Source organism: Halichoerus grypus, chromosome 12, assembly GCF_964656455.1.
Source record: "Halichoerus grypus chromosome 12, mHalGry1.hap1.1, whole genome shotgun sequence".
NCBI classification, from domain to species: domain Eukaryota; kingdom Metazoa; phylum Chordata; class Mammalia; order Carnivora; family Phocidae; genus Halichoerus; species Halichoerus grypus.
In genome coordinates, this window is record NC_135723.1 from 47,273,288 (window position 1) to 48,426,720 (window position 1,153,433).

Sequence of the window (1,153,433 nt, forward strand, 5' to 3'; positions counted from 1 at the left end):
TTTTTGCCACTAGCCAAGTTTGATCACTGATGATCCAAATCTCTTCCATTTTTCTTTTGTTAGTAGCAATGCTAAATGCTGTTTTCAAGTCAGGATAACAATGAAACTAGACCTTTCTTGGCCACTTAGAGCTAAAAACTCTGTTTTAGCCAGAGACCAAATAACAGGGCCCAAAAGGAGAGTTTTCTTCCTTTATTCCTGCCTAAAAGGTTATGTCATTAGCAAGCAGTCAAACATAAGGATTATAAAGTATAATCATTTCAAGGGCCTTGAAATGTTATGCTTTGTGTAGTTCTATGCAGAGTGCTGGCATTTCATTCCCTTCTACTAATTCTGTACTGCAGGGGGAGTCCAAAATCTCTTCTGCTGTCTTAGGTATTATATCAGTAAAATAAAAATCAAATACTAATGATCTTATATTGGTTTGTAATAAAAATCTACATGTTAACATGTTAATCTTAATATTAAATATCAAGTGTCTTACTATTTTACTAGGATCTTACTAATTTTCCAACATCAAACATACATACATATATGTATGTGTGTGTGTGTGTGTGTGTGTGTATATACACACACATATATATTTATTTATTTATTTATTTATTTTATTTATTTTTTTTTAAAGATTTTATTTATTTATTTGACAGAGAGAGAGACAGCGAGAGAGGGAACACAAGCAGGGGGAGTGGGAGAGGGAGAAGCAGGCTTCCTGCCGAGCAGGGAGCCCGATGCGGGGCTCGATCCCAGGACCCTGGGATCATGACCTGAGCCGAAGGCAGACGCTTAACGACTGAGCCACCCAGGCGCCCCTTATTTATTTATTTTTAAAGATTTTATTTATTTATTTGACAGAGAGAGACACAGTAATAGAGGGAACACAAGCAGGGGGAGTAGGAGAGGGAGAAGCAGGCTTCCCGAGGAGCAGGGAGCCCGATGCGGGGCTCGATCCCAGGACCCTGGGATCACGACCGGAGCCGAAGGCAGACGCTTAACGACTGAGCCACCCAGGTGCCCCACACATATATTTATATCTATCTATCTTTTTATCCATCTCCTATAGTGTCATCCTGTCTGGCACCACTTTTGGCTTAATCAGAATCTTAGAGATGTTAGAATGTTAAGAATGGTCAGACATTGTATGGAACCACCAAAGATCTCGAATGTCCAGGCAATATTGAGAAGAACAAAGTTAGAGGCATCACATTTCCTGATTTCAAAGTACATTAAAAGATACAGTGATTAAAATAGCATGGCCTCTTTATAAAAACAGACACACAGATCAATGGAACAAAAGAGAGAGTCCAGAAATAAATCCATGCCTATATGGTTAATCAGTTTTCAACAAATAAGCCAAGCCTATACAATAGGGAAAGGATCAACTCTTCAATAAATGGTGTTGGGAAAAACCGGACCACAACATGCAAAAGAGTAAAACTGAAGCTCCAACTTACACTATACACAAAAAGCAATTCAGTGTTTGATTAAAGAGTAGAACATAAAACTTAAAACTATGAAATTCCTAGAAGCAAACTGGGTTAGCTCCTTGACACTGGTCTTGACAATGATTTTTTGGGTTTGGCACCAAAAGCAAAGGTAACAGAAAACAAAACTAAACCAGTGGGACTACATCAAATTGAAAAGTTTCTGCACAGCAAAGGAAACCATCAACAAAATGGAAAGGAAACCTACAGAATGGAAGGAAATATTTGCAAGCCACATATCCGATAAGGAGTTAATAACTACAATATGAAATGAACTCATACAAGTCAATAGCAAAAAAAACAAAAAACAAAACAATAATCCAATTAAAAATGGACAAAGGATCTGAACAGATATTTTTCCAAAGAAGACATCCAAATAGCCAATATGTACATGAAAATGTGCTCAACCTCATTAATCATCAGGCAAATGTAGATCAAAACCACAATGAGATATTACCTCACACCTGTTGGGATGTTATTAAAAAACATCAAGAAATAACAAATGCTAAATGAGGATGTGGAGAAAAGGGAACATTGGCAGACTATCGGTGGGAATGTAGACTGCTACAGCCGTTATGAAAAACATTATGGAGGTTCCTTGAGAATTAAAAATAGAGCTACTATATAATCCAGGAATTCCCCTTCTGGCTATATATCCAAAAGAAATGAAATCACTATCTTGAAGAATATCCCCCCTACACACACACAATGGAATATTATTAAGCCTTAAAAAAGAAAGAAATCCCGCCACTGTGGATAACATGGATGCAATCGGAGGGCATTATGCTAAGTGAAATAAGCCAGAGAAAGACAAATACTGCATGGTATCCCTTCTTTGTGAGATCTAAAAAAAAAAAAAAGAAGAAGAAGAAGTCAAACTCATAGAAACAGAGTAGAATGGTGGTTGCCAAGGGTTAGGGGCTAGGGGTTGGGGGTAATAGAGAGAGGTTGGGAGATAAATTTTCCAGTATAAGATGAATAAGATCTCAGTATCTAACGTATAACATGGGGACTACAGTTACTAACACTGTCCTGTATAATTTTCCTCAGTAAGTAAAGCTTGCTTGATACTATTAAAGGATGCTCCTCAATTAAATGACAAACTCGGCGAAGTTAGTTTGTTTTTGTTTTATTTTTTTCCGGCGAAGTTAGTTTAACAAACTGAATTCAAAAGAACATTTCCCTTGCTCAAAACAATGCAGCACCATCAATTTTTAGAGAACAGGTTCCAAGCGCTAATAGTTCGGCCTACACAACATTTAGAAGCTTTAAGTACTTTGAAATGATGTGAAAGCATGTGTGGAGATGGAGTTTGGACTGAAACTTTAACTACTGTATAGATTTGTCTGCTGCTTCGTGATTGTAGTTTTTCCATGTATTTTTGCAGTACTATGAAGGTGAAGATTACTAGGCTCCCTTTTTTTTTTTTTTTTTTTAATATTGATGGAGCCACTGAAAGCCCCAAACTACCACAAAGTCAGGAAATGCAAAGTGTGGTCACTTTCCACAACCTATTATGAAATAAAATTGCTTTTGTATTCTTGCGTTATGTGAGGTTTCAGTTATTGATCTGGAGCATACATCATCAACAAGCAAATAAGTGAATGTGGCCCTCTTTCTCCCCTCTATTCTCCATAAAGAATCAGCTTGGTGTAATAGCCAGCCACAAACTTCTCTCTGCCCCCTGAAAGATGAGTGTAGGTGCACTCCAAAAAAGCAATCATTTATGTGTTTATTATGGTATATTATTAATGTGTCATTTACTTTTGTGATGGGTTTCTAAAATTACATTTTCAAAAAGGTTTCCTATAGTTCTGCTTGGGAAATCTAAGTATCAACAATAAGAAATGCTTCCACTGTAATACAACATACTGAATTTTGGCCTCGGAAGTATAAGGCCACTTTACTGATGCCACTGAACTAAAATGATCTCTAGCTATTCACTGGTCAAAAGATCAGGCTTACGTTTTGCCACTTTTGCAGCTTTCCAAGTAACACGGTATAGACAAAGAGAAGCTAACATTTAAAATAAGTTTTCTCCACAGCATCAGTTGAACATGTTCTTCAAACTCTTGATGTTTTCTTAAGAAATAATTTGATCAATTTTCCCCTAAACTAATCTGTCTTGTTGGCAGCTATGAACCAATATTGTTAAGAGACAACGTGAAGATTTTTAAGGCCCCCAAAAGTCCGTAAGGCAAAATACTCTAGGATTTAAATTTGTCCTTTTAGAAATGTGTTCTTTTAAAAAATTTGTTCTGTTTTCAGCATCACTGCCCATTTTTTACAAGAAATAAAACAAATACAAAACCCCAAAGTGAAAAAACTCAAAACAAATTCTGTAATTATAATGTAGTTTTTGAGTAGGTAGAATTTGGAACGGGCAAACTTGGATTTGAATATCAGCTTTCTTTTACTACTTCAGTCAAAATATCAGCTTTCCTAAGCTTTAATTTCACTTGGACAATTTCAGACAATGACCGTGTCAACTTTTAGGATTCTTGGGAAGATTCTATGACATAGCTTGCAGAGCTCCTGCCACCCAGGAGACGGTAGTTATCAGGTAAATGTTTGTTGGCTCTTATCAGACTTTATCTACTGTTAAGTGCTCTTATCAGACTTTATCTACTGTTAAGTGCTGAATTAAGTATTTCCTCACAAGTCTTCAGTTAAAACTCTAACCCTCAGTACCTCAGAACATAAATGTATTTGGAGAGAGAGCCTTTAAAGAGGTGACTAAAGTAAAATGAGGTCATATGGGTGGCTGCTAATCTAGTCTAACTGATGTCCTCACAAGAAGAGGAGATTTGGACTGACAGGTGAGGGAATAGAGAAAAGACTAAGCCAAGCAGGGAGACCTCAGAAGAAACCAACCCTGATGGCACCTTGATCTTGGACTTTTAGCTTGTAGGTCCAGGAGAAAATAAATTTCTGTTGTTTAAGCCCATGGTATTTTGTTAGGGCAGTCCTGGAAAACTAATGATATGTCTCCCCAGGAAAAAAAGTCTCTTGTTTTAGAAACAGATCTTACCTCATTGGACAAAAGGGCTGGGCTCATGACCAGGCTCAGCCATGCTCACAGCATCTTAAAACAGCCACAGTCATTTGTCCAGGCCCCAAAGAGGGTCACTCAGAGCCCTTCTGTAGCCTTTTTTCTTTTGCCAAAGGAGGTGGGATGGTTCTCTAATTCTTCACTTAAAATGATGATTCTAGAGCTTCAGGTAACCATAACTGGTGAGGCAAGGATTGCCTGAGGGGACATAACGGGTACCCAGAGAGAAGCAAAGGTGAGGGGCAGAGAGGGAGAGTCTCAGAGCTGCCCTTTGATTCAGTAACTCTTTTTAATTTTGTGAGCTTCCCTGCAAAAATTTTTCTTTTTAAGTTGGGTTACAGTTACTTTTAGCTAAAAAAATCCTGACCATTCTTTTGATTTTTGTTAGAAAATTGAACCTATGGTTCCATGAGGAAAAAATAATCCTTAGATCAACAGAGTTGATATGTTATGAGCTAAATTGTGTGTCCCCCACAACTTAAAAAAATAAAAAAAGGTATCTTGAAATCCTAATCCCCAGTACCTCAGAAGGTGACCTTATTGCAAATAGGGATTTTGCAATTATAATTAGTTAAGATGAGGTCGTACTGTAGTAGGATAGGTCCCTAATCCTGTATGACTGGTGGTCTGATAAGAAGAGAGCCACAGGAAGACAAAGAGACAGAGACACACAGGGAGAAGGCCCCGTGAAGATGGAAGCTCAGATTGGGGTGATGTGTCAACAAGTGAAGGGATGCCAAGGGCTGCCGGTAAACTGTCAGAAGCTCGGAAGAGGCAAGGAAGGATTCCGCTTTGTGTTTTAGAGGAAACATGGCTGTGCTTCTCCTATCTGTGTGCCCACACCCTTGACTTTATAGACTTCTAGCATCCAAAACTGTGAGACAATAAATTTCTGTTGTTTTAAGCCATACACCATCTGTGATAATTTGTTATGGAAACCCTAGGAAGCAGTCTTTGAGAAAGAGGTTAAGAGCTATGACACTCTGAATCTTTCCTTGAGTTCCCATGTTTTGTTTTTTTTTTTAATTTTTTTATTATTATGTTAATCCCCATACATTACATCATTAGTTTTAGATATAGTGTTCCATGATTCATTGTTTGTGCATAACACCCAGTGCTCCATGCAGAACGTGCCCTCCTCAATACCCATCACCAGGCTAACCCATCCTCCCAACCCCCTCCCCTCTAGAACCCTCAGTTTGTTTTTCAGAGTCCATTGTCTCTCATGGTTCTTCTCCCCCTCCGATTTCCCCCCCTTCATTCTTCCCCTGCTGCTACATTCTTCTTCTTCTTTTTTTCTTTCTTAACATACTTTCTGGAAGGTAGGACGTGCGGAGAAGTGAATCCGAGGCGATATTCGGGAGGATAGACGGCGGAGTTCCCATGTTTTGAGCAATAAGGCACTCCATTCGTCTTCCCGGGTCCTTATTTGCAGTCCTCTTTAAAGAAAAAAAAAAGGAAAAAAAAAGCATAATGCAATTCGTATTGCTATTTTAACACATATCCTGTATTATGTAGTTGATAAACCTTTTGAGGTCAGGACATATGTCTTTTAGTTCCCCATAACCTAGCACAGTGAACAAATATCCACATTCTGCGCTGTTTTTGTCTTCCTCCTCATCATCACCTTCAATCACCAGTGTTAATACTGCTACCATATACTGATCACCTACTGCGCCGCCAGGAGCTGAGCAAGGCACATTCCATACAGTACCCCATTTAATTTTCACAAGACCGGTGCAAATAGATATTAACCTATTTAAAAGAGATGAAACTGCTATTGAAAGAGATGGGCAGCGTTCTCATGGGCAGTGGGGGAGGGGAATTAAGCACATTTCTATGTGTCTCCAAAGTTAAAGTAGCCTTGATGGTAACGTGATTGTTCTTTTGTGAAGCTTTTCTAATTTTGCTGCTGTTATACATTCTAGGATTTCATCTATGCTCTGAGTCACCCAAATGCCCTTATACTTCTTTGTGGGGGCTGTGTTATTCTATAATATTATTTTAGCAATTAGATTACTAATATTGATCTATCTCAATTTACTTAATCTCTTGCTTCTCATTGTGATTTAAGGTTACGTGAAATGAAATTACTTTTCAATACTATATAGATTTAAAATACCAAAAAACAAATTTTCATGAATTGAATGATACATACATTAACTATTCTTTTTTTTTTTTTTTCATCAAGCGCAGTGGCGAGAAGGGGGAAAGAGTAGAACAAGGAGTTTGATCTGTGACTGACTGTGAATAATCAATTGAGATAACTCACTACCTTCAAACCAGCCAATATTAGCTATTCTTATCATTTCCAGGACAAAATAAGGGCTCCCTTAAAAACCACTGGAGCAACCTTGACTTTCCTTCAGTCTTAACTATGAACTATGTGAACCAAAACCAAATCACTGTTTTCTCAGAAAATGCTTCTTTGACTTCCCACATTAGATCAATGTCCACATTATGTCATAGTACCATGCCCTATTCTTCTATAGAAATTATTTTTTTAAAAACATGTGTCATTTTTTTTTTTTTTTGGTCTTTATTAGCATTGGTGTTCTTCACAATTCCATAAATGCCATGAGGGCACTCTAACTTCAAATTTTTAGAGACTTGGTTCAGTGCCTGGTATGTAAGCAATACGTAAAAAATTGAAAGAATGAATAAATGACCCTAAGTGCAATGTCCCTCTCATTTCTTTCCACCTTCATTCTATTTGGGCTCTGTATGCTTCAAGCACTTGAATGATTCTTCCTAAAAGTATCTTTCCCATGACATGGTGCTCTGGCCTCTTCTTTCTCTGTGCCCACACTCTTGATCCCTCTTCCGGATTTTGTCTTTTTCCCCACTGATTAATTAGTGTGGGCATTTTCTTTCTTTCTTTTTTTTTTAAATGTTTTATTTATTTATTCATGAGAGTCAGAGAGAGAGAGAGAGAGAGGCAGAGGCAGAGGGAGAAGCAGGCTCCCTGCCTAGCAGGGAGCCTGATGCGGGACTTGATCCCAGGACCCCAGGATCATGACCTGAGCCGAAGGCAGACGCTTAACCATCTGAGCCACCCAGGCGCCCCTAGTGTGGGCATTTTCACAGCCTATTTTCTCCTTCCAGCATTTCCTATTGGACAATCACACTCAGTTGTCATCCTGACCTTCCCCCTTACTCAATTTTTTCTCTAGTGCCTGGTTTGCAGCCTTTAGCTGGTGCATATTTCCATTATGGCACTGGAATATTCCATAGCATTTACTTGTTCAATGTGTCTGTCTACCTTCTCATGCTCCCTTAATTGATGGGAAGGATTTATGTCTTATTTGTTTTACCAAGTATGGTGCCTCACACATACATTTATGAAAGAATGACCAAAATGACTCCCGGCTCAGAAGCCTCCAATTGTGTCTGCTGCCCTTAGAATAAAACCCAACGCCCTCAGGATACTCATCAAGTCCTTACCCCATTTCCCATATTTCTGCTCTCTCACTCGGCTCAAGCCAAAATGGCCTTCTGGCTAATCCTTGGCACACTAAACATATTGATATTTCAGGGCTCTTGATCTGCTGCTCCTTCAGCCTTGAATCTATGGATAGATTTTTTAAGGCATCCGTGAACTTGTTTCTCCCAGATATTCCCATGGCTTTTCTCATTCAAATCTCCACTCAAGAGCCATTCTCCCAGAGACTGGCAATATTATTTAAAACAGCATGGCACTTTACTTTCTATTCCATATCCTGCTTAACTTATTTTACTCTTCATAGTTCTTACCAATAGCTAATATTATGTTTATTGCCTGTTTATTGTTTTTATGTGTTACTAGAATGTTGGCTCTGAGAGAGAAGTAATGTTATCTATTTTACCCATTGCTCTGTATTCTCAGCACTAAGAAGAGTCACATAGTAGGTCTGCCACAATTATTGCTGAGTAAATGAGTCAATAAATATTCTCAAGCTTTTCAAAGGCAACATCATTTCAAATTCCTTTTTCAAATCACCAATCAGCTGATACTCTGTCTTCTTCAGTCTAGGTTTCCAAAAAGTAATTGTTGAAACTATTTTCATGTGAAGGTCTCAATTACATGAACAAGCAGTACGTCCTATTTCAAACCTTGGGATCACTACTCTATCAGATATTAGGAGAGTCTATATCTTGAACTGTTGATTCTACTATCACAGTATTTTATTTCACTTTCCTATCTTATTTTTCATATTATGTTTTCAGTTCCAACATGTAATATTAATTGTATGAAACATTCAAGTGAATGAGTACATTAAAAATGTGCACTGTAGAAAAACAGGTTCTTTTATCTGGGACTTCCCTAGTATGGACAAAAATTACAAACATTTCCATGATTCCCTTAGAAACAGCCAGAGTACATAAGTTATATGTAATTAAGGAATAGAATGGAGTTTCTTATGGAATCATTTTGGCTAATCATTATAATTCTGTTCTTCATAAAGACAAATGGAAATCATGATATCATGATATATGAGGCTTTTGATACCATATAGATAACAAGTAGTGATCATTCGTTGGAGAAGGAAGAAAATACACAATTTCACTAAAATGTTTATAATTTGAGGAAATATTTTAGAAAATCTTTTACATAATATGAGCATGAGTCCCTAGATTGAATTTCAGAAAATCAGATTGAGTTTTAACTGCATAATAATTGTGGTTTAGAACCAAATGATTTAAATTCTTAGCATCTTAGCTTTTTTCTGATATACTGTCTTCAAAATATCTCATCAAACTAAATGAAGTGGGGAGCCTTATTTTTCTCTTCTTTTAACAAGGTGTTTATTCATACTTGCGTGTAAGGATTCAGCCTTTTAAAAGCAAATTTTCATGGCACAGCTAGTCTGGGGAAATTGTAGAACTTTGTAAAATGAAAAGCTAAGCAGACATATAACTGGTACGCAGTAGGGAATCCAAGCGATAGTCTCTTCCCCTATTATGTGCTGTTCAGGCTATGTAAAGTGAAGAAAATGAGAACATTTTTGCTCCCTTTCCAACTGGCCACTCAACTAGCATTCAGAGTTTTCCAGTTGAGTCAAACATTTTACTAGCTAAAGGAATGGGAAGGGGGAAAAAAAAAAGGAAGGAATTAAAGCTGCATCTGCTATAAAAGGAAACTAAAAGACTAAATAATTTAGTGTAAGATACTCTAAATTGCAGCTATTACATGAAAAGGCACTTTTTAATAAAATTCTACATCAGTGGTTCATAAGCTCACATCCACCAATCCCAGCATACATAAATAGATTTCAAGGGTGTGTAAACTTGTCTGGGGAAAATTACATCTTCATTTCCATTAGCCTCCCCCTGAAATTTAGCATTTCCTCCAATTATGAAAGTAGGCAACAGTAGTAGTAGCAGCACTACCTATAATTTAATCATTAATAGAAATCAGAGATTTCTTTTTAACTTTAAAAAAAAATTATTTATTTATTTTTGAGAGAGAGCACGTGGACACACGAGCAGGAGGAGGGGCAGAAGAAGAAGCAGACTCCCGGCTGAGCAGGGAGCCAGATGGGGGACTGCATCCCAGGACCCTGGGGTTCCGACCTAAGCCAAAGGTAGACGCTTAACCAACTGAGCCACCCAGGCATCCAAAATCAGGGATATTTTAAAACCACATTACAGTTGGTGATATCACAAATTACTGTGTCTGCTCATCACTGCTCTGTTAGTTTACATATTGCTAGGTCTTCTTATTTAATGTGTTGTTAAAGTCATGTAACTTTCAGAAAATATTTAAGTAATATTTCAATATAATTGGTTCTGTTTATAATCCTAAATCTTTTGTTTCATGAATTTCAAAACATCATTCTGAGAACTTAGTCTATGGCACAAAAAGAAAAGCTAAAAATCTCTGATAGGTTATTATTTTGTTTAAATTAGTATAACCTGCTAAGATTTGCCTTTTAAACCAATTTAAGTGGTAAAATAAAAATAAAATTGAGAGGAAAATTCTCACCCCAAATCATAGAAATGGTGCAGTGAGGTCAATACAAAAAAGCATTATTGAAAAGAAAATAAACTAAACTTTAAAAATTTGTATATTATAAAATGGTGGAAAGGTTAACTATCCTCCAATAAGGTATACCAATATAATCCTGAACACTGACCCTGTTATGCCCTCTGACAACAGAATTTCTCCTGTATGGAGATGTGCCTGTCAGAAAACAGGTAGCAAGACTTTTCGTTAACCCTGCCTTTGAGTTCCATGTGTGAAAATTCTCTCATGGATGATTGAATTTTTGATATGATTAACATCAATTCCTTGCACATTTTGCTAAGAAATTTGAGACAGCATTTTCCTTATGCTGGAAACATAACACAAAATAGGTTTTCTTTTAGAACTAAAAGAAGTTTTAAATGTAACATTGGATTTGGAGCACCGCAAATATGATTGCTATCAAAACTCTACTTTTAAGGGCACCTTGACTTTTGAAAGAGGTGAAAATTTTTCATTTTCTTTTTTTAATTTCTGAGAAATTACTGAGTTATTGCTTCTTTCCTTTTTTTTTTTTTTTTAAGTGGGTAGAGGTACAATGCATTTTATGTTACCATTGCATTTAAAAAACTCTATAGGCAGTGAGAAATCACCAGACTGATTCTGAATGTGACAGGGAAGCACACTGACAGAGAAAAATAAACCCCAACATCAATAACAAAAGTGATTGATAGGTCAAGGAATTACTAACTTAATTTAAAAAAAAAAACTGGGCTTAAAAATAGGGTAAAAATATAATTTGTTTTAGAAAAACCATATTCTGTTACTTAATCATTTGCATATTAGTAATGATTTGTACATGAATGTGACCCTGAGTTCCTCTAAATTTCTTTTTCTCTACACTTATCTCTCTCGAACTTGTGGGGTGGGGTAAAAAAATGAAGAGGGAAAATAATGAGATTTTTTAAGGTTCTCTTTAGTCCTGCTTGAAAAGTTTATGGCACAGTGGACACCATGTCTTCCAGCTACAATCTATATCAAAACCAGGTACTCTAAGAACCTTCAATCTCTTCACAGGAATTTTTTAAGGGTGCATTTTATGAGAGGTTACACTCCCAATAAATATTCCCTCTAAAAATAGTGTAAACACATTTAAAAATTCTGAAACTAAAGCCACATGTATAAGTAACCAACATATGAACCACAAACTGACAGTAACATACAGGGTATGCACTAAAATGGGTTACTATCTCAGGCACACTGAAAAAATGTCACTTTGAAGTTTTACTAATTCATTATTTTCCACCGTATTACTTCTTACCAAATTAAAAAGAGTCTTAATATTGAATGTACTCAATATTCTAAAAATAACAGACTCATGGGATACCTGGCTGACTTAGTGGGTAGAGCACGCAACTCTTGATGTCGGGGTGGTGGGTTCAAGCCCCATGTTGGGTGCGGAGCCTCCTTAATAAAAACAAAATTAAATAAATAAACAAATAAGTAAAACTGACTCATAACTTAAAACAATCTTTTAGAAGTATTGTAGCTCGTCCTTCTATCCACCAAGAAAGGCATTATTTAAGCAGCCAAGTTACAAGACAGAGATTAAATTGATCAACCTTTTAGACCTTGAGTGAAAAAAATGTTAAAATGTTCATTTTCATGGTCAGTCTTTTCTCTGTCTCACCTATGTGGAAATTTAACTTGTTAATTAACTTCTTAATCACTCTCTGAGAACACATGGTAAATTCTAACACAAATGAAGCAGGAACTGTATCTTTGGCTTTTCTTTCTCTGAACATCTCAAAATAATAATGCTTGACATTTATATCGCTGTTGAACAAATTTAAACTCTCGCTCATACATTATTTTATTTAATGCTTACTAAAACTTAGGAGTAGACACAGTGATGCCTGGAGCCACCTGTTTCAGCTCTGGAGAGCTATTACGTTTTCAGGGATAAGTTTACTAAAATGAAATATTAAATTATGTAAACTTAAAATTACATAAATTATATTTGGAACAAAGGCACTAAATTTTCAAGACTCATTTCCTAATTTCTTTACACAAATTCTATCAATAAGAGCTTGTTTCCTTCTGCTAAGTAACTATTACTAGCTTAACTTTACTAAGGAGAAAAACTCCAGAGTGGTGGGAGTGACTCACTTAACACAGTAGGGACTAGAGTAGGGTCTCCAATCCTTATCTACTCTCTCTTTTTTTGTCAGTTACAAAGGGAACAAATATTGAGTACCGGCTAAGTGAAAGGCATTATGATCGGAAATTTACAGTGAAAGCCTAAAACTTTCTCTCTCCTCACTCAGCTGATGACTTTGCTTTCTATTCCAAAATCAAATAGAAACTCTCAGGGGAGAACTTGAAGTTCCCTCAACCATGTTTGACCTACCTGCTTGTATTTGCCCCCGATCTTAGGTGATTTACTAGCATTATTTGATAGTGAGGATTATTTTTCTTGGAAGTACTTTCTTCTCTGGAATTCCACAATATCACTGTGGACTAGTTTTTCTTTTTTGCCTTTCTTACTGCAGTGTCTCATTTGCTTTCCTTCTCATCTCACTGACCTCCAAATGTTCGACTATGAATAGGGCATCTAATTATATTTAATAGTATTATAATCTGTCCATCTGACTATTTATCTGCTTTTCTGACTGCCTATGTATCTGATTTATGTATCTCCATTCCAGAAAGCTCCCAAGAACTTCAGATCTCTGTCACTGGCCTATTTCATATTTCCACTTATTAGTCCCAATAAGCATCTCAAACTTAACATGTCTTAAGCTTAACACTGAGCTCCTGATACACCTGCCCTCTACCTAATCCTGCATCATCTTCTCCATATAGTCTTCCCATTCGGGCCCCAAATCCTGATTACTTTCCTTCATTCACACCCCAAATCCATCTAAAAGCAAATTCTTTCAGTGCTGTTTTCAAAACATATGCATAATTTGATTGCTTGTCAACACCCCCATTTCTACCACCTTGGTCTAAAGTGACCATTCAGCTCCTACCTTGATTATACCACTTTTTTTTAAAGGTTATTTATTTATTTATTTGAGAGAGAGAGAGAGAGAGAGAGAGACCAAACATGAGTGTTGGGGGAGGGGCAGATGGAGAGGGAGAAGCAGGGAACCCGACATAGGGCTCCATCCTAGAACCCTGAGATCATGACCTGAGCCACCTAGGCACCCCTATACCAGTCACATTTTTTAAAAACTTTAGTTAAAGTATCAAAACCACAACTGGCAGATCTCTGACTCAACTGTTAGTGAAGTTTTAAGATTTATACCTTCTTTTAGTTTTGTCATTAAAGTGTCCTTTATTAGAAGATGTGGTATATATATACAATGGAATATTATGCAGCCATTAAAGGAATTAGATCTTGCCATTTGCAACGATGTGGATGGAACTGGAGGGTATTATGCTGAGCGAAATAAGTCAAACAGAGAAAGGCATGTATCATATGACCTCACTGATACGAGGAATTCTTAATCTCAGGAAACAAACTGAGGGTTGCTGGAGTGGGGGGTGGGATGGGAGGGATGGGGTGGCTGGGTGATGGACACTGGGGAGGGTATGTGCTATGGTAAGCACTGTGAATTGTGCAAGACTGTTGAATCTCAGATCTGTACCTCTGAAACAAATAATGCAATATATGTTAAGAAAAAAAAGAAAAGAAGAAGATAGCAGGAGGGGAAGAATGAAGGGGGGGAAATCAGAGGGGGAGATGAACCATGAGAGACGATGAACTCTGAAAAACAAACTGAGGGTTCTAGAGGGGAGGGGGATGGGAGGATGGGTTAGCCTGGTGATGGGTATTAAAGAGGGCATGTTCTGCATGGAGCACTGGATGTTGTGCACAAACAATGAATCATGGAACACTACATCTGAAACTAATGATGTAATGTATGGTGATTAACATAACAATAAAAGAATTTAAAAAAATAAAGTGTCCTTTATTTTTAAAGTGTCCGAATTTTTTTTTTTAAGATTCATTTATTTATTTGAGAAATATATATATAGAGAGAGTGAGCGGTGCAGAGGGACAGAGGGAAAGGGAGAGAGAATCCCAACAGACTCTGCACTGAGCATGTAGCCAGACTTAGGGACTTGATCTCACAACCCTGAGTTCTAAACCTGAGCAGAAACCAAGAGTCAGACCCTTAACTGACTGCACTACTCAGGCGCCTCTAATATGGGGAAAATTTTAATGGAATACGAAATAATATTCCATTGACTTTCTCAGCAAAATCAATATTTCAGGATTAATGAGCATTAGTAGCAATTTTGATTTAACATTTTCCCCACAATATTTTACTTTTATAAAATAATGATAGAAATACAATTATGTCATCATATATACTCCATATAATAGTATTTGGTTAATTCATTTAGTTGAAAATATTTACCAGTATTTATGTAAAGAAATGAGATATGCTGAGGAACGAGACAATAGCCTAGGGACTCCTTAGCAGAGGCATTCAACAAGGCATGGTTACTTAGAAAGAGTCACTGGTCAAATACGGCATTAAAACTATTGTATTCAGTAAAATGTAATGACGTAAGAAACATCACAATTACCTTAAAAAATATAATTATCACATTGTATGCTTGAGTGGCCAGTCATTTAACACATTTTTATTGAGCAATTATTTCCAGTTTTATTGACAAATGATTGACATATATCACTGTATAAGGTTAAGTGTACAGTATGGTTTGATTTGCATATATTGTGAAATGATCACTGCAACAGGTTCAGGTAACGTCCACCTTCTCGTATAAATAGAATGAAAAGAAAAGAAAGAAGAAAAGAAGAAAAATTTTTCCTCCTTGTGATAAGAACTCTTAGGGTTTAACAACTTCCCTTTATATCACACAGCAGTGTCAGCTGTAGTCATCATGTCATACATTACACCCCTAGTACTCATTTTTCTTATAAGTGGAAGTTTATACCTTTTCACCACTTTCCTTCATTTCCCTCTCGCCACCCTCCATCTCTGGTAACCACAAGTCTTATCTCTTCTCCTGGGTTTCTTTCTTTTTTTTTCTTTTTTTAAAGATTCTGCATGTGAGATTATACAGTATTTGACTTTCTCTGTCTGACTTATTTTAGTTAGCATAATCCCTTCAAGGTCCATCCATGTTGTTGCAAATGGTAGGAGTTCTTCATTTTTTATGGCCGAATAAAATTCTAGTGTGTGTGTGCCTGCTGTAAGTAATGCTGCTCTGCACACGGGGCTGCAAATGTCTCTTTCACATAGTATTTCATATCCTTTGGATATATTCTCAGAAGTGGAATTGCTAGATCACGTGGTATTTCTATTTTTTGTTTTTTGATTATCCTCCGTATTGTTTTCCATAGTTGTTGTACCAATTTACAATTCCACCAACTTTGCACAGGGTTCCCTTTTCTCCATATCCATACCAGCATTTGTTATCATGAACGAAGGTTGAATTTAGTCAAATGCTTTCTCTTCATCTACTGAGGTGATAGGATTCTTTTCTTTCATTCTGTAAAGTTTATGTATCACATTGATTGATTTGCCTATGTTAAATCCTCCTTGTATCCCAGGGATAAATCCCACTTAATCATGGTGAATGATCTTTTCAGTGTGCTGAATTTGGTTTGCTAGTATTTTATTGATAATTTTTGCATTTATATTCATCAGGATATTGGCCTATAGTTTTCTTTTCTAATACTTATTTTCTGGCTTTGATATCAGCATAATGCTTATCTTTTAAATGAGTTTGGGAGTGTTCTCCTTTTTAATGTTTTGGAAGAGTGTGAGAAGGATTGGTGTTAATTCTTCTTTAAATGTTTGTTAAAGGGCGCCTGGGTGGTTCAGTTGGTTAAGTGACTGCCTTCGGCTCAGGTCATGATCCTGGAGTCCCAGGATGGAGTCCCGCATCGGGCTCCCTGCTCAGCAGGGAGTCTGCTTCTCTCTCTGATCGTCCCCCTTCTTGTGCTCTCTCTCTCTCATTTTCTCTCTCTCAAATGAATAAATAAAAATCTTAAAAAAAAAATATACCAGTGAAGCCATCTGATGCTGGGCTTTCCTTCCTTGGGAGATTTTTATTAGTTATTCAATTTCATTTCCAGTAACTGGTCTATTCAAATTTTCTATTTCTTCCTGATTCAGTTTTGGTAAGTTGTATATTTCTAAGAATTTTTCCATTTTTCCTAAGTTGTCCACCTTTTTGGTGTATAGCTGTTCATAGTATCAAGTAATTTTTATTTTCACATATTGTTCTAGGCACTATGCCATGGTAGTGAACAAAATAGGTAAGATCCTTGCTTTTATGATACTTAGTGCTGGAGGATGAGATGAACAACATACAATTAAAAGAAGACAAGTTTTAATTACAGCAAATGCTATGTAGAGAATCAAAATAAGGTTCCAATTGCTATTGTAGATTGAGAAATAAATTCCCTCTCAGATGAGTATTAAGCTGAGATATGAATGACAAAATGATATGCCACATGAATATCGGGGGATAACATTGCATGTCAGTGTAATAAACTCAGTAAATTTGAGGAAAATTAATGATAGTGTGACTGGACCATCATGATTGAGGTAAGCATAATAACTGGAGTATAAATGTTCCAGAGAGGAAGTTTCAGTCTAGGTGGGACAGGAAACCATGGAAAAAGTTCTTAAGGGCAATAGCATGATCTCATTCACATTCTTAAAAGTCACTTTGGTTACATGTGTTGTAGGTAGACAAGAGTGGAAGATGGGCTACAAATAAGTAGACTACTGCAATCAGCAATTAGCCAGGTGAGAGATGATGGAGGCCTAGCCAAGGAAGATGTCAGTGGAGATGGCAAAAAGGGAAGACACAGTATAGTTTTAAAGACTGATTCATAGGACTTGCTTATGGATTGGGTGAGGGTTATATAGCAAAGAAAGAAAATCAATGATAAACCCTAGAATTTGGCTTGAATAACTGAAAGCATTATACTATTATTCACCAAATCAGCAAGACTGGTAGGCAAGAAGTTTGGTTGCATCTTAATATTGTTTATTTTCTCAAAACCATCTCCACTCTTTTAAATTGTCCTGTGTACCGCAGTGACTGAAAACATGGAATCTACGTTTTTCCAAATCATTTGTCAACAGTTACTGGTTTTGGTTTTGCCAGTGAGACACTCTTATGGGAGATTTGGAAGATGAATAAGAAGGAGAGGGCATTTTCTTCTGTGGGGGCTGCAGGTAGCTGCATGGGCATTGGAGATGACAGATAAAGGATTTTCCCCTGTGGCTTCCAGATGTCCTCCTGACGGTCATCCATTTCAGTGCTGCAGGTAACTGAGACTATTTACAGTAGTTTCTGAGTTTCCTGCCTATCCTGATTAGTCCCTAGTTGCGGCTTCCCCAGACTTGCTAATAGTTGTACAATTCTCTAGTTCCTCAAATTAAGTCATTTCCTGTATGAAATGCTTAAAGTAGTTAATATTTTTTTTGAACAAACTCTGAATAATATAGGGAGAATAATTAATAGTTCTGCTTTCAGGCTTCAACAGAGAGAGGTCAGAGCTGGAGATATAGATTTTGGAATCATTGGTGTTTAGATAATAAACATGGGACAGGATGAAGTTTCTTTGCAGATAAAATAAATGGGGCAGGAGAGAATCCTGTGGGTTCAAACCATTTGAAGTCAAATAAAAAAGAAGTCAGAACAAAAGAATGAAACTGGACCACTTCCTTATACCATACACAAAAATAAACTCAAAATGGATTAAGGACCTAAATGTGAGACCTGAAACCATAAAAATCCTAGAAGAGAGCACAGGCAATAATTTCTCTGACATTGGTCGTAGCATTCTCTGACATTGATCGTATCCTTCTAGATATGTCTCCTGAGGCAAGAGAAATAAAAGCAAAATAAACTATTGGGATGACATAAAAAAAAAAAAAAAACTTAAGCAAAGCAAAGGAAATAACCATTAAAACTAAAAGACAACCTACTGAATGGGAGAAGATATTAGCAAATGATATATACAGTAAAGGGTTAGTATCCCAAATATATAAAGAACTTATACAACTCAACACCGAAAAAACAAATAATCCAATTAAAAATGGGGTAAAGATATGAACAGACATTTCTCCAAAGAGGACATCCAAATGGCCAACAGATACGAGAAGATGCTCATTATCATTCATCATCAGGGAAATGCAAATCAAATCCACAATGATATTATCACCTCACACCTGTGAGAATGCCTAAAATCAAAAACACAAGAAAGCATTGGTGAGGATTCAGAGAAAAAGGAACTCTTGTGCACTGTTGGTGGAAATGCAAACTGGTACAGCCACTGTGGAAGACAGTATCTAGGTACCCTCCAAAATTAAAAATAGAACTACCCTTCAATCCAGTAATTGCACTACTGGGTATTTACCCAAAGAAGTGATATATGCACCCCTATGTTTATTGTAGCATTAATTATAATAGCCAAACTATGGAAGCAGTCCAAGTGTCCGTCAATAGATGAACGGATAAAGAAGATGTGGTACACACACATACACACACACACACACACACACACTGGAATATTATTCAGCCATAATATGGAATGAAATCTTGCCATTTACAACATGGATGGATCTACAGAGTAAGCAAAATAAGCCAGTCAGAGAAAGACAAATACCATATGATTTCACTCATATGTGGAATTTAAGAAACAAAACAAGTGAAAAAAGGAAAAAAAAAGAGAGAGAGAGACATACCAAAAAACAGACTTAACTATAGAGAACAGATAGTTAACAAAGGGGAGGTTAGTGGGGGAATGGGTGAAATAGGTGAAGGGGATTCAGAGCACGCTTATCTTAATGAGCACTGAGTAATGTATAGATGTGTTGAATCACAATATTTTACACCTGAATCTAATATAACACTGTATGTTATCTACACTGGAATTAAAAAAAAAAAAAAAAAGATAATCTGGAAAAAAAAAGTCAGAAAAGAATACCAAGCACAAGAGACCAATGAATTAGAAGTAAATTTATGTAGGTATGGCATTATCAATGACAAGGGAAGAAAGTGTTTCAACAAAGAACATGGTCATTATAGTCTAGAATGGACTGGGTAAGTTTAATTGTTGATGAGGGGCCCTGAAAGGTGAATTTATTTCAGATTAAGAAAGAATGATTTTTCGCTAGTTAATGAAGACAGCAAGAAGAGTTTGAGCACGGCAACAGAAGTGCTAATGTATGGTGGTCTTTGTAGAGGGAGTGTAGGGGAGGGTGGTAAAAGAGGGTATAAAAAAATGAGAGCCATTAGAAATTTCAGAGTTTGTGAAAATTATAAAAAAATCATGCCATTGAAAAAAATTAGGTGAGATAACCAAAATGATTTCTTTTAAATAATCTCTACCCCCTAGCAAAAAGACTTTTCAATGGAAGACATTTAGTAGACTATGATGACATTAAATATTGACATAAACTAGGACATTTTGGGCAGTTTTATGTTGAACTGATTGCATTAACAAAAAGGGGGGTTAGGAAAGGAAACCAATTCTGTCTTTTCTGTAAAGGTAGTATTTTCTCTAAAAGATTTTATTTATTTATTTATTTATTTATTTATTTATTTATTTAATTTGAGAGAGCAAGCATGAGTGAGAGAGAGCAAGCATGAGCGAGTGAGCGCAAACCAGGGAGAGGAGCAGAGGGAGAGGGACTAGCAGACTCCACCCTGAGTGGGGGCTCAATCCCATGACCCTGAGATCACGACCGAGTGGAAACCAAGAGTCAGATGCTCAACAGACTGAGCCACTCAGGCACCCCAAGGTAGAATTTTTTTTTTTTTTCAACACAGAATAATGGTCACTTGAAGGAATCAAAGAGTTAAGAGTCATTTAATAAAAGAATTATTTGGAAAGATGTTCCTTTTCTTTCTTCCTATTTTTCTATTATGAAAATTCCCAACATACTCCAAATTAGAATAATATCATAAATCTTTGTGTTTCTAATACCCACTTCAACAATGATTGAACGTGTCTTGCTTCACCATAGTACCATCTAGATTAAGTTAGTGCAAATCCCAGCCCTTATATCATTTAATCATTTATATCATTTAATATGTAAATATTTTAGTATATATCTCTAGAAGAGAACTCTAAAAAAATAACCATAATACACACCTAAAAAATTAACAACAAGCCCACTCATTGTTTAGTCAGAGTTCAAATTTCCCTGATGTTCTCGTAACATTTTGTTGATGGTTATTTGAATTAATATCCATATTATGTGGGCAACTGTCTTTTGAGAGACATCATGTAATATTAATACTCACCAAAGAGTATACATATGACATATATGTAAAATATAAGGCAAATAATAAAACAAGCACTATGAATCCCAAATCCCAGCTCTAGAACTAAAATTTATCAATACAGATGAATCTACCTATTTCCTTTCCACTATTCAAACCCTGTGTCATTACATCAAACGTTAGGGCTATTCTGGGTTTTCTATTTATTATTACCTTGCTTTCTTTCTTTTCTATTATTACCTTGCTTTCTTTCCTTTTACCACATATGTGTGCATGTGTTCATGATATGTTCAGTTGTACTTGTTTTTAGTCTTTAGAAAAATATATACTGTACTTGGATTTTTTTTCTCCCACTGAACAAATTTCTAAAGTTGGTTCATGTTGTTTTGAGCAGCTGAAGTTGATTCTTTTTCTCTGCCATATAACCTTTCATAGAATGACTACCATGGTTTATTTCCTCTTTTCCTGTTCATAGACATTTTTGTCTGTGCCTAGTTTTCTAGTATGAACAATTTCTATGAACAATATAGCTCCTATTACACAAGTACAAAAGATCTGCAATGTGAAGCAATGGAATTACTAGATATTTGCAAAATAATGCCAAATTGTTTTCCAAAGTAATCATACTATGACAAACATTCCCACTAGCTGTTTATTAGAATTCTCATTGTCACACATCTTTACCAAATTAATAATTTTCAGACTTCTTAAATTTTACCAAATAGCTGGGAAAGGCAGTATCAAGTCTTGGTTTTAATCTGTGTTTCCCTGACGACTAGAGAGGTTGAACCCTTTTTTTATATGATAATTTACCATTAAACTCGAAGAAGAGGCTGATGTTCTATTTTTTACTTCCTTATGTGTCGTTTGACTTTTTAAAAATATTAATGTAAAGGTGTTCGTATTGTGGGTAGTAATCCTTTACTATTAAAAGGATTTGAAATACTTCCAAGTCGTGGCTTCTATTTTCACTTTCTTTATAGTATCTCTAGATGAACAGACAATTCTTACTTTAATGTAATCAGAAAATCAATTATTTTAGTGTTAGTGATTTTGGAGTCTTGTTAAGAAATCCTTTGTACCTCAAGTTTATAATAATTATCTTATATTTCCTTATAAAAATTGTACAAGTTACCTTTCACATTTACATTTTTATTTCATCCAAACTTCTCTGGATAATTCCAGAATAAGTCAAATTTTTAAAATTTAAAGTTTTTTTTTTTTTTTTAAAGATTTTATTTATTTATTTTGACAGAGAGAGAGATAGCGAGAGCAGGAACACAAGCAGGGGGAGTGGGAGAGGGAGAAGCAGGCTTCCTGCCGAGCAGGGAGCCCGATGTGGGACTCGATCCCAGGACCCTGGGATCATGACCTGAGCCGAAGGCAGACGCTTAACGACTGAGCCACCCAGGTGCCCAAAATTTAAAGTATTTTATATAAAATAAAACATCTAATAATTATATTGAGTGATTACTGTGGGACAGACCCCCTGGGAAGCACTCTTGAGATTCTGAGATTTTTGACAAGAGGTTTATTTTGGGAACAACCCCTTTGAGGGGTGAGACTAGCTAGACTGGGCCAAGAGTGAGGTCAAGCTGTGACGAGATTACAACAGAGGACTCAGCTACTCCAAGAAGGAACTCGGGAAGCCAGGAGTCCATTCAGAATAGTCCTGGTTGAGGCGATGCCAAGCCCTTTGTCCTGCCCCAACAACCAGTCAATAGCACAGCTGCTAGAGGGGCTCTAACCTTAAAAAAGGCAGCCTCTTTAAACCCCAGGCAGGTTTTAGAGAGGGACTGAAGTCTGGGCCTTTAGGAACTAAAATTCCTGGAAATTGAGGGTGGAATGATCACCCTGAGGGGTATCTGCGGCAGCATGCAAGACTACAAAAATTATTTAACGACTATAATAGTTCACCAAGTAAGGTGAGAAAATGATGTCCAGTGCTGTATCTCCAGGACCAACACTGGAATGTTAGAGACATTGTAGGCAACCAATAAGTATTTGCTGAGAGAATAAACGGAACATGAAGTAGACACAATGGGAAAAGGTTGTTATTCTCCGGAAGTTGCTTTTAGCCACGTATTAAGTAACTGAATACGTCACATTGAATAGACTTTTGTCGAAGTCTAAGTTTTGATCATCTTAAATGGTCATTGTTGTCTTCAGTAGGATTTATGCACGATGGAAGTTCAACTGGAAGTAGCTTAAGTAACAGAAGGGAATTTAATTCCATTTATAATAAAATAAAAGGTCAGCAGACATTTCAGGTATGGTTAGTTCTAGTGGCTCAGATGAGGTCAGAGTGACTCTCTTCCTTCATCTTTTGGTTCCTCTTTCCTTTGTATTGGCTTCTTTCTTACTTGGCCTCTCTCCATACAGAAAAAACCATGGTCAACAGCAGCTTACACTCAGATGCTATTATGACAACTGCATAAAAACTGAACTCTCTCCCTCATAACATTAAAGAGGTCTAAGGAAGACTTGAAGTGATATCGCTTGAGTCACATACCCAGCTATTAATCATTCACTGTGAATGGCTGAACAGAATGCTCTGAATGACTTGGCCTAATTCATGTATCTCTCCAGGGAGCCTAGAGAGCAGATATCCAACTCATTGCAATTACACAGACAGAACAGCACTGTTTCACCTCGCAGTAACCATATAGACTAGACAGCATGGTGTCCATCTGCCCCCAGCCACATGGACTGAACACCACTCTGTCCACCTCACTCCACCCATATGGACTGAACAGGATTCTTGTATCATGAGAGAGGGATGGTTGGTTCCTTATACTGATACTAGGAAGATATATATAAATATTTATGTACCTACATTAACTCAGTTGTAAAACATTATTTTGTATAATAAAGGAAACAAATCTGTCTTACAAAAATAAATGAAATGCTATTAGTCCTTTGAGAGGTTATGCATGTTCAAAATAATATATTAATTGTTATACCTTTTCTAAATTGGGCACTTATTTTATATACCTGCTCCAAAATAGTATATTAATTAGTGTATTTTCTTGTGATAGTTTATCATTTATTTCTTATCTTAAACTATAACTCAGTAGCTATTTATTTGAACATACTCTAAAGCAAGTATAATAAACATGGCTTCAAATATAAATAAGGCCCTGTCTGGCAGCATTATCATACCCAGAAATCTGGTTGGGGAAAGCTTTATCATTGTGGAAGGATTGGAGCCTCTAGACTAGTCTAGAAATAAGGATGCCTTATTTAATAAATGTCTCATTTCTAGTTTCTAAGTCAATTTTTGACAAATTGCCCAGAGCCTACATGGATTTTTCCCCCCCTTCCCCAGCCCCAACCTACTCACTCACTCAAGTCTATCCCTTACTAAGTGTCCTCCCCTGAACTGACTTGTTGCTTTATCACTATATTAAACAATCATAAGATCTAGATTGGAGGCTTTTTTTCCTTTCTAATAAAATTATATGATAATGATTACCATTAAGATAATTATCATCAAGATGATTGAAATATTTTGCCTTCCGTAGTTCCATCAGGCTGAGTAGATGCCTCTGTCAATTAATGTATATAGCACACAATACTTGTCTGAGATGTTTCTTCTTTATATGTGAAATTGATATAGCAAGGGGAATTTTTGCCATATCATTTTTCATTTTTTTGTATATCGGCCAAGCTTATATCAACTTATAAAATTCTATATTGGGAAGAAAGTTCTTCCATAGTTGCTAATGAAGTTCTGTTTCAGGATTTGTGATAAGTTGGACAAATATAGCTAGATCAAACTTTATTTTTGTTCTCCAAAGGAAAAAAAGGGGACTTGTTAAACAAGAGACCATTATGCATTATGTTACAGAGGAAAATACTTCAGAGAATTAGCTGCTGTAAATTCCTGATAAATTTTCCAGTAATCTGCATTATACCTTTATTATAAACTATATAATTTTAGTCTTAGATGAGTACTATTCAGTTTAGGTTGGTATTTTTGCCATACACACTTCAAATTATTTTCTACCCACTAGAGCAAAATATTGAAGTTACTTGGTTAAGATTGTGTTGTGCTAAAAAATTATTAAATAGATCTTTTAAAAACAGTCAAGTATCCAGGTTTCATAGTAGTTCAAATAGGTCTTCTCCAATTAATTTGAATTCACAGAATATTGTGGGGCAAAATTACCTTTGGTTGAAAACCACTGGTGCAAGATATTTGCAATAGATGACAAAGTGGCAGTGAGTAAACCAGACAGTTTCCAACCCGATTTAGATCGTATAAAGTGTGCATCCGATTTATTGAAAGGTTATATATAATGAGTATTTATTTATTTGTAAATTAACTTCCCTTTCAGTTAAAAAGATGGTCACATATTCATATACAAACCAAAGAAATCCACGGAAAACCAAGTGAGCAAAAAATATTTTATCCTTCTGCTTTTATATGGGCAACTTGACATTTGTCCTCCTAGGCTTCTACTGCTGACCACTATTCCTATGGGCAGTGACCATGGCCTGCAATTGCTCTGACACATGTGAAAAATGACCTAAGTTCACATAGAAAGAAACTACAGAGAACGAAGCCATCGCAGAGGAAGGAGGAGTTGAGAAAGATGGGTACCACTATCTGAGTGTGGGAATCCAGCATTAGTTTCCAGATACATGAGATAATGAATTTCCTTTTTTTATTTAAACTGATTTGAGTTGGGCTTTCTTCTGTAGCAAACTATAACGATCTTGAGCAATGCAGAAGTCTCTAACAAAAAGAATCAGAATTCTTCCATTATAAATTATGTTTTTAAGACCCATTTTGATTTCCATTTGTTTCTAAGTTCAAAAAAAAGGAATTTATGAAAAAATTGAAGGTGATCCAGTGAAAAGAGATACTGTTTTCTGTTTAGACAAATGGAGCTTATAAATAAGTGTGTAAAATATATAAAAGGCATAAAATATAAAACTGCTTAGATATAATTGACTGCTTCCTATGAAAAATTTTGTCAAAAATATATATATATGTGAGTCTATCACCCAAATCTAATACAGACATCATCAGTCATTGTGTATCAGAGTCCATGGTCCCACCACTTGCAGGGGGAACTGTCTGTCTATGGCTCCTGTTGAAGAGTCTTCCCTGGGAGCCATGTTTTATACCATATAACCCTACCCCCAGATACAAAACCAATTAGGCTAGGAGTGGTCTCAAGGACAGTTAATCTACACATTTAATGAGGTCTGTGCACAATAATGAACTTTGCTAAATAGATTCCCTCTTTCAAGGACTTGGCACATTAAGTCCTGAAAGAATGCATCTGTTAGAAGTGGAAGTTGAAGCTGAAATGTCTTACACAGAGCGCAGTTACAGAGACTGGGATGGCCATATACAAGTTAAAATGGTAAAGAAGGACTCCAAGAAGAGGAGAGAAGTGCAGATTTACTGAGAGATAACTTGAAAGAAGACACAGTCAGGAGGAAGAGAGAAAGAAGAAGGAGGTCTGGTCCCTAAATGCAGATTCAATTCCTTATGATTACCTAGCATCAGTTACAAGTTCATCCCATTCTCATTTGTGCCAACTGTCACTTTCCTGCCACTCAGCTCCAAATTCACCCTTCAGTACCTGCCCTGCAATAATGGAATGGACTTCAGACATTTTTCTACAACGAACACGTTAAGTTGTGTCAGTAGAGGGTCACAGGAGAGACACTGAGGGAGGAAGAAGACTCATGATTCTGGGGTGCTGCATTTTATTTTGTATTTTCTTTTTTTGCTTTTGCTGCACATTCTGTCAATAGTGGGTGTATAGGGACATCCGCTGGCACTTTGTTCCAGTTGTGCCCCAGAACACATAGTCCTTAAACCACCTTGAAGCTATGGCCCACTGGCGACCACTTTGCATGGACCTTCCTCCTGGAACATCATGCCCCAGGCTCTGTGCACCTGCCCTAGGCTCAGCTCATCTGTGCACATGAAAGGGCAGTATCCCAGCTCCGTCTCTTAGTGCATACCAGAGGTTCTGTTTCTGGAGAGAAAGCCCCCCCGCACTTCCTCTGTACACACCTACTTACTAACTTTGGCCAGTTATGGCATTAGATCCTGCTTGCCCAGACACATAAACTAGCAAATTTTTCAGGGTTTTGCAACCACACCATCTCCAACAAAATCTAGGGCTCACCTTAGAATCCTCTCTTCCAACCCTGTCCTACAGTGCATACTTTCCCTCAGCCCTAGGGTCACCTGCAGAGTTCTCTTTCCATCCTTACAATTACTCCCCACTCATAACTTCATAATTCTTTATTCTAAAATTTTCCTGTTCAAGATGCTGTGATTTCTTTCTCCTTATTGTACTCAGACGGATATACCCCTTTATAATAAGTTCCATTTTTCTTGGCCTAACCTGAATGAATTTCTGTTTTATGGGATCACAAGAGCTGGATTCAAATAGTCAGGACACACCAACTGATTTTTGTCTTTTTTTTTTTTTTTTAAGATTTTATTTATTTCAGAGAGAGAATGAGATAGAGAGAGAGCATGAGAGGGGGGAGGGTCAGAGGGAGAAGCAGACTCCCTGCTGGGCAGGGAGCCCGACGCGGGACTCGATCCCGGGACTCCAGGATCATGACCTGAGCCGAAGGCAGTCGCCTAACCAACTGAGCCACCCAGGCGCCCCTGATTTTTGTCTTTGAGATTCAGATGCTTTTGCCCTTGTCCTTTGACTCCCACGAAGGACTGCCCTTGTCCTTTGACTCCTACAGAATTTCATGAAACTGACCTCAAGGCTTAGATCTGACTGTACATACCAAGGTGCAGAACACTGAGATCAGTTTTGATGAATACAAGGTTTGACATATTTGTCAATAGTACCAGGAATAGTTTTGCATACTGTAGTATTTAACAACGGCTGGAGAAGGGCAAACCAATATAATTAAAGTTAAGGGTATATGGAATAACTGACTCAGAGAAGCTTAATGTGTCCCTATTTCTATTTTAACTCTGCTCAGGCTTATGAATCAATGAGCTAGAGCAAAGATATGTAAAAAGAATAAATATCTAAACAGGATTTGCTTTAGTTTCCCCAAATGGATTGTTAGTCATGCAGGTTAATTTATCCTTTGAGAAAGCATGTCATTTTTCTGATATACCCATATGCTCTGGGGTGGCAAGTCAATTCTTTCATCGAAGAAAAAAAGTCACAAAATATCTTCAGTGGTTATTTAATGATTGATTTCATTAAGATGTATGCCTAATAAATTTTTGCAAAATTATTTTCATAGCTGTTGATCCACTTTGGCACAAAAAAATTTTTTTTTAAATGGAGAGTAGGAATGAGGCTCCTCAAATATCTCAACCCACTCTACATTTAAATGTGCTTAGTCATTAGTTACATCATTAACAGGCTACAAATTTGCTATATAATTTGTTTTTTGATAAGCAGTGATATAAAAATATCAAATGGAATTAAGAAAAAAGACTTAATGGATATAATGCAACCTTTTTTGGGATTTTTTAATATAATAAGTATTTTTAAATGATGTAGTCTATACTAATAAGAGAGAATTAAAAGCAGTCCGGCAATCAATAATTATGCAATAATACTGGAAAGAGCAAAGTACAATGATTTTCAGTATAGCTGACTCTTTAATTACAGATAAAACATCTTACAGAATATGAAAAGATAAAGAGCACTTGTGCTTAGAAAAGCTGATTAAACATTCTAGTGTGCAATCAATATGGTATTTGCAGAACATCAAAAATTAGTACCTAAATATTAACCTCCTTAAAAAAAATTATGGCTAGGTCATACCACATTAGAGAACGACATTGAAAGGAGACACTAAAAAATGTCTTTCTGAATAATTTACTTTTTTATAGTTGAAAATGATACTAGATATAAGTAAAAATATAAAATGTAAAAAAAAAAGCTTTTAAAATGTTTTAAGATATATTCTTGAAATACATTCAACGGAGATCAACACTTCTATTATTTCGAGGTGAAAAGAATAAAGGTGTGAGTGTTTTTGGTGAGGAGAAGTGGAGAGCCAATTTGGACTACCACAGAAATGAGTTCTCCTGAATTAAGTACATAAATATTATTTGACTATGTACTTTTTGAATATATGAAGTAATGAATTACTAGAGTATTCTTACTCTAAAGAATGTTTTAAAACAATTTTTGTGGGTTTTCCCAGCCTAAACATATTATTTATAAGCAGAATTATGTATTTATAGTATAAATCAAATACATTCAGAAATTTTAAGAGTTCAACAAAATTGAAATAAACAGAAAATATTGTAAGAAAATTCCCCAAAGAGTAGGCATTACAGATTGTTAGTGAAAAATACCTAAAAGCAAAAAGGAAAAAAAATGGGGAAAATATTAAATATCTAACTCAGGCTCTAGATAAAAAAGAATTTGTGGAAAGAACACAATGAAAATATATACAGAAAAGTGAAGTTCTTATGCCTTGTTTTTTATAATTGAATTCCTGGAGAATATAGTTCAAGAGCTAATAGATGACATTTGGGGAAAAGAGCTCAATTATTCCCTAAAGATACTGAATCAGAATTTGAAGTATTCTGTATATGAGTCCAAATGTTGTCCATTCCTGCTCTTTTGAAAACTCTAAAACGCTTTTATTTCCACAGTACCATGGAAGGGTAGCAGAGTATTGGCTAATAATAAAGTTCTACTCAGCATCACATCCTATTACCTAAATGAATGTGGATATTTTCTTAGCTCTCTGTACCTCAGTTACTGCCTATAAAATGGGACAATACTCATCTCAAAAGGTTATGCAAGCATTACATAAGTACATATAAAGTACATAGGATAGTGTTAACTCCTAATAACCATTCAAATATTATTATTAGATTACATTTTGGTTTATTTGGTATCCTTTCAACACCATTAGTTTTTATGCACACACAACACAGAGATGATTAAAGATGGCAATTATCAATTTAATCAGTCTACTCACTCCTTCCAGAATAATCTTATTTAAATTTTTTTTCAATATTTTACATCATTGTTCAAAAACTAATCATGCTTCCCTATTGCCTAGGCCATCTGAGGTTAAATTCTACCTGCACTCTAAAACTCTCTGTGAACTCCCTTCCTTTTACCCCACATTATTCCCATCTGTCTCACGTGAGATTTCTCAGACTGTCCTGTATGTGCCATGCCTTTGTTCATCTGTCCTGGTGGCCTAAACAGCTTTTCTCTTTTCCATTCCTTCAAGGCAGTTCCAAAGCATTTCAGAGAGGAGGCTTTGTGCCTGGGATTGCCTTCCCCTTCATTCCTCAACAGGAAATGTATTTGAGGATCGAATCTCTCCCAGGCTCTGCCAGGTTTACAGCAGGGCGTTAGCCAGCAGGTTGCTGACCTTGTCGACTTCACAGATCTGTACAGGAGATGGAGAATGAAATAAGCAAGCGGACCGAGTGACTGGTCCGCCTACATTGGTCCTTCCCAGGCTCTTCACAAGACCCATTTCTTCTCATTACGCAGGCAGGCCTCAGTTCCCATATTACCTTCACTTTTTTTTTTTTTTTTTTTTTTAATCGAAAACAGCACCTGTTCTACCCACAGTCAGTGTCACATTACCTTTGAATATTTTTTATAGCATTTACCATTACCTGAAAGTACCTTTTTCACAGGTGGATTTACTTCTGAATAGGAGTGTCGCATAGCCCCCTCTTTTCCCCCAATTATCCATCCACATTAGCACTGTAGTTGTTTGGTGCTGGTAAGTCCTTAGCTCCAGTGTGGGTCCTGACTGGCACAAATATATCCGAATCATTTCCCCATCCTTGCCAAAGTAAACTGTCCAGGAAAGGACAGGAACCTAGGCCTGAGCCATCAGTGCAAGACATCCTCCTGACCACAACGGTACAACTCAGAGTCAAATATTTGAAAGGTCAAGAAAGACCCCTTCTGCTCTGGACAGCGTGGTGTACACATAGGAGGTCTGGAGTTGCTGCAGCCATTTGGCAGCAAATAGGGCAGTTTTATTTATTTATTTTTTTCCAAACTGTATGCCTTCCATTTCCTTTTTAGTCCTATTGTTAGTAACTAAAATTCCAGGAATGTTGAATCTGAGTGTTGAGAGGAGATATTCTTGTATTCTTCCTGATTTTAGGAGAAAAGGACTCAGTCTTTCACCATTAAGTGTGATGTTGACTGTAGACTATTTTAAGGATGCTCTTTATTAAACTGAGGTGATTATCCTCTATTCCTAATTTGCTGAATATTTTTATCCTGAAATGTTGTTGGATTTTGTAAATTCTTCTTCTGGGCCAATTGATATGATCACATGATTTCTTTTTTAACCTACGGATATGATGGATTACATTGATATATTAAATATTTAACCAGTCTTGCATACCTGGAATAAATACCACTTGGTCATGGTAGATAGTTCTTTTAATACATCGCTGGATTGGGCTCACTGATACTTTTGTTCAGAATTTTTATGTGTAAATTCTTGAGAAATATTGGTCTGTAATTTTTTTGTGCTGTCTGACTTTAGTACCAGAGTAATTCTGGCATGATAAAAAGAGCTGGGAAGTGTCCTTTCCTCTTCTATTTCTGAAATAGATAGTGTAAAATTTGTAAAAATTGGTGTTAATTTTTCTTTAAATGTTTGGTACAATCCTCCAGTGAAACCAGCTGGAGCTGGAGATTTCCATTTGGGGAGCTTAAAAAATATGGATTCGATTTATTGAAGAATTATAGGACTTACTCAGGAGATCTATTTACCTTGGTTCGGTTTAGGTGTAAGTTTTTAGTTTTGGAGGAATTGGTGTATTTTTTCTAGGTTGTCAAATTTAGGACACCGTAAAATTTTTTGTCATATTCCCTTATTATTTTTTTAGTGACTGCCGGAAATGTGGTGATTTACCTTATTTCATTCCTGATATTGGTGATTTGTGTCTTTTTGTTTTTATTGTTGTCAATCTTGCTAGAGAGGTTTATCGATTTTATTGATTTCTTTTGAAGAACCAACTTTTATTTCATAGATTTTCCCTATTGTATTATTTTTTATTTCACTGATCTCTGTGCTTTATTTTTTTTCTTCATTATACTCTCTTTGGGGTTATTTTGTTCTTTCCCCCCGCCCCCAGGTTCTTCATGTGGGAACCTAAACTGATTTGAGACCTTTCCTCATTCCTAATGTAGGATTCTATCCATAGAAATATTTCTCACACAGTTGTAGCTGCATCTCACATATTTTCCTATTTATATTTTCATTCAATTATATGTTTTGTTTAAATTCCTCTTTCATTCATGTTTTTTTAACAGGAATTTGTTGTTTAATTTCCACATGTTTACAAACTTCTCCTGTTATATTTCTGGTATTGCTTTCTAGCTAAATATCATTTTAGTCAGAGAACAGACTGTATGATTTCAATTCTTTTAAATTTCTTAAGGTTTGTTTTATGGTCGAGGATATGGCCTATTTTGATGAATTTGTCACTGGTGCTTGAAAAAAGTCTATCAGGCTGTTGTTGGGTGGGGTGTTAAACTATATATATATATATATATATATAAACTTCTTGATTGATTGTGTTATTCCATTCTTCTCTACCCTTGCTGATTTTCTATCTAGTAGCTCTATTAGTTGCTGAGAGGAGATGTTGAAGTCCTCAACTATGATCGTGGATTTAGTTACTTCTTTCAGCTTTATTAGTTTTTGCTTCATGTATTTGGAGACATGGTTGTTTGGTGCCTATACAGTTAGGATCATTGGTCTTCCTATGATTTAAATTGATTTTTAAATTAATATATCTTGTCCCTATTTGTCTTCAGTAATTTTCTTTGTTCTGACCTCTGTGTCACTGGCTACTTGTATATTCATTCTTCATTGTTTTGGATAAATGTTTGCACAATATGTTTTCTTCCATGCTTTTACTTTTAACCTACCTGTGCCTTTGAATTTGAAATCGGTTTCTTGTAAACAACATATATTCAGGCCTTTTTAAAAATAATTCCCATCAAACTTTGTCTTCTGGTTGACATTTCAGGTAATTATTCACATTTAAGGCAATTATTCATATGTTAGGGCTTAAGTCTACCATTTTATTATTCGTTTTCTGGTTCTCATTCCTCTGTTTCTCTTTTCCTTACTTCCCACAGGAAGTAAGGAAATGTTACTTGAACATTTTTTAGTATTTCGTCTTGATTTATTTGTAGTTACTTGTTTTTTAGTGTTTTCTTTGTATAGCTTTCATGGTTATTCCAGGTATTACAATATACAAATGTTACTTAACATGTCTACTAGGATAAATGTTTACCAATTAGAGTGAAGTGTGGAATCTTCACTTTCTTTTAGGTTCCTTTACTTTCTGTACTTCAAATATCACTATCTAGCCTATCAGATGGTTTTACAATTCTTGTTTTAATAATCCAATTTATAGGATTTATAAGAAAAGGATAGTCTATTATATGCATTCATATTTTTGCTCTATTATGTTTTCTTCAGTCCCAATTCTTCAAGATTTTCTCTTTTATCATTTCATTTGTTTGAAGGACTTTCTTTAGGCAATCTTCAAGGATAGGTTTGCTAATGAAACATTTCTTTAGTTCTCTTTCATCTGAGAATGTTTTTATTTACTTATAATTCCTGAAGGATCATTTTGCTGGATAGAGAACTCACCGCTGACAGTTCTTTCCTCTTAGCACTTAAAAAAATTTGTGCCACTTACTTCTGGCCTTTGTGATTACAGATGAGAAATCATTTGAATTGATGTTTCCATGTAGGTAATGTGTTGCTCCTCTCTGGTTGTTTTCAAAAATAAATTATGATGTGCCTTGGTGTAGATTTGTTTTTTGGTTTTTTTTCCTGTTTGAGATTCACTTGACTTCTTAGATCTGTAGGTTTCGTGTCTTTTGCCAAGTTTGGAAAATTTTTAGCCCTTATTTCTTTGAATACTCTTTCAGTTTCACTGTCTCCTCTCCTTCTAGGACTCCAGTGATATTAATGTTGAATATTTGTTATTGTTGCACAGGTTGCTGGGGCTCTATTACATATGTATACATGTGTACATATATATGTATATGTATATTTATATCTAATATATATGTATATCTTTAAATTTTGTATAATATTATTATATATATTATATATATTTCTTTCCCTATCTTTCTGCCTATTATTCAGATTAGGTGTATTCTATCCTTAAGTTCATTGATTTTATTTTCTATCATCTCCAAACTAGTATTAAACAAATCCAGCAGGTATTTCTTATTTCTGTTATTAAATTTCTCCATTCTATAGTTTACATTTGCTTCCACTGGGTATTTTTTATACCTTCTATTTCCTGAATTTTCTATTTTTATTTAAGAGAATTTGTAATTGATGTTGAAATTTTTTTTTTAAGATTTTATTCATTTATTTGACAGAGAGAGAGAGAGAGACAGTGAGAGAGGGAACACAAGCAGGAGGAATGGGAGAGGGAGAAGCAGGCTTCCCGCCAAGCAGGGAGCCCGATGCGGGGCTCGATCCCAGGACCCTGGGATCATGACCTGAGCCGAAGGCAGACGCTTAACCATCTGAGCCACCCAGGCGCCCCTGATGTTGAAATGTTTCTATGACAACTGCTTTAAAATAGGATCTTAATAATTCTAACATCTGACTTATCTCGATGTTACTAGCAGTTGATTATTATTTTTTCATTCAAGTTTTGATTTTCCTAGTTTTTAGTATGATGGGAGATTTTTTATGTATCTTGGAAGTTTAATATATTATGTTAAGAAATTCTGGTTCCAGTTTAAATCTTTTATTAGTCAGCGACTCTGTTTAGCTTTAGCACATAGGTCCTAGCCTCATTTTGGCCTAGCCTATTCTTCCAATGATAGCTTCATTTTGTGGTTTTTTGAGCCTTTGTGGTTTTATCTTGGTCGGTTTGGTTTGTCACATGCTACTGGGGCTCTCACTGCTCCTTGCTGGTACTGCCTGAGGGAATGGAAGGAGTTGGGATTTAAGTAAGCCAGGCTGCCTGGTGTCACTCACTGGGGCAGGAAAGCCTCAGGCCCAAAGACCCCTGTTAATGACTCTCCACTCCTATAGAAACAAACTCCCTAAGGGGATGCCTGTCCTTCATCCAGCTTATGATGTTACTGTAATAAAAAGAGTCCCACTAGTAAAGCACTGCAAATGACTTTGCTGTTGGGATCAAGGGGGATAAGAAGCCATCACAGATCTCTTATCCCAGCTTTCTCATGTGGGACCTCAAGATAATAAAAGAGGGCAACTATTCAGAATCTAATCACATGGAAGTCTTAAGATGGTTAATTATAAATGTATGCAAAAGGAGAAAATTGACAGTATGCTTATCAAAAGCCTGGTGGAACTTTACAGGAAATTCAGAAACTTACGACTATCTCTCCTCAAACTTTATAGGATATCAAAAAACCTCAAGGCAGGTACGCTCAGTTTGTCTGAGCTTAGAGAAGTTACAAAGAAAAGTTCTGATGAGTCTCTAATGGCCAAACACTGTCTTTTAACATTACGTTTGTCATAGAATAAAACTGACATGAAATTCAGGGTCTCTTCTCTCAGTCTCCAGTAAGGTGCCCCAATATTGGATGAAATGGCTTGGGAGTTGAAAAGAAACTCTTTTAGATCTATTGGATAAAGGAGCACAGTACTGTCTAGACCTGCTAGTAAGCCTCTTGGGGGTGATAGGATTAACTGACGGGATATGGAGATACTACCGCAGGATAAAACTTAATGTCTAGTTAAATTTTGGAATGTGTGAAAAAAAAGTATGTCCTGGTGGCAACTACCATTACTTCAACACATAATTAGTATGAATGTAATACTTGAATGGAAATTCTTCTTCTCAACCAGGTAGAAATTTGTCAAATGCTAATTAGACAAGCAAAATGGAAGCCTTTAGCTTTACCTGAGACATCTCAAATGGTAAATCTGAAACAATATCAGATACCTGGAAAACAACAACAAATTATGCCTTTATTAAGGAAATGTTAGACTCAAATATATTAGTGATCACAAACTCATTGTTCAATAGCCCAATGTGGACAATGAAGAAGGCTGATGAAATTTAGAGGCAGATAGAAAATTATAAGACTCAATACAACAGTATTCCCAATAGCCTCAGTTTGTGATATAATGTATTATTCAACTGATACAAAAAAAATATAATGGTGACTGGTATTCTGTGATTGATCTGGTTAATGTGTTTTTCTCAATATTATTGCTATGAAGAATTAACAGTGATTTAAACTTATGTGAAACTGTCTGTAGTATATATTTACTGTATTATTATAAGGATATTTGAACCCTCCCTTATATTATCACAATCTAGTAAGGTGGGACTTAGATCTAATACAAGTGGCAGTATTATAATACACTATACTGATCACACAATTATTTCTGAAACTGAGGATTAAGCTTAAAGCAAATTTATGATGGTAACCAACCCTATAAAAATGCAGAACCCCACCTCTACTGTTAAGGTTTTGAGAATTACAAGGACTGAAGCAACCTGTGTCTTATCATAGACCACTAAAAGTAAATTATTTTCACTGTCTGTCTCTCGGTGTGAACAATACCTACTGAAATTTCTTGACTTTGGGAGAAATCCTGTCCCTTACTTTGTGATACTGTTGAGTAGAATCCTTAAAATAATTGAAAAAAGGCCATATTTAATCAGGGGCCTGAACAAAAATAAGTCATCCTAGAACTACAGAAGGCTGTAAACTCAAGCTATTCTCAAACCACGTAGTCCTAGTGTTCAAATGATATTAGAAATGTTGGCCACCTACACTCATGGCAAGTAGAGTCTCTTACAAAATCTCAAGCCTACTACTATTTAATGGTGACTTCTAGTCTTTTGATTTAGAAAATTATCAGATGTGGCTCTCTGGTACACTGCTTTTGAAAGACAGTTACTGGCTTTTTATTGGATACCTGTGCAGGCAGCCAAAGGAAGTAAAGGCTTAAGACTACATTAAGACTTGAAATACCTATCACCATTAGTGGTTCCAGAAGAGCATTCCGAAAACGAGGGTGATAGCCAAGAGTTCCCTCATGAGATTAAACAGAAATGATATATTCAAGAACATCCTACCAGGGATTTACAAGAAAGAGTCATTCCTAAGCAAATTGTATTCCTAAGCAAAAAGTCTCTTTCATCCTGTGATCTACTGTAGAGCTGCCCAAGGACTTGCCTGCTATTATTGCTGAATGGGCATGCTTTGGAGCAAGTGCCTGAAGGGGTCAGGCATTTGGTCTGCTTTACAGAGGGCAATTCCAGAAGCAAGGTCCAAGACTCAGTGTAAGAAACAGCTACTCTGAATCTAACAAGCAGTAAAAACCCTCATGGAATAGCTAAATTACAGGCTGTTTTCTGCAATAATAGAAGAATGAAAAACAAAAGCCCTACTATTTGGGTATAGTGACTCTTGGGTTTACAGTCTGTTCTGCAAAATGGACCAAATGGATCATGAAAAGATCCTTATATAAGATACTGCTCTTAAAAAAATCTCTGGAAGCTCTGAGATAAAATCAAAGTAAGGCATCCCAAATGCTTATCAAAACAACCCTATTCCACGAGCTGAAGGTGATTGGAATGAAGAAGCTAATGCTCTAGTTTGATCTCTTGAAGTGGCAACTTAGGTCCATGACATGAATGGACATAGGGGAATTGCAGCCATTCAGTGACAAATGGTGACAATATACTCATGGCCCCTACCAAACTTAAACTTCTAACAAAACAGAAAAAGCAAAGTGTGCAGTTTACCCTTGCCAGCAAGTAGTTGGCAAGTATATTACTTTGGCTCTTTACCTATTGCTGGCAAGAGCGGGAGGTACTTAAATGGACACTGACAGGGCTTGATCCACAGTCTGGGTTTGGATTGCCATACCCAGTAAATGAAACTGGTACTGCTAACACTACCAAAACACTGAGATAACAAGAACCAGGACAAACAAAAACTACTGTACCAGTTTGGTCCTCCTAGTTACAAATCATCAGATCAAAGCCTTTACTTCTCCACTCCCCTAGTGCAACAGTGGGTGCAGAAACAAGTAACAGCACTCACAACAGACTTTTCATATTCCTTATCACCCTTAAGGTGGTGGGTTAATAACTGGCATGATTAAAACACCTGTTTAAAATAATGGAGGGTGACAAAGCATTAAAGGGTGAGTCTACAAACTTCCAGCCTTTTATTTTGCAATTGAATATCAAGAGAACTAATGATGTGTCTCTATTAGATGAAATGTTACATTTTTGTGTTAAAATTAGGAAATAGAGTATGAGGGATGATACAGAAGCTTACATACAAGTCTTCTCATGCATGTAACCACATTTTTTTCTTTTAATACCAGACCCAGTAGTCCCTAGATTACAGCCACTGTCCCAGACCCTGGTAATATTCAAAAATAAGAAAGTATATCAATTTTTTTTAATTTTTAAAAAGATTTTATTTACTTATTTGAGAGAGAGAGCATGCACGCACAAGCACGAGCAGGGTGAGGGGCAAAGGGAGAAGCTCTGGAGATATGTTATACAACGACTGCATATAGTTAACATTACTGAACTGTATACTTAAAAATGGTTAGAAGGGGGCGCCTGGGTGGCTCAGTTGGTTAAGCAACTGCCTTCGGCTCAGGTCATGATCCTGGAGTCCCTGGATCGAGTCCCGCATCGGGCTCCCTGCTCGGCAGGGAGTCTGCTTCTCCCTCTGACCCTCCCCCCTCTCATGTGCTCGCTCTCTCTCAAATAAATAAAAATCTTTAAAAAAAAAAAAAAAATGGTTAGAAGGGTGAATTTTATATTATGTGTTTTTTAACCTCAATTGAACAAAATTTAAAATCTTGATATTGAGGTCAGATGTATTGGTAAATTAAAATGTCCTTAGGTCATTTCACATACAAAAGAGAATTGGCCTGAGGAAGATTTAGACTTTGATTATTGATATATTTGTTAGACTTATTGTAGTTCTTAATCACTCAGTCTATGTATACCTTAAAGTACAGATAGCCGAAGATCAGAGATGCGAAAGAATTGTGAAGTTAGTACAAGAATACATGAAAATTTGTGCAGATGTTATTGGATAATCTAGCGGTCTCTTTAAATCCATACCAACCTCAAGGGGCTATTACAAAAGTACAAAATGTAATCCATAGGGCATCTTGTCTATTTGATTATGCAATGTTGTAAGACAGATGAATGGTTAATGACTAATGGAATCACTATCACTTCTAGATTATTTCACTATAATAAATGCACATTTGAACCCAAATTGCATACTTTGTTTCCTAATACTAGTAAGTTTTGTGAAATGAAATATACACAGGAATAACTGTCATTTGTGGCTCATTTTACTATACCAAATAAATTTCTAATTTGTAGTTTTATACTTCCTTTTAATGACAGTGGATACCAATTGATTGGCTAAAAATTTGTCAGGTTTTAAGGAATATGGGGGAAAGGTCCATTGCTTTATTCATACTCAATGATTAAAACTGGCATGATAGTGATTTAAAATATCTGTTTTTTTTATTATGTTAATCACCATACATTACATCATTAGTTTTTTTTTTTTTAAGATTTCATTTATTTATTTGAGAGAGAGAATGAGAGAGAGAGAGAGAGAGCACATGAGAGGAGGGAGGGTCAGAGGGAGAAGCAGACTCCCCGCTGAGCAGGGAGCCCGATGCGGGACTTGATCCCAGGACTCCAGGATCACGACCTGAGCCGAAGGCAGTCGCTTAACCAGCTGAGCCACCCAGGCGCCCCTACATCATTAGTTTTTGATGTAGTGTTCTATGATTCATTGCATATAACACCCAGTGCTCCATTCAGTACGTGCCCTCTTTAATACCCATCACCAGGCTAACCCATCCTCCCAACCTCCTCCCCTCTAGAACCCTTAGTTTGTTTCTCAGAGTCCATAGTCTCTCATGGTTCATCTCCTCCTCCGATCTCCCCCCCTTCATTTTTCCCTTCCTGTTAATTCTTTCCATCTGTTACATAATTTTTACAACATCAAAGGTGGAATTCCAGTAATCAATTATTATTGCCTTTTCTATAGTTCCACTGATCAGTTGCCTTTATGGTTTTGAGATCTTTATTCCAAATTAGAATAACTAGGACCATACTGGATCACTGATATTGACTATAACATTTTTTTTTAAATTGGCAAAATGCTTACTGAACACATTAGGGATTCTCAGAATGATTCTGAGAAAAAAAAAGAAGTGCTGTATGTATTTTACCAGCTATCCTACTTATCCCACTACGTATAATTATCTAGCCAGTTCTAAGGAAAACACACACACACACACACACACACACACACACTTCTAAAACTGAAGCTATAGTTGTCTATAGTCATCAACCAATCTTTTCTTCAAAAATGGCATATTTATGTCTCTGATAATTCTTTATTAATTCAAATATAGTGCTTTCCTGTATTTCTTTAGATATTTGTATGCTTTCTTCAGTTCTCTAGTTGATCCATTTGAAGGACAGTAAAATTTAAAGTTAGGAGAAACTCTCCTGATTCTCTCATGGATTAGATGTGATTTAGCTTCTGAAAAACACCCATCATCTCTAGGTCTCTTTTCTTTAATCTCTAGAGTGAGTCACTGATAATGTCAACTACTTTAATTTTTTTTTTAAGGTCACGGGAAAGTTTATTCAAATCAAATTTTACAAAGAAGCTTAACATGTAAAACAGATGAAAATCAAGCTTCTCTGATCATGATGGTAAGGCCAACAGGAGTCCTACTTACTTACATTTTCCACATTCCCACACCCGTGTTTCCATCCAAAACCCACCCAAAGGGACTCTGAAATTACCAGGAATCCACTTAGCTCAGTTTAAAAATGTATGGATTTAATTACAATCCAATTTCAATTATTGACCTAAAACTCCAAGTACAAAACACAGTTTACATTTAAATGATTCACCTAAAAATCAGCCTAAAATGAGCAAATTTCTAATCATTTAAAGCAGTTAAATGTCATTTATATTTTGTCCCTGCAGGGTTTCAAAGCAAAGTAACATAAAAATAAAGAAATACGTTTTATACTTCTCTACTAAGAGAGTCAGAATTCGAGATAGAGCTTAAAGCCTCATAAATTAAAGTACAACCTTTTTTTGTATGACAGCCAAGAGAAAGTATGAGATTCCTAAATCACTGTATTTAACTCAAGTCAAAACAAGACTAGATACAAAAAAGAAATGTGTTGTTTTATTAAAATTCAGACTCATGTAAAGAACCCTAGCCCCATCAAAGCATTTAAATTTTAAAATATTTTTGAAAGGACATTGGTTCTCGTTTTGTGTCAATGGCAATTCAGCAATATGGAGTAAAAATGCACTCAGCCCAAGAAAGGTAAAACAAACACATAGGTGAAGTAAGGTGCAGGGATGTTTGGGGTGACCATGCCATGAGTATTTGATGCTCAGTTTTCATTTCTGTTTCATTAGACCCAGATGGTGCAGTTTCTCAACATACCCAGTAGAAAGGCAAGAAGATGTTCACAAACAGACTTCCAGTGATGAAAATGTGACTGTTAATTGCAAAGTTTTATTTCCAGATGTTCAGATAGCTGAGTGCTTTTCAGACAGCACAAAAAGCTTGACAGAATAGCTCCAAGAAAGTAAAATAAGACAAGAGATCAAAAAACTACTGAAGTTTGAGAAATATGCCACCAGAAAGGAGTGAATATTCAAAAAAATCTTGGTAATGGGAACATCTGGCAGATATGTAGAGGATGCACTGGAAAATACAACAACCAGTTTAGGCATTCATGGATGATAGGGTCCATGATAATTTGACTTGAATAGTAAAATACATCCTTCCTTTACTAGGCCATTAGTCATGAACTTCAAGAATTCAACAAGAAGAGAATTTAATATGTTGGTACTTCTTTAAATAAGTAAAATGATTCTCAGCAAAAGGAAGATGATCTTATCTTTTGTTTAAGTGCTCCTATAGTTCATCATTTTTTACAAAAATAACTCCAATGCAGATTATTGCTATTCCTTTATTTAAGGGCATTTGCAAATTTATGTGGATATAGAGATCCTATAAAAATTGGATTTTACATATGTATAAATATTTCTCAGCAAGGACCAGTGAAAAGCTTGATTTTTACCTGCAGCAGGTTTGTGAACTTGCTAAGAAATCAAACATGGGTGGCTTTTGGAGCAGTCTAAGATAATTTTCATAAACTGTGATCTTCAAACACTGATGATCATATACCAATATCTGTGAAACATTTTCAGGTATGTACACTCAGTATATATGTATTAACTGTGGTAACAAAGAAGAAATTTGTACTGCTATTCTAGCATTTAAACTACATTGTAAAATATATTTTAAAAATATTTTAAAAGGAGGCTTTCCGTGTTGGATGTGAAACATTGTGGTAGGCCAGCATTCCTGCCATAATAAACTAAAACCAAGAAAAGATAGTATGAATAAAATTGTCATTTTCAGAACACCAGAGTACTCTGGATTAATGAAAAGGAGGTGAAACAAAATTTCGGAAATGAAAGGGCCCTTCTGGAGAGCTCCAGACCTCTAGCTGTTTTCTCCCTGGGAGCATTTGCCAAATATGGATATGAGCTTAGTTTAGATAGAGGTTCAATGCTAGGGGAAAGGGAAACCAGCAGAGCTTTTAACAATTGTGCAGTCTTAAATTATGAATTGATACTTGAGGAATCCCAAATGCATGGCCAACTTTCATTCTAGGATATTTGCTGATGTCTGGGGTGATACGGGAAGCTGGAGACTGGGATGGAAACATTTTAAAAGTAGAACAAAATATTAGTTTTGTGGTGCTTAAGAAACAAAGTTCTGCTAGAGGGATTGCTTTAAACTCACAACAATATCTCTGTCTCAGGATTTATGCCATATTTTGAACCTCCAAGGAGTGGAAGATTAAATAACTAAGCTTAAAACCTAAAAATGGGAGAAATTAATCCTCCAGTGTTTTAGGGCCAAGGAAGCAGGGATTTGCCAGGTTCTCAATCAAAATCCAGATGAAGGTCTGACTACAACTCAAACTCAACCAGACCTTTTTTTTTTTTTTTCTTTCAACACTTTTAAGAATTCACTCCACTCTATTCTGTTTGCATTGTTTCTGAGGAGTTTGATGTAATTCTTATCCTTTATCTGTGTAGGGAAAGCAGTATTTTTCCCCTCTGGGTTCTATCAAGGTTTCTGGTTGTCTTTGATTTCTTTAGTTTAAATATGATATGCCTAGGTGTAAATCTTTTGGTTTTTATCTTGCTTGATATTTTTCAAGCTTCCTGGATATGTGGTTTGTTGTCTGTGATTTAGTTTGGAAAACATTCAGCCACTACTGCTTCAGATATTTTTTTCTGCTTTTTTCTCCTTCTGGTATTTCCATTATGTCTACATTACACCTTTTGTAATTGTCCCACAGTTTTTGCATCTTCTGTTCTATTACTTTGTTCTTTTTGTCCCTTGATTTTTCAGTTTGAAAACTTTCTATTGACATATCTTCAAGTTCACTGATTCATTCCTCTGCTGTGTTCATTCTACTAATCAGGCCATCAAACACATTCTCATTTCTCTTATAGAAATTTTGATTTCTATCTTTCCACTTTGATTCTTTGCTAGTGTTTCTATCTCTCTGCTTACATCACCCATCTGTTCTTGTGTACTGCCCATTTTTTCTCCACTAGAGCCTTTAGCATATGAATCATAACTGTTTTAAATTCCTTGTTTGGTAATTCCAAAACCTCCGCCATATCTGCATCTGGTTCTAATGCGTATTCTGTCTCTCCAGACTGTTTTCTCCAGATTATTAGCATGCCTTGTAACTTTTTGTTTAAAGCCAGTCAAGATGTATCAGGTAATAGAAACTGAGATACATAGGCCTTTACTGTGAGGTTTTGTATTTACTGGGCTAGGAGTTGGGCTGTGTTTAATATTTGCTGTAGGGGTAAAAAGCTTCTTCTTGTGTTTTTGTTTTTATCTTTGGGTTTCCATAGAAACTCCTTTTTAAATGCAGTCTGTCTTTTACCTCTCAGTTATTATATTGGGTTCTGTTGATGGTGCAATAGGCATTGGGAGGCAAAGCATTCTTATGATAGTTTCTATAAATCTCCATGTTTTTATGGGGCCTAATTCCTGGGATATGGCTTTCAGAAGAGATTTTTAGCCTTTTGTTTTGCTTTTCTCCCCTTAAGTGAGACAGGAAGTCTACTGTGGCGAGAGCTGTGGCCAGAGCTGTTCCCCCAGGTTAGAACAGGTTCTGAGAAAGTAGTTTACTTTGAAGGTGGGCCATTGATATGGAGACCTGAAAGCTCTGGGCATATTTTGAAAAGGTTACCTTTACCTTGGTTGTATTTTAAAATGGTTATGTTCCTCCCTCCCTCTTTAATGGAACACAAGGGGACTTTTCTCCTGGTGGGGCTCTTAGAGGTACAATTCAGGAAAATGTGGCCAATGCCCCTAAGACTGTGCCCTTTTAAAAAGATGTAATTTTTTTTCATAATCACTGATGATTATATAGTGAAATCATTCCTTGTAGAAAAAAACCCCACATATTTTGAATAAGATATAAAAATCCTCTTTTGGTCCCCACCAATTGCCATCTTCTTCTTAGAGTTAACTACGTATCAGAGTCTGATGTGCTTTAGATTTCTAAGTAGGCAATCATACATTCTGCAAACAATGTTAATTTTATCTCTTCCTAATATTTATACCACTTGCATTAGGCATACTGATATGGTACTTTAGATCCAATTTTGCTCACCCATCTCCAGTTTTGTTTAAAGCACCCACCACTAACCCCCCCCCCCCCCAATATTTTAGGCTCCAGTGTTTCCTTCTTAATATTATGAAACACTGCCAATTCCCAGGAATGTGAAAACAGAAAGGTTGGGTGTGTTAACTCCCTACGGGAGACCAGTGGAACATAGGGATCATTGGTTAAATCCTTACTCCATTTCCCTTCCAGACCAGACTTGTTGAAGGTAACTCTATGAGACTATGCAACCAGTTATGCTTGGCACCAAGTGGTGGCCATTTCAGTAATGCAACCTTGTATTGCTTATTTTTCTTCCCTGCCTTACTCCTGTCTTTCTGAGATTGTACTCATAAATAGCACAAGAACTTAGTAGTGCAAGAACTTTTGCCTCAAGGCAACTTTTGCCTAGGTTCTTGGGGAACACAGGCTAAGACACCACATTTTTCCTTTTCTTACTTCTTATTGACTAGGGTCTCCACAAATAAATTAAAAAAGATGGTGATGATATAGATTTCATGTATGTCTGAAAAACCTTTATTTTGCCTATGCAACCCACTTAATAATAATTTTCATGTATAGACTTACAAATTGACTTATATAGACTTAAAAATTTCTACTACAAAATGTTAAGACTTTTTTATTCAACTTCCATCTGACTTCCTGGTTGTGACAAAAAGTCAACCAATTTTGCTTATTTTTTGAAGGGATCATATGTTATTTGTTTTTAAGAAGATTTTAGAACTCCCTTCTTATCTTTATGTTTTTTATCCTGTACCTCAATAGTAAGGTATCTATATACATGTTTTTCCTCTATTCCAATTTTTCCTTTGGTATTTTCTTTCCATTTTAAGACTCAAGTCTTTCTTCGATTTGGGGAAATGATCTTCAGGCTTTCTCTTTCCCTCTCTGTTTTTCTCCCTTAGAATTTCTCTCTTTTCATTTTTTTTTTTCCTTCTCGTTCTCTGGGGATGAGATGTTTGAGTTTCTGAAAACATTCTTTATGTCTTTTGACACCTATAATTTTTTTTCTGCTCTATATTCTAGAAATTTGATTAACCTTACATAGTGTGATTTATTTTTTGTCTATTTACTTTATAATTTCATTCTAGTAAATTTTTACCTTGGCAATGTTATTTTAACTGTTTCTTATTTGTACATTGATTCTTTCCTATAATCCAATTTTCTCTTTTTTATTCTTATAGTTGCAATAACTTCTTAAACCATTTTGAAAACACTATAATTCTTAAATTCTCTTTTATTTCTTGTGTGATATCCCTTTCTATGGGATTAATTGTTGTATTTGTTTTTGCCCTCCTTCCTGCTGTTGATTTCCCATGACAAATAAATCTTAATCTGTTTATTTTTGCTTAAGCAATAAATGGAATATGTTGACTTTCATAAAGGAAATTTCTAGGAGTGATCGGGCATGTTGCATGAAACAAGATCTCTTTCTTCCATTTCTAATCTGCATTTTCTTATAGGTTCTTCTGATTTACAGGCAATGATTTTCTAGTAGAGAGAGCCACAACAATTCTAGGGTAACATAATACCATCTGCAACCTCAAAACACCAGCTCTGCTTTTGAAAACTTCAGCAAATGCCCCAGAAAATAAACTCTTTAGCTTTATTTAGATCACATGCCATAAGTCCATTTTTGAAGAATTACCAAGGAAGTATATGTTAATTATAACACATTTCAATCTTAAATAAAAAATAATATTCTTTTTATAATAGACTTTACACTCTTATTTCAAACTATAAGATAGATTTTTTTTTCAAACTTTTGGGTTATATGAAGTCAGTCTTTTTTTTCCAATGAGATTTGAAAAGCAAATTCTTTTTTTTTTCAAGCTGTCACTCTTTTGCATGTAACTAAAGGCTTAAAAATTCTGCCTTTTGATAGATTATTAAATCATAGGAGCTTTGAATTCTTTCAGAAGAAATATCAAGACATTAGACTGCTGTCTTAGCGGAACACAAATGAGAGGGTGAGATCCCATGAAAATGCAAAATGCTAATGTTTATTTATATCTTTTAAATTTGGGAGTTCATTTCCAAACATATATGAAATATTAGAGCCAATATAAAATGTAAACTGTAAGAAGCATTTATTTTTTACTACAATTGTTTCATAAGTTCATTTTTATTATGGGGTTTAGTTTGAGTCCTGTAAATTTAAAAAGATTTAATGTAACTTATGAACTCGAAGAAAGGCTATCTATACAATGTACTCCATGTACTACCAAATCTATAAATGCTCCAAAGTTCAAAAGACCAATATAATCATAGATTAAATTGTATTGATATAGGATAGGAGGACCGGCCTATTGGAAAGAGGAATATTTTCAGTACAAAGAGATCACTACCAACCAGTGAGAAGTAGAAGAAAGAACCGTGAAGATCAGCATGAACCTGAGACAATTGCATTGAAGACTGGTAACCTAGAGATAAAAAAGCCTATTTCAGAAAAGGATCAAAGCCCCAACAACAGAGAGAATAACTGTAAAAGGAAAATTTTTGGAGGTGATCACAGAAATAAGCTCTCTCCTCTTGGAATGAACTTGCTGAAATTTTGTTGCATCATTCAAAAAATACTTTGAATACATCATTAAAGGGTTTCTTCAGAGACTTAATCTAACAACTAAAAGTTCTTTAGTTGAAAAAGGGAGAAGAAAGAGTTTTGTTATGTAATGTGCTATGCTTGATTTGGAAACTTTTGCAGGTCCTAAAATGTCTATTGTGTGTATATACAGATTAAGAAAGGTATAGAGGGACATGCTATGCCATCAGACTTAATGCTAACTTCGTTTTTACCTGTGAAATGCAGAAGACTGCACTTTCTGAGGTGCAGGCTACAGGATGAATATGATAAAGATATAGAATATTCTCAACATGAGAAATTTAACAGACGGATTTAGATTATTTTTGAGAGACATTGTATGTCTTATTATATAGCAATATATAGTTTTGCTAATTGTGAACATGCCTGATGTATGGTACAAAGGTAGTGGGTAGGAATGAGCTTTTGCTATCGAGTTAGATGACTTCCACACACTCAAATTTCACTGTGGCTTTGTATTCTCATTTCACATTTATAGCATATAACGTTCTACTTTAGTGTGACAAAACTATGTTTCATTTTGAAAAAAAAAATGACTTTGGAAAGAATTCCAGTTGCTACTGGTCTCAATTCATTAAAAGTATTAATGTTTTTACCCAGAAATTAACATTTTAGTTAAATTATGGATTGTCAAATTATACAGCAGTTTGGAAATTTGAAATTGTCAAGCCCACCATAAGTTCTATGTGAAGACAAGAAAAAGTGATTTGTGAATCTGATTCAGCAATGTTCTAAATAGTCCAAAATTTGTTCTTACTCGAAAGAAAAAAACTTTAGTAAAATCTGAAAAAGCAATTAACTCATAGTATGAAACGTGTGATGTTGGAAGGAAATATGCTTTGGAGACGTTTATTTTCATAGCTGTATAAACAAACTATATTCCCGTGTTATAGATGCTTAGTAACCTGAAGATATCATTAGTATTTCCCAGTTATACTCGATTGTATTTAAAAGAACAAAGTATATGTTTAGAGACATATTCTTGAATTTTAGATGGTCCTAGAAAGTACTTTACCAGAATTTGAAGGCTCTACTACATTTCACTTATAATTACCAGGAAGAATTCATGATGTAATGAAAATAAAACTTGATTGAAACCCAAAAAATCTGGCTTTTAGCCTTGATTTTCATACCAGATAGATGTATGATTTTGTTCAGGCATTTGAGCTTTCCAGGGTTTGGATGCTTTCTGGTTGAGGAGTAGAGTAGTAAATGCAGGTGAGTCACTACTAACTCTGAGGTGCCATGCTTCCTCTGATGTTCTTTGTCCACAAAACAGAAACAAAACATTGTCCGCAAGTGTCTGCAGATGACTATAAGTCACTTCAGCTGCTTCTCACTTTACATGTTGGCAGCACTACAAGTAAAACACAGCATTTCTGCCATGAGATGAGTAGGAGATTGGGATCCATCTACCCTATAAGCAGACTGGTTTCTCTCCTCTCTTCCACATGCTCTCAGAATGAGTGGAATGTGACTGCCAAGCCAAACATGACATAACTATAGATTTGAACATTAGCCTAAACTATAGAAGAAGTTGTATGTGATTACAACTGTTGACGGCTGCACCTATCCTGAAGTATTTTTTGATGGGATTCTATCATTTAAATACATTTTGGTATTCAAGTATTCCTGTAGCTTCCCCCACTCATCTTCTTATCCTTGGGAATAGGGTATGTGGCGTTTCATCTGTGAATAAAGGTAAGAAGGGGGAGATAATGGGTTTCACGATACAAATCACTTAAGTTCTATATTTCTCTGTGATTTTTTTAAAGAGAATTAAAGAGGAGATAGGCATCTAGAGCTGGTGTGAATGTCATGCCTCCACCTAAAATTGCAAGAGAGATATCTAGATCAAGATCCATTATAAATTTAATTTTAAAAGGCAGATATTTATAATGCTCCTTGATAGCTAAGATGTTTAATCACTGAAATAGGGTGGGGTTTTTGGTCATGCTTCAGGGTCTATTCATATCTGACCCTCTCTGTGAACCTGACTTGCCTTCACAGAGGAGATTCAATGGCTCTACTCTCTGCTCAGTAGCCCATGTAGCATATAGGCATCTTAGCACCAATTCCTTTCTAAAGCTTCCTATCTGTCTCTGTCTGTCTGTCTGTCATCTGTTTGCAAATATGATAGAGCAATACATTGAGAACAGACTTTCTCATTTTTTCTACCTTAGAAACTAGTAGCCACCGGGCATATAGTAGGCTCCTAATAAATGCTTGTTGAATAGACCTATTAGTCATGTTCCCCAGACTCTAGTTATATACTCTGAAATTCATTTTCCAGAAGTTCTGCAACAGGTGATGGTACAAATTTGCCTAATAAATTGTTCAAATTCAAGAGGAAGTGAGATTGTCTTTCCAAAAATGAGAGAAAAATTTTATTTTAGCTAAAAATTAGTGTAGTTAATATTCAGATAGAGTTGAATTCATGCCAGGCTCCATCCTAAATTCTTTTAAGTTTTTATTTAAATTCCAGTTAGTTAACATACAGAGTAATAATAGTTTCAGGTGTACAATATAGTGACTCAACACTTCCATACAATACCTGGTGCTCATCATAGCAAGTGCACTCCTTAATCTCCATCACCTCTTTAACTCATCTCCCAACCCACCTCCCGTCTGGTAACCATCAGTTTGTTCTCTATTGTTAAGAGTCTGTTTCTTGGTTTGCCTCTCCCATTTCTTGTTTGTTTTGTTTCTTAGATTCCACATATGAGTGAAATCATATGGTATTTGTCTTTCTCTGACTGATTGATTTCACTTAGCATAATACTATCTACCTCCACCCACGTCATTGCAAATAGCAAGATTTCTTTATTTTTTATGGATGAGTAATATTCCATTGTGTGTGTGTATACCACATCTTTTTATATGTTCCACTGTGTGTGTATATTTATATGTATATAAATGATATATATAAAAATTATATATACATCTTGTTTATCCATTCATATATTTATGAATATATGAATATATATCCATTCATATATATAAATTATGTATACATCTTCTTTATCCATTCATATATATATATATATATATATATATTTATATATATATAATTCCACATCTTCTTTATCCATTATTAGTCGATGGAAACTTGGGTTGTTTCCATAATTTGGCAATTGATAATTTGGATTTGGAGGGAGGAGAGAAAGATGTTGGCAGAGTATGAAGACCCTAAGCTTATCTTGTCCCAGGAACACAACTAAATAACTATCAAATCATCCAAAATACCCCAGAAATCAAGCTGAAGACTGAGAGAACAAACTCCACAACTAAAGAGAGAGAAGAGCTCACACTGAAGAAGGTAGTAAGTGTGGAAGCATGGTTTAGGGGAGAAACAGATCATGGGTTCTGCAGAAGGGAGGGAGCCGTGAAAATGGAGAAAGGCGAGAGATAGAGGAACACACAGGGAAATGCACAAGGAGATTGTCCTAAATTCTTTACATATTTTAACTAATCTTACTCAACTGTATGTGACAGATGTCATTATTATTTCTATTTTACAGATGAGGCACAGACAGGCTAAGTAATTTCATCTAAGTCACAAAGACATTGGCAGAGCTAGGATTCAAAGTCCTTCAATCCTGTCTCAGTGTTCAAGTTCTTGACCATCACGCTATGATTGCCTGGAACTATATTCCATTTTCAGTCATATAAAAATGTATTTTTCACTCATATGTGGAATATAAGGAATAGCATAGAGGACCAGAAGGGGAGGGAGGGAAAACTGAATGGGAAGAAATCAGAGATGGAGACAAACCATGAGAGACAAACCACTCTTCACTTTGGGAAACAAACTCAGGGTTGAAGAAGGGAGGGAGGTGGAGGGATGGGGTAACTGGGTGATGGGCATTAAGGAGGGCACGTGATATGATGAGCACTGGGTGTTATGTAAGTAATCAATCATTGACACTACATCAAAAACTAATGATGTACTATATGTTGGCTGATTCAAATTAAAAAAACTATATTTTTCAAATTAATAAAGCTGATTTGGTTAATTAGGGTTGGAATATAGCAGTCAAGGGAATCCTTAATCAACTATACTAGTTAAAAATATTCCCTTTGGTATTGTTTTTATTATTTACAAAGAAATAATTAGCTTTATAGGATAAATGTAAAGGATTGCCCAATTAGAAAGAGATTAATTTTGCAAAAAATCTCTGGCCATTGACTTGGGTTTGTAAATCAGAGAGTGTACTACTTGGCTCTCTCACATAGTTCTGTTGTAGCTAAGTGTATTGAACCAATGAGCAAACTTGAGGAAGCTTTACAAATTTTTATATGGTTAACCGCTTGTGATTTTTTATCTTTCACATTGCCTCATTGACCTTCCAATTCTTTATTGACTGCCTAATGATCCTTGCCAAAGTAAGAACAGTAAAAGTATGTTAATGTAGATTTCTCCAGGTGAAAAATTAAAACTGATCTGGAAAAAATAGTCTTAAAAAGCTAGTATATGGAACTCCCTGCAATCCACACAATCAGATTGCTCTATCACATTTCAACAAGATAAATATATTATAGATCTAAAACTGATTTAAGAAATGAAAAAAAAAAAAAAAGGTGGGAAGAAAAGGCTAAAAGTAGACACATACCTGGCATTGAGAGCCCTTTATTGTAAAACAAATTTTGAATTTCCTGAGTCCAGACATCATTACAGTATGGGCAAATAATGAATATGCATTTGTGCTGTAATTTTTGTTGGAACACAAAAGTCGTGTTAATAAAGCTGTCAGACTTGAGAGAGGCATTTCCTAAATTGTCAAAGGATTTCCTGTTGTTTTAACTTCAGTTTCTCTTTGGTAAACTCTGATTATTGTAAACTATTTGAGGACATAACAGGATCAATGGTAGTTTTATTAAATCTTTTTTAGTGAATGAGTTACATTTTCATTACTTTGGCACTTTTTTTAGCTTTTGAAATAATACACTTAAGTTACATTTATTATTTTTGTAATTATTTTCTATTAGTAAATGGAAATTTGTATTACTAACCCAAAAAGTTATGTACTAAATTCCCATAGATACTGTATTTCATACAGGAACTGTGCTACACAATGATAATCTGTGATGGATATTTCACTTTACAAATTATTTTTCCACAATTGGTGAGTATTTAGAGTATACTCTAAAAAATTGAACTAGTATCTATTCTGAAAATGGCATTTTTCAGAGGCTGATATATTAGTTCTTAAGTTACTATATTTTTAAAAATATCTGATAATAGTACTTAAATTGCTATATCGGACACATACAATATTTTTTAAATAGATTATGCACACAGTAGTGGAATCAGTATATATTTGAGTATAATAGAATGATTTTCAGAAAATCTGAAAATGTAGTAGGGTCTCATTCCAGAAAATTCTGGGCATCTACAGAAGTACGAAATACGTATGCTTCATATTATAGGAATCAATTGACTTTGACTAGAATTGACTAGAATCAACGTTTTAATCTTCTGCTTATTTACTTGTTGGCATTTTTCTCACCCTACTGATTTATCTGTACCTCTTGTTGTATGGCTCTTATAATAAAGTCCCTGGTCATTTTACTTTTAGGTCTCTGGATGCTGCTTCTAAGTCTTTTTTGCCTCCCCTTTCTACACAACTCTTCAATATTGATATTCTTCTGTGTCTATAGCCCAGACATCTATCCTTCTTTGCAGTTATTTAACACAACATCTCCATCTTCATTTGAATAACTGATTTATCCTTTTCCTCTTTCAAAAATCAAAAAGAGACTATGATGTCTATGTTCCTCGGGCAACGTTCCTTATATTGGATGATTACCAATAGCCATTTTTGTTGCTTAAACCAGCAATGAGGAAATCATCCTTTTTTATTTCTTTTCTCTTATCCCTTCTAATCAACCACCAAAAACTCTTATTCTTTCCTTCAAATATTCTCACATCTGTCCCATTTCTTTTATTTCCTGTGTTCTCCCTCCCTTTTAGGGGTGGGTTCCTTAGAGAAGAATTCAGAGTAATACTAAGAGTACTGCTTTGCTGCAAGCCTACAAGTGCATCATACTTTCTATTTCTGCTCACCCGAGTCACCACCACATAAGCGCTCCAGGTTGTCCTTCTAGTGTCATCTCCACACTACCCTTGACAGCCACTCATCTGACCTTAGCACCCCCACGCCCTTTCTCACAAACTCACAACTACTACATCACCCACTCAGATCAGAAGGCACCTCAGTATCTTTAACCTCCTCTTGGAATATTCTCTTCTCCTGGCCTTAGGTGAACCCCAGATATCTAACAGGGCAATTTTGTCCTTTTCCTAACTTGAAGTTGTTTCCTTTTTCACTTACCACAGGGTCTACATGGGCTACTTAGAATTCCTTACTTTCCATTATTACTTACAACCCGTTACTTCAACCTCATTTTTTGAGACTCATCCCTGTGGGTAAAATACCTTTTCCACCATTCATGCTGTCATCTTTTTTTTCTTACCCAGCTTATTCATCGAAGGCTAGAACTTACAGCTAATCATTTTCCTCCTTCGTCACTTTTCTTTATAACTTTAATATGTACAAATCCTATCTCCTGGCCTTTCATTTTTCTGCTGCTCTCTTTTCCAATGACCTTTTTTCCATTCTATTGCTGCCATTCCTTTTTATGAAAATGTGCATAAACCCTGTTATTACGAGACACTTTTAAAATAGATATTTAAAGCAATCTACTCTGAGATAAGTGACTTTATTTTTATAGCATTTCTATCAAATAATGTGTATGGCTACAAATCTTTGACTTCTTTGATATCCCCAGTGTTTAACTCCATTACTTTTTCAATATCCACCTGCTTCCGAGTTTAGCCTCGTTTCTATGGTCCATAGATAACATTTCTCTTTTGTAAATATTCTCAATTGGTTATTTGACTCTCCCCCTAATTTACTCATTTGAGAAAATAGGTCTGGATGAGACATACCATCCCTTTTCTGTATCTAAAATGAACTGATTAATAACCATATAGGAAGTCACCCAACTGAGGCCAGGACTTTTTGGTGTTTTTTAATTAAAATTTCAACATTAAGATTTTTTATGGCACTCAGTATGGCCCAACAATCATATTACATCTCAAATAGGCTGACTGCCCCACATACCTGAAATTACTTCATACCACTGCTGAGGCAGAAATTGGTTAGCTTCCCTCCAAATCATTTTCTCTTTCTCCTAGACTCATAAGCTGACTATATTCTCCAGCAACCTTTTAGTTAGAGGTAATCATGTTCCCGAATACTGGCCAGTGGAACACAGGCAGAAGGTATATCCATCACTTTCCAACCCGGCCATAGAAAAAAATCTCTACACACAGTGCTTCTCTTACCTGATCTTCTGGCTGAATGGAAAAGCACTATGAGGATCCAGCAGATACTGAGGTCACAAGCTGGAAAGAAAATGGGTCATGAGTGACTATGAAGAAGAGAGCTTGCCTATCAGGAATACTCACATTGGTTTTGTATGCATCATAAAAATACATTTATCACTTTCAGCTGCTGAGAACTTGGGGTTTGTTTTGTTACACTAACTCATATATATTACCAATGCAAGAGTCTTTCTATTTTATGCTCAGGTAATGACCTTGTGACATAATTTGTTAAGAAAATTTAAACCACTACAATCAAATTCCCTCCATTTTCTGACCCTAAACATACAACCTGCTTACATTTGTACCCAGATTTTTCCTTCTTCTCTTTTGTCACAATGGAATGACTAGCCCTCTTTTATGTCCAAGGACAATCACTCAGCTAGTGCTCTGGGTTCCACCCTTTATAACCTCTTCAAAGAACTATGGTCCTTCACTTAGTTATCTCCGCTATCACCTGCAGTATCAATTTCCTGGCTACATAGGATTTTCCTATCAGCATAGAAAGATGTTCCAGTTTGCTCTATTTTAATGAAAACCCCATTGTTAATCCACATTTCCTTCCAATTATAGCCTTTTCTAGGTCCCATTGGACCAAACATTTTCAAATAGTTTTCTATATTTACTCTCCCTCTTACAACTTTACTTCTATGTACATTTTATAATGTTTTGATAGTAGAGTGGGGGGGAATCAGAACACATTTGAAAAAAACACAAAGAAGAATAATCATTCACATATCTACCATCCTTAATGCTAGTTAACATTACAAAATTATTGCTTTTGGGTTTTATTATGTTTTTTAAAATCACTTTGTTTCTGCAAAGTAATAAATATGAATTATACCTATTTTCAAATTTTGTAGAGATATTATAAAGACAAAAGTTTTAAAAAATCTCCAAATACCACTCCCTTGGAATTGTCTTAACACAAAGCAAATGCATATACCCTATGCATGTAAATAAATGCACAATTGATAGAAATATTTTTATAAAAATAGAATACTGTATATTGTATTTTAAATAAAATGAAATGTTTTATTTGCATTTGACTATAAATTTACAGTATAAACTTATGCAAACTTATGATTTACTTCTATAAAAGGAATAATTCCCACTGTTGTTTCCAACTGGTTTTGTTCCACTTGTTTAATGTTTACCACTGATCATTCTGGGCTCCTTTTGTGTTCCTCAGTTTTATCTTCCTCTTACTTTGCTGAATTTCTTTGTCAAACATTCTTCCTTCCAAGGACGATGTGTAGATTGTCTTACTCCTGAAACTTTTCACATTTGAGGATATATCCCTATTGCCTTTATACTTGACTGATTTGGCGGGCCATAATATTACTGGGTCATACATTCCTAAGAACATTGTGGAAACAATGTATTCTGGCTTTGAAAGTTGCTGAGGAGAACTTTGATGTGAGCCTGATATTTCCCTGTTGTAGATGATTTGAATTCTAGACACCCCAAAAAAGACTTCTTTAAAACAACACTTAACTGACTCAGCATATAGGTTGTTCCTGAGGCTTCTATATCAAAGTACCTTGGAATATAGGGTTTTCTTTCAATTTGCAGATTTAACTATTTATTCGGGGAAGTTCTCATATTAAATTTAAAAACACTGTTGAATCACAGACCTGTACCTCTGAAACAAGAAATACATTATATGTTAAAAAAAAAGAAGATAGTAGGAAGGGAAAAATGAAGGGGGGCGGAAATTGGAGGGGGAGATGAACCGTGAGAGACTATGGACTCTGAGAAACAAACTGAGGGTTCTAGAGGGGAGGGGGGTGGGGGGATGGGTTAGCCCGGTGATGGGTATTAAAGAGGGCACGTACTGAATGCAGCACTGGGTGTTATACGCAAACAATGAATCATGGAACACTACATCAAAAACTACTGATGTAATGCATGGTGATTAACATAACATAATAAAAAAAAGAAATAGAGCTACTGAATAAAATTGTTCTCTTAAAAAAATAAAAATAATCTTCTGTTCTATTGTTAGGTTTTTCTACTTCAAGAACAAAAATTATATTTATGTTAACTTGTCTTGCTCTATCATCCAATTGTTTCATTCTGTTTCTTTAAGCTCTTTTATAACTACTGTGATTATTTCAAACACTTCCTCTATGTCAGCAATTTTATTTTTAGTTATGTCATTTTTGTTCTTTGCTTCTAATTAATATATTAATTCTATTATGATGATTTAATCCTCACTTCCCCTTACAGTTGCAATTATTTTCAAACTACTTTTTGTCTTACATTTGAATTTGGAGCTCTTAGAGAAATAACATTTCTTAATTTGTTCTACAATGTGAAGCAATTGTGAATAATTGCCTTTTGCTCAAGTTATAATTTCCTATTGGATGAGCTCTTTTTCTTTCTTTTTCATGCTTTAATATCTTAAGTTGTTTTGCCATATTATGTTTGTTTAATTGCTGTATTTTTTTTTTTCTTTCCCATTTCTGGTTGTCCCTGTCTAGACACTCCATTTGCTTAGGTAATTGAGAGAGTAACGAAGCTATCTTTCTACAGTATCAAAGCCAGCTTTGCTTTATTTTCTCCCACAATATGGTGTGAAGCTGGATAAATGGTCTGTATGCATTTTTTGTGGGATAGGAAGCAGCATCTTTGTGGAGGTGGTGGTTCCTTTGTAGCAGAGTCTCTGTTTTATCCTTTATGAATTTTTTTTTTTTAAAGATTTTATTTATTTGACAGAGAGAGGCACAGCGAGAGAGGGAACACAAGCAGGGGGAGTGGGAGAGGGAGAAGCAGGCTTCCCATGGAGCAGGGAGCCCGATGCAGGGCTCGATCCCAGGACCCTGGGATCATGACCTGAGCCGAAGGCAGACGCTTAACGACTGAGCCACCCAGGCGCCCCTCCTTTATGAATTTTTTTATGTACACTACCAAGGTTTACTCTTCCTAGTTTTAGGCAAAGGTAAATTGAGGTTTAGTGAATTTATACAAACTGTAGGGCCTTTGTTAAAGAATAAAAAATTATGAATATGACATTAGGTGTAGTGACTTAAAAGAGATGGATGTAGGAGTACCTGGGTGGCTCAGTCAGTTAAGCATCTGCCTTTGGCTCAGGTCATGATGCCAGGGTCCTGGGATCAAGCCCCACATCAGGCTTCTTGCTCAGCGGGGAACCTGCTTCTCCCTCTCCCTTGCCCTCTGCTTGCTGCTCCACCTGCTTGTGCTCTGTCAAATAAATAAAATCTTAAAAAAAAAGAGGGGGGGAACTAAGTAGGGGAGGAAAACCTGAGGCTTAAGCTTTATTAGCCTCCATTAAATCTGCCTTAATGAAGTGCATTTTGCAGCCATGGACTCAAGATTATTTTTCTTATGCAATGTATAGTCCTGATGTCTTCCTTTCTATCAGAGTTATCTTCTTTGTTTCTTCCCCACTTTATAGCATTCTTTCTAGATGTCATTTCCTTCGCTTCATTGTCATAAGAAGAAAAAGAGAATGTGCCAACTTGGGTTGTTTAATCCCTGTTTTGTGATATTGCTCAAGACTGTTTGTGCAAATATCACTATGTATTGATCAGGGTTCTCCAGAGAAACAGACCCAGTAAGATTATATTTATGCGTGTGTGTGTGTGTGTGTGCGCATATATATATGAGAGTGTAGGAATTGGGTCATGTTATTATGGAGGATGAAAAGTCCTAAGATCTCCCATCTGTAATCTGGAGAATGAGGAAAGACAGTGCTATAATTTAGTCTGAGTACAAAGGCCTAAGAACTGGGGAGGCCGCTGGTTTAAGTTCTACAGTGTGAAGGCCTAAGGACCATGAGCCCCAATGTCTGAAGACAGAAAATGGATGTCCCAACTCAAGAAGAGACAGACAAATTAATCCACCTTTTTATTCTATTCCAGCTCTTAGATTGGTTGATTCCTGTCTACACTGGTGAGGGTGGATCTTTATTCTGTCTACTGATTGAAATGCTAATCTCTTCCAGAAACACCATCACAGACCCTGAAATAATGTTTTACCAGGTACCTGGGCATTCTTTGGCCCAGCCAAACTGACAGGGAAGGATAATATCCATGCCATGCTCACTTTTTACTCTGGTATAATGTCCTATACGTTTTCCTTTTCCCAGTTTGCTGATTAATAGTTTGGCTACTATTTATAAATTTTGATGTGGGTTTTACTTTGAGGAGACAAGAGATAAGTTTTGTGAGGAATTTCTTAGGGTAGAATTTTCCATTTACTCCTCAATTCTTCCAGCTGCTCCCATCACTTCTCTGCTCCTGTCAAGGCTATAGTGACCTCTGTGTGGAAAAACAAACAAACACCGCTTTAAACATATCTTTCTTGGTCTCGCAACATAATTTACTAAGATTTTGGCTTCTTCTTGAAAGATTATCCCCTTGTTGTTTCCTTGAAACAACCTTTCCCTAATTCATTGGAAGCCATTTTGCTATCTCTTGGTTAGATCCTTCTATATTTTTGAAGGAAAGTTCTCTTTAGAGTGCAGTCTGGAGCCATCTTCTTTTTCTCCACACTCTTTCATTCCCTGACTTAAGTATGATTTACATGCTGAAGATATTCAGTATTCTACCTACAGGATGAACTTCTACCTCGAGTTCCAGAAGTGAATGTGGATCTGCACTTGGATACTTTAGAGCTATCTGCAACTTAAAAGTGAACAAAACAGAATTTTACTTTCCCCTTGTCAAATCTCTACCTTTCATTCTGTATGAATTTTGCATATCAGTAAATTTAAATAAATATTTGTGCTCATCTATTTACAGTTGAAAAATAGTGTGTATTAAAAGACAAAATATGTATAATTTAACAGTTACTAATAAACATATATGTACATGCTACTGAGCCTAAGAAATATTAGTAGTTTTGAAATCCTTTGTGTGCCCGTCTCAGCCGCATTTCCTTCCTCCCTCTTGTATGTATAATCACAGTCTGGACTTCTCCTAATTTTCCTTATGGTTATTGCAAATATGTAGGTATTGGAAAATAACCATATAACACATACTTATATATAAATAATATATAATTACATAAATATGTATGATTTATATAATTATATATTTTAGAAAAATTGATCAATAAAAATACAATAGTGAGATCTGAAGTTGACTGATGTATGTGCAGAAATGCGATACATAACAGAGGTAGTATCAGAAATCATGGGACAAGACTATTGAATAAATGTCACTGGGACAATTAATTATGCAGACTTAAAATTTAGACCTCTATATCACTCCACTAATACTAGTTGCTTAAAAGAATAAATACAACTAGGCATGGGAAATATAGGTGGCATACATCAGAATAGGAAGATCAAAGAAAGAGGTCATCCTCTTACACGTGGTGGCCATTCTCTTCATTGTTCAGCTATCATCAAGATAAATCATAAAAATAAATAAAGATATAATAACTTTAAAAAGAGGAATATGGGTATAAGAAAAGGGAAACCTTAAATCAAAACTGAAGAAAAAAATTTATACCAAATAAAATTGATTTAAATGAGAAAGACATGGCCAAAAATTAAAACCAGAGACTAAAATTTGGAAAATTATAAGACTAAGCATTTAATAAGTTAGAATAAAACATTATTTAAAAGACAAATAGTAAAAGATTTAAAAAAATGAGGAAAGATTGAGATAAACCTGCTAACTGAAAAATAAAGTTTAACCTTTTAAAAAAATGGAGTTAAGAGCTAACAGAAGAGAATAAAAATGGTAAAACCATTAGATGGAGACAGGAACGTGTATCATGGAAATATTTTTGAGGGTTATCCATCTTCCTGGGGTGTAATATGATCTGCTGTGTATTTCACCATCACCATGTTCTCTTTGACGATCTGAGGTACGGAGAATGATTGATTGGTCTTTATTTCTTATTCTAGTGTAGATCACAGAAATCTGTTTTATTACTGGTATACTTCCACTCTTATATTGTTATTTTACACTTCTTTCCCCCTTAGAAGAGAAGCTTCAGTAAATTTGTTAGATTTCAAATCTCCAAAGTGTTAAGATTGTTTTCATCTACAAATGAAACCCATGCCATACTCAGGAAACTCTTAACAGCACATGAAACATAATTTGGGCTAAGTATTTTCTCCTCAACGCTCAAGAACAAGAAGTATCACATCATCATTATTATTTAAAAGCAAATTAAAGTTGACTCAGATTCCCAATTATAAGAGGTTTGGATCTTTCTGTCACTGTACAGAAGAATGCTTGAGGTTTATGAAGTGCTTACAACACCTTCTTATGCCACAGGAAATCCCATCATTGCTGTTTCTCCTTCCAGTGCACAACCAATGGCTGCCTTCCCTTCCCATTTCTGTCAAGTGATGATGATGCTTCTGAGAGGCTCAGATAGGAGTCTCACTCACAGCACACTTAGCCTCAAAGAAATTTGCTTCTGCTATCAAGGGCTCATGTTTAGGAACCAGGCTTTACAAGCCTCCACCTCCCTTCTGGCCCTTTGAGAATGACCAGGGGCTGAAGAAATGGTGCTAATCCTGCAAAACCTCTTTCCTTCCTAGTCTCAGCGAAGATTTAAAGTGCTGCCTTTCAGGTCTACCACCCATGCTCAACAGCCTCTGCACAATATAATCCTCTCCCTCTCCCCACACTCCCACCCACCTCCCCCAAGTGAAATCCAGATGATGGAGAGTTGCCATTTCATAGGTAAAAGATCTTCTGTCTGGATTCCCGAAACACAAAATATTAACCCCTAAGATAAAACAAAAACAAAAACAAAAACACCATACCCTTCCTTCTTTTGTCTCTTACTGCAGTAAAATCAACATCCTAAGGAAGAATTTCTATACAAACATGATTGATTGTCTATCTGCATCTTTCTTTTATTTTGTCCCCTAGTATTATACTTGGTCAATCCAAGTGTGTGGCTCTCGGTGCCAGTGTTCCAGGACATTTTATTTCTGCAATTGCTCAGACATTGTCACCTGTATTTCTATGGTTCTAGCTGCTCTGGACACTATTGGAATTAGTGACCCCATCTGCCCCTTCATTGTGCACTCTGTTTGAAGTTCTCCTGTCTTTTGCCCTTGGCAAGTGTAAGATTCTTTCTCTTTGCCTGCTTATGTCTTCACTTGGAATGTTTTCTTTGCTCTCTTCTATATTTTCTCCTTCTCAGAAAAAAAAAAAAAAATGGGAGGAATAGCATGATTTGACCTGTCTTTTAGATGAAATAAAGAAGCTTTCAGGTTGACTTTGACCCCAAGCCTTCTTTGATACTTCTTGAATTGCAGTATCAAACAGCATCTCCATTCTCCACTCCATCTGAAATGGCACAAAACTCGACAGCCTGTTTCCTGCTCACTTTCCTGTGGGCTACATCGATAGATTCTAGTGTGCTTCCATATACAGCCAAATCATAAAAAGATTTTAATTAGAAACCTAGATTCATCAAGGAAAGCTTGATTTCATTAGCTGATTCTGTTCTCTTTATATGTATATAAAAAACTGATGGCAATGTTTCCTGTTAGCAATAGGACGGAGATCTTACTGAATCTGACAAAACTCAGTTGGGCTTCTATTGTCTGTCTTATGTCACCTATTCTTAGGTTTTCATTCTTCCATGTTAGAAAAAAAATAGAGGAGAAAAAAGCAGCAATGGAATTTATCTCCTGGGGTTTTAGGAATATCTTAAACTTTGAAATTTTTGTTTTTGTACACTAGTTGTCTGGGTTAGTAAATTATCATTTAGTTCAGATAATATTTTCTTTCATAGAATTTTGCACTAAAATCTGTCTTCTGGCAAATGTTTAAATTTAAACTCAATGACACACTCCTATCAATAGTCTGCTCTAGCCCTCTACTCAAAGAGGCTACTATTCTTTTATTCTTCAGAAACACTTAAATGAAACTTTTCAATTTCTCTATAATTCTTTAAAATCTAGAGTCCTATAAGGGAGGATAAGTCTGAAAATCAATTATCAGTTGGTAATTTCTTTTCTCTAAGTCATAAAACTGTTACCTGAAACTATCTTATCTTAGAATGCACTACCCCATCACACAAGTTAGCCCTGCATTCATGCTCACAGGCCATTCCTATTTTTGTAATTGCATAGAACAAATGGTGACCATCATGTTGCTTTCTGGCAGTTGAGATGGAAGTTACCTTTTCATAAGAAACCACTAAAAATTCTTCCGATGCAAGCTGAGACTGTCCAGTGTATAACTAAACTTTGAGAAAATTATTTAGCTGTCTGGATATACAGTAAACACAGAATTCTTGGATAGCACCTTTGCGCTCTTATTCTATTAGCACTATTTTTGAAGTTTCTGACCTTCAATGTCAGAGACCGTTCTCTTGATGTCAGTGTTTGATCCATGGGCACTGAAATTCAGATGGAGAGTATAGCGTACCTCTAGCTTGAGAGTAGCAAAGATATTTATAATTTTGAAAAGTTTTGCTAATCTTGGCTAAACATTTTAGCTTTCAAAATGTAATTCACTGGAAATTAAATATGAAATATGTTAGTAGTATATACTATTGAAGGAGGACTATATTTTATACTTCTTTAGTATAGCTCAGCTATGATACTCTATGAAACTCTGAAGTGAAATTATCCTTGCGCTGTTTCATTATATACAGAGAATGACTTTCTTAACCCATGTCTCTGCCCACTATATAACTTTACCCCTTAACTCAAACAAGACATGACATGACTTCATCTCTTTGCCTAAGACAACACTGCATCCTTTTGTTGTAGAGGGGTTCAAAAAGTTAGCCACACTAAATATGATTTTGGTTGTTATTATATAACAAATGCCACAACCTATATTGACAGCAGAGTCACATCTCTGTTCTGCAGATAGAAAATGAGAGAATTGGAACTTGCTGTGCTAAACTGCTGAGATCATCATCATGCATTATTAATTAAAATAAATAAGAAATAAAAGAAAAAAAATGACTTTTGCTCCTGCTACTTGAAAGGTCTGTAGTACATTATCTAGTCATCAATTCCTTTTACCACATCATGCACCCAGACTTATACTATGTGGGTGAAAAAATTCTGTCTATGACCTTGTCACTTCAAGTTTTCATAAACTCCCACCACACAGTTATCTGTCTCAGATTCACCAGAAACGCACTTCTCTGAATCTTAGATTCACAATGGCAAAGCCATGGAATAAAAGTAAAGCTCCTGTCATTAACGGGTTATTTCAAAATAACTAAAAATAGTATGAGTGAATCTGTCACTTGGAAAACTTAGACTGAGTTCCACATTTTGTTGGGTGACCTTGGAACAAACACTTAGGTTATGTCTACTAGATTCCAAAGTAGAAAACTGAGGTGATCAATTGAGCAAAATAGCAAATTTTAAAAGAAGAATAAAGAAAAAGAGAAAGAAAGAGAGAGAGAGAGAAAGAAAGAAAAGAAAGAGGAAAGGGAGGGCAGGTGGGGAAAAAATCAGGTTACTAAAAAAGTCAATTATGTTTAGTGAATTTACTAGGTATTAGACTGAAATAATGAGTCTAAATTAAGAAACGGGCAAATCTTAATTTTCCATTTGGTCTTTGGTGATTTTTCTGAAAATTCACTGACATTTCTTTCTTTAAAAGGAGAAGCCTAATTTCCCTTCCCTTGAATGTAGGCTGGATTGTGACCCATTTTTAATGAATAGAATGTGATAAAAATCAAAGTTTGGTTCTAAAAAGGTAATTTTTATCTGCCCCTAGCTCTTCTGTCACTCATAGGTAAGCTCTTTTGTCACTCAGAGGTAAACCAATGGCCATATTGTGAGGACACTCAAGCAGCCCTGAGAAAGGGTTATGTGCAGATATGAGCTCTCAACAAGAGCCAGCATCAACTTTCCCATCACTTAAGTGAGCCACCATGGAATTGGGTACATCTGCTTCAGTTAAGAATTCAGATGATTTCAAGCTTCAACATCACCTCACAACATCACAAGAAACCTCAAGCAAGAACTGCCTACCCAAGTTGTTCTTGAGTTCATGATTCATATAAACTATGAGAGATAAACAATGTTCATTGCTCTTTAAAGTCATTAAAATTTGGGGGAACCAGCCAAGGACATTACAAGAAAAGAAAACTAAGCACCAATATCCCTGACAAACATAGCTGCAAAATCTTCAATAAAATATTAGCAAACTGAATTCAATAGTACATCAAAAGGAGCACACACTATGATCAAGTGGGATTTCAGGGATGCAAAGAATGCTCAACATCTGAAAAATCAATGTGATACACCATATTAACAAAATGAAGGAAAGAATGCACATGATCTCAAGAGATGGAAAAAAAACACTTAATAAAATTTAACACCCTTTTATGATAAAGACTCTCAGCAAACTTGTTATAGAGGAAATATAAGTCAAAATAATAAAGACTATGATGACAAGCTTACAGCTAACCTCGACCTTAATGGTGAAAAGCTAAAAGCTTTTCCCCTAACATCAGGAACAAGACAAGGATGTCCATCCACTCACAGCACATTTATTCAACATAGTATTGGAAGTCATAGTAACAGCAATGGATAATATTGGTCATGATATTAATATTTTCATTCTTCAGCATCTGCTCTTTGAGTTAAAGATGGACATAAATGTCATTTATTTTTTATATATTCTACTACAAATTTGGGTCTTGTATTTCTCCACTTACATTGAAAAAATGTAATGGAAAAAATAGGAGTTAATATGATAGAAGGCTTTTGAAATATGATGGGAATAAGAAATCTCAAGTAGAGTGCTTGTTTATTTCATACCTGCTACATGTGGTGGATGAAAAATAAAATCCTATAATCACATTTTTTCCAGAAACAGTTTTTGGGCTTTGTTATTCATTTTATTTAACATTATACCATTTTTCTTTCATTTATATCATCCACTATTTCTTCTATCATTCTTTCCTAGGATTTATATTGGTTAAATATTAGGAAAACTGTTATAATGCTGATTATTAAATATCTTGAAAATGGTTGGGAAAGAGAAATATCTAGAAGAAAACCATTCTTTGCCGGGGTTGGTGAAAGATAATAAATTTTATCATTTGTTTGTTTGTTTGGTACAGGCTTTCATTTGTTTCATTTGCTTTGTAAAGCCAAAGCAGTGTTTATTTACTATTACTTACTGGATTTTCCAATTTTCAACTACACAAACATAATTCTCAAATACCTTAATGCAAAGTGGAAAGGAAAATTATACAAAAATTTTTATTATTTGCCTTGTCTGTCAGTAGATTAACATATTAGAATTTTAGATTCAGGACCTTAAGATTTCTCTGGTCCTGACACTCTCAGTTTATATATAGGAAAAATCGAAGCCCAATGGGTTTGAGTAAATAGTGGGGGAGTAACACTATAACTCAAGTCTAGTGTTCTTTCTACTTTATCTTCTCACTGCTTGCTTTGGATATATTTTTAACAACTTGCCAAATATACATTTGATTCCAGAGCTACAGTGTTGTTCTCAAAATCTCATAACATTGTTTTACTTCCCATCAACCTAGGCCAACGGAACACAAGCTTTACTCTATCGTAAAGACATCATGGAGCTACAAAACTACAAGTGGTTCATAAAGCCCAGAGGCTGTTCTAAACCTGTGCCCTTGAATCCATCACCTGCATCACTAGGGCATAGTTCCAGGGGAATTATTATTACAATTGAACTGTGATCTGGTTCCATAATACCTGCAAGCGTACAGGTTTTTTCTCCTCCACATCAAGTTTCTTGGATATGTAATGCAATTACTAAAGCATGGAATATGAATGCATTTGATTGTTCCATTCACAGTCGGTCATCAGCAAAAATCATGTTCTTTATGTCCTTGTTCTATGTTGAAATCTGCCTCTTCCCTAAAGACACAGCTTCTGCTGTCACCTCACATGGCACAGGTCTGCTCCTTAACACATTGCATGTTCCTCTCCAGAAGTACAGTAGGCCTTCTTGCTCCTCATTAGGGTTTGTAGACCATTCCTGTTCTCTACTCTTTAAAAAGTATTCAGTGTTTACTCTTCAGATTCCATGTCATGAGACTATCCTCACCAGTATCCATGCTTCCTGCAGTTGGTGGCTGGCTCTTCTGTTTCTTTCTTGCCTTGAGAAGTTTGCCTCCTGGTTCATGGTCACTTTCCATCACTACTCCTGCCAGAATTCTAAAGGATTTTGATATTTACCTAGATGATTCTTGCAATATTTTTGCCTATATTTTTTAAGATTTTATTTATTTGACAGAGAGAGAGACAGCAAGAGAGGGAACACAAGCAGGGGGAGAGGGAGCGAGAGAAGCAGGCTTCCCACTGAGCAGGGAGCCCGATACAGGGCTCAATCCCAGGACCCTGAGATCATGACCTGAGCTGAAGGCAGACACTTAATAACTGAGCCACCCAGGCACCCCTTTGCCTATAGTTCTTTGATCGTCTTCCCTCTAATGCCTGTGTCCCCACCTATTCACTCTCAAGGTCACACCCTACAATTTATCATTATCCATAACTGTAGTCCCACCAAATTTCATTTAAAAGCATCCTTACCCCCAACAACTACATCCCAGCTTTCCAGTTCACTTGATCTAAAATCCCAACTCCAATAATCTCTTTAATTCATGGGTTCTACAATCCATTGACTGTACCAGCTCATATTACCCCTCACCCATCCTCATATTTCTATTTCCTTCCTTATTCTCCTTGAATTCCATGTTCAGTCATTTTAACCACTCCCTGATCCCTACCCTTACCATCCCTGCCTTTCACTCATTTTGCTCTATTCTGTTGGCAATGCCTATGTGCATCCTATTTATACCCAACTTGTCTCCCTTTCCACTCCTGCCCGGACAGTGCAGCTAAACGTGCTGGAGAAAAACCCACATCACTTTAAATATGACCACAAAGATCAAGTGAGCTTTTAACAACGTCTGGAATTCACACTGTGTTTGCCCAGTGAAGTTTCTCTCCCCTTTTCCTTGGTGACTATTTCAAATCATCTTTTCCCTCCTCAAATCTTCAACACCTAGACTTTCATGCTAATTCTCAGTCCATGACCTAACACACTACTTTTGTGCTAATGCTGAAGCAATAAGAAGAGGATTTCAGAAAGTTCCAACAAATACATCCACCCACCTCTCTGCACCTATGCCCGTGCAGTGACCAACTCTTCCGCTTGTGGCCAGTTTCTAAACCACTCAAGCCACTGCTTCTGCAAATCTCCCTCTGCTCCATCATTGTTGTTGTTGTTGTTTCCTTTTCTACTGAGACCTTCTCAGAAACATAAATTCTCAAGTAGGGGCGCCTGGGTGGCTCATGCAGTTGAGCATCTGGTTCCTGGTTTTGGCTCAGGTTATGATCTCAGGCTTGCAGGATTGAGGCCCACATCGGGCTCCACACTCAGCAGGGAATCTGCTTGAGATTCTCTGTCCCTCCCCCTTCTCGCTGTCTTTCTAAAATAAATAAAATAAATCTTTAAAAGAAATTCTCAAGTATCTCCCACCCTACAGCAATTCTCCTTGGATCTCTCTCCTCTCCCCAGTTACTACATCAGATTTTTGTCTTTAAAGAAAAACTTCCCAAAACAGTTGTCCTCACTAACACTCTCCCAATTATTTTCCTTTATTCTACCTTGAACATGCTACATTGAGGTTTCCGTGCTTTCAACTTCACTGAAATTATTCTTTTCGATGTCACCAATGACCTCAGCCTTGCTTTTCTTAGTCCTCCTCTACTGACCCATCAAAAGCATTTGACAACTAATGGGTCTCTCATCCTTAGAGCACTGTCTTCACTTGGCATCCAGGATGCTTCTGTGGCATGCTTTTTCTCCCGAATAACAAGTTGCTCATTGTCAAACTTTTTTGCTGCTATCTCTCTACCTGCCTATTTCTAAAATTGGAGTGTTTAGGGCTCAATTTTGGATCTTTTACCTTTTATTCCACATTTATTAAAAATAAAACCTCAACTTTAAAGATCATTTAAATCTTGACAAATTATAAATGAACATCTTCAGCCCAGACCTTATTCCTGAACTCCCACCTTGAACAACTGTCCATTTGAAATTTTGACTTGGTTATCTAATAGTCTAATGGTCACCTTAAAGTTAACATATTACAAAATGAACTCTTTATTTTGAACCTTCCCAAAGCAGATTTTCTGGCCATCTTTCTTATCACTTAAAGGCAATCCCATTCTTTCAGTTGCTCATGCCAAAGTCTTTCTCTTTTACCCTAATTCAATCAATCAGTAAGCCCTTTCAGCTCTACCTTCAAAATGTATTTGGAATCTGACCATTTTTTACCACCCCTTTTAATTTTTTTTTTTTTTTTTTTTTACCACTCTAGTCCCAGACCCCTTCATTACTTACCCGAATTAATGCTCAAGTGTCCCTCACCAATCACCCAGCATCTGTCATGGCCCCTCCACTCTATTTTTATCAAAACTGTTAGAGTGCGTCTCGTAAAACATAAATCAAATTAGATCAACTCGCAGCTCATGATCCCTCAATGACTTCCCACATCGTTCCATGCACAAGCCAAGTTACTGGAAGAGATCTGGACTCCTGTTAAAAACCCTGGCCTCACCTGTTATAATCCCCTTTTCTTCACTTTATTTCAGTCACACTGACCTCCTTTCTCTTTCCAAACAAACCACACGTGTTCCTTCAAGATGGCCAATATGCTATTTCCTCTGATGACAATGCTCCTCCTTTGAGAATCACAGCTTTTGGCAACTCTTTTTAAAACTGCACCCTCTATGTAGCCCTTGTTATCCTTCCCTTTTTCTATTTTTCAATAGGATCATCTATTATACTATGTAATTATACAGTTCATTTATGATCTGTATTCAGTCACTCTAAACTAAAAGCCCTATAAAGGTGGGGAATTTGCTTTACTCACAGCTAGATTTCCAGCACCTGGAAGCTGATGCAAAGTATAAATATTAGTGGTATTTATTATTAATTATATCACACAAAGTAATAAAGTAGTTGAATTAGTGTTGCAAAGAGTTATATTTCTTTTATATTCATGATAATATGAGCAATATATACTAAAAAATAGTGTTCCTTTTATCCTTTAGGGGTGTTTAACGTGGGTGGTTCCTAGCACAGAGCACAGATGAATAAGAACAGGAAGTACAGGATCTTCTCCGACTGGATAAATATGGTAGGCCCGCATCAAAGTGGTTGGGGGGGGGGACATGAGGACAATTGTAGAGGAAAGGAAAGCATCCTTTCTGTGCCTTCAGAGTTAAAGCTGAGATTGAATAAATTCGGGTACTCACATAGTGGGAAGCATCAAGGAATGGAAGATTATTTTCTGAGCTACACATATGTCCAGTAATTCAGACCAATAGAAGAGGACAGTTATATGGAGGTTTATAAATAAACAAGCAGGAGCTGTTACCTTTTACATGAAGTGTCAAGAATTAGCAATTACTGATGGGGCTATTTTCACTGTTTTCAAACATATCATTACACATGTTCCCTTATTTGACCCTCATAATACTTGCTTGGAAAAAGGCAAAAACTCATTTCAATTTTAGAGAAATGATGTTTAGAGGTTATGTGTCATGCCCAATGTCACATGGCTTCAAATGAGTAGAGCTAGTCATCTTTGCCAGTCTCCTACTTCAAAACATCTCTCTTTGCATCATTCCGGGCATTTAGCCAGGCGCTTTGGTTGGGCTGAATCTACGCTGAAGAGGGTCTCGATCTATGTGGCATGACATTACTGTAAAGCCTTTGATTTGGGACTTTCTATTCCAAGGGGCCGAAGGCTGATAAATGTGGACAGATTCTCTCAGTGAGGCAGGGCTCCACAACTGTTCAAGATGGGGTATGGCTGCTGTATTAATCATCTACTGTGTATAACAAGGTCTCCCCAAACATAGTGGCTTAAAATGATAATATCATCAATATTATCAGTATCCTCTTCTTTCTTTCATGAGGTTCTAGTGAAAATATCTGGAATTATCTGAAAACCTGATTGGAGCTGACAGATCTCCTTCTAAGGCTATTCTTCCAACTTGCCTTATTTTTTGCTGGCACTTGCCAAGAGGCCTCATTTCCTTGCCACACTACTTTTCTTTCTTTTTTTTTTTTTTAAAGATTTTATTTATTTATTTGACAGAGAGATAGACAGAAGAGCACAGGCAGAGGGAGTGGCAGAGGGAGAGGGAGAAGCAGGCTCTGCACTGAGCAGGGAACCCGATGCGGGACTTGATCCCAGGACCCTGAGATCATGACCTGAGCCGAAGGCAGACGCTTAACCATCTGAGCCACCCAGGCGCCCCACACTACTTTTCCATAGGGCTGCTTGGGTATCTTTCTATAATTACAACTGCCTTCCCCTCAAGAGTGAGTAGTCCCAGAGAGCAAGATGGAAGTCTCAATGTCTTTTATTACTAGCCTTAGATACATTCCATTCTATCATTTCTGCAGTATTCTGTTGATTACACAAGTCAGCCCTACTCAATGAGGAGGGCACAACACAAGGATGTGAACACAAGGATGTGAACACAAGGATGTGAACACAAGGATGAGGATGATCAGGGGCCACTGGGGAGGCTGCTGCAACTGCCCACGAGACATCCCAATCTTGCATTTCTAGCAAAAGCATCCTATGTTTGAGAGGATTCCTGTGACTGCTGAGTCCTAGATAAATGGACTTTCCTAATATTATTAAAATAGTCATTTTAACTTAGCTATTTATGCTAAAAAGAGTTTCCAATTCAGACTTTCTTCTCTGCATTCAAAATACACCTCAGCATTTAATTCTTCAGGAAGCTTGGCCAGATGAGTCAGTCTAAGAGCAAAATAGAAGATAGAATCTCTTTACTCACATGATAATAAAACATCTATTACTGGCACTCCAAGAGTAGCAATGGTTGCATAATTCTCATTAATGTAACATTAAATATCTAGCAAACATTACCTCATCATATAGGTCCTGTTGCTATAGCAATGTCACTTCTACTGTTTTCTAATCCATTTAAATGTATTTTTGAGTGGAAATAGTGGCAAAAGCCAAGTACAGATTTATAATTTTCTTAGGTTGGAAGAAAAAGCATACACGATCCAATTGAATTGGATCAATTACACTGAAAATTTTATCACTCTCAGAGTTATTTGTTAACAGATAAGAATATAATTATCTACATTACTAAAACAATTTGCTCAAAATGAAATAAAAACACACAATAATTTAAAAGTACCATATAAAGAAAATAACCTAGTCCAACATTTGACCCAGTAATCCCCCTTCCCCATGAGCAACAGGTGGTCATCTAGACGTATCATTCAGCAAACTTTTTCTGTAAAGAGCACAACAGTAAGTATTTTAGATCTGTGGGCCAGTCTTCCATAACTCTTCAAATTTGCTCGCTCTCGTAGTAGGAAAACAGCCATATATAATATGTAAATTACTGAGCATGTTTGTGTTCAATACGACTTTATTTACCAAAAAAACAAACAAAAAACCCAAACCACCAAAAACAAAAACAAAAACAGGCAGCTAGCTGGATTTGGCCAATGGGCCATAGTTTTCCAACCCCTGATTTAGACTATGAATCATATACTGACAATCCGGTCCTAAATGTGAAGACAGTAGTTTTCTTTCATTGCTGTTGAGTTCATGTTTTTTGTTTTTGTTTTTTGTTTTTTTGGGGAGGTTTTAAGAATGAAATGCATTAAGCAAACATGTTGTTAGAAATCCAATCATCTTAGACTCTGCTGTTTCAAACTCACTCAGCTTTTTAACAATTATGTTTAAGGTACATGTCCAAATGCATTTGAGTCCAACTCCTATTTGGCTTGAATGCCTTCTCTACCTGGGATCTCAGTACTTCTCAAGGTAACTCATTAACTAATTGAACATATTTAAATGAATTAGTCACCACATTTTCTGTGCTTCCTTAGTATACCCTATTACTTTACCACCTGTTATTAATTTTTAACTTTGTAAATATTAGTTTCTTCTACCTGATTGAAAACCCTTTGAGAATTGCTATTGTCTTTCATGAGCTTTTGTATCCTAGTATCTAGCACATTGTGCAGCATCTAATAAATGCTTCAGGTATTTTTGCTGTTGTTGAATTAAGTCTCAAATTTCCTTATCGTCTCCCTTTTTAATTTCCTTGTATGGGCCTCTCCTGCTGTTGGATGACTGCTTCTAATTTCACTTCTATATAAATATCATGCAGTCATGTCATGTGTGACTATGTCACTATCTTCTTATTTTCTCAGAAGCTTTTCAGTGATTCTCACATGGCATGGTCTTTGGACTCTTCATTACTTTCTTTGTCCATCAGTACATGTGTTCCATTTGTTGGCATTCCTCTTAAGATGTCATGCCCATGGTAGCACTATACTGTTCAGTAAATCTTTATCTAGCACTTACTGCATGCTACTGCACTGGCCAAGGAACTAGTAAGCCCTATGCCTAACTGGGGACAAGTACAGGTGGTGTTTTTTAGTACTCTTTTCCCCTTTCCCTTATGCATGTTCACAGATTAAGTATTCTGAAATGTAGGTAGGGATGGATGTTAAATCCCTTTATCTACCAACACTTTCTATGCAATCCTCATTTTATGGGCTCTCCACTGATCTTCATAGTGCCAATACAATGATAGGGGCTCTAGAAAATTTATTTAGAACCCTTGGATATAATGTTTCTGGACCAGAGATGCAATTTTTTTTTTTTTTTTTTTAGCTTCTGACATATATAACATTATGTAAACTTCAGGTGTACAATGTGTTGATTTGATACACTTACATATTACAAAACAGTTCTACATCATGGTGTTAGCTGACAACTTCATTACATCACATAATTACTATTTCTTTTTTGTGGTGAGAACGATTAAGATTTAGTCTCTTAGCAACTTTGAAATATATAATAGAGTACTGCTATTATAATCACCATTCTGTACATTAGATCCCCAGAATTTATTCATCTTATAACCAAAAGTTTGCACTCTTTGACCAACAAGAGCTAAAACTTCTTAAAATAGTGCCCCCTTTAAGGGTCCTTATCTATTTTTGACAAATTCAGCCTGGCAAATGAAGAGTTTGTCAGATGCTACTGGAACTCTTTTGGAATACTAATGAAGTAAGACTCCTTCATCTGTAACGCACATAACTGACAGATTACTCTTCAGAATATGTTAAAATAATTTCTGCAGGTCCACAGAAAAGAACTAAGCATCAGATTGAGTATATGGCAATAAGGATAAGACTACAATTACCAGACATGGAAATCTGCATGACCAGCATAGCTTCTTAGTGACCAGGGAAGCCCTGTAACAACTATGTGGATATGCATAGTTACTTATGATAACATCTCATGTTTAGCTTGTTTCTCACTCCCTGGGTATTTGTGTATAAGAATCTGATGCTAAAATTTGTGTTACTGACGCTCTTCTCAGCTGTTTCTGCACTGGTTAGTCTGTTTTTTGTTTTTCTCTTTTTTTCTGTGTATTTTTTTGATGAATTTTTATTCCAGCCACCGAATTTTATTTAAGTCTCTTCTCTAATCCCAATCATGCATTTCTAATTTCACTATTTCCCTTCTAAATGCCTAATTCCCCCTAACAAAGTTTGAAAGCATCAGCTATGCCCACATGACTGTAATTTCTTAACACTTAAAGGTGTTAGATGTGTTTTGACTCTCTTCTACAAACATTCCAGCATTTATCATTGTAGAAACTCAACAAATATTTGATGAATTCAATTTAAATGTATGATATACATCCTATATTCCCATGAGATCACAAAAGGAGGCATCAGAGAGAGGGGTTGAGATACACCACAGAGATAGACAATACTTTCCTATTAAACATGTTACACTTGAACTCTTGAGTAGCATTCATCATTGATCATTGGGTATATCACAAGGTTCATCTAATTGATATGAGAATTCTTTACCTCTACCATCACCGAGGAGTCATTCTTTTCACTTGGGTTCTTCTGTTTCCCAAGACCTAGATCACTGTTTTTCAAATTAATATTACTGGGTCATGAAACCAATTCATGACCAGCAGTGTTTTAATGAAGTGATATGATGTTAGCAGGTCCCGTCCCTTTCCCCTCCCCAACAACAGCAACAACAAAAGTTTAAGTTCAGGCTAGAGTATATGTGCAAGTGGTTTATTTGTAATTTGATCCCAAGAAACAGTAGTCAGGGACTGAGAGTAGTAATGAAGACGAAGAACAAACCACAGGAGTGTTATCCTGATCATCACCATGGCATTCAAGGCTAGATCTCTCTAATGTAGTTCTAGAACGTTAGGAGTCATGTGCCTCAAAAGAAGAATAAAAGAGAGAAGTATTTTTCCAATGGTTCCTGTCCCCCTAATCATCAAGGATTACTCCAAAAATGTGTTACCTTTTAAGTTATTTTTTTGTTTTTTTTTGTTTGTTTGTTTTTCTCTATGCTTCTCAGAATGGTTGATGGCATTTCCATCTAGTCCCAAGCAGAGGTGGTTGAGAAGCCCCAGGGCAGAAACCAAGAAATACCTGATGCAGCTGAGGCACATACTATCCTCTGGATAGACAGCAAAGATTATAGTTAATATATGGAGCATAACAGTTGCACCAACACAAGTGATGCAGAAAAGAATAGTATGAGAAGAGAGGACATAAGTTAAGGTGGGTTAGAAAATACCAGAATATATTTCATTTACTACTGATGTTGTTTCATGAAAATTCTATTTCAGTTCTTGCTCTTCACATGCACAGGTGTATGTGTGCGCCCACTTGTGTTACTAGATGATGAAGTAAAATTTATTTCTTGGCTCTGCTCTGTGGTCAAAAGCTTGAAAGCCACTTGGGACATGTCCTCCTCTTGCACATACTGCTCTATTCTGACCTCCTGTCTAGGACCCATCTTGTTTTTCTCCCCACTTCCTCTTATCATTTTGTATTGAACCATAATGGTCTCCAATAAACAAAATCATAAGGAACATTTCCTCAGCATTGTTCAGCTTTCTTCTATTATTTATAACAGAGTATTTGTAGGTTGAGTATCTTGAATCAGGTACAAATATTTGGACTAGAGTGTGGTTTACCTGGGAAGTTAGGCAGAAGCTATATATTGTACTTTGTTTATAGCTGAGGAACAATGGCTGCACTTTGAAACATGCTTAGGAAAAAAAAATCTAATGGTGTGGCAATGAATTAAATTGTTAAAAAATTAAACATCTGGAGTTTGAAATCTGTTTCTGTGAAATGAATCCCATTTTATGTACTTATTTGATGCCCAAGGAGAAAACACAAGCAAAATAATGTTTAGAGGCCTACATCTGAGGCACAGTCTTTAAAAAAAATATGCGAGTTTTGATTATTACATGATCATCTTTGATATTCTCCTTCAGGAAATGGTTTTTGGCTACTGCTGGGATCTTTTCCAGAGGTAAATGTTTGCGCCTAAAGGAAAACCAACAAGGAGGATCTTTTAACTATTATGGCATCCATGTTGAAAGAGTGCATTAGGGTATATGAATTGACAGCTTTGCATTAATTATTTAGAAACCCTGCTATTTTTTTGGTTGATGAAGAATAAAGCAAGCCTTTTTCAGCAAGGTGTTCTTTATGGTCTTCTTCAGGGAAATGCCATAGATGTTAGGGAAGTGTGCAGCACAGGATGGAAGTTTGTATTTCATGCTTACCATTTGATATTATTGGTAAATGCAATCGCTGTCAAGCAGGCTAAGAAGGTCATTTGTGAATTTTAAATTTTCAGTCTTACAAAATAAAGATCAATGTACATATATTTTAAGTATCACCTCATCTTTGTTTGGTTTAGAGCATTTGATTTGGTTTGAAAAAAAATTTTAAGATTTTACTTATTTGTGAGAGAGGGAGAGAGAGAGAGCATGAGCAGGGGGAGGAGGCAGAAGGAGAGGGAGAAGCAGACTCCCCACTGAGCAGGGAGCCCAACATGGGATTCTGGGACTCCATCCCAGGGTCCCAGAATCATGACCTGAGCCAAAGACAGATGCTTAACTGACTGAGCCACCCAGGTGCCCCAGATTTGCTTTGAAAATCTTTAACTAGTTATGTCTAGGTATATAAACATTAAAAACATAATCTCAAGCACTCTGAGTCAAACGTTAAATTGACAGAATTTTCTACTTTGGATTTCAACACTCATGTGTCATCAGTGGACATTTTCTTAATACTTGAGCATCACTAGCTTTTGAATGAAGTGATATTTTCTTGCTTTTCATTTTCTATTAGTTTTAACAGTTTGAATGTCATTGAAGAGTAGCAGCCATTTCTTTGGAAGATGCGTTTCCGTTCTCAAATAACCAGAAGCATTACTCAGACACAGCAAACCACTAATATTCTCACTTTGGGTATATGGCTTCTTTGGCCTATTATTAAGTTAACTCACCAGGAAAAAAGGGCAAGAAGTTGTTTTGATAATGATAAAATTCCCTCTGCTGGGAAAGAAATAATCATTTGAATATAGATATATACACAGAGAGATGATAGAAGAGGAGGCGAGAGAGGAGGTGGGAGGAGGGAAAGGGAGGAGGAGGGAGACATTAGGAAGACGAGAGGGAGGGAGTAGGGAGGAGGGAAAGAAAAATAATGGGAATTGGGTGCTGTGTGTTACTCAATAACAAGAGACCCCAACCCCCCATTTTCAGTGGCTTCCTGTTATGGCAGGCTTATAGAAGTGTAAAATAAAAAAATGGTATGAATAGCCCCAAATTGCTATTTGTTCTTCCATTTTAGTGAAATAGGTTGGAACGTGTGTGAATCAGGAAAATCCCTTTTGCTTCTTTAGTTAAATTTCAGACAAAGTCAAGCCAAACAATCTACCTTATCCATTTTCCTGATCTTAGATTAGGTGATTTACCATCTCAGTATGTTGAGAAAGCATAGAATATTTAACTCATAGAAAAAGAATATGTATCCCCTTCAAAAACTTATGTGCACAGCCTGCCACCTCACCCATTTTGTGGCTCCAAACCCCTCCTGCTCCTGCTTAGTCTTTTCAAAGACAGAGAAGCACATTTATGTGTCTCTTACGATGCTCTCCATTTGAGAGGGAACCTAGAGAAGACAGGAAATGCTGTCCAAATTCATACAAATAATAGCCAACATATTCTATATCTGATTATGCACCAGGTACTGTCCTAAGCTACTTACATTTGATATTTTATTCCTTATAATGTAGTAATATTACAATCCTCATTTATAGATAAAAAACTGAGGGTATTACGAGTTGAGTAGAATTGCAATGTCAAACAGCTAACAAGTGGAGAAGCTGGAGTTCAAAAGAGAAGTGTGAAGAGGTAACCAAAGGATGAAATGCTTTATTCATCTCTCTCTTCCCACCTAATGCTTTGCCCTCCAGCCACGTGTCCCATCACACAGACTTCTTAGAAAGCCCCCCTCATCGGGGCATGGTAGGGACAGTCCAAGAATTTGACCCACAGAAAGCAAGTCTTTAAATATTTAGATTTATTTTAAACCTTCGGCCTCTGTAATTATAGTCCTTCTAATTACAGAGTCTCTAAGAATTCCAAGGAGGAAATCTCAGGTTTCTTGAGAATGAAATCTGTCGCATTCTGTATACTTAACTGAGGTGGTTTTACAAACATTTGACTTCTGTTTGATAGTGTCAAAACATCCATGTATGCTCCCAGAATCATGTACAGCTAATCGTCCGAAATATCTATTCAGAGCCTATGCCATTGAGAGTTAGTGTCCTATGGGATTGCCTTACTTGGGATGCAATTTTGAAGGGGAGAGATATTTTTACGGACTTTGTTTTTACATTTATTTCACTCTCCTGATGAACTTGCTTTTCCCAATATTCTCTAAGGACAGCAGAAATTAATAGTAATGAGCTCATTTGGAAAGAAATGGGCTCGTGATCATTTTGGCTTTGTTCACTGTGCAGTAATGGCTCCTGCTCATTTTATTTTAAGGAATTTTGCTTAGGCAAGATGCTTAGTGCAGCAAGGTGGTTTTCACTAAAATAAACTTACTGAATTTTGGTGAGCCTCTGGGACAAAAAAGGAAAGACAATTGCCTATAAAATGTGGAATTGTTATCTTTTGGCAAAGAAGAACAGTAGGTGTGCGCAGCTTCTAAGTGATAAACTTGTACGTTTCTAACTTCATTTGTACCCCTGCCAAATCTCCCCAGCAGCTGTCTTCATTACAACCATCTGAGCACTAATAGAACAAGCCCAAAATTTCCCAAACAACATGAATCATAACTAAACTTTAAAAAGGCTTTTAGATCATCAGTTGGAAAGTTTCTGACAGTAGGTATAGTAAATTTTAAGGTGTAAAGTTTGTAGAGATTTTTATTCCTTTTGTTTTACATAAACAACGTGGTTTCAAAAGATAGCACATTTAATAAATGGGAATGAAAATGCCAGTTTCTTTCATGAAATGAAGTATCTGTTATGGCATACAGAGACGTTGACTACTAAGACTGTCTTGACCTAATAGTTGTAAAGAAGTAATTAAGTCCTATCACAGATTCCTATTTTCAACGTACCTGATTCCCTGTTTCCTTGTTGGAAAAGTTTGGAGAACACGGGAGGGAGAAAATACTCTCTGTGCTTCTTGTGGAGATTCATCAGGGTGATGATGTTAGGCTCATATCTGCCCAATGCGAGCTTTGTAAGGTAGAATGTGGAAGCATCCCTACTAGTTTAGTTGTAATCCTGGACCTTCTACTAACTCTCTTGCATTACCTTTGAGTCTACTCATTTCAAAGTAGGGAAAAGGAACAGCATCTGTTGCATCCAGTCATTTTAACTGTTAGATCATATAATGTGTGCAAAGTGCTTAGCATATTACCTGGCACGGACTGCTAAAGGAAGGCGATTCATCATCTCACTCATGTGAGAGCTGAAGAAATTTCTTTATGAGATTATTTCAACATTTGCCTGTTGGGACTTATCTGAGCAGGACTTAGGAAAAGTCTGAGAAAGTCTCCTGAAGGCTGCCATGCATTCTGCAGTCATCCTTAAAAGGGGCTTGGTGAGACGTGAGGCAATGTTGCAGAACTAGGCACAATTCTCATCATGAAAAGAAAGTTCTAGTCTCTCAAAAAGAGAATAAGGCAGGTGGTTGTGTGTGTGTGTGTGTGTGTGTGTGTGTGTGCGCACATGCGGGTGTGCACTATTTGCATTGGTCTCCTGATTAGGGGAAAGGGAGTAGTGGACAGAACTCCTCAGTCCCACCTCTTATTTTGTAATCCAGCAGATTCGGGAATCACCATTTCGAAATTGATTCTCAGTCTGCTGTTGACTGATGTTGGTTAACACATAGGAATGGAATAGTATGTAATTTACACAAAATTTGTTTTTCTACCGGAAGTAAAATAGTTTTTTGTTTTGTTTTTTTAATTTAACGTTGCGTGGTCTTGGATTTTGAGGTTGCCCGATAGACTAGAAAACTGATGGACTTTAACAGCAGGTACAGCCAAGTTTGAATTCAGCTTTTCTCATATTGCTATGGAGTTTTAGTCAAGTCAGTCTCTCTGAACTGAGTGTCCAGGCTTAGACAATTGGGGGGTGGGTAGTTAATAACCTTACAGGGTTCCCGAGAGTATTACAGTGAATAATACGTGGAACACCTACAATAGTGCTTGGCTTAGCACAGAAGTGGTCGAGAATTATTATAGTAGGCTCTTTCCCTTTAGTAATGACATTATCCTTGTTAAACTAGGGAGATACGGTAGCTAAAAAGTATATGGATATGAACAAGAAAAGATGTTCCATGTAAAAGAATAAGTTAATCAGGTAGTATTAGAACATGACGATTCAGTAAATCCAATCACTTAATACTAACTAAAAACCAGTTTATTGAACTCTTATCATGTGCCAGGTATTATATTACTTACTTACATGCATCATCACAGCCCTATAACCTTAGTAATTCCCTCACAGTAGCCCTACCATGGTAGTAATTACCTACATTTAATAAAGGAGCAAGCAAGCAGATTTTGCAATGCTGTTAATTATTTCTCTTGTTACATATAAAGAGGAAAAACAAAAAACAAATACAAGCCCATGTATATAAATGAGTAAACAAGTCCTAGCTCATTTTTTTTAACCCCTTGATTAATTTCTAATCTGAACAAAGATAAATTTAAGAATTTCTCATTTTCGTTTCCAGTGTATAAGATTTAAATGACTGATAGGTTACTCTTTTTAAGTACTGTGCATTTTTCATTTACTAACATCTTCAACTTGTCTGTAGTGTATTTTTTCAAAGTGTTTTAGAATTTCACACACCCTAAGAGGCAGCAAAGTAGAAAGACCAGAACACACTACCTGAACCCTGAGGTTTTCATTCCTGACTTGCTGAAATCTACTTTGTAACTTTGGGAAAGTGAAAACTTTCTGAATTTCAATTTTCTCAATCATTAAAATGAGGGTATTGCCTAGATTTTCTGTTAAATCTTTATATCACTCTCTGAAAATTATTTTAAGGTCATGTAAGTAAAACAATACCATTTGAAATGTCTTAAGATTTTTTTATTATTACTATTTTAGGAGAGAGAGTGTGTGTGCTAGAGCACAAGTGGAGGGGAGGGGCAGAGGGACAGGGAAAGAATCCTCAGACTCTCCAGTGAACATAGAGCCCACGGACTCTATCCCAGGACCCTGAGATACTGACCTGAGCCTAAACCAGGAGTCAGACGTTTGACTGAGCCACCCAGGTGCCCCCAAATGCCTGCTTTTTGGCATAAAGAAATCACTACAACAAAATAGCAAAATCTTTCGCATTAAAGAATCCGCTGTGTCATTTTCACCATGTGGAGGGAACATTTAAAATTATTCCCCAGACACTGTTATAAGAAATATCCAATTAAAATTGTAGTTTTACTCTCTCAAGGGTTGTAGCTTGGTTACGTATATGTTGACTCAAAATGCATATAAATTTTAAAAAATACATATAAAATTTACTTCTTTTACATTTTAGATGCTATTGTTGATTAACCTATCAATAAAACCCTTTCCAAATCAATCCACATTCAGTTTTCATATTGTGATTTGTTTTGGTCATAGTAAATTAGATTTTCCTATATGAATTGCCTCCAGCAATAATATTGTATTGTCACTGGTAATATTATATATAAAAAGTGTTCTATAATCAATCATACTGGATATTTAATTTATCCCTCTACCCCTGGCTGGAAGAAAGCTTACAAGAGCATTTTAGGAAGACTTTTCGTTTATTAGAGGGCAAGTGGAATGGTTTTAGATTTTGATTATATGAGAGAAACATTAACAAAATAAACGTGATTTGCAGCTTTCTAGCACTTAATGGCATAGTTCACTCTGAACTCTAAATTATTTATGGCATAGAAGGAGACACTTGGTAAATAACAGGAAAAGCATAGAAATCAAATACAGATTGTGGTATTTGTTAACTTTAACACTTAGGTGACCAAAACCCAAGTCTGGTGATTTATTTACTCTGAATTACTTCCTAAAGAATAGTTACATTTCTGAAAGAAAAAAATAAATTAGACCACTAGCAAATGACTTAAAAAACTTCACAAGTAATCCTTCTGATTGGATGTGAAAGCAAATTGTATACAACTGTCAGGAATCTGGAAATATTTTTTTTTTTTTTGTAGACCTGCTCAACACTTAATAGCCAATCTTATTTCAGTATAAATTAATGATGACGTGTTTATGATATGCGATATATCATCACCAAGGCAGTAAATAATCACAGCCAAGTTGGAAATCTAGAAGTGTGTTTGTGTATACGTGTGCACAAATGTGTGTATAGGTATGTGCATTCACATGGATGCATGTATATTTATGTCAAAAATGTGAAAGCTACTCTTTACAAAAAAGACAATGAAAACAAAACACTTTTTATAAACTATGATGAATCAGAACCTACTCCAAACCAAGTTAGAATTATAGAACAATTGAACTGAAATATTTTTCATTTAATGCATTACAATCTTTTCTCTGATATGCAAATAATTATTCTCACTTCTTAAGCATTTTATTTTAGTACTTCGAGAGTTTCCCTTCTCTTTAAATTCCTTCTACTTGTGGATTTCACTTCAGACTCCAATGGCTTGTATCCCAAGTATTTGGTTGGCTTCTTTTCTACAGAGGGAAATGATCATAGAGCATGCTTCCTTCTACTGAATTCAGTAGTAAAATCTTTCACTGGCATCTGCTTTGGATGACCTCTGGTTTATTTGTTATATAACAGATTTACTTCTTTTTAAGAAGGTTGAAGTTGCAATACGTTTTTCCTGGAATTTCCCCTCAAGTTTCAGCCTGCATATCTTTTTAAAAACCTCAGTATTTATACTGGTCAAGTTCATGGCATATTCCCATTAAATATAAATACATCATTCATTTCAGTTTCTAATCAGTAGAGTCCAAATAACCTTAAGCCCTAGTCCAGCTTTTCTTTCCTCATTCATCAATGCACACTTATTCTGTTCCTTCTCTTCTCTCATAATTTTATTTTTCTCAGGATTCTGGAATTGAGTCAGGTTAACCATAAACCCCGTGAGCTTTCTGCTACCCAAGTCTGTTACCCAAAGGAAGCACTTTGTCAAAACTAAACCCCTAAATGTGAAAGATCTGGTTAGGTCTTCCTGACAAGAATGGATTACATTATCAATTTCTTGATCTGAGACAGTAAGATCTGTTTCAGGGGGACATATTAAGGATTTTTGGAAGAAGGTAACCATTGATAATAATCAAGGGGACCCTGAGAAAAGATGAAAAACATTGAAGGAAGGTCATCTTATTGAATTTGCAATTTTGACCAAGGCCAGCCCAGTATACACATACTGGCATAAAAAGGTGCTTGATCAGGCAGGATGTTATATATCATCATGTATGTATGTATGTATGTGTGTATTCTCCAGGAGAAGCACAGGTAAGTAGACACAAATTATGGGAAAAGCAGAGGAGGGCAGAAAACCTGCAAAAGTGTTGATAGAACCTCAGGTGACTTCACTGTGATTGATTTCTTGAGGTTCTTGTTCTTACTCACTCGTCACAGGAAATAAGAAGCAATGGATATAATTGGAGAGGAGACAGAAATCTCAACCTGTTGAGATTTAAAGGTAAAGAGACCAGAGTAGAACAGAAGGGTTTCACAAAAATCAACTAGCAGGGAAAAAAAACCGGACACCTAAAATCAAGTATCTGTGAGGAAAGGTAAATCTAAACTGGGGTTTAGGCTTAAGACAAAGGTGTAAACAGTAATGAAGGGAAATTGGTATGAGCACAACTTCAACCTGAACGAAGCAGCCCATCCCAAGAGAGCAAGTACAGGACAGTGTTGTGTTTTGAGGAGAAGAGCCCAAACATCTTGGGGAAAGGAAGAGAAACCTAACTCTAGAAACTATGCTTGGGGTGGAGTCACTCCACCAACGATCTCAAGAATTGTCAACAGCACAGGCATCACTACTTTATTGACACCTTTCAATGGTGTCACCTAGTGCCTGCAACAAATAACAGCATGATTTTATGTGTTGAGATTCGTCTTGGCCTCTCTCTGCATCATCCTGTAACCTCCTCCAACTTATACTACAGGATCCTGGTGATTCTTTTCCCAGAAGGAGATATGAACTGGTTTCTGTGCTAACTGAAAAGATGAAAGCATGAGCCATCAATTGTAAAAATAGTATGTAACTATATTTGGATTCTGAGTTGAGGAGAAGGCCAAAGATTAGACACATGCACACTGCTTTCTCTGCCAGAATAGGACTCCTAATCCACTGCAAGCACAATAGCAAGTGGTCCAGACACATCAGCAGAAGGGAAGTAGAGTAGGCAGTGACCATGCGAGCACAAGCAATGGTGTCACAGAAGAACACACTTCCTGTCATTTCCATTAAAACCAAAGGTGGAAGACAAGCCTTGTGGATAAATTTTGACATCAATTTCAAATCTATATACATTGGTAGAGGAGAGTTAAAAGTGAGTGACTCTATTACAAAATACATCTGAGGAATTAATCTTAAGTGTTGAACTAAATAACTATTTTATTGCTTTTAAAAAAAGGCTTCAAATCAGTCTTAAAATTATTTTTTGATTAAAATAAAGGAAGCACAGTATATTCTCCACCTAAAAATCAAATGGCGTTACTACAGTCTTTTTTCCAGACTTTGTGGCTAGATAGCATTACATCTTGCTGTAACATTTCTAAAACAAGGTTTTCAAACCAAAAAATTTTGAGGTAATCTGGGAGCCTAAACTTTTAAAATAACAGTATCCCAGTCAATGTACGTATATGCTTGATTAGATTGTTATTTTTAGTTATTCAATTATAATTTTCAATCACTGATGTGACTTGGGGTTTTGCATTTCAACCAAGACATATATTAAAATTCTGAAAAAAAATTTGCCAACTTCAGTCAACCCCACTCCTCAATTATCCTTATTATCATCAGACATTGTTTATTCAGGAGAAGCAAGATGACTCTAATATTTGCCTAATAAAATGTAATTATGCAAAATGCCTCTAAAATTAAAGCATTTTCTAATAACAAATACTTTGTAAGTAACTATTCTATCATACACAAACTTTTATTTTGCTGGATAATTAGATTTGACTATAGCTATTTTATTTTAAAAGTATTACAGAATTTTTTTTTTGGCCAATTTGAACTATTTACAGAGATCAGAGTAGTTCTGAAATATGTGGGTGTTCCATTCTTAGTTAACTGTGAGAATGTGGCTGAAGAACTTAAGTCTTGCAGGCATAATGAAAAAAAAAAAAAAGAGAGGTTCTAGGGGAGGAGCAAGATGGTGGAGGAGTAGGAGAGCTAAATTTCGTCTGGTCCCAGGAATTCAGCTGGTTAGGGATCAAACCATTCTGAACACCTACGAACTCAACAGGAGATAGAAGAAAAGAATGGCAGCAACTCTGAACAGAAAAGCAACCACTTTCTGGAAGGTAGGATGTGCAGAGAAGTGAATCCGAGGCAATATTCAGGAAGACAGACGGTGGGGGAAGGGGCCTCCATCGGCCGCTTCTGGCAAGTGATAGAGCCACAGAGCACAAAATCGGAACTTTTAGAAGTCGGCTCCGCTGAGGGACATTGCTCCGATGGCTAAACGGGGGGTGGAACCCTTGCTGGGACAGTGTGGTCTCAGGACCCTCGGGGTCACAGGAAGACTGGGGGTGCCTGAGTGTGGCAGAGCTCCCAGGTATCAGAGCAGGGAAGCCGGATGTCCCTCTTCCAGCAGGGACCCAACAAGCGGCGGATCTTGGGAGATTCCCCTTTCTCCCCCCGGGAGGAGCCATGCAGGAGCACACCGCAGGGATCTGCTGGGTTTGGAGACTCCACACGGGGTTTGGTGCCAGAGATAGAAACACTCGGTCACTGGCCGGCTGAGCACGGATTGCGGCCAGAGACCGGGGAGATGGGAGTGATTGACTGCTTTTCTCTGGGGGCTCACTGAGGAGTGGGGCCCCAAGTTCTCGGCTCCTCAGGGACCAGAGATTGGGAGGCTGCCATTTTCACTCTCGTCCTCCAAAGCTGTACGGAAAGCTTGCAGGGAACAAAAGCTCCCAGAGAGTAAACCCGAGCAGATTACTTAGCCCGGCCAGGGCAAGGGCGGGGCAATTACGGCTCCTGCGGAGACATTTGGGAACCACGGCAACAGGCCCCTCCCCCAGAAGATCAGCAAAAACAGCCAGCCAGGGGGCGCCTGGGTGGCTCAGTCATTAAGCGTCTGCCTTCGGCTCAGGTCATGATCCCAGGGTCCGGGGATCGAGCCCTGCGTCGGGCTCCCTGCTCGGCGGGAAGCCTGCTTCTCCCTCTCCCACTCCCCCTGCTTGTGTTCCCTCTCTCACTGTGTCTCTCTCTGTCAAATAAATAAATAAAATATTTAAAAAAAAAAAAAAAAGAACAGCCAGCCAAGACCAAGTTTACCGATCAATGAGAACGGCAGAACTCCAGCGCTAGGGCAGTACTGCACATAGAATCCATGGCTTTTTTACCATGATTCTTCAGTCTTTCAAATTAATTTTTTTTGAACTTTTTTAATTTTTCTTTTTCCCTTTTTCAACCAACATCTCATCAATCCCTTTTTTAAAAAAAATTTTATTTTTCATCTTTAGAGTCATATTCTATCCTCTCAGAGTAGTTAACTTTATTTTTGGTATATATATTTAAGTTGGTCTCTCTTTAAAATTTTGGGATACACTTTCTTCAAACAGACCAAAATATACCCTAAATCTCTAGTGTATGCCTTTGTTCTACTCTCCTGCCCGATCACATTCTCTCCTTTTTTAAAAAAATTTCTCTTCTTTTTTTCAACCAACTTATCAATTCCTTTTATAAAAGATTTTATAATTTTCATCTTTACAGTCATATTCCATCCCTTCATCATATTTACCTTATTTTTGTACATATATAAGTTTTTCTTTCTTTAAAATTTTGGGAGGCACTTTCTTCTAACAGACCAAAATATGCCCAAAATCTAGTGTGTGGCACTGATCTATGCACCAGCCTGATCATATTTGATCAATTTCTGGGTTTTTTTGTTTGTTTTTATCTCTTTTTTTTTTTCTTTTTTCTTTCTTTCCTTTTCTTTTCCCCTGGTTTCAGGTCTCTTCTCATTTGTTTAGTGTATATTTTCCTGGGGTCATTGTTACCCTGTTAGCATTTTGTTCTCTCATTCATCTATTCTCTCTGGACAAAATGACAAGACAGAAAAAAAATCACCTCAAAAAAAAAAAAACAAAACAAGAGGCAGTACCAACTGCCAGGGACCTAATCAATATGGACATTAGTAAGATGTCGGAACTAGAGTTCAGAATGACGATTTTAAAGATACTAGCTGGGCTTGAAAAAGCATTGAAGGTATTAGAGAAACCCTTTCTGGAGAAATAAAAAAACTAAAATCTAACCAAGTCAAAATCAAAAAGGCTATTAATGAGGTGCAATAAAAAATGGAGGCTCTAACTGCTTGGATAAATGAGGCAGAAGAAAGAATCAGTGAGATAGAAGACCAAATGATGGAAAATAAAGAAGCTGAGAGAGAGAGATAAACAACTACTAGATCACGAGGGCAGAATTCGAGAGATAAGCGATACCATAAGATGAAACAACATTAGAATAATTGGGATCCCAGAAGAAGAAGAAAGAGAGAGAGGGACAGAAGGTCTATTGGAGCAAATTATAGCAGAGAACTTCCCTAATTTGGGGAAGGAAACAGGTATCAAAATCCAGGAGGCACAGAAAACCCCCCTCAAAAATCAATAAAAATAAGTCAACACCCCGACATCTAATATTAAAACTTACAAATCTCAGAGACAAAGAGAAAATCCTAAAAGCAGCTCGGGACAAGAGATCTGTCACCTATAATGGTAGAAACATTAGATTTTCAACAGACCTATCCACAGAGACCTGGCAGGCCAGAAAGGACTGGCATGATATATTCAGAGCCTAAATGAGAAAGATACGCAGCCAAGAATATTATATCCAGCTAGGCTGTCATTGAAAATAGAAGGAGAGATAAAAAGCTTCAAGGACAAACAAAAACTAAAGGAATATGCAAACACGAAACCAGCCCTACAAGAAATATTGAAAGGGGTCCTCTAAGCAAAGAGAGAGCCTAAAAGTAACATAGACCAGAAAGGAACACAAACAATATACAGTAACAGTCACCTTACAGGCAATACAATAGCACTAAATTAATATCTTTCAATAGTTACCCTGAATGTAAATGGGCTAAATGCCCCAATCAAAAGACACAAGCTATCAGATTGGATAAAAAAAACAGGACCCATTGATATGCTGTCTGCAAGAGATTCATTTTAGACCCAAAGACACCTCCAGATTGAAAGTGAGGGGCTGGAAAACCATTTACCATGCTAATGGACACCAAAAGAAAGCTGGGGTGGCAATCCTTCTATCAGACAAATTAGATTTTAAACCAAAGACTCTAATAAGAGATGAGGAAGGACACTCTTATCATACTTAGATCTTCTTGTTGGATAGACCCTTTAACAATTGTAAATATCTATGTCCCTAACATGGGAGCAGCCAATTATATAAGCCAATTAATAACAAAAGCAAAGAAACACAGAGACAACAATAATAGTGGGGGACTTTAACACCCCCCTCACTGAAATGGACAGATCATCTAAGCAAAAGATCAGCAAGGAAATAAAGACTTTAAATGACACACTGGACCAAACGGACTTCACAGATATATTCAGAACATTCCATCCCAAAGCAATGGAATACACATTCTTCTCTAGTGCCCATGGAACATTCTCCAGAATAGATCACATCTTAGGTCACAAATCAGGTCTCAACTGGTACCAAAAGACTGGGATCCTTCCCTGTATATTTTCAGGCCACAATGCTTTGAAACTGGAACTCAATCACAAGAGGAAAGTTGGAAAGAACTCAAATACATGGAGGCTAAAGAGCATCCTACTAAAGAATGAATGGGTCAACCAGGAAATTAAAGAAGAATTAAAAAAAAATTCATGGAAACCAATGAAAATGAAAACACAACTGTTCAAAATCTTTGGGATGCAGCAAAGGCAGTCCTAAGAGGAAAGTCTATAGCAGTACAAGCCTTTCTAAAGAAACAAGAAAGCTCTCAAATACACAACCTAACCCTACACCTAAAGGAGGTGGAGAAAGAACAGCAAATAAAGCCTAAACCCAGCAGGAGAAGAGAAATAATAAAGATCAGAGCAGAAATCAGTGAAATAGAAACCAAAAGAACAGTAGAACAGATCAACGAAACTAGGAGCTGGTTCTTTGAAAGAATGAACACCATTGATGAACCCCTGGCCAGACTTATCAAAAAGAAAAGAGAAATGACCCAAATCAACAAAATCATGAATGAAAGAGGAGAGATCACAACCAACACCAAAGAAATACAAACAATTATAAGAACATAGTATGAGCAACTCTATGCCAGCAAATTAGATAATCTGGAAGAAATGGATGCATTCCTAGAGATGTATCAACTACCAAAACTGAACCAGGAAGAAATAGAAAACCTGAACAGACGTATAACCACTAAGGAAATTGAAGCAGTCATCAAAAATCTCCCAACAAACAAAAGCCCAGGGCCAGATGGCTTCCCAGGGGAATTCTACCAAACATTTAAAGAAGAATACCTATTCTTCTGAAACTGTTCCAAAAAAACAGAAATGGAAGGAAAACTTCCAAACTCGTTTTATGAGGCCACCATTACCTTGATCCCCAAACCAGACAAAGACTCCATCAAAAAGGAGAATTACAGACCAATATCTTTGATGAACATGGATGCAAAAATTCTCACCAAAATACTAGCCAATAGGATCCAACAGTACATTAAAAGAATTATTCACCATGACCAAATGTGATTTCTCCCTGGGCTACAAGGTTGGTTTAACATCCGCAAATCAATCAACGTGATACAATACATTAATAAAAGAAAGAACAAGAACCATATGATCTTCTCAAAAGATGCAGAAAAAGCATTTGACAAAGTACAGCACCCTTTCTTGATCAAAACTGTGAAGAGTATAGGGATAGAGGGTACATACCTCAATATCACAAAAGCCATCTATGAAAAACCCACAGCGAATATCATTCTCAATGGGGAAAAACTGAGAGCTTTCCCCCTAAGGTAGGAACACGGCCGGGATGTCCACTATCACCACTGCTATTCAACATAGTATTAGAAGTCCTAGCCACAGTGATCAGACAACAAAAAGAAATAAAAGGCATCCGAATTGGCAAAGAAGAAGTCAAACTCTCACTCTGCAGATGATATGATACTTTACGTGGAAAACCCAAAGGACTCCATCCCAAAACTGCTAGAACTCATACAGGAATTCAGTAAAGTGGCAGGATATAAAATCAATGCACAGAAATCAGTGGCATTCCTATACACCAACAACAAGACAGAAGAAGGAGAAATTAAGGGGTCGATCCCATTTACAATTGCACCCAAAACCATAAGATACCTAGGATAAATCTAACCAAAGAGGCAAAGAATCTGTACTCATGAAAGAAATTGAGGAAGACACAAAGAAATGGAAAAATGTTCCATGCTCATGGACTGGAAGAACAAATATTGTGAAGATGTCAATGCTACCTAGAGCAAGCTATACATTCAATGCAATCCTATCAAAAAACCATCCACTCTTTTCAAAGAAATGGAACAAATAATCCTAAAATTTTTATGGAACCAGAAAAGACCCCGCATAGCCAGAGGAATGTTGAAAAAGCAAAGCAAAGCTGGTGGCATCACAATTCCGGACTTCCAGCTCTATTACAAAGCTGTCATCATCAAGACAGTATGGTACTGGCACAAAAACAGACACATAGATCAATGGAACAGAATAGAGAGCCCAGAAATGGACTCTCAACTCTATGGTCAACTAATCTTTGACAAAGCAAGAAAGAATGTCCAATGGAAAAAAAAGACAGTCTCTTCAACAAATGGTGTTGGGAAAATTGGACAGCCACATGCAGAAGAATGAAACTGGACCATTTCCTTACACCACACAAAAAAAGACTCAAAATGGGTGAAAGACCTTAATGGGAGACAGGAGTCCATCAAAATCCTAAAGGAGAACACAGGCAGCAACCTCTTCGACCTCAGCCACAGCAACTTCTTCCTAGAAACATCGCCAAAGGCAAGGGAAGCAAGGGCAAAAATGAACTATTGGGACTTCATCAAGATAAAAAGCTTTTGCACAGCAAAGGAAACAGTCAACAAAACCAAAAGACAACCGACAGAATGGGAGAAGATATTTGCAAATGACATATCAGATAAAGGACTAGTATCCAAAATCTATAAAGAACTTCTTAAACTCAAGCCCCAAGGAACAAATGATCCAATCAAGAAATGGGCAGAAGACATGAACAGACATTTTTCTAAGGAAGACCTCCAAACGACCAACAGACACATGAAAAGGTGCTCAACATCACTCGGCATCAGGGAAATCCAAATCAAAACCTCAGTGAGATACCACCTCACACCAGTCAGAATGGTTAAAATTAACAAGTCAGGAAACGACAGATGTTGGCGGGGATGCGGAGAAAGGGGAACCCTCCTCCACTGTTGGTGGGAATGCAAGCTGGTGTAGCCAATCTGGAAAACAGTATGGAGGTTCCTCAAAAAGTTGAAAATAGAGTTACCATATGACCCAGCAATTGCACTACTGGGTATTTACCCCAAAGATACAAATGTAGCGATCTGAAGGGGTACGTGCACCCTGATGTTTATAGCAGCAATGTCCACAATAGCCAAACTATGGAAAGGGCCAAGATGTCCATCGACAGATGAATGGATAATGAAGATGTGGTGTATATATACAATGGAATATTATGCAGCCATCAAAAAGAATGAAAGCTTGCCATTTGCAACGTCGTGGCTGAAACTAGAGGGTATTATGCGGAGCGAAATAAGTCAGTCAGAGAAAGACATGTATGTCTTCTAATATCCTTGCCATCTTGGAAAAATACATCGGCTAGAATATCTCATTGTTTAGTAGAGAACTTGATGCATTCAAAGCTTGTTTCACTGCATCCAGTCATTAAACAAATGGTTACTTATAATGGAGTTGGTGTAAGAAATAATGGATATGATCTCACTGATATGAGGAATTCTTAATCTCAGGAAAAAACTGAGGGTTGCTGGAGTGGTGGGGGTGGGAGGGATGGGGTGGCTGGGTGATAGACATTGGGGAGGGTATGTGCACCGGTGAGTGCTGTGAATTGTGTAAGACTGTTGAATCACAGACCTGTACCTCTGAAACAAATAATACATTATATGTTAAAAGAAAAAAAAAAGGGTGCCTGGGTGGCTCAGTCGTTAAGTGTCTGCCTTCGGCTCAGGTCATGATCCCAGGGTCCTGGGATTGAGCCCCGCATCAGGCTCCCTGCTCTGTGTGAAGCCTGCTTCTCCCTCTCCCACTCCCCCTGCTTGTGTTCCCTCTCTCACTGTATCTCTCACTGTCAAATAAATAAAATCTTTAAAAATAAATAAATAAAAGAAAAAAAAAGATAGCAGGAAGGGAAAAATGGGGGGCGGAATCGGAGGGGGAGACAAACCATGAGAGACTATGGACTCTGAGAAACAAAGTGAGGGTTCTAGAGGGGAGGGGGGTGGGCGGATGGGTTAGCCTGGTGATGGGTATTAAAGAGGGCACGTACTGAATGGAGCCCTGGGTGCAAACAATAAATCATGGAACACTAAAAAAAAAAAAAAAAAAAAAAAATGAGAGCTTCTTACAGCTCTAAATATTTTTTTGATTCTGAAATATACAAAGTGTAACTAGAACTAATTTAGAGAAATTAAACATATAGAAAATACTTCTGTGCAGATAAAGATAACAGAGAATGAAGACCATATTTAGATATATGAAATATCCATTACCAAGACACAAAAAGGACTAACTTAAAAATTAAAATGAGAAAGTATATTTAATTTTTTTCAAATTTGAAAAAGTTGAATTCTAAAATAACTCTAAAATTAAATGGAAATTCTAGTAATTTATAAATCGTTAAAAAAATCAGAGGCTATTATGCTTTTCAAAAAATACAGCGATTAGAAACCAGTGGAAGGGGGCCACTGGGTGCCTCAGTGGGTTAATCCTTCGGCTCATGTCATGATCCTAGGGTCCTGGGATAAGCCTTGTGGCAGGCTCCCCGCTCAGCGGGGGGGAGGGGGGGCTGCTTCACCCTCTGCTCTCTCCCACTCATGTTCTCTCTCTCTCTCTCTCCCCCCCCTCACTAATACATAAAATCAGAAGGAGAGGGGAGAAGGAGAGGGGAGAAGGAGAGGGGAGAAGGAGAGGGGAGAAAAGAAACCAGTGGAAGATGGAATTCTAGGAAGGAGAACTAGGAAGGCATTTTCCCGTGCCTACTCTTCCTTCTCTAAGCTTGACAGGGGTTTTCAGTTTAGGAGCACTTATCAACTAGGAGAAAAACTAAAAATTAATGTAAGAACAAAGACCTCAGTTTATTCTTGAATTTACAAGTTTCCATGTTCTCAAAATTTAATATTAAGTGATTGTTTTCAAATAACTTTTATGTTTGCTGCCAAAGGATTATTTAGAAACCTAATTTATGCATTTATTAAGTAATAAAACATTGTTTACTTTAGAGTCACCACTGATCTTTCATCTACGTGATCAAAAGGAACCTCTATTTTGCCTATGTGTTTTCTTAAAAGAAAGCTAGGGTAACAATCGAATGAGCATTGTCCAATATTTTAATTATAAATGTTAATGTCTTGAAATTAATATAGGTTGTACAGGACTCTCCCATTCTTCAATTAAATTTTCTTTGCCAAATTATGTGTGAGGCAGCATGTACATATGTGTGAGTAAATGTGAGAGAGAACGTCTCTTTTTTCCAGAAAGGTGTCTAAAAAGTAGAATATACATACTGATAAGAAAAAAAAAAATCTATGATAGAACAACTTTAAAAGAAATGCCAGATATTTAGAAGTGCATACGTTAAGGTAATCTAAAACATGATAAGCCAAAACCCAACTAATTCTTCACGGATGTGAAAATAGAGCTCACAGCATGTAGTTACTAGAGAGCATAGAAAAGTTACAAGCATGTATAAATATTTTGAAAATATTATTTAGCCCATCTGCAGATCTTTATAGATGCTAAGTGCTTCAAACTACAATTTTATCCATTATTTCTTATACCAACTCCATTATAAGTGACCATTTGTTTAATGACTGGATGCAGTGAAACAGGCTTTGAATGCATCAGGTTCTCTACTAAACAATGAGATATTCTAACCCATGTATTTTTCTAAGCTGGCAAGGATATTAGAGGATAAAGGAAATCTGAGGGCAGAGGCCTTGGAAATCCTTGGAGAGCTCCAAGTTGGGCTGAAAGTCTTCTAGATCAGCTATCATTCAACACCTTTCTCTATCAATCTGTGGTGAGGGTCCATGCAGCACTACCACATGCTTAAATCCATTCTGGACCGTAGGGTTTTGTTTGTTTTCAAGTAGGCTCCAGGGCCAGCGTGGAACCCAACATGGGGCTTGAACTCATGACCCTGAGATCAAGAGTCAGGCGCTTAACTAACTGACCCACCCAGGCACTCCTCAACTGGGGTTTTTGCTAAGATATTGTTAAATGGACTTCTATTATTCTTGTCCTTTCTTTCCTCACTCAAAATAGCTTATTTTAATACAAGAGAGCAAAGACACATTCTCATGGAAGAATTTTGAAGCTATTCCTACCCATAGGAAAAATAATTCACTTTATTGAGCATACATTGTAATTTCTCTGTATTAGTAGTATATTAATAGTATCTGTTGTAGAAAAAATGTTTACATCATGTGGTAGGATCAAGCAAAAGTAAACCAAACTAAAAGCAGATAGGTCTGAAAAAGTTCTAATGAGAGATAAAGGTCAAAAATTGTACAATACACTGGGGGTAGAAATAGAAGGTGAGTGAAAATTAAAGAAATAAATTGAATAGAAAAGATATGGTGACTGATTAGCTAAGAAAGAGTGGGTCATGCTTCCATGAAGTGAAAAGCAAGTAACATACAGGGAGGCAGGTGGTCATATGAGAATGTGGATGGGTCAAGAGTCAGGAACATTGCCTATGTGATGCCCATGGAATATCCAGAGAGAGGTGACAGTGTGTCCTTAGATACAGGTCTGCAGCTTGTAAGTGAGGTCCAGGATGTGGTCAAGATCTGACTATGAGGCACTGTTTTCCCCCAAAGCATCTTCCAGAGTTCTGATTGCATAAGCCAGGAAGCTTGAGGGACTATTTTAAGTGACCCATTGCAAACCTGTGGTTTTACTTTAATATTTGTTCCATTTTAAAATGTATATGGATCTGTGTTGGTTTTTGCATTAAGTTTATTTTTTCCCCACAATCCTTAGTTAAATGTCAGGGGTCCCCGAAAATACTCACTGGCAGATTGTTATCTACCCTCCGTTAAGAAGCACGTAGGCAGTGAATGGTGAGAAGTACTTTGTGGAGAGTCAAGCCTGGATTCAATTCCTTGTTTTTAGCTGTCTATGCAGAGATTATCCTCAGCTCAATAAAAAACAGCAATATCATAATATATAAATAAATCACATACCACATTGGACTTGTTGTCCTTTTCCTTTCAGTGTGAAGTGGTAAAAGTCCTAAGTCAGAGTTGATTAGGGAAACTGAGTAGAGTAAGTAGAGAGCAAAGAGAAAAACAAAAAACAAAAAACAATTTCAAACCTAATACTAACATGAAAGTTACTCCTGCTATAAAAATACTTGCTTGCAAGCATCCCACGTATAATATAACCTCATGAAAATTTTTAATTAAAACAGATATTGCCACTTTAAATGGCTTACAGAAATGGTTTAATGGTTATTAGAATCTAGTATACAATCCACATGAAGACAATGGACTTTGTTTTATTCACAGTTGTTTCCTGAGCTCATAGGCATTTAATAAACATAGTAAATTTGTTAAAGGAATCACTGAGAGATACCCAGTATTTCTGTCTCTGTGTTTTGGCACACTTAATCTCAATTGAAATAATTCACATCAACGAGTTATCTAGTCCAGAATGGAGTCACTTATGCTAAGCCCCACATCACCAAAATGAGACTTATAGTTTCAGCCTTCCCAGAAATGGAATCTTAAATCAATCAGCAATCGCCTGATCAGCACTAGTTACATAATCTGCCTGATAGACCCCTGCCATTCTCCTCCAAAGTGAAGTAACCGTACAATAACCAATCTGATTTTATGCCTCATATAATTTCCTTCTTGTTCCTGCTCTCTTCTGCCTATAAAAGTCTCTCATTTTATACAGCTCCCAAGCTGGATTGGATGTGGCCCAATTCTAATCAATTTTTGTTCAAATAAACTCCTACAATTTTTAATGAGTCTCAGTCTGTCTTTAATACCCTCTTAACCTCTTTAGCCATTTGATTTGCAACCTTTTTTTTGACACAGGTCTCTTTGAAAGAGTAACAGGCTTAGGTGGGACCTTAATACTGTCTTTGGGTTCAAACAAGGCTTCCTCAAAAGCAGCGCCTGAGACAAGGATTTGGCTGTTGGTAGTTTATTTGGAAGACAACGCCAGGAGACACAAGGGAGACAGAGACACAAGACAAGTCAAAAAAGGCCACATTAATGAGTGCACTACTAGGGCACGGTCCCACTAGGAAGCCTCTAAAACATTCAGGGGACCATACCTCTGAATTGTCAAACCTGTAAGAACAGGGAGACTGGGACATTTATCAGTGGGCTCTCATCCCCAGTTGGCTGAGGATTGAGCTGGGGGTATTATTCTGCCACATTTCAGGGTTCAACCTAGGCATACCCCAGCATGTTTGCTTCCTTGCAAGAGTTTTTTCAGAAGAGTGCTCTGTGTGCAGGAAACTTTCCATGGCTGCAGGTAAACTCAAGGTAGGATCGTGGGCAATATGGTTCTCTTACAACCAACTATGTTATGGAATTGCAAATCATCAATTGTTTTAAAGCTTCACATGGGCAATAGTAACTACTCCTACATTCTGTTTTTTAAAAAAAAATTTGTTTTTTTATTTTATCAATTGTAATATAAGGTAAATTCCCTTGAGAATATTTTTATATAACTGAATTTTGCAAGTCTTTAACTTCTGATAATATGCTACCATTATACTGATTTTCCATTATACCCAAAACTAATGTTAAAGAAAAATTCTTGAATGACACTTGTTAAAGTAGGGCGAGAAAGGCTTTATTCAAGTGGGGGAGGGGCGGCTATCAGAACAGGTGTAGGGACCACTGAAATGGAATTTGACAGGAGAGAGAGAGTGGTTTCAACTCCAAACACAGCATGGTCAAGTGGGCATTAATAGCTAAGGTACAGTGTAGGGGGTCAGTGGATGGCAAATTATTAAAAGAAACAAGAGGGGCAAGGGTAACAGTTATCACCTGGGGATGGTGGAGGCTGAGAAGCCTGGTTAGATAGATACTGAAGGTGATCAGATACGGAGGATGGGGAACTCCAGCTAAACTGACTTAGGATTCCTGCTCAAATTGGACAATGCAGAGACCAAGAAGTCCAGAAGCTAAAGCCTAGATGAAACAGAGTTCAAGGGAGCCTGGTAGAGTGAAGTCAAGGACAGAATCTTTGTGACTCAACTGTACAGAAAATAGCGCTGAATTAATTTCTCCCAGGTGTGTGGATGGCAATAGAGTCTCTAATAGATACCTTAAACTCACAATAGAAGGCTCTGGATAGGAAAAGGACTTGAGTTAAAGGTCTCAAGTTAAAGACATGCTAAGTTTTCATGTAGCCGGCAACCTTTCTATATGATTCAGGGAAGTCTCATCTATGAACAAGATAAGAGGCCCAGAAAACCGTTTGCACTGCAAAATATTTGCAAAGTACTTTAATTTTCCCCTCCAAACGCCTAGTAATTTACACATAAGCCAGTTTAAACTCATTAGCATTTGCCAAGCACACACCTCTTCGAAAGCTTCAAACGGGGATAGCAATCCAAATGGCAAAGTCGGGCTCTGACCCAGCATGTAGGGGCGGCTTCATTAGCGGACTCTGTTCAGCTGTTGCCCCAGCTGAAGCTCAACTTGTGAAATGAATGCGCAGGAAAATGTGGGGCAGACATACATAAATAATTTAACTTGAGAAGATTACTCTAAACCTCTCATTTACAGTCACCTTTTATTATTTTCTTATTCCTACAGACTCAAGTAGAAAGTGTCCTAAGTGCCCCAGGAAGGGTAAAAAGCATTAATACAAGCAAACATCCAAAAAACTAAAACCAGGATTACATACATAATCTGAAAAAAATAAATTTTTGAGATTGTTGTCTTCAGCAGAATAAATGTCATCACAACAGAAGCTTTTATTTTTTTTTCTCTTTTCCCCTATTAGAGCGCTATCAATCAAAAATGAATGAACTGGAAATAAAATCTCTCTCCCTTTCTCCACCCCTCATCAGTTTATCTACATGGGTCAAAGGTGAGGCCATGTGTACTGGATGTTCGAAATTCAAATGCATTTAAGGGAGGATTAAGCAATTCAAATGCATTAAAGATTAAGCAACAGCACTTTTATTCTATTTTAAAAGGCATCAATGTTTCAGCAACAGCCCTGCACATGGTGTTCTACCTTCCTACTTCCCTGTATTGGTTTCCGACTGCTGCGGTAACAAATTACCACTAATTTAGTGGCTTAAAAAACACAAATTTATTATCTTAGTACCGCAGCTCAGAAGTTCAAAATGGGTCTCACTAGGTTAAAATTAAAGCTTTTTGTTCCTTCTGGAGGTTCAGGAGGAAAATCCTTTTCCTTACCTTCTGCAGAGATCCCTGCTTTCTGTGGCTTGTGGTCTCCATTCCGCCATCTTCAAACGAAGCAATATAGTATCTTCAAACCTCGCTCGGACTCTGACCTGTTCCACCTCTCTCGTCCACTTGAAAGGACCCTTGAGATTACATTGAGCACACCTGGATAATCCGGGCTGCTCTTCCGCTTGAACTCAGCTGATGAGCATCCTTAATTCTACCTGTAACCTTAATTCCCTGTGGCTATGTAACATAACATATTCAAACACTCCAAATATCAGCATGTGAACATGTTTTGGGGGCCATTATCCTACACAGTATCTCCCCAGCATTCCTTGGGAGAATAGAAGACAGCTAGCCATGACTTCCAGCCCCACCAGGCACGCGGACCCTGCGCTGGCCCAGTGATAACCACTTGTGAGTTAAAGTGCATGCCATTTTGGCTACCGAATTAACCGAAAAGTTGGAAATGTTGTGCTACTGCATGTGGGAAAATGACAAGAGGTGAGAAAGACATAAGAATGAACTGTAAGTTTATTCATCCAAAGTGTATAAGGGATAATAAAATAAAATTGTAAAAAAAAGTCATACTTTTATGATTTATTGAATAGACTATTTTTATATCATTTCTTCTGAAAGGAGTAATATACGTTTTATGGGAACTTGGGAATTTTGGTAGCTTGTATTTATTCAAAGATTATTGGATATCTTATAGGGATGGCCCCGGGGGAACAGCAGGGACTAGAACCCAGGGCTGGCTTTCACCTGACTCACCAGTTTAATGAGACAATCAGACAAGTAACCATTTAAAATACGGAGTGAAAACCTTTAGCATAGGAATCAGAGTATTAAAGGGGCACAACAGAGACTCACCAGAACTACTCTCATGCATTCTGGACAAAGGTGGGTCCAGAAATCCTCCCAAACAGAAGGGAACCAACCCTTGAGAAAGGGAATGTGCCAGTGAGTATAAAATTTGCTGAAGTGCATAGCCATGAAAAAAACATGGCATATCTGGTGAAATGCAAGTAGAACAGTGTGGCTAGAACCAAGTTTGCACATGGGGTTAGGAGGAAAGTGGACAGAGGAAAGGTTAAGAAGATCCAGCTCATGAAAACCCTTTGCCTGAGGATTTTGGACTTCTATCATGTAAAACAGGGTGATGTGATGAGGAATATCATCTATTTCTAGAAAACTATCGTTGGTATTGTAGAGGAGGGACTGAAGTGGGGACGAAGAGGAGTCTCCTGCCGCTGCTGATAGAAAATGAGTTAGAGGGGCACCTGGGTGCCTCAGCCGTTGGGCGTCTGCCTTTGGCTTGGGTCGTTATCTCAGGGTCCTGGGATCTCAAGCCCCACATCGGGCTCCCTGATCACTGGGAAGCCTGCTTCTCCCTCTCCCTCTGCTGCTCCCCCTGCTTGTGCTTTCTCTCTCTCTCTGTCTTAAAAAAAAAAAAAAAAGAGTTAGAAAGTTATCTCTACTTAAATCCTCACAACAACCTGATACAGGGCCTGTATTTCTGTCTATTGTACGGATGAGAAGACTGAGGCTTGGAGAGATTACGTAACTCTCCTCTGCACTACATTCTGTCAAATGTGCAGCTAGGATTAAAGTTGACGCCTCCATCCTCAGAACCTTCTCGCAGCTCCCAGAGGCAGATGCACCTTAAAGTTGTCAAGCTGAATCTTCTAGTTTCTGACTGGCATGGGCCCATTCCAAAACTTGATGAAGAGAAGGAGGAAGCAGCATTCTGGTCAGTGACACGGCAGTGTCGCAGAGTGCTGTCCCGGCTCCGGGGGCCACCACATCCACGGGGACGCCACCCAACACCTGGGGTAGCCAATCTTGACCTCCAGTAGAAAACACCCAAAGAATTACTGCCCTTGACCTGCTGTAACCCCTTTGTAAAATATTGGATCCCCAGTCAATGCCCAGGAGGGATTTGCTCAAGTCTGCTACACAAAATGGAATTCAAAATGGGTTTCATCCAGAAAATTCAGTTTAAGTCCTCCCAGAACCCCTGACCCCATCTTTCAGTCTCCGAAATTCTATCAGCCAGTGTGTTGGTGTTCCTGGGATCTCTGAAATTGCTGGAATAACGTTCACAGCAGCAACCCGGGGCCAAAGCAGCACAAAATAGAATGGTTCCACTCTTAATGACAGAATTCAGTCCCCAAATGCCCAGACTCCTTCCTCCCTGACAAAAGACGGAGATCCAGGGGGGTAGACTGATGGCAACTGCTTGAAAAGTTCATGTACAGACCAAATCTGGCCAAAATGGCAGGAAGGAATGACACTTAATTGAGTGGTTAACACTTTTATTTCAAAAAGCACGATATTGTATATAACACTTCCTGAAAAATAATTAATAAGATACTGTAATTAAATGAATTCTCTGTTTTTAAACACAATAAGGATGTATAGAATCCCTCAGTGTGAGTTTATTCAAATTTTATTTAAATAGAATGCAACTTAGTCGGGAGACTAAAGGGGCGATTTCTGCCTGTCACAAAATAAAAGCTCTTTTGCGGGTTTTGTTTGTTTATTTATTTATTTAAATTTTACATCCTTAACATATATTACAAGGGCTTCATTGTTTGGTTTAGGATATACATATTGTATTTGAATAATTGTTGGGGAGTTCTATGTGCCATGAAAGGTACATTTTCCTCTTTATAATCAATAAACAATAAACTGACACAAAAAGGAATGGAACCATTTAAAAGTTTTGTCTCATTCATGTAGAATACAGTCTGAAATTCAAAACAGATTCTCCCTTGAAAACTGCAATTATTTCCCATCCCCCTAAAAAAGAACAAAATGCAGAAACATATACACAATTCATCAGATTTAAATTTCTACCTGCAGTAGACTACACTAAACAGCTGAGCCTTCTGCTTTGTTATGGCTATAGTCACAGAGATAGTTTAAACATGAAAACTGTTTTAAAAGTTTGTTTTCTTCACCTTCTACAGGATACCTTCTTTCTCCACAAATACATTGACTAGCACTTTTTGCATTGAATACACATGGTATACGCATGTATGTGGAAAAATACACTTACGTCCTTTAAAATTTCTGGATCCACATAGACATCTCCATTCCTACTGGAAGCTTGGATAGCCAGGATTCTCCTGGAATGTCTGTTTATCAACTCGGTGTACTGCACTGTTGAGCAAAATGCATATCTCTTTTCCCCTGTTCCTCTGACCCCTGCAAGTCCAGGGTTAATTTTTTACTTTAGGGTTTCATCTACTTAAAACTTTGTACTATGATGTCTACTATATTTAAAGAGGTTGACCCGACAACTCCAACACCCACACATAGAGAAGAAAAAATTCCATCTTGAAAAGCTAACATTTGTTATTCAATATTTTAATATACCATATAACTTTCCGTTTAGAATTTTCCTTAAAATATATATGCTTCACTTGAGGCTGCCATAAAAATGGAAAGAATATCTTCTCTGATTTTAAAACCATCAAAGTCTGTTTTTTTTTTTTTTTTAAACTACTTTCCAAACCCCAGGAGTAGTGTACTTGAAGGGCAAGCATGTCAGTAGCTTTAGAAAATGAGTTGAAGACAGTCACATTTGATCCCTATTTGAACATTTATTATTTGTACCAATGAATTCTGACTGAAAATGTAACTACTATTATCACTAATTATAATTCTGTAGCTGCACCGATGTAAAGCTGCATCCCTTGATCTCAACTGTGGAAGTCTGATAGGCAGGTTGTTTGATTCGTCCTATCCCACTGTCTCCTCAGTAGCTTTCCACTGCACAGATTGTTAAGAATGATTCACAAACTGTTGCTGCCTTCACACAACATACTATAAAAGGTAGCCAAGACATAATTGTATGTGTACTGCACATAAAATAATTGGTGGCTTCAGAATATGTTTTGATACAAAGCCTGCCTGCCCATTGTAGAAAATTGTGTCAATTTATGTAAAAATATTTATTACCTGTAACCATAGATACACGAAATCAATGTGTGTGTTATGTAACATTATGTCAGTAATGCATTTGTTACTGTTTAGAGATTTCTTTTGCTCCAGATTACTGCTCTGCCAAATAACTTTTTTTTTTTTATTATACTAGGGCAAGTGATTACTGTGCCACATTTGCAATTGTAATGATAATTTTCCTGGGAATGCTAAATTATGTCTTAATTTTATTCAAAAGCTTTTATTTTCAGAGCAATTAAACTTATTGTTGATTGATATTTACCATCTAATGTTCCTGGAACACTAAAATAATACACTTTATACATAATCTTCCATTATAGTACATTGCTTGAGAGTAGCTATTTGATATAACAGCATTCAGTTGAGTTTTCAAACCAAAGAACAAAAATTATAGCAATTTCACTTGAAATCCATAAATCCATGCACAGGAGTGTGTTCAACAGACTCACTAAATGCTATTTGTTATTCAAAGATGAATGAATCAATAGAAAAACAGAACTGATAAATCATTAGTACTTTAATGCAGAGTGGAGAGAAAAACTAATAAATCATGCATTTCAAGCACTTGTTTTCCTTATGGCATGTTTAAAAACATAAAACATGCAATGATGAGATGCAGGTCAATATGAATGAACAATACCCAAACTAGTCAGAATAGCATTTCATTTTATAATCATAGATTTAATGAAACACTAAGAAAAGTACATATTCCATGATTTCTTTAAACAGAGACTCCAACCATACCATGAATACCGTAAACGACAATTTGGGCCATCATTTCCAAATAAACATTTGAAATGCCATAGAGATGGGAGCGGCCTAGGCTGATGGGAGAGGATTAATTGCATGCATGATTTGCTTCGGTGAGCTTGATATTTCTTACAGGTATCAATTTATACTAGAACAAAACTGATACAATCATTTACTTTCTCAAACTGATCCATTAAAAATTACAGATACCTATATTTATAAATGACCAAAAAAAGCTAGAAATCAGCGAATTGAGCTTTGACTGTGTTGTATGGCCTATTGTCTGCATAAGGTGAGAACTTTAATTATAATTAATGGGTAATTCACTCTCTTTCCAGAGTTTAAGTTATCAAAAAATTAATCATAAGAACCATAAATTTTCTCCACAATGCTAATTAATTATACATGAACCCACTTCTCTCAAGCATCTTTTTCTGAATCTTTGGTGGGAGATAGTATATTAGGCACATAGTTTAAAACAGCTATTTGGTTAACTGGTGTGGTTATGAATTTTCTTCTAAATCCACATGCAGAAAGGAATAAGGCTTGTCATATTACCACAACTTAACTGCCAAGTAACTTATTTCTGTTTTCACTTATTTCTGGAATTAAAAACAAAATGAAACAAAATAAAAATCACTTTTCTATTTTTTTTTTAGCACAAGAAAACTTTATACCTGAAATTTTAAAATCCACTCAGAAGCATCAAGATGTTGAAGAAAAACTATTTAGATACAGCGAGGTATCATAGACAACTATTTAATAAAATCTTCCAATTAAAAGTTTCTTCTCAAGTAATAGTTCAAAGGTCACTGAGACACTGATTCTAAAAGGGAAAAGTATCGCAATCTGTGGTTATGATCATCGTAGCATTACTGATTAGTGCTTATCAATAATTGGAATCACACGGAGAATCACGTTTCCCATGGTATTTCCTTTTATGGCTCACAGATTTCTCTCACAGGTTAGTAAATGGAAACTGGGAGAGGAATGGATGGGGGACATAAAAATCTATGGGAATGCATGCAACAAAAATATGCAGTACCACTTCATGTAAATTTCTGCCTTCTTCATGCAAAGATGCCTATAAAAACTGAGACAAATTTTCTAATAGCTGAATTTTACATTAGCTCAGTAACAAAAACTGTTAAACCAATTCCATGATTTTGCATGAGCAAGAAAATTGAAATGGTTCAAAGATTTCCAGCATAAGTTTCCATGGCCCAATTATGCTAATTAGATCTCGAAGAATAAAATGAGACAGGTTTATTCCTTGCTTCGGTTTCTTGTTCTTTTGACGAGGGAGCAGAACAACCCGGTTTTTGGAGGAGGACCCATCAGCATTGGGGCTTGGTTCTTGTGTGTAATTTTTATCTAGGGAAAGAAAGAGAAAGAGAGTAATCTCCAGGTATAATACCGACTTCACAGAATCTCTGTTAAGGTTAATATTCTATGAGCTACTGGAACACCACGAGGGTAAAATGCAGCTTCAGAGTTTTCATTACTTCAAAAATATTTTTAAGGAAGACAAGAATTTGCATTTAAGCCATATTCTAATGCTCAATGTATTAACAAAAAATAAAAATTGACTGAAATCACATTTTAAATATCATGTTACCTCTAACCTCACTTGTGGTAACAGCCCAAAACTCTTTGTTTCAGCCACATGATTATCTAGTATAATTCACTGACCATTTAAAGCAGGAAAGGATGCACCATTCCAGTATTCAGAATCCTAGTTACAGTCCAACATCAAGATGTACCGGGGATCAAGGCAAGCCTTATTTATCTTGTTAATCAGATTGTTTCTCTCTTTCCACATGAACTGCAAGGTTTAATTTCAAAACAATCATTAGGAATGAAAGTCAAAAGTTAACGTGCAAAAAAGGTCAGAAATGATGAACTAGCTTTCTAATTTGTTAATTAATTGGTAATAGAATAGAATCAAATATTGAAAAGCCTGCTTAAAACACTTTGAGAGACTGTTCTAAAGCTACTCGTTTTGATTTCTTTGATATAAAACTACGAGTCACCCTAAATGAGACAGCCTTAAAGTAGATTATGTCTGCAATTTTCTCTAATTCAAGTCTAAATTAGAGAAGACATTTTATGAATATATGCTATGCTCAAAGCTAATTGAAAGCAATTATCAAAGTGGCATTTTGTCTGTGACTTTAAGATACATTGTAAGATAATAAATGATTCTCATTATGTAATAAAAAGGTCACATCTTGCCTTTGGGCTAGTGACGCTGGGAGTTTTTCAAAAGCAATCGGAGACATTTTCTTTAGAGAACTGCGACTAATACAAGAACCATCGCTTATTAAATATCAGTTGTCACCTGCACAGCCACCCGCATCAGAGATGAGTATTTCTTTCAAAAAGAAACACCACCTCATTAAAAGCTGCAAAAATATATCTCTTAAAGTGCATCCCTGACATTTTCAAGTTAAAATGAATATCCTTCACTTGTCATTCACTAATAGCAATAAAACAACAACAAAAAAAATCCACGTGGACAGGATCATTAAAATCAGCACTGGGGCTTTTGGGAAATGGAGATTCACTTCACAGTCTAGAAAGACAGAAGTATGTCAAAAACCTGGAAAAATGAACAACTTTATTTAAGTCTGTTGGAATCAGGTTATTCTGGGAAGATTCAGTGTTCTCTTTACTGTAAAAATAAATTGCACCTGTAAAAGGCCAGTAGGCTAAGCCAGCCCCAAACTCTCTGAATGTATGATTTTATTTTATTTTTGTTATCTTATGAACTGTGGAATTGATAGCTGGATAGTTAAGATCCCAGAATGTGCACATCTTTATAGATTGAAAAAGATCTCTACCAGATTTTCTCTCTTAATAAATTCAGTTTTAGATTATGCCATGAATTTTTAAATCCCCCTGAACCCTAGGTTTGTATAATATCTAATACAGCATCATTCATTCATTTATTCATTTCATAAAATTTATTGCACCCCTACTATGCTTCAGACACCCTACCAGGAACTTTTAATGAATAATGCACAATCTATGCTCCCAAGAAGTTCTAGTCAAGTAGGAAAAAGAAATTTAACAGGCATGTTCAACCTATCATAGGAACTGAAATAGGAGGTTAAGCAGAAAGGCACTATTTTTTAATGATGAAAATAAAAGTGATTTTTTTTACACAAAAACACAATGTTTAAATGAATGCTTGGGGAAGAAGTTATCACATATTACTTATACGATAACCTTAGATTCAAATAGAACATTAGCAGCTAAAGTAAGAAGATACATATTTCTGACTCACAGTTGCTGGACTAAATTCTTTGGAGGGTATGAATAGTATTAGGACATTTTGGAAAATAAGTTCATTATTAGCAAATTATTGTTAAGACTTTGGAAGAAATACATCATTCTACTTATATAAGCTTAGTAATAATTTATGACTAAGTGTAACCATAGTACCACAAATTATTGGCTATGAGATTTTGTTCACTCTGTTATTTCTGCATTTGAATTTTTTTTTGATCATGGCTATCTTTATACTGGCAATTCTTTTTTGAAAAAAATAACATGTTGCTATTCCTTCATTCAGTGCTCTTAATACAACGAGATCCTTAATCCATGTTACTATTGTGGAGTGCTAGTTTTCAGTTTCTAAGCAAGATGACGGCCACTCCTGTTCTTAAAATTATCTAAAACCTGTCCTTTTGGTTGTTTGATCATGCCTATGGTCTAAGTATACAACTCTTTCTTTAATCTAACATTATTTCCATAAAAGATTAAATCTTTATCTTTATTGTCTATGGTTTATGAAAATGAAAAACAACTGGCTGTGTTTTCCTTTTAGCGGAGATAACATGAAGGAAACTAGCATTCAGGAAATGCCTATTACGTATCTGGGCTCTTTGCATAGGTAATCTCACTGGATAATTAAATGTCCTTGTATATTTGAGCATAAGCAAAAAGGACTCCATTAAGGATGAGAATAATTCCAGTTCAAGTGAGTTAATGGTGTGGTCACAGAAAGTCCAATGTAGGCTCCAGAAAGCTGTAGAGACTTAATTAAGAGTAAGTTTAGGTTCAGACTGCCCATGTGAGGGAACCTGGTTAAGAGGGCATCTCCAGGAATGGAATAATGATTCAGATGCCTATTTTGTATACATTCTACACTTTTTGTCTTAAAGATTTTATTTATTTATTTATTTGAGAGAGAGAGAGAGAGTGTGTGTGTGTGTGCACACAGGCACGAGTGAGGGGCCGGGCAGAGGGAGAGGGAGAATCTCTCTCTCTCTTTTTTTTTTTTTTGAGAGGGAGAATCACAAGCAGACTCCGTGCGATGTACAGAGCCCAACCTGGGCCTTGATCCCATGATCCTGAGATCATGACCTGAGCCAAAATCAATAGTCAGATGCTCAAGTGACTGAGCCACCCAGGCACCCCTACATTCCATACTCTTGTATTATTTTATTTATTTATTTATTTATTTATTTATTTATTTATTTAGAGACCGTGATATCTACCAGAAAAACAACGAGTAAGGAGCAGATTTTATCCCTAAAGACTTTAGAATATACTAAGTTTCAGCAATCTGAAGACATGAGCCAAATTTTCAGCAATCTTCGACTGCTTCCATCTTTCAACAATCAGGCAGTTGCTTCTTAGCTGTTTTTCAGTACATCAAATATTTACCGAGAACCAGCTATCAGCAATTTGCAACTTGATTTTGATTAGTTTAGAAGAGAATCTGAAATTTATAACTGAGAGAGAATCGTGGGCACTCATAAGAGAGAACTGTGGGTGATGGGGCTTCCAGAAGCTGGGATGGCTGCATGAAGGTAGAAGAACTTTGCTTTAAAAATGAAAGATAAATACTGTCAGTAATACAATAGTGTCCTCCTATAAAAACTCTTCATTTCTGCGTATTACTTATTCCTTTGCAAAGCAATGGTGGCACAAGGGAGGTGCTTCTACAGTTGCATGACTCTTCCTACTTCTATCTTCCCATTACATATTAAGATTAGACACATCTAAAAATCTAAACATGGAAAAAATTTAATTGGAGTTTTCAGTTTCATAAGTTTTCAGTACAAAATAAAAATGCACACATGGAAACCAAATCAAGGATTACAAGACACAGTTTTCTTGTTTCTACTGTATTATCAGTGTTACATAGTGTAACGTCATAATTATAATATTGAGAGTAATAACAAAATCAAAAAATAATAAGATTTGACTCTTGCTGTGTGCTGAGCATTATGCTAAGTATTTTACACAAGTAATTCAGATGCTACCTGTTTCATCTCTTTGAGTTGCCCTCAACAAAAGCCTATTCTCATAAAAGTATTATTGTTGAAGACTGTAGGACTGAAGTATAATTTCATAAACATGACAGAATAGGGGTTTATATCTCATAGCAGTAAACAGTGTTTATTCCCATTAGACATTTGTGTTCTCTATAAAGAACTTTCATTATATGTCTGTTTTTGTGCCAGTACAATGCTGTCTTGTGATCACTGCTTTGTAATATAGCTTGAAATCAGTCAACATGATGCCCCCAGCTTTGTTTTTCTTTTCCAACATTTCCTTGGCGATTCAGGGTCTTTTCTGATTCCAAACAAATTTTAGGATTGTTTGTTTCAGCACTTTGAAAAATGTCACTGGAATTTCGATCAGGATGGCATTGAAGATATGGATTGCTCTGGGTAGCAGAGACATTTTAACAATGTTTATTTTTCCGATCCATGAGCATGGAATGTTTTTCCATCTTTTTGTGTCTTCTTCAATTTCTTTCATGAGTGTTCTGTAGTTCCTAGAGTATAGATCCTTTACCTCTTTGGTTAGGTTTATTCCGAGGTATCTTACGGTTTTTGGTGCTATTGTAAATGGAATCGTTTCTCTAATTTCTCTCTCTTTGTTGCATTGTTAGTGTATAACAGAGCAACTGATTTCTGTGCATTGATTTTGTATCCTGCCACATTACTGAATTGATGTATGAGTTCTAGTAATTTGGGGGTGGAGTCTTTTGGGTTTTCCACATAAAGTATCATGTCATCTGCGAAGAGAGAGAGTTTGACTTCTTTTTTGCCAATTTGAATACCTTTTATTTCTTTTTGTTGTCTGATTGTTATTGCTAGGACTTCTAGTACTATGTTGAACAATAGGGCGAGAGTGGGCATCCTTGTTGTGTTCCTGATCTTAAGGGAAAGGCTCTCAGCTTTTCGCCATTGAGGATGATATTCACTGTGGGTTTTTCACTGATGGATTTTATGAACTTGAGGAATGTTCCCTCTACCCCTATACTCTGAAGAGTTTTAATCAGGAAAGGATGCTGTATTTCATCAAATGGCTTTTTCTGATCAATTGAGAGGACATATGGTTCTTCTCTCTCCTCTTATTAATGTGTTCTATCACATTGATTGATTTTTGAATGTTGAACCACCCTTGCATCCTGGGGATAAATCCCACTTGGTCGTGGTGGAACAGAATAGAGAGCCCAGATATGGACCCTCAACTTTATGGTCAAATAATCTTTGACAAAGTAGGAGAAAATGTGCAATGGAAAAAAGAGAGTCTCTTCAATAAATGGTGCTGGGAAAACTGGACAGCTATATACAGGAGAATGAAACTTGACCATTCTCTAACACCATACACAAAGATAAACTCAAAATGGATGAAAAACCTCAATGTGAGACAGGAATCCATCAAAATCCTAGAGGAGAACATAGGCAGTCACCTCTTTTACATTGGCCACAGCAACTTCTTTCAAGATACATCTCCAAAGGCTAGTGAAACAAAAGCAAAAATGAACTTGTGGGACTTCATCAAGATAAAAAGCTTCTGCACAGCAAAGGAAACAGTCAACAAAACAAAGCGGCAACCCACAGAATGGGAGAAGATATTTGCAAATGACACTACAGTTAAAGGGTTGGTATCTAAGATCTATAAAGAACTTCTCAAACTCAACACCCAAAAAACAAATAATCAAGTTAAAAAATGGGCAGAAGACATGAACAGACACTTCTCCAAAGAAGACAAACAACTGGCTAACAGACACATGAAAAAATGTTCATCATTAGCCATTAGGGAAATTCAAATCAAAACCACATTGAGATACCACCTTACACCTGTTAGAATGGCAAAAATTGACAAGGCAAGAAACAACAAATGTTGGAGAGGTTCTGGAGAAAGGGCAACCCTCTTACACTGTTGGTGGGAATGCAAGTTGGTACAGCCACTTTGGAAAACAGTGTGGAGGTGCCTCAAAAAATTAAAAATCGAGCTACCCTATGACCCAGCAATTGCACTCCTGGGTATTTACCCCAAAGACACAGATGTAGTGAAAAGAAGGGCCATATGCACCCCAATGTTCATAGCAGCAATGTCCGCAATAGCCAAACTGTGGAAAGAGCCGAGATGACCTTCAACAGATGAATGGATAAAGAAGATGTGGTCCATATATGCAATAGAATATTACTCAGCCATCAGAAAGGATGAATACCCAACTTTTACATCAACATGGATGGGACTGGAGGAGATAATGCTAAGTGAAATAAGTCAAGCTGAGAAAGTCAATTATCATATGGTTTTACTTATTTGTGGAACATAAGGAATAGCATGGAGGACATCAGGAGAAGGAAGGGAAAAATGAAGGGGGGGGGGAATCGGAGGGAGAGACAAACCATGAGAGACTATGGACCGTGAGAAACAAACTGAGGGTTTTGGAGGGGAGGGGGTGGGGAGATGGGTTAGCCTGGTGATGGGTATTAAGGAGGGCCCGTACTGCATGGAGCACTGGGTGTTATATGAAAACAATGAATCATGGATCATTACATCAAAAACTAATGATGTATTGTATGGTGACTAACATAACATAAACAACAACAACAACAACAACAACAAAACAACTTTCGTTAGTCTAACTAAAATTGAGATAAGAGAGGAAAGTCTTTTCTGACTCATTCTCCAGGCAAGTTCCACAGATTCATTGGATTTTTCTTTCCTAGCTCCCTATTCCCTAACACCAAATATTCTCACTACCCTTTATTACAAGGCATAGTGTTTCTTTTCCTCAGGTCATCTGAACACCTTGTCCAATATCCAGTCCCTGGAGGCCCTGGCTACTCACCAAAGGGCCTACTAAGTTTTCTGATAAGAGGGGCATCCAGGATGGCAGTGTAGGAAGATTTTGAACTCACCTTCTCCCATGGACATACCAGATTTGCTACTACATATGGATCATTTCCCTCTGAAAAATATCTGAAAACTAGATGAACTGCTCTCCACAACAAAGGATAAAAGAACCACACTGAGATGGGTAGGAAAAGCCCCACCCTGGCACAGCAACACACAGTAGGGAGGGATATCATCAGACAAGCACTTCTCCTGGAGAAGTAGGAGGCAGCGACTGGTTCCCCACATTGGATACCCCAGCTCCTGTGTGCACTGGAGAGATGATCCCGAGAAAGTCTGGATTAGAAAACCAATGGGGCTGACATCTGAGGTTCCCAAAGTGTTACAGGAAAGATTCCCCTCTTGGAGGGCTTACATGCTGTCTTGCTTGCCCTGAGACCCAGCAAATTGAAAAGCACCTAGACTATACATGAGGAAGATTCCCATTTGCTGATCTGGTGGCATCAGCTGGAGGGGCAAGGGAGAGTTGAGATTCTTTCTGGAGACAGTTCTCTCTCCACACAGCCTACTAGCACAGGTGGATGAGCTTGGATGTGGCACCCTCCTGTTGCCTTGCTGGGATGGACAGGGACAAGTCATTGTGGTACTTGCTGAGGCAGGAGGGCATGGGTTGTTGCAATGCTCCCCCTCTACCTGACTGGGGCAGGAAAACATGAATGGTCATAGAGTCCTCCCACTTGCCAGCTAAAGTCTGCGAGTAGGGTGGATTTTAACATTGCCCTGGCCTCTGGCTGGGGCTGATAAGTATGAATGATCCCAGCATTCTCCCTTTCCCAGCCTAAAGCTGGTATGCATGCACAGACCAAACATTCTCCATCTGCCTTACTGAAAAAGTGGGCACATGCAATCCATTGGGAGCACCCCTTGATTGCCTGGCCCTGGTGGCCAAGAGACCTGGTATTCCAGAGCTCCACAGGACTGTAACAATTGGAAAAACAGTTCTTGGCAGTCCACGACCCTCAGCGCACTGCACAGACAGCAGCCTGAAACACAACCCCAGTCTTCCTGTGAAAAAGGCCTATTTACTTAGCCTAGAGCTTCAGCTTGAGGGACAGGCTTTGGGTTTCTATACATCTAGAGGCTAAGAAGCACTCCTAGGGAATGTAAGTGGAGAACACTATCCTTGAACACCCCCTTGGCCTTTCTACAGCTCCACAAAACTTTCCAGAAAGAAGCTTATAGTCTCATCTGAATCCCTAGTTTTTGCAACTGTTGCCCAGGGGACACCTCCAGATCTCCTGGTCTACAGACTAGCAATGATTACACATGTGGCCCATAGACTGTAAACATTTCCATCCTTTAAAAGCTGTTACCTGAAAATAGATTCTAAATGAGATTCCTCCTTTTGGATTACTGACAGGTCTTGGCACACACTTACAAATAGAGACATATCAAGAACAAATTATGTGGTTTAGAAAATCAAAAAGCTTCAAGAGACAACCAAAAGCTAGGGCAAGGTTAAATGAGAAGGATCATCACCTATACAAAGCCATTCCCTCAAGACTGAGAAAGGTAGCGGTTTCACCTAAAACATAGAAACAGAGAGTCGAACAAAATGAGAAAACAGAGAAATATGTTTCAAATGAAAGAACAAGACAAATCCTCAGGATAAACATCTTAATGATACAAATATAAGTAATTTACTTGATAAAGAATTCAAAGGAATGATCACAAAGATGCTGACGGAACTTGAGAGAAGAAAGGATGAACATACAACACCTTTAACAATGAGATAACATATAGGGAAAAAAAGTAACAAACATAAGTCACAGAACTGAAGAATACAATAATTGAGCTGAAAAACAAATCTGAGGTGTTCATCAGCAACTGACTCAAGTGGAAGAATAGATCAGCAAGCTGGAAGATAAAGAAACGAAACTCACTCAGAGCAACAAAAAGAAAAAAGAATTAAAAAAAATGAAGACAGCTTAAGGCACCTACAGGACCACATCAAATGGGATGACATTTGCATTATAGGGGTCCTAGGAGAAAGGGGCAGAAAACTTATTTGAAGAAAAAATGGCTGTAAACTCCCCTAACCTAAAGAAAGAAACAGATATCAGGTCCCGGGAGAACAGAAAGTTCCACATAAGATGAGCCCCAAAAGAGCCAAGCTAAGTCACATTATAATTAAAATGTCAAAAGTTAAAGAGATAATCTTAAGACCAGAGAGACAGAGAGAGAGAAAACCAACTTGTTATATACAAGGGAAATCCTATAAGAGTATCAGCAGATTTATCAGCAGAAACTTTGCAAGTCAGAAGAAGTTGGCATGACATATTCAAAGTGATAAAAGGAAAAACCTTCCAACCAAGAATACTCAGTAAGGTTATCATTCAGATTTGCAGGAGAGATAAAGAGTTTTCCAGAAAGCAAAAGCTAAAGGAGTTTATCACTATTAAACTGGCCTTAGAAGAAATGTTAAAGGAATTTCTTTAAGCTGAAAGGAAATGGTACTGGTTAATAACAGGAAAACATGCAAAAGTAAAGTTCTCACTGGAAAAAGTAAATACATAGTAAAGATAGTGGATTAATTAGTTATAAAGCTACTAAGAAGGCTAAAATACATAAGTATTAAAATTAACTAAAACTACACTAATTAGTTATATAAAATAAAAAGACGTAAAAAGTGACATAAAAAACAAAATGTGGGTGGGATAAAAATGCAGTTTTCAAATGTGTTCAAATTTAAGTTGCTATCAACTTAAAAATAAACTGTCATATACATAGGATGATATATATGTGAATCTCATGATAACCACAAAGCAAAGACTTATAGTAAATACACGAAAGTAAATGAGAAAGGAATCTAAACACAACACTAAAGTCACCAAACCACAAGGAAAGAGAGAAAAGAAGAAAAACAGACAGGACCTATAAAAACACCAGAAAATAATGAACAAAATGGCAGTAAGTACACACCCATCAATAATTACTTTAATGTAAGTTGACTAAATTCTCCAATAAAAAGATACAGAGTGGCTGAATGGATTAAAAAACAAACAAACAAAAACAAGATACACTTATATATTGCCTACAAGAGACTCACTTCAGAAGTAAAGACACACACATGGAAAGTGAAGGAATGGAAAAATATCTCCCATACAAATGGAAAAGAATGTTGGTATAGCTATACTCATATCAGACAAAACAGACTTTAAAATAAAGACTGTAGCAAACTGCATGATGATATAGGGATCAATCCAGCAAGAAGATATAATGTTTATAAATGTATATGCATACAATATAGAAACACCGAAATATATAAAGCAAATATTAACAGACCTAAAGGGAGAAATCAATAGCAATACAATAATTGTGGGCGATTTTAATACCCTACTTAATCAATGGATAAATCATCCAGACAGAAAATCAGTAAGAGACTTTGGTCTTAAATGTCACAATAGACCAGATAGACTTAATAAATATATATAGAACAGTCCATCCAAAAGCAGCAGAATACACAATCTTCTTAAGTTCACACAGAACATCCTCCAGAATAGATCACATGTTAGGCTACAAAACAAGTCTCAATAAATTCAGAAAGTGTGAAATCATATCAAACCTCTTTTCAGATCACAATTGTATAAAACTAGATATCAATTACAAAAAGAAAACTGGAAAAAAATCCTACTTCTACATGGAGATTAAACATGTTACTGAGCAATTATTGGGTCATAGAAGAAATCAAAGGAGAATGTTCATAACAATGCAGGTAGGCCTACCTCAAAACACAAGAAAAATCTCAAATAAACAATTTACCTTTATGCCTAAAGGAATTAGAAAAAGAAGTAAAATGAAGCCTAAAGTTAGGAGAAGGAAGGAAATAATAAAGATCAGACTGGAAATAAATAAAACAGAGACTAAAAAGGCAATAGAAAAAAATCAATGAAATCAAGAGCTGCTTCTTTGACAAGATAAACAAAATTCACAAAACTTTAGCTAGACTCTCCAAGCAAAAAAGAGAGAGCTCAAATTAAAAAAAATCAGAAATAAAGGAGAAGTTACAACTATTACCACAGAAATACAAAAGATCATGAGAAACTACTTTGGATAATTATACACCAACAAACTGGACAGCCTAGAAGAAATAGATAAATTTCTAGAAATTTACAATCTTCCAAAATGATTCATGAAGAAATAGAAAATCTTGAATAGACTGATTACTAGTAAGGAGACTGAATCAGTAATTAAGAACTTCAAAAGCAACAACAGTCCAGGACCAAGCAACTTCACTGGTGAATTCTACCAAATATTAAAAGACTTAATACCTATGTTTCTTAAACTCTTCCAAAAACTCAATAGAAGGGTATGCTTCCAATTTCATATTATGAGGCTACCATTACCATGATACCAAAACCAGACAAAGACACCAAACACACACAAATTACAGGCAGATATCCCTGAAGAACACAGAGGTAAAAGATCCTTAACGAAATATTAGCAAACTAAATTCAATACTACATTGAGAAGATTATACACCAAGATCAAGTGGCATCCAGAGATGTAAGAATGGTTCAACATCTGCAAATGAATTGACAAAATTCAAGATCCATTTAAAGTAAAAGCTCTTAACTGAGTATAGATGGAACATATCTCAACATAATAGAGGACACATATGACAAGCCCACAGCTAACATCATACTCAGTGGTAAGAAGCTGAAATATTTCCTCTAAGATCAAGAACAAGACAAGGATGCCTACTACTCCCACTTTTATTCAACAAAGTATTAGAAGTCCTAGACAGAGTAATTAGGCAAGAAAGAGAAATAAAAGGCATCCAAATTGTTAAGAAAGAAGTAAAACTGTCACTATTTGCAGATAACTTGATACATAGAAACATAGAAACCCCTAAAGATTCCAACAACAACAAAAAACTGTTAGTACTAAATAATGAATTCAGTAAAGTTGAAGGATACAAAATTAATGATCAAAATTTTGCAGATTCTACACTATTAATGAACTATCAAAAAAAAGAAATCATGAAAATAATCCCATTTATAATTGGACCAAAAAGCATAAAACATGTAGGAATAAATTTAATCAATTGGGTAAAAGACCTGAACACTAAAAACTGTAAGACACTAAGGAAAGAAATTAAAGAAAACACAATAAATGAAGAGATACTGCATGCTTATGGATTGGAAGAATTAATATTGTTAAAATGTCCATATTACCTAAAGCAATCTACAGATTCAATGCAATCCCTATCGATATTCCCTGGCATTTCTCACAGAACTAGAACAAATCTAAAATGTGTATGGAACCACAGAAGACCACAAATAGTCAAAAAAAAAAAAAAAAAAAAATCCTGAGAAATAAGAACAAAGCCAGAGAAACTATGCTCCTTGATTTCAAAGTAAATTACAAGGCTAAAGTATTTCAAACATTGCAGTATTGGTAGAAAAACTGACACAAAGAGTCAATGGAATAGAGAGCTGAGAAATAAACTCACACATTTTTGGTCAACAAATTTACAACAAAGGAGGCAAGAATACACAATGGGGAAAGGATAGTCTGTTCAATACATGCTGTTGGGAAAACTGGACAGCCACATGCAAAAGAATAAAACTGGGCCACTATCTTACACCACATACAAAAATAAACTCAAAATCGATTAAAGACTTGAACGTAAAATCTGAAACCATAAAATGCCTAGAAAAAAACTTAAGTAGTAAGCTCCTTAACATTCGTTTTAGCAATAATTTTTGGATCTGACTCCAAAGGCAAGGGAAACAAAAGCACAACGAAACAAACAAAAACAAATGGATGACATCAAACTAAAAAGCTTCTGCCCAGCAAAGGAAACTATCAACAAAACAAAAAGGCAACCTACTGAATGGGAGAAGATATTTGCAAGTCATACATCTGATAAGGGGCTAATATCAAAAATACACAAAGAACTTATGAAACTCAGTAACAAAAAACAACCTGATTAAAAAATGAGCAGAGGATCTGAATAGGCATTTTTCCAAAGAAGACATACAGATAGTCAAAAGGCTGATGAAACGATGCTCAATATCACTAATTATCAGGGAAATGGAAATCAAAACCACAAGGAGTTATCACCTTACACCTGTCAGAATGGCTATCATCAAAGGACAAAAAATAACAAAGGCTGGTGAGGATGTGGAGAAAGGGAACCCTCATGCACTGTTGGTGGGATTATAAATTGGGGCAGCCACTCTGAAAAACAGGATGGAAGTTTCTCAAAAAATTAAAAATAGAACTGCCCTATGATCCAGCAATTCCATTACTGGGTATCTATCTGAAGAAAATGAAAACACTAATTGAAAAGATATAAGCAGCCCCATGTTCACTGCAGTATCATTTACAATAGGTAAGATATGGGAACAACCTAAGTGTCCAAAGATGAATAGATGGACAAAGAATATGTGCTATATATATACAATGGGAGACTACTGAGCATAAAAAGAATGAAATCTTGCATTTATGACAACACGGGTGTACCTTGAGAGTATTATACTAAGTGAAATAAGTTAGAGAAGGACAAATACCATATGATTTCACCTATATGTGTAATATAAAAAAACCAAAATGTACAAAACAAAACAACCCAGGACTCGTATATACAGAGAATAAATTTTTGGTTGCCAGACTGGAGAGGGCTTGAGTGGGTAACAAAATGTGTGAAGGGGATTAAGAAGTACAAGACCTCCGGTTATAAAATAAATAACTCATAGGGATGTAATGTGCAGCACTGGGAATATAGTCCATAATACTGTATCAACTTTGTAAGGAGACAGATTGCTAACTAGATACCATGGTGACCATTTTGCAGTATATACAAATGTCCAATCATTATGTTGTACACCTGAAACTAATATAATGTTGTATGTCAATTATACCTCAGTAAATAAAAAACGAAGAGCAGAAAGGCATTCTAATATGATTAAAACAGAGGTGGATCTGTTCTCTTTTCAAGGAGTTCTCAGACCTGCTAGTAAAAGCATAATTTTTTTTATAATTCTTACATTATTTAATTTTATCTTCCTGCAACCCTTGGAGGTCTGCGTCAACATCCTTAGTTTTCAATATATGACAAAAGTGTGGGTTCTGTAACTTGTGTTACACAGCTCATGTTGGTGAGTGCAAGAACTGGGTTTGAGAACTGACTCTCCAACCTCCCCAGCACTCCTCCTGAACTCCCACCTCTGTGCCTTGTGCTACTGTCCTGGAGAGCCTTCCCTTTTTTTCTGCTAATGAAACTTTGATTCCTGTCCTGTCCAGTTCAAATCATATATTATTGTGAAATTTCAAAGCATAGGGATAAAAAAGAAGATTCTAAATGCCCTCTGAGAGGAAAAACTGGTGACTTACCAAAAAATAAAAGTCACATGGCATCAGGTTTCTCAAAAACATTAGTGCTAGAAGAAAATGGAGATACACCTCCAAACCCCAGAGGAAAAGTTAATTTTATCACAGAATTCTATACTTAGTTAATGTATTGATTAAAGGCAAGGGTACAATGAAGACGTTTTCAGTCACAAAACGATTGAGAGCATTTACCTTCTATATGCCCTTTAAAACATATTTGAGGGTGTTCTCCAGCAAAACAAATGGCTGAGCTACGAAAGAGATTCAAAAAACAGAGGATCACACTGCCAACACTAAATGCTGGAAGGATGTGGAACAACAGGAACTCTCATATATTACTGGTGGGAAGACAAAATGGTATAGCCACTTTGGAAGACAGTTTGGTAGTTTCTTATAAAACTAAACATACTCTTATCATTGGATCCAGAGATCACACTCCTTGATATTAATCAAATGATTTGAAAACATGTTTGTACAGAAACCTGCACATGGATGTTTATGGTAGCTTTTTTCATAATTGCCAAAACGTGGAAGCAATCAACATGTCCTTCAGTAGGTGCATAGATACATCAACTATGGTAGTTCCAGACAATGGAATATTATTCAATGCTAAAAAAGAAATGAGCTATCAAGCCATGAAAAGACATGGAGGAACCTTAATTACATACTATAAGGTGAAAGAAGCCAATCTGGAAATGCTACGTACAGAATGATTCCAACTTACTGCATTCTAGAAAAGGCAAAACTATGGAGAAGTAAAAATTTATGGTTGCCAAGGGTTATAGCTGAAGAGGGATGAAAAGATGGACCACAAAGAATTTTTAGGGCAGTGAAAATGTTCTCTATGATATTATATTGATAGACACATGTTATTATACATGTGTCCAAACCCACAAACTGTACAACACTAAGAGGAAACCCTAATGTAAACTATGGACTTTGGGCAACTATGTGTTAGTGTAGGTTCAGTGATTATAACAAATGTACTACTTTGGTGAAGGAGGTTACGCACATGTGTAGGCAGGGGGTATATGGGAAATCTGTGTAACTTCTTAATTTTACTGTGAATTTAAAAGTGTTCTAAAAAATCAAGTCTATTAAAAAACAACAATAACAACAACAACAAACAGGGAGTCCAACTGAGAACCAGGATGACAGATTTGCAAGAAACCTAGAAAGACATCTCCAGAGAAGGACTTTTCTATACAAAGAACAAGAGTTGGGGGTTGCCTGGGTGGCTCAGTCGGTTAAGAGTCCCGACTCCTGATTTCAGTTCAGGTCATGATCTCAGGGTTGTGAGATCAAGCCCTATGTTGGGCTCCGTGCTGGGCGTGGAGCCTGCTTAAGATTCTTTTTCTCCCTCTCTGCCTCTACATCCCTCCTCCATTCTCTAAAAATAAACAAATAAATAAAAAATAAAGAACAAGAGTGGGGACAATAGGTAAATTGGTATCTAATTTTAACAAACTATAGAAATGATCCCTGAAAGTATAGTCTTGGTATCTAATTTTAAAAATGAGAATTACTACAATGATGACTTTGAAAAAAGAGATTCCAAAATCCTTATAGAAAAGAAAATGTAATTGTGTGTCAGCATTTGGTTCTGTAGTTGACAACATTTTCATAATCTCAATGATTATATATTTTGTTTTGATTTAAATAAAATCATTACTTTTTTTCAGAAGCAGAAGAGCATAATGGTTGAAAATCACACTGCCTGGGTCCACCACTTCCTATCTGGAGACTTTAGCCAAGTGACTATGACTCATTTCCCTCATTAATAATATAGAGACTTTAAAATAGTGTCTGTTTCATTGGTTTCTTGTTAGGACTAAAATGAATCAAGGCACACAAAATGCTTGGAATGTTACCTGGCACATAAAAATCACTCAGTACATATTCACTATTAGTAAGGGAGCTAAATGGAGTAATATAAGTGTTAAAAACCACTTTTCTATGCATGAAGTAAATAGAATACACCTAAAAGTAACAGGTGAAAAAAAAAAAAAAAAGAAAGCATATTTCTTATAGAGGTAGAGTAAATGACAAGAAAAAGCCAAATAATTCAAAGAACAGACCTAGTGACAAAGAAATGAATGATGGGACAGAAGCTTGCTATTTTTCTTGCAATTCTATACATTCTGCTTTTTTTCAGTGTGCATATATTATTTTGGCATAAACATTTAAAAAATTAACAACAACAACAACAACAACAACAACAGAAATCCCTCTGCGGATGATTCCCTTGCACTCTAGTGCTACGGTTCTCCAAATGTGGTCTACAAACCAGGAGACGTGACCTCACTGTTAGAAATGCAGACTCCCCAATCCCAACCCAGACTTTCTGAATCAGTTTCTACTTTGGAGCAAGATCCCCCAGGTGATTGTTATGCACCTTTAAATTTGAAAAGCCATATCTATTTACACTTGTCATTTTACTTCTCTTCCTAAGGCTTAAGGTCAATGAGTCTGTTGACCTACTGACGGACTGGCCAGCACCTTCTTATACTCACTCCCAAAACCTAGGGCTAAGAAATAACCTAATTTATACAACTTAAATTAACTCTGTTGTTAATCTACTAGATACCAGCTTACTTCAGTTTAGTGCTTGGGCTTCCAAGTTGAATAGACATTTTTTAAACATAATTAAGGTGCTTGTATTCTAATGATGATAGCATATGCAGTGGTAGAATGTGATACGCACTGTGTTACAGAAATATTCTCAGGGTGCAGAGGGAGCACAAAACAATACCATTGAGATCATGGTGGAAAGACAGGATATAATTAAACCTGAGTCTTAGCAATATCACTCTGGAAGCATAGGTTAGGGGCTGGGTGCCATATAAGAGTCAGGGAGATTAGATGGGGGGTTAATATAATAATCTAGGGAAAAATTAAAATGGATTTTAATTGTGGCAGTGGTAATGCGAATGGAGTAGGGGGTAGATTTGAGAGATATCAAGGAGGCACATATAGGACATGATTGAATGTGTGGAGTACTGGAAAACAGAAAGATTCTAGTATGACTCCTGTGCTATTAGCTTTGTTTGCTATGTGTCTGGTGATGCTTTTTAATAGAAGGAGATACATTTTTGGCAGGGGTGGAAACCGAGAAGTTTGTGAACTCTGTGTTGCGTGTTGCATTCTGAAAGTGGTGTTCAGTATCTTTAGATATGTAGGTCTGGAGTTCAGAAGGGTGAACAGGTCTTGACTCAGATTTCGGCGGGATGAACCTATAATAATGTCATCCATTGAGAATAGATTACTGAAGGACAGTTTGGCAAATACAAATATCAGATATTAGACTGCGTACCTGAGGAAAGCTGACATTTAAGGGTGAAGCAGGAGAATGATATTCTATGAAAGAATATGAGTACAAGTAGCCAGAGAGGTAGGAGAAAAACTAGAAAGAAGCACCATGATACAAACATTCCCAGTCAATCTGTTGTGTGGACTATTCCTCTTCCATGAAGGAGGGCGAGACTTCAAATTGCATGTTCTTTGGCTAGTCATGGCTCAGATTCTCACAGGGGTTTGCATATAAGTGATATAAGCTACTGAAATTTTATACTAATTCTAAATCTAGAAGTAATTATATTTGAGAGTTATATACTGTAGGATGTTTGAGTGGTGCTCATGTAATTTAGGGATTGACAAGCATTTCCTGTAAAGCATCTTCTGCTAGATGGTAAATATTTTAGGTTTTGTGGGCCACGGGGTCTCTGTAACTACTCATCTCTGCTATTGTAGCACAGGAGTGTCCATCAGCTACATGTAAATAAACAGGTGTGACTGTGTTCCAGTAAAACTTTATGTTTGAAAGCTAAAATATGAATTTTATATAATTTTAACATTATGAAATATTATCCTTCTTTTGCTTTTTCAACCATTTAAAATGTAAAAAAAAAATCTTAACTCTTTTGCTATATAAAAACAGGCAGCTGTCCAGATTTTGCCCAAAGGCCATAACTTGCTAACCCCTGATGTAATTACAGTCAAATATAATTACATCTAGAATTATGAGGCATAAAGTAGAAGAAAGAAATTTTAATTTAAAGTTATGATTTAATGGGTCCATAGCTGGAAGATGGATAAAAGTGGAAATAATTTCATATGGCCTATCTTTGATATGCTGAGTGTCACCATTCAGAAATCCTTCTGCAAAGTTCTGGATTAGAATATATGTGACCTTTCCCAATTTTGATTATGTATCAACTGATCATGTTTGGCTTGGCTCAAATGTACAATCTCTTTTTTTTTTTTAAAGATTTTATTTATTTATTTGACAGACAGAGAGAGCGAGAGCAGGAACACAAGCAGGGGGAGGGGGAGAGGGAGAAGCAGGCTTCCTGCCGAGAAGGGAGCCCGATGTGGGACTCGATCCCAGGACCCTGGGATCATGACCTGAGCCGAAGGCAGACGCTTAACGACTGAGACACCCAGGCGCCCTCAAATGTACAATCTCTTTATTGCTTTGTACCAGGGTGGGCTTAATAATATTGTGATTCTTAGAAAGTACCTCAGCAGGTAGTATTTTCCTTTCAAAATTTTCTTCCTGTATCTAGCCAACAAAATGTCCTTTTCTTGCTTCTTTTCTTTAAAAGTTTATTATCGCTGGATTTATTCAGCTACCTTAGAAATGAATGGAGTTTTCAGAGCAAAATAAATGCCATAAAATATCTGTGGGGAGAGCTTAATTTTGGAATTATCTGGAACATTCAAAGTTACCTAGCTTGGTTCTGGAATAAGATGGTCTCCTTCCAATAATGGAAACCATTTTGAATTCATGCACGTAGCTGAGCCATATGACAGCAGGAATAAAGAGCATGCTAAATTTTTCAGGTCCATAACTGCCAAAAAGCAAAGCAATGGAAACATAAAAATTTTCTAAAATCCCTGTGCCAGCTTCTTTATGATTCCAGTCATTATTTTCTGGAATGAGAGTAATATCCAAGTTTAATGTTAAAGTCTTTGATCTAACAACAAATTCAGATAAATTATTGTGAAGATTTACAATAAAATCTTTAAAAAATGGGTTTAAGAGGTTGACTCACTGATGAAATTCACAGCAATTTTAAATATGTATGGTAATGAGAAAAGAGAAACTTTTTCTTGCAAGTGACAGGTTCTTTGGCTACATTAGGAAAGAAATACTTACACCTGGATTTGAGATCTCTTTTAAGATATAAATTTGGCTCTCCTTCCCAAAATATTTTATGGTTATAAGTTGGTTGCCAGGGAAGGTCAACAACATTTATAAAAGCTTTTTATAATGTCCATGTCTCTATAGAGAAATTATACCCACAATCTTAACCTAGTAACTGTTTTTCTTTTCCCAGGGCCTCTCCAAATCTTTGGTCATATGGAAAAAATAAAACAACAAACAACAAATAAACAAAAATTAAAACAGAACAAAACAACACATAAAAATTCCCCTCCTCAACTACAGCCAGAGAATATTCATAATATTCACAACTTATGACTATACTTTTCCTAATGAATAGTATTTTGTAGGCCCTTTCCTATGTGGTCTTTTCACACAGCTTAGGGGTTAAAATCATGGACTTGGAACAGGAGGCAAGAGTTTGAGTGCCAGCTTAGCCACTGGCAAAAGGATCTCACTTTTTTTTTTTAAAGAGGAAGAAAGAGAGAGAGAGAGGAAAGAGAGGAGGGGCAGAGGCAGAGGGAGAGAGAATCTTAAGCAGGACCCATGCCCAGCGCAGAGCCTGATGCGGGGCTCAATCTCACAACCCTGATATCATGACCTGAGCCGAAATCAAGAGTGGAATGCTTAGCCATCTGAGTCACCCAGGTGCCCTAGGATCTCACATTTTTGAGCCTCAGTATCTATTTATTAAAGGAAGCTAACAGTACACCTACTTTATAGGACCACTGCAAGTACAAATGAGGTTCTGCATTTCATATATGTGCTTAATAAATATTACCTGTTATTTTTAGTGTAATTATGCATAGTCCAGTGGAAAAAAAACATTTTCTTCACCCCTCTTCTATCTGAAACAACAATGCATTTGTGATTCCTTGGGTGACATTATGAAATGGCATATATGGCCATCTGCCTTCTCTCTGAGGCAGCCAGAAGCACCTGGTAGGATTCCAGTGACATTCCAGGCTCTACTTCCACCCAAAGAAAATACCAGAAAAAAAATCCATGTGTGACATTTACTAACCCACAGAATGTATTTTTTTTTTTTTTAAACCAAGGGAGACTAATATGTGAGAACATATCTCTTTAATGACCCAATTCCTAGACTCAGCTATACGCTTGGCTATTTAGAGCATCATGGCATTGATGTTAAAGAGTTTCTCACCAATGTTAAACTATTTCATGGTAATCCAACAAACATTTCAACATCCATAAAAAACTGCCATCCCATGGTGTAACAATAACTGACATTCCTAACAATGTGCCTAGGACATTGATTAGGGAGCATAATCTAGTTGAGTTAAATTGGAGTAGAGAGGAAATAACCTGATTATTTTCCAGATTCTCCTATTTTAATGAATTGTCCCATCATTTATTCAGTTGTTCAAGCCAGAAATCCGGATCATCTGTGGTATCTTCTCCTTAACATCCATAAATAACCAGTCTATTACTAATTCTGATCAATTTTATCCCTCAAATATTTTCTGTATCTCCTAACTTTTGTCTTTCTACTTCCACCACTCTAAGGCCTGAACAATTGCAGAAGTCTCCTCACTGGTTATTGCCTTCCCTTCCAATCCATTTCCCACCCAGAATGATCTTATCACCATGCATATCTGATCACATCACTCTCCTGCTTAAACTCTATTTATAGTTCCACTTGACTCTTAAGCTGAAGCTAACCATCCTTCCTGTGGGCGTCAAGGTCCTGCAGCTCTGACTCCCACTGAATCTCCTGCCTTGCCTCACACCTCCTTTCCTTCTGTTCCACACTCATCATGTCATCTTTCAGATCCTTGTACACATGCTCCCTCCTACCTCCTACAGCTCCCTCTGCATACGACACTCTTCCCTCTTTTTATCCTTAGTTCTATGCTCCCCATCCTACGCTTAGTTCTATGCTCCCCTCAGGCCTATTTTGAGTTTCTTTGAAAGTCTTCTTACACCTACTTTGATGAGGTCAAATCCCTCTTTTATACCCTCTCATAATATCATAGTATCACAGCTCATAGTACCAAAAACATTTCACTCACAGACCTTGCATCGTTACGGAAATTTTGTGTGATTCTCTGAGTAATGTGTATCTACACTGAGCTCAGAAACCATACTCTTGTTTGTTTTATTTTGTTTTCTCTCCATTGTAATACTAGGACAAAGTATCTGTACCTTCTTAGAGAAGGAACTCAATAAACATTTGTTGAATGAAAAAATGAGTTGCTGATATTCTTGATTTGGCTGAGATGAAATAATTGCATTCCATTCTTAGTTTTATTTACTGATTTGAAAATCATCTTTAATAATATCTATTTAATTCACCCCATGGAATTGTCATGTGTATAAGACAATGTAATATGTTAAAAATTTTAAAATTTTCTCAGTCTTCTCAAATAAAACATGTGCAGTTATGTTCTGAATATTCAAGAAAACAAAAACAAATGTTATTATATTCTACTCAGTGTATTTTTATTATGAATTTTTTAAATTCAAATTTCTGTTTGAAATTGTTAAGCCATCCAGGGAATATCTCTATGAAACACTGGACCCTGTTCTCTGTTAGTGGATAAGAAGTCTTACTCTTAAAACTTTCAACACTACACTATGTTACCTTTTGAGGAAAAACTTAGGCTATGTTAGCCATATTTTCTAATTTTAATATATAAAGTCAAAGGAAATGAACAGCCAGATAAGATACGATCCCAAGGCAAAGTTGGAGAAAAGTTAGGCCTTGTGATTCTATAGTTTGTATCGACCAGAAGGGAGATGCCTAAGTGATCTGGAAGGAAAGAAATCAAATCTATGTATTAGTTTCATGATGCCCATCAACTAGGAGACACTAGTAACTACCCATTCTAAAGGAGTATTTTCAATTTTGAACTAGATGTAGATATAAATAAAATAACTATTGGTTCTCTTAAAAATCTAATGACAAAAGTCTAAGTACATACAATTTGATCATTTTTAGCATGTTTAACAATCCTGGATCACATCAATAGAAATGCATAAGGGATTACATACTTAGTATATTTTTCATTCCAATTTTTGATCTTTTATGTTTTTGGACATTGTGTTCAATTTGGGTTAGAAGTTATCATCAAAGCATATGAATATGAGAGACACTATCAACTGAAATGAAATAAACTTTTCTAAATTTAAATTAATAACTAGATTAATTCAGATTTCAACATGAAAAATGAAAGAACAATTTAGGTTTATTTCATAGTATTTAGGTAGAATATATTCAAGAAAAGAAGTACAAAAAAGGTAAGTCCAATTGTAAACATAATGTTTGGGATAACTTAAAATATAATATGGTAAGAAAAAATTCTTTAAAATATTTTAGTGCAAAATGCAATCAAATCTAATCAGTTTGGCATTAATTAAGCTCTAATAATGTACTTCAGTATCTCTCCTAAGTAGTGTGATCCATTTCCCCTTCATCCAAGTCGATTTGTGCACATTATGGTGTCATCATAATTTTAAAACATACTGAGAAAATGACAGAGCTGCAAAATTAAAATAAATGATTAATGGTATTTTTTTCATGTTTTGTACTAATAGGTATTACTGAGCCTTTAAATTAATAGAGCTGTCAAGCTCATGGGTGTTACAGATCCAGCAATGAACCAAAATGGAAATTATATATTCCACAGACACCTAAAGATGACACTTTGGAATATTTTAAAATTTAATTAGTAGGTGCAATTGTTTTGTTCCCCATAACCACTGCAAATTAATTGGAAATTAGTCACAACCAATCCTTTTTTTTTTAACAATCTGAAATGAAGAGATTGGTGCTTTACAGCTTAACATTCTTGTTTGGGGGCCAGAATGCACACATGCAGTAAATTGCATTGTCAATTACAAAAACAACAACTGTTGTGAAATTAGGAAAAATTATGCACAGGTAAACAAAACTAATTAATGCGTAAGTAACAGGGGAACACACAAAATAATGCCCAACTAAACATTAACATGCCAGTCTTTGAAAAAAAAATAAAGGCTTGGAAATGCAAATTTATGCAAAAGAATTTACCAGTGAAGTCTTAAGTAAAAGAAGCGTTTAGTTTATGCTTTATTTAACTGCATTTGGAGTCTCACTATCACTCACACCTTAAAAAATATACCTACTAAAACAGCAGTCTGCTTACTCAAATATATTTTAAGATGTCTGAATACTGTTAGTTAATTTTCTATTCTTCAGGATATCCACATTTCGACTCATTAAATAACAAATGGTGGTATTTCCTTCCTTAACATTTATCCCTATTCTGTATTTAAATATTAGGCAAAATGCAATTTCCAGGCACATCAAGAAAATATTCATTATCTACATATACCTGTTGAGCATTTTCCTACTGATAATTTACGGGTTACTCTTTCTTCCATCACTAAAACTATACATGTTCCCTTGTCTGCTTTGCCCATCCCTTTCTAAAGTAAGCCATTAGAGCAGCTTAAGATTCCTTAAAAATAGTGTGTTTACAAAGTCAACATGCAAGTGCCAAGTTACAATAGCTGCATAACTTCAAATGAGAAAACAATACTTTATTAAATTTTCAAAACAAGAATAATTTCTAAAAAATCAAACTGGTGCATTAAATATTATTTAGTACTATTTAAAGTAATCAATTTAATGCAAGAGTCTTGGGAGATTCAAGAGTTAGGTAAACTTGCAGATAACTTTCACAGCGCTATTCTATTTAGATGAGTTTTAATATAATTTTCCTTTTAGATAATAATTAAAGATGTTAAATGTTATGGTGAAATGATATCCTGTTCCAATATGAGTTATCTGTAAATGATTATGGGAGACGAACCATGAGAGACTATGGACTCTGAGAAACAAACTGAGGGTTCTAGAGGGGAGGGAGGTGGGGGGATAGGTTAGCCTGGTGATGGGTATTAAAGAGGGCATATACTGAATGGAGCACTGGGTGTTATACGCAAACAATGAATCATGGAACACTACATCAAAAACTAATGATGTACTGGATGGTGACTAACATAACATAATAAAATTAAATTAAATTTAAAAAACTGATTATGGGAAAACAAAAAGTCACGGCTACATTTTCTATAACACTATGGCCAAATCTCAAAAAGATTTCAAATTTTGTCCCACCATAAAATTACATTGGTTTAACTTTTTTTCCTATATGACTCAAGATCACAGGGAAGCTAGTTTGAACAATAAAAAAGAAGAAAATTCAAGTGCATTATTAAATATAACAATACTTAACATACACCAACAAACAATTAATACTTTCTTAGTGTTGGAAAATGTGATGTATAGTAATTTTCAACAACCCTTCAATACTACCTTCCGATTTCTAGGTAGCTAGTTTTAGGAATAAGGAAATAGTTTCAAGAAGATTAAGTAATTCTCTGAAGTCCAGAGGTCACTGATATAACAAATATGAAACCCTGGTCTCTGGCCTTTATTCTTGTTTTCCATCCATTGGGATATACTTATTTCTCATGGTAATCTTCCTAAGCAATTTTTTTTCCTTCCCTCCTTATGGAAATCCCATAAAACATTGCTTTTAAGAAGTGAAAAATATTCTTAACCCTAGACTACATTAAATTTCTGCTAAAGTGCTAGAAAAGTTTACTATTTCAGTTGTAGATGTTAGCTTGTTCAAAATAACTTTTAAAATACTAAACTTTAAATGGGTTTCAGATATAAAGCTAATATATAGAAGTTTTAATAAAATGGTTGCGAGTCTCTAATAAAAGAATGGTAAGGCTATTTAACTTCTAATCTGTTTTTAGTTCCCAAGTGTGTGATCAGTTAAGTTAGGTAGTAGGTATATGGGGATCCACCTATCATAGAGATAAGCAAATTTTAGCTATTTTCCTACTTCCTAAATTTGCACCACTCTCTTCATAGATATTCTCGTGTACTGTTTATTGTTAGGCTTTAGTAGCTTCTTGCTACTAAACACTCCATGCACAATTTGCCTACACCCATATTTGTTGTATCTCTAGCAATCAAGAGAGGTCTAAGTACATAAACTATGGAGAAAAGCATTATATTCAGTGCCATTATTTCTTCTAATATAATATTATATGAAATGCTCATTTAAATGGTATTCCCAAGTAGAAAATATGGTCATGGTATTCAACTTTACGAGTGGGTTGAGAGGGCCATTAAAATAATCTTTTCTTAAAAAGGTTTATTTTGCTTCTCAACACAAGGGTCCTACACTGTTTGCTGTGGTTACAGCTGCTAGAGAAAGTCAAAGTGCCAAGGAGTCTCATTGGCTGGCTGCCTTTACACTTAGGCTCCTTTACTCAACACCATCCATTGCAGAAAGCTTCAGAGACATTGTATTTCCTCCTCTCTGAACTTTTTAACCTTAGGCAAACAAGCTTAATCAACTGATGACCAGTTTGGGAGTAGAAAAACAAGTTAGGAACAGACCCAGTCTTGTAACTCTGCTTGGTGACCTTAGTTAGACATTTAACTAACCACCCTCCATAGTCTCTAAGTCTCCCATACAGCCACATGGCTTATTTGCAACAGTCTTAATATATGTTCTCCTACAAAGTAATCTAAAAAACATATCTCATGTAGTCATGCACCTCATTACTAGCCTAGAGAAACACCTAAAACTTTATCCTTACAGGTGAGTAGAAAAACTATGCCTTTTTGATCCATTATTTTCTATCAAACAAGTTACATGCTGTCTTAGCTACTTAAATGCACAAGAATGGAAAAGTAATTTATGACATGTTCTCAATGAATAAGATTTAAGATTCAAGGTTTAGTGCATTTCTTAGACTTACTTAGTTCTTCTTCTTCTTCTTCTTCTTTTTTTTTGGAAGAAATTGGGATTTTGCGGTGAAGTCTCCAAGTTGGCAGATAAGCACTTCTGACTAATAATATGCCAATCTGATGGGGACAATTCAGACAGATCTTAAAATAGCCATACACAATAACATCTAAGAAGAGTGGTGACAGTTTCAGTTCTAGTCAAGGAGCAAACAAACTCCACCCTGTCTCTCTCACTAATGGCAACTACAAATCCTACATAGAAGAGAGCAGCTATCTGAGGATGCTGAAAGCAAAAGATAGCAGGTAGAATGGAGAAGGAAATCAGAGCATAAAGTGCCACTGAACCAATGATGAGTTTTCTTTTTTTTTCTTCCCTCTCACATTTCCTAGCCAGAGATCTTGGAGGAGAGGGCAAGCACAAAAAAAAAGCTATTCCTTAAAGTTGCATACAATCTCCTGAGTTTACCCCTGAGCTGTGTATGAATAGATTTGTCCTTAAGAAGCATACTGACAACTTAAAGAACCAAAATAGGGGATAGATCACCATCGAGGTTCCACACCAGCTTATGGATCTTGTACATGTAAAATGAATCTGAATAACACTGCAAAGACTTTTAAAGTTGAACTGACATTAGAAACACAACTCACAGGAAGCAGCTCAGGATTTGTGACCTGAACCTAACTGGATTCATGACCTGCTAAAATAGCAACAACAATGACAAATCAACATTCCCCATAAGAATTAAATAAAACCCGGAGTTCAGCATACACCTCAAAATTTCTCAACATATGATGATCCAGGAAAATCTCAAAAACTCACATGGGGAAAGACAGCCAATGATGCAAAGCCTGAGATGATCCAAGTGTTAGAGTTACCACCCAGGACCTTAGAGCAGCTACTAAACCGTGCTCCACGAAGTAATGATAGATACTCCTGAACTGAAGGGAAAGATAGAAACTATCGGCTGAGAAATAGATGATATTAAAAAAAGGAACCAGTTAGAAATTTTACAACTGAAAAATACAATGGTTGAAGTAAAACAAAACTTACTTGGATGGGCTCAAGAACAGAATGGAGATAAAAGAGGAAAAAGTCAGGGAACTTGAATATAGATGAATAAACTTTATCTGGTATGAACAACAGAAAAAGGTAACAAAAACGAAAGAGGAAAGAAACAGGAGGAAAGAAAAAAAAAATCAGACTCAGAGATTTAGAAGATAATACATAAAGTATCTAAAACAGGTCATCAGAATTTCAGAAGGAAAGGAGAAAGTGTGGGGCTTAAATTAATATCTGAAGAAATAATGGCTGAAAACTTTCTAACTTGGCAAAGTCATAAACCTAAAGATTTGTGAAGCTCAGAGAAACTAAAACAGAATGAGCCCAAAGAAATCCATGCCCAGGCTCATCAAAATCAAACTACTGAAAACTAAAGACAAAGAAAAAATCTTGAAAGCAGCCTGAGAAAATGATGCATTACATATTGTGAAGCAATGATTCAAATGACTGTGGATATCTCATCAGAAACCACATTATGTAAAAGATACTATGCGAGATATGAAGGGGAGTTAAGGATGAATCTTAAAATGCTTACAATTGAGTCAGAAGAGCTGGATATGTACATGCATAGCTGAAATACAAGACTGCATTGCGGTGGCATTAAGAAGATATCAACAGAGAGCCACAGAAGTACAAAGGATAAGGCAAATATTTCAGACAGATGGGGAGTTAAAAAGGCTTCATGAGGAAATTGCTGCTAAGCTTGGCTTTGAAAGAAGGAATTTTATTTTATTTTTAGTTTATATGTATTTATATCTCATTGCCTTTCAGAAAGATTTTGTAGTAAATTATAAAAATACATATATCCCAACAGGATAGGATAATTAATTCAGGCAATCTGAATAAAAGGGAAAAATAAATATATCGGAATTAAAAAACCATAGGTTCAATGAAAGAAATGCCAACCATGGGTCCTACAGAATTGCTGGAAGAAACCACAGATTTGTTGGTAGGCTGCTTGGAGGCCAGAAGAATGAATTTATTACTAAAACACAAAATAGGAAATGGAGATTTTAGGCATAAAATTAATAGGTATGAGTAGAAAGCTCCTGGAAAGTGGTTCCTATGAAGCATGGCAGCCTCGGGAGAATTATTTAATGCCATTGCAAGGATTCTAAACTTTATTCTGTGTGAAAAAGGAGGCATTGAACTTGGACATCCAGGAGTAAAATGATCATTGTCGTTCAGTCCTAATTCTGCAGCAATGTGATGGATGGCCTTGGCTATACTGGGAAGCAAAAAATAATATATTAAAGAGAAAAATGTAAATAAGCTGAAAACAATTTGAATTCTGTTACAAATGACAGAGTTGTAACTGATTACTAATATTAGAGCTACATTAAGGGCCGAAAGAGGGACTGAGTGAGGCAGCAAAGCATCATAATTAAGAAAAAAGGCATTAGAACCCAGTGGTCTACCCTCCCTCTTACTGTGCGGCCTTGGAAAACTTGCTTGATTTATCTGGATTGTCTGTGTTTGTTTTTAACGTATAATATGGGAGTTGTAATAACCTTACTGACTTCTTAGGGTTCTTGTGAGGATTAAATAAATAATAAATACAGGGGCGCCTGGGTGGCTCAGTCGTTAAGCGTCTGTGTTCCGCTCAGGTCATGATCCCAGGTCCTGGGATCGAGCCCCGCATCAGGCTCCCTGCTCCATGGGGAGCCTGCTTCTCCCTCTCCCACTCCCCCTGCTTGTGCTCTCTCTCTCACTGTTTCTCTCTCTCTGTCAAAATAAATAAATAAAATCTTTAAAAAAAATAATAAATACAAACATACAGAACAGAACCTGTTTTGTGGTAAGCACTCAATAAATGTTAGGCATTGTTACCATGGTTTCCTCCAAACCTATCTGGGACATCCAAATGTCTTGAAAATTCTATCAGCCTTCATCTAGTGGAAAAATTTTATAAACTAAAACTTTGGTCTGAGATTAATTTGTATTTAGCTAATAATTTCAGATTAAATAATACTTTTAAATTATGATTTTTAATAATTACAACTACACATAAATAAAAATTTAATGGACAACAAAACACTGTTCCTCTTTCTAAAGACTTTGTGTTTTAAAGTTGTGCCGGATTGGGGCACCTGGGTGGCTCAGTTGGTTAAGCGACTGCCTTCGGCTCAGGTCATGATCCTGGAGTCCCTGGATCGAGTCCCACATCGGGCTCCCTGCTCGGCAGGGAGCCTGCTTCTCCCTCTGACCCTTCCCCCTCTCATGTGCTCGCTCTCTCTCATTCTCTCTCTCTCAAATAAATAAAAATCTTTAAAAAAAATAAAAAATAAAAAAAATAAAGTTGTGCCGGATATATTCTCTTTGCAAAAACAAGTCAAAATTCAGATAAACTCCAGATAACTGCAGCATCTAGAGCAATAGGAAAATGATCCAGTCTTCTTAAGTGAGGGTGAAAGCAAAGGCTAGGCAAGTAGCCAGCGTCTGACTCAAGTGGATGCTAGTGCCAGGTGAACAACTGGCACTCAAGTCAGAAAACAACATCTCATAGAATGGCCTACACAGTAGAAATGGGACGGGAGGAGACAATTGCTCTTAGGGTACTAGATGACAAAGTGTCTGCCCCAGAAAAAGCAGGCATCAAGTCGAGGGCAGCAAGACAACCCGACTTGGCAGGAATTGGCTGAGTATCAGGTCAGGGCTGAGTTGTGTGTTGAAGGTATTCAACTTTGGAAGCTGAGATTGGGCAAGTGGGTTATGGGTGCTGAGAGGTAAATAAAAAAAGCAAAGAGAGACCGAAACACATGTAAATGCTTTCCGGAAGTTGCCTTGACTTCAGCTACTCTTTTGAGGAGTCTTTATATATTATCTATGGTCATTTCACCATTTAGCTTATGGTCTGTTCATGACTTCCTTCTCATTTTCTACCACACAGAAGAAAGTTTTCAAGAATTTCCTTCATCTTAATCATAGGTGAAGCACCCAGAGTAATACTGCATTACAACCTCTTTGGCATTATTTTCATAAAAGTACCACAATTAATAACTAATATATGATTATTAATATTTCAAAGTATTAACAGAATGCAGTCTATATAATGTGTAAAATAAATACATAATTGATAACACAGAAAGAAATTTAACTGTACCATACCAAGAAACAGAAAGATTAAAGTTTTGAAGGTTAAGGATGTATTTCTTCTTTGATACATTAAAATTCTTTGCTTTGAGAATGAAATGAATAAAGATAACTCAAAATAACTTTTACTTGTACTTATATATGGAAAATATGTGAATGAATTGCTAGCCAGCCTACATTATGTTCAGTGAAAGAAGGTTTAGTAGAAAGCATTTTTTAAAATTGCTATACTACCTCAAGAAGTATTTAAGAAATTCACAAACTCAAAATGCACTTGGCATTGGCCATGTAATTATGTGTAAGGCACTGTGCTATGCTCCAGGGATATAAAGATGATCAAAATTATGGTGCATGACCCCAGTAAGCTTATATCCAACAAGGAGCTGGCCGATAAGCTGATAATTTCAATGTAATATCATTAGTGCTTTCATAAAGCTATGATGCACTGAGGCTGGGCTTTCAGACTAGCTGGGGTCAGGGATGGGATAGAGGAAGTGGCGATGTTCTGGAAGGGCTTTATAGAGGAAGGGCAATATGAAATGAGTCTCAAGCTAAGTTGTGCAACTCAACCAAAGAAGAAAAGCTTATTTGGACACAAGGGAAGTAAATGAAGAGATTAAAAAGAAGTAAGGGATGATATTGGTGAAAGAGGAAGCCTGATTCAAATTATATTTTATCAGAAAGAAATTAAGTGATTTTAAGTAGAAGAGTATCATGGTGAGCTTAGTATTTTATCATGATCATTCTGGTAGAAAGGTATAGAAAGGATTTAAATGGGAAAAAACAGAGATGGGGAAAGATTAATGTGGTTATTGCCAGGAGTGTGAAAGAAATGAAACAGGCCAAATCTAGGACAGTGGTCATGGGGTGGAAGAAAGGAGAAGATTCCAAAAATATGTCGTATTGCTAGGTGGACATGGTATTTGAATTTGAGGGTATGCAGAGAAGTTTAGAATGGCTCTCAGATTCCTAGCTTAGGAAACATTGGGAACATAATGGTTTCATTAACTCGTATGGTAAAGGGAGGAACAAGCATTTTGGATTGTAAGAAGTCAGTATTTGTTTGGGAGGAGGAAAGAGGGAGGCAGGTGATGAGTCCATTTTAGATATATTGAATTTGAGGCTTAGTAAGGTCACTCCTAACTTCACAGAACTTTACTGGGCAGCCATCACTTGTAATGAATGGATACAAAATGAAATCTGACCTAGTTTATAACCTCCCATATCTTACTGTTCTCTTCTCTTCCCTCCTCCCAAGCTGCTCCTTTTTTTTTTTCTTCCTTATGAGAGAAATATGTTGATACCAGAATCAGTATGTTTGACATGCTCAGGAAGAAGGATTGTGGAGGAAGAAGACAAAAAGGGGAAAATAATTAGGCTCTGGAGTCCAGCCTAAAGAAAGGCTCTTCTTGAACTATTTCAATATAAAGTTTTCTGGAATTGATTGTCTCTTTAGACTGATATGCTTGTTAAAATGGCCAATAGTTATATGGAAATCCATTCTCTATTAACTCAATGACTATTATGAAACTGTGAGCACAGGAGTACTTGACACATTTCTGTTGATTACTTTATAGTGAGACAATTTAAAAGGTCATAAATATAATTATTAAGTATATATTGGAAGTTTTAAGCTCTTTGGTTTTGCTTTTCCTGATATTTTAACTCTGGATTGGTGAAATTTCTAAGTAAATATTACCTTATGTTATTTTTTTAAATTTCTTTTTATTGTGGTAAAATATATGTAACAGAAAATTGAACATTTTCACCATTCTTAAAGTACACAGCTTAATGACATTAAGTACATTTACTTTGCTGTGCATCCATCAACACTACTGATCTCCAGAACTTATATTACTTTGATTATTTAAAAAAAATATCATTTGATGTAAGAATCAAGACCCATTTATCACCTGCCTTTCCATTTTATATACTCTACTTAAAGAAAAAAAGAACTTCTGCTGTGCTCTAACATTATATCTAAAGCAGTTCCTTCAAAAATTAGATATCAGCTAATGGATATTTAAATTCAGCAAAGAATTTTAACATTCTATCAATTTTGATATTCTGTATGAAAAAACATTTTGTTATTCAATTGAAACAAACAACACTCTTTGGCTAAACCATACCAACGTTACGAAGACTAAATGCTCTCTTCGTTTAAAGTGAAATTTAAAGTTCAGAACTCCATGTGGTTCTAAGAAAAGCAGAGTATGCCAGAATGTGAAATGACAATAATGAGCCATAGTCTAGTACAGCTCTTGGCCCACTATAGACTGGAATAAATGTTTTAAAAGAATAAGAGAGTTTAAGGAGAGAAAATTAAATATAAGTTATATAAAATTATTATTAATTTAACAATTGTGTAGATCATGATAATTAATAGGCAAAATAAATATCCTGTTACTAATTGAAAGGTAAGTTAACAAAAGTATCTTTAGAAGTGCTTGTGTAAAATAAGCTAAAAATTATTCTAAAACACTAGATTTTCATAGACATAGATTTTTTTAAAGCTGGAGAAAGGCAGTAAGTGATTTACCAGAAGTCACACTCCCGCAGGGGTGTCACAAGGATGGCCCAGGGCCTCCACAGGTTGAGATCCATGGTGGGAGTAAGACTGTGGGGCCAGACTATTTGCGTTTTAATTTCTACCCTGCCACTTTTCGTCTGTGTAGAATCAGGCGAATTATTTGACCTTTTCCTGCTTTAGTTGCGTTATCCGTAAAGTGAAACTAATCATAGGGTTTTTGTGAAAATTAAATGTGTCAATACAGGACAAGTGTACATGTTAGAAATTATTATTACCATGAATCCTTCTGGATTTAAAACATGGAGTAAGGACGAAACTTCCTTTCCCCCTGAGAAGGATCCAAAAAATACTGAGTCCTTGTGGAAGGTGTTTGGTGTTTCACTGTTTTTCATTTATGATCTTGTGAACCAAGCTGATGAAAACTGACCTTTCATTAAAGACAATACTGCTACTACCCCCCCCAACCACCATCCTGCGTCACCGTCACCACCACCACCACCACCACCACCACCACCATTGCTACCACCACTTGTAGCAACAGTAACAACACCTTCAACATTGGTGTGAGTATAAACATGAACTTAGAAGTGTCATTGGGAGCGTGAAGAATAACAGACAAGATGCAAGTGCCTACATGCTGGTAAAGGGAGAACAGGAATTCTTTTAAGGGTATTTGGAACCAAGTACAAAGACAGCAGAAGGGGCACCTGGGTGGCTCAGTTGGTTAAGAGGCTGCCTTCGGCTCAGGTCAGGATCCCAGGGTCCTGGGATCGAGCCCCGTGTCGGCTCCCTGCTCAGTGGAGGGTCTGCTTCTCCCTCTCCCTCTGCCTGCCTCTCTGCCTACTTGTGCTCTCTCTCTATCTCTCTGTCAAATAAATAAATAAAATCTTAAAAAAAAAAAAAAGCAGAAAGCAGGAAGTAGTCAATCAACAGAGATTTTTTTAAACAAGTCTGTTTTACGTTATTATCAGAGAATTAACAGATTCACAAACTTGGGGTTCAAAATGGCTAAAAAGAATATACCAGGAATAAACAAAAGGTGATATTTATCTGCTGTACACAAAGAGGAAGCCAATAACTTTAGAGTAAAACCACTGGAAAGGTAAAATTAAAAGTTTCCTCTTACATGCTAAACTGCACTGTTTGGAATCTGTAGCTAAATATGTTTAAACTAGTGGTCAAGAGAAGGGGCCTTAATCAAAGAGTCCTGGGTTTGAGTTCCATTTCTGCTACATATCTGACCTTGAGAAAGTTATGGAACCTTCCAAAGGCTCTGTTTTATCCATCTGAAAAATGATGAGATCCCTTATTTAATGTTTATGTGACTATTTAATAAATACTAATACAATCTTGTATGTCAACTATATCTCAACTTAAAAAACAAAAAAACAAACAAACAAAAAACCTTACATGTAACACCAGCACTTAGCACAATGCTTATACCAGTCTAAGAGTTAGACCTCCCCTGTCACTCCCTGACTGGCTGCCCTCCCTATCTTAACTATGCAGTAAACGCATCATCATTCACATGTAAGAGCTAACCTGGATTCATCTCTTTCTCTCAGCCCCAAGGGAACTCAATAGCAAATTCTTCTTGTTCCATTCCAGAATGTAGCTCAAATCTATCCACTTCCCTGTCATTATCCATGCCCAAGCCCAGACTACTCTGATAGACTCTCTTCCAGCGGCTACTCAGTATAATCCATTCTCCACAAAGCAGCCAAGGTGAACTTTTAACATGTAAATGAGATGATGCTTAGAGGCTTCGAAAGCTTCCCATTGCACATAGAATCAAATGCTAACCCTTTGCTATCATTTTTTTCTACATGATCATCCCTGTCCGTCCTTTACTGTTCTCCCCCTACCTCTAGAAACTTTGGTCACACCACCCTCCTTACGGTTTCTTTAACATACTGAGCTTTTAACTCTTCTTTCATAGAGGTCTCCTAGACCCACTTATCTAAAATAGTGTCCCCCGTATTGCACCCAGATCCTCACCATTTCACCTTATTTTTTTTCATAACTCTCATAGTCTGAAGTTATATTTATGATGCATCTGTTTGTTTATATTTATCTATGTAATCTCTTATCCGAAAAGAAGTTCCTTGAAAACAATTACATTATTGATCATGTTCTATTATCTGTTCTATTATGATTATTGATTATGATGTATATTACTGATCTTGTTTCTATTGTTGGTGCCAAGAGCAACGCCTAGCATATTTTTGAAATATAATAAAATATTCACTATACAAATGGAAATTGGAATTTTGAGGGATCTAAATATCTGACTTAAATAATATTTCATCCTGGAGAAAACAATGATAGGGGGAGTTTTCTACAGAGAAGGATGCCCTCAACTCCCCAAATGGAGGTAAAAGAACAGATGGGTAATAATTCAGGGAGACTTATGTCTGAAAGCCCCATAAATAATTTTCTCATAAGGTGTTCTGAAACAAGTACAAGAAAGATTTTTAAAGTTTCATTAATTTTGTTTAGTTCCAGAGTTTATAACTGATCTATGGTATCTAAAAGCTGTACTTAGACTAACACAAACATTCAAAAGTTAAATCATTGCCAAGGGCATATAATGCCCCAAACCTGAATGCAATAGCTCTGTCACATCAATAATAAAAAGAAAAAGGTACTTGGTGATAGATCAAAAGCTTAGATACTGTGGTTATTTATTTAGGGTATGTGATTAGTTATACCAGTACATGATATCTGGAAAGGAAAAATGAAATGACATAGCCTTTCAACTACTCTGTACTCACTGTGCATGGGGTCTGCATCCAGGGTTCCCCGTCGATCTGCATTGGCAGAGACTTGCTAGTCCTAGGGGAAAATATTTCATTTTAAGTATAACGCTGAAATATTTTACACAACAGACTATATGTAAGATGTAAGATGATGAGACCAGGGAATGCAAATATGGTAAGAGCTGGCCTTAAATTGATCTCTTCTGAAAGGGACTTCAATTCTTGACTATTAATAAGTACCTGAAAGGTACCTTGGTCACAGGAATATTAAGAGCTTCCTGGTAAATGTGATGATATGAAAAAATTATAGATGCCAAAAGAAAAATGTAGGGCTTATGGTGTTTTTAAATTTTTTATTATTTTTATTTTTATTTATTTTTGGGGGGGGTTATGTTTAATGATATAATCAGAATTCCTATAGCCAAAAAAGCCTCCTTGTTTTCATCAAAACCTACACAGCAAACCTGAAGGAAAGGTGTTTGATGTCTCAGATTTTCCAGTATCAACATTTTCACACAAATAACACGAACTATAACTGTGCTATAACCCACGGTTTCACTGTAGGGTCAAAGTAGACTCTTTTTCCCTAAAGGTAAAATTCTGGAAAAATGTTTCTTAAAAAGGTTTAAATTTAATACACATAAAAAAATCTTACTTTACAATAAAGTGATTATTTAATTTTATAGAAACAACGGTGTACTTTAGTCCATGAAAGAATTTAAGTTAATGATGCCTCAACAGTGTTTTCATTGGGCAATATACCCAGTAGATCCTTTCATGTTTCGGGAAACTAAACTGTGTGGGAACCATTTGAGAGGGGATGAAGTTTGTATGTTAGAATTGTATCAATGGTCTGAACAAGAGAACATCAAATTTCAATCAACCTGATAAGTAATAGCTAACCAAAACTTTGTAAAATCTGCCAATTTCCATTATGTGGAAATATATCAGTATTAGTTACTGATACTTTGAGGCACAGATAAGACCAATGTGGTTATCAGAGTCCTGCATACTTTTAATTAGGTTGTGCTTATACCAGGTCAACCCCTTTTCTCAATTATAGAGAAACAACTACCTGATGACCACAGAGGAACACTGCGCCAGCCGCCGCCCAGCACTTTTCAGTCCTGTGTAGATTTGTCCCATCTCCATGGCTCCTTCCAAACCAACCACCTCCAGCAGCTGATCACTTAGATCTGAAAGAAAACAGAAGCCTTGTCAGTTACAGCGGAGATCCATATGTGCACAATTTAATGCCATTAGATATTAAGAAGATGAAAAATGAAAGCTACTTGACAAAGAAAGCTTGTCTTGGATTCTGAAAGTAATGAAAAAATGGCCTACGTCTAAAGCTCTCAGTTTAACTAAACCTCCCGGTGCTGTGGGAAAAGATCTGCTGTCAACTTGATCTAAAACAAAATGGGAAGAATGAATTCGGAGCCAAATAATGCCAAAAAATATACCAGTAGTTTTTAACATCAACAAACTTAATGTTATTCCACATGTATATATGGAACGTTTATACATTTGGCAGCAAATACACACTTCAACACTATAAATAAAGTATGAGGATATGCTGTCAAACATGATTTTGTTAAATTACTTGAACAAAAGACCCTAGAGCTCGTGGAATTAAAGTTTCTCATTTTAGAGATAAGAAGATTGAGTCTCTAAATCATCAGGTGACTTGTCCATAGTCATAGGTAACTTTGTACAGAAGTTCAAGAAACAGTATTAGTTTCTTGAGATGTTTTTCTGTTGATAAGAAATATGTTACTAAAATACTATTTGGGGGGAAAGATGGTGGAGGAGTAGCGGACCCTATTTCAACTGGTCCCCGGAATCGAGCTGGATATCTACCAGAACACTCTGAGCACCCATGAAACCAGCCTGAGATGTAAGAAGATCTGGATCTCTACAAACAGAATATTGCAGGCATTTGGTTTTGAGGTACGAAGCGGAGAGCCGTGATTCTGCAGGCAGATATCGGAGGATAAACGGCAGCGGGAGGGTGCCTGGACGTGGGGATCCTACACCGCCGGTGAGTGACAGCCTCGCGCGCTGCGGACGGGGCACAGACTCGCAGACCGGTAGCATCGGGAAAGGACTTTAGGGCAGCCCCCGGGGTGGAAAACCAGACCGGCGGGGTCGCGTGCACGTGAACCGCAGGCCCCCTGGACAGAAACCGGAGTGACGGTCACGCGCACGCAAACTGCAGCCTCCGAGACGGAAACCCGGTGCGCCGTGTCCCGCCGGTGAACTGCAACCCCCGGGGTGGAAACCACAAGCGGCGGAGTCGCGCACACGTGAACTGCAGTCCCCGGGACAGGACCCCAAGCGGTGGAGTCGCGCGCACGCGAACTGGGAGCGGCTGGCGGTTTTAGAAGCACAAAGGGCAGAGACGGCCGGACCTGGAGGCAGGACTGGGAGCGCTGCAGAGGGGCACACAACCCAGGCCGCTGCAGCTTATAGCAGCACAGACAGAAACGGAGACAGTGTGGCCTGGAGGGCTCACTGAAGAACAGACTGAGGTCTTTCTGCTCTGATGCAGAGGGTTGGAAACAGTCTCTTCTGCTCTGACTCGCGGAAGAGACGCGGAAAGCCGCCAGGGAAAGGCGCCAGAGAACAAAAGCCCCAAAGACTGATTCCCGCTGAGCCCATCCCCCGCCACAGGGGCGCAGGGCAACTCCGCCCAAACAGGGTTGCCTGAGTAACAGCGCGGCAGGCCCCTCCTGCAGAAGACAGGCTGGGAAAACAAGAGGCCAGCAACCCAAAGGTCCCAAGAAAACAGGTGCATCTTGCTTGGGTTCTGGTCAATAATTTCGACTCTATACATTCCCTCAAACACCCATCAACAGAATGACTAGGAGGAGGAGCCCCCAAAACAGAAAAGACTCAGAGATTATGACTTATGCTGCAGATTTACAAATGGATGCAGATATAACCAAGATGTCAGAGATGGAATTCAGGCTAGCAATTGTGAAGACAATGGCTAGAATGGAGAAATCAATTAATGGCAACATAGAGTCTCTAAGGGCAGAAATAAAAGGTGAATTGGCAGAACTTAAAAATGCTATCAATGAGATCCAATCCAATCTAGATAATCTAACAGCTAGGGTAACTGAGACAGAAGAGAGAATAAGCGATCTGGAAGACAGTATAATAGATAAAAAGGGAAAAGAGGAGGCCAGGGAAAAACAACTCAGAATCCATGAAAATAGAATCAGAGAAGTAAGTGACACCATGAGGCGTTCCAATGTCAGAATAATTGGAATCCCAGAGGGAGTGGAGAGAGAGAGTGGGCTAGAAGATGTATTTGAGCAAATCGTAGCTGAGAACTTCCCTAATCTGGGGAAAGAAACAAACATTCGAGTCCTAGAGGCAGAGAGGACCCCTCCTAAGATCAAGGAAAACAGGCCAACACCCCGGCATGTAATAGTAAAACTTGCAAATCTTAGAACCAAGGAAACCATCTTAAGGGCAGTCAGGGGGAAGAGATTCCTTACGTACAGAGGGAGGAACATCAGAATAACGTCAGACCTATCCACAGAGACCTGGCAAGCCAGAAAGGCCTGGCAAGACATATTCAGGGTACTAAATGGGAAGAATATGCAGCCAAGAATACTTTATCCAGTAAGGCTTTCATTTAGAATGGATGGAGAGATGCAGAGCTTCCACGACTGGCAGAAGTTGAAAGAATATGTGACCACTAAGCCGGCCCTGCAAGAAATATTAAGGGGGGTTCTATAAAAGGAGAAAGACCCCAAGAGTGATCTACAACAGAAATTTACAGGGACAATCTATAAAAACAACGTCTTCACAGGCAACATGATGACAATTAATTCATATCTTTCAATAATCACTCTCAACGTGAATGGCCTAAATGCTCCCATAAAACAGCACAGGGTTGCAGATTGGATAAAAAGACAGGACCCATCCATATACTGTCTACAAGAGACTCATTTTGAACCTAAAGATACATCCAGACTGAAAGTGAAGGGATGGAGATCCATCTTCCATGCCAGTGGACCTCAAAAGAAAGCTGGGGTAGCAATTCTTATATCAGACAAATTAGATTTTAAACTAAAGTCAGTAATAAGAGACACAGAAGGACACTATATCATTCTTAAAGGGTCTATCAAACAAGAAGATCTAACAATTGTAAATATCTATGCCCCCAACATGGGAGCAGCCATCTACATAAGCCAACTGTTAACCAAAATAAAGAGTCATATTGATAACAATACGTTAATTGTAGGAGACCTCAATACTCCACTCTCAGCAATGGACAGATCATCTAAGCAGAAAATCAATAAGGAAACAAGAGCTTTGAATGATACATTGGACCAGATGGACCTCATAGATATTTACAGAACATTCCACCCTAAAACAACAGAATACTCATTCTTCTCGAGCGCACATGGAACTTTCTCCAGAATAGACCATATACTGGGTCACAAATCAGGTCTCAACCGATACCAAAAGATTGAGATTATTCCCTGCATATTCTCAGACCACAATGCTCTAAAACTGGAACTCAATCACAAAAAAAATTTGGCAGAAATTCAAACACTTGGAAGCTAAAGACCACTCTGCTCAAGAATGTTTGGGTCAACCAAGAAATCAAAGAAGAACTTAAACAATTCATGGAAACCAAAGAGAATGAAAACACATCGGTCCAAAACCTATGGGATACTGCAAAGGCAGTCCTAAGGGGGAAACACATAGCCATCCAAGCCTCACTCAAAAAAATAGAAAAATCCCGAATTCACCAACTAACTCTACACCTTAAAGAACTAGAGAAAAAGCAACAAACGACGCCTAAGCCACGCATTAGAAGAGAAATAATTAAAATTAGAGCAGAAATCAATGAATTAGAAACCAGAAACACAGTAGATCAGATCAACGAAACTAGAAGTTGGTTCTTGAAAGAATTAATAAGATTGATAAACCACTGGCCAGACTAATCCAAAAGAAGACAGAAAGGACTCAAATTAATAAAATTATGAATGAAAGGGGAGAGATCACGACTAACACCAAGGAAATAGAAACAATTATTAGAAATTATTATCAACAACTATATGCCAATAAACTGAGCAATCTGGATGAAATGGAGGCCTTCCTGGAAACCTATAAGCTGCCAAGACTGAAACAGGAAGAAATTGACAACCTGAATAGGCCAATAACCAGTAACGAGATTGAAGCAGTGATCAAAAACCTCCCAAAAAACAAGAGTCCAGGGCCTGATGGATTCCCTGGGGAATTCTACCAAACATTCAAAGAAGAAATAATACCTATTCTACTGAAGCTGTTTCAAAAAATAGAAACAGAAGGAAAACTTCCAAACTCATTCTATGAGGCCAGCATTACCTTAATCCCCAAACCAGGCAAAGACCCCATCAAAAAGGAGAAATTCAGACCAATATCCCTGATGAATATGGATTCCAAAATCCTCAACAAAATCCTAGCTAATAGGATCCAACAATACATTAAAAGGATCATCCACCACGACCAAGTGGGATTTATCCCTGGGATGCAAGGGTGGTTCAACATTGGCAAATCAATCAATGTGATAGAACACATTAATAAGAGGAGGGAGAAGAACCATATGGTCCTCTCAATTGATGCAGAAAAAGCATTTGACAAAATACAACATCCTTTCCTGATTAAAACTCTCCAGAGTATAGGGATAGAGGGAACATTCCTCAAGCTCATAAAATCCATGTATGAAAAACCCACAGTGAATATCATCCTCAATGGGGAAAAGCTGAGAGCCTTTCCCTTAAGATCAGGAACACGTCAAGGGTGCCCACTCTTACCACTGTTGTTCAACATAGTACTAGAAGTCCTAGCAACAGCAATCAGACAACAAAAAGAAATAAAAGGTATTCAAATTGGCAAAGAAGAAGTCAAACTCTCTCTTTTCGCAGACGACATGATTCTTTATGTGGAAAACCCAAAAGACTCCACCCCCAAATTACTAGAACTCATCCAGCAATTCAGTAATGTGGCAGGATACAAAATCAATGCACAGAAATCAGTTGCTTTCTTATACACTAACAACGCAACTGTAGAAAGAGAAATTAAAGAAACGATTCCATTTACAATAGCACCAAAGACCATAAGATACCTCGGAATAAACCTAACCAAAGAGGTAAAGGATCTATACTCTAGGAACTACAAAACACTCATGAAAGAAATTGAAGAAGACACAAAAAGATGGAAAAATATTCCATGCTCATGGATCAGAAGAATAAACATTGTTAAAATGTCTATGCTACCCAGAGCAATCTATACCTTCAATGCCATCCCGATCAAAATTCCAATGACATTTTTCAAAGTGCTGGAACAAACAATCCTAAAATTTGTATGGAATCAGAAAAGACCCCGAATTGCCAAGGAGATGTTGAAAAAGAAAAACAAAGCTGGGGGCATCACGTTACCCGATTTCAAGCTATATTACAAATCAGTGATCACCAAGACAGCATGGTACTGGCACAAAAACAGACATATGGAACCGAATAGAGAACCCAGATATGGACCCTCAACTCTATGGTCAAATAATCTTTGACAAAGCAGGAAAAAACATGCAATGGAAAAAAGACAGTCTCTTCAATAAATGGTACTGGGAAAATTGGACAGCCACATGCAGAAGAATGAAACTTGACCATTCTCTAACACCACTCACAAAGATAAACTTAGAGTGGATGAAAGACCTCAATGTGAGACAGGAATCCATCAAAATCCTAGAGGAGAACATAGGCAGGAACCTCTTTTACATTGGCCACAGCAACTTCTTTCAAGATACATCTCCAAAAGCTAGTGAAACAAAAGCAAAAATGAACTTGTGGGACTTCATCAAGATAAAAAGCTTCTGCACAGCAAAGGAAACAGTCAACAAAACAAAGAGGCAACCCACAGAATGGGAGAAGATATTTGCAAATGACACTACAGATAAAGGGCTGGTATCCAAAATCTATGAAGAACTTCTCAAACTCAACACCCAAAAAACAAATAATCAAGTCAAAAAGTGGGCAGAAGAGATGAACAGACACTTCTCTGAAGAAGACATACAAATGGCTAACAGACACATGAAAAAATGTTCATCATCATTAGCCATCAGGGAAATCCAAATCAAAACCACACTGAGATACCACCTTACACCAATTAGAATGGCCAAAATGGACAGGGAAAGAAACAACAAATGTTGGAGAGGTTGTGGAGAAAGGGGAACCCTCTTACACTGTTGGTGGGAATGCAAGTTGGTACAGCCACTTTGGAAAACGGTGTGGAGGTTCCTCAAAAATTTAAAAATAGAGCTACCCTATGACCCAGCAATTGCACTCCTGGGTATTTACCCCAAAGACACAGATGTAGTGAAAAGAAGGGCCATATGCACCCCAATGTTCATAGCAGCAATGTCCGCAATAGCCAAACTGTGGAAAGAGCCGAGATGCCCTTCAACAGATGAATGGATAAAGAAGATGTGGCCCATATATACAATGGAATATTACTCAGCCATCAGAAAAGATGAATACCCAACTTTTACATCAACATGGATGGGACTGGAGAAGATTATGCTAAGTGAAATAAGTCAAGCAGAGAAAGTCAATTATCATATGGTTTCACTTATTTGTGGAACATAAGGAATAACATGGAGGACATTAGGAGAAGGAAGGGAAAAATGGGCGGGGGGAATTGGAGGGAGAGATGAACCATGAGAGACTATGGACCTGAGAAACAAACAGGGTTTTAGAGGGGAGGGGGGAGGGGGGATTGGTTAGCCCAGTGATGGGTATTAAGGAGGGCACGTACTGTATGGAGCACTGGGTGTTATACGAAAACAATGGATCATGGATCACTACATCAAAAACTAATGATGTATTGTATGGTGACTAACATAACATAATAAAATTAAAAACTACAAAAAAAATACTATTTGGGAGCCACCTAGAAAATTAGCACAGTGCAATTATTTTTTCTGACAGAGGGCAGTAGAAAGAGGCTAATAATAATAGCTTTTGCTTGATGAATGTTTACTAAGTAGTGCCTGTCACTGGACTAATCACTTTATTATCTCATTTGCTTCCCTTTAAAACCAATTGAAGGTAAAATGATCATTCCCTTTTACAGACAGAGAAACTGAACACTAGAGAAGTTAACTAATTTATTCATATTAACATACCTAGGAAGTCACAGAGCCAAAATTTGAGCCCAGTGACTTAGACGCATAACCGCTATGTTATATTTGATAAATCAACCATAGAAGAAAAAGAGACATAATTATATAGAGAAAAAGCCTCGATTGTGTGAGCTTCAAGGACCCTTCCCAACCTGAAGACTTCTGCTCAGCCAGAGGTAGAGGTTGCCCTCACATCAGAGGAATTCCACAGAGCCCAGCCCTAACCCACAGCCCCTGTACAGTTTACCTATTTAGCTCAGAGTACCTGGACCCTTGAGAGAGAGGCAAAATTCTAGGTTCATATATATATGGCCCTTTTATGTTTTAGTATTCTCATGTATTTCCATGTATTTTCAAATGCAAATAAACAGTTTAATATTATTTTAGTAGCAGAAAAAGCTGGAGATTTTAGCACAGAGTGGGAGGGCATGATGATTTTACAAGATAATAACATAATAGCTGGTCATAGCTGAGGCTGGACTTGCAGAAAAACAAGTGTGTTTTATATGGGCTCCCTTTTTTATGGAAAACCCTCATTCCCCACTAATGAATCCATTTTAGCATGGAGCTCACAAATGTAGAAGATGCATTTTTAGTGTAGTTCAAGTATATGGCAAATAAGCACTCCGAAATCTCAAAGTTTGTTAGGCTCATGCTCACTGGCGAATACAAGCCCTTAAAGGTGAAGTGTGACCAAGCCATTGTATTTTTTTAAATGAACTGATAAAAACAACAACAACAACACACAACTATTATTTTTTTAAAACTTGAAGCATGAGATTTCTCAACACAACATTCTAGCTACAAAATCAAATGTTAACAAGTCATAATAACTTAGAGCATTCACCTTGCTGTTCTAAACCCTATTTAGACTTATTTCTCATGAAACTTATTCTGTGTTTCTAGTTTAAATTTATGTTGCCAAGAACAGATGGACAAGGAATGGAAACATATTCTTTCAGCTGTAGCCCGCACGAAAATGTACTTGGCTCTATAGCCTGGGTGTTAATATACGCATTTCTTAGATATATGTCAACCAGAAAACTACACTGTGGCAAGCACTAAAACCCCAGATGTGTGTCTGGTGATATTTATAAAACAACAACAACAACAACATTGAAGTTCACATGAAGTATTACATATTTTGCAACTCCCTGATTCCTAAATAGGAATTTTGTGCTAATCTTGTAATGATCTGGTTGATGGGAACTATTCTACAAGAAATAAAACACTTTCTCACGACAGTTAATCTGTGAGCCCTAACTTTTCCATGAATCACAGGGATTGTCTATACCCACACCATATTGCTGCTGTCTACCACCCTCCTTCTGATTTTTTTCTTTCTTTTAATTTGTCTTTGTTTTTCTCCCTGCAAAAAATGCCCTGAAAATCAATCTCTACCATTAATAATCAGTAATGAAGATATTTCTTACAGATTTAGAAGACAGGCTTTCAAATCTTCATGTTCTTGATAACACAAAGAACTGCATAGAAATAGTGGAATATTTACTAACTCCAGTAGAGGTAAATTAATACCATATGCTTTTAATTAGGTGTTCAAAAAAAAAAATTAAAAAGAAACCCTAAATTTGTGCTGCACAAATTTGCTTCCATAACATTTCAACATTTTTTAATAGTCTGCACTGTCTGTGTAAAACTGAAGCTTCTTACATATTGCCTCTGAGAGCTGGATCTTGATTGATTTCAGACAAAGATAGTTTCCATCTATATAATTTCGAATTTTGTTTCTATATGTAGTATCATCTAAAAACATCAAAGACTTCCTCACTTCATATTCTAGCTAAAATTATTTTACATGCAGGTCCCACTGGGATGTCAAAACCAATCCGAAGAACCTGCTTAATTGGTTTGCTACCTGGCTACAGATTTCATATGTAAGAATCGAAGTAGCAAACTACAGCCCACGGACCACGTCTGGCTGGCTGCTTGTTTTTGTACAGGTTGCTAGTTAAGAATGGTTTTTACACATTTACAAAGTGGAAAGAATTTAAAAAGAATAATAGACTGTAACATCTGAAGATTCTCTGAAATTAAAATTTTAGTGTTCATAGTTTAGTTTTGATGGGAGCACAGCCACACTCTTTCATTTAGGTTTTGTCTATGTCTGCTTTCATACTACAATGGTGGAGTGGTTGCAACAAAGACCTTATAGCCCACAGAGCCTAAGATATACACTATGTGGACCTTTAGAGAAAAGTGCCAACCTCTGCTTAAAAGAAACAATTAATTAGGCCATTGGAATTTTCACTTTAGTACTGTCACTATAAATGCAAATGGCGTCACAGTGACCTGAAAGGCATAACATCCTTCCTTCATCAGTGGATATATCCTTGAGTAAAACAGTTGTTCTCAACCATAGAATCTCACCACCTTTGTATACTGTGAGGTTCCTCATCAGAAAATTTGTTGTTAATCATGAAGTACTGAAGTTTCCAAATAACTTTATTATAAAATAAATGAGCAGCTTAATGTTCAACATTATGTGCAGTCATTGCATCCAGATTGGACTTTTTGAATGTGAAGGAAAAAAATAATAGTAATACACAGGAATGCACAAATTGTGACCAGACGGGTAGATTCAGGTCAGTATTAGCTCCACCTGTGAGAGTACTGAGTATTGAGACCTCCTGACATCCTGGTAATCGGAAGGGTGCATCTATCCTGAGGAAGAGATTGCTTTTGTTCAGGGGAAAAACAGTACATTTTTGAAAGAGTTAACATATCTTTCCAAATGGTTCTATAGAGGTAATAGAGGCGAGAGAATCTGCCAAATTTGATATTTTCATATTTAAAATAGAAAGTCCAGAATAGGTACTTCAGAGGGAAGAAACTTAATGAAATAACCTAAATTGAGTCATATTAGGGCAACATTCTTAACACAGGGTCAGTGACTCTTCAACAGTATTTCAATATAATTGGTGTCCTTCGTTACCCTATATATTTTATTTTTATGAATTTTAAAACATGCTGGGCGCCTGGGTGGCTCAGTCGTTAAGCATCTGCCTTCGGCTCAGGTCATGATCCCAGGGTCCTGGGATCAAGCCCCACATCGGGGTCCCTGCTCCGCGGGAAGCCTGCTTCTCCCTCCCACTCCCCCTGCTTGTGTTCCCTCTCGCGCTGTGTCTCTCTCTGTCAAATAAATAAAATCTTAAAAAAAAAAAAAAAAAAAAAAAACATGCTCTGAAGAGTCAGTAGATTTCACCAGACTACAGCACAAATATGATAAGAAACACTACTTTAAAATTTAATTTGCCTTTGTTTTTATAAATCATTTTCTAAATATTGTTAGTACTGTATCATTTTGTTACACAGGCAATCAGAGGGTATGAATGTAAAATCTGAAAGTAAGGGGTAAGGTATAGATTCGAGGACACAGGAGCAGCACAGCTAATAAGTGGGTAATATTTATTCACAGCTCAGTCTCTTCATTTTTGACAGTTATGCCCTGATAATATGTCTCATTATGTAATTGTTTCAGACTGCCATATGTGAGGGAACAGAAGAGGATGCATTACAAACACAGACTGAATGTGGGTTGTAGCATTTTAGCATTTCGTAGAATATAATGTGTACTGAAGTGAGGGGAAGGAGGGGCAGGGAAGGGCATACTCCTTTGTGCATGGTGTCCAGCCACATGCTGTAACGTGGTGGGAGGCCATGTCCTGGGGTACACTCAGTGACTCAGCAGGGACATTTTGTAATCACCATAAACTGCTAATTATATCAACATCTATTAAGTTCTTATTTGGCCAGGGCGAGTCCAGGATATCTATGGAGTTGTACCTCCTGAGTGTGGGTAGATTGTATGTTTTCTAGTGATGCTTCATTTATCTAGCATCTATATGAGACATGCCTGAAGATTCCAGAATAAACTTTTTAAAAGCCAATGTATATATGAAATTCATCCACCTAAGTGAATGCTTTGCGGATTTTTCCTTAATATGTCCATCTATTGTCCCGATTATTTAGATGGCTCCTCACAAGCATACATGGCTGTTTTCCCTGACCTCCATAAATTAGAAAATGTGAAGAAGAAAAGGGGGTGATTAGAGAGAACTAAAGCAACAGTTTATTAATATGGACTTCATTTCACATCACAGTATGTAAGCATTAAAGAAGACTTTCAGCACCTAAGGTGATACCCCATGCAATTTTAGGTCTATCAAGGAAATGGGGAGAGTTAATATATATACTCTATGCCCACTATGGGCAGGCTCTCCTTAGGAATTTACAGGCATTTTTTTCATTTAAGACTCCCAACAATCCTTAGAAGCTGATATTATTCTCTTCATTTTATTGATGAGAAATCTATGTTACTTGTCCAAGTCTTCACAAATCTGGTTTTTGAACTAGGTATACTTAACTCCAAATTCCATGTTACTGTACATGCTGAGAGTAGTAAGAACTAACCATTAAATGTTATCAGTGATGGAAGAGAGAGGAAAAAAAAAACATGAATAGTACCATCAATAATCCTACCAGTAAATCATTTCAGATGTTGTCACTAAATTAAATACAGTACAAAACTCTCATTCACAATGACTGTTCCAGGTCATGTGTGAATTATACTCTGAAGAATCTTATAAGAAGGCTATGAAATACAAAATGCTTTTTGGAATAATTTCCATCCAAAATGGTTAAAATGAAAAAAAAAACTTAGAAAATTACAGTCTGGTACATAAATGGATTAACTAGAGTTTTTGGAAAATCTAGCTGTATGAAATACCCCATTCCCTTTAAAAACTCTGAAAATAAGGGGTTAAGGTACACATACAGAAATTATATATATATAGTAGAATCACATGCCTGCTTTTAAAAATGACTTTTAAAGAATGGATTTGATCATCTCTTTTAAAGCCATCTGGTTTTTGAAAACAACCAGCCAGAGCTGACTATAACTTTATGTATTTTCATTCTAAAATTCTGAACTTTCCTAAATGGATCCAAAAAAAGTAAAGACCAGAAATCACAGTGTGGCATACTGTCAACAATTTTCCCTTATTGGGACCAAAGTGATTCAGGGCCTGCAAATCATTTTGTTACATGGCATACTTGAAAAGTGATCTTCACCCCAGGGCACACAACCCAAGAAATCGTAAGCATTTCATTCACAAGGCCCATAGAGAATCAGCTTAAAGACTTCCCATAGCAATCTATTGCTGCACCTGACAATGTGTATCATGAGTAAATGTAAGCAGAGAGTTTGCGAGCACAAGCTAGCAGTGATTCTGAACACTGCTGCTTCTGGGTTCTTGAGTCAGTTTGTTCTCGTTAAGCTTTGTGGAGGGACTGAAGGCTGCTGCTTGTTTTCTGTGTGAATGAGCCATTAGTGTGTGTGGGGATGTTTTCACAGCACCATGCCTCTGCTGCCCTCTTCCATAAACCAAGCTACTTCACGTGTCTCCTCATATTAGCACCATCACTAAACAAAGCAAGCGCTCATGAATGATGGCTGATGTCAGCAAATTCTGAATAGCTTCTGGAGGGGCATCCTGCACCCCAACACTGATGCCTGCTAAGAGGATGAATTCACCAGGGAGATGACCAACTGCCATTCTTCTAAGAATTAAACAGCTCCAACAATTAAAAAAGAAACCACCCCAGTTCATACTCAATTTATTTAGAAGGCGGTGCCAATATGATTTTACATATGACTATGTAGTCTTTACATTCAATTTCCAGAAGCACTATGAAAATGTTATTTTCCTGACATATATTATAAAATATAATGGCATGTTTCACTGTCCTTTATTTTAGTTTCAATGAGGTATGAAAAACACTTGTGAAAAACAAAATTTTAAGAACGTGGTAATGCATTTGACCTCACTTATAAACCTAATGCTGAAAATTAAAATAAGCACAAAATATAGTAATGAAGCATAGTTATTTACTGTATAACAGAGCGGAGTTTTATGTCTAGTGTATCCTGGTTACATATAAATATTGTATTCTGAACAAGAGATTGAAAGATTCCATTATATTGGGGTTACTGTGCTTTTTCCCACCATTTGCATAAAACCCGGCGGCTCAGAAGGACATCTTAGTCTCCTGGCAGTACGTCTTCGGAAAAGAGGTTACACATGACTAAATAAAATTAAATCCCAGTAACCTTCATTTGGAACTTTTTGGTATTGGTAAAATATAGGATTATCTCCTGAAATCTGGTGTGCTGCCAGAGAATCCTTGAAAACCTGCTGGCTTCAGGGCTCTGCACAACAGGAATGCCACAGTCGCTGGTTAAAACAGTGTGTGTTTAAGGAGTTTTGCTGTTATGCAGGACTGAGGACCCCCTCTCAACTGAGAACAGGACATGAATGCAGAACTGAGACAGGAACTCTCATGGTCTCAAGTTCTAACAACACACTTAATATGATCATTGCCTCACCATTTAAAGACGAGCCATTCTTGACTCACTCATCAGTGCCTCTAATAAAGAATGATTTGAGTCAGAGAAGATTCTGCTTAATTTGTTTTTTTTATTTTTTTACGCTTAAAATAGACTGTAGACAGATGGAACATCATACCTAAGAGGCTACCTGTTGACAAGTTAGTACAGCTTAGTGTATACCTAGATTCTTCTGTTTTTATTTTCTTCTGCCTTATAAGATAACCTTTTTTCTTTCTTCTGCCTTATAAGATAATCTTATTTTATAACTTTATGGCTACAGAAAAAGAATGATATTATGTCTTGGATTACTAAATTGAATTAATGTTGACCTAAGTAGTTTCATTTGGATGGGATTTTAAAATTAATCTCATTTGTAAATACTTGTAAGAAATACAATATCCTTTGTCATGTCAATTACAAAGTTAGCAAAGAAATCCTTTCAACACATGAAATCACTTAGAAGAGAGAATTTGCAATTAACTACTGTCTAGGAGAGTTTCAGTATCTATTCACCTCATGATGCTTATTAATCATGTACTGACAAGTTTCCAAAGAGCTTGAATTTTAAAAAAATAAAGAATAAGCCCTTGTATATGGACACGTTGAGGGATTCCGATAAGTACAAAAGGTCTCTGTGAGAAAGTTTTCCTTTACATTTTAAGAAGCATGTCTTTTATCTTTGTAAAAGAACTGCACTGATATTAATCCAAATTTTAGAAAATACAGCAACATTCATGACTAATAGTTATGTGAAAAGTAGAAATGGAACATTCAGAGTACCTTTGCCCCTAACAACACTTGAATACATAGGAGAAGTTCAAATGCAAACTTTCAGATTTTCAACACTGAAAAACTAAGGACTTTATCTCCCTTTTCAAGGAGTTGCTTTGTGGGTAGGGAAAGCCAAAACCTCTTTTATGGTCCAAACTTTGTTAATATAATTCATTCTTTTCCTACCTCTTCTTATAAGAGATATATTCTTTTTAAAATAGTTTAAAACACTTTTGCATTGATACTCTTGGTACAAAGAAAAATTATTCCATTTAGTTGTATTCTTTTAAAAGTTATTTGTTTAAAAAGGGCTTCACTGTATTGGTCTTGTAGCCCTTCATACAACAGAACAAAAGCAGTTCTATGAAAGAAGTCTAAACTTGGACAAACCGTAAAAAAAAAAAAAAAAGCAAAGTTCCTCTCTGTTTTTATCAAATTTGATTGCTGCAGCTGTTCCCAGTTTCTGTATTTTAAAAATAGCCTTATTCAGTGCCTTGTTGGCTAAAGGCCAGAGTGCCATTAGAACATGCTGTACGGAAAACCTCTATTCAGTTACAGATACAGAAATATATTTAAGATCAGTGGGGGTCATCTGCAGCAAACACTTGTAAAAGAAAATAGAATTTTAATGTGTTTAGACTGATCGCCACTTTTGCCACATAGTTTAAAGCTCTTGTGCAGAATCTTCCTATTAACTTTTTTTTTTTTTAATTTCAGTCAGGTAAAAATGCAGAATGAGTATCAAGTTCATTGGAAAAATATTATTAGAAAGGTCTTGTTCCTCAAATAGCAGTTGGAGAGCTGAGATACACATTTCAAAGAATGTTACCAGTGGTTTCTGTTCAACAAGTTCACAGGTATGCATTGATCCAGTGGAAAGGTATGTATTACTAAGCAAATGCTACGAATGGAAACACAACTTGTCTCTGACGTAGGCCACCTAATCAAGGTCCCCAGGTGTGAACAAACCAACGTGTCCAAGGAGAAGGAGACTAGGAACTTATTTCGTACTGATAAATTTATATCTTTGGGCTCCAAGTGTATGGGGATAGGGTCAAAGAACTGAATTATTAGTAGAGTTTCACAGTCCAACTCTGCATCTATTCAGTTCTTTCCTTTTCCCTCAAGAAATAATTGAAACTAGCATTTGGGACTAAACAGATTCATAAAGAATGCTAATTTGAGTTATAAGTAAAAAGAATCTGTTCTGCATGGATTATCAATAAAAAAGAAGAGATTTTTGAAGCCAGGAAATGAGAACAGTAAGAAAGAATTAGAAAGCAGGGGTCTAGGGAGAACATGAATGAGAAGAGAAGATTTCATTAGGGAAATGTACATCATTGTCAAGAGGTGAAACACCTGAGATTTTACCTTTCTTGAAAGCTAATATGTTAGCCTTCCACAGTTTGGGGCGGGCTGGCACAAGACAGAAATCTCTGGAGTGACAGACCCAAGACTTCATTACCTACAACAAACATTTATGTCAGTCTTCTGAACCCCAATTTCCACAGGGTGAAGCAATGAGCATTTACATCATAGACTCGAAGGGGCATAGAAAAACTAGGTCAGCATTCTGTAGGCTTCTTGGGACAAGATTAGGTTCACCATGAACCTATGGATAGAAATAAGGCACAGACTGCTCTTATTTCCACGAGGAACGGGGATGAAGAGAAGCTGCTCAGGCGTTCAAGGTGCAAGACATAGTAGAACCAAAATTCAGTGAGATTGAATTGGTAAGAAGAACAAAGCTGTACTATAACTGGACCAAGTGGCAACCCACAGTAATAAAGTTCTTTATTAGGCTATTAATATAATTATTTTACTCTGCCATTGCTTTATGATTTCCAAAATAAAAGTAGTAGTGATGACAAAGTATACAGTATCTTAGAACTCTGGATAGCAATATTACCAAAAAAGACATTTGCTGTTTACCACATCCTTATTATAATCTCAAAAATAGCACCAATAAAAATGTCAAAACAAAAAATAAAAATATTAAAATCATATATAGCAATTGCTAGACTTGGTGTTGAATATATATATATTCATATATATAGTGATAAGCAAGACTCAACAGAGACTCTTAACATCAGAAAGGAGAGGTTCTCATTTACTGTACATTCAGAACTGGGCATAAGTCCGGAGCTTCTGGAGGGCAACTTGCTACCACATGGGAGGAGTCATTCTGGTTTGTAAATTGTTTGAGCACTTGGATTCAGCCATTTCCAAACATAGTCATGGATTTTTCCATTACATGAGCAAATATATACACTTTGTCTCTTTTAAAATCACTTTAAATTTATACATATAAAATAAAGACAGACTAGTTTTGTTTAGCCAGTTGAATTGGTTTTCTCTCCCCTGCAGCTACATGACACCTGAGTGACATGACTTCCAGTTCTAACTACTGCCAGATTCATTGTCCTCAATATACTTTGGTAGTGTCATTCTCCTTCACAGTCACCTTTAATTGATTTATATTCCTTAAAGAGGAAGAGCAAGAACCTTGGCATTCAGCCACCCATAATCTTAACTTTATTTCCAGGATTCTTTCATGCAAATTCTCAGACCTTGTCCAAACTACTATTTTCTGTTCCCTTAAGTAGGCTTGATTTCCCCTACTCTGCTGCCCTCAAGTATGGAAACTTTTTCGTCCTCTCCTATTTAAAGTCTGTCAGTCCTTTAAGGCTCAGTTAATAACATCTCTTCTGTACTGTTTTCTCTTAGGTCATCAACCCACTGCTAAATATTACAAAAACACAGTATCATTATGGCCCTTTCGGCACTCAACTTAACACAGGGAGGCAACAATCACAGAATCAAAGATTCACAAAGTGTGGCTCCCAGAGTGTAAGACCTAGCAGATAAAAAATGACACAAATCACTTTGCACTTCGGTCATCTCATTGTCTAATGGTCTACATGAGACTCCTTACTGTTGAGCTTGATCATTATCAGTATTTTAGTCCAAGTCTGGTTTTTCCTCCACACCACTCACAAAAGTAATCTCCATTTTGAAATAACTATTACAGATTTCCAATTCTCTCATTTTGTTTCATCATGATTAGGGATTTTGGCAAGAATTTTTATTTTCCTGGCTTAAATTTGATCTCCATATTTATTTTGTTATATCATACATATTGTTTCATAATATTACCTAACTTCCATTTGTTCATTTATTCATTTACTTCATACAACACAGTTACATGGAGTACAAAATAGATGCTCAGTAGATCAATATATGCCAGGTAGTGTGGAAGATAAGTGAGATGGGTGTGAATGAACTTACAGTTCCTATTCTCAAAGAGCATATTATCCTTAAGAGAACTGACCTGCAAAAAAATGTACTGTAGTATAATTCATGCTACAATAGACATATTCAAAATATAAACTGTGAAAAATGGAGTGTGTAGCTCTATGGATGTTGATTGGGAGTAGGGAAAGTTGGGGTAGTAAGAGTTTAGGGAAAGTCTTTCTGGTATTGATGATACTGAAAGTCAATTTTAGTTATCTGATGTTGGGGTGAGTGAAGCTCTCCCAAAATGAGAAACATGTATGAAAATAAAACAATGTTTAAATCACATGATATGTCCAGTGAATTATAAAAATCTCAATTTTTCTGGCTTATAAATAGTAAGGGGAAGGGTTGTGAGAAATGAGATAATGAGGACTCAGTCATGAAGGGCCTTATAAACCTTGCTAGGTTGCTTGAATTCTCCTTGTAGTTGACTGGGGGCCAGTTAAGATTTCTAAGTGAAGTAGACAAGTGATTAGATTGCATTTTAAAAAGAACACCTAAGGAGTCATGTGGAATCTGGATTGTAAGGAAATGAAGTTAAGAAGCAAGGTGATCACTTTGAGAGAAGCAATGAAATAATCTGGGTGAGAGATGACAAGGAGTTAGGTAAGGCTGAGGCCATGTGTAGAAGAGGGAAAGTTGTTTATGAGGCAGAATTGGCAGTAACCAGGACCTGGGAGGTGGGGAGTGTTAGAAGGTATGATGATGTCTAGATTCAGGCTCATGAGACAAGCCGATGACAATGCCACCAATCAATATGGGGAAAATGGGGGTATTGAGCTGGGGGAGGACAAGTGAGGAAGTAGGAAACATGATGAGTCTGATTTAGGATGTGCTGATATCATGAGCTCTGTGGGACATTCACACAGAACTCTCTGAAACTCTACAGAGAGGACTGCTTGGAGAAAACATGTCTGTATGTATGAATGCTATTTTCAAATTCATTTAAAATCTTTAAGGGTAAGAATCATATACTGTGTCACTTTATACTTTGTTGTTGGTTTGTTTTTTAGATCCCCAAATGCACATCCTGGCATAGAACAGACAATCAATAAGCAAATGTTGAATTAGTAATAATGTACTGTATTAAGTACACTTGAAGCTTTACTGAGAGTCTTCTTTAAGTGTTGCCAAAGGATAGACTCACCTTTGAATTTCTTTTACAACGAGTACTAGCTGGGGGGAAAAATGGTCCATGACTTCAGAGACAATTTCTTGAAGTGACAAATGTATTCCTTTTGATTAAAGGTAAACATGGAGGGATTATCTTTTATATGGAATGATTTCTTATACTAATCTGGCTCTATTTAGTTTCCCTGTTTTTTTTTTTTTTTTCATTACTTACTATACTCAGAGTACTTAAGAACTGTGCTTAAGCCATTGTTAGATGTTTTATTTTTTTAAACTTGCAACCAAAAAGCATTTCTTATTGATATAATTTTACAGATGGGGAAAAGAAGTCAGAGAAGATAAATTATTTGTCCAGAGTTATTCAGTAAGTGTCTACAGTTCTGCTCATGATATCACAATCCCTCCCTGCCTCTCAAGGATACTAATGGAAGATTCTTTGGACAACTGCCATTAATTAATAATATCTCATCACGGCAAATTTTAAAGGCAAAACTGTTTTTACCTAGCCATTCCCTTTGTTGGAAACTCCTTTGTCATTATTAATTATTCTCTATTCTCACCCTGATTTAAGAATGTTGATAATTTCATTTTTACTGGTTGCTGTAAAAATTGACATCAATTTGCCTCATTCTTTGTTATCTGCACAATAGGGTAAAGAAGTTAGGATTACATCTGTAACAAAAAGTATTATGTAACTACTAAATGTTTTATTTTCAAATATTTCCAAAAATAATTACAATTTGAAGCATTTTAATATTTAAAAATTCTTTAAATCAGATATTTCTGATTATTTAACCTGTATTGCAGGTTACCTATTGTCATAAGATGCTAATCAGATCATCACATTGTAGTTGTTAGAAGTATTTTGTGGATTTGGAATTCTATTAAATTGATGATTTATTTTTTCCAGATAAGTCACCATGCAAGAGTCACTTACTTATTACACGTTTTTCAGCATATGTTGCAAGTTTATTTTAATGCTGAAGAGGCACATTATGATCAAAGCAGAATTCTGCCCAATTTAAACTGTTCCAAGCTATTTTCATACATTCACTCATGTAATACTGTAAAATTTACATTAAAATGAACGCTCCTCTACAATTAAGTGATTCAGTCAACATTAAAAAAAAAAGGTGCAAATGTGTGCAACGTGAAAAAAAAATCAACAGATGTGCGAATAATCTCTGCATGGGGATTAGTATCAAAAAGAACAGTAGCTCCCCCCCACAAAATTCCAACATTTATTCTTTTTATACTCTGAAGTTTTTCTGCACCCATGTTAAAGGACATACACAAAAACAATCATACGATCTTCCCCTATGGTGATAACTGGATTAGTCAATAACAAATTGAAGCGAAGAGCATATAATAGCATACAAAATCAACAAAAGCTCTTAGGGATGGACATATATTTTTTGATTTTGCCTCATTCTTATACTCCTCTCTCCTGATAATGTATACATTTCAAAAGTAGCAATGATTCACCACATTCAGAGAAAATTCATATGTATATGCCAGAGTATTTAGTATTAAAGCATTTAAATAGGAATTAGCCAGCTAGGATACAGTAACAAAAAGAAAACCTTGTCATCCTAGAGGATCTGGTCAATGCATGCAGTTGTCCAGATTGTATACCACATAATTTTAGGTTGACAATTCACATTCTAGTGAAATGAATGGCATCTCCCTAAATTTTACAGAGCATGTCCTTTGCATTCACTTACACTGAGGCCCTGGCAAATATCATGAGGCTATAGGAAATGTGAAGAGATTTCTTTCCATGGGATAAATGAAATCAATGTGCTTCATAAGGCTTCCTTTATGGTCCCAGGAGGTATATTTTAGTGACCACTGGAAGAATGTTCAGTCTTCACCTACTTCAATAGGTGTGAGACAAAGAATAACTTGAAGTGTCAATTGTCAATCTGAATTGTTTAGACAATTTGAAGCTTCTTGTCAAATAACACTGATAAAAGTTACTTAAGTGTCATCCTTATTCTCTCCTCCCCCTGGATATTTATCCCTCCATCATTTTAATTGAGCTCCCTAGTGCCATCTCTGAGAAAATACAAAACTGGAAATCGCACTAACTGACAAGGCTATTCCTAAGTAGGGGGAAAATGAGTTGATGGAATTGTACTTAAAAATATTATCCATTAATGTTTTTTCAACTAATTCACATTTATAGAAATCATTGATATATATCATATTAAATCACATACTTTAAAACAAGGACAGTGACCTTGTTCACAAATTTCAACATGTTTTATTAGAGTAGGAGAAATTGTAACACATGGAAACGTGTATACTGAGGCTTAACATACCCGTCCATGTTCAACTCTGACATGACCCAAAGTTTCAACTATTCTGACTTACTGCAGCTCTTCTACACAGTTCTACAAGTAACATTGGTGACCTGAACCTTCCAAGTGTGTCTGTATGTGTGTCTATCTAGATAAATATGAACAAGGAAAATGATTAGCCGGAGGTCTTTGGTTAAGTCACTGACCATACTTCAATCCATTACATAAGACCGACTTTCCACAGAGATTTTAAATTGGGAAATATAAACCTGCTGAGAAAATACAAGGTTTATGATTTGGTGAGGAGTTAACATGACTTAAATTGTTTCATAAAAATCTTCATTGGCTCTTTGCCCATGAGAACTAAAAGGTTCAAGTTCTCAGTCAACTGGCTAAAAGGAAGTTTAGAGTGTTTCTGGAACATTATGAAATAGCCAAGACCGATGTTATACCATTAGGACAGCAATTATTTTCTGTACAAAAAAAGGATGTTAATAGTAGGGTCATGGGTATGGGAGGGGAACATATGCTCAGGTGGATTAAATCAAGGAGAAAAAGAAATGTATTACTATGAATTGTTTCCGTTTTTTATCTCTGGTAGTTATGTGCATGTAATTCTTTGAAATTGGGAAATTTTTATTTGGAAAAACTTTAAGCACTTGAATAAGCTTTTATCATATGTGTATATGTGTGTGCGTATTCACAACATCAGATGTTCAACAAAAATATCATAATTTTAATTTCCTGCTAATCAACTTAATTCTGCCTCCACGTTCCCATTACTCTATTTTACCAGTAAATTCTATCTCAGATATTTTAAAGGCCAATTTCCTCTCTGAAGTTTGTAAAATAGCCAGGAAAATTTGAAAACAGCCTCTCATTCTTAAGTGTGTTATATTGCCACTATTATTCGTATTATATAAGCTGGCCTTCTGATGCACCTGTGGGACTGAGGGAAACTTGCCGAAACTTGTCTTAGGGCTGCCTCCCAGCTCTTTCACTGGAGATGGAAGATACCTTCACAGCTCTTCCATTTGAGGATGTCATACCCTCTCCTTGGGACTATTCCAGGGAGCCACTTGTGGTTCTACACTGTTCTTGGGACCCATCACTGTAACCCTTTCCCTCTGCCTGGCCCAGCAGAACCTCTCTTCTCTCTTTCTTGACCCCTAAATTCCTTCTCTTTCTTTGGAATCTCATATCATCTTTTCAGGGAGCAAAAGTTATCAGTTGTTGGCCAGATGGCTGAATCTGGTCCACAGAACTGTTTGACTTACACCATACCGTGTCACAAAATTTTAAGTTGTTGCTGACTTTTTTTTAATCTGTCAATTTTTTTTTAAACACCTTTATCGAGGTATGATTGCCATACAAAAAGCTGCATATATTTAATATGTATAATTTGATGAGTTCGGAGATTAGTATATACCCATGGAACCATCACCACAATCTATGCCATAAACATATCTATCACCTCCAAAAGCTTCCTCCTTTTTTTGCTGATAACAACAGCAACATGTCAGCAACAACCTAAAGAATGAGTCTCAGCCAGGTGAACAGGTAGGTGACGGTGGTTTCAGGTAGGAGAATAGTATGTGCAAAGGAACCATGAAAGGTGAGATAAATCCTGATGCTTAAAATGACCTAGAAATTGCTTAACTTGGCTGCAGCACAGGATTTCATGGGGTATGAAGGAAAGGGCAGGCAGGGTCAAAGGGTAAGCAGGTGCATGAATACATAATTTTAGAAACCATGTTAAAGAGTTTGGACTTAGGTGAAGGGCTGTTGGCCTCCCACTGAAATATTGCATGCAGTGGAGAACATAATCAGATTTTTGGTGTTGAGAAATCTTATGATCTCTCCAAAATCGAGTTTCTTCATCTGTAAAAGTGAAAAGAATGTCATATATTGTTTGCCTCATTGGATTATCGCAAAGATCAAATAATATGATATATGCTAAAGCTTGGCAAACTCTAAGATATAAGTAAACCTTATATCGAATAAAATTTAGTTAATGTTTCAACTGTATTTGTAGGAGGGGAGTGAAGAGGATCTCTGATAAATTTTATTATGTAGAACAATAGTAATAAAGTACAATGTATGTAAGTTACTAGCAAATAGTAATAAAAGTACAATGTATATAAGTTACTAGCAAATATTAATTAAGAGAAAGATACGATACAGATAACATGAATATTGGGGTTAAAATTGAGATGAAGGGTATAGATGTTGCAAATAAATTTTTAAAAAATTTTTTTTTAAATTTTTAATTAACATATAATGTATTATTTGTTTCAGGGGTACAGGTCTGTGATTCATCAGTCTTATAAAATTCACAGCGCTCACCATAGTACATACCCTCCCCAATGTCCATCACCCAACCACCTCATCCCTCCCACCCCCCTCCACTCCAGCAAGCCTCAGTTTGTTTCCTGAGATTAGGAGTCTCTTATGGTTTGTCTCCCTCTCTGGTTTTGTCTTGTTTCATTTTTCCCTCTCTTCCCCTATGATCTTCTGTCTTGTTTCTCAAATTCTTCATATCAGTGAGATCATATGATACTTGTCTTTCTCTGATTGACTTATTTCGCTTAGCATAATACCATCTAGTTCCATCCACGTCATTGTAAATGGTAGGATTTCATTTTTTTTGGTGGCTGCATAATATTCCATTGTGCATATGTATAGACCACGTCATGTGTATATATATATATATACACATATATATATATATATATATATACATATATATATATATATATATATAAATACACACACACCACATCTTCTTTATCCATTCATCTGTTGATGGACATCTAGGCTCTTTCCATAGTTTGGCTATTGTGGACATAGCTGCTATAAACATTGGGGTGCACATGCCCCTTTGGATCACTACATTTGTATCTTTGGGGTAAATATCCAAGAGTGCAATTGTTGGGTCATAGGGTAGCTCTATTTTCAACTTTTTGAGGAACCTCCAGAGTGGCTGCACCAGCTTGCATTCCTACTAACAGTGTAGGAGGGTTCTCCTTTCTCCACATCCTCGCCAACATCTGTTGTTTCCTGACTTGTTAATTTTAGCCATTCTGACTGGTGTGAGGTGGTATCTCATTGAGGTTTTGATTTGGATTTCCCTGATGCCAACTGATGTTGAGCACTTTTTCATGTGTCTGTTGGCCATTTGGATGTCTTCTTTGCAGAAATGTCTGTTCATGTCTTCTGCCCATTTCTTGATTGGATTATTTGTTCTCTGGGTGTTGAGTTTGATAAGTTCTTTATAGATTTTGGATACAAGCCCTTTATCTGATATGTCATTTGCAAATATCTTCTCCCATTCTGTCGGTTGTCTTTTGGTTTTGCTCACTGTTTCCTTTGCTGTGCAAAAGCTTTTTATCTTGATGAAGTCCCAATAGTTCATTTTTGCCCTTGCTTCCCTTGTCCTTTGGAGATGTTTCTAGGAAGAAGAAGATGCGGCTGAGGTCAAAGAGGTTGCTGCCTGTGTTCTTCTCAAGGATTTTGATGGATTCCTGCCTCATATTTAGGTCTTTCATCCATTTTGAGTCTATTTTTGTGTGTGATGTAAGGAAATGATCCAGTTTCATTCCTCTGCATGTGGTTGTCCAATTTTCCCAACACCCTTTGTTGAAGAGACTGTCTTTTTTCCATGGGACATTCTTTCCTGCTTTGTCGAAGATTAGTTGACCATAGAGTTGAGGGTCCATTTCTGGGCTCTCTATTCTGTTCCATTGATCTATGTGTCTGTTTTTGTGCCAGTACCATACTGTCTTGATGATGACAGCTTTGTAATAGAGCTTAAAGTCCGGAATTATGATGCCACCAGCTTTGCTTTTCTTTTTCAACATTCCTCTGACTATTCGGGGTCTTTTCTAGTTCCATACAAATTTTAGGATTATTTGTTCCATTTCTTTTTTTTTTTTTTTTTAAGATTTTATTTATTTATTTGACAGAGAGAGACACAGCGAGAGAGGGAACACAAGTAGGGGGAGTGGGAGAGGGAGAAGCAGGCTTCCCGCTGAGCAGGGAGCCCGATGTGGGGCTCAATCCCAGGACTCTGGGATCATGACCTGAGCCGAAGGCAGACGCTTAATGACTGAGCCACCCAGGCAGCCCTATTTGTTCCATTTTTTGAAAAAAGTTGATAGGGATTGCATTAAATGTGTAGATTGCTCTAGGTAGCATTGACATCTTCACAATATTTGTTCTTCCAATCCATAGCATGGAACGTTTTCCATTTCTTTGCGTCTTCCTCAATTTCTTTCATGAGCATTCTATAGTTCTCTGCATACAGATTCTTTGCCTCTTTGGTTAGATTTATTCCTAGGTAGCTTATGGTTTTGGGTGCAATTGTAAATGGGATTGACTCCTTAATTTCTCTTTCTTTTGTCTTGTTGTTAGTGTATAGAAATGCAATGGATTTCTGTGCATTGATTTTAGATGTTGCAAATAACTTTTAATTAACCTTTTCTCTTTTTATATTGTTTCTCTTATTAGGTGTTGAAGACATTTGTCTTTTGCTTTGTTTTATTAGGAGTGGGTTTTTTTTTTTAATTCCAGTTAACATAAGGTGTAATATTAGTTTCAGGTGTACAATATAGTGATTCAACACTTCTGTACATCACCTGGCTCATCAAAACAAGTGCACTCCTTAATCCCCATCACCTGTTTCCCCCATACCCTCCCTCCCCACCTCCCCCTTGGTAACCAGTTTGTTCTCTATACTTGAGTCTGTTTCTTGGTTTGCCTCTCTCTTTTTTTCCCCCTTTGCTCATTTGTTTTGTTTCTTAAGTTCCACATATGAATGAAATCATATGGTATTTGTCTTTCTCTGATGGACTTATTTTGCTTAGCATAATACTCTCCAGCTCTATCTATGTCCTTGCAAATTCTGCCCAATACTTTTTAAGCAACCTCCCTATGTTTCAAGAATATAAATTCTGCTTCAGTAGAAGGCAGAAGCTCACTCCCTCTGCCTCCTTTGGGGTCAGCATGTGATCCATCAGTGTCTGATACATCAGTATGTGACCCATCACAGTGTGACACATCAGAATGTGACCCATTAGATTGTGATCCACCGGCATGTGACTATGCTTTACCAATCAGGTGCATCAATGTGAGACTTTAGTTTGGCAATCAGTGGCTTGAAGGAGGAGGTGTCAGGAAGAAATGATTCTGGCTAGGATGGCACAGTGATATTCTGTTCTCTGAAGGAACAGTGTCAGAAGTCCCAGGGGTAGTATCCTGTCTCTAATATCTCTATGTTAAAGTGTTATACTCCTGCACAGAAGCAGTGACAGTAAAGTTCCCTATGGGTAAGTCAGGTGATTACTTTGTGTGTGGTTTCGGGCTGAGTGGCTTTTAAGCCTGATCATCTGTCCCCTGAAGAGACCATGGGGCTACTAATATTATATACACTTCTTTATTTCTTACACAAGCAAGGCATGATTCTGTTGTTTGCAACTAGAAACTCTGCCTGATATCTGTGTCAAAGTAAAACTATGATATTTATCCTGAAATGGCAAACTTTTTAGTTCCACTCCATTATTGTACTTGGGAACTAGGACATGAACACAGTGAGGGTGAGGGCATAAATGTGGAACAAAAGAAAGAAATGGATTCCAATGTTATGTCCTCAAAGTAAAATAGATTTTTTTTAAATTAACAACCTCAAAACTTAATATGGCTTATCAATACAATTTCTCATGTGACCCTTGAATACTTCTACAATAGTTTGTGAAGTTCTACTCTATATTCTTCTCTGTAAAGTGTTGTAGTGATTAAATATGCCAGCTTTATAATAGAAGTCTGGGTCCAGATTGTTGCTCCTTAAGTTGTTAATTGTGTGATCTTGAAAAAATATTTAATCTTTGCAAGCACCTGTCCCTTTGCCTATAAAATGAAATAAAAATACCTAGTGAGAATATTTTCAACATTCTTAGCACTGTGCTTGGTACAGGACAGGCACTCAATAGTTTCTTGCTAATGTCATAAATAATAATGACATTATGTTGAACTAGAAAAGTATTCCAAGGATGAAACAGGAATAGTGAGTACTGGTGTTCTGGATTCTTGAACTGTGATGGGAGTTCAGTATTAGAAATCCTTAAAAACTTGAAGAAAACATAGACTAAGATGAAGTATATTCGATCTAACCCTCACATTTTAAGTAGGAGGCAGGAATAATTAACGGGAGTTCAAGTTCTATTTCAAATAGCTCTCACCTATTTTTTTGGATGCCAGGGATTGCTGACAGCCCCAATTTCTCCCTCTTTATAAATTTTCTCCTTTCCTCTTCCTCCTAAGTTATGGATTAATATTTCTTTGTGCCTGTGTGTACACAAATGCTAGTATTTCTGTACTGAACACAAGAGTTCAAAATGAAGGGACTCCTGGGTGGCTCTGACAGTTAAGCATCTGCCTCTGGTTCAGGTCATGATCTCAGGGTCCTGGGATTGAGACCCGCAACAGGCTCCCTGCTCAGCGGAGAGCCTGCTTCTCCCCTCCCTCTACTGTTCCCTCTACTTGTGCTCATTTGTTCTCTCTGTCAAATAAATAAATAAAATCTAAAAAAAAAATAAGAATTCTCAAAATGAAGAGTTCAAATAGTTATTTTTAATTTTAGAATATCTTAAGTGTTAATTTTAGAATATCTTAAGAGACTGGCTTCTATTTGTTTCTTTCTTCATTTTTCTGCATTCTATCCTTATGCATTTAATTTTGGAATACAGGGGTAGTAGGTAGTCTCAGCAGCTAACTACATTCTCTATGAACTCACTGAATTCACTGCTAATGTTTGCTCAGTCCTATCCTAGTGCTCCAAGAATTGTCAGAAATAAACCAAAGGACATTCACAGCCATCTGGGTTTGGCTAGTTTTTATTTTTTTTTCCATTTACCTCTTTGCTTCTTCATTCTTTCTTTTGTATTCTCTTCTCTTTCTGCTCCATCCCTTGATTAGCTGGCTTCTTAGTATCCTATATATTTTATACAACAGATTACTAAATTACCAGAGTAATACTGATATAACAGCATGTTCTCTTTTCCCTGTGGGGCACATGTGTAACTCTCCAACAGAATACAACTGTGGCTATATGCAGAGTGGAAAACAAGCAGGACATGAGTATAAACCTGGGAAACTATTACTACTGATAAAAAAAAAAACTTTAAAAACCATCACCACTCATCAATTTTTAAAATGTAGCTCATGTTTAAACATTTATTTGTTTCAAATGAATAATGAAAGGCAGTTCTCTTTCCCCCTAAACCAAAATTAAGTAGCACTGAAATTCCTTTTCATAAAGTGATATATTTCAAAATTAGGTATTTGGAAAGATACAGACACTGCTTGCAACTATAAAAACAAGATCAAAACATTCTGATGCCCTTTCCCCACTTCAGTAGGACAGCAACTATACAAGGCTATTCTCTAGAGTAATGATCTTCTCTCCCTCCAAAGGTTTTTTTTTATCCCATATTCAGGAGGTCATATCCAGTCTTCAGCTGCACAAAGCTCCACTCCTATTAATTTAAAATGGGGGTTTCAGAGGTTCACACACAGGAAAACCTGCTTCTTAAGAGGCAAGCTCTATCAAAATCCCATCTGAAGAAAAAAATGAGGCTACAGCTTTGAGAAAAATAATCTATTTATATAATCTATCTTCTTCGCTAATAAAGAAAAGCTTAAAACAGAAATTAATAATGTATAATTTGCTTAAACAAAGCTCAGTTTATCTCCATGTTTTAGTAACATTGTTTTGTTTTGCTTTGTGTTTCTTTTTGGATCTGGTATTATTTTTGTCATTATCATCATCATCATCATCATCATTCTGTTAAGCTATCTGACAGATACAAAAGGTTATTCACCCTATGACTGTCTCATTTAAAAAAATGTTGCACATTCATCGAAAAGAATGAAAGAAATCTGGTTGAAGATGCAGGTGCACTAATAAATGGGTGGTCTTTGGATTACAGTATTTAAGTGTACTATGGCAAAGCTGAACAGAAACCTAAATGTTATACATACAAAGTGGTACAACAAGAACATCTGTGTTGGGGGGATTGAACTGGCATGGCTAACACCTCCAGTGCCAGGTGCAAAGGAAATTTCAATACAGCTTGAGTAATCTTGACTGCTAGCATCTGCCCGCATCAGATTATCTCCTATGTTCCTAGTCTACCACTATCCATTAGAGTATTTATATGATACATCTGGTGGTGCAATGGCCAAGCAAGAAGTAGCGATGCCTCCATTACTGGGGGCAAATGCCCGACTCTTTAACTCAACATAAAGGCAAACAGGAATTCTTTTCAGGTCCAAGGGCAGCCAGCCAATTCTACAAGACTGATTAGCAGACAGCACTCCAAAAAGATGGCTGCTCTGTCTTTTCAGTATTAGTTAGACACATATTCATGTGCATAATGTGGAGAAGGATAATTCTTCAGTTTAAAATTATGTCTTTAAATATTGTTGCCAGGAAAATAACTGAGTTTTAATGTGTTGCAAGAATCATTACAGAGTTTTACTGTGACTTGGCTCAATCCAAAGTCCCAACATAAATGTGATTTTCAGAATCAATCCGTGCGGTAGGGTGAGGATGATGGAGATCCTCCATCCAGCAGTCTCCACAACATGAAGCTTCACATAACCAACAAACCATTCTACACAAGTATTATGCCTCTTTCTTCAAATCTGCAAATCACCCTCACCTCACCTTCAATATATGCCCATGCCACTTACTGCAGAGAAAATAGAAGTCAGCAGATGGGCCTGACTTCAACATTCTACCATCTTAGAGCCTACACAAATCAACACCTACCCTTCCCCCTTTGCTTCTGCTTCCTGCTGGAACAGATTTATGGGTCTTTATCTTTATAAAGCAAGCCCATCTCCTCCTGATTTATATCCTCACCTTTTTCTGATTTTTTTTTTATGCACTCTCCCTCTCTACTGGATCCTTCCCATCTGAATTTTAAGCCACTCAGGATTCTCTCCTTAGAAGAAAACCTCTGAATGGCCTATTCTCCTACAATGGTCACCTTCACGATTGTTCTTCTCTTTCTCAACCGAACATCTCAAGTTTCTTTTTTTTTTTTTTAAAGTTTTTCTTTTAAGATTTTATTTATTTTTTGACAGAGAGATAGAGAGCACAAGTAGGCAGAGAGGCAGGCAGAAGGAGAGGGAGAAGTAGGCTCCCCGCTGAGCAGGGAGCCCGACATGGGGCTCGATCCCAGGACCCTGGGATAATGACCTGAGCCGAAGGCAGCCACTAAATCGACTGAGCCACCCAGGTGCTCCTCTTTTCAAGTTTCTTACCTTGTTCCCGTCCTACTCACCACCCAAACCATTAAATTCTGGCTACTTTCCTCAACATTTCATTAAAATTCACCATTTATTTCATAAGTCATGTCCCTTCATGTTGCTAAAATCAGAGGACTTTATTATTCTAGATATTTCAGCAGCATTTGGCCTATGTGACCACTGTCTTCATGTAGTCTCTTTTCTTAGCCTCTGCTTTTGTAACACTCATTCCCATGTTTTGTTTGGTTTCACTTATTCCTATATCCTTACACACTTATTCTTGGTCTTCTTTTATCTCCCCCTTTTCTCTATTTAACAGTGAAAGGATGGAATGCCACAGGGCTCTGTCTTGGGTCCTCTTTCCACTATACTCTAGCTTTAGAAATTTTCATTCACCTACATGGCTTCAGTTACCACCATTTTGCAGCTGACCTACACATTTTAATCTCTGGTCTTCTAAAATTCAGGCCCTAACAACAAACTGTTCATCCAGCATCTGAATTTGGATGACTCAGAAGTACTTCAAATCCAACACTTCTGCAGTTCATTCCTCATTTCCACTCTCCCCAAAATACCTATTCATTTTCTAAAGTTCTCAATCCTTCCAAATTTCAATACCATCTACCCAATTGATTAAGCCAGATAACTTAAGTCACCTTTGACATTTTTCTTTCTCCTTTCCCAAATCTATCAATAGCCAAGAATTTCCAATTAACTTTTAAAATTAAACAAGTTATAAATGAATATGTACTTTATACAAAAATGGCAACTTTCACCATAGCTCCTAATCCTTGTCCGTCTTCTTTCTCTATCCAGAAGGAAAATTAATTATGGATTTGGTGTATATTTGCCCAAATATCTTGACTATTCTTATATGTACTCACATATATACAAGTTCAATTTCAAATATATAGATTGGTTTGTATGTCAGTTTTTAACAAACAAAACAAAAAAGGTAACATACTCTGCAATCTGGTTTATTCAGACAAAAACATATCCTGGGGAGCTATTTTTGTATATATAGATGTGTTTCATTTTAATTAATGTGCAAAATACCACAGTATGAACATTCTACTATTAGACTTTCTTCTATTTAAAGTCAGGCTTTCTCTTTTTTTCTATTACAATGGTGCAATGAAAATTTTTATACAGAGCTTCTTCTATGACTGTTTCTCAAAGTTGAAGAATACAGTTTTAAAAGACACTGCCAGATTATACTCCCAAGTTGTACTGGAAGGCTATTCTTCATGGATTTGTCACATTTTTGTACGTCTGGCAAGTAAGGCTTTGTCCTTTTTCTGCATGATCTTTTCAAAGATGAATAGTGAAGAGTCTTGAAAAATAACATGTCTCCTGGAGCAAAAGGGAGACATGCTTACTCTACAGTATGATAATGTTTCCTCCAAGCTCAGTAAAGTTCTCTTGCAATACCATCCATTGTACAGGCAGATGTTCTCTGGCCCTCTTTGTGTTGTCCTGTGGGAACTGGAGTTTGGGGAACCAGTACAAAAAGGCTGATATTCCAGTTACTGCTATTATTATGAGTAAAAACTATACTTCATCTCTAACTCAGGATTCGTGCATCTTCTGCCAGCATTCATGAAACTGTGGTCGTGGCCATACAGTTTATATCTTCATCATAAGGTTATGGCAAACATAATATTCCTCATATTATAGCTAATAATTGATAGGAATAAACTTTTCTTTTTTATGTCCAGTACAATAGAAGAAAAAAATGATATCTCATTGTTTAATTTGCATTTCCCTGGTTATTAGTATGATGACATTACATGTGTTTCTCTCCTCCTTCCCTTCTTTGCCCTTCCCTTGCTCATACTTATTTGCTTTCGTTCATCTCTGGTACCACCCTCCTACTCCAAAGTAATTATAATAGCTTCCCAAATGGTGGCCCCATATCTACTCCGTCTCTCTCAAATGCAGATCTGATTACGTCACTTCTCTCCTTAAGAACACTTAGTCTTTCCGAGTGCCCTTAGGATAAAACCCCAAAACTTTGGCAGGGCCAACACAACCCCAGATTATCTTCTTCCTGCTGACCTCCCCAGCTCTGTCTATTGCCATTCTTGTCTTCATTTCCAACAGTAAATATAAGTGTTCACTTTCTTGAATATGTCTTACTCTTGTACTTGGGATGTTCACTCATTTATAACATCACATTTCATGTGCCATTTCACATTCATGTTTTCAAAGAAATTTGTTATAATTTCATGTTTTTGGAAATAAATTTTGAAGAACCATGTGTTTTGGTTGCAACACAAATAAAAGAAAAAAGTATAGGAAGAAATATACAGAAATGTCATATGGCAGTTATTTCTGGGTAGTGTACATATATATATTTCTCATTTTAGTTGTTTTAGTTTTCCACATTCTTCCCTTTTCTGCAAACATATTTTACTCTATTAGTTAGAAATTTTTTTTTCTAAAAAATTGCTTCTTTGTATTTTGCTCTCTTCAATCACATAATTACAACAAAACAAATAATAAAGGTTCAGATGTAGTACCTGATTCTTTCCGTAAGAAGGTAGCACAATTTTGAAAATATCAAGAGAGGATTAAGTGCATGAACTGCTTTGCCCTCACCTAAATTAACTTTGAATCAGTAAATTGTAAGGAAATATGGCACTGAATTGAGAGGAAATTCCACTGATTGCTTCTCGGATTTTAGAGTCCTGTAATACTGTCTTGGCTTCCATTTATGTCTCCCTCCCTCTCACATTCCTTTGCTCTTCCTCCCACTCAACACTGAATAAGTACTATCTGCACACCCGGGAACCTGCTAAGCAAGTCAAAGGAGTTCATGGTGAAATGGAGGAGTTGATCTATAAAGACCTTATCATGATGGCCAAAGGTAAGAGAAAACATGAAGCCAGTGACTATAATTAGACGTAGCATTTGAGTGGAATCTTGAGGAAGACATGGACACTTGCTTGGTGGCTGAGGGACGTAGTGAGATTTTTCATTCAGGGTAAACAAGAAGACTATTTCAAGTTAGGGTAAATATAAACAATTTCACAAGAGAGATACCTGCAGTATTGGTATGCATGCACAACAAGGTAGTTAATGACAAACCTGGGAGAAAATTAAAGTTTTGAGCCACATTTCCCTCAATGGTAAAATAGGGGTAATATGTTAAAAGCATCTCACAAAGTGCAGGGGCCTGGAGTAATAATATATATTAGTCATTTTTCCTCTTTCATCTCTCATATGAAAATTCCCTTTCTCTCAAATTTTCTACCAGTCTATTTGTGCAAATGAGCCCAGAATAATAATAAGGATGGTAATATAACAGAAATAATTATCACTAATATTTTGAGCATTTGTTAAATACAGTTAATATACAACTGTTATACATGTTTTTTCTCATTTAATCCTCAAATAATCCCACAAGGTGGGTACTAGTATTATCTCCATTTTCCAGAGGAGACACAGAGTTAACTAACTGGCTTAATTAATTAATTAATTAATGGTGCTACTAGGATTTGCAAGGAGGAATTCTGATTTCTTACTACCAATGTTATTTCTCTGTGCACTGAAATAATATGGATATGAAAAAAAAAAGACTTGAAAGGCATTCATGTTATTCACAAAAGTCAAACATTTTCAAATATATTTGTTTATACAGTTTTAAGCTTGTTTCCCTCTATATGTGTGTCACTGTGTACATATGGCCTGATATTATTTCTTTAAGCAGATTGATGTGCAGATTCACTTACCAATAATAACCAAGCTCTTACTCTGTGTCAAGCCTGTGCTAGGACTTTAAAGGGTTGAAATGGTAGATATCATTCTTGCCTTCCTGGAGTTTGCTGTCTAATAAAGATAACAGATTTAAAACAGAAACTAAGATATACAATTGCAAATTATAATGAATACTCTGAGGGAAATGAAGAATAATGCCATGATAAGAAAAAAATGATAAGGGAAGAGAGTTTTGATACAATTTCTTTCTTAAACTTGTTAACCTCATCAGAAGCTGGAGGTAAGGGATGTGTTTCAGAAGAAGTAAAATGACATTGGTAAGATATGGTAAAATACTTAAATCTCAGTCATGCCCATTTTTTGGACTTCTTAAGGCAAACTAGTGTATTGCTATGGCATGAGTAATAAATCTGGTTTAAAATAGTATTATAAACTCAAATTATAGAAGGAAAAATGTGGATATGAAAATACATATGGTAAGTTACCACTTTTGTCAATGAATATGTGTGGAAGGGGTTTGGGGAGGGAGATGTGCGTGTTCAGAAAATAAAGTGAAAGATCAAGGATGTGCTGCACATGGTTATCCCTGAAATATGGAATCATGAATGATATTTTGTTCCTTTTCAACACTATATATTTTCTATTTAATCGGTTGTATATATTATATTTAATAATAAAACCACACAAAAATGTATTGTTTTTAAAAAAATTCTCCTGAAGCTCTAACCTAGCTTATTTCATTTGCCCATTGAATGAGAACTTGAATGGACTGATAAAGTCATTTTTTTCTTTACGTTCTAACCTATACATCAAATACAAGAGAAGGGCTAGAGGGTTTCTAAGGCCCCTTATAGATCCAAAGGGCATTATATATTTAAAAAATATGCATGAGGATATGAAAATGCCTTTTTTTAATTTACAAGATTTTGTTTGTCACTTTGGTATGACACTGAATATTATATAATCAATACATTTCTCCTAAATATAAAAATGTATAAAAAATTCATGATATGGACCCATGTTCTCCACGAGCACAGCTTCTTTTGGGGCTAGATAATGGGCATGATGATGCCTTATTTTCAAACTATAGGTGTTTTGTATAGGAAACCTTTTTTTTTAATTGAAGTATAATTAACATGAAGTATTATATTAGTTTCAGGTAGACAATATAATGATTCAAAAATTCTGTACATTTCTTGGTGTACTCTTGTATTCCTTTATGTATTTCATGCATTTCCCCCACCCCCTGCAACCACAGTTTGTTCTCTGTATTTAAGAGTCTGTTTTTTTGTTTGTCCCCTTTTTTCTTTGTTCATTTGCTTTGCTTCTTAAATTCCACATGAGTGAAATCGTATGGTGTCTTTCTCTGACTGACTTATTTCACTTAGCATTATATCCTCTAGATCTATCCATGTTGTTGCAAATGGCAAGATTACATTCATTTTATGCTAAGTGATATCCTACTGCATATATATGTACCACATCTTCTTCATCTATTCATCTGCAGATGGACACTTGGGTTGCTTCTATATCTTGCCTATTGTAAAGAATGCTGCAATAAACATAAGGTTGCATATGTCTTTCTGAATTAATGTTGTTTTCTTTGTGTAAATATCCAGTAGTGAAACTGCTAGATCATGTGGTATTTCTATTGTCAATTTTTTTAGGAACCTCCATACTGCTTTCCACAATGGCTGTACCAATTTGCATTCCCACCAATAGTGCATGAGGAATCCTTTTTCTCTACATCCTCACCAACACTTGTTATTTCTTGTCTTTTTTATTTCAGCCATTTTGACAGATGTAAGGTTAAACTGTGGTTTTGATTTGCATTTCCTTGATGATTAGTGATGTTGAGTATCTTTTTATGTATCTTTTGGCCATCTGTATGTCCTCTTTGGAAAGATATCTGTTCAGGTCCTCTGCCCATTTAAAAAAAAAAAAAAATTATTTATTTATTTTAGTGGAGAGAGGCAGTGGGAGAAGGAGAGAGAGTCCTAAGCAGACTTAACACTGAGCACAGATCCCCACACAGGGTTTGATCTCAGGATCCTGAGATCACGACCTGTACCGAAACCAAGAGGTAGAAGCTGAACCGACTGTTCCACCCAGGTGCCCCAACCTCTGCCCATTTTTAATAGGATTATTATTATTTTTTAGTGTTGAGTTATATAAGTTCTTTATGTATTTTGAATATTAACTCCTTATTGGATATATCATTTGCAAATATCTTCTCCCATTCAGTGGGCTGCCTTTTTGTTTTGTTGGTGGTTTCCTTCACTGTACAAAAGCTTTTTATTTTGGTGTAGCCCCAGTAGTTTAATTTGCTTTTGTTTCCCTTGCCAGAGGAGACATACCTACAAAAATGTTTCCACAGCCAATGTCAAAGAAATTACTGCCCATGTTCTCTTCTAGAAATTTTATGGTTTCAGGTGTCACATTTAGGTCCTTAATCCATTCTGAGTTTATTTTATTTATTTTTTTGTATTGTGTAAGGAAGTAGTCCAGTATCATTCTGTTGCATGTAGCTGTCCACTTTTGTCAGCACCATTTGTTGAAGATGCTGTCTTTTCCCCACTGTATATTCTTGCCTCCTTTGTTGTAATTTAATTGACCTTATATGTATGGGTTTATTTCTGGGGTGTCTATTCTCTTCCATTGATCTATATTCCATTGATCTATTTTTGTGTCAGTACCACACTGATTTGATTACTGTAGATTTGTGGTATACTTGAAAACTGGGATTGTGATGCCTCCAGCTTTGTTCTCCTTTTCTTGAGATTGTTTTGATTATTCAGGGTCTTTTGTGGTTCCATAAATTTTAGGATTATCTGGCATAGTTCTGTGAAGAATGTTGTTGGTAATTTGATAGGAATTGCATTAAATCTGGAGATTGCTTTGGTTAGTATAAATGTTTTAACAGTACTGGCTTGTCCAATCCGTAAGCATGAAATATTTTTCCATTTGTTTGTGTCATGACTTTCTTTCATCAGTGTTTTGGTTTTTGGAGTATAGGTCTTTCACCTCCTTGGTTAAATTTATTCCTAGGTATTTCATTACTTTTGTTGCAATTATAAATGGAATTCTTTTCATAATTTTTCTTTCTGCCACTTCATTAATAGTCTATAGAAATGAAAGCAATTTCTGTACATTAATTTTGTATCCTGAAACTTTACTGAATTCATTTGACAGTTCTAGTAGTTTTTTTGTGGAGTCTTTTGGGATTTCTATACAGAGTATCATGTCATCTGCAAAGAGTGAAAATTTTACTTCTTCCTTACCAATTTGGATGCTTTTTATTTCTTTTTGCTTTCTGACAGCTGTGGCTAGGACTTCCATTACTATGATGAATAAAATTGGTGAGAGTGGGCATCCTTGTTTCGTTCCTGATCTTAGACAAAAAGCTCTTAGTTTCTCTTCATTGAATATGTTAGTTGTGGGTTTTTCATATATGGCCTTTATTATGTTGAGGTATGTTCCCTTAAAACCTACTTTGTTGAGAGTTTTTATCAAGAATAAATGTACTTTTTCAAGTGCTTTTTCTGCATCTATTGACATGATCATATGGTTTTTATCCTTTCTCATGTTAATGTGACATATCACATTGATTGATTTGTGAATACTGAACCACCCTTGCATCCTGGAAATAAATCCCATTTGATGGTGGTGAATGATTTTCTTTTAATGTATTGTTGAATTTGGTTTGCTAATATTTTGTTAAGGATTTTTGCAACTATGTTCAACAGAGATATTGGCCTGTAGTTTTCTTTTTGTGTATGTCTTTATTTGGTTTTGGTATCAGGGTAATGCTGGTCTTATAGAACGAATTTGGAAACTTTTTTCTTCTTCCATTTTTTTGGAATAGTTTGAGGAGAACAGGTATTAACTTTTCTTTAAAATTTGGTAGAATTCACCTGTGAAGTCATCTGGTACTGGACTTTTGTTTGTTGGGAATTTTTTGATTAGTGATTCAATTTCATTTCTAGTAATCAGTCTGTTCAAATTTTCTATTTCTTCCTAATTCATTTTTGAAGGTTATATGTTTTTCAGAATTTATCCATGTCTAGGCTACCCAATTCATTGGCACATAATTTTTCATATTTTCTTATAATCCTTTGTGTTTCCATGGTGTTGGTTGTTATTTCTCCTCTTTCATAATTTGAGTCTTCTTTTTTTCTTGTTGAGTCTGGCTAAATGAAACCAGGAGGTGGTTCTTTGGAAAGATAAACAAAATTGATAAATCTAAAGTGGTATTTGGATATTAAATTTTAAAATGTGAAAACAATTCAAAGTTTTATTTATAAATAATATTATCTTTTCCAGTATTAATTTTAATAGTTATAACTGTCAACTAATTTTCTCTCCCTTTAATTGAATTTAATGCTTAGATTTTTGTGTGCTTCCTTGACACATGGATTTTTTTTTAGATACCACATCTCTGAAGCTAGTACTCTAGCACAATTCTCGTAATTTCACCTTTTACCATTTTCATCATTCACATTAACCTATAAGAAAAGCAATCATCAACAATATTCTTTGTGGTTAATCTGAACCAGCATACTAAAGTATTACAAACTTTTCTGACCATTGTCAATGATTAATCATATTAGATTTATATGAAAGTCTATGGTGAACAGTCACATTGGGAATTCCAAAGACCTATTTAGAATATAAATGGAAAACAGCAGAAGAGGTCTCAAAATAAGCTGAAAGCATGAGAGATGTGAGCAAAAAAATGATGGCATCACCCTTCCACATATAGACTTGTATGAAATGTTCCACATAGGGCTCAAGCCATCTATTCCCTTTTTCTCTCTATGAATTCCCCACAGTTTTGCTAGGCTCTTGACAGAAAGCTATACATCTTTCAAGGCAGTTGATTCTCTACAATTCTCTTTTTCTCATTTTCCTTTTCTCTTTTTCTTCCTTCATCCACTGAAATATAGGTGGTGACAACTCTACTGAATATGACTCCATGTTCCTGTCCATATCCTATAATAAGTCCCTTTGTAAGTCAACCCTCCATAAGATATCCTGAATGTTTAATCTGTTTTCTATTAAGACCTTTACTAGTAAGCAAATAATAGATTTCATTTGGCTTTGAAACAAACTAAGTTTTATTTGGTAGGATAGATTCATATAAACACACAGATACACCTACCAGACATAGCTTCATGATCTTAAGACTCCAGCCTTCCAAAAGAATTTGAGCAAAAAGAATAATCATTTTCAATATGAGGTATTCTAATATTAATGTGTTCCAAATAGATAACAGAAAAACAAATGTACTGGTTTATTTAAAGGAAATGTTGAAAGAATTTAAAATCTTTTCCAAATAGATAATAAATTTAAGATCTAGCCTAAATTAGCTGTGACACTTAGAGTTATATTTACAAGGTCACAGATTTACAAAGTTATAAATCTTCATCAAGATTGCTCTGTGAGGCTCAATGCTAAATCCATCTTGCAAAAACACTTGATAGTTAAATAAAAATATCACTCTAGGAAAAACAGTAAAAACCACAATGATATTTGCTTAACTTCATAGGTGAATTTGTTGGTGGTCTAAGACGTCTGCCAACAAAAGATTTTTTTGTGCTGTGAAGTGACCAAAGGCCAAATGCTAATGGAAATAAAGACCTGATCGGCTTTGGAAGTAGCTCTTGCTCATAATGAATAAGAGATGGCTTGAAGGAAGAGAAGGGGAAGTTAATCACACTTTTGTCCATTTATGGACTTTCTAGACTGAAATATTACATTACATCCTTTTAAGAAGAAGTTAAACCACTATTGCTGGGACAGAAACCTTTTTTGCAGCTTTATTGTAATGTAATCCACATAATTATATAATTACACATTTAAAGTGTACAATTAAAAGTTTTTCAGTATATTCAAGACATGTGCACCAAAACCAAATAATTTTAGAACATTTGTATTGCCTCAAAAAGATTCCCCCTATCATTTAGATATTGTCCCTTTATTATTCCCCAACTTCCAGTCCCATTATTTTCCCAGCAGCTATTAATCTACTTTCCATCTGTAGGTTTGCCTGTTCTGGATATTTCATATAAATAGAATCATATAACATGTGGTCTTTTTGATTTGCTTGTTTCACTTAGTATAATGCTTTAAGTTTCATCTATGTTGTAGTACAGATCAACAATTTATTCCTTTTTATGGCTAAATGATATTCTGTTACATGATTATACTAGATTATATTTTATTTATTCATTCATTGATGGACATTTTGGTTGTTTCCATCTTTTCACTGTTATAAATAATGTTGCTATAAACATTAATGTATAAGTCTTTGTGTGAACATATGCTTTCTTTGCCCTGGGACATTTACTTAAAAGTAGAATTGCTGGATCATATGCTAACTCTATGTCTAACCATTTGAGGAATTTCTAGACTGTTTCCAAAGTGGCAGCACCATTTCAAAATGCAACTAGGAGGATATAAGGGCTATTATATTTCTCCACATCCCATCAACACTTGTGGTTATCTGACTTTTTGATTCCAACTATCATAGTGAATGTGGAATGGTATTTCATTATGGTTTTGGTTTGCATTTCCCTGATGAGTAATGATGCTGAGCACCTTTGTATGTGCTTATTGGCCATTTGTATATCTTCTCTGGAGAAATATCTATTCAGAACCTTTGTCCATTTTTGAATTGGGTTATTTATCTTTCTGTTATTGAGATGTAAGAATTCGTTGTATGTTGTACATACAAGTCCCTTATGAGATATATGACTGATAATTATTTTCTCTCATCTCTGTGTTGGTTTTTCACTTTCTTGATAGTGTCCTTTGAAGCATAAGTTTTTAATTTTGATGAATTCCAAATTATATATTTCTTTTGTTGCTCATGTTATTGGTACCATATATAAGAATCCACTGTTGAACCAAGGAAACAAAATTTACCACTATGTTTTCTTCTAAAACAGTTATGGTTTTAGCTCTTACATTTAAACTTTGGTTCAAGTTAATTTTGATATGTAATATGAGGTGAGGGTCCAATATCATTGTTTGTATGGGGCTGTCCAGTTTTTCCCTCACTATTTGTTGAAATTACTATCATTTCCTCATTAAATCAAGTCCCCCATTCTTGGCACTCTTGTCAAAATCAATTGAACATAGACACATGGCTTTATTTCTCGACTCTCATTTCTATTGCATTGATCTATATGTCTGTCCTCATCTGAAGGCCACACCATCTTCATTACTAGTGCTTTGTACTAAGGTTTGAAATTGTGAAGTGTGAGTTTTCCAATTTTATTCATCTTTTACTTGACTGCTTTGGCCAAGATCTAGTATAATTCTATATGAATTATAGAATCAGCCTATCGATTTCCACCAAGAAGCCAGCTGGGAATCTGACAGTAATTATGTTGAATCTGTAGATAAATTTGGGGAGTGGTGTCATCTTTACAGTTTTACATTTTCTAATCCATGTACATGAGATGTTTATTTATTTAGATCTTTAATTTCTTTCAACAATGATCTGAGGTTTTCAGAGTATGAGTTTTGAATTTTGTTAATTTTTTCATAGTATTGTATTATTTTCTGATGCTATTATAAATAAAAATATTTTTAAATTTCATTTTTTATTATTAATTATAAGCGTGTAGAAATACAACTGGCTTTAATATATTGATCTTGTATCTATCTTACAAGCATGCTGAACTCATTTATCAATTTTAATAGTATTTTATTAGATTCCTTAAGATTTCTATATACAAAATCATGAGAGTGGAAATAGTTTAACTCTTTCTTTCCAATCTGGTAGTCTTTTATCTATTTTTCTTTCCTAATTGTCCTTGCTGGAACCTCCAGTACAATGTTGAATAGAAATGATGGAATGGATGTACTTGTCTTCTTATCTTAGGGGGAAAGCATCCAGTCTTTCACCATTAAGTATGATATTAGCTGTGGGTTTTTCACAGATGCCCTTTATCAGCTTGAGGATTTTTTTTTTTATTTTTTATTGTTACGTTAATCATCATACATTACATCATTAGTTTTAGATGTAGTGTTCCATGATTCATTGTTTGTGCATAACACCCAGTGCTCCATGCAGAACGTGCCCTCTTTAATACCCATCACCAGGCTAACCCATCCTCCCACCCTCCTCCCCTCTAGAACCCTCAGTTTGTTTTTCAGAGTCCATCGTCTCTCACGGTTCATCTCCCCCTCCGATTCCCCCCCTTCATTCTTCCCCTCCTGCTATCTTCTTTTTTTTTTTTTCTTAACATACATTGCATTATTTGTTTCAGAGGTACAGATCTGAAATTCAACAGTCTTGCACAATTCACAGTGCTTACCAGTCAGCTTGAGGATTTTTATCCTAGTTTTTTGAGTGTTTTTATCATGAAAAAATGCTGGAGTTTGCTGAATACTTTTTTCTGTCTATTGAGAAGATCATGTGATTTTGGGTTTTTAGACTTGATATGATGTATTACTTTAATTGATTTTTAGATGTTAAACCAACTCACATTCTTGAGATAAATACCAGTTAGTCAGGGTGTATAGTTCATTTTATATGTTGCTCAAATTGGTTTGCTAGTATTTTGTGAGGATTTTTGCATTTATATTCATAAAAAGTATTGGTTTGTAGTTTTTTTTCTTGTTATTGTGTGATTCTGGTCTCATGGTAATATTGCCCTCATACCATGAGTTATAAAATAGTCCCTCCTCTTTTATTTTTTGGAGGAGTTTGTGAATAACTGATATTAATTTTTCATTAACTGTTGGATAGAATTCACCAGTGAAGCCATTTAGGCCTGCACTTTTCTTTATAGGCAGATTTTGATTACTGCTTCAATTTCTTTACATATCAATTCAGATTTGTTTATTTATTTGTGAGTCTATTTCAGTAGCTTATGTCTTTTGGGGAACTTATCTATTTCATCTAATTAATCTGATTTATTGGCATATACTTTTTCATAATATTCTCTTAAAGTCTTTTTTCCCCCTCTGTAAGATCAATAGTAATATTCCCTCTTTCATTTCTGATTCTAGTAATGTGAGTATTCTCTCTTTCTTGCTCAATCTGGATAAGGGTTGATTAATTTTGTTGATTTTTAAAAGAACCAGGTTTTGGTTTTTGCTATTGTTTTTCTATCCTCTGTTTAATTATTGTTTTTCTCATTCTCTATTGTTTATACTCTATTTCACTATTTTCTGCTCTATTTACTTTTTTCCTTCCTCTTGCTTGAAGTTTAGTGGGCTCTGCTTTATTCCATCATCTTAAGATGGAAGCTTAGCTTTTTGATGTGACACCTTTCTTCTTTTTTAAAATACGTATTCAGTGTTACAAATTTCTTTCTAATCATCACATCCCATAAATTTTGTATTTTGTATTTTTATTTTCATTCATCTAAATTTCCCTTTTGATTTTTTCTGAACCATTAGTTATTTTGAAGTGTGTTGCTTAATTCATATATTAGTGACTTTTCAAATTTCTTTTGCTATTGATTCCTAATTTTGTTCCATTGTAGTCATAGAATATACTTTGTATTTTTTTTTTTTTTTACTTTGTATTATTTCTATCTTTTAAAACTTACCAAGGTTTATTTTATGGTCTAGTATGTGGTTTATAATGGAGAATGTTTCATGTGTTCTTGAGAAGAATGTATAGTGTACTGTTATTGGACATACTTCTGTATAGATACTATACAGATGTTCTATAGATGTTTGTTAAGTAGATGTTTATACAGATGTTATACAGCGGTTTATACCGTTGTTCAAATTTTCTATTTCCTTGTTGATCTTCCTACCATTCCTACCATTACTGAAATTGAGATACAGAAGTCTCAATTATCTATTTCTCCCTTCATCTCTGTCAGTTTTTGCTTCATGTACTTTGGTATATATGTTAGCCCATATATGTTTATAATACTTATATCCTATTGATGAGTTAACATTTTGTCATTATAAAAGGTCCGTCTTTACTTCTGGTATCATTTTTTGTTTTAAAGTCTATTTTTGGTGCAACATTAGTACAGCCAATTCAGCTTTCTTGTAATTGCTATTTGTATAAAATATCCTGTTCTCAGTCTCTTACTTTCAATCTATTTTTATCTTCGAATCTAAAGTGTGTCTCCTATAGACAGTATATAGTTGGATCTTGTTTTGTTTTGCTTGTTCCATTCTTACAATCTCTGTCTTTTGATTGGGTTGTTTTATTCATTCACATTTCATGACATTTTTTTATACAGTTGAATTTATGTTTATTATTTCATTTTTTGTTTTCTGTATGCCTATTTTTTGGTACCTCTTTTATGTTGGGGAGGGGCGAGAGGGCAGAGAGAATCTTAAGCAGCCTCCACGCCCAGTGTGGAGCCCAATGGGGTGGGTGCTCGATCCCACAACCCTGAGATCATGACTTGAGCCAAAATCAAGAATCTGACACTTAACTGACTGAGCCACCCAGGCACCCCAATTTTTAGCACCTCTTTGATGCTTTTTTTGGTGACTGAATATTTTTCTAATATAGCATTTTAATGACTTTAATGATTTAATTACTTTAATGATCTTTTCACTATATTTTTGTGAACAACATCAGTGTTTGCTCTATCAAATACATCTTAATTTATCAGAATCAGCTTCAGATTTATACTAACTCAATTCCAGTAAGCTATAGAAATGTAATTACTACAACTGTTCTATTGTCTATGTTTTGTTATATTATTTTTACAATTATTAAATCTGTAAATGTTAAAAACATTTTAACACTGCATTTATAATTATTACTTATACAATTTTATATCTTTAAAGAAGCCAAGAGAAGAAAGGAGAGGAAATAAGAACAGCTTTTGCTAATTAACCTTGTTTATTATATCTGGATCTCTTCATTTTTTCCTGTGGATCTAGTTACTATTTGGAATTAACTCCTTAGCTAAAACAGCTTATATTTCTACTCACCTCCTTTGTGTTATTATTGCCAAATGTATTACATATCTATATGTTCTAGGCCAAATAATACATTATATGCATAATGTTTTATCTAATAGCTTTTAAATCAGTTAAAAGGAGAAATGTGCACTTATATCATATTATACAGTTACATTATTATCTTTACCACTGCTCTTTGTAATTTCATACGGATTCAAGTTATTGTCTGGGGTCAACTACTTTTAACCTGAAGATTTTTCATTAGTATTTCATGTAAAGTGGGTTTTTTGGCAACAAATTCTCATGGTTTTGCTTATTTGGGAGTATGTTTATTTTGTCTTTATTCATGAAACATAGTTTTGCTCAGTATAGTGTTCTTGGTTGACATTTTTTTCTTTGAGCTCTTTTAGGGTTTTATCCCACTTCTTTCCAGCTTCCGCTGTTTCTGAGGGGGAGGCACCTACTAATCTTATTTGAATTCCCTTGTAAATTAGAGTGTTTATTTTTTCTTGCTGCTTGAAAGATTTTTTCCTTGTCTTTGGCTTTCACCATTTTTTCTGTGATGTGTCCGATTGTGAATTTCCTTGTGCTTATACCACTTGGAATTTGTTGAGTTTCCTGGGTGTGCAGATTAATGTTTTCAATAAATTTGGGGAGTTTTTAGACATTATCTTTAACATGGTTTTTCTAATCCTTTCTCTCCTTTCCTTATGGTACTCCCATTATGCATATCTTGGTGCACTTGACATGTCTCATATTTCTCTGCATTGCATTTTTCTTTATTTGGTTTTCTCTTAATTCTTCAGATTGTATAATCTTCATCAATTAATTTTCAAGTCACTAATTTAGTTCAAATCTATTGACTTTTCCACTTTGGTCATTGTACTTTTCAACACCAGGACTTAAATTTGGTTCTTTTTTATAATTTCTATTTCTTTTTTGATATTGTGTTGATATTGTCTATATGATGTAATATTGCCATCATGTTTTCCTTTACTTCTTTAGTCATTGCTTCTTTACTTCTTTGAACATATTTATAATGGTCACTTTGAATACTTTGTTGAATCCCATGTCTGGCTGTGATCACAGGCAGATTCTATTGTCCACTTTTCCTCCTTGTGTATAGACCACATTTATCTGTTTTTTTTTTTTTTTTCAGTTCTAGTAATTTTTTAATTGGAAACTTGACAATTTAGATTATATATTTTTAGCTACTCTGGGTACCTCCCCCCACCCTAAGGGTGGGTTATTATTTATGTGCTTAGTGATTATTTTAGTGAAGTCTATTTTACCTTAGTTATCAACCCCTCACTCCCACCCCCTATAGCAAGAAGCCTCTGATGTTTTTCCTTAGACAACACAGTCTTGGATAAGCCCATAGTCACTCTGAGATGACAATTTTGCAGAGCTTTCTCTGTCTCCTACCCTTAAACACAGTCAGGTCCACTACTTAGTTTCAACAATGCTCTCGGGCACAAATTGTTTGACAGATTGATAAAACCAAATTTGTGATCATTTGAAGGTATAGTTCCTGAAGTCCATGTCTGAGATTTGTTCTCACCCCAGCTGTGTACTTCCCAGAGGCACATATGACTGGTTCTCTCCAGCAAAGTAGCCAATTTGCAGGGTAGAGTGTATCTCCGATGAATCTACCAATCTCCTACCAATTGCCTTTCACCATAACCAACACTGCTTTTTGAGGCCATCCTTCACCTGGAACTTCTCCACATTCTTTTGTAAATGTAATCAGTTCTTATGGAAAGAAATATGACGCTTTCTATGTTATAGTCTATTTTTTCCTATTGCAAAATATGTTAGTTACATACAGCTCTGGAGCTAGGGGTGGGAATAATAGTACACTTTTCTCTGAGTCTGACATTACACCTCCAATTTAGGAATTGAATGTTCAATTGATGGGGGAGGGCATGATAGTTTAAGCAAGTTTCCTGGAATGTTTCTTAATTTATTCATTATATGACCAATGTTTGCCTTCCTTAGAACTATTTCAGAGATTTTGAATGTTTTTCTAGGACCATTTCTAGAAACTTAATTTTTTTTGTGACCATTTTGACCAGTTTCACTAGGGAGTGAGTCTACAGAACTTGTGTTATCATGCTGAAAGTAAAACTTCAACTTTTCTTCTTTTTTTTTTTTTTTTTTTTTGGCTGGGAGTTGGAGGCTGGATTTACATAGTTCAGCCACATGTATTACTTGCAATGTTTGTCCTCTTTTTTAAAGCATGGAAGTAGTCAAGGCCACAGAAACAAATAATTATTATATAAAGACATTAAAGACAGAGTGACTAGTAGAATACTGTAATAATTAGTTTGGATCAAGTGACCTAATGACATAGATTGTCACATGATCTATTAGGAGAAAGTCAAAGAAATCAAGACAATAATAACAAGGAGTGAATTAATTAAGAGTACAATTTTCTGCTTTCCCTATAATACAATGGCCTAACTTTATTCTCTAAAGTCAGCCAGGTTTATGCTTATGAAATGTGCTGTTTTTACATAAAGTGAATATATTTCTTTTTAGCAAAATAATCCAGATTATTTAATATTATAATTGGTTTCTTTAAAGTGAATTAGAAAAAAATTACTCTCCTCCATACTTAATAGAATTTCTGTTTATTTTTCCCTCCCTATAAGGGAGGGAAAAATACTACTTTCTAGACTAGTTACTAACTTGCAGTCTGAAATGTCTGAAGGTCAAATTATTACTTGACTACAGAGATCCAAAGATTGAGAAAATGTCTAATCCCATCATAAATAACCTTTCAGAATCCCAATAAGGTATAATAGAAATGAAATAAGTAAAAATAAATCCACACACACAGACAGAAGCATATCGAAAATTATTACAAATGGTTGAATTTCAGGGAAAAATGCTATTACAAATACATAATCCCTAGTTACTCATTTTCCCCTAGATTCTTAGATTTAAAGCCAGATTCCTTCATTATATCTGACCTGATATGAAACACCATCTGGCATGTGCATGTTAAGAGGATTATATGTAAGCAAAATAGATATTTTCTCCCTTTCTGACTATAAGACTTTTTAAAGGCATGCAGATCATTTATCTTTGAAATGTGACTTACAACAAAACTGATAAAGAGAAAAGATGTTTTTTAGTTTCTATTTTTTTAATTAAAGCAATTATACATTTAACTATTTTAATTGGCATTCTATAATTTCACTAAAATTTTAGCCTCATGATTTTTTTTTTTTGAACAAAGATTTTAAAGGGACTCCATAGGGCAAATGGTAAAGAAAATATTTTTATACTTATCTTGTGATGTCAAGCCCATGTCAAACTGAATCACATAGTTCACCAAATCTATGTTGGCTAAATTTTCCAGATAATTAGGAAGTATTTATCAATATCCAGCATTTTACTTATAATGTAAGGGAATCATACGTGAAAAATATAATATGGCATTGGAATCAGTGTATGATTACTTTTTTAGATGAGGCATTTCTGCCATTTTTAACATTTACTTGGAATCATAAATTTTTAAAACTAGTAGCTAATAGGTCCTGTGGTTAAAAACTTTAATGTTAAAGATAAGAAAGCCGAGGTCCAGAAGGTTTATGTAACTTATGTAAGGGCCTACAGTTCTTTAGTGAGAAGTCCAGGGTTAGACTATAAGTTGCCAAACTCTTGGTCCATTTTACTTTGGACTCTACTGTTCTTCATTTATAAATCTGATGAACTACTGCTGTCCAGAAAATGTCACTTTGTAAGGTCTTAAGTATATATAGTTACCCCATCCTCATGCATACCACACTGGAAATTGAAACTAGAGTCACAGTTTCAAAAGTCCTCTTTTCTTAAATTTTTATTCAAACAATCATAGTGGCTAAGTGTTTGAGTTTCAAAACATTTCCCAAATGTGCAAGCTACTAGAGAAATCTATGAGCAAATAGCCAAACAAAACTAGCCAATTCAAATAAAAAGAAGAGACCATAATAAATGTAACCAAAAAGGATTTTCTAAGGTAAGTTCATCAGGAAATAAGCGTCAATTAAATTTCCATTTCAAATATGGAATAACTAAGGCTCATCGGGTTCTGCCTTGATAAAAGTACACAAAAAGGAGAGGAGAGAAAAAAAAGGAAGTGGAAAGCAGCAAACTTGCTTATCAGTCCAATCCTTTGTGCTGGAATATATAAGAATAAATATGTAAATATATAAGAAAAAATATGCAAACACTAAAAGCATGGGACAAGGGTATATAATTACGTATACATTCCACATATACCTATGTGACATATATCCATCATTTATTAAAACAAAGCAGCAGAAAAAATAATGGGACACTTAAAAACTTGAAGTCCTATTAAAGTTTGATCTACTCTTTCACCTTTTACATACAAAATCAAATCTGTCTTCAGAATTCTGGATGACTCTGTGTGCCACTGGAAAATATTAAATAAAATAGTTTCACGAAGTTCATTTGTTGCTGTTAGGGTGTGTCTGCCAAGAATATGATCAACTAAGACAATATTTATTAAGCCATTGTTTATGCTGAACTAGCTACAGTACAGAGTGATTTAATCACTCTCATTCTTTAGGCTCAGAGAACTCAAATTAAGCATAATAGAGAATTTCTGGCTTTGAAGACAAAGGTTATTATGTCATCAGCTTCTGTGGCACACTAATTCTGTGATGACATGGTTCTTTGTAATTTATTTTTATTTTATTTTACAACTGATGCCTCTTTGCCTTGTAGATCACAGGATAGAAACAACTGCAGTTAATGTTACTGATTACTTCCCCAATTTGAAGGAACTAAAGATAGAGGATGACAATAACGAAGGACAAAGACTAAGCTGTTGCCGGACATCCTATGGCACACAGGCCAGTTCCTACTGTAACATGCTCTAAATTAATGCAGAAATTATTTTATATTATTGTTATTTTAATACTACAACCTTTTGAAGTGGCCTATATGTTGTAGTCAAAAGTTTCACTTCCTTTTTCTTTTTGTAAAACCAAAGACCCTAATTTGAAAAGACACTACATTTAGTATGAATAGTCTGAAAACATCTTTAGGGCTATGTTGATAGTATGCATGTGCACGTGCACTAATACAAACACACACACACACAGTATAATCCTACATTGGATGCATCATGATGATGGCCGTCCAGAGAGTGCTACCCACAAAGCAAGTGGCATTGCCCATAACAGTGGATGTGAGAAAATGTGAAACTGGCAGATGATTTTGTCCTTTGTGGCAATCAGAAAAATCATAAGAGAAAAATGAACACTCAACTTGTGTCACTGTACAAAATATGTTAAACTTTTTTAAAAAACTTCTCTTCTGCTTCAAAACTCATTACTCTGCTACCAACAAACAGGACTAAAGTTTAAAACTACTTGGCATCAGGGTTTTTTTTCTTGCTTTTTTTAAAGAGTTTATTTATTTGCGAGAGAGAGAATGAGAGACAGAGAGCATGAGAGGCAGGAGGGTCAAAGGGAGAAGCAGACTCCCCGCCGAGCAGGGAGCCCGATGTGGGACTCAATCCCAGGACTCCAGGATCATGACCTGAGCCAAAGGCAGTCGCTTAACCAACTGAGCCACCCAGGCGCCCAAGGGTTTTTTCCTTTGTGCTTGTGTGTGTGTTTTAAAATATTTTCCTATGAATGATGACAATGAATTAAAAAGAAAAGCATTTAGGATTATGTATTAAATTTGACAATTAAAATTTAATTAAGAATATGATCAGATGGTACTGAAATCATATATACATATATATGTAAATACATATATAATTTGATTTTATATGTATATACATGCACATAAACATTTTAGTATAATAATTAAGACTTGAGGGGCACCTGGGTGGTTCAGTTGGTTAAGCATCTGCCTTCAGCTCAGGTCATGATCTCAGGGTCCTGGGATGGAGCCCCACATCCAGCTCCCCACCCAGTGGGGAGTCTGCTTCTCCCTCTGCCCTTCCTCCCTGCTTGTACCCTCTATCTCTCTCTCTGTGTCTCAAATAAATAAATAAAGTCTTAAAAAAAAAAAAAAGATTTGAGACAAGCCATAGAGATCATCTAGACTGATTCTTATATTTAATAAAGGAAAAAACCAAGATGCATAGTGTAAAAGTGTAACTTTATACTGTATATTCCACAAAACAGGGGCAGAACACATTTTATATTACACCATACATTTAATTATCTTCTATAAAAATCAAATTTGATTATTTATTTACTAAAGATATTCTCCAGTTTTAATCATTCTACATTATTTTTACTTAGTTATAAAATTTTTCATTACTGATATATACATATATAAAAATGTGTATACATATATGTATGTATATACATCTCATTCATTACTTTTATTCTATGGAATTTACACCATAATAGAAACGCAAGAAAATTAAGCCACCCAAGACGATTCTTTGGGTTAGTTTTTAGGGAATATTTCTTTATAAGTAACTACAAAATGCTATCTTTTGTTCAATGACTGCCATTCATTCCTGAGAAAATGGTCTCTAAATGAAAAGTTGTTCAAAAAATTTTAATAATTAAAAAAAAAAAGAATTAAACAGAGCTACCCTACGACCCAGCAATTGCACTACTGGGTATTTACCATAAAGATGCAAATGTAGTGAGCCAAAGGGGCACATGCACCTCAATGTTTATAGCAGTAATGTCCACAATAGCCAAACTATGGAAAGAGCCTAGATGTCCATCAACAGACGAATGGATAAAGATGTCATGTATATATATATATATATATATATATATATATATATATATATATACACACACACACATATATATATAGGTATACACACACACACACACACACATACATACACACACACAATGGAATATTATGCAGCCATTAAAAATTAAATCTTGCCATTTGCAATGACATGGATGGAACTAGAGGATATTATGCTAAGCAAAATAAGTCAATCAGTGAAAGACAAGTATCATATGATATCACTGATATGAGGAATTTGAGAAACAAGACAGAGGATCATAGGGGAAGGGACGGAAAAATGAAAGAAGATGAAACCAGAGAGGGAGACAAACCATAAGAGACTCCTAATCTCAGGAAACAAACTGAGGCTTGCCTGAGTGGAGGGGGGTGGGAGGGACGGGGTGGCTGGGTGATGGACATTGAGGAGGGTATGTGCTATGGTGAGCACTGTGAATTGTATAAGAATGATGAATCACAGACCTGTACCCCTGAAAAAAATAACACATACATCATATGTTAATAAAAAAATTTAAGAATTACTTGTAGTGTGATAAATTATGGTGTATTGCATCTCAAGCCAAGATAACCAAATAATTTTCTTTATTAAAAAAAAATAAAATAATACAAAAAGAGTTTATTTGTAATAAATGATAATCCAAAAGTAAACAAATACAGTCTGCATATAAAATGCAATGCACTGAGATTTTTTTTTTTCCAAAAAACAAAACAACTTTATAATGAGAGATGGTTTGTGGAGTAAGTATAAAAGAGATTTGATTCTTGAAAAGTTCATTCTTGCTGCATTAGTTTTTTTCCTATATATAGACATATATACTTTATGTATATATATATATATATATATATATATACTTAACTCATATGCTTTTCCTGTACTAAAACTGAAATTAAAATAAAGTCATAGGGGTTGGAGAATTTTGGTTCCAAATGTGAGGAGCTTGGAAGTCACCACTCTGTCCTAAGAAGTAAAAACGTGAACACACCGAGAAATCAACAACGCTTCTTGGATCCATGAGAGAGGAAACACAGGGCAAACCATGACCTTTAAGACTGGAGAGAAAGTCATGCAAATACAGGGAGTCCAGGCAGGCTCAACTTATAAGCAAAAACTGCTGGTGTAACCAGTGCTGGGGTAGGAAAGCCTGAACTGTAATTGATGAACTGCTAGAGGCTCAGTGCAGGCAAGTCTCAGAGTCAAAAGCTTCAAGGGGAGACAGTCACAGGGGACCGCCACAATATTGTGAGATATTGCTTGACCAGATTGCCACAGTATCAGAGAAAAAATCCCCTCAGGCTACCTGCAGGGAGAGGGGGGAAAGGAAAATATTTTAAAATATACCAGGGTATTCTGTTCTTTTTAACAAGGCCTGCCTTCAGGGGAAGAAAATTAACCACAGCCTAACCTGCTACAGTATTATCAGAGCCTAACTGACCTGGGGAAGGGAAATACCCAGTTTCAGTTCATTCTAGCCATTCTGATCCATCTAAAAAGGAAGGAAAAAAAACAAAACAAAACAAAAAAACAAACTAAGAAATACTATTGAAGTTCACAGTCCAAAGGCAATAGGCTCACTATAAGACCGAGATCTAATTATAGGACTATAGAATGCTCCCTTCCCCCTATCCCTCACCACCACATTACTAAATGTCTATCTGTAGCAGTTCATTTTACTTGGTACACCATGTCTTGCTATCAAGAAAAAAAAATTACAAAGCATAGAAAAAAGCAGAAAACAAAATTTGAAGAAACAGAGCAAGCATCCAAAAATCAGGGATGTTGAAATTATCAGATCAGGAACTTAAAACAACTATGACTAATACGTTAGTACTCTAATGTAGACAGTATGCAAGAACCAGGAATATTAGCAGAAAAATTAAGATCTTAATAAAGAACAAAAAAGAAATGCTAGAGATTAAAAAAAAAAAACCATTGTAACAGATATGAAGAATGTCCTGTATGAGCTTATTAGTAGACTGGATATGGTTGAGAAAAGATCTCTGAGCAAAGACTGAGAAACATAGAACAATATACAAGGACTACAGGGCACCTACAGAAGGTGTAACTTAAGTGTAATGGTAATATCAGAAGGAGAAGAAAGGGAGAAAGGAACATAAGAAATATTTGAAGACTGAGAATTTTCCCAATTAATGCCAGACACCATGTCAAAGACCCCGGAAGCTCAGAGAACACCAAGTAGGATAAATACCAAAAAAACTATACCAAGGGGTATCATTTTTAAATTACAGAAAATCAAAGACAAAGAAAAAAATCCTGAAAGAAGGCAGAGGGAAAAAAAATCTTACCTATAGAGGAGCAAATATAAGAATTATATCTGACTTTTCCTCAGAAACCATGCAAGCAAAAAGAGAGGGAATGAAATATTTAACATGCTGAGAGAAAAAAAACAAAACAAAGAAAATACCCTGAAAAATTACCTTTCAGAAATAAGGGGAAAATAAAAACTTTCTCAGACAAACAAAAATTGAGGGAATTCGTTGCCAGTACACCTGCCTTGTAAGAAATGTTAAAAGAAGTTCTTTTTTTTTTTTTTTAAGATTATTTATGTATTTATTTGACAGAGAGAGACACAGCGAGAGAGGGAACACAAGCAGGGGGAGTGGGATAGAAGCAGGCTTCCCGCTGAGCAGGGATCCCAATGCAGGGCTCAATCCCAGGACCCCGGGATCATGACCTGAGCTGAAGGCAGACACTTAACGACTGAGCCACCCAGGTGCCCCTAAAAGAAGTTCTTTAGAGAAAAGGAAGAAAATACAGGTCAGAAACTCAAATCTTCATAAGAAAGGAAGGCCATCAAGAAGCAGTAAGTAAATATAAAGGAAAAACTTTTATTCTTATTCATTTTTTTTCTTTTTTTAAAAATTTATTTATATGACAGAGAGAGAGACAGCGAAAGAGTGCATAAGCAGGGGCAGCAGCAGGCAGAGGCAGAGGGAGAAGCAGGCTCCCCTCTGAGCAGGGAGCCCAATGCGGGGCTTGATCCCAGGACCCTGGGATCATGACCTGAGCTGAAGGCAGATGCCCAATTGACTGAGCCATCCAGGCGCCCCTTTTATTCTTATTCTTAATCTAACAGATAAGTTTATTCAAAATAATGCTAGCAACTATATATTTGAACACACACAAACTTATATATGTGAAATTAATGACAGCAATGTTACAAAGGATGGGGGGAAGGAATTAAGATTATTTTGTTATTATAAGGTACTCACACTTCCCATGAAGTGGAAGGGTGTCATTTGAAGGTGGACTTTCAGCAACCACTAAAAAAGGTAAAACAAGAAGAATATCTGATATGCTAAGAAAGTAGAGAAAAAAGAATCATATACAATGCTCAGTTAAAAAAAAATACTCAAGCTACTGAGGGTGGAAAAATAGTGGAAGACAAATAGGAATGAAGAACAAGGGCAAAATATAAAAAACAGTAATGATAGGTAGATGTTAATCCAACTATATCATCAATCACTTTGAATGTCAAAGGTCTACATGTACTAACTAAAAGACAGAAATGGTCAGAATCAAAAACAACCAGCTATGTGTTGTCTATATGAAATCCACTTCAAATATAAAGACATATAAATTAAAATTAAGCAGAGGAGAAAAATATGCCATACTAACACTAAATAAAAGAAACCAAGAGTAGTTGTATTAGTATCAGACAGAACATACTTCAAAGCAAGGAAAGTTTTCAGGGATAAAAGTATACTACATAATGATAAAAGGATCAATTTTCTAAGAAGGCCAAATAATCCTTAACTCATATGTACCTAAGAAAGTGCCAAGCTACATGAAGCAACAACTGATAGAACAGTAAGAGGAAATAGATGAATCCACAATCATAGTTGGAGGCTTCAACACTTCTCTCTCAGAAGTGGACAGATACAGCAGGCAGAAAATCAGTATTGACATAATTGAACTCAGTGATACCATCAATCAACTGAATATATTTGACATTGATAGAGTACTTCATTGAACAAAGGCAAAATATATATTTTTCTCAAGCTCACATTCACCAAAACACACAACATTCTGGGCAACAAAACATACCTTAATAATTAAAAAAAAATCTTAATCATGCAATGTCTGTTCTCATAACAGAATTAAATTAGAAATTAGTAACAGGAAGATAACTGGAAAATTCCAAAATACATGGAGATTAAACAATATACTTTTAAATAACACATAGGTCAAAGACAAACTGAATGAAAATGTAAATATAACTTATAATTTGTGGAATTCAGCAAAAATGGTATCTAGAGGGAAATTTCTAGCAATTGAATGCATATATTACACAAGAAGAAAGATCTAAAATCAATAATAGAGTGTTCCACTTTAGGAAACTAGAAAAAGAAGAGCAAATTAAATTCAAAGTAAGCAGAAGAAAACAACTAATAAGAGTTGAAGTAAAAAAATCAGTGAAATTGAAAACAAGAAATCAACAGAGAAAAATCAATGAAATCATAAGTTATTTCTTCGAAAAGATCAATAAAATAGATAAACTTCTAGCTAGGCTAACTAAGAAAAAAAGAAGAGAGAATACATATTACTAATATCAGAAAATGAAAAAGGGCTATCCTACAGATGCCATAGAAATTAAAAGGATAATAAAGAAATACTATAAACAACTCTGTGCTCACAAATTTGATAACAATAGGTGAAATGGACCAATTCCTTTAAAGACACAATCTGTCAAAACTCACACAAGAAGATAGAGATAATCTGATGAGGACTATATCTAATATATATATATATATAGAATCTACAATTAATAATCTTCCAACACAGAAAGGCCCAGGTTCGTTCAGCAGTTAATTTTACCAAACATTTAAGAGAGAAATTATACAATTTCTCTACAATTTCTTTTAGAAGACAGAAGCAGAGAATATTTCCTAACTTATTCTGAGGCCAGCATTGCTCTAATGCCAAAGCTAGACAAAGATAATGCAAGAAAACTACAGACCATGGTCTCTCATGAACTTAGATTACAAAAGAAAAAATTATGAAAAAATATACATTATGACCAAGTGGGATTTATCCCAGTTACGCAAGGCTGGTTTAACATTTGAAAATCAATTAACCTATTCCATATCAACAGACAAAAAAAAGAAAATCACTTGATCATATCAATAGACGCAGAAAAAGCATTTGACAAAATCCAACACACATTCTTGACAAGAATGCTAAGTACACCAGGAATGGAAGGGAACTTTTTCAACTTGATAAAGACTATCTACCAAAAATCTACAGCTAACATCAAATTTAACGGTAGGAAATTCAAAACTTTCTAAGATCAGGTACAAGATGAGGATGTCTACTTTCACTGCACCTTGTCAACATCATACTGAAAGTCTTTACTAATGCAGTAAGATAGGAAAAGGAAAATAAATGGTATACAGAAAGGAAGACATAAAACTGTCTTTGTTCTCAGATGATATGATCATCTATAGAGGAAATCTGGAAGACTTGACGGAAACAAACAAACCCTCCAAAACTCCTGGAGCTAATAAGTAATTATAGCAAAGGTACAGGACACAATGTTAATATACAACAGTAAGTTGCTTTCCTATATACCAACAAGTGGAATATGAAATTAAAAACACAATACAATTTACAATACTTAGGTATAAATCTAACAAAACATCTACATAATCTATATGAGGAAAACCACAAAATTCTGATGAATGAAATCAAAGAACAACTAAATAAGTGGAGAGATATTCTATGTTCACAGATAGGAAGATTCAGTATTGTCAGGGTATTAATTCTTCCTGAATTGATTTATAGATATGATGAAATTCCAATAAAATTCCTAACAAGTTATTTTATGGATATTGACAAACTGATTCTAAAGTTTTTGTGGAGAGACGGAAGACTCAGAATAGCTAAGACAATATTGAAAGAGAAGAAAAAAGAAGACTGATGTTATCTGCCTTTGGGACTTATTATATATTAGCAAAAGACACATCTGTTAAAGGTCCATTTTCTAAAATGTACCAAAAACTCTTAAAACTCAATAATAAAAAAAACCTAAGAAATAAGACAAAGATCTTTTCTTTTAAAGATTTATTTATTAATTTATGGGGGGAGGGGCAGAGGGAGAGGCAGAATCCTCAAGCAGACTCCCAGCTGAGGAGGGAGCCCAACGTTGGGCTCAATCTCAGGTCCCCAAGATCATGACCTCAGCCGAAATCAAGAGTCAATCAACTGAGCCACCCAGGCATCCCTTGGCTAAAGATCGTAAAGAACACCTCAACAAAATAATATACAGATGATAAATAAGCCTATGAGAAGATGCTCCACATCTTATATCATCAGGCAAATGAAAATTAAAACAATGAGGTACCACCACACACTTACTAGAATAGCCAAAATCTGAAACAATGGCAACATAAATGCTGATAAGAAAGTGGAACAATAACTCTAATTCATTGCTGGTGGGAAGGCAAAATGATACAGCCACTTTGCAAGACAGTTTGACAGTTTCTTATAAAACTAAACATACTCTTACCATACAACCATACAACGCAGCAATAATGTTCCTTGGCATTTATCCAAAGGAGTTGAAAACTTATGTCCGCACATGGATGTTTATAGCAGTCTTATTCATAACTGCCAAAACTTGGAAGCAACCAAGATGTCCTTCAGTAGGTGAATGGATAAACAAACTGTACCTCCAGACAATGGATAATTACTTATGCTAAAAATAAATAAGCTATCAAGCCATGAAATGACATAGGAGAAACTTAAATGGATATTACTAGGTGAAAGAAGACAATCTGAAATGGCTACATACCATAGGATTCCAACTACTATGATATTATGGAAAAGGCAAAACTATGGGGACAGTAAAAACATCTGTAAAAATATCTGTACAATATTATAATGGTAAATGCAGGTCATTCTACACTTGTCCAAACTCATAGAATGTACAATACTAAGATGAACCCTACTGTAAGTTATGGACTTTGGATAATCATGTAGGTTTATCAATTTTATAAACAAACCATTTTGATGGGGGATATTGATAATGAGAGAGGTTCTGAATGTGTAGAAGTTATGGAGACATGGAAAATCTCTGTATCTTCCTCTCAATTTTGCTGTAAACCCGCACTAAAACTGCACTAAATGTTAAAAAAAAAAATAAAGTCATAGACCCAAGAGCCAGAAAACATTATTAGGACAAAACAAATACATAACACAAGACTACCTTGAAACTGGAAGACTAGATTGAAGTGTGGTAAAAGATGCTTCCTCTTTAATTCATCACTTGGCAAATTCATACAATTCAAATTTATTTCATATGATTTATTAGAAAATGTTACTTCCCATAAATTGGTAAATGCATGTTCGCCTAAAACACTAATGTCAACATAATACTTCTTATGGTCTAGTTATTTGGTCAATGTTTTGGGAAAAGGTCATTTCACCAGAAAAATGGAAATCTCGTCTGAAAAAAGTATATATTTTCAAAAGCTGTTATGGTAAAAAGTCATTAATTGAAGAATTATTATGTGATGTAATCTGTAAAGTCAAAAGTCCCCCATAAATTAAGAAAAAGGAGTAGAAATGAATGACATCAAGTTAAGACAGAGCAATAACAAAATGATTTCAAGTGAAAAATTGGTATAACCTGAGAATTGCTGTAACATTAACAACTTTGCCACATTTTATTATAGCAACACACTCACAAGTATTTTATTTTATTTTATTTTATTTTATTTTATTTTATTTTATTTTTTTTTTTTTTTAAAGATTTTATTTATTTATTTGAGAGAGAGAGAATGAGAGAGAGCAAGCACATGAGAGGGGGGAGGGTCAGAGGGAGAAGCAGACTCCCTGCTGAGCAGGGAGCCCGATGCGGGACTCGATCCCGGGACTCCAGGATCATGACCTGAGCCGAAGGCAGTCGCTTAACCAACTGAGCCACCCAGGCGCCCTCACAAGTATTTTAAAATGTTAACTTAAACTTCAGAATAAATTTGTTACATCAGTAGATCACCCTCACTAGTATTCTCTCTTTTCATTCTCTTTGATGTTTACTTTCCTTATTTCAGTTCCTAAAAAGAACCAATCTCCTATATGCAGTGTAACTCACACATGCTATTCTATCTGTCTGGAATATGATCCTCTCCATAATTACTGCTAAGTCCAAACACCTGAGGGCAGTATCCCTTCCTCTCCTACCAGATGAGATAAATCTCCAACATGTATAGGTCTATTACAAATATCTTTACAGCAATTTGTATCTTCATTGCTATGCCATAATCCTCCTCGAGGACAACTGTCCAGTCTCTGCTGTTCATTTTCAGTTGACAAATTGGATTAAGTAGGAATTTACTTTTGAATGACTATTCAGGTAATGCTCTATTTCCTGATAATGTTCTAGAAAAAAAAAAAAAACTACTCAATAAAAAAGTACTTAATTAGCATATTAAAGAAGTGATTTTATCAGAAATTCATCAAAAAACTTCTGCAGAATAGTTTGGCATACTGTAAAATCAATTAAATTTTGTTATGTGTGTATATATATATATAAACACACACAAACAGAGTATGTTGGTATGGAATGGAAGGTAATTTTCTGCTATTCAGGAAAAATTTGCTTAAAACTAATTACTGCATTATATTCCCTGACAATGCCCAAAGGTTCACTATATTGTAGTTCTGATTAAAGATAATCATGTGTACTGGTTTTGAAAGAGGAAAAAGAAAAGTCTAGCTGATGTGCAATTTTGACATTTCTAAGGAAAAGAGTAGTGTTGGAAGCATATCAATATTATTCAAATACCCCAAATTTATCAAGTCTGTCTTATAATGTTCAATTCAGCCTAAGCCCCATCCTATGAGTCTGAGAGAAGTTGATGGAGTTTTATTGAATTTTCTATTAATGTTTCTACTCTAAGAATTCTTAGGATTGTTTTCGTGCCACAGAAATCTGCCAGGTGCTTATTTCCTGTAGACCACTGCCCCAACTCTTCTGCTGGTCCACTCCAGCTAGCTCTGGACCACTTATTCAGACTGTGGTACTCTTTCTGCAACCTTCTGCCTTTCCTTGGATTACCTCCCATATATGATAAAATTAAATAAAGATTTAAGAGAAGGGAATTAAATGAAGAAAAGTAAAAGGTTAAAGTGGATATTAGATATTCCCTCATCAGTATTGCCTTTCCAGGGACCCCCTACCTATTGGCCTTCTTTATGCTCAATGCTTCAGTGCTTGGGAGTTTTATGAGTCATATGCAAATGACAATTTGACCGCTCAAAATTCCTTCCCTTCAAAGTCCAGAAAAAGCTTGGGAGAAAAAAAGAGAGTTCTTCTCCTCAGCAGTCCAAGGCTAACTTCCTAATTTTTGTGAACTTGGGATAATTGACAGTATGACTATGCATTTATTACAGGAGAAAGTTCCCATCCTACCATATAGGGTGATCTGGACCCTGGACACAAAGGCAAGAAAATCTTTAAAGTAGACCAGGTGCTTTTTAATATCTGTGATTCCATCTTTCCTTACCTGGCATGGAGCATGCACTAAGACAGAACCAGCTCACCTTCCTAATTTGAAAAGCAAGAAAAATAGCTTCTTTAAGGGCATAGTCCTCCTAAGGAAGCAGCCAAAATATATTAAGAAAATTTAATATTTACTGTAAATTGCCTGATTATTTTACTAGTTCAAAGCTTATCTCAAAGCCATTAAGAGGTACTTCTAAGCACTTTCATTAAAGTGGCAACTCCCAGAATGATGAGTGTGTCTGCTTTAAGGATAAATTCCAGGCTCTGTCTCATGAGTAAGAGTTCTCTAGAAGCCCTAAGATATCAGTTTCCAACCTCCAACAATTTTAAGATCTAGACTATAACCAGAGCAACAGGAAGAATCTGCTAGCCACTTTAAAATAGCATTGTGTCCTTGCTACACAAAGACAACTCAAGCTTATTATTCATGCTTGATAATGTGCCTGAACAGTTGCAAAAAGGAAGAGTGATTTCTTGAGGTGTCTTGGCTAGAGTTGGAAGACAGGGGGGTATACATGAAGGATACTCAAGACAGTGCAAGCCTGTGTATGAAAAAAAGGCTTGCCTTAAGCTATGTGCAGGCAAAGAAAGAAGAAAAAGGACATAAAAAGGAAGTAGGGGGAAATGATTTTTTCAGACAATTCCCCACCCTAGTCTGGTTAAGCCAATGACAAGTGGAACTATCTGAAGAGACTGAGTACAGAGCTGTGTAAGTCTCTCTGTGTCTTTCTTTTTTCTTTGTACTTTATATCTTAGCCAAGGAGGATGTTCACATTTGCTATTTTGTCAAGCAAGAATTCAGTCTAATGTGGTTTCTACTTTCCCATAAATTGAGTCGCAAAATTTTTCTTTCTGATGTCCCTTTGAGCCCCAGGCCTCATTTTTCAGCACTCTGAGTCCCAAACTTAGCAAGGTAAATGCTCTCACTTGCTCCTTCTGTTTTCTTAGCAAGTGTGAGAGGGTGGAACTGGGGAAAACCTTTCCCCAATGGAGATCCATACTGCTCAGTATTAACTCTTCTTAGAAGCACTGTGCCTGAATCCCAGAGGTGAAGGTAATAAAGTAGGAATGCATTTGTATTCACTGAAATGAATGTTCTATGCTACTCTATAAACCGCCTAAAGATGATGATCATTATTGAAGAATAATAAGCGAAAGCTATGGTGAGGTAGGAGGAGGGCCGGAAGTCCCACAGGAAAATTATCTATATAATCAAGAACTAAATGTCAAGAGATAGGAACCAGAGTATGAGGAGAGTGAGCAGGGTGCGCCCACAAGTAGATGGAGAGAAGAGTGCTTGCCTGCCCTCTCCTTGTCATCCCTACTCCTACCTCTCAGAAAGGGAAAGAAAGCTAGAAATAAAGCTTCTGTTTGTCACTCCCCACATCACAGTGGAGGAAAGGCCTGGCAAGGGCAATTTTAACTGTGAGCTCCAGGGTGTGAAGTGTACCTATGTAAAGCTGGAGAAACCCCAAATGCCTAGAGGGCGTGGTATCTTCATGCAACTCCTTGCCAGGCAAGTAACAGTCCTTGTAAGCTATGAATCTCCGCCTCTGGGTTTGTCACTTGACTTCTCCTTGGGATGAAAGTATCCAACATGGAGAAAAACTAGGAAACCTTGTGATGGACTTAGAAATTCAACACCTATCTAAATAGCAAAGAAAGAAATAATCCTCTATGCACCCCCTCGCCCCACAAGCATAGTTACATATCCTCTTGTCGTTGCTAATTGACTAGGGAATGAAAGTAAACTATTAGCTACGGATTTAAAAGGAAAAGAAATATCATACACTATTCTCCAAAAGTAAGTGTGATTTCTGAAATCTGCAAATACACATGTATTTTATGGTTCTTAAACTATTTGGCCCTATTTTAGCAATATCTCCCTTGCTAAAATAGCCTTTTCTTGCAAACATGAACTACACAATGCTAAGTGAACCACTTATTGTAAATATTTTTTTCCACTGATATAAATGTTCCAAATGCCTAATGAGTTTCTAGGAATAAAGATAATATTTTTGAAAATAGCTTCATGTGAATGGATTGTTTATGCAAGCATAGATTTAATAATCTGAATCCAAACAATAAAAATCAGTCCAATATCCTCATTATATTATACCACCCTATTCAGTTTTCATCAACACTTACAACCGTGGAAAGTTACTTTCTATTAACACTTTTCCACTAGCAACAGTAAAATCCAAAGGGACTAAGAAAAGGTGATGGAGGGGGTGTATGCTCAATCTTATATCACTGCAGTATTCACTTTAAGGCAATGTAATCCATTTCTGTTTCTGCCCCAACATTTCATAATTATGTCATTTTACAAGAATTGTGTAATTTACATAACCACCTAAATTGTCATAATTGCTAGAAAGTGCTGAAAAAGCATACGTTAGGCATTTCAGATTCATTTCTGCTCTGTGTTTTAGACTCATTTGAAATGCTTTTTGCATAAAAATTCTTTTGGTCAACAAAAAAGTAGCTTGGGTGTGATTTGGAAGGAACCATGTCTTCTCGGGCTCAAGCCCTTTTCTCCTCCTCTTCTTCCAGGAGCCCTTGGCCAGGTGGATGCTGAGGTTCTGGCTAAGTACTTAGGGACTATCAGGGGAAACAAGCCCCTCCTCTTGCTTTTACAGAAGAAACTGAGACCCACAGAAGTCAGCTGACTTGATCTGAGCCACACAGATTATCACCAAAGAGTCAAGATTAGAGCCCCTGTTTTTTGACTTACATATTCTGTTCACTGTCCCACTGCATTTAGAAAGAGGAAAAAGGGAAGATAAAAGAATGGAATGGTCTCTCCACAGTTTTCTCAGCATGCCATTTCCATTATAATTATCTTAACCATCTGTTTTGCTTGGAACAGGCAAAAGAATTTGATATTAAGAAACTAAACTGTCATGCTATACAACAGAGAAGAGCTTCAGAAATGAGACCCTATATCAGGATGCAGGAGTGAAGATCAATTTTAATAGAGGTTTCACGGGCACTGGTGAAGAACAATGCCACTATCAGATTATTTCTTTTGGAAAATTAATGGCTTATAATTTTACAAGTAAAATTTTATAACTAAAAACCATTGCAGCATATTGTATATGATAGTTGCTAAAAGTGTAATCAGGAAACATGTGAAGTAAAGCACCACTAAACAGTTAAGTCAATGAATTTTTTTGATCTAACTCTGCTTCAATTTCTCCTCTAAAAAGCAAATCTATCCTTGCATACTTAGACCATGTATTAATATTTAGCTTCCTGAAGCTAACTTGACTGTTATATGAAGCTATAAAGTTTTGTGGCAATATAAGTGAGAGGTATAAATAGCAAACCACCTTTCTGGTATGTTTACTTCTTGCATGTGCACACATATATGGATCCATATACTGTGCTCAACACACACACACACTCACATGCGCACACACACACACACACACACACTTTGTGATACTACTAATTCAGACTGATGTTTGAAATGGAATACATAAAAAATAACCTCATTTACTTATCTGATATTTTTTGTCCAAAGTTACTACAAAATATGTATTTTAATCCTTATTTTAACATAGAATTTAAAGAGTGATATTTCTATTTTACAGTTACAGATTTCAGACTTCTCAAATTATAGATTTGAACGAACCAATAAAACTTCATATTCATCATTTAAAGTGAATTATAACTGTTACTACCTAATCGAGCATCAGAACAAGTAACTATCAACAGAAAAGGCAGCTGATCATTTCCCAAATAAGTAAGGAGATTTTCTTAGAAAAATTTTCTTCATTTTTCTTGGAAAAATGAAGAAAGTATTCAATCCAATAAAGAAAGAACAGGAATAATAAATTATCATTTCTGCCCCCCCAAATTGAGAAAATAGTAACAAAACTAAGAGGAAACAGAAACTCTTTGAATAGCAGTGTCTTTCAGAACGTATAACTTATCATAATAACACTAAAGAAGAAAAAAGGAAAAATACATACATTTAAATAAAAGGACAATTTTGAGTGTTCAATAAATATCGAGAAGCAAATTTTATACAGCTGATAGATAAAACTTAGTCCTGTAATTTTAGCCAAATAATTTTAGAAATGATGAAAAATGTTCATCTGACAGAAACATTAAGTTCATAAAATTTACTAAAAATCAAAGCAATTAAACTTTTCCCAACTATTTATTACATATGAGAAACAATTCCAAATTTCTCTTTTCTGACATAGTTACCACAAGATGTATCAACCAATGACTTGAAACACTTAAGCCAATTCAATTCTTACACCAGCAATACTAGTAGCTTGATCAAATCGCAAAAATTAAAATTAAATGGAAAAATTTTTAGTGAAAACAAGCATGTATAATATTAAACATTTTCAGAATTTAACATTGTTTTTTTTTCCTTCTGTTCTCTTTTCCTTTCCTAAGTCTTAATGTAATATTTATCTTCCATTTTCTTAATTTTTTGGCAATATGATAGAAAACCAATAAATCAATCTGGTGTGCTAACCCTAGGAGTACAGAGAAACATCTTTCTGAGATTTCTTACATTTATCTTCTTCTTGTAAATTATGTTCATTTTTAAAGCCACAGGGCACATCTTACAGTCTAGCATTACACTTATGTAACACTTTCCTACATTAATCACTCATAATAACCTGTTGCTCTGTTTCAAATATATATATGTGTATACATATGTAAATGTTATATATATGTATATATATAACATATATAAATAAAAAAATAAGTTGAAATTGACTCCGCTGGAACAAGGAACATGGATATGAATGGTGTGCTCAATTTGTTCATGCTTTTCTTCTTTCTTCCTTCCTACTTTCCTTCCTTCCTATTATTTTTTATTTTCTAGTTTGTGTATTGCCTTTTTTGTTGTTTTCTTTCAAGTGGCTGGCTATGAAAGTGCTAATAAATGAGGCACTTATTCTTTTTGTTGTTGTTGTTAGTATTTTATTTATTTATTTATTTGAGAGAGAGAGAGAGAGAGCACTTGTGAGCCAGCCAGTAGGAGGAGAGGCAGAGGGGGAGGGAGAGGGACAAGCAGACTCCCCACTGAGTATGGAGACTGACCTGGGGCTCGATCTCAGGACCCTGAGACCTAGGCGCCCAAATGAGGCATTTATTCTTTAAGATAGTATGTTTAAACCACTAATGTGCCTAGGTAGCCACCAAATAGCCACTAATATGAGAAAATGTTGTCTTGAGTAGGTATATACTTCAATTTTCCTCCTATTTTATAATTATTCAAGATAATTTTTAAAAATTCCATTTGAAGGGTTCCTGGGTGGTTCAGCTGGTTAAGCATCCAACTCTTAATTTCAGTTTAGTTTGTAGTCTCAGGGTCATGAGATTGAGCCCCATGTTGGGCTCTGCACTAATCATGGGGCCTAGCTTCTTCTGCTTAAGCTTCTCTCTCTTCCTCTTCCTTTGCCCCTCCCTCCCCACTCATGCTCTCTTTCTCCAAGATAAATAAATAAATAAATAAATAAATAAGTAAAATCCTAAAAATTCCATTTGAATTTTAATCCATATAAGGTTCATGTAAATTACATAAGATATTTTGAATAGAAGTCAGAAATATATCTGATAGCAACAAAATCGTTTGTAGGGAAGAACCAACAATGTGGTTACCTGAGATACGGAACAAGCCATTATTAAATGCATCTTTAACTTGGCAACAAAGATTAGAAAGTATCAGCATTTTAAGTTCATTAAAATTAAGTTCTTTTTAAGATGACATAAAAAACAAAGTTTTTTAAATTCATATACATATTTTTCTTGATGGAGTTTTCTTTGTAGAATTTAGTGAATCTTAATCATTCAAAATCAATTAAAACACAAAACATAATGAAGAATTCTGTGGTCTCTAGTAGAGTTTATATTAAAGGCTATTTTTATTACTACATATGTCACTGAAACCTAACAAAATAATTTTGATGTTAACACATTTTGAATATATCTATTACATTGATTAGTATCCTCTATGTACAACCATATCATAAATACCTCTCAGAGGTCTGGTAAAAAAAAAAAAAAAAAAAGGTTCCTTTAAACCCATGAACTTCCTTTTATCAGAAATAAGCTTAATAAAAATTGTGTTATTTTTGCCTTGTTTTCCAGAAATCCCAGGGCTAAACTGTGGCTTACCTACAATAACTTTTCTTGGAGTGCATTTTCTGATTTAATAAGAATGAAACTTAGCAATGCTATTGCAAATAAGCATTCTCAAAATAGTACAGGACAAAGGGTTAAATTTTTTATCTCCTGGCGGAGCAGAGAAATAGGGGGTGAACTTGAATCCAGGCAGAAAAGTTATAGGGAACATTCGCTGTGTTGGGTGTCTGGACAGTGATGGGCTGGTCCTCATTCCTCCAAAGCTTCCTTGCCCAATCTCCCTGGATTAGACTGGTGGGTGGGAACATTTTTAGCATTACTACTACCGGCTAGGAAGTCCTTGTGAGTCACAAGACTTGTACCATCCATGCTGATATTTAAACCAAAGGATACAAGTGTCTCCATCGGCAAAACTCAATCGAGACACAGTAAGATGCAAAGGATATACCCACACCCATGGTTCTCCCAGATGAGTAGCGGAACAGAAGCCCCCAAAGTCACTTAATTGCCTTTACAACGATACAACACCACAGTTTATGGAATTGGATTCATCATATTATGATGGGAGTTAACAAAGCTTTTCCCGCTTCACAACAATCTATCATTTCATCTTTCATTTTGGTCCCTTTATTCCTACCTTAAAGATTTTCAATTGTATTGCATCTGTATCTTTTACTGTAAATCTTGAAAATCTTATGGAAATAGGGATAGTCTAAATTCAGGTATGATAATAAGCTTAACAACTCCTGAACTATTATGCTAGTCAGAGACCCTGCAGGAGATGAGAAGGAGAAAAGCCAAGTGAAGTGCACATAGTAGGTATTCAGGAAATGATTCTTATAGCTATTATTAGTGTGAGTAAAATCAGAATTATCTAAATTTATGAAAAATTACACACAGAATGGGTGAATTCAGTTAATCAAGACATGTAATTACTAGTAAGAACATATATCAAAGCAGCAGTTGAGTACTATGTGAAGAAAATATTAGTTGATATACTACATATTATATTTATATATACACAGTTTAATTTTTAGAAGCTTGTTGAAGTATCATAGGAATATAATACGCTAAGAAAGTTAGCATGCTTTGTCTTAAGTCTTACTTTTTTTTAAGATTTTATTTATTTATTTTGACAGACAGAGAGAGAGGGAACACAAGCAGGGGGAGTGGGAGAGGGAAAAGCAGGCTCCCCACTGAGCAGGGAGCCCGATGTGGGGCTCGATCCCAGGACCCTGGGATCATGACCTGAGCCGAAGGCAGACGCTTAATGACTGAGCCACCCAAGCACCCCAAGTCTTAAAATTTTTTTCTTTCTTTTTTTTTCTAACTTGTCAAAAGGAGATAGAGACATATAAAGCAATGATTATATTACAGTGAAGAAGGATTTTGTTTTGTCAGCAATAGAGCATCTTCCAAGGGAGACAGATGAATGCCCACTCCCCAAACCTAACTTTCTAACTGCTTTTGCTGTTTGTTTCCTCTCATTCATTTTGCATCCGTGTTAGGCTTGCATCTGTTTATGCACTTGTCTATTATTCATCTACAGGATAACTGCTCAGCAGTCGCTACTTCCTTTCATATCTTTTCTGCATCTTTTGTTTCCATGGGTTGTTTTGGCAATAAAACCAAGGAAAGGGTACAAAGCTTATAAAAAAAAAAAGTGCAGTTGGAACATCATGTTTTTACAGCTCTAGGAACATTATTGCTGATTTCAAAAAGTTTTAAAAAAATGTGAAAGTGTGTTCAGCAAAGTTTAAAGCTCATAGGTATGATAAATTTGAGAAAATGGAATTTAAAAAGTGTTTTCTAAAATAGCTCACTACTGTTTGATCTTTACATGGCAAACTGCCTTGTGAAATTTTCTATAGACTGTACATTTTAATAACAAAATCTCAAGCAATGCAGTCACAGTAATTCCTTACATTTATATAGCACATCATAATTTTATTATGTGTTTACTCATTCATTAGGTCCTCTGATCTTCCCAGGTAGATAATTAGCATTTTCATTTTAAGAATGAAGAAAGGAGAGTGACTATGTTAAATGATGTGCTAAGGGGTCAAAAGGTCAATGAATCTCTGAGCCTACACTGGAATCTACATTTCCCTGACACCCATTCAGCCTGGTGTGGGCTAGGAGAATCCTCACAATATAGATTTGCCCCAGACTTTCTGTGGGCTCAAGGGGGTAAAATATAAATTGGGAATCTTAGATTATGTAAGTATAGTTCTGTATGTGATTTTTAATTATTATTGTGTTCCTAAATCCAATTAAAGTCTACTACCCCAAAATACAAAAAATTTGTCTGCTGTATCAGAGGGTTCATGGATTCTCTGAAGCCCTTCCAAACACCCTAGAATAAAAACTTCAACTCCGTATGATTAATTTGGTCTTCTCAAACTATATTATTTCTTAAGTATCTGATTCAACATGCTAGTTTGGGCCGAAGAATACTTCTTAGGTTATTTTCAGAAAAAAAAAAAAATGAAGATACATGAAACCAATTCAAAGAATCAAAAGCAAGACTTCTGCATTAGCCCATGCATTGAGAATATGCTTATATTTGTTTCTTGGTGAAATCTTCACATAAGATGATTTGTAGATTTTGGGAATAATAGCTTTTTCCTAATTCAGACACTTGTTAGTTCGTTCAGTAAGTTTTCATAACTATGAAAAACATAAAGAACCATCAAAAGCAACCACAATCTCATTCCTTCAAATGCAAGGCATTTAAATCATGAAAATAAGAAATTCTTTCAATTTTGATAAGCACAATAAAAGAAACAATGAGAATCATGATAAAGTTCTTATGTACTATTAAGGCTTGGCTGAGATTAAATGTTGAAAATTATCTGCAGAATTGGTTCTAGTTAGGATGGGGATTTTATCTGAACAATGCAAAATATTCCATGGTTTGGGAAGCCTAAAGGAAATTTCCAGATTTAAAGCAACACAATTCTTTCATTAAATGCCAAAGACTTCCACTGAAGCCTATTATTATAGATTATGATTTCCAAAATAATGCTAAGTTAGGGTCTCTGGTGATAAGGGCATCCCTCCAGGGGGCCTGATTATTATGAGATTGGATTTTAGTTGGCATTGGGGATTCATATGGGATTAGAGTTTAAAGATAAATCTATAGAGGTAAGTGTACTTTATCATATTACTATTTGTAGACCCTGTAGAACACATTCTCGGTTTAATTGTTGACATGTAGATATAATTTTAAAATAATGTGATCCTGTTACCTTACTGGTCACTGTACAATGAGTTTTGTTTACAACAAAAGAAGTGAGGACATAGCACACAAGTGAAGAGGCAACAGTACAGGTACACATAAGTCCTAAATCTGCCCTCATCAATTACATATTGCCAACATATTGCCCATTAATCAGAAAACACGTTTCTGCTACAGAGATTTCATTATTAACTCTCCTTATTAAATCATTTCAACATCCTAGATCCTATAGTTGTAAAAGAACACCAAAGCAGTCCTCCAAAGCCTAGCTTCCATTTAAAAGAAATTTTCTGTTATTGATGTAGTACTGGTGAAAAATCACAGAATTTGTACCCAAAATAATAAGAAGTGTGAATGTTTAAACAATTGTGTAATTATTTTAAAAGTTATTATCTTCGGAGTGATTAAGCTATCATTAAATGATAAATGGCAAAATGATGTCATTTTGGACCGTACCATCCAGGATTCTCCGAAGAAATCTGTTTGTGCTTCCTTATCGTCAGAACTCTCATAACATGACTCATGGCATAATATGACTCGTAAGGAAAAATAAACTACCTCCCTCTTTCAATCCCCTCAAGCAGAAATGTCAGAAAGTGCCCCCTTACCCTTTGTTCCCTCCCCAAAAGAAACCTCCTTGGTGAAAGAGCTTAGCTTCTGCTATTTGGGTCTCCTATTTGCTTATAGCAATGAAGAGAGAAAAAAACCATGGGGCTAGAAGAGGTTGCCTCTCTGCTCTGACATCTTGCTCTCCATTGCTGTCTTTCAGTCACTGAGTAATTAACTCTTAATACGCTAGCTGACATTTTTTGGTAAATGGTTACAGTGTAGAAAGATTCACAGAATGAACTATTAAAAAACAACAAGTTAATAAGCCACAAAGGTCTGAAAATTTTTGCATTGCCCCTTAGTAAATTTGTAGAATCTGTGAGTTAACCATTTCATCATCCTTTCTGTGAGGGTCTCCCCAACTCTCTTTCAAGTAGCTATGGTTATGGCCTTAATGTCCATGTGACCTTTGTCCTCTTTTTTGATTCTCACTAATAAATGCCTACCAGTGGTTAGAAACTCAAGCACCATCAAGAAATGATCTGGGGGGCGCCTGGGTGGCTCAGTCGTTAAGCATCGGGCTCTCTGCCCTGCAGGAAGCCTGCTTCTCCCTCTCACACTCCCCCTTGCTTGTGTTCCCTCTCTCGCTGTGTCTCTCTCCATCATATAAATAAAATCTTTAAAAAAAAAAAAAAAAGAAAGAAATGATCTGGAATTGTGACTTCATTGTGTTCTGACTTAGTCTTTCAAAGCATTAATTAAATATATGGAGCTTCTTCTAACCTAGGTCCATGGTCATTTAAATAAATCATTATTATTATTGTTATAAATCATAATATTAATAACACCCATGCATACTGTATATCAGATAAAAGTTCATGATATAAAAATAATCAGTAGCTTTATTTCATTTAGTAGTTTAAACATACATTTTCTCCTACTTAAGATTTTCATCTTAGTATTTTCTTCCATGGTAATCCATAATTCTGTAAAAGTTATCAAAATTCTGACTACACTGACCATGTGAATAAGGGTCCTACATAAATCCTGATACATTAAATTAAATATGTGAATGTTACATTCTTAAACACAACTCATATAGCTTATGAAAAACGACATATAAGTAATATCCTATAGCACTTATGTATGTCCTAAAATTGTCCTTAAAAAATAAGGTCACTTTTAAACAGCTTATATATACTTAACAAGAAATAGTGCAAATTAAAGGCCTTTAAAAATGTAACTGAATTTGAAAATATTTTGTTTGAAATGGTTGGCTTTTACCCAAAAGTAGGAAAGCAAAGGAAAAAGAGCAAGTAAAATTGATTTACCTGAACTCTAAGCAACTTTTCATTTTATCATGAGAACACGTACGTAGACATAAGAACAGAAAGGAGGTGAGTGTTAGAGAGATAATATGCAGAGTCCAGGGGAAGTTATTAAGAACAAGAAACAATTTTACCAATAGGATAAAATGACTGCCAACTAGTGATTAAATAATAAAGTATAAAGAAAATTCCTTGTAATAAATTACTTTTAGAAATAACATTTATAAAATAACTAGTTGAAATAATAGGAAAAATTGCATTAGGTTACTGACTTGCAGTAATTTATATATTTCAACACATCTATATAAAAAGGCCAATGTGAAGCGAATTGACATTCTTTAGTCCATATTTATTAGGCAGATGATGCCCAATGAATGAGAAAGCCCAAGCCGATTTCATTTGATCCTGTCAGTCCCTGACCTGCCTGCAGGCTGACATAATTTTCCTTCACAGAAACCAGTCTCCGGTGGTTACCAGTCTTGATCTCATCCACTGTGGGATGAGTTCTCTTTGAATTACTGGAGCAGGGTGTATGCTAGGATGGATAAATCAGCCAAACAGAAAGGCCCAAGAGGGCAAAAAAAACAGTAGGGCAACTGTCCTTATATTGTCCTGAAGGTGACCTCAAGAGTGACTTTCTGCGAGGTAAGAGGTAATTCTGTCTCTACTTTGGCTTAGCTTATATCACTCACAGTAAAGGTCACAAATCGAGACAGCTTTCTGTGCTTGAGAATCAGATTACTGTTTGTCTGAGAAGGAACGGAGAGCCATGAGGCCTGCTTCTCTCAGGAATCTAGGTCAGAATTCATCCAGTAATGCCACCCAGGCCCTTCAAAGCAATATCTTACATTGTGGAAATACTTTGAGCAAATCCTGACGGTTGTTCATAAATTATATTACAACCTGAAGGGAGAAAAAGTTATTCTGTCCCTTTTTTGACTCCAGCTTTTCATAAGATAAGTCATAAAATTTAATTGGTGACCTCAGAGAAAGGTCATAGTCCTTAAATTCAACCATACCCTTCATAACTTCCAAGTCAATAATAAGTGAAGATGATGTTAGTGCTTCTAAATTCAAAAGAAGTGTCAGCAGCAGTAAATATACAAGAACCACGTCCAAATATATGAAAGTTTTTCTTAAAAAAAGTGTTTGATCTTTCTGGGTGCACCTGAAATACTGCATGTGTTTAGAATTTGGACTTCATGCAAATAGGGAATATATGCACATGTCTTAACAGAGGTGACGGTATGAAGACTGGAGATGGGAAGAGGATCTGAGAGAGAGAGAAATGTAGTAATAGAAGAATTTTCTTAAAAGCAGTTTCAGATATTAAGTGTAAAAAAATGAGAAAGTCCATAAGCAAATGCATTAAGCCTATTTTTAGAGGAACTTACCTTTTCTTAGACCAGAGAGATGAGAAAGAAAAAAAAAAAACTAAACTGGAAAAGGAGAGACTTCTGGGGAAATTAGCTTACTGCTCTGGGGTAGCCAAAGCTATACCCAGTGCGTACCAAATGTGGGAAACAGAAATTGGCACTTAATAGAGTATCATGCAAGTGCGATTCCAAAGTCTGGAAGCCCATTGCTAAGAACTTTTAGTTCCCTAAGGGGTGGGCAAATCAAAGAAGGTGAATAAGTGATAGAAACTGGTGGTGAGAAACAAGCAACACAGGGACATTTTTAAATTCCTAGAATCATATGGATGCTAATTATTTGTTTTTAATATTGAATAACTAACTCATGTAGACCCTGGTATGGCATTTCAGTTTCCCAAAAAAATATATATTCAGTTATGTCTTTTGAAGCATTAGTATGTCAAAGCACACCACCATTCAAATACTGCATTCAGAAATAAAATATTTAAGTTGGATTATTTCCTTAGCACACTGTAGCTGATAAATAAAAATCTCCCCTCTTAATATTACCACAATTCGCCCAATAAAGCTGAGACTACAATTGCCTTTGACTAAAGCCTCTTGCTCAGATTACTCCATGACATTCTTATCATTCTTCCTTCAAAATGACCCTCACCATGTCCTTTTTATTTCTACAACTACTGCGAAAATTTGAAACTAAACTGGGATCATAATAACTAATTCTGGCCCCATTTTTGCTATCCTCTCCCTTTATTCTCTAATTGTGAAATGAAGAAGTTGAAGAATGCTGAATCTAATTTTCTATTATTGATATTTTTCTTCTAAATGCATAAGGTATGTGCGATTCTGTGTGCGGGCGGGAGGGTACTTTCCAGGTGCTTATTATCATATAAAGAGAATAAAGTGACTTCTGGCAAAATGAGAACGATCGGAGAAGACACAAAGAGGAGACGGAACATGGCTCAGGCCTTGAATAATGAGAAGGATGTTAAAAAAAACTAGAGGAGAGAAGAACAAGAAGGAATTTATCTACCACCATTGTTCTTGTTAACAATTTTCTCAAAATTCATTTTTTTGTAAAATCTAGCACCATGTCACTAAATATCAGCCCCTTTTAGTACTCATGATTCTTATTACCTTTACTCTTTATATCTCATCTGCAGAAAGAGAAGCATGTAGGAAGTAATTTCTGAGTGAAAGGAGGAATAAGATTCATGGAGATGTCATAGAAGAGTTGTCCCCAAATTTGAAATGAATTATACCTCAAATTTACTTATATTAGAGAAATACACATACACAGACACGCACACACATGCACGCACACGGTGATAACCTTTGGGGATAACAAAGGAAATGGCTATCTGCTATAATAAGTATCCTACTGAAAAGTTTGCTAAATTATGATTATATGATTATTTAGGGGAACTGTCAGGTAAAGAAGATTGAAATATGACTGGAATTGATGAAGCTGAAACATAGAAAACATGCCTGTTTAATTACATTCCTGTTGGGAAAAAGACCTCACAAACTAAAAGAAGGAAGTTGAGTAAGCCAGGTAAGTTAGGGAAATGTGAATCCTAGAGGTAGGTGCTGCCCAAAAGGTGAGGAGCCTGCCTGGTGGCCTCCAAGTTCCAAACACTGTGGTTCCCTTGGTAAGACCAATGATATAATGAGTAAGAATGCCCTGAGCTCTGGGGTATTTACCCCAAAGATACAAATGTAGGGATCCAAAGGGGTACGTGCACACCGATGTTTATAGCAGCAATGTCCACAATAGCCAAACTATGGAAAGAGCCAAGATGTCCATCAACATATGAATGGATGAAGAAGATGTGGTATATATATACAATGGAATATTATGCAGCCATCAAAAGGAATGAAATCTTGCCATTTGCAACAACGTGGATGGAACTGGAGGGTATTATGCTGAGCGAAATAAGTCAATCAGAGAAAGACATGTATCATATGATCTCACTGATATGAGGAATTCTTTTTTTTTTTTCATGTACTAAAATTTAATGACAGTTATTCTTCCAAAGCATGACAGTGTCCCTAATAGCCGACATTCTGCAAAAGATTCTCTTTTATCACATGCCAAGTGTTCACCATATCTCTTTCTTGAGTTTTCTTTAAAGATTTATATCCTATATTTTGTTCCAGAAATCTAGTATTAAGATGAACAAGCAATGACCACAAAATGGTTGTTGTTGTATATAATGAATCTTTAAGAATACTGATAGAAATTTTCATGATGTTATTTAGATGATATCTTCAGGTATGTACTTCTGTTTTCTATACTTAAAACACCTATACCTTAATGAGGCTTCCCAATTCCATGAAGATATCACCTTTATGTCTTTTTTTTTTTAATTTTTTTATTGTTATGTTAATCCCCATACATTATATCATTAGTTTTAGATATAGTGTTCCATGATTCATTGTTTGTGCATAACACCCAGTGCTCCACGCAGAACGTGCCCTCCTCAATACCCATCACCAGGCTAACCCATCCTCCCACCCCCCTCCCCTCTAGAACCCTCAGTTTGTTTTTCAGAGTCCATCGTCTCTCATGGTTCTTCTCCCTCTCTGATTTCCCCCCCTTCATTCTTCCCCTCCTGCTACATTCTTCTTCTTTTTTTCTTTCTTAACATATATTGCATTATTTGTTTCAGAGGTACAGATCTAAGATTCAACAGTCTTACACAATTCACAGTGCTCACCATAGCACATACCCTCCCTGATGTCTTATCACCCAGCCACCCCATCCCTCCCACCCCACCCACCACTCCAGCAACCCTCAGTTAGGTTGCTGGAGTGGTGGGTGGGGTGGGAGGGATGGGGTGGCTGGGTGACGGACACTGGGGAAGGTATGTGTTCTGGTAAGTGCTGTGAATTGTGCAAGACTGTTGAATCACAGACCTGTACCTCTGAAATAAGTAATACATTATATATTAAAAAAAAAAAAAAAGAAGAAGAAGAAGAAGATAGCAGGAGGGGAAGAATGAAGGGGGATAAATCAGAGGGGGAGATGAACCATGAGAAACTATGGACTCAGAAACAAACTGAGGGTTCTAGAAGGGAGGGGGGTGGGGGGATGGGTTAGCCTGGTGATGGGTATTAAAGAGGGCACGTTCTGCATGGAGCACTGGGTGTTATACGCAAACAATGAATCATGGAACACTATATCAAAAACTAATGATGTCATGTATGGTGATTAACATAATAAAAAAAATGAAAAAAATGAAAAAAAGAGTGCCCTGAGCTATTTTAACAAAGGGACAAGTTTACCAACAAAAATTATAATAATTTTACCCTCCATTTAACATGTCTTCAATGAAGAGACTGTGTTGGCTAGATCAAAGTGAAAACAGATTGATTTGCCAATTATATCTCATTGCAAATAAGAATTAGTTTTGTGGTTATAAATTGGCTTTCTACATAAAAAGAGACCTTTAAGGGATTTCTTAGGTGGTTTGTTTACAGTGTTCATGAAGGCTTCAATCAGCGCAGGGATCTATGTGTAACACTACCTGATTTTGTTTTAATGTATATATCCATATATAATAAAGAAATTGAATCTAAGTGTAATGGCTAATGTTTATTGGATGGTGACCACTCGCCAGAGGCTGCTCTAAGCATGTCACATATAATCTTGACAATAACTTTGTTATGCATTTAAAAATTCATCCCATTTTACAGATGAGACTGAGGGACTGAAATTGAAGTACCTTGCCCAGCTGACACAGCCCATAAGTGTAGGAGCCAAAATTCAAAAGCAGATAATCTAGTTTCTGTGGCCATGTTCTTAATGACTGTGCCAAAGTGCCTGTCAGATTGTACTGAAAATGCCTAAATCCATCTTCTGTGCTAAGAAGGACATACAATTCACTGTAAAGCTATACAACAAATTATAATTCTAAAGAATCTCCAGTAGCTTCTGAAATCCAGCTGTCTGTTTTTTTGGCCAAGGAATGAGGAGTAACTTTAAGAAGAATGGCACAGAGATCCGTTCCCTCACTTTGGGGTCTGTGCCCTTCTTTGGTTCACCAGCCAGATTGTCTACCATTTCCTTGAGGGCCCGTATTACCTACTCTTAATAACAGATTATTAGCTACCAAAATAGCTATAGCTCTCTCTATGTCTCTATCCTTAATGCTCTGAGGTCTGAAGTCTCTTTGGCAACCAATGTTTTTTCCCTCGTGTGGACAAGAGTTTTGAATGCTGTGATGAGGACATTTTTAAACACCTTTGGTAAAATCTTCTTTTGTTTCGAGTTGTAAATTAAAACAACTCTTCCCTTCCTGTGCTCTCTCAGAGTGTGTGTCTACTCTATGGAGGCTATCTGATGCTACCACACTCAGGGCTCAACTCCTCTCGCTCTCCTTTGTCTATCATCCCTCTTTGTTCTCCCTTTCAGATTCCACAAAAGAAAAGATCCAATTGGGTCAGTCAGCCACCTACTGAAGTGGACACTTCTGTTAGGCAGTATCTTGGGTTAGGTTGCTTCCATGGTCCACTGTTCTCTCAAATACACTGTACAGATATGACTTTGGTTTAGGAACTAATGCTTGTTCAGTATTAGTTCTGACCAATGTAATAGGACTATATGAAGAAAAAAAAAGACATTTTATGCTCAGACAACAAAGTGCAACTACTTAGAGTTATGGGTATAAAGTTCTTGAGTTACTTATGGCTATCCATAAGAGAGAAAGAGGCAGGGCGGGGGGAGGAAAGGGATGGGGGAGAGAGGGAGAAGCAGACTCCTTGCTGAGCACAGAGGCCCACACCGGGCTCAATCTCATGACCCTGAGATCATGACCTGAGTCGAAATCAAGAGTCAGGTGCTTAGCCAACTGAGCCACCCAGGCACCCCCAAAACTTTTTTTTTTAAAGATTTATTTATTTGAGAGAGACAGAGAGAACGCATGTGAGCACACGAATGGGGCAGGGGCAGAGAGTGAGGGAGAGAGAATCTCAAGCAGACTCCTCATTGAACATGGAGCCCCACCCAGGGCTCTGTCTGACCACATTGAGATCATGACCTGAGCCGAAACCAAGAGTTAGATGCTTAACCAACTGAGCCACCCAGGTGCCCCTTATAAAGAACTTTTATAAAGAACCTGAAAGTTCTTCTCTACTCTCTTGTGTTCTCCATGTTTTATCATCTCTCTCCCTAGCCCTTCCCATCTTGGTTTCTGTCTCTCCCCCATACAAGCACACACACACAGAGTACTTTATATATTTCACTTATTACTATTTAAAACTACTTTTAGATATTTTAAAACCTTTTCTAAATATCCAAAACTGTGCTTCTTTCTTTGTTTTCCCTTTCTCCAAAGCAAACACAATGAATGGTGTGTTAGCAAGTTTATTCTAAAAGATAAGAAATAAAAAATAGAACCTAATAGAATAGGATAATGGAATAAAATAGAAAATATAGAAAAATAGAATCCCCCTTTTGAACCCATCCCAAACTTTTCCCTAATACCTTGTAAAGAATTCTTCCTACCATAGGTATTTAGAAATACTGATGATTTCCCTAGAATGAAAAATGTTTCTTAGTAACTACAAGGGTAAACAACGGGGCTTTTCTTTTCTACTTGACAGGGGAGCAAATGGAATCCCATATTTGATTCATCATATAAACTTAACATGAAAAATTCAAAAATTTTTCAGGTAAAGAATGAATTATACCAGGAAAGAAGGTTATAAAGGAAAAGACAGATGTGGAGGACAATGTGATGAAGTCTAAGTGTGGTGTAAACCAATTAAATTAGCCTTCTCTTAAAACTGCTCCGCATTGCCTGGCTAAGAATTATTTGCAATCAACAAACTTGGAAAAGATAGATGTAAACGTTGCAACAAAAATGAAAACTTTCCCATATTAAGCCTTGGAAAAAATAAAATAATTTAATTAGAGGTGTTTTAATGATTAAAATATTTTAATATTCATCACCCTCCTATTGCTACTACACATAATGCAATCAGCACAGTCAATACGTGTATACTCATGATGATAAAGACCAAGACACAGAATTCAATTAAAGACATTTCACTCTACTCGAAGCGTCTCCCTCGGCCCTTAATTGAGAAGAAAGAAACAAATATAAAGACTCCTTGAAATACTTTCACAGAACAGTAAAACAGGAAGCATATCCAGAGTTTACTTGGAGACCTCCATGCTGTTGCAAAGGTAAGAGTGAAAAACAGAGAGACATAAAATAACGTCCTTGACAAAGACTTTCACACACATAATAATACTATCAGTACCTACTCCTAGCTCCTGAACTTCTCTCTCCCAATGAGTCTTTCACTGTAGTTTGTGAAAAGCCCTTCCTCTTCATTGTACTATCCTCCCAGTTTTTTGGTGTTTTTTTTTTTTTTCTGCCCCTTCTCTTCACAGCTAAGCTTTTAGCACAGTTACTTGTGCTTTATTTGCTACACGCCCTCAACTGCCATTTACTCTTCTGTAAGCTGCATCCAAGCTTTGACCGTGTTGAACTGTGCCGGCAGAGATCACCGGGGGCCTCCTAAGTGTGAGACATAATGCATGTATAAGTCAGTCCCTCTTCCCTTGACCTTTCAGAGGCTTGTTTAACAACTCTATATTCCAGAAATTCTCTTATTTCAGTATCTTTATCATAATGGTCTCATGAATCTCCTCATTCCTCAATGATCATTCTATTTAAATCTTTGCAGCAATTTGTCCACTTTATTAAAATTTCAAAGAACCAGGCTGTTTTATTTGTTTATCTATTGAATTTTTGACATTAATTATTTTACTCTTTCATTTCATATTATTTCTCCTTTCAGAGTTTTTGCATTTGCTCTACTATATCCCTAGCTTTGTTTTATTTATTTACTTATTTACTTTTTTAGATTTATTTATTTGAGAGAGAGAGGGAGAACACATGAGCAAAGGGAGGGGCAGAGGGAAAAGAACAAGCTGATTCCTTGCTGAGTGAGGAGCCCAACAGGGGTTCCGTCCCGGGACCCTGAGATCATGACCTGAGCCCAAGTCAGATGTTTAACCAACTGATCTACCCAGGTGCCCCCTATTTCCCTAGCTTTGTGAGTTGATTTCTTAGCTCATTAATTTTCAATCTTTCTTTTTTCCCTAGTACTTTTATATTAGAGCTAGGTAATTTTTTCTCTACATACCACTGAAGCTGGTACTCTTAAAGTCAGTCTATAGTATTTTATATTTAATTCCATTCTAATATTTTCTTAGTTTCATTTTGGTGTTTTAAAATTTCAAATGTATGGACGTGTGAAGTGCAACGTTTTTGTATTTTATAAAAAATATTTTAAGTTTGAGAATGAAATGATCTGCTTTATGTGTTTTAAAAGATTATTCTGGCTTTTGTGGTGACAATGAATGGAATATGGCCAAAGTGGGTGTTGGGAGGTAAACTGGAGGTTACTGCAGTAGTTTGAGAGAGAATGATGGTCTTATTAGAATAGTCATAGTGAAGATAGGGAAGAAGTGGACTGATACAAAATTGGAGGTAGAATGGAACAAGATAAAGTAGTAGCAAAATGAAAGCATTAAGAAAAAAGTGAATGAAGGATGAGCAAGGGCCAGGAGCAAGTACCTTCTCTCTGCTTTGTCTATGTGTGTCCCTTCTAATTAAATAAGAGAAAGACAATTATCATATGGTTTCACTTATCTGTGGAACATAAGGAATAGCATGTAGGACATTAGGAGAAAGAAGGGAAAAATGAAAGGGTGGGGAATCAGAGGGGGAGATGAAGCATGAGAGACTATTGACTCTGGGAATCAAACTGAGGGTTTTAGAGGGGAGGGGGGGTGGGGGAGATGGGTGAGTCCGGTGATGGGTATTAAGGAGGGCATGTATTGCATGAAGCACGGGGTGTTATACACAAACAATGAATGATGGAACACAACATTAAAACTAATGCTGTACTGTATGTTGACTAACATAACATAATAAAAAAATTATGAAAAATAAATAAATAAATAAGAGGAATAACTCATTGGGTCTAGGCTTTAAGTTATCTGAGCAGTAACTGCACTCATGACTTTCATGATTAACAAAAACACAGATATGATATTTATTACAAACGTTGTAAACAGACTTTAAATGATGTCAATACAAAATAATGACATTCCTTACGTGGAAGGGTTTCTGAGTAGATATAAACACATGAAATAAAGGAATATGATGAGCAATATATAATAGTAAGAAAACTTTCACTTAATTGTGAAAAGGCTTAATATAAGTTCTGTTCAACGTTTACTTTTTTTGTAAACCAATAGGATTTTGTGATACCATTTACTCAATGTATTTGGTTGCGCTTAATTTTTAATGGGCACCTAGAATAAGAAGAATTTGTGTGTGTGTTAGGGCTAAGGAGGATTATGCTTGGGGAAGGTACTCTGGATAAGAAGAGGAATACAGATTCTTTTTGTTGGAGCATTAAGATTTTTTCCCCACAGTCAAGAATCAATTACTAGTCTGAATTAAATAATATTTTGGATTTGTTGCCTAAAGGAATAATACATTTTCAAGACCCCAGATAAAATTTATAGTCAGTTGAAATTAGAGTGAAATGCAATAGGGCATTCACTGCCACTTTGTCCTATGGCTTCCTTGCATAATCCCAGAACATTTAATCAGTTCAAATGTGCCTGAATGGAAGAGAACAAAAATTGCTGGAGGGTGAAAGGGATGGGAGGGAACAGCCCAGAGACGGTGACTGCAGCTGTAGCTCTCCAATGGCAACAAGTGTTATGGAAATACACATAAGCACAATCAAGTCTATGTACAGCAGGAACTTGGTCTTTGGTGCAAAGAGGAACAGACTTTTCACAGTTGATTTAATTTGCTCATGTTACAAAATGGAACAATGACCATATAAAGGAATAAAAAGAGAATCTGTAGCTCTAGGCTAAGTATCTTCCTTCATCTAAGGCCCGCTCTTTTAAAAATATGTGATAGCCCTAGGAAAATCAGCAGCTTTTAAATTATTATTGGGAGACATTTATTTTAAACCACAAAAATTTTGATTCTTAAAGCCTTGTTCAAATCTTGTACTAATTTGTAATGTAAATGTCTGAGGTATTTGTCTATGAAATTTGTTCAAGGAGTTTGAAGCAACTATCCTACAGCAAAACTTCCCTTTTTTTTTAACTCTACACCATTGCCTGTTGAACATGGTTTAAAAAATCCCTCGGACAAAACTTTCTTTCCTCCCTGAAGTATAGATTCATTAATGTGCATTGACTGTCTCTGTCCTACCTAATAAAATGTTTCATTGAAAGACAAAAAGTTAAATAAAAACTCAAAAGAGTAAAGTGCAACTATGTGCAGTAATTTTTGACTCATAAAGACCATTTTATATTTATCAACAGGAATTATTTTTAAAAAATGCAATACTAGCAATGTAACAAGGCCTGTTAAGTTAACCCCAATGAGATTTTTTGCATTTGTTCAAAAAAAACAGTAAATGTTCTTCTAGTGAAGAGAATATATTAAAATGTTCATTGCTGCCATTGCATTTCACTGATAACTGTGGAGCATGTGCAATTGCCAATGGCTTAGCCATGGGTTTCTCTTTTTTGGTAAGTAATGGGAATTTCTGATATTGTCACTGAAACATTTAAACATTAAAATTACAAAAATTTCTCATTGTGCTGCTTCCCATTTTTTTCACCTTTGATCTAATGTTAAATGGTGTTTCTTAATTTCACAAGCATCTTATTTTGGAAAATAAACACATTTCAAATTGTTGAGCACTTTTATCTTCTAGGTTTGCAATTATGCATGTCCTGACTTTGAAACTTTATTGCAGATTAAAAACAGATTAACACACACACATACACACACACACACATGCATACACACACACACACACACTCACACACACATATACACAACTTGAATTTGCTTAGGAAAGAAATTCGTCAAAATAAATAATTCATGTTGGGATGGACTGAAATCTAGTCTTTTAGAAGGTGCCAACAGATGGTTTACATTTATAGAATGCACACTTGCTGACTTCCAAACAGAAATTAAAATTCATAAAGTATATCATTAGTACTCCTTATAAGTAGCATTATGTTTATGATGTGAATTTGGATTTTCCCAGGTGAACAGTTTTCCATCATAATTTTACTAAGAAAAAAAAGTGAAACAAATTGCTTTTCAGTTACTATTTTGTGTTAGCAAGTTTAAAATTAAACCCTGCTGGTGATCATCCAGCAACATAAGCCAATAGGCTCAGAGCTAGATGAGGCTGTTGTTTTCTTGATATTCAAGATCTTATAAGAACTCTTGGACATTTTTCATTAAAACAATAGGCATTATTACAACTAATAAAATAAGGCAGCCTCTCTAGCTTCCATTTCTATTACATCAGTTAAGTTAGGAACTTTCAACCAATATAATTAAGCATGAGACTTTGGCTCATTAAAGTGCAGGCAACTAGGCATTTTTAGTTAATTTTAACAACTCTTTGGCTTAAGTGTGGCCACTTAATACAAGGAATTACAGTAACATTTCATTTTTAGTGGAACTTGCTACCAACCAAAATGTTAACATTTAACTTGGGTAAGGTTATGATTAAAACTTGCTTTAAGACCATGAAAGAAGATGATTTATTGCTCATTAAGACTTTGTCTACACAGAAGAAAGGAGAATACTGTCAATTATACAATTATACATTTAATAAAAAATCAAGAAAGCCATTAAAAAATTTTAAAAAGCCTAAACTTTATTCACTAAGTATAGCTAGTGGCTTCCTTGATTGAATTAACTAAATAAATGACAAAGCCTCTTCAGAATGGCTGTATTTATACATGCAGAATATAAGAAAATTAACTAAGTCAACCAAACAATTGCTAGATACTCTTAACCATGTTTTAACTGCTTTAAATTATGCATGCAATTACTTTCATTCTCTTCTTCAACATGCTGGGTTGCACAATGCCAAAATAATTAAGACAACTATGATAGTAGCAAAAATCTGTCATTTCAGGAAAAAAAAATTTTTAATAAAATAAATAAAGTCACATATAAATGTTTTCTTATCACTAGTGCTTAAGCTAGATTTGTTGCTTTTCAAGCAATAGTTTTAATAATGTATAGATAGCTCCCATTATATTTTTATGCAGAAATATCTAAGTGCTGGTATGAATCATTCTAAGCAAATAAAATATTCTTCCTTTGTAAACTTTAGATATCATATACCCTACAGTAAATGATGAAGGACAGAAGTTTTGGACACATCTATTCAAAAACACCTAGAGTTGAGCTGGTATTTTTGCCTTTTCAGTGATTTGATATGCTCCACCAGGGATTAAAAATAGACATTATATTTAGATTTAATTAATCCAATAATAATTTAATATATAGTATACACATGGAAATATAGTATACAAATGCAAAATAAGATTTAGTAAGATCTTCTTCCTTAAACTGGGTAAAGGAAGCAAACCAAAACATATTTTATATAGCTATATTTTATACTTAGGATGAAATATAGAATACAATTTTGATACTTTACAAAGGATACAATGATCTGGTGGTATATTTAAAATTTTATGTACCAGAATTTAATATTTCTGTCACTATGGTTCTTTTTCAATTAGACACGTCATACTACAAAAGTTTACATTCTCTATTCTTTTTCAAAAGCAATTGGCATTAAATGCCCTTAAGAACACAAAGCAGAAATAAATTCTCCATGTAAAGCTTCCTAATTAAACAACTTAAGAACAAACTCTGAGAATGAAATTAAGCCTAGTGAAATGTACTTTATACATTACAAAAGACCTTGAATAAATCCTGGGTTCTGTGGTGAATAATTAATAAAATGGATTTATCATCTTTGGCCTTAGGTTAGGAAAGGGTATCTTGAGGGCAGAGGGAGCCCTCGGGAGAGTAAGAACTTCCCAGATAATAATATAGCAGTTGAATTTTCAGCCTAGCAAAAGAAACTCAGTAGTCCAGTGGTGTTGGGCAGAAAGAGTTTACATTTTTTAGCTGTATCTTTTACCTCTAGCATGTGTAGAACTCAGATGCACTCACTGTGCCTGGTAGAAAGGCTTGGAAGACTTGGGGGCTCAGAGTCAGGGACCTGCCACAGGGCTATTGGAAAGAACAGTTCAAGCAGATTAAGATAAAACACTCAGTGGATATGGAATGACAGACTCAGAATTCTGGACAAACCAGCTCTTACCAGTCAAATCACATTAAACTGAATCACACTACAGCAGAGAACAAACTGCGTAAGCAGCAATTAACTAGACAAGGGTTATGGCCCCAAGAACCAAGGGAGCCAGAGGCTATCTTATCCAACAAGTTAAATTTTCCACTCCCATAATGAGGTGGCTTAGACCATACCCTCCATCGCACAGTAAGATGACATATTGGAATAAATCTGAGGAGGGGGCCAGGTGGCTAAAAACTCCGAGAGGCTACACATTTTATTGTAAAATGACTGAGTGTTACATAAAAGCACATTTAAAACAAATAGGACTATACTATGTTTTTCTTTCCTGCTACTTAGCAGATGGTGATAAATTAGACTCAATTAATTATTGATAAAATAAATGTGTTCTGTATACCTGGAGTGAGTGACAACCTTACAAAAACAGTATTATTATGGTTTTACAATCTTTATTGTGTGATGTCATATCCTACCATCCAGGTGAAGGAGGGGACCATGAAAAGACTGACTTTTTAGTATTCATGTATTTTATCAGAAATATCTCTGAAATAGCCATATCACATGTTCTCAGGTTAGTCCTGGTTTCTACATTAAATACCAGAAGTTAAATGAAAACACCTGATTCTAGGGACCTCGGTGGTCTGATTGTGAGGCCTCTAAGGATGCTCTGCTTGCTTTGTTTTCCAGGCAGGCATCCTAAGAAAATGTTCTTGAGTCCTAATCATAATTAAGGATCTCACTCAGAGTATAGGCTCAACTTTTGTGAGCAGTAGGAATCATCAATGAACAGGGTCTAAATCTTTAAAAAGCTGAGTAGTTACTGTTTTTGCACTTTTTGGAACTCTGAGTCAGTTTTTGGAACCTGGCTATTCTTCTAGAGTGACCATTAAAGAGGACACATGGAGAGTAAGAGTCTCTGAGACTACATGGGAAGAGAGGCCAAGGTGTCCAAGTAGGCCAGCGTGGGTGAACTGTGTGAATCAGCCATCTTGGTCATTGCAGCCCATTTGTGCAAGGAGATGTTTTAGCATCAGCTAACATCCCTAGGAGCAGAAAAATTACCAAGGGGCTCAGTAAATGCACAGAATTTTGAGGAAAAAGAATGACTATTGTTGTTTTAAGCCACTGAAATTTGGGATGGTTTATTATATAGCTGTAAGTCACTGAAACTTCATCAGAAGTAGCGTTTTGCTGAAACATAAAGCAAACATATCTCGCGTTGGCTTTGTGATAAGGACTGGGTAGAACTTGGGAGAACTTTGAGGAGACTGCTAGTAAGAGCTAGAAAGGCTCTTTATTTCAGCTTTCCATTCCCTACTTGAATTTATGCAGCAGTCTCTTAGTCTTTCTGTCTCCAATCCATTTTTACCAAGTCAGAGATCATTCTAAAACCAAATATGATGCCAAATTTAAAAACCTTCAAAAATACTCTACTAAACATTACATAGTATTTTTCATTTTCATCCTGAGTGCTTCGCGATCTGGTATACATTTACCCCTCTGGTCCTCCTGGTTAGCATATACTTTTTGGCTTTAGAAACATTTCTCTGTTTGGAATGCTTCCCTTTCTCTTGCATTTTCTTTTAAAAATTTTTTTGCTTAGTAGTGTCAGTTCAGATGTTACTCATCTTACCACTTAAACCTCCATACGCCTCTGCTACCCTCCCTATACCACGCTAATTGCTCCAACGAACACTTCTTTTTCTAATCTCCTGACATTTTCATAATCCTTTCTTTCCATTCTGCCTTCCACATCTTTTCTTGGCCAACCTAATTCCCAAATGTCTTTCTGGTACTTCTTTTGGGAAATATCTCCCCAATTTTTCCAAGACTGAGTTGATGTTCCACCTATGGATCCCATGGTTGTCCCATCCTTACCCCAGTGATTGTGTTTTTCAAACTCTAGTGTAACTACCTGTTTATATTTATCTTTCCCTTTAGAGTCTCAGTATATTGAAGGCAAGAGCCGTGTATATTAACCTCTACGCCCAGGATTGAAAAAAGTATCTGACACACAGTAGGCTCTTTATAAATATATTCTGAATAATGAATGAATAAAAAATAAATAAATGATTGGGCCAAGTATTTTTTCCCAAGTACATTTTTATTCTGGCAAGGTAAACATACATAAAACATCTCCCAATCTGAGGTGTTTATTTGAGTTTTAGTTTGCTTCTTGCTTTTACTGAGAGTGGATTATATAGTGGGAACGGTGGTAAACTAGGGGAGCCTGGGTTGTTATTGAAATACCCTCTTGCCCTTGGCCCAGACTAAATAGGTAAATGCTACTGGGTGCATGTTCTACATAAAAGGCAACCTTTTCTATGGTAGTCTATTCTTTGTGCTCATTCAATTGTTATTTTTACAAGGCAAATAGCTATCAGTGTATAAAGAAGCCATCAAGCTCTTATAGATGGTTTTAAAATACTGTTTTTAGTTTGTATGCCTTCAAATTGCGCCTAAATAACACAGTTATTTTTGACTGATTGATTCTAAGAATTTTGCTATTACAGCCAAACTATGACATTTTACATCATATATTTTTAGCATTTTTGAAGAATGAAATGCTTTTCTATTTTTTAAAATGATTTTTCATTTTGAGTTTCAGCCAAATATCTGAAAAATCCATAGCTCCTAGAACTCAGAGAATATTAGCAAGGCCAAATAAAATATATGTGGCTTGCTGCTGCAGTTGTATATTTTAAAGAAAGCTAATATATTGACTAATTCTTAGAAAAGCATCCATAAATTGCTGTCTTTGAAAAATGTTTGTAGCTATAAAGGCTACAGATGATGTCATTTTGCTGCTACAGGTAAAGAGGCTTCTGTGTGCTTGACCTTTTAAGTATTTCTATTGAGATTCTAAATACCAATGTACCAAAATATATCCACTACTATTTATCCAACAAGACTCAAAATAAAATGACAACATTCCACTGTATCAATTTATATCCTTATATATTTTTACTCTCCGATTATTTTAATGGTTCAAGTGCCTTTTAATACACAAAGGAACATACATTGGTTTAACTAAATGGACAATACTGTTCATTTTAATACAGCTTCATAATTTAAAATGACTGCTGTTTGTCTAATCGATTTCCTTGATATTAATGGTCACTATTGGCATTCAAAAACATTTATACTTAAGCAAACTGACATGTTTCAGTGTAACTGAAGTTTTTTGTTTTAAGTTCTTTGTCATGTGAACATTACCTTATATTCCACTTGAAATATAGATGATGGATAACTTTAGTTTCTCTCTAGTGATATCTGTGATATATGAGCCATATTTGTATATAAGCGTGTATCTTCATGTACCTTTTAGGGTGTGGCAGATTAAAGATGTCACACTTTTTTTGATGATTTTTCTATTAAATCTTAGAAGGTTCTACAACAGTTTTAACCAAAAGACAATGACAGAAGTAATACTGTAGGAATTTCTGGGCCAGCCCTTAAAAGAGACTGGCAGCTTTCTTCTCCTGTGTCTTGTAACTACATGGAGAACTAGATGGATTCAGATTAACCCACCCTTTCAGCTCTCCACACTAAGGTGCCAAGATGAACACCACCAAGTGATGCCAGTCATACCACATGGGCCCAAGAATTAGCTGCCAAATTACTAACCCACAGAACCATGAGTCATAAGAAATTGTTGCTATTTTGAGCCACTAAGTTTTGAGTGGATTGTTACACAATAATAAATAACCATAACACAGGGTAAATGGTGGATGCTTTGGGCTGATGCTCTATTTTGTGATTCCCTTTCATCAAAGTATTTCAGAACCATTCTCCTACCAAGGCTACAATAAGACAATCAGAAAATGATTCATAAGGGTATATGGAAATATTGAAACCATTAAGTCTATAATCCTAGGGCTATAGAAGAAAAGCAGGGGTACCAGCCACATATTACCCAATTTTAGAGATAAGTCAGGTCGCTTCTAGCCCACTGATCTAAGCACTGAGTAGAATTATCTAACTTTTAGATTTTAAACATCTACCTTACACATTCACACACACACACTCCAAGTATTTCTTTCACATCACCAGATTATAAAGTGCTTTATAAGTCATCTTAAAAAGATCCCGTGAGATAAGCAGTGAATTTACCCACCACCCACAGGCAGCTGCTTCTGGGGAGGAATTAATCTACAAGAGCAATAAATAAATAAATAAAATAAAAATGGAACGAAAAACAACATATGCATTTTAGTATTCATATATATGTACATAAATACAGAGAGATACTTCAAGCATATGCAAGGTTATTGATTTAGAATTCAGCATGAAGAGGTGCCCAAAGAATTCTCAGAATAACAATGTAGAAACGTGTAAGAAATTCTTCTTCCCTTTGGTTTCTTTTAAAATTTAAAATTGAAACTAGTGCAATTTAAGAAATGAATAAAAAAATATGTTAGAGGATGTAGAATCTTTGGGGATTCCTAATGTTACTAATCAGTTTTGGAGAAAGTTAATTTTGCTTTTCCTTTATGAAAAACATGTAAATCTTCTGTTGATTGAACAATTTAATCCATTTAGCCTCTACAAAACATAACATATTTAGAATACATACTGAACATTTTTAGGATAAGTTATTTTATTTGTAACTTATGATAGACAAGGAGTTATTGAAAAACAATTTGAATATTAGAACATTAAGGAACTTTAACTTTGATGGTGTCTGTGTATGATGTCAGGACAGTGTATTAATTATTATGGGTAACAAATGACCTTTAAATTTAGCGGCTTAAAACAGCAAATATGTATTAGCTCACAGTTTCTGTAGGTCAGGAAATTGGGAGTGGCTTCACAGGGTGCTTGTGGCTTAGAGTCTTTTATGAGATTGCAGCGAAGTCATCACAGACTATCTGAAGGTTTAACCAGGGGCTGATCTGCTTCTGTGATGGCTCACTCACATGGCTATTGGCTGGAGACCTTGGTCCCTCACTGGCTGTTGGCAGAGGTCTTAGTGCCTTGCCATGTGGATCTCTCCATAGGACTATCTGAGTGCCCTCATGTAATGGCAGAGTGAGGGATTGGAGAGAAAGGAGAAAGCTGCAACACTTTTATGACCTATTTTCTGCAGTCACATACCACCACTAGCACCATATTAGAAGTTAACCACTGAATCCACCCCTACTCAAGAGGACGGCAATTAGGCTCCACCTAAGTCTTAAGGGGAGCAATACCAAAGAATTTCTGGGCATATTTTAAAACCACCACTGGCAGGTTCAAAGACGCAATAAGAATCAACTTCTTTTGTCCCAAGTTAGAGGTGACAGTCTAACTAATGTACATCTCATGGCTGTGGACAATAGTTCGTGTATATTTCTGAAGAGTATATTCTTTTAGGAGCTTTTTCTGAATTCACCATTTCTCCAACTCCACCTCTGAGTCTCACAAAAATCAAATATATTTTCTCAAAATGCAACCTCATATTCTGGCAGCATGGGAGCAATCCAGGTCAAGGTGTTAGCTAGATCAGAGGAAAAATAGTACATGGTTGAAAACAACCAGCACTGAAATGCAGTTCATGGGTTTAGAAACTTCCTATTGAGATGCAATCCATTTGTCTTCTTTATTTGATTTGTTAGGGTAATTTTGTTTACATTACTGAGAAATACTGTAACACAATTTGAATCCAAAACGAATCTTAAAATCAACTAGCCAGAGAAGATTTTATAATACATCTTTAAATAGGTGGCAAATATTTAATTACCTGTGCTAAAAGTCCTGTAACACTCCATAAGATAGAGAATTAATAAGTAGGCATTGTGGAGTCATGGAAATACACTCACCTTTCTGAGTCAGAGGACATGAATTCCTATGCCTTTCCCTAAGTTTATTATTATTATTGTTACAAGAGAAGGTCATTCCTCAATTTACCTCATGAGAAAGGGGTTTCATTTTCAAGATGCATGTAGATAGTAGTGGAAACAGAAAAGTAAAGCTATCAAAAGTGATGCAGGCCCAGCTTCCGGCTGTTCTCACTGTTTCTCTCTTATACAGGTTTCATCCTCTGTCTCTCACGGCATTTCCACTTTTTCCTGCACATATGCTACATTCTCCTCTCCTTCTCCTTCCTAACCAGGTTCCTCTGCTTACTCATAGTTTCTACACCCTCCCAGCATTAGCTGGTGTTTGGCCAGCCTATTATAGTCTCTCCCACCCCTCTATATGTTATGCTTTTCAGCTCATCAGCCTACGTTCTGCCCCATGTAATTTGGGTTGGGTCCCTGCCCACCCTTTCAACCTAACAGCTTTGGTTGGGGAAGACAGGGGCATGGGGGTTGCAAAACACTGCCTCTTCAAGAAGGGCTATGGCAAAGTTGTTCCTCTCAGAAGGGCCTTGTTGGTAACATAGGCATTCTGAGTCCTTGCTCAGGTAGTCCAGTGTTAAAAAACAGGTGATTAAATGAATACAATATTTTAGTCCTAACTCTTCTAATGCCTTATATGACCTTGAGAAAATATTTTTATAGGTACACTCTCTTATCTGTCAAAGAGAAATGCTTGATTTATTTACTAAATAGACACACTGGAGGCCTATTTCTGTGAAGCCAAGTGCTAGAACTTGTGGGGTCTTGAAAGATGTTTAAGAAGTTTCCTTACCTTGGGAGCGTCTGGGTGGCTTAGTCGGCTAAGCATCTGACTCTTGATTTCAGCTCAGGTCATGATCTCAGGGTTGTGAGATGGAGCCCCAAGTGGGACTCCACACTGGGCATAGATCTTACTTAAGATTCTCTCTCTCCTTCTCCCTCTGCTCATCCCTCCCTCTCTCTCTCCCTCTCTAAAAACAAACAAACAAAAAGAAGTTTCCTTACCTTCAAAAGCTTTTAGTAATTAATGGAAGGGATGAAGCATGTAAGCAAATAAGTAAAATATGAAGTGGAAAGTGATTTTTAAAAATAGAGTTTAAACATAGCTATTGGGGTTCAGATTAGGTAAATCAGAAATAATAATATTTCCTTTCACTACCTTAGAGAACTGATAATACATTATCTGATATAATATGGGTACAAATTTGAAGGTAAAATTGTATGGACAAGTTTTGAAAAGAATAGAGTCTTAAAGGAACATACACTCTCTTATGAGTAAGCAATCATTTACAAATTGATAACTGACCAAAAATTTTTTAAAAGCTGCCTCAAATTATTTAAAATATTTTAATAAGGCTCTCAGACCTTTTCTAAAAATGTTTGTGACACTACATCAAAAACTAATGATGTAATGTATGGTCATTAACATAACATAATAAAAAACAAAACAAAACAAATAAAAATGTTTGTGGCCAAATTTAAATTCATTGTCTTTACTCTTTCAGTAGATATCAGAAATTCTTTTCAAAGAGAAATAACATGGGAAACAGAATGTTCTGTGGTCCGAATGATGTTACTTGCTGTTTTTTATGTTCTTATGCAAGTCTTTTAATTGCCAAGGCCTCAGTCTTCCTTGAAAACATGAGTTGAGCAGACCAAAGGATTTGAAGATCCTTGTAGCTCTGTGATTCTATTGAGTCTGGCCCAATTAGTCAAACAGTTACCTGTCATTACAGAGGCTGTGGTGTATACATTTTAGCACCAAACCGCAATTTAATAACAGGGCACAGGAGCCGCAAAACCTCCTATTCTGTTCCATTACTAATTTATCAGAGACTAAAAGCAACCAAACTGAGGAAACCAGGCAGACAATGGTGCCTTTGAGGGGCAAAGGAAGCATCATTTAAAAAGAAAGCATTACCATTCTAAAATAATGGCAAAGCACATGGCCTGAGTGCTTTGAAAGAGAGCACTACAAAAAAGGTATTCTTGGCTTAAATGCCCCAAACATAAAAGCTTTTGGTTGGGACTTTTAAGGGAAAAAGAAAATAGCTCCCAATAAATTGGTTTCACCAGGATCCTTTTGTATATGTGCTGGTGCCAAGGGGGCGGAGGTAAAGGCAAAGTATGATTTTCCAAAATCTAACAATATTATGCTTCTTATTTGGAACAAAATCTCAACAGCTTGCTAATGAGGATAAAGAAAGCAGAAGAGATATTCTTGTGCTCTTGCCTATTTTGGTTATTGAGAGATCATGCCTACAACCTTATTTGTTCAGTGTGTTAGCTATATAGTTAACATGTTTTTTGCCCTCTACTTTCCTTGATACTTTGATTTAAATCAAGTAAATAAACATATAGTACTATATGTGCATGTGATTGAATCTGATCTGATTTGAAGGGCAGCAGTAAGACTAGAAACCAAATAACTTACTAATCAAACAACATAAAATGATAATATGTTTATTTGTAGAACTAGCTGAATTAATGGTCTGTCAATTTAAAGAAATATCAAAGATGTATGTGAAAGTAATCTTTTAGTAACCTGATCAGTTTGGAAAGGTATTTGTTCACAGATTCTCAATACTAAAGTTGTTTAATTGTGAAAAATTCTATACACATGCCAGGCATTATTATCACCATACACACACATGTTAAAACTACAAGTTGGAAGAAAAATCTTGTATGATAAAAAAGGAATGTTTTTTCTAAATCCGTAAAATCTGTGAAAGAACATTTAAAGATTTAGATCAGAGGGGTGCCCGCATGGCTCAGCCAGTTAAGTGTCCGACTCGACTTTAGCTCAGGTCATGATCTCAGGGTTGTGAGATTGAGCCCCGAGTTGGGCTCTGTGCTTAGCCAGGCTCTGCACTTAGCACAGTCTGCTTAAGATTTCCTCTCGCTCCCTCTGCCCTTCCCCCTGCACTCTCTCTCTCGTTCTTTCTCTCGCGAATGAATAAATAAAAATCTTTAAAGAGATCAGAAAAACACATTTTCCAATCATTTTTCTGTTAAAATTTATGTCATTGAAGAAGTTATGGACTCAATTACTTGACAATTATAATTGTATAATAGCTTTATCTACTCGTTAGAACCTCCTTAACTATACTTTTTATCACTGTCACTCTGCTTTTGTTGTTTAAGCCAGATGTCATCCATGACTAAAAACATTTTCTGTCTGATGCATTAGTGTCTTCATATAGCAAAGTAGATCCCATAAGAACCAGGAGATGTTCATAATGTATACTGTTGATTTTTAACTATTTAACAACTTGACTTATTTTGTAGAAGCTGCCCTAGCATCCTTAAATGAAAGATGGATTCCAACTGCAAATCCCTTCTAAATAATCAAAGATTTAAAAAGGAAAGAAGGATAGAAAGTTTGTAGATTATATAATCGAGGGAGCCTAATTGGGGGGGGTAATTGGAATAGTTGAATGAAAGGATGTTTCTGATAATAGTCAGGATATCTGGTGTAGCACAACCAGGAAATGAAGGTATTGTAACCCAATATGTTTGTCCCACTATGAGTTCTAAATCCTTAAGAAGTGCCACAGTTTTCCTCAACAGGACATGTAATGATGTGTTGGCATCATTTCAGATGTAACAATAGAGTAAGGGCATGAAACTGATGTGCATGTGTAGTTTATGGGTTCAGATTGATTGCTTTATACTCATAGCCAATATATTTATATCAAGCATTGGGGGCTCTCCCGTTTATCCTATTGTTATAATGACAGTAAGGCTGGACTGCTAGGTTTAAAGATGATTTAGGATCTTACTTTCTGGCTAGCATAGTTTAATGCTGGGTCTTCATGTGATATGGCTCAGAGAATAAAATTTAATTGAATGAAAACTCTATATACAAATGCTGTGGATATATCCACTGGCTAAGCTCATTTCTCTTTTTTGAAAAGGCATGTCCTAAAACCGTATAGACATGATATCCCTCAGTTGTAACTAGTAAGTGGCTCTTTTCTTTCCTTCTTGCTCTTACTCTCATCTATTCATACTGAGGTAAGTGTGTGTGTGTGTTCAAAAATATTAGAAATTTCTCGTGATCCCAGAGTCCTGGGATCGAACCCCATGTTGGGCTCCCTGCTTAGTGGGGAGTCTGCTTCTCCCTTTCCCTCTGCCTCTCCCACTGCTTATGTTCTCTCTGTCTCTCTCTTGTTCACTCTCTTTCTCTCTCTCAAATAGAGAAATAAAATCTTAAAAAAAAACCAGTATTAGTAATTTCTCATTGCACCCACAGAGAATCAATATAATACCTAGAATTATTTTAAAATATTTATGTTCAGAATTACTTTTCAGTATGATTTAAATTACTGGAAGCATATTTATATTTCAATGGTTTGTGTAAGACTGTACTAGACTTGAGCAGCTATGTCCTTTTTGGATGGACTTGAGTAATGAACTTGGGAGGGGCTTTGGCTAATATGGGAGTATCATGACTTGCATGCTCAGTTGCAGTTAGAGTCCAGGATTTTAGGTAGACTGACTATGTGGTTACTGACTACCGGCTTGCTCTAGAAGAGCTCCTCAAAATAATGTGACCGTTCCATGCTTCACATCCTTCCTTTGGACTTCGTCACTGTATCCAGAAGATTTCCTGCAGGTGATATGCAATGATTAGTTCTGTTTGGCAATAGTCTCCAAATTTTATCTTACTTTTCCTTCTGACGACAACTAATTCTACCTTTATATACCTGATCAGAATTTTCCTACTAAGATGCACAACTCAAGTCATTTCCTACAAAAAATCTTCAATGATTTCTACCTATCCAAAATTCCATTTGTTGGCATGGCATAAAAGACTCTATGAACTGACTTGTCTCTATCTGCCTTTTTTTGTCTTTATCAGTTGATACCTTTGCTCATTATCTCAGACTAATAGTTTCTACCTCAATACTGTTTCTACCTGTATGTGTGTTTGTGTGTGTGTGTGTGTGCGTGCACATGTGTGACAAATGCAGTTTCTTCTACTTCAAATGGCCTTCTCCACTGGCCTAAATAGATTTCTCTTTGGGGCGCCTGGGTGGATCAGTTGGTCGGGCATCTGCCTTCAGCTCAGGTCATGATCCCAGGGTCCTGGGATGGAGCCCCACATCTAGCTCCCTGCTCAGTGGGGAGCCTGCTTCTCCTTCTCCCTACCCGCATCCCCATGCTCGTGCTCTCTCTCCCACTCTCTCTCAAATATATAAACAAAATCTTTAAAAAAAGAAAGAAAGAAAAAAATTCCTCTTCGTTGTTTAAAATTCAGATTAAACATCACCACCTCTGAAGCATCCCTCTATCAACACAGGGCAGAAGTAATTAACACTTTCTATGTTACTGTTACTTTGATTATACTTAACTTCTACATTTATCTTCATTGGATTATAGTTTTGCTGCTGTCTTTAAATGTGTTTGTCTTCTTGAATCTTGAGGCAGGTACCGTATCTCACACATCTTTGCAGGCCAACTCCTGCCACAGGCCTTCACATAAGGTTGACACTCAATGAAAAGTCTTTGTAAGAAAACTTACTGAAGTAATAATTATTTATTTAGTTATTTATTTTGTAAATTTATTTATTTATTTATTTATTTATTTATTTATTTATTTATTTTTTGATGTAGTGTTCCATGATTCATTGTTTGCATGAAGTAATATTAAATTATGAGCATTTTTCCCCCAGGGATGGATAGAACACAAGGTCCTAGGTCATAATTCAACATGAACCTATTTCTTCAGCTAAGCCAAGGCTTACACTTTAATCTTTCCACATTTTCCCCTCAAATTGCTTTTCATTCAGAGAGGAAAGCAACATTTAGTAGGCACTTAATTGCAGCATGTATAGAATGGTCAAAGGGCGTCTATGTGTGGAAATTTTAATAGTTTCACTTTACACAGGGTCTCTGCCTGCTGCAATGGCCAGGCTTTGTCAGGCTTAGACATTTGACAGAAGACAAAAAACAGCTAAAACAAATGTCTCTTAACAAAAATCAACTAGCAATTCTTAATAGCACTTAACAAATCTAGGATGTCAATGATGTCCTGCCAGTAACAGATTAGAAAAATTCCAGAAGTTTGGAGACACATCTCCAAAACTAGTTCATAATGATGATGAGGCTAATTAAATTCTAGGACAATGTAAATTTTAAGTAACAAAATAAGTTGTCATTTAGTCATATATTTTATAGTATGCGAATATTTATCTAATTCTTAATTCATAAAAAGTAATTTCTTTATTTTTTATGAATATAGATGCAAGAAGTTCTGAAATCTTATTCACAATTTTAGTTGCTAGCCTCATCTGTAGTGCTATAACTATTAGTATACAAAAAATATTTTGTTCTTTTTAATATTCAAAAATTAGATGGTATAAAATTCATATTACTGTAAAATTAACAGTTGAAAGTTTATTTTTTTAACTTAGCACTGTTATGTGTATCCCTGGTAAGAAATACAGCCTATTTAGTGACAGAATTTTTTTTGATCCATGATACCACAGAGCTCTCCATTCCCCATAATAAAGGCAAGTAAACCTATTCATCATTCTTGTTGAATTGTAGAACTACATGCTTTCTTATATCCCTTCCACTCCCATCAAAGGAACATCTAATAGGTAACATTTCTTGACATTCTACTTTTTTTCAAAAGTATTATTCTTAGTTGATAAAGACACAATAAAACATGTGGTGAATCAATTATAGTGCATCTACATGATATTTAAACACCACTGAAACACTATCTTAAACATATAATTATGGTATAAGGTAACTACCCATGGTAAATTTTAAATGAAAATCTTAGTTTTGCAATATTATATACAAATTACCATTCCAAATTTGTGCCACATATATATGTGTGTATATCACAAACATATGAGAAACATTTTACTGGAAAACACACACTAAATTATTAGAGGGTTTATGTCCAGATCATCTTAGTATGAATTATTCATAATTTTTCTTTGGTGCTTTTCAGTATTATAAAAATATTAATCATTAACATTTGGAGAATATTATATACTGACCACTTTGCTGAGCTCTTTCCTGATAATCTCAATTGATACAACTAAGTGATGCAATCACGATTATAGTCTCTATTTTACAGATGAAGAAACAGAATTTTTTATTGTTTATTATTTTGAAAAAATAAATTGGAAAGTTCTACCCCTAAACATTACTAGCCACACTTTCTCACTCTGCACCCACACAGACCATTATTGCTTTACACTGAGTCAAAAATGATTTAATCCTAGTTCCTAATATATGTATTTTATTGAGTCTCCCATATATGTATACCCTGCCCTAAATGAGCTCCTAAAATGTACTGCCATTGCACAGGTGCTACAAAATTGAACAAGACACGAAACTTACTTGCTTGTCAAGAGGCAAGTCACTGACTGATTGTACAATTACTGACATAATAGAGGGGCTAAAAAGTGCGAATGGAGCAAACTAGTGGGAGGGATGTAGTAAGTAAATGTTTCAGTCTTTTCTATGGGGTGTTTAAGTTGCTCATCCTATTCATCTTTCTTGTAGGCATTCGAAGTACAACAGACTGAATGAGAACGAGAATTCAAATTAAATATACAATGGGTTAGCAGGGACCAGGAAAATGTTATTTTCAGACAAAAAAGTCTCACAGACCACTTTGTGGATGACGTATCAGTTGGCTGTGCTCACTGATGGTTCTACCACATTGCATCTTATAACTCATATTGTATATTAAGTAGACATCAATATGTGCCAAAGGACAAATATTTAAATGCTTTTTTATTTTGGAAATCAATTATGATACATATTTTTGGAAGGTACACTTATATATGTGGGAAGATGTTACATAAATAATTTAGAGAAACAAAGAACACATTTATGAGACAAACTCACATTTAGCATGTTTGAGAAATCTTTGACCTTAACAGCCCTAATCGTTGTCAGCATTTCTCGAGCAGCTTCAAATACTTAAATATCACACCTTCTTTGTGTTTAAAAAAACTTAAAAAGGAGACTTATGTTTGAAACTTCCTTTTCTGTATTACTAGTAATTGTATGCATCAATGGACTAGTATAGGTTTTTGCTGCTGTTTTTTTTTTTTTTTAATTCCCTTTCGAAGGTGACAGCAATTAGATGCCTGAGACCTCCTTGCCTACTGACCCACAAAGTTTGCAATGTCAGAAATCATTATTTATAATTAGTGCCAGTGCACAGCCAAACATTTTCTACAACCACTGTGGGAAGCTCTTCATGCAATCTATCTTATATAACACACAACACCTGTGAACCAGCTTTCCCCAGAGCTGTGTGGTATTATTTCCTATCTATCCAAAAACTGTACTTCACCGAGCACTGCGGCATAATACTTTGGAAAGGCAGAGTACAAGGGCAAACTTAGGAAACAATATAGCTTGTCATGCTGGCATGGTGATGATATAAACTTTATAGGATCTAGACCTTGAAAGGTGAAAGAATAATGGGAAAGTATTACTTGAGCACTAATGTCTTGCACTAAAGGATATGAGAGCAATCAGGATTTGGAACTGGATTTCAGAATCTCCTCTGATAACTACTGATCTACAAAAAAGGGAAAGATGTCTGAATTGAGAATTGGGTGAATGTTCATACATGGAAAAAGTCTGCTGACTTAATCACTTATACATTCCATTGCCCTAAATTCTCATTTTTGCAGTCCTTTAAGTATGTTTAAGACAATTCTTTTTTCAGATTTTTCTGGTAAGAACTATTCATAAGTTCACTGAACATCAAATGTCTGGATAATTTCTGAGATTCCAGACTGTGTTTCAATAACTGCAGTTATAAATATATAAGCATATTATAACTTAACATATTTTAGTTATTATTAGAATTATAAAATAATGTGCCAAAAACCTAAGACAACATTAGAAAAATGTGTTAATGGACAAAAAGACACCAACATCATAAATTTTTCTTCACCTACAACCAGCACATTAGCCATTTAGGCCCATATATTGCTTCTCTATTTGTCACATCTTTGCATATAAAGTGATATACACATATGAACATTTAAAAAACATCTTTATTTTTGATGTGTGGGGGGTGGGAGAAAAGTAGGACCAGGTGATTTCTACCATCTCTTTCAGCACTAAAATTCTGTGACTATGGTCTAAAATATGCTATTTTTGTCCATTAAAAAATAAAATGGGGGTACAAAAATAGACACATAGATCAATGGAACAGAATAGAGACCGCAAAAATATACCACATTTATATGGTCAATTAATCTATGACAAAGGAGGAAAGAATATAAAACAGGGAAAAGACAGTCTCTTCAGTAAATGGTGCTTGGATGAAAGAACAAAACTTCACCACTTTCTAACCCTATACCAAAATAAGAAAGAAAGAAAGAAAGAAAAAGAAAGAAAGAAAGAAAGAAAGAAAGAAAGAAAGAAAGAAAGAAAAAAGCGAGAAAAAAAGAGAGAAAGCAAGCAAGCAAGCAAGCAAGCTCAAAATGGATTAAGGACCTAAAAGTGAGACATGAAAGCATAAAAATCCCAGAAGAGAGCACAAGCAGTAACTTCTCTGACATTGGCTATAGCAACATTTTTTAAAGACATGTCTCCTGAGGCAAGGAAAACAAAAGCAAAAATAAACTATTGGGACTATACCAAAATAAAAAGCTGTTGCACAGCAAAGGAAACCACCAGCAAAACAAAAGGACAACCTACTGAATGGGAGAAGGTATTTGCAAATGACATATCTGGTAAAGGGCTAATATCCAAAATATATAAAGAACCTATAAAACTCAACACCAAAAAAACCCCAGTCAGATCCAAAAATGAGCAGAGGACCTAAATAGACATTTTTCCAAAGAAGACATACTGATGGCTAACAGACACATGAAAATATGCTCAACATCACTCATCAGCAGGGAAATGCAAATCAAAACTGCAATGAGATGTCACCTTACATCAGCTAAAATGGCTAAAATCAAAATGATAAGAAATAAGTGTTGGTGAGAATGTGGAGAAAAAGGAACCCTCATGTGCTGTTTGTGGGAACACAAATTGGTATAGCCACTGTGAAAAGCAGTATGAAAGTGCCTAAAAAAATAAAGAATAGAAATATCATATGATCCAGTAATTCCACTACTGGGTATTTACCCAAATAAATGAAAACGCTAATTCAAAAAGATATATGCACCCCTGTTTATTGCAGCACTATTTACAATAGTCAAAATACGGAAGCAACCTGTGTCCATCAGTAGACAAATGAATAAGGAAAATGTGGTGTGTACACACACACACACACACACACACACACAGAGGAATATTATGCAGCCACATGAAAGGATTAAATCATAAAATTTGAGACAACATGGGTGGACTTAGAGGGTATCATGCTAAGTGAACTAAGTCAGACTGGGAAAGACAAATACCATATGATTTCACTCATATGTGAATCTAGAGAAAATAAATAAACAAAAAAAAACCAGAATCAGACTTTTGTAGAAAACAAACTGGTGGTTGACAGAGGGGAGAAGGTGGGGGGTTGAATAAAACAGGTGAAGGGAAATGGGAAATACAGGCTTCCAGTTATGGAATGAATAAGTCATGAGAATAATAGGCACAGAATAAGGAATACAGTCAATGATGTAATAGCGATGTAACTGGACAGATGGTAGCTTCACTTGTGATGAACAGTATAATAAATAAATTTGTCAAATCACTAAGTTGTATACCTGAAACTAATGTAACACCGTGTGTCAACTTTATTCAAATTTAAAAAAAATTTTAAAAAGCAAACAAGTGAATGGATAAATAAACTTTGGTATGTCCATACATTGGAATTAGCATACACCAATAAAATATACTACTGATGCATGCTGCGATATCAATGAATCTCAAAATAATTATGGTGAATAACAAAAATGAACTATTGGGATTTAACAGGATAAAAAGCTTTTGCACAGCAAAGGAAACAACAAAACTAACAGGCAACTTATGGAATGGGAGAAGATATTTGCAAATGACAAATCAGATAAAGGACTAGTATCCAAAATCTATAAAGAACTTATTAAACTCAACATCCCCAAAATAAAAAATAGTCAAAAAATGGGCAGAAGACATGAACAGACATTTCTCCAAAGAAGACCTTTAAATGGCTATCAGACACATGAAAAAATGTTCAACATCACTCATCATCAGAGAAATACAAATCAAAACCACAATGAGATACCACCTCACATTAGTCAGAATGACTAAAATTAATAACTCAGGAAAAAACAGATGTTGGCGAGGATGCAAAGAAAGGGGTACCCTCTTACACTGTTGGTGGGAATACAAACTGGGGCAGCCGCTCTGGAAAACAGTATGAAAGTTCCTCAAAAAGTTAAAAATAGAACTATTCTTTGACCCAGAAATTGCACTACTAGGTATTTATCCAGAGGATACAAAACTAGTGATTCGAAGGGGTACATACACCCCAATGTTTATAGCAGCAATGTCCACAAAAGCTAAAACATGGAAAGAACCCAGATGTCCAACAGATGAATGGCTAAAGAAGAAGTGGTGTGTACACACACACACACACACACACACACACACACACACACGGGAATATTACTCAGCCATCAAAAAGAATGAAATCTTGCCATTTACAACAATGTGGATAGAACTAGAGAGTATTATGCTAGGTAAAAAAAAGTCAGTCAGAGAAAGACAAATACCATATGATTTCATTCATATGTGGAATTTAAGAAACAAAACAGATGAACATAGGGGAAGGGAAGGAAAAATAAGATAAAAACAGAGAGAGGGAGGCAAACCATAAGAGACTATCAACTCTAGGAAACAACCTAAGGGTTGCTGGAGGGGAGGTGGGGGGGATGGGGTAACTGGGTGATGGGCATTAAGGAGGGCACTTGATATAATGAGCAATGGGTGTTATATGCAACTGATAAATCACCAAATTCTAGCCCAGAACTACTAATACACTATATTTATATGTTAACTAACTTGAATTGAAATAAAAAAAAATATGATGAATGAAATAAGCCATTTGGAAAAGAGTATATAAAAACAGATTTTATTAACTTCTTATTATGGTAGAATGCATTGCTCAGAATCTACAGACTCCGAAATTCAAATATGTCATAGAATAAAAGGTAGGATTTGAGCATGTTATGTCAAATATGTCTAACAAAATAAAAAAGGGAAAGTATAGGTTTTAAGACTATGTTGGCACCTGTTATTTTTAGATGTTTTAATGGTTTCTTGAGTTCCACATTTCAGGATTTCTCATCTGTTAAGGTTAGATTGAACCCAACGAAGTAGGGTTTGTGATGCCACCTTTACTTACATTTTTAATGGAAATTTTCAATGGAAAATCTATAGGAACCTCTAAGTTGTTCTAAATGCCTGTCACCATGGTTGGTATTCAGTAGATGTACAGTGAAAATCTGTTGAACTAATATTTATTTACCTATTGTTGTTTTTTACCTACTTCTATTGCATGGTTTTTAAATTTTAGTGCCACTCTTACGGTACATTTTATGAGTTCATATACAAATTCAAATTCCTAATTTGAAAAGAACTCACTCAGCTATTGATTAGAAGTATATATTTTAGTAGTTAGGCCTAATTGATAATTGCTATTATTTACCTTTGACCAATGATATATTCCCAGGAATAAAGTGTCCTCTGCACTTTTAACCATTATCCTCTCCTGTTTTCTTCCTTGACACTTTTTTCCTGCTTTTCTATGTTTTCCTTTTCTGCATCCACCTTATTCACACCCTTCTTTCTACTCTCTTTACCTTCATCATTTTGTCCTTGTAGAGCAGCGAAAGTCAGCCTTTGGTTGTTAGACTCTATGGGCAAGTCCCTCAATGTTTTCATTGTTTACATGAGAGCATCCAAATGTATAGCAAATACACCAGCTGGAAACCTCCCCACAGACAGACGCATCCACACAGGAGGTTTCTTGATGTGTTATGGTAGGTCAGTCTGGTTCTGCTACCAGAAAGAACAGCCTACACCCATATGCACTGTTGCCCCTGAATGCAAGGACTGCGTTAGCATCCACATGGGCTGGGCCTCAGCCAAACCTTAGCCCTTAGCACATACAGTGATACCAAAAGATGGAACAACGACAGAGTTCTGGAATACTGTTTGTCGCATGCTGTTCTTTGGCATAGTTCTTCAGAATCTAAGAACAGATTTCTCCTAATTATCCCAAGTCACAGTCACATTGTTTATTATAGAATCAGACTTTTAAAATGACTATAGATTTGAAGGCAATTGATTAATTTAATACTAAACTCAATATTTATTGTAGGCATTTTGGAAATTGTTTTGAAATGCTGCAACAGAGATTCAGGCTTGAAAACAATACCTAATTTTTAATATTTTTTTTTTCAGAATGGAACAAAAGGAACACTAGTAATGGGACAAATACAATAATCCTTGACTCGACTTAGGGAAATACAGTCAAGATTTATCAATAAAAGCAACTGCCTTAAAAACTGAAGCAAATATACTTAAGTACATTTCACAGAGGCAGTTTTTGAACAAAAATATTTTGTATAAGTATACATTTATATTACATATGACACTAAAATCCTGTTTAAAAATTAAACACTTCATGCCATTTTGATGATGATAGATATGGGCAAATAACGCATCAAATCAATAAATATTTTTGTTATAAGTGATTTGAAAGAGTAATCACTTACAAATTTCTAAGTCACAGTAATATGCCATAACAAAGAAAGAGAACACCATTAATTAAAATCACTGTCTTAGTTTTAGCTTTAAAAAATATCCCTTCCTATGTCTAATACTATACTTTGAAAATAAAATGAGCAAAAATAAATACAAAAATGGCTAAGAAAAACCCAATGAAAGCAATTCTGTAATGGTAGTGTGGTTAGAAAAACAGATCTTTAGTTTCTTCTAAGCAAATGCCTTACGGAGAGACAATGAGATTTTGCTTACCTGATATGATTATTGTGAAGGAAAACACAGCTGTATTTTTCTGTCCTTTATGTATGTATGGTTAACCTGAACTACAAACTCAATAAGTGACACTCAAAAAATGTACAAAATCAAATGCTATATCCAAAATGTATTTAGCACTTTCATAAATCTGGCATAAACCACAACCAACACCGAACTACCTGTGTGGATGATTTGGAACTACCTCCTTGCTCATGCTCACAGGCACACACAGGGAGGCCCTGGCCTAACCTCAAAGCCCAATAAAGGGTCTGGGTAAAAAGCTGTATGTCTTATTCCAAGCAGCCTCAGATTTTCAATGTGCTGCATTCCAGGAAAGAGTTTTGGAAAATATAAGAGTGAAAATTAAATATCTTATTCCTCTGTGAAAGACATGAAAATGAACCCCACACACTAATCTGCAATTTGAACACCTAGTATAAGGGTGACTCCTCAGACTTTACTTCTGGCCTCAGAAAACCTATAAAAGGTGAGATGAATGTTCTATCAGTCAAGAAAGGCCGGGCTATTTCTGTTTGACAAAAAACCCAATGTCTTGGAGGCTTACAATCAAAAAGTTCTATTTTTCCTTCATGCACATATCTGAGATGAGCTGTAAGTTGGCTACATATTTTCTTCAATCTATCTGGAACACTGCTAGTTCTTTTCACAAGGGGAAAAAGGGACACACCAACTACACATACTTTGTGTATGTTCTGCCCCAAGGAGATGCCAACCACTTCTGGGCAAAGAGAGTCTTCATGGCACACTGGAGGTCAGTAGGTTAAATGAAGAAATATAATCCTTTCTCCCATCAGGAGAAAGTCTTTACGAACAATAATCCAGTTTACCATAGATAACATGAGGGAACATAATTCCAAGGGTAACAGAGAGGAACTGCCTTCTATTTTGGACTGAAGTAGAGAATGTTGGATTAGGAGGCACTTGGATGGACTGTGACCTCCTGACCAAGCAAAATGACCACAGAAACCAGATTCATTGTAACAGCCCTAAAGTGTCGGGGAAGAAGTGCTAGAATACCATGTTATCTAAAAGTAGACAAATGCTGTTCATTGTTAGACATAGGGCAATGGAACATTAAGCAATTTCCGAACTTGTGAAATTTCCTTATTACTGGCCCAGGTATAGAAAAGAATTTATGTCTCAAATAGGCATGAGCTAGAAGTGAAATGTATGTCCTAAAATGTACATTCTCAGATTTTGGCTCTTTCCTTGTTAATCCCATATTTAGTTTGGTTCAGGAATCTTGAATCTTCCTCAGAGTGAATTCTCCAATCAGTTTTATAAGGAATCCATAGTTTTGGGGACCTGAAGAACTAAGCCTAATGGAAGCCTGAAACTCTTTCTCGGACATTTTTGTTTTTATGAGAAAATATTTTAGTGTAATCACTTTATGGGGCCCAGATAAAAGTTCCAATTTAAAAATTTTATTCTCAGAAAATGTTTATGGATTTTGAAATAGTAAATAGCAGGAATACATCCAGGTGAATTATTCAATGTAAGCAGAAAATTCTGCCATTACTAGTAAAAATCACAAACCCTATAAGTAGGCAACAAAGATCTTGTTGCCCTAAACATTTTGCTTTTCTAAGCAGCAGACCATAATGTCATTTTAGACAACAAAGAAAACATTGGCATAGAAAGGCAAGAGCTAATCTCAGGAGTTTCAGATAGAGTAACTTCTGGATATTGTTAGTAGCATCTACTATTTACCTCCTTTTCAATTTCTTCACAAAAGAGGCATAATCTCTGAGGGACAAGTGCTCACTTTTGAAGTTTGAATGTTATGTTTATCAGTGCTACAGAAGGCAGTGGAAATTTATTTGTTCTGTTTCTGAAAAGTATGTTGGTCTAGTATTTTTTTGTTTTAAAGAAATAATTGTGAATATCTTTTTGGAAGCTATTAATTATAGCGTTTAAATTCAAGAGTGCCTGTCTATGAGAAGTTCTCATTCACTGCATTTTCATCTATGGTGGATATGACATGATTCATTTATGTTGTCTTTTCTCTCCCCTGCTGGGTCTTCCCTCCCAAAATGGCGCTGCACTGTCAGCACTGACTCAAAAGGAGGAATGTGGTCAGGCTGCCTTTCTCTCAGCATTTATGTGTATTCAAGCTGTGAAAAGTGTCGCAGCAATACTCCCATTCTGTGTCAGTTGAACTCTATTTGCTCATATTCATATCTTGGATTGACTACAATTCAAACCTGGTTATTTGCTTTTTTTGTTGTTTTTGTTTTTTTGTTTTTTTGTTTTTTATATATAAATTGTCACAAAATAAAAGGCATACTTCAGCAGCATTTTGGGACCCCTAAATAGGAAACCAATTTTTAGACAGATCTATACCATTCCCTCTTTGGGAGTATCAATCCTCAAACCAGCAGGTGAGAGTACATTTTATTAAACAGCTCATTCTAATTCAGGTCCTGAGTAGTCTTATTTATGGATGAATAGTGTTGCCATCTCAAGAAAGCCATCTAATCTCTCTGAAATGAGAGGCTTCTGGTTTTGAAATCAGGTTTCTCAGAGGTGCTGGCTCTGACGCTGGCTACTGCTTCATTAAAGAAAGAACAAGATAAATACACAGAGCTTTGGCCACTTCTCATTTCACATTAGGCCATTTTTACAAGATACAAAACACCTGATCAAAAATGAGTCATCCAGTGTTCTGGGCTTTCTGGATGGCCAAAGCAGACACTTAGAAAACTTAAATAATTGTATATAAATTATTCTTATGATGAGAAAGAAAAAAACAAAAAGAAAAAACAAAACAAACAAACAAACAAAAAAAACCTTCATTGGATACCTATTGACATGTCCTTTAAATATATGTTTAAAAATAATTTTCTTTATATTTTACTAGAGATATTGCTATATGTTGAGTATGTACATTATAGTTTAATACATTATGCTTAGCAAAATGGTAATTATTGTATAGTCTGGAAATAAGGCTTCTTGTATAAATTCGCTCACATAAAAATAAGAAAACCCCTCAGAAATCATGTCAAGAAAAAACAGTTTACCTGAATTTGCAGGTGCATGATAAAAATATCTCAGTGCCCAACTTCTATTTTTACCTGCCAAGATGAAGGCAAACAGGTAAAACTGTGAAATCTCCCCATGGTTTCTGCGTTTCATTCCATCTTCGGTCACCCAATGTCTTCTTTATTCACAGAATAGGAACTGATATCTTATACCTGTGGCTGATTTATTCTCTATGTGGTAGGGCCACTTATTGTTATTTTTAAAAATATTACTATGTAAAATGTGCTCAACAAAGAAACGTGTGGAATAAAAAGAAAGAATGAAAACGAGAACACATAAATTATCTGTCATGTCACCACCCAAAATAGCTGATGGTAACATATGGTTTGGCCTTCCAGTAATTTTTCTGTGTCTATTCCTCATCCCTTCCTGGGCTCCCTTCTTTTTGCTATCTGTATACTTCTTCTAGGTGATATCCTCCTAGCATGCTTCTAATCCATCCTCCACAGAGCAGACTGAGTTTACTTTTAAAAACTCTCCAGTTTAAAACCTCCCATGGCTTCCTACTGCCCTTTGAATAAATATCAAAGTCCTTATGCTGTTCTTGTGGAGTCTTTACAACTTTCCTCCATGACTCTGTACAGTCTGGTTGGTTTTCTCTCTTCCCCTTTATCAGTTTTCTATCGCTAAAACAATTTGTTTCAGCAATAATTTAGCTGAGACTTAGTGACTTAAAACAACACAACTTTTTTATCTTTCAGTTCTGGAGGGCAAAAGTCCAAAATGGGTCTCACTGAACTAAAATCAAAGGGTTGGCAGGCTGAGTTCCTTTCTGGAGGCCCTAAGGGAGAATCTATTCCGTGCCTTTTCCAGTTTCTAGACACCATCTGCAGTGCCTGGCTCGGGCCCCCTTCAAAGCCAGCAATGTTGGGCCAAACTTTCTCAGGCTATCATCTCTCTGATTTTCTCTCTTCTACTTCCTAATTCCAATTATAAGGACACTTGGAATTACATTGGGCCCACTCAGATAACCCAAGATAATCTCTTTAAAATCAGTTGATTAGCAACGTTAATTCCACCTATAACCATAATTCTTCCTTGCTATGTAAGGACATATTCATAGATTCTGAAGATTAGGATGTGTAAATCTTGGGTGGAGGGGGTGGAGTGTGGTATTCTGTTTACTATACTCCTAAACATTCCTTGGAGAGTTGAAGATAGCTTATCAATATCCTCAACATCATCAAGCATGCAGACCCTGGTGGCCCAGTGACAGACACTGTGATATGAAGAATGCCATATTGTGTCTAATGAAGTTGGAAATGTTGGAATATTGCAAATGAGAAAGTATAAGAGGTAAGGACATTCAGCTAAGAATTATAAGGGATGGGGGCGGAGCAAGATGGCAGAGGAGTAGGAGACTGGATTTCATGTGGTCTCAGGAATTCAGCTGGATAGGGATCAAACCATTCTGAACACCTACAAACTCAACAGGAGATCGAGGAAAAGAATAGCAACAACTCTCTGAACAGAAAAGTGACCGCTTTCTGGAAGGTAGGACGTGCGGAGAAGTGAATCTGAGGCAATATTCGGAGGATAGACGGCGGGGGAGGGGGCCTCCGTTGGCCGCTTCTGGCAAGTGATAGAGCCACGGAGCACAAAATCGGAACTTTTAGAAGTCAGCTCCGCTGAGGGACGTCGCTCCGGTGGCTAAGCGGGGGGTGGAACCCTCGCGGGACCGTGTGGTCTCAGGACCCTCGGGATCACAGAAAGACCGGGGGTGCCTGAGTGCGGCAGAGCTCCCAGGTATCGAAGCGGGGAAGCCAGCTGCAGAGACAGAGCCAAGGCACGGGCTCTCAGCTCGGGGTTGCCATAAACCGAGATCGTGGCACAGTTGGGCCACTGCGCCTCCAGCAGGGACCCAACAAGCGGCAGATCCAGGGAGACTCCCCTTCCTCCCTCGGGAGGAGCAGCGCGGGAGCGCACCACAGGGATCTGCTGGGTTTGGGGACTCCACACGGGGTCGGGTGCCAGAGATAGAAATGCTTGGTCACAAGCTGGGTGAGCACGGAGTGTGGCCGGAAACCGGGGAGACGGGAGTGACTGACTGCTTTTCTCTGGGGGCTCACTGAGGAGTGGGGCCCCGAGTTTTCGGTTCCTCTGGGATGGAGACTGGGAGGCTGCCATTTTCACTCTCATCCTCCAAAGCTGTACCAAAGGCTTGCAGGGAACAAAAGCTCCTGAGAGCAAACCCGAGCAGATTACTTAGCCCTGACCGGCAAGGGTGGGGCAATTTCGCCTCTGGCAAAGACATTTGGGAACCACGGCAACAGGCCCCTCCCCCGGAAGATCAGCAAGAACAGCCAGCCAAGACCAAGTTTACCAATCAATGAGAACGGCAGAACTCCAGCACTAGGGGAATAATCCACATAGAATCCATGGCTTTCTTAGCATGATTCTTTAGTCTTCCAAAGTTAATTATTTTTAACTGTCTTTTTTTATTTAATTTTTCTTTTTCCCTTTTTCAACCAACATCTTATCAATCCCTTTTTTAAAAAAACATTTTTATTTTTCATTTTTAGAGTCATGTTCTATCCCTTCATAGTAGTTACCCTTATTTTTGGCATATATATATATAAGTTGTTCTCTCTTTAAAATTTTGAGATACAGTTTCTTCTAACAGATCAAAATATACCCTAAATCCCTAGTGTATGGCTTTGTTCTAGTCTCCTGCCTGATCACATTCTCTCCCTTTTCTTTTCTTTTTTTTTTTTTAATCCTCTTCTTTCCTTTTTCAAACAACTTCTTATCAACTCCCTTGACAAAATTTTTTATAATTTTCATCTTTACAGTCATATTCCCTTCATCATATCAACCCTTATTTTTGTACATATATAAGTTTTTCTTTCATTAAAATTTTGGGAGGCACTTTCTTCTAACAAACCAAAATACACCCAAAATCTAGTGTGTGGCACTGATCTATGCACCATTTTCTTTTTCTTTTTTTTTCTTTTTCTTTTTACTTTCTTTCCCTTTCTTTAGGTCTTTTCTGATTTGTTTAGAGTATATTTTCTGGGGACGTTGTTACCCTGTTAGCATTTTATTCTCCTATTCATCTATTCTCCTCTGGACAAAATGACAAGAGGGAAAAAAATCACCTCAACAAAAAGAACAAGAGGTAGGGGCCTACTCAATACGGACATTAGTACGATGTCGGATCAAGAGTTCAGAATCATGACTTCAAAGATACTACCTGGGCTTGAAAAAAGCATGGAAGTTATTAGAGAAACCCTTTTTGGAGAAATGAAAGAACTAAAATCTAACCAAGTCGAAATCAAAAGGCTATTAATGAGGTGCAATCAAAAATGGGGGCGCTAACTGCTAGGATAAATGAGGCAGAAGTGAGAATTAGCGATATAGAAGACCAAATGATGGAAAATAAAGAAGCTGAGAAAAAGAGAGATAAACAACTACTGGATCATGAAGGCAGAATTCGAGAGATAAGTGATACTATAAGATGAAACAACATTAGAATAATTGGGATCCCAGAAGAAGAAGAAGAAAGAGAGAGAGGGGCAGAAGGTCTATCAGAGCAAATTATAGCAGAGAACTTCCCTAATTTGGGGAAGGAAACAGGCATCAAAATCCAGGAAGCACAGAGAACCCCTCTCAAAATCAATAAAAATAGGTCAACACCCTGACATCTAATCGTAAAACTTACGAGTCTCAGAGACAAAGAGAAAATCCTGAAAGCAGCTCGGGAGAAGAGATATGTAACCTACAATGGTAGAAACATTAGATTGGCAACAGACCTATCCACAGAGACCTGGCAGGCCAGAAAGGACTGGCAGGATATATTTAGAGCACTAAACGAGAAAAATATGCAGCCAAGAATACTATATCCAGCTAGGCTGTCATTGAAAATAGAAGGAGAGATAAAAATCTTCCAGGACAAACAAAACCTAAAGGAATTTGCAAACATGAAACCAGCCCTACAAGAAATATTGAAAAGGGTCCTCTAAGCAAAGAGAGAGCCTAAAAGCAACATAGACCAGCAAGGAACACAGACAGTATACAGTAACAGTCACCTTACAGGCAATACAATGGCACTAAATTCTTGTCTTTCAATAGTTACCCTGAATATAAATGGGCTAAATGCCCCAATCAAAAGACACAGGCTATCAGATTGGATTAAAAAACAAGACTCATCAATATGCTGTCTGCAAGAGACTCATTTTAGACCCAAAGACACCCCCAGATTGAAGGTGAGGGGCTGGAAAACCATTTACCATGCTAATGGACACCAAAAGAAAGCTAGGGTGGCAATCCTTATATCAGACAAATTAGATTTTAAACCAAAGACTGTAATAAGAGATGAGGAAGGACACTATATCCTACTTAAAGGGTCTATCCAACAAGAAGATCTAACAATTGTAAATATCTATGCCCCTAACATGGGAGCAGCCAATTATATAAGGCAATTAATAACAAAAGCAAAGTAACACATTGACAACAATACAATAATAGTGGGGGACTTTAACACCCCCCTCACGGAATTGGACAGATCATCTAAGAAAAGATCAACAAGGAAATAAAGACTTTAAATGACACACTGGACCAAATGGACTTCACAGACATATTCAGAACATTCCATCCCAAAGCATCAGAATACACATTCTTCTCTAATGCCCATGGAACATTCTCCAGAATAGATCACATCCTAGGTCACAAATCAGGTCTCAACCAGTACCAAAAGACTGAGATCATTCCCTGCCTATTTTCAGACCACACTGCTTTGAAACTAGAACTCAATCACAAGAGGAAAGACGGAAAGAACTCAAATACATGGAGGCTAAAGAGCGTCCTACTAAAAAATGAATGGGTCAACCAAGAAATTAAAGAAGAATTAAAAGAATTCATGGAAACCAATGAAAATGAAAACGCAACTGTTCAAAATCTTTGGGATGCAGCCAAGGCAGTCCTAAGAGGAAAGTATATAGCAATACAAGCCTTTCTCAAGAAACAAGAAAGGTCTCAAATACACAACCTATCCCTACACCTAAAGGAGGTGGAGAAAGAACAACAAATAAAGCCTAAACCCAGCAGGAGAAGAGAAATAATAAAGATCAAAGCAGAAATCAATGAAATAGAAACCAAAAGAACAGTAGAACAGATCAACGAAACTAGGAGCTGGTTCTTTGAAAGAATGAACAACATTGATAAACCCCTGGCCAGACTTATCAAAAAGAAAAGAGAAATGACCCAAATCAACAAAATCATGAATGAAAGAGGAGAGATCACAACCAACACCAAAGAAATACAAACAATTCTAAGAACATATTATGAGCAACTATATGCCAGCAAATTAGATAACCTGGAAGAAATGGATGCATTCCTAGAGAAGTATCAACTACCAAAACTGAACCAGGAAGAAATAGAAAACCTGAACAGACCTATAAACACCAAGGAAATTGAAGCAGTCATCAAAAATCTCCCAACAAATAAGAGCCCAGGGCCAGATGGCTTCCCAGGGGAATTCTACCAAACATTTAAGGAAGAATTAATACCTATTCTTCTGAAACTGTTCCAAAAAACAGAAATGGAAGGAAAACTTCCAAACTCGTTTTATGAGGCCACCATTACCTTGATCCCCAAACCAGACAAAGACCCCATCAAAAAGGAGAATTACAGACCAATAACCTTGATGAACATGGATGCAAAAATTCTCACCAAAATACTAGCCAATAGGATCCAACAGTACATTAAAAGGATTATTCACCACGACCAAGTGGGATTTATCCCTGGGCTGCAAGGTTGGTTCAAAATCCACAAATCAATCAACGTGATACAATACATTAACTAAAGAAAGAACAAGAATCATATGATTCTCTCAATAGAGGCAGAAAAAGCATTTGACAAAGTACAGCATCCTTTCTTGATCAAAACTCTTCAGAGTATAGGGATAGAGGGTACATACCTCAATATCATAAAAGCCGTCTATGAAAAACCCACAGCAAATATCATTCTCAATGGGAAAAAAACTGACAGCTTTCCCCTTAAGGTCAGGAATGCGGCAGGGATGTCCACTATCACCACTGCTATTCAACATAGTATTAGAAGTCCTAGCCACAGCAATCAGACAACAAAAAGAAATCAAAGGCATCTGAATCGGCAAAGAAGAAGTCAAACTGTCACTCTTTGCAGATGATACGATACTTTATGTGGAAAACCCAAAAGACTCCACCCCAAAACTGCTAGAACTCATACAGGAATTCAGTAAAGTGGCAGGATATAAAATCAATGCACAGAAATCAGTGGCATTCCTATACACCAACAATAAGACAGAAGAAATGGAAATTAAGGAGTCGATCCCATTTGCAGTTGCACCCAAAACCATAAGATACCTAGGAATAAATCTAACCAAAGAGGCAAAGAATCTGTACTCAGAACACCATAAAATACTCATGAAAGAAATTGAGGAAGACACAAAGAAATGGAAAAACATTCCATGCTCATGGATTGGAAGAACAAATATTGTGAAGATGTCAATGCTACCTAGAGCAATCTACACATTCAATGCAATCCCCATCAAAATACCATCCACTTTTTTCAAAAAAATGGAACAAATAATCCTACAATTTGTATGGAACCAGAAAAGACCCCGAATAGCCAGAGGAATGTTGAAAAAGAAAAGCAAAGCTGGCGGCATCACAATTCCGGACTTCCAGCTCTATTACAAAGCTGTCATCATCAAGACAGTATGGTACTGGCACAAAAACAGACACATAGATCAATGGAACAGAATAGAGAGCCCAGAAATGGACCCTCAACTCTATGGTTAACTAATCTTTGACAAAGCAGGAAAGAATGTCCAATGGAAAAAAGACAGTCTCTTCAACAAATGGTGTTGGGAAAATGGACAGCCACATGCAGAAGAATGAAACTGGACCATTTCCTTACACCACACACAAAAATAGACTCAAAATGGGTGAAAGACCTCAATGGGAGACAGGAGTCCATCACAATCCTAAAGGAGAACACAGGCAGCAACCTCTTCAACATCAGCTGCAGCAACTTCTTCCTAGAAACATCACCAAAGGCCAGGAAAGCAAGGGCAAAAATGAACTATTGGGACTTCATCAAGATAAAAAGCTTTTGCACAGCAAAGAAACAGTGAGCAAAACCAAAAGACAACCGACAGAATGGGAGAAGATATTTGCAAATGACATATCAGATAAAGGGCTAGTATCCAAAATCTATGAAGAACTTATCAAACTCAACACCCAGAGAACAAATAATCCAATCAAGAAATGGGCAGAAGACATGAACAGACATTTTTCCAAAGAAGACATTCAAATGGCTAACAGACACATGAAAAAGTGCTCAACATCACTCGGCATCAGGGAAATCCAAATCAAAACCTCAATGAGATACCACCTCACACCAGTCAGAATGGCTAAAATTAACAAGTCAGGAAAGGATAGATTTTGGTGGGGATGCAGAGAAAGGGGAACCCTCCTATACTGTTGGTGGGAATGCAAGCTAGTGCAACCACTCTGGAAAACAGTATGGAGGTTCCTCAAAAAGTTGAAAATAGAGCTACCATATGATCCAGCAATTGCACTACTGGGTATTTACCCCAAAGATACAAATGTAGGGATCCGAAGGGGTACGTGCACCCTGATGTTTATAGCAGCAATGTCCACAATAGCCAAACTGTGGAAAGAGCCAAGATGTCCATCAACAGATGAATGGATAAAGAAGAGGTGGTATATATATACAATGGAATATTATGCAGCCATCAAAAGGAATGAGATCTTGCCATTTGCAATGATGTGGATGGAACTGGAGGGTGTTATGCTGAGCGAAATAAGTCAATCAGAGAAAGACATGTATCATATGACCTCACTGATACGAGGAATTCTTAATCTCAGGAAACAAACTGAGGGTCGGTGGAGTGGGAGGTGGGGTGGGAGGGATAGGGTGGCTGGGTGATAGACATTGGGGAGGGTATGTGCTATGGTGAGTGCTGTGAATTGTGCAAGACTGTTGAATCACAGATCTGTACCTCTGAAACAAATAATGCAATATATGTTAAGAAAAAAAAAAAGAAGAAGAAGATATCAGGAAGGGAAGAATGAAGGGGGGGAATTGGAGGGGGAGACGAACAATGAGAGACTATGGACTCTGAAAAACAAACTGAGGGTTCTAGAGGGGAGTGGGGTGGGAGGATGGGTTAGCCTTGTGATGGGTATTAAAGAGGGCACGTTCTGCATGGAGCACTGGGTGTTATGCACAAACAATGAATCATGGAACACTACATCAAAAACTAATGATGTATGGTGATTAACATAACAATAAAAAATTTTAAAAAAAGAATTATAAGAGATAATAAAAATACTGCTTCATTGTGCCAACATGCATTTATTTTGATTTACCAAATAAATGTTTATTTTTTTATTTTTTATACAATTTCTTCGAAAACAGGTAATATGTTTTATTGCCACTTGGGTAGTGCTTTGGCGGCTGTCTGTTAATTCAATCAGTCAAAGATTATGGAAAATCTATTATGGAATGGCTGTGGGAATATAGTATTGAATAAGACCCAGAACTAGCTTTCACCAGTTTATTGAGAGAATCAGACAGGCGATCACAAAGTGAGAACTTTAGCATAGGTTTCAAAAGTTCTTATTGGAATTCAAGAGTTTAACCAGGAAGAGCCACCTAACCTCTGGATCAGGGAGGTTACAGATACCTTTCCAAATGAAGATGACCAGCTGTTGAGGGAGGGGATCTGTCCAAGGGTATCAGATATCTTTGTTGTCATTTTTCTCAATGAGCTTCATGAGAGAAGTAAGATTATTTCTCTTGACCATCACTGTTTCCTCAGCATGTAGACTAGTTCCTGGCACACAGGAGGTTCTGTACATGTATCTAATGAATACACGAATGATCATATGCTTATAAAATATGCCATTTTCTTTATTAAGAAGACATCATAGTGAATGAACTATTGGATAGCATGTTTTGCTTTCACTTATAAATATGTCACTATCATTGTTCACATTTTGACTAAAATTCCATCCCCAATAAATGCTTCTTTAACCAAGCCTTTTTATATTAAGGATGCTTTTATGCCTGTCACTTCCCTTATATTTTTTCACACTTTCCCATGAGGCATGCTTTCCACTCCTTCATTCCAGAAGTATTGTCTATCGAGCTACTATTTGTATTATATCTGTGAAGATTACTGAGCCAACGGAAAAACAAAATGAAAACAAAATACCAAAAAAAGTTCCTATAGTTAGAACTATAGAAACAAAACATTTGCAAAATGGCATGGTCTTCTATAATATAGGACAGATGGTCACTACATTACTATAACAACTACTTCCAAACACAGGTGGAAGAGTGTAGAATTGTACTTTTATGATTGCTGAAAGAAATCTACCAAGAACCACTAAATAGCTCTAGTCTAATTTCCAAAGTCCACCAACTATCTGAAATCCTCTGTGATATAAATATTTCCTAGCAAAATTAACGCAACAAATGTTTGTTCCTACTTTAGATGTCACCATTGTTTTAAATGTTGCCATGTAACAGCAAGTGTACTTCCTTCTTCCTATATTTCACTTCTTTCTCCACTAATCATTATTATGTCAGTTCTTAAATGGCTAATGATTCATGGGTTAGTATATACAATGATACTATTATAATCATCCAGGCTATCACTTACTCTACATTTAAAATGTCTATGTGAAAATGATCACTTATTTTTATTAGTAATTAATAATTACAAACCCTTTTGATGAAGTTATTCTATAAATCTCTGAATACTTTCAGTCAAGTCTATAATATTGTCTTAAACTTATATTTCCTTCCTCTTTTATTAATTTATTCTTTAAAAGTTTTAAAATTCCAGTTACTTAACATATATACAGTTAACATACTAACAATGTATTAGTTTCAGGTGTGCAATATAGTGATTCAATACTTCCATACAACACCTGGGGCTCATTGCAAATACCCTCTTTAATCCCCATTACCTATTTAACCCATCCGCCCACCCACAAGAAGATGTGGGGTGTGTGTGTGTGTGTGTGTGTGTGTGTATGTATATATAAATGTGTATATTTATATAATGGAATATTACTCAGTCTTAAAAAGCAATGAAATCTTGCCATTTGCAATGAAGTGGATGGAGGTAGAGAGTATTATGCTAAGTGATATCAGTCAGTCAGAGAAAGACAATTACCATACGATTTCACTCATGTGGAATTTAAGAAAAACAAAAAACAAGCAAAGGAAAAAAAGAGAAAGAGAGAAGCAAACTAAGAAACAGACTCTTACTTATTTCCTTTCTATTTTAGAAACGTGTTCTTTTTTTTTTTAAGAGTTGCCATTCTGGATTTTAATCTTAAGCATACTGACTTTATTAAAGACATCCAGAATCCAGTTCTAACAAACATATCATTCATAAAAATATCTCTTCTATGGCTCTACTCTTTTTCAGTTTCCTCCTAGCTTTTAACAGTCTTATTTCTATCATCAACAATGAATTTTAAGGTACCTCATTTCAACTAGAGCAAATGATTGTTAAATTCAATGAGTCATTCAACAGAGAAATTCATTAGAAATTGGTTTATCAGTCAAAGATGACATTTGTTTTGAGCCAGATGGGTTTTCTTGAGGAAATCCTTTAACGGGATGCAGATTTGATTGGATTTTAGCTTTTCTACACTATTAGGCATCAGAGTTTCATATGGCACACACAGCCTGCAATATATTTGTATACAGTTGTCATGATTTAAATAGCTAAGGTTTTAAAAATACAAGATTGTACTTTTCCTTGAGTCTATCTATCTGTGGTATTTGACATTTTAGTTGTTTAAAGACATGCATCATCTTATAAATGTATTTTGTAAACCTAAAATTTGAGAATATAATTTATTTTTTTTAATTCTTTTTAAAAAAAGATTTTATTTATTTATTTGTCAGAGAGAGAGAGGGAGAGTTAGAGACAGAGAGGGAGAGAGAACACAAGCAGGAGGAGTGGCAGGCAGAGGGAGAAGCAGGCTCCCTGCTGAGCAAGAAGCTGATGAGGGACTCTATCCCAGGACCCTGGGATCATGACCTAAACAGAAGGCAGATGCTTAACCAACTGAGCCACCCAGGCATCCCTGAGAATGTATTTTAAAGTCAAATGTTAAACAATAAAAACAAAGAACAAAACCTCATTTGACTAGGATGCCTACTAATAGGAATAGTTGATCCTGGAGATTCCTGCATAATTTTCCTGTGGATATCAGTCTCCTTAACTCCTCTACTTCCCACATGCTACATATCCTAACAATTAGCAAGCCCTGACATTTCTACCAAAAGAAGAAAAAAAAAAATTTCTCTTCACAGCTATCATACCCAAAGACATCTTTATCTATTATGAAAACAACAACAATACTGATCTAATTTACATCCTGTCTTCAAGTCTTACCACTTAAATCCATTCTCCTTCAGGCAGTCAGTAATCTTTTAAAAATATAAATTAGGGAGACACTCTGTATTGTATTAAGAACTAGGTAATTTGAGCCAACCCTACAAAAAAAAACTCCACTATATACATGCATATACATATTCATATACTTATACATACACATGCATGGATACATGTGTCTGTATGTGTATGTGTATAAATGTATATATCCATCTATTTGAAGGTTTATAAAGTTAATAAGAGTAAAAATAACTGGGTCACTATCTAAGAATGGAGATCCCCTATGGAGGTGGACTACTTTTGCCCTGTGGGTTTTCATTCATTCTAGGAAGTATGGCTGATAAAGTCAAGAATGTAGTTGTCAGACTCATGGGACTGAGTTTAGGGCCACCAAACTAGATGTCTTGGGTTGGGACCCCAAATGGCAGTACGCTAGCAATCAGAGTCAACCAAAATTAAGCAGACTCACAAGGACTGCAATTCTGTTTGATTCTCTCAGTCTCTGTGATACTGTATAGCAACAAATACAAACAAACTAAAGCCAAAAACAACAAAATGGGCAAATTGAGTAAAGGAATGCAAATACAAAACAATAAATACTAAAGGACTCTATTTTAACACACAAATTACACTGCTTAGAAATGCATCCTTAGGTGTTAAAATCAGATGGAAAAACCAAGAAAGCATTTATAATCCAAGCCAGGATAATGTTTCCTATGGTGGACAGAGAATTGCAATTGAAGACAGGGTGTTAAGAAATTTTCTTGGGTGCTGCCAATGTTCTATTTTTGGGCGATATTTACACAGGTGATCACTTTGTGATAAATCACTACGTGTATTTTTTGTTTTGACATTTGTGTACATCTGTATTATATTTTATTCTAAAACTATTAAAGTATTTAATAGATCATGTTGCTCCCTATTGAAAACCTTCCAATAAGCTGCCATTGTCTGTCTCCTACTCTCATCTGGAAATACCTTGCTTTCCCCCTGCTCATTTCATTGTAGGCATACAAAGTTTGCTTGCTCAGAAAGACAAAAAAAGCTTGCCTACTTTAGAGTTTGTGTTTGAACTTCCTTCTCTTCTTGAAACACAGTTTTATTGTGTTGTCACAAAAATCTTTCCTTATTCTTCAGCCTCAAAATAGTTGTAGCTTTCTCTGAGATGCATTCCTTGATCACTCATCCTAAACTGAAAGCCATCCATCAATTACTCTTTATCACCTTGTTTATTTCCTTCTTATTGGGAAGCTCCATGGGATGAACTGAATTTGTAAATGTTTGTATATATCTTTTACCTAATGTAAAATCTTCATTATTATGTAAGATCCATGAGGTTAAGTATACTTTTGGACTTTGTTCCTAGCACTGAATGGATCAGTGTCCAAGAAAATTATTTTCAGAAGGACTTTGTGGAAATTCTAAAGATTAGTCTATTATACTATGGTTGGAAGGAGAAACCTAAAATCTTATTAGATAACCTGGTTATTGTAGCTACGCTGCTAGGCAATAAGGAAATACTTATTTACCCCAAATATCTAGAATTACTGTAGATAAATTTCCATATGTATTCCAGTTCTAATTTTCAAAGTCCTCCTCCTTCCCCCCCTTTTTTTTATTACACCTGAGTGAAGTATTTCTTTCAGAGACATTATAAAAACGAGAACGGAAAATGCCTTACTTTAGGAAGTAATGACAACTGTTTTTCTTAATGACAAAGTTCATTTATAATGTAATATAATGAAAACATTATTGTATTTCATTTTTATTTCAGAAATTCCATATGTCCTTTAAGGAAATTAGCCTTGGTGGTTATGACTATTTTCCCCCTCCATAGTTAGCTTTATTTTAGAATGTTTCACATGAAAGCATATTCACCCTTCCACAATACTAAATGGTATTTAGCCTTGAATTGAGAAATTTTGTTTTCCTTATTGATTACTGATCATTTGAAACTGTGCCTCTTCCTACATCATTAAATACTTACCCGCCATATTTATTAACTGAATATAGTTTACTTTCCCACTTAATTTGTTTCTTTACTATGTGATGTTTCTTTGCTCTGACCAAATCTGGTCTTAAACCAGCTGTACTATGCTTGTGTTCCAGTTCAAACACATCCACTGAATCATGGTGGCACTTTCTGTTAACTTACAAGCATCAAAGAAAGTCATCCAGAACAGGGACAGAAATTCCAAAGGTCAATTGCCACTTATACTAGAACACCAGCTCCAGGTAAACACTTAGTCATTTCTGTAGTTATGAAGAGTGACGTGGCCCAGGAACCTTTACAATGTAGGTGGCTTAGTGCTTGCTGCAGACTTTTCATGCATTTTGCTTGCAAACACTACTTTTGCAACTATGGAATGCCAACTGAGGATTGAAAAATCTATCAAGGATTAGAGGAGGAAATCTATCAGGTACACAGATAATTTAATGTTTTAATAAAGCCCTCACTTGGAAAAGAGGCTTCTTCACTCTCATTTTGTCTTTTTGTCATTTTGTCACTCTCATTTTTTTTTTATATTACCTGTCTGCTAGTCTACACAACTTCCTCTTGGAGAACTAACATCATACACACATACACACACAAGCCTCAGGCAAAGAGGAGGTTGCAAACTTCTTTTTCAAAAATAACAAACCAATCTGTAATTCTTCGTGTGAAAGGTAAGTATTTGTGTATTTGCTTCAAGTTAAAATGACTACCTTTCAAATGAATTATCTTTTTATTTTTAGGGTTTTTTTTGTTTTTTTTCTTTTGAGACCCACCTAGGCTGTCAAGGTTCTACATTTGGCATCATTACGCCCAGTTAATGTAAGACAGCTTATTTTTATAGTGTGGTGTTTTATAGATTTTTTTATTGCACCATTAAGAGCATTTTGATTTCTGCAATATTCTCAGATTTTCTTGTCATAATACACAACATTCTACAGTCCCACTTTGTGCTAAGCCTCACAGCATTCACTTACATTTGGTTTTCTGCCTTAGAAGGCCAGGTAATAAGATGAGTTTTGGAAAAAGAAATTGCTGGTTTAGTTTTTTACATTAGAGCCCAAGCAGATTGTTTTCTCTTCAATTGCTAGCCAAAGCTCAGTTCACAGTTATTTCCCCTGGTAAGTAATCAGTGCCAGTTTAGTGTCCAGTAGTGAGCTTACAGTTTATCAATGTCATTTGATTTTCAATTTTTAAACTGAGAAATAAAATGTCTATTTCAGTATTCTGTGAATTTGAATAGAAATTTTGTGAAATTTTTCAATTTCTCAATAAAGTTAAAAAATTGTCCATTTATGACATGGTAGGCCTATTTTAAGCCTAATGAAACCCATTAAGGGATTTATATTACTAATGTTGATTAGTTTGGATAATATTATAGAACTATTTCAATGATAGGGACAGCCTCCAGTTTTGAAGTTTACAATTTATTACTGTCTTATCTGTGACTTTTCACTCAAATTACACACATAACTCATAAAAATACCATTTCAGATTTTTCCTTCCTTCCTTCCTTTTTTTTTTTTTTTTTTTTTTTTGTTAGACATTATTCTTTATTAGTTAACTTAATGTACTTGAGGAGTTTTGGTTTGTTTTTTTGGGGGGGATTGGGTTTTTTGTTGTGATTGTCATCTTTTTATCTCATTTCTTTTTTTGTTCTGTTTTGTTTTGTTTAGAGAGAGAGAGGGAGAGTGGGAGAGAGGGGCAGAGAGAGAAGGAGAGAGAGAATCTCAAGCAGGCTCCACGCCCAGCACAGAGCCCCACCTGGGGCTCAATCCCTTGACCCTAAGATCAGGACCTGAGCCGAAATCAAGAGTCGGATGCTTAACTAACTGAGCCACCCAGGCACCCCTCTTATCTTATTTCTAATGATATTACATAGAGGTCTAATCCCTGGCAGTTAGGTTTCAGGTTGATTTTCCAAGGATCTTACAGTGGTAATCACTGTAGTCTTTTCAGGTTTCTTGTTTTATAAGACAAACATTAGAAAGCAGAAGTTTCTATAGTATTTGCCCTAGTTTGAACAGTTCGTGATAGAGGAGATGACTAGACTGCTAGCCTGCTTGACTGTTTTTCTAGAGGTCTATATTTAAACTTTTACCCAAATGATTAATGTCAGTTTGCATGAAACTAGCAAAGATGAACTTCCAAGCGTTAAAAAATAGGTGAGACATAGTTTAGAACTTAATTTTGAAGATTAGATTTATTCATCTAGTTGGTCTGAAATATGATTCTTTCTTTCTCTTTCTTTCAGCTGATTGATAGTCCTAAGTAGGATTTTTAAATTCTAAAGCAGTTAAAATTTTTGATAAACAGTTAACTTATTTGGAATCATTCAGTCTTATCCCAGGAACACTGAGTCTCGATAGATAGATAGACATATAGACAGATGGAAATGGATATTGTCAGTAAAGCAAGATAATGAAGTTAAATAGATTGGAATTGACAAAAGGCTTAATAATAATATATACAACTAAACTGAAATGAGCAAGAAGGTAATAAAATAAAGTATATTAGGGGAAAAGCAGAAAAGTTAGTGGAGGGATTAGTGATTCTACATTTGATATCTAAGAAGGAGCTGCTAATTAATGTTACAAGAGTTGAGCCGGGTTTCGAACACTGTTTTTTTGCTTTTTGTTTTTGGCCAATATTAATAACAATAATATAGACACTGGTAGAATATTAGCCATCAAATGGTTATTCCGTGTTCACAACTGGGCGTTCATCAGTGATGTCGTATCTCAGAATGTGTGAATAGCTTAGTTGACAGATTAGAGAATGGAATAAAGTGTTCCCTGGATCCTTTAGTTCTGTGCTTCAGAACTAGGCCTATGGTTTTTCTTTCAAGAGTTGTCATATACTTCCTGGGAAACAGACTGGGGTGAAAGAAAATAAAAAAAAAAGTCTTCATATATACTGGAAACCACACTAGCTTTGGTTCTTTTCCTCCCTTCATTATATACCCACTTTGTGAGTTTGAGCACTGTTTTAAAAAGCTGAGTCAGTTTCCTCACCTGTAATAGGTTGGTTTTGTAAAGATGAGCATTAATATCTCCTTGTGATATGCAGTTTGTCCTCAGGCTTTCTAGTTGTCCATTTGTTTTTTCACAGCTAAGCATTAGGCTACCACTGTGTGCCAGAAACCAAGTTCAGGCCTGGGAATACAAGAGGAAACAAAACAGATACATTCCCTGCCCTCATGGTGTTTACAGTTAAGTAGGACAGATAGGAACAAAAGCCAAGTATTCAGGTTAATAATTAGCTAAATCCATTGTGATTTCATACTAAGATGCCTCTGACTCTTCAATGTGTCCTCTTGTCCTACCAGAAACCTGGAAAAATATGAATATCCTTCTCTGTGTTTGTGTACCTAATTCATTCTCATTCTTCAAATCTCAACTTAATCTCACGTATTTTCTAATTTCCTTAATGTCCTCAACAAGATTTGGTGTTCCTAGTACATATTTCTGTCACCAGTATTTCCCTATTATAGCAGTGACTATACTTATATTACTGGTTTAATTTTCTTTTCTACCTTTTTTCTATTTGAATGGACCACATTGCTTGGCACATTATATTGGTACAATAATATTAGTGGCAAAGTAGATATATAATTGAGTACTATGCTTAATTTTGTGTTTGGAGTATAATAGGAATCCAATACCTAACAACTATTATCACTATCTCAAACTATACCTCTAATTTCTAAAACAGGAGACTTTTGATAGTATAAAAAAAAATGCTTATAGTCATTTAATATTTTCAGTCTTCAATTAATTAAAGTCTTCTACAGAAAATGATGTGGTGTTATAAGCTTTCATTCAAGACATTTAATTCTAGTTTTAACATATTTCTAATGTATGACTGGGAATATTAATTGAATAGTCAAATAACGGTAAAGGTTAAAGACTGGAGGATGTTCTAAATGAAAGATGAGCTGTTGGCTGTTATATATGCAGATAGGAAAAGAAAGCTGGAACTTTCTTAGGATTAAAGAAATGTGGTTATACGTGTACAAATTAAATATAAATCTTTTCCATGTATCTTATTGAATTCTAACTTATAAATGAGCTAATCTTCAGACAAAAACTCAAAATCAGTAGTTAATATGAATAACAGTAATGTTGGCAGATTTAAAGCAAATAATTTATTTTACTTACATGTCGCTAACTATATCCACTGTGCTTTTCTCTAAATATTGCATCACTTAGTTTTTCTTTTTCTTTTAAAATCATAATATCTTACTCAAAATTTTATATAAGATCTTTAGTTTTATTTGAAGCCATTCAACTATTCCCATAGTGACATTCTTAAATGATATGAAAGCTTCCTTCACTTCAGCTCAAATATATCAATAAATTTATCTAATGATGGTACTGGCTTAGGTCTTTAGGGATAAATACCAGTAAGAATTTTCTTTTAAATAAAGAGCTTTTGAAAGAACACGTTTTCCTGATGTTAAAGAATATGAACTACTTTTAAAAAATTTAGGAAAATAAAAATAATCTATACTATAGGTTTACTAACTTGAATTTAAATAAAAAATAAATAAAAATAATCTATTATCTCATTGTGTGAAATAATCACTTTTTATATACTTCATATATGTGTATATACTAAAAATGAAATAACAGTATTACTGCCCATGTAATTTAATGCTAATCTTTCTTAGTGTAATTCCACATCATAAATATTCTCAAAAGTTATTAAAATTCTTCATTCACATTGCTATATATAAATGCATTAAATCAACATGTTGCATATTTTAAACTTAAAATTGGTATATGTCAATTGTATCTCAATAAATAAGGTGAAAAAAATGTAAAAAAATGGGGTGCCTGGGTGGTTCAGTCATTAAGTGTCTGCCTTTGGCTCAGATCATGATCCCAGGGTCCTGGGATCGAGCCCCGCATTGGGCTCCCTGCTTGGCGGGAAGCCTGCTTCTTCCTCTCCCACTCCCCCTGCTTGTGTTCCTCTTCTTGCTATCTCTCTGTCAAATAAATAAATAAAATCTTTAAAAAAAAAAGGTAAAAAAATAAAAACAAAACAGTAATTTAACCTATAATTTGTAATGGCTATGCCATGATTAATTTAATAATTCTAAACTTGGACACTTACACAATTTATCTTGATGCAATGAACATACTCAGATATAAATCGTTTTTATATTTATTAACTTATAATAGATTTCTGTACTAGTGTTTACTAAATTATATGACCTAAACTTTCTTATATATTATGTCTAATATTAAAATACTATTTAAAGGTACAAAAATATATGATCAAAAGGATAGCCAAATTAAATATAATTTCTCTTTTAATTACAAATATCTTTGCCAAATCTTATAACCACAAGGGAAGTAATATTGAGGCATAGGCATCTGCTTTAACATGTGGTATGACCAGGTGAGGATACAGAATTAGTTGCAGACCACAAGCATTATTTAAAAAGGTATCATGTGCATCTAGAAACAAGTGTGAAACTGTAAGACTTACATGGAGGGGAAATGTATGGGCTATATTAGAGTCATGAGAGAGGGCCTAGGGATTATTAAATGTGGTGGGAAGCTTAAGGTAAGAAAGCTATTGGAAGACTGTGCTAGAGTAGAATGAAGTCTTGTCTATCGAATACAGTAGAAATGTGGGACACATTTTCCTCAGTTCCACAAGTAGGTCTCTAACAGTCTTGATGCTCTTTGTTCTACTATTTGAGATAAATGTTCCGAGCTTTTGTCAGCTTAGAATTGGCAAAATATTCCTTCCTTTGGAGGACTGTTGTTAGGACTTAAAGGAAATAATCTGCTAGAAGCAGAGCACCATCTCTCTTGGTCACTGTGTATTTTCAGGGGCTAACACATAGTAGATCTTCAATACACTTTGAGGGTTTTTTAATGGCTCTATTGGAAAGCAAATACAACACTGATTAATCACCAATTCCAGGCAAAAAGTGGAAGCCAGAGCGCTTCTTTTGTAAGATTTGAGGAAATCTAATCTTCTTCAGCCAGAGAACAAGAAGAACAAAGGACCAGGCCAGGTACTTCATGATAAAAGCAGGAGACTTCAGAGAAGTCTGGTCTCCTATTCTAAGATCAGAACCCTGAGAGTTACAATAGCGATAAGTGGATATCTGGATAGATGCAATTCAGAAATAAAATTTCCTAGATTTTCTCTGGGCCTGCAGAAATGACCTAATCCCTCTATTTACAAGATGTTACCCTCCCTACCCACTCTTGAAGATCCTGGAGAAACCAAAAAAGAGATAGATTTCTCACAGATAATCCTTGCTCTCTGTCAGTATTTACTGCCATCACTTTCCTTGACAACCAGACAAATACTCAAAGTCAAATACCAGTAAACCAGAACAGGGATGCTGTGGGACTATTAAGAGAGAAGAGGGGCTACCACTGAAGTTGCTAAAGGATCTGCTGGGAGATGATGCATAGCGTTGATGCTAAGGATCCTCAACAACAGGTGACAGAATATACATTTTGATACAGTAGTTAATTGATATGGAGAACTCTCCTGTGATACAGGATTTAAAACCCTGCCATATACCCTGAGAGATAGTGTTAATAGCTGCTAAGAAGCTTGGAAAATTTATTACCCATGCTAAGTGAGGTAGAAATTCCAGAACTGCCATGGAAGATGAAGGAGAAAAGGATCAAAAGACTCAGTGTACTCAGTATGCCTGAGAAAAAATACATATGTAAGGCTAGAAACCCGCCCAGCTAGCTATAATTTATAGGATAGACCATGGAGCACTCCACTTACCAAACAGTAATGAATATTCTATGAGGAGGGACAGCAGTATCACTGAGAAGCTCAGTAGTAGCCACTTCCATAGTCAGGACAAGAGATGATATTACAGAACTGGGATTCCTGATAAAAATGGGAATGATAGAATCTCTAAATACTAGATACCATAAGGTGGCACTTAATGGACAGGAGAAAAATTAGTGTGATTCTTGCAATGAACAGGAAGACAGAAGCAGCAAACATGGGATCTAAACTTTAGAAAAAAGATAAGAGCAAATAAATAGAATATAGAGTTCCTATAGGCAATATAGATGGGCAGCCACCAAGGGGGTTGCTTAATTTATACAATGAAAATAATTCAGAATAGAATCTAAGGGCAGGTTTCCCTCCTCTCTCCCCTCTCTTCCCACCCTAAGACACCATCTTTTGCCCAGTTTCTAAAGCTGAGCTGATTCTCAGACTTTTGATTGAAGACTCTTGATTACAGGCTAGAGCAAATCTCTAAGAGGAAGGACCCAGTTATACTATGAGGGTATGAAGCAGCAATTTCCCAGTCCTTTTCCAAAGGACCTTAGGTCATTTACTCAAGTGACTATGCATGAAATAAAGGAGAACATCCAGAACTTTTTAAAGATTGTTAAATTCACAGTCAAGACCTAAATTGATCCAACAATCCCCCTAGTGAATGAAGGTATATGGGAGCCAGATAATAAATGGAGTTTGGGGTCTGCAACTGGCTCATGGTAGTCCACAGATCCACCAGGTGGACTTTTTCAAGATTGCCCAAGGTATTTTTGGATTGTATATCTGTGGTAATTGGCGGATTCCTCACAGTGGTTTCTCGTCCCCGTATTTAAAAGCTATCAATACTTGACACCCATAGCGATTTAAAGAAGGCAGAGGTGACAGTCTGTGGTATATCCTATTTATAACACCAGTCTAGCAGCTACTAAAAAAATGGATGGACTGTGGCATATGACTGGATAACTGTAAACTTTACCAAATAGTAACCCAAATTGCATTTGCTTTATTAGATGTGGTATTTTTTCTGGAGCCGAGTAAGATGGGTATGAGATACAAAGCCACTGAAATGAAGATGCATTCATTTCTATTCCTTTAAGAAAGGAGAAGCAAAATAAGTTTAGATCCATGTGGAACATATAGAGTCAGCAACATATAGAGTCTTAGGCTGGGGGTCTGTTAACTCTCTTAACCTCTGTTCTAATGCTTTTAGAAAGATCTGACAAGCCATAAGGTCAGAAATCCATTGCAAGAAGGAAGTAAGACATGAGTAGGGCAAGAAGCACAAAATGTGCATGAGAAAGCAGCCTTGATCCCCACCACTGCTGGATGAGCAACTCTCCTTCAGCTCCCACCTACAACTTTTGTGATGGGATGTCAGAAAAGGAAAAAATCTAAAGCATAGTTCATAAATGGTTTGTCCTGTTATATTTATGTGCATCAAACATGGGCTGTTATTCTACTCCCAGGCTTCTCAGGGATGGCAGTAAAAGAAAATTCTCCCAATGAGGAGAGTTCTGCAAAGCATGTCTGCTCTTCCTTCATGTGAAAAGAGGAGTAGCCCAAGATGAAAAAATACATGGACTTACATATATCTGGACAGCGTGTTCCAAGGAAGGTCCTAATGCATGAATTTAAAGGAATGGGAAAAATGTCTGAAGATCTCTGTATCATAGATTAACACTCACCCCAGAGCTTCCTCCACAATATAACCAGATAGATAGAATGATCGTTACTTGACAGGAGAAACTACATAGCATTGTTTTGTCCAAGAGATCCCTCTTTCAGCAAAGGAAGTAGAGCAGAGGGTATATGATCATAGAGTATACTGGTCCAGTTAGTTACCACAACACCAAGAAAATGCTGAAATGATAGAAGAGTGAAATACCTTTTAAAGAGTCAGCCAAAGTACCAATCAGGAACTGATATACTACAAGGGTGAGGTGCCACCCTCTAGACACCTAAATCAATAATCATTACTTTGTTCCCAATAAATAGAATGCACAGATCCAGAAACCAAAGAAAGGAAGTACAAGTGCTCCTATTTACCATCACTCCTACTAACCCAAGTGGGAAATTTGTACATCCCATCCCTGCAGCTTTAGGCTCTACAAAACTAAAGATCCTTGTACTGAAGGAGAAAAATATTTCCACCAGGAGACACAGTAACAGTCCCTTTGAACTTTAAGCATTGGCTGCTACTCAGTCATTTCAGTGTCTGGAGTGTCTGTTAACTCTTGTTAACTGAGAGACCAGAAGCTAAGAAAGGAATTCACCATGCTGGCAGAGATAATTGGTATAATCATCAGAGGAGGTTGGATGGTAATGATACACAATGGGGGCAGGAAACAATATGTTTGATATTTAGGTGATCCATGGTATTGTATCTTGGTGCTTCCCTGATCTGTTTTAATGAACAGTGAATAACTGCAGCATCCATGGCCTAGGAAAGATGAGGATCTGGGCAAAAGCATCAGATAAGCCACCCGGTCCAGCAGAGGTGATAGCTGAATAAGGAGGAGCTAGAATGAGTGGTCGTAAAAGAGGAGCATTAGTATTAGTTATTAGTATCAGTGTAAGTATTAGTTGTGGCCTCAGGATCAACTGTGGCAGCAAGTACTTCTGTTCATCTCATTAATACATCTCTTGTAAGTTCCCTAGAAACTAACATCTAACTTGAATCCTGCATAAGTTGTCCCTACCTGAAAAAAACTGTATGAAACAATTGGAATGAATGGTCCAATGGGTGGATTAGATATTCCATTGCCCCACCCAAATCTTCATTTCATGACCAAAGCACGCTGCCCCCAAGTTCTAGGAGTGCTGGTGGCTGGTCACTTCACAGCTGCCCTCCTTGCTCGGATTTGTCATTGCTCCCTGAGAACTGCTTCAACCAGACCTATTCTCCCTTTCAGGAAGTACCTATCCAATAACAGGTTGATGAGAATGTTCAAAAGCCCAACATGTGCCATCCAGCTAGTGACTAGGTTTCCCAGGCTCCTTGCTAGGTAGCCAACTAATCAGACATGAGTAAAAGAGAGGAATGTAACCTCCACTCCTCAACCCCTTTCAAAGACCTTTCTTGCTGCTAGAATATGGACCCAGTGGACATGGTGATGAGCCACATTCAACCAAGCCAAAGAGGGCCACCCTCTGGGGGATGGGAAGTAATGAGAGAGAGAAAAGCTGGGTTCCTAATACCATACCAATATAGCCCAGGTCAGCCTTGGACTGTTTGTAATCAGACTGTTACGAGAGGGAGAAATAAATTCCTATCTTGTTTAAACCACTCTTAATTTGGTATCTGTTCAAGCTGGTAAATTAATATTCTATTACTATTTTCACTGTGCAGCTTTTCTTTCAAGAATTCTCACACTTACATTATATTTTACAACCATAACTATTAAAATGTTCACTTTATTTTGTTTAATATATTTCAGTGCTTGTCAATAATCCTTAATGCCTGAACATCACTCTTTTCATAAATATTTCATGCTCAGTGGCTCCATTGATATCTTTTCATACCATAAGACAAATATGGGTGATATATTCCCAGATTTCTTCATCTTTGAATGACAGTTTATTTTTAGAATTCTTGAGTCAAGCCCTTTCTCTCTTAAGTCTCTGGGGATTGCTTATTATTTATTTTTATTTTACTTTATTTTTATTGTTTTTGCTATCTATCAGGCTACGAGGAGGTTTGAGATTAGCCTGATTCTTTCTTCTTTTAAAGTAGCCTTAAAGTAACCTGACTCTTCTACTAGGGCACTTACAGACTGTAAACTTTAGAATAACAACTTCGCAAAAGTTAGCACAGCACTGGTCAATATTTAATCATTTTAAAAGAACACTGTAGACTCTTCAATGTATAGATTTCTGACTTCCATCATTTTTCTTATTATATCCTTTAATTTTTTTATTCTATTTTCATCTTCAGAAATACCAATGATCTATTTTAACTTATTCATTCATTCATTCAAAAAATATTAAATAAATACTGGCTACTATGTGCCAGACATTGTTCTATATGCTAACAATAATGAACAGGATAGACAAAGTTTCTCCTCCATGGAGCATACCTTTTAGTAGGAGGAGGCAGAAAATAATTAAGCAAACAGAAGACCAAACAAGATAATTTCAGCTAGAGATATGTTCTAGGAAATAAAAACAGAATGATAGGAGAGTGTGACTGCCACGAAGCAGGAGATCAAGGACAACTTCAGTGTTGGAGCTGAACCCTGAATGACCTGAAGAAGCCATTCATCCAGAGATCCTCAACTACTCTTTCTTTGTTACAGTTCACATAAAACACCTCAGAAAATTCTGCTGAGGATTTGTGAAAGTAGATTTCAAAATATATCTTGAATCAGAATACTTCTCACCACCTCTGCTGCTACCACCCTAGACCGAGCTGCCTTTCTCTCTCAGGTTTTTCTGCTTCTACTCTTGTACCTACTCTTCTGAGTCTACTTCTCTTTAGCATCCACATTAACTTCTGAAAAATTACATTGTGTCACTGCCTTGCACAAATCCCTACAATGGCTTCCTATGACAGAGAGTGTTTTAGCTAGGCACAGTTCCCAGCTTCTCTTGCGGCCAGTTTGGGCCATGTAACCAAATTCTGGCCAATAGGATAAGAGCAGAAGTAATATCAACACTTCTAGGATTATGGTCACAACAAGAAAAGAGGTGTCCTCTCCTTCTCCTTTCTTCTAATTCTGTTGGCTGACATGTGAACCCATGTGGTCCTTCTGCCTTCTGCCATGTAAAAGATGGCAAACACTGGGGGATAATGGAATAACAAGAAGAAATATGGTTTCTAACACTGTGGAGGCCCTTGGGCTGCTTACCCTCAGACACTTACATGAAAGAGAAATAAACTTCCATACTATTTAAATCATTACTATTTTAGGGATATGAGCAAAAATGATGTGTAGCACTTCTGGATTATGCCATTAAAAGAAAAGATCATCTTGTCTTTCCCTGACTTTGCTGTCTGGGATGCAAACACAGTGGCAGCAGAGGGAGCAGCTATCTTGAACTCAGAAATGGAAGCATGAGGATGACAGAGCCACTTACTAATCCTAAACTGCCTATTTATGAACAGTTATGCGAGAGAGAAATAAACTTCTAATCTGTAGGTACCCCATACTTATGGGACCTCACTGTTATAGCATCTTATATCCTACCTAACTGATATATTTCCTTTCAAGCTTAAATTTAATCTGAAGTCATTAAGATGAAGATGGATATGCCTATCTCATAGGAAGGCTCCCACCTAGCACAGTGTTTGAAACTAAGTAAGTACTAACAATATACCTGCCCTCTCCTCCCCTCACTTCACTCAGCACATCATTTTTAATGCCCGGAAGTCCTAAGATCTGTGTGACTAAATTTTAACAGGAAATTAAACACCTGTAATTAGAAAAGGTTGTTCTTAAGAGTACAGCATCATGGCGGGAGGGTGAGGTGGGGTGGAAGACAGAGAAAATAAAAAGAAAATATTCAAAAGCCCAATCATCTTGACTCAGTTTGGGACAACTCTAAAGGGCTGTCACAGGTTCAGGAGGATCACCTTGAGGCCTCAGCGGCAATGCCTTTGTGGTTCTGCTTCTCTACCTTCCCAAACTTGATTTCTTCACTCCTTGAAGGTGTTACTTCTGAAACTCTTCCCCGATAAACTTTCTGCATGAAACTCTGTCTCACAGTGTCCAAGGAATCCAATCTAAGACACAGTATACTTGAATTCCAGGAAATATGCTGATATAAGTAAAGGGAGATTGATAATAATAGTGTTTTACGATATATGAATAATTAAATGTGACAAAAATATCATACAAGTCAGGCAATAGTAAAAAAAATACTAATATATTTTAGACTTCTATAAATCAAGGATATCAATGTTGCCAAAGAATGTATAATTAAAAAGACAAAAAAGGAAAATGGAATAATTAAAATACTATTTTAATCCAAAAGTAGATGAAACAAGAGAGGAAAGGAACATAAAACAGATAAGAAAAATTAAAAACAATTAAAAGATAAGAGATATATCAATGATTATATTAAATATGAATGGATTAAATACTTCATAATAGTATTGTCAGTCTTGGAAACACAAACTTAACCATATGATGCCTATAAGAGACATACCTTAACATGATACAAAAAACAATAAGAATAAAGGATAGAAAAGGATGCAAGGATAATCAAATAAATGCAGTCCCACTATGCTAATATAAGATAAAATAGTCTTAAGTAAGAAAGATCCCCAAAGATAAAGAGGGATATATCATAATGATAAAAGGATTATACCAACAAAAAACAACCATTCTAAGTATGCATGTCTGAAACATATATGCACCTAAAATATAGCATTGGCATAAATAAAACAAAAACTGGCAGAACTATAAGGAAAAAATATTAAGACATCATCATAACGAGAAAATACCTCCATCCATAACTGATCAAAATCAGTACAGCCAAAAAAGCTTTGGTGAGCACAGTGACATTAAATACTCAATGATCATGTGCTGGACTGTAAAGCAAGCCTTACCACATTCTGAAAGATTGAAATCACTTACAGCCATTTCTGACCACAATGATATTAAGCTAGAAATCAATGACAAACAGCAAAAAGCTTCAAACTATTAGAAATAAAGCAATGGATCAAAAAAGAAGTCAAATTACCATAAGATAATAGAACAATAATAAAACAATATCAAAATCTGAGGGATCGCACTAAAGGCAAGTTTAGAAGGCGATGCAGAGCCATCAATACATATATTTAAAAAGAAAAATAGCTGAAGTCGATGAGCTAAGTATCCAACTCAGAAAGTTAGAAAAAGAAGAGCAAACTAAAATCAAATAAAATGGGAGGAAGAAAAACATATTACAAATATAAGCAATAAAAAGCTGCATCAATAAATATAATACAGACGTTAATGAGAAAATAAGAGGATACCTGGAACAATTTTATGGCAATATATTTGAAAATGCACATAGCACAGATTCCTAGAAAAACAGTGCTTCCCAAAAATGAAACAAGAGAAAATATGGAAATTTATACAGTGTTAAATATACTTTTTAAATAATTGAATTTTTATACAGTGTTAAATATATTTTTAAAATAATTGACTTTTTAAACCTTCCCAGAAAGAAAACCTTGAGTGTAAATGGCTTCAGAGAATACAGTAGGACTGTATACTCCCTAACCTGTATTTTGAGGCCAGCACAATAACCTTAGTTAACCTTGTTAACTAAATCTAATGATGATACTATAAGAAAAATAATTACTGACAATTCTCATGAAAATCGATGTAAAAATTCTAAATCTATTATTAGTAAATTCAAGCTGGTACTGTGTAAGGAAAGTAATACATCATGCCAAATTAGATTTATTTAAGGAATACACAATTGCCTTAAAATCTAAACATAAATAAATAAATAAATATATATTAAGCAAGGTAATTCACCACATTCACAGAATGGAAAAGAAAATTTGTATGGTTCTCTCAATAGATACAAAACAATAATTTGGTAAAATTCAACACCTATTTGTAATAGAAACTTAGTAAACTCAAAGGGGAAATCTTTAATCTGCTAAAGTGAAACTATAAAAGTACAAGGGAAACATCAGATGAATGGAGAAATATTGAAATCTACCCTCCCACCTATTAATGTCCACTATCACCACTTGTATTCAGCACTGTATTGGAAATATTAACTAGGGAAATAAGAAAAAGAAAAATGATGACACGGTCTAAGAATAGAAAAAGAAAAAAAAAATAAAACTTTCATCACTTATATATGACATGATTACATATATTTAAAATCCATTGATAACTGGCTTTAGAAAGTTTTGCATCTGTATGACAACAAAGGACAATTACAAAGTAAATGTTGGAAAATATATTATCTAGAATAGCATACAAAAATATCAAATATCTAGGCATAAGAATACTACATGGAAAACTATAAACCAGTATCATGAGAAGTGAAGAAAGACCTAAATCAATGCAAAGATATACCATGTTCTGAACTGAAAAACACAAACCATAAAGATGTCAATTTTCCCTAAATCATCAGTGCAATTCCAATCAAAATCTCTGCAATTATTTATTTATTTTTTTAGAGGGGAGAAATTAACAAGCTGATTCTAAAATGTGTCAGAAAAATGTAAAGGATATGTTCCTGAAGAATAAAACATTAATTAGGACAGCACAGATTAGCATTAGGATTGATAAATAGAGCAATGGTGTTGAACTGTTTCAGCAAACCTCAGTCTTGGGCCAAATCTGGCCTGCTGCCTATTTTTGTAAGTAAAGTTTTATCGGAACACAGACATTTAGGTATTGTCTCATTGCTTTTGTGCTAATGTGACAGAGTAGGGTAGGTACAATAAAGAGCATATGACCCCAAAGCTTAAAATATTTACTATCTGACATTATAGAAAAAGTTTGTCTAATTTTAGTGCAGAATAGAGAATCCAGAAATAAATCGACACACAAATGGACATGTGAATCAAGATTATATTACCAGTAATAAGTGGGGTAGGAACTATTTCAGTAATCAGTGCTATGTAAATTGATTGATCTGACAAATAGTATTCCTGGCCTGGATCTTATACCATGCTTAAAAATCAATTTCATTTAAAAGTTGAAGTTAGGATGCCTGGGTGGCTCAGTCAGTTAAGCGTCTGTCTTCGGCTCAGGTCATGATCCCCGGGTCCTGGGATTGAGTCCCACATCAGGCTCCTTGCTTAGCAGGGAGTCTGCTTCTCCCTCTGCCAGCCATTCCCCCTGCTTGTGCTCTCTCTCTCTCTAACAAATAAATAAATAAAATCTTTAAAAAAAAAAAGTTGAAGTTAAACAAATAAAGCATCTTGGAAATAACAGAGATGTTCAACAAATTTAAAAGAAAAAAATAACAGAGATGTTCAACAAATTTAAAAGAAAAACTAACCACAGATTTAAAAGCAATAATCAAAAAGGAATAAATAATACATTGGACTTGAATAAAATTAAGATGTGATTTTCAAAAGATGCCACTAACAAAGTAAATAGGCAAGCCAAAGTGGGAGAATATAGTTGCAACCCACAGAGCCAATAAAGACTCTAGTTTTTCAAATACAATAGGTAGATAGGGATAAAGCCAATTAAAAAAAAATAGACAAAAGATTTTGACATACATTTCAAAAAAGAGGATATCCAATAACTCAGTCACATAAAACACAATAAACTAGAATGGCTAAATTTAAAAGACTCATCATCCAAAGTGTTGGTGAGGATATGCAGCATCTGGAAGCCTCAGATACCACTGGTTGGAGTGTAAATCCATACAACCACTTTTAGCAGTATCTAAAAAAATTGGACATACATATACTCCATGACCCAGAAACTTTCTTTTCAGTCTATACCAAAAAGAAATACATATACACATTTAAAGACCTGTACAATAATGTTCACAGTGGTATTATTTATAATAGCTCCATGCTGGAAAAAAAAAAAAAAAACACAATAACTGTTTACTCATATAATGGATACTACCAAATAATGAAAATATGAAATTAAAGAAGCCAGACATAAATGAATCTATGCTATATGATTCTGCTTATATCAAATTAAAAAACCAGCAGAACTAAAATTCATAGCAACAGAACTCAGAAGTAGGGTGTGTGCTAGGGGATGGGTGCTTCTGTGGTGTTGGTATTCTATTTCTCGATCTGGGACAGTGGGTCAATAGATGTGTTCACTTTGTCAAAATGCATCAACTGTACACGTATGACACGTGCACTTTTCTGTGCAAATATCAGAGTCTATTAAAGGGTTCAAGTTTTTAAGAAGGATAACACATAATGGGAGACGGTTAGGGAATAGGAGGGAATTCATGACATTTTAGAAAAATGATCAGAGAAGGTATCTCCCAGGGGAGCATATTTTTACAGTGACCTGCAAGAAGCAAGGGAGAAGTCATGTGAAACTATGTGAAAATTTGAGGTAAAAACATTCCAAAGAGAGGGAATATCACCGGAAAGTCTCTGAGGTGGTATCATGCTTGGTGTGTTTGATGAGCAACAAAAAGGCCCACTGGACTAGAGTGGAGTGAGTGAGGAAAGCAATCACAAAGCAGATTGGCAGTGCACATATTAAGCTACTGAATGAGTGACTTATGTGTATGTTGACATTTCTGTCTTAATGTGATTGGTCTTTGTTATCTGTCCATTAAATACACAAAGCCTCATGTAAAATGGTTTAAAATCTCCTATCTACTATCCTTAGGGAAAAAAGACTTAAAATCAGGGTAATCAATTTGCTCAGTTTAAGAGCTAAGAGTCCTTTTGTTCAATCTTTACAATTTTGCCCTACCTACACAATTCTGAATGAAGACAGAAACCAGCAATTAATCAAGAAAATAGGTTGAGAAAAAAAAGGGGGGTTAATAAAGCATAATCTGTTTATTCACTGATCATTTATGAGTTATATATATATTTTATATATATATGAAGGGTTTACAGAGATAATGCTACATTTAAGACATGACACCAGCAATAATGGAAATAGAACAATAGAAAATTACTTTTTGAAAGGACTTAATTACTCTCAAACACATAATCCAATCCTGTCCAGGAAGGGCAGGCAACGACATTTGAGACAACTGAAACTTATTCTGGGATGGCAAAAGAATAGGAACAATGATTATACTTCCTACATTTTATGAGAACCTAGACATCCCACATTTTAACTCTTTGAGACCTTTTCCTTTTCAATTTAAAAGTAGTAGCGTCAACATTACCATCAACAATAACACAACACATGCAAGAACACTAAAATAAAGATTCAAAGTCTTTAGACCATGCAAAAGGCTTCTCTGAGAATTCATGCCATGAGATTGCATCTCTGCCACCCAGAAAGAGTTGTTCAAAAGCAGGATGCACTAAACTTGAAACAAAATCATAGAACTCCTTCAACCTTCCCTTCTTACGGAGTCTATCTTCAAGGGCCATAAATCTTGTTGACAGTTATTGCCACATCTATTGGCACACGGTCAGTGCCAGTTTGAAAAGAGTTCTGCAGCCTTGCTAGGGCCCATTACCTGCCCTTGGTCCTCCCTTCCAATTTATTTTCACCCCAGCAGGCAGCACCTCACAAGGTCATTAATTTGTTCGGCCGCTTGTGCTTTCCAGCACAGCCTACTTTAGAAAGGGCTCTTATAAACTTCGTGGTGAAGCACAAGTAATGCTTTGTACCACCAAGAGGGAAACCGAAATTTAAGAGCAGCAAGCACAATCTGGACTGGTTGCTAAGGTGACTTGTCTTTGCTGCAAAATCAATGGGAAGTGGTCATGGGCAATTGGCTTATGAGGCTCCCAAGGAATCAGAACTATGGGCACCACAATTTTACAATCTTTGTAAGAAAGTGAGAGGTGAAAGATGTACAAGCAAAGGGAATGCAGAAAGTAAACAATGTATTCCATGATTCACCAGGAGGAAGTAACAAATGAGTAGACAGGAAGAAACTAACCTGACAGGCATCAGTTAAATATTTCACTCATTCTAACACCTGGGAAAAGTCAACTGTATTTTAATTAACTTCTATTGGTATAAACATTCTAATAGGAATTGTGCCTTTCTTGGGAAGGGATGACAAATAACTTTTAATTCAAAGGTGCCTCCGAATGCAGTCAGTACCTTATTTCTCATTTAAAGATTGCAAGTATTGGGAACTTCACTGCTTAATGATAATGCAGTTTTTCAGAAAAGAAAACATTTGTCATGATCTGAAATACAGATCCTATTTACTTATAATTTTGTGGTGTCAGAATTCATTCTTAGAAGGGTTACTGGTTTCATAGGTAGAGAATGACCACTTAACCTTTGCCTCCTCTCTCACAAATGCTGGCCAAATACTGGAAGTGCTTCACGCTAATTCTAGTGATAGTCTTGTACATATTTTTAAGTTGATGAAATAATAATAAGGCCATCTTACATTTCTATAGTAAATTATTTGAAATGTATTGAAATATACAAATCACCCTATAAGGTAAAAAAAAATCAGAAACGATTATCTCCATTTACACAGGTTAGGAAACAGACTTGGCCAAGTTAATAACTGGTTTGAGATAATGAATTTCTTTCTCTTTTTTACCAAAGCACTTGTTATAGCCATGCACCTATTGAATTGAAGCTAGAAACTAAAGCCAGCCTCAAGAAATTCACTAGCTGGGGCACCTGGGTGGCTCAGTCCTTAAGCGTCTGCCTTCGTCTCAGGTCATGATCCCAGGGTCCTGGGATGGAGCCCCGCATCGGGCTCCCTGCTCTGTGGGAAGCCTGCTTCTCCCTCTCCCACTCCCTCTGCTGTGTTCCCTCTCTCGCTCTGTCTCTCTCTGTCAAATAAATAAATAATATCTTAAAAAGAAAAAAAAGAAAAGAAATTCACTGGCCTTATGTCCCTGTCAAAAGTCTTTCCTTTGAGAGGCTGCTGACTCGAAAAGAAAATAGGAAGAAGAGAGCCTAGATAAAGATGAAGATTCTGTGTAAGACCAACAACTACTGTGATATTAATTCCTTTGCTTCTTTTCTTCTCATGGAATATAACTTCTTTTTATCATAGGAAGATAGAGAACGAAAAGAGAAAGAAAAATCACTGCAGCATAGTCAACAGTATGTCCTATAAACTTCAAAGTTGCTAAAAGACTGGATCTTAATTACTTAATGTGACAGAGGTGTTAGCTAAGTCTACAGTGGTAATCATATTGTAATATATAAGTGCATCAAATCAACAAGTGGTATAACTGAAACTTACACAGTACTGTAGGTCAAGTACATCCCAGTGTTAAAAATGCAAGAAAAGTATCACACACAGGGGCGCCTGGGTGGCTCAGTCGTTAAGCGTCTGCCTTCGGCTCAGGTCATGGTCCCAGGGTCCTGGGATCGAGCCCCACATAAGGCTCCCTGCTCAGCAGGAAGCCTGCTTCTCCCTCTCCCACTCCCCCTGCTTGTGTTCCCTCTCTTGCTGTCTCTCTCTCTCTCTCTGTCAAATAAATAAATGATCTTAAAAAAAAAAAAAAAAAAAAAAAAAAAGAAAAGTATCACACACAGTCATTACACTATCGGAACAAAATTTTCCTACAGACCTTTAGAAGCTACTGTCTTCTGATCCATGAGTGGGTGTAAATTTGCTACAAGAGCCAATCAAGGGAGTAAGTTGTTTAGCTACAGGGGCAGGATCATTCTAGGATGGGCCCTCTCATATGGAGGAGGAAGAATGATGAAATCTGAAGAGTGCATTATTCTCCAAGGATGACATGTAGTAGAAGAAAAGGAAAGTAAGACAAAAAAGGGAATTCCCTTCTACCTATTTTCATCCTCCTCTTCTCTTGGGATAATGATTTGTACTTCCCTGGGAAAATGTTTAGAGAACATTTTGTACTATCACTGTCTCTTCTGCTATTAAAACAAAAATAAAACTTATTTTCCTCCTAAAGCAATGCTTCATTTGGTTCCCTAGTTTTCTGATTGGAACTTCCAAAATAATTTGTGCTCAAGAGATGTTTTTCTACCACGCATCATTTTGTAATCTGCATGCCCATTATTCTTTCCCCATTAATGAATTCAGTGTATATGCACACACATACACACACATACACACCACACAAACACACACACACTTACACACACAGTGTCACAACACATAACTGATAAAGGCATTTTCTGTGAGTACTCACTAGTAAATATCCTGATTTATTAAACCCTCATCAGAGAGATTTAAAATGTCAGATTGTTTTTTAGTTTAATTCAACTTTTATGCCTAAACTAATGCATTTATTTTATTTTGTTTGTTTGTAATATTTTGGATAACTGAATAGTTTCTTGATTTGCAAAGGAAGTTAAATTTCAGGATAAACACCATAAATTTCAGGATCTACCATAAATCTACCATACCATATTCATTCCCTTCTTCAGGAATGAAGTCAACTGTTATAGTTCCTTTTTAATTGCTGACTTCTGTATGAACATTTTGATGAAAAGTTTACAAAGGCAACATATAAAATATTCAGAAGCCAAACAGTAAAAATGAAAAACAAAAAAATGCAATAGAGATCTAAACTGATCTATTTTAACAAGACAAGTTAAGATAAAGACCTTATAGAATGCCTTTAGAAGAAACAAGTTTAATTAATAAAAAGCCAGAAAACACATTAATGAAGAATTTAGAAATAACACCTAACTACAAAAGTGTACAAAACCTCAGACTCAACCTCTGACTCAAAACAGCACTGCTAATATGTCAGTATATTTTAGCTACACACTTCTAAAACAGTACAGTTAATGCCTTTCATCTCTCTGAGAGCTCTTCAAATCCTACACACGGTTAAAATTGGTATTTAAATTTGATACAGTTACTGTCTTTTAAAAATCAAATAACATTTTTTATACTTTTATCCTGGGTAAAAGATGGGTTGACTCCTTTCCTTGCTTCCCACTCTGCGCGCTAGCTCTCGTGGTACTTCTATTTTAGTGAGCTGGCAGGGCAATGTTAAGAAAAGACTATAATGTAAGGACTCTTAGGGAAGAAAGTGCTTATAATCAAGTACACAAAGCTTGGCAAAACCATCAATGATTAATATATTATTTCATTACTGCTTAATTATTTACTAGAGAGCGTTAAGATAAGAGTTAAGGTATTTACTTGCATGTGACCGTGGATAGCTTTTTGCACAACACCGAAATGTTTAAATATGAAGTGACTTGTGTCAGACCTAATTTTTACTGAAGTCACATTTTTGTGCACATGACTCTCTTTTTAATTTTGAGAAGACATTTAATCACAAATCCCATGAACCTTTCTTGCAGTAAGTTTAAAAACTAAATTTTCATTATATTGGTTGATTTTCTATCTCTTACTATTCATCTAACAAGATACTCTGAAAATCTGAATGTCACATACTCAGAAAATGTCTTATGTAGTTTTTCGGATGGAAAAGTACATATTCTCAAGCATCATCAGCAGGGAAAAAAGTCAGTATGCTAAGGGCTTTAACCATCAGAAAAGACATGAATTTAAATCATTGTGCATAAAAAGATTCTTAAATATATTTTGTTATTCAATATTTTGAAAACACTGTGTTTTTCTCAGCCACAGAAATTGAGTTCTACAAATAGCAGCTGATTCTTTCATTAAATCAGAACCAAATTACTAATTTCAGTATTAATGGTTAGCTTTGACATGTTTAAAAAGGGTAGAAGGTACTTAATAGACCTGTCTTCCACCTTGAAATGAACAACTGTTCAGGGAAATGGAATTGTTCAAAGATACATTTTCTTTCAGCCAATCTGTGAAATATAATATAATTATTCTCTTTTAATGAATCTCTCAATGAGGAGCAATCTTTCAGAGCTTGAACAGGTAAAATATAATGATAATGGGAGCAGCTTTGTAAATAAAAGGATGAAATGAGATTGTTATTTTATGCCATATTACGAGATAATTAGAATAACAGTGAAGCATTCATCAGGCATTTGAACTTTCTAAAAAAATTCCCCAGGGCTCATTTAAATTAGTCATGTTTATCCATGGAGATTATTAGTCTTATTTCAAATTACTGTCACCTTATAACATTTAGGCCTCAGTTTTTACTTTACTCTGATTAATAGGTTTACTGTACAGCAGCCAAGAGACGCTGCCTAAAATAGACACCAAAAAACCCCTAAGTTTATAAATCCACAGTTTACCAAAAGAAGAACAATAGAACTATTTTTATTAAGCCAGGAGGATAATTATCCAGAATGGAGGGAATGATGATCTATATGAATCTCTATCAATTTCTACAAAAATAGTTGGCTGGTTGGGGTGCCTGGGTGGCTCAGTTGTTAAGCGTCTGCCTTCGGCTCAGGTCGTGATCCTGGCGTCCTGGGATGGAGCCCAGCATCGGGCTCCCTGCTCGGCGGAAAGCCTGCTTCTCCCTCTCCCACTCCCCCTGCTTGTGTTCCCTCTCTCGCTGTGTCTCTTTCTGTCAAATAAATAAATAAAATCTTTAAAATAAACAGTTGGCTGGATACTGTCTAATAAGCTACTACTGATATGTTAACTAGCTCTATATAATAAAAGACTTTATTGATGAAAACTAAATTCATGGCAATGGAACTCCAGTGGTTAGTTGCTTTGGTTAACTCAAATTCATACAGCTCAAATATAATTAAGTAGGTGGTGGAATTTGATTCTTTTCAAGAAAAAGGTCTCTTTGCTCCCTAATGGACCACCTATGCCACCCTTTGGTAGTTAAAGGAACGAGTGCAAGAACCAGATGATAGATTGTTGTGGTTTCCTCACATCCATTAAGGTAACTAGAAAAAATACTTATAAATAAAGGCAAAATACAAGTCTAATATCTCTCCTGGTATGACTTGAAATCTTTAAATAAGGTGTCATTCCACAAGATGGTGCAATTGAAATTTCATTCTCAATGAGATTAGTTTTTCTTGGTTATTATTTTCTCTTGATGGAAAAGAAAACATGATTTTTAATACCAATGGAAAAAAAAAGGAACCATGACTCATGTTTAACAATTTTTGTAGTTGGTTTTATATCTTTCTGATAGTTCTTTCATGTTTATTATTCTTTAAAAAGTCTCCCTAACTATTGCCATATATCCTCATTATAGGAAAAATTATTTTACGTTCCCCGGGGCACATCTATTACATGAGCTTTAAATTATCATTGTCAACTGGCAAGATTACTGTAGAACTTTATATTTAGGAAACTTCTAAGAATGGCCTCATATATGGGAACTTCATGTTACTGCTATTTGAAAGCAAACTCTACAAGTATTATTTAATTAGTTGAGGCTTATATAATCAGTCAATATTTATTTAACTTGGAAATATATTTTATATTTCCACCACTGCGTAAGTTAAATTTACTTAGAATTATAATGCATCCTTAGCCTGGGTAGATGACCTGCTATTATTTTCAACAGACTCAGGGTTGGATACTATGTCACAGAAACAAGTAAGATGGTCCTTTTATCACTGGTATTAGACATCAACATCGTAGGGAAAATGACCCATTAGAGCATTTATATTTTCCATCTTTCTCTGAAGTTGCAATTAAAATCAATAGCTAGAAATGTAGAAGGGTATCAGAATAGCATTAGCATTTGAAAGTAAAGAAGGTATCCAGCCTCAGAAGTCAGAGAAGGTAACAGCTGAGCTTTGATTTAAAACCTCAAATAAACAAATCCCTCTCTTGCATTTACTAGATTGATTGCCAGCTCATATATTTTTCAAAGTGCAACTGCTACAAAAATCCAATTTGTTTCAAGTTTTCCCAGATTCATTGTTCTGCCTTTTCCTACCTACCTATTATTTGGATTTTCTCTATTTTCCTATTTCAATCTGTTTTCCAGAATAAACCCTTAATAGCAACAATCTCACTTATGTATTAGAAAACACCACTTTCCTGTTTAAATGATTACTTGTCTGTTTATATCGAAATGATTTTGTGGACTTACCAATTTTACTATAAGAAGTTCTAGAATTATACGACATGTCAGATTTTGTTCCCAGAATTATACTACATGCCAGACTTTGTTTCTAGAATACCGCATGTCAGATTTTGAAAATCTGACTGTTGGACATGGAGAAAAAGGACAATGATGCTAGTTCTAAAGACTGCCATCTGATGTTTCAATTGTTCATAAATAATCATTTACTCATATTTATGGTTTCTGATTTCCAAATTTTTAGGAGGCTAGCAGTTTCTCTGCAGTCTTATAGTGCCATGACAAACAGGAATTTCATAAATGCTTATTCATAATATATATGCTTTTATAGGACAGCTAAGCCAAAGATAAGAGTACACAGTCTTATATTTCAAAAATACATATCTATTTTTACATACAAGAAATACATTTTATATCCCTTAATTCTTTATTACTGTCTTATACTTTAAAAGCATGCCTTTTGTAAAAATAGGGAGCTATCACACATTAAGATATCCAGGTGTATGATTCAATATACAATTGCAAACAGAAACTTAGATATTTAGATAGTTTTATTAAGTATGTGATATTATTTGCATTAGCCACTGCTGGAAATTTTCAAAGGAGGTAGTTTGAAAACATACAATTAGGAACTCATGAGAGACATCTCCATAAAGTTTACTAGAGAGCAAATGTTTGGATCTATCTATTTTCAACCAATAAAATTATCATGGTATTAATATATGCAGGTATTTTTTTGAAATGTAACATATCAAATGCCATAATCTTTTTTCAACAATTTTAAGGTATAATAATGCAGCATGAAATCCTTTTCTTGTTTCTAAATTTAATTGATTTAATCACTGAATTTAAATGCTTGGAAATTGTTCTGCTTGCCAGTGTCTGAATGCCAAATACATCATCTACAGTTCTAAAATGAATATTGCAGTTTATATTTAGACAACATAAAACACTGCCTTCTAAATTACCCCAAATAACCCATAGAAATGTCTAGAAAAATTGATAATAATTGATGACAAATGTCCTTACCATCAACTTTCAGAGAATTATAACTTCTACAAGGCATAGAAAGTCAGGGTCTTACTATTTAAATGCTATTTGTGTACTTATCCAGGTAACACAATGCACAGAGCACGAAGATGAATCTCAACTCTTTCAGAATCCACCATTCCCGTTTTAAAGACAGAGACAAAAGAGCCATTAACCTTATTTATCTCCACAGGCAAAAGAAATTCAAGTTTTGCCAAGTTTTCATAGATATCAACTCGTTTATTCTCTTTGACCAATCTGGTTTAGACTGACTTTTTCTTCTTCCTACTATCTCAGAGTTTTCAAAAAACAAAATAATAATAAAGCCATTTGATGTAGAGAGATTCCTTGACAGTCGGTCAGAGGAATAGTCTCTCTCCTCTGGCTTCTAAGAAGAATCAGGGTTTTAGTCTTCCCTAGCACAGGGCATGAACGTCAAATAGGGAGGGGGAGGAGCGTGGGCAGTGTAAAGTCCACGGAAAAGCTTGTTCTTGGGGAACTGATACACAGTAAATTGTAGGCACGATGATGAAGAAGAAAAAGCATGTTCACAAAAAGTGTTCAAAATTAGGGCTGTGTGAACGAGAGGAAGTGGTGACTGAGAGCTGTCATGTTAGCGTAGTGTGACTTTCTAAACTTTATTCCTTCTTGTCACATCTTTACAATCTTGGCCTTACTCAAATACCTCCTGTATTATTATTCATTTGGGTTTTTACCCTATTTTTGCTTCTATTTATTTCAAAAATAAAATTGAAGTTAAAATTAGAAATTTAAAAAAAAAACAACAACCCAGCATCCTCTACCATAAAGAGACAACAATTATAATCATACATATAAAAACTACTAACCTTTAAAATATCCATCTGTGTACTGTTTAAACCATTTCAATTTTCCATCAGGGGAGTGCATGCTGTACTTCGGGGAAATTCTCCCCAAATAAAAGACTTAGCATTGGTAAAAGGGAGTGAAATCACTGAAAATTTCATGAATAATATCACGTGTTAATTAGTTTTTAAAATAAACTTTTATATGACTGGTACCTGGCTAGTTGTATCCATATGTGTGGTGGACAGTCACCTAGTTAATGAGGTTTCAAGCAGGAAATCTAGCTGCTCCCCCACAGTGTCTCCAGTAGCTTCTGGCAAACGTCTGAAACTCTTTGGCTTGAATATAATTACTTTTGCTCAGTGGTTTCAAACTTTTTAAAGTAGTCAACTTTTTTTTTTAATTTTTCAAATGAAGCAATACTTTAAAAATCCATAAATGAAAGAGAAACCTAAGGTTTTATCTGTACAAATAAATGTTCGAGGTTGAGTTTGTGAACACTTTTAGTACAGTCGATCCATGAAAAAAAACGGAGTTTTTCTGATCAACAGCTGCAGTGTCCCAAGCATCCTATTTTCATTGATTTCTGCATTTTGTTTTGGTTGTGCAGTCCTGAGAATATCCTGATCCAGACAAGTATGTGATTGTAAAGGCTGTGGACTTTTTACGTCTGATGCGGCTGTCTTGCACCATTTCATTTCTGGAAAGTGGAATAGTTGGACTTGTATCTTCAAAGCTAAAACCTTTAGAATAACTCAAAACTGTTCATATTACTTGAGAGGTCCTCACTGTTTGGTTAAAAGATACTTTTCAAAGGTATCTTTTTAGGATACATGAATCCTTATGTTTATAGCAGCACTAGTTACAACAGCCAAGACAGGGAAGCAGTTCAAGTGTCCATCGATCAATGGATAAAAAAAAAATGTATGTATACATATATAGATGCGTACACACATACATACATACAATGGAATGTTATTCAACCATAAAAAAGGCTCTTTAGCTGCAGTTTTGAGTATGTTTATACCACAGATCTCTGATAAAAGTAGACTTGATGTATAAGCTAATACAAACCTATTATTTCCGTGAGGTAGTTAACTAATGCAATTTCTTTATGAGCAAGAAATTTTCTAAAAAGTCATGTCCATTTTCATCAGACACTGGGGAAGGTATGTGCTATGGTGAATTGTGTACGACCATTGAATCACAGACCTGTACCTCTGAAACATATAATACATTATATGTTAAAAAAAAAAAAAGAAGATAGTAGGAAGGGAAAAATGACGGGGGGGGAATCGGAGGGGGAGATGAACCATGAGAGATGATGGACTCTGAGAAACAAACTGAGGGTTCTAGAGGGGAGGGGGGTGGGAGGATGGGTTAGCCTGGTGATGGGTATTAAAGAGGGCACGTTCTGCATGGAGCACTGGGTGTTATGCGCAAACAATGAATCATGGAACACTACATCAAAAACTAATGATGTAATGAACGGTGATTAACATAACATAATAAAAATAAATAAATAAATAAAATATTATCACTTTGTTTTCACTTCCCTTGATTGTTATGTACTTTTTATTGCTTATGCCAAACAGAAGTACCTGAGCTCATGGGCCTTTTAATTGTATGTGGTTCACACACACTGTGGTGGTAATGTACCCATTCGTACAATTATTCTCATTAAACATGCAAAGACATATTGACCATTGCAGAGCTACAGACTTTCTAACTAATGGCACAGTTTTTACTTACTTTGTTTGTTTATATGTGCATTTGGATATAAATGTGTACGTGTAGATATGCATATCTATCTTTTTACCTATCTATGGAGAAGGAAGAAGATGAGGAGCAGGAAGACAGGAAGTTATTTTTGTCTGGTACAGAATTTAATGCTGTTAGAGTTACTAATATGACAAAATGTTTCTATAGACCTGCACACCTTAGTATGTTTTTATTATAGGGTTTTTTTTGTACTTCCAAAATATGGCAATAATTAGTTTGAACCAAGTCTTTACAGAAACTCTGAAGAGCTGCAGTTATAACTCAATGTAACAAAGTTTGAAAAATAATGGTTTAGCTGAAGGCCTTTATTTCTTTTAAAATGCAAATACCTCTACTTTCATCTGCAATCAGTCATTTATACATTAACGTGAGTGAACTTATTAGACATCTTTCCAAGGCCTAGATTTACTTCAGTAGAGGGGGAAGCAAAGATAAACTCGGCAACGGAAAGTCATGGGCAAGATTGAGGATGAAGGCCAGGAGTACTGAACAGCTACTTGGCCTACTTTACAATTGTGCTTAAAGACCATGCCAATTATATAGAACACACTTATTTGTATTTCCAAAAGCAAAAGTGAAACAAAACACAAAAGACAAACCCACAAAGAAAATATCTACGGAATCAGATGAGTCTGAATATGTTTGAGAACTGCATCCATCTGTTCTAGAATATTCTGTTAGAACAATAATGTAATTAAATGAATTACTTATAATTTTGGTCAATTTGAGTTAAATCAAGCATAACATTTCCAACCAGTGAAATTATTAACTGACGATACTCTGATCTTATGCTGTGAGTATCCTCAAAGACTGCAAACAAATTAATTGTGCAGGAGTCCCAGATAATGTACAGCATAATACAGTTGAGGATTTAATGCTCTAAAACCTGATCCTGTACCTTTGGTCTATGACATGTTTTTAAATTGAAAAAAATGTAAACCTATTTCTTAATTTAAATGCTTCTACTAAATAAAATAATTTATCTTTATTATAAAACTCTAATTATGTATGTCTCCCCTACTCTCTGTCCCCCACCAAAAGCTTTCTAAAGTTGATGGAAATAAGCATCCATTTCAATACAGTAAAAATTTAGTTTAAACTTCAAATTTTTTGCAGCAGCATATCAGAAAAGTTGTTTGTTAATATATCAAGAAAGTACTTCCTGAAAAGGAAATTATATTAAGTTTTTATTTGTTTATATATTTTCTAAGAGTGAAAAATATATTAACGTGAGTCTGGGCTAAAGAAACGTGTTGAACTAGAATTGTATTTTTCATAATTCATTCTAAAGTCAATACTTATAATCATTTTATGTAAATTTGAAAATATATTTAGATTTAAAATACTGATTGACTCTCACATTTAATTCTATTGTTTTTGTGTCAAGATATTGAAGACAAAATCAAGTGATAGAAATATGTACCATTTAGGAAAGGGATCTATGCAGATATTTTAAGTAGTAAATTTCACTTCTTGACTAGTAAGCATAACATTTACGGTTAAGAGAATAAATTTGCAATCAAATCTTCGAAGCATTTTGAGATACATCCGGCTATTTTGTTGCCGAATATATCAACATGAAAAAAATCTACATAAAATTAATAAAAAGGAAATACTGGTTAATATAGTCTATTTTTTATATTCAGCTGATAAGGTCATTTTTCGTGATGAAATTGTGCTTATCTTGAAATAAAACGACACTCAAAATACTAGTATTGTCGGTTTCAACAGAGGCAACAAAAGTTGAACGAAATCAGTTATGAACATATTTCTGTTATTGCTCATACAATGATCTTCAAACAAAAACTCTGTTTTCTACTCTTTTTCCCTACCTTTGTACTGAGAAAAAATGTATTCATGCCACAAACCCTACAGGTTCCCACTTTTCTCCTTCACCAAATTTATGGAGACTTAGCCCGAATAGTTCCACAACATTAAGTAAGAAGACAAAATGGGAAGAGAGGTCTTTTTGTACAGTTATAGGCAATGACAGTCTATGACAATACTTCTGGCTGATATGTCTGTGCTTTATTTCGAATGTGTATTACCGAAGAAAGATACAGAGAGGGGCATGAGTGAGGCCAGCAAATAGCAAGCCTGCAGTAAGCACCATAGGGGTTATATAGACACTTGTCCTGGTTGAGCATAATCATGAGTCTTATAAACTTCAATAGCTCAATAGGCAAACATAGTTGGCAGCTGAACATTGACAATAAATCAGATTTATAGATGGATTATCAACATGCAAAGGACATGCCAAGTATTGGTATGTAGTGACCACATCAAAAAATTTAAAATTGTTATAGACATATATAAAACTTTTTTTTAATTATATGGACTATATTACTCTGTTTTATTAATCTTCTTAGAAAGCTATTAATCTTACATTTAAATATAAATACAATATTAATGTCAATAACCCCTAGGAAATAATAATTATATCTAATACTCTATATTTTAAAATCCATATGGCATAAACCTACTCATTTCTTCTATATATTCCTCCTTCAAAAAAACCATTTTTCTCCATGTTTCCATATAGTTATATTCACTCTATGAAGCATTTTAAATAAGTTGGTATAAATTTGCTTGTACTAAATTACATGACTCTTCAGAATTTACCTCTTTAGGATTACCTATATATTTAAGGGACTTCAAAAGCTTCTGTCATTGACAGGTTGTAATAAGCACTTCTTCAAGAGAATAATAACTAATACTTTCTCTGTCAATCTTTGTCATGCTCATGGTCACTATATTCCATATAACAGAAGTAACTGCTGGCTACCAGACCTTGAATCAGATACCTGAAGACACTGAAAGATAAAGCTGTGTCCTACCACCATCAAGCCTACCAACCATCTTCACAATTTTTTTGTTATTTATTTTTTAAATATATTTATTTTACTATTTTTCTTGGGCCCATAAAGGGGCCAACCTCTCCATATTTTGCCTTTGCTACACTGAGCTGGCCAAGATGCTTTCCTGGCTATCTGAATGGCATCAATAGTATTAATTAGGTAGATTCTGAAATACACAAAAACTATTGGGGCATGACTAATTATTAGAATACTACCAATTTTAGATCTCTGTCTATAAAATCTATCAACAAGAATTAGTTGTCATGTCTGAGTGTGACCTACATTACAATGAAATTGAAAATTCTGATGCACAGCTATTCTCTCCCATTTTGCTAGTCTTTTTTGATCTGTTTCCCAGGTCTCCTCATTGTTGTTATAAAATTTCTGGAAAAATAGCGGCAGATAACCAAAATTTTTTGTGGGGTATTTAAACATGTCATTCTACGTGGTACTTAGAACAACAGCTTAATGTAAGATAGCTTTGATGTCCCAGCCTGAGTGAACACAGCCAAGACTAAAAAATCTTGCAACACAACATCGGAAAGCCTTAACGAGGCCCTTGTTACAACAACTCAAACATCCCGACCAAGATGATCACATTTCAGAACTTAATGTGCAATATATCCTACATTATTATCCACGAAATACCCACATGTATTCTGTTTTCTGTGGGAAGGAGAATAAACAGAATGAAATCCAAAGAAGGAGAATAATGGGAAAAAAACCATGAAAAATATTGCCAGTTTATATATGATTTTAGAATATATTATGATATATTTTAATTAAATTTAAGAAAACTTACCCTGACTTGCAAACTTCAATTCTTTCGCATCTGTGAGTGTGGTCCTTTTGTCAGACCCTTTTTTCTCTATTCGGCGATGGCTTCGTCTTTTCTTAGACTCTCCCCAAAGATTGGATCCACCATGCATGCTTGGTATATTCAAAATAGCAATTCCTTCCAGGGAGATGTTTATTAAATCTATTTGTACTCCATCACACTGATCAGTGAAAAGAAAGAAAAAAAAAAAAAAACAGAAACAGTAAGATATTTGATCTTTTTTCCTTGATTTCCTCTTTTGTATTTCCTTATCTTTCAATAGGAGTTTTTAAGTCCAAAATCCTGTCATATTTAAATAGACCTTTTAAGAACACTTAAATCACTACTCTAAATGTCAATATAAAAGATAAAGCAGCCACGAACATTAATCAGTTATCATTTAAACATGTCTTTAAACATGATCAAATTAAATCATCAGTCTATCTCTGTTTACAGAAAACCATTGGGAAGGACACACATTAGTGTCTGCATAACCAGCTACAAATTTCTCATGTGTTACAAAAGAGGTTGAGTCTAAGAAGTCTGGTCAATGTTCAGGCAGAAATTTTAATGACTGCCTCCTAGTTAGAACATACTGCAAGCCACTATTGGGGGCAAAGTAAGGAAACAGAATTCATAATTCGTGGTATCACTTGTTTGGGCAGAGAAAGAAGTGGCTTAATACACTTTGGGGAAAAAAAATAAAGTATAAAACACCAGTTCAAAGAGACCCGAATCACATCAGAGTGGCCAAGGATGGTTTCTTGTACTAGATTAAGTTCCAAGCACCGTGTTACAGGCGATAAGAGGCACTGTTGTCTAAGCGAACATGGAGGACCAGTGAGGCTGTGAGAGAAATGCCAAGAACAGCAGAAGCAATGTCCAACCCACCCTTACTCTATAGCTGTAACAATAGATTGAGAAATGAAAATAATCCATCAGCCAGATTTTTTGTTGTTGTTTGCCTGGTGACAAAACACCCTTTTGATTGTGAAAAATATGAAACTTGGTAACAGACAATGCTTTGTGATATTCAGAGTGGCCACTTTTTAATCTTTTGAGTTTTCTGTCCATTTCCGCTGATGGACATGTGTGAAGAGCGCAAGGCCATACTGTATTTTTGGAATTATTACTTACTTATTCATTTGCTTTGAGGTTTCTAAAGTGGTACTTATTATAAATGCATCCCAGATATCGTTCTCCCTCTGTCAGTTGTAAGTAAGCTGATAGGAGAAGAGATGCAAATTTATAACTCTTTGTTTTGCAGAGAACTTTGTTAGGGATATGCATTCCCTAGACTGAAGTATATTTGTGGTGGGACTGTTATTTGCTACATCTTATTTCAGAAACAAAACAAAACACTGATACTGACTTCATCTTTCTCTTTCTCATGGCAATGATGATTTTTGAACCTAGAAGAGATAATGTTCCACCAAAATGAAAAAACAAACAAACAAAAAAACAAACAAAAAAACCGCTCTTTTTCCACATTTGCCTCTTCGTACTGAATCTAATACTGCATCTTGTTCACTAAAATATAAAAACTGTGAAATAAAGCAACACATCTTGAGTCTACTTGGCAGGGCAAGAAACAAATTCTAGGGAAGGTGCCAAGTTTTCATTCAATTTGTTTCAAAAGGGGTGAAACCGAGGTCTGGATGATGCCTTTTTTTCCCCCTAGAAACAAGCGATTTTTTTCCTCCTTTTCTCGTATTAAATTAAGATGATTTCTTTTTACTAAAGAATTCTGCTCATGTGTATACTCACTTACCGCTATATATTCTAGATAAACAGATATTAATTTCATAATTAAAAGTAATCTTGTGTAAATACCCTGCAGGCCTCAATGAATCAAACACATACTGTGTGTCAGGCCTCCCACTGTCTTCAAGTGGAATGTACTGGCTGGATAATTAGATAGTACATATTTTTTAACCTTATTTGCATGCATATTATATCTTTTGCACACTGACAAGCAGCAGTAACAACAAAAGTCAGATTACCACAGGGAATTCCCACAAAGAAGTCTTCATTCCTTATAATTTGCAGCCTAAATTAAAATAATTTGATCTTTGACAAGGATGAAATGTCAAGCAGAAGGGGGTCCTCTACAAGCCACGGCCTGTGGCTTCTGAAATCTGCCTAATTTATGTCAGTCACTTCTTAATACATATTTAAGTATTACACGAAAAAGATGATAAATATGCAATCTGACACCTTTGGTATTTCCCTGCTGTTAATTTATAAAGGTCTGGCTTTCCCCAAACTGACTAAAATCATTTAAATAACAGAAGAATTGTGAAATAAGCTGGAGTTAGGGCCTGGCTTCCATTTTCACTCAGTATTGAACACAGCAGGCAGTACACTAAGACAATTATTTGACTAGGCCTTAGAACCCCACTGTGACAAGTTACTTTCAGAATTAGTGAAGGAGTATTCCTTTGTTCATCTGCAGCAAAGGAGAGCAGTTGCAAATAGGCTTTTTGTTTTAATTGAACCAGGGGAGTTCCATGTGACAGCTGAAAAACATCAGCGTATACTATTATTCATGTTTTCACCCTTCGGAGTCTTATCACGTGTAGTTTCAAGGAAACAGAGTGAGCAGCTTTTCAGAAAAATGAAAAAAAAACAAAAAAAACAAAAAAACCCCTCAAGTTCCCAAAGAAGGACTGATGAACACTGAGGTTCCTAGGAGAGCAGGACAACGTACTTACATAAATTGCTATTTATTAATGATTTGTTTCCACTAGTTCTTGACCCCAGGTTACCTTCCTCTGTTTGCTTTAACATTATGTTCATTAGTCTGGAAAATTTCGGAGCTAGCTCTGATGGAGACCAGGAATTGAAGCACACCAATTGAGTGCATGGAAATAAAAACTGAGGTGAAGGAACAAGTTATAATACTGTGTCAGATAATATTTTCATCCGCTTTGAAGATTTATGATTTTTAAAAAGGTAGCTACAGAGGAAAAGAATATAAAAGCTTAAAAGCTAACAGCCTTGGTTAGTCAATAAATCCTGAATATTTTTATTATGTAGAAAAAAGGTCGTTAACATATAGTACTATGGGAGCTATTTGCAGACTGCAATTCTGTGAGGCCATTGTCCATTCTTTTCAGTTTTAAAATAGAAGATCTTATTCCAGAGACAAATTTACCTAAAAGAAAGGAAGGTGATTTAAATTCTTCTGCCAATGTATTTTAATCCTCATTTATAAGCATACTTTGCACCATACGATACAGAGGTGTTAAAGACAAACTTTTTTAAAATAAGTGTATTATTTCAGATTCAGTTAACATGCCATTTGATAGAAAAATTCAAAATTGTGAGGAACTTTGGACAGCTGTAAGTGTGGATAAATTTGATGAGATACAATTAATGATGCACCGTAAATATTTTTCTCCATAATGAGTTTAATTCTATGCCCAGGTCAGATAAAAATCATAACCTAATTGTATTTAATCAAAAGTAAAAACATTGCTTTGTTCATTGTATAAAATAGCATGGAGTAAAATGACTCACATAAGCCCAATTTTTAAGAGTTTCTGCAAATTCATATGTAATTCATAAGACAAGATTATGTATGTGTTTGTGGAAAACAACAGCGGCAAATCTACAAATTAAAATACACACAGGGGCGCCTGGGTGGCTCAGTCGGTTAAGCGACTGCCTTCGGCTCAGGTCATGATCTCAGGGTCCTGGGATCGAGCCCCACATCGGGCTCTCTGCTCGGCGGGAAGCCTGCTTCTCCCTCTCCCACTCCCCCTGCTTGTGTTCCCTCTCTCGCTTTCTCTCTCTGTGTCAAATAAATAAATAAAATCCTTTAAAAAAATAAAAAATAAATAAAAAATAAAATAAAATACACATGTACACGTTAAGGGCCAAACAGTGTCTCTTCTGATACTTGAGGGCTGTGGTCCTCTGTAAGTTTGATGGTTTTTGAAATGCATCTTATAAGTTTTATCTACAAAACACAGTGTGATACAGGGGCTCGGGACATGCATTTTAGGTCAGTTTACTATTAGCTGGCAGTCCAGTGGTGGTGATGGAAGTGTTGATTGTGGGTAATCACAAGACAGCTCTCAGAGCAGAACGGAAGCTGGTGGTCAGCAAGAGAAAGATGAAAGCAAACCCGGAAAAGAGGAAAACCTGAGGCCTGTACCACAGGCACACACACAGCTGCTCAACATGTTGATAATAATAAAATACCGCTGCCTCAAGATATCCAGCGTTAGCCTGAAATATGAGCAGAAAACCAGTCTAGTTTTACATGTTTTCCTCTTTTAGTAGATTCTGTGAAAGCAAAACACTATTGCTGGGATATTAGAATTCTTACTAGAAATTATCTTATTAAAAATAACTTCTGGTAAACACAGAAGAGAATATTCACCTTTTGGTCATTCGCCCCCTTTTTCCTTGTTTCATTTCTTCCTCATTCTCCTAAGAAAAATTATGATGTTTTATCTTAATATAATAACACTGTGCCCCACCCCCACTAAATTTCTTATTCTTTTCTGGAATAAGGAGTTATTTTTTATGTTTGGGATTAATGAGCTCAACTTTTGTTTTTAGTGACCATCTTTGTTGAGGTCCACACTTTTTACTGTCTCTTTTCATTATTGTTTCTACAAATTCACGGGCCAAAAAAAAAAAAACGTCACCTGGGAAGCTTTAGAAGAGAGGATAGATCTTTTAAGTGTTCTTATCACTCACACACACACACACACACACACACATATGTGCGTGCACGCGCGCACACCCACACAAAGGGCATGTGATGAATATAATAATGTCACTGATTGTGGTGATGGTTTCATGGGTACATACTTATACTCAAACACATCAAGTTGTATACATTAAATATGTACAGCCCTTTGTATGTCAACCATGCCTCAATAAAGTGTTTTAAAAAAATATCCATTCACAGTTTCACTTCTCCAGCCCCAGACTGTGGTTTGGTATGGCGAAGACCAGGCTCAGGTACTCTAAATATGTGTTGAAAGAGCATCCAGGGTAATTGTGATATGTGGGGCAGAGAATGAGCTATGAAAGTCTGCCCCATTGCCTTTAGAAGCTCTGTGTTTTCCAGATTACTGGGTAATAACAATCTTAACTGTAGAATCCTCCTAATTTATTTTGTATCCCTGATGCTTTTTGCACTGTTAATTCTTGACATCATTTTGGTTTTATAGAAGTAATTAATCATTAAAACAAATCCTAGTACTTTAGAATGGAAATTCTAAATCTTAAAATATACCATCCTTCCCAGTCTAAATGACAACCAAAAGACTGAAATACTTTGGAGAACGGGCTATTTTATTTTCTCATGAATTTTGCCTGGTACATGGAACAAATTAGAAGTCCACAAACTTTATAACTTCAATTCCAGATGTTGACCTGAGATTCTTAGGTGTACATCTATGCCCCAAATAGTTTAATACAAACTTTGTTTTTAACATAGTATCTTGTAAATTTAAAGTTTTTCCTTCTATTAGTTCTTTATCTTTTGTAACAAAGTTAGAGGATAATTGAAATTTTTAATTTTGAAAATTTCAACTTTGTTAATCTCTCTTCCACACCATATATATGTATGCATATTATGAATATATGTTATATATATCATATATATCTTGCCATATATATGTATATACATTATTATATATGTATATATAATTTCCAATTTATTTGTTTCCTTAGATTTAAACATTTTGGCAGCAATACAATTCTTGTTACTCTTAAATTATTAAATAAAATGCTCATCTGCTTATCTCTATAGTGGAGATATTTTAGAATCTCTCTAATTGATAGGATTTTGACAAAGACTTAAATCAGATAATGTATATACATTGCTTATACCAAAAATCAGGTATAATTAATAATAGCTAAAACATTAGCTATTATTATTATCAACTATTATCCCATGATATTCAATCATTTCCAAATATTCACCCCCTTGGAAAAAGTTTCCTATATGAAAGAGAAAAGTGAAATAAAGGGTCACACAGCAAATAGTTTGTTTTGAAGAAGCTGCTAATAAAACATATATCTACTTGAGGTACTCTCGTACTTTTATCCTCTGTTATATATTTTCAAATCATTGTTGGTATAATTTTAGGCCAAGTAGGGAGCAATAGCAAACAGAATCAAATTTCCAAATTGATGTTTTTGTTATATCTAATTATAAAGCAACCTTGAGGGTAAAAAGGCATATTTTGCTAATATGATAGACTGGATTCATTAAAAAGTGAGTGGAGAAGCGGGTTTTGCATTACGATCTATACACAAACACATATACACCTCCCCAAGTTTTAGAATTGAGATAAATATGTAACATTATAACAGTATTTTCAAGATATGCAGCAATAAAGTGGAGAAGGCACAGTGCTGGTTCTGATTTATAAATGCTAATGCAATGGGCACCAGAATAAGCCAGCAAATGCAGAGCTGGGAAGCCAGACTTGGAGGGCTTATAGAAGCATGACCCTAGGAAGAATAACTTATTCTAGTTGTCCAGATTTCTTGGAGAAGAGTCTAAATAGTTTTTCTATAAAATGTAAAAAGCTCTGTGGAACAAAACCACTCAATTTATCATTAATTTTTTTTTTTTTTTTTAAAGAGAGAGACAGAGAGCATGTGTGCGTGCAGGAAGAGGGGGAGGGGCAGAGGGAGAAAAAGAGAGAGACTCTTACATAGGCTCCATGGCCAGCATGAAGTCTGATCTGGGGCTAGATTCACAACCCTGAGATGACCTGAGCCAAAATCAAGCGTCATACACTTAATCGACTGAGCCACCCAGGAGCCCCATAACTTTTTATTTTCATTCAAATGTCCTTGGTTATATTTCCTTAATCATTTTTTTTAAATTTTTTTGACATACATATTATACTCTAGATCTAGACTTTATTTTTTTAGAGCAGCTTAAAGTTCACTGCAGAATTGAAGGGAAGGTACAGAGATTTCCCAACTACCCCCTGCCTCCCTCAACATGCACAGCCTCCCCATTTATCAACATCCCCAACTGAGTGGTGCATTTATTACAACGGATGAACCTACATTGACACATCACAATCACCTAAAGTCCATGGTTTACGTTAAGGTTCACTCTTGCCGTTTATTCTTTGGGTTTGAACAAATATATAATGAGATTTACCCACCATCATTGTATTTTACAGATTATTAGAACTGCCCTAAAATCCTCTTTGCTCTGCTTCTTCATCTGACCCTCCCATTACAACCCCTCGCCACCAGTGATCTTTTTACTGTCTTACAGTTTTACCTTTTCCAGAACGTCATATGTTGGTATCATACAGTATGCAGCTCTTTCAAATTGGTTTCTTTCACTTAGGAAAACATTTCAGTTTCCTCCACATCTTTTCAAGGCTTGATAGCTAATTTCTTTTTAGCACTGAGTAATATTCCATTGTCTGGAAGTACCATAGTTTATTTCTCTACTCACCTACTGAAGGACCTCTTGTTTGCTTCCAAATTTTGGCAATTATTAAACTGTTATAAACATCCATGTCCAGGTTTTTGTGTTGACATAAGTTTCCAGCTCCTTTGGGTAATACCAAGGAACATGACTTCTGGATCATATGATAAGAGTAAGTTCAGTCTTGTAACAAACCACCAAACTGTCTTCCAGAGTGGCTGTACCATTTTGCATTCCCACCAGCAATAAATGAGAGTTCCTGTTGCTCTACATCATTACCAGCATTTGGTGTTTTCAGGAATTTAATAGGTACAGAATTGTATCTCATTATTGTTTTATTTTTATATTTTTTTTAATTTTTTTATTGTTATATTAATCCCCATACATTACATCATTAGTTTTAGATATAGTGTTCCATGATTCATTGTTTGTGCATAACACCCAGTGCTCCATGCAGAACGTGCCCTCCTCAATACCCATCACCAGGCTAACCCATCCTCCCACCCCCCTCCCGTCTAGAACCCTCAGTTTGTTTTTCACAGTCCATTGTCTCTCATGGTTCTTCTCCCCCTCCGATTCCCCCCCTTCATTCTTCCCCTCCTGCTACATTCTTCTTCTTTTTTTCTTTCTTAACATATATTGCATTATTTGTTTCAGAGGTACAGATCTGAGATTCAACAGTCTTGCACAATTCACAGTGCTTACCAGAACACATACCCTCCCCAGTGTCCATCACCCAGTCACCCCATCTCTCCCACCCCACCCCCCACTCCAGCAACCCTCAGTTTGTTTCCTGAGATTAAGAATTCCTCATATCAGTGAGGTCATATGATACATGTCTTTCTCTGTTTGACTTATTTCGCTCAGCATAATACCCTCCAGTTCCATCCACGTCGTTGCAAATGGCAAGATCTCATTCCTTTTGATGGCTGCATAATATTCCATTGTATATATATACCACTTCTTCTTTATCCATTCATCTGTTGATGGACATCTTGGCTCTTTCCACAGTTTGGCTATTGTGGACATTGCTGCTATAAACATCGGGGTGCACGTACCCTTTCGGGTCCCTACTTTTGTATCTTTGGGGTAAATACCCAGGAGTGCAATTGCTGGATCATATGGTAGCTCTATTTTCAACTTTTTGAGGAACCTCCATACTGTTTTCCAGAGTGGCTGCACCAGCTTGCATTCCCACCAACAGTGTAGGAGGGTTCCCCTTTCTCCGCATCCCCGCCAACATCTGTCATTTCCTGACTTGTTAATTTTAGCCATTCTGACTGGTGTGAGGTGGTATCTCATTGAGGTTTTGATTTGGATTTCCCTGATGCCGAGCGATATTGAACACTTTTTCATGTGTCTGTTGGCCATTTGGATGTCTTCTTTGGAAAAATGTCTGTTCATGTCTTCTGCCCATTTCTTGATTGGATTCTTTGTTCTTTTGGTGTTGAGTTTGATGAGTTCTTTATAGATTTTGGATACTAGCCCTTTATCTGATATGTCATTTGCAAATATCTTCTCCCATTCTGTCAGTTGTCTTTTGGTTTTGTTGACTGTTTCCTTTGCTTTGCAAAAACTTTTCATCTTGATGAAGTCCCAATAGTTCATTTTTGCCCTTGCTTCCCTTGTCTTTGGTGATGTTTCTAGGAAGAAGTTGCTGCGGCTGAGGTCGAAGAGGTTGCTGCCTGTGTTCTCCTCAAGGATTTTGATGGACTCCTGTCTCACATTTAGGTCTTTCAACCATTTGGAGTCTATTTTTGTGTGTGGTGTAAGGAAATGGTCCAGTTTCATTCTTCTGCATGTGGCTGTCCAATTTTCCCAACACCATTTGTTGAAGAGACTGTCTTTTTTCCATTGGACATTCTTTCCTGCTTTGTCAAAGATTAGTTGACCATAGAGTTGAGGGTCCGTTTCTGGGCTCTCTATTCTGTTCCATTGATCTATGTGTCTGTTTTTGTGCCAGTTCCATACTGTCTTGATGATGACAGCTTTGTAGTAGAGCTGGAAGTCCGGAATTGTGATGCCGCCAGCTTTGCTTTGCTTTTTCAACATTCCTCTGGCTATGCGGGGTCTTTTCTGGTTCCATACAAATTGTTGGATTATTTGTTCCATTTCTTTGAAGAAAGTGGATGGTATTTTGATGGGGATTGCACTGAATGTGTAGATTGCTCTAGGTAGGATTGACATCTTCACAATATTTGTTCTTCCAATCCATGAGCATGGAACGTTTTTCCATTTCTTTGTGTCTTCCTCCATTTCTTTCATGACTATTTTATAGTTTTCTGAGTACAGATCCTTTGCCTCTTTGGTTAGATTTATTCCTAGGTATCTTATGGTTTTGGGTGCAATTGTAAATGGGATTGACTCCTTAATTTCTCTTTCTTCTGACTTGTTGTTGGTGTATAGGAATGCCACTGACTTCTGTGCATTGATTTTATATCCTGCCACTTTGCTGAATTCCTGTATGAGTTCTAGCAGTTTTGGGGTGGAGTCTTTGGGATTTTCCACATAAAGTATCATATCATCTGCAAAGAGTGAGAGTTTGACTTCTTCTTTGCCAATTTCGATGCCTTTGATTTCTTTTTGTTGTCTGATTGCTGTGGCTAGGACTTCCAATACTATGTTGAATAGCAGTGGTGATAGTGGACATCCCTGCCGCGTTCCTGACCTTAGGGGGAAAGCTCTCAGTTTTTCCCCATTGAGAATGATATTCGCTGTAGGTTTTTCATAGATGGCTTTTATGATATTGAGGTATGTACCCTCTATGCCTATACTCTGAAGAGTTTTGATCAAGAAAGGATGCTGTACTTTGTCAAATGCTTTTTCTGCATCTATTGAGAGGATCATATGATTCTTGTTCTTTCTTTTGTTAATGTATTGTATCACGTTGATTGATTTGCGGATGTTGAACCAACCTTGCAGCCCAGGGATAAATCCGACTTGGTCGTGGTGAATGATCCTTTTAATGTACTGTTGGATCCTATTGGCTAGTATTTTGGTGAGAATTTTTGCATCCATGTTCATCAGGGATATTGGTCTGTAATTCTCCTTTTTGATGGGGTCTTTGTCTGGTTTTGGGATCAAGGTAATGCTGGCCTCATAAAATGAGTTTGGAAGTTTTCCTTCCATTTCTATTTTTTGGAACAGTTTCAGAAGGATAGGTATTAATTCTTCTTGAAATGTTTGGTAGAATTCCCCTGGGAAGCCATCTGGCCCTGGGCTTTTGTGTTTTGGGAGATTTTTGATGACTGCTTCTATTTCCTTAGTGGTTATAGGTCTGTTCAGGTTTTCTATTTCTTCCTGGTTCAGTTTTGGTAGTTGATATATCTCTAGGAATGCATCCATTACTTCCAGGTTATCTAATTTGCTGGCATAGAGTTGCTCATAATATGTTCTTATAATTGTTTGTATTTCTTTGGTGTTGGTTGTGATCTCTCCTCTTTCAGTCATGATTTTGTTGATTTGGGTCATTTCTCTTTTCTTTTTGATAAGTCTGGCCAGGGGCTTATCAATCTTGTTAATTCTTTCAAAGAACCAGCTCCTAGTTTCGTTGATCTGTTCTACTGTTCTTTTGGTTTCTATTTCATTGATTTCTGCTCTGATCTTTATTATTTCTCTTCTCCTGCTGGGTTTAGGCTTTATTTGCTGTTCTTTCTCCAGCTCCTTTAGGTGTAGGGTTAGGTTGTGTACTTGAGACCTTTCTTGTTTCTTGAGAAAGGCTTGTATTGCTATATACTTTCCTCTTAGGACTGCCTTTGCTGTATCCCAAAGATTTTGAATAGTTGTGTTTTCATTTTCATTGGTTTCCATGAATTTTTTTAATTCTTCTTTAATTTCCTGGTTGACCCATTCATTCTTCAGTAGGATGCTCTTTAGCCTCCATGTATTTGAGTTCTTTCCGACTTTCCTCTTGTGATTGAGTTCTAGTTTCAAAGCATTGTGGTCTGAAAATAGGCAGGGGATGATCCCAATCTTCTGGTACCGGTTGAGACCTGATTTATGACCTAGGATGTGATCTATTCTGGAGAATGTTCCATGGGCACTAGAGAAGAATGTGTATTCCGTTGCTTTGGGATGGAATGTTCTTAATATGTCTGTGAAGTCCATTTGGTCCAGTGTGTCATTTAAAGTCTGTATTTCCTTGTTGATCTTTTGCTTAGACGATCTGTCCATTTCAGTGAGGGGGGTGTTAAAGTCCCCCACTATTATTGTATTGTTGTCAATGTGTTTCTTTGCTTTTGTTATTAATTGCCTTATATAATTGGCTGCTCCCATGTTAGGGGCGTAGATATTTACAATTGTTAGATCTTCTTGTTGGATAGACCCTTTAAATATGATATAGTGTCCTTCCTCATCTCTTATTACAGTCTTTGGTTTAAAATCTAATTTTCTGACATAAGGATTGCCACCCCAGCTTTCTTTTGGTGTCCATTAGCATGGTAAATGGTTTTCCACCCCCTCACTTTCAATCTGGGGGTGTCTTTGGGTCTAAAATGAGTCTCTTGCAGACAGCATATCGATGGGTCTTGTTTTTTAATCCAATCTGATAGCCTGTGTCTTTTGATTGGGGCATTTAGCCCATTTACATTCAGGGTAACTATTGAAAGATAGGAATTTAGTGCCATTGTATTGCCTGTAAAGTGACTGTTACTGTATATTGTTTGTGTTCCTTTCTGGTCTATGTTGCTTTTAGGCTCTCTCTTTGCTTAGAGGACCCCTTTCAAGATTTCTTGTAGGGCTGGTTTCGTGTTTGCAAATTCCTTTAGTTTTTGTTTGTCCTGGAAGCTTTTGATCTCTCCTTCAATTTTCAATGACAGCCTAGCTGGATATAGTATTCTTGGCTGCATATTTTTCTCATTTAGTGCTCTGAATATGTCCTGCCAGTCCTTTCTGGCCTGCCAGGTCTCTGTGGATAAGTCTGTTGCCAATCTAATGTTTCTACCATTGTAGGTTACATATCTCTTCTCCCGAGCTGCTTTCAGGATTTTCTCTTTGTCTCTGAGACTCGTAAGTTTTACTATTAGATGTCGGGGTGTTGACCTATTTTTATTGATTTTGAGAGGGGTTCTCTGTGCTTCCTGGATTTTGATGCCTGTTTCCTTCCCCAAATTAGGGAAGTTCTCTGCTATAATTTGCTCCATTATACCTTCTGCCCCTCTCTCTCTTTCTTCTTCTTCTGGGATCCCAATTATTCTAATGTTGTTTCGTCTTATGGTATCGTTTATCTCTCGAATTCTGCCCTCGTGATCCAGTAGTTGTTTATCTCTCTTTTTCTCAGCTTCTTTATTTTCCATCATTTGGTCTTCTATCTCACTGATTCTTTCTTCTGCCTCATTTATCCTAGCAGTTAGCGCCCCCATATTCGATTGCACCTCATTAATAGCCTTTTTGATTTCTACTTGGTTAGATTTTAGTTCTTTTACTTCTCCAGAAAGGGTTTCTCTAATAACTTCCATGCTTTTTTCAAGCCCAGCTAGTATCTTTAAAGTGATGATTCTGAACTCTAGATCTGACATCGTACTAATGTCCGTATTGAGTAGGTCCCTGGCAGTCGGTACTACCTCTTGTTCTTTTTGTTGAGGTGATTTTTTCCGTCTTGTCATTTTGTGCAGAGGAGAATAGATTAATGAGAGAACAAAATGCTAGCAGGGTAACAACGTCCCCAGAAAATATACTCTAAACAAATCAGAAAAGACCTGAAGCAGTGGGAAAAGAAAGGGAAAGAGAGAAAAAAGAAAAAGAAAGAAAAAAAGAAAAAAGAAAAAGATAAAGATAAAGATAAAAACAAACAAAAGCAGAACAAAACAAAACAAAATAAAAACAGAATGTGATCACATATGATCAGGCTGGATTATAGATCAGTGCCACACACTAGATTTTGGGTGTATTTTGGTCTGTTAAAAGAAAGTCCCTCCCAAAATTTTAAAGAAAGAAAAACTTATATATGTACAAAAATAAGGGTTGATATGATGAAGGGATGGAATATGACTGTAAAGATGGAAATTATAAAAAATTTTATAAAAGGATTTGATAAGTTGTTTGAAAAAAGAAAGAAGAGGATTAAAAAAAAAAGAAAGAAAGAAAGAAAAAAGGGAGAGAATGTGATCAGGCAGGGGAGTAGAAAAAAACCATACACTAGAGATTTAGAGTATATTTTGATCTGTTAGAAGAAACTATCTCAAGATTTTAAAGAGAGAACAACTTATATATATATGCCAAAAATACGGGTAACTACTATGAAGGGATAGAATATGACTTTAAAAATGAAAAATAAAAATGTTTTTTTTTTTAAAAAGGGATTGATAAGATGTTGGTTGAAAAAGGGAAAAAGAAAAATTCAAAAAAAAAAGAAAAAAAGAAAAAAGAAAAAAAGACAGTTAAAAAAAATAATTAACTTTGAAAGACTAAAGAATCATGGTAAAAAAGCCATGAATTCTTTTTTTTTTTTTTTTTTTTCATGGTCTCCATTTTCTTTATTTTTCTCCCCTTTATTTTTTTTTTTAATTTTTTTATTGTTATGTTAATCCCCATACATTGCATCATTAGTTTTAGATTTAGTGTTCCATGATTCATTGTTTGTGCATAACACCCAGTGCTCCATGCAGAACGTGCCCTCCTCAATACCCATCACCAGGCTAACCCATCCTCCCAACCCCCTCCCCTCTAGAACCCTCAGTTTGTTTTTCAGAGTCCATCGTCTCTCATGGTTCCTCCCCCCCTCCGATTTCCCCCCCTTCATTCTTCCCCTCCTGCTACATTCTTCTTCTTCTTTTTTTCTTTCTTAACATATATTGCATTATTTGTTTCAGAGGTACAGATCTGAGATTCAACAGTCTTGCACAATTCACTGCGCTTACCAGAACACATACCCTCCCCAGTGTCCATCACCCAGTCACCCCATCCCTCCCACCCCACCCCCCACTCCAGGAACCCTCAGTTTGTTTCCTGAGATTAAGAATTCCTCATATCAGTGAGGTCATATGATACATGTCTTTCTCTGTTTGACTTATTTCGCTCAGCATAATACCCTCCAGTTCCATCCACGTCGTTGCAAATAAAGCCATGAATTCTATGTGCAGTATTCCCCAAGCGCTGGAGTTCTGCCGTTCTCATTGATCGGTAAACTTGGTCTTGGCTGGCTGTTCTCGCTGATCTTCTGGGGGAGGGGCCTGTTGCCGTGGTTCCCAAATGTCTTTGCCGGAGGCAAAATTGCCCCGCCCTTGCCGGTCCGGGCTAAGTAATCTGCTCGGGTTTGCTCTCCGGAGCTTTTGTTCCCTGCAAGCTTTCCGTACAGCTTTGGAGGCAGAGAGTGAAAATGGTGGCCTCCCAGTCTCCGCCCCAGAGGAGCCGAGAACTCTGGGCCCCGCTCCTCAGCGAGCCCCCAGAGAAAAGCAGTCAGTCACTCCCGTCTCCCCGGTCTCCGGCCACACTTCGCGCTCACCCGGCCTGTGACCGCGCCTTTCTATCTGGCATCCGACCCCGGGTGGAGTCTCCAAACCCAGCAGATCCCCGCGGTGCGCTCCCGCACCTCTCCTCCCGGGGGAAGAAGGTGAGTCTCCCCGGATCTGCCGCTTGTTGGGTCCCTGCTGGAGGAGCAGTGGCCCGACTGTGCCGCGGATCACAGTTTATGGCAACCCCGAGCTGAGAGCCCGCACCTCGGCTCCGTCTCTGCAGCCAGCTTCCCTGCTCCGATACCTGGGAGCTCTGCCGCACTCAGGCACCCCCGGTCTTTCTGTGACCCCGAGGGTCCTGAGACCACACTGTCCCGTGAGGGTTCCACCCCCCCACTTCGCCACCAGAGTGACGTCCCTCAGCGGAGCAGACTTCTAAAAGTTCCGATTTTGTGCTCCGTGGCTCTATCACTTGCCAGAAGCGGCCGACGGAGGCCCCTCCCCCGCCGTCTATCCTCCCGAATAACGCCTCGGATTCACTTCTCCGCACGTCCTACCTTCCAGAAAGTGGTCGCTTTTCTGTTCAGAGAGTTGTTGCTATTCTTTTCTTCGATCTCCTGTTGAGTTTGTAGGTGTTCAGAATGGTTTGATCCCTATCCAGCTGAATTCCTGAGAGGAGACGAAATCCAGGTCTCCTACTCCTCCGCCATCTTGCTCCGCCCCTTCATTATTGTTTTAATTTGCATTTCTTTGATGACATGATGTGGAGCATCATTTCATGTTTATTTGCCATCTGTATATCTTTTTTGGTGATTTTTTTCAATGGGGTTGTTTATTTCCTTATTAAGTTTTTAAGAGTCTGTGTATTTTGGATTAACAGTCTCTTGTCAGACATACCTTCGCAATTATTCTCTGTTTGTGGTTTGTTTTCTCATTCTCTTGACATTGTCTTTGACAGAGCAGAAGTTTTTTAATTTCAGTGAAGTCCAGCTTATCATATTTTCCACTGATCGTGCCTTTGGTGTTGTGTCTAAAAAGGCATCACGATACCCAAGGCCATCTAGGTTTCCTCCTATGTTATCTTCTAGAAATTTTACAGTTGCGCATTTCACATTTAGGTCTGTGATCCATCCTGAGCTCATTTTTGTTAAAGGTGAATTCATTTTTTTAGATTTTTTTTTTGTTGTTGTTCCACAAATATCCAGTTGTTCCATCACCATTAGTTAAAAAGACCTCCTTTACTCCATTGCATTGTCTGTCTTCCTTTGTCAAAGACAGCTGAGTGTATTTATGGGGTGGGTCTATTTCTAGGTTCTCTATTCTGCTCCACTGATCAATTCATCTGTTCTCTAACCAACACTGCACTGTCTTGATTATGGTAGCTTTATAGTAAGACTTGGAGTCAGGTAGTATCAGCCCTCCAGCTTTGTTCTCCTTATACATTGTGTTGGCCATTCTGGGTCTTTTGACTCTCTATATAAACTTTAGAATCAGTTTATTGATACACACACACACACACACACACACACACACACACACACACACAAATTGCTGGGATTTTGACTGAGATCGTTTTGAATCAACTGATCAAGGTGGGTAGAACTGACATCTTGACAAGACTGAGTTTTCCTATCCATGGAACATCCATTTCTCCTAGTTCAACTTTTTTTTCAATCTGTATTTAGTGGTAGGATGAGGTAAGGAGAGGTGCAAGAGGTTTCAGAGTATCCACCCTACATTCAACAAGAGGCCATACTTTTTTTTTCATTTTTGCCTTCTGCTACAGATTGTCTTTGAGCATAGGTTTCTGAAGGTAAGAAAGGATCAAAATCCACTATATTAAGAATTTTTTAAAGTAATGATTTTTGAAGGTAAAGGGATATTTTTATTTTTTATAAATATATATGCACATATATAATTACCTAAATATATCACTCTCTACAGATGTATATAAATACATACATATATAAATCTTGATGAATACTAATCACAGAAAGTCCATGTTGAGCCCAAATCCTTCATCTTTTGTGATTATATTCCTTTTTGGGGTTATGATCTGATTCAGTCAAGAAGGGTATTTTCCATTCCAAGATCATCAATTCTACTTCTACTTCAATTTATCCACCCAAAATTCCAAAAAATGTTACATTTTGAAATAGTGCCACTTTTGCTCTCATTATCATTTAACAGTAAATTAGAAAGCTAGAATAATGAAAAACTTAGCCAGGCCATTATGATCTAACGGGTCCATAACTACTTTTGTTTACCAAACTTATTACCTGAGTATGTGCCACTAATTATTTAGGTCTCAGTAGACAAGTTATGCATTTATTTTTAAAATAAAAAGTGTTGAAGCCAATATTTCACAAATCATATCAGCTAGTCATTAGGTATTCTGGTTTCATAATTCTATTCCTTTGGTTTGTCTTTGCCACTCATCAAAATATAACTTTTCCTTTTTCTTTACCCCCTAAAATCCCTCAATAAAACTAAGTAATTTTCTATTATAACCCATCTCCAAAAATTTTAGTCGTACTGTATCTATATTTTTTTGGTAGACCTATTTGCTCCAAATCTTTTCAAAGTGTGTCTTTTCTTGCTATCTTTGCTCTCTCTTTTTGGCTTTTCCACTTCCTATAAATGTAATGGGGAAATGGCAACCTCAGGAACTGAGAAAAATCTAGTTAATGAAAGGGAATGGAACGAAAAAGTATTTTTTTAACCTTTATTCATGAAAGTAAGTACAATTTCTGCAAACTGTGTTTTAAAGGTTATAAGATATTGAGACTGAAAATAAGGGGTTTTTTTTTTTTGTATGTATCTTGCAATTTTTTTTTTCTCTTCAAATACTTTCCTTTATTTTACATTTTTCTATCCACACTATGCCTAGTAACTTCTCCATTGAGTTCTAAACTTCTCCATTGTTCCACCTCTCATCCTTTAATACTGTATTAAAACAACTCATACTCAAAACTTAACTTTATGCTAATAATTCAGAGTGCTAGAATCCCAATAAGTGACAGAAATGAAATTTTAGAATTGTGAGTTAAAGCTATGTGGATTGCTCAAAGCATAACTCCTTACATGGGCTGGAAAAAACATATTGATAACCAAACTCAAGTCATTTCATTGTATTACAAAATATAATTAATTTTTCTTACTTCTATTTCTACAGATTCATGTAGCTTCTTGCAGGTGGCTGAGAAAGTTTCAGATGTGCCAAACTCAAAATACCAAAATTTGTTCTTCATTCTGGAAAAGGAAAGGAAGAAGCAGCTTAGGCAATTATCAATAACAGAAGGGATTTTTTAAAATTAAGTAGCCCTGTCTGGTATTATAAGTCATAAAAAAGGTTTGAGGACATATAACATTCATAATGTAATAGATGGTCACATAATTTCCAAAGCTTAAATGTTGGTGTCAAACTGTATGATTGCCCCTGAGGGAATTACAGGAATGTGTTGATCTGACAGATTCAAGTATACCTTTGACTTTTCTATATATTGGTTGCTCAGATTTTAAAATATGATTTTAGTGCTTATAAATCTTAGCTTGATCTTAGACAACTTGATTTAGACCAGCCACTCTGTAATCATAAAGAGAAAAAACAACTGGGGCTTTTTATGAGAAAAACAAGATTAAGCTAACTATGCTAAATTTTTCTCGATAGTTATGCATTCATTAGAAATTGGCATGATTGGATAGCATATTAAAAAGAAAAAAATCGTAGTTATCCATAAAGCTAAAATTTAGTAACTTTGGGATAACTATTCATTATTTTTTAAGATAGTGTCCACCTTTCTATGAATAATAGTGAGAAATTATGATACAATATACAAGAACTAAAGAAGTGGTAATAGTATTTTATCAATATAACAAGAGTTACAAAGAAAATATGGTTTAAAATATTTCAGTATCAAAATTTATTTTCTTCCATGACCCAATAACAATCTCTTTGTGCCTGGTAAATAAATTTATGATCATTTAATGTAATTTTACAAGGACTGACTAGATTTTTATATTACCCAATACTGGATTTAAAAATTCATTCTCATGAAAAAAATGCAGTTTTTAATTATACATATTTTAACAAGGTTTTATGCCCTTAATTAGAAGAAAATATGGGTAAAAGGAGATACATGTTTTCACACATACAGGCAAAACAAAAATTTTTGTCATATTCAAATCTACCTCTCATATTATATTACTCTTTTTTGACTTAGAAATATTGATGTGTGCTTTTCACATTACAACATAAAACATTTCAACAATACATTTGGCAAGGACCTTACTATTTAACTCAGCCCTATTATTTGTTATGGTAAACAATATGGAACCTAATTCAGTGTTTATTATTACACTGTGTTGAATAGAGTTCTGTGATATGAAACTACAAATTATAAAAGTAATCTCATTTACCTAGACATATTCAGTAATACAGCCTCATACAAGATCTTATTTCCTTACAAAATTTTCCATAGCCTTTCTTGTATCAATTGCCTTACCTGTGCCGGTAATCTGAAAATTTCCTATTCCTAGGATTCTGGTACCATGAACCCTCATTCTTTTCTAGAGAATATTTTCCTTGAGTTATGACCTGAGTTCATATATCTGAGTAGTTAAAAATAGATGATAGCTAATTTGATAGAACAGGGGCAAACATTTAACATCAAGATCTGTGGGCCTAAGCCTACATGCAAATTTATATTAAATTAATGCAAATATCTGCTTCAGAGAATATACGTAATTTTACAAATTTATTCACTGACTGAAGTTACAAAAATTAAAAATATTTTCCTATTGACTCATCATTCTGATGAAAACATGTTATTCAATAAATTGAGAGAGAAATATTCGTCATATGCAGTAGTTTTGAGACAACCTTAGAATAATAATAAGCAGATGTTTTATGACTGTTTGGAATTGTCTTTCTACATTCAGCAAGTTTTCTAGTAACATTTTTGCGTTAGCATTTTATCCAGACCTTCCTGGATTCATTTACTCATCCATTCATACAAATATTTAGCAAGGACAGCAACTTCCATATGCTACTGTAATAAGTTCTAAATATATAAATATGAATACAATTATCTTTGTCTCCAAGGAACTCAGAATGTTGTAAGATGATGGGCATATAAGTTCATTAAAAAGTTAATGCTCTACAAAAATATGAGCCAAGTGTTACGGGGAAACATTTCAGTGAGTCAACTACTTTTACCCGGGAGGGTCCAGAGAGCTTTAGAAGAGAAGGTGACATTTGCATTGGTTAAGTCAAAGGAGGCAAACAAAGAAGAAAGACAAGTTCTGGGCAGTTTTAGGAGTGCAGAATGACTTAAGAGAATGCTGGGTATGAGCTAACAAGGGTCTGCTTCAGAACGTGTATGTCAAGTTAAGGGGTTTGGACCTGATATTCTAGATTAATAGGATGCTGACAGAAGTTTATTACCAGTCAAGTGACATAGCCAGTTCTGTTATATGAGCAATAAGTTTAGCAGGAATGAGTAAGAGGGCTAAAATGTTGAATGCTGGTAGTGTGAACAGAAATGTGGCTGTTGGAACAGTACAAATGAAATATCATTGAAGGCCTCAACCAAGTGGGGCGGGAAATGGAGAAGAGAGGCTCAATCCAAGGAGCGTAAATGAGGTAGCACCGATAGGAATCTAATCATATTACTAGACTGTACTAATTTCTGCCATACCAAAGTTATTTCTAAGTGTACATGTGGGAATATCAGAGCATTACTCTAGCAAAAGAAAGGCTTTGGGTTTATATTATGACAGGTTCTATCAGGGTTCTAATGAATACTGTATTGCAGTTTGAAAATTAAATATATGTATATATATATATATATATATATACACACACACACACAGACACACAGACATATGCACACACACACACAGACACACACACACACACACACATATATATACACACACAAGACTTCTTATTGCTCATAAATGATTACTCCCTATTTTTTTCCACTCTACCCATCAAAATTCTTCATAGCTTAATTAGGATGATGGGGAGCTTGTATCAGCTAACCAAAATATACCAACTTTAGTAAATACATCACAAAAAAAGAAATTCTGAGAATTTACATTCAGCCTTTACTCACCATATTAGTTAGCATTACTGCTCATGTGCAAAGGCTGCTTTAAATTCTCCATTATTACAACCATTTTATGTTTCACTTAGATAAATATATGGAGGTAATAAAAAAACACATAGAATCAGATTCCACATGACAAATTAAGAGCTGTTAAATTTTATTTTTTCAACCAAACTGGTCTTTAGGTTGTAGAAATGCAAAAAAGCACATTTAAACATGTATGCTATTTATTTTTATGGCTCACATTAGAAAATGATCCAAATAATTCAAACTCAAATTTGTCAGAGAGAACCAATCTATAGCTTTGGACTTTAAGAGTAAGGTAACTCTGGATGTTTGACACACTATGAAATAGCCACACCAAAGTCAAATTTATTGTATTCTTAGACAGGTTTTGTGATTGTAGGTATGATGACAAATGTCCTACAAAAAGTTATTCATACTATTATAATTTTAATTAATATATTAAATCCTATTTCAATGAATTTAATTGTAAGTCTACAAGTTTCATTTTAATATTTAAAGTGCTTGGTTACCAGATGTTCAGGTAAAAATTTAGAAAAAAAATTAGTGCACATTTATCAAGATTTTCTTACTAATAGTAGCTTTGCCTCTTTTACATATCCTCAGGGAAATGTAAATGATCAGAAATTTTATTCAAGCAAAGAACCATTCTCATTATTATGAAATTTAGGTAACATTTAGTTCTCCAAGTTCTGAACTTTCAAATAGGTAATTTAATTTCTAGCAATATACTTTCCTTCGAGTTTTTCTTCCTGGTATACATGTCTTTTGATCTGGTTTTAGTCTGCTAAGTATTGTAAATGCAGCAAACATAAAACAAACAAACGGAACATGAATTGCTAGTACATTTCCCAAAAAGAATAACAAAGAGCCTAATTAGATATTAAGCTCATTTCTAATGAAGATGCAACATACAGAGAGGGGTCAAACTGCCTCATTTATCTTGCTGTAGAAAGCTCAAAAGTCATAAACACACAGAAAGTTTTAATTCAGTGAAATTACTCTTAAATTAAAGGTCAACTTTTTCTCTCACAAATGTCTTGCTTCTATTTTTATTATATTATAAATACATATAAAATTACTAATATATTACTACTTAATATGTATAAAACTGAAAAGCCTTCTATTAGACACCTGAATCCCCTTTTCAAGTCCCTTTAACTAAGCTATTCTATCTACATTATATGGATAACATGCTCATCAGATTAGAAAATAAAACCTTTTTGATCACTGCTTTTCATATGAAAGTAAACACACAAGGTCTTAAGTAGCTTAGTTAAGAAGGATTTAAAACCAATACACTCTTCTAATCATTAAGGATGTTTCAAAAATCTCATCTCTTTCATTAGCTTTCTTTCACTTTTGTCCTGTTACGAAAGTATTTCAACAGTTAACTTCAAATCTGGTTTGAAAATTATTGTCTCGTGGAGAATAAGGTTTCTAACAACTCACTAACTTTAATGGTAAAATTCAGTCTCCCAATTCTATGGAATATGCTAGGAGCAGAGCAGCAATTGTAAACTTGTCTAACAATGTCCGTGACAAGAGCTGCAGTACTCGTAGCTCACAGTGATAGGGTCACTGTTGAAAGTGGGACATTTATGTCATAGAATCAATTCACTTTTATTTGTTTTCATTATCAAAAGGCATTACACACAACATTGGTTATACAGTTACTCATTTATTCTGAAACGTAGTGAGGTATTATGTTAAAAAGACACCACAAGCCGAGTAGTAGCCCCCCCCCCAACAGTGGGAAAAGCGCTCACGGGGTAGGGTGGGGGCCAGAAGGGGCTGGTAGGGGCGGGTAGGGGTGGGTAGGGGCGGCCGGACAGCAGGGTGGCAGGGCAGCAGGGCCGCGTCAGGGCCATGACCGACCATAGGTTAACACAGGGGTAATGGCTGGGGACACCTGCAGTTTATTACCTCTTGACATCAGTCAACTGTCATCTGTATGGACTAGAGTAATAGGCATTTGTTAAGAATGAACGCCTACCCAAGCAAATGAAATGAGCAATTTCTTTTTTTTCTTTCTTTCTTTATTTTTTCTTTTGATTGGTAACTATACCACACTAATAAATGGTTGTGAAAAAATAAATGGTTCAAAGTTTGAGATTTTGGGATGAGTGACAACTTTTACTCCAGTTTATAAAAAAATCATAGTATCAAAGATTTAAGTATATAAAGAGTTATATTTGCTTATACAAATTTCAAATGTGGGGCGCCTGGGTGGCTCAGTTGGTTAAGTGTCTGCCTTCAGCTCAGGTCGTGATCCCAGCGTCCTGGGATCGAGTCCCGTGCTTCTCCCTCTCCCTCTGCCTGCAGCTCCCCTTGCTTGTGCTCTCTCTCTCTCTCTCTGTCAAATAAATAAATAAAATCTTTAAAAAAATAAAATTAAAAAATAGAAATTTGAAACTATAATTTTATGGCAATTACTACCCATAAGAACATACTAGTGGCAGAGGTGACCTTATACTCTATATCATCAAATACTACACATTTGACTGATACCTTGAAACCCATGTTGTTGTTTTTTTAAATAACAATTTATACTCCTTTCATAGCAAGTGAATAATGTTGATAATATTATTTCATAAGGAAGCATCACAGCTGTAATGACTACAGTGGGGATATTTTATATTCATACCAAAGAGAGCAAACATTTTTCATCTCTCCAAACAATAGGTAAAGATATAATTTTTTTAAATGACATATAAAAAATGCTTGTATCTAATGCTTATTCATAAGATATGCTTGGTAAGTCCCCCAGAGACAATGAAACAAGCTATAGAAACTTCAGAAAGAATCATATAATACTCCATCTTAGTTTGTAAAAAAAAAGATGGATATTCTAAAAATACAATTTTTAACCTGAATTACTTATATAAGTAAAGAAGTTTCTCATACAAAAGGATGCATCCAAAGATCAAAAAATTTCAGTAAGATTTTTCAATTATTTTTTCATTCTCTTTATAAAAGAAAGAATATGCGGTAATATAGGAGTGATTTCATATATAAGAACTTTCTATAGTAATGCAAATCAATTATTTCTTTCCTAAATATTTTCTTTTTTATTAGAAATAATTAGGAGAATTACAATGGAAAAGTATAAAAGCACTAGTGATGCCACATTGCAAAGTCCATACCAAAGAAGTATATATACAGAGTAAGTTCCCAGAGAGCAGTGATAAATTAATAATTATATGAAATGTAAAACTAAACCTATAAAATGTGTAAACAATGTCGAAGCATGTTTACAACAGAATATCTTTCAATAATAATTAGATCTTTACTATTAAATATTTCATAATATTAAAAGTTTCTCTAAGAAAATTGTTAGAAAGCTTAAATGAAATTTGTGATGGTAATAATTGCTACTGTTATTGAGCACAGCACCATCAGGTGAACCCAGTGAGGCTGAGAACTCATTCTCCCAACATCACATGGGAAGGAGCATAACCTAACTCAAGAAATCCTAGCTCTTTTGCCATACTGTCTCTCATTAAATACAATAATGAATGCAGCATCACCTGAAGCTTTTTTTCTAAGCCAAAAGGGAAATGTTAGAGGTCAGATAGGTCATCATTAGATGACTCCTTTGTTCATATTTCTATTTTAAAAGAACTTTTATTCCCCTCTCCTGAAATAAGCCGACTAAAGATAACAATGTAATCTAGAGCTGACCGATGGGACCCGAGGGGAGTACACTGTGTGGGCTTCTCTGAAAGATTTTCTACTCTGGTAAAGGGACACACACAAAGTGAAAGCTTCCCCTCCTTTCCTGTTTTTGCATGTGGTCAAGTAAGGAGGTTATAACTGGAGATGGAGCAGCCATCTTGCCGACATGAAGGAAAAGGCATGGGAACCCAGAGATGCTAACCCAGTCCCTGAGAGAGCTAACTGCCTTATCCGCCACCTCCGAAACAGTCCCGTCTCTGGATTTCTACTCATGTGATATTTATAAACAAACTTTGATTTATTTTGTGTAGTCTGTTACTTGCAGCTGATGCACAGCTCACTTTTGTTTATAAGAGAATTTTCACATAAGTTATTATGAATGAGATATTTGGAAAATCTAAGTGAGGTGATCTATTTGTCATACAATACTATTTTCTAGATGTGAAATTCTATGCTAACAAATAAAGGAGTTAAGGTGGGGAATTTCTATTCAGCGTAATGACTTGTGCTTATCTTTTGACTAGACATGCCACTATAACTGAATTTGCTTCTGTCATCTGACTTGCTGCCCCCCCCTGAATTTTCTAAGAATTATTTCCATGTATATATATTTGAAATAATTTTGGAAAAAAACTAAAAAAAAAAAATCCCTTTTTGAAGTGTCTCCATTTGCATCTGGATGTTTTTATTATATTCAATGAAGTCTGTAATGACTATTAAGCAGCGAGTAAGTTCATAAGTCTTACCTTCGCCCATCTCATATAACCAATAACTTAGAAACAGAGTCACCTGGTGATATGTGAATTGATGAAATACACCAGGATATCTGAGATCACTGTAGAAATATTTAAGATATAGTATTTCTCACTAATAAAAACAGGAATATGTAGGGCCTATCCAAAATTGATAGTTAAAATGTAATTAAGCTTTGTATGCCTCAATATAAAAGAAAGGTATGCTTTATTTAAATTGATTATTTTATTCATAATTAGAAAGCGTCTACTACATGAACACTGTCTTCAGTATGTTTAAAAACAAAAAGAGGAGGGGCACCTGGGTGGCTCAGTCGGTTAAGCATCTGCCTTCGGCTCAGGTCATGATCCCAGGGTCCTGGGATGGGGTCCTGGGATGGAGTCCTGCATCGTGCTCCCTGCTCAGCAGGGAGCCTGCTTCTCCCTCTATTTCTGGCCCTCCTCCCTGCTCATGCTCTCTCTCTCTCTCTCTCTCTCTAGCCCTCTCTCAAATAAATAAAATCTTTAAAAAATAAAAACAAAAATACGGAAGCACTACAAATGTGAGAATTAGCATGTCTCTATGCCTACCTCTGGATATCAGGGAAAGCTAGACTGCTCTTCTCTCTGGTGGGATAGGAACTCATTTATTCAATATTCTGAGCACCTAATCTAGGCATGGTACTACAAAAGGCATTGGAATTACATTTGTACATAAAATAAATCTCTGCTTGCACAACACTTAATTTCTAGTCAGGTAAATATATTAAATTATTTCATATTAATAGTTGTAAGTGTTAAAACAAAGGTTTACAGGATGCCGTAAGCAGGTACACAATAAAAGGGAATAGCAAGCTGAGGGTTCGGGGTGGGGGGTATGGGGTGGGTTAGCCTGGTGATGGGTATTAAAGAGGGCACGTACTGAATGGAGCACTGGGTGTTATACGCAATGAATCATGGAACACTACATCAAAAACTAATGATGTAATGTATGGTGATTAACATAATAATAATAAAAAAAGGGAATAGCAAGACTTCCTTAAGGAAGGAGATTGGTCAGGTTTTCCAAAGACTCTAACACAGTTCCTCAACCCATCCCTTTTGCCTTGTTCTTTTTTTTTTTTTTTAAGATTTTATTTATTTGACAGAGAGAGACACAGCAAGAAAGGGAACACAAGCAGGGGGAGTGGGAGAGGGAGAAGCAGGCTTCCCGCCGAGCAGGGAGCCCGATGCGGGGTTTGATCCCAGGACCCTGGGATCATGACCTGAGCTGAAGGCAGACGCTTAACAACTGAGCCACCCAGGCGCCCCCTTTTTGCCTTGCTCCAATTCTATGATTACTAAGCAATCTGGGAGTTAATTTGTTTTTTCATGGATTTTGATGTCTACAAATATGATGTCCTGAATGATGGAACTGTATTCTAAGCCCTGGAAAGGAATTACCACCTCTTCTCCTGTATTTTAAGTGATATACAGAATTTATTACTTGGTAAACTTGAGCAAATGAGTAAGAGCCTAATCACTTCAGAGTGCCATGATACAATTATGCTTTTGCATTTACCAAAATGAGGATGAGACTATAATCACACGCTTAAAATACTGCCTGGTGGGAGGCCTGCTAAGGAGACTAAAGAGCCTTCAGAGGCTGCAGGGACAATTCGCTGGATAAAATGAATGGAGTATGTTGAGCTAGATAGTGAAAGAATTGCTTGCTCACCTCCTCTCTTTCTGCCATCTACCAACTGATTCTCCTTTCTTCTCTTTCACTTTTTCTGTCTCTCTGTTTCGGTCACCCTCTCTCTCTTTTTCTCTGTCCTATTTGCTTTTACTGAATGTTCTAAACCAATCAATTATTTAAGCACCAGTTATAAGAATATAGTGTTAAAATAGTTCAACAGATACTTAAAATGTACCTACTTAGCTCTTGGGAAATTAATTAAATGCAAAAAAGTTTCAGCAAACTTACAGTAAAGACAGTTCCCGTTTTTTGTCCTGACTCATGGACAACTCCTACAACCAGAATATAAATTGATTGGTAACTTTGTACATTTAAGAACTACAAGGAGTTCGCATTATTAAATAGCTCTGTTTAATGACATTTGCTTTGCATATTAAAATATGAATGACAAATCACTAGACAAAACAGTTTCATAATACATTAGGAGTTCAACATGAGGAAAAAGATATTATACAAATATTTTTGAGAACAGATTTACTTTCCATCACTGAAAAGCCAATTAATACTTCTCTATTACTATAGTCAGTATTATAGAGTAATTTTAAATTACTAATTATGTTCATTAGAACATATTATACCTTGTTGCATTTTAATGTTTCTCTTAACCAGTTTTTAGGTGTTATATTTTACAAAACTTGCAAAAATAAAGAAAAAAAATTACACCTCTCTAGCTCCTTCACACATTATTTCCCTTACCTTTATTCTGTGAAGACTACCACGGTTTCACAACTTAAAAAAAAAAAAAAACTCAATAAAACTTGTTTCTATTCTTTGAAAATTAGTTAAGTGTTTTACCTTTTGTTTTTCTTCACACATCAGCAGTCCTTTTCCAATTCTTTGACAAGAAGTATAACTTTGCATTTTGAAAATGCCATTCACCTTAAAACTTCTCTCACACTACAACTAAAAAAATGGGACAATTCTCCTTTTTCCAGTGTTACAGAGGAGTGGTGTTACAAACACATTAATTATTGTATATAAAAATGATATAGATAGGAATCAGATATTTGAGTTATATTGAAAATATTGGTATTTTTAATCAAATTGAAGAATTACATAGTCTAACACCTGAGTCAGTAAATCCATTCTTATTTAGATTGCATTTTTTGTCACTGATTTATATCTTAAGGGACCCAGATGTCTCCCTGAAATATCATGATCTGTTTTTGTTTATAGTAAATATGCTATAATTTATATAAAATATTCAGGCTGACTTGTACATAAACTAATTGACAGAAGTAGACTTTATAATCTGGAGATTTATCATTGTGCTGGTATATTCAAGTACATGTTGGATAATTCTAAGACATGTGAAAGAAACATTTCCTCTCTTTTTCTCTCTAGTATTATCTACTATTTTATTTTAAAAATATGCCTAGCCCATACTGTTTCCTTCTATTTGAAATCATGCTCATATAAACAGATAATAAATGAAGATGAAATCCAGTTGGAAATATTTTATAAGATAAAACTATTTTCAATTTATATTACCATAAACAAATCAACAAATGACCATTTTTTTTTTGCTATATTAAAATACTTAGGAACATGTTGCATTGTTTTCCAGAATTTAAGTAAAAAGCATCTGCATTTTTCAAATGAGGCAGACAAAATAAGATCCTTGTCCACAAAAGTGGTACTACAATCTGAACCTAGATACAGTGTTGAAGTCATTACATTCTGAATATTATTGGATATTTATAGTCACTCATTTAGGTTAATGACTCATTTAGAGATGTTTCCTATTCTGAACAGATTATACAGATTAGAGAGAATATCTCATTGTCATTTTGTATCCATCAATATGAAAAGAAAATTTCTTGGAGGCACTTTTTAGTGAATGGTCAAATATTCATAAAATAATCATAAGATTATTCATAATTATATAATATGTTTTAGTGTCGCTAAATCTTGCCAGAGTTCATTATTATGGATTCATGAAATCACATACATGAGTAGGAACTCTACTTCCCATTCAGCTATTTCCCTAATCATTTGAGACAGATGAAAACAAAAAGCAACTTCCTTAGGAACATGAAAGAAAAGACCAAAAAGTAATGTCTATTAGTTGTGTTCACTCATTCATTCAACAAATACTTACTGAAAATCTCTTATGTGCCAAGCACTGTTTTAGTTGCTGGAAATTCATCAATGATTAAAATAAAGTTCCTATTCTCATATTGCTCATAGCCATTATTTGTCTAAATATGAAATTAGATTGTCTACTATCCCTTTGAATTAATAAACCACTCTCTCCATCTCTTCTCATTCTTAGAGCAGAGTATATATAAAATAAAAGCCCAAAACAAACATAACAAAATATAAACATTTTAATCAGCCAATTCCTGGACTTCAAAATTAAATTACAGTTGTGTTTATAATTAAAGTATTATTTAACACAATGGTAGATTATTTAATGGCCACAAATTCTTCCCAGTCCTGTGTGTATGCCCCTATGCAGTGGAACTATGCCACTTTTCCCTTCTAGAGGTAAGTCTCTTTCTCCAACCCCTTGAACCTGGGCCTTAGGGAATTACTGTGACCAACAGAATGAAGCAGAAGTGATGGTGTGCAAATTCCAGAGCCTAGGCCTCAAGGGGCTTGTAAGTGCCACTTTCCCCCCTCTTGGAGCATTGTGCCAAGGACTCCATGCTGTGAAGAGGCCCAGGATGGAAAATGATGTGAGGAGGAAGATCCAATATACAAGTTGAACCCTGCTCATCCATTGGTTTCCTGCAGCTGAAGAGCTGCCCAGCCAACTCACAGAAATACAAGAAATAATAAACTGTTGTTGTTTTAAGTCACAAAGTTTGGTGTGTTGCTAAGTAGAAATGAAGAAAAGACACAAAAAGATATTACATACCTTATAATGTGCTAAGCACAACATATACAAAAGTCAGTAAAACTTTCCATAGCTCTGCTTATAGTCCTTTGCCTATAGTATAGTGGAAAAGATAGGAATTTCTCAAATACACAAATATTGTGAAATTGCTATGGTAATATGAGGTGGAAGGAAAAGTAAAGATACTTCATGAGAGGTTATAATTACTGGGAGGGAAGCTTATTTCTGGCACAGGTGATGATAAGCACAAAGGCACTGTGGTAGAGAGCAGATACCTAAAACTAAATGAAAGAAGGCGAAGAGCCTAGAAGAGACAGGAAGTTAGCTCATTGTAAGATTGGACTAGCATCTTAGGGGCAGGTATTTATCTGTATAGCCTATGTGTCTTATGATGAATACTGTTAGTAGCAGTGCATATATAATATTTATATTTCTTTGGTCTGTGGATGTTCTTTGTTGCAACTATTGGCATATGAACATTGAGGAAATGGCAGCAAAACATGTTATAAAAAGATGACCAAAGCAATAGCTGAATTTCATTCTTCAGAATCCTTGTGTATTCAAACCCTCAGAGTTGAAACTAAATAAATATAATAATGGAAATGAATGAGAGAGAAATGAGCTCTAGTGATTGTGGTTGTATTTGTCTTTCAATTGAAAAACTAGACTTTTACTTTGAAGAAAAAGAGTATGATAGAGCAAATCAATATAGTAATATCCAGGCAAATCAACAAGTTTTTCTTATATTTGTTGGCTCTGTACTATGCGGTCATCAACTTTATTAATTCAGTATAATATAGAGACTATGCAAAATTCTTTTAAAGATTTATTTATTTATTTATTTGAGAGAGAATGAGAGACAGAGAGCATGAGAGGGAGGAGGGTCAGAGGGAGAAGCAGGCTCCCCGCTGAGCAGGGAGCCTGATGCGGGACTCGATCCCGGGACTCCAGGATCATGACCTGAGCCGAAGGCAGTCGCTTAACCAACTGAGCCACCCAGGCGCCCTAAGACTATGCAAAATTCTTAAAGTGTGATGAAATTTCCAAACTCTTACTGTTTTCATAAAAGCGTCATGTGAAAAAGTAATGATTATTTCCAATCAGATAAAACTAGTGAAATATTTCTTTTGGAAACAAACTTTTGCTTTCCTCTCAGTTCAAAAAATAGAGATTTTGCCATTAACAATCCTGCAGTTCCCTTTCTTTGCCTTCTAGACTCACAATAATATTATTGCCCAAAGTAGAGGCAAGTGACAATGATGAGGACACATTTTGAGAGATTATTGATTTAAGCAATAATCCCTTAAAGAAAGGCAAACAAAAAGAAAAAAAAGAAAGAAAAGAAAAATTCTGAATTCTTTTTGTTATATTCAATCGTCACAATAGAGTAATTTTCTCTCATCATCCATAAATCTATCATCTTGCTAATACTTCAGTAAAATCATTTCATTGTAGCACATAATATATATTAATAAGCTACTAGACTTTTTCTAATAATCTACTTTCCTTTCCACTTTAGATTTAACAATCATATAATAATCACTGTTCTGCTTGCAAATGAATCATATGCAATAGTAAGGAAATAGCTACGAGAGAGATGCAGCCCAGGAGAGATTTAATCATAGGAAATGGCTGACTTTTTATTTCCAATAACCATCTGCACTCATGGTAAATCAGGTGCTAATGAAGCTCAGGACCAGACTGCACAGGAGCATAAATCTCAAGAACCAAAAGTCGTGGAGCAACAGACTTCAGAAAAAACAGAATTTTCTAAGGAAATGCACCAAGATTATCATATAGAAGGTCACCATCTGCAAATGTGTCACATAAAGGAATATATTTGGTAGTCCAAACACCACTTTATGACACTGACTATAAACATTAAATATATATCTTTCTTTTGAAACTTACCACTTTAAAATATTATGAACATTTATGGGTTTCCTCCTAGACAGTCAACATCTTGAGGGTAGGGGTTCTCCCTGCCAGTTTCATTTTAATCTCCTTCATAGCGCCTTAGACTTATAAGCACTCAATATTTGAAGAATAAATGATGGAAATAAAATTATTACTTGTACACTTCCACTTTTAGAACAGAAAAGCATTGCAGAATTTTTTTTTTCTAGTAGATGAGGAAGCCAAATCTAAATTTGTTGGAAGTTATGCCAGACATGAGATTGGACTCAAGACTTCTAAGCACCAGTCAATATGACTATGTTTTCTAAGACTATGGTCTCTGTCATTGCAGTCCTCAGCTTCATGCCTCACTCAGTCATTGTTGGAGTGATATACAAAATATGAATTAGGATGGAAGTATAGTGGCAGAGGCCAGCCCAGAACCACCAGTATAATTCAAATTCTGTGTCACAGAAAAAGAATTTATATCTGAGGATTTGACAAAATATTGACCTTTTTCTGTATGCTAGTGTAAAACATGGACCATATCTATACCCATGATTATTAATGATTGCATTTTAAAACATTTGCAAATAATACAAAAGCAAGGACCTGGAATCACAGGTAAAGATGATGTATGAGATTTCTACTAACACTGGAATCAACTTGAATTCCCCATCACCCCCAACTTAATATGGCTTTAACATACTCAATTGTTTACCATGTATGCAGAAATCCTAGTGAAGTGCTAAAAAGTCTTTTCTCCCACTTTTGTAAAAATAAACCTGTAAAACACACACACACACACACAAAATCTAGACACTTGAACCAATTAGTCTGTAGTTAGCTTTATGAATTTCATAAGGTGAAAAGAGCAGCAGTTCTTAATTTTCAGTGGGTCATGATACTTTGAGAATTTGATAAGAGTCATGAACCTTCTTTCCTAAAACATACACATGATTCATATGTTAAAGGATCATGCCTAAAATTTCAGAAATTTTACAGTCTCCTTGAAATCTACTGATAGTGCCCACAACTATATAAATCCAGGTTAAAAGTCCTGACTATGATTGTATTTGCAAACTCAAGGGTTAACAAAAATCCCCAAGGTGTCATAAATGACAGATCTTGAAGTAAATTATTTTTTATTTCTTTTTCAAAGTTATTTGGTATCAGCATGTATCATGTTAGATCACAAGTGCAATTTTCAATTTGTGTTTTCATATATCTCCATGAAATCCATGTGAAAGAAAATAATTGTTCTCATTTAAATTGAGAAGACAAGGGCAGTTTACCATTTAATAGATATGATAGATTGAGAACAAAATATATAGAGCTATAGTCAGATATTTATTTTGCTATTCTAACAAGAATTCATAAAATTAGAGTTGATTACATTTTATGAGTGGGTTTTAACCCTCAGTACATACTCCTGCCTCCAGCAAATTTACATGGCTGTATCCCAAATATATTGGCATATAACTTATTGAAATCTAATTTGCTGTTAGGAAGAGGAGCATTCATATATATATGTGCAATGTACTATTTTCATGTCTACTGTTTTTCTCATTTTTCTCCATATATGGCAAAAAAAAAAAAAATGACTAACCTTTATTTCATAATACAAAGTATTTTACCTGAAGCCAAATCCTAGTCTTTTCTCAATTCCACAAATAGTATAAACTGAAAAGGGATTTCATGGTATCTCATATTGTTATTAGGCATCTTTTAAAATAATGAATTATTGGGGCGCCTGGGTGGCTCAGTCGTTGGGCGTCTGCCTTCGGCTCAGGTCGGGATCCCGGGGCCCTGAGATCGAGCCCCGCATCGGGCTCCCCGCTCCGCGGGAGGCCTGCTTCTCCCTCTCCCACTCCCCCTGCTTGGGTTCCCTCTCTCGTTGTGTTTCTCTCTGTCAAATAAATAAATGGAGTCTTGAGAAAAAATGAAAATAAATAAAATAATGAATTATTATTAAAGATAGATTTAAAACCTAAATATTAAATTTATTTTTTAAACTATTTTTTTGAAAGATTTTATTTCTTTATTTAACAGAGAGAGAGAGAGAGATCACAAGCAGGGGGAGTAGCAGAGGGAGAGGGAGAAGCAGGAGCTCCGCCGAGCAGGGAGCCCGACGCGGGGCTCGAGCCCAGGACCCTGGGATCATGACCCGAGCCGAAGGCAGATGCCCAACCGACTGAGCCACGCAGGTGTCCCCTAAATATTAAATATAAACTTGATGTTTTCTTCAAAGATTTCCTTCAGAAAGCAATATATTTTCATAATTATATCCTTTATTGTGTTAAAAAATAGAAATAATTAAAAAAATATGTGAAGGAACATGCAATTAACAATATAGCCTATAACGCAAATAAATCATAACTTGTGGTAACAAGCAGCAATGAGTTTAAGAAACACATGCCAGGGACGCCCGGGTGGCTCAGTCGTTAAGCATCTGTCTTTGGCTCAGGTCATGATCCCAGGGTCCTGGGATGGAGCCCCGCTCAGTGGGGAGTCTGCTTCTCCCCTGCCTGCTATTCCCCTTGCTTGTGCTTGCTGTCTCCCTCTCTCTCTCTCTGTCAAATAAATAAATAAAATCTTAAAAAAGAAAAAGAAACACATGCCAAAGCACTGCAGTTGTAAATATCTGCATCCTTGTGACTTGGCTTTTACTTGTTTTGTGATATCTGTCCCATTATGAGAGATGTGTATAATACGATTGACAGATACTGATGATTTCTTAGAGCATTTCCTAGAGCAATTAGCAGGTACCAAATCATGTTTATATGTATTAATCTACCACTTTATATATTCACATTGTTTTAGGTACTCATATACTTTCTTAGAAAACATACAAATGGTGAATATTCTTAACTTTGAATATTATTCAGCCATAAAAAAGAATGGACTCTTGCCATTTGCTAAGTGAAGTCAGAGGGAAACAAATACCATATGATTTCACTCATATGTGGCACTTGACAAAGAAATGAGCAAAGGAAAAAAAAAAAGAGAGAGAGAGACAAACCAAGAAACGGACTCTTAACTATAGAGAACTGATGGTCACCAGAGGGGAGGAAATTGGGGGGATGGGTGAGATAGGTGACTGGGATTAAGAAGCACACTTGCGATGAGCACCGGGTGTTGTATGGAAGTGTTGAATCACTATATTACACACCTGACACTAATATTACACCCTGTTAACTTCTGACCAGCGACCTTTCTGACCGAGGCTACTTCTGTCCAAAGAGATGTTAGTTAATAAACATGATGTGAGTCATTTCAGGAGTGGAACATTTAATTGCCAAGGTGAGCTCCTCTGGAATTCTCTTCTTTCACGCTGAATGGCAAGGTTCAAATATGTGGCTGTGCTATCAATTTGGATTTTCTTTTTTTTTTTTTAAGATTGACTTATTTGAAAGAGAGAAAGAGAGTGGGGGGGGAAGGGGCAGAGGGAGAGAATCTCAAGCAGACTCTCCACTGAGTGCCACATGGGGCTCAACATGGGGCTGGATCTCAGGACCCTGAGATCACAACCTGAGCCGAAATCACGACGAGTCGGACACTCAACCGACTGAGTCACACAGTTGCCCCTCAACTTAGATTCTTGATTGAACAGAGTAAACAATGTTCCCCTGCCCTTGCAAAGAACTCGGAACATGAAAGAGATATTTTGTGGTTTTCAGTCACCTTTATTTTGGGTTGTTTATTATCTTGGCACACCACTTCCTATCATGTTGAAACATGCTCTAACATACACTTTCAAACATTGTTGCTCCACTCCCAAACTATTCTCCAAAGAGGAGCCATGTTGTGTTCATTGTTTCAATTTGTGAAAGTTACTGTTATATTGAACTAAACTGGTTGAAGCATTATTATCACACACTAAATCATTTTTGAAATTTGTCTTTAAATTTATTCTATAGAATTTTTTGTTCAAAATAAAGTTTCAGTTCATTAATTAAAATGTTAGTTTCATCAAAACTCCTAACCTAAGGCTGAAATGTCTCTCTCGTCCTAGTTCATGACTGATGAAAGAAGAAAGTTGATAAGGAAGAGGGGAAGGTTCTTCCCTCATTTCTCACCTAGGACTTCTTCTCTTCCTGCTCCATCTTATTATCCATGTTCTCTGACTCTTCCAATTCAGAGCACCAGGTAGGATAAGAGGTAAAGAGATAGTTCTTACTTGATTTGTATCACAACTTCAATTAGTACTTTCTAGTTTTGTCATATTTTTAACATTGCCTGTGCTCTTGAGCCCTTGCTTTCATTTTTTCAGAGATTCCTCCCAGTACAGTCCTCCACCCTTTACCTCTAACACTGAAGATACTTCTGCTGCAATCCTTGGCATGGTCAAGTGCTTTGCCACTCCTCATTTTGACCTCCTCCACATCCTCTGGGTGGCTGCCCATCTAACCTCCATATCCTTCTGCTGAGGTGACTTTGTTCTTTCTGAAAGATCTCAAACAATCCCAAAGCAGCCCGTGGTATTCCCTCTCCTCTCTGCAGAGCTCACACATCTAGCCTTCAGGCAACATGTTTGCCTGATGAACTCAGAGACCACACACTGCAATCTTCTGCTCTACTATCAATAGCCACTTTAGTCAGCTTCCCGCCCTTTACCTCACCCAGACCTGACTCATGCACGATGTGCTTGCTGCAAAGCAGTGGACACATATAAAGATCTCTAAGTGAACTTCTTAAACCTCCCCTCCCACTTTTGGGTTAGGTGGGGTTAGCAGGAATTGGCTTTACTGGGAGGGCTGAAGTGCACCTGACAGGGTATCTCCCTCCAGAGAAATCCTCTTGGAAATTCTTCCAATCTCCACCCATTGGCTCTTTTATACCTTTGGTGTGGTAGAGTGCTTTAACTGTCTTAAAACTGGTTCTGTATTAGCACCTCTCTTTGGAATGTGCCTCAGCTGAAACTCCCATTATAATAACCTCTTCCAAATATAAATCAAGTTTTACCAACCCCACGTATCCCTCAGGCTCTCACCCACATCCTTATTAAAATCCTTCAGTGACTTTATGTGAATTTAGCATACAATCAAATTAAGCCTATAAAGTCCTACATGATCTAGAGCCTACCTGTTTTAATAATGTTGTGATAATAAGAGCTAGTTATAGCGGTCTTCTTTGATTCTTATATGAAAGCACTTCTGGCCTTAGAGCAAGGTTTCTCAGTCTCGGGACTACTGATAATTCACTGTCAGATAATTCTTTGTTGTGTAGGACTATACTGTGCATTGCAGGATGCTTAGCAGCATACCAGTCCTCTCCCTACTATATGCCAGTTATACTTCTGCCTCGTGACAATCAAAAATGTTTCCAGACACTGCCAAATATCCCCCGAGGAGAGGGCAAATCATCCACCTATTACCTTAGAAATTTCACATGATACTCCCTCTCCCTAGAAGTTTCTCTTTCTCATTCTTCACTTAGAAAATTCTTACTTGTCTTTAGCCCTGGATGACCAAAACTAAATCTTATTATAAAGCATCCCATACCTCACTTTTTCTTTGTGACCAGACAGTTTTTTAAGAATCTCCTTCCCATCCTTTCCAAGGAGATCCTTTCTGAAGGTTGGTACCTGGCACGTGGCACACGCCAAGGTTAGAACAACAAAATGAGGCCATTGATAAGGCAAGTGAAGGGTGAGGAAAAGCCACATCTCTGTTGGGAGAACTCTCCAGGCAGTATAAGTTTTAATTTTCTTTTAGATATGCAATTTGCTAAATCCCGAGCCTTCACTGATCTTTCCTCTGAGAGTGGAATAGATGCAACTGAATGAGGAACGAGAGCTAACATGGAATGAAAATACACTATGTGCCTTACACAAAATGACACGTTCTCTTCTCGCAATGGATTTGCTACCAGCCTCACCTTTATTTTACAGAAGACAAAACTGAGACACAGAAAAAAATAAATTATTAGTTCAAAGTCAGGTGTTGGCTTCACTACTGACTGAGCTTTGTGCAAGCGAGGTACAGACCAGTCTCCAGTCTTCATACTTGCTCTTCTCTCTGCCTGCAATTTTCTTCCCCCTGAATAACCACATGCCTTTTAGGTCTCTGGTCACAAGCCACCTTCTCAGAGAGGACTTCTTGACTACTGTGTTTAAAATTCAACCCCGGCCCTGTCCTGGCATTCCCTGCCATATTTTCTTCCATAGAACTTCCTACCTTCCAAAATACTGATGTTTTAGTTGTCGATTATCTATCTCTCTCAAAAGACTAGAAATTCCTCGAAGGTAAGGATCTTGTTTCATGGCTATATCCTCAGTGCCTACAACATGCTTTAAATGTGGTAAACTGTCCACAATATTTGTTGAGTAAGTTGAGTACATTTCCAGCCTCAACACGGGGGTCTTAGTATTTGAGTCAAACCAGACAGCATAGAGACCTGGGTTGAAATGTTGGTTCAAACTTGTTTCAAGCACGATTTAATTTTAGTTTTCTACAAATAAGGATACCAGCAGTGAAATGGTATACAGATAATCCAGGATACGGGAGTGTAGAAGTGGCCCTCTCATGCCTCTCTAGTTTCTGCTCAGAAAGCAAAGCCCGGAGCCAGAAAGCAGTGCTCACCCAGCTTGCACTTATGGGAAGCTGCCCCATGAGGCGAAACTAGGCTGGCACAGAAAATCCAAGACAGCTGTGGCTGAAATCAGAAGGAGCCTGAGAGGATTCTTCAGGGGCACCACAGTCACCTGCTATGATAATCCACCATAGTAACCTTTTCTAGTTCTCAAAACTCTCTTTAATTTCATAACTAGCCGAATTCTTCATGCAATATTTTAAATATATTTTCTATCCGTCTTGTCACAGATAGATACTGTGAAAACAGATGCTTACTCTTATCACAAAAATAACCTTCTATCAGATGAAGATTTTACTGCCCCCCCCACCAAAAATTAACGAAGTTACTAACTATGCAATTTCTCATTTTAAATTAAATCATAGGAATAATTTTCTTCTCTCCCTAAACCTATTAAAAGTCCAGTACTTTATAGCAGAGATGACAGTGAATGATTCACAAATTAATGAAACCATTGTTACAGTGCTCTAAACTTTAGGGAATAGAATTATAAAGGCTTTATAAAATCATGACTGCCCCCCTCCCCTGCCCATTCAGCAGCACGTGTATTGCTTATTTAAATACTAAACCTATGTAAAGCCACTTTATGAACACTTTTGCACTAATTTTCTAAGGTGATTAAGGAATACCCAGATATTTCCATGCAGGCAGATTGGCGAGTTTGATCAAACATTCAGACTGTAATCTTGTTCCTTGTTGCAGAAGTGGGCTTTCTATAAATGGCCAAACTTGGAAATTTTGTAGACAGCGTAGGAGTATGGGGCCCCTTCCTCGCTCGCAAAGCCATGGGGAAAATTTCCAGGAAACCCATAGCACAAGGCTGCATGTGGCCTTTGAAACTTAAAGGCAATACTTAGAAAGTTTTAAGTATAGGACTACCTCTGTTGTGCAGTCCGTTGTGATGTTAGAGCACCCAGATAATAGGATAGGGGGTTCAGAACCGTGAGAACCCCTAAATTTGAGACACTTTTGTGTCATAATGTTCTGAGTTCTGTCTCCAGGGATTTTATCCTTTGACCCAGTGTGCAAAATTGTTTCCTGATTAGGCCGTTTCAAGGCTAAAGGGACAAAAATAGGGCTGAGCAGCCAGCCAGCCAAATGTACCTTTTATAAATCTATCTCTAAACTTGTAGAGAACTCTAACAATGGTTTCATTAATTTAGCAATCATTCAATGTCATATCTATTATAATGTACTGAGCTCTTAAGAGAGAAAAAAAAGAAAATTGTTTTATTCTCATGATTTAATTTAAAATGGAAAATGAAAAATTGCATTGATGGTAGTCTTGTTAAACTTTATGATTTGCTTTATGATTTAAAGTATAGACTTTCTTTTCTTGAGGCCCGTGCTTTTGTCTACTATTTTAAAACTCCTCGGTGAACATTCTTATCTTTCCAGGACAGGTATGAAAACACTTAAGTGATTGTAATAAAACTAGTAATATGTACTTAAAACCTGGTAACAAATACAGTCCCAAAAGATAGTCATACTAAAACAGTATATATCAAAACAGTATACCTAGCCAGGACCCTTGCAAGTCATCTGTGCTAACGATGGAGCACTGTGTTCTCCATCAATCATCATGCACCTTACCTTGGCTGGGCCCCTCTCCCGATCCCTAGGGCCCTCCTGGGGACATCTGCCAAAACCAGTGCCCCACTCCCAGGGTGAGTTGTGCTCCCCTTGACTGTGTGCAGAATTGTTCACAGCGGGGGCTTGGGATTTTCCCTCTGAAGTTTTCCTTCCTCAGAGTGCTTCTTTGATGATGGTCTAAAATTTCTGTCTTTCTAATTCACAAAAGGTGTTCCTAGAATGGAAATTTCTTGGATCTGTCGGCCTACTAAGTGTCCCCTATGATTCTTCAGCGCAGTTGAAGTATATCAGAGTCACTCAGTCAGACACTCTTGGGATAGCTCACTTTACCCAGGCTGGCCCAGCAAAACTGTGTAAATTGTGTGACTGCTGGACAAAGACTTCTACTGAAAGCAGCACGTAATGAAAGACAAATGAATTTAATTCTGGCTCATGAGGCCTCTACTGATTTTAAAGCTGTCCTTTTTATGAACATTGATTCTCTTTGGAGGTTCAGCCATTTCTAGGGGAAAAGAAGATGACATTCTAATCCATCTGCCTATATAAACAGACTCAAAAATATAACAATGTTAATTTCGTAGTTGTGAATGTTCACTTCTTAGTTTGGTAAATGTATCATAACTATGTAAGACGCTAACTTAAGGGGAAACTAGATAAAAGGTATACAGAAATTTTCTACACCATTTTTGTAAAATTTCTGTAAATTTAAAATTATTTCAAAATAAAAATTGTCTTTAAAAAATTAGTGGCAGAGGAGATTTCCAGTAATTCAGAAAGTCAAACACACCCTAGGGAATGATGTAATCAGTCTTTATAAAGGATTGGAAATTATCTGAGATCTATTTTTAGAACCATTGACTATTTTCATTAAAGACTAACACTAAATGCCTCAGCCACTGTGTTTCTGTATAACACACTCATAGATTTAGGGAAATGCATATGGTAGGATATGTACTGAAAACTTAAAACCTCAAAGGGACCCTAAAGATCCTTTATTTTAAATAAATGATGTACTGGAAAGCATTTACCTACTAATTTTCTTTAGACCTCTTTTTACTAGGTGATTATGCAAATAGAATTAAAAAGGGGGAAAAAAACAATCTTTGTTTTTGCTCTTGTCCATTATAAATATTTACACATTTTGGTAAAGTACGAAAGTGGTTATTAGGAAAACTAATTTGGAACGATAGGAGGAAATTTTCATTAAAAATAAGGAAAGACTAGGGCGCCTGGGTGGCTCAGTTGGTTAAGCGACTGCCTTCGGCTCAGGTCATGATCCTGGAGTCCCGGGATCGAGTCCCACATCGGGCTCCCTGCTCAGCAGGGGGTCTGCTTCTCCCTCTGCCCTCTTCCCTCTCGTGCTCTCTGTCTCTCATTCTCTCTCTCTCAAATAAATAAATAAAATCTTTAAAAAATAAAAATAAAAAAAAATAATAAAATAAAATAAAATAAAAATAAGGAAAGACTTAATGAGATTGGGAAAATGTCATCTGAAGAAAAAAAAATTTAACATATATATTTAATATATATGATGTATTAATATTATTATAAACATATATATGTTAAATATATATATATATTAGTTTTACCAACATCCTTTTTAAAGAATACTGTAGACAATTATGCCACATACACATTTTAAGACTTTTTCCCATTACACTAGATTTCTTCATTTTCTAAATTTGTTATTTGTAAATCTAATTCATTTCTCTGGCTTCATTTTCTTGTCTCATTATGCTGAATTCAGTGAGTGTTTGTTTTGAAACCCTTTATAAACAAGAGCTTCCATTTCTTTTCATCATCTGTAAGTCCTTACTCATGTACAAAATCATTTTTGTTGAACCAACTTTCCAGTTCACACACCAGTTACCAGAAATTCTAGAATGAAATCCATCATTATGTGCCTCAAAGAAAGTGTAGATTTATTTTTTTCCCCACGTTCTGTTTCTAGTCTGTACTTGAGAAACTTTCAGGGAAAGAAGAAAGAGGGTGGCAGGAGACCTGATTGATGCCAGGTGTTGGTGAGTTCAGTTGGCTTTAAGAAATTGCTTCTAAAATAATAATTCCTCCTTTAATCTCTGCTCAAATAGGCCCCTACCTACTTCTAGAGCCTGGACAATCCTCTTTTCTGATGACAGAATATGCTGGTGTGTACCTTTAGGTCTAAGGTTGGCCAAGGAGCCCCTATATGCAGGAGATATGCGCAGACTGCTATAGATGAAAGTGAAGCTCCTCAAAGTGCCTGATGGAGCTGGGGTGGAAAAAGAAGAGAAAAGGCCATCACTGAGAGCTGAGGCCAGGGGTGCATTCCCTCTGTGCTGTCACCTCCAGGTGAGAAACTCCAAAGAGTTAGAACCTGGCCTTCTCTTTTGTGGCACCAAGGTAATCAGATAGAGTCTATTTTATTTAACATCAGTAAGCAAGCTGGTTAGATGGATTTAAAACTTTTAAATATTTGACATATAGTATGTGGACCACCATTTGTACTTTTGCTCCAGGTCCTGAAAACCTCAAGGTGCAGCCTTGAGGATAATAATTCTAGTGATTAAGATTTATGGAATGGCTTCTACATGGCAGATACTATGTAAAAAGCTTTGCATGTACTATTTTATTTAATTCATATAATAATCATTTGATGCAGGAACGATTCATATGCACATCCTACAGATGAGAAAATGGGAATTAGAGGAGTAGAGTGATCCCACTAATAGATTCTCCTTTTAGTCACACAGAGTTTTCAGGAATGTTCTCTCTTTGCCATTCAGGAAGCGGGCATCCACACAATTTCTTCTTGCTTTTAGCCATGTCCTAATCACAAACTTTTTCCTAAATTATATTGGTCTTACAGGAATGGTGATAATGTTTGCCAGTTATAGTTTCCATCTGTGCTTAAAGTGGAATAGCACCCAAACTCAGCAATCCATGGCTTTGGTTATTGATTCTGCAAACTCTTGATAATAATGCAATCTTTTCATTCTGTCAGTGTGATTTCTCTTTGGATCCTGAGGTGTGTGTTTCACAAGGACTCAAATTCAGCCATCTTTCTTCTCCATCTTAATTTAACAAGACAATTTATTCTTAGGACTGAAAGAGTTTTCATCTCTGATCTCACCCCTGATAGGCTGGTAGCAGTTGCTTGGATGGTTCTGCCAAAGGATGTAGCAGGAATGAGCAACATAGAAATGTGGAGTGAGAGTACGCCTTCTGTAAATTTCTTATTCACAATTAACAGAGTTCTTACGCACAGATACATAAAAGGTAGCATTTTGTCCACCAGAGTGTTATTCAAAGAGGCATATACAAAGTACAGAGGAAAATGCCTATGTGTTTGCTCATAGATATTTTCCTTTTGCATTTTTCATCATCTACTCCCAATGATCTCTTTAGTACTTGCATCCATGTACACACATGCACACATGCACTCATGCACACACATCACAAAGGCTGTAAAACATAAAGTATAGGTGGCTTTATAGAAAGAAAAGGCTTGATCCTGCTCACAAGAGTGTTCCTATACATCCTACTGATAGGCATGACCAGTTAGGAAAACTTCCTAAAGGAGAATCAAAGGCCAGAATAGCAAGTCTTAGGAAATTTAGCATTTCAGAAGACCCAACAGATGTATTTTAAAAGAGGAGTGTTTACAATATGAAGTGCCATAAAGTGTATGAGTTTTTATTGCCCTGGGCTTTTTCCTGTAGCTACAGATCAAGAAGAAAGAACAGAAGGTGCCTGGGGGTTAGGATGACTTGGTTGGGACAACATCGAGTCTTGGAACGGCCAGCTGTGGTTGGCCTCAGTGAGGCTAAGTGTGCAGCAGCAGGAGGGCACAGTGGACAGTGACAGCAGAATAGAGAGTGAGGAAGAGGGGACACTTTAGGAAACTGAAAATATGTAAAATAAGATAACAGCATGCTGGTTAGGCAAAAAAACAAAAAACAAAACAAAACAAAAACAAAACCAAATAATGTCATTCCTCTTCTGATTGTTGATTTGGTCATATTTTGATAGTTCTGAACAAGAATAACTTCCTTTTCCTTTTGTTTTGGAGTAGAATGAAGAGGAAGATCTGTGATAAAAACATAATTCAACAGGAACATTTTTTTTTTTCAGTAACTGTTCCTGTTTATAATGGCTCCTCTCTCTCTCAGAAAAGAACATCTGAGGAGAACAAAGGGTCTCTAAATACTGTTCCATGTCTCTTCACCTCCTCTCCTTTGGAACTGATGCCTTGGTATTTCATCTGAGGTATATAAGTTCCTGAGGAATACTTAGAAACTCAGGGTTTCATATGATCATCAAATGAGTATTAGAATCATTTTGAATCATATAACTAATTCAGTCAATTATGATCATATTTTACAATCCAAACCATATTAGTTTAAAGACGATGGGAGTTTACCTATTTTCCATTTAGATAGCATCAGGAGGTACACAGTCCTATGTGTTGGTTTCTTGGTGCCCTCAGGGAACTAGATTCCTATCATTTGTTCTGCCATCCTCAGTGTGTAGTTTCTATACTCATGGTCCAAAATGGCCCCTGTTCCTTCAGTCCTCATTTATTAATGCGCCGAGCCAACAGCATGAAGGAGCAAGGAGGCTCTTCTTGAATCAACATTTTTTTTAAGCGGCCTTCCTGGATGTCCCACATAACGTATTTGCATATGTCTCACAGGACATACACTCTCTTAGTCACACAACCACATGCAATTTCAGAAGAAGCTGGGAAGCATAGTCTTTTAGCTGAATGCACTATCACCCGAATTAAAGCCAGGGTTCTAATTCTAAGAAGGAAGGGGAGCATGGCTATTGAATGGTGCCATTTAACAAAGCCTATCTATAAAGGACATGTTAATTGGCATTCATACTGATGTTTTAATAAACCATGTAGTTTGTGTATAAGAACCAAGATTGACTATACTTTGCAGCTGTCTTTGGTCATCATCAATCATGAACTGAGAGGCTTTTAGAGATGAGGTCTGCACTTCCTAGCATTTCTGTAAAAACCCACTTAGTCATTTCCACGTTAATTTCAGACACAAGATACCAAAATGTTAACAAATTTGTGAGGAACCGGCCAAGCTGATTCATTAATTTCTGTAAACAAACTCTTAGATAAAAGGCAATGCCAATTTTGAAAATTAGTATGGTTTAATGATTAATTAAATGTATATGAAATACATAAAATCATATTTTCTTCAAAAACATCTTTCCTTATTCCAGACCTAAAATTAATAAGTAGTATTTAAGGCAAGGGTTGGCAAGGACAGGTTGCTGGCCAAATTTGGCTTGCCATGTTATTGTGTAAAGAAAGTTTTATTAAAACAGAGTCACTCTTAAATGCTTGCATATCCTCAGTGGCTGTTTTCACCATATAATGGCAGATTCAAGTAGCTGTGTCAGACAGTCTAGCCATAAAGCCTAAAATACATACTATCTAGATTCATACCGAAAAGGTTTGCTGATACCTAGTGTAAAGTATAACAAAATAAGTACGAGACATATTAAATTTCTCTCACATTTAAAAGGGCCCACAGAACTTTCTTGAAAAATATTACAGCTATATTTTTATTTTTTATTTTTTTTTATTTTTAAGATTTTATTTATTTGAGAGAGAGAGAATGAGAGACAGAGAGCATAAGAGGGAAGAGGGTCAGAGGGAGAAGCAGACCCCCAGCTGAGCAGGGAGCCCGATGCGGGACTCCATCCCAGGACTCCAGGATCATGACCTGAGCCGAAGGCAGTCGCTTAACCAACTGAGCCACCCAGGCAGCCCTACAGCTATATTTTTAAATTATATAGCAAATTAATCAGTTTTTATCTTGGCTCTGACTTGTTCCTAGAGACTAGCAAATTACTTCGTATAAGTTAAACATTTATTCTAATGGATCTCAAATGGGGGACATTTGGCAATGTCTGGAGACACTTCTAGTTGTCACAGCCAGGGCAAGAAGGAGGGTAAGCGGCTGCCACTAGCATCTAGTAGCTAGAGACCAGGAGTGCTGCTAACCATCCTACAAAGTACAGATTCCCACCATAAAGAACTATCTGGCTCAAAATATCAACAGTGCCAACGTTGAGAAACCCCGTGGCAAGAGAGAACTCCCCAGGACCGAACAGGTGATTGCCATTAACCAACCATTTTCTTTGGAAGAAAAGTGTCTTATGGTTTTCTACCTCAGGGGCAATATCTTTGTCATATTCCCTCATCTCTTTTCTCTAAACCAAAACACCATTTTTATCTGCACTTAGCAATTCAAAGTTTTCCATCTATCACTTAAAATGTACTGACACAGTATTTCACACATGGGTGTCATACTAAAGGCTAGCTACCGAGCTCTGTTCTGAAAGAGAAAAGGGTTTCATGGACAAAAGAACTGGGGGAAGGATGCCTATAATATAATCATCTTGGAGATTCACTGTGAACAAGGATATTAAAGGTCTGGTGGTGAAGACACCTGTGAACTTCGGGCGTGTTGATTCTGTTAAGGCAGCCTGTTATAGGCAAAGTTCTAGGGCAAATGCATTAGGTCAGCAGAGCAAAGGTCCTGCCCAAATTTTCCAAACAGTATTCCCTAGACGACTCATTCAAACATGGCCATCGGTGGGAAAAGTACAAGGATTCCTAAATAAAGAAGTTGGAAGATTATTAGGTTGGACAGGGTTTAATGAGTTTACTTATAACAAAGGCTGTTAACCATTTTTTTGTGTGAAGACAGACCCTCTTGACAGTCATATGTCCCTTTTCAGAATAATGTTGTTAAATACATAAAACAAAATGTATACGGTTTTAAAGGAAATTAATTGTAAGGAAGTACAATGATCAAAATAGAAAAATACATTTGTGGCATATTTATGCAAGTATTTCTTTATTAAGACATTAAAAAAATATAGTAGTGGGGCCAATAACTACCATAATTGTGAAATAGTAATGAGTATAAACAATATTTCACAGTAATCTCTTATGTAAATGTGTGATTGTTAATGGGGACAAAGTCTCAGGTATCGCTCTTATTACTGGAGCTTGTCTTCAATCAAACTGGAAATATTTCCAGGGAGAGGTTAGTAAAAACTAAAATGTAAAACATCACAGAGCCTTTAAAAATGTTACGTTGATTGTGAATTTCCAAGAGTGAGGGTTGTGGGACTTACTTGAACTTGCTTGAAGATGGGAACTATTAATTTATTTTGAAATACAGTTCCACGTGGCATGTGGGAGATTCTGTTCTGAACTAGTGCTTCAGGCCTGGAAGCTTCTAATGTCATGATGCGGTGTTGCATTTTTAATCATTGTTTTAAGCTAGCATTTTCAAATCCAGTTCAGCTCCATGATAACAGCTGTTGTTTTCTTTACTGATGTATTTCACTTTCAGAAGTGACTTTTTTCCTTTGAGTTTCATACTTGTTCCTAGCAAGTATCTCCACTTACATGCCAAGGATGAAAGGAAAAATGAGATGTCTCACACCTCTACGCTTATGGGATCTAGGCTGATTGTGAACTTTTGCCCTAACATGTGACTCAGTCTCAAGTATAATCCCCTTCTCACTAAGTAACCTCATTTGTCCAGAAAGATCTGTGGTGAGGAGGTATTTTTTGACACAGGAATCATGATACAACCATGTGCCAGTTGCTGAAATAGTTGCACAGATCTTAGTGAAAAGCAAGAGATAAGTGAGAAAGAAAGTGTAAATTGTCAGCCCATAAATTACTGCTGCCCTCGGTCTACAGTAATTACAGCAAAGCTGCAGCTAACTGCCCCTCTGGTGAACTCCAGCAAACACGGTCTTTCAAGCTTACCAGCATATACATGTACAGCTCCTCTCCCTGGAGGGCTGGCCTCTTCTAAGTGATCAAACATTTTGATGGGGGAAATAAAAGATAAAGAGGGGTGGACGGAGAGAGACAGAGAGACAGAGAGAGAAAGAGTAACATTAATTAATTTTTACATTTATTATATTTAAAAGGTCTATCTCATAGGAACCTTCTATCTATTTTATGGTTTCTCTAAGTGGTGCTTGCCATTTTAATGACAATTAATAGGCATGACAGAAAACAGGGAGCTAGATTTTATACTGTGAGAGCAAAATATATGAAAGACTCACGTAAACAGTTTCTGAATTACAAACTCAAATGATTGATCACCATTCCTATTACTTCTTTTTTACATTTTTATCCTCTCAAAAATCACAATGAGGTGCTCTACTGTGATTCCCATTCTACAGGTTAGTATTGTCAGTTGGAGAAGTGTCCTTTTCAAGCTCCCATTGCTAGGAAACAGTGGAACCATGATTTGAAGGAAGACTGTATTACTGATTATGTAAAATGCTTCTGAAACAGCATTAAGTAAAACAATATGCGGTTGTTCCATTTTTTTTTAACATTAAGCGAATATACACAAATACCTAAGCAAAAAAAAAAAAAAAAAAAGAGAGAGAGAGCGAAAAAGACTAAAAGGAAAAATACTAAAAAAGACAACAGTGCTTACTGCAGGCTTATGGGATTATGGGTGTTCTTTTCAATATTTAAAATTTTATGTATTATCTAAATTTTCTACAATACTGAACTTCAGTTTTATTGTCAGGAAAACATATTATGAAATATAAATGATTGTATATCTTTGCAAAATGTAAGAATAAGTAGATTGATGAATGCAAAATTGTAGAGTGATTTTTATTGATGATAGGATTTTTAAAATTCTTCTTTAAGGTGAAGAAAATAAAGAACATGGACAGCTTTCCCAAACAGCACCATTTCATAAAATTTACAAAATGGTGGCTGCAGGGATGACAACACAAAAGAGCGGAGATGAAATCAGAAGCTTGCCGAACTCCCTTCTCCCTGTCTTGCCAACATGGAACAGACAGCTTTTACAAAGAATGTCAAGTGCTGTCCTTCACTCCTTTGTTAACTCATTCTAAACGTGAAGGCAAACACTCTTGGAAAGATCATTTAAAACACTAACTGACCTTTCATCAAAGCCTCTTCACATCTTGCTAGCATGAAGAGTCAATGACAAATCATTTTTTGTTGTTATTGTTGAAGCATATTTTTCCATATTATCACTGATTTAAGAGTTGATGTCTTTTTGAAAGTCAGACTAACATGGTAGCATTTGGGATGAGACTTCTTTTGTGTGTCTGCCTCATTCCTTTGTTGGAGTTCCACATTTCCTGTGTGTGGGATTGAGGAATCATGGAAAATTGCCATTTGTGTGATAAATTACTGTTTTCACCCATCAAACATCGAAAATGCTCCATACGAGCCTTGCACACCATTATGTTGTCCCATCTAGGACCCTTTGAAAGTCAGCAGGGTGCATCTGGCTGAAATTCAGTCAGGCGATTAAATTTATTCAAGCTTGGTGAACTTGAGAGCTTTCAAAAGGAGAGTAGCTGAAGGGATGAGATTATGGTCCTGACAGGGCTCTGGAAAGGTGTCACAGTGAGGCATGATACCTGTTCCCATTGATTTGCAACAAAGTCTCTCTCAATAAGTATTTCCACTTAATATTTCCTCTCAGGGAACCTGTGCAGTTGAAGATATTTACGAGTTGCTTTCAGCTTAAAAATAAATCACCTCTAATTCCTTTAAGCGAAATCAATCAAAAACCTGTAAAAAATGGACTGGTTGTTTGGTCGATTCTGGCAGAAAAGTAAACAGCACTTCAGCTTTTCTCCGCCATTAAGGCCTAAATGGCCTAGAAAGTAAATCAATATTTCTAGTCAGCCTTCTGGCTATTGTTTAGCCAGTAGATATAGATTTGCTCTGGCTTACTGCACTCCTTTGGGACTAACCTATAATCCTCCGAGAGGAATAATAAGTTCGTTATCTAGTTCAGCTCTCTGTTGTACATTTAAATGGACCATATCCATCAGCGGTCCTTGTTAAAGTTAAAAGATGAGGGCATCCCATTCAAGCCCCTTTAGAATGAAACGCTTCCAAAGTAGTGAGGAGGCATTGTAACTCGAAGTTGTACTGATTGGCAAATAACTGAAAAACCCTAAGAGGGGGGATACAGGCAGTAATTTGAGTAGGAAGAGGTGTATATCACTACTGCTCCAAGACAGGAAATACTACTTCCTTTTCTGAGCAAACTATGATACAGTCATAAAGTTATAGGCTACAGAACTTTTCATTCTGCCTACTAATCCTTCTTGACTATTTCTGTTGAAATACCGGTGTGATTCCAAACAGCAACAGCTAGTCAGAACTTCCTTCTCTTCTGATGTGGCAGACCAAAATGCCTCCCTGTCTCCATGTCAGAAAATGAAAGTCTCTCACATTCTTATGCCTTTCACATTAATAATTTGTTGTAATAACTTGATAATAAAGTTCTTGGGGATTGTGGAAGAAAAGAATCTTGGGAAAAAGATAATTGCTTAAAGGAATTAATTTTTACTTGCTCTTTCAACTTTCTTCTTTCAGTGCCATCCATGTTTCCTGGCTTTCCTGGCTTAATATGAGGATGTTATCATGAAGGAATAATGTGTTTTTGAACTATTTTATACACTTAAGCCTATGTCACTTTATGGATTTCTGGATAAGAGCCAAAAAGAAGATGAACTGTGAACCACTAAGACTTTCAAATATAGATATTTATGGGTCACAAGATATTTCTTCAATAAAACAACCACCACAACAACAAAAGAGAAGAAATTTGGGGTTATTTTTATTCACCCAAGAGTGACAGGTATCTCTCACTATGCCTTGGTCTGGTTTCATTCACAGATATTCTTCACAATTTTAATTAAATAAAATTATTACAACAGATTGAGAAGGAGAAATACAATTATTTAAGTAAAATATCACAACAGAACTTACAAGATGAAATACATTCCAAAATATACTCATTTAGGAAAGGAAGTGCACTAATGAATGAATATTTAGATTAGGTAAAATGACGTTCTGTTTTTGCCATTTCATTCTTTACAGACCCACCTCTTCAATTTAGGGGAAGTTTGTTTCAGCCTCAAATAAATTAGATCTTAAATTAGAGAAAATATTTAATTCTTTGGAAATTTATTTTTGGGGAAAAATTTAATTCAAGAAAAATCAACATAAAACTAGTATATATTCAGTTTGATACATTCATTACTTACTAGAGGTATTTTTGTGATGAAAATAGTAACTTTAGTAACAATATGGCATTATTTCACTTTGAAGACTCAGTTAAAAATTAATGGGGCCCCTGGGTGGCTCAGCCGGTTAAGCCTCTACTTTAGGCTCACATCATGATCTCAGGGTCCTGGGATCGAGCCCCACATGGGGCTCCCTGCTCAGCGGGAAGCCTGCTTCTCCCTCTCCCTCTGCCCTTCTGCCTGCTTATGTTCTCTCTCTCAAATAAATAAATAAAATCTTTTTAAAAATTAAGTTTGTATGGAATTGTACAGCTTTATCTATTTTGTTTTTCACTGTATTTTGAGTAAGTCTATGGTGAGAGTCTGTGCAAGATCTTGCTACTTGCAAGTCAAGCCAACTTTCTCTCTCCCCAACCTTCCATGTTCTCCAACCCTGCTCCAACCTGTATGAGGTTCTAAGGAGCAGCCAAGGTAACCTGAAAGGTAATGCAAAAGGGCTATTTTGTATCTTTCAGATAAAATATATGAAAACTTAAAATTCATACTTTTAATTCTTTTGTAATATACATGCTAAAAATGAAATGATTGTAGAATGCTAACTATATTCTCATTGCATCATTGGATTAGAAATATATAATATTGAGAGACTAATCCCATATAAATGAGAATTAGGCAAATACATGAATTTATTTGGAAAAATGAGTTGATTTTTATCTTTGATTATATTTGAAAATCCCCACATTAAAAGAATCTTAACTAAAATTGCCTGAAAATTAGCATGAGAGAAATAACTCCCAGCATATTTATAATCTAAATCAGTGTGCTTCCCCAAGAATAGGGTATAAATAGCCTGACAGCACTGAAGAGTACCTGACCATTTTTTGTCTATCAAGAAACTTTTATCTATACTTCTGATATTGACTGATCTGGAAATTTTAATGCATATAAATTTGCTGTTTTTATTTGCTTCATTTTTATTCTGATGTTTAAAAAACACTAATTGATACAAAAAATAAAAAATACTGTTACATCGATAGGGCCAAATTTGCCAGTTAAAACTCTGTAAGAGGGGCACCTGGGTGGCTCAGTCGTTAAGCGTCTGCCTTCAGCTCAGGTCATGATCCCAGGGTCCTGGGATCGAGCCCTGCATCAGGCTCCCTGTTCGGTGGGAAGCCTGTTTCTCCCTCTCCCACTCCCCCTGCTTGTGTTCCCTCTCTTGCTGTGTCTCTGTCAAATAAATAAATAAAATCTTAAAAAAAATTATAAAATAAAACTCTGTAAGATTATAAGATTACAGCCTTTATCTGGAAATTGTCACTACTAGAGAACATGGCTAAAAAAAGTAGCATGTCTATGAAAAATATTCATAAAATATTTCTGTACCCTCAAAATTATCACTGAGTAGAACATAGCATGTACTGAACACATGATTGTTAAATAAATATATAACTAAATTAATAAGTAAATGAATGTGTATGAATATAAATTAACACTCTTATTTTGTTTCCACAGTGTAAGTTTAGACCATTTATCAGTAAATCGCTCAGATCTCACCAGGGCATCAAGAGGCATCTGAGTGAGTTCACCAAGTAAAGCAGACCTGGTGATGCTATCTGCACTCAGAAAGTGAAGAATGGTTGAAAATAAATGAGTTTGGTCAAATCCTATCAGAAATTCCAAATTCCACTGGCAAAAGCAGTTCTGAATTACAATTACAACTAAAAAACAGAATTCAAGGATATTTGATTAGTCAAATTTAATTGATCAGAAAACCTTTATTCTATACTTTGGGGGTATAGATATACTTTGGGGTAAGAATTTCCCTACTATTCTCTCATACAGGAGGATAAAACCTCTACAGAAATAGCTCTATCTCAGGTCAAAAGTGGTTTAAGAACGGACTTGGCAAACTATGGCCTACAGGTTTGTTTCTCCATAGCCTTTACATTTGCATTTGATTTGATGACAAAGAACATCGACTTTGAACCCCAATCAAGCAAAATGTTACTGCCCTCGAACAGAAATCCATTCTTTGCATTAGTAAACATGTATTACCAAAAAAGCATTCAATGAATCTTTTATTTTAATGTTATCAATAAAATTATATGGAAATTTGTTTTCTTTCCTGTTCTATAATAATCTATATAATACCCTTAAGTTTGCATCTTGGCCTGCAAATACTAAGTATTCACTCTTCGGCCTTAACAGAAAAAGTCTGTCAAGCCCTGTTGCAGGGTTTTTGCACTGCTCTCTAAAGATCATAAAACATTTACATTGCTAATTCAGCTAAGACAACATCTTTGGGCCTTTCTCTTTTCTCCCTTTCCCTCACCAGTTATTTATCTATCTTGCTGTTCTACCACTTGCTATGGAGCAGCCAAGGATAATGCTTTCATAATTTCTAATGACGTACTTGTTTCTAAATCAGGACCAGAAACCCTGTGTCTACTATTTTATTCTAGAAATACTGTAAGCCAGCTCTCTGACCTGACTTATTTAACATGAACCGTGTGCCTACCACCTCAGGGCCACACAAGGAGGAACACTGAGTCTGATGACACAGGCAAAAAGAGAAAGGACACTACAGACACAGCCTTATGCTGAATTAAAAAAAAAAAATGTAAGCACTTATAAGTCCAGTTCATTTCTTTTTATCTTAAACAGCAAAAAATTAACCTTTTTTCATTTAATTCATACCAGTATCTAAAATCGGTGATGGAAAAGAAGATCAATTAGGTCATTTAGTTCCTTTCCTAGGTTCCAATTTTCTCATTCAGCATAATAACTTTGGCCTGTCCAAATTTAAGTGACTGAAGAGATGGGTTTCCACAACTTAACTTGGGAGATATTTCTAAATCAAATTCATCTGCACCAAAGCATCATTAAAGACTTTGCTATTAGAATTATACTAAATTGTTCTCTGCCTAATTGCATCTCATTTGTCCTTTATTCCCCTTGGCTACCCAAAGCAAACTTTTTTTTTTTTTTCTTACACTAGATTTATTTTAGACCAGCTAGTCCACATATATTATTGATAAAGAATATATCATTAATGGTTTCCGTTTACTGGATGTGTTGTTTTTAAATATTGTGTTCTTTTGCTTAAAATAGTGTGGAAAGGAGATGTCTTTTATTAAAAATTACCACATTTCATAGGAATTTCTTAAATTCAGCAAGGATTCCAGTGGCTTATGTACAACCCCTTCTAGCTTCATTTTTCAACACATCAAACCATGAACACCCATATAATTTGCTATTATATGTGCACTTTCTTCCTGCTATCCATTTCCCCATCAATGCTTATATTTTGATTTTCTGAAACCTCAATCACATTAAGCTTTTCTTTTTCTGCAATAAAGCATAGTTCCCCTACCCCTCATTGATTAAGACTAACTCAAGAAATTGTAAGGATGTTAGGTTCAACAGCATATTGTTCTCTCTTCCTGCCCAATTGATGGATATCCTGTAACACAATCTTGAATCCAAAAATGAGCTGATTAAAGAAGTATTAAGAAAATCCATATATACGACTAAGTCAATCCATCAGTGTTTTGCTCAGTAGGGCCAACTTTTTCTGTATGTAGAAAATACCACTGCCAGGAGATAGTAATGAACTACAACCTCTGAGAGTGTTGCAACAGGAACTAACGACAAGGAAACATTTGCTATTAGAGCAAATAGACTCCTAATCAACATATTATCGATTCTTCATTTTTGTCAAGGTCATTTTGTGCTTTAAAAAATGATCCTACAGTATGGCTTTAATAGGAAAAGTGGACTAATTTGATTTAAAGAGTAAATGCTATTAATTATGAAAGACAGTCAATAAAAAGCTTGTTCTTCCAAACATAAAGGCAAATCTTACACTGCCTTTGATTTATGGTAATGAATACAATGATGAAATACTTTCACCAGTATCTCTTACTCACTTCCATCCCACTTTTTGCTCTTTTTCTTGCTCACACATTAGAAAAATCTCATCTTTGTAATTCAAAATGAATTTTGGTTAATTTTATTACTATGCTTTTTATTTTCATTAGATAAATCTGTTATTCAGTAGTTTGAAATTATTTCTGCAATAAATGTAAGAAAAAGAAAAAAGTCCCATTTTATAATTAAAGATCTAGGTAAAATTTTTTAAGTAGCTTATTATAAATTGTTGACTTCCAAACTTCCATATAGTGGTAAGATTTAAGAATTCTAGGTAAGTACAAGTTTAGAGAACGATACCTATAAGTAATATCTTACCATATGTACAAATACGTATTTTACCTTATGTATAAATATGTATAACTACCAAATATGTAATATTTTAGATTCTTGGACCTATTAAAATCATTCTGCTTTCAATTAATTTATTCTTCACATTATTTTACCCAAAAGAAACCGATGTATAAATTACTTAACTGGTAATAAAATAAACTCAGTGAATATATGATAAGTAAAATCCTTGACCACCTAGGCTTACCCTATTGAGAATTACTGGTTTCTCCTAGAAGGGTAAATGGTTTTTCCTCTGAAAATGACTTCACGAAAGCAACACAAGCTACTTATATATCACTTCAATAACATACAATTTCTTTGTTATAAAATATGCATTTGATAAACTGCCTTCAATATAAGTTTTCCCATTGTGAATCATGAATATGTGAATTAAAGTTTGCCTTCCCGGACTGTAATTATGTGACTATGTCACCAGAGATTTGTAGGGCACGTTAATCTTACCTATATATAATGATACTATTTTCTTTTTATAAAAAAGTTTACTGATTAGGAAATAATACATTTTAAATATAACTAAATGTAAGTAAATGCAAATTCCCAGTCTACTTTGCTTGCAAACTTACCTGAGAACTCCCAAGTGTTATTCTAAATTTTACTGAAGATTTACTTATTTGAAAAAAAGCAATTAGTGGCAAAGTGGAAATGCAGTAGTTTATCTTGTAGGAAAACAAAAGGCACAGAAGTCTAGCTTTGCATGGTGATTAAATGATCAAAACTTTACACCAAACAAATATTTCAGGTCACTTATCTAAATTATTAGAAGATTGTATTTTCAAGAAAAAGAAATTATGTTGGTTTACCATGAGTTACGAATTCATAGACATTATTAGTCAAACCTTATGTAGTTAGATTTAAGGTAAAGACAATACTCAAACTCACATCAAAGCAGGAAGAACCCCAACTTCATGTAGCCACTGACCAAAAATCTGTTGTGAGCTTTTATTTGTTGATGGGGCTTCTCCAATAGCATAATATTTAACAATACTGATGATATGTAGGTCCAAGCAGATAACATATTTAAACAGAATCAGTATTTTATTTTAAAAATGCTACACGCACTGTGTTTTATAGTGTTTCTGGTTGTATTTCATGCTAGGGTGACAATATGCTTCAATCCACACCCAGTCCTCCCATAGCTGAAGCTGCCATGCTATGCAAATATCTCCTAAGTTTATAGAGTCATAAAACTTTCCAAAGACCAGGACCAGAATGAAAACATACAGGTTTTCACTGAATGACAGAATCTGTTGCCCTGTATCTGCCTGATTCAGAGAAGGGAGAATTCCCAACTCTGAACTGGACTGAGAAACTGCCTAATTAATTCCCATGCTTCTTATTATAAAAATTGTTATATGTAAATATTGAAGGGATGAAATATTCTGGACAAGGTACTTTTCAAGATTTCTGAGAGACTTTTGTGTTTTGTTTTGCTTTTACTGACACAGACTGGAACTTGGAAATCGCAGTAAGAGTTACTGGTTTCCTTGCAAGTTCACATGGTGCGACAGGACATGATTTAAACTTTCTTGATGACAGAGGATGAACATTAGTACCTGGGCTATACTGCAGGAAAAGCTGAAGTTACAACTGTCAATGTTATTGGTGAAGAACCATTCCTGCACTGAGCTGTGGATGTTTGCTGCCTCAGACTACTGAACCACACTGGGGTTATTTGGGGGATACAGAAGTATCAGTGCTTATTCACCTCTTTCCCCTTTTCTATAACCTAGTCATTGGAAATATTCTCAGTATATCTTCAGGTTTTTTTTGTGGTTAGTTAGCTCTTTGCTTCTTTTCTCCTTTTAAGGTAGTAATGATCACGTCTAATGTATGGTTTCTGCAAGTTCTGCAGTCAGAACCACTATGTCCTTCTACCAACAGAGCTGCTTTTCCTACTGTGCTTCTTCATTGTTCATTTTCTTCAGCATTACAGGCTCATTCCCTCTTTCCAACACTACTGTTGACCCGCATCATTACCACCATGGCCCAGTGGACCTTTCCTTGCTGTGTTCTCTCTTTTTAATGCACGTTTTCACTTCTGTTTGGTCACATCTTAATATTGCCTCTCTTACGCTCTCTAGCTTTCATGTGAAAAAACTGACTTTTCTTGTCAGCTACTCAGGGCATTTATTATTTGGCTGCTTTCTTACATCAAGTGTAATCTTTGGATCTTCCATTTATTTTAGGGAAATTAATTGTTCCTGGGGGGCCCAACAATTAGACATTGTTTTAAAAAAATTGGGAGGCTTCTTTTGTGTTTATATTTGTTCAAGAAGAATGGAGGTGCAAGAAGTCTGATTTTAGATAGACAAAATTTTACTGCAACCTCTGAACACTTAACATTGATATAAACATTGGATTCACTTCAAAGAATACTTTACACATTGGGGAAAATGTGACGTAGGCACCATAAATGCTCACCTTCAGCAACTACCTAAATACCTACTTTGATCTCAACCTCCTGAATGATTTTGATCAATGATAATGACCGGTTGAAAAGATTAAAGATGGTAAAAATGAAGAAACGCCAAGTTTTATAGTACTCATTGTGAAACATTATGCTAAACCACATTTACCAATAAATAGTCTCTTCTGTTTCCTATGAGCTGAGGCCTTGAAAATGTCCTTGTAAGCACAACATGAGTAATTAGGAAAACAGAAAGGCAACTTCATAATGAACATCAGTATGATTAGTATATGATTCTTAAAGGCATAACTCATTCAAAAGGCTGAGCAACTGACAATCAGTGCTTTAAGGACAAATTCACGTTATGATTTTGACAAATTTACACTATTATTTTGAAAATGAACAGCGTGACAAAGCTACAACCACTTTTATAAAAAGGAAAACTAACTGCCATGTGTGAAGGCAAAGTCTTAGACTCTGTTTGTATTAGCATTTTGTTGTTCTCAAATGAGCAAATCATCTACACAAGTAAAGGACTTAGAAATAATTTATTTCTGACGAGCTAGAACGGGGGTGTAGCCAGAACAGTGGTTAAAAACACATCATGGGAATGGAATTAAAGTGAACAGTGGTTGATGTTTATTATCTGGAGTCATCTATAAAGTAATGTGAGCTCTGATTCTAACCCATAGTCTTTGACTGAAAAAAATGCAGAAACAAAGATAAAGCAAGGTATTTGTCTATGCCAGGCCATGATTTTGAAAGCCATTTAGGTTTTAAGTTGGTTGTCAGTGGTGGGCCCAGTCTGAGGCTCGGGAAGATCTAAGGGCTACTTGAGGGAACCTTCAGCAAGTCACCTGAGATGAGACATGCTTGCAAATCCTACGTATCTGTAAATCCTACTCACAGTAACACCTGGTGGACATGGAGATCAGTAAAAAATTTGGAATCAAGAGATGAATCCATGAGTTTGCTCTGTAACATGTAAAACATAAGAATCTGAATTAATATTTGAACTTCTCTAAGCTTCGTTTTGTCACTGGCAAAATAGGAGTACTATCATTCCTAAAAAAAAAACTGGTCTCAAACTTTTCAGAATATATAGAGAATATACCTGAAAGCACTTTTCGTATACAAAACAATATAGTACTATCTAGTACTATAAATAAATAAGAATAATTCTATATCCACAATGTTTTTGGATATGGATCTAATTATTTAAAAAATTACCATTCCACCTGAGTATTCAGTTCTCCAAGAATTACCAAAGCTCTATTTATTGCCAGAAACATAAATATTAATTAGACAGAAGTATTTAATTTATCTGACATTAGTTAAAATCAGAATTATATTTTATCATTAACACAAGATTACTCATAGTACCTTCAATTATGAAAAAAAGATATTTCTATAATTAAAACAATGATGAACATTTAGAAACCATATGGAACCACATTATAACCTTTAACTAATTCTATAGCCAAGCATTAAAGTTTGAGGAAAAAAGTGAGTTGATTACCATGTACAGTGATTGTCCTATATATTTGCTTCCATGAAAAAATGATCTTTGATTTTGGCTTAAGAAAAAAGAAAACTTAAAGTTGATCATGCTTTAATTGAGACAGACTACAGGATGACATCCAAATTATGTGTTTCTAGAATGGCAAAGAAAATGTACTTCAATAGGGTGTTCTTTGAAAAAGCCATTTCTCTTGAAGTTCTCAAAAGAGACAGAACAGGGAACAGGCTATTCTGAGGCCTTTGAAAATAATAAAATGAAAAAAAATTAACAATCCTCAGACTGCCAGATTTTTTTCCCCTTTGATAAAAGAGATATATAAAGACAATAGTAACAAAAGTTTTAGATTATTATAAAAGCCACCATGAATTTTGGCAAAAACAATAGAATTTCTTTTCAAAGTATTTTAAGGGAAGTCCTACTCAAGTATTTAACAGACTCAAAAAAAAAAAAAAAAAAAAGCATTTGTACACTGAAGTGTGTGTAAAGATATTTTTCTAAAAATCCATTTTGAAGTACCATATAAATCTCTTCAATTAAATGGGGAGTCTAAGATAAAAACATCCTTAAGGTCTGCCTTAGAGTCAGGACCATGATTTTACTTCCTTCCGACTCTCAGTAATGCCAAACATAATGCATATTCTGTAAATAGTCAGAAGAATCCACAGATTTCCTGGCATTATGCTTAAGAATTTGTGACTCTTAGAAAAGGTAAGCAGCAATTCCTTAGAGAAATCACCCAAGTAATCCAACCAAATTTTTGTGTATTTCAGGCCTCTTCTGCTGTTTCTGCACTGGCCAAATACAAGCATATCCCCTGGCATTTGGACAAATACCGGTGCCTATAGAGAGAGCACCATATTCTCCAGAGATCTGGCAAGTAGCAGACTTTATCTTGCCAGTGTAGAAATAGCATTAGAGCAAGACTAATTGCTGGAAAGCCTGTTAAGAAAGATTTGTCATTCAGGATGATAAAAATAATCCCACTTTTCAGAGTACATTCAAACTTTTTTTTTAATTTCCAGTATTTAATAGAGATCAAAACATTTCCATTTCTACAAGTGAATGCATTTTATGTAATACAGCTTTTTCCTTTGATTTGAGTTCAAGCAGGGAAGCTAAAACGAAAAAAAAAAATTCTGTCTAGACGTACCATGTTTGTTCCTTGTATAACATGAAATTTATTAAGTCTGAAATGTGGCTGAAGGAAGTATTTATGTGTTCCATAAATATCTTACTGAAAAGTAGTAATTCCAAGAGGGAGAGTACTCTTAGACATACACTTGAAAATACAGTAGAGTGTAAGCAGGTTAGACTGCAGTGATGAGTCTAGAAATTTATAGCAAAGGGAGAGTTTCAGGGAACCATTTGCCAAGCTATCCTTGACTACTTCCCAATTCATTGTGCGGCCCTGGACTGGCAGTGACGTCTTCTAACTCACAAAATTAGGACCAAATACGCCTGCTTATAGCAGCAGCTTCCAGCACCTCTCATGACCTTACTAACCTGATTCGGCCAGGGACAACATCTCTAATAAAATCCACGGCCTCTGATTATTTTAACTTTTGGTTCAAACTTCTGATTTTTTAGAAGAATGTTCATCCCTTGAATTATAGTCAGAATCAAAATGTCTTCTATTGTGCAGGGCCAAATTGCCACAGTCTTATCTAAACAAAGTCCAGATTAAGCCACTTTCTTCACTCTCAAACTTTAATGGTAACGTGAACACAGTCGTTGGATTTCCAGCATCCAGTTTCCTTAGCTACCCTCCCATGAGCCCAAGAAAGCATATCCGTAACACAAGAGAGCCAACATAACCACAGTAAATAAAAGAGAAACATGTTATGATGTTAAGCCATGTGCACTGCTTGGCATTCATTCAGTTCACTGTAGCTGAAAAAATAACTGTGAGGCTCCATATCCCATTAACACAGTGTTAATTATTGTCATTGTCTCATCAGTGGTTTGTTTATGACAGCTCTGGCTGACAGGAATAGTGGGATGTTCTGTCAAGGCCATCACCTGATGAGATTTTTATTGGCAAAAGACCTTTCTTTCCTTTACTCAACTATGTTAGTGGAATCAGTGCTTCATTAACTCCAAACATAATCGCTTGCGTTAGGCCAGTTTTTAAATGTCTCAAATAACTGATATAATAGCCCCTTTCTAGCATTATTAGTTAACCAACCCACTTTCTATAAATGAGAGACTCTTCAATCTTTCTCAGCTCAAAATGATTCTACTCGATGGCAGTGAAAGGGAAATCCTGCCTTACTGGGGGAGACTTTTTAAATACTGAGAGGATTTTTAATTCCCTTATGTGTGACACCTGTGAGTAAGAGTGATTCCACAGGGGGAAGAATTTACACCAAGAAAAAAAGCACAATAACGTGTACACACACGCACACATAGCACACACATCCTATTGAACTAATATGAATCACTGCCCCACCCCTTTTTTTAAGATGTGGGGAGAAGACTTTTGAATCTTTCTCATTGAGAGGGGTACTTCATATTTTTTTGGCAGGAACTAATATTTACCACTCTGTCTCTCTAGATATAAAGATTATATGAGAAAAGTACATCTATTTCATTTCTTATATGATTTTAATTTTTAAATAAAAAGGTATCAGTCATACCATTAAAACTGCTTTATCACAATTTACCTATTTCTATAGGTGAAAATATTTCAAGCTAAATGTAAGTTGTTTACAATTTCAAATTAATATCATAATTCTAACTTAATGATAAAGATGACACTCCCACCCACATCAAATAATGCCTAATTTTAATTCCAAGAATATATTTTCTTACATTGTTTTTAATTTTTTCTTTTATCGGCTGCTAAGAAAATTTTTTTATGACATTGGATATGGACTTCAATCTACAATTTAAGATCTATGTTTTTCAAAAAAGAGAAAGAAATTAAGGAGAGAGAAAATTAACTTTTAGAAAAACAAGAAGTTGTATATGGGGGAAAAAAGTACTGACAGTATAATACACAGCTAATGTGAGTAAGTTCACTTGGTCATGATCATATATTCACTAAATATTGGTAGGATGGAGGGGGCAGGAAGTGTGCATATGTGCTGTGTAGGTATGGTGAAAGAGTAAAATCCTCAATTCCCCTAGGAAAAGTCAAGAGATAATATCTCACATTGAAAAAACAAGATGTAACAATATAAACACGTTATTCAGAGATCTGGAGAGACACCAAGGAATTAACTGAAGTGAAGGTAAAAGTGATTGCCTCTGACAAATAAGAAATGAAGGGAAAACAGGAAGCTGATCTTTTTCTAAACAAGCCTATTATTTAACTCTTTAAGCTCTTTAAATTTTTATTTATAAGTAAATGTCACTTGGACAAGAATAAAACTAAAACAAAAGAATTATGTTTTTAATGATTCTATTTTTTCAGGTAGGTCATTGGAGTCAAATTTGCTGCCTGACTTAACCTGCAATTCCATCATGAGAATATGAAATTTATGACTATGACAGTGTGTAAGAACAGTTATCAAAATATAAGAGATTATGATCAATAGCATAGAGCTGGGTGATAGGTACAGTAACTGTGATGGTTAATTTTTGGTGTCAACATGGCTAGTCTATGATGCCCAGTTGTTTGACTAAACACTAGTCTACTATGAAGCTGCATTTTTTTAGATGTGATTAACATTTAAATCAGTACATTCTGAATAAAGTGGATAACTCTCCATAATGTGGGTGGGCTTTATCCAATCAGTTGAAGGCCTTAAGAAAAGACAGAGGTCCCTATAGAAGAAGGAATTCTGCTCTGCAGATTGCAACACAGAAATTCTGCTTCAGTTTCCAGTCTTTGGATTCATGACTGCAACACCAACTTTAGCCCAAATTTCCAGCCCACCAGCTTGCCCTGTGTATTTCAGATGTAGCAGAGCCCACAATTCAATTGCATAAGCCAATTCCTTAAAATAAATCCCCCTCTATGTTTGTGTGTATGTGTATGTGTATATATATTAACATATATTACAATATATGTATTTTACATATATATGTCTGTGTATGTATACACACACACATCTATATCTATCCTATTGGTTCTGTTTCTTTGAAGAACCCTGACTAATACATTATTTTCAGAAGAAATTATATACATTTACATACCCCTCTCATAAAGTGAATTCAGAATATCTCCCTTAAATAATAAAAAGCCACGTACTTTAGAGTAAGGTCTCTTGTGTCATGATCATTTTCTGCTCTTAGACAGTAGTACATTTCTGCCAAAATATACCACCTCCTCTTTCCTCTAGCCTTATGCAAGCATGAAAGTAATTAATTCTCATGCTTACTGGAGTTTGGTTTGGCTTTGGCACAGCATGCTTTCCTTAGCAAACCATAATTGATTCTGAATAATTGATCAGTGACAAACATTCAATTTTCTTTATCTTCTCTTCCTCTCATTCTCCTATGATATATGTTTTCATTGGGGAACCATTTTCCACTTGAAAAGAAGCCCCAAATGCAAGGCCTTTTAGTGATCAAATCAATTTATGCTGCTTTCTGCCAGTTCACATCAACTTCAATACAACTCCTCTTGGAGAACTCTTAGAGAACACTAATTAGCATCCCTTGTATGCATTAGTTTTCAATAAGGAAGTAAACTTCTCAGGTAAAGATCTAGGAAACTATTTACATATGACTGGTTTGCCGTTTATCTAACCACCACACTGATTTGCTCTTTTCATATATCCTTTGATAAGGATTGTTATTGAAACCACCAAGCCCTATATGAGTCATGGTATCTGGCAGGATGAAGACACCCAAAATCAGGAACTGTGATACTCATCTAAGCTTTGTTAATTTGCCCAGTGATTATGCTCTTCAGTTTTCTCTTATGTAAAATAAGATTACATTATAATCGTGCCCCACTTACCTAATTATTACAATTCTGTAGCTAGCAGAATGAAATCTCTTTTTTCCAAAGAAGTAAAAGATTCCTTTGAGGAAGGTAGTTTTCAGAAAGCCCATATATTTTATTATGTCAGAGAGAAGTGGGTGGCTTTTAAACCACAGGCATGCTTTTCTTTTTTTTTTTTTTTTCATCCAAAGGCATGCTTAGTGAATTATGCAAAGTTGATTTACAAAGATTGAATATCTACATTCCTCTTATAGTCAAACACATAGTAGATCAAACCTAAGAATGGAATAGATTAGACACTGTTGGATGCTGACATTATGAGATGTATCACACATATTCTCAGATATTTCCTTTTAACCTACTGTTTCCTTCAGATGCAATGCCCTTCCTTCCTCCTTAAACTTCTGAAACAGGAATGTTGACCATGCCTTGTCTTTATTGAATGCTATGCTTGCTGTGCTATGTGATCCACATTTGCCAGTCTGAAGGAACCAACAGTTAAAAGGGCAAATCCACAAATGGACTTTTTTCATTGTTCATTCACCCTAAGAGCAAATTAGTATGTACATTCAACTGCTCACTCTGCTATAATTCCTCAAATCAAATTTTAATTCAATATTCAATTCAATCCTGTTGTGTGAAATCAACATTTGCTGGGTAGGCACTATGTGCCAGAAACTGAGCCCAGTGATGAAAACAGAGCTGCAGCCTTATTGTATAACAGAACTTCCCAATGCAGTGGTCTCGAATCACTTTTTCTATTACCTTACCTCAATTCTCACTCCACCTCATCCCTTCAGTAGAACTTCTCCAGTACACCATAAAAGTGTTCTTTTATGCTCTGCTCTTATCTTACCTTGACTTCATCAAAATCTATTCTTCTTGAATCACTCTTTCCTGTTCATGTTTATGAATCTATACCTCCATTATTTTCCTTTTACTTTGCTGGCTGTTCCTTCTCAGTTCCCTCTGTTCACTCCCCCTTCTCACTTCAGCCACTGAATGCTGGTACTCCAGTTTCAGTCAAGTGTTCTGAGCCCACATTCTCTCCCTGGACAGTCTCTGGATGATCTCATACAGCTCTGGGCTTAAAGCATCAGGGAGAACTTGATCATTCCCAGATTCATACCTGAAATCCCAAACTCCAACAGGTTACTTGATATCACCATTCAGATCTCTTATCTAATGTGTCTAGGCCTAAATTCTGAATTTTCACATTTTTAAATTAACTCTACCTCTGGCTTCTCAAAACCAGTAATTGTACTCATTATGGCACATCTGGATAGCTAAGACATTATAGATGGAAAAAAAAGAGAGAAAAATTATCTTACATGGCCGTGTCAATATCTTTATTTTAGATGATTTTTCAGAAAAATTAATTCTGGTGAAGAGTATGAATTAGGGAATCACAAAAACCTGTCCTTTAATACAGAATCCACCATTTATTAGCTTTTTAATAAGTTACTTAATCTTATGACTTCTGAAATAACTCATGACAAGCTACTTAATCTCTATAAATGTCAGGGTCCTCACTTGTTAAATTGGATAATAATAGTAATTATGACATTGGCTTGCAGTAAGAATTAAATAAAATAGGCTTCCTAACATCCATAATCAGATTTTATTCATTCATTTGTTCTTTTGACTCATTCAAGAAATATGTATCATAATTTTACTATGTGCCATTCTAGGTGTTAAAGACAGATAATCAAGACAGACAAGGTTTCAGTCATCATGGAGCTATAATCCAATTGGAGAAGAAAGTCAACACGCAAGTTAAACAATAATCATATAAGTTATACAGATTGTGACGCACAGAATGAAAGGATTCCATGTGACAGAGAGTAACAGAAGCCAGATACAGCTTTGCAAGGACAGGATACTTGGGATGAGACCTAAAGAAAAAGCAGCTCTCCATTCAAAAGTGAAAAAAAGCCATTCCACATCACGGGCACTAGAAAGAACAAAGGAACTGTGGAAAGAAAAAAACTTGGTGTCTTTTAGGAATAGATGTGACTCCAAATGGGGGCTGGGGGCATCGCAAGATTAGCAAGAGACGGAAGCCACCACTACCTCCAACATGCTGGGGCAAAAAAGGAAGGTGGTATGACCAGAGCCCAGGAGAAGGTTCATTCGGCATAAAATGAAATTTTAGGTGGTCTGCCCAAGGAAAGCTGGAGCCAATGAGGAGATATAGCCACTGCTAGAGATGCTGGCCCAGAGAGAGGAAAAGAGATAGCTTTAAAATTCCCCTTCATCCTTCCTATAGTATTCCATTATCGGTGAAAGTCTACATTATCAATGACATTCAGTGGCTGAACCAAATCAGTTGTCAGATGACACAACTTGCCTGGCAAATATAACCCAAGAATTCAGGCCCCTTTATACCAGGAGAAAAAGCAAAAGACAAGGAATTGATCTGAGAGCAAGTTGGTTCAGATCTAGAAGATCCTTCAGGTTATTAAGGGTTACCTTCTTTAATACTTTGGGAAAACCCAGAAATGTTTTATTTTTACGGACATAAAGAAAAATACTGCCTGGGCCTGATACAAGGAACTCAGACAAAAGATTTGGGTCTACTCAAGACCACACTTCCTGGTCCTATCCGGTTGACGTTGAGAAAGATGGGTATGTATGTAAAACCAGAAAGAAAATTTTGACAGTGACCATCATTTCTTAAAAACAAAACAAAACAAACAAGCAAGTAAACAAACAAAACAAAATAAATGGCTCTTAGGTTGAAGAGAACTGGCCCACTTTGGGAATGTCTAAACCTAGGGACCTTAGAAAATGCACAGAGTGAGAGAAACCTCTAGAAGATTTTAAACTTTCTGCTATTATTTTGCTATTATTTCTGCTAACTGGCATCTTGAATGATTAATTTGTATGATATGAAATATAACCAATTCGCATCTCATTTTGTGGAATTATTTAAGTTATATACAATTTTCCCAAGTGCTATTACTAGTCTGGATGAAGGAGTGAAGAGCATAATTGTGGGCTGGATCCATGCTTGGAGTTTTCAGGGAAGCTATAGCTAATGAAAGATTAATGATTGGTTGAGGATATAATCGAGTGAGGAACTAAAGTTTCTGTATTGAACAGAAAATCTAGTTCAAGAAGATGCCGATACGAGAGAAAATGTAGGAAATTTGGAAAATCCTTCCAAATTCATGGAACAAATGCTATTTCTGACTTATTTTATAATTCTATTCTAGTTCACTGATTTTTTTTCATTTTATTTTTTAAAATTTTCATATTTTTTGGTTCATTATAGCAATAGTCATTGGATTTCCATAAATAAAACTGTGGTGCCATAATAAACAAAACCTCTATTCATACTCAGATCTCTTAAATACTCTTTCATCAATTTTTATGACCTTTTAATCACACTAAGCCTGTTTACACCAATAATATATATACTCTTTTTTAAAAATAATCTTCCAGCAGAAGCTCTTAACGTATTTTAAAATTTATAATATAGCTGTATATTTTTATAAAGTCTGGTTCTGGGTAACTTTCTTATCATTTTGCTCCCAATTCGTCTCATGTGTACATTCATTCTATTTCTAAAATCCTTTGCTATTCCTATCTCTAAGACATTTTTATTCAGAAAGACACATCTAAAATAGATTTCATCTACATTCACTTATATAACCAACCATATTTATAATTTATATTTCTAAGCACTTTCCTTTCAAGAATTATTTAACCTTTATCCATCATTAAGATGTTTTCAAAAGTCAAATCGTGCATATGGTAAAAGATGATGGCTATGAATTTTTGGCTATACAAAAGAGTTAAAATGACTGTCATTGAAAGTACACACACAGATGCACACACATATCCCATAAACAAAATTAAAAGTTAATTGACAAAATGGGAAAATATTTTCAATATATGAGGTACACAGTTAATGTTCTTAATATAGCAAGAGTTCTGATGAATCAATTATATTAAAAAAGTATACCAATAAAAATGATTAAAACCAGACAATGCACAGATAAATACAAATGTATTGAGCCTTACTTGGATTCAAACAGATAAGGTACTAAAACTGAATTCCTATATTTTTAAATGCCAAAATATTTTTCCTTAGTAATAATAATAATAATCCAAGCAAAATAATAGTGAAGGCACTGACAGAGATATACAGAGTATAGGTCAATAAAAATCTCTGGTGGGCACGTGACAATAAAATTATGAAATTTAAGTAAGTACAGTTCATTAAATTCCACACGAGTGAAATCATATGGTTTTTATCTTTCTGACTTATTTTGCTTAGCCTAGTACTCTCTAGCTCCATCCATGTTGTTGTAAATGGCAAGATTTCATTCTTTCTCTTTAATGGCTGAGTAATATTCCAGTGTGTGTGTGTGTGTGTGTGTGTGTGTGTGTGTGTATCACATCTTTATTCATTCACTACTCAATGGTCACTAACAAACAAGCAAAGGAAAAATAAAAAGAGAGAGGGAGGCAAACCAAGAAACAGATTCTTAACTATAGAGGACAACCTGATGGTTACCAGAGGAGAGACAGGTGGAGGGTTGGGTTAAATAGGTGATAAGGATTAAGGAGTGCACTTGTGATGAGCAGCAAGTGATGTATGGAAGTGTTGAATCACTATATTGTACATCTGAAACAAATACTACACTGTATGTAACTGGAATTTAAATAAAAACTTAAACTTTTAAATAAAAACTTAAAAAAATAAAAGTACACAATCAGATCACAGTTTTGTCCAAATATAAAGATGACATTTCAGTGCATGAAAAATATTGGAAAGAAATATATATATGAATGTTAACAGATTATATTTGGATGGTAGAATTGTAAAAATGAAATGTGCATACAAGTACTTTGTAAACAATAAATCACTCCACAAAAGGAAAAAATAATAATAAAATAAATGAGTACAGTTTATTATTATCAAGTCAAGTGTAATCATATAGTCCAGGGCTCAAGTTGTTGGTCTTTCACTTGCTTGTTACATAATCTCAGTAATTTACTTCATTCTCTAAGACTATGCTCCTGTATAATGGGGACCATAATAACCATCTTCCAGGGTGGTTGTAAAATAAACAATATAATACATAAGTACATCTTAGCACATTTTTTAACAAATGATAATTTTTCTTCTGATGAAAATTCTAGTATCTCATCATTCTCCTCTACCTCCTTATTTTCCTCTGGAAATAATTGCAGCTATAAACAAAACTTAATATACAAAGGTATTAACCAAGGTATCATCTTTAACAGTAAAATAAGATGGCACTGATTTAATGCATCTTGTCACATTCCTACAGTGCAACAATATGTGGCCACTTAAATGCTATTATAGAAAAAATAATGAAATCATTTAGTAAAAATAGGCCATATTTATACAACAAAAAAATCCAATTGTATAAATAATGTTTTTTATCACAATTTTGTTTACATTCATATATGGGGGTATGTGTAAGGGCAGGTATATATGTGTGCAGATTATATGTGAGCATAATGTGATGTATATGCATGTGTAATAATATGTATGTGTGAGCAAAGAGAAATACCAGAAGTCTATAAACATTCAACTATTCAAAAATATATGATGAGGGGTGCCTGGGTGGCTCAGTCGTTAAGCATCTGCCTTTGGCTCAGGTCATGATCCCAGGGACCTGGGATCGAGCCCCACATCTGGCTCCCTGCTCTGTGGGAAGCCTGCTTCTCCCTCTCCCACTCCCCCTGCTTGTTTTCCTTCTCTTGCTTTGTCTCTCTCTGTCAAATAAATAAAATCTTAAAAGTGTATATATATATATATATATATATATATATATATATATATATGATGAATTCCTGCTATAAAGCAGATATGATACTAATTTTCAGTGATAAAATTCTCAGAAAAGATAAATACAAAACACAAACACAAGCCTGTTTCTCGAACAATGTACTGGGGAAACAGATGCTGTGAGAATAATCTCACGAATAGATTTCAAATTGCAAGTGGAATAATGCTACAAAGTGAAGACGTATGGGAAAGCATATAATGGGGCACTGACTTCTAAAAGGAAGTCAGATCAGGTTTCCCTACTAAAGACACATTTGAAAACTGAATTTTGAAGGAAGAGCAGGAGGAGTAAAGATAGCTCAAGGAATGCCTGAGGTAGAAAGGAGCAAAGGATTTGGTGTGGTTTTAATAGATGAACATGGTACCCAGTGAGGCTGGAGAGTCAGGTGCGTGACAAATCTCACAGGGTTTAGAGGACACTATTAAGGAGATTTAAGGAGGTGGTCATATAGGTGAAATAATTAGAGACCTGTCTGAAAAACATCACTCTGGCTACAGATTGAAGATAGGCAAAAATCAATGAAGAGTATTGGGAAGTTATGGGGCAAGTGAGAGACTGCAAAAGCCTGGATTTGAAAAAAAAGTTGGTAAAAGTAAAATGAAGTGATGGATCTAGGAGCTACTTACAAAACAAAACTAAAATGACATAATAATGAATTGGATAGAGAGAGGACAATGTGGAGACAATATTAATATCTTCCTTACATGGTTATGAGAATTTTAAAAAAGTATGTCATATAAGCAGTCAGGATAAGTCCCAGGCACCTTCTGATGGATATTAGGTGAGAAGGTGGTTTATAGGATCCTAACCGGTATAATGAGATAGACAGCATTGCCTATCAGGATGGAAAATGGTAGAACAGCATCAAGTTTGAGGAGGAATATCTTAAGTTCAGTTTTATATGTCCTGGCCTTGAATTACCTTCAAAATATAAAAGAGAAAATGTCAATGAGGTAATTGGAAAAACTAGCCTGGATTTGAAGAGAGCTCTGAATTGTATGCCAAATTTAGAAGTTATCTGAAGGGGTCAATAAAAGGGCCTAGTAAAAAATCTATTCCAGATAAAGGAGAATTACCCTGAAGAGGAGACAGAGCAGGAGAGACCAGAGATATGGTATTAGAGAAGCCAAGTGGAAAAAGTGCTTCAAGAAGTATCCAACTACAATGAATCCTGAAGACAGCTCATGCAAGATGTAGTTAAAAGATGTCTCACTGAAAAAAGTGAGATGGAAGTCATGGGTGCCCACAGCAAGAGTGATCGATACGTGGACAAGACTGGATCAGACTTGAGTAGTGAAAATAAAGGGTATTACCTAGAATGGTATGAACAAGGCAAATGAAAGTGGAATTTGTTTTTTAATGGGAAAGACTTGAGAACATTTAGAATAAAGATTTGCTCTTAGGACTTAAAGGCTAAATATATATTAGGCTTTTTATTCAATATTCAAAAATATCTATTGTTTATTTTCAAGAATAGTCATACTGTTTCTAACAGACAACGTGTTTTATGATTACAGGGTTACAACTTTTCATAGATAATTCAAGATAAAGAATGAGTAAGTAGATTCTAGTAAAAAGTGAAAAGTTTCAATATTTAACAATAAAAAGATGAAGGAGATGAATTGGGGACTATTGTGTATCCTTTCCAGATGTCTAGAGCTTGGAAAGTGAACACTCACTGTAAGTGACTGGGATGCGACAGATCAAAGATAAGTGAGCATAAGGAATCTGAAAGGTAGTTAAGAAAGTTTATCCTCTGAAAGCAGAAAGGAACAGACTTTGGAAAGATTTAAAAACTTACTTGAACAAGTAAAAATAAAAGAAACACGGGAAGAATCCCATGATGTTAAGGAGGCCATTTCACTATTATGTGACATACACATTTTCTGCAGAGGTACGGTACAGGAGAAAAAGCCCTTCCCTTGAATCCAGGTACAAGGGTTTGCTCTTGTCTCTGCCAATAATAAAGAAAAGTACTTTGGATAAGTCCTGGATATTTAGCCTTTAATTAATCCAAGCCCTAGTTCCTTAACACGTGTAATTAATGAATTTCCCTCTATTATCTATATGTCTCTCACATTAAAATTCTTTACTTCCATTAATAAAAGAAGAGGAAAGATATGCTAAAAGAAAAAATACATCTGTATAGCATGATATTATCAGAACTTTTATTATAAATCCCCCTGTAAATGAAGAGAAAAGCTCTACATATTCCTTGACTTAATTCTAATAGGTTGGCAGGGATGTGAAACGACATTCTCCAGCCTTCAGGATGTGTGAGGGTACTTCACATTTCTGACAAGCTGAATCATTTGACATTATTCCCTATGCAACTTATTCATTAAAATCCTGTCTCTTGTGCACATGATTTTTAACTACATAAAACTTAAATACTCTGAATAAAGCAGCCAGTCATTTTTGAGACTTTTTTTATGTGATCTATATTGTAACAAACAAAACCAAAAACTACAGGAGAGTATCAGAAAAGAATAAATTTAAAAGTAAAAACAGATTTCTAGAAGTAAACATACTAAATAAGTAAACATATTAAATAAGCATATGAAATAATTAATTTATGATATATAGTGATTACCTGTAAATTTATTCCTTTCAGAATTTGTATTTTCCAGTGAATATTAAAATAAGCTTGACTTAATGCATCAAACTAATGATTAACATTGAGTCAAATGACATTCATGTATTTTTTAAATAGGATTTTGCTTTGATACCATTATATCTAAGAGTATAAAATTCTATGCTGTCTCTTCTCAGCTATGTTTTATAGAATCTAGATAAGTTCTGAAATTTTGGAAGAGGAACTCACTTCCATTCTTAGACAGTGCTTCTTTGTAAAAATATATGTTGTTTAAAAATATGTACTTTTAAATTTCTTTACATTATGAATCAGGACCAAAATCTTACTCTTGGCCTCAAATTTTTTCCTGAAGTGTTTAAATAGTTCATTCCTATGACTTCAAGTAATTTTTTTTTAATTTTAATTCCGGTATAGTTATATTTATGTGTAACATAAACAGTGTTATGTTACTTTCAGATGTACATTATAGTGATTCAACAACTCCATTACTCTACTCATCAAGGTAAGTGTACTCTCAATCCCTCAACCCACCTCCCCTCTGGTAACTATCAATTTATTCTTCAGAGTTAAGAGTCTGTTTTCAGGTTTGTCTCTTTTTTCTTTGCTGCTTGTGTTGTGTAATTCCACATATGAGTCAAAGCACAGGGTATTTCTCTTACTCTGACTGCCTTATTTCACTGAGCATTATACACTCTAGATCCACCCTGTTGTTGTAAACAGCAAGATTTGATTCTTTTATGGCTGAATAATACTCCATTGTGTGTGTGTGTGTGTGTGTGTGTGTGTGTGTGTGTGTGTGTATACACACACTACATTCTTTATCCATTCATCTACTGATGGATACTTGGGCTGCTTCCATAATTTGGCTATTGTAAATAATGCTGCAATGAACATAGGGGTGCATATATCCCTTTGAATTAGTGTTCTGAATTTTTTGGGTAAATAACCAGTAGTGTGATTACTGGAACATATGGTAGTTCTATTTTTAATTTTTGGAGGAACCTCTACTCTGTCCTGTGCAGTGGCTACACCAGTTTACATTCCCCCCAACAATGCACTAAGGTTCCTTTTTCTCCACATCCTTGCCAACACTTGTTGTTTCTTGAGTTTCTTTATTTTAGCCATTCTGACAGGTATGGAGTGATATCTCATTGTAGTTTTGATTTGCATTTCCCTGATGACGAGTGATGTTGAGCATCTTTTCATGTGTCTGTTGGCCTTCTGTATGCCATCTTTGGGAAATGTCTGTTCATGTCTTCTGCTCATTTTTTAATTGGATTATTTCCTTTTTGGTATTGAGTTCTCTAAGTTCTTCATATATTTTGAATACTGGGCCTTTATTAGGTATGTCATATGAAACACAATTCAGTAGTTTAGTTTTAGTTTTGTTGGTTGTCTGGTTTTCTATGCAGAAGCTTTTAATTTTGATGTAGCTTCAATAGTTTATTTTTGCTTTTGTTTCCTCTGCCTCAGGAGACATATCTAGAAAAACATTGTTATAGCTGATGTCAGAGAAATTACTGCCTGTGCTCTCTTCTAGGAGTTTTTACACTTTCAGGTCTCACATTTAGGTCCTAATTTGTTTTGAGTTTATTTTTGCATACAGTGTTAGAAAGTGGTCCAGTTTCATTCTTTTGCATGTAGAGGTCCAGTTTTCCCAACACCATTAGTTGAAGAGACTTTTTCCCATTGCATATTTTTGCCTCCTTTGTAGAAGATTAATTGACCATAACACTGTGGGTTTATTTCTGGGCTTTCTATTCTGTTTCATTGATCTATGTGTCTATTTTTGTGCCAGTACCATACTGTTTTGATGACTACAGCTCTGTAACTTAACTTGAAATCTAGAATTGTGATACCTCCAGTTTTGTTTTTCTCCTTCAAGTTTGCATTGGCTATTCAGGGGTCTTGTGCGGTTTCATACAAATTTTAGGATTCTTTGTGTGAATCCTTTCTGTGAAAAATGCTGTTGGGTATAACACCCAGTGCTCCATCACCAGGCTAACCCATCTCCCCACCCCCTCCCTTCTAGAACCCTCAGTTTGTTTCTCAGAGTCCACAGTCTCTCGTGGTTCATCTCCCCCACCGATTTTCCCCCCTTCATTTCTCCCTTCCTACTATCTTCTTTTTAGCACTGGGTGCTATACGCAAACAATGAATCATGGAACACTACATCAAAACTAATGATGTAATGTATGGTGATTAACATAACATAATAAAATAAAAAAATGCTGTTGGTGTTTTCAGAGGGATTACATTAAATCTGTAGATTGCTTTGCGTAGTAGGGATATTTTGGTAATATTTGTTTTTCCAATCCATGAGCATTGAATGTCCTATTTCTTTGTGTCAGTTTTATACTTTTCAGAGTACAGGTCTTTCACCTCTTTGGTTAAGTTTATTCCTAGGTATTTTACTATTTTTGGTGCAATTGTAAATGCGATTGTTTTTTTTTTAATTTTTCTTTCTACTGCTTCATTATTCATGTATAGAAATGCAATCGATTTTTGTACACTGATTTTGTATTCTGGGACATTACTGAAGTCATTGATCCATTGTAGTAGCTTTTTGGTGGAGTCTTCAAGGATTTTATTTTTAATAAGTCACCTGCAAATAATGAAAATTTTACTTCTTCCTTACCAATTTAGATGGCTTTTATTTCTTTTGTGGTCTGACTGCTGTGGATAGGACTTCCAATACTATGTTGAAAAAGTTGCTGAGAATAGACATCCTTATCTTGTTCATGACCTTAGGGAAAAAGCTCTCAGTTTTTCCCACTCAGCATGATGTTAGCTGAGGGTTTTTCATATATGGCCTTTATTATGTTGAAGTATGTTCCTGCTAAACCTACTTTGTTGAGGGGTTTTATCATGAATGGATGTTGTACTTTGTCCAATGCTTTTTCTGAATTTACTGAAATGATCGTATGTTTTTTACCCTTTCTCTGATTGATGTGATGTATCACGTTGATTGATTTCCAAAGACTGAACCACCTTGCATCTCAGGGGTAAATCCCACTTGATCATGGTGAATGATTTTTTTAACGGATTGTTGGATGCGGTTTGCTAATATTTTGTTGAGGTTTTTGCATCTATGTTCATCAGAGATAATTGGCCTGTAGTTCTTTTTTTTTGTGGTGCCTTTATCTGGTTTTGATATCAGGGTAATGCTGGTCTAGAGAATGAGTTTGGAAGTTTTTCTTCCTCTTCTAGTTTTTTGGAAGTTTGAGAAGAATAGGTATTAACTCTTTAAATATTTGGTAGAATTCACCTGTGAAGCTGTCTGGTCCTGGACTTTTGTCACTGGATTTTATTTATTTGAGTCCTCTCTCTCTCTCTTCTTTTTTGTTTTGTTTTGTTTTGATGAGTATGGAGAAAGGCTTATCAATTTTGTTGATTTTTTCAAAGAACCAGCTCCTGGTTTCATTTATCTGTTCTATTGTTTTATGTTTTTTGTTCTATTTAGTTTCTATCTATAATTCCAAGTAAATTTACTCAACATTTCCTTTGCTGTTGACCCACTCAAAACTTTTCAAAGTTCTAATCAATGCCTTCAACTGACAATACTGGACTCTGCGCATGAAGCATCACTCCCTGGATAATTTCTTCCTTTGTGTCAATATTCCTATAATATCACATTCTAAGTTACCATGAGTATCACTGATTTTAAGGTACACATTTCTAATACGAAGAACTAGGATTACAGGAAGAAATATTATATTTTAATTTTTCCATTAACTCACTCTTTCACCTTGGGAAAGTTCTCTGCTCCCCTACTGGTTTTAGTATAGATTAAATATAGATTAAATGTTTTCTAAAATTCCTTTCCCTCTCAAGTTCTGGGGTTCTACATTTTTTAGTATATTGTAATTATGCTGATTAATTCCATTATATCAAAGATTTCAGTGTTTACACTTATTTTGATACTGTTAAATACAGATATTGTATTAGAATAAAACAAAAATTGAAATAACAAGCAACTTCAATGTTAATATAAAACACTTCAAGCAACATAGCAAAAGGTGGGGTTATCCTGGTTCAGTGAGTTAAGCTATAAAATTTTTGGGTAGCAAGAGCTGTTGGAATTATGAGGTATCCACTAATTCAGAAGATAAAATATACAACATACTTTTTGAATAGTTTTTTACTTCACCTGGGAAAAATTATTCTCTAACTTCAACAGAGAGATTTGATAAATAATATTTAAAATAATTAAAAATCATTCACCTAATTTAAGGAACTCTATAAGTAATGATCTACAATTCAATTGTGCTTAAATTTTTATATTGACATGTGAAAACTGGAAAGTATTATAAATTATTTCTGGTAATTATTTTACTCTTTCATTTGCAAACTATACATTTATCCTACTAAAAATGCTAAGAAGGAATTAAAAATAAATTTCATTAGCTATCTTCTCCAGAATTTCGGATGAGTAGGATGTTTGAATAGCTATGTTTTCTAGATATCTGAAGATATGGAACATTCAACAACAAAGGAGAGAAAACAAAAACTTTTCACTTAGTTTGAATGGAAACTTTGAATGTATTATGTATTCATTTGGTATTTTTAGAAAGATCAGGGAATCACAAACATAAGTAAACTTGGGCTTGCTTATACAAAGTCATTATTTGTTTATCAATGACTGCAAGCTTTCTGCATCATAGAAGTGTTTGGAGGACTCTGTAGAACTTTTATGCCTCAGATTGTAATGCTTCTATATAACACTGTATAGACCTACACAAATCTATGCAGATATATACCTTTCCTTTATAGTACAGTGTATAATATCAATTCCCTCTAATTAAAATAAACAAGCATACAAGGCAAAATGAAAGTGTCTGGCACATAGCAACTACTCTATAAATGTTAGTTATCATAACTACTATTAAATAACTATAGAATGCTTGACACTTTATATCAATCCATTTATTTGTTTTTAATATACTACTGTTCTGTTATAAAAAAACAAGCAAACAATCTTGAACTATGTTGAAAAATGATCTGGTTTTAAGTAAAAAAAAAAATCTTGGGTTTAAGATAATGTTACTTAATTGCTGTGTTAATTTCATTAGCCTTGTTATCTCTCTAAGCTTACTGTCTTACATACCAAGTAGGAACAATAATATTTACCTCAAAGATTTGTTATAAGAAGTAAAATAAAAATCAACTCAAGAACAATTAAAACAATTAGAGAACAAATTGATGGTTACCAGAGGGGAGGTGGGTGGGGGCTGGGGGAAGGAGGGGATGGAGATTAAAGAGTACACTTATCATGATGAAAAAAATAAAAATAAAATGAGAAAAATCAATTTGATAAAAATATGTGAATTGGTCTATCACATAGAAGACATTCAATAAGAGCTAGCTGAACCTGAAATAAAGAAATAAGGTTGCTTCTTGAAACACAAACATCTGTAAACATTTGTGATGTTCCAGGCCATATGTTCTATATAGCTCATCACAGAAAGAGGACCCATTTCCACTAAGAGGCCCATCATTGAATATGTTTATTGTAATTGAGAAAGCAGAAGAGAGAGTATATTAGAATCTTTACTCTAGGGCAGGACAGTGTCCTGTACCATTAAAAAAACCTCTTCACACAATTATAATAAATTATTATATTTGAAAAAATAAATTCATTATAGTTAAGAAAGTATACACAAAATAAACCTCTACAAAAATTATTTCTCCTATGGGAAAAGGAAAAGAATATAGGGTGAGAAAGTAGTTTGAATAAATTCTATGGTTAATATGATATATAACACATTTCTTAGTTCAAAACCCGTTAAAAATATGAATAAAGTTATGCTATGATCAAAACTTTACTAGGAATACATATGGAAAGATATTCCAAAATATTTTTGATCCAATTCTCATAAATTATGAAACTACTGAGTTTCTTAGATAGAAACTGGTTTTGCAAAAGCTCAAATCACATTCCTTTTTGGCTTTTACTTAAACTGAAGGAAATTGTGATCATCTGTTTGTTGCTACTGGCTATGTGGCTAAAGGCAATGTAAAAAAAAAAAAATAAGTCATTTTGCCAGGTCTTGGTGATTATCACTAAACTCAATGTTTTCTTTGAAACTGTGTTGAGATTATGCAAAATAAAGTCACTTAATTCGAAAAAAAAATCATGTGACATTGATGGTATTCCAGTGAAGTTGAATGAAACTATGAGCAAAAAAATTGTTCACTAACAATTGAATTAGATTTAGAGACTCCTAATTAGCTGTAAAAAAATGCCCCCCTCCCTTATCAAGATATAAAGTATGTGAAAAAATAATGTTAAATACCAAATAACAGTCCCAAAGGCCCTGCATTTCATACTCTGGTCCATGGGTTGCCAACAAGAAATATGCTTGGCCAGACCAAAGAGCAAAATGGGTACTGTATCTGGTATTTGGGACTGGCAGAGGAGGAGGGGAGTGAGGAGACCATCCAAGTTCTTAAATAATGTCAACTTGTACTGTAGCCCTTTCACTTGGCAGATATATTTAACACTTTAAATATATCCAACCTGAAAAGTCAAGGGACAAACATCAATATTTTTGCTTGTTTTATATATTTAAAAAATTCAAACCAAAATGCAGTCGTTGACATGGAAAACTAGTGTTTAAAAAAGGTTCATATTTTAGACTTGCTAAATGAGAATAAAGCCCCTAAAAATGATCTCATGAGCAAAAAAAGCAAAAAAAAAGTGTTGGGAGGAAATCAAATATTATCCAGTGTATATTAAAGATGAATTTAGGTGACAATATTTCCCTTGTGATAAGACTAAACAATATTTTGAGTCTTGTGAGGAAATCCTTTTCTCAATGATCCTCAGTCTTTTAAAAATAATCTGCAGGAGGGTTTTCAGATTTCAGTTTCAATTCATTTGCCAATATAACTTCTAGAAAATCACTTTAGAGAAAATCCGGGTAAAGTGTCTCTCTGCTTACTAAAAATTCAATGAGCAGACTTTTTGGGTCTCTGCCTATTTATATCAATATAGCTTCCAGAACGTGTTTTGTTGTTGTTTTTTTTCCTCTATGCGTTTGAAATGAAAAATGAATCACCATGGTAAATTTGCATGTAAAAGAGCCTGCACTGTCCATAATCTTCTACCTGATCCATGATATAAACTCAGAAGACTTGGCTCACTTGGACATCCTTAGAGGCATCAACTACTATATTCAGCTTTATTTACTTGAAACTTGAAATTTAAGTTTCCACTATATATGGCTGAGATGTTGATTTATTTTAACTCAAATACTAGGTAACAAAATCATTATCTAGCTGATAAGAAACAAATGAACATAGAGGGGGATAAGCAAAAAAGGAGGGAGGCAAACTGAGAAACAGACTCTTAACTATAGAAAACTGAGGGTTGCTGGAGGGGAGGTTCGTAGAGGGAATGGGTTAAATGGGTGATGGGACTAAGGAGGTACGTACAGGTACGCAGTGATGAGCACCGAGTGCTGTGTGTAAGTGATGAATCACTAAATTCTACACCTGCAACTAATACTATACTGTATGTTAACTAACTGGAATTTAAACAAAAATTTGGAGATTAAAAATGAAGAAATTGCTCATACTTTACACATATATATGCTCATTTTAATTTTTAAAGTAATTCCATGGAATTCACTTGCTCAGTCAATGAAAAGTCCCATAGTATTTTGGAAATGTTAATGTAACTCTGAAGAACAGGGACTCTAATGCTCAAAGTGTTCAGTCAAGCCTTGTATCTGTCATTTACTAGCTGTTTGACCATCAGCAAATAACCTTCACCAATCAGTCAAATGATAGATAAATAAATAGTGATAATAATAAATATATCTCACAAGGTTTTGCTCAGGCTTAAATAATTTATATTAAAAGTACTTAGTAAACTGTAAACTATTATGTAATGTATCAGTTATTATTTTTTTCTGGTCAGATAAAGTAGAAGGTAGATATTTGTTCTAAAATAAGTTATTCAAACGACTTCGGTCAATTGCCTCTTGAATTTTTAATTAAAAAAAAGGAAAAATTTTGCCTTTCAACCTTTATCAATGGATAACATTTCACTCAATCTCAGAATACAATTTCCACAGATATTTTATTGGGTAGAGTACTTCTTAAAAGCTCTAAAATAAGAATATGGTGGTAATGGAAAACACTGTTTAGTATCAACATTGAATAGGCACAAAGAGCACTTCTGTAATTAGACACACTTAGACATGTAGCTAAAGAAAATATACCTCTGGGAGAAACTTGAACTGCTGTTACTATTTTCAAAAAAATATGGGACTCAAAAATACCTATCTCAGTGCTGATATTAAATGTCTCACCATGTTTCCATTATAAACCGTTCTTTTAGGAGTTTATAACTGGGCTGTAAAAATTCACTTCAGGCACTCCTTAGCATCCAAAAAAGCTATTACAGCCTCCTGAGAAAATAATAAGCATATTTATAGAATATATATATATATAGATATATAGATATATATATATACTGATATATTGTGTTTACCTATTTTTAAAAATGCACTGTGACAACTAATCTCCTTTATCAATTTGCTGAATCATATTACCTTCTTCAGTTCCATTAACCTAAAAGGAAAAATACAATTAAATTCAGTGTCCTTTCAATTGTTTCTAAATATGATTAATCTCATGTCAACAAAGTATCACTGTAATTCAGAATTTGCTTGCTGGCATGTCCCCAATAGCCAAACTGTGGAAAGAGCTGAGATGCCCTTCAACGGATGAATGGATAAAGAAGACGTGGTCCATATATACAATGGAATATTACTCAGCCATCAGAAAAGATGAATACCCAACTTTTACATCAACATGGATGGGACTGGAGGAGATTATGCTAAGTGAAATAAGTCAAGCAGAGAAAGTCAATTATCATATGGTTTCACTTATTTGTGGAACATAAGGAATAACACAGAGGACATTAAGAGAAGGGGAGGGAAAAATGGGTGGGGGGAATCGGAGGGAGAGATGAACCATGAGAGACTATGGACCTGAGAAACAAACAGGGTTTTAGAGGGGAGGGGTGCAGGGGGATTGGTTAGCCCGGTGATGGGTATTAAGGAGGGCACGTACTGCATGGAGCACTGGGTGTTACACGAAAACAATGGATCGTGGATCACTGCATCAAAAACTAATGATGTATTGTATGGTGACTAACATAACATAATAAAATTAAAAAAAAAAAAAAGAATTTGCTTGCTGGCATCTAAAAAAAATCAAGAGAGGAGCCAATCCCCTTCAATGGTAATATACTCATATTTATTTTCCTCAAGTTTACTTTACCTTATTATTGTTGAGAACTGCTATTGCAAAAATTGTGTGCAAACAAAAATGCTATTATATTAAAGAAATTTAGAGACTTAATAAGAAGTACATATGTTGTCTTTGGATGATTTCTTTAGAATCGAGAAGGCTTGAAAACCATCAATAGTTTTTTGAGGTAAAAGACCATTCAGTTTTTCCACAGTTAATCACATACAGCACCAAGGAAACACAAACCTCTTCGGCTTTATTTCAAATATCAAAGGACCCTCCTGAAAATAAAATGCTTTATTGTATTTTATTTGATAGTGCAGTCCTAAGATTCTATTTTTCTGACAGGATATTTTTAATCTTAACTGTTGAAAAGTTCTCCCCATTAAGGCATTTTAAAGTGCTTAATCCTGTGATGTTCATGCAGGAGTCTGTGTCATTAAAAATGCTATAAATATAACTGTATTCAAAGTATAATAATAAGAAGGAGGAGGAGGAGGAGAAAGGGGGGAGGAGGAGGATGAAGGGGAGAAGAAGTAGCAGCAACAATAATAGTAGTAGTACTATTATAAGGAATAACAGCAAGCTCCCTTTACTGATTACTTCCTCTATCTCTGGTAGGGTATTAGGTTCTTTGTATGCATTATGTCATTAAATCCCCCAAATTACTCCATGAGATCAGTGCATATTTTGATGGGAAAACTACTCTCTAAAGAACAAAATGACTGATACAATATGATATAGCTAATCACTGTCAATGCTGGGACTCAAATTTTATTCTGAGGATAAAACCTATGTTTGATGATCATGCTCTACATATCTCTCTACGCTAGATGAATACCATTATGATTTGGTAAATTAAGTGTTCTAACAATAAAAACAGTATAGCTGACCCAAGTAATAGATGAATAACTAGATGGCAAAATAGCCAGATGGCTTGATAGTAAATAAAACTATAGAATATCTTCTTTTTTTCAAATTCAGAATACATTTTTGCCACCCTAGTAATTAGTCTTTAAACTTACTACAAACCTTGTTATTCCAGTCTGAAATGTAAGAGGAAAAAAAGGCCTATCTTTAAAATAACTGTCAAAAAGAATAATGCTATGTATCTTTTGAAATCAGCAACGGAATATTAATTACATGAAAACTAATAAAATTATCTGACATTTAGGAAGTTGTAAATTGCTTCATAACTCTCACACTTTTAGTCTTTACCAAATAGGTACTCAAATATCATCTGGTCCATAATTAGTACATAAAAACCAATGAATCTAGTTATGCATAACTAACTAGTTTTTTATGTAACAGTGTAATTACTCCTTAGCAGTTCATAAAATCGCCTTGGAAAAATTTTAAAAGACTTAGAAATAGCTTTACATCTTTTAACTCCTGAGACTGCGATTCCTTATAAAGTTGGACTAAAATTCATAAAGGAGAATTTCTGAAAAAAAAATTAACAGAAATCATTGATATTTCACACAATGATGATTACATTAAAACCACTGGCATATATTTAACACTTATAACTGCTCTAATCTTTGAATTTGGTACATGGAAATATAATGAAAATAAAAGTCTTGATGTCCTCCTTATCAATCTGTCTGTCCTATAACATTCTCCTCTTAAAATGCTTAATAAATACTCATCTAATAGCTCAGGCTCAAATATTTAAATTTATTACTTATTTCTCTTTCACACCCCATTTAAACCAATCAGCAAAACATTAACATCATCTTCAAAATGTTCCAGAATCTAGCCACATCTCACCAACTTCACTCGTCACCACTGCCGCAGTCTAACCAATGTCACTCCCTACCCGTACCTGGGCAGTAGTCTCCTAACAGGTCTTGCCACTTCAATCCTTACCCCCACTCAGTCTTCCATGCAGAAATCAGTCATCCCTGTAAAACTTGCCAAACCCCACCATTCAGTAAAACTTAATCCTCATCACTATATATGAGTCCACATGTGGCCTGGACCTCTGCTCTTCTGTCCTTATTCTCCCTGCCCCCACTTTTCCACTTGCTCACTCTCTTCCTACCACATTGTCTCCTCACTTTGAATACACTAAGCCTGGATCTGTTCCTGGGCCTTCATGCCAGTTCTCCTCGGGGCTCAAAACACTCTTCCTACAGATTTCTGCATGTCACACTCCCTCCCTTTTTTCGAAGTCTCTGTTCAAATGTCATTTAGCAACAAGCTTTCTCTGACCTGCCTTATACAAAAGTTAGCTACATCACTTTCTATCTGAAAGCTTTATTATATTAATATTCTGGGCACTCTGCTACATGTACTATATACGCTCTCATAATCTTCAAAATAATTCTAAGAAGTAGGCTTTATTTTTTCTCATTTATACTGGCGGCTAAGAACTTAAATAACTGGGGTGCCTGGGTGGCTCAGTCGTTAAGCGTCTGCCTTCGGCTCAGGTCATGATCCCAGGTCCTGGGATCGAGCCCCGCATCGGGCTCCCTGCTCCGCGGGAAGCCTGCTTCTCCCTCTCACACTCCCCCTGCTTGTGTTCCCTCTCTCGCTGTGTCTCTCTCTGTCAAATAAATAAATAAAATCTTAAAAAAAAAAAAAAAGAACTTAAATAACTTACTAAAATTTACACAACACACCTAGATATATGGCTAAGATTCAAGCTGGGTCTCCAGATTCTCCAGCCCTTGTTCTTTATCAACTACCTAATCCCATTTATTCTTTAGGATGCTCCCAATTTTACAAACAGGGATGTGAGGGTCAAGAATTTAAGATCATTGTCCAAGATCACACAGCTAGTAAATGGTATAACGGAGATTCAAATGCAGGTCAGTCAAATCTGATGATTACTCTCCTGCATCACACTGTCTTCTTAAGGAAGACATGATGTCACTGTTGCCAATCAAGTGCCAAAGATAAAGCATTTGTTCACCCTGCATGTATTCTGGGCTTTGTTTTTACTCACTTACCCAAGCTCTCATGTAAACAAATGCTTATTTCACATATACAATCTGGCTGCTGTAGAAATATAAGTATACATATGATATAGAATATTACCAATATTGACTTTATCCCCAAAATTATTTACTTGAGATTTATGGTTTCCATTGATTTTCCCTTCTTTTATTTGCTGATATTCTATCCTACTAACGTAACTGCTAAACTTCCCATTTTTCAATGTTCACACTATACTATTAAATTAAAATCCCTGTTAAATAATAACTTGGATATCCTTTACACATACTTTTAACCATGATATAGAGCACATTTTTTCAGAATCTTTGTAATGAACCATTGCCCTAAGGCCATAATAAAAATTCCCTTTTATTGTCTGTGTATTTAGTGAAAGATAAAGGTCAATTGCCAAATATTCATTTGTACACGTACATCAGTCTTTACATATTTAACTGCATTTTATAACTGTCATGGGTGAAAATCCCATTTACATGCTGGAATCAAATATAATCTAACACAAAGGGCAAAAATTTACAAATTTATGTGAAGGTATACTGAGCTACTCCTGGTATCTCCAGATCCAACACATAGAACCAATCAACCACAAGCAATAATCTGACAGTATTAGATATAGTCATTGAAATAGAACTTGGTTACAAGGTTAATGCCTCTTGCTCTGAGTATAATGTTTCAGTTTGTCTCAGCATTTATCAAATAGCAGGAAAAAGACGAAGTTATCTTTTGACAACATTCTGCAGTATCATTGACTAATTCAGAATCAGGCTTGCATTAAAGAGGATTAGGAGTGTCTTTGGGGTCTAATTGCATTAAAGAGGACTAGGAGTGTCTTTGGGGTCTAATCAGGGTAGTCCCATGTCAGCATATACAAAAAGGAATATTTTACATAATTTTAAGTCAATATTAACAATAACAGTTTCATTCCATTCCCCTCAAAGTCATCTCAAATTAAATAACAAAAAACATTTTCATGAACATTTTTTTGCAATAGTTTGAGAGGAAATACCACAAGTATTTAGTATTACTGAGATTTGACTTTTATGTAATTAACCTCAAGCTCCTGTACTTTTTTTAAAAAATCCAGGTTTAAGCTACTACTATAACCACAGATCCTATTTATGAGTTCATAGAAAAATGGATATATACTTGAAGAGAAATATACCACAGACTAGTTTTATGTGTAGTCAACATAGTTTCATGAATTTCCTAATCCAGATTATCTGTGGGCATGGGAAAAGTGGTTCAGTCTACTATTAGCAATACAAACTCAATGCGGTAGAAATTTGCTCTCTGCGCATTAAAGAGTAAGATTGGAATTACAAATCTGTAAACTAACGAGGCTAAGTGATTTAAAGTCATGCAATCTGCATCTGAGAGATATGAAATCAAACCCTGGTGCTTTGTTGTAATGTAAAATTGCCGAGAAAATAACATTCATGTGTGCCTAGCATACAGTGGGAGATCAATAAATGTTTGTTGAACCAATGTATGAATGGATGGAGTGGATTCAATGCACATGAAAGCCATGTATCACAAAAGTTAAGGGGCAGGGGCGCCTGGGTGGCTCAGTCGTTAAGCGTCTGCCTTCGGCTCAGGTCATGATCCCAGGGTCCTGGGATCGAGCCCCGCATCGGGCTCCCTGCTCCGCGGGAAGCCTGCTTCTCCCTCTCTCACTCCCCCTGCTTGTGTTCCCTCTCTCGCTGTGTCTCTCTCTGTCAAATAAATAAATAAAATCTTAAAAAAAAAAAAAAAAAAGTTAAGGGGCAATGAGAGAAATAACAAGCTCTTACAAAGTGACTGGACTAAAAGATCTTTAACCTCACCCACTATCTGTCTGCTGTGCTTGAGATTTAGGTGATTTCTTGATAACGAAGTATTCCAATCACCTCTGCTAAAATTATGAGTAGAGGAAAAATAAACTCCTAAGCAGGCTACAGATCCTCATGAAGGCTATCACTGAGCCTTGAGTTTGAAGTTTGTTGAATCTAGTATATTTAGTTCCACTAACTCTGTATTAAACAATACTACTATGGTAACCTTTCTTTTTTTTTTTTTTAATTAAAAGAACTGCCATATCTCTAATTCCACTTGTTTCATTATTAGTATATGGATCAATAAGTGAAAATTTAGTAATATTTTTTTTAAAGTGATTTGAAACAAGTCTATATAAAGGACAAATGTAAGGATTCAAATATAAATAATAAATATTTCTTACATCAATAAAAAGTATCACTTAAGATTTTCTCAATGTTTTTAAACCATTTCCTTATTCTATTTTACTTTAAAATTTCAAAAAATATGTTCAAGTTTCAATTAACTTGCATTTGTTTCTTCCTTAATTCAGTTTTATTTCTATTTGACTGTTTGAATAATTGACATTTCTTCAATGTGAACATTAAAACTGACCATAATGTTCATATAAGTGCTAAAACAATGGTAATATAAACAGATGACCACTTTGCTGTTTCTAATGATAAAGTTGCCATTCTAATTTATTTTATTAACCATATTTATGTGAATCTTGATGTCCTACATCCAATTCCTCTCTATTAAAGATGGAGTAAATGCAGCTGGGTAAGACAGACAAGGGGGCTTAGTGCTCTGGTTTCTCAAAAGCCCTTATTTGAACAACGTTCTTGAAATCTCTGTATACTTTTCTGACTTGCTTATGATTTCAACTAAACTTTTAACTAAGGTAAACTAAAACAGTAAGTTTAAAATAAATGCATTTATTATAATAAATTCATTTTATAAATTATTAAATATATTTTGACCTTTATTTCTTCATTATTTTAAAACAAATCTATTAACTGTTCAGTTTGTATTTGTTTTTATTCATGCCTTTTTTTTGGTTAAACAATGTGTACAGAATTTTGTAAGAATTTTTTATTCTTAGTCTAGGGTTAAATTATTTGTATGCAACTTGCAATTCTTTCATTGTAGCATCCCCAGTAATGTTCTTTGCCTATTCAAAAATATTTGTTTAATATTGATAGATTTGTGTCCAAATGACATTTTGGCTGGTTATAAATTTGGGGGTTCACCCTTTATACATCTAATCATTTTGTAGGTAAATTTTCCTACTACCTTCTAGAATTGTTTGTGAGAAGTCTGAGGCCAAACAGAAATATTTTTCTTTAGAATCAACTTGAAAATTTTGGCTCAGACCTTTTATTTTTTCTGTATTTCAAATTCATTTAATGTAATATAGTAAGTTTTAGTGTTGGTCATTTCATTTTAATCTTTGAACACAGTGTCCCTATAAAACTGTAAATTCAAGTCTGCATTCATTTCTGGGAAGTTTTCTTGAAGTGTATCTTTTCATGTTATTTTTTTTCTATTTGTGCAGATGTTCTCTTCCAGAACATTAATTTTGTATCGGTTTATTCCTTTGTTCAACTGGCAATCAGCAATAATAGGCAATTATTTGATGCCATTAAGTACCAGGCACTGTTCTAGGCTGTATGTTTTATAATTTTTTCTGATATATATATATATATATATATATATATATATATCTCATATATACATATATACATTTATATATATATAAAATTCTCTATAATGTTATTCAGTTCCACTTTCCTTCCAATTTGCTTTGCTTACTTTATCAAATCTGTTCTCTGCTTCCCTTACTTCTTCTATCAGTGCCTTTTTGTGCTGCTCCTATTTGGGGTTTCATTCCTGTAATTGTTTTATATCCACATAACTCTTTTTTTTTTATGTTATGTTAATCACCATACATTACATCATTAGTTTTTGATGTGGTGTTCCATGATTCATTGTTTGCATATAACACCCAGTGCTCCATGCAGAATGTGCCCTCTTTAATACCCATTACCAGGCTAACACATCCCCCCACCCCCCTCCCCTCTAGAACCCTCAGTTTGTTTCTCAGAGCCCATAGTCTCTCGGTTCGTCTCCCCCTCTGATTTCCCCTCCTTCATTCTTCCCTCCTGCTATCTTCTTCTTCTTCTTCTTCTTTTTTTTTTAACAAATAATGTATTATTTGTTTCAGAGGTCTAGGCCTGTGATTCAGCAGTCTTACACAATTCACAGCACTCACCCACCGTAGCACATACCCTCCCCAGTGTCTATCACCCAGCCACCTCATCCCTCCCACCCCCCTCCCATCCAGCAAACCTCAGTTTGTTTCCTGAGATAAGAATTCCTCATATCAATGAGGGCATATGATACATGTCTTTATCTTATTGACTTATTTCGCTCAGCATTATACCCTCCAGTTCCATCCATGTCATTGCAAATGGCAAGATTTCATTTATTTGATGGCTGCATAATATTCCATTGTATATATATACCACATCTCCTGTATCCATTCATCTGTCGATGGACATCTTGGCTCTTTCCACAGTTTGGCTATTGTGGACATTGCTGCTATAAACATTGGGGTGCATGTACCCCTTTGGATCCCTACATTTGTATCTTGGGGTAAATACCCAGTAGTGCAATTACTGGATCATATGGTAGCTCTATTTCCAACTATTTGAGGAACCTCCATACTGTTTTCCAGAGTGGCTGCACCAGCTTGCATTCCCACCAACAGTGTAGGAGGGTTCCCCTTTCTCTGCATCCTCGCCAACATCTGTCGTTTCCTGACTTGTTAATTTTAGCCATTCTGATTGGGGTGAGGTGGTATCTCACTGAGGTTTTGATTTGGATTTCCCTGATGCTGAGCGATGTTGAGCACTTTTTCATGTGTCTGTTGGCCATTTGAATGTCTTCTTTGGAAAAATGTCTGTTCATGTCTTCTGCCCATTTCTTGATTGGATCATTTGTTCTTTGGGTATTGAGTTTAATAAGTTCTTTATAGATTTTGGATACTAGCCCTTTATCTGATATATCATTTGCAAGTATCTTCTCCCATTCTGGTTGTCTTTTGGTTTTGTTGACTGTTTCCTTTGCTGTGCAAAAGCTTTTTATCTTGATGAAGTCCCAATAGTTCATTTTTGCCCTTGCTTCCTTGCCTTTGGCGATATTTCTAGGAAGAAGTTGCTGTGGCGGAGGTAGAAAAGGTTGCTGCCTGTGTTCTCCTTTAGGATTTTGATGGACTCCTGTCTCACATTGAGGTCTTTCAACCATTTGGAGTCTATTGTTGTGTGTGGTGTAAGGAAATGGTCCAGTTTCATTCTTCTGCAGATGGCTGTCCAATTTTCCCAACACCATTTGTTGAAGAGACTGTCTTTTTTCCATTGGACATTCTTTCCTGCTTTGTCAAAGATTAGTTGACCATACAGTTGAGGGTCCATTTCTGGGCTCTCTATTCTGTTCCATTGATCTATGTGTCTGTTTTTGTGCCAGTTCCATACTGTCTTGATGATGACAGCTTTGTAATAGAGCTGGAAGTCCGGAATTGTGATGCAGCCAGCTTTGCTTTTCTTTTTCAACATTCCTCTGGCTATTTGGGGTCTTTTCTGGTTCCATACAAATTGTTGGATTATTTGTTCCATTTCTTTGAAAAAGGTGAATGGTATTTTGATGGGGATTGCATTGAATGTGTAGATTGTTCTAGGTAGCATTGACATCTTCACAATATTTGTTCTTCCAATCCATGAGCATGGAATGTTTTTCCATTTCTTTGTGTCTTCCTCAATTTCTTTCATGAGTATTTTATAGTTTTCTGAGTACAGATTCTTTGCCTCTTTGGTTAGATTTATTCCTAGGTATCTTACAGTTTTGTGTGCAATTGTAAATGGGATTGATTCCTTAATTTCTCTTTCTTCTGTCTTGTTGGTGTATAGGAATGCCACTGATTTCTGTGCATTGATTTTATATCCTGCCACTTTACTGAATTCCTGTATGATCTCTAGCAGTATTGGGGTGGAGTCTTTTGGGTTTAGCACATAAGGTATCATATCATCTGCAAACAGTGAGAGTTTGACTTCTTCTTTGTCGATTTGGATGCCTTTTATTTCTTTTTGTTGTCTGATTGCTGTGGTTAGGACCTCTAGTACTATGTTTAATAGCGGTGGTGATAGTGGACATCCCTGCCACGTTCCTGACCTTAGCGGGAAAGCTCTCAGTTTTTCCCCATTGAGAATGATATTTGCTGTGGGTTTTTCATACACGGCTTTTATGATATTGAGGTATGTACCCTCTATCCCTATACTCTGAAGAGTTTTGATCAAGAAAGGATGCTGTACTTTGTCAAATGCTTTTTCTGCATCTATTGAGAAGATCATATGGTTCTTGTTCTTTTTTTTTATTAATGTATTGTATCACATTGATTGATTTGTGGATGTTGAACCAACCTTGCAGCCCAGGGATAAATCCCACTTGGTCATTGTGAATAATCCTTTTAATGTACTGTTGGATCCCATTGGCTAGAATTTGGGTGAGAATTTTTGCATCCATGTTCATCAGGGATATTGGTCTGTAATTCTCCTTTTTGATGGGGTCTTTGGTTTGGGGATCAAGGTAATGGGGGCCTCATAAAACGAGTTTGGAAGTTTTCCTTCCATTTCTGTTTTTTGGAACAGCTTCAGAAGAATAGGTATTAATTCTTCTTTAAATATTTGGTAGAATTCCCCTGGGAAGCCATCTGGCCTTGGGCTCTTGTTTTTTGGGAGATTTTTGATGACTGCTTCAATTTCCTTAGTGGTTATACGTCTGTTCAGGTTTTCTATTTCTTCCTGGCTCAGTTTTGGTAGTTGATACTTCTCTAGGAATACATCCATTTCTTCCAGGTTATCTAATTTGCTGGCATATAGTTGCTCATAATATGTTCTTAGAATTGTTTGTATTTCATTGGTGTTGGTTGTGATCTCTCCTCTTTCATTCATGATTTTGTTGATTTGGGTCATTTCTCTTTTCCTTTTGGTAAGTCTGGCCAGGGGTTTATCAATGTTGTTCATTCTTTCAAAGAACCAGCTCCTAGTTTCGTTGATCTGTTCTACTGTTCTTTTGGTTTCTATTTCATTGATTTCTGCACTGATCTTTATTATTTCTCTTCTCCTGCTGGGTTTAGGCTTTATTTGATGTTCTTTCTCTACCTCCCTTAGGTGTAGGGTTAGGTATATTTGAGACCTTTCTTGTTTATTGAGAAAGGCTTGTATTGCTATATACTTTCCTCTTTAAACTGCCTTTGCTGCATCCCAAAGATTTTGAACAGTTGTGTTTTCATTTTCATTGGTTTCCATGAATTTTTTAAATTATTCTTTAATTTCCTGGTTGACCCATTCATTCTTTAGTAGGATGCTCTTTAGCCTCCATGTATTTGAGTTCTTTCTGACTTTCCTCTTGTGATTGAGTTCTAGTTTCAAAGCATTGTGGTCTGAAAATATGCAGGGAATGATCCCAATCTTTTGGTACCGGTGGAGACCTGATTTGTGACCTAGGATGTGATCTATTCTGGAGAATGTTCCATGGGCACTAGAGAAAAATGTGTATTCTGTTGCTTTGGGATGGAATGTTCTGAATATATCTGTGAAGTCCATTTGGTCCAGTGTGTCATTTAAAGTCTTTATTTCCTTGTTGATCTTTTGCTTAGATGATCTGTTCATTTCAGTGAGGGGGTGTTAAAGTCCCCCACTATTATTGTATTGTTGTTGATGTGTTTCTTTGCTTTTGTTATTAATTGCCTTATATAATTGGCTGCTCCCATGTTAGGGGCATAGATATTTACAATTGTTAGATCTTCTTGTTGGATAGATCCTTTAAGTAGGATATAGTGTCCTTCCTCATCTCTTATTACAGTCTTTGGTTTAAAATCTAATTTGTCTGATAGAAGGATTGCTACCCCAGCTTTGTTTTGGTGTCCATTAGCATGGTAAATGGTTTTCCACCTCCTCATTTCAAATCTGGAAGTGTTTTGGGGTCTAAAATGAGTCTCTTGCAGACAGCATATCGATGGGTCTTGTTTTTTTATCCAATCTGATAACCTGTGTCTTTTGATTGGGGCATTTAGCCCATTTACGTTCAGGGTAACTATTGAAAGATATTAATTTAGTGCCATTGTATTGCCTGTAAGGTGACTGTTATTGTATATTGTCTGTGTTCCTTTCTGGTCTATGTTACTTTTAGGCTCTCTCTTTGCTTAGAGGACCCCTTTCAATATTTCTTGTAGGGCTGGTTTTGTGTTTGCAAATTCCTTTAGTTTTTGTTTGTCCTGGAAGCTTTTTATCTCTTCTTCTATTTCCAATGACAGCCTAACTGGATATAGTATTCTTGGCTGCATATTTTTCTCATTTAGTGCTCTAAATATATCATGCCAGTCCTTTCTGGCCTGCCAAGTCTCTGTGGATAGGTCTGTTGCCAGTCTAATGTTTCTACCATTATAGGTTACAGATCTCTTCTCCTGAGCTGCTTTCAGGATTTTCTCTTTGTCTCTGAGACTCGTAAGTTTTACTATTAGATGTCGGGGTGTTGACCTATTTTTATTGATTTTGAGAGGGGTTCTCTGTGCCTTCTGGATTTTGGTGCCTCTTTCCTTCCCCAAATTAGGGAAGTTCTCTGTTATAATTTGCTCCAATAGACCTTCTGCCCCTCTCTCTCTTCTTCTGGGATCCCAATTATTCTAATGTTTTTTCGTCTTATGGTATCGCTTATCTCTCGAATTCTGCCCTCGTGATCCAGTAGTTGTTTATCTCTCTTTTTCTCAGCTTCTTTATTTTCCATCATTTGGTCTTCTTATATCACTAATTCCCTCTTCTGCCTCATTTATCCTAGCAGTTAGAGCCTCCATTTTTGATTGCACTTCATTAATAGCCTTTTTGATTTCGACTTGGTTAGATTTTAGTTCTTTTATTTCTCCAGAAAGGGTTTCTCTAATAACTTCCATGCTTTTTTCAAGCCCAGCTAGTATCTTTACAATTGTCATTCTGAACTCTAGTTCTGACATCTTACTAATGTCCATATTGATTAGGTCCCTGGCAGTCGGTACTGCCTCTTGTTCTTTTTTTTTGAGGTGATTTTTTCCATCTTGTCATTTTGTCCAGCGGAGAACAGATGAATGAGAGAACAAAATGCTAACAGGGTAACAACGTCCCCAGAAAATATACACTAAACAAATCAGAAAAGACCTTCCAGAATGTGGTCGCTTTTCTGTTCAGAGAGTTGTTACTATTCTTTTCTTCGATCTCCTGTTGAGCTGGTAGGTGTTCAGAATGGTTTGATCCCTATCCAGCTGAATTCCTGGGACCAGACGGAATCCAGATCTCCTACTCCTGCGCCATCTTGCTCCTCACCCCTATATTCACATCATTCTTAATCTCTCTTCTGGTTCAGGTTTTAGCTTTGTCTCATTGTAAATTCTGAGGTATTGAAATTTTATTTGATCTGTTGCTCTGAGGCTTTTGGCAGGCCTGGGGGGCAGTGCACTGTTCATGATAATAAGACAGTTGTGATTACCTTCTGCTCATGGTCATATTTTTCTAGCGGGTTTTCTCTGCCCATCATTTTTTTCCTTCTTTCTTTTCTTCCTTTTGTTTCCCTATATCATTGTATAGAGTTTATACTGATTTATTTTCTTCATTATTACTCTTAAATGAAGTAAGTACTTCCTGGACCCTGGGGATAAGTTGGGAATGCTAGTGCAAGACAGAAGAAAAATTTCCAACCTAGAGAAAGCTAAATGTTAGGACAGAGCCAGAAGTTTGTATATGTGTGTGCATGTGTGTGTTTTTATGTTACACTGTAAAGCCCCTCCTCCTTTAACCTTGACAGTTACTGATTTAGTTTAAGGAAAGACCTAAGAGCAAATTAAATTGAGCCCTGTAGCCAGAGGCCTTTATAAAATTACTAACCAAGGCAGTTATCCTGGGGAGGGAAAATTATATTTTGAGGGGGGAAACAGGAATTTCTGTATTATTGACAATACTCATTTAAGAATGCTTTTAGATGTTTTTAGTCCTTGAAGTCTCATGTAAGATATATCTTAAAGGGGCTGATCTCCACTTCATGTTGGGTCCTTTCTACTATCTTCCAGGGCTCCAGAATATATATATATATATATATAATCTATTTGGGAGAAAACCCTGCAAGCCTGGGAACACATATTGGTCTGGCTTCACTTGGTAACTTATTGTTTCTTACTAATTTTTTTTTTTGCCTTTTCTAGACTTCTTTCTTTTATTCTTTCACAGGAACTATGTTGAGTTAGATGAAGCTGTCTTTTGTTGTTAATGAATGTATGCAAAGTGACTTTTTGGTTCATTCTGGGTCCTGGCAAGAAGATGGTTGGCTTGCACTTCCACAGATCAATGGCACCTTTCTGAGCAAAATAAAGTAAGACTTAGACCAAAATACATGCAACTATACATGCATGTATACATGCAAAAAACATGCAAAATTTATCCAACTATAAATTAATCTTTCAAAATATTATTTCAAATTGTAATTCTGTCTTAAATGGCTAATAATTTGTATAAAACTTTCATTAAGTTTTTGAGATTCATGTGACTTGTATCTATGTTTTTGAATCATTAAAATAACTGCATAATTAGATATCAAATATAACTTAATCTGTCAATTTATCATTCTTTCAATGACATCCAAAATCAAAATCCATTATTGTTTCCCATTTGCTGTGTTTCTATTTACCTTATTCAGAATAAATTATCAGAAGCCACATCCAGAGTTTTAAATCTAAAATTTCACAGTTCTCTTAAAAAAAAAAAAAATGATTTTATTTATTTTGAGAGAGAGAAAGAGAGAGCATAGAGGGGAGGGGCAGAGGGAGAGCTTTAATGTCAAGCAGACTCCTCCCTGGGAGCAGAACCCAACTCGGGGCTTGATCTCATGACCCTGAGATCATGACCTGAGCTGAAATCAAGAGTCAGATGCTTAACCAACTGAGCAAACAAGGTGTCCCTAAAATTTCATAGTTCTCTAATTTATAAAGCACTCCAAGTCAAATCTCTAATACACTGAATCAGCAAATGTTTATTAAAGTTATTTCCAATACTAAGACACTATTAGGCTGTACTATAAATGGGTATAACATAAATTGAATTAGTGATTCAATATTTATTGCATAAAGGATTAAAATGTTCAGGTAACTCTATTCAGACATACAAATTTTATATACATCAATCCCACAACATTTCTGAGTGATTTTATTGGCACATTTCCATGCTTCAAAGAAGATCTTTATAATTTGATGGAAACAATAATTACCTAATTCTATTCATACCATGCCATAGCCATACATAAAAATCTGCATTTATTTTCTGTAATAACCTCCCTGTAGACAATCTTACCCCTAGATTTGTTTTCAATTCTACCTAGAAATATCTACCTGCACTTGCCTACCTCAGAATGTCTTCTAACGCATCATTTCCTTGGAGATATCTCCCACCCTTTTTTTTTTTTTAATTTATCAGCTGACATAACTTTTCTAACTGTAGTTAATTTCCTGGATCTCTAATCATCTCACAGTGTAAAAGGTTTCTTCTCCCTTGTACCACCTTCTGGTTTTCTATTTCATTTTTATGTGTCCTCTGATTTCTCCTTTCTTGATTGGTTGAATTTCTTCCCTGGCCCATCTGAGTCAGGTGTCTGTCTTCCTGAACTCTTACCTGGCACCTGACCATTATTATCTGTTCTACAATATCACCTTTACCACATTTTGGGGTTCCTTAAACCTCACACTTTTATCTACCTCTAGTATGATGCCTTTAAACTTTCTTTTTCAGATTTTATTTATTTATTTATTTTAGAGAGAGAGAGAGCACACAGGAGAATGAGGGGGAGGGCAGAGGGTCAGGGAAGGGGAGGGAGAGAGAGAGAATCTTAAGCAGACTCAGCTCTGAATGTGAAGCCCGACTTGGGGCTCGATGTCAGGACCCCAAGGTCATGACCTGACCTTAAATCAAGAGTCAGATGCTTGAACAACTGAGCCATCTAGGTGCCCCTGGAACTTTAATATTATAGCTTGTAATATTCACTTGAAACAGAAATTATCTGCTTGTATAGGTGAAAAAGTGGTTGAATAACAGCAATTTAATTGGATCAACCAATTAAATTAAGTTTTGTTGCTGAAAATATTTGGAAATTAAAACTCTCTACTTCAAAGCTCTGACACTATTTCATGAACCAAAGGAGCAATCTGGTATCTCTTACATATTAGACTTTTAACTTATCATCAAATAACATTAAGTGTTTATTTTCTTCAAGGCGATGCTCCAGGGGCTTTAATTGTTAAACCTTACCTGTAATTAAATACTAAACAAAAATTTTCTGACAATATTTAAACAGTTTTGCATTTAGTTCAATACTTAGGTTATATCTATATTACTAAAGAATTGACAAATTCTTTTTTTTTTTTTTTTTTTTTTTTAAAGATTTTATTTATTTATTTGAGAGAGAGAGAATGAGAGAGAGAGAGCATGAGAGTGGGGAGGGTCAGAGGGAGAAGCAGACTCCCTGCCGAGCAGGGAGCCCGATGCGGGACTCGATCCAGGGACTCCAGGATCATGACCTGAGCCGAAGGCAGTCGCTTAACCAACTGAGCCACCCAGGCGCCCAAGAATTGACAAATTCTTGAGAAAAAAGATGTACACATTGATGTATACAAAACTTCTCATAAAAATTATATTAAAGCAAAATAAAATATTTGTATGTAATCATGTGAAAGCCACATTAATACATAGTATAGCTATGGCATAGGAGATCATGTGCTTATTATAATCTTGGCTTGCACATTTATATGATTATATATAAATGTACCTTTTGCGATGTCTTAACATTGGTTAGCTGTGAAAGGTTATGCCAGATATGCTTCAGGGGAAAATGAAAGTACTTGCTGAGAAATATTAAAATGATGATGTCTCTTCTCCCAATATTTACCCATTTCTATTTCTGTTGATAAAAATAGAGCTCAATACACTTTCATCTATACATGCAAAATTTCTGACTTACAAAATCTCTCACAATTACTGGTTTCCCATTGGTAAGTATAGAACTTGCTACCATCAAATAAAAAAATACATCCCTTTGTGACTATCTATCCTGCTGTTGCCCTATCATCCCTATAAAGGGTCTTCTTTGTCACTTTGACTAAGAACTGATCCAATTTGCAAAAAGTAATGATGAGGAGTGGACATCACAGCCTCCCTAGAGCCATGCACTCATGTACCACCACTACCTCTTTTCGGTGGAAAAAAAAAAAAATGGGCTGCAAACACTAGCAATGTCTGTAGCTGTCTTTTCCAGTATCTGTGCTCTTTCAAGATATACTCCTAAATTGACTCAGCCCCAAGCTATTTCCCATTCTTCTGTCCCTTATTCATGATTCTACTTCTACTTCCCAGGTTTGGTCTGTGGCTCTTCTCTCTCTAGTGACTTTCAATCTCACTTCATGGCCCCTGGCTTGAATTTTACACACTGGATTCCCTGGCTTGCCACTACTTTTTAAAATTTATACACAGGGGTGCCTAGTGGCTCAGTCATTAAGCGTCTGCCTTCAGCTCAGGTCATGCTCGGCAGGAAACCTGCTTCTCCCTCTCCCGCTCCCCCTGCTTGTGTTCCTGCTCTCACTATCTCTCTCTCTCTGTCAAATAAATAAATAAAATCTTTAAAAAAATAAAATAAAATTTATACACAGAAATTGACCTCTAACAAGCAACTCACTAACCATAATCCCAAGAAGGACATGTGAGGAGTGGTTATGTATGTCTCCACCTCTGCCTGAGTTCTGACTCTCTAATTCTCCGCCTCCCTTCAAGCTACTGGAGAGCCATTGTTCTTTCTCAAATGACATGTTCCACCTGTGTCACCTGGGAGGAATAACTATGAAGCCCAGAAATCACATCTGAGGGAAGAAAATCAAGTGTAATGAATGCAAGGAATTCTAATAAGCACACATGGAAAGAGCACAGGTGTAGTGGACACTTTGGTGATCTTCCCAGACCTCTCCTTGGATATCACTGTACTCATTCCTCTAGCTGCTGGGAATACTGACAGTTGACAACAATTGGGCAGCGGAGAGCTTCTTTGAGGTCACAACTTCTCACAAGGAGTAGCTCATTTCCACTAAATTGACAACTGAGGATAAAAGACTTGGCCTCTTGGTTTAGGGATTACTCTCAAGGGCCATTACAGTTCCAGAGCTCCGCAGGGGACCAGGTAAAGCCTTTTTTGAGATTTTATTAAAATTCAGATCTTCTCAATCCAATTTCATTTCGTCCCTCTCTGATGCTGATTTCCAAAAACTTCCTGCATGCAAATCTCCATCTCAGAATTTTTTTCCCAGGGAACTTTATGTGAAAAAATAGGCTTTTGGGTCAGACAGATCTGGGTTTGAAACCAATCACTTTAACTTGCTGTGTAACCCTGAATTCTTTAGTCTCTTCAGCATCTGTCAGCAAAAAATGGTGATATGAGGGCAACAATACTGTGTTTTAATGACAACGACATCACTGAAGTTGTGCAACATGATTCCCTAAAAAAGTTACTTAAGTGAAAAATTAAATATTTATTTGCGTATGAAGGGGTTAAAAAATAACAGAACTGAGATTAAATGACCAGGTAAGTATTGTATATATATACATAGTCTTTTAGTTTCAATAGACATTCCTTATTATATAACAATTATCCAGCACCACAGATAGAGCTTTTTCCCTTAAGGCTATTTATGATCTATTAAACCAGCAGTGGAATTTTATATAATCAATAATCCAACTACAAAAATTAGCTAGATATTTAAAGAAAAAAGTAATCTCACTTGAAAATAATATATTTAAAATACTTCATTTTGCAGGATACTCAATAGATTTTATTTTCATTTTTTAACCTTGGGGAGATTGAGAAAAATGAGAAGGTAATTAAGCACAAATAGTTAACTAAAATAATCTTATTACCGTGTTTAGAGTATTATATAATCTAGTCATCTCATAATCAAAAAGATCCTCACTTACTTTAATTGAACCAAAAAATTAAAGCTAAACAAACATACCATTTGACATTTGCTGAGTTATAACTGCAAATCTTAAATGCTTTGTACTAGGCAGACTAATATCTACCTTCTCCAGAGATATCTTACCATTTTTTTGTCTAACCTTCCAAAACCTATGAATTTGTTACTCTATAGAGTAAAGGGGGCTTTGTAGATTTGATTAAATCTGGGACTTTGAAATGGGGAGATTATCCTGGATACCTGGATGAGGCTAAAGCGATCACAGAAGTCCTTAAAAGTAGAAGGCAGAAGAGAATCAGAGGGACACAGGACTACAACGAGGTTAGAGTGATGGTAATGTGAGAAGAACTCAGCCTGTCATCGCTGGCTCTGAAGACAGAGAAAAAGAAGCTGTAATGCAAAGGACCTAGGAATGGATTCTCAGGGAGAGCCCACATTCCTAGAGCCTCTAAAGAGGACTGCAGCCCTGTCAGTACCTTGTTTATAACCCAGTGGGTCAAACTTCTGACCTAAAGAACTGTAAGATAACACGTTTAATATTTTTTTTGTGTGTTGTTTTAGGCTACTAGGTTTGAGGTGATTTGTTACAGCAGCAAAATAAAATAAATACCCGTTCGTGATTCATGGGAAGGATGACGACAAGTAGACCAGGTATAGCTGTGTGTGCAGGAACCAAAAGGCCTCAACCATGTGGAAAGGAAGGGACCAAAACTGGGACACCAGTGAGCACGTGACATAAATCACTCGACTAAAATATATTTGGTAACAGACCTTCCTTGACTTACAATGTGATGACATCCAGATAAACCCATTTTACTTGAAAATATTTTAAGTCGAAAATGCATTTAATACACCTAACCTAACAAACATCAGAGCTTAGCCTAACCTACCTTGAAGGTGTTCAGAATACTTAGATTAAAGTTGGGCAAACTCGGGGCGCCTGGGTGGCTCAGTCGGTAAAGCATCTGCCTTCAGCTTGGGTCATGAACCCAGGGTCCCCTCATCATCGGGATTCCCGCTCAGCAGGGCGTTTGCTTCTCCTTCTTCCTCTCCCTCTGCCCCTCCCCCACTTGTGTGCACACGTGCACGTGCTCTCTCTCTCAAATAAGTAAAGTTCTTTAAAAAGTTGGGCAAAATCATCTAATACAAGGCCTATTTTATAATAAAGTATTTAATATCTTATGTTGTTTGCTGAAAACTGTATTGAAAGTGAAAAAGAGATTTTTTTGTATGAGTACAGGATGGTTGAAAATATATCAGTTGTTTACCCTCATGATCACCTGGCTGACTGGGAACTGCAACTTGCTGCCGCTGCCTACCATATAAAAATATTGTATCACATATTTCTAGCCTTGAAAAATACCAAAATTCAAAATTCAAAGCACAGTTTCTGCTGAATGCATAACATTTTTACATAAAGTCAAAAAATCCTCAATCAAACCATCGTAAGTGGGGGGCTGTTTGCCAATGGTTGAATGTAACATTTATGCCATAGTTTTTCCACTCCAGGTTTCTTTGGCCAGTTCCATGCTCCCGCCCTTCCAAAGTGCCCTCTCTTCCCCATCTCCCCTCAAATTCAGAAAATTATGTTGTTTCCAGTCTATAAAACTATCACATCAGAAAAGTTTATTTCTCTAGCTTTATATTATTATTGCTTTTTTGCCGAATATTAACACCTAGTTAATTCAAGCTAGCTCTTAATTTAGATTTGTAACTCTTTCAACCTCTACCTAACTTAACCTATCTCTTCTTACTTCTTGAGAAATAAGCACTGCTCTCATTTGCTTTTTTGCTCTTTATTTGTACCACAAAGAAAAACTATAATCATGACTAACCATATATTGATTCATCAAAATAAAATAAAGAAAATCTCTGAATTTTATGTGATTTGGGCATAAACAAAGTTCAAGATAAAGGTGCAATATGCAGTGGGCTGAATGAAGTCACAGAAACCCGAGTTCGGTCTCTGTTCCGCATGTGGTCAGTATCTGATGTCAACATTTAAATATTTAAAGCACAGTTATCTCCTCTGAAAAAATGGGTTGTGCTGATCCAACAGGGTAGTTTTGAGTAAATACACATAAAGCACTGTGTCAAGTAAATAAAAAAAATAAACTTTCAGTAAATGTTACTGATTATTTTTATTACAAGAATCAATGGCATTAATAAATAATGCCCTGACAAAGCTTTCAACATCATATTCAGTGTCATATGATCTTCAGTGGTCTATTTGCTCGTGTCCAAAAACTCTTTACAAATTTTTCCCTCATGCAAGAGAAAAGTGAGATTAGTTGATTTTACCAACTTGAAAATCTATCTTTGCAAGTAATATTTAATTTTCTATTGTAAACAATGACCAAAAGCAACTTAGCTTACTTAATGAAACCTATCTCTGGAAATATGTTCTGAGCTCCCAGCAATCATGTGTAGTTGCTGAATCTTTGTATATATTGTACTAATATTTCTTTTATAGAAATATAGGGCAAATGGGTACTCTAATAGATTACAATTTAGAATAATATCAACATAAAGATCAACAGGAATCATCATTGTTCTCCAGGCACCAAATACTTCAAGTGGAATTTAATGCCTAATTTTCCAATTATATGTATTAGCATATGAATTTAGAAATTGTAGAATTAAAAAAAATTAATCCCAATACCAATGATTATTTCATTTTAAGAGTACTAAATATTTAGCTCTTTGAACAAATGTCATTAAATAAGTAAAAGCTAAATACTAAATTCAATAAACTATTTATTACAAGAGTTGGATTCATTTCCTAACACTATGGATATTCCTCCTGTGGGCCATGGCTGTGGGCCATGGCTGAGGATAGAGAATTCTTACTCCCCCCCCCTTTTTTTTAAAGCTTTATTTATTTACTTGAGAGAGAGAGAACACAAACAAGGGGAGGGACCAAGGGAGAGGGAAAGAATCTCACAGAGCCCAATGTGGGCTCGATTTCAAGACCATGACCTGAGCCGAAATCAAGAGTCAGCTGTTTAACCAACTGAGCCATCCAGGCACCCAGCTCCCTCTCTTTTAAAAGCATTTCTGACTCCCAGGACAGTTGTCTTGGCATGTTGTCTACTTGGGGACAGGTTGCTAGAGCCCTCCTTACTATTCTCTGGCCTCCTGCCAAAGAAGCCACTCTTCTAAAATGCAGTATTTTGTTTTTAACCTAAATTCAGTAATTAGAAACTTAAATGCTATTAGATGTTCTTTTGATTCTTCACATCACTCTTAGTGACTTCCCAGTGATTCATCTGCAAGTTTTGCACCTATTTCTATGATAAATTCTTTCAAGATAGTCTAGCCTTAGCTCAAATTCTAGAAGCCTAACCTCTGCCTTAGAGTTTGTAGTATCATATTACCAGATGTAATTGAACCAAACAAAGCAGGTATCATCCTTGAAAATATATATTTTTTAAGATTTTATTTATTTATTTGAGAGAGAGAGAAAGAGAGAGTGTGCGAGAGAGAGAAGGAACATGGAGGGGCAGAGGAAGAGGGAGAAAAAGACTCCTGCTGAGCAGGGAGTATAATGCTGGGCTGGATCCCAGGATTTTGAGACCATGACCTGAGCCAAAAGCAGGTGCTCAACTGGTTGAGCCACCCAGGAATCCCCCTTGAAAATATTTTAATGAACCTCAGAGCAAAATTGCCTAGGTGAACTATTAAAAATCATAGCATTGTTAAAATGCTTTCACAGTGTTTACTAATTAAGACAACTAATTTTACCTTCCTTAATGGACTGAACTCATTTGGCCTTTGGGTTTTCCTTCCTCTTTTTTGGATTTTTTTTTGTGTGTGTGGTTTATCTGTGTATATTTGCAGTAAGGAATTGCAACCTCAGCAAACCATAAATTTTACTTTTTATATACAAAATATTTTTCTGGGAACAACTTACTCATTTATGGAGATACATTTCATTTTTAAATATATAAAAGAGATGGAACAATGACAACTACAATAGAAAAAAAAACTTATATCAGACCCAGAAAAAGTGATTATATTTAAAATTTAAGCTGGTTGATTAATTCAATAACCAATCCATGGGAGTAGAGATTCAATTTTTATATTACTTACTAATGCATAATTAACATAAATTGACTTTGATAATTCTAATCTATTCATGCTTTTGTTTTTATTTGAGTTTTCTACACATTTTCTTATTACTTTATTAATTCTTGGATTAGAAAAGTAAAATTTAGCATGAACTGAGGAACAGTACTGACTCTACAGAAAATATGCTCCACTCTTAAAAGTATGCTAAACGTACTCCTTAAAGTTTCTCATTAGAAATTATTTACTTACCAAATGTGATTGCACATGCCAGCTTTATTTAACTGATTTATTATTTTGATTACATACCTCTTAAATATGTTTTCAACTAAGATAATTGTGTTAATTTGCATCTTGAAAGTGAACCTTTCAAGACTGAGAATTGTCTTTAAGATAATCTCTCGAGAGTTAAAAAAATATTTCTAATAATTTATCATGAGATTTTTTTTAAGTTAATTCCTCACTCTATAACCCCAAAATTATTCCCTCGAGTTCTCTTTTAAACCTTCTCAGAAAATAACTGTAAGATCGGGCTTTAGAGAATTCTAGGGAAAGTATTTTAAAGGCAGAATTTACTGGTCTTTAAGGTGAAATATAAGACAAAGAAATAGAAGCTGAGAGTTTTTTTTTTTTTTCCCTTCAGCATAGAAAAGATAAAATGACAAAAAACTATTAATATGTCATAGTGTCTAAATGACAAAGCCCTTATAATCAAGCCTGAAGTATGGAATGTTTCAAAGTTTCCAAACAGAATTTTTTCCCCTTGCAAGTATCTATCTAAATCAAATAAAAACTCAGGGATACTAGAACAAATTAATTCAGACTTGACCAACTGCTCATGCAATTTGTCAGTGTAACATTAGAATAGCCAGGATTAAGAAAACAGGGCTCAAGCTCTCTGCCTTGTTAGCAGGTTATAAATTGGCACTTAGTGAGGCTGATGGAGTTGCATTAGTAGGTCAAGAGAGCCAAGCTAGTCATTTTTTTTTAAACAACAGTCCAACCAAATATGTGACATTTACTAAGGAGGACTTGATAAAGAACCTATCAGAAACATTTTGTTATTTTTATACTCATGTTCTAAAAAAGAGAAGTCAATGCAGAGTCTCTCTTTTAAGGGAAAGTTCTGTCAAGTCAGAACTTTTATCTGTTCATTGAGAACAATTTACTGCTAAAACCCTCCACATGGTTAACAAAATAGTTTAGATTAAAAAAAAGAAATCAAAGTGCATGAATCTTGCTTGCTGGAATGACAAAGTTTGGAGCCCTGCGAGATTTCAGTCAACTACACTTATGAGTAGCCATGAATTACAGATGTCAGCATAGCTAACTATGCATTATTTTATCCCAAATTAGAGCCAAGACTGTGAAGCAAGATGTCCTTCTAGCAATCTTAGTAAGTGTTGGCAGCAAGAATAGGTTTCAATCAAGCAATACAGTCCTTAAAGAAACAGACAATTAAGTATCTCCTAATTATGTTCTCTATAAATTTTGAAAGGAAAGACTGACACTTCTATGTTTTAAAATCTAATAAGAAAAATATATATACAGTGACCTAAAGATATTCTCTAACCTTTAACTATTCCTAGAATGTTTTTAACTTTTCACGTCCTATAGTAATGGATAAATTATATAATAATGGAGAAAAGCTTACATTTTTTTTTCTCTTTCAAAGAGTGCCTTGTATTTTATGGAAAGATAGCCAAATAAAATGTGTTTAAGGGAAACAAACAAACAAATATGAAGGGGGGGTAGGTTTTCTCAAAGAGGACTTGGCTTTTATTACATGTATTTATATCCAAACTGCGTCTTTACATTTTTTCTTCATCATACTCATCCCTGAATACAAGTTGATGTATTGTCAATATTACTTCTACTTCAGTAGAAAAGAAAACAAGGCTTCTTATGACATTTGTAAATGTGTGTTTAAGCAGAATTTCCATATAAAGGCAATAAAATATTTTTATTTCTAGTGAATTATCATTACAAAGGATTTTAGATATACAATGATAAATAAAAATACCAAAAAAACCTGTGTTTCCTTCACATATTGAAAAAATAAAATGTAACAAATATAAGTGAAGCTCTCTGTGACCTCCTCTTCACTCATTCTCCCTACCTCTCTCCACACAGATAACCACTATCTTCAGTTTGGCATTTACATCTACATGAATTTCCTTTCTCTATGTATATACATGGATCTCCAAAACATATAACAATTTTTGCAAGTTTTAAAACTTTATGAAAATACTATCAAAGATACATATTTTTTCTCACTTTTCTCTTTTAAAACCCATCATTGGAGTTTGTGAGATAGATTCAGGTTGACAGATATAAATTAAATTCTTATCACTGATGAATGATAATTCTACTGTTTGAATTTGCTAACACAGTTTATTATCGATCCACTGTTGATGGCACAGTAGGTTGACTCCAATTTGCAAGTATAAACAATGCAAAGAGTGCTTAACTTTCTTAAACAAGTCTCATGGTACACATGTGAGAATTTCTCTACAATGTATACCTAGACATGGAAGTTCTGGGTCTTAGTATATGCACATCTTTAAATTTATATTTACTAAGGTGTTCTTCAAAGTGTTTCTATCAATATATGCATGACAGTATTTATTACCTGCCTTTGTTCCGCAATGCATGCCAACACTTGGTACTGTCAGGGTTTAATTCTAATTATTTTGATAGCTGTGAAATGGAGCTTTTCATGTGCTTTTTCTTAATGCAATGTAGTTAAATAGCTTTTCTTCTGTTTATTGGGCATTCATTTTTTTTCCTCTTTCAGAATTGCTTTTTTCTGTATCTTTTGCCCGTTTTAATACAAAGTGGCTCATTTTTCCCCTTATAATCACAGAAGTCCTTTTCATATTCTAAATAATAATCCTTTGTCAGTTATAGACATTACACTGATCCTCTTCCTAGCCTAGTTTATCTTTTGTTTTACTGTTGCTTGACATACAGAAGTTTTACACTTTTAGGAAGACAAATATTTTAACCTTAAAAAAATATTTAAAGTTCTGTTTATTACATTTACTTCCTCAGTGCAGTAAGAATTGTGTGTGTGTGTGTGCGTGTGTGTGTGTGTGTGTCTGTATGTGTGTGGTATTAAAGAGAGATTCAATTTAATCTTTTTTTTTTCCAAAATGGATAACTCATCTCCCAATACAACTTAAATAATCTCCCCTGATTTGCAATGCCACCTCTCTCATATATCAGTCTTTCCTATGTGTGTGGGCACGTTTCCAGCATTCCTTTGTAATGGTATTTTTCTGTACTTGTAACATCAACACCACATTCCACATTGGGTTAATTATCATTGCTTCATAATAAATACTGATAATTTGGTTAAGGCAAACTTTGTTTTGATTGTTATTAAACATTTGCCTTCCATACACATTTTAAGATAAGCTTGTCCAGTTTCTTTAAAAAATACTCTTTTAAGATTATGAATGGAATTAGGATGAGGAGAACTGACATTTTTATGATACATAGTCTTCTGATAGGGTTTTGCACTCCACTTATTTAATTCTACTTTAATGCCTTTCCACAAATGCATCATTTTTTTTTTTTTTTTTGTCCTTGAAGGTCTTGTGCAATTTTGTTAAATGTATTCCAATGTAATTTGTACTTTCTGACATATTTGTAAATAGGATCTAGTTTCTTTTTCAATTATATTTCATAACTCCCTGTTAAATAGCAGATTGGGGCAGGGGGTAAGGGAGACCAGGGAGGCAAGTTGACCAAAGTAAAGTTATTTTTGGTTTTAGGCTGACCCTCAACCTAAAAGTCAGCAGGTCCTAAAAAGAGTCACAGGATCTGCCTCATGGAAAATCACAAGACCCCATTCCCTCAGGCAGTAAAAGCCACAAAGGCTGGACAGTCTTAAAATTGCTCCCTGTGGGTAATTCCACAACCTTAAGACAATGGAAAAACTAATTGCCCAAAGTGAATGATAAACCCAAAGTTAAAGAATAAGCCACTCCCTATACAGTTAGCTAATTAAAAAAAAAAAAAAAAAAAAGCTTAAAAAACTCTTCATTAAAGGCAACAAGGGGTTGGTCCTCTTTCTCATCTGGGAGGAGAGACTGCTACTTTATGAAGTAGCTGCTTTCTTACTTCTTTGCTTAATAAATCTTTCTTCCTTTCTCTAAATGGCTTGCTTATGAATTCTTTCCTGCACAAAGCCAACAACTCTCTCGGCAATGGGCCTGAGGCCCTTCTTCATGGGACCGTGACCTGTCTGGCATCGAGATGACTAATACTATTTCCAGTAATTTGAATGTAGACTGTTCAGTGTTATCCAAATAATCATGTATGTGACAAATAAGGATAATCTAATTTCCTTCCCAATCATTATGATTTTTGTTTCATTTCATGTTTTTTACTTACTGTTCTGGTGATAACTTCCACTACATTATTTCTACAGAAATAATGATTGTAAGTATCTTCATCTTTTATTGACGATATGTTAAGAATTTTAATTACGAGTGGATATTTAATTTCATTTACTCCCTTTCTTTTTTCAATGAGAAATTTAATATACTATTTCCAAACATATTCTCTCTGACATATATATCTTCTATAATAAATATCCTAATCTTGCCATCCTTGTATTCATGGGATAAACCAACTTGGTGGTAAGGTAATAGATATTTTTAAACTTAATGTGTCTCAGGATTTGATTTCCTAGTATTTGCTTAAAATTTGCATCTATGTTAGCATTTGAAATTAGATTTTAATCTCCCTTCTCATTCTGGCTTGAATTATTTTTATCAATATATTCAAACTCCATAAAATGAATGGGAAGGGTTTTCTCTTTTATAACCTCTAGTTGGTAAAGATGCTATTTAAATTAACTCCTCAGTATTTGTTCAAAGTTGTCTTTAAAAATTGGTGAATAGAGTGCATTAATTTTTAACTACTGACTCAGTGTCTTCAATATGTTTTGCCCAATAAATTTTTATTTTCTTTTGCTATCAGTTTTATAAAGTGTTTTCTTTTTTTTTTTTAAGATTTTATTTATTTATTTTAGAGAGAGGAAGAGCGTGAGCAGGGGGAGGAGCAGAGAGGGAGGGAAGTGGGGGGAAGACACTCAAGCCCACTCCTCACTGAGCACAGAGTCCAATGTAGGGCTAGATCTCAAGACCCTGAGATCATGACCTGAGCCAAAACCAAGAGTTGGACACTTACTGGCTGAGCCACCCAAGTGCCCCTAAATTGTATTTTCTTGAAAACTGTCTAGGTTTTAAATGTACTGAAATAAAGTTATCATATTCTTTTATTTTTATTATTTTGATTTCTGCATTTTAATTTGCAAATTATATTCATAAAATCCTTTATCATTTTTGTTGTGACCTATCTTGATGGAATTTCTGTCATTTCAATAAGCAAACATTTAATTTTGTTTATCCTCTCGAATTTAGGTTTTTATTCTATTCCTTTAGTATTGTTTCTTATAAATATTTTTAAATCTCTTTAAATTTCTTTTAGTTTAATTCTTAAGTTAAATGATTGGCTCATTAAGTTTTTGGCCTTTTCTTTCCATAAAATTCATGTTTGCAGCTATAACTTTCCTCTAATTATTTACCAACTCTATCATAAAAGTTTTAATAATGTTATTATAATCTATTTCTACATATTATCTTTCTAATATACATATGACTTTTTTCTTTGATCTATAATTTTTATGTATGATTCTGAATTTCTAAATAAGGGCTTTACATATTTTCTTTCTGTGACTGATAATGATAATTGATATTGATATTGGTTGACCTTTTGGTATGAAAATATCACTTACATAATAATAATTCTTGAAAACACAACATCATGGGGCATCTGGGTGGCTCAGTCCTTAAGCATCTGCCTTCGGCTCAGGTCATGATCCCAGGGTCTTGGGATCAAGCCCCGCATTAGGCTCCTTGCTCAGTGGGGAGCCTGCTTCTCCCTCTCCCACTCCCCCTGCTTGTGTTTCCTCTCTTGCTCTCTCTCTCTCTCTGTCAAATAAATAAATAAATAAAATCTTTAAAAATAAATAAATAAAACATAGCATCATTTACATATTGGTCAATCTCATAACTCAAAACAAGTAATCTCTGTTTTGAGATTTATCAAGTTTAATCCAAAATGATATGCTGGATATGCCTTTCTTTTGTGTTTTCTATTTTTATTGCCTTTTCTATAGACCTTTTACAAAGCCTGCCTCACCCTCCTTTGCCTCACTTGAGGTTTATTTCCTTATTTTTTCCCTTAGTGGTTTGAAAAGTAAGGGTCCTATTCCTGAAGCATACAATGAACTTAGAACCTTTAAATTGCATCATTTCTCTTTCAACTCACATGTCTGAATTATATTTTATTGTCTACCTCTCAATTAGACATTATTTATTCAGCTGGTTTAATGTGTTCATTTTTATACAGACTTCTTATATGCTAAATTTTTTATTGTGAGAAGAAATAAATTTTAGGATGCCCTGAAGAGAAGGTTTAATGCGGGTAAGCTCTCTTACTTTCCATAGGAACATATTTTCTTTTGCTTTTTGGTCCCCAAATTATAAGTTAGCTTATTTTCAAATTATGGGCTGACAAATATTTTTTCAGAACTTTGAGGATACAATTCTGTAGCACTTGGACTTCTGTTGTTGATGTTGAATAATTCAGTTGCCTCTTTTGTTGTGTTCTTTTGAAGGTTATCTGTCCTTTCTCTTTGACACTTTCAAGGTACCCCCCAACCCTTCTCTCTTACTTACTCTATCTGGTCCTCTGTCGTTTTACTAAAATCAGTCTAGAGGTTTTGCCCGTTTCTTTATTTCTGAGTTGTTGTTGTTATACTGCATAGGATTTATTATGATTCCTGGATTTAGAATTTATGTTATTAGTTCTGTAAAATTTTTATGCACATATTTCCAATATGAGCTCTCTCACCTTTTGTTTATTACTTCTGGAATCCAATCACACACTTCTCTACTTTGCTTTTCTTATCATTTTTTAAATCTTTATTCCTCATGTGTTGCTCCATCTTCCATTTCACTAACACTCACTTAAGCTGTGTTCTAATATGTTTATTAATCTTCCACTGAGGATTTATTTTTTTCAAATTTCAGTAATCATATTTTGCATTTATAGACATTTGATGTGGGTTGTTTTCCAGCCTGATTAGAACTTTTTAAAAATAATCATGTTCCTTTCTCAAATTTTGATTTTTCTTACACTTGACCTTTTAAAAACATGAACTTTATATACTTGCTTCCAGTTAAACTTATATCTTTAGTTTTCCTCTCTCTCTTAGTTTATGGACACTGGGAAATTCCCTCTTACTTGCAACATAGTCATGCATTCATATTTTATATTTTACCATTTCATCATAGCCATGCAATTTTATTTTACCCAGCATCTTTATATGTTTGATTTGAGATTTTTCATAATATTTATCCACCGTAATGTCAAGAAATAAAAGGCTACATTTAATTATTTTCAATTTTGACTTTGGAAAAGAAATTTACAAGTAAACAGTGGATTTTATATGAAAAATAATATACTTTATACATCTTAAAAAGCAAATACACTCCTCTCCACATACATACAGATGATGTTGCCAACCCTATTACCTGAATTTTGTAAAGACCTTTTATATCTACAACTACAGTAATTTGATAATAATGGTTGTTAACGATATTAATAATGATTGGTCATCTGTAAAATAAGTCACATGAGAATTATTTAATTTTCTTCCCTAAAAAATTCTAAATTTTTTTGTGTCAAATTGATATTATATATGATATTTATTATTTTTAGTATTACTCAGTTGGTATGTATGAATATAACTTTATCTTACTAAAAATTGCATATTATTCTTCTTAGTACAATTATAATTTAATGTTATAGAAATGTGATGTGTGACAAAAAGATAAGCTGTGTGTTCGTTAACATTATAGCATGGCTGCCAAAACCAGGGACTCTGAAGGTGCACGGATAAGAATTCAAATGTGGTATCCAACAATTACAAGTTTTAAAAATGATTTGACCTCTCATCTTCAGTGTCTTCTTCTGGAATATTTGGATAGTAAATATTGTAGCATGAAGTGCTAACATAATGATGATGATAATAACAATGAAATAGATAACATAGGACAGTCATTAAACACTGTTGTAAGCACTTAGTATTGATCAAACATTTTCATCTTCGCAGGAGAGTATAAAAGAGGTCCTATTAATATCCCCACTTTACAAATATCTGTGATGCATGCAAAGGTCTTAGCATAGTACCTATTGTGGTGTAAATGCCTTAAATAATAGAAGCTAGTATTATTAAACTCAAAACCCTGTAATTTCAAGATGAACTTATGAATACTGTGTTCTTAAGAGTGGCATGAGCAAGGCATAAAAATAATAATCATTATTATAAAAATAATAATAAATCACATCTGAAATGTCCTGAACCACTAATGGATATATTTGTTTATTCCCTACAGCCAGTTGAGAAATACAACAATTATTTGGTTACTAAATTAAAAATGCTTCTTTTCCAATTAATGAGTGATAGAGGCATGGAAATAATTCAATATATTTCAGGCTGTTTACCAGTACTATGGTTCCTCACCTCTGTCATTTATATACTTTTAATTCAAGTAACCATGATGGTTCCCTTATTTTCTATAGAATCCAAGGCTGAATTTTTTTCTGGTCATTATGGTTACCTGATAACAAAATCCTAGCTTTTATTACTGTATTAAAAAATGCATAGTGGTGTATTTTTTTAAGGTCAAAATAATAAAAATCAGGAAGAGAAGTTAATTTTATTTTTCTAAATTATAGGTTCTATAAATGATGGTTTTATGAAAGATCTTGTCCCATATTTTTTATGTAATAAATGGAAAAGGATTGCATTTATCTTTTTTCCTCCACTGAAAGAATGAGTTTAAATTATTACAAAGTACATCAAAATGCATACATACATATTAGTTGTAAAATGGAGGCTTAGAAATTATAAAACACAAAGACAAAATAAAATAAAACTTTAATTTGGAAGACTAATATATAGGATCATACATCTGAAGAATTTCAATATCAAAAACATAGTATCATAGAAAACAAAAGTAACTACAAACAGTTATTCATAATGTCAGTTCCTAAATGATTCCTTACTTTAAGTTCATACAATCATAGAAATGACATTGGATCTTCATCAAGAAAATAATTGTTCAAAGATAAATGAGGATTTAAATGTTATTATGACCAAGTTAATAACAAAAATTGATTAAATATTTCCATGAAAAATTTGTGAGGGCAAATTTTAGCAACATCTTTTAGCAGACGACAATTGTGTAGAGATATTTAGTGGAAAAGAAATTTGGGTAAATGTGCTAATGCCTCAGGTATATGCAAAACTCAGTTTAAATTCAAATCAACTCATTAAATACTTTAAAAACATTTCAGGGAAAAAAGCTGTAAGAATTTGAATTAACCTTTTTCGTATCTTGTTTCATTATTTTTGCTGTTTCTTTTCTTTGTGGCCCCTTGTCATGATATATGCTGTAAAACCTGCGTGTTGTCTAGGATGACAAATACTGAAGGAAGTAAAGAAGCAAAGCCTCTGGCCTTTTGATTTGTTCTCTTTCCACTACATATTTTAGATATATCATCTCAAAGACTGCCCACATTCCACTGCATTATTGTGTGCAAGGTCAAACTAGTAATCATTATGAAGCAAAAGTCAATCAATGCTAAGAAAAAAAAATCCAAATAGAAATATTCTCCAAATTTGTAATAGACTTTATTATGAATTTGTCAACTATATTTCTTTTTATTTTCCCAAATTATTTAAAAATGTTTACTAGGACACATAAATTCAAGAACGTACTTGAATAAGAAGAACTAGCAGAAAGGAGATAATGGAAAGATGGCCATAACAATAGAGCCCAAAATAAAGCTAAAATGCAAAAGGTGAACTTTGGCTATAATTAACCATGACTATAAGATTAAACCCTTTCTGATCTTAACAAGTAAAAACCGTTTCCAAGGTTCATAAACAGAACCCTGCCTCTTAAAAAGAAAAGCGTCCCTAATGACATGCATACGTTAAACATAGCCACAAGTTTCATGTTTCTTATAAACCACGACATCTATCAAAATTCTATTTTTTTTTTTGAGAATCATGATTTGCCAAAAGCAAGTCCTAAAATGCTGCCTTCCATGAAACTCAACTAATTTTTGCTGACATAATTCCCTAGAACTCCAAATCCTACCAGAAGAAAATATCTGTATGGAATTGTTCAGAGGCATTGTTCTGCTGGTAAATTAAACTCCAATCACAATAATTTGTAACATGAGGAAAAGCCATGTTTCATTGGCTTCCTTGGCCACTTAGTCTCTCTTTAGTTCACATTACAACCAAAGTTTCTCCAAACACTTCTCGCAATCTCCTGTTTAGTCAATGTATACGGTTTCCCCATATTTCAGGAAAGCAATTCTCTTTGAAGTCAATTTGTGCTCTGAAAAGCATGGAGAAAATCCCGTCAATAATGGACCCAAGAGCCATACAATTTTTTTTGTGTGTTTTGAAAAGCAGCTACTTAACTGAAGTTCCATTCAAACAGAATGTGTCCTATTTTAAGATGGTTATTTGCAAATCCTTATAAACTCTTCTAAGAACCTTATTAAACCTTCATGAGAACTTAGATAAATTGGTTTAGTTTTTTATCCCATTGTTCTATTAACTCCTTAAAAGTGATATAATAGGCTAAAAGGGTATAGTTTGCTTCAATTGAAACTTGCCTCCTTAGCTTTTACACACTCCACATATTACTTTAACACATGGCATACTGCCAGAAATTGAGTGTTATCATAAGTGGCAAGTTAAAAAATAGTTCAACTATATACTGACAAATGGTCAAACTTTTGAATAATAATAAATCCAACAAAATTTAACAAAAACACCAACCCGTATGCCATGTATCCTGAGAGCTCTCTGAATTTCTCTCTTACCCAGATCAACATTTGCTCTATTTGTACCTAGGGACATGTTTAAAGTAGTAGGCCCAGGGTTCTGGGTAAGAGTTTTGTCTATGGACACACAGAGGTTCATATAAAAACAAGTTCATAGGGGCGCCTGGGTGGCTCAGCCATTAAGCGTCTGCCTTCGGCTCAGGTCATGATCTCAGGGTCCTGGGATCGAGTCCCACATCAGGCTCCCTGCTCGGTGGGAAGCCTGCTTCTCCCTCTCCCACTCCCCCTGCTTGTGTTCCCTCTCTCGCTGTGTCTCTCTCTCTCTCAAATAAATAAATAAAATCTTTAAAAAAAAAAAAAACAAGTTCATAAATTTGGCTTCATTAATGCCATGCTTGATTCCAATAGCTTCTAAAATGTGGATCATGGGTAGGAGATGTCACTATATTACAAAGGGTGTGCAAATTCACATATACAGAAAGACAACTGTAGAAATACTATTTTGCATTTATATACACTGATAATTTTCAAAAATACTATTTTTAATTAGATCCTAACATGTACTTATTTTGTACATTTTCTAAACGTACATATTAGTATATTTATGTTACTTTGTATCATTTTATATTTCCTCAGTCACTGAGTACTAAAAGTACAACTACCAACGTGTAAATCTCAGACCTGAAACAGTGACATCTCAGACGTGAAACAGTGATAACTCTTGTTCCAGACACCTACAGTGATAATCACATAGTGGCTACCACAGGTACTTTTGCCATAGCACACCCACTGGCTATCAGAAAGTTATAACCCATCAGCTGTTCCTAAGCTTCTTTGTATATTAGAACATTTCCCTAACTTTGGTGATCTCAGGAGACAAAAATTCTGTGCTTTCCCTGGGAATTTTAGACTATTTATCCAATTTTTAGAGATATCACCTAAAACCTGACAGAGTGACATTGGCATTCCAAGAACCTTACACCTTTCAGGCTCTTTAAACCACAATAAATCCACCTCAAAACAAAACAAAACAAAAACAAAAAACCCACAATAAATCCCTTTGATGAATAGTCCAGTTTATGCATGCATTTACTTATGTCTCATTCATTTTCTCATTCATCATATACTTGTTGAGCACCTTTGTGTGCAAGTCCATATACCAAGTGCTGGTTCTATGTTCTCTAAGAATTCAGCACCTTAGTTGGAGAGAGATTATGAATTACAGAAACAATAACAATGTTATACACATGGCTTAAGCTAGTAATGTTGGAGGAATTTGGAAGGAGAAGATAGTAAAAATATGAAAAAGGAAAACATTGCATGGGAGGAAAGATTAAAGGAGGACTCTGAAGTTGTGCATGATCTAGTGTATAGGTTGGGGGTTCAGAAATGCGTGTGGTATTGGAATGTCAATCAGCATCCTAGTTTGCAGAAAGCGAAGGGTTAAAAGATGCAAGCAAGAAAGCACGAAGCAAATGGAATACTGACTGAACTGAATGCTTGCCTCTAGACAGAAAGTTGGGTAAGACTAGAAAATGGGAGGCAGATGGTTGAAAAGACAATGACTAAGAATCCTGAACTTTCTGTTATGAAACAGGGAGTCCTAAAGTCTCTGGAGCATGATCATGACCATTAATTAAACACTTATAGTTCACTTGTAATGTGTCTAGCACTGCTTAAAATATTTTGCAAATAATTACTAATTTGTTCTTCCTAACAACATTCTAAGATAGATAATCTTATTACTCAAGCATTTTATACTTGTAGAGGTGAGAAAGTGGGAAGTTAAATAAGCTGCCCAAGGTCACAACGAGAAAGTGGCAAGGCTAGGATTCAAATGTAAGGAGTCTGTTTCCAGATTCAGTGTTCTTATTCATGACACTATCAAGTGAATGAGCAAAATCAAATTTTAAGAAAATCAATCTGAGAACAGCATATGTGTTTAAAGAACTGAAAAGACCGGGAAAGGAATTCAATTAGAAAAATTTTCAGCAGTATGAGCATGAGGTAATGTATTTTAAACCAGAATGTTGGCTGTAAGAAATATATTGAATAGGTTAGATTCAGGAGTAAATCTTGAACTTAAAACCAAATATAATGACTATGCAATAAGTTAAACCATGTCATTTTTTAATGTTATATTAATCACCATACATTACATCATTAGTTTTTGCTGTAGTGTTCCATGATTCATTGTTTGCGTATAACACCCAGTGCTCCATGCAGTACGTGCCCTCCTTAATACCCATCACCAGGCTAAACCATCCCCCCCCACCCCTAGAACCCTCACTTTGTTTCTCAGAGTCCATAGTCTCTCATGGTTCGTCTCCCCCTCTGATTTCCCCCCTTTCATTTTCCCCTTCCTGCTATCTTCTTCTTCTTCTTTTTTTTTTTTTTAACATATAATGTATTATTTGTTTCAGAGGTACAGGTCTGTGATTCAACAGTCTTACACAATTCACAGCTTTTTAAAGAATCTATGCCTACCAAATATACAAATAAGATATTAGAGTTTAAGACTCATATCTTTTAAATACTTGATGAGATCTGTTCTTTTAAAAATCAGAAGTAGGGGCGCCTGGGTGGCTCAGTCATGAAGCGTCTGCCTTCGGCTCAGGTCATGATCCCAGGGTCCTGGGATCGAGCCCCGCATCGGGCTTCCTGCTCGGTGGGAAGCTTGCTTCTCTCTCTCCCACTCCCCCTGCTTGTGTTCCTCTCTCATTGTGTCTCTTTGTCAGATAAATAAATAAAATCTTTAAAAACATATATAAAAATTAAAATTAAAAAAATAAAAATCAGAAGTAGTTTTAGTATAGAAATAGGAAATTATTGTTTTTTTTGTGGATGAGCAAGAGAAAATTGTAAATGTGAAAATACTGGCCGTGGTTGGCTTAGTTCTATTTTATGTGGTGTTAGCTCTCTGTTTGTATAATTTTGCATTTTACTGATTCCTTACAGACAAAACTGTGTCTTTGTGAATTGTCTGTAAGCTTTTGGAGATAAAAATTCCAGGTTATTTTGAAGTTATGCCTGTTTATCATTCGCCCACTCAAGACATCACACATTCTTCCAACCACCCCCTACACTTGGAACAGGCACCAAGTTAATGTACGCCAGGCAGGCCACCTTGCTCTTCTCCTTCAAAAACTCCTATAAAACCATCTGCTCTGGGAGTCATTCCAACTACAATAACCACCTACTACTTTCAATTGCCTATAATATCTACATCCACTTTCGTGAGCACTGCTGACATATTCTACCATTAAAAAATCCATAAGACAAGATATTTTCTAAATATCTTATAGTGATATTTAACCTCCCACCAGACATCTACATTCCCTTAATGTAATAGCGTATTCTTCTAAGCTTTTTTTTCATGACAGATTAAGAAAATATCAGCTTCAAAAGAGTAAAAGAATTAACATTTAATTTGTATGTGACTCTTGGATCAAAATGTTTAGCCAACCCAGTTAGTTATTCTGATTCAGGTTTTGTGCCAAACTCTCATAGAAAAAATGTTCGGTGAAACTATCTAATTGGATACTTTATGAACATACATAGTGTAGAAAGTAAACAATGTAGTGAATTGTTTTTAAATTAGTAGACTCTGATTTTCAAAGTTCATTATAGATTACTTTCTAGGCCAACTGATTTTGATCATATGATTTTTTAAAAGCTTTTATTTATTTATTTATTTGAAACAGGGAGAAAGAGAGAGAGAGCATGGGGGCAGGGAAGCAGAAGGAGAGGGAGAAGCAGACTTCCCACTGAGCAGGGAGCTTGCCACAGGGCTCAATCCCAGGACACCGAGATCATGATTTGAGCTGAAGGCAGATGCTTAGCCGACTGAGCCACCCAGGCGCCCCTGATCTTATGATACTTTTGATAAACTATTCCATGGAATAAAAAAACAAAATATAACAAAACCCATTTTATCATTATGAAAAAATGGTTATGACAGAATAATTCCTTTTTATGTTTGAGACATTAAATCTATGTATTCTCATGCTGCTTAACACCAGAATCCCGATGCCCGTGAAACCCCTAATAATTATATTAACAACATGTGTATCTTCATTGGGATGGCATTAGCCAGGTAATAATCTGAAAACATGCAGTTTTGACTTTTGCAAAAGTCCCACCTCACTGAAAAATAAAGGGCCTTTCTTTATATTTCCACAGCAAAGATCTACAGATCAAGAGACAGGTACCAGAAGACCGAGAACAGAAGAATTAATACACTGAAGCTACAGAATAAGGAAGCACAGCGGGGGATTTCTGCCAAACTAAAAGGGCAAAGCCCTGCTGTTGCTGGGTGGAGGTGGTGGGTGGGAAGATAAGAGAGCCAAAATACTGGAAACAGGAAGACACGGTATTAGATATACTGGCCTCCTCATTCTTCTGATGGAAAAGGAAAATATCCAAATAGGGCAAGGCAATCAAAGAATCCTAGGAGTAACCTCCGGCAGACCCCATCTCTGACTAAGAAGAACAATGCTGTTTTCATAATTCCATGTCCTCTATGGCATGGGAGCTGTGAAGTAACAATGGCTGCAGGAGATGTCCACGCAAGTGGATCTGAAGAAAGCCCTTGCAAGGTCACATAGACCTTAAGGTGAAAAAAAAGAACGCCCAGAATTACAAGGCCCTCTCACAACATGGACTCAAAATAGGAATGATATAGGTTCAGGACAAGTAGGTGGTGAGTGTGGAACATTGAGAATAAAGACCATTACGTCTCTCATGCACAGTCATGAGAACCAAGTGTCAGCCAGAAGCCCACAATATCAGGTGGGTGTCCACAGAAGATACCAATGGAAGCTACGCAGTAACCACGTGACTTCTGTTACACTTCACCAGGGAGAGCAGGGACAGTGTCTTCCTCCATGTTAACGGAAAATATAAAATGCCCTTTGTACACAAGTACTCTCTGTGAAGGAGAGTAAAGGCAAAGCCAGTGAGCAGAGAAAGATACCCAGAAACACTGGTACTTAAATGAAAGAGAAACAATTTTAAATCAGAAAAGACTCAAGTATTTTAAATGACAAAACCAATTGTTTAGTCCATCAGTGAGAGTGTTGACTCCAGAACAAGAAAAGACCGACCAAAGAAATGACAGCACTCTTTTGCACAGTTTGACTTTTGATTACTTTATATTTTACTGCTTGTATTAATGTGTTTCTTGACACTGCTAGTAAGTTTTACGTAATAATGTGAAATTAACTTAGCTACTCTTACCATTAACTCTAACCCACAAACACTTAGATACAAAATGAAAGAGATCATTAAAACTTACATTAAAAGACAACTAGAGAAGTTTAAAAGGTCTATGATGTAATGCATATCGAACTCCTACTGTGTTTTAGGTACTTGTGAGCAATGAAGGAACACAGATGAATAAAGCATGATTCTTATCATTAAAAACTTTAATATGATAATTATTTCTAACAATATTCCTAATCTGAAGCCTTTCAGGACAATTTCTACTTCATTTTTTTGAGTTCTTTTTGAAGTCATTCAACAAGTTTGTTTTGAAATTTATGTGGATTTATTTGGAAAGGTACACCTGTTTTTTGACTGTTTAGAAAATATTAATTATCATCATCAATATGCTTGCAATATTTCCTGCCAAATAGAAAAGAGCATGCATGGCATACATTTCTGTGCTTACACATCTCAAGATCACATAAAGTAATGCACATAAAAGCAAAATTTAAGACAGCAAATCAGTACATGTACATACCTTCTCATTTGAATGTTAAGGGTAAAAAAAAATCTTAGAATATAAAAACAACCAGGTAATTATCTAGAATCTGTTAACTTTTTTCTCATATGAATCCCAATCAATTCAACTATATATTTTTAAAATAGTAGTTATTTTGAAGGTAAGGAAAAACCTGTGACCCTAGAATTATAAATTTTGTCTTTTAGTACCAAAGTATTTAGGCTTCACTTTATTTATTAAGGCCCCAAAGAAATATTTATATAGCAATTAACATTTGGATAACTATTATTTACTAATCATTTTATAGTACAATTTCTTAACTAAGATAAGATTCCATTTGTCCAGAGAAATCTATTTGAAGGTAAATTTAAATAAGAGCCCTATAAAGACAAAAATGAATCAAATAAGACTGACTGAATTCACACTATACGCTGAAGATCAGACAATATATAAATGAAACAGCTAATAGAAGCCAAGTTGTGTATGTGCCTGGAAATGCAAGTAGCGAAGACTTACACATAATATGATTACTACATGCCAGGAACTGTTGAGTTTTACATGGATTGACTCATATATCCCTTTATACACTTTAGGATAGGAACTATGGCTACGCCTTTTTACATAGAAGGAAACCGAGGCACAGAGAGGGGTAAGCCACTTACTTGCTCAGGGTCACCAGGTTGTTAAGCAAAGTATTTGGATTTGGATTTAGACTATCAAGTTTCAGAGTGTGTCCTCATCATCACTACAGCCCTTTCAAAGATCAAATGACATGGTTCTGATATGTATTGCCTTTCCTAACAAGCAAGTAAGAAAAGCTGACACAGATACAAGACTGTCTACTCAAGAGTTTCTATTTAACATATTGTCCCCGTTCACTATTTTGTGTAGCACACCATGAATCTGAACTAGAATTTATTACAGCCTGCAGACAATCTTAGTTTTTCCACATTACTCAAAATTCACACGCCACTTGAGATTAGATTTCTACTAAAATTCCTCATCCACTCTATTTCTCAATTATCTCTATTGTAAAAGTCCCTCTATTATAGAACGTGAGGTTTCTACTCCTTTCATATGCTCTGGAAATCTATCCACACTCTTCTAAATACTTTCTCTCACAGTTACAGATTTCCATCTGTAGCAGGGGTAAACTTTTTACGTAAAAAGCCAGATAGTAAATATCTTAGGCTATGTGGATCATATGGTCTCTGTCACAACTCAACTCTGCCCTTGTGGTTAAAAAGCAGGCATAGACAGCAGGAAAGCCAACGAGCTTGGCTGTGTTCCAACAAAACTCTACTGACTGACTGACTGACAGACTGTGCAAAGCAAGCATAGGACTGGAATCGCTGTGTATGCCATAGTTTTCCAACCCCTTATCTCTCCTGTTACACAACACTGGGAAGTGTTTATACTTTTGCTCTGTCTTTTGGGAGGGAAGTTTGATTTAGAAACACTTTCCCATTTAAAAAATTCACTTAATTCTACAACAATCTCTGTGTGTCTCTATCAAACCTGTATCCTCTTCTTGACCACGATTTCAGCTGGAAAATGGTCTTGAGCCAATTCTTGTACAGCCTGTGTTTTTACAAACATTATTACACTCAATAGCCACAATAACCCTGTGAGTTATCTAACTAAAATTATTCCAATTTACAGAAGAGGTAACTTCCACACCGGTAAGTATAAAATGGCTTCTTAATCTAAATCCTGTGCCCTCTTTCCTATTAACACAATTTCTGTATTACACAGAAAAATCTTAATGTGCTTATTATCAGACACACGTTACCTCTTTTTTTTTTTTTTTTTAAGATTTTATTTATTTATTTGAGACAGAGAGAATGAGAGAGACAGAGCACATGAGAGGGGGGAGGGTCAGAGGGAGAAGCAGACTCCCTGCCGAGCAGGGAGCCCGATGCGGGACTCGATCCAGGGACTCCAGGATCATGACCTGAGCCGAAGGCAGTCGCTTAACCAACTGAGCCACCCAGGCGCCCGACACACGTTACCTCTTAAATAGTAAATTTTTCAAAAACTTCCAACTCCATTTCCCACTTTCTACAAATCATTTAATGTTTCTGACCTACCTTCCTAAATACCAGAGAATTACTGAACCCCTGCATCATGACATCAATGCTCCTCATGAGCATGTGTCAGATGATAGTTTTGATAGCAAATTCTGGTGGGGATAAAAAAGAAAGGAAATGGTATTATATTAGCTACATTATATGCATTATTAAATTTAACTTAATCTTATAACAACCCTAAGAACTAGTAATTAGTAATTACTATTCTGTTGTTATAGGTAATGAAACAGATGATCATAAATTCTAAATAATTTACCCGAGGTTTTAGAGCTGGTAAGAAGCAGAATCAGAATTCAGACATAAATAGAACTGAAAATTGGTATACTTTGTATGACATCATATCGTGTTTCACGGTTGAGTTATTTATGGAACCCAATATCAGGTCCAAACTTCCAAATCATCAGTGTACTTTTTCTTGTGTAAACTCTGCTTAGAATTCTCTACATTTCTTAATGAGGACCAGAAAAAGTTGCTTGTATCACTTGAACAGTGAAGTTAAAAATCACAGAAATAGCTTCAATATGAGTTTTATTACTGTTTATGTCCTAGAGAGCTTGGAACATTCTGAATGAAATTAAAATACATTTCACTGGTGTGGAATCATGAACATTTGTCAAAATTGTTTTGTACAAAACTAGGTTTTCACAGCTGTTTAAAAGCTTCTTCAAAGAAATAAGTGCAGGATGAATAAAAACAGATGTGGCTTCTTTGCATATTATCAACAAAAATCTCTTTTTTATCTTGCCAATATCTTACCATAACTTCATTTATGTCATAATTCTGTACACAACATGTGCAAAGCAAGTATATGACATTTTCAGTACATACACAATGGTCTTCAATAAGATTTCTTGGTTACCTATATTTCTCTAGAGATTACCTTTGCACAGGAACTAATTTTGTATGTTTTCTAACTAAAACCAACCATTCATGCTGTGCACTCAAAGCTACACCAAACATTCTCCACTCTATTAAAAGTAATTGAGTCAGAACACTTAAAGATATTTTAAATGAATGTGCACTGAACAGTCTCCAACTTGGTTCAGGAAATAGATTTGGGGAAGTTTTTAATACTCTGCAAACTTTAAGAAGAGGAAATTACCTTTGGTTTATGTAAAGCTAGAGAAGATTAGGCTTTATAACAATGAGCTATCATCAACCCCAAGGCAATGAAAGAGTCTTTCTTTTTAAAAAGTCACTTAGTGGTTTTGTTTTTTATAAACCGTGTTTTCACTGTTGGACATTCAAACACCATGGAGTACTTTTTAAGGTATTCAGATGTGGGATCCAGTTAATGTTGTGTAATATAAGGCTAAAATTGAAATGTAATCATGTGCAGTATCTAATAATAATTTAAGCTCTCCAAAACATTGGAAATTGAGGGTGTTAATACACATGCACAAAATGATTCTATGTGACTTTTCAAAGATTAAATTGCACACCTTGTATGGACAAAAGAAGGAATTAAATCAGTATATGAATGAGTGCTATTTTATTAGGAAGATGTTCTAGCACAGCCTAATACCACTGTTTTACTTGAAAAGATAATCACTTCTTATATTATTTTTCAAATTGTTAACTTTTCAGAGAGTCACGCTAGCTTAAAATTAACTTAGTGTATTAGCTGTGTTCACCTAAAAGTTCACACGGAAAAATATTGTACAGCTTTTAATTGTTTCAAGTTTATATAGAAGATTAAATATATTTTAACAAGCATCTACATAAGTGACATGATTATTTTATTATAATCTGAAAACCTAATTATCACCTTTTTATGGAGGACAAGGAACAGCTTTAGAGGCAAATTAATGTATCCTATCAGTGGGACAGTTTGTCACTTTATTAAATAATCTTCATCTTGGCAAATAAAATTGTTATAAGCTCCATTGAATGAAGACAAGAGATGGGACCCCCTCACACTATTACACATTAAAATTAACTTCCCACCGGTTTTTAAACAGTTTACTACACTTTCACTGTGTTGGATTATAAGGTAGAAATGACAGCATTAACTTCTCTTTAAAACATAAAAAGCAAACATGTTTCATATCAGCATTTAAAAGTAAACATATTTCTGGCATTACACAGATATATCATATATTTAATTGTATATAAGTTTAAAAGCATGCTGTGTGTTATAATAACAAGAAATCATGATATACTAGTAAAAAGGTACGTAAAAGATTGTTCATCATTAAAAACAAGTCAATATTAAGTGATAACCTAAAATACACAGTGGTCAATAATTTCTGCACATTAAAGAGCCACTATATACTTAAAAAAATAAATGTATTCTTTACCTGTTTTTATCTAAATGGGAAATACAAGAAAAATTATAATCATAAATGTATGTAAAATATGAGATTTTTTTAAATGCTTTTAAAAAAATATAGTATTATTTGCCTTTTTGAAATATTTATAAAATATTTTGAAAGATCATTAAATACTTCTAAACCAGACACATACGTAGAAGAAAAATCCTTCAAATAATCTATGCATTACACCATAGCAAAGCTATCGTTCCTAAATTAAATTATCTAAGAATTTTTTTTAAATAAGAATTTTTTCTTAGAATGCCCTCAGTTCCAATTAGAAAATTGTTTCAGACATTCTGGCATTTATTTAATTAGAAATGCTACAATTACAAAGGAGTTCAACACTTTGACTTTTAGTTTCACTGAAGTAAAGTCCCTTCCACATCAGATTAAAACTGCTCTTGTTCATCAAATGTGATGGAAAGCTCCTTAATTAGTCATCAGGACTCAGGTAACAGATGGCCTTTGACCTCCACCACAGACTGCTCAGATTTTGGCATTTTATTTCAGACTCTCAAGTGTGCTGGCTGGCATTCAAATACAATTCAAAGTACACTTTGCTAAAAGACATGCAAACTTCCACAAGAGAAAGACTACTGGTATAAATATCTAAGTTCTGACATTAACACAACACTCAACAAAAACGACTGCTTTGCCAGTGTGCTTATTAAGAAAGGACTCTTCCGATGTTTTCTTGCTCACAAGGATCACTGCAAAGACGGAGTGCATGTGCGCCAGCGCCCTCTGCTGGCTGCATTCTTCAACTTCATTAAATCAGGAAATCTTTTCAAGCCTCGCTTATAAAAAGGATGCCCTAAAGCTTCTTTCTTTCTGGAATTCAGAATGTATGGAAACTTAACGTAAGGATATGGATTTTGACCTGAATTATAAGCATTCTGACAACATGAATTTTCTGTGAGGGTCACAATGAAGTTAGATTCTTAAATTGCTTGTACCAAAAATTAAAAGAACAATTTAATAACTTATTATGCCTAAATAAACAAATACTTCTAACAGTCTAAATAAACAAAACGATTTAAATAAATGCTAAATAAATGTTTCTGATAAAACCAGTAATTAACAATATCTATATAATTATAGTACTTTAATTATATATAATTATATTTTATAATATATGAAAATATAATTCACCATTGATTTTAAGCCACTGTCTTCAAAATCACAACTAATATTTATTATAACAAGTATAGCTCAAACCCAGTCAAATAACCCAGTTATCACTACTCTGGATTTTATCAATGCTCCAGTTTACAGATGATGGAGCAAGAATTGCTCCTTTATTACACTAGCTCTTCATCTCCATCCCAGACATCTCACCAAATCCTAGGCCAGTAAAATGATCTACTGTCTATGTAACTGACCTGGATATCCACAAAGATACCTCCCATTCAACAGACAGAGAACCAAATTCATAATCTTCCTCCAACCACCATCTCTTCTTCCTACAGGCACCTCTTAATTAGTATTGCTCCTGTTCTGCCTTCCTTCACATCCACATCCATACCCATATCAATTACTAAGCTTGGGAACAGTAACCACTTTTCTCTTCTAAAAGTACATTTCCTTAGTCTTATGTTCTTGTTTAAAACCCCATGATTATTTCGTATTACCTCAAATATAAAGTACATGTTTCCCATAGGACTACCCAAGATCTTTTTGATATGAGTATGATCCACAAATCCCCTTCAATCCTCCATTTCTCACATTTCAAATTGACTTTCTCTCCTCCCTACCTTCCTTTCTTCCCTCCCTCCCTCCTTCCCTACCTCCCTCCCTACCTCCTTCCTTCTTGGCCCCCACCACATATTGATATTTTTTATGCCACTTTACTTTAATACATGATATTCTTCTATTGACTCCAGTTATTTGTAAAATACCTACTTATCTTTTAGAACCATACCCGGTATCATGTCTTCTGTAAAGCCTTCCTAGCACCACCACCCCACCACTACATGAGAGTTATCTTCTCCTTTGTATTCTTTGTGATCCTATGAGTACTGCATTCATCTCACAACACTTTATTGTTTGTTTGCATGCATCTTTCCCCATACTAACTCAGAGACTGGAATGGTATCAAGCTCACCTTTTACCCTGAGCAATAAAAATCTTTTCTTGTTAGCAGATATGTATTAACTATTTATCTGGACCATTTTTGGTTAGGGAAGGTTACTTATAAGTTACTTATATTTCTGTATTCTAATAGGTAAAGAAGGGATAATGATAGTAACCATCTCCTAGGGTTGTGTGTTGATTAAATAAAATAATCCAGGAGAACCATTTGGTATACTATCTAGAACATAGTCCCGCCTTCGAGAAGAATTAATGATGAGTTTTGTTATAATACATTGGTATAACAAAAGACAACTATTAGATCTATAAGTCTATGTACAAGGTTACAAGAATTCACAATAAAAATAAGATGGGTACTAAGTATTGTGGCATTATTTTAAGTTTTCAGGGTAACCCAAGCCCTTTTTTCTTTCTAAAATAAATTTTAATAAAAAATGGCAAAATTGGAGCTCCTGGGTGGCTCAGTCAGTTAAGCATCTGCCTTCAGCTCAGGTCGTGATCCCTGGGTCCTGGGATCAAGTCCCGCATCCGGCTCCCTGCTCAGTGGGGAGTCTCCTTCTCCCTCTCCCTCTGCCCCTCCCACTTGCTCGTGCTCTCTTTCCCTCAAATAAATAAAATCTCTTAAAAAATGGCAAAATTAATAGATATATAGAAAGCTTTTATAAGATTGTGCATTCTTTCCTTTATGTCACATGATAGTTTGTTTAAATATATTTGAATATTGCTTAAATCATTGGGTGAATACAAAACAGGATAAAACATCTAGTATGAAATGTAAAAAAAAGCCAATAAAATTAAAGTAATTGAGTGTGAACATAGATTTCACATTCATAGATTCACAGATTACATGAATGTTTCTGTGCCTTAGACGTTATTATCAAAGTTCCAAATGACCCTCAATGAGATACCACCTCACACCAGTCAGAATGGCTAAAATTAACAAGTCAGGAAATGACAGATGTTGGCGGGGATGCGGAGAAAGGGGAACCCTCCTATACTGTTGGTGGGAATGCAAGCTGGTGCAGCCACTCTGGAAAACAGTATGGAGGTTCCTCAAAAAGTTGAAAATAGAGCTACCATATGATCCAGCAATTGCACTACTGGGTATTTACCCCAAAGATACAAAAGTAGGGACCCGAAAGGGTACGTGCACCCCGATGTTTATAGCAGCAATGTCCACAATAGCCAAACTGTGGAAAGAGCCAAGCTGTCCGTCAACAGATGAATGGATAAAGAAGAGGTGGTATATATATACAATGGAATATTATGCAGCCATCAAAAGGAATGAGATCTTGCCATTTGCAACGACGTGGATGGAACTGGAGGGTATTATGCTGAGCGAAATAAGTCAAACAGAGAAAGACATGTATCATATGACCTCACTGATATGAGGAATTCTTAATCTCAGGAAACAAACTGAGGGTTGCTGGAGTGGGGGGTGGGGTGGGAGGGATGGCGTGACTGGGTGATGGACACTGGGGAGGGTATGTGTTCTGGTAAGCACTGTGAATTGTGCAAGACTGTTGAATCTCAGATCTGTACCTCTGAAACAAATAATGCAATATATGTTAAGAAAGAAAAAAAGAAGAAGAAGAATGTAGCAGGAGGGGAAGAATGAAGGGGGGGAAATCGGAGGGGGAGAAGAACCATGAGAGACGATGGACTCTGAAAAACAAACTGAGGGTTCTAGAGGGGAGGGGGGTGAGAGGATGGGTTAGCCTGGTGATGGGTATTGAGGAGGGCACGTTCTGCATGGAGCACTGGGTGTTATGCACAAACAATGAATCAAGGAACACTATATCTAAAACTAATGATGTAATGTATGGGGATTAACATAACAATAAAAAAATTTAATAAAAAAAAAAGTTCCAAATGACCTTCTTAATTCAAACATGGCTTAAAAATTAAAACAGAATGGAGAAAAATGTTAATGACAGTAAGGTGAAAATATGCAAAAAACTGTGTTTAAATAATTGAATACAACTATGTGTCAAAATAAAATAAATTATGCCATCACAGTGAATAATAAACTTATCAGCAAATTACAAGGGTGGCATAATTGGTATGTGCTCTGCTTGAAGATGAATGGACATGTAAAGATTTAAACTTATAAACTTATAAACCATATAAATGTGGGGCTGACAGCTTATGCTACAAGCAGGTTTTATGTCATAAAGTTTTCGCATAGTACCTAGAAGTAATTCGATTACATTATCAAACAGATCCAATAGATGAGAGCCTTAGAAATTTAGATGTGACTTGCTTAAAGCCAAGAAAATGAATTAAGAAACCTGAAGGCTATGAAAAGCCAAACTTGTTTTTATCATATAGGAAAGTTTTGGCAAGACTGCTGGCTACCCCTATTATCCATTTTTTTTTTTTAAGATTTTATTTATTTATTTGACAGAAACAGAGAAAGGGCACAAGCAGGCTCCCCGCTGAGCAGAGAGCCCAACGTGGGGCTTGATCCCAGGACCCTGGGATCATGACCCAAGCTGAAGGCAGACCCTTAACCGACTGAGCCACACAGGCACCCCTATCCATTTTCCTTTCTATCTGCAAATACTAACACCTCCCAGGCTTTAGGTGGGCACAAGACCCCTCTCCCCCAGAAGGAGACGGCATTTTTCTGAATTCCTCCTGCCTTGTAGGGTGAGTGACTCACAGTGTGAGGCATAATGTGAGTAGAAGTGATATGTGTGACTTTTGGTGGAGGAACTTGGTGACAATGCCGTAAGGAGTGGATGTAGGCACAAGAACACCTTTTGGAGGAATGTCTTCTCTCCTTACTTCAGACAGAAATAGACACTTAGCCCTGGCAGCACATTGCACTCAATTCTGCACTTAACCTCAGTGACAGTCTTTATCACATTTTATTATGATTACATGTTTGGTTTGTCTTCCCCACTGGCCTACAGACTTTTCAAGGGCAGGCAGAATATTTAATTATTAACCTCACTTATTTTCCAAGCACTTTCATATTGTAATAAATATTTCTCAAGTTACACATTAAAAATAATGGAGAATAATATAAAATGGCATTATGGGTGCTTGTGTTAAAGTTGTGGGCTTTGTTTTTGTTTTTCAAAATTTAGTAGTAATCATTTTGTTTTCCAAATGAAAAGAAATATGCAAATCTTTAATTCTTTACTGAATAAATGATAGGGAAATGAGTATGCTTAGAATATTTGAACAGTAGGCCATAAAATGAGAAGTTATTAATTTCTTATGAGTCAATATTTGTCTAAGGAAATTATATATATTTTATGTATGTACATAAAGCATTTACATTTTGGTTATGGGGTACATCTCCTATTTGGTGATTACTTGGTTTCTTAAATACTTATACTCAGTTTTCTCTCAGCACTTACAAAAATTTTCAGAGAAGAGCAGTGACCTAGTTTTAAAAGACATATTACATAGCAAGTAAAAGAAATACTAAAATAAAGTAAGAGGACCATATAGGCTATAAAGAAAAATCAGTGTTGAACAAATACTTCTCTTTCTGTTATACTCCAAAGATGGGGGGATGTGGGGGAGAGAAACAGAGAGAGAGAGAGAGGGAGGGAAGGAAGAAATGAATAAAGAAAGGAAGGAAAGAAAGAAGAGAATGAAACCCAGAAAACACACAATTACTTAATTATTGGAAGACCCAGATGTCCTAGGCCCTATCTAATGTCCATTCTGGAATAAAATGATTCTAATGTAGATTATAACTCTTTTTAAACTTGATTTTCAAAGAGTTTAAAATGCCTTTAAAAATTAGCTTAAGACATGGACAGATATTTGTACATCACTATTCGCAGCAGTTTTATTCACAATAGCCAAAAGATGGAAACAACTCAAATGTCCATTAGCAGATAACCGGATAAACAAAATGTAGTATATACATACAATGGACCATTATTTAGCCTTAGGAAGGCAGGAGGAAATTGTGACACATGCTACAAAATGGACTAAACTGAAGATGGTATGTTAAATGAAAGAATACAAAAAAGGACAAATATTTCCTGGTTCCATTTATGGGAGGTACCTAGAGTAGTCAAATTTATAGATACATAAAGTAGAATGGTAGTTGCCAGGGACCAGGAGGAGGGCGAAGATAAAAGTTGTCGTTTAACAGGTACAGAGCTTTAGTTTGGGAAGATAAAAACATTTTGGAGATGGATGGTGGTAATGATTGCACAACAATATCAATGTACCTAATGCCACTGAAGTGTACACAAAAAAATAATTAAAGTGAAACATTTTGTGTTATATATATTTTCCCACAATAAAAAAGGAAAAAATAGTTTAAAAATACAAAACATCAAATTGCAAAAAAAATCTCTAAAACAAAATAAACATCTGACTTCCTTCCTATAACTTTAATAAAAGCCACATACATGTGTCTACATAAACAAAAATAAACTTTATTCTATATAGAATTCTATAAATTTGCTAAGCTTAGAATTGTAGTGAAGCCTATATTAAAAAATGAAGTTGAGAATTGTGAAAATTTGAAAGTCTGACAAAACCGTAATTAGATTTTTAAAAATAAAAATGAAAAATTCTAACAATCAGAAACAATATCATAAATAGCAATCAGTAAAATCTTCCTTTATTTGTAATATTTGCCTGGCCTAGTCCCACCATCATGCTTTCCTGCATACCACCAGTTTCAACAGTAATTTCTTAAGTGCTACTTAACTCTTTATTGCCAAATTCCTTGGAGGTGCCATAAAAAATACACATATTTTTAAATAAAGCTTTTCTATTGTTTCAGATTGCTTCAAGAACTCTATGATATCAGAATCATGATTTTAACACACATCTCATACTTTGAGTCCTTCAGGGCTTTACTTTTGGTATTTACAAGTCAGAATTATGAAATTTCCAAAATTATTCTCAGACTTTTGTCCCTGACATGAAGTTCAAGTCTCTTGAAATTTAATCACTCAGAACTGTGATCTCTTTCTTCCTAACCCAAACATGAAGTGGTAAATGCATTAGAGCATAGTTTGGGAAAAGGATGGGCCAGAGAGTTAAATCAAAATACATGAAGGAATTTAAAACAATATTATCAAATAATATTTCAAAGTATTAATCCTCTACAAACTCTACAAAAAGGAAGTGCAGGGTGGTTTGGGAGCCCGATCTAGATGGTGGAACAAGGGAGCACTATCCTTAGGAAGTAGCATCTAACCAGGTATCTTCAGTCTCATGAGCAGCAATAGCCAAATTAAAAGGCTAGGAAGGGCAGACATCGTAACAAAAGACAAAGATAAAATTCAGAGAAAAGGCCAAAAGTCAGGCCAGGAACCAGGTGGTAGAGGGCCTAGTAAAGATTTGAAAAATTAATGTGTTTAAAAAAAGAAAGTAGGTCAGCATTTTAAAAAGATCACTCTTTTGATGACGTTTCAAGAGATTTGAGAAGAGAGGGTAAACTGAGCATATCTCAGAATTCCGAGGACCACTAACAAGGATTGATTAGACAGAAGTCATAAATAAGCTCAAACTGAGTAGGAACAGTTAAAATGGTGTATTTTATGGACCAAGCAAGAGAAGTTTTAGGAAGAGAGAGTAAATGACAAATTCAATTTCTGTAGAGGCAAAAAACCAGTTTTTACTCTCTCTTCCTAAAACTTCTCTTGCTTGGTCCATATATATATATATATATGGAATGGTTTTCAGAAGGGAATGAATGAGCAATGGGACAGTACTGAAAATTTATTTAGAGTTTGGTTGTGAAGAGGATAAAGTACATGAGGCAAGCTGAAGAAAAGATCAGGAGGCTTTTTTTTTTTTTTTTTTTTTTTTTTTTTTTTAACGATGAAGAGAAACTACGTAGAGCTTGTTTGGAAGCTGTTAGAATTTGTAGTGGTAGGGCAGGAAAGATGTAGCAGAGAGGGATAAAGTCTCTCTTGCCCTCAAGGTCGAGGGAAACAGAGGGTGGCAGTGGGACAGAACAGATATGGGTCACAAGGTGCAGCGGCCCCAGACTAACGGAAGGCTAGCTTATCTGCCGTTATCGAAGGATGAGGGAAGGATGGATGTGGATGTAGACACATTGTTGCTTTGGTATTGGGAGTTAAGTTCATCACATTTGATTGGGTGTTTTTTATTTTTTCTTATTGAAATAGAAGTCAGGGTTATCTCTAAGAGTAAATCAAGAAGGCTTGAAAAGAATGGAGGAATGTTGGAAATGGGTGTTGTGAGGATGGAGAGAGGAATAGGATAAGGAAATATATGCAGGATTAATATTTGATGCTGAATAGTCCGATAAGTTTGGTGATCATAAAAATCTGTTAATACAAGTACAGTGAATATGAAACTGTAAGACTTCCAAAGCTAAGTGAAGAAAGGGCAGAGCTTCCTCCTGTTCTCTTGGGATACTCACTTGTGGAGGCCTGAGCTGCCATTCACAAGTACGGCCATCCTAGGCCATCACACTGTGAGAAAGCCCAGGCCACATAAAGAAGACAACGGCAGGTGCTGTGATAGTTAATATTATGTGACAACTTGACTGACCACAGGGGGCCCAGATTAAACATTATTTCTGTGTGTGTGTGAGTGTGAAAATTTCTGGATGAGATTAGCATTAAATTGGAGGACTCAGTAATGTAGATGACCCTCCCCAGTGTGGGTAGACATCATCTAAACTGTTAAGGACCTGAATGGAACAAAACACAGAGGAAGGAGAGGACCCTGACCAACACAGTGCTCTGGGTAAGGTCTCAACCAACAACCAGCATCAGCCACCAGACATGAGAGTAACCATGCCTCCAGCCAATCCAATCACTTCCAATCCTGTTTCCCCAGCTGAGGACCTGGAGATGATGAAAGAGATAAGCCATCTCTGCTTTGCCCTGTTTGAACTGCTGACCCATAGGAGCTACGCACATAATAAAATGGCTATTTTATATCGCCAAGCTTTCAAGTAGTTTGTTATGTAGCCACAGTAAACAGAAGAGATTTTGAAATGTGGAAGTGGAATGTTGTCACAACATTTGCTTCAGAACTGAAGGATGAACAGAATCTAGAAGGACAGGTAAAAAAGGACAAGCCTTAGGAAGCCATTAATGAGGGCAAAGACTACACAGGAACAATCTTAACTGGTAAAGGAAATTGAACCCTAGTTATATGGTGGCAAATAGCTTGTTATGAAATGATGGTAACAGGGATACTTGACAGTTCTTAGCATATTTTTGGCCCCTTATAAGTGGTTGTCAAATAAAATCTTAAAAAATACAATAAAGCTATATAGAGTTTCTGGTATTTTTCTTGCTAGAAGCACAGATGGGAAGAGAAAAAAATTCAGAGAAATTAGAATTAAAAGTCATAATAAATCAAGATGTTGTACTTCTACTTTCTGATTCTCTTCAGAAATCTTACCCATTGAGGAAATAATTTCTTCATATTTTAGGACTAGTGTGTGTGTATATATATGGGTTGCTTAAGTAAGATTCTCTACTTTGTGAAAACACTAGTCATGTAGAAATGTAAAACAGAATATACAAACTTCAAAATGTTTCCAAAGTGAGAATATTATTTTTCTCTTCAAAAAAAATTTATGTCAGGGAACTCTTATTTTTTTAAGTATATTAGCCATTTGAGGTTAATATATTAGGATTAATTATGCTCAGTCAGAAAATAATGCTGAACATATCTATATAAGAATATGTATTCCAAAAGGAAAGGCATTAGTAACTAATGCTCAGGTAGAGCAAGAGGCAATAGAGAGCACCAAATTAGTTCCAATTAGCCATGCCAGGGATTATTCCAGGCAAAATTACCTTATAATGAGGTGATTAACTTCTTTGGAAAGAGTTCAAGATAGGCTTACTTTATACTTAATATGTCCTATAAAAAGGGGATATAAAAAGAGTTCTCAAAACTGTTTCCAGGGATAATTTCTACCAAGAATCAAGAGATTTTATTCTCTAACAACCAAAAAACACTTTTATTATATTATTGATAGACTGAATTCTAAAGCATATGGATATTACAAATTAGATACTTAAACTTCATATAAAATTAACTAACTTACATGTAACTTGCTATATCTAGACTAAAGAATATAACAATGGGATGATACTCAATTCCAAATATCTATGAATATTAAAAGAAAATTTTCTGTCATTGACATTGGTCAAGGTCAAGTGCTCATTCCCCAAAGTCAGCTGTCCATTGTCTAATTAGTTTAGTGGATCCCCTCAGTCCCCAGGGCACAACTGGCTTTTGTTACAGTTCGACAGACAAATCTGAAATAGGGAGTAGGCCTGAACACAAAGGAAATGGGAGCTTTAGTGTTTTTAATACAAAAACACTTTGTAAACTAGGGATAATGTTCCCAGAAACGGCAGCTTTAACTGCTGGCTAAGCTTATCTTTGGTTTTTGCCTAAAAATTGATCATTTATTTACTATGCACTAATTGAAATTTAGATAGATAGATAGATAGATAGATAGATAGATAGATAGATATAGATGCTATCATCTTGTAATAAACAAGAAATAATTTACTTAAGTGTTTTAATTTCACAAATATTTCCCAAAAGTTTCCATGTAGGCATCGAATCTGTAATAATGGGTAGAAATGTTTTCCCTAAACTCCTTTCTTACTGTTTAGTACTCTTTCTTATAGAAAATACACTGTATCTTGGATTATTCAGTTGTGATTTTGTAGACATCCTGAATTAACTACTGTTACTTCACAAATCTCTTTTCTTAATTTGGTATCCTAGGAAGTGACTGTGTGCTTGTGTGTGTGTATGTGTATGAAACTTTTGCATAAAACACATGCAAATTCATGTAAAGCAAAACACAAATCCTAGGAAAAGAAAGGCAAAATCAAACAAGAAAATTTTTAGAATATTTGCATGAAAATGATACTAATAAAATGTATCTCGCAAACAGAAACTAGAAATAAATGTTTCTTTTTCTTCAGCTAAATCAGAGAACATATAAGCAAGCCCTACTTCCATATATATCCTTTAGAGCTCAATGGTCACCTTAACTTGGGAGCCCCAGGAAATATCCTCTCCTCTGTATTAATATAATGTAACCTTTTCTTCCTGTTTATATTTTTCTGCACAACCTATCACTAAGTTTTCTATGTAACCCCAAATTCATTTTCCTCATTTGCCTCAGAGATATGAAAGATTCAGTGTCTAGCTGGATGCCCATCATATAAAAAGAGCTCCTTTAATAAGTGTCTGCAAAATAAATAATCAACCAAATCAGATAAGCACTATTTTATCCAAACTTCAGGACCTTCTATTGATACTTGTGTTTCTCCACTGTAGTGGCAAGAGTACAGAAAAAAAGAGAGAGAGAGAGAGAGAGAGTAGAAATAAGAACTTAGGAGAGAACAAAGAGTGGGAGGCAAAAAAGGAAGGAAGAAAAGTTATTGGATCTTTTCCTTATTTATCCTCGAGTTCTCACTCCATTCCAAAGAACTATCTTATACACATGATTTTGAACAGCCTGGACAGAAAAATGAGTATTCTGATTTAACGAAACCAGGAAATAATGCAGGAAGATTCAGGTGAATTGAATCCCCTGCATCACTATGCACACAACTCTGACTCCTTTAACCATTCATATTTCTACCTGCTCAGATGAAATATTTAACTGTGTTTCAACATACAAATGAAAATATATGAATAGAATGGCACAACTACTAGTAAATTATTTTAAAAGCCTTATATTATAAATTTATGTATAATAAGAATATAGTCATGAAAAATTTACATAATATGAAAAAGTGAAACTCTCAGAAAATATATATGTACACATATATATAAATCTATGCATCACAAACATATATGTATACACATATATAAGTCTACATATTACCAATCCACCTATTTAACTATGCACTAAATGGCTTATACACAGATCATAGTTTAGTCATGTGGGAACACTGATTTAGTAATAGTGCTGACACAAAAAATTTCAAGAAATGTCATTTAAAAGATATAATTGAGTAGTCATTCTAAGTGAGAATGAAAAATGAGTATGTTTCTGTTTTTTAAAAAGACCAAAATTGGCTAGGTACACGGAAAATGAAAACATAAAAAAATGATTTAGGATACAGAATTCTCACGAGAATATAATCCTGTCCAAAAAGTCCCTGTACAACACTAACTTTTCTAATGAATATAGATTTTATTCAACATACTAAAAATGAAAATGTTTAACTTTTAATATCAGTAGTACTATTTCCCTAATTTATAAAAGATGGTACCCCTTACATAAAGTGGAATTATGTACATTCTTAGATAGATAAAATGTTTCACTATACAATAACAAAGCTGTCTTGACTGATGGTTGCAAAAGTGAGGTCAAATGCCTTAAAGACAATGCAGACTCCATTCTGTCTTCACTTACATTGTTTTAAATGGAGTGTGAATATGTCTTTAATTTAAAAATCAATTATTCTACAGATTTAAAAAATACCAATAAAAGTTATTATGTAAATTTTTTTAATTTCTATAATTTCAAAGTATAAGAAAAGATGAATTCCAAAAAATGAAATTCTATAAATATGTGTACTTAAAACATTCAGAGAGAAAAAAAAGGAGTATCTTGTTTTATTTGCTATATTGTGAGTAACTTAAAAACATATGTAAGATACGTATGTAAGACACTATATCGTGAAATTCATTGAAAGATAATTTAAATTGGCTTGTACTAAACACACATTAAAAATACTTATAGTATATGAAGAAAATCCGATATATGAATATGTCATCATGATATAAGACAGAATTTGAGCATTGCTCTTAAAGCTTCAAAAAATGTATTTTACTGAATTCAGAGAAACAACTTCTCATTGGTCTTTAAATAATAAATAAAAATATCTGGCTATGATACAATATTTTTCTATCACTACTGAAACATTATTTTATTCTTAACCCCACGTTTTATTCTAGAACCTCAGCTGGAACTTTTCAGTCTACATAATAATCAACAATTTTATTTCATTATTCTTGTCGGTCTGCTATGCCTCTAGAACACCAAGGTGGAAAGTTTAAAAAAAAAAAGATTCAGAGGTTTTATTTCTCTATTAACTTGTAAATTATAGTATGTCACATATAATGTAGTATAGAATATATGGAAAATATAATTTCCAAGTTAAGAACAGATACACATACACAGACTTTAAAATAAATACAGGTATAAAATTGGCATTTCAAGATCAATAAGAATATTTTATGAGTTATTTTGACCAATAAAAATATTTGCTTCCATAAAATATCGTTTCTTATCATTTATGCAAAATTTGTCTTTAGCTTAATATCACATGATATGCAACTTACAAAATTACTAGAGAGAGAGAGAGTGATTTTTTTATACTCAGTCTTTTTTATACTCAGTTCAGCATCACCAGGAAAATATTAATAATTGGTTGATAATTACATATTGTTGACCTATAAAGTTGATGATAACAAGTGCTAAACAAATCTACAAAGCTTGTATTATTCATTAGCAAGACATTCACAGTGCTCAGAGATTTATACAGCAGTATTTTTACTTGTTTATTAATATTGCTGGGGTCTTTGGAAATGAAGTACATGAACACTGTAGTGAAAAACTAAAAGGCATTATTAGTACCTGAAAAAATAGTTATTTAGAATGAAGACTCATTCTAGACATATTTCAACTTTATTTTTTCTATTACACATTTGGCACTATAAAAAGGGTAAACTATAAAAGTAGTTAGGTATTTAAAAGACAAATATACCACTCAATAATAAATAAATAATAATAAATAATTTAGTAAATAAATTTAGCAAATATCTACAAAGTGCTCATTATGTTCCATGCCATGTATAGATAACTAAAGTCCCAGAAAGAGTCTCATTCTATGATCTCACCAAGCCTATTGTCAGGGGGGAAAAAAAAGAGAGAGAATCACTCCACAGAATGAGTGTGATTTTTAAAGGCAAAGGCAAATTTTCTAAATTCATGTCTGCTCTTAATTTCTTGGGTGATTTGGAGAGCCTAGCTTCTTTTTTATATCAGGGCTTATTAATGTAGTGATGAAGCATATGTCTGGTATACCAATTTGTCAGTTTGGTTTCTTCCTTCACACACGTGCAGGGTAAGGCCCTCGGACGTATCTGGTACCACTACACAGATTATGAGTTAAACTGCTTTATTTAAATTCACACACCAATTTCACTTTTCCAGTTGTAGATTTCTTCATAAAAAGCAGAAAGTAGAACAGGAATGGAGTATATTCCTCTGAAAAGGAGACTAAGAAAACGGTCTTTGTTTCATTCAGGGGGTTTGAGACCAGATACTTTTAAATAAGTACTTACTTGTGGACTTAGTGAATTAGTATCTTTGTGGAGTACTGTGGGCCATCAGTGTTTGCTAGCAAATGGTATCAAGTATTGTTTATTAAAAACTTGAATTAGTTCTTTGAAGACAAGCTATAACTACAATATTAATAAATCTTTGTAAGATCACCAATACTTTCTATAACTAGTTCCATTTTGCATATTACTTGGAAGTCCTTGTTAATGTTGCAAGATTTCACTCATGGATGAATTAAACGGTTTTGTATTTTTTTTCAAAATTATTATAAGCCTTCATAATGATCATTTTAATGGATGCATATTTTATTGTGCCAATATACAATGATTAATATCATTTTTTTAAAGTAAGAGCTTACAATGCTCTACTCTACACTTGATCTTAGCCAAAAAGCTGAGAAGGAATACAATGCTCTACTATCAATAGACCAGGAGAACCAGCAATGTATGTTAATTATAAGGGCCCAAATGTGATTGTTAATAGTTGGTTTTTTTTTTATGTGATTGTTAATAGTAATAGTCAAGTTAATGTTTTAAATACTGATACCATGTAATAAATGGTTTTAAATAATAGTAGCATAAATACTTTAAGGATTATTTGAATCTAAAATAATGAAAAAGATTTTGGTTTGACTCAAGAATATCTTAAAGTTTAGAAAGTTAAACAGCATACTTCCTTTTAACAGTTAACTTAGATTTACATAAAAATTTGGAAAAGAATAAGATATAAACCTCTCAACTAGCACTTTCTTAAGCACCGGAAAAATCATTATCTTTCCCAGTTCTTTCAATTTCTGTCAGAAGAAGCATAGAGAGAACTATATATTTTGGTAATTAATTTCCTTAAGATAATGTTAGAAACATCAGGTTCTTTAAAATATAAATGAATTTCAAGGTGAGCATGCTAGAGGATAATATTAATGGCATATGATTTATTGTGACAAGAGATCTGATCTGAAACACATTAGGAGTATTTAAAAAAATCCATTTGCAAATTCCTCAAAATATGAAAGAGTGCTATGGCTGAACGTGTCTCAAAGTTGAAATCGGAAAATCTGCCCTTTTAAGTATGAAATAGCTTGTGCATAATATGTGGCATGTCTTCCTCACAAAAATTTATTAGAAAATTTTCATATTCTGAATATGTTGCATTATAGTTTAGGGAATTATCTAAATGCTTGTAATTCTCAGTGAAGACAATCTGCAAAAGTACAGATTGAAATGTATATGCCTAACTGACCTGGTAATATATGCAATTTTAGAGCTGTTAACTGAAAAACAGATAATACACTGAGCATCTACTATATACCTGGCATTCTTTGAACTCACAGTCGAAACATGTGAGCTGTGAATCTAAAAGGTGTTTCCTATATTATCACTGTTCCAAATGAAATATTCCTTTTAAACTATGCAAGATTTATTCATCCCTCAAATTTACAAATAAGCTTCAATAGGATGTAGTTTTACACCTTTTAAATACATAGGATGTACACACACTTTGCTGTACACACTATTTAACCACACATTGGGCAGTAAGGAATGTCATCAATTAGTACTGCAATCAATAATAAAAAATTAAGTATATATATGTGAACAACAGAAGTCTTATTAAGAAGAATTAAAATTATTCTGGAGAACAGATTGCATTAACCTCGGACACTTGAGAGAGGATCATAAATATTGGCATTCTTATATATAGTATGTCAATTTGATTATCACATAAATATATTGATACACTTTCTCTATACTTTTAATTCTCCTTTCTTCCCTCTGCCCTCATCTCTTCTGTTTCTCCCTTTCTCTCTCTCTCTCTGCTAAGTTTGGAACAAAAATGCCTTAGACATTAACAAAGTTTATTTCCCCAGGTATTTCTTAAAGTCTTAATGGGCTTTTAAATTGTGAAACTCCTGGATGGGGGACACTGCATGCCTCATTCTCAAACAACAATTATTTTTTTGTTTGAAATCTATTTTAACATATGAATATCAACATATGAATGCTGCATGGGATAGCATTTGAGTAAGCATAGGCTAGATTTTGTAATATGGTTTTATGTACATTAACAAATATGTTCATTTTCAGGACATTCAAGGTATATTAATATGTGTTGAAATCTACTATAAGGTGAATATGATTTCATTGTTAGATCAATTTATTTTCATATATCTCATGAAACAAAATTAAATCTTGTAAAATGAAAATGTCTATTCTACATGCAAAGAAAACTTACAGGTACAAAATTTTAATGAGATCACTACTAAATTTTATAATACACATGGCACAAAATTCACACAAAAAAAGTATACAGTAAAAATTTAGTCTCCACCTCAACTATTTAGTTCCCTTTTCCAGGAGGAACCAGAGTTAAGAGATTTTGGTGAATTCCTCTAAAGATATGATGTGCACATGTACATACTCATATGTACATTTCTTCCATTTTCTTTAAACCAAAATTGTACCTGGCTGAACTATGAGAGAAAAGGCAAAACATAATATCATGATTTATGATTTCTAGGGTTGTTAAACTAGCCAAACACAGGGACTATAGAGACTTGGGCTTTGAGCATTAATATATAAATCACTCAAATATCTGCATAGAAAGACAGATTATGATTTTGTAACTTTGTGAAATGAACATAGTAGAAATGGGTATAATTGAAGCAAAGATGATTCACTTCTTCTGTCTCAATATTTCTAGGGGGTCGAGGGGAAATAGCCCTGTTTCTGTCTAGAAATGGGAAAGATACAAAACCAAACCTTCCCCTATGTCCTTGAATATCCAAAAAAGTCAACATCTACATTTGGAAGGGAAAAATGTGTATTACTATAGTAGCAAAACTAATTCTAATTGTCAAGGCTCTTCTCCTTAAAGAATAAATCTTTAAAATTAGTTTATGTTAGCATTGATAATTCTCTGGTTTATTTCCCATTTGGTTGAGGCCAATACTGGGCAGACAGTACAGAGACGCCAGGGCTTGCCTGATGCCTTTGTAACACACAGTTACTCAGCATTATCAAATCACAGTCCCATGTTTTTCTTTGGGATTTAGGATGATCACCCCTCATACCCCTAGCCATGCAAAGACTTCCCATGTATCTTATTATTTTCACCTTATATACTTGAAATTCTTCTTTTCAACATGAGAATGGACTAGAGATCACAATTGCATTCCGCAGTGTAGTTTCGTTAAAACCAGAGGAAAAATTAAATTCATTTACACTTTTGTCCCAATATTTACACACACCCCTAATGTTATTCAGCCATTATATGTAAAATGTTTTATACCTTATAGTGATCCTTTTCATGACATAATTCATCAACAGCAACCACAATTATAATTTTATCATTTGTTACCTTACCTACTGTTGAATTTTTCTGGGTGTTTTTCTCTCATGATGTGGAATCTGTGTGCAATGGAGGCATCCTAAGGAGAGAAACAGAAAAGTAAAATGAGGCAGTTTATGATCCTACTATCTTGTGGAAATAAAGATTAAAAGACAAAAATTAACTAATAATATTTTTAAAGTAACTCTTTCTTAACACTATCACTGCCCAGAAGATATTCTGAAATTAGGCAAAAATGAGTAATCTACACAAATTCAGTGTAAGTGTGATTTACGTCATCATTTCACCACTGGTTACTTGTCATATTGACTTCTAGGAACTGATTTCTATTTAATTTATGTATCTCCTTTACTACCTGATTTTGGCCTCATGATCAAAGTATGTTTAAGAGAGTGTCTATGAACATAAATGTTAAAAGTAGTTGAAAATATTGTTACACGTAGCTGGAAGAATGGCCTAAGCAGAGGAGTAATCAGGTGGAGTACTTTCTAGTCCTGTGAGATTAATTATGAGTAAAAAGATAGTGTGAGGGTGCATATATAAAAAAGTTAAGTATAATACAGGACTTCAAAGTTTGCTAAGAGTGTCTTGAATGTGTAATTATTAACTGTTCACAAGCAACTTTCTGACATATCTTATCTTGCTTAATGGAGAAAAAAAGCAACAAAGAGAAAAAAAATTATTTCTGGAAAATTGATGACAAGTGTAACTAGGCTCTGAGACTCCAAATGCACCAGTTATGAACCCTAATGGATTTCTTTCTTTTAAGAAATCCACTCAGAGTTTCTATGAGACAGAATCACACTGAGCATGGGAGACTGGTGGAATATTGTGATTCAAGCTTTTCAAACATAGACTGTCCTTGCTGACTTTAAACAGTTGCCCTTGTTATATTCCAAGCAAGAATATATTTTCCCATTCTTCATCTACACATGATTAATCACGCCACAATGAGAAACTAATATATTTACCAGTCATCTCAGTAGAAACAGGGCTATTGTTGCGATTAACTGTTAATTTTGTTTCATAGTGCAGATAAAAAAAAAAAAACAAAAAAAAACCAAACACAAAGGAAATAAAGAAGTTGTGTATTTGAGAGAATCTAGAAAACACTAATCAAGGATTAAAAGTCTAATGAATGAAATGAAAAGGCTAATGTGCTTACTCATGCATAACAAAGCATGAGGCACAACAAGAGAGGGACCAATGCCCACTGCAGATGGCAGACTGAGTTGCTTTCCCTACAAGATAAAGCTGTAATAGCACTGCAATTTTTCCCGTACATTTTATCCTCTAAAAATCATTAAGTAATTGAATTAATCCACAAGAGAAAAGGACACAAAGATACAGACAGGTGTACATAGAAACACTTATTAAAAAGTTACCAAAAAAACCCTGTATGGTTTGATATTCTATCTTTGTTATATATACATGATCAACTTCCTGGTTTGCTAAGAAGTAGGAATATCAAGATGGTTCACTTTTATTGGTTCAATAGCTCTCAAATCCAGTCACAGAGTTTCTTCCTTTTTTTTTTTTAATTCTCACTAATAAGTCATAAATATATTCTATCTTAGAATGTTGTCTTATTGTGGTATGGAATTACAGATAAAAATGTGAGCTGGGCTATTTATGATATATTATGTGCCTTGATCATTAATTTTTTAAAACCATTTATTTTGACTTTATCCCTAATCTGGTTCAAAATCAATTTGTAATACCTTATAATTAAATGCATACATCCAGCAGACCAGTTGAACAAAAAGCAAAGGAATATGATTCAAGACCTAAGAATGGATGGTCAATATTGGTTATCCATAGGGAGACTATCATTAAACTTACTTCCGCTTGAATTATTTGTTCCTGCTAACATAGAGAACTGAGACTTTTAAAAATAGACTGTGTAGATTAATTTGCTTCACAAGCATCTATTTTTGCAATGATCTCTTCCTTTTCAAAGCAACATAAAAAGGACAGAGAGGGGGAAAGAAGAAAGGAGGGAAAAGGGAAAGGAGAAGAAAAGAGAGTATCTGAAGAAGATCATTTAATTAGACTGGACTATAATTGAGTACACTCCCAGAAATATAGAACACCAAATAGCCAAGGATAAACTGAATGTTAGTTCTATCTCCAAGATACTTGGGCAATGGATTATGTGGTAAAAGAGGGGATAAATAAAAACTAGTGAGGAACACTGGCATGCCTTTTCCATGTGTTGAATGGGTTTCACCACAAAGAGAGAGTTGGCATTGCTAACTACAGGATTGATAAGACACAATGACAGCAGGTGTTCATTTGGATGAGAATTCAGACCAAATTCCCATGGGACCCTGTCCCTTTGGCATAACCCCAAGAGGCTTAAAAGAGAACTGCCAAACACTGTAAACTTATCCAGCAGCCATATTTCAGAGACACTTAGGACTCCCTAATAGGAGACCAAATAAGAAAAAGATAAAATAGTGTCAGGTTTTTACATAAATTTTGCCCTTTCTCTATGTACCACACTCTTAAGGGACAAAAATTAACCAACATAACTTCCATACCCGAGAATGGACAAACTTTAAATTTAGACAGACTTTCACTTCCAAGACTTGTAACTTTGAGGCAATTATTTACTGTAAGTCACAGCTTCCTTATCTTTAATAAAGGTAAATGATACTCCATTACAGTATTTTGGTGAGATTTTTTGAGATTATTTTGTATAGGGAGGTGTTCATATATTTTATAGCCACATCAGAATTTTATTGAAAGTAAAAGGGAATGCTAAAACATGGTTACACTGCATAATTTTGAAATATGTATTTAATGACTCTCAAATTGGTTTTATTATTTCCTGAAATATAAAATACTTTTATTTTAAATTAATTTAAAACAAAATCAGATTTAAGAAATAAAAATAAAATATACCCATCTTTATTAAAGCAAAACAAATTTAAATATCATCTTAATTTTCTAAGCAGCAGAAAGTACTAATTTATATATATATACACACACACACACAATATACAAAATATTCATATAACAGAGAATCAGCTTCTTAGCTGTCACTGTTATTTTTCTGATGAGTGATTCTTCTTTTCCTGTAAGGGCTTATTATTTTATTTTTTTAAAAATAAAGTCACTCTAAATCTCCAAATTTGCATTTCAAGTTATTAATTTAAAATTTTTGACTATTTCTGTGGATCATAACTTTTTTTTGGATCATGACATTTTAAATTGAGAAAATACTCTAAAAGTGATGAGATACTGTACCTATAACAAACTCTACTAAATGTTTCCAGTGGATTTTTTGAGGTATTATTTACATACCATAAAATTCATCAATTTTAAGTGTACCATTCAATGAGTTTGAACAAAGGTATACAATAACTACTTTCACAAACATGATATAGAAAATTTGCACCACCCCAAAAAGTTCCCTAATGCCCTCTGCATTTATTTATTTATTTTTTTAAAGATTTTATTTATTTATTTGACAGAGAGAGACAGCGAGAGAGGGAACACAAGCAGGGGGAGTGGGAGAGGGAGAAGCAGGCTTCCCACCGAGCAGGGAGCCTGATGCGGGGCTCGATCCCAGGACCCTGGGATCATGACCTGAGCCGAAGGCAGACGCTTAACCAACTGAGCCACCCAGGCGCCCCTGCCCTCTGCATTTATATACTTTTATACTTACACATATCCCCACCACCACCCTCAAAAGACACTGATCTGCTTTCTCTCACCATAGATTTCCTTTCTAAAAATTCCTGTAAATGGAATTTAAAAGTACTATTTTAATGTCAGGCTTTCTTCACTTATTGTAATACTTTTAGGATTCGGCCATTTGTTCCAGTATCAGTGCTTTGTCAGTATTCAGTTGAATAGATATACCACAATATGTTTACTTACTAATTGTTGGCATTTGTCTTTTTATGAATAAAACTGCTATGAACTTCTGAACACAATTCCTTTCATAGACATATGTGATTACATCTTTTGAGTAAATACCTAGGATTGAGACTGCCCAGCTGTATGATAAAGTTTAAATATAACTTTATAAAAAAACTACATTATTTCTCAGAGTAATTGTACCACTTTGCATTTCTACCAGTAATTTTCGAGAGTTCCAGTTACTCCACATCTTTACCAACATTCCACATCCACAACAACCCTTGGCAATTTTTTTAAATTTTATCATTCTGATAAATATGCAGTGGTATCCTTGCTTAGCCTTAACCATTTGAGCCGGCACCATCTGCTTCACTAGAGGAGTCAATTCTGATGAAAATATAAGATACGAAAGTTCTGGTAGAGACTTACTCTACCGCAGCCATTCATCGGTGAAGCTCTTATATGTTCTCAGCAATGAGCACTCTCTGGAATCCCACCTCACACAATCATCCTACATATAGTCTAAGGGTTTTAAAGAATTCTTCTTTTTCTATTAAATTTCTGCGAAAAAGATATTCAGAGACTATATGCTTAGAATCTCCCTTGAAGAACTTTATTTAAGCTGTCAAACTGATAATGATCTTTTTCTTTGCTTAAACTAAACTTTAAATAAAAAAATTAAAAATTCAATATATCATAATTGTTTAAATAAATTTTCCTTATTGTTTACAGAAGTTGATTATCTTTTCATATGCTTTTGTCCATATTTATTTTCTGTGGAGTACCTAGTCAAGTCCTTTATCCATTTTGTCTATGCACATTAAAATAATTATTTATATTAATAACCATGACAGTAATTAGTAATAATTAAATATTTACTACTCTTAAGGCTCTATTTTAAGAGCTTTACATGTAGTATTTCATTTAATCTTCACAAATTTTTTTTTTTAAGATTTTATTTATTTATTTGAGAGAGAGAGAATGAGAGAGAGCACATGAGAGGGGTTAGGATCAGAGGGAGAAGCAGACTTCCTGCCGAGCAGGGAGCCCGATGCAGGACTCGATCCAGGGACTCCAGGATCATTACCTGAGCCAAAGGCAGTCGCTTAACCAACTGAGCCACCCAGGTGCCCCTAATCTTCAGAAAAATTTTATGAGCTATCTACTGTTATCTGCATTTTATGAATGAGAAAACAGGATTATGGATTTTAGAACCCTTCTAGACCATACAGGAAAAAGCTGTGGAATTCACAGGTGAATACAGGTAATTGCCTTCAGGTCTTTTATATTTTTTGCTAGCATTGAGAAAGCCATGCAATTGTAAATATTTCCTCCCTTTTTTTTTTTACTTTTTTTTGTTTACCTTGTAGAGTTTTGAATTTTTATATTTCAGACATATCAACCCTTTTTTGAGTTTTGAGTCATTTTTAGAAACAGCCTTCTTCATAATTAAGCAGGATACTTTTACCTTAAAACTTCATAATTTACACCATATTTTTAGAATCATTTCAGATTTATACATATTATATATATACTAATAGAATTTGTTTAATAATCTACTTTTCCCTCTTTGTTTGAATACAGTTAATTCTATAATAAATTTCCATCTCTATCTCTCTATATGTTACTTCTGAACTACAGCAAACTATTTTAAATATTCTAGTTTTGTACTACATTTTCATATTTGGTTGGGCTAGAATCACCCAAATTGATTCTAATCACTGGAACTTGGTAAAGTTTTTGCAGATGTGATCAAGTTAAAGATTAATATTGCTTGGGACCAATGATTCTTTTCTGCCTTGCACTTTCTTTCTTTTGGAAAAGAAGTGTCTAACTATTCTACTATGCTATTTTGAAAACAGATAACTTGTTTTCTAGTTTCACAGGCCCACAATAGAGAAGAAATTTGCCCAGTATGAATCATATGCTGAGTCTTACCTATAACAGATTTCAACGATTTACACAGTAAGGTTTAGGACTTGGAGCTGATGATATTGATATGGGCCTTTTGACTTGAGTTGATATAATGGACTGAGACATGTGGAGATACTGAAATGAGGTGTAAATATTTTGCATGGGGGACAGAATAAATCTATGAGGGACAACAGGCAGATACTAGTGGGATGAATGGCGACCCCTAAATATATCTGTCCTTAATCCCTGGAACCTGAAAATGTCACCTTATATGGTAAACTTTTTACAAATGTGATTAAAGGGGGTGCCTGGGTGGCTCAGTTGGTTAAGTGACTGTCTTTGGCTCAGGTCATGATCCTGGAGTCCCTGGATCGAGTCCCGCATCGGGCTCCCTGCTCAGCAGGGAGTCTGCTTCTCCCTCTGACCCGCCTCCCTCATGTGCTCTCTCTCTCTCTCTCTCTCATTCTCTCTGTCTCAAATAAATAAATAAAATCTTTAAAAAAAACAAAAAACAAAAAAAGCAAATGTGATTAAAGATCTTGAAATGAGGAGATTATCCTGAATTATTTAAATAAGACCTAAATGCCTTTACAAGTGTCCTTATCAGAGAGAGACACAGGGAAATTTGACAGACAGAAGAAGAGGAGGCAATGTGACCATACAGGTAGAGATTTCAGTGATGCAGCCAGACATGAGGCAAGGCTGACAGCCACCAGAAGCCAGAAGTGGCAAAGAACAGATGCCCCCTTAAAGCCTTTCCAGGACCATGAACCTGTTGACACCATGATTTCTGCCTAGGGAAATGAAATTTGGACTTCCAGACGCTTGCACTGTGAGAGAATACACTTCTGTTGTTTTAAGCCACCAAGTCTGTGGTAGTTTGTTACAGCAAGCACAGGAAATTTATACATCATTTATCCTTATAGCTTGTTTCAGGAAAGCATTATCTTAATTTTGTCTGAATCCTTATTTTATTCTCTCAATTCCAATTGCATTATTTTTTTGCATTTAACATGATGTTCAGAATCTGTAATTTAACAAAAAAAGAATATAAGATGAAAATAGGCATCACAAATTCTATATGTCAACTACATAAAGTGGGCATGAAACAAACAGCAAAACCGTAGAAAGGTAGAGCTTCTTGCCTTTACAGGAAAGACTTAATTCAACCCCAGATACTCCTGCTTGAGTATCTATTTAACATGGCATTGGAGGTCTTTAGAAATACAACAGATAAAAAAGAGATATATGTATTATAAAGAAAGAGAAAAACTATCCTTATTTATAGGTGACATAATATTCTATATAGAAAATCCAAAGGAATCAAATGAAATCCACATAACTTAAGGGTTTAAGGAGCTGTCCAGATATACAAAGAGTGTATAAAATTAGTAGAATTAAACACATTGAAACAAAGTAATAGAAAATTATCCCATTCACAGTAACAATAACAAGTACCAGGGGAAAGTACTACCAGTGTGAGTCCTACAGAAGAACATGATAATTACTGAAAGACACAGATGCATACTATTCTGAGTTGCAATGATTTATGGAGTTGGAGTTAGAGGATATGAGGAGTGGTACAGTATCTTCTGAACTTGAGCATCAGTGGAAGCACATGGCCTTTTCTCTATTGCACGGCATTTACTATCTCTTGGAATTGGTTTTTGAGGGGTGTGGGTGTGTGTGTGTGTGTGTGTGTGTGTGAATCCCCAGGAACTCAGAGGCATCGAGTTGCACATGTGCAACTTATCCTGCTGTGAAAACTTCAGATGCAACCCATTGTGGACTTCTGTTAGCTAGCTTTTGATTATACTCCTGGGACAACCAGGGCATTTTTCTAGAATTAAAAATTTAGACTTAGAGAAATACATTACTGAGAGCAAGATGACAGGTGTTCGTCATTTAGAGCCAGTCCCTGAGGTAGGATATGAGATTTGCTGAATGGTAGACGCAGGCTCAAAAGCAGAGCTTTCATGAGGAGACTTTTGCAAAGTCTTCACTGGCTTCATTGCGAGCAGACTTCTCATGAATTTTTTAAATTAAGAGAAATTTCTTTAAATTACCTTCTCTTGGATGACGGCAAAAATTATAATTAAGTTTTAGTTTAAATTACTGCTCTCAAATTTTATAATTCTCTTTTGTTTTGTTCCCAAGTATTCGGTCAAATTGGAGAAAGCCATGCCACTCACTCTGTGTGTCCATGTTCTATTTGGAAGCGAGACTTGGGGTTATATGTGAGATGAAGCCTGTCCCCATATCAGCATCTTCCCACTCTCTTTTCCATTTATCAAGAGACCCTTAGGAAGGTGGTAGCTTTACACTGAGAGAAGCTGCATCATCAGTGTCCCATAAAAAACAGGTGATATACTAGGGGCTCCTGGGTGGCTCAGTTGGTTAAGCATCTGCCTTCGGCTCAGAGGGAGAGAATCCCAATCCCCTCACATGGCGCTCGATCTGATGATCCTGAGATCATGACCTGAGCCAAAATCAGGAGTCAGGCGCTTAACCATCTGAGCCACCCAGGCACCCCAGTATACACTTTATTCTTAATGCATACATCTAAACTTACAGGGTGCTTTTAGGTAATGATGGCAACTTTGGTTTCATTTTTTGAAATAACACAAATTATTCCAGGTGTTTTGCTTTTTAAAATGATAAAGTTTAGTATTTATTTCCAGGTATCATGTAATAACTATTTTATTTAATTAAGCATTTTACTTTATTTTTTTTAGATTTTATTTATTTATTTGACAGAGAGAGAGAGAGACAGCGAGAAAGGGGACACAAGCAGGGGGTGTGGGAGAGGGAGAAGCAGGCTCCCCGCTGAGCAGGGAGCCCGATGTGGAGCTCCGTCCCAGGACCCCAGGATCATGACCTGAGCAGAAGGCAGACGCTTAACCGACTGAACCACGCAGGCGTCCCTAATTAAACATTTTAAATGCATATTTTATATACACATATACACTTGTATATTATAGTTAATTGATATTTTCGTTGATATAACAATAGCCACCCTGTCAATTCTTTTGCATATATTTGGTGCTTATGCTTCTTAGACTTGTATATTTTTACATATAGGTTTTTATTCTGATATGAGTATTGAACCTTAAGGACTGTAATTCCTCTATTCTGGATTGCTTCTGTTTGCTTATCTAGATCCTCTCTCTACCCTTCTCCATTGTGCTCTCTGACTGGGCAGTGTCCTGTATAGCTATCAGATTCCTCTTGTCCTTTTGCGTCTAATTGTCCTTGCCAGTTGAGAGCCCCAGCTAGAGATGGGAAGGAGACATGTGAGTTAGGGTAATTAAATCCCTGGCTCCCTCAGTGAAAAGTCAGTTGCCATTGGATGTCTTTTTCTCTCAGGGCTGTCTTCTATATGTCACTCTATCCTTCTGGGTCTAGTAACTATCTTGTCATATGGTCTGGAAGGACTTAGTTGTGGTAACAGCTTCCATTTACTTATCCCAGTATTCTGCATGACCCTTTCAGCTTCCCAAAGACTTTTTGAGAGTCATTTAACAAGAATAAACTTCTTTCCATTTGGAATAATGCACTTCCTCAGATTAGAGTATATCATCTGTTTTTTTGTTTTGTTTTTTTAAGAATCTCTTCATTTATTTGAGACAGAGTGAGAACTAGAGAGAGAGAGAGAGAGCACACACAGAGGGAGAGGGAGAGAGAGAAGTAGACTCCCCACCAAGCAGGGAGCCTCATGCGGGGCTCGATCCCAGGACCCTGAGATCATGACCTCAGCTGAAGGCAGACGCTTAACCGACTGAGCCACCCAGGCGCCCCTAGTATATCATCAGTTTTTTATAGGACACTGATGATGCAGCTTCTCTCCGTGTAAAGCTACCACCTTCCTAAGGGTCTCTTGATAAATGACCACCCAACCCTGGCGTGCAATCACTCCCTCTCTCTTAATTAATGAAGTGTATACACAGAAACTTTTCCGGCTTTATCAAAGAGTGATGCGTCCCATATAAATATATTTCCACTGTATGTTACACACCAAACTTTTAAATTTAACTAATTTGGGCTAAAAACTATTTTATTATATCTATAGATGTAACTTAGTTAAGCTTAATAGATCAATCCCTTGTCTCAATAAAACTGATACACAGCAGCACCTTTAAGCTACTCTTAATGGCTTGGGCTATCCTGTTAGGTTTCACAGACCTTGTAGAGCGACACACCATGGCCCTCAGTGTGAGAAGGGCTGTTCGCGCTACCGTGAATCACTTCAAACTGTTGTGTTGTGCTTTTTAGTGTTCTTAAGATTTTTTTTTTATTCCTTTCTTCTTGCATCATATCAAACGCTTAACTTTCACTTCTTGCTATAAAGAACACACCTTTCATGCTAAGGAAACTTAGCAGTTTCCTCCTGTTTCACTGATCTCAATTTTCATATTTTGAAAAGAAATGGAGCATTAGAATCTAAAAACTAGAATTGACCATAAATATTGCTCATAGACTAGACAAGCAAAGTGGATTAAACAAAACCAATACAGGTATGGAATATGGCCAAGAAGCACAAAAGAGGCTGAAATAGTCTATGGGTTCTCCTACAAGTGAATTTCAGAAATTTTGCACATGAACTTTTGAGATAATCTTTATAAGCTAAACATTGTATTATACATAATTCCTAGACGGCCATTTTACTCCAAAAGCAAAAGCTAGTAGGACAATTATCTTTGATAAATAAATATTATTGGGATGTAAATATTGTATTTGCATCTCCTATAAAATTTTTTAAAAATTGTAAGAGATTATGGCAAGAGTGAAAAGAAATGTACAAATGATTAGTTTGAGTTTCAATTCTGAAACAGAAAACCCATACTTAAAATTACATAGTAAAATGAGAAGATTCTACTTACATTTTAATAATCTCATTAAAAATTCCTGTTGTTTAAATATATTTTATACAGGAGAGATCATGAAACCAAGCAAACTAGTTCAAGTCATAAGGAAAAAATATCTGACCTCGGAGAATCTAAAGAGACATGCCAAGAAGAGAACCTAAATCATAAATCTCACTCTTGCTCTATAAAATATAACATTTGGGATTAGAACTATCAGAAAACTTCTAGAACAGTTTCTTCACCTTATCCTTAAGCTTCATGAACAAACATCAAAAGAATAAACTTAGTATACATATACTATTATCACAACTATATAATTTCTATGATCAAAATGTTCCTTTAAATACAAATTTTTTTTACTAAACAAATTCTAACTTATTTTTATTGGATTAGAAAGACTACATTCCTCTCAAAGTGCTTCTTTTGATTAAAAATTCCTAGATTTGGAGGCCTAGAAATCTCAAATGAAGCAAACCGTATAGACTACATAATTAGTGAATGAAGTGTAATTCAAATAAATTGCTTTATAATTTTAGTTTTATTCCTAATGTGGAACAATCTAAGAAGATCTTAATTACATGAAAATCCATGAAAGCCAAATTTATAACCGATTTAGTAACAGTAAATCATTAGATCAAGAACTCCCTCTCTAAAAAGCCTAAGGCCAAAACTAAAGAAAGACGTGTGCAGTAATATAGACAAATTGGTGCCTAAGTAGCAAAGCTAATATTTATTTTTTTTATTATTATGTTATGTTAATCACCATACATTACATCATTAGTTTTTGATGTAGTGTTCCATGATTCATTGTTTGCGTATAACACCCAGTGCTCCATGCAGAACGTGCCCTCTTTAATACTCATCACCAGGCTAACCCTTCCCCCCACCCCCCTCCCCTCTAGAACCCTCAGTTTGTTTTTCAGAGTCCATCATCTCTCATGGTTCATCTCCCCCTCCGATTTCCCCCCTTCATTCTTCCCCTCCTGCTATCTTCTTCTTCTTCTTCTTTTTTTAACATACAATGTATTATTTGTTTCAGAGATACAGATCTGTGATTCAACAGTCTTGCATAATTCACCACGCTCACCATAGCACATACCCTCCCCAATGTCTATCACTCAGCCACCCCATCCCTGCCACCCCCCTCCACTCCAGCAACCCTCAGTTTGTTTCCTGAGATTAAGAATTCCTCATATCAGTGAGGTTGTATGATACATGTCTTTCTCTGACTGACTTACTTTGCTCAGCATAATACCCTCCAGTTCCATCCACGTTGTTGCAAATGTGGTATATACAATGGAATATTATGCAGCCGTCAAAAGGAACGAAATCTTTCCAAAGCTAATATTTAAATCAACATTATTATTTTAAAAGACTGCACAATAAAATTTAAGATTTTCAAATTTCACAGTTTTGGTGAGGCAGTGATTAAATTAGTCTATAGTAAAACTCTCCACATAGTAAAACTCAACTCAAACCACGACATAAAGCTGAAATTCTGGAGAGACACTAGTGTTACGGCGTAGTCCTGGAAAGGGAAACCAGACATTCCTCTTCAGAGGGTACAGAGGGAATCAAACCCATACGAAAATGACCTGCTTTGGGTCTACAGAGGACATCAGCCAGTATGTAAAGATACTCTTCCCATGCCTAACAAGAGAGAAGTCTATACCTTTGTCACATGTAAGGTCTAGGATAGGCCCGAAGTTAATGAAAACAGGCCAAGGCCCCCGGGAATGAGGAACTGGAATGCTACACATGATATTAAGGCATTAAGGACATAAAACAGTGTCCAATTTACCCAAACAAGAAAGAAAGTGGCTTGCTCCTCGCCAGGGAGCACAGTAATTAAAAGCACATGCTCTACAATCTCTACGATCTGACAAATAGTTCCTATACTCACGCCATCACTACACTGATGTTTCTTCACCTGAAAATGGAAACAGCCCATATCTCCCTCATCAGGTTAATACTAAGACCATTTATCAAGGATCATTTTTGTAAGGAGTTTTACCCCTTGGCACAAAGCCTGACAGTAAACAAAACAAGAAAGGTATTATTCCATTGCTCAGGTACTGGGCAAATAAAAACTACTAGTCTAAGAGAAGAAGAAACAAATTGATGGCACCTTAACAAAGAACTGATCTGCTTCCTTATGTATCACCTGACTAGAAAATATTTACAAAAAAAACTTTGCAAAGATGACCAAATGCCTAGACTATTTCACAAATTCTGCTAGTGTCCACTGAATATTGAATAATGTGTTGGTTGTTAAAATTTTTTTAATCTCTCCACAGTAGAATTCTTATAATTTGCATTCTTCTTTCCCAATTTGGGAAAAAATTAACAAGTATATGACCTTAAATACTGAAGTATTTTTTCACAGTAAACTAGATCCTTAGTTCTGTTTTAGTTTCTAGAAACCTTGGGTATTTTGTTGATTATCTATTATCTTCAATAATCAAGATATCTTTTTCAGTTAAAACATAAAGTTTGAATCCATCAACTACATTTATGTCTGAGGTTGACTTGGTCATTACAGTACTCATTCAATCTGATACAACCTGCAAATGTATTCACTGCTTTGATGTAATTTCAGCACATGTGCAAAGAAAGTCTTGTCTTTGAATACCCAGGGGGTTGAAATGTGAATAGCATTTTCCATAATACCTGAAAAGGCATATTTCTTGCATTTGCAAAATAAAGTTGACACCTGCTGTGTGACTGCCAGTCATTAAACTGGGTTGGCAATGACCAAGGTGGTATGACAGCCACGAGTAAACTGAATAAAATGGGGTGAAGGAAGAGTGGTGAAACAAGTGGGCATGGGGGCTGAGGTAGAGCAGAGTGGGGAGAGAACTGAGACTGAAGAAAACAGAAGTTCTATTTACTCTCTGTAAGTAGAAATGGGAGTAGGTCTCAAAGGTGAGGGTGAAGAGAAGCCTGCATATGTGAGACAAGGGTGGGACGGAAGGCAGAGACTGGAATACCACATTGGGGCAGGGAGATGGACAGTTTATTAGAACCCAAAATAATTTGTATGGAAAAAGTATAAAAATAAGGATCTCTATAGAATATTCATAAAGCCAAATTACAGTAGGATGATCACTGGTATTAAGGATAAGGTGCAATTATATCATCTTTATCCCATTTAAATCTATAAGGTAAGTACTACTGTAGAGAAAAAAATGGAAGGTTCATTGGTTTATATAACTCTACATAACTCATCAAGTTGGAGTAGCCAAACATAAACCAGAACATATGTGTCTATACATAAATAGTTTATAGTCCTATAGTCTATTGCTTTAAAGGCCATATTTAAAAATTCCTTCAAAAATAACTCTAGCTTTATTACAGGAATGGTTTCCAACTAGGACTATACATCCTTTGTGTCTGAACAACAATTGATACTACTGGTTTGGTTGATTTCAATAAGATATCTCAGGGTGATACCACATGATCTATTTATTTGCTTCATCTTAGGGGGAAAATCACTGAGGAATATCACACCACAGCATTCTCCACGCTGCATTCCCCTGTTCCTTCTCCCACTTCCATCCCTCCACCTTCTCCTCCTATCTGTCTGTCCTCATTCTTTGTCCTCCTAAATACACACATAGGAAAGTCCCTTAGGAAGAGTTCATCATGTTTTTAGAAAATATTTCTTTCCTAGAACTGTATACCTACAAAAGGCATTTACAGGGTAAAACTGGGCTGTGGGAGGTGCTGCTTGTTACCTTCCAATACCTATTTCCTTCCTCTTTCCAACCAAAAGAACTCTTACTTCATCTGGGCTGCCATGTACCAAGCTAATCAACAAGCAAACAACCAAGCAACCAAACCCTAAATCCCCCAGGGTTCTTTTGTAGCTAGGAAAGGTGATCTAGATAAAATTCCTTTCCACCTTCGACCCCCATCATCACTACCATACTCACAAGCATATGGATATAATACCTAAAAGGTATAGCAGATAACTTGAAAAAATAAGAATAAAAGCTATTGCTGAGAACTGATGGAGGCCAAAAAAAAAAAAGAAATGTGCAGTCCTATCAAACATCTTGATGGCCAAGACGACTTCCTCCAGATGAAGAAAGCTCAGACAAGAAGCACCTGACTTGTAACTTGGTTATTGTTCGTTCAGCCAAACCCAATCTTCACTGAAACATAGGTGATCACCTCCTTAGCGTCTCATTCCTCTGAAAACATTAAGATACAGAGTCTGCGAATTCTGTAATGGTGTTTTCTGAGAAATATTCTACTCGATTACTTTTCTTCATGGTTAAAACTACAAAACTTTGTATTTTTGTAGAGAGCTCTGTGATTTCTAAAGGGTTTTCTTGCAAATTATATATGTTGACCTCGTTACCATTGCTAAATTATATATCTGACCTTTTTTGACAGAAACAGGGCAGATATAATATCTTTATTTTAAGGGGAAAAAAAGTCTTTCTGGGCTTAAGGAGCTTTCCTGAGGTTATGAAGCTTGCCTAACACAGGGTATGACTTCCTTATTTATCCCTGCAATACAGTCAGTTCACTTAATATTCATTTTTACAATGGTCTTGTATCTAAGGTATTCCAACATCAATTGCTGTTAATGCCATTAATAACCCATATTTCCTAAAACAACTAAAATTACTCAGAAAATCAGGAGAAGCTGCTTGCATCCATAATTCTATTCACAATCTAATGGTAGGTTTCATTTAATTAATGATATATTTCCTAGGTAATATTAGAAAACAAAATAATGTTGATTGGTTCTCATTAAATAATAGCAGTTGTACTTATTCTTTATTCTCCAGAATAAATACAATTTTGAGTGTACTTTCCTGTAATCATAGTCCTTAAAAAAATGAAATCAGTAAGTCAGTAGCTTGAGACCATAATCAAAGACTCCTAATTTACTTAAGAACTTGAATTCAAAATTCTTCAACAAAGGTAACCTCATGCCTCAATGCTACAAAGAACATCATACAAAGTGACCACAGAGAACTCTCACATCAGTAAACTAGTACTTTAAAGAGGACAAAGAGGGCGCCTGGGTGGCTCAGTTGGTTAAGCAACTGCTTTCGGCTCAGGTCATGATCCTGGAGTCCCGGGATCGAGTCCCGCATCGGGCTCCCTGCTCAGCAGGGAGTCTGCTTCTCCCTCTGACCCTCCTCCCTCTCATGCTCTCTGTCTCTCATTCTCTCTCTCTCAAATAAATAAATAAAATCTTTAAAAAAAAAAAAAAAAAAAAAAGAGGACAAAGAGCTATGATATCATTCTCATGAATGAATAATACTGGTAAGTGAATTTGCAGCAGACTTCAGATATAAAATTACATTGCTTCTAATGTAATATAAAATTAAAATCTACTCAATATCTAGAAAAAATTAAACTTATAAGGAAAACTTGTTCCTGTTAGTCTGCTTTTACTATCCCCAAACAAGGCTGTAACTAGTCTATTAAGAATCTTCTATGGGCAGCAAGAGAAAGGAACAATCACCTCAACAGGTTTTATGTACTGGACAAGGGAGCAGCCCTGTTGGGGAGTGACGGGTGAGCAAAGGTCTGGGGCAGAGGTGAAGGTTCTAGCTCAAAGACTTAGGGGAAAATCCATAAATAACAATCAAAGAGCATATACCAAGCACTGCTTCACTAACATTTAAACTACTTGGTGATGTTTTCCAACTTAAAAGTAAAGGCCTAATCCTTATGAAGGAAAAGTATCTTGCATTGTGGCTCATTTGAAGTAAATACAGTGGTCACATCCGTTAATACCGATGACACAGATGCACAGAAGTAAGGGATATTAGAAACATTACTCTCTGCCTTATACAAATCATGAACTCCCGTGAAGTGTTCCCAAAAGTCCGTAACAGGAAGAGCAACAAAATCTTAAATTCCTAAATATCATCAAATTACAAATATCAACTTACACATGATTCAGTACTCTGTGTTCTACAAATGATTTATCATAGTGGCAAGTTGTTAAGACATATAACCCTTAAATGTTATATACAACTATATTTGTGACAGAATACCGATTATTAAAACACAGGACTCAGAACTTCTTCCTCCTCTGATTGCCCATTTAATATCTTTATCTTCCCCTATCTGCCATGAAAACAAAGTTCAGATATCTTTTGATTTGATTTTTTCTGGAGAAAAGTACTAGAAGAAAAGGATTTATACCTCTTATATGAGGTATCTAAAAAAGACAAATTCACAGAATCCAAAAGTGGAATAGTGGTTGCCAAGAGCTGGGGAGAGGGATATATGGGAGTAACTAATCAAAGGCAATAAAGTTTCAGTCACAGTAGATAAATAAACTCCAGAGATCTCCTATACAACACTGTACCTATAGTAAATGATACACTGTATACTTAAAATTTTGTTAAGAGGGTAGATCTCATGTTAGTGTTCTCTACACAATAAAAAAAAAAACAAAACAAAACAAATTAAAATTTAAAAAAACGGATTACAATCCGCAGAGGGCTACTTATTGAAAAAAACTCTTTGTGGGGCTGTGTCATGAATAAGAGTGAAGAGATGACGATGTTAATACAATGGAAGGGAAATTAGGGAGTTCTGTTTAAAGTGAAGAGGTGAGAGGTGCTAGGGATTAGGAGTAGACAATGTTTATAGGAGTTGCTGTGTTCAAGGCAAATATGAATACAGATGAAAGATTCTGTTTGGGTCATCCTTTAAATTCAAAATAGGACTTCAGAGGTTATTTCTTTATAAGCAATTCAGAGGCGTTTTATTTTTTAAGTAGTTTTGAAATGCTTAAAACTGTTGTTCTGTGAAACCTTTCTTCCATGAACACCTATTTTTCATGATGAAATTACCTACAAGAAAAAGAACATAAGAAGATTCCCCTAAGAATAGAACTGAGTATTTATAACCTTATGGTTTTGGAGTGCTAATCAAACCTGTGCTTGACAAATACGTGGGCCAGCTGCCTGAACTGAAAGTAAAGTTTTCTACAGTTGTTGTAAACCTGATGTCTCCCCAGGTCTGATCTTTGACTGATGGCATCTTACTGGGTTCTCATTTGGGCTTGGAATCTGCTCAAGCCCTCTCCACACTAGTTGGCCAAGAGAGTTTCACATACAGACTTTGATCTTTTGGACATAATAGACATTCTTACTTTTCTCACACCTGTGCAGGTGGCCTCATCTCCTACACACACACACACACACGCACGTGTGCATGCACACAAGTGCACATGTACAAAGCTAAACTAAGGGACTTACCAATACCCTGTCACCAAACCTAACACATAACTGTTTTCAAACACACCCTGTTCTTTCATCTGTTACAACGGAGGTTCCCTTCCTTCATTCTAAGACCGGTCTCCTGTGCTTGAATCATACTCCTTCTAAATCTCTTACGAACCATAATACATTAGGAGTTTATGTCCTCTCCTGCACTTCATCTTCTCTCTCTCTCTCTCAATAGAAACTGTTTAGGTATCAGTAATGTAAACAAAAATCTCTTTACACTACTGTGCCTGTAAAATACTGGCACTTTGTTTTCCACTTTTTACTCCAACTTCTTAAAAATACTGACTAGACTCTCTCACTTCACTTCTACCTCTGACTCTCTAATCCACTGCAATCTGGCTTTCTACTTCACTACTTAAAAGTATTAGCTATGTCTCTTTGCTTCCTCTACTAACTTTCACTCCTTATACAACTAGAGTTTGGAGTGTAATTTATCAATCCATTATAAATTACATCCCTGACCTCTTGGCAATTTTGCCTCTATTTCTTTTCCTTCCTTCCTATTTGCCCTGACTTGAATCAGACCAAGTCCTGGTTTTTCTCCTATTTTTCAGGCCATCTATCTGTTTACTTGGCAGGCTACTCCTCTGTCTGTATCCTCAGTAATGATTTTTCTTGGGATTCTGTCCTCATACTCTTTTTTTCTAACTCTACACAAGTGGGTCTGAAAAGGAAAGGCTTGGAATCATATTAGGGAGATGAAACTTGATTTGAAAACAAAAAAACCACAGAAATGTTTTAAACAGGGCATCATATTTGCATTTTAGAACAATCATTTGGATGCTGTATGGAAAATTTGTGTGGTAGGCTCAATACTGGGGAGCAATAAAATAACTGAATTAGAATAGTAGTAGTAGTATGGATAGAAAGGAAGGTTCTCATTCACTAAATATTTAAGTGGTAAATACTGACCTTGATGATTGATTATGCATTGAATGATTGAGTTGTAAGAGGGAGGAAAGGATCACAAATGACTCTGATTTTTGACTTGGGTAATTGGATTATTCTGGTGCCTCCAACTGAAGATAGAGAAAGAATAGGAAGTTCAGCAGCGATGACAGTCATCTTGAGTCACAGTGAAGCTCTTTGCTTGTGTAACTTTACATTGAGATTTAATATCTAGTCTTAGAAAGTATACACAATGAATAAATGGATACAACTGTGTTAACCACATCCAGAATAAAAAAAAAAAAAAAGAGTACATTTGTATGGTCTCCAAAACTCCAGTTCCATTATAAGAAGTTGAGTTTTAGTCCTTTCCTAACTAGCCTTGACTCTGACTCAAGTATAGATCATATATAAAAATCACACACACAGAATAACTGCCTTCGGCCAAATATTATGGTAAATATGACATTTGACGACAGTCACTCCCTATGTCTTTAAAAGGCTGAATGACTAAAAGCCTATCTAAAGTTATTTCTGCCATTCATAAACTTATGTGTATTTATAATCATGTGACGGTGGGTGTTAATAACTTTCAACTAATTAACCAAGTAGAAGAGATTGATGGTTATGAGAATACTTAAAAAGACTGTGTCAACAAGAAAATATTATAAAAAATATTAGAATCTCAAATAAAAACTTATGTGATACATTGCAATAATATTAACAGTCATTTCTTTCCAGAATTTATCTTTCCTTTGAAAATTGCCAATTATTATCAATATTTATATAAAAACTTAAAATATATGAACAAATTTATGTAATGTTTACATATAATGATGAATGATTCAGGTTATATTATTTCATTTTCCCACAATGTTGATTTCTGACTTTGACATAGTTTGAAACAACCATTTAAACTTTCAGTGTGAAACAATCACACAAATTAGAGATTTTAAATCAAATAGTCCTTATTTTCTCTGTCGCTTGCAAGCAATGGGATTCTGGGAAAATTATTTTCTGTCTTTGAAGTTATGGTAAGGAATAAGAAAACAGTTTGGTAAAAAAGTCAAACCAATACCTGCCAGACAGAAAATATTTAACAATGATATTTATTCTTTTTTTTTTTCATTGTATTTGGATTTGCTAATGTAAGACTCAGCACTGGAAATTTGGTGTAAGAAAAGTATCAGATTTCTGATTTCATAAGTTGTGACATTTTTAAATACCTACATATATTTATTTTTATTTATTTTTTAAGATTTTATTTATTTATTTATTTGAAAGAGAGAGAGAGTGAGCAGGCGGATGAGCAGAGGGGGAAAGAGAAGGAGGGCCAAAGAATTTCAGACTCTACGCTGAGCGCAGAGCCTGATGTTGGACTCGATCTCATGACCCTGAGATCATGACCTGAGCCTACACCAAGAGTCGGTTGCTTAACTGACTGAACCACCCAGGGATCCCAATATTATCTTTTAAATAAATCAAACAAAAACACCTGTTTTTGCTTGTGAGTTGCATACAATATATTGACCTAATTAAAAAAGTAAGAACTAGAGCATTTTCTTTACTAAAGCAACTTCACACATAAAAATTTGATACAATTATTGGTTTTTCCTTATCTTTCCAGTAATTCTTAAAATTTCTGCATTTAAAACATGTCATACATTTGTTTCAAGACCTTTCTGAGTAATACTGGGACATATTTCATTGACAGTTTTCATGAGAGATCAAAGTTACTAGAAAGTTGACAGCATGAGAAAATAACCCAAATCACTAAACTCCAAAGGCTTTTTTAGAATTGTTCTCTGAAGCCCTTCAACATTCAGCACTGCACTCCATTTCTTTCAAACTCATAATCTTAAAATCACAACATTTTTGGTTACACTTTCTTCTACAGATTTCAACTTTTGCTACAATCTAGTTAAGTATTTGCAGCTCTGACTACTCTCTTAATATTCAGTTGCATTTTTCCAAATCCATGTTTTATGTTGCCATGCAGGTATCATGCTGATAATTCAAACTCAGCATTATCTTTTCCCCAAAGACGGATCTTCTTCTCAAAACTGTTATTTCTAACGAACAACCATGTCATCATTCTACTCCTGGTGACCGGCTTCAAATTTAAACTCATTTCTGATTCCTCCCCTTTCTCCCACCGCTTGTCTATAACCAGTCCTGTCAATCTACTTGTGTCTTTTCATTTCTGTGCCCTTGCCTTAGTCCAGGTTTGATCACATCCCAGCTAACCCTGCTACTGAGGTGCTCCAAATGCTTTTTCCTGCTACTAATCTGACACACTAACACAATCCATTCTAAGTTATAATTACTCTGGGCCATCAAAATTTCAAATCTGAGACCTAGTTTTCAAGGCCTTCCACTCTCTGGCTACTCTCCATTCAAAACTTATCTGCCTCTAGAATTCTATTTAAATATTTACAAATATTTAAAATATAATCTGTGTACTTCTACCTCATAATGTATCTGTTTCTAATTAACAAGAACATAAATCTAATCTGCCATTAAAGTAATTTCACCAACGCAAAACTCTTTTAGGCATCCCATGTAATTATTGAACCTGTAAAATGAAGATACATGGGTCACCTCAAAAAGTAATAGGTGCGAAGAAATTTCAGTCATTTTCACATTTCACATTCAAATAGCCATAAAAACCAAAACAAAAATTACATATTTATGGTACACAGAAATAAAATAGTTAAATTATTATAGTAGTTAAATAGTAATAACCACAGTCAAATTTTGCAAGATTAAACTATCCACATTTACTTACATAAGCATAACCATTTTTCAATACATCTACTTTGAATGCTTAACCTACGCAAACTCTTTAGAGGCATGTTTGTGCAGTGTTGCTATTTCTGATAAAATAGTCTTATATTAATGTTTTTAGCAAAATGGTTCTATGATTGGGCACAAAATAATTTCAGGTATGCTTATTCGAATAAGTTATGTGTTAAAAATGGAGTTTCATGTCTCCATTGCTATCTGAAAGCTAAAAAAAGAGACACTAATGCTAAATGGATAAATTAATGGATAGCCTTCTAAGACTCTGGATTTACTCACCTCTCACATACAAAACTATTACTTTTAAATCTAAGAAGAAGAAAAAAACTGTCACAGAACTACATATTATGGATATGTATATATCAGAGTAATTAAACAAACGCAACCTTAATCAAATGCTATAACCTAAAATCTATAAATACATAAATTCCATTTATTTTGGTGCCAACATATCGGTTTCAATTTTTAAGGGCTCTGAAGATTTAAAATGTACGAAAATGCTCTTCAACTAAGAATATAAAGTCCACCTGCTTAGAGCAGATATATAACTACAATATATGGTTTTATGGAAGTTTCCCTTTAAAAAGTGCATTTTCTATTACATTAGTATTTTATATCATTTACCATTTGCCTTTTCATTTTATATGTTAATGTAATATTTTAGTTTAATGTTTTATAATATGACCAGATTTTAGATGTCTAACTCAAAATGTCTGAACAGCTTGAGGCAAGTTATATTTAGTATTTCAAATGGGATAATTTGTTTCTGTTTTATGCTGATCTTAATTCAGGACCCCACTATCCAAAAGGGGTACAAAATCACTGTGTTTTTATAAATATAAGAATATAAATTTAATCTAAACTTTGGTCCAACTCTTTTCAAATAAGCAACATTTGTAAAAATGACTTTTGCTTGTTAAGAATTAGAATCACCTTAGTCTCACAAACAAAATATTATGGTGCACCTTGGATTGAAATGTTTTGCTAGGCAAAACATCACTGACTCTCTCACATCAAATATGCAAAGTGAATACAAGTAAGAAAGCTCCTATGACTTTTTAAAGATATTCAAAGTTTTACATTTGTAAAACAGTACTTTGTTTCCATGATTTAGTTAAATCATTTTATGTATGGCAAATTATAAGCCATTCTTTTGCCATAATGTGAAATGAAAAAATACACATAGACACTAAACCAGTATCTAGTACTACCAGTGTTTGCAAGCCCAGTGGACGTATGTGATATGGCTTCATGATAAAGTTACCCTCCCATGATTAACAATACTGGTTCAAAAAAAGGTCTTGAGAAAGGCAAAAAAATTAAGAGGGAGTATAAGTCAAATTTGAAAGTATTATTCGTATTATCACAATCACATTATTTTTATTGTTTAAATGAAAAGTCCAAATACATTCTTTTATATTTCAGGTTGACCTGCGAGTCGGTAAATGTAGCCACCACTAATTAGTGGCACCATGGAATTCAGAGAAAAATCCTTTCTGATACACACAATGGAAAAGACTTTAATAAGTGAACACCTAAGAATCTATAATACCATTACACAAAGAGAACTATAATAATGGTCAACAAATGGCTCTTTAAAAATGCACTATTTGTCACTAAATACACTGCCATTATAACAAGAAACCTTTTGTGCTTTAAAAGGGTATGTTTCTCTCAGTAAAATATTTATGTTTTTAGAAATTACCAAGCTATATAGCTCATCCACAACAATTTCACTGTTATTGCATAAAATTGTAAATTATTTCTTTTAAATTATTAATGCAATAGAAAAAAAAATCTTCAGGCTTATAGTCTTTTGAAAGGACAGCAAAATAGATGAAACAAAACCAAGATGACAATTTCAGCATTTCAAATCTACACATGATAATTCAAACAAATGTTATGACATTTAAGATAATGAAACCCTTCATTTATTCTACTATCTGGTATGAGTTTTATTTCACATATAAGGAGTCAGAACAGATGTCCAAATATTGTAATGCCAAAAGAAAGTTAGGGCATATCTTGATTAATACCCCCAAAGCAGCCTGTAGTGTCTCTTTAAAACTGGCATGCATTACCTCAAAACAACTATTCAAAATCCATTCTAGGAAATAAAGCTAGACAAAGCATTCCCAAGACAAAAGGAAAACAATAAAGCTCAGTATAACCCTTTTAGCAATGTGAGTTGCATATTATTGACAGACCATTCATTGCAATCAGCAAATGATTAATTGCAAATTTGTTGCTAAATTGACCACAAAAGAAAAAAAAAAAAAAAAAGACAAGCTTCAGGCTACTGTTAAAGAGGAAAAACGTATGTTAAAAATGATTGGAGACTTTTTGTAGTGAATTAATTCTAATCAATATGCTTGTTGACTACACAGTGGAATAATGACTTCCTTAAATAGCAGAAGTACCCATTATTGTAGACATTCAAATTAATATTTAACCTACTGACTTGCATTTTTTCTAATTTACTGAAGTAGCATTTTCTTGTCTTACCTTTAATAAATGGTCCAGGTTTTTATCAAATGTGTGCCTAAGATTTGTTTTTTCCATTTCAAATGTAGATTGCAGAAGCAAGGCCCATATGGTCAAACTTACAATAATTGCCTGAAGCAATTTGTTCTTGGATTTTTAAAGATAAACCTCAGTGGCATATTAAAAATATAAAAGGTGATAAGATAGTAAGATGGATGAGTATTTGTTTCTTAGTTACAAATGGCTCTTATTTCTTTACAAACATAGCACCTTTCAGGTTCTTTACTGAGAACAGTGATTCAACCAAAAAAGAACGGTGCAGTGGGATATTATGATACTTTGTTCAAAAGTATCATTTTCATCCAACTAACTTCAAAGTCATTTCCTGAATAAATATTTACTGAGCACCTACTATGTGCCAAACATTGTGCTGGGTTCCAAGCTGACAAGATCAAAATAAAACAAAGACCTGCACTTAGGAAAATTTACTATTTGTAAATCTTTTCTTTCCAATCTTACTTCTCCTTGAACCTTATTGGGTATGCATCAGCAATAAAAAGGCAGAAACAATATTCTGAAGTTCTTGAAAACAATAGAAGCAGTATGTTTTTTTAATAAAGCTAAAAACAGAAGGAGAGAGTAGAGTTGTTTTAGATATTTCCAGTAATTTAATTATTACTAAAATTATATTGGTGAGTATGTTGTCTCTTTTTCAGGTATGATATCAAAAGTCAAAACACCTGATAGGAATATATTTTTTAAAATATGCGTGGGTGCCTCAAGGTGTAAATTTTACAAGGAGGGAGAGTGGTTAGAAAAATGAGTTTCTTAAGTTTTCAACACAAGACTTCCATGATAATACTGCATTATACTTTTGGGAAAACTACATCAAGCTTTCTCAACTCCATTCCCCATATCACAAAGAGTATCTCCCTAGGTTCTTCATCAGGGCACTGAACAGAATGTGTCACTATATTCCTCAGTATACATCCAGTCAGGTACAAGTGAGCATAAAGAGCCTTTGCTAAATCACCAAGAGAACACCAAATGACCCAGAGCTAGTGGGTAAGAATCAGAACTTGGTTGGATCATCTAGAGTAATAATAACTTATTGAAGTTATTAAGGTTTGGATGTTATTATACATATAATTGAGCAAACTGAGATTCACCAATATTAGGTTGGGCAATATTACAAAAGCATATCTGGTTTCCATTGCTATTTAATTAAATCCAGTTCAAATGCCTCCCTCTGCCCAAGAAATGGCTGGGTTTCTTACAGATGCAATCGCACTGAATGCTCCAAGAACCTCTGTACATCACCAAGTGCCACTCAAAAAAGGACTACTGATATTCTGGCACTAATAAAACTCAAATGTTGTTGCACACTTAACAAAAGCATACACTAAATATGTCTTTACTATTTTTAGATTTTTATTTTCTATTTGTATTGACTTAAATTCTTATCCTTTTAAAATGCATGGGGTAAATAATCATGTTTTATTCTTTCTGAAGACCTTAAGTCCAGAATAGGAATATTTTCCATTTTAAGAAGTATGTTAAAAAAAAAGTATGTAATTTGTATCTATTCCTTTTAATTTGTGATAAACGTCTTTTAAAGCAAACAAACATTGTCTTAGTGAAGCAAATTTGCCACCTTATACATTCCCCTTAGGAGCATTCGTTAAAGATGCTTACCTTGCTTAAATGTCTTTAAATCTCATTAAAATATATTCAAAAACTTAAGTGTTCCATGTTTTAAAATTGCTCTGCTAAGAATATATTAATACAGCCAACTTAATTAACACACAGTATCATAAAATCATAGCGACACAAATTTAAAAGAAAAATAGCACAGGTAACAAGCCATGGAGTTTTAAAAATTTGGATCATTTTTAGAGATACAAGCTCAGAGATTCAAAGAATAAAGCAACTTGTCTAAATGTGAGTGCTGAACCAGGAGTAAAACAAAAGTCCCGAAAATTAAAATGCAGGTGTCCTTTTCATTTTATGATAAATCATCCAAATTAAGGTCTATTGAAAGTAATTTCAGGGAATCACCAAACTTGTTAGTTTTTGGTTTGGTTTTTTTTTTTTTTTTGCCTCAAAATGTATACTATTATGTCAATGAGCACCAGGATTTATTCATAAGCACTTCTCAGATTTTTGCTAGCAAGGACAAATAGGACCAAACTAATCTGGATTTTACCATGAGAAAATATTCATTTCAACAGATTGAAAATATCAAAACTAATTATTTTACAGGGATATAGTTTACTTACTTGCCCTAAATTTACTAAATTGTTTGCATGTGGAAAGTGAATTCTAACTGGTAGGAAAAAGGAGTCATCACTTGGAGACAGAGCTAGAAGAAAAGAGGGTTTTGAAGAGGACGAAAGACACTGTGGAAACATGAAAGCCTTGAGAACGGAAAAGTAAAGAGTTTTAATTTGATGTGATTGACAACTGAGTCCTCATCATAAATTCTTGAGCAGGGGGAGGGAAAAGGTATTTCTTAGAGATGGGCCTGATTCTAAAAAGGTAACTGATTCTGTTTTGGAGAGCTTACATTATTACCATGTAAGAGAAAGGTTTTTACAAAGGTTTTTGAAGTGATAAAATGTAGCAAATAATGCCCCAAACATATTTATGCTCAAACTTACTTTCTGTCCTTTCTACTGGTTTTAACCCAGAAATATAACTCTGTTCTGGGTTGGCATCTTGGAGTTGTTTGGGGCAGAGAATTACCAACTTCGGTGGGAAGCAAGGCTTCATTTGATTAAAAAAATATATGGTTCCATTTTTCCGCATGTTTGCTCATTTGGAACTCTTCAAAAGAAATGTGGGTAAGTTCTTTGCTACCCTAATCTATAAATATATAATCTATACTTTTTATTGGCTATCAATATCACTCCCCAAAGATTCATTTTGGTCTGACCACTCTCTCTTCTGGTCCGTGTTCTTTAATACCAAAAATGAAAATGAAGACATCCCTGATCAGGGATAGACTAACATAATCATAAAACCATAGATTTGGAATATCCCAAGTCATCTTGTTTGAAAACTTCTCTGACAAGCAAGAAAACTGAAGTAAACATCTTAAGAGGAATGATTTGCAAATAGTTAATGTGGTGGTGGTATGTCTCTTGATTCCCACTGTATATCCTTTATATTATATAAATCTAACTTGAATGCCAAGTAATAAAGAAATGAAATACCTTCTGGAAATGCCTACTTCTGGAAAGTGAATGGCAGAAGTTGCTCAAAGCATGTCCTTGTGTAGTAAGATAAGGGCTAGAACGATAAGTATTTTTCCACATCCTGAAAAGAGAAAACCTACGAACTGTCATAGTAGGTCAGACTCAGTATTTTCTGTCTTGCAGGGGCAATGAAAAAGGTCACATTTCTTCTCCCACAGGTCAACCTCAAAAGTTAGAAAATAAAGTAAGTTGAATCAAGACTATAACTCAACATCTTATTTACCCTTGTGGAGTTATTAATAAATTCTGTGGCTTTAAACATTTTTTAAAATATCTTTCTGTTCCCCAATTTGATGCTCCATAAAAAATATTCTTGACTGAGTTTTCATTTACTGTAAACTAACTTAAACTTTTAAAAATCACACAGTGGCCCTTTTTCTTATATTTTTAAGGTGATTAACATCTTTGCCTGTATAACATTATTGACCTAGACTATAAGTTATCTTAAGCTTCATCTTTTTGAATGAAAATGTCCATAAGGTTTTCGTATTATTTTTACTGATCAGCCTTTCAAATAAAATTATTTAACCTATCTCTGCATTTAAAATTGCTCACTTTTTACTCTTAACTCATGAATTTATTCATTGAATCCTTAATATATGTTTGGTACTGGAGTAGGAGCTCTGGGTAAGAAAACAAACATGACTGAAAAGGCCCTTGCTTTCCTATTACTGTTGTAACTTTTCTCAAGTGAAATAAGCAGAAGTAGGATCTCTAGCAGGATTTCCATACTTTGTAAGATCATTGTTAACAATAATAAATATAAAGCATAAGTGATATACACTACTCCCAGACATAAGCAGTCTGTGGTATTATAAGCATGGTAGCTGCAAGTGGGGTACGGCGTTGGCTTTGGGACTGGCTGATGAGCAGAAGCTCAGAGGGCTTTAGGGAATCTACTGGTGAGGATCTGAACTACAGTGAGGAAAACGTTACTGGGAGCTGGAGAAAAGGGACCCTTGTTCTACAGTGGTGAAATGCTCAGTGACATTCCTCCTTCTTGTTACATGGAAGATAGGAATGGGATTTGTGAATCCGGGCCACTTATGAATATGGCTGCAAAAATTCCTAGGCAAAATGTAGAAGAGTACCTACTCATATCTTCTAGATGTCTATAATAAAATATGAGAGATTAAATGACAAACTTAACAAGTTCTAAAGCAAAATTTAAGAAAAAAATTAATAAGTGAGGACTTAATGGGTTTAAAAATAAAACTGCTTCTCATCCTCTGTCCTTCCCATCACAAAATTCTCAGGAACTGGCTTCAGAGAAAAAATCAAGTCTGGGCACTCCAAATAATCCATGGAATCTGAGTTAAAATCACAAGGTTGTGACTAAGATTCTTTATTAAAACCTCAAAAATGTAGGGGCGCCTGGCTGGCTCAGTCCATAGAGCCTGCTACGCTTGATCTCAGGGTCATGAGCTCAAGCACCAGGCTCGTTATAAAGCCTATTTAAAAAAAAAAAGACCTCAAAAATACTTAAGGTGCTGCCTGGTAGAACTTCTAAGGCCCTTGAGAGTATGCTTTATAGACTCTTACAGTTAATAGGGTTTGTAAGAATCTTAAGGGCATTGTCTCACAGCAGCCTCCTAAGCAACCCAAGTTAGAGAAAAGTCTATCAGGAAAAGCCATATGGGAACAATCGTTGTCTAATGGAATGGATTTATAATTCGACACATAAGAAGCACACAAAGTTTTTAAAGGAACTCTTCCAGCTGGGCTGAAAGGGACAGAAACCATACAAATTGAAAGAGGTTGCTGAAGCCCCAGCCCACTATGGGAAGGTAGCAGGTGGAGTAAATTGTTTAAAAGATTATATCGATTGCCTTTTTCTGGTAAAGAAATAGTGACAGGATGGCAGAACCGAGAGCTCAGAGAATCATCTCCAAGAAGCTGAACTGGGTACTAACCAAGAAACAGGTACTATATGCTCTGTTGGATTTCAGAACTGCCATGAATCAAGCGACAGGTCTGTAGTTCGCATTCCCTCCCTTTTTGAATGGGAGCAGATACTGCTGTGATCCTAGGTCTGGTTATGTTGGCTGTGCCTACAGAGTGTAGATAACTTGTCTCTGTAGCTAATAGGTTTTTATTTCAAGATGAATCATACTTAAGGAGCCGAACCTGAGTACACTCAGGAACCTCATCTATAACTGAACCTGATTTAAATAACGAGGCTCTGGACTTTGAGCTGATGCCATAGAATAAGTAGAATAAGACTTTTGAGGTCTTGGGAGACAGTGATTATATTTTGCACATGGGATGGCCACAAATCTGGGGGGCAAAAGGGTGGATGCTGTAGTTTATCTCAATAACTGTCATTAATTTATCCCTATCTAATTACACATGTCATACCCCAGTGAAAAGTGCAGCCTATTTCTCTCTCCTTGAATCTGGGCCTAACAGAATACAGTGAAAGCAACATTCTAGGTCATAAGGCTTCCACCTGTGTCTATTGGAAATCTTGCTTTTAAAATGTTTGCTTTGGAGGGAGCCAGGCTCCATGTAAGAAGCCCAACTAACCTGAGACCTCCATGTTGTGGTAAGAGAGAGAGGTTTTCTCATCCTGGAGAGAGAGAGAAAAGACCAAGCAGAATCGAGCTGTCACATCTGTGGCTGAAACTAATTTGGAAGTGTCTCCAGCTTCAGCTGCCAGGGCCAAAGTCTGTGAATCACAGATAAATCACCCACTCATCAATTTCCAAATTTCTGCCCCACAAAACTGTGAGCAAAAGAAAATGTTTTTTGTTTGTTTGTTTTTTAAGATTTTATTTATCTGAGAGAGAGAGAGAGAGAGAGAGAGAGAGAACGAGTTGGGGGAGGGGCAGAGGGAGCAGCAGATTCCCTGAAGAGCAGGGAGCCCAACGTGGGACTCGATCCCAGGACCCTGGGATCATGACCTGAGCAAAAGTTAGACGCTTAACGACTGAGCCACCCAGGTGCCCAGAAAATGGTTGTTTTAAACCATTACATTTTGTAGCAGTTTGTTGCACAGTGCAATAGATAACTCTTAAGCAAGCCAAACATACCTACGCTGTCATTTCAGTATTCATTTATGATTTGAAATACTTGTGGGAATAGTTATTTTTCTGGTACTAAATCGTAATTTACAAAAGCTGGAGCCTTAAATATATTTGATAGAAATGTAAAGATCACAAATGTTGAAAGCTTAATTCGAAGTTTGATTTTGACCGTCTTGGGTTTTATAATTTCAGTTAAAATGCCATCACACAGTCTTTGAACATACGATATAATCTATACCATCGTTCTCATCACAGTGTATCCTACCTGCAAAACCCCTCCTGGTAGCACTCATCATTCAAAGAGCAGCACAATCCTTACCATCTTAGACTTCCTTTCTCTTCTCCTTCACCTCAGAGCTTTATACTACCTCCAACTTTAACTCTTTCCAATCTTCCCTTCAAGGATTCGTTTACATAGAGAAAACTGGAATCAGTGAATGCACCAGTAGACAGCTTAACATTAGAAAGACCTTGCTCTGGTCCTTCTTTGACTTTTCACCTTCACTCCAGGAATTAAATTATCTCGTGTGATTACATGCCTCTCCAGGATCTAATTCACATTAAGTAACTCTATGATGTCCTGAGTTCTTGCTTTAGAACATCAGCCCACCTGTACCTTTGCCATTTTTTAGCAGCTCAACTTCTCAAAAACAGCAACAAAAAGCTTCTTACATACTTCAACATCTGTGTAAGATCTACTGCTGAACCTACCTGATATTAATTGTTCTTACGAAGAAACATATTAGGTAAAACATTGTTCTTAAATTTCTTTGCAAAAACGAACTCCCTATGTATGTGACCATCTTTTCCAGAATCTTATCAATCCTTGTCTATTGTGTTGTGCTGAAGAGGAGATAGTGGTTTTGACAAACTGCTTTTACTCTGCTGTAACACAGCGTGGATTACTTACAGAATCTGATTTTTCACATGTTTTAAAGTTATATCATGATCTATGTTTTGCCTCATTTTAAGTAAAAGTGTTAATCATTTTATTAAATTGGGAGTACCCTCAAGGCAAGAATTAGATTATTATCTGTGGCATCCTTATTACAGAAGTAATTTTCAGAGATTAGTATAAATGAAATTAACTCCTCCACTAATTCAGTGGGTCTGGGATGGAGTTAAAATATCTGCCTTCCAGTTACTTCTGGATTCCAGCTGATTCTTGTGCAGATGGCCTGAGACCAAATTATAAAACACAGGTGTATGCAATGGGGATGTGATTTCAGACAATTTTCTAACAGTAATGTAGGGCCGTGAGACACTAGAGGAACAAGGGCAGTTAGAAAAACTTTACAAAAGTGCAAAGGAGAGCTAACAGAGGCCGGATCTAGACAGTGGCACTGGGGATAGAAAGGAGGGGACAGATGGAAACTAAACTAGCTATTAACAAGTTCCTGAAACTGTTTTCTATTAAAGCTGCCTTAGAAAATGAAAATGCACTGTTGTAAGCACTAAAACAAACACAACCAAAAAGACGTTTTCTTAACTGGGAAATTATGATGTGCAGTTATGTTTGGTATCTAAATGCAAATTTTGCATGTAGGCTGCATTTATGGAAGAACTGAAAACAACCACAATATACTATATCATAGTAGAAACAAAACAAACTAGCTGTACTTGGCATAGTAATGATAAGCCCTTTAAATTAAATCTTTATGCAGATTCTATTTTATACTCCAAACTTTTCATGGAGACTTGTGTAATTCTGATGTGTAAACCAACAAATAGATATGCTCTGTGTATTGAGTAGCCGGTTTGGGTACCAGCTGGCTTGGCTGTATGCCTTTCTAATGGTAATGAAGTCACACAGCTGCTAGGACAATCAGCTGGAGTTCAGATTATCACTAGCTAAATGGATATCCATTGACTAGCTTCTTATCCGGACTCATTAAAGTTCAGTATTGACAAATGAAGAGTGGCTAGAGGTTTAGAGCTAAGAGGCATCTAGAAATGAACTTGTTGACTTTTTTTTTTCTATAGCTCTCTCCTTGTGATTCACACAGTATCATTCATCTATTTGAGATGTGCGATTACTAATGTACTGTAAAATTTTAAGCACTCTTCCATTTACGGTTTTTAAAGTAAACAAATGCTCTGAAGCAAGTAGTCACATGCATCACTAAGAAGCTATCAATATATGAAAACAAAAGAATTACCAAAAAGTACTGTTTTTTCTTTAAAACAAAGAGAAAAAGACATGATTTCCACAAAAAGTTTAAAGTTAACTTGAAATTTATTTTTATTTCAGAGGCTCACTTATAGGCATTTGCGTGCATAATTTCCAAGATTTGACTCCATCTACAGTGGTTAATAGGTCCCTAAAAACTAAATTTTCTCTCAACTAACAAATTAGGTAAAGTGCAATCAGTGGTGACTTACTTAATCTTATACTCATCCACTGAACATGCTACAACTTTTCCAAATCCTCAAACTAACAAAGACTAGAATTCTAAAGGTTGGAGGCAGAGAACAAGCCTTCACATTATGGTCATCTCGTACCCCATGCTGCAGTCCAAGTATAGAGCTTGAATATAATGTCCATTCCTTGCACTCATATCCTATTTATTTCATGTATTTAAACATTATTTTTGTTTCATTTTGTTTCAAGATTTCCAGCCTTATTTCCCACACTTATTTTCATCCTCCTGTATATTGTGGATGAGCATCTACCTGTCACAAGTTTACTGCCTTGTGAAGATTTTGAAAATACTTAGCCCACGTTATCCAACTCCTGCCTTTAAGACTCAATTGAAAATTGTCTCCTAACTGAATACATATCTAATTATTTGCCTTAGCTTTTGATTAAATATCGTTTAGACACTTCCTCTTCTTGAAACAGAAAAGAAATTTTAACAGACATTCCTCAAGAAAATATGTAAGTAAAAAGGGTTGGCACAGTACAAATGTGAATGTCACTCAAAAACCCAGGGTATTCACTTTTGTACAATGCCTTCATGAAAATTCTCTATCCCCTCTCTCAATCTGCAATAGACTTGTTTAATTTCCAAGTCTCTTTACTGCTGATAATAAACACAGAGCAACATTCTTCCCTTGCCAGTAATGAGATTTAAAATGCTTTCACTTTCAGGTGTGCCCAGATATTTCTGTAGATCTGCCTAATATTTTCAAGTGTTCCTTCTTCTCAACAGGAAGGAACATCAGCAATGAGAGGCTAGGAGCGATAGGACAAGTTTTACAGGCAATAAATATGGCAAATCTTCATTTAGCAGCAACATGGTAGCAGTTTGGTCCCTGTGAGTCAATGTCACCCCTGGCTTAGGTATTTTCCCTGGGGTATTCTACCATATATTTTGCCTCTTAATATCATCAGAATCTCCTTAGCCACCCCACCCCCACCCACCCCCCAGAAACACACTTTCCGTGGAACCGGCAGCTCCCATTTTGCATGACCCACCACTACAAGTTTCACTATCAGATACGCAACCTGAATTCGCCTGTTGTTGTAGGTAGGTCCAGATCCTATAAAATGCAGGATTTATGGTGTTATTAAATATATATTCTCTAGCTCACAGTGTGCATTACACAATGACTAACCACACTTCCTGGTAACTCAGACTAAAGATTTTGGCAGAATCCTCTTATTAGAGAAGAACAGAATTCCAGGCCTCCTATAAACCGGTAAAGGTAAACTCACCCACATGAAGGATGTTGTCCTGACTCCACAGAGCATGCTCACAGCAAGTCCAGAGCTTCATATAAACTACATTTTGGGGGGAGACAAAATGGCAAATTCCTACAGTCAAAAACTACTTCCTAGTCAGTTTTTAAAATTTCTTCAAGGGGACAATTAGGTTGTCTAGCTTTAAAACATTTATGTGAAAAAGGTAGACGATATGTAAATAAAGTTTCCCAAGATTGGCAAAAAGCTGCACCCAGGAGTCAGATGATCTAGATAATAACTCTGGGAATTTATGAGAGTCATTCAATCTCTTTCGAGCTCATATATAAAATGGGAGTTTAGATTATAATCATTCATTTAAAAAACAAAGTTGTGCCATAGGCTTCGCAAGGCACCACGGGGACAGAGGTAGAAAGCCATGCACAGATTTCTGAGGAGATCAGATCTAGCATCCCTAGAACCCCTGACGATGCAAGAATTCTGTAAGTAGGTGAATGGGTGGAGATACCATTACTTCCTTGGACTTTCCACACACGCAAAAAACAGTCTCTGCTACAGTGAAGGCTGTTGATACCCCGATAATCTGTGCTCTGCAGTATTTCCCAGGAGGTTGGCCATTGACCAGCTCTAGCCAGTAGACTCTAAGTGTCCAAGATTCCTTCTTTTTGCCCTCTTTCCCATCCCATCTGTAGGCTGGATGATGCCAAGGTGACACTGTACTTACAATATGACAGAAGTACTAGCTGCAAGTACCTGGGGCTTGGATTATTTAAAGGATAATTTAAGCTGCCTGACCCGTGGATGTAATACAACTTCTATTGTGTTAAGCCCCAGAGATTTGGAGGCTTGCTTGTTGTTGCAGCATAACCTAGCACAGCATGCTTAATTCAAACAACTCTAAGTCTCACTCACTGAAATAAAAAATTAAGATCAATATATTTCTCAGTGCTTTTCAAGATAATTCCAACACCTAGCATCTCCTTCTCTGGCCCTCAAAACTTAACAGTAGCATTTAAGCTCTGTTATTTTCTCAAAGGAATAGTGTCAATTTTAATGAAATACTTAACTCCCCAGAGCATCCCGTGAGGGATGCTCCTGAAATACTAAATATGCCATGTAAAAATCTTAATGATCTCTTACTAATCATTTTCATGGAGAATCCACATATGATTTAATGTTAAATATGTCAAACCATAAGGTGTGTGAGGATGTTTTCATTTTGTACTTTGCACAGAGATTTTTCACAGGGTTCTTATTTTTGTTGCCATTTGGAAGTATCTGTGGATTCCATGTCTTTGTTCAACCTTTCTCCTCAGGTATCCACAGAAGGCCATATGTTGAGCCAACGTGGTGCCCCTGAAGCAGGTTTTCCTTTTTAAAATGCTATACTTTGCAGCATGCAATGTGCCATCCATCGACATTCCACTATGTTGGCACGGGCCTGCCCAACTTGCTAGCAGGCACGGAGCCAAGCACGCAGATGGCATGAGGGGAGGGAGCCAAAAAAAACATGTGAATCAACTGTGGGTACTGATGGCATAATTCCCAGACATGGAGGTCCAAACACTCGTCCATCCTAAGCTTATAGTACGTACTTACAGATACACAGATTTGTCAACAATATTCTAGTACTGACAGATTAATTTTTTTAAAATATTTTTTAAAAGCTACCTTTGGCTGCAGAGTATAACTACAGGGCAATAGTTACACAAAGGCTGATGTAGGTTTTTATCTTGACCCAGGTGACTCTTCAAAAGATAAGCAAGCAGCCCCTTTTAAAAATATATATTTCTAACTGAATTAGTTAGAAATAAAGTGAAAGGGGGCATTTTAGCTTTATTCATATAAACTGTATAATAAAAACTGAAGACAAATGTCAAAACAAACAAACAAACAAACAAACTATATGCTAGGACCCAAGATAGTCTGCACAGGAGGCTTCAACTTGTGGCTCTAGTAAATATTCATCTTTGACCCTTCTGCCTGTATGTTCAAAAAAATATATTGTTTTATAAACTAGTAAACTTTCTTATCAGGATTGGACCTCTGAGCCCATAAAATGGACAATATGTGATTTGAGGATCTTTAAATGGATCATCCACTTAAAGAATCCCCTCCCAGCTGTTCTGGCAGTTTGCCTGAAATTTCTTAAATTACGGAGCCACTTTAGTTAGGTTAAGCTGTTATATCTGCTGAAGGTGCCTAGTAGAAGGAAAATATTCTACTAGGGAAAGAAAAACAAGTAGATTTTGGATTATTGGGAAGGATGAGGTGGAATTATTCAGCAAAGTCCCACTGGACCTGTTGCGAAGGACCCCCAGAATTTCTTCATCTTACTCACAGGCTTTACTATTAAATTGGTTTTAGGAAAAGTATCTATTAGAGAAGTTGGCACTGGCCTTTTCAAGGTGGAAAATACTTACAAAGTTCATTTGGGACGTAAATAACCAAATTAATATGCCCAAAGTGACTCAGTGAGTCATATATTTAACCCAGGTTCTTGACCCCAAATCCAACACTACTCTTATTATCCTATCATCCTGCCATTTTAGAGCTGAACTAGTTCATTTGTATAACTTTTATTGTTTAAGATGTGAGCAGGAATATTACATTCAATTTTCAAGTGAGCATTCATTATATGACCACTGGCATATAAACTCAGGATTTCGATCTAGCATGGAGAAAATTGTTGCCCTTTCTAAGTGGGTCGTTAAATCATGTTACATTCTATAATTTACTTAAATTCCATAGCATTTAGTACACACAGACATCTTGTCTCTTCTATGATCAGACAGCACACCACCACTTTAGTCTTGATTCCTGGTCAATTTATGTCCATTTCCTCTGGATACATCTATCCTACTCATCAATGCTGAATGCATACTTCTAAAACAACATATTCATGTTTTCAGAACATCAAACACAACCACAGAAACTGGTATTTGAGAAGTCTACTTAATCCTTATTATAAGATGGAATTATGTGGCTTGCTTTGATTACAAAGAAAGATTTTAATAACTGATACATATATTCAAAGACTACCCAGGAGTCAAGTTTATCTATCATAACTGTTTTTTCCTTGAAAGACACTAAAATGTTTATAGGCTTATTCTTCGAGCTTAATGTGGATATGAAACATATCTGTTACCTTACTGGAACTTCTTTCTAAAATCTCACCCTGAAAACTCACTCTCTTTTATTTTTAATTTGTCTTAGAACATTCATAGAGACAGCTCAGGCTTTAGAAAGTGACTATAGCCATTCCTAAAACAAAGAAGTGAGTACAGTACTATATGTTTTCTCAAATTATATTTAAGATAAACAACTTGTAAAAACTTACTGTTTTATCAATTTTTCCTTACTAAATGAAACTGAGAAATTCCCTATTAAAATATTGTAGAACTCAATTATAACACAAGTCATCATCACATAGGTTTTAACACACCACAATTCATAAAATCTCCATGACAACAAAAGTTTAAACACCAAACCTGAAACAGCCTATTCGAACTAAACAAAGCAGTTTTGCTCTATGACAATTCATTTATTCTTTTTTATTCCTTCCTTCATTCAATCATGTGGTCACTTATTCATTCACGAAGTAATTGTTGAACATTTATTACACATCAAGAACTGGGACAGATACAAAGAAGATATGGCATGTAGTAAAAAAAAAAAATCCTTTGGTACAAGATTCGGAATTGAAAAGATTATATAACTTCTGCAATGAATACATGAAAGGAGATGAGGTTTTCATTCAAGGTAGAAAATGACATCCATTATGAAAGTGCTATTAATAACAGCTCTTTAATATTTAATAGAGAAGAGTGATTAAGACGGAATCCATACTTTATTATTCTATCTTCTACATGTATTAAGTAGGTTTAACCACATTTGGGGGTATTACATATAATTAAGAATAAAACTAAGAAGTTTTTAGGTTTTTTTAAACCCATATGAGACATAGTAGATGGCTGTGTTCATTTCAAACAATCATATTTATGTCAACAGCTTTTGTGCTTTTATTGATGTAAATTTGTTGTGTAATTTCCACTTTCTTACCAAAAAAAGATAATAAAAATGAATTAGCTATGTGAGCATGATGATGGGAAGGTCTTTGAGAGTTTATTCACCTGACATGAAGACAGAGTCAAACTTAATCTAATTATAGCAGTAATTAAGACTCATAATTACAACTATATTACAGTAACACAATATTTATTAAAACAAGATTTCTTTTTCAGTACAAATACAGGATTTTAAATATTATAGCTGAAGGTCTTTTTTATTATGTTACGAATTGAAATATAAATGAAAGACCATGCTTTCCTAGATTATAAATGTTTTTACAGGTAGAACTATATGTTGTTCATCTTTGTATACCCCCCAGACACAGCATAATGTTTCATTTAATGAAAGAGTTAGAATGAAATTAAAATGGTGAACATATGGATGGGTTTTCTAAATATAAAAATATTCTATGTAGTTATTATGTTCTTCTGGTTACTAGTGGCTAAAATGTTCTACCTGCTATTTTGTACCTAAATTTGCTGGCATTGCTTTTGGTCTACAGACATTTCTAGGCAGTTAATTACTGAAAAAGTACTATGATTCTCTTTTTAAAGTTCCATTTCTTTTCAATGTAAATTAAAACCTTTAAATCCATGATAAATGTTAAACATGTATGAAATGCCAATGAAAATCCTACTAATTAACTGAGAACTGACTATATTTTGGGTACTACTTCAATCACAAGGCTTTAATAGTTCTAGTCAAAGAAATACTTTCTATAATATCTTTTTTTAAAAAATTATGATGTAAATAAGAAGTCAAAATTTGATCTTATTGAATCATGCAGTACTCCCCCACCCATGTACAAAAAAATGAATAAATGTTATTTCCCAAAATTCAAAAATTTTCATTCAGCTTTGATAAATGAAAACATATATATGGGGATCATATTCCCACCTCAAAATAACTTTTAAAAATAGGCTATTAACTTGACTGTCTTAAAAGCTACACACAAATAGAACTCTAGAAATATCAACTGCATTATGTAGACAATGTGTGCAGATTTCCAACTATTACTTGCACTTTGTACAATTTGATTATAACTGCAAATAATCCCTTATCTAAATATTTGAATATAAAATTTATTATGGATTAGTAATCTAATTATAAAACAAGCAAGTGATTAAACGTTTCTGCTGTTAGCTAAACAGATGCCTATCAGAATCATAAAGCCATTATTTAACATATATTTAAATATTATTTTATATCAAGTGAACATAATATTAATCTTACCCTATCTATATATATGATAATAAATATATATATACATGTATATATGTATATAGTAATAAAATGAATGTTCTCAATTTTTACCACAACATCATAGAAGAGTACTATTAATTTCCCATTTAAAAGATAAGTAGAGTAAGAATTAGTGACCTCAAGATCCCCCATTCAGAGCTGGGACATTCTCTCAATAATAAAAAATTCTTATGTAACAATTCTCATCTTTAGAGCACTAGAAAGTCAGTTAACAAACATTAAAACCAAATAACAAAAATAAAAAATGGAAACACTCATCAGGACATAAATATATTGTTTCATTATTTCTGTCCCATTAGCAATTGCAGGAAAACTACTCAACATCTTTGAGGTAACCGATTATAGCAGATTTTGTGACTATTTGTCAAGAAAATAACGAAATCAGTCATGGCAGTGTTCAAGGTCCTATAATAAGAAAAGAAGTTGTTTGCTTTGAGATGGATTGTCTCTTAGGTGTTCCTGACAGGGAGACCAAACACTTTTTTCACCCTATTATTATGAAAAAATCAAAAACAACAATTCAAACAATCTAAAATGTTTAATAATTAAAATTTATTAAACTATGTTTTTCATTTATCTATTAACTTGCATATCAATTGGCTTCAAAAAGGATTTAAGCACCTCATCCAAAAATGTATGAATCAGGGAGAGGAAGAAAATCAATAAATTTCACAATTCAAGTGTCTGATACCAAAGTATTCACACAGCATTGCTACAATCTCGCCAACATACTCAACATTCTGCCTTTTCATCTAGAAGTAAGAACTTTATCACTAAATTATTTGAATAATCACCTTGGCCATTTTTGTTAAAACTACATGGATTATAAATAAGTGACATGGTTATTACAGAAATGCAAGAAGACTTCTCATTCTAAATTGCTAGCGTAGAAGTTAGATCCTTCTAAGAAGAAAACAATTGTTTCACAAGAGAAGTAAACAAAACCATCTATTACTCTGGGAATGAGTAAACTATTGTTGGAATTCCCAGCAGATGAAACAGAAAAGTAAACCGGAAAAGTGAACAAAAAGTAAATGAAGACATGCACCATTTGAACAAATCATTGAACTAAAAATATAGCTATAAAATCAAACTCTATCTATTAACGGTACTCCCTCAGTACCATTATAGCAACACTATCTTAAAATATTTTCTCATATATCCTTTGAAGAATTCAATGTTCCTTACAAATTCTGTAATTTGCAATCAAATGGTTCTGAATTGCATTAAAGATCAGGGGTAAACAAATCAGATAGAGAAGTTCCATATAAATAGCGGAGTTGAGTGAAGAAAGCTGTGTGAACAGAGGCACATTGAAGAGCCCATACTGTCTCAAGAGATACCTAGAGCCTGCTCCAGCTCAGTACAGCTATGCAGGGAACATGAAAGAACTCTTGCCTCATTATGTGATTTTTCAAAAGAAACATGAAAGTTAGAATTTTATCGGTAATACTTCTACTTAAAATTATTTGCCTAAAGGGGAACATAGGCAGCAAACTCTTTGACATCGGCTGTAGCAACTTCTTGCTAGACACGTCTCCAAAGGCAAGGGAAACAAAAACAAATATGAACTATTAGGATTTCATCAAGATAGAAAGCTTTTGCACAGCAAAGGAAACAATCCACAAAACTAAGAAGCAAACTTCAGAATGGGAGAAGATATCTGCAGATGACATATCTGATAAAGGGTTAGCATCCAAAATGTATAAAGAACCTATCACATTCAACAACCAAAAAAACAAATAATCCAGTTAAGAAATGGGCTGAAGACATGAATAGACATTTTTCCAAAGAAGACATCCAAATGTCCAACAGACACATGAAAAAGTGCTCCACGTCACTCAGCATCAGGGAAATACAAATCAAAACAACAACGAGATACCACCTCATACCTGCCAAAATGGCTAAAAAATAACAACACAGGAAATGACAGATGTTGGTAAAGAGGAGGAAGAGGAACCCTCTTACACTGTTGGTGGGAATGCAAAGTGGTGCATCCACTCTGGAAAACAGTATGGAGGTTCCTCAAAAAGTTAAAAATAGAGCCACCCTATGATCCAGCAACTGTACTACTAGGTATTTACCCAAAGATACAAAAATACTAATTCAAAGGGATGCATACACCCTGTATATAGCAGCATTATCAACAATAGCCAAATTATGGAAAAAGCCCAAATGTCCATCGACTGATGAACAGATAAAGAAGTTGTGGTATATTTATACAATCAAATATTACTCAGCCATCAAAAAGAATGAAATCTTGCCATTTGCAATGATGTGGATGAAGTTAGAGTGTATTACGCTAAACAAAATAAGTTAGAGAAAGATAAATACCATATGATTTCACTCATATGTAGGAATTTAAGAAACAAAACAGATGAACACACAGGAAAAAAAGAGAGGGGGGCAAACCATAAAACAGACTCTTAACTATAGAGAACAAACCGAGGGTTACTGGAGGGGAGGGGGGTTGGTGGGGGGGGTGTGCTAAATGAGTGATGGGTATTCAAGGGGGCACTTGTTGGATGAGCACTGGATGTTGTATGTAAGTGATGAACCATTAAATTCTACTCCTGAGACTAGTATTGTACTATATGTTAACTAACCGGAATTTAAATAAAAACTTGAAACAAAAAAAAATTAAGAATAAAAATACTTGCCTATTCAACCCTTAAATGTTTTTTTTAAAGCATTTGGTTTGCAGGGATATAGGAGATATAAGCTTTTTCTCAAGAAGAGAGAGAACCATACTACTGCAGGAATTTGAAGGTAAGGGGCTCTCAAATTTTAGCATGTACCAGAATCACTTAGAAGGCTTGTTGACAGTTTGTAATTCAGTAGGTCTGGCTTAGGATTTAAGAACTTACATTTCCAAATTTTTCAGGGCTGCTTCTCCACTGACTTACATGTTGGATCTTCTGTTTTAATGAAAAAGAACAAAACCGGGCCCCTGGGTGGCTCACTCAGTTAAGCAACCAATTCTTGATTCTGGCTTAGGTCATGATCTCAGGGTCATGAGATCGAGTCCCATGTGGGGCTCTGCACTTCACATGGAGCTTATGATTCTCTCTCTCCTTCTCCCTCTGCCCCCTCCCCCCCCCACCCATCACTTGTGTGTTCTCTCTAAAAAAATTAAAAAAAAAAAAAAGAAAAAATCACGAGCCTCCATTAACTTTTTAAACATTACTTAGGTATAATATACACACAAGTATTTGCAGGGACATGAATTTTCATTTCTCTTGGCGTATTATTTGTAGGTGTGGAATTAACTTTTCAAGAAACTACCAAATTGTTACTCAAAGTGGCTCTTTTACTTTTCCTACAAGAAATTAATGAGTGCTCCAGGTTTTGCACATCCTTTTCATCACTTCATATAATCTGGCTTTTGATTATAGTCTTCTTAGTGGGTTGGTAGCAGTATCTCATGGTAATTTTAATTTGCATTTCCCTAATGATTAATAATGTTGTATTCCTTATGAGCTTCTTAGCATTTAAAAAATATTTTTGGTGAAATGTCAATTCATTTTTCCGTTTTTTTAAATTGGCTTAAGATTTTTTTTTTATTATTTGACAGACAGAGAGAGAACACACACAAGCAGGAGTGGGAGAGAGAGAAGAAGGTTCCCCACTGAGTGGGGAGCCCAACGTGGGGCTTGATCCCAGGACCCCAGGATCATGACCTGAGCCAAGGCAGACACTCAACCGACTGAGCTACCCAGGCACCCCTAAAATGGATTTTCTTATAATTCTTGGGTATGATTTATTTCTATAATCTGGATACAAGTCATTTATCAGATATATGATTTGCAAATATGCTTCCTACTCTGGCGTGTCTTTTCACTTGCTTAATGATGTCTTTTAAAGGGCAAACATTTTAAATTTTATTGGAGTCCAGTTTATTTTTTAAAACATAGGTTGTGTTTTCACTATTGTGTCTAAGCACACTGTGTTTAACCCAAAGTCAGAAAGATTTCACCTGTTTTCTTCTAGAAGTTTACAGTTTTAGCTCTCATTATACTGGATTTTGGTAACCTGTACCTTTTATCATAATTTCTTGTCAGTCTAGCTAAGTTTTGTTGGTTTTGTTCATCTTTTCTCAGAACAAATCTTTGGTTTCATTGATTTTCTCTATTATTTTTCTATTTTTATATTTCATTGATTTTTGTTCTCATATTTATTATTTCGTTCCTTCTGTTTGCTTTGAATTTGCTTTTTCTTTCCTGGTTTCCCAAGGTGGAAACTTAAGATTATTGATTTGAGATCTTTGTTCTCCACTTATACAGATGTTTAAATCTGTAAATTTCCCCCTAAACATTACTTTAACAGCATCCCATAGATTTTTCTATGTTGGGGTTTAATTTTCATTTTAAAATATTTTCAATTTTCTTTGTGATTTCTTTCTTTGATTATGGGTGATTAGAAGTGTCTTGTTTAATTTCCACTACTTGGGATTTTCCCAGATTCCTCTCTATTGTGGATTTTAAATACAATTTTACCGTGGTCAAAGCAACTCCTTGTATGATGTCAATATTTTTACATTCATTGAGACTTATTTTGTGGTAGAGCAAATGGTTTCTATTGGAAAATATTCCCTGAATGTAAGTGTTTGAGCACAATGTGTATTCTATGGTCATTTGGTCGAATGTTTTATATAGCTCAATAAAATCAAGTTGGTTGATAGTGTTGTTCAAGATTCCTATATTTTTGATATTTTCAGCCTGATTTTCCTATACATTTCTAAGAGTAAAATACTGAAAACTCCAGGAAATATTGTATATTTTTTTATTTCTCTTTTTTAATCTTTCAGTTCTTGCACCACAAATTTTAGGGACTATATATTCAGAAATGCATATATGTTTATAACACATTCCATAGGCTCATACACATTTATAACTATTATATTTTCCTGATGCACTGACATTTGTTATTTTAAAACATTCCTCTTCGCAATATATCTTATCTTCAAGCATGGTAGTTCTTTTATGGTTACTGCATGCGTGGTATTTTACCATTAGCCTATTTACGCATTTGAATTTAATGAGTCTCTTATATACAACATATAGCTGGATTATTTTTTAGTTGATTTTTTAAAATTCAGTCTGCCAAATCTCTGTTTTTGTTGGATATTTAGTCCATTCCCATTTAATGTAAGTATTGATACAGTTGGATTCATGTCTGCATTTTGTTATTGTTTCCATGACTTCTTGATCTTCTGTTTCTCCTATACTGCTTTCTTTTGTGATATTCTTAAGTGTATCCATTTAATCTCTCTGCTGATTTTTAAAATTAGGGCTCTTTTCTTAGTGATTTTGCTAGTGTTAACACTATGTATCTAAACTTATCAAAAACTAATTCAACTTAATTCTGATAAAGTATAGAAACTTTGCTCCAGTATATCACCTTTTCCTCCCTCAATTTTATGCTATTATTGCTACAAATCTTTATATGTTATAATAAATATTACAACATATATTCACACTGTGTTATATTCATTGCCATACGGCATATTATGTATTTTAAATTAAGAGAAAAAAATAAGAAAAAATTACAGAATATTTTATATTTACCCACATATTTACCATTTCCAGTAATTTCTTTCTGTGAATTTGAATTATTTGCTGGTATTACTTTCTCCTATCCTGAAAGACTTCCTGTAGTACCTCTTGTATGGCAAGGAATCCTAGATGAAATCTATCAGCTTTGTTTATCTGAAAAGATCGTTATTCACCTTCATTATTAAAATATAACATTGCTGAATATACTATTCTTGTTTGACAGAATTTTTTTCTTGTAGCACTTTGAATATGTTATCCCACTACCTTTGGGCCTACACTGTCTGAGGACATGTTAGCTATTTCCTGAATTATCATTCCTTGCTATGTGAACAGTTGTTTCTCTCATCTACTTTCAAGATTTTCACTGTTTTTCAATAGTTTGACTATAGTGTCTCTATATGGATCACTTAGTACTTATCTTACCTGTAGTTTGTTGACTTCTGGAATCTGTAGATTTACATGTTTTCATCAAGTTCGGGGAGTTTTCAACCATTACGTCTCACACTTTTCTACCTTTTCACTCTCTCTTCTCCTTCTGGGACTCTCATTATGTTTATGTTGGCATCCATGATATCGTCCCACAAGTTTCATACTCTTCACTGATCTTCAAGTCTTTTTTTCTGTGTGTTCTTCTGATTAAATCATTTCTACTTATCTGTGTTCATGTTTACTGGTTCTTTTTCCTTTGTGTTTCAAAGAACTGCTATTGAGGCATTCCAGTGCATTTTTTTTTAAATTTTTCAGTTATTGTACCTATCACTTCCACAATTTCCATTTATTTAATACTTTTTTTATTTCATCTATTCATTGATTCACTGTTTTCATATGTGCTCTTATTTCTTTAAACAAGATTTATTTTTAATGTATTTACAATAGCTGCTTTGAAAACTTTTTCTACTACTTTCAAAATCTGGAAAAGAAACAGTTTCTACAGACTGCTTTTTTTTCTGAGTATGAGTCACACTTTCTTATTTCTTTACGTATCTCATCATTTTTGAACACTGGAGTTTTTAGATATTATAGCAACTCTAGATTATGACTCTCCCCACTTAAGACTGCTGTTTTGCTGAGTTTCTTGTTTAGTTACCCTGCCTGGACCATATATGTTAAGTCTATCTCTATAGCAGTGCAGGATCTTCTACAATGTATCTCTCTGCTCAGTTGTTTTGTTTGTTTTTATTTTTAAGCCTGATATCCTAGAGGACACCTGTGTGACCGTATAGCTTAGTGTTCCACCAAAGATTGGTCAAAGTTTGTGCTCAACTATCTCAGCCATTAAGGGTTTTATTGTCTGCTAATGGATCTATCTGTGACCCAGACAGTACATTAAACCTTTAAACTGTGTTTTCAAGTTTGTACAGGCTTTCACTCTCTCTATGGGTCTCTGATATTGCTGCCCCACAGATACAGGCTTTATAGTCTAGGAAGGTGTGAGTGGCTTGGGTCTGCTCGGCTCTGTCGTGTATGTATACAAACTCTTGTCAACTTGGAATATATAAGAAGTTTATTAAGCCTTCTGTGTCTGTCTGACCTCCCATACTTCTCTATAAAATTCTTGGTTCTAAAAGTTTCTTAGGAGAAACATTAACAGTTTAAACTTGAAAAAAATCCAACGTTATGGGAAAATAGCATTCCCAGTGAACTGGTTAGAGTCCCTTCCTCTGAGTTTAGGAAACTGCTCTCACTCCTCACTGAACTGAGACCAGGGGAGTGTAGAAAGCAACACCTCTCATCCAGATACAAGCCAGGCTACTGAACTATCTCTTGTCATTTTGTTATCTCCTAAATCCACCTACATCTTCTGAAATAGTTTATTCACTAAACTCCGCTTTAAAGGATCCCAACTTGAATGTGGGATCCTATTGGGATTATGAAAATTTTAGGGAATTGTTAATTTTGTTAAATATGATACAATCATGGTAGCTATAAAATAAATAAAATGTCTATAAGGTAGACACACATACTAAAATATTTATAGGTAAATGAAGATTGGTAAGATGCTGGTAGTTACTGAAGCTGCATGGTAAGTACATCACCTTCATTATATCCTTCTCTTCATTTTGCGGCACAGTTGAAGGTTTCCATAGCAGAAAGTTAATTTTATTTACTACTAATCCTTTGATTCCTTTGATTAAATTATAAATTAGTTATAATTATTATCTCTGGTTTAGTGGCCCTGACATGAATACAAACAGAACAAGCATTTCTAAGACAAACAAGTCTAGGTAACACTCTCACTCAGTTAAAAATTTGTTTGTGCATGATCCCAACCTTCATCTTCAGTTGGTTACAGGGCAACTCGAAGATGTACATGTGTCCCAGATGATAAAGAAGACATTCTAAGTGGTTCAAGTTAGACTGCTCTGGAAATGAGAATGACTGTTCTGGAAATTATACTCTTTTGCTCCATTTATACCATGTATTGAAAAGAGTGTTATCAAGTTGTCTTCATTAAGCAGCAGAGGAAAAATCATTCTGTCAACAGGGAATTCTCTCTCATTTGGCTAATGATTGGGTACACGTCCTTGGTAGGTCACTTAAGTGACTTACTCTGATGACCTTTAAATTAGAGTCATAACATTGTTGATTGTGGACAAGACATGATCCAATCACTGTAATGGATTTAGAGACATTGACAATTCACAAGAAATCTAGAGTAAAATAGTTTTATTTTTAGGAAAATATTTCCGGGTTATTTTTGTTGTTGTTGTTATTTGTTAACTACCTATCTCACCTTATTCTAGGACTTATTATTCTATATTAGTAATATCGTAATAATTAGTCCAGTGTTGAATTATGAAGTAAAAGGACAGTATTTGAAAAAAGAAAACAGCATTAAGGGAAAATTTTGGAATTTTTAAGTCATCAAAACTAATGATTTAGTATAGCTTTTTACATACGCTGGGAAGTATGTGCCCACTCCTAAACAACTAGATGAACTAGTTTTTGTTTCATACTTTGTTTAATATATTTTTCAAACTCAATTGCAAGGAAATATTCTTCATTTGTGGAATTTTGAGGAAAAACAATCATTCTGCTAAAATTACCTATGATTAATTATAAACTATCAAGGTCAATGTATGTTCATTCCTTTAAAGCGAGGTTTTCCAACTTCAAACCTATGGAAATTGGGCTGGGTACTATTTTGCTGTGGAGGGCTATACTGTATACTATAGGGTATTTGGCATTATCATTGGCCTTTACTTAATAGAGGACACTAATATCCCCTTCACCAAGAGGTGACAACTAAAAATGTCTCCAGACACTGCCAGATGTCCCCAGGGATGCAAAATCACCCTCCCACCCCAATTACAAACTGATGCTTTCAAGTGAATTTTGCTTTACATCTGCCTAAATTCCAATTATTCCCCAAGGATTACAACACAAATGGGAAGAGTCAAACAAGAAAAAAAAATGATGATACTGAGAAAGGGAGTTTGATAAGAGACAGCGTTTCAATTACAAACATATTTTAAACTAAATAATTTTAAGTAGCATGCGCTGAACCTGAGGATCTGTAAGGGAAGACCACAAGGAGATGCTGTTTAAAAACTCAAGTTGCTTGTTAAGCCTGGAGAAGTGGTAGGATGGCAAACAAAGCAGTTTTCGTCAAATTGCTTGGATCTTTCTTCATCTAGAGCAGTTCACCATAGAAAAAGAAAAATTTTAAACTATCTCACATGCATACCAAAATTGGTCAGATGTAAACACACACACACACACACACACATTTTGATACAAATAAACACCACTTTTTATTTACCAGTTCGCCTATTTTTCTCCCTCCTTTTTTTTTTTTTTAAACAAATGATAATGTTAAATGGGTTGCTTGAAGACCTAATTAACCTTACACTTATGTATTTGCAAAGCCTATTAGTAATAATATATTCATTTTTTTTTTAGTTTTCAAAGATCTTTATCTTATTCTAAATGTAATCAGCATTTATGTTCAAAGATGGGTCTAAAACTACACTGAACTTGCTGGCATATCTTAGCATTGATCTCTGGTTGATTTATTTCCTCTCTACAACCACTTATACATAGGAAGCTCATTTTAGCATTGCCCACTGTATACAGAAAGGCACTGGGGACAGAATAAAACCTGAATAAATATTTGAAGACTCAAATTGAGAGATTTTTTTCTGTTTTGTGGTCAAATTAGCTTTAGCATCTCCATCAGACAAGCCAAAATTAAAGAACAGTAAAACTAAACATCCAAATTGCTGGCAAACCAGCAACTTTGCAAATTTTGGCACTAGAGAAGGCACTAAGAAAATTAAGGTTAGAATGTATTTCAATTCAAAGTTTTCCTGGGATTCTTATATATGCTTAACTTTGCCTAAATCACCTTGGGAAGTTTCAGGGAAAGTGCCAGACAATATTATCATAAGTCTGGTTGGCTTTAAGTCTGGTTGGCTTTAAGATGTATTTTTCCCTGTTAACACAAATAATTCTAATGTCATTGAATAAAATCTGATTGTAATGAAGATAAACATGTAGAAAATTAAACAATACAGAATTAAATAAATTACATAGTTCAGTAGGAAAATTCAATCATGTAAAACTATTTCTAAAGCAACAACATTTATTAAACTCTTAGAGTGGAAAATTATCAATTCTTGTCATGAAACAACTCAATAAAAAGAAAATGTGCTAACTATGATCTTTTGTTGAGGTGCCAGGTGCTGGCACTTAAAACTTCTTGCTAGATGGAAGCGAGATAGAAATTTTTGTTGTGAACCTTACACTATATAATTTTAAATGGTCCATTAGTAGCCCCCTCTGAAAAGCATCTTTGGGTAAAGTGAAAAGAGATACTTTAGAGAAAATGACTTACTGAAAAGAACAAATTGATAGACTTTTTAAAAATGTCAACAGTCAGTATAAACTCTGGGTTTTCCCTTTCTGTCCATCTTTTTATTTATTAACCATATTAAAAAAATCTTAAAATCCAGTTACCACTACTCTCCTTTAAAAGGCTTTTCCACTGCCTTGCCACATACTCTCACCTTTACAAAAGGCCTGCTTTCTCAGGCAATTTCCCCAATACAGCCTGCGGTGACCTTTCTATGACTGAGTCATAAATCCCTAAACATAGGGGATGAAATCACTGACAGTGTCTTGCATATGGCGTGAATGCACTACAATAACTGCTTGGTAATTACACGGTAATTATTGACCATTTAAGTACATTTAAGAACAGGGTGAGTACTATGTAATCAAAGACTAATTATCTGATTATTTCTGTCTTTTAAACTGCAGGCTGACAAGATATAAAAATTGCAAGTAACATGGTGATTAGTCATTGAACTACGTGGTAACTTGAAGTGTAATTATGAAGTAATCCGTAGAAATTGTATTTGTATTGTGGTCCTTCTGAACAGTAATTGCAGAGTAGTTATATTGTAATACACATTCTATGAAGTGATAACAGAAAAAAATCACCAATACATTACACTAATAGATCATAAATATATAAATACCAAAAATATTACACAATTCATTAAAGAAACATGTGAATGGGGATTTTTATTTTGTAACAGGTAATTGGTATCTGAAATATGGACTGTTATAGTATGCTTATAAAATACAGAAGTGCTATTGTATCTTTTAATAGTATTGTGTAATTTCTCTACACATTCCTTAAAAAACTGTGATAAGGCAAATAAATGAGACAAAGATAGAGAAATGGAATTAATACTGTAAGGTCAAAAGAGATGAAGTTCAGAAATTGGTCAACTGCACTGGGGTTTAGTGGCTAAATCCAGACCAACAATGTAACTTGACTTCATTACTAACTGATGGGACCCAGGTCAGAGTCATTCACAAACCCTGACTCTCTTTTTCCTGAAATTACTAAGTGACATGAGAACTGTTTGGATAACTATTTACAATGATGTTAAAATACTTTAAAGATATTAAAATTATTTTCAAAGCTTCTACCTTAAGTTTGAAAGTTAATAAATAAAGGATTCTTTCCTGAAATTTTACCTGATATAGGCTGAATGTAGCTACTGCCCAAACAAATACAAAATTTTAGAGTGGTGAAGATGGGCACCAGGATAAGGACTGGGGAGTGGGGGAGGGGAAGGGAACACTATGGTATACACATATGTTTATTATAAAAGGTGATGATCAACTATTTTGATGTGCAATGGTGCTAAAAATTAATAATCCATAAGGTCTATTTAAGTGAGTAACTATTCCTTTGGTAATATCATTGAAAACACCAATAATATGAGCCCTGAAATGATCTTATTGATTCTACCACTAAGTAACTAGGATGATATTTTGTATGTAATCATGGCATTGAGCTCTGGAATATGTTATTACCATCACTCTCCATGAAAAATGTCTTTGAATAGATAAAAATTCCTTACCTAAGGAATAAGGGTGATTTGCCAGCACCCAAAGAAATGATAATACTCTCAAAATACAGGTTGGTAGCTTTCAAATTCTTTCTAGTATTTTTCAACATAAACTTAATGTAGTTATTTTTAGTGTTTCTCTATTTTCTCCCACAGTGCTATGCAACACAATATACCTTCAACGATTTTTGCATGTTTTATTTTAGATTAAGCCTTGATTTATATCATTTTGCTTGTTATGTTCCTTCTCCACGGAATTCCACACTACAATAAATTGCAATCTAAAGTACTTTCAGATGCTGTCTTGTACAATTAGCTAGATACAAATGCATAGTCAAGTGGAATGCTATTAGTAGTCACTTATGAACTTGTTAATCTTTTGACCTGAGCAGCTACTCATAAAGTGAAATCCAAAATGGACTGGAGAAGATTTATATGATCACCATCGATTAATTCATGTATCATTACTGAAGTATTTCCTTTGACTGAGATCTCATTAAAGGTCTTTGCCTTATATCAAGATGTCAATAATCTTTCTAAGACAGGAATGCCATTTTATTAAGACTATATTTTCTAATGTAGAAACTAAAAATTATTTACAATTGCCTTCCCAAAAGTGTAATTTTTAAAATAAATTGCTATTTACCATTTTGTGAAGTATAAAAATTGGGAAGTAATGAATAAAGACCATGTATTGAGTAATGCCTTTGGTCAGCCTGAGGAAAGGAGTTAGTAAGTAATTAACATGACTTGCCATTTTGTATAAACAATAACTCATATCAAACTGACTCCTCCCTTGATCACTTCTTAATTGATACAGCCTACAATTTAAAATTCCTCTCTCCTTTATGGATGGATGAGTTGAAAAGTGGATGGCATATATAAAATGTGAAAAGATGCTTAAAGTGAGTTTACCATATAATATTGGGTGTCCCGTGAAAACACAGATGAGATCAACCTACCTATTATATTAAGTTCCTAAGGAGAAATGTGCTATCATAAAAGATATAGCAAGGTGGTTCAAATTGCCTTTTTAACAATCTCGCCATGAATCATTTATATAATTTACCATTAAACTGAGCCTCTCCTTTGTCTTTCTTTTTCCCTATTAATTCACTGCTCTTTTATACAATGATATTACTCATACAATAAAGAAGCTAGCCAAAAATGTCATAAATGAATATAAACTAAGTTTCCCAGTTCATTTTATCTAGATTGTTTCCTCTATAAAATAACTTAAGAAAATATATAGTATAGCTAAATAATCTAAATCTAAAGCAAAACATATAAAAATTTATTACATAATAAGGAGTAAAAAGAAAGTAATTTTAGTCTATAGTAACATTACCAGTGCTATCACAAATGTTTTGCAAGAATTTCTACATCTCTATACTGACAAACATATAAAGAGAAACATATGTCCCCCAGATATGCTTGAATCTATCCCTTGAAAGACTGATACACCAAAGGGAATATCCACTTTGACCACTTATATTCAGTATTTCACTGGAGATTATAGCTAGAGCAATAAAGAAAAAAGAAATTTAAAACATGCAAATTGGGAAGGAGGAAAGAAAAAACTATTTTGTTTACTTGATTCTGTATGAAGAAATTCCCAACCCAACAAGCCCAATAAAAAATTGCTAGAACTAATAATAAATAATGGTCACAGGGATAGCATGCTCACAGAATACAAAAATCTATCCAGAAAAATGAACTGTTTTTCTCTATACTAGCATTGAAAAATCTTAAAGATCAAGAAAATAATTTCATTTATAATGGTTCCTAAGATTAAAATATTTAGGAATATATTTTTTAAAAGTAGAAGGCTTGTACAATGAAAACCACAAAACACTGCTGAGAACTGAAGAAGACCTAAGTAAAGCGAGAGATATTTTATTGGAAAAATGAATATTGTGAAGATAGATTTCTGTAGAAATGACCTATAGATCTAATGAAATCCTTATCATAATGCCAATAGGATATTTTAGAGAAACTAATGAAACAAATTACAGTATATGAGAAAATAAAGGACCCAGAATAGTCAAAACAATGTTGAAAATGAAGAACAAAATTGGAGGACTGACACCATCTGATTTTGAAACTTCCTATAAAGCTATAGCAACCAGGAGTGTGGTATTACCATAAGGATATGCATGTAGACCAACAGAACATATTTATAGTCAACCAATTTTTGACAAAGATATCAAATTAATTCAATGAGGAAGAGGACAGAATTTTTAGTCATTGGCAGTGGCGTAAATGGTTATCAATAGGCAAAAAAAAAAATCCTTTGAACCATACATAAAAATTAATTCAAAATGGATCCTACATCTATATAGATGTGTTTAATGCACAGAACTTCTAGAAGAACATACAGGAGAAAATCTTTATGAATTTGGGTTGGCAAAAGAGTTCTTAGACATGACATCAAAAGAATAATCCACAATGGACTTCATTAAAATCAAAACTATTCTACATCAAAAGAGACTGTTAAAAAATGGAAAAGACAAGTCACACTGTAGGAAAGTATTTGCAAATACATATCTAATAATGGGATTTTATTTAGAATATATAAAGAATTCTTATAATCAATAATAAGAATACAAAAGATCCAATTTTTTGAAATGGGCCAAAAATGTGAATACATATTTTATCAAAGAAGATATTTCAATATACATGAGAATAAATGATCACCATCAACAGTCAATAGGGAAATATATTTAAAATCATAATGAGATCCCCGTACATACCTACTACAATGGCTATGATAAAAAGCAAAGATTCTATTAAGAGTTGGTGATGACACAGAGAAATGGGAATGTTCACGTTAATTCTGGTGGCAATGTAAAATGGTACAGTCCCTTTTGAAAAAAAGATTTGTAGTTTCTTAAATTGTTAAAGTTACTTGTCAAACAACTTAGCAATTCCATTCTTAGGAGTCTATCCAAGAGAAATGAAGATATTTGTCCACACAAAGAAACGTATATAAATGCTGCATTGTTTATAACAGCCCAAACTGGGAATAATCCAAATACACATTAATTAATGAAGGACATGTAATATTTGATATAACCATACAGTGAAATACCATCAAATAACTTTTTCAAAAAATTACTGATGCATGCCATAATATTAATGAACTTAAACCATGCTAAGTGAAAGAGAGCAGATGTAAAAGACTGCGTAGTGCAGGATTCCATTTATATGAAATGTCTAGTAAAGACAAATTTATAGAAACAAAATATGTTTCTATAAACATATGTGTTTGTGGCTAAAGATGAGTTGTTATTAACTGCAAATGAACATTAAAAAAACTACTTAGTTGTATACTTAAAAATTTAGACTGTAAATTATACCTCAATTGCCGTCAAAAAAAAAAATCAGAGGAATATAAACTATACAGAACAAAAATTTGCTTAATACCCATAAAAAACAGTAAATGACAAAGGAACAAAATTTCATCATACCTACAGAAAACTAAGACATGGCAGATGTAAAAACAGCCATAACAATAACAATGGAAATATTAAAGGGCTATTACCTGAATCAAATAGCAGAGATTGTCAGCCTAAATCCAAAACAAGATCCACCTATATTCTGTCTACAAGAAACATGCTTTAAATTCAGAGACATAGGGGCACCTGGGTGGTTCAGTTGGTTAAGCATCTGCTTTCAGCTCAGGTCATGATCCCAGGGTCCTGGGATCAAGCCAGCAACCCACCCCTACCCACACCCACTCCCTGTTCAGAGGGGAGCCTGCTTCTCCCTCTCCTTCCTCTGTCCTTCACCCCTGCCCATGCTCTCTCTTGCTCTCTCTCAAATAATTAAATATAATATAATATAATATAATATAATATAATATAATATAATAAATTCAGAGACATAAATAGGCTGAAAGCAAATGGATGGAAAACAGCTATACCAGGTGCCCAGCAACCATAAGAGAGATGGAGGAGATAGAGTAATATATAAGAAAATGAACTTTAAAACATGAAATGCTGTTAGAGACAGAGAATAAGGTTTCATATTAATAAATGGCCAAACATAAAGAAGATGTAATAATTATAAAGGTACACACACCTAAAAATTGATCCCTAGAAGTAAAAAGTGACAAAAGTGAAAGAAAAAATTAAGACAATTTATCAATTACATTTGGAGATTTAAATACCCCACTCTTAATACTTGATAAAACAATTAGAAAACCAGGAAAGACATCAACAACTGAAACACACTACCAACAAAATGGACTAAGCAGATGCCTTGTGAAGACCCAACTATAGGAGCTACAGTCTTTCAAAGTGCAATGGGGTATTATCCAGGATAGACCTTACATTAGAGCAATAAAAAGCATCAATAATTAAAATTTACTATAATCATCCAAAGGGTGTACTTCAAACCACAACAAAATGACGTGATAAATGAACCACAGGAAAAAAAAATTGAGAACTCCCCAAATATTTGTTGAATCCTGCACTTCTAAATACCCACTGATCATAAAGGAAATCATGAAGAAAACTAGAAAATTTCTGAACTGAATGCATATCAAAACATAAAAAAAATGTATGGATTGCAGTTAAAGCAGTGTATAGAGGGAAATTGATATCTTTAAAAATGTTATCATTTCAGTAGACAGAAAAATCCCTTGATACGATCTAATAAAACTCATCATGATGAAACAATATCAACAACCTAGGATTAAAAGTGAATTTCCTCAGCTTTACAAAATATTCTCATAAAAAGCTAACCTCACATTTAATGGTGAAAGACTGAATGCTTTTTCCCTAAAACTGTTAAAGGAAAATATACCTGCCCACTGGCACTTCTAGCCAGCGCAAAAGGTAAGGAAAGGAGAGAAAAAAAGGAGATTGGTGGCTGCCACACGTTGGAGGTGGGGGCAGTGACTAAATGCAAAGGAACATAGGGGAACTTTGGGGGATGGTAAACAGGTTCTAAAACTATTTTATGGAGATGGATGCACAACTGTTTAAATTTACAAAAAAAAAAAAATAATCACTGAATCATATCCTTATAATGAATTCATTCATTGGTATGTAAATTATGTTTCTGAACTCTGTTTTAAAAAAATATGGCTAAGGGGCACCTAGGTGGCTCAGTCAGTTAAGTGTCTGACTCTTGGTTTCGGCTCAGGTCATGACCTCAGGGTCACGGGGTCAAGTCCCATGTCAGAATTGGCACAGAGTCTGCTTGTCTCTTTCCCTCCCTCCCACCTCTTCCCCAGTTCATGTGTGTGCTCTCTCTCTCTCTCTCAAATAAAGTCTAAAAAAGTATCTCTGAGATACAAAACTTGAGCAAGTTACTTACTGTCTGCAAGAACTTTTTAAATTTTCAAGTGGACAGCTACGTGCAAGAGAAAAGAAACTGGACTACTTTCTAACACCATACAGAAAATTGAATTCAAAATTAAAGACCTAAGTTTGAGACCTGAAACCACAAAAATCCCAGAAGAAAACATAGGCAGTAATTTCTTTGACATTGATCTACGCAAAACTTTTCTAGATAGGTCTTCTAAGGCAAGGGAAACAAAAGCAAAAATAAGCTATTGGGACTACATCAAAATAAAAAGCTTCTATATAAAACAAAGGAAAGAATTAATAAAACAAAAAGGCAACATACTGAATGGGAGAAGATACCTGCAATGATATCTCCAATAAGGGGTTAATATCCAAACTATATAAAGAACTATACAACTTAACACCAAAAAACAATCCAATTAAAAAATGGGCAGAGGACCTGAATAGACATTTTTACAAATAAGACATACAGAATGGCCAACATGAAAAGATGTTCAACATCACTAGCCATCAGGGAAATGCAAATCAAAACCACAATCAGATATTACACCTGTCAAAATGGCTAAAATTAAAAAGACTAGAAAAAACAAGTGTTGGTGAGAATGTGGAAAAAAAGGAACCCTGTACACTGTTAGTGGGAATGTAAATTGGTGCAGTTACTATGGAAAACAGTATGGAATTTCCTCAAAAAATTAAAAATAGAAATGCCATGTGATCCAATAATTCCACTACTGGGTATTTACCTAAAGAAAACAAAAACACTAATTTGAAAAGATACATGCACCGCTATGTTTACTGCAGCATTATTTATAATAGCCAAGCTACGGAAGCAGCCCAAGGGTCCACTGATAGATCAATGGATAAACACACACAATGGAAAGTTACACAGCCATAAAAAAAAAACAATGAGATCTTGTCATTTGTGACAACATGGATTGGCTTAGAGGGTATCATGTTAAGTGAAATAAGTCAGACTGAGAAAGACAAATACTGTATGATTTCACTCATATGTGGACTCTAAAAACAAAACAAACGAATAAACAAACAAAAAGCAGAATCAGACTTATAAATACAGAGAACAAACTGCTGGTTGCCAAGGGAAAGGGGGTAGAGAGATGGGCAAAAAGGGTTAAAAGGAGTAGAAGACACAAGCTTCCAGTTATGGAAGCAAAGGGTACATATGATATGTACATAAAAGGTACAGCATATGGAATATAGTCAATGATAAAATAGCATTGTATGGTGACAAATGGCAGTTAATACTTGTGGGTGGACATAGCATAATGTATAGAGATACTGAATCACTATGTTGTACACCTGAAACTAATGTAACATTGTGTGTCAACTATACTCAAATTCAATTAAAAAATACAATTTTCATTTTTAATTTCAAAAACTCATATAATGCACATTCTTCTTGAAAGCCATGGTAATTCAGTAATAAAAAGCACAATCCTAGAGTTGCTATCCAGTTCTTCAAACAGCACACTAAAAAGATTTATACTTGGTACATATCTTTTGTAGAGTTTGACACTACTGATTTGCTTCAATACTTAATCAAGATCCAGAGATGCATATTGGACCACTACATGTGGATGCATTTTCAGGGGTAAACACTTCAGGATATAATGCTCAGGCTTTTTATTTATTTTTTTATTTTTTTTATTTATTTTTTTTTTATTAAAGATTTTATTTATTTATTTGAGAGAGAGCACATGAGAGGGGGGAGGGTCAGAGGGAGAAGCAGACTCCCTGCCGAGCAGGGAGCCCGATGCAGGACTCGATCCAGGGACTCCAGGATCATGACCTGAGCCGAAGGCAGTCGCTTAACCAACTGAGCCACCCAGGCGCCCGCTCAGGCTTTTTATTACTGCCCAGAATACACCTTGTTAATTCTATGTAATAATTTACAAAATAATTTTGACTAATCTCCTGTAGCATGAATTTTCAGGTAACAAACAGAAAAAAAAACATCATCCGGCCTGTTTCCCTCAGTTACCACTCATTTGTGGACCTACCACATCAGTGGTCTCACTTAAGTGAACTATTTGATAGCATGCACACACCCTGTATTTGCTCAAGATGTAGGTCAGTGATATTATGTCAGAATCAACAGTATCATAAGAAAAAGGAATTCTCCCATACATCGTTTTTGGGATTATAATATTTGTTACTAACCCTGCAGTTGTTTTGATACTTTCAGCGACCACGTGATATACTTACTACAAAAATGTGACTTAAATGATGCTTTGCAAGTGCTGGTCTCTTCCTTGCCTTTGGCAAAAATAATAGTAATCAGTTTTGTAAACTCTGTATTATGAATGTTCTGAAATAACTCAATTGGTTTACCAGAGGGGTTATTGCGCTTTGTTTGAAAATTAAGCAAAAGTTCATGACCCCAATTGGCAGAGATCTCTAACCCGAAAAACTCTAGGGGAAAGTAAAAAAAAAAAATTTTCAATCCAATAAAATCTAATTTTAAAAGATTCTTATCTTCATATTACAAATCATATCACTTTCCGTTGTGGCTACTTGTACAGTCCTCACACGCTAATCTGCTTCTCTGCAAATATACAGTTTTACCTGTCACACTTGTAATATAGTCTCAGTCGCAATTTGAGTTATAATTTCATGACTGATTTTATCATTACATTTATATTCCAATGGCTTATTTCAATGCTTTCGTTCGCTTTCAATGAATTGTGGATAAAACTCACAATAATAGTAACAACAGCAAATGCATATTTAAAACACACAAGCAATAAATGCAAATAATATGAAAATATTAGGTGAGAGGAAACTTAGCCTATTGTCTGAACATGGTCTGAAACAAACCAATCAATATTGTCTTTTTAGCATGGATATAACCTTTTAAATGCAGTGATGATTAACAATATCACAGAGTATGTATAAATATAGTAATTAATGCTACTTTTCAAATTTGTGCAATATATGTGAACAAAACCACTTCATTGTGGTTTCATCTGAAGCCATGAGATAGCTTATTGACATTTGATAGAATATAAAGATCCACTAAAAGTTCATGGTTTACACTTTAAGAAATACTGCATTAAAAATGTTTTCTTTTTTTTTCCACCCCCCAGACATACTCATGTGACAAATGATGCCCTGTCCAAAGATCTGTGATAGTCCTTCACTCATTGGAGCTGCCAAGTGAATAGCAGCTGCCGTAGTATGATGATGACTAGGATTCTATGCTAATAAAAATTAGAATGAAAATCATTCACAAACATAGGTCACTTACAGTGCCATTTCATATGTGAGCCACACTGAAGTGCACATAATTGACATTCTCTTACTCAGTCTCAGACTACTTTCTTTTACATTCTATAGGATTTTTCCAACAGTCACATCTACATCAATCTACTCTCAAATTTTTCCCACCACACCCTCTTTCCTGTTACAAACCTGAAAGAGTTTCAAATTGGACATCAGTATGTCAGAGAATGTTTTTGAAGTCATAACATTTTTTAAGATTTTATTTATTTATTTGACAGAGCAAGAGAGCACAAGCAGGCGGAGCACTAGAGGGAGAGGGAGAAGCACGCTCTCCACGGAGCAGGGAGCCCGATGCGGAGCTTGATCCCAGGGCCCTGGGATCATGACCTGAGCTGAAGGCAGTCGCTTAACCGACTGAGGCACCCAGGCGCCCCGAAGTCATAACATTTTTAATAGACACATTAAACTCAATTCATTAGCAAATTCTATCAATTGTTCCTTTTGTCCTTAGCACATTTTGACTTAATATACCCAATGTAATAATCCTATTCTGGTTCATTATATTATCATCTCGTACCATGGAAACTGTGCTAGCCTGTGAACATGTTGTTGGCTGCTCTGCCTCCATTTTTTTTTATTTTATTATATTATGTTAATCACCATACATCATTAGTTTTTGATGTAGTGTTCCATGATTCATTGTTTGCCTATAACACCCAGTGCTCCATACAATAAGTGCCCTCCTTAATACCCATGCCTCCATTTTTAAATACATTTTCTTGGCCATAGTCATCTTATTCTCCCTAAAACACCATTCCTTTCAAATGGTCAACTGTTCCTTCAGAGTCTCCCAATGGCTCCTTTAGACTACATCTTAACCCCCAACTCCATATCAATTTTTGAAGGTGCACCATATTGCTATTTTGAAGTCCCTTAGGATCATTTACTTCTCCCCTGCATGAACCTCTTTCCAGCCACAGTGATCATTCTCCCCTAAACATGGCTTATACTAACTAGATTCTCCACTGCAAAATTTTTGCTGATATCATTCCTCTTATTCAGAAAACCTCTGCATAGTTTATTTTCCTATTTAATTCCTACACTCCCTGAAATGATCCTTGAGAAGATTTTCTCAGTTTTAAATTTCACTACTTTCCTGGTCACCTAAACCAACCTGTAACTGCCTTTCCTTTGCAGAGGCAAAAGATTCAGACACCCAAATATGAAAAAAACACTTCTGCTTGCCAGTGATCCAAGCACAAAATTCAAGGGTTCTCTGGAGAGAAGGATTCGGCATAGGAATATCTTCCTGAGGCTTCAACCATGCCTCTCCTCTCCATGCAGATTGCCAGCTCAGTTACCATCATGGCCAAAAGATTTTAGGCAATTTTGGTGCACAAAGTGGTTCTGTATCTAGAACCACACCGCTCCCAAATCTATTTTCACAGAGACCCTAGAGAATTGTGTTTTAGCTGACTTCACTGTAATGGCTTTGAAAAAAAGAAGATAACGTCCATCGGGACCATTTAAGGATTTTGAGATAAAGATATATTTGCATAGTCACAGTATGGGCTGCAACACATTGCTGGTCTATGTCATGTTTTATTCTGTCTTAAAAATGTCAGAAATTAATTTCTAAATATACAATGATAAATTGATTTCCATTTTATCAGTGCTAGTCTATAAAGAGCAAATGTTTATAAAGAAATAATAGAGTTAGAAGAACTACCTGAAACAACCAAAAAAGTCTGAAATTTTCTATCATTCTCCCTCCTATTAGCTGCATGAACTTGGGAAAATTTCTCTCTCCGAACCTCAGTTTTTTCATCAATGGAATGAGATAAAAATAATAGTCACCAGTTCACAGTGATGTGGAAATTATTAAATAAAATGACATTTGTAGAGCATCTAGGACAAAGTAACTCTAATGTGCAGTAGAAGCTCAAAAACTAATAGCTCACTGCTATGACATGAATTTAAAAATCAGGACTTATTAGCTCAGAAGATACTGATTGGTTATAAATCCTAAAGAAGAAGCTTCATAAATCTTTTCCAGACATCTACATACACCTCAGGACAGAAAGGAACATTTTATTTTTTAGATGATTTATTTATTTTAGAGACAGAGCAGAACCAAGAGGGGCAGAGGGTGAGAGAATCTCAAGCAGACTCCACGCTGAGGACAGAGCCCAATGCAAGGCTCGATCTCATGACCCAAGATCACGACCTGAGCTGAAACCAAGAGCTGGACGCTTAAATGACTACACCACCCTGGCGCTCCAAGGAATGTTTTAAAGTGTAGGATATCATGTGCATTTAAAAAAAATAATTTCATTTTGATAAAAATGAAAATATTAACTAGAATTTCATTTTCATGCATTATTAAACATATTACATGGCTTTCAGAATATAATTTTTACTTCTCTATAATCCAGTCATTAATTCTGAAATTTCAAATGATCTTAAGATTAAAAATATTTTTTTGAGTTACAATTGTAAGACAATTATCAGATATGTGAAAATCACATATATTCAGGACATTTCAACGGTACATCAAAAGAAAGCCTTTGAGGTGGTGCAGGTTGTAATAATGAAAGAAAAAATTTCTCATATTTAATACCTTATGACTGAACTAGGTGCAGTCACTGAGAATAAGAACTGACTAAACTCATTGAATAAGAATTACACAATATATTTTTTTATGACTGTGTATTTGTAAATCATTAGTTAATGGGAATATAAATCAGTGCAGTCACTATGGAAAACAATATGGAGGTTCCTGAAGAAGTTACAAGTAGAACTATCGTATGATCCAGCAATTCCATTTAGGGTGTATACCCAAAGGAAATGAAAACAGGATCTGGAAGAGATATCTGCACTCTCACATTCACTGCAGCATCATTCACAATGGCCAGAATATGAAAATAACCCAAATGCCCATCTATGGATGAATGGATAAAAATGTGGTATATATATATATATATATATATATATACACACACGTACATACACACACACACACACAAAATGGAGTATTATTCAACCATCAGAAAAACAAACATCCTGCTGTCCGTGACAACCTGGATGGACCTTGAGGGCATTGTGCTAAGTGAAAGAAGTCCAAGAAAGATGAATACTGTATGATGTAACTTATATTTGTTATCTAAAAAGCTGAGCTCATAGAAACAGAAGCTAGAATGATAGTTACCAGGAGCTGTGGATGAAATGGAAGGGGCTATTTGTCATCTAAGAGTACACACTTTCAGCAGTAATTTGAATAAATTCTGAGGATATAATGTATAGCATAGTGATCGAAGTTAATAACATTGTATTGTATACATACAGATCACAAAGAGAGTAATTTTAAATTTCCTCACCACAAAAAAACGGTAATTATGTGATGCAGTGCAGGTTTACTAACACTATAGTGATAATCGTTTTATAATATATAAAGATATCAAATTAACATGTTGTACATCTTAAATGTATACAGTGGTATAGGTCAATTGTATCTCAATAAAGCTGGGAAAAAACCCATGATTTTGTATTTGCAAATGTTCAGAGGAAGAGCAGTGGTTTAAATCAGCTTTGAAGGTATTTATCAAGAGATATATACATATAGAAAAAGTAAATAAACCCAAACTTCAAAATCATTCAAATAATGAAAAATCTTCAGTATAGGAATTTAAAAATCATTAACACGTATTTGAAGATTCACTAATTTTTGTGCATAAGAAATGTCAATAACATCTTTTATTCTCATGGTTCTCTAACACTGCTAAAATGCAAGTCAAATTTTTGTCTCTAATGAAAAACAACTCAGATTATTTTTCAAAGAAAGAATATCTAAATTAAATCAGGCACATTTATAATACAGCTAATCAAAAATACTGGGGCATGAATAATAGTAATAATAAAAGTTTCACATGATGTTTTTTGACAGGAAAATTCTTTTAGGATAAGGCGTTAAATTCCTTAGTGGTGTTGTTTTCTCTTATAGAAATCTATTTTTGCTTTTCATTCCCAGCACACTGGGTTTTTTCCCCCCATAAGTCAGTTCTTTCTCTTTCTCTGCTTTCTAGGCTTGTTACCAAATGTCAATTTTCCCTCTCATTCACTCCCACTTATATTTCTACTATCAGATGTTTCTTCATGCCGATGCCAAAATATGTATTTTTTTTAAATTCAGCTTTTGAAAATCTCCCATTTCCTTTATACCTGCTACTATTTTATCCTATCGCCATCCCTTCGAACTTACCTCTATTGCTAAATGTTTTATCTCATCAGATTTTTCTAAAATTGCATTTATTCTTTCTACTTCTCTCTGTGCATCCATGCTAGGATAGTCATTACAACTGTTTGTCCAAATTTCATTTCGTATTTCAGTTCTCCTCTCTCTTAGCACTTTCAGGTTAGGAGTGGCTTTGTGACTTGCTTTAGGGGGAAAAAAAAAAAAGTGAACCAAAGTGATACATGTCATTGTCAGTCAGATGCCTTGAAGAGCCAGAGTGTGATTCACTATGTATCCTTTCTGCTGCCAAGACAACCATCAACTTCCCAAGTTGTGGAGACAACATCCAATTGTGGATCCATGAATGAGGATGATATGGATCAGAGAATCTTGGCAACACATGCTGGACACATAGCATGAATGAAAACTAAACTTTAATTCACTGAGATTTGGAGTGTTTTTGGTTACCACATCCCAGCAAAAACTGTTACCTTACACAGGATGTTGCTATGACTTTAAAAAAAGAAGAAGAAAGAAAACATGGGACATTGGCTCAGCAGTTAGGTGTAGGATGGTCCATGGTGAGGAGACTATTGTCAGAGGTAGCAGGAAAGGAAGTGATGATTCACCTTCTGCCCTGGTGAAAGAGAACTAGACCAGGTGCTTAAATATCTTGAGCTCTAGGAGAAAAGGTTAAAAAAAATGGTAAGTAGTATGTGGTATTTGGCAGGGTATTCCAAGAAAGAGGTGAGCACAGAAAAGGCCTGAAGTGTGTGCCATCAAGAATTTTAAGAAAGGGAGAATTTATTAGAGCTGGAAGAAGAAACTTCTTCTTAGCCCCATAAAGTCCAAAATAAAATTGAGACAGCTTTAGGGAAACAAAAGTAGATTAAAACTCAGCTTTTATAAAGAAAAAATATTAATTCATACTTGTTATTAAAAACTTTCAATTTATTAAACTGCCTCAGGACAAGGATGTGATTAAATGTGTGGCCTTCCTTTCCATTGTTCTAACCTCTGAAAGATTAAGATGCACTGGAGAAAAGTTAAGCTAGTATGCGTGGCTCATAGTAAATTCGTTTAATGGTAAAAGATGACTCAAGGCAAAAAAAGAGATGAAGGGTGTCTCCAGCTTGAGTTTACATAATTGAAGTTTCCTCAGTTAAAAGGAATTGTGAATGTGGATATTGGACCATGTTCCTGACTGGAATCAAATAGTTAACAAGCCAACTGTGCAGTCAAAATATACTTCCTAAAGCATGGCCTACAACAGACTGTGAGTCTACAAGACTTGAGATGACCCATGAGGCCCCAGCAATCTATGAAAAGAAAGTATGTTGAAAAAAATCTCTCCCAAAAAAGACGTATCACCAAATGTCTGTATCAGCTATGGCCAAAGAGGATAATAAAGACTAGAGCAAAGGAACTATGAACAATGTTCAATGGGGCTTCTAGAAAGCAGAAAAAAAGACTTAATTAGCTTCCATCACACCTTTCCAGAGTTGGAACACTCACAGTTAGTTGCATGTTCAGCAACCTTTAAGAATTGCTACAAACCAAGTTCAGCTGCATGACTCCCATTCTTTTCCTTTCTGGGAGCAGGTATTTTGGTTATCCTGTTCCTGATCCATGTCATAAATCAGCTGAACAAGAGGGCAGAAAACTGTTACTTTTAATTCTATGTCTTTAGCTCAAAGAGGCCACACAAAGAACTGAGGTAGACTATTTTCCTCACCTTCTGAAGAAGAGACAAGTATGATTAAGGCAAAGTCGAACTTGAAGTCTGGATGTGAGTGGCTGGAACTATAGGGTAGCTTCCTTGATCAGGGCATTAGTGTATTGGGTATTGGGCAGGGATTATACTGAAAATTTTCTAACAAGAAGAGCTCATTCTGATAATCATTTGACATGTTCCTCAATATTCTGGTTCTTCTAATGGATACGTGGAAAAAGTAAACTTTCCTGCTGTCTTGAAGTTATCTTATTCTTTAGTAATAAAATGTAAGTAGAAGTAATTTGTGTCAACTTTGGGTAAAAGCCTTTAAATCCAGTACTGAATTCACCATTTCTTCATCCCCTGCCATAGTGAATGATGTTCCAGATGGAGAAAGTTCTATCAGCCTGAGTCCCCGAATTAGCACACCCAGAATATAGTCCCTTCTGGGCTGTGATGAATGCACATTACCAAGAAACAGGCCTTTGATTTTTTTTAAGCCCTAAAATCTTGAGAGTTTGTTACCTCAGCATAACCTAGCCCATTTTGGCCAATGCACATATTACTTTAACGTGTTACTCTGCCTTTTATGTAATAACTGTATCTATAAAAATACTAACAAGTCAAAAATAACTTTTTTAAGTTCTTAAATCTTTTTCACTGCTGACAAGCTTCTTTATAGGAAATATCACTTATTATGATACTTAGGAAATACAGCAACAAAAACACTTACTTGCATGTATATGGCACCCAACCATTTAAAATTCTACTTAAATTAATCTTTCAGTTTCTTTCTTAAGTGACTTCCCACGGTCTTAAATGACTTCTGATGGGTATATTTTTGGCTTGCCTATCAAGTACTTCTTCTGTCCCTTCTCATAATAAAATCTCTCTTTACAATAGGGAACTTACTCTTTGTGGCTCAAGTAGAAATAAACTCATCACCATCAGCACTACTCTTCTGCTTTGTGGTAGTAGCTCAGAACACAATGATTACTGTAGGAACGAGTCCATGAAGGGCTGGCTTCAGGGGCATAGGACCTGCATAGTCAAAGAGAGCTCAACTCTTAACTCAAAAGGGCCTTTCAGTAAGTTTAATGTTCTACTGCTACATTCTTGAAACTCTTAACTTCTGAGCAAGAGATTCTTCACTTTCACTTTGCAATGGGCCCTGCAAATTATGTAGCCTGTCCTGAGTGCATGTCCAACACATTTTCAATCAAATATCTCTTTAGGGTTTGCTGCTGGAAGTATTGGGTAAGACTGTGTCTTTGCACTATGGATCCAGAATTTCAGGAAGTGATTTTTTTCCACTGATGACAGAAGTCTGAGGTAAGCAAACCCAAAAATGGAGAGAGAAATTAAATACAGAAATTGAATCCAAATTAGATCTAGCTAGAAAAGAAGTCAAAGATCAACAGAACCAAAGAGATAGAATAAGTAATATGGTATTGATAACGTTGTCAAGCCTCTAATCCCACCCTAAAGCTTGAAATACTACTGGATCAGTTATGTGAGTCGATAACACTTCCATTTTAGCTTAAACTAGCATGAGCAGGATTTTGGCCATGTGAATCCCAAGCAGTTCTCACCAAAACATGTTTTATTTTTGTGCTAAGTCTCATTTGTTTTTCTACTTCCCTAAAACGTTCTTGGATATGTCTAGAAAAGCACCATACTTTGCATAAAATAAGCTCCTTTCCTAGTTAACTAATACCTATAGCAATCACTGAATGCTTGAAACTGTTACAGATTCAGTACTCAATACGGAATGATCAGCATGGAACAAAAACCTAGATATAGGTTTCAAAGGTCAGAAATTCTTTATGCTATTTCTTGGAATTTTTTTTACTAACAGGTCCTCAATGCAGACCGAATGTTATACCTCTACTTTGAAGTAATATTTATTATATACACCTCCACATTCTCAGAGAATCCAAAATAAACGTGCTAAATCAAGCACCAGTGAGAACTAATCTAATCACAAGAAATCAGGCTTTATCTTTAAAGTATTAATTTCTGTACATCCAACGTAAAGAATACAAATTTACTTCTGCTTTTCAAACAGAAACAGTAAATGGAATTAAATGAAAATATATGACAATTATATTATGATAATATGACTAAAGTACTAAGATGAATTGTTAATCATTACTTAGCAAATTACAACTTTCATATGGAGAAAATAATACCTTACATATATAATGAATAATATTACACTTGGACTAATATGGTTGTAAGTTAATTATAGACTACACAGCTGATTTAGTTTCATTTACCTAAGGAGCTGTTCTGACCCTGTTGCAGATTAATTACATCTTCAGGAATACACTCTCATTTATCATTGTCACTTGCAGCATTCTAGCTCTTAGCAAGAGTGGAGTGTTTTTTTTAATGTAAAAAAAAAAATTCCTTAGCTGTGATACATTTTGTAAGTTTACTCATTAAAAGCACATGACAGCTAAAACCAGGTAAGATTAAATTAGCTATGGAACATTAGGAATGTTCATGTCACAGAAATTAAATGACTGTAAGAAAATCAAAATTCTGTTAAAATCATTCAAGTCAGACAAAGGCCTCCTCTATACTTTACATTTTTTAGAAGATCCTATACTTTGAAATGTATGCATAGAAAACATATGGCACATTAGGAATCCCTTTATGCTTAGGTAGCTTTTTAATACTCCCATTTTCTAAAACTGTTAGAAATATTCAAAAGAATAACATGCTTACTTTTATATACCTAAAGGATATTATAATTATGATGGGAATTTTATACTATTTGCTGTTCTCTAACAATGAAAATGTTGTTAATTAAATATGAGCAGGAGAAAGAACCAAAGGCATCTGTCTGTAGATTGGAATTGAGAACATTTATTCATTCATAATAAATGATCATTTAATATCTGCTGAGAACTGCTATATGCTAATGTATGTGCAAAGAGTAGGCATAGTTGAAAATATACATTCCTGATCTCAAGGAGCTCAGATTTTAGGGGGAAAAATACAGGTTACTATATAAATAAAGTGGACTTGCGATTAATGTTAAATAAAGAGATGTGAAAAGCAATACGAGGGACCAAAAAGGAGTGGCAAACTCAGTCTGGTAGCTTAGGAAAGGCTTTCTTTAGAGAAGAGTAGCCTGAGTTGATTTGATTACTCAAATATGGACAGGAGCTATAACTTGCGAATAAGGAAAGGGTGGGTATATTTGGGGGAAATTAGAGGAGGGGAAGAGGACAGTGGTCAGTTTCATCCAGGGCTCATGACATGAGCAAGCAACAGAGTCAAGAAAAAGTATTTCGGAAACTGAAGGAAGTTTCCAAAGTGGAGATGAAGAAGGGCCAGAACGTGGTAAGGAGTTCGGAATTCATTTGTATGATACAGTGGGCCAGTGAAGGCAAGGCTGTCTAGGAGGAGCTTGGATTTCAGGAATCAAGACTGGAGGTAGAGAAGAGCAAGGAGGAAACACTGCTATCATGCAAATGAGAGATGATGAGACTCTGAGCTACTTATGAGCTGGGGGTGCAGAGAGAAAAATCATTTGGAGGATATTCAGATATGGAATCATCAGGTTTCCTTCACTGGTTGTGGGAATTTGTGAAACTCCAGGAGACCTAAGATCGGTGACAGAGAGAATATGGTCATCTACAGAGATGATGGCTGAAACCCTGAGGAGACTGAAACACCCCAGGTCGATGCAAAGATAAAAGAGCAGAACAGAACAATAATCCTGGGGACCATCAACAATTAAAGGGCAGTTGAAAGTCAGAAAGGCACTCGAAGGAACTGTAAGACTTGAGAGGGTATGGGGTTGAGGAAGCCCAAGGGAGAAAAGAAATTGAGAAAATAGAAGTGATGCCAGGTTAAGTGCAGCAAAACATCGAGAAAGATAGTATTACTGGAATGGTAAATTTGAAAGTCAAGAGGACAAGAGCCAGAAAAGTTTTAGCAAAGTGGTATGGGAGAGAGTAAGTAGACAGCAGAACCAGTTTGCACTGGTTCAGCAAAAGGGTGATGAAGTAGTGGCAACTAAAAAATAATTGTTTTATACTCAGAAATTAGATAGAAATCAAGATTTCTTTTTAAAAAATTGACATGTTTTCTGTTTTCTTCTTTCCCCAAATATTTTGTACATTTATTTTAAAATAGTCTAACATTTTGTATCTTACTTTAAAATTTTAAATTAAACTTTGCATTATACCATCTTCAAAAATCAGATATTCTTTTTAATAATCAAAACCCACTATAAACCTTTTTGAGTGATAAAGAAAATGCAAGAAAAATAACTCAAAAGTATTGAAGTCTGAACATTAAAAAAAAAAAATTAGGGCGCCTGGGTGGCTCAGTCGTTAAGCGTCTGCCTTCGGCTCAGGTCAGGATCCCAGGGTCCTGGGATCGAGTCCCACATCGGGCTCCCTGCTCGGCAGGAAGCCTGCTTCTCCCTCTCCCACTCCCCCTGCTTGTGTTCCTGCTCTTGCTATCTCTCTCTCTGTCAAATAAATAAATAAAATCTTAAAAAAAAAAAATTACCTGGTGGGAAAAAAAGGCAAATGAAAAATATAACAATCAACTGCTTAATAAAAGAAAAATTTTTTGCAAATTTATTAATAAAATATGAACAACAATTTTGTTTCAGCCTCTGATTTGATATTCTAGTTTGGGGTTTTTAGTTTATGGAGTAAAATCAAATTACAGTATCCCCTATTGGTTTTTAAATGATGGAGCTGTTTGACAAAAATCCCCAGGTTTTGTATCTGATGCTCAATGAATAACTTATCATTCAGTAAAGAATAAGTTATTCATTTTTCTAAAAATAATTTACTAGACAGTTAATGTGGCCTGGCCAATAAAAGAGGAACACTATGTAAATGGAAGAAAATGGTTGGAATTAAATTTGCATTAAAATTCTGTAAGTAAAATAAACTGTTTTCAAGTAAAATTATCAAGTGTTTGAGATTATTGATCTTTCTGTGATTGACAATTCATTCAAATAACGTAAAACTTTCTTGAGATAAATAACCTATTTCAGAAGCAAATGCCCTAGGAGACAGCATCTCCCAACAAAAATATGAAGTTGACTTTACAGGAGAAACATTTTATATCAGTATAGCATTAATGTCATTCTAAATTTCTTGTCATAAAATGGGGAAAAATGCATTTCAAAACAATGTCTTTCTACAATGAGAATTATAGTCTTCATTTGATTAACTTGTAATTTCTCAAATATATAATCCAAGTTCCTCATTTAGGAATCACATAACAATTATTCTTGTCTGCATTACAATGGAATTATCTTTAGACCAACAGAATTAGCCAAAACAAATTTAAAGGTGGTAGCTTTAAAATTACATAATGTTTACAATAAGGAGGTAGATGAAGTGGACAAATCAAAGAAAATAAGATTTAAAAAACAAATTCTGATCATGTTCAGACCCAATTTTATTGATTTCAGGACCAGACAAAGAACTCTATGTTCCTATCCAGTCTGTGATCATAATTACATTTCTACAGTTATTTCCTTTGTATTTTCAGTAAAGGCATAGGAAAATATATAATGTAAGAAAGGGCTGATGCTAAAGGAATTCTGATTGGTAACTATTCCACTAACTTGAAATTTATGGTTATGAGAACTAAGCAGTCATATTTTTCCCACACTGGCGGAGTAAGAGGCTCTTAGTGACTGAGTAAGGCTGAAGGATATTAAATCATAACCATGCAAATATCTATTTGATAGAACATTTGGGTGGTGATATATACAGTGCACTAAAAGTCCACTTGTCTTTGTCAGATTTCTTCCAGACGCGGAGGGTAATTCCACAGTGAGTATAGACCCATTTCCAATTTCAGAAGTACTAATGTGGATAAGGTTTTCATTTTCATGTTGGCTTTCACTTTTTACACAGTGTGTGATACTAATTTGTTTCTGGATATGTTCTACAAAAATTGGAGGACCCTTCCAGAAGCCTTTGAAATTCTTACTGCCTTGCTTGTTTCTGCTCACAGTGCTGACTTCTGTGTTGAAGAGTGTCCAAATTGGAACTTGCTGGGATGATTAACAGCTGCTACAAAATCAATACTCTATGTAGGGAAAACAGAATTGGGCTAAGATGGTCTTACATGAGCACTATTCTATGGCAGAACATCTATCTATGTCAGCAAGCCAAATATAATTTATGTTGGTGGAAGCATTTCCATGGATATAATCCATGGGCTTTTCAGACTTGACCCCAGAGACCTAGGGGGTGAGGAAGATAATTCATAGGTTTTAATTATGCATAATTATGCATATTCTTGGTTGCAAAAATGATCACTGTTACACTTAGTAAGAAAACGGTTTACTTAAATCTTTCATTATTTTAACATTTATTATGGTTGGAACACTAGGTCATACTATTATTGCTATAGCAATCTGCTTCAAAATGAGTCATATTTTTTCTCCACAAATTAAACTGAAAGGTAATACAGATGTTTGTGTTTTCATTTACGATACATTGATGCTCCAATGACAGAGCAGTAAGACAATTGCCGACATATGCCCTAAAAATCTTTTATATTTCTGTAGGACTAAATAAATTTTTTACAACAAATTATTATACTATTTACAATAACTTAATATAATAACTTTATAATAACAAGATAAATATGCTAACAGTTTAAGGGAAAAAATTAATTCCATGAACAATTACTTTCTTTTATTTCACCTTCAAGCAAAGATACATATGCCTAATATTTTACCTCCAATATACTGGAATTAACACTTCTTTCTGGCACAATGTTCATCTTTGTATCTATTATAATGCTTATCCCAGGAGTCAGAGCAGACAGCCAGTCAGTATTTATGGAAAGAACTAATGGATAAACTCCTTTGGAACTAAAATACTAAGCAGCACTAAGGCACTAAGCCATGATAACTCAGTATTTTAGATATTTTACACTGATGTAAAGTACAGCATACCATCAGAAGTTAAGATATGTTTATTCAGCAATATGGTTTACAAATCCTAGTAAGAGGCCCATAAAAGGAATATTTTGCTGATCTGTTTGACTCAGTCTTCCATCAGGAATACCTATGAGTACTAACACTTCTTTCCCTGATACTGCATGTAATACTCTCCTTACTTCAATATTGCATGTGTTGCTTGGGTCAAGGATACATCTCAGGGAAGGAAAAAAAATAATGCATAAAGGGACTTAAAATATTTTGTGTGTGTCTGTGAGGCGTCTGCCATTAATCTGAACTATACCCCTTGCATATTAAATATGTAATCTCTCTTGCTTTCTGTGCTGTTGGGAAAAGTGAGTATTTTTGAACACAGAGAAATCATTGGGTCTGGATTCTATTGTTCCCAGATTTATGGGCTTCCCATCAGCATTTTATCCAGAAATTGATACTCCAGCCATAAGCCAAAATGACAAAAGCATGAGAAGTCAGGGTCAGTGTTGTAATAAACTGGAAAAATCAGCTATTCACAAAAACAGAGAGCTGGAAAATTAAATTAATGAGACAGTAGTCTTAAGGCTAATACTGAGGGCCTTGAGACATATATAAGGCCCAACCCCAAAAGGAGGATAGTCAAAGAGAAACTGGAGCTTTAAGAAGTAAATGGAAGAAAAAAAAAAAAACAACACTAATTCAAAAAGACGTATGTACTCTCATGTTCACTGCAGCATTATTTACAATAGCCAAGATATGGAAACAACCTAAGAGTCCATCAATAGATGAATGGATAAAAACAATGTAATACACACACACAATGAAATACTATTCAGTGATGAAAAAGAATGGAATCTTACCATTTGCAACAACATAGATGGCCTCTGAGGGCATGCCACGTGAAATAAGTCAAACAGAAAAACAAATACATATGATCTCACTTACATGTGGAACCTAAAAAACTAAAAAAAACAAAAAACCAAGCTCATAAATACAGAGAATAGATTAGTGGTTGCTGAAGGAGCCAAAGGGGTAAAGGGGGTCAAAAGGTATAAACTCCTAGCTATAAAATAGTCGTGGCGTTATAAAATAAAGACACTATGTGACTTTCTAAGTCACTTTCATCATAGTACCTACAAATGGCGACTAAATGAGAACTCCAGTTTTACCGGCCTTATTCTCCAGTACGGAATTGCATTGTATCATCATCCAATGTTCAGAAGAGTGTCCATAACATAATGGCGACTGACATAAACAAAATTAAATTGTTGTACAAATGAATGAAAGGAAAAGACATGAAAATGTGCAAAAGAATCAATAGAACAGCAATTATAGTTTAGTAAAGTCTATCCACTTAAAATGTGATCTAAGCAAATAAAATCATACCAAATCTCAAATCATTATTAAATTCTATAAGAGGTGGGGATATAAAGCAGGCTAAAAGTGAATTTGAATGAGAATTTAAATATTATGGTAGTAGGTTTGAAAATATTTAAATACATGGGAATAATCCTGTGAAATTTTAAATATCTTTTATTTTTTACTTCTTTTTTAAAGATTTTATTTATCTGATTGAGAGAGAAAGCACAAGTGGGCAGAGGGGCAGAGGGAGAAGGAGAAACAGACTCACTGCTGAGCAGTGGGCCCGTTGCAGGGCTGAATCCCAGGACCCTGAGATCATGACCTGAGCTGAAGACATACCCTTAACTGCCTGAGACACCCAGGTTCCTCAATCCTGTGAAATTTTAAAGATTACCCATTGTCCCATGATATTTTTGAATTAAGAAGAGAAAGTTTCATTTTCCTTTCCATGCCTCCACATTCCAGAGGTTAATATTTTGAACATATATTTACTTTTTTTTTTTTTTTAAGATTATTTATTTGAGAAAGAGAGCAAGGGCTCGTGCAAGGGGAGGGGTAGAGGGAGAGGGAGAGAATCTCAAGCAGACTCCCTGCTGAGCAAGGAGCTCTATCTCACAACCCTGAGATCATGCATGATCTGACACGAGATCATGCATGATCTGAGACGAAATCAAGAGTCGGATGCTTAACTGACTAAGCTACCCAGGTGCCCCTATTTACTATAAGTCCTTAGACCCAGAACTATATAAAACCATTCATGTTTTATCACCATCATCATCCCTAACATTTATTAAGTACCAATGCTATGTATTGTTTGGAGTCTGTAACTCAATCCCCACAACTTCCTTAAGAAAGCCTCTATATCATCCCCATTCACAAAAGAAGAATAGAAGAAACAGTGCTTATTTATGGACAATTTGCTTTTGTGATTTAACATTATACTTTTGGGACCTCTTTTCCTGTTGTATAACATCTAAAAATTGAGAGACTTTTAGGTTGTTACAATTGTATGTCATTAAATATAATGGGTGCAGCTTAGGCTTTTTTATTATTATTTCTTTAGAATGGATTCTTAGAAATGGGATTGATGGTTCAAAAGTTATTCACATTTTAAATTTTAACAAATGCAATCCAATTATTCTCCAAAGATTATTTAAATTTATAGATCACACAATTATGAATGTGCCTATTTTTGTACTTATTGACATTAGATATTATCATTTTTTGTGAATTTTAATAGTCTGAAAGACAAAATATGATACCCACTACATAATTTTTCATTTCCCTGTAAACTAATAACATTTGGAATATTTTCATCTGGCTATTCATTATAATTCTCATAGTCTTAGTCTATTTTTCTATTAGATGCTTAACTTTTATTAAGAATTTCTATTTTTATTAACCCCATGTTTATTACTTGTGCTGAAAATATCTTCATTGACTTTTAATTGTTAATGAATTTTAACATTTTTTCTAAATGAAAGGTTATGAAAAGTAATAGTAATTTCCTTTTCTTTTATGGGCTCTAAGTTTCCTATTTGTCTGAGACAGGTTTCTCCTATCCAAAGCAATATACTTCTATATTTTCTTCTAAAATCTTTTTTTTTTTTAAAGATTTTTTATTTATTTATTTGAGAGAGAGAGAATGAGAGAGAGCAAGCACATGAGAGGGGGGAGGGTCAGAGGGAGAAGCAGACTCCCCGCCGAGCAGGGAGCCTGATACGGGACTCGATCCAGGGACTCCAGGATCATGACCTGAGCCGAAGGCAGTCGCCCAACCAACTGAGCCACCCAGGCGCCCTCTTCTAAAATCTTTTAAGAGTATTACATTAATTTGCATTTTAATCTTTTTGATGTATATTTCACATGGATATGAATGGGAATATAAATTTATTTTCATTCAAATTAGTAACCAGTTATGTAACCTAATTTATTGTGCATTTCATTCTTACCCAATGATCTGAAAATTCAACACTAAATAAATATTAAATCCCCTGCAATGTAGTGATTTAATTTTTTGCTCTCATTTTTTATATTCCCTTCTATTTATTGGTTTTTGTGCCACTATATTTTAGTTACAGTAACTTGGTAGTATTTTGCACATAGCAAAGAAATTGACCATTATAGGACATTATTTACAAAAAATTAGTATTTCCAATTGTAAATTACCATTTATCAAAACACCTACTAGTAATTTTATAAGAATTCTCAGTGGCAAGAGACTAAATGTATAAATTAATTTGAGGAGACTTGGTTCCTTAATATTAAACATTTCCAGGAGATGACTTATTATTCAGGTTCTATTTTATAATTTTGAATAAAATTAGTTTTCCCAATATAGGCTAGATATTTTTCTTATTAAATATAAACCTTGGTATTTTACAGTTTTCTGATATTTTTAACTAAATTCTTTTTATATTAATATATTAACTGGTAATTTCATAAAGGAAAGCTACATGGTCATTTTTTTGACCTCATATTGATTCACTAATTTTTAGTTTACGCATATTTACTATATTATGTCATCATTTAACTTTCTTTTTTTTTTTTTTAAAGATTTTATTTATTTATTTGAGACAGAGAGAATGAGAGAGAGAGAGCACATGAGATGGGGGAGGGTCAGAGGGAGAAGCAGGCTCCCTGCCGAGCAGGGAGCCCGATGCGGGACTCGATCCAGGGACTCCAGGATCATGACCTGAGCCGAAGGCAGTCGCTTAACCAACTGAGCCACCCAGGCGCCCTTTTTTTTTTTTTTTAAAGATTTTATTTTTATTTATTTGACAGAGAGAGAGACAGCGAGAGAGGGAACACAAGCAGGGGAGTGGGAGAGGGAGAAGCAGGCTTCCCGCGGAGCAGGGAGCCCGATGCGGGGCTCGATCCCAGGACCTGGAATCATGACCTGAGCCGAAGGCAGACGCTTAACGACTGAGCCACCCAGGCGCCCCTCATCATTTAACTTTCAAATAATAATCTTGTGTCTTACTTTTCAAGATTTATAACTTATTTAAATTTGTTATCATTAAATTAGCTCACTTTTGTAAAAGTGTTAACTGAAGTAGTGATTGAAAAATTCTTGTATTCTTCCTGATTTTATTTGGAATGTCTTTAGCATGCCCCAATTAATATGATATTAACTACTAATTTGTAGAAAAGATTTTACATATTGTCAATAGTTTTTAATTATGAAAAATGACAAACCTAGTTTTTCCTTAAATAATTATGCTAATATTTACCCATTTGACTTTCTTAAAATCTTACTTAGTCAATAGATTTTAGTCCTTAAATATAATACTTAAATTTATTCACTAATTATGTTGTTTGTAACTGTGGCATTTATATTTACATGTGTATTTTATTTTTTGGGTTGTTCACGAAGAACTGAAAATTGAGATTTGCAAGTTATCTGAAATGGATGGGAAAACATTCCATTTTAATCTATATTCTTTTTTTTTTTAAGATTTTTATTTATTTATTTGAGAGAGAGCGAGAGCACATGAGCGGCAGGAGGGAAAGGAAGAGGGAAAGAATCTCAAGCTGACTCCCTGCTGAGCACAGGGCCCTACCACACGGGTCTTGATATCACTACCCTAAGATCCTGATCTTAGCTGAAACCAAGAGTTGGATGCTTAACAGACTGAGCAACCCAGGCACCCCCATTTTAGTCTATTTTCTGAAATGACTTTTAACATACAAGAATTATTTGTGCTGTGCAGGATCATTTTCAATGACAACAGTACTACTACTAAAGCCGTTCTTTTACTACATTTTACTTTTCTTGTCTTTGTCTATATGCTTAGAGCAGGGGTTCTCAAAGTATGATCCTAGAAGAGCAATACTGGGATCACCTGGGAACTTGTTAGAACCATAAATTCTTGGGCCCCATCTCAGACCTAATGAAATAGAAAGGCAGGGTATGAGGATCATCAATCAGGAGTTCAACAAGCCCCTCAGCTGATTCTAATATATACCCAAGTTCCAGAACTACTGGCTTAGATTTGCTTCTCCTTCCTCTTCAGCAAATTTCAGCTATTTGTATTGGAATGCAAAATATTCAGTTTCTTCCATATGATAAAGCTTAACGACATAAAGATGCAAACCACATACTCATAATTATTTAAATATTTTTCATAGTTGTAGTTAGATCTTCAAACATATTAAGCTGTGTATTTAATTTCTTTCTGTTAAAAAATAATACATATTCTTGGAGAGTAACATCACCAAGATGGCAGAATAGGAGTTTTCAGCTATCATTCCCCCCACAGAACACGAAAGTGACAACCACTCACGGATGAGTACCTTTGTGGGACTCAGAGAGTGCAGCGAAGTTCCGGGACATCACCAGAGCAAAAAACCCGAGAACAGAGGGAGGAGGACAAGAAGAACACTTTCACTTCACCTGCCACGCCCCTTCCCCAAGGTGGCACAGCTCAGTACCAAGAGCACTGACCCTCAGCAGCTTCCCAAGGCTTGCAGCACGCTGCCGGACACACCACTTCTTTTTTTGCCCTGCAGAATACTGAGGGCATCGGCACAGCTGCGTGGTAATGAGAGGCTGGGAGCAGGCAGGAGAGGCGAGGCCTCAGCCAGAATGCGCTTGGAACTCAACAGAAGGTGACGGCTCCTTCAAACCACGGACTGCATCCGCCCTGCCCACAAGCGGCTTTTAGCCTCAACCGAGGAAGCCCCAACTGGCCCAAGGGGCACCCGCAATGCCCCATTTATCCCCACAACAGCACCCCCCGCTCCCCCGGAAACGTGTCCCCGAGCGTGCCCCGCCCAGGAGCGTGCCCTTGCGCGCGGAAAGGCAAGCCTTGGCCGCCAGCTCCTGAGCATGTGCAGAATGCTAGGTCAACTCTGCAGGATTGCAGGAAGGCATATAAATTTCAGCACTCTAGGGCACTGCCCTCGTGAAAACCCAGAGGAGCCTCACAACACCCAGGCAGGCTTTGCGGATGGAGAGAAGGCATAGGATCTTAAGACTTAGCCCCTCTCCCCGCCCCAACATGCGGGAAATGGGCGCATCTAAAGAAAAGCTCGGAGAGAGCCTCAGACTTCCTAACTGGGTTGACCGAAACCAGTGAGTAGAGTGGAGTTGACTGCTTCTTCAAGTGCAGTCTGTGGATTTGGAAGCAGCGCTGTGAGCTCCCTCCAGTTCCTCTTAGCAGTGGTCTGGGAGTGGCCCTGCCTGTGCAGGACCCAGAGGGGGACATGCTCATCCCCTCGGTGCGCCCACAGGCAAGCTTGCCAGGATCCCTCCAACTGCGGATACTGAAGCAGCCCTGTAATTCAGGTCTAGCCCCTCTCAGCTCCAACTTTTTAGTAAACCTGCATGTTTCTATTTCCACATTTTGAGGTTTACACTTACTAAGAATCATTTTTGTTTTTTCCAACACTGTTTATACCAATTTTAGTTTCTATTATAATTATATAATTTAATCACATGCTATATAAAAGGAAAAATATGATTACAGACAGAAAAAGGTTTTGTTTTATAATGAAACGAAGATTTGGGAAGATGTGATATAAATGCAATGCTGAAACTGCTATAGAATTATATAATCTTTGCTATAGAATTACCTGCAAGAAAAATCATTATAAAGGATTTAACTATTGTAAAAATCTAGGCGGATTTTATACTCAGATTGCATCTTAAGTGTCTTTTGAATTTTTATTCCACTTAAACTACAAATGGAAATTATTAGATGGATTATGATTGAATGTTATTTACAAACACAGACTTTGTAGAACCCCAGATCCACATTCAAAGAAATATTAGCTGGGCCTATAAGGGAATGTTGGACAATTCAATTATATTTATAAGTTTTAGGTTAAAGCATTAAAAATTCTGGGGTGCCTGGGTGTCTCAGTTGCTTAAGTGGCTGCCTTCGGCTCAGGTCATGATCTCAGGATCCTGGGATCAAGCCCTGTGTTGGGCTCCCTGCTCTCTCAAATAAATAAATACAATTTAAAAAAAAAAATTTAATTAAAAATTCTATGTATCATTTTTATGACACCTTATCTTTCTGTTGATACGTAGAAGAGCTCCTGTTGTATATAAATTGGACTACTTCATATCCTGATTTTAATCATTAAATCACTTAATGGCCCCTCTTGAAAGACAAACATCACACATTGGCTTCCAGGAGTCTTCAAGACAAGGCAGCAGCCAGCTCCACAACAGCCCTTTTTTGTCAATCGCTTCCACCTTCCTCTCTAAATTCCAGGCACGTGGACCTTTCAGGTCTTTGAACACATCAGGTTTTTTCTCACCTCAATCTCTTCACATACAGTTATACCTGCTTGCTATGCTCTGTCCATCTCTTTTGTGGCCCGCTCACTTGTGTATTCCTCAGAGGAAGGTGGAAGTGAGCTACGTATTATATGTGTCTTCCTAACTGGGTTGACCAAAACCAGTGAGTCTACATATTAAATGTGTCTTCTTTTCTAGGCTACATATTAAATGTGTCTTCTTTTCTAGGCTTTCCCTGACCATGAGATCTAAAATTGTCCCTTATTCTAGCTCATGATAACATCAGTTTTCTTTCATTGAATTTATCATAATTCTCCAAAAAATCTGTATTTGTGCATCTGTTTTTTAATGCTTCTCTCTACCATTAAACTCCAAGTTCTAATAATGAGGTGATCTCTTTAACTCATTCCTATAACTCTAGGGCCTGACCAAAAAAAAAGTGACTTAATTTGTTTATTAAACAAATGAATGAAGAATCAACTATGAGGATAAAAGTAATAGCATATGTGATATGGTGGTAATACAGTGTGTGGACAGTTTTCTTCCTGGGATATTTGAGATTATCTATAGGTATATTAAAGTGCAAAATAAGAATGAAATCTGGCACATACCAGTAGTTTTTTGCTAATTTCTATAATCTGTGCTTCTAATTTCCTGCTGTTTAGCCTTTCATGACAATTCTCTCTCACCCTACTTACTATAATGTAAAGTTAGCAATTACATAAATTTCTTGTATCTAGTTCACTGCCCATCCTCAAACAGTATCTGGCACATAGTAGGTACAATATAATTATGCTGTTATTGAAGGACCACCACTGTACAAGAATATCTATTTTCAGAGTTAATAATGATTTCAGGATTATTTGCAATTGTTCTAATATTGAAAACTACTACACAGAAGGAATTAGCAGAAATGGGCTGGTTATTTACCAATTTCCCTTTCCTTCCTAGGCAGACAGTTCCTTCCCCAGCTTCCTTAAAATTAGGCATAGCAAAATGATTAATATATGACCAGCGGGTTATTAGTGGAGCATTTTCCAGACTTGGCCCATAAACGTCCTCCTCCTACAGCCCACTCTTTCTTTGTCACCCGGTTGTTGACTAGATAGGGTGCTGAGTAGTTAGAGGAGTATGGAGCCACAAGATGGAAGGACTGAGTCACTGACTGACCAAATGGACTAGAACCTCTCCCTAAATATTAATTTATGCTGTGGGGCGCCTGGGTGGCTCAGTCGTTAAGCGTCTGCCTTCGGCTCAGGTCATGATCCCAGGGTCCTGGGATCGAGCCCAGCATCGGGCTCCCTGCTCAGCGGGAAGCCTGCTTCTCCCTCTCCCACTCCCCCTTCTTGTGTTCCTTCTCTCACTGTCTCTCTCAAATAAATAAATAAAATCTTAAAAAAAAAAAATTAATTTATGCTGTTCTATTATGTGAGGGAAGAACTAATTTTTAATTGTTATCAGACCACTAATATTTTGGGGCTTTCGTGCCAATACTCAACCCACTGTGACTAATACAAGGGGTATATAATAATGTATATGAAGATGATATTTATGTATTTCTGACCATCATAGTTTTTTCTAAAAATTTGAAGCAATTTCTGTGTAAAGTGTAAGACACTTATGGTCAATAAATGAAGGGCAATAGTTGAAATAATGGAAACCATACTGACAGTATACTCAAACTTTGAGATCACCTTGTAACTAGCAGGTAGTGAGGTTCCAAGAACTAATTTCAAGTACAAAACATGTGCCATCTTAATCTTTCCCATGCTGGTGATAACAAAAAGTTGAAACGCCCCCTCATCCTTTCTGTACTCTAATTCCACACTTCTTATATACTCAGGAATAGCTTGAGATAGATAATTCATTTCATTTTATTGTTTTCTGGATTCACTGGTTAAAGCAGAGGAATACAAGTCACTAAGTAGAAGGTGGCCTTGCTGAGTGACAGCCAAATCTTGAACTCTTTGATTGTTCTGATTGTGACCCCGAGTGTTAAGCCAAAGGCTTACTGGGGCAGAAGAAAATATTTCAGGAAGAGACGCTCTACATAGTCCCCCCGCCATGTTATACTCATTGAAAGAGGCTCCAAGTCAAATGAAACAAGAACCTTTTAAAATAAGCTCAGTCAAAATCCACCTGTTTAGTTAGTTCTGGTTACTTCAAAATATATAAATAAATAAATATAAAATATATTTTATTATATATTCTTTTATTAGGTTTTAAACTTTGCATTTCAAATTTAGTACTTTAATATATCTAGCAACTACCTATGTAATGTGAGGTCAAGTTCTAACAAAATTTTCTCTTCCTCTGAGGCTAATTTTTAAATTTGCAATCTGAACTAAGCAATCTATTTCTCCAGTGAATCCTTGGCCACATCTATACTGACTTTCAGTTATGTGTCTCTCTTCCTCTCTGATTCATTCTTCTTTCCATTTCACAGCACCATTGTATTATAATTTCCAGGCAAACTGGATCATGTCTAGTAAAATAGTTCTCCATTTTTCTTTTTATTAAAATTGACTTACATTATCATATATATTTTAGAGTTAGTTTTTCAAGTTTGTCATAAAATCCAGCTCTACATTATAGATTAAATGCATAATTTAATTTATATATTATATAGCATATATTATATATTATATTAAGTTATCTAATCTAAGAATAAGAAACGTCTCTGTTCTGATCCTTTATGTTTTTATAGAGAGTTTTAACATTTTCTGTATGTAGGTCTTGGATATTCTTTATTAATTCTTAGATATTTTCAGTTTTTATTGCTGTTTTTATAAATTCATTGATTATTATTGATATAATGGAATACTACTGAATATTTAAGTTGATTTTATATTTGGCAATTTTGCTACTCTCCCATATGTAGTCCTAATATATTTAAAACTGGGAAATTACATTTTTTGTTTATGGGTTTTTTAATTTTTTGTTTTTCTGGTGTTTTACACTCTACATCGTTTATTTGTAATTCTCTTTACAACAATTTTATAAAATCAATTTTGCAATAGAGCTGATCAATTCTTTTCAATAATCCAGTATTTAGTTTTGCCAACATTCTCTATTTTTTTCTTGTTGCTGTTCTTTATTTCCCATCTTATTTTTATTAGTTTCCCTTCTCATTTCTTTGGGTTTTAGCTATTTCTCCTTTTTCAACACGTTGAGTTTTGTATTTAATATGTCTGTTTCTTGATATCAGTTTCCCAACCTCAGCACTATTGACATTTTTGAGCTGTATAATTCCTTCTTATATGTTCAGGGAGCTGCTTTGTGCACTGGGAGTATTTAGCAGCATCCTTAGCCTCTACCCACTAGCTGCCAGTAGCAATCTCCTTTCAGTCCTGACAATCAAAGGTGTGTGCAAACATTGCCAAGTGTCTCCTGTGGTGGGGAGGAATTATCTGCTGTTGAGGGCCAATGGAAACTGACTAAAAGCATATAAAAATCGAGAAGTGTTTATTCAGGAAACACTATGAAACCTCAGATAAAAACAGTGGTAATCTGTAATGATTCCACTTTGGACTGCCCCCTTATCCTCCAGCTCCATCGGTGCTGTGGTTCTACCATGGTAGGCAAGCCATGAAAGCAAGCAACTTTACTGTCAAGGGAACTGACTGGATTTGGAGTGGAAGGTAGAAAAACTCCACGACCCAGAAAGTTATCTAAAAGAAGAGTAATCTCAGTGGCAAACGGATAAGGAAAGCCAATGTCACAGCTTGCCTGAGTTTGCAGAACTGACTAAGGCAAGCAATTAACCAGCCAACTAGCCAGAAACTCAACAGATCTTGGGAATGAGATAGCCATAATGGGCCTTGACAATTTGCCACATATCCCTGGCTGTCTCAAAGGCTCTATGCATGGACAAGGCTGCACACATGTTCAGAAAAGACCAAAAAGGGCCTTAGTAGTCTATATATCCTAGGCTAAGTGAGAATTCTTATACATGGGCAAAGGAGACAAAAGAAGGGTCAGCAGATATTAAAAGCTGAATACCTAAAGTTTATGGGTGTTCCCCAATGAACACACAGATCCAGTGGCAAACAGATGAAGACTCACTGGCTCAAACTAACTGAGCACAAACTCTGATCAATCATGCTGATGCAGGGGTGATCCCCAGGAAGCCAGGATTAAGATTAAAACAAGAATTAAAAAGACAAAACAAAACAAAACTGAGTCATATGCCACAGGAGAAAAAGTTTCCACATAATTAGCATGGGGTCACTAAACAAACACAGGAACAACCATAACCACTGTGAGTGGATCCAAATCCGAAGTTCTTACAATAAATTATATAAAATATCCAGTTCCCAACAAAATATTAGCAGACATGCAGAGGAATAGCAAAATGTGGCACATACTTCGAGGGAAAATTGTCTTGGATGTAGTTCAGATGTTATTAAACTCTCTGAGGAGCCTCAGATGTTGAACTTATCAGACAAAAACTTCACAACAGCTATTTTAAACATGTCAAAAGAACTAAAGTAAACCATGTTTAAAGAATAAAGGAAAGCATAACAACAATGACTCTTCAAATAGAGAATACAAATTTAAAACAGAAATTATAAAAAGAGAACCAAATGGGAACCCTGGAGTTAAAAAGTGTATTAACCAAAACAAACAAACAAAAATACACCGAAGGAACCCAAGAGAATGGCATTATTCCTAATACCCAAAGACTCAAAACAATCTAAATGCCCATCAACTGGTGAATGGCTAAACAATATGTGCTATGTCCATACAATGGGATGCTACTCAGCAATAAAAAAGAATACGGTATTCATGCAGTTCATATGGGTGAACTTCAAAAATATTAAGTGAAATGAAAGAAGCCAGATGCAAAACACCACATATCGTCTGATTTCTTTTATATGAAATATCCATAAAAGGTAGTTCCTAGATGCAGAAGATTAGTTGTTGCTTAGAAATGGGGGAAGAAGCCAGAACTGATAACAAATGGGCATGAGGGTTCTTATTTAGGTAATGAAAATCCTCTAAAATTGGATGAATTTAGTAAAATCATTGAAAGGTTCACTTAAAATGAGTGAACTAGGCTGTGCACAAGTTACATGCCAATAAAGCTGTTAAAAACATTATTATGCGTATTCATATCAAAGATAAATAGGAGGAATTTTATGGATCAAAGCATTACACTTTTCTTGCAAATAATAACTGTGATAGTATTAGTAAGGACTGCATATTTAGCCTTCATTATGTACCACTATTTGAGGCTCTTTAAATATATAAAACATTATTTGTGGGCGGAGCAAGATGGCAGAGGAGTAGGAGACCTAAATTCCGTCTGGTCCCAGGAATTCAGCTAGATAGGTATCAAACCATTCAGAACACCTACAAACTCAACAGGAGATTGAAGAAAAGAGTGGCAGCAACTCTCTGTACAGAAAAGTGACCACTTTCTGGAAGGTAAGGTGCAGAGAAGTGAATCCGAGGCCATATTCGGGAAGATAGATGGTGGGGGAGGGGGCCTACATCAGCCGCTACTGGCAAGTGATAGAGCAGTGGAGCACAAAATCAGAACTAACTTTCAGAAATTGGCTCCGCTGAGGTACGTCGCTCCAGTGGATAAGCAGGGGGAGGGGGATGTGGAACCCTCACTGGGACAGTGTGGTCTCAGGACCCTCGGGGCCACAGAAAGACTGAGGGTGCCTGAGTGCGGCAGAGCTCCCAGGTATCAGAGCGGGGAAGCTGGCTGCAGAGACGGAGTGGAGGAATGTGCTCTCCGCTTGGGGTTGCCATAAACCGTGATCCGCGGCACAGTCGGGCCACTGCTCCTCCAGCAGGGACCCAACAAGCGTCAGATCCAGGGAGACTCTCCTTCCTCCCCCGGGAGGAGCAGTGCAGGAGCGCACCGCAGGGATCTGCTGGGTTTAGAGACTCCACACGGGGACGGGTGCCAGAGATAGAAACGCTCGGTCACAGGCCGTATGAGCACGGTGTGCAGCTGCAGACAGGGAGATGGGAGTGACTGGATGCTTTTCTCTGGGGGCACACTGAGGAGTGGGGCCCCGAGTTCTCAGCTCCTCTGGGGCGGAGATTGGGAGGCCACCATTTTCACTCTCGGCCTCCAAAGCTGTACGGAAAGCTTGCAGGGAAAAAAGCTCCCGAGAGCAAACCCAAACAGGTTATTTAGCCCGGACCCAGCAAGGGCGGGGCAATTCTGCCTCCGGCAAAGACATTTGGGAACCACGGCAACTGGCCCCTCCCCAGAAGATCAGCAAGAACAGCCAGCAGAGACCAAGTTTACCGATCAATGAGAACGGCAGAACTCCAGCACTAGGGGAATACAGCATGTAGAATTCATGGCTTTTTTTCCCCTGATTCTTTAGTCTTTCAAAGGTAATTTTTTTAATTTTCTTTTTTTTCTTTTTCTATTTTTTTTTTGAATTTTTCTTTTTCCCTTCTTCAACATCATATCAATCCCTTTTTTAAAAATCTTTTTTTTTTTTTTCATTTTTAGAGTCATATTCTATCCCTTCATAGTAGTTAACCTTATTTTTGGTATATATATAAGTTGTTCTCTCTTTAAAATTTTGGGATACAGTTGCTTCTAACAGACCAAAATACACCCTAAATCTCTAGTGTATGGCTTTGTTCTAGTCTCCTCCCGATCACATTCTCTCCCTTTTTTTTTTCAATTTCTCTTCCTTCTTTTTTCAAGCAACTACTTATCAATTCCTTTTATAAAATCTTTTATAACATCTTTTATAATTTTCATCTTTACAGTCATATTTCATCCCTTCATCGTATTTACCCTTATTTTTGTACATATATAAGTTTTTCTTTCTTTAAAATTTTGGGAGGCAGTTTCTCCTAACAGACCAAAATATGCCCAAAATCTAGTGTGTGGCACTGATCTATTCACCAGCCTGATAATATTTGAACATATTCTTTTTTTTTATCTTTTTCTTTTTCTATTTTTTTCTTTTTTCTTCCCTTCCCTTTCTTTTCCCTGGGTTTCAGGTCTCTTCTGATTTGTTTAGTGTATATTTTTCTGGGGTCATGGTTACCCTTTTAGCATTTTGTTCTCTCATTCATCTGTTCTCCTCTGGACAAAATGACAAGAGGGAAAAAATCACCTCAAAAAAAAAAAAAGAACAAGAGGCAGTACTGACTGTCAGGGACCTAATCAATATGGACATTAGTAAGATGTTGGAAATAGAGTTCAGAATGACGATTATAAAGATACTAGCTGGGCTTGAAAAAGGCATGGAAGATACTAGAGAAACCCTTTCTGGAGAAATAAAAGAACTAAAATCTAACCAAGTCGAAATCAAAAAGGCTATTAATGAGGTGCAATCAAAAATGGAGGCTCTAACTGCTAGGATAAATGAGGCAGAAGAGGGAATTAGTGATTTAGAAGACCAAATGATGGAAAATAAAGAAGCTGAGAAAAAGAGAGATAAACAACTACTGGATCACGAAGGCAGAATTTGAGAGATAAGTGACACCATAAGACGAAACAATATTAGAATAATTGGGATCCCAGAAGAAGAAGAAAGAGAGAGAGGGGCAGATGGTATATTGGAGCAAATTATACCGGAGAACTTCCCTAATTTAGGGAAGGAAACAGGCATCAAAATCCAGGAGGCACAGAGAACCCCCCTCAAAATCAATAAAAATAGGTCAACAACCCCACATCTAATAGTAAAACTTACGAGTCTCAGAGACAAAGAGAAAATCCTGAAAGCAGCTCAGGACAAGAGGTCGGTAACCTGTAATGGTAGAAACATTGGATTGGCAACAGACCTATCCAAAGAGACCTGGCAGGCCAGAAAGGACTGGCATGATATATTCAGAGCACTAAATGAGAAAAATGTGCAGCCAAGAATACTATATCCAGCTAGGCTGTCACTGAAAACAGGAGGAGAGATAAAAAGCTTCCAGGACAAACAAAAACTAAAGGAATTTGCAAACATGAAACCAGCCCTAAAAGAAAAATTGAAAGGGGTCCTCTAAGCAAAGAGAGACGCTCAAAGTAACATAGACCAGAAAGGAACAGAGACAATATACAATAACAGTCCACCTTACAGGCAATACAATGGCACTAAATTCCTATCTTTCAATAGTTATCCTGAATGTAAATGGGCTAAATGCCCCAATCAAAAGACACAGGTTATCAGATTGGATAAAAAAAACAAGACTTGTCGATATGCTGTCTGCAAGAGACTCATTGTAGACCCAAAGACACCTCCAGATTGAAAGTGAGGGGGTGGAAAACCATTTACCATGCTAATGGACACCAAAAGAAAGCTGGGGTGGCAATCCTTTTATTAGACAAATTAGATTTTAAACCAAAGACTATAATAAGAGATGAGGAAGGACACTATATCATACTTAAAGATTCTATTTAACCAGAAGATATAACAATTGTAAATATCTATGCCCCTAACATAGGAGCAGCCAATTATATAAGCCAGTTAATAACAAAAGCAAAGAAACACATTGACAACAATACAATAACAGTAGGGGACTTTAACACCCCCCCTCACTGAAATGGACAGATCATCTAAGCAAAAGATCAACAAGGAAATAAAGATTTTTAAATGACACACTGGACCAAATGGACTTCACAGATATATTCAGAACATTCCATCCCAAAGCAACAGAACATACATTCTTCTCTATTGCCCATGGAACATTCTCCAGAATAGATCACATCCTAGGTCACAAATCAGGTCTCCACTGGTACCAAAAGATTGGGATCATTCCCTGCATATTTTTGGACCACAATGCTTTGAAACTAGAACTCAATCACAAGAGAAAAGTCAGAAAGAACTCAAATACATGGAAGCTAAGGAGCATCCTACTAAAGAATGAATGGGTCAACCAGGAAATTAAAGAAGAATTAAAAAAATTCATGGAAACAAATGAAAACACAACTGTTCAAAATCTTTGGGATGCAGCAAAATAAAGTACATAGCAATATAAGCCTTTCTCAAGAAACAAGAAAGATCGCAAATACACAATCTAACCCTACACCTAAAGGGGCTGGAGAAAGAACAGCAAATAAAGCCTAAACCCAGCAGGACAAGGGAAAGAATAAAGATCAGAGCAGAAATCAATGAAATAGAAACCAAAAGAATAGTAGAACAGATCAACGAAACTAGGAGCTGGTTCTTTGAAAGAATTAATAAGATTGATAAACCCCTGGTCAGATTTATCAAAAAAGAAAAGAGAAAGGACCCAAATAAATAAAATCATGAATGAAAGAGGAGAGATCACAACCAACACCAAAGAAATACAATTATAAGAACATATTATGAGCAACTATATGCCAGCAAATTAGATAATCTGGAAGAAATGGATGCATTCCTAGAGATGTATCAACTACCAAAACTGAACAAGGAAGAAATAGATAACCTGAACAGACCTATAACCACTAAGGAAATTGAAGCAGTCATCAAAAATCTCCCAACAACAAGAGCCCAGGGCCAGATGACTTCCTTCCCAGGGGAATTCTACCAAACATTTAAAGAAGAATACCTATTCTTCTGAAACTGTTCCAAAAAATAGAAATGGAAGGAAAACTTCCAAACTCATTTTATGAGGCCAGCGTTACCTTGATCCCAAAAGCAAAGACCCCATCAAAAAGGAAAATTATAGACCAATATCCCTGATGAAAATGGATGCAAAAATTCTCACCAAAATACTAGCCAGCAGGATCCAACAGTACATTGAAAGGATTATTCACCACAACTAAGTGGGGTTTATTCCTGGGCTGTAAGGTTGGTTCAACATCCGCAAATCAATCAATGTGATACATTATTAAAAGAAAGAACAAGAACCATATTATCCTCTCAATAGATGCAGAAAAAGCATTTGACAAATACAACATCCTTTCTTGATCAAAACTCTTCAGAGTATGGGGATAGAGGGTACATATCTCAATATCATAAAAGCCATCTATGAAAAACCCAAAGCGAATATCATTCTCAATGGGGAAAAACTGAGAGCTTTCCCCCTGAGGTCAGGAAAACGGCAGGGATGTCCACTATCACCACTGCTATTCACCATAGTACTAGAAGTCCTAGCCACAGCAATCAGACAACAAAAAGAAATAAAAGGCATCCGAATCGGCAAAGAAGAAGTCAAATTCTCACTCTTTGCAGATGATATGATACTTTATGTGGAAAACCCAAAAGACTCCCCCCCAAAACTGCTAGAACTCATACAGGAATTCAGTAAAGTGGCAGGATATAAAATCAATGCACAGAAATCAGTGACATTCCTATACACCAACAACAAGACAGAAGAAAGAGAAATGAAGGAGTCGATCCCATTTACAATTGCACCCAAAACCATAAGATACCTAGGAATAAATCTAACCAAAGAGGCAAAGAATCTGTACTCAGAAAACTATAAAATACTCATGAAAGAAATTGAGGAAGACACAAAGAAATGGAAAAACGTTCCATGTTCATGGATTGGAAGAACAAATATTGTGAAGATGTCAATGCTACCTAGAGCAATCTACACATTTAATGCAATCCTTATCAAAATACCAGGAAAGATACTGAGGGTTGCTGGAGTGGTTGGGGGTGGGAGGGATGGAGTGGCTGGGTGATAGACATTGGGGAGGGTATGTGCTATGGTTAGCACTGTGAATTGTGTTAAGACTGTTGAATCACAGACCTATACTGCTGAAACAAATAATACATTACATGTTAAAAAAAAAAAAAGAAGGTAGTAGGAAGGGAAAAATGAAGGGGGCAGAAATTGGAGGGGGAGACGAACCATGAGAGATGATGGACTCTGAGAAACAAACTGAGGGTTCTAGAAGGGATGGGGGTAGGGGGATGGGTTAGCCTGGTGATGTGTATTAAAGAGGGCACATAATGAATGGAGCACTGGGTGTTATACGCAAACAATGAATCATGGAACACTACATCAATAACTAATGATGTAATGTATGGTGATTAACATAACATAATAAAATTAAATTAAAAAAAAGGTAAGAAAAAGGAAAAAAAACATTATTTTTAACAATGAGAGAAAAATAATACCTTAGCCTAGGATATATAGACTATTATTTTTATAGAGTATTATTTCAGGTAGCTTGACTTCCTAAGTTTATGAATTCAATCAGTGCCTTTTATAATCTACTAGTCGTGTGTGTGCGTGTGTGTGTGCGCGTGCACATGCACATGACAGAGAAATACATGAGATTAATATTGAGCAACATATGATAAATGGAATATAATTTTGTACACAATATATTTTAAGAATTCATAACTACCAGGTAAAATATATGTACACATATATAAAATCACTGTTAAAATTATTAATTCCTTAGGGATTAAAATTACAAAAACTATTTTAATTGCCAAATGATATTCTATTTTCAGTCTAAGATTTTTCAATAAATTAAGTGAAAAGTTAGCCCTTTGACTTATTAAGCACTTGAGAATCATAGTAGCATTTTTCTTAGACTTCAGACCTAACCATAAATTTTAAAATAATGTCTATTTGTAAAAACCTGATTGGTTATAATATTTGAATACATATCTCAAAATAAGATAAAATTTGATGAATCAATTTCACATTTCAACTTTTTATGTGGAGCTTTAGCCTATATTCTAAAACATAATTATCTTACAAACCATTCTACCCTTTATTTTAGTAACACAAATAGTCAAATCAATTGCAAAAAAAGTTTCTTTCTTTTGTTTAACACATGAAAAATTTATTTATTGCTGATTCTCTGACTTTGAATAAAAGCTTATGCATATAAGCTTTATTATTGCTCATTAAAGAGGTGTTTTGTTGACACAAAAATAAAATAAATTATTCATAATCAGTAAATCTTTGTAGTGTAAGAGTTTAAACGCAGTGATTATTCTGGACTGGTTAAAAGAACAGTTAGTGCAAAGTCTTACCACGCCAATGGAAAAGTAATTATTGATGATACTGTAAGGCACTGGGTCTCCCTTCTCATCTTTGTCATTAGGTATGACTTCAAACTTCCACCTGTCCAACATGATTTCTGTGCTGTTTTCAATGTCTTTTAGGATTTTCATCAGATTCTCACCTTCATAACCTAATGAAAAAAAATTATCTTGAGAAAAAATATAACCAAATAACAAAAGCTGTATTTATATGTGTTTTAGTGTGTGTATGGGGATGTCTCATTCTAAAGCCAAACAATGCATTTTACAGCAAATTCTAACACACATAAAGAATTAACTATAATTGTGAGCTCATACAAATATTTTATTTTTAGCTTTAATTTGCAACTCATACTTCTCTCCTGTGGTGCCAATTCTCAGTATAGTCAAATGCCAAATGAACATCTCCACTGCATACCCTCATAAAACTTTATATCAATGTATTCAAAAATAAATGCTTCCATATCTTCTTACTGTTAACTCTCTTTCAGACAGGCAACACCCTCTACCCAATTATGGAAGTAAAAAGCTTGGATGCGATTTTAGACTTGTCCCTTTCCATCCCTCAATGATCCTCACATTTTACCCTCTATTGATACAGAACAATTTTTGTTTAAATAGGTCCTTCTCTTTTTCATTTTGTGACATTTCATCTCTTATTCTATATATCCAGAGTATCCCTTTTCTTTTGGTTGCCTTGCTTCTGTTCCTGCTGCAAGTTTTATATTTGATAGCACTTCTTTCCAGAAGCCACCCTCCCAAAATAATGGTTTCTCTACAGTTCCACAGTGCACAATTCTCCAAACTAGCCCTACCTAACAACTAGTACACTGTATTATAGTTATTCATATCTTTCTCACTACAAGTTTCTTTTACCAGGTCTGCCCTAGAGTAAATGCTCAACAAATCTAGTTTTAATGGATCTATTGCAGATAATCAACATGGCCTGAAAATAAAGGTATTCCTGAATATTAATATTTTCTCTTAAATGTGTCAATATAACATTATAGTCCAAACTGTAGCCTAATCCTGGTTGTGTTAATGTTTGCTTTTAACCTCCCTAAATAGTGTCCTCCTCTGTAAAAACTTCTGTTTATTGTGAGAATTAAATGAGAAAATGCATAAAAGTTCTTAGTACATGAGGCATAAGAGTAGAAAGTTCTCAACCATATAATGATAACAGAATTTGAATTGTTGTACTAAGTTAAATAATATCTCTCTCTCTAACTCTACACACAGACATATATACACATTCTTGAATTGATATTTTGAGTTGGAACAATATTTTCATAGTTTTTTTTCTGTGTCCAACTTTGGTCTATATTTTAATAATGTATTCATTGAACAAGTAAATGCCAGAGGCTATGAGTCCTCATTAGAGGTGTTAGCACACATAACGCTGGAAAAACTAATTGGGTTAAAGGAAAAAAAGAAGAGGCACTGTATTATGCCAACATTCTCTAAAGATAAATAAATTACATTTATGATGTATTAGTTGAATTAATTATTAGAAATTCAAGGCAGCCAGAATCTGGGAGTGCCTATTTAGGCACCTACCATTACTTTTTATCTTACACAGATAAAATAGTCATGTACTAGTTAATACATACAACAAAGAGTACAACAAACAATGACTAGACAGATATAAACATTAAAAGTACTAAATGGTATTTTAATAAATGTTCAATTGCATTTTTGTAGCATAATTCAAAAACTATGAATATACATAATAATTTGTGTATAATTGTACTCAATACAAACACTGAATTATTTAAAGTACAAGATTATAATAAACTTACGTATATTTCACATTTTTAATAGTTCTACCCTCATTCTCAAAGTTTAATTCTAAATTTTTAATTTCTTTTAAAAATAATAAATATTAGCCTCCAAGTACATTTTATATGTTTTCCTCACTGATCTCAATTAAAAAAGTTAAGTATATTCACCTCTTTTACAAATTCTACTCATTTGAAAATAAGTATGATGATTTTCAGACATAAATGGATTTACACATATTGATGTAATATAGTATAATATAGCATGGAAGTACACTGTAATATATAATAAAATATAATATGATGTTTATATATATGCATTCAGCAGATATACAAGCAAATAATAATTATTTAAATAAAATTTTAAGCTTGTCCCCAGCTACATCTCAAGTTAATAGCAGCATGGTTCATTACAACACTAGAAAAATGTAAGAACAGCACCTGACCAGGAGAGAACAAAGTAGGAATGGATTTAGTGAAACTTAATTACCACAGCTAGATTCTACTAGTGCCACTCACCTTAAAATCTTTAGCACTGGTTATGTTGTCTAAGTTTTTATGGATAAGTATGAAAGAGGTTAATATCAATTAGCCTTCTAGCCAAATAAAAATGGAAAGAGATAGGCCATAAATCTATTTTGAGACTCACAGCATCTGCAGGTCAGAGCTAATCTACAAAGATGACAAATTCCAAATTGTAGTCCCCAATTTAACAAATACCTACACCCTACTTGTATTTATCTATGCTCAAGTTTGTTAAATAATGATTCATAGCTATAAATAGGATTGCAAAACTCAAGAAGATCATATTTTTTTTAAAAAAAAGACATATTAAACTTACTAAATATAGAAGTAAAAGATTATTCCCAGAAAAGAATGATGTTATTTTGCTTCCATTATTTTGATTTAAACCTATAATCCCTCTAGGCTAAGAAACAAAATAAAAACATAATTAGTATTTATTTTCTATTTAATGATACAATGTTATTACCAAATCTATCTAAAAAGCCACAGAAATTTTTAAAAAGGAAAGCCACATAAAGGAAAGCAACAATATAGATTTGTCAGTGTGTGCTCCATCTAAAACTCTTACTCTTCATGAAACATTTTTCCTGAAATAATCTTAGATTTTAGTCTAATTAGTACTAGAAAAATTGCAAAGAGAATGTAAATTAAGTATTTGCAAATGCCCTAGGACATCCTACATTCTTACAGTGTTGTATTTTCCCAAATATATTCTTGTAAAAAATAAGCTTCAAATCAATATATTCCAGTGACCTAAAGTGAACCAAATGATTATTGGTTGAATAAAGTCCTTTCTTTCCCAAATGCTAAGCATGATGATACTTGCTACAAATATATACTCAGCACAAACACTAGGCAAACAATTTGATGGTTTGGTATAAGAAGCTACAAGGCAGGTACTATCATTTTTTCAAGCTCTAATGAGGAATCTGAAGCCCACGGTTGGTAAGCAACTTGCTCAAAGTTAGTTATACACCTGGCAAGAAATAATCACACTTCACAGCATGTTTCTTTATTAGTAAACTCTATCAAATGGCATCTGCGTTTTCTTAATCATTCAACTTAGGCACCTTGCAGTCCCCCCAAAGCCCCTCTTCAATCCACGGACAAGTTCTACCAGTCTTTCCCTAAAAATAGAACTCCACTGGGTCTACTTGTCTCATTCCCATTACCACCACCCTGGTCCAATCCCTTCATTCTCTAATTGGAAAAACTATAACACAAGTTCTTATTTGGAAAACTATGATTCTCTACATTTTCAGAATTTCTTAATTTTCTTCAGTGTATACTGAAGAATATACCTCCCAATTAATCTATTTTTGAAAACATAAATGTCATTGTATCATGCTGTTTTTGAAACTCTTTCCAAGCTTCACTTTGTGCTTCAGATTCAATCAAATAAAACCCCTGCATTATTTGGCTCTTGATTGTCTCTCCAATCTCATACTAGTCACTGTCTCCCCTACCCCCACTCCCTACTTACCCACTGCCTCACAGATGATTAAAGAGTCACATCAGCCTTCCTTGAGCCCTTTCAATTTCAGAAGCTATTTTTCCTTCCTTACATTTTAAATCTAGCTTAAATGTTACTTCCTTGGAGAGGCCTTCTAGATCACTTAGCTGAATAGTTTCCCTCTACTATTCTCTAAATACGTTTGAGTCTTACATAGCTTTGATCTTATTTTGTATTTATATATTTTATTGTTCATTGATTTATTACCTGTGTATTCAATGAAAACATAATCTCTAGAAGGTAGGAACTTTTATTTATTTTTTCACTCTAAATCCAGGATGTAAAACAGTGTCAACACATGCAAGGCACACACAGAGAGTTTATTAATAATATATACTTTGGCATATACTACAATTTGTGTGTCTTTGACTACTGATAATAATATATCTTAAATTGTTTCATAAGAAAATCATTAGAAGATGACCCAAATGGAACTTCCATGTCAATTTTGAGATTGGAGCCATTTATGAGTTTGGAATCTAAGTGAAACCATTAATTTTCAAATATCAAAAATATTTTTCAAAAGAATACACAAGAGGGGCGCCTGGGTGGCTCAGTCAGTTAAGCGGCTGCCTTCGGCTCGGGTCATGATCGCAGGGTCCTGGGATCGAGCCCCGCATCGGGCTCCCTGCTCAGCGGGGAGCCTGCTTCTCCCTCTCCCTCTGCCTGCCTCTCTGCGTACTTGTTCTCTCTCTCTATCTCTCTGTCAAATAAATAAATAAAATCTTTAAAAAAAAAAAAAAAGAATACACAAGAAGCCACATGTGTGATTCTCTTCCTTTTAATCAATATAGACATGTAAGCACTAGCAAATATAAGCATCTTATAAGCAATGGTTCTATCCATCTGTCTGTCTGTCTTTAGATTCTATGAGATTTAACTCAGTGTTTCATGATATTCTTTTACTAATTTATACCCTTAATGAAAATTATAAATATATCATATACCAAGTTTTTAACCTAGTCTCCAACTCTGTCTGTTATATATATATACACAAACATACACATACACATATACAAAACACAGCTTAGAGTTTACCAGTTGGTCTGATACTCATGGAAAAATTGTTCTCAAATTTTTATTGTAAATCAGAGTTATTTAGGGAGTTTGTTTAAAAAGAAAATCATCTGCCCAGGTCCACCCCAGAGATTTCCATTCAGCATATCTGGGGTGAGGTCAGGCCACTGTATTTTTAACAAGCTCCCCAAGGACTTCTCATTCACACTTAGTAGACACTTTTTAACTTCTCTAAGTAGACACTTTTTAAACTCTAAGCTAAAGTTACTTAGTTTCAATTCTGGCTTCTTTAGCAAAATCTGGTTTTCTTTTCTTTGGCATCTTCAGGTAAGTAGAGCCTATTAATGATACATCAAATTATTTTAAGACCTTTTAAAATACTTCCCCTTTACCCTGTTTCATCCACACTATTCCATTTTGAGTTCCTTGGATATGTCAAGTAGCTTCCTATCTCTGGGCCTCTTACTTGAGATTCTTTCTGCCTCTAACGTCTACCCTCAGTTCTATATGGCTATCATTACTCCATCCATTAGGGTTCTCCCTATGTTATCTAGTTATTTCCTCCAAGAGACCTTTTGTTATGTTGGTTATAGGTTTACTTGTTAGTAGGAAGTCTCACAATTTACTTATGACTTTATGTGCCACTAGAATTCAAAGCCTCTTTGAAGGTAGACCTTGTTTTCTGTCCTTAACCTTCTACCCCAAGAATAGAACATACCCACTTCGTATAAAGTGGGTCTCAAAAAATAAGTGTTATTTAATGTATTCATTCCTGGACAAGTCATTCATTAGCCTTTCAATTTTTTTCTTTGTTAGTGATGTTACTACACAACTCAGAGATTAAAAATCTGAACAATACTTTAGAGTTAATCCATGCTTATCTCATTTTTTAAGTTAGAAACCCTAAATCAAGGAGGTTTAGAAACTTGCCTTGCCCCATCAAGCCTATAATCAGTATCAGATTAAAGGCCAGCACTCACAGTCTAGCTCCTGGTCCACTATTTCCTTCTCTACCCCAGACTATTGTTCAAAATTATATACTATATCTCTCACAGCAATTATATTTGCTAAATTCACATGGCAGTTGTCATATATTAAAAATGATGGGCTTAGTTTTTTGGGGAAAATGCTCTGCACTGTATTTCTGTTTTTTAAGATTTTCATTAGCTGTTTTACCTCCTCCCCATCGCAGGCATCTTGCTAGATCATTGCCGGTCCCAAGAGGCAGAATAGCAACTGGAGGATGCTTGACAACATTAGCCTTTTCTGTGGAATCAAAAATTAAAATAAAATAAAATTTTGATCACAGATGGAACAACAGTAGAAAAGACAGCTTGGCATGAAATGAAGGCATTCCACTAGGTACTTAAAAACAGAAAAAGTTATGTTTTATAGCTATATACAATTAGAAAGTAAGATTAATTTGTATGTATTTGTAGCAATTTATAAAACACAGATAAATACCATAATTCACGAAGTGATAGGAATTTTCAAGACTCATGTCTGAAGAAAGCCTTTTAAAATCTTAACTCAGGGAACGCCTCGGTGGCTCAGTCAGTTAAGTATCTGCCTTTGGCTCAGGTCATGATCCTGGGGTCCTTAGATCAAGCCCTGTATTGGGCTCCCTGCTCAGCGGGAAGCCTGCTTCTACCTCTGCCTGTCACTCCCCCTGCTTGTGTGCACACGCGCTCTCTCTCTCTCTCTGACAAATAAATAAATAAATTCTTCAAAAAAATAAAATAGAATCTTAACTCAGTTAAAAATTGTTGTGGATTTAACATCATGGAAATTTCAAGGATGCGTATATATGCATCATAAGAATATACTAGAGGGACATCACCAAAGTGGAGGTGTGGGTTCCTATAAAAAGTTCTTTTGCAACACCAACTCTAGGTGCATTTCACTTTAAGGAATAAAATATTTTGAAAAATCAAACTCTAAAAGCTAGTAAAATGCTAAAAATGTTTCACTGTGTTGTTCCTACCCATGGTGCTGCTTTGGGTCAGAGTAAGCAATATAAGAACTGGGTAACTCTGATAATCAGCAGGTTTTCTTCAAGATTAAGCTTTACAGAACATAATGCTTTGGGCTCAGAGCAGTAAAAATCACTACCATCAAAATTTCACATTTTTTAAAAGATTTTATTTATTTATTTGAGAGAGAGAGCAAGAGCAGGGGCAGGAGGGGAGAGGGAGAAGCTGACTTCCCACTGAGCAGGGAGCCAGACACAGCGCTCCATCCCAGGACCCTGGGATCATGATCTGAACTGAAGGCAGATGCTTAACTGACTGAGCCACCCAGGCACCCCAAAATTCCACATGGTTTTGTTTATATTGATTGATATAGAGAGAGAGAGAGCACACACATGCATGCACATGAACAAGCTGGAGGGTTGGGAGAGGGGCAGAAGCAGAGGGAGAGAAAGAATCTCAAGCAGACTCCATGCTGGGCATGGGGCCCCATGCGGGGCTCAATCTCACAACCCTGAGATCATGACCTGAACCAAAACCAAGAGTTAATGCTTAACCAACTGAGCCACCCCGGTGCCCCCACATAGTTTTGTTTAAGCCATCATATGGCTTGAATGACTCTCACAAACATATATTATTTTCTTCATTTTTTCTACTTTCTCAGCCCCTCAAAGTGAGTATTTGTCTATGTGGAAGAATGGGGAGGGAACAGATTATTTAGGGATGGATGTGTCATTGTGTAATAGCCAAGGCTTAGATGCGAGCTAAAATAAACTCACAATATCCTACCGTTTTCACTAAAATTCTCACAAGTATTCAGACTCTGTTCAAGCAACTCTAATTTCTGCAGTTTCCGAATTCTGATTTTCTCCTTAGATATTGCATATTATACTATTTACATCTTTTATTGGAAGGCCAAAGAACACAATTTTCACTGTTTCTTTAAAAAAAAAGTTAGTAGACTAAAATCATAAGATGCTTACAAAAAGTGTGCTGACAACATGTATTTACTTTTAATTTGAATACTTTTGTGTGCATGAAAAGATAGAATACGCTCACCTGCATTAACTAAATAAAAGTGTTTCAATTTATATAGGCAGTAAAACTTATTTTGAACAAATTATTTCCCTTTTCTGAAAGGGCCCATTTAAAAAAAAATTATTTGAGAGAGAGAGAGAGAGGATGAGCAGGAGGGGCAGAGGGAGAGGGAGAGAATCTCAAGCAGACTCTGAGCTGAGTGCAGAGCCAAACACGGGGCTTGATCTCAGGACCCTGAGATCACGACCTGAGCCAAAACCAAGAATTGGATACTCAACCAACTGTGCCACCCAGGTGCCCTGAAATGGCCCATTTTTAACAAAGAATTAGTCAATAAAGAAATGGATATTTGTTTGGGATTTATCTCCTAATGAAGGCCAATTCATGATCATTTTACTGATTAGTAATCACTTCTGACAGCTGACTGTCTCTGAAAAACCAGATAATTTTTCTAAATCATCAAGATTTTGTGATACATTCTACATTTTATCCTCAGTCATGTATCTGCTTTGTTTGCTTATAAAAATAAAGTTGTAAAAATGTCAAGAGAGAAGCAATCTAGGTTAAGGTTAAAGGATGAGCTCTAATCCCAGCTCTGTCAATTTACAGCTCTGACTCCATTCTAATTATTTAACTTCTCCACACCTTAGAGCCTCTCTCTAAAATAGGATTATCTAGGGCGCCTGGGTGGCTCAGTTGGTTAAGCGACTGCCTTCGGCTCAGGTCATGATCCTGGAGTCCCTGGATCGAGTCCCGCATCAGGCTCCCTGCTCGGCAGGGAGTCTGCTTCTCCCTCTGACCCTCCCCCCTCTCATGTACTCGCTCTCTCTCATTCTCTCTCTCTCAAATAAATAAAATCTTTAAAAAATAAAAATAAAAAAATAAAATAGGATTATCTATACTGTGTCACAGAGTTGTGAGAATTAAGATAAATGGGGGGGGGGCAAAAATCTTAGCACAACATCTATGAGAGAGTACATGATAAATAAAAAATAGCTATGGTAATAATAATGATGGATGCATATGATAAGAATGTCCACAGAGGGTAAGGTTTTGAGGTGCCATGCTTAAATAAAATAAGCACATCTATTTGATGTAAATTTTATCACAAATGTTAAGATTCTCTTTGGCTCCCTCCCCAGGTCAAAGAAACAAATAGAATTTGTAGAGCCTGATTTGAAAATAGCTCTGAGGGTTTAGTAAATTCCATGAGAAGCGGATTAAAAAAGAAAGATTTTTAGATACTTGCAAACTATTTTGTCAATTAAAACTTTGAAATATAGCAAACACATTAAACCAGTAAGTAACGTACAACAATGCCAGATACCCGATTATATCACTGTAGCATCCAAAGATATCAATGCATTAATAAAATAAATAAAATACACAGAATTTTAGGTTACTACTCTCAACCCAGCCACGTTAAGTATGTGTCTTCATTACCTATGCAGTCCAAAATCCACCCCACGGTTCCATCTCCACCACAGGCTAATACTCTGAAATCAGGAACATCACGGAAAAAGTTTAACCTGCAAAATAAGCACGTTATGGCACGTGATTGATACTTTAAAATTCGGACTTGTAGAGTTTTGTATTCTTAGCATTTTATCTAATAAAAGACATTTTTATTTGATGAAAACTGTAAGATAATCTCAACAATTTTATTGAAAAATATTAAATTCTTATCTAGAATAAAATTCTAAAATTAAAGAATTAACATCTTGATTTAAACATATATTAGATAATATATTTTATTTTTTCTTTTATCAACTCAAGTTTAAAAAAACAAAATACATTATAATAACTTTTATTAAAATATTCTCATTTTGATTATATGTGATCTGCATTTCACATATAATCCAAAGTGACATTTACTACAGCATTTCATTGAATAATTGAGATTCAATAATTGAATTGAAAAAATTCTCTTTTGAATCATTATATAAATACAACTATTTTGCCAGCAAATATGTCTTTGAGAGTTTTCAGCCTTTTCCATTACTGGAAGAAATTGATCACACTGCTTTGGGGTTCTGTTTCAGTGTTTCCTTTGACTTAGAATTTGCAAATGGGAGCCAGGCTTCCACTTGTCTTTTGACATGGCCCTCAGTGTCTGCTACCTCAGAACACTCAAGCCTAATTGCTGGGTGCCCATAGCTTCTGTTGCTAGTGCATACAGCACTATGCTTATTAAAGCAACCTACCTTGGAGAAAGTTAAAAAGGCAGGTAACACAGCCAGTTATACAACTGTACATGCTTATTTTCTTGCAATAAAAAAGAATTGAAACAAGACAGAAATATGTGGAATGTGTCTGTTTACCTCCCTTGCACAGGAATAATCACTGGCAGTAATATAATATGCAGTCATCCAAGAAACTTTTCTATATATTTACATATGTGAATATACACATATGAATTTTATTATACACATATTTTTAACATGAATAGGATCATGCTATACATCCTGTTAATTTGTGTGCATTTTTTAATAAAAATGTCTAAGAGATCTTTCTGTGTCAGCTCATACAATGTTGCATCATGATTTACAGTAAGTGAATGTATTACATAAGGTATTCATTGTGTGATCAAATAAACCATTTCTCTTCAGGTACTGTTAAACTAATTCTAGTGTTTCACTATTACAAAAAATAAGTATTATAGTTAATACTATTTGAAGTACATTTACGTGAACATATGCATATGTTTTGAAGGTTAATCTTCTAGAAGGGAAATCCACTATACCATCATACTACTCTCTGAACAGCTCCTGCTATAAAAGATGTGTCAATTTCTGTCAACTCCGAAACACTACGTGTAAACAACTTTATGATATTTCTTCAATAATAATGAAAAATCAAATTATGCTTTTATTGTAAAATCACACATTCCTGTTTGCAAGTGGGTTGAGCATATTTTTGTAGGTTTATAGCTATGTGATCTCTTCTGTGAACTGCATCTTCAAACTCTTGCCCATCTTTTCCACTGAGTTGTCTTTTATTATTATCTTATAATTTCTACATATTATGAGTGTTGTTTTTCATTTAAATTAGCATTATTGGAAAAACATTTTGTTGAAGTAATATAAATAATGCTTAAACATAATAGAAATGTATAAAAATTAACTAAAACCCCACCACCTGATATTAAGAGCCATGAATATCTAGAATATCAAACTTTCACATATTTCCTTAGGTATTATATTATGGATATTTACCTTTTGTTAGACATGTTGCAATATTTTGAGTCTTTTTCCCATTTGTTTGCTTATATCTTGTATAATATAATATTATTCATAATTTAAGTACCTATGTACCAATTGCCCACCCCAATGGGAGAACATTTCCAAAACTTACATAGACTGCTGTGCGGTCCATTTCTCCTCATCCACAAAAGTGAGCGCTATTCTAAATTTTCAGTTATCCTACACATGCCGTAGACAACATTCTGTTCACTTTTTGCTTTTTCCACTTAGTATTGTTATTAAGACTCATTCATGTGATAGCTGAAGTTCTCTCCATGCATAGTTGAAGTTATTTAATTTTTACTGCTAATTATCATTTATGTGAGTGTGCCTTTTTAAACCCATGTCAATGGACATTTGGATTGGTTAGTTTATATTCTTATAAAAACTGCATTATTGGACATGCTTCCTAGTGCTCATGGACAGTGGATACTTTCAGAGTAGGGTATACTTTTATGCAAATTTTTGTTTCCCAAAAAAGTTGTATCAATGCATGCATTCATTTTCAACATAGATATTTGACTGAGTACATTCTTTCTAACAATTTTAATGTCACACTTCTTAATTTCATGGGTTTCCTCTTTTGTGAAATGGCTATTCTTGACTTTTGTTTCCTTTCTCTACTTTTTCTCTTCTTGATTTGTAAAAATTCTTTACTTGTTCTTAATTTTAATGCTTTTTTGCAAGTATCTTCTACACAAATTGAATTTTTTTAACTTTAACGTGTATTTTAATAAACAAGATTTGGTTTTAATGTATTCAAATTTATCAACCTTTTCATAAGTGGTTAGCACTGTGACCTGTATTGTGTAAGAAAAGTTTGCCTACTCAGAGGTCAGAAGATAATTCATGTATACTCTTTTTAAAATTTCAGTTTTCCTTTTAACAGTTCTATGTTGTGGTGTGAGGTAGGGATCCCTTTATTCGCTTCCCTTCCTCTTCCTTTCCCCCTCCCTCCATCCTCTCTTTCTTTCCTTTTCCCTCTTTTTTTTTCCCCTTCCTCCCTCCTTTCTTTCCCTGTGGCTGTTGTGCACCAAGTTTTCTCTCTTCTTTAATCCATGCTTTCATTTATTACATAATTCCACTTCCTACCATGCAAGCTCCATCATAAATCAGATTTCCATATATGAGTAAATTTCTTTTTGAACTGTTTTATTTTATTCATATTTTGTCCACCCCTGCACCAGTACCACATTCTTATAATTCCTTAAGTACTTTTATAGTAAGTCTATATCTCACAGAGCATGAAGAACCTAGGGTATTATTCCTTCTTTGATTTTCTATATATATTTTAAAGTTAACTTGTCCTATTCCACAATAATAAAGATAAAAACAAAAAAAACAATTATGACTTTGATCAGAGTAACATTAAGCCTATAGATCACTTTTGGGACAAATAAAATCCATATAATGTTAATTAGGTTTCCTCATCCATGACTATAGTATACCAATAATGATGGTACTATTGGTGCTCTCCAATGCTTATAATTGTTATTTCTTATTGTGCTGTCTAGAGCTCCAAAACATCGCTGAATTGGGATATTCATAGGAAATGCTCCTATCTTGTTTCTAAATTTAAATGGAATATTTCTACATTTTCCCCATTTAATATGATGTTTTCGTACAGATTTTCTTTTTCTTTTCTTTTTTGAGAGACATCTTTTATAAGGTAATAAAATTTCCTTTTATCTATTATAGTAAGGATTTTTATTATGAATCTGTTAAATTTTTTTTCTGCATCTTGAGATGTTAACATGGTTTATCTCATTTAATCAATAATGTGGGAATATATATTTAAATATTTTTGTATCATTAAAGCACCCTTACAAGATTTTTATATATCCAAATTGGACACTGTTTATTAATATTTTTATAGAGAACTGGATTCAGTTTGCTAATATTTTGCTTAGACATTTTGAATCTATATTCCTGAACACAATAGACTTACTGTTTTACTTCCTGATACCATCTCTAAGTTTTTGACAAAATTATTCTGTCTCAGAAAGTGAGTTGCAGAATATGCCCTCATCTTCCATTTTTGGAAGCATCTGTACAATTTTGGAAGTTCCTTAAAACTCGTAGCACTTGCATATAAGCTATTCTATTTCTGGTGAGTCTTTGGTTTCTCTCTTTCTTTCTATTTTTAAATAATTGTTTGAATTCCTTTAATGATTATTGAACAAAATTTCTATTTTCTAATTCTCCCTAAATCAGTTTTTGCCAGTTACATATCCTATTAATTTGTCTATGTCCTAATTTTCAAACATTGTCTCATTGAAGCCTAGAAAAGTTTTTCAAAATAAGCTGGCAGCCGAAAAGTTTACCATAAAGCTAATTGTTTTTGGTGAAAGCCTAACCATCCATTTGACTCACCATTGTTCTTCTATTCCATGATGATGTTTCATCTGTTATTCATTCTTGTTTCTTTTAAAATTGTCATCATTGGTTCTTCAGCAGCATCCTACCCCCAAACATAAACCCCATGTGACTGTCAGACCAGCTTACTCTCTGTAAATTGATTGCTAAATGGATTGAAAAATTGACCTATCTCAGCCTCTTAATCCACTCAATCCATGCTGTTTTCCCTAGAGATTCATTCATTCTTTATTTCATTCATTCAATGAACTGTAGCCTTGGAAAATTATTTAATCATTCTGAGCCTTGGCTTCCTTATCTTTAAAATGGAGTTAATGCCATTAGCTTCATTGGGCTGTTTTAAGAAATAAACAATATGTGTATGTAAATTAAATTGTATTATCCATAGGTTATTACTAATTCAATTATTTTTCCCTTCATTAAAAGTAGTATATATGTTTTATAGGTCAGAGTGCCACTCCTCTATTTTCACCCCTCTCCCCCAGTGTTCTGGCAAAATAATCTCAAAGAGAACTTCCTACCAAGCAAAGCTGGATGGACAGTGAGTTTTCCTACCTTCAATCTTAAACTATAGCCAATGAACTACTGGGAGACTTGCTTATGGCATTGCATTAGGGACAGAAAGTGCAGAAGAAAGTAGGTCTGATTGAGAACAAACAAACCCAAGAGACTTGGCAAGAACCAAAATGCAGGGCTCTGCATGGGTACTGACTTTTCACTCATTAAGCTGTAAAGACCAGCAGATGTGCGGCTCCCACTTCAAAGGATATCCTAACAACAAGAAGGATGTGGGAATAAGAAGTGTCTGGAAAGATGCCTGTTAGTAGAAATTTTAGTACTGTGTACTATACTTTCACCTACCAATTTCAGAGGTTCACTTGCAGAATTAATACATATAAACATTTTGTAATGAAGTAATCATGCATGGCCCCAGAATTTATTTAGACTATTTTTATGGAAATTTATGAAATTAAAACTTAAAATGACTTATGAAGTGGATTAATAATTTTTGAGTTTTCAGTGTTGGTCATTAATGCTCTCCTAGAGCATTGACTATTTATCTAAATAGCTAAATGTGAAGGAGATCTTATGTTAATGTACAGGTTTAGTAGCTCCGTGTCAGATGCTTTCCTACCACATTGCTCAACAGCCACCACTACTGCACACCCTATAAAAAGGTGGATGGCGAGGTTTTGAAGCACTAAAAGCAAATCAAGATACTAAGATTTAGAAGTCTACTTTCCACTTCTAAAAAGTGTTAAGATAAAACTAATATAGAAAATTTAGGAAGTTTTAATTTGTACCTGACAATAGTACTTAAAAAGCACACTGGGACATTTTTTTTTTTTTTAAAGAGGAAAGAAAACCTGCAGTACTGATTCCATAATCTTGGAAAGTGTCTTATAATTAGATTTCATAGATGACGATATGTAGGAATTTCTTTTTATTCCAATCTCCTATTTTATCATTTAAAGAAAATAAATGATCCTGTCATTTATATATGATTGGGCTATATCAGTTAGAAATCAGATTGAACATATAAAAATAAATTAATGTATAGCAATTAAACAATGTACATATTATAAAACTATATTCTGTGATATTTAGAAGAAACCAGTATGAGATTCATAAATAGTGTTATCATAATAGCATGGAATGAATGCTCATTTAATTGTACCTATTCATATCTCTTTGTATTAAAGAAACACAAGGTTGAAGAATCGAAAATAACTTTATTTTATGCCCTCAACTTTCCTTTTCCTCTTCTTTGTCAAGAGCTTGCCTTAAGAAAGGTCTGCATTCTGATTTAAGCATTTTGAGCCAGGAACAAACATTCTTATCTCTTATTCAGCTCAATTCATATTCATACCTGCATGTACACAGTTACATATTATTCTTACAGTTTTAAGATTAAATGGCTTCACAATTGCCTCACTAAAATTAGGTTGAATTTTCTGATTTGTGATGTTGTTATTGTTTTCAAAACCATATTTATAGTCTAGAAAATCAATTCCTAATACATTCCACCTCATTTCCTGATACCCAGAGTACATCTATACATACATTGGCATCACTGGATACTATTACTGCTGCTGTAGGCAGGTTGGAAAATCTATGCATGAAGCAATTATGTCCCCCAAAAGTTTCTTCTATACTATATATTACCAAATTGGGGGAGGGTTATATTTGATCTTTTCCTGTGGATCTTGATAATGTCAGCTTCAAAGTGATTAATCATCAACTATAATGTGCCTCCCCCAACATTTCAGCTTAAAGTAAAACTAATTGTAACCATGTCCTCTTGTCTCATATCTTAGGTACTCAATTTTACTAATAAATTATAAAGGTTAGGTAAACTAGAAAGTGCACATGTTTTAACAAATTTGGCTAGTCTTTTGAGGATATTGTATGAAAGATAAATTTACACTGTTTTGGGCAAGGGGACATTTCATGTAGATAAGTGGGATAGTCAAAAAATGTAATTTGGACTCATTGATATGAACCAAGTATAACTTAATGCTATTACCATCACAGCCAGAAATAACTTCCAGAAATAATTTGACAAAATATATATCCCAGTGCACCATTAACAATTGAAACATTAATTCCATTATATAATCTTTGGAAATATCAAAAACATATTTTATGCATATGTGTATTTTATAAGAGAAGGAGAGAGAAAGAGTAAGGGAGAAAGGCAGTGAGAAATGCCAAAGAGATCATGAGAGACAGAAAATGAGGGGGAACATTTGTTCCTGGGAAACCACTGTTATTTTATTAAATAACTTTAATACTCTCCCTGGCATAAAATGAATTAGAAAGGAGAAATCAGGAAACAATAGGCTCCACAATGTGGTCCAAATATTTGTTCCTTTTTGACTAGTGCACATAATTCTTGGAAAATTAATGTGTTACAAAATATCAAACTCTCTCAGATCATTTTTTAATGAATAAAGACAAAGTAGTACTTAGCTAAAATGGTCTTAACCTTTTATTGAAACTACTCATGATTTTATTTGTATAATAAAATGATTTTATAAAGATCTTACTTTAAATTATAAATTTATTCTTGTATGTAGAAAATAACAACCCTTTTAGGATGTTTTAAATATATATAAACATAAATTAGTATTTAAGGGCCAAGTAACTGAAGAACATAAAACAACCTTTTTGTAGAAATTTCCTCTCATCTATACATGTTAAGAATTTTCTGTATTAGAATGGAAGGGAGGTAATTTTTTTAAAAGATTTTATTTATTTATTTGAGAGAGAGAGAGTGAATATGAGCAGGGGGAGGGGCCCAGGGAGAGGGAAAAGCAGACTCGCCACTGAGCAGGGAGCCAAAGTTTGGGCTCCATCCCAGGACCCCAGAGATCATGACTTGAGCCCTGAGCCAAACGCAGACGCATAACTGACTGAGCTACCCAGGCACCCCAGAAGGGAGGTAATCTGACTTAGTATTTACATAACTATATTTAGTGCTACAAATATGCAATCAAATTTGTGACTATATACACGTATCTTCATTCCTCAAAGTCCTAACATATATGTATGTAGTTTGCATACTAACAAATATGTATGTACATGAAAATGCAATTTAAATATTTCTTCTAAGTTTGTAAGTTTTATGACTACAACATAAGGAAAAAGGACTGAAAAGTTTGAAGTGAAGAATGAAAAGAAATATATGATAAAGCGTTTTAATTCACACATATTTCCTGATTTTTAAAAGAAGTTAACTTGGAAGAATTCACTCTTAATACTTCCAATTGGAAAGCACAAAGACATCATCTGTGGTCCAAAGAACACTATCTAAAATTAACTCCTAAAATGTAACAGCAGAAGTGATTAGGTTGCTTAGGTCTCTTTGGCACATCTACTCAAATCCATTTTGTCATCCTAACACTTTCATTGTTAGTAATTGGTATGAGTTTTTCTTTTATATTCATCAGATCATTCCACCAAGTTAATTTGATAATGTGAAGTAAGAAGGTATTATGAATTAGGAAATACATATGAACTTCTCTAGAGGAAAAAAAAAATATTTTGACAAGAATCAAGTACAAGAGAAAGGCTATAAATGCCTAAGAAAGAGAGTTACATTTAATAGACTATTTATATACTGAGAAAAGTAACTTTATAAGTGATACAGCACCTGCATCAACTCATTTATTTAATATGCATTTATTAACTACAAGTCTGGACCAGAAACTGGGTTAGATTCCAGAGATTGAAAAGCAAGATAGAGTCCTTGCCTTCAAGTATCTCAATGGCTTAATTGAGAAAGCAGACAAAATAACACACAGTTCAGGTCACAATAGAATGTTCTTTGGGAGCAGTTGATGCAGATTAAATAGAGAAGTATATCAAGGTTGGTTTAATAAAACTGGAGACAGACACCTGAGTTGAATTCTGAAGCTGTGGTAAGTTAATTCTCTGATGAACTGGCAGGCAAGGAAGAGGAAGAACTGAAGGAAGGTTTAATGTATAAGAAAAAGGGTGAATACAGGAAACCAGGAAAGTAATTGGATGAGAAATTCTGGACAGTGTGAAATAATGCATTGTCAGAAGAAAGGGGAAGGTGAGTGGTCTTTCTCTTCATCATATTAGGGGATACAAGTCAGTGAACAAATTTGGGAAAGGGCAAAAAAAATTAGGTTCATATTAGACATGTAAAATTTGAGACACCTATGGGACATTCATATGAAATATTGTCTAATAGTTGTGTAAATCTATATGGGGCTGCAGAGAGAACTTTGAGATGGAAGGCAATATTCAGAAGAAATACAAATGTATTTGATTATCAAAATCAGGAAAGGAAGTAAGAAGAAGGAACAGAACAGAAGTTAAAATGGTCGTGATGGAATACAGCAAAGATTTGCTCTTTTATGGGATTAAAACCTTGAGCAAATTATTTAAACTGTCTGATCATGAGCTTCCTCATCTTCAAATGGAGGAAATGCCCAATTCATAAGGTTGTTATATTTTGCATAATCCTTGACCTCTGCCCTACAAATTACTATTATTTTATTATTATAAAATCAAGGAAGCATATGTGTATGAAATAGAATTCTGAGTATGAAATTCTAGGAAAATGTGACTTTGAAGGGATGTACCAAGAAGGATGTATCCAGTTATATAAGAAGAAACAACTCTAGAGATAGGAGACGATTATTTCCTATATCCAAGGAAGAAGAGAGGTGGCTGGGGGGCTCAGTCGGTTGAGCATCCAACTCTTGATTCGGCTCAGGTCATGATCTCTCAGTCATGAGATCAAGCCCAGAGTTGGGCTCCTCACTTAGCAGCATGTCTACTTAAGATTCTTTCCCTCTGCTCTTCCTCCTGCTTTCTCTCTCTCTCTCTAAAAGTAAGTAAATAAATCTTAAAAATAATATCCAAGGGAGAAGAAACTTTTAATAAGTATAAAAATAAAGAAGACTTCATTTAACACCCAGAAGTTTATTACTGACAATAGCAGTGTCAATGGAGAGTAGAGTCAAAATCCCAACTACACTGAAGAGGAAATGAAAAAGTGGAAAAACAGCTTATTTTATTAAGAATTTAGTGGTGGAAAAAAAAAAAAACAAAGGAATGAGAGGGTAAGTAGATTTACATTTGCACAAAAATTTTACAAATTAAAAATAACAGCTTCATTAGTTTTATATATTGCTCATTTTTTGCAACATTACAATGACCTAGGAATTATTCATCTGCATTCCCTTTGGTCTTAAATCTCTATCCATTCCTATTGTAATTTGTAATAACATTTTAATCATTGCATATGTTTTTATAAACTAAATCAACTAACTTTAGTACAGAGTGGGTTTATATTAAGAGGGCTTACATAGGGGCACCTGGGTGGCACAGTTGGTCAAGCATCTGACTCTTGGTTTTGGCTCAGATCCTGATCTCGGGGTCGTGAGACAGAGCCCCAAGTAAGGCTCCATGCTCAGCATGGAGTCTGCTTGATATTCTCTTCCTCTGCCCCTCCCTCCACTCCAGCTCTCTCTCTCAAATTAATAAATAAAATCTTATAAAAAAAAAGAGAGCTTACATAATTAAGATTAAAAGGCAGTAGAAGAGAACAGCTCAAGATATGATAGCAAAAGGGTGGGATAATGAATGAAGAGTCAAAAAAGCAAGGGGAGAAGGGATCCAGAGAGGAAGTTGAATACACTTTATTTAGAAGAGATGCCACATCTGATAAGAGAATAGGAGAGGGAGTCAAGATAGATCTGAATATCGATGTGTTCATAATGGTAGGAATAATAAACATAAGTTGAAGTAATTTCCTTTCCATGATATCTCATTGATAAATTAGGAGCAAAGGTGAATACTGATTTTATGAGATGTGACATTTATAAAATTTGATGCCCTCTTTAAGAAAAATATGTAAAAATCAGGTTTTATAAATTATATATAAATATGTATATATGTATATTTATTTAGAATAAGAAAAGAAATCACAACAGATTGCAAATTCAAGATAGCACAAAGACACTACATCACAAGATCAAGAATAATAGCATAATAATTGCATTTATGTTCATTTCTCGGCCTTTTGGCTAAGATCAAGTATAATAATTTCATTCATGAACTGCCTGATAGACTTAAACATTTTTCATATTTGATTGGCTTTTAATAAGACAATAATTTTGAGTAATACTTTTATGAAGAGATGACAAGATGAAATCAAGTTGTAGATTTCTATAGGCTGATTACCTCTATGTTAAATTATTTCAAACTTGCACACTTCTTCAGTGGTAGAGTTTTAAATGAAAGAGAAGTTCATAACCTGAAAAAGGCTTACTGGAGTAGTATTATCCAGAGAGACTTTAAGGACTCCATTACTTAAATGATCTGAGATTTGAGCCTTACTTGTTTTTTCCAGAAGGTTCCTTAGTGACTATAGAATCTGTAGCGGAATAACTGAGTAATTTGTGTGTGTTTGTGTGTTTGTTCATGCTCATATATGCACACACATAGAATTTGACAATTAAGGCTTATATTTTAATTAATAATATATTAAAATTTCTTTGGATGCAATTATGATTTATGTGTATACCACAACCAATTCAGAGCATATGTTTTAATCTATTGTTTCTTACTTTAATCAAAACCATATTTTTGCCATGATTATGTACTCCAACAAAATCTGTATTCAAATTATCACCATAGGAACAAGTAATAAAATCATTAGTGCTTTACTTTTTAATGGATTTTCTGTTTAAAACATTCTGATTACTCTGATATAAAAATGGTATTGATCTTTTTAAAGTTCTTCCACCAATGAAGCCAAAATATTAACAGTTAATCACTTCACTTATAACACACATAAGAAAACTTGGAATTGAACATGAACATTAACTTAGGACAGTCATTTGATCTAAATGAAAAGTCATGCTTCAAAGAGTGATAGGCAAAGCGATTTTCTGCAGTTTAAATGGTTATTTTGAGCAGATAATTAGCTATTAATTTTGAAGCAGATACTGATGCTTCTACAGCATATGTGTGCTTATAGTTTCAATATGCTAAATGATACCACTAAAGCTCCCATTGGCAATGGTACATGTTGATAAGTACCTCATAAAATCATATATTCATCATCAATTATTTCAGAGAAAATAGAAACTCAGAACTGAATTTTTCATTTAATATGCATTTTCATTTTTAGCTGATTTTTGCTGAAAAGTTTTATTGCAAAATAAAAGTGTACAAAACATAAATATTTATAGATTTAAACTACATGTTTAGTTAAAAAAAAACAAAAACACTGAATAAGAGTATTCAAACCATTCATTAAAAATAGTTGGCAGGACTGCTCATCTTCTCTTCCTCACATTTATTTAATATACATCTAGCCTATGATTCCCCCCAGTCTCCATGGACATTGCTGATTGGTATATTTGTTCTCCTATGCATCTCACAGGCAGATGAGAGTCCATGGCCACAGCATAATGGGCTGGTATACCAGTTGGCCAACAGGGTTTTTAGTGCATGTTTATTTTTTTCTTTGAATTCACTATATGCTGTACTTCAGAAGAAACTGTGGCTTGTTTTTGCATGTGGGAATGGTTGGGAAAAGACAGTTATTTTTCTTTTTTTTTTTTTTAAAGATTTTATTTATTTATTTGAGAGAGCGAGAATGAGAGAGAGAGAGTGCATATGAGAGAGAGGAGGGTGAGAGGGAGAAGCAGACTCCCTGCTGAGCAGGAAGCCCAATGCGGGACTCGATCCCGGGACTCTAGGATCATGACCTGAGCCGAAGGCAGTCGCTTAACCAACTGAGCCACCCAGGCGCCCCTAGACAGTTATTTTTCTGGTTATGTTTCAGATTTAATGATTATATGTAAAAGCGAGAACACCATTCATTGGACAGATGTGTCTTACATCCTCCTAGAGGAAAACAGAAGCAGAGACTGGATATACAAACTGGAGAGATTCCAAACCCATTATCATCAGAGCTTATTATAATGCACCCAGTAATAATAATACTTTAAATTAAAAATACAAATTTCCTGACTAAATATTAAACTGGAATAGATGCTGGAAAGCCAGGAATAGACCAGAAGAAACCTGGATAAACCTAATTATTATAAAACCTCAATGAGATACCACCTTACCAGCCAGAATGGCTAAAATTAACAGGTCAGGAAACGATAGATGTTGGCAAGAATGCAGAGAAAGAGGAACCCTCCTACACTGTTGGTGGGAATGCAAGCTGGTGCAGCCACTCTGGAAAAGAGTATGGAGGTGCCTCAAAAAGTTGAAAATAGAGCTACCCTATGACCCAGCAATTGCACTACTGGGTATTTACCCCAAAGACACAAATATAGTGATCCAAAGGGGCACAGGCATCCCAATGTTTATAGCAGCAATGTCTACAATAGCCAAACTATGGAAAGAGCCTAGATGTCCATCAACAGATGAATGGATAAAGAAGATGTGGTATATGTATACATGGAATATTATGGAGCCATCAAAAAATGAAATCTTGCCATCTGCAACGATGTGGATGGAACTAGAGGGTATTATGCTAAGTGAAATAAGTCAGTCAGAGAAAGACAAGTATCATATGATCTCACTGATATGAGGAATTTGAGAAACAAGACAGAGGATCATAGGGGAAGGGAGGGAAAAATGAAATAAGATGAAACCAGAGAGGGAGACAAACAATAAGAGACTCTTAATCTCAGGAAACAAACTGAGGGTTGCTGGAGTGGAGGGGGTGGGAGGGCTAGGGTGGCTAGGTGATGGACATTGGGGAGGGTATGTGCTATGATGAGCACTGTGAATTGTGTAAGACTGATGAATCACAGACCTGTACTACTAAAACAAATAATACATTATACGTTTATAATAAAAAAACTATTATACTCACGGTAACCCTAAGAACCTAAGTGATTTGGCCTCCCAGTACCATTCTCATATGCTACTCCTATACATTCTGCTTCAGCCACCCTGGCCATCTTGCTAATGTCTCCAACCATGTCAAATATTGTCCTGTCATGATGCTTTTATTTCTGTTCCTCCCTCTGCCTCAAACGCTCTTCTATGAGACGGCCAAATGGCTTGCTCCCTCATCTCCTTCATGTCTATACTCATTGAGTTCTTCTCTGCTCAGCCTATATAGAAGAACAAACAGAACACTCACTACCAGTGCATATTCTATTTACCTTCTCCACTGACATAATGTATATTTTGTTAGTTTAATCTGTCTTCCTCCAGTGAAACATAAAGCCATGTGAGCAGAAAGTGTTATTTGTTTTGCTCAAAGTGGACTGGCAGTTATAAGACTTGTTCCTGACATCTGTTAGCCATTTAAAAAATATATGCTGGGTCAATTTATGTTACTACTATTATTGTTATTATTAAGCTATCATTTTACTTTTTACTTAGCTGTTGCTTCATTAGTCTATTTGAGTGTGGACTACACTGTCCACTTTTATTCTTTTTAATTAAATTATAGGAGTAAGCTACATGATCATCATTCCTAAAAGATTCTGAGATAATCATCTACTATGAGTTTCCTTATTTTCACTCACTAGTAAGGAGGTGTCCTTTAACGGCCTGGGGCTGATGGAAAAGTTGTGTCAGGGAAACATGCTGGGCAGGCTTAGCAAACTGTGAATATTCAAATAAAATAGTTTGTTATTTATTAGAAACTTGTCTTTTGTTGAATAAAATAAGAAACAGGTTAAATCACATAGACAAATGAATTATTTCAAGCAGCCAATTCAGGTGAAACTGTTCTTTTTAGAGTGTTCAGGGAATTTAGATAAATAATAATTTCTAAATAATAACATAGATGTCTAGTCTGTTATTCAGCCAACTACTATTGCTTTCTTTTTGAGATGAATAATAAAATTTCAGATTTTTCAACATCTTTAAAGTTATAATGCATTTGCTGATATATGTGGAAGGTGACTATAGAGTTGTAATACCCAAAATGAGAAGTTCTACAAGGCAGGCAATTATATAACTTTGTTAATTATAGCAGCATGTTAATGTTTTTGTTACTTTTACTAACCTATAGATTTTTTTTTCAGTACAATCCATTTTATTATACCATCAAGAAAACATTTCCAGGTTTATTATCGATTTCAGTTTCAAAACAAACTGACTGAAACGTATAGCCTTTAATATCTAGTGGTCATCAAAAAATTGGTAAGTATATGAAAAATTAACTTAGTACTCCAAATTCAATGCACAAGAATCTTTTCTATCTCAAGCATTTTTTTAAAAACTGAAGAACAATCTAAAAATCTGTTCATTTAAAGCACTTATGCATTAAAATAATATATTTCAGTTGGTTATGGATATCATAAATAGAATGTAAAGGGTATCAGTTCTTCAAACACCATTTGTTTTATTCTGTTCAATTTTGGGTTTCCTGCTATCCATTTTAATATGAAAACATAAATCAATTTTCAAACTCAATTGCTCTAGTGATAAAGACAGAATTATGCTCACCCATTTAGGGGCACCTGGGTGGTTCAGTTGGTTAAGCATCTGACTCTTGATTTCGGCTCAGGTCATGATCTCTCAGGGTCGGAAGAACAAGCCCTACATCAGGCTCCACACTTGGTGGAGAGTCTGCTTGAGAGTTTCTCTCTCCATCTCCCTCTGCCACTACCACCTCTCAAATAAATAAATTAATTTAAAAAAAAACAGAAGTGGCTCACAAATCATCATAAAATATGATTAATCATAAGGATTGAAAGGGTGATGTGAGTGCTTTATTTTTACATTACCAACACCTTTTACAACTAGCAACATTTTTTTTCTGGAAATTTCCAGTAGAGCTGGATTGAATTTTGATTAACTTTTTCTCAGCCTTCTGAGGATTTTGTTTAGCTCTCTGACATAAAAAGTTTCCATAACAAGAGACATATGTAGTAGGTTAGAAGTTCTGATTCAAGATGGATATTATTTACATAAAATATGGTAGAAACTTTGTTATATAAAATTATATCTTAAAGTAAGAAAATAATAAAATCTGTGGAATCTGTTATAGCTTTCCTAAGTTACACATTTATTTTAATAGAATATATTAAAAGATTTCACTATGCAAATATGTATGATACTTAGAATATGTGAATTTGTAGACTGTTAAATTTTATTTTTAATATTATATATGTTTTGCATTTAGTTCAGTTATATGAAACCCAAGATTTCTATAAAGCACCTTTCATAAAAAATTCATTATACCTAACTATGCTAACAATCTGGAAAGCAATTTGCATGATTTGAAAAGATTTATCTTACATTTTGTTTCAGTTCAATAAATACTTGATATTTTTTCTGAAATATTTTAGGGATGATATGTGAATAAAATAAACCATCTGTACTTTCACAAAGCTTTGAGTCAGAAAAGAAAAAGCTATGTCACAAGTACATAAAAACTTGATATTGATTTTTCATAGGCCACATTAGTACATGCAGTTGTAACAGCCAGAGATGTGCATATTTACTTTAATGTTGTAAAGGAAAAAACACCTCATCATTCTCTGACCAGAAAGCAATACATATTTTATATTTCATCTTTTCCAACTGGTTTATACTTCCAAATAATTTATTCAATTAGAACACAATATACACTATCAGGAAGAAACCAATTTTATGACATAGATACTAGTTTTAGAGATCACTAAATAGAGTAGGATCAGAGAGAATTTATATAAGGAGATATAATGAAAATAAACAAATAGCCATTTCTGTCTTGAAAACAATTAAAGACAAAAGGAGAAATGTCCAAAGAGTTTGGTATTTACTAAATAATTCACACTAAGGATTAGCATAATTTCAATACACCAAGAAAAGTTTCTACTCTATAATCAAGCTGTCAGAAAAGAAAAAAATAAATAAAGATGGGATAAGAGAAGAGATGCAAATAATTTAAAAATTTGATGTGGTAAAAAGAAAAAATGGGAAAAAGGAAATTAAAATAACGAATAAGGGGAGCCTGGGTGGCTCAGTTGGTTAAGTGTCTGCCTTCGGCTCAGGTCATGATCCTGGAGTCCCAGGACTGAGTCCCACGTTGGGCTCCCTGCTGAGCAGGGAGTCTGCTTCTCCCTCTGACCCTCCCCCCTCTCATGCTCTCTCTCTCTCTTTCTCTCTCTCTCAAATAAATAAATAAACTTTAAAAAATAAATAAAAAAACAACTGCAGGCTCATGGTGGCAGATAAAATATATTATATATATATATATATATCTTCTAGCAGTGGGAAAGTAATACACCAGAAACAAAGATGAAACTAAATCACAGTGAATATTAGATTAGTAGAGAGACCTTACAGAATGGAACAGTTTCCAAAGCAAAACACTAAAAGGGAACGACTGTAAAAGTAGCTCAGTCAACAAAGCTTGATTAGGGATAGCATAGCTAGATATGGTGTGGGAAGAGTTAAGACAAGCAAGCAGTCATGGGACTAAGTGGAGGCTTACAGCACAGCCTGGCCACCGTCCCCATTAAGAGCAGCTACCTCCGGGGCGCCTGGGTGGCTCAGTCGGTTAAGCGGCTGCCTTCGGCTCAGGTCATGATCCGGGGGTCCTGGGATCGAGCCCCGCATTGGGCTCCCTGCTCGGCAGAGAGCCTGCTTCTCCCTCTCCCTCTGTCTGCCGCTCTGCCTACTTGTGCTCTCTCTCTCTCTGTTAAATAAATAAATAAAAATCTTTAAAAAAAAAAAAAAAGAGCAGCTACCTCCAGGATAACAAAGAACAGCTCTCCACGGAAGCTCAGATTTGCCAATGGGGACACAGTGTGGGCACTGATATCAGAAACAGAGCATTCTCATAGTGATCCAATTGAAACTAGAAATTCAATGCAATTGCATTCGAACTCATTAAAAATAAAAAACAAACTTGAGACATGAACAAACAAGGAAGAGAAAATGTCACTAAATTTTGAGAGAATAATTAGGGAGTTAAAGTATATGAAACAGTCTATCATTAGAATCAACAAACAGATTAACAGAGCAAGGGAAAGAGCTCCGCAGGGAGTCTGCTTCTCCCTCTCCCTCTGCCATTCCTCCCACTTGTACTCTCTGGCTCTATCTCTCTGTCAAATAAATAAATAAAATCTTTAAAAAAAAAAAGATTAAAGGTCAGAAATTTAAAACAATGAAAAAGTAATAAAAGAAGATATACGGGAACATTTCATAATCTTGGCTTGAGGAAAGGTTTTCTAAAATAAAATAGAGAAATCATTCTTCATAGAATTAGTAGATGAAAGTTTTGAATATTTACATGGATAAAAAAAGAAGAAAATACATAAAATTGAAAGCACACAGAGCAAACTTGAAGAAAACATTTGCAAGGTATATAAAATGATGGTGTTAATATTTATGCAATGAGATCTCAAAATGAACATAAAAAACGACAAATAAATCAAAAGAAAAATGGGCAAATAAAAGAGCTTATGCTGTACGCAAGAAATAGAAAAGGTTAGTATACATAAGAAAAAAATATTTGTTTGGAGCATCTGTTCTTTTGGCCTTATTTGATTATGGGGAAACCGTCCTGAGAATGGTTTCAGTAGATCTATCAAACAAGTAAACCAACCGTAGTGACCCAAACAATAAGGTAGGCATATGGCCAAACTAGGCCAATGAGACAATTTTTCTCTGAAATCTGAATCTGAATTCTAAGAGATAATTATGGGTTACTGATTCATCCATATTCATCCATATGTGACAACCTGTAAAAATGTAGTGCCAAAGGCTGACGATTGTCTAAGAATTTACAATGATTATTATAAATGTAATTGGGAAGTTACCCCAATTGCACCAGATCATATGTCCTATATAGCAATTGATCTACTTATTCAGTGGTTCTCCATGCTGACTGCATAGAATCAACTGGGGAGATTTCAAGACCTTCAAATGCTTGGGACCACCCCTCACATATTCAGAATCTGCCTATACTCTGCACCACTCCTTCAACCCATACCTATGTCCTCATAGGAATTTTTTTATTCTCACTCTTTAAGGATAAAAAACTGGTTTACCAATACCTCTCCATGATACACCAGAGGTAGCAGGAAGTAGACTGCTGTGGCGGTACAATTATACTGGGAGTAATACGAGGAGGACAGGAAAGGCCAGTTGACCAGGGGGCAGTATTTTACACAATAAAACTTGTCTACCTTTTCTGGGCAGAATGATGTCCAGAGTTTATGAAACACACCAATACAACAGCGCTGGCTACTAACATGTCTTACGCTATGAAGGACTTGGAAAGGACAAGAATGGAGAATTAGTGATGAAAGGAAAGCCTATATAAGTGAACTTCTCAGAATGAACCCATAATTGGGACTGCAAATAACCCAAAGGAATCCCAATCAGCATTTTTTCTTAGTTACTCCTAGTGAGTGTGCAAAAAAAGGCTCATGTTCGTATTAGTAGGAGGGGAGGCTATGGAAGAGATAAACAACACTGATTTATCTTCAACAAGAAGGGTAGATACTGACTCTGGAGTGCTCAGCTGTCATCAAAGAAACCAAAGAGTGAACTCCAATATGTTGATTTACTTTAAGGGACTCAGCCAACGATTCAGCAGTAGCCTCAATTCACCTGACCCCTTTCATAATGGAACTGTAGCCCTTGCCTCACTGTACTAGACATTTATTCCAGCAATTGGATTTACTTTTCCTTCCCATTATGTCTTTGTCAATGGTCATAGCAACTGATTTACTGAATGATTTATATACTATCATGGTGTCTCACATACTGCTGTATCCTTTCAAAAAATTCCTTTCACTGAGAAGGAAGAAAGACAGTGAGCTGGCCCCCAAGACTGAAAATTGTTCTCTTGTATTTCATCAGGCAGAAACAGTTGATCTGTAGAATGCTGAAATAGCCTTCTAAAGACTCAGTCACCGAATCAGTGTGAACACTTAAAAGGCGTACTACAAACTGCTGTTGCATATGCTCTAAACTATATGATGCTGCTTACTCATGTGAAAAAACATGGTCCTGGGGCCAAAAGGTAAAGTTTGAGTGATGAAACTTACAATTAGACTTAACACCCATTGTGATGTTAGTTTTACGTGTCAACTTGGTTGGGTCATGGGGTGACCAGATAATTGATCAAACATCTTTCTGGGTGTTTCTGTGAGGGTATTTTTAGATGAGATTAACACTTAAATTGGTAGACTGGGTAAAGGAGACTGCCCTCCATAACGTGGGTGGGCCCCATCCAATCAGTTGAAGGTCAAAATAGAATAAAAGACGGACCCTACTCCAGAAAGAGAGAACTCTTTTGCTTGATGCCTTCAAATTAGGACACTGGCTCTTTCTGGTTCTAAAATAGCTTGCCAGCCTTTAGATTCAAACTGAAACATCAACTCTGTAGACTTTGTACTTGTCAGTCTCCAATAGCATATAAGCCAATTCCTTATAATAAATTCCTCTCTATATAACCTATTGGATCTGTTTCTCTGAAGAACAGATTAGTACATCCACTTTCAAAATTTTGCTTCCCATCCCTTTGGTTTTTAACTGTCATGGTTTAGATGCTTTAACTTCAAAGTGAAGAATGTTGCCATATGAGACAATAAAGTTTTCATTGAATTAGGAGCTAAAACTGACACCTAGACATTTTTGAGGCTTTTCATAGCACTAGGCAAACAAGCAAAAAAAGAAAAAAAAAAAAAAAGATATGATGTTAACTGATATAGTTGATTCTGATTCCCAAGGAGAAATAGGTTTGCTGCTATACAATGGAAATAGAGAGTACTAATAGGATCTCTCCTTCTAGCATTGGTTTGTCATGAAAGGCTAGGTTATATATAATAACAAATAACCCAAAATCATAGGGGCACAGCCTTAGAGAGGTTTATTTATTCCTCATTCCACGGAGATCATGGGTAAAGCAGTGTGTGTTGCTGGGTGGGGGGGGGGGGGGATGTCTTTCTATCTCTCTTCACTCTGTGATCCAAGGTAACAAAAGAGCCTATATCTGGAATATTGCTGGTTACTATGGTAGAAGATAAGAAAGCATGGAAAACCTACTTTCTGCCCAAAGTTTATTATGAGAAAGCCATATGTACACTGTATTGCTACGGTTAAAGGAAGTAAAATAAAATCAAATGCCTGGGAGGAGACCTGGAAATATTTGATAGATAACTCTAATACTGCCGTGTACCACCATGCCTTTCAGTAATGGTAAATGAGAGACTAATTCAGCCCTATGCAAAAAATACTACCAAAGTCTCAGAACTATCAGGTAAAAACAGGTCACTGCGCTGGGTAAAAATGTATACGCAGAAGAAATGTTTTAAGTTTCAGCTACAACTTTCAACCAGTTGCAAAACCAGCACCACAGACTTTACACAGATTTCATTCTTTATATCATTAAAAGCATCATTTGATTAAACTCATATTTGTAGTTAAATTTTTAACTTTCTCATTACATTTCTGTATGTTAAGCCTAAATGTATGGAGAGTGAGGAGAAAATAGTCATCTCCACAGAAGTTTCCAGCAAACCAGGACTTGGAGTTGGATATGGTAACTGTATGAAACTTTGGGTGTCTACATTTTAGGAGAATGTGTGCTTTCAGTTGTGCAGTTGGTAGTAGCAATATACTGACTAGTATACTTTTGTTTTTCAATTGTTGTGTTCAGAAAAGAAGGGATATCGGACAGACCTATGGCTGGACTGTGCTGACTACCTACTGTTTATCCTCTCCAAGAACTCATCTTTCATCCTCAGGTTAGAGCATCCTTGTGTATCTTTGTGGGAACAAAGCATGTACATAAAGCCTTGACAGGACTGTCAGTCAAGATCCCCCATCCTAAACAAGCCAAGGCTGTGGCATGGGAATGAGATAAACCAATAAATACACTTCTCCCTGGGATCTGAATGTTGAGCAGAGAAATAAGAATACCAAAAGCAACCGGAATCAATTCCTCTCAGCAATAACTACCATGGGACTTTGTCCTTTTAGTCCTGCTACTCCATTTCCTCAAACTGTCCTGATCCCTATCTGTACTGAAACAGAGTTCTTTATTTTTCTATTAATTCTAGGAGTAACTTCATAATTGAACTTTATTTTGGATAATAAGCCAGGGTACATTTCTGTTGTTTATAGAAAAGTATATCTAATTAATGCCATATTAAACCTTATAATTGATCAAACACATGCAAATGAAAATGACACAAATATATTTTCACCTATCACATTGGACAAAAATAGAAATTACTGAAGATAGCCAATTTAAAGAACATTGTGGGAAATAAGCTTATATACTGCTTCTGGGGTTATAATTCAATACATATTTTTTGATTAAAACTTGGGCAGAACCTTACACAATTAAAATGGAAAATATTCTCAATCAAGCAATTCTACCTATATCAACCTATTCTATGAAAACATTTGAACATGCTTTCAAAAAACAAATACATTGATAAATGTTAACTTTGCATATTTGGTAATAATTTAAAAGTACAGACAATCTCAATGTTTATCAATAATGGAATAGCTAACAAAACCATGGAATATTGTGCAGCTCTTAAAAATAATGAAACCAATCAATATCTGCTGAACTCAAACAATATCCATCATATGCTTTTGAGTTAAAAAAAAAAAAGAAGCAAGTTGCAGAGCAATGAAAGACCTATACTCCAAGTTATATTACAAAATCTACTTATGGGTGGCTGGGTGATAGACATTGGGGAGGGTATGTGCTATGGTGAGCTCTGTGAATTGTGTAAGACTGTTGAATCACAGACCTGTACCCCTGAAACAAATAATACGTTATATGTTAAAAAAAGAAGATAGCAGGAAGGGAAAAATGAAGGGGGGAATCAGAGGGGGAGACGAACCATGAGAGACTATGGACTCTGAGAAACAAACTGAGGGTTCTAGAGGGGAGGGGGGGTGGCAGGATGAGTTAGCCTGGTGATGGGTATTAAAGAGGGCACGTACTGCATGGAGCACTGGGTGTTATACACAAACAATGAATCATGGAACACTACATCAAAAACTAATGATGTAATGATGTTAATATGGTGATTAACATAACATAAAAAAAATCTACTTATTTATACAACATACATATGCGTGTGTATGTGTGTGTATGAATGAATTATATGCATGAATACATTATATGTAAATATATCACATACATACACTAGGTTTTATGTTCATATAAGAAGTTCTGGGAGGATACACATAATTTGCAGTGCTATTACCTGATGAGCATTAGTGCTTGAAGGGGGGTCTTTAACTTACTTTCTAAATGATACTCATTGTAGTGTGGATTTTCACAAGTACATATATTACTTTTATTTTTTCAATATATTAAAATCAAGTACAGGATAATAAAATGCCTAAAACTGAAAGAGTGAAAGGAATCATGTAGTACATATTTAAAGTGGAGCGGGAAAAAATGAAATGATGAAAACAAGGCTAATATCAATATTATTGCAGCATATTTACATAGTTACAAACATGTAATTATTAATTATTAACTAATATTACTATAAAGAGTATTGAGAATAATGAACATTAATTGAGGACCTATGTAGTAAGCATATTTTTATATGCTTCACAGGCATCATCCCATTTAACTTCACAACTATCCTATGAGACAGGTACTATTTTTCTCATTTTACAGAAATGAGTCAAAGAAGGCACATAAGCTTATAATTAGCAGTCAGTAGGCATTACATTTAATTATGGAATACAGGCAAATCCTTGATATATTGGTCTGCATAGAACTGCAGAGGTCTTGGAATGGCTAAACTTTTGAATACACCATTGCTTAAGCCTGCAGAATAAGAGCTACCACTGCTCTGAAATTCAGAGAATATTGAAGAACAAGAAAAAGAGTCATCCTGTCTAAGCTCCTGTGTTAACATTAAGACTTTACTTTTGCATAGCTCTATCTAGATTAGAACTTCCTGCATGTGGCTCAGATAGCCAATAATCTGATCATGATCCTTTAATGGAGTCTGCAGCTTGACAAAGACACTGTTCTGAACTAAATGTTTATGAGGATCCTGCCTTCTCCAGCAAGGAGGTTCTACAGATCGCAGTTCAGCTGGTGCTGGACAGCAGGTAACAGGGAGTGGAAGAAAGAGATGAATATATTGTGGGAGCCTGTGCAAATTAATTGTATTTTACTTACATTTATTTAACACTAGACACAACAGTATACACTTTATTCTGAGCATTTAAAAGAGTCCAATTTCAATATTTGGTTTCTAGTTTCTGAGAATAACCCAGAAAACTTATTTTAATCACACTGATGTTTTTTGCTGTTGTTGATTTTTTTGTTTATAAAGAAGCTCATGTAAGCATTATAGAGCTTCCTTCTTCTTCATCTGGTCTAATTTTACTTAAGTTGATAGAACAGGTCAGTGGAAGATGATATTAGTTAACTAGGCCAAATTAATGATGATTGATTTCAGCATATACTTGTGGTGTTAAAAGCACATGGTTACTGTTGGAAAAAATAAATTTATTTTGCCACGTGTTACCTATTAATAAAGTGTCTTGTAAGAAAGTCATAGTCACTAGATTTTGTAAGTAGTAAATGAAAAAATCATATTATGATTTCTATTCTTTGTTAACTAGCTTTTTCCTCTATAGTAGATCCTCTTTCTATATTTAAAAAGGAAAAGAAAAGGCAGTGGTTCTTCAAACAGATGGTTTGGATGTTTAGGTACCCAGCGAGTGTGTTTGTGTGATTATTATTATTAGTAGTAGTAGTAGTAATGGTAGGAGGGCAGTACTTCACAATACTTAGAAGGGAAAAAAAAATCTGCTTGAAACAGGCTATTTTGCAAAATAGCATCTGTACTGGTAACTCTTACATAGTTGATATTCAATGTTTTTATGTATACTAATCTGGCTGCTGTATTCAAATAACATTACTTCTAGGTACATCAGGCTGCTTATTTTATTAATTAATATTAAATGAGTCAATGGTAATGATATTATCCTTGGACTTACCCTGGCATTGGTCCATTTCCAGAAAGACTGTAAACCTGACGAGGATTTAGTAGATATTGGAATTTTCTATAAATTCTATAAAGATGAAAATATGGAAAGAAAAAAAAAGAAATTTAGTGATACTCTCCAATTTTTAAATAAATAGCACCTCTTAATGTTATAATTATATACATGGATGTAACTAAATATATTTGATAAATTTTACATTAATAATACTAGAAGTATAACAGCTCAATAAGAACTTATGGTTCTTTGAAAAAGACACTTACTAGCCAATTAAAGGCAATAAAGCTTATAAATTAGACATAGTGATATTTGCATTCTAAATATGGATATGCATTTAGAGTATTGTTTATCCTGCTTTTGAATATTATTTAGCTAAGTAGATTTCAAATACATTTTTTAAGAGTTTCAGAATAAAACTATTTACATACCTTCCCCTAATTGATCCTTGTGAAGTTTCAGGTTATTGGGCCAATCTAATCAAGATGAAAACTATCCCACATATAAAATGGAACTGTGCATGTTGTATGTATGTATATAATAAAAAAATGTCACCTAATCTGCTTAATTATTTCACATAAACAATCATCTGATCAGTCAGCTCACACAATTGCTAAACTGTTTCAGTGGGCACATATTAAATAATTCATTTTTTTCTAAAAGAAATCAATCATTGTCCAACAAATGCAACATAATTATTTCTAAGTAGATACACATTCCATATTGGTATTATTAGATGTTATACTAAAAATGAAGGAATATATTTAGTTTTTAAAAGTTAGTTTTTACATAAATGTAAAAATATTACCATATATTTTACAAACACATTCAGACTATCTTTACTGATAGAAACTGTCCAAATTCACTATGTAGTATCTGCTTATATCACCCCACTCCCAAAACTGCAATAACCTCACATTCCAGTTCTCAATTAATTATATGAACCAGTGTCTCAAGAAATAACCTAAGAGTCATTCTCAGTACTTCTTTTTCCCCAGCATCTGAACCCGACTGGAGAACAGTCCTGCACCTTCTAACAGTAATGTCTATTGAACTTGGCAATTCTATCTCACTGCCTTTGCTCAGGCTTTCCAGCTCTCTCATCAGCTCTATATAATCTTGGCCTATCTAGTCCTCTTACATAGGGCTGGTTAATTACAGCCATGTTGTTTCTGTGATGAAAAGTTCTTAGGGTCAATTTACTTATAATAAAAAATATTTTATTATATTTAAAATACGTTATGTCTTCTCTTTCCCTGCTTTTGCCTTAAACTTCAGGGATTATCTCTTGGTTCCCTAAAAACACCACACCCTTTCACAAATCTTTCTCCTTCCTTCTACCTTCTCAACTCAAAAGCTACTTCCTGTCCAAAGACTTCTCAGTCTTCAGATAGCCTTTCTTCCTCTGAACTTTGACAGCACCTTTATTTTAAACATTTCTAGCTTAGAATTCACCTTGTGGTATTGTGGTGTATCTGTTTGTGTCTGCCTCTCTGCATGGCTGTATTCTAGGTCTTTTATCCCCAGTTCCTAGTAGAGTTTGGATGCACTCAGGTGTTGCTGTTTGAATGAATGAATGCTATGTGAATATTTTCACACCCGTTGACTGGTATGCGAAACTCTGAATGAATATATAATTTTGTAACCTTTTGCTACTTATCTAACATACCAAAGTCAAGAAACCCAAATATTTTTAAAGGAAATCCTGAATGAAATTTCATTGTTTGTGAAAGATGACTCTTATTAATTCAGGAAACTTTATATTTGCATTCATAATAGGTTTCCTTTACATGTTTACATATTTACATTTCCTGTGACTTTGACTGGTCCCTGTTCATGTATGAAGAACAAAACATAAGTGGGTGTACATATAGGAGCACTCAAATATCCCGCCCCTCCCATTAAGTTTAATTTATTATGACTTTAGTGTATCTATGAATTTTTTTCTTAATGGGAGAAGGGGAAGTCAGATATTCAGTTAAGGGTCATCCTGCATGATCCATGTTCTAATTTGAGGGGAATGTTTTCCTTTTGAAAATATACTTTTTCAGGGTGCCTGGGTGGCTCAGTCATTAAGCATCTGCCTTCGGCTCAGGTCATGATCCCAGGGTCCTGGGATCGAGCCCCGCATCAGGCTCCCTGCTCCGCGGGAAGCTTGCTTCTCCCTCTCCCACTCCCCGTTTGTGTTCCCTCTCTCTCGCTGTGTCTCTCTCTGTCAAATAAATAAATAAAAATCTTTTTTAAAAAAAGAAAATATATTTTTTTCTTTCTTTCTTTCTCTTGATACTTCATTTGTTTCTAATTTCCAACACGAATTTAATTCCTATCTAATTCTGTGTGAAGAGTACTTTTTTCCCAAATATCCGTAATATATAAAGTTGACAGACTACACATAGTAAAAAAGAAAATCATTTTAGCATTATTATTTAATTACTATTTAGTATCTCTAAACGTGAGGCAACTATTCTTTTTAATAAAACAATGTAAATATTTTAATTAAGTCACTAGTTATTTAAAATAATTTCTACCATGTTTAGCAGAGTAAAAAAAATACAACTATATGTTAATAGAGGAAAAAAATCTAGGCAGAAATAATATTTTGTTGATTGGAAAATGAATAGCACTCTTCATTTCATTGAAATAAAGCTGGAAAGTTAGATGGTTGGAAAGGAAATCACAAAATTCCACTTACCATGAAAACATTTCAACTTTCAACTTCATTATTTGATGAACCACAATGGAAATTTCTGTTTTATCATAGTGCTTATATGAATGCTTTGATTTGATTGCTCATTTTTGGGTTGAGATTAGTAAAGACTTCTAGAAATTATTGAAGCAGGTGCAACTTCATTTTTATGACACTCCTTTTAAGTAGCACATAGGATTTACACTTCAATGTGGTGATTTTCAGATTTTTATTAAATATTATGATTTAACCATTAATTTATTACAAAAATGAAAATTTTATGTTGTCTGCCAATATACTGGGACACTTGATAATGCAGCTCATTATAATTCAGATTAAATATACTGTGCTCCTCCAGGATATATGGCATCATGTACTCCAAAAACAAACATGCAGAAAATCATTATAATGTGATTTGTCTAGAAGCTGGACATAAATTCTGTTCCTCACTAGTGAATGATGATTTATTTGAAGTCATCTTGTTGACCATTTAGAGAATCAATTTGCATTCAGCAGTATTTATGGAGCCATGTTGTATGCAATGCTCTTTATTAAGGGCTGGGGGTGATAGGTAGAGTAGAGAGAATTCAGATACCCAATATATGATAATAAAAATATCTACAAAGGCCATTATTATATTAATATTTGAACTGTAAAAATAAGGACATATATTACATATAGATGCTAAAATTACTTATTTGACATTAAAATTGTTAACCATAGAAAATAATGTTTTAAAGTTTTTTACACTGTAATTTTAGTTTATCTTTTTACATACATACGACACAGAAAATAAACCTGATTCCTAAAAACATACCGTTCTCCTTGCTTCCCACCACTTTTGGGGTTCACAAAAACTAAAAGCGGATGAGTACCAGGAACAGGAGTAATCTAGAAGAAAAGTTGGATAGATGGACAAATAATTCACATTATCTATAAAGAGGACCCTTCTTATTTCTAATTCATGAAATACCAATTAACAATTTTAAGAATATGGCTCTTTTCTGTAATATGGATGGATAGATAGATCTACTTAGCTACTCAATTAAACCCTGTGCTTTGACTATATATACATTAACATGCATACTCACTCCACAAAGAGAGGGAGTGTCTAGTTTGGTATAGGGCAGAGAGGAAAGCAGCTATGAAGAGGAAATGGTGTTTGAATAACCATGAGATGAAAACAAAAGGTACAATTTGTGGGAGAGTGAATAAAGCAGCCAGAATATCGTGGGGGAAAAAAAGATTAAAAGAAAGGGATCAAATGATAGAGAGCCCTGATTTTACAGACAACACCTACTTTAGAGCTTTGTGGCATGTGTACAGTCCATCTACTGAATCACTTGTCAATTAGAATCTCAGTAAGATGGTTTGAGGTCTCTTTCAACCTAACCGTCCCCCTCTACACAATGTTTCCTCAATGCTTTCTTTCCCTGCCTGGGGAGTAGAGGGCCAGTTAACTAAGTCTGTTTGCTAAACAGGAATCCGTAAATTGATGGTGGTCCTACTCTATGCTGTGCACTGCTTTTGTCACTACTGGTTTCTTGGTTGAACAAGAAAAAGTGCCTGTTCTAGCGGAGCTGATATGCTAATGGAGAAATAGATAATAAACAAATATACAGTTAGCAGTGAAACACGCCATGAAACAAAATAAATCAAATAAAATTATAGCTCTTTATTGGTGTGTGGGGAGGTAAAGTTGTTTTCAATAGGGTGGTAAAGAAGAGCTCTTGCATTTTACCTGAGTTTAATATTAATAGGTAGACTCTTAAATACAAGCTTTTCCTCTTCAATCTACTGCTATATATATCCCATCTAAATACAGTTTGACAAAAAATATTTAGTAACAAAATGTGCAACTACTGGAGCCCTCTTAACATTAAGTTGAATAGTTCTAGATCAGTTTACTTTTTGAAAGTAGATTCAAGGTATCCTTTATTGCTATGAATTTATCTCTTAGAAAGTATTCTTAAATATGTAATGAGACAAAAACACCCATTTAAACATATGATGGGGGCACCTGAGTGGCTCAGATGATTAAGCGTCTGCCTTCGGTTCAGGTCATGATCTCAGGGTCCTGGGATCAAGTCCCGCATCGGGCTCCCTGCCCCAGGGAGCCTGCTTCTCCCTCTCCCTCTGCCTTTCCCCGTGCTTGTGCTGTCTCTGACTCTCCCTCTCTCAAATGTATAAATAAAATCTTTAAAAAAATTTAAAAAATAAATATAATAAACATATGATGTCTTTCCTGTTTGTTTAAACAACATAAATTAAAATATTCTTCTAATATATTTTCCTCCAATCTTAGGTGAGATGTAATTTTTCTAATGAGTATATAGGCACCGGGGAAATGTTAAAATCTTCACATTAGTTATATTAAAATATTCTTAATTTTTCTACTCTTACTCTACTTGTCATCATTATAATCTATTGTACCTGTCTTTATTTTACTTTCCTCTGTAAAGAGGACAAAGGTTCCTCGTTCCTGGTTTGGCTCTAATTCAGTTAGGAGGTAAGACAGATGAGCTGGGTTTGTAGTAACTTTCCAGTTCTCTCCTGAACCAAATGTGCTCAATCAGTTAATATATAGAAAGTGCCTATTAGGTTAAGCTACTGACTTGCAATGTTGCCCTTCTCCCCTCATTTAGAAGCTAAAATAAAGAAACACTAAAACACAACTTTATCTAAAGACTTGCATTCAATTTATTTTCAACCAATTATAAAATCAGATAGAACTCCTAAAGTTTGCACATGCAAAAAAAGGAATGTTAACACGTGGATTTTAGTGATTTTTTGTACTTAATTTGAATTGTTACTCCTTATTTTTAAATAAAGGTGAGAATCTCAAGGTAAATAAAGGTTTTTGAGCAAAACATTAAATCTGAACTCAAACACTCATTAGGATGATCTTCTTCAAACTCAACATTCAGCTTACCATTCTATTAAAATAAATTAGATTATATTAAACTCACACTGGGTCCAATATTTACAATTTATTTGAAAATATGTTTTGGAATACCTTTCAAAACTACGTATTTATTAGAATATTTAAAGGCATCATAACTGTTTATTAATAAAGGTCAGTACCAAGCTACAGAACAATTGCGTTCTAAGCTGTACATTATTACCAGCAAATATATATCCCACTAGAATACAGGCTATAGAGGATTCCAAAATCCAAAAATGAAGATGTCATTTTTAGAGGTGGGTAAATGGATAAATAGGTCAAATACACTAGGGAAATGGAAGATAATTTAGAGAAAGAGTGAATTTAGAAGAATGATGATGATCTACAAGTGATAAAAGTCAAATATTCCAAATGGAAATGCAGGAAAAATAAAATCACCTGGCAATCTTTTCTTCATATATCTTCTTATCATATATTAGGCTTACAAAATAAGACATAAAAATAAAACCCTGAAACCTTTAGATATCTATTTGTAGGTTACCAGGCATTGTGGAATAGAGCCCCTTTGATAATGATGTTAGATAAAACTCCTGACCTAATACAGTCTACGTTTAAGGGATGATATGTGATTAAACATCAGCACCACTGAGACTCTGTTGTTAAGGGATCACTGAATGGTGTTATACTAGAAATGTCAAGGTTTTAGGCAAATCTGGCATGTTTTTCAATGCCCATTCAAAAAGCTTTAAAATTTAGCTAAACTTTGTTGCTCTGAAAAAAAGGCCAATCCTTGGGGCGCCTGGGTGGCTCAGTTGGTTAAGCATCTGCCTTTGGCTCAGGTCATGATCTCAGGATCCTGGGATCAAGCTCCACATCTGCCTCCACGCTCAGTGGGGAGTCAGCTTGTCCTCCTCCCTCTGCCCTTTCCCCTGCTTGTGCTCTCTCTGTCTCTCTCTCAAATAAATAAATAAAATCTTGAAAGGAAGGAAGGAAGGAAGGAAGGAAAGAAAGAAAAAGAAAGAGGAAGAAAGAAAGAAGAAAGAAAGAAAGAAAGAAAGAAAGAAAGAAAGAAAGAAGAAAGAAAGAAAGAAAGAAAGAAAAGAAAGAAAGCCAATCCAGCTGAGTAAATCCGGGGGCCAGAAGACCAGAGAAAGTTTTTAAATTTGACAGCACCAAACCTGCAGTATTGCATAGTCATTTTCAAGTCCGACAAGTTAACAATAAACAACTACTTTGTGCACTAATACTCCTGAAGTAAGGAGGAGGATCTTACTGTCAAAGACTGCTACTATCACTACTATCACATATTCCTCATCAACCTTAGAGAAAGAACTCTGGGCAAAGGGTAATTTTGAAAGACTGGCAGCTCCCATCACACCTGTATCTTGGAAACCGCTGCTGCTGTTTGCAGCATTTAAATATGTATTTCTTTTGAAGAGCTTTAAGAAGGTGTGACTTTTGGTGTCTTGCCATCTAAGAATGCAAATAAATAGTCTAAGTAGAAAAAAAATGTGTCTATATTTTTTCTATAGTTGGAAGTTGCTATGGACTGAACTGTGTTTCCCCAAATTTTATATTGAAACCCTACCCCCGCAGCATGGTGGCATTTGGAGACAGAGGGCCTTTGGGAAGAAGGAAGGTTAGATAAAGTCATGAGAGTGGGAGCTTCATGATGGGATTAGTACCCTTATCAAAGAAAGACCTACTCCCGCATCTGCACACACAAGAAGGTCACGTGAGCACACAGAGCGATCCCTGCCACCTCTAAGCCAAGGGAAAAGGATTCAGAATAAAATGTAACTTGTTACCTTGATCTTGAGTTTTCCAGCTTTGAGAACTGTGATAAATAAATGTCTGTTGTTGAACCCACCCATCTATGATACTTTATTATAGCAGCCCAATGTGACTAATGCGGAAGTGTTTTATGGAGACTCAAGACATGATCTTCACAAAAGAAGAGTGAGAGCTTCTAGTCATCTTCCTCTGGATGCCAGCATGAAATCTGACATTATAAGGACTGGCAGCCATCTTTGATAACGAGGTGACCTTGAAGATACAACAGATGGAGGACAGGAAAGATAGTGCCAGCCCTGATAAAAACGTGGAGCTGTCTTATTAGCTCTATTTCTGGAGATTCTACTTCTGGACTTGATTTACATGAAAGAAAAATTTATGCATATCTTGTCTAAACCACTGTTATGTTTTATTTGTTTTCATTTTTGTTTCCCTGTTACACACTGCAGATCTTAATTATAACTGGTATGAGAGACAAGATCCACAAGGGCACAGAATTGAATACCAATGGAACCAGGCATAGAAATTTTTTTAAAAAAAGATTTTATTTATTTATTTGAGAGAGAGAGAGAGAGCACAAGCAGGGGGAGCAGCAGAGGCAGAGGGAGAAGCAGACTCCCCACGGAGCAGGGAGCCCGACACGGCACTCGATCCCAGGACCCCGGGATCATGACCTGAGCTGAAGGCAGACGCTTAACTGACTGAGCTACCCAGGCGCCCCTAGAAATTTTATACTTCATCAAACTTGTAAATATTTCTAGACCCCAAGTGAAGAACAGAAACTTGATATCAAAATCCCTGAAGATACTCTATATTTCATTTTATTTTACATTATGTTATTCTCCTTATTGAGTAGGGGTATAATCATTTTCAGTTAATCCTTTTGTAACTTAAAGAGTCTGAGATAAAAAAATACATAGGTATCACTAGATGTGATATTTCAATTACTTAATTCAATCTATTTGCTTCCAGATTTTGTTTTCCAGAGAGGTTAAAATCAGGTAAGAACTTATAGAATTCAGAATTCAGTCTAGCAGAGCTAATTTGTATTGTAATGTAAATCATTTATACCAAAAATAACTTAAGGAGGTTAAAAGAATACAAAGTTCTCTTAGTTTCTGAAACTCAGTATATCTCACTTCGATGAATAAAGTTTTATGGAAATATCTTACAATAATTTTTTTATATTTTGAAGTAATATTTTTATTTTTATACTTTTTTTTTTTTAAAGATTTTATTCATTTATTTGACAGACAGAGAGACAGAGAGAGAGGGAACACAAGCAGGGGGAGTGGGAGAGGGAGAAGCAGGTTTCCCGCCAAGCAGGGGCCCTGATGCGGGGCCCGATCCCAGGACTCTGGGATCATGACCTGAGCTGAAGGCAGACACTTAACAACTGAGCCACCCAGGCGCCCCTATTTTTATACTTTAAAACAATTTCAAATTTACAGAAAAGTTAAAAGGACTGTTCAAATAACATTTTTTTTTCCCAACCATTTGAGACTAAGTTGCCAAAATGATATTTTATCACTCTTGTTTACTTTAGGATAACCTTTACACAAGAACATTCTCTTATATAAACACAACACAACTGTCAAAACCAGGAAATTTACATGATTCTGTACTAGCTGCTTGTGTTATAAGAGCCATTATTGGGACAACTGGTAAAACCTGAATGGGATCCAGGAATTAAATAGCACTAATATATCAATCTTGTATTCAAGTTTACTAATTCTCTTTGATCTATATCTAATATAGTCTTTAATATGATGAATTTTCAATTTTTACTGCATACAAAATTTTGAAATAACATGTAAAATTCAGTATTTTAAACACTGACTTACTGCTGTCCTAAAATATTGTACCCTTTTTGTTACAGATTTTGGTGGAATGGGAGGGAAAACTAAAACATACATATATAAAATAATTCTGTCAGCCTAAACCTATTTGTTCTTGGAAGTAAATATTTATACAGCATTTGAAATAATCTTAAGTGGAACAGTATATGAGACAGATGAAAGGTAAGTTGCTCTGTTTGAAGCATGAAAGAACCCTGAACCTACTCTCAGCCTCCCATCATCCCACCATCGTGCTTGAGGCATCTCCACAGAGCCCTGGGCTTCTCAGACCAGTTTTTAAGATACATCGAGATAGGGAATACAGTATAGCACAGAAAATATTGACAAAGGGAAAAATGTTCAAGACACTTGAAAACTTGAAGAATAGTTATAAATTGGGTACAAAGGACTTTCCAAGAGTTGACAGTTTATACTAGATTCTTCTCTATAGAGAAAGAGCTAATCCTGTGAAAACTTACTTACATAAAAGAGTTATTTCATATAGTAAATATTAAAAGGCATGACTTGAGTCAGACTGGTTTTAGGTTCCAATTTAACAATTCCTTTATCTATATATTCTCTCTCTTGGTAATCTTATTTTATCTGAGGGTTTTAAGTGCCATCAATATGCCTTTAACTTCCAAATTTATATCTACCCTCTGCCCTCAATTCTAGATTCACATATCTGTCTGCCTACTTAAACATCTCCATTTAGATGTCTAACAGCACCAAAAATTTCTCTCTAAAACCTATTCACCCAGACCCTTCTCTATCTCAGTCAATGGCAACTCTATCATTTCAGGTGAGTCGGCCAAACATCTTAAGAGATGTCCCTAATTCCCTAATTTCTAATAAGCCCTATATCTGATCTATCAGCATATCCTGTTGACTCTGTCTTCAAAATATATGGAGCATCTCTTCACCTCCCCTGCTCTACACTGGATATGCCTCCATCCTATAAACCCTAAATAACTGTGGCTATTTCCAAACTCGACTCTTTGCTCCCTAACAATCTAACCTCAACAGGGGTAAGCCTTTCAACATTTTAGTCAGGATCATGTTATATTTTGCCATCACTTTCAGATGGAAAGTCAGAGTTCTTATGCAGACCTTGAAGGCTCTGTAGCATCTAGCTCCTATTACTTCTCTAAAGTACTCTTCACCAGCTTCCATATTGCTCAGCCTGCTCTAACCATGCAGTTGTTCTTGTTGATCCTAGAACTTGCCAGGCATGCACCTATCTTAGGGCTGACCATCCCCTAGATATCCACAGACCAAAGGACTCACCTAAGTCTTTACTCAAATACCACATTTTAATGAGGCCCAATCTGGCTATGTTACTTAAAATTAGAGATAACTCTAACTCTCAGTCTTGACACTTATTACTGAGCTCCATTTTTTTTCCCATATTATTTATAATCTAGCACATTATAAGTTGGGAACAGGGACTCAGTTTAAAGGATATTGTATTAAAGTGTAGAATAATAATTCTGGACTTAGGGAGTTAAATGACAATGAAGAGCTAATTATGGAAGAGCCAAATGGTTTGAGGATCCTAAAGTAGTCAAGGGGCACACATGCGTGCACAAGTATGTACACACACACATCAGTCAAATAAAGGGAACTAATTGTATACACACACTATATAGTTGTATATAGTACACATAGATATAGATAGATAGATAGATAGATAGATAGATAGATCGATGATAGATAGATAGATATACACATATGTTTGTTTACAGTCTTGGTGATTATGAGAATGAGATAATGCAAATAAGAAAGACAATAAGAACAGGGAGAAGCAGTTGTGGTAGAGGATGGCACTAGCTCGGTTTTAAGTGTTTAAATATAAAGGTTCCGCATTTTTTCTGGTGTTAAGAGTATTACAAACTAGACTTTTTGGTTCTCAAGTGACCCTTTTATTTGGAAATTTTTCTCAGAGAATAATTAGGGACAAGGTAACTTCAGTTTAATACAGTTTACACAATGGTTCTGTTTCACTTGTTTGTTCACATGTGAATAATTATCTGCATTTCTACATCTCAGGCCTGTTAGAAATTGTAGTTTCAATTACATTTGATCATATGTATTAAGTGTAAACCTATGGTGTGAGCAGTGACAAAGACAGAGTGCCTAACCACCTCTATTTGAAGTCCCCTAGGACCCGGGTTAATTAATGAGACTCATCCTAAGGTTATACATGATCTATTACTTCCTCTAATTAGAAATAATAATCCTGATCATTATGCTGGTTAGCTGGAAAGAAGTATGATGAATGTGCTTAACTATGATTAATAGTCTTCTTTAAGCAGTGTAGATCTCTTCTGTCATGGACTTACATGCAAACCAGGCTGCAACTCAATGCTTTTTCATGATATACATTTTTTAAAACTCAGAGAAAAATTAATTTTCTGGCATATCTTTTTACCTTTCCTGATAAAGAACAACCATTTTATAATTTTAAAGTTGATTACCACAACAAAATTCATTTTTCTACCTCAAATTAGTTATCCAATAATTGATTCTTTTACCTTTTTTATATTTTCCTCAAAATTATGTGAATAGATATGTGTATCACAGTTCAGTCCATACTGCTGAGGTGAAACAGACTGCTGCACATGATTATAAACCAACAGTTATAATTCAAAAAAATTATGATGATAATAATCATGGTTATTTATTTAATGCTGTTTTATAAGGGCTGGTGTCTACCCTATGCTTACTCACAACTTTCCCAGATAAATTCACATGCAAAAGAAAGTTATGAAAAGTTATTATCTGGTTTGAGAGATGCAATATATTCAAAGAGAAAGGCAGGTGGTCAGAACAAGGTGGTCAGAGAGTTAGCATTTATATACCCGTTAAACTTTTTTAACCAAGGAGACCGGGTATTCTAAGAGTAAGACACATACACTCTGAGCCAGAGGGTGGTCCTTATTCGACTTTGGCTTTACAAACTAACTGTGAAGCCCTGGGAATAACTTCGCCTTTGAACATTTTGAAAGTGGTGAAAATAATGATGACATTTGTCATATGATTATTGAGAGAATTAAGAATATTTATCTCCTATGTTAATTGAGAGGATTCATTTACTTAATAGGCATAAAATACTCTCATGGTGTCCAGCAATACTGTTTAACAAATGGTACATGTTTCCCTTTCATGTTGAAAAATGTCTAGCCATGTGTGAAATGTACTTGAATTTCAAAATTAATTTTCTTTTCTGATATTTTCACCACTGGAACTCAGAGTAACTAAAAATTTAACTAATCGATATTTGTAACTGAAGTACTAAATTTATCAATGTTTTTTTTTCACTAAAAATTTTACAGGACCACTTAAAATTTTTTTGCTATCTTTTTTTTTTTTTTTTTGCTATCAAAGTAGATAGACTTCATATCTGAGTCTCTCAATGGGATTGCTAAACATACAGAGATGACTACAAAAAGTGTAGGTCCTGGTTTATTCTTTTGATAATTAATTTCTAAACTTTCTAACCAGTATAATAATTTTATCATTTAGAATTTTCTCTTTTTATATTTGAGTTTAATAATTGTTTAAAAAATTTCTATTCACAATGTGTTTTATTAGATCAGAACAAATCAGTAATCTGGTTATCAATATTTAAGCAATTATTATTAAATTTTCAATGAGATATTGAAAATAATGAGGAAACATGCATTTAGGCAACTACTATGTGCTCTGAACTCTGCTTCCAAATTAAGGGATATAAAACACATAATCCATCATATCACAGATAAAATAATAAATGAAAAACAAAAATACAAAATTATGTATATTGAAGGCAAGTATGTGATAAAATATATTTTTGTTTGGTAAGTGGTTGGTAAATTTTCCCGGAGAACATGAAACTTGAAGCATACTGATAAAGGAAATGAAAATTAGAAGAGAGAAATGTATAGGTAAAAAAGCAAAAAACAAAAATGAACTCACAATTTCATTAATGCAGCCAACTTCACTGAATGTTTTTATGTCGGAGTGAGAAACAGAGGCAAATAAATACAATACATACAATCTACAGAATGTCTTATAATGCAGACTGAAAGAAATCTTACTCCCGATGTCAGAGATCCTAGGGATATTAAAGGTTTTTAAAGTACTAAAAACATGATTTTGAGCTACTTGTGTTTACTTAAACTAGAAATATATATGGGCTTTCAATTTTGAATTGAAACTTCAGAAGATATGGATAAATCATAATAAATCCTTTATTTTATTATTTACTTAGGAACAAAAGTATCCACACACATGAAATTCATTTTATTTTTTCCTTGACATTTTTTGCCACCAAAATGACTCTTTCAAATATATAAACAATATATATAAAGAAAGTAAACTTGTAAATAAATAATATGTATGCATATAAAAATGTGTATATTTAGTGATATTTGCAAAACCTTCAGATTGACAAAAGATCTCTTACCAACCTGAGTTCAAATGCAGAGAACATCAGAAGTGATTAATATAACTGGAGTGGTACTCTGTCAATCAAATATAAAACTGACATCTTGATAAAGTAATAAAGATCTTTCCGAAGTCCTCTGCTGAGCTAATCTGCACATTAAATAAATGTGTTGCTAGCTGGACATATGTGTGCAAGAGCACAGAAATTACAAATGTGAAAACTACTCAAATTTGGATTTAAAAAGTCATACCTGTAGGCCTTGCCCATCCACCGTCACAGAGTTAGCTCTTTGTATTTTGTTTTTATCTGTCACTTTGTTTGATTGCTGGGAACCACCTTTTTCCTTTTTCACTGTTGCTTGTCTTTCCTATAAGGAGGAAATCTTTTGTTAAGAATGTTGTTTTACTAAAAAGGCCAACACAAAGAAAACTTTTGTGGCTACAAACTTGGGCCCACATTCCTAATTTGGAGTTCCTAGTGAATACTAAGAATGCTGCTGCTTTCTACTGGCTTAGTCCATATGATAGATGCCTAATAAAAATATCAGTTAAAGAGACTATGAGAAAGAAAACCAGATGGCATTCCCCCTATGTGCCCAACTAGGACTGTTCATCAGAAGTCTCAAGGACCACTAAAGCTAATCATTTTCATAAGGAATGGTAGAAATAAATAATATAGGGTTACAAAAAATTATTATTGAGCACTAAAAATAATGCTTATAAATACAGGTAATATCGAAAATGCATACATGATGAACTTTTAAGCTGCTACTTATATCCAGGATAGCATAAAATTTAAAACACACATTCCATCCCAGCTAATTCCTTTGCTCACCATAGTGGAAACATTTCTTGTAGTTGTCCGCTTCCTGTTTCTATTTTCCCCTCCTCTCACTCTCTCTTCGACCCAACCCCAAAGCTTTTTTCACCATTAATCCACCAAATCTGCTCTTCTTAAAATCATCAATGACCTACTCATTGTCACATCTATTGGTCAGCCTTCATCTTTTCCACTTTTTAGCAGCATTTGACAGAATTGACCTCTTCCTCCCTCTTGAACACTTGCCTCGCTGGGCTTCTGAACACATCTTTCTCTTACTTTTAGCTCTTTTCTTACTTGACTAACTGCTTCCTCAGAGGCTCTTCCATTGTTCTTCCTCCAGATTTATGGTCCATAACATTTAACCTCTTCCTTGAACGTCTCAACTTCACTCTCTACACTCACTCCCTAGGTAGCTTCATTAAATCCCAAGGCTCTGAATTTCAACTTCATGAGGAGGACTTCTAAAGTTATAGTTCCTGTTCAGATTTCTCCCTTGAACTTTAACTCCTATATACAAATGCCCTTTCTATCTTTCCATGAGTGTCTAAAACATACATTGGTCCTAAAATATCCAAAACTTTTTTTTTCTTTAATTTCCTGCCTATCCTCCTTGAAAACAAATCCCAAACTGGATGATGACTCACCACTTCCATTATTACATACTTTAGGCCTATTTTCTTCTTTGCCTGGATTATTGCAGCCATCAGCTAATGGGTCAATCTGCTTCCATCTTTGTCTCCCTACAGTAGGTTCTCTATACAACAGCTATACTCATCCTATTTCACTCCACTCCAGCTACCCCCACCTCTCATTATTCCTTGATCACAAGTACGCTCTTAATTCAGAGCTTTGGCAATCACTCTTCACTTTGCTGGAAAGCTCTTTTCTGTATATTTGTTGGGCTTGCTCCTCACTTACTTCAGATTTCTGTTCAAATGTCAGGTAGGCTTCTCTATTCCCTTTAGCCTCCTTTTATAGAAACATAAAAATATATTTATATATACAATTACATATTATCTCTATGTAATATAGATAAAATTTATTACAACCTGAAATGTTTTTCATTTAATTAGTTTAATGCTGGTCTTTCCCCACTTTAGTCAAAGCTCCATAAGAGAAAGTGTTTTGTTTGCTTCACTGTTATACATCAGATCCTAAATCAGTGCCTGACAAAAGTAAGGATAAATGAATGGAGAAATAAATGAATCAACATTAAAAAAATTTTAAGTGCCTGAAATATTGTATTGAGAGGGAATCTTGGGTCATGTCTAGGCTTGGTATGAAAAGTTGTTCTGATCTAATAGCACTGTCTTCCATGGGTGCTTAAATACTTGAGTGAATATATTTTCTGGTCCCTATATTTGCTTTATAGAGCATCATTTCACTTCCAGTCATTTTGGAACATATTTTAACTGGACTTAAAAGCAAAGCTCTTTTTTTTAAGTGGGCTCTACGCCCAGGTGTGGAGCCCAACACCAGGCTTGAACTCACACCCTGAGATATCAGACGTCGGACGCTTAACCAACTGAGCCACCGAGGTGCCCCCAATAAAGCTCTTTTTAACTATATTAGGACCAGATGGATCAGAAAACTTCTCAGACCAATATAGATGCTAATCAGTATAGTCCATTTACCTTGCAATTTCAGGGTGTACAATCACTGACTATATTTTTGTGTGGTTAAAAATGGATGGTGTAATAGGATTCCTGAAATTCACATTCTTTGGGGAATGATTTACTTTCATATAAGTATAATTTCTGGCAAAAATATTGATTTTTTTAAAGATAGCTCATTCTTTCTAAACTTGCAAATTATAATTTTATCCATAGAGAGTTAAGAGTATAATGCATAGAAAGAGTGGATTATAGGATGAGGTTTGGAGTCAGAAAGCCTGAGCTGAATCCCATCTCTGCTACTTAAATATTATGTAGAGAACGTAAACTCTTATTTAAAATGGAGTTAGTAATACCTATTTCTCAGAGTTGTGTAAGGTTTAAGAGAAAATACATAAATTCCTAACATTGTTCCTGTATTAGAATATGTGCTCAATAAATGAAAGTTATTATGAATAACAAAGTGTGGCTCTCCCATTAGGGTGCTCATTAGTAGTACAATTATGCAAAGTGTTTATTATATTTCCAAGTGCATGTATATGAAAAAATTACACTTAGTTACACTTAAGTATATGTTTAAATAAGTAGGGCTCAATGTTTACAACTGAAAATCCATAGCTTGCATTAAGAGTTCAAAAATGTAATACTGGTGGAAAGCAAGGGAATAATTTCTTTCTGGATTCTTGCATGCAGGTATATATGACATGGTAACAATACTCTATAAAAATCTACAGTGTAGAAGATATACATTATCTTACATACCTTATATTCTATCATACCTTATATACCTTGTAGTCTGCCATATAATCCAACAATTGCTATTTGGCATTTAATTTCTAAAATGTTTAGTTTACAAGAATTAAGTATAATTTATGTTGGTTGGTCACATTGGAACTGGGTATTTATGACCAAACTATTTATATTTGTAGTGTTGGGAGTTTAAGACATGTTAAGTGTATGTCTGTAAAGAGCTACCACATCATCTATGAACACGATTTTATTCTTAGCTATGCTCATAGCTAGGGGAATTCCTTTGCTGTTAAGAATCTCCAACTAGCAGAAAGCAGTTGATTAAGTAGCTTCAGGTCTCTCCAGGGAGTCACCTTTCTGAGTAAATTGGAGTCGAAACAAATGCTTTATAGAAGCCTTTGTAAAATATAAAAACAAAATTTTAAATCCTAAATTGAATGTTCAACTAAGGCATTATTTTTGAAATCTAAAATTATAAGAAAGAGGTATATAACAAGTTAACAGAAAAATCTTCGGTCTATCCTGAAGTTGTCAAAAAGCTTCACGAAGAGCTCACCGACCTGATTTTGCATCATTATTAAGGATAAAATTGCTCTCTGGTAACAGGTGGCAGTGGTCACCACGTCACCTTCCGGTTTTTTGTTTTTTTAAGTGTTTGGGCTCTAAACTACAAAATAAATGTGTGAATTTTATTATATAATTTAGATAATACTAAAATAGTAAACATTTGTTTAAACACACACACACACACCAAGAAAACCAAGTGGTTTCTTTTTTGGGGGGGAAATATGCCTACTGGGTAAAATTTGTGGAATTAATCAAGGCTGAAAATTTTGAACAGGAGAAACTCATAAGCATTTAATTTTCCCCAGAGTTTTCTTTTTATTACACTCATTTGTTTTACTTTTATTTCCAAATTGTATAGAAGTCTCTCTGAGATATTCACTATACTTTATTTAAGCAGCATAAGCTCACAGTAGGATAGTTGGATACTTTTTCCTATTTCCACTGAGAAAATCTTTACTTCTTTCATATTTTACATGAGGGACAGGAAGGGGGGAGCAATTGCACCCCTGAAAGATCCGCTGGCCACAAAAATTTCACTAGCCTGTTTTGGGGGTTAATTAACTCTGAATGGCAGAACTCTATTATGGTATTTAAGAGACTTACTCCCGGGGTTGAAATTATTGAAAAGTTTCAGGAAGAGATCACCAACCTGATTTTGCATCGTTGTTAAGGATAAAATTGCTCTCTGGTAACGGGAGCAGTGTTCACCACCCCACCTTCTGCTTTTTCTTTTCTTTTTTTTTTTTTTAAGTTTTTGGGCTCTAAATCACAGAATAAAGTACCTTATTATAATTAAGGCAAATTTTGTTCTGCCAGAAAAATTATCCCAGATATAAAAAGAGTTGGAAAATTATTTCTTTAATCAATAGAAATTATTCAAACACTGAAAAGAGCTACTCTAACCACAAAAAAGAATATAGAAAACATAACTCTGAATTATAAAATATTATTTCAGCATTTTCAAATTTCAACCATTTGTGTTTGCTATGCAGACATTTTATTTTTTTTATTTATTTATTTTTTAAATATTTTATTTATTTATTTGAGAGAGAGAATGAGACAGAGAGAGCATGAGAGGGTCAGAGGGAGAAGCAGACTCCCTGCCGAGCAGGGAGCCCGATGTGGGACTCGATCCCGGGACTCCAGGATCATGACCTGAGCCGAAGGCAGTCGCTTAACCAACTGAGCCACCCAGGCGCCCTGCTATGCAGACATTTTAAATATAGAATTTAATGTTTTCCGATCCTTAGAGTCTATAAGTAGCACAACAGATCTTAACTGGGGAATACATTGTAATAGAATTCCAAAAGAATAATCACCATAATTAACAAAGAAGAAAAGCCAAAAAGACCATTCATAGAAAAGAGAAAGATGACATAAATGACATAAAAAGACCTCACTTTAAATATGTGTTCTAAAAAAAAAAATTTTTTTTATATCATGCTGATTCTCAGAGGTAGAGTATTTGTGCATTGCTGAAAACTGCTTTCACAAAAGGGATGTTTACCACAATATCTCTGCCTGCTGTTATCGATCACTCACAAACTACCAGCAGCAAGTGATGATTACCTCAAGCACAGGGTTTTCTTCTTTTTGTCCAATCTCAGCATGAGAGACAGGCAGGCAGCAGCCGAGCACCTTGATTGGTACAAAGCCACAAAAAGGGTGGGGAGGGGGTGCATCGCTGCCACCGTGTCCTTCCCTTGAGTCCTGGAACTCGCTTTATCTGCTACAGCCCCACTCGCCTAGATGGAGACTTAGCCTTTTCTGCCACGGAAGCTAGGCCACAAGAATTTCCCAGAAACTCTAGAATTTGAACCTGGGGCAACACTTGGATATTCCCAGTATAAAAGATCTCACCGAAGCAGAACTGTCCCCAAATTCATTGCTGCTTATAAGGGTTACGGGCTCTAAGAAGGCAAGGCTGACAGCTGCAAAGCTGCACTTTTAATTATTGTGACCTTATTGTGAAATTGGAGTAGTTTCCTGCCGAGAGAAACTAATTCCTTTGGAAAATGGCAAAGACTCTAAGTCTACTAGGAATCCTTGGAAGTTGCAGCGAAATTTATTATTGCTGCATAGCAAAGTAGTCTTGATTTAAAAAAAAATAATTTATACAGTTCTAAACATAAATATAATAATTGATATAAAGATTTTCATTCCTTTTTTTAATTTAGTTAAGTAAGGGCTTACTAAAAATAAAAACTACTTTAGTAGGGCAAAGGCATAAATATGGGCTCGGAGGCCAAATCCCAGCTTTGTCTCTTACTTGCTGTGCAAACTTGGGCAAGTTATTTACTATCTCTAAGCCACCAATTAATTCATCTATAAAACGAGAAGATTTGTGTGATGATAAATTGAGAAAATGTAAATAAAGGTACTGGCATAAAATAGGCACTTAGTAAATGGCAGTGATTTTTAAAATATAAAATAGGTATATTGTTATATGTTATCATTAAGTTATCAGGCGTACGCTGCTTAGATCATAGGAGTTAAAGTTGGGTGTTTGAAAGAAGTTCATTTACTTTGTAGCACTTTATGTGTCCATTCAATCACCATGACTGGGGATAAGTGGTGTAATGATCCAGGTGGGGTCTTTTGGGGCAGATGGGAAGCAAAAAATTAGAATGACAGCTAGTCTCAAGTACCTGGAAGTGCTACTCCCCAACTAAACCTGGAGGTACAGTTTGCAACTTGATCCCCAAGTCCTGGTTTTCACACATCACACACGCTGTGAATATTTTCTCTTAGGATAATTTCATACCAGGTATAAACCACTTACAAGATTTCTGTTCAAGAAATCCTGATTGGAAGAAATGAAATTTAGGAATGAGAAGGACCTTGTCAAAATCTTTTATTTTGGGCTGTTTACCTGTATTATGGTAGTGACTTTCTAAAAGTATGTGTGTGCATACATACCTCAGAGGATGGTGAAAAGGCTAAGTTAATATAAATCAATATAACATGCCAGAAAAAAAAAATCAGTGTAGGAAGTTACTTTACAGAAGAAGAATTTTTTTTTTTTTTTTTTTTTTTTTACAAATTAGAAAAGCGTATTATGAAAACTACAGTTTTGGTCTATTCATTCTATCTATAGGATATAGATTATACAGTTGAATATGGGACACCTATGGAGATTAACAAGTCTAAAGAGAAAACTTTAAATCTCAAATACAGTGCCTATATTCACTTGATGGGCTATGATGGGGCAAAAATAAACTCAAACCCCTGAATATACAAAATTTATTATCTTACACTTAAATAATTAAACTAAGTGATACACTTTCCAAGTACCTTTGTTGCTTAAGTGTGTAATTCAACATTTTTATTTTTATAATAACTATGATAATGGTATCAATGGACTTAAAGCATACAAAAATAGTTTAATATTTCTCTTAGATTAGAAGCATTATTTTTCAAGCATATCTCCAGTATATTTTTAAGTATATCTCTGATTACAAAATGAATTTTTTAAGTTTCATGAGGCAGTCTACACTGACTCAAAAACTTTAGGGGGCAGGGGGGAGAGTTTAATACTTTTTCGTGCAATTATATGTGTTCCTCTAAATAAATTCACAGTCTTATATAGTATTCATATATTAAAAATAATACTTCTCCTAAGCAAGCAGATTCAAATTATAATTTTAAGGGAAACAATACCATTTGAGCATATCTTTTAAAGATAAAAACAATCAAATAGGATAGGGTCACAGAAAAATGTGGAGGCTTTGCTTTGTAAATGCAAAGGTAACGCTAACACTTTACTAAAAATAAATGATGTGGCAATGCCTACATTTATTTTCAAAATAAAAGTCATTTATTCTGTCACTACATTTTATTCCAATGACTTTCTATATAATGGTATATGCTAAGTGATAAATGTAGAAGTACTCTTTTTAAAGTGACAGACATTTCAAAGTGAACAAGAGTTTCCCAACCTACTAGCACTGAAAACTATATTTTAATGGTACAGAGGATTGAACTATTCGGGTTTTCTGTAAGGTATTTACATTTCATCTTGACACATAGGAATGATGCTATTCTTATACACAGGACAAAACTCTTTGCAAAGTAACTTTCATTATTCTCTGTAAACTTTGTTTTACGTAACTTTTTGCTTTCCTAATGTTTGTCACAAATGGAGACTGGAACAGTTTCAAGTCTATCCCATCATGAAAATATCAAGGTCCCCAATTCCAAATATCATTATATGAGACAAAATAAACCATACAAACTGATATTAGTAGGTCACTGATATAGCCACGAATGTTCTTTCTAACAACATGAGATGTATAATGACCTATAATTCCAAGTGTGTAAAGTTTTTTGCTTTTTTTTTTTTTTTTTTTTGCTTACGCACCTCAGGGACTGAAACTCCTGAAGTGGGCAGAGTCTGCTGAAAAAGAGAAGTTCATATTAAAGCTGAAAAAAACAAAAGTCAAACTGAAAACAAATGCCAATGAAGTTCTTATATCACTACCCTCCTGTGAAATAAGTGAATAAATATAAAATGCATTTCCTTGTCAGATTTTTTCTGCTTAAATTCATTAAATACATGAGTAAATATCTTTTCACAAAATAAGGAATGCTCCAATGCAGAATGGATTAGATTGTGAATTACTTATCCAAAATGCAATTTCATCACCCAAAGCAGATTGATCAACATCCTTGGCTGGCTTCACAGACCTCTCTGAAACAACACGGATGTATTACATTTATATTTTGCAATAAGAACTCATCTCCAAGTCCCATTATGCTTCATAAACCATTCCTACTAATTTTTTAAGTTGCCCATTTACCCGTCCCAATTTTCCATTTTCCAGTCCAACTCTCATTCCTTCCTAAAAATACTCAGTGTCTTTTTCATGGAGACATAGCTTATGGTGTTGGTTTTATTTTGTGATTTTTCTGGAAATAAGAAAAGATATTCCATTAGTATCAGTAAAAAGTAAAAATATTATTAAATACGTAGAAAAATTTTCCTTGAGAGTAATTAGAAAAAAACAAAAAAGAGGAGGTTAAATACACTGAAGCTGGTCTTTGTGACAGTGCATTTTCAATTATCCACCACCCCTCCTTTTCTGAGTCACAGTGGGAAGCTTTTTTTCTGGCAAGAAACAGAAAAAAGGTTACCAAATTCCAAAAGTGTACGTCCTATGGGACTCAGAACAAATTTGGAAAATTGTTGACAAATCACACGCATAGTACTAGCCAAAGTTTTCCTGTGCTAAGCTGTGTGTGGTGAGGGGAAGTATGAAAGCTGAATGTGAAGCTAGGAGTTCTTAGACATTTGTGTGTCTCTGAAAAGGAGGGAGTGGTCAGCATTTTCGTTTCCTCCCCAGGACTGAGCTATTTGAAGGCAACTCTAAATGGATGTCCAAGATGGGTCTGAACAATCTGAGAACACAGATATCAATTGACTTCCTTATGCAGTATACTGAGATTAATGAAGAAGCAGGCCCCTTCATAGAGACTCATCACAGAGATGGACCAGAAAGATCCAATGCACCCAAAAGTGGATGAGAAGAAGGGGTCTAAGGCAGCCCTAGAGAAAATTAAAGTGTCCAGGAATGCAACTCCATTTTGAAGATATTTTTATAATATAAGTAAAAAAAAAATGTTGCAGCTGCAGATTTTTCATCAAAAGAAGTCATCAAGTCTGGGAGGATGAACTCCGGTTAACTATCCCATTAACGGGAGAACTTTATGGAATTGCTATTTCTAAGATGGATTGAAAACAGATTTAATAGAACTTTCATTGAAAGCTTTCTGATTTCAGTAATATTCTGGACTTTTGAGTCCAAGTCAGTCTACATAACACCTGGGGCAATGGGCAATGGGAAGAATGTGCTAGCTTCAATCTAGGTCAGCTCAAATTTTTTTGTCAGCTTTCCTATTTTTCCTTCTTAGCTCTTAGTTCAAGCTTATATCTCAATAAACATTTTAAGACATGAATGTTGTTCTTCCAACTTTATTATAATATATAAATGTTTCTTCTCCCTCAAATCCAGATCAAATGTCTTATCCTATGATTCCTTATCCTATCTTAGGCCATAAGCCCAGGCAAGTCCCAGAGACTCTCAAGCAACCAACCTAGGATGTCCATCAAGCTGTCTCCACAGCATGAGTCACAGATGCCTTTGACTTTTGGAAGAATCTATGCTCACTGTACATACGTCCATACCAAAGCAGCACAATGGAAAGCCAGTGAAGATTCTAGTTGTCAAAATGGTTCAGAGAAACAGCCAAGTGTGATGCAAAAATCTCGAATAGACACTGTCCACCCCACTTCAACCACTAAAAAAAAATCTATAAAAGACATTTTTGACATACTTTTAAGCATTTGAATATAGACAGGATAATGACTGATATTATGGAATTATTGTTAATATTCCTAGGTGTGATAATAGTATGGTAATTGTATAGAAAACTGTCCTTAATCTTAGAAGATACCTGCTGACATATTTAGAGATGTAGTGTTATACTATCTGTAATTTATTTGCAAAAGGTTGAACGCAGTAAAATATATATTTCTGCACATATGATGGCAAAATAATAATGTAGGCTGGGGATATACTGGATTCATGTGGCCTGATGTCACAAAAAGCAAAAACCATGCCAACTAAGATAATAAAAAGCCCTTTTAAAGCATTCTCTCCCAAAAAGAGACTGTAGGATGAAATTAAACCCTGGCTGGCACTTTGCTACCACCTGTGTGGAGAACTGGTAATATACAGATATTTAGGTATATGGGCTTCTTCCTTCTTAAGGTAGTAGGGGTACAGGTCATCTACTGAGAGTGAGGAATGTTGGCAGAGAGATAGTGACATGAAGAAAGCAAGGAAATAGTAGAGAGTTTGCCACGACCTCTCTGAGAATGGGAAAGCAGTTGACAAAGAATGAGTAACAGAATCAAGCAAAATTCAGAGCGAGTGGGGCTAGAAGTCATAAATATGTAAGAAAGCCACCAGCTCAGAGAATTTTCTCCAGCAACACTCAGACGTCTGAGAGCTACACTAAAAATTCACTCCAAGAATAGGAGTGATGAAACAATGTATATATATAAGCTCACTTATAATCAAGATGTGTAGGCAAAGAGTATATATTAAATTAACATGCCCATCAGTGGCTTACCCTCGAGTTATGATAAGAAAACTATGGTATCTGGGTAAAAGATAAACAAGCAACTCATTAGAGAACAAATTCAGATATTATATTACTTCAACTATACTCTTCTGTATATGATTTTTAAATATCAAGGATGAGTAGAGTAAATGTTTTAGTTTTTTGAAAATTATCATGAGTGTATAATTCTAAATGTAATATATTTTTAATCAGAATTAATACAGGAACTGTATATTTGTATTTAATCAAATGTGAGGTGTGACTACAGAGGAATGTGATTGATTTTATTTAATCAGTATCATTTTAATATTAAATAGAATACACAGTACAGATAATTAGTTTAAAAGATGCATTTGTCTTCAGGGCACTTATTAAGTTCAACCTAATACCAAAGAATTTTTAAAAATCCTATTATTCTAAAGTATTGAGATATCTCTTGTCTTTGTAGTTTCTAACATGTAATCATTTTAAATTGACAATTTAATCCAAATTGTCATAGGGCAAAGAAAAATCTTTCGTGGAGAGATTGTTGGGAGGTTTGAGTTAAAAATATAAGAGCATAGTACTCACATTAAAAGGGTCATTAGTTATTTCAAGACTAAAGTAAAATTGACAGAATTATATGCTATACCTATATAGGAATGTTTATGTTTTTGAAAAATTGCTTTTATGCTTATTGTCTCATTGAATCCTCCTTCTAAGCCGAGATATTCCACTTCTCAGACTGAGAAACTGAAAATCAGAAAGATCAGACAACCAGCCTAAGAAAATAAAGTTAATGATGATATCCAAATATAATACTTCCCTGTCCCGGGCTCCATTTACTCAAACAACAAGTTCAATAAGAATTTCTTTTCTAACTTTCTTTCTAGCCATGTCTCTATTTTTTAAGTGATCTGAAAATCAAATTATTTTAAGACAGTGAAAACTGGGAAGTATTTAGAGACCACAATATGCATTTGTTCTGCCTGAAAGAAGGGGCTTGAATATCAATATGGAGTAATTTAACACAGTAACTTCTAGGACTGAGGTAAACTGAAGTGGCCAAATAAAACTATTCTAAATAGCTGCTTTCCTTATATGCAATTGGATATCTCTGGCATCAAAAAAGAAGTGAGAGAAAGAAAAGCAAGTTTGGGAAAAGAACAATTGTCTTCCTAAAATTGTACCTGTCAGCCTGAAAGGGAGAAGTTGTTCTCTCACACTTGATGATAAAATGTATCAGGGCCATCCCTACCCCATAGAAAGTAAACACATTTGATTTCGGTGAATTTTACTGTCACATTCCAGATTCATAATTTGTTTAACCTTTTATGATTTTGCAGGTCCTTAAGTGTATACACCACACATTTGAACACAATACAAATTTTATTTTATTTTTTAAGGATTTTATTTAGTCATTTGAGAGAGAGGGACAGAGAGAGACAGAGAGAGCACAAGCAGGAGGAGAGGCAGAGGGAGAAGTAGACTCCTGGCTGAGCTGGGAGCCCGACGTGGGGCTTGATCCCAGGACCTGGAGAGCATGATCCTAGCCAAAGGCAGAGCTTAACCATCTGAGCCACCCAGGCGCCCCACAAAACAAACTTTTAAAAGGAAGTGAGACTGGGGGCGCCTGGGTGGCTCAGTCGTTAAGCGTCTGCCTTCAGCTCAAGTCATGGTCCCAGCATCCTGGGATAGAGCCTTCATTGGGCTCCCTGCTCTGCAGGGAGCCTGCTTCTCCCTCTCCCACTCCCCCTGCTTGTGTTCCCTCTCTCGCTGTGTCTCTCTGTGTCAAATAAATAAATAAATAAATAATCTTAAAAAAAAGGAAGTGAGACTGAAATAATTTTTATGCTACAAATAATTTTTATAACCAATGATTATTTCAATGTATGGCGAGTCTTTCAATTAGAAGGATCATTATTTTTTTTTTTCAGCAGCACCTTGACATACCTAATTAAAATGTAAATACCAAAAATAAAATATTTTAGAAGAACACATATGGGATGCCTAGGTGGCTCAGTCAGTTAAGCATCTGCCTTCGGCTCCGGTCATGATCCCAGAGTCCTGGGATCGAGCCCCACATCAGGCTCCCTGCTTGGCGGGAAGCCTGCTTCTCCTTCTTCCATTCCCCCTGCTTGTGTTCCCTCTCTCTCTCTGACAAATAAATAAATTAAATCTTTAAAAAAAGGAAGATACACATATTATAATCTTAATTCAGGGTCCCTTGACTAACCACTTCTCACTTGAGCCAAATTTTTAAGCCTGCACCAAATAAATTTAATGGTAAGAATATTTTTAATTGAGATCATTTCATTACCCTTATAATTTTAATTGCTCACAAGAATGTCTAGTCTTATTCTTGTAAATGTGATTGTTTACACATATTTGCAGAGTTTAGTTCAGAAGATTTTGCACAGAAGGGATTGTGAGGCTCCCTCCTTAATTGCTCCCCCAGTATGCGTGCATGTTTGTGTTTAGAAAAGGAAGCACCCTGAGCCTTCAGGGAAAGTACACCTAGTGCAATGGATATTTGGAAAATTAAAGGGCACCAAATGTTTTCACTAAAAATGTTAAAAATATATCTTTATAGAGATATCCAAGTTTCAAAGATAGCTTTCTACATATAAAAGCGATCAGCAACAACTAAACCCTTTCTAATGTTATTTTTATTGTTATTGTCTTGCTTACTTGACTAGCTATTGAAATAAAACCATTAGAGATGTTATCCTACTTGGTTAGGTCTCATAAAATCATCACAAGCCCATATGGTGAAGAAGGGTTCTTCAATTTCTTTTTAGCTCTGATCCATAGTAACAATACGTGTATATTTATATACTTGTAAAATAATTTCACAGACTACCTACCTTGGATGCCCCCCTCTCTGATATATTCTATTCTTTTCTCTCTTCACTTCTATTCTCCTCTACCTTGGTAATGGCTATTTTTTCCATTCCTTTTTGAAATGCTGATCTAGATCCCCTAAATGAATTCGTGCCTCACCAACTGTTGGGGAATGCAGCATGAACACCAAAAAATGGGTTTAGAACATGGAATTTGGGTAGGGCATGTATTGCTTGTGCCACCTGCAAGTTGTGTGACGTTAGGTAAATTTCTTCAATCTCTCTATGCTTCACTTTCCTCACATGTCCCGTGGCATGATAATGATAGCTACCTTCCTGATTAAAAGGGTGTCTAACAAATTTAAGTTTCCAATAAATGGTAACTATTTTATTACCTTTAGAACATAAATGATTCCCCTCATTTCCACTGCCTGCCTAGAGCTCAGCAAAAAAGGACTTAATCACACTTTCTTCATCTGAAACTATGTTGCTCATGAATATATGGAACCAAAAGATTTACTTATTTATTTTTTTAATGAAATGTATATGTTAGGGCTGTTATAGGAGAGAGAAAGAAGGAAAGATGCAGGAGAGGAGAGAAGAGACCTAAGAGAGAAAACAATGCAGAAAAAGAGAGTGGGAGACAAGAGAGGCTAAGAAAAAGAAAAGACGAAAAAGTCTTCCTTGCTATACTCCTCAATCCCCAAATGGACCATGGGCATCAAATGACACCTACCATTTTGGAGAAGAATGTCCTTTCATTCAAAGAAAACAATGACATTGAGTAAGGAAGGATGGGAGCTGGTATCTAGACATGGCTTTAGTGCTGTTGTTGTTGGTTTTTTTTTTAAGATTTATTTTAGAGACAGAGAGAGTACAAGAGCACATGAGTGGAGGGGAGAGGGAGAGGGAGAGGGAAAGAATACTCAAGCAGACTTCCTGCTGAGTGCAAAGCCTGACTCAGGACTTGATCCCAGGACCCTGAGATCATGACCTGAGCTGAAATAAAGAGTTGGACACTTAAGCAACTGAGTCACCCAGGTGCCCCATGGGTTTAGCTTTTCTTTGAAGTATTGCAAAATCCTTAAACATCAGATTCAACCATCTTCAAAATACATTTCAAGATGAAATGCACATGTCTTATTGATTATTTATTTGTGTCAGATAATTCTTTAGAACTCTTACTTACGTAAAGATAATTAACACACCTATTTATGAGTACGTATGTATGTGTATGATTCTGTTTGTGATGCTTGGGACAGGGATCTGAGTGCAGGTGGTGGTTTTAAATAAAAAATCACCCTTAAAAAACCACATCTAATAGGTTAATATCTATTGAATTTTATGTGAATAAAATTAATCAATAATACTTCCTGATATGACTATTCTTTTTCTCAACATGATCTCATTCTCAAAATGTAACATGGTGGCTTTCTAAAATACAGAAAAATCACTGTAGGTAGTGAAAGAATATTGATAATAATATTTAGAATTAAAGCATTAGGCTGATAACTTTTCCTTTTCATCAATCTTGGAAAAGACCTCGAATTAAAAAACAAATAAGTTATAATGAAATTTGTTCTTATCCTTTGCCCCTCTAAATATCCACTGATCTCACACCAAAGCATTTTCTAACCAGGTTAAAGTCCAATTCTGCACTCACATTAGGCTAAGATTCAATTGAGTTAAAATTTTACACTGACTGCCAGTCAACCTTATCATGAACTTTCATTATGTGCATGTAATTAATTGGGTCCAACGAACAATATCAGTACTGAGTTATAGACTCTTTTCCCCCGACCATATAATTAGAATATAATTACCCACAGGATATCAGAATGATGCAAAACCTTTCCTCTAAATGCGCCCTCATTAGGAAACAAGTCTCAATGTACATTTATTCAATCAGTGTGAATTAATTAAAATGTTACTGAAATAAAAGAGGGCAGCAATAAAGAGTATCTGACATCTATTAAGAGACTATCACTTGAGATCTGCATGCACAGTTTATATTTAAACCCATTTAGCTCAAGTAGGAACTTGGCCGTGTAATGTTATATACATTCAGTATACTAGGAAATCTGAGTAAATGAATCAGCATGTGTTACTGTTCTTGAAAAGAACATAATACGCAATGCACACAAAATCTTAAAGGGCCTGAGCAGGATTCTAGAAGCCCCTTTATTCCCTGAGGAGTCCATAAAGATGTTATCATTACATAGTGGTGGACAGAAATCATGTTTAACTCCAAGTATCCAGGAAAATAGTTGTTCATCCCACACTTTTCTGCTACAAATCTGGCATGTTTGTTTTGATATGGCTTAGGAGATAATGGTCAGAAAACCCTAGACTTAGCAAAGAACTAATTATTATTTTTTTAATAAAGAAAATAACCTCCATTACTTAAGCTAGCTCAAGGTATTTCAATAGCATATTTTCCGTAAGCAGAACATTCATATCCACCTAAGACTATAATCTTTTTAAGAGGATGCATAATATAAAATACTCAGATTATATAAAACATGGAAAAAACAGTAAATGCATAAAGAAACCAAAGGGCGTATGCTGCTGATTCATGTAAAAACGTTCTTCTTAAAAGCTATTTATCTTGGTTTCTCTAGTACCTGGCATACTGTCACATACAATAAAAGATTACTGAATAAACTAACAAATAAACAACCCTAATACAAAGGAATACTCACCAATATTCAAGAACAGTATCAGAAACAGTAGCAAAAATTTTAAAAAGCTACATGCAACACAAGCTTTCTGTGTTATCACATAATTCCTCAGACAGTTTTAGCTTTAGAAATAGGTTTTGTAAAACTTAGTTCTGATAATCAGTATTTGGCATTCATTCTTACATATAAACAAGTGCCACTTTAAAATGGAAATACTGATGAGCACTAAGATAAATAAAGCTATTTACAAATTGCTACTTTTCATATGCTCTTTAGGAACAAACTCTAATCAGTTCTTATTATTACTTTTTAAAAAAATATATTAATTCCATAAGATCATACGTATTTTTAAATGTTCTGAATGCATGTTATATTTACAAAACAGTATAATGTTCTACTCAGATATTAGACTAGTTTTGGGAGAGACCAACATATGAAAGAAATAATGAACTCACTCTAAGTAAAAAGGAGATTGTCTCACACAGGCCTGCTTTATTTTTAACATAAAATTTTCTGTAGAATTTCAGTGACAAAGACTGAAGCTGCTGCTATAATTTCTTGCTGAAAATGCTGTTATTTGAGTAGCATTGAGTAATCACCACATTAAAAAAAACTACTAATAGAATAGCAACAATTTTTAAGTTCCATTTAGTAGCAAACATCAATTTTCATTTTCTGAGCTAGACTAAGAATGAATATTTATGATTTTTTACATGGACTACTGTATTGCTTAAACTGTATTTTTAAAAATCAGATTTTAAATATAATTTGACATCCAGAGAAAAATGTCTTGATTCTCCTCAGAATTCTGAAATGTTCCCTTTAAGCTCTCTACCTGCAATGCCATTTTATTTTAAATATCAGGCATTTCACAGTACCATCTATTGGATATTTTATATAAGTACAATAACATAACAATCACAAGTTTTCTGAAATTTAGTAATAATTATAAAATATTTCAAGTGCCACTCCAGAAACTAAACACAATGCTCATTAGACATCCACTAATATTACCTCATCTTCACGTACTTTACACTCAATTTTATTAGCTTGTAACAGTAAGATTTAATTACCATGTGTTATGAATGATTTTTAAAAATAAGCCTCCATGCCACATACCCATTTTAATTTGTTATTGGATATTTATGTCACTGTCTGATGTATTTTCTTCCTGACTCAAGAGAAAGTGATAACTGATGGGGATAAAAAGAGACAACTGATTGTGATTCATTAATTCAGTCAATATTTGTTGAACATCTAATATTTGTCACAATGAATTAGGTGCTAAAGATAAAGAGGTCTACCCTTTCATGTGAGCAATGAGAGTGATGGCAGAGGGGTCAGTGAGCACAGGGAAAAGCTTCACAAGAAACAATTTAAGTTCAGTTCCTGATGTGACCTTGAGGCCTCTGTGGGACATCCAAGAGGAGAGCCACAAGGTGAAGCTGAGTATTTGGATCTTGAGTGGTCAGAGGGAACAAGCTTACACAGATGTATTCAAAAGTGGTAGTTGGAGTCATGGAATTGGATGAGATAATCTACAGCGAGCATAATGACATTAAGTATATAGTTAAAAATGGAAACATATTTAAGAATAGAAGGAGGACCAGGAATTTAGAAATATGGATCTACTGTGGCTAGAGAGGTAGCATAAAACCAAGTAGAAACGTGTGAGGTGAGTGCCACAGTTTGAGAACAGAGCACTTAAAATACTCTCAATACTGCAGGGGATTCAAAAAAGAGGATTCTTGAAAAGGGGGTCTAGTGGATGTTGTTGGTAGCCCAAAGCAGATCCTTTGTCACCTGGCCAAAATACCTATCCCCCACTGCTACGAGTGTGGACCACTGAGAATTCCCAATTGTCACATTTTCTGAAGAGTTATTCTTTACTCCAGGAGCAGGCTCTCTGGAGAGCAAGCACCTCCTATGCTGGAGGAAGCCACTGCTAATGAATGACTGATAATGGGTTAGAAAAAGCCAGCTCCTTGTCTTAAGTTAAGAACAACTTTATGGTTTGATTTTATGCCAGAACTCCCAGGGTTTAGGCCAACGCTTACACTCTCCCTATAACCCCTTTCTTGCACAAAGCTCCCTTCCTCTCCTGTTTCCTCCCTCCCTTGCAGATGGTTTTATAAAGAAATATTCCTCCCTCTCTAAATCACAAACAGCTAAACCCCCGGTTCATGCTCTGCTCCTTGGGAATCCAACCAAAAAGAGTGCCACTGGATTTGGGACAAACAGCAAGAATAGTTTTCTACCCTTTTTATAGTCAGGAATTAGAATACCGTGAGTTAAGGTAGAAGGAGGAGGAAAATTTGACATGGTGAGTGTATCTTCACAGCTGCATATACTTATGGCTGCATTAAGACGCAGACAAGGTCACATCCATATACAAATATAGAAAAATAGCAGAAAAGAACAGCTATCCCTCTAGTGTGAGTTTAAGGGCAGACACATCACTAAGAATAGAAACAGAGAAGTTCTAGTGCTGGACTCAAATCATGGTGCTGTCTAGTGCTATCTATCACAAGCATGTTAGGTGACACTTTATTTGAGTGTTTTAATTGGAAATTAGTCAATATATTGTGGGGCAGATGCCATGAAAAGAGAAAAATGGCGAGAAAGAGAAGAAGAAAGTGCTAGAATGAAAGAAACTGGAGGAATACAGGCATTGGTGACTCCAGGATGTTGGAGTAATGCTAACCAAATGGAAGAATTTAAGAATATTTGAGGTTGGGGTGAAATAGGAATAATATTATAGGGAATAGAATGTGGTGTGGTGAGCTGTATTCCTACAGGATTTGGGTTTCCTTGGGAACGTGAGGCCAAATTGGTTAAAGCTTCTGTGAGTATTAGCAACAGAATTTGAAATGATATATTTTACCATCTAGACTGAAAGGCAAGGAATGAGTATGGCAGCCTCAAAAGAATTAAATAATCTTTATTCTACAGAAAGGGGGGAATATAGGTTGAACTAAGGAAAAAAGACAAAAGAGCGTCAAAAATCACTGCATTGTGCATGAAATTGGTGTACAGACCAAAAGTTCTAAATGAATCAATTCTTGCTCAGGTTTCAAGTTGAAAGTTGAAAACAGACAAGTTATTTTTAATAGTAAAACAGAGAAAAGCATGTATATAAATACTTTATGATCACCACCACTTCATCTGGAATCATTAAAACCACAGGTTACCTTTGCAAGGTGGAATTTATCCTTAAATGTCTAGTGGTGAAGGGATCTGATTTTTATTGCACTCAAAATTTAAGAGTCAGAAGAGAGAAATGATTTAAAGTATTTATTTCTACTGTAATGCATGTTCTGGATATTTGCCCTGCCCTAACCCCAATCTTCCTTTGGAGGGCATAAGCAGAAATACCAAAACAGAGGTTCACATATTTGGGAACATTTATGCCACACTTTGTGGAAATCGTGTCTCACTGGATAGAAAAGGTATGATCTCTGACTTGTTTTAATATGTTTTTCTCAATTATTGATGAGTTATGTTTTTAAATTATTTTATAGTTATTTGCATTAATTTTATAAAACAAGGCTTTATTTGTTATAATGCTTGTTTGCCTTGATTTGTGGTTTTGGTCCTTACCATTTTTAAAAGAAATTTTTGATTGGTCAAGTCTGTCAACATTTTCTTTAATGTCTTCCTTTTAGGAAGAAGGTCAAAAGGCAAAAAAAATAAATCTTTTTATAGGTCAAAAATAAACCTTCAATCCATGTTTGATTTATTTTGGAGTAGGTATAAAGTGGAATTTATCTTAATTTACTTTCCATATGGCTACACAGTAATCTCAACACAACTGATCCCCACCATCCCCCTCCAGATTTAATATGTGGCCTTCATCATACACTATATTACTACATATAGTTTACCGTGTTTTAGACTTTCTACCAGGTCCTTATATCTTCTAGAGCCACTATTACGTTATTTTGATCACTGAGATTTTAATAAGCATAATCTTAAGGTTTGCTAAAAACAGGTCTTTCCTGGGGCACCTGGGTGCCTCAGTTGGTTAAACAGCTGCCTTAAGCTCAAGTCATGATCTCAGGTCCTGGGATCAAGCCCCCTATCGGGCTCCCTACTCAGTGGGGAGTCTGCTTCTCCCTTTCCCTCTGCTGCCTCTCGCTCGCGTGCTTTCTAATAAATGAATAAAATCTTAAAAAAAAACAAAACAGGTCTTTCCTTACTATTGTTTATGGTTTTATGAATTTAAAATGTATTTGTGATATTTTTTTTTAAGATTTTATTTATTTATTTGAGAGAGAGAATGAGATAGAGAGAGAGCATGAGAGGGGGGAGGGTCAGAGGGAGAAGCAGACTCCCTGCTGAGCAGGGAGCCCGATGCGGGACTCGATCCTGGGACTCCAGGATCATGACCTGAGCCGAAGGCAGTTGCTTAACCAACTGAGCCACCCAGGCGCCCGTATTTGTGCATATTTATTCTTCCCCGTAAACTGTGGAATCATTTTGCCAAGCAAAAAATAAATAAACAAATATTATTTGCGAATCACATTAAATAGACGAGTGAATTTGAAGAAATGTTGGTTCTTTTTAGCTTAATCTGATTTTCTTCAGTATACTTAGACCTAAGAAAATTTTTTAATTTTTTCTTTAGGGATAGCACCTTGTTGCTATTCTACTTGCACTAAAGGAGATTTTCTTAATCCTCTCCTTCAGATCAGTTGTCCTCAAAAGTTGATTCTTCCCTATATAGACACTGATATATTTTAGTTTCTGTTAAGGTATTTTTTTTTCTCAACCTTGCAGTTATTCCTTTTAAATCAATATATTATAAAGTAGATATTTTCTTTAGTATTCTCGATCATGTAAAACAATTGCTGTTAACTTCTGCTCAATACAATAAATCTTCATGAATGACATCCATCTAACTTTTAACTACTATGTTTCTTTCTTTTTTCTTTTAAAGATTTTATTTATTTATTTGACAGAGAGAGAGAGACAGCGAGAGAGGGAACACAAGCAGGGGGAGTGGGAGAGGGAGAAGCAGGCTTCCTGCGGATCAGGGAGCCCGATGTGAGGCTCAATCCCAGGACCCTGGGATCCTGACCTGAGCCAAAGGCAGACACTTAACGACTGAGCCACCCAGGTAGCCCTGCTTCTTTCTTTTTTCCTGTGGCAGAATTATTACTATTTTATTTTTATTTTTTTTAAAGATTTTATTTATTTGATAGAGAGAGACACAGTGAGAGAAGGAACACAAGCAGGGGGAGTGAGAGAGGGAGAAGCAGGCTTCCTGCCGAGCAGGGAGCCCGATGCGGGACTCGATCCAGGGACTCCAGGATCATGACCTGAGCCGAAGGCAGACACTTAACGACTGAGCCACCCAGGCGCCCCAATTACTATTTTATTTTTGCAACAGGTAGACTTCTTTATACTAAAATGCACTTTGGCCATAAGCCATCAGTCTGCATTGACAGTTATTATAAAAAAGAGAAACCAAAGGAAACAAACACTACTACGATTATAGCAATATTGTTGAGGCGTAGTGCCCTCCCGATACAATTTGCTATGGAAGAAATTAATCTCAGATCTCAGTAGCAACAGTAACAATTAAAAGTGTTTCCGCTAAGTGAATGATTTGTTTTTATGTTGTGAAGACTGCAAGACTATATTTCCCCTCTTTTCATGAGGCTACTAAGAAACTCAGGGACAAATTTGCAAACTACTTCTGTCAACTTTTTTAGGATATTAGTGATACGAATTTCTAAGTCTAATTTGATTTCGGTGTACATTTATTGTTTTAGATTGCTGCTTACTTATATAAGCTGCTTTGAATGTTATTGGTAATAAGTTGTAGAATAACTTAATTCATTAATACATAATTGCATATACTCACTTTTGAATCAGGTACATACAAAATATTCTTTGCTTTAGCCTATTTCCTAGATTTTAGCTATCAAATATGTTTTATTCTTCTTTAGATAATGCTAATTTTTGCTTACATGATTTAGATTTCCATCAGATTTTCGATTAATTGAACTTCCAGTTTATGTCATATCAGCCTTTTGCTTTTGCTTTTCTATAAACCATGACAAAATTAACAGACTCCAAGTTTGTTTCCTTAAAAAAATTATTATAATTTGCTCTAGGTACAGCTACATGTTAGGCATAAAATATCATAGAAATGTGGAAAAATATCTTTGCAGCCCTATTAAAAAAAACAAAACTAAAAATAGTATTTTAGAATCCTAAAAATAGAACTCTATCATACTCAGTTAGGTAGAAACAAATACAATTTGCTGCAATATAATGATTTTTTTTCTTCTAGATTCGACCTTATTTGTAAGTATACATATTCTATATTATATAGCCTAAGCTACCACAAAGATGGGTTCTTCAGAAACCTCTAAAATCAATCTAAGAAAATGTAACAGATAAATGGTTCATCTCATAAGTGTAGATGATGGAATCATCACTTAGTGAGGCAGGGTCCTTGCCCATTTCTTATCCTATGTACCTTTAAAATAAAAATACATGAAGACTCTGTCCAACCAAAATGGATGTACACATATTTTATAAACATTATAGAGCTTTAATGCTTAAATGTGTTCCTCACTGGAATTTGAGTCAGAAAACCATTGGCAAAAAATAGAGGAATGTTCAGAATTTAATTCTACATATTTTTTAAAAATAAATAAATAAAAAGCAGCTATCTTTTATGAATAATAACATAAAAATGAGTCTGAGTTAGATTTTCGAAGTATGGAAAAAATTAGATTCTTTTTTGCCTATCATTACTATGATGACAATTATGAATTGATCTATAATGAATATTAATTAAATGGATATTAAGTAATGGCATTGATGAAACATTTATTGAGCACTGACAATGGGCTTTGTCCCCACTCTTTAGACAAAAAAGAAAATTGCACAGGCACAAACCCATGGTACATTACATAAAGAATTTCAAGAAAATAGATGACTTCAGTAACTGTGGTTAAAGGTTAAAGAGGTAAATGCAAAGAAGGGAGAAGCAGCTGAAATGATGTTAAATAAAAACTGAAGCTCAATGCAGCAAGTCACATCCTTAGCCAACTGTTCACACCTCTCCACCAGACTTCTGGGAGCCCTACAACTAGTATAGGAAGTTAAGGTTCCAGAGCATTCAAAATCCAAATTTCAGAATCACAGGGAATTCAAACATCTCTCCCCCTCCTTAAATTGGCTAATGTTTACTATTGAAATTGTCATTATTAACTGTTCTGGTTGCAGTTAAGTGACAGATAGAGAATACAGAAAGAGCCCATAATAGCTGGACTGTAAGGAACATACACACATGCCGTGCTTTCACACTCTAAAAGAACTTTTGACATCATTGAGGAGCAATGACTTGATTAAACACATACTTTCAGGAAAGATTTAACATACCCGATGCTACGCAAGGCTTAATCACCATATCTACAATGCATAATTTAGTAGAATTCTTATAATTGTAGAAGAGCAAGCAAGATTGGAAGAAGAGAAGGTAATATAGACATATGGTTCTCCAAGGGTGTTATATGTAGAGATGTGTGGACTGTGTATTTCAGCAACACCATGTTGTCCAAGTTTTCAGTCACAGTAAAGAAGTGAGGTAGTTGGAAAAATGTGAATCAAGTCTAAGGATATGTCTAGAAATCGTATTAACCAAATAGCTTTATTTTCCTTTCTCTGAGTTAACGAGCTTCATTATTGATTTTGTTGGCATTCTTTGAGGTTTATTTAAGGTAATACAGAATATTATGACAAGAATATATTCTGGGGAGAAGAGACCACAATTGGTCCCAAAGAGGCACAATACTGAACATACACTTTATTTTTTACTATATCACCTTCTGCCAATGAATACTATTTTGACTGTATATTCTGAAAATATTATCTTTGTTTAAACATAAGATAAAATTATCATCTAAAATTAGTTACTTAAATGTTTAAATTAATAGTTTTTTGTTTTGTTTTAAGAAACATTCCAAACATTATGTTCCTGATTTAGAAATGTTTATAGTACAGAAAGAACTAAACAACTGTGAAATCTGATTCACGTGTAGAACAAAATAATACAGTATGAGCAAAACAAGGATACTTTGCAATATCGATTACAGAGTAACCAGGAAAAGCCATTCTTCATAAAGATGTTCACTAAGGTGTTACATATCATAACAAAATAAATAATTGGAAACATGCTAGGCATAAACATTATTTCAACTAAATTATATCTTCATTTAATAAGACATTATATAGCCATGAATAGCAATGTTCCATAGTATATAGAAACACATACATTTAAGGATATTAGTTTAAGTATAAAAATAAGTATAAAAAAATGATATATCAAGTTTAAGTACAGATATGTCAAAAATATACATCTAAGAATCAAGAGGAAGCTTTTAATAGTGCTTCCATTTATATATTAATAATTGTTCTTTATATCTTATTCCAATTTTTAAATTTTTTGTCTTAATTTTTATGTTGTTTTTATAAATTTCATTTTATAATAAATGGTTAAAATTTATTTTTTTTAATTCCAACATAATACTTAAAATAACAGTAATAGTAGGTGATATCAACCGAACACTCACTATGTACTGGGCATACTTCTAAGCAGTTTTCATGAATTAAATTGTTTAATTCCATTTTACAAATGGAATACAGATGTACGAAATATGAATAACTTGCCTCATGTTACAAAATTAGTGAAAAGGCCAGGATTCAAATACAGAGTGTATATTACCACACAGTATTGTAACATGGCTGAACCAATTTATTCTCCCACCTGCAATGTATGAACAATCCACTTGCTTCCTATCCTTTCCAAAGCCTAGGATTTTTAATTGTCTTAATAATTCTGAGGGCTGTGTAGTGTTATCTATTGAGATTTAAACATGTATTTTCCTGACAGAGTAAAGATGGTGTGCATACATTTATATGTTTATAGGTGATTTGTGTATGTGTATTTTATTCAAAGCCTATTTTAGGTCTTTTGCCCTTTTGGATTGGATTGTTACTTATTATTTATTTACATGAGTTATTTTTATATTCTGGGCACAAATCATTTGTTACCAGTCTGTAACCCTTTGAAGGAAACAACTTGCCCACAGATCCAGAGTTCATGTGCAACTTAAGTTTTTCTAGTCTCTATCCTTTCTGGTCATCACTATCCCAAGCTTATCTCTGCTTTCTTTCTCCTCAATTGATCTTCTGTATCTCACCTCATTTCTAAAACTTTTCATTGGGCTTTCTGAATCTTTGCTTAAAATAAACAAATTACTGTTTTTCTTTCTAAGTCGCTGCCACTTTCCCTAGTACATTTCTGAAAAGAGGTTGCTCATTCTCTCAACCAGTACTTGTTCTATAGTTTTTATGGAAATCTCTCGGCTTTCCATCCAACTCATCATTCTTGCGGACTCAGAGTAGACTATCTCTTATCATTTGAAACTCATGGAACCTCATAGTTCTCCCCGCTATTCTTATTCATTATGATTATACAGCAACCATTTCATCAAGACCCTATAATTATCTTGGGATGTTTTAGGGACAACATACAATAAACTATCCCCAGAGTTACTTGACCTCCTGATAGCTAGTGAACCTCCTCTCCACACAGGGTGAGCCTCCCAGACCCATGGCTGCAAACTGGATTTTACCGTCCTCTGGAACGAATCTACTCTGAAATCAAATCAGACACTCTAATTCCACTTTCTGCTACAATCTTCTCTCCTGATTCCCTCATTTTCTTACTCTGTTGGTGTTTCTCATTGTTCAAATCACAATCCTGTATTTATACTCTCATATCTCCTGTGCTCCCAGCTTTATTTTTTCCTCCCAGCTTTAAATCTATTTTAGATCACACTGCTACCAGTATTTTCTTTCTAAAACCTGATAATGTAGTCCTCTATTTATACTGGATAAGCCCAACTCCTTGACAAGACAGGACAGACTTTCCACTATCTCAGACCTTATCTTGTCCATCTCTCCAAGCCTCACCTCTATATATAACCCTTAATTAACATTTCTTAGTTTCAAGATCTCACTCTGTCCTCTCTGGTTGCTGAGACTACTCATATGGCATTCACTGTGCATTTGGCGGTCAAATCCCCACTTATTATATTCTTCAAACGTAAGGCATCATTTCTTTAAGAAAGTTTTCATTTACTCTTTGAATTACCCTCTGGGAAGAATTAAGAGTCTGTTCTCTAGAGCCCCTATAAGTTAATATTTATCTTGCCATAATATATAATCTGCTTACCTGTCTTGACCAACAGAGTGTAATTTGTAGGAAATAAGATAAATGCTCTTATCTGGATTTTTAGCTCCAGTAACTTAAAAAGACAATGGAAAGAAGAAAGGAAGAAGCAGAGAGAAAAAGATGGTAAAACAAAAGAATCTTGCACTGCAGATATTGTATATAAAAATAATGCACAGAAATTATCAGTAATGACCTTAAAATAAAGACAGTCATTATAGTATATAAACAGTAGATACTTATCTCTAAAATAAACTCTGGTTTAGGGGCACCTGCATGGCTCAGTTGGTTAAGCATCCGACTCTTGGTTTCAGCTCAGATCATGATCTCAGAGTTGTGAGATTGAGCCCTGCTTCAGGCTCTATGCTCAGTGCAGAGTCTGCTTGGGATTCTTTCCCTCTCTCTCTCCCTCCCCCTCTGCACCTCCCCCTGCTTGCATGCTCACCTGCGCATGCTCTCTCTTTCTCTCTCTCTAATAAATAAATAAAATCTTTAAAAAATAAACTCTAGTTTAAAGTAATCAACATTATATCATCCCTATATTTATTAGCTTTACTAGCATATATTGATACAGAAAATGACTAATAATCAATCCCTTATTTAGAAAAAAGGAATCTTGCTTTTAAATAATAATGTACAAAAATCATTCTATGCATGGAGAAAACTAAATTAAATCATGGAGCTAAATATAATAAAAATGATTTTTATGATGATCTGCTTCATTTCACTGTTCAAAAATAAAGTTTAAAATGCCACTTCCCCATGAGACATCTCAAATTTTCTTTTGTTGAGAGTGAAAGAATCAGTGTAATAAAAGCCTCCCTCAAACTGAAGAATCATTATAAAAACATGTACACTCTTAGAGACCCAATTTGACTGATCATAAAAAAATAATATAAAACCTGGAATGAACATACCGACTACACTACAGTTCTAGAGAAGTTGATCAAATTTGTAGCTTCCTTTACAAAATTACTCTAAGAATCAAAGGGACTTTATCTAGCCTATTTCATTGATTTCTGTGATCTAACAAATTTATGTACTATTGAAAATAATTTTAGAAGTTCTGAGGCCATTATAATGAAGAGAAATTTATGGATGGGATAGTAATAAAGTTATGGATTAGCACAAAGAAGTAAATAACATAAATACATGCATCATTGCCAAATGTGGTATGCATTTACCTCTGTGCATTCTAAGGATAGAATATAAAACATGAAAGTAATAGATCCAGGCATTCTGTTTTATCCTAAATGCATATATGGAACCTTCTTTTTTTTTTATTTAATTTAAACACAATGCCTGGATCTATTGTATTCAGCCTTTCTTGGGGGGGGGGGCAGGGGGCTAACATATGTGTGTGTGTGTGTGTGTGTGCAAATAATAAATATGTAATAATATATAATTAAAAAAAAACCCATAACGGTAATAGGATTGATAGGGTACAAAAGATAACAAACCACAATAAAGAGAATTGAGAAGGATTTCTGTTAGGTAATGAAGGCATCTCTAAAAACATAGCTTTTGTTGTTACAACAAGGAGTCCTATATGATTTTTAAAATGTCTTTCAATGTAGGTTAATGACATAATGGTGAGTCCGAATAAAATTAAAGCAATTCAGTAAGGGACTAAAACAAATGGACCAAGTCTGTCTTTGGTTGGGGGTAAAATGTAGAACATAAAAGAACATAAAAGGTGCATTTCATGCTTATCAGGCCATGTTCTACATGAAATTATTACAATTTTTTGCATTGTCACTTTGAGATTGGACAACAGAAATTTCCAAGTTCAATCTACAAGGAGAATCAAGAATATATTTTTTAATAGATTCCATTCAAAGGAGAAATATTCATTTTAACAATCAATTGGGAAGGATTAATGGCCTTTTATGGAAATTAAGTTGTTTATCAAGAGTCCCCACTGAATAGATTGGAATCACTTTCCATTTGTTTGGAGGCAGGATGAGGCAAGGCCTTCAAGAAATCTGCCTTTGTAAACAGTTCTGAATTTTCTTCGATATGACAGTAAATGGACCATGAGTGTCATCATTTTTGCTGGAAGATTTTTCAAAGAAAGCATTATAAGTATTCAAAGACAGTCATAGGAGTATCTTGACAAAAATCTCTAAATTACATAAATTTTAAGCAATATGGTTTTTTTATAATACTCTCGAAATATGCCAGAGATTAACTGCAATCCCAGAAAACAGTGATTATATCTGATGTCTAGACTCACTGGTCACATTTCAAATTTAATTTCGGAGTAGTTGGTTTCAATCCATTTTTATGGCAATAGGCACTATCAAGACCAATTATGTGTGGAAGCCGTTGGTAGTATATGTCAATAAAAGTGTGTCATCAGTGCAAAGAAGGTGCTTACCTTGCTAATCTCCATAACAGGTGAGCACATATCTACTGAATCATTAACTTGAAGTTAATAACAAGTGCTGGGGAGCAATTGGGAGGCTGAGAAATGTGATGCAGGATTTTTTAAAAGATAAATAACACCTAAAAAGATGTTCTAAAATATCAAAAGACTGCTGCTGTGGACCTTGACCTTGTAGTGTGTTATTTAGATGCTTCATCCAGGAATTAAGCTCCGTATTAAGTTTATGTCACTCATTCAACAGCTAATTCCTGACTATATAGTCAAGGCAAAGGGAAAAAAAAATCTCAATAAAAATAGGTATCTTAAGTTCTTCATTTTATATTTCCTAGAATAGAGATAGATTTCTTCTATTCACGTCCATCCTGCAGTGATTCTGAACCTCACCTGCTCTTCTTCAAGAACATCAGCATGAGAAAATGGGACTCATAATTTTTAAGAAGGAAAGTGTTATTGAAAAATAAAAAGGAAAACAGGATTATATTATTTGTGAAAACTAATGATATTCTTTAAACAAAAGTTAAAAATTTACAATGGGTGATATGGTGTGGAGTTATTCCTGGGATGTCAAATGAGAGTTTACAAATTAAAAAGTCTCAGAGCCCATCAGTCAGAACAGATTAAGCAATTATGTGGGCAGAACAACTGCATAATTCCTTTATATTATTAGTATTTCAATAGTTAACGGGTCCAATAGTAGTATGAGTATTTATTCCAGGCTAAAAAAGTAACCTTTAATTTCTACTTAGCAAGGCAGGGGAAATTTTAAAGTAAAGAGATTCAGGCTGATTTATTAACATATACAAAACTCCAAAAGCTTTAGAAAGTGGGTGTACTTAAGAGAACTACAGTTCTCTTGATTTCTAGTGTGCAACTGGCATATGAGGGTTTAGGTGAGTTGATCTAGTTAGAGCCTTGCTTAACATGCTAGATAAATTGGAATTCAAATAGAGAATTACTGGATATTTACTTATTTTAAATATGTTAAAATATTTAAGCAGGAAAATACTAGATTGCATTTTGGCAAGTGGATCCATTCTGCTTCCGCAGAATGAAGAATGTATGGAATGGAGGCAATTCAGTAAGGATACCATTAGGACAATCCTGGAGAACGATTTGTGATGGTGACGTGTGAGGCAGTTACAGTTGGGCTGAAGAAAAGAAAAAGGATTGAGAACATTAGAATAGGCTGCCCAGTGATTAATCTGATATTTACGATGAGTCATCAATGATAATTCTTAGGTTTCTGTCTTGGGAAAGTTAGGATATGAATGTTCTAGTTACCAAGATAAGACAAACAGGACAGGGAGAGGACCTGTTTTGGGATTTGGAGAAAGGGTGAGAATGATGAGTTCAGTGCATGAGTTTTGGGGTGATACTTCTTGGGTTCCAATTCTGGTCTGTCACCTCATAGCCATGTGACACAGGAAATCTATTAACCTCTCTGTTTCTCAGTTTACTCATAAATAAAATGGAGATAGTTATAATATTTATCTTATGGTGTCATTTTGAGGATTAAACAAATTCATATGTATCATTACCAGTGACCGCAATCCCTTCATAATCTCAGTTTGCTACCCCACTCACTCTCACAACCTGACACCGATAACCTTGATTTCAACAATCTTGGATTCAGCTATAATTTACAACATATTCTTCCTAACACCCATTATTGTACCTCCCTCTTCATGTCCTTACTTCCCTCACCTCCCAGCTTAAATTCCATGGTCAACCCTTACACTCACTCTATTGCATATACCCTGAACTCCCTGGCTACTCTCTCTTTTTATCATATTTAGCAAAACACAGTCTCCTTAAGGCTAGGCTATGCCTATTCTACTCCTGGAACTAGAATAAAACTGGAGAAATATGACTGAATGTGACCAGAGAAATATACTCATCCAAGCTTACTGGTTTTATTCTAAGTTTATGATGATAAACAAGTGGCTGCTCATTACTCCCTGCCAAACAAATGGTATTTCCTTGAACCATTAAGCTCCCACTTTCCTCAGTGCCTGTTGTGTGACTTCTTCCCAATCCTCAAACTTCTCAAACATTTTATACCATCCTTGCTCTCAGCAACATCCCAGGTTCCTAATTCTCTGAGAAAAGAGAAGTGTGACATATGTTTTTGTTCATTGCTGTCCCCTCAACAATTACATTGTTCTTTTTAAAATGTACCCCTGAAACAAAAAATACATTATATGTTAATAATTTAAAAAATACATAGGTATTAAAAAATAAAATAAAATAAATTAAAATATAAGTCAGATCATTCCCTTTTCTGGTCAAAATCCTCTAACAGCTTCCAACCTCACTTGGAATAAAAGCTAAAGACCTTACAGTGGCCTAAATTGCCCTACAGGGTATGAAAATTTTATGACATCTTCGACCTTCTCCTTTACTATTCCTCCTCCTTTTCACTTAGGCCCAGCCATTAATCTCTTTGATACCCTTCAGATAGGATAGTTTTCTCCTGCCTCTGAGTCTTTACTTGTCCATCCTTGGTGACTCCTCTGTGAAGTTCCATCCCCAGAGAGTCATGTGGGTGACTCCCGCACATTCTTCACCTGTTCATTCAACTATCCCCTTAGTGAACTCTTTCTTGACTACCCCTTTCATAACTAGAGCCCCACATTTCTTCTCTTTTTGCTTCAATTTTGTCCTTTATATTTAAAGTACAACCAGGTACGAAATAATTTTCTTACTTCATTGTTTATTGCTGGAATGAAAACTCCACAAAAGCAAAGATTTAATTTAGCTTTTACCATTTTACCTCCCTACCTATAATACTATTTGGCATCAACTAGACACTCAATAAATACCTGCTGAATTAATGAATGAATATGTTTAGCATAGTAGCTGGTATGGTATGTGCTCTCTATATACGAGCTACCATTAGCAGATTGAATAATGATAACATAGTGGGCATGTAAGACAGCATGGGACCTTCACATTGCAGCTTTATAGGTTTGAGATGCAAACCTATGGACGGAGGATGAACTGAATATAAATTAACATAATAATGAAGTCAACTAAATAAACAAGATCCCACTGGGAAGAATGTTAAGAGTGAAAAGCTGTGACATATGAGGGTTGAGCAAAGGGATGCACCGGCATGGAGCAGGATGAAGTCATGAAAGCCAGGAAAGATAAAAAGGAAGTATCCAGAGAAACAGAAGAAAGCCCAGGAGAGTGGGGTATAATGGCAGTCAGTGAAAGGTAGGCATTCATGAAGGATGAAGTAGTCAATAGTGCCAAATATTATAGAGTAGGTAGTACCAAGGAAATGATAAAAGAGCAAATGTTGAGATGCAAATCATGATTAAAACTGTAGGAAGATTTAATGTTTGAAAATAAATCTTCAGAATCAAGAGTATCTAAAAAAAAAAAAGAGAGGGTTTTGTACGATCATTAGAAGATAAGAATATTCATGTAACACATGTTTTTTACCTTTGATTCTCTCAAAGAAAGAAAAGATAGAGAAATAAAAAGAATGCAATTCATGCTTGACTTTATGTGACCAGAGGTTGACGTAAGTGTAGTCCCCTGGTTCAATAAACTGAGTAGGGTTTTACACAGGCAGCTAGATGGTAGGGCGGCATGATGAATTTCTTTCTAGGGTTAAAATCTGAGATCAAGGTTGCATCAAAACTAGTAAAATTACTATAATTTTAAAAAGAATGTAAACATGTAAAAACTGTACAAGTCCTTTCTCTTTAAGACAACACTATGAAAGAATAAAATAACACCCAAATTCATCTAAAATGTAAAGTATTTTTATATGGCATTCCTTATTTTTAATTAATCTTATTTACTACAGGATGTCTTATGAATCTCACATGAAAAAAGGAAACTTAGAATTAGTTATTGCTATCCTCAGCAATGCGGAGGTATTTTCTTTTGCTCTATATTTGTAGTTTGAGAAAATGAAGAGTTTTAAATAATTTTTAAATAAAGACATTTAAAATACAACCAGTATTTTACAGATAATTACAAAATGAATCATAAGTGGGTGCAAATTGAGTAATTTGATTAATTTCTAGGTTGACCTTTAGAAAAGTATTTGTCTAACATTTCTTAGTTGTTGTATTTTTATTATATCAAGCTAAAGTTCCAGCCACTTAATTTCCATGTCATTTTTAAAAATGCGAACTGCATTATGGATATAAAATAGTTTGTTTTGTAAAATAAGTGTTTCACTTAAGAAACAATTTGGATTTCAAAATGTAATATGAATATTACCTTTGAATATCTACTTCTCTTTCTGTCAAGGTTTGCTCTTCTCTGGGCTGACTTAGTTATGCATTTCCCACTTACATATTTATTTAATTAAGTATTTTGCAGGTGGTTAAATTTATTGTTCACTAATAAAAAATAAAATACACCTAATGGCAGTACATAACTTTCTTTAGCATATGTGTCCTCATTGTAGGTAGCCTCTGACCTAGATAGGAGAACTCAACACTGCAGATATATAATGTGCATCCCCAGCAAAATTGCCCATAAGAACAACTTCATTATTCTGGGAAGCTAGATCTATAAAACATGTAAAATGTAGAAGTGTTCTGCCTATACAATTTAGGATAAGTACAGCATGACTAAGTGGTAAAGCCTGAGTCAGCTTCAGTTAGAGCATACCTTACTAAAACGTTTATTGTGCCATGAAGAAAAAGGAAATATAGTGGGCAAAATGTCTACTCGGCAGTAATGAGGTATTTTAGATCTATAGAGCGCTGCCTTGATCAATGGAAAATCAGCCCTGGGAGCATTTAGTGGTATAGTGTGCCAGTTTGTCATAAAAACACCAAGTTAGAGCAGAATGATGAGAAGGAAAAACTCACCAGTACTACTGGACAGATTGTTGTGGGTGGTAAAATATGGTCCTTCAAAGGTCCGCAGTCACATTCAGGTTTGAGATGAGAAGCACATTTATTATGCAGCTAGGAAAGAGAAAGAAGACACTATCATTTGGAATGACAAGAGCAAATATGGAGCAGATATTTCAACCGAGATACAGCAAATGCATTAAAAATACATCAAAAGAATTCCAAGAACAATTAAGAGGATCATAAAGGGAATGATGTTACATTTGCCCTTATATATCTACCTTAAATCCACCATTCAGCAACTTCTGTGACCCAGACTATATATTTTTGAATTCTGAGAAATGTTTATATTAAAAATGTACTTTAGGTTTTATACCAATAAAAGCCTGATTTCTTTGACAAAGCCTGATTGTCTCTTCCTTTGCTTATCTGTTAGCATAATCTTGAAACCACTGTGAGCTGTGGATGCTTTTTTTTTTTTTCTTTTTTGACCCTCCTGTTTTCTCAAAGTCATTCCAAAGTGCACAGCTCAGTATGGGGCATAATTGATCCCATCATTAGTTTTAACTTTGTAATTCAATATGTAAATGTAACCAGAGATTCAGCTCAGTAGGAGCAGGATATAAATATAAGAAGATGATTATGATTATAAAAATTTATCTTTATATTGTATTTATCAGCTCTACATTGTTAGTGTATAATCATATAATGTGTTATTTACTTTTCAACATGTATGAACCTAAACTGGTATTTTTATCCATCTTGGTCACAAGTGTAAATTAAGGTGTTATAACATAGTGCATTAAATAGTGATTTTTAAAATTGAGGTGATAGTTATTATTGGAATCATACAAATTTGCTAAAGGCATCTAGGGATTTCTCACTCCATATTAATTTAATATACAATTATTAAAATATACAATTTGATATAAAATATTACTACTTTAGAACAATTATACATGTTAATAAAGTAACATGTTTTGTTCAAAACAAAAATGGAGCTGCATCATTTTTCAGTTTTGAACCAAAGTCACTCCATTTAAGTCACGACTACATTAATTTTCAAAACAAGCTTACCTTAGTAAGCAGTTAATTAGCAATCAAACATAAACCCCTAAAGAGTGTTGATTTACTGTTGGTGATAGAACTCCCCTGAAGGGGTATTTCTGTTGTCCTTCAATCAAAAACGTCTGTCATGCTAACTCCTTGCCCTGAGTTAAGGCTACTTGGGCAATGATTACTGCACATTAGGCCACTTTACATGAAATGAAAGAACCTCTCCATATTCATCCATAGTTAGCAGCTGCTTCTCAGTGACATGTAAACTTCTAAAAGAGTGGTTTAATCTTCTTACCAAGCACTGCTGATCTATGTCAAGAGGCAAGAGGTATTAAAGATAAAGAAGTTCAAGCCACATGTACAAAAGAACTAAATAAATAGATGTTCTGATTTGGAGAGTGAAAATTTGGTGGTGAAATATATTATTAATTTATTGGACCTAATCTATTTCCTTAGAATAAATCATGGCTCTGGAATTTGGACATAATGGACAATGGATTCCTCAAAAGGTACAGTGAAGTCCTCACTCTTGGTACCTGTGAATGTGAACTTATTTGGAAATAAGATATCTGTAGATGTATTCAGGTTCAGATGAAGTTTTACTGGATGAAAAGGAGCTCTGATCCAATGACTGGTGTCCTCATAAGAAGAGAAAAATCTGGACCTAGAGGGACAGTGATGGAGGGAAGAGGCCATGGGGCAACAGAGGCAGAGATTTGGAGATGCGGCCTCAAGCCAAGGAACAGCAAGGATGGCGGGCAACCAGCGGAGCCTAGGAAGGTGCAAGGCAGCATTCTGCCAGACAAACTTCAAATGGACTATGACCCTGCTAACATCGTGATTTCAAATTTCTGGCCTCCAGAACTAAAAAAGAATAAACCTTTGCTGTTTTAAGCTACTCATTTTGTGGCATTTTGTTATGGCAGTCCTAGGAAACTTACATATCAATCACTATGAAAAATGAACCAAAACCAAAGACAAACGATGAATCTTTTTTTTTTTTTTTTTTTTTAGATTTTATTTATTTATTTCAGAGAGAGAGAATGAGAGAGAGAGAGAGGACATGAGAGTGGGGAGGGTCAGAGGGAGAAGCAGACTCCCTGCTGAGCAGGTAGCCCGATGCGGGACTCGATCCCGGGACTCCAGGATCATGACCTGAGCTGAAGGCAGTTGCTCAACCAACTGAGCCACCCAGGTGCCCCAACAAACGATGAATCTTAAGGCTCTTCTGTACCAGGGTTCACAGCAAAAAGGCTGTTGCTTTTTGATCCTTTAGGACCTCTTTAAAACTGAGAATGCAGATTCCAAGAAGCCTCTAATTTGTAGAGGCAAGATCTACAATAAAAATCCTTGCATGTACAGAATGAGAAAGTCCTGACTTTTTCCTCTTGATGGAAGTTCGTGAAGCCTCACATGTGACTCTGAAGGACAGAGGGGCAGGGCCCTCTGAGTGCCGCACTGACCACAGATATGCCCTCTGAGGGCCTCAGCCTCCTCCACGCCTCCATTCCATGTGTTTCCAACAATTTGCAACTGATATGGTAAAGGATAACTACCCTTTCTGTGTGGTTATTTGAGGGTTACCAGATGTAAGAAGAGATGGCAAACATAAAATGAACTTAATGACAGCTTCTTTCTTTCTTTCTTCTTTTTTTTAAGACCTGTTTTCCAGCCAAAAGGAAAGAACTAATGACTCCAAGAGAATCACACTTAATGAGCTAAATAGAGTATGTGTATAGGGGGTAACTCTGCATATTTGGGTTTGAGGATTTCAGAATATAAGCGCCAAATGAAACTAGCATGGGCCTTTTTAGTTTGCCTGTCTCGTTGCCTGTATCCCTGAGCTTTGTGCAGGCAGCTGTGAGGCAGAATCCTGCAGGAACATGGGCAAGTAGCAGAGTCTAGAAGAAAGTCGGTAGCCATATGACAGGGACAGTCGGTGCAAGAAAAATCTCCTACCCCAGAAGTCTGTATTAACTAATAATGTGCAGTGATACCTTATACTTTTTTTTTAAGCCTGGAATCTGACAGCTGCTAAATATATTTGGGTGGCCATCAACACCATGACATTGCATGAAGCCCAAAGTGTCAAAATGGAGGACACCATATGGGAACTATTGATGATTCTCATAATTTTAAAACCTAGAAGACAAATTTGTATAGCTGGTCTAGTTTATTCACCATATTGCTCAGAGACACACTTGAAGACAAAGTGCAAAATGTGAAAGCCAAAAAAAGTAACTTAGAGTTCCCACTATTATTTATCAAGATTAAAAGTGAACATTATTTGGGGAGCCTAGGTAGTTCAGTCAGTTGAGGGACCCACTCTTGGTTTTTGCTCAGGTCATAATCTCAGAGTCATGGGATGGAGCAGAGCCCCAGTTGGAGCCCCCCACTTGGAGCCTTCTTCGGGCTCCCTGCTCAGAGTAGAGACTGCTGGAGATTCTCTCTCCTCCCTCCCCCTCCACTCCTCCCCCACTCACGTGCTCTCTCTCCTCTCTTAAGTAAATAAATAAATAAAATCTTTTAAAAAAAGTGAGGATCATTTTTTGCTGTGAACCCTAAACTACTCCAAAATAAGAATAAAAAGTCTATTAAAAATGGCAAATATCAAAAAATACAAGCCATCTGATAGAATTTAAAAGCTCCTTCCTTCCCCCCACATAAAATCTTAGGTTACTGGTAATGTTTTATTTCTTGATCAGATTCTTATTATATGAGGTGTTCATTTATGCAAAATTCATTCAGCTCTTCCCTTAGGATATTTATACTCTTCTGCAAGTATACTATTTTTCAATACAATTTTAAAAAGGAAAAAAGTGAACATAATCAGCAATAAAAACAATTTGCTTAAACTTGTCACCATGACATTTTACAGACAAGCATATAAGAAAAAGACACAGCTGAGTCCTTTGCAGTGTCAATAAGATGCTGAAGACTGAAAATTGTCTTAAAGATAACCCAGATCCCAAATCAGCAAAACTGTAAAGACAAAAATCCTCATCAAGAATAGAAATAAACTAGAGCATCGATGAATCCTGCCTCTTCTATAAAATGGCCAAAGGAGCCCCAGAGATAAGAAATTGTTACCTTAAGTGTTTTTATTTTGATTCATGGGTGTCTTTGCATTTTTTAAGAGTAAGGCATAGAAATCCTTAGGCCATTTTATTTTTGTATGTACAGAAATTCTCTTTTGTATTAAGCAAATCAGTCCTATATCTAGGAAATCCATAAAATATGTACCAGCTTCTCCTGGAAGTGAATTAAACACTTGGAAATAATTTCAGAGTTTATGACAATTTCCAATGGCACCTAATTTACAGCCAGATCTATGTTTATTGGGAAAAGCGATCTCAAGTTAGGCAGAAAAAGAAAACATGTGAGAGCATGTATGTGTGTGAATGTGTGTGTGTGCACGTGTGTGCTTTTACAGGATGGAGTTGTGAAAAGAGTTGGAGTACTATATTGAGAAGAAAGCACTGGGATCTAACAAGTCAAAGGAGGAAAACTAGAAAATAAATTTCCATATGTATTTGTAGGAAAATAAGACACAGAAGTCATTCTTCTAAAGAAAAACTAAGTGACCTGATTTAAAGGAACATTGTTGGCTTATACATTCTTTTGTTTCTAACATTTTGCAAATTCAGGGTGCTGCTTTAATGCAGACATTTGCTAAAGCATAAATGTTCCTATTGGAAAGGCACTGGAAACCTTTAAACACTCCTATTCATAACCTAATATTTTAATAAAGGACTAGCCCTACATGATACCAAAAGTAAAAAATTCATAGCCATAGTAAGCTTTCTTTTGTCAAGTTTAAATGAAATGTATCACCCTCCTATCTTGCTGAGTCCTACCTCACCAGGGACATTTTACTACAATCAGGAGCAAATTACAACTTGTTTTAAATAGAATGTCAAGGAAATACACTCTCAGCAGAAATGAACTCATATTCACAGTGGGATCTTAGGAACAGAGAATGTAAGCAAGAGAAGGAAGAGAGAACCAATGAAGATATTTAGCCTGGCTGACTGAATTATAAAACACAAGAAAATGGTTGCATAAATGCTAGAAGATAGTTCACAGTCTTCTTAGGAGTTTTCTCTTTTTATTTTTTTAAGTGGTTAGATTTGCAACAGGATATAAAGCTCAGTTTCCTAAGAGCTTAACTTCGTATCTACAAGATGACAAATTAGTATCATTTCAAGAAGCCACAAGTGCTGACTAAAAAGAGGGTTTAAAATGAGTTCTTATCTTTAATATTTGTCTAAACCTACTTGTATGCCTGGTACAGATTTAGGTATTACAGGATGATCTTCTAAAAAAACAGAATTTAAGATGTGCATTTAAAATTCAATATTTAACATTAAGAAGACAAATATATCAGTCATTAAAGTGAACTTATCAAGGACCTCCTCTAAGCTCCATACTCTGTCAAGCATTTTAGGTGATGAGGAAAAAAAAATGTATATTTTTGACCAGGAGCTCGATCACAATGTAATCTAAAAGCGTGCACAACCTTAATATGCAGACATGAAACCTCTAGAGAGCATTTAGTCTTTCCTTCTGGTATGGAATAAAAGTACAGAAAGTATTCAAAAAAGGAGAACTCTTAGTGTCAAGGAAAATTTCAAGGCAGATACAGAACTTAATTTGGTTTTTCAGGTGTAGTTAGAATTGAAGGGAGTACACTCAAGGGGATGGAGTCAGAAAAGTAACAGGTAAGGGGGAAGCGTGGCTGTCCAAGGGACTGCCAATAGCTCTCCACAGCCACAGCAGGGGCTGTGTGTAGAAAGGAATAACATATACGTCATGTGCTTAGGCTTGGGTCTGATATTTGAGGAACTGAAAACCAGGTCGGGTAGGAGGAAGTGAGGGCTGCATTTATTATCACAGAACTATTATAGGGTGCTGAAGGTAGCATATGATAACAAACTAGTATTTTCAGAAGATGATTCTGGAGGTGGTTTGCAGCCTGCATTATAGGAAAAGTACCTTCTGTTAGGGAGATAAGCCAAGAGACTCTGACTCTAATCTAGTTAAGAGGTGCTAAGAGTTTGCACTTGGGCTGTGAATGATGGCTACAAAAATTAAAATCCGAGAGAGATATTTTAAGGAGAAAATGTCAAGGCTCAGTGATAGGTTGACTATATGAGAGAAAGGTGAAAGACAAGAATAAAAGAAATTGACTTCTAACTTTATTTCCAATGACTGCAAGCATGATGATACCATGTCTGATAGAAGAGAGAAAGCTGGAATACTTGCTTTTTGTGAATATAAATAAATCCGCTTAGTCTAAGATTTAGTGAGATTCAGGACCACATGGTTCTGGATGATTTTAGAATATGCAGATGCTATTCTATTCTGACTTAGACTGGGCAACTAGATCCTTCCAGAGGTGAAAGAGAAAGGGCATGAGTAATATTCATGGAGTGCCTTCTGTGAGCCAGGGGTTGGATTTTGTGCCCCTATGGTATTTTACCCAGTTTTCACTACAATAATAATTGTCAATTACTGAGTACTTACTATGTGTGAGGTCTTGCCCTAAACACACCTACACAGATTTTTTTTTAACTCATTTAATTCTTATAACAATCCTGTAAGACAGGTATTGTTAACTCCATTTTACAAACTAGGAAACTGCCTGGTCCAAGATTAAACAACTACTCTCTTAATTGTTTGACAGTGAACATGTTAGGAATCTGGTCAGCCTGACTTATAAGACTCAACCCATTTCCAAAAATAATACATAAAAGAAAGCAATAGCCTTGGGGAAACTTGTGAAATGAAGCCAAGTTTCTTTCTCTTTGTTTCTCTTTGCGATCTATTTCCTATAGACTCCGTTCAGGTAGGTCTTCCTAAAGCTTAGCATTGCTGGTGCCAGAGCCCATCTCCTTCACAACTTCTGCTAGATATTTGCTATATTAATAGTACTTTCTGGGAAGCATGAGGACAGAAGAAAGGAGATTCAGTCTGTTTAAAGGCAGTCAGTAATAGTAGGAAAACATTGCGGTCGAGAACAGATCAACCTTACACTAAAATCTTCCATAGTGGTTCAAGAAGAAAGTATAGGTTATACTAAATATATAAATGTTCTGGGGTAAATATATTTTGTTTAACCTAGGTACGAAATCATTAAATTAATGAATGTGTCCTTAAAATGGCTTACAGTTAAAAATCCAAAAGTGCATAGAAAATGAACTTACTTTTAAGAAGGCTACATATTCTTCTGGATATATGAGAACTTTAAAAAAAATTATGCAAGTCTTGTTTCAAGAACCAAATACCCATAGGACCTCTAGAGATCAGGGTTTGTGAAAAATAAGGCCGAGGCTCACCAGAAGGCTCTGGACTTTGCAGAGCTTAGTAAATTGGCAGCCATATATTTTTTTTACTCTTCCTTAAACCCCTCAGTGCTCCCTTGTTCCCTAAGCAGAACCAAAGGATTTAAAGACATTTACGGTTTATGTTGTGCTCTGCTAGAGTGGCAAATAGAATCATCTTCATTTACACACTGATCTTTACTTAAGAATAAGATGTTAGGGGCATGTTGTCTGAATTAATTTGGGCATGAAATCCTGAGATTTTTAAAAGTATAGTTTATTCAGGGCGCCTGGGTGGCTCAGTTGGTTAAGCGACTGCCTTCGGCTCAGGTCATGATCCTGGAGTCCCTGGATCGAGTCCCGCATCGGGCTCCCTGCTCGGCAGGGAGTCTGCTTCGTCCTCTGACCCTAACCCCTCTCATGTGTTCTCTCTCTCTCATTCTCTCTCTCAAATAAATAAATAAAATCTTTAAAAAAAAAAAAAAAAGTATAGTTTATTCAGAGGCAACACCCTCTTTCCTACAAAAGGGAGGCCCAATTTCTTTTTTCAAAATTTTATTTATTTATTTATTTATTTATTTGAGAGAGAGTGTGGGGAGGAGAAGCAGAAGGAGAGAGACAAGCACACTTCATGCTGAGTGAGGAACCCAACGCAGGGCTTGATCCTATGATGCTGAGATCATGACCTGAACCAAAAGCAAGAGTTGGATAACTGACTTATCTGACTTAACTGACTGAGCCACCCAGGTGCCCCAGGGAGGCCCAATTTCTTACGAGGCTGGGGCCAAGATTAAGATCAAATATAAATGTACAACTGGTAAGTAGCAATGTAAGAAAGAGGCAGCAATGTAGATTTATGGAATTACAGATAAGAGGAACATTAAAACGTAAGAAAGAAAACTAGGAAAACAAAATGGAATATAAAACAAGAAAAGAATCTAAATATTGCTTGACTATCAATAACAGACTACTAGCAATGGTAACTTCAAGGAGAGTCATTTCCATAGAATGGAAAGGGCAGAAGACATATTTCATGGAGATTAAAAAAGGAAAGAAAGAGATCAGTCAAATAAAGAAAATTCTAGAAGCTCACAAGCCTTTGTATTAGGAGAGGCAGTAATGCATATTTTTAGAGTATTCAAAATGAGTACACATTTAAAACACATTAATTTTTAGGGTGCCTGGGTAGCTCAGTCGTTAAGCATCTGCCTTTGGCTCAGGTCAGGATCCCAGGGTCCTGGGATTGAGCCCCAGTTGGGCTCCCTGCTATGCGGGAAGCCTGCTTCTCCCTCTCCCACTCCCCCTGCTTATGTTCCCTCTCTTGCTGTCTCTCTCTCTGTCAAATAAATAAATAAAATCTTAAAAAAAAAACACATTAATTTTTTAAGAAATAAAAAAAGAAAAGAAAAATAATAAACCTAAGACATCACATTTGAAATTTACAAAGAATGGGAAAATAACTCGAAATACAAACGAGAAATAAATTCCGATATTCTCCAAATTCAGCTTATGTTAAAGTAAAGACAGAACAAAGGAAAGATGCACTATACTGGGAAAATAAGGGAAACAGGCTTCTACAAGATTGAAACAAAAACTACATAGATACTTAGCAAAAAAACCCCTAATATTACATAATGTTTACAAATTTTCTAAAAAATTAAATAGTTGTGGTCTTCTTAAAACTGAGGACTCAACAAGTTTAAGTAATCCATATGTGTAGTTTAAATCATTGTCAGACATTTTATTATAATAACCAAACACTTCAAAAAAAATAAAACTCTTTCATAATTGAGGAAATTTCAACTGTAAATGTAATTTAACCAAGTAATAGCTGAAAATGATTGCAGAAAATGTGTTCATTAAAAAAAAAAAAGTATGTAATCGTATTTTTGAAATGCAAGTCACAGTTTGTTTCTCTCATTATCCTGTGTGTATGCATATGTGTGTTTAAGAAAAATTGTAAATGGTTTGTGGGGTATGGGGTTGAGGGGCACTACAGAAAAATGTACTTAACTGAAACACTGCTCCCTACTGTTTTAATCCCACAAAAGCAAGAACAATTTCTCCTATAACAGGAGGGCTCATACACTAGCTGGAAAAACAAAACAAAATTAACGTGTGTGTGTGTGGGAGGGGAAACAATCCCCTAAATATTTTTGTACTCTATTATAAAAATGACATTCTAATTAATTTCCAGAAATTAAACACAAAACTCTAGCATTACTATCTAACAACTGCATTTATTCCAGAAGTTATTTGAACCAGGTGTTGATAATTATGCAAACCAGGCAGAGTCCTAAAATTTCCCAGAAAAAGACCAATTTCCCTCTTCTTTCTCAATTGTCAATATCATTATAATGACTAGAGTTTACATCTATAAACACTATATGTAAATACCATATGTAAAATCTTATACCTCAAATATGATATAAGTGAAGGAGCAAGGCAACAACATGATGTGAGGAAGGGCAAAATAAGTTCTTAAAAGGATCAAGAACTAAAATATGGACCTACTTGCATGTCTACCTAGCCATGTGGTCAACGACAATTTGCTATGTTTTTCTTGGTCTTAGTGTCTTCACTATATAATTGGGTCTTTGGATCACCCTATTCATCTGTCTACCCTTGTAAGCCCATAGATTCTGTGATTAAAATAAATTTACAACATGTGAAATAGAAATTTCTTCCAAAATAGCATTAGGGATGGAGGGAGAGCTGAGTTCTACTCAGACTGTGTCCTGCATGCATCGCCCACCCCTAGCCATGGCTTCTCATCACCTTCCTGGTACCTCCTAGAGCTCTGTGGAACATAGGTGGAATCTGCATACTGGTATAATCTCTAAGGTTGTCACTAGCTCTAAAATTGTGAATTCTGTGAGGACAAATCTGACTTCGACCCTTAGCCCTTTGGGAGATATATGGTTTTATGCTTAGTCTAAAATTCAGCATGATCATCCTGGATAAAACTCTTGGAAAGTATGGGATACACAGTCTCCATTGTGAGTGAATGCTAGAGATTTGTTCTCCGATGTTACTCACTGTGATCTGACACCAAACACAATGCAGTCCTGTCAGGCCCTGGTAACATTTAACCGTTTTGTGGCACTTATCACACTTGGTTGGGCAGTTACCTTCAACCCAGTAGTGATGCATGACCTAGAGTAGAACAAGAGCACTTTGATAAGAAGAGGCATCCATAACCACCACCCTAAGAAAGTAAGCAGAGCCGCACACTTACATCAGTGTTCTTCTTGGACTTCACATAAGTCTTGATGCAAGAAGGAGGTGCTCTAGCCACACAGCGCTCATGGACCGTATACTTGCAAACTGAAAAGAAACATGTACACACATTCAGAGCTAATCCTGGTCCTGATTGTAATTTTATAGGGAAAGAATGACATTAACAGAACCTCATTTCATATCCACTGCTCCCTAATCAATCCAATCAGCTACATCAAGAAAAAGTCTAAGTTGACTGTTTTTGCCAGGGAATACAAAAGGCCAATTAGTACAGGAAATATTATGCATGTGAAAAACCAAGACTCCTCTATCATGGCATAGCAGGAAATGCTTAATTAAATCAGGCCTCACTCAAATTTTTCACAATAATTCCCAGATGACAGAAATATTAAAGATAAATTGATGACTGCCAAATGGCTTGGTGTCATTTGCTAGAAGGAAGAGATCTATATTTTACAAAGTATAGGCATGAGAGCAGCTGGAGGGCATGGAAATAAAAGCCCACGAGTTTATGCTACTTTCTCTATTGATTTATCTAAACCTTAAATGGCTGATTAGTCCATTTCCAGAGAGTAGATTTCATCACACATGCCAGGCCTTCAGTATAAGTTTATCCCTCATTTGCCATCATGGTACTGTTTGTCCAAAAGGAACAACCTTCTCTGAAAATGTATAAATAAATAGAACAAAAACTAAAGAAAAAATGACCATGTATCCCTCTCAATGAAACAAAAACAAACCACTACATAGAATTAGAATGAAAAATACTAAATCTACATAATAGTCATATAGTAAAACTGTTCCAAAATATCCTCATTGTGATTTCCTTTGGTGACACTGAGAAAGAAGGCAGACTTTTTCTTCTTTCCCATATTGGTGATAATGTTGAGGAATGCATTTGCCACACTGGTCAGTTACAATTTGTGAACAAAATTCTCACTCTCTATCTGACATCACTCACATTATTTGAGTTACCATTTTGTTTCATATGCTCCCATTTGTAGAATCTACCATGAAAAATCCTTTACTTTAAAAATAATAAGACTTGAAAAACAAATTACTTCCTTTGTACATAAAGAATGTTCTACCATAACTAGCCTTTCAAATGTGGCCACCAGAAACTGCCCTCTGAAGTGACATATTGCAATTTCATATAACCTTATTAATATCACTTAAATGTGGTTAATTGATATCACTAAAACATGGTTTTTAATGTCAAAGAATACATCTGAGAGGAAGTCAATTCTCAGATATACTACCAAAGACGCTGCTGCCTAAAAATAATATTGGAAAACCATATACTGTATGGAAGCCAAATAAGAAATTAGATTTAATGTAAATGCACAAAAATGGGCTGTGTTTAATAAACTTGATATTTTCAGTAACTCCATAGAGAGCAGAAAAGGAAATGGATGGACAAATTGCTGGACCAAGAGAATGTCATACTTTAGTGAGGAGGACACAATATCCCTTGTTTTAACAGGGGCATTAGAGAATGTAACATTTCTCGGGTATAAATATTGTTTATTTAAAAATACTTAGGTGATTTTTATAAATTAATTGTTATATATTCCACCAGAAAATTCTAGTTGGCAGTACTCACTCAACAGAATACAATGAAAATTGCAAAGATAAGTGTATTGAAGTGGAAATAATGGCCACAACTCATGAGATGGCAATCCTTCAGGTTCCAATATCCATTAACTATATAGGAAGGTTTTCCTCATGATAGCATTAAAAATCATCTGCCTGAGGTGTAAGATTGGTTTGTATTCTTAATTTGAATGCAAATTAATAATCAATTAATCCAATTGTTTCTTAAAAGACCTAAAAGAATTGGCTCATTATAGGAAGACAATGTGAATAAAGGGGCTAACTTGAAAATTAAAGGACAAATATAAGTAAGATACAAATATGAGAAACCGGTAGGTATTTTCATAATTATCCCAGAAAAAAAAATGGGAATCATACGTAAGTCAAACTACAATGGAAAGAAAATGGCTGATGAATTGGCAAATGCCCTTAACTCTTTTCCAAAGGGAGAGTTTCCTAAAACTGAAGAAAGTTAAAGCTAGAGTGACCTAAACATTTAGGAACATACTGCAGGGAAACATAAATCCTAGGTACAGGGAGGGTCAGGATGATTTCTTAGGTCTCCATCTACAAATAGGACTCTTCCATGAAATCAACCTTTCTTCACTGGAGGCGATGACATTCAGGCAAAGCAAGTATACTCACAGGAACAGCAGAGGCCCTGCTTCCCCACACCGATCAGCATGTTCAGGCAAAGATTGCAGTAGGCAGGTTTGTTAAAGTGCTTGAGTCGCCACACATGCTGTCCATCATCCTTCACGTTCTGCACAGGACGTAAGAGAAACAGATTTCACTTAATGAAATAAACAGAGGAATATGCAAGTGCCAATAAAACTCAGAGCTGGACGGAGGCATTTGAAGACAATCTGTTATTTCATCCCTGACTTTCTCCAAGATCGCCAAAGAGTCTAGAAAAACACATGTGCTCTAGTGGAATGAGATCCTGCTAACAAATCTCGGATACTATAGCAACGCACACATTCTTGTCTAATGTCAACAGTCCAACAGCATGTCCCAAACCATCATAATGACCTGCCAAACTGAGCACTCCCTAAGAACGAGGACATGTCTGTCTCGCCTTTGAATATTTTATCCTTAGCACAATTCCAGAAACAAATAAATGAATAAAGAAAGAGTAAACACTCTTCAGTGGAAGAACCTGACAAATAAAAACTTGGAAAGAATGTTAACCCTTGCTTAGTAGTAGGAATGTGCAAATTTCTTGAGGGTGGGGTCCTAAAGGAGGCAGAGGGATGGGACAGAATGGGATGGGAAAGCACAATACTTAAAGGTAAGTTATTGGTAATATTTTAAGACATCAGTTGGGGATTACTTATAGCTTATAATTTACATCAGCATATTTTTATATGTCACAAACAGCAAATTTTAAAAGGTAAATTTTTTTAAGGACCTAATTATATTATTGTGTTGGTTGTTCCTCTTTTGTAAAATATGAATGATTTTAATCTCATAGAAAGGTGCTAAAATATTAAAACTATATTACTGTATTTATAACAATTACTGTAGTTATTTGCTGCAATAAAACCTTAGGTTTAAATTAATTCACATTTAGGATAACAACTATAATTATGATTTATTTTTCTAAGTAAAACTATATAATATCATATAGCTATTTCTCTAATAGGTATTTAATTACATCTGTATTGTTCAGATTGAAGTAAAATGAAATAATATGATGCTCATGAGTCTCTTGAATTCCTTACAAGAAGGTCAAGGTACTAAATGAAGTTATTATATATCATTACTTTTGTCACTATCATTTTCTGCATTCACATGTAGTCCTTGTACACCATTCACCAACTTGTATCAAATTCAGATTCATTTTAGACATCACTTATTCTACAGAAACCATTATAGGACATGATTTTTCACATTAGCCTAATTGTCATATTTTTCAGAATACATTCACCTAATAAAACTTTTTGATCACCTACTGTGTGCTGGGACAGTAACACAATTTCTGTAGTAGTGGGACAGCATACACATATCCAGATCATTTAATTTCTCTTGATACTAACATATTAATAATGCATCCCAACCACTTTTTCCTATTTCTAGTCAAGTGATAAACCACCAAATTTGAAATACTTGATTAAATCCATAGTAACTAATTCTCACATTAGAACCAGAAATGTCAAATTTGCATCATAATATGAAACATTAATGAAAAAGCTTCCTGGGAGATAATTCTCCATGGGTGTCTTGAATTTCTGCACATTTTGTAAGCAGCAGAACTGTCCTTTTTTTTCCAGGCTATCTTTTCAATGATATTTGAAAAACAAACAGCCTTGGGCAATAGAGATGTATCTCCCTCCAGAGGAGAGGGCAGGTTTACTTATTGTCCAGTATAATAAAAATAATCTCTCCCTTCTAGGAAAAGGTCATGCAGGTTTGTTTACTGCACATTACAAAAGATTTAGTTTCCCCAAGCCAAGGATTCCAAGCTCTGACGCTGTGCACAGTGATTCCTTGGGCCACACTCCATCACCCCTGTGAGACTCTACAGGCCAGGAGAACTAGCTCAGACATGCAGCTCCTATTGTTTGCTTTGCTGTAAATAAGGAAGTCCTTTGTTTCTGACCCAGGTGTCTCATGTCCTCTGCCAGTATTCATGAAATGTTAGCAAGCTAACTTGTTAACTTACAAGTAGGGTAACTCTCAGACCCTTCACAGTTCTTGACAATGCTCAGAGTCTTTTTTTTTTTTTTTTTTTTTTTGACAAAGGACTAACAAGCTCTCAACAAAAGCAATTATGTAGAGAGTGTCATGGAGAGGACATCAGAAGACACTAGTGTTTCAATTTTCTTCCACAACTTAAGAAATAGGTTTTATAGTAACTTCTGAATCCAGTGCTGGTTTGTTTGAATCACAAGATTTCTAATATCATTATTATATGAATGGAACATTTTATATATTTGTTTAGCATTGCTGTATTTTTCAAACTGTCAACATCTTAAAATTGCTATTCCTTCAAATAAGAATAAAACATCCTGAGTGAAAAGTTTAAGTAATGGGGCTGTTAATTTAATATATAGATATAGACATAGATAGATAGATAGATAGATAGATAGATAGATAGATAGACAGACAGAAAGGTATAATATAGAGATATAGATAAATAAAGTTAGCTAAACTAAGATTCTTAAGTGAAAAGAGGAAAGGGAAAAAACCTAATTTTCATATGTATTACTGTTCTCATAATCCTTGTCATTTTATCTTTAAATGAGTGTCCATTACATGTGAATAAGCCTCATCCTGTTGAAGAGCACATATGGACTAAGTTAGCTGGCATTTTCCTTATCAAAAAATAAACAAGTCTGAACGTGGGTGTTCTGTCAATCAGAACACTTAGCCATGTTACAGGCTGCAACTGATGGACAAATCCATTACCCAGACATAAAATACTTTACCAAAAAACAAATTAAATAGCTTTATAACTCTTAACCGGATACATTGCCCAAATATGCAAAGGATGAAATATGTATGTGACTTCAAGAGAAGAAATTGAAACCAGGAGCCAACTATTTCTCAGCAGGGCAAATTATACTCCAGCGCTCTGTATTTTCATGTCTTGTCTTGTTTGTCTTATTTAGATGGTAAACTTAGTGGGGGCCGGGGAGAATCTGTCCCTTACTATATTCTATCAGCCACTAAAGCATAGTCCTATTAGTACTTCTATTGCAAATAAATATTTATTGTCATAGAAAGGAATTCATTTTTCTAAACAAGAAATGATGAAGAAATCCAGAAGGTTCTATTCCTGGCCTACTACGAAAATGTACATAAGGCATTTCACCTTTCTTCTTATTTTCCTCTCTAATAAAATGAAAGCACCTACTTTCCTCTACCGGGCCGTGGTGTGAGCTTTCATTATACAATATCTGTGAAGTCAATTTAGCTCCTCAGAAGACTGGTGTTATATAAACAGCAAATATTATTACCATCATTGGGTTGAGCTGTGTAACATCTCAATGTTTCAGCCAAAAGACTTGAGAAGGATGTTTGTAGGTTTAACTATAATTTGTTTCATAAAAATTTTGTTCTCACTTTTTCATTACCAGACATCACTCTTAAGAGAAATTTATTCCTGATATTTATAAAACACTATGCTTTAAAATTGAAACAGTTCAGTTCTGTGAACCGATTACAACAGAGAAATACTTAATGAAATGTAAGCAAGTTCACATGGAGAAGGAGCTCCACGTTCTTCCTCCCCTTTTATTACCCTATAGTCAAAAGGAGGTTTCAAAGGCAAGAATGCCCTTTGGAACTTTTTGAAACCTATTTCATTATTCTAGTGATTTCTGAAATTTTAGTTTTTCCTTAAATGCATCCAAGATCACACATCATGTTCAAGTGAACTAGAACTATTATAAATAATATCATTTTTTTCAAAAGACCTCAAGGAGAAATTGTACTAATGTCACAGCCAAAATGCTCCTAACCTCCATACATGGCCACATCCCTGTTTTAACTGACCTCACTTAAAACACATTTAAGAGCTAATGTTGCAAATTAATTCCAACTCCTTAAATAATAAGGACCATTAAATTACCTTACTTTTCTACTCAAGGTCTCCAAAAAATTATAACAATACAAAAGAAACTGCTCTTTTAGACAAAAAGATGAGCTATATCAGGTCTGGACAAAGAAAATGCTGAGAGACATTTTAAAATTCTGAGTGGAGTTGATATCAACTGCTTATCTCCAGACCCCACTTTCTTAGGTCATCCTCAGGCCCTGCCATTCTTGGGTTCAAATGAAAATGCACCAGCCCATCACATCGCATAGTCATTTCCCTTGAATGACCCAATCTGGAATCTCAAGACTTGTTGCATTTATCCAGCTTCAATAATTCCTTTCTAGATTGAGCAGTGTATAAACAGCAAAACAACATCTCAACCAAATTAAATCTTGAAAAATAGAGTGAGAAGCATTAGTTTTCCAAATATAGCTCAGTCTATTAAGAATGCATCATCTTTAGCTCTCCATTATATTCAGAAATTTCACCAGGAAATAGATTCCATCAGAAATCAGGAGGCACACCAAACAGTTATTTTCACTTTACTGAGTCAGGTGAAAAAAAATACATCCTAAAACATTTTGATCAACAGCAAGGTTTAAATTACATATAGTGTTTAAAGTCCAGGATTCTGAGAATACAAATAGAGAAATCAAAACACATATCCATTCAAAAGTCATACATGCCAGACTACAATCCAAGACTAAGAAGGTAAGGGAGTCTTATATTAAGCCAGGCTCCTACTTAAATGTGTATTTCTGTTTTTATGATAATATGAATTCAGGAATTTTCCTTGAAAAATCTAATAATGATCCAAGATTACAGACTCTAGGAATTGGAGCAGTACTAATTACCTTGTTCACCTAAGAAAAGGAATGTCCAAACTGACATAATATTAGAAAAAGAAAAGGATATTCTTGCCTAGTTTATTTTTTTTAATTTATTTTTTAAAAATGTTTTATTTATTTATTCATTCATGAGAGTCACAGAGAGAGAGAGAGGCAGAGGAAGACGGAGAAGCAGGCTCCCCGCCTAGCAGGGAGCCCGATGCGGGACTCGATCCCAGGACCCTAGGATCATGACCTGAGCCGAAGGCAGACGCTTAACCATCTGAGCCACCCAGGTGCCCCTTGCCTAGCTTATTTTTACTGTGTCCAGAGAGGATGACTGGCTAGCACAAAATGACCTCGTTAGTTAATAATAGAGCCAAGGTAAAGATCAATTTGTTGAACTTCACTACTACCATACTATCTCTTCATTAGTCCACACATCTTGCTGGGGTTATCTTAAGTGAGTTAAATAAAGGGTATTAGATGCCTTTCTCCTCAATGACTAAAAATAAACTAAAACTCTTTCTGTTTGTAATATGAAAGATTAGTGACAGAATAAATCAGGGGTCAGAAAACTATGGCCCTTGGGTCAAATCTGACTGGCAACCTATTTTTGTAAATAAAGTTTTATTGGACCATGGCCTCACTCTTTCCTTTACCTAGTGTCTGTGATTGCTTTTACGCCAGCCGTAACAGAGGAATTGGGCATTTGCAAAAGAGACCTTATAGTCCACAAAGCCTAAATTATTTACTATCTGTTCCCTTACAGACAAAGTTTGCTAATCACTACAGCAGAGTTTATTGCTAGATGCAGTTAATTTCAAATAAAATATTTTCATTCAAAATTGAATTTGTAAAATTCTTCTGTGAGGTGAACGCTAAAGGAAGAATGAGTAAGTCTCCTGTATAAATGACTATGCCTTGGGTGTAATCAAATTCACAAGTGCCACCCAAACTCTCAGTTTTCCTTCAGACCTAGGAGACTGTACCATTTCATGTTGGGTATGCTAAGTCTGATGGACTTCTTATAAGAGAAAGGATAGAGATAGAGAGTCAGGTTCTGATAAACTACATTTCTGATTTTGGTTCCCAAACAGATAATATTCAAAACAGAGTAGCTTTTTAAATTCTGTTGATAGAGAAAAATAAACTACAATGAAATCACAACTGTTCTGCTTTGCATTAGAAGTAAGGATTGCTCTCCCAAGGCAATGTTCATATCTGTGTAATTTGGCTAGTACACCACAGTCACTTTCAAATACACCATGGTATTTAACATGCACTCTCAATTAGAATCTACTCCCTGAGCTCATAATTGACAGAAGACAAGAATATATAGGACAACATAACAAGACAGGCTGCACAATAAATGGTTGGATTCAACCTAAAGCTGCTAGATTTCCAATTTGATTAGCAAAAGTGGGGGGGGGGTTAGGGGGAGGGTTGGGGAAATGGCATCATGAATCACATTCTCTATAGGTAATAACATAACACATTAACTGCCTACAGAAAAGGAAATAAATCTCAATTACTAAAAAAAGTCCCTCATCACTCAGTTGTCATTGTGTCATTCCTGCTTTGTAAAACACTTTCCATGCCTTGGAATTAAAAAGCTGTTTCTAACAAATAAATGCTGTTTTGTGATCATAATTACATGCCTTATACATTTTATTAAAAGACAATTCAAAAGATTATTGGCTTATTCTTTTTTAAAAAAAGCGAAGGAAAAGGGATTTAACTCTCTGAATTGTTCCGTACAGCGGAAAAAAAAAAATAAATAATAAAAAAAAAATGCCATGTCCTACTTAAATTGATCTGTAAATGTTAGACGATGTTGTCCTGCCATCTAGTGGCCTTGACTGGGAACACAGTTTTGAAACGTAGTACTGGGTACTGCTTTGAAACCCTAAATTGATTTTTCCTGTTAAGCTCCAAAAACATCTCCTATGACTAAAAACACAAACCATAAATTTAAGAATAGGGTTATAAAGTAAATTAGGTATGCTTAACCTGACAGAAATTAATGACAAAGAATTCTCATTCAGTTGAAATAAAGTTACTGCTACACCAGAAACTGATGAGGTACTGTTTATTTAAAAGAGTTTGAATTAATTAAATCCATATAGATCTGCGGACTATATTTACCCATGCTATTTTCATAACTTTAAAAATAACTATATTTATTAATTGAATTACAAAGGATTTCTAAATAATAGTTTCCAAAAATGAACATCATTTCAAAATCTTTCTGTACTATTTTAAATATAGATGACTAAGTCTGCATTTCTGCGTTTTGCTGTCCAGCACCCCAACTACCAAGTGGTTTACTTACTCATTCCTGCACATTCCCTCACACTAAAATTTCCACAAATATTTAGAATAAGCGCAATTTTAGCCTCAAAAATATAAATTCTCTTCGGGAGCACTGTTATCAGAAATTCCTTGACTAGCATCTGACAACTTTTTCTGTGTAGAATATACACTAAACCTTAAAATATTAACATTTTACAAATTTTCTTTTTGTTTTCTCCTGATTGACTTACATACACTTTGTCAGAAGGTGTATTAAACAATTAAACAAATATTTATAATATAGAGATATACAATAGGTTATTACAAAAAGATACCTGGTTATGTATAGTATGAGAACATCAGATACAAGGAAATACTGCTTCATTTATTTTCAAAATGTAGAAATATGTATTAACAATAAGATCTATATTATCTTTGTTTTAATGTTTACTTTAAGGATAACATCTTGTATATCATCTATTAGTAATTTTCTCTGCCTTCCTCTGGCCATATCTAAAGTCCTATAGGCCTCGTGAAGGGTCAAGATTCACCTGAATAGAAAAGAATTTGAAGATTCAGGTGAAAAAGAGACAAAAGTTACTTTCCTGAAGCCCACTTATATATTCCCAAACCCATATGCAAATATGTACAAACATATTTGTATATATTCTCATATGTTTTACAAACACAGACTGTAAGATTTCTTGAGGGCTTTTAAAAATCTGGTCTCTTGAGTAACTGTGGTATAGTCTTGAATCTGCAAAACTGTTATCTCTGGTAACAAGAAGTATGCAAAGTTTTGGAGTCAGCAGCCAAGTGGTGGACGTTATGTTCTTGTGGCTCAAAATTCTAAATACTGTATGCGTGCTTTCTATCAGTAAAGCTCTTTGAGTCTAAGTATACATTTTACTATATGCATGTTATGGTTAATTCTTGTTTATTAATGCTAAATACAAAAATTCAGTAGTGACTCATTGAGTTTGAAATTAACGATTACTGAAATTGACGTCAAGGCTGGGTAGCAAGGTTTGGTTTCAAAGTCGCTGTCATATCCCATTCTAAGCTTAGGTTGATTTCTTTCCCCCCAAAGCACTATTTAATTACCACTGGAGGCACTGATACAAGAAAACTTTTGCTAAGCTTAGAATGAAAGGCTGGCTGATCTGATGATATGTAAGAAAAATTTATGTGTTATATATATATATATATATATATATATATGACATTATATATATATAATATATGTCACAATATATAATATTATATATTATATATTCTCAACTACCTCAATATATAATTGGCTTCTCCAAGTACTGGTTATCAATAAAACAGATTTTCTTCATGGGGAGGGTGATTGTGGAATGAGATGGAGCCCCCCAAGAACGAGAGAATGAAATAATTTTAGGGCATTTCTTGCAGTAAATAAAATGATGAGAAGGTCAATAGTTTTTTTAAACTAGATCATACTTTGAATAGAGAAAAAAGAGAGAAATTATGTATTAAATAATAAGGTAACACCTAAAATGAATCAATGTGTTTGTGACAAGGATGACTACAGGACTCACTATTAAATTGCCTTATGGCATACTAACTAAAAGGTCCAGACACTCGCTACACGCTTAATGATAGAAAATGGCCAGATCAATTTATAATCAAAATGTGTAATAGAGAACCCCACTGACTTACCACCAGGCCACCCTCTTTGTGTAAATGCTTACATTTTCCAAGCCCAGAAGCACAAGAAGTGGAATTGTTGTCATTCCTCCTTGGATCCATTCCTCCAGAGAGACCGTCCCATCATGATCATAGTCAATTTCTTCCATCATTTCGTGGAGGATCTGGAGTAGAAGAGATGAAGGAAAACTTGCTATGAATCAATAAAATAAATTTCATAAGACAGAACAAAGCATTGCACTGAATTGAATTGAATATAACAAACTGACTAGCAGCTAAGTGCACAGTAGAAATAAATATCTAGGTAACCTGGTACAATGTCAATCCAATAACTGAGGATAGAGTGGCTTTGTTATGATTTCTATAACCTCACTTCTTATACTATTCAACTTTTAGAAATAATTGCTTAACTTTTTAATACTTTATCACTGAATGGTACAGCTAAAACAAGAAAGTATCTTTAATTTAAGGGTGAAAGTGGTCTTTAATTGCTTTCTCTAGATTTTTTTAATTCATATGTATGCCAGATAATGTCTGAACAAATTAACTTCATGGCAAAGAGCTGAAATGACTCTTTGCTAAGTGGTAATAAGGGGTGGGGAAATTAAGTTGCTTTTAATTGCCTATCAGAACTTAATAAAGCCAAGAAGTTAAACCATCAAGTCATTTTTGATTAGATTTCTCTTTAAAGATGACTTGCACAGTGTCCCAAAATGTTCTCCACAGTGTTTGTTGGTAATACATTGATCTCTCACTTTTATAGTGGTAATATCAGTATTTAATCCAAAGGATTGTTGTGAGGGTTAAATGTGTTAATATACTATAAAGATCCTCAAAGAGCATGTAGCATGTATAGTAAGTGTCATATAGGTGTTTTATGTTATATGAGCAGAAACTGTATGTGAGTTTCAAACAAGGTGAAGTACTTCTCATCCAACAGCACCAAAATGGCAAACATGCTAGAATTCCAATAAAGAAAGTAATTCACCCCTTTATCTAATACAGAAATCTTCATCAATTCAGAGAAAAAAAAAAGAGAGAGAGAGAGAGAGAGAGCATTGGAACCAAAATTTGAAAGGTGCAATAAATGGAATACTTGATATGTTGATAGAAGTGCTGTTTGCCTAAAAACTCGAACTTCGTGGATGGGTGTGTTTCCTCATGAAGTTTTTGAAAATGAGGTTATTTTCCTTCATACAAATTTAAATATAGGTATTGAGAAAAAGAGACTTTTTGGAACAAAATGGTGCTGAAATAATTACTTTATTATTCTCAAAATGAAAAACAGGGGATATGATTTAGAATTTGGCAAAATGGTACAGGATCTTGTTAAAATGTCCTGCCCCTTGAACGCACTTTGATGAACTAGGAGAAATGAATAAATGAGAACTAGAACACAGAGGATTGTTTCAGATGGTTGATGCTTTCATTTTGTACCTAATAAATCTCATGTGAGAGCATGGGTTCATTTTTTCAAAACCTCTTCCAAGGATGTCTCAATCTTCCCTATTAACTGCCATGGACCTCAAACGTTCAATTATCTTTATTCATATATGCAAATGTATCAAGGCTCTGACAAGGTGTACAAATGTATGCACTGGCTTAAAATGGGCAGAGTTGTTGAATCATTAGGCAGGATGAGGTAGTCACTATGACAGCAAACATACTACCCAACGTAAATCTCTTCATCTTCACTTTCTACTATTTATACTACTCGTAGAAGTAGCAGATTTATCAATGTGTTCCACAAATGACAAATAATGCAATATAGTTTATTATTTGTATTTTCCAGTAGGTATTTGTCATAATTAGACTGCCTAGCCACCAACTGTTCCCTTCTTCAAATCATCCAGATCCCCCTTTTCCTCAAGTGTATAGCACTCCCCCACTATTTTTTGTGGGGAAGCTGCGGTGCCCCCTTCTGTTTTGAAAACCAATAGAAAAACATCTTCCTTCCTTCCATCACTCCAGTGAGGACAAGAGACTTGACTGGAAGATGCACAATATTCACGGGTATTGAGGTGAGTAGGATGGAGAAAGCTGGTTTAGAAGAACATAACCAAAAAGGGCAACAGAACTGAAAAGAAGTCCCTTGATTTAAGGGAAAATAGTATTAAGATGAATCAAGCAGGATTCTTAGAATCAAATACAAGTTACCACTATTATTTATTCTTCCATATACAAACTGCAACTTTGTGAACAATATCTGCTATGCATTATGCGCACAGCATGGTGTATTTCGACATCCTCCCAAAAGAAAAACCAGTTGAGTTAAAACTTGGAAAACCCCAATCCCAGGAAGAATGGTGCCCCTCCTGCATATAACTGCATATAACTTTGTGGTACTTTACTGGCACTAGTCTCTGCAGCAAAGGAAATGCTACCACAGCTCTCTTCTCTAATCATGCCACTATCATGCTGTCACAGGCTTTTAAAATTCTTATAAAATGTAAGCCATTTAAATAAAATTGATTTGTATATGCTTAATTCATTTACAATGTGCTCAACTTAGTTGGTTTCAAGAATAAACTAGTCAATAACGTACTTATCAACTCTCTCCAAAATATTACTTGTGGCAAAAGTCAAAGTTTCTAATCAAGTATGTTTTAATATACATTTGAATAATGTTGTATTTGGTGTAAATCTATTAAAAATAAGAGGTTGTTATGTTCTTAAAAGCCTCCTTCGATACCATTTCTTTAAACAAATTATTACAACTTTCTAGCTCTATCTTTAACTAGCTGAAGAGCTATGAGAAGTTTCTTCAACATGCTAGGGTCCCAATTCCCTTATCTGTAAAATGAATAAAATAGTAGGATCTATCTCAGAGTTGCAAGCATTGAGTAACACATATACAGGAACTAACAGTGCAGTGTACACAGTCAACCGTCATCATCTTAAGCGACTTCATCTTCTTTTAGAATGAATATTTAGCTATTTCCATAAAAGGAAAATACAGAGATCATGAATAACGTACATTAATTCTGACTATTTTATTGCATGGCATAACCTTGGCAGTATCCACCAGCAGCTCCTGCTTACCTAAAGACATCTGAGATCGCCATTCAAATTAATTTCCATGAAGAAGAAAAGCAAAAGTTACTGCTAAGAGCTTCAGAACACCACGTATACCTTTTCTTGTTCAGAATCCACTTTTGCTACTGAATAGAAATAGTAACTTTGGGTTATCAAAAGAAAATATCAAATGGCAGTAGTATATTAAGGTTCCAAAAAAGAGAAAAGAGAAACGGGCCTTCTAGAATGTAGCCAACAGTTAAATTGTCCATATACTTACTGGATTAAGTTCAGTGACATCCCATTCAAGGTATTCTGCGACATGCATCATCTGACTGATGATATTTTCTAGCTCCTGGAGAGGACAGAGAGAGAGACAGAGACAGAGACAGAGACAGAGAAAAGGGAGAAAACATGAATACAGGGTCTTTGTAAGTTTTTCAAACTTTGACTTATAAGAATTGTTTTGTTTAACGTGCAGTTCAAAAACTAAAAGTTACACCATTAATTTATGTATTATATATAATTTATACATATATATTAATTTTTATATATAATATATCCTTTCAACAGTCTGATTAACTATACATAAAAGAAGCACTTGAATATAAATTTATTTTGTACTTGGTATAGAAATCTTCACCAGAAGAGGGCACAACTACACAAAAAAAGCTTTTCTTCCAGAGCAGATATTTTTTTTAAGGAAGAAAATCTATCTTTAGAAAGGAAGATCTGATTGAAGTAGGAGCAGGCATATTTTCACAAGCTGTGATATTTAAGTCACCGAGTGTCCTGACCCTTTGGCTTAGAAACAGGTGTGGAAGGATGGAAGGAAGCGTTTGAGGGCAACTGAGAGGTTTATTTTCATTCTGATACACTGAGAACGTATATTGACTGTTCCAGCCATTAACTGGTATAATTTGCTCTGCAAGAGGCGTGTTCAGGGTCAAGGTTTGGAGGCTAAGTACATGTAGAGTTTATTTTATGAGGAAATAGAATTTTAGTTAGCATTTTCATATTATTGGGCTCAAGTGTCAACTCTTTGAAGAACGGTTAGTTAATACATATGCCTTGACCAAATAAATTAAAACATTTGCTCATACCTATTTATTTAATACTTTAATTTTTCCCTATCTCCAGAAAAGATTAAATATACTTCGTAAATGCTAGTAATTTTAAATATAGTCACTGAGATAATTAAATGTGGTGTCTTAACAGTATAATAATTTAAAATATAAGAAGTATAAAAGGATAAGGTTTGAAAGCATATTAATCAAAGATTATTCTACTCAAATCTCTGATGTAATATATGTAGTTGATATTCATAGAATGAAGAAGGAAATGTAGTAAAAGAGGTTGTCTTTTGGGGGACAATGGATCCATCTGAGAAACTGATGAAAGCTCCATTCCTCTGTCCAGAAAAAATGTAATCATGAAAATGTTTAGTTAACACAGATTGCCCCAGAAAAAAATACAAATATAAATACAAATACAAAAATACAAATATAAATACAAATATAAAAAATACAAATATATAAATATAAATAAATATAAATTCACTTATTACAGTTAAGAAAAAATTTAAACTAAAATATCTTGGAATTATAGGTTAGAATTGTGTGTGTGTGTGTTACTCTATCTTTGCCTATTTATGCCTCGATGGTTTGGAGTGGTAAAAGTCCCTGGACATGTTTTTAGGAACAGAAACCCTTTTTATGTAGGCATGTGACATTTAGATAAATCATTTGACCTAAGACTCAGCTTTCTCATCCGTAAAATGAGTATTCTAATCTTAACTAGTGCATAGAGTTGCTGCAAAGAGTAAGCATGCTATGATATGAGATACATTTATGCCGCCTGGCATACTGCAAGGGATCAATAAATATTCACTAGTATTATTACACATAGTGGTCATTTTTCAAAATAGTAATTTTCCTCTGGCCTCCAATATGTGAAGTGTTACACCTTTAAAATTTCCAACATTAAGGACATCAGAACGTGCAATTTCAACCTGATAATGAAGAAAATAAAATGAAGTGGTACGTTGTCTGGGGAAAACCATAGAAATAAAATTCAGGCCTTTAATTACAAAATAGACTAGTTTAATCATAAATCAATTTATCTCCAACTTATTGTTTAATATTAGATGATAGTGATAAATAATGCGATGTATTATATGTTAACAACAATAAAAAATGGCCAGAGACCAAAAAAAGCATTTGACTGAATTTTCAAATCAGCTGCCAACCCATGGCTAAGAGCCTAGTAAGGAAACATCCTTTAATTTAATTAAAAAGAAACACTAAATAAAACAAATTTGCATTTAAATACAATTTGCAGTAGTATGGACAGAAGTGCAACAATAAGCATATGGAAATATCTAGAAAAGTCTAAACTCCTCGCTGTGAAATGCCACCAGAAAATGAGCAAATGTATCCTGTAGCTTAATATTCCTAAATGGGTAACTGGACACTACTAAGCACTTAAAAATGATGGCGTTTGAAAAATTGGAGAGACTTAAACATAAGGAATCCCACAATCACAGCATCAATTTAGATTGGTGGTCATTTCCTAAAGTAGGAATTATATATTTTTATCTCTCTCTGGAGAAGCTAATGTGCCATTATCCTACTCAGAATTACATAAATATGTATCCAACTTCATTGCTCTGCTTGTAGAATTCTGTTTGAACTCTGCTAAAGGGAGCTGTATTCACTATCAGAGAATTTCACTATCAGAAGTAATGTTCATTTACTTCTTTATAATAATTATTATTAGGAGAGAAATTCACTATCAGAAGTAATGTTCATTTTAATCAATTTAAAAATATCAAAACATTTGTTATTTAATGTACCTGTGTACTCCAAAATTTCCATAACCTGACACTTATTTTTTTAAGATTCTTCTATTTTCTTTATAGAAGAATTAATAATATATGAAAAATATGTCACTAGCAAATATAAAATGCATTATTGGATGGAACCTGAAATGGATTTATATTCCAAGCACTGATTTGTGCAGTAAAACTAAGAGTCTAACTACTCCTCTGAAAACTATCAATGATTTGTGTATGTTACAAATACAATAAACATTTAATTATTCCTTTTAGTTCAATCATATAGAGATCGTATTTTTCTCCTATTGCTTTTTATGACTATATGATAGAGTACAAGTTGTATTTAAATTGGATGAGACATTTTAAAAAGGGAAGTTTGTTAAAGTAATTTGTAAGTATATGTATTTTAACAGCATATATGACTAAAAGACTTCTAAAATGTGCAAAAATGATAAAATGATTAAATTGACTTTATAATTCCTTTCAATTCTACTGGTATTCTTGTTATTTTTCTTAGTGTCAAAGCTCAATTTTTTTTTTTCTTTCTAGATCAACGATCTCAGCTTTCTCATGTATTATTCAAAGGAGCTGGGGTCTTTTTTAGCTTTCCATGCATAAAAAGTCACTTTTTTCTAGCAAAATTATTCAACAGAACAATTGTAATCCTAACACTTTTATTTTTATTTTTTTTTCAGATCACTCTCAAGAAGTCAGATGATCAAAATGCTGTGTGAGTGCATGGAAATTATATTCAGTGTGTCTTCTGTGGTAATAGCTATAAATTTATTCATTGCATTTTTCAGAACAAACTACTTTGAAATTTTCACAGAAAATTTAAAGAAAAAAATTACCGAGCTGTCCAGGAAGCCATTCCCATCTGTGTCATAGAGGCGAAACATAACTAGAAATAAAAGAGGTGTTGAAAAAAAAATTAGAGGAGAGTAAGATCAATGTTAGTAAAAATTCCCTTTCTATTGAGGGGCGCCTGGGTGGCTCAGTCGTTAAGCATCTGTCTTCGGCTCAGGTCATGATCCCAGGGTCCTGGGATCTAGGCCCGCATCAGGCTCCCTGCTTGGCGGGAAGCCTGCTTCTCCCTCTCCCACCCGCCCTGCTTGTGTTCCCTCTCTCGCTGTGTCTCTCTCTGTCAAATAAATAAATAAAATCTTCAAAAAAATAAAATAAAATTTCCTTTCCGTTGAAAGCAAATTTTCAATCCTTTCCTATTCAAAGACATCGATTTGTAGGATCATTTCTCAAGTTAATTTGAGAATGAATTAGTCAGTTAATAAAAATACTAAATATCAGATATAAGGTCAAACAAGTTTTGTTATATATGTAGAAAACACTAAAAGGTACTATTGTTTGCTCAATTTTTTAATTATAAGATCATTAAATGAGGGGCACCTGGGTGGCTCAGTCAGTTAAGCGGCTGCCTTCAGCTCAGGTCATGGTCCCAGGGTCCTGGGATCGAGCCCCGCATCAGGCTCCCTGCTCGGCAGGAACCCTGCTTCTCCCTCTCCCAGCCCCCTGCTTGTGTTCCCTCTCTTGCTGTGTCTCTCTCTGTCAGATAAATAAATAAAATATTTAAAAAAAAAAAAAAAAAAGAATCATTAAATGAAAACACAAAAATAAAAGAAGAGAAGGAATTTTAGATATTCGGAGTCCAGATATTAAAGGGCAGAGTGAGTAAGAAAAAACAAACTGATTCGGAGTTCTGTAAACCAAATTTGGAATCTGCGATCCACTAGTACATGAGCATAGTCCAACACTGTTTTCTTATCCTTCAAATGAGAATAACCACCCTGTCATAAGACACACTTGTCGGAAAAGTTAAGTGAGGTGATACATACAAATGCATAGCAAAAGCTATAGGTCACTACACAAATATAAGCCGTTGTTTTGATTGATCGCTAAGCAGCATGGGAAAGGATTAGTACAAAATAGGGGAATTTTTCTGATGCAGGACAACAAGACACAAAATGCATTATTATCACGGTTATAATGGTGTATGTGTTGCAATCTGAGATGTACTTTCAGAGGGTAACCACTCTTTGAACTGAAGAAGTAAGGAAAAGGAGAGTGTTGTCTCTGTGGTAGTGAGCACAGGAAAGCAGGAGGACAGAGGGCCTCTCAGGCCAGAGGATTCCCTCATAAATTCACACACTACCCCGAGACTCCAGAAGGGGCTGCAGGTGCCATTTTGAGATAAACAGAGAAGAATGACACAGCTGTTAAAACAGAGGAGTGGAAGTGAGAGTTTTTGTTGGGTTTGTATAATTTCTGGGAGAATCTTGATGTCTGGGGTCTATAATATTAAATAAAGACATTGATAACAATGAGGCACAATTGTGCAATGACCTTGATCATATACCTGTTAACTAATTATTATTTTTGTATTTAAAATAATTATTATAATTTCACCAACCTAAGATATGAATTATTTATTTATAAGATGCTATAACCAGCCTGCATACAACTAATAGAAAAAAATGCTTACAATCTAATCATCATGTTCTATTTATTGGAAAATGGAAAAAGACTTTAAAGATGCTAAAATGTATGGGGAAAATGTGTACCCACTGAATTAAGGAACATAATGTTATGCTGGCTAATGACCTAAATATCTTTATTTGCAAACCATAATGATTACTGTCTTTCATATACTCAATAAATGGCAAAAATTCAGAAAGAAAAGTCCTACCAGAACATGGATCCTAAGCATTTCAAGGTTTTCTAGTAAAGTAGAAAATAGAAACATCGCTTTGTGAGTGACAAGAATTCACCCACCACTCAAGCATGGATTCAGTACCACGAACAAGGCAAGTATTTACAAAAGCCTAGTTGTATTTTATTATTTTTATTTTTTTTTTAAGATTTTATTTATTTATTTGACAGAGAGAGACACAGTGAGAGAGGGAACACAAGCAGGGGGAGTGGGAGAGGGAGAAGCAGGCTTCCCGCCGAGCAGGGAGCCCGATGCGGGGCTCGATCCCAGGACCCCAGGATCATGACCTGAGCCGAAGGCAGACGCTTAACGACTGAGCCACCCAGGCACCCCACCTAGCTGTATTTTAGAATGAGGGCCACTGGTGACTCCATGAATCTTTACTGTAATAAATGACTGCCTGACCATTTTTAGGTGATCAGATATATGGAAACCCTACACCTCTTGGTAAGACTTGTCAGAAACATGAGCTCAAAGACATATACACAAGTGGACTCTGTGTGGGGTTACCTGCCATTCATTTCCGGCAGCATCTGAAACTTCTTCCTATGCTCTTAAAGCCACACTTTACAAAACACAGAAACAGATGAAACACAAGATACCTTGTCTTTACTGGCCTGACTTGAAGGTAGAGTTTGCACATGACCCAGGTTCCATCAATCAGAAGAAAAACCCAGTTGATCAATCATAGGCTGGTGACCCAAGAAGAAAGGGGGCTACTCAAAGTCATCCTGGTGATGTGAGCAACAGCAGTAGCAGTGGTCAGAGAGAGAGCAACCAGGGTCCTGGATGTGTCAGGGGTGTTGGCAATGAAGGGTGCCCTGCTCGTGCACCGAGAGGCAGCAATGGGATTCTCCCCAGGAAAATTTAGCACTTAATTTCATCAATGATCCTAGAGAAACATCCTCCAAATCTGGTTCTCTATCCCTCCTAATGATTCTCTGTGTTTCTCAATATCATTTAAAAAACAATAACCTGGGGAGCAGCTGGGTGGCTCAGTCAGTTAAGCATCCGACTCTTGATTTTGGCTCAGGTCATGATCGCAGGGTTGTGAGACAGAGCCCCGGGGCAAACTCCATGCTAGGCACTGAGCCTGCTTAAGATTCTTTCCATCTCCCTCTGCCCCACCAACCCCTCTAAAAAAAATAAAGCAACATAAAAATAAAAACCAATAACCAGCTATATTAAAAATAAAATTAAAACTAACCTGTTCTATTGTCTCCTCCAGTGATTCTGTGCACTCAACATGGGCACTTACTTCACATCAAACATAAAGATTAGGTCAAAATAAATTTTAAGTTTAAACTAAACTTTATTTTTAAGAAAAAAATGAAACTTTAATTTTAACATTAAAGTAAACTATAAAGCTGCTAGAAGAAAATATAGGAAGATATCTTCACAACCTTAAGGTAAGCCAACATGAACCACCAATGATTAAAAAAAAAAGGGGGGTAAATTAAGGTTCATCAGGTTTAGAACTTCTACTCATCCAAAAAAATAATAAAGAAAGAAAGAAAGAAAGAAAGAAGTGAAAGAAAAAAGAAAAAAGAAAGAAAAAAAAGATGAAGAAAGAATAGAGAAGAAAAAAAAAAAACAGCCACAGACTTGAGAACTTTTCAGAACACATATATCTGACAAAGGGCTTATTTCTTGAATATATGAACAAACCCTATAACTCAGTAATAAAATGACAAACAACCCAAATAAAAAAGAGGCAAAAAAATTGAACAGATAATTCAAAAATGGAAGATACAGGAATGGCCAGTCAAAATAAAGTGCTCAACATCGCCAATAAGATAAAACTTTAAACCAGAGACAACAACATATCTATTTCTGGAACTCAAGATTTTGTTTTTTGTTTTTTATTTTCCCTCAAGACCAGTCTCCTCAAACTGCTTAGCTTCTCAGCCTTGGTTGTTTAAGAATTTGCCATTTAAAAATAGTGGCAAAAGCCAGGGTCCCCTCTCCCAGAAATTTGACCCACAAATCCAATATGCCTTGACAATTCCCTGAAGCTTTCAACCAGTTTAAAAAAAAAAATAGTATATACAAATTTTCTAGTTGTTCCCAGTAGCGATGTTGGTTTGAAAACACATTGTTCATTATTGTCTATAGTAGAAGTCTTGACATCTTTTAAATAATTTCTAAACACATTAACAGGGGTAAATGGTTGTCTATGAATTCTGTCTAATTCATCAAAGAAAAAGTTGGAGAAATTTAAGTTCTAGTCAATCAGAATAGCAATAAGAAAAACTGCATACCTATATTGAGTGCTAAATATAATGTACTCTAAATCTGACCAAGTCAAAATAAAAAATCAAAGTTTCCTTTGGTCCCGAATAAGAGAGAGAAATTCTAGGATTTTGATTTTCAGAGACAAGTCTATTTTCCTAATTTAAAATCATAGTGGGGTCATGCAAAATAGGGAGTACTGAACACACCTCTCTACCTTGGCTTTCTACTGAAGTGCCACTATAGTAAAAATACGATATGAAATAGGCATAAATCAAAAAGCACAAAGAAGATGTGAGAGGAAAAAAGAACCATCGAATTTAAGAAGCTGGGAAACACATGCTGACTGACCTAGAAACCAGAGAAATATAAATGTGAGCTGGTAGTAAAGAAGCAAAGATTTACACAGAAAGGGTGATGAGATAGAAAACGAAGTGATAGTCTTCACAGAAAGAAGTCAGACCCTCAAATACCACCCTTCACACCTTCTACCTGACAGTATGCCAGCTCCCTGCCCCAGCAGAAGACTAGACGCTAGGGCTGAATAGCACTCAAACTAAGGGAATGCTGAGCTCAGGATGCTCAGGACTTCTGATGGTAGGGGTACTATCCCCAAAACAAGGTATTTATGTGAAAGTCTAAACAGTGAATACTGAGAGTATAAGTCCTCTTCCTTATCTCCAGTGAGTCACACTTAAACCTCACCCACACACCCACCTATGCACCACACCCAGGAGTCCTTCCAAAACAAGTAATTTGGGAAAACAGTAACAACAAAGCAGGGAGGCAGAATAAAACCTTGTAAGGGGAAAGCTGCAATCCACAAAGCAAAAAGAGGAGCATATAAGAATCATTCTGAGAACAAAATGAATCCTCTGTGAAGTTAAAAGCATGATAGAAAAAGTAAAACAGGAGCAAGATGGTGGAGAGGTAGGAGACGTAAATTTCGTCTGGTCCTAGGAATTCAGCTACACAGGGATGAAACCATTCTGAACACCTACGAACTCAACAGGAGATCGAAGAAAAGAATAGCAGCAACTGTCTGAACAAAAAAGTGACCACTTTCTGGAAGCAGGGACCCAACAAGCGGCAGATACAGGGAGACTCCCCCTACTCCCCGGGGAGGAGTAGTGCGGGAGCACACCACAGGGATCTGCTAGGTTTGGAGACTCCACACGGGGTCGTGTGCCAGAGATAGAAACGCTCGGTCACAGGCCGGGTGAGCACGGAGTGAGGCCGGAGACCGGGGAGACGGGAGTGACTGACTGCTTTCCTCTGGGGGCTCACTGAGGAGCGGGCCCCGAGTTCTCGGCTCCTCTGGGGTGGAGGTTGGGAGGCCGCCATTTTCACTCCCGTCCTCCAAAGCTGTACGGAAAGCTTGCAGGGAACAAAAGCTCCTGAGAGCAAACCCGAGCAGATTACTTAGCCCGGACGGGCAAGGGCGGGGCAATTCCGCCTCCGGCAAAGACATTGGGAACCACAGCAACAGGCCCCCCCCAACAAGAAGATCAGGGAGAACAGCCAGCCAAGACCAAGTTTACCGATCAATGAGAACGACAGAACTCCAGCACTAGGGGAATACAGCACATAGAATTCATGGCTTTTTTCACCCCCTGATTCTTTAGTCTTTCAAAGTTAATTTTTTTTTTTAACTTTCTTCTTTTTTTTTTTGAATTTTCTTTTTACCTTTTTCAACCAACATCTTATCAATACCTTTTTTAAAAAACATTTTTATTTTTCATTTTTAGAGTCATATTCTATCCCTTCATAGTAGTTAACCTTATTTTTGGTATATATATAAGTTGTTCCCTCTTTAAAATTTTGGGATACAGTTTCTTCTAACACACCAAAATATACCCTAAATCTCTAGTGTATGCCTTTGTTCTCCTCTCCTGCCTGATCACATTCTCTCCCTTTTTTTTTTTTAATTACTCTTCCTTATTTTTCCAACCAACTTTTTATCTTATCAATTCCTTTTATAAAATCTTTTATAATATTCATCTTTACATTCATATTCTATCCCTTCATTGTATTTACCCTTATTTTTGTACATATATAAGTTTTCTTTCTTTAAAATTTTGGAAGGCAGTTTCTTCTAACAGACCAAAACACGCCCAAAATCTAGTGTGTGGCACTGATCTATTCACCAGCCTGATCATATTTAATCATATTCTTTTTTTTTTCTTTTTCTTTTTCTTTTCTTTCTTTTTTTCTTTTTTCTTTCTTTCCCTTTCTTCTCCCCTGGTGTCAGGTTTCTTCTGAAGTGTTAAGTGTATATTTTTCTGGGGTCATTGTTACCCTGTTAGCATTTTGTTCTCTCATTCATCTGTTCTCCTCTGGACAAAATGACAAGACGGAAAAAATCACCTCAAAAAAAAGAACAAGAGGCAGTACCAACTGCCAGGGACCTAATCAATACGGACATTAGTAAGATGTTGGTACTAAAGTTCAGAATGATGATCATAGAAATACTAGCTGGGCTTGAGAAAAGCATGGAAGATACTAGAGAAACCATTTCTGGAGAAATAAAAGAACTAAAATCTAACCAAGTCAAAATCAAAAAGGCTATTAATGAGGTGCAATAAAAAATGAAGGCTCTAACTGCTAGGATGAATGAGGCAGAAGAGAGAGTTAGTGATATAGAAGTCCAAATGATGGAGAATAAAGAAGCTGAGAAAAAGAGAGATAAACAACTACTGGATCACGAGGGCAGAATTCAGAGATAAATGATACCATAAGACGAAACAATATTAGAATAATTGGGATCCCAGAAGAAGAAGAAGAAAGAGAGAGAGGGGCAGAAGGTCTATCGGAGCAAATTATAACAGAGAATTTCCCTAATTTGGGGAAGGAAACAGGCATCAAAATCCAGGAGGCACAGAGAACCCCCCTCAAAATCAACAAAAATAGGTCAACACCCTGACATCTAATAGTAAAACTTACGAGTCTCAGAGACAAAGAGAAAACCCTGAAAGCAGCTCGGGACAAGAGGTCTGTAACCTAAAATGGTAGAAGTATTAGACTGGCAACAGACCTATCCACAGAGACCTGGCAGGCCAGAAAGGACTGGCATGATATATTCAGAGCACTAAACGAGAAAAACATGCATCCAAGAATACTATATCCAGCTAGGCTGTCATTGAAAACAGAAGGAGAGATAAAAAGCTTCCAGGACAAACAAAAACTAAAGGAATTTGCAAACACAAAACCAGCCCTACAAAAAATCTTGAAAGGGGTCCTCTAAGCAAAGAAAGAGCCTAAAAGTAACATAGACCAGAAAGGAACAGAGACAACATATAGTAACAGTCATCTTACAGGCAATACAATGGCACTAAATTCATATCTTTCAATAGTTACCCTGAATGTAAATGGGCGAAATGCCCCAATCAAAAGACACAGGTTATCAGATTGGATAAAAAAACAAGACCCATCGATATGCTGTCTGCAAGAGACTCATCGTAGACCCAAAGACACATCCAGATTGAAGGTGAGGGGGTGGAAAACCATTGACCATGCTAATGGACACCAAAAGAAAGCTAGGATGGCAATCCTTATATCAGACAAATTAGACTTTAAACTAAAGACTATAATAAGAGATGAGGAAGGACATTATATCCTACTTAAAGGGTCTATCCAACAAGAAGATCTAACAATTGTAAATATCTATGCCCCTAACATGGGAGCAGCCAATTATATAAGGCAATTAATAATAAAAGCAAAGAAACACATCAAAAACAATACAATAATAGTAGGGGACTTTAACACCCCCCTCACTGAAATGGACAGATCATCTAGGCAAAAGATCAACAAGGAAATAAAGACTTTAAATGACACACTGGACCAAATGGACTTCACTGATATATTCAGAACATTCCATCCCAAAGCAACAGAATACACATTCTTCTCTAGTGCCCATGGAACATTCTCCAGAATAGATCACATCCTAGGTCACAAATCAGGTCTCCACTGGTACCAAAAGATTGGGATCATTCCCTGTGTATTTTCAGACCACAATGCTTTGAAACTAGAACTCAATCACAAGAGGAAAGTCGGAAAGAACTCAAATAAGTGGAGGCTAAAGAGCATCCTACTAAAGAATGAATGGGTCAACCAGGAAATTAAAAAAAAATTAAAAAAATTCCTGGACACAAATGAAAATGAAAACACAACTGTTGAAAATCTTTGGGATGCAGCAAAGGCGGTCGTAAGAGGAAAGTATATAGCAATACAAGCCTTTCTCAAGAAACAAGAAAGGTGTCAAACACACAACCAAACCCTACACCTAAAGGAGCTGGAGAAAAAACAGCAAATAAAGCCTAAACCCAGCAGGACAAGAGAAATAATAAAGATCAGAGCAGAAATCAGTGTAACAGAAACCAAAAGAACAGTAGTACAGATCAACAAAGGTAGGAGCTGGTTCTTTGAAAGAATTCATAAGATTGACAAACCCCTGGCTAGACTTATCAAAAAGAAAAGAGAAAGGACCCAAATAAATAAAATCATGAATGAAAGAGGAGAGATCACACCCAACACCAAAGAAATACAAACAATTATAAGAACATATTATGAGCAACTCTATGCCAGCAAATTAGATAATCTGGAAGAAATGGATGCATTCCTAGAGATGTATCAACTACCAAAACTGAACCAGGAAGAAATAGAAAACCTGAACAGACCTACAACCATTAAGGAAATTGAAGCAGTCATCAAAAATCTCCCAACAAACAAGAGCCCAGGGCCAGATGGCTTCCCAGGGGAATTCTACCAAACATTTAAGAAGAATTAATACCTATTCTTCTGAAACTGTTCCAAAAAACAGAAATGAAGGAAAACTTCCAAACTCATTTTATGAGGCCAGCATTACCTTGATCCCCAAACCAGAGAAAGACCCCATCAAAAAGGAGAATTACAGACCAATATCCCTGATGAATATGGATGCAAAAATTCTCACCAAAATACTAGCCAATAGGATACAACAGTACATTAAAAGGATTATTCACCACGACCAAGTGGGATTTATTCCTGGGCTGCAAGGTTGGTTCAATATTGACAAATCAATCAATGTGATACAATACCTTAATAAAAGAAAGAACACGAACCATATGATCCTCTCAATAGATGCAGAAAAAGTATTTGACATAGTACAGCATCCTCTCTTGACTAAAACTCTTCAGAGTATAGGGATAGAGGATACATACCTCAATATCATAAAAGCCACCTATGAAAAACCCACAACGAATATCATTCTCAATGGGGAAAAACTGAGAGCTTTCCCCCTGAGGTCAGGAACACGGCAGGGATGTCCACTATCCACCACTGCTATTCAACATAGTATTGGAAGTCCTAGCCACAGCAATCAGACAACAAAAAGAAATCAAAGGCATCCAAATAGGCAAAGAGGAAGTCAAACTGTCACTCTTTGCAGATGATATGATACTTTATGTGGAAAACCCAAAAGACTCCACCCCAAAACTGCTAGAACTCATACAGGAATTCAGTAACGTGGCAGGATATAAAATCAATGCACAGAAGTCAGTGGCATTCCTACACACCAACAAGACAGAAGAAGGAGAAATTAAGGAGTCGATCCCATTTACAATTGCACCCAAAACCATAAGATACCTAGGAACAAATCTAACCAAAGAGGTAAAGAATCTGTACTCAGAAAACTATAAAATACTCATGAAAGAAATTGAGGAAGACACAAAGAAATGGAAAAATGTTCCATGCTCATGGATTGGAAGAACAAATATTGTGAAGATGTCAATGCTACCTAGAGCAATCTACACATTCAGTGCAATCCCCATCAAAATACCATCCACTTTTTTCAAAGAAATGGAACAAATAATCCTAAAATTTGTATGGAACCAGAAAAGACACTGAATAGCCAGAGGAATGTTGAAAAAGAAAAACAAAGCTGGTGGCATCACAATTCCGGACTTCAAGCTCTATTACAAAGCTGTCATCATCAAGACAGTATGGTATTGGCACAGAAACAGACACATAGATCAATGGAACAGAATAGAGAGCCCAGAAACGGACCCTCAACTCTATGGTCAACTAATCTTTGACAAAGCAGGAAAGAATGTCCAATGGAAAAAAGACAGTCTCTTCAACAAATGGTGTTGGGAAAATTGGACAGCCACATGCAGAAGAATGAAACTGGACCATTTCCTCACACCACACACAAAAAAACCTCAAAATGGATGAAAGACCTAAATGTGAGACAGGAGTCCTTCAAAATCCTAGAGGAGAACACAGGCAGCAACCTCTTCGACCTCAGCTGTAGCAACTTCTTCCTAGAAACATCGCCAAAGGCAAGGGAAGCAAGGACAAAAATGAACTATTAGGACTTCATCAAGATAAAAAGCTTTTGCACAGCAAAGGAAACAGTCAACAAAACCAAAAGACAACCAACAGAATGGGAGAAGATATTTGCAAATGACATATCAGATAAAGGGCTTGTACCCAAAATCTATAAAGAACTTACCAAACTCAACACCCAAAGAACAAATAATCCAATCAAGAAATGGCAGAAGACATGAACAGACATTTTTCCAAAGAAGACATCCAAATGGCCAACAGACACATGAAAAAGTGCTCAACATTGCTCAGCATCAGGGAAATCCAAATCAAAACCTCAGTGAGATACCACCTCACACCAGTCAGAATGGCTAAAATTAACAAGTCAGGAAACAACAGATGTTGGCGGGGATGTGGAGAAAGGGGAACCCTCCTACACTGTTGGTGGGAATGCAAGCTGGTGCAGCCACTCTGGAAAACAGTATGGAGGTTCCTCAAAAAGTTGAAAATAGAGCTACCATATGACTAAGCAATTGCACTACTGGGTATTTACCCCAAAGATACAAATGTAGTGATCCGAAGGGGTACATGCACCCTGATGTTTATAGCAGCAATGTCCACAACAGCCAAACTATGGAAAGAGCCAAGATGTCCACTGGCAGATGAATGGATAAAGAAGATGTGGTGTATATATACAATGGAATATTATGCAGCCATCAAAAAAAAAAAGAAATCTTGCCATTTGCAACGACGTGGATGGCACTAGAGGGTATTATGCTAAGTGACATAAATCAATCAAAGAAAGACATGTATCATATGATCTCACTGATATGAGGAATTCTTAATCTCAGGAAACAAACTGAGGTTTGCTGGAGTGGTGGGGGGTGGCAGACACGGGGTGGCTGGGTGATAGACACTGGGGAGGGTATGTGCTATGGTGAGCACTGTGAATTGTGTAAGACTGATGAATCACAGACCTGTACCTCTGAAACAAATAATACATTATATGTTAAAAAAAAGAAAAAAGATAGTAGGAAGGGAAAAATGAAGGGGGGGGGAATCGGAGGGGGAGATGAACCATGAGAGACTATGGACTCTGAGAAACAAACTGAGGGTTCTAGAGGGGAGGAGGGTGAGGGGATGGTTTAGCCTGGTGATGGGTATTAAAGAGGGCACGTATTGAATGGAGCACTGGGTGTTATATGCAAACAATGAATCATGGAACACTACATCAAAAACTAATGATGTAAGGTATGGTGATTAACATAACAGAATAAAATAAAATTTAAAAAAAAGTAAAACAAAAACTGATCACAGATGTAGAAGATGTCCCTGATGTCCAAAAAAAAAAAAAAAAAAAGATACAGCAGAAATGCTGGAAAATAGGAAAATAAAGAAAAATAATTCAAATTTCTGTTTTGGGAGTGTCAACATCCAAAAATAATGGTTCTAGGAAGAGAGAACAAGTAAAATAAAGGAGAAAGTTATTAACAATGAAAAGATTAAAGTACAAATGAAGGACACAAATTTCCAGACCAGAATTTATGGTGGAGGATTTGGAAATTGATTAGTTATACAGAAATAGAGAAACTAATGAAATAAAAAGGGCAGTTATTAGCATCATGGGAAATTAATTGTCTTGGTAAGCCTATAGGATCTTTCCCTTTTAAAACTACATTTGAATAATATTGATAAAATTAAACCTATCTTCAAATATTATTATAAGTTTATTTCTTCTTAGAATTTAAAAGTAAATTTAGGCTCCAAGGTCAAGTGAAACAGTGAACAAACAGTTCTTTTTTTTTTTTTTTTTTTTTTTTAAAGATTTTATTTATTTATTTGACAGCGAGAGACACAGCGAGAGAAGGAACACAAGCAGGGGGAGTGGGAGAGGGAGAAGCAGGCTTCCTGCAGAGCAAGGAGCCCGATGCGGGGCTCGATCCCAGGACCCTGAGATCATGACCTGAGCCGAAGGCAGATGCTTAACAACTGAGCCACCCAGGCGCCCCGAACAAACAGTTCTTATTCTTAAAACTAACATAATAAGGATATACATTTTAAGGTGCAAAAATATTTTAAGCCCAATATTAAAATTACTCTGTCAACATGATAGCTTCCAAATGTGGGTACGTTTTTCAAAGTTACAAGCTAGTTTAACCCACTTTTTTTCTATTTTTAAATTCATGTAATTTCCCTTTATATAGAAACAATTATGCACCCACACATGAATTTGGTTAAAAGATCAGGGCAAAGGCATATTATGCAATATAAGGTTCGTTCTTTATATCCAGAATTTTTTCTCTTCCAAAAGATTCACAAGTTTTTAATCTGTTTTCTCCTTGAACACCCTACTAAATACACTCCAGTGTTTTTAATACTTGGCATAACATATTATTGATAATAAAAATATTAATATGGAATTTGTTATTAAGCATTAAAAAGTATATTTTTTAAAGGCATTTAAGCTGGAATTTTTTAATTCACAATTTTTTACTGTTTTATATATTTTAAGACCTACTTAATAAGCTCTCGGGGCAGAGGTGAAAAAAATTAGCTGCTTGGAGTTTGTGACATCTAATGTAATGAAGCAATATTTTCTCCTTTTTTCCCTCAGAGAAAAGGTAATAAAGATAAGGAAAGGAAGCTTTTCAAAATAAAAAGAGCACTTCTACAGTAAAGCAAAAGTCACGGGTATTAGTCACAGCCGGATAAACTAGTGCTATAATTAATAACCAGTCTCTCTGGGCTTTAGTTTTTTCATTGACACTATAGGGAAATTGACTACCTGATCTTTAGGATCTCTTCAGTGTGAAATCCAATGGTTCTATGATTAATACTATACATAGCAGTGACTTTAACATACCGGTTAGTCTTCATTATCTGTAGATTATCTATTTTCTGGTTACTTTCCAACCGATTTCTCTTCAGTAATACATTTTCATTAAATATAAGCTAACAAAAATTATTCTACTTAAATTATTAATAATTTATAAACACCTTTCCAAATGTGAGCACTATGTATCTTAAAGTCACAGTATAGGGGCACCTGTATGGCTCATTCAGTTAAGGGTCTGCCTTCAGCCCAGATCATGATCCCGGGGCCCTGGGATTGAGTCCCTCATCGAGTTCCCTGCTCAGCAGAGAGTGTTCTTCTCCCTTTCCCTCTGCTCCACCTCCTCACTTGTGTTCTCTCTCTCTCTCTCTCAAATAAATAAAATCTTTTTTAAAAAAAGTTGCAGTGTAAATGAATTTAGTATTATTCCATGTCCTAAATAATTCACATTATTTTTCTCTTCTCAAGAACCCACTGACTTCAATACAATTGTATTTAAGTATCATTTACTGAGCATCTGTCTGTTGAAATACACACACACGTGGTAGGTGCTAGGGTAGGAATTAGACACAGCACAAGGGTACAAGAAAGAGTAAAATGAATCCGATTAGGAGGTGGCAAGAGGATTCATGACATGAGCTGAGCCTCAAGTGTATACTGAAGTGGATATGTTATACACTGAGAAAGAACACCCCCCAAAAATGCACATTAGAAGCAAAGGTATAAAGATGGAAAAGTTCGGGGTTTGTCTGATGATTGAAAAGTAGATCCAGGTGAAGGGGACAGTGCTCGTGCCTGTGTGTGCAGGTCAAAGTCAAATGCAAGACTGACAAAGGAAGGGGGATCAAATTGTGGAGTCAAATTAGTTTATAGGTGCTAAGTTAAGGGCTTCGGTTTATGTATTATTCAACAGGGAACTGTCAAAGGGACACATTCACCCTGAGTCAGAAGAGGAAGAGGAAAGAACATGTCTAGAAGTTGACAAGCTTTAGGTAACATGAGAGGAAGTTACAAGAATTCACACCTAATGAGTGAGATGATGATTAAACAGGTAGGTGTTGGAACAATGAAGCATCTGGATTAACTTTTAGCTAGAAGTTGACGACTAGCTAAACGCCGAAGGCACGGTAGGCCAACTGAGGTTTTGAGTAGAGTTATGACCCATAGAATGATCTTTTTATTTTACTAAATCTCTGCCACCTCAGTATACAAGCAAAGAAATTGTGTGCCTAAACCTAAGTGTCAAAGGATGATCGGCATCATGGATTATGGGGTCAGTCTATAGTTGAAGGGATGAGGGTCCAAAGAGCAGCAGGCAAATCCAGGAGGAAGGGAAATGGTTAAGAGACAAGAATATTTAACTTATTTTATTTCACAGAACAAATATTTATGTGAACTAGGAAATGTGAAGGAATTTATGTGAGCAAATACTGGTTCATTTAATTTTCATAGCAAACATAAGAGATAAATATTACTATGATTCCAGTTTTACAGTTGGAGAAACTGAGCCTAAGGAGTTTTTTTGTTTTTTTTTTCAATGTGTCCCAGTCACTCATAAGTGTCAAAGCTAGGCTGCGTTCAGTTAGTGAAACCGAGTCTAGGCTCTTAAATACTGTGCTATGTTATATTTAAAGGTAGGAGAGGGGGAAGTTAAGTGACCACAGTCTGTGGTCAAAATAAACTATTAGAGTTTAAAATTTTAGAAAAAGAACAATCTTTGGAAATTACGAGGCATGGGGTATTGCTGCAGAAGTGGGTGGCTGAAATAAAATGGGGGTGAGGTCACAGAATTTGAGGAGTGCAAGGAAACTAAAAGAGGAAGATACTGAAAGATGCCCCACAAAGTATTGTAGCAGGCTTAGGGTGGAGAGGAAAAATCTGCCTTGGTACAATGTTCTCATCCACGCATCAGAGTGGTTGGTAACTGACATGAACAAGGAGAGAGAAAAATGGAATCCCCCACAACCTCAACACGTATGCACAAAAACCTGCATGCACACGCACGCACATGCACACCTACTCTGCAAGGGTCCACAGCAGCAGGTGAATAAACACCATCTACCTGATCGGGCCTCAGTATAAGCAAAGTTCTCAGTGAGAAAATATGATTGGAGCAAGTAAAGTAATGTGAAGAAATGGCATATAATCAGTGGAAACCTCAAGAGCTTTTGTTTGTTTCCTTTCAATGAAAAAAAAGATCTTTTTTTCTAAATATTTTGTAAACGCCTGGCAGAAAAGACAGGTGGGAAGATGAGAGGTGATAGTTAAGTGATGAATAGATTTATAAAACATTATTTTGGGGGAAAAAAGTACTCTTTTTATAAACATTTCCAACAATGTCATTATTTTATCTAATAACCCAGGTCAAAGAACCTACCAAATACTGCCGCCATTCAGTAATTACGAGAAACAATCCTCCTTTTAGAGAAATTGTGTGTGTGTGTGTCTTTTCATGGATCAGAGGAATTACATAAATCAGGGCTCTTCAAAATGTGGTCTCTAGAGCTGAAATTTCAGCATCACCTGGAAACTTGTTATAAATGAAAATTCTAAGGGCCCCTTCCAGGCCTGATGAATTGCCTGTACTGCATTTGGGGCCCAGAACAAGCTGTGTGTTCATAAGCCCTGCAGGTGATCTTATATGTGATAAAGTTTAAGAACTTCTGGTCTAAGCCAGTGTGCATGTATTCCTTTCTGTTTAGCTACTAGAAATTAAGATCCAAATTCAATGTTCAACAGCCAAAGTTAATTGTATTAAGCACTTGCTCATATTTATTTCTATGTTAATTTTAATTACCTTTTCCATTTTTTTTTCTTTCCTCTAGTTGATATTGTGTTTAATAAGTTGCCACCCTTTTGGAAATAAGTATATATTAAATTAACCACAAATATTCAATTTCTTTCAAGTATTACTGAAAATAAATTTTAAGTTTAAAAATTTAAAAATCCATGACCATAGAAGGATACATGAAATGTTTGATGGTAGACGAGGAACAAGGTCTAGTCCATTGACAGGAGAGTGGGTGAGAGGAATGGATTCTGAATTAACTGATGTGGGAAGGGGTCGGGCACCAGCATTTAAGAAACAGACAAAAAACGAGCTCCCAATAATTAAGGACCAGGTTAAGTTCCTCCATATCGGAGGACAGCGGAGATGAGAAATAGAGCAGAGCAGGATCAGAGGCACAACTTCATGTGTTCTGAAGCTGACATTCATGTACTTTGAAGAGTCTGGTGAAAATCACAGTGATGGTGTCAGACCCCAAAAATTCTACCCATGACAAGAGTCTGAAGCAACAGTTAAGGAAAAAGGCAAACACGCCTGGATCTGATGTAGGCTTGAAAAAGAGCTGGAAAATTCAGGAGTGCCTGGGCAGCTCAGTGCATTAAGCATCTGCCTTCGGCTCAGGTCATGATCTCGGGGTCCTGGGATCAAGCCCCACATCGAGCTCCCTGCTCGGCCGGGATTCTGCTTCTCCCTTCCTGCCCCCCCCCCCCCCCGTTCGTGCTTTCTCTCTCTCTCTCTCTCTCTCTGTCAAATAAATAAAAATCTTAAAAAAAAATAAAAAGAGTTGGAAAATTCAAAGACAGCGCAGAGGGAAGGGGTTTAAAAACAATGAAGAATGGTCAGTGGCACATCGGGTTTGACCTGATTCATCAAGTATTTTTAAGTTTAAGTGACATTTCGCCTGTAGTTGTGGACAAAGACTGTTGATTCATAAACTCACATTGAAAATTTAAAAGCATGCCTCTCAGGAATTCTACCTTAAAAATAAAACCACCCTGATGCGTGGTTCCAGTTGACATAAAAATAATTAAAGTGCGACACAAAGAGCATGTTGAACAGGAGTGATGGTGCCTTCGTTTCTTCTCAGACCTGGAAAAAATTCTCTGCCTTTGTATTTTTAAAATGATCCCAAACACGGACCTGATAACACCTGAGCAAACTTTCTCCTGGCCATCGCTTCAATAGAAATTCCCTGAACATTAATATTTATTTTGGAATGAGAGACACTTCTGTATGTTCTTAGGAATACAAATAAATCTTGAAATGCAAATATTCGACATTTAGGAATAATAAATATGTATTTTATTTTATTTATTTATTTTTTAAAGATTTTATTTATTTATTTGACAGAGAAAGACACAGCGAGAGAGGGAACACAAGCAGGGGGAGTGGGAAAAGGAGAAGCAGGCTTCCCACAGAGCAGGGAGCCTGATGCAGGGCTCGATCCCAGGACCCTGGGACCGTGACCTGAGCTGAAGGCAGACGCTTAACGACTGAGCCACCCAGGCGCCCAATAAATACGTATTTTAAAAATGATGTTAATATGGTTTATTCATAACTTACACAGGTATGACTTAGTCATACCATAGTAAATTCTTTGTTAGTAAGAGAAATATTATCAACGTGTTACTATTACATTTAACTAAACATGCTTTCCAATCATAATTCTGAGACCTCACGGTGTTCTATATTCACTTGAAAATAAATTTAGGATTTATTATCTTCACTCTCGTTTCAGTAGCAAGAATTTTTAATTCATTTTAATGCATCCAATACAATCAAGTTAATCAAATTACTGAACAAGCTAGCAGCTCTATGTTTAGCAGGGGCTTTGGAGACAGACTATGTTATTAAATGTTCAGGCTTAGAGTAAATACTTGAAAAATATTTTCCTGCATTGCAATGAATACAGTTTGCCACCAGAGAGAGCTCAGACACTATAGTTTATTAAAGACAGAAATTTATTTCCTTTCAACTAGATGGAAATTCTCTATCTGAAATACCTGCTCTATTGTAGGAGAGAAAAAAAAAAAAAACAGAGCTACTGTTTATTTATAATATCCAGAGTCAACTCCTATACATAAACTTTCACGTGTGACATGTGAGAAATCATTTATCCCTGGCAAAGAAAGTATCAGTGCTGAAGTTTTCAAGGAAAATGGCCAACAGAGACTCAGGTTGTCTGTGTACAGTGAACCCCCTTGTTGACTAAGGGGAAGACCTCCTCAAATACTAGAAATAAAGGTTTTTCAAAACAACTCAAATGACACTTTCCAATATCATCGTGTTACCAAACTGAGGACAGTCAAGAAAAAGTCATTTGACAGACCAACACACTCAAGAAATACTCCCTAATAAATGGAACCTGATGAAAACCTGAAATTGATAGATTCATAATATCCTTTGTCTGATTCCCAATTGAAGGAATTTTTATTTATTAACCAAAGTCACTTCATTTAATGAAAACTCAGACAACCATAGTAGATACAGTTTTAAATTCATCACTATCTAGTGCCTTCCCTACCCCCTGCCGTGATAAGTAAACTAAATAAAGAAACACATACATTCGAGTTTATCCTCCGGTCTTCCTCTTTCAAGGAGAGACAGATAACAGACAATGTCCTTCAGATGGATTACTTCTGGGGAACACGTATTTGCAGGAGAAGTACGGGGAGGGGTGATGGCACCTTTATTCATTCTCAGACCTGGAAAAAAAAATTGCCTTTATATTCTTACAGATATCCATACAGTGCTTTCAAAGAAAAAGACAACTAAGAAAATAGATAATGCACAGACCTTTTAGAGAACTATATATTTTTAGGTAAAAAATAGCCAAATTCTCTGGAACTCTAGGATAGCCGAGTCAGACATATTCTATGATTACTGTAAATAATTCAGAGTATTTTGGTATTCAGGGACATGGAGATTGCTCCTCCTGCCTGTAAGAGCATGTTGGGGTCAGAATCCTCTTGTCCAGGGTGAGCTGGTGGACAGATTTGAACACATGAAAAACTACTTTCCTCTTCCACCTTTCTCTGCTTTAGGAAGTGGCAACGACAAATCAGCTAAGAAGATACTAAAAATTGGTCTTTCATGAAACACTGAAGAAGAGACTTGAGTCTGTCACAGAATGATTTATATGTTGATAATCAGGAATCATTCATTCAGAAAAACACGTATTTATGTCAAATATTTATGGGCCATGAATAAAACATCCTTTTTCCCATCAAGAAATCGGCCCATGAGTAAGAAAGGGAACATAAACAACAATCTGCTTGAATACCACAGACATTTGATTAGAGAGGAAAGAACATATGACTATACTTTAGTTTTAATATGGTTCATAACTTTATTTCTGAAACCCATTCACTGTGCTTATTGCAAGACAAGGGTAGAGAACTGGAATGCCTGTTTGCAATAGCTGATGACAGCAGATTATTTAGCCGATAATGAACTGAAACTCCTTTATAATAAATGGTTAATTCCATCTAACAGAGACGCATGTGAAACCAGATCATGTGTACCTGACAAGACCTGAAGGCAAACCCCAATTATCCTTTAAGATTCATTTGGCAAACAAGAGGTGAAATGGCTAATGGGCTGAATGCCTGCTAGATTCCTAATCAAATGGGAGTTACTAGAATGGAGGGAATAATCCCAACCAAACACAGTTCTACAAGCCTATCAGTCCAGAGCTGGTAACCACATCTGGTGCTCTTGTCCATTTTCTTGGATAAGTAACTTTGATGGAGTACCTGGCATCTCCTCCAGCCGTCTCAAGATGGCCAGCATATCATTTAATGGATTATGAAATTACTTTCATCATTCACAGTGTTACTACGAATAAAAGCTACTATTTATTGAGTGTTGAATATGTGGCAGGAACCGTCCTGGAGGCTTTAACATGGATCGCCTCACTTAATTCCCATGTTAACTCTGCGAGGTAGATTGCAATATTCCCATTTTACAGGCTTAGAGTTCCACAGCTGGCAAATCCACCCTCTTTATTCTGCACTAATGGATGACAGACTATTTTTGTTCAAGGCCAAGGGTAAGAAAAAGTAAGAAAAACAATTTACATGTGAATCCAGCAGAAGCCTTTTATTCTCCCTTCCTCTCTCGCCCTCCCCTTTCTGTCTCTCAACATTAGTAGGTTCTGTAACTGCCCCAAGCTTTATTTTCCATGTTAATCTCTTCTCTTTTCTTCTATTTCATTCTTAAAATTCTGTCAAAGACCCTCTAAATTGAATTTACCAACCTTTAATGGGTCACAACCCACATTTTGAAAAACACTGCTTTACATCTTTTGTTCAGTTTTTTGTTTTTACCAAAGTCATGCTTACTTCAAATACAGCTCTATGCTTCACATTAATTCTATTTGTTTATAGCTATCAAAAAAGAGATATAAGTATAAATTGATTTTTCCTAACAAAAATGTCACTGTATGTCTAATACAAACTAATATAGTTATTTTAAAAAACAAAAGAAGGCAGAGAATTGAAGACAATCCTGAGTTTTCAAAAATATACATACCTGACTAATTCTACCTAACCACCTAAAGCTTGGCCAGCTGCAGGAATAAGCAGTTCCAACTTACGATAAAAAACATTTTGGCACTGACCTTTGACATGACCGTAACTTCCAGACTTGGAAAACACAGCACTTGAGTTATGTTCGGATAAACTATGACCTAACCCATCCTGCCTGATGAGCTAATCCTCTCTTCTCTGCTTCCCTCCCCCTTATGGTACTGAAATGATTTAATCAGCTTGATTTAACTCTTATACAAAACCTCAGAACAAAACAAGAAAGAAGGAAAATAACATGTTATGACATTCATTTGAAAGAATGCCAACCACATTATATATTTTCACTGATTCAGAACACTTCATGATCATTTGTTTGTATAAAACTAAAGTGCATGCTATTTCTTTATCAGCTTTCATAATACTGAATATAAAAAATCTGGAGAATGTGAGGACCATATAATTTTCTGTTTGCCTTTCTTGTAAGTAATATACATATTGAACAGAAGCATACAAATATAATTTATATCTAGCCCCACCTTTTTGAAAAAGCATATTATTATACTAAAATGATTTTTGACAAAATGCGTAAATATTTTTCATTTTCTGTTCATGAAATGTCATAAACTAAAAGCTGTATCATATTCATGTCACAGTTTTATATTTAAAAGAATTTAGTTTATTTTAAAAAAAAAAATATGGGCTTATATGGCAACACACATTGAAGAACTAATCAACTCTTCCTCAAATCCAGACAAAGTTTTTGTTTTGGTTCCTTAGGGAGTGATAAAGCATACAGTTTTTATAATGATTTTTAGGGTGCGTCAAAGGCCTTTTTCTCAATTACTTCATAACAAAAAACTTCGGAGAGCAGGACTTGACTAAATTTTGAGGTGTTGAACTGAGGAAAAGTCTCACAGGCTTGTTCCTGTTCCTACTCTCGTCCCCAAAATCATCTCACTTTCACTTCTGTGGTGAAAATGTTTCTTCATATTTTCATTTAATTTTCTGAAAGCAGTCCCTGGGGCCTCAATCTGTCTTCATAGAGACTTTTTCCACCCTACTCTACCATTAATATATATTTTTTCCTTTCCTTAAGTCTGGCTAGAGGTCTTTTCCTCTACTTGTCTCCTTCACTGCCCTAAAAAATTCTTTTTCTTTCCAGCAGACTGTACTAAGGTTTATGTGGAACACAGGAAACAACACAAGTGGCAAACAAGAGGTTGAAAGCCCCATTTCCTGACTACAGCTTTTCAAAGAGATGGTAAATGGAACCTTACGTTCCTCTTTAGCAGCAGTGGCCTCTGATGAAGAGGCTTAAAATTCTAAGTTCCATTAAGGAAGGCCATTTTAATCCATCCCATCTTTGGCGAAACTCTTCAGAGTTGGAACCGAACGCAAAGCTAGGAAAAACTTTTCCCTCAAGTGGTCAACATTTAGCTTTAAAGAAAATGTGATTGACACCCAATTTGTAGGCTCACTGACTTGCCAAAGGCTATGCTTCTTTGAATATTTCCTCACAAAAGTGAAGCAAAGTATACACACACACACACACACACACACACACACCATTTATGTCCACACACCAATATATATCTATACATGTATACTGCAGTGAACAAGAAAGCACAAAATAAAGTGAAAAACTAAGCATTGTAATAAAGAGTGTATTAGTTTCCGTGTGCCTGGGTGGCTCAGATGGTTAAGCGTCTGCCTTCGGCTCGGGTCATGATCCCAGGGTCCTGGGATCGAGCCCCACATCGGGCTCCTGGCTCAGCAGGAAACCTGCTTCTCCCTCTCCCTCTGCCTCTCCCCCTGCTCATGCTCTCTCTCTCTCTCTCTGTATCTCTGTGTCTCAAATGAATAAATAAAATCTTTTTGAAAGAAAAGAGTGTATTACTGTCATTAGGAAAAATTACCTTGTACTTTGAAAACATTTTTCTGTTTTATGATGATTTTAGTGTGTACGTTTGTACACCTTCTTACATATAAACATTCTTCAAAGTTTTAACTACCAAAATAGTTAGCATTAGTCAAGTTGAGCATTGCCTATTACCACCACATTCTTCAAGCACATGATTTTCATTGTACTTCAGTATAGACTCTCTATTTCTTGACACAAAAACCTAAAAAGTTTCATTTCAATAGATTCTTTTAATTCTAGCTTCAAGGTGCAATTATTAGCAAATACATTTTGGGTACATGTTCAATTATTGCCTCTGTTCCAGTTTGTTTTATCGTCAAACACACGTAGCTCAGATAATGAAAAGGGTATTGTTGTATCCATTGTTTCCCTTCATCTATCACAATGGGATATTCAAAACTAATAACATAAATTACATTTCTAAACTTATAAGGCAAGAGAAAAACAACACTCTGGCAATTTGGCTTTTCCATTTTTTCCATACTGGTTCAATTTTCAGAAATTTATCAGGCTTAGAAACAATTTGTCATAGTATAATCATATTTCCAATATCCAATATCCATATTAATAGTCACAATGAGTAGCACAGACAAGATTAAAAACAATTGTTTGGTATTGTCAGACATTTCATGATTTTCAGAGTTAACCTTCCAACTATGCTTGCCTTAGCACAGTATTATGATTTTTTTTTTATGCTTGTACAAACTGGCAGCAAAATGAGATAGACAGGGTTACAAATCAACAAGGGAAGTAAAATACACAAAGTGAGGACAGGCAGTGGGATACCTTCCCTGACAGGAGACTGGTGCCAGCGAATTTTCTGTAAGAAATCTGTTTGGACATGGGCAAAAACCCCAAACAAGTAATAATAAGGAACAGGGCTTGAAGCACAGGTCTTTGGGGGTGATGTTCTAGAAGTAGAGCAACCTCCGTGAAGGAGTAGTAACAATAACATCCCTGGCTGTGTGCCAACAACATGTAAACAGAGTGGTCTGATTTGACCCTACAATTCTATCTTAGACACTAGAGGGTGGAAAATCAGAGAGTAAAGTAAACCTCTGATCATCATGTAGCAATCTGGGGAGTCAAGAGTTGAAGACAGGATATCTAATTCCAAACTTTAGGGTCTTTTAAAGTGGTATAATCAAGATCTGTCTACATCAATTATGTCTAGTAAAATATTCTGCAAAGATAGAAATATGCTATATATGTACTGTCCAATATGGTAGTACTAACCATATATGGCTGTTAAGCCCATGACATAAGACTGGTGCGACTGAGGAATTGAATTTTCATCTTATTTACTTGCTAACTAATTTAAATTTAAATTAAAGAGGTACATCGGGTTAATGGCTACCATATTAGACAGTGTTGGTGACATACCATCTACAGGTAGAAAAGTGAAAGTTGGTTGAATTACTCCGTTTCTTGACTATGCCTACGTATGAGAATAAAACTACCACATATAAAAAAAAGTCAGGATAACATCTTTAATTTTTGTCACATTAAAAAGAAATCCCAATACCACCAATAGGTATTTACCTAAAGAAAATAAAAACACTCACTTGAAAAGATATATGCATCCTTATGGGTACTGCAGCATTATTTACAATAGCCAAGACATGGAAGGACCCCAAGTGTCCATCCACAGATGAATAGATAAAGAAGCTGTGGCTTTTACATACTGTGGAATATTATACAGTCACCAAAAAGGTTGAGATCTTGTCATCTGTGACAACATGGATGGACCTGAAGAGTATTATGCTAAGTGAAATAAGTCAGTCAGAGAAACACAAATACTATATGATTTCACTCATATGTGTAATCTGAGAGGTAAAACAAACGAAAAAGCAGAAGCAGACCCATTACAGAAGAAACTTATGGTTTCCAGAAGGAAGGGGGCTGGGGAGATGGTGGCAAAATAGGTGAAAAGGAGTGAGAGATACAGGCTTCCAGTTATGGAATGATTAAGTCACAGGAATAAAGGGTACAGCAGAGGGAATATAGTCAAAGTTATTGTAATAGCACTATATGGTCACAGACGGCAGCCACACTTGTGGGTAAGCACACATAGCATAACCTATGAACTTGTTGATCACTTTGTTGTATACGTGAAACTAATCTAATGTTGTATGTCAACTATACTTCAATCAAAAAAAAAAAAAAAGTCTGGGCGCCTGGGTGACTCAGTTGGTTAAGCGTCTGCCTTTGGCTCAGGTCATGATCCCGGGGTCCTGGGATTGAGCCCCACATCAGGCTCCCTGCTCTGCAGGTAGTCTGTTTCTCCCTCTCCTTCTGCTCCTCCCCCAGCTCCCTCTCTCTCTCTCTCTCTCTCACTCTCTCTTAAATAAATAAAATCTTTAAAAAATAAAAAATAAATTTAAAAAAGTATAAGTCATGGAGATGATGTGTAGGGAGGGAAATTGCAGGAACATGGTCAAAATGGGATGTACGCTACAACATGATGACTATAGTTAACACTACTCTATGATGTAATTGTATACACTAGTTGTTAAGAGAGTAGATCCTAAGGGTTCTCATTATAAGGAAAAAAAACTGTTTTTGGTTTTGCTTTTGCTTTTTATTGTATCTGTATAAGATTATGGATAGTACCTAAACTTATTTTGGCAATCATTTCCCAATATATGTAAGTCAAACCAGTATGCTGTCCACCTTAAACTTATATGATGATGTAGGTCAATTCTATCTTAATAAAACAAAAAATCAAAACAAACCAAAAGAAATCCCAATAATACTCCATAATTTTTACTGTACTCTTTCAGAATGAATGACATTTGGGGAGGGGAAACTATATTGAATTTGATCTTTCCCTGTGTCTGCAAACTAAAATGCTGGAAAATAATCTGTTTAATGAAAAATGGTAATGGCTGACATGCACTGAACACTTACAATGTACCTAACACATTATGTTTTTGAGTCCCCCAGCACCCAGTACAATGCACGCACTTATTATCTCCATTTTACATTTGCCCGAACAGAGGCAAAGACAAGGAGGGTAGCCACAATTCAAAAGACAGTCTGAATGGAGATTTTATGTGAAGTATAATTCTGTGGGGCTAGAGAAAAAACTAAATCAGAGAAATTTGTCTCCTGCCTCTCAGTAAATGACCTTTTGTCTTTGGAGTCTGGTTTTCAAGACTCTTAAGAGTGTGTACATGATTATTTCATAAACTTTTGGAATGAAATTAGAAATCCTAGTCATAGCTGAGAGCTCTAAATGTTCATCTTCCACTCAGACCATTCCTTGGGCCATCTATAATAAAACACATTTGTGGATGCACACACACACACACACACACACACACACACACACACACAGATATGTTTGCCCATGTAAAAATAATCATGCATATATTCATATTTACCAAATCTTTACCAGCATTTTGTTATAGGGAATTGGATTATGGATACTTTTTCTTTTTGCTTATCTGCATTTTCTAATAGGTATATAACAAGCATGCCTTTATAAATATAAACCCAAATAGATATTAAGAACCTTTAATATTAGCTGTGTAAAACCAAGTTCTAGGATAAAGCACTGAACACAGCAGATAAAAAAAGAATCTCATTTTTATAGGGCTTTCATTCTAATGGATCAAAGCCAATGTTCAGTACCATTGCATTTTTTCCTAGCGTTACTAGGTATTTTAGGGCATATCACAAGTTAAATAGAGTTATGACTGATTTTGGGGCGCCTGCATGGCTCAGTCGGTTAAGCGTCCAACTCTTGATTTCCGCTCAGGTCATGATCTCACAAGTCGTGAGATCCAGTCCTGTGTCAGGCTCTGCACTGGGCATGGAGCCTACTTAAGATTCTCTCTCCCTCTCCCTCTGCCTCTGCCCCTTCCCCTCTCCCCTTCTCAGAAAGAAAAGAAAAGAAAAGAAAAGAAAAAAAGAAAAGAAAAGAAAAAAGTTATGACTGATTTTGGACTCTGAAAAGTACTAAATATCATATTTGCTTTTATTAGAATAAAAAACTATAAACAATATTCATGAACATGACAGTGCAACAATCTTAAGATAATACTATCATTTAATATGTAATCATTAACATGTAACTGAAAATACAAAAATCCCTTTATAGTGGGTAAATAAATCTAATGGTAAAGATGGCAAATTTGAAGACCAGCATTTTACTTAGAATATTCAGATAGAAGAATAAAGAAACCTATATAATAAAGTCCAATATATTCAAACCCATTTAATAATTAAAGGGGAGGTTTGGGGGAACTTTTCCTTTACTGACAGTAATTTTATCATGAATAGGGCCTTGAAGTGAGGATTTTTCTATGGTTTCAGTGAAGAGTTTTCAGAGTTTCAGGATAAAAGATTTATTGGAGTAAAATAATTTGTGGATTACTACTATTACAATAATAATAATTAGAAAAGTGAATTTGGTGCTATAAAAGCATAAGAACTGTAATGGTTGATGTAGATAAATGCCTATTGGTCAATGGATAGGAATTATCTTTATTTCTAGAGCACTTGTATGTAGGTATGTAAGTCTAGTATGAAACTAATTAACAAATGCACAAATGTATCTTAAATGCCTACTATGTGCCAACAAGCTCCCTATCTCATAGTCACACAAGCCTTGAACTCTGTTCAGTTTGTGTTTTTTGGGACCATGTCTGCCCTTTTTTGTATTGTGGAAACTTTAGTAGTTTATTAGACACAAAAGACCTATAAAGCTATACCTATAGTGAAAATATGCATGCACACACACACACACATATTTTTAATATCCTCAAGACAGTCCTGATAAGAGTAATAATTTCTTCTCAGCACAATTAATGAAGTGTGTCTTTTGGCAAGAACATCCAGGAAGGTCATTTGGCAAAACAACATTTTCCCAAGGGTTCAAATACCTCATTTTCATTATACAATTTTCTGTCCTTAATTTGATTAACTTCCTTATAGAGGAAAAGAAAGTCTTTCTCCTTTTCTGCCTAAAAATATTACCTGTGGTGTGACTCTCTGGTTGTACTGAAAACATAAAAACAATTACATTCACTGATGATACTGTGGCTTAATAGCATAGATCAATTAGCTATTGCCATATCGGATGGGCAATGAAAGGGACCAAAAACAAAGGACTTTAACTCTTTCAGGGGTGGCTGTTACTATTCTCAGTCTTAAATATCTTGACTCTTTTGTACCTTCAAGCCTCATGTTCCTTCATGATAGCTTCCACCCCACTGGCTTCAAACTGTGTAACAGCTCCCCAGTTTCACCACAGGGTCTTGGCTCCCTCCTTGGCCTCTTCTCCAGCTGCTCTCTTCCAGTCACTTCATCGGCCCCGGCCCAAGGATTCAAGGCATAGACCCAGATCTCTCGGTACTCAGCAAGCCTACCTTCCTCTAACTCCTAAGGCCACAGGACTCTGCTCCTGCCAGGACCACTCCCCCAACCCTTCCTCCAGCCATGCTGGTACTTCCAAGGTCATAACTACCATCTAATCTGGGACCATCAAAAATGATCTTCGGGGAGCCTGGGTGGCTCAGTCGGTTACCTGTCTGCCTTCGGCTCAGATCATGATCTCAGGGTTCTGGGATGCCCCAGGTGCCCCATGTTGGGCTCCCTGCTCAGTGGGGAGTCTGCTTCTCCTTCTCCCTCTGCCCCTCCCCACCACTTGTGCTCTCTCTCTCTCTTTCTCAAATAAATCAAAATAAAATCTTTTTTTAAAAAATGGTCTCCTTGTGATTTGTATCCCAGTTTCAGTCATTCATGAGAAATTCGGGGCTCCCAGTCATCCTCAATTTCGACTTGTACTTTCTATCTAACCAATGTTTGCTAATAGCACTCCTTACGTTACCTTCTGATATGCTATGCATATTCTTACTTATTTACTAAAATGTAATTGACTATAGAGGAAGGGAAGTAGTTTCATTTTGCTCACTGAAATATGAATAGTGTGTGTGGTTGGGCACATTGTAAGTGATCAATAAATATTTGTGAATGATATAAAATACTACTCAGCCATAAGAAAGAATGAAATCTTGCCAACTGCAACAACATAGATGGAGCTAGAGAGTATAATGCTAAGCGAAATAAGTCAGTCAGAGAAAGACAAATACCATATGATTTCACTCATATGTAGAATTTAAGAAACAAAATAAATGAGCAAAGGGAAAAAGAGAGAGAGACAAACCAAGAGACAAACTCTTAACTATAGAGAACAAACGATGGTTACCAGAGGGGAGGTGGGTGGGGGGATGTGTGAAATAGGTGGGGATTAAGGAGTGCACTTGTCATGATGAGCACTGAGTAATACACAGAATTGTTGAATCACTATATTGTACACCTGAAACTAATATAACACTGTATGTAAACTATGCTGGATTTAAAATTTATTTAAAAATTTAAAAATAAATATTTATGAATGAAATAATACTGAGTTTCTTACAGTTCACACACTATACTTTCACGCCGCATTTATTTTTTTAACTGGAGTAGAAATGTACATGTTTTCTCTTCTTGAAACTCCCTTCCATGATCTCCTACAAGTACCTGTCCCTACCTCTACTTAAACTAGATAATTTCAATTTATGATTAAAATCTCAGATGATCTTGATAAATAGATGACAACTTTTATTTTATTGTAATATAACTGATCACCTAATTGACTATCTTTCTCCGTGTGGCTCTAAAGGATCCTCAGCTTTCTGGTGCAATTTCTGGCACATAAGTTGTTTTAAAAAAAAGAATGGTGGAGGGGCACCTGGGTGGATCAGTCAGTTAAATGTCCGACTCTTGATTTCGGCTCAGGTCATGATCTCAGGGTTGTGAGATTGAGCCCCAAGTCTCTCTCTCTCTCTCCCTCTCCCTCTGCTCCTCCCCTACGCCTCTGGAAAAAAAAAAAAAAAGAATGGTGGAATGCATGAATTGATGAATTAATAAAATAAATAATTAAGAATTACAACTGGCCAAGTCACTACATGACCTGATATAAAGGGTGCTAGGAAATCTTCTTTTTTTCTGCCCTATAAAACTAATAATAACAAAAAACACTTGCTCTAACCTATAGCTAATAACAGACATTTACTGTTATAGAGTCAACATTTTAGACATTGTGGAGCCAAACATAAATATAAAGTATAAGTGTCTGAACCAGTTAACAAATCAATTCCATTCTCTTTTAATTACTACATTCTTAGAGAAAGTAGAAGTTACTAATAAGTACCGTTAACTGCTACCTTATACAAGACCAGTGATCACTGAGCCGAAGGTGGTTCATTCCCAGAGCTGCCATGCAGAGCTGGTCTAGGTGGGAGTTGGGGAGGAGAGGGACACACCAGCTCTTGTACAAGAAGAAGAAGGTGTGATTTTTACATGCTGCCAGCGTTGCTTCCCCGTGGCACACTCCAGGTGTCCCATCCCAGCAGGTGCTATTTATTAGAGTGACACATTCGCTGAGACTTGAAGGAGTTGGGTTTTGTTGTGAGATAAGGGACCACAGCAGACTTAAGTCACAGCAAACACTTCGGTATGTAAAGGGTCTGGGCTGCATGGGTCAAGAGACAGAGAGAATTGGGACTGTAGGCAGATCGACAAGCTACATGGCATTGTGCTCACTACTATGAAACTCAGATTTTATCATTTTCTTAACTGCAATGCCCAGGCCTTGGAGTGGCATTAAAGCCACCTTTAGTGGGGGGCGGGGGGAGTCTCAAAAGGTGTGGGAAGGCCAGTGGCTGGGACTTCCTGTACTTACATCTCTCCTGCACCCCCTCCGTTCACCAAAGCAACGCTGCTTTAATCTATTTTAAATATCAAGGATTTAAGTTTAGATGAAAAATAAAAAATTTAAAAAAATTTCCATAAGGTGATAGGGAAGGCCTGAAACTTGGAAACCCAAGAGGAATCTAATCAGGCTTCAGTGTTAGAAAGCACATCGTGGAGATGGGAAGTCGGGGCCCAGCTGGGAGCCATGCTAATGGCTAGTCTCTAACACAAACAATGATGGATCATACCGACACTGGCAGAATGTTTGAGAAGTTATAATGAGCAATAGAGAGCATTTTGTGATTAACTAAACATGAGGCATGAGGCGGTGCAGGGTGGAAGAGTCCAAGATTTTAGGATTGGAAAAGTGATAGATACTTGGGTTCCATTCACCAAGAGACAAGATAGAAAGAAGCAGGTGTGGGCAGAATAGAATTACTTGACTTCCAAACACATTTAGTTCGATTCCTTATGGGACATCCAATGAAGAGTTCCATCTGGAATATAGTTAATACATATTCTCTGTGAGCTGAAGAAACATGTCTGGGTTTATGGGGAATAACTGAGGCATTTTATGTTAGTGTCTATTTTTTGTATGATATGAAAAATAATTAACCTATTGAGAATGAGGGGAAAGATTTGAATAAACTAAAGGAGGTTTGAAAATTTTAGCCTAACTGAGCTAGGAGACAGTATCAAGAATAAATACTTTTTATGGTAGATTTTTTTTAAAAAGCTTAAGTGGTGTTAAGGCCATGTTAAAATTGGATATTAAGAATTTGTAGAGGCAACAATCTGCATATTTATGAAATTTCTCTTTGGTTATTCTCAGTATTCAAGTTGCAGGGACTGAAATATGAACTCATAATATTGATTCATGGTCAAGGGTATATGAGCCACTTGCCAAAAAACAAAGGTTCCAAATGATTGAACCATTCTGTAAAAAGAATAGTTCAGGTGATAGATTCTGGGGATGAAGGTAAAATCAGAAGTTGGTCACTGGGCTGGCAAACACGTGAGGCATTAGGGACCTGACATTCACAATGAAGCAGAAGAGGTTATGAGAAAGCCGGAAAGATAAAGCATTAGGGGATATCTTCAAAAATTAAAAGTCCAACATGGGAACAGTAGAAAGAATCATCTTACATTTTAAGTAGGTGATAAGAGGCACTTATACTGCAACAAAATATTCCCCCCAAAAATCATTCACTATACAAAATACCAGATGGAGCAGTAGCTACTACAAGTTCCAACAAAAACCAACTACACACACACACAACTTTATGCCTCTTTCTAACTATTTAAAATTTTTGTTCTATAAAAACTAAATGTTTTACATTTACCATATCTCCAATACTTGAATACTGTTCACTAACAAGAATAACATTTTTCCCAATTTAGTTTTGCTTGTTATTGAGAAACCATTGTTAGTTGATACAGAGTCAAGAATGGTTATCACACCCTTGTTGGTACTATAGTAATGAAATACAGTGAACTCTCTGCAGGGAGGGGGGGGGTGGGGGGTGGTAAACAAAACAGATTATAGCTCTTCTCTATTCAAAATTTATTTGTGATTTTTCAACCCAAATATATCTTGTGTAGATAACTTCGATTATGGCAAAGCAGGGTTCTAAAAATAAAAACACATGTATTTTTTACTATCAAAGGTAAGTCTGAAAGAATATGGGGTTGAAAACAGTCCTACAAAGGACCCCATGCACTTATGTTTTAAAATGTGGAGACCAAGTTTTGAAAAGGAATTCCAGTTTGATTTATTTTTTGCTGCATGAGAGCTACACAGCCCATCTTGCAACTCCTTTCAAGTAGATCTGTGCAGAATATGTGGCTGTCCCAAATGAAGTACAAGCTGTTACCCTTTAATTCTTTTTTTCCATTTTGGAACCTGATTTGATTTCTACTCCTTGTAAATTTGGCATCTTATATGTAATACTTACTACATGCTATTTGGAGATAAGAAGGTTTGAGATTTTAATTTCTTACAAACCTACCTAATTAATTAGAATCTCTCCTCTCTTCTCTCCAAGTCTGACACAATTACTCAGACAGACAACATCTCAAAAAGTGCCCCCCCTTCTTTCTCCATACGCAAGAATAGTATTGCTTCGTATAAAATGAAAGAGACAATTTTGTTATTTTATTCAGTCTATGGTATGTGCAATCCATTTATAGCATGAAATGGAAGAACAAGGGAGTTTTAATTTCTAGATCAAAGTAAGGAATTGCCCCATTTTAAAATGTTCAGCCCAGAACACTGGTCAGCTCCACACTGTAAGAACAGACTAAATAAGGAGCAACAGGCTCTAGTCTCCAGCTCATTTCCACATTGAGAAAGGCACAGTGAGCCTGGCTACACAATCCTGCACAGACCATGGTGATGCTCCTAAGATGTCTGACTCCCTTCTTGAGCTCCTGAGCTACCAAACCCAGAAGGAAGTCATCCCCACCACAGAAGTCCCAGGGTGAGATCTGCCAGGCAACACCTTCCCCCAGAACGCTACATCCCAGTTCAAAGAAGTCCTTCCTCCAAGATTCTGAGTTTTGATTACTCCAACCTAGGAGTGGCACATGCTTCCTGTGGTTCTACCTCTGCATTACCTTAGTATTTCTCTTTGGTTTTTCAACCTTCCAACACTGTTTAACCAATCACCTATTTTACATTCAGTAGGGTAATACAGTGAGATTTTTGTTCTCCTGACTGCATGGAGCTGGACACAATTAGCAACAGGTATTAATTCATTAGACATCTCTGAAAAGCTACCCATAATGACAGAACCAATCATCTCCATGGTGATATTAAATTTTAAAAAAATAAGTGTCTAAGAGAAAAATCAAAACTCTTCTATGAAAGTATGTTAGAAATTTACAGAAGTGATATAAATATTATGTTTCCTACACAGAACTGCTTTGCGACTACATTTTCACATATAAAGTTACCTATATTTAACTAGTCATTTCAAAGAGCACTTTTCCATTTTTGATGGAAGTTTCTCTTAAAATTATTACCTAAACATAGACTTCTAAGACTTTGAATGACAAGTGATGGATAATGATAAAGTATATTTTCTCTAATGTTTAGCTATTACTATATTGGAGACACTTTAGATATTTTGCACAATCTTAGTATGAAAGTATAAATCCTGAAAGAAAGATATTTCCTAAGCAAATCATCTCTTCTCTTATAGAGAACTTGACACTGATTTTCCCTTCAAGGATTTTACTACATATACATTTTTAAAGTATATAATTAGACTTACCTCCTGAAAGGAGAGCAGGCTTACTTTTTACCATTGGACTAGAATGAGGAAATTTGTTGCTAAATGACATGAAAAGGTGTGCTGTGAAATCATCAGGAAGCTCTGCCTCTAGGAATGTCTTCATAAATAGCTTAAAACCTTCAAAATCTATTGTCTGGAAAAAAAATTAAACATTTATTTTAAAACTCAGCCAATGTTAAGATTATGTTCTAAGTTCAGAATCAACAGTAGTAGAAATGACCTCAAACATTTCTATACCAAAGTCCACAAAAGGACGGTAACTATTTGAGAAACACATGGAACAGTCCTAAGCTAACAGCGGTGCTTAGAGATATATAAATCTCACCTGTGGCAGGGCTACAAGAAAGGCAGAAGCTTTCCACCAGAAATTTCTATCTCCACACTATCTGTATCCCCTTAAAAAATCTACTCTTTGAAACTTAGTTGCCTCCTCTGTAAATTGGGAGTAATATTCCCAATCCTGCAGAGTTACTATTATAACTAAATCAGGCAACTAATGTGAACATGCTAATGCACACATGAACACAGCATGCATACTCTGAAATAAAAGAATTTCTCTTTTCTCCTTTCCTTGTCTCTAATGGTGAATCTTGCTCTGGGCAACTGGAGAAAGGGGTTAACATAAAAGTTTCACCAAAACACCAACATCAATTGATATGAAATTCCAAAGTGAAATTCTAAAACTTCCCATGCAAACTTTCAAAGAAACCTATTTCAAGATCCTTGCCCACTTATACTCACTGCAGGTCTATAAAAAACAAACAAGCAAAAAATCAGACATTTATTTGAAGAGAACCATTGCTACATTGAGACTCTCCATGTCCACTCGGGGAAATGGTGAAGAGAGCCACCTTCTATCCTCGAGTTAAGTAGAGAATTTCACAGAAGCCACCTGGAGAGCTTGCTTTCTCTGAGCAGAGGACAGTGGACCAGAATCTGACTCTTGCCTGGAAAATTGAGGACAACGGTGTAGGTGCTTTGGGACAAAGTCAAGTAAATGGTACTGTACTGGGCTTGGCCAACACCCTCATGACTGCAGGGACAATGATGCATAAATGTTTCCTGGGAAATCGATATGGACCTTATGGAAGAGGCCAGTGGGGTTGTGTTGGGTCCCATCCAGGAGGCCATTTGAAAGGACAAGGAGACTTACAGAGAAGAAGCTGGAATAAAGCCATACCTGTCCAGATCAAGAGAGTGCAAGGTCAATGGGCCTCAAAGGAAGCGCTTGTAGGGCATTTTTTTTCCTACCCAGTTCAGTGTAACTGAGATGAAACTAAAAATAGGACAAAAATGAAATTTGGCAGACTGATGTTCTTAATTTTGATCAAACTTCTGGCAGATGAGAATAAAATTAATTCTTTAAACTGCTATTTTGGATAGAAAAAGTATTTGTTCCATGTAATTAATTGGGGTAAGATGGTACAGAATGACCAATTTTATTATAATATTATTTTGAATAAACCTAAAATGGAATATGACATGCAGGGATATCACTAGAGAAAGTACATTTTTGTAGATTAGATCATATGCCAATTAAGAATATGTACTATGTATGCTTCTGCACCTAATAGAATCTCAAGCCAATAAAAAACCAAACCAAAACCAAAACCAAAACAAAACAAAAACAAAAAAAATTCACTTTATTAATGGTTGCAAAACTCTGCCTACCCCTTATTTTGACATTTTTAGTTAGTTTAATCTTGCTAACTAGATTTCAGACATTTACACTGGTGGCAGTAAAAAGACTTCATTTTCTTCCATATATCAAAAATCACCACCACCACAAAATATAATAAATTCTACTAGTGGAGTGAACCACATAATTAAAAACCATGAATAATATAAAAATATAAAGAATAGCCTCAGGTAGCAGAAGTACTTCTGAAAAGCAATTTGCTACCATGAATGAAACTGAGGTTTCAAAAGACGCAGATAAGGCCGAAAGCCAGACCACGGTATCCAAATGTGTTTTCTTGAGCAGAAACACCTACTCCTACTACTAGGGTTCCTTAGGCATGGCCTATCTCGAGAGAAGTAATCCACACTCAGTAGGATTAGTAACCAACTCCGATAGACAATCCTCAAATGTGTGAAGCCTCCTAGGACACCAGGAGTTAATTTTACTACACATATATGGAAACTTTGTGTAACAAACATATTCATAGGCATTGTGGTTAGAAGCATGGTTATTTGTATTCACTCTTGCTTCTTAGTCCTAAGCCTTTCGTGGTCAGCATTGTGTTTGCCAACATAACAGTTGACAAGAACATGGTTTTGAAGTCAGACTACCTGAATCTACACTCAGATCCAACTTTCTAGCTGTGTCAAGGTGGGCAATTTATTAATCTCTCTGTGCCTTAATTTCTCCATCTATAAGTAAGAATAACAATAACTACCTCTTAGTCTGTTAGAAATTTCAAACAATTTTTGAAGAATAAGTCTCAAAACCACATTACCTCAAATGTTTTTATATGCATTTAACAAGTCATTCCATGGTTCATCCTTTTTGGTTATTGTGATTATTTGTTTTAGAAAGCTGGTAACAAAATATGAACAAAGGACTAGAATTGTTGACAGTTTTTCTCTGGATCGTCTGTTGGGATATGATTATATTTTACAACAGACCTATTTCAAGGCAAGAGTTTCAAATGATAACGAAGGAAAACAATAACAACCAACCAACAAACAAAAATAAAACAGACTTGAGAATAAAATACTTTTGTGTCATATTCCAGTATCTCCACTTGCCACCTGAGTGATTTGGGGCAAGGAATTGGTCTGCTCTTTTAAAGAAAAAATCTGCCACATCCCAAGTGTGTGCTCTTTATAGAGCATTACATAACCTAAATAGAACCTCTTTGAAATTAGCACCTATAATTTAATGATGAAAACCAGAAAAATAAACAACCAAAAAGAAAAAAATAAATAAATGCATAGCATCCCTGTTAATAAGGAATGCATTATTCCTTGGTCCTTCTTTTTCATTTCTCAGGAAAACTTTCTAAAATTAAATGCTGCAGCTCTGTCTTGCTCAGTAAGCAAAAAGCAGCTTAGTTTTATTCTCTGACAGCTCAAAGCCTTAATATTTTTCCATATAAAATGATATATAAGATCAACCATTCAGGATTGTCATCTAAATGTAATAATAAATCAATATAAAGCACTTAACATGCCCTTGGGCACACAACATGTAAAATAAATGAAATAATAAAATAATAAAAGGAAGTCCTGGTTTGAGGTTTAATGGATTTTTTATTATCTTAATTTGCCTTCCTCTTTATTAGTCCAGAAAACCAGAAAATTCACTGCATCTTCCTGAATCAAGCCTGCAGTTTTTGTGTTTTAGACATTTTGCGACTATTGTTCTGTATCAGGCAACATTGACTAATCACTGCTTTTAGAACATGAGCATTTATAAACAGATATTTTACTTTAAAAAATAAAAGTCTATTATCAAAATAAGAATGAAGTTTTCTATGAGAAGATATCATCCTATTAAGTTTTACTGACAATGTAAACTTCTCTTTCAAACTTCTTCACAGTGTTGGTGGGAGCAAAATTCTCCTCCCTTACATTTTGGTCATTACACATAGCTTACAAAGTTGTAAAACTCACACTTCTTTAAAGCCAAAAATTAGCTATTTCAGAGTTTCCAATTCATAGAGGAATTATTCTTCAACACCTTTTCTGGCTAACCCATCTCCTTTTTTTCTTGTTTGGTAAAAAGTTTTCAAATCTCTTTTAAAATTCTATGTTGTCCAGCATATCAGACATTTTTGTAAGTGGATACTGTCCTCCACCTATACGTTTTTCTTATTTCATGATTCAGTAGAATATCGCCAAATTTAAGTATCTTGTTTTCTACTGCTGTCGTGGAGCAGCATTAGAATTGGTTTTTGAACATTGTGACCTTTAAATAGAATGTGATCACTTATATATGCACATCAATGGAAAAACTAATGAAAAACACTGGGTTAGACTTAAGTGAATGAGTGTTCAAAAATCAAACTGGCTATAAGCTCAGAGACATACACACCACACAATATTTAAAATTTTGAGAACTGCTTTTTCATTTTTTTTTTTCTTAAGGAGCAGCCACAGACTACTTAGGGAGATAACATAGAGAATCTGCAAAGAATTCAGACTGAGGGAGCTGCTCAGATGTTGCTGCCAAATTGGCACAAATTCAAAACACATTTCTATATGCCTTTCATTATTATATCTGACCATCTGGATCCTTTGTTCTTAAATCCCTGTTAATACTAAAGAAATAACACTAGTATTCATCCAAGTAGATTCATAGTGAATGAAAATAAATGTCATCACTCTATCATTAATTTATTCAGGTGGTTTCAGGATGGAGATTTTCTCATATTCAGCAAATGTTTGTGGTATATCCACTTTGTACTAGACTCTGTCCTAGCTGTTGGGGTAAAGATGCTACTGGCACATGCGAAAATCCTTCCACCAGAGGCTTATCTTCTAACAAAGGGAATAAGTAAATAGAAAAATAAATAGGCTAAATGTACAATGTTTGACAGTATTAAGTGTTGTAGGGGCAAAAAAGAGAAGGAAAATGCTTATATATTTTGGGAGGGGGGGTGCCTGTAGTTTTAAATCTGATGATCAGGAAATGAGAATCTGTTCTTTGAATACAGATTTAAAGGAAATGAGGGAGATAGCTTTGCACATATTTGGAGAAAGAACATCTCAGATAGACAAAACAGGTAGTGCAAATGTCCTGAGGTATAAAAATGCTCCTGTTTTAGAGGCATTTCTATAAAAGCCAGTGAGGAGGGGCAGGAGAGCAGAGCAGGAGTGAGGGCAGACTAGAGTAGCAGGAAATACATTTCTGTGTGGTTATTATAGAAGGTTAGGGGAGAACTCCATCAACTGTGACAGATATCACCTAGTCACTCGAAACAGTCAAATCACTGAGTTTTCAATTTAGGATACAATACTGCAGATGGCCCATTCTCAAATTCTACATGTTGTCATAGATACAAGATAGTATATTTTTTGGCAATATCAAGATTGGATCCTCAGTGTGATTACAGGAAACCTGTAAGAAGCTATTCAAATTGATGTGTTTAATTATGATAAGATGTAGCTAATTAAGCTCATAAGTAAGTAAATATCTTCTCAAACTGTTTTTACATGGTTCCATTCTAACTGAGATCACATATTGAAAAGAAGGTTACTATATATTTCAACAATAATTAGTACATAGTCAATATGAGGTCATTAATACAGAATTAGAGAAGGCGTTTTATTATTCAGTTTGGTGGTCTGTCTTCAAAACTGCTCTGGTTGTAGGTTTGTTAGAAGAGGAAAAGGACTGAATTTGTGTTGGGAGTCAGAGGGAAGAGAAGGAGAAATACTGGGTACTATGTTACTTCCATTCCTTGCTAACTAACAGCACTTAAGCAGTTGTGGGAGGAGGAACAGATACAACGGACACAATAACTCTAGTCCCAGGACAGCATTCTGGCTTGTGGCCAGGCTTGGCAGGGGAAACAAATCACATCTCATGTCCTCCACTCATACCTCATGGTAGAAGGAAATCACTTTAGAGTTGGAAAGACATCAGAGTTCTATTTTCTCACTCTATAGTTGAGAAAAGTGAGGCTCGGAAAATAAAGGTGACAGGATTGGTTGGTGGTGTATCTCAGATATTCCCACTTTTACTTTTCATGTATATTCTAGAACTTTTGTATGAAATCACTAAAGTGTGACCAACAGCCACTTCCTTTAAACATCAATGGAACACCTATACATCAGGCACAGAGCTCATTATTTCATATACACTTTAGAATGTAACCCTTTGAACAACTCAATAAAGCCAATATTCTTTTCACTGGATAGCTGAACAAACTGAGACTAGTAACTTGTCCAAGACCTGCTAATATGTGGCAGATGTGGGATTTGAACTCAGTTCAGTTGGACTCCTAAGACCACGTGTTCTCTGTTATACTTTCCAGATGCTTTCTTTAATGGGAAAGGTTGAATTTGGTTCTGGGAGGACAATTAAAACTTAAAATAAAATGGTGTTTATATCATTGCTAATAATTATATCAGTGTCAATATCCTTGTTAAAGACACTTAAAATATTACATTAGGCAGCAGCACTACCAAATGTAGGTTATGAATTCCCAGGTTTCTTATTAAGGGAATGAAGCAACTCAGTTGTCTAAATGTAAAGGTTATATACATTAGCAGAATCTACAGTGCAGAGTACCAAGTACAAAGATAAGGGAAGCCCAGGGAACTATGAAATGTAACTCAGCCTTGGGCCAAGGATCATCTACTAACAGGAAATGTAAAGAGAAAATCCTACACTCACAGAACACTGATAGACCAAGAACACCATAGAGCAATAAATACACATGCCCGTCTCCCCCCAACCCCCACTTTGGCTAACCTCAGCTTTCCCTGTTCCTTCTATTCTGCAGCTGAAATTACTTGCCTACTAAACATCTCCATATGGAACAGAGACTGAGCAAGGAAAAGGAAGAAACTCATTCTGCTGACCCAGAGAAAAGGCAGGGCTAATTTTGACACCCCAGTTTTCAGACAGCGTCTAGTAGGGATGCAGGTTGTGCAGAAAGGAGTGTTTGTTGACCAAGGTGTTCAATAAATATATTTTAATAGCTAAATCCTGCTGCATAGAAGCAGCCATTTACTCTGAAGAGTTGCCTCCTAAAACCATAAAGCCCACGTAGTCTGTCTTTGGGGGATTTGGTAGGTTTCCACAGAGGTTGGGGTAAGATCAAGGAAGTGTCATCCTCTGAAAGAGACTGGTAAAAGTCCTAACAGTCAATGGGTTGCCACTTCAGCCTTGCCTCATCCTAGGAGACTCTAATATGTAGGAGCTGTGTCTAAGCCAATCAAGATCATTCTGGTATAACCAACTGTACTGTAACATGTTGGGTATGAGATCACAGTGTTTGCTGTCATTGAAGCCATAGGGGAACTTGTGAGTAAAAAGCTAGTACATATCCATTACTGTCCTGGGGAGACAATATTATGGTTTTAAGTATCTCATGCATTTTGATGAGACATATTCCTAGTATGATAGAAAAATCCATTCAGAGATCCCCAAAATGTGTTGTAATTCTATGCACCCTGCTGAACTATGGACCCAAAACTTGCTTTAGAAACTGGGCTGAAGTTTCTAAACTTGCTTTAGAAACTGGGCTGAGAGTGACTGAAGCAACAGATGGGTTATTCTTTTTCCCAGAAAGGCAAAGATCAATGGCTTTTCAGTTCTATTTCCCTCACAGATTCTAATAGCACTAGAGATGCATAATCCTCCCCACAAAGAAATCCCTTTCAATTGCATTTACATGCAATTATAAACCTCCTATTGTAAATTAATAAATTAAGACTTTCATTAAATGAATTATTTTATTGGAGTCTGATCATGTTTTGGTGAAATTAGAAAATTAAATTCAAGGGTCTACAAAACTATAGCCCACCCTCTAGACCCTCTTCGATTACATTAAGGTATTAACTTCTCCATTTGAGACTTTGATTTGAACAAATATCAGTCAGTTATAACTTTATAAGGATTACAGATAGCCTTGCATATTATACGAATCTTAATGATACAGAAGTACAGGTCAGTGATATGGATGAGAAATTCATAGCTCACATCAGAATAAAGAAAGAAAAGACAGATTTTAATAGAAAAGAAAATGTCTTACTTGGTTAAGAATGTCTTGTTTCTGTGCATGCAAGGAAAGAAAGAAGACAGGTGTTAATGTAAGATAATTATACTCATTATCTCATACTACTGATAACTTAACTAAAAGGTCGATTTTACAGATTGATTTTAAAACATACCCTAGACCCATGGATCTCAGAATGTGGTCCTGAAACAATATCATTATCATCAACTGCAAAACTGATAGAAATATACATTTTTGAGCCTTACCCTAGAAATAAGGAAACTAAGGACAGGGCAGGAGAGCAGGCAGCAATCTGTGTTTTAAGGAGACCCCCAGGTAATTCTGATACAAGCTAAAATTTGAGAATGATTTACTAGATCAATCTAGGAGTGTAATAAGCACACAGTTCTGATAGATAGGAGATAAATATAATGAATAACACATATAAGATGATTAAAACCTTCCAGAGAAGACTATGAAAACACAGCAGTATATACGAATCTATATTAGATTATTAATGTTTATTTCCCACTCCTAATGCTTCCATCTTTGAGAATAACATGCATGGCCCATTACTATGCCTTTAAAGATAAAGATCTTCCCATACTTATACCACTACTTAATTTCTTTCTATGTCTTTAGACATCAATGGAACAATTTAGAATTGAATTTGAAATCCGGGGGGGGAAATATATATATAAATTATTATATTATATTAATATATTTCTAAATTAATATTATTAACTAATATTAAATAATTAATATTATTACATTAATATATATATTTACTTATACTATAATATGCTATACATATTTTACATATATAAAATGCAATGCCAAACTGGTTCTTTCTCATATGATCAAATTTAATTACTTTCATGAATCATTTATATCTGAGATTTCCTGACTATATTTTACTGTGAACCATCTCACCAAGATTGGATGGCTACTACAAACTAGCTATAATCATACTCTTAATATTATATCATTCATATAAGATTAGCTGGAGACGAGTAAGAATCTCTTACCTTGTTGGGCATGAGTTAGTAATTACATGCACTGGAATATGTCATACTCATTACATAAGAAATGCCATTCAGTGTACGTGAAATACCTTTCTCTTCCCCTTACTCTCATCTCCCACACCTTGTCTTTCATTCCATGGCCCAGTCAATGAAGTGAAGACAAAAGGGCATTATTCTTAAACTGGGATTCCAGACAATTAGGTTTTAATTATGGCTCTTGTCATGAAACTAGCTGGTTAATCCTGGGAAAGTCATTTTACTTTTCCTACAATGACTTTCTTCATTTAAAAACTTTATAATCTTACCTGTTTGGGAATCTCCAGACCTTCTTAAAGTTTTTATTCTTAGTGAATCTTTAAAGCCATTGTTTAGATTTATATTTTTTGATTCTTTTTTTCAAAGAAAGATTTTTAAATGATCTTTAAAAGATACAAATTAAAAATAAATGACTCATCTGTACAATGCACTTAATATTTCTTCTCCTTTAAAATAGACCACAGGTCACATATTCATTGTATTAAGTTTTTATACAGAGACCTTTTAGAAAGCAGTAATTCAAGTAAATGATAAGAAATACAATGCACCTAAGGTTTAATTAAGCAGCTTTACTTTGTAAGAGGAGATATTTGGCCTGTTCTTTCTTTGTTTCTTTGCAAGTACATTTTATATGGATGATACATGCAATATTTATTTTAGAAAACAAAGGATTATTTATCCTAAAAGTAGTATAGATTAAACACTTTTCTAAGTTTTCTTGCATAAAATGACATCAGTTAAATAGTCATCTCTGCCAATAACTTTAGGATTAACCTGACCAGTCAATAGAGAGTGATAATTTCCCATGTGAACGGACAGTATGAATTCTGTCATACTGTTAGAGTAACCTTTTATAAACTGGATGAAGTCATGTACTGAAGAGAACCTCAAGGCATTAAAGATTTCTTTCTCAACACTGAATATTCCTAATTACTTCCTATTGGCTTTTGTAAAATACAGACTAGTGTTTAAGAGTCATATAAGCTTTCATTGTTTTTTGGGGTTTTTTTTTTCATCCTAAAGGGAAAAGACCTATCAGTGTTAAATTAGAGAGTGGTTTCACTCTTAAATTAGAATTAGTCTGGGGTCATAATGAGATCTAACTTTTTTTGTTTTTCAACTGTTCATTATTTTAATAATGCATTTCAAGAGCAGATCTGTGCATTTATGGAGAGTTATTACATTATTGAAAAGGCTGACATCATATGTGTGTCTACGAATGATCTAGTAATTACCTCAATAAATCCAATATACAGTGACTGATAATCCTCATGAAATATATAATATCAGTAAGACCAAGTCTTGAGAGTCTTTTAAATAAGAAATCATTGAAGCAAAAAGGCTACTTTGCAAACAAGATCACATTCCAACTGAATTTATAGCCAGTAGCTATCCTTAGGGAGAAAAAAAGCTGGTTTTATCCCTGTAGATAGATTAGAAAACATGCACGTTTTCAAGTATTGGTTGGGAATGTAAATATTAATGACATTTTTGGGTCTTATAACAATTCCACAGAGTTGTCATCTTTAGCTTTCCCACTCTGCTTTCCTGGTCTTTGAGATTTTCGGTTCTACAAATTTATCTGGCAAAATTTTTTCTCTCACACTGTGGTATCTAGGATAATTAAATATGAGGGAAATGTAGGCTGGATATCTGCTTTTGTCCCTGATATAGGAAAATGGGAATGGCTTTAAATTGCTTTATTTTCCCCATCATTTGTAGGCTCTAAATATTAACTTTCCTTGAAAAAGAAAATAAATCTTAGGTTAAAGACTTTTACAAGGTACAGTAATATATCAGAATATAGACAGAATAAGAAAATACGGCATGAAAAGTAGCTATTAGAAATACTGGAAGGAAATTATAAAACAATATGAATGTTTTAAGGTTAGAATTGGAGATTTGGTTTTCACTAAAATGTAAATTCTATAAATCCCAAAGAAATATAATATTGAAGGATAACCAAGAACTGTGCTCTTATAAACAATCAAAATCAGAATGACAACGATAACAAAAAACAAATCACATTTTAATCAGCAAACAAATCTCTCTAGCTGACTAGATAATCCATCCAAGGGAATGTTTCTTTTGCAAAGGGTCATTTGTTTTAATTTCCATACAACGGAACCATCACTTGGTGAAACTGCAAAAGAACTCACAGCTAAGATGCTCAAACATTTAAAACATAACATCTCTCAGCTAACATTAAACGGAAGGTTATTTAACAAATAATTAGGAAAGGATGGACACTCATTCAAGCCAAGGGTTCAAAAGCCATCAAGAGAAGAAGTTTTTATAAGGAAGGAATTCCAGGGACTTGTTGGCTTACTGGTAGTAGGTTAAAACAAGATAGGGAGAAGAAGTTCCTCATTTTTTATCCAAGCTGGCTTTTAAGATTACAGACCAGTTATATCCATCACAGAATCTTTCTGTAGTCAGGGGAATAATTCTCTGAAAGGAGTAACCCTCCTGCCCCCCCACCAGTGTTCATTTGGGGTTAAAATTTGTAGGTCACAGAGTGAGCAGCAGACAACTTGGTCTTCCCTTCCATCAATCCTGTTTCCTGATCATACCTGACCAAGCAATCTCAGAATTACAATATATTTAACGTCTAGGAAAAGAACCGAAGTTTATATTACAGATGACCTATACTCTTTCAAGCACACAATAGAGAAATATTATTTTCATTAACAAATGGTTTTTGAATGAAAAAGGTAGTACACTATTTTGTGTTTTCCAGAATAGCATTTCACTATGAATTTCATTTTGTTTATGGTACATGTATTTCCAAGGACTTTTCATTAAGAAATCCCTCCTCCAAGTGTATATATGAAACCGATATAAGGAAAAAAAAAGTTTTACCCCTTCAGGATTATACTTTGCAAGCACACCGTTACCATGGAATTCTTCAAGAACATCCTTTAATTTCTTTGTAGAATCTATAAAGAAATAGAGAACACACAAACTGTTTATATGTGTCTACTGTGGTAAAATAACCCAATTTGGAAACAAAGACCTATTAAAATATAATCATCAAAGATATTAAATTTTAAAATGCACATGTAAAACGTTCTTTATCATTTTTGAAAGGCTATTTGGTTGAAAAAAGCAATCACACAAAAAAAGAAAGGAAAAGAAAAAAGTATGTTTTGTCCAAGTGTATTGCCTATGTATTAGGAAATACCATTAGGCAAGGCCATTACCTATGTATTATATGAATTAAGAACAAATATATAAATAGGTAGTATCTTCTCCCTTTGTTTTGATAACATAACATCTAAATGAATGAACTAACCTTTGTTTAAAAAGATAACATAGGCATCCCTTGTTGAACTTTACAACTAATGCAGTACATTTTTCATATTTTACTCCATTAACTAATAATAACCCTTTGGACAATTAATAACAGTAAAATGTATAGCTAAGCCTCAATGGTGAATCCAGTGAGAGGCAAGGTACAGATTTTAGTATTTTGCAGATATTTTTAGAATTTTCTAAATATACACAAAAAACTGAAGTTTATCTTAATTCAATTAAGAAACAAAGTTTAGGGGGAAAAAAAAGAAACAAGGTCTAGGAAGCATCTCTACTTGCTATATGGGATGCTGCCCAATTCATGAAGTGCTTAATAAAGCCCCTTAAGTCTCCAAATCAAAAAAAAAAAAAAAAAAAGTTTAGCTATGTTACCAAAAGATTTTTAAATTGCTCTTTCAATTTTGAAATATTTTTAGGACATTTATCATATCAAGACTGTGACAAAAGAATCCTTAGTTAATATGGGAAATAATGTCATGAAAGAACATAATTATTATTAGAAAAATATATGTAAATAGAATACAAATATATGCATTCAACCTACTAAAACAATACTCTCATAGTTATCGAAATATAATTTGATTAAGCAATCTCAGACTTACAACATATTTAAGTTAGAGAAAAATAACAAATAAATATTGATAAGTCATTTAAATATTCAATCAAGTTTGAATAACAGTGATAAAACAAGACTGAAACTGGGAAATAAGCAGAAGATTCTTAGTTTTCCATTAGGCAACAGGGCATGGATATTATTTCCTAGCATATGAATATAATCTTCCCTGCCTTTCCACAAGATTCATGATATTTGTGCCACCATAAAATATTTCCCAGCTCCAAAAATACTAATTTACAAATCAGTTAGGAAATTAACTCGTAGATGCCCCTCCAACGCATCATGCCTATATTTTATAAATTATACTTTCATTTGGAGTGTACAATTTTGTTTATGTAGCAAATTCTGCAGAGGTTTCTTCAGGTGTGACTGTTTTTATTGCATTAAAATTCACATAACATAGATTCATTAATTTAACCATTTTAAAGTATACGATTCAGTGGGTTTTTTTAGTATATGCACATTGCTGTCCAAATATCACCACTATATAATTCCAGAGTATTTCCATCACCCCAAAAAGAACTCCCATATTCTGGGCATTCCATACAACTAGAATCATATAATTTGTTGTCTTTGTTTGGCTTCTTTCACTTCAAGGCCCATAGGTGTTATAGCATGTATTAGTACTTCATTCCCTTTTGTAGTGAAAAAAATATTTCATTTTATGGATATACCACATTTTGTTTATCCACTCATCAGCTCATGTACATTTGAGTTATTTCCATGTTTTGGTTATTATGAATAATGCTGCTATGAACATTCAAGTATACATAATTTTGTGCAAATACATGTTTTGATGCTCGTGGGTAAACACTTAAGTGGAGAATGGCTAGCTCATATGAAAACCTACATTTAACATTTTGAGGAACTGTCAAACAGATTTTCACAGGGCTATATACTATTTCACATTCTTTGCAGCAATGCATGTGAATTCTAATTTCTCTACATCTTTGCCACCCTTGTTATTTTCTAGTTTTTCTTTTATTATGGCCATCTTAATGGACATGAAATGCTTTCTATTTGTATTTCATTAGGTATTTGTTAATGACTAATGATACTGAACATCTTTCAAATGCTATTGGCCATTTGTGTATCTTCTTTGAAGAGATGTCTATTCAAGCCCTTGGCTAGTTTTTCATTTGGTCGTTTATCTTCTTGCTGTTGAGATTGTTTGGGGTGTGTGGCATGCTACAGCATGTCTGAAGCCTGTATTGTGTCCTATACGTTTCTTTTTCAGTACATATTTTGCTAGTACTTTCCGTACTATGATCAGAGTTAATCTGTTATGCCTTGTCTCCTGCTGGATTGTAGGCTGCTCTGGGGAAGAAAACGTACATTTTCACTTTTGCATGGCACTCAAATTTATTACAAAGATGGAATAATAAAATCATAATAAATATTGTGATTCAAATGATCAGAGCTATTCCTAAATTACAATAAATTAGAGTAATTGCTTTGACATTTATGTTGGCAGAAACGTAAACTACTTTAGAGTCCAGGTTCTATAGTAAAGAGAGCTATGAAGCTGATTTTTTATTCCTGAATCCTTCTTTGTCGATGATTAAGGCATTATTCTAACTTAGCAGAACACCTTTTACTTCTTCACGTTTATAGCTGCAGACCCTTCTGTAGATACTTATATAGACATACACAGATCTAGATGCACAAACTCTAGAATAACATACCCCAAAGACTATGTTTATTTTAACCATATCTGAGCCCCATGATAAAATGGAAGGGGAAAAAGAAAATTCTCTTTCTTATACCTAGGCCTTCCACAGAATGTTAGAGACACTGCCTAAAGATGGGCTTTTCATTTCAGGATTCCATAGGAGTAAAAAAACACATTCAGTAATCACTTATAAATGTTCCAGAGAAGGCAACAGTCCTTAAAATTATTCATGTCATTTTTTAGTGCTTTCTTGGCCACATTTTATATTAGCATATTCTTAGTTGGGACGCCACAAGGAATAAATTAATAAATTAAGACCAAAATCTCTGTGTCTCAATGATGATCTTGGTCTGGGACAATTTAAGAAGCATCAATTCATATTTAGATGGATCACTATTAACCCAATTTACTCCTTTTTCAATTCTCAAGTCCCATTTTTAATATCCTGATATCTAAAGTTTATTCATGATCCAATCCCCACTTCATAATCTAGTTTAGAAATTGGAACATTATCTTATTCTTCTATTCCTGTCCCAACAACCTTTCTTGGTCCCAAACTCTCAAAGGCTGAGGACTTGACTTACCCAACCAATCTTCTATAGGTTACGATTTTGGTATGAGACACCAAAGGATTCCAATACCTGCCTGGGTCCCCTAACCTTTTTTTTTTTTTTTTAAAGATTTTATTTATTTGACAGAGAGAGAGACAGCTAGAGAGGGAACACAAGCAGGGGGAGTGGGAGAGGGAGGAGCAGGCTTCCCGCTGAGCAGGGAGCCCGATGCAGGGCTCGATCCCAGGACCCTGGGATCATGACCCGAGCCGAAGGCAGACGCTTAACGACTGAGCCACCCAGGCGCCCCTGGGTCCCCTAACCTTTAACCAGAATTCCCTTATGTGAACAATCTACATACCTGCACGGATTCCCAAATTGCACTAGATGGTGAAGTTCCTGCTGTTGTGTTTTCCCTACCCTCAAAGGAGAATAGTCATTTACTTATTTTATAATTCAGCTGCTTTTCTGGATTTGTTTCTATTACCTATTACCAAAACATTCCTATCTGTTTGATCTTGTCAACTCTGGATCATGTCTGTCCAAGCAGCACTGGGGTAGTGAAGAGGAGAAAGGATGCATGACTGAATCTAACCTACCCTCTAGTAAAAGAGAGATACCAAGGAGTGACACCTGGATGAACAGATAGTAGCTGAGTGAAAGATAGAATCTCAATCATATTTCAGCGAATATTGGAGCTTCGAGTACGAGAGCTCAGTGACAGATTCTGGGCTGAGCAATGCTGAGAAAGCCAGGCAGGCAGCTGTGAACTGGGAGGTCAATTCACAGGTAATACATATCTGTAATGAAACAAAGGTCTGGCATCAAAGAAGAATGGCAACTGAAGTGCTGGGCAGCCAGGTTCAAACAGCTGGTTTAATCCTCAGATAAGGGATCAGGACAGATGCTTAGTACAAAATATTGGGTCTTCTAGAAAGCAAAGGAGTGTCATGACATGAAATAACTGATTCCAGGGGCACTGAGGCTTCAAGGCTTGGCTAATAGGTCGGGAGACTTGGAGAAGAACACCAGATACCAATCACTGCCCATGGCTAGCATATCCGTCTTACCAGAAAGTAATTTAATATTAATAGCCACAGAGATACGGGATTATTTAAGGTTCTCAGCTCTATCACCAACAGAATCACCTAAGAACTAAGGGGTACTGAACCTAACAAAGAGGAATCATTTTGTTTAGCAAATACCTTTTTTATATGCAAGGACAGAAGAAATGCATATAGGGACTGATAGGGTAGATTTCTTCTTTATGGCTTGTCTTTCTAACACCTGCTCAAGGGTATGAGTCATTCTAGAGGCCCCCTAAAGTGCTCACTTTCTATGAATCCTCTCATGTTTGGCTGAGTCACATACTGTATGACATCATGAAAGTTAAACTAGCGACATTTTAGGAATGTACGGTTAGGAATGTTTTGAATTTTTACATGATTATTAAGGAAAATTCCTTTTACTGATTCTGAAATACAAGTAAATCCATAAGAACATTCAGCAACATTTAGAAAACAGAAGAATCAAGCTCATGGGTCCTAAAAATATGTTGCAAAAAAAAAAAAAAAAAAAAAGGAAACACTTTTGGCTTACTTCACATCTCCCTAGGAGTCTGCTACATCTTGAATGAACTTCCTTTGTGATTTCACAGACTTTTGTCTCTTTATTCTAAAAAACTCAGCACACACTTGTCATATTAATTACAAAGGTCTCATGGAGTAATGGAAAGATTTAAAGCCAGAGAGTCTTAGATTTGAGTCCTGGCTCCAGAATTTTTGGCTGAATATCCCTGGGCGTATTTTTTAATGTCTCTGTGGTTCAGTTTTCCAATATGTAAAATAGGAATAATGAAACGGACCTTGCAGTACTGTGTCTAGCAATGTATCTGGTGCCCAATAAGTTCCTGTTCCTTCGTTCCACCCTAAACATGACTTCAAACATATCATCCCCCTTCAACTGTTTCCTGTTGTCTTTAAATTGAAGCACAAACTCCTCCTTTCGGCATGATAGGTGTGTCAAAATTGGATCCAAAACCTACCTACCAATAATTATTTTCGATGACTCCCTTATTTACAGTTCTATATCCATCGTCATGTAATCCATGATTTTAGAGCCCCTCCTTTGCTTGTGATGCTCTCTTTGTCCAGAATTCTCCTCCATGTCAAATGAAGTTCAAACATAATGCATGCCATAGTTTACCTGCCACCTTGTTCACGAAACCTCTCAGGACTTCCTTCTAACTTTCCATGGAACTCCCTACAATACCGCTCTTAGAATCTACACCTGTTTCATGCATTGAGTACTATTAACACTCTTAATTGAAGTTTACACAGCTAGATTCTTTTAGCGGTTGCAAAGTGTAGTATCTTTATTTTTTTTAAGTGTTGTACCTTATTATTTCATTTAAACTCACAATTACCATATGGATTTTTTCAAACTCCTCCATTAAACACATGAAGAAATCAACATTAAAACAATCATTACTTATTCAAAACCACACAAGTAGTGATCCAAGCTTTTGTATATGACCCAAATCTGTTTTCTTTACTTTGTAAAAAACAAAAACAAATGGAAGTTTCCATTAGAGCCACGGCATCTATTTTGGAGTCCATGATTTCTGTTAATTTAGCTCAGGGAATTGTATTACCTATTTTTCTAGTACATGGAAACATTCTATTTCTTTTTTTACCAACTTAAGAGATGAAAAGTATCTTGTATATATATATATACATATATATATGAAATATAAGAAAAAGTAAAACAAAAAGGTCATGTAGATATTTTAAAGTGTTTTATAGCATTTTACTTCATTTATTTTTTAAAGATTTTTTATTTATTCATTTGAGAGAGAGAGAATGAGAGAGAGAGAGAGCATGAGATGGGGGAGGGTCAGAGGGAGAAGCAGACTCCCTGCTGAGCAGGGAGCCGAATGAGAGACTCGATCCTGGGACTCCAGGATCATGACCTGAGCCAAAGGCAGTTGCTTAACCAACTGAGCCACCCAGGCGTCCTCACAGCATTTTGTTTTGTTTAGAATTATGTTTCTTTTGATAATGGAATTAGAATATATATACAATTCTTTTTGAAAACTTCAAAATACATGTAACTTTTACATGATATATGTATTTCATAGTTATTATTTAAAAAGTCATCTTAAAGAATAAATATTAAAATTGCTTGTGCTGCATTATATAGGGAAAGTACATAGAAAAGACAAAACTATTTGAAATAAAATCCTAAAAATGGGGGCGTCTGGGTGGCTCAGTTGTTAAGCATCTGCCTTCGGCTCAGGTCATGATCCCGGAGTCCTGGGATCGAGCCCCGCATCGGGCTCCCTGCTCAGCAGGAAGCCTGCTTCTCACTCTCCCACTCCCCCTGCTTGTGTTCCCTCTCTCGCTGTGTCTCTGTCAAATAAATAAAATCTTAAAAAAAAAAAAAATCCTAAAAATGTTCTGCAAATAACACATTCTCATTATGCCTCACAAGAAAATCTTTTTTCGTTTGTTCCGAAGTAAATATTCTTTAGATCAAGACCAATAATTTTAACATCCGAACAGTAGTCTTAGCTCCTGTGAAAAGTCGATCATAGTCCACCGTTAACACCAAGACTATCCAACTTATAAAGTGTATTTGTCATTTTTAATAAATAACAAATAACCTCCTGTAGATTAATCATCTCGTCCTTTATTTGCCAAAATAGACAGCACCATGGGTCCCTGTTTCAGTGGGGACGGTGGGTTTCCAGGAAAAATGCAGGTCTGCCAATGTGAGAGAGGCCGCCAATGCCTGTAATCTCAATGTGGAACTATGGAAGGGTCATCTTTCGGTCCTCCCAACGCAGCGCTTCAAAACTTTTCTTCAAAATCTAAGCTTCCCGAAATAAGTCAATCAGAGAAAGATAATTATCATATGATCTCACTGATATGAGGAATTTGAGAAACAAGGCAGAAGATCATAGGGGAAGGGAGGGAAAAAATGAAACAAGACGAAACCAGAGAGGGAGACAAACTATAAGAGACTCTTAATCTCAGGAAACAAACTGAGGGTTGCTGGAGTGGTGGGGGGTGGGAGGGATGGGGTGGCCGGGTGATGGAGACTGGGGAGGGTATGTGCTATGGTGAGCGCTGTGAATTGTGTAAGACTGTTGAATCACAGATCTATACCTCTGAAACAAATAATACAGTATATGTTAATAAAAAAAAATATGTACAGTTAAAAAAAAAATCTAAGCTTCCCAATACAGATTTTTCCCCTTATCACAGAGGATATTTGTGGCCTAGAAATCTCTTTCTGCACTCAACCAAAAGCATCTTCGCAGTGGCTGCTTTAACCCTGTAGTAAATAAGGTTTGTAGCTTCAACTGCTTAAAGAGAAAACTTTCTAGTTTAAATACTGAGCTAGCATTAATGTGCACATAACATAATAATATTCAGTACAAAGTTAAATGTGACAAAGTTTCCCTTAGCTATTGAGTATTTCAAATTAGCAAAAGAGCTTTATCTTGGTCTAAGTGAAACAGTTTTGTGTCTAACCCAGTGGTACTCAAACTGGGATCCAGTTAAGGATCATCCAGGTAGCTTTTAAGATATACTGATGCCTGGGCTCAAAACACACTGACGATGACTGAATCCACTAGAGAGGACCCCACCAGACATGGGGATTTTTTTTTTTTTTTAAGATTTTACTTATTAACAGAGAGAGAGAGAGCACGAGTGGAGGGAGGGGCAGAGGGAGAAACAGAATCTCAAGCTGACTCCACCTGAGACAGAGCCCCACCTAGGTCTTGATCCCATGACCCTGAGATCAGGACCTGAGCCGAAATCAAGAGTCAGACACTTAACCAACTGAGCCACCCAGGAACCCCAAGACATGGGGATTTTTTAAAAGCTCCTCACATGATTCTTATATGCAGCTAAGATTAAATTAACCACAACTCTTATCCTTAAAGAGAAGCTTTAAGAAATTGAGACTTAATTAGCAAAATTTTTGCTGCTATATTTTCCAAAATGGGTCCCTGTTTCAGTGAGAACATTGGGTTTCCAGGAAAAAATAAAAGCTCTTACAACACAGAAAGGCTGCCAAAGTCTTTAATCTGAATGAATATATATTTCATCTGGTTGTAAAGATTATATACCATCTTTAATAAGTATATATTTAGGCTGGCTTTTGCTCAGAGGGCTTCTATTGGGGGAAAAGAAAAAAGCCTTATTAAAGCATTTAATTTAAATAATGATTTAGCCTTATTTTGAGGTCAAAATAGCCCAAAATAGTATTTTAGAAATCGAGAAGATCCAGAAATTGATATTGCTATTAATGTAATCCCCCAGGTGGTATAAAAAATGTCCTATTTAAATTGTAGTCAGCAGCAGTAAATAAACACCTACAGTGCTATAAAATAAAATATTTGGAGAACTAGTCAGTCAAACACATTCATATCTACTTGTGTGAAATAGTCATATCTACTTGTATTTGTGTACAAAAAGATTGAAAAAATTATGGAACTATTGTTAAAAATAAGTTATACTGTAGGAGTTCATATGCTAACTGAAATCTATACACCTGGATTTTTAAAAACATCCCAAGAATATTCTAAAGACACAGCTACATTAGGAAGAGTTTTTTATTTTTATTTATTTATTTATTTATTTTTTTAAAGATTTTATTTATTTATTTGACAGAGAGAGACACAGCGAGAGAGGGAACACAAGGAGGGGGAGTGGGAGAGGGAGAAGCAGGTTTCCCGCCAAGCAGGGAGCCCGATGCGGGGCTCGATCCCAGGACACTGGGATCATGACCTGAGCAGAAGGCAGACACTTAACGAACTGAGCCACCCAGGCGCCCCAGGAAGAGTTTTTTAAAAAAAGCTATTAAGCTGTTCTGAGTGCAAGTTCCCTCTCTACATGTTTCTGCTAAGCTCTTGGGGTCAATGTTAACTTGAAGAGATGGTGGCCATAATATCTTAGGGAAAACTGTTATATACACTGCAGTTAACTGTTTCTATTTATCTGGAAAGACAACTATTTAATTTCAGAATTACTGTTGATGTGAGACTATGGAGAAAATTTCCTTTCTCCTTTTGATATTCATTATTTGCTGATAAACCTCTTAAATAACCAATCCTTAAAAACATTTTTCTGCATTTGCTATTATTTTTTTCCATTACTCAATCTACCTATACTCAACTTTTTGATATGTACACTAGTCCAATGCCTTGGATAACATATTTATAAGAGTGATTTCTTGGATAGACAACATATCTAGTAATTTGTCTTCCAGCTGGACGCTGTCCTAGACACCCATGAAATAATTAACATTTTATACAGATTTTCTTGTGTAGAAAATTAAGAAAATATACACTTGCACTGGAGCTACTCATCTACAAAATAACTAAAGATTGATACTGAAAACATAATTTCAATTAAGAATTATAATCAGTGCCTAAATTGACTGGTATGATTCAGTGGTGTGCTGGTATTGTATTTAACAACTGTTGAAGATTCAGAGTGCTGACTTGTGGTGTTTACTGATTTACCTGTTGTAAACATCCTCCCACCTAGGCCATATCAAGCCTCCAACATGACCTCATGAATGTGGAGTTAGGAAGAAATGTTAACATTTGACTCACATGAGCAGTAATTAATGAATTAACATAGAATTTTATATAATTTAGGGAGAATGAACAAGTCTTTCGAAACAAATAGAGATCAAGAGCAGAAACAAAAGGCCAGTTGTGGGGGCACCTGCCTGGCTCAGTCGGCAGAGCACACAACTCATGATCTCGGGGTCAGGAGTTTGAGCCCCACGTTGGGTGTAAAGATAACTTAAAACAAAAGGCCCAGTTGTGACTGCTCAGTCATTCTTGCAAATAGTTGAGAGGCATGTATTGAGTTTAGAACAAGCATTGTTCCAAGTACTTGGAATATATCAATGCACAAGGCAGAAAATATTCTTGGTTCATGTAGTTTGTAGTCTAGTGCAAGACAGAAAATACACATGGTAAGTAAATGTAGTATATTAGAAGATTTCAACTGCTATGGAAAAAATAATAAATGATAAGGAAAATTATCAATTCACAGGATGTAGTTTGCAATTTTATTTTATTTTTTTTAAAGATTTTATTTATTTATTTGACAGAGAGAGACACAGCGAGAGAGGGAACACAAGCGGGGGGGTGGGAGAGGGAGAAGCAGGCCTCCCGCTGAGCAGGGAGCCCGATGTGGGGCTCGAACCCAGGACCCTGGGATCAGGACCTGAGCTGAAGGCAGACGCTTAACGACTAAGCCACCCAGGCGCCCCCATAGTTTGCAATTTTAAATAGCAAGAATAGACTTCGTGAAAAGATGACATTTGGGAAAAACTTTGAATCTGACTTAAGTTATAAAAGAAGCACTCTGTTCATGTAAAACTGATGAAATCTGAATAAATTCTGGATTATAGCAATATCAATTTTCTGATTTTGATGGTATATTATAAACTGTAGTTATGCAATTTGTAACCATTGTAACTGGTATGTGTGGTCTCCTCATACATATTTTTTGTAAGCTCCTGTGAATCTATCATTATTTCAAAATCTTTTTTAAAAAGAGTGCTCTGGCTATTGTTTTGCAAACAGACTATAGAAGACTTAAAAGCTTAAAACAGGGAAGTAATTATGGAATTATTATATTAATTCAGACTAGAGAATTGATGACTTTGTATGAATGTGTTAGTGTTAGAGTAGGAAACATGGATTATTTTGAAAGTGGAGTCAAAAGGATATCCTGATGGATTGGATGTAAGTTTTGAAACTGAAAAAGAAAGGAAGGAAGGAAAGAAGGAATGAAGGAAGGAAGGAAGGAAAGAAGAAAGAAAGAGAAAGAAAGAGAGAAAGAAAGAAAGAAAGAAAGAAAGAAAGAAAGAAAGAAAGAAAGAAAGAAAGAAAGAAAGAAAGAAAGAAAAGAAACTGAAAAACCAAGAGTGTTCCCAAGGTTTTACGTTTGAGGAACTGGTGGGATTAAGTTGCCACAAAGAGGAACGGGGAACACTGGCACAGGTTTGAGATGGCAAGTTCTCAATTTTAGTTTTAGGCAATTTATAAATGAGAATTCTATCAGACATCCAAGTATAGCCATTAAGAAAACAGTTATAACGGGAAGGAAAAGTACAAAGTACAGCTTAGGGAATATGTTCAATAATATTGCCATGCACTTACTGTGATAAGCATGTCGTAATGTATATAATTGTTGAATCACTATGTTGTGCACCTGAAACTAATTTAATGTTGTATGTCAACTATATTTCCATTAGATTTTTTAATTAAAAAATAAAGCAGTTATATATGAGTGTAGAATTCAGGAGAAGATCTAGGCTAAAGAACCGAATTGCAGCGTTACTCATTTAAGTGATATTTAAAGCCTTAGAACTGAGTCTCACATGGAGAGTGACATAGAGAAGATACCAAAGACTGAGTCCTGGGATACTCCGAAGTTCAGATGTTAGGAAAAATGAGGAATCTGCAAGGAGATTAAGAATGAGTATCTGGTGAAATAGCAAGAAAACCAGGAGAAGCAATGGGTCATGGAAGCAAAGTGTCACACAATGTCAAGTTAAATGAGGAGCAGAAGCTGATCACTGAATTCAGTAAGAAGATAGTCATTCATGTCCTTGTCAAGAACTGTTTCAGTTTAGTGGTTGGGACAGCAGCCCAGAGTGAGTTAAGAGAAAAATAAAATGGAAGGAACAAAAAGCAGCAAATAATAGACAACTCATTCAAACAGATTTGCTGCAATGAAAGCAAAGAATTTGAGCAGTAGCCGAACTGCAAGAAGTGAACTCAAGATGACTTTTCTACAGGAGAGAAAAGAAAACAGCACTTTGATAAAAATCCAGTGGAGAAGGAGAAGTTAAAAATTAAGTTAAAGGAAGAGAAAACCACTAGAATTATGTCTTTTTTTTTTTTTTTTTTAAGATTTTATTTATTTGACAGAGAGAGACAACAAGAGAGGGAACACAAGCAGGGGGAATGGGAGAGGGAGAAGCAGGCTCCCCACTGAGCAGGGAGCCTGATGCGGGGCTCGATCCCAGGACCCTGGGATCATGACCTGAGCCGAAGGCAGACGCTTAATGACTGAGCCACCCAGGCGCCCTAGAATGATGTCTTTTAAGTGGATAAGAAAGAATGCAATCTTGTTCACAGCAGATGGTCTGGCTTAGGACAGAGGGCATGTACAGTTCACCCACGCGAGAAGGCAGAGTATACGGGTTCAAATGCTGAGGGGCAGGTCAATGTCCAGTGGGTGTATGCAAAGTTCTCTTATGATAACTTCACTTTAGTCAGTGAAAGACTTCTAATGGAAGAGAGACCATCAGCTGACAAAAGATGACAGGGGAAGTAATGGAGATTTGAGGAGAGTACTGAGGTGTTGAAAAGCCATCCAGGACAAGGAACATGTGATTGATTTCTGGGCCACATTGAAGGTCAGTCAGCTATAAAGTAACTGAAGAGTTAACATTAACTACTGTTATAGTTTGTTCATCCAAGTGCTTTGCAGTGAGAAGGGGCAAGAAAGTTGAGGAAGGAAGCAAGAGGATGACTTTAATGACTTTTCATTATACTTGAGTTTTAGATTATGACTTCGGTTCAGGAAGAGCCCACTGCGTGACTCTGCTGGTCATTCTCTCTCTTTGAGAAAGAAACATTTCTGACAGTTATTGTACTTTTCAGAACTTTATGCCCCCTCCTCAGATGCCAACCTCCTCTGTACCGCTGAGCAGGGAACCCCATGCAGGGCTCCATCCCAGGACCCTGGGATCCTGACCTGAGCCGAAGGCAGATGTTTAATGACTGAGCCACCCAGGCACCGCAATTCTTACCGAACTTTTGAACAGAAACCTCAGATTGAGGAAATTGGACATTTCTTTTTCAGAAATTTGAGAGAAAGAGAGAGTGCAAGTGCACCTGAATTGGGCGAGGGGCAAAGGGAGAGAAATCCGTAATTCACATTGCTTTACATGCGTGTTTCCCAAGAGTTAACAGTACCTCAGTGATTCTTGTTTTTCTTTTTCTTTTCCTCCTTCCTTCATTTTCCTCTCATTCTGTAAAGCACCTAATTATATTTGGACACATTCAGTTCTGGATAATAATTGTCTTTCCAGCTTTTTTCCTTGTCCAGAGAATATAGTGCACAGCCCAAGTAGTTCAGCTCTACGTGGAGCCATTGTTTTTAGTGGTGAAAAAGGTTATTTCTCTAGAGAGACATTCTAAGCCTCCTGTCCCCACTTCACTGCTTCTGCTTCTCCCTTCCTGTCTGATGATGCTCTAACCATCCTTGGCACATACCCTCTTAATTCATTTTGGAGAGGCTGAAAAATAAGTGAGATGATTCTGGAGACTTTCTGCCCCTGGAAAACACTTTCTAACTTACATGGTTGAAGTTACATAATTTTTCCCAGCTCCTTAGGCTTAAAGACTGCTCATTTATTCTCTCTGTATTTTTTTCTTCCTTTTTAAAAGAGATTTTGTGTCATTTGTGTTCAGTTTGGTAGGGGGAGGCTTTATAAATCGTACTCATTATATTTTCCCAAAAAGATAGACTAGATTTAAAAAGTATATATTAAGGCAAGGAATGTCATCTCATGCAGTATTATTCAAGCAGATCCTTCACAAATATCATGCAGACTCTCCAAACTAATAAACTCATTTTCAATGAAATATCCAGATTTTAGATTGACGAATGCTGCTTAGCTACCAACGATCTGTGGTGTTGTTATTGCTTTTGGTAAATGGGGATAATAAAAATACCTTCCTTGGGCTTTTGGTGGGATAAGTACCTGATGCATAAGAAATATTCATTAACTGTGAGCGTTTATCATCTCTGCTGTCAGATTTACACCATGCTCTTGGGATTTTTTCTTTCATAACCATTGGGTTTTTTTGTGTTGTTGTTGTTGTTTTTTAAGGTCTATTTATTTTAGAGAGAGAGAGACAGAGACAGAGACAGAGCATGAGCGGGAGGGGCAGTGGGGGAAGGAGAGAGAATCTCAAGCGGACTCCATGCTGAGCACGAAGCCTGCCCCGGGGCTCCCAGGATCCTGAGATCGTCCCCGGAGCGGAAACCAAGAGTGGGACGCTTAACTGACTGCACTGCCCAGGTGCCCCTCTTCCATAACCTTAATTTCAAATCATACTCAATTTTCTTCCTTTTCTTTTGCATTTTCACAGGCTGCTTTAAATTTCCTATTTAAACCAATAACCAGGATATACAATACAAAACATTTTAAATTAAAGATAATCATTAATTTTAATTTTCTTTGTGATGGGTAATTCACTTTCAGAGGCAACAGAATTAAGTACGGCCATTGCATGTGCTTCAGTCAAATGATTCACGAAACGCAAATGTGAGTTACCAATTTTGAATCTGTACGTTATTTAAAAATGTTAAACCCACACTAGCTCAGAAGACGAAAGTTTTATTTATTTATTTTTGTAAAGTTCTTGTGTGGGTTGCGAAAACCAGACATCCTGGCAACAGCAGTGTATTCTCTAGTGGTACTGCTAATGACATCTTGTTTTAAGACAATGCAAAACTACTGAAGTGTTCAATTTGTTTCTGACCATAAAAATTTGCAGCTCTCTGTATATTTACCAACAAGCACAGTATTAGGCAATCTGGAAAAACCAAAGCCTATTTATGTTGCTGGCATACATATTTCAAAGACTACAATTTGCTCACATACATAGTTTAAAGAGCATGAAACTCTAAAATATTGTCCCCAAGTTTTAAATTCAAAACAGAAGTCAGGGAAATGTGTTACATTTATCTTGTGGCTTTATGTATCTCATCTCTACGATGCCTCTGGGGGACTGTGAAAGCTTTATTGAGAAAAAGAAGGCTCTAGCTCTACATGAAATTAAAAAGTAGTTGAAAGATTTGCTTCCAGATCTTGGCTCTTAGATGATCTGTAAGATAGTGGTCTCATAAAATTGACCTCCATTTTCTCCCTCTAACACTGAGGGAGTCAGAAGAAACAGTATTGAAGAACACTTCCAGCCAGGACATTCTGTGATCCAAATGATAAAAATGTCTCCAGATATCATAGAAGGATAGTCAGACCCACACCCCCTAAATACTCCCCTCCTAATATCCCCATCTCTAATTCCCACTTCCTTTAATTCTTACCCAGCTTTTTTTTTTATATATATAAGATTTTATTTATTTGACAGAGAGAGAGCATAAACGGGAGGGAGCAGCAGAGGGAGAGGGAGAAGCAGGCTCCCCGCTAAGCAGGGAACCCCATGCAGGGCTCAATCCCAGGACCCTGGGATCATGACCTGAGCCGAAGGCAGATGTTTAATGACTGAGCCACCCAGGCACTTCAATTCTCACCGAACTTTTGAACAGAAACCTCAGATTGAGGAAATTGGAAATTTCTTTTTTAGAAATTTGAGAGAAAGAGAGAGTGCAAGTGCACGTGAATTGGGGGAGGGGCAAAGGGAGAGAATCTTCAAGCCAACTCACTGCTGAGCACAGAGCCCCATGCAGGGCTTGATCCCATGGCCCATGAGATCATGACCTGAGCCGAAACCCAGTTGGACACTCAACCCACTGAGCCACCCAGGCGCCCAGGAATTGGAAAGTTTTAATCCTACTACCAGATAAACTGACAAGGGAGGAGAGTAGCAATAGTTCCAGTTCAGAGAGGTGGAGGTTTTTCTGGCATGTCAAATTCCCCAGTGATATTGGAACCTCTAGTAACAGTACTACTAGTATTATTTTTGAGACATATATTTAAATGTATACTTATTACTCTGAAAAGTGATAAATTTTGATCAAGGTCCGTTAAAGCTTAACTTGACAATTTTTTTAAAAGATTTTATTTATTTGACAGAGAGAGACACAGCAGAGAAGGAACACAAGCAGGGGGGAGTAGGAGAGGGAGAAGCAGGCTCCCTGCAGAGCAGGGAGCCCAAGGCGGGGTTCGATCCCAGGACCCTGGGACCGTGACCTGTGCCAAAGGCAGACGCTTAACGACTGAGCCACCCAGACGTCGCTTGGCAATTTTAAATGGAGAACTTTACCTACAATGTGATAATCAATCTTTATATTTTCAAAAATTATCGGGTGGAGAATAGACTGGAGCTGAAACCCTATGTGCATGGATACTGTCGCTTAGTTCTTCTAAATATCCCTGTTGTGCAGTGTTGAGAAGGAAAATTCATGGCATTGCTTTTTATTAAATGGTATCTCTCACAATCTACATTCTTACATCAGAATATTTGCTATAACAACTTCCAAGAGACTTTGCTATAATGTGCTATCAAATAAAACAACCTCCTAAAATGCTGGCAAAATGTGTTGGCTATGCTGAAGGAGAGGATTTCCAATGCACCTTTGCTGTATTTCAGCCATTCACTTAACAGGATAAAGGCAAGTCCCACCTGTTTAAATATTTTTGAAGATCTAAAAAAGAAGGCAACAATTAAGGGTGATGATTTTTTAAAGCAATTTAGTTACAAAGGAAGTCTGAGATGATTTGGGGGACTTAAGGCCCATGGGACATCACACAATATAAACATCAGGAATGAGGAGATTCCAGTGACTGAGGCTGCAGCAGCCTCCCCAGTGCACTGCAGAAATCCATTGATCAATGTGCTTCTCCTACAGAGGAAATTCTCAGTCATGACGGAAAACAAAACAAACAAACAAACAAAAACCTACCAGGAGCATAAAAGCTCCAAAAGTAAGCTAACACTGTTCATTAGTTTCTTACAGCTGCTGTAAAAAAATTACCAAAAACCTGATGGCTTAAAACAACAGAAATTTGGGGCATCTGGGTCACACAGTCAGTTAAACTGTGTGACCCAGGACTCTTGGTTTTGGCTCAGGTCATGATCTCATGGGTCATGGGATGGAGCCCCAAGTGGGTCTCTGTGCTCAGTGGCGAGTCTGCTTGAGATTCTCTCTCCCTCTCCCTCTGCCCATCCCACTCGTGCTCTCTCTCTCTCAAAATAAATAAATCTTAAAAAAAAAAAAAAAAAGAAATGTATTTTTCCATAACTCTGGAGGCCAGAGGTCTGAAACCAAGGTATTCACAGGGTTAGTTCCTTCTGGAGGCTCCGAGGAAGGATCATTTTCATGCCTCTCCTTTAGCTTCTGTAGGCTACTGGAAATCGTTGGCAATCCCTGGCTTGTTGACCCCCACTGATCTCTGCCACTATCATCATATGGTCTTCTCCTCTGTTTCTCTGTGTGTTCTCCCCTTTTGTCTTTTATAAGGTCACTAGCCACTGGATTTAGAGCCCACCGTAAATCCAGGATGAGCTCATCTTGAGATCCTTAACTATATTTGCAAAATCCTTCTCACAAATAAGGTCACCTTCACAGGTTCTAGAGATTAAGACTCAGATATACCTTTTTAGGGGTTGTGGGCACTATTCATCTACAGTACACTGGTTTTAGGTAAAAAATTTTAGAGGTGATGCTCAGCCAAGACTTTTATTGATTTATTACTCTGAAATACGCAGGAATCTTAATGGAATTTTGTGGAGTTTATTTTTTGTTAAATGGTATATTAGTTCAGGTCCTGTGAGGAGCACATGCAAGAAACTGGAGAGACATCTGTGAAGGTCAAAGGGAAGCAAGAGTAGGCAGAGAGAACCTCCAGTTAGTGAAGCAGATCTAACACTTGGGAAAGGGGACAACAAGGAAGAGAACTGGGTAGCAAGGCCTCAGATATGGTGCAGCTCTGAGAAAGTCTCCACAAGGCCAATGAGAAGCTCCTGAGCAAACAATGTCAATTGGAAGAGTGCTATGTTAGAACTTGGATTTACCACTTCCACTGTGCTTGGTCATTGCCTGTGAGCAGTCCAGGAAGAACATGGCCCAGCATTAATAATGTACTAAGTCCAAAGTGTAATGCCTAAATGATGAGGAGCAGGTCAAGGTTCAGATGAAAAGCTTTCTGTCACTATTCATCAAAGTTCCAAGAAGAATTCAAGAAGAAAAATTTTGCAAACACAGCTCTTTGGCTATCTCTAGGGTATGTGCTACTCTAAGACATCTTTCTAGGGTTGTTGAGTATGAGATAAGGGATCTTTATGTCTCCTAATACCACCATTAATAGTACAGCCAAGGGTACGGGCAACCTTGAGGAGGTATCACATTATAGTGATGCAGTATCTGGAGTGGGATGCTGATGCAGATGACTTTGCTCTAATGAAGGGCTAACTGAGTGGTCGTGATAGCAAGAAGATACTCAACTTGCTGAGCTGGGCTGCAAAAGAGATCTCATGCCTAATAACAAATGAAGTATGACAAAAATACACTGTTCTATACTTTTTTACTAAACTTGCAAAATTTTTAATGAAGAGAGCTAACCAAACAGACATCTTAGATCTAGTACAGAGGTCAGATTTGCTACTGTGGACAGTGAATAGTTCAGCAGAGGATTTGATCATTTAATGATTGTTGTGAATTGGAAGAAGAGAAAGCATAAATGCTTGATGCAAATCTTCAAATACATTTTGGATCATACAGGTAAAAATCATTTGGCAAGCGTAGGTGATCATGATATGAAAATGAGCATCCCATGTTATCATTGTATCACCAGTTATTCTGTCACAAGCAGAGCAAATGGAAATAGAGGTAGAATTAGAGTCTTAGAGAGCCCTATTATTGTTGTCTATGACATCAGTGGATAGTTCACAGCCATCTGTTTCCAGAGTCAAAAGAGCCAACAGCAGAAATTGTCCACTGCTTCCATGTACTTGGACATGACCTTGTACTTGGACATTGCCAAACCTCAGGCATGTATTCTTGCCTCTCTCCCCTTTCCCAGTTCCCTCCTGCTCATCCTTCCCCTCCAGCAAGCAGCAGCTTCCACATCTCTTTGCACCACTAAACTTCAATCAGGAAGTCTGCAAGTATTTAATTTAAAAAAAAAAAAAAACTGCCCTGTTTCTTTGTTGTTTTTGTTTTGTTAAAGGTTATTTTTATTCACTGCATCTTCAACATATTATTCATTCTTCAAATTTCTGCTTAGAGGGAAAAGGTTATTTGTATCTAATATCTGATATAACAGTATCATTGTATACTGCACACACACTCGCCAATAAGCTCATAAAGTGCTAAATAATTAATTGTTTAATGATTAAGTAATTGGTGCTTCAGTGTTTTATATTACACAAAAGTCATTGCTGAGTTTTATGTATGTCTTTCAGTAATTATTATTACTTGGGAAAATTTGCTGGGGTATTTTCATAGGCAATAAATGCATTCTTATTTTCCCTATTAAAAAATAATGGCATAGAGGCCTCGATGATTAAAAAAAATTCAATAGTCAACACATTCTCAATAATAAATTAGATTCAGATTATAAGGGACACATGCATTAAACCTACTAAGTAGGAAAAGAATGTATATAGTTAGGGAATTCAGGCCAAGTAACTGAAGAATAACAAAGGTAATGAAGAGACAAGAGTGAGAAAAGCCAAAAATAGCACTGGAATTTAACCGAGCAGATCAGAGGATCCAAATAAATCTGAAGAATACAGTCCACAACATCAGCTGCTGTAAATAAGGGGTCATACTCTCAGGTTTATTCTGAAAAAAAAAAAAAAAAAAAAAAAGTAAATAACCAATAATGAGGAACCAAGAAACACATATTCAAAATGCCCATACTGGACTAAAAGTCCTAGAAAGGGGTACGGGAGAGCTTTTGCAGTGGACAAAAGATGAGATCATCAGGAGATTGTAAGTGGACAATAAATAAAAATGATTCTACTGGCCAACATTTATCAGGAATTCTTTTATATTGTGATCTGTCAACATCATGATAAAAGTGTATTAATATTAGTTACATTTTCATGAACCTGTACTGACTCATAAGTATTTTATAGAATCCAGTGCAAAGTGGGGGGGCAGGAAACAAAGCCTAGACAATACACTCATTCTCCTGAAGATAGAACTTCAGTGCATTGGCTTGAGTAACTAGAAAGTGTGTCTGAATCACTGGCAGAAACGATTTACAAGCTCTGGAGAAATCATCTTGATGTTATTGTTGTGATAGAAAGAGACCAAGAAAGACTAGGAAAGTATCTCCTCCAAAGTTAAACTCGGTCTGGGAAAAAAAAGAACATTTAAATAAAGAAAATTCCAAGAAATTAAAATAAACTCCAATTATTACCTAGCAAGAGCTTTGCCTAAGGCACATTGTCCAAGTGCATATAAAATTATAAAGGAGATTCAAAGTGATTGGATATTTGTTCCACTTAAAATCTGAGATTAAAGAAAAGCCAAGAAGAGGTAGTGTGAAACACAAGGTGTCAAAAATCTTAGATTTCCTCTTATTTGTGCCTTAGTATACTGGTTGTGCTCGAATGTTGCTCTGAATTAGAGTATCTCATTAATGACTTTTTAAACAACTGGTGCTTTGCAAATGTTATTTAAATCTTAATCAGATTATAATTGGCTATCAATCATCTCTTTTTGAACCTAAGTATCTATATAGTCATACACAACAGTCTTCTTCAAATTATTAGATTTTCTGAATTAATGAAGACAGATGGTCAACTAAGTAAAATTAGCAGAAATTTATTTAAATTTGTGAGATTAAAAAAGTAATTTGTTGTTGCCTTAGAATTCTCCAATTTCTCTCCTTTCCTAAGTCTCCTTCCCATCGCAGATTGGTTTATATGTCTGGCTCTCATTGTCCAGATTGACGTCATATTAAGTGGCATGTATTCCTTTGCTGTTGCCTTAGAATTCTCCAATTTCTCTCCTTTCCTAAGTCTCCTTCCCATCGCAGATTTGTTTATATGTCTGGCTGTCATTGTCCAGATTGACATCATATTAAGTGGCAGGTATTCCTTTGCTGTTAAGATGGAAGTGACAAGATCATTGTATTTTTTAGTGTCCATGAGAATTAGAACCCTAAGAACAGACGTTGCCTGAATATAAAAGATATAATTACCCTTAATTTCGCTACCTGGAAATAATTACTATTATCACTGTAATGATATCTTCCCAGAATTTTTGTAATATGTGTGTATAAATGCAAATTTATAAAACTGGAATCAGAAGTCATGACACATGGGAGAAATGACATGACATTTTTAAGCTGCTTTTGCACTTACTATATTTTTTAAAGTTTTTATGTTAATAAACATACATCCATATTATCATTAGTATTGGTTGAATAGTGTGTCCCTGCATAGTTGTACTATAATTTCATTTAGTAGTCTATTTGGTTATTTAAACTACTGTTAAATTTTTATTAATATTAAAGGTAAAATAAAAATGATACACATACATCTTTGGAACATATTTGATTCTAGGTGTAGTCTATCCTTAGGATAAATTCCTAAAGGCAGCATGGATGGGTCAAAGTTTTCATACATTTTAAGACAATTTTTACATTATGCCAGTTTATACTTCAGCAAGTTTAAACCAATTTATTTTGTCATAACTGTATAAGAGGAAAGTATTTGTTGTGTATAGAATCCGGACATAATTCAAATATGATGCAAATATATTTACACTCTAGCTTTAATTATCATATGCTCAAGTAAAAACTGCCACATTAATTCAGATTTCATATAGCTAGGAATAAATTAAGTAGACATAGGTGTTACTAGTGAATTTTCTCTTTCTCCTGCATTGTAACAGAGGGATTAATAAGCATCATGCTCTTAAATAGTATCAGGATAAAGAGATTGAAGAAGAAACATGCTCTGAAGTGGAAAGAGGACAAGATTCAGTTAGGAGACCTATATATATATATATTTTTTAAGATTTTATTTATTTGACAGAGAAAGACAACGAGAGATGGAACACAAGCAGGGGGAGTGGGAGAGGACGAAACAGGCTTCCCACCGAGTAGGGAGCCCGATGCGGGGCTCGATCCCAGGACCCTGGGACCATGACCTGAGCCACCCAGGCGCCCCTAGGAGACCTGTATTACCAGAGTAAATAACATTCCTTGTATCCGATTTTTTTTTTTTAATCTGTAAATAAAGATGACAGATTGGGCAATTTCTAAGCCTTTTCCAGCTGTGAAGCACTATATACACTATGCTGCAAGCTCCATTAAGCTAATGACCATGACTTATTTTCTTAGTTTTTTCCATAGCACCTAGCACATAAAGTACTTTGCATAAAATAGTCATTTTTATGTGCTAAACGAATCATATTAAAATCTATTTTTAAAGGAGTATGCTAAGCTGCTTATTAATCAAATCTCATTTCATAGGATTGTATAAAAATAAAGTAAAAATTGATTTTTTAGTATTAATTACTCTATAACCCATTGCAAATGGAACCGTTCTTCCATTTTCTTGATTTTTTAGAAAGTAAAGAGAAAAAAGTTAACTGAGGTCTCATACAAAGTTTACTAATATGAAATATTCAGTCAACTAAGAAAGCCTTGGTTTTATATTCTTGTCTTCAGCTAAACTAGAGTTGAAGAAGGAGTTGACTTTTAACTTTTGCTCTTACATTGGGTAGTTCTGAATTTTAAATGTACATATTATTTTTGGAACTTTTAAGTACAATATGAATTATTTAGTGGAAAGAATGAAAACATTTGTTCTTATTTTTATGCCAATTGCTTAAATTAATAAGGAAATTGAGAAATATTTGCCATGTTTAATTAAGAGACATAGTTGTCCTGTTTTAACATTATCCCATTTTTAATTATAAAAGTACCATGATCATAATCATCACTTAAAAGTAATATGTTTGAAGTAACTTAGTTAAAATATTCCATCAGTACCAAAGAATATAAAGCAAAAGGTAAAGGCTCCCACAAACCCCAGAAATACTTTAGCCATTTCTGTTCTACGTCTATTTCTGTTGACTGTCACAATATTTATTACCTGATATAAAAGGTAAATATGTTGTATATATATTCCCCCCCAGAAAACACAGAGATAGTCAACATTTTACTGGTTATATTATTAGTTAGAGTTCTTCTGACTGCCATTTTATAACTGTAAGTATTTTACAAACAAAACAAAACAAAAAACCTGTGTCTTGATTCTTCAATTTCAGAATATCTATTGTCTGTTCTCATCTCTATGGAGCCAGAAAAAATTGTTTGACCTACCTCTCTTTAATTCACTACCCTTTCTTCCAACTTTTTTTTTTTATAGGAAATAGGTTTATTATTGATCGTCGCAATTCAAAAATACTCTTTTCTCAGGGCTGGTCCATCATCCTCTGTCTCTTTAGAGATATCAAATACATCAAAACTGTGAGCAATTTTGTTTTACAGTACATAGAAATTTCTGTGTGCTAAGCAAGATAGGAATTTCTAACAATGAAACAAGGTCTCCAGAAGTTGTCAGTAAAACAAAGGAAGCGTATCCAATGACAAGACGTAGGAACCCACTGGTAAAATCTAGCAGAATACATGCTGGAAAATGAGATCAAGAAATTTTATAATCCACCTGCACTCTGAGTTTGCTCTGGGATAGTGCAAGCATGTCCTGTGAAAGAAGCTTAGAGACAGAATCGCTCTGGTCTGAAGGAAAGGTCCTTTGGGCGTGGGACTCATGTCACCTAAATGTTCCAAAGCCATTTGTTTTTCCAACTTCTTGTCCACATAATCATGACCAGAGGTTTCAAGGAGAAGAGCATGGAATATCTAGCTTAATTATACCCTTACTTCTATATTTTTATTCTGTGATGGAGATGCTTCTCTTTCTACAGTTAATGTAGCTGGGCATTTGGCCAGCTTAGATGTAAAAACGGCGCATGGATGACAAAGAAGTGATCTGTGCTAATTCTAAGTTGGGACTTTTAAATGGTGACATGCCTTCTTCATGCTTTCTCTTTCTTGTTTTTGCCAGCTGGAAAATGATAAGGACCTACACACAGCCTGGAGTGTGCAGGAAATGACAGGGCAACGAAGTAAAAGCAAATGACCCTATGATATAGAACCACCCACAAATCTGGAACATTCCCCAGCTGACTATTTTGTGCAGGAAGGATATAAACTTTGTTCTTTTCATTTTGGAAATCCTGGTCTCTTTGTTTTAGCATCTTAGCCCACTTTAACAAACACACTTTAGTATTTTGTCTATCCGTTGATTTCTAAAATTTTAAAACCCTATAGCAGCATTTACAACAATAGGCATTTAATAGTATAATTTACTTCTTAACCAAATAGTGTGGCAGGTCCCTGTGTGACAGAGCTTGAAGGCTAGATTAAACCTGTGTCATTTGAAAAGAATGTTAGATTTTATTTTCTTATATTCAATCCATTGTTCAAACCACACCATACTTTGGTTTGCATAGTATTTTGAGCATGATATTCTTATAGAGATTTTTTTCACAATAACTAAATGCCTTTTTTAAATTCTTTCTGAGACATTTACTAAATGAATACTAAACCTAATATCTCTCTGTTATTCTGCCTTATGTTCAAAATGGATTCCTTATTTACAGTCAAATCATTTAGTGCTTCGTCAACTATATATATTGTATTAACTTTTCTTTAATCATGGCATCATAATTTTAACTTCAAAGAAGTCTTGCTAATCTTTGTTTTTATTTCATTACAGACTTACAATACGACATTCTCTAAACTCTCACTAACAATAATATTTGAAAATGCTTTTTTATTATAACTAAACCCATAGCTTAATTTGAGGAGAATTGATAATTTTTTTTTCAATACTGGGTCTGCCTAGTCATGAATATAAAATAGTTTCTTTTATTTACAACAGCTTAAATATGTTTTCATTGAGTTTTATGTTTCTCCATTAGGTTGTTGTACATATTTTGTTAGATTTATTGTCAGACACAGTATATTATTGTTGTTATTTTGAATAATATCTTTTTTTCTTTGTAATTACATTTTCTAGTTGTTACTTTTGGAATGCAGAACTTTTTTTCTCTATTGGTCTTGCACTAGCAACTGGTTACTTCAATTATTATCAAAATGTGTCCAAAAAATCTTTGGATTTTAACAAATAGATAATCACATCATCCAAATTAATTTGCTCCTTCTAATCCAATCCTGTATCTTTTTTTCTTCTTTTCTTATTGTACTGACAGGAACCTCCATTATAATGTTCAACAGTAATCGTGACAACGAAGGTGCCTGGGTGGCTCAGTTGGTTAAGCGTCCACCTTTGGCTCAGGTCATGATCCCGGAGTCCCGGGATTCAACCCCACATTGGGCTCCCTGCTCGGCAGGGAGCCTGCTTCTCCCTCTGCCCCTTACCCTGCTCACGCTTTCTCTCTCTCTCTCACTTGCTCTCACTCTCTCTCTCTTTCAAATAAATAAATAAAATCTTAAAAAAAAAAAGAAATAGTGATAATGAGCATCTTTACTGATTTCCTAATTTTAGAGGGAACACTTGTACTGCTTTGCCATTGAAAATGATATTTATTATACTTCTGTGTTAAGTACTTTCAATCCAGTTGAGGATATTTTCTTGTTCTTCTGGTTTACAAAGAATTTTTAATCATGAATATACACTGATGTTTATTGAATGACTCTTTTTCAACATGAACCTTTTATTGTAAATTGCATTAGTTGCAGGGTCCTGGGTGGCTCAGTCAGTTAAGCATCTGCCTTCTGTTCAGGTCATGATCCCAGGGTCCTGGGGTCAAGCCCCGTGTCAGGCTCCCCACTCAGTGCGGAGTCTTTCTCCCTGTCCTTCTGCCCCTTCCCCTGCTCATGCTCTCTCTCTCTCTAATAAATAAATAAAATCTTTTAAACAGTTGTATTAGTTGCATTTTAAATTTTAAAAACTCTTTCATTCCTGGAGTAAATGCAATGAGATTAAAATACATTGTATTTTTTTTTCAATTATTAATACTTACTGACTAGTCCCTCTCAGCCCATGTTCTTTTTCGTACCATATTCTTTGTCTGTTGTATTTTGGAATCTATTCTTTGAATGGTTACACTAGAGATGAGACTAAACTAACTTATATCAGTAAAGTCTAATTTAAATAAAATCTGAACCATCAAAGAGGCATTGAACATTTTAACAATATTCACCTCCTTCCCAAACTATATGCTATTTTGATTAGGATTTTATAGCTATCTATTTTTTTTATCACAAGAAATCATTATTATTATTTATATAGTTAAGATTGGTTTAGTTTTCTGGTATTAGCCTTTTCCTCAGGACAAGCTGGCTTCTTTGTTTCTTTACCTCTCCTGTGTCAGCTTTTCTTTTTTTTCTCTTTTACCCTTTGGGAATTTTCCATACTTCCTGTGAATTCAATAACAATACATTTTAATGTATATTTGCCGTTGAAAGACTTTTCAATATGGCTAGTCTGCCACACTGATGACAAAGAAAGTCTCTCAAAAAAATTTTTTTTCTAAAAAGAGGTACCTGGCTGGCTTAGTTGGTGAAGTATGCAACTCTTGATCTTACGGTTGTAAGTTCAATTCCCACATTGGGTGTAGAGTTTACATAAAAAAATATATACTAAAAAAAGAAGAAGAAGAAAGTCTCTCATTCTTTTACCAGAGCACGGCTAAACTAAGTTTCTGATTGCATTACACTAACATATCCTACATCCCTATGGTCTCTACAATGAAGCTAACAATGTACATTCCATGAAAAAGAGCAAGAAAGAGTCAGCTAAGTATTATGAGTGACTTTTATCTACATTTTCCATTTTCCCTTGGCAGTTTACACTTATTTTATCATATGACTTCCAAAGTCTCAGAAAAAAAGGTAGAGTAAAAAGTAATATGATATAAAAATATGACACTTCAAAGGTTTACAAATCGCTAAATGGCTCTTTAAAATCATTTTGAGGTATTTTATTATCAGTGTTTCAAGACAAGTAGAGAAAATGGCTGGCAAACTCACTCTAATAAAGACCTTCACTCCTTCCTTTTCTAACCTTGCTTTTTCATTCAATTTATTTTTAAGCAAAACATTTTGGCTCTTAATATTGACTCTTTCCATCTAGTTCATTGAAAGCATACACACACATATATATATATAGCCATATATACATATTTATTGCCATATATATATATGGCAAAAACCTTATTGCAATTCACAATTAAATTACATTAAATCCATTGTACTTTTTGTCAGCAGATCAGAAAGAGGACAGAGGTCTCCTTAGAACTGAACTAGAAATCTAAGGCCACCTGCACCAAAAACATGTGGGAAAAAGCACGTAATGAGAAGACTGTGACACAAAAAAACTTAAGCCTGCTCTTCCAAGCTGAAATTCTGAAATAAAAAATCAAATATTGGATCATAACCTCAAAATATATAGCTATTATACACTCCACAGTCATGAATAAGACTACTTCTGAAGGAGCAGATTAAGTTAAACATTCATTTCACAATCCAAAATTTAGGATTACTCAAATTTATCTGAATATTCTTGGCAAGTACAATATTCAGATATGAAAGGAAGAAGGATTTTTCTTTTCTGCAACAGCTGAAAGATCTAAGGGTTAAAGAAAGCTACATTACAGTTCTTTATCCCAGAAGCTCAAAGAATTATTTATAAAAATAGTTTTTGAACTCTGTGGCAGAAAATCATTGGCGAGAGTCATCTTTCTTTTTTTTCCTCCTCATGATATTTGTATGCAATTGTACAGAGATCTCCTGTGTTACAAACTTCATAGGACACAAAGGTCAGAAAATTTTGAGGGAAATGCATGTGCACGCACATGCACATGTACACACACACACTTAAAATATTATAAATCTGGCAAAAGTTGATGGCTAAGACTGGAGCTGGAGCAGAAGAACGAAGACATGCCCTGGGCCATTAGGAGCACTTGGCTGAGTAAAAAGCCCCTCAGGACACTGTTGGGAAAGAGACAGACTATGGTATCCCAGATCCCAGGCAAAAACTTGCTGCTATTGGAAGAGGAGCAGAGAAAGCTCTAATGACCAGAGCATTGCCCTGATACAAAGCAGAGGTCTTGTTAACTCTGGAGGAAGGTCAGGAGAGCTGAGAACAACCCCAGCCCTGAGGACCTGGTCTATAGAAACTTTCTCAGTCTGAGGATGCAGGAGATGGTATGAAATCCTCCACTGCCATCTCCATCCCACCAAAAGCCATGTATGTGAACCATGCCTTTTATTTTCTGTAGTCAAATGCTTTGATATTTGGGGGCCTTGCTGGACCAGAAGGGGCTGCCCCTTCTTTCAAGGGTTAGCTAATTCCTAGAGATAGCAAAAATCTTGCCTGTGAGCATGGCTTCCATATACAAATTAATCAATCCAAACCTTATACCCCAGTCATCTCCTTTATCAGGCTCTTACACCCTGGGCCACTATCCATCTGTTAATTACTCCAGGGCCGGTACCAAAGAACTAAGGGTGAGCCGCTTCTCCTAGGATCTGTGAGTACAACAAAGTACCTTCTCAAGGGCAATCATCCCCTGATCTGTTGGCCTTGCCATACCTAAATAACAATAGAATCAATTTTTAAAAACACTTTATCAAGTGTTTTATAAAGTTTTTATAAACTGTTACTTTATATCAAGTAACATACATCTGAAGGATATGAAACAGCACAGAGAATCTGCTCTACTGCATAGCATTGAGGGTCGGCTGAAAGACGGCAGTGAAGCAAGTACACTGAGGAAAATCCTTCAGTACTCCAGACCTGACCTTTAACACAAAAAAGTTGCAGCTTACCACTGGAAGAACTTTTTTAATTAAACACTTAAATTTGGGATAATTATGGAATTCCTCTGTAACTCTAAGACAGAGACATCTCATTGTCTTCTCCTTAGTTTTCCTCAATGATAGTATCTTGCAAAAATATAGTACAATATCTAACCAGAAGAGTGACATTGGCCCAGTCAAGGTACAGGAGCGTTCTGTCACCACAAGGATTCCTCATGCCCTTTTATAGCCATACCCAGTTGCCTCTAGCTCCCATCTCCTCCTGAGCCCCTGACAAGCACGCATCTGGTCTTCATTCCCATAATTTTGTCATTTCAAAAATACTGTACACATGGAATTCTACGGCATGTAACATTTTGGGTTGGCTTTTTTCTCTCAGCAATATTTCCTGGAGATTCATCCAGGCTGTTGCATGATTCAATAGTTCATTTATTTTTATTACTGAATACTATTCTTAAGATATGTAGCTAACCACAATTTGTTTAACCATTCAACAGTTGGAAGACAATTAGGTTGAATTTTATTAATCTTTTCAAAGAACCAGTTCTTTGTTTCATTTATTTTTTCCTATTGTGTTTGTTTCAATTTCATTGATTTCTACTATCTTTAGTATTTCATCCTCACTCCTTACCTTGGAGTTAGTTTGCTCTTGTTTTTCTAGCCTCGTGAGGTGGAAGATGAAGAGTATTGACTTGGATTTTTCCTCTTTTCTAATATATGCATTTAGTGTTGTAAATTTCCCTCTCAGTCTTTATTAGCTGTGTTCCACAAATATTGATATATTTGCATTTCATTAAGTTCAAACTAATTTTTTTATTTCCCATGAGAGTTCCTCTCTGATTCATTGTTTATTTAGAAGCGTATGGTTTAGTGTCCAAGTAGTTTGAGGTTTCCTCTTTTCTTCCTCTTAAGGACCTCTCGTCTGATTCTACTGTGGTCAAAGAATATACTCTATTTGATTTCAGTTCTTTGTTAAATATTTGTTAAAGTTTGTTTTACGGCCCAGGATATGGTCCATTTGGTGTATATTTTATGGGCACCTGAAAAGTGACATATAAGGATTTTACTGCTGTTGCATAGAAAATTCAATAAATAATGATTGGATCCTATTGGTTGATAGTGCTGTTAAATTCTTTTATGTCCTTGCTCCTTAAATATCTACTTGTTCTATCAATTACTGAGAAAGAGGTTAAGGTTCCAACTCTAATCATGGATTTGAGTATTCCTACTTTCAGTTCTCTCAACTTTTGCTTTACGTATTTTGAAGCTCCACCGTTTGGTGTAAATATATTAGGATTGTTCTGCTTAATTAGCAGACTGATCCTTTTATTGTTATATAATGCCCCTCTCTATTTCTGGAAATATTCTTTGCTCTGACATCTATATCATCTGATATTAATTTTCCATCCTACTTTATTTTGATTAATATTTGCATGTTATATTCTTTTTCCTCCTTTTACTTTCAATCTGCCTGTATCCTTATATTTGAATTGAATTGGTCATGACTTTTAATCCACTTTGCTGCTATGTATCTTTTAATTGGCCTACTCGGACTATTCATATTTAGTGCAATTATTTATACATTAGGGCTTCAGCCTACTTTTGTTTTATTCTGTTTTCTATTTGTTCTCTCTGTTTTTGTTTCTCCTTTTTCTTGCCTTCCTGGGGGTTACTTGAATATATTTATAATTCCATTTTGATTTATTGTTAGTGTTTTTGTGTGTATCTCTTCAACAGATTTTAATGGTTGCTCTATGTATTACACTACATACATATAAGTTATACACTGCACTATCTTACAAGATAAGCAAAATATAGAAAACTCACCTTCTTTTACATCCTTTACCCTCCCCCATAAATGATATAATTGTTTTAAATATTCTTCTATACGCATTTAATTATTTGCAAAGACAAAATATTTATGGATAAATAAACTTGTATTTAAATATTCAAAGCAAGATCATTCATAATTGCTGAAAACTGATAGCATTCAGTTCAATAGGTGAACTGATAAACAAATGTTGGTACACTGATACAGTGAAATGTTGTGGGAATAATAAGAACAAACTACTGATACATGCAATAAGGATGCATTGCAAAGCATTATGCCAAGTGAAAGGGGGCAGAAAAAAGAAAAACACGAAACAGCAACAACAAAATAAAAACCAAAAATATATATACTACATGACTTGATTTTTATGATATTCTTACCAAGATAAAACTGTAATGACAAAAATTAAATCTGTAGTGGCTAGGGGGCTAGGTGTAGTAGGAGTGAATTGACTGAAAATGGGCTAAAGGCAACTCCCTAATATGATATAACTTGCAAATTAAAATTTTTAAATGAGCTAAAATAATACATTACTACATGTCTAAAGTATTTTGCAGAATGTTTTCATACATTATCTCATTTAATCGTCATATATACCCCTGCATGTAGCTAGCTGTGCTAAACTTAATGAGACTGATGCTCCCTGAGAACCCAGTTTTCCCAAGACCATGTAGAAAAGATGCAGTAAAGCAGCAAATGGACTGATTAAGCTATAGCTTTTCCATATATTTTTTATTATATTCCTTATACAAATATGCTATACTATGCTAATATAGGATTTTTAAAAACTTTACACTTCAAGTAGAGTAGGTCTTGCATGTAAGTAAAAAAATGCCACCATGTGTTTTAAAGGATGACCTTCACAGGGGTGGTTATGGGAGCAAAAGGGTGAGAGAATAATACTAAGGAGGCTAAGGAAGGCACAAACCAAGTCCTTGGAGACAAGGAAAACACAGGTGGAATGATTAGCTTTGTTTTGCTGGTATCAACAAATAAATTCTAAACAAATAGAAAAACGATTTTGGCATCTTAAAAATTAAGTCTTTAATCTGCTTCTCAGAAAGGTTCACAGAATTTTTCAGCTTTACGTGATGGTTTCCATTAGAAATTAAATATGAGCACACCTGTTTTCTTATTGGCTATTCCTTTGTCAAATGTTCCAAAGGGATTAAAAAAAAAAAAATGAACAATAAGATGAGTCATAGATCAGAAGGCATCTTGCCAGTTGAAACTGTCTAAAGAATATTCTGACAGTTTTCAGTACTCTATTACTTAAAATAGCCAACTAGATGGGTGGGGTTGTTATTACTGTTCTAGGAATAGATTTAATTACAAATGGCAGGAAGCCTTGACAGAATTCTGATTGATAGTTGTTCAGTCACTTACCTTGTTTCAGACCTATCATTTGCTTTGTCTTCCCGGAGCAAAATGTTCTAACAGTCACCAAATATGAGAATGAAGAGGTACAGCGGCTTATTCATGCCACTCTAATCCCCAAATCCAATTAGCATTCAGCCTTGTCATGTAGCTACCCTTCTAATACTTTTCAGCTACATGCAGTTCTGTGGCTCTGATTAAAAACAGTGGGTGGCCTTGATCACTTAAGATGCTTCTTATAAAATCATTGGGAGCTTGGCAGGGAAAGAGAATGAGACCCAACTGAAAGATAGAGGCTATATAATAATCCAAAAGAAAACCACATTGATATATGCCAAGAAAGGCATTTTCATCCTAAACCATTCATTAACAAGATTAGATGAGGAAAATGGAAAACCTGATAATACTCTTATTTTTACATATTAACTTGAACAATACAATACAGAGAAGAAAGAAAACATAATTACTGTGGCTACTATATGCCACATACTCTTCAGATTTATATTAATTACATCATTCATCTTCATAATGATCTTTTGAGGTACATGTCATTTTCCTCAATTTAAAAAGGAGGGAAATGAAGATCGGAGACACTATACAACTTACCGATGGTCACGGGTCCAGTCAGCAGCCAGAAGATTTCAAATCCAAGTTTCCTTGATCCTAATGATCAAGCTACATTTTTCTCTCCCAAACCTATCATTATATAAATCTATTTTTTAAGTTTATCAATTACCTTCTTAGCCTTTCATTAACTACACCTTCTTGTAATCACGCTGCTATATCTTTGAGTTACCTATTTAAATGATTTGTTTCTATAATTATGGATAAATGAGGTGAATTTGATTAACTATCAGGAGTGAAAGAAGAATACTGCCCAATTAATAAAACAAATATAGATAACTTTGGGGATTGTCAACAAAGGACTGTTAGAAATTTCATTTGGTAATAAAGAATACAATGTAGCTATAAAGAAACAAGGAGAAAAGTTCTCTATATACTACTAAAAAATAGTTACAGGATTTAAGTAAAAAGGCAGAGTAGAGTGCAAGAGAATGTATATAACTTAGAGAAATCTTATTTAAGATGGAAGAAGGATAATAATATATATTAGGTTTTGCTTTGCAAAAAGAGACCCTGGAAAGGTAAATAAGAAACTAATAAAAACAGTTACCAATAGAGAACAAGCGGTGACGAAAGAGATGAAGGGAGGACAGCCTCTCATTCTTACAGAAATGAGACTTCTCAGATTATTCCCTTTTTGATGGTTTTTGACTTTCAAACCATATACATAATTACGTTATTCAAAAATAATTTAAGGAGAAAAATGGTAAGAACCCACTTTACAAGCTATGTCAGTAGTAGATAAGGGTTATCTAGTGCCAAGGTCTCAATAACTTACTGTTCTGCTCAAGTAAAGGGTAAGGAGACTTAGTTGAAACTTTAAGATGAGACATTGGGTTAAACAATTCTGAGTTTAAATTCTAGCTTTCTTGTTTTCTAACTATGTAATATTTGCAGGTTACTTAACATCTCTGAGTTTCAATTGTATCATTTGCAATAATAATGGTATCAACTTCAAAAGGATATAATGAAAATTAAAATAATGAATGTAAGGTACTTGGATATAGAAAGTATTTGATGGGAATTAAGAATTTCCATCATTCTCATTACCACTCTCATCATAGAAGTAGGAAGGAAACAGGTGGACAACTCTTAGAAGCCACCCAAAGAAGGACAGTGAGACTAGGAAAGTCTCAGATCAAGTAGTTGGACAATGATAATGATAGGCAGAACTAAAGAAAGGGTTTCACGTTCTGAGCAAAATCCACCTTTTCCTAATGTTTCTATAAATGACAACACTGGGGGCTTGAGTTATGTTCATATTTACAGTAAAAATAGGCTGGTAGACTCAATCCAAAAAAGGGATATGAAGTAAAACAAACAAAAACCTGTTGTGCAAACTTGGAAAGTTACTGTAAATGTAGTATTAGAATACTTTTGGTTTGTTTAATATAGTCACACCTCTTTTTTTTTTTTTTTTTTACAGAACAGCTTTAAGGAAAAAGCACCATATCTATAGTATTATCATTAACCCTTTCATCCTTTCTCTATTGAAATACTTTTAATTCAATCCACTAGAGAAACTTCCCCTATGGGAACATAATACTAATCTTACAAAAAAAAATTTTATAGGCAATTCATTGCACTTTAAATTTCTTGAATTCATCAATTAAGAATATACAAATGAAATCTGAAGAAAAATGTTCTTTCCACAGAAGCATTAACATTCCAATTAAAGAAAAAAGGAAAACACAGGTATGTGAAAATATACACAGACACAAAAGCCATGTGAGAAAATCACCAACTGAGATCCTTGAAGAAAGACTGTACATTCCAAACATACTTGAATATAATATATATTTTAAAGGAAAGAGGAAAGTAAAAACATAAGAAACAAGAGCTAGAGAAGCTTCTCAAAATTCCTAGAGGAAAATGGGCATTGGCTATTCTACATGCACTTTATAGTGAATCTTAAGAAAAATAACAGAAGTCCTGGGGTGCCTAGGTGGCTCGGTCGTTAAGCATCTGTTTTCGGCTCAGGTTGTGATCCCAGAATCCTGGGATCGAGCCCCACATCGGGCTCCCTGCTCAGCGGAAAGCCTGCTTCTCCCTCTCCCACTCCCCCTGCTTGGGTTCCTTCTCTCGCTGTATCTCTCTCTATCAAATAAATAAATAAAATCTGTAAAAAAAAAAAAAAAGAAAAGAAAAATAACAGAAATCCTTCTGGCAAATGGCTATTGGAAATGCATTCTATAAGAAATGTTACACGAAACTACTTAGATTCAGAAAAGACAGAATTATGAGAATGGGACGCCTCTCCTCATCTGACCTTATCAGGACATCATTCCACCACGAAGGTCCCAAGAAAACATTCCTGCCTCTTTCCCCACACCTGTCACTTGTGACACTCAAATACTCTATTTCCCTTCTGCTGCCCAGAAGGACCCTGCTTTGCCTTCTCTGTCTGGGTTTCTGAGCCTCGTTAGGATATTCACCTTTGAGATACCAGGGAAGATTATGCACTTTTTAAAATATCGCTCAAATATTTTATCTAATTAGTACTTGAGTTTTTATTAAGATGATTAATATTATTTGCCAAAGGAGAGAGATGTACAGACATCTCAGTTTTTACAGAGAGTGTATGTATAAGGTGACTTTAAATGAAAAAATTATTAGATTAACTATCTTCATGAGAAGTTCTTATATTACATCGCAGTGTTACTGTCAAAGTCTAGGATTTCATCCCTAATTTAGTCCTTTTAAATTAAGAATTTGCTATTTTATTATAAATTAAAAACTATTAAGATGATATTGTTTCTATACTTGACTTAATTCCAATTTACAAAATCACTGCCACTACTATAATTGCAATCTAATTTTATTTATTATTTATTTATTTGCTTTTATTTTTTTAGAGAGAGAGTGTGTAGGGGTGAAAGGAGGGGCAGAGGGAGAGAATCTCCACACCCAGTGCAGAGCCCGACGTGGGGCTCGATCTCAACACCCTGAGATCATGACCTGAGCCCAAATCAAGAGTGAGAGGCTACCTGACTGAGCCACTTGGGACTCCATAACTGCAATCTAATTTTAAAGGAGTAATTATTTCTACAATTTTTTTTGCCTGTCTCATTTTCTTTTTTGTTATTAATTTTACAAATGCAGTTCTTTTTCTGCAAAAGTCCATTACAATCAATAGGAATGTGGAGCTATAGAATTTATGTTGGGAGACTCATTAAAATCTAGCCAGCTAAATAAACAGGTCAAAAAATTATTTGGCTTCTCTTAGCCTATTTTGTGAAGACTTTAGAAAATATCACTTTTTAAATTTCTGTGAATTTCTATGAATATTTCTTAAAAATCTTTGTCAACATTCTTAATGTAATTAATTTATAAAAACAATGTTGAATTTTTACCAAATTATGATGGATGAAATTACCATTCTATTAGAAATATTTCAAATATGCACAGAAGCTTAGAGAATAAAATCATGAGCATCTGTGCAACCACCATGTAGATTTAACAACTGTTAAAATGTCATATTTTTCTTCAGTTCATTTATAAAAATCAACATAGATATTATAGATTTACAAAAATCTGCATACACATTGCTCTCAACCCTACCTGGAAATAACCACAATCCTGAAACTGAAGTGAACCTTCATCATTTTGATTTTTCATACATTTGGTGTACATTTATGTATCCATAAATGTATAGAGAGAATATTTATTTTTCTAATATTTGCATAAAAGTTTTCATTTTCATAAGCGTTTTCTTCAGTTTATCTTCATAAAATAAAAAATAAACTACAAACATAATGAAAAATGTAGAAGTGAATTTGCTAAAAAAGAAAACAGATATGGAAGGTTTGGAGTGCACGAGTTGGACGTAGGTTGCAATTCAAATAGAGGAATGAATATAGGCCTCTTGGACAAGGTGTCATGAGCAAACATTTTAAGAGGACAGAGGATGATTTATTTTCCACATCTATAATTACACGGGATCAGATTTTTCAATACAAGGATCGAGCCCTCTTTATCCTTACTAATGCTTTTATCTAATATTGCTGTCCTAGCTAATTGTGTGTGTGCATGTGTGTGTGTAAGGAGTGATTATAACTTAAGTATTTCTGTCATTCTTTTATTTTCACCTTGTCTTGTTTTTTTTTCTTTTATTTTTTTTTGGTTAATTTAAAAGCATTAAATGGCACTCTTTTTTCCTTCAAATTTTTTAGACACTCTCCTTTCATGACTGAGTTAATCTGTTTGAATTTATTATGATTGTTTTTTAATTGAATTTATTTCTATCACCTGGTATGTGTGTGTGTTTCTTTGCTCATTTAGTCTTCCTTTCTAACTTCTAAGAATACAGTTTTGTTTTTTTATCATTTACTATGATCTTTGAAACTATAGATACCACTTTTAAAAGCAATTACTCATATACATTTAATATAATAAATATAATTTTCTAACAATGTCTAAAATAGTTCAATATTTCTATTATTGTCCCAAAAATTGCTCTTAGCATGGTCACAAGGGAACATCCTCCTCACTTTCCTTGTAACCAGTGTCTAGAATTTTAGTACTTTCTTTTGAAACATAAAAATATCACTAATTATTATTTATTCCACTAAATGATGCATTACATTGACATGCATTACATGAGTTTATAGCTTCCCAGTGACTGATTTTTTTTTTCCCCAGAGACTTCTTTCACTCTTCAGGTACACCTGCTTTTGTTTCACTTTAATTTATTATGTCTTGTTGCTGCTGTTGTCTATTTATAAATTCTATTTCTTTCTCTCTGAGAATTTTCAGTCATTATAAAATTATTATAATTCTTCTCTTAAAGCTGGTTTTTAGTGGTGGTTTTCCTTTTGATTGGTTTTTCTTATTGGTTACCATTCTTTGATTTTTTTAGGGGGATTTTGAGTAGAAGATTTTCTTCCTCGTTTTATGCTCACCTCTTCCTTCGTAGAAGTTTATAGTTATCTCCATTCAGTCCTGAAGCCCACCGCCCAAAAACAAGATTCTGGCTGGTGAACTGCCAACATAGAGCCCTCACTGTGCAACTCCAGTAGACTCATTTATTTGGATACCCCTTGATAACTGTGTAATAAACCATCTACCCCATAGACTGCTGCCTTGGGAAACCCCACCCAACAGTGGGAATGAGAATATCACAGACCAAGTCATAAGCCAGCGGGCGGAATCACTGTAAGATCCCAGCTGCTTTGTTCTTCCCTGTGTATGCTGCTTCAGGCAGCAAGTACATCCTTTTTAAGCTTCTTTTCACTAACTGGTTAGACTCACCATAGCACTTGGTTTCTAACTTTGGACACACTTCTGATAGCTTGCCTTTTGTGGAGTCCTCTTAGTTCCCATCGATACACAGGAACTAAAATCTCAGCTCTTACGTTTGAGTCTAAAAGCCAAGTCCAGCATGCCTGCAGACTTAGTTACATTAACTGTTTTATGTTTCCTTCCAGTTTTTGGTCCATGAGGATGTATATCTTATGTTTTAGATAAACCATAATTTGGTTTTCAGTTTTGAAATGTCTAATTTATTAACACTAGTAACTGTTCAGAATAAAAGGGTGTGAAGTTATAATTCCATCTTGAGAAGAATTCCAAGGAAATGTTCCATATGATTCTTCTTGATTCTCAAATATTATAACACTATAACTCTTCCTCCCACAGTTATTTTACCAAAAATTCACAAAATTTGAATCTAAAGTATATTGACATATTTTTAATTAAATTAGATCCTATATTTGTAATTATGCTTTAGAAAATATCTTTATACCAACTCAAGTCATCTCAGCCTATTCGAACTTCCAGTCTTTTTTCTTTTCATGTAATAAGTTCATTATTATTTTTATATATGCTAGGATATTAAGATTAATGGTTTCTCATATTTTACTTTAAAAATAGTTGATTTTTTTTTTTTTTTTACAAATTTATATTACAAAATGACATGGTATTCCCTACTACCCCATCACAGGTATATGGAGCAGCTTTTAGTTTCCATTCTTCTTAAAACTGTAGCTTAATTTGCAGTCTTCCTGAGAGCTAACTTAACACGAACAATACATGGTGAGGTCCAGAAAGATCAAAAAGTATTTTTGGGGCACCTGGGTGGCTCAGTCGGTTAAGTGTCTGACTCTTGATTTTGGCTCAAGTCATGATCTCGGGGCTGTGAGACTGAGCCCCACCTCGGGCTCTGCACTCTTGGGGAGTCTGCTCCTCTCACTCTTTCTCTCCCTCTGCCCCTCCCCCACCCCTGTTTGCACGTGCTCTTTCTCTCTCTCTCGCTCAAAAATAAAAAAGTAAAGTATTCTTTATGCAGTTTATATTTAGATAATTTTAACTAATATTCTTTCTTGCCTAGCATTGTACTGTATGCCCTTATTTTATAGCTATAGATCCTACACTAAAGTTCTTGAGAATAATCTGGGTGTTTGTAGTTAAGATCATGACATAGTATCTAGTTCTTCATGACTAGTTATGTAAATATGTGATTCCAAACAAAGGGAATAGTAAACACAAATGGGCAGTTGATAATTGTTTTCTGCGTTTGAAAAATATATGAATGGCACCTATATTGCTATAGTTTGTAAAGTAAAAACTTTAAAATATGGTATTGTACTCACATTCTTCTTTTTTAGAGAGAGAGAAAGAGAGTACACACGAGCAGGGGTGGGGGAGTGAGGGATGGGAGAGTGGGAGGGCAGAGGGAGAGAGAATCTTAAGCAGATTCCACACTCAGCACAGAGCCAGATGCAGGAGCTCAGTCTCATGATCCTGTGATCATGACCTGAGCCAAAATCAAGAATTGGACACTTAACCAACTGAGCCACCCAAAAGCGCCCCTGTACTCACATTCTTAACTCACATGGCATCTTTGTTGTTAGTGTATAGTGTCCCCCATGCTTTCCCACAGTTCCTTGTAATTGTCACATCTTATTTCCCATAATGACTACCTGGTATATTTGCCTCCTTAGTATTCATAAGCTGCCTTCTCCTTTCTGATAAAATACCAATTTGTTTCAAAAATCCACTCTGCTCCTACTCTCAGACTGTGTTACACCAGAGGTCCTCCCTATCCCATGACTGACCATTAGAATGACAATATAACCTAGGCCCAGACAATTGTTGCAGCAATGAGCAAGTGAGCTGAGACACCATTTACCATCAGCAGCTCTAGAATTTTCCCTGAGCAATTAGAAACAATGGTATCTCTTTCTTCAGGTTTGTACACTAGTAAGCTTCTTATCCATCACTGCTAGAGTCACCCTGCTACCAGAAGGAAAAACAATGAAGCTCTTTAAAGAAAAATCATAACTGAGAGATGGAAATAAACTCCTCAGGGCATGAAGCTATGCCTAAAGCAAGCAGTCCTGAAATTTTTCAATTAAGTCTGTACATTTTTTTTCTCTCTCTCATAGTAGCCAATTACAATATAGTTTCTCTCTGAGTGCAGGAGTTTTACCTCATAGATCATATATTATAATTGTCCATTCTTTCCTCTATGTCACCCACTATATTGTGTTTCTTGAGAACAGAGATGATGTCTTGTCAACCATTTTAGATTTAGTTCCTATCATGCTGCCCAACTCAAATATTTAATAAACAAAAAAGGCAAAAACAAATGAGTACTAGTTCTCTTAGCTATATTACTATAGTCATCATTAATTTAAAATAATTGAAGGACAATTTTGTCTATAATTCTGAATTGAATATCATGAAATGGCACAAAATAAATATTTCCCTTCTACTCTGACCCATGGGAGATCATTATGAAGAAATGGAGCATCAGATTAGAAAAAAGTTATCAAGTATGGTGTCAAATTACATTGATAAGATCAATATTGATGTGTATCAGAAATGATATAAATGACATAAAAAGGGATGGAGTTGAAAGTCCTGGAAATACCTTATAACATGTATTCTCTTATCTCTGCCACAGAAGCTCCTGCTTTCTATAACTACATCATCAAACAAATATGTCATGTTAGGAAAGGTTTGAGCATTACTACTTAGTGCATATTCTTAGAATAATAGTTCTTTTTTTTGTTTTAGTTATGAAAGTTATGAAAAATTTTAGTTATAAAAGTTATGAAAAATTACACATTATGAAAAACATAACCTCAAACTAATTTTAACAGGGGTAATATTTTGGCATATTTGTTTATCTTTCATATATCTGGGCATATACATATTCTGGTATCACTTTAAATAAATTACAGACATCTGACACCTAACCTATACATTCTTCATTATGAAATTCCTAGGACTAAGGATAATCTCTTTCAAAGCCACCATGCCGTTATGTCACCTAAAATAATTGACAAAAATTCCTAATCTATATCTAAACCATATTCAAATGTCCTCAGTTGTCACAAGAATACCCTTTAGAGCTTCCTTTTTTAAACTAGGTTTATGTATTACAAATGATTGTTTAGTCTCTTTTTTCTAGACTAACAAGATTTCTGTGAGGGATGGTTACAAGAACAAATAGATCAGATTATCATTTCCTGAATATTCCTCAAATACTAAGGCCAAAAAAAAAAAAAATGTTGCTATTTACTGCAAAGAAAATAGTATATGAAGCAAATAATTTCTTAAGGAAAAAAAGTCCCATACAAAAGCCATAAGTAATTAGCAATACGAAGAGGGCACACTGTTTAACAAGTTGGGTAGTTATCAAAAAGATTCTGTACTATTCAAGAAGCATGCGTTAATACTTACTAAACATTCATCACCCTCCACCAAAACTACAAAGAGTCCAAAAGAAATGTAATAAGATTGAATAGAAAAAAAGAGAGATTGCACTCTAAAGGATTTCAAGATAATAAAAGGACAGGAGCTTGAATCAGTAGTCAGTGACGGAATTTTACACAGGATAAACAAAGGCTTGATGAAAATAATAATTGAGAAAAAAATAAATGGAACACAAGAGATTGCGAAAAGGAAGTAGAACATGGACGTAGGTTGTTACAGTAACCCAGGTGAAAACCGATGAGGGCAGAATGTTTGCTTTTAATTCATAAGTTTAATTTTGCCAAAAAGGCCAAGAGGCTCTTTAAAAACAGTGAAAATAATTACACTGGGGTACAGGTACTCCAGGTCCTTACCACAGACCTGTCACTAATTAGCTATGTGACCTCGGATAACTCGGGAAACATACCCAACCCTCAAAACCCTCAATTGTAAACCGAGGGGACAAAATAGAGGACAACCAAGGCCTGGCTCTGTGTTCCTTTTCAGGGAATGGCCCTCCCCTTCCAGCCAACCCCCACCTGCACTTAAAGTTTCTTGCAGTTTTCAAATTATGCAGATATAAACACATTAAATTTTAACTGAGGTTAAAGAAAACTTTAGAAGCAAAACTTAAAGAAGTAGTAACTGTAATGTAGGCCAAATTTTCTCCTAACTTTGTTTTTGACTATTGTGGATAAGTGTAATAAAACTACTTTAAGAGGCAAAGATATGATCTGAGTATCTCATAAGAAAGTCTATCTAGAAATTTAAGTATTCCAGCTAAATTATTTATCTTAGACATTTAGATATATTTTTTCTACATGTGCAATTTTAATTGTGATTTAATTTACAATAGTATTAACTACTCACCTAAAAGCACTAGGTTTCCTGTGATAGGCTAGCTGTTCTCACTTTTGGTATTTCAGGTCAAATACTAACAAGAGACATGTTTTCAAGGTCAAATCGAAAGAAGTGAGTGAAACATCAAGTTTAAGACTTCAAGTTCAACTGAAGCTAAAGCCAAGGAGTCTGTGAATTACATTGGAGGCATTTCACCCCATAAACGTGGAGGTCGTATTTTATTTTCCACCTATGTAAGAAATGGAGAGTTTTTCGGGTGCCTGGGTGGCTCAGTTGGTTAAGCGACTGCCTTCGGCTCAGGTCATGATCCTGGAGTCCCTGGATCGAGTCCCGCATCGGGCTCCCTGCTCGGCAGGGAGTCTGCTTCTCCCTCTGACCCTCCCCCCTCTCATGTGCTCTCTCTCATTCTCTCTCTCTCAAATAAATAAATAAAATCTTAAAAAAAAAAAAAAAGAAATGGAGAGTTTTTCAAAGAAATATTCTAACACATTTCAAATCTTCTAATAAGTTTTCATTAATAAAGAGAGCGCAATGCATTTCTTTTTGCTAAAAAGTATTTTTTATTAGATTCTTAATACTTTTCCCTAAGTATTAACTTGAATACATGCCTGACAGATCTTAAATGAAAAATATATAATAATTTAATGCCAATGATACAGCAGTATTTCAGGTAATAAAGGAGTAGGGAGTGAGGAACATCGAAAGTAGTCACTGTAATTCTTCCCTCAAAAAAAGTATTGTCTTGTTGCTTTCACCATGTATGTGAAAGTGAGCAAGAGATCCTTTATTCAGCATCCCATGGCACATTTTAGGAATGTGAGGATGCTAACATGAAAACATGAAAAATATATCTCTGTAGATTTCCAATCTCACACTTCTAGGATTGTGTTTGCTTCCTTGTTTTCCACTAAATCTGGTGCACAAGCGAATCACTGTTAAACATGTTAAAATCCTACGTTACTTCCTTCAGATCACTGAATTCGACTTCCTTTAGTCCTATATTTAAGTTTTTCCTAGAGACTTGACAGAATGTATCCATATTGCAAATATGAATTCTTTTGTATATTTAGAAATGGGTCTGAAACAGGAAATATGGTTCTCTAAGGGTAGACTCAGAGATCAATGGCAGAAGCATCCACATGGCTACTCTCAAGATACACAGTGATAACAGAAAAAAAAAAAAAAATGCACTGTGGTCTGGTTTCTGGTACTCTGGTAAAACCGAGTCACTCCTGGCAATTAATCTGTATTCTGAGTGAATATATCTCATCCAGAACTTGTATTCTTATTGTTGGTCTCAGTTATATCTACGTTATAACATTCTAGGACAGCACTGGCAGTGATTTCAATATTAATGGAAGCCACAGATGTGTGCCACAAAACTTAGTTAAAATTGTGTAGTAGCCTCATATTAAAAAGTAAAAAGAAATAGTTCCAATCAATTTTAATAATTTATTTAATTCAATGTTTCCAAAATATTAACATTTCTACGTGTAACATATTTTTTAAAATATTAATGCATATTTATTTTCCTAAGTCTTGGAAATCCAGTGTTCATTTCATATTTATGGCACATCTCAATTTAGAGTAGCCACATTTCACACAGCCAATAGCCACACATGACTAGTGGCTACCGTATTAGACAATGCAGTTATAGAAACGTTATGGTTTCAAATGCGTTAAGCAGTGCCAAGCAAAGTACCATGAGCTTGAAGATTATTAAAATGCTCTTTGATTTTAATGGTTTAACTAAAAGGTGGAGCTCTGGAGGCCCAGAAGAGACCTAGTGGAAATAAGCCAGATTTCTCAATCTCTAGTACTACAAGATTGTGTTGCTTCAAAGCCAAGTAGTAAGGGCAACGTTTAAATTGTTCTCAGTGTTTAATTATAAAGAATTATAACTAAGAGCTATAAAATAAGGGCTAGTACATACTTTTAAACATTGGCTTTTGCAGATCAGAATCCATGCTTCTCATAAAATTCTTAGTATTCAAAATTTTAATATTTTATTTATTCCAAACTGATAATAGTGGAAATGGAAAATGGATAAATCATATATATATTTTGGGAGGAAATATTTAAATTATTTATGTAATTGGTTAAAACACCCTAAAATCAGAGTTCCCTGAATTGATCATTTTCCTCCTGTTACCATTATTTCTAAAATTGGGCTTTCTCTTTTTTGTTGTTGTTGTGTCTGATAAAATATATATAACATAAAATTACCATTTTAACCATTTTTAGTGTACAGTACTTAATGTGGCATTAAGTACATTCACGCTGTGGTGCAACTATCACTAGCATCCATCCCTAGAACTTCTTCATTCTTCCCCAACTGACACACTGCACCCATTAAACATTAACTTTCCCTTCCCCTCTCCCCCAGCCCCTAGAAACCACCATTTTACTCTCTGTTCCTAGGACTTTGACTACTCCGTAAGTACAATCAGACAGTATTTGCACCTTGGAGACTGCCTTATTTCACTTAGCATAATCAATTCAAGGCTCATCCAAGTAGCAGCAGGTACCAAAACTTTCTTTTTAAGGCTCATTTTCCTTCCTATGTATAAACTGCATTTAGCTTATATACACATCCTTTGATGGACATTTATTTGGGTTGTTTCTACCTTTTGGCTACTGTGAACAATACTGCTATGAATATGGTGTACAAATAGCTGTTTGAGTCACGGGCTTTCACTTTTATTACGTGCCCTGAGTCTGAGGAGCACTTATCTTTCCTTTTTTTTTTCATTAAATTGGCGGCAGATTTCTCTTTCACTTTAGAATGAAAAAATAAAATAAAATCTTTCCTCTTTGTGCCGGTGGTATATATAGTCTTCCTTCTAGCAGAACAAATGTACTGCCCTGACCACTTTCATTTGTTCTGCCCCTTATTTCCTAGTTCTTATTCCACTATACTCTTCTGAGGTCATCATCCTGTAATATTAAATTAGTTTACATGTAGAAATATTAGCAAACTGAATTCTGAAAATTAAAAGTATCTGTGGAATATTCTCAGCTTCAGCTCCCGGGGTCTCTGATAAATTATCCCGGTTTCACATTTTTGTTGGAATTTATCTTGTCATGTACTCCAGTCTTCAATCTTTCAAACCTCTTCACTCTATTAGTTCTTCTCTCAGCTCCCACATGTGAACTATTCTTGGTATTAAAAACTCATTTTTAAAGCAATACAATTTCAACAACTAAAATACCCTGTGTGCTTGGTTAGGTTAAATTTAGCCTTGTGAAACTGCACCTTAGCAGTTTTGCAGCATCAGTAAGTACTTCTATCTCTAGTCCTCTTTATCCCCAATCCACAACTTGCCTTGCATTCAATTGTAATTTCTTCCTCTCTAGTAAATACGGCTTTGAAGACACAAGATCCAAAGTAAGGAGAAAAATAAACACAGTGATGTACCAACTATGATCTAAAAATAAGAAAACAAAGCTCATGAAATCCTGAGAATTGATGCTCTTAGCAAAAGTAGCTCGTTCTCTAACTTTTTCAATGCCATATTTAGAGTGTTTGAAAGACTGGTGAGAAGCATATGATAATTTTATTAATAACCAGAACTATTCCAAAGACCTTCACTGTCTGAATTGCTAACACATTCAGTGCTCCTTATTTCCAGCAATTTCCTTTAACAAGTCTTAGTAGGAAAGGAAAAGAAATACAGAGGAGCAGCTGTAAATAATGCAATATTTAATTTTTCCTTCAATTGCAATAGAAGAACTACTCTCATATTTAGTACACCTACAGGCACATTTCTCCCACTTGCCCCAAGCAGGCCTGCTCTTGAAAACATCAAGCTATCATATGAATGAAGAGCAGTGAGATAAAGATGACAAGGGGAAAAAAAAATAGACATATATAGAGTGTAGCCACTTTGAGTCAGGATTTCTATTACTGTGGCTGAGAATACATGCCACAGTAAGATTTTTTTTTAAGTAATACTTTTTTTCTTTATTAATAAAGGACTAATTAATTTTTAAAATCACAAATGGATATAAACGCTTGGGTATTGTTCTCTGTTCTATTCATTTATGAATGGAAATATGGTTGGGTTTGGAATTTTAGAGTTTCTTTCCACCCATCATTTCACTAACATAACTTCATTTTCTTCTAAAATTACTTTTGAAGAGGTAAATTCTAAAACTAGACCAAACTTTCTTACTTTAGAGTTTACCCGCTTAAGTGCTTATAAATGTTTTCTTTATTGTTCAGGGTTTAAAATATCATGACAGTACTTTAGGTGTTTTTTTTTTTTTTTTTTAGCTCTATTTAATTAACTATTTTGGACAGCAGACTCATATTCTTCAGCTCAGAAAGCCTATTCTAAAATATAATTAATTGATGTTTATGATTGAAATTCTTCTGTTCCCTTATTCCGGCATTTCAATTACAGTATTTTATGGTTTCTCTAATCTGCGTATTTACTATCTTTTCTCTCTCATAATTAAAAATTTATTTACTGTTCTGTATTATTATAAATGAAACATTACACAAATGAAATATTATGAACTACAGATTAATACAGAGGGGTATAAACAGAAAATGGAGGGATTAGAAAAGCAGATAAAATTTTTGTCTTCTTTTGTTTGTTTGCTTCTTTGTTGTTTCCTTGTTTCTGTCTGGATTGTGGTTGCCTGTCTGTTTAGGACTGCTGGTTGTCATTATTCACCGTGGGGCAGGCATCAAAAGCCAACCTTCTGACGTGCAGGTATGAAATCTTCATTCAGTGCCTCCCATTGCTCATGCCTCCTACACCAGAAATGTAGCTCCAGCTCATCCTCTCTTCTAGACCCTAAGCTAGTGGGCCTCTTGTCCCAAGGTCCCCTTACCACGAGGCCTCCCTCTGGGGTGTGACGCTTGTAGAAGAGTTCAAGCCTGGCCAGCTTTCACTGAATCCACTTAACCTAGGGCAAACTCACTCATCCTTGCTATGACAAAAAATAACATATGTCTGCCCATCTTTTTCCAGCCACTCAAATTTCACACGATTGTTTATTCTCTTGCTTAGGTAGGTGTATGGCACATTACCAAGCCCACCATCTAAGCCAAGATCCCAACAGAGAAGTAGGTTTTGTTCTCTTCCACTGGCCATCCTGATCTCTAGGAGTGGATGCCTTGGAAACCCAGGCCCCTGGCATTCGTGTTGGGGAGTGGAGGACTTCAAACCACAGAACTACCCACCAGGCAGGCTCAACATTCCCTCTCTCCACCTTTTGTTATTTCCTTGTATCAACAATAGCATAAAAAGGGGTCATGAGATCACAGACTGTGCACAATCATGAAAAGAAAGGAAGCTATTAGGAACATATTGTGAAAGACAATTCCCTGGACCAGACATTGGTCACCAGGGGATGGAAAAAATATAACCTCAGGTTAAACTGAAGTAGAGGTGCAGCTGGGTGGTTCAATCAGTTAAGTGTCTGACTTGGGCTCAGGTCATGATTTCAGGGTCCTGGGATCAAGCCCCATGTCGGGCTCCCTGCTCAGTAGGGGGTCTTCTTGTCCCTCTGCTCCTCCCTACTGCCTCCCACCCGCTCATGCTCTCTCTTTTCAAATAAATACATAAAAGCTCTAAAAATAAAATAAAATAAACTGAAGGAAAAAGATCAGATTTTAAATATAGAAGGCTTACGTTGCAGGCTACTAAAATATACTTATATTGTATATCTGTAGAGAATAGCTACAAAGTCCCTCTGCATGTTTATTAGGAATTACCTTTAGGTAATTCATTTAGGTACAATCAAATACATTTAGGTAATTCATTCTCCACTAGGTTGCCATTTTGCCTCAAGTTTTTCTAATCTCTTATCTATGTTGTTGGCTGGCAGTTATTGAAATCACCGTTGCTCATTGTTACTGGCCTCTAGATGTTGTTAAGCAGGAGGAACTGTGGTCACTGGTCAGAACGGGAAGTGAATAAAGACCATGGACCATGGAATCAGATACACACAAGTTCCATTTCTGAGTGCATATTATAGCTGTGCCACATCTCTAAATCTTAATTTTATTGGTCTAAAGAATAGCATAAATACTACTATCTCATAATTTTGGTGTAAAGACTAAATGAGGTAATGCAAGCGAAGGATACAGCACAATATTACATGTGTGGATAAAAATCTACCGTTATTATAGGATAACACATTCTTCATCGATACTTTTATTGGAATAGCAAAAATAAACAAAAAAATCTGAACCAGCATACACTGATAATAACAATCACTTCCTCTAGGTACCCAACATATTATGCAAATGTCATTCAAGAATGAACTCATGGTAAGGAGTTTGCTTTTATGTTCTATGCTGCTGATGGGATACACTTAACACTTAAAAGCCCAAAGACTATTGACACAGTTTTCTGTCTGTAAGTTGCTCTTTCTCAGAACATGCATCAATATTTGTATTTTTAATTTCCTCACTTTAAATCCATGCTAAAGTTCAGAGCCAGATACAGTTTGAGATTTCAGGAAATAACTAAGGGCTGAGGATATCATGAAGTTCATCTCCAAGTTACAGTAATTTGATTATAATCTCTTAAGGATCTTGACCTTCACTTCTGATGATACCAGTTTACGGCTGCATCTACCATTCACATATATGTGGCTAAATGCCATTGGGATAGTTTAAGTTATTTGTCCCAAAACAGCTCAGCTCACAGTCTGGTAAATGTTGCAAGTTTTAGTTTGTTAATCATAATACATGTCTAGTTACACTATAATAAGAATTAAATTACAAAGAGCAGAGGTACAAAATTTGGCTTTCATTTGAAATGAAAATGATGAAATTGAGTTAGACATGATTATATTTTTAAAAGTCAAACAACCAACCAAATAGAAATAAAAACACAAAAGCTTCTAAGGGATCAACTATGGTAAAAATTATCAAGGGGGGGTGCCTGGGTGGCTCAGTTGGTTAAGCAACTGCCTTCAGCTCAGGTCATGATCCTGGAGTCCCTGGATCGAGTCCCGCATCGGGCTCCCTGTTCGGCAGGGAGTCTGCTTCTCCCTCTGACCCTCCCCCCTCTCATGTGCTCTCTCTCATTCTCTCTCTCTCAAATAAATAAATAAAATCTTTAAAAAAAAAAAATTATCAAGGGGAATCTAAATAGTAATAAAAAAACTGAGTAAACATTGGATTTTGATTTGAAAAGTTTAAAAATGTTTTCTTTTTTGAGGTGTCTAATATCTATGCTTCTGCAGTAATTTACCCATTTTTAGAATTTGAATCAGAGTTAGATATTTTAATTAACATACATTTTTCCTTCTTACCAGGGAAATGTGTGTTTTCATCTAAAATAAGCACAAATGACACAATGTTTAAATTATATTGTCAAAACCAATTGTCTGCTTAGTGTCTGTTCCCATATCCCTGCCACAGATATTGACAATAATAATACATTACCAAGTAAAGTCTATTTTAATCACTTCCCAGTGAAATATAATAATACGAATGTACATGTGCATGCAGAAGCACACAAATTATGGCACGATGCTGATAGCAAGAATCAATTCTGGTAACAACGACAACAAAAAATCAGTAGGCGGCTCATGTATCTGCCAAGTCTAATTCTGAATTTCTCTACTATGTGCTAATATAAGAGAGAGCAACCCAGACACCAACTGGGAGAAACTCCAGATTTTCTCTTGGGTATACAAATCGTGACTTCTGCTAGGAAACTGTGATAATACCAATGTTCCAGAAGATTAGAACATGGATTCTTAAGAAACTTAAACCACCACAGGCTCATTGAAGGGGGGCCCTTAACAACTAAGAACATTTGTCTCAAAAATATCAAGGGAAAGTGGGCCATTGTCACAACCCTCCTACAAGGCACTATTTAAAGTCATTTTAAAGGTATTTTCCAGAAATGTAAATAAAAAGGCAAAATCAGGGGTGGTCCGATTTCTATTCTTTATTAATTCAAACACTTATTTCTGCCCCCTCTAATGCATGCAGTTCTATAATCTTGAACCAGCAGGCTATGATGAGAATTCCAACCTGCATACCTAAAAGAAAAGCAATAAATAGCTGGGCAGGGTGGCCTATGTTCCCCAGCAGCATGGAGAAACTTAGCCCATTAGACTCCTGCAGTTACCCCTTTCCCTTCTGCCTCCTGCCATCTTGCCACAGTGTCAGAAAACTTCTGAATAAGGTTCTAAGTAGAGGTCATGAAGGAACCATAAAATAGCTGTAACATAAGAGAAATAGAAGCAGAGGTAAAGGCTCTTTGGAAAAGAAAAAGAAAGAATAAAGAATAAATACCTCCAAATTATATTATCTATCAGTCAGGATTCTAGATTCAACTTTTAGTTGTCAGGTGGAAGTTTCTACTTTGCAGGTGAGGAGAGAAGAATGATGATTAAGACAGTAATATGTTGTTATTGAAACTATATTTGGACTACTGTATGTTCAAAATCTACATATTAGGGAGGGTATTATTTGAGAGAGAAAACAACTACACATGATGGTATTTGTAAAGGAGTGCAGAGACACAAAGACGTAAGTGCCTACTACAAAAATAGGCATAGTTCATAGGCAATTCAAACATGAATATAAAGTAGCCAACATTTCATTATTCATTAAAAGAACTGATCGCATCTAGTCTTTAGACTACTTGCTCTTTCCTTTATGCTACTCCTCTGTCCACTTTTCTCTTCCTCCTGGTTTCCCTTAGTTTATGCGCCAATCATTTCCAGATGCCAAGGATTCACTTGATTTCCATATTCAGTTTTTTTCCCCATTATCTTCCACTTTTTAAATACACACAGAGAATCTAGTGTGTATAACACAGAGGGATAATTGCACATAGAGGTCTTGCCTTTAAGTTATATGTATTCTTTTTGGATAAATCAATTGTTCTATTGACTATTAACAATAATCGGTAATGTTCCCAAGGTTGCCTCCCATCCCACTGAGCAGAAACCAGTCCTATCTTTTTTTCTTTTCCAAAGTTACAGGCAAAACAAGAACTAGCCATAACTGCTTGGATCCAAGATGGCAGCAGGAGACTGGGGGGAACTCAATCATAGTTGGTTAGACTATGCTAATATTTTGACTGCAAAAGAACCCCACACCCGATTATAGGCTGGTTATATAATACATCAGCACGCTAGATGACATACCTACAAATGTCATAACGGTTCACATCAAAGCCAGCCACATAAGGAGAAAAAAAGACGTGGCACCCCTAGTCTGAGAAAAAACTGACTCATTCAAAGAAAACTTATGCATATCTCTCCCCTTTATTACCCCAGGTCCACAAGACCCTTCTTGAGATACACCCCAGTGAAGCTGATTTGTGAATTCAGTTCCTGCTTCTGCATTGTTAGGCCACTGAATAAAACTTGTGCTGTCCAAAGTGTAGCTTCAGTTTAGTGTTTGCCTTTGCAACCGTGAACAGAGAAAGGACTCTGTAGGAGAGACAGAGGGCTTCCCCAGGTCCCAACCCCTTTTTGGGGAAAGGGACAAATCAAACAGCAATAGTAATCATAATTACTAGCACCATGTCCCTATAGCATATATACTATAGTTATTCTATAGATACTGCATTCTACAGAAGAGGAAACTGAGGCACAGAGATGAAATAACTTGCCCATAGTTGCATAGTTTGTAGAATTCAAATTCAAACCTAGGCAGTTTAATTCTAAACTCATGTTCTTAACCAGTATACCATATGACTTGAGTTAAAAAAATACATAAAATAAACATACTAGGTTAATTCATAAAACTAAATGAAGAGTCAAATGAATAATAAAACCAATAAATACAATAAATTCTAAAAAGATAGAGATTACTATAGGTTGAAATACTCTGAGAAGTCTTTATAACACCCTCTCCCCTCACCCATATGTTTTGGCATATTGTGGGGAAGGAAGACTCATGAAGAAAAAGAAGGTGGAAAAAAAGAGGTAGAAGTTACCTTTTCTTTTTTCATTCTTTCAATACATTGTCTGATATCAGCTCATTGTAGGAATTACCTAGTGACATTCAATCATCAATCATCTGATGATTCTCTATGCTTTAAGACATGATTGGTCATCTTCCATATAAACAACAGAGATTCTGTATCAACAAAAAAATTACCTAAACCCAGTTTAAATTTACCCTTTTTTTAAACACCATCTAGAAAATCTTACTCCTTTACTATTATAATATGTAGACAATCTTGTTTTATATAACACCAAGATATAGCAGTGTTTCATTGTTTGGCAAATTGTTTATACCATACTTTATTTCAACACAGAGTTGACTATTTCTATAACCTACTTCAGTAAGTGCCAAAAAAAAAAAAAAAAAAAAAATCCTTAAAAACAAAACAAAACAAAACAAAACTCCCAAAACTTGGCAGTGGTGTTTTGCAGTGCCTGATATTATAATATTTGCAAAAATTTCCTTGGGTTGGGCATTTTAAAGCATTTCAATTTTTTTAACTGTACATATAATTAGGAAATGGTGTTTATCATTTATGGTTTCCAATTAACTAAAGTATTATAGTAAATAAGCTTGTTGAAAAACTTATTATTTCAATTTAATAAAGATAAGCACAAGAAAGAAGCCAATGTTCTTAATGCACTTATAATTGATCACTGGATGGATAATTGGAGAGGGGATAATGTGAGGGGATTGTATATGAAATGCTATGGAGGATATAGTGTTCTTTCCTTGATGCTACTTTTCTATTGGATTTAAGGCAAGAAATTCTAACAGAGTTGACCTAAAATTATCACAGAGATTTATCTCACAGCTAGAACTTTGCAAAGTCTGGAGCAAAGTGTGTCTCTGTACTTAAATCAACTTACACCTGGAGAACGGCAGGGGGTTCACTGAATACTTTCTGACCCAATTCCATAGTTAAAATCTCAGACCTGGCTTTTTGGAAACATCTCAGGTATTTACAGTAAGTATGCTGAGTTGTCTATCTTCTCTGTGAACAGGTTCGACCAGATTCCGGAAGGGTCTTTGTCTCTGCTTTACAGTCACTTAATTACATAAAGATTTAAAAAAACAAACAAACAAAAAAGTCTATTCACATCTAAGTAACATTCACATGACTAGGAAGAGTGAAATCTTGAAGTCAGAAAAGTTCATTTTTTGTATTAGAGCCTCTTTGAACAGCTTACCATGTCACTTTCTATATACACAGGGTAGGACCATTTTCCTTACTTGCTTTAAGTTTCACTGATTCATTAGATCCATATTTATTCAGTATCCATTGTGTGTTAAATGCTATGTTTACAACTTGGATATATATTTGTGAATAAGTAAACTACCTTCAGAAACCAAAGATGATAAAAACAAGTAATTAAAAACAAATGAGGGGTACCTGACTGGCTCAGTGGGTAGAGTCTAATGCCTCTTGATCTCAGGGTTGTGAGTTCAAGCCCCATGTTGGGCATGGAGCCTACTTAAAAATAATTAAAGATTTTAAAAAATGAATAAATGCAAATCACAGTAACTGTGATACAGAAGATGAACAGAGTATAAAGGTAGATAATATCAAGGAAGAAGAACCCCAAGTGACCAGAGGAGGCCTCAAAGAGGGGTTCACATTTAGACTGAGAACTGAAAGATAAAAAGGAAGCAGCCTGGGACAAAATCAAAAAGAAAATTTATCCAGAAAAAAAGGACAGAATATGACAATATAGTGTGGCTGAGCATAGTGGGCAAAAAAGAGTGGTGTCAGGTGGTTTAGTACACTGGATGAGAGGCTGCCATCCAAGTCTTAGACTGAATGGTAAGGAATCTGGATCTTACTTGTACAATTGGACATTACTTCAAAGTTTTATGCAGGAGAATGGCATAATTGGATTTATATTTTCCAAAGATTACTCTGGCTTCTCCATGGAGGATATTTTGGAGAGGGACTTGGGGGATTGTAGGAAAACCAAGAACGAAGGTACTGTGGTAATCTGGGAGAGAAATACTGGTGACAGGGTTTAGTGTGGAAGCAACATAATTTAAAAAATGGAGTAATTATTTTAGAGGTAGACTTGCTGACAGTTTATATGTTGAAAGAGAGGGAAAGATGAATATTGAGTTTCAGTATTAACTTTTCTTCCAAAGTTAGGGAATGATAATAGCACAAATTCAACATGCATAACCTAAGGGAAGAACAGAGTTGTGTTTTAATTTTGGTTTTATTTGGATGGAGCAGAAGGGAATCAAGAATTCAGTTTTAGATCTGTCAAATGTGAAATGTCAATGAGCATCCAATTGAAGATGTCAACTAGACAGTTGCATATTTAAAGCCAAAGTTGAGAGGAGAGAATTGGGTTAGAAATATACATTTGGAAGTCATTGTCACATACATGGTATTTAAAGCCTTGGAACAGATGATCCCAAAAGAAATGAAAGTTGAGCTTTAGGAGGGAACAAAATCTAGGAACCAGCAAACATTTAGAGAGGAGGTTTAGAAGAATCTACACTCCAAAGATGGTCAAAGAAAGAGGAAATCACAGATCTGGAAGCAAGATATATGAGAGTTTTAGAAAGGAATGAACTCGTTATCTATGTGAACTAATTTGAAGAGTTCAGGTAAAATAAACAATGAATATTGACCATGAAAACCTTAGCTTTCCAAATCGATGAGGGCAAAAGTCAAGGCAGATAATGGAACAGTACATACAGATGTCTAGCAAAACTCCTATAGGATGGACAATTCTAGAGTACATTTGTAGGTTGTTAAAGATGTAGAGGAGGAGGGCGCCTGGGTGGCTCAGTCGTTAAGCATCTGCCTTCGGCTCAGGTCATGATCTCAGGGTCCTGGGATCGAGTCCCACATCGGGCTCCCTGCTCTGCGGGAAGCCTGCTTCTCCTTCTCCCACTCCCCCTGCTTGTGTTCCTGCTCTCGCTATCTCTCTCTCTGTCAAATAAATAAGTAAAATCTTTAAAAAAAAAAAAAAAAGATGTAGAGGAGGAAAAAACAGTTTTACCTGTATCTTTCTAGATTCTGGAATAAAAGAGATTAACAGGAAAAAACAATCAACTTTGATAACATGTACACCTCCCCTGTATACAAAAGAGACACCCAAGAAAACTGAATAACTCTCCAAAATGACCCAAGAGATGAGTAACTCTCCAAATGAATTAGCTACCTAAGCTAAGGTAAAAAAAACCTTACACACCACTTCCGGGTGGGGATAAATTAAAGATGTGGTGGAGAAGGCCAATGATGGGATGTTACCAGGAAAAGCTATTAAAGAAGGGTATGGTTGTTATGCAGATTTACAACCAGTGTCTTCTCCAAAGATAAGAGTTTCTAGAGATTCAGTCATCCACACACTTACGAATGGAGATTTCTTTTATGAATGAAAATGTCCTTTACAAAAGGGCAACTTATACTCGGTTTTCAGAGCTCCTCCTGTGTCTTCAGTTTTTTTTAAAATAACTAGTTCACAATAATCCTTATGCCAAAGAGGTATATTTTGGCGGAGGGGGGCAAATTCTCCTTCCCTTCAGAGCAAAGAAGTAGGTAAGAGACTACAGAATGTGAGAAGTCCTTGAGATCAATGAACAAGCGAGCTAGTGGGCTTATGAAAACATAAACTGCCAAACAACAGATAAAAGCAATCCTTGCATAACTGTTCTAACAAACATGAAATCACATATTAAAGACTTGAAGTTCAGATTATAAATATCTATTTCTAGGAAAATTTTCTTTCTTCTCAGAAATTAGGGATGTCTTCAACTATAATAGTTCTCGACTCAATTTCTCAAGCACGGTTGATGTCATTTACTTTCAAATGAATTCAACAAGGATTTCAGCCAATTTATACATTTTTTATTGTAATCAAAATATTTTATAATTTAAGAATTAATTTTATATCGACTTACATCATTTCATACAATTATAGAAAGCCCAAGATATCTTTGCACATTAAAAGAAAACTAAATAAAAAAATTGTTAAAAAACTATAATTGAGGAAGCAGTGAGTTCTCAGGACAAACTAAAATTTAGGTAGGAGACAAAAATGACTAAATTTTAATGGGTAAAATATTAAAATATGTAGATAAGCTATAACATATCTTTAATTAATTCTCATTTCTTGTGTCTTCAACTACTACTTTTTATTCCTAGGGTGAGCAGATACTTAAAATATTTTCTTAAAATATTTAGAAATTTATCTCTGTGGTATACTAGATATAGGATATTTTTGCTATATCAGAAATCAGCCTGGGGCACCTGGGTGGCTCAGTCCATTAAGCAGTTAAGCATCTGTCTTCAGCTGGGGTCATGATCCCAGGGTCCTGGGATAGAGCCCCACATCAGGCTCCTTGCTTGGCAGGGAGCCTGTTTCTCCCTATCCCTCTGCCTGCCGCTCCCTCTGCTAGTTTGTGTGTGCTCTCTCTCTCTCTCTGTCAAATATATAAATTTTTTAAAAATCTGAAGAAAAAAAAGAAAAGAAATCAGCCTTTGGGTGGGAGGACATGGTTATTATAGCATCTTATCAAAAGTAAAAATCACAAGGACATAGTGATGTGGAAATGTTGGGGTCTGGAGCAAATGATCAATTAAGAATTTTTGAGACATTTTTGGTGCAAAAAAGTGGTTTTATCAAAGCACTGGGACAGTGCCCGTGGGCAGAAAGAGTTGCACTAGGGTTGTGAGGGGTGACTATATACTTTCAAGTTGGGAGGGGGTTAGGGATAGTTTAAGTCCCTTAGGAATTTTGGAAGCAACATTTCCAGGAACTTGAGGGGGCTAGCCATGGGTTAGGAAAAGGTCATTTATTACTGTCTAATAAAACCTTAGTCATGAGACCCTTCAGATGTATATCAGTGGGCCATATGCTTAGAAGATGATTAACAACATATATCTTGGGGGGGTAGAGAGAAAAGAAGTTTCCAAATGAATTTTTATATGTTAAAGTACACTTACAGAATCCAGGAGGTTGGGATAATGCTAAGCTAAGATTGCCTTTTGCCCTTAGCAAAGTATTAACATGGAGGCAGCTGAGTTCCAAGAGGAAGGTCACTCTCTCTGCTTCAAGGACTTCTCAATGGAATATAAGTAGTAAGGAAATCTAATTTTTTTTCTTTTGCCTTTGTTTCCACATCAATAGATTTTATATTTTAGCTAATTTCAACTAAGAGAACTTAAAGTTGACTATGCTTTATGATGTCAGATTTTAAAATTTATCTCTGCCCTAAAAATATGATTATATTTTAGTTGAGGAAAACAAACAAACAAAAACAATGTTTAAAAAGCAATTACCTGCCTGGGGCGCCTGGGTGACTCAGTCAGTTGGGCGTCCAACTCCTGATTTTGGCTCAGGTCATAATCTCAGGGTTGTCAAATTGAGCCCCACATTGGGCACCACAGTGGGCATGGATCCTGCTTAGGATTCTCTCTCTCCCTCTCCCTCTGACCCCGACCCCCCCCCAAAAAAGTTCCCCAAACAAACAACTCTCACAAAAATAACTTGAATAGCAAAAACAACTGTTAAAAGGAGACAACAGGTACAAAATGGAGTCACTTGTGTTAAATACCATATTGGTAACCCAAGACTTAATACCTAACCTAATTGCAGTTTCAACCCCCAAGGAGTATAAACTTCAACCAGTCAGCCTGGAATGAACTGGTCAGCACTAGTAAAATAATCTGCCAGATAGATCCTTCCACTCCCCTTAGGATAGATCCTTCCACTCCCCTTAGTAAAATAATCTGCCAGATAGATCCTTCCACTCCCCTTTAGAATTTACCTAAAATGATGCATTCTTTGTTAATAATTTCCTTTTTCTGCCCTCTTTATCACTTGATAAGCTTTTCTTATCTAGACTCCATGGAGGTCCTTTCTATTTGCTAGATGGGATGCTTCCCGATTCATTATGAATTGTTGAATAAAGCCAATTTGATCTTTAAATTTATGCAGTTGGCTTTTTGTTATTTAACACAATAAAACTATGATTAACAATCAAGAAGAAAGTGAAACTAAGAGTATTAATTTTTTTCCAACTTCTCCACATTTTGCAGACTACCTGCAAATAATATATATGCCTTCTAAAAATAAAACTTAATTTCTTTAATTGCCCTTACTCATCAAACCTATAATAACACAACCTGTATCACCATTGACTTTTCTTTTAGATGCATGATCTTTTACTCACTGTTTTTTTCTCCCTAAATAAATAGCAATATATAAATAGTTTATATGTTAAAGAATATAATAATTTTGTTCTTGCCAATTAGGATATGGACTATGACAAAGAAAGGAAATAGAGGGTTTCAGAGAGGAAAATAGAGAAAGAGAATGATGAGAGATACAGATTAAGAAAAAGAGCATGAGAGATGAATCAAATTTAATCATTTTGGAGAAGGAAATTCTTAGCAAAGTATCTTTATTACTGATAAGAACTCAGAAAGCTACATTATATTATATATCTGAAAAATTATTAAGATTCTCAAAAGTCCCTTCATTAGTCTACACTTGGAGAAATTTTTGTATATGGTTTGCTGTGTCACAACCAAGGTGAGTTTCATCAGAGATTAGAAACCATATTGTTTATTTACACTTACCCTTTGAAAAATTACTAAATTGGCCTCATCTCTGTCAGTTAAGATCATATTACAAAGTTATAGAAAACATCATTTAAAGGTCTATTTTTATTAATTATAAAATTATAGAATTTTAGACTTTTTGATTCTCATCATAAACGGTCTGCTCCATATAGATTAGTCCCAACAGAAACAGCCTGTTTCATGGAAGTATAAATTAGCAACAAAGAAAATCATAGACCAGGTAAGCAGAGATACTAAAGAGCATTCTTTTAGCTGTTGTTCTGTTTGTGCTCCTGAGTTGTGTGAGATGTGTGGCCCCCAACAGGCTTGAACTGAGAGCTCCTCTCCAGGGCAGGATGGTTTCAGATGGACTGAGCTGTTTAGCTGCCTACTGGCTAACGAGGCAATGCCACCATCCTCCAAAAATACATTTTTTAAAGGTTCACAACTTAAACATATAACCCAGGCTATTTCCCCTTTCCTTAAAATGGACTCTCTACTCAAAACAGAAGTATAACTGAATCCTTACCTACTGAAAACAAAAACGTAACTGAACTCTTACCTCCATGTTATATCAACAAAGGATATACGGTGATGTAGAAAACTAAAGGAACACAAATACAGAGGTATCTTGGGCTTTCTGACATTCATTTCAGTTTTATCAATTGCATTAACTCTCCAATTGCAAACTTCCCTTTGCCCACTTACTGCAGCATCATCCCTTCAGCATTTCCTGTTACTCCTGCTGCCCTGAGGCAGCCTATTTGATTTTGTCTATGCTGCTCAGGGATTGCACAGAACAGCCGTGTTAAACCTGCAGTAAAAATGAGACAAGCCTTTAAATGCTTACTCCAACAACTTGGCTGACCTCATCATGCTTCTTCCTACTAAAGCCTGGAAATGGATTCTGCTTAGAAGAAATGTATCTCATCATCAAAGCTTCTGTTCATAATCTCTGATTTTTTCATGAGTCTCTCATGGCTTTCAAAGTGACTGTGAACTCCCTGCCCATCAGAACTATCTCAAAGCCGTCTTAAAGGATATACTAGAAACACTTGGAAAATCATCCATTTCTCAGCCCAGCAGCTTCCAAGAAATTTCATGTTTTATATTTTGTCTTCTTAGTCATAGTAAACATTTGTATCCTTTATGAATAATTTGAACTTTGGAAGAATGGAGTTTCCTTGTTCTTTAATTTATTTTCTTCCTTACTATTCTCATTCTTGTTGGGGAGCAATTTTTCTTGATTATGCTTTGTTTTTAAACTAATGATTACCCAAAGGATAACAAAAAGAGTCAGTATAGCAGTAATCAAATGCATGGACTCCAGGCACAGTCCACCTGATTTGAACTATGGCTCTATAATTTAAAATCTTTATGATCTTGTGCAAGTTAAGTTAAATTCTCTGGGCTTCAATTTCCTCATCTGTGAAATGACAATAATAATAATTGCTGGCCTCAGAGGGTTGCTATGATTAAATATGTAAATACTGTTAAAGCACAGATACTTAGAAAAATGTGAGCTATAATAAATTCATGATAATCTCCTTTTAAGTGTTAGATATCATACTATATTTGCCATCCAATATATGTTCTCAGTGATAATAAATATCAGCATGTAAACATTTGGCTTGCCTTAAAACTACACCACTCTGAACACGCTAAAATAGACCCAAATTCTTCAATGAGCCATGTTTTGCCCTCATGAGATGAAGCCATGAATAACAGCTGACCTAGACTACACAGGATACCAAAATAATGGTCTTGTGAGCTTTGACCTGCAGGGCTCTGGCAGGATGGAGCCAAGACACTGCAAAGAGCTACAAAAAGAAAGAGAAAGGGAAACAGAAGAAGAAAGGGCATAGAACAAAGGAACCAATGTTTTGCCCCATCCTTTGCACTCTAGATATGTTTTTTATCAGCTACTCATAGTATTACATTCTTTGTGAAAGATGGACTGTATTGGAACACCCTTTAAAACACTGTATGAAGTAAGAACATAGGAACAGTTGGAGAAGGCGTTGCCTAGGATTCTTGACCCTTGGAATGGCCACATCTAAATACAAGCATACCATAGCAAGTTTAAGAAGCTTACTACTGTAGCCTTTAAACTGACAGTAGAGAGGGGTAGAACATTTTGAAAGAGAGACACTGACAAAATGGAGACATAAGACTCTGCAGTGAATGTGCTGAAGAAAGATAAGATTTGACAATAGTATTTCTACTAAAAGCAGGACCAAGCTACATTATGTGTCTTTATCAAAATGTTCCCTCAAAGAAATTTCCTGCAGAAAGCATTCAGTAAAAGGGCCTGCTACAGAATAACTTATCTCCTATTTATTATACAATGTTTAGAAAGAAAGTTGGGGATTCTTTATAGAGAATAAAGCCCCATGAGGAATATGGTATAGCTTAGGGAGTCTACATCACATCTTAACCCTCCACACAGAGACCGCGTGTGGATAATAACAGATGAGTTACACAGCTTCTGCAAGATATCATTAGACAGTAAATTTCAAAATACTTGAGAGACTGTTAGAAAAGTTCAGGGAAAGACATTTTGAACTGTCAATTGAAGAAGTCATAGTTACAAAACAGAAAAATGAACTGTGAAATACAAAATATGGGGAAGTTAAAATACCATTTTCGAAGTGGCTTGTGGAGGAGAATCTGGAAAAATGCAGATAAAGTTGTAGTACCTCTGTGCTGAGTTCTGTGCTAATAGTATTTTAGAAAGTAAATCATTCCATTAGGAAGTGCCAAGATATATATGCTAAGTTCTTATCTGGAGAAAAGAAGACAAAATATAGGCAATTTTGTGAAGTACTAGAAAGTTTTTACAAAAGATGCTAGAATGGAGGGTTTAGGCAAAGACGGCCCATTCAGACTCAAACACCTGATAGGAGCAATATATGGCCCAGTGCCAAGCTTTGCCAGCCATCAATCTCCCCAAGGTATCTGAGAATCCTTCTAGTTTTAGTTCAAGGAGGGCCAAGAGAAATCAGAGATTATGGAGAACCAGGAAAAAAATTAGAAATAGTTGAAGACGCAAAGATCATATACTAACTCAAGAAAATATATCTGATAGAAAGCTAAGATGTTGGTGGACATTTTAGATCATTTGAATGAGGACTTCCAATCCTCAGTTTTATGAGTAGAAGTGGTGTCGTGAATGAGCTATGGGATTCCACTCAAAAGGACACCCTACCTATTGCTACTAATGCAGTCTGGGGGGAGTGCATTAATTATTAATTAGTCCATCTCTGGATATTACTGTGCACAATTCCCTAGAAAGACTATTGACATAATTCCCCATGGTCTGAATGTACAAAGTTACCTGGGCTGGCTACAGCATGCAGCTCTTGAAGTTGCCAGGAGAGACTAAGGAAGTCAGAAAAATGGTGCATATGGACCCAGCACTTGTAACCAGACTAATGTTGCAATTCCAATCTCTTTTAGGTATAGACTTATTCTTTATGTCATTTGGGAGAGATGGACTAGCATTTTATCATGCTTTCCTTGCATGTCTTTGTTCCAACTTGCTTGGTCAGATAGAAGTCAAAAGCATCATGGGAGTATTTCTAAATGTCTCAGCCTACAGGCCATGATGAAAGGAGCCGCACACAAAGTATAAACTTTTTTGACACTGTAAGTTTTCAGATACCCAAGGACCTGAAAGAATGGATGACACGGAAACTATAAGATAGGAGGAAGGGTTTTCTCATTTTACATAGAATGTGGATCAGGAACAGTGGAGCAATTACAAGACACATGGAATGTTATCAGTGATTATTTTAGGAACATCTATTTCTCCAAGATGAATCTCTAAGGGATTACATTAAGAAATTCTTAAGTTAGTGGTATTATATTTTATTTCTCAGCTCTATGCTTTTGATCATACCAGGAGACAAGGCAACAAAAGGAAAATTACCACGTAACTCAATATAATGATCATGGCAGCTCTTTGTGGAAAAGGGAAGAATTTTACAAGGTACCTTCAGAAAGCAACTTTGGAAATGGCAGAAACTATCATTACATGAAGGACTTCCATATAGTATTTCCAGATAAATGCTCTGTGGAAGCAGTTATTGCTGTTTTAGAAATACCTCCCAGAGCTGCTGAGAGCAATACCTGAAGTCTTTCATACCTAGGAAAAGAGAAGAGACTGGACATCATTAGGGTACAGTTTTTGTGATCCCAAAGAGTCCAATATGTTAAAATGTTATTTTTTTTTAATTCTGGCACTGGTGAAGTGAGTATGAAGGAGGTAGAAGGGAAAATGTGCCCTTTCAGAAATATTTCAAAATATTTAGAATTCTGACTCTTTAAGTTTTTAAAAAATTTTATGCATTGATTTTATTTTCCATCATAGCCAGTTAACCTGATATTGGTAATAGACTACTTAGTAGTCACATCAAATCACATTTTACCAATAATCAGAATGTATCCTCTGTTCTATGAATCTGTGGGATTCATTATAGACTACCTTCCTTGAATACCTTCTAACTAAGGCAGAGCTTTTACGAGTTAATTTCTAGAGAAAGACTCATTTGGCAGGAAAAAAATGACTAATCTCTGATATCCACGGGGAAACTACAAACCAGCAATAGTTGGCAGAATTTTGTAAACAGCTGGGAGACTCTCCTGTCCAAGTCAAAGCTGCAGCTACCAGCATTTTGCTCTTCTCTTGATTTTTAATGTGAGAGTCTTTGTTCTCCACTGACTTCAGTTTGAGGGTAAGTTTCAAGGGACAGTGGATTATCACAATCTGGTAAAAAATTAAGCTTAAAAATGGTCTAGAAGTCACTTATCATTTGGCAGCTATAGCAGCTCAAATAGTAACACATTCTGCTTCAAAGGCACTTACGACATCGGGCAGAAAGTCAATTGCATCTTCAACATTTATTCAATTCCAAGTTCTCAAACCATTCAGCAAAAGGAGAGACTATCTAGTCTATGTGTCCTTTTCCCCCCAAATCCTTCCTTTCTGTGTTCATTCAAGAATAAAGCACTAAAAAATAAGGTAATGGTGATTGATACTTGTGTGAGGGCCCAGGGCAGCCTGCCCCAAAATATGATGCTTTGGCATATTGATTATGCTACATTAAAGTTACTTAAGAAAGAGTCAGGGCAAGAAAAACACTCTGACCCATCTTTTTCTCTAGAAAGCAGGAAATAAATCTCCCACATGAACGATACCCTCCCTGTACTAGGAGGTAAAGAGACATTCTTAGCACCAGAGTTAGGGAATTGAGAGCTGAGAAGACTATGTAAACAAACTTTGTTACTTTTACTAAATACTCCAGCCCAAATCCTGTTCAGAATTCCTTACTAATTAAAGCTCCCAAATATAAGTTTTCTTTGTCTTGTCAAGTCTCACATATTTATGTTTCTTTGTCTAAAAAGTATAAAAACTGCCTGCTTTGGTCATTTCTTTTAAGTTTTTATTCAAATTCTAGTTAGTTAACATACAGTGTAATATTAGTTTCAGTTGTACAATATAGTGATTGAACACTTCCATACAACACCCAATGTTCATCACAAGTGCACTTCTTAATCCCCATACCTATTTAATGCATATCCCAACCCACCTCCCCTCTGATAGCTTTGGTGGTTTCTTTAGGTTTCAATTTTATTATTGGGCCTTTATGTGCATGTAATTAAACTTTGGGGTTTTTTTCTCCTGTTAATTGGTCTCATTGTCAATTTAATTCTTAGGCTAGCTAAAAGAACATTAAAACATGTAAGAAAAATTTTCCTCCATGACACTTGCAAGAAAAAGATGTGTGTGTGTATGTGTGTGTGTGGGGGGGGAATATGTCTGTGTTTTAAGAGATTTACTTCTTTGATAAAATGGAAGAATTAAGCTTATTTTTAATGGCTAGGCTCTAAAATACTAGCAACTAAATGGATTCCCTTTCAACCTTTCTTGATAAATACAGACAAGTGGTGAGTCTACCTCTAACTTGAAAATGTTCACAGATAGGATGAACCTGAAAACACAGAAGTAGAGTAAAGGGAAAGAAAGAGGGTCAGAGATGAAGACAAAGAGACTCTGGGCCCAAATATAAGGCTACTTTATATAAATTAAGAGGCAACCTGATAGGAAAACGTATTTTCATCAACCTCTGGAACTGATTATGGTGGTAATGACTATCATAAGCTTATGTTTACCGGGGAATAATTCTCAGTGTTTCTTTCATGTTTCTGCAGGTCTTAACAAACAGAGATGGCTTTTATTCCAGACCATCATTTCACAGATATTTTTGTAGTGAAAACCCTTGGGAGACATAGATTGTGACCTTCTCTTGAGCAAAAGGCAACTTTGTTTCCCATCCATCATAAAAGATCCAGGTTCCCTAAACTTAGGATTCCTCTCCTGTAACTCAACTCACTGTTTGTACAGAGGTCACCCGGCCTTCTCATGTTTCCCCATGATAACTAAAGTGGAGATGACAGTGAAAACATGAGGTGAATGCTGTCTGTTGTGACATGGTTAATAATGTCCTTTTCCTATGCTCCAGGAGTATCATGTCTTCTAGCATCATAAATCTGCAGCACACTAAATTGCAACATTGGGAGTGGGGTAGAATCTTGGCAATGTTCTCCCCCACAATAGGTTAAAAGTGAAAAAATTGGGGCACAATGAGCAGGTGGGTTTTTCTCATATAATCCATCGGAGCAAACTGTAAAATTTAATAAACAGTGAAATTATAACGTGTATTTGGGATAAGCAGATATATTGTACTGCAGAAGAAGAAAAGAAATAGCATAAAGATAACTCAGAATATTCTAATGGTAACTACAATGAAAGCAGTAATTAACTTACATATGGTGGTTTGCAGTTTACAAAGCATTTCCACACATATTATTTTATTTGAGTCTTACAGCGATCTTGTGAGATAGGCTTTATTATTTTCTTAATTACACAGTTGAGAAAATTAAAGTTTAGAGAGATTATGTAACTTGTTAAGGGCTAAAACTAATATGTTAAAAAAAAAAAGAGTAGAGGTGAACTTCAGAAAATTGAATAAAACCAAAACAAAAATTAAGATTTGGCCATAGGTTCAGAATCTTTCATCACAAGTTATTCCCTTTATATGATGCCCTTTTTGCCCCTGTGAACATGTCTTCTCTTCTATGTGAAAGAACAAAATCCTTCTCTTTACTGTATTCATTTTAGCCATAATTTTTTCTCTTTCTTTTAATGGCTCAGATTCTACTAAAAAAATAGTGTATATGTATTCTCTCTGTCTCTCTCCCACTCATCCCACTGCATTTACTATTCTAAGAAAAAAAAAATCTTTGTTAAAATCACCAGTAACACTGTGAATGATGAAAATTCTGGGCACATTTTGGTTATTAAGTTACATCTCACCTTCTGAAAACACTTTTCTTTAGATTGTAGAATACTAGTCTAATTCACTTATTTCCTCCTTCCTTTCTAGGTACTATATTCCAATTGCTTTCACAGATATCTCATCTTCTAACTGCCTTATAAACACAATGATCTCTAGCACTCCTTCTCCATCCTTCTCTCCTTGCTCAATTTTCTTCCACTGGGTCACCTAATCTATTCTCATTGTATGATTACCACCCACAATGCAAAAGCACAACCATTCTATAACTCCAGTTCTGATTTCTTTCTTGAGCTCCAGATCTGTATGCCAAAGAATCTAATTCATATCTTCAATCATTAGATGGATAGAAAACTATGGTTCAAAATGTCCAAAATCAAGCCATTTCTCTCTAAACCTGTATTAATTAATTAATTATATTGTTTTTTCTTTGTATTCCTTTCCTGGATTAAGAAAACCACACTGTTCCCAAGCTGGAGTATCCCATCCTCCTTCCTTAGTCCTCATACTCCAATGGTGATTGTACCTGATTTATTCTACCTCTAGATACTCTCTTTAATATGTAATTACCTCTCTGTTAACAATACCTTAAACTTCATTTAACCCTGTGTATTCAACAACTTGTACTAGAAAAATATTCTCCTAATTGTTTTTAGTCTCCCTTTAATCAAAAAGTTATTCTATACATATTTCTTTCTGAAATTAAAATCTTATAATTTCACTATCCTTTCTACTACTATCTTCAGTGTCTCCCAAAGAGTATATGTTAATAGACAATGTTTTATTATGGCATTCACAGACCCATCTTTTATGACTATTGCTGATCAGCCTTGTCTTAAGCACTTTAATGCATGTAGATATACACACATCATACATGTTCCTACAAAAATATGTACATACACCAACACACACTTCCAACTATCTGCTAATGTGTCACAGTACATCATGCCTCAGCACATGTTCTGATAACTGCTTGGAATTTCCCTACTTTTCTTATCCCTATCTAATACTTTCAATTAAAATTAAAATACCATTCCCCTCTCAACTCCTATCCACTGGAAGCAGAATTAAAAGCTCTCCAAGTGTCTTGCACAGACTTCGAATCAAGATGGTAATGTAAGAGGCTCCTGAACTCACCTCCACCCATGGACACACCAAATCTACAGTTACATATAGAACAATTCCGTATGAAAGAAATCCATAAGCTAGAATGACTTTGATACATCAGGCAAATGAGAAAACCCACCCTGAAACAGGCAGAAGGGACTAAGACACAATCTCGCCGTAAACCCTACCCCCATCATGGTAACAGAGAATCAGAAGGAAACAAAACTGCCAGCTTAACCCTGAGGAGCTAAAGGAGGTTGAACATGAGACGTTGAACCCCACATCTGGTTTCCCAAATCTTATTACCTCCTTCTGAGAAATGAACCCCCAAAACATCTAGCTTTGAAAGCCAACAGTGCTGGTGTCCAGGAAACAGGCTATAGGGAACTAAGAAACAGTTCTTTTTTTTTTTAATTTTATTTATTTATTTGTCAGAGAGAGAGATTGAGAGAGCACAAGAAGGAGTAGCAGCGGGCAGAGGGAGGGAGAGAAGCGGACACCCCACTGAGCAAGGAGCCTGATGCAAGACTCAATACCAGAACCCTGAGATCATGACCTGAGCCGAAGGTAGACACTTAACTGACTGAGCCACTCAGGCACCCCAAGAAACAGTTCTTTTTTTTTTTTTTTTTAAGATTTTATTTATTTATTTTTTGAGAGAGAGAGAGAGAGCACATGAGAGGGGGGAGGGTCAGAGGGAGAAGCAGACTCCCTGCTGAGCAGGGACCCCAATGCGGGACTCGATCCCGGGACTCCAGGATCATGACCTGAGCCGAAGGCAGTCGCTTAACCAACTGAGCCACCCAGGCGCCCCCCAAGAAACAGTTCTTAACATACTCGCCCAAACTCAATGGAGCTAAGCCCCAGGTCCAGCACAGAGGCAGCAGACTAAAGTGTTCAGTCTTACCATGAAAAAGGCCTATTTGCTTATCTTAAAAGCTGTGGTCTATTAAAAATAAATTTTCTGAAAAAGGAAATAAAGAAATCGATCCCATTTACAGTGGCATTGAAACAATTAAATACTTAGGATTAAATTTAACTAAAGAGGTAAACAATCTCTACTCTGAAAACTGTAGGAAACTCATAAAAGAAATCAAAGGAGACACACATAAATGAAAAGGTATCCAGTGTGTATGGATGGGAAGATTACTGTCAAAATGTCAACACTACCAAAATCTATTTATAGATTCAATGTAATGCCTATCAAGATTCCAATGGCATTTTTTATAGAAGTAGAAAAACACTCCTAAAATGTATAAGGAATGACAAAGACCCTGAATAGCTAAAGAAATCCCGAGACAAAACAGGAGGTATCACACTTCCTGATTTTGAGCTATACTATAAAGTTATGGTCATCAAAAGAGTATGGTAATGACATAAAAACAGACAAATAGACCAATGGAACAGTATCAAGAGTCTAAAAATAAACCCAGTGTATAAAGTCAACTAATATTTGACAAGGAAGGCAAGACCACTCAATGGAGAAAAGATAATTTTTTTAATAAATAATGCTGGGATAATTGGATATTCACATGTGAAAAAATGAAACTGGACCCATAACAACACCACTCACAAAAATTAATACAAAATGGATTAAGGACTTAAAAGTAAGACCTGAAGGCATGAAACTCCTAGAAGAAAACAGGGGGAAATAAAGCTCCTTGATATGGGTCTTGTAAAAATTTTTTAGATATGAGTCCTAAAGCACAAGCAACAAAATAAAAAACAAGTAGGTCTATATCAAAGTAAGAAAGCTCTACAAATAAAAATAAACCATCAAAAAAAAAAAAAAGGAAAAGAAAAGGAAAAAAGAAAGGGAAACAAACCATAAGAGACTCTTAAAGGTAGAGAACAAACTTAGCATTGATGGAGAGAGGTGGGTGGGGAATGGGCTACATGGGTGATGGGTATTAGGAGAGCACTTGTTGTGATGAATATTGGGTGTTGTATGTAAATGATGAATCACTGAATTCTATTCCTGAAACAAATATTGCACTGTATGTTAACTAACTACAATTTAATTTAAAAATTTAAAAAAGGAAAAAAAAGAAAAATAAACCACCAACAACATGAAAAAAAATCCATGGAATGGGGAAAAATATTTGCAAACCATATATCTGATAAGGTGTAATAATCAAAATCTATAAAGAACTCATACAACTCAAAAGCAAAACCACAAATAACCCAATTTAAAAATAGGCAAAGGACATGAATTGGCATTTCTCCAAAGATATATCAATGGCCTACAGGTACATGAGAAGATGCTCAAAATCACTAGTCACGGAGAAAATGGAAATTAAAATCACAGTGAGATATTACCCCATGCCTGTTAGAATAGCCACCATCAAAAAGATAAGAGGTAACAAGTGCTGGTGTGGATGCAAAGAAAAATGAACCCCCATGCACTGTTGGTGGGAATGTAAATTGGTGCAGCCACTATGGAAAACAGTATAGACGATGCTCAAAAAATGCAAAATAGAACTAACATATGATCCAGCAATTCCACTTCTGGGAATATAGCCAAAGGAAATGAAAACCCTAACTCAAAAACATATCTGCATGCCCATGTTTATAGGAGCATTATTTACAATAATGAAGACATGGAAATAACCTAAGTGTCCTTTGATAGATGCATGGATAAATAAGGTGTGTGTGTGTATGTATGTTTGTGTATAGTGCTATTATTCAGCCATTAAAAAATGAAGAAGTCCATTGTGATGAAGAATCCATGGGTGGAACGACCAAGTGGGATTTATCCCTGGGCTGCAAGGTTGGTTCAACATCCACAAATCAATCAACGTGATACAATACATTAACAAAAGAAAGAACAAGAACCATATGATCCTCTCAATAGATGCAGAAAAAGCATGTGACAAAGTACAGCATCCTTTCTTGATCAAAACTCTTCAGAGTATAGGGATAGAGGGTACATACCTCAGTATCATAAAAGCCATCTATGAAAAACCTACAGCGAATATCATTCTCAATGGGGAAAAACAGAGCTTTCCCCCTAAGGTCAGGAATGCGGCAGGGATGTCCACTATCCACCACTGCTATTCAACATAGTATTAGAAGTCCTAGCCACAGCAATCAGACAACAAAAAGAAATCAAAGGCATCAAAATCGGCAAAGAAGAAGTCAAACTCTCACTCTTTGCAGATGATATGATACGTTATGTGGAAAACCCAAAAGACTCCACCCCAAAACTGCTAGAACTCATACAGGAATTCAGTAACGTGGCAGGATATAAAATCAATGCACAGAAATCAGTGGCATTCCTATACACCAACAACAAGACAGAAGAAAGAGAAATTAAGGAGTTGATCCCATTTACAATTGCACCCAAAACCATAAGATACCTAGGAATAAATCTAACCAAAGAGGCAAAGGATCTGTACTCAGAAAACTATAAAATACTCATGAAAGAAATTGAGGAAGACACAAAGAAATGGAAAAACATTCCATGCTCATGGATTGGAAGAACAAATATTGTGAAGATGTCAATGCTACCTAGAGCAATCTACACATTCAATGCAATCCCCATCAAAATACCATCCACTTTTTTCAAAGAAATGGAACAAATAATCCTAAAATTTGTATGGAACCAGAAAAGACCCCGTATAGCCAGAGGAATGTTGAAAAAGAAAAGCAAAGCTGGTGGCATCACAATTCCGGACTTCCAGCTCTACTACAAAGCTGTCATCATCAAGACAGTATGGTACTGGCACAAAAACAGACACATAGATCAATGGAACAGAATAGAGAGCCCAGAAATGGACCCTCAACTCTATGGTCAACTAAACTTTGACAAAGCAGGAAAGAATGTCCAATGGAAAAAAGACAGTCTCTTCAACAAATGGTGTTGGGAAAATTGGACAGCCACATGCAGAAGAATGAAACTGGACCATTTCCTTACACCACACACAAAAATAGACTCCAAATGGTTGAAAGACCTCAATGTGAGACAGGAGTCCATCAAAATCCTAAAGGAGAACACAGGCAGCAACCTCTTCGACCTCAGCTGCAGCAACTTCTTCCTAGAAACATCTCCAAAGGCAAGGGAAGCAAGGGCAAAAATGAACTATTGGGACTTCATCAAGATAAAAAGCTTTTGCACAGCAAAGGAAACAGTCAACAAAACCAAAAGACAACCAACAGAATGGGAGAAGATATTTGCAAATGACATATCAGATAAAGGGCTAGTATCCAAAATCTATAAAGAACTTATCTAACTCAACACCCAAAGAACAAAGAATCCAATCAAGAAATGGGCAGAAGATATGAACAGACATTTTTCCAAAGAAGACATCCAAATGGCCAACAGACACATGAAAAAGTGTTCAACATCGCTCGGCATCAGGGAAATCCAAATCAAAACCTCAATGAGATACGACCTCACACCAGTCAGAATGGCTAAAATTAACAAGTCAGAAAATGACAGATGTTGGCGGGGATGCGGAGAAAGGGGAACCCTCCTACACTGTTGGTGGGAATGCAAGCTGGTGCAGCCACTCTGGAAAACAGTATGGACGTTCCTCAAAAAGTTGAAAATAGAGCTACCATATGATCCAGCAATTGCACTACTGGGTATTTACCCCAAAGATAAAAATGTAGGGATCCAAAGGGGTACGTGCACCCCAATGTTTATAGCAGCAATGTCCACAATAGCCAAACTGTGGAAAGAGCCAAGATGTCCATCAACAGATGAATGGATAAAGAAGATGTGGTATATATATATACAATGGAATATTATGCAGCCATTAAAGGAATGAGATCTTGCCATTTGCAATGACGTGGATGGAACTGGAGGGTATTATGCTGAGCGAAATAAGTTAAACAGAGAAAGACATGTATCATATGACCCCACTGATATGAGGAATTCTTAATCTCAGGAAACAAACTGAGGGTTGCTGGAGTGGGGGGTGGGGTGGGAGGAATGGGGTGACTGGGTGATAGACACTGTGGAGGGTATGTGCTCTGGTAAGCGCTGTGAATTGTGCAAGACTGTTGAATCTCAGATCTGTACCTCTGAAACAAATAATGCAACATATGTTAAGAAAAAAAAAAAAGAAGATAGCAGGAGGGGAAGAATGAAGGGGGGAAATCAGAGGGGGAGCCGAACCATGAGAGACGATGGACTCTGAAAAACAAACTGAGGGTTCTAGAGGGGAGGGGGTGGGGGGATGGGTTAGACTGGTGATGGGTATTAAAGAGGGTACATTCTGCATGGAGCACTGGGTGTTATGCACAAACAATGAATCATGGAACACTACATCTAAAACTAATGATGTAATGTATGGTGACTAACATAACAATAAAAAATATTAAAAAAAAAAAAAAAAGAATCCATGGGTGGAATTTGAAGGCATTATGCTAAGTGAAATAAGTCAGATAAAGACAAACACCATATGACCTCACTTACATGTGGAATCTAAAAAAAAAAAAAAACCTCATAGAAAAAGAGATAAGCTTGTGGTTACCAAAGGTGGAGGCTCATGGGACAGGGGTGTTGGAGGAAGGTGATCAAAAAGTACAAACTTCCCCTTTTAAGATAAATAAATGCTAGGGATGTATGTATAACATGATGACCATAGCTAACATTGCTGTATGATACATAAGAATGTTGTTAAAAGAGTAAATCCTAAGAGTTCTCATCACAAGAAGACCACTTTTTTCTCTTTTTTTCTATCTTTTATTTTATCTATAAGAGAAGACGGATGTTAGCTGAACCTATTGTAATCATTTCACAATGTATGTGAGTCAAACCATCACACTGTATGCCTCTAACTTAAACAGTGACATATGTCAATTACTTCTCAATAAAACTGGAAGACAAAAAAAAAAAGGCTGTGGCCTGAGGGGCAATCTTCTAATTTAACACATATCTAAAGGACCTAATGCAATATACCCCAAGACATAGGGAAGCTAGCGCTCCCCCTCTGCCTCATTCCAAGTTGTCTATATCAACTGGAAAGGAACCGGTACACATATCGGGTATCGGGCTTTTGCAGCTGCTGCCCAGGGGATGCATCCCTTGATCATCTGGCTCTGGTGGCCAGCAGGGCTTATGTTTGCAGGTCCCACTGGTCCATAGCAAATAGAATTCGTTCTTAACTACTACCCCCACCCAGGGCACAAAGAAGAGATGGCAGAGGAAAATTCCCTGGCTGTGTGAGTAAGAGGCATATTTGCAGATCATATACCAATAAGTACATAAGAAGGTGCTCAATATCACTAAACATTAGAGAAATGCAAATCAAAATACAACGAGATATCATCGCACACCTGTTAAAATGGCTATTATCAAAAAGACAAAACATAAGTGCTGGAGAAGATGTGAAAAAAAGGGAAACTTTGTACACTGTTGGTAGAAATGTAAATTGGTACAACTACTATGAAAAAGAGCATGGAGGTCCCTCAAAAAATTAAACATAGAACCACCATATGATCTAGCAATCCCACTTCTGGGACTATAGCCAAAGGAAATGAAAACCCTAACTCAAAAAGATATTTGCACCCCCATGTTTGTTACAGTATTATTTACAATAGCCAAGACACAGAAATAATCTAAGTATCCACAGACAAATGAATAAAGAAAATGTGTTACACACACACACACACACACACACACACACACGGATATTATTCAGCCATGAGAAAGGACACCCAGCTGTTTGTGACAACATGTGTGGACTTTGAGGCATTATGCTAAGTGAAAAAATGTCAGACATGAAAGACAAATGCAGTATGATCTCACTTATATGTGGAATCTTAAAAAGCCTGAACTTGCAGATCTAGAAAACAGACCGATGGTTGCCCGAGGATAAGGGTAGGGTATGTGGGCTTGGTGAAATGAGTGAAGGAGGTCAAAAGGTATAAACTTCCAATTATAAGTAAGTCCTGGGAACATAATGTACAGTATGGTGACTACAGTTAATAATACCATATTGTGTTATTTGGAAGTTGCTAAGAGAGTAGATCTTAAAGGTTCTCACCATAAAAAAAAAAAAAAAAAAAAAAAAATTGTAACTATGTGTGGTAACAGATGTTAACTTAACTTATCATGGTGATCATTTTGCAATACATCTTAAATCATTATGTTGTACACCTAAAATTAAAACAATCCTATAGTTAACTATATCTCAATAAAATGTCTTGTATATATAACATTCAGAGAATGTATTTAATTGCTTTATCATCATCTGCCACATTATTTGTCTCTCTGAATATACTAGGCTCTTTGACTGAAAGCACCAAAATATTCATTTGTGTATTAACCAAAGCCAAATGTAATAAAGAATAAAAGGTTTTAAGTACTGTTGTTGGCTGAATAACGACCACTGAGTAAAATTAAGTCCCTCTAGTCTGTGTACTCGCATCTCTGTGTGTGTATAGCACTTCTGCTATAATGGGGAAGGCGATGATGAAGGAAACTTTTGGCAAATAACAACCTTTATAACTGAGTTAAGGATGAAGTACAGAATTCAATATGCATGATTCTTAGTGATAAATTTTGTTATGAATTTATCATATTAATGTTAGTGATAAAATAATAGTTGTTATTTTTTGATGGGGATTATCATCCTCATTTTATAGGAAAACAGAAGCTTAAAGAGATGATTAAGTTTCCAAAGTCAATGGTAGGTTCCATTTTATTTGTGTGATACTGGCTACATTAGTAGTTTTCACCAAATATTTTAGTGCTCCCCTGACAGTGGGCAGACAAAAATAAGGCATTTCTCTACTCACTTGGAATTAGATGTATTCATGTGGATTGCTTAGGCAAAATAAATCTAAGCATATCATTGCCAGGGAGAAGGCTTAAGAGCCAACACCCGATTCTCAAGCTCTCTGTTTGTCTCTGCCATAGCATCTGCCAATTTTTGAAGTTGACGACTGTTCCATCTAACTGGGACTTGATCGAGGACAAAGTGAAATTAACCATTTGCTGACTCAGATTTGGAAATAAAATATGATCAAGAAATCAGCTCCTATTTCATTAAGCCACTGAGATTTTGTGAATTTTTCAGTCGTAACAATTTGGCCCACCTCGACCAATACTTCATAGAAGTCCTAACTTCAATATTAAAGTTTGTTTGAACGTAAGCCTTAAAAGAACTGTTTTTGAGTTACTGTTTTTTTTTTTTTTTTTTGGCAAGTTTGACAAGTTGGAAAAATAGATGTTTAAAAAAATTATTGGAGATTTGTCTTTAGGACACTAAAACACTGGAATTTAGACATTCATAGATATTACTTTAATTTACATTGCAAATTTCATGTATTAAAAGATTTAAGATGGGGGCCTGGTTGGCTCAGTTGGTTAAGCGCCTGCCTTTGGCTCAGGTCATGATCCTGGAGTTCCGGGATCGAGTCCCACATCGGGCTCCCTGCTCAGCAGGGAGTCTGCTTCTCCCTCTGACCCTCCCCCCTCTCATGCTGTCTCTCTATCTCTCATTCTCTCTCTCTCTCTCAAATAAATAAATAAAATCTTTAAAGAAAAAAAAAGATTTAAGACATATATGTACCCAGAGAAGCTACCAAGGAGAAAATCAGTCTGAAACAGTACAACAAATAGGAAACAGAGCCAGAAATGAGGCAAAAGAGATTATGCAGCCAACATACATTCCAGAAATAAAATCTGGGTCAAAGCCAGGAACTGCTGAGTTAATCAATGTGAATCAGAAGAAACAGGGTCGGAAATGAGAGACATGTATTATCTAAAATAGAGTTGCTGATTCCAATTTCAGACCAAGTATCAGGGCAAAGTCAAGACTTTTCACATAAGTAGTATAAATGAATAGGCCTAAAATTTTTTTATTAAAAAAAGCTCTCTTCTGATATTAAACTACTTCATTTATCACCATCATGATCGTCGTCATAACAATAACATATTGAGTCCTGAGCATTTACAGGCATTTTCGCATTTAACCATCATCACAATCCCAGGACATGGGTGAGGAGACCGAGCACAGCACTAGAACTCACCTCATTTTATAAAATACCAAATTACGCGCTCCCAGTCACTCTGCCAAATGACCCTGTGTCATTTATTCTTTTGTCTTACGCAAAAAAAGTAATTATCATTAAATGGTTTGGCCTCCCAAAATAGAGCCAGTCTAATACAGGGCAGAGGCCAAAATCAAAAGCAAACTGCATCATGACAAATTAGAAAGAGGGCTAATATGGGACCTAAATTTGCTTAACAATAAATTGAATGCCCACAGGGGAAGAGGTCAAGTCTCTTTCCCTCCATTCTCTTTGTCCCATCTTGTATGGATCAAGCAAAAAACATATCTCAAAGACACATTAGATCATCATGCTAGAGGGTAGAGTGTCTCATGAGAGTAAGGCTACTTAAAATGGAAAAGGGCTTTACCATAATTCTATTACAATTGTTTCACGGTTTTCTTCTCATCTCTCTTTCTCCTCCCATGCTTTTCATAAAGGAAGAGTGAGGGAGGTTCCAGGCACCGGCAGAATGAATGCAGGAGGAATACTGGAATCTGCCTCTGTTTTAGGTAGAGCTTTGCTGACGTTCGCACATGATCCAGTCCAATCTACCACCGTAAGAGACCAGAGAGACATTTTGAGGCCAAAACCATAGTTAGCAGCTTTGCCTCTCTGCTTTGTCCTGTATATAAAAACCTTTGAGAGATGGCTATGGCTGGTGGAGATGTGAGGACCTAAACCCCAGAGTCCAGCTTTCCCTATTTTGGAAACATGATTAATGACCCATTTATTAACATACTGATCTTCATAAGAAACATAAATGAATTATTACCGTTTTGATCTTCATCATTTATTGCGCCATTGCTATGTGCTGGGTAATCTACCTGGAAGAGATAGATCATTTGCCTCCCTCTGAGGTGTGTTGTATTAAATGAGCTAATACTTGTACATTGTTTAGATTAGGGCACTAAAAATCTATTATTTGTTATGATGATGTTTACTGTCTCATTAAATCCTACAACAATACTTTGAGGTGGATTCTACTTTTCCAGGTGTCAAAGCTGAGGCCCAAGTAGCCCATGTAACATTCTAAATAAAGGTCACACCACTCAGAGTACAGAACGGTGCTGGGGCTGGGGCTCAACACTATCAAATATTAGTCTGCCTGCCAAGCCTGTGCTCTTTCCACTAGGCCAGGCCACGTGCCTCTCTCCAAGGAGAAACTGTACAGTAGGGCCAAACATGAGGCATACTAGTCCTTATTGAAAAGAACACGTTCATCATAATTTTGCACCTCTCCACAATGCCAGCTGCTATAAACAGCATAAAATTTATGAAAATTTGGAAGTGCTCCCATGGTAATAACACAGTATTTTTCAAAAATAATTGGCATGCTCTATAACACACTTTATATATAACAAATAAAAAGTTAATCCTAAGTGACAATATGTGGGCAGATAATGAATCACTTGGAAATAGCATGTAGATTTTACAAAGACAATATTGTCATCCATGAAAAGACCTGGAGTATCTTAACCCTTTGCTATGCCGTGAAACCACAGCAGGAAGCTCTGGCAAACTAATAATGTGATAAGCTCAATTCTCTACACGGCAGGAGCGAGAGCTCTCTATCTCGTAACAACAGTTTGGATGACTTTATATAAAGAGTGGGAAAGAAAATTATACGGCTCTCCCACATATCAATGGAAATGTTTCCCGTGGAGTGACTCAGCCTAAAACCCTAAACAGGAGCATGGTCTCAGCATGCTGTAGGCAACCACAGCACGCTTCACATTAGCTGCCTTAAGCATTTGTGGGGACAACACAGAACCGAGGCTGCCAATAGCACCAGAAGTTTCTACCTTGTGGGAAGAATCTAGTCTTATAGCAGCGGGGGAAGACGCTGACTATGCTCCAAAACGTGGCACTTTCCTATTGATCACCAGCAATACATTCAAACAGCCCACAGAGCACACTCACTCCCTTCTTATTAAAACAATCATTGTAAACAGCTATGTCACTTACAGCTTGCCAGGCACTGCTATCATGATTTGACATATATTATTACCTCGTTCGATTTAATACTCACAACCCTTGACATATTGATTTTTTTCCGCATTTTACAAGTGTGAAAAATGGGACACAGAGATGTTAAGTAACTTTCCCCAAATGAGAAATCTAAAATATGGAGGCTGAGGATTTGAATACAAGCTGTCTGATGTGCTAGCTGCCTAACTAGGAGTCCTGTGCCAATATCACTCTGTTTTTCCCCAAATGATCACAAGAAAAGCCTTGAAGTTGAGAGACTATTCCTAGCTGCAGGGTGTAATGGACTAAAATGTGTCCCCACCAAAGGCATATGTTGATATACTAGCCTCCACTAGGAGCGGTCTTTGGGAGGTAATTAGAACGAGCTGAAGTCATGAGAGTGGGGCCCCAACTGGATTAGTGTCCTTATAATAATCCCTGGGAACTTACTGCTCCTCTTACTCTTTGCACCCTATGAGAATACAGGGAGAAGTGGCAGTTTGTAACCCAGAAAAGGGCCCTTATAGAACCTGACCACGCTGAAACCCTGATCTTGGACTTCAGCCTACAGAACTGTGAGAAATAAATATCTGTTATTTAGAAGTCATCCACTCTGTGGTACTTTGTTATAGCAGCCCAAACAGAATAAGACACAGGGTGTATTGTGGTAGTAGTAGAGAAAACCCAAAATTGGATAATTCAAGGAAATGATCTTTACAGTGTTATCTAGGTCCCACATTGAGCGATTTGGTTTTGCTGGGGTAGGGGTTCCATGAATTCCTTCATCTTGACCAACAGTTCTACAGCCCCACTCCATCTCCCAAAAGCATATGAAACACTTATTTGATATATATAGCACATATAATCTTAGCATGCTGCAAATTTAACCTTAAAACAGTAACTTGTTTTTAATTTAATTTAATGCATATAAACAGCTTCTTATTGAAAGCTACAAAACAAAGTCAAGAAAGTTAATCCAATATACCATTTTCTATTAGTGGAGGAATGTCACTTTGTCAATGCTGCACTGCAATGTAAAAATCTGATGCTTAAATGCTGCTGACAAACTGATCACATGCACTAAATTGCATGGAAAATATACTACTTTCATAATCTTCAGAATAATGTTTGTTTCCAGCTATATTTTGACAATGGCAATTTATTATACAAGGATACATTCTAATCACAATATTCTTTGCCTCCTAATTACACAGGAAATTTCTTGCGGGATTAAGTCTAGCACTTTTCATACTGTGTTGCTTATTTAAAAAAGAGTAGCAAGTCTAATGATCATGGAATCTGCACTACTTTTTTTTTTTAACACTCAGTTATTCAGTTAATTTGTGTCCTCATAAAATCAATTTTAAAATGTTCTTATACTCAATGTGTCACTTTTTACTACCAATTTATTGAATGCTCATTAATCTTTGTCTCAATATGTTACAACTTTTACATTTATGACAATTTTTATTACCACTTGTTTTAGGTATTTCCACAAATTGATTACTAAATCAAGCATTTTTATGATATAATTAAATGAATGCCATATTCTTTAGGCAATAAAATGAAAGTAGCAGTATATAACATATTTAATACTTCAGTATTAAATTCTGTTTATCAATTCAAATGGAATCAATATCTGAGCAAAGTCATTATAAATGATAATTTAGCTATTATGGCAATAATTTACCAATTTTATTTTAATGCTTCCATAAACAATAACATATATTTTAATTATCCAGCTAAATTCAACATAAACTAAACCAAACTTCGTGTTTTCTTTACTTGGGGGATTATGTCACCAAACTCTCCCATTCTTAAGTCAAATCTTTGGAACTAAATTTTCGATTTCTCTCTCTCTCTCTCTCTGTTTTATTATTTCCCAAGCTCTCTGTTAGTCTTAATGCTATAATATCTGAATCTACACTTTTCTGGTCATCTTTCATCATCCACATTATTTAGTCTATTCCAGTAGCCCACTGGCATGATGCTAGTCTCTTTCCTTTACCTTATACCATCCTTGTATTTGCCAAGTTAAACTCCTTGTTCTTGTTGTTCTGCCCTTAAAACCCTACAGTCGGGGCGCCTGGGTGGCTCAGTCATTAAGCGTCTGCCTTTGGCGCAGGTCATGATCCCAGGGTCCTGGGATTGAGCCCCGCATCAGGCTCCCTTCTCCGTAGGAAGCCTGCTTCTCCCTCTCCCACTCCCTCTGCTTGTGTTCCCTCTCTCGCTGTGTCTCTCTCTGTCATATACATAAATAAAATCTTAAAAAAAAAAAAACCCTACAATTACTCCCCACTGCTTTACTCAAGTTTAGCATTGTATATTTTAATTCAATCTCATTTTTACATCCTTAACTGTACTTACACCCTTAATTTGTGGTATAGCTAAATATGACTCCTCTCCTTCAAATATATGCTGAATTTTCCTTTTTATCTATATTATTTTCTTCTCCATTTACCTTAAACCTCCTTTTTAAGATTCATTTCAAACCCCACTTCTTCCATGAAGATTTCCCTTTCCCCATCTCCAACTGCATACTAAGGGCCTACAGGACCCCAAACTTTGTGGCACTTAAAATATTCTGCCTAGATACAGAGACATTTATCCATTAGTTTCTAGCCTTTGTTAAACATCCTTGAACATATCTATTCTTATCTGTGGTTCCTTCAGTGCCAAGCAGAATATTCTCCCTAAAAAAATGCTCAGAAATATTTACTTAATTATTGGATATAACACAACAGTAGAGAGCATATAGAAATTGGAAAACATAGGTAAATCAATTTTTAGTCAATTTCAAAATTATCAAGTATAAAAATGCAAATAAGAATTCAGCCATTTTGGACTAAATGGGACAAGAGGATGAATTGTGCTCTCAGCTGCTCAAAACAGTTTTTGAATATGAGGAACACATTTTGATGGCAGAAATTTCTGCCCCCCGCCAGTGATAGCTGTTGTAATTTTTATTATTGACTAAGAACATACACATGTTCTTATGCCTTTGCATCTTTATTGCAAATACCCAGCAGCACCCTCACAACCTCACCCAGAACACTTCAGCCCACAAGTGAGGAAGACTCTAGAAAACCTGTGAAGTTGGCCTTTTCAGATAATATGCATAAACACTTGTTTATTAATGTTCCTGACTTATCTGTACCCCACAAATATATATTATTCACTATCATCAACATATCTATTACTTATTATTTCAAATTCTTCTTCTCTCTGCCTCTCCTTCACAGTCTTACTCCATCCATTCCTTTACTCCTGTATGCCACACCTCCTCTCTGCATAAGCATCCCAGCTGCTTCAATTTTTCGTCTTCCATTCTTGCATGCTATCAGTTGTTTTCCTCTTTCTAAAGCTTTTTTCATTCTCTTCTTCCAGGCACCATGTTATTCCCCCACTCTCTTCAATCTTCTACATTCTCTACGTGTTATTTTTTTCTCTACTCATCATCTTCCCAACTTTTTGGTGCCTCCGACTTTTTAGGTACGCCCTTTTCTCTTTAACACCTTGACCCAGGTGTTATTCATACTTATAGTTGAAACTCATTTCATGAAACAGATATATTCCTGAAAATCCATGTTAAAAATAAAATTCTTGGGGCTCCTGGGTGGCTCAGTCATTAAGCGTCTGCCTTTGGCTCAGGTCATGATCCCAGAGTCCTGGGATCGAGCCCCGCATCGGGCTCCCTGCTCCGTGGGAAGCCTGCTTCTCCCTCTCCCACTCCCCCTGCTTGTGTTCCCTCTCTCGCTGTGTCTCTCTCTGTCAAATAAATAAATAAAAATCTTTAAAAAAAATAAAATAAAATAACATAACATTCTTTATAGATAAAATCTTACTGTTTATGTGTAAAGAAACTTAATATTTAAAAATAGCCTACTATAAATTGAAATTGCCATGGCTTATCTTTTGTATAAATATACACATTTGAAAAGTTGGCTTAAGGTCCTGATACCTTCTCTCTAACAACCTCTAATTCCAACTCCACAGTGTATCTATGACTCCCAACTCCCAGTCCTTTTTCTATGTTACGCTAACAAACAGAAAATATAAGAAACTAACAAACCCTCACTTTTCCCCCTTACTTCTGTTTGTCCTTCTCAGTTGCAATATCACCAATTTCCTTTCACCCAAACTGTGTTATCTTTTGCTTTACTTCTGTTACACCCGGAATGTTTCAGTTAGTTTTGCATCTAACACCCTAGTTTCTTTTTTTTTCTAGATTTTATACTTGATTTAAGTTTAGCTTTTTACCTTTTCCTTTTTCTCATGCCAAAAGGTAGTCTCAAGCAGACTTACTTGCAAACACAAAAGACATACCTACATCTATTTTGATGCTGAATAGGATGTATAATCTGTTCTTATAAATAATCAGTATCTTGTTTAACACAAATGCCAAATCAAGTCATATTACCAATATGAATACTTACACTCAGCATATTTCTGAAGTTGGGAAAATTCTGAGGGACTAAGGTGGGCCCACTTCTCCTGGTTTGTCATGGTGGTAGTGAGAAGTCTCTTACATACCAGGTGAGGAATTCTTTATTCAGGTGTTTGGCAGAATTCTATGCTTCAAAGTTTCCACATGGCATGTTTCATTATAAAATATCTCAAGCTTTCAAAATATGAAATCTGTCAACATGAAACCACTGTGGATGCGAGATTGTAGTTTCAATAATCTATTAAAGACCTGCAGAAAAAGAAACATAAAAATAAAAAGATCAGCATTATTGCACAAAGAAAAAGTTGACAAGTTACACAATGTTAAGAATTTTTAATTTCTAACAATATTAATTCTTCCAATCCATGAGCATGGAACATTTTTCCATTTGTGTCTTCCTCAATTGCATTCATGAGTGTTCTATAATTTTCTGAGTACAGATCCTTTGCCGCTTTGGTTAGGTTTATTCCTAGGTGTCTTATGATTTTTGCTGCAATTATATATGGGATTGATGCCTTAATGTCTTTCTTCTCTCTCATTGTTAGTGTATAGAAATGCAGCTGATTTCTGTGCATTGATTTTATATCCTGCCACTTTGCTGAATTCCTGTATGAGTTCTAGCAAGTTTCGTGTGGAGTCTTTTGGTTTTCCCACATAGAGTATCATGTCATCTGTGAAGAGTGAGAGTTTGACATCTTCTTTGCCAATTCAGATGCCTTTTATTTCTTTCTGTTGTCTGATTGCTGGGGCTAGGACTTCTAGTACTATGTTGAACAGCAGTGGTGTTAGTGGACATCCCTGTCATGCTCCTGACCTTAGGGGAAAAGCTCTCAGTTTTTCCCCATTGAGAATGATATTTGCTGTGGGCTTTTCATATATGGCTTTTATAATATTGAGGTATGTTCCCTCTATCCCTACATTATGAAGAGTTTTAATCAAGAAAGGATACTATACTTTGTCAAATGCTTTTTCTGATCCTATTGAGAGGATCATATGGTTCTACTCTCTCCTTTTATTGTGTTCTATCACATTGATTTGCGGATGTTGAACCACCCTTGCAGCCAGGAATAAATCCCACTTGGTCATGCTGAATAATCCTGTTAATGTACTGTTGGATCCTATTGGCTAGTATCTTGGTGAAAATTTTTGCATCCATGTTCATCAGGGATATGGATCTGTAATTCTCCTTTTTGATGGGGTCTCTGTCTGATTTTGGGATCAAGGTAATGCTGGCCTTATGGAAAGAGTTTGGAAGTTTTCCTTCCATTTCAGAACAAATATTGTTAAAATGTCTGTGCTACCTAGAGTAATCTATACATTCAATGCAATCCCTATCAAAATACCATCAACGTTTTCCCCGGAGCTGGAACAAATAATCCTAAAATTGGTGTGGAACAAGAAGAGACCCCAAATAGCCAAAGGAACACTGAAACTGAAAACCAAAGTTGGTGGTATCATAATTACAGACCTCAAGCTATATTACAAAGCTGTAATCATCAAGATGTGTGGTACTGGCACAAAAACAGACACATAGATCAGTGGAAAAGAATAGAGAGCCCAGAAATGGACCTTCAACTCTATGGTCAACTAATCTTTGACAAAGCAGGAAAGAATATCCAATGGAAAAAAGACAGTCTCTTCAACACATGGTGTTGGGAAAATTGGACAGCCATGTGCAGAAGAATGAAACTGGACCATTTTCTTACACCATACACAAAAATAGACCCCAAACAGATGAAAGACCTAAATGCGAGACAAGAATCCATCAAAATCTTAGAGAACACAGGTAGCTACCTCTTTGACCTCAGCCAGAGCAACTTCTTCCTAGACACATCGCCAAAGGCAAGGGAAGCAAGGGCAAAATGAACTATTGAAACTTCCATCAGGATAAAAAGCTTTTGCACAGCAAAGGAAACAGTCGACAAAACCAAAGACAAAACCAAAAGACAACCAACAGAATGGGAGAAGATATTTGCAAATGACATATCAGATAAAGGGCTAGTATCCAAAATCTATAAAGAACTTATCAAACTCAACACCCAAAAAACAAATAATCCAATCAAGAAATGGGCAGAAAACGAAAGATATTTCTCCAGAGAAGACATACAAATACCCAACAGACATATAAAAAAATGCTTAACATCACTCAGCATCAGGGAAATACAAATCAAAACCACAATCAGATACCACCTCACACCAGTCAGAATGGCTAAAATGAACAAGTCAGGAAACGACAGATGTTGGCGAAGATGTGGAGAAAGGGGAACCCTCTTACACTGTTGGTGGGAATGCAAGCTGGTGCAGCCACTCTGGACAATAGTATAGAGGTTCCCCAAAAAGTTGAAAATAGAGCTACCATGTGACCCAGCAATTGCACTAGTAGGTATTGACCCCAAAGATACAAATGTAGTGATCTGAAGGGGCACCTGCACCCCAATTTATAGTAGCAATGTCCATAACTGTCAAACTATGGAAAGGGCCCAGATGTCTATCAACAGATGAATGGATAAAGAAGAGGGGGCACATATATATATATATATATATATATATATATATATATATATATATATAATGGAATATACTCAGCCATCAAAAAAAAATGAAATCTTGCCATTTGCAATGACGTGGATGGAACTAGAGGGTATTATGCTAAGTGAAATAAGTCAATCAGAGAAAGACAATTACCATATGATCTCACTCATATGTGAAATTTAAGAAACAAAACAGAGGATCATAGGGGAAGGGAGGAAAAATAAAAGAAGACAAAATCAGAGAGGGTGATAAACCATAAGAGACTCTTAATCATAGGAAACAAACTGAGGGTTGCTGGAGATGGGCTAACTGGGTGATGGACATTAAGGAGGGCATGTGATGTAATGAGCACTGGGTATTATACAAGACTGATGAATCACTGAACTCTACTTCGGAAACTAATAATACATATATGTTAGTTAATTGAATTTAAATAAAAGATAAAAAGAATTTTTAATTTCTTAATAATGTATTCCAAAGTTATTTTAGTTTGTGTAATACTCAATTTTTAATTGTTCATGCACTCTTTAATGGCATTTTTATATATATTTCCTAATGCCAGATCACAGAAATAAATGACTAAAATACAAAAAGAAGAAAATTTTATAAAGTCTATTTCATAAAAGTAGATTTTTCTTTGCTGTTCTATTTTACAAATTCCACATTTCCAGAGCAAACAAGGGTGTCGTTTTTATCAATCTGAACTTATTAATCTTGTAATACCTAAACAATTACTATGTAAAAATCTAGACCAAATCATTAAAGGAAGCTAAGTAAGCTCTATAGCTCCCTGCACATACAATCGGCTAGCATACCAGATTTCCAACAATGGTTTGGAATGGCCTTCAGTAGTAGCACATATATTTGAAATCAGGCAAATGAATTCTGGGAGTCATATAAATTGAGGAATTTTTTTCTAGCAATAAAATGAAGAGAATAATTTTAAGTTTACAATTTGTAAAAATCCCAATAAAATTTACCAAATTAAAGCAATTCCAAATGTCTGACAGACTTGCATAATGATAGTAGAAAAACTACTATGAATCATGCTTAAAAATAAACCCCTGGGTTGTCATGGACCTACATTCACTGCTACATCTATAAAGGCAAACAAAATGAAAAACCATCTGGTCTCAACTTTTTATTAGAGACAGTAATCAATTGCTCAAAACCAGACTGGCATTGTGATCATTATAGAAAATGAAATATTTAGCAACAATGACTTAAGTTTATGAAATTGTATGACTGGAAAGCTTATTTATGCAGATGTCATTATCTCAAGCCAAGTACCTATATTTGGCATTAGTGCATAACCTTTCTTCAGCATCTGTTTTTTTGGTCTTCAGTATCAACCCCAGGACCTCACTGTCACATCCTGTCATCTTTGTCTTTAAAAAAGATTCTAGTCGGTCTCATCCGTTCAGAGTCCCTGCACTCAGTTTTACAAAATGACAGTTCGCTATTTAATTGGAAAAAGTGAAGATACTGATGTGTTAACAGAGGCCAAACTGCTAGGTCTCTTTTTCCTCCCAGGGAATGCTCTTAAATCACAACCATGACTTTGTGGAAATAACGCAAACCAAAAGGAATGGGAACATGTGATGGACATTTCTGTTTTCCACCCAGTGTCTTCCAGCTGATTTCATCCTTCTCATTGATTTCATCCTAATTCTTTGCTTCCCCCAGCTACATGCAGTTTTTTTTTTTAATTTTTTTATTGTTATGTTAATCCCCATACATTACATCATTAGTTTTAGATATAGTGTTCCATGATTCATTGTTTGTGCATAACACCGAGTGCTCCATGCAGAACGTGCCCTCCTCAATACCCATCACCAGGCTAACCCATCCTCCCAACCCCCTCCCCTCTAGAACCCTCAGTTTGTTTTTCAGAGTCCATTGTCTCTCATGGTTCTTCTCCCCCTCCGATTTCCCCCCCTTCATTCTTCCCCTCCTGCTACATTCTTCTTCTTCTTTTTTTCTTTCTTAACATATATTGCATTATTTGTTTCAGAGGTACAGATCTGAGATTCAACAGTCTTGCACAATTCACAGCGCTTACCAGAACACATACCCTCCCCAGTGTCCATCACCCAGTCACCCCATCCCTCCCACCCCACCCCCCACTCCAGCAACCCTCAGTTTGTTTCCTGAGATTAAGAATTCCTCATATCAGTGAGGTCATATGATACATGTCTTTCTCTGTTTGACTTATTTCGCTCAGCATAATACCCTCCAGTTCCATCCACGTCGTTGCAAATGGCAAGATCTTATTCCTTTTGATGGCTGCATAATATTCCATTGTATATATATACCACATCTTCTTTATCCATTCATCTGTTGATGGACATCTTGGCTCTTTCCACAGTATTTACCCCAAACTGTGGAAAGAGCTACATGCAGTTTTGATGAGACTATAAAACAAGGTGTCCTATTCTTTCCTATCCAAAGAGAGACAGATGATTCAGTACCATTTGGCACATGAGAGTGTCTCATGGGGCTTTAAATGTTGAATGGAGTTATTCAAGGACGGGATGAAAATAGTTGTACCTAAATGATTACAGCAATAATTGGATGCCTGTCGATGTCTGAGCCTGACTATCCAGCTATCTTGTCACTTCTAGAAGCAAATAACATTCTTTCAATTAAGAGTTAAGTGGCCCAGAATCAATTTCTGTTGCCTACAACCCCCAAATCTTAACTGATCATAATGGAAGTTCATTTATTCATTCCGAATATGTTTATTTATCCCCTCTGTGTGCCAGAAAGCATTCCAGACACTAGAAATACAACAAAGATCAAAAGATACCAAAAAAAGAAAATAATGCTAATTAAAACAATGTGTCAGCTTTACTGAGAGCTTACAGTATGCATGGCACTCTCATCACAGTATTTGCGTGTTAGATTATTCAATCTTCACAAAATAACTTTGTGAGGAGCCAATAGTCTCTGATTTCAAAAAATAAAGGAACTGACACCGGATGATTAGAATCTGGTAAAACACACCAGACACTGCTAGAAACCTAAACAATACCCACTCTCCCTTGCTTCCTTGGTAACAGAACTCTAATCTTATTGAATGAAAATATATCCATCTAAAGAACTACATTCCTGGGCACCTGGGTGGCTCAGTCGGTTAAGTTCGGCCTTCGGCTCAGGTCATGATCCCAGGGTCTTGGGATTGAGCCCCACGTAGGGCTCCCTGCTCAGCAGGGAGCTTGCTTCTCCATCTCCTGCTCCCCCTGTTTATGCACGCGCACTCATGCGGGCTCTCTCTCTCTCTCACCCTGTCAAATAAATAAAAAATCTTAAAAAAAAAAAAAAAAAGAACTACATTCCTCAGGTCATTTGCATAATGGAGTGATCAATGAGATGTTAATAGATGTTGGGTAAGGTATATAGAAAGGTTCTATTTGGCAAGTGCTCTTTTAACCTTTTTTTTTTTCTCTTCCTGAAACTTCCTACCTGGAATGTTAACATTTTGGCTATAAATGCAGCAGTTTTTTATACTTTTGAGATAACTTTTAGAATGGAAGGCATGTGCTAAGAATACCAGAATCCCATAAAGTAGACCAGGTAGGCAAACAGCTAACTGCAGAAAAATTTGACCCACCACCTATTTTTGTGAATAAAGTTTTATTGAAACCAGCAAAAGGCCATTTTTGGAAGGGATTGCAATGCTAAATAAAGTTTGGCGAATTATTCTGAAGGCAGTCATAAACAATGGATGAACAACAAAAAAGACCAGAAACCTGATCATTTTGGAAAAATATCAATATGGAAAAATGCCAATGTCTTCATTTTGTTTCTTTCTCTCACTTGTATTATTGCAGTAGCTTCTTAACTGGCCCCCTGAGCTCCCTCCTTTCCTTAATGTGCCCTATTTCTTGAGTCCATGGATAGTCATGAACTAAGGCGATTCCAGAGTCCTGTCTTAAAAATTATCAATAAAAAGTTAATTAATATATGAGAAAAATAATAAATTAGTTAATTAAATATAGCTTTCTACCTTGCTACTTGCTCTGAAATTTATTAAAATTCCTGGATTACTTAAGTAACTCAAATTTAAAATTCAAATTTAAAATGATGGGTTAATTGACATCTTTCAGATCTCTACATGAATCCTATCTTCACAGTAAAGTGGCACCTGGTCATTCAATTTAAAATTGCACATTCATACACACCATATTTCCATCATGCTTTTATTTGTTTGAATATAATATCTTACCAAATATTTAACTTATATTATTTAATACTTGTTTCCTCATGCTACAAATTAGGGGTAGCATGAATGGTTTTGAGCCCTGATAGGATTCCACAAAAAGGACAAAGCAAGTAAAAATACTTATTGCATTTTCCCTTGATTTTCATCCAGTTGTATGTGTAGGGGCCTAGGGCAGGCCACCTCAAGATGGGCCACTTTGGCATAAAGATTATTCTGAGATGAAGTCAATTGAGACTCTACAGGATCAAGAGAAATTTTTGTTCCTCAGATAACTACAGAGAAGAATCTGGACTGGAGTTCTTTCCCAGAATAAGGGTTATTAGCAGAGATAAAGTTTGTCTGAGTGACCCATCTTTATGGCTGGGCAAACATCTAATTACCCAACATCTGCTCTTATTCTTATCACCCTGTGAATTGCATCCCTTTCCACTTAAATCCCAAAGCCCTACGCCCTTCTCCTTAGTTCAGTTTGATATATACACCTCATTTTGCCTGTCTTTGGAATTTCACTATCTGTGTAGGTTCTCTGTACATATGCTGTTAAATTTGATTTTCTCCTGTTAATCTGTCTCATATCAATTGGATTCTTAGTCCAGCTAAAAGGACCTTGGAGGGGACAGGACATTCTTTCTCCCCAACATGTGTATTAGATTTTATGTAACCATATCCTCTCCTGTGCTCTAAGACTAAGTCCCATGAGGGCAGGAATTATTGTCTGTTTGTTTACTCATTTTCCTAGAGTTTAAAAGAATGCTTGGTATATAGTAGCTGGTAAATAAATAATTCTAGTATGAATTCACTTATATGCTTTTTTTTTTTGTAAAGAAAAACCTGGGTAGGGGCACCTAGGTGGCTCAGTCGTTTAAGCATCTGCCTTCGGCTAAGGTCATAATCTTGGGGTCCTGGGATCAAGCCCCATGTGGGGCTTTCTGCTCAGCAGGGAGCCTACTTCTCCCTCTCTCTCTGCCCCTCTCCCCCACTATCTCTTGCTCTCTCTCTCTCAAATAAATAAAATCTTAAAAAAAAAAAAAAGAAAGAAAGAAAAGAAAAGAAAGGAAAGGAAACCTGGGTAGTAGAGGTGGAAAGAGGCCCTCAACTTGAGAAAGAGAAAATGGTGCAGAAAGGAGTTAGGAACAGCAGTCATTACACGTTTCATTCTTCCTAGGGGCCACCGATTTTGTTCAACTCAACAGACATAAACAAAAGAAGTTGTAGTTAGAGGTACAAAACTTCTGCAGTTAAAAAAAAAAAAAAAGACTTAAGGGGCATTCGACTCTTGGTTTCAGCTCAGGTTATGAAAATCAGGGTTGTGAGATTGAGCCCTTTGTCGAGCTCTGCGCTCAGCAGGGAGTCTGCCTGCGATTTTCTCCCTCTCTCTCTGCCCCTGCCCCTACTCTTTCTGTCTTTTCCTCTCTCTCAAATAAATCTTTAAAAAAGATTTTATTTTACATAGTTTTTGAATATTTTTTTTTTGTTAAATGTAACTAACTCCATATTTTTTTAATGATTTTATTTATTTATTTGCCAGAGAGAGAAAGCACAAGCAGGGGGAGCAGCAGGCAGAGGGAGAAGCAGGTTCCTTGCTGAGCAAGGAGCCTGACATGGGACTTGATCCTAGGACTCTGGGATCATGACCTGAGCCAAAGGCAGACGCTTAACCGACTGAACAACCCAGGCATCCCAACTAACTCCATATAAATGAGAAACACTTCCAAGCGATGCTTTCATTAATATGTTAACCAATTATAATAACACATGAGCATCAGAACTATCTTAAAATTATTTTTCTATATCTGACAAAAACATTACATAGCTTTCTTTTATTTAGTATGAGCTTGTCAACACAAGCCATAGCTTTTTATATCAAGAAGAGCTTCTCTGAATTAATCTAATACAATCTGCATTTTTATTAGAGGTATTTAAAGGGTAATGGAAGCCCTGAAGGACTCAAAGTAAATTCTCTTTGGTTCTTGGATTTGGTTTATTCCAACACTAATACACTCTGAATAAAACTTCCTTCTAATCCTTCTAGTGGAAGCCTTTGGTTTTATAATCCTGGTAGTGCCAACTCTCATGTGATGTGCATGTAGTCAAGTAAGAACAAATAAGGGTGGGGTGCAAATGGAGTTTTCCAATTCAAATATTTTAAACTAGTTGAACATATCACAACTCTGTGTAAAGAGAAAAGTTGCATGTATAATATTAAATCAAGAGACACAGCTAGTCTTCATGCCTCAAAAGGAGATGGGAATGATAGCAATACTTTCTTATCATCTCTGCCTCTTTATAAACGTGTGGAAAGAGAATGACAATAGAGATTCCCTATGGTACATTCAAAGATTTCCTGTTCCCAAGCAAGGGGTTTCTTCAGGGGCATAAAATGAAAGCCAGGAAGGATCTACTTTGCTGGCTGTTGGAAAGCAATCTAACGCTGGCATTCTCATCTAGTCAATGGATGTGCCATTTTGCTTAGTTGTTGGCAGGAAATAACTATGTTGGAGGAATTGGAGAAGGCTCTTTGGCCTATTGTACCTGGACTAAAACACATTCTCCAAAATTAGGGAAGGAAATCAACCTCCTATGAAGAAGTTACAGGCAGTATCTAGATGAATGAGTCTGATGGACTGGATTCATTATTTGTTAATCACAGTAAGCATAGATTTTTAAATAATTATTAAAAGTCAACACATCATGACTCCAGTCATTGAACAAAGTTAATATACATGAAGGCACACTGAAAACTACATGTATACAAATTTAAGGTATTATGATGAGTGAAAATATTTACTGGGTCTGAAGGGTCATAAACCTTAAATTATTAGGTAACCAATGGAGAAATCATACGAAAAAGGATGGGAGCCAAAATATCAATCAGAATTTCTGAAAGAAAAGTAGGATGAAACTAAATGGAATATTAATGCTATCTTGTAATTTATAATTATTTGTTCATTTATTCATGAAAGGAACATGTTAAGCACTATGCCAGGTGCTAGGGATATAGTTACAAGCAAAACAGGTATAATATCTGAGTTATTGGATCTTGTTTGGGGGAAAGATCTACATTAAACAAACCAAGTACACAAATAAATCAAAGGCAACGGAATTCTGTGAGAGAGTACAACAGTGTCCTAATTTAGAGATTCAAAGAGCAACTCATAGACAAAGTTTTATTTAAATTGAATGATTAAAGTTGAGTAACAGTTAAAAACTTGAGTGAGAGGAAAAACATGAGCAGAAACCTAGAAGTGAGAATTAAAAAAAAAAAAAATAGATCTTCTAAGAAAACAAATGTGATTGGAGCCTGGTGAGCAAGAGGGAATGGGGCACAAGCTTAGATTGGAAAAAACAGATAAGAACTACATCATGCAGATTCTTAGAGGCCATAATTGAAGATTGATCATAACTGGATTATGAAGCCATTGACATATTCTGAGCAGGAGATAAACATGATCCACTTATATTTTAAGAAGTCCATTCTAATCAATGGATGGGAAGGTGACAAGAATGGAAATGGAAAGACCAATTAGGAGGCTCTTGCAGTACTACATTGAGCTGGCAGTGGCTTCCACTATGGAAATGGCAGTAAAGATGAAGTAAAAGGCCAAACTCAAGATATATTTTAGAAGCAGGATTTTACAATGAATGGGATATATTGTGTGTAGGATGAGGGGATCAAGAATGACTCCTATAGTTTTGGCTTGAGCACAGCATACAAAAAAGGTGTAGCATAAAGAATTACTATGTACTGGAATAGTATCAGGTGTGAGGAGAAGAGGCAAATTAGTATTCTGTTTGGGGATGTGTTAAATTTGCAGAAGGGTTATCTAAATGGACAGAACTAGTAGATAGTGAGATAAGCCTAGGGCTAATAAAAGAGAGAGAGAGGTCAGATGTTGACAGTTGTCTGGAATAGATAGTATTTTTGAAGATACGGGCATTCATATGTTTGCCTGATGTAGCAGCCGTAAAGCTATGCCTCTAAGCTCTGATTTTAGAAAGAACGTGTTTTCAGCTGCAAAGACTGTATATAGTAGCTGACAGCCTCTACTCTTAGAGCTTTCAGAATATAGTCAGCTTTTGAACCAGTCACAGTCTTCACAGGCAGAGGTCAAAGACTAAAGATGATGGATGTACTAGGACCATGCCGATTTTGTCCAATGGAGGACTCCTGTAATGCTCCATATCTGCTTCAGAACAACCCAATGGACTGGCTGAGATTTTGTTAGACCTGCATTGTGATGTAAAGCTCTTCATGATGAACTCCGCATCCCCCACACCTCCTTTCTTTTCTCAGGTGTCAAATCTGCATCATTGTTTTAAGGCTGTCTCTGCCCAATCCTGCTTTTTCTCCCTTTATCTTTCACAGGAGAAATTTCCTGGTAAGCCTCTGTATCTCTAACTCCATTTTAGTGTTTGTTTCCTTATGAAGGATCCCATGTGTCAGAATTCCTAGGAGGAAACAGATAGTACATTTAAAATGGGTAAGTAGGAGTTTAATAAAAGGATTATTGAGAAAGTGTGGACAGGGATCAGGGAGTTATTAAAGGCTGGTCCAGTATACTGGTCTAGCAAAAGTTGGGAACTTATTGATCCTAAGCCTGAAAGCACTGGGGATGTTGCAGCTAAGAAACCTCAGAGTAGCTATATATACAGGGTCACCTGATAGGAGCCATGGTCTTAGGTAGCAGGATTCACCCATTTTCAAAGGACTTCGCTGGGGAGGAGGTGGGGGGAAAATGACTTCCCTAACCCTGTACTCTTCCAACTCTCCAATCTTTTCTAGTTCCTCACATTAACCAAACCCAATCATAAGTCAGAGGGCAAAGACAACCACTGATTTCATCTGCATGAAACAGCCTTAGGAGGCACCGAACAAAATGGAAGAGGGTAAAAGGGGAATCTGAAGGGGCAAATATGAAATATTAAGCACATGTGGGGCAAGAGTATGGTGTGAGAAAGAGGGCCCAGGACAAAGCTCCAAAGAGTTCCCATATTTAGAGATTAGAAGTAGAAAAAGACCCCCCCAAAATAGAATATGATGTCAGAAAGACAACAAAAGAAGAAGAAAAGAATCCTTCAGGGAAAGGGTAGAGGGCACTTATCAAAAGTTGCTGGGCAGTTAAATGAGATGAGGATTGAAACATTCCATGGCAACATGATGGTCACTGGGGACCTTAGCAAAACAATTTCCCTGAGGCTAGGCAAGTCAAGTTGGAACGGGTTGCAGAGTAGAACTGAATTTGGGAGGGCTGTGAATACCATCAACTCTCAGAGAAGTGTGATTGTGAGGAGGAGTGGAAAGCTAAAAGTAGCTATCCAAGAAGAATGTGGAATCAAGGAATTTGCTTGCTTTTTTTGTTTGTTTGTTTGTTTGTAGGAATCACTGGAACAAATTTTAAAATTGAAGAGAAAGGTTTATAGTGAGAATGGTTCAAGTTTAGGAGAAAGGAAGTGATCAGTATTTCAAAGTCATTAAAAGGCCTTTAAAAGCCCTTGTTAGCAAGAGAGATAAGTTCCAGAAAATATGTGAGGACCAAAATTAATCTTAACAATGAGAACAGATGCAAGTAGTTTTGTAGATTTGGTGCTTAGAAAATGGAAGATTTCTGGCTCATAACTTCTCTTTTCTCAATGATATATAAATCTTAGTAATTAGCAGATGGTTTAGTTAGGCAATGATGGGGGAAGGGAGAAATAAGAGTGGGAAGGTAAGAAAAAAATAAATACAAATGTAGGGCACCTGGCTGGCTCAGTCGGTAGAGCATGCGACTCTTAATCTCAGGGTTGTAAGTTTGAGCCCCACATTAAGTATAAAGATTACTTAAAAATAAAATCTTACCAAAAAAAAAGAATAAATAAATACAAATGTCAGTAAAGCGAGCTCACTGAAAGCATGTAGTAAGACCAGCAGACAGAGTTAAAAGCCAATGGGATATTGCTATTCATAGCAATTCATAGCAAACAAATTTATTCATAAATTTGAACTAAAACAGCCTGTTTCTAAATTATTAATTTATAGGCTAAAGCATCTAAAGGGCAATTAGTCATATTCTTAACCTACCACTTTTGAATCAGATAGATCTGTATTCTCATTCAAATTCTGAGCTGCGTGTCTTCCCTATGTAGAGTGAATCATTTAACCTGAGTTTCAGTTCTTTTCTCATGAAAAGTCAATAATACCACCCACTTCCTGGAGGTATTAGCAGTTAATGAAATAACATGTGCATAATACATAAGAAATAAAAGCTTCTCAATAAAAATTATTCTCTCCTTGCTTTTGTAAGTAAGGATTTAAGATATATTTGTAGTATAGAATGTGAACATACATGCAGTATGCATATAGGGGAAATAGACTGGAAGTCTACAAACCTTTCAGAAGACTATGTGGGTGGTTTAATATAAGATTCATAATTGTGTTATTTTTGGACTCTGCTGACACATAAAAATCTAAAAGAAAAATTCAAGGGAAATCTTTGGTGATGCAAAACAGGGAAATATATCAAGCTTTGTATTGTCTGTATTTTGCAGTCATGATTTCAAAGTTGAATTATCATTTTATTTTTTTCTTTTTAAGAAAATTACTTGAATTGAATTTTCAGTTCTCTGTCTTTTTAGACCTGGTTTTAAGGAGAATACCCTTTAGAATAGAGACTGGAGGGTTAGGTAAAAATGGTGATCGTGTACAGAGGTAGAACCTTTCTCAATATGAAATACTAACTGCAAAGTGCTCAGCTAAGATTCTACTTTCCAACCATGACCACAACTATATCGCTTCATCTCACATGCCATTGTGGAACCCTATTGTACCCCTTCTGATGTGGGAAACAAAGGCAGAAGAAAAATTATTAAATTTCCTTACTACTTGCAGCCCATTGACAAGTCCTTGAGGCATGGAGAGTGACCTTCCTCTAGGGACTCAACTGTCTGGATGTTGACACTTTGCTAAGGGCAAAAGGCAATCTTAACCCAACCCCCAGGATCCTGTAAGTCTACCTTGACATATAAAAATTCCTTTGGAAACCTCCTTTATCTCTTACCACCCACCCCAGGATACATGTTGGCAATCATCCCCACGTATATGATCCACCGATATACATCTGAAGGGTCTCATTGAATAAGAGACAGGTGGGGCTAGGTAGGGAGAAATAGGTATCAGAAATAGGGAGCAGGCTCAGAGAAATCCCAGAAATGCTGAGGCGTGAGGAAACCAGAAATAAGGGAACAAACCAGACCACCCTGCCCTGGGTGTCAGAGGTGGGGTCTTTTTATGGCAGTCACATTGTGACCACGAAGAATGACCAGACCCCAAAGAAGAAGTAAGCCATTAAAGATGTTATCACCAGTCCTTATTCAAACCAAGACATCACAAGAATAAGGCCACAAGCACCCTGGTCAGTCCTAAATAACGTGAAGACCCACGTTGGCAACCCTGTAGGGATCCCTCTCACTCCTGAGAGTTTTTACTGTATCATTGCTTAATAAAACTCTATCGCTTTACTCACTCTCCTTTGTCCACAAGATTCATTCTTCGACTCTGTGAGACAAGAACCTCGTTCTCCCCCTTCACTTCAACAAATGCCTATTTTTCCTCCTCTTGTACTTGTGAGTACCTTTGTGGCTACCTTTTAACCAAAGGATTACAGCAGAAGTGATGCCGTATGACTTATGTAGCTAGATCATAAAAATATCACACAATTCAGTTTTGCTTTCTTTCTTAAGACACTTGCTCTTGGAAGCTAACCAACATATTCTAAGAAAGTCCAAACTGGCCCATGTGAAGAGACCACTTGGAGACTCCATGCATATGTGCACCAGCCAACAGCCCAGCTGAAGTGTCAGTCAACAACAAGCATCAACCCCCAAATATGTGAGTGAAGATGCCTTCAGATTCCAGCCCAAGCTGTCAAGTAGCCCGTTTTCCAAGCTAGAAGTCTTTCTAGATGAGGCATCAAATAGAGACCAACAGAGACAACCCAACCCATTATGCCCATTCTAAAGGGTGACCCCTGAATCCACAAGCCCAATAAAATGGTTATGTTACAGCCCTGAGTATTTTGTGGTTTGTTACACAAGAGTAAAAAGTACAAGTAACTTAGGACAATATTTGCCACAAATAAAAAGTACCAAAAATATTATTTTAGTGTCATTACTATTATATTTTTACATATGCTGAATGAGGTGTGTGTGTGTGCATGTAACTCTTAATTTACCCTTCCTACATTACATGGTCTGGTTCATATTGCTATGTATTTTCCATCTCCCTCTGAAGTGAGGAATAAAGTCTTTGGGAGGTGAGTATAAATATTTAACATAGGTTTTCTTCTAACTTTGGACTTTACAGTGATGGATTGATGAAAGATTGAGAGTCATGGAATAAAAAATAAGAACCCAGTGGAATACTTTTAGAAAAAGATAAAAATCTCAGTGCCAGAAAGAGAAAAGATCCATTTTGTGGGCCATTGTTTTGTTATGTTTTATCAGGGAACAAGGCCTGTTTGTGTCTTTTATAAAGATTTTCTAAATACAAATATAATCCCACATGAGGAAGAGAAAATGTGAAAGGATAAAAGGTAACCCCCAGATATGGAATACTGATTAAAGAAAAATGCCATTGAGTGTTTCTGTTTGTTTGTTCTTCCAATCTTTTGACCGGGGACTTTTTCAACAGAAATGTATTTCCTAGAATGGTAATATTTACAAGTTGATAAATTTATCATTACTGTTTCTCATGCCCAACTCAAAAAAGAAGAAATTCCCTAAAATAATTCTCTAGCTCTTTGCCAAAGAGCCTCTGATAAAATACATTCAGACTTTGTATTAACAAACCATGAGTTTATAATTTTTTTCTATTAATTAAAAAAATAATAAATTCAGTCTCAGGCACTTCCTGGAATTTGATGATTGCTGGTAAGGAACTAATATCTTTCAAACCTTTAATCCCTAGAAAATAATCAACTCTAATGCTGTTATTCAACTTCAAGTTAGAGTACACAACTGCCTAAGGAAAATCATTATTGCAGTACGCTGGGGACCTTATTACCAAATGAAATTTGAGTCTACTCTGAGAAACGAGTAATGCTTGCAGTAAATCCACAGTATAAAACCAGAGAGCTGTATTCAATTTACAGACACAGAAATAGATGTCAGCAAAAGAAAAATATATATTTTGGTCATATAGTTTTGCTTCCTTCTTAAAAAATCCACTATCTTAAACTTTCCATGTACATCATGGTTCACCAAAGACACCACAGAAAAACACAATGTCATTTCCTCATTTGATTTCTTCTTTGTTGTTGTTGTTGCTAGCATGGAAATATAAAATGATAGTGTTCCCTGCATGAGAAAATATTAAACTTTTCTGTTTTAAAATTATCAAGAGTTCTAGGGCATCTGGGTGCCTCAGTCAGTTAAGTGTCTGACTCTTGATTTTAGGTCAGGTCATGATCTCAGGGTTGTGAGACTGAACCCTGCATTGGATTCTGTGCTGGGCATGGAGCCTGCTTAAGATTCTCTCTCTGCCCCTTCCCTCCTCTTAAAAAAAAGAAATTACCAAGGATTCAGGATTAGTGATATTTTAACCATAAACTGTAGAAACTTTTAGAAGTGAGCTTGAGAAACTTTTGGAATATAACTCTTCTTCTCCAAAATTTATGTAAAAAATGGTGATTATTTGAAATTTCACATGACACTCTACAAGCAAATATACACTGTGTCCACCCCTCTGGTCATTGTATTACTGAACACCTTTATCACATCTCCCCTCACTCATTAACAGGATGCCCTCTTTATTCCATTATCAGCACTGCAATCAAAGCACTCTTTCTAAAAGTCCATCTGCATGAGTGACTCCCACATTTGGCATCCTGTAATAGTTCTTTATTACCTATAACATCTAAGCATAGTTAAACATATAATAATTCACCATAAACTCTAAACAAGTTAAAAGCATGCCATTTTGTTACAGTAACTTTATTTTTTTTAATATTTTATTTATTTGTCATAGAGAGAGAGAGAGTGTGTGAGTGCACAAGCAGGGGGAGTGGCAGGCAGAGGGAGAAGCAGACTCCCCGCTGAGCAAGGAGCCCAGTTGGGACTCAATCCCAGGACCCTGGGATCATAACTTGAGCCGAAGGCAGACACTTAACAAACTGAGCCACCTAGGCGTCCCTACAGTAACTTTAGAACTGTCTATGCACTAAGACTTTGAACATTATTTAACTTCTTTATATTCTATTCACCTTTTGGAAGAAATGATAACACAAATGATCCTAGGAGGACTAAATCAGTTGTTTAAGGCACGATGTTTATTATAACGTATGATTGAACTGAAAAAAATAATCTTTTTTTACAAATTAAGTTTTATTTTTATCCTGTAGAAGATTATCTATAGAATTACAAAAGAACAAATTAACTAATGAAATTAGTCTACTGTGTTTGTTACTTGACCTATAGAAACAACAACAACATTTAAAAGTTTTTATAACCAAATTAGGATAAAAAAGGAATCAAATTCTCAATTGGAATAATTGCTGGGTAGCAGCATAATGGGGTGTAATGCATTCAAGAGAGCCTGCAGGACATCCTTAAAGAAAAAACAAAACAAAACAGAAACGTTGACAAATTAAGCAATATTACAAAGGTTTTAATGTAGGTTTCTAAAAAAAGGTACTGAAATTAAATTACTCTTTTTAAGGAGAATTCAAGGTGTGAAACAAGGCTGTAATATTTTAAATCAGGTCTACATCAGAAAAGATTGGTGAGAGCAGCAGCTGTTTAGAGATCAGCAAAGAAATAGCACGCCTCAGCCTCTCATAGTTAGAATGGCCTAAATTTAGCAGCTCTTGGAAATCCAGGGAGAGCCTAAATCACCCTGTGAGATCTATTTTGAACTAACAAATTCTTTCTTCAGGGTTCTTTCAGAGACAGGATATATATCCCTTCCACTTAAGTGTACAGTTTTAATCTGAAGATATTTGTTATAAATATGTGTCTATGACACATCAGAAAGGGATTAAGAATTGAAAATGTATCTATGACACATCAGAAAGGGATTAAGAATTGAAAATTTGATCATTGTATGAAAATTTGCATTTCCATTGACCAACAGACACAGCTGACTCCCAACACAAATAAACACACACATGCACACACGCATACACACACGCAAACATCCACACAAAAACACATAAGGACACATTTTGTCCAAGACCAACTGAGCATTTGCCTTCCTAGGTCATAAATGATTAAGCTCTTTAAAATCTCAGATATTTACCAAAAGATTTTTTTGAATGCAATGTTTTTTGAAAGCTCAGATTATTTCTATACTTAAATTGTTGTCTTTATTTTTGTTCCTAAATATTAATACCCTATTTGATGTTGATTAGATATGACTTTTTTATAAACTCCCCTTCTATTCTTTTGAAGAGCAGCTCCTGTGTACTCTAAAATATATTTTTTACCCTGAGAATAAGGCATAAACAATAAAAACATAAACTTTAATGTATAATATGTAGTAGATAACATATAAAAATATTGTTTTATAGTAATAGTAATGGTATTCAGTGTCAATATGGTAGGTAGAAGCTAGATGTGAGCAGTGGAAGGAACATCCTTGAGGCAGAGTCCCAAGTCCTTGAGGGGTGAATGATAGAGACACTAGATGGAGGCAAGGACAGTGATAGATCGGTTACACATTAGAAGCCCAGGGGCAAAACATCCTGGCCTTGTGGCTTCCAAGACTTTGGGGCTAACAGACCAAGGGCCACAGGTGCAGAGCACACATTCTCCTCTTCTACCTCTGCCCCAGGGTCATCCCTAGATTCATTATAATACATTTGCACTGGGGTTAAACACCCCCCCCCCCCAAGGAGAAAGGCTGCCATGCTGGTTCTGGTACAAACCTTGTGGGGTCAAAAATTCCCAGTCCCAACCCGTGGGAGCAATCCCCCTCCATTAGAATCCACCCCACTGTACATCACAGCTGCTCCCAGCCCAGAAAGACCCGACAAATATGCAATCCCAAAACAACCTAGGGGCTCGCTCTCCCACCTTGAGAGTATACTTTCCACTTTAATAAACTGCTTTGTGTTTGCTACTTTCCTTCTGGCTGTCTTTATTCCAGCAGGGATCCTCATGTAAATCTTTTCATGGGGAACCTAAGAACCAAGACCTCCATTCACACAACATGGACTCTCCCATCAGTAACAAATATACTAATTTAAAAAATATATGTATTAGTAATTAACATCTTGCTCAACCTGTAGTGTGCACTTGAATCTCTGAAGCACATAGTTTTACCCATTTTAATGATAAAAATAATGTCTCAATAAAATATAAAATCTGATAGCATTCAAGACACTTTTTATATAGGAACTCATAAGTAAACAACTTTCAATTTATAAAATCATCCTTATTACCCGCCTGAGGTTTATTTCCATGAGTTGAAAAATCCCAGATTAAAATTTGAAAACTGTCTCAGTTGAACATAACATAAAGATCCCAAACTATCCTTTGAAAAAAAAAATATTCCTATTGAAATGCAAATATAAAAGTATACAGTTACAATTGATCTTTTTCTGATTGGTAAGCATATATTTTTTTGACTCATACATGCACACACTTTTTAGAGTCTAGATGTTAACACTGTTATTTATTTCTATGCTTCCTTTATTCTTTTACTGCATGTGCAATATATATATATGTATGTATGTATTATGAACACTGCATAGTACTACTTTATGTTTTGAAACTTTATATAATTTGTATCATACCGCCTATCCTTTTTTCTGCAACTTCCATTTTTCACTAAATTTTTTTCAGATGTATACATATTAGCATATGTGGCTCTGAATCATTCATTGTCACTGCTATTGAGTAAAAGTTTTCATTGTATGAATACCCCAAATTTATTCAACTAGCCTTTCATTCATGGAACTTGGGTTTTATATGTAATTTCTCATTATTAAAAATAATAATGCAATTGACATTTTTGCATGTTTGTTGGGCACATATCTATACATAGAATTGCTGGATTTTAGATACTCTTTGCTCTATGCTACCAAATTCCTCATAATGTAGTTATTTTAGTCAGTTTCTTAAGCTTTTGCCCATAAGATGAATGTGGAAGACACACTCTTTGGGTGAAGCCCAATGAGTCACAGTCTTAGGTAATCCTTTCCCCCTGAATGTGGGTGAGACCAGTGACTTGCTTTTAACCAGGAGAATATGGCAATGGTCACTCCTTTGATTAGATTACATTATATGGCAAACGTATAGGGATTTTGCAGATAATGAAAGTTCCTAATTAGCTGACTTTAAGTCCATCAAAGTAAGATCACCCTGGTAGACTTGATCTAGTCAGAGAAGCAAATCCTTTAAAAGCGGGTCTGTGGGAGGGGGGATGGGTGAAATAGGTGATGGGGATTAAGGAGTGCTCTTGTTGCAATGAATACCTGGTGATGTATGGAAGTGTCGAATCACTGGATTGTACACCTGAAACTAATATAACACTGTATGTCAACTGTATGGGAATTAAAATTTTATAAAAAGTGGGTCTAGATGTCAGACACTTGAAGCAGCAAAATGTCTCTCCCATCCTGCCTTTCCCCAATCCCAGATTTGAAGAAGCAAGTTTCCATGAATTCTACAGTCTCAGGGAAATAAATCCTGCCGAAGTACCTCCTTCCCTAGTCAAGCCTTCAGACAGGAAGACAGCTAGCTCTGCAGACATCTTGATTTCAGCTTTGTGAGACCTTGAGCAGAGAATCCAGCTAAGCCACACCCAGATTCCTTACCTACAGAAAATAAGATACAATAAATGAATGTTGTTGGGTTTTTTTTTAAAGATTTTATTTATTTATTTGACAGAGAGAGAGAGAGAGATCACAAGCAGAGGGAGCAGCAGGCAGAGGGAGAGGGAGAAGCAGGCTCTCCGCAGAGCGGGGAGCCAGAAGCGTAACTCGATCCCAGCATTCTGGGATCATGACCTGAACCGAAGGCAGACGCTTAATAGTCTGAGCTACCCAGGTGCCGCAATGAATATTGTTTAAAGCTACAAAATCTGGGCGCCTGGGTGGCTCAGTCGGTTAAGCGGCTGCCTTCGGCTCAGGTCATGATCCCAGGGTCCTGGGATCGAGCTCCGCGTCGGGCTCCCTGCTCAGCAGGGAGCCTGCTTCTCCCTCTCCCTCTGCCTGCTTCTCTGCCTACTTGTGCTTTCTCTCTCTCTGTCAAATAAATAAAATCTTAAAAAAAAAAAAAAAGCTACAAAATCTGGTGATTTGTTAAGGAGGTGTAGAAAACTAATACAATGGTTTTAAGATGCTACCTTATTTTTGTTTTAACTTACGTATTTTAGATTCTAGGACAAAGAGCACTTTTTCACATATACCTTGGCCATTCAAGATATCCTTTTCAGTACATTGCCCATTGATATCCTTTTTCCATGTATTTATGGGGTTATTTTCCTTTTTCTCTTTCATATATATATAGGAGTACTTCATATACAAATTAATGGCTTTAAGCATATTTCAGTTGTTGATGGTACCTTTGTTGTCAGAATTTAAAATTTTACCTTGTTTAAACATACTAATTTTTATAACTTATTGTACACTTTTAAATACTACTTGAAATTCTAAGTATTTCAAGAGAAGAAAGTCTAGAAAATATAAACATCCAAAGTAAATGAATCTTCTACTACATGGATAATGTTTTACTTGACCTGTAACCTATTAGAATTAATACTCAAGGGATACTAGTTCTCAGCTATTAGCAAGATTCAGTCACCTATAACAGTATTTTTCAATGTAATGCAAACAAATATTCAAGACTAAGGTGAGGAATAAGTATGTGAATATTGACCAAAACTAGCCTACAACACTTTAAAAATATACCCAGAAACCATGCATTAGCATTTATCATTTGTTTCCAATTGTCTCAATAAGATGCTGCTTCACTGGAAATAACCAGTATTTCAGTATGGTTATGTTCTTGGGTCTAACTGCCACTGCCAGATTGCCCACAGCAGATCTCTGTGTTCAAAAATGACTACAATTAAAAGGACTTTGAAGACCAGCAGTAATATAATGCCAAAGAATCAGCATGATTATACTCTTCTCATATTCATTTTAGGATATGAATGTATTTTCTTCTGAGAAAAATAAAAACAGAATATATGTAGAGATATCCAGAGGAATATAAATAAAAACAATGGAAGATGCATGTAAGAGAGGACAATAAACTCTACATTAAATTCAGATCCTGCTCTGTGAAACACAAGTAAGATTTAAGGGAGGTGGCAGCTTTGCAGGAAATATAATTACTTGGCCCGCAAGATGTGTATTATCATTATGTGGCAGAGCACCATGAGGGATATTAAGTTCTCATGGTGTCAGATGGCAACAGATCAAGGAGTCAGGGGAAGAGAAAGAACCACTAGAATAGCAGAAAGCCAAGTGATAGGAGTAGGAAGCTCAGTTCATTGACCAAGAGATAGAGACAAAATAGACGAGCAAGGCACTTGATAAAAACTAGCCAGAGTAGAATAAGGCACAGATATTCAAATCAAACAGTCATCAAGTGACAAGTACATGTCACTGTCTAGTTTTGGGGGAAAATAAACATGATTAGCCTGGGGACTCAGAGCTCAGTGATCTCAGACTATTTGGAACAATGGACTTAAATACATTCATCTTTCTATGAGGCAGCTTGGTGAATAACAGAGGGCTTCAGACGCACAGTGGTGCAAGTGTGATTCTAACTGGGAAGATGAGGGAAAGCTACAAAGAGGAGGTGTACAATCCAAGTTAGACCTTGAGTTATATGTACTGGGAGAGAGAAAACATGAGAGATGGCATTCCAGGCGGCAGAAACGCTGTGATCAGCAATCAGGAAATGATCCAGTCAGAGAGTACAGGTTGTGGGTGGATGTCAAGAACAGAAACCATAATCTGTGCACAAAGGGTTGTACTTGGATGAGGGATCTGAATATCAAGGAAAGAAGGTAAGGGGAAGCCCAGGCAGAGTCGAGTAGTCTCCTTATTAGTCTTGGTACTGAGTTGTGATTCCTCAGTCATATATGAAAATATAACATATTGTCATTACTTCCTTAAATATATATTTATTCAGAATCAGGAACAGACTGTTTAAGGAAGGTGGAAAGAAGATAGGAAAGCTTGACTTCAAAAGGTGAGCCAAGAGAGCTAAAGTACATGGCACCATTTCTTTTAATCTTCATAATACATAAGAGTAGATAACAAGGTGACCAGGAGAGAAGAATCGTAGGAAAGACATATTTTCAGGGTTTTTTTTTTCATTATTGTTTTAAGAGTTTACAAATTTCCTATCCATTCTCCTCCTACCAAACAACTGAAGATTACTGCCATATTTTTTTGAAGCAACATTTACTTTAGACCATTAATTACGCAGTTTTGTTTTGTTTTTTTTAAGATTTTATTGATTTATTTGACAGAGAGACACAGCGAGAGAGGGAACAAAGCAGGGTGAGTGGGAGAGGGAGAAGCAGGCTTCCCACGGAGCAGGGAGCCCGATATGGGGCTCGATCCCAGGACACTGGGGTCACGACCTGAGCTGAAGGCAGACGCTTAATGACTGAGCCACCCAGGCACCCCAATTACGCAGTTGTTTAATAAATATTTCCCTTTCTCCCCCCACCTCCTTTCCTGACTAAATGTAAACACTGGGAATGAATAAATGTACCTCTTACAACAGTTGTGTTAGATCCAAGGATTCCAACTACTTTATAATGTCACTTACATTAAACTAAGAGCAACTGATTAGACACATCATGTAGCCAAAGTTGTAACAAAGCCCTAGTAGCAAAAACTTAGGTGATTTATTTTTTTAGGTTTTATTTCTTTATTTGAGAGAGAGTGAAGGAGAGACAGAGCGAGCGAGTGAGAGAGCAAGAGAGAGTGAGCATGAGCAGGGGAGGGGGCAGACGGAGAGGGAGAAGTAGACTCCCCACTGAGCAGGGAGCCTGACTCGGGGCTCAATCCCAGGACCCTGGGATCATGACCTGAGCCGAAGGCAGACGACTGAGCCACCCAGGCGCCCCTGAGGTGATTTAAATAAGCAGTCATATAACCAGAAAATTACACCAAGAAATAAGAAATAACTTGATAACATCTATTTACTTATTTTCTCTGTCACAAACAAAATGACAACAAGAAACAATATCATTAGCTATAGAAATAATGGAAAAATCAGCTCTACATTTCATACTTAAAATGATATATTTTAACAATAATGCGCCAGGTGTTTTCTTTGTTAAACACCTTCTCTCTCTTTTTTTTTTTTTAGATTTTATTTATTTATTTGAGAGAGAGACAGAGATAGTGAGAGAGAGCACAAGTGGGGAGGAGAGGGAGAAGCAGGCTCCCACAGAGCTAGGAGCCCAATGCAGGGCTCGATCCCAGGACCCCGGGATCACGACCCGAGCCGAAGGGAGATGCCCAACAGACTGAGCCACCCAGGCGCCCTGTTAAACACCTTCTTTGACTAAAAAGGATGGAGTAATATATACTTAAAATATAAACTATCATTTGTCTCCTTAAATATTGTGAATTTTTATAACACATAGCACTTATTTAAAAACATTTTACATTTCAAATCTATAAAGGAGTAAGCATTGTCTTTCAAAGGACAAATGTCATTCATTCTTGATAATTCATTGCCTCTTGTAACAAAAGTGCTCCTTGGACAAAATTTGAAATTTGATGACAATCATATAGATCTGTATCTGTCCCTCACTGTTTCCTTTTTCATATTTGTACATGATGCCTAATAAACTGGTTCTCAGTAAATTATTCTGTGAAAGGCAGACAAAAACTGAGATAAGCTGGGAAGAAAAAGGAAATGATTTTAAAATGGTATTTTGCTGCCATTTTCCAAAGACAGATATTCCATTCTCACCACACCGTAAAACTGGATGGCATGCAAGTGGTAAGAGATGAATAGTTCAGTGACAGAATATTCATGCCCAGAAAATTTTAATTAGATGCTTTTACATTTAGTTATTTCTCAGTTTTATAGTTTTAAATGGCACAGCTATAAATTATTTACATTTACATGATTGTGTAAAACAATCTTCTTCCTTGAGTTCCCCACACCCCCCTCAGGATATTAAATTGTTTATGTACAATGTCAGGGGCTCTTTGAGCACTCTGTTATTACGTGGAAAATTGCATAAACATGTGTGCGTACTTGGGAGAGAAAAGTCACGACTTTTGTGACTATCTTTAAATGTTATATGATTCCAAATATTGAGGTCATGCATTTTTCTGGGAATTTAAAATGATGCGATGTACTTCCTTCATAAACAGTGAACAGACAAATTGTATCCCTATATTTACCTATATCCTGTCAAGAAAATGATTAGTAGCAGTGATAAAAGACATCATTGTAGTGGAAATTCAGACTTTGGAATTCAAATTCAGGATGATTTCACACAAACCCATTTTATTTTAGGTAGCTGGCATACGTGTGTAATAAATCTAGACCACTGAAATTCTTTGACCATTATACTGAGTACATGAATCATATAAATTGATTGGGTTGTCCACTATTTATATTTTTTATATATTTCTCAGACACTGAGGCATCTAATAAAATATACAAAGTTACTTCTGCTCAGTTATACTTTCAAAAAGGCAATGTGTGATTAAGTAGATTCTATAATATAAAAATATGTATTAAAATATTTGACTTTCAGGGGCACCTACGTGGTGCAGTCGGTTAAGCCTCTGACTCTTGGTTTCAGTTCAGATCATGATCTAGGGCCCTGAGATCGAGCCCCCAAGTCAAGCTCCTCACACAGCAAGGAGCCGGTTTGGGAATCTCTCTCCCTCTCCCTCTGCCCCTCCACTCATGCTCTCTCTCTCTCAAATAAATACATAAATCTTTAAAATGTTTGACTTTTAGCATAATACATACTTAAGAAATGTGTGATATGGTTTAGAAAGTAAAAGCAGGGGTGCCTGGGTGGCTCACTCAGTTAAACACCTTACTCTTGGTTTCCACTCATGTCATGATCTCAGGGTCCTGAGATCGAGCCCCGTGTGGGGCTCTGCCCTCATCCTGGAGTCTGCTTGGAATTCTCTCTCCCTCTTTTAGTCCCTCCCCCAGCTTGCTCTCACACTCTCTCTCTCTCTAAAATAAAATAAATAAAATCTTTTTTAAAAAGGAAAAGCAACTTTTTATTAATAAATAGGAAAACAGGTAACAACTATTAAGTGTTCACTATAACCCAGGTACGTTTTTAACTCTATATTTATTTAGTGGTTATAAGAACTTTATGGGTGAGGTAATACTATTTTTGCAGATAAGATAAGAATATATTACAGATAAGAAAACTGAGATGCAGAGTTTAAGTTATTTGCCTCAAAATCCCACAGTTAATAACTGATGGAGCCAGAAATCAAACTCATGGAGTCCGACGGAGGAAATTCTACTCTTAGCCAATTATAAACACTATATTCTGTTGCTCCCTAAAAAATCTTCCCACAAAAGGTTAAACATTTTATACTTATATTTTTTCAAGTCTAAGATTCAGTGGGAAAAGAATAAAAGGCTTTACCACTTCTCTTTACAAAGTGTTCTCTTCCCCCCCCCCTTTTTAATGAACATATAATGCAGTTGTATCTCCTCATTTGCCTTTATAATTTTTTATATATTTGTATTTTATTTCAATCACTTTGGGTCAATTGCATTAAATGTATTTTATACAGGTCACAAAAATCATTAAATGTGTTTTTTATTTTTTTCCTACACTTTCCCTCAGAAATGATTACTTAAAATAATTTTCAATAGAACTCATTTTACATTAGGCACTGATAAGAACATGAATACAGAGGCAGAAAATGTACTCTGGTCATGGCAATGAGCCCTGAAGAAATGTTTGAATTATTTTTAACAATATTATTTTTAATTTACTTTTATTTGATGGTCCAGAAACGGCAAACCATTTTAAATTGCACTTCTTTCAGTTCTGCTGAAGTTGTGAAACTTTTATATTTATTAGGCATTTATAACTTTTTGTGTGTATGTGAATTACCTGTTCAAATCATTTTATCCATTTTTCTACTTTTTTAAAAACATATTTTGTTAATATAATATTTTACACTATGTGTTAACCAAATAGGTCTCATGTATTATAAATATTCTCTCTCATTTAAACTCTAAAAGACATTGGGCATAGTTTGTAATTATGGTAAAAAAGAAACTAATAAAATTTCTATTAAAGTTATATATTTTATAATTAAATATAAAAATACAATTTCACAACATAATACCTTATATAAGAAATTAGAAAATCGGGGTACCTGGGGGGCTTAAATGGTTAATCTGACTTTGGCTCAGGTCATGATCTCAGGATCCTGGGATTGAGCCAGCCTCAACCTCATGCTCAGTGGGGTATCTGGATGTCCCTCTCCCTCTGCCCCCATCCCCCCACACCCCACTCGTGCTCACACTCTCCCTCTCTCTCTCAAATAAATAAATAAAATCTTAAAAAAAAAAAGAAATTGAAAAAATCCCTTCAAACCCAAAAGGAATGGACATCTACTACATATAGTTGTATAAATAAGCAAAGATGCTATAATATGAATTAAAATATAGTTTTAAATTTGGGGGTACTTAAAGTTAAATGCTAAATTAAAAGTGGGGCACTGACTTTTCAAAATTAAAATTATTTAAGAATATTTGTCTCAATTTAATTTGCCTCCAGAAGTTATTTCATGATTATAATTATTTCTATTTTACACAGTAGTTTTGTGTAGATAGATATCTGTAGATATTCCCACTTGTTCTTAAATCACTTAAATGATAATTTATATGTCAAATACTTAACAAAAAAAAAAATGAACACACACATGCACATGCACACCAATGCATGCATACAACCAGAATAGAGCTGTTTTAATGGATCATAAGAGCACTAGAAATGTATCATTCTCCAATCAAGGAGCATTTGTGTAGCATCTGCAACAGGCCTAGCATGTTTTCATGTTCTAGTGATAGAAGGGTAAATAAAACACAGTACTCGCCCTTGAGAAGTACATAGTCTGGTTGAATATGGGAGATATATATATTCTTAAAAGGCATGGAGGTAAATACAAATAGAGTTACATTCAGGCACAGTGATGGGAAAACAACTGAGTCTGGATAAAAAGTTTCAGAGAAAAGGATTCACGGAAAATGAGGTATTTGAACAGAATCCTATAGAAGCACTAGGAATTAGGCAGGCAGAGGAAACAATATACGTAAAGACAGAGAAATGTGTAACAGTCAACGGTGTTATGAGCCATTTAATAAGACTGAGCAGAGGCTGAGGACAAAAAGATGGTAAGTGAGGATGGGAAAAAATGGGAGTCAGAAGCCATATCATGCCAGTTTGAGGCCTTAAGATTTTATTCTTGAGGTGAAGGATAATTTAAAATACATTATACACATGCATACATATATGTATGTATGTATATATATATCTATATGAGAATCTCATGGTTTCATTCATATTCCAGATGGAATTCTGCTGGCATTTATGAAAAGACTGGAGGCAGAGATGCTAGTGGGAGGCCTGGCAAGGGTGCAAGTAGAGATTCATTAAGGATAAGCACAAAGTCACAGCAGTAGGGATGAAGAGGACACGGCAAATTCTAGAAATACTCCAGAGTTAAAACTGTGAAGAGGTGATGACACATTGATGAACTAAGGGAGGATAAAAAAATAAAAATAAAAAAGGGAGCCAGGTAAATGTTAATTCCGTTAATGGGACTCTGAAAGAGCAATGAATTTGTGTTAGGGTTAAGGAAAATGACTTTAATGAAATTATGTTGCATTTCTGATACCTGTGAGTTCCAGTCCTTGCTTATTTATACTCAGATCTATTCCTTGTTTCCCTTAGGGCATTTCTCTGTCTCCCTTGCTAAATGGCTTTAGCAAGCCAGGACAAAAAGAAGGAGGGAGGAAAAGGGGAGGAAGAGGGGAGTAGTCAAGATATTTTTCTCATGGTCTGCCTGGATGTGAAGGATCCATTTTCTGGTAGTGACTGCCATGTCCTCTGTGCTTCTAGCTTCTCACCTTACTCCCCATCCCGCCATGGCCTGAGCTCTCCCAGGACTTTGGGGATTCTTGTTAAACCTTCCCTTTACTGAGTTTCTTCAGCCCTAAGATACTAGTGACTTCCTGCTGTTGCTAGTTTCTATCTGGCTTCTCTTTCTTCCGTCGCCTTTGTTACCAAATGCCTGAAATGGTTCCTGTCTCTTGGCTGAACTCTGGTAGATGCCCTGTGGAATATTCAAACTACTGTGTACAGTTAGGAGGAATACGCAGGGAGGGACCCAGGGCACAGTTCTAGGTTGAATTTAAAGACGTGGGAGTCATCATGTATACAGAGAGAAGATAACTGTTCAAAGAGTGTATGGGTTGAAAAATAGTCAAGGATTGAGCTAAACTGGAATGAGAGAAAGAAAAATTGGGAGAAGGCATTTTATGGTTCAGAATAATTTCAAATGAACTCATGAAAATGTGAAATTTAAAGAGAAACTGAAAATAACTATAATTTTCATGAGTTAAGGTAGAAAAGTAAGCTTTCTTGGTACAAATATATTATAAGCAAAAGCATGGAGATGAATACAAAAATACAGATAAAGATGGAAGGGTTGAGAGGTAGTGATGGAGAAAGGTTATTTCCTGAACTGAAAAGTCTGGACTGAGAGAGGCAAAGACTTCTTAAAAAATGTTTTATTTGGATTAATAGTCCTCAATATTCAGGAGTCACCTTTTGGCAATCTGTTATCAAGATCCTAATTCCCATACAGAAATTAGTGCACACAAGAAAGTCAAAAAAACTAATCTGGTTTTATATTTTTGAAATAGTTTCAACAAAGTCTGGGATACAGATGGCACCTAATTTTTCAGGTATATTGGAATTTATTGGGCTCTCCCTTGGATGTAATAACTCCATGTCTAAAAAGTAAAATAAAAATAGCTGTCAGTGAGTTTGACAGTCACCAACAAAATAAATCCATTCATAGGCAGGGTGTTCTACAAACACAGCCAGCAAAGACCATGCAGAATGCCATATTGAACATAGCTAGATTTTAATTAATCCCAAGGATGAGTTTTGTCTCTTTCCATTACTTTTTTAAAGTGTAGTCCCTGTATGGAGTTTGCCAAAGAGATGGTTATTAATTCCAAAAATTTGTGTTTTCAGCCACGTTAGATGCTTCAACTTCTCATTATTTTAAGTCTTCTGAAGAGTTTCCTAAAATAAAACAACTTTTATTCATTCATTCATTAATAGTAAATAATATTTTTGTCTGACAGAGATGGTGTACTACTAATAGTTTTTTGAGCTACACTATTATACAAAGCTTCTAGAAAGGAAGCATAAATAGACCGCCTAAATTATTTGTAATAATTATGAATAACATAAGTAAATATTAAGCCTTAAAATAATGTATAAAGGCAGCTCAAATGGAGTCAAGTGATGATTTTTATAGAGCAACGGTTCTCAACCTGAGATTATTTTGCTCTGTAAGAGTCTTTGGCACTGCTGGGAGAGAGTTTTGATGATCACAACAGTGGGATGGGTGTGGGGGATGCTGCTGACATCTAGCAGGTAGAGGCCAGACATGCTGCTAGATAGCCAGCGCATGACAAGCCCCAAAGAATTATCTGGCCAAGAAAGTTAACAGTGCCAACGTTGAGAAATCTTGCTACAGAGCCCTGCAATACAAAGTGGCACTTTTTAGATATTGTTATACATAAGCTTATGTGGAGTAGATTTTTATGATGCTGGTGACTATTTCATAGGTCATCTAATTATCTGAAGATAGCAGTCCTGTTCTTTAATACATCCACATATATTAAGTAGTGTTTCAGAAAATACCCATTTTCTAATTAAACTATTTTTCTGAAATGTCATACATTTTGTGTTCCGAGTGCTTTAAAGAACTAATTTCTTAATGCAACACATAAAATATATTAAGGCCAACATTTTAATTTGCTTACATGTTTTTATAATAATAAATTCTTGAAATGTTTTATTTCCTTTTACTGAGATGGTTCTTGTTAATTTACTTTTTAAATTTAAAAACTGTGTTTTCTGAAATTGGAGCACTAAATTTTCAAACTCATTTGCTTAACAGTATTTGTGGAAAACAATAATAAAGCTCTAAATATTTATAGATTATTAAAAGCAAAGGTAATTAACCCCTATAAGTATCTCAAATGAATCATATTTTCTCCTTTACATTTAATAGCATGTGAAACTAATTTGACTTCTATTTACTCCTTTGAGAACCGTCTTTATAAATATTACTAGCAGAGCAGAGGGAATACCATTTCTTACAATATGTATGTAAGAACAACTAGCACTGATTTCTTGACTGATCTAATTCTAACAGATATCTGCCAAAACAATCAAATCAGCTGTCCAGTCAGACATTGTTAACGGAATACTACCTACGGTATCATCACCAAAAGCTTCAGCAATGTCCTTGCAGTATTCTCCTTGGATTTAGAGCTCATTTCAGATTGTATGGGAAGTGAAGTGAAAACAGAAGTATGAGATTTGGAGTCAGACCTAGATTGGATTCCATTTTTAATCCAAATTAACACCTCTGTGTCTGCATGTCATCGTCATCATGTAATCCCCACATAACTGTTCTTGCTCTGGCTCTGATCTAAGAACTGCACCCCCCACCCTGCACTGGAGTCAGTCTTTCATTGAAAATAATGTGGATTATATGGAAGGTTTTGTGGTAAAAAACAGGAGAAGGTGCTATTGCACACATTTTCCAAAGCAATTTATCCTTGAAACATCTGCATGATCCCTGTTCCCTTCGGTAGCTGCCCCACATGGTTGTCTCTGTCGCCTCTTGCACCGACTCTCCTTCAGAAACCTCCTACGCACAGTAGCCCTGGCTCTGATGTGGGAAACAAAGGCAGAAGAAAAATTATTAAATTTCCTTACTACCTAGAGTCCACTGACAAGTCCTTGGAACAGGCAGACTGACATTCTTCTAGGGACTCAACGGCCTCAATGTTAATACTTTGCTAAGGGCAAGAGGCAATCCTAGCCTGCCCTCCCCCACCCCTCCCAGGACCCTGTAAGTCTACCTTAATGTATAAAAATACCTTTGGAAATTTCCTTTATCTCTAAACCCCCCAAGTCATGTTTTGGCAATCATCCCCCAAGCATAATGGCCCACCCGGGTCTCATGACTAAGGTTTTATTAAACCAAATAAATGACCTTTTCCCAACAATAGCTAGTCTTCTCAAGGTCCTGGAAACCTTGCTTCCAAAATTCCTTAGAGACTTAACGCTATCCCTAACCCCCTCCCAACTTGTAAGTATATAATGGGCCACTCCCCATGACCCCCATGGAGCTCTTTCTGCCCACAGGTCCTGTCCCTGTGTTTTAATAAAACCACCTTTTTGCACCAAAGATGTCTCAAGAATTCTTTCTTGGCCTTTGTCTTCGAACCTACATCAGCTCTACTCCCCCACATCTTGCCTTCCCACCTTCTTTCCTTTAACTCTCCCCACCATTTTGCCTTTGATGAACAATTTCTCTTCCCTTCAGCCTCTCTAATTTTTTTTTTTCACTTTCCAGTTGCCCTCCGTAGAAGTGGAAAAGGCTGAATTTTCTCCCTTAAATATAATGTGAGGCAAGAGTACCTACCTCTAGGAGCTATTGTGAAATTAAAGTAAAGGCCTAAGAATCTAGCACACTCTGTTGCATATTTAATCATTCAATAAATGTTAGTAAATTGCTAGTTCCTTGCTTCCTTCTATAAATGCAAATTTTAAATTTCTCAGTGAAGATGAAGACATAAAACAGTCCCATGAAGAAATTAGAAAAAAGAAATCCTCATCATTGTTTGGCTTAGAGGTAAAGATAAAACATTTTTGTCAAACTGCAAGGGCAGTCCTTCTAGGTATTATAATCTAAACATTGTCAAAATTCTTCATAACTAAATGTTATAAATTCAATGTTGAGATGGCAATCACTAAAATAGCCAAGCCCACAGAATAATGATACTATGATACAGCACATCAGCTTAAATATTTTTCTACATTTTTCTAACCAAGCCCACAGCAATTGAGCAATGGCATCTTGCCAAAGATAATATTATATACAAAAAAAAAAAAAAAATCATGTTCCTCATCAAAATGAGTAATGAAGAACTAAAAACAACCTATGTAAATTATTGGAAAATTAAATTCAAATAAAAATTTAGTGTTGAGTTTTTACTTCATATTGGGGCCCATCTTGGAAACTTTGAGACTCTATTATGTTTTGACAGGATTAAACACAAGGTTTTACTGGGTCCATAATTTCCTATACATTTTAAAGTTGAAAAGGTTGTTGTCTTTTTAAGTAATGCATTTTATTACAACTTTGTAATTGAGCATACGTTCCTCTAAAATGGGAATATTCTTTCCATTTGTAGAAAAATGTTTAAGCTGATGTGCTGTACCATAGTATCATTATTAATGCCCATTCTTAAATAAATTCATATCAAACATTAAGCACTTCTTAAAAAAATACAATCAGTCTTATCTAAATACAAGGTTTTCTAATTTCCTATATCAAATTTTCTTTCTTTATCCAACACCTTGACCCAAAGTTGCATCTTGCCAGTCTTGGCTCTACACATCTTTCCCTGAATGATCTCACTCACATCTTTGGATTCCACTGTTCACCAGGTGAAAATACCTCCTCAACTAATCTCAGCCCATAATTTTCCCCTGACATCCAAGCCCACAGAGTCATCTATTAACTAGGGATCTTCATCTAGGTATCCTGCAGATACCTTAAATGATATGCTCTCTTTCTTCCCCTGATTAACCTACTTGGAGCTTCCTATAACCTGCATTGTTGGTGCACAAGCAATTTCTTTTTGACGTTGACTAAATGAGTGAAATCAAATGAACATGTGAATTAATGAGTTAATTTTTTAGAAAATATCTTGGGCTTCTATGCAGAATATTTTCCCTACTGTCTTTGAAAAAAATCCTTGTCATGTTCTCTCATTATAAAAATTCTGACAAAAATTAACTTAAGTCTGACCTTGAGAATATTCATCTCTAGCTACCATGAGTCACCCTAGTCTGACCTACTCTCCTAAGGTCAGTGCCATACAGCTTATCACTTACTTATAACATGCTTGTTGTTCTCTGTTTTTGGTAATGTTAATATGTCCAGATGTTTGGTATGCTAACATTACCTAGAATTTGGACTAACTGAGAAGGGCAAGGCTTCTTGTTTCTTACAAAACATGCATAGCACAATGCTGACCAAAAATTCTTGGCACACACAGATCACTTATCTACCAAATCATTAACAGGCATTTAGTGAGCCTTTACTAAGCACCCAACACTGTTTGGATTCTGCAAAAATATTAACATATTTATTATGTTAATTGGTATTTGTGGAGAGAGATGAAGATGGAGGCTGGATGCAGACATTAGCTGATCATCATCAAAATGAATTCTAATGTTTACCCATTTAGTTTTTGTACTTTCATCTTAAACAACCTTTAGAAGTTTGAAATGTAAGCACTCTCTAATGCTTTTTGCTAAAACTTCTATCATCAATGGCACTTTGCCCAAAATAAAGCTATCACTGAGACAGGCCTGAGAGTCTCAAGAACATTAACCTCCCTAAGCTTTTTGTGAAGCAAAGGGCAAAATGGTGATTCATTAGATCTAAAAATAAATACGAGTTCGTAAAGGATGAAAAACTGAGCATCGTAAGTCATTTCTACAGTTTAATATAAGAATCTATCATATACTAATCTGTTCATATTGTTCATTAGAAACTATGCCAGCTTTAAAGTGCATCTACTTTTCCAATGAAATACTGATTCTAAATAAGAAAATGGCAGAACAGGGATAACAGGTATATTATATATAATATGTATATTATATAATAATATATATAAAACAAATATTTATATTTGTTAAATATATATTATATAATATTATATATTTAATAATATATATTATATAAAAATATATTATATATATATCTAACAAATATAGACTTGCTACCACTAAGCACTGCCCTCCCAACACTCAGACAGCTACAGTCATAAATAAATGATTAAAATCGTTAACTATTGAGCCCAGAGGCAGTCTCAGAATCCCTCTCTACACAGCACTAGAGGCAAATACTACCAGCTGATTAATATGGGTATATGTAGTAAACCTATTTCTCACCTGCTCTAGAATCAGAATTTACAGAAAGTTGCCCAACAAAGTATCTGTCTTATTTTATGCTTCAAATGACTAGCACAGCTCCTGATTTAGGATAGATACTAAATAAATTATATATCCTTTATTTATACATATATGTATATGCACATGCTTTAAATGACAAGTAAAGGCACAACAACGTATAGCTAATTCTGAGCTCCATTATCTCTAGGCAATTACCATTACAGTCCAAAATTATAGATTCATTGCTGAAGGTCTCTGAATTGAATGAAATTGTTTAGCTGTCATTTGGTTACTTTAAAGAAATATAATCAGTAGAATTCAGTAATGACACTTTATGCATTCTATTAGTAACTTATATGTAAAATATTCTATAGGCAATTTGTACAAAAATATGGAATGGGAGAAGATATTTGCAAATGATATATCCAATAAGGGGTTAATATCCAAAATAAAGAACTTAAACAGCTCAGTGTCAAAAAAAAAAGAAAACTCACAAAAAAACAAAAACGAATAGTCTGATTAAAAATGTGCAGAGGATTTGAAGAGATGTTTTCCCAAAGAAGACATACAAATGGCTAACAGGCACATGAAAAGATGCTCAACATCACTCATCATCAGGGAAATTCAAATCAAAATCACCATGAGGTATCACCTCACACCAGTCAGAATGGCTAAAATCAAAAAGATAAGAAATGATAAGTGTTGGTGAGGACATGGGGAAAAGGGGGCCCTTGTGCACTACTGGTAGAAAGGGAAATTGGTGCAGCTATTTTGGAAAACAGTGTGAACCTTCCTCAAAAAAATTAAAAATCGAAATAGCATGTTATCCGCTATACCACTACTGGGTATTTACTCAAAGAAAATGGAAACACTAATTTGAAAAGGTGTATGCACCTGTATGTTTATTGCAGCATTACTTACAATAGCCAAGATATGGAAGCAACATAAATGTCCACCCATAAATGAATGGATAAAGAAGATGTGATATATATATATACAATGCACATATGTACATGCATACATATATACAATGTGGTATATATATATACAATGCAACATATATCCAATGCAACACCAGCCATAAAAAAGAATAAAATCTTACCACCTACAGCAACATAGATGTATCTAGAGAGTATTATGCTAAGTGAAATGAATTAGAGAAAGGTAAATACCATAAGATTTCACTTACATGTGGAATCTAAAAAACAAAACAAATGAAGAAACAAACTAAAAAGCAGAATCAAACCAATAAATATAGAGAACAAACTGGTGGTGGCCAGAGGGGAGGGAGTTGGGGGGATGGGCAAAATGGATGAAGGAGAATAGGAGACAAAGGCTTTCAGTTAGGGATTGGATAAGTCACGGGGATATAAGGTACAGCATAAGGAATATAGTCAATGATATTATGATAGCATTGTATGGTGACAGATGATAGCTACAGCATAGTGAGCATAGCAGAACATAAAGGGATGACGAATCACTATGCTATACACCTGAAACCAATGGATTGCTGTGTGTCAACTATACTTCAAGTAAAAAAAAGTCATTCAGTTTCTTTAAAGAAAATGTAATTGGTAGCATTCAGTAATGACACTATTTATTTATTCTACTAGTAACTTATTTGTAAGATATCACATAGGTAGTTATTACAAAAATATGGAACAATAATTGTATTAATTAATCAAAATATGAAAAAATAGAACGCTGAGTTACTAAGAACGAAACAAAAATATACAGTAGTGAGTCTTAAACATTTTTAAATGGATTTAATAGGACTCACCTCTTGGGACTAAGTTTTTGTTTTGTTTTGTTTTTCTGTTTTTACGTAAGCTCTAGGCCAAACGTAACGCTTGAACTCAGGACTCCTAGATTAAGAGTCACATGCTCTACTGACCCCAATTTTTAAACATTTTAGGAACAGTATTCTTTCTTTGAATAAAATTCTACTCATCCAGCCACTGTATATCAGAGGTTGAATTTTTCTAGTTGAAGATGAAGAGGTATACCTAGTTAGTCTTGCAGTACCACTTAAACACACACACACACATAAACCTATCCTCAAGAAACCTGTTTCGAAAAATGCTCAGAAAATTAGGACCTGAGTTTCTCTGCTCTATCACATAGTCTTTAGTTGTCTCACCCACTTTCCTTTCATCAGGATTTCTTTTATCACAATTGAACTCATGGATCATTTCACTAGATACGCATTTACTATAATGTACTTTTTGTGAAGGCAAATTAGTTGACATAGATTAGCAATGGAAATAGCATATATTTTCCACATTTCAAATTAAATCCATTATGGTAAATAATATAAATATTTTGTTCTCATTCATTTATATTAATGTAGGAGATGTACTTAATGGATGAGAATCCCAAATTTTTTGTCTATAAAATCTCATCATGAAATTATGAGAAAAAATACTATACTATTTTACAGTACAGTAAAAATATATTATTAATATATCATACTGAATATTAATAGATAATAGATAATACTATATATACATGACAAAAAAGTGAGGGAGTATTGCTACAAATGATTAAAGTCAACTGAAATACTGCTTTTTTAAACTATTACCGAAAAAAGCAACAATTGCAGCAAAATCCACTGTACCCTGAGCTCCAAAGTATTATTCAAGATCAATCCCCCCACATAGATTTATTATTAGATACAATATAAAGTTTTAGATTGCACAGTCCCCTGAATGTAAATTTTCAAGTTGTTTCTCCAAAGTAGGAGGGAAAATAACTTTGCAATATCTTCCCTTCACAAACTCTTTTTTTATCTTGCTAAGCTTAATGAAAACACAGATTTTCCTTCTGTGTTAAAAAATAATACCCATTTTCTAGAGAGGAGTTTGGTGTGTCATTAAGAAGTTAAGTAGATATAATGGAATTAAGATGAATTTCCCTGAAAGCCAGGGACAGCATACAAAGAATAATATAATTTAACAATAGTTGATCAACATCATATTAAAAGGATTATGGAGAAATGAAGCTGTCTCTACAAGACACAGACCAAATAAATGTCATTCCTCTAAAGCTATTTGCCATCTAGGACCTTTTATTCTTTTCAAACACCCTCACTGAATGCTAAATGTTACTTCTTTTATTTAGTAAGAAAAATTCTGCTTCCTGTATCTGCTTGTAGCTTAAAATCTAGGAAAACATTAACCATTCACTTTTTAGAAGTTATCATACTTTTTTATTAGACCACATGGATGATTTAACAGTACATAGCTGAAATATATCAATTTGTAGCCCTCCACAAAATAAAAAAATGCTTTTTCTAATTGTAAGTTGATATAATGTCTTGCACTTACCTATTTAGTTATACAAATGAATCATGCAAAACTATCAAGACCAGTGTTAATCTTACTGTTCAATAACCGTCCATAAAAATCATTATGAAATTAATGTGAATATGTTCATACATAGTAAATATTTTAAATTTGTGTGTGTATACGCACATGCACAAACCATCTTATCTCAAAATGACCAGTATTGGGAAAAACAAATTATGTTTCCTAACACACTATTAAGCATCATTTGAGTAAATAATAAGACTCTTATAACTCTCAGGTCTACATCTTTGCCTTGACTGTTAAGAAGAGTAAAGCTAGAACTCAATAAACTTTCCTAACCCATTTTTCTTGTGTTTCTTAGGTTTTCATGTTTATTTAGTAATAGCGCTACCGTATCAGTTCTATATTGCTGTTGTTATTATAAGTTGCAACAAATTCAACTCAACGTAACTTAGTTGCCTTTCTGAGTTTTTTCTGCACAGCTGATATTCCACTCTAATCACATGATGCTCTATACTGTCGTTCTCAACCAGCTAGGCTACATAGTTTGTACTTTTTTAAAGTGCACTGTGCCTAGCACTACTGTAGTACATTCAGTTATCAAGGGGATCACAGCCTAAAAAAAATTTAACCTATATGTCAACCTACTTTTCTTAGATACTCAATGTTATTTAACCCAGATAAGTAACAACCACCAAATTCTGTTTTCGAGGGGAAAAAAAAAAATTAGTCAATGTCTGCAATTTCAATATCTCCATGCATTTTACGTGCTAAGAACTGTGCTTAGTTCTAAGATAATTATGAAGATGTTAATATTTTTACACTTGCATGTGAAAAAAAAGTTAAAGGACCCAAATGACCACAGATCATGCAGAGTTTTTTCTCTCATGTAACAATCCTGGGATCCTAGGGGGAGTTTCGTAACTATGCACCACTTAACTGTCACTGAAGTCTCTGAGGATTACATGTGTAATTTACCCTCTGTAATATTATTGCTGAAATTCAGCCAAATTCTCGGTCTCATTCCTACTGAAATATTCTTTTGAAACAATCTGTTTTGGGAAATAACACTATCACCCTTGTGTGCAGCTTTGCTGCTTTGTATGTCAGTAGTTTATAACTTAGAATACTTTTGTTTTGTTTTGGAACATTCTCCACAAAACCAAGTTTGTGATAGATGCTTAATAAATGTTTATTTACTGAGGTAACTTCACATTTTAAACTGGTCCCAAGAAATAATTAAATAACTCTCCACAGTGCTGAGTTCCACAAACAATAGGCCCCTGGAGCTTTTGAAAATATGCTGATTTGTTTTGGGGGAAATCATATATAGGAGAATTAAATCAAACCCCTAGCTTTGAGGACTGATTATCATTTTATGACTTTTTGCATCCTTAGTGATTAGTTTATAGGAGCGTGTACTCAAAACCGAATTCGTATTTGTGCCTTACAGTAGGGCAAAAATAGAATTTTTATTCTGTCTAACTTACCATGACTCTGGGAATGCCCAATAAAGGTGGGAAAAAGCCAATAATATTTTATCCATGAAATAGGCACATATGCAGTCTGTTAACAAAAATTCTTTATGCCTGACCCTTACACATATTAATCTATAAATCAAGCTAACCAGAAAAAAAAAGATCATGCCAGTAATAATTCAGAAATTAACACTTCCACTTCTTTCTTTATTTCATCTGCATTCATAAATGGCAATGTAGAGTAAAACTTTTACCAGTTGCTTCATCTTTCTCTTTTGCAATTGCACTAATGTTCCTTCACTGAAGCTTTAAAAGACTATCACAAGAAGAATAGTTATATGACTACACATTTTACTGCCTAATTTGCAAGCTGATGAAAAGTCCTTATGAACTACATTTTTTCAGGTACAGAAAATTGAAAGAGATAGGTATGTATTGTTTATCCCATGTGATCTCTTAAAATATCTCACACACTAACTTGGCTTTCTTCCTATTGAATTCATTCTGAATCTTGAATAGGTTTTAGCTTATGGGCAATAATAATAACCCCCAGGCCATTCAACTTTGTATCAAAAACCAACAACATCTATTTAAACACCACCACCAAAATAAATGGTACAGCTCTATAAATTGTTATATTCTAGGGCTCAAAAATCCATGCTTTTATTTGATAATAATAAATGATATACTCATGGCCTCATATTACCAGACAGAACAAAATGTCATACAGATTCCTGATATACCGTTTTATTAAAGAAGTAATGTGTATCAAGACATATCACAGCTCAAGGTAATGTAACTCTTACCAAATAATGACAAACAAAAATGATCTATAGTAATGTATTTCAAAATATTCATGACCTAAGGTAAAGGATATCCTGTTTACATGCCTGATTTGTTTCTGTTAAATTAGCCAAGTCTAATTTTGAAACAATTTAATATGGTAAACTTTCACTCTGCATTCAGTTAAAGAATGTGCTTAGATATATCACTTGAAAGAGATAAACTGTTTCTATCACTTCAGATGGGAGTTTGCTCCCTAAACATAAAACACTTAACTCTTCTTCCAAGTTATTTGGATATTTCATACTTTAACTTGTCAGAACCACCTTGCAGTCTATCTAAATATTTATGTCTTTAGAAGGTTCTAATCCAATGGGCCAAAACCATTTTTTTTTCCCTATCTGAAATGACCTAGGGCTATAAAGTCTAAAGAATATGCCTACGATTCTAAATAGGTATGTTACTAAACAAACTTGTGAAACTCCCTTTCTTTTATCAAACAAAAACCTTCATACTAACAGCTCCTACAGCTGGGAAGAAAAATCAAGGAAGAGCATTCATTTTCTCCACGGTAAATTAACCCTATGTTGAAATAATCTTACCACATAAGACTTTTGTGTGACAAGTTGAAATTCTTTTAAAGTGAAATAATCCAGAAGCGTTCATGTAAGTAATAAATGACATTGTATGCATGATCCTTGTCTCTAATAATAGGATTCTAGTTTTTAAAAATTACATTTACTGAATATTTATCTAGCTCATTTTGCACAGCATACTCAAAATCTTCATTTAGTACTTCTGAGAGTCATAGGCGTCATTCTATTAAAGAAAAAAAAAACTACATTCCTCAGAATGCTTACGAGTTAATAACTGGGGGGCATAATTTTTATTGAAGGATCCAAGTGGCAATTTTAGGGATGTGATATTTAGAGTGACTCAGCCAGAGTATGGGAAAGGTGGTTCTAGCCAGAGGGTATACTGGTGAGCGTGGAGGCTTTACGGGAAGAAAGAACTGCAACTTAGCAAAATAAACTAAAAATTGGCTATTGTTTCTAGATGCAGCTAAGGAGTGCTAGAGTTGCTCAAGAACAAGTTGCAGCAGTAAGGAGAACTGAATTAGAGGAGACTTAGATGGGGGTAAGAGGTTTGGATTTCATTCTAATTCCATAATAAGCCCCTTGAGAGATTTTGAGCATATGGGCAGTTATATATATAATATGGCATAGTAATTTAAAATTACATGTGTAATAGTAAAATTAATGTTCTTTTTAATAAAATGATAAACTATCAAAATTAACTATGTCTTTAGGAGCCTTATATCAATCTCATAACCTAATCTACACACTGGTAAATCTTTGTGTATAACTTCTCTCTGCTTATACAGCCTCTTCATATATAGGGTATACAGCTTTGCTATTAGTTTTTATTTTTTAAAGATATCATCATAGCTACACATTCTATAATTCAACGATTTTAAAATGGAATGGACATACAGACAATTACAACTCATTCTTTATGATAGCCAGAGCGTTACACAATATGGATGTATAATTTACTCAACCATATCCCTACTGATGTTATTTGCTCTTATTTCTCCAGTTTCATGTTATAATAAATAATTCTGCAATAAAAAAATCTCTATCATATCTCTTTATATTCTAATACCTTTATCTTTATATTCTAGTACCATATACTTTATATTCTAGTAAATAATAATGATGTTGTCAGGTCAAAAATGATAGGGAATTTATATTTTAATAAGTTACAGCAACATGATTTCCAAATATTCCACAGCATTTATAGAATTGCTGATAGTTGTAGGAGAGCAATTTCCTTATACCCTTGTCAAGACTGGGTACTATTAAATGCTTTTAAATTTTGCCAATATGATGGGCAAACTTTGAATTATTTGGCTGTGGGGGTGGGGGGAGTGTGGTCCTCATTTCATTTCAGTGACAACAATTGAGACTGGGCCTCTTTTCATAGGATTGGCCATTAAAATCACTTCTATAAATTGATTGCTTTTACCCTGAATTATTTCCATGGCTCTGAAATCTTTAAAATTGGTTTTTGTACATCTTTGAACACTGAAGGAACTAACTCTTTACCTATTATATAAAGAAAAAGTATTTTCTCCCAACAAATTGCTCACATTTGATTTTGAGTTATTTTTTATAAAGTTGTTCTAAATTTCTATGTAATAAAACTGTCAAAAGAATATCCTTGGTTTTCCGTAATTATTAGAATATATAAATATTCTAAATATTTTATAAAAAATTCTAAAATATATCCTATAATCTGTTAAGAGTTAAGAGTGTGTGCAGAACAATTAGGTCATAAACATGGGTCTGCATTTGGGAATAGGCAAAAGGATTACTAGGTACCATTTTAATTTAGTGGCTGGGTTTCATATACCAGACATAACTTAACTGGAGATTTTCTGATTTTCTAGGGTTACATACCTCTGTTCAACTTCCTATTTACTATTGATCAGAATATGTTGCAAATATCTAAGAATGAAGGTTAACTTTAGAACTGAGTGAAATGCCAATGATCATTCTCTGAGAAAATTTTATATTGTTTTTTTTGTCCAAAAGAAATGACTCCAATGACTTGTATACCATACCTGAAATGTTATTTTTTATTGCCTAGTATGACTTTAACTACTTTTATATCTTTTTTTATTTTTATTTTTTTCATTTTTTATGTAATTTCTACCCCCAATGTGGGCCTTGAACTCATGACCCTGAGAACAAGAGTCACGTGCTCTACCAACTAAGCCAGCCAGGTGTCCCAACAACTTACTATCTTTTAGTAAATTAATTTCTTTATTCCTTTAACTAGATAGCTCTATAAATCTCACATCCTCTACTTCTCTTTTGAATCATTTCTGACATTTTACTAACTCCTTCACTAATTAATGAGTTGAATGAAGTCTTTGAAATGTGTCCATTTTGTATTTCTAAAGTCATTTTTTTTTTTAATTGAGTGTAGTTGACACACAGTGTTACATTCGTTTCAGGTGTACAACATAGTGAGTCGACAGGTTTATACATTATGTTCTGCTCAACAAGGGTGCAGCTACCATTTGTTACCATACAACGCCATTATGATACCATTAACTATATTCCTCATGCTGTGTCTTTTATTCCCATAATTTATTCAATCTATAATTTAGTTGTAACTTTAGCAGATGTTTCCTAGGCAAAAGATTTTGGTGGTCTCAAATGGGAGCAATGAAAATAGAGAGTAGTGGGTTTTGGAGGTAAAAAGACAGAAACTAAATATGAGTACATTTGAGAGTTTGAGAGAGAAAGAGGAATCATGGATGGACAGCAAGAGCAAGAATGAAATGGATAACTGAGAAGCTGGTCCAAGAAGGGGGGGTACTGGAAGGTCAGAGTATACACTAAGGTTCTAGATTCCACCCAAGGACCAAAACTTCTCTCACAACAGCAAAAAGGGGGGAGTAGTCTTATAAGCTGATAGGCAGCATTGAATTTCCTGTTTTAAGGTTTTTATAACATATAATTCCTGTTATATGTTTCTATATAAAATATGGGCCATGGCAATCTGAGAATTCAATAGAAGGTGATGGCTGAAGTTTTAAGAATGGGAAAGTTAAATGTCACTTTTGAGCATATAAAAACGGAGGAAAATCAATTGATAAGATTGTTAGACTGAAGTACTTAGTGTACTTGTAAACGTATAGAGATATGTTCGTGGGATATGTTTTCACCTCTCATTTTGGCTTTGCCTAACTTCTTACTTTCATCTTAGCTAAATTGCTATTCTATTAGGGGAAGCTTGAGGGACTCTTCTATCCACATCATGGCCCCCTGTAATAAACTCTGTTTTGAGGCACCTGGGTGGCTCAGTCAGTTAAGCCGACTCTTGATTTTGGCTCAAGTCATGATCTCAGGGTTATGGGATTGGGTTTGGGCCCCATGTTGGCTCCATGCTCAGTGGGGAGTCTGCTTGAGATTCTCTCTCTCTCTCCCTTTGCCCTCCCCTCGCTCGCATGTGCTCACGTGCACAATCTCTCTCTAAAATAAGTAAATAAATCTTAAAAAACAAAAACTCTTTTATCTTCTGTATATGGAACATGTTAAATTTGTATGTGTTTTTTAATGTGTATGTGTTAGATAAAGAAATAAGTACAACAAATAGGAATATATAATATATATGTAATTATATAAAAAATTGTATGCAATATAATACTACCTTGTTATACAAAAGGCTTGGGGTGGTCAAAAGCACAAAGACATTGAAACTGGGATCAAGAGATGGAAAAGGCAAATGTTGCAAGCTCTTGTGTCAGCAGACCAGGCCAGTGACAAAACCGAGGTGAGCCACGGGGGCCCAGAGAGACCGCACCCTCCCTTAGGGACAACTAGCTGCTCCTGCTTCAGCAGGCCACTGGCTCGAGGGACTGCACGTGCTCAGGATTGCCAGAAATGACTTCTCAAAGGAGGGCAGAAATGCAGATTTCCCAATCTATAAGTATCAGAAACTCAATGTTTTAGAACCTCAGATTTGAATCTCTGAGGTCAGGCCATGGTTTTCCTTGGAAAATGGGGCCAAAGAAGAAAGGACATCATCAGGATTGCGGGGTATGTTCTGCATCTTGTTCTGGGCTGGTTACGTGTGTGTGTGTGTGTGTGTGTGTGCAATCTGTGAACATTTCGTGGAGCCATACACTTATTATTTGTGCCTTTCTTCTCAGATAAAAAGGTAAAAAAAAGAAATACATATGTAGTTTGTTTATACTGTATTAAATGTCTATCTTCCTCAAATATGAAAACGTGATGAAGTTAGGAAGCCTTTTTGCTCTCCTTTAGCACCTAGCACAGTCCTAATATTTGATTAAATATTAATGTGTGCTAGGATATGCTAAATATGTAAATACATGAAATATATAATAAATTCAGATTTTCCCGTTTCTTTAAGAAATATTTAAGATGGATGAACACACACACACACACACACACACACATTCACACAGAGATAGAGGCAGAAGTGATAGAAATAGGTAAAGATAGGATCTGCACAGTTTTTCCTAGGAGTCTACACTCAAAGCCATATGGTTTACATTAACCACTGTCACTGTTTCTACTGCTGAACAAATCGGAGAGTTACTTTTTGGAAACCACTTAGAAGAAGAGGGGATCCGAACCTTGAAGTTTAATTGACATTTTGCTCACATATGCAGACTCAGTAGCTCTGCAAATAATACCTAACTCTGTGATATCCAATTAAGACCCTACTGAATGCTTTAGCTGGATGAGGCAGATACATTAATTTATTGTCTTTTCATTTTTAGCCCTATTCTAAATCCAATTATACCCAACAAACAAATAAATCCGTAGAGTAAGACCACCAATTAATAAATAGATGCTCCCACTACAATCCCGTCATCTCTCACAACTAAAGCAAACTTCTTATTAATGTCATTATAGAAAAAAAGAGTAGAATCTTCCTTTTGTGACAAAATTTCCTTCCAGGCTAGGGGACAACAAACTTTTTCTTCAAGAACCAGAGAGTAAGTGGGGAGCCTGGGTGGCTCAGTCAATCAAGCATCCGACTCTTAATTTCGGCGCAGGTCATGATCTCAGAGTGGTAAGATGGAGCCTCGTGCGGGGCTCCCTGCTAGGCATGGAACCTGCTTAAAATGTTCTCTCTCCCTCTGCCCCTCCCCCACACTTGCTCATGCACACACTCTCTCTGTTAAAAAAAATAAAAAATAAAAAAAATAACAGTAACAATAATAATAAAAAGAGCCAGAGAGGAACTATGTTAGGCTTTGTGAGTCAAAAGGATTCTGTTGCAACTACACAACTCTGCTAGTTGTAGTGCAAAAGCTGCCATAAATAATATGTAAACAAATTACTTCGGCCATGTTCCAATAACATGTTATTGACAAAAATAGGCAGCCTTCTACTTTAGGCAAACCTAGGAAAATATTTTTTAAATACAATTATTTGTTTCTCTTATATCATGATATCTCCAGAATGAAACAGAGCCATTTAACTATCAAGTTTTCCTCAGTACTCTATTACCATAGGAAAAAACAATGTTCATCTTTGAATGATCATGGATTTTAGAGTATTCTTTACACCCATGTAGCCCATAAATTATAAAGAAAGTGGATATAAAGCCATGTCAGATTGATCTTCTCCCTTACCTTAGAAAGTTTTCACACAGGTTTTTTAAAAGGTCTGTACTTATTTTGCTCTGCTTCCCAAATGTGGAGATAAATATGTTCCCTGACAGCCTGACTTTTGGAGGCAGCACTCAATTTATTATTTCTCCTGGAGCACATTTTCCAAAACCTGACAAAAACATCCCTGAAGCCTTCAGAGGGGAAAAATAAACCCTCATCTCAGGCTCTGTAAGTTACCACCAAGTATAGTGATGAATAAAATAAGAATCAATCCTGATTCATGATTTTGGAACATCCTAAAAAGAGGCAGCTCATAATCCAAAGGCCATGGCTTGGCAGAACTTAAACCACAGGAAATTAGTCAGGAAACAGAAAAGATATTAAATATTATTTTTTATGTCACTTTTTTTTTTATTTTAAAGAAGCCAATTATTGGAGATCTCCAAGTGGAACAGTATTAAGCTGGTGCTCAGTTACCTCTCTTAAAGTTGCTTCCTTCAAATTATGTTTAACAGAAAAACAAGACAAAACAAAAGTAACAACTTGGAACATAAAAGCAGAGTCACTGTTGCCAGAAGGGCTTAGTTAAATGCACTTAGTTCCTGAGAGCACTGAGAGCACATTAGCCCTGATGGGTTTAGCAGATTGCTGACTTGAAAGCTCCTGTCCTTAAGGAAAAGATCTGGGACAGGTAACTTGATGTTTCGTGATGAGGAGTAGAGCCAAAACCAGCTTGTGTGGGAAGGAAGAAAGAATATCCACAGGCAACTGAGGGAATTGCCCAGGAACAATGCAATCTTTTGTTCACTAATACTGCAAAAATTATAGACACTGCACAAATAAACTGACTATACTCAAGGACCACCCTGCAGTAGATGCAAGAAAGCTACATACCTAACTATATATGAGGAACTGATAAGATAGATGTCAAAATACATAAAAATATTGGGTAACCACACCTGAGATTGAGGAGGGGTCAGGCTGGGGAAGACAGGAATATGTCCTAAAAAAAAAGTGACATAAAAAATACTTCCTGGGGAGAGAAAAGAGCTGGTCCTTGAAGAGATGAACAGATTTAGACGGGAAGAAATTACATTGTGAGGTGCCAAGAGAGGAAGGAGAAAGCCTTCTAGGCAGAAGAACGCAAGGAGTATAAAATGGCACAAAAGAGAAATAAATGGCATGCTCACAAAGTGGTTAAATGTGCCTGTGTACATAGAGGGGACACAGTGGGAGGCTTACAGAATAATAATAGAAGCTGCATTAATTGAGTGCTAGCTTTGTGCCAGGGACTGTGCTAAGAGAATTTAATGGATTTAGACTTTAAAACAACCATGTAAATGAGTTGCTATTTTTAATCTGGTTTGAAAAATAGGAAATTATGATTAAATAACTCAGCCAAAATCACACAACTGGTAAGTACTAAAGTCAGGATTTAACCCAGGCAGTTCCTAATCAATGTATTCCACAGTGTGGCAGGTTAAGAAAAATTCTACAGACTTTTTTTTTTCTTTTTAGAGTGAACACCAGACCAAAGTGAATCTACAGCTTATTTAGAAGGAATAGAAGAGACACTGAATTATTTTGAGAAAGGATATGGGGAAATCAGAATCTTAAATATGAAAACCGATATGATAAAAAAAAAAATGTCAAGCAAGGGATGATTTGGGAAATAAAAAGACCACGTAGCAGGCTAAGAGCACAGTCAAGTGAAATTAAGGAGTCTGAAATTGCCTAGTATGGGTAAAATGGAAAAGAAGGGCAAATGTGAGAGAGAACAATCAGGAAAGAGCAAGAGATAGAATTTGAGTCTGCTGATACAGAAGCTGAGAAGGTACTAGGGAAGAAAAAACATTTCAAGATGACTGAGTCTGGGATTCTGGGAAAGAGAAATTTTAGAGGGATGAAGATAGACTCAGTTTTAATAATATTTTTGAGGAGTCAGTGCGATATATAGATAGAAAAGTCTAGTCGGCAGATGAAACCGGTTCACACATCCCTCTAATTCAACATGCATAAACTAAATCCATCAAGGCCCACAAAAGTAACAGCAAACCAGTGGCATTCTGCTCTAATTCTCTCCCAACTGATGCCAAGACACTGCCTCTCTCCCGTGAATGCCAGAAGCTAAGGGGTCGTGCTTGCCTCCTCTGTTACATTTCCTCCTATACTCATCTCCAGACTATCATAAGCACTATCAATTTCACTTCATAAATATCACTCAGATTTATCTTTCTCTCCATTGACACCTTTACCATTGTAATGCTGGCTAAACTTATCACTTGCCTTTATTACCAAGACGGCTTAGTAATGGCTTACCCAACTCTCACCTGGCCAGCCTACCGCTCACCCTATACACAGTACAGCCAGCGCAACCTCACCAGAAGGTAACGTGGTCCACATATCCCCACCTCCCTCTAATCATTATGACCAATGCTCTAAGGTTAAAGATAAAGCAGTCTTGTGCCCTCTGACTCCTCTTTAAATTCGGACATACCTACTCCAACCTGCATGAACTTCTTTCAGTCCTCAAGTTTGCTTGCAGTAATAGTCTTTTTACAAGCTTTTCCACTTTTGCTACTTTTGCTACCAACTCATCCTTCTGACCTCAGTTTACAATCATTTCTTTTTTTTTTTTTTTTAAGATTTTATTTATTTATTTGACAGAGAGAGAGAGACAGCGAGAGAGGGAACACAAGCAGGGGGAGTGGGGGAGGGAGAAGCAGGCTTCCCGCTGAGCAGGGAGCCCGATGCGGGGCTCGATCCCAGGACCCCGGGACCATGACCTGAGCCGAAGGCAGACGCTTAACGACTGAGCCACCCAGGTGCCCCTACAATCATTTCTTCATTAAGCTTTTCAAACCCTCTTGATGAGGACAAATAATACTGTTATATTTGTGCCATTCATTTCAGGCACAATTTCCAATTGATTTATATTGTTACCTGATTTGTTTTCCCTCCACTTCAACACCAACAATTCTCACTTCAATCTACTTCAGTCTAACTTGTGCTCCACCATTCAACTGAAATTGCCCTTTTCCAGATCAACAAAGCCCTAACATTCCCAATCCTGTGGTTAACCCATGGTTATTTGCTCATCCTCTCAGTAACAAGTGACATATTTCAACAGCCCTTTCTCACTGACTACATACTTGGCATCCAGGGAAGTGTACATTCTCCTGGCTTTCTCCTGCTGTTCCCTCTTACTTACCTTTGCAGACTCCTCCACCCCTTCTCTAACCCACAAAATGTCAGTTTTCCCCAAGGCTCAGCATTGGACCTTCTTCTCTATCTACTCTCCATCCCTACATGATCTCTCCTGGTCCCAGGTCTACGCACAACTCTCACATTCCCGTCTCCAAAAACTTCTTTTTCATTTCAGCCTCATGTATCCAACTGCCTATTTAACAACACCTCTCAGATATGTTAAAGGCATTTCAAGTGTAATATGTGCATGGAAGAATGGAACATTTTTAATAAATCTAAAACAGTACATTATTTAAAAATAGCACCCAATCTCTATCACTTCCTTTCCTATTGCCCTAACTTACTTTTCTTCATGGCACTTATATATAAAACTATATTAAATATTTGTTACTTTCTATCACCTCCATGAAAATATAAGTTTTTCCATGTACTCTTTTTACACTGCATTTCTGATGCCTAGGACAGAACCTGGCACCAGGTAGGTACGCAAAATATATTTATTAAATCAAATAAGAAGTTACTAATATCAATCACTTGCACTAAGCTATAAAGTCTCTGGGGACAGAAACTATTTATGTGTTTAGTTAGCACTGTTTTCCAAGTGCCTGGCAAACAGTAGTCGTTGAATCATTTTTGACAGCTTGACTAAATAGAAATAACATTATAGGATTTCAGTCTGACCAATAACAAAGTAGAGTTTGCAAAAATGAGTGAAGCTATCAAAAATGGCAAATTCTAAAAAGAAGCTAAAGATAGCAAAAACTGGTAAAAAAGTAAATGCATTTGATAATTAGGAAATTATTAATGAATTTTAAGACCAATTTAAGTATAGGTGTATATGATGGCAAAGTATAATTGGCTAAGGAGTTAGTGGGAGGCACAGAGGTCCCAAGGGTAAGCATGATAGAGTAGATTCTATTCCTAACACCTAGGTTCCTTTGTTCCATATGCCAGTGTTGAAATTTTCTGCACCATTATATCAACTTGGACTTCAATACCTATCTGCCATGCCCTTAAAGAGTCTACTCCTGTGGGGTATCTTAAATCCAAAGAACTGACCATATTTATTTTTATCTCTGTGTGAATAAGGAGCCATACATCTGAAAGTTATGAGGAGAGGCCACTACTTAGAATGTTTCAAGCCTGGCATGTAGGTAGTGTTTGAGCCCTCTTATTTAAATACTGAAATTGGGAAGAAAAGTAAGTAAGAGCTGGTAACTGTAATATTTACTGGCCTGTTAGAATTTTTCTAAGCTTAATGACTTTTAAAAATTTAATAAGACTACATAGTTTGTACTGTGGTAGGTAAGATATAGGCAAAGAGGAACACCCTCCAAGTGTAGAAACCAGGAAGTGCTGATGCTATGCAGAAAGTGGCCATGAATCTATGAGCCAGCTCAGTAAAATCATTTTTAACATCATTGACTCTAAGCTGGTTAGAACAAAAAAGCTGGTGCAGGGTCCAGAAATGGCAAGAATTAGGGTCATGACTCAACTGTTTGGCTTTCACTTTGATTTACAATTACATTGGCACATAATCCTTGCAAAGAATAAGCACAAGCTTAAGAATGCAAGTGAGTAGATGCTCCCTGAGGCTTTGTTTTATTCCACACAAGGGCTTAGCCAAAGTTCAATACTACCAGAATCCCAGGCAGAGGAAGGACTCCTCCCAGTCAGCACAGTACAAAATGTGGGATTGTGGTCTTTTATAACCATTTGGGTGTGGGGCCATACCAGCACACCAGCCCTCTCCCTTTTAGTGACAGCCTTGCTGTACCATAGATGTATTCAAACTTCTGTGTTTTATTGCTTGTGCTTCATCAAGGCAACCAAACTTCCAGTGCAACAGGCTTGGCTATGGCCTCCCACACACCCCATTTGGAAATTCTTCCTCAGCCCTTAAGGAGATGGGAGAGGAAGCACATTTCACAAATCAGTACTCAGTTTAAGAAACAGAAGTACAGTGGCACCTGGGTGGCTCAGTCAGTTAAGCATCTGCCTTTGGCTCAGGTCATGATCTCAGGGTCCTGGGATTGAGCCCCGTGTCAGGCTCCCTGCTCAGTGAGGAGTCTGCTTCTCCCTCCCTCTCTGCCCCTCTCCCCCACTGTCTCTCTCAAATAAATAAATAAATAAAATATTAAAAAAAAGAAAGAAAGAAACAGCAATGCATATCAGCTAAGAGAGAATGAGGATTCTTTGGGTAGTAATAGGTCACCAATGTTTTGTTCATCATAAAAAACTGACAAACAAAAAAACAAGTCTTCACAGGAATCAATGAATTGTTTGTACTTAGTCTCTTGGCAATCAAAAACAGAAAGTAGAAGAAAAAGAGTCCTAAAATAAGAAAATAAAATTCCACCCTGATCCTACAGAAACAAAAAGTGTGGAATGAGTGGAATCTGGACAACATAAGGCAAAAGGAAACTTGACCTCCAATGTCTTCAACTCAGACCTATCAAAGAAGTCATTTCTACAAACTGAAAATTAATTTTTCAATTTTTTTTCCTGTTTGGCCTGGAATAAATATCATAGAGAATAAACTCCTTTAATGGCTAAAACCAATTAAAAAAAAAAAAAAGGAAAAATCAAACATATATGCATTAAAAATGTCAGCTTATCAGAATTTACCCAATCATAAGCTCTGAGAGTGTCCCAGTCTGAAAGTCATCTCTTTCCACATGGTTTTCATTTCCTTGTGAAGTTAGACTTTTTAATATCCCACAAATAAAATTAATTAGGGCACATACCATATTGTGTTCTTAGCAAAATGACTGAGTATACTTTTTTTAGGTCACAGCTACCCTTACTTTTATTGCTTAGGTAAAACTATATAGAAAAGAAACATCAGAAATCCAAAAGCTATTCCAAGGACAACCTAATTCTATAATTTCTAAAACTTCATATAAGTGAAGAACACATACTTACGAGGTAGACTAGTGTACTACTGTGGACAAATCCACTTTGAAACGAAGGTTTGATATAAATCATGTTTTCCCCCTAAAAATGCTTTCATTTATTTTATTAGCTGATATCTGATTCTGTGGAAAGAATGGAGGGAAGATAGGGCTATGGGAAAGCAAGAATCTGAGCAGGTGACCACCCATTCATGAATTACACCCAGAAATCATGATAAAAACCTTTTATAAGCGTTCATTCACACTCCTTATAGTAAGTATTGATAATAAGCATAATAAGTATTTGGCTGAGAAAAATATTTTCTTTCAACTGTCATTGGTACATCATCGCTTAAATGAGACTCTGAGAAAGTAACATAGCAGTGCGGAATATAGAATAGATTATTTTCTATTCTCTCCACATGTGTGACCTCTTAGCCTACTGTTTACTTCCAATAAAGCCCTCAAAGTCTCCATGTTGGTTCATGTCAGATACTGGAAATAACTCTGATCCTTCCACTTCTTTATATCCAGGTTGACAACTGAATGCCAGTAATCAATTCACAGATTCTGTCACAAATAAAACAAATGCCTAAATCTAACTTAAACTACTAATATTGTAGAAGTAAAGCACCAATTATTGCATTTGGTCAAATTAAGAATAACCTCATTCTCTCAAAACAGAATAACATGATTGAATATTATTTTCAGAGTAAGCAAATATATTTTTTACTACTGGGTATGAAGAGGAAAACATGCTAAAGGACAGTCACTTGTTCCGAATCAATGCAAACTATACTGAAAAATGGACAGAGAGGAGGTAAGAAACAGTATAGTATTTCAGAGAACAGAGATGGTCACTTAGTGCTCTAACAGAATAAACTGAAAGAGAAAAACAATGATGACCCAGGGAAATTCTTTATGAGATGATTCATCACCTTCAATCAAGAAAGAGGCATTTTCAAGGTTCACTTATACACTCAGTGTTTTTGTTTTTGTTTTTGTTTTTGCTTTTTTTGTTTTCTTTGGTACCTGTTTTGTACCACGTACTGTTGTAATCACAGAAGAAAACAAAGAATCAGAGCACAATGAGAATGCAAGTAAAGTAAGAAAGGAACACTGACAGAAAGGATATTTTAAGTAGCTTAATGTCAAAGAAACATTGGATCGGAAGAGAATACAGTGGCAATAGACATTCTTGAAAAGATAAAGAGGGGCCTTGTTATGAAACTTTGTCTAAAGGCTAGGGTATGGGAAGGGGGGCAGTGGGGAGAAAGGTGGATGTAATTGTGAATATTCATAATTTTTAATTAAAATCTAAATTTAATTAAAATGTTTAAATGCCAATTCCAAAAATAAAAGTAAATGGCACAAAGAGGAAGAGGGAAACAAGACTTAAGTCCTTCTTTTCTTAAGGAAACACCAAGTACATGTGTGGCAGAGCTTTAAGAGAAGGCTCCTAGGGACAATGGAAAGATAAATAAAACATGGGCACCTCGAAGTATTACCAGGGTCAGACTGAGATGGGAGATCACAAATTTATTATGACACCAGTTTTCACAGTTTTGTGATTTTCAATAGCATTGAAGTGAAAAAGCAAAGCCAAACTGCTCAGGTGAGAAAGGGTAAGGATTTTGCCAGATGTAAAATGGAAGGAAAAGAGTTCAAAGAAATGAAGATTTGGGCAAAAGAATTATTAAGTTGCCGGGATAGCAAGGAGATTGTGAATGAGTTGAGTCATGAAGAGAACAAGGTGTGTCAAGGCACTGGAGAATGGTGGGAGGTGGAGAGAACAGGTGATTAATGTTTTGTAATTCATGATTTTAAAGATGAGAAGTTTCAGATATCAAGATTCAGAATAGAGTCATTGACCAATGGTTAGCATGGAATGGAGTGGAATGCCAATGAAGGTAAGGTGGTTAAGAATTTCTGTAGGCTATTAATTGACTTGTCAACCTATGTACTTTAAAATCAATCATAATGATAATAGGAGATAAGATAAAGGAAAATTTTCATCCAAATTTCTCTAAATCTGAAGAAGTGATAAAGAAGATGACATGATACTGAGAGATTAGGTGATGACAATATAAAAGGCAAAATGAAGTAAAACAATACATCTTAGATGAGCTCTCTATTTTTCAATGCCACATCACCAGCTGCTGAAAGGAATCACGTATTCATGTAAACTGTTAATCGTTGTAAAGTCATGACCATCTACTCAAATGCCCCTTCCCCCAATATCACCCAGATCCTAGCAAATGCCTCTGGTCAATAACTTCTCCAACCCTGTCCGAAAACTTGTAACTCTCCACTTTGTTCAAATTCTGCCAAGAGAATTTAAATCCCAAAATTATCCTCAATTTAGCACTACAAAGCCTATCTACCTATTCAAATTGCTCCCTTCTCTCCCTCATCCCCTCTCTCTATAGAAGGTATTACTGCTGGTCAAAGTTAACTCATACTCCATGTCTTGGAACCTATTCAATTCCACATTTTTAGGTACCCATCAAACATCCCTTTACTTTTTGAAATTTTGCTACGTTTTTGTTTTTGTTTTTGTAACCCGTGTCCTGATGCTTGAGGATATAACTGGTGGACTGAAAGCCGTGGGTACAAAAGACATGGTGTGGAGGGGGGCTGGAGCCCTTTCTCTTTGCTTCAATACATTATGGGGGCAGGGACCACACAACATTTGACCCCCATCAAGAAAAGAAGGAAGGAGAGTACACTTTTTTCTTTTCTCTTTCTTTCTTTCTTTCTTTTTTCTTTTTTTCTTTCTTTCTTCCTTTTTTTTTTTTTGAGAGAGAGAGTGTGTGCATGAGACAGGGGGAGGGGCAGAGGAAGAGGGAAGGCGAGCATCTTAAGCAGGCTCCAAGCCCAGCACAGAGCCCCAAGCCCCACACAGGCTGGATCATGACCCTGAGATCATGACCTGAACCAAAATAAAGAGCCTACACTTAAGCGACTGAGCCATCCAAGCAACCCAAGGAGAACACACTTTCTAATCATTTGGACTTCTCATAGATATTTAGACATGCTTAAAAAATAGCCATCTTAGAAAAGCTCCTTCAAACTTCCATTATTCTCCAGAAACAATTCTTTTTTTTTTTTTTTCAAACCTTCATACACAAACTTTTTCAATGAGTCACTCCCCGTCTCCATTTCCTGAGCTCCTACTCACTCCTTAACACATTTTCACCTGGGTTTCACCCCAGTCACCATGGCAACACATCTTTAGCTAAAATCACCAATGATCTCCTTGTGTTCAAACCCACTGGATATTTTTCATTCCTCATCTCAACCTCTCAGCAACATCTGGCAGTGATGATTACATTGTCTTTCTTATAGGATGTTCTTCCCTAGTCTTTGGAATACCACAGATTTCTGCTATTGTTTTCCTCCTCTGTGACAATTCATTTTCACTCTTAATATCCCAACTATTCCAATATACTCTAAAGATATTAAAATTCATCAAGATTTGTTCCTAAATTATCTTTTTCTCACTCTACATTCTTTTCCCAGGGATTCACATCTACTTCAAAGAAATCAATTACAATCTGTATCACCAAATTTATATCTTCTTCCCAGTTTGCTCTCCCATCTCTTTATTCACGTTAGCCAACTAGTCACTCAAGAGTTATGCTTGGATGAATGAAAAGAGTACAGTTTTCACATGAGAGTAAAACAATCATGATTTCTAAATACATCTTTGTAAGTGTTTTTATTGTCCTTTTTTTGACTACCTTCCCTCAAGACCCAACTCATTCTAAATTAACTGTAATGAATTTCTTATTCTCTTACTCTCATCTTCTATAGCAGCCTACTATGTGCTTCCTGCCCATCTCTCTTCTAGCACTGCCCATAACCCATGGTTTTATAATTTCTACATCCATGTGTCTTCCTCTAACCCTCAATTTAGGAGCTACTTAATGTCAGGCCCAGGTTCTAGTCATAATTTTCTTTCCAGAACCTAGTACTCTTATGTATGAGAGATGCTCAAAACTTTTTAAATAAATAACTGAATGTCAAGAGACCAGTAAATTGTGATCTGAGGTTTTCAAAGAGATAGTAATAGATGCTCCCAAAAGAAGGGATTCTGTGATCAAATAAGGTTAGGGAAATTTGTACTAAATCCGACTCCTAGAGATTCCAACATACACTTGCATCTGAAGAACTGTTAAGAAGTCCTTAAAATAGAAAACTATTTAATTTTGCTTAATGTTTAGATAAGGAAATCTTTCTTGCCCTTTTCTTCTTTTAACACACATAATAGCATTCCTCAAACAATTTTTCCTTATGTGTTAACACAGTTTGGATTTTGATTCATTAGGATCAGCAAAACAAATGTTAAAGAAACAGCGTGTGCACATTCTCTTTATCCAGGATGCTCCCCAAAGTAAGATATAGGTGCTAATTCCAATATAGCTTTGACACTTAGTAGTGGAGAAAAAATTTTGATCAATATCATACTCCCATACTACTGACATATACACCAAATCTTTTTTTTCCTTAAAGATTTTTATTTATTCGAGAGTGCACACACACACACACAAGAAAGAGAGAGAGCACAGAGGGAGAGAGAGAAGCAGGCTGAGCAAGGAGCCCAGTGTGGGGTTGGATCCCAGGACCTGGTATCATGACCTGAGCCAAAGGCCTAACCGACTGAGCCACCCAGGCACCCCAACATATACACCAAATCTAACAGAATCTTACTGCTTTCTTTTTTTTATAAAGTTTCTAATTTTAAGAATTAGAAAACACTGTCTAACCATAAAGGATAGCAATATTATTATAGTCACATTGAAACCCTTGTTTTGTTTTGTTTTGTTTTGTTTTGTTTTGTTTTGTTTTGTTTTGCTTTGAAAGCGTTCTTACAAAGATAATACAGTTACCTGAATACTAAATGTACCACCAAGCAGTTATGCAAGTAGCTTGAATGATAAAAGCATTAATAGTTCTAAAATATAATTTCCACATGAAGGTCAAAATCCTTTACCACTTCACCTTCACTATGTAGTCTGATGGAGTTTGGAGTACATTCAAAAAACCAGGAACCCAAACACAACAATACTCCTGCTCTGAATAGCTGTTATGCTATGCTTTCTTCAGTGGGTGACAGGGAAGGAACCTCTATTTGCCAAATAGAAAGTTCTGACATATGGGGTGGCAAATAACATTATGTAACGATAAAGCACCCATCCTGGTAACCAGAACTCTTGTTAAGAACAACAGGATAGCAAAGTGACTCATCAGCTTGTGTGCTCTGTTTCAATTCTAGTAATTTGGGACAAGTGTGGGGAAGTTACAAGTTGTTTATGTGCAACCCAAAATGACAGGCAACACAAGTTACTAAGCAACATTAAGTCCTTGCATTTTTCTAATCTTTAAAAGCTGCCACAAATTGAATAATCCTGTAATATAAAGGTAAGGGGAATAGCAATGTGGGAGTCATGTTTCTGACTGAATGAAATGTTTTGCTCAAATTCTGATTCACCATGAGTTCATCTGTCTTGGTTTTAGGACTACTTCAGGTGTATAATCCTCCTCTGCTCACTGTCAGCACCAGAAACTTGTTCCATAATGAAAAAAAGGATAATGGAGGGCAGGTCTGTGGAAGTGGTTCTTATGAGTCTTGAAACCGGTTTGTTCCCCGGTCAATAGGACCTCTGTTCTTCTCTATTTCAGCTCTTTGTCTCTTTCATAGCACTTATTACAAGAACAACAATAAATCATGTATTTGCTTCCTCGTTTGGGTGTGTGTGCTTCTGTCTGTCTTTGTCTTTCACTGAAGTACCTCGAGTTTTGTAGGAATTTGTCCCTTATCTTACTCTTTCCTTTCCTGAGCCTGGCACATTGCCTGAAACAAAGTAGCCCATCGATAACTAAAGAATGAAATCAAATAAAGCACAGGATCATGGTGTTAGTAGTTCTGTTTCTTAAGGTAAAAGTTTTAATAACTGTGTTTATTCATATGAACCTTCAAATTTCCCAGAAGTAGCTGAGCGTTACTTGGGATCACTAAAATACAATGTTAAGAAAAGCAGGCAAGCGAGAATTCCCCAGTCTTTATTTCTTTTCATTAAGTAACCAGCGAAGGGATTCCTTGGTCAAAAGCCCAGGAAAAAAAAAAAAAATGTTTCCTTACATTCTCTGTCTCAGCAGAAGAAGTTGCTGAATAAACTACAAACTCATCTTTTGTGCTTGAAGTTCTGTTTTCAGGTCAAGGATCCTGAAATGCTCTTCCACAGGACCTCCATTTCTTCCTCCTTTCCAGTTCATATGATTCAAAGGGAGGCAATCTAGGCAATAACAGATTTCCTCATACAAGAGATCATCTTTTTCCCAGTCTGCATAGGTACAAATAGGAGAAGAGTCGATATAGATGAAAACAGAATATCAGTTTATACATTAAATGGATGATGGCTGTGACTACCTCTTAAGATGGTCAGAGGAAGACAAATGAAAGGCCTCACATTATGGTGATAGCTAAAGGGAAGAGAACTGATATGTCTAAGGGCTCATTGTGCGCCAACCACTCTCCTGGAAGTATTTGCATGTGTTATCTAATTTATCTCTGTTACCAGTTACCATTTTTTTTAATAATTCAATAAAAACCTTTTGGGCAAAATAATAACTAGAGATGACCCTATAAAGAAGATGTTTACTGTAACATTTAATAGGCTTTAGGAGTCTCGTATTTTATTAATATAAAACTAGAATGAAAACAGCTTTTAGATTTTACTTAGAACATTTTCTTTGCTACTGGCACTTTCCTTTTTACCTGAAACAACATCCTAAATAAATAGAAAATACTAAATAGCTATTATTTCTGAGTATTTATTATGTTCCTTCCGTTCTAAGCCTCTTATACACAGGATTAAATCACATAATTCGATGAAGTGGATATCATGTTCATTATCCCTATTTTACAAAGAGAAATGTAAACCAGAGAATTTAAGTTACTTGCTCAAAGTCATCCAAGTAGTAAAGATTTGAGCCCAGGCAATTTGAAGGCAAAGAATAAATGTTAACCCCCATATCGCAGTGCCTAAGGAAATGGTGAAATTCAAATGAGCATCTGTGCATACTGAGAAATTTTAGATGGAGTTGATTTCTCCACACCTTTAACCACAACCCCATCATCACGAAGATTCTATAAAGAAAAAGAAATATTATAAAGGAAGGTCCAGCTATTTCACTGGGTTACTCTCATCCTGAGATAACCTTACTGATGGAACTCCAGAGGGATCTTAAATAGCTACCACACATCTCCACATCTTATCACTGCTGTTCTTCCCCTGGTTATAACTGCATATTTGACAACTGATTTGCATGGATTAGAAAGAGAATAAAGTAGGAAAAAAAGAGTAAAATAGAATTATTTGACCTAAGATGATACTTTTAATAAAAATACTGTATTTGGAAAGCCCTATAGCCATGCCCATCCAGTTCACACTGTTATAATGTTTGAATACTTAATGAAAGAAATTTACATATCATTAATAACTAAAATCCAAATTATCCCATAAACTGAAAATATTTCTTTGGGGGACAGAGAGTAGGGATTGATTTTCCCACCGTTATCCATTTTTTCATTTTCCTCTAATGGTAGTCAACTTTCTAACGTCTGTTCCTGATAGGACTCAATATTTATTAGCTATGACTAAATCAAAATCTTCTCAGGACTTTTCCTCAAAGAAAATGAGAATTCAAGAAACAATTTTTCAAAAGCACCATTTCACAACTTCATTCTACTGGCCAACAAAAGCAAAACATGTTTGATGAACCATTTATTCTAATACTTGCTTTTTCCCCCCTCAAGATACATTAGTACCAGAAATTAGGTATCATTACAAATTTCAATATTGTAGTCTGGAATAGTCATCTGTCATATTCCAAAATATTGTCTCCTATATTCTAAATATGCAATACCACAGGGGGTGGTAAATATCTTTTGAGTAATTTTATACAAATTATGAGTTCACCTAATTAAAATATACTATCTGTCTCAGAGCATGTAACTTGCACTTGAAAGACCAGTCTCTAGTCTTTTGGGGGGTAAAAACTATGGAATTGGAACTATAGATCCCTCAGGGAACTGAATTAGAGCTTTGAATTCAGTATTTTTTGAGCTTTACTGTTGTATTAGACATAACGCTCAGCACTAACATTCCAAAGATAAATAAGGCTTGGTTTCCTTCCTCAATCCAGAAAATAGGTTATTTCAGTCCTCTCTGGCATATTCAATAATAAAGGCAAGCACGAGTTGCAGAGGAACAACAGAAAAGCACAGTTGGGCCAGTGGTAGACTCCAAATAGAATCCTGGAAGGTTGTGATGCTAGAGCAGAAGCTTAAAGATCCATCATAAGGTGAAACACTAATGGAGTAAGGACAGAGGAATCCGGGTGTCAAGAAAGAAATTACAGAGACAAGTGTAAGCAGAGACAAAAGAGGTAAACAAATAGCATGAATTGTAGAGGGTTATAAAAAGCCAGTAAGAGTTAATAAGTAGACTTGGAGCCTTTGGGTTAAAAGCATGGGCTCTAGAGCCAAATTTCTGGTTCATACCCCAGCTCCAAAACTACTAATTTTGAACTGCGGGTACATCCTTTATCCCTCTTGGGCCTCAGTTTGTTCCTCTATAAAATGGAATGCAGATGATAATAGGATTATCCTGTAAGGGTATTGTCAAGATTAAAGTGCAAGATGCTTATACAAGAAACTGGTACGTGGCAAGCACTCAACAAAAGTTCCCGTCATTATTTTTAAACTGTAAGGGGAAGAAAGCCAAAACACCACATTCAAAAATCAACCCTTGAAGTTAATTGTCCTAACTCTATTCCTAACCTCAACTTGCAGTGTCACAAGTGACAAGAGACATGACAAAGAATCAGGCCTGATAATGTAAATGTATTTGCAAAGCTCCATCAAAGTTCATCAACTTTCCTTATGGAGCAGATATATTTATACTCTGATTTTGAAGGTAATAACTTTTGTGCTCCTTGCTCTGTAGTGATTGGCATATTGCCAATAAAAAATAACAGAGTCAAGGACATTGTGTTTCAAACTTACAAGGCAATACAGATTCCCTGTTCAAGACAAATCCTTCATTTCAAATTGTTGACTCAGATAATACTTAAAAAAGAATTTCAGCTGTTTAAATTTAGCATGCTGAGAAAGACCAATCTTAAAATATTGTTTGGCGTTATGCCCATAACATTTTCATTTTATTCCTTGTTAGTGTTTGTCTTCTGTGATAAGAAGACAAGTGACAGTAATCACGTTATTCTCCTTAACACTTCAGATTTTACCTACATGAACCATTTTGTTTTTATCCTCACCAGTTAAAGATGGTCTTTCATTTCCTGGCAAATTTTCAGAAAGTGATTATGCAAGAACCAGTGATACTTCCACACACTGTTTTACCTCTTTGGTCATCATCAGGCCTTTCAGCCCCCACGTTCCTTTGAATCATCACTTCTACTCTTTAAAAAAAAAAAAGTGTAAAGGAGATTATCTGAAGACAAGCCTAATCTAATTTTTATATTCAGACCTTACAACTACTTAAAGAGATGGTTTAAATCTGTGCTTTATCTATCTATCCCACATTCGGTCCAAAGAGTTTGGTTTTTAGCATCCCTCAGGACACAGTATCTGGACAATTTCTCATACCAGTCTCCCACCATGATAAACCTCCTCTTATTTTCCTTTTATCCCTCTTGGTTTTTGGGTCTTTCAACTTCTCTCCTCCCATATTAACTCCATCATTTTCCTTCCTGACAAAGATGTCCCCAGCCTCATTCTCATGGTTCATGAAGCCAGAGAAGAACACTGAAATTAGAATAGTTGAGTATGCCATGTTTGGATTTGGGGTCAATTCAAGTTTTAATTTGGAGAGATCCAGTCTTGGGTAGCAGGAGAGCAGGGAGTTTTCTCCTGATTGTTATGATTTCTCAAGCACTCTCAACGTTCTCCACCTATAAATCGACAAGCTCACTCCACTAGAACACGGTAGAGCACCATTTTAATAAAATAAAAGGGCAAAGTGATTTAGAGTTAATCCTAGCCCACCATTTACTATAAATATGTTGCTTTAGGTAATTTGCTTATTTGCTCTGTGATTTAGTTTCTTATAAAGGGGAGAAAATGTCATCTCTCCTGTAGCTATTATCCCATAAATGAGAAGACATTTGCAAAGTACTTAACCTAGTACCTGCCATTTGTGTACTCACAATAACTGTGAACAATTCACATACTGTATGGTTAATAAATCATACATGCAAATAAACCAAAGAGCTATCAAGGGGTTGAATCTACTTCATAATTAACACCTAAAGGTGACCAAATACAAAGGATTCTTGCTTGAGGTCAGATTTTGTATTGGTGTTTTAAAAGAGAGAGAAAATGTCATGAATGGGAGAGAAGCAATAGGAAGAGGTTTCAAATTCTTGCCTAGATCTTCCTCCAGGCAGATGCACCTACGCTAGAAGTATTACCCTTAAGAGAATATTGCAACAGCATCATGCATACATAAGTACAGTTCTGTTCCTGAGGCCAGCCAGGGGAAGAAGCATCCAGTAAAGGATATTCTTAATATGTCATCTCAAGCCTATGTATCAACATCATAGTCACTATTAGCAGGCAGAATTAGACTGAGAGATCAGCAGCTATCTTTGGCTTGTCTGGCTACAACTCTACCTTCTTTCCATAGTGTGCAAGGGAAGCATGAGTCATAGGATACTTGCCAAGTTCAGACACTTTTCCCAGCAAAACTTACCAATGGTTTAAACTTTAAAATAATTGCTTTATTTCAAAAACAGTTTTGAAAATCTTCTTCTCACACATAACATGAGGTGTACCATGAGGCTTATAGTGAGGTCAACCAAATGATGAAAAGAAGGTATTCCCAAAACCCGACTTCTTCTACCTATATTTCTATCTTAAGAGATATTCTGATGAATCCCTATGCAATTCAAATTCCTAGTAATTCCATTCAGGCTCTTAGCCCGATTTTTCTTCTCTTTAGCTAATACTTGAGGTTCAGGTAGTGATCTATTCCAGAGTTGCTCCCAAACTGGCTCCAACCATATTCTTTTAGTCTTTTGTGTAGATGCTTCCTTTTCTTTTTTTATTGCTGTCTAAAGTTTTTAACCACTCTCACGCATGCACTATCACAATATATCTTCTGGATTATATTTTACTCAGTGATTTACGAAGTTATACGGAGAGTTTTGCACCAAGAAATACATGTGTATGGAATAAGTTACGAAGTAACACAATTAAAAACTGAAATAACTGGATAAGGGTGATTCTTAGTTTCCTTTTTTCTAAAGATGGAGAATTTCTGAATTACTTTGCATTTCACGGTAGCTGTTTCCTAAGTTTTGATACCTCTTTATCCGATAGAATTTATGACAGCATACGGAAGAGTCCAGCTTAAAATCCTGGACTCTGTTTTGAGCACTCTCTGTTTTTTCATTAATCTTTCTTGGAGAAAACTATAGTAATAGCACAATTTTTCCAGAGATCCTACAGCTAGGTCTGATATTTTTGCGCAACATGTCCTTTCTGCTTGAGAGATTCTTTCTTCTTTGCTTCATTAAAAAAAAAATCTGGTCAGTGTAAAAGAGGACCTGGTTAGAAATACGCCAGCATTTTTAGATTAATTATTTCTGGTTTCCCTCTAAAAGAGACCTTTAGTATTCTGCCTGCATTCACATTTATTTGGTCATTTGCTTTACAATGAGCTGGCTGTCGCTGACCTGTTTTTACCTCCTTTTAAGAGTTTGTTATCTGCAATCTGAGCAACCAGTTGAAGTAGTTTTCCAAAAGTTTTTTTAGCCTTCTTTTTGCCAGGGACCACAGTGCTGCTTGGTTCGAAGTATAAAGCCAGCTATGTAAAAACCCCCCACTTTGAAATCACAAGGAAGGGGCCGCTTAGCAAGTGGAGAAGATGATTGCAGTAGTAAGAAACTGGGGGAATCCAGCACCACCACCCACTAGAGAGTATTTGCATGTTTATCATATCATCAGTGTCGCCAAAGCTGTTGCCTGGCAGTTACCTAGAGAACTACTTCACATTTTGTTTTAATATAATAAAGTAAATCAAAGACCTTTGTTTCATTTTGTTTGTGGGATTGCTTCTTTATTTTGCAGATTAGGAATAAGTCTGGAATGAAACTTGGAACAATTAGCTGAGTGTTTGAAAGTCTAAGCGGCCTCTTCACGAATTTTCTTTCGAAAAGGCTAAGTGTCATCCATTAGTAACTTTCAGGAGCTCCCTCTTGTAATTAAATGTAGGACGCTTTTGCCAGGTCTGTTGCCTAAAATCACAATGGACTAGGCGCTTTATGCACACCTAACCGACAAGCCACATCCGTCAGCAAATAACCAAGAGTAAACCAATTAAGAGCATAACGAGGACGGGAGTCAGAGAGACAAACCGACTGAACATCTCAAGGAGAATTCAAAGCTATGCTTTTCTAACTTTCCTCGCCATTTCTTCTCAGCCTCCCTTCCCCCCGCAGCACAAACCCAGAAGCCACTCAAATTGCCAACCGTGTCGAGTTTAACTTACTGCAGTGTGATGCAGGCGAAGGCTGGGCGCATCTCCGAGGCGAGAGCAACCGCTTTTCCGGAGAGGACCCGGGACCAGCCAGCTCTCAGGATCCCTTCCAATTCACACGCTCTCGGCTCGGTAAAGAAGGCTGCCTCACAGCTCGGCTTCCCCAGAGGAGTGGAGCGTCAAGAACTCCGCTCGCAGCATCTCCTCCCCTCGACTGCCACCCCCTTCCACCACGCACGGCCCATTCTAACTAGTGTCTGAAAGATGGAAATCGACTTCCAGTCCACAACACAGGCTGCCGGCAGCCCCCCCGCCCCTGACAATTTGCAACTCAAAAACAGCGGAGGCTGAGAGATGTAGGTTTCCGGAGCCTGAAAGTCATCTTTGGCATCCCCGTTCCCCACCTCACACTCCCGCTTCCCCTCCTCTGCGTGGCCACCTCCAGTCTCCCACTCAGGCTAGGCATCACAAATGGTTATTTTATTATCCATACCAATAAGCATCAGAAGGAAACGGGATTTGTCAGAGATGAAATACCTGTTGTCCATGACTCACGCTCTTCTCTCATCTCTTGGAGTCCTTCATTTCTATCAAGACGCGTTGATACTGGAAATCTGTGCAGTGCGTGTGTGTATATGCGTGCGTGTGGTGAGGAGGAGGCAATCTGCGCGGCTGCAAGCAACAGCCCTGCCTATCTCTAGCTGCCGCTTCTACAGCTGCTGTTGCTACTATTGCTGTTGGAGCTCAGGGAGAAGGAGACAGAGAGACAGTGCTTCACAGCTATTTAACTGCGGGACCAGTTATAAGAGGAGGGTGGAGACTGTGCAGGTATGAGTGGCTGTTGTCGAGACATTAAGCTTGATTCACTGCAATTACTACCATTCAGGATACATTTCCCCTTCAACAGGAAACTGGATACCTTGTCTCCCCACCCTTTTGCTAACTATAGTCCTTGATGGGTCACTGTTCATCAACCACTTGCCTAACCCACTTCTAGCAATTCTAACGGCTGCACACTCTATTTCTGCATTCTAACTTGGTTAGCCTGGGAGCAGGGGACTGGAGGGTGGATGAGGATAAAGTAAGAAGGGAAGGGGAAAAGCAGGTGAATTTTAAAAGGGAAATCGTTTGTATGTGTAACCCATCAGGGTACAGATAAAAATGATAATTTTGAGCCACGTGTGTAAAATAATGCATTGGAGTAATAAAAATGTAAGCCAGTAAATAATCATGTCTATTTTACAAAATGTGTGCAAAACCAGAGAGCTATTAAGGAGGGTGTGTATGAGCTTAAATGCAGGGTATCTTGATACACACACGTCCCTTGTTGGCTCTTGTCTTCCACGCATAGTAGCCACTATGATTTCAATGCATCAATATTTCTGTCAGCTAGAAATTCTGGTGAAACCTACTGGTTACTGCTGCCCATGGAGTCTCCCTTTCTGTCCTTATTGGTGGCTCATTCTCTGCCCTGATTTATCTCCAGCTTATTCTCACATAAGGTGAAGCTGAGCTGAACTTAGGACTTAACAAAGTTTTCAAAACCCCTAAAGACAAGAATACTTCTTAATAGCTAACTTAATTTGCTCTAGTAATAGTTTGTCTTTGTATTCCTGTTCTGTAATAGACTGGATGAACAACCCCTCCTAATTAGACACACATGTATGTGCACACACATATGTACACATACACGACACTTAATTGATAGTACTATTAATCCACTTGGAGCATTCAGTTGTCTAAGCTAAAAATAAACTTAATTCCTTTTGATTGTAATTGTAATGCACATCATTAATTATTTCTGCTCTGCTCTGAGCAATTTTTATATTTGCCATATATTTTCCCATTTGTTAGGGTTTGCATAATCAGGGTTAATTTGGACAGATGTTAATACAAAAAGAAGGAAGTGTAACAAATATAACAGAGGACGCAGAAGGAGGAAAGGAACCCAAAAGGATTAAGTAATACATCTTCTCCTGATCTGTTTATATTAGAAAATCACTGCTTTTAGCTAAACAAAGGCCAATTAATGTGCAAAGCATTTATTAATTATCCAATAAATATCAATTTAGCAAAACCAACCTTACTACAATTATAAAAGAAAATATATTGATTAATGTTTGTTTTAAAAGTCATACAATACTAAATTCGAAGAGTATACAGAATTTTTTAAATGTCACAATCCTAATAAAACACGCCAAATAGTCACATATTTTTGCCCTTCTAATTTTTGTTCATTAAATAACTCCAGTAAAACACACTATTAACATTATTAAAAATCTGTAACTTCACATTTTCATACTTATATTAAATGCAATGTAAGGAAGTAGGCAAAGATTGTCCACCCTCCTCAGAAATATATTTGATACAGAAGGGCAATTTGTCCATAAATGCCCCCATCAGTGGATTTTTAGAAACTTCATGAGGATCTTTGTATAATTAATCAATCTCAAAGAAAAGTGGCAGAAAAATAAACTTGATCTATAAATTTCCATTAATCAACAAAATCAACAACTTACAGGTATATAGAAATAAATAATATCTTAATTCCCAACTAAATTTCTTTTGTCATCAAAACATGTATTCCCAAACTAAGTTCTGTAATTTAATTCTTATTTGTTCACTGTACAAAAGCCCAAGGATGTCAAGCTCTGCAGCAACAGAAGCCATGTCTGTTTAGTTCACTCACATGCCTCTAGCATCCAGCAAAGTGTTTAAAATGTGCTATGGGGGGCGCCTGGGTGGCTCAGTTGGTTAAGCCACCGCCTTCAGCTCAGGTCATGATCCTGGAGTCCTAGGATCGAGTCCCGCATCGGGCTCCCTGCTCAGCGGGGAGCCTGCTTCGCTCTCTGACCCTCCCCCCTCTCATGCTCTCTCTCTCTATCTCATTCTCTCTCTCTCAAATAAATAAATAAAATCTTTAAAAAATAAAATAAAATAAAATAAAATGTGCTATGGGTACAGTAGGTAATTTTCTAATAAATAAGTGGATGAATAAATAAATTAATTTCTGGATGCAAGATATTGGGAAGATAAGTGAGAATAAGGATGTTTAAATTCTTCCAGTCTTTGCTGCTAAATTAACTGTGACACTTTCTTGACTCACTTCTTATTGTCTCAAAGTAACCTTTCACAGACTCTACAAAACTTCATAATAAATGTCGGTCCCCAATACTTTTCCAAAATGATTTTTCTACTTACTATATGAATTCAATCAACATGAATTCCCTAAAGTCTCATTTCCTGAGAATTTTGCAAATCAGTAACATCAGGACCCCTATTCATCCCTAAGGAAATGTACACTTTGACTTCCAAATCTGTACCTAGTCTAGTGGGTACTAGACTAGATGTTTAAAAAAATAGGTTGTTCACAGGAAACAATTGGTGTTGGGGAGGACGAGGAGAAAGGGGAACCCTCTTACACTGTTGGTAGGAATGCAAACTGGTGCAGTCCCTCTGGAAAACAGTATGGAAGTTCCTCAAAAAGTTAAAAGTAGAGGGGCACCTGGGTGGCTCAGTCGTTAAGCGTCTGCCTTCAGCTCGGGTCATGATCCCAGGGTCCTGGGATCGAGCCCCACATCGGGCTCCCTGCTCTGCGGGAGGCCTGCTTCTCCCTCTCCCACTCCCCCTGCTTGTGTTCCCTCTCTCGCTGTGTCTCTCTCTGTCAAATAAATAAAATCTTTAAAAAAAAAAAAAGTTAAAAGTAGAGTTATCTTATGATCCAGCAATTGCAGTATAGGTATTTACCCAAAGGATACACAAGAGCTAATTCAAAGGGATACATGTACCTTGATATTTATAGCAGTCTTATCAACAATAGCCAAATTATGGAAAAAGCCCACATGTCCATCAACTGATGAATGGATAAAGAAGATGTGGTATATATATACAATGGAATATTACTCAGTCATAAGAAAGAATTAAATCTTGCCATTTGCAAGGATGTGGATGGAGCTAATGAGTATTATAAGTGAAATAAGTCAGTCAGAGAAAGGCAAATACAGTATGATTTCACTCATATGTGGACTTTAAGAAACAAAACAAATGAACATGGGGGGAGGAAAAGAGAGGAACACCAAGAAACAGACTCTTAATTATAGAGAACAAACTGATGATTATTAGAGGGGAGGAGAATGGGGGGATGGGTGAAATAGGTGATGGGAATTAAGGAGTGCACTTGTTGTGATGAGTACCGGGTGTTGTATGGAAGTGTTGAATCACTAAATTCTACACGTGAAACTAATATTACACTGTATGTTAACTAATAAAAACTTGGGGGGGGGGAACATTCCCTAGAAGTTATAGGCTTATCCAAAAAGAAAAAGAAAATAGGTCATTACACATTTATGTGTGTGTGTCCCTAAAATGTTAGTCCTGTAACAAGGATTATAAGCAAGATAAACTTTATTGACCTTTTATGAATTTAAGCAAGGTAATTCTTTTTTTTTTTTTTTAAAGATTTTGTTTATTTATTTGACAGAGAGAGACACAGCGAGAGAGGGAACACAAGCAGGGGGAGTGGGGGAGGGAGAAGCAGGCTTCCCACGGAGCAGGAGCCCGATGCGGGGCTCGATCCCAGGACCCTGGGATCATGACCTGAGCCGAAGGCAGACGCTTAACGACTGAGCCACCCAGGCGCCCCTAAGCAAGGTAATTCTTAAAACCAATTCATGAAAAACAAAACTTAGTGACATAGCATAGATTACTTAAAGTAAATATAAATCCATATTTAATAACAGCCTTTTATGTGAACTGGTGCTTAAAAACACCGTGTCATGTTACTTTATTCAACAAATATTTATTGAATATCTATTATGTACAAAGCATAGGAAAGAGAAACATAGTCCAAACACTCATAGCATCTGCTTCTAAAGGACATGTGGTCCCATAAGTAAATGCATTCTTACTTTATAATTTAAACATTTTTTAACATTGTCATGTTTGAGAAAAATCAAATTGCTTAATTTATATCAAGTGTGATTAAAATCTTCACCAACTTTGACTTAAATGATGAGAGGACAGCTACTTCCTAAATAGAGTAGATTGTAACACGGGAACTTTTCCAGTGGTTTTCAAACCGTGGTTAAGTACATGTAGGCTGGAAAGTTATGAAAGATCCAGAGAGGGCCCTACCTTTAAAAAGAATAAAAATCATAAAATATTGGATATTTTGAATAGGTTCTTAGACCAAATCTAGTCCAGTTCTCACATTTTATAGGATTGGAAATAACATAGCAGGTCACCAGGGTATATTGCTGAGAAGGTCATTTACCAATCTCCACTAGACTCTCTGGCTAGGAATAGCAATGTTAGACATGCAAGCTTCGGCACAAAAAAAGGCATGTTTCAATTCCTAGGTGTGTCAATGACTAAGCATATGACCTTGGAAAAACTGTCTTTCCAGGCGCACCTCGGTGGCTCAGTTGGTTAAGCGTCTGTCTACGACTCAGTTCATGATTCCAGGGTCCTGGAATCAAGCCCTGCATCGGGCTCCTTGCTCTGCCAGAAGCCCACTTCTCCCTCTCCTCCCCACTTGCGGTCTCTCATGGTCTCTCCTTCTCTCTCTCAAATAAATAAATAAAATCTTTAAAAAAAAACAAAAACTGTCTTTCCACGCCTCAATTTTCACATTTATAAAATAAGGATATTTTTTCAGTTTTATTAGAATACAATTTGCAAAATTGGAATATATTTCAAATGTACAATGTGATGATTTGATGTGTATATACTATGTAAAAAGATTCCCATACCAAGTTACTTAATATGTTACCTCACATATTTGATTTTTTTTTTCTGAAACACTTAAGTTCTACTCTCTCTCTCAGCAAATTTGAATTATACAATACAGTATTATCAAATATAGTCACTATGTTATTCATTAGATCCTCCCTTATTCATCTTGTAACTGAAAGTTCCTATCATATTACCAGTCTCTCCCCATTTTCCCGACCCCTAGCCCATGACAATAACCATTCTGATTCTCTATTAGAAGTTCAACTTTTTTGGGGTGCCTGGGTGGCTGAGATGGTTAAGTGTCTGCCTTCGGCTCAGGTCATGATCCTGGAGTCCTGGGATCGAGCCCCGTATTGGGCTCCTTGCTCAGCAGGGAGCCTGCTTCTCCCTCTCCCGCTCCCTGTGCCAATGCGTGCTCTCTCTGTCAAATAAATAAATAAAATCTTTAAAAAATTATAAAAAAATAAAAGAAGTTCAACCTTTTTTTTTTTATTCCACATGTAAGTGTAATCAATGCAGTATTTCTGTCTGGTTCATTTAACTTGGCATAAGCACTCCAGTTTCATTCATATTGTTGCAAATGGCAAATGGTAGAATTTCCTTCTCTTTTAAGGCTAAATAATATTCCACTATATACGTGTGTGTGTGTGTGTGTGTGTGTGTATAACCTCACACTTGTTATGATGTTTATTATCAAAAATACAAGAGATAAATATTGGTGAGGTTATAGAGAAAAGAGAACCCTTATATACTCTTGGTCTGAATGTAAAGTGGTACAGCCACTATGGAAAACAGTATGAGGTTCCTCAAGAAAATAAAAATAGAACTACCATATGGTCCAATATTCCCATTTCTGCATATATATCCAAAGGAAATGGAATCAGAATCTTGAAGAGGTATCTACACTTTCATGTTCTTTGCAGCATTATTCCCAAAAGCTAAGATAGGGAAACAACCTAAGTGTCTGTCAATGGATGGATGAATGGATAAAGAAGATACGATATATATTAAGTGAAACAAGCCAGACAGAGAAAGCCAATTACTGCATAGTATCACTTATATGTGAAACCTGATAAACAAACAAAAAACAAAAACTCATGGAAAGAGAGAGTAGAAAAGTGATCATAGGGGGTTGAAGTGGGGTAAATAGGGAAATGTTGGGAAAAGAGTGCAAACTTTCAACTTTAATGTGAATAAGGTCTGAAGATCTTATGTAAAATATGGTGACTACAATTGATAATACTATACTGTATAATTGAAATTTGCTGAGAGTAAACTTAAATGTTGTCAATAAATAAATAAATGGGTGATGGATGTGTTAAGCATATGGGGGCATCCTTTCACAATGGATACATATATCAAATCATCATAATGTACATTTGAAATATCTTAACATTTTACATGTCACTTATACCTCAATAAAGCTGTAAATAGTAATATTTTTAATTAATGGTTTATTTATTTTAGAGAGAGAGAGTGGGGGGAGGGGCAGAGGGAGAGGGAGAGAATCCCAAGCAGACTCCCCGCTGAGCACAGAGCCCAACACAGAGCTCGATCCCACGACCCTCAGATCAGAGCATGACCCAAGCCGAAATCAAGAGCCAGATGCTTAACAGACTGAGCCTCCAGGGGCCCTTGTAATTAATAAAATTTTTAAAAATAAAACTCCTTCTTTGTTTGCTATAGTCCTGTTGGAATCATGAAAGCAAAACCTGTTGACTAGCAGAGCCAGGTGCTCGGGGGTCCCAATCCTTAGGTGGCAGCCATAAAAGCTTGGGCACCAGTCATGTGTACAAACTCCTTCCAGAGAGATGTTGGCAATTTGGTTTTATCCTTAAAGCATGTCAGAGAAAGAAGGCAATGCAATTGTCCATATCTCGAAATGAGGAAAATAGCATCCACCACACAGAATGGTTTAGAGAATCAAAAAATTTGGTACAGGTAAAGTACACAACACACTGCCTGGCAGAATTCTGCATGTGTGGGGCATGTGCATGCCTATGGCTACACATGCATACACACCCATATGCATATGCACAGGAGTGCGTGCGCGCGCGCGCGCACACACACACACACACACACACACACACACACAAGGACTTTTACCTCTTCCTTCATGAGAGTCATGATTTCTGGGGTTAATGTTTACGTACTTGACTTTCCAATTATTTAATTTTTTAAACTGAATGACACTGGCAGACTCTACATGATTTCCCTGGGGACAGCAAGCATACTGCTGACCCTAAGAGATAATTTTTTAAATTAGAGAGAATTCTCCCTCTACTTCAAAGAGGGTAATTCATGTTGTAAAGAAGTCTGACTGAACAGTGATAAATCACCTGAATTACTGAAGAAGACTTCAATCAAACTTTCTTAAGCACCCACAACACATGAAGTCCACAGCTACATACATACTTAAGGAACCATAGAAAATGCAGCAAAACATGATTTAAAGCACAAAATAGAAAGCTTGTGACAGAGAAATTGTAGTTTTGAAATTGAAGTTTTATGTGGGAAATTAGCAAACTCTAATATAGCCTAGCCATTTATTTGGCTGTCTCCATGATGGATGTGGATTACAGTATAATTGATTTAGCAATGGTCATCCACACAGTGAATTTCAAGACAAATTCCTAAAAATGGCCAGATTTTATATTGCATGACGTCACTATTATTTAGACCAATGTTTTTTGTTTTAAAAACACAGCATACATATTCTGTTGTGACTTTTTTCTTTTCATTCTTTCTTTTTTTTTTTTCTGAGAAGCCAGATAGGTAGATTTAATTAATTCCTCTCCTGGGCCTTCTCTAATCCTAGAATGATATCCCATCAGTCTCTCTAACACTTTGGAGGCCATTTATTTGTTTGTCTCTTCATTGGACTTACAGGCCAATTTATATTTATATTTGCACAAAGCCCTACGAACAGAAGGCATTCAAAGATTTTTCAATTGTATTGATACGGAGTTGTAACAAAAATTATTTTAAATGTCATTTTTTAAAAGAGAAGAGATAGCTTTCATTTAGCCGCTAAATATTTAAAACAGCAGGCTATATATTTCAAGCAAATAGATACTTTAGATTTAAGCTATTTAACTGGTAAAATAAGGTTTATCTTGGGATGCCTGGGTGGCTCAGTCGATTAAGCGTCTGCCTTTGGCTCATGTCATGATCTCAGGTTCCTGGAATCAAGCCCTGCTCAGCAGGGAGTCTGCTTCTCCCACTCTCTGCTCATGCTCTCTCTCTCTCAAATAAATAAATAAAATCTTTTAAAAAATAGGGTTTATCTTATCTACATTTTAGACAAGACTACCTTAAGATGAAGGGTAGGGGTTTTCTTTGTTTGGGTGGAGGCTTAAATGTTTTCTATTGTATCTTATGTGATTTAACCTTAAAGTAAATTTTTATTAAATTGAAACAGATTTCTATAACATCTAGAATGGCAAGGAACCTGAAAAGAAGAATCTGTATTAAAATTTGTAACAGGAGGAGCACCTGGGTGGCTCAGTCAGTTAAGCATCTGCCTTCACCTCAGGTCCTGATCCTGGGGTCCTGGGATAGAGCCCTGTGTTGGGCTCCCTGCTCAGTGGGGAGTTTGCTTCTCCCTCTGCCCCTCCCCCTCCCCCTGCCCATGAGCGTGCACTCTCTCTCTCTCTCTCTCAAATAAATAAATAAAATCTTTTAAAAAAAATTTAACAGGAATCATAGCTACCTGAACTATGTATTAAAAATGCATATACATAGAGATTGATTTGGGGTGGATTTAACAGAGCATTTTATTAAAAAGGCAAATGCTATAAGATTGTGGAAATTTAATAACAAGAGTTGTTATCTTTATATTCACTGTAGTGAAATTAATAATCTGTGTGGTATATGTCCTTGAAGTTAGAGAAACTGAGGATGCATTTCTTCAGTTAACCTTTTCAGTCTATACTGGCTGTGAAGTAAATATTCATATAATAAAGTGTATTTGCAAATAGAGAAGCATATTGTAAGCTTCAATAAATGTTTCTTAAAAATTGAACTCTTGTTTTTGTGCTGGCTTCTTTTTTTTTTTACTGATAACATTTATTCCGCATTTTATTTTATTTTTTTTTATGTTTCACAGTAAGTTTCTTTTTTTATTATGTTATGTTAATCACCATACATTACATCATTAGTTTTTGATGTAGTGTTCCATGATTCATTGTTTGCATATAACACCCAGTGCTCCATTCAATACGTGCCCTCTTTAACACCCATCACCAGGCTAACGCATCCCCCCAACCCCTCCCCTCTAGAACCCTAAGTTTGTTTCTCAGAGTCCATAGTCTCTCATGGTTCGTCTCCCCCTCCAATTTCCCCCCCTTCATTTTTCCCTTCCTACTATCTTTTTTTTTTTTTTTTTAACGTATAATGTATTATTTTTTTCAGAGGCACAGGTCTGTGATTCAACAGTCTTACACAATTCACAGTGCTCACCATAGCACATACCCTCCCCAATGTCTATCACCCAGCCACCCATCCCTCCCACCCCCCACCACTCCAGCAACCCTCAGTTTGTTTCCTGAGATTAAGAATCCCTCATATCTGTGCTGGCTTCTTATTGATTTCCTAGCATGCAGAGTACAAAGGAGGAAAAGTTTGATCCTATATGTGACCTTGTACAGTCCCCAAACAGGTATGTTTATTGAAGTCAATTCATTTTACCCTACAGTGAATAATTTCTTGTCTTCCTATTGTAACCATATTTTTAAATGTCAGATTCTCAAAAAACTCAGCATAAAGGAAGGTCTCCTGAAAAAGGGAGTGTTTTGCACAATGTGGTCTTTTTCTAAACCTTTTTATATGTTTTTCATAGCTTCATCATTCTTACCTATACCAATATCATGTATACATTACGTTACTAAGATTCAGCTTTGAAGCTCTTCTTAAGAGTATTGTGAAGAGGAACTTTAATAATTTGTAGAAATAGAAAGAAAAATAATTTTCATTGGAGATTTTCTAAATACTTATAACCATATCCAGCCCAATGTTTACAACTAAGGTTTCTTAGACAGTATGAAAAATTTATTTTGCAAATGGACTTCACTACATGTCAGTTTGCAAATTAAAAATAAATTGCATAATTAAAACAGACAATGGCTAAATATATTTTTAAAAAAGCAGTCACATTTTTCTCAGTTGGCATGACCTGAATTCAGAGACCATATTTGCCCTGGATGCTTTATCTAAAAATGGCTTTTGAGGTTGAATAGTTCCATGAAACACTGAAATAAGCACTTTTACATCAATAGAAATTGACGTCAAAACTGTTAGGCAAAAATTGTCACCCATTGTGATAATCCTGGGAAGCTGTGATGTCATGATACTTTATACAAACAAAATATATATTATTTGAAAAGGAGAAAAACTAATACATATAGTAAACAATTTTTTTTCTTGGAAAGACTTACTCCAAAATACAAAAAACAAACAAAAAACTTAGAAGAACATACAACTTTATGTTAACTTTATGTTTCCTTTTTTTGTCCACCAAAATATGTTCACTTTTAGTAAGAGCAAACACTTTTATGCTAGCCACTAACCTCAGAGCATATACTAAATAATGGCACCACATTTAATTATCACAACTATTTTATGGGGCGGATACTCTTGTTATTTCCAATTTTCAGATGAAGAAACAGAAGTACAAAGAACTTAATTTATCCAAGGACCAAAACCTCTGATGAGCAGCAAAGACACTGGATCTTCATTAGCTGACTCTAGACCTCATATTCTTAATAGCTCCACAATAATGCCTCTCTACTTCTAATAGGTAAATATCATTTAAGATCTGAAATTAGAATGCTTAAGGCAGTATAACAGATAATTGCTTAATTTATGTTTAATCAGTACTGATGTACCTAACACCTGAAATGTCAAAAATTTATATTAACTTTAAATCACGTGGAAATAGAATTCTTGACAATTTAATATCCTCATTAACTGTGAATTCAAGATTCCTTACATTTTTCATGTTATAATCTATTTCAAGTATTTGCATACTTATTATAACTAATAGTTTGTATCAGATATACTTCATGTCAAGGTAAAGAATAATAGAGCCATTAATTTATGTATTTTATTTTATTTTTTTAAAGATTATTTATTTATTTGACAGAGAGAGAGCAAGTGCGCACAAGTTGGGGGGGCAGACAGAAGCAGAGGGAAAGGGAGAAGCGGGCTTCCCTCTGGGCGGGGAGCCTGATGCGGGGCTCCATGCCAGGACCCCAGGATCATGACCTGAGCCAAGGCAGACGCATAACTGACTGCGCCACCCAGGTGCCCAATTTATGCATTTTAATAACTATGTTAACTTCACAATGTATACATGCAGTGAAACATAATATATTATTATAGTTAGTTTTTCTGTGGCTCTCCCTCATTATATCATAAACTCAATGAAGGAAGGACTATATCTTATTTGCCTTTGTGCTTTAGTTCTTTGAAAAATGTCTGGAATAAGAAACATTGCCAAAATTATCACAGCATCAATAAATGTGTTTGTGTAGGGATCTGTCCAAATGCTGAAAATACTTTAAAGAGTTGATTTTACATTATGTAAACTTTACAGTCTGGTGTTGGAGAATAAGTGTTTATGGTTTGCTTTCATACAGCTTAGGATAATTATTAATTATACAGTATATTTGTTGTTTATTTGCTTACTATTTTGTCAATATCACTAATTTTAAGTTCTATGAGGGGCAGGATTCTGCTATTTTTATTTTGCCACTATAGCTCCAACACTTAGTCCAATGCTTGGCAGAAGGGCACTCAAGTTTAATGATATATTAATTATGCACATCTACATAAAATTAATAAATTCAGGAAGAGTTGGTAAATCTCTTTCTTTTCTTTGTTTCCCTTCAAAACACATATTGGCTTTTCCAAATCTAAATCATCTGGGAAAGATGTGCATGTTCACCTGAGGCTCTCATGAGTGCCTTAAGCTATAGAGTAAGCATCTAGGTACCATGGCCCAGAGAAGTCCAACTGTAGCAACACTGTTTCATTTAACCTAGGATAGGAGACCAAAGATGTAAAAATAAAAAAGGAAGGCAATTAATTAAATCAATGGGCCATTTTTTTGTTATGCATTTTCTGACTGTTTATACAACAATAAATTGGAAATTTTTTAGGACACTAAAACAGTATATAGAAACCAGAGAAAAAAAGAAGTTGCCTATGAGGCTAAGATATTTGGACTATGTTCAAAGCCCATCTGACTTTGATTGTTTTGGACTTGTTTTAGTTTCTATTTACTCCTACTCAGTGTCCAGTTCCCTATCTTCTAGTAACAAACTCTGATTTTTCTTTGGATATAATTTTTTTTGAAATGTAAATAAAAACACCCTATTCCCAAGGCCAAGGGAATCTAAGTTAAGCTGACTAGTCTTTCTCCCTAGAAAACTGAGGTTCCCAAACCAAGTGAAGCTATTGGAGTTGACAAATTCCAAGAAAAAGACTCCCAAATGTTTTTATCCAGATATTCAAACAAATCTGTTTTCTAACCTTCCTAAGCCTGGTTGTATTGTGGTTTATTTCAGCCTATGAACCACTTTATATTTCTTGAAGAGTATTATCAAGTAGCCAGAGTCAGTTTAACTTGCCTGCAACAAGAACATCATCAGCTAGATTCTGAGTTTTCATGAGAGGGATGAATTCATTGGGGGAGTGGTTAGGTTAATTCATCTGGTGGTAATGATTGCAATGTATCAGAATAAAAAGAGACAAGCACCAGGAGGATCAAACAGGAGGCTGTTGAAAACATTACATAAGAAGCCAGAATTGTTTCATGGAGTTAAAATGAAAAGTATTTAGTGTTATATAGATTCAGCCATAAAATTCATTATTGCTTCTTAACCCTAGCTGCCACTAAGTAAGATAAGTGAATGCCAATGCCAAAGCTAACTATTGTAGTGGAAACCTGTCAAGTTGTCCATTTCATCACCATTGTCTTTCTCATGATTGTAATGGTCACTCAAGGCTCTACTTCTCTTGTAGGCATGCACCACACATGATTGCCCCACATATATCCACCTCTTCCCTACTTACAGACCATCTCTCATATTGCCTTTTGCAAGAAACGCTTCTCTGTTCCTGCCATGTTGCCTCTCCTTGTTTTAAACCACTGTCCCCTATTTAATTTGTCAAAGGTCATTATTATAATTTTGAAAAAAATTGAGTATATTTAATACACAATGTTACATTAGTTTCAGGTATACAACATAGTTATTCCACATCTCTATATGTTATGCTATGTTCACCACAAGTATAGCTATCATCTGTCACCACACAACACTGTTAAATATCATTGACTATATTCCTTATGCTGTACCTTTTATTCCTGTGACTTACTCACTCCATAACTGGAAGCCTGTATCTCCCACTACCCTTCACCCATTTTGCTCATCCCCCCACTCCCTTCCCTCTGGCAACCATCAGTTTGTTCTCTGTATTTATAGATCTGATTGTGCTTTTTGTTTGTTTATTCATTTGTTTTGTTTTTTGTTTGTTTTTTTTAAGATTGTATTTATTTATTTGACAGAGAGAGACACAGCGAGAGAGGGAACACAAGCAGGGGGAGTGGGAGAAGGAGAAGCAGGCTTCCCGTGGAGCAGGGAGCCTGACGTGGGGCTCGATCCCAGGACCCTGGGATCATGACCTGAGCCGAAGGCAGACGCTTAACGACTGAGCCACCCAGATGCCCCTCTTTTTTGGATTCTATATATGAGTTAAATCATATGGTATTTGTCTTTCTCAGTCTGACTTACTTCACTCAGCATAAGTGAAACCCTCTAGGGACCCTCTAGGTCCATCCATGTTGTCACAAATGGCAAAATATCATCCTTTATATGGCTGCATACTATTCTATTGTATAAATATACCACCTCTTCTTTATTCATTCATCTATGGATGGACCCTTAGGTTGCTTCCATATCTTGGCTATTGTAAATAATGCTGCAATAAACATAGGGATGCATATATCTTTTTGAATTAGTGTTTTTGTTTTGGGGGGGTAGCTGCCTAGTAGTAGAATTACTGGATCTTATGGTAATCCTATTTTTAAGTTTTTGAGAAATCTTCATACTGGTTTCCACATTGGCTTTACCAGTTCATATTCCCATCAACAGTGTATGAGGGTTCTTTTTTCTCTGAATCCTCACCAACACTTGTTATTTCTTGTCTTTTTCATTCTAGCCATTCTGACAGTTGAAAGGTATTATCTCATTGTGGTTCTGATTTGCACTTCTCTCATGATTAGTGATGCTGAATATCTTTTCATGTATCTATATGTCTTCTTTGGAAAAATGTCTATTCAGGTCCTCTGCCCATTTTTATATCAGATTTTTTTTTTATATTGAGCTATTTTAAGTTTTTTATTTTGGGTATTAACCCCTTATGGGATATATCATTTTCAAATACCTTCTCCCATTCAGTAGGCTGTCTTTTTGTTTTGTTGATGGTTTCCTTCATTGTGTAAAAAATTGTTATTATTATCACTCTATGTTTTTTAATATACTATTTCAGACTTCATGGTTCTCCCACTTTGCTCAACCTTCTCACTCAGAGCAAGTGATGTGGTATTCCACTTCATTAAGAAATATGATGCTATTAAGCATTTTGCTCAGCTTCAGCCAGCCCATGGTCAGTGAATATTTACCCCACCATGCTGTCATTCATTTTCACACACATCTTCTCTGATTCCCCTATGACCATCCCTTGCTTTGCTTGGCTCACAGCAACCCTTTCTTTCATAGGAGGTCCCTTCTGCTCTGGAAAACATGCAATTTCTCCTCTTGTTGACCCTCATAGCACCCATGCACTCAGCAATTGTTGTACTTTTCACATTGCAGATAAAATTCCTATTAGGAATTTTCTGGTACCAGTTCCTGGTACTCCTACTAAACATGTGACTTCTTAAGGTTAGGCATTACATTCATCATAATATTCATTATCCTTGCACGAGAAAATCCTGTTCTATGTGCTGGATATGGTGTTAGGCACTGTAAATACAAAGATGAAAGACACATATTTCCCCAAGATCAAGGACTTTAAACTAGGTGAATCCCAGAAAAGCAATTTGAAGATTACAGATGAAAGTGATAGCTTGGATGCCTGGGTGGCTCAGTTGTTAAGCATCTGCCTTTGGCTCAGGTCATGATCCAGGGTCCTGGGGTCGAGCCCCGCATCGGGGTCCCTGCTCGGTGGGAAGCCTGCTTCTCCCTCTCCCACTCCCCCACTTGTGTTCCCTCTCTCGCTGTGTCTCTCTCTGTCAAATAAATAAATAAAATCTTTAAAAAAAAAAAAAGTGATAGCTTAACAAAAGTAGTGCTAAGAGAATAAAGAAGAGCATGAGGTAAATCATGTAAAACCGGGAAGTAAATGACATGGAAGTTTTTGTCATGGGAGTTTACACCTGAGAATTTTCAAGAATGACTTGCTGGTTGAAAAAAAAAGGTAGTTTTTTGACTTACAGCCTCAAATCTGACATATAAAGATCTCAGAAATCATTATTGCCATTCTCACATTTAAAAAAATGGCTGAATAAACTGAAAATCAATGATTTTTTTCAGATCAATCAGAAATTTGTAGTCACAGGGCAACTGCCACCTAAAAGCTGGAGAGGCAAGCAAATGCAGAGAATCACAGCTGAGTCCAGCTTAATGGTAGCAGAAGCCACTGGACCAAAAGGTTAACTGGTGGTAATAGTTAAACAGAGCTATGGACATTTAGGAACCAGTTTTTGTATGAACATGCATTATATTGCTTTAGGATTAATTTCTGGATCATACAGTAATTGCGACTGGTGCCTCTTCTTTGGTGAAATGTCTGTTACATCTTTTGCATATTTTTCTAATCAGTTTTTTAAATCATTATTGTTGAGTTTTGAGAGTTTATATATTCTAGATATAAGGACTTGCTTGGATTTTGGTAGAATATCATTAAACTCATGTATTAGTTTGTGGAGAATTTATAACTTTACTATGCTGAACTGTCAAATTTATGAACATGGTATATGTATTTAGGCCTTTTTAAAATCTATTTCATCAACATTTTTATGTTTCAGCATACATAGCCTATGTGTGTTTTATTAGATTTATACATAAGTATTTTAGTTTTCTTCAGAGCAATTATAAATTGTATTATGTTTTTAATATTAGTTTCCATATATTCATTGTTAATATATAGAAATGCAATTTTTTTGGCATTTTGCTCTTGTATCCTGCAACCTTGGTAAACTCACTTATTGTTCTAGAAGATTATTTGCTTAATTGTTTTTAATTAAAATTTTTTTTAGATTATTTGGAACTTTCTATATAGAAATCTTGTTAACTGCAAATAGGGATAGTTTTAGTATTCCTTTCCAACGTGTATTGTTTTATTTCTTTTTCTTGTCTTATTACAGTAGCTAGAAGTTCTTGTATTTTGCTGAATGAGAGTGAAACAGCAGACATTATTGACTATTCATCAAAATTCAATCTTTTACCATTAAGTATGATGTCAGCTCTAGGTTTTATAGATGTTTTTATCAAGTTGAGGAAGTTCCCCTCTATTCTTTGAAGTAAATTTCTAGTAGATGCATATTGTTGGATTATGCTTATTTTTAATCCTCTCTGCCAATCTCTGTCTTTTAATTGGTGTATTTTGACTAAATTTTTGTAAGTATTGATTTATTAAATATGACATTTTATTTTCTGTATTTCATTTGTTTCCTCATTTTTTCTTTTCTTACTTTCCTGTAGGTGACTTGAATTTTTTTTTGTAGGATTGCATCTTGACTTATTTAGGTTTTGTTTGTTTGTTTGTTTTTTGGCTTGCTTTAGTATACTGCTTTGTTTTGTGTTTCTTAGTGGTTGTTCTAGGTGTTACAATATATACACGTAACTTAGCACAGTCTACTGATATTGATGTTTTACTGCTTCCACTGAAATTTAGAAATCTTCCCTTTAAATTGCTTTACCATCCTTACCTTTAAGGAGAAATTTCCTCAGGTGTAGGTTTACTGACAACAGGTTTTCTTAGTTTCATTTTGTCTGAGAATGTCTTTATTTCCTCTCCATTCCTGATATTTACTTTCACTGAATAAAAACTTTGTGGTTGCATTTTTCTCTCAGTACTTGAAAATTGTCATACACTTCCTACTGGTTCCTATAAATTTCAGATGAGAAATCTGCTGTGATTCAAATCAGTGTTTATTATTAAAGGGTTTTCTCTGTTGACTTTAGAGAGTTTTTTTCTTTGTCTTTAGTTTTCATAAGCTTAATTATAATGGGCCCTGGCATGGATTTCTTTGAACCTATTCTTTTTAGAGTTCATTCACTTTCTTTGGTCTTTAGATTTATGTCTTTAACCAAATTTGGGAAGTTTTCAGCCATTATTTCTTTGAATAGTTTTCTAGTCCCAGCTCTCTGTTCTCCACTTCTGGGATTCAGATGATAGGAACTTGTATGGTAAATTTTAAAAGTACGTATTTTCTGGCTGCCTCAACATCCCCACAAATAGGCTGTAAGCACTTCACCCAGGTGGCTAGCACTAGTGTGATAAAGTTTGTCACTGCCACAAGTTCTCCTTCTTACTCTTCCCTATGACCCAGTGACATTCAAATGTACCAGTGACATTCCTTCACACATTTTGCTTGTAAACTCCACCCTGGTTCCCAATGAAAGCACTTGTCCACAAGTCCTCCCTCTGTTTCAGCTTGCAACTGCATGGTTGAGCAAGCTCCCTTGGTTCTACCCCCATGCCTCCTCATGATAGGCAGTGACTGTTTCTCCAAGACCTGTAAGTATAATAAACTTTGTTCTCCTATGACGCTCCTGTGTTTCCTTTTGTGGCCATGCTTGAGTGGACATCCCATGAAAACTACAAAACATAACTCTTTACTTATTGGTCCACAGATTACTGAGGCTATGCTAATTTTGTGGTTGTTTTTGTTATTCAAACTATGTTATCTCTGTTTTTTAGAATGGGTAAATCCTACTGATCTGTCATTAAGTTCAAGCAGTCTATCTTCTGTCATATCTGGTCTACAACTGAGACCATTCCAAATTTTTTCTGGTTTTGGTGATTTTATTTTATTTTTCAGTTCTATAACATTGGATTATTTGTATAATTTCTTTTTCTTTGCTGGAATTAACATTTTTTTGTTGTTTCAAGAGAATATGTAATTGCTTTCTGGATTTCATTTTTATTATGGCTACTTTAAAATTCTTGTCAGATAACTACACCATCTGATTCATTTTATTGTTGGCATCTGCTGACTTTCTTTTCTCATTCAGTTTGTGATTTCCCTTGTTCTTATTATGAGTGATTTTCCATTGTATGTTTGAATGTTTTATTTTTCCAAGTCCTACAGCTCCTAAACAGTCTGACTTCTTTTTTCCACCTATCAGAATCTTTCTATTTTTTGTTGTTTTTTTGGTCCATTATGTTTAGTGTTTTTTTAGTTGCAACTAGGAGAATTTGAGGAGAATAAAGCTACTCTATCTTTATGGAATCAAGAATCCCGTATTTCTAGATTACTTTGTTTTTGCTTTGTTTTGATAAATCTGATTGGTTACTTTTTATGTCTTGTGCTTCATTCTCATATATTTAAGCCTTCTTTTTATTTCTTTAAATACATATATATTTTTAAAGATGTATTTATTTATTTGAGAGAGAGAGACAGTAGAGGGAAAGAGAATCTTAAGCAGACTCCACACTGAGCACAGGGCCCAACCCAGGACTCAGTGTCACCACCCTGAAGTCACAGCGTGAGCCGAAACCAAGAGTCAGACACTCAACCGGCTGTGCCACCCAGGCGCCCCTCCTTTAAATAGATTTAACATAAGTATTTTATATTTTATATCTGATATAACCAATATTTTATGTTTCTGCATCTGAATGTGATATTATTTCTTCTGATTCTTGCTGGTTGTGCCTGCTTCTGTTTATGTTTTGTAAGTTTTAGAAATCAGCTTATTTTCCCTTAAAATTTACCACAGGAATTCTTTAATACCTTGCTGAATGTGATTCTCTATAGAATGTTTGCATTTGCTTCCATCTGTTTGGAATGGTACTGGAGACCCTTCCAACCCAGGACCATTTGAATATAAATTTTGAGCTTTAGGTTTTCTGAAGATGAGGATGACATGACATCTGCTTCAACATACACTATTCTTATCATTTAAAAAATATGTATGTTGATCTAGGAGGATGAATGCTAGGTTTTGTTTTGTTATATATCATCTCTATAAACAAGAAGTTTTAAAGGCATAAAAAAAATCCCTTACAAATTCCTACATAAATCCTGCAGTATTATACAGAGTAGTCATGGTTAAGAAATATTAAGATAAAGGTTAACATAACAGGATTGTGTTTACTTGGAAAAAGTTTATTGCTTCTTCCTTTCTATGAAGAAAAGCAACATCTATTTCTCCTCAAGCTATAGTCTGTGTTCAGAGAAAAGAGAACTCAGAAAAATTAAAAAGAAAATTTTTCCAAAAATTTTAACCAGTTCTAAGTAGCAGTAGATTTGCATTTTGCAGCTCCCTCTTCCCCAAATATTTATATGCAAAATCAACCTCTAAAATCCCTGATCTTAAGATATCAGCACAGATTTAATTTACACAAAGTACATTGTTGACTAGTTTTTTAGAAGGCAATTCATAGTCAATTATGAAGCAATCTATAAAAAAGCAAGATTGTTAGTATAAACATATCCCTCATAATACTATGTCTAGGTAATATGACAAGAGTAACTAATGGAGTAGCCTGGGAATTTGAGAAATATAAATAAATAAAATTTTCTTGCAGAACACTTTTGAATTTTAGAACAAAAATCTATTTAAATTAGAATTACATATTAGTTCAATAAAAATAGATATACTAAAATATAGATTCATTCTTTCAACAAATATTTAATGAGCAGCTATTATTTACTAGGTACTGGTAATTCAAAGTGAACATAAGGCCTTGAACTCATGGAACCTGCATCCTAGTGGGTGAGTTTATAGAAATTTATTTAGTAGCAGTCATATCAAACCAGAGATTTATCAAGTGCATGAAAACATTAGCCATATAAATATCTAGTTTTCCTAGTAATACTCTAACTATATCAAAATTTTCTCAAAAAAATGTCTCAGAATTTTACTTAAGCCATTAGCATCTCAAAATAATAAATAAATATGTTATTTTCTCTGACAGAATAGAAAAAATCTCTAGATCGCACATATTTTTTCAGATGTTATGGAATTTCTGTGTTCTTTCAAGACCAAATTTTTTTTTAAGATTTTATTTATTAATTTGAGAGGAAAGAGTGAGCAAGAGGGCAAGAAAGAGAGAGAGAGAGAGAGACAGAGACAGAGAGAGCACAAGCGGGGGAGCGGCAGAGGGAAAAGCAGGCTCCCCACTGAGCAAGGAGCCCGATGTGGAACTCGATCCCAGGACCCTGGGATCAAGACCTGAGCTGAAGACAGCCGCTTAACCAACTGAGCCACCCAGGCACTCTAAGGCCAAATATTTTTTAATAGTGAGGGACACGTGCTAGATTAATTTCCCTTAGGGCTTCAACTCACTGCTATCTGTATTCTATAGTCAATATGCTACTGAGACTGCTCTTAACAGCATCATCAGTGACCTCTCTTCTGTCAAAATCAAATTACACTCTTCCCTTTACCTGAATCACTAATAATCTTCCCAAAGGATTGCCATACTTCCAGTTGGCACACATTCTATAAATCCTGCAAACTATAAAATTATGTTTTTAAAAGCACATGGCTGGTTATGCCACTTGCATGGGCAAAATCTTTTGATGCTTTCTATATCAGTTAGGTAAGATACATTCAAGAAAGAGAAAGCAAGCTTGGCATGTCAAACACAGATCATTTAATATAGATAATTGGTTACTCGGATATGAAAAGGCTATAGCAAAAATGATTGCTGAAAGCATTATGGTCACTAAGCCTTAAGAAACAAAGGGCCAGAAGTGTCACCAGAAACTAGGAGTTCAACAAAGCTACTGTGCTGACTACCAAGGGGATTTCAGATGGCACGTTGGCACATGAATAGGGGCTTTGGGGAAGAAAGAGGAGGTAGGGGAGTGTGGTGGGAACTTTACAGTTAATTCTTGGGCCATCTTGGAAAGTGCAATCAAATGGCATTGAAGCTGCTACTATCTGCTGATGCTGAAATGACTGATAGAGGCTAGAGGTGGAGAGTCCCTTTTCCTCTCCTCTAAACTTTCAATCCACACCATTGCCTCCCAGAGAGTAAGGAAATCACAGGAATGATTCTCATCTTCAGTATAACAGAGCATATTATAAAATTGGTAGCCTGGCACTGAGAGACAATAACCACCACTGTTTATCCACTCATGATAAACCCTTGCTTCCATATTAATCTACTACTAGAAGTACCACTATTAATTCTTTATTAGATTATTCTCTATCACCTGAACACACTGAACTTGCCATTATACACATTACATCATCACAATTTTGTATCCCTATAGTATACTTCCTCTTCTTTCTCCATCACTGGAAATTTTATCTATCAGTCTTCTAGTTCCCCTCTTAAATTTGATTTCCTTATAAAGATTTTCCTAAGCCCCAGAGTTATTATTTTTTTTCTTAACATAGTATTTGGCATATAGTCTATGGGAATTTTGTGTGTTTAATGAGTGAAGTACATTTTCTATCTCCATTTGTATCTCTCTCAAAGACTATACTCTAGCTGTTTAAAAGAAAATAAACATTGTTGTGAAAATTCTATCACTTCACAAGTTCCTTCAGGGTAGAATGATTTCTTACTCACATCTGCAGTCCCCAGATGTTAAGTGCTCATCAATTGATGGAATTTCCCAAACTGATGCATACAAAAATAGAAAAGCAATCAAGGTCTTATGAATATATGAACTTTAATTTTAGGAAGGCAAAAAGTTTCGCTTTTCCAGAACACGAATTTCTTTAGTTTTTTGCTTTATGCTTTGCTACTCTTTAATTATGACTAATATTTAAGAGACAAAAGGTACCTGATTTTCAACAGCACCAGAAATTTTTCTATTAGGTTGATGTTTGAAAATTCCAAGGCATTAATTTATTATTTTTTTCCTTTATCAATTATGGCACATAAGTCAAGAACTGTGAAAGGTTGTCTACCTAACTATGTGACATCTCAATATGTTCCTCTCTGGAATCCATCTCCTGACTGTAAAAAAAGGATGTACTGTCAGTAGTAATTTTTCTTCATGACATAGCAAAAAATGATACCTTTTCTGAATACCCTTTCATTGTTTTATATCTGCAGATGATCAATGTCTTCAGGAAAACGTGAGCATTTGAATAACCTGTTAGCTCTGAGTTCGATAAACAAGGTTTTGGTGAGTGCTTCAACATTAAGAGTAATTTCAAATTCCATTTGATCAACAGAGAAATAATTCAAGTTATTTTTCTCTTTTGACATCACTAACTTCAAAATTACTATTTTAATAGATTGCTCACAGGAGAGGAAAATCACTTTTTTTTAATTTCAATGACAAATCATATTTACTTGTATGTCAATATTCTAAATAAGCATGTGTAATAAGAATAAAAATTATGCTACATGTAAAAGCAAGCAATTATCCAAGAATCTGCTGGATTGTCAATCCTTTGAGTGCAGGAATGCTTGACATGCTATAAATCATCAATCTATGATCTTATTGAGTTAAAAATTCATTTTCATTTATTAATTTTTAGTCCTTGCCATAAGATTAAGGTATTTCTTTCTGAATGTGCTGATTGAGGACTCCAAATTAAGGAAGAGGTAAGCAATAAAAAATCATTAAATGCTAATTTTAAGAATAATCAAGACTGAACCTATTTAAATACATTCTACCATAATTTGCTCCATTCATATCTCTAAAAATATATTATGCTTAATATAATACATTTTATTGTATAAAAATAATGTAAAATCGGTATATTTCAAAATGAATGCTCATTTAGCAGATGAAGGACAAATAAAGCCAAACAATTAAAATAAGGAATTGTTACTGCCTTCTGAGCGCAGGGGGGCAGCACGTCAGTCTCATAAAATAAGGAACTGTTAGCTAGGATGTAGTAGGGAATTACTCAGATGAGAGAGCTGAAAGCTATCAACAGAAGGGAAGAAGGGACAAAAGTAGGGAAAGAATGTGTCTGTTCTCCAGAACAAGTAGCTCCTACCAAGGAGATGTATGGCCAGGTGTTCCACCAGATACCCCCTTGGGTGAACCAGTTTCAGCAAGATTGGAGCTAAGGATCTGTGCAGAAGCCCCCTGAATTGCCCTAAAGTTACATTTAGCTCTTTATAATACTAAGATCTCATATGGTTAGGGTTTTGTGCCATTTTTTTTGACATACAATGTACGCGCTAGAATGTTGACATGCTAGGCATGCCCAGTTGAACCTAAATGCCTAAGTCACAAAATATGTATAAGTTACTCAATGTATCAAGCTACCTGCTTTGCCTCATCAGCACACTGAATAAAAGCTTCCTTCACTAAACCCAAAGGGAAACAGTGCTTTGAGAACTATTTCATTGTCTCCTTACCTGTTGCAAGTAATCAAAACAAAACAAAACAAAAACACAAAAAGCTTTTTACTCAAAACAAAAGACTCGGGCTGGTCTCTTGGCTGACACTCCCCAAGCAATGGATCCTTTGTGTTTGGTGACAGAATGCTTGCTTCAATCAGTCCCTTTAATTTGATTTAAAACTCTATGTAGAATATTGAGCTGTACTTGACATCTGCCCAACTTTTTTAATTCAATGATTTTTATCAGTGGCTGAAACAAACAAAAGTAAACCCACATAACTGAATTTCTTTGCAGTCATAATTTTACCTACAGCCTAATGTTACATTTGGAGTCTTGTGGTTCTAAAAGCATGTTATTAATGCTGAGACAGGCTTTAGAGCCAATTTGAGTATTATTGGACAAGAAAGCATTCAAGTGCCTGCTTTTTTCTGAGCATATCAGCTAACAAATCAGTGATGACCAGGACCTGTCTCACTGTGGGCTTTAATGAGCCTGCAAATGAGATCCCAATTCAAAGTGACTTTGGCAGCCTCAGAGAACTGTGAAATCTCGATTTTTTACAGGGAATTTCCAAAAGAAAGATAGTGTTTATTATGAAAGTGTGCAAGAAAGGTGGGTGTGCCACAATTAGGTTTTTTTGTTTGTTTATCAAGGAGAAAAATTAAATTTCTCTTATAGCAACAGCAGGATGAACTCTATAGGTTTTGAATGGATAGCAAAATTCTTACCAAGACTCAATAACACACTTCAATTTTAAGAATGCTTACTAAAGATTTTTTTTCTCAAAACAACCCACCAGACATTTCCTGACCAAAAAAAAAGTTTATATAAAAATAATATAGTGAAACTATTACATGCATTTTGACTAAAAGCATTTAAATGAATCTTTTGATTGGTTGTTTGCAATAGGGTTATGGTAATCATAAATAATACCAGTAATTTCACATAAAAATTTTTTTTAAACGAGGAAATCAGTGAGTGTAGAACAGGTGCTATGTATATAATGCTCTTTACAAGACCTTTCATATATATTACATACAGAATATTCCTTTTTTTCCACTATAAAGCTTTAAATAGGCTAATTGTACTGTGAAAATCCAAGAGGAGAAACATATCTCCATTCTCTTTGCCCTCTTCTATCTTCTCCTCCTCTTCTCTTCCTTCCCCTCCCTTCCTCCCTCTTTCTCCATTTCTATCTGTCCATCTCTCTCTGTTTCTCCCCCTCTGAGAAAAATTTCATGGAACTCATATTTAAAAGAAAAGTGCTTCTCAAAACAAGTCACTTCAAAATAAAGGATCTTGTTAAAATGTAAATTCCAATTCAGTAAGGTCTGAGGATTCTTCATTTCTAAAACATTCTGGGTGATGCCTATTTTTCTGGCCTGTCAACCAAATTTTCAGTAAGAAGACTAAAGAACTCATTTTGAGAAATGCTAATCAAGGCAAAAGATAACGATCAGTTAATCAAGGAATGTTGGCCATAAGACTGAGAATGATTTTTCAGAGCCATGAGTTTGAGGGATGAGGAGCATCTGCAGGTATTTAACAAGGTTGACAAGAAGAAAGATGTTATTACTAGCAGAAAGAGAGGTGTCAGTATTACCAGTGGATTCGAGCTGGAAAATGAGTCCCATTTTGGCATGACTGAGGTACCAGTACGACAATAGGTGAAGATACCAAACCAATAGTTAGAAATAAAGTTGGGAAAGAGAAATGAAATGAAAATGGTTGAGGAACAGAGCTCAGAGAACATAATATATTTTGGAGGTGGGGTAATAAGTGTCTCATAGAAGAGATAGAGAGAAGCTATCAGAAATAGAAGGATAACCAGATACTAAGTGCCTGAAAAGTGAGAGAAAAATCCTTTAAAAAGCAACTTATGAAGAATTCAGGATCAGACACCAAAGTGCAGGTAAGAATTATTTCTTATGAAAGAGTAAATAAACATAGTGGGTACAGGGTAATTTTTTAAAATAAAAGGCAACTGGGGCGCCTGGGTGGCTCAGTTGGTTAAGCGACTGCCTTCGGCTCAGGTCATGATCCTGGAGTCCCAGGATCGAGTCCCGCATCGGGCTCCCTGCTCGGCAGGGAGTCTGCTTCTCCCTCTGACCCTCCCCCTCTCATGCTCTCTCTCTCTCTCTCATTCTCTCTCTCAAATAAATAAATAAAATCTTTAAAAAATAAAAAAATAAAAAAAATAAAATAAAAGGCAACAAGAAGGGCTGAGAGGGTAACAACGCCGAAGAAAAGATTTCTTTTGTTTTGCTTTATCTGCAACAGGCAAGCTTGAAAGTATTGTTAGAGGCCTGTGAGGTCTCCAGATAGGAGAGAAACTATACAGACAAAAATAAGGAAAATTGCACAACAGTTTTCAATGTACAATAATCCTTGTGAAAATTGGTTAAATTGGATCAAAATCACAAGTGTAAGTATTGCACTTGAAAAAAGAGGAACTCTATTTCAAGAGAAGAATGGAAAGGAGGATGAAGGTAAAGACAGTCTCTGGAAGCTTCTCAATGGTACAATTAGAGGGACTAGAACCCTGCTCTTGTTTTTTTTTCTCTCATCATGTGAATGTTCAACTTTGACTTTGATTCTAATTTTCTTCTTCTATTCTAATTTTCACCCACAATTTTTTCTAATGTAATTTGGACAAAATTCATTTCACAACTAAAGGACCTTTACTAATATATTAAGTACTGGAGGTGACAATTGGACTTGTTATTTGGCAGTTTCTTACGAGGAACAACCAGAGAGACATTCAATATAGAGAAATTTACCTTACTCATTCTATTGGGAAATATATTTTCAAGTCTCCAGACACAGTTAAATGTCCTTCTTGCATGTCCTTCTAGCATTGTGGGTGCATACATCACATCACATTAAATTAATTTTATATGTCTATCTCTCCACCCAATTTTAAGCTCTTTAAAGCTGGACTAGGTCTTAATTTTATTTCCATCCTGTGCATTTAATTCTGTGCCAATCACCAAGTAGTTGCTCAATAAAGATATATTTTTATATATGAAAGAGAGAATAATAGATCAGACCTTTTTTCCTATATGTTGTAAAGAATCAGTCTCAAAATTAAAACCATCACTTGAGCTTATTTTTGATAAGATATAAATATTTAGTGGTTTGTGAAATGTCCAATGATCCCAAACAGTGTTTTATTTTTAACCTTGGTAGTAATGTATTTTTCCTCTCTTCAAATTCTTCTGCATGCAATGCTCAAATTCTGGCAAAAGGTAACAGAACAGAGACTCCTGAAAGAGTGACAAAGCTGACATATTCAGAATTTTCAAGAAAATTTTAGCACAATCAATATTCCTGATATCTCAAAAATCTTTGGCTGGTAATATGACTATTAAAAAAATGGTTACATACATGGTTAATTATTTTCTAAAATTAGGGACAGTGTTCATTAATGAACAAGAAGAACAAGAAGAATGATGGCCTCCTGTGTTAGTTTGCAAAAATTCATGATCTGATGTTCAATTTTGTCTTTCAGGTAGTTTTAGAAGACTACTTGATAAAACAGAATTTTACTTATATGTAATTCACCCTGGAGACAGTTAAATATCCCTTTATAATGACTTTCTGCTTAAGTGTTATAAAAACAACTTTTGGTCTGATTTTTTTTTTTTTTTTTTTAAGATTTTATTTAGTTATTTGTCAGCAGGGGGAGCGACAGGCAGAGGGAAAGGGAGAAGCAGGCTCCCCACTGAGCAAGGAACCCAATATGGGACTTGATCCCAGGGCCCTGGGATCATGATCTGAGATGAAGGCAGATGCTTAACTGACTGAGCCATCCAGGCGTCCCTGACTCACTGTTTTTCATCCCAAATCAGCTTGACTTGACTTTTTCCTTAGATTATTGAGTGTCATGGCAATAACATGATTACATCCCTATGATTATATTTATAATTACCCTTCATTTTTCACATTTTTATTATTCCAGATAATATGTCTATCCATACCTTTCACAGTATACCTGCTATCAGTGCTGGATGCTTGAACTCTGTTAATAACACAACTGAGTTATATCAACATCTTAGAAAGGAACATGGAACAGAAAAAACACAAAATGGAAAAGCCAGCAGGCAGTGAAAAGTAACCTGAGGAATTAAATTTAGTATATTGCATAAATATTTTGGGCAGAATTTGACATAAATACTTTTTAAGATTTTATTTATTTATTTGAGAGAGAGAGAGAGAGAGAGTGCCAGCGTTAGTGGGGGGAGGGGCAAGAGAGGGACAAGCAGACTCCCCTCCAAGCCAGGAGCCTGATGTGGGGCTCAATGTGTGGCTCTATCCCAGTACCTAGGGCTCATGACCTGAGCCAAAGTTAGACGCTTAACTGACTAAATCACCCAGGCACCCCTGATATAAACACTTTTACAGTAAGATTGTATAGTTATGTTGCCTGGACAGATTTTTACATTTTAAAATTATTTCAACTAACTTCATCTTTTTTGTATTAATTATAAAAGTGTTGTTTATGTCAAAACTATACATTTGAGATTTGTCCTCCCAAATCACACAAATTTATTTTATGGTATAGAGTGTTCCTCTGGAAATGTTTTTAAAAACATTCTTAGGCTTGGGGTAACTGGGTGGCTCAGTTGGTTAAGCATCTGACTCTTGATTTTGGTTCAGGTCATGATCTCAGGGATGTGAGATCAGCTCCATGATGGGCTCCTCACTGGGCATGGAGCCTGCTTAAGATTCTCTCTCTCCCTCTGCCCCACCCACTGCTCTCTATCTCTCTAAAAAACAAACAAACACAACACGTTTTTAGGCTTCTCATTGTCAAATAAAATTATCACAATATCTGAAATGAAAAATAAATCTATTGCTGTATTACTAATAGAAATAAAATTTCTGTTATGCTTATAAATGTAGCTTAATTTTTTTAAGTATATCCAAATCCTGATTGAATATAAAGTTCATATGGAGGGAGGATCTCTTATGGAAATATGTTCCTTTGAAAGGAAAGAGACATTTAATACATATCTGTCTTTACAAGAATCCAGCTAAGTTGCCTAACTAGCATATTATGAACAAATTAGCTCTAGCCACTGCATAACCATGATCATACATACATATGGGTATGGATTTTGAACTCCAAGTTCATTGTTCTTCCTTTTCTTTTATAAAATTACTATATGTGTGTATGTTTATATGCATATATTATATATATAATTATATATATATAATTATACCTGAAATATATATATATATTTATATATATATATAATATATATATAATTATATATATATAATACATTGAGGAATATAAAGTGACAGATATTATTGTTTTCCCACGCATGGGTTATTTTGTCCAACCTCTTCTTCCTTATTAGCAAAATCACAGATTTATTTTAAAAAATTTTAGACTTAGGCAGAGCCATTTGTTTAAGTATTGTGGGCCCTTTGCCCTTTTCCCCAACTCAGATTCTGTATTAAGGATTGTCCAGAATGGGTAATCCTGTCTTCTTTGTTAGTGACTAATTTCTACTGGGACTTGCATAGAAGTCTTTCATCTTGATTCAAAAAAGAAGAGATGAGGAAATGAGGTACACTTGGACAGCCTCTTAGAGGTTGGTCAAAGACAAGATACATAAAGCAACAAAAACGATCCTTGGGCCTTCAGAAAGAATGGAAAATTGTGTGGTAATTCATGCTGCTCTGAAATATTGAGCTTTTGAACCCATCCTAGAGCTGCCTAACTCCAGAATTCTGGTTTGAGAAAAAAAAATAGTAAATAAATATCTCCATCTTTAAGGTACTTTGAGAAGTTTCTATTCCTTGCAACTAAAAGCATCCCAAGTACGTGCAGTGAAAACCCATCTTCAGGGTGTTATATGGAAACATTCACAAAACCGAACTCTAAGTTTTAACCATAATAAAGTTTCACAGATGAGCACTATTTCAATAATAATCTATCCACCATGGATGTAGAAGCATTTACTATAATCACGTGAATTCTAAAAATTCAGATATAATATTAAAAAAGAATTGCATAGCTGATGATGAATTAAAAAGTATGTTAGAGTGTCAGAACATCAAGAGACTCTAAAATGTCTTTGTAATAATTTGAAATATACAATTGAATGTGTAATGTTATAAAAACCACTGAGAACACAAAATATTTTTATTATACTTTCTAAGTTATACTTTTTATCTCTTATTCCTACAAAAGATCCTGACACAAAAATAATATAAATAAATATTCGGTAAAAGAAATAATAAATTTTTTCCCCAAGAAATCTTAGTGTAATAAAAATGTACAGAATGTTGAGATACAACTTAACAGGAATAGCATTATTTCCTTTCCTGTTCATTTGTACTTTTATATAATATTTATATTATTAATAACAACTTAAATCTTATTTTAAACTTCTTCAATGTTTATATTTTCTATGAAGCGAGTATAGTCTCCCGATCCTTAATTTAATACTGGGATATATCCTACCTAATAGGGCTTTGGCAATTATAGCTTCAGTCTATGATTTTGCCCCTGGCTATCTCTTCGATTTGCATCTTCCCTAGCCTAGTATGTTTCAGGTGTACTCACTTCCTTCTGTTACTTGAACTCTCTAAACATGCTTCTGCCCCAGGGCCATTTTCTCTGCTTGGAATTCTCTTCCCCCAGATATTTGCATTTTATTTCCTTATTTACTTCCTTATTTTATTTAGGTCTCAACTTAAATGTCACCTTTTTAAGCTCTTCCTTCACCACTTTATCTAAAATACATTCTTCATTTCACTTGTAATCCTCTTACCATGGATTATTTTATTTTCATAGCAATTACTTGTTTCAAAACCTGACCTAGCATTATATATAATTTTTTTTCCATTGGTTCATTGTCTGTCTTTTCAAAAAACAAATGTAAATAAAATGAAATAAATGAAAATCCATGGAATGGAAGCTCTAGAAATGTAGGGATGTGGTCTATTTGACTCATACCTAGAATAGTTGAAGGCACACATCATAACTGATCACTAAATACTGACTGAATGGCCAGCTGGCTTACTGATAAATGTGTAAGCTTCATTTTCTTTGTTTTTATATTTAATATAGAAAAGTGTTTTTAAAATACCATGATTTCATTCCTCAATGGAGATAAGATGTTCTTAAAAGGAAGAAAACTTTAGATATTATTAAAGTTAAGGAAGTCTGAGTTTTTGTTTTTTTATGTTTTGTTTTGTTTTTAATTTTTTTTTTTTAATTTGAGCATAGTTGACACACAATGTTGCATTAGTTTCAGGTGTACAACATAGCGATTTCACAACTTTAGATATTATACTATGCTCACCACAAGTGTAGCTACCATCTGTCACCATACAGTGCTATTACAGTATCATCGATTATATTCCCTCCGATGTACCTTTTATTCCCATGACTTATTCATTCCGTAACTGGAAGCTTGTATCTCCTACTCCCCTTCACCCATTTGGCCCATCCTCCACCACCCTTCCCTCTGGCAAACATCAGTTTGTTTTCTGTATTTACAAGTCTGATGCTGCTTTTTGTTTATTCATTTGTTTTGTTTTTCAGATTCCACATATGAGTGAAATCATATGGCATTTATTTTTTCTCAGTCTGACTTTTTGCACTTGGCATAATACCCTCTAGGTCCATCCATGTTGTTGCAAATGGCCAGAGCTCATCCTTTTAATGGTTGTATAATATTCGTATGTGTGTGTGTGTGTGTGTGTGTGTGTGTGTGTGTGTGTGAGACCTCTTCTTTATCCATTAATCTACCTATAGACCCTTAGGCTCCTTCCATATCTTGGCTATTATAAATAATGCTGCAATAAGCACAGGGATGCAGTTATCTTTTTTGAATTAGTGTTTTTATTTTCTTTGGGTACTAGAATTACTGAATTATATAGTAATTCTATTTTTAAGTTTTTTTTTTTTTTTTAACTTTTTCAGGAACCTCCATACTGTTTTCCACAGTGGCTGTACCAATTTACATTCCCACCAACAGTGCACAAGGGTTCCCTTTTCTCCACATCCTCACCATGAATTATTATTTCTTGTGTTTTTGATTTTAGCCATTCTGAAAGGTATTAGGTGTTATTTCATTGTGGTTTTGATTTGCATTTCCCCTGATGAATAATGATGTTGAGCATCTTTTCATGTGTCTGTTAACCATCTGTATGTCTTTTTGGAAAACTGTCTATTTAGGTCCTCTGCCCATTTTTTAATCAGATTTTTTTTTTTTTTTTTTTGGTGTTGAGTAGTCTTTGACTTGTTGATAATGTATGTACTGTCTAGTATTAATATTTTTCTTGCCAAGTTTTCCATATTTTTTACCCAGTAATTTTTGTAGTTTAGTTCCATATAGGTTGTACAGCATTTTTGCTTTTGGTTTTCCATGATCTACTCAACATTTCCAGAATTTAAATTTGACATTGACACAGTTTTAAGAGGAAAAAACAAAAAAAAAAACAGAACAGTTCTTGCAGAGGAAATCAAAGAACCTACCATTTCCTTAACTACCACCTTTATTTAGGCCAAACTCCCACTTGCTTTTACACTGGTTTCTTAATTAATTTCTCTCCCTCCAGATCCTGATAATCTTTCCTTCAAACTGAACTCTCTCCCTTTTTAATACACATGTGTACTGCATACAAAATAAAATCTACATTTCATTGGTTGGTATTTAATCCTATAACTTTATATGTGATATAGCTCAGTAGCAACATCCACACGCCTCTTTAAACTACACACATACAAGCACACAATATCAGGCCCTCAAGTTCCTTAATGTTTTTCATTCAAAAGAAGTATATGACATAACATAAGGGAGAAAACTGAGAAGTCTCAAAAGGAGACATGACTTGCCCACAATCACAGCCAATGACTAATCAAAAAAGGAATATAATTCAGTCTTCTGAAAGTCCAGTTCCAAGCTCCTTTCTCAATATTGCTTACCATTGTATCCACACTTCTTGGCAAGATTCTTCTAACATTTGAATCAAACTCCTTCAATTTAATCCACTTTTATTATACTTGGTTGATTGCTCATAAAAACCATCCATCTTATATTTATTATCAGATAGAAATAATTGGAAAATGTTTCAAAATAAAATACATTATTTGCAACAACCAGGAAATAAAACTATAATCTAAAAATATATTTAAGGGATATTATATTTTTAAAAAGAGATAAATTCACATTGCCAGGTTGTTGTTAAGTTAAAGATTAACAGGGCGCCTGGGTGGCTCAGTCGTTAAGCATCTGCCTTTGGCTCAGGTGTTGATCCCAGGGTCCTGGGATCGAGTCCCTCATCGGGCTCCCAGCTCAGCGGGAAGCCTGCTTCTCCCTCTCCCACTCCCCCTGCTTGTGTTCCCTCTCTCGCTGTGTCTCTCTCTGTCAAATAAAAAAATAAACTCTTAAAAAAAAAAATAAGGATTAACAAAAAAAGGAAAAATGGGAGAAAAATCTAAAAAAGTAATATCTGTTGTACACAATGTCAAGGACTTCTAATGGGAAAGAGAAATTCTAATTTTTGTAATGAGTCACCTTCTTATTTTACTAAGCATCTTTACAATGCTACAGTTTGTTATGTTTAAACCTAAAAAGTGTAAGGTCTGTTTAGGTATCTAAGAGCCTAGCAACAAGAAGATTGTTTTAAGCCATTTGTTACTTTGCTTGTAAAACAAAGGCCTTTATATAGAAATGGAAAAACAAAACTGTTCTGTAAAGAATCTTTTCAGTTATGTTTCTGGCATTCCATTTGTTTCTAGATGAATTATTGTTTAAATGTAAAGTTTTACTGAATAAGATTTATTCTTGTATCCTTAACTTTTTGAAACATATATAGAAATTATATATATATATCTGGAATTTTTAAGTTAAAGTAATGAGATTATACTCAGCACAATGGAGTCAAATTAATGTAATTATATGATCATATAATAATTTGTACTGAATAATACCCATAGAAGAAAAACACTCCTCTAGATTTACATAAATGAAGAGCTTTAAAAACAAAACTAAAAACAGGTGTGCATCTTGATTTATATAATGTATATTTTATAATATATGCTCAATGAGAAGTTGGGGAAAATCAAATGCTGAAAGAATTATACTAGATAGAGCTCTATATCTGTAGTTCTCCACAACCATTTTTGTCCAAGTATCTGCTATCTGTCTCCGTATCAATAGGATCAATAATCTTAGTCCATTTTGAGTTTTTTTTCCAGCCTATTATCATGAATCTACTGCTTTCTTTGCAGACCTTCTTTTTATATTCATTCTTACTCTTTTCCATTTATTTGCTTTCATTTATTATGAGGATTGAAAAAAAATAACAACCCCCCCCCAAACCTCAGGTCCAAAGGACAAAGGATGAAAAGTCAGTTGTTCAAATAACACACCAGAAGCAATAATACTCTTTAAGTAGGTAGCTCACAAATCTAAGTATAATATATTGGCGATTGTGTTTTCCTTAACTGAAAAGAAACTTGTCAAGAAGGGAAATAATTTTTATGGGACATAGAAAATGACATTCTGGAGCAAGAATGTATCAGAGTTTCTGAAACAGAATAACAAAACCGAGATTACAAACAGTCTAATCTTACCCCTTTCTGCCTTCAGTATTTTCTTTTTCTAATCTGGACTAAAAGATTATTTACTTGAAATTTATTTATTATGAAAATTCTTGACAACTTTTCCCCCTTATGTTTCTACAGAAATTTGTCTTGTAAAATTTCAAACTTAGCAGTATGGTATTTAAAATAGTGGTTTGGGAGATCCATCCTCCAAAGCTTCCCTCCCTTTGCTGAAATATATTAAGCCTCTGTCTCAACTACAACATACAAGAAATTTAATGCACTACTAGATTCAATAGAATGTAAAGGACATTTCCAAATTTTAAAACAACCACAGAAATATGGAGTTTAAATTTTAGCAGAGCTAAGAGATAAGGAAAATATAAAACTTAAAATATTTTTACTTTAAGATATCAGGAATCAGAGATTAGTATACGAATTATAGGTCCCTCAGGAAACTAAAGAGGCTGAAGCTAAACCTCCTGTATTAATCTAAGAACCATTAGAAAGGTCCCATAAATTTTTTTAAGATTTTATTTATTTGACAGAGAGAGAGCACATAAGGAGGGGTGAATTTTACCTGTGTAGTAAGTTCCCAGGTGAGGTGGGGCACAGAGGGAGAGGGAAAAGGTGAGGGAGAAGAAGACTCTCCACCGATCAGGAGCCTGACGTGGGGCTTGATCCCAGGACACCGATATCATGACCTGAGTTGAAGTCAGATCCTTAACCAACTGAGCCAGCCAGGCACCCCTAGAAATGTACCAGAAATTTTGATTTAATTGGCTTACAGTGTGGTGTGTGGTACTAGCATCAGGGTTTTTAAAAAAAACTCCCCTAGGTGATTTTACTGTGCAGTTAAGGCTGAGAACTACTTATCAGAGCCACAGTTCTTAAAAGGGTAGTCCCCAGACCTGCAGCATCAGCATTACCTGGGGACTTACTACACAGGTAAAATTTACCCCTTTCTCACCAGTCCTACTAAATAAGAACTGCTGGTGGTGAGGCCCAGCAATTTGTGATTTACTAAGCCCTTGATGCTGGTCTAATTTGAGAATCACTTTAAAAGGGGATAAAAGAAGGATTTTCTGAAGTATTTTTACCTATTTTAAGACCTCACATTTAAGTAAATGTGGAGAGGGAGGAAGATACAGTCTCTACTTGCTCAAGTCAGAAACCTGAGAGTCATCTCTGACTCTTCCCACCTCCAAGTTTAATTGTTCACTAAGTGCTGAGATTCTGCATTTCTAAGAGGCTGCCAAGTGATGTCCATGGTGCTGACCATGTCTATTAGTAGTGGTTGGGGAGCATTTCAGGTGGATGAGCACTGAGGATGAAAGTTTGGAGAGATACACTAAATGTCATGTAGAATGTTATTAGATGAGCCTAAAAAATACACAGTAAAATCATGCAAAACCTTGTAAGGAATACCAAGCTCATGAATTTTATCCTTAGTTAGAGGAAGTTATTAATGACTGAAACAATGTAGAGATGTAATTAGATTTGCATTTAAAAAAAAAATCACTCCAGCCACTGAATTGAAAATCAAGTGCAAGAAAAGCAAAAGTACAAGTTAGAATATTATGAAGAGGCTATTAGAGTCATTCAAGTAGGTGTGGTGATTTTTTTTATTACAGATATGGTGGCAAAATAGATATTTGAGATACTCTGGAGGAAGAATGAGAAATTCTTTATATATTAGATATGAGATAAAAGCAAGAGGAAATGTGAATAACAAGATATATGTTTAATGAAATACACACAATTTTAGATGCCTACTAGATAACCAGGTGGAGATGACAAGTAAATAGCTGGCTATATAAGTGTGGAGCTCTGAAGAGAAGTTTAGGTTCAAGTTCAAATTTGAGTGTTGCTGGTATGTAGATATTTTTCCAGATCCACGACAAGCTGTGGAGAGTGTATACAAAAAGAAACTGGCCAAGGGACAGCTGGGTGGCTCAGTTGGTTAAGCATCTGCCTTCAGCCCAGTCATGATCTCAGGGTCCTAGAATCGAGTCCCACATTGGGCTCCTTGCTCAGTGGCGAGTCTGCTTCTCCCTCTGCCTCTGCCTCTCTCTCTCTCTGTCTCTCATGAATAAACAAAATCTTAAAAAAAAAAAAAAGAAACTGGCCAACAACTGAGCTTGAGGAAATGTTAACATTAAGAGATTTGGTAGAAGAGTGGCCATCAGAGGAGGCTGAAGAGAAGCAGCTAGAGTTAGGAAGAACTCCTAGAAGACTGTGGAGTTGTGAAAAGCAAAAGAAAGAAAGAAAGAGAGGGACAGAGAGAGAAAGAGAGAAAGGAAGGAAGGAAGGAAGGAAGGAAGGAAGGAAGGAAGGAAGGAAGGAAGAAAGAAAGAAAGAAAGAAAGAAAGAAAGAAAGAAAGAAAGAAAAAGAAAGAAAGAAAGAGAGATTGAAAAAGAAAGAAAAGGAAAGAAAGAGAGAGAGAGAGAGAAGGAAGGAAGGAAGGAAGAAAGGAAGTTTCTGAAATAAGGTGATACCAACACTGAAAAGTTGCTGGGATGTCAGATAAAAATAGGACTTGGCAGTGCACATTTGACTTAATGAAAAGATCATTTGCAAGAGCAAGTTCAATGGAAAAGTTAGGGCAGAAACCACATTTTTTTCAGTTGCAGAATGATGAAGAAGAGAAGTTGAGAAAATGTGGGTGAACCATTCTCATCAAAAATCAGTGATGCTTAATCTCTTTGGTAAGCATCTCATTCTCTTTTAATTTCACAAATGCTGGGATTCCTCTCTTTGACTCTCATTCTACATACTTTTCATAAATTATTTAAACTATAGCCTTTCCTTTAAACAAAACTTGGTATTCAGGGATAGTTTCTTATATCCATGTAACTTTCTTCCGGAAGTGGAATTGTATTTTGAAATTCTCTCTGGTATGTCAGTCTCATCTCATCCCAAACAAACACACGTATTACTAATTATCCTGCTTTCCATTCTGTTTTGTTATTGAATAAACATCAACAAAGTTGTTCAAGTCAGAAATTTGGAAGTTATCTTTAACATTTTAGTCTTCTCCATAGCTAAATCCAATTGTTAATATGTTCTGTTGATTTTTGCCTCACTTATAATACCTCACCTATAATACTGTCAAGTATTATATTTATATGTCACTCTTTTTTGTTTTTTGTTTGTTTTTTTAATCCATATGATTGCAGTTTCTTTTTAAAAATTTATTTATTTTTTATTTTTTTATTATTAATATATATTATTTTTTTCAGGGGTACAGGTCTGTGATTCATCAGTCTTACACAATACACAGCGCTCACCACAACACATACCTTCCCCAATGTCCATCACCCATCCCCCCATCCCCCCACCCCCCCCTTACCTGATTTTTGTTTTTCCAATCTCACAGCTCTCTTCTCCTCACAATCTCTTCTCCATAGTACAAGACCAATGCTCTAACCTTTGAGCTATGGAACCTTCTTATTCTCCACATTAAACACATTTTTTGAATCAAATTTGATCATCTTACTCCCTTTCCTAAAATAGTTCAAGGCAACTTATTGTAACCAGGAAGAAATTCACAATTTCATATAAAAGGTGCAACTTTTTAAATACCACTGCCCGCTAGGGCGCCTGGGTCGCTCAGTTGTTAAGCGTCTGCCTTCAACTCAGGTCATGATCCCAGGGTCCTGGGATCGAGCCCTGCATCGGGCTCCCTGCTCGGCGGGAAGCCTGCTTCTCCCTCTCCAACTCCCCCTGCTTGTGTTCTCTCTCGCTGTGTCTCTCTCCGCCAAATAAATAAATAAAATCTTTAAAAATAAATAAATAAATACCACTGCCCTTGACAATGTTCAGATGATATCCTGCCATTTCCATTGCCATGCCCAATTCTTAAAACAGAACCTCCATTTTCCCAAAGCCCAGTGTTATTTCTCTGCTTTTACATGAATTGTTAGCTTTATCTTAGAAACATTATCTTTTGGTCATACCATCAGGAAATCCTATTCAACTTCCAAAACCCCAGTTCAGTATAATTCCTCATATCAACTGAGTTTTTGGTTCATCTCCCCTTGCCAAGCCCTGCTGGTTAGGTGTCCTCCCTAAGCTTGCATGGCTTCCTTCAGCAAGATATAATTGTGTGTTAGCTTCTTTGTCCCCTTGACCAGACTGTGAGTTCCTTTTCTTTGTAACTCACGTACTTATCATATAGGAGGAATTCCATTAGTGCTTGTTAAGTAAATGGGTGAATAATATATGTGACAAAAAAAGGACTGCTTTGCAATTGTATTAAGAGTCAAAGGAATGATGATGGGATTAGAGAATTGTACAGTTACATGAACATTAAACATTGTTTCATAAATACATTGTTTTAGGGGCGCCTGGGTGGCTCAGTTGGTTAAGCGACTGCCTTCGGCTCAGGTCATGATCCTGGAGTCCCGGGATCGAGTCCCACATCGGGCTCCCTGCTCAGCGGGGAGTCTGCTTCTCCCTCTGACTCTCCCCCTCTCATGCTCTCTGTCTCCCATTCTTTCTCTCAGATAAATAAATAAAACCTTTAAAAAAAAAAATAAAAGTGGAATGGGGTGCCTGGGTGGCTCAGTTGGTTAAGCGACTGCCCTCAGCTCAGGTCGTGATCCTGGAGTCCTGGGATCGAGTCCCACATCGGGCTCCCTGCTGAGCAGGGAGTCTGCTTCTTCCTCTGACCTTCCCCCCTCTCATGCTCTCTCTTTCTCATTCTCTCTCTCAAATAAATAAATAAAGTCTTTTAAAAAAATAAAAATAAAAAAATAAAAGTGGAGTAAAATTATTGAACAATACAGAATGGTTTACCAAAGGGAAAAAAAAAAAAAACTATAAATGGAGACAGATGATTTTGATTAGAAATCTAACTGCAATTTAATAGTTCATGTCCTTGAATAGCCATTTAACCTGTCTAAACTTACCAGTTAGAAGATATTTAATAACCTCATAGGATGGTTGTTATGAACTGAATGTTTGTGTCCCCCTCAAATTCACATGTTAAAGACCGAACTCCCAGTGTTATGGGACTTGGAGGTGGGGGCCTTTAATTAGTTTTAGATGAGATCATGAGGGTGGGACCCCCATGATAGGACTGCATTCTTATAAGAAGATCAATAGACCAGAGCTTTCTCTCTATAACCAGCATTAGAAGATATAAGGAGAAGGTGGCTATCTATAAGCCAGGAAAATGACCCTCACCAATAACTAAATCTGTTAACACCTAGATCATGTGACTTCCCAGCGTCTGGAACTGTAAGAAATAAATGTCTATTATTTAAGTCACCCAGTCTACCAGATTTTGATAGAGTAGCCTGAGCTGATTAAGACAATGGTCAACCTCAAAGGAATGTCAGGCTTTTAAGTAACATACAGCATAAGAAGATGATTTGTAATCTGCATTGCTTTCATCAAATATTGGTAATAATTTTGAAGATCCATGTCATGAAGCTATTGAAGAGGCAGAACCTGCACTGTAAATCTAAGTTTATTTACTCTCAGTTCTATAGGTTTGGCTAGGGTATGGCACTGTTTTGACCCCCTGGGTTTCCTGTGGGGTCAGGTGGACCTAGAGCTTCTCTTCTCTGGCTATAATTTTCCTTTTTCATTCCCTCAATGTATTATAAAAGTTATAACTCTTTCCTTTTGTGCAGTGACCAGATCAAAGTTAGAGATCACTAATTTATTAAACCATTCCCTTACCTCCAGCTCCACTGATGGTTTGTCTTGGTTTTCATGTACCGTTCGGTTTTGATATAGAACACTCACAGAGTTTTGGGAAGGCAGCTATAACCCCTCAGCAACTGGCCAGAGGCAGAACTGTAGTGCCCTTGGGAGGCAACGCGGGCCTGCTGATGACCACAAAATGTCATCTTTCCAGCTAACCTTGTGGCAGGTATGTGATACTCTGATGGTGTTGTCCGAATTATGGACACAAGGCTCAATTCTTTTTGAGTTTCCCTTGGAAATTTTGGTATGTGTACAGCTTTGATGTTTGTACAGTAAAAAGTTGACATACTTTGAGGGAAAATAAGCTAGCAAAAAGATTTGCTGCCTGAGTAGAAAAGTATCATAAAGCTAGGGAGAAGAACAGACCCATTGAAGAAGACTTTGGAGCCCTGGAGTCACCTGTAGTGGAGAATATTCCTCTGGTATTAAAAACTCTGTATTTGGCAGAACTTAAAGATGTGAATAGGTCCACCTTTCCCTGAGGGATAGAGTTGACTTTCTCAACCAAGAACAGAAAAACCAGTCCCATGAAATCTCAGTTCATGGAGTGATGATAGCTTATCTTGAAGGATAGTCAAGGTCACTAAAAGAGGCATCAAAATCTCACCAGTCCCAAGTGACTGAGTCCAAAAACATCTTAACAACATTTCAGAAGAATGTGGAATATGAGGGAAATAGTTAATGATATTCATGTAAATGTTTGGCTTCAGTAAACCCCACATGTGCTTGTCCAAAAAGAGACTAACTGGGAGGAAAGAAGGCAGGGGCTGAAGGAACAGAAAAAAATGTTTTAAAATTTTAATGCACAATGGGAACAGGAGGACAATGATAAAGGGAGCTAGTCAAAATGTCTCACTGAGACTGTGCTAAGATGATAAACTTATCTACTCTCTTTAGTGTTTATATAACAGATAATAAATATGATCATAAATAGATAGGTGATCACCATGTAATTAGGGTTTGTTGCTACAAAGAATATAAGCTTAACAAATATCTGAAGGGTGGGCATATCCTAATTTGTTTTTAGGCCATTAGAGTTTAACTATTTAGAAAGAACTTCTAGAAATTACACTGAAGAGGCAAGTAGGACGTGTGTGTATTCTGAAGGAGTGTAACACCTATAATGGAGACAAAGTGATCATTCAAAAAGAAATATTAAAACTAAGGTTGGCAAAACTCAAGGGATAATAAGATGTATCAAAATATGGGAAAAAATTCAAAGGATGCTAACAACCATTTACCCCACTTTCTTAAAGGTAACTTTAAGAAAGATGACTCCTTTGACAGAACTACAAAACTGAATAGAGATTGAGAGATTAAAATAACTGCCTTTGCCATTCATGTGTGGGATACTTGATACTTCAAAGAATTTCAAACACAGTTCTTTATGTAGTAAGATCTTCCCCAAACCAGAATGAGTCCTGCCCCCCACAATAACTCTGATGTCCACATAGAGACTGAGTAAGGGTATTCAGTAAAGTTGATTACCAGCGTACCTAAGTGCAATGATTTAAATAGATAAAAGTTTCCCGATATTTGGTAAAGATTTTCAGAAGTCTTTGTTAAAATTCAAAATCTGCTGCAGTGTACTAACATATTAAAGGGGCCCATGTTTTTAGAGGATGTGAAAGTGAGCTGCTAATTAATTCCATTTATCTAAAAATTAATACATATTCTATCTGTACCAAAGAGGCTACATGAGTAAGACAGCTTCTCAGTCTGTAAGAAGCTCTTAGCTTCTAGCAACATTCCAGTGTCTATACAAGAGATATTATCGTAATGTCACAGACCAATGAAGTTGCATAAGATTATATAGGCTCTTACAGAAGAAAAAGAGAAACATACGCATCTGTGCAGCAAAACACATGTAAAAACTCATGAAATATCAGCATTAAGAATTTTTGGTTGTGTCTGAAGCATTTTTTGGTTAGATTAAAAAAAAGGGGAGGGAAAGGCATTTCATGAAAAAAAAACGAGTATAAAAAATGCCAATGAGCAGTTAATATGAAGTTAAACATTCTTGTAGCCTTTCTTCCTGTCTTCCTGGTTTCCTCACTATAATACTACCTTCACAATTCCTTTGTAAATAAATGAAATCTCTAACCTGAAACCTGTCAATCACACGCTAATATTTTTCAGTAGCTATCAAGGTGCAAACTGAATTTGTGAGCCTTTTTAGCTTTCTATTTCCATGGCTGAAATTTCCTATACCTAATTTCACTATTTATTAAGTATTTTGTTTCATTTTTTTTTTTTAACAAAAAAGGACACAAAAACAAAAAATTCTTATCCTGGTTCAATGCCTCCAAAAATTAATCCTCAGACAGAATTTGAAAATTCCTGATACTCTTTATTTTTTCTTACTATATCATTTCTGGAGCTTTCCAGAAATGTTTCAAGTAGAAAAGTTTAGAATGATGCTTTGGTCCACTTAAAAAGTTATTTTGTCTGTGCTACCAGTGGGTGGGATAAAATAATGTTGTCTAGTCTTGGAGACAGTTTCTTAAATGACCAACTATAATACAAAGTAGAGTATGTTAAAAGTGACCATTGGGGAGCAAAAGAGCCTAAGAAAAAAGAAATGGAGAAATTAATTCCAACTAAGTATGATTGAGAAAGATACCATAGAAAAGTGCCTAAAAGTTGGGAAGGAATTATGAATGTATTTTTTGACAGTAGCTCTTATCCACCTAACAATGGTCTTGAAATTCTTTCCTTTTATTAGGTATTGACATATACTGTGCTTATAAATCTAATTGTTTTTGTATTTTTTTAAATAAGTCCATCACAATTTATTACCATGCCTATTTCCATATGTTACAAAATTTTTTTTTAAAGATTTTATTTATTTATTTGCGAGACAGAGAATGAGAGACAGAGAGCACGAGAGGGAGGAGGGTCAGAGGGAGAAGCAGACTCCCCGCTGAGCAGGGAGCCCGATGCGGGACTCGATCCCGGGACGCCAGGATCATGACCTGAGCCGAAGGCAGTCACTTAACCGACTGAGCCACCCAGGCGCCCCATATGTTACAAATTTTTAATACCTGCCCCAAAATATCATATTTAAAATGCCTGAAATAGGGGCACCTGGGTGGCTCAGTCATTAAGCATCTGCCTTCGGCTCAGGTCATGATCCCAGGGTCCTGGGATCAAGCCCCACATAGGGCTGGCTCCCTGCTAGGCGGGAAGCCTGCTTCTCCCTCTCCCACGTCCCCTGTTTGTGTTCCCTCTCTCTGTCAAATAAATAAATAAAATCTTAAAAAAAAATAAATAAAAAAGTAAAATAAAATAAAGTGCCTGAAATATACAACTGGACAATGAAGGAAATAGTCTTGTTTACAGAATCTTAAATGAATGATATAAATGAATACTAACACATAGTGAAATTTCAAAATTTAGTTTACATCCATGGCAATGTAAAATCAAAAACTCTAAGTATTGCTTTAAAATATTTTTATCAGAAACATATCTTGGGTAGTAAATAATTATTGGATAAACACTTAAGTTTGTGAAGCATTTATTACACTGTAGAATCTGTTATATTATACATATGTAACTTAAATGCATTAGTTTGAGGGGCACCCAGGTGGCTCAGTCGGTTGTGTCCGACTCTTGGTTTTAGCTCAGGTCATGATCTCAGGGTCCTGAGATCTAGCCCCACATTTGGCTCTGCACTCAGTGTGGAGTCTGCTTGCCCCACCGCAAATAAATAAATAGATAAATAAATAAATAAATAAATAAATAAATAAATAAATCTTTTAAAAATAAATAAATAAATGCATTAGTTTGAAACCCTAAGATAAGTTCTAAGTTGTTCTTATAGTATTCCAACAATTTTGGCAGTATCAGTTCACAAGAGTTAAATCAACATCCAGTGAACCCTTGCACCCATATGACTGGATACAGCAGCAACCATACATGTGGTGATAGGCATTAGTTTTCCCTCTATATGCAAAGTTGTCTGTGATGTAACTAAGAAAGGCTCCAGGAAGTTCTTGTGGCCTCATGAGGCTGAGGACCAGTTGAGGGAAGGGTACATGTGACATCATGTTTTAGACAAGAGAGTAGATGGCAGATGGTGGACATGCAAAACTGAATTAGGTGGTTAAGCATCCCTAATTAAATGATAAACTGAGAGGTACCTGGCTGGCTCAGTCATTGGAGCATGTGACTCTTGATTTCAGGGTTGTGAGTTCAAGCCCCATGTTGGGCGTAGAGCTTACTTGAAAAAAAAAAAATCCTAGTTCAATAAAAGTAGCTGTTTTTTCTTTTTTTAAAGATAAATTGAGGCACATTAAAATTTTCAAGAATTTGTTCAAGCATACATTGATTCAAATCACACAGAGCCAAACCAAAGGTGGTTAGCTAAAAGGAGCTAGGGTAAAGGTTTTTACAGAGAAAGTGTATAAGCAAAACAAGGAAATATTTGATTGGCTATAGCTTAAGTAACTGCCTTATTTGAGGAAACCAGTTGGCTGTTTATGGTTGGTTGTTCTCAGGTTTCATTTTCTCAGATGCACTTGCATTGACCTGTGCCTACACTTTCATTTGCTTAGGGAGACTACCAAGGCATTAAAGTCACCTCAATGTAATGGCTTCCTTGTTTAATTATGTTACCACCATATGGCTCCATATGGCTCCACAAATGGGTCTAGACACACAGACACACAAACACACACAGACACAGACAGACAGACAGACACACACACACACACACACACACACACACACACACACACACCCCTCTTCCAGGAGATGTGAATAAAATAGAAAAAATAAAAGAAAGAAAAAAGTATAAGCTCTAGGAAAATTTTAAGTATTTTAAGTCCAAAACACCTGATTTACTCCTTTTTTGACCAAATATTCCAAAGATGTCATACATTTCCCTTTCCTTTTTTTTTATGAGACAGAGAGAATGTACATATCAGCAGGGTGGTGGGGGTGGGGGAAGAAGGGGCAGAGGGAGAGGGAGAGGATCTTAAGCAGGTTCCACACCCAGCTTAGAGTACAAAGCCTGATACAGGGCTGGATCTCAGGATTCTGAGATCATGACCTGAGCTGAAATCAAGAGTCAGATACTTAATTGACCAAGCCACCTATACACCACTTATTTCCCTTTTTTTTTTTTTAAAGTAATCTACCTTTCATTATGTCAAGGTTTCCAACTCCACAGCCTCTTCGTATAATATCTTCATAAGAGTACTATGCATATCCTTGGCCATATTTTATTTTTATTTTTTATGTAAGAGGTCTTATTTTGACAAATGAATGCAATATAAAAATTCTCATCTGAAAAGGAAAAAAATGTAAGTAAAAATAAATATGTTTACAAATTACTGTAGATAGCAAAAGAGGGTTAAAATTCTCAAGGAGAAGATAACAAAATATGTCCAATTGTCTAAAGACTCTTCCCTTGCAAGAAATGGGAATAAAGCTGAAGACCCAGTTTGATTTCACTGCTGAAAAATGTACAGAATAATAGAAAAACCAGTCGAGTTCAAATGTGTGAGCCCACTACTTGTACCTGGGTACTTTTGATGTGAGGAAGGTTAATAACCACAGTGCAAAGAAGAGCTTTCATGAAGTTTCCTACCACCTGGTGGGCACATAGTTGACTGCTGTGGGCCACATGTTGTGCTGTGGTCCCTCCTTCCTCCACGGGAGCTTCTCTTGGGAAGGATCATTTTGGTTGGTTGAAAGTCTAGGCATAAGGAAATGTCCCAGTTCCTATCTGAATAATCTAGATTCTTATGTCAGAAGCCAAAAAAGAAACTAACCACATAATTCCAAAGTTTCATTCTGGATAATTTTTCTGTAATTCATTTCTTTCATTTGGTTGAAAAATCACTGATATTAGTTCAGTATTTTATTTGGTATTTTGTTTGGGATTCCATTGAGTTATAGATCAATGGGATGGGGAGTTGGATGAAACCTGAAATCTGTACGAATGTGTCTTCACATTTAAAAATATTGAATATGTTTCCACTTGCTCAATTCTTTCATATTCTTTACTAAGATATTATAAACTTCTTCACAGAATCAGTGAACATTTGTTGATAGGTTTATTCCTAGGTATTTATAGATATTTTTTCAGTTACATTTTCTAACTGGTTGTAATATGAAAGCTATTGTAGTATGAAAGCTATATAATATGAAAGCTATTGATTTTGACAAACTGATTTTATACCTAGTTTATAACTGTCTCACTTGCCAGTAATAGTAAAGAATATTTTTTTAAATATTTTTCATTCTTTTAGGGTGTTTTAGGTGGATGAGGAGTTACATGCCTTTATTCATTGAGTCTGCCATCATGATCCAGTTTCTGGAATTTAATATTTTTAAATTTGGGGGGAGGAAACTAATTTGGGTATTCATAGCTCTACAGTTCACTGAGGACAGCATAACTCATTTGTAACCTAGTAACCACGTTTGTCACTAAACTACATATTTGCCAGACTAGCTAAGTAACTGCTCCAGCATGTCAAGCTGAAAGAGGTCACTGGAAATCTCAGTAATTTAAATGTTTTAGGTCTGGAGAGGAAAATGTAATTCCTCCACAATCACTGCTGTGAGGAAAACTGGAAAGCTCTATCATATGATGCTAGATTTTTATCACTGAAAGTAAAAAAGAAAACCACAGTCGTTTTCTCTGGTAGTTCCCCTTCATTTTAAATCAATGTACTGAAAAGATTTTATCTCACTTCATGAAAATAGCTATCTGCATAGGGATATCTCTATCTCTACCTATCCATCTATCTATCCATCTATATACATAAACTTACTATATTCCTAAGAAATATCCATATCTTTCTTTAAGCAAAATTATTTTGATATTTAACCCTGAGTGACAGCATAATATTTTTTTTCACAGCTTCTCAAAAAAGTGGTCCCGTTTTCCTATATTTTTTAAATGAAGACAAACTCCGTCATCAGTTATTTTGTGACCATAGGCAGGAGTTAAAATTTGGAAATATACCTCAGCCCGTCTTTTTTTTTTTTAAGATTGTATTTATTTGTCAGAAAGAGAGACCGAAAGCACAAGCAGGGGGAGCGGCAGGCAGAGGGAGAAGCCGGGTCCCCACTGAGCAAAGAGCCGGATGCGGGACTTGATCCCAGGACCCTGGGATTATGACCTGAGCTGAAGGCAGACGCTTAACCAACTGAGCCACCCAGGCATCCCTCAGCCTGTCTTTTGGAGACTAAGTTTACCTTCAAAATTATAAATATGTGATAATTAACATCAGCCTCTTAACTTCAATCTGTTAATCTTACAGACTCCAAAGATCAATTTGTGAAAGAATTAGATTCAAGTACTGAGGTGTGGTAAGTGCATTTGGTTCATTTAATGGAAAATTATGCTACCACTCAAAATAGTACTCAAAAGAATATATAACAGTTTGAAATACCGTGATGTAGTAAGAGGAAAAAGAAACCCAAATTTTTATATACTACTTGATGATAAAAAATATTTGCCTTGGGGCGGCTGAATGGCTCAGTCGGTTAAGTGTCTGACTCTTGATTTTGACTCAGGTCATGATCTCAGGGTCCTGAGATCGAGCCTAGGGTTGGGCTCCATGCTCAGTGGGGAGTCTGCTTGAGAGTCTTTCTCTCCTTCTCCCTCTCCCTTTGCCCCTCCCCCCACTTCTCTTTCTAAAATAAATGAGTAGATATTTTTTAAAAAGAATATTTGTCTGAAATTTAAAAATGAAAGAAAAATATTAGCAGTACTTACACTTAGATACTAAAATTATAAGTAATCCCCTGACTTCATTTTTTTCTTGTTTTATCAAATAGCCCTAAAAACTGTATTATTTTAGTTAAAACATATTTCAAAGATATTATCAATAAAAACATATTATGGTAAAGGTAAGTAAAAGTAAAAAGAAAGTAAACTTGTTTCTTTTATAATTTGAGAAAATGTATTCTACAAATACCATTTTATAAAATAAAGCCAAAGCAAATCCAGCCAAGGAATGAAAATGACATTGACAATGGTGATTTCCTCCCAAAACTTCATTTGCTACTGACTAGTGTAATGCCATTGTCAATGTCAAATCACATAATTTTTGATCCGTTCTAAAGTTGATATGAATACTGTGTACTTAGTACTGTGAATCCATTTATTTTCTCCTCCCAGATTTTACAAGTTATACCAGCAAATACTTCTCTTGTGTCAAATCAAATTAAATGTAAGCCACTAATAAATTTTTCATTAACCAGGATCTCAGGCAGAAAAGCACAGGACAAAAAGCAGAGAACATGACATTCCAATTTAAGGATCTATTGTATCTTAAAATACCACAAATTCCCTTGCACATCCTGGCAATCTCATTCTTGGAGGTGATGGTTAGGGCAGGGGTTGGGCTGGGCACAGCCACGCTCTAAGAGCAATGCAGAATGGAGGTCTCTAAAGATTGTATAGCTTATTTTAAGGTGCATTCCACTTTGGAAATTATTTTTTTCTAGCTTCTTCCCTTATTCCATTCTTTTTGGCATGTGTCCAGTTGAATTCCTTTTCTATTTCCCTTTATTTCTGAATTTGTTTCCATATTTTAAAAATGTACTTGTGTTTTGTTTGCTTTGTTTTGGAGATTTGTGTACATCCAAATTAGCTTGTTTATTGTTGTTGTTTTTACATAATAAAGTTTTATTGAACAAAACAGGATTTACTCCACAATAAACTTTTATAGGCCTTCTGGGGTGCCTTGGTGGCTCAGTCATTAAGCGTCTGCCTTCGGCTCAGGTCATGATCCCAGGGTCCTGGGATCGAGCCCCACATCAGGTTCCCTGCTCAGCGGGAAGCCTGCTTCTCCCTTTCCCACTCCCCCTGCTTGTGTTCCCTCTCTCACTGTGTCTCTCTCTGTCAAATAAATAAAATCTTTTTTTTTTTAATTTTTTTATTGTTATGTTAATCCCCATACATTACATCATTAGTTTTAGATATAGTGTTCCATGATTTATTGTTTGTGCATAACACCGAGTGCTCCATGCAGAACGTGCCCTCCTCAATACCCATCACCAGGCTAACCCATCCTCCCAACCCCCTCCCCTCTAGAACCCTCAGCTTGTTTTTCAGAGTCCATTGTCTCTCATGGTTCTTCTCCCCCTCCGATTTCCCCCCCTTCATTCTTCCCCTCCTGCTACATTCTTCTTCTTCTTTTTTTCTTTCTTAACATATATTGCATTATTTGTTTCAGAGGTACAGATCTGAGATTCAACAGTCTTGCACAATTCACAGCGCTTACCAGAACACATACCCTCCCCAGTGTCCATCACCCAGTCACCCCATCCCTCCCACCCCACCCCCCACTCCAGCAACCCTCAGTTTGTTTCCTGAGATTAAGAATTCCTCATATCAGTGAGGTCATATGATACATGTCTTTCTCTGTTTGACTTATTTCGCTCAGCATAATACCCTCCAGTTCCATCCACGTCGTTGCAAATGGCAAGATCTTATTCCTTTTGATGGCTGCATAATATTCCATTGTATATATATACCACCTCTTCTTTATCCATTCATCTGTTGATGGACATCTTGGCTCTTTCCACAGTTTGGCTATTGTGGACATTGCTGCTATAAACATCGGGGTGCACGTACCCTTTCGGGTCCCTACTTTTGTATCTTTGGGGTAAATACCCAGTAGTGCAATTGCTGGATCGTATGGTAGCTCTATTTTCAACTTTTTGAGGAACCTCCATAGTGTTTTCCAGAGTGGCTGCACCAGCTTGCATTCCCACCAACAGTGTAGGAGGGTTCCCCTTTCTCCGCATCCCCGCCAACATCTGTCATTTCCTGACTTGTTAATTTTAGCCATTCTGACTGGTGTGAGGTGGTATCTCACTGAGGTTTTGATTTGGATTTCCCTGATGCCGAGCGATATTGAACACTTTTTCATGTGTCTGTTGGCCGTTTGGATGTCTTCTTTGGAAAAATGTCTGTTCATGTCTTCTGCCCATTTCTTGATTGGATTCTTTGTTCTTTTGGTGTTGAGTTTGATGAGTTCTTTATAGATTTTGGATACTAGCCCTTTATCTGATATGTCATTTGCAAATATCTTCTCCCATTCTGTCAGTTGTCTTTTGGTTTTGTTGACTGTTTCCTTTGCTTTGCAAAAGCTTTTTATCTTGATGAAGTCCCAATAGTTCATTTTTGCCTTTGCTTCCCTTGCCTTTGGCGATGTTTCTAGGAAGAAGTTGCTGCGGCTGAGGTTGAAGAGGTTGCTGCCTGTGTTCTCCTTTAGGATTTTGATGGACTCCTGTCTCACATTGAGGTCTTTCAACCATTTGGAGTCTATTTTTGTGTGTGGTGTAAGGAAATGGTCCAGTTTCATTCTTCTGCATGTGGCTGTCTGATTTTCCCAACACCATTTGTTGAAGAGACTGTCTTTTTTCCATTGGACATTCTTTCCTGCTTTGTCAAAGATTAGTTGACCATAGAGTTGAGGGTCCATTTCTGGGCTCTCTATTCTGTTCCATTGATCTATGTGTCTGTTTTTGTGCCAATACCATACTGTCTTGATGATGACAGCTTTGTAGTAGAGCTGGAAGTCTGGAATTGTGATGCCGCCAGCTTTGCTTTTCTTTTTCAACATTCCTCTGGCTATGCGGGGTCTTTTCTGGTTCCATACAAATTTTAGGATTATCAAATAAATAAAATCTTAAAAAAAAAAAACAAAAAACTTTTATAGGGCTTCTGAACTTCAAGCTCAGCATGTGCTTCTCACAGGATCCAAATTTCATATAATACAAAAATTATATACACTAAACAAAATTATTGCAGGGTGATTAGTTATCATATCTATCCACATTTATCCTATCTTAAATTCTCTTATTTTTCCAATTTTAGAAGTAAAAAAGGCACTTTTCAATTTGAGAATAGCTATCTTCATTGACATTTTTTACTTTGGTTGAAGAATTTTAGAGGAAATCACCCTTTTTCCTTAAAACAACAAGAGTAACAGTACCAGCAAAAGCATCACAGTGCCTTTTTCAAAAATCAGAATCATATTATCATTTTATGTTTTGAATAAAATGCCTTATTCTGGGGTAGAGAATATATCTTTACATTAGAAAACATAAACCTTTTATCATGTCCTGGCAAATTAAGATTTTGTCTTTTTTTCACTCATTCACAATATAATGAAACGCCTCCTGTGCTTCCTCAGAACACCTTAATGTTTATGAAATTCTTTATAAATAGATATAGGATTGTGTGTGTGTGTGTGTGTGTGCGTGCATGCAAAAGAGTACTAGCAAGATTAATAAATGTTCCTACAATTATTTTAAGTGATATTTAATTTTTTTAAAGACTTTATTTATTTTAGAGAGCAAGAGGGAGAGCATGCAAGTGGGGGAAGGAGCGGAGGGGAGGGAAAGGTGGGGGTTGGGGGGAAGAATCTCAGGCAGACTCTGTGCTGAGCATGGAGCCTGATGCAGGGCTTGATCCCAAGACCTGAGATCATAACCTGAGCTGAAACCAAGAGTCTGATGCTCAACTGACTGAGCCATCCAGGCATCCCAAGTGATATTTAATTTTTAATTTTCCATTTTATTATTTTCATCAAACATACAAATTTTCATGACTGTTAATATATAAGCTGTTAAATTATTTAGGATTCTACTGGTTGCAAGTGAAAAAAGTGCAAGTGAAATAAGCCTGGGCAAGATGTGGACCATACAGAATATACTGGCACATTAATCAAACTACAGGTCTCTGAGCAATCAGAATCAAGACCTTGTGGTCCACCTGGACTCTCTCTCTGTCTCACATTTGCATCCCTTGGCCTGCTTGCTTCTTTCTTGAATTCACATTTCAGTTGGGGTGGTGGCATATCTGCCTCTTGAAAGTCAATTACTAGGGAATGATGGAATAAAACTTAGTTGACAGGCCTGTTCTAGAGCTCCTAGTTTTTAAAAAGTTCTATATTCCTATTCTACAACTAACATTTATTGAGATATTTCTTGGTTTTGTTTCTAGTAGTTGGGAGATAAATTCTAATTCAACCAATATTAATAAAAACTTACCATGTTGCAGGCACTATGTTAAGCAATAGTGACAGGTGGATAAACACAGTACAGACCTTACTTTGTAGTAGTACATAATTCAATAAGGAAAACAGAAAGGTAAAAATAAAGTAAATTTATATAAGTGTGCACATATATATGATATTTGCTATAATAAAGTTATATACAAATCTTTTCATAAGTAAAAATTGATTATCTTTGCAGAAAAGGGTGGAAATTTGGGTGTAGGGAGAGATTTTTTTACATTGGAAGTGATGCTTGACTAACATTTGGAAGAATTAATGTATTTAACAGTTGAATTATGAATAAGAATATAAAGTATTAAGGCATAGAGTCACAGAATAACATGGTACTTTGAAGAGTTGTAAATATTTCAGATAGAAATTAAAGCATATGAGTAATTTTTACATACAAAGAGTTAGATGGATAGCCAAAATAAAAAAAAAAAAGGAAAGATTTTGTACGTTATGCTAAGGATACTGGAATTTATTCTAACTTGATTCAAAGTTTTTAAACGGGAGTTGAATGAGCCGGGGGCAGTGACAAGATCAAATTTAAAGAGATCTTGCTGGCAACACTGTGCAGAGAAGTTTGCTGAGGAATTAATGGTTGGCCATTAAATGAGATAGGAGGCAACAGGTATAATTTCTTGAGCCAAGTCAGTGATGCTCAAGACTGATGACTGATGATAGAAACCTGAGCATCCTGAGCGAAATAAGTCAATCAGAGAAAGACATGTATCATATGACCTCACTGATACGAGGAATTCTTAATCTCAGGAAACAAACTGAGGGTTGCTGGAGTGGGGGGTGGGGGGTTGGAGGGATGGGGTAGCTGGGTGATAGACACTGGGGAGGGTATATGCTATGGTGAGCGCTGTGAATTGTGTAAGACTGATGAATCACAGATCTGTACCTCTGAAGCAAATAATACATTATATGTTAAAAAAGAAGAAGAAGAAGAAGATAGCAGGAGGGGAAGAATGAAGGGGGGGAATCGGAGGGGGAGACGAACCATGAGAGACTATGGACTCTGAAAAACAAACTGAGGGTTCTAGAGGGGAGGGGGGTGGGGGGATGGGTTAGCCTGGTGATGGGTATTAAAGAGGGCACGCTCTGCATGGAGCACTGGGTGTCATATGCAAACAATGAATCATGGAACACTACATCAAAAACTAATGAGGTAATGTATGGTGATTAACATAACATAATAAAAAAAAATAATAAAATGTATATGAAAAAAAAGAAACCTGAGCATCCTTTATAACATGATTTGTCAGAAAACTGTGGTACAAATTTTAAAAGACACTAAATAAAACGAAACAAAAACACTTGTCTCTTCATTGTGGATTAATTGTGGTTTGTATTCATCATATGGTAGATACCCCTAGGTTATCAACTCAAGATGACTAAACTTACATTCATTAGTAAATTTATAATTTGGCTCAACATATAGAAGAATGAAATAGGACTGAGTGACAACAACATTAACACCATCATTCATGCCCTGTTAAAATTTACAGGCCCAACATCAGAAAAATATACAACATTATGGAAAAACATTCTTATCAGTTCTAAAATCACATATTTGATTTTCCAAAGCTTTCCATTACTTGGCGGCACTCCTACCCATTGAGAACCATTTCCAACTCACACATATTGGGAACACAACAAAATGGCCATTCTCTTCTCTCTCTGTAATACTCCTGACTCCATACTTCCCATTATATATTCTCCCATCATGATAATGTCTTTCATTCTTCTGTCAACAAAACCATATCCTCCCAAATTCTTAAGGCCTGGCTGGAGTCTTTCTTGCATGGCGATTTTACTACAACAGCCCATACTAATCATTTTCTTCTCTTATTTCCTATGAGTGAATGTGTAAGTACAATTTGGCTTTTAAACTTGTCTCCATAATAGGACACATAGTGCCTTGATAGACGAACTAAGTTTTAAAAGGCTTTTTTATATTTCACATAGCACAGCATTGAAAACATAGCAAAGTTTGCTAAATGACTTTTTAGTGATTCACGTTGGTAGTATCAGAATGGATTGACATCATTTTCCTTATTCAAGGAAAAATCCTAATTAAATAGGAATAGTAGACTTTTTATTTTATTTTATTATTTTTTAAAGATTTTATTTATTTATTTGACAGTGAGAGAGAGAACACAAGCAGGGGGAGCAGCAGAGGGAGAGGAAGAAGCAGGCTCCTTGCTTAGCAGGGAGCCCGATGCGGGGCTCGATCCCAGGACCCTGGGATCATGACCTGAGCCGAAGGCAGACGCTTAACGACTGAGCCACCCAGGCACCCCGGAATAGTAGACTTTTTAAAATGGATATTCAATCATCGTTGTTTACTTCCTGAGCTTATGCTGCTTCTACTACGACAGACGGGCCACATGAGAGATCTAGCTGGAGTTTTTCCTTGGCTCCATTCCATGACTACCTTAGGCAGTCTAATTAATTGTTAATTTTATTTTTTTGTCAACTCAAGTGTAGAGATGTTGTAAAGACAAACAACTGAGAATTTGAGAAGGAAATACTTCCATTTGATTACTAAGAAAAAAAAATTGTTAAAATATACTTTGTAAAAATCACATTGTAGAAAGTTAAATATAAAATGACAGATGATTCCTAACAACTAAAACCCTTTAAAATTTCATCTTAAGGAGGTAATATGCACAAATCGTATATTTTACAATAGAGTCTGACATGTTTTATTCATTTTACATAGCATGCAAACCTTTACAATGAGCCAGTTATTTGAAATGAACCTTATTTGGTGATAGGCCTGATGGCAGTTATTGGTTCAGTTAAACTACTGAATTAATATTAATTTTATTTTTAGATTGAAACTTCAGCTGGTTAGCTGCAGATTTTTTTTACATGAAAAATTTTAAATGAAAAAGTTAATCCAGATATGCTAGGGAAAAATCTAAGACGATTTTTAAAACTCCTACATAATGTAAGCAAACTCTGTATTTCACACCCCAAACAAAAAATGCTTTCTAGCTATTTAAGTAAATGGTTGACTCTTTCAAGGAGAATGTCTTTCATAATTAAAAACAAAATTTAAAAAAATTCTTTGACATAATTTCAGATTTGATTTTTAGGACAAATGTAACTGTAGACCTTAAACTATTTGAATTATCCTGGCTAGTGAACAATCTTGTTTAAAATACTAATGAACAATCTTGTTTAAAAGTCAGTAAAGTATATAAGACTAATGAATTCCACTGGAGAATTTTAGCCAGAAGAATAATTAGAGCAAAATGTATTAAAGAAATGGAGAAAGAAAAATAGAGATAGAGAGAAAAAAGAGATCTAAGTCTAGTCCAAAGCAATAACCTATTCTAATAATTGCTAGGGATCAGTAAATATTCCTCTTTCTGACAAAGCCATGGAGAGGAGTGTGGTAGCCCTTTCAGCCACATTCCACGTATTAGAGAAATTCCAAACTGAAATACCTTTGATCATTTTCTGCTTAATGTTACTGGTAGCAGAGAAGTCATACATATTTATATTATCTTCCTCATATCTTTCTATCTTAGACAAGTTTGATCCTTTTTTCTCCCTTCTTTTTCCCCCACTAAACCCTAAAGTATTAGGATGATAAAAACAATCTTCCATTGATTTTACTGTCATATTAGCCAAGAAACATTATATATATAACAAGCTTGCTTTTAGTTGATAAGCAACAATTAGAGCATGAATAATTTAAAAAAGAGTTCTTAACTTTAGGCTTTAGAACATTTTACTTGATAGATTTTTGATTTATTGTGTTTGTGTGTGTGGCTAAATGAATCAAGCTAAATGCAGTACTGCTGTTATCACAGTGAAAAAAATCTGTGATAATAAATTACCCATTTTTAGATCTTTTCTAGATAGCAGGTAAAATTAAAATCACAGGTTCTCAAGAGAGCTCTTTATAAAAAATAATATATTCTACTTTTGATGACTGGAAAGAAAGATCTTAACTGTCTTTTCCCTTTCACTTTTCTGAGGGTTTTTTTTCTTTGTTTGTTTGTTTTTTGGCCTTGAATAATTTACCCCATAATCAAATCTCAGATATGGAAAGAACATATCATCCACCCCTTTGTACCATCCATTGCACAGATTCTCTCTACAACTGAATGAGAGACAGCTATTCATTCTCGACCCAGACATTTCCTGTGGCAAAGTTCAGGCCTCATCGCTCTGGAAAAGCAGGGAATAAATTAAATTGACCCTGCTCAAATGGAAGTAAATTTTTAGTGTCAATCTTAAAATACAGAGCACGGTATCCTTTATTTGAGCATATATGTTTATCAAAGCACATGAGATTTCATATTTTTAGCATATTCACCATACATTTGCATCATTCAAAGAATGGGATGTGTTCTGTTTTCACACTAACACCATTATTCTGGGAATTTTCTTATTATATATTAACTACTTTTTAAACCTAAATACAAGATTTCCCATTAATATTTGTAAAATTCTAGATCTTTATTTTCACTTGTTTTCAACCTGTCGAAGTTAATTTGACTATTCATTGCTCACCTAAACTTTTCACTGCCCTGTACCATGTTATGCCATTTGTACAAGAGTTAACAAAAACACCACCACCCGCAACTAGGCCAGAAGCAGATGATGTCAGAGACAAACCGATGGTAGAATCTTGGTGTTACCATCAGTTCTCCTTAAGGATTCTTTTCTTTTTTTAAAAGATTTATCTATTTATTTGAAAGAGGGAGAGAGAGAGTGGTGAAGGGTCAGAGGAAGAGAACCTGAAGCAGATTCCCTGCTGAGTGCAGAGCCCACTGGAGGGCACAACCTACGTCCCTGAGATCATGACCTGGATTGAAACCAACAGTTGGACGCCCAATCAACTGACCCATCCAGGTGCCCCTCTCCTTAAGGATTCTTGTATCATAAGCAAATGTAGGAACAATTAGGGGCCCAGGACTCAAGCAAATATCCATTTACTACTTTAAGATCTTAAGTGAATATCCATTTAATACTTTATCAAGATACCACAAAAAAATGTCATTCTAATTCCTATCAAACCCAAGTGTGCCTGGAGGATAATAAAGAGTGACTTTATTATCACTCTCTGACTTTAGGAAACTGGGTTATTTGAAAGTGAAGATTTATGAAGGCAATAGGTCATTAAGTACAGTAACATAATTCGGGCCTCACTAATCTTGATGAATCCTATAGTATGACTTCAGTCATTCATTCTTTCATTCATTGAACAAACATTTTAAAATTTTAGCAAAAGTTAGCTGCTATTGATTATTATTATTATTATTATTACTGGCATTTATTATCAACACTAGATGCCAGGCAAGCCCTGACATCTGGGAAATTCAGCATTGAACGACACATAGAATTTTTTTCCTTAGGAAGCTTATCAAGTGATGAGAGGGAAACAGACAATGTAGCAAAAAACAAAACAAAACAAAACAAGTAAAATGGTCTCAGCAGTGATAAATGCATTGAAGAAATCAAAGAGGATAATAGGAAAATGTAAAGTCTATAGGTAGGAAAAAGTCTGGCCAATAAAGTAAAAAATAAAGTGGCTCATAATGCTACAATATTCACTAAATGTTAGCTGAATGAATAAAAGAAAAAAAATAATTGACACAAAGGAAAAAGGAAATGAATGAATGATTCGGAGGAGAAAAAGGCAAATAGATAGAAATCATCCTTAAAATGTACATCATTTCATCAATGACACACACACACACACACAAAGCAGGTGAAGTTGTCCCCCAAATTTTCCAGCATATTCCCCAAAGTTGCATGATTGTCTTTTTGTAATTTGCCCCCCCTTGAAAGGCTATATTTTTATTTGATCTGGTTTTAACAGGGATACAAATCTTGTTGATAACATACTGTGTAGAATTCCTAGACCCTCTCTTCCAAAAGGTAGTCCTAAACTCCCCCTGCTATGAAGACCGTTTATGGAACTGTCTGGAGTGCAGACCAACCACATATGCTAGGATGGCATAGAATATGGGGCAGGGGGTAGAGGTGTCACAGGGCTCTTGAACCATTTTTGTGTAAAACCCTAAAGTGAAGTTTTAAATGCAAATCTGAATGAAAAATAATTAGCATTTTCTTTCCTTATCCCAAGGAGTCAAATTAAGTAAACTATTGTATCACCATGAAAAGAAATATAAACCCATGCTCCCTAAATGATGATTTCAGTTGTTGGGATTAATTTCTCAGTTGAACAGCATCTGCAGGTGGGATTATTCTTTTGCTGCTTCTGTTCAACTCAAAATATTTCCTGACAGATGGTGAGAGCAAGTAAATAAGGCCTGTGTATTTCAGAGGCTGGAGAATGCCTGGGCTCATGAAAAAAATGCAATCATAAATAAATATATTCCAAGGTGTCCCTATGTTTGCTGAGCTCTGAGATAATGGGGGGGGAATCTCATTTATATTGAAGAATATAAAGTTTCCCACCTTCTTTCTCACTTCTGCGTAATACTAACAAAAAGCTTGCGGTATATTTTTGGCTGAAAACTGGCCACAGGACATCTCTTCATACTAAATGTAGTACTTTTTATTTTTATTTTTATTTTTTGTTATTATTATGTTTTTAAGATTTTATTTATTTGACAGAGAGAGACACAGTGAGAGAGGGAACACAAGCAGGGGGAGTGCGAGAGGGAGAAGCAGGCTTCCTGCTGAGCAAGGAGCCCGATGCGGGGCTCGATGCGGGGCTCGATGCGGGGCTCGATGCGGGGCTCGATCCCAAGACCCCAGGATCCTGACCTGAGCCGAAGGCAGACGCTTAACGACTGAGCCACCCAGGCGCCCCAAATATAGTACTTTTTAAATGGTTACTTGGTTTAAGCTTTGTAGCTGAGTAAAAATATCTAGCTTATTTTCCATATCTTAACTGTAAGACAGAATCACCTGAATTTAAAACAAACATTTGTGAAACCAATTAGGTTTATTCAGGAAAAAGAAAGAAAAGATATTAAGTTCATTAACATTAAACTTATCAAATTCAATACTGTCTGAGTAAAAATTCTTGTGTTGATGAAAACCTTTAAATTTTTTTAAAGTCACAGTCTTACCTAAATTTGCTTATAAAAGAATACTAAGTATAATTTTAAGGCAAATCAAGATGATATTGCTTCAGTAAAATAATGACAGGCTACTTTGCCTTGCGATCTGAATATGATAAAATTCAGTGTCTAGGATCCCTGCCATTACATTCACAAATGCCATTTTTACCGTGAATTGCAAATAAACTAAGGCTTGGTATATACTCTAACTTCAATATACATACCAGAAAAAGTTTTCCATTTTAGATTAAATACCTTTTGAAATGTCAGAATTCCCTATGCACTATAAAAGCTATCTCATGTAACTTACACTGACAAACTAGAATAACTCGGACTCCATGTGTAACACCGAGATTTCGCTGTCCTTTTGTCCTACATTCATAAGCAGCAATTTTTATTTATTTCCAAACCAATTAACAAAAACATTTGCTTTTTAAATCCAAAAGAAAAAAAAAAGATTACCTTGCTGCCTTCTATTTCTGATTGCTATAAAATCACTGAACTCAAGTTAATTCAAAACACTAGATGAGGGAGTAATCATCACATTAAAGTGATTAACTTAACATCTGACTAATAGTCTATTAGATCTGAACTATTTCTTAAGATTTGAACTCCTTTGGTAAGAATATGATTTTGATGTCCTAGTTGTCTGAAAGATGAAAAAAATTGACTGTTTTTAATCTTCAAATAAAAAGTTGTTTTTAGGGAATTGAGTTTTAAATTTGTTTGCTTCTGCAAGAATTTTAAAGGAGAGATGTAAAAAATAAAAATATGGTGAAACATTTCATTTGAATTACAGAGAAAAATAAACACAAAAGCACATGAGTGTATGTCTGTGTACGTGTGGTGGTAATGGGGGGGTTAGAAAGTGGGTTAACTTTATATAGGATATAGGAAATCTAATGCTTGTCTTATTATATGGTAAAAATAGGTTAGATGGATGGTGTCGAGCAGATTTTTTTAGTGATATGCAATATGCTCTGCTAAAGGCTTATTTTAAAATAGAAACTACAATTTGCAAGGGAATCATGCCTCATGAAAACAAATCTCTTAAAGCAATCAGTTTTGAAGTTTTTTCATTAAGATACAAGTTGGAATCCTCTCCCCTTGAAGTTTCTAAATAACCAACAGATTTTTTATTGTATTTCTCCTCTTTATATCTATGCTTATCTATGTTCACTTTTTGCTTAAAATGCTACTGAGGCATATTCAAAATGTCTTCCATTGAAATGAAAATGTTTTTCTTTGTTTATAAGGTGTATAACACATCTATCGTCAATATAATTAGAAAAACAAAAATCATTTAGTTAAAAATAGTATAATCAGAACATGTACCTCTGAGTTCTAATAGAGATTGAGGCAACAAAATACCAACTGAATATTAAGTTAATCATATTTCACAGAAAAACTTCAAGCTGCTTATAATAAACATTATCCATCTTCAACTTTTTAGAATTGTTAGTTTTTCTCAGTTGTTCTAAATAGATACTTGAGCAACACAAAAGACATACTTGAGTTTTTGCATCAGATAATATACTCGGAATAGCACACCCTGCACCAAGAATGTTTCTGCTTTTCTTTCAGTGTCTCTAGCACCAAATGATCATTACAAAAAAAGAAATAGCCTCTCCAATCAAGTTCATTAAGAATTTTGCAGTGAAGAAGTTATAATTGAATATGTTGTCCATCTCTATGATTATAGCCCATATTTATATATGATGTCTAATAGTCATATTTCTTAATTGCTCAAAATAAAAAGTAGGCTTTTAAAATCAAGACAGATTATACCTTTGTTTTTCTTTTTATAAATCTACAAAATCTTATAAGAAAGGAATTCTTCTAAAGAGTTTCAGATTTGGCTCAAATCAAATAAAAAGGCAAACATTACTGGGAAAATTGCCATTTGTCAACTGTTCCATGTCATATCATGTGGTGATGCAGTTCTCTAAACAGCAAATGTCAGAATGCTGACACTCTACTGTACAAACTAAAACAAGTACAAAATTGAGCATAAACGATCCACAAATATTGGCAGCAGTGCATTTCTAGATGAATGGTGTTTGTGATGACTAATATTTTCTTCCTAAGGTTCTAGTACGCCTTCATTTATTTTCTATAGGACATCCCTGGGGGAGGGGGACAGAGAACACATGAGAGTCAAGTTATTTTTAAAGTTAACAATGAAAAAATGATTTTGAATTCTTGCTTAATGAAAAATGGAACAGTACAGAAGGGTGACTCACTTCTATCACAAGAAGCTGAAAATTAAAAATCATGCAATATCATGAAAGTAGAAAGATTGATTCTATATTGCTTCATACAAAAAAACCTTCAAATCCATCCCAAAGTTCACCTATTTAGACTATTTGTTGATATCACTGCATTGTGCTTTTTTAAATGCAAAAATATAACAAAGCATGTAAAAAGGTCATTTATTACATCAAATAGTAGCTTCTAATGATCAAAAAATTGCTTTCTTTTTAACTGACTGAAAAGTTAAAGTATACATTCTTCAAATATTCAAATCTTACCTTTAGAGAGACATAAACATGAATTGTTTCTTCATCCAATTGTGATTCAACATTCCCTAACCATCAAGGTACAAATTTATATAAGAAAGCAGAGGTCCTAATATGTGTTATATTTTATTCAGAAATACAGATGACAGTTCCCTTTACTAGGTAGCCTTAGAGTGACTAGTTCTTGTCATAATGTTGTCATAGTGATAGTGACATCAGTGTACTTCATGGTAATCACTGCAGAGATTTATCTGAGAAAAATATCAGTGCTGATTCCTGGTGCATTTTATATTTCAAAATGCTGTAAAATGTACCATTAATATATTACAGGTAAATGGATTTTACTTAAGTAAAGCATGCAAAAATAAAAACTAACTTATGGATATATGTATCTGTGAAATGTAGATATAAACATAAGTGTCTGAATGAATGATGATGAACATAGCCAAGAGATCATGATTAACTGGTTGCTAAGGAAGATTCTGCTCTCAAGTGCCTTTGCCAAATACAAAAGCTCCTCAAGTCATGAGCTCAGTTTAATTATTTTGTTAAATCCTTTTTAATTTTTTTGGACTCCAAGAGTGATATGGTGGTGATAGTCCTGAATTCTGGATTCCATCCCTCACAGTCTTGGCAAAACACTTTCAGGCATCACCTTTCATGCCAAAGGGATGTTACTGAAACTTCAGATGTTACACGTAGTGGTTCAATTACCACTTACTCCATTGCTTTGAAGACTGACATCACAATAAGCAATGAGAACAACATTGTCAGAACATCTTAGAGATGGACAGAGAATCCCCATTTTTAGGTCACTGGCTCATTAAAAATGAAAAATGTATACATGAAAAGGTTACTTTTGTATATTTAAAACCTCTTCTTTTAATAAATAAATTATTTTAATACCAAACTATGATATAATAATTGAGCTTTTTCTACAAGATCACAGGATTTATTTTTAAAATAATTCATAAAGAACCACAGATGTTGACCAGTAAGGGATCCCATGCTGAAATTTGGAAGAAAATTACTCCCTCCTCCAATCCAGGAAACATGTCACTGTAATTGACTATGCAGCCTCATTTTGAGAAGACCTTAACGTCCTTCATGAATCTGTCAGTCGGGCCAGTCATCAATTCCTTATCCAAAAGTAATTAATTCTAATTAAAATAAAGCCTCTCTGGGCACAGTAGAACCTCCTGATTTGTGTAAAATCTATCAGTTTGTGGAGGATAAACTATGAAAAACACAACCAGATAACTTTCAGTCAGAGATTTGCTTCATTTATCATTCTCATCAGTTAGACTCTGAGAAGTAGCATTGCTACTTTGTCACCCCTGTAATTTTACTTCAAAAACAGCGACTTAGGGGCACCTGGGTGGCTCAGTCGGTTAAGCGTCTGCCTTCGGCTCAGGTCATGGTCCCAGGGTCCTGGGATCGAGCCCCGCATCGGGCTCCCTGCTCGGCGGGAAGCCTGCTTCTCCCTCTCCCGCTCCCACTCCCCCTGCTCGTGTTCCCTCTCTCGCTGTCTCTCTCTCTCTGTCAAATAAAGAAATAAAATCTTTAAAAAAAAAAAAAACACAGCGACTTAGATGGCATCAAACATAATGACCTGTCTGCATTGAAAGGACTATCTTTTAGTTGATTAAAAAAATAATGTGCTTACTCAGGGCTCTATTAATTAAGATGGGTTGAGAACAAGTCTCCCCAAACTGCCTTTGTCATGGGTACTAAACACCCTCCTCCCCTTGAAAGCCCCAGGCCCCTTTCTCATTCCTTAGCTCAAGATGGCATATAATCCTCAACTGCCCAGCTTATCCTTCAGTGTCATATCCTTATGAGACACCTGCACATAGATCATTGAATTTATTCTTCCGCTGATCTGTTTTACATTCATTTGATTACTAGATCAGCCAAAGAACCTACAAGGGTAGAAGAAGTATGTCTTCCTCCCCAACAACAGCTTTCATGGAGCTGATTTTGATTCAGTATTATTAATAAAGGATTTTATTTCCATTTAGGAAATTTTCACAAGTCACTGAGTTGACATTTGAAGTTCTGAATATTTACTTTATGCCATACCATCTCAGACTGCTTTAGTGTGGGATTGGAGACCAAAAGCCCTATTGAATGCATGCTGTCAGTAGCATGTTTATATGTCGTATTTACATCTACAGGAACATATATATGAACACATTTATATTGTTTAATAAAATGTATATTTTTGTTGCTTCATTTAAGTTTAGTCATTATTAGTGTCTTTGCAATCTCAACTGATAAATTATCATAGACCGGTGCTTCCCAAATACAGGCTATTTTATCCCCAGGAGATTTTTGCCAATATCTGGAGACACAGTTGTTTGTCACAACTGCACATGAGGAAGTGCTACTGGTACCTAGTGGTTGGAGGCCATGGATTGCTGCTAAACATTCTACAATGCATAAGATGTCCCACATAACAAAGATTTACACAGTCTCAAATACCTCAAATGTCAAGAGTGTCAAGGTTTGCCAAAGACAAAAACACAGATACATACACACCGAGGATATATAAAACCAACTGATAATGATGACCATATTCTGTTGCTCTGGAGAGCAGATCAAATAATTTGCATCTTATAAAGATGTTAATTTATCAAGGCTTAATCTCAAGCATGATATGTGGTATACCATCCTAATTTTCAGATACATGTTCAGGCTACTTAAATATCAGTACCAGTGTTGAACATTGATTCTCATAGGTTGTAAATAAGCATGTAGTTTGCTGAATTGAAATGAATATGTCCTGATACAATGCATATACCCTTGGGAAAGTAAGCATACTTCCATTCAGCAAGACTTGCTAGAAAGTACAGTCCTTAAGAATGCATAATCTTTTACATTGTGCATGTGCTCTGTCTAGAAGCCTAACCATCTTATCAGAGAAGTCTTCCCAGTGTTGTGAAAGAGCATATGCTTCATTTTTGTTTCATATTACTGAACCCATGTTAAAGAAAACATTTACCACCCAGAAGAGTAGAGATCAAATCCAAGATAACAAAGTATTTCTGGTTAACAGAGAGAAAGAAAGAGACAGAGACTAACAGAAATATCAAGATTGCATAGAATCTTTTGTCATAATTGGTATAGATCTGTTTTCTTTAGCTTAAAAATGTTTTTTTTTAATTTTATTTTTAAGTCATCTCCACACCCTATGTGGGGCTTGAACTCAAAAACCTAAGATCAAGAGTCACATGCTCTACTGACTAAGCCAGACAGGTGCCCCAAAATGGGTTTTCTTTACTGCATGTTTTGCTTCTTACTTTCTGTCATACTTTTTCTCCCAGACTACCCTATTTTATTCTTCAGTTAACAAATAGTCACCCAAAATTTCTGATAGATCCTACAAAACTATTCCTATAAATAATGTTGAAAGTAGATGAGATAATTAATAGGCACTTGTATTGTAGAAGAGAGCTGTCTGAAAGGGCTTTCTGTTTTGAAGATGTCCTGCTGTATGGACCAAAACAGTCAGACCTAGTTACCTGTGCCTACTGAGACTGTGAAATGTGGCTACTACGACTTAGAAATGGATTTTCAATTTTATTTAATTAAAAAATTAGTTTTAATTATTTTTTAAATGTTTAAATTTTACCTAATTTTGACTAGTAGTTCCTATATTGAAGAGTTTATTCTAGAATACCAACAACTCAAAGAAACTAAGATAAAAGAAACAGATAAAATTGATTTGAATGAAGGACAGAAGAAGTATTAAGACAAAAAAGTTTATGATGAATCAATGCCTATAAAAGTTTAATCTTCTTTCAACATTTAGGTTCTGATATTTAGGTAACAAGGCTTTACTTAAGGCAAAAATGTATTATCTAATTTTTTTTAAAATGATGTGACTTTTTTTGCTTTGGGGCAATTCTAAGAATTTAGAAAACTTCAGAATAAGGTGGAACATTCCTGAAATTGCTTTAGAATGAAAGAAAAAAAAAAACTACATGTTTTCTAAGACTTAAAGACTTTTTTGATGGTGGGATACAACATGCTGACACTTGAATAGATAGATGTAAGGCAGAACTCTGTTATTTAGAGCTCCAAGGGAGAGATGGCTGCCAGGCAGGGCTACACAAAAATTTCCCTCCCCACCTCTCATAAGATAATAGTAAACTGTTGCTATAGTGGGAGAGGGGTGGCATTAGCTTGGTTTAGAGGACTCCTTGTGGATTCATTAATTTGAATGATTTTTCAGTCTCAGGCCATAGGGGCTGTTCCTAGTTGTCTGGTTCCTCGCCCTGAAACAATTAGGGTGGATGATGGTGGTCCTGAATGTGAGAGCCTGATAAGGGAAGTAGTTGGGGTTTGGGCTTGCTCAGCTATTCAAGAAGAACTGACCAGCTTTAAGCCAGGTCCTCAAGACAGAGTCAAGATAGTACAAAAACAAAACAAAACAAAATTGCAATACAATTGACTTCATGTTGTCTTAACATGAGTTTTGACCTCAATTATTTGGAGAATTCTAGGAGCTTAAGCAGTAAGCAGGAGTTTTAGAGAAGAGGGTATATGTTCCCCTAAACTATGTAGAAAAACATTATTTAATGAGAGTCAAAGGGAGGGAAATAGAAATATATGTAGGTCAACCTGTAACCAAATTTTCTGTTTATATGGCAAGAACAGATCTGAAATTTTTGGGTCTCTAAGAATATCATGGTGGAATTGTAAAGTATGTTAAAGTATAAATTATAGGGTACCTGGGTGGCTCAGTCGTTAAGCGTCTGCCTTCAGCTCAGGTCATGATCCCAGGGTCCTGGGATCGAGTCCCACATCGGGCTCCCTGCTCGGCAGGAAGCCTGCTTCTCCCTCTCTCGCTCCCCCTGCTTGTGTTCCTGCTCTTGCTAACTCTCTCTCTGTCAAATAAATAAATAAAATCTTTAAAAAAAAAAAAAAGTATAAATTATATATTTTTACAATAATAATATCTTGGTGTATTCCTTGAGTCAAGATGGTAGGTACAGAATTTTGTTTTTGGAGGTTATAAACTGATAGTTTAGTAAAATATGTGTAAAGGTTAATGGTATTTGTTTGTAACTAAGTAAAGGGGTGGTCATAGTGCATGAGAGGTTGTGGTGGCAGGCTGGATGGAGGGGGGTATGTAGGAGAAGGCTCTGGGCAGTAGGAGGTCCACTCAAAGGGTGAGGCAGTTACCTCCTGGGGGGGTCAATAATACGCATTAATCTTTAGAATAGCACAGATAGTAGTAATCTCTATAAGATCTACCTTTAGGTATAAAAATATAGAGTAAGGAACATACCAGCAACATTGGAAACATAATACAATCTCTAATAATAATTTAAAAAGCAATAAATGTTCCATGTCCAATTTATCATCATTTTAGGAGACAGGAGAGGCAACCCATGGGTGTTGCTAGTATGATGGTCTCTGTGTCTGGGGAGAAATTGTCTCTGGCACAGGGTGCAAAACCTTTTCCAATGGTGAGGTCTTTGTGCCATGCGATGTCATCTGAGGTGACGTCTTCTCCAAGAGCAAACTCCTGAGCTAGGGCAATGTGGTTTGGATATGGGACTGGGGTATCCTTTTTAAGTGGGTACCCATTTGCATTGATATGGGCCTTGTTTTGGTGGCTCTATGGTTTTATAGCAAGGCTGAGTCTCTTGTAGCTGTCTCTAAAATCTGAAGGCAATGTTGGGCTTGAAAGCCTCACTTATAAATATCTTTTAGGTCAATGCTTTGTGGGTACACAGCCAGCAAAGACGATGCTTCATCATCAGGATGTTGCCATAATTGGACTAAAGTACCAGAAACTGACTGGCACAATTAAATCTTTAATTAAGTGTTTAAAGTTTGATTGAGATGGGTGATGAAGGAGATTCTACTGCGGATAGGTTTTAAATCATATGACCTGGTTTAGGTGCATGTTGTTAATAGGATATCATATTTGTCAATTAAAATATCTGTGGCTGCATTTGGAGCTTCAGCATTATCCTGTAGTCAGGTCTCCAATTTAGCCAATTAGCATGGACTCTTCACCTTAGTTGGTTTGGTTGGTGATGGACAAGCCAGTGAAGACTTCGGATTTTGTCTTCAGCATCCACCAAGTTCGGATGAAACAATGGCTTACTTATAGGGTTTGAGACTGAATTGCAAACCAATGAAAGCATCCAGACCAACAGCAATGAGACCAACAGTTAACAGAATGGTGTGTAGCTGCACTTCACAGATCTTTGTTGTCTGATGTTGACTTTCCTCTGGCTTGATTATTACCAATGAGGGATTGTCTGATTGTATCATTATGGGATATAGTGTTGATTTTATATTCTCTGAGTGTCATTTTTATTTTATTTACTAAGTCTAGTTTTCTATCTCCCTTTTATTAGTCTACACTGTCTATTAGAATGGCCCTGAAAAAGTAATTTTAATTTTCTGGAGGGAATCAGAAGTATTGCAGGAATTAAGTATGCACCCCTTATAACCTGAATATTGACCAAGATTTTTAGAGGAGTGGAAATTGAGGCTCAAAAGAATCCTATGTCAGATGGGCAGGGTCCTGGTCCATGGGACAACCTATGATTAATGGGTCCCAGGAGAGTATGTACCCTAGATCTGGCCTCCAACTCTATGGGATGGGGGCAGAATTTAAAATCCATAAATATAGGAGGAGACACCATTAAAGAGCTTCATATATAAGGTTTGTTTATATACATGTAGGTCAGACATATTTTACCTTTAAGTATAGGAAAGATCAGGGTGCCTGGGTGGCTCAGTTGTTAAGCGTCTGACTTCAGCTCAGGTCATGGTCCCAGGGTCCTGGGATCGAGCCCCGCATCGGGCTCCCTGCTCGGTGGGAAGCCTGCTTCTCCCTCTCCCACTCCCCCTGCTTGTGTTCCCTCTCTCACTGTGTCTCTCTCTGTCAAATAAATAAAATCTTAAAAAAAAAAAAAAAAGTATAGGAAAGGTCTATAGGAAGGTTTTTTTTTTAAGTTGGTGTGTGGTGTGAGTTGGCTAAAGGGCCTTGAGTTAAGAGAGATTAATGCCAGGGACAAGATAGACACCATTTAGTGGTTTATTTTGTAATTGAAAGGAGAGTTCTTTGAGGTGCCCATTAGGCCTCTCAATTAAACCAACTGTCTGGGACCTCCTCCTGGGGAAATGAGTTTTAATGAATGCTTTCTCCAAGCACCCTATATAAGCATACCTTGGAGATAATTGCAAATTTGGTTCCAGACCATAGCAATAAAGCAAGTATCACAATAAAGCAAAGTCAAATGAATTTTTTGGTTTCCCAGTGCATATAAAAGTTATGTTTAGGGGAGCCTGGGTGGCTGAGTCATTAAGTGGCTGCCTTCGGCTCAGGTCATGATCCCAGGGTCCTGGGATCTAGCCCCACATTGGGCTCCCTGCTCAACAGGAAGCCTGCTTCTCCTTCTCCCTCTGCCTGCTGCTCCCCTTCCTTGTGTTCTCTCTCTGACAAATAAATAAATAAAAATCTTAAAAAAAAAAAGTTATGTTTATACTCTACCATAGTCTGTTAAGTGTATAATAACATTATGTCTAAAAACACTGTATATACTTTAATTAAAAATGCTTTATTGCTTAAAAGGCTAATTCTCATCTGAGCTTTCAGCAAGTTGTAATCTTTGTGCTGGTGGAGGGTTTTGACTTGATGTTGATGGCTGCTGACTAATCAGGGTGGTGATTGATGAAGGATGGAATGGCTGTGGCAATTTCTTAAAATAAGGCAGCAATAAAGTTTGCCACATGGATTGACTCTTCCTTTCACTTCAACACTTAGAGGCCATTGTAGGGTTAATAATTGGCCTAATTTCCCTATTGTTATGTCTCAGGGAATAGGGAGGCCAGAGAGAGGCAGAGAGATGGGGGAATGGAGAGTCAGTGGAATAGTCAGAACACACACATTTGCTGATTAAATTTGCCATCTTATATGGGTGTGGTTTGTGGCACACCAAAACAATTTCAATAGTAACGTCAAAGATATTAATGTCAATGATGGCAAAGTTTGACATGTGAGAATTACCAAAATGTGACAGAGACATGAAGTGAGCAAATGCTGCTGGAAAAATAGCTATGATAGACTTGCGTGACACAGGGTTGCCACAGATCTTCTAAATAAATAAATAAATAAATAAATGTAATATATTAAAGTACAATAAAGCAAATGCAGTAAAATGAGGTAGGTCTGTATTGTGCATTCTGAGAAAGTTCTGAAAATCCAAAGGGGATACGGAGTATTTTGATGAGGCCTTATTTTGTAGCCTCAGAATATATAGAAATACATGTGACTTTGATTTATATTTTGGGTATCTGTGAGATAAGGGGTTCATAGAGTTTTTTACCCTAAACAGAGGGGATGACTCTTAGGCAATGATTCAAAAATTTATTAAAAAAAAATGTATAGATAAGGTATTTTGCTGACCAGGACATCCAGTACTAAGATGGGTGTCTGAAGTTTGGCAAATTTGCGGACTCTGGGGCAGTATACTTTATCTGGGACACACCAGCTATGGGATAGAAAGCGACACCATACAACTGTGAGCTCCATCCCTTTGATGGTGGCAATGCCATCCATATAGTTTATGAACTCCCACAGCTTCATTCACTTGATCCCAAGGGAGTCTCACGTGGCTAAGTTGTCTGGGAGAATGGCAACCTTATCCAGTATCCTGGCTCTGGCAAGGGACTGAGAACAGGAGAGACTACACACCCTCTTCCAGGTAAAATGTGCCAGAAGGCCCAGGTTTGGTTCTGTCCTATATCAAGGAAGCCTCCGTATAGGTGTTGAGCTTGAGGGATGCTGCATTTATAACCCAGGCATAATGGGCAACTAGGTGTAGAGAGTCACAGGCTCAGGGATCTGTAAGAGCCACTATTTTTAGGAAGGGCTAGTAAGGGGCCAATAATTTTTGCTCGAATGTTATACAGCACAGAGCCAAGGTCAGACTCCAGCATCCAAAACCCAAAGGCAACCTATGGCTGTCATAGGTGTTCAGATACTAGGGAGGACTGAGAAGAGGCTGAGAAGCCTCTATGGTGAAGTAGTCTCTGAGAGCATTTCGGAGAGTGCCAGCCATTTTGATTTTTCTAAATCAGGATTGCAACGAAGACAAATGTGCTTCTGAGAGAAAATAACTGAGCTTGTCAGTTTATTGTGCTCTAGACAGTATAATCTGATATTTGGCTGAGAGTAAGTATTGTAACTATTTACATCAATACCATTCAGTGTCTCTGTTTTGTAAGCAAAGATAAGCCTTATTGGTATTTCCTTTCAGAAGGGATATATTCACTAAGATGAGAGGCCAAACTCGATTCTCCATGTTTTTACTTTGATCTTCATTTCCTTCTTGTTACAATCATGAATGGCAGCATGCCTCATGAGATGGTTTTTCATTGCAAATCTTTTGCAACAGCCAGCATGTTCACACTTAAACAGGTGCTTTTCCTCATGAAAAAGAAAATATGGCTCTGGAGACTAAGCACAGCTGTGTTGCTTCTACCAGTCTTCCCCTGGATGTTGACACATATCCCTTTCTGGGGCATGAGTTTTTGTATGTTGCTTACCTTCACCTTTGTGTTTGGATATTTTCCACCATACTTCCATGTTATTTCCTTTTTCATGGGTTTCTCTCACATGTTTTTGCCACAGTGGAACATCCCTTTTGATAATACACAGCCCTTGTGGACCTTCCCATGTCCTTCTAGACTACTGGGTGAAGCAGAGTGTTCTGCACATCTTTCATGGTTTCACTTGAATTCCTTTATATCAAATTCATTTTTCTGCTGGTACTGATGGATTTTCACCTGCTGCTGTTTCTTAAAGGCCTCCTTACAACCTTCAAAATGGCAGACATTATTTTTGCTGATTTTCATGTTTGCATTCATAATGTTTCTTCAAGTTTGATTTTGTGTTAAATCTTTATCACAGCCACTAGCTGCAAAAATAAACAACTTTTCTCCAGTGTGGATCAGGATGTGGCAACTAAGATCATAGTCCCTGATGAAGGCTTGGTCACTCCTCTTTGTCACAAATAAGTTTGTCTATGAGCTTGCACAGGTGCATATCTAGCTTTCAGGCCTTGTAATCAGCTCTGCAGTCTGGTAAGGTGAGGAAAACCTCCTGGGGGCCATGGGGAGTGGGGAAGTGAGTGAGGGCCACTGGGGCAGGGCTGAATTGGGCTATCTCCTATCCCAGTGAACAGCATCTGCCATTGAATGCATCTGTGATAATCAGGGAGGGCACCGCCTCAGAGACAGAGGCCTGGGCATCCCTATGCAGGTCTAGGAAGACAACCACAAGTGTGGCCACTTGAGGTAACCAGGTGTAGATAGCCACAGCTTCTCCAAGAGTGAACCATTTTGGACAAACCCCATGCACCACCCAATTGCACTTTATGGAGTAGTTCTCCCCCACAAACTCCCCTCCACCTAAGGCCTATCAATTTTAATTTGGACAGATTTATTTTATTTATTTTTTATTTATTTTTTTAAGAATTTATTTATTTATTTGAGAGAGAGAGAATGAGAGACAGAGAGCACAAGAGGGAGGAGGGTCAGAGGGAGAAGCAGGCTCCCCGTTGATCAGGAAGCCCGATGTGGGACTTGATCCCGGGACACCAGGATCATGACCTGAGCCAAAGGCAGTCGCTTAACCAACTGAGCCACCCAGGCACCCCAAATTTGGACAGATTTTAGAGCCTTTGTTGGAGAGGACCCCATTTAAGGTAGGCTGATTTGTAAGTAGCAGTATCAGAGAGATTAAGTGGAATATCTAAATGAAGACTATGTTGCTTCCAGGATGCAAAAAAGACTAAACTAAAACATGTTGGACTTTTATGTCCTTAATGAGTGTGTAAAATAAAACTCCTTGGAGGAGGATGTCATCACTGTAATGTCATACTTGTGCTGATGGGGAAAGGTGGATGCAGTTAAGATACTGTCTGTAAATATTTTATGCAGTGGCAAAGCTGTTGAGGTACTCTGGAGGGTGACCTGGAAAAGGTGCATTGCTTCCCTTAGAAACTGCCACTAAGAAGCTATTGAAATAGGCAACCAAACCTCTGCTACCAAAATATTTACTGGTTGTTGATTGCATGAAGTCAATAATTTTAATAATACCGGGTATTGGGTATGGGGACCTTAATAGGTGGAACCACAGCATTAAAGTTACAGTAATCTACTGTGAGGTACTATTCTTTTTTCTTTCTTTTCTTTAATTTTTGAAAATTTAAGAATAGGCAAAATTGGACTGTGATGGAGAATGAGTGGGCATAATCACCCCTTTATTAATTAGGTCTTATATAATAAGTTTGAGTTCTTAAAAGTGCTGTTTTACTTACATTGGGCCATCTTAACTCTTTTAACTGGTAGGTTAATGGGGTTCATTTTTGTCAAGCCAATTTGTAAGTACCAAAGACTTTATTTAGTTTCAAATAATTACTCATGATCTGAGTGTCTTTGTCCAATATAGAATAGTTAGGACAATGGATATTATGGGTATGGGAAATTTAGGCAAGGCTATACTTAAAGGGAGAAATACCTGTTTTTTCCTTTGTTTTATATTCAGTTACTCTCCTAAGGTTATAGGGGGTGCCATGTTTACATTTAATGGAATCTTCTGGTAAAACTGAAATTTGAGACCCAGTATGATGAAGTTCCTGAAGCTCTGTCAACTGGTGCATGTTAGCAGTTGTTAAAGCTAATTTAGAGCCTGTGTTATAGAGGCAAAAAAGGCAATCAGCATCTTTTTAATCTTTTTGTTACAAAAATTCTTTTAATAAATTTTAGATTTCCAGTTGGGTCAAATTATGGACATTTGTTTGAATTTAGTTACATTTAATTTTTTTTCTCATTGTATCTACATTTTCCCCCCTTCCATTCCATTATTTTCCCCCTGTTTTGGGCTTATAGCTACCTAAGTTTGTGGTTTTAGTTTCTGTCTCTGTCTGATAACTTATAGTGTGAAACTTCTGCTTGCTTACAGAAAATGAGGGGAAGAGGACCCAGTGGCCTGCCTTGTAGGCAGCTAGCTCTTGCTATAGGCTTCCCAGTCCACCTCTCAAGGACTGAGTTTGCACTTGAGAGGTAGAGCAGCCTCTCCTTGGGACAGTGCAGTAAGCAACACTGTCAGAAGGTACCATCCCCATCATATGTTATGTTGGGGTACCTACAAAGGCCCAAGCATACTGGCTGCAGGTCTTGCATTGCTTTAGTAATAGGATAACTGGTAGGTATTCTAAAGGGGGTTGTTGGGATGAGATATTAGTTTCCTTGCCCCAGAGACCTCCTTTGGATTACATGTTGGGTGGCTGGTCTCCAAAGATACAGCGTATGATGCTCCTAAGGGTCTAGAAAGTATAAAGTTCCCTAGTGATAGCAATAAGGTATACAGCAGCAAAGAAGCAGGTAGTGTGTGTGGGGGCGGGGGGGGGCGGAGCAAGATGGCGGAGGAGTAGGAGAACTGGATTTCGTCTGGTCTCAGGAATTCAGCTGGATAGGGATCAAACCATTCTGAACACCTACAAACTCAACAGGAGATCGAAGAAAAGAATAGCAACAACTCTCTGAACAGAAAAGCGACCACTTTCTGAAAGGTAGGACATGCGGATAAGTGAATCCGAGGCAATATTCAGGAGGATGGATGGCGGGGGAGGGGGCCTCCATCGGCGCTTCTGGCAAGTGATAGAGCAGTGGACCACAAAATCAGAACTTTTAGAAGTCGGCTCCACTGAGGGACATCGCTCCAGTGGCTAAGCGGGGGGTGGAACCCTCGTGGGGCAGTGTGGTCTCAGGACCCTCGGGGTCACAGGAAGACCGGGGGTGCCTGAGTGCAGCAGAGCTCCCAGGTATCGGAGCGGGGAAGCCGGCTGCAGAGATGGAGCCGAGGTGTGGGCTCTCAGCTCGGGGTTGCCATAAACCGTGATCTGGGGTTCAGTCAGGCCACTGCTCCTCCAGCAGGGACCCAACAAGCGGCAGATCCAGGGAGACTCCCCTTCCTCCCTCGGGAGGAGTGGTGCGGGAGCACACAGTAGGCATCTGTTGGGTTTGGAGACTCCTCACAGGGTCGGGTGCCAGAGATAGAAACGCTCGGTCACAGGCTGGGTGAGTATGGAGTGCAGCCAGAGACCGGGGAGATGGGAGTGATTGACTGCTTTTCTCTGGGGGCGCACTGAGGAGCGGGCCCGAATTCTCGGCTCCTCTGTGGTGGAGATTGGAAGGCTGCCATTTTCACTCTTGTCCTCTAAAGCTGTACCGAAAGCTTGCAGGGAACAAAAACTCCCGAGAGCAAACCTGAGCAGATTACTTAGCCCGGACCAGGTAAGGGCAAGGCAATTCCGCCTCCAGCAAAGACATTTGGGAACCAGGGCAACAGGCCCCTCCCCCAGAAGATCAGCAAGAACCACCAGCCAAGATCAAGTTTACCGATCAATGAGAACGGCAGAACTCCAGAGCTAGGGGAATACTGCACATACAATCCATGGCTTTTTTACCATGATTCTTTAGTCTTTCAAAGTTAATTTTTTTTAAACTGTGTTTTTTTTTTTTTAATTTTTCTTTTTCCCTTTTTCAACCAACATCTCATCAATCCCTTTTTTAAAAAACATTTTTATTTTTCATTTTTAGAGTCATGTTCTATCCCTTCATAGTAGTTACCCTTATTTTTGGCATATATACATAAGTTGTTCTCTCTTTAAAATTTTGAGATACAGTTTCTTCTAACAGATCAAAATATACCCTAAATCTCTAGTGTATGGCTTTGTTCTAGTCTCCTGCCTGATCACATTCTCTCCCTTTTTTTTTTTTTAAATCATCTTCTTTCTTTTTTCAAACAACTTCTTATCAATTCCTTTTATAAAATTTTTTATAATTTTCATCTTTACAGTCATATTCCATCCCTTCATCGTATCAACCCTTATTTTTGTACATATATAAGTTTCTATTTCTTTAAAATTTTGGGAGGCACTTTCTTCTAACAGACCAAAATACACCCAAAATCTAGTGTGTGGCACTGATCTATGCACCAGCCTGATCATATTTGATCATATCTGTTTTTTTGTTATGTTCTGTCTTTGTTTGATTTTAACTTTTTCTTTTTCTTTTTTCTTTCTTTCCCTTTCTTTTCCCCCGGCTTCAGGTCTTTTCTGATTTGTTTAGAGTATATTTTCTGGGGACGTTGTTACCCTGTTAGCATTTTGTTCTCTCATTCATCTATTTTCCTCTGGACGAAATGACAAGATGGAAAAAATCACCTCAACAAGAAGAACAAGAGGTAGTACTGACTGCCAGGGACCTACTCAATACGGACATTAGTACGATGTCGGACCTAGAGTTCAGAATCATCACTTTAAAGATACTAGCTGGGCTTGAAAAAAACATGGAAGTTATTAGAGAAACCCTTTCTGGAAAATAAAAGAACTGAAATCTAACCAAGTCGAAATCAAAAAGGCTATTAATGAGGTGCAATAAAAAATGGGGGCACTAACTACTAGGATAAATGAGGCAGAAGAGAGTCAGTGATATAGAAGACCAAATGATGGAAAATAAAGAAGCTGAGAAAAAGAGAGATAAACAACTACTGGATCATGAGGGCAGAATTCGAGAGATAAACAATACCATAAGATGAAACATTAGAATAATTGGGATCCCAGAAGAAGAAGAAAGAGAGAGAGGGACAGAAGGCATATTGGAGCAAATTATAGCAGAGAACTTCCCTAATTTGGGGAAGGAAACAGGCATCAAAATCCAGGAGGCACAGAGAACCCCTCTCAAAATCAATAAAAATAGGTCAACACCCCAACATCTAATAGTAAAACTTCTGAGTCTCAGAGACAAAGAGAAAATCCTGAAAGCAGCTCAGGAGAAGAGATCTGTAACCTACAATGATAGAAACATTAGATTGGCAACAGACCTATCCACAGAGACTTGGCAGGTCAGAAAGGACTGGCATGATATATTCAGAGCACTAAATGAGAAAAATATGCAGCCAAGAATACTATATCCAGCTAGGCTGTCATTGAAAATAGAAGGACAGATAAAAAGCTTCCAGGACAAACAAAAACTAAAGGAATTTGCAAACACGAAACCAGACCTATAAGAAAGCTTGAAAGGGGTCCTTTAAGCAAAGAGAGAGCCTAAAAGCAACATAGACCAGAAAGGAACACAGACAATATACAGTAACAGTCACCTTACAGGCAATACAATGGCATTAAATTCATATCTTTCAATAGTTACCCTGAAAGTAAATGGGCTAAATGCCCCAATCAAAAGACACAGGCTATCAGATTGGATCAAAAACCAAGACCCATCGATATGCTGTCTGCAAGAGACTCATTTTAGACCCAAAGACACCCCCAGATTGAAAGTGAGGGGGTGGAAAACCATTTACCATGCTAATGGACACCAAAAGAAAGCTGGGGTGGCAATCCTTCTATCAGACAAATTAGATTTTTTTTTTTTTAAGATTTTATTTATTTATTTGAGAGAGAGAGAATGAGAGAGAGAGCATGAGGGGGGGAGGGTCAGAGGGAGAAGCAGACTCCCTGCCGAGCAGGGATCCCGATGCGGGACTCGATCCAGGGACTCCAGGATCATGACCTGAGCCGAAGGCAGTCGCTTAACCAACTGAGCCACCCAGGCGCCCCAGACAAATTAGATTTTAAACCAAAGACTGTAATAAGAGATGAGGAAGGACAGTATATCCTACTTAAAGTGTCTATCCAACAAGAAGATCTAACAATTGTAAATATCTATGCCCCTAACATGGGAGCAGCCAATTATATAAGGCAATTAATAACAAAAGCAAAGAAACACATTGACAACAATACAATAATAGTAGGGGAATTTAACACGCCCCCTCACTGAAATGGACAGATTGTCTAAGCAAAAGATCAACAAGGAAATAAAGACTTTAAATGACACACTGGACCAAATGGACTTCACAGATATATTCAGAACATTCCATCCCAAAGCAACGGAATACACATTCTTCTCTAGTGCCCATGGAACATTCTCCAGAATACATCACATCCTAGGTCACAAATCAGGTCTCCACCGGTACCAAAAGATTGGGATCATTCCCTCCATATTTTCAGACCACAATGCTTTGAAACTAGAATTCAATCACAAGAGGAAAGTAAGAAAGAACTCAAATATGTGGAGGCTAAAGAGCATCCTACTAAAGAATGAATGGGTCAACCAGGAAATTAAAGAAGAATTAAAAAAAATTCATGGAAACGAATGAAAATGAAAACACAACTATTCAAAATCTTTGGGATGCAGCCAAGGCAGTCCTAAGAGGAAAGTATATAGCAATACAAGCCTTTCTCAGGAAACAAGAAAGGTCTCAAATACACAACCTAACCCTACACCTAAAGGTGCTGAGAGAGAACAGCAAATAAAGCCTAAACCTAGCAGGAGAAGAGAAATAATAAAGATCAGAGCAGAAATCAATGAAATAGAAACCAAAAGAACAGTAGAACAGATCAACGAAACTAGGAGCTGGTTCTTTGAAAGAATTAACAACATTGATAAACCCCTGGCCAGACTTATCAAAAAGAAAAGAGAAATGACCCAAATCAACAAAATCATGAATGAAAGAGGAGAGATCACAACCAACACCAAAGAAATACAAACAATTATAAGAACATATAATGAGCAACTCTATGCCAGCAAATTAGATAACCTGGAAGAAATGGATGTATTCCTAGAGAAGTATCAACTACCAAAACTGAACCAGGAAGAAATAGAAAACCTGAACAGACCTATAACCACTAAGGAAATAGAAGCAGTCATCAAAAATCTCCCAAAACACAAAAGCCCAGGGCCAGATGGCTTCCCAGGGGAATTCTACCACACATTTCAAGAAGAATTAATACGTATTCTTCTGAAACTGTTCCAAAAAATAGAAATGGAAGGAAAACTTCCAAACTCGTTTTATGAGGCCACCATTACCTTGATCCCCAAACCAGAAAAAGACCCCATCAAAAAGGAGAATTACAGACCAATATCCTTGATGAACATGGATGCGAACATTCTCACCAAAATACTAGCCAATAGGATCCAACAGTACATTAAAAGGATTATTCACCACGACCAAGTGGGATTTATCCCTGGGCTGCAAGGTTTGTTCAACATCCGCAAATCAATCAACGTGATACAATACATTAACAAAAGAAAGAACAAGAATCATATGATCCTCTCAATAGATGCAGAAAAAGCATTTGACAAAGTACAGCATCCTTTCTTGATCAAAACTCTTCAGAGTATAGGGATAGAGCATACATACCTCAGTATCATAAAAGCCATCTGTGAAAAACCCACAAAGAATATCATTCTCAATGGGGAAAAACTGAGAGCTTTCCCCCTAAGGTCAGGAACGTGGCAGGGATGTCCACTATCACCACTGCTATTCAACATAGTATTAGAAGTCCTAGCCACAGCAATCAGACAACGAAAAGAAATCAAAGGCATCAAAATCAGCAAAGAAGAAGTCAAACTCTCACTCATTGCAGATGATACGATACTTTATGTGGAAAACCCAAAAGACTCCCCCCCAAAACTGCTAGAACTCATACAGGAATTCAGTAACGTGGCAGGATATAAAATCAATGCACAGAAATCAGTGGCATTCTATATACCAACAACAAGACAGAAGAAAGAGAAATTAAGGAGTCGATCCCATTTACAATTGCACCCAAAACCATAAGATACCTAGGAATAAATCTAACCAAAGAGGCAAAGGATCTGTACTCAGAAAACTATAAAAAAGTCATGAAAGGAATTGAGGAAGACACAAAGAAATGGAAAAACATTCCATGCTCATGGATTGGAAGAACAAATATTGTGAAGATGTCAATGCTACCTAGAGCAATGTATACATTCAATGCAATCCCCATCAAGATACCATCCACTTTTTTCAAAGAAATGGAACAAATAATCCTAAAATTTGTATGGAACCAGAAAAGACCCCGAATAGCCAGAGGAATGTTGAAAAAGAAAAGCAAAGCTGGCGGCATCACAATTCCGGACTTCCAGCTGTATTACAATGCTGTCATTATCAAGACAGTATGGTACTGGCACAAAAACAGACACATAGATCAATGGAACAGAATAGAGAGCCCAGAAATGGACCCTCAACTCTATGGTCAACTCATCTTCAACAAAGCAGGAAAGAATGTCCAATGGAAAAAAGACAGTCTCTTCAACAAATGGTGTTGGGAAAATTGGACAGCCACATGCAGAAGAATGAAACTGGACCATTTCCTTACACCACACACAAAAATGGACTCAAAATGGTTGAAAGACAGGAGTCCATCAAAATCCTAAAGGAGAACACAGGAAGCAACCTCTTCGACCTCAGCCTCAGCAACATCTTCCCAGAAACATCGCCAAAGGCAAGGGAAGCAAGGGCAAAAATGGACTATTTGGACTTCATCAAGATAAGAAGCTTTTGCACAGCAAAAGAAACAGTCAACAAAACCAAAAGACAACCGACAGAATGGGAGAAGATATTTGCAAATGACATATCAGATAAAGGGCTAGTATCCAAAATCTATAAAGAACTTCTTAAACTCAACACCCAAAGAACAAATGATCCAATCAAGAAATGGGCAGAAGACATGAACAGACATTTTTCCAAAGAAGACATCCAAATGGCCAACAGACACATGAAAAAGTGCTCAACATCGCTCGGCATCAGGGAAATCCAAATCAAAACCTCAATGAGATACCACCTCACACCAGTCAGAATGGCTAAAATTAACAAGTCAGGAAATGACAGATGTCGGCGGGGATGTGGAGAAAGGGGAACCCTCCTACACTGTTGGTGGGAATGCAGGCTGGTGCAGCCACTCTGGAAAACAGTATGGAGGTGCCTCAAAAAGTTGAAAATAGAGCTACCCTACGATCCAGCAATTGCACTACTGGGTATTTACACCAAAGATACAAATGTAGGGATCCGAAGGGGTACGTGCACCCTGATGTTTATAGCAGCAATGTCCACAATAACCAAACTGTGGAAAGAGCCAAGATGTCCATCGACAGATGAATGGATAAAGAAGAGGTGGTATATATACACAATGGAATATTATGCAGCCATCAAAAGGAATGAGATCTTGCCATTTGCAATGACGTGGATGGAACTGTAGATGTTATGCTGAGCGAAATAAGTCAATCAAAGAAAGACATGTATCATATGACCTCACTGATACGAGGAATTCTTAATCTCAGGAAACAAACTGAGGGTTGCTGGAGTGAGGGGGGGTGGGAGGGATGGGGTGGCTGGGTGATAGACATTGGGGAGGGTATGTGCTATGGTGAGTGCTATGAATTGTACAAGACTGTTAAATCACAGATCTGTATCTCTGAAACAAATAATGCAATATATGTCAAGAAAAAAAAAAAAGAAGAAGATAGCAGGAGGGGAAGAATGAAGGGGGGGAAATCGGAGGGGGAGACGAACCATGAGAGACGATGGACTCTGAGAAACAAACTGAGGGTTCTAGAGGGGAGGGGGGTGGGAGGATGGGTTAGCCCAGTGATGAGTATTAAAGAGGGCACGTTCTGCATGGAGCACTGGGTGTTATGCACAAACAATGAATCATGGAACACTACATCAAAAACTAATGAGGTAATGTATGGTGATTAACATAACAATAATAATAATAAAAAAATCAGGTAGCTGCTACCCCCACCTAAGCAAAAGCAGTGGGAGACCCAGGTGCCATTTCTCTACCATCGGGGAGCCCCACCAACATCTTTCTGCACAGGAGCTGATGAAACACATAGGCAAATGAGAATTCTGTCCCAAAGAATAATGAAAAAACATGAAAGTCAAAGAAATGGCAGGCCACTGGAATAGGCCTCTGCCAAACACAGACTGTGACTGGAAGCACAGCAGAACACAGACCAGGAAAGCACAACTCAAGTAGCCTATCACTCCTAGCTGTACAGTGTGTCCCCACCTGGACTAGTAGCTAGCCCCCAGAGGTGAGCCAATTGCACTGCTCATTTTGAACATTCTCAGACATGGGAACCACCAGCAGACACAGCAGCAGACCACAAGACTAAAGCACAAGCTTAAATTCCATCCCAAATGACCCTCTCGGTGGTATGGAACCAATTAGTAAAGCGAGAGCAGTCTCCCAAGAAGTTATCCAGAAGTCAGTGGTTATGACTACAGTGCCAGTTGTTTTTTTTTAAGAGTTTAAGAATTCTTTTGATGGTAGGAGACAACACATTGACACTCATGTACATAAAACGCTGATTTTTGTTATTGTTGTTACTTACATCTACTAAGTAAAGAGAGCTGCTAGGCAAGGCCAAACAGTGCAATGAACAAGGGAGGCATAAAAGCAAACTAAAACTGTGGGGGGCAGCTATGTAGGGATGCTATGGCTAGCAGGGTGGGATTAGTTAGGTTTTACAGGCTCCCTGAGGATTGGCTAATTTGAATGATTAGCATAGGGGTTATCCCTAGTTGTCTGGTACTTGGGGTAATTAGGGTGGTTCAAAAAGCCCAGAGTATAAGATCCAATAAGGGAAGTTAACTTTTCAGAGCAACATGGTAAGCTTTTGTAATGTGCACATTACACTCAGATGCCTCAAACAGCCAGACTACATACAAGGGTGGAAGCAGGCCATTGGATAAATATTCAGGTCACTTCAGTGTACAGGCACCTTGAGATTTCATTTAAAAAATATATTCAATGATCAAGAAATGCCCATTCCCCACCCCCCTCCCATTTCTGGACACATAAGCTGAATGTGAAACAAGGCATTCAATTTCCTTAATGACTTTCTTACAAACATGAAGCACTGGTTCATGTGATAAGATTCTTTTCAGAAATTTCTAAAATTCCAATAAAATATAGAGAAATGATGTCAACTTTTTAAAACCTCTTCTATGAGTGCTCATTGTGAAGCCTTGAGAGAATGACTGAATTTCACAAAGTTCTATATTTGTAATAAACCTACTGACTAGGGAATTCCCAACACAGATTAATTAAGCAGGATTAGGCAAAAATAAAATATCATAGTTTTTATACTCTTGGCCAGTTTTTTTAATGTTTTTAAAAGGAAAAAAATTAACAGAGAAATGAATAAATGTAATTTTTAGGGCTTATTAGCATACAAATAATACAGCAAACTAATGTAACACTAAAATGCTGTTATAATGATTTTATGTAGATTTGTGCAAAGTGACTTCAAATAGGTCTCTAATACTATTCAGCAATTCATCTTTGTTACTCTAGAAACTTCCTCTCTCAATTTCCCCAATGATTACTTCAGTTTTCCTCTCTTTCTCTATACATCTCCTTTTTTCCTGTTACATTAGAGGGAGGGTTTTTTTTTTTTTTTTTTCCTAACAGAGATCACCCCTCCCATCTGTACTTTTGGATCCCATTAGACGTTCTCAAGCATATTACCCAACTTTCCTTTCCTGAATACTCAACCACACCTTCTCAACTAGATCTTTTCCACCAATATGTAATCATTCCTCGAACTCCATCCTATATCATCCTTCACTTACAGCCCTATCTCTCCAACACTCCATCGTCAATCATTTTGTAAACAGTTATTTATATTTTGCTGTCTTCATTTTCTCACCTTCTATACATTTACTAACATACTCTATGCCAACACAGCTTATATACCATTATTTTATGGAACAGCTCTTCTTAACATCATAAATGGCTTCCACTTTGCCAAAATAGGAGACATTTTTAGGGTTCATTTCATTGATCGCTCAGCAGCATGTGACACTGTAAACTGGTCAATCTCTCTTGAATTACCCTCTTACTTTAGCTTCTATGATGCACTACTCTTACATAATGCCAGAATTAAAGTGCCAGACTGAAAGCAACATCAACAGGAATGTAAGAAAAAGTAAAGATAAAACACATCACCAGTAAACCTGATTGTCCAAAGATAATTATGTAATTGTTGCAGAGACTATCAGATGTCTACCAAAGTCCCTTTTCCTTTCTTTTGTAGTAACTGGGCACATTATGAGTCAGCTATATTACACTTCTCAGTGTCCCTTGCAATTGCCTATGACCATGTGCTGAAATTCCCTCAGAAAGTATATAAGAAGCATTATAATTACCCTATAAAGCTTTCCACATGTCCTGCTCTATGCACTCACTCCCTTCATGTGGGCAAGCTGAGAATGGCAGAGATATAGTCAGCTTGGGTCTTTGAATGGCTAAGTGGAGCAGAGGTACCCCCTTTTACAAGCACACACATTCATCTCTCTGGGTTGGAAAACTGCCCCACAGACTTCAAACTTTAGCGAGCATCAAGAACACTTGAAAGGTTTGTTTAAACATGGATTGCTGGCCCTCAGTACCAGAGTGTCTGCTTCAGGAGATCTAGAGTCAGGCTCCAGAATCTTCTTTTCTAACAGCTCTCACAATTTGGGAAGTACTGTCTTAGACTATGGTGTAGAAATACACAAGTGTCTTCTTTTTTTTTTTTTTGGTCATCCATTGCATTTTCAGTCTACTGTTAAATCACTTTATCCTCTTTTATCTAATTCAGAAACAATATGGAAACTTGATCAGAACTATCAGAATTATCCTATTTTCATACTGGTATGAGTATGTAATTTGATATAAAATACAACAAAACCCTATAAGCACATTGATGATTAAGAAATGGGTCAAACTGTCTAAATTCTCTGGTTTCTCATTGTTATATAGATTGTCCTATTTCTCCTAAAACTGACCTAGCTCTTACCCACGGTATCCTGCCCAAAGATGCTCAAATGCATGAAAAATTAAGGAATCAGGCTAGAGTAGAAGAAAGAAGTAGACAAAAAAAATGAAGGGGGAAGGTGTTTCACAAAGCAATATAACATTTAAAAAATAAGAAATAGAAAAATATTTGTCCCAAAGTTTGTCTTGTATCATTGGGTGGGGAAGTTGAGGATAGGGAAGGGAATAAATGTGTGTGCTATTTGGAGCCAAGAAAAAAAATTACAAATGCTATTCAGAGAGAATGGGTACACTGGACAGGAGTCAGAAGAAATGGCAATGAATTCAAACTCTGTCCCTGATTAGAAGAGAAACCTTGGAAAACTGAATTCAACCATGAGGGGAGTCATCTAGATGGGCCCTAAGACCCCAGCCAGATTTGACACTCAGCGACTGTTACTGAACTGCTTATTTTATAACAGTGCAGAGAAAAGACCTTTATTGTCCTGTAATGACACATATGTTGTAAACTCAAAAAATTTTGATGGGTCTTATATTTTTTATGATATTTAATTAGAATAGAGAGAGTCATCCAGCCCTAAACTTGACATAGTTCAGTTTAAATGCTTTGAATTCTCATTTTTAATAAGATCTAAGGTATGAAATGGAAAATTGAGTAATGCTGGTTCTTAGCAATTTCCAAGTGACACAGGACAAAGAAGAGAGGTTTCTCTCTTCAAAGACAATTTTGTGTAACAACTTTACTAATATTTAGTGTTTCAATTTGTCTTGGGTTTAGGAGATGCTTTTATTTAATTATCTTCTAAATGTCTTTAGGCTATTTAATGACTGAATGTAGGTTTTTTCCCTTCCCATTATTATTATTCATCTATTTCCTATAAAGGACTTCGTTATTTCAATTGACAGTCTTTACTGGTTGACATTCAAGACACTGAATTTTTCAAGAAACCATTTAGACAAAGTAATGATCTCCATCTTTCCTCCTTCTCTCCTTTATTTCAAATCATAAACCCTAAAGACCACAAAAATATAGTCCCTAGGTTATCAAAGATACCCTAAATTGCCTTCTGGAAGTATATCTTTTAACTTATTATCTTCTCAAGTCTCTCTCCCACTTGATTATTACATGAAAAAAATGGAAAAATTTCCAAGCAAGAATAAAGTGTGGCAAGTTAGACAAACCAAAAATTCAGAGAATAAATTGAAAAATATTCACCTAGGAAGTCTAAGGTTAATCTGATTTTGTAAGACAGGTAAATTTTATAGAGAATTTGTCAATTCTCTAATTGGCAGATGACCACTAAAATTGGTGTATTGTATAATATATTATAAAGGGATACTCCCTGCAAATAAAAAACATGGGAGACTAAATTCTAATGTTAGGGTAATTTCTAAGGATTTTAGACCCTGATATGCCATCATATGAAGAAAACTTGACAGTAATGTGGGAGGTCTAGTCTCATGCTCCAGCTGCTCCATCCCACATCTGTGAGGCTAAGTGGTATACTTCATAAACTAAATTTGATGGAAGTATATTCTGGAAGCTCCTTTGTTTTTCACCAGCTATTCCTCTTAAACATTCTTTTTGGATCAACTTTCCCTGCCCCCCGATCATACATTATGTAAATCTCATAAATTCCAAGTCACTTCTATTTCCTGTTCAATCATTATGACTCGCTCTCATTTATTCAAAGGTCCAATCCAGTCTAAGTCAGAGCTCCAATCTCTAATTCCATTCAAAGCTTCTTTCTTCTCCACAACCCGACTGACCCATAGCTCAAAGGCTTCTTGTGAGAAAGGACATTTTGACTTTTCTTTCACTTTCCCTCACTCTCCTTCTCCTTCTTTTCCTGCTTCCTCTTTGAGTGAGGAGAGAAAGGGGGAATTGTGGAGGAGGTGAAAAACCATCCCTTCTATTTTTTAGGATGGCCTTCGATGGCTTTGCACAACAACATTCATATATGGGTACTCTCTTAGGGCATGTGTATGAATTCTTTCAGTGGGCTGATGAAGATCTCCACAATGCATAGTACTGTAATGTGGGTGTTAAGCTGTGGAGACTCTTCTTACAGGCTTTCCTCTTCTGTGGGGCACATTAAAGAAGACTTAAGCTGGGCTACTCTGTCCTGCATCTATTGGCCCATGAATCCTTGCCATATCCAATGGTGGGAGTGCAAGCTACTTCACCCCCTTAGGTCTCTTTGCAGTTGTGGATCTTTCTAGCTATGCTTCCACCCATAGAAGACTGCTGGCAATAAACAGCCCTAAGCCTTCATGAATGCCTCCACCCTGCAGGGACTCAATTAAGCACTGTCTTGTGCTCTACTCCAAGGGAAATTGCAAGATGAGACTGTGAGGTTCTACAGCTCTTAAGCATTCATTCATGGTATGAGAAGCAATGTACCTCTTGTAAAAGTACTGCCAGTCTCTGTATGCTTTTCTTAGATCACCTTGCCTTGGTAGGGAAAGAGGCTCTGTGCCCTAGTTCTCTCTTCTGAGTTCACAGCTCAACAACCCAATGAATTCCCTATTTTCAAAAAGTCCTCTAGAGCTTATCTAGGCTGAATAAGATGTGAGTGTGAGTGACAAAAGACCTGTGTTAAGTGAAATACGAAGAAGCATAAGGTACAGCTCCTTCTATTTTATTACAGCAACCAAATCTGGGTTTCAGCACCAAAAGAAAAAAAAAAGGCAACAAGGAAGACTTACAGGAGAGGCAAGTTCATCTTAGACAAAGAGTTCGATCTCAGGATGACACATCAAATATAAACCACCTGGGCTATGGTCATGGCCTCACTTACCTCTGGACATGAGGACTGGGTGCTGTTTGTCTGCTTGATGGACTCCTCACAGTGGGGAGGGTCTTTGGTCTTGGGAATAGGTCTCCCAAACAGAGAGTGTTGGATGACAAACTGTTGGATGGATGAGTGCACGAGGCCGTGGAGAACGCAGGAAGAACACAGGTCAGCTCTGGGCAGTCAGCTCCTCCTGCTCTGGCTAGGCTCGGCTCTGCTGCTCCTCACATCCAGCCAAATCATGGAATTCCTAAGCAGGTGAGGTTTATGACCTAAGGAAGACCTGTGAGGCTGACCGCACTGGTGGGCCATCTTGTGTGAGAGGGGACATCTTCACTGAGATAACAGCTAAGCTGCCCCTTAACAATTATTGTTATGGTATTTTCAGCTATTTCTCCAATACTCAGTCATTCCAAGCCTAAAGCATGAGGCTTTGCAATGGTTTTGTACCTCAGTTAGTGTTGTGACTGCTGGACAATCATTGCAGGATTATCTTGTTTGAAGTGTTAGGTCCGTCTGGCACAGAGAGAAGCACAGCATTTCTGGGTTGAAGAATGCTACTGGATATCTCATTAATAAAGGGATTCTGGACCACTGGAGAAGTTGGCCTCTGATATGGAAGAATCATATTTGATGCCAAGTTTGTGAAAATCTGTAATGAATAAACATTTCCGCATCAAAGCCAAACCAAACAAATACGACAATAAAACAAAAACAAAAACAGAAACTTGTCCTGCCTTCTTTTATTAAGAACTATTAATAAAGTTGCTTATAGCTATTTGACATTTTATTTAAAACATGGGAGCAATTTCTGCTTTTAATGATAAGTTTTGGAATATTGGCTGTGAGTATAGGAAGAGAACATTTAACCTTCTGTTACATAGGTGTTATGATATTGAACAAGCTACCTAACCCTTACCTGAGTTCCCCAGCTGGGCTGCTGTATGAATTTCCTATGGAAGCTATAACAAATTACCACAAATTTGGTGGCCTAAAACAACACAAATTTAGTATCTTATAGTTCCGGAGGCCAGAAGTCTCAAATCAGTTTCACTGGGCTAAAGTCAAGGTGTTGACAAGACTGCTTTCTTATAGAGGTTATAGGGGATTTTCCATTTCCTCGCCTTTTTTAGCTTTTAGAGGCCATGTGCATTCATTGGCTCACACCACACCTCATCCTCACACCACTTCCATGTCATATCTGCTTCCTCTCTGATATCCTATTGCCCTCTTATGAGAACCCCTGTGATTACACAGGCCCACCTGGACTCATCTCAAGATCTTTAGCTAAATTACATCCACAAAGTCTCTTTTTGTTATCAGGTATCATTTATAAGTTCTGAGGATTAGGATGTGGATATTGTGGGGGCCAGTATTTAGCCTATTACAGCTGCTTTAAAAATTAAATTAGTTAATATACATAAAGTACCAATCATGATGTCTGGTACATATTAATATTCAGCTTATGTTCATTTTCTTCTTCTTACCTCCTCATCCTATTAACTATATTGTATGATTTTGGTTAAGACACCTGACCACTGAAGGACCTTTGCTGCCTCATCTGTAAAACTAGATATAATATTCCCTCTAGGGATACAATGATGAGCAAAACTGACCTAACCACCTTTGCCATCCTTAAGGGAGCAGATAATAAAACAATTATATATATGTATATATAATATATATGACATTCATTAGTGCCACAAAACAATTCAGTTAAGGAAGAAGAGATAGAAGGATGGGGAGCAGGCAGGATCATGCATGGTCCACTCTCCCCATTTTTTAGCACCTGTCAAATATTACCTCTATATAAATGATTTGATTGACCACATGAGCTAAAAGAGTGCCCTTCCCACTGTACTCATTATTCTCTCTTTCCCTGGCTTAAATTCTTATGGCACTGATGATGACCTCTTTATTTATTTATTTATTTATTTATTTATTTATTTATTTATTTATTTACTATTGTATTGTCTGTTGCCTGAAAACTTTAAGACACTGAGGGTTAAGTTGGACTTGTTCATCATTATATGCCTAGAAGAGTCTGACAAGTGTAGGAACTCAATTAATGTTTATCAATGAATGAAGGGATTATATAAATCTCATTAAATACTAATACTAAAATTCAATATACTTCTTTTAAGACAGTGGCAGATATATAGTTGTTTCATATTTAACTGGTAAAAGACATACAAATAAATAAATTTTTGAGTATGTATAGCATCTACCTAAAGATTGTAGTAAAACTCATGGGTGAACTTGTGTGACTATTCATCAGAAATTTAAACCTTTTTTTTTTTTTTTACAGCATTTATGTGAGAAAATAAATGAACTGAGAGAAACTCTAATCCATAAATAAAATGAGAGAAGATAATCTATATACATAATTTTATTTTAAAAACCTCATACACATAACTTGTCTAAACTTGAAAAAAGTTGTTGAAAATGTTACTCTCATAATCTTTTTCTGGAGATTGAATAACTATAGAACACATGCAAGAGAGAATTTTACCATAGATAGGGTAGGAAGCATACAGTATTACAAACATGTATGTAGACCTATAATAATTATGAAAATAGGAAAGTATTTCACTTGCTGAATAGATTAATCTATGGCACTTTTGTGTCTAATCAACATAGATAATTCATTAAAATATAGGTTTATTAAAATAAAAGGAAATGATAGCCTTTAAATAAAAATTATTCTAGCTGGAATTCAATTCCAATTTTACAAGTTATAATTGACAATTTAACTTGATGACATGTTTACAAACTAGCAACTCTTAATTTATGGTTTTCAAGATGTTGGTCATTTAAACTGATGTCCTTATTAATAAACTGTTGATTGAAAATAAGAACATATGGTATTTACCTGTCAGTTAGATTAGTCACCTTCCATATATCATTTTGTTTACATGTGCACAGTGGGTCAATAAGGGGATTCTCGATTTGGAACTATGTTTAAGTAAATAATATTCAACAGAAAAATACTGCTTGTTTTAGATTCTCATTCAAGAATCTAATTTATTTTCAAAATTGAGGTTGATATAAGTTATCTTAATAAAATTCAAACAGTTTTCCTAAAATATATGTTGGTTACTTGATCTACAAAAATTAAAGCAGAGTTAGGTCTGTCACTATCCCAGACATTTCCACTAGTTCCAACAGTCTGTGTCGTAACTCAACTTGGTTGTTTTGAGAATTGGTGAATATGAGCCCTCCAAATTGTTTACAAGATATATTTTTCCATGATAAGGTAAAAAAAGTATATATGTTTTTAAAAAGTTTATTTTATTTATTTATTTATTTATTTATTTATTTATTTATTTATTTATTTATTTATATTTATAGAAGAGGAGCAGAGGAGGGGCAGAGGGAGAGAGAGAGAATCTCAAGCAGACTCCATGCTGGACATGGAGCCTGACATGGGGCTTGATCTCATGACCCTGAGATCATGACCTGAACTGAAATCAGGAGTCAGACACTTAACTGACTGAGCCACTCAAGCACTCCAAAAAATATTTTTAGCAAAAAATACTAGAGGGCATCAGGATGGATGATAGCGTTTCAAGTATCACTAGTTCCTTTAGGATTGATATGCTCAGAAGACGGTAAACAGATTCTCCTTGTGTAGGGTAAGGTCCTATCAGGTTATAAGCAGTAGGTAGACGCATCACCTAACTTTTCACTCTCCTATGGCAAATTAAATGACCACAAATGTTTTGGCACCCTTCCCATCACGAGTTGGCTGTTCCCGGCCCGCCCTTTTAATTTGGCTGGCCTATGACAACTTTGACCAATAGAGTTTAGAATCAGTGAAACTATTCCAGTTTGGGGTTTAGCTTTTAAGAGTATGGGTGGCTTCCACTTTGGTCTTTGGGAGCCCTGAACTTCCATCTAAGTAGTCCAATTACCTTGCTATTGAGATCATAGGGTGAGGCCCTGAGACTACATGAAAAAAAGAAAAGAAGCGAAGCCCAGCTGAGTTCAGCCTTCCAGCAATCTCCGTCAAAACACAAAACGTGTGAGTGAAGCAGCCTCAGATCTTCCAGTTCAGCTCAGCCCCCAACTAAATACCACCTAGTGATCCTTATCATTTCCTTGTAGAGCAGAAGGATTGCCCAACTGAGCACTGCCTGAATTTCTGACCCTAAAATCACAAGATATATTAAAGTAGGTTTTATTTTTAAGCCACTAACTTTTAGGGGGGGTTGTTAGGCAGCAGTAAGGTAACCAGAACAACTGCTAAATAAGCAATCTAGAAACTTTAGCATAGCTACTTTATATGTTTGAAAATAGTCTTTGTCAAGCCACATGAACAGAGTCAACTCCAGAAATGGATGGAGTGTCTTTATATCACCTGAGCCATCCTTCTGCTGTGGCTACAGTGATGAATTGTGGAGATGAATAACTCACACTTGCACAGTAAATCAAAACTGTGTAATGTTATAATGAGCATATAAAATCATTCATGTTCTGTTTCACAAGGTCTAGGAGAAACTGAGAAGGGCAGATCTGTCAGTATATACATATTTCAAAATCAGTTGGTCTAAAACAGATCAACTTGATTGTCCTCTTTAGGAAAGAGCTAAGTGGTCAGTCAGCTAGATTCAAGATGCTAGAACCATCTACAACTACTGCTCAAATAAAATTAATATCAAAGCTTTTTCTGTTGTCTATGCTTGAATTTACTTTTTTTCTTCAAAATGGTGGTCAGTAGATCTAACTATAGTCAATATCCAATCCTGAAAAGAAAAAAAACAATGGGGAAAAAAGTACATTTTTATTTGGTTAAAGAGAAAACTGATGGTGAGGCTTATACAGACAGACATAAATTATTCTTAATGAAGTTTCAAATGTAAGAGAAAACATTCTAGGGGCGACTGGGTGGCTCCGTTTGTTGAGCGTCCGACTCTTGATTTTGGCTCCAGTCATGATCTCAGGGTTGTGAGATCAAGCCCTGCGTGCTCAGCATGGAGTTTGCCTGAGATTCTCTCCCTCTCTCTCTCCCTCTCCCTCTGCCCCTTCCTCCACTTGTGCTCTATAAAATCTTAAAAAAAGAGAAAAGAAAACATTCTAATCCATCCATATTCTAGAATTTTTGCCTTGGTTAAATGTAGGAAGATAGATAGGTAAAAGGGGCTCAGGTCCAAATACTTGGAGGCTTTCACATCATGACAATAGGGTTAAAATCCATTGAGAACATGCTTGATGGGCCATCTTAAAGGTATTAAGTCATAAATCACAATAATAGACATATGTATCAATGAAAATGACAAGAAACATTTCTCCTTGGGTAAAATATTTCTACTAAGGGCCCGTAAGGAATCAGCATGTATCTTCTTCTATCAACCTACCAGTCTTAACTGATACTCTGTTTCTGCACCTTAAAACTATTTAACAAAGCCCTAATACCCTATAAAAGCCAGTCATAACTTCTTCAGTTTAAGAAACTCCTAAGGCTTGCCTGTGGAGTGTTTTCCTTTACTACACCAAGCTAAATAAACTTGACATTGTATGTTGTTGCCAGGTGTGTCCCTGGCAGCCTTTGGCCAATGGGCTTCAAGACTACCACTAATTAAATATGTGGTCTTGGCCTAGTTACTTAATAATCATGAACTTCATGAACCTCATAATCATGACTCTCAACCAATTTCTTTTTCCTTGTGTAATAGTCATAATACCTGTCTTGTAGTATATTGTGAGGTTTATAGATAAGGTATGAAAAGTACGTAATGTGATACAGAGCAGGTAGTAAGCATCAGTAAGTAGTGGGTAATTATTTTATTAGTGTATTTAATTTTTTTTTAAATGCACTGCACCTAATAGAAATTTGGCAGTGTTCCTGATATAACTCCTGGTTTATTTCTTTTAAACTTCATTTATAGAGTAGCCCAAGTCTGGGAATATAAATCTGAATGAACTGTCAGACAGGGATGTCTCAAATAGAGATGACTAATGCTAATTTGGAGGACTGAATAGAATGTTCATAGTCTATTGGCTTTTGAAACTATAACTAAAACTGGATTCAATGACCTTTCAAATTTTTCTGTCCTTATTAAACCATTCATCTAGAAAAGAAAAATTCAATGTCTTGTATTCTTGATGTGATCAGAATTTGATGAAGAATACAGGAGAGGAAAAAGAGGAGAGCATTATAAGAATTTTTGAAACAAATAAGCAACATATTTTAATAAAATGACAGTAGGGTAATAATAAAATGCAGAGTATGTCCAATTTCCTGTTATAGTGTATGCAGTTTCAAAATGTAATTAATTAAGGAGGAGGCCAATGCCAAGGTTAGTTTCCCTCAGAGGGAGACTCTAAGACTGACCTTTGCATGAATGTGGTTTATTTGGTAGAGCTCTTCAGAACAACACCTGAAAGTTAAGGAAGTAGGCATGACTGAGCAGAGGGAGAAGGTGAACTATAATAGAATCTACACAGAAGATTTAGTTGATCCCTTGGGAGCTCTGGAGTTGGTGTTCCCCTTCAGAGATTTCCCAAATTAAGGCAGATGGGTTCACCTCTGCACCCTTTCCCACCTTGACCAGTCAGTGGAGAGATAGCTCCCTTTGTCAGAAAGCAATTCTTGGGGAGGGTCTTAGCTGTGAGCCAGACAACACTCTGAGGCATGGGAAAAACTGATATGTTGGTCCTAACAGGGGATCAGTGTACCTCAGCATCCATTACGGTGAATTTACAATTTTATCTACTTCTGGTAGGACATATTATCTACTTATCTTCTCTTTAACCTTTGAGAAAACAAAGTAAAACTAATTTAAGATGTATTTAGGAAAGAAATTTTAATGAATCTGTGTTATTAAATCCAATTATTAAGATTTTCTTAAAATGATCATCTCCCTACCTTTGTGCATGTAGATGATTGTGCTGCATTTTGACAACTATTTTGACCTCACTTTTTTTGTGAGTATTTACTCTTTGAAATATTGACCTAGGCTTTTGTGTGCTGGAGATGAATGTGTTCCATACGGAGTTGCTCATGTCTTTGTTATTTCACCATATCTGGGGGGAGTTCTTATCTATTATTTTGTTAATGGCATAACAATTTAGTTCTAATTTTGCTCTTTTTCTTACTCAAAATTGATGGAAGCTACATGAGACAAATGGTGCACCAAGTCCAGCACAGCTATTAAATTATTTCCATTGAATATTCGATTGCTATGGTATGAAAGAAGGAAAAGCTTTAGAGGTGTTTATGAGACATGCATCACATACCAAGTTATGAGCTGAACTTTCCCCAAGTGCATTTGTTTTATATATGAGACTGTTACTATGTGATTAATTTATTTAAAGGGTGATAGAACATAATGTAAGTCAACCATTTATGATATTTTTATCTGTTTTTGTTTTTCCTCTGTTCAATTTTTGAATGTCACCTAACGTTGATGTATGTTAGTCTATTTCCTGCTGCAATTCCCAGATCCATAAAGGCTATGTACTTTATCAGGCAAACATGGGAGTTTGGTGAATTATTTTCTGATGTGGATCATGTGACCAGACACCAAATTCTTTAAGAAGAAATGTTAGTTAATAATGTACTCCATCATATTTATATATTTTTTTCTTTCTTCAGACGTCAGTTTCTGTGATATCATTTTGAAGTCTTATAGCCATTTACAAGGAATGCTAAATAAGTAAAGATAAAATGCTTCCCTGCAAATATTTAAAGTATATATTTTAAAAGAAAATATTTTCCTTAGCAAGCCACTGGAATAGGATGTTATCGGAGACATAGAGAGTAAAATATGAGGCTAACATTCATCTAGAAATGATGGCTTGTTCTGCTTGAGATGAGTGATATGCACTTAGTAGTTAACCTATGCTTCATTCTACACTGGGCATAGCCATTATTTATGCTCTGCCCATTAGAGTCTTTAAATTGATTGTGGGAGGTTAAAAGACCATTTTAACTTATCTGTAGGAACAGACTTTTGGTTAGTGTTGGTCATTTTCCATTCTCTATTGAGACTTTAAAATCTCCAGTGGGTACTTTATTTTATTATCTCATTGATCAGGTAATCAATAGTACCTGTTGAACACCTTCGTCACCTTTAGTAAATTTCTGAAGGGTGTAATAATCCTAGAAATGAGAAAAAAAAATGTGCTCATCAGTCATTTGTGTTGTTTGGGATACATAAAACTCTCATTTTAAAATGAATTATCCTTGCTTATCCTTTTTGAGATAAACAGAGCTAAACACATTTTCTTTTCTGTCATACTCTGTTTTGAGTGTGCTGTTCTGATTTGCCAGCACCAAGTTGAAGAAAACAGAAATGAATTGATGCATTTTTAGGACTTCTCTCACCTGATACGTTTGATGAATAAAGTAATGTGATGGTTAAAATTTTCAAGTTAATTAGAAGCTATGTATCTTTTTACCCTCTTTAATGTGTATGTATAATGTTATATGTCTACAACAAATTTGGTTGCTATTTTTAAAACTAACAATTAGTGTTTTAGACTTCAGCATGATAGAATTTAGAATAAAACGATCCTCTATTTCACCAGAGCCCTAAGAAAACCTCAAAAGGCACCCACTCATAGGCTCCATTTTACAAATGAGCCCTCAGCTCAGACAAATCAAACATCTTGCTTGAGTCCACAGTACATTATAGAGCTGGAGCTGGAGCTTTGATTCCCAATCCAATCTCTTTATTCCAAACCATTGTATCTCTGTTTATTGAAATGCACAAATAAGGTCCATTGTCCTAGCTGAAAAGCCATTTGCCTATGAAAAATTAATTAAAAATTTCAGGTGACTTAGCAGACCAAGGAAAGACTACTAACAGTTAAAGAATGACAAATGAGAAGTAGTACTTAATAATTAGATTTAAGCATATGAGGCAATGTTTGCCTAAGGATTGTATTTCTAAACACCCTTACACAAGATTATACCCTAGTTTTTTCTAAGCTAGGCCATTTGACACCTAAAAGGTAAATATGAAGTAGACCATAAGCAAAGTTCTGTAGTCCTGGGGACCTTGTTTATAGTTCTGTCCTCAACATGTAAAATAATGCCTGACACGTAATATGCCCATTAAAAATATAGTGATTGGATGAAAGAATTAATAGCATTTAAATAGCTCACCTATAAGAATAATTTATAAAAAGTAGTTTCTTGGCAAATATGTGACTAGATTCTTTAAGTAGGAGGATAAAAAAAGACTACTACTTAAAAATTATTCATTGAGTGTTGGGGTTAATGTAGAGCCATGAAATCAGCCATAATACCTGGCTTGCTAAAATGTAACACAGAGGCCGCTGGGAGTGAGGGAGGGTTTCGGAGAAGGGCGTAGACCTTTGGAAAGCTGAGGCCCACGTGACCACTCTGCCATAGGAATGCTGTGGGGAGTTTCCCTCTCTGAAGCTTTCTTAGCCCAAACAGCTACCCTGTGATCTAAGAGATGTGTGCATTGTCCCTTAGGCTATGTTTAGTAGCACAGGCAGATTAGCATATCGTATCTTTCCCATAAATCCTCCCAGTTTCAGTAAGACCCTTTGTCACACATCACATGCTTGAGACACAGTGATAAGGATTTGTGATTATCCTGAAGGACCAATAAAAGCGGGAGCAAAGATGAGCAAAGGGTCTTCATCTCTGAGCGTTGACCCCCTTGCCTTCTCCTCTCTTTCACAGCAAAGTTTGGAGTCATCTTTCATCCATCGGTACAGGAATTGCTGGCCATTCCCGGCAATTGAGGGCTGATTTTGACCACAGAATAATATATCCATTGTATTCAGAAAATTTAAGTCTTTCAATAATTAAAAAAATAATAATATTATAAAACTAAGTTAATGGATGATGCAAATGGGAATCTGCCAATGATTAACTTATTTAATGTGATGTATTCTTTAACTCTTACTCAGACATAGTAAAACAAAACAAAACAAAAAAAACTGATGCCTTTGATTTTACCTGGTAGTTTACAATTAGGTCAAAAAGGACCAACAGGTGTATCTTTCCTTGGGGAAAACAAACATTGCAATTATAAATTTACAAAACGCATTATTGATGTTATCTTATTTGTAAATATTGATATCTTATTTCTATGACTCAAAATTCAGACCTTTAGAAATGTCTAAAATTTATGGACTAGTAATTATTATTTTTTTTTTTTGGACTAGTAATTCTTTAAAATAATCCTGCTTTTGTTTCTGAAATAAAATGGTTCTCAAGCTCATTTTGACAGAAAGCCATTTGATAATCTGTGTGACATGTTTAATATTACTCTGAATTACATATAAAAAGCAAACTGTTTGCCTCATCAGATAACACACACGAAGAATTATAAAGTGTTGAATCTGAAATGTACCTCAGATAATTTGGTAAAGCCACTTTACCTTTACACATGAAACAGAATGAGATCTAGAAAGATGATGTGACTTGCCCAAGGTAACAAAATTAGATGCTAACAGAGCAGAGATTAAAATGCAGAATCCCACCCCATCTTGCAGTAGAAAACTCAATCACTATAGAACCACGGCCCTTAAAAAATTACAGAATACTTCTTTCTCTATATTTAACCCATTTTTGACACTGCAGGCAGCACTGTGCTGTTAAGTACTGACTAATCATAATCAAAAAAGAAGGAAACGCTGTTTTCTCTTTTAACAAAAGAACACTCCATACTCTGCCCTCATCTCTGGCTCCTCTTTCTTTCAAGTGCCACATTCACCCTGTCACTGGTTCCCTTGGGGCTACATATATATGTCTATGTGGAATCCATCCTTGTTACCCCCTCTTTCTACCACCTTGATCCAAACTGTGATCGTTGCTCATCTGTTTATTGCCAAAGCCCCAACTCTAGTTCTCTCTCTGCTTCTCATCCTACCTCCCTATGTCCATTCTCCAAAAGAAGATATGTCAGTTCAGATCTCTACAATGGTGACAACCTTCCACTGATTCCATATCTCTCTGAATCTAAACTCAAACCCCAGCCATGACCTCTGAGTTCCCGTTCCCCAGCTTTCCATCTAACTTTGTCTCTTACCCTCCCTCACCCCACTCTGGCCTCACTGGAGTCCTTCCTGGATACCAGCTTCCTCACACTGCAGGGTCTGTGCACTTGTTCCTTTTCTCTGGAAAGCTCATCCCACAAACATATTTGCATGACTTGCTCCCTCACCTCTTTCAAGTCTTTTCTCAAATATTATTTCTCAGTGAGGTTACTCCTGACCACGCTGCTTAAGGCTGTAACTTTCTGGCCCTTCCTATCCCTTCCCTGCTTTATTTTTTCATAGGGCTATGACTTTTAATGTGCTAAATGATTTACTTATTTCTTTTGATTTTTAGTGTTTCTTTCCCCACCAGCTCAACTAAAATATAAGCTCTGTGGATGTGAAATATTGTTTCGTTTGTGCAATGACATATCCTTAGTACCTAGAAAAATGACTGATTACTTGCTAGAGGCTCAGGTAAAATTTGTTGAGTGAACAAATGAGTCCTCCTAGAACACTGCAGCAGAAAATCTGCACTTGGGGGAGGGCAGATGTATCTCACAGTCCCAACTCCTGGTCCCACATTCTTCTCTCTCATGCGGACCTTACTAAGTATGGCTGCCAAAACATTGCTGGCTCCAGGTTATGCTGTTCTCCCCCTCACCACTCTGGCTCAGCTGTGGCTCCAGAGCTTGCCTAGAAGGCCCACAACAAAATGAAATGAAGTTGTCAGGACATCGTTCAAGGTCCAGGGTTAACAGACAGGAGATAGAGAAAAAAAGATAATTTATAATTAGCTTCCTAGGTTGTCTCTTGAATTGGTTCAGTGGTTCCTGCCTAGACATTGGCTGTCATTCCCCTACTTCTTCCTTGCTTATGGAATTCCTCTGAGGGTAGTTTTCTCAGATCAAGCCAGGGGTGTATCTATTTCAATCAAGGTACTGCTATTCTCCTTGACAGTGACTAATTCAGAAACAGGAATACGAATGGCTGATGGAAGGCTAGAGGCATGTGGGTTGAGGTAACCTCTGGGAAGATTTCTGGGCTCTTCAAGAGGTATACAAGGAGGTTACATTCTCTTCCCCACACACAACTCCCTGCTTTGGGACACACGGTGTTGTACTTTGAAGATATGATTCTTGGGAGTACAGGAGCATATTGCATTCACAAAAGGACAAAACCCCAAGGATGTAAGCCCATGTTGTGAGGTCGGCAGAAGGGAGTGATAAAGCCATGAAAGTGAGAAACTATCCTTGATTACACTGTTGATCCTCTGATTCAGCCCACCCTGGGACTGGCTGATCTCCAGGCTCCTCATAAGATGAAATAATAAATCATCAATTGTTTGAGACATTTTAAGTTGGATATTTCTTTGAAGTGAAGCCAAAGTCATTCTCATTGACAGGACTCCTCTAGCCACAGCCCCTCCCATTTTGCTGATGTTTCCTAATAGCAGAGCAATCTTTCCTTTAGGAATTTCAATATTCCCTGAATATTCAAGCCAAAGAGAGACGTGTGTGTGTGTGTGTGTGTGTGTGTGTGTGTGTGTGTGTGTTGGGAGAGAGATTCTCTTCTAAATTCAAAGGTTCCATTCCCCCAAATTTGTTCTCAGGGAGTTGTCAAACCCTATGGCCTCAACAGAACAGCTGGGATATATAAACACATTCACTTTCTAAACAAGAAGCACTACCGAGGTTGTTTTTTTTTTTTTTTTTTTAATCTAGTGTTTAACAAGTTGTAGCCTGAATATTGCTCAATGAAAGTTTCAGATTCTTGTGGGCTGGAAGCAAGCATTCTACCGTGAATTGATATGGGTCTATTCTGAACCAATAGTTGTTTATCTCTCAAGTCCCGAGTCTGCAATAAGGGCAGCAGGTTTTTCTGTGAGATTAACCATTTAAATAATGCATTCATGAATGTTATCTAAAATTAAATGGGCGAAAGGCAACTTATGGAATGGGAGAAGATATTTACAAATCAAATATCTGATAAGGGGTTAATATCCAAAATATATAAAGAACTCATAGAACTCAATAGCAACACACACACACACACACACACACACACACACACACACACACACACACAATTTGATTGCCTCCTAGGCAGAGGAACTGAATAGGAATTTTTTTTTAAAGAATACAAATATCCTATAGGTACATGAAAAGGTACTCAGCATCACTAATTACCAGGGAAATGCAAATCAAAACTACAAAGAGATATTACCTCACACCTGTTAGGATGACTATCATCAAAAAGACTAGAAATAAGGGGCACCTGGCAGGCTCAGTCAAAAGAGCATGCGACTCTTGATCTCAGGGTCATGAGTTCAAGACTGATGTGGGGTGCAGAGATTACTTAAATAAATAAAACTTAAAAACAAAAACTAGAATTAATAAGTGTTTGGAAAGATGTGGAGAAAAAGGAACCATTATGCACTGGCATGGGAATGTAAATTAGTGTAGCAGCTATTGAAAACACTATAGAGGTTCCTCAAAAAATTAAAAAATAAAACTTCCATATGATCCAGAGATCTCACAGCTGGGTATATATCCAAAGCAAATGAAAATGGGATCTCGAAGAGATTTATGCACCCCCATGTTCCTTGCAGCATTATTCACAATAGCCAGGATATGGAAACAACCTGAGTGTCAACACATGAATGAAAGGTACATGAATGGATATAGCAGATGTGATATATATACAATAGAATATCATGCAGTCATGAGAAAGAAAGATATCTTGTCATTTGTGATAATATGGATGGACCTTGAGGGCATTATGCTGACTGAAATAAGTCAGACAGGAAAAGACGAACACTGTGTGATATCACTTACATGTGGAATCTAAAAAAGCCGAACTCATAGAAATAGAGACTAGAATAGTGCTTACCAGGGGCTGGGGTGGGGGAAAAAGGGGAGATGTTGATCAAAGAGTACAAACTTCCAGGTATGAACTGAATAAGTTCTGGGGATCTAGAGTACAATATAGTGATGATAGTTAGTAATATTGCATTATATGCTTGAACTATAAAGTAAGTAGGAGAGAGTAGGTCTTAAATGTTCTCTTTATGTAAAAGAAATGGTAATTAGGTGATGTGAAGGAGGTGTTGGCTACTGCTGTGGCTGTAATCATTTTAATAATATATCAGTGTATCAAATCAACATGTTGTACACCTTAAATGTACACGTGTTACTATGTCAGTTATATCTCAGTAAAACTGAAAAAAAATTAAATGAGCAGTCTTTTATTTTTTCTGATTAAACAGCGTCTAGAGGGAAAACCAGTTGAAAAATTTGAGAGGCCTAATTTGGGGCTGTATTGCCCATGTTAGCCAAGACTTGGCACATTTCTGCGGAGGCGTTGCAGGCATGTGAAGTATTTTACAAAGCCTCCCCCCGTTTCTACATATCTGTAGGTACTGAATCTGTGACCAATGTGGAGAAAAGTACACTTAAGGCTTAGGTGGAAAATGCAAATGACAGTACAAATCAGGGTATTGTAGTAAAAATCTCCCCCCCATAATATTACATCAGGAAACTGTGCCTTTGGTGTAAACATGTTCATTTCTAGTTGGGTCCTTTTCTATTCTTTTTAGTTTTTATTAATTTTATTTTTTAAAATTCTTTATATAAATTCAATTTTGTTAACATATATATATAGTGTATTATGAGTTTCAACGGTAGAATTTAGTGATTCATCAGTGCATACAACACCCAGTGCTCATCACATCACATGCCCTCCTTAATGCCCATCACTCAGTTACCCCATCCCCTCCCGCAACCCTCAGTTTGTTTCCTAGAGTTCAGTTTCTCTTAAGGTTTGCCTCCCTCTCTGTTTTCCTTTTTTAAGTTGTCAATACCCCTAGGAAAGGCATTGTGCAACTTAACTGTTATCTTCATGAGTTTATCAAGTCCTTCCTTCTCTATCAGGAAGGAAGGAAGTATTAAAATCTGGAGGGAGGTTTGGTAGGGGCTACGGGGTGGGTGGGATGACAACCTAAAGGAAAGTGGGCAGGTTGGAAGAGCGGTAGCTCTCAGTAGGTCCATTTTACACGTCAATACCAGGCTGAGATGCTAGCCTGCCAGATACCGAATGGTGAAGCCTAGATATGCACGTATTTCTAGCTGACTTCAAAATCCATAAGATTCTTTACTAGACCAAAGTCAAGTTGACATGAAGGTTAATTATGTTCAGTGTTATCAAGTTGCCTTCCTTTCCTTTGTTCTTTCTCTCTTTTGTCATAAACAAATCATACCACCAGATAATTTTGGAAAATGAAAGGCAGTATAGCATGGTCGTTTCTAGTGCTAAGCAATCTTGGCCAAGTTGTCTGTATTCCTCAGTTCCCTCATCTGAAAAAAAAATGAGATAAAAATACTTACATCCTAGGGTTGTTGTGAGAATCAAATGAGTGCTTAGAATACTGCCTGGCACACAGAGAGCGTTCAGTAAAAGTTTTGCTTTTACTGGAGATATTTGTTTCATTTAAGTTCTGTATCTTATTTTTTTTCAACTGATCAGGATATCTTCATCTTCAAATAACTTTAAAAAATTGGGGGGGGTCAGTTTTGTATTTTTAAAAGTATTATATAATCGCCTAATGTAATAAGAAGCAAAAACGTTTAAATCAGAGCATTAAAGTGCCCACCTTCTTCCTTTAATACCACTTCTCGGATGTTACAAATATGTTTTCCTGAACTGTTACCTTGCTCTTCACAATTTCTGGCTACCAGTGACCATGAAATGAAATTGAAACATTTGCTTATCTTACAACAAATTAGCTCTAATAACAGATTTAAATGTGCAAAAGGTACACTTAGAGCACACAGTGAAGAGATTGGGTGCACATCTCTCCATCTGCAAACTCCTATGTTGAGGTGAAAAGAGAGGTATGTTTCATGCAGCTGATGCGGATCCTGTTGATCACAAACAGGAATAAAATATCCCCCAAATGGCCCAGGCTACATCCTGAAAAGAGTGTGAACCAACAGCAAAAATTCTCAACAGCAAAGCCTAGGTCCTCACTCTCCCCTCCCGTGTTTTTGTTTCTCCATCCTCAGACACATGTTAATACAGGTGCACTCTGTTTAACATCAACTCCAAGGGCAGAGGCAGTTAGTGAGAAGGGGAGGGAGACTGGGGTTGCTGGAATGGAGGAGGTGGGAAAGGAGGAGGCTGTCTGGGTTGCCTTGGCAATACAAAGGAGAATGTCAAGGGGGAGGGATTTATATGCTGATGCTAATCGCATTCGCTAATTGCATCTATTGTGCTGACCTGCCTGCTTCCCCAGTTCATCATTCTGAGTCATTAAGCCGTTCCCTGAGCCTCTCTAAGCATCAGGTCCCCTCCCCATCTAATTTTATCCCCTCTTCCAGTCCCCAGGCTCAGTTACCAGAGTGCTACCTTTGGCAAGGCACTGGGGAAGGCTCTGTTGTAACTGATTATACAAGGTTTTAGAAATCCTGTAGGAAAATATTTTCCTGCTGGAGTTTGCCGGAATATTGCTTTACTGCTCAACCACAGCATGGATTTACAACTAAAAAAAGCAGCTGAAATACCAGAGAAAATAAATCTGAAAGAAACTTCCCACAGTGAAATGCAGGCTGCAAATGATTCACCAGGAAAAAAAAAAGAAAGAAAGAAAGTACTGAGCAGTTCCCTGTAGAATCCAGGGTACCTTCAGTTGGAAAGGTGCCTGGACTCAGGGCTTTGAGATTTATTCCCTTACTCCCCCTGGTGGGAGTTTGATTTAATTACAAGAATCAGAATGAGTACATCTCAATACATAGACACCTACTGTGAATAATACTTCCTTATAACCCCCTCATCACTGGCATGAAGTATTAGCTCCCATCACTTCATGTATGTGGTAAGTCAACAAAGACATTACAAAGCATACAGTTTCAATCGTGATGTGGACACATTCATAAATCTTGCAATATATTTAAATATTTTAAAAGTAATATATATGCAATCTGTGCTACAGTGAGTTGCTCGCTCTCATGCTTTTTGTTTCTAGCCATATTCATCTTTCTCGATGATCTCTCTTTACAAGCATGGCCTAAGAAATGGCTCTTCAGTCTATTTTTGATTCTCTTAATTATTTTTATTCCTCTTGATTTAAACCTTTGCTCTCTCAGGTTGTTCTGTCTCTACTAATTTTCTAAGAGTAAAATTTCTATTTTGTTCCAACTCTTGCATTTTAATAACAGACCTCTTCTGAATTCTCACCTGGTGTTTCTGTATTTCTCAAGCACTGATGCATTTCACTGCTCAGAGCTCAAATTGGCTCCTGGAAGGCAGTAAAAGGCAGGTCAGGCCGTCTCTAGGCTGCTCAGTGTCTATCATCCTGTTTTGCATTTGGTCATAAAGTATGGCAGATTTATCTGAGTGGAAATTTTTTTCTGTGGAAAAGTTTAGTCACTACACATTGAAAAAACATTCCCTGCAAAAGAACAGGCTCCATACCTTTCCTTGTCTTTGGTCTCACATCAGCATTTTTCCCTTTTATAAGCATATGGCATTCTTTGCAATCATCAGTGATGGTATGGGAAAAGAGAGAAGGAAGGAGGCTTTGGCTAGGATCCCTGAATATTATGATGGATCTGCTATAAATATATCTGAAATCTAGGCCCTTTAAGGGCTCGGTGATGCTGAAACCATATTAATTATTTTGCCTTTGTACAGTGTCACAATACATAATGATATGGGGTGGTTCATCATGCTATATTGTAAAGGGGAGCAGAATTTGTCACCTCAAAATATGCCCGTTTGGCATAAGGATTATTTTAGGATGACTACTTTTTTTAAAGATTTACTTATTTATTTTGGGGGGGGGTACGTGCTTGAGCAGGGGGAGGGGCAGAGGGAGAGAATTTTCAAGCAGAAACCCTGCTGATGCAGAGCCAAAGGGATCTTGATCCCACCACCCATGAGATCATAACCTGAGCTGAAACCAAGTGTCCGAGTCTCAACTGAAAAAGCCACCCAGGTGCCCCTTTGGCTGATTATTTTTAAGAAACAACAGACATAAGAAAACCTCTGAAAACTGAGAAGTTACACTTTTGTAAGAGACATTTACATTCACAAGAAAAAAATCTCCATTCCTAAAGTTGTCTGCCTCTCTGTACCGGGAAGAGAAGGCTGACTCTATTATCAATGGTGAAGGCATGGACTTAAATCTGCATAAAAACCTTACCCTTGTTTACTGTGCTTTTCCTAGTAACCTCCCACATAACTGGCCTCCTTCCCATCCCAACATCTTTGTCTTTAGCTGGAGGTGTTATTTGAGATGGCAGCTTGGGCCATTTCCGGGAGTTACTCAGCTTTCCTGGGTACCGACCACGTATACAGGAGGTATGCATGTCATTAGATTTCTGCTTATTTTTCTCCTGTTAATCTTCCTTTTATTACAAGGCAGTCTCAGTCAAGAACCTAGACAGGTGGGTAAAAAATTATTTTTGCTTGCTTGCAATTGCAAAGCATTTTCCATTAGACCTCAAAACAGGTCCCAAATCTACCTGGCTTCTATGTTTGTTTTTTTACTGAAACAAAATTTGAAGATGAGTGTGAGAATCTTCAATTGTATTCCAAAGTCTGCGAAATGCATGGACATATTCTCCTGGTATTTATGTGTGTAAGTGATGTAAGAAGACCCTCCTGGGTGAGAGATGTGTTTGAACCATGCCAAAGCCTCAATTATCAGAAGGGTAGAGTGATTCTGAGAAAATCAGGGAACGAGCACTGAATTTGTATCTTGTCGGGGCTTCACGGATCTGTGCCTGAACCCTAAGAGAGGTGGCCACCTCTATTCTTTAAAAAGCATAAATAAATGAGTAATAGAACATAGTCTTCTCGAAAAAATCTGCAGAGCACTGGAGTACAAGATGTTATTATTGTTACAAGGTGTAATTCAAGAGAGAATGAGGACCCCTTTCTCTTTTCTGGATATAACTCAATGGAGTGGGTGCACAGAGAATGTCTTTAAACACTTCACATTTCCAGAGACGCAGCAGCACAGAGGGTGGCAGAGACTGGCAGCAGTGCCAAAAGGTAACAAATGGAAGTCTACCTTGCTGAAAGCTTGGAGCAGCGTCCAGATACCTTCCCACAGCTCCTCTGACGGCAAACATTATTACTAGAGCTGTGGGTCAGGGTGGAGGAGAGAAAATAGCAGATTTCTTGGAGGCTGACAGGATGGCTCATGAGCAGACATGCAAATCCCTCAAGATTTCCCCAAAATAATGGAGGATGACTTTTTTTTAAAGATTTTTATTTATTTATTTGACACCGAGAGAGAGAGACAGTGAGAGAGGGAACACAAGCAGGGGGAGTGGGAGAGGGATAAGCAGGCTTTCCGCTGAGCAGGGAGCCCAATGCGGGGCTCAACCCCAGGACCCTAGGATCATGACCTGAGCCAAAGGCAGAGGCTTAATGACTGAGCCACCCAGGCGCCCCTGGAGGATGACTTTTTAGGGAATGAAGGCCCTGATTTAGTAATTTAGGGTAAAAAGTTAATTAATTTCTGTTAATGTTTAATTAATTTGTACCCTAAGGGAATAGGGACAGCAGAAAAGCCAGTTCTGTATTTTCATTTGCCACTCATTGACAAATGTTTGTCAAGGAATATTTATTTAGTTGCAACTCTGCTCTAGGAGGTTTGTAAGAAGCTATTGACGTTGCAGTAAGTCAGACAGACTTGTTCCTTACAGGTGGTAAACAAATAATAAGAAAATAGGATGATTACAATTGGGATAAGGGATACAAATGAGAAGTACATGAAAGCATATTTTTGGGGGAAAACTATGTAAAGATCAGGTGGTGGGATGTGAGGCAGGCAGGGGAATCTTTACTGTGAAACAACATTCAGTTGAGATTTGGGGACAAACAGAGGAAGAATTAGCTAGCTAAAAGGAATAGGGGTTGAAAGATAATTTTGGACAGAAGAAACAGCACCTATGACAATAATAAATGAGGAATTATGTGGCTGATTCACAGAGAGTTAGGAAAGTAGGTGCTGATTGTAGTGATGAATGTAGGTAGGTCCAGGTAATATAGGACATGTTAAGAAATTGAGACTTTTTGTATAATGGTGAGGTCTTCATGCTAAATGAGTCTCTACAGGTATTCAAGCCATTTATCTCCTCAAATATTTAACTGGGAAGAGCCAGGCTAGGTACTGTGGCTACTAAAACAAACAAGACAGGTAAGATCTCTGCCTTCATAGAGTATACATTTCGGTGGGGAACTGATAGCTACTGAAAAAATACATAAAACTATAAGATAATAGTAGTGTATTAATGAAGAAGGTAAATTAGTTGATGTGATATGGAGAAATTGAGTAGAGGGGGCTACTGTAAATAAGATGGTCAGGAAATGTCCCTGAGGAGATATTTGAGCTGAGACGTGAAATTGAGAAGGAGCCAACTATTCAAAGCACCAGAAGAAAAGCAAACACTCTGATCCTGCGATGGATAAGAGCTAGTCCTCTTCGATGACATTGGGAAGACTAATATGGCCCAAGAATAATGAGTGACATGGGGTGTTATAAAGAAGTAGGACATGGAAAAAAAATACGGCTTTTATTCCAACTGCAATGGGAAGTCATTGAAAGATTTTAGTGGAGGAATTATGTTGTTCTTATTGTTGTTGTCATCTGATTTTTCTCCAGTGCTGATAGAGTATAGATTAAAAAGGGGGGAAGGATAGAAGCAGAGAGACCAATTTGAAGGCTATTGTGCTGTCCAGGAATGTGAAAATAAGCAAAGATTAAGAAAGTGGTAGCAAAGATGGGGAGAAGTCAATGTGTTCTAGTCATATTTTGGAGATTAGAAATGACATAACTTGTTGATGAACTGCGTTATAAGGAAGAATAGAAAGAAGATGATTAAGGTAGATTGCTAAGCTGATAATTGTGTGTTTTCCTAAGATAGGAAAATTTGAAGGACAAATAGTAAGAGCTCTGATTTGGATATGTTAATGCATGATAGATTTTAGATATTTGATAAAAGATGTCATAGGAGTAGCTGGGTATGAATCTAGAGCCCAAGAGAAAGAGACGAGCCAAGAGCCAAGAGCCAAGAATAGATTTATAAACTAGTGGCCAACACCTGGCCCACAGATACATTTTCTTGACCTTTACAGAATTGTATTTTGTTTTTAAATAGTTATCACCATTTAAAAATCAAGAGAATTTACATAAAATGAGATCTGGTAATAACAGTTCTGGATTCTCATATGTCTCCAGTGACCCGAAGCTGAGTTAAGCCTCTCCCTCTTCTATAGAGCTTTTGTCCTTCTGTTTTCCACACTCTCCTGTTCCCTATTGTCTCTTCCACAGTGAGTCTGAGTATCAGTTGCCATTGATGAAACTTTTTCTTAGAGTAGAAAATATTTCTATTTACTCATGTCTGAACCAAATGGGAGGGAAAAAATATAACCCTGAAGACTCTGTTGTATTTGTATCCAGCTTGCATTATACATCTTACTCATCTATATTTACTGTAAATTACTTACAGGCATTTGAGGTTGTGGGCCCCCCCACCCCCATATAAATCAGATTTCACAGCATAGGAGTGAATGGGAATGTAGACAGAAAGACAAAGGGGGCCCCATAAAAGAGTTCAAGGTCCTGACACTGTCATATGATATGAATCTTTCCCAGTTATATTTTACTGTACTGAATGATCAGATCCTATCAGGAAGGGAGTTAGCCGAAGATGAGAGAAGAAAGCTAGAGAAAAGGACATCAAGAAGGTAAAACTAAGGATAGCAAAGGAAAATTGATACTGAAATTTCCCCAGAATGGATGGAAAAGGATGTGGTAAAACACACACACACACACACACACACACACACAGAGAGAGAGAGAGAGAGAGAGAGAACAAATCCTTCCTCAATGTCTACTTAAGAATATTGAAGGATGGGGACGCCTGGGTGGTTCAGTTGGTTAAGCGTCTGCCTTCGGCTCAGGTCATGATCCCAGGGTCCTGGCATTGGGCTCCTCAGTGGGGAGCCTGCTTCTCCCTCTGCCTGCAACTTCTCCTGCTTGTGCCCTCTCCCTCTCTCTCTCTGACAAATAAATAAATAAAATCTTAAAAAAAAAATTTGAAGGACAGCCACAGTGAGATCTTGTCATGGATACTAAACTCATTGTGGAGCTCATGCTATTACAGCTGTGAGCATTAACAGGAAAACTCATGGAAAAAAATCCTCTTTTCTGATGTAATGAAGGAATGTGGTATTCTAGTTAGTCAATTATTCTAAGGAATAAAGTGGTCATATCACCCACATTGGTATATCATATATACCATAAATGTATTTCCACACTTCAAACTTCTGAAAAGGATGACTAGTCTTATGCAGAGGAGGTAGCTGCTTCCATAGTACCCATGTCTTAAAATATTTTCATCACCAGGCTGCTTTAGACAAATCAAACTTCTATTACTCCTCAGACTTAGAGTAGCTTAGCCAAAATAAATATTTCACCTTGTCATTCTATACACTTTCCACACCTGAGAGTGGTGATACAGCTATCAGTTGTCTATGTAATGAAAGCAAGAGCAAATGTCAAGTGAATGGATATTTCTAGATGTTAAGGTAATAGCTGCCTTTGCATATAATGTTTTGTGTGTATAATATGTATTTATGTGTCATGTAAGAAGCTATGTTCACTTATTAAATGCATATTTAAAAAACATAAACAGAAGAAGACAATGGGTCAGATCTGATTCAAAATGCAGTTGGCCTGGTCATTACCCTATCAAGGGATAGAGTCTGTTTTTCCTCTCCTTTGCACCTGTGCAATCCTTTTGAGGGCTTTGACCAGCAGAATACAGTGGAGATGATGCTTTGCCAGTTCTAGGCACAGCCCTTAACTGGGTTTGACAGCTCCTCTCTCTTGGAAGCCAGACACCACGTAAGAGGGACAACTGTGAGATAACCATGCTGTGAGAAGTCAAAGCCACATGGAGAGGCTCTAAAGGATGTGATGCCAGGTGGAAAGAGAGAGAGAGAAGCTAAGGGGCACTGAGACACCAGACCCGAGAGTGAAGAAGCCATATTGGAAGTGGATCCTCTGTTCCTAGATGCTTCAGCTGAGACCACAGTGGGTCAGAGACACACCTCCCAGCCAAAACTTGTCAAAATCCTGATGCACAAAACTGTGCAAAGACTTCAGCTACTCATGTGGGATGGTTTACTTTGTAGCAATTGATAACAAGAACACTATTCAACTGAATTGTTTGGAAAAGCAAACAAAGTAAGATATATGAAGCACCACATATTTTATAACTTGTACACCCTTTATAAATTGCAGTAAAAATAGTAGCAATCAATCATTCGCATAGTCCGTTACAATTACAGAGGATTTAAAGAATGTAATCCTTACAATCCTTCTATGAGGCAAAATTATCACCTTCATTTTATAAATAAGAGTTTAGAGAGTCAGAGAAGATAAATGATGTGAGCAAGACACCACATGAGTGTGCCAGAAACAACACCTGGTCTTCTCATTCTAAGCCAGGCACCCATCCAGTTGTCCAATAGAAAAAAAAATAATTTTCTCTTCTCAGCACTGATTAGACTATGAGACTGTCCACACAAGGAGAAAAACAGCTAATCATAACTCTTTTGTATACAGTGTCTGATTTTACATTGTAGGGAAAGGATTTCTAAGAACATCCCTATGATTAATTCATGAAGCTCTTGAACTACCGTCTATTTCCATAATAAACAGAGGGCAAATCAAAGACAATTTCTTCTAGGAGTAATACACTTTGTGGCACAACAAATATGATTTAAACCAAATCAAGTTTCTAATTAGGACCAATGATGCCTAAATTATAATAAACGTAAAGAGATTTATAAACATGTATATCTATATCCATTTAAGTTTTTCAAGAACAAATTACACTTTTTCTCCTTGTGCATTTAGGAAACTGCAACACTCAGTCTTGTTCCAAAACTTCTGGAAATTTTTGCCTAATAATCATTTGAGAGTCAAATAACATGGATGTGGGTAAAAGCAGTCCCTCACTGGGCCCTTCACCCAAAGATACTCAAAATACTCATTGGTGGCACCTGCGAGGATTTACTATAGTCATGATTTGCATGATACTATCACTACTAAATAATAGCAACCACCTCTAGATTCACATCATTCTCCACAGATGCCAGGTTACGGCACTCTAGTGATATAGGCTATACCCATCATCAGTGGACTTGCTCTTGTTTCTGGTAGGAAGGCGGGGGTGGAGGGAGCACCAAGAGAGAATCGTGCATAAATATACACACATGCACAAAATATATATTTATATATTACAAATCTATCACTCTTATACTATTATATTATTATTGTAAATATATAATATATAAATGTATACATATATAAATATATAATATAATTATATATAAATAATATAATACATTTACAGTAAATATATAAATATATATTATATATGTTACATATATATAAGTGAAGCTTTTTAGTTCATGCATAAAAACTGTATACTTGGGGCACCTGGGTGGCTCAGTTGGTTAAGTGACTGCCTTCGGCTCAGGTCATGATCCTGGAGTCCCGGGATCGAGTCCCACATCGGGGTCCCAGCTCAGCAGGGAGCCTGCTTCTCCCTCTGACCCTTTCCCCTCTCATGCTATTTCTCTGTCTCTCTCAAATAAATAAATAAATAAAATCTTTAAAAATAAATAAATAAAAACTGTATACTTATCTAGCCAAAATTCTCTAAAATTAAATTTCAGTAAGGGACAGGTATGGTAAATCATCACAAGTTGTTGTTGCTGCTGAAGATATCTTTATGTGACTGAAAGCAGGAGGTATTGTTCCTTTTGAGTACTAAGAGCAAATGTGACCTCTCTTTGGCATGAAGTATCATGCAATTGGGGAAAGGAGATGGAGGGATGGAGGGAGGAGAGATTTAGCATTAGTATGGCCTCTAAAAATAATAATTTGAAAAGATTGTAATGCTTTGTTCTAAGGATAAATGAGTTACAGTTACTTGATCATTGTGTTTAAACCGAATTATATATTTTACAACCTCATTATATTAAATCGGGCTAATATAACCCATATGCTGCCCTTTAAATTATTGTATTTCACCTAATACTTTAAAAAAATATATTGCCTTTTTAACAAAATATTTGCCTTCTCTGGGAAAGTTTTCGTTATCCACCCCTCCCCTCTTTCCAACCCACACACAAGCACAGCCGGAATAAGAACGGAAGTATTTTACCACACCTTGGTTTTCCCACTGCTTTCCTATCTCTCTTTGGTATCTTTTCCATTTTTCCAGTTTCTAATATTCTTTAAATCTGAAAACCTCTGATTTGTTTACTCAGTTTGTAATCTCATTCTCTAGAACTCTAAGTAAAGGGGCTTTAAAAAAAATACTACATGGAAGGCATGTTTTTTTGTGCTCATGTACTCTCTCTCTCTATATATAATTTTATATATAATATAATGATATAGTATTAATAATATACTAACATACATTGTAGAAATATACATTAATATATCATTTGTAATATATTAATATATATTTTAATATGTTACATATAAAAATTTACATACACACACACATATATAAAATGAACAAAAGTAAGTTTCTTATAGCCAAAGAGGCCAGGCCCACATTAGTTGATAGCAGCATTATCCTTAAAACAAATGAGGACAGGAAGAATTGAAATTATTTTATTTATATATTATATTATATTGTATTGTATTATATATTATATTATATATTATATTATATTATATTATATATTATTATATTTGTATTCCTATTCATGTCTTTGGTATAGCAGAGTGCTGGAGACCAATGGCCACTAAACCCAGCGTATTATTCATCTTCGGAAAAACAAGCCAAATCCTGGTTATGTAAATGGAGTGAATATATATTCTATTGGGAAGTTAAACATAACAAAAGAGAAGTAATTCTAAGTCAAATAACTAGTGCTGATTGTTTTCCTAACATATGTAGATATGACTACATTATACTGTGTGTACATTGCTATGGTCTCATTCGAAAGAAAGAGCAAATTGGTCCTAGCTTAGTGCATCACTTGGCATCTGTCTCCTACTCAGCTGATGTACATCTGTGATCACTGAGACTATATTAGTTTTGGCTGGAATTAATCTTAGCTGGAAATGAGAATTGCCTAAGGATCATTTAACACTTACCAATGCCTAACGCCCATCCTAGACCAGTTAAGTCAGAAACTCTGATGGTGAGGGGCGCCTGGGTGGCTCAGTCCGTAAGCGTCTGCCTTGGGCTCAGGTCGTGATCCCAGGGTCCTGGGATCGAGCCCCACATCGGGCTCCCTGCTCCGCGGGGAGGCCTGCTTCTCCCTCTCCTACTCCCCCTGCTTGTGTTCCCTCTCTCACTATGTCTCTCTCTGTCAAATAAATAAAAATAAAATCTTAAAAAAAAAAAAAAAGAAACTCTGATGGTGAGATCTCTACAGTGAAAAAACTTCCCCAAAGATTTAGGGCTAGATTTGCTGAAGCATTCTCATCCCATTATTGAAAGACCAGTTGTTGCCAAGGCCACACACTTTGACATTCCAGCCCTCTGGATTCATTATATAAAACCCAGTGATTTGTCCCTCAGCTGCAACAGTGAATGGTGTATAGTTTCATAAGGATTATAAACCTGAAAAAAAAACCATGGTGCAAAGATAATCCTTTGAGCTTATTAAGCCAGGAAACCTAAGTCTAGATTTCATGTGGCAGTCGGCTTCAAACTAGGTACGGAGGTACCAAAGGTTAAGCAGACGTGAGGAACAACTCTAGTCTCATATATGGGTTCAATACAGCAATCACAACGAACAGAAAAGGAAAATGAATTCTGTCAATCAATAGATCCTATTTTCAGATAAATCATCATTACACTTGAGGATGATAACTTAGCCTTAATGGATTTTGAAGGGTAGACAAACCACAAATGCAGAGGTCTAAGTTATCTAAGAATAACTAGGTAAAGGAACCAAGAAAATGGAGATGGGGGTTCCATTAAAATTATTTCCCTACATTAACAATTTTTAGGCCTATTTTTATATGCCTATAATTATATTAACATAATTAATAATTATTAATTATTGGGATTCCAGACTAAGGATCTATGATTTTTCAGGTTATGGATACTTAATGTGTTCAGGTTTTTGACCTAATTGTAGGTCTCTAAAGTTAGTATCTTAGCTCAGGAAGAAAAATATAACCTTAAAAATGTAGTCAATCAAACTAATTTGTCTACCCAAAATTATTTTTCTAGCAGGCATAATAATATTTGGTTCCATTAAGATTCAACTGTGAAAAAAATTTTTTTGCACCTAGTTACAAATATTCTAAATGGCATGGAACAACTTATTCTTCTATTTTTGGTTCAGTTAATGAGCTTTCTCAAAGGAAATGACTGCAGTGAATTAAAATAAATCAAATAAAATGTTTTCCCCGAATCAAATTAACTATAATCTGTTGGAGTTTAAATAAATTTGTGATAGCATCAATAGTTCTTATATACTAAAATACAATAAGCAGTATTCTCCCTGTACTTTCCTATGAATTTCTTACCACTTGCATCCTCTCTGGTAGTAGTTATCAAGGTGTATGTCTTGATGTAGTGGAGAGTGTCCTGCTTTAGAAACCAGGACACCTGGGTCCTAGCTCTGCTTGTGTTATAATCCATTCTATAACTTCTGGTAAATCATTAAACTGCCACCCTTTAAACTTCTCCCTCTTTTAAAAGGGAGCAATATACCTTATCTCCTTCTGAAGATTTTTGTGAGACTAGTAAACTCTAATGGAATAATACAAAAGCACATTAAAAATTTACAGAACTTCTGGGGCGCCTGGGTGGCTCAGTCGTTAAGCGTCTGCCTTCAGCTCGGGTCATGATCCCAGAGTCCTGGGATCGAACCCCGCATCGGGCTCCCTGCTCGGCGGGAAGCCTGCTTCCTACTTCCCCCTGCTGTGTTCCCTCTCTCGCTGTGTCTCTCTCTGTCAAATAAATAAATAAAATCTTTAAAAAAAAAAAAAAAAAAAAAAAAAAAAAAAAATTTACAGAACTTCTTATGTTCAAAAACTGTCTCTTTTTGGTACTGGGTGGACATACAGTTTGTGAAAATAATGTATATGGATATAGAGATACACTAATTTCTTCCTGCGTGAATTTTCAGTCTCTGGATAGAAATACAGCCTTAACCAAAAGGCAATTATTATAGCCATGAACAGAGGAAGTAAAAGTGGGGGGGTGATGATAGACCCTTGTCAAGTGGTATCATCTGGCTTCACACAGAGAAAAGAGATCGAAAATGATAATGATACCCCCGTTGTCAAAGAGTGAACGCAGTAGGAGACAGAATGAGAAAGACCCACCAACAAGGTCAGGCTCAGAGCAAAAGTGACGCTGGAGAGGGTCTGAAGGTAGTTATTGACGTGGAAAAGCTTTTATGGTTGTTTTGGCTATTTCAAAGGACAAAATTTTCCTTCCTTCCAATTACTGAGGGACAAACCTATTCTAATATTTTCTTCTTTAATTGGTATTAGTGGATGGCTCATAAATAATGTCGAATGCTGTCAAATAATTACAACAGATTTTCTTCACTCGATTGAGAAATTAAACACATTTTTAGACTCAGAACTAGGTTTTCAGTTTTGTCTGAAAAAGATAAGAAATTAAACTTCACCGAGAGGAAAAATCCATTTCATATTTAAAAATTGTTTATACTTTGTCATAAAAGGGCATGTATAATCCAATTTTTATTTAAAAATTCCATTTATATATCTCTAGTCTCCTATCCATGTAGTCTTCTATTAACACACACAATAGAAATGCCTGGAATGGGGTTAATCTGATTTCTAACAGTATTTACTTATATATAAGTTATTAAGTAAACTTATACTTTTTTTCCTGTGGATTTCATGTATTTTTTTAAAGACTTATTTATTTATTTTAGAGAGGGAGAGGGAGGAGCAGAGGGAGAGAAAAATTGAAGCAGACCCCACACTGAGTGCAGAGCCTGCCACGGGGCTCAAATCAGGACCCTGAGATCATGACCTGAGCTGAAACCAAGACTCGGACACTTAACCAACTGAACCACCCAGGTGCCCCTGGATTTCATGTATCTTTAAAAAATAATAAGCATTCATTGTTTTTAAAAAATAATAAGTTCATTTTGAAAACACTATTCAAATATTTAAATGTAGACTTAACAGTTATAGTAGAAATTCTCAAGGACCTACTAATGTATGGTAGTTTTGTTTGTTTCAGTCACAGTGAGAAAAATGTGGGAACTCAGACTTTATCACTGGCAATAATATATGGTCTCTGTTATGCACATTTGTAAGCACATTTATTATCCGGGACAGTGCTAGAAACTTTGAATGGAATACATTCACAAACAAGAACATGGTTGGGTATCAAATTGAAGATAGCAGAACAAATTCTGTAACTGCTGCTTTGAAGTCATACTTATTATTTCAGTTGGCATTAACAATAATTAGTATTATTAGTCATTATACTACCTGATTGTTAAAGCAATGTTTTTCCAATTTTTGCAAATCACTCTGCTTGGAGATGTTTAAATTGCAAAAAAAAACCTCAGCTGTAAGGTGCTAAAGTATAGTAGAGAATCGATAAATGTTTGAAGAAGGAAGGAAGGAAGGAAGGAAGGAGGGAAGGAAGGAAGGAAGGAAGGAGGGAAGGAAGGAAGGAAGGGAGGGAGGGAGGGAGGAAGGGAGGGAGGGAGGGAGGGAGGGAAGGAGGAAGGTGGGGGGAGGGAGGAAGGGAGGAAGGGAGGAAGGGAGGAAGGGAAGAAGGAAGGAAGGAAGGGAGGGGAGAGGGAGGAAGGGAGGAAGGGAGGAAGGGAAGAAGGAAGGAAGAAAGGGTGGGCAGACAGGAGGGAAGGAGGGAGGAATGGGAAAAGCATGGCTCTCACTTCCTTGAGTGTCTAGTAAAATGAGAAAAGCAATAAAGGATTCTTCTGACATTTTATGTGATAGAGTATGGTCTTTTGAATCAGACAAACCTGAACTTGACTTTTCACTTGATCATTTAATAATATCTATTTTCCCTATGCTAATGTTTTCCAGCCTACCAAGGGCTCAGTAACTTTCTTTGTGTGTAGGATTGCTGTGAAAAGAAAATCAAATTGAGATTCAAATCCCAAATAGCTTCTGGCACAAAAATTGGCAGATGGATTTTTTTTCTTTTGGTTAAGCTAGAGGAATAAAGAATGACTACATGATTTGGTTTGTGAGACTACAAAAATGTGGACAATATGAATAAATTCATGGGATACAGGAAGACTCAGGTTTGAAGGTAGGGATGTTAAAGAGGAAGAGTAAGTCCCGACTGGGATGAATGGACTCTAACTGAATGTTCTAGTTCAGGAGAGAAGTCTTTCTTAAAGACACAGATTTGAGGATAATTTTTATCTTGATGATTACTGAAGTCTTAGAAGTGATGTGCTTACCCAAATGAAGACTCAACTTTCCTAACCTTTTCTGTAATTCTCCCGTTCGATAGACTGGTAAAGTCTATGAAAGCCTTCTTGATAAGTCATTTTAATGTGTAGAATTAAATATACAGGGTCATAAGGAAAACCATATATTAAAATAGTTATCATAATATAAAGCACATTTGAGTTATGGTCACACATTTGCTTATTTACTAACAAATCAATAACAAGCTCTAGTGGAAAACCTAATAGCTACTATAATTCCAAACTAGTGGTTGGTCTAAATGATATATTGTGTATCTACACTATATCACATCTGTCATGTGATATAAAATACAATTTCTTTTAGTCACAGGAAGGGATACAGCTACCATTACTGATATTGATATTGAGGTTTGGGTCTTACATTCAAAATTTAAGTTAAAGATAAATAAAAATATAATTGTAATTCTTTTTTTTTTTAAGATTTTATTTATTTATTTGACAGAGAGAGCAGGAGAGCACAAGCAGGGGGAACGGCAGAGGGAGAGGGAGAAGCAGGCTCTCCACTGAGCAGGGAGAGCCGACCTGATGCGGGGCTCCATCCCAGGACCCTGGCTGGGATCATGACCCAAGCTGAAGGCAGTCACTTAAGTAACTGAGCCCCCAGGTGCCCCCATAATTCTTTTTCTTATTCAAGTTCCAAGATGCCCTCTGAATTCCAAGAACAACTTTGAGGTCTGTAAATCCCATTAAGAACGCCTGATTTGCAGTGACAGAACCCTGGGGAGAACTAATCCTTAAGGAGGGCACATAGGATAAAAGGCTGCCAACTAAGGAATTTAGGAAAAAAAGAGTCAGGAGAGAAAAAAAAATTCAAGACAGAGTAGTCATCTCAAAGTCAAAGAGGAATGCAGTATCTACCTGTAGGTGGTGGCCAATGCAACACAATGCTTGAAGGAGATCAAATTGAACAAAATTGGAAAGCAATCATTCAATTAGCAATTGGGAAGCCATTGGTATTCCAATGTTCCAGGCTCTATTAAATACACAAGAAGAACCCAATGCTTATTTTGAATACAAAATAGAACTTGAGCCAGCACAAATGTTCTGTTTACCTACCTTCTCTAACCTAAGTGTTTCAAAAAAAGATAAATTTCTAAGTTTTAAACATCTTATTACTAAGCTGTAAGTGTTCCGCCGGTTAAAATGCACATTAAAGCCAGCACAAATGTTCTGTTTACCTACCTTCTCTAACCTAAGTGTTTCAAAATAGAACTTGAGATATTGAAAAAAGTATTCAGGTAATTTTGAACATATATGTTAGACACTAGATATTTCAGAGTAAGAATTAAAACAATTAAAAAGTTAACGGACACTTATAGATTAATGTGGTCCATAGTACATCATACTACGTCTCTGGAATGGTCAAATTTTGTATTTTTAATTAAATTAATTAAATATATTATATATGCACATTAAAAAAAAATTCCAGCACTGCAAAAGACATCAAACATAACGATCTCTCTTGAGGTAACAAATACTCCTCACAAAGGCTCTGTCTGCTAACCATCTGTGTACTCTTTAAGAATTTTCTATGTATATAAAACTATATACACATAGATATATATCAATACATATATAAAATCATTTTTATAATAAAAGAATACATTATAAACATTTTTCTTTCACTTTTTATTTAAGAATCTATCTTAGAGGGGCACCTGGGTTGCTCATTCAGTTAAGCGTCTGCCTTTGGCTCAGGTCACTAACCTCGGGGTCCTGGGATCGAGCCCCGCATAGAGCTCTCTTCTTGGCAGGGAGTCTGCTTCTCCATCTCCCTCTGCCCCTCCCCCCCACTTGGGCATGCACTCTCTTTCAAATAAATAAAATCTTTTAAAAAAAGAACATATCTTAGAGATATATGATGTATTTTTTATTTCTTTCTTTTTATGTACTTTTTAAAAGTTATTGCATAATAATATTTTAAATGGATGTACACAGACTAGATGAATGATTTATTCAACCAATGACCAATAGGCAATTAGGTCACTTTCAGTGTTTTGCTACTGCAAAATAAAACCTATTATATATCTGTGAAACATATCTGAGAATCTGTCTATGGGCTAAATTGTGAGCAGTGTAATTTCTGGTTAAAAGCTAGATATTAATTTCTAAATTTTATGAATACCTCCATATCACGTCCCTTATAGTCCTACCAAATTATTCTCCCACATCCATATAGTATATGATATGAAAATTCCTGCTTTCCCATGCCCTTACCACTCTGTCTACTTTCAAACTTTGTGCTTTTGCCAAAGTAGAGAAAAATATCTCCTTGTTATTTTAATTGCATTTATTTAACTATAAGTGAGAATGAGCATCCTTTCAATATTTTAAGACACTATTTACCCTACATCTAGGTGGCCGAAATAAATCTGACTGCATGCAGTTGATCTAATTCTTTAGGATATTTCCACAACAGGTTCAGACACAATCCTATTAAAGCTGGTTCAGTAGAGTCTTCGAGGGCACACAAAATAACAAGATTGGAGTCAATCTTGATCTCCCTCTTTCTGTCATACCCTACATCCTTTCCATCAGTCAATCTTTATGTAGCATCTAAACTCTTTTTGGCACCTCCATAGCTATGCTTTAGTCCAACAATCAACTCCTGCCTAGATTAGTATGGTAAATCCTACTAATAGATTCCATTTACTCTACCCTTTCTACTTTGTCTCTTTTCTCAATACCCTGCAAAGGGATCCTGTCAAAATGGAATCCACATCAAATCCACCCAAGTAAAACAAAAATCATTATCAAAAGAAAAAGAATGCCTAAAAGCCCTCCATGAGCAGGGCCTCTATAGGCTCTGAGGTTTTACCTGCTGCTAAGTCTGCTGTTCTTCTACTTAAGATAAGGTCCAGCTACACTGACCTCCTTGCTGTACAGTAAACATGGCCATTAGTTCAGAAATTTAACATTTCTTGAAGCTTCTTTTCAGAGACAAAAACAAAAAAATAAACTGTACATGGAAAAGACAGAGAGAGGAGCATTGTTGTTGGTGGTGATTTGATTCAGGTGTTTGGTTTTGCAATCAGGAGTTTGAAATACCCATGAATTCATAATAGCACCATATCTGTATACTGATAGAAGTGGAAAGCTCATCTTAATTTTATAAAATATAGCCAAAGAATAAATAAATGAGAGCTTATGCTATTTATAAAGGTAGTATAACTTTTCATTAAGGAACTTTAGCTATGTCATCAGATGCTTGGCTCTAGTTTGGGAAATTTTGATAAGAGAGGCATATGCAGACCTAAGAAGGAAGTGTTAACAAAGGACTTTCATAGCTATTACACAGGGATAGCTTGTTAGATGCTATCTATGCCAGAGATCATCTTGCAAATCCATATACAATTAAAATTGTTTTCTCTGATATCCATTGAGCTGCCAAGGGCAGAACACCCTGACTGGCTTCTTTGTTTGCTGCTTGCTAATATGAAAGAAAAAAAATTACTTTTTCCAAAATCATCTGTATTTCTTTCTTCTCTCTCTCATCTTTTATATAAATCATGCCCTTTTCCCTTTGTTGAATGAAAACAATCTATTATTATATCTTATATACAAGTGAAAGAATGTCCAAAAAATTAACTATATGTTTTTGAATTATTCTTTGGAAGTGTTTATAATAACAAAATCTAATCTCCAGATGCAAAACTTGGGTTTACTTTTTAAAAGAAGATATCCTTATACTTGTTCAAAGTACTAAGTACAAAAGGCATCTATGTACATGTTCTTCTTTTGTCAACAACATCAAAAATTATTTTGAGAGGCTAACATGAGCACAGAGCTCTGATAGTCACGGTGATGCACCACATCTCCTAGTTTGCTTTCTTATAAGAGTTTTAAGTCCAGTGGGAAACAGACACTGAACTAAATCTATATCTAATTTAACTGTAGTCCAATTTCTGCTAGCATTGAGGAGAAACCCTCTCTGTCCCTACTCCTCTCCCTGCCAACTTTGTACATGTTGTTGGGTAGAAAGAGTAGATGACCATGAAGATGAGGATATGATACACACTTCTTGGACTCTGCTTCTGTAAGAAAGAAGACCAGAAATTAATAGAACTATTTCTTCATGAGAGAGTGAGGTTCTCATTGATGGATCAATGGATTGAAGGCACACGAGTCACCATTTTGATGATATTCAGCCTCAACTGGAGGGTAATATTAACCAATTCTGTGGTGTGATGGCAAAAGTTAACAACTAGTCCTGAAGGTTTTCCTGATGTGGAGCTATTACATGCCTAGGATCATGAATTGTTTTGTTTTTTTCCCACAAACTTTCAATGTGCTTGAGATTTTATGTTGAACTTTCAGGAGAACTTTCACAGACATAGAAGACTTGAATTAAAAAAAAAGCACTGTAGTATATTAACCAGCAGAATATATTGCCAACCTAAAAATATGGATCATTTTTAAGTGAGCAGAGAGTCTAAGTGTCAGTAGAGACTGGGAGTATGTGCAGAACAAATAATAAGAAATAAGGGAGAAAGAAAAGAGGGACTCAGGTGGAAGAACATGAAAGAGACAGACAATTTGGTAATAATGAACAAAAGTGGATGACTGGGTGAAATGAAATAGAAAAACATGGAAGAGAAGAACTTCATACTCAAAACATTATTATTAAATTTGCCTTTAGTATCAGCATATTTGGAAGAACTGAATAATGCTACAAGAACTAAGTGAGGCAATATTCATTCTGTGCATTAAAGTAGAGAAAAGCTTGTAAAAAGATAATTGCAATAATTCTAAAAACTATGTGTTCAGGAAATTGATCCTCTTTGGACAACTAAACCCTTTTTTTTTAATGTTTAAATGAAGTAGCCATGTGATCAACTACTTAAAATAAGAAAGTAGTCATAAGTGATATTTGAATAATTGCAATTTCTTGAAAGATTAACTGTTAAATTACAAAATATTTCCTTATTTTTTATTTTCATTGCTCACTAGGAGTTATTTTTCCTTTACTTTTCTCTCATGAGTAATGGCTTCAGAATTTTTTAAATGGTTTAAAAATATTTTATTTAATAAATGTGACATATAACATTGTGTAAGTTTAAGGTGTACAGCGTGTTACTTTGATACATTTATACATTTTAATATGATTGCCAATGTAGCGGTATTTATCACCATTTTGAGGTCTAGGTTAAATCCCCCATTGTCAAACAACTCTCAGGAAACAAAGAAAAAAGAGATGGAATTTCAAGATACTTTTGAAGGTCTTTCTAATCCTGTTTTTTTTTTTTTCCATGCATTATGCTTTTTTTTAGTTTCTATCACAAGTCTTTTTAATGGTTAGTATATTCCCCCAGCAATGAATTTTGAAATGAATCATTCAGCAGTATGTTTGGAAATATCCCATTTACTCTCCATTTTCATTTCAATGATTGCACATTCCTAAATAATGTTGGAATATAAGTGTTATTGAGAGACTTAAGTTATATGTGTATACCATTCAGAATAACATCTTCATAAAAAAAAATCTACTAAGTACCGGAGAGTTATTTTCTACATAACAGGGAAGTAGTCTATCTCTTTAATATTTTCACCTATGACTGACATAGCCAAGGAAACATAACAACAAACATAATGCATAATACAAAAGAAATAAAATCTTACAGGCTATTATGTGGTATTCAACAATACACACTGAGGAGAAATAGACTATCCAGAGTTGAAAGTTAAAAAAGATTTACATGTCCACGTATTTCAGTATTCTTTGTTAATTTAGTAGATTGCCTTGCATGTGTTGTTGAGGGAACTAAAGGAAGTCTTAGAGGGAAACTTATAGTGATCAGAATAAATGAGATGAGAATGTCAAATATGTGGCCCAAACACAAAATGTGAGAGTGGTATTAGGAAAAATAGAGAAGAAAAGAAAAATAAAAAGGAGATTGAGTTTGATGATTCAAGGATAGTTTGAAGATACACAATGAGATTACACTGGAGTATTTTAGAACTGATAGGTAAAATCAATAGATAGATAAATATAGGCAGAAAGCACAATAGACCTCAATTTTCCTTCTCAAATTTTGCTTTAAGAGGATCAAGACCAAATAATGTGAATTTTTTAATCTCCTTCTCCTTCCTTTCCTTATATAATCCCTGGTCAATCTGCATATCAAAGTTTTCTATATCTTAAATTTTCTCATCAGTTTCTGACAGTAATAGCTAAAGCACTGAGTTTTCTCTTTCTTTAAAACAATGTAACCAGTAGGGTGCCTGCCTGGGTGGCTCAGTTGGTTGGGTGACTGCCTTCAGCTCAGGTCATGATCCTGGAGTCTCTGGATCGAGTCCAGCATCGGGCTCCCTGCTCGGCAGGGAGTCTGCTTCTCCCTCTGACCCTCCCCCCTCTCATGTGCTCTCTCTCTCATTCCTCTCTGTAATAAATAAATAAAATCTTTAAAAAAAAAATGTAACCAATAAATGATAAAACTCATTTGGTCTATCTACTCAAAAGACTGTTCAATCATTTTTCTTTCTGTGTATGACTGAATTTAAAATTTAACTATTAGGGGTACCTGGGTAGCTCAGTTGGTTAAGCATTCAATTCTTGGTTTTGGCTCAGGTCATGATCATGGGGTCTTGGGATAGAGCCCCCATGTGGGGCTCTGAACTCAGCGCAGAACCTGCTTGTCCCTCTGCTCCTCCCTGCATGCTCTCTCTCTTTTTCTCTGTCTCTCTCTCTCTCAAAGAAATAAATTAAAAAATCTTTAAAAAATTAAAAAAAATTTATTATTAAATTCTAAACCATATACAAGTACATTACACAAAATTCAACAAGCTAAGAAAAAATCAACAAAAAATAAGTGCAAAAATATAAGTACATTATAAAACAGTTTAAAAATAGAAGAAATTTTAAAAATTCATTCAAAATTCTATTTATAGTTAGCAACTTAGTAAATTTATTCTGACTGCCTTTTAAAAAAGATCATTGATTGATTTCAAATTAATTTAAAAGTTTTTTTTTTTCTTTTTTAACTACATTAGCCTTTACTGACCACTAGTTGTTCAAAGGATAGAACTCACTTTTTGGTGTTACCGCAAGCAGTTTTAGATATAGAGCACTAGGGGCGGGGCGCCTGGGTGACTCAATTGGTTAAGTGTCTGGCTCTTGGTTCCTGCTCAGGTTGTGATCTCATGCGTCCTCAAATGAAGCCCCTAGCCAGCCTCTGCACTCAGCAGAGAGTCAGCTTGAGGATTCTCTCCCTCTGCCCCTCTCCCAACATGTGTGTGCACTCTCTCTCTCTCTCAAATAAATCTTAAAAAAAAAAAAAAATAGAGCATTAGGTCTCATCTAAAATCGATTGGAAAAATTAACTAAAAAACAATTTACAGGAGGGAAGAGAGCAAAGCATTTAGTAGAAGGAATCACAAGTTAATGCTATCGTGAAAAGGATGGAAGTAGAGAAAGGGCCAGAGAGAACAAAGGGGTTAGTGTGTACCTTCTACTCCCTAACCCTAACCTATCATCTACCAAGATGAAAATGGAGTTATTTTTAGGTTTATCATAACTTCTCTCTTAAAATATGTCTTCTTGGAATATCTGTACATGTATTCCTGTTCTCCCAGCCAATATTCTGGAGATTTTAAAGATACTTCCAAGAGTAACTGTAAAAAAATAGTACCAACAAATCATCAAATACAAGACACCATTCTTTGGCTATACAAAAGAACTCTGTATATGAAAAGAAATTTGCATATGTGTAGGCTTTTAAGTTCCTGAAAATATCACAAATTTTAAAGAATTCTTTAGCTTTGAAGAAATTGTATTGTAAATAGTCCCTGGTGACTGGGTTTATTTATTTATTTATTTTTGGCATGCATACAGATACAAAACTTGGGCATGATGTCAGTCTGTTAAGAGATAGATTTGGCTGGATCAAATTAAGTGTACTGATACTTTAGGACTTAGGCAAGCCCCACTTTCTTGAAAAGCTGTTTTCCACTATTTTGGCTGTCTTTAAAACTCTATTGTTCTAATATGCTGAATAATATACTATGTATATGTTTTAAAATAAATTTTTGAAAATGAGATATAATTTACACAGAGTGGAAAGTACAGTAGATTATAAAGTTAGGTGACATTTAACAAATGCACACACCAGCTTTAGGTAGCCCATACCCCTCTCAAGATACAGAAAAATTTTATCACCCAGAACAATTCCTCATTTTTCTTCCCAGAAATCTCTACCCATCCTCCCCCTACTCCCTACAACCCTACTGTCCCAAAGTGACTGTATTTTTGTCAGTTCTAAAACTTTATATAGATGGAATAATACCATTTGCATATATTGGATCTAGTACCTATTCTTATCCGGTATGGCCTCATCTTAACTAACTACATCTGCATAGAACCTATTTCCCAATAAGGTGACATTGTGAAGTTGCAGATGAACATGAATTTTGGAAGGACACTATTGAAACCAGTACACACCCTCCAGGCTTGATGGTTCAGAAGTGTCTCCAGGCAGGAACCATGGTGACTATGGAGCACACTATATTTATTTCCCCTCTATACAAAATATTCCTGCTCTGTTGTCCAATATTCAAAAGTTCCTTTTTTTTCTTTTCATATATTTTATCTACATTAAAAGATTGATTGATTTGAGAGAGAGAGAGAGAGGGAGGGAGCACAGTGGGGAGGGGCGGAGGGAGAGGGAGAGAAGCAGACTCCTGCTAAGCTCAGGGCCCGACATGGGGCTTGAAGTGGGGCTCGATCTCATGACCCTGAGATCACAATTCCAGCCAAAACCAAGAGTTGGTTGCTTAACTGACTGGGTTACCCAGGCACACCTTTTCTACATTTTTAATTGTTTAGTGCAGAAGGGTAAGTCTGATACTAGTAACTACATCATAGCCAGAATTGAAAATTCCTCTAAATACATAAGTTTTAAAAGTTTCCAGTAGAGAGCGCCTGGGTGGCTCAGTTGGTTAATGTCTGACTCTTGACTTTGGGCAGGTCATGATCTCAGGGTCATGAGATCCAGCCCCATGTCAAGCCCCAACTTGGGCTCTGCACTCAGCTGGGAGTCTGCTTGAGATTCTCTCTTTCCCTCTGCCCCTCCCCTCCATGCTTTCTCTCTTTCAAATAAATATATCTTTAAAAAAAATATTCTGGAGATTTTAAGAAATTCCAAGTGTAATTAATTTTGATATTTAAGTAGACCTTTTTTTTAAGTTCTAGCTGTGAAACCAACCTAAACTCAAAAAAACACCAAATTTTGATTTTCCTTCTCAGCCATTTAGGGTACTTTATAAAAAAAAAACAAAGCAAAACAAAAAATATCTATTGGCATTGGGTCCTCTGTGAAGCATATCCAGAGACAGTTAGGAGTGCAATAGGTTTAACTGGAGAGTAGTACCAATGAAAGGTAATAGGTAGAAGCAGGAATGGAAAGGGGAAGGCTTCAGACCATAACACAGAATCGACAAATTCCCAAAGCCCAATATGGAGGACAGATTCACCCTTCGAGAAGTCGTGCTTTGGATGGGAATGACTGGGCCTTGGTACCACAGTGCTTCTCAGTCAGTGACTAGGGCCACCAGAAGAGTGTGATCTCAGCTCAAAAGTGGAGGCTAACCTAAAGGAGTTAGTAGCTGAGGCTGCCAGCTCACCACAGTCCTTGCAGCCAGCTGAGTCCTTTCTCGAAGAAGGTCAAGCAGCGCACCTCCACATCTGTCACCATCCACTCCTTGTACTATGTGAGCCCACTTGTCCATACACATTTGGAGAGCCCTTCTCCAGAATTTGAGTGGGCCTGCCTTAGTGTGGGGCCACTTAAAGGAATGATGTTAATGTGGACATAGTCACTCTCATAGTTTTTCCCACAACTGGTATTTGTGTCCTCTTTTTTTCACTTTCAAGTCTAAATTCCCTTTAATTCTCAGCTATCATCTGGCTCACATTGGGTGCTTACATGGAAGTAGAAGAAACCTTTGTTCCTAAAGTCCTGAGTCACTGGTAACACATTCTTCTCAGTGGCTGCCTTTGGTTATTCCATGTGAATGTAAACTGATTTTCTTTCCTGATTGGGATAGGACATAACTCATTCACCAAATTAGAGGTGACATACCATGTACCTGAGGGCTCTAGCAATGATATCACAGTAGCATGGTAGGTGCAACTTTATTACGTGAAGGAACTTTGGTAGTCTATTCATACTTCAGGATCCACTTAGTTTCTGTAAGAGCCAAGTTTGCAAATACAATGGACACATGATAGAGACCACCATCACTACAGTGCTTATATCTCTGCTATTATCTTCCTAGAAATAATGGCTGTAGGGGTAATTCACAGACTTCTACTTGTCTTTCCCTACTATGACATTCCATAGGCTAAAGACACAATACAGTGGTAGTTACTCCAACTGTCATATACATATACAGCAATTATACATTCCAAAATTGTGGAAATGGCCATTAATTGGGTTTATGGATCCAGTGCACCCATCATATGCCCAACTTTGTTCAGGATCTATTTATTACCTAACTTCTTTATGCCCCCACTATTTTAACAGCTTGCCACTAGACAGAGTCCTTGCTTAAAGGGGGATCTTCGTGGTGCATTTCAATGTCTCCCATAAGTAGCTAAATAACCAACTAACTGAACAAATGGATTAAAAAAAATAAAATAAATATTCTAACAGCAACAATAATTTCACTAGTAAATCAGAATGTCCTGGGTAAGTTCATGATGTGTTGATAATCAAAAGTCAATTCAGGTTTATTTTCCAGGTTGTGCTAGAAAAACTTTGGGCAATGATGGGTAGCACATCTTCTAATGTTAATTTAAGAATCCTGGATTGTATTGTGAATCAGAAGCCATTTTCAGAGTGATCCATTAAGGACAAACACATCATTGATTTTGTTGAATATGCATTATCCATATGTAATTCAATATCACAAATGCTTTTTCCAATGCTGCAGTTTATTGAAAGTACCACCTTTTGTACAAATGCTATTGTCTTTGATGGGAAACATTTATTGTGTTATGTATATAAACCAGACTCCAGCTTTTCACCGAGCCATAGGACAAGGCAATCGGGGAGATTAGTAGAGAAGATAATAAACTTGTCTATAGAGAATGCTCCAGGAACATGTAAAAACAGCTTTAAAGTAGAGTTGACAGTGAGTGGGCTGTTGAGAGCTTTCTGAAATAATAAACTTGTGGTAGGTGGAAAAAAAGTGAGGACTATTATTGAGGCTGTACAAAATGCACTTTCAGAGAGTAAACTGAGAAATACAGAGTGTCACAGACTGGGAGCTTACCACTTAGAAAAAAACAAAAACAAAAAAATCATCAATTAGATATTAGAGGATATGAACTGGATATTTAGAGAAGCAAGAATGAGTTCCAGATCGAATTATACTTGTTAAGGCAGATCGACTACAAAGTAATAACGATCATGGAAGTAAAGCAGAGACAAGCACACTTTCTATATCTTTTTCCCTTTCTTATCCCAGGTAGATAGATCTGAGGGAAGGGCAATGGGAAGACCAAGACATAATGTCCCTAATTAGACAAAGAGCTCTTTCTAGGATCAGCCATGGAGGAATAAGCATGTTTCTGTTTGTTTATCTGTACGTATACTTTAGAGTGGTATCAGAGAAGGCAAGATAATTTGCATAAAAATTTGGAGCTAGGCACTTCATAGAATGTAGATTTTTTTTCAATTTGATATTACAAACACTTGAAATCTCTTTTTAACCCCCATGTTGTAATTTTATGCTTTGAAAGCCATCTTTCAATTATAGATTGGCTTTCCCAGATTTTATCCACAGAGAAAGAATGTATACCGGAACTTAGTCCCTGTATGGCTGGCTTTGTAGATTTTAATGTAGGCCTGTGAATCAGTGCTTTTGTAATAGACCCTGGTATCTGCGAAGTTAACAATTCTACCCATGATAGATGCAGCACCATTTGGCATATACTCTATGTCAGTTTTCTTTAGCGAAGTGGTTAAGGCTAGCCTGTGAAATGAGCTGATTTCTCAAAGATAAGGGCCAATTTGTGCAGGCCCATCTGATGGGCATCCCATCCCAGGCCCCTTATTCATTGTGAGATATCTGAAATTTTCACATAACTATGAATATAAATGATTGTTAAAATCTTATAGAACATAAACTCAATGACTAAAGGCAATTTCGCTTCATTCACCAATATATCATAAGTGCCTTAGAACAAGGCTTAGCATAAGCATTGTTGCCATGTACAGTTTAAGTTTTAGATAAACATATTCCTATAGATAATTTGGGATTATGGATTTATATTCTTTGTACCCTTGAATAATTCCTAGGGATCCTGAAGCAAAGAGCAAAACATCACTCTCTCTCTATTTCATTATTTATTATAAGCAACCTAGACTGGCAGGCTTTTTTAAAAAAGATTTATTTATTTTTTGTTTATTTAGAGAGAGCATGCGAGCAGGGGGAGGGGCAGAAGGAGAAGGAGAGACGGTTTTAGGCAGACTCTTCCCCGAGTGCAGAGCCCGAGGTGGGGCTGGATCTCACCGCCCAGAGATCATAACCCTAAGATCATGCCCTGAGCCAAAACCGAATCAGTCCCTTAACTGACTACATCACCCAGGCGCCCCAGGTTGGCAGCTTTTATAATAACACAGTTAATATTCCAATGTATCTAAAATTATCTAGTTTACTAGAAGCTGTTTATTTTCTTCATTTGTATTTTCATCCATTTTAGATTTTTTTGAGGATGACATTTTCATATTTGATATCCTTTTTTCTCTAGGGAGGAATTCCTCTAGGTGTTGAGAGATGTCACAGATGAAATTATAATTTTCAATATAAATGGAAAAGTTGATGCAATCAGTTCTCATCTTACAAGTGAGTGCAGAAAAAGGTTTGGCTCTTATGAAAGCTAGAAAAGCTGGCTTACAATTTTCTGTTTTTCTTGCGGGTATAAAATGTTCTTGAATTCCAACATGTATGATTTCAGGTATTCCACTGTAACTTGAAATTAAGTTAAAAATGTTTACACTAGTCACACTGTAAATGTATTCTTTGAGTTTGTTAAGCGTGATGTTTTTCTAAAATATTTAAAAAAGACTGAACCACCTTTCAAAGTGAAGTACTCTTAAGGAAGTGAGAAAAGGATAGAGTCAAAAGTGGTGGAGGGTGTTAAAACATGAAAATAGTGCTGGACTGTCATGGTGATTGCTTCTGATTGTGCAAAATGGTTTTCTCCCACGCGCCTTCTTCTGGCAATGGACCCTGAGCCTGGGAACAGAGTGAGCACGGTACCCAAGCATACTCCACAATGATGCCCAGGCACATAACCCAGTAGGGCCAATCAGTATCCTCTGAACATCTGGATGAGTGTAAGGGGAGGAAATTTCTGCTCTATGTGTTAACCTGCATAAAGTAAACATGAGCAGCCTTTTCCCCAAGCCACAAGGTAGACGTTTGTTCATGGAAGGAGGCAACACAAAAAGGAAAACTGAACTGAGAAATAGAGGAGGAGATCAAGGGAAGAGCAGGTCGTAGTAAAACTAGTTTACAGAGGCTCATTCATGTGGTCTAGGGTGTCACCAAGGACTTGCACCACTTGATTAGACTAATTGGGCTGTCGTAACAAAATAATCACAGACTGGGTGGCTTAACCAACAGAGATGTATTTCTCACAATCCCAGAAGCTGGGAAGCCCAAGACCAAGGTGCTGGCAGGTACGCTTCTGATGAGAGCTCTCTTTCTGGCTCGCAGAGAGCTACCTTCTTGTTCATGTCCTCTCCTGGTCTTCCTCTTCCTCTTCTTATATTACCACCAATCCTATCAGATTAGGATCCCACCCTTATCACCTCATTTAACCTTAACTACCTCTTAAAAGCCCCATCTCCAAATACAATCACACTGGGGATTAGGGCTTCAACATACACATTTTGGGAGGACACAGGTCACTTCATAGCAATCAGAAAGTAAAATTCACTTCTTTACTATTGCTTGATCTCTCCCACATTAGTGCCTTTATGCTGTTCCACTTTGCCCAGTTAACTATTACTCACTCACAGCTCAGCTAATCATCATTTCTTTGTGAAAACTTTCTCTGACCTCTATCATTAGCTGAAATCTTATTATAGTCTTATTATATGCTCTCATACTGCCACATGCTTTTCCTTCAAAGCACTTTCATACCTGTCAGATTATTTGTGCAAGTATTTGCTCCATGTCTATTTTCCTATTTGGACTCTAATATCCCTGGGGACAAAGACCGTGCCTAATGTTGCTCACCAGTTTATCTGCACTACCACAGCACACCATACGTAGAAGTTTCTTGAATGAATAAAAGGATAAAATATAAATACGAAATTCATCTGGTTATAAAATAAAGGACCAAGTATTTTCCAGGCAGAGGTAATAGCATACGCAAAAAGTCTGAGTATGTCAGAATCTTATCTCCATAAAGGAGCTATATAAAAGAAAAGTGTGGGGCCCCTGGGTGTCGCAGTTGGTTGAGCTTCCAACTCTTGGTTTTGGCTCAGGTCAGTATCTCAAGGTTGTGAGAGAGAGCCCCGTGTCGGGCTTCACAGTCAGTGTAGAGTCTGCTTGGATTCTCTCACCCTCTCCCTCTGCACCCCCCCCCCCAACACACACACTGTGAGTGCGTGCTCTCTCTCAAATAAATAAATAAATCTTTAAAAAAGAGGACAATGAGTGGAACAGGGAGAGTGAAGAGGGTGGAAAGCTTGGAAGAGATTTGATTCTGCAGGTTGTTGTCTTTGACGTCATGGAATTTTGTCTTTTTTTGCTAAGAGAAATGAGCAAATATTGAATAATTTTAAGTGGGAAAATGACATGATTTATTTTGCACATTATCAGAATCTGTCTGGCTCCTACATGGAAGATGGACAAGAGCAAGGTGGATACAGGTAGAATAGATGGGAGGCCTTGCTAAGAATTAAGCAAGGAGATAATGAGCTGAATGAAGGTGGTGACAGTTGAGACAAGGAGCTAAGAATATTAAAAGATGTTTGAATTAGGACCTACAATAAATTACATTTAACCTGTAGTAAGAAAGTACAATATTTTTATTATAACTGGATAATGCTCCCTTTTTGCAAACAATATGTCAATTTTCCATTTATGTCAAAACTACACAATACATGCTGTTGTGGTTAAGATTATTTAGAGCCAAGAAAATAGAAATGAGGAGTAGTACTAAATGAATGGAAAGTCAATGATTTGGTATTAAAATCCTTCAGGCACTGAATTTTATGGAGGCTCTGCAACCAGCTAAGAAAAAACCAATTCATAAAAATGCGTAAGTGCACTTCATAATGTTCAGGCTATGCTCGCTTGTATTTGGAATAAATTCCAGAGATTAAATCTATAGGTACACAATCATATAATCTTTTTGTAAAGTATGAGATATTTAATTCCATTAAACATGAAAAAAATTTCAATGCAAGGTTTATAAAAACTCAATAATCACAAAACATTAGTAAAGTTTTTGAAGGACATAGGCTGTTTTGTTCCTTACTTTGTTCTTCCACTGACTTTGAGTCAATAGCTGAGAGTCATAATTTCCTTATTATTCTAAAATTAGTTTGAACCTAAAGCACTGATGGAAAACACCTGCATAGTAATGAAATATCCAGGTCAAAATGGGTGATTAAATACTCAGGTTTTTCTCTACAACTTTTGAAAAACCTATTGAAATGCCAAAAATAAATACTAATAAAAGAAGACCTGTGCTAGTGACCTCAAAAGATTGCAGAGACCTAGCAAACAACAGGACTGAGGAGTTAATGAATGGAATTGACTATTGAACTAAAGGGGTCCAGTATAACTGTGAAACTTAAGGTAACTGAGGACGTGGTCATTCTAAGACATTAAAAAACAGGAACTACCTTCAAAGGTGAGTTTTCATAACAGAATCTGGGAGTCATCATCAGAAAGGGCCTGAAGACAGACCTTAAGGGTCTGCCAAAGAGTGACAAAACAACTATTCTTATTTTCTTTCTCTAAGAGCTGCTGGCTCTAGGGTTTGTCATGGCTTCAAGAGGGGAAAATAGCTCTCCAAACGGAATATGGAGGTTCTGATGTGGGAAATTATAAAAAAGAGCACTGGGGTTATGGAAGTGAGGGACTGCCATAAGAGAAAGAAACCCCAAAACAACAACAAAAAAAGAGACTATAAATGAAAATTCACCTGGTCTTGGTCCTAACAGTCTCACTTTGCATTTCCATTTTAGAAACATTTTGTTAATTTCCACAAAGATAACCTGCTAGGATTTGGATATGGATTGTATTAAATATATGAGAAATTAGGAGAGAAATCACACCTTTATGTTATAAGTCTTTCAACTAGGAGTACAATATTCCCTGCCACCTTATTTTGGCTTTCTCTGATCGCTGTAATATTTTGTAGATTTCCACTGTAAAGTTCTTGCACGTATTTTTCATATTTATTCCAAAATATTGCCCATTTTGATATTAATTTAAGTATTATCATTTAAAAATATTTTATGTTACTTGCTGTTATTTGGCAGTGTAATAGGATTTTATATATTGATTATATGTCTAGCAATCTTGGTAAATTTTGGATTTTCCACATACACATATTTTCCACATATTATAATGACAGTTTTCCCCCTTTATTTCCTACTTGTACATATATTATTTTATTATCTGGATTTGTTAAATGAATTAGGACCTCTAGAAATGATTGACGGAAAGGGTGAGTGTGAGCCTTTTTTGACTCGTTAGATCTAGAGGGAAATGTTTTCGAAATTTCACTAGTATGTATAATATAGATCATAGAAATTTGTGGGTATGCTGTATCAGACTAAGAAAGTTATTTTTTCCTTGTTTGCTTAAGATTTTTTTTTTAAATTCTGTTTCACTGATAAATTTAATCAAGCGCTTGTTCTACATTTATTAGTAGAACTATATGAAATTTTCTCTTTTTCATCCTACTAAAATGTAAGGTACTTTAATTAACTCTCAACTGTTACACATGGCTTTATTCCTAAAATAAATCCAACTTTGTTTTGATGTGTCATGGCTTTTATATATTGTTGGATTGGTTTGTTTATTTGGATTTTAGTATTTATGTTCACGAGAAATATTAGCTTACAAATTTCCTTTCTTTTAAAGTCTTTGTTAGGTTTCAGTATCAATATTATGCTGGCCATATAAAATAAGTTGGGAAATACTCTGCTCTTTTCTATCTTGTGTCAATTTGATAGAAATTATTTCTTGAATTCACCAATGAAGTCTTTTAGTCTGCTGTTTTCTTTGTATTATGTCTTAAAAAATAAATAAATAAAATAGCTTGGGGCACCTGGCTGGCACAGTCGGTTAAGTGTTGACTCTTGGTTTTGGCTCAGGTCATAATCTCAGGGTCCTGGGATTAAGCCCTGAGTTGGACTCCATGAGTGCAGAGTCTGCTTGAGATTCTCTCTCCCTCTCTCTCTGCCTCTACCACTTATGCTCTTTCTCTCTTTCTAAAATAAATAAATAAATCTTTAAAAAAGTAGCTTTATGGAAACAAAACTCACACTCCACAATTCAGTCATTTGAAGTGTACAATTCAACATTTTTAGTATATTCACAGAATGGTACAATCATCACTTCAATCAATTTTAGAACATATTTATCACCCTGAACAGAAACCACATACCCATTAGTAGTCACTTCCCATTTATTCCCAACCATCCAGACCTAAACAACCACTAATCTACTTTCCAACTGTATAGATTTGTCTATTCTAGACTTTACATATATATGAATCATAAAATATATGGTCTTTAATGACTGGCTTCTTATGCTTAGTGTAATGTTTGTAAGGTTCATGAATGTTGTAGCATGCATCAGTACTTCACTTCTTTTTGACAAATAATATTTATTGTATGGATATATCACATTTTATTTAACCATTCATCAGTTGATAGATATTTGAGTTGTCTCCGATTTTGACTAACATGAATAATGCTGCTAATGACATTCATGTGTAAGTTTTTGTTTGGACATATGTTTCCAATTCTCTTGAGTATATACCTACAAGGACTTGCTGAGTCATATGATAACTCTATGCTTAACCTTTTGAGTAACTGCTAAAATGTTTTCCAAAGCAGCTGCACCATTTTGCATCCTCACCAACAATGTATGAGGCTTCCATCTTCTCCGCATGCTCTACAACACTTGTTATTATATGTTGTTTTGATTATAGTCATTTTAGATATGATATCTAAGTGTGGATTTGGTTTGCAATTGCCTAATGAATAATGGTGGTGAGCATCTTTTCATGTGCTTATTGGCCAGTTTTTGGAGTAATGTCTATTCAAATCCTTTGTTCCTTTTTAAATTTGGTTATTTGTCTTCCTTGTTGAGTTGTAAGGGTTTTTAATATATTTTGGATACAAGTCCCCTATCAAATATATGATTTGCTCATGTTATGATAAAAGGATCCAGTCTAAGAAGAGGCAACATAACTAAATGTTACTATACCTCACAACAGTTTCAAAATACATTCAGCAAAAACAGACAGAATCCATACGTGTTGTAATGCCTAAAAATAAAGGCCAATATTCTGTGCTGTCTTGATCAGTGGTGAATTCAAAAGGGCCTTGAAAGGCCTAACTATAAGTTCCCCTCCTGCCTCTGTTCCCATGGAGAAGGTCCCCTATCCAAAGGGACCAACTACAGTTCCCGCTTATCTATCTTTGAATAGCTTGTTTTCGTTCTCTGCCTGGCCATGGAATTATTCAACAAGCCAATTACATCATCCATCAGAACAAGGAGTCATCCTACCTTCTGGATACTACAAAGGTTGCCTCTCCTAACCCATACTCATTCCCTCCATGCCTGAGTATAAACTGTCTGTCGTCCCGCATGGCATGTGGTGTTTTCCTCCCACAGGCTGTGAGTATATGTGATTAAATAAACTGCTGTTGATCCCATCTGTCCAGAGTCAGGTGTCCTGTATTTGGCCACCCCCTTACCCGGGATAGAACCCTTTCCTCACCAATGGGGTGAACAGGAGGCAAACAGAAGAGTTGGCCTAACAAATAGCATGGGCTAACCACAACCTAGGACCCCTCATCAGCTTTAATTAACTGCTCTTGACTCACTGACTGTTCTGAGATATAGTGCAGGCCACCTGGGACACTGGTTAGAGGGTCTGCACTTTTACTTGAATACACTTTATCTTTCTCAAGTGTCATCATTTCTTCCATCGCTAAAACACTCATCTCTAAGATGAGAACTGTTGTTAATTGACTATATCCCAGCATGATGTGCTGTCAGGTCCAGACTGTTTGGCAGGTCATCTCCAAAGCTCCCACCATAAGGGCAGTGATGACATAGTGCCTTTAACCAGTCAGTGCTTGAGTCCTGCTTACCAAGCACCAGGCAATAGCAATCTGGTCACTGTAGCTAGCCTGATGACTATCACTGGCAGCCTGGGGCAGCTATAAGGACATTTATTGGTCAGTGTGCATCCCTGGGGAGATGGGGCAGGGAAGGCTGTCTGTGGAGTCTGTGAAAATAAAGAAGACCGCCAGCCCAGGGAGAATTAAGCATGGCACCAGGTTACCTGACAAGAGTCATGTTGTTCAGGCAACCCTAGTGACCTTGCCCATCTTCTGTGCTGTTTCTCTCGATGCTGTCATGACTACTGTTAAAAAATAGTGCCAATAGGGCGCCTGGGTGGCTCAGATGGTTAAGCATCTGCCTTCGGCTCAGGTCATGATCTCAGGGTCCTGGGATCGAGTCCCGCATCGGGTTCCCTGCTCAGTGCAGAGCCTGCTTCTCCCTCTCCCTCTGCCACTCCCTCTGCTTGTGCTCTTCTGTCTATCTCTCTGTCATATAAATAAATAAAATCTTTAAAAAAAAAATAGCGCCAATAGACCTAAAAAACAGATGGGAATTTGATATCTCATAAAGGTGACATTTTAAATAATTAGAAAGCCGGGGTTATCTCATAAGCCCTATAAGAAAACTGCCTAGGGATTTGGGGGAAAAAATGATGTGAAACTTCTAATCCTTCTTTATGCAAAGCAGAGCAGGATCAAATATTTACTGTAAAAATCTGTAGCCATAAAATTCACAGAAAGGAAGAGAAAATTTAAATTATATTGAAGAAATTGTTTCCAAGTCAAAAATAAAACCCAAAAGCCATTTAAGCAAATTTTATTTTAACTATATAAAATTTAGGAGTGTTTTAACAGTAAATGATACAATATACAAAATACAAATTTTCTATAACAAAAATTATAAAGAAAAAAAAAAGAAATGATTGTCAAATATTAACTTCCCAAAATTAATTTTTGGAATTTGGCTTAATCAAAAATATTACTAATTGAGCATTGTATTTGATTTGTTTTTTTTTTCTTGTAGTGTTTCAAGACCAATCAACATTTATTGAGGTAAACGTTAGGTTACTTTCACAGATTTGCTGTCACCTCATAGCATGTAGAAATGTTCTTTAATCTTTCAAATATCCAACTAGTTGGTCCAACTTCAATGACAGTTTAAGTAATAGTACACTAATTAAATAAATTAAAATGTAATAATTATATGACTTAATTCTGCAGGTGTCAATAAAATAAAATTACATGCTCTTGAAAATAATGGTAAAACTATCTATATTCTGGAAACAATATCTTGGAGTTTATAACTGTATAAAACTTCAAAAAAGTAAGTGCAGCATCAATTAAGTAACAAATTAAACTGAAAGGCATCCACAAGAATTAATTTAAGGAGAGAAAACAATTCCGATATCCTACTGAGTATGTAGATATTTGGGAGCTGGCTGCTGCAAGCCTCACATCACCTTGGATCCTTCAGCCTTCCCACCTCACCCTGCATGTTCTTCCAGGGATCTGATGAGAAAGGGGATGACTTGACTCTCTAGGACCACTGCCTTGGGACATGGGGAATAGAAGGCAGAAAGGGGCCACTTGGAAAAAGCTGGATTTCAAACTCTAATTCAGCCAGTTTTTGCCCGTTGTTGGGGTTAACGTAGAGCATGAAATCATCCATAATACCTGGCTTGCTAAAATGTAATGGAGGCTGCTGAGGCAAGGGAAGGTTTTGGAGAAGGGTGTAGGCCTTTGGAATGCCAAGGCCTGTGTGACCACTCCGCCATTATTCGCTCTCCTCTCTTTCACAGCAAAGTTTGGAGTAATCTTTCATCCATTGGTACAGGGATTGATGGCCATTCTCGGCAGCCTATTATGACCCTCTTCTTTCTTTAGATCATCGAGCTTTCTCTTGGTTGAAATCACAACTGGCAAACTTTCTCAAAAGAGTTATTTTCTCATAGGAATTGATCCATCTTGGATTGAAGGAAATGGAAAATCCAAATGTTTCCCTAGGACTTTGGCTATCTTTCTGTAGAAGTCAAGGTTTTGATGTATAAGGCTAATGTCTTCATATACTTTGTGAAGTATCTCCTCTGTTTCTAAGCAGTAAATTCTTTCCCCCAGTGATTTTCTGCAAAATCGCATTTCATGTTCTTGTTTTAGCTCAGGCAGTCTGGAGATTCAGAGGAAGCTTTTGAATCTCACTTCCAAACTGTGCATTTTCTCACTGCATAGAAAGATGCCTGCTCTGTTTGGGAACTTTTAAAATACTCTTTGTTTCTCTTTTTTTAAGTTTTTTAGAGGAAACATGTAAGTTAACAGCATCAATGAGCTTCAAATTGACCTCTGAAAGTCTTGGTTTCCATTTTTATTTATTTATTTATTTATTTATTTATTTATTTATTTATGCATCCTTTTTGTGTAATGCCAACTTGTCGCCATCAGGGTAATCATCTCTAAAGATAACATGTAAGTTTATCATCTTCAGCACAGATTCAGTCAGAAATTTTAACTCATTCTCTTTATAACCGACCTCCTATTCCCTTTGTGTGTTGACATTTCCTATCCTTGTTTTTTTCCTGTTCCTATAATTCTTGTACTCTTTTCCTTTCAGCACCTTCTTGGGCAGGCAGCCTTAAGCTTTCCTGAATCTAAACATTTTCATCAAAGCTATGAACTGTTTCCCCCTGACTTTGCTCTATATTCTTCTGAAATTACTTTAAGATATTTCTAGCCTCAGTCACTTGGGACTATGGGGATTTTGGTGCCACTTTTGAGTGACTTGTCTGTCTTGCAAGACGAGCCATCAACATATCATGAAATGAAATTTTAGGGGACTAATTTTTCTATTCTGTTCCCCACTGAACAAGTGGACCTGTTTGCATCTTTACCAAATGTTGCCAAACCCAGAGTTTGTAACTTCAGAAGACTGGCCTCTGCTGTGGCTAGGTGGAATGGTATGGCTTCAAAAGTGTCTATAATGAGTGCAATCTTCTCACTGTCTTTTATGACTCTTCAGTTTAGGCAGCAAGTCTTTTGGCTAGATCTTTTCCCCTTAAAGTATACTGTCTTTTTACAATAAACGTAATCAAAACACCATATATCAAAATTTCCAAGGGAAAAATCAAGCAGATCTCAGCCTGTGTCTGTAATTCAGACCACCATGAAAGCACTGCACATCTGCCACAGAATTAGCTGGAAAGATCTTTTTTGTGGTCATTAGCAGGTCAGGGCCTCTGGGTCTCCCATGGTCACTGCAGCTCTGCCTCTGGCTAGCTCACTATGGGATACAACTTCCTGCCTAGAACCACGTGAAATTTCCCTCTTAAAACAAAACAAGTCTCTGACTACCAGGAAAGGACATCAGTGGGGCTGTGGGGTGAGGGGTGTGGGCAAGTTTATAAAGTAGTACTCTTTAACTTTGCTCTGGTCACTGCACAAGTAGGAAGGGTTATTACTTATAGTACACTGGGGGAAATGGAAAAGACTTGATTACAGCCAGAGAAAACCAACCAGCCGACAGGCTGTGACCCACGGGTAACCATAGGGCTCCAAGAAGAAGTATGCCGTACCCAAACCTACAAGACTAAAAGTGAATTAAGATGAGTTTCCAGTTCGGGGCGCCTGGGTGGCTCAGTTAGTTAAGCTTCTGCCTTCGGCTAAGGTCATGACCCCAGGGCCTGGGATAAAACCCCACACTGGCTTCCTGCTCAGCGGGGAGCCTGCTTCTACCTCTCCCTCTGCTTGCCATTCCCCCTGCTTGTGCTCTCTCCCTCTCTCTGTCAAATAAATAAATGAAATCTTTAAAAAAAAAAAAAAAAAGATGAGTTTCCAGTTCTATTTCTGATTGTTCATTAACTTTATAACCCAGGACTTCAAAATCACAACTAGTGGGGCACCTGGGTGGCTCAGTGGTTAAGCATCTGCCTTCGGCTCAGGTCATGATCCCAGAGTCCTGGGATCGAGCCCCGCATCGGGCTCCCTGCTTGGCGGGGAGCTTGCTCTCCCTCTCCCATTCCCCCTACTTGTGTTCCCTCTCTCGCTGTGTCTCTCTCTGTAAAATAAATAAAATCTTTAAAAAAAAAAAAATCACAACTAGTATGATGAAAACAATGGAGATGATGAACCATTATCCTATAGAGTGCCCTCCTTAAGCCTGACTAACCTATGAAGTTGGCAATCCCATGAATTTAAAAATCCTATCAAGTTGTTAAATTTCTTGTAATTGATAAGCTTAAGCTTAGGTTAAATGGCTTGTTCAAAGATACTATTAAGTTGCAGGATTAGATTTTGATACAAAATCATCTGACTTCAAGTTTAGTGTTTTATAAGAAATATTTTTATATTCCTTCATGTGGACAACCTGCTCACCCATCCTCCACTGTTAAAATAAAGGAATTGGTAAACAATATTTACAGACCATGAAGCTCAAAAGTTCTAATTCCATCATTATGCTTTTTGTTTTTTTAATACAAAGTAAAATGTCCATTTTTGTCTCATGTGTTATTCACCCATTTAACAATTAGTGATGAAACAACAAGTACTGGTGTTATAAAAACAATCTGGTCAGGAGACAAACAAGTTAAATTGCAACCTAGTGTGAAAGTGCTTTGGAGAAGCTAGTTCAAACCTAGGGAAGATACACAACCAGTAAAAGTTGAGGAGTGGAGATGGACCAAAAGCTCAGTACCATGGAGAATTACAATAAAGGAATTTTGAAAGAAAAGTAGGAGTTAATTCCAATGCTGTGGCCAGAGGATAGAGTTTTTAAGGTAAAGGAAACAATACATGTTAAGACAGAGAAAAAATAAAACTGGTTTTCAAAATGACAAGTAGCTTGATAGTTGAAGCACAAGGCATGACAAATGCAGTGACAAGAAATCATCTGTATACATTGTCATAGAGCAATTGTATTAAAAACTTGGAAAGGACTTCTGGTTTGGGGTCTAACATGTAAGGAACTTAGAAGTTGTCACGCTCATCTTCACATCAGAAAAAATGTTGAGAAACCTGAAAAAGTATGTTTTGAAATATGCCCAGAGCTCTCTGGGTTCTTTAACAAAACCTTCCCTCAAGGGAATGTATTTTACCAGAGCCCAGCTGAGTGTGGTTTTACCAAGCCTAACCTGCCTTGAGGAAGGGAAATGCACCAATCTAGTCTTTTCTAGTTTCTGACATGGGGACACCTTCTGGCACACTTTAATACCACATCTATAGGGCTCCCGAATAATAGCAAGTAATGACAACAAAAAGAACTACAAGTTTCAACTCTGTTTGACTCTCCAAGGGCACCCAAAGACAATAGGAGAGCTAAAAACAGGATATTAGAGGGAATTTTAGTCTCTGATACCACAGCTACAGCAAAGAATAAACACAGCCTAACTCCTAGCCCACTAAACATAAAGCCACACACTAACAGCCTACCTACTGCAGTTCCTCTTACCTGATACAGCGTGTGTGGCTTTTGACAAAAAAATTTATAAGACATGCTAAAAGTGAGAAGACAGTTTGAAGAAAAGATCAATACAACTGATAAAACACTAGAGAGTCTAACCATGAAAAACAAAAAAGAGAGAGAAAGAAGACACATGCAAATTTGATAACTTAGAGGAAATTCACCTATTTCTTGAAAGGTGCAATCAATGGAAACACACACAAGAATAGACAATCTCAATATGGCCTATATGGATTAAAGAAATTAAATTAAAAAAAACTTTCTAGAACATAAAGTACCATACCCAGAGAGATTCACTGGTGAATTCTACCAAATATTTAAAGAAGAAGAAATACTAATTCTCTACAATCTATTCCAGAAAAAAGAAGCAGAGAGAACGTTTCCTAACTCATTCTGTGAGCCAAGCATTACCCTAATACCCAAACCAGACAAAGACATTAGAAGAAAGTAAAACTACAGACCAATATCTCTCATGAAGATGGATACAAAAACCTGAACAAAACATTAGCAAATGAAATCCAACAATGTATGAAAAGAATTATACAACATGACCATGTCAGATTTATTCCAAGTATTCAAATCTGACTCAATATTTGAAAATTATTTATATACCTTGAGACTTTTCTACACGCATACACATCTAAAATTGTTATGAATTCCATTTTATCATTATGAAGTATTCCTCTTATGATCCACAGATACCTTCAGCAGAAAATATGGTCTGGCTTTAAGTAATAAGAATATTTTTTTCCATATGTGCATTAGAAATACAGTTGAGTCATTTAATATAAATTACTCAATTTAGCCTATTATTATACGAAAAATCTTGATCATATACATTTATTGACATCTGTGAAATCTTCAAGTCATCTTATAATTAATGTTTTATCTTCAAATTAAAAAAAAAAAAGACATAAGTATCCTGTATGGGAGACTAGCTAATATCAGGCCAATTTTCTCCTCAAGAACAATTAGCAAAGCCAGAAAAAGAGAAATATAACCTTATGCTTGAAGGCATCAGAGAATTACCAAGACTATAGGACTTGAGGAGCTAACATTTTATAGAGGAAATAGTTAAGTAGAGAGAAGAAAATTTCCACTTCCACTATCAAAAATTTTAAAACAACATTAACAAGACTTATTTGCTTTACTCTATAACTTTAAGAGTTTGAAAATATTTCAAAATTATCTTCTTTATATTTCTAGAAATAGTCCTCAAATTTCCACACTTGTGTCCTTAAGTATAGATAAGAGTCTCTAGGAATCTAAAATCTGAGCATAGCAAATCCATCATCAATATACATCTAAACAACAGGAATTTAATTTTTAATTTTTATCTTTTAAGATTTATATATTTATTTAGAGAATGACAGAGAATGAGTGTGGGGAGGGGCAGAGGGGGGAGAGAGAGAGAAACTTTAGCAGACTCCATGCTGAGCATGCAGCCCCATGCGTGGCTCGATCCCATGACCCTTAGATCATGACCTGAGCTGAAACCAAGAGTATGACACTTAACCGACTAAGCCACCCAGATGCCCCAACAATAGGAATTTTAAATTTACAGAGTGAGCATATAAAATTTTCGACATATACGCTTCACTTAAAAAAAAAAAAAAAAAGGAAATCTAATCAGATAAAGTTTCTTACTGAAATAAATTAGGAATTTAGGCAAATAAATTACAATCATATCTAAATCTTTTGTGAATGCAATCTTATACATTTCCTCATTGGCTTCATATGGAAATGCTCTGCACTGAAGAAGCAGGAGGATTAACTCGCTGTCAAATAGGAATGAAAACTAATCCTTGTTGACAACACATACATGTTGTGAATGAAGCTGATGATGCCTTCTTCCAAACACTCAATTTTCCAAATGTTCCTTACCCAAATGTTGTGTTCTCTAAGAAAAATATTTCATATAGCCAATTTCTCAGTAAGCAATGTTTTTAAAAAATCTGATAAAGATACGCTAATATGATGCCTCAATTTGTATATGATTTGCTGATATAATTATGGCATATTGATTTTTTTTGTTTAGTGAAAAAAATGCAGGTGGGGAAATTTAAGATACTCTATGTTCTTATCAGAGACACTTTTTTCTCAGCTTTGGAAGAACACTACTCTAAAATGTACACCTTTCTAAGCATGTTTTAAGTATGTAACTCAATTTGACTTGTTATGTAACAGTATGTCAGGCTGAGAGAATTTTGAAAAGAAACATTCTTGTCCAAAAGACTAGCAATTCAAGATATTGAAAATATAAACTTTGCAAGATTTGAGGGATTTTTAATCTCAAATATGTAACAAAAATAATAAAAGTCTATAATTTTGGCACATTAGCTTTCATAAATAAATGATTTATCTTGCTTCTTCTCTGGAAGATAGCATTTTTAGAAAAAGTCAACATTGATTTTTAAACTAATTACACATTTCAAGATATTCTCCAGCATATTTAAGTGCTATGATTTTACAAATAGTTTTTCCCTTTTGAGGTCTCCCATCTAAGATTTATCACTCTATTAAGTACACCTTAGACATTTATCTGCATAGCATAACATACAGAAATAAAGAGTAGGCCATAATGGACCATGACTAGGAATCTCCTTGTTGACAAGTAAGTTCCATCATTTTCCTGCCAAGTTCAATTTTGTAGGAGAGTAATAACCAGTGTGTAGAACAGAATAATCTGGCTGCAATGGAATTGAACAAATATTTAGTTGAACAATTTTTCATTTTACAGAGTACTGGGACCAAAGACATTGACACTTGTCTAATTCTCAATAATAGTGTGAAAAAATATCAAATCTGAAATTTGGACTCCTACATATCTGTATACTATATGCTACACTTAAGCAGGTCAATGTCCTCTGAACTGGGAACAAAGATGTCAGTGATGGTGAAGAAAAGAACTGGGTCTGGGCATCCACCAACAGTTTTATTTTCAGCATAAGCAATATAGCACTGAAAAAGCAACTAAAATCATTGTGAAAAACGACTTGGATTTGAAGTTGAAAGTCTAAAGCAGGTTCAAATGCACTTATTATTCTGGTTTAGGTCCCAAACAAATCACTTTACAACCCTAGCAATGAGATATCACCTTACTCCTATCAGAATGGCTAGAATCAAAAAGACAAGAAATAACAAGTGTTGGTCAGGATGTAAAGAAAAAGGAACCCTCATGTGCTGTTGCTGGGAATGCAAATTTGTGCAGCTCCTGTGGAAAAGAGAGGTTCCCCAAAAAATTAAAAATAGAATTACCATATGATTCAGTATTTCCACTACTGGGTATTAACCCCCCAAAAATGAAAACACTACTTTGAAAAGATACATATACCCCTGGGGCGCCTGGGTGGTTCAGTCAGTTGAGTGTCTGACTCTTGATTTGGGCTCAGGTCATGATCTCATGGTCATGGGATTGAGCTCTGTGTTAGGCTCCAAGCTCAGTGAGGAGTCTGCTTGGGATTCTCTCTCTCCCCCTCCCTGTGCCCCTCCACCTTTCCCCCTGCTCGCTCTCTCAAATAAATATTAAAAAAAAAGATATATGCACTCCTATCCTATGTTTATTAAAGCATTATTTATAGTAGCTAAGATATGGAAGCAACCTGTGTCTATCCATAGAAGATTGGGTAAAGATGTGATGTGATGTGTGTGTGTGTGTGTGTGTGTGTGTGTGTGTGTGTGTGTGCACGCATGCATTACTCAGCCACAAAAAGAATGAAATCTTGCTATTTGCAACAACATGGATGGACCTAGAGGGTATAATACTAAGTGAAATAAATCACACAGAGAAAGACAAATACCATATCATTTCATTCATTTATGGAATTTAAGAAACAAAACAAAGAAAAAAGAGACAAAAAACACTCTTAGGTACAGAGAACAAGCTGGTGGTTGCCAGAGGGTAGGTGGGTAGGGAAATGGGTGAAATAGATAAAGGGGATTAAGAGACACTTACTGCCTGAAGTGAGGATGATGTGAACTTCAAGATGTCTATCAGTTTTAAATTAATAGTGTATTGCAATGAAAAAAAAAAGTACACTTATCATGATTGCAATGAGCACTGAATAATGTATAGGATTGTTCAATCATCATATTGTACATTTGAAACTAATATAACACTGTATGTTAATTATAATTCAACTAAAATTTTTCAAAAAAAGTAAATGTATTGCTCAAATTTTAAAAAGCTATTTTATTATAATGTATTTGTCAAAGATAAACTTCAGTTAATTTGCCTCTGAAGTCAATAAGCATGCTGATATTCATCAGAATATTTAGTAATCAGTTTAGGCTCCCAGATATCAATGATTTGGGTCCTTTTTTGTGAAATGAGTCAAGTTGTAAATTGTTACACTCTATGCAATATGTTGTGAAGAGACTGATATTTTATTTCAAGAAGAAATATGGAATCTTTTATACATTTCTATTTTTACTAACAACTTATTAAGCAATATCCCAGAACATATTACGTAAAGTTAATAATACTAAAATTCAAAAAAGCTTGAATTATACTATTTTATAGTTACATGTAGCAATGTGCTCATTTTAGGTGAGAGCTAAGAGGGAATACACCTAACAGGTAAACTTACAAGTTTTGAATAGTGCACAGTTCCTCTGGAACCCCTTGGGGAAAATTTTAAAATTTTGACAGAGCAATTGACATTAGGGATTATATAGAGATATATTTGGTAGATTTGAAGGAACAAATGGAGACCAAATTGTAGGAAATCAATGAGGTATATGATAGATTTCACCATAATGGAAAATGTCTGGCATAGAAAGTCCAACTTAGCATCAGGATTTATGTTTTAGATGGAATTGGTGGTGTTGAGAACGAGAATCAGCCCAATCCAGCAACTAAGTGGTATAACAATGTCTAGGAAAAATCATTATTCATTTGAATTGAAAGAACTGTTAAACTCTATAACATGAAAAAAGTGTGTGCATATTTTAGAAAAGAGAGAATATAAAAATCTCAGTGAGTCAGTAGCCCACAATTTTAAGAATATCAGGAGATAAACTCTATAGATATAAATTTAAAGTAATTGTGGCAATTTAAAACTCTGAACCATATTTGAAAATATAAATATGATTTTACATGTAAGAAATGCTTTCTTTTACAGACTAAAAGGGCCAAATAAAAGGTAATTATTATTTTCAGTATAAAATTTTTCTATGTATTAAAATTATTTGCAGGGATCACAAAACAAGAGAACTCTGCAATAAACCATAATGAATTTACTGAAGTGGGGATGATGGCATATATACAGTTTTATTTCTTCCTGAGGTTTTACATATGAAGCATGTTTTTTCTTTTCCTTCTTCCCTTTCTATTTTCCTACCTCTCCTCCATCCTACATTCTTTTCTAACATTTCAAAACTTCCTTATTTGTCTCAAGGACTCTATTTAAATCATAACATTACTGGTAGCCTTCAGGGTTTCCTTAAGGGAAGCCAGATAGAATGCACAGAATCTTTGTAGAGAATAACACAATTTCACTAGACATGATTTTCTTGATTGATTGAGGAAGCAATTTTAAGAGAAAAGAAATACATGTGATGACCAAAAAATGACTTGAATACAAATGTTTGTTATTTTCCTCTAAAATGATAAATGGAATGAATGTGGTTCAAAGACCCATGAATTAACAAATCATTCACTCATTGACCACTGAGATGGATGTCTCAACTAAAAATAGCACAGAGCTAATATTACACTGTATGTTAACTAACTGGAAATTTTTTTAAAGATTTTTATTTATTTATTTGACAGAGAGAAAGATGGTGAGAGAGGGAACACAAGCAGGGGAAGTGGGAGAGGGAGAAGCAGGCTTCCCATCGAGCAGGGAGCCTGATGTGGGGCTCAATCCCAGGACCCTGGGATCATGACCTGAGCCAAAGGCAGATGCTTAACTACTGAGCCACCCAGGCGCCCCAACTAACTGGAATTTAAATAAAAACTTAAAAAAAGAAAAAACATGAATTGAAAACAATACCTCCCAATCACTTTACTACTACTAAAATTTTGAAATATTTATGTTCTAAAATTATTTCCCTTTAAAAGTACCAAGAACTTAAAAATTTACTGTATATATTTGATGTAATAACTTAATGTAATGAATGTAATAACAATATAACGAATGGAGACATATGTTAGGATAAAATGCTAGTATGTAAAGTCATTTGGCCATTTTAATAAATTAGGCAATCTAAAATGAAATAGGCAGTTTATACCTCACCATGAAAAATGTGAAGTTAGTAAGCTGCATATTATAAGATCCCATACAAAGTTCCCAAGTATATACATTAAAAAAATCTATATACTGAACAGTTATCTCCAGCAATTAATTACAGGTATTAATGAATAGTATACAAACTTGCAAATAGGAAAACCAACCAACCAATCCAGAATACAGTATGTCCTTTTAATGTCACTGTGTGTCTTTTTTAATGAGGATCTTTCATTTTCTAGATTCCAGGAGAATTTACCTGTTTTTGACTTTCCTATTCACTAATTAATTGTAGCTCCCACACTGGGATGTTATACATTAACCTGTAGGTTTCTGTCTGGTAGATAAGACTAGCCCAAAGGCTATACATTTATTGCCATGTAGGACATTAAGCAGGATTATACCTAATTAACAATCTTACCCTTGCATCATTCTTCTACTCTTCCTCCTACTCCTCCTTCTCTTCTATACCTGTAAATGCCCAGTTTCTCAAATGCTCTTGTAATCAGCTTTACCGTTTTAGTGATCTCCTCATTAATGGGTGATATCTATTTGACATTTTATTAAGGTGTGGGGTAGATCCTTGGGAGTTTTTTTCCAAATGCCAAAGGGATTTTAATCTCTTTCCACCTCTCTCTCTCTCTTTTTCTCGATTCCACTTTGGCTGTGTTTCAGGTTTTTGATGAAGTTTGGTTCTGGTTCTAGTTTGTGTAGGGCCAATAACTTATTTTTCACTGGCTGGCAGCAATGACTGGGATTCTGGTTTTATGATCTGAACATTTGGTGATCTCTATTGAGATGATGGGGATCTCTTTTTGGTCAGGTAAGAGATGATCAAAATCTGGCTATTTAGATCTTTATTTTGTGTGCTTTTTCTATTTGTGAGCTTAACTCAGTGAAGAAAACATTTCTTGCCCACTGGAAAAGAACAATCCTTTGAGATCTGCAATAGTGATTTCTTCGTTGTTGCTATGTATTTATTTTTAACTTGTGGTGGTGACTGTAGAGCTGAACCTGCTAGCTCTCTATCAGTCTGTGTGTTTTTAATTGGGGAACACCTGTAGTTCTTTTAAGTTCAAAGTATTTCCTTCACAGTATATCAATACATTGCATTATAAAATCTCTTAACCTGAGATTGAGGGAACCCAAGAATTAGGGAACCTAGGGGAACAACTGAATTTCTAAAACTTTAAATATGCTAGTATTTTAAGAACTTAGAAGTATTAATTATTAAGAATTCATAAGTATTCTGTACCATTTGGGCATGTGAACTTAAAAAAAAATTCCAATATCCTTCCTTAAGTTAAGGACTTGGACTAATATCTTTTTAAAGATTTTTTATTTATTTATTTGACAGAGAGCTCAAGAGTGCACAAGCAGGGGGAACAATAGAGAGAGAGGGAGAAGCAGGCTCCCCATCAAGCAGGGAGCCCGATGCTGGTCTCGATCCCTAGACCCTGGGATCATGGTCTGAGCCAAAGGCAGACGCTTGACCATCTGAGTGAGCCACCAGGTGCCCCAGGACTTGGACTAATATTAAATCAAGTAATTAGTAAATGACATTTAGACGCCTGGTAAAATATTAAGTAACTAAGTAACTAAGTAACATTGAATACTAAATTTTAATGTGTGTGTGTGTGTGTGTGTGTGTGTGTGTGTGTGTGTGTGTATTTTACGAGTCAATTTAGTATGTACTGAGTGGCTACACTTTGGGTCAAGTTAATAAACATGTCCATTTAGTCACTTTAAAAATGAATAAAAAGAATGTAGGTATTCGTAGGTGGTCACTATTTTGCTCATGAGCCTTCTCTGTCAACTGATTGGCATTGACAGTCAGCTACCAATCACTACATCCCAGTTTTCTCCTTGCAATAGAACTTTCATGATTAAAAGTCACAATGACTATTGGTGTTTGCGATTATAGTAGGAATGCTAATGGCTTGGATAAACAAGTCTGTATATGAAGTTTTTGAATTTAACATAAGATAAGATAGTAGTTTTGTCCTAAAGTAAATTTGTCAGGTCGTTTTGGAATATACAAAAGTCAAGTAAAGGGAAACACTTGAGTGTATATAGCAAGTTTTAGAAGATTTGAGAAAGGTTAATTTTATTTACCTTGGAAATAATCTACCTGCAAGTAATACATGTGAAAAGAAGCAAATAAATATGTTAAAGATTTGGTATAATTTTAGTATTGATGGCCTTATCAAAAACATATTTTAAAATGAACTTATTAATTTTTATTGACATATTAATGGAAAACTGAATTCACTTACTCATTAGGGTGATAATCAATGTGTTTAGTCATGTTTTAACAAGGGGTATTAAAACAAAGGGCATGCCCAAACAGCTGAGTGTTCATACTTGATCAGAATAACTGAGTAATTTTCTGTGCTTTGTCTTATAATCTATCCTATACTTTAGTTTTAAACAATGAAAAGATATTTCTGTATCTGAAGGAGCTGAGGTTTCTTCTCTTATGATTATCTAAAATATTATAGTGTCCCATTGATTAACTGTTCTTAAGAACCCAGGATCCTGTTTTAATCAAATGACCAAATCTTCGTTAATCTTTTTTTATTTTGCCTTCCTCTAAATAAGGCTCTAAATTTAGTGGGGAAAAAAATTGCATGTCTTTTACATCTCAAACCAAAGTTTAGAGTTCTCAGAGGGATTTTGGAAATCACAAAGGCTTGTTCTTTCACCTTATCAAAAGAGAAATATGAGAAAAAATTAGACTCATTTGATAGGCTTCATATTTCTTGACTAGCTTAACACTATTATAAAAGATACATGGAAAGAGATTTCAAACTAAAGCATAATTTTATGCAAGTTGACTGTGAATAATATAAATATTTCAGAGATTTTACAATTTGCAAAATGGATTTGAAGGTCCTGAAGATTTGTCAGTGCCCTCGCTGTCCTTATGTTCTCAGAGGCAACACTGATAAAATTCTTATGAAAGAGTAATTCATTGCATCCTAGTAAAGAACTTCACTCCTCTCCACACTGATATCATTGGTTCTGTGATGAACTAAGCACAGCCATTCAGTCTCATCAACTGATGTTTTCTGCTATTATCCCATGCTTGCCTGAAGTCTCTCTAATAGGCTGGAGAGTAAATTTTTGTCTTCAGCAAAGAAAGGCATGCTCATGGAAAGCAATATACCAGGTACTTTTAGCTACTGATAACTTCAAAAAGTAGACTTACAGTTAAAGAGTTTGAAGCTTAGATTTGACATCATTTAGACAGCTGCCAGACTGTACCGGGAGACTCAGTTACAAAATCCAGGAGTTTTATTTTTGTTTTTTGATCCAGAAGTAGAAAATTTTATGTAAAAACAGATAACTGACCTAAGACTCAGTAAAAGAATTAACCCCTTGGACAGAACTAATGAGGAAATTAAAATGTGGTTCTTCATTTGAAATACTGTTCATATAATTTCATTGTTTTATTTTCTGATGGGTATATTGGTAAACTCATTCTCTTCCTCTTGATCTATGTCAAAAGTCAACTTACTAGTGTCTTTTGCCTCTCATGCTTCAAAAACAAATGTTTCTACCGAGTTTCTGCATTTCTCATGAAAATATAGTGATTTGCAGAGGTTAGATAAAATCTGTGTTTTTTTACTAAGATATAATTGGAGATATCAATGGTGAATCCAAGAGCATACCTAAAGTGTCAAATTGAGAATGCTATTCATTCAATCAGAGTATGCCAAGGCCACTCTTGAGGAGTGAGTTTCCATGTGGGGCCTAGGCTAACAGATTGCTTCTCACTGGCCCGCAAAACTGTTACACATTTATAGCTTCTTCAGTAAGAAAGGTCCTTCCTGACAGACCAGAGACCTTAACAGATTTTACAACCTCATAAAGTAGAAATTCCCTCAAATTTATAGGGGAGACTTTCTTGCTCTTGGTTTCCTGGACTTGGTATAAAAGAACAAATAACATGACCTTGTAAAAACCCAAACTGACTGTCTTGATAAAAACTTCCAGAGAGAGGGACACCTGGGTGGCTCAGTCATTAAGCATCTGCCTTTGGCTCAGGTCATGATCCCAGGGTCCTGGGATCGAGCCCTGCATCGGGCTCCTTGCTCAGTGAGGAGCCTGCTTCTCCCTCTCCCTCTGCTGCTCCCCCTGCTTGTGCTCTCTCTCTCTCTCTCTGACAAGTAAATAAATAAAAATCTTTAAAAAAAATTTTCCAGAGAGAGTTAAGTCTCTGTTAGATGCTCAGTAGTCGTTCAAAACTGTGTGCAGATTGTTAATCAATACTTCTTACTGTAACTATATATACATAAGCAATCCAACCATACTGCGGTCAATCTTTGTGATCAAGAATACCCTCTGGAGATTATCTATCAAAATGGGGGGGGACTGTTAACAAAAACCTCAAAATCTGGAAAAAAGGCAAAAGAAAGTACCTGATATTCTTTTGATATTATACTGGAGCACTGTTTTCACAGGGTCAGGCAAGGTTATTCAATTCTCTAGAAGAATATACCTGCTTTTGACATTGTGCTTTACTATTTGATTAAAGGTCAAAAAACTACAGTGGCATAGTAACTTGCAGATTTCTGTCTAAGGAGAAAAGATAAGCCCAATTTTATTTTATTGCCCTGTAAGACATTAACAAGTTTTATATCTAAAATAGAATTCTTATTCTAACATTTCCTTTTAAAAAAGGATTATAAATACCTGTTGCAGTGGCAAGCATGTTTGACATTCTACTTGTTCCTTCACTGAGGAATTAAAAAAATCATTAAATGTTCATTCCATGTATATATATCCAGTTTTTATATTTTGGAAAAAATATATTAGAAGGTGAATTTGACACTCTAATATGTGTATCTTTTTTTAAAAAGTTTACATTGATTTTGTATTACTTTGTTATCAGAAAAAAAGTTACAAAGAATGGAAATCAGTTATTCTGTGTCTGATATAGCAAAGCTATTTTGGGTAAGTACATTTAATTATCGCTTGTTGTATTTTAAGACAAGGAAATTCAATTTTTTCTTCTTTCATATCCAAAAACAGCCACAGTTATTTGACATTGAGCACCAAGTCCACCCAAAATATATCTGAAAAATACATGATACAGAGCCAAGATACGGTGGAAGTAAGCAATCATTCAGGTACATGCTTGGGGGCACTACTGTTCTCTTGGATCTATCATAAGTATTTTTACCCTTCCTATATATATAATATATATATATACACACACACACACATATATATATACATATATATATACACACACACACACATACTCATGAACAAAAATCAGCTAAATAAGTCACATGGGACACATTTTTTTCTTAGAGATTTGTTTCCAAAAATAAAGAAAATCCAGCTGGAAGCTGAAAGACTAATGCTACATGGCAAAACTTCTGAAAATAGAGAAATTCAGCACCACTCATCTATCTTTTTCTACCCACACCCTGATATTCTCTTGAAGGAAAGAACTGCAAACCCTTGTCCTACAAAATACCATAATGTTACAATAGAAGCCCAGTTGCATAAAATCAATCAAAATTTGTCTAGAAAGAAATTTTTGTAATTTATTTTGATGTTATTTTGGGTGAGGCAGACTAGAAAGTAAAACTATGAATAAAACCAGATTTTTACCAAAATTTTATTTCACAAATGGATTTTCTAAATCGAAAAGAAATCACATCCTTTGCTACACTCTTGTTGGGTGTGTGAGTGTAAGACTGAAGAGAACTTTTTCATGTGACTTCTCTGGGGCAAGAAAGTTGTTTTTCAGTTAAAGAGAATTAATTTTTAGAATAAGAGACTGTATCGCAGGTTGCTTTTTGTTTTTGAGGAGTTTCTAATTCTTTCTAGTGATTCCTTTTTTCCTTGCTGATATTTGTAGTTTGCACAAATTGTATCAAATACTAGAGAAATTTTAAGGATTTCAAAAAAAAAAAAATGTAGTTTTAGGCCCAGCAGTCTTTTATGGAAGTGTCTTTATGTAGCATTTAAAAGTTTGAAAGAAAACACAAAATAATCGTGTATCCTAACCTCAGAGGAAAGAAAAGTAGGCTGTGTTGAACAACGAGATCATAATACATTGATGCTGTTTTTGGAACTGTAAATTTGTTCTGATAATTCAAAGATGCCGGTGTCATCTAGAGGCTTAGCCTATCTCTAAAGGGATACAAGTTTCTGAAACACATCTTCAGATGCAGAAAGTTTTGTTTGGAATTTTCAAGAAGGAAGGTATTAAACTAAGAAGATTAATTTAAATATGTTACTCCATTAACCAAACCATTAACCAACTGTATTTATTTTACTAGAATTACCAGATTAAAATGTCAAAAAAATATTTAGGTATAAAATTATCAAGATTGGTATAATCATTTGGAAATGAATACCTTTGCTGTTCTTGGCAGGACACTATTACAGACATTTTTTATAACACAAAAATCAGGAAACATCCACCCCCAACACCAATGAGCTGACTGGAAGCCCAGTTGCAATCTGCTATAAAAAGAGGGAATAACAAGTGCCCAAACTCACCTCCAGAGGGCGCCACCCAATTAGAATTTCTCACTTCTTGTCATTACTTTACTCTGCTGCATAAGTTGTAGATAATTCTTTCCCTTCACTTCCCTCTTGATGACTGTTGGCTCCATTTAGCCAATTGACTTGAATGAATTTGACAATAAATAAGCTGTATATTTTCTGCAATCCATTTGCTTCCAGCTGGATTTTCTTTATTTTTGGAAACAAATCTCTAAGAAAAAAAATGTGTCCCATGTGACTTATTTAGCTGATTTTTGTTCATGAGTATGTGTGTGTGTGTGTATATATATATGTATATATATATATGTGTGTGTGTGTATATATATGTATTATATATATATATAATATATATATAAGAGTTTTATTTGAAAGGACTACTTCTTCAATTTAGAGAAGCAGCTGAATGCTAGACAATGCTAAAAAATACATTATGTATCCATTCTTTAATGACTTTGTCATATCCATCTAAGCATATTCAAGAACATAGGGGAAAAATACGTTTCTAATGCACCAGAGAACATATCTGGCCTTAGATTACAAATATCCAATTCAAACAACAGAGAAAGAAAAAAAAAGAAGTCTTCTAAGGAATGAATTGAAACTGAAAATTAATTCAAAGAACTGTTTGTTTTTGTTTGTAAATCACTTAGTCATTAAAAAAAAGTCAAAGCAGAAGAAAATAATAGTCTACAACTATTTCAAAGCAATCTGCAGAAAATATTAGGCTATTTTGAGATACTGTATGAATTTTAACATGGCAAAATCATAATAATACTGATATTACGATTTCCCTATTCTGTTTTATTCTCACTTCTACTATGAACAAATGATTTCTTTTAAAAATGATTGTTTCTAAGGCTACTTTAAAAAAGAATGGTGCTTTAAAGTACTTAATAACAAATAACTTTAGCTGGCCCTTCCCACACTTTTCCAACCTATTTTGTCAAGGGGAAATAGTTATATGTGTATGTGTAAAAGAAGTTAAAAATCTGAAAATCAATGACTTTGCTTAGAGGAAATTCAACATCCTTATATGTTAATCCTACGTGTTTGTGCAAATCACATTAATAAATGCTGTCAAACTCACGCCTGTGAGTTTGACAGCCCAGAAATATTACTTCAGCCCAGAGATATTACTTCTGTCTTTTCCTCTAGTAAATCACTATTTTAAATTATGTTTATGTATACATATTATTACATGATACACACATATGTACGTATATTTATCCATTAAAAGAGGATTGATAATTTATTTTTAAAAAGTTGAGAGAAAACCAGTAAGATAACTTGATTATCCCTTGGAAAAACTAAACTTAATGTGTGAAATAATTTGCATTAAGTATTCATACTTAGAAATTAGTTGGTATCATTACTGATTACAATATCAACAATATGCTGGCTTAGTAAAAATAGATACATCTGAACTTCTAACTGTTTAGTAAAAAACTACTTAGTATCCAAATGGTCTTCCTTAAAACAAAACCAAAAACAAATGGTTTTCCTTGAGCAAAGCAGTCTGGTCTGATAATTCATATAATGGACATTCCATGGTGGAAAAACTTTTTAAAAGAAATTGGTAAAAAGTATATGTTCATCACATCAAGGAATAAAATCAGATCTTTAAGAAAATAAATAGAGTAGGATGGAATACATGTAAATACTTTTTTTAGGGCTCCTCTCTTAATCAAATTTTTACTACCATCTTAATATTTGGCAAAATATACAAATAATAGAGTATGAAAGCCATTTATAGAAGGGAGAAAATATTGGCAGTATATACATCCAATGAAGAAAAGATATGCAAAACAAAGTTATTATAAAAAAAAGAAAATCCAACAGAACATGCAAAAAGACTTGCTCAGACATTTCACCAAAGATGCCAGTTATTTAAAAACCAATAAATATTTGAAGAGCTGGGGCACCTGGGTGGCTCAGATGGTTAAGCGTCTGCCTTTGGCTTGGGTCATGGTCTCCAGGTCCTGGAATTGAGCCCCACGTCCGGGCTCCCAGCTCAGTGGGGAGTCTGCTTCTCCCTCTCCCTCTGCCTCTCCCTCTGCTTGTGCTCTCTCTGTCTCTCTCAAATGAATAAATAAAAAATCTTTAAAAAATATAAATAAATATTTGGAAAGCTATTCAACTTCCTATTGTCACTTATAAATCACTAGAATGACTAAAATGGAATATCCTCACAATGGGATACTAAATAATAGGAATAAATGATCTGTAATTATATGCAATGGATTGATAAATTTAAGAAGTAAGGTTTGAGACAAAAAAGGCAGATATAAAAATGTACATCGTGTATGATTCTATTTATAATGATAACAAAAGAAGGCAGAAGTAATCTTTGCTCTTGGAAATCAGATAGCAATTACCCTTCTGGGGGGTGGTACTAAGTATAATAAGGTAGCTAAAGGACATTTCTGGTATTCTGGTAATGCTCTATCTCTTGACCTAGGTGTTAGTCACATCATTGTGCTCAATTTTGTGAATACTCACTGAGTTTGAATTACAGCCCCTTCCATTCACTGATATGGCCTATGGCTAAAACCTTACGGATCATAGTAGATAATGATGCTCTACTGTAACTTTATTGAAATGGTAATCTCACTTGAAACCGCCATACCTCATATGGAATAACTCAAAAAAGCAGAGTCACTGGCACTTAGTATGCAGCAAGTGATGTGACCAAAAAAAAAAAAATATTGAGCCCTAGGATGAGGATGCCAAAAGCACTTTACCTTTATACATTAAGGCCAGCAGTACAACTTCAATGTAGAATTCAAGTTAATTTTCTTCTGTCATAAGCTATCCAAACAGACTGATATTCCTTGATATTCCATAAAACCTCACACATGATGTACTGTACATGGTCGACAGATTATCACACACACAATCTGTTATCAATAATACCATTTTGGGGCGCCTGGGTGGCTCAGTTGGTTAAGCAACTGCCTTCGGCTCAGGTCATGATCCTGGAGTCCCGGGATCGAGTCCCACATCGGGCTCCCTGCTTGGCGGGGAGTCTGCTTCTCCCTCTGACCCTCCTCCCTCTCATGCTCTCTGTCTCTCATTCTCTCTCTCTCAAATAAATAAATAAAATCTTTAAAAAAATAATAATAATAATACCATTTTGATTCTCATGAGCAGAATGCTGCAAGTACCCTAGATATCCTAGAAATTCATCGTCAGAATATGAAAGATATTTGTTGGAGTTGGCACGCTACAGCTTGTGAGATCCAAGTGTGCGTATCTCTTCCCAAGCACAGATTTAGGGATGCTCCTCTGAGATAGTTTGAAATCAGCTGTAGTGGGAGTATTTACACGAAAGAAAATGAAATGACAAAGCTAAACAATTCATATTTTTTTAATTTGTAGACAGTTGACTAAGGAACATTTGCCAGCACATCCCTTGGGAAACTCTTATAGATACTGAGGGGTTTACGACATTGGCAAAATTTGGGGTTCTAGATATAATGGTCTAGGATGTTCTGGGATATCACTTCTAAGATAAAGAGGAAGTTTTTGTACCTTGTACTTCCTACTACTAAAAAATAAGCACAACAGTTTTAGGCTTTTTTAGTTTAGAAAGAGCATATAATTACTTGAGAATCATGTTCTGCCTGGTTTATCACAAATTGTGGAAAGTTGTTAGCTGTGAGTAAATCCCAGGGGAAAAAAGGGCTCTGAATCAAGACCAAACTGTGGGTTGTTTCCCTGACAATCAAACTAGATTACCCAGTACTTTTGACAGGGCTGGAGTTTTCCTTGGAGAATTGGGATGCTGAATGGAGTCTCCGGTAAGCCCCAATAAGTGAATTGCAATGCAGATCCCTAGGAATCTGGACCAAAAACGTGCCCATCATGACAGAGAAAAGATTCTACTTGGAAAAAAGACATTTCTCAGTACACTAATGAGCTTTTCTAGAAGGAGATAATCTGACCATGGGATGATGAGTAACTATGAGTCTAAACTACCATCTATGAGCTGCATGTCATTATGGTACTAAGTCACAGATGTTTCAGGATTCATCATGCAATAGAAATAATACAGTTAGGATAGGATGCAAGAAGGTTCAATAAGCATGAGCAAATTACACCAATAGCCACTGTTTCATAAAGAAACATATCCATTACCTCAGCCAAAGTGTACAGTTCTAAGCAAGCTGTGCAAATACTGTCTTTCAGAAAACTACATTGGGAGGTATGAAAAAGGTAGTTTATCTTCTTTGCATTTCTGTCCCCAACTCCTGCTAGTCAAACTTCACAACACAGGAAGTTAGTATCCTTGACTTTCAAGTTGTATTATGGGGTCCTTTGACAACCATTGGGGAAGTCAATTTCTCGTCATGTGGTGTGGTATTTCATCTGAAAGTGGTGGAAGGATCGTAAGACTCTGGGCATCAGCCTCAGATAGACAGAACATGACCCCATGTAGTTGGCTGCCATGATAGAAACTAGTAGAGCAAGCAGCTAAAAGACCAGGAGTCAAGTGAGGTTGAAGTAATCTAGCACCCCAGCATGCAAGAGATATGTCCAGCTTATGTCCATAATAAAATTCACAAATCTCACACAGGACTTTAAAAATCTAATCATATTTTGTTTACTGGAAACAAAATATTAACATAAAGCACTTACTATGTGTTAGTTACTTTTTAAGTGATTTCTCTCTATATATATTAAATAATTTAATCCCCATCAAATTTTATAAAATTGGTATTCTGATCTATACAGTTTAAAAATAAAAGGAGAGAAAAACCTAAATAAGAAAATCATGAAAAGTAAAGATGATGAATTATAAATATGAAGCAAAGTAGCATTCAAAGCAAAACGGAGTAAATGAGAAAACAAGTCACTATGATGTAAACACATATTACAAAGACATAAGAGCTAAAAATATGTGCCAGCAATGGAACAATAACATGATCTACCCAAAGAAAATGAGCTAAGATTTAGTCCATGTACCTCTATCTAATAATAATGCACTAGCAATACAATGAGAATGGAAAATTACATACCATATGAGACTGGTGCTTCTAGGGCAGTTCCTTAATAATTTTATTAGGAAACTGTTAAAGCTATCTCACTCTGTTGGGGTTAATTTCAGTATTCTGTACTTCCCTAGGAAATTACCCATTTCATCTAGGTTTTCAAGTCTGTTTGCATAGCGGCCTACAAAGCAGTCTCTAAATTTCTTATGTTTTAATGGTTATTCCTCCTTGTTATTTCTTATTTTGACTATTTATGGCCATGTGTGCTGAAAATTCAGACTCAGAAATATACATGGAAACAAAACAAAACAGCTCACTTTGCCAAACTGTTGAGGAACATCAGAATTCTCTAATTGTCTTCAAGGTGAATTTATGCTATAAATGCCTTTGTATTTGTGCCAATTAAATAATTCTGTCTGGGTTTGTGTCAAAGTGCTATTTATATCTGCAAAGACACAACTGAGAAACCACCCTCACATTTGAGGTAATCTGAGCAGGTAACCTTCAGAAGAGTTTTGCAATGTTTCCAGGTGACTATTTTAACTTCCAGAGACAATAAAAACTATTATCATTCTCATTTTTCAACACTTACAAAACTTTAACTTAGAAGAATACATGGTTGAACATTTCCAACATATGTAAAGGAGATTCAGAATATCTTAAGGAAATACTATGCTTACGTAGAGGCTATTTGAAATCTCAATAAGTTAATGATTTTTCTAAACATATATATGGATAAAAAAATAAACATATAAATGGATAAAATTGATTCGAGAAAGAGAAAATATGAATAAATCAAAAACTATAAAAATGTTGAAAAATTAAAAAATTACATCCAAATAAAGCTCTGGGATAAAGTAACTTAACAGTGATTTCTTTCAAGTTTTCAAAAAATAGATAATTGCACCTTATATCATCTGTGCATGCATTTTAAGGTTTCTTTGGGTTGCCAGGCCATCTAAAACCTAATTCAGACAATAAAAAATTATTATCTAAATATATGAGGAAGTTAAAAAAATGAAAGAGCTGAACAATCAAACCTCACAAAAGGATAAGAACTGGTAATCACCCTAAAATTCAGCTCTATTGGCCCATTTACCTCAACCTACCCATGGCAGATATTTATTGTTACCTAGTCTAGCACGTCTTATTTACACCAACCACTTTTTTTTTTTTAATCTACTTTTGTGTTACTGACTTTGGCTCTCTTTGTACACTTTGAGTTCAAATGCCTCTTGGGAAGAGGTGACAAAACAAAAGAAACATATAACCACTTTGGTAAGTCAATATCCATTATTGATCACCTAGATTGAATAGAATTAGTATTTTTTTTCCCCTATAAGCTAGCTCCATATGCACAGGGCATAGATTCAATCAATCAATAAAAGAAGTTTATGCACACATACATGTATATCTCAAAAATTATACATATATATCAAAGTTTATAAATAAAAAGATTATATAGAAACAATAAGATAAATATAGATGTCAAAATCCTAAATAAATTCTAGGCAACTGAAATCAAACATCATGATGAACTAGATTTAGCCTGTCAATTAAATAATAATTTATTCTTATAAAATCACTATATTACATCCCAGGCAACTAGGAAAACTGTTCACAATTACTTTAATAGATATCATTAGGGAATTCAATCATGCTGTTCCGAAATAAGTTTTTTGGAAATAATAAAAAAGAAATCCCCTTAAACTAAGAGCTAATACGATAGATTTGTTCACATTAAAATTAGAAGGTGGTCACCAATAGTATTATTTAGTCCTTTATTTGGAACATCTGGCCAATAAATAAATAAATAAAAACTGTGTTACTAATGGAAAAGAGGAATTGAAACTTTTGTTTTGTTTAGTTTGTGCAAGTAATGTATCTGAGTTATTCTGCCTAGAAATCCAAAGCAATGAATTGGAATATAAGAAAAATTAATGACTGATTTCAGTAAAGTGGATGTGGATCATGATTAGGGTTGGCAAATACTGCCAGCAGACCAAATCAGTCCACTGACCATTTTTGTACATAAAGTTTTATTGGAACATAACCATGCCCATTCATTTACGTATAATCTATGACTGCTTTTATAGACAGAGTTGAGTAGTTGTGCAAAGGACTCTATGTTCTGCCAAACCCTAAAATATTTAATATCTGGCCCTTTGCAGAAAATGTTTGCTGACCCCTGATTAATATTGCATAATCAAAACATTTTAACCAGGAATTAAATATTGCAGAAAGAGATAATAAAGATACTACAGGAAAAATTTCTCAGACCTGAAGGAGACTGTATGGGCTCATTGATTACTCTATAATGCAAGAAGAAAAACATCACAGCAAGCCAGTCATGATCATAGTAACACTTGAGACCTACATTCAGATCCTAGAAACTTACAGAGAAGAAAAAAGATTGCATACAAAATTTGCATCTCATTTCTCAAGATCAACCTAGGAAACTAAGAGCTGCTAAAATAATTCCATTCTCTCTATTCAGTATAAAGTCAAGTCATGCTTAGACATAAAAGGTGTTTAAATCTTTTACTTCTGAGAACTTTGAGAATATACTCCACCAAAATTAGAGAATGAACACTAAAAAAAGAAGGCATGAGATAAAGAGGATCCAACAGAGAAGAGAGGGGGAAGAATATTCCCAGGATGGTGAAAACATGGTAATTTTCCAAAGCTATACATACAGTAGGCTTTCTGAATAAACAGGCCAGCTGGGAGCAGGGGGATAGAGAGGTCTGGGAGGGACATATCAAGGGAGAAATAATGACACTTATATGAAGTATATGACCATATTGAAGATCATTTTACAGTTCTGTCAGAACATTTCAGTGCTTGAATTAGTGATAAATATACAGGAAAAAAAAGCAATTCAAGAGAATGAGGTAACTCCAGGATAAAGAAAAACTCATACAAGCAATGAAGTGTTAGTGTCTTTAGTACAGAAATGAAGTGTGAGAGTTCTGACAATGGCCCAACTGAGAGCAATATCTGCAAAACCATAAAAATGTAAACACTGAAATTTGACTTCACCAGGAAACTGGATATTAATATTTTAAAAGAATGGCTATAGAAGTGGAGTCACAAAGGGAAGAACTGTATGACCAAAATCCTCCCCTTCTGTAAGTCAGTAAGTCATGTCTAACAGTGAAAAATGAAGAAATAGCTCTAGAAATTATATTAAAAATGTGGAAAAATTATTTTTTTTAAGAAAGAGTAGGATGGGATTATAAGGGAAGTAGTAATTAGTGATGGCAAAAAAGGGCATTTTTATTAATAGCTTTTTAGTACTGTTGGATATCTAAAAACAAGAAAGAGGGGCACCTAGGTGGCTCAGTCATTAAGCATCTGCCTTCGGCTCAGGTCATGATCCCAGGGTCCTGGGATCGAGCCCTGAGTCGGGCTCCCTGCTCCGCAGGAAGCCTGCTTCTCCCTCTCCCACTGCCCCTGCTTGTGTTCCCTCTCTCACTGTGTCTCTCTCCGTCAAATAAATAAATAATAAAATCTTTAAAAAAAAATAAAAATAAAAACAAGAAAGAGGGCGCCTGGGTGGCTCAGATGGTTAAGCGTCTGCCTTCGGCTCAGGTCATGATCTCAGGGTCCTGGGATCGAGTCCTGCATCGGACTCCCTGCTCCTTGGGAGCCTGCTTCTCCCTCTGCCTCTCTCTCTCTCTCTCATGAATAAATAAATAAATAAAATCTTTAAAAAAAAAAAAAAAAACAAGAAAGAATTGGTCAGTTATACCAAAGCAAGTTCTTTCTTTCTCCCTTTCTCTTCCTTTCCTTTCCTTTTCTTTTTCTTTCTTTCTTTCTTTTCTTTCTTCCTTTCTTTCCTTCCTCTTTCTCTCCCTCTTCCTTCCTCTTCCTTCCCCTTTCTTCCTTCCTTCCTCCCTCCCCCTCTCTCCCTTCTTTCCTTCCTTTCTTTCTTTTCTTTCTTTCTCTCTTTCTCTTTTTCTTTCTTTTTTTTGAATACTTTATTCAAGACCCATCAGAGAAATGGAGACAGTTTAGTTCCAGAACATAGTATTGTGTTTTAAAGTATAGGTCAGTAATTGTATATGAGAGTATAACCTGCTACATACAAATTAAATGATCACACAAATTTTCCATTTTTAAAACAGAATAAGCTTCCAGGTAAAAACAGCACCTTTGTGACATTTTTAATTTCAGTATTCCTTTCTTCCTCACCCTCTCCTTCAATAGAATCCACACCAACTTCCTCATAAGCCATGTCCTCATGGCCTCAGAAAACTTTTCTTCCTCCATATTCTCACCCACATGCCAGTGAACAAAGGCATGCTCGGCATACATTAGGTCAAACTTGTGGTCCAGGTGAACCCAGGCTTCAGCAGTGGCTGTGATTGCTCAGCATGCACACTGCTCACTGTGCTTTGGCCAGATCTCCACCAGGTACCATGGTGGGAGACTGGTAATTAATACAGACTTTGAACCCAGTGGAGCACCAGTCTATAGACGGGATGGTATGTTCGGTCTTGATGGTGGCAATGGCAGCAATAGCATCTCTGGGAACCAGGCTGCCATAGTACAGTAGGCAGCGAGCCACGTAGTTACCATGGCGAGGATCACACTTCACCATCTGCCTGGCTGGCCCAAAGCACTCATTGGTGGTCTCTGTTACAGAAAGCTGTTCATAGTAGACTTTCTCAGCAGAGATGGCAGGGGAAGTGGATGCAGTGATAGAGCACCAGGCTGGTCTGGAATTCTGTCAGATCAACTTTCAGGGCTCCACCAAATCTGAGGGAAGCAGTGATGGGATGACACAATTTGACCTATCAGCCTATTCAGGTTAGTATGGATTAGGCTCTCAGTGCTGAGGTTTCAGGATGGATGTCACAGTTAGCCTCACTGTCCACCCTGAAGGCACAATCAGTGTGCTCCAGGGTGGTGTGGGTGATGAGGATGGAGTTGTGGGGCTCAACTGCAGCTGTAGAAACCCAGGGGGCAAGGTAAATGGAAAACTCCAGTTTGGACTTCTTGCCACGATCAAGAGAGAGACGTTCTATCAGCAGGAAGGTGAACCCAAAACCACTTCCCCCTTCAAAGCTGTGAAAAACCAAAAAGCCCTGAAGACCTGTGCACTGGTCAGCCAGTTTCCAAATTCGGTCCAAGACTAGGTCAATGATCTCCTTGCCAATGGTGTAGTGCCCTCAGGCATAGTTAATGGCAGCATCTTCCTTGCCTGTGATGAGATGCTTGGGATGGAAGAGTTGGCAGTAGGTGCCAGTGTGAACTTCATCAATAACTGTGGGTTCCAGATCTACAAACACTACCCTGGGCACATGCTTGCCAGCAACTATGTCACTGAGGAAGTTGTTGAAGGAGTCCTATCCTCCCCCAGTGGTTTTGTTACCTGGCATCTGGCCATTGGGCTGGATGCTGTGTTCCAGGCAACAGAGCTCCCAGCAGGCATTGCCTATCTGTACACCATCCTGGCCAACGTGGACAGAGATGCATTCACACATGGTTGTTGCTTTGCAGCTGCTGAGCAGATAGCGGAGAGGAAGAAGAGAGGTTTTTGCTTCTTACAGCACCACTGTTAGGCAATTGATGTAAGAGAACCTGCCACAGGTTCTATATTTAAAAGGCCTATGTATAATCAGAACTTAGCCATTTACTAACTGTAACTGCATAAACTTCCATATGCCTCAATTTTTTTCCTTCTTAAAATGGGGATAATAGATGTAACTACCTAAAAGAGGCATGAAAGATAACAAATGAACTAATAGATGTAAGATATTTTAATTATGTACTTTGATAAAAAAGCAATTACAGTTTTACAATATTATTGACTATATTCCCTATGCTGTGCTTCTCATCTCTGTGACTTATTTATTTTATAACTGTAAGTGTGTACTACTTCGCTTCCTTCACCTATTGTACCCGTCTCCTACACACCTCCCCTCTGGCAACCACCAGTTTTCTTTTTAATTTTAATTTTTATTATTTACTCATAATTATTTAACCCATCCCCCACCCACTTCCCCTCTGGTCACCATCAGTTTGTTCTCTATAGTTAAGAGTCTGTTTCTTGGTTTTCCTCTCTTTTATCCCCCCTACGTTAATTTGTTTTGTTTTTTAAATTACACATATGAGGGAAATCATATGGTATTTGTCTTTCTCAGCCAGACATATTTCTCTAGGTCCATCTAGGTGGTCACAAATGGCAAGATCTCATTCTTTTTTATGTCTGTGTAATATTCCAGTATGTGTGTACACATACACACCACATCTTCGTTATCCATTCATCTCTTGACAGACACTTGGGTTGCTTCCATATGTTGGCTATTATAAATAATGCTGCAATAGGTATAGAAGTGCATATATCTTTTCAAATTAGTGTTTCCATATTCTTTGGGTAATTACCCAGTATTGGAATTACTGGATTATATGGTAGTTCTATTTTTAATTTTTTTTTTTGGACCCTCCATTTTCCACAGTGATTGCACAAACTGACCTTCTCACCACCATACTCAAAGGTTTCCTTTTCTTCACATCTTCATGAACATTTGTTATTTCTTGTCTTTTTTATATTAGTCATTCCAATGGATGTAAAGTAATATCACATCATAGCTTTGATTTGCATTTCCCCGATGACTAGCTATACTGAGCATCTTTTCAAGTGTCCATTGGCCATATATGCTTTGGGAAAAATGTCTATTCAAGTCCTCTGCCCATTTTTAAAAATTGGATTGTTTGGGGTTTTTTTGGCATTGATTTGTAGGAGTTCTTTTTTTAAAATCTGAATATAGTTGATACAATATTGCATTAGTTTCAAGCATGCAACATAGTGATTCAACAAGTTTATACATTATGCTATATTCACTACAAGTATAGCTACCATTTGTCACCATAAAACACTACTACAATATCATTGACTATATTCCTGATGCTATGCCTTTTATTCCCATGACTTATTCATTCCACAACTGAAGGGCTGTATCTCCCACTTCCCTTCACCCATTTTGTCCATCCTTCTATCCTCCTACCCTCTGGCAGCCATCAATTTTCATCTGTATTTATGGGTATGATCCTGCTTTTTGATTGTTTATTCATTTTTTTTTTTTTTTTAGATTCCACATGTGAGTGAAATCATATGGTACCTGTCTTTCTCAGTCTGACTTGTTTCACTTAGCATAACACTCTCTAGGTCCATTCACATTGTCACAAATGAGATGATCTCATCTTTTTATATGGCTACATAATATTCCAGTACATACACACCACATCCTCCTCATCCATTCGTCTCTTGATGGACCCTTAGGTTGCTTCCATATCTTGGCTATTGTAAGTAATGCTGTAACAAATATAGGGATGTATATATCTTTTTGAATTAGCGTTTTTGTTTTCTTTGGGTAAATCCCCAGTACTGGAATTATTGGATCATATGGTATTTCTCTTTTTATTTTTTTGAGGTATCTCCATACTGTTTTCCACACTGGATGTACCAATTTACATCCCCACCAACAGTGTATGAAGGTTCCTTCTTCTCCACATCCTTGCCCACATTTGTTATTTCTTGTCTTTTTGATACTAGTCTTCTGAATGGTGTGAGGCAATATCTCATTGTGGTTTTGATTTGCATTTCTCTGATGATTAGTGATGTTGATCATCTTTTAAAATTTTTTTTGAGCCCCTTTTCTTGTGTCCATTGGCCATCTTTATGCCTTCTTTGGAAAAAAAAAAATGTCTATTCAGTTCTCTATCCTTTTTTAACTGGATTTTTTTTTTTTTTTTTTTGGTGTTGAGTTGTATGATTGCTTTATATTTTGGAAATTAACCCTTTATCAGATATATCATTTGCAAATATCTTCTCCCATTCAGTAGGTTGCCCTTTTGTTTTGTTGATGGAGAAATTGCAATTTTTAAAAGTAATATAAAATATTAGAAAAGGGTCTCCTCACAATATATTTACAAAGAAATAATCTGTATTAGTAGTGTATAAGACTTACACAAAGCATTTAACAAGTTGATAGAGACAAAAGTTTTGAAAAATCCTGAATATGAAATCAGTCCATTTAAAATTATTATTAATTCTAATAATAAAAGTTATGTTTTCCATGTTCCTGAAGCAGATTATTTTATTTGGAGATAAATGCACAATGGCATTTATGAAGATGAGTAAAATAATTTTCATAAAATTTTATAGAGTTTTAGAAGACCACTGGCTCTTAGATACTTTCCCTTAGGGAGAAAATGTTAAGCTCATGTATAAAAGAAAGAGGTGCTGAGAACATCAGAATTTTGAGTAATTTTAGCAATGTTTCCAAGGACCTACTTTTTCCAAATCAGCCTTTCAAATAGACTTTATATTTTTTTCATTGTCTATTTATATCACTGTCTATTTGAAGCTATCAGATATAATTCCCATTATACCATTAATGTTTATGAATAATTCCTGGTTATTCAAACACTAAGATTCTTTTGATGAAATAGGGAGGGAGAAGTGCTTTAAAATGTATATATACACCTAAAAGCTTGGTCCAGAGATAAACATTTAAAAATATATAAAGTAGACGGAACTGTAAGGAAAGCAAAAGTTTGTTAACCTCCCCCTCTTCTCCAAAATGGAATAATTATTATGAATAAAAACTGACCTCATAACAATCCTGAATTTAACTACTCAATGTGTGATATCAATGGAACTTACAATCACAAAGTAATTTGCCTGAATACTCGCCCCCTCCAAAACAGACACACATGCGCATGCACACATGTACACAAAAGATTTACACTTATGAAAATGTCCTAGCATAGTGGATAAAAAGTCTAGAAGAACATGTAATTTACTTTGTTGGTTCGATCTTGTCCTCATCATTACTATGTACAAACAGGTTAGTTATGAACTCCTCCCTGGCTTACCTGGAAAAGCTTCTCATTTTTCTAAGGGACCTGATAAATTTTAGGATCTTCTGGAGAAAAGAGTGATATAAAATTTCACCACATTTTTCTGCACAGGTGGTCCTTTAACAGGGACACAATACATATCCACTTACACAGTATTTTAAAATAATTTCCAAAGGTTTCTCTTTCAAAGTATTTCAGTGATCAAGTAGAGGCATAATGTAGGGATAATTTAGTAGTTCCTTGCCAGAGAAAAAAGGACAGTGAATATCTGGACATAAGCAAATTTTGTTGGGGACACTTGGCAGAAATGTATTTTACAGCTAACTCCTGGGTGGACAAGCCAAGGTGAGATGATCATAGTTGGTAGGGCAAGAATGGAGCAGCAGAGACAGCACAGGGAGGTAGAGGAAGCATATCATAGCTGTTGCAAGCCCAATCTGGAACTCTGATGTATGGATTTGAATCACAGCTCAGTCACTTACTAGCTATGTCCTGGACAATTGATTTACCTACTGTGTGCCTTAGTCATGTCATCTGTAAAATAGAGAAATATTAGTACCCTTTCTTAGGATTATAGTGGAGAATAAATTCACTCTAGTACATGTTTAGAATAGTTCCCAATAGATAGTGAGAAACAGCTATGTTTTTCTGAGAAGCAGCACCAAGAAGGAGCATCCAGCTGGGCAACCAAAGATATAAACTACTTGCCCCACAATTTTGTTCAGGTCTGTATCTGATTATTATTTTGTTACCACACATTTGCTGCACAATGGCCTTTTAGAGACTATTTCACATCTGTGTGAAATACTTCATGTGAAAATTCAAGCAGAGGGCTGACCTCCCTCAAAGGAGGATTAACTGGTAAATGATTGCCAAGCACTAGGAACACTTGAAGAGTTCCAAAAAAATGTTTCTTGCTAATTCTCCTCATCCTGACAAGGGCCAGCTGATGACAATTCTAGGCTGAAGTGTCTCCTGTCATATAAATAATCAATCCAAAGTTGTTGTGAAATTTCCAGTTTGCAAGTGGCCGGAGGGCACACTAAGAACACATTCATTGAAGAACAGCACATTCTGCACCTGGCATAAGATTACCGACTACTTAAAGAAAATGTTTATTTCCGGCATTTGGTTTTCAGTTTGGTTTACTTTTTCACATTTTCACATCTGACTCATTTAGGAAGCTTCACATAGCAATCTTCTTGTCATATGTAAGAAGATCATATGGTGAAAGACCATATTATTGAGAAAAATCTGCTAGATTGAGACTGTGGAAATAAATTAAATTTTTTGTGTGTTTAGCAAGGTCTGCAGATGACATTACATTCACAATTTTTATTGTATCATAATCCTCTAGGAAAGACACTTAATGGTCCCAAAGGCATTTTCAGCAACAGTACACAATGAAATCTAAAAGGAAACAGTTTTCATGGAATTATGAATTGCACAGGAGTCCCATCTAGAGATAAATATTCATAAGTCATTAACAAATTCCAGATCAGTTCATGATTATTCATTATTAGAGCACATGTACTCTATTTTATATGAATTATTCATTGGCTTTGTTTATGAACATCTTTAACTGATTAATGGCAAATCTTCACAAATATTCCTGAATCGTTCAAACTGAAGCGTAGATTGTAATGAATGAAGTCATGCGTTGCTTTTCAGGAGTGTGAGATGAATAGCTGATACAGAAAGAAATATAAGAAATTGCAATGGTTTTTGCAAATATGTCTGGTTTAGAAATCTGAGGGCTTAACTTTTTATTAGTAACACATTGACAATCAACATCCCACCCTTTAAGCTATGAGTCTTGGCTTCAGAGTCCGAAAAGGTGATGTAACACAGGACCGGGAAACACGCCCCAAGCATTTCTCTGGCCCAGATTTCTGAAACCAGGCCTCACCTCTTAAAATAGGTAGATCATGCATTTAAACAGCTTCCTCAAATAGAGTACTTAACTCTAATTTATTCAGTAATATACCTTTTAATTTTTTTTATTGTGGTGACTTAGATTTTAATTGCATAATATAGCATTCATCTTTGAATTACTGAACTTTAAAAATGTTTTAATTTTTAACTTTTATTTCTATTTTTATTTATTGAAGTAGAGTTGACATGCATTACATTAATTTCAGGTGTACAACATAGTGATTTGACCATTATAAACTTCTGATATACTCACCACAAGTGTAGTTACCATCTGTCAGCAAACAAAGTTATTACAGTATTACTGACTATATTCCTTATGCTGTACTTTTCATCCCTGTGACTTATTTTATAACTGTAAGTTTGTATCTTTTAATCCCCTTCATCTATTTTGTCCATCATTCCTGGAGCTTTTTACCCCCTGATTAGCAGCTTCCCATTTTCTCTTCACTGCTGCCCCTGGCAACCACCTTTCTGCTCTCTACTTCTAGGAGTTTGACTTAGATAACTCATATAAGTGGAATCATGCAATATTTGCCCTTCTGTCAATGACTTATTTCACTTAACATGATGTACTTAAAGTCCATCCATGTTTTCAAGTATTGCAGAATTTCCTTCTTTTTTAAGGCTGAAAAATAGTCCTCTGTGTGTGTGTGTGTGTGTGTGTGTATTTATACACCATATCCTCTTTATTTATTCATCTGTTGATGGATATTTAGGTTGTTTCTACATCTGGCTATTGCAAATGGTGGTGCAATGAGCATGAGAGCTAATTTCTCTTTGAGATCCTAATTTCAATTATTTTAAATAAATATTTAGAATTGCTGGATCACATGGTACTTTCATTTTAAATTTTTTTAGGAAACTCCATATTGTTTTTCTTAGTGGCCTCACCATTTTTGCATTCCCACCAATAGTGTACAAGAGTTCCAATTTCTCCACAACCTTGACAACACTTCACTTTAAAAAAATTTTTTATAATACCCAACCTAACAGATGTTAGGTGATACCTCACTGTAGTTTTGATTTGCATTTTCCTGATGATTGGTGATGTTGAGTAGCTTTTCATAAACCTGTCAGCTAGCTATATGCACATCTTTGGAGAAAGGTCTATTCAAGGCCTTAGCCCATTTTTAATGGGATTATTAATTTTTTTCCTATTGAGTTATAGGAGTTCCTTATATATTTTGGAAAGTAATCCCTTATTGGATATATGGTTTGCAAATATTTTGCCCCATTGTGTATGCTGCTTTTGACTCTACTGATTGTTTCTTTTGTTGTGGAGATGCTTTTTGGTTAGACTGGAAGATTTAATATTGTTAAAATGTTCATACTACCCAATGTGATCTACAGATTCAGTGCAATCCCTATCAAAATCCCAATGGCATTTTTTTTTCACAGAAGTAGAAAAAACAATTCTAAAATTCATGTGGAATCAGAAAGGACCTCAAATAGCCAAAACAATCTTGAGAAGGAAGGATAAAGCTGGAGGTATTGCACGTCCTGATTTCAAAATATATTACAGCTACAGCAATTAAAACAGTAAGGTATTGGCATAAAAACAGACTTTTAGACTAATGGGACAGAACAGAGAGACCCAGAAATAAATTCACACATATACAGTCAACTGATCTTTGACAAGGATGCCAAGAACACAATGGGAGAAGGATGGTGTCATCAACAACTGGTGATGGTAAGAATGGATATTTCAATGCATAAAGATGAAATAGGACCCTGACCTTACACCGTACACAAAAATCAACTCAAAACATTAGAGACTTAAACTTAACCCCTGAAACTGTATCTAAGTGAAAACAGGGAAGAAAGCTTCATGCCATCGTCCTTGGCAGTGCTTTCATAGACATAACACCAAAACCATAGGCAACAAAAGCAAAAACAGACAAATGGGACTACACCAATAATATTCTTGACCACCAAAAATGAACTTACAATATCATAAGAATTAAAGTTTCTTGATGAGAAATTATCTAAAAGCCAGTCAATAAAGCACACTGAAAATGGAGAGAAAGAAAAGATAAGCCATATTTTTGCCTCTTTTAAAACTTAGTAGAGTCTTGGTATGTATTTGTGTCTTTCCATGAATCAATTTTCATATATATTTTTCTTATTTCTATATTTTAAACTGATTTGTGATAATCCAAGATATTTATACTAAAGGAAATTTCCATGATGAAACTGGAAAATCATGCTCTCATATTATTAATTAGAATGACACTTAAAGACTAAAGACAAAAATTATTTTGTGGCACAGGCTTTAGTCAGAGTTTATTACTAAGTTATTATTTGAATGGTTCACTGAGTCAGAGCAAGTCACATAATGAAGTTAGATCCTTTGTGAAGCCTGGATAAAGGGGGAAAACTGTACTATAAAATGAAGTAGGTAGTAAAACCAAGTGAAAACATGAAACAGGGAATCTAAGAGGAACGTTTTATTGAAGTTGGATTACTGTTCTTGATTTTTACATTCTGGAAAGTAAGCACAAGGGGGATAAATCGCAAGACCTAAAGAATAAAATTTCCCTTTTATTCATGGCTTCCTCTCCCAAAATTTTTATGGATGCCTTGAACCTGATAAACATTTCTGACAATTCCTAAAATATAAGCACACTCTGCTTAGGCCAATTAAATTGCCATGTCATATCCTTTGGTATTAATTTCATTAGACTAGTGATTCTCAATCAGGTTATAAATTTCAATCATCTATATGGATTTTTGAACACATATATACTTTGAGAATTTTTAAGGCCCAGAGGCTCTGTTGAAAGGGAAAGGTCAATATGCTCCACAGAATATTAAGGCCCCTTACAGTAGCATTCAATGTGTTTATTCTAATGTGGTATATCAATTTCATTATTGACCCTTATTCTACTCCCCACTGAGTGCCCATGTTCTTTAATCTAAAGCCAAGTAGTACTCTCCCACTCTTACTCTGGATTTGGGCATGTGACTCGCTCTGGCCAAAGAAACGCTAGAAAGAATTTTATAAACAGAAACTTAAAAAGTACTTGGAAGCTTTCATTTGTGCCCTTGAATCTCTGCCATCACTATGAGAATATGCACATTCTAGACAGTTAAAGAAACATGGAGCAAAGAGGTTTGCCTCAGTTTTTCCACAGCCAGCCTATATCAGCCTACAGCCAGGCAATTCCTAGATCCAAGAGTAAGCCCAACCAAAATGAGCAGAACTGATCAGCCAAGTTCAGCTTAAATCACTGAACTGCAAGCTCATAGGCCAAAAATGCTTATTGTTTTAAGCCATTACGTTTTCAGGAGTTTCTACCCCCCACCCCAGGAGTTTTGTTATGCAGCATTAGTGTCAAAAAAGTTGATATACCATATTAAATAATAAATCATTGAGATTTGATTCCAATTTATAGTTCCAATTACAATTCTTTGTAAAAGTCAAAAGGAGTGTAGAAGACTTATGAAAAATATAGTTGGATAGATGGATAAGCTTATTTAGTGAGAAGTAAACAATGTTTTTTTTTCATTTTTTTATTAAGATTTTATTTATTTATTTGATAGAGTGAAAGAGAGAGAGCACAAGCAGGGGGAGAAGCAGGCAGAGGGAGAGGGAGAAGCAGGTTCCCCACTGAGCAAGGAGCTCAACGGAGGGCTCCATCCCAGGACCCCGGAATCATGACCTGAGCTGAAGGCAGACTCTTTTTTTTTTTTTTTTTTTTAAGATTTTATTTATTTGCCAGAGAGAGAGAGAGAGAGAGAGAGTACAAGCAGGGGGAGCAGCAGGGAGAGGGAGAAGCAGTCTCCTGCTGAGCAGAGAGCGCGACGCGGGGCTCGATCCCAGGACCCTGGTATCATGACCCGAGCTGAAGGTAGACCCTTAACTGACTGAGCCACCCAGGTGCCCCTGAAGGCAAACTCAAGTGACTGAGGCACCCAAGCACCCTGAAAAGTAAACAATATTTTAAAGTTAGTAATTTTGGGAGCGCCTGGGTGGCTCAGTCGTTAAAGCATCTGCCTTCTGCCCAGGGTCCTGGGATCAGCCCCGCATCGAGCTCCCTGCTTAGCAGGAAGCCTGCTTCTCTCTCCCACTCCTCCTGCTTGTGTTCCCTCTCTCGCTGTCTCTCTCTCTCTGTCAGATAAATAAATAAAATCATTAAAAAAAAATAAAGTTAGTAATTTTGGTCATTTGAATTACCCAATATGACTAACATGTGATATATATGGTAAACATTTTAATCTTTTATTTCCATCATAAATGCTATAATTATGTTCACTGAGTCTAATAAAATTGTTTTTAAAAACAAGCTAGGTAAATATTAATGGAGTAAGTAACGTATAATTTAAAAATTATTTAATTCATTGATTTGATACACTTTTAAGAATGAAAATTTGCTGTTCTGTTGTATATAAATATATGAATCATGATATACCTATATTATGTTATATATATGTAGTAAATTAAATATAGTATAAAATATATAAGAAAAACTTACACCACCTCTCAAATGTAAGCAATTTTAATATTACAGAGCACATTCTTCATTTTATAACATGCTAAGTGATCACAAATGTTTTAAGTTTTTTTGTTTATTTTATTTACTTATTTGGAGAGAGAGAGCATGAGCTGGGTGAAGGGGTAGAGGCAGAGGGATAGATAATCTCAAGCAGACTCCATGCTGTGTGCGGAGCCCAATGTGGAGCTTGATCACACAACTGAGAGAACATGACCTGAGCCAAAATCAAGAGTCAGATGCTTAACCGAGTGAGCCACCCAGGCACCCACCCCTTAATTTTTTAAAATTAATGTCATTAATCTTTTTGATATAATTACATATTCCTTTTTTCAAGGGCATTTAAATGACTGATACGTTATCATATATATAAGAAGGTATGTACATAGAGATGCATTATATATAAATACATTATATATAGAGAAAATATACTGTCATGTATACATTATTATGTATATAGAAAAGTGAAAGCTCCAAAACATAGCCAAAACACTCCATATTTAGATTAGAAAGTAAAGTGAGGAACAGCAACCAGCAAAGGAAGCTCAGAAGTAAAAGAAAAGAGAGGTAAGAAGATAATCAGGAAAGTGTGATGTCCTGTAAATTAGAGAAGTTAATGTTGCAAAAAGAGGGAATGTTCAATCGTGTCTCCTATTGCTGAAAGTCATTAACCTTCATGGGAGCCACACCCAGGAATAGGTGGTACTACGATGAGGAGAAGGTGAAACACTAAACATAGAACACATAGAAACTTGCCATAGATAACTGCCTCTGTCTCTGATACGTCATCCAATTATCCAATGTCTTGGCCTATGTTAAGTGGGATTGTTGAATAGGTACTGAATGGTTGGTTGGCAGTCACATGGAGATTTTAAATATTGTGAGATTCCAGAAATCCAGGATGAATGGAGACACCAGAATGTTTAGTAACATCACAGAAGAAGAAGAAGAAAAAAGACCTTACAGGTAAATATGAGAAATCTGACTGTCTTCCAAGTTAAAGATGTTAGGTGTCTACTATATAATGTGTGATGTTATCACAGAAAGCAGGGGAGAGATGGGGGTGTGACTGAATAAGATCTTGAAAACTTGCTCAGAAATTTTGTTTTTTTAATAAAACTTAATATAGAATCTAACCTACTTCTACTGTTTCTTTCCTTGCACAGCAAAAGCCAATATAAAATTTGAATTCAGTGAGCTAGCCATACCTTTCTTTTTTTCTTTAGAACTACCACAAAACATAGAGTTCTAATTCCAGTAACCAAGAGTGTGGAGTATGCAAAATATTTTGTGGGGAATATATTGGGAACAGGGGAAGACAGATGATGGAAGTGGGAAAAAAATGCTTGACAAAGAGTAGAGAATTCAAGTACAGTTAACTAAAATGTACTTTTCTATAGAAATTATGAATTCCATGCTTGAAATTTGATTTCCTGAGTTTTTTATTTCAAATCTTTCCAATATACCATTCAGTTGTATAGCCTTCTTTATCAGTAGGGATATCTGAAAGCTCCTGTATTTAAAAGCTTAAGTTATCTCAACTTTTTCTCATGGCAGCGCCAAAGAATAAAAAGAAAAAGAAAAAGAGAAGAATGGAAAAAGATATAACTAAGTCTGAGTGGCATTAACGAATTTACTAAAATGTCAGTTCTCTTTCAATAACCATGCCATGCTCATCTACCCCATTGTAGTAATGCTGGGAGATTCTGGGAGTCCCATTCAGTGTTAGTAGGTAAAAAAACAACTGAAACATCAAATTGAGGCAATGAGGCAATGATCTCTTAGATCAAAGAGAGGGTCATTTAGCCATCAATGCAAATAAACAGAGAGACCATATCCTGGGCAAAGTTTTCTGTTCAGTGTCTTAGAATAATTGAGCTGTTTTCCTTTCTTTTTTTTCTTTTTCAGTTTAATGCAGGTTTTTAAATTTAAAAAAAATTTCAGACAAGCTGCTACCTTCATTACATTTAGACTGAAGCAATTCAAATATTAAGAGTCTTATTTACTTGATGGCATCATTCTCCTAGTGTTTTATTTCATTTCAGGATTGTCTCCTCAGGGCCAGAGATTTTAGACATCAAAAACTATCACAAACTGCATCAGGAAGGTTAAGAGGCAGCATAAAAAAGAAAGTGTAGAATGAAGTGTAAAAACAAATTGTGGCAGGGTAATTACACCCAAGCTATCAGGTTCATGCTCAGAAAACTATGTACTTGGCACATAATCGCTTATTCAATAGGCAATGTATTAAAGTAGGCAGTTAACTGCTGTTAACTGTCTCCCAGAGCAAATGAGGATAGAATTTAGGAAAATAACACTTGTTTTTCTAAATTTGGATTTTTTTAAATGTTCATTTCAAGATTAGTAAATAACAATGTTTCAAATAACAGTATTTATATCTGTGGGCAGAATATCTAATCATAGACTAATATAAGTCATTTTAATGGCAAAGTTGAGTTATCACAGTATAAACTTGTCATATTTTAATGAAGTCAGTTAATTCAATAATTCTCGAAGTTTCTAAATTGGCTGGGCTAATACCACTTTGTTCATGATATACAGAACACTCAGAAGTTCCCATGTTGTTATGAATCTTTGCTTGCTTTTACTGGGGTCATACCCATACATGATCTTCATGTTTTACTTGATTCCTCTTTTAAGATTATTAGATATTCTTGCAGCCTACTACCTTTTAAATAATTGCCTTGTTCAAGCCTTTTACAAGGAACAGAACCATATCTGAAACTGAGTTAAGAGTCCAGGATCAGGGTGGAAACTGTAATGTTCATGGGACTCAAGAATGCTGCCTTAAATTCTACAGTTTTTATAGATTTGGATAATATAAAATTTTACATTTGGGGGAAAGTTATGATTTATTGAATTTTTCATATAACTGGATAAAGATTCTTCTGTCTTGAAAATAACTTACTGGAAAAAAAGGAAATATTTTGAAGCAAAATAATGTAACCTGTCTTTAAATAGCAAAAGAAAGCTCTTACAAGACAAAAACAAAAACAAAACCCCATAAAGTGGTTGAAGAGAAGGGACGCTAAATGATTACTTTTTAAAGTATTTTATATGTAGACTATGCTTTTCAAACACTTGAAAAATATGTTATTTAAAACCCTGGATCCTCCCAGTTCTATCACTCATAAGTTAGGTACCTTTGGAAAATTACCTAGTCCTTTTCTTCATCTGTAAGGTGGGGAAAAGATCAGTCCTTAAATCAAGTTGTACAAATGAAAACACCTAAAGTTCTTAGCACAGTACATGAGCTAAATAAACAACTACGAAGAGAGCTGTTTTATGCTATTAGGGTCAAAAAAGCTAATGGTGCATCTATTATTAATGATACACAAACAATATGGGAGGCTTATGAATATGGTTGATTGGATCTCTTAGCCTATGACTTATTATAATGTAGTCAATATTTTTTACCAGCTTTGTCTGCTGTTTTTGTTATTTTTGTTGTTATTTCACCATCTATTCAGAGAAAGTGATTTTTTTTTTTTTTTAAGTATGCTCCATGACAAGTGTGGAGCCCAATGTGGGGCTTGAACTCACAACCCTAAGATCAAAACCCGAGCTGAGATCCAAGAGTTGGATGCTTACCTGACTGAACCACCAGCTGCCCCCAGAGAAAGGGATATTTTAACCAATAATGGAAGGAGGTGAGTGAGTCCATACATATCTAGGGAAAAGAGTTAACTAGGGAGGGGAAACAATTAGAGCTTTGACTATAATTGGAGCATTCTGGGTTTATTCCAGGAATAAGTAAGAAGGTAATTGTTACTGGAACAAGAAAAAGAGGAGGAGATTAGCAGGATATGAAAGGGGTTAGGGAGGACCAGATCACATAGTGTTCCAAAGACTTTGATAAGGACATTGCTATACTTTGAGGAAAGTATTTCCCTTCTTTATAACTTAACCCAGATAGTGGTGAGTGATGGCACTATGAGATGCCAATGTGTATGTGAAAAAAATTTAAACAAAATATATTAAATCACAAGTTCTAGACCAGTGTTGGGACCTTCTAAGAAAGATCAATCACTTAATTACTATATTATCCTATTATATTTTCAAACTATTCTACTATAGACCATATAGAATCTAATGTATTAAAAAGATACTCATCTAAACAATTACCAGAATAATAAAGAAATAAGAAAATTTTAGAATCTTAATTTTAAAGCAAATATAATGAATATGTTATTTTTAAAATGAGCAAAAATTAGTATGTAAACTGTATTTAAATGATACCATGGTTATATGACTGTCTACTATCAAAAATTAAGAGTCAAATTATAATTAGAAATGTCTTTTCTTTTCACTCGTACAGCACCATGGACAGTGACTCACCAACACCAATAGTTAGGCCATCTGTTAGTTTTAATCAGGAAAATTCATAAATACCAGCAGTTTTATAAAGAAGGGTCAACTGCATAACAAAGTTCTGGGGCAATAATTAAAATCAGATACTTGATTTAGTTTCTGTGTTTCTAGGAAAAGCATAGTATACTGGAAAGAAAAATAGACTAGGAATCAAATCAAGTGTTTTACATATAGCTTTAAATAAAGCTCTTCAAAATATAGATAGCTAGGCTATCTTTGGTAAGCCAATTAACATTTCTTTCTTTTTCCAATTAACATTTCTGGAGTTCATTGTATTTGTAAAATGGTGAGGTAGAAAGAAAATGTGAAGTTACCTAAGGTCCTCTCTTGCTCTAAATTTGAGTAATATTATCAAAAAGTAGTCTGACAAATTAAGATAAATGAAATCCTAACTTATATACCCATGCCGTTGATAGAGACTCAATTCTCCCAAATCCACTCAGATAGAAAGATTATCTTATACAAATACATTCTTCAATGTATGGAATACCTAAGCATCAGTTATGATGCAGGTGAGAGAGGCACCAAATAAAAATAACTTGGCAATATAGAAATTCAATATCACATGTAAAAAGAAGTTCAGAGAAAGAATGATTAGTTAATTTAGTGGATAAATTATATCATAATGACTCGTTCTTTCTATGATTGTTTTTTCTTTCTTTTTTTGCCTGCATGTGTGTTTACTGGCTCTACTCATGTTCCCAAAATGACTGCCAAATTTTCAGCTCTCACAACAGAATCCAAAAAGGAAGACTTTTATTTTGCATCTATTTGTCCCTGTTATTAGTGAGAATAACAGTCTTTTCAGGAATCCCCCTTGCAGATTTTCCTTCATGTCTACAGGACCAGAATTCAATCACATGTTTATACTTATACGAGCCATTGGCATGAAAACTGAATTACAATCATAGGCTTAGCTGAACAAAATTAACTACTGGTATGTACAATTTAAAACATATGACCTTCTCTTTAGTATATGCCTATCCAATAACTGAGCAGAATTGGGGTTCTCTTAACAACAAAAAAAGAGAAATGGCTGCCAGGTCTACCTTACTTAACTTAAAAAGAAATGTTGGTGCTGTCCTATTGTGCATTTTTCTCTCTATGCAAGCTGGCACTGGCAGACATGTACAACTGCTTTGCAGTAAGGTATCATTTAGGATATTAACCTTCTCTTAATAGGAAGACTCTTCAGCCATGGCTTTTCAAACTCTTTGTTGTTTTATCAGTTGTGAGCATCAGTGTTCTATGATTTAGATGAACAAATACTAATTAATATCTTATTAGTACAGCGCTTATAACTCTAGTTCAACGGATAGTATGTTCACAATGAGTATCACTACCCACCTTGTTTTACACATTTATCCCATTAAATTTATCCCAAAGACTTATAATCAACCCTGACATTTCCTGTCACTATCATTTGCAATTAGATGCTAAATTATATCAAACTATTTGCTAAATTACCTTTTACAGGGTGTAATGCAACATTGTCTTACCTAAAACCAGATCCTCTCTTTGAAATTCCATGTTATCACTTTCCCTCCAATCCTAATATACCCCAAATATCTACATTTTAATTTTTACCTGATGCTAATAACTCTAAATTCTGTGATATAAAGGTGATAGGTAACTTACTTAAAATACTAATATAATTATTCACTTACAATCCTCTTCAAATCATCATAGGAGAGTATGCCTTAGCTTTCCTTGCCAGGGAGAGCCATTAGCACCTGAATAATATAAAAATTTTCAAGTAACACACAAAATGTGAAATCACCTCCCAAAGCCCTGAGCCAGTAAGGAGGATTATGCATTATTATCCTTACTTTGCCAATGACACAATGTGCAGACAGGTCAACAGATTTGCCACACCAAAACTGGAGACTGAGAACGAGGTCATCATGATTCTAATAACCAACTCTATTCTTAATTCTCTTAGTCACAAAAATATGATTAATGCAGCAAATGCAGGCTTGTTACCTGATTATTATCCCCTCTGGGTATGACATAATTCTGTCTGTCTCTCTACAAATACATTCCATGTGTGATGTTGATCCAGTGCTCTGCAAAACACACCAGGAAGGCATTAAAGTCTCTGCTCAAGAGAAAAAAAAACATCAGATTTATGCAAGCACTGAAATAGAGATTTATATTTTTAAATGCCATATGCCATTTTAGAGAGGGCTCTGGTTTTTCCACATGTGACATCGTAATTGTCCTGTGAGGAAGATGAGAAATACTAAAAGTGGTTATTAGTTGATCCTTCAGAGGGTTACGGCTCTTGGATCTTAAAATGGATTACTCAGTATTAATTTTCTGGTGATACATTTTGGCTTTATTTAGTTGAACACAAATGATATGAAAGATCATATTTCGTCCATAAGCATGAGCTAAGTTTCATCCTTAGTGTCAATGTCTAAAGTCAAGAGCAATGGCTGTGAGAACACTGCTCATGATCTTTCCATCACAGAATGCATTTAATATGTTACAGTCATGGAAGTGGGCGAAGAGACAAAGACAGAGGAAATAAAAAAAGTCTGAAGACCCTCTAGATCAGAAAGTGTGCATTATCCTTTTATTTATCCTGCTTACTACATAATAGTTGCATTTTTGAGAAGCTCAACTGCCCCATGAATGACAAACTTGCCACAGATAACAGCATCCTTACAGAACTCATTGCTTGCAGACAAGTGTGGCATTATACACCTGGATGGAATACTATCACATGGAATTATTTCTCAGAGACTCAAAGACAGGATGTCTTGCTTTGTGAAATCTGCACGTATGAAAGAATTGCCATTAAAAATTTTCTGCATGTAAACAGTGATTTACTAGAATCTGGGAAAAAGTTCCTCAGTAAAATGATGGAATAAAGTAGTACTCTATAATACATAAATCCTTTATTATTGCATAATTAAGTAGAAATAAATTATTTTCAGGAAAAATATTTATCAAAAATGTAAATATGGATGTAAATTGGTATTTAGTTTCTGCGATGAATTCAAGACCATAGGTCCACAGCCATTCTAAAAAAGGCAATTTGAGTTCAACAAAATCCACCAAAATTTCAGAGCAGTTGTCCTTCCAAATTGGATTTACAGATCACTGAATGAATAGTGTAAGAATATAAAATGGATTTGTTGATGTATGCAAGTGGAAAGAAGATCCAAAAAAAGAATAACAATTCAAAATGAAGCAATAAATGAGTAATGGACAAACAATTCCTATGAACATCGACATAATACAATAGATGAGCAATATAATCCATGGGGTTTATTTATAGAACATTTTTTTTTTCCAAGGCCCCGAAGTTTTGTACAGAAATTTCTCAGGGTCTATAAATCAAATGTTCTGACTTTTAACTGTACTTTTCCTGTAGAAATCGCTATAAATTAATTTTACTTTTGTTTTAAAAATATTTTCTATTCATTTTTCAAAATGTAGAAGTGGTAAATCAATGTGAGGAAGAAAACATGCAACACCCATAATAAATGGGTGAAAATATGTTTTTTTTCTGATTATCCTGAAAGGTGACTAACAAATTCACTAGGAAAAATGTAGTGATATTAAAAATACTATTTTTGTTTAGACAAAACCTGGCCTTTAAAAACATGTTTCTTTTCAATAATTTCTTTGATAGATGTTGAAGGGTTTGGAAGAGCTTAGTAGTCAAAAGACTGAGTTAATTCAATTTATATTAGTCAATTCAGGTACTTCATCTCTTCATCTATTGAACTGCATGCAATCTGAGGTTTCTCTCACCAAAAGATGAGAATTGATTACCAAAGAAGAAAACCTGGAATACATATGACTCCAAAAGACACACTGTGTTAGTGTTTTAGTTTTATAAACGAAAATGCTTAGAAATTTGTTATGAGATTTTTAATTAAAATTACTACTCCAAATGGAAAAGAAGCACTATAAATGAGAATCAATAGGAAGTAAACGTCAAAAATAACTAAAAATTAAAGAATTGCTGACCCTCTAATATAAAATGGTATTTACTTGAACTATTTGATTTATTATATGAAGAAAGCATATGAAGAAACTTTTATGCACTTGTTTTCAGATCTTCGCAATTAAGAAATTATTTTTCGTATCATACTGTGTAAGATGTAGCTACACCTACATAAATCTATGAGTTTTTACATTTATGGCAAAGCCACAGTATAGTTATCACTGTATATTTTTATTAAAATTGAGTAAAGCACTAAAATATTATCTAATAATAATAATTACTAGTTATTGAGTATACTCTATGATAGGCAATACCAGGCACTTCACATGAAGTTGAAGTCACAACAAACCAAAAAGATGTAGATAATATAAGAGGCAATTAGAGCTCCAAGACATAAAGTGATATCTCAAAGTCACTCAGTTAATTAGTAAGTAACAGAACCAAGATTGAACCCAAGTCTGTTAGACTCAATTTTGAACTCTCAGTAATAATTACAAATTAGCTTGCCAGCTAATAATCTTGCCAAGCAGTGAGAATGATTACAAAAGGAAAAAAAAGTATGCTAGAAATCTGTTTCAAATGTTTTCCTTAAATTTCATTCAAAATATTTTGTTTGACATAACTGAAGCCACATTCTCAAACTATTGACAAAGATTTTATAGCTATAGAGAGCTAACATTTCTATCATTTAATATTTATATGTTACTTCCTCCCTAAAGGAGTTGAGGCATTTCCAGATTTGACAATGCTAAAACATTTATAATAGTTTCTATCTTCTTGAATAAAGTGGCAGGATAAAGACTGGCTGACCATGGCATTTCCTGTCTTAAAAACTAACAAATTAAATTAATGAGGATATCAGGGTTGTGTGTTTTCTGGAAGCAAACTGATCTAAATGCATCAGGGGAAAATTCAAAGCTCAAGAATATCTCAAAAAAAATGGTAGCATATATTCCACTCACGTGGTTTAGACTCTGTAACATAACTACTGACAAATTGCCGGTTTCCAAACTGAACATAGTTCTGACTTAGCACTTCCCATCCTAACCCACTCTCAGCTTTCCCCTAAACCTACACAAATACAAGCACATTCTCAGACTCTTAGAAAACCAAAATGAACATATTATTTATATATATATTTTTTAAGATTTTATTTATTTATTTGAGAGAGAGGGAGAGTGAGCATGAGCAGGGGGGAGGGGTAGAGGGAGAGGGAGAAGTAGACTCCTGCTGAGCAGAGAGCTGGATGTAGGGCTTGACCCCAAGACCCTGAGATCATGACCTGAGCTGAAGGCAGATGCTTAACCAACTGAGCTGCCCAGGCAACCCTATAATTTGTATTTCTTAAGTAAAATCTCAGATGTGGAGATAAACATGTCTTAGATAATGTAGTAAAAGAATTAAGGAAAAAATTAACTACAGTATATCAGAAAAACAAAATTTTGAATATTTTTTGAGAGTGAATTGTTTGAGTCAGAAATAAAATGAAAAGAGTCAGAATGGCATATATCTACAACACACTGAGAAGGTAAACCAAAGATGTAAAAATCACAAAATGATGAAGAGTTCAATTCTGAGATTAAATTAAACTCAAGACTCAGAAAAATAACTGCACTAATGTTTGGTTATTTCCATAGAAGAGTTTAACTTAATGAAATTGAATTTAATGAAATCAGGTATTAAATATGAATTGACAAAATTGCATGAACAGGAAGACTGCAGACTTAGAGGAACAAAATCATGAATCAAGCAACAACATTACAAAAGCAATGAGTTTGAAACAAGAAAGAGAATAAAAATGGCTGAAATAAATTAATGGAATAGAGAAAGGGATTTAGAAATTACTGTGAAAACCAAATACAGGAAAAAGATTATGGCAACTAAAAAGAACATAGTAGATAAGGTGAATAAAGATGGTTAAATATCACTATAATTTGTGTCTATTTCAACACATAGAATAGAAAAAATATTAAAGGACATAATAGAAGAAAATGAAGGAAAAATTAAATTAGTGTATTTTTTTTAAAGATTTTATTTATTTATTTGAGAGAGAGAGAGACAGCGAGAGAGCACAAGCAGGGGGAGCTGCAGAGAGAGAGGGAGAGCAGACTCCCCACTGAGCAGGGAGCCCAATGTGGTGCTCCATCCCAAGACCCTGAGATCATGACCTGAGCTGAAGGCAGATGCTTAACTGATTGAGCCACCCAGGTGCCCCCCAATTAGTGTATTAAAAAGACATATTGCATTACTAAAAATCTTTATTGGATTATTTTGGAAAAAAGATGGATATTGAGACATACTCTGGTTAAAACACTATGTTTTTGAGATAATCATTTTTCAGGGTACCATGTACAAAAGAGGGAAAGACTTTCAGGAGGGGGGGGCGTGAGAAAATGAGACTGGCCTCAGATCTTTCACATCAGCATTCAATATAATAAAAAATTACTATGAATACCAAATACTAAGGAAAAAACTAATTAAGACAACTAAAAAGAACAAAGCAGACAATAACAGATACTAATCTCCAGAAACCCCTCGCAGACACAACCAGAATCAGTGTTTAATCTGGGTATCCTTTGGTGCAAATTAACATAAAATTAGCCATCACTATCCTTTTGTTGAAAATAGCTAAGATAGAAGATACAATCTTTAAGTCATCTTTAAAAAATACTTTAATCTGTCCAACAGTAAGGAGAATACAAAGACCCTGAAAGTGAAGTGAGAACAGTATGACTGGCGTGGGCATACCGTCATTCTTTTAGTCATTGTAAATAGACCAGTTTTCTTCATCAATATAATCTACAGTAGAGATTATAATCTGTAAATAACCCTAAATTTTTATGTTATCTGTAATTCCCAGCTATAAACTGTAAGCCTGATCTAAGATATAGCACAGTGATAGTTAAATTACAGGGCAATGTGTTGAAGAAAACTTAAAGTCACTGAAATTTTCATCTATTCTGTCATTAATAATTTCCTACTACATTGGAATATATATGATGTGGCAAATATGGTAAATGTTCCGTTTTACTGACTAGCTAGGGAGCCATGTGGTATATTTAAATGGGTTTGCAAATGTAATTGTTTTCCTACTATTTTTATGTCTTTTCATTTGAGAGTGACTGTAGAGGCTCTATAATTAACTCCATTCTTCCAGGGTTTTTGTATGATTCTAAGTCTTCATCCTAGCACTTATGTGGAAAAATTATATTGAAAATATCTGTTTAACTGTCAGTTTTCCTCAATTCATTATAAACTCCTCCAGGACCAGGGAGTGTGACTTATTTACACCACCCAGTTTTTCTCACAGTGCCCCATTTAAAAGACATGTGCTGTGAATTGTGCAAGACTGTTGAATCTCAGATCTGTACCTCTGAAACAAATAATGCAATATATGTTAAGAAAGAAAAAAAGAAGAAGAAGAATGTAGCAGGAGGGGAAGAATGAAGGGGGGGAAATCGGAGGGGGAGAAGAACCATGAGAGACAATGGACTCTGAAAAACAAACTGAGAGTTCTAGAGGGAAGGGGGTTGGGAGGATGGGTTAGCCTGGTGATGGGTATTGAGGAGGGCACGTTCTGCATGGAGCACTGGGTGTTATGCACAAACAATGAATCATGGAACACTATATCTAAAACTAATGATGTAATGTATGGGGATTAACATAACAATAAAAAAATTAAAAAAAAAAAAGACATGTGTGTACTGAACTATACTGATTCCCCACTAGGAGTGCGATATCATCGCCTACTCTCATCTTAATTAGCTCTCTGCTCAAACACAAGATTACATATTGTATAAATATGTGCTTCAGATTTAATTTGTGTTTTTACATATAGAAAAAGGAAGTGTAGAATCAATGTTGTTATTGAGAAAAATTGACAAAAATATTTTGATTTTGGTCTGGTTAGTGGAAAATAAATTCTCTCCTTAATTGCCTGATTCTTCATTTGCTTTTTGGGTCTAGCCATAGCTAAATTACATATAAATGAGATGGTCGGTCATGGCAATATTAAGGACATGTGGTTTTGTGTTTGTTTCTTCAGGGGAAATTACTGACATTCAAAATTGGTTGCAATGTAAACATTAGAGAAGCAATTACTATTACATTAATTATTTTTAAAAAATCAAGCAGGAGACCCTCAAATATTATTGATGGAGGCTGCTAATTCTGATACTCCTCTGGGAACTTTCACCAAATAAGACGTGTTCAATATGTCTTCAGTCTGTCTATGCCACAACAGCATGAAAGATAGTACAAATCTAAGACATCTCCATAAACAAATCAATGAACTGGAGGCCTCAAACCAATTTGTATAGACCTTGTAGCAGTAATAGATTTCACTGGATGTGCTTTTAAGTGTCTCACTAGCTGTCCATTTAGAATAAGACATTCTCTTCTCCACTCCCCCCCCCCGGGGGGGGGTTCACCTGTGTGCTATCTGGTGACAGAATGTCATTATCAAGCTTAGGGGGATGCACAATTCTTTATTCATAGTGCCAAAAAGGAACGATTTCTGAGAATGCAAGAAGCCATTCAAGTAAACCCTCAGAGATAGTGGTTTTCCTGTGGAAGTTTTTAATCTCAATTATCAGTCTTCTGATATTTTTAACATGATGGAAAGATTACCAGATAAAGCACTGACTTTTCCTTTTATAATCACCATACATTTTAATAATAAAATTATCATAATTTATAAATGTGTTACAAGGAAAATTATATGTACTTCAGGTATTTTTCAAGGGACATTCTCAGTGTTTTTTTTTCTTTTTTAACATGAAAAGTAATGCTCATGAAGGAAGCAAAATAGAATAGTAATTACCAGACCAGATACTCTCACATGAAAGTTAACAAAGATGTAAAAATTAGAGATGGCACAATTATTATACTTTGTCAATATAAGAGCAGGGATGAGCATCCAAAGTAGATGAGAAGGGACAGGGCTCTTTCATTTCAAGTGGAATTGTGGAACGAATAGATATTATTGTCATTATACTGGCAAAATTTTTCTTCAGAATTTGTGTTCTTTGAAGGCGTATTTGTCTCTGTGATTCAGATAACATTTTGTTCTTAACTCTGCAGCTAATTATAAAACAATGTTGAGTTAAATTTCCTCATATTATTTAAAAATCAAGTTACCAATAGAATAAGGAAAAAATATCACGTTGTATTCAATACAACTATGGCTTATTTCTGGTCCTAGTATGCATATATGCAAAATACTTTTCTTCACCTTACACTCTCTAGAAAATCTATAGTTTGGTTATCTCTCTAGGCAGCTATATCCAAAGATATTTTCAGCTTAGATCTCACTGGACCATTCTTTGTCCCCAAACTAATACTGTTCAACTAATCTGTTCCAGGTAAATCTTTACCAGCTTTCTTAGTCTTAATAAATAGGACTACCATTATCCTATTTACCTAAATTAGCATGTTGGGAGAAATTATAGATTGTTCTCTAATTCAACTTATCCTCTATAATCCAGCTAACCATTTTAACTCCTAAATATGTGCTGAGGCATAAAATAATAAAGTGGACTTAAAGGAGGGGCTCTAGATTGCGTGATTAAAAATTTATCTCTAATTTTTAGTATCTCTACAATCTTTAGCAAATTACTCAAACTTTTTAAGGCTTAATTTCCTCTTTTTTCAAATGCACATAAAAATAGGTCTCAACTTCTAGAGCTATCATAAGGATCATGCAATATAATTTATGTAATAAACTTTTCACAGTACATGTCAAATAGTAAGTGCTCAAAACTGTTACCTGCAATTATCATCAGCAGCAGTAACAGCATCACCATCCTCATCAGCACCATCATCATTATCATAATCATCATTTTGAATCTATTCTTACTTCTCTATTCACAGTTCTCTGCCTTCATCAGATTTCCAGCTCATGACCTTTGGCTGATAGGATACATCCCTAACTGGTCTTCCTGTTTTCAAACTTATCACTGTTTGAAAAGTAGTCTTTTTAAACGAAAAATGATGATGTCTCTCTCCTGCTTAGAATATATATGTAGCAAAATCCATCTCTGTAGTTGAATACAGAAGTTTTGGTCATCTGCTTCACCTGACTCATCACACAGAATCCATTTATTAAGAAAACTACACTTTGGGTGTTTCAGAAGTGCAAGCATTGCTTAACAAAAATTCCATCTGGCAACAACCCCATCTTCATCTGGAAAATGCCTATTGTTTTTCCCCCAGGGAAACTCTCTCTGATTCTCCCAGTCTAGATGTGTGCTCATGTACATCCAAAGCACCTCCTTCGTATTGCTGTCATTCATGTTGTTATCTTGCAGTTGTTTGTCCACCTTTCTAAAATATTATTCTTCATAACTGCAGAGACTATCCCTTACACCTACCTCTAGATCTCCAGTCCCTGCACAGTGCCTCACACAGAGCTGAACCATACATGGATGGAAAAGCTATCTATTATTTCTTTTTTTCAGCATTCCTTTTGTAAAGACTTCTTACTGTCTTTAATCTTACTGTCTCCAACAAACTCCATCCAACTGTTACAAAAACCTATAGAAGTATCTTTCTCAGGGACTTATACATCCAATCCCAATTCCTCTGACGGCTATATAAATATATATATATATTGACTTCCAATTTCTTTATTCTCTATTTTTTTTCCTTTATCTCATGCACCTCTACATTACCTTGGATCTTCCAAAGGGAGAGGGGGCAACTCTCAGATCAGACTCAGACTCATCACCTCACCATTGTTTTTCCCCGCTTTCCTCACATTTGCTTCAATATACATTTCTATTTGAATTTCCATTGCCCACCCATACACAATATCTTCCAGCTAAACATCCTTCCTCCTCCCTTTTCTGAACACCTCTCTCTCTCTCAAATCTATGTCATTATTTACTGTTTCTTTAGATTGCAATGCTCTTATCCCCCCTACTTGACTGGTAAAAATATTACCAATAAGATGCACAACTCATAAACTTATATGTTCCCTTATAACAACAACAACAATGACAACAACAACTGTTCTTTTCTCATGATGATTACATAATGTATCTTTTTTGGGAATCATCGTAGGACTTCTGTTATTCTCTTAAGACACTGGATATGTTCTATGTTTTACATTAACTTTTTAGCTTAAATGAGCTATCTGCTTAATCTAGCTTTACCTCCAAAAGAAGGCTGAAAATGTTATTGTACTTTAAACTGAATAAATTAAACCCTGTATGGTTTTTAATTACATATTTTATTGAAAGCCAAGGATAAGCAACTTTGCTTATTCCTGGGAAGCTGATGTAAATACCTCAGGTATTATTAGAGTTCTACTCATAAGAGTAAGGATGTTTTCTTGCCTTTTCTTTTGGCATTTTGGACATCATTGACTTTTTTTTCTAGTAATGCTATAATCTTATTTTTTCCATTGTTAGTGGTAGTTTTTCATCAAGCATCAGTGTCAGGATGAAATTATTTTGCAGTCAAGGTATCATTTACTACTCATAAATCATGACTAAACTTAAATCTGCCTTCCAACTTGATTATTGATTTTATTTAAAAGTGTACAGTAGTTGATGGATCTCTAAGACAAGGGTTCAAGCTTCACTGGAATGAATGCAACTTGATGTTATGTATCCAAGATATAAGACAATAGTATCACACCTTGTTAGCATGTATAAGAATGCTCCTGGACTGGGAGTTAGAAAACCTGAGACCATTTGTAAATATGGGCTCATCAAGATGGAAACTTTCTTGATTCTAGAATGCTGTAAAAAGGAGTCTTATACACTATTTGAATCAGTTCAAACATTTTGGGCCTACAAGGAGAAAATCATACTACTTCCTACTGATGTCACTTAATCTAGGATTTCAAATCTTTTGATACTTGTGAAATATACTTCTTGTTTCAAAAAAATTATTTCTGTTCTTTTAAGTTCTATATGCCATGAATATCTCTTGAAAAATGACACAAATTTAAATAATTCATTTTGAGAATTTTTTTTAAGAAGGATAAAATTTTACCCTAAAACAAGGGCTAGGAATCAATATTCTCTAGGCAAAAAAAGTAAATTTTTCATAGATGTAATCTTACTAAAAATGATTATGCTGGGTTTTTTTCTTTATAAAAACCTCTTTCCAAAAAGTATTTTGAAGTTACTTGATCATGAAGCCGTACCTGTAAACTTGACTTGTGCTATGGGTATGTTTTTAAGGAAACTCATTTTAATCTTTCCTTTGGGGTAAATACAATTTTTCACATCCACTATGGATAGCATGCGTTCGTCCACTTATGTACCATATGACCTCCATATGCCAGGCATATATTTTATGCTGTGTCATTAAATGGCTGAGACTATGTAGCGAGACACTGGCTAAAGGGTTTACTCTTTGAAGTGGTTCAGAGCAAGTCTCTCCAAAATGTGGCACTTTGGCATGTGGACTATTTTAAGCCAAAAGGCAATTGTGACCCTGCAGGCTCAAGAGAGAATTTTGCCCCTCCCTTAACTACCGAGAAAAATCTAAATTAGGAGTCTTTCTCAGAATTGGAGTTACTGTAAGAGATACACTGTAGCTGAGTGACCCATCTGTGTGGCAGGGCAAACATCTAGTTATGAACCAAATTTCTTATCGCCCTATGAATCGCCCTCCTCCCGTTTGAAGCCCTAGGCCCCTATTGCATTCCTTAGCTCAGGATGGCATACGTACCTCATTTTACATTTCTGCTTTTGAATCTTTCATGTATGTGCCATTCCCGTGTATGTACAAAATTAATTTTGGTTTTCTCCTGCTAATCTATCTTGTGTCAATTCAAATCTTAGACCAGCGAGAAGAATCTTTGAAGAGAAAAAATTTTCCTCCCCTACATCTTCTGTTGTACTTTTTATCTAAAGGAATTCTATTATGTGGATCTTTCCTAAAGTGTATTTCCTTAGGAATTCTTAGGAAATTTTCTTAGGAAACTTGGGACCACTTCTAGAGTCAGTCAAACCCCTCTGTGGAACAATCCTTTATTTGTATGGTAAAATTCCAGGGATATTAGTATAGCTCTTCTAAAATCCAAAACTAAAAACTAAACAAGCAGAACTACCCAATCCTGTTGGATAGTGCTTGAATTCCCAATAATAAAGAATCTTTCATTTTGCTTTATTAAGATTTAGCTCTTGTTTAACAAATGTATTTTATGAGAGATCCTCTGAAATGTAAAGTCATGCCGGGTTATATTTTATTCATGTGTATATTATTAGCCAATATTTATGCATGATTTTCTCTCCGTAGAAGACAAACATGTTTCAGAAATTTCCTCAGGGCAAACTTTGAGAGAGGCTATGTTTGGTAAACACATGGTCTCTGGCTCACTGGGGGATTATCATCATGGTGGGGCAAGGAGGAATTGAGGACATTTCTCACACATCACAATGTGATCTTGTGAGGATTAAGAAAAGGAAATCCCATTTAGAAGAGGTGGGAGGCCAGGATGGGGAACTCCCATGCCTAGCAGACCCAATATGAAGAGAGGAACCTTGCAAGTGAACACTACTACAGCAGCGGGAGAAAAAATGTTTGTCCCCCATCTCCCACAACAGCCCACCCAATGAGAGACAGTCCCAACTCAGGGAATGAAAAACCACCACAGTGAGAACTCCCCCTACCAACTTCTCCCCTCTCCTCTGTAAAAGAGCCTATCTCTCCTTTGTTTTGCAGACTTGCCTATGATTTTGTTGTAGCTTGCTTGTCTCAGATTGTAATTTGTTGCTATTCCTCAATAAACCCATTTTTTAAAAAGATTTTATTTATTTGACAGCGAGAGACACAGCGAGAGAGGGAACACAAGCAGGGGGAGTGGAAGAGGGAGAAGCAGGCTTCCCGCTGAGCAGGGAGCCCGATGCAGGGCTTGATTCCAGGACCCTGAGATCATGACCTGAGCTGAAGGCAGACGCTTAATGACTGAGCCACCCAGACGCCCTGAGAATAAACCCATTTTTGTCGGTAAAATAACTGGCAGTTTTATTTTTAAGGTTAATAAACTAGACCTGTACCTGGCTTAACAACCTGTTTCTACAGACATCTCAGAAATTTCCATTCTCTAAATTAAACCAATTAACTTTCCTGATAAGGCCATTGGAAAAGAACTCTCCTTAAGCCTAAGAATCATGTTCAAATGTTTACTGACATTCAAACACATTCACCAAATGAAATGCAAATAAAATTAACAAAAATACCAAATGTTTGCAAAGCTATGTTAAATAGTGACAGTCATCCACATATTTGAATATTCTATTTAAGCCAGAAGTGAAGTCTGTTTCATACCCATGAAAATTGCTATGGTGATAAATGCAAAACAATTTAAGTCCACTTTTGATTAGATTCCCCCTCTTAATATCAGTGTAATATTTTTATCTCATGTGTTTTTGTGTTTACTATGTAATTTCTTTATATCCTATTTTTCTTTTTTTCTTTCTTTTTCTTAAGATTTTATTTTTTTATTTGTCAGAGACAGAGAGAGAGAGAGCACAAGCCGTGGGGAGCGGCCAGCAGAGGGAGAAGCAGGCTCCCCGCTGAGCAGGGAGCCCTGATGCAGGACCTATTTTTCTTTTTATTTGTCCTACTTTCAAGGACCTCAGTAGGTTTTCTGTCACTTTTTAGCATTGTTTATGTATCCTCTTTTTGTAGTTATTCTTAAGTAAAGATAGCAATTGGTTTGGAGAGTACTGGATCTTGTAAAATGTGCTATATTCGGGTAATGTTAAAATTATGAATTTGGTAATTCGGTTTTATTAAAGGGAAATACAATATTTTAAATACAACTTTTGAGTTGTTTTAGTGCTAAGTATAAAATTCAAGATAAAGTTAGATATAACTTAAAAGTCTTTTCAACCAATATTACTGTTTTGAAAATATACCAGGGAAACATTACAATATATGAGACAATCATTCTATACTCTTAAAGTTGCTTAGAATATCTCTATTGCTCACTCGATGTACAAGTATTTGTTCAGGTTTTGACTACTTACAAGTTAAATATTCTGGAATTCTGGGATGGCATCACTTATGAAAAGGCAATGATTGCACAACCACTGTTTCACACATATAGTTACGTACAATCACAGGCAGACAGAAAAAAATAAAAACGAAAACCAACCAACCAACCTACAAACCAGCTAACAGCACTGTTCTTTGCTTACTGATGGCTGACCAGCTTTTTCTCCTACCCTGTCTTTTACATGAGTCACTTAATCTCTGTAGTAGCCTTGGTGTCTCCTTGGTAACATTCCTTTGGTGTGATACAACGTACACAATCCAGATCTTTGCCCAAGGCCTGTATGGAGTGTCATTTATCATGACAATAGAATTTTCCAGCAGTCCACACTGTGTTGTATTTGGCCTAACATGATCCAGGATATAGGAAGATCCTAGACAAAAACTGGAGCAATTTATACTTTTCAATCCAGAGTCATTTAACTTGAATCAGATGAAGCATTTTCCTGCTTGTAAAATGTTCAATTCACTGATCTCTAAAAGGGTGCTAGAGATGATGTTGTCTTCCTCTCCATCTCTTTAGTATTCATGTGATTTCTTATCTACAACTAAAGATAGACATTTTTCAACAACAGGAGAGTATTTATCAGATTTTACATTAGACTCCAGCATAATAACCACTTCTCAAGATGTAATGAAAATGCTAGAATTGTTTGTAACTGGATTCAGACTCTATGAATGTTCTAAGAGTACTGCCTCCTACAAAGCCTGAAGTCATAGCAGAACTTAAGTGATGAAAGTCAATAAGATACAGAATTGCTGTCAGGGAGAATATTAACGTAATGGCTAAGGATGAACAGAAAAGGGCACAGAAATCAGTCACGACAATAGGGCTTGATTAGTTTTATAATAAAATTATGAAATACTGTAGAAATCTAAAAAATGGAGAAAGAACTATTTTTGGACCAGGATGGTTTCAGAAAACAATTGACAACTGAGCTGAGAACCATCTACTCGGAATATTTTCGTTACGCCAAGACCAAGATATTTCCATGGCTAAGCTCGAATCTGTTTTCCAATCTATAAGAACAGTGTTCTGTAGTTTGTATATCTTTGAAAACATATTTATTAGCTTCTTACATAGTTGGTAAGTTGGGTTTGTCCTCAGAGCACAAGGGCCAGAACGTTGCCTCCCTTCTGTGCCCTACTCACAGAGTAACTAATGGGGGCGGAGTGGGGCAGGGCGGTGCTGAGTGGTTTCTGCAGGTTGGGGCCAGAAACACACTAGAGGTAGGTTTTTATTAGCAGACTATTGTCAAGAGACCTATGACTAATTGCTAAGAAGTGATTGATTTTGATATAAAGAACCATACACAGAGGAGGACCCCTAGATCTCTCCCCGCCATATTTTATCTTTTGCCTCAGCCTCAACTCTAGAATGCTTTATCTATTATTAATCTCTTCTTTTGGCAATGCTGCCTTTTTAAAACACTCTTGCAATGTTTATGTTTACCAGGTATCTTGTATTTCTCTTCTAGACAATGCATATGTATAACTGATAGCTTAGAGAAATCGACAGGCTACATAAATTAACCACCTGGTAGGCCCTTGAGAAGCCAAGTAAGAAGACTTAACAATAGAGTGACATAAAAATAAAGAGGTGTTTTCTTTCTAAGGGAACAGGAAATCCTGGAAGAAGCATAAAATCAAACAGAGATGGGTATGAATTCTGTCAACTGAGTGACTACATATATGTTATTTAATCTCTCTGAATATCAATTTTCTTATCTAAAAATGGAGATAATATAACTACCTTTTAAAATTACTGTAAGCATTAAAGAGAATATCTGCAAATCACTAAATATAGTATCTGGTATTTAATAGGTATTCTATAGTTTATTAAGTAGTAATGAATGTTCTGCAAATGCTAGGATTGCATGTAATAAGGTTCAAGCATTCATTGAAGTTGTATATTCTATAATTCCAGACCCATGTAAGCCCCCATCCAGTGAGACATAAATAGCATAATGGAAATGATAATTAGTTTGAAATTAGAAGACATGGGTTCTAATTTAGACAGTGTTTACCTATTTCCAAAAAAATACTTAAACTCTTAGAGCCTAAGTTCCTCATATGAAACCAATTCTAATAAACCTTAGTAACACTGTAAATATCAAAGAGATGTTTGTAAAACAGAGTATACACTGTGAAGTGCAAAAAAGATATAAGAAATGCAACATCTAAATTTTGAACCATAAAGCATGACTGTTAGCTAAGCAGATGTATAGAATCCACTAAATTCTTATAATAGCCTCTTATTGTGATCTGCTGCTTGTAATCATGGGAAATAAAAGAATGTGTATTCTTGTTAAATACCATATGAAAACAAAATTCAAGTGATCAAATCTAAAAAATGAAATACAAACACATACATATATGATTCTAAGATACATTCTTTTCCAAAATACCCTTTTCATAATGTGGCATTGTTGTGGCCTTTCGTGCTGAAATGGCATTTTCTCAACGGAATTACTATGAGTAACATGTAAATAAATCTCCCAACAAACTTTTCTCCAGTATATGCAACAGGGTCTTCAGGAACTTTTCACACTGAGAAAAAGTTTAAGTCAGCTCTAATGGGAGATACTGACAGAGCTATGCTGTAAATTAGTGACTGGAAACTAAATCTCCTTTTTAAAGACTGAGTGATAAGAATCCACTTGTGCTGGTCTAGAAGCAAAAATCCAAATCACTCCAAAGTAAAACTGTTAAAGTAAAACTGAAGGCTTAATTTCGAATTATTCCAAAGGAGAGTTTGTTTTAATATTCATAATGTGGTTTGATATTTGTATTTAAATATTTGTCTTAAAGTCAATATTTTAATAAAATCACATTTCTTTTTTCCTACAGAACATTTTAAATCTGATATTCTGGTTGTAAATCTGTCCACTAAGTATCTTAATTTTTTGGAACTTCAGTCTTGGAAATATAGTCAAAGTGGTTCGTTGTAATTCACATTTCTCTTCTTCCTAACTGTATCTTCAGGAATTTACAGTGTTTTCCTCCCTCTCCACTCCCTTCTCCTTTGGCGACACTCCCGTCTTCAGCCTTCAATTCTTGCCTGTCCCCTGCCCACCACATTCTTATCTATTTTCCCCTGTTCTAAACCATTGCTTTTAGTTTAGACACACAAGTATTTAAAATGGATTTCTTGATTATTTTCTTCTCTCCATTTTACAGCACTACTCCTCTTTTGCTTGCCCTGAATCCCAACACTGCCACCCGATAATTTGCCTCTTTTACTAGAGCTTCCTTCCCCATGCAGGTCTTCTTAAAGAGAAGGTGGTTGGCATGTGTGATAATAGGTATGCCCCAGGTAGACCAAAGAGATGCCGTAGGTGGCCATATCTCTATGTAGCTGGGGGTTGGGAGGGGATTTCTAAGGGAAAAGGAAAGAAAGAAAAGGAGAGGTAAATTTAGTGAAGTTGAAGAAGTTACTCAAAGTTAACCAGTGTAGTAGAGGATATTCTTAGGTAAGCTCTGTTCTGTTTGTTTGTTTTACAAATTTTATTTTGTTATTAGTAGTCAAATAATGTCTCTAACACTACTGTTTATGCATGTGCCCACTAGGAACTTTATGGTAATTCCTTTGTACAGGTGATGACAGGTGATGATGTGTCTTAGCTCTTTAAATAAAACAAAATCTAGTTCTCTAATGGAAACAAAATTTATTTCTTATTATTTAAAATGATTTTGGAATCAGTGTGAAATTAAGTACATAAAATTAAAATATATAAATGTGTGTGTATATTTGTAGTAAAAAATGAAGATCACCCAAAACGTAAGATGTATTCCCCAGAAATAATCACTTTAAACAGTTTAAAGCATATCTCAAAACCAGTATTAACCTAAAATCTTAAAAATTCATGTACACATTTTAAGAACATTAACTTGTAATGGAAATAGATGAACACCACCTAAATGAGAACAAACAGGCTATTTATTCAGAACTCGCTCTAGCTAGGGAGTCAGCCACGATCGATTACATTTGGCAGATACTTAAAGGCAGTCAGGGGAGTGGAGAACTTTCTAATGAAAAAGGAAAAACTTCCGGTAAGCTCTGATTGGGGGTTTCTGAATAGGGGAGCAGGAGGTAGACTAACTAGGAGTAGGGCATCTTACGTGATTACCCTGGAGAACATATTTGGCTTTCTCAAGGTGATCCTGCGTTGGAGGCAGGCAAGGGAAGGGGACAGGATAGGGAAGCTGGCATTCTTTGGCTAAATCAATCATTTTACAATGACTGCTACATAGGTGTTGTTTGACTTCTTGGATTGATTGCTGCAGAAGTTATTGTTTGGCTTCCCAAACTGGTTACTACAGAGATGTGGTTTAGAGTTCTGTACTATTTTTTTCATAAGTCCATTCATTGTTTAATTGTATACCCAGCCTCTCCATTCACACATAGATTCATTTTATTTCTACTACATGGTTTACCAAATTATTTTATATATTATATGAAGAAAAGAATAAAATAGGGAAAGGTGATACATGTTTCACACCGTATTTGTGACAAACGAGGAAAAGCAATCCATCCTGACCAATTTAAGATTTCCTACTGCAGTGACTTATAAAATCACTAATATATTATTAGCGTTTCAAAGGTAAAGTTTGTACTACTGAAAAAAAAGTCCTTTAAAAGTGTATTATTTGAAAAGACCAGTCCTCACAGGAATATGAACAGAGTATGTATGAGTGGCTCAGCACCTGGGGCCAAGATGAGGTGTTTTCCCTCAGGGGTATAGAATTGCATATCCATCCAGTTGCATTATGGGTGGTTTTGCCCTTCTTTGGAAGCATCTGGTAGAGGTTGCTTCCCAGACAGGATATTGAACAAGAGTTCTGTTCTGGTATGACAATAACCATAGGCAGGTCTTGCAAATATTCATTTAGTGGTAGTGTCAATACAGCCTTGTTGTCGCTTGTCAGGTAAATCAAAGGCACATAGTGTGTATTGAATGCCTGATAGTATCTAAGTGTATCAGTCATGCTTGAATAATCCCAAAGGTTTAATTTACAGAGAGGATTGGAAAACCTGCATTGTAGAAAGGTTGGGGGTCTAGGACATATGTTCTAGAAATAGTAAATCATAAAATGGTACATAAAATTCCTCTCCTTTTTGCAATTTTAATATTTTATTTGGTGTATGAATTAAAAAATTTATTTTAAATAGTATAAATATATATTTAATTTGGTCTCTAACCGCTTGAGTGTGTTAGGGCAATGGTTCCCAAATTTATTACAATAATTATTCTTCAGAAATTCTTCAGTTAATATTTATTTTCTTTTTCTTTTCTTATGTTTAAAATGAGACTGCTTTTACACTCACAAATACTCTACTCTTATTTTTTTCTGTGTATGGTCAAATCTTTTGTTATTGTTGTTATTGTTGTTATAGTTTGTTTTTCTCTCCTATGACTAAAAACAATACTCTAGAACAATGGAACATTTTCATGAAGGCCAGTATTGTATTTTCAATGTCATTTCTCCATTCCTTCCTCCCCACCTTTCAAAAAAATGATTAGGCCTGGAAATCATTTAAAAAAATGCTCTAATATGAAAAAAAAAAAGATTCTCTAATTACTATAAGGTATAATAAGACTATTGTAAAAGGTGTGAACAAGGAAAGGATACTTGAAGACAAAGGAACAGTTTAGCATATTAATATTCCAATTATGTAATCTATATAATTGTTAGAATTAATATACTTGGCCATTGGTTTTATGGTGAAGGGAATTTCGTGTTTGTATGAAGTGCTGCTTAGAGAAATAGAGAAATGAAAAAAAAAAAGTGTTAAAATGATGACATCCTTTAAATTCAACGATATGACATCTGGCTTATGCATAGGAGTTAGGAATATATACATATATTTCTCAGGAGTGAGCAATGCTTCCCATTCCTTTTTTTAAACATTTACTTATTTATTTGAGAGAGAGAGAGAGTGCGTGCACACGTGCGTGTGCTGGGAGGGAAGGGGAGAGGAAGAGAGAATCTTAAGAGTCTGTGCTGAGTGTGAAGCCCGATGTGGGGCTGGATCTCACAACCCGGAGATCATGACCTGAGCCGAAACCAAGAGTTAGATGCTCAACCAACGATGCCACCCAGGATTCCCTGCTTTCCATTCCTGAGTAACACATCTGTTGTATTGTTTAATATATTTAACTTCCTTGAACACAGAACCTTGGTCAAAATCATTTATTAAGCTTCAAAAACAAACTCCCCAATGCCTTTAGTTGTATCATTCTGTTTCAAATCATTTTGCTTGAAATTTTTTTTTCTTTTTTTTTTCTGGAGAGATGAAACCACTTTGTAAAAGGGGAGGCAACTTCAGAAAGACGTATTAGAAAGAGAAGTTTCTTTCCCCTGCCTCCTGAGAGTCTTGGCTTAAACAGGGGTTCCATCGACAGTGTAGATGTGTTTATCTGTGGAATAGTCTCTATCACTGGTGAATAGAACAGTGTTTTTGGGAGAGCAGAAAAGTGCTTGATTACTTGCAAAATGGAGTGAGAGGCTTGCCACTTATTGGGTAACAGGGCATGATGTTAGGCATTTCCTGGCTCTAGGATTAGGTTAGGCTGTATTAACTTATGATTGGGAATGATTTAATGATTTATATTCCCCAACTGGTTGATACCTTTCTAGGTCTTGAATCCTAGGCTGAACATTATTTTCCCTTAGAACTTTGAGGCCTTTTTCCATAGCCTTCAGATGTACAGCATTTTTTATCACTTTTGCCCACTTGTCAAGTGACTTACATCTCTAGAAAATTTTAGAATATGCTTTTCATTCATGCTGTTCAGACATTTCAGAATGATGTATGCTGGAGCAATTATTTTTTTTTTTTATACATTTTACTTGGAAAGTAGTACATAGTTTTGATCTGACTTATGCTCCTCAGCCCTGAAGATCTCTCTTTTATTTTTGTGACTTTTTTTTTCCCCTTTCCATATTGTTTTCTGTCATTTAAATTAAAAGCTTAGTGTTATATTCTTTGGACTGTAAAGAAACTTGAAGAGAAAAAAAAATTCCTCAGGAATTTAGGGAATGTTTTGGAGGGAGGAGGACTTGCTACGTGTCTTGAAAACAGGTGGCAAAGGGTGTGATGTGGCAGAGGGGGAGACCTGCAAAACCACATAGACATGTAACGGTAGGAATGTACTGGTGGTAGACATGGAAAATCAAATGCAGACCAGCATGCAAATCAAAGAAGACAGAAGATAGTGGACAGATTCATTTGATGAAATCGTTTTATAGTAGATTAGTAGGAATGATGGTTCAAAGAACTATTAGGATCATATTGAGGAGGTCGTTGAGTTCAAACTCCAGAAAATACTTCTGCCATGTGGAAGGGGAAGGTCAGTGAATATGTTTACCCGGGAGTGACATGACTGAAAGTATTTTTAAAAGACCAATCTGACTGTTTTGAGGAGGAGAGATAGTGGAAAGATGAGGTAAGAGGCAATGAAACAATACAGAAGGCTTTAGCTTGAAAAACTGCTTTCCTTGCTTCCCTGTTTTCTGAGAACTATAGTCCTCTCATCACTTCAGAGTCCCCAACACTGTCCTACCTTTGCTCAGGGTGTAGCCTGGCTCTCTAAGTCCTTGATCGTCTTTACTCACCAAGTGTTATTTTACACCCTCTTCAACTCTAGCTCAACTCTCAAATTGTCCATTTGCTACCAGTTCCCCAAACCCAGTTCGAATGACCCACTCCCCTCTGATCACATGTCTCTTTTTTAGTACATTTATTACTGGTACCTTTATTTTGCATAATCTTTACTTATTTCTGAACCTCCTCCCCTAGATGGTCCTAGAGACAGTGCACTCTGTTTTATTCACTCATATGCTCAGAGAAACTGTTTGCAAAATCCCAGTTAAGTAGTAATAGCAAGGTACATGTTGCATGTCTGGTGACTTTACATACCCATGTATGATGTATGCAAAGAGTAAAAGACACAACATGTAATTAGATTCCATTGCATCAATGGGACAAGGTAAATCGTAATCACAGCATCCTAAATATTCTATACATTTTGAGGCAATGAGCAGTTGAATCAGTATTTATCAGGCTTAGTCATACAAAATAAAATTCAATTATCTATATAAGAAATATATTCTATGCCAAAAAGCAGAGATATAAATTAACCTGAAAGCATTTAAAGCAACTTTGTTGTCTAGGTGATACATTACAGCACATACAGCTAAGAGTTAGTTAAGTAGAGAGGAACAGAACAAACTTACCCAAATACCAATGTTTCAATACTTATCTTTTCACAAATAACATACAGCCTGAGATGGTAAAATATCAATTTATCAATTAACTTTAATGAAGCTGATCAACAGAAGATGAAACCCTTCTATAAATAAAATTTTTAAAAATTATAAATTGACTTTTAAATTCCTAAAAATATTATTAGATATTATTTGACAAAGGCAAATATCATATATATTTGTGTTATATATATATATAACATATATACATATATATGATATGTATATACATATGTATATTTGAGTTTGATATATATATATCACATATGTAAATTATGAAGCTTACTAAGAAAATAATACCTCTCCCTGAACTCACCACCCAAATTAAGATCTAGAGCATTTCCAACACCCCTTGTTTCTATGTCTTCTTATCCCTGTGTCTACAGAGTACCAACCATGGAGCCACCATCTAAAATTTTATATTTATCACTCCCTTGCCGTATTTTTTATTATCTTTATCACATATAATGCACAACTCCAGGCAACATGCACTTTTTGTTTCTCAGTTTTCTAAAATGGTATTATACTGTAGGCTGTCATCTTTGACTTACTTTTTCCACTCACAACTGTTTCTAAATTTCATACAAACTGGTACCTATAGCTGTTGTTTACTCATTTTTTACTGCTTAGAATATTCATTCTCTTGAAAACGGTCATTTGAATTGCTGCCAACTTTTTTTATTTTTGGTAGCACTGTTATGAATATCCTTGCCTATTGGTGGTCACATACAGGAATATTTTGGGGGTGGGGAATGGGTGCAGATTAGAAAGAGCATTGCTGAATCATTCGGTATATGAATGTTTAATCTTATAAAATGATTCAAATGTATTCCAACAATGGGTAAGAGTTGCCTTTGAGTCACATCCTTGCCATCAGTTACCATTTTACCAAAATACATTTAAATACAGGGGATGCATTAAATATATTAGACTTTGACAATGGCAGGAAATGGTAGGGAGCAGAATAAAAGTAGGGATTTAGATGAAAAAGAACTAAAAATGAACAAAAAGAGAGGAAATTTTCACTTGCCAATAATAAAAATATGATATGAATTATATATATGTAAGTTATGTATATAAAATATAATTTAAGAATAGAAATGGGAACAATGATTCACTCAGACAAATGAAATAGAATTAAACACTAAGGAATAAAATTAATTTGGTTAACAACAAAAAACTAGGTTTATACTTATTTTCACAGCACTTGGAAGATATTTTCTATTCCCTATTGCATCCATTATTGCTGCTGGAAAACAACTGTTAGTCAAAGTCACTTCCCTTTGAGAATTGTCTTTTGTGTCTATTATCTTTCAAAATTGTCTTTTTTTTTTCCATTTTGTGTTTTAAGTATTTGTTACTGTTTACTGTACCTTTCAGCAGTAACAGAAACGGTGCAGTCATCATTTCCCGAGATATTTCCTCTCTTTCATTTCATTTATTCTATCCTATGGGACTCAAACTAGATATATGCCAGGCCTTCTATTCTCAAAATAGCTTGATCTTGTTTTTATTTTTTCAATCCCCTTGCTTCCTTGTACCATATTATAATTTTTTCCGCTCTATTTCCCAGGTCACCGGTCTCTCTTCAGTTTTGTCTAATCTACAGTTCAACTATACATTGATTTAAAAAATATCATTTCAATAACTATATTTTTCTCTCTAAAAGCTTATTTTCGTTCTTCCAAATTTCCTGATCATTTTGAATAGTTTCTTGAAATTTTTCCTTTTTACAATTTTTTTTTATTTAAACATCTCAGACATGGTTATTTTATATTTTATATATGATGATTCTGAAGAGTGACAGAATATGCTACCCCAAGATACGCTACTTTGGCATAAGGATTATTTCCAGTTAAAAGTACTTAAAAAACAGCAGATGTAAGAAGCGCATGCTCTTCTTTTCTTTTTGGAATAGTAGATAAAACTGTCACATGAAAGATGCCTCCTTATACCAGGAGAAAAGAAACATTCTTTGATGGGGATTCCAAAGCCTAGACAATTCTTTATTAGCAGAGAGAATTCTTATTTCCTATTAGCCTCTCCATATATTTTAGCTACTTTTCCACAATTGCCTCTCTCTGTTCAAACTACAGATCTTCTTTTAATTACATGCAGTTATATCCTAATAAAGGTATCATACATAGAAAATGTTGTAAGTCACAAATGTGTTTAATACATTTAATTTACCAAACATCACAGCTTACTCTAGCCTATTTTAAATGTGCTTAGTACACTTACATTAGCCTACAGTTGTGCAAAATCATCGAGTACAAAGCTATTTTATAATGAATTGATGAATATCTGATGTAGTTTATTGAATACTGCGCTGAAAGTGAAAAACAGAATGGCTGTCTGGGTTCAAAATGGTTCTAAGCATTCAGGTGTTCACCCCTGTGATCAGGAGGCTGACTGGGGGCTGGGCCTGCTGCCGCCCCAAATCACAAAACAGTATTTGTACAGCATACTGCCAGCCCAGGAAAAGATCAAAATTCAAAATACAGTTTCTACTGAATGCTTATCTCTTTCACACCATCGTAAAGTTGAAAAATCATAACCCAAATCGTCATATGTAATGACTGTCTGTACTATAAAAGTATTTAGGTTTTGTCGCTTCTCTGGGTCTTCCTTGCCTGATGTCATGTAAAACTTTTATCTGTATGCTTTTCTCCCATTAATGTGTCTTATGTTAATTAAATTCTCAGGCCCCACTGAAAACCCCAAGAAAGCAAATGTAAAGTTTTGCCTCTCCTACAATTCTAGTAGCTAAAGTTCTTGGTGCTCTTAAACTAGTACCTGTTTCCTTCTGACTCTCATTCATGGTCATTTGTGTTCTTGTGTGTTCGGTGCTCTTTGATCATAGGCCTGTAGGTAAACTTTATTAGTGATCTTCTGGAGTGGATGTGCATTTCCTCCTCCCAGGAATCAGGGGAGCTACCAAATGAGACCAATTTATCCACCTTCCCGGGTCCTGGCCTTAGTTAAGGAGCCTTAGGATTTCAATCTTGCCAACAGCTCCTGGTCCAGTCACCCGACCGCAGCACTGATGGCATTTACCCTTAGAGAAACCCACTGTCTGGGTGTGAAAGTCAGGCTCTAGTTCTGGTTTCGATCTCCTTTTCTCTGTCTTTGTTGTTTGTCTCCTTGGAGATGTCCTCAACTTCTGATTAATCCAGTAATATAATAAAACTATGTGTTATACAAGATCTAGTTCTGTTTTGTGTTCCTAAAGGCCATTCAAAGCCACTGATGGGAATGAAAATTGAACAAATTTGACTTTTATGGAGGTTAGGACACCTGATTTGTATTTCCAAGTAAAAATGATAGTTATATTATTTGGGATAATTTTTTTTAAGGGCCATTCTTTTTTTTTTTTTTTTAAAGATTTTATTTATTTATTTGAGTGAGAGAAAGAGAGAGAGAGCCAGCACAAGGGGTGGGGAAGGGCAGGTAGAGGGAGAAGCAGGCTTCCCGCAGTGCAGAGAGCCCGATGCGGGGGCTCGATCCCAGCACCCTGGGATCATGACCAGAGCCAAAGGCAGACGCTTAACGAACTGAGCCACCCAGGCACCCCTTATTTGAGTTAATTTTAAAGTCTATAACTACAGTACAAAATCATCCTTGAAAATTAAACTGATATTATTGTCAAATAATATTTAATTTTTTTTGTAAAGGCTTAGAACTAAACAAGGACTCTCATTCTGTAAAGTACCAGAGCTCCTTAAAGCACATGTTGAAAGTTCTTAAGAAAAATCACCTCAGGCAGCATTTTTCTTCCTCCCAAGAGTTTGGTCGGTGTGTCTTTGCCTGTGGTCTTAACCTTATACTAATTCCCAAAGTCAGATATTGCCTGACCGACGCAGGATTCGTTGAGCTCCAGCTCTAGATAGTGGATTTCAGTAAAAAGGGTCAGAACTCTTATAATATTCGTAATCTCTGAGTCCTTACTTACACATGGGGGCTAATCATTGCAGTGTAGAGCATGGGAATCACAATTCACTAACTCCAGTATATAGGAAATAGCCATTTTTAATCTTTTTTAAAAATAAAATGGATTCTATGCCTTCACACATGGCTGGTGGGAAATTCTCATTCAGTCATTACTAGGGCCCCTTTCTCTCTCACGGTCTCAGTGAAATATGTTCGGAGAAGGAAGCCAGACCCACTAACATTTGTACCATAGCAGTCATGCCAAAAATGTTACTGCATATGTGTGAAGAGGTTTTCGAGATCTAGCAACTGTTTTCACGGTTTGCTTGGAGTACGAATACTGTACTGACACTGGGATTTCTGATGTTTAGCTTCATTAATCTCTCTTTATGAACTTTACCTTCGGTGTCTCCTCCTTACTTATTATTAAGTAAGAGGAAATACCTTTGTCTTTTCTCTTGATCTTTCAAATTTTCGTTCTCTACTTACACTCATGAGCATTTTACTTAATCACTTTATCCCAAGACTTTTAAGACATCCAAGAAAGGCTTTAAGGCGAGAAAGGATGTATCCTCTAAATGGCTTTTACTCTTGGCCCAGCAATGCAACTTCCCTTGAGACTGTGAAATAGTAAAGATCTTGGATACCTCAATGAAGCAAAGGCAGAGGGGAATCACAGAGAGAAAAGACAGAAGTGATTATCTTGCCACAATAATTACTGCTAATATTTAATTTTTTCTTTAAAGCCTGGTACATTCCAGATATGAAGCTAAAAAACTTACTATACGTAATTATCTCATTTAATCCTCACAGCAACTTTATGATAGAGCTACCATTATTCTGTTTTATAAAACGCTAAAGAGAGTTTATTATCTTTTTATTTTCTTAAGACTTATTTATTTATTTTAGAGAGTGAGAGCATAGGGAGGGGAGGGCCAGAGGGAGAGGGAGAGACAGTCTTAAGCAGGCTGCGCTGTGTGAGAGCCCGACGCACAACTCAGTCTCACAACCCTGAGATCACAACCCTGAGGACACGATCTGAGCCAAAACCAAGAGTCGGATGCCACCCAGTGCCCCACACTAAAGAGAATTTAAATCACAGCCCCTGATCTGAAACCGAAGAGCCAGGATTTAAACCTCCGTGATCCCACAGTAAACTGTATTGCCTTTGGTCACTGATTAGGTTTCTAGTTTCTCTTTTAGTGATACCTAAATTACCAATCTAGGAATCCCAATTAGCTTTGGTTGCCTATATTTCTTCTGACAGTTTTCTCCGAGGATATTGAGTCCTCCTAATATTGAACCTCAGACTGAGGAATGGAAATCTCACTATCTTTTTGTTGACAGATTTCTCTAAGGCCAACAACCTCCAATCACAGACAGCCATGCCCCAGAATGCCCTAAAGTCATGCTCTATAAATCTGGAACAACTTGTTGCTATTGCCCTAAACTCCTACGTGAGAAGCTGAGGTGGTGGCATGTGGGGTTTGTCAGTCCCATCAGTATGGCTATATTTTGTACCTGTCTCTTCTCCCATTCCTGCTCTTTACTAGACACCTGGCACAACCCACCAGATGCCGAGGTATGACTAACTGAACGTTTAGTCTGTAGTAAATGGAGAGGTACTTTAACAGCAAAAACCACTTCGGTCAATGAGTAAATATTTATACTATATAAGTATTTGGTCTTTGGTGCCATATGTATAATTAAAACTAACTTAAAAATATACTTCTATTTAGTCAAGCAAAGCTTACAGAGGGAATTGGCATGAATTTTTTTTACTTAAAAATGTGTAAAACATACACAGTAATAGTTTCTGACGGTATAGAACAGCTTGCTCATTAAAATTTCATGTTTTCTTAGAATGGAAGGAGCGATAAGATTTTCAGAATGTCTAATCATCCTGGAGAACACTATCCCAGTTCTATTCATTTTGCAAATGCTAAAATAGGGTAGATTATGCAGAAATTAAAAAGCAAGAACATTCTACATTTAAAAAATTGGTAGGTAGTGTCACTATAAATTATATATTACAATAGGAAGGTTCGTGGTATAAACAAATTTTGATATTATGATAAAAGATGTATTGGCTATATCACTGATGTATTGAACAATCTTACATGTTTACTGCTTCACCTGGATAAAAAGATAAGTACCAGTGTTAAAAGGAATAATTCTCTTTCACACGCATAAACTGTTGTCAAACCCAGAAAGGGAAATGTACAGTATTTTCTTAAAGTCTGGAAACTTGGGCTAAAATTGGTATTATTAGGTAGATGGTCACAAATACATCAAGTATTTTATAAGATAATCCAAAAGACAGCATCTGTTTGACTTGTTCAATAGTGGTCTATACTAATCTTTGATTTATTAAAAAATTACATTTTAATTACTTAAATGACATTAGAGTACAGTACATTCTCCTAATCTGTTTCACAGAGGAGAAACTGAAGATTTCAAAAATTAAATACCTTAAAAGGTTATTTACCTGTAACCCAGAAAAGCATAAGAAAACATAAAACAAACTAAAAAAGTACAAAGTTCTCACAAATCCCTAACATTATTATTGGTGTGGGGAGTGGTAATGCATATGTTTAGTAAGAATAAGTGCCTTCAAAACATAATATATTTACCTATACCAGCATCACTTCCTCAGTTGTAATGATGTGTTTACATGTCTGTTTGCACCTGCTTCTTTAAGGTAGGCTACCAAGTTTTGGGTATCATCGCAATTTAAGTGCCAAGATGTTCTATATAGTCACCTGGTGTTTGGAGTCTTTTTTTTTTTTTAAGATTTTATTTATTTGACAGAGAGAGAGAGAGACAGCGAGAGAGGGAACACAAGCAGGGGAAGTGGGAGAGGGAGAAGCAGGCTCCCCACGGAGCAAGGAGCCCAATGCAGGGCTCGATCCCAGGACCCCGGGATCATGACCTGAGCCAAAGGCAGACGCTTAACGACTGAGCCACCCAGGCACCCCTGGAGTCATTTTATATATATTATTTGCAAAGGAGTGGGGCAAATGGCATAATAACTTTATCTTCATCAATAGGGTCAAAATATCACATGACTACTGCCCTATACTTTTGAAAAAAAGATGAGTAAGACATTGAATAAATAAATGATGTTTCAACTGTGATTTTCAAATTGCTTCCTATTAATAGTATTTGAAAGATAATTGTATCCTTTAAATGCCTCCAAAATAATAATTACAAAAATCCTAAGAAATAAAATACAGTTATTAAAAACCCTATTTAAAATATATGAAAGTGCTCAGACTACCAAAGTATGAATACAATGTAATGTAAATGTAAATGTACTATAATAAAATTATAGATATATTATATATGTAAGCTTATATGTTTAGAATAATAGAAGAGAAATGTATCAAAATATTACTGATAGATCTCTAGTGATATTATAGGTAATTGTCTTTCTTGTATTTTCCGTATTTTTAAACTAATAAATTGTAGTATTTAAATGGAAAACTAAATGTTATTTTTACCATATTTTAGATTAAACTCTTTTTAGATTAAACTTTTAGATTAAACTCATTTAGATTAAATTCTTACCATTCATGTTTTTTCCATGTACTTCACTATATCAATCTCCATTATTTTCACCACAGAATATGCTAGGATTATTATCCCTTGTTGGTTTAGGATATTCTGTAACAGAGAAATTTAATGATTATTTCATGATTACACTATAAACTTATATCCAATATTACATTATAGATTTATATCCACCATGGTTACACTTTAGACTTTCTTCCAAAGCAGAACAAATTGGAAAACTTTGATTTCATCATCAAATTTTAGGGATAATATGTTCTAAAGTGTTACTCATTGTATGATTTCAAGGGAAAATTTATGTTCGAAAAGAAGCAAAACTATTTTTGTTAAAGTACCTGTACACCCACATTTTACTTATGAAAATTAAGATGTTGAAAATTTTCTATTCTTCAGAGTTGATTTATTATATATAAAATATTGAAAACTGAGGGACGCCTGGGTGGCTCAGTCGTTAAGCGTCTGCCTTCGGCTCAGGTCATGATCCCCAGTCCTGGGATCGAGCCCCACATCGGGCTCCCTGCTCTGCGGGAAGCCTGCTTCTCCCTCTCCCACTCCCCCTGCTGGTGTTCCCTCTCTCACTGTGTCTCTCTCTGTCAAATAAATATATAAAATATTGAAAACTAACATAAAGCGCAAATCTAATCCTGCACTCAAAACGTAACTAACAAATAGGCTTCTGGGAAGACTGTGGAGTAGGAGGACCCTAAGCTCGCCTCCTCACATGGATACAAGCAGATAACACTCACATCAGCTTAAATATCCCAGAAAGAGACCCAAAGACTGGCAGAATGAACTCCATAACTGAAAGTAGAGAAGAGGCCACATTGAAAAGTTAGGAAACATGGAGATAGGATTGGAGACCTAAAGGGACTGCAGCCATCACAGGATGGAGCCAGGAGTGCAGTAAAGGGCAAGAAATAGATGATCACAGTGGGGGCCCCACACAGGGAAAACAAACCCCCATAAAAATTGGCTGTGAAAGCAAGAGAGGATGAATTTCATGAGTTCTTACAAGCAGTGGGACTTAAAGCCTGAAATTCTTAAAATCAGTGTGCTTGGCCCTGGAAGAGCCCTGAGGGCATCAGGGAGCTGAGGCCCTGCCCTGAAAGACGCAGCACTGCAGGCAGTCTGAGCAGATCAGCAGGACACCTCCAGGAACAAAGGAACTGGCAGGTACCACTGCCCTCCAATGCCCCTCAGCACAAACACTTGGCCATCTGTGGGAACCAGCACTGCGCCCACACTCAGTACCTAACTTGCTTGCACCAAGCCCCACCCCCCTGCTCTTCAGCACCTCTGCCCTTTCCAGTCATTTTTGCATCAGTCCCAGAGCTGCGGGGCCCCTCCCCTCGAAGCCCAACACAAACCTTGCCCCCGTCGTCCCCTGACCAGTGCCTTTTCCAGGGCCTAGGTCTTGGCAGCTGCTGCAGCAGTGCCAACCTTTTCAGAAGCCTGAGGAGCACCTTGTTAAACAAGTGTGGGACCCATGCACCCACCTTTGCAGCTCCACTTGGGCTGGCCAGTCCTGACCCAGCAGCTCCAGGTCTCAATTAACAAGTAGACCAGCGTGTACCTTGTTAAAACACACCCTACACCTGGCAGGGACCAAACACTGCTGACAGCAGGCAAAGAGAGCCACTGCAGACACCTGAACCGAAGGGAAAAGAGGCAAGAACACAACAAGGCACACACAATGCACGCAGTAGATACTCCCTGAAGCACCAGTTCCTGGGGAATGGAGGACACTGCACTGCAGGACATTGCAGATCCCTTCTTCATAAGGCCACTGCCTTTAAGAGCAGGAGACAGAGCTGAGTTCCCTAACATGCAAAAACAGACCCAGAGAAAAAATGAGAGACAGAGATATATGTCCTAGAGGAAAGAAGAAAACCAAACCACAGCAAGGGACCTAAGCAAAATGGATAGAAGCAATATGCTTAGGGATGCCTGGGTGGCTCAGTCGGTTAAGCGTCTGCCTTCGGCTCAGGTCGTGATCCCAGGGTCCTGGGATCGAGTCCCGCATCGGGCTCCCTGCTCCGCGGGGAGCCTGCTTCTCCCTCTGCCTCTGCCTCTGTCTCTCTCTCTCTGTCTCTCATGAATAAATAAATAAAATCTTTAAAAAAAAAAAAAAAAGAAGCAATATGCTTAATAGAGAATTTAAAGTAATGATCATTAAGATACTCACGGGACATGAGAAAAGAGTAAAGGACATCAGCGAGATCCTTAACAAAAAAGATAAAGAATCAGAGATGAAGAACACAATAAATTAAATTAAAAATACACTTGATGCAATAAAATAGTAGGCTAGTTGAAGCTGAGAAGTGAATTAATGACCTGGAAGACAGAGTAATGGAAACTAACCAACCTGAGCAAATGGGAGGAAAAAACATGTAAATTGATAATAGTCTTAGGGAACTTAGTCAAGTGTAATAATATTTGCATTATCAGGATCCCAAAGGAAGAAGAGAAAAGGGCGCAGAAATTTTACTTGAGGAAATAGTAGCTGAAAACTTCCCTAATCTGGGGAAGGAAACAGATATCCGGATCCAGGAGGCATGAGATCCACCCTCCACCCCGCCCCCCCCCAAAAAAATTCAACCCAAGGAGAGCCATTCCAAGGCATATAGTATTAAAATGGCAAAAAGTAGTGAAAAAGAAAGAACCTTACAAGCAACAAGAGAAAAGAAGACTCCATTAAAAAGCTACTAGAAGTGATCAATGAATTCAGTAAAATGTTAGGATACAAAGTCAATGTACAGAAATCTGCTTCATTTCTACATACTAATAATGAAGGAGCAGAAAGAGAAACTAAGAAAATTCTAATTACAATTGCACCAAAAATAATAAAGTACTTAGGAATAAACTTAACCAAATTGGTGAAAGACCTGTGCTCTGAAAACTATAAAGCACTGATGAAAGAAACTGAAGATGACACAAATGGAATCCATGCTCATTGATTGAAGGACAAATATTGTTAAAATGTCTATTCTATCCAAAGCAATCTACACATTTAATACAATCCTTATCAAAATACCAACAGCATTTTTGCAGTGCTAGAACAAACAATCCTAAAATTTATAAGGAACCACCAAAGACCCTGAATAGCCAAAGCAATTTTGAAAAAGAAAAGCAAAGCTCGAGGTATCATGATTCCAGACTTCAAGTTATATTACAAAACTGTAGTAATCAAAACAGTATGGTGCTGGCACAAAAACAGGTACATAGATCAATAGAAAACTCAGAAATAAACCCACAATTATATGGTCAATTAATCTTTGACAAAGCAGGAAAGAATATCTAATGGGAAAAAGACAATCTCTTCAATAAATAGTATTGGAATAACTGGACAGCTACATGCCAGCAAATGGAACTGGACCATTCTCTTACACCATACATCAAAATAAATTCAAAATGCATTAAAGACCTAAATGTGAGATTTGAAAACATTAAAATTCTAGGGGAGAGCACAGGCAATAATGTCTCTAACATCGGCTGTACAACTTTTTTCTAGATAAGTCTCCTGAGGCAAGGAAAACAAAAGCAAAACTGAACTATTGGGACTTCATCAAAATAAAAAACTTCTGCACAGCAAAGGAAACAATCAATAATATTAAAAGGCACTCTACTGAATGGGAGAAGATATTTGCAAACAACATATCCAATAAAAGGTTGGTATCAAAATATATAAAGAAATGATACAACTCAACACCCAAGAAACAAATAACCCAACTAAAAAATGGGAAGAAGACATGAACAGACGTTTCTCCAAAGAAGACATATACATGGCCAACAGACACATGAGAAGATGCTTGACATCACTAATTATCTGGGAAATAAAAACCAAAACTAATGAGATATCACCTTACACCTGTCAGAATGGCTAAAATAAAAAACACAGGAAACAACAAATACAGGTAAAGGTGTGGAGAAAAAGGAACCCTATGCACTGATGGGAATACAAACCGGCACAGCCATTGTGGAAAACAGTATGCGGGTTCCTCAAAAAGTTACAAACAGTACTACCCTATGATCCAGTAATCACATTAGTGGGTATTTATCAAAAAAATTCAAAAATATTAATTCAACGGATACATGCACCCTTATGTTTATAGCAGCATTATTTATAATAGCCAAATTATGGAAGCAGCCCAAGTGTCCATCAATAGATGAATGGATAGAAAAGAAGGTGTGTGTGTGTGTGTGTGTGTGTGTGTGTGTGTGTGTGTGTGTGTGTGTATAATGGAATTTTATTCAGCCATAAAGAAGAATGAAAGCCTGCCATTTGTGACAACATGGATAGAGCTAGAGAGTATAATGGTAAGTGAAGTCAGTGAGTCAGAGAAAGACAAATACTATCTGATTGCACTCATGTGTGGAATTTAAGAAACAAAACAAAGGAGCAAAGAAAAGAAAAAGAGAGAGGGAGAGATCAACCAAGAAATAGACTCTTAACTATAGAGAATCAACTCATGGTTACCAGAGTGGGGGGGAGGGATGAGGGAAATAGGTGATGGGGATTAAGGAGCTCACTTGTGATGAGCACCTGACGATGTATGGAATTGTTAAATCACTATATTGTACACCTGAAACTAATATAACACTGTATGTTAACTACACTTGAATTAAAATAAAAACTTGAGGAAAAATAAATAAAAGTGTGATATAAAATGGTTAATACAAACACACTGTTAATTCTGATACATCATACAATTTTAAAAATGTAAGCACTTAGTCTTATCAAGTTAATGCCATAAAAATAGGTATTTTCAGATTTTTGGTGACTGATTCTTTAAATCTCTAAGGTTAGTATTTTCTTATTGTAAATCTTTCTTAATCACGACTTTTTTTAGGAGAACAAAGAATGTAAATATATATGAAACATGAAACTTAACGTGTGGTTCAAATATTGTAATCCCAAATGAATTACTAAAAGAAAGATGTGATAGAATTATTTAGAGTTGCATGAAAGTGAGGCTTAAACATTGTGTAATTTAATCATATTCTCTAATATTTTAAGAAGCTTAGCTTTATACATTCTACAAAGTAATTTTGCCTAGACTAAGGAAACAGCTCTTTTTGTCAAAATTCTCTTCATTAAAATTAAGTGATTAGATATGTTAGTTGTTTGTCTTGGTTCTGAGACTTCATTAGAGTTTTATTAAAATTAAAGCAAAAAAACCCCATTCTTTATTATTCTTATTACTTGAAATTATCTATCCACTAGGTAGAATGTATACAGAAATTTACAGCATACAAAATTTAGCATGAGATACAAAACAGCAATGGCTAAACAAGCATAAGAGTCCGGGTTGATGAGTGTCAGAGACTAAGATTTCTTTCTTCTGTTACTCTGCCGTCCCCAGGGTGGGCTCCTCCTTCTCCGTGGCAAAATGACTCACCACCGCATCCACAGTCTAGCCTTAAAAAAGTGGGTGCAGCAGGCAGTCTGGAGTACAGTGATTCTGGGCGTCCTGGAAATTGCTCACATTACCTTTTAATGTATTTCATTGGCCATAATTTAATCTCAGAGCTACAGTTAGCTACCAGGGAGACTAGGAAATGGAGTCTCTATTCTGGGTGGCTATGGGACCAATTAAAAATAAGGAACTCTTGTCTCTACCAAAGAAGGGAAAAATATATACCAGAAGAAACCTAGTAGCCTCTGCTGTAGTCATATTTGCATAAATTCTAAAAGTCTAGTCCTTGAAAATTTGTAATGGTTAAAAGAATACTGAAACATAGAATCTTTTTCTTAATTTAGACACTATACTTGTACTAGACTGAGCATTACTATTTTGACTTTTATTCAGTATGGAATCTGCTTGTCATAGCATCAAATTTAGGTGTCAGTTTGGAACCTTTTCCAAATTTAAGATTTCCAAATTTCCCAATTTTCCAGTGTAAGAGGGAGGCCCCAAATAAAACAAGACAGCTAAATGTTGTTCGTTTGCTACAGCAAAGACTCAACCAAGTACAAAAACCCTGGTGAGTCTTGCCCAGTGGGAAAAGTATATCAGAAGGAACCAGTTACTAAAAGTATTAGTATTAATATTATTTTTAAAAGAGTTAATATTTAGATTTAGTCGCATGTTACATCTTTGATTACTTGTTTTTTACATTTCAATCCTTCTTTCTAGAATTATTTTCCTTCCACCTAAAATACGTATTTTGGAATTTCCATTAAACTATTTCTTTGTGGTAGATTTCTTATGTGTGAAATGTATCTTGCCTTTATTCTTGATAGTTTTGTGGATATGGAGTTCTAGTTTGACAGTTATTTTCTCTCAGTCCATTGAAGATGTTATTCCTTTAGTTTCTATTGGCTCTCCAAGTTGCTATTACAAACAAAAATTAGAATCAGACCTATAAATGCATAAGACAAGCTGATGGCTGCCAAAGGGCCGAGGGTCAGAGAAAGGGAAAAATGGGTGAAGTGGAGTGGGAGATACAGACTTGCCGTTATAGAATGGATAAGTCATGAGAATAAAAGGTACAGCTAGGGAATATGGTCTATCGTATTGTAATAGCCTTGAATGATGACAGATGATAGCTACACACACTTGTGGTGAGCATAGCATAATGTATAGGAATATTGAATCACTACCTTGTACACCTGAAACTAATGTAACATTGTGTGTCAACTATACTCAAATAATTTTTTTTAAGTTTAAAAAAAAAAAAGCTTCTGTTTGAAAATCAGCGAGCTAATGATTGTTCCTTTTAGGTAGTCTGAATCTTCTAAGTATTAAATTCTTAAGACCACAAATAAAACTGTTATTGGATGCAGATTTAGAATAATCTTTATAGTTATATTACACTCCTCTGAACTGTAACCTATAGTATAAGTAATAATAATACAGGCATACCTCCAAGATATTGCAAGTTGGGTTCCACACTACCACTTCAAGTAAATCAGGTCAAATGAATTGTTTTGGTTTCCCAGTACATATAAAAGTTATGTTTACACTATCCTGTAGTCTATTAAGTGTGCAATAGGATTATGTCTAAAAAAAACTGAAAATGAAAAATGTGTAAAAGATTGTGAGAATTACAAATTGTGACAGGGAGACACAAATGAGCAAATGCTGTTGGAAAAATGGCGCGGAGAGAGGTGCTCCAGGCCCGGTTGCCACAAACCTTCAATTTGTAAAACACGCAATACCTGCAAAGTGCAATAAAGCAAAGGGCAATAAAACCAGGTCCGCCTGCAGTAACTAACATCTGTTTAGCGCTTACCTTGTGCCTGACACGTGGTAAACACACCCCTCCTTAATTGCCTCATTCAGCTCTCACAGTAATCTTTGGCGGTAGGTACTCTTCTTATCTCCGTTTTGCGTGAGGAATGAGACTCAGGAAAGTTAGATAACGTCTGTCAGATCACACAGCCAGGAGCGAGAGGGGAGGAGAGAACAAACTGAGGTCAGTGGGAGTAACACCACCCTGGCTCAGGTGAAAATTACTTGCAGTCTGAGTGTAGACGGTGCAGCGATTTGCAGCCCATTGGGTTACGCTGGAACTACATTTCCCAGAATCCCTCTCCTCCTTGCTTCCCGGAGAGTGTCAGCAGAGGGAAAGAGTTGCGGGAAATTTAGGTGGGAGTGAGAAAAGAGCCGTTACTCTCTGAAAGTCATCCAGTTACTGGGGTGGGAATCCAACACAGAGGTGCCCGCCAGTGCATTCAGGCTTGCCCAGGCCCTTGCTTGATGTCCCACTCTCCAGCCCTGGGGACAAACAGTGACGCCAGCCACAGCTCTCACCCCAAGGGATGCAGAGGCAACAGCCGTGCTGAGATTTTTTTCCTCCTTTCACCACCCTTGTCCTGCTCCCTGAGCTGCACAAGCCCACTTCCCAGCTTCCCTTGCCAGCGTCCACCCTTCCATTTGTGCCCCAACTCAGGGGAGCTGGCCTCCAAATCCTCTTTCCAGACCCACAAATATGTATGGTCTAACTCCTTTAACAAATCTCTATTCCATAATAAATGCAATGATTCCATATCCTTAACTGAACCATGACTAAACCTGGAGGTGATACAGTATTAAAATACTGCCCGAGTGGTGTCTTTAAAAAAAAAAAACAAACCTCCCTTGTGTGTGTTCCTTGAAATGTAGATTTTGGGGTCCCTGTCTTAGATATTTTAATTACTAGGCAGGGTTAGATTCTGACTTTCATAGGCCCTAGGCATCTCTGCCTTCAGTGTACCCCTTTATCCATAAAAAATATTAAACGTATTTTACGAATGTGTTGGTATAAAGACAAATACAATCCAAGCTGAATTATATCTATTTTTTCTTCTAATTTTAAAGAAGAGTAAACATTTTCTTGGATCCTAAAAATATTGTGGATCCTAGACGCTGTGTCTACTGTGGCTAATGTCCAAGCTGACCCTGTTAGTAGGTTTGGAGAGGGGCCAGGAATATGAATTTTAGTAGCCTCTCCTGGTGATTCTTCTCCTTAGGCAAGTTTGAAAAGCGCTGCTAGAGGATATGTGTACCTCAGGACCTTGAGGAAGCTCTGTAATCACATCGTTAAAGGGTAAATAACAAAAACAACCTTCATATGGAAGGGAACACATTTGTGGAGGAAACACTTTTTAAAAAAGTATAATAACAACAACAAAACCTAGCCCTGCAAAATAGCAACAGATATCCCACCCTGTGCCTTATGCTTATAACACATCTGATTTTGCAAGTTTTGTCTCATTTCCATGCATTGGCCTTACAGTAGAATCACTGTGGCATTGTTTCTGTAGGAAATTGTATACCAATGAATCATTGAATCTCTCTTACAAGCTCCTCTGAGAATTAAGGTCCAAAAGCAAAGGAAAGTTATGATAAAACAAACAAAAAAAAAACAGGTCCACTCGTAAGGCATAATTTCCCAGGCTGCTGTGCTTATAAAGTTCTAGCATAAAATTGATTTGCCTTTATTTGTTTCCTGTCTCTGAATTAAATTTTAATCTCCTTCCTGGTGGGAAATAAATTGTATAACTCAGGATTTAGAGCAGTGCTCTAATCAATGTGGACTCCTTGAAAAACACTAAAGATAAAAGTCAAGAGTATAAGTAAATAGGTTTTTTCCTGACCCTGAAAATAAATCCAAAATGCTAAGCAAAGACAAATATTCAAAATTTCATGTTGCTTTTTATTTTTTTTTGGTGAAACTATATTCTCTTAAGCAACTTCTATGTGTATGTCTTATCTCTATTACTAGATGGTTTGTTGAGTATATTTTCTGTTTCTCTGATTCCCAATGGCACCTCTGTATTACCATGAAAGTAGATGTCCCTCAAAAATAACTTTTTATACTTAATGAAAGAAGAAAAAACTTGAGATAGATTTTTAAGATATATTTCTGGTTTTTTGTTGTGGGGACTGGGAAATGGGATTAATGTATTTATGATGTCAAAGTGTGCAGACTTCGGTTGAAATGAACTTTTCAAAGTATCTCAAGGTTGAACTCTGAAAAAATATCTTTAAGGTCTAAAGAAGGATTAGGATACATTAGAGATTGATTGCTTTGTTTTCAATTCTTCTACAGAGATTCTGCTTCTTCTGTTTCTTCTCACTGTGTGCTCCCAGGGCATGTTTCCAGTATTTGGAAAGAACAGAGGTTTAGTGCATTCTCCCTATGCTCATCCTCAGCTAAAACACAGGTTAAAAAGAAATCCTAACTTTGCTTTTCCTAGGGAAAACAGGAACCAGACAGGAAGCAAAAGAACTTAAAAGGAGTAAGCACAATACATACAATAACAATCCCTGACACCAATCTGAGAAATGTCACTTTCCATCTGTCCTAAAAGGTACAGAATATCGACATGCTACACAATGGGGCAGGACAATGCTTTCAGAGATTTTTCAGTTACCCCAACTTTAGGTGTATCATAGTACAGTTAAACTACTTTGTTAATTTGTGAATTCTCAGAAAAAAATTGCAAAGCACACTATAAATTAGATTTGCTGCATAGAATTTTCAGAATACATAAAAAGAAAGCAATAGAGGAAAGGAGACTGTGTGCCTAAGTATCACTTAATTGGTTATCCTGGTGTCATGATGCAGAGAACTTTGGAGCTCTAAGAAGCTTAACTGCTGATGGTTTGCGAGAGCATGTCCATTAAAAACAGTCCTGGTGCTTCAGTTCTTGAGGCCAGCTCTTCTCTTAAAATGTGGTTACCATCTCATAAGAGTGGTAGAGATATTGAAAATATTATTATGTACCTGCAGACACATTCTTTGATTTTTAAGGTTAATAAATCCTCACTATTTTGAATATCAAGACGTGCTGCCCATTAATCTAGCATATTTAGAGTTAAGAACATTTTTCGTAGAACCTTGAAATGATAGAGGCAGAGGACAGTTGGGTGTTTTCCTGATTCCTGGGGAAATGACAATAAAGCTCTCCTAATATTTGAATTAGGCATACTTTGATCCCTCACTTCTTCCTCACCACTATCTCCCAAGATGTCCATGAATGGAAGATCAGAATATAAACAAAGTCAGTGAAGTAAAGTAAAAAGTGTTGCACAAGTTGACAGTTGTAAAATAAGTGAAATTTCTATGTTTATTTCATAAGCATTGTGAATTACAAGAGTACGTTTGCCTTCAGAATTTTTAAGATCCCGAACTGATAAAACAAAAAGAAATGTCTTTTTACTTTTCTTAAAGAGGTTGCTTTTATTACCTGTAGAAGACAATATTTGACATAGTTCCCAACTTCACAACGACTCTTTTCCTGAGATCTACATTCACCAAAACAAGAATCTCATGAGTCAAGTCTGTGGAAGCTGTTTATACCTATGACTGCACTCTCTGGGCCAGTTGCCTATGATGGACATTTGATCCAATTTTAGCCAAATTCCCTCCAGTAAAATGGAAAGTGAGATTAGCAGATATTTTGCAGCAGGTCTCTGTAGGTAGTTGGTACTGAGGTGATGGAAGTTCCATAGCTGGGGAACTTGTGTATAGAGAAACAAGGAAAGTTGAACTAGAGATATAACAATGTAGGAGATGTAAAAGAACAGATGTAAAAATATATATTACTCCAAAGGAAAAGAGAGAGAGAGAGAGAGAGAGAGAGACCAAAGAATGACTCCCAGGATTCTCTAGTTCTCTCATTTCCATTATAGATCTCCAGTATACTTTTTTATTTTTTAAGATTTTATTTATTTGAGAAAGAGTGGGAGAGAGCACGAGCAGGGTAGAGGGACAGAGGGAGAGGGAGAAGCAAACTCCCCGCTGGGCAGGGAGCCTGATGCGGGGCTCCATCCCAGGACCCTGGGATCATGGCCTGAGCTGAAGGCAGATGCTTAACTGACTGAGCCACCCAGGCGTCCCACCAGTGTACTTTTTATTCTTAGCTTTCGTAAGATAGCTTTGTACCCTCAAAATAGATCTCTCCCTTTTTGCATAAGCTTGTTCTAAGCATGTTCTACAAGATAAATCCAAAACATCTCTAAGACATCATCCCATAATTATCAATTGCAAACACTGGCCCCCCCAAAAATTTACTTTCATTTCTTTAGACATTTTAATACTCATTGAATAGCAAATGTTCTATTCTTTTTCCTATTTAATGTATCCAATATACCAAATTGAGCTGCATTAACAAGTATGAATAACAGACCATATGTTCACAGGTACAATGGTGATTTTCTGATCATGCTGCCTGCTCACATTTCCAAAACAATCAATCAAATAATAAATTAATAATGAAAAGTTAATTGAGTACAACTTTTTTTAAATATAGGACTTGGTGCTGTGGGGGATACAAAAAGAAAATAATGCAATTCATGCGAGAGCACATCATTTTCAATAACAGATTATTTCCTATATGTGAAAAGTAGTGATCTATTCAACAAATTAAAAAAAAAAAAAAAACGTTCAGAGCGGGATAAGTTTAACCACACAAATAGTTCCATCTAATTTTCTGAAGGAATCACATCATTAAATAATTTAATCCGGCTTCTCAGAATTCGTTATATAGTATTTTGATGTGGAAGCAATTCCAAATGGTTTGAATCGACTTTCAAAATGATTTCTCCCTATATAAGGAGATAATTGCTTGGTATGTCAGTCAGTATTTTTAGTTATAAGTAACAAATCAGCTCTGGCTGAATAAAGCAGAAAATGAATTTATCACAGAATATTGAGTAATACATAGCATCATGAGAAGGGCTGAAGAACTAAGACATCCAACAATGGATAATTCTCAGAACTGTGCTAGAGAAGTGGTCTAGTCAGGACACCGCCTGCACGCACAGGGACTACAAGCTTTCCCACAGCCGAAAATGGCTGCCATGGATGTTTTACATGGTTGTCAATACAGTCAGCGCTCCATCTCAGGAACTGTTTCCCTGCAGCCACCCCTCTTTCAGAGAGAATTCTATAGCTTTCCTTCTTTGCATCACTAGCCTCCAAATCACAGTCCGGCAGAGCATTGGACTTATAGCTGTGCCCTACCTGCAAGGGAGGCTGGGAAATCATGAATATGGCATTTCCAGCTTCACAGGAAGAGGTAGACTCTCACAGGATTTAAGGAATTGCGAATGCCTTAACATGGCAAGGTGGTCCCTATCCTGAGCTGCCAAAAAGTGTGAGAACTGTCTAGGACATCATGTATGCCAAGGGCTAGTACAATTAATGTCAGTTCTTTCCCTCTTTTTGTATTCTTTTTAGTACTTCTTCTCCTTTCAAGTTGTTTTCTGCAGCAGTGATTTAGAGCAAGTGTATGCAGAACAGTTCTTATCCCAATAACAGGTCATGGATTGAAAATATTTTTATGTTTCACCTGTCTTACTGCTTTTCAGCGGAACAACAATACGAGTAGATGAAGTAAAATTCATATATAGGAAACACTGAGGCTTAATTAAAGTTCTTTTCAAAGTGATTGCGCATGCCTAGCTCACAGTGATGGCAGGGATTTTCAGAATCTCCTTGATAAGTATTTGAGCTATAGGATAGGCCATTCCTCAAAAAAAGAAAGATGTATGCCTGCATTTTCTTAATTTCTAGGAAGAAAAAATAAAAAGAAAAAAAAACCACCCTTCCCAAAGTCTACAAATTTAAAGAGTTGTGGGAAATAGCAATTTTGTCTGACCTGTGCATGAACTGGTGACTACAATTTGTGATTAAGAAGAAAAAATTATGCCTAGGAATTTGGGAGCATCACTAGACACAAGTACAGAGATGGACATATTCATATGAAAGAATGAAATAATGTGTCCTTTGAGCTCCACATCATACTCCCATAATAAAGAAGGGCAGAAAAATATGGTGCCATAAGCTGCCCTAGAGATTTTTAATGCTGTCCCACGAGAGTATTCCCTCATTGCTCACTCATGATTATGCTGATGTTGGTTGTTTTGGGGGAGAGAATCTTTCTCCTTCTCCCCTTCTAGGTTCTTTGGCTTTAAATTGACAAAAGACAGATTAACAGAAAAACAAATTTAATTAGGTATGGATGCGAGCCCCACAAAGACATGAGAGGCTCCCTGAAAGTCAGACAATTGAGGTTTATATGTAATCCTGAGCTAAGGAGAAAGGGGTAAGAGTCTGGGACTTCAAAGGGGAAGAAGACAATCCACAGGAAGATGGAAAGAACCACTGTTTGCCATGCTCTTCAGATAAGTCTTTCTGATGTAGAAAGCGATCTCTAGTGTAGGTCTCTTCCTGAACCAGGCTATCTAAATTCTTTTAGGCAGTTAAAGGGGAAGCAAAGAGCTCCTTCTGAGTCCTTTGGGCCCCAATTATTTTCAGCTCGAAATAATCCACATGCCAAAATGGCACATTCTCGGGTGAACTGCCCCAAAGCCCATCATTTTTATTTATATTCTCCCTCAATTTTATACTTTGTCATTGAAAATGGAGTTTGCATTTTCTCCTGTGATGGAAAGAGTTTCAAAGGCAAGTGAAGTGTGGCCATGAAATCCCCATTTGCACCTTCTTCCTCACCTCTCTCCTTAACCCCCTCCCTGAGACATACACACAAAATGGCCAGGGCCCTTTAAGCCAACAAAACCTTAATTAGAGGAGTTACATATATACAGGTGCCACAGGTATTAATTAATTTTGAATTGTTTATTGGTTCTGTAATGTTTTAGTCCTAATTCTTAGTGAAGTAATTTCTTAGAGAAAAATACAAATAACCAGAAATACCAGGAAAAGTGACAATGTGACTTCACAAACCAAGCAATAAAAAAAATAGGAAAACTAAGGACTGACTCTTGAATCAATCATGTCCCTACTGTGGCTATTATGTGACTAGAAAAGTCACTGAATTACCTCAGCTTCCATGCCGCATCCTAGAAAAAGAGAGACATTTTCCTGGGAAGGGAAGCAGAATTTGCCACTCCCAAAGACATGTCTTTGGCACAGGATTATCTTGGGCTGGTTATTTTTGAGAAACAGCAGACACAGGAGAAGCTCTGGAAATTACGTAGTAGTTCCCCTTTTATAAGAGACACATTTATAAGGGTGACAGATGGTAACTAGACTTATCGTGGGGATCATTTTGCGATGTATAAAAATATGGAATGACTATGATATACCCCTGAACTAATAGGATAGTATATGTCAACTGTACTTTAATAAAAAAAAAAAGTTACTTCACCTTCACTGAAATATATGAAAGAATATTCCGGGGAGAGTTAGAAAACACTATTTAGAAATACTGATTGATCAGTCTGGGTTATATTCAGTTTTGAAGGTGAACAACTTATGTAAAACATTGTCCTAAAACATTGTTTTATTGGGGCACCTGGGTGGCTCAGTCACTTAAGCATCTGCCTTTGGCTCAGGTCATGATACCAGGATCCTGGGATCGGACCCCGCTTCGTGCTCCCTGCTCAGCAGGGAGTCTGCTTCTCCCTCCTCCTCTGCCCCTTCCCCTGGCTTGTGCTCTCTCTCTCTCAAATAAATAAATAAATAAATAAATAAATAAAATCTTTAAAAAAATAAAACAAAAAACCCATTGTTTTATTAATGAAGCTAGTTATTAAATATATACTGAAAATAAAGAAATAAAATTTTTTCTTCAGATTTCTTTTATTCGAAAGAATTATCATGGAAGAGCTTTCTATCCGATAATAGTAGGCATCTTGCAAGTGACATTCTTCAGGAAGAACTAAAAAGAAAATTCTGACAAAAGAAACTGTGTAACTACATTAAACTTTTTTACACAAGCTGCCCATTCTTGAACAGTACAATTCAAAGAAGACCACGTGCTTTAAAGTTTGTGTACTTAGGAGGCCATTACATCCTCCTAAGAAGGGAAGAAAGAAATCACAGAGCTTTTTTCAAGCACTTGTAACACATTTCAGCCATTCACTGGGTTCTCAGAACAGACTGAAAACTGAATGTTCATGTCTATCTAAAGTTGCTTGGCTAAGATCACTTTCTGAGAGCTTTTCAACCACATTAGAAGTTTCTCCAAGGCCAAACCAAAGAAGAAACTTAAATCTACCATCCATTCTCAATGTTTTGGCATCATGAACCTATGTACCTTTTCAACTGTATAACAGGCATTTAAAATTCCAAACCCTGTGGTTTTGCAAGATGTTCCAGACCTGTAAGTATAATGGACTTTAAATGCTGTGTCCTGGGGGAATAATTCTAAATCTTGATAAATATAAGATGTAGGCATCATCATTCATTGCAGCAGAAGGCAGTCTTGTCCACAGGCAACTGGCTGTCTCTATAGAAATCTAGTGAGTATACTGAGTCAAAGTAGGTCCCAGCAATGGTGCAGGGGCCAAACTTATCTCAGCAAACATATAGCTGTGAGATATAGACAAACGCTGTAGGCTCTGGTTGCATGGGGATTAGCGAGTGAGGCCAGCTGACCTGGCCTCAGCAAAGGGACAGGCCATTAGTAGCTCTGGCAACCTCAGAGTACGTACACTCAGTTTGACTTTGGCTTTAAACTCAGCCTGGCACATCCACTTCAGGGGGAGGAGATGGTCAGCATATGCTAGCGGGTCTCCAGGGCCTTAATAGCAGGGCAACAGAAGTAAGAATTTAAGAAAAGCAAAGAGAAAAAAGAAAGAAAGAAAGCAGAGGGGGCCTCCATAGACCTTTTATATATTGATGGTTAGATACATTTTTCCTGTTTTTAAACTGCAAAGCATTATCGTGGTCTTAAGCTTAAAATTATGTGGACATCACCTGGTTAGGCAGGGTGCTGCCCAAATGTTAATGTGCACACAGAGCCAAGGAGGGAGTTGTGGAGGGTTAGCTTTGGACTCCAGGGCTTGTCCTCAGGCTTTAGTATCACCCCCACCACTTAGTCTTCATTTGGCTCTGCACTGGTTAATTACATAAGAGGAAGTATCTTTCTCTAGGAGGCAGGCTATTTTTAGGCCTAAGTGCTTTCAGAGCAAGAGGCAGCAGAAACAGTTCCTAAGATACAGGGCTGAAAATACTCACAAGAGAGTATGTATGCTCTGTCACTAGATGGAGCTCACACTCAATTCACTTTTGGGGTGTTAGAAACTTCTGACTCAAAAGCAACAGGAGAATTAAAATGCTTTAAATATGTTGGATATGAAAGAAAGGCACCTAAAATAAACCCATGCCTTCATGCCAATTTCCAGTCTTTGCAAGAGGGTGCCTATGTCTTTCATGCCATTCTCACTGCAGAAATTCTAATAAGCCATATGCAACAACATAGTTGGAAATTATTTGGACGGAACAATGGTAAAAAAGATCTTTTTCAGCCTTGGAGTTGGACTAATGCATATGCTGTTCTGACCTAATTCAGAGCCCCTGGGAGAGTTGTTCCAGGGGCAAAATCCATCTGCTTGTCATTGATTTCAGGAGGATAACCAGAAGAGCAGTGGTTGGTATTGGGAGAGAAACCTCACGGAGTTGGGCACAGACTTGCCTGGAGAGATTACTGATCACCTCCACTAAGGGAGGTAGCAACATCCCTGACTGACTGCAGGTCAGACGCTGGCTCTTTTCCTATGAAGGGCCATACAGTAAATATCTTCTGCTCTGTAGGCCAGATGGTCTTTTTCACAACTACCCAACTCTTCCAACATGTAGTGCAAAAGTAGCCACAGACAAGATGTAAATAAACGAGGGTAGCTGTGGCCAATGAAACTTTATTTATGGACACCGAAATTTCAATTCCATTTAATTTTCATGTGTTACAAAATATTACTCTGTTAAATTTTTTTCCTACCATTTAAAAACACTGAAGCCCATTCTTACCTCCCGGGCTGTACAAAAACATTGCTGGAGGCTGGAATGGGCCTGTAGGCTACCATCTGGGCTGACTGCTGTACTAGGTTAAAATGTAAGCCCAGTGTGTTAAGGTGGGAGCTCCTTTTGCCCACTTGCAATGTTTTCTTCTCTGAGAATGGTATATGTCAGAATGACACTTCTGGCCTCTTGTTCTACCCCTTATTATTATTTTTTTTTCATGGACATAGATTTCCCAGATTGGTGGATCATATCATTAGTTTATTTATCTTAAGTGGACAGAACTAAGCTATTGAAGGTCCCAACTGCAGGTAGATTGTGAGTGGTTGGTGGTCCATTCCTACTACTTTATCTAGCCCGTGGGAGTCAATAGCCTGGGCAGGTGTGGCTCATTTGCATACTGAAACTTTCCTTCAGGAGGTCTCTAACAGACTTTGTTTTGTCCTCTCCAGGCAGCCCATGTATCAGGAGATATTAACTCCTTTCCCAGTTCCAAGTGGATCCTGACTTGACCTAAGCCATGATTCCCAACTCCCTTGACATTGACTGGTTCAGGACACATGGCTTAAAACAGTGAGCATTTGTATTAGGTGGTGGCGAATGCTACCAGTTAGGGGTAGGCACAGTGATCTGAGTTGGTTCTAATCTTTTTCCAAGGTTGGAGGAGATGGCCTTCCTCTCTTCCAGTGCATATGAGCAAGAAAGCATGTTGTCAAGAAATTAATACTGTCATTTATCTTGTGACCATGAGGGAAGCAAGCCTGAGGACAAGGCTGGCATGCTGAGGACACAGAGCCAAAACAGTACAGTCCTTCCAGAGCTCTGCCGTACATATGAGGAGAATCCACTTTCCCTCTGGATCTCTTGTTTTGTGAGAAAATACATGACTATATTGTATAAGATTTTTATTGCTTACAGATAAAATGAGCTACTTAAAAGGGGATAGAAGATGGATTTTACATTTGTTTATTTTTTATTGTACAATAATAAATAACTAATATAGAAAAATATAGATAAAAAAAGAAAGCCCACCATCAAAGGACAACCAAGGTTAGCATATTATAATGTCATGCCACATGTCTTGTTAGATATACGCACACATGTGTACACATATTTTAACATTAACAAAGATATACCATGCACAATGTTTATGTTTATGTTCATTTTTAACCTTCAAAATATTTTAAATAGTTTTAGATTTACAAAAAATTTGTACATAAAAGTGTAGTCTTTCCATATGACCCATATGCAGTTTGTTACATTAGTCTGGTATATTTATCACAATTAAGAAACTAGTATGATATATAGATCATTGGAGCAAAGTAGAAAACCCAGAAATAACCCCCAACATATACAGTCAATTAATTTATGACAAAAAAGGACAGTATCTTCAATAAATGGTGTTCAAAAAAACTGGAAAGCCACATGCAAAAGAGTGACATTGGACCGCTATCTTACACCACACACAAAAATGAACTCAAAATGGAAGAAAGACCTGATACATCATTATTAACTAACGTCCATCCTGCATGCTATTTTTATTTTTATTTTTTTTTAGTTTTTACCTAATGTCCCTTTTCTGTTTCAGGATCCCATCCAGAATATCACATTTTTGTGCAGCTGTCTTCTTAGCTATGATAATTTCTGAGACTTTCCTTGTTTTTGAAGATCTTGATGGTCTTGAAGAGTACTGGTCAGGTATTTTGCAGAATGTCACTGTATTTGGTTTGACTGACTTTTTTTTTCTCATGGTTAGACTGGGCATTTTGGAAGGAAGATCACATAGGCAAAGTGCCATCACCACATCATATCAAGGGTCTACACTATCAGCATAACTTATCATTATTGATGTTGACCTTGTTTACCTGATGAAGTAGTGTTTGTCAATGTGAAGTATATACTTTTTTTCCCCTTCCCATACTGTACTCTTTAGAAGGAAGTCACTATGCACAGCCTACACTTATGTTCTGGGGAGTTAAGTTCCATCTCTTTGAGGGCAGAGTATCTGTATAAATTATTTGGAATTATTCTGCATGGGAGATTTGTCTATTTTAATGTAACTAACCACCACTTTCTTCCACCAAGCAACTTACTATGTCTTTTCATGTTAATAACAAAAAGATTTGCATGATTATTTAATTAGCCACCCAGTATTCCACTACGTGTGTATCATAAATTATTTTTAATGAATTTCTTATGAATTAACATTTAAATTGTCGTTCTTTTAACTATTATAAACCCTGAAATAATTCTTAAGGAACTTGAGAAATTAATGGAAAGTGTCATGCCACAGTTGTGAGTTGAGTTTAAAGAATGTCAGAAATAGTGAAAAGATGCACTATCTCAGAGATGGTGGCAAACCCCCATATCTAAGTAATCATCTCTGTGGCCAAGCACTAGAGGCCACATATGGAACAGGTATTGAAGGCCTGGTATAATCTCAAATTTATAACTACATCTCACAATGCAGTGAAGAATGCTCTTCTTTTGGGTTGCAACACAAAGACATACCAGAGTGTTCTATGTACCACCGTAAGACTTGGAGGCACAGATGTTGCTGATTAAATTTGTTAGTTAATTGTTTGTAGCCAAGAAATCCTAAATTAAACTATAGTCTTCATTGTAACCCTGAGGATAGCTCAGTCAGGAATGAGGAGGTAGGAAGTGTGTATGGATAGCTACCCTTGTCACATGCTAACATCTGACAGAGGTAGGGAGCTGGCCACAGTGGATATACGCCAGACATCAAGTAAATCTCAGTGAGTATCAGTAGGTAAGGATGTGTTACTTAATTCCAATTCAAGTTTCTTCCAGAAGTGTCTCAGGGTCAGGTTGAAGTACTTACTTAGTTACTTCTAGTCCCACAGAGGGTGCCAGAAGTGAGACTACAATACTCATTTTTAGACCTTGGAAAAAATTAGGTAGATCCATCGATTATGCTTTGATTGACTAAAACTTCAAGACCTAAAGAAAACCATACATTTGACTTAGTTGGAGTGAAGAGCAACATTTGTTGACAGGCTTCAACTCTAAGACTTCCATTGCTGGTCAGAAACATTCTTTTTTGGAAGTTAAGTGTGAGAGATCCAGGAGAGTTCCACAATCCCCAGTCCCAGTACAGTAGGAGCGGACTTTGAGGACTCAGCCAGTTGAGCATCTCACTGCCTCCATAGGCTGGAGAGAAGAATGATGCTTATCCAGAGTCCAGAATGCGTGGAGAGAAACAGATAGGTGACATACTGGGAAAGAGGGTGGTGTTCTGCTGCATTCCTCTCCTTTGCATTCAGATACAAACACTATCTGGTAAAGATGTTAGATCTAAAACATCTTACCATACTAATTGATAGACATAAATAACTTAGATGAGAGGTAAATCTTAAAGAGAAGGGCTTTTGAAATAATTATATCCCATTGCATCTGCTTTAAGAGGTAAAATATTTCTTTATACCTTCTCTTTGGCTATCTATCTATCTATCTATCATCTATCTATCTATCTATCTATCTATCATCTATCATCTATATTTTATCTTTTTTTTTTTTTTTTTACTGAATTTGATTTTTTTCACTTTCGTTCTACTGAATAAAGTTCTTTGTACACTCTGGAGAGGCCAAGCGCCTGCAAAGGAGCTTGTTGAAAGGATAGCCCTGTATAGATTTTTTAAGAAACAAACAAAAACAAAGAGAAAGCATGGTATATGTCATTTTATAGGAAGAGCAAAAATGTCATCTGTTTTTATGAAATAAATGCTCCATCTCTTGGCTTTTATATAGTATTGACCCTAAAAAATTTTAAAGTCACATTGATTTCTTATATCACTATGAGTAAGATCTCTTTCCTGTAACACAAATTGCAATTAAGCTATATTATCTGGCCCATAGATCATCACCCTGAGATTCAAAAGGAAACTATGAATGCAGCAGGCAAAGAAATGTTAATATAACATAATAAAAATATATAAATGAAATAAAAAATAGATAAAAGTAAAACTGCTAAGTACTTACAGAAACATGACTACGTACAACTAATAAGGCTAAAAAAAAATGGGATAAGGACTGAAAAGGGAGTTAGGAGTTTAAGTTTACAAAATTCTTTATCTTGCACAGGAAAGAGACAATAGACACTGTATACATTTGAAAATATAGTTTAAGGAAAATTACGTTTTAATTTCTATTTTTTTATAGTATCTTCATATTTTTCCTATCATGTTTAGTGGGACCTATCTTTAGGAATTAATATTTTTTAGTGTAAAGAAACATTTATCTAAAGCCCAATGACTCCTTTGGCTTTATTTCAATTTATTTTAATTCTGTAAATGTCATGTTAACTTTAATACATTTCAAATTTTAAAATAATGTGAAGAGTATGATCACATTTTATCTTTCTTATTTATATCTTACTTTATAGATGTGAGAAGTCTGAAATGATGTTCATAAAATACTGAGGACAAGTGTTCCTTGACAGCAGCGAGGGTATTGTTACTTCTTTAAAATTTTTAAGTTTTTTAAAGTTAACAGTTGTTATCTGGGAGGAGGAAAGTAACAAGTGAGGCAAAGAGGAATTATCATTTCTTACTCTACATACTATTTGCATTTGTATAACAATCATATATTTTGTAATTTTTGTAAAACAAACATTTACATTTTGGAAGTTAAATTTTAAGAAAAATACTTTTCTCCCTCACATTCTTGATTTTTTTTTATATTGGTAAAAGCTCAAAGAGAAATAATGGTATATTTGGTAAAGCCTGCAACCAAGCCCGATGTATACTTCCCAGGCTGTTTTATCGAACAGGTTGTGTGTTCTGTACCTCCCTGGTGCTGAGAGTTCCTTTAGACATGAAACACTCCATGTAGGCTTAGTAGGTAGATCTATAATTTAAAGAGAGATTTAGGTACTAGTTACATAGTGAGCATACATGCTTTATTGGCATACATATTTTTGCCCAAGTGCAAAACAGATTTAGAAAAACTTACTTAAAATATTCCCCAAATATTTTTTAAGAGGATAGAATTGAATCAATTAAAGTATTTCAAATAACTGTCTTTTCTTTATGTTATCGAGTCATAATGGTAGAAGAAAAATCTTCAGAGAGCCTGATAGAGAACACTTGAACTTAAATCAAACTTGACTCTTCTCTTTCACTAGCTAATGTTCAAATGTTATTTTGAATCATGAGCACATTACCTAGAGTGCATGGGTTTTAAAGGATATATAATTATATTTGCAATAACAACTACTGCTTTAAAAGAGGTCTATGTGATTAAAAACTCATATAATTGTGTTTTGGGACAGTTAGAAAATGGTATCATTAAAATGATTAATCTATTATACACTTTTAATCTTTAATTTGAGACCTTAAATTTAACTGGTTTTTATTTGATTTCAAAAAACAACATACACATATTCTCCTGTTTTCCAATAGATGTCAGTATCAAAAAAGAAAAGAGATGTTTAATATGACTGTCTTGCTGTGCAAAGGAGAATATTTTTTTCCCTTCTTTCAGGCTTCATGTACTTAGCATTGCTATAGCCATTCTAAGCAGCCTAACAGGGGACAGTAGTTTTTAAACACAGAATAATTATTATTTTTTGGGTAGGGGGAATTCATGTGATTAGTATATGTAGGGATTATGGTGTTTGAAGTGGAATGTAATAATAAGGAAACATCCAACTGTTTTCAAAATAGTCCCTAGTTCCTTTATTTCTTTGTGGTTCTATTATTCTGTCTCTTCTCTATGTAAGATCTAACCTCCATCTTGAGTTTCCATTTCCTACTTCTAATTTGCAAATGATATTATGTTCAAAAAAGGGGTTTACCTATGTTCACATGGCATTTTGATCTTTGAAATCTACTATATATATATATTTCTTTAAGGATTTTATTTATTTATTTGAGAGATAGTGAGAGAGAGAGCACAAGCAGTGGAGAGAGGGAGAAGCAGGCTCCCCAGGAGCAGGAAGCCTAACGCAGGGCTTGATCCTGGGACTCAGACCATGACCTGAGCCGAAGGTGGACGCTTAACCAACTGAGCCACCCAGGCACTCCTACAATATATTTTTTAAGATAATAATAATATGAGTAGTCCTTATTATCCATTCCATTTTCACTATTGTAGAACTTTAAATAATGTATCATATATAGACAAAATATTAGTTAACAGGGTTTTCAAATTAATTCATCTACAACATATAGAATTCAAGGCTGGAGAGAATTGGGAATTGGGAATTTTGTTAAAAATGGGAAAGATTCATCTTGAAATTTGTATCGAATCCTATCTTGTCAGTATGCATGGAGTCCTAGCAGGTATAATGACGTCGGGAGAAAAGGCTAACAAAATTCATGACACGCCTGCCATTTCCTTTTATTACATTATAGCAATCTAAATTTACCTTTGTCTAATTGCCTACTTCAGTATTTATTATCTACTTGCGTTATCAAGAGAGAAATGAAAAAAGAATCTCATACATTCTATTATTTACATGTCCTTTTGTGGTGGTTGAAGCATCAAAAAGAAGTCCATCATCTTTTTTTTTTTTTTTTAGGTTCTACCATCTTACTTCTTTTTTAAATTTTTTCCTAATTTTTATTGTTATGTTAATCACCATACATTACATCATTAGTTTTTGATGTAGTGTTCCATAATTCATTGTTTGTGCATAACACCCAATGCTCCATGCAGAACGTGCCCTCTTTAATGCCCATCACCAGGCTAACCCATCCTCCCACCCCCCTCCCCTCTAGAACCCTCAGTTTGTTTCTCAGAGTCCATAGTCTCTCATGGTTCTTCTCCCCCTCCGATTTCCCCCCCTTCATTTTTCCTTTCCTACTATCTTCTTCTTTTTTTTAACATATAATGTATTATTTGTTTCAGAGGTACAGGTCTGTGATTCAACAGTCTTACACAATTCACAGCGCTCCCCATAGCACATACTCTCCGCAATGTGTATCACCCAGCCACCCCATCCCTCGCACCCCCCACCACTCCAGCAACCCTCAGTTTGTTTCCTGAGATTAAGAATTCCTCATATCAGTGAGCTCATATGATACATGTCTTTCTCTGACTGACTTATTTCACTCAACATAATACCCTCCAGTTCCATCCACGTCGTTGCAAATGGCAAGATTTCATTCCTTTTGATGGCTGCATAATATTCCTCTGTGTGTGTGTGTGTGTGTGTGTGTGTGTGTGTGTGTGTGTGTGTGTGTATACATACTACATCTTCTTTATCCATTCATCTGTCGATGGACATCTTGGCTCTTTCCATAGTTTGGCTATTGCGGACATTGCTGCTATAAACATTGGGGTGCACGTACCCCTTCAGATCACCACATTTGTATCTTTCGGGTAAATACCCATACAACACTTTTTATTGATTCACAAAACGCAGACATTGTCTACTAATTTGTTATGGTAAGAAAGTAATTGGCTCACATCTATCCCATGCTCCATCTCTCTTCCCCTCTGTTTCAGAGGACTTTCTTAAATCCCCATTTTTTATCTATTTTTTATCCATAAATAGCAACTCTTGACCCCCTCTGTAAAATAGAAAATATTAGAGCTTCTACTAATCTCTCCACTTTTCTTTATCCCCTTCCACCTTCCTACCTGTGTTCTGAACCTTCAGTTTTATAATTTTAAGGTTAATGACATACACAGTCTATTCAACAGCCATGGTTATACTGTTCACCATTTCTAAGAACCATTCTAAGAAGTAAAAGCCTATAAAGACTTTTTAACTATATTATGATATTTTTATGGGTCCAGTCTCCACACCTATGTCTCTGAATAACAAATATTTGGGGCACAAATTAAAACTAATTTTCATTTTTATACCCCCCAATCCTCAATTATTCCCAAGTTCTTGATCATATTATCAGTTTTACTCCACTCCCCCCATCCCTCCTTACTCAGCCGATCTCTTTCCTGTGCCAATGTCTTCGTGCTTGTTAGCTTCATCCTGGAAAATCCTCACTGTCTTCTTGGAGGAGCTGAAACTGTTTCCTGGATCACCATTTCTTTTCTCTGTTTATTTCTTGTTTTGTCAGAGTGCTTCCTCAAAACTTCTCTGAGAGAAATTTTACTAGGAAAGCTTTTCTGAGGCACTGTATGCTTTAAATGCCTTTATTCTGTGTATCCACTTCATTGACAGATTGGCTGATTTAGAATTCTAGGTTAAACTTTCTTTTCCCTCAGACTTTGAAAGTATATAGAGAGGCCTATCTTCCACCAGAGTGCTGCTTTGGAAGAGTCTGAAACCCCTTTGCGACATACTCTTTCTCCTTGGAAACACTTAGGATTCTTTAGTGCATGTAAATTTCATGGGGATGTGTCTGATTACAGATCTTTGTTACAGCTTTTTTCTGTTCCTATTTTTATAAGTTGTTGTTTCTTTTTTGTTTTGCTGACTTTCCCCATGTATCTGGTGTTTCTCGGTGCCTCTTCTCATCTGAGAAAGAGGCGGCAGTAAAAATGAGTATATGTACTTTGTACCTAAGTAGAGATTCTTGACTCTTACTCTTAGCTTTCAGGTGAACAAGCAAAGAGCGTTGTATTACATTTTGAAACCATGAACTGCTGAAAGGAAAGAGGCTTTGTTCTAGGTACCAACTCCTAAATTGTTCAGAGTTTATTAGAGCAGTCTATCTATTATTATTAGAAGTCTCCTTTTTCCTTTCTGGGATGGTATCACCTGGCTCTTGGCATTTCATTCATGCTAAGTACAGAGAAGTCTTCAACATAAAATTTCCATTAATTCTTATTTTAATACTGGTATTTCATTCTTATTTTCCACTTTTATCTGTAGAGATTCTTCAGAGACAAACCTATCTCCCCTTTAGCTAGAGCCCTCTACTACCTATATTCTTCGCTGGGCCTTATGTTGTACTACTTTACCAGTCGTTACTCATCCATGAATTGGCTTTCTGGCTTTCTAATCCCTCCCCTCCTATTCTCTTCTTTGTTTGTAGAAACATACTTTACTGCATTCCTCCTAATGTAACAGATTTTTAGGAAGAAGGGGGATAGACTTGTAGGTTCACTATATTATCATAAGTTGGAATTTTCCCTTAATTTTTCTTTAATTTTAATACTCACTATAACATGAAATTATAGGCATTTGGATATCTGTTTTTTTTTTGATGGTAATGGTTTTGTTTTGATTTGCTTTCTTTAGTTTTAGTAGATGCAGCTCCTAAGAAAGTAAACAGGAAAGTTTGTTAATAGTGAGTGATGGGATGTCCCAAACTTCTGGGTATCTAGTTAAAACTTATAATTATAGATAAAAACATACATTGTACACCCATCTTCGGAGTAGCATTTCATAATGGCCAAAAGGTAGAAGCAGACCAAATGTCCACCAATGGAAGAAAGGATAAATAAAATGTGATACACATATATAGTGTAATATTCAGCTTTAAAAGAATAGGAAATTCTAACAAATACTGCAGCATGGATGAATTTTGAAAACATTACACTAAATGAAATAAGCCCATCACAATGGTGATATGGTATGATTCCATTTCTATGAGATATCTAGAGTACTCAAACTCATAGAGACAGAAAGTAGAATGGTAATTTCCAAGAAATGGAGGGAGACGAGGAATGGAAAGTTAGTGTTTAATGAGTACTTAGTTTCAGTTTTGGAAGATGAAAAGTTCTGGAAATAGATGGTAGTGATAGTTACACAACATGTGAATGTATTTAATGCTACTGAACTGCACACTTAAAAAGCATAAAATGGCCAATTTATGTTATGTATATTTTACCACAATAAAAATACATATTGGAGAATGTATTTCTTTAGTTTAAATATGTTTTTAAATTTTTTTTATCATGATGGCAACTGAGGTGGGTTCTGCCTTTAGATGTGTACTTCCTTCTCTTTACATATTTCCTGTGCTCCTTCCTGACTTCAGAGAAAATAAAATTTTTCATATCCAAAACTCACACAGTTGGAAAAAGGTCCAAGTAAATGCATCTCATAGTGTCCATCCATTCTGCAGGGTGAACGAGAATAGTAGACCAGGTGTTTGAAATTGGCAAGTATTCATTTTTTTATTACCTATCGTAATATTCTGATGCTTCAATTTCCAATGTGCAAAATGGTTATTTCATACTTTAGATGAGTCACTTTTCTTGAAAAAGCTGACTACTTTATAAATACCATCTTCACTTAAATACCTTTGTTTGTCTAGATTTTGTTCCTGGCTTTTAGTTCAGTGAGAGACAAGGTAATATACTAGATTTTAGATTTGAATACTCCTAGTCGTCCTTCAGATTCTGTTTAACCACTTTTACCAAGTTGCTTACCCTCTCGAAGGCTCACTTCCCTCAACTAGAAAATGGAGATAATACTATTTAGTAGGGACAAGTGAAGATTCACTGAGTTAATACACGAGCCACGAAACTGATAATCTGTAGCCTCTAGGTTTAGGGGCCAAATTGCAGTCACATTAGAGTGAATTAGGCCTTTTAGCCTAATATTGAATAGTTGTATTCAAATGAAAATAGTTGTATTCAAATGAAAACTGTATAAAACTGTATAAAACCAATTCTCTTTAATGCCATGAGGGGCTCTACAAAGACAACATTGAGATTTTAATAATTTCAGTTTATTAAACTCATAAAATTAGGTAACTGCCCCCTCTGCAAGTACAGTTTTCTACAATGGGGTTGTTAAGCACAGTTTAATTAGGCAAAAAAGAGAATGTTTTAGTAAGTTAAAAACACTGTTAAAAATAATTCCTCCTGGGGAAACAGTCTTTAATTTTACTCATAACCACCAATCTGAATATTTTGACAATTATTTTATACTTAATCTGTATTTCCAATACCTGGATGCTCATTTGAATCTGAATTTCTCAATCTAAAGTACACAAAATGACATCTCTCTCTGGAGAAAAGGAAAGAAAGAAAAAGAAGGGAGGTAGGAAGGAAGGGAGGAAACAAAGATTATTTAAGGGAATCATGAGCATTACAAATGAATTGTTTTATTGTGTGAGTACGTGTTACACGTGTAGTACTGGCATTATATAATAAAATAAAAATCTATTCTTTTAAGCCTCCTCCAGAATATAGAAGAATATTTCTGTAAGATTTAAATTCACGAGATTCTTTTTTATTGATTTTATAATATAACCTTAATATCAAGCTTTAAAGATGTACTATGAAGATTTATCATATTTACTATTATTCTTCAGTGTATCATTTTGGTTGAGTATCTTAATCAGACTCTCTCTTAGAAAAATAAATAGAAACTAAAAGGCACGATATATTTAGGTTAGAAAATCTAGGGTCTTTCAGTTTGCTTGTCTGTTTTTTGGCAGTAAACACACTGGGTCTCAACTTCATTCTAACTTTATGGTATTTTGTTGAAAAAAAAAAACTACTGACGAATATATTTCTGTCTCTGGTGGGTGAGTGAACGAAGCCTAGGATTTCTGAGTGTGCTTGACATCTCCTAAGCCATGCACTTAGGCGATATATGATATATGGCCCCAGGATAAATATTTCTTTCATGAAAGACAGCGGGGTTTCTGCCTTATGCCTGCCAGTCTGCATCCCAAGAAGGCTGCTCTTCTCATGAATGCCAGGTGTGAACCGGGAGGGGTGAAGGCAGATGATTTGTCTGAGACCTAATCATAGCCAGGGCTAGAAATTTCTTTGTCAAGATTAGAGCCCAAAAGGCTGGCTCACTTAGGCTCTGAACCAAAGGTATGAATAGTGAACACCACAATCCAGAAAGAATGTATGTCTTGTTTTCTATGAGAATAAGATTAATAGAATTTCAATACCATTGCACTTAAGAGACTTATTAAATTGGCCCAGAATCAAAACTAATTAAGCAGGTTCCATCAGTCTGTGGCATGTGTTCTTCCAGTCCAATCTGCTAAGTATAGCTCTGACCCATATGATTTTCAGAACTGTGTACACTGAATTTTAATTTTCCTCATGCATAAGCTATCGGGGGGGTAAGATGTCCAGTCACACGTGCTGTAGACTAAAACAAACCAATCCATAATACTCATCTGTGAGCATTTACAGGTATATCAATATTCTTGTCACTCTCAATACCTTGGCCATTACAGTTGGAGAGTCTCCCTTTTATTGGACAAGTCAACTCTAAGGCTGATTATTGTTTCACTTATATTCTGTTGGTAATGTGCCACTTGGTAAAACTTACTTCATGAGTTCCAGAAAGCATTTGGCTCCCAACAGTACAAAGAACCATTGCAAGCATTTTTGGTCAGTTTTGATTGAATGCAGATTGTAGGATTGTTTTGCGAAACCACATTATTCTTTCAAATGTTTCTTCAGTAGTTGCATATTACTTTCTAATGATAATCATTTGCATTTCCAGAGCCCTTTTTGCCCCTGATGTTTTACAACAAACTTACTCAGAATTCATCTGTCTTCCCTGTGCTTCCTTCTGGTTTGAGCGGAGACCTGTAGCCCCTGGGCTTTGCACAGCCACCTTAATAAGCGGCTGCAAAGGAAGGGGAGGAAGAAGACCAAAAAAACCACCCAGCTTGGGCTCCCTAGAGGGTGGTGTGTAATGCAGAATGCTAACATTTCCCATCCTCGCAGAAAAAAAAAAATTTTTTTTTGAAGGGTATGCTATGAATTCTATTTTACCGGTATTAAAAAAATGTTTTTCATATGAATGTTATTGCTCTTAGACGTCTTATATAACACAAAAGGTAACCTGAAGGTTAGGCTATTCCATTGAATGTTTGGGCCCAACCAGCTCCTAGTTTTTCTTTTATTGTCTGCCGCCTCCGCCCCCACATACTTCTTTCTCACTCCAAGTCTGGTGGTCCATGGCGCACTCTGCAGATGTTTCTCCCACACAGTGGAATCATTCCCTAGTGTGTCCGTGCACTTCCAGGCTATGCTCATATGGGAAAAGGAAAAATCGGAGAGAAATAATAAATTTCTGGATGGGTCTTATTTCCTTTCGTGCCTCTCAAAAGTGCTGAAACAGAGAAGAAAATAAGTTAGACCTATTCACCTTTCCCACACTGCTAGCTATAGAAAGTGGTGTATAAAGTGATTTTTTAAAAATTTTTAAAAGTAAATAAATAAACAAATAATCCCATTATGCCATCTTCCAGAAGTCTCAGGAGGGTTATTCTGTATTAGGAAACTTTAATTTTGTTTAAATTGTATTGTTTTTATTTTTTTATTTTTTTATTTTTTAAAGATTTTATTTATTTATTTGACAGAGAGAGACACAGCGAGAGAGGGAACACAAGCAGGGGGAGGGGGAGAGGGAGAAGCAGGCTTCCCGCGGAGCATGGAGCCCGATGTGGGACTCGATCCCAGGACCCTGGGATCATGACCTGAGCTGAAGGCAGACGCTTAACAACTGAGCCACCCAGGTGCCCCAAATTGTATTGTTTTTAAAAATGAGAGTTAGAAACTCTGCATACTTGGAGAATTAGGATGTCTGTGGTATATACTACATACAGTTTATAGGCTGCACCCCATAATTTTGAAACAATTTTCATAAAGAAGATGAAAATTCCCTGTTCGCACAGGGGAATAGGGGCCCCGTAGGCTGAAAAAACAGGCCTCATAGATAACAAAAGAAAACGACCACTTTGATTTTCTCTGCTCCCCTTCTCTCGTCTCTCTACTACCAACTATTTATTTGCCCTTGACTGACATCTTACAAAGCATCCATAATTTGCCTGAGTACTCTTCAAAAATGGTAACTCTTTTAGTAATTTCAGTTATAAAAACATTCAGTTCAAAATAAATGTGTAGATGTCTATGTTTGAAAAACAGCTCTGAACTACACTAAAATTAGGGTTTCTCCTGCTTTAGCACCCCATTCCCTCCCAATCTGGCTTGCTGACTGTGAGAAGTGTGCACTGAGTGGTGTGTGTGTGTGTGTGTGTGTGTGTAGAAGGGGTACTGGGGGTTTAGTCTTCGTTTCTCTTTATTCCGTTACATCTTCTCTCTCTCTTTCCTGAAGCCCACAGCTTAGTCATAGTTGAAGCAGAGGAGAGGAAAAGAGTCAGGAAAAAGTTTTCATACAGTTTTCCCCATGCTCTGGTGGCATTTAAGGCTAACCACCAGCCAGGCTCTCTCAGGTAAATTCCTGACAAGGGTGATATCTCCCCACCTGAGGGATGCTTTTTAACTATATAATTTGAGAGAAGGTGTAGCATGTTTTAGGGGATGACAATATAGATTCTGGAACCATTGCTGGTTGTATGACTTTGCATAAATCACTTAATCTCTCTCTCATTCATTTTTCCTAGCTGAAAATAAGGATAACACTATCTACCTCATAACGTTGTTGTGAGGATTAAATGAGTTAATAGGTGTAAAATACTAAGAGTGTCAGGAACATGATAAGCTCTGTTAATTTTTTACCTGTTACTATAATTGAAGAAGCAATGTCAGTAGCATATAGGTCTGTAAGTAAGGGGAGAATTATAAGTCAAAGATACACATTTGGGGGTTTAAGCCTACAGATGTCACAGATGATGCCAGTACTATGAGATTGGATAATGGCACCTACAAGGGGAGTGCAGACAGTTAGAATGGTCGAGGATTGAGTTCTAGACCCTGAACACTGAGAGGACTAGGGATTGTGGAGATGAGAAAACCCCAGCAAGAGGGACACATGACTGCAGAGAAAAACTAGGTGAGGGAGGTGTCCTATAAACAGAGGGAAAAGTATTTTAAGGAGGACTGTGTGATAACGGGGTCAAATGCTGCTGAAGAGTCAGTAAGCTAGGGACCTTGAACTGGCTATGGGATTTAACACCGTGGGCATTGGCTGCCTTTGGTAACAGAGATTTCAGTGGAACAGTGGGGTGGGGCGTGGGTGCAGGGTAGGTAACTCCCAACTGGAGTATGTTCCAGGGAGAGTGGGAAGAGGAAAATTAGAAACAGTGATTATCGACAACTCTGAAGGGAATTTGAGATAAAGTAAATGGAGATGAAGAGGGACAGTTGGAAGCAAAGGAGGAGTGAAATAAAAACACTAAATTTGGGGGAAAAATAGCACCCTTTTTACATGTTGACAGGAATAATCTAGTAGACAGAGGAAAACTGAGATTTACTGAAGCAGATGGGAATTGGGACACAAGCACAAAATGTAGCCCTATTTAAGACCATGAGCAGTGCGTTCTGGGAACAAGTTTGGGTGGTGGTATTATGTCAGTGAAGTTCTCTTTGATGGCTTCTAGTTTTTGTTTTCAGTGAACTGAGGAACAACATCATCAATCAATACTGAGAACATGTTGAAAGTCTGAAGGGTATGAAATGGTCACTGTGGAGTGTGGAAGAATGAATAGGACTGGGGAAGTATAGTATGGTTGCTGGACAGAATTAAGAGCTTACTTCAGGTATGTAATTATGATAGGTGAGACTAGTTTCATGGTTGTGTATTTTTCTCTATTCTTATTTAATGACAAGAGTGCAGATAGAAAGAAAACCTACAGTTGGATTTAATCTTTTTTTATGTTTAATAAGACCAAAATAGTGATTATAATGATTGACCATGAAATTTAATCATCTAAGAAAGTAAGTAAATACATGAGGAAGGGAGAAACAATGGAAAGGTGATAGGAATGCCTCACAACCCAAGATAGTGAGCTGGAAAGACAAGATGCAGCGATCAGAGAATGACATGTTTAAAGTTGAAAAGATGACAGAATTACAGTTATTGGTAATGACAACATGACTGACGTAAATCATTCAGCAAGGAGACCTAGAAATAAAGATGCTAGGATACTAGGAAGATCAGTTATGGGATACTGAATTGCCAGGAATTACAAGAGGACTATTGGAGAAAATGACAGTAAGCTACCAGTAAAAGTCTTCAAGGGATTAGGGGAGTGATCCACGGAGTGGTAAAAACTGCCACAAGGAAATTGACCTGTAAAGGATTTACAAATGGGATTTACAAGATCTTCCAAAAGAGAGAAGATGCCAACTGATTTTGACATTTCTTTAGGGCTTTTTTTTTAAATTCTCAAAGACCTATGGAAATAAGATCTCATTTTATAAAATTTTCAAAGTCTCTATTCCTTTAGAGAACTGTAAGGAAACCCAATCACTGCCAGCTGAATTTGTCAGCCAATAAAATGTTAACAAACTATCAGCATCTGCCTCAATTCCCTGCCTTCCACCCCACCCTGGGGTCTCATGAGGATACACAGTGAATTTCAGTTATCAACAAATCCAAATAAAGCTAACTTTTATACTTCATCTTTGCCTCTCCTATATTCTAGTACAGAGAGGTAAGCTCAGAAAAGGTTATTTCTGATTGCATTTTTCAGGCTGATAGGTTACATTTCTGAAAAACTATAATAGTTCTGTAATAAATGTTGTTTACCATTCACATTTAATAACAAATTAAAAACCCAAATGTTTTCCTGATACAGTAAGCATTTCCTTTTGTGTTCTAGGACTTTCCCTGCTGCTCCACAGGGCTGACTACACTCAGAAGTATCAGATAACCTGAATTTCCTGAGTTGTCTATGTCCTCCCTGTACTCAAGGTTCCCAAGTACGACATATGCAGTGAATGGTGGTTTGTTTGTTTTTAATTTTAGACAAAATACCCATTAAGGGACTCCCTGAGATTTTTCACTCCAAAAAAAGTAAAAAGAAGGCCAAAGAAGAAATTTATCAAATAGTAAGTCAAAATGTGGTGGTCATAATAAGCACACAGAAGGTAAAGTAGACCACTCTTCACATAAAACTGCTTTAATGTAATTGTAGTAGAAATAAGGGAGGGAAAAAAAATGGAAGGAACAGAATAAAATACAGAGAGCCAAGAAAAGACAATACGCATTAGAAAGGGAATCATGTTTGAAAAATAAGAATTAGAGTTTGAAAATTGTTCTAGGATTCTTAGATAGATGAAGGACACTTTATTTTTTGTATTATAACTTCATTCTAAGGTTGTCCCCATTGACTTGATTCTAATGAACATACTCTGAAATAGAACCTCATTAATGCATTATTGATCCAAGTCCAAATTTGATCATATTTTCAAAAGAAATGTAGTTTCAGTACTTTAAAATATAGAAGTAATCTAGGGGCCCTTGGGTGTCTCAGTCAGTTAAGCGCCTGCCTTCAGCTCAGGTCCTGATCTCAGGGTCCTGGGATCGAGACCTGAGTTGGGCTCCCTTCTCAGTAGGGAGTCTGCTTCTTTCTCTCTCTCTCTCTCTCCCTCTCGCTTGTGCTTCTCTCTCTCTCTCAAGCTCTTTCTCTCAAATAAATAAATATTTTAAAAAATAAAATAAAATATAGAAGTAATTTGGATTGACTGCTCACTGGAAGGTCAGAGTTACAAAGGACCATAGACATGATCTGGTCCAGCACTCATATTTTTGTGATGAAGAGCCTGGGACACCAGATGACCAGACTGGGTTTGGAGGCTTTTATTCTAAAGACTCCACAGCCATTTTCTATCTCTATGTGTAACAGTCAAAGCATTTCTTTGCGGAAAATTTTATTCTTAACTGTTTAAATGTGGTCCCAGGTATTTTGCTGTAAACATTACATAATGTTCATATTTCAAAGTAATAGAAAAAGAATAGTTTATTTATAGAGAGTGGAAAGAAAATTTCAGACTAGTCAAGGACCAGTGATCACAAGCTCAAAAGGAAGCTTCTGGTCACCAGAAGTACTGCTGGCGACAAGACATCTTTTTTTTTTTTTTTTTAAAGATTTTATTTATTTATTTGAGAGAGAGAGCGCACATGAGAGGGGGGAGGGTCAGAGGGAGAAGCAGACTCCCTGACGAGCAGGGAGCCCGATGCGGGACTCGATCCTGGGACTCCAGGATCATGACCTGAGCCGAAGGCAGTTGCTTAACCAACTGAGCCACCCAGGCACCCCAAGACATCTTGCTAAATAGGAGAGGATATATGGATCTCCTTTCCATTAGAACAAGGATTTTTACGTGTTAGAGTGCAAATAATCCTCCCGGGGAGCTATTTATTTATGCAGATGCCAGAACCCTTCTCCTGAGATCCAGATTCCTTAAATCTGAAGCGGAACCCTGAAAGTAGCAGGGTGTTTTGATGCAGATAAATGTCAGCCCACAAACTGAGAAATACTACTCTAGTCAGACGCCATAAATGAGATTTAACATCAAGCCACTCAACATAGGCTTTTGTCAGATACCTTTTCATGCATAAAAGCTAAAGCTCTCACATCTAAGAGCTACAAAATAAGTCTTCATCACCTTGAATGGACTCTTGAAGTGATCAGTGTTCAAAAGCACAAGGATCTCAGTACATCAAATTTTTTATCACTTTGTAAGGGTTTTTAAGGCACTAACATATTACAGTACTTCAACATAGGATATATCACATCAGTCTTAAAGAATGTGAAAGAATTTCCTGTCTTTAGGACACTTATAAATGCATTACATAGGGTTTATTGGAGTGTCTAAATTATTGATCAAATAGAAATGATTTTTCTCTCTCCCTCTCTCTCACACACCCCCCACACCCTTATGTATTAACCAAAAATCTGTTTTATTATATTAGTAGACTTATATAATAGTATATTCAAAACTATTTCCAAAGATAACATTTTTTAAAAAAATGAAAATAACAAAACCATGTGAAGAAAGCGAATTAACAACAAAAACCCCTCCATACTGATTATCCAGATTCTAGAATATTAAGAATAACATAAAGAGACTATTTTCTTGTTACATATTAAATACTTTTTTTTGTTTTTTTACATAATAAATACTTTAATCAGTTGCTTAACTGCTCCTATCTGTAATAGCATGTCACTGGTATTTCTCTGAAGATTTTTTTCCCAATATAGTCTTATTATTTTGAACTTGTATTATTTTGAGTCTTGTCTGTACAACATTTTTAATTGTGAAAATTCTCTTTATTAGGTATTTAGTAAGCTCAGAAAAAAATATATATGGCAAAGGAATGATTTTTTTTCTATTTTTTGAAAAATGTAAATATTTAAGTGCAATAATTAGAATACTTTGTATTTTTGTTTTCATTCAGACTGATCTGTTTGAAATAGAATTTACAAAAAGACTCATCAATTTTTCTCTTATTATTTTTATTGTTTCATCATTTGTATTGTTTATACGTTGCAAAATTATAGGCCTTCTCTATTTTGCTCCTTTTTGGTACATAATGTAAAATTATCCATTTAAAAACAGGAGCTTAGGGGCTCCTGGGTGGCTCTGTTGGTTAAGCGGCTGCCTTTGGCTCAGGTCATGATCCCAGGGTCCTGGGATCGAGCCCCATGTCGGGCTCCCTGCTAGGCAGAGAGCCTGTTTCTCCCTCTTGCTCTGCTTACTTGTGCTCTCTATCTCTCTGTCAAATAAATAAATAAAATCTTTAAAAAAACAAACAAAAAAACCAGGAGCTTCTTTAAGAGTTTTTTAAATCCCCACAAATAAAGATATTCTCAAAGTTAATGATAGGATTTCAAAATTAAATGTCATATGAAGTTTGAACTCTTAAAATTTAATTTGTTCAGCTTTCCCCTACTTTCATAGGAATAAATTTCAATATATCCCTGCCTGCAAGCTCTGTTTTCAGTAAGTGAGATTTGCTAATAGCATCAATAGCCGAAGTTTTGTTACTTCATTCATCGGTATTTGCCTAAGGATTTCTAACTGGTCTTGACCAAAATGCAACCAAGTTTAGCAAACTCTACCATGTACTTAAATACTACTGGAGGACACAGGATGGTTTACAAAATTGTTCTTCGAAGGCTCACACATTTCTAAAATCTGTTGGGATGTCTGGCAGCAAAACGTATTGTCTTGTTGATGTATTCTTTTGTATTGAACATCACCTTCACAACAAACAATTTTCTAGATAAATTGTAACAGTATATATAAAATATTTTTCAATCCTAAAAAATACCTCTTTGAATACTATTATTAAATATGTCTAACACAATTTCAAAAAATTTCTCTACATCGGTTTTTTTTTTTAAAGATTTATTTACTTATTTTTAGAGAGAGTGAGAGGGAGTGCACAACAAGCGGGGTGGGGAGGGGTAGAAGGAGAGGGAGAGAGAGAATCTCAAGCAGACTCCCCATTGAGCATGGAGTCTGATGCAAGGCTCCATCTCACGACCCTGAGATCACGACCTGAGCCAAAATCAAGAGTCGGATGCCTAACTGAATAAGCCACCCAGGTGTCCCAACTACCATCAGTTTCTTAATTTAGAAAGAACACTGCTTTTATCACTATACTATATTCCACCAAAGTTTGTATTTATAATATCACCACAAAACAAAAATAATTGCATCTTTATTATTAAATTTTTTTTTTAAGATTTTATTTATTTGCGAGAGAGAGAATGAGAGACAGAGAGCATGAGAGAGAGGACGGTCAGAGGGAGAAGCAGACTCCCCGCCGAGCAGGGAGCCTGATGTGGGACTCGATCCAGGGACTCCAGGATCATGACCTGAGCCGAAGGCAGTTGCTTAACCAACTGAGCCACCCAGGCGCCCCTATTAAAAATTTTAATTGACACAGGAGTATCAGATGTTTCACATTTGGGAAGATAGGCTATTAAAAACTGCTTTGATTCCATGAAATGGATGAAAATTTTGGCTTATTCTTGGTATTAGCTGATTTTCCATTGGGAACATCAGATGACACTGAGATAGAACTGGTATCATTGAACTGATTGCAAAGTTCTCTGGCTGATGGAGCCAACACATTACCAGCTACAACTTCACTTTCTGTTTGTGCACAAGAAAACCTGTGATAGTTACAAGTGAAATGAACTTATTAGAGTCTTTTAATCTAGATAAAGTCAAGTTTCAGGAAGTATGTACACCTTCTACAAATGATATATCTGATAAGGGGTTAATATCCAAAATATATAAAGAACTTATACAACTCAATACAAAAAAAAAACAAAACAACAACAAACCAAAACAAAACAAAAAACGAGAAGAAAAACCAAAAACCAAAACCAAAACAAATAATCTGATTAAAAATAGGCAGAGGATGGGAGCAGACATTTTTTCAAAGAAGACATACAGATGGCCAACAGACACATGAAAATATGCTCAACATCACTCATCAGCAGGGAAATATAAATCAAAACCACATGAGATATCATGTTACATCAGTCAGAATGGCTAGTAGTAAAAAGACATTAACAGGAAATAACAAGTGTTGGTGAGGATGTGGAGAAAAAGGAATCTTTGTGCACTGTTGTTGGGCATTTAAATTGGTACAATTATTGTGGAAAATAGTATGAAAAAATTAAAAATAGAAATGTATGATCCAGTACTCCACTACTGGATAATTGCCTAAAGAAAACAAAAACGCTAATTCAAAAAGATATATGCACCTCTGTTTATGGCAGCATTATTTACAATAGCTAAGATATGGAAGCAACTTAAAGGTCCACCAATAGATGAATGGATAAAGAAGATGTGGTATATATATGTGTGTATATATATATATATAATAAAATACTACTCAGCCAAACAAAACAAGATTAGATTTTTCAGAGGGTGGGCTAAATAGGTAAAGGGGATTAAGAGGTACAAAGTTCCAATTACAAAACAAGTAAGTCAGAGCACCTAGGTGGCACAGTCAGTTGAGCATAGGACTTTGGGTTTCAGCTCAGGTCACGATCTTGGGGTTGATCTTGGGATTGAGCTCCACGTCAGGCTCCGCGCTGAGCACGGAGTCTGCTGGAGATTCTCTCTCCCTCTCCCTTGGCCCCTCCCACTTCTGTTCTCTCTCTCTCTCTGAAATAAATAAATAAATCTTAAAAAATACAAAACAAATAAGTCACAGAGATGAAAAAGCACAGCATATGGAATGTAGTCAGAAATACTGTAATAATGTTGTGTTGTGACAGACAGCAATTATACTTATTGTGGTGAATACTCAGTAATATATAGAATTTTTGAATCATTATGTTGTGTACCCAAAATTAATGTGACATTGTACGTCAACTATACTTCAATAATAAAAAAGAACAAATAAAATAAACTGGACAAAAGTTTTCAAACAAAGATGAAAAATCAGGGGCAAACATAAACAGGGCTTCGGTGACTATATTTTTTGAGTACGTCTCCTTTGCCTGCTAGACTTCCCTGTATTTTCTATCTCTCTGATACTAACATAATTTTTTTAAACTTTTAGGCTTTTAAAAATATATGTAGAAATAATCTCGGGCGCCTGGGTGGCTCAGTCGTTAAGTGTCTGCCTTCGGCTCAGGTCGTGATCCCAGCGTCCTGGGATCGAGGCCTGCATCGGGCTCCCTGCTTGGCGGGAAGCCTGCTTCTCCCTTTCCCACTCCCCCTGCTTGTGTTCCCTCTCTAGCTGTCTCTCTCTCTCTCTGTCAAATAAGTAAAATCTTTAAAAAAAAAAAAAAGAAAATGAAATAATCTCATGCTAAACTGATATTTAGCATATCTAAATATCCATGCTTACTTAATCAGTACCATCTTTCTTTTAATTAAAATCTTTGTCATGGAAACAATATTCCCTTATATTGTGCATCTTTCCTGTGTATTTCTGAAACTCAGGGTAGGGGGGTCTAGAAAATTGTCTTCCACTCCAGATTGGTTATGGCCTCTGTACCTTATTATTGGCAGAACTTTGAAGAGTACAGATGCTCTGGCACCACTTTAATCTTACTAAATCAGAATTCCAATGATCCACAGATAATACTGATGCACAAAGATTGTTTCTTTCTGTTTCCTGTAACGTAAATCTTTACAAGTTACAATTTGAGATTTTTTCCTGCTAAAACAAAAGGAGAACACACTCAACGGATGAACTTATTATTGATGGGTACTGAGGTGTCTGGAATTATTGGAAATTCTGACTGCAGAGGTGTTAGAGTTGCAGAATTCCAAAAAGAAGACAAGAGAAAACCACCAATGCTTGCTTCTTTTGCTAATAACTTTTCCTAATTGAGTCTTTGGGGAGGAAGGTGTTTAATATGTTATGCTATTGAGAAGAAAGGAATGCAGACTGCCGTGAGATTTGAAAAAATACTCTAATAAAAGAAAAACATTGTTAATTTCCTTTCGCGGAGGCAGGCTTGAGATAGAGCCAGCTTGCTTCCACAGTGTTGCTGACAATCATGACATCAAAAATGTTTTAAGATTCTGAAAACCGAACTAGCCTCTGTGTTTTCTACCTTTCTTTCTTTCCTTGAGATTCTGGAAGCTCTGAAAATGAAAAAAAAAAAAAAAAAAATAGAGGCAGGGGCATAAAAGAGGAAGCTCATTTCTAATTACCGTGGCTGTCTCGGTTAAATGACATCACCCCATAATGTGTACCATATCTTACAGAATTCCACTCAGGGTTTCAATTGCAAATGCCACACTGAATGAGATATTACCAGTAAAATAAAATTTGAGAATCTTTAATAAACATTAATCCAAGCTGCCAATGTTAAATATAACACGGGTTCATATACTTTGGTGGTTAATTCAACTTCAGATACATAATTACAGATCCACATATTGCTGAATATCATGGCCATGAGGTGATTAGATTAAGTTTAACAAAAATAATTAGAAAGAACAAGATGAAGGGGAAATAAATGATACACCAAATAGAGCTAAAGTAATGGGCAATTCTATCAAATAAAATCAAGTATAGGAATGAGCTCCTTTTAGACATATGGCAATCCTATAAATAAACCTATGGCCTTATCTCTCTTAGAGCGATTAGAAATTCTGTAGTCATCTACCTAATCACCGAATCTATCCTGTAACTAAGCTGCTTATCCTCTGAATTTTATTTTTTACTTTGGAGTTTCAAATTGAATAGGAGTTACACTGAACTTACTTCTAAAGATTCGCCTTGGATATCTGGTATCATGGAATGGAGAAACAGCATGTATTCTGATGTCAGACTTCAGAGTTTTATATTTGGTAGGGGCACCAATTATGTGTCACAGGCCTGAGCAAGTTTTTAAACCTCTGTCAGCCTCAGAATTTTTCTTCTGTAAATGGTATTAACAGTGCTTAATTCCCAGGATTTTAGAGGCTAAATGAAATAATTCTAATTGAGTGCTACTCAGTAAACAAATGTGCCTTCCCTCTCTATCCTTCCTTATGGTAGATTAGCAAATCTGAGAATCTTCATAATTATTTGCCAAGTCAGTTTGCATCTCTCCATTAGAAGTGGCAAGTAATTGATGAATCCTATTTTTAGTGCTTTTCCTCTTGAGAGAAAGAGAGGGAGTGCTTCAGTCAAGAGTAAGCATAAATTACATGGCATCACTCAAGGATTAATTCAGAACATTTACAGTAGTTATATGATCTGTCATCATGTATTAGTACTCAGCAAGAGAAAACTGGACTGGAAAATTAGCAAGGTTGAAGGTGAAGAATAAAGTGCCCCAGTTAACACATACAGGCCCTGGGAACACTAGTTATCTGGAAAATTTGTAGCTTGAAAATGTTTGCATTTCTAAAAGAAAAGCATTTATAATGATGGTGAGGGTAGCTAAGAGAGAAAAGAGAATGGATGAATTTGCATTTACTTTAAGAAAACTGAACTTTTTTTTTTTTTAAAGATTTTATTTATTTATTTGATAGAAATAGAGAGAGGGAGAGCACAAGCACGGGGAGCGGCAGGCAGAGGGAGAGGAAGAGGCAGGCTCCCCGCTGAGGAAGGAGCCTGACGTGGGGCTCGATCCCAGGACTCTGGGATCACGACCTGAGCCGAAGGCAGCCGCTCAACCAACTGAGCCACCCAGGCGCCCAGGAAAACTGAACTTTACCATAGAAGTATCTTTATAACTTTTGAATTATTTCCATTTTTAGATCACTCCTATAAATTCACATATATTCAAGCATATATATGTATTTATATATGACCCAACAAACTATTCTGACACACTAAAAACTTACCTAAAGATTTGTGAACCCTCTCTTTTCTTTGCCATTCCTTAGGATGTAACCTATAGACTGAAGTCTTTAGGAGGTAGAATATGAATATTCAGAATTTTTTATGCTATAAATTTAGCAATTTTAAGCCTGCAGAGGGCTCCCTGCTTTGACATGATTCTATATATGCAAAGTCCAGCACAAACTGTTGGTAAGGAACCAAAGTAGGGTTTAATGTTTGTTATGGGCTTAAGTATTTGCTCTATCTGTGTTAAATTAAGAAGTTTAAAAAGATGAATGAAGCAAAGCCAAGTCTCTACTTCTGACGCTTGAGATATAATTTGTTAATTGTTTCATCATGCAAAATTTAATCTTCCTCTGCTTTACCAGTTTGAAAACCAAATGTGCTTTAATTTTGTATCGAGTCCGCATAGATACCTGCTGTCTGATCCTTCTAACAGTTTTATATTTCTCTCTATTCAGAGCTTAAATAACACACTATCTATCTAACTATCTACCTATTTATCTACCTATTTATTTATTTATAACACATTTTAAAGATGAGACTGACCAGCTGATCAGTGTCTTAAACCTGGAGATGAATATAGGCAAAGCTCAGTGAAGAACAGCATTGTTTCAGTGTTTATAATTGTGATTACAGTAGTCCCCCCTTCCCTGCAGGGGATACATCCCAAGACTCCCAGTGGATGTCGGAAACCACAAATAGTACCAAGCCCTATATATAGTATGCTTTGTCTTATACATACAAACCCATGATAAAGTTGAATTTATAAAGTAGGCACAGTGAGAGATTAACAATAATAACTAACAATAAAGTAGAACAATTATAACAATATAGTGTGCAAAAGTTATGTGAATGTGGTCTCTCAAAATATCATATTATACTGTACTTACCCTTCTCCTTCTTGTGATGTGAGAAGATGAAATGCCTACCTGATGAGATGAAGAGAGACAAATGGCATAGGCATTGTGATGTAGCGTTAGGCTACTACTGACCTTCTGACAGTACATCAGAAGGAGGATCATCTGTTTCCAGACCATACTTGAGTGCAGGTAACTAAAACCATGGAAAATGAAACTCAAGATAAGGGTGCACTGTTGTACTTAAATTGTGCATTTAAATCTTTTTTTTTTTTTTTTACTCTTCATCTCTCTCTTTATTTCCTTGCAATTTATTTGTTGGAAAAAAAAAGAACAAGAAAAAAATAGCATTTAAATTTAAGAAATATTGGAAGAAGGGAAGAAAAAAATTCCAACTGTTTTCAACGCCTCCCGCCATTTTGAACCTTATCCTGCTCATTCTTGTCAGTTCTTACCTAATAAAATACTCAGCAGATTTTTCCAATCCCAGTGAATAATGTCCACACAACACTTAGAACATATTTATTTAGAAAGGTTTATTAACATCATTGTGACAATTTAAAATACAGGTATCTCCCAGTTTTTGAAATTATGCATTAATTAAGCCACCTCAGTTTTACGAAAGACCTATATTAGTACCCATTTTCCCAACCAATAAGAAACATGAAGAGAATTTCTGCTTCTATGAAAAAAAGTGAAAAGTAAAAATAGCATTCAGCATTTGTTCTGCAGCGAGCAGTTCTGGAGGCCACACATACTTCGAGCAGTGAGAGCGGCTGGGTCAAGCTCCTTCCCAGGGAAATACCCTCAGCCTCTCAGCACCAACCTGCCATAGCTTTGAACTGTATCTTTGAGCATCTGTGCTTTATTCTGATTTATTTTTCTTCACCCATTAGCAAGATGAGTCTTAAGGTATCAGAACAACCGATGAGAGATTTTTTTGGGGGTCTGGGAATGCTCAAAATTTTTCCATATAAATGAATGGTAATTGCTTTTTCACTTTATACCATTTTGGCTTATGAAAGATTTCATAAGAAGGCTCTATTTCAGATAACAGGGGAAACCTGTAACATGGAATTACAGGTTTCTGAAATTATAGGTTTATGAAAGATCTGACTTTTTTTGTAAAAGTGAAAATTTCTTCCAGTTAGTGAAAACAGGTACTGCTGTAGGTCTTTCATAATGCATAAAAGTGAAGCATAACGCAAGCTTTTGAAAAGCAGGGGATACCTGTACTGCATGCTCTTCAAATTGCCAAAACAAACAGATCAAACATACTAGACATCGGTATTAGCCGCTGAATACACATACTCTGACAAATTCTCTTCATTTTCATTTCAGTGATGGCTTTTTCAAATGTAGCTCCTTAGGTTATGTGGTTTTCAAAGGTAAATATAGACTTAGGCAGACAACTAATGTAACCCATTTTTATGAGAACAAATATTTATCTAAGTACAATTTTAGCAAACAGAAGTTGTCAAAAAATGCAAATTAAATCTTCGTTCTTCTTTTCTCCCTTCCTTTTCTTATACTCGTTGACTTAGACGCTACCAGTAAATATAACATTATTGTATTTGAAGTTACTTGCTTTTGACTGTAGCAATAAAGGAAAGGAACTGCAGCTGACTTTAATTTTAATAGAAAACAAATATGGAAAGCAAGCATAAGTAAATAAGCATATTTACCTTTGATTAAAGAAATGGTTCATATAATCATTATATAATTATATTTCCAGAGGCAATCATAATATACTGTGGTTGTGGACAACTGATTAAAACAAAAGAACTGAATACAAACTTATTTCCAAAGGCTGGAGGCAAGTTCTTTCATGCTTCTGACTCCCCAGAAAGCAATGCAGATGGAAAAAAAAATCTGAAGAAATAAAATACAAAGAGGAAAAATAATTAAAATTGAATCAATACTTTTGTTCAACTGAGTTAACAATATCTTTGTGGGGGAAAATGAACATGAACATTTTAGACAGTTAAATTAATCAAATTGAATTTAGCAGTTGTTCACTGATAGAGTTTAGCCAACACAACTTAAAAAGCGTTACATTGGAGACAGAAGTGGGAGTAAAAAGTTTTGGTTTTGTTGCTTTTAATTTTTATACTCCCAAATCTGGGTCATTTCTTGGGATGGGACTGTGAAAGTTAGATGCTGCATGACCCAGAACTTTCCTCTGGCATCTGGGCATACTGTATGCAGAATGTACTGTATGAAATGATCTCATTGTTTTTATAGTTTAAGAAGCATTTGTAAAAGGAGAAATAAAAACATTATAAAGAATCATTCCTCTCTGGGGCAATGCGATCTAACGTGTTATGAACTTTACACAACATGAACTAAAGGTTAATCACCACTGCTGATTTACCTTCTCAGTCTGTTGATCTTATCAGGTATAAAAAAAATGTACTACAAAATTCTCTTTAAAATCGATGACATAGCTAAGTCATAATAAGCAGCCATCAGAGTTCATTGAGTTTACTTTCTTGCTTTCAAGTAACATCACACATTTCCAATAAATCACCCAAAATTAGCCACATAAAACTCTTGATTTCTGATGATCTTAGCAAGAACATTTATAAGAATTCATGGTTGTAGAATTTTTTATTATGCATAATCTACATGCCATAATACCATAACACACGTATCTTCTCTTGAGGTAAAATCCAAGCATTAGTCATGATCTTTATGCCTCAGAGCCCTCCTAAGCCAACCCTTCCCTTTACTCTTACCTGTGCACTAAAATTTAACTCTAAGATTGCTTTTATGATCTTCATTTTAGATGTTACTGGTATGATGATGGAAAAGAGTAACACCCCCCAAAAATGGGGTTATCGGGATAGCTGTGCAAGTATCTCTCCATATATTTTTTTTTAATTGTGCAAACCTCTCCCAACTACTAAAATATGACCAGGTCTTCTCCCCAGGAAGATCACTATTCGTGAAAGATCGACAAAAATATACAAAGAAGCACATTTAAGTAATAAGATGGAGGCTTGAGGAACATTCTAGGGTGATGGACTGGGGAGAAGCCAAGGGCATTAACTGAGGCCAGCCATCAATTTAAAGAAAACAGCTTGAATTATGGTTATTTTGCAATGAAAGCCTGAATATGAAAACAAAAACAACACCACCACCACCTTCCTAAACACTGATATTTAGATTTTACAGGTGGGTCATTCAGTTTCATATGAACCTTATGGTTCTTTCTAGAGAACCGTTATGCTTCACATTAGCCAGTCTGCAGTTTTCTTCAAATACATGCATTCCTTTCAGCCTATAATATGCACAATATAAAAAAATATATATCAAAAATAAAATCTGCAGTTATATTGAAGCAGAAGTCAAGAATAATATTAACATTATGGAGTTGCCTCAGAAATCAAATACAATATATTTAAAGGCTGGTTTTGATTTTGTTTCTTTTGACTGTAATTCAAGAAAAATGACCTCATGAGATTTCTCATGATGGTGCCAAGCAAAATAATACCAAGGTGGGGAGTATTTATGAAGGCCCTTTGTGCAATGAATTGCGTTAGTCTATGAAGATGGGTAATGTTGACAGGGTACTAGCTGCAAAGACAAATTTCCAATGGGACAGAGCTGTTAAATGCATAATATCAGTATATATATTCCATTCAATCCATAATATTCATTGAGCAACTAATAGATACCCTGTGTTGTGCAAGGTACCTGAAATATATCTGGCAACTGAAGTTTTTATTAGTTTTGAATTTAGTGTTTAGGGTCACAAGGATTCCATGGGTGAAGGCTAGGGAGAATGAAACCGCTAAACTGTTTGTAAAATTTTGCTAGGGTGTCATGATTCTCCTCTTCCCTACTCCCCACCCACTAGACTATCCATACTTTCATCTGGGATCCCAGAAATAGTAAGAACTTCTGATCTAACAACAGAATGAAAAAAAAATTACAATTCAGTTCATGCCTTTGTTGTTAATCCACATCTTCACAATTAAATCTTTCCACTTTTGAAACTATAATTCAAGTCCTATTTTCTTAAGGATCCATCCCTAACTAAAACACAATTGCCTTTTCCAGGGATCTAAAATGCTTTTAGCTTCTTACCAAAAAATGCAATGTTGGACAGTTTGTAGTTTTATTTTGTTTCTGTGTTTGGTTTTGTTTTTTGCCCCTATATATAATCTCTTTAAAAAGATGGGGTGAAAAACTGATGAAGCATAGAAGTCCAATTCAGGTTCAATGTTAATGTGCAGTGAGACTCTTGCTAAAACTAGCCTTTGTCTTAGGTGCCTTATTGGATTATAATGTTTAATGCTCATTACAAACCTTGGTAGATTGGTACCCAACTTGCTCATGCAGTGATGGGAATTTAGAATTTATGGGGTTTACCAAGAAATCACAAAACTACTAAATATCAGAGCTGGGATATGTTCTTATGTTTATGTAGCATCTCCCAGAAAAATCTAACTGCACATCCTAGGAAATCAGGTCAGTGAATCTATACATCAGTAGGGAATCATTTCCTCTTTTTTTGTAGCCCCCTGTACTTGCCTAATGATTTTTGAGTCAGTAACTGCTAGGTTTCTGACACTTTTCACAATCAACATTTTAAGCATTAATTGGAGTTTTTATATATAGTGAAATCCAGAATGGCATAGAATCATAAAAACTAATACAATGAATATGCCCTTCTCAAAATATGCATGATCCTGAAATACTCAATTTCATTAGAAAAAAGTAGGAAAAAATAGATTTACTCTTATATTTTTGAAAGTGTATCTGTGTGTGTAATATATATGTATATGTATACATATATTTTAGACATAAATGTATATTTCACATATAATTTTACATAAATTTCACATAAAATTTTAAGCTTGAGTCAATAAAACCAGTTGATTATTGATTGCAGTCATTCCATTTTAAATTTTCTCTTGTCCGAAACTTCTCTTGAATTTTGTATCAACTTGTTCATTTTGGTTTAACAAATTGATTAGATTAAATGCGTCATTTGAAATAATTGTTCATTAACCTATTTCCCAATCAAGTATTTGTTCAAGGAAGGCAGAAGAATTACTACTTAGGCCAGTGCAAGAATAAATGGCAACTAAAGCAGGTTTTTTTGCAACATTCTTCTCTAATCATAGATACAATGTTTCTGGATATGTACAAACTCAATGAACACTTATTTTATCCTAGGTCTGGGCAAGTCCCAAGATTTTAACAGCTGGATTCAAAATGTGAAACGGAGGAAGTTCACTCTTGGTGTCAAGTCCTGCTTGAACTAACACATCATTAGTGGCCCCTGTCTTCAGGCTATTTCCTTGACTTCCCAGGCCCCTAGACTCTGATGCCTGAACTTTGGCCTGTGCAGATGCTCTCCCCATTTCCTCCACCCCTTTCCAAAAAAGTGCATCAATTGACAGGTGGCTAATCTGAGCCACGAATCCATACTAAAACACCAGTGGGAACCGATATTTTATTCTGCTGCTCCTCCCTGTTATGTCTGTGTTTTAAGAGGCCTTATTAAACATGGCTCTACTTATGGGCAAATCAGACATCTAATCTCAAGGGAGACAGAATAGTATCAGAAGATACGTGCATATGCCATCTCCTCAAACTGTTATCTCTCAAATTACAAAGCTAGTGCATTGTTCTTTACACCTGTATACATATCTGTCTCGGTTGGTTTGAATCCACCTACTTCTATGTATTAATAAATGACCTGAGGTGCAAATAAAATATCATCTTAGGTAGTGGATAATTTCCATTAGAACTAGCTAGCAACACCCCACACATCTCAAATATTTAACCTTCAGTAAACTAGCAAATAAAATGAAAGTTTTAAAGTACTTAAAAAATTACCCACAGGAGAAACTAAATCTCTTAAATAGGTGAAATTGATTTTGATTCTCAAACATGGATTTATTGTTACAAATACTGAAATAGAATACACTGAGAGATAACATCTCATTTAATTTTATGCTTAGTCACAGTAGCAATATAATTATGTATACTAAATCACTAAAAAGTTAAACGAGCAAGTTAGAAAAGCTAAGTCATTTCGTAAATGGTGGGTAAAATTGTTTGATAAATTCTACCTTGACAAGGAAGGAACGTGGAATACTTTATAAATAGCATTTTTTTGTGTGTGAAGATTTGAGACCTAAGCACTTTCAAATAATTAAAAAGAATATTACTGCTTGTTTCATTGTGTTTATTTTCAGCCAAATTTAGACTTTTGTATGGATTTCCTAAATTCTCCTGGAATGGATATACTTATTTTTTATGCCTAACAAATCATATCCTGCCTATAAAAGGAAGAGTATATTTTTACCTAAAAATTATTTCTCTGACATTGATGAGGTTCATAAAATAACAATTAACTGGCTATTTATCACAACTATAACAACAAAAACAGCAACACTTTGTTTTAAGAGCAACACATTAAACATACAGAAGTTTTTACCAAATTATTTGGAGAAAAATAAAACCAATTCTTTGTTAAATATACTCTTTAACATAATATTTTGATTTTTTTAGAGATGACAATTGTCTGCTGTACAGATAAACAGATAAGAACTTAAAGAGTTCAAATCTGAATTGCTACAAAATATCTCCATTTCCTATTAAGGCAAGAGACAAATACAAACAGAACTAGACTAGAAATTGGAGCCAAATGGATTGAAAGTTCTTCTGAAGTGAAAACATCGAAAGATATTTGGTAATAATATATTTTCTTCTTAGAATTTTTCAAGGATACAGCTTGACAAATGCCAACTCAAAAGAAATTGGGAATTACTGATTTTGCTTCTATATATGACTAAAAACTAAGAGTCATATGCAGACAAATAAACAAAAGGCTTAAGACAAATAATTTCCAGGCACTGCAACTATTACTTGGAAATCTTGTGTTCTCTCTGTGTTTGTTTCTGTACCCTATTCAAAGCAGATTCAATCACTGCTATACTTAATACGTGCTCCTATCAGATTTACTACTATTAAAATGTAAATCAAATAGTGTTTTACATTTGTTTTAAATATATACTGAAATTCTTAACTGAGGGAAAATAATATAAAAACAAAGTTTATGTGAATGTCCATGATAACAATGCCTTATTTAAAACAAATATATATTTTTCTTAATCATTACATATGCTCTGGTATCAATTTTCAAACAAGATAATATATTAAACATACCATGATCATGTTTTTTAAAAGAAAATAAACACAAAATAAATATTGGAACAAAAGTTTTAAATAATTCAGCTGAACTCTGAAACCTGAAAAATCAGGTATTTCACTATTTTACAACCCAGTGGGGGCAAAGGACTCTAATAATTTTAGTGACAAAAAAAGTACTAAGTTAATTTAGATAACAAATACAGAATCTTCATTGTAACCATTTCTTCAGTTCCCCGGGATGATTATCTCCTATTATGTACAATAATTTATTCACTTCTGAAAATCTAAGTGGCTCAAGAAAGTGTATATTCTTTTCAACAATACCCCTATAGAACATCCTATTGTTCATCTATACCACACTTGAGCTATCATGATAGCATTTGAAAACCATAAATATTAGTAAGAATATCATAGATCACTTAGAGGTCTTTAAGACCTACCTAACATTCAGAGAATATACTTGAAGACAGTTGTCATGAATTAGCTACCGTGCATGCAAACCCATCTGGTCGAAATTGTATAAACTGTAATTAGCATAAAGTGAAAATAGATGCTACATTTCTCAAAAACATCTGTGGATTTTTCATCTTTGAATTCAAAATTATGAATAAAGTGTCTTTATAGATACAGGACTTTAAAATTGTCCAATATTACCAACACTTGTTCTGAGGGTATGACCATCCAGTAATATGGATTTTAAAATTGCCTTTAATTTCTTACTACATTCTTGCTTTTCTTTATACATAATGATACATCTTCAATTTATGTTGATTTCCTAGAAAATTTCTAAATATTTTAATACACATACTCTAGATATCCAGGCTTCCTTCTCAGTTTTTTCCAGGTCCCCCCCCTCCCCCCACCAAGCTTGAAGTTTCTCAAAGGGACAGGTACAAGGAAACAGTCAAACTTAGCACAATTAAAGCATAGAGGGAAAAAAATATATATATATCTATATATACACACACACATATATATATTTTGAAACTGAAGATTTTTGAATAAAATGTTGCTGGATTAATCCTGGTCCTTAAGTGTCCTAACAGAACTCTCTGTAATGATGAAAAACATGATATTTAATCTAAAATTCAAAGTACTATATCTTTTTAATCCCCTTTTACTTCTGACTACTGAAATTTAAAGAGTTTACGTTCTAAAATCAGAACCCTGTTTTAACAAAAATTATCAAGAAAAACATTCAACCCTAATCTGCCAAAATGCTATTTTCATGGTGAATGAGTGGTGGTTCTTGCCAAATAATCTCATCATAGCAGATTGATTTTAAGTGTATTGTACATACCAAAGGCCCGCTCCTGGCAACTCTCTGACATTAATCAAGAGCCTACATCTTTAAAAAAAAAAAAAAAAAAAAAGCCTACACGTTTTCACATGCATAACAATTTTTAATACTTGATGTACAAAAATCTATATCTGAAAGACCATGTGTTTACGAATGCAGAATACCATTCAACACTGCTAGCCCTGGACTTGCAGTGGGCTGTTAAAAAGAATTCTTTGTACGTGCCTACTATCTAGGAAACAAAGGAAGTCTTTTAAAAAATGAGTTTATTTTCAGGAAAAAAAAACGCCATGTTTACAGAAATAATAGTGATGTCTGGTTTTAAAAACACGACAGTATATCTTAGAAGGATATGTTTTGAGAAGATCTCTTTGTATTGTTTTTGCTTGTGTCAAAGGGATGATTAGAGCCCCAGTAAATGGGTACCTCCCAGAGTAGGCTAAATAGAAGGCCAACAGCCCACATATGGCTTGCAGCTTGGGGAATTTCTCTCAAAGTTCTGCCAGAGATGGGACTGCCCAAATGGTTTCTCGCGTAAGTCCTAAGTCATAAACTGCATCCTACGAGGCCAGCCATGCCAGAACTGGACCCAAGGGTATAGAGAGTCTTGGCTGATGGGAAACAATGACTGCTTCCTAAGGAAGCCACAGCTGCTTTCCTGAGAGACACCCCAGATGCCTAAATTTTCCCTTACTTTCCATTTTTGACTACCTGTTCTGGCAACAGTTCCAACAAAGGGGGAGGCAGGCGGCAGGCACCCAGCTGTTTTCAATAAGCCTTGGCAATGTAGGTACTGATTACATAAACACTACAAACATTCAAAGAGCGTATTTTCTAGTTTTTAAGCTATAAAAAAGGTGTGAGCCTGTACCAACACCCTAGATCTCCTCTGCTCCAGATAATGATAATGCTGACCAGGATGATGACTACAACGACGGTGAGAATGAGGATGATGATAATCAGGGCTTTAATTATGAAAGCAAAGATTATTAAAGGAAACATGATATCATGAACTGCTGGGAAAGAGCTCAAATTATATACAGAATTGGAAAGATGAGAAATTTCCACATTTCAGGGGCAAGAATATATATTTTTTTCCTTTAGGAAACAATGAGGTCAAAATGTGCAATTAAATCACCGATGTCTTATATTTCCCACAATCCAGGGGAAAAAAAACAATCAGCTGTTGCATCATCCATTTGCATTAACATTTCCCTTTTCATTCACATATATTCAAAAATATTATTTTAGGGCGCCTGGGTGGCTCAGTTGGTTAAGCGACTGCCTTCGGCTCAGGTCATGATCCTGGAGTCCCTGGATCGAGTCCCGCATCGGGCTCCCTGCTTGGCGGGGAGTCTGCTTCTCCCTCTGACCCTCCCCCCTCTCATGTACTCGCTCTCTCTCATTCTCTCTCTCTCAAATAAATAAATAAAATCTTTAAAAAAAAAAAAATATTATTTTAAACTCTTAATATACAAGTTGAACTTTGAACAACACAGGTTTGAACTGCACGCAGACACTTAAATGCAGTTTTTTTTTCCATAAACACAATACAGCCCTGCAAATGATTTTTTTCTCTTCCCTATGAGTTGCTTCATGACATTGTCTTTCCCTTAGGTTCCTTTATTCTAAGAATACAGTATATAATATATATTACATACAAAATATGTGTTAATCAACTGATTATGTTATCAGTAAGGCTTCTGGTCAACTGTAGGCTATTAGTAGTTAAGTTTTGGGGGGAGTCAAAAGTTATACATGGATTTTCAACTGCATCGGGGTTTGGTGCTTCTAACCTCCACGCTGTTCAATGGTCAATTGTATGTAAAATATCCAAGAAGGTATATTAATAAAAGGTGTTCTGCTTATATTAAGATCAGGTTCAGAAACCTAGTCAAATTAGAACTCTGGAAAAGGAATAAGAGGATTAGGTTGTCCCAATTCAACACAAATTATTTTGCATCAGCAGGTTACTTAGCATTTCAGTTTCTGCCTCTATAAAATAAGGATAAAATCTTCCTAATTCTCATAAGCTTATGGTAAATATTGACTCAATTAAAAAAATTATAAAGTTCTATGACGATAAAAGATAATTAAAGTGTTATGTTTCTTGCTGAAAAGATTCAATAAACTAAAAGTGACAGTAGAGAGTGACAGATAATTCTATAAGTAGAATTTAGAATATGAGAGTTTTGAACAATACCAGCTCTTTCTCATGCATGGTCATAAATTAAATGATCCTTTTAAAATTGTGGATATATAATTATTGCTGGGAAAATATAATTATCTTACAAAGTAGAGTAAGATTTTAGTGGGTAAGTATAATTATAGATTGATCATCATTTGAAGTATTTTTTTTTTAAATATTTTATTTATTTATTTGACAGAGAGAGAGAGAGAGAGAGGCAGCTAGAGAGGGAACACAAGCAGGGGGAGTGGGAGAGGGAGAAGCAGGCTCCTGGCCGAGCAGGGAGCCCGATGTGGGGCTCGATCCCAGGACCCTGGGATCATGACCTGAGCCGAAGGCAGACGCTTAACGACTGAGCCACCCAGGCGCCCCGTAGTATTTCCATTATGTACCTCATCCTGTAAAAACATAGAATTTGATGTTCTTGATGAGTTTTTATAATGCCAGACTGTTGAAATAGATCTTTTAGTGTCCTAAAAGATTTTTAATTTTAATTCATTTTTATGACACAGAAATATAGACTAAATAATAGTTTCTAATTATCCTCTGTCCCACTTCTGTTACCAAACTATGGTTTTGATATTTCATGTTACATTAAATTTCCTACTCATATCTAAAATTATATTAAAAAATAATTGTTTTACACAGATTTTTTTCCAGGGGGATGCTGAGCAATATAATGGAAACGATCTTCCATGAAAATTCTACAATAAATAGAGATAATTCTTTACTAGTAGTATTTCTTGAAATATTCTAAGAGAAATGAAAAAAAATATATATATATATATCGAGCATAGCTGAGTGAAGACCATTCTAAGTGGAACTAAGCTGATAGCATGATATATTTTTTGACTAGGATGGACAATATAACATAAAGGAAGTAGTCAAATTTAAAGGACATGATGGAGGAAGAATTGTAAGAAAAGGCCAGCAAGGAATTATTGTTCTACACCTTTACTTTATAGACAATCAAAACATTTGAAAAGCCTTCAAAATTTTCAAGAGACTCAATGTAGGAAATCTATTATTTTAAAGTCACAACTGCTAAAATAATAAATCTTAAAAATAAACACACATATTATTCTAATTACTTACTATTTTTTTAGTTCTAGGTATGGCATCCATAAGAAAAAATAGCATGGCACCAACCTCAAAGGTAAATGTATACACAAGCAATTGCAATGAATCAGTCTCCATTAGGTTGTATTCATTATACAAATAGATATCACAGTCTTGTTTTATGCCAGGCATTTCACTGCTAACAGAACTCACTGGTGAGCACCATAGCCCCTGAATTCAGAGAATTTAGATCTACACAGTTTCCCTGAAATATCTATTAAGGGTTGGTATTTTTATATATATCTTATTTCTAAATCTTCAGGTAAAGTTATCTTCACAGTGTTGTGGTTCAATATAAAAACGTCTTTTACTAAAATGAGGCCAATCACATAGGTATGTTGTATTTTCCACTGACGTAGCTTATTTGTAAGATGAATATTTGCCACAGCTACCTTATAGGATTCTTATAATGAATATGGGATGAATCGTCTTCATTCAGCAGATAGAGTGTTTCCTAAAGTACCCATAACTCAGTGTTTTGAGCTTATGTGGGAATACAAAACAAGTGGCTTTGAATCATAATTCCACCTTGAGGAAGTTATTTAATGCTCCTATACTTCAATATCTTCACCTGAAACATGTGGATAATCTTACAAGGTAGTCGAGATAATTAAATGAAAGAACGGGCATAAAACTTGGGGTTTCATGTATCAAGTGCTCAGCAAATGTCAGTAGTTTCAGCAGAAGCTATTTTGTTATTATGGTTACTACTGACATTAAGTCAGCTTTTACAGCAATGTTTTCTAAACTTTATTTTTAATATTTAAAAAAAATTAAAAAAGATTTACTTATTTAATTTAGAGAGAGAGAGAGCAGGGGGGAAGGGCAGAGGGAGAGAATCCCAAGCAGACTTGTGCTGAGCTTGGAGCCCGACATGGGGCTCAATCTCATGACCCTGAGATCATGACCTGGGCTGAAACCAGGAGTCAGACACTTAACAAACTGAGCCACCCAGGCGTCCCTAAATTAAATTTTGAAAATATATCATAGCAGTTCTTCCCCTCCATTGCATTTAGCCTTTAAATTTTTCAATTATTATTTGTGCATTATATGTCACATTAAAAAAAGAAATTTAATTTAAAAGGATGGGATAAAACAACTATAAACAAATTCTAATATTTACTTCTTTCATCCCAATGTATCCTCATTCATCACTTTTGAAAATCACAATTACAGGTTAAAGAAGTATTCAAAAACCTAAACCAGTGCCCTGGAAAAAAAAAACACTGGTTGAGAGCCTTGAAACTCGGGTTCTTGTCCCTTCTGTCATGAAATGGTCAAATCATTAATATTCTCCAGACGTCATTTTCTTTTTCTGTCCAATGAGATTAGAAATAGAAAATCTCTAAGGTCTATTCTGTTCTATTTGAAAAAATAACAGAAGTGTCCAACACAATATTATAAAGATAGAAAGTTCTAAGGATAGCTCCCAGAAATAATTAAATTTTTAATAAAAAGAAATTACCAGAAATACTTCTTCATCTTGCCCTAATTACGAACACAATAAGGTAACTGAAGTAACAGAGGAAATGACAAGGGAAAAGCCTCAAAGAAAATCAGCTTTCCAGAGAACAAACTGATGGTTGCCAGAGGGAAGAGTGGGGGGGGGGATGGGCAGAATGGGTGAAGCGGAGTGGGAGAAACAGGCTTCTAGTCATGGAAGGACTAAGTCATGAGGAGAAAAGGTACAGCACAGGGAATACAGTAACTGATACTGTAATAGCCTTGTGTGGTGACAGATGGAAGCTACACTTGTGAACACAGCACAGGGGTTGAATCACTATGTTGTACACCCGAAACTAATGTAACATTGTGTGTTGACTATACTCAAAAAAATTAAAAATAAGATAGCCACTCCTCAAAAAAAAAAAATATTTTCCACACATGTGAAATACATGTAGAGACTGGCAAAGGTTGGCAGAGATGGATTCCCCAAACATCCCTTTCTAGAAATCAAAATCCCTAATCTTCACCTTGGACATAAGCTGGTCTCCTGGCACCCTGCTACATAAAATTTAAAAAGTTAAGACACATTAGGTTCATATTTGAAAAATAACTTAGTGGACATCACCAAAAATGCACAGAGAAGTAGCAGCAGTGATTCTTACAAAACTCTGCAGAGGCATACATGAAAATAAAACAAGTCATGGGCAGTTTTGGTAGTTATTGGTAAGTAATGATGGGTTTTAAGAACAAAAAAAATGCCAGAGGTAAAATACTTTGCCTGTTTTTATTTATAGTTCAAGAAATACAACCATACCTCAGTAAGGCTGGGGTTGGGGGAAGAAATAGAATTTGGCCATGAATATATTGCTAGGTCAAGTTGTAAGACAAAAACTTCAGAACTGTTAGTTTTTATCTAGTCCATAATTCATTGTTGATTATTTCTCTCTTCACTGAGAGAAAAAGAAGACAGAGGGAAGATCCTTAAAAACAATTATTATAGGATAAAAATTCTGGGAGAAACTTATAACCAAAATCAAATACTGAATGAGGGAAAAACTATATTCTAGTACAGTACGAGTTTTCAGAAAATATCTTTGTATCTGCAAATGTGTTTATAATTATGTCAAAAGATATATTTTATGGATTCTGGGGAAATGTGTTAATAATTCTCAGAAATAAGTTAGGGCAAGTGGAACCTCCCTGGTTAACTTCTGAAGTTAGTACATGCAACGAAAGTTGTCCAGAGTTAAAATTACCCTAGGAAATCCCTTAAATAACCCCTGTAGTATAATACCCACGGTTTTGTGTGTGCAAACCCTTTATGGTAATTTTTTCACATGCTTGCGTTTGAGAACTATTGTGCTAGATTGAAGAAATTAACAAAGGAAAGTCTCTAGGTAGATGTCTGATAATTTAAACCAATCTTGCCTTTTGATTAAGTGGCAAAACTTAACAGAAAAAGAAAGAAAGAAAAGGGATGATGAGCTCTCAATTGTTCCTGGTTATTTTTTAAGGTTATCTCCTTTAATTTTTAATGTTGAGCCTCTATGACTCTGGTACATGTTAAGTGGATGTGTTTGCTTTTGTGAGGGTCAAACAAGACAGGGTAGTGTATCTTGGAGTTCCAAATTCTAAAAGCAGCTTAAGTGTACATATGGCGTCCCCCCTCTTTACGTTAATACACAGGAAAATATTTAGTTTGGCTTCTTGGACATAAAAATTTTGCTTTCAAATGATGTTTTAACTGCCCTCAGCTTTTTGCGTCCATTGCTATTTCTAACTCTGTCTTTGACAGCAATGACCCTATCACACCTACACAGCAGCAGTTCTTCTGCAAACTTTCAAATGAATAAATCCAATACAAATTCTGTCACAACATGTGCAATGTACCGAGACTTTCTGTTATAAGTAAACTATATTTCGATTTCAATACTCCCTTTGTTCTTGACCTAATTATGACCCTCTGTAATAACCCAGTTCACCACAGAGCCTTTGGTATAGGGATTCCCCTTGTTATAAAGCAGAAGTTACACGGAGAAACTTTACAAAATCGTGGAATGTGAGGACTGTTGTGACCTTGAAAATTTCACCAGGATGAATACTGACTAAATTGCATTGCAATTGACCGAGTTTTTCTATGCTTTTATCAGAAAAAAGCACACATATTTAGAAATTTTTTTCTTTCTTTTGCCTTTTTTTTCTTTTTCTCTTTTTTTCACTTTTTTCCTTTGCCATGGTGAAGTGAGTTACAAGCTCCCATAAGACCTGAAGACTCAACACAGCTTGGGTTGTGGACCGGATTTCTCCCACATGAGTTTGGTGGCCGGGTCAGATGGAATGATATTAGTATATTTAATTTTCAAAACACACACAGTGGAACAGATGTGTTTTATAGGAACTGAAAAATGAAGTTCACAAGTAAGGGGGTCTGGGTAATGTTCTGGTACAATATGGTTAGAGATCACTGTATGAAACTAATTCCTGCTGATAATCATAACTTGTCTCTGTGAAAACTAGTTTATAATATTTGTGTATAGCACTATGGAGAATATCAAAGCTACCAAGATTTGAAACAGTGCAGTAGGAGCTCCAGAACTTTATGTAAATTAACCCCACAACATGGAACCCATTAACTTGAGGGTTTCAGGAATTTGGACCTCAGAATGCCTAGGATGTGGGTTTAATTGAAATGCAGTATTATGACAATCAGTTTTTCTCTGGAGACAGAATTTTTTAAGGTGCATGCAAACGTATAATTGAGCATTGACATATTACATCATAGTGATACATTTTAAACAACCCATATCTGCTTCACAATATTTATTTCACTGAAATACCGCTGGATATTTAAAGATTCCTCCTTTAGATTCCAGCCATCTGAATAAATGAACAGTACATTGAGGTGAGCCAGTCAACTCTCAGATGGGGCCAGGCCTCAAAGGCTCACATATACACAAAGCACTTCTTCTGGAAAAAATGTTTCTGGGTTTTCAACATAAATCAGGGTCAACACATAATACAATCATACTCTAGTACATTTAAAAGCTGGAAAACAGTCTAACTAGGACGGTGATTCTTCCAGCAAACCCTCAGGCCAAATAGCAATCAGAAAGAGAATTTATGGCTCTGTGATCAAACCCCATCTCTGTTCAAGACCATGAAGGGGTTGCCTGCTCTCCTGAGGAAATTTTAAATGGGAGTTAGAAAACTATACTTTCTCTGTGATGACTTACAGGATTTCTTTTTTATTCTTCTTTTTTCTTTTCCTTTTCCTTTCCTTTTCAACTGTAGCCACAAATGGATATACTTGTGAGTAATACTAAATTCCAGAAGCCTTGATATTCACACCAGAACAATTAAATTACACATTTCTGATAAAAGAATAAGCCAAATCTTTTGAGTGAAATTCTATATACATCACTTATAAATAGTAGCAATAATAAGATTAAACAATAATACATTTTCTTCATGGTAAAAAAAAGTCTGTTACAGTATAAAAAAGTTTGTCAAATTGCATATTGAACTCAGAATATGCCAGATAAAATCAAGTATATTATTGTTTAGGTCATTTTTTATATAAAATATAAAGCATAAAACTAAGAGTTGCTTATTGTGCAGCAGAGTTGGAAATGACAGGATCAACAGATCAACATGTACCTACATATTATACTCCTAGATATGTGCTAGAACAAAATGATAAAAAGGATATAAAATAATAATACATATAGAAGAGAGAATATAATACCCAAAGGGTTGGGGCTTTCTGCAGTGACATATACAGATATAGAACACTCTTCTACAAATAGAATGGAATGCTGGATAAATACACCCTTTAGAAACCTAGTGTAGCTTATCTCAAAAGAAAGAATGGGAATATTAGATGCTAGGAGAAAAGAGCAGAAGAGGCAGGGAGTATAAGGCCAGAGCTGGAGTTTCAAGGCTCCAATCAAGCCATGAAATGTGGCCTTGAATCTATGAGAGCTGTGTGAGCTGGAAATTATAATCTTCTCAAAGATACTCAATCCATGAACAGGTACTAGAAAAATAAACAGTGTCCCAGAAAAGTGGCAAGGAAGCTTTTAATCCACCCTCTGCTAGAGATGGGGGAAAAATGAAAGTGTTCTGTGAAAAACTGAAAAGCTAAAATTGTCCTACGAGTGTGGTTCAGATATCCACAACAGAAAAATTAACATATAACTGAGGAACATGAGATTGCTGGGGCCCCCAAATAAAGACATGCTGAATGCTATAGAGATGCTTTCCTATGACAAAGGCCCTGAGAAGCCCAGGATAGAACAATCCCCACTGAGAAAGAGCTCACAGTAAAAGTTTAAATGCACACACATACACAAATACATTCTAAAAAAATCCTGAGGGAGATTTTAACATATGCAGCAAGTGGAAAATCTATACCACAAATACAAGAAGTAATGGAGGAACTGTAGTGTAAAGTAAGAATTTAAAAAAAAAATTAAAGAGACAAAAAAAAAATAGAAATAGAAATAATGAGAGCAAGGGACTAAAAAATGCATACATTTAAACATAAACCAAATAAAAATGTCTCAAAATCCAAATACAGTTATTGAAATTAAAAATCCGATGAGCTGCAGAAACAAACAGGCTTCTAGAGGGGAGGGGGGTGGGAGGATGGGTTAGCCTGGTGATGGGGTATTAAAGAGGGCACGTTCTGCATGGAGCACTGGGTGTTATACACAAACAATGAATCATGGAACACTACATCAAAAACTAATGATGTATGGTGGTTAACATAACATAATAAAATAAAAAAAATCTGATGAGCTGGTTAGAAAGTGATTATATAGAGAAGATAAAATTAGGAAGCTGGAATATGGAAATGCCATAGAGGGAGTTATGGAAACAAAATAGGAAAAAAGAATTGGTGACATGGAAATCTAACATGTCTGATTGGAGTTAAGAAAGAGGAAATAAAAAGAATGGTGGAGAGGTGACACTAGAAGTGGTAATGGAGGCTAATACAGCAGAAGTGAAGGGAAAAAGAAGACATGCATCCCTCACCTGAAAAACCACATGAAAAAATGAAGCCCAAGAAAGGCAAAAAGAAACAAAGAAACTACATGTAATTTAGTGAAACTTCAAAAGACTAGGGACAAAGACATAAATCTTAATGGAAACCAGAAACAAAAGATATATTAGGTTAAGAGGAAAATATAAATATATCAGACTTTTGGCCAAACAGTAAAGAAATATCTTCAAATCTCAACAAATCTCTACATATCAGCTGTCAACCAATAATAGCCCTATGCGAGCTACCCTGTCACTTAATATTGAAGGTGAAGTGAAATCATTTTCAGATAAAAATGTTTAGTAATCATAAACCACTGTTAGAAAATCACAGAAAAATTTACACTTTATACTTCAGAAAAAATGAAATTAAAGCAAAAATGAAATATGGGAGGCAATTTTAAAAAGGGGAAAAGAAAGACCAACAAGGGGGGAGCAGACTTTGGAAAAACGAGTGAATACTGACTTATTTTCAATAAACTGAATAATATTAATCAATAACAAATAAGAGGTTAAAACTAGTTAGAATTAAATATTAGAGAATTATAACTTTGGAAATAGAGGAGTAAGATTTAAAGCATTATTAAATCAACTACAAACATTACAATGTAAGACAGCAATAAAAGAACTGAAACATATGATACCCAAAATAGTGAACAAATATTTGTAAAATACACACACCCATAAACACACACCATACCCAAGGTAGTATACAGTATGGGGCAAGAAGAGAGGATGGAGGAAGCATAGCAAACACATGATAAATTGAAACTGATGAAATAAACTGTTGAAAATGTCAGAAATCACTAAATATATAAATGGATTTTACTTGCCAATAAAGGAGATTCTCAGACTGGATTTAAAATTTTAATCCAGGGGCAGCTGGGGGCTCAGTCAGTTAAGTGTCTGACTCTCAGTTTCAGCTCAGGTCATGATCTCAGGGTCCCAAGATTCAGCCCCATGTTAGGCTCTGGGAGATCTGCTTGGGGAGTCGGCTTGAGATTCTCTCTCCCTCTGCCCCTCCACCTGCTCGCATTCTTTCTCTGTCTCTCTCAAATAAATAGTCTTTAAAAAATCTTTAATCCAATCATATTATGTTTATGTGTAAAAATATATTCACACATATTGATATAGAAAGATTTAAAGAAAAAAATAGCATGTTATATATTAAGTCAATTAAGTAGAAGAATAACAGTAGTGATATTTGATATAGTAGACTTTAAGGCAAAATGTTTCAAAGATAGATTATTACTTAATATTACAAAATGAACAATGTACCATAAACATGTAATAATGCTGAATCTGGATGTGCCAAACAATATAATCTTAAAACAGAAAAAACAGAATTACAAAAATGAAATTGAGAAGTCCACAAATATAGCTGAAGATTTTAATCTCTCTCAGAAATGTACAGATTATCAAGTAAAATGTTAGTAAGAAGACAGAAGATTTAAGCATGATAAATAACATATATGTTGTCTCATTTTATGGCAAATAAAAAGAAAATGATATACAGACCAGTTTCTGACTAAAAAGTAATAATAATAGAATAAATAAATATACTAAAAATAAAATATTTGGGATCTAAATAACATACTGATAAATAATCTATTAGTTGACATAATTTATTTTTTTATTTTTATTTTTTTTTATTTTATTATTTTTTTTTTTAAAGATTTTATTTATTTATTTGACAGAGAGAGAGAGAGCGAGAGCAGGAACACAAGCAGGGGGAGTGGGAGAGGGAGAAGCAGGCTTCCCGCGGAGCAGGGAGCCTGATGCAGGGCTCGATCCCAGGACCCTGGGATCATGACCTGAGCCGAAGGCAGACGCTTAACGACTGAGCCACCCAGGCGCCCCAGTTGACATAATTTATAAGGGGGATTATTATATATTACTAAATGACAATAAAAATACTGCATGTCAATTTTGTGGGATGCATCTAAAATCATAAAAAGGAACTAATAGACTTAAATCTATCAATAGGCAAAAAGGAAAATATATAAATATTGACATATTTAACCAATTAAATACTATAAGGTAGATAAAAAGTAGATACAAATTTAATTAAAAATGAATTAAAGTTTTATATTCTAATGTGGATAATCTAAAAACCAAAATTGAGTGATATTATAACAGTATGACATTATTTATGTATTATTTTTAAAAACAGCAAAAACCGGCATATATTGTTTAAAATTACAAGTAAATGGAAATATATTACCTCACATAGAGGAATGTTAAACACTAATACTACTTGACTATTGTGCGTGTGTATCTTACAAATTTTTGTTTTACTATTTTGGAAGTTTTGTCTTTCAATTATTTAAAAACAACAACAACAACAACACCCCTGAGATCACGACCTGAGCCAAAATCAAGAGTTGGATGCTTAACTGACTGAGGCATCCAGGTACCCCTATTTCAATTAGTAGTCTGTATAGCAATTACCTTAGACAGAAAGGGAGAAGAGATAAGGGCAATGTGTTTTAAATGTTCTGATACAAATATATTTCTTTCAAAAACCTGAATAAAAATATACTGAAAGCCAAAGCAATCTTGAGAAGGAAGAACAAAACTTAGAGGCATCACACTTCCTGATTTTAAACTATTTATGAAGCTACAATAATCAAACCGGTATGGTATTGGAATAAAAACAGACACAGAGATCAGTAAAACAGAAGAGCCCATAAATAAACCCATGTCCACATTGCCAATTAATTTATGACAAAGGAGCCAAGAATATACGTGGAGAAAGGACAGTCTCTTCAATAAATGGTGTTGGGAAAACTAGCGGTCACCTGTGAAACAATGAAACTGGATCCATATCTAATACAATACACAAAAATCAACTCAAAATAGATGAAAGACTTAAACTTAAGAGCTGAAACCATAAAATTCTTAAAAGAAAACATAGGAGGCAAGCCCCTTGACATTGGTCTTGGCAAGGGTTTTTGAATTTGACAACAAAAGCAACAATAGATAATATCCATAATACAACTCATTCGACTTAGTAGCAAAAAGACAAAAATGAAAACAAAACCAATGAAAAATGGTCAGAGAATCTGAGAAGGCATTTTTCAAAGAAGACATAAAAATGCCCAACAGGTACATGAAAAGGAAGTCAACATCACTAATCATCAGGAATGCAAATCAAAACCATAATGAGATGTAACCTTACAACTGTGAGGATGTCTATTATCAAAAAGACAAGATAAAAATAGAGCTACCCTATTACCCAGCAATTGCACTACTAGGTATTTATCCAACATAGTGATTCAAAGGGGCACATGCACCCCAAAGTTTATAGCAGCATTGTCCATAATAGTCAAACTATTATGTCCAGATGTCCACTGACAGATGAATGGAAAAAGAAGATGTGGTGTATATATACAATGGAATATTACTCAGGCACCGAAAAGAATGGTATCTTGCTATTTGCAACGATGTGACTAGAACTAGAGGGTATTATGCTAAGCGAAATAAGTCAATCAGAGAACGACAAATACCATAGGATTTTACTCATGTGTAGAATTTAAGAAACAAAACAGATGAACATAAGGGAAGGGAAGGAATAATAAAATAAAAACAGAAAGGGAGGCAAACCATAAGAGACTCTTAACTATAGGGAACAAATTGAGTGTTGCTGGAGGGGAGGGGGGGAAGGGATAATTGGATGATGGACATTAAGGAGGGCACGTGATGTAATGAGTGCTGGGCATTGTATGCAACTGATCAATCACTGAACTCTACCTCTGGAACTAATAAAAATGTTTTTTTAAAAAGTCAAGAGATAACAAATGCTGACAAGGATGTGCAGGAAAGGGAACTCTTGGGCTCTGTTGGTGGGAATGTAAACTGGTGCAGCTACTACAGCAAACGACATGGAGGTTCCTCAAGAAACTAAAAATAGAACTATCATATGATCCAACAATCCTAATTCTGGATGTATATCCAAAGGTAATGAAATCATTATCTCTAAGAAATGTATGTACTCTCCTATTCATTGCAGCATTATTCATAATAGCCAAAGTATGAAAACAACCTATGTCTGTTGACAGATGAAGGAATGAAGAAAATGTAGTGTATCTATACAATGGAATATTATTCAGCCTTAAAAAGAAGGAAATCTTGTCAAGTTCATGGATGAATTTGGAGGGCATTACGGTAAGTGAAATCAGCCAGACAGAGTAAGACAAATATTGCATGGTTTCACTTACAATCAGGATCTTAAAAAAAAAAAAAAAAAAAAAAAAAGTCAAATGCATAGAAAGAGTAGAAAAGTCAGTGACTGAAGGCTGTAGGGCTGGGGAAATCAGGAGAAGCTCTTAAAAGGGTACAAACTTTCAGTTATAAAATGAAAAGTTCTGAGGATCTAATGTATACCATGGTGCTGTAGGTGATAATTATGTAACTCTAGTTATATCCTATATAGCATTGTATTGTGTAACTGAAGTATAGCTGATACCACTGTACTAGACAATTGAAATTTGCTGAGAGTAGAATTGTTCTACCAAAAAAAAAAAAAAAAGGAAAAATGATGGATGTGCTAATTAACTCAATGGGGCAATCCTTTCAGAATGTGTATGTGTATCAAATCAAGTGTATACTTTATTTGACATTTTTTGGTCAATTATATCTCAATAAAGCTGAAAAAATAAACTAAAAAAACATAAACTCTGATTAAATTTGGTTAGTGTTAAGTCATGGTTAAAAAATGTCATTTTATTTTTCTGTGGTTTTGAAAAAAAATTGTACTGTACATTTTTTTTAATTAAAAAAAAGGAAGGATGCAATAAAATCTGTGAAAATTCAGGATAGCTTCAGAGTAGATAGAGGTGGTACTTCTGGCTTATGCATTGAATTAGATCTGAAGTGGAAAAAAGAACCAATACAACTATAGTATGAGGTTCATAGTCAACCTTGATGTAGAGGACTGGACTGACTCTTTTTTTTTTTTTTAATTATGTTATGTTAATCACCATACATTACATCATTAGTTTTTGATGTAGTGTTCCATGATTCATTGTTTGCATATAATAGCCAGTGCTCCATGCAGAACGTGCCCTCTTTAATACCCATCACCAGGCTAACCCATCCCCCCACCCCCCTCCCCTCTAGAACCCTCAGTTTGTTTCTCAGAGTCCATAGTCTCTCATGGTTGGTCTCCCCCTCCAATTTCACCCCCCCTTCATTTTCCCCTTCCTGCTATCTTCTTCTTCTTTTTTTTTTAAACATATAATGTATTATTTGTTTCAGAGGTACAGGTCTGTGATTCAACAGTCTTACACAATTCACAGCGCTCACCATAGCTCATACCCTCCCCAATGTCCATCACCCAGCCACCCCATTCTTCCCACCCCCCACCACTTGGCCTGATTTTTTTTGAACATACTTGAGAGTTAAAGTAAAATTGAACAAGCCTTTCTATGGGGGCTATTCAAAACCAAACTCAAGAATGAAGATCTCATTTGATGCTTTTGTAGAATACCATTAAAATTTTTTTAAATATGTGACATTAATTGAGTAGGAGATTATTTAAAACAGGAAAATCTGGCAGAATCATGTTTGGTAAGAAAGAGTAAATTCCTTAATTTATTGATCAAATTTTTATTGATTACCTTCATGTATGAGTTATCTATATAATATTCATCAACATAAAGGTGGTAACTAAACCATTTATTCAACAAATGATTATTAATTTTGAATCAATTACCAACCAGGCCATTTTTCCTCTTACGGGATTTGAATTAGAATAGATAATACAGATCACTGCACAGACAATTACAATGAAGGGTGCTGTGTGTAGCAGGGACACACAACACAATTTAGGAGTTTGAGGAACACATTTTGGAAGAATAAAGTGCCTGGAACACAGTATCTCCTCAACTGAATAGTTATAAATGAATGACTGCATGATTGAACCAAACTGATTTTTAAACTGAGACAGTGGGCTATAAAGAAGACTTTGCTAGCTGAAAAAAGAAGGGAAAGTTGAGAGAGAGAGAGAGAGAGAGAGAGAGAGAGAGAGAGAGAGAGAGAAATGAGGCTTACAAGAGACAGGGCAGGCAACCGAGGGGTTTTCATCACAGAGTAATATGAAGAGATATGTTCGTATGCCCCTGGCTGTCTTAAACAGCATGGAGCCTGCCACACTGGACAAGGGGCCTGTTAGGACACTGCTCAATAAGCTGATGATGACAGTGGCCAGAACTAGAGTACGACTGGCTATGGGGTAGAGAGAAAAAGATGGATTTAAAGGATTTTAGGGGTTTAAACCATGAGAGTGAATGAGTTCTCCAAGGAGCGTATACATAAGAAAATATTTTTATGCTCTCCCGATAATCCCCTAACATATTTCCAGACAAGCCAGATGGCTCATTACATGTTTCCTGAACACGCCCCAGATCTTTCCTGTTGTACAGTTCTTCACGCTCACTCCCTCCAACTCTCTTCCCCTCCAGTCCCATTTCTTTAAATCCCACTGTCAAGGTGGGCCTCCAGTTACCTCCATGGAATCTTCCATGATCACTATTCTTCTCCAAAATATAGAATCTCCACCTCCTCTAAACCACCATTTTTTTTTCTTGTTTCTTTTATTGCATTTACTACATGCTGACTGCTATGATGACTATTTTGTATCTTAGGTACCTACCTGGTTGTGCTTTCAGGCCAGGGAAAATATACAAAATTCATTTTATTTCTCTCTAAAGTACTTGACATACTGCTTGTGCATATCAAAGTTGGTCCTTAGATGTAATACATTACAATGTATTACTGCATTAATAATAGGCTGCATTAATCCAGAAATACTTCATTAAATATGGATTTTTAACTTATTTCAATAGAAAATTAACTTCATTTTAGAAGTATTTAAATTTTATTTTTTTGTTTTAAAGATTTATTTATTTATTTATTTGAGAGAGAGCACGAGAGAGAGAGCAAAAGTAGGGGGAGGGGCAGAGGGAGAGGGAGAAGCAGACTCCCCACTGAGCAGGGAGCCCGATGTGGGGCTTGATCCCAGGACCCTGCGATCATGACCTGAGCCAAAGGCAGACCCTTAACCGAGTGAGCCACCCAGATGATTGTAAAACCAAGTCTAAAACTGGCTATTGATTGATGTTAATGATAATAATTATTATTATCACATATGGTTTTCAATATCTGTTCCTTGAAATAAATAAACATTAGCCTGATTTTTAAAAAAGTAGGTGTCCAAAGTGATATGTAGGCTTAAAATGATGCTATTTTCTCTGATGATAGTCTAAATCTTATAAAATAATGAAAACCATAAGAGCATTCAATAGAGTTGAGACGGTAGAAAAAATAAAATTATGATACTAAAATTTTTAATAACTTGATTTTGTTTTATCTCCCCCAAGATTAGAAGGAGAGAGAGGCAAAACGGATAAACATATTTTTTACTTTTCTGAATCAGTGTGCCTCCCTGGTACTGGGCCAATAGAAAATGTAAAAGAATCATTTGGCCCCTATTTGGCTTCTGGGTATTGAGGACATGTGTGTCGGCTCAGAGTTACAGGGTGATTTCCATGAATCTATTCCAAACCTTCTGGAAGTAACGTTCATCTGTCAATTCCTTGAGCCAGAACTCAGCTCTTATAAGTCATCTATCAAAACTCTGGAATCTGGCTGATAATGTTGACCACTGCAGAGGTGCCTTTCATGAAATAACAACTTTACCTGCATCATCATCACAGAAAGGGAGGGGGAGAATGTCATGATTAAAAAAATGTCCCTCCTTGCTGAGACCAAGGGCAAGAGTGGCAACCATACACATAATTCTCTTTTCCCCCCCAAAATCAAGCACAGCGTCTTCATTTCATAGCAGTCAACTTTGATATTTTTTCTCCTCACTGAAGAGTTGGATATGCTACCTTGCCTTTGTTTGCAGGCATGCTGGAACTGTAGAGTTCCTTTTAAACAGAGAATGAACATATGGGAGCTCTTTTTTTTTTTTTGTAAAACTATTGTGCAGTTGAATGTTAAACATTCCATCCATAAAATTAAATTTCAGCATCTGCTTCCTTCAAGGAATAGCCACTTGCCCTCCCTCTGGAGAGAAATTCCACACAAGGAACAAAGTTTTACCTCTCCTGTGTATCTACAGTATCTATGAATTAGCATGTGATTGCTAAATATATGTTGTGCAGTTTCATTAATTTCATATGCACACACATGGGCCTGTGATATACTCAGGATCAAGTATTGCATTTGATTCAATTTTATGTTCAATGCAAATACCACTTTAAGATCTTATGGGTGCAGGCGAAGCATAATAGTTAGAATCCAATAATCTTGCAAATTTGAAATGAATGACCAAAAGGCAATTTAAAGAAAATATTGAAATCCAGTTTCATTCAAAACCTAGAATATGTGAGGAAAATCTAAAATGTCACAGTAACTGGTATCCCTAGTTTGATCATTATTCCTGTTCAATTTAGTATGGAAACTCAGGGTTACTAGAAATGCTATTATTTGGGGAACCTTGGTAGCTCAGTCAGTTAAGCGTCTGATTCTTGGTTTCAGCTCAGGTCATGATCTCCAGGGCCCTGAGATCAAGCCCTGTGTCAGGCTCTGCACTGAGCACAGAGTCTGCTTGTCTCTCCCCCTCTGCTCCTCCCCCTACTCTCTCTCTCCCTCTGTCTCATAAATAAGTTAAAAAAAAGAAATGCTATTATTTGATACACAAGATATAATTAGAAGATAAAAATTTTGATAAAATTATAGTTTCAGGGGTATCATTATGTTACATTGAAATTCTCCACCAAATTTTCAAGTGGAAAGTGACTATTTATCCTTGTAAAGAGGATAATTTTCAGAAAAAGTGCATCTCATATAAATATAAGAATTGGACATTTTTAAGAGATTGTACTTGGTGAAGAAACCAGGCAGATATTGTAACTAGTTCAAAAAGAATGTTAAAAACAGGTACATTTACAAAGCATTAAAATGAATGTGCAATAGGAGGCAAAATTTATTTTTGTCATGTGGGTCAGGGAGGCTACACAGAACAAAATTTACATGTCTACAGATAAGAATTATTTTACATTGCTATCAGTTATCTGTAATTTATAGAGTTGTAAAATAGCTTCCCTAGAATAAGAATCTGATATCTGAAAAGTTCTTTTCTAAGAGTCTAGACAATGTATAGCTTTTCACTGAGGCACACATTTTTTCTCTATCCTATATTCTATAGCCCTACCAATTTAGAATTTATTAGTATGATGACTACATTTAACTTCAAAGGAAGAGCAATGCTATGGCATTTGATTTACTGAGATCTGTACAATTAATTGATTCCTGATCAAGGATAAAATAAACTATGAATATGCAAATATGCAAACTATTTTCACCAGCAGTGTTTTGGAAAATGTACTAAAAGTATATATTCTCTAAGCAAACATGGCTGGAGAAATCACACCTTCAAGCTGTCAGATAGAAACTCCATTATTTGAAGTATTATTTTGATGAAACTTTGATATATAATATTTCCTCATGTTGACGTGTGTCGGGATTATTACATATGGGTAATAAAAATAAAACAGAGATTGAAATTCACTGGAAAAGTCAGAAAGCTGCTCTTTCTAAGGAGGTATGGTGCACCTCCCTATCAAGTCTTCCAAAAAATTCTGGAGTGAGAACAACCTAAAAGGAAAAAAAGATTTCGTAGAGCCCCACTATTCTTTGGAACTATATACTGTGGCCAAATGTTTGACCTCTAACTATCTTATACCACTTCTTCATCATCCCATGCCCCTGAAACGCTGTACCTTTAAAAATTCTCCTCTATTGTTTGTCGGAGTACCACTTTCCTCTCCTAACACTAGGTAATTAGATAGGACTGCCCATAGGAAATATGACACAATGGTTTGGGCCATGAATATGATCAAAGCAGTTAGCAATTTTGGCAGTATTAGTAACATTTTAAAAGTTATTTTTGTTTCATATTACACCTCTAGTAATATTGGGAGGAATTTAATTTGTGTAGCAAAATATATGCATTGGTTATAGAAATATTGGAAAGCAGGGATGTTATAAGGAAAATAAAGATCCTAATTCAGGAGTAAGGGGCAAGAATTGGGGAGACACTATCAACATTTGGTACAATTCCTTAAATTTTTTTCTTTCTTTGTTTTCTTTTTTTTATTCAATACACGTTGAAATCATACTAATACTTTGATATATTTTTTATTTAACACAATGTGAACATTTTTCTGTGTGATTACGTATTTTTCAAAAATAAGTTTCTCAAGGATTGTGCAGTGTTTCATTGCATTACTATTCACAACTTTTATCCATTCCCCTGAAATTAAGCATTCCATATGCTCCTGATAATTTGCCTTTATAAATAATAAGGTGACAGTGATCTTTGTACAATAATCCTTCAGCGAATCTTTATATTTTCTTTTTTTCCTCTCCTTCCTTTCCTGCCTCTGTCCCTCTCTTCCCTCCTCTTTCTTCCTTCTGATCTTCGTACCATCTTCTCCTCTTAATCTTTATATCTTCTTATGATACGTTTTTGTGGTTGGACTTACTGTGTCAAAGACTACAAATATTTTAAATTTCTCAATACATATGCCAAATCCCCTTGTAAAATTGTGTGAAAATTTATAATCTTACCCGAAGTAAAAAAGTATGTGCATCTCATGATACTCACACCAATCTTGGTATTACCTGTTTTTTAAAATATATGTTAATCTGAGAAATGAAAAGTCAATGATTTTTATTGAAACTTTTTTTTTATGTAATTGCAAAGGTGATTCAGTTCCTATTAAAGTTGTTACCCATACTAGCTCAGAATAAAAGCCCAACATTAATCCAGAAGACCATTCCTTGTTCATATGAGTAAATAAACATGTCTTGGTTTATGAGATATTCAGGGAAGACAAGCATGGACACAGTGAATATTTTAAGGTATCTTCTTAATTATTTGAGTGTTGGTTAAACTGATTGATTCAAATTCTTATATTCATTCTGTGAAACTTGGCTTTTTCTTGACAGTTTTTTCCATAGATCTCTTCTCATCAGGGCATCTAGGCACCTCTCCCACTATTCCACTCATACTACATTCTCAATATTTGTCAAATGAATGAAAGAAACAAGTCAGCCCCTACTGTGATATGCCATTTCACACGTGTGAATGTGACCAAAGTTTGTCCTGGCTTTATTTGCTCTAGTCCTGTTTATCCTCTGTCCTAATAAAAACCAGCCTTTCTCACATCAGATTTTATTGGCTAACAACTTATCAAACCTGGGTCTGGAGGATATCCAAAAAGCAGAACTTTGAGCTCTATGTTACCTCTTCATAACATCTATTATTGCACTCTTTACTTTAAATATCACTGGACTATGTCTGTGTCTAAACTCACACCGACACACCAAGGAGATGATCCGCCCTGGAAGAAACCAGTTTGCTCTTTGATTACAGGCATGTTCCATTGTTTGGCCACATCAGACGGGACCTTAGAAAATTCAGTGAAGCTGTGAGATAGCAATTATCTTCTGAAATCAATCCTGAGAAGGACATTTTGAGTTGATGCTCAATGAGAAAAAGTGGAAATATATTAATTACAACATAATTTTCTACAGGTCCTATATTAACAAATAATCCTTGATGTTCCAGTCCATTGCTTAGCTTATTGAGTCATGCTACATGGGGTCAGAATTTCTGTTCAGGTAGGGTTGGCTTTCAAGAAAAAAAATATTCTCTCTGCATGGGACCTAGGACCTTTACTTTATTATCAGCCCTGCAGAAAATAACCCTGGAGAATGTCAGCTTGCTCACTGACCCATAGCAAATCATTTTAGCACCTAACAGCAAACTAAATTACTCTCAAACCTTAATTTCCAACTATTTTTAGGGGAAAAAGACTGGATCATAATCATTGTAGGTATAACTCATTATTACAGTCACTTTCTACAGAGTTTCATATCCATGAAAAATAATCCAACACAAAACAGCATTATAAAATCAATAAAAAGGAAAACTAAGAAACACATCCCTTAGATTAAGCATCTCAAACAAAATATCATCTAGCAGAGGAAAGGCAAGGTCCTTTAATTACAGTTAGGGAAGAATGTCGAATTGTTACCTAATTACTTGAAAAATCCAGACAAATGCAAAACCCCTGCCTTAATCTCATCTATTTTCCTAGAACCAGGTTATCCCTATTCTACCAGTTTCTCCTATTGTTTTGGATAAAACTTGGGTTTCTTTCAATAGTGTTTCTTTCCACAGGAAATTAAAGTCTATACTTTTCCAACAGGCAATAGTACAAGTCTCTACTTTGGTGGGCAAGTGATAAAATATATCTTAAATTAACAGGTAGTTTGAGGCACATGTGGCCAAAACCTGAGTTGAAGACTTTCCAAATGTTGACAAAGCACACTTCATGGAGGGCATGGAACATCCCAAAAGATCCATAGAGCTCAAGAAAAGGTAATTAAAACCAACCCTGCAAGCTATAAAGCTGGAAAAGGGCTTATGAGAGGCCGAGTTTGAGGAAAGAGAGACACGTATAGAGAGAACTAAAGAAAGGCTGAAGAAAAAAGGGTGGAGGAGTTGGGAAAGGGTCAACTCAAACAGCCAAGAGGCATAACAAGAAAATAAAATACTAAGAGTTAGACAGAATCGCATATTGGAAATGCATGTGGAACAGAAAAATGAAGGAGCAAGTCACTAAGAGAAAAAGAGGAAGGAAGCAAAATAACTAAAGGAAAATAAGTAAAAGACACCAAGAGATAGAAAAGATCACTTAAAAAACTATCTGGCATTTATCCCTGTTTTACCATAGCCATTATCTGCCAAAGCTGAAATTACAGTATTCCTCTGCGATTCACCTTAATAGACTCAGCCAGGTGCATTATCTGTAAGCATGCTCATTCAGGAGAAAAATTAGCCAATCATGGGTCTGGATGTAAATTTAAGGGACAAGAATAACTGAACACTCTCCAAATGATATTTATGCAGTGGTCCAATCAAAATTGCATAAATTACTGAATTCAATTGCCAGGAAAAGGGGTTAAATTTAATACAGCTAGACAGCTGAGCAGCTGCTTTCATGATTTAAATAAAAACAAGCTGAAACCTTTGCTGTCAGCTCAGTGATATATGACTTGTAATGGGATGTTTCCAACCTTCACTTCCATATGGCCGCCTACACTTTAGGTAATGCTCCTTGCCTCTAATGCAACCAACTTTTTAGAAAACATCTGGGTCCCATTCCTGCTCTGTTAGCTACAGCGCTGCCTCCTACAAACACAAATGATTCATTGGACAACATCCCTTCACTTCAGGATCAAATTAGGGAGTTTCATTGATAATTTTATCACGTTTACAAGGAGAGACACTGTATGTGAACATGGCATGCATTCAATCTGCAGAATTCCTTCCCATGGTGTTCATACCACTATAGATAACATATTTCAAATTAAAGGTGAATTTTAGTGGTTGGAATTAGAAAAAAAAAATGAAAGGCTAGCCCCCACAGGGTGGAATCTTTGTCTTGCTACTGCCTTACTCCTTTATACTGGAAACTTCTCTTCATTGACACATTCTCTGTGCCCTTCCAAAAAATAAAGGTAAAGGAAGATAAAAAGACAAACAGCCCTCCAAACAGGAGCTCCGGCACAAGCGGGGGGAGATGGTGAGAATTTTGCCCATTTCACAGAACTTTCACTCATCTCAAGGTCAAATCAAAATTTAAGATAAAGAATTTATTCTACTGTGACAATGCTTATGGAAAAATGAAAAATTTATTAAGTAAACTCTACCCCAACATGGGGCTCAAACTCATGACCCCAGAGATTGAGAGTCGCGTGCACTACTGACGGAGCCAGCCAGGTGCCCTGAAAAATTTAATATATAAAATACTCATGATTTGAACCAAATCCTTTTGTGTCTTGAAAACCAAACCATGGTGCTCATGTCTTCAAACAAGATACTGACTAATGTAGAGTCCAAAATATGCTAGATGCTGCCCTGCAAAGGGCGTTAGAAACAGTCTCTTGATACTTGATACTTTATTGTGCCCCCAGTGACCAACTTGCCATTCCTGACAATAGTTAAATACAAACCACATTTCCCATTGTTCATTCATGAAACCCAAATTCATGTTAAAATTTATACAATTTACATTAATTTCACATTTTAAAATGCTATACAATTTGCATACATTTCTCATTAGAAAAAAACGGTCTACACATAGGCCCATACAACATTTTAAACCCAATTTTTCAAAATGATTATTTTTCTCATGGTAAGTTGACAAAAAAGCAGGAAGAGGAGGGAGCAAAAGAAGGAGCAGTGGCCCTCATAGCACCTCAGGAGTGGTTTTTTGTTTTTTTTGAGAACCCTGGGTCAAGAAAGGAGCAAAAAAAAAAAAAACAGCATTAAGAGCTAAAGCAGTGTTTTCCTTTTTCCTGCAAAAAGAGTACAAACGTTCTTACATGTTCCCTCCTACAGTGATGAGCTTTTGGTACTCTGCAAAATTAAAGGTCCATAAAGTTCACAATAAAGATAATTGTGTGTGTGTGGGGGGTGGTCTAGTTCCCGCTTAAAAGCTGATGTGCTATTTTCCAGGCCCGACCTGGCAGGCCTCATAGCAGGTATGGAGGAAGCTGCAGTCAGGGGATCAGCAATTTCACATAGGGACATGCTCTTTCACATCCTGGCAAGCTTAGCCCGGGCAACTTCATTCATGCCTCGGCACCTCTGCGGAGACCTCCTCGAGAGGAAAAGTAAGGGAAACTTTGAAGACTACTCTGACTCAGTACAAAGTACTTTTCCACCGCTGAAGCCCTTCTGTCTTGCTCTTTCCCCAACCCAGGGCCCATAAAGCTGCTGGAGCATTTTATTTGGGGCTCCCTTGGCAGTGAGAAGTGACTCCCACATCTGTGCTGATCTACCTGACCCTCCACCTATGTGGGAGAAATGGAACAGGGACAGTTGGTGCTCTCTCTCCGGCTTATATCAAGCAGTAGTAGAGGCTTAATCATTTCTGGTTTGCAGCTTTAATCAGCGGCTCTGACACCTGGCAGCTCAGCTCGCTCTCACCCACCTCAGCCGAGCCCCGGACAATAATACTGAGCAAAATTCACTCATTTACAATTTCAAGTATCATAAGAAGAGGCTTTTCAGAGCATCACAAAATATAAAGTGTTTCCCCTTTAATTTCTCATTAATTCCTGAATATATCTGTTTGATGGTTGTAGCAGGGCAAAGAGAGGTTACAGAAGGCCAGGAGTATGATTACTGTCACAGTGGGATGCTTGCACAACTTTTAATGCCTTTTTTATCCTTTCTGTTTCCCAAGCAAAATCTATAAATAAGACAGTTTGATGGATGCTGCTTCTATATTTCTCTCACTACCCCAGCAATGTAAGCCAGTGTATACTCTCCTGATCCTCAACATTTCCCACCCGATCTGAAGGCAAAGATCAAACTGTCATTTCTCACATCATGAGCTTCCTTTGAAGTCCCATTTTGTATTTAACATATGCAAAATTGGCATTACAGTTTATGATACCAGTTTGTTCTAAGGTAAAAATGTGTTAAACATCATGCCATTTAAGAAAGTCTACAACCCTGTTTATGCAACAGCTTTGCATAAGGAATGACCCTACTTAGCTGATATGCATATTCCACTTTGCAAAGCAAAATCTAGTGGAGTCAGTCAGATGTGGGTTAGGAATTTAGATCTTTCAGGCATTACTGAATTATCTGTGGGGATAATGTTACTGGTCTTGCAGGGTTCTATGAGAATAAAATGAAATAATATGATCTTCAACACCTATTTTTGTCTCTTTCTTCTGCACCTCTTTTCACATGTAACTGGTTTAAAAGCTGCTCAACTTTGTGGTCCAGACACAGCATGGTGTCATGGCCAAAGTAACACCATGACAATCAAAAATAATGGGAAGGTAATTCATATATTCATAGCAGACCTTACAAAAATGCCAAAGGGGGGTTTACGCACAGAAAATAAGCTCTTAAAATCCTTTTCACCATTTCCTTCCCAAATCATATTTGTCATGTAAGTGTATCTGCTCTCAATCTCTCTCACAATAATCTGCGAAGTGATTTTTTTTTTTTAATTTCTCATTCTCCCTCCTGCTGAATGTTTTCTTCTCTTTCCCTCAGCTTTCAGATCTTTTCAGTAAAAAGCATTCTACCCTCTCCATTACTCATTTGCTCACTTGGTTCAACAACTGCCCAAGATTCTGGCTGGTAATGCCAACTGCTCATCAGCAGGCAGGGGAGGGGGAGACACCGAGTGTCCACATGCATTTGGAGAACAGGACTTGTGAAGCTAAATGACTTGCACAAGATCACAGACCTAGTAAATGAAAGATTTAACATCGTTCTTTTCTCCTCCTTCCTTCACTCTGTCTCTCCCCACTGTCCCTATCCCAGTGCTCTCTTAAGAAACCATACAGCCTTAATCACACATAAACATGTCAGAATACATGAGGCATAAAAATGAGTCTTGCACCACTGCTCACTTGATAGACAAGAGGATTGCAGAAGAGCTGGGAGTGATCAGTTAATGCACATTTAAAGTATTTGATGGAGAAAAGAGCTCTGCCTTTATAACTTGGAATGTCTATGCTACGATTTGAAGAATGTGTGCTAAATGCAACAAAAAAAATCTGCCAGTGAGTAGAATCTGGATCAAAGGAAGTTTTATCTAACAAAATTGCCCCAATTAAGGCTCAACACTCCAGTACTTTTTAAAAACACAGTAATTACACCGATATTTAACTTTAAATGCACAAACCACACACACAATCTCACAAAAATTCCATCTGGTTTGGTAGGTAGGTAGTGTTTGCAATAGTGACTAAACTCAGGATAGAAGGAGGAGAAGGAAGAACACGGAAGTGCTAAAAAGAAAACTGAAGAAAGCATTTTAAAGAGTAAAGAGAGTTCCTGAAATAGTGAATCATGGCATAGATGTAATGTTATGTCATGATTCCTATCCTGTCAGACCACTGTTCTAAAGAAACCATAACTTATTATTTTTGATTCATATCAACTCAAAAAAAAAAAAAAAAAAGAACAAGAACAAGAACTCAAAGAGAAAAATTGAGGACATGAGGAAAAGAGAAAGGAAAAGAATGGCCTCCAAATCTATAGACTTTTATACAAACATATTACTTTTAAGTTTTGGACTACTGTGAAGAAGTTTCATGAAAAGTGTGGTAAAATAAATCCATACAAAGTGCCAGCCACAGCTTGGTACTGCACACCCTTATCGGGCTCTATGTAAGAGAACACTCTTCCTGGAATCACAACATATATTAGCGAAGGGCAGGCAAGAAGACAGCCCACCCAGGGAGCTGGAGGGAGAGCTTTAAGCCTGGAGAACCAGTTATAAAAGATATGGCAGAGAACAGAGGTTACCAGGGGCTGGAGAAGGGGGATCAAGGAGTTAATTTTTTTCTTTTTAAGAGAGAGTACGTGAGAGCAGCAGTTGGGGGGTGCGGTGGGCAGAGGGAGAGGGAGAGAGAGAATCTTAAGCAGGCTCCATGCCCAACCCAACACGGGGCTCGATCTCACGTCTCTGAGATCACAATCTGAGCCGAAATCAAGAGTCAGACACCTAACCAACTGAGCCACCTACATGCCCCAGGAGTTATTGCTTAATAGTTACAGAGTTTTTGTTTTGGGTGATGGAAAAGTTTTGGAACTAGATAGCGGTGATAGCTACATAACATTGTGAATATATCTGACCGCTGAATTCTACACTTGAAATGCTGACTTAATCTACACTGAACTATACACTGAGAAATGGTCAAATTGGTCCACTTCAGATTGTGTCTATTTTACCACAATTAAAAATAAAAGAAGTAACAAAGCAGCTGATATAAAACCAAACCCAACCAAAACCAAAATCAAAACACAAAAACAAAATTGATGGCAGAGCATAAAAACCAAAAGGAGATAGTGTACAACTGAGAGATTACAATAGCAACTGATTAACCATACCCAAAAGCCCTGGCTTCCTAGGCTGGAGAGCCCAAGGGAGGGAAAACGGAATCACCAGTCTGGGAGCCAAGGTTCCAGCAGGACTGGAACAACAGTGAAAGATTTTCAACAGGAGCTGAAACCACAAGGGAGACAAAACCACTGCTGAAGATGTTGCCCTCAAACAGTCAGAGGGGAAAATATGCTGTCTTCTGCCTTCCTCCTAACTATCAATTTCCTGTTGGTGCCCTAAGTGGCCAGAAGTAGGAGGAAGACAGAGGTTAAGGGGCCCAGCAATGCTCTTTGCCGGGTTTGGTCTCCGTAATCCAGAGCGGAACAAAGAAAAGGCAGGAAATGGATGTGGGAGAAACAAGCAAGCAACCCACACACAACATGCTTTGCTCACAGTGTAGTTGGGCATATCTCAAAGGAATCTGATCAAAAATATTACAAGGAGTTGACTAGATTATAAAACATATTAGAGAAAAAAAGGTCAAAATAAATCTTCACCTGAAACTCAACCACTAACAACTACCTCTGGAAAATGATTAAAAACAGTCCTTCCATCCATTTATTTTTTATACCACAGGTGAATTTATGTCTATCAAGTAAATTATAACTTGAATCTTCCAATGTGGGGCTCATTATTTCCTAGGTCATAGGGGATGTCCTCATTTTTTTGCTGTCTTGGAGTACTTGATTCCGTATGAATGTCTATCTCTCCCAAGGTCAGTGTCATACTTCATATCTTCATTTTCCCAGAACAGCAAAGAACCAAAAATATCCTGACTTGCTAATCTGCTGACACCTTACTTGGACACTGATCTTGTCTGTACTCAAACCATTTTCATAATATGCCACCCAAGAAAATAGTTTATAAAAGAGCTCTTAGTGAGCCACTTTATTCTTTAAAACCCATCCACGCCATCTTTTCTCTCATAGTATAAACTCTTAAAGTCTTTGGTCTACAGCAAGGTCAGCAAAATTTTTCTGAAAGGGAACACACAGAACACATTTTAGGTTTTGCAGGCCATATGGTCTCTGTTACAACCACTCAATCTGCCACCCTATGTAAAAGCAGCCACAGACAATCTGTAAACAAATGGGAGTGCCTATGTTCCAATAAAACTTTATTTATGTACATTGGGACCTGAATTTCATGTAATTTCAGGTGTCACAAAATATTGTTTTTCTTTGGGCTATTATGCTACTATTTAAGCATGTAACAACCATTTTTATCTTTCCAGCAGTAAAAACAAAGAACTGTAGACCATTGGTTTGTTTACAAATAACACTTTCTAAGATCTGGCTTCCCATTCTTTTCCAGTCTTAGGTCTCCCCACCCTCTACTCTTACCTATGGTTTAGTTGGCTGAGCTACTTACTGTTCTCAGAGCATATCAAGCCGTTTGCTACAATTTTCCTCTGCCTGGAATGACTTCTCTTTCTTCTGTGAATCTGCAAATGGAGCTCAAAGAGACCCTTCTTGAGACTCTCACTGACCACTACTGAAATCACTGGAGAGGGTGGCTCCTGTTAGTGTAGCTACAGTCAGAAATAAGTTGCTTTTTCTTTTCTTTTCTTTTCTTTTGTTTTTCCTAGACACAAATTAACTACTGTTTTGGAAAACAGATCCTAACGAAGAAAAATAGAGGTTGAGATCATTGTCACCACCAATGGACATGGACCCTTGGGGATCTGTAGATGAAATGCTGAGAAATGACATCAGTGACTTTAAAAACATTACTTTTTAAAAACAAACTGGTAAACAAGGCAATTTTGTGTTTCGAATGAAAAACTTCTTCAATTTTTTTAGGCTAAGTCAGGAGATTGTAAAGAAAATTCCACACAAAAGTCGCTTACTCTTCTCTGCCTTTTGGTATCCTTTAGAAGACTATTCCTAGAAGCATTGCTGTTAGTGGATGGGAACCTTGAAGAAAAACTTCATAACAGTTGCCAAACACTAAAAATATGGAATAAAGGAAAATGAGATACTGCTCTACATGTCATTAGCATGAGGGGCAAGTGTAAGGAGTTTAAGTCATATGTTGTGAAATGTTACCAGTGTATAACAATTTAAAGACAGACATCGAAATGATTCCTTAGTTGAAGACAATTATTCTGAAGTTTTTAAGGATAATATTCTCTTTGGATATAATTAATAGAATTTCATGTACTAAGATATGATTTTATAGATCCTGTTAAAATCTATGTTTTTATGGTGTTTCTAAGATGTTACTGTGTTTTTCATAAATTTAGAGAACAATCATATATTTATTAACAAATCAGTCAATGAATGAAAGGAACCAACTTTTGATTGGTAAATAGGGCAAAAGGAGATAAAGATTCCTATCCTGGGTTATCTATATCAGATGAAAATGAAATGAATATGCTGGTCCAAGATCCCTGCTTTGATCTGTACATAAGAAATATGTATGGAGACAATAATGAGCCCCAGGATTGAAGTGTGTAATTTGAAAGTTTAAAGGAGCAGCTACAGATGACATAATTAGCAGGTGCAATGACGTGAGATAATCAGCTCAGGCATAAGTTAGGAATATATAATTTAAATACCCAAAGATTCAGGTTGCTGTCCTCCTGTTATCTACTGTAAGTTGCTCTAATTAAAAAAATGGAGTCTAAGGACTGGTTAGTAGTAAAAAGTTGACCTGAATCTTTTTATATACCTCAGATTTCCATACCTATTTTACCACCAAAATGTACTTAAAAAATCCCTAAATACTACAATTACATGAAAACAAAACTGAAGGGCATGATAAGTGTAACTATCACCTAAAACCTAAACAACTAAGAAACAGCCATCTAAGAAATAGAAAAGATACAACCCCCCAGTATAAAAAGTGAAGTGATCTTTATGATTAAGGCAAAGAGCTTGAATGCTTTTCTTCCATAAACATTGTGTGATCAACCTCAAATTTGCCTTGTAACTCTTGGAACTTCCTGAAAGATTATTTTGCTATGAAACTCTGTGTCTGCACATATTCATACCAGACAATGGAGAGGACAAGGGGAAGTAGCTTCCAGAAGCAGCAGCTGAGATCCAGAACATGTGGGTGGAGAAACTGTGTCTACCAATGTTGTGTGTTCTTTTTAATTTGGAAGGTCAGGCTTATGGCAGAGTTTCCAAAGACATTTTCATCAGAAAAGATGAAAGTAACATTAAGGAAGAGAAGAAGCTCATGAAGCTTCCTTTTCCCTCTTGTCCCTGTGTTTGCTTCATTTGAGAAAAGAAGGAATAGGTCAACTTGGTCTTTAACATCTTGTCCACACTTCCGTGACAATGTCTGTAGAGCATATTTGGGTTAGCTCTAGAGAAAAAGGTTTTCCTTGCATAAAGAATAATTTACATTTGAAAACTGACCACACAAACATACAGAATTTAAAGTCTGTTTCAGGAAGTGGGATAAGAGAAGGCAAGGAAACTAAAAGAAATGTTACTGTAAAAGTAAGTTAGGATGAACATTCTTCTTACAGGTGTAAAATATCCATATCTGTCCTTTAAATAAGAGTTGTATACATATTTCCTGACCAAGATGGCCTTAAGTTTCCCTCATCTGACTAAACTTTAGAGTCTTCCTTGTGACCACAGGCCTCTGACTTCTCTTTTCTTAGAATATTTACTTTAGAAAACTTGCAATTGTAAATTATTTCTCTGCCCTTTGAGATGTAAGTCTTTTGGCCTTTTATCAGTTTTAAAACCCAGAAGTGTCTTTCTTGGGGAACTGGGAGTCATTCCTTTGAAATATAATTATCAAGACAAACAGGACCCTATCTCCCAGCCTCTGTGGGAAGGTAGAAGTCTAACTTCAAAAAATGTCAATTATCAAACATAGATGTCCTAATCACACTGACCAACCTCCCTACTAACTTCCTCAGGTACTCTTCCATTAGCTCACCCCAGCATTTAAAAATCCTCCTACCTTTTGTTTCAGTGTAGTTCAGTTCAGTTTCTCTCCCTTATTGCAGTAGCCTTGACCTCTATTGCAATACTCTTAAAGTCTTCCCTGCCACTTTTAACAAGTCCTTAGAGCAGTTTTTCTTTTATAACGCACACACACACGTGCGCACACACATACACATTTAAAATACTTTAAATATCTAATACTTGAATAGTATTAAAAATTAGTATTATGCTAACTTAAATCATGTAAAATATTAATAATAATAATTTCATAATACGTTGCTATATGCCAGGTACTGTTTAAAGTTGTTTGCATATATAAATGTACTACCAATCCAGACAATGACTTTATGAAGTAGATATTATCCCCTGTTTCACAGATGAGGAAACTGAGACAAACAAAGGTTAAATAACTTGCCCTAAGGTCACACAGATAGTGAATAGCAGAACTGAGATTTGGACTCAGGAAGTTTGGTTCTAGATCTGTGCCCTTAATATTGCTGTAGACCAACTCCCCAAATGTCACCAACATAACTTGTTGATGTGACAAAGCTGAGTTTGTTGATTACTGCCTTAAGGGAGATCACCACTTCCAGAGCTTCAGCAGTGTCTCTGAGGAGAGAATCAAAGGTCAGAATTTATTGAAAATTCACAGTTTAGTTTAAGGCAGATTTCACAAAGGGGTAGCTTAATTAGGAGTGGATAAAGATCTGGATACAGCAGTGTAGGATTGATGGAAACAACAAGCTGAAGATATTTGAAACTAAAGGTTTAATGAATTTAGGGCACAAACTGTCTTGTCGATGCATTCTGTTAAAGATGGATCAATCTAGACATGTCTGAAATGTCAAGCAATTTGCCAGGGTTAAAGTCATTCTAAAGAAAACAATAGTCTTCTTTTAAAAAGAATGGTAATGGCATTTGAAACAGTATGGTATTGGCAATAAAAACAGACACAAAGATCAATGGAACAGAATACAGAGCCCAGAAATAAACCTACATATACATGGTCAATTAATTTATGATGAAGGAGCCAATAATATACGGAGGGGAAAGGACAGTCTCTTCAATAAATGCTATTTGGGAAAACTACACAACCACATACAAAGAATGATACTGGAGCACTATCTTATACCATATATTAACTTGTGGTGCCTGGGTGGCTCAGTCAGTTAAGCTTTTGACAATTGATTTTGGCTCAGATCATGATCTCAGGATCATGATATCGAGCTCCACATCAGGCTCCACGCTGGGCATGGAGCCTGATTAGGATTCTCTCTTTCTCCCTCCCTCTGCCCCTCCCCCCTGCTTGTGCCTCTCTCTCTTAAAAAAACAACAACAACAACAACAAAAATCCAGTAACTTAAAATTCAAAATGGATTAAAGACTTGAATGTAACACTTGAAATCATAAAATTCCCAGAAGAAAACATAGGTGGTAAGTCTCTTGACATGGGTCTTGGTGATGATTTTTTGAATCTGACACCAAAGCAAAGGCAATAAAAGCAAAAGTAAATAGAACATCATACTAAAAAGCTTCACAGCAAAGGAAATTATCAACAAAATGAAAAGACAACCTACTGAATAGGAGAAGACATCTGCAAATCATATATCTGATATGGAGCTAATATCCAAAATATATAAAGAACTCATACAACTCAAGAGCAAAGAAACAATCTGATTAAAAATGGGCAGAATATCTGAATAGACATTTTTCCAGAGAAGACATACAGACAGCCAACAAGAACATGAAAAAATGCTCAACATCATTAACCATCAGGGAAATGTAAATCAAAACCACAATATCACCTCACACATGCTAGAATAGCTATTATCAAAAAGTTAGAAATAAAAAGTGTTGGCAAGGCTGTGGAGAAAAGGGAACCCTCATGCACTATTGCTGGGAGTGTAAATTGGTGTGACCACTGTGGAAAACAGTATGGAGTTTTCTCAAAAAATTAAAAATAGAACTACCATATGATGCAGCAATTTCACTTTTGGGTATTTATTTAAAGAAAATAAAAACACTAACTTGAAAAGGTACATGCACCCCCATGTTCATTGCAGAATTATTTATAATAGTCAAGACATGGAAGCAACCTACATGAAGGGATAAAGAATTAGGACAACCTAAATGACCACTGATGGATGAATGAATTAAGAAACACACACACAGAATGGATATTATTTAGCCATTAAAAAGAATGAAATTCTGTCATTTACAACAACATGGATGGACCTCAAGGGCATTAGGCTAAGTAAAATAAATCAGTCAGAGAAGGAAAAATGCCAAATACCCTATGATCTCTCTTATACATGGAATCTAAAACAAACAAACAAAACACCAAGCTTGTACATTGGTGGTTGCAAGAGATAACGGGTGGAGGTGGGAGAAATGCGTGAAGGGGGTATAAATTAAAAAAAACAAAACAAAACACCCCTATGACATAATTCCTTTTCTCCAAGTAACAAGAAGATGCAATACAACTGGAAAAATCTAAATTGATAAGGTAGAGTGGATCTTCCCATGAAATGGTATGCATAATTTCTTTTTCTTCTCCGTTTCTATATGTAAAGGGAAAAAAATTAAATTGGGGACACTTCATTTACTTCAGGATAATAATTCTTTTTGCTTTTAATTTGAGAATCTCAAAGAACATTTCAAGCTAAGTTATTAGAAAGATGATAAAGACATTATATTTTTGTTTTGGCATATATAGAGGTATATTAAAATTAAATACTGGGTTGAGGAGATTCTGCAATTCATTTTGAAGTATCTGCCTTTTGATTTTTTAAAAAGAAATGTATACTTGCAATTCATATTTACTGTATAACAACTAAAGCAAAAGGAGAAGGAATAAAAAAACAAAATGTCATCCCATGGGCTATAGGAAGCAATTGTTAATGTATAGGTTTATACAAAAAAAAAAAAAAAAAGAAAGAAGAAGAAGAAGAAGAAGAAAAAGAAGCAGAAAGAGGAGAAGGGGAAGCAGAAGCAGAAGATGCAGCAGTAGAAGAAGGTGGCAATGGAATAGTAAAGTCATGTGAATGTACATAGTATGCTACATGGAGTCTGGGCAATTCAGTCTTCACTGTTCAAGCTGGGTGTGGGGGTATATATTTCAAGTTCTCTACATCTTTTAAAAGAACACTACAGCATTTTGTGTTTTCCTTTGAAAGCAGTATCCTGTCAAATAAATTAACTGTCTTAGATTAACATTTTAATATGATTTTTAAGGCACTGTTAATAAAGCAATCAGGATGATCTGTAAATTAATCAGGGTGTTTTATAAATCATTTAATTTGCTATCATTTAACTCTATGTAGATGTTTCTACAAATTACCATATTTTGAACACCTTGCTGAATTGAATAAAAGTGTTTAATGAACCTCACTGGTTTTTAGCCTTAAAAGCAAACCTTAGAATTTTGTCTAGGACATAAGAACAAGGTTGGTTTTCATATGTATAATTCCTCATCCATGCATTTTGAAACTAACATTTTCCCTTGCAAGTATCTTGTTTCTTCTTTTCTTCTTTTGTTTTTGTTGTTTCAAGCAATAACTGCTCTTGCCAGTAGAATCACCTCAAGAGAAAATATGTTTTCTCTTAACAGATGATCAAACTACCTGGAAGGGATAATATAATGAAATAAAGAACTACTTATTAAATATATGCTAAATGTCAGGTGTGCCAGGGCTCTTCATAATAGGGTTTCCATATTTAGCAAATAAAAATACAGGACACTCGTTAAATTTGAATTTCAGATAAACAATATGCTTTCAAAATAATTAGTCCCATGTAATATTGGTGATACTTATACTAAAAATTATTATTTATCTAAAATTTAAATTTAATTGAACTTCTATCATTTATCTGACAACCCTCCTTAGTAGCTAGTTTTCCTCTGATGAAAGGTGAGAGAGGTAAAAGCTAGTTAGGATATGTTCTTCTAACTTTTTAACAATTTCCCTTCTATGATTTGTTTCCTTTGACTTAGGCTGTCACTTAGGCTTATGGTTCAGAGATGAAGGCAGACCAACAATGTCTTTTTATCCTGCAGATAGGTACAACTTAGCATTCATTCAGCATTCATTCATTCATTCATTAACATTCATTAACTAAGCATTCAAAAGCAAAATCAACCTGAAAGGAACGTTACATACAATATAAATCCCATCTTCTGATAACTTTAAAAATTACTGTCTCCTATATTTCATATTTATAATAAATATAGATGCTGTCTGGTTAAAGTATATTCAGGGATTTTCAGAGTTCTATGACATTATTAAAGGAAAAAGAATAAACAAAGAAACACCAATACCTGAACATTTGCAATATATTCAGAACCTTACTAGAAGCTTGAAAACATTTTTTTTCCCTTAAATGTAAGTCTCACAATGACAATGTGATTTTTTTTTCCAAAATGGGAAAACAAGTTCAATGGAGTTCATTGATCTCCTTAGGTGGCACGTCCAGTAAATTGTGAAAGCAGAATTCTAACTATATCTTTATGTATCAATCACATTTTGTCCATCATACCAGCTGGATCTAGAGTCCAATCAGCTTAAATTAACTGCTATAAATGGTGCCAAAAGAAGGAATCATCTCCACAAGGGAATGTCAACCAGTTCCCATCAGAAAATATGAACTCCCAGAGATACAGTGTGCTCACTCTGGTAGGACTGGTGTTGGTGTCAAGCCACCAGATTAACGTGCAGCAGCCAAAAAAACATTAGGGAAGTCATAAAGTGAACAGTGTTTAGGTAATGGTGACTTCCATGGAAAAAGTAAGATTCCTATCCATTGACTTTGCTGTGCCCTTCCCCACACCCTAAAAAAAAAAAAAGAAGAAGAAGAAGAAGACAACTGATACGATGATATGATAAGTCAAAGATGGAGGCATGAGTTGGAGTCTCAGAATTTTCTTCTCCTCACCTGTTGACTGTCAGTTCCCTCAAAAAATCATTAGAAAAACTTGATCAAGCAAAACTAAGCTTAGTAGATGTACTTCAGCTAAACTGTCTAAGAGAAACATAAGAATCTTAGCAGCACCAAGAAGAGGAAAATCAGAGAATATTTAGAGGGTTTTTTGGCCCAGGTGAAGTGATTTTAAAGTGAGTCTGTAAAGTCAGAGAACTGTTTAGAATTGGGAAAAGTTCATGTGAAATAATAGTTTTGGATTGGTGGCAGAGCTTTTGGATTGTGATACGTGATGAACAAGTCTTAGACTTGGTAAGTAAGTTGTCTTAGTTGGTTTACAGCCTCATCATCACATGTTATTTTGAATGGATGTTTCTTTTCTTTTTTTTTAATACACAGAACAGGATCTAAATTCTCTGTCTATAGACAAATATTTTACATCGTAAGCTTACAGGGATGAAATCAGATATTGAGTCTAATATATTTCTTGATCACAGTGTTTAGAATAAATGATCATTTAGGAATTGGCAATATGAAGAGTCTTAAAATTAAATGCTGGAGGAAAGCATACAAAAGACTGATGAGATTGAGCTGCTAACTGACGGTTATAAAGATCTGGAGGCAGTGAGGAAATAGTATGAGCGTAGACTAGACCTTCATATGACTTAGCTGTCAGGACGGAGAATTCTGGGGCTAGAAGACAAAGAAAGGGCTGAAGAGGAAAGTATATGCATGTGTGTAATTTTTTTTTTTAATGAGAGATTCAAGCATTTAAATGAGAGGCAGAGATCAGAGTAGAGAATGAGAGTAGACAGGGAAGACATGAGGGTACTTGGCTTATTAAGAACAGAGCTATAGCATCCTTTGTGATTAGAATAAAATAATGAAATGGGTAAGTTTGCATGTGAGGCTAGAAGGAATTTCTGCCCAATGAATATTTTCTCTGTGATGTAGAGAGAGTTTCTGTGAGGTTTTGTTGATGACCTTAAAATTTCTAAGTGTGCAAAAATTTCATACAATCATGCTACACTGTATATACTTTCATATACTAATAAATAATCCTTTACTATGTAATGCTCTCCCAGTTGCTACTACCAATTGAATTTTCAAAGAATCCTTTAAATTCCTGCCTCTATATGAAATAAAACTAAATAGCCTCTTAAAAAAAATAAAGATCTAATCTCTAGCCTGGGCGTATGTTAGTTCCAAAGAACAGAACAGAGAATTTAACTTATCACTCAACAACTGAGTTAGAACCTACATCATACAAAAGGAGTCAAGAATTTCTGTGACTAATAAATAAAACTGAGTTTGTATTAGACAGGGACCTAAATATTTATGTAACTACTGCCTTCCCAAGTGTAAAATAAAAAAACTTCCAGGGAAAATACATGATAAGCCAAATACGTACAATATGAGATAAATATGTGAAATAATGAGCAGAAACTACATCACCTGACAAGTATATTCTCTTAGCTATATTTTTTAAAGAATTATTTCATCTACTGAATATAGAAATAAGGTAAATGACAGTAAATGTAGATGATAGATGCTACTACAATATTTTACCATTCACTAATCTAAGATGGAAGAAAAATTTTAAACCTGAAAACAAGCTCTGTTGTTTGGAAAGACAGTATTTGGGAGAGAATGTAGGAGCAGCTGAAAAGAATTTCTTGAATCACTTTAAAAGCCCACTCTATCATATAATATTTATAATTTTATATACTTAAAATAGAGATTTACATGAAAAAAACCTCTTAATATGTAGTCTTAATATGTAGAATGGTCAGATCTCAAGGGATTGTTTTCACAGTCCTACTCACTAGATCTAAATCATCAGGAAAGTAATCTTCAACTTATCTCTAAGTAAAGTATCCTTTTAGAGTTGGGTGGTAAACATTTATCAATGTTTCTTTGTTCTCCTAAGCAGCTACAGCATGATTATTCTCTAGACTACCCTATCATTATGATATCATCTGGAGACCCAGAAGTGCATCTGGTTAAAATAGATGGACCCTGGCTACACAGAAACCCTATGAGTTATATTTTTCCCAAGAAGGTAAGGGAAAAAGTTAAATCAATCCAGATCTATTTTATTCTCTGTTTGGGACTTGGAAGAATCTCTGTTTTTCTAGTGTTGGCCCATGACTGACAGCTATGGGTAGTGTAAACGGCTTTTGACACTAGGTTGAGAAGAGTTTGTAGTAATCGTGGCTGGAGAGTTTCAAAGAGAGAAGCTACACAGTTATCAAAACATATGCCAATTAAGCTTTAAATTGGATTTTTAAATATTTTAAGTCGTAATATAAAAAACCCACTGAATTGTTTAGTCATACGTGGAGATTTTAGCAGTCATCAAAACCCAGAAAAACACCAACTCCAGGAATGCATGATTTGTATATATTTTCCAAAGCATGGATAATTTCAAGGTTACAACAGGCAAAAATGGCAATTCCCCCAAACTACTCATCCAGTTTTGTCTTCCATTTCTCTCTCAATTTACAGACCAGTCAACTGATGATACTTTCTAATCATTCCCTAAACTCCCACTTTCTGACATCTGGGATTTTGATATTCTTTCTCTGTATCTATAAATTGCTCTTTCCCAGCATCACTATATTTTAGGTCATAAATCAAACAAAAACTCATCCTTGAAACATCCCTCAACTCTTCTTAGCTAAAAGTGATTTCTCTCTTTTTTTCCCTTCTTAAAGTATTTTTCTCACAATTCCTAGCAAGCCTTGTATAAGCAACAAAGTCATGTATATAGTAATTTATGTGTATAAGAAAGGAGAAAACACATGCACATAATAATGTCTGCATAAAGAAATAGTGAAAAGGATATACAAGAAATACAAAAAGTGAGAAGGAATCAAGGTTTTCAATGTGTACTTTTGTCCATCAATTTGATTTTTTGGACCAAGTGATTATCTGTTCAAAGACGTATTCAAATATAAAAAGTGTATTCAAATATAAAAAAAAGATAATCTCTCATCACTGTTTATGAGCATTCACTCCCTTACTTTTTGGTATATTCTCCTAGAACAGTGACTGTACCTTGTTCGTCTGTTTTATCCCTTGCCTGATCTTGTATGCATGAGGGCACTGCTTAAACTCCTGGCCCCCAACTTGCTCCATTAGGATATATTATGAAACAAAAGCTAATAAACATTAACACAAAGAAAGAAAATCTTCCCATTCTGTAGAAGTAATAGCTTACACCATTAATGTGTTGATGACAGGACCAGAGCTTCTTTCCTATGTTAGTCAAAGATAATATACTATTCACTATTTTTAAAGAGATGAAAATAGAACTAATTTTAATTGATTTACTATCTTGAAAATAACCGTTTGTACCACTCTTAGACTATTTAAAAAGGCATCTTAGAGTCTAGAAAATGAAAAATAAAGGTTAGTCTGTGGATTATAAGGACAGCAATGTCACTAATACGTGATCTGAGTATTCCAGATCACATGAAAGCTCTAGCTCTCTAATAGACCAGGTTATTGTATTATTATATGACACATTCCATTACAAATCCTTCATTTCTTTTTACTTTACTACAATAAAAGATGCCCTCCCTCGAAACTAGTCTTCCACTCCACCAGATTCCCAGTGTCACCATCACCTACCTTTTCAAAATTTTTTTTCTCTGAGGCTTGAGACTTAAGAATATACCTTTCTTTCCCCTTTGACCTGGGGAACCAGTAAATATAGTCTAAATTAGAGCCTGGGCTAAACAAATTCACTGAGAGGGAGTCAGAGATTTGCAGCCTCCTAAATAAGCCCTGGATTCCTAATTAGCTCAACAGGGAACAAAATAGCATTTCAGCCTTCCTTTCCTCTTCTGATCCTCCCCCAACTTGGAAAGACAACGTACAGCCCATGAGGCTCAGTAAAAATAAATCATCGTCATAGAGGTATAGTGCACCATAAATATTCCAAACCTAGAATCACAAACCTACAAGTTGGAAGGGTTTCATACACATGTCCTGAGTGCCCAGAGGTATGGATCATTTTCTCTACTAAAAAGGAGGAAAATGCCACAATGATGACTCATGGCAATTTAACCAACTCTATTTTTAGTTAATTAAGAATATTATTTAACTGTTCACTACAAGTCTAATTTTCCAATCCAGAAATAAGATAAATGCTTATGTTTTCTCCCTAGGATTAGTCCAGAAACCAGAGCTCAAAGGAATGATGGAGGAAGAGAAGGGAATCCCCAAAGCATTAAATAATAGGTCTGCATCTTATAGATCATCATCCCCAGACAATCAGACACTGCATAAATGTTTCCATTGTTCATTTCCTTTATTGCAGATACAATGAAACTGTCCAGTATGATTAAGAGATGTCTTACCATAGAAAATAGAGCCATTTCCCTAGAACACATCACAAAGTATTTTTTAAAAGCTGATTAAATGGCTCATCTGTTTCATCACAAATCCTTACCAAAGATAAAGAAATCATGCCATAATTCAAACTGCATTTTTAGGGATTAAGTTTTATGCCAAAATGATTACATATTCTAGCAATAGCTCTCTAAGGATGTTGGTTTTATAAAATAGCTTCCAGTGGTTAAAATAGATAAGCATTTCCAAACTAAATATGCTGCATTTGGTACTCAGTAGAAATTTAACTAACGAATAAATTTGTTTCTGTGGCAGTAAATGCCACCTGCTGTTAATTAAAACAGCCCCTAAAATATGTTTTATATATTCAGTTTGGGGGGAACAACTGGTAATGGAATCTTGTTTCTTATATTCCTTGATAGGTTTTTTAAAAATGTCAGCTAATAGATGATGACTTGGTTTGTTCACTCTGCACAAGTTATGTTGCATTCCTCTCTAACAGAAGATAAAAGCTACCAAGTAGAACTTTCTCAAATTCTTGTAGCCTCCCTGCTCCATCAATAAATACATGTTTTATATGCATTTTATACTTTTACTGTCGTTATCTCTACTCTTCATGGTAAGGAGATATCCAGGTGATGGGTCTTCTGGTAGATTGATTCTACCTTTAAACAGATTAAGGCTCTCTAAACTTTCCCTTTTGTCTCCCTTCTAGCTAGCATCTTTCCCTACCTGTGAAAGCTAAGCTTCTAAAACATGTATTCTATAGTCATTGTCCTACTTTCTGGCTTCTCATTTCTGCCTCAACCCCAAATAGGGATATTTTCCCACCACTCCTCTCAACCTCTTCTGGACTTGTCTCCACTGCCCCCTGGTTGTCTCGCAGTCCTTACCTTACATGACTGCTAAAATGACCCTCCTTGAAACTCTATCCCTTTGGTTCCTATGATCCAATTTTCTTGGGCAAATATACACTTTAAAAAAATGGCAATTTCACTGGTAATTAAATTGAATTCATACATTGCTAGTGGAAATAAAACAATCTTTCCAGAAGGAAATTTAGCAAAGTGTTTCAAAATTCTGAAGAAAGGTGTACATTCCTTGTCTTGATATAGTTCTGTCGTTGGGACTATAGCCTAAGGAAAGAAAATAGTCTGTTTTTCATGATATTCTTGTCACAGCATTTTGTTATATTAAGGAAATTGATAAACAACTTAAATGCACAATAGCAGAGAAATAGATAAAACTGTAACTTTTCTATCCAAATAAATGATAGGCAGCTATTTAAAATGATACAAGTGATAATATGTACCTGTATTTTCAATACATTTTCAAGTTGATAAGACAGATCATAAAACTGCCTGTTAAGTATAATCTTACTATGTATAAAATGAGTATGTACATAAACATATAACTACAAGTCCATAAAATGCTGGAAGGTTACGGATCCAAGTGTTGACTGCTATTTTATCTGGTTGTGCAACTACAGGTGATTTTTAATAAACATTTCAATTAAAATTCTACAAGAAGCAAGTATTATTTTTGCCAGATGAGAATAACAATGAAAATAACTTCAAAAGTGTTTGTATTTGAATAAATTAAACACGGTAGTGAGTGTTTGATTTGGAACTTTGAACTTATTAACTTGAATAAATTTATGGTTATCTCTCTTCAGACAGATACTCAGAAGTTAACAAAATAAATGAAGGTCATTGTTTCATAACATTCTCTTATTCTACTTTGTATATTGAATAGAACTGAAAATAAAAGTTTTGGCATGAAAGGCTTGGAAAATTTTACATTGTGAACAGTAGTGTTTAAGAGATTGTAGAGGAAAGAAATCAATACAGTATGGTTATGAGAGCTATCAGGCAAGCTAATTAGTATACATTCTCTGCATTACATTTTTTATTTTGCTAAAGCAAGTAGCTAATATTAATTGAGCAATCTGTGCAAATACTGTTCTAAAGCCTTAACATGAATTATCTGTTCGTTCTTTACAACCAAATTATGAGATAGGCGCCATTATTATCCCTATTTTAAAGATGATGAAAGGGAACCAAGGAAAGATCAATTAATTCATTCAAGGTCGTATAGATAATTGACTGGGTTTTGAACCTAATCTGACTCCAGAGTCTGTGTGCCTAATTACTATGTGATCTGTCCTAATATCAATCATACTAGAGAGAAAATACCACTACCAAAAATTTCCCTTTATGGCCCAGTTTTAGAAAGCAGAAAAGTATGAGTGGCATTTATAGTGGTTGGATAGAATATTATCCTTTTATATATCCTTTTATTGAAATGGAAAATATTTCTCCTTAAAATTCATTAAAATTTCAAATGTTGAATATATGAAATATGATAAAATATGATAAAATAATGATAGTCCTCAAATTATAATTATGGTAGGGCCAAGGGGTGGCTTGAGAGCTTTTAATTACAACCTCTAAATATAGAAATTTTGTAGCTGCTGCTGATACAGTATCAGTAGGAATGAATGCTGCAAGGAATTAATGATCCTCGCTATGAACATTGAATTTGAGAGTGGTGACACATAAGATACATGTTGTCTTATGGCTATAGCTGGGCCACAACATAGGCTGAATTTGGGGTGTTGGCAGGATATGATGTTCTGTGGATAGGTAAATGTTATTGCAAGGGTGTTCTGCTATCCTTAGGAGTCTTGAGTACAGTACAGAGGCATTAAAAAATTTCAACCTAGGGGACAGCTTGATAATCTCATTTCTATAACAACAATCACCATATTGTATTAAAAGATCTTATTTTATTGTCTGATTTCCTCACTAGAACTCTAAGCTCTTTGATAACAAAGAAATACACATTTCTATATCCACAGTGAAAAGCTCTATTTAGTGAATGAGTATTGATGAGTTTTTTTCAGCATTTGAGAAAAAACATTTAAGACATTATGGAACATACAAGATTATGAAGACTCTGACATGCTATGAAGAATTGTCCAGAGCAATAAAATGAGCATTAGGTGTCACAGAAATCAAGAGAATATTTTTTTTTTTCCAGGGAAGTTGGTACTTGTGCTAAAAACTTCAGAACAGTCATGTAGACAGCTGACTAATGGCCACAGAACTCATCATTTGGAAAGTTATTGCTGAACTTAATGACAGAATATCAATAAAGATGTATGAGTGAAATTCAAACTGCAGTGGGTTTAGGAGTGAAGAAGTAGGTGACAGTGACTTATCCTTGTATGAGGTATGGTAATAGGAGCTAAAGGAACACAAAAAGTTTGGGGTAAGACTATGTGACTTAATAAGGATCTCCTTAAAATTAGGTTATCTATAGAAAGATGCAAAAATATGTAGTTATTTCAAATGTACAGTATCCTAATTTGTCATTGTTCTTCTGCCAGCCAATATCTCGTGTTGAAGAGATGATAATTTTAATCAGGATAAAAGCACATTTCTACAGCAATTCTGAAGCTTGACACACTTTTCCATGAAAAGTTATCCTCAACTGAAAGACCTGAGTAGAATGTGCTAGAATAAACCTGAGGTTAGTGTGAAGACCATGGATATTTAGAAGTTGGAGCTGTGAAGAGGGGAACAGAAAGGAGGTAATAGGAAGCAAGAGATAAGCTCCATGTACTTCACAAAATTTCTCAGAGCTACACTTATGCTGGGGACAGGGGTAGGAAATTCCCTCTCTAAAAACTTTTTCTCCAGATGTGAAATTAGGAAAGAATTATGATCTAATATCATAGGTTTAATGGTTTCTAAAATTTAGCTTGAGAACTCTAGACTTAAATAACATTTTCTCTTAAGGAAATATCCAAAGAAAAGGTTTTAAATTCTGACTTAGAACATATCTTTTGATAAACAGTCTTTTCACAAGTTTGCATCTGTCAGTATATATTCCAGACTAGGAGACAAGTGATTGTATTCCACTCACAGATTTGGGCTCAATCTTTTAGTAATTGTAGTTGAAGCTTTCAACAGTTTAATATAATTGTGCTGAGTTACTACATTTTCTAAAATGATTATTAACTAAAGTCCAACATTCATATTCTTTGGCTGACCCAGGATCCTTTAGATGATCTCTGGGGAACAACATCTGTGAAATTCTGTTTTAAATCATCACGATCTATTAATTTTGCTTAATGATCAAATTGGTTGCCAGAAAGTATTTATTAGGATATTCCCAGTATTAGAGAAAGAATCCTAAGACACTTAAGGAGTGGCTAGATTCTCATGTTAAGAAATCAGACTCATACACTTGAAAAATTACGGCACACAATATTAAAGAAGAGTCATTCTGCATGTGTGAACTATGTACTAGATGTAAAAAATTAATGACCTGTTTATTCTGTAATAGGTAGAACCACAGTCTGGTAGCATTCAAGCATTATTCATACTGTCTGATGCTTTGATAATATATTCCAACAAGTGGAAGGCTCAGATGGAAATGAGCCTAAAAGGAAATGGAATCACATTCACACTGATTTATGTTGCTGAACTGACTTGCAGATATAAATCTGAAGTTGAAGAAACTCCTGAGATGATCACTTGAAAACATTTGAGAAGTTTTACCTCTGAATTTTATTGTAGGGTCAAACAGACAAAGCACAGTCAGATGGGGAAATGAAGAATTTATGTGTGAATGCCTTAGCCAGAAAAAAATTGTTTTTGAAACAGCAAAGTTTGTTGCTATATATATCTATGTGTCTTTGATCCAAGTATGTTTTGCTTGACCATATTAATATGATATTTGACAGCTCAATTAGAATATAAAGTACACCAGCCCAACTCACAATGCTTGTCTCTTTCTTTGAGATAGCCCTTCATTGTTCCCTTCAGGCATTCTCATATTGTACAGCCCCATTTCTTTTCTCATAGCTGACAAATTCAGGGATGGACATTTAAACAAATATGAGGCAATTAGATTCTCTCAAAGGAAGTTGTAAGTTTGAACTCAATTAGAGCCTGGGAATGTATAATAATCAGGTACCAACCAGGAAAATAAAAACTAACCTGGGTAATTAAAACAAAGGGAATTTAATGCAGGAAGTTTGTTACATTTTTAATGAAAGAGCTATAAAGTCAATGGGAGAGAGTCAATCAACACAAAAAGGAAGCTACTACATCCCTGGGTTGGAGGAATAAAGGGAAAATGTGGTATTACCAGAGCTACTAGAGAACAAATCATCAAAAGGCCTTGTCCTTGAGAAGTTAATGTTCTAGAAAGGGGGATAGGTAATAATTATAAAATTTATCAAGTTTTAGTTTCTACTAAACATTCTGACTCAATGGACTGCCCAGTCTACACAGGGGGTATAGGACAGAAACCATAGCTTGCTAGGAGGGCGATCGATGTCAGGCATTCCTCCCACTACAGTCCTTGTAATAGCCACATAGCAAACAGTTGAGGGTACAAAGTATAAAGTCCACATGGGACAGGGGCAGAACTACTGGCCAGCACTGATATGCCATGAAACTTTATCCTGGTCAGATGTTAACATGTCTCCCTGCAAGGGAAACAGTAGTTACAAGACTCAAGACATTCAGAGAAGCCCAAAGTAGGATGTACTTATCAAGTATTTACAGTTCTTTCATATTTCCTCCAGGTCCAATGGAATTTGCCAACCAAGAGTCATTATTGGCAATAACACATCACAAGATAGTTGACATCATCTTTAGGTCTTTTTGGGGAAAAAGTGCTAAGAGTTCAATTGAAGATCTGATTCTCATGCAGTGAGCAAAGAGTTTTGTTAACTCTTTGACTCAAAATAATCACAAAATAAATTATACATTATATTAGAAGTTGGTAAGTATTAGGGGGAAAAGAAACTTGAAGAGGATAAGAAACATTAGAAGTTCAAGGTGGTTACAATTTTAAGTATGGTGGTCAAGTGTAATGTACATATTCTAAGATAGATCCCATGATCTCTACCTTCTGGTACTCTTGCCTTTATAACAAATGGAATATTCTAAAGATGGCAGGATGTCATTTCTGTGATCATCCTACATATGATTGCAATGCCTTTCTATTTCTGACTTTGAAGAAGACAGTTGCCTGTCAGGAAGGCCCAAGTGGAAAGGAGCTGAAGGCAGACTTTGGCCAAGAAACTGAGTCTTTCATCCAACAGCCCGTGAAGAAATGAATGTGTCAATAACGATGCGAGCAAGGACATAGATTCTTTCCCAATCAAGCCTCAGATGTGACTGCAGCCTGGCAGCTTTACTACAACCTCGTAGGGGACACAGCTAAGCTATGGCTGGTCTCCTGACTCACAGAAACTGTGAGAAAATAAATGTGTGTTGTTGTAAGCTGCTAAATTGATAATATTGTACAGCAATTGATAACTAATACATCAATGTAGTTCCCATTAACAAGGTGTTCAAATGCCATGGTCTTGTGGTTCTCAGGGTGAAGAGTACATGGGGTAGAGGAAACAGAGAGTAAAAAATACTAAAGTGGGAAGGTGCCCAAAATGTTTCAGGGCTAGCAAGGAGCCAGTGCAGTTGGAATTGAATGAGCAAGGGAGAGAGGAGGAGGGGAAAAAGAGAGAACGTTACATAGGAATTTATAAGCTCTTAGAAGGATTTTGAGATTTTGAGTGAAATGAAGACACATTAATTAGAGGGTTTGAAAAGGGTCACAGGCTATGGGTTAACATTTAAATAGCTTTGTACTGGCTGGTGTATTGAGAATAGGCTGAAGGAGACCAAACTAAGTAATAAAAGAAACCAGTAGGAGGTTAGTACAATAATCGAGGTGAGAGATGATGGTGGCTTGGATCACAGTGAGTGATAGTGTAAGTGGTGAGAAGTGGTTGGATTCTGGTTATATTTTGAAGCTACAGCCAACAGGAGTTCCAGATTAATTATATATGGGGTGTAAGAAAAAGAAAACTCAGGATGACTACAAGCGTGTGGACAAGAACAACCAAGATAGAGAAAACTGTGTGTGAGCAGGTAGTTTTGCTTTGCTTGGTTTTGTTTTTCAGTGAGAAGACGGTGAATGTCTATTAGTATCCAGCTGGAAGTGTTGTATCAGTATTGTGGTATCATTAGTTCAGAGAGCAGATACAGCCTGGAGGTTATATTTAGGTATTTAAAACCATGAGGCTGGACCGGCTTATCAAGGGAGCAAATGCAGAGAGAGGAGAGAGCCCTGGATTGAGTGCTGGAACACTCCAAGGTTAAGTGGTTTTAAGAAAAGAAAAAAATCAGCAACAGAGACCGAGACAATGGAACCAATAAGTTGGAAGACAAACCAAGGGATTGTGGCATACAGAGAGCCATGTGGGGACAATGTTTCCAGGAAGAGGATTTGATCCACTATGTCAAATGCTACTGAAAGACAAAATAAATTGAGAACCACTGGATTCAGTAGAAGTCATTGATAAATTTCATAAGAACAGACTCAGAAAAGCAGTGAGATTAAATGTGATTTAAATGCACAGTAGCTTGTGGGATGAAGAACAAAGATTAGGTTCTTATTATAGTTTTGAGATGAGAGAAATAAACACAGGAAAACTGACAATGTGAATAGAAGAAGACTTGCTGGAGTGATAATTTCATGTAGATGAGAAAAGATGGGGTCTTCTCCAAAGCAAAGTCCTGTGTAGAAACAAAGAAAGTACATTTCTCAGAATAAAGAGGTGGCAGGGTGTGGATATACCAATCAATGTTGGTAGGTAGGAGTTTGCCAACATTTTTCCTCATTCCTTCAGTTTTGACAATTAAACTACAAGTTAAGACTACCAGCTAGGAATAAGGATGCAGAGGTGCTATTTACAGTTCAAGTAGAAGCTAGATGATACAAAATAATCATCTGGAAGAATGATATAAAAGAATCATCTGGGGAGAGAATGGGTGGGAAAGAAGAACAGTTTCTGGGGAAGGTGAAGGATTGACCTATATTTCCTGATCATGAATTTGAAGTGAATTGAGTCAGGATGGTATTTTTGTTTTGTTTTGTTTTGCTTTTTTCCCCCTATTCATATTCAGGTGGTCAGGTGTAGCCGTGGAATAATTGAAGATTAGGAATTAATCAGGGTTGGGGGTTTGCAGGACACCAGGCAAAGTAAAGGAGGCAAGAGGGTTGAGAATATGTATGAAGTGCTTATTATAACAGCTGACCATTAGACTTAAGCCGAATAAGGAGGGAAAATGGGACACCAGGGATATAAAGATGATGAACAGACAAAATCTTCCACCAATTCAAGTGACAGTAGAGTGGAAATATTGCTGTAGTTAGGACACCAAAGGTGGTAAACCCATAAGATAAGAGGCGGTGGTCAGTGAATGGGATGTTTGAAATTGAGAATTTGAAGGTGCCAGTTATTTGGTAATGACAAAGATCTTTGATATATCTCTGGGAGTAAGTGTCAAGGTAGTTTGCAGGGCTGGATCATGGAGGAGAGTAATCCAGAGATACGGAAAGAACATATCCATGCATATCAAAATTGTCCAGAATTTAGTTAGGAGTGATACTGGGTAGAATGAACATAGCCAGAAGCTACAAATCATTATGAAATGAGGGGGCATATCCTGGTATGGGATCAGAGGACAACTGTAAGGGGTAGTGTTTGATATAGTCTTATGGCATGAGATACAAAGCTGAGTGTTTTAATGGAGGAAGCAGAGATAGACAATATATTCCAGCATGAGTGAAGAGTAAAGAATTCACCCCTATACCCACTGATTCAATTGATGGGGAAGAAAAAAGAGTCACCACCTGACAGGGCTCTGGATGAAGCAGCGTTCCCATGGCACTACCTGGTGTTACTTAGCACAGAAAGTAAAAAGGAATGTTCAGATTGGCTTGTTCAGATACTACATTTCACAATGTCGATTGAACCCACCAATCCATTCTCCATAGCATAACCGAGCAATATTTTTTATAAAGCAACTATGATTGTGGGAATCCTTCCCTTAAATTGTTTTAATGGTTTTTAATTCCTCTCCGGATAAAGTCCAAACCCCACAATTTAAACAACCCAGTACAGTCTGGCACTTGCTTACATTTCCAACCTCAACTCCTACTACACTGCCACTTCCACACTGTATACAGAGCACATTGAAGTACTTTAAGTTCCCTGAAAACTCTAGGCATATTCTTTTGCCTTCTAGTCTTCACAAACACACAGGTTCTTTCATTTTCCTAAAACATTCTTTGACTCTCTCTGGTACCATAATCATTATCATTCCATTCATTAGCTTTTAACATAATTTCTCTCAGCAAGTTTTCCCATGACCCTCCTTTATCCTTCTAGAACAATATATATATCTTCATTCCCATTACTTCTCATAGAAAACTCATGAGCAGGTACCATGTCTATCAAGTTTACTCTTATAAATCCAGTATTGAGCACTATGCCTAATAAGTAACAGATGCTCAATAAGCAACGGTTAAACGTATGAAGGGGTGATGATGTACATATCAATATATTAATTTAAAGAGAGAAATATCAGAAAAAGAAATGCGATCCCCAAAACTTCCAACTTATTTACGTGTAAGTAATTGCCATGGAGAAATAAAGAGAATTAGAGACCCTGTTACTCAAGTACTATTGTACTCACAGAAAAGGTCAATCAAAAAGTGGTTTAATTCTAAGATGGTATTGGAAAATAAAAACTGTTTACCCAAGAAATTCCCATGAAGATACCAGAGGAAATACATATATAGATACACCATAATGCTTTCCTGGTAAGTCTCTAAATAAAGAGAGACTGTTGTTCTACGAGAATCTTAAATTTGTATTTCCAAGATTCTGTTCTTTTAAAGGTAAGGATGATAAAAGCAATTGCCTTAACCTTTTAATATAGTCTTTGTTGTTTGGTTTTGTTTTAGTATAAATTTTACTTTTAAAATAATTCTTCAAACCACAACATGAGTAACAATCCATAAACTCAAAAGAAATGAAAAATGTTTCAAATACATTACTTACATAAACTATATGGACAAATATGGAATGAATGATTAAGAAGGATCACAATATACAATACAGGACAACTATCTCAGGTAGATTTTTATACAATCTGAGTATTAAGGTATGAATTTGGTACCTATTATGGACATATAATTGTCAATGCTATTATTATAAAAGAAAATTTGGAATTACTTTATTGACATACCAATTCCTCTATGCTCTTGTAACAATGCAGAGTTGACATCTGAGTTGACGTTTGGACCAGACAGAAGAAATAAATACAACTAAATTTTCATTTTGATTGTAAAATACAAAGAATGTCATTTTCTATTAAGTCAAAGAATTTTAACAAAATTTTCCCTCTAATAATTATCAATATAATTTCTTTAGAACTTCTCAACAAAATCCAGTGTAACAACGATAATTTATCCAAAAAGTGTTACATTTTACTTATAAACATAACTTTCCTGGAACACTATCTGTTGAGGAAGTTATAGTAATATGAAAGGCAATTTAAAGCCCGCCTGCAGGGTGAAGAAGAACAGGCAAGAAAGGTTTCACTGGCTGCTCCACTTAAAGTGAAATCATATGCTTTCATCCTACTTTTTTAAAACTTCTGTGTACAACTGGTGTGGGCAGTGGAGATTACCACCCATTTAACAATTTATGCTAAAACATAAAGCTGCTGTTTAGCACCACACCCAATTACATATCCCAAACAGATTTATTTCATGGAGCTTTTCTTTGTAGTTAACCAAAGCTGTATTTTAAATAATCTGTTGAGCGTAGTATGAAAACTCAGCATAATAAACTAAAAGCACATGATTCTCCACTCTTCATTCAATTTATAACATTGCTAAGCACATTGTCTTATAAATTCCTAATATCAAGGTGCTATTTTAGGCTATAATTTTACAAAAATTAAGGTATCATCTTTAGTTATAAATTGGTATGTTTCTATTTTGTCATGACTTCTAATTTTGAAGCACACAATGTGAAATGAATTTTTGAAGTGAGTATAGATTATGTGTGACCAAAGATAATATTTCCAGTTACAGGTTTCAGATACTATATATTTTTTTTACTCTTCCCTTTCTCTTTTTCTTTTTCTTATCTTTTCTTTTCTTTTCTCCTTCCTTCCTTCTTCCTTCCTTCCCTCCTTCCCTTTCTTTTCCTTTCTTTTTCTTTCTTTCTCTTCCTTTCTTTCTTTCTTTCTTTCTTTCTTTCTTTCTTTCTTTCTTTCTTTCTTTCTTTCTCTTTCTTTCTTTCTTTCTTTCTTTCTTTCCTTCCTTCCTTCCTTCTTTCCTCCTTTCCTCTTTTCTTTCTTTCTTTCTTTTTCTTTCTTTTGTCTTTTAATTTTTAGATGATCAAATTACCTACATGGCACTATCTGCTGATTCATTATCTGCAGTTCAAGATATTGATTCTACCGACGTTTTATTTTTTAGTATGTTATAAAATTCCTATGTTCACCTAATACATCTTCTGCAATCTTTATTTACTTATTCCTTTTTTAACAAAAATAAGATCATAGCAGATTTAACATGAATGCTTTTTAGAGATTCCTGTAGTTTTCGCTGATAAACTTAACATCAAGAAAATGCAGACTGTGAATGAAATAGCGAAACATCACATTGCCATGAAGGTTATGTCTATGCAGAAAAGAATGAGGTATAAACAGGATCAGTTAAAAAAGTAAATTAAATAGAGGATTGAAATATCAGAAAAGAGAAGAGAGCAAAAAATATTAATTATATATTATATTAGCTAAATGCATCTACATGTATATGCATCTACAATAACTATTATAATTTAAAGGATTGATAATTACCCATTTCCAAATGGTAATTTTCAGAAAGCTCAAAAGATATCTTTAACTCTTTTAATCACACATTATAACTCAGTCAAAAATGGCATAAAAAGAATTTCTTCATAGTGAAATAATTGGCATACATTCTATCTTAAATTATCTGCAATAAAACCAAAGAAATGGATAAACTCAGCCAAAAAATACTTCCAATTTCATCTGGGAAATAAAAAACAAAAACAACACACCTTGGAGTAATTCATATTCAAGCCTTTTCTGTGGTATTAATTAGTATTGAAAGCAACAAGATTTTCAGTTTAACATTGATTACTATTTTGATCCCCATTTAAAAAGTAATTTTAATTAACTTCAAAAAGGCAATTATTGTGAAAGTTTTTTTTTTCCTTGTAACTCTCTCATATTAAATTTTTACTAAATAAAGGTTTTCCCTCTGGACCATGATTCACTTCTCTACCCATATGGCTTATTGCTACTTCTATTTCTATTTGTCCTCTGCTCAGTGTTTATCATTTTCAGATTCTTTCCCAGGAGCTCACAGCTTCATAAAAATATCCTAGAGAAGTCCATGAGACAGATACGAACTTTTTGAATACAGGGAGCTTTCCTTCATGAGTTTTTATAAAAATCATTCTTCTCAGTAACATAAATATACTTTCTATATTATTTCATGTTATTTGACTAGTGTAACAAAATATATACAGATGGTATCAAAATACAGGGAAACACAATAAAGGGTCTACCTCAATCAATAATTTAAAACTTGACTAGCTGATTTTGGAAACTCCAAGAAGGGGCAATCTGATATATAAAACATTGACATAACTCAACAATAACATTCTTTATGTTTGCTAAAACCATCACTTACTGGAAGAGAGAACCTAGAGAAGATGGAAAATGTTCTTTCTTTGACCTCTTGGATAAAATCATCCCATTAGAGGTGCTTCCATTGTTTCAGAGAATTGTAGTAGGGTGGGAGGTTGCTTCTCATTAAGGGGAAATCCCTTGAGTTTTAGTTAAAAACATTTGTAAAAAATTGGCAAATGTTTCATGTGTAGCTAATCCTCATTATTTTCACTTAGAAAAAACTATTATTTCCAAATCTATTTCTCTTTTGTTTCTCAGAAAAACACACTTCAGATAATCAGAGTGAAATATACTGACTACATTGAAATATGTTCTATACATTAAAGATAGATGGATGCATTCAGTGAAAAAGACTTAGAAGATACTTTCAAATGTATGAAAGACAGTAGATTTCTTCTTAAGTCATAATAATCTTCAAAGACAAAAAGACAAAAAAAAGAAGAAGAAAAATAAAGGTAAAAAGACATCCAGGATTATTACACTAGGATGTTCCAACAACTATTTTGTCTAGCCTATTAAAATTTACTCTAAATTAAATTTCTATATTATCCATCAAAAAACCAAACATTTATTGCACAATTATTATTGGTGCTATACACTGGCTATTTGACAATAAAAAAATTGATATAATCATACCCAAAAGACTATTTACTTCTGGATTTCTAATTGACAAGAGAAGTTTCCTTTTTTTAGTTGCCTATTCTTGTTAATGTAGTAATGAGAAAACAAAATCACTCTGATCCCATGAAATCTCAGTTGCTTTATATGTATGCTTAGGATTTGCATCCAGATCATATTTTAAGTTTCATTAAGAAACTTATATTTTACTCTTTTTAATCTTTGTTCTCATTTCCTCTCAAAATATTTGTTTTAAAGCCAAATTTTCTCCATCCCTCACTGTCATCTCTGCCCTCACCTCAGTCCGTGTGGTTATCAACATGGGGTCCAAATTCCCTCCAGAGTATTTGAAGATTTAAACGGGTATCTAGTGGCAATTATCAATATTTCAAAAAGCTTAATGGAAATTTTATGCATGTGTTCCATATATAATCACACAGTCATCAGATGTCTGTTTTGTTTATTCATATGTTTGGTGTTGCAGGGGCCTATAATGGTAATTCAGCAAATAAAGTAAATGTATGACTTAGTAAGTGCTGTTTTTTTAAAATAAGCATTTAAAAACATGAAACCATGGGCAAAAATTAATAATAAGTATCAAAACATTGGGAACAAGGTAACTGAACCAACTCTATCTTAGGACTTCTATTACTATAGAGGTTCCATGTCTGATATCCCTACTCTGATTTTCTTCACCACTAGAATTTCTTCTTCACCAGACACAGCAATATTTTCATCAAGTCACTTGTTCTGTTCAAGAATATAAAACATTAACTTTCAAATTCTCTACTTGGCTCTCAAGACAGCCATAATTTGGTCCTATACCTGACAGAAAAAAAAATATTTTCCTTATCTAGTGTCATGATAGATTTTGTTATGTACAATTTTTGAATAGGTAGGAACATTTATAAATAGAATGTTGAGATTATATGAATGCTAAAAGTAGATTATATCGGGGCACCTGGCTGGCTCAATCAGTAGAGCATGCAACTCTTAATCTTGAGGTCATGAGTTCAAGTCCCACATTGGGGGGTAGAGGTTACATAAAAAAATAAATAAATAAAATTAATTAATTAATTAATTAAAATCTTTAAAAAATAGATTCTATTAATTTGATTCACAATATGCTGAGAACTTGTTATCAATATGCACATATCTAAGAATACTTATATGTAGTCACCAGAACTTTTCAAAATATTCCAATGACTTAACAAGTATCTACAATGGCATCAATGAATAATTTAGGTGCATTTTAGCACAGTTAAAAAATACATATGTTAAATCTTGTTTTTTTGGAATAATTTACCAAATGTGTTTTCAATGTAAAAAAGATCTTTCCTATAATTCCTGTCCTTTTAATTACTGGCATTTTCAATCAAGTAACAGTTACATACCCATAATACATATTTTCTAGGTGCTGTTGGAATCTTGAGTCTCAATTCAACTAGAATGCTTCTCACTTTCCAAATATGAGAAAAATTTTGAGAAAATTCAATTTTAGTTAAATTCTTGTTTTAAGATATAAAAATATATACCAATCTTTAAACATAGTTCTTACTAAACTTTGCATTATGTTTACCTCTTTTAAAAACTTAAAATAAAAAAATATAAGGTAGAATTCTGCTCAGTCAAGTTTCTATAATGAGCTGGAATTGTGTTTGTGTTTATGGACTCAGTTCTTATCAGGAGGCATTTCTTCCAATAGTAGTTTTATGATATGATGAATCTGTGTGAAAATTATGGTTCATATCTTATTTTCTTTTCTGTTTTCCTTAAGTGGGAAGGGAAGAATGAATAAGTAAAGGCAGAGTTCTTTGCACCCAAATCAATATACATATTTAGTTACTAAAGAATTTAAACAAGAAAGAGGATTAGGAATTCTATTTTCGTCCTTCTATATCTGAAATTTTCTTAGGCTTCATGAAGATTCTGATGCACAATTTTGTGTTGTAGTTTAATTTTATCATCATTTTACATGCCTTCAAAATAAGTTATTAAATGTGCTGGAGTAATAGACTTTAGGAATTAAATCATGCTGGGGGAAAAAAAGAAAAGCTATGTATGGAGAAGAAAGAACATTTCCATCTTTATAAACAGAAGTTTTTCTTTTTTTCTTTCTTTCTTTCTTTCTTTCTTTCTTTCTTTCTTTCTTTCTTTCTTTCTTTCTTTCTTTCCTTCTTTCCTTTTTTTTGGAACATTTTTAGAGCCTCCATCAGTTTTGGCAAACAGCACATCAGTTCCATCCAAATTCTAAAGCTGGGAGTTGATCCAAAACTCTGGTAGTCAGAGATCTGCTAAGTGTGTTGTTGCTCTATTACCTGACACTTTTGGCTCAATTTGAAACATTTTTTTATTCACTCTTTATATTTTCTTTTCTTATTGTTGAATTTTAAGTTACAAAAGAGCTGCTTCTTCCATACAAAAATCTCAATCTTTTAATAGTGTATCTCCATATGCAAAGTAATTTACTTGAATTCATAGTTCAAATCATAAAAAAACTGCTTCTTTGTTTTGCATGATATCAAAAAATAAATAACAGTTTTTAAATCTTTCAACCAGTCACATAAAGTGGATTTTTAAAGAGTGTTAATGATATTCCTTCATATATAACTAAATGATGAAATATTTGTTATCAAATTTCAGTAGCTGTCTTAATGTTTAAGATTCTGAGTTTTTTTTTTCAATAGTAGATTTAATCAGAATGATTTTAAAGAATGATACTTAATCAGATAATTTCTAGACAAAAATTCAAAATATTACTAAAAAGTATATAGTTTTACTCCAATAACTTTGGTTTAGTCATTACTTTGGTCATACATGCTTGGTGGCTCACCAATAGTACATAATCTCTGAAAAAGAAATTTACAAAGGCATTTGATACATAGATTCTATTAAATCTATAATATTTCTTCAAGAATATGTATTGTTTCATGAGTGTATCTATGGAAAATTTGTTACTAGTTTCTACTAACCTCCTTGGGAAATATAATGTTCCTAAGAAGTAATTCAAAAAAAGAAAGTTAAGTACTGGATCCTGGTATTTATTTTATTTTATTTTTTTAAAGATTTTATTTATTTATTTGACAGAGAGAGAGAGACAGTGAGAGAGGGAATACAAGCAGGGGGAGTGGGAGAGAGAGAAGCAGGCTTCCCGCTGAGCAGGGAGCCCGATGCGGGGCTCGATCCCAGGACACTGGGATCATGACCTGAGCCGAAGGTGGATGCATAACGACTGAACCACCCAGGCACCCCAAGGATCCTGGTATTTAAAACCAAATTTCTCAGAGCTTCAATATACTGATCTGTTAAAACAGAAAATGATCAGGGCACATGGGTTGAGCATGTACCTTTGTCTCAGGTCATGATCATGGTGTCTGGGGACAGAGCCCCGCGTGGGGTTCCCTGCTCAGTGGAGAGTATGCTTCTCCCTCTTCCTCTGCTCCTCCCTCTACTCATGCTCTCATCCTCGCTCTCTCACTCTCTCAAATACATA

The 1,153,433-nt window shown here is 35.7% G+C and overlaps 2 protein-coding genes, 1 long non-coding RNA gene, 1 other non-coding gene and 1 pseudogene across 13 annotated transcripts in view; all 5 read right to left on the reverse strand.

Annotated features, from left to right (window-relative positions):
• Window positions 1–102,243: 102,243 nt before the first annotated feature.
• DGKB (diacylglycerol kinase beta) lies at window positions 102,244–833,908 on the reverse strand. Of its 10 annotated transcripts, none has more exons than XM_078059323.1 (27): window positions 833,675–833,906; window positions 826,717–826,918; window positions 767,725–767,984; window positions 685,034–685,110; window positions 681,147–681,167; window positions 673,417–673,570; window positions 658,510–658,650; window positions 639,916–639,965; window positions 636,509–636,583; window positions 633,258–633,377; window positions 624,520–624,637; window positions 622,280–622,368; window positions 622,081–622,197; window positions 611,675–611,773; window positions 585,922–585,957; window positions 578,060–578,176; window positions 567,661–567,734; window positions 564,155–564,229; window positions 539,517–539,602; window positions 536,242–536,331; window positions 530,224–530,384; window positions 438,009–438,073; window positions 313,349–313,439; window positions 295,353–295,548; window positions 141,468–141,588; window positions 140,408–140,468; window positions 102,244–104,869 (listed from the first exon to the last, which is right to left on the reverse strand). In XM_078059323.1, exons 3-27 carry the CDS (start codon window positions 767,792–767,794, stop codon window positions 104,762–104,764), a joined length of 2,412 nt encoding a protein of 803 aa, XP_077915449.1. In that variant the 5' UTR covers window positions 767,795–767,984; window positions 826,717–826,918; window positions 833,675–833,906; the 3' UTR covers window positions 102,244–104,761. The 10 variants fall into 10 exon arrangements, with proteins under 10 accessions (XP_077915449.1, XP_077915448.1, XP_077915446.1 ...); XM_078059322.1 differs by lacking the exon at window positions 833,675–833,906 and adding an exon at window positions 833,150–833,504; XM_078059320.1 differs by lacking the exon at window positions 826,717–826,918.
• Window positions 120,367–120,506, reverse strand: LOC118527606 (small nucleolar RNA U3; annotated as a pseudogene).
• On the reverse strand, window positions 823,135–823,286 carry LOC118541796 (small nucleolar RNA SNORA57). Its single transcript, XR_004920275.2, has one exon. It is a non-coding gene; the product is annotated as a small nucleolar RNA SNORA57 (small nucleolar RNA).
• Window positions 833,909–920,875: 86,967 nt separating the features above from the next.
• LOC144379665 (uncharacterized) lies at window positions 920,876–1,044,418 on the reverse strand. The gene is made up of 3 exons (XR_013442993.1): window positions 1,044,321–1,044,418; window positions 1,015,556–1,015,638; window positions 920,876–921,515 (listed from the first exon to the last, which is right to left on the reverse strand). It is a non-coding gene; the product is annotated as an uncharacterized LOC144379665 (long non-coding RNA).
• Window positions 1,044,419–1,087,767: 43,349 nt separating this feature from the next.
• Window positions 1,087,768–1,153,433, reverse strand: part of AGMO (alkylglycerol monooxygenase) — a 372,856-nt gene continuing 307,190 nt past the window's right edge. Inside the window, exon 14 of the mRNA XM_036068884.2 lies at window positions 1,087,768–1,089,128. Coding sequence (XP_035924777.1) covers window positions 1,089,054–1,089,128 — 75 coding nt within the window. The 3' untranslated portion in view covers window positions 1,087,768–1,089,053. The remainder of the gene's footprint in view (window positions 1,089,129–1,153,433) is intronic.

What these genes read in the sequence shown, in the direction of transcription:
- DGKB (XM_078059320.1), bottom strand. Translation starts at nt 767,794, where the DNA reads ATGACAAACCAGGAGAAGTGGGCCCACCTTAGTCCCTCAGAATTTTCC. An exon ending in CCAGAAAAATTCAACAGTAG is followed by an intron (nt 313,440 to 438,008) that starts GTAAGGTAACAA and finishes TTCCTTTTCCAG; the next exon opens with AATGAAGAACAAATTTTGGT. An exon ending in GGATGCAGACCCCATGCACA is followed by an intron (nt 104,870 to 140,407) that starts GTGAGTACAGAG and finishes TTCTTTCCCTAG; the next exon opens with ATAAAAATTACACACAAGAA.